We start from the raw sequence: 1,153,433 nt of genomic DNA, 5'->3' as shown, positions 1-1,153,433 counted from the left end.
CTGTGGGACCCCAGAAAGGTCTTCTGGGGCTGAAAAGGTTAAGCCCAGCGGGACATTGTTTCCAGTGGGGACATCAAGGTGGCAGTCTTGTTGAGGAGTAAAATTAAATTTGATTGGAGCTTGCTTAACTATTGGTGGATGGCCAGCTGTGGGAGTCTTTAAATGCTGGGCTAAAGATTTTTTAAAAAAATATTCCCCCAGATGAGATAGGGAACCACTGAAGATTGCTGAGTTAGGCGGTGATATAGTCACATCTGTGTGTTAGAAATACTGCTTTGGTGTCTGGGTGGAGGATAGATTGGAGAGAAGAAAGACTGGAAGAGTAGCCCAGGTGAGGTGATGGACTAGGGTAGCAGATTTGTGAATGGAGGGGAAGGGAATGGAATTGATAGATGGTGGAGAAGTATTAAAAAAACCCTCCACAAAATTGTGGCAGCAGAGCAGATCTATTACCTCATTCAGGTGTATACTGGATGTCTTTCTGGTACAGCATCATGCTGAGCAAGCATGCCTTCCTCCTTACCTCACTGAGCGTTCACTGAAATAGTGTAGCTGCACCTAGCCATTGTCTTCCAATATGGCAGTCCACTGCATCCAAAGATTCTTCTTACAATCCTCTCAAAACTGCATCTGGGACAGTACAACCCCTGGAAGTATTCTAGAACAAATTTAGTTAAAAGCTAGTGTGCTTGGCACCCAGTGCCTGAATAGGGCACCTAATGATTGTCTCCAAAGCCAAATTTAATCCTCATCAACCCAGGCAGTGTTGTCAGTCAAGGAGAGGCACTCTCTGCACTAAAGCTATGGCTCACAAAGCCAAGGAACCACTGTCAGATTCTTGCCAATTCAGGGATCTGCAGATTCAGAAGAGCTTCTCAATTCTGGGGATCTTTATGTGGTCCATTTCTACTTCTTCTCTGCACTCAGAAGTTGCATCTCTTCATCTTGAATGGGTACTACTCCAACCTGGCAAAGTGCTGCTGCTGTCCCAAGTACTAGAGAATGCACTGGATCAATTTTGCATGTTGAGGAAGATCTCTGGAGGAGATGAGGATGTCACCAAGAGAAATCATCATTTCTAGTCCAGCAGGGTCCTGAAATCCTGAATTTGTGGACCTCTGAAAAATTGCAGGCATTAACTGAGATGAATCACAATGACTGATCTTTGTCCCAAGGACCAATGCTTAAACTCACTTCCCTCCTCTTTGTAGACAGTTTTATTGTCGTTCAGTCTTTTTCAGTCCCGTCTTACTCTTTGTGACCTCATTTGGAGTTTTCTTGGCAAAAAGATGAGTAAAGTGAGGCAAACAGGGTTAAGTGACTTGCTCAGGGTCACACAGCACAGCTAGTAAGTTCGAAGGTCAGATCTGAACTCAAGTCTGCTTAATGCCAGGCCCAAGGCTTTATCCTTTGCATCACCAGCGACCTCTGTTGGGCTTCTAATGGCACTTTTTGTCTCTCGTCTTCCTGTAGTTAAATCAGTCTGCATGTTCCAGAGAGATGCAATTTTGTGACTGTTATTATTAATCCAGTTGCTCAGATACCAAAGTCAAAAGATGCAGATTGTAGATGTTGATGACATTCAGTTAGTGCTCCGTCTTCTTGGCAGGATGATAACTTCTTTCTTCTTCTTCCTTTCAAATTCAGCTGAGGTTTTAGCATGTTGGCTGCAGGGTCATATACCTTCAGCAGCAGCTGCTCTGTGTATATTTCCCTGGAAACTTCCATCGAGCAGCAGTCTCTGTTCAGGTCAGTGTGGAGATGGAGCTGGCTAGTCGAGGTTAACAATATACTTCTACAGTCGATATGAGGGCGGAGTAGTTTTTCTGCCTCCTTCTATTAAAGGCACTGTGGTAGTCCTGATGCTGTAGCCTAAATCTGCTCTAGGCTATGCTTCAGGCAGCACTTGAGGCTGAATGTCACTTCTCCAACAGCCCCATTCAATGGTTGGATGATATGCCCCCAGTCCAAGAAAAATGAAGAAGTAGGTTATTAAGTCCAGGCTGAGCACTTAACAAAAGCATGCCAAGCTTTGCTCTCCTGAGTCACAGACACATAATAAGGTGGATGTTGATCATTTACTCCCTCTGCTCAACTCAGGGCATTTAGTTTTCAATTATTATTTACTTACAACAATTTATTCTTTTTAAATTTTGGGTCTGAATTCGATCCCCCCCCCACCCTGCATTGAGCAGGCAAGCAAAATTATATCAATCACACATGTGAAATCATGCAGAACATTTCCATATTAGCCACATCACAAAAAAAGTGTGAGAAAATGATACTTCAGTTTGCACTCAGAGCCTATCACTTCTCTCTGATGGATAACCTTTGTTAATCATCAGTCATTTGGAATTGTCTTGGATCATTGTATTGATCTAAGTAGCCAAGTCTTTCACAGTTGCTCATTATTATAACATTGTTGCTACTCTGCACAAGAATTCCTTACTTTTTCATGCTTTCCTTTTCATACTTCTTTTGAATCTTGTGTTTGTCAAAATTTTTATTCGGCTCTGGTCTTTCCATAAAGAATGCTTGAAAGTCCTCTCTTTCAAAAAGTGTCCATTCCACCCAGCCCACCCCCCTCCCCCGAAGGATTATATTCAGTTTTGCTGGGTACATTATTCTTGGTCGTAATCATAGCTCCTTTGCTTTCCAGAATATTGTATTTCAAGCCCTCTGCTCCTTTAGCATGGAAGCCAATAAATCTTATGTGATTGGGACTGTAGCTCCATGATATTTAAATTGTTTCTTTCCAGCTACCTGTAATATTTTCTCCTTGACCTGGAAGCTGTAGAATTTGGCCATAATATTCCTGGTACATTCTTTCAATTTCTATTTTACTCTCTGTAGCTAAGGTATCGGGGGTAGACTTCCCATATAATTTCTTGAAATATGATGTCTAGACTTTATTTTTACCATGGCTTTCAAATGGTCTAATAGTTCTTAAATTATCTCTCTTTGAACATTGTATACAGTAACATCAATACTGTATGATGAATAACTATGAATGACTAAGCTATTCTTGGCAATACAGTAATCCAAGACAATCCCCAAGGGCCCGTGATGAAAAATGTTATCCACCTCCAGAGAAAGAAATGATGGAATCTGAACTTGCAGATTGAAGCATACCATTTTTAATTTTTTTATGGTTTCTTTATTTATTAGTCTTTGTTTTCTTTTACAACATGACTAATATAGAAATATGTTTTACATGATTGCCCTTGTATACTCTATATCAATTTGCTTGCAGTCCCAGGGAAGGGACAGGGAAGGGAGAGAGGGAGGAAATTTGGAACTCAAATTTTAAAAAAAATAGATGTTAAAATTGTTTTTACATGTGTCACTTTTTAAAAAAAAAATCTCTCGATCTATTTTCCAGGTTAGTTGTTTTTCTGATGAGATACTTCAAATTTTCTTGTTTTTTTCCATTCTTTTGACATTGTCTGATTATTTCTTGATGTCTGATAGAGTCATTAGCTTCTATTCATCCAGTTCTAAAATTTAAGGAATTATTTTCTTCAGTGAGTTTTTATACCTCTTTTTCCATTTGACCCATTCTGCTTTTTAAGGAGTTATTTTCTTCAGTGAATTTTTGTACCTCTTTTACTAAGCTGTTAATTCTCTTTTCATAATTTTCTCACGCATTTCTTTTCATTTCTTTTCATTGTTTTCCTCTACTATTATTATCTTTTTCTTTAACTCTTTTAGGAATTTTTGTTGGGCTTGCATCCAATTAGCATTTTTCTTTGAGGCTTTGCTTGTGGCTGTTTTCACATTGTTGTCTTTTTCTGAGTTTATATATTGGTCTTTCTTGCTACTTCCCTGATTTTTATGCTCAAGTTCTTTTTTTTCCCCTCAATTTTTTAGCTTATTTCTTGACTTTGAATCGTATGTTAAAGTTGGGTTCTGCTCACCTCGGGGGCAGAGAGACACTATCCCAAACTTCAGACTTTTTTGTGCTGCTGTTTTCTGAGCTAATTCTGGGAATCTAAAAGTTTTTGGGGCTTCCAAGGTGTTGTGATGTGGCGAGAGGTGTGGTCAGTTGTCTTCTGGTCTGAGCTCTGGTCTTTACCCAGGAGGATCTTTGTGTTCCTCTTTAGGCACAATTGCTAGCATGCCTCTTGGCCCTGGAATTGTGACCAGGTCCCCTGTTCTCCTGCATCCACTAGTGCTCATTTCTAAATTGGAATTTTTTTTCTTTTTTTCTTTTTTAATTTTTTTTCCATATGCTTTTGAGTTGAAAATTTTTTCTCCCTTTTCTCCCCCCCCCATTCTCCCCAAGACAGCGCTCAATCTGACATAGGCATTTACATACCCATTAAACATATTTTCACATTAGTGAAGTTGTAAGTACAAATTAAAATCAATAGGAGGAACCATCAGAAAGATGAAACAAAACTCAACAGAAGGTAAAAATAAGTGATAGCATTCGACTTCCATAGTTCTTTCTTTGGATGTGGACAGCATTTTCCATCCCGAGGCCTCTGGAGATGTCTTAGATCCTCAGAATGCTGAGAAGGGTTCAGTTTAACAATCTTAGTCATTGCATAACGTGGCTATTATTGTGTACAAAGTCTTCTTGGTTCTGCTCACTTCACTCAGCATCAGACTATATAAGTCTTTCCAGGTTTTTCTGAAGTCAGCCTGTTCATCATTTCTTATAGCACAATAGTATTCCATTACATTTCATACACCATAACTTGCTCAGCCATTCCCCAGTTGATGGGCATCCTATCAATTTCCAATTCTTTGCCAACACAAAAAGAGCTGCTATGAATATTTTTGTACATGTGGGTCCTTTTCCCATTTGTTTGATCTCTTTGGGATATAGCCCTAGAAGTGCTATTGCTGGATCAAAGGGTATGCACATTTTTGTAGCCCTTTGGGCATAGTTCCAAATTGTTCTCCAAAATGGTTGGATCATTTCACAACTCCACCAACAATGTATTAGTTCCAATTTTCCCACATCTCTCCAACATTTATCATTTTCCTGTTTTGTCATGTTGGCCAATCTGATAGGTGTGATGTGGTACCTCAGAGTTGTTTTGATTTGCATTTCTCTAATCAATAATGATTTAGAGCATTTTTTCATATGACTATAGATGGCTTTAATTTCTTCATCTGAGAACTGTCTGTTCATATCCTTTGACCATTTATCAATTGGGGAATGGCTTGTGTTCTTATAAATTTGTCTTAATTCTCTATATATTTTAGAAATGAGGCCTTTATCAGAGAGACTGGTTGTAAAAATTCTTTCCCAATTTTCTACCTTCCTTCTAATCTTAGTTGCATTGGCTTTGTTTGTGCAAAAACTTTTCAATTTAATGTAATCAAAATTATCCATTTTGCTTTTCATAATGTTCTCTATCTCCTGTTTGGTCATGAATTCTTCTGTTCTCCATAGATCTGATAGGTAAACTATTCCTTGTTCTCCCAGTTTACTTATGGTATCAGCCTTTATATCTAAGTCTGAACCCATTTTGACTTTATTTTGGTATATGGTGTGAGATTTGGGTCTATGCCTAGTTTCTGCCATACTCTTTTCCAGTTTTCCCAGCAGTTTTTTTTCAAAGAGTGGGTTCTTATCCCAGAAGCTGGGGTCTTTGGGTTTATCAAATAATAGATTACTATAGTCATTGACTACTGTGTCTTGCATATTTAAATTCCACTGATCCACCTCCCTATTTCTTAGCCAGTACCAAGCAGTTTTGATGATTGCTGCTTTATAATACAATTTAAGATCTGGAATTGCTAGGCCACCTTCCCCTGCATTTCTTTTCATTAGTTCCTTTGCTATTCTGGACATTTTGTTTTTCCAAACGAATCTTGTTATTATTTTTTCTAACTCTATAAAATAATTTTTGGTAGTTTGATTGGTATGGCACTGAATAAGTAAATTAGCTTAGGTAGGATTGTCATTTTTATTATATTAGCTCGGCCTACCCATGAGCAACTGATGTTTTTCCAATTATTTAGATCTGATTTTATTTGTGTGAAAAGTGTTTTGTAATTGTGTTCATAGAGTTCCTGGGTTTGTTTGGAGGTAGACTCCTAAATATTTTATAATGTCTACAGTAAGTTTAAATGGGATTTCTCTTTCTATCTCTTGCTGTTGGGCTTTGTTGGTAATATATAGAAATGCTGATGATTTATGTGGGTTTATTTTATAGCCTGCAACTTTGCTAAAGTTGTTTATTATTTCAAGTAGTTTTTTACTTGATTCTCTAGGATTCTCTAAGTATATCATCATGTCATCTGCAAAGAGTGATAGCTTTGTTTCTTCTTTGCCTATTCTAATGCCTTCAATTTCTTTTTCTTCTCTTATTGCTAAAGCTAACATTTCCAGTACAATATTGAATAACAGTGGTGATAATGGACATCCTTGTTTCACCCCTGATCTTATTGGAAATGCTTCTAGCCTGTCCCCATTACATATAATGCTTGCTGAAGGTTTTAGATAAATGCTATTTATTATTTTAAGGAAGACTCCATTTATACCTGTGCTTTCTAGTGTTTTTAATAGGAATGGGTGTTGTATTTTATCAAAAGCTTTTTCTGCATCTATTGAGATGATCATGTGGTTTCTGTTGGTTTTGGTGTTGATATGCTCAATGATGCTGATAGTTTTCCTAATATTGAACCAACCCTGCATTCCTGGTATAAATCCTACCTGTTCATAGTGTATTATTCTTGTGATAAGTTGCTGTAATCTACTTGCTAATATTCTGTTTAAAATTTTTGCATCTATATTCATTAGAGAAATTGGTTTTATCATTTTCTTTCTCTATTTTGACTCTTCCTGGTTCAGGTATCAACACCATATTTGTATCATAAAAAGAATTTGGCAAGACTCCTTCTTCATCTATTTTCCAAATAGTCTATATAATATTGAAATTAATTGTTCTTTAAATGTTTGATAGAATTCGCATGTAAATCCATCTGGCCCTGGAGATTTTTTCCTAGGGAGTTCATCAATGGCTTGTTCAATTTCTTTTTCTTAAAATGGGGTTATATAAGTATTTTACTTCCTCTTCAGTTAATCTGGGCAATTTATATTTTTGTAAATATGTATCCATTTCACTAAGATTGTCAAATTTATTGGCATATAGTTTGGCAAAATAATTTCTAATTATTGTTTTAATTTCCTCTTCCTTGGTGGTAGCTTCACCCTTTTCATTCTTGATACTAGTAATTTGGTTTTCTTCTCTAACTTGGAACTTTAACCAGGGCCCTTGCTCCCTTGTAACAGACCACAAGCACTCCTCTTCATCCTAGAACTGCAGTCCAAAACTAGGCATGGGCAGTACAGTTACTAAGTACTTCCAGTTGTACCCAGGGTCAGCAAAGGTTCTCTCTAATCTCTCTTTCTGACCTGTTGTCTGACCACCATATCATCTCTGGGCTGAGAGTTCCCAAAGCTGCTGCTACCACCACTTTTGTGCCTGCCTCCAAGGTCTGCTGCTGTAGAAAAGATTAGCTTGTCCATGGATGGTCCCCATGCTTGGGTAGAGCTCAAGGGATGAGAAGTGGGGAGGAGGGATTCTGAACTAGATACCTCCTGAGTTTCACTGTCTTTTTCTCCTTTGAGCATCAATTTGCATGAAGCCAGGCCAGGAGAATGCTGGAAAATACTAAATGAAACTGAAGGAAAGCTAGGTGGTACAGTGGATAGAACTGTGACCCTAGAGTCAGGAAAACCTGAGTTCAAATCTGTCCTCAGACACTTACTAGCTGTGTGACCCTGGGTAAGTCACTTAACCCCATTGCCTCTCAAAAACAGAGAAAAAAAATAAATGAAGGTATTGTGAGGAATTTAGTACTCCATCTTTCAGCCATCTGATCAGAGGGGGAGAGAAGGTAGTGTCAGTCAGGGCTTCAGTTAGCAGCATAATAATGAGATGATGAGTTTAACCTGGAGGGGTATGTGTGGCATTGGAATCAGGGTAGCAGATGCAGCACAGCGTGAGCTACAAGATTCCTTGAAGAGTCATCAGTCCTGGGAAAAGGGGTGTGTGTGTGTGTGTGTGTGTGTATGTGTGATGTGGTGGGGGGGTAATATGCTGACATGCAGGTCAGTCATCATCTGAATGGTAGAGGAAGGTTTGTTTGGGTTCCTAATTAAGAAAATACTTTCTATTTCATCCATTAGAGGAAGCTGGTGGTGCAGTGGGTAGAGAACTTAGAACCAGGAAGAGCTGAATTCCAATGTGACCTCCCAAGACACTGTAAACTACTTAATTTCTATTTGCCTCAGTTTACTTAATTACAAAAATGGAAATAATAATAGCCCCTCCCTCCCAGTGTTGTTGTGAGGCTCAAATGAGATAGTATTTGTAAAAGCACTCAGCATTGTTTCTGGCACATAGCAGGTGCTATACAAATACTTGTCTCCTCCATCTCTCCCTCTCCATAAGAGCAGTCAATGGGCCCTGGTAAATGAGAGTAATCACAGGAACCTGACAGAGGACTTCTCTGAAGGAAAATTAAGTGAATAAGCCAAAGAGCATAGGTTAAGTGACAGTTCCCAATGAGCAATAAGGTCAAGGATCACGGAGGAGACAAGAATGGAATCCATGACAAGGGTCCAAATACTGGGAGGTTAACAAAGAGTCAGAGAGAACACACCAAGAACAAACCATCTAAATGGTCTCCCTGCTCCAGCCTCACCACTCCCCGTGCCACTCCAATCCATCCTTCCTCCAGCTGCCAAAGTGATTTTCCAAAACCATAGACCTGACCATTTCATCCTTCTTTTAAATAAATACCAATGGCTACCTGTTACCTCTACAATTAAATATAAACTCCTGTTTGTCATTTCAAATTCTTTCTGACTTGTTCACTTCCCGTCTTTCCAGTCTTCTTCTATGTCATAGCCTCCACATACTTTGTGATTCAACCCCAGTTGCCTACTTGCTTTGCTCACACGTTATGCTTTGTCTCCCTTTTCCATGCCTTTGCACTGGCTGCCCCCATGCCTCAGATGCTTTCCTTCCTCACCTCTACCTTTTACAATTCCTGGCTTTCTTCAAAACTCAGCTCAAGTGCCACCTTCTGCAGTGGGACTTTCTGCTCCATCCTCTCACCTTCTGTTCCAGCAGCTAAATCCTTTCCTCCTAATTTCACTCTTGTTGTTGTTGTTTGCACTTCATTCTCAGAGAGGACCATGATGTCAGGAAGGTGATTCCGTGACTTGCAAATGAATTGGATTTAAGTGAAAGAGGGCTGTTCAAGGTAACCAGCCTCCATTTCTCTTCTGGAGCCTTCTGGGCCCAGTGACCCAGTATAGATCAGGATGACTGGAAATGGCCCCAGATGCAGTGGGTGACCTTGGCCTTTTGAATCCAGCAGATACAGGTGAGGCCTGGGCTGGGACCTGTTGTTGATTGGCCAGCAGTAGGTTCCAAGCCCAAGCCCCTTCTGTATGTTCGGTGTATGTAGCATGCATGTATCTTATGTGAATTCCATCTTTCACCCATTAGAAACAAAGCTCCTTGAGAGCGGAAGCTACTTTTGCTTTTACTTTGTGTTCCCAGCATATAGCTCAGTGCCTGGAACATAACAAGCAATTAACAAATGATTGATTGATGAAAGAATGATTCAAACATGGAACTGGATGTGATGGAAGCTGATTGCTCTGTAAGAAATATGAAAAATCCAGAAAAACTTGAAGAGGGCTCCTAGGAACTGATGCAGAATGAAGGCAACAGAACCCAGAGGAAAATACATACACGATAATATCAAAGAAAAAAATAGCTTTGGAAGACATTATAATCTAGATTAAAGTAACAAACAATTTAGATTATGAAATGAATGTTTCCCTCTTCTCTATATAGCAGTAGAGGACTATGGATGCAGATTGTTACATAAACATATGACATATCAATTTTGCTTACAACAAAAGGAAGTTACAAAGAGGGTTTTACAGGGAGTGGCCTGGGGAATTGAGAGGAATGTAAAAAAAATTAAAAAATCAATAGAGAATTTTTAAAAAATGAACAAAAAGATCTTCTGGTAGTTGTAGAATGTTCTTTAAACCTGTTATGACTTCTGGGTCTCTGTGACTAAGGCCTTCTCCTGTTCCCCACACACACGTTGCCTGCTCCAGAATGAAGCACAACATCAGGAATCTCAGGGGCCAGTCTCTTTCTCCTAATGGGAGCAGTACATTATTTGGGCAGCACTGTCATCCCCTCCCTCAAGTCCAGAGTCAAATTCAATCCTTCCCTGAATTCTGGCGGAGGATGGCATCTTGGCCCAGCAGAAGCTTATGTTAACAAAGAAGAGTGAGGGGCTACCCACTGGGGGAAATAGATACATCTGCTTGGAGACTGGGACGGAGGGATTTCATTTAATCTGACATTCGAAGCAGAAACTGAAGATGTTGCAACAGGAAATCAGCAACCAGGCATGCGACCCTTAAATCTACCTCCAGCTGTCCGCCTGGGGAAGCGTATCAGCCTTGAATGAAAAACTGCCCCTGGGGAGGAAAGAGAGAAAGGAGACCAATGCAAGCTGACACTTGTCCCCTTCCTTCCTAGAAGTTGGACCTGCCTAGAGAATCTGAATTTTTGAGCCAGAATGGGTTGGTGACATTGCAAAAGAGTGAGAGAGAATTTGTAGGCAGAGGGCCTGAGATCAAACCTCTACCACTTACTGCCTCCCTTACATTATCTGTAAAATGGGGGGACTTGGCCTATATGGTCCGTGAGGTCCATCTGAGCTTCAAACCTGTGACTTTATGAAGGGGGCAGCATAGGTCAGTGCAGAATTTACTGTCTCAGGAGTCAAAGGACCTGTGTTCAAATCCCACCTCTGAAATTTGTTATGTTTGTGACATTTATCCTCTCTGGGCCTCAGGCATAAAATGAGAAAATTGGGCTGGCTGGCCTCTGAGGGTTCCTTCAAGCTCAATTTCTATGATTTTTAAATGTATAGACCCTGAAATTTGGATAATTCTAATGAAATAAAACAACCATCAGTTATTAAAGGCCTACTCTGGGCCAAACGCCGTGAAGGATGATGGATCCAGAGACGGATGGGAATTTAGAGGCCATCTCATCCAATGTCCTCATTTTACAGATGAGGAAACTGAGTCTCAAGAGTCATAGTGTCCAACGTCATGGAAGTAGTAGGCATTAAAGGTGTAATTTGAACTCAGGTCCCCTGACTCTAGAGCTAAGACTCTTTCCACTGTACTACTAGGAAGTGGTGCCATAAAGGTTTTACCCACTGGGCAAAAGGACAGGGGAGATTGGGGAGACCAAGGAGGTTTTGGTAGAAGAAGTGGCATTTGCATTGGGCTTTAAAGGACAGGTAACAAATTACCTATGAAATGGACTGGAGAGCAAGAAAAATTGAGGAAAGACCAAAATGAGCCTTCTGAGGACAGTGTGTCAAGGGGCAGGGTCATCTCCTGACCCCCACCCTACCACACACACATACACACACATATACACATGCATACACATACATACGCATCACACACACGTACACAGATATACACACATCACATGCACACACCATATATACATATCACATGCCTATGCATCCTCACATATATGCATCACACATTACACACATGTTTACATGTATACATATACACACAGAAACACACTATATGTATACATATCACATACACACATATGTGCATCACATAAAGACACATAGTCACATATATACACACATCACATCACACACAGATATACATACACACATGAACCCCCCCACACACCCACCTTCGTCCTTATATTAAATGCTTTCTGTCTTATCCCTCTCTTATATGCCTTTCATATATCACTTTTTCACTTTCCTAGACTTTAAGTTCCATGAGGACAAGAATTGTGTGTTACCTAAACTATACTTTTCTTTGAACCTAGAATACAATTATTCACACGGTAACTGCTAAATAAATGTTTGTTTTCTTGAATGGAATTGAATTTAGTTGAAACTCCAGGGAACTGGGTGCTCTAGAAAATGGAATTTTCCATCTAAGGTATTGGGTTTCAAACCTTAAAATCAAGTCACTCCTTCTGCATTATAGTTCAATTATAGATGTTGAAAATCTTCATAAAATGTGTTTGCTTCCCCTCCTAGTCTGATGTGGTGAACACAATTATTATCATCTTTTCATGACTGAATAACTCAATGATCAGTGGCTTCTGTGTCTAGAACTGGGGGGGGAACTTAGAGGTCATTGAATAAAACCTCCCTTCTCATTTTGCAGGTGATGAAACTGAGGCACAGAGAGGTTGGATGACTTGCCCAGAGCCACCCAACTAGTAAATTTCTGAGTAGAGATGGGAACTCAGGTTCTCCTGAATGCAGGTCCAGGCTGCTCCTCCTTCTTCCCTCCCCTGCTTATCATCTGTCAAACCCTGAGCTAGGTCCTATGGCCATGGAAACAAACCTAGGTTTTATGGAACCATAAAACTATGTTATCAACGGGGGAAGGGGACAGGGGAGATAGGAGAGATTAGGGAGGCTTTGGGGGAAGAGGTGGCATTTACTTTGGACTTTAAAGGCAGATGAAAAATGAAATGGGAAGAGTTAAGGGACAGGAAGAGTATTACCTGTATGAAAAAGAATGTGAACAAAGGGAAAAAAAGAACTAGGTTCTTGGGCTCTATAAAGGGAAATAACTCCTGCCCTCAAGAAGCTCATATTCTATAAGAAAGACAGCGCCACTAAATCAATCAACAGGCATTTTATGTAGTGTCTACTGTATGCAAGGCATGGTGATCGACTTCTTAGATACAAAAAAAAGGAAAGCAATCTCTGTTCTCAAGGGGTAGCCATTTTATTTGAATCTGGTATCCTACATCAGCAATAATTCACCATCCACTTTCTACTTAAAGACTTTCACTCATGGAAAACACATTATCTCTGAGGTAGTCGGTTCTATTTTGGGAGAATTTTGATTATTAGGAAGTTTCCTTGTGATTGTTATTGTTCATCCTTCATTCTCAAAGAGGGCAAATGACAGCAGAAGGGTGATGTCTTGAATTGCAAGTGAATTGGATTTAAGCGAGGCAGAGCTGTGCCATGTCATCAGCCTCACTCTCTCCTCCAGAGTCATTGGAGCCTTGTGGTAAGACATAAGAGAAGATCACAGGCAACGGCCTCGGAAGTTTTCCTAAAATGGAGATGGAAGCTACCTCTCTACACCATTTATTCATTTATTTTTCTGGTGTCAACAGTAGACTGAAAATATGACAGGGGATGAAGATGGAAAATGGATTTGGAGTCAAAGGACCTGGGAGTAAATCTCAGGAATGTTTCCATTTATTGCCCTCTCAGAGGTTAGACTAAATGACCTGTAGCCTCCTTCAGTTCTAAATCTCTGATCCATGGATAGTATAACTTTGGGAGAGTTACCACTTCTCTGAACCTCAGTTTTTTCATCTCTAAGATAGCAGTTGGAATAGTTGGCCTTGAAGGAGGAGGAGGAGGAGGAGAAGAAGAAGAAGAAGAAGAAGAAGAAGAGAAGAAGAAGAAGAAGAAGAAGAAGAAGAAGAAGAAGAAGAAGAGAAGAAGAAGAAGAGAAGAAGAAGAAGAAGAAGAAGAAGAAGAAGAAGAAAAATAGATGATGTAACTAGCATTTCTATAAGAACTTTCAGGTTTCTCAAGCACTTTGTATATGTTATCTCATTTGATCCTTACATCACCCTGTGAGATGGATACTATAATTATCCCCATTTTACAGAGGAGGAAACTGAGGCTAAGAGAGACTCAGTGAATTGCCTAGGGTCAGAAAACTGGTAAATGTCTCAAGCAGCATACAAACACAGGTCTTCCTGCTCCAAATATCATGAGTCTCTCCACTGTGCCACCTAGCTGCCTCCGGGGATAAAATACCTCAAGGCCTCCAAGCCCCTTGATAGAACATGAGTCCCAGCATAAATGGCTTCTAAGGTCCCTTCTGGTCTTATCACAAAAATGCAGAAAGAAGCCATTGTAACTCATCTGGAATGACAGCTATGTGAAAATAGTATCCTGCTATCGCAGGATCTGGATTCAAATTCTTCTTCTGGCATACCCTGACTTTTGACCTTGGACAAGTCACTTCCCTCCTTTTTCTTCCTTTTCCTCATTTGCAAAATGAGGGGTCTGGACTAGATGGCCTCTGGGATCTCCTCCAATTCTACATGCCTGAACCCACCAGACCAACTGCTGTCCCAAAACAAAAGAAATTTCATAGCAATGAATGAGAACAGATTTTCTTAATGACGCACCAATAAAGTATGGAATAAATCTCATCGTGATGAATTCTTTTTATTTCCTCTGTTGACATAGATTAGAATCTTCCCTGTAACTTCTTGTAACTTCCTGGGATCTTGAGAGTTTTAGTGACTTGCCCCTGGTCACATGGCCAGCGTGGCTCAGAGGACAGATTTGAACCCATTCTTCCGGAGCCTGAAGCCAGCTTTTTTCCGCTACAACAGTTGCCTTTCAGCCATCAGCTCTTCCCATAAAATTTCCAGTCTCTTGTTTCATGGTTATTGCCATTCACGTCTTATTTCTCCTATTTGGTTATGAGTTCCTTGACAGCCAGGATCGTGTCTCTCGTTCTTTGATTAGTCCTCAGTGCCTTTCACGGACTCGAAGTAAAGGGCTTTTTGGTTTTTATTAAATGAAATGTCAACAATGATAGTGTCTCAGATTGAGAGCCGGAAGGGACCTTAGACATCATCTAGTCAAAGCCCCTTCATTTTAGAGATTGGCAAACCACGTCCGGTGACTTAAGACATTTGTCTGAGGTGACCCAGATAGAAAGTGGCCAAGCCAAGACTTAAATCCAGCTTTTCTGACTCCCAATCCATTATTCTTTCTACTGTATCATATTGCTTCTGATAATAAATATTTGTTGTCCTTGTGGAGTCATTTCAGTTGTGTCTGATTCTGTGACCCTGTTTAGGGTGTTCTTGGCAAAGCTACTGGAGTGATTTGCCATTGCCTTTTCCAGCTCATTTTACAGATGAGGAAACTGAGGCAAACAGGGTCGAATGAGTTGCCTAGGGTCACACAGCTAGTATCTGAGGCCAGATTTGAACTCAGGTCTTTCTGACTCCAGGCTCAGCCCAGTGATTATGCCATCTAATAATTAACACTATCACTATTAGACTATGCCGTTATTGCTATTATAAACTAGTACTAATAATATCTTCTATTAAGGAACTTTGCTCTTCAAGCTATTGCCACATGTGTTTGATAGATTGATAGACCTATAATATATATATTTTTATATATTACATTATTACATATTATATATAGATATATAATATACTCTATATTATTATTATTATTATTATTATTATTATTATTATTATTATAACCTTTTTCTTTGACTAATGAGGAAATAATCAGTCAACAAGTGTTTCTTAAGTGCTTACCATTTGCCAGGCATGGTGAGTCCCAGAGATGTTCAATGACCTTGGCTAAGACCATATGGCAGAACGAGGACCAGAATTCAATCTAGTGGATTTTCTGCCCCTTTCTCATTCCAACAGACCCCATGAACATGTGAATTCTTGATTATGGATGAAATGGAAGACAGAAATCGTTGCATTGTTAATGCAAGAATGAGAAAAGATAAGCTTTTCAAACCCCTAGAGATCTTCCCTCATGTAGTAAGTGACCTGTGCATCCCAGTCTGGGCACCAGAACTCAGTGGTTTCACCCTTTTTCCATAGGGGCACACGAGAGGAAAGATCAGCCTGGGCTCCAGTGGAAGAGAGAGACAGAGAAGGAGGGAGAGTAGGTAGCATTCCATCCCCCTACTTGGATAAACACAAAATATCCACAATTCAAAAAAAAACAACCCAAGAGTCTCCCCTCTCCCTCCCCCCTCCTTCTCAGTGCTCCACAAAGCTACCAAGTGACTGCTGGAGTGGAAAAGGTAAGAGGTTCCATGTCCTTCAAGTCACAAGGATGGGGTCCCTCAGGGGAATGGCATCTTTCAAAGAGAAGACTTGATCTGTCACCTAAATAATTACACCATCTTCAGCAAATTCCCCTAGTCCCTCCAGCAATCCTCTCTCTTCCTCGAGATCTTGCTGTGAAGAGATGACCTGGAAACTTCAACTTGCTAAGCAGGATAAAGACAGATCCCAACTTCTTTCCTCCCTTGCCATGAATCAAAGGTAGCCATTTCTCCAGGACATGTGGGCTGAGCAGCTTTTAGGCTTCCTAGTCAAAATACTCTGGCATTATGGATGTGGGAATGTTGGATAATGAGATTGTGAGATTTTAGGTCATCTAATCCAACCCTTTCATTTTATAGAGGAGGGAAACTGAGGACCCTCAAAGAGAAATTTTGTGCCCAGGGTCACACAGGTATGCAGCGGTAGTGCTAGGCTTCAAACCTAAACCTAAATTTGCTTCTTTTTCCACAATAAAATGAAATATCCCAAAATGTTGCTGTTAGTGTATTAAGTGAGGCAGTACAGATGAACCAAAGGAGCAAAGGGGAGTAGGTACTGCCAACATGGCCAGAAAGCATACCCATAGACTTGTTCTGGTGGCAAAAGAAGTTCCCCAACGTACGTCAGCCATCGGGAGCAATAAGCCCTGTCCGATTTCAGTCCTTAGGGATTGTTGTAATTTTGTGGTCGAAGAGCATGGGGAATCCAAGGCAGTAAAGGGATGTTGGTGAGTGACAAGTAACACAGCATGAGTTTCAGGTTAGGGTTAGGAGTGATGAGAGCACGGCCATTGGGGTTCTGGTTTAGAGACGTCATCTCCTTCCTTCATGTGGAGAATGTAAGCAGTCCTGGGATGACACCTCTCCCAGAAGAGCAGGTAACAGAGTGTTCGTTCATTTGGGTCATCTTCGGGACAGCTGATGTGTCCACAGCTGAGCTGACAAACTCGCCAAAAGTCCAGTCACACAGGCCACCAATAGGGAACACATCAATTATAATCTTAAGGCTCAGGCTCAGTTTTATTGCATGCTTCAACTAGTGTTTTTGAGACAATTCCTTCCTATAGAATAACAACAATAATAAACAGCATTTATAGAGTACTTTAAGTGTTGCAAAATCCTTTGATCCTCACAACAGCTCTGGGAGGTAGACACCATTATTATCCCCATTTTAGAGATGGGGAAACTGAGGTTGAGAGTGAATCACTCAGCTATTGAGTGTTGAGGTAGGATTCAACTTCATGTCCTCCAGATGCCAAGTCCAGTGCTATCTACTATGTCAAATAGCTGTCTTACAACATGCCAGATTCAAGAGACTTTTCAAATTAGGATGATCTAAGATAGGACAAGTGTCAGCTAGGTGGTACAGTGGATAGAGTGCCAGGCCTGGGACTGGGAAAACCTGAGTTCAAATCTGGCCTCAGACACTTACCAGCTGTGTGACCCTGGGCAAGTCATTTCATCCTGTTTGCCTCAGTTTCCTCATCTGTAAAATGAACTGGAGAAGGAAATGGCAAACCACTTTTGAAGAAAACCCCAAATGGGGTCACACACAGTCAGACGCAACTGAAGCAACTAAACAATGAGACAGGGAAAGAGGGAAAAGTTTGGGACCAAACCTGCCAATAATGGTTTGTTCCAATATGGAAGTCACTGATGAATTTTGGAGTGAGTAGGTGACAATTATAGTAGTGCCCTGATTCTAGTTTGAAGAGAGATTTGGCTGGAATCCCTAATCTTCCATTTGCTACCTGTATGGCCTTGAGCAAGTTATCTCTCAGCCTCAATTTTCTCATCTGTAAAATGAAGGGGTCAGGCTGGCTGTCCTCTGAAGTTCCTTCTAACTCTCAGTTTAGGAAGTCAGCAACAGACAAGACACTCATACTTATCCCTTTCAAGAAGTAGAAGTTGGAGCCATAATGCAACTTCAATGCAAGTGTAAAAATGCTTGAGTTGCAAGACAGCATAGTTGCAAGAGAGAGCTAAATGGCCTTCTAGCTCAACCTCCAACCTGACCAGGAGTTTTCTCTGCAACAGACCTATCAAGGCCTCTGGTCTTTGATTCATGACCTCCAGTGAAAGACCTCACCACCAACCAAGGCAGCTCTTTCCACTGCAGTGTATTTCTAATAAGTAGGGAGCTTTTCCTGACATTAATCCTATGTTTTACGCTTCACAATCCCACTAGTAGCTTTTGGTTCTGCCTTCAGAGACCAAATAGAAGTGGTTTCCACAGGGCAAATCTTTACATGCTGAAATCAACTATCATATCTCTCTTAAGCAGGGAAACAGCTTCTGCAGCAGCTAGACAGACCAGTGGAGAGAGCACTGAGCCTGGAGTCTGGAAGACCTGAGTTCAAATTTGACCACAGATACTTGATAGTTGAGCAGCTGTTACCTGCTGGACAAATCATTTCACTACTGTTTGCCTCAGTTTCCTCAACTATAAAAGGGTTACAAGAACAGTACCTACCTTACAGAATTGTTATAATGATCAGATAATATCTGTAAAGCACTTAGCACAGTGCTTGACATACAGTGGGCATTTAATAAATGCATGTTTCCTTCCTTCCTTAAGCCTTCTCTTTTCTAGGCTCAAAATCATTATTTCCTTGAAGCAGTTCTCAGACGGCCTGAACTTGAGGCCTTTCCTGGTTAGCCTGCTCTCAACAAACATCCATTAAAATCAGTCTGCCAGAAGTGGACTCCACTTTCCAAATATTGCCTGATAAGGGAGAATGAGTGGCCCTGTTTTGGAGATCTTGTGCTTGTCTTGGTGAAGTCTTAGTTTGCCTTAACTTTCCTGGCTGTTGTATCCTATAGTTGACTCAGTCAATCAACAAGGAAACAATTATTAATTGCCAACTGCATGCCCCACTCATACTGAGCTAGCAGTCTACCAAAACCCTTAAGTCTTCTTCATCTGCATTGCTGTTCAACCAGCCCTCCCCTGTCTCATACTTCTTAGCTGACTCCAAGGCCAGTGCCCTTTCTAGCACTTCTTGGCTGGTTAATAGATCAGTTCCTTAAAGGACTGAAGTCTTGTGGAAGCTAAAGTCTACACCCTTGAGCAGTTTCTTATGGACATCCCAAATTTTATGCTAGTTAGTTAGTTACAGTATCCCATTCCCTCCTTGACAACATTTGGAAAACCAGCTCTGGTATAGTTTTGCCATCCATCTCTCTTCTTAACTTTATTCCTATTGTTATTATACTGAGGCAACTAAACTGTGGGAGTGGCTTTAACTAACCTGTCATCCCTAAGAATAATAAAAGATCTAAAGTTTGAAGGGCTCTTGGAAGTAATCTGTTAGACTCAGTGACTGAACTAAAGCTCCTCTATAACAGCTCCAAAAGATAACATTTAATTGTGTATTGGAGACCATGAGTAATGGGGAACTCATTACCTTTGGAATCAGTTTTTGTGGCTCTTGTATTCTGTCTTATATTGTAAGTATTTGGGCAATTGTCATATCTTTTAACTATATGGGAAGTATTTTGAAGGTTGGTGTCATTTTTTATATTAGCATTTCCACAGCCTTTAACAAAGCAAAGCGCTGGGTATATGGTTGGGATTCAATTATTTTTGCAAGAATGGGATGTGAGTTTGGCATTCAGACTTGTGATCTTATTTGTATAGGCAAGTGTTAGTGAGGAAACTCTTCCTACCAGTGTAATTCTGCACTCACTTTGTGACTTATAATCTTAGACAATTGACTGGCACTGAGTGGCAAAGGACTTACCCTGGGTCACTCAGCCAGTATGTGTCACAGTTAGAACTTGAATCCAGGTGTTCAAGTCATGTAAGCCAGTCTTATTTTCACCATGCCATGAGATTATATGAAATTAACAATGTGTTGTAGTAAATAGAGTCCTGGAGGTTGAGTTTAAGAATGTGGGTTCAAATGCTGATTAAATTCAAATCTCCCTGGATCTCATCATTTCCTCATTTGTAAATAGAAGCCAAAGAGTCAAAGGACATTATACTTAAGGCCCCTTCTAGCTCTGAATCTATAACCTAGGATCATTTTACAGTTTTGTAAGGTAAACATATACAACACAGAATAAGTAAGTGATCTCTACACAAGAAGAACACTCTGGGCACTCTGTTGATTTTAGGCCCCTGGGGGTACCTTGAGGGCCAAGGTTTCTGAGAATTGGTAGAGATCTGAATGATGTCACTGTCTCAGGAAGCTTGGAGGGGGGGGAAGGGAAGAATCCATGGATTTGGACAGCTACTACCACCCCCCCCAGCTCAAAAAATAGAACTTAGTCTTATAAGTCAATTCAAGTTGGGTGCCATTGATCCATGTTGGTTTCATAAAGAATACTAAGAGATTCCACAGATTTTAGAAAAGTTATAATGTCAGACAAGCTTATTCAACGATACTGACTTCCTTGATGACTGAGTTGGTATCCACTTGCCAAGCATTTTGATGGCAGCATCTGTCGGGGACTGTGTGTGCCAGGGCATCTAGTGCCCAGGATCTTGCCACCTCCTCATGGTTTTGATATCTTTTTTTCAGGAGAAGTTCCTGGCAGGTGTAAGGGCCCCACCAGAAACAGAGAGTGAGCTAAGTTCAGCAGAGCAGGTCTAACTGGGGTTTTCATGCCTAGGACGTCAGTGGAACAGCAACCCTAGCACTCTTGCTACTGCTCCTTATTTTGCAGTGCCTGGTATAGATTGTTTCTAAGCATAGCTTCAGAGATTAGAAGGGGAAGTTGGGGAGATGCCACCACTACCTCTTCTCCCCAAAACTATTTATAACCTGTTCTCTGGAGCTCAGAGTGGAAGAGAAAGATGGAGACAGAGTTAAGAGCCAGCAAGCTTTGGAGAAATACTCTTGCAATCCTACATCCCTGCTCCTTGTCTCTGGCTTTCCACAGTCTGTAGCATCTTCTACTCCTGTTTCCCAGCTTGGTTTTGGTGTTGCACTTAGATCAGGGGCATGCTGGTAAATGCGTAACAACTCACTATTCAGAAAATTTTAAAAAATATACAAGACACACTTTTCAGTTTAACATTCATTGTTAACATTTCTCCATCATTTTCTTAAATCTGTATAATCAACAAAACAATACACCAAGTCCAGATTTGTAGTGTTTGCCAATTTCTTCAGCGTAAATGTTCACACTGAAATTTTAACAATAGGCTCTTAAGAGCAAGTGTACGTTGACTCCAGCACCCCCTGCTTTAGATGCTGTTCTCTCCGCCCTTCCTTACCACAAGATCCTCGGTTCTCATCCTTTTCTCTTGACCCTTCTATCACTCTCTGCGTCTATTAGTTCTATATTCATCTATCAGCTCCTTCCCATTCAGTGTCACGTTGGTACTAAGAATATGTGTCCTAGATCTTCTATGTCTATGCCAATCTCAAGTATTATGTTTCATTCACAAATTGGGGAGCATATCCTTTGTCATATTAGGGATCTTTTTTTTCTTTTTGGTTTAAAAAATATAGCCACCATGTCCAGAGGTTGCTTTGATTCAATTTAATTCAATTTGATTCAATTCAGTTCAGTTCAGCTTGGTTCAGTCCAGTCTGGTCCAGTTTAGTCCAGTTCAATTTAGTTCAGTTTAGTTCAATTAATCAAACACTGAGTAAAGGCTTAGTAGACATAGAGCACTATACTAGGCAATGAGCATTAGATTAGAGATTGTTTCATCCTTTGTATTTATATCTCCAGAAATTAGCACATTACATGTCATATAGTACATACTAGTACCATGATGGTTGACTGATAACTGGGTGTTGGAAACACAAAATTTAGGTCAAACAGGGTGCTGGCTGTGGAATTTACAGCCTGGAGAGGAATATGACACCAATAGATAGCAGGGGTAATAATAATTGTAGCTAATATTTAAATAGTGCTTTAATGTTCTAAAACATTGCTTTAGCCTCTTTACATATATTAGCCTCTTAACCTCAGGTTTTTTATCTATAAATAACAACAAAAATAGTAACAATTATAATGGCAGCTACTTCAGTGTTGTGAGGAGCAAAGGAGATAATTATCTGTGAAATGATTTTCTAAACTGGAAGAACTATATATAAAGAATGCTTATTATTATTATTATTATTATTATTAGCTATTAAAGAGATATAAATGATCCATTATGAGATTTGAGAGGCATCTAGCTATTATTAACTAGAGGATCAGAGAAGGTTTCATGGAAGTGGAATCATTTGTGTTGGCTCAGCAAGCAAAATGAAGAAAGGAAGGAGACATTTCAGGTATGGGATTCAGAATGAGAAAATGTCCAGAGGATATATGGGAGATAGATTGTATGGAGGAGAGCAGTAAGAAATGAGGCATGGTGTCAGAGTATTTGACATAGCTATGGAAAAAGAAAGTAAAATTGTAACCAATGGGGAGCCATTGAAGATTTTTGAGCAGAGGAATAATAAGAGTGTGATATGAAGATAAGAAAGAGGATAGGTCAGAAGAATTATTAGGAGGTTGTTCTCAGAAACCAGGGGAACAGTAATGAGGGTCTACTAGGGAAGTTGCAGTAAGGATGGGGACAGGGAGGGACAAAGCAAGAGAAAAGGAATAGATAATAGACTATGTGAGAGGTAAAGTCCACCATGATAAAGATACTACTGTGGCTATTATTAGGGGATATTCAATGAGTGGTGGATGGTGCCATTGACAAAAGCAGCAACAAAAACCATTGTTAGAAGGAGAAGCAGGAATTATGGGAAAGATAATACATTTGGATATGGACATGTTGAGTTGGAGGTGTTGCTGGGGTTTCCACTTAGAGATTTTCAACAGGCAATTGGTGATTGCCTTCTGAAATCCAGAAGAGAGGTCAAAACTGAAAACATTGATCTAGGAGTCATCAAATCCCAGAGTCTCAGAGATGGCAGGAGCTCTCAGAGGTCATCTAGTACAACCCTCACTTGGACAGGACTCCCCTCTACAATGTCCCCAAGAAGTCATGTTCTAGCCTTTCCTTGAAGACTTCAAGAGAGGGAGAACTCACTACCTCCATACACAGACCACTTCCCTCCAGTATAGCTCTCATTGTTAGCAGGTCACCTAATGTTAAGCCTAGGTCTGTCTACCTTTTTTTGTCCTCAGCATTAAAGCAGAAGAAACTTGATCCCTCTTCCACCTGACAGCTCTTCAAATACTTGAAGAAAGCCATTATGCCCAGTGCCCCTCTCCCCTAGTCATCTATTCTTTAGCAGACATAAGAGCCTTCAACTAATTCTCAAATGGCACAACCTATAAAGCCAAGGAATTGGAATGAAGAGATGGAGTAGAGAAATTAGTCTGGGTGAGTAGGAGGGAACGTCTTCCTTTATACCAGGAAAAAGTGTGGCTGATGTGGAGAAATGTTGTGGAGTGGAAATTCTCGAGATGACCTGAATTTTTTCATTGAAGTAAGAAATTAAATCATCTGCTATAAGTGTACGTCTGTGTATATATGCATTTCTCTTATCATGTGCACGTGAATGCTTGAAAGTGGTGGTAAAGGAGAAGTTGTGTGTTTGAGGACTTAGGACAAGGTTTGGAACATTCCTTGTCAAGGATCCAGGTGGATTGAGTAAGGGATAGTAAGTTCCTATAAGGTGGGATCTGCTGCATTTTCACTTCTGTTGTGACCAGACTTATGATTCATTGATACAAGGAATTCCCATGAAGAAACTCTGTTTCCTGGCCCAAGATGGCACCTTCTCTATCACTTAAATTGTTACCAAGGACGCTTAGAGATTAAATGGCTTGCTCAAGTTAAGCCAGTATGGGTTAAAGGTGAAACTTGAACATCGATCTTCCTGACTTCCCGGCCATCACTCCACAATTCCTGTTATGCAGTAGCTGCTTAGTAAATGCTTGATAATTAACTGATTGATTAGATCTAAAGAGTTGCTGATCAGCTAGTATCTAGCTGATATGATATACCATCAATGGTTGAAATGAGTTCAGTTTTGTCATTTTCTCTAGCAAGGTCCACAACAAAGAGTATTAGCTAGGGGTACCTGAAGTGGAGATCTAACAGACAGGAAAAATATTAAGTTTTGGTAAGAAGACAATGGAAGCCAGAATTAGGAGGTTGTTCTGATAGTAGGGAGGGATAAGGGAACCAGCTAACTTGACCAGAGTCAAGTTAACAAGTATTTATTAAGCATCTCTTCTATGCCAGGCACTGCAATGACCAAAAAAACAAAAAACAAAAAACAAAGGAAAGGAATAAAAGGTCACAGTAAATTTAGAGAGCTGGTTAGTGTGAGGATATGAGTGGAAGAGAGAGATGTATTGGGTCAGCAAATTTTCAAAGGCCAAGATCTTGAAGGTGGTACGATTCTTTTGGAGAAGGGGAAGTAATCCAGAGGGAAGGTCCAATCACTAATTTTAATATCTTTACTTTAGTTGCTGCCAGATCTTCTCTTTTAGTAGACTCTGGATGGAAAAGGGTGACAGGTGTAGATCTAAAAGACACCCCAAGTGCTCTCTAGTCCAGCATCCTTATCATACACATCAGATACTTGAGGCCCAAAGAACTTAAGGGACTTGCCTAGAGTTCCACAGTTCTTAAGATCTAGAGGCAAGATTTGAATCCAGGCCCTCAATTTCAGGAGTAGTGCTTTCCCCACAGTACAATGGTTATCTTGAGGTACAGTCTCTTCATCAACTATAACCTGATCGAGGGTGACCTTCTGCACCTAGCTGTGCCATCCAGTTTCCTCTCAAATTAGTTCTAAGGAAGAGTCTGACTAGAGATTCAAACAATCAACAGTCTTGGGGAACCGCCTTGTGTAGTTTCATTGTTTGGCTTTGTATTATTAGTGGCTGACATAGTCCCTTGGTATATTGTAGGCACCTGGTGAATGCTTGTTAATTGATTTCTTTGTTCACTCATTCATGGTCTACTCAATGAGTTATTGTGGGCAGGAGCATGGGGGACTGCTTGGGAAGGCAGATGGGTCAAATGCAGGCTAAGGAGTCTGAATTTGATTTCTATAGAAAAAGGGAATCTATTGCACCTGTCATTTTCTTTAGTTGGGTATTTCTCTCTCTCTCTCTCTCTCTCTCTCTCTCTCTCTCTCTCTCTCTCTCTCTCTCTCTCTCTCTCTCTCTCTCTCTTTTTCTTTTCTTCTTTCTTTCTGGAGGAGTAATGGGAGCACAGAGAGTTAGGCAAAGACTCTGATCTTCCAGAATGAATACATATGAATACACCTGAACTTTCAATAAGCTTTGGTCCAGAGGTGAGATTCTTGCCAACAAGCTCTTTGATGTAAATAAGTTGGGAGGTGGGTTTTTTTTCTGCCTCCACCAACTAAAGAATTGTTGCTCACAATGTTAGGAGCTATGTTAAAGCATGAAATTATCACTAAAATGTATAAACTGCTTGTCCTCTTGGTTCCCCCCACCCTCCATGGCCATTTCTTGGGGGTGTAGTGGAAAGATTCTTCAGTTGAGAATCAGAGGCTTTTGGCTTAAATCTCATCTCCAACACTATTTGTGTGACCTTGGCTTAGTCATGTCTCTCTGGGTTTGGTTTCCTTATGTATAAAATAAGGGTGTGGAATTGGTGACCTCTAAGATCTCTTCCAGCTAGAACCCTCTGTTTTTACATTCTGGCTCTGATACTAGGTAAGCCATTACACCTTTGTGAGCCTCAGTTTCCCCATTTTACAAATGAGAAGGTTTGTCTTGGTAACCCCTAAGGTTCCGTCCAGCTCTCCATCTAGGGTGATTTGATTCTAACTGTGTAACCCCTGGCAAGACATTTTATCCCCGTAGATCTCAATTTTTCCATCTGTAAAATGAAGGCATTGAACTGGATTATCTCAAAATCCTTTCCTTCTCAATCCTATGATGTTAGGAGTTTGGGAATATTGAATTTTGGTTTCCCCTCATGAAATTCCATTACATTCACTATGTTGTTCTAGGGAGCTTGCTACCTAGGAGGATTCTCTTGAATAGCGATGCTAAACAAAAACCCACAACCTGAGAAGCCCATCTATATCACATCCTATTCCTACTGCAAGTAAGGAGTTAAAGCAATGGCTTTGGAGTGAGAATAAGCAGATCTTCTGGGCTTGGACTACTATTCTGAATCCCACAGAGAAATAAGACAGGTGAGCAATGTTAGCTCAGTGGACTGGAGTGAAAATGAAATCTATTCTAAGCTGCCAACTCTCACCTTTCCCTCAGTTTAACAAGTGTATTATTGTAGAATTTGCACCAATGGACATGCTAGTTAAAGCTGAAAATGCATCTAGTTTTAACCCTATTTCAGTCAGACAGACATAATATGGGGAAAATGGCTTGTCGGGCTTTGTTCTCCATCAGTGTCACACCAGGGTGATGCCGGAGTGGGAGGAGTCAGAGGAAGACATAGAATTGCAGAATATTCAGGTTAGAAGGGTCCTTACAGTCCAACTTGCACAATACATGTCCTGTGCATAATATCCCTGATGAGGGGTCTTCCTAACTGTTGGAAGACCTCTAGTGATGGTGAACTCACTGACTATCCTCTGAGATGAATCACTTCATTTTGAGCTGCTCAAATCATTTGGGAGTTTTTTTGTTATTTGTCTTGAGCTGGAATCTACTTCCCTGTCACTTTCACCAAGTGGTCCTAGTCTGGTCATCTTGGGTGAAGAACGAGATGGCTGATATGTTAACAGGGTATCTAGGGCATGCCAGCAGAGGGAGCAGGTGAATTGGGTCTTAAGTACTTAGCCCGTCTTTCCAACCTGTATCAGGAGTATTCAAGGAAGTAGAAGACCAGTGAACAGTTAGGGCATATGAGACCTGATTGCTTGGGGGCAGAATTAGTTTTCAGCAGAGAAAAGAACAGAATTTCTTAATCATTCAGAGCATGGGTGAGCAAGAGGTAGCATGGTTTAAGGGAAAAATTGTCAGCCATTGGTTAAGAAAATTTGAGTGCAATTCCTGCCTAGGTTACTTACTAGTTGTGTGACCCTGGGAAAGTCACAGCCTTTCTGCACTTCATGTTCCTCAGCTATTAATTGAGCAGATTGCTCCCAGTGGCCTCAAAGGTCTTTCCAGCTTTAAAGCTATGCTTCTATAATCCTTTGATACTATAATACTGCTTGTGCAACTCATTTTCTCTCTCAGTGCCCTGGGCAGCTCTCTTAAGATCTTAACTTGCAGACAATTGCCTATCTACATTAATAGACAGGGCTTCCTCAGGGGGAATTCCCTGCATTAATGAAAACACAAATCTGCATTTAAAGGGAGTTCAGGTATGGGGCACAAGGGCACAGATGCATTGTGGGAGTATTCCTGGAAGTCTCACCTTACTTGTGCATGTCAGAGTGCCTACTGAACCTCAGAAGAGGCAGATAGGAGTTGGGTTGTGCAATGACTATGCCCCTCCCACTCCACTTAAGAAGAGCAACAACCCCAAGGTCAGTGCATCAAGAGAAGAAACCAACACATTGGTTTGGACTCGGCCGAGGCTGCCTTCTGTAAAGACTATTGGCTGGAGGCTTTCCCGATACCTCTAGAGGTATGGTTGAGAACTGTAGTAGTGATTGTCATGAGACCATAAGAAATATTTTCCCTTCGCCTGCCACTCTGGCTGACATGATGCAAGCCATTCACAGGCTCATAGAACAGTTTCAAGACATACAGGCTGCTTCCATGATGATATCACTGTGACAATGGTTGCTTTTCCAGTGTTGTGAACTACAGCAACCCCAATTACATCGGAGCTCACCCTGAGGGCACTGCATCTTTGTAAAGGGTAGCAGGAAGAGCTTTCTTTGGCCAAGAATAGTGAATATTTAATGCTTTGACTCACATTTGTGGCAGATCCCAACTGGCAAATAGGGTCTAGAGAATATTTAGGCAGAAGAAAATTAGATGGGATGGTCTTAGAGTGGGTATCTCTTCTGCTGGAAGAGATGAGTCCCATGAATGGCAGTTATCAGTACCTTATGGGATCCCTTATCATTTGGGGATGCTGTCATTGCAAGTGGGAGGCAGCTACTGCCACCCAGATTTCCAACAGTGAGATTATGCCTTCATAATGTATAAAGATGGTTTTTGCCAAATGAAGGTCATATGGAGGATTTAAATGGGAAGCAGCTTGGTATAGTGGAAGAAGTTCTTCTTTGGAGTCAGAGGGGTTGTATTCAAATCTTGCTTCTGATGCTTACTACCTATGTGACCTTGAACAAGTCATTAATCTCCCTAGGCCTTCTGTTCCTTCATCTGTAAAATAAGAGAACTAGACCAGCTAACCTCTGGGATTTCTTCTAGTTTCTAAATCAATGATCTCAAGGCCTTTCTGGGTTTTAGTTTTGTCATTTCTAAAATGAGAAGGTTGGCCTCTGAGGTCCCTTCTTGCTTTGAATCTATGATTTTCTGAATATAATACTGATTCAACAATTCAGTCAGTAAAAAAAAAAATCTTAAGCACTGTGTGCTGGGCACTGTGCTAAGCACAAAAGTCAATGAACAATTAGTAAATACCTAGGATACGAAAAAGAAGAGAGGTGATGTAGCCTAGTGGATAGAGAATTCACTTTGAATCCTGGAAGATCTGGGTTCAAGTCCCACTTTTGACATATACTGCCTCTATGACCCTAGGTAAATTGATTAACCTCTCAGCGCTCTAGTCAACTCTCTAAGACTCTAGGGTGCTGACCTGCACTGGTAGAGGGAGTTTCCTCACCCAGGGAATTCCCTATACTACAAAATTGCAGGGCCTGTCCACATTCCTATGCACGACACATTAATGGAATTATACATGAAGAGTTTAAACGAGAACTTGGAAGACTCCTTAGCAAAGTGGAATTTGGTGGCCTGGATTGATATGATCATGTAGCTGAATGGCTGCTACAGGATAGAGATACCCTGCATGGGATGCCCATTTTGCAGACAGGAGGTTGAGAAGGACTATCAATGTTCTGCAGTATGTCACTCCCACTGCTGTAGGCATTTGGTATCGAGATGGACTGCTCCTCTATGAGTTGTTACAGTATGAGTCTTCACTTTAAAAGCTCCATAACCCAAGTTGAGAAGGGAACTTTCAAGGCCAACACCACTTATAAGAAAAACACCACCACCACCACCACAAAAACAAAAAAAAACCCCTTCAGATAAGCTTTCTTTCCAGTTGCTGTATGTGTACAAAGATGTTCTCTATGTTTTGTAAGTAAAAACCAAAAGAAAAATGTTTCTTTTGATTTTTACACACAAGAAACAGTATTGAAACATCCACACTATGTATATCCATAGGTGGAAAAGGTAGAGTTGCCTCCACTCCAGAAGATAGATAGAGAGGATAGAGGATAGAGAGATACGTGGTCATTGGAGCAAGAAGACTTTGGAGAGCTACTGGGACAGCAGGAAAGTCAGGAATGTGTACATGGTGAGTGGCTGGGAGGACCAAAACTGAAAGTGAAAGTCCATAGGCTTTGCAGATTATATTATCTTCTATAGCTGCTGGTAGGCATGTGGAAAAGTCAGCGTTAGGGCCCTCAAGTCCAGATGATGGCCTCTCACTTCTCTAGTTTCCATGACTTCATTCTGCACTCTATACAAATTGCACAAACCCACATAGACACAGCACCCATCTTCATAGCTGTGATCACCTCTCCTCATGGGGGAGGGGATGTCAGTGGGAGATTGCACTTCCTAAACGATGGCAGTAATGAACTCATAATGGCCTGTATCTCATGTGATGCCTCTTAATCATTTCTAGTTAACTAATACCAATGGGTCTGGGACAGGGATAGGGAAAGACTACTGGAAGGAAGACTAGTCCAGTGCCTGTTAGGAGAAGTTGAACAGAAGCACCAGTGTTCTAGAGAGCAGCCATTTTAAGTGCTTCAGTTGTGGAGGCCCAAAGGAGAGAGCAACTGACTCAAGGAAGCCCGTGGGGCTTGGAATTCTAGGATAGCTCCCTTATGTAGGGATTTCTTTGGGCCAGTGGTCCGCTTACCTACTAAGCATAATGAACTAGGTGGGACATTGGGAGACATACTGTCTTCTGGGGTGTCGTATTCAACTCCTAGTCAAGATATAGATTGAAGGAAGCGTGAAATAACCAACTTAGATGGGGACACAAGGAAAATGACGAAATCTTCCTGGGTGACACGACTTTTTCATTCTAATTTCCAATAAAGAAGGAAAGAAAGAAAGAGAACAGAAGGAAGAAAAAAGGGGAAAAAAGGAAGAAGGAAAGAAAAGAAGATAAAAAGAAAAGTAGAAAGAATGAAAGGAAGGAAAGAAGGAAGGAAGAAAAGTGAAATAAGGAAGTGAAAAAGAAAGGGAGGATGGAGAATGGAAGGAAAGAAAGAAGGTAAAAAGAAAGGCAAAAGGAAAAATAAAGAGAAAAGGCAGAAAGGTCAAAAGGGAAGCAGAAAGAAGAAAAGAAAGAGAAGGAAAGGAAAAAGAAGAATAAAAGACTGAGAGAAAGAAAAAGAAAATAAAGAAAAGGCCCCCAAACTGAAATCTGAACAATAACCAAAGATATCTAATACCATTGCTAACAGCTCAAGAGGGTTTCTTAAGTGGCTGAAATACAACTGAAGTGCTCATTAATTTAAATTAAGCACAAAAATCCATGGTAATGTAGTGTTAGCCTTGCAGTTCTGAAGATACCAAGCCTGGGAGTAAAAAAAAAAAAGTAAAGGTTCCTTGAGAAGGTCTATCTCCCCACTTTACACAGGACCTAAAAGGTACTTATTGACAGGCTAAGTAAGGCAGCAAACTGATTCTTTTAGTATGGGTCAGAAAGAAAAGAGAGGTGATATGCAGAAGAAAGCTTGAATTTTTTGGTTTTATTTTTATATCCCTTTGCTCTGTTATTTTGTATCCCGTAGCCCAGCAACATTCAAAGTTCTGGGTTCATACAGACTGAATCTAATCTTGGGCACAGAAACTTTAAAAAGGATTATTTACTCTCTAACAGTTTTTTCCCCAAATCTACTCTGGGAAAATTTAAAAAAATAGATTTCATGTCTAGGTTTCCAAAAATGTGAGCAACTGTAACCCTAGATCCCTTATATGAACTGAAGATAATAAATACATATTGTGTACAGGACAGTGTTCAGAAAATACAAATTTTCATGATAACCCATAAATACATTTAAAAAAGCCCTAACAACACATATAAGGCACTCAGCAGGCTCACAGGAGTGCATAAAAAGATGTAGGAGACAAAAAGTATGCCAACGTCCCTCAGAAAGAATTGAACTCATGGTGGCCATCAGGGCAACACTGATGCTATGTTTTCCTTGATAACTTCTTGAAAGATAATGTCTAGGCTCTTATTTTTTTTTTATCATGGCTTTCAGGTAGTCCAATAATTTTTAAATTATCTCTCTTGGATCTGTTTTCTAGGTCAGTTGCTTTTCCAATGAGATATTTCACGTTGTTTTCTATTTTTTCATTGTTTTGGTTTTGTTTTATACTTTCTTGATTTCTCATGAAGTCATTCTAATTTTTTAAGGAAGTATTGTCTTCAGTGAGCTTTTGGATTTCCTTTTCCATTTAGCCAATTCTGCCTTTTAAGGCATTCTTCTTGTCATTGGCTTTTTGGACCTCTTTCGCCATTTGGGTTAGCCTGTTTTTTTAAGGTGTTATTTTCATCAGGTTTTTTTTGGGTCTCTTTTAGCAAGCTGTTGGCTTGTTTTTTATGATTCTCTTCCATCATTCTCATTTCTCTTCACAATTTTTCCTCTACTTCTCTTACTTGCTTCTCAAAATCCTTTTTGAACTCTTCCATGGCTGGGAATGATTCATATTTTTTTTTTGGAGGCTTTGAATGTAGGATCTTTGACTTTATTGTCTTCTGTTTTGATCTTCTTTGTCACCAAAGTAAGATTCTATTGTCTGACCATTTTTTGCACTGTTTACTCATGATCTCAGCCAATTACTTGAGTTTTAAACTCTTTGTTAAAGTAGGGGTCTGCTTCCCAAGCTTTGGGGTTTTGTGCAGCTGTTTTCAGAGATACTTCTACGGAACTGTAAATTTTCAGTTCTTCCAAGGTGATATGATAAGGGGTGAGGTGTTTACTCCTTTCCTGATCTGGGCTGTGGTCTATGAGAGACCACAAGCCCCCTTTCCTGCCTTGAAACTGTGGAGAGGATTCCCTCTTCACCACCATCATAAGCTCCATAATGCCAGGGCTCCTCCTTGCCCCAGGACCACCATCCAGAGCTACAACCCAGATCCAAGCACAAACAAAGCAATAGAATCCTGCCTCAACACCAACAAAGAGATCCCTGCAATCCCTCTCTGATAAGCCATTCGATTCCCCATCCATCTGTGGGCCGAGAGCTCCAGAAGCAGTCGCTGCCCTGGGGCTGTGCTGGGACTGGGGCTGGAGTGAGCTCCTCTCTTGCTGTGGTCAGACACACCTTTCCTACTGACCTTATAAGTTGCCCTTGGTGTTTATGAGTTGAGAAGTCTGGAAACCACCAAAGCTTCCCTTGATTCAGTCCCCTGAGGTCTGCTCCAAGTTTGCTGAGGCCCCTTCTTTGCCTGCCCAGCCCACAGTGAACTGCACTCCTTGCAATAGACCTTTCCAATCAACTATCCAGGTTGTCTTGGGCTGGAAATTTGTTCCACTCTGTCTTTTTGTGGATTCTGCTGCTTCAGAATTTGTTTTACAGGTATTTGGAGGGGTTTGGGGGAGAGCTCAAGCAAGTCACTGCTTTTACTCCACCATCTTGACTCTTCCCCAACACTGATGTTATGCTGAATCTTATTTATCCATGAAGTGACTTAGGATCATAGATATAAAGACATAAAAGAACTCAAATGCCATTTGTTTTTGTGCCATTCATTTTCAAGTACTGGTGCTACCTAAGAATTTTTTCTTCTCTAGGACACTAGATTTTAGAATTCTGCCTAGGAAATAAAATTCTCCCCTATTCTACCCCAGGGAATTATCCATGAAGGAAGTGATAAATAACAGACTTAGATGGAGACTTAAGACAAAGCACTGAATCTTCCTGCTATTATTGGTGGTCATAAGATTTACAAGATCTCGAGATACCATGAGTTCTTTAAACATTTTTGATACTGCCTCCCTAGGTCTCTATCTAGAATAGGACTATTTATGTTCAGAAACTCTCCTAAGTCATTTGGGCAAACAATTGTGTTTTTACCATATGCTTCTGCAGGGACTCTATTATTGTTCCAGTTATTATCGTATTTGGGGAGCTGGAAACCCCTCCCTCACAAAAGCTGAACTTTCCTCTCAGGCTGAGTGGACAAGAAAGCTATGGCCTAGCATGTATAACTTCCACAGGAAGTATGAAAAGAGATGTCCAAGAAATGCAGCCTTTCCTTAAACCTCCTTATTTTCCAAGAATTGCTGAGAAAACCAGACACCAGTCTGGAGGAAATTAGGCTTAGCCCAACTTACATCAGATTTTATAATAAATTCAGAATGCATACAGGATCTATATATTAAAGGTCATACCATTAAAAAATAGAAGTGGATCATATACCTTGTACAGCTGAGAGTAGGAAAAGACTTTTTCTTTTTTTTAGGCAATTGGGGTTAAGTGACTTGCCCACGTTCACACAGCTACTAAGTGTCAAGTGTTTGGTCTGAGGCCATATTTGAACCCAGGTCTTCCTGACTTCAGGGCTGGTGCTTTATCCACTGTGCCACCTAGCTGTCCAAGAAGACTTCTTAATCAAAGAAGGGATAGAGACAATTAGAAAAACTAAAAAAGATCATTTTGGCTACATGAAATTTAAAGCTTTTGCATAAAATCTAAACATCTAGGATTATAAGGAAAGCAGTTGAATGGAAAAAATATTTATATTAAACACACATCTGATAAAGATATGAAATTCAAGATTAGATAGATAGATAGATAGATAGATAGATAGATAGATAGATAGATAGATGATAGATAGATAGATAGATACATGGATGGGGGGTGGTGGAAGGAGGAAGGGAGAGAAGCACAACAATTTTAAGAGCAAAAACCATTCTGCAATACAGCAGTAATCAAAATATACAAATGGACAATTCTCAAAATCATAAATGCAAGCCATCAGCATCTGAAAAAATAATCCAAATCACTAACAAGAGAAATATAAATCAACACAAAGCTGGCTCTAACCTTCATATCCAGCAAGTTGAAAATTATGAAAAAAGATTGAAATGTAAATGTTGGAGGGGTTGTGGAAAGATTGTCCTAGCAATATATTTCTGGTGGATCTAGGGATTAGCCTTACCATTCTGAAAAGCAATTTGGAATTCTATAAATAAAGTGACTAAAATGCCCCTACCCTTTGAATCAGAGAGTCTGCTGATAAGCATTTATGCCAAAAAGGCCATTGACCACCAAAAAAGCCCTATATACACCAAAATATTTATGGCAGTGCATTTTGTGATAGCAAAGAACTGAAAACAAAGCAGGTATCCCTCAGTTGGGGAATGTCTAAAAATTCACGAAGATGATGGAAGGATGAACATGGAGAAGGTAGAGAATCATAGAAAGATTTGCACAAGTGGATTCAAAGTGAAATGATCAGTGCCAGGACAACAGCCTGCACAATAGCTACCATGATGTAAATGGAAACAACAACAAAACAGCCAAAATTGAATGCTGTGAAATTACCAAGAATGAGCATGGTCCCAAAGAAGACATCTCCTCTTACTCCTTTGCAGGGGTTGGCCCTATGAATGGAAAAATGAATATAATGCCAGATTTTTAAAAATGCTCAATTTTTTTTTCCTTTTAATATATTATATGAGATGGCTTTCTGGGATAGGGGACATGGGTGATACAAAAACAGGAGATATCAATAAAATATATTTTTAAAAAGTTAATCAGAGGCAGCTAGGTGGTGCAGTGGATAAAGCACTGGCCCTGAAGTTCAGGAGGACCTGAGTTCAAATCTGGCCTCAGACCAAACAATTGGCACTTACTAGCTGTGTAATCCTGGGCAAGTCACATAAATGAAACTGCCTAAGAAAAAAAAAGTTAATCATTGACATCTATGAGTACATATATGTCTAACACTATATTTGGAAATTGGAGTGAGGGAGCGCACAAGAGGATTTAGAAGACAACATCCTTTGATCTAGTCAGAGACGGAATTAAATAAACCAGAAATGTTAAGGCAGAGCTCCTGGGACATACCTTAAATGCCAGGCTGAGGAATCTGGATCTAATCTTAAAGACAATATGGAATCACTGAAGATTTTTGAGTAAAGGGGGGATACGGGCGAGCCCTGCCTTAGAAAGATTATTTTGGCACCTGGATGGCCAATAAATGGGAAAGAGAAGAGAGTAGAAGTAGGAAATCCATTAGGAAGCTATTTCAATATAGGTAAAGGACTGAGCTGGGGTGGTAACCATGTGAGTGGAGAGAAGAAAAAGAAGCAGAGAGATGCTGTGAGAAGTCTCAGAAGAATAAACCTTTCAATATTTATTAAGCATCTACTATATGCCAAGCGCTATGCTAAGTTCTGGAGGAGAAAAAAGGAGAAATCAAAGATGGTCCTAAGGTTATGGAGCTGCGTGATTAGAAGGAAGATTTTGGAGGAGGAAATAGTTGTGGGGAGATGAGGGAAGATAACAAGTTTGGCTTTAGACATATGCACAAGATGAAATAAAGGGTTCGATCCAAGGTAAATGCCAAGGATGAGGAAGATTTTTTTTAACCTATGTTTCCAGGGAAGAACACTTGGTAAGATATGGGTCTACTGATGGACACAAATAATAGATTATTAACATACAACAAAGAAAAAAAAAGACTAATTCCTAGTTTTCTTCCTAATCCCTCATCAAGGAGAATTGTCTTCAAATGGGAAAAAATGTCCATGTTCCCTGACCTCTGACACAGGCATGCCATAGACAGCATGGAAGGGTCCAAAGGTATTGTGAAGACCATAGGTGTAACTGACCTTGCAGAGAACACAGTGCTCAGCACATGGTAGGTGCTTAATAAATATTCATTGGTTAATTTATTGTTCATTAGTGCCATCCTGTGTTTAAGACCTTAGTGAATGTCCAAGTTCATGGTGGACGTAGAGAAAGTAGGAACATGTATTTATTAGCCTAGTAGCATGAGAATGAGGCAGCTAGATGGGGCAGTGGACAGAGCACCAGTCAGGAAGACCTGAGTTCGAATCTGGCCTTCGACACTTACTAGCTGGGTGATCCTCTAAAGTCACTTAACCCTGCTTGCCTCAGTTTCCTCATCTGTAAAATGAGTTAGAGAAGGAAATGGCAAACCACTACAATATCTTTGCCAAAAACATCCCAAATAGGGTCACAAAGATTCAGACACAACCAAAATGACTCAACAGCGACAGCATGACAGTGATGGGGAGGGTTTTGGGGAATGAGGAGTTACTGATGTTGGAATAGAAACTGGTCTTCATTCTGTTAAAAGCAAGGAGACATATAGTTTGCTTTGTCATTCCCTGAACCCCACCCCCACCACTGTCCTTGCTACTAAGATAATAAATTGAAAGTTCAAATGTAGGCTGAGCAGTAATAAAGCTGTGTAGCAAGTCGAAATGCAAATGTGCACACATTCAAGCTAATGCATAATGAATCTCACCACTCTACTTAAAGTGTAAAAGACTCTTTAGAGCTGTGGGGTGGGGGAGGGGCATGGGATCCTTTTCTTAAGGAAGGCTTCTCATCACTATTTTCTGTACATTTCTCTTTTCTATGTTCTTAAATAAAACTTCCCTGGGGCTGTCTAGACAAAATTCCAGTTGTGTTTTTTGCCAAAACATGCAAAAGGCATGGTTAGTTAACAGTGTCTCTCAAAAAGAGTTGGAGTTGGGGCAGCTATGTGGCACAGTGGGTAGAGAACCTTGCCTGGAGGACCTGAGTTGAAACTCAGCCTCAGACACATAACACTCACTAGCTGTGTGACTCTGGGCAAGTCACTTAACCCCAATTGCCACACACACACACACACACACACACACACACACCTGGGGTTTGGGTTGATGCAATATCTAGGTCTCAGTTTCCTTATCTGTAAAAAATGAGATCACACCACATGAAGTCTATAATGAGTTTCAACTCGTCATGTATATATATATTTGTACGCACACACACACACACACACACACACACACACACACACACACACATATATATATATATATATATATATATATATATATATATATATATATATATGAGGGATTAGAGCCAGGGTGAGGAACCTGCAGCCTTGAGGTCACATGTGGGCCTCTAGGTCCTTAAGTACAGCCCTTTGGATGAATCCAAACTTTACTGAATAAATCCACTTAATAAAAAAGATTTGTTCTGTAAAACTTGTACTCAGTCAAAAAGCAACACTTGAGGACCTAGAAGGCCACAGATTCCCCACCCCCTGGTAGTCTTATTCTGTATGATTTCAGAGGGTGGACCAATGGATAATAGTGAAGAGGACACAGACTGAACAGCTTTCCCAAATTTGATAAGAATTTCTGAAATTTGGTGGGATTTTCATTCAAAAAATCAGAGGAATATCACTGGAAGGGTTAAGTTGATGATGGATGGTATAGTTTTCCCCCTACATGACTATTGTGGTCCCTTCTGATGATAAGATTCTATAAATTCAGAGGCAGAATGATGCAGTGGAATGAGTTCTGGTTCCGGGAGCCAAGATGGCAGAGTGAAAAGGCAGTCACTCTCACTCTCCCCTATTAACCTCTGAAAACCCAGAAAATATCACCCCAGAAAAAAAACCCTGGAACACCTAAACTAGAGGAAAGACAGGGAGCAGCAGTGCAGCAGCCCAGCAAATGGGTCTCCCAGTGCCTCAGCAAAAATAAGGGAGGCAGAACTACAAGGGGCCCCAGGTGGATAAGCACCCTGTCGAATTCATCTGAAAGGAGGTGAAGAAAACAAGCTAAAGGCTTTCTAAAGCCCCAGCCTTGCTGATTCCAACCCAACCCAGGTGAGCTGTAGGAGCCCTGAAGCCTTCAATTGTGAAGAAATCCTGAAGCCCAGGTGGTAGAGCAGGCAAACACCAACACCTGGACCTCCAAGTGCCTCAGTGGGGGGAGGAACTGGTGGAAACCAGCTCAGAAAACCACCAGGTGCCTCGGCACTCTACCACAAAGGAATCTCCCAGTGCATTAGCGCAATGAGGGAGACAACACTGCAGGGCGCCCCAGGCAGATAAACACCCTGCAGCACCCATCTAAAAGGAGCTGAAGAAAGCTAAAGGAAAGGAAAAGCAGGCAACCTAGAATTGCCTGAAAGTTCCAGCCTTGCTGATTCCAGCCCAACACAAGGTAAGCTGCCAGAAACCTACAGCCTCCAATTGCCAGCATAAGAGGCCCCAGCACACAAAGCCAGTGACCAAGACCTAGGCTCCCAACACAAGAAGCTTGGGTCAGTACCCTCTGTTCCCCAGCAGGAGAGCTCAATCTCTTTAAAGGCCAGGGAATAAAGAAACACCATGAGTAAAAAGAAACATACCATAGATTCATATTATGAGAAGAGTGAAGATCAAGACAGAAATTCTGAAGAGGACAACATTGTCAACAAACCCACATCTGCAACAACAAAAGGGAATATGAACTGGTCTGAAGCCCAAAAAGCCTTCTTAGAAGAGCTCAAGAAGGATTTTAATAGTCAAATGAGAGAGGTAGAAGAGTCCTTCAAAAATACAATTGGCCAATTGGAAAAAAAATACACTGAAGAAAACAAGTCCCTAAAAAACACAATTGGCCAATTGAAGAAGGAAGGACAAAAACTAACAGAAGAGTATACTGAAGAAACAAGTCCCTAAAAAACACAATTGGCCAGTTGAAGAAGGAAGTACAAAAACTAACAGAAGAAAACAATCTGTTAAAAACTAGAATTGGACAAATGGAAACTAATGTCTCTATGAGAGAGCAAGAATCAGTCAAACAGAAACAAAAAAATGAAAAAATAATGAAAATGTAAAATACCTCATCAGTAAAACAACCACCTGGAAAATCGACTCAGGAGAGACAATTTAAAAATTATTGGACTACCTGAAAATCATGATGAAAAAAAGAGCCTGGACAGTATCTTTCAGGAAATCATAAAGGAAAACTGCCCAGAAGTCCTAGAACCAGAAGGGAAAATAACCATAGAAAGAATCCACCGATCACCACCTGAAAGAGATCCCAAATTGACAACCCAAGGAATATAATAGCAAAATTCCAAAATTACCAGATGAAAGAGAAGGTGCTGCAAGCAGCCAGAAAGAAAGAATTTAAATATCATGGAACCACAGTCAGGATTACACAGGACCTTGCAGCTTCTACATTAAAAGACCAGGGCATGGAACATGATATTCCATAAGGCAAAGGAGCTTGGAATGCAGCCAAGGATCAATTACCCAGCAAAAATGAGCATCATTTTTCAAGGGAGGAGGTGGATATTCAACAAATAGGAGACTTCCAAACTTTCCTGATAAAAAGACCAGAGCTCAACAAAAAATTTGATCTTCAAGTACAGGACTCAAGAAGGACTTAAAAAGGTAAATGGGACAGAAGGATACAATATGTTGTTAATAAGGGGGGGCTGTTTAAACCCCTACAAGGGAATATGAGACTTGCAACCCTTGAGAACTGTATTGTTATTACACCTTGTTAAAGGAGTATACATAAAGAGGGTGGATATTAGTTGACTTTGATGTAATGATAAAAAAAAATCTAATCAAGTGGGTTAAATGGATCCAAATAAGTGGATCAATCTGATCTTAGAAAATGTACTGAGAAAGGAGGAGGCAGACAAGGGTAAATTACATTACAGGAAAAGACACAAAATCCTATTACAGCAGAGGGAAAGAAGGGGGGGGAGCATTGTTTGAACCTTACTCTCATCAGATTTGGCTCAAGAAGGGCATAATATAATCAGTTAGGTATAGAAATCTAACTTGCCCTATAGGCAGTAGGAGGGAAAAGGGGAAAGAAAAGGGAGGGGGAAAGAAAAGGGAGGGAAGAAGGGAGGGAAGCAGTAAGACTAAAGGGGAAGAAAAGGGAAAGGGATAATAAAAGGGGGAAGGGACTGAAGGAGGCAGTGGTCAAAAGCAAAACACTAGTGAAGGGGAAAGGAAAAAGGAGAAAGAAAAGCATAAATGGGGGAAAAGGATGGAGAAAAAGACACAGATAAATCATAACTGTGAATGTGAATGGGATGAACTCTCCCATAAAATGGAAACAGATTGCAGAATGTATTAAAAACCATAATCCTACAATATGTTGTTTACAGGAAACACATCTGAAAAAGAGTGACACATACAGGGTAAAGGTAAAAGGCTGGAGCAGAATATATTATGCGTCAGCTGAAGTAAAAAAGCAGGGGTAGCAATCCTGATCTCAGACAAAGCAAAAGCAAAAATAGATCTAATCAAAAGAGATAAGGAAGGAAACTACATCCTGCTAAAAGGCACCATAGACAATGAAGTAATATCATTACTAAACATATATGCACCAAATGGTATAGCATCCAAATTCTTACAGGAGAAGTTCAGGGAGTTACAGGAAGAAATAGACAGCAAAACTATACTAGTGGGGACCTGAACCTCCCCCTCTCACACTAGATAAGTCTAACCACAAAATAAACAAGAAAGAAGTTAAGGAGGTGAATAGAACATTAGAAAAGTTAGGTATGATAGACCTCTGGAGAAAACTGAATGGGGATAGAAAGGAATATACTTTTTTTCGCAGTACATGGCACATACACAAAAATTGACCTTGCACTAGGGCCTAAAAACCTCACAATCCAATGCAGAAAGGCAGAAATATTAAATGCATCCTTTTCAGATCATGATGCAATAAAAATTATATGTAATAAAGGGCCATGGAAAGATAGACTAAAAAATAATTGGAAACTAAATAATCTAATCCTAAAAAATGATTGGGTCAAACAACAAATCATAGAAACAATCAATAATTTCATTCAAGAGAATGACAATAATGAGACAACATACCAAAACCTATGGGATGCAGCAAAGCAGTTCTTAGGGGAAGTTTTATATCTCTAAATGCTTACATAAATAAAATAGAAAAAGAGAGATTAATGAATTGGACATACAACTAAAAAAACTAGAAAAAGAACAAATTAAAAATCCTCAACTAAACACCAAATTAGAAATATTGAAAACCAAAGGAAAAATTAATAAAATATTGAACTAATAAATAAAACTAAGAGCTGGTTTTATGAAAACACCAATAAAATAGATGAGCCTTTGGTTAATTTAATTAAAAAAAAGAAAGAAGAAACCAAATTACTAGTATCAAAAATGAAAAGGGCAAAGCTAACACCAAGGAAGAGGAAATTAAAACAATAATTAGGAATTATTTTGCCCAACTATATGCCAACAAATTTGACAATCTTAGTGAAATGGATACATATTTACAAAAATATAAATTGCCCAGATTAACTGAAGAGGAAGTAAAATACTTAAATAACCCCATCTCAGAAAAAGAAATTGAACAAGCCATTGATGAACTCCCTAGGAAAAAATCTCCAGGGCCAGATGGATTTACATGCGAATTCTATCAAACATTTAAAGAACAATTAATTCCAATACTAGATAGACTATTTGGGAAAATAGGTGAAGAAGGAGTCTTACCAAATTCTTTTTATGATACAAATATGGTGTTGATACCTAAACCAGGAAGAGTCAAAATAGAGAAAGAAAATTATAGACCAATTTCTCTAATGAATATAGATGCAAAAATTTTAAACAAAATACTAGCAAGTAGATTGCAGCAACTTATCACAAGAATAATACACTATGACCAGGTAGGATTTATACCAGGAATGCAGGGTTGGTTCAATATTAGGAAAACTATCAGCATCATTGAGCATATCAACAACAAAACCAACAGAAACCACATGATCATCTCAATAGATGCAGAAAAAGCTTTTGATAAAATACAACACCCATTCCTATTAAAAACACTAGAAAGCATAGGTATAAATGGAGTCTTCCTTAAAATAATAAATAGCTTATATCTAAAACCTTCAGCAAGCATTATATGTAATGGGGACAGGCTAGAAGCATTTCCAATAAGATCGGGGTGAAACAAGGATGTCCATTATCACCACTGTTATTCAATATTGTACTGGAAACCTTAGCTTTAGCAATAAGAGAAGAAAAAGAAATTGAAGGCATTAGAATAGGCAAAGAAGAAAAAAGCTATCACTCTTTGCAGATGACATGATGATATACTTAGAGAATCCTAGAGAATCAAGTAAAAAACTACTTGAAATATAATAAACAACTTTAGCAAAGTTGCAGGCTATAAAATAAACCCACATAAACCATCAGCATTTCTATATATTACCAGCAGAGCCCAGCAAGAGATAGAAAGAGAAATCCCATTTAAACTTACTGTAGACATTATAAAATATTTAGGAGTCTACCTCCTGAAACAAACCCAGGAACTCTATGAACACAATTACAAAACACTTTTCACACAAATAAAATCAGATCTAAATAATTGGAAAAACATCAGTTGCTCATGGGTAGGCCGAGCTAATATAATAAAAATGACAATCCTACCTAAGCTAATTTACTTATTCAGTGCCATACCAATCAAACCACCAAAAAATTATTTTATAGAGTTAGAAAACATAATAACAAGATTCATTTGGAAAAACAAAAGGTCCAGAATATCAAAGGAACTAATCAAAGGAAATACAGGGGAAGGTGGCCTAGGAATTCCAGATCTTAAATTCTATTATAAATAGAATCATCAAATATATTACATATCAAATATATAATATATCAAATATATTATAAATAGCAATCATCAAAACTGCTTGGTACTGGCTAAGAAATAGGGAGGTGGATCAGTGGAATAGGTTAAATATGCAAGACACAGTAATCAATGACTATAGTAATCTATTATTTGATAAACCCAAAGACCCCAGCTTCTGGGATAATAACCCATTCTTTGAAAAAAACTGCTGAGGAAACTGGAAAAGAGTATGGCAGAAACTAGGCATAGACCCAAATCTCACACCATGTACCAAAATGAAGTCAAAATGGGTTCCTGAATTAGTTATAAAGGCTGATACCATAAGTAAACTGGGAGAATAAGGAATAGTTTACCTATCAGATCTATGGAGAACAGAACAATTCATGACCAAACAGGAGATAGAGAACATTATGAAATGCAAAATGGATAATTTTGATTACATTAAATTGAAAAGTTTTTGTACAAACAAAGACAATGCAACTAAGATTAGAAGGAAGGTAGAAAATTGGGAAAGAATTTTTACAACCAGTCTCTCTGCTAAAGGCCTCATTTCTAAAATATATACAGAACTAAGACAAATTTATAAGAACACAAGCCATTCCCCAATTGATAAATGGTCAAAGGATATGAACAGACAGTTCTCAGATGAGAAAATTAAAGCCATCTATAGTCATATGAAAAAATGCTCTAAATCATTATTGATTAGAGAAATGCAAATCAAAACAACTCTGAGGTACCACATCACACCTATCAGATTGGCCAACATGACAAAACAGGAAAATAATAAATGTTGGAGAGGATGTGGGAAAATTGGAACACTAATACATTGTTGGTGGAGTTGTGAAATGATCCAACCATTTTGGAGAGCAATTTGGAACTATGCCCAAAGGGCTACAAAAACGTGCATACCCTGTGATCCAGCAATAGCACTTCTAGGGCTATATCCCAAAGAGATCAAACAAATGGGAAAAGGACCCACATGTACAAAAATATACATAGCAGCTCTTTTTGTGGTGGCAAAGAATTGGAAATTGAGAGGATGCCCATCAATTGGGGAATGGCTGAGCAAGTTTTGGTATGTGAATGTAATGGAATACTATTGTGCTGTAAGAAATGATGAACAGGCTGACTTCAGAAAAACCTGGAAAGATTTATGTGGTCTGATGCTGAGTGAAGTGAGCAGAACCAAGAGGACTTTGTACACAATAACAGCCACATTATGCAATGACTAAGATTGTTAAACTGAACCCTTCTCAGCATTCTGAGGATCTAAGACATCTCCAGAGGCCTCCGGATGGAAAATGCTATCCACATCCAGAGAAAGAACTATGGAAGTCGAATCGCTATCACTTATTCTTATCTTCTGTTGAGTTTTGTTTCATCTTTCTGATGGTTCCTCCTATTGGTTTTAATTTTTACTTACAACTTCATTAATGTGAAAATATGTTTAATGAGTATGTAAATGTAAAGCCTATATCAGATTGTGAGTGTCTTGGGGAGGGTGGGGGGGAGGAAGAGGGAGAAAAATTTTGAACTCAAAAGCATATGGAAGTGATTGTTGATAAATCAAAATAAATTAATAAAATTTAAAAAAAAGATTTGCCATAAAAAAAAAAAAGGAATGAGTTCTGGACTGGGATTCAGAGGACATGAATCCGTGTTCTGAGTGTTTTAGGGAGATCTGTTTGACCTTGGGCAAGTCCCTTCTTTTTGGGTTTGAGTTTCCTCAGCTGTAAAATGTAGGATCCTATGATGTCCATGGTCCCTTCCTTCACAAATCTATGATGCCATGACCTTAGTTAAATGTAGACACAGGAGATCAGTACGATAGAATGTAACTTCTTTGAGGGTAGGGACTATTTCAACTTCTCAAAACCTAGCAAAGTGTATGGTGCACAGTAGATGCTAAACAAATACTTATGGAATCAATACATGCTCCCAGAAAGGGGCTGGAGGGGTGGAATTCAATTGTAGGTCTGATTCCTTCATTTTTCCCACCCTATATCCTGCCCCTCCTCTCCACCCCCCCCATCATGTAGTCTTCTAATCTATTTTATAGATGGGAAAAGTCAGGTCTGGAGAGATTAAGGAATTTGTCCGAGAAGATGACTTCAGAGTATGGAATTTGCCTTTGAAATCTCAGCCTATTTATTGTCTTATTGTTAATAAGAGACTGAATTAAACTCCATGGGCAGACCTCTCTTTCATGTGGGTGTTGTTATTCTCTTGATCAGCTTTTTCGAAGTATCATCTCAATTAAGGGAGACAGGACCTCCTCATGCCTGGGGCAGGAGCCTGGAATTGCCCATTGATTGGTAGAGGTGTTAACTGTAGCAGTCCATAATTAGGCCACTTTCAAAGGTCAACTATTCCATTATCTCCAGATTCCATCACTAATGTGTCCAAGGAGGGGAGGAAGGAAAGAGGGGGGTTGAATGCTCTCATCATGCATCAATGCTCCTATCCCTCTTCTGTGACACTGAGTAGGTCCCAGTGACAAGGGGGTGGAGGATGTATCCTCAAGGGAGTTCTTCCAGAGGTACAGTTTGGTATTGGGGAAGGGGTGTTGAACTGGGAGCCAGGACAGGGCAGAGGGTGTTCTTGTATCAGCTGTCCCATGGAATCTGTGTGTGTGTGTGTGTGTGTGTGCACGCGCGCATGCACGCACGTGCACAATCACTGTGACACAGTGGGAAGAGTGCTGGCTGTGGTGTCAGAGAACTTGAATTCAGAGCCAAGCTCTTCTCTTTTCTACCTGAGGGATCTCAGGTGAATCACTCCCTTATGTAATAGATCTAGCCCTGGACCCTGTGCCAGAGCTGGGTTCAAATTCGACATCAGACACTTTCTACCTGTGCAGCTGTGGACAAACCACCTACTCTCTCTTGTGCCTCAGTTTCCTCCTCTGTAAAAGGAAGAAGTTACTCGAGATGGCCTTTGAGGTCCCTTCCAGCTCTACATCTAGGGTCCTTTCTCTATGCTAATGACTCCTTATCTATTTGAGGGCATTGAGTTAGAGATCTATACGGTTCCTGTCTATCAGGAAAGTATACTGGATAATGGGGTTATGAGTCATTGATTTAAAGCTGGAAGAGACCACAGAAGCTTCTAGTCCAAATCCTTTATTTTATGGATAGGGAAAACTGAAGCCCGGATAGATTAGATAAAGGGCTCAAAGTTATATGAGTAATAAATATCAGAGGTAGCTCTGAAGCCAGGTTTTCTGATTCCAAAGCCAGTATACCATACTGCCTCTCAGAAGACCTGGGCTTATATCCCAGACCTGCTATTTAATATACTTATCACCTTGGGAAAGACTCTTCATCTCTCCGGCCTCCGTTTCCTCATTTGTCAAATGATAATCGCTAAGGTTCTTTGGCCTCTACATGCTAGGATTCCATGAACCCATGAGCTACCTAGTTTATCAGATCAGAGTGTTTACTGTCCAGTTTCCCAAGGGCAATGTATGACATCATATCATCCTTCCAAGGTAAAGCAAGGCAGATAACATAGTCTCTGGCCCATAACTGGCATTTATTAGAATGCCTTGGGATGGATGGATTACTGACTCATCCTCAACAGGGCTCTTGCTTTATGGTTTTGTCACCTTTGGGGTACGTTATAGTAAGAATTCATTTTGTGTATGAGTTGGATCAAATGGTCTTCCAAGTTGCTGCCCATTTGTAAATGATGTGATTCTGTGAGGGAGTGAGAGGGAGGGAATAAGTGCCTACTACGTGCCAGGCACTGCGATAAGAATTCCACAAATATTTCCTTTGATCTTTAGGTACTACTACTTTTTTTTTTTTTGGCTAAGCAATGGGGTGAAGTGACTTACTCAAGGTCACAAAGCTAGTTAGTGTTATGTGTCCGTGGCTGGATTTGAACTCAGGTCCTCCTGAATCCAGGGCTGGTGCTTTATCCACCGCACCACCTAGCTGCCCCTTTAGGTGCTACTATTATCCCCCTTTCACAGAGGAGGAAACTGAGTCACACAGAGGTTAAGTGACTTGCCCAGGTTACACAGCTAGTAGGTGTCTGAGGCCTAATTTGAACTCAGGTCTTCTTGACTCTAGGCCCAGCACTCTAACTGCTTAGCTGTGAGCCTCCACTTGTGCAGATCTGTGACCTGACCCAATCTCCTTTGTATCCAAGGGCCCTCATGATAGCACTGCCATTAACCAAAGCAAAGACTGCTAATTGAGAAAGCATCAAACTAGTGACCTTGGTACTGATGGGATGGGATCAGAATTAACCAGGCATCATATGGAAAGAGTGTGAGACATCTGTGGACTAATGAATGAGTATGCTCAAAGTAACAGATAGGTTGGATTCACTTTGGGATGCCAGTCAGAAGCCAGCCCTGGGGCTATTTTCAAATTAGGAGAACAAGAAAACAAATCTATAAATCTATGGGGCAATCATTAAGGGAAAGAGAATTAAGGAAGCATTCATCTGAACTGTGTCTGACAACCAGTTAATTCTATTACATAAGTCAGGTCTGGTCAGGAGTCTTAATGATCTCTTTTTGCGCTGGAATAGTCCCATGATCCAGAGTTAAAGATCATAAATATGTGGCCGGAAGGAATGGCGGAGGCCATCTTCCCAGCCTCTTCTTTGACAGTTGAGCAACTGAAGTTTAGAAATGGGAAGTGACTTTCCTGAGGTCACATGGGCAGGATTGTAGGAGCCCATATCAGAGCCCATCTAGTCCAACACCTTCATTTTTCAAGATAAAGAAACTGAGGCTCAGAGAGTGTAGTGTAGTCAGGATATAAGGTACTACTCTTGGAGTCAGGACCACATGGATTCAAATTCTACTTCAGATATTTATGAGCTGTTTGTCTCCAAGCATATAACTTAACCTCTCTGTAATGAATGGGCTAGAACCAATGGCCTCTAAGATCCCTTCAGGCTCTAAATCTCTGATCCTAAGTGACTTGCCCAAGATCACACAGGTAATAAGTGGCAAAGGCCATATCTAACATTCTTTCCATGGTTCCATGTTATTCTGTTTGATTCTCTGAAAATAAGGCAGGGAGACAAGCATATATTAAGTGAGCCCTGTGTGCCAGGCACTGTGCTAAGCACTTTACAAAAATCGTCCCACTGGATCCTCACAACAACATTGGGAGTTAGGTACTTCTATTATCCCCATTTTGCAGATGAAGAAAGTCAGACTGGGAGAGTTAAGTGAATTGCCCAAGGTCTCAAAGCCAGGACATGTCTGAATTTTGAAATCAGGTCTGATTCTAGGCCTAGAACTCTATTCACAGTGCCATCTAGGTGTTAGATACTCTACATGGTTGTTGCTTCTGTTGCTGCTGCTGTTGCTGCTGCTGCTGCTGCTGCTGCTGCTGCTACTACTACTACTACTACTACTACTACTACTACTACTACTACTATTACTACTACTACTACTATTATTACTACTACTACTATTACTGCTACTATTATTACTACTACTATTACTACTGCTACTACTACTACTACTACTACAATGCTAACGTGTATCAGTGCAGAGAGTTTCTTCTGATGATATCACAGGTCCTCCCTCTATCCCTTTGTCTGGTATGTACATATGGTAAGCACTTGACAAATACATGGTCATAGATTGGTTGGTTGACAAGTCAGTCAAGTCAACAAGCATTTATTAAGCACCTACCATGCCCAGACACCATACTAAGTGCTATAAATTTAGTGTGTTTGGAATATATCTTTAAGTTGGTGGGTGTCATAGTGAACAGAAAGCTGGATTTGGACTTAGGAAGACCTGAATTCAAATGTTGGCTCGGGCACTTAGTAGCTGTGTGACTCTGGGACAGTCATTTAACCTCTGAGCCTCACTTTCTTCATCTGTAAAATGGGGATAATGATAGCACTTATCTTACAAGATTGTTGTACGAATCAGTAGAGGTGACCTATTTAAAGCACTTTGCAAACCTTGAGATGCTATATTAATGCAAGCTTCATTTACATATATGTATACATACATACATTATATAAGCATACATATGTATACATATACATGCATATATATGAATATATACATACACACATACACACATACCTATTGATAGAGTGTTAGCTCCTCGAGGCTAGGAATTTTGTCATTCCTGCTTCTGTGTCTCTTTCAGCTGGAGCTAGCCTTGGAACCAGGATGACCTGCACTTGAGATCTGTCTCTGACACATCTCAGCTGTTTGCTTTTGACCAAGTCCACTTGACCTCTCAATGGTGTAGGCAACTTTCCAGGTCCATAAGGTTTGGAGAAGGAGCTGACCTGGTAAAGGAGGTCTGTCACTAGTTGTTTCAAATACCAGTAAAATGGGTCCAGTCCCTATCCTCTGGCCCCTTGCCCTGGCTAGTAAGTCCCCGCCTAGAAAATGGCAAGCACTTGACAAATATGTGTCAACTGATTGATTGGTTGAATAGCAAATGTTGTCTGTACTAGGTTTTGCCGTTGTTTCCTTAGATGACCTTGGAGAGTGTTTGCAGAACACTTTCTTCTTTCTTTTCCTAAGAACCCCCAAAGTTCGAAACATAAAACCTTTGTAGGGTTGACTACAATCCTAGGAAACACAGAGATACATAAGGAAATGGCACCCAGATAGCCAGACCCCCCCAAAGCCCCATCACTTTGACAGAGAGGTTCTTTTGACATCCACACAATCAATTTTCTAGCCAACATAAAGAGGCCAGTTAGGGAATGCCAATTCAGAAGCCTGCACTCTCCATGATTTTATCTGATGAACAAGGGTAGCCTCAGAATGGGAAAGGCTGGTACCTTCACCAGATCCACTGGCAATAGTTGCTGCTTTTATATTTCCAGACTTCAGCTGCTATGCTTTCCCAATTATGGTAAAAATGGCCTGTTATCTTATCAAGTCATACATTTGGTTCTAGGTTAGAGATTGAAAGAGAAGATGTTTCCATTAAAAACAAACAAAAACCATCCCACATTTTAAGGTCATAGATTTGGAGCTGGAAGGGAACTTAAAGGCTTAGAGAACAGTCCTCTTCTTTAACACATGAGGAAACCAAGAACCACGGAAGCCAGTGTCTGAGGCTAGATTTGGACCTAGATCTTCCTGAGTCCAAGTCCCGTGCTCTACCCACTACAACATACTGCCTCCAATGTAGGGTCTTATAAATCTGTTTGTTTGTTTTTGCTAGACAATGGTGTTAAGTGACTCACCCAGGGTCACACAGCTAGTAAGTGTTATGTGTCTGAGGTCAGATTTGAACTCAGGTCCTCCTGACTCCAGGCCTGGTGCTCTATCCACTGCACCACCTAGCTGCCCCGGATTTTATAAATCTTGAAAAGGGATGATGAAAAGTTTTGGGAAACTGTGTCTATATGTCTAGCAGTATGTTTAGGACCTAGAACCAAAGGTTGAGAAAGTCTATGAAACAGACTAAATCAGGGGAATAATTTACTGCTCATAATCAGCTGGAGAAGAATTGGAGCTCATAGATTGCACAGCATCTCCCATAGCTCTGACTCATAGATCCATGGACTCTTAAAGCTAAAAAGGAAAGCTGCTCTTGTCCAAGCCTTCTACCACCACCTTATTTTATAGATGCTCCTTTCTTTAGAACTTGAGTTACAAAGTACAAGTCAATATAGGACAACAGCGAGTCAATGGTGTGACATGACGGCCAAAAGAAGCTAACAGAATAATCAATTGCATTCAGAGAATAACGGGGAAAGGGAGGGGCAGTCTTGCCACATTCTTTCCTGGTCAGACTATATCTGGGCTACTGTGTATAATTCGGTGTGCCAGATTTTAGAAAGGATGTTGATGATTTTGAGAGGATGGAGACAAGGGTGTCCCAAATGGTGAATAGACTTGAGATCATGCTGTACAAGGAAGCTTGAAAGGAACTAGGCATTTTAAATATGGAGAAGAGAAGGCCAGATAGAGAAAATGGGGGGAGAGGGAGAAAGGGTGGGAAAGTCATCTTCAAGGATTTAAAAGGGTTGTAAAGAGAGATTAGATGCCTTTGGCTTTGCCCCAAGTGACCAGACTAAGAGGAGAGAGTTAAAATTTCTGAGAATTAGATTTAGGTTTGCTATAAGAAGAAAAAAGCCTTACCATTTAGAATGGTCTCAAAGTAGAATGGGTTGGCTGTCCGAGGAAGTAGTGCCTCTCACTAGAGGTATTTTGTGGTGGTTGTTTTCACTCTCTGGCAACCTGGATATTGGACCCTGATAGTCTATGTCTGTGTTCCTAAGCCCATTGGCTCTGCCTTTGGCAAAATGCTTTGCCTACCTTGGAAACATATGATAATGTGGGTAGGACATTGTATCTGAAATAAGAGGGCCCCGGTTCAAATCCCAATTTTGACATTGATTGTCTCTGTAACCTTGGCCAAGTCACTGAACTTTGGACATAAACTTCTTTATCTTTAAGATGAAAGATGTGACCCCTACATGACGTCTGAAATCCTTCCTAGCTTTAGATGTATGATTCTGTGACCTATGTGGGCTTCCTGGACTTGACCCTCTCTCTGCCGTTATATTTGCTAGATTCCACCTGCTTAGCTGGATCCCCTGCCCTGACTTTATTGTCTATGCCTATCCTATTGGTTTTCATGGCCTAGCACATCATTGCAGCCCCCCCTCCTACCCAATGCCTACAGCTTTATCACAAAAAGAAGCTCCTCTGTGAATGTTTGTTGAATGAATGAATGATCTCAGAAACTCTGAATTAGAGCTGACTTCCAGAATCACCCTGAGCCAGAGGAAGCCCTGAGTAATTCTATCAGGAAGATAATGAGCCTGGAAATGTCTATTAGAAAAGCAAATGAATTAGTAGGGGAGAGTTGATGGAGAAAAGTAAGATACTATGAGTTCCCAGACTGCTAGAGAACAGAATTTTTGTGCCTTTCTTAGAATATGAGAACAGAAAGAAATTCCCTAACCCCAACAAAACAGCCCTCATGTCCATGTAGAAAGACTGTTGGCTTTGGAATTTGAAATGTGTTGAAATCTCAGTTCACTTCGCAGATAAGAGACACTGGTCAAATAACAATGTCTCTGCATCTGTTTCCTCACCTGGAAAATGAGAGGGTTCGAGTAGATGACCTCTGAGTTCTCTGCTTACCTTAAATGGAGCATCCTTTTCTGGCCCTCAGTTTCCTCATCTGTAAAATATGGGAGTTGGACTCCATGACCTCTAAGGTCCCTTTTAGCTCTAAATCAATGGTTCTATACTTCTCTCCCTTTCTTGCCATTTCAGGACATTTGTATATGGAAGGAATTTCCAATCAGTACAAGCAAGCAACCCCAAATCAAAACCGCCTGGATCAGCAGCTGCCTAATTAGAGACACAATTTGTGGCTGAGTGAAGTTTCTACTGGCATAATGTCCCTCCCCAGCAGAGCACTGAGGCCAGCTCTTGCCTATAATTACCTCTGGCTTCCAGTTAGCAGGAAAAGGAGAACATCTGTATCAAGCGTGATGAGAAAGCCCGTGCCCAGTGTCCTCTGAAAGTAAAAGGTAAAAAATGGATCCAATAACAGAAAGCTCGTTAGCTGGGCCATCCTTTACTTAATATTTGACAGGCTGCCGTGAGCAGGCTGCCTTTCATCTCCTCCCTCCTCCCGCCTCTTTTCCCTCAGGAGATGATTCAGCTTCTACTCAGGTTGCCTCTTACCATTTCTTCCTCTTGTTTCACCTGGGGAAGAGGGAGGGAGGCAGGAAGGCGGAGGGGCAGCCCCATGATTTGGGGGGTTGCAGTATCAGCACTTCTCACTCATGTGGTGTCCTGTGCTTTGGTGCTTTGCTTTTATAAGCCCTGGTTGAACCCATGGAAACTAGAAATGGACTGAGGGCTAGCAGGTGACTGCCATGTGAGCCCAAGAACTGGAGTCTCTTTGCAGCTTTGGTAAGCCCCCCTCATCTTTGCTTGTCTCAGCTCACACACAAGATGAAGGGGACAAATGAAAGGGGCTAGGGTTCACCGTGAACCTGTCTCTCTCCTAGGTCATCAACCGAATGGTACCAATAAGATGGCTACTTCCACGTTTTGATGTACCTATGAGTTCACTGATATAGATATTCCTTCCATGCGGCTTTTACCACCCTGAGGGTCCACTAGATACCTTCCTCTGGGCCTTTTAATATTGCATGGACGCCAGGCTAGTACTTGGGCCCTCCATTGATTATGCTATCATTTTCACTATATGACTAGCCTGTCTCATTTTCCGGTCTCACACATGCTTTGAATAGAACTAGGGATTCAGAGAGATGCTGGGAGGAAGAAGAACATTCCAGGGATAGAGTATAAGCCATGCAAAGGCATTCAGGCAGGAGATGGAATATTGAGTTTAGAGAACATTAAATAAACCAGTTTGTCTATAATGCAGAGACACTGATGGGAGAAACGTGTCAATAGAATGGAACCAGGTTATAAAGAACTTTAAAGAGCAAACAAAAGCCTATCCTAGAGACTTCTGGGAAAAGCTGTATTATGACTCTGTGAAATTTATTCACTGTTTGGGAGGCTGCTCAAGATAGCCTCTTCTGCAAAGGCTTTTAATTTTTAGATTCTAGAGTTGTAGTGATATTACTGTAGTAATAAATATCAGGAAGTTCATAGAACTAGAGTTCTAGGTGACTCAAGGTCACCTAGTCCAGCTATCTTGTTTTACAGGTATGAGAACTAAGGCTCACATAGGTTAAAATGACTTGCCCAAGGTCACAGAAATAGGAACTGAATATTAGAGGCATAATTTGAACCCGTGTCTTCTCCCACTAGAGTCTTTCCTCTAGAGCAGGCAATCCACCTCCCATCAGTTCTTTGCCATTGAGACTTTGCTCGACTGGGGCTTTAGTTGTATACTTGTGTCTCTCAGCCTAATGAGGATGAGAAATCCCAGTTACTCTTATCTATATCTTTTTTGCTTTCCTTTATTGTCAGGCAAATGGGAGTTCTAAAATCCAACCTCCTAATTTTCCACTCCTTCTGGGAACAAACTGCCACACTTATTGTAACCCCTACCTAGAGATCAGGATATTAGCGAGAATTCCCTCCAGATAGGAAAAGGTCACAGCATAGTCAATTAAGCAGGTAGAAAGAGGGAAAGAGAATTGGAATGGGATTCCTGGGCCTGTGCTTCCCAAGCTGCTTGGTGGTATTTTGACAAGTGTAATTTGGTTTTAATTACTTAGTATAATTATTTCACAGCCCACGATAGGAAGTTACACATGTTGTCACTTTGGAGAAATCTGAGGGTCCCTCTTGCCTGCTAAGTCTTTCTGCTGAGAAATGGTTAGGGAACTGAAGGCTTGTGATGGGGAGAATTTCTGGCCTTGTGCAGTATCAGAGGGAGAAATCTCTAGGATGGGCCCAGAAGGGGCCAGGACTGGGAGTAACATCCTGTTTTCTTACAGAATTACAACAGATCAGCTTGATTCTAGAAGGCTTAAGAGCCTGGGAGATCACTTAGCTTTTCTCTGTGTCTTTGGGAACTGTGGGGTAGGGATCCTGTCATGGGGATTCCAACAGAAAACTACAGAAGGTGAGTGTGGAGAAAAGTGGAGTCAGGGCTGGCTCTGGGTGACATTTTGAAGTCAGTGGACTTTGACTTCAATCTGCTTCCACTGCCCTTCCAGGTACCCCTTGCTCTGTCCCTGACCCTGTTCCTGTCCCCCTACTCATAGTTCCCTCTCTCAAGGTATGTATTTTGTATTCCAGGGGAAACAATTCTTACCAATGTTGAAAACTCTTCATGATACTTTATCTCTCTGTGTTTCATTTTCTAATCTGGCCTTAATGACCTTTAAGGGTCCTTTGAGCTCTAAATATATGCATATATGACTGGAAGATCTCTGTAGAAGTGTGAACTGAGAGGTGTTCTTTTGAAAAATTTATATAGTATTTTATTTTCCCCTAATTATGTGTAAAAACAATTTTTAACATTCATTTTTAAAACTTTGAGTTTCAAATTCTCTCTCTCTCTCCCTCTATACCCCCTTCATTGAGAAGGCAAGCAATTCAATATAGGTTATATATGTGTAGTCATGCAAAACACATTCCCATATTAGTCATGTTGTGAAAGAAAACATCAATAAAAAAAAACGAAATGAGAGAAATAAAGTAAAAAAGTATGCTTCAATCTGTAGTCAGACACTATCAATTCTTTTTCTGGGGATGGATAGCATCTTTCATCATAAGTCCTTCAGAGTTGTCTTAGCTCATTGTATTGCTGAGAATAGCTAAGTCATTCACAGATGATCATCTTACAATATTGCTGTCATTTTGTACACAGTACATGTCACTTTGCATCAGCTCATGTAAGTCTTTCCAGGTTTTTCTGAGAGCATCCTGCTCATCATTTCTTACAACACAATAGTATTCCATCATAATCTCTTAGCACAATTTGTTCAGCCATTCCCCAATTGATGGGCATCTTCTCAATTTCTGATTCTTTGCTACCAGGAAAGAACTGCTATAAATATTTTTGTACATATAGGTCATTTTCCTTTTTTTAAAAAATCTCTTTTGAGATACAGACCTATGTATTGTTTTATAGACCTTTAGGCATAGTTTCAAATCCCTCTAAAGAATGTTTGGATCAGTTTACCACTCCACAAACAGTGCATTCATATCTCATTTTTCTCACATCTCCCCCAACATTTGTCATTTTCCTTTTATGTCTCATTAGTCAATACAGCAGGTGTGAGGTAGTATCTCAGAATTGTTTTATTTTGCATTTCTCTAATCAATAGTGATTTTGGACTTTTTAAAATATGGCTATAGTTAGCTTTGATTACTTCATTTGAAAATTTTCATATCTTTTGATTATTTATCAATTGGGGAATGGCTCTTATTTTTATAAATTTGCCTCTGTTCTCTATATATTTGAGAAATGAGGCCTTTATCAGAGAAGCTTGCATGAACTGAGAGGTTTATACTGATACCTCTCCTGGTGCTAGGTCACAGGATTATAGAATGTTGGATTTGAAAAGGACTTTCAGCACCTAAGACAGTGTGTTTCACCTAGTAGATGCTTCATAAATGTTTATTGAATGAGTTGAATAGCATTGAACTTAATTGAGCCAAGCCATGGTAAGAGGACTGAGTTGAAGAAAAGAGAAACTGACTTGCCCAAGGTCACGCATTAATTGAACTTGTTTAAAAAACAAGATTAGGATCCAGTTCCCCTGACTCTCCTGACTCCCAGTCCACCATTCCTTCCATAATAACACATTATTGAAGACTAAAAAGAAGAAATTAATCTCTACTTATATTTTTCTTTTCTTTTTTGGCAATTGGGGTTAAGTGACTTGCCCAGGGTCACACAGCTAGTAAATGTCAAATGTTTGATCTGATGCTGAATTTGAACTCAGGTCCTCCTGACTTCAGGGCCAGTCCTCTATTTACTGCACCACTTAGCTGCCCCTCCACTTATATTTTTAACTTGATTAAAGGTGGCGGGAGAGATTGAGGGTTAGAGAGAAGAGTGCTTTATATGCCTCATGTAGCGCCAAGTAGATGTCTATCTGCCCATAGGCTCATGGTTCTAGAAATGGGAAAGATTTAGAGAGATCCTACTCCAATAACCGCCTTTCACATGTGAGGTTCCGAGGCCCACCCAGGGAGGTTCAGTGACTTATTTAAGGTGACCTCAGTAATAAGTGATAGAGGTAGCATGTGGATCCAGGTCACCGAGCTCCAAAGCCACTACATGCCATTGCTCTTCATGTCATTGATGTGAGATAAACAAGGTGTCCTTATGTCAAAGTCTGATGAATGAAATAAACCCTAACTGACCATAAGATCAAGGATTTTAGACAAGTTTCTTGATTTGAAGCTAAAACTTTTAGAAAAAGAAATTGGGGGGACATCACAAAATAGTGGATAAAAGGAATGGAAAGGGGCATCTGGGTGCTACAGGGGATAGAGCACTGGCCCTGAAGTCAGGAGGATCTGAGTTCAAATCTGACCTCAGATACCAAACACTTGACACTTACTAGCTGTGTGACCTTGGGCAAGTCACTTAACCCCAATTGCCCCCCAAAATAAAAAATATATAAATAAATGAAGGAATGGAGCTGGAGACAAAGGATCTTGGTTAAAGCTTTAATTCTGTTACTAACTTGGATGGCCTTGGGTCATTTCCCCTCTCTGAGTTCCAGTTTTCTCACCTATGAAATGGAGATGATACTTGTACTACTTCGATCAGCTGGGTTGTTGAGGGCATTAGGAGAGTCCAGGATGTAATGTGATCTGTAGCTGTATTAATCTATGCGTGGCATCTGACTACTACTGTTCCCAAGGGGCTGAGACGTTAACTCTCTGCAGGGATCTCCTAGTTTTGAATCTGTGACTGAGTTCTCCTTTCCGTTTTGAGTGGAGCCCTTTTTCTCAGTTTCTGTGGGATTTTTTTTTCTATCCTTACCCAGGACCCTTGGGGAAAATCACTTAAAACTTCAGTTTGACTCAGGTCTAGGGTTTCCTTAAAAGGGAGATCATAAAAGTACTCCATGTCAGTCAGCCAGTCAGTAACGTAGACATATATTAGATGCCTATGTGCCAGGCCCTCTGCTAAGCACTAAGGATACATCGGAAGGCAAAAGACATTCTCTGCTCTCAGGGAGCTCATAGTATACATGTCAAAAGTAGATAAGGTGGGAGACAACTAAATGCTTAAAACAGAAAAGATTCACTACTACACATTGACAGAGACCTTAAAAAAAGAAACAACTTGTAATTACTATTATACTCTCCTGGGACATTGATACTTAAACATTGGCATTAAGACAAGAGGCACTTAGTAGGCTTTTGAATGGGTACTTCCACATTACCCCAGTTCTGCACTATTTGAACAAGCTCCTCAAAGTTCTCCTATGGATCGCCCCTGTCCCCAGAGAGACCATAATAGTTGTAGGGGGCACTTCCTTCTGTAGAGCTGTCAGCACTTCCAGAGGGACCCAGGAATTCCCAACACTGTGAATTATCAAGGTTGCCCCCAAGGATGGAAATGGCTGTCTCAGGATCTCTGTTCTGTCATCCAGGCAAAGAAGTAGATAAGAAGAGGAAGCCAAGGACTGAGGTCTTGCCTCAGCTCGGTTGAGTTAGCATGTGTTCCAACAGCTACATGCAAGAAGTCTTAATTGTTGCCTGGGTGGAGAAGACACTCCTTGCCATCCTCTCACTTAAATTGCCAGGAAAAAAAAGGTGTTTCTAAGCCACACAATCACTACAGTGGAAGAAGAGAATGGAATCTTTCTCTCCTTTTAGACTGATGCAGCATCACCGCCACCCACCCTCTCAGGAGTGGGGGAATCAAGAGACCACCCAAAGTTTACTCCATCATTGCAAAGCCCCAATCCATTCAGCATTGATTCAGAATGTGCACGGCCCACTGGAAGTATCCATGGGTCCTCCGGATCCAGGAGAAGAACAGATTTGGGAGAAGGGGGTCATTTATTTTCTTTTGTTAAGTGCATTGTTATCGATGGTGTCGGACCACCGCCTGAAAGTATTCAAAGTACCCTGGTAAAGGGCTCACATTCAAAGCTGCTTCCATGACCATTATGGGGTGGCTCCTGATACTCCCCTATTTTGAAGTGTTGATTTCAAATCCAGCCTCAAACACCTACTAGCTGTGTGCCCCTGGGTGAATCACTTAACCTTCCTGGGCTTCAGTGTCCTCATCTATATCTAAGATGTAATTAATCATACTTAACACGTTAAGTCATTATGAGCCATTAGAATGGCATTTTTTACTGAATTAATGCTAGCCTGTCCTCTGAGACATCCCAGGCAGAACAGGGGACAAAAAGGATGTTGATTTCAGATAGGAAAGAAGAGAGCGGTAAGGTCATGAACATGAGGCAGGGACATCATGGGGAGACCAGCGCTTAATGAACTTTTATGGTTGGAGGTCTGGAGAGAGTTCTGGGGACAGTATGAGGGTAATCCATTCCTTATTGGTGGGGTAGCAAGTGATTATCTGAAAGAACAGCCCTAAATAACAATTATCCCTAATACATTCATGTGCTTTATTATTTACAGTGAGCTTTCGTGGATATTCTTTCATTCTATCCTGTACAACAACCCTGTGATGCTCTAGGGATTATGAAGACCTGAACAAGAAATGGAAAGGATTAGGGGAACATGGGATGGATTTATCTCTGCTATTGATTGAAGGCAAGGATTTAGAAGAGAAAATAGAAGGGAAGAAATTAATAGTTCATTAAGATGGTCTTAAAGTGTGGGATTTGGCTTTCCAGGTTTTATTGGAAGATGCAAGGATAATGAACTTTAGACCAAGAACAGAATATAGCTAATGGAGAAGGGGGGTGGGAGGTGGGGAGGGCACAGGGTGGTAGTTGTCTGCATGCCAACTATTCAGAATATTGGCTGCCCTCCTTCATACAATGAAGAATTTAAAGTCCCAGAGTGTAGAGACTGTTTTCCTTTTTGTCATTAGTCCCCTAGACTAACATAATATCTGGTATATGATAGATGCTAAATTGGGGCAGCTGGGTGGTGCCATAGTGTATAGAGCACTATGCCTGGAGTTAGGAAGACTCATCTTCATGAGTTCAAATCTAGCCTGACCGTGAGCAAGTCACTTCACCCTGTTTGCCTCAGTTTCCTCATCTGTAAAATGAGCTAGAGAAGAAAATGACAAACCTCTCTAGTATCTGAGCCAAGGAAACCCTAAATGGGATCACAAAGAGTCAGATACGACTGGAACAACTGGGAACAAAGATGCTGTTGATGGATTGATTGGTTGCTCTGATTAAGAGATATTTTAATAGAAAATGGAGAGGAAGGGAGAAAAGTGCCCAAATAGTTCTATTGTGCTAGGTGCAAAGAAGTACATACGACACCAGAAAAATAGCAGTACACGTGCTCAATAATTCAAAGGAGCCAATAACCCATAAGAATGGCAGAAATGATACCCACGAGCTCAGCTGGTTAAAGACCAGTACACAAATTCTTAAGAAACAAAGTGAATCTATTGGTAGATAAAAGGATGAGGTAATATTCTGACTGGTTCATACAATAGTTCACTATACCAGGAGGAGGGACTAAATAAGTTCTTGAAAGAGACTTAATTCAATTTAAAAAAACTTATCAAATGCCTTTTAGGTTAGTGGGGTACTAGGTACTAGGTTAGTAGGAGGTCACTTCTGAGTTTTGATCTGAAGGAAATGAGGAATTCTCTCAGGCAGGGGGAGGGTGGGATGCATATCAAACTGTGAGAATCATTTGGGAAAAGGTATAAAAGTTATAGGTAGTGAACAGCAGCCCAGTTTTATTGAAATGGAGAATGTATAAAGATGAATGATAGGAAAGGAGATACGAAGATACATAGGAGTCAAAATGAGGAGGGCTTTAAAAGCCAGGTGGATGATTTTGTATTTTATCCCAGAGGTGAGAGGGAGTCACTGAAGGCATTTGATCCATGGAGTGACATGGTCATACCTCTGCTTTCAAGAATATTAATTTGGGGGGCAGCTAGGTGGTGCAGTGGATACAGCAGCGGCCCTGAAGTCAGGAAGACCTGAGTTCAAATCTGATCTCAGGCCAAACACTTGACAGTTACTAGCTGTGTGACCCCAGGTAAGTCACTTAACCCTGATTGCCTAAAATACATACATACATACATATATACATACATATATACATACACACACGTGTGTGTGTATGTATATATACATATATATAAATATGTATATGTATATATATGTGTGTGTGTGTGTGTGTGTGTGTGTGTGTGTGTGTGTGTATTTATATATAAATAATTGTGTGGATGATAGGTGGGAGAAAAGAAAGACTGATAGCAGGAATACCAAGCAACAGAAATCAGAAAACTGAGATGAGGGATAGGTTGATGTTTAGGGGACAGTTTAGAAGAGGGAGATTAGAGATATGCTCACACACACACACACACATATGCACACATGCACACAACTTCATACACACACATTCACACATATGAATATATACTGGATGTCTTCACAGAGACGATAATTGAACTCATGGGAATTGATGAAATTGCCAAGGAATAAAGTATAGAGAGACAGTTTAGAAGAACACCCTGGCCCACACTTAGTGAGGGGGAGGAAGATAATTAACCAGAAAAGGAAACTGAGAAATGAGATGAGGAGAAAGAGAAATAAGACAGGACAAAACAAGAAAAGATGGAATTTTAAAAAAAACAACCTCATTTTATAGAAAGATAATAACAGACTTTGCTATATTATTATAATTTTGTGAAACAAAAGATAAATAGGAGATATACTGAAGGCATAGACCACTGAACAAACTAAATTTAATAGATGTTTAAGGAGAACCTAGTGGCAAAAGCCAAAAATATTTACTTCAAGTATAAGTGTATGCTTCAATACCTTCAGGGAAAGTTTGGTAGGAGAAGGAACTAAATCACATTACACTAAGAATATTTATGGATGAAACTGAAGGAAAGATAACAAATGGATATGAAAAGGGACAGATTCATCAACTTTTCTATATCAGTATACTCTTATCACAGATGACAGTAAAACTAGCATTTGTACTCATATTTCAATATGTGCATTCTATGTGAAAAAGGTGAAATGACACTTGAGAAGGTAGAACTGATAAGCATAACTGGAGCTTACCAAGTGCACAATGACGCAATTCATGCTGAAGGCAACACGATTTGGAATGTAGTGAAGAATCAATTTTTGAGATATCTATAATAGGATAAGATACCAAAGGAATGGGGGTGGAATGGGGATGGTGAATCCCATTGGTCTACAAAAAAGATAATTGAGAAGAAATTCCCCAAACCCAACATACATCTCTCCTCTCTAAATATTATGCTGATAGTTATCAATTCACAAAAAGAGAACGTATGATGATGATGACGATGAAAGGTAGCATTTATGTAAGATTTGCAAAGAGCTTTACATATATCATCTCATTGTTGTCCTTATAATAACCCTGGGAGGTGGTGTTATTACTCCCATTTTATAGATGAAGAAACTAGGGTTAAGAGAGGTGAAGTCACATAGCCAGTAAGTTTCTGAGGCTGGATTTGAGTCTAGGTCTTCTCGATTCCAAGGTCAGTGCTCAGATGGTTTTCTAACAGCCAACACTTTCACAGTCAAACAATTCATGTAAAGGTGTGTAGAAGACACAAGGTTAGAGGCTGGATATTTGGAGCCACAAGGAACCTTAAAGGTCATTACATCCAATCCCCTCATTTTACAGATGAAGAAACTGAAGCCCAGAGAAGTCCAGACTTGCCCAAGGTCATATAGGGCATAAAGAACTTGTTCTTGAAGCTAAGCTCTCTGTCTAGGGGAGCCAGCAGGCTTTCCATTGTAGTACATCTGTCTTTCTCTGGTCAATCTGAGTTTATGATGTATATTTGAAACATTCACATAAACATCTAGGTAACGACATTCTTAGGTGAAGAAAAGATCTGCATAAATACGGTAGGAAAGACATCATATAAGCTTAATTTATGGATCATAATTATTCAATTAGCAGACATTTATTGAGCACTTGCTACATACTGTGAGGGGGAAGTTAGGTGGCCCAGTGGATAGAGCAGTGGGCCTGGAGTCAAGAAGACCTGAGTTTAAATCCAACCTCAGATACTCATCAGCTGTGTGACCTTGGACTTAACCTCTCTTTGCCTTAATTCACTGGAGAAATAAAAGGCAAAACACTCCAGTATCTTTGCCAACAAAATATAACAATATGGTTCATGAGGTCACAAAGAGTTAGGCATGACTGAACCACTGAACAGCACCAACACATGCCAGGCACGGGCCAGACTTTGGGGATACAAAGCAGTTTTTGCCCTTATGTTGCTTACATTCTAATAGGGGAAGAGAACATTAAATAAAGAAGATTAAATTAAGTAATAAAGATTAAATAAACTTCTTCATACCCACAGAATAGGATTAAGATAATCATTGAGGGGAAGGCACAAACACCTGGGAAGATCAAAACAATTGTTTGAGCTGAATCTTTGAAGAAGCCAGAGATGTCAGGGGGTTGGGATGAGGAGAAAGGGAGAACTTTCCAAGCATTCTGGCCCCTGCAGAGGCACAGAGATAGAAGAGGGAGTGTTATTTGAGAGAAGCACCAAATAAGCTGGTATTGCTAGAACTTAATACATGTGGAGAAGAGGAAAAGCGCACAAATCCTGGAAAGGGAGGAAGGACCCAGGTTGAGAAAAGCCTTGAATGCCAAATGAAAGACTTCCTAATTGATGCTAGACATTATAAGGAATTCCCAGAGTTCATTGAGAAAGAGAAGGGAAAAAGGACGAACTTAACACATTAGGCGAACTACTTTGGCTGCTGGGTGGAGATTAAATTGGAGGGGGTGGAACTTGCGGCAGGCAGACCAATTAAGAGGCTCTTTCAATAGTCCAGGTAAGAGGTGATAAGAACCTGAGCCAGTGGGTAACTCTGAGTGGAGAGAAGGTGGAATGTCTGAAAGATGTTATACAGGTAGAATAGAAATGTCATATTTGGCAACTGATTGGATACATGAAGTAATTTTGAGAGAGGAGTCAAGGAGGCTGCCGAGACTTCCAGCTTTGGTGACTGGAAGATAATGGTGCCCTCAACAGTGATTATAGGAAGTTCAGAAGAGGCAAGGTTTTAAGGGTTAAGATAATGAAAGCTGTTTTAGATACACTGAGTTTGAGATGTCTATGGAATATCTACTGAGAAATGTCTAATAGACAGCTGGAGGGGTAGGATTAGATAGAGCTCAGGAGACAGACAAGGGATCTGGGATTCTACAGCATAAAGATGATATCTGAACCATGTGAACTAATAAGATACAATCAAACTAGAATAATGATAATATGATCTTAAGATGCAAGTTTACACAGGAATGGGAAAAAAAATTATTAACAAGTGCCTAGATTCAAGTAATTATTGTAACAGCAATTACCGGAATGACACCACCATGAATATACATATCAGAAATCATAAGATATATTCAAAAGCAATGGTCTGCAGTGAATTCATACCACTCACTACATAGCTATATTAATTGAAAGATATGATATGCCCAAATGGAGAGCTCCAATCTTATCTATTTTAAGTTTTAGAGATAAAGAGAAAAAGGGGCAGCTAGGTAGAGTAGCAGATAAAGCACCAGCCCTGAAGTCAGGAGGACCTGAGTTCAAATCTGGCCTCAGACCAAACGCTTGACTCTAGCTGTGTGACCCTGGGCAAGTCACTTAACCCCAATTGCCCCCCCAAAAAGGAGAGAGAGATAAGGAGAAAAAGAAGCCAAATGATTTAAGCTCAAATTTAAAGAAGAAAGAAAAAGAAATAATGCAAGAACAAAAGTAAAAACAAAAAGATATATGAGATTACTAAGGATAAGACAGAGATTAGAAAGTTGGGAAACAAAGAATGATTGGAATGACAAATAACACCAATAATTGTTTTTCTTTTTTAGACAATACAATTGATTTTAGAAAAAACAGCTAGCTAATTTAGTCAAAGAGAGAAATAAACCCTGAAGGTTGAATAAATGAAGAATAAATAAATTCATTATACATGAATAATATACATTCATTATAAATCAATAAAAGGCAACCACAATGCATGCAAAAGAAATTAAGAAAACCAGCAGACATTAGTATTCCTGGCTTTATGATAACAAATTGAAATATTTAAAAGAAATAGATGTTCCTCTTCAAACATACAATCAAATAATCAAACAGTACAAAGGGAAATAACTAAGCTCAAAAGATCTTTTGGGATTGGCAGTGGTGGGAAGAGAATGAAGTAACTCTCGAGACCAGTGCTGCTAAAAGGCACAAAGACAAGGTGGATTTAAAAGTAATTTCCTCCCTCCCGATTGTCAAAGAAAGAAAAATCTCTCTATGACTAAGATGCAGCACAGTATCATGGGAAGAAGACGAGACTGCGTTAGTGGAGAGAGCTTATCTGGAATTCCACTTCAGATACTGACTAGCTGTGGGGGCGTGATCACGTAAGCTGGCTCACCCTCATTTAGTTGCTTCATCTAGAAAATAAGAATACTAATAACACCTCCAGTACCTGCCTTACAATGTTAGGAGGATCAAATGAGATAGTAAAGACACGGCATTTTGCAAATCTTCAATGGCTATACACATTTGAGGGAAAGGTTATGCTATTCAGTACAGTTCTTTCCAAAAAGCCAATGGATTTTAATCCACAAGCCCAGCAAATATGTGTTTGAAAACAAAATCTGTAGGCCAAGCTCATCGATGAACTCAAAACTATTAAATAAAATATCAGTAGCATATAAATACTGCCTTCTGCAGGAGCCCTTTTCCAGGTTTCTCAGCTTCTAATAGATGATAATAATGATGATGATGATGACGATGATGATGATGATGATAGCATTTTTATAGTGCCAAATTGAAGGTTGGAAAAGTACTCTACAAATATCATTGCATTTGATTCTCACAATAATCCTAGAAGGAGCATGCTATTATTAGTTTCATTTTACAGATGAAGAAACTGAGGCTCTGAGAGAATAAGTGATTTGCCCAGAGTCACAGTGCTAGTAGCTGTGTGAGACTGGATTTGAACTCAGATTTTCCTGACTCCGGGTCAAATGTTCTGTCCATTGTACAACGTAGCTGCTTGATGCTTTTCCCTCTATGATTATGCTCAATCTAGTCTGTATTTTAACTTGTAGATACATTGCCTTCCCCATTAGAATGTGAGCGCCTTGAAGGCAGGGCCCATTTTTGCTTTTTGGTTGTAGCCCTAGTTAATGACATAGCACTTGGCCCCCAGTCAGTGCTTGCTCAGGGCTTCTTGATTGATATAAAATGACCAAATAAGATTTCCCCCACTATTCCAGAGAAAGTTTGATATTAGAATAAACAACATAGAAAAATACACAAAATTATAAACTTTAAAGTGTTTTGATTATGTGTATTTGGAAAAGACCTTTGCTAAAAGAATCTGTTTATGATTTTTGGGAACAAACACTTATAAAAGCGTAGGAATATTTCCTTAGTCGATGAATCAATACACATTGCTTGAGTGTTTACTAGATGCCAGGCACCGTGCTAAGTACAAAAAGCATGCATCGGGAACTAAGAGCTAACATTTGCAGTGGGAAAATAAGAGAAGCTTTCCTATTGAAGACCAGTGCAAAGCTAGGTGATTGACTTTTACCAGCTTGATTTAATGGAGATTTTAGAAATACTCACTACAGCAATAAGAATTGAAAAAGAAATGAAAGGAGAGATCATTGTTAATGAAGAGGTTGAAATGTCTGTATTTGTAGATAATTTGATTGTGTTCCCAAAATATCCAAGACGTTCAATAAAACAAATTAATTGAGATAATGAATGGTCATTTGCAAGATAAAAAAAAATCATGAGCATTTTTATATGCTACTAGAAGGGAAGAAATCATAGGACTACAATTTACAGTTAAAACAAAAAGCATTCAAAATACTTAATGGTTCCTATAAATAAAACTTGAAAGCCACTCAGCAGAAATACAGAAGGAATTGAAGAAAGAGAGTGATGTCTCCCAAACATAGCTAGGATGATAAAGTAATGCTAATATTCCCAAAATTATTTTATACATTTAATACCATACCAGTCAATTTCAACAACTAAGATTCTGTGCAAATGGTGCTAATTAGTTTTAATTTATGCTTTGATCTATTTCAATTCTTTTCTCATCAAGAGCTTGTTCAGACAGGTTAGGTTGGAACTCTGATTACAAACCTTTTAATTTTTAAAAATTATTTCTTCCAATTTGTGTTGATTTTGATATTTGTTCTGACAGCTGGATGGTCTGATGTAGATGATTCTGAAATGCTTCCACTCCCACATTAGGTACTTATCATTTCTTATCTATGCATCAATTTCACTTTTTTTTTTTGGTTGGGGTAGGGGAGGCAATGGGGTAAAGTGACTTCCCCAGGGTCACACAACTGGTAAGTGTCAAGTGTCTGGAGTCACATTTGAACTCAGGTCCTCCTGACCCCAGAGCTAGGGCTCTATCCACTGCACTGCCTAGATGCCCCTCAGTTTCACATTTCATGTGTAAGCTTTTCAGCACGGCTTTCCATATCTAGTTTACATTACTTACCAAATCTAGTCAACAAGCATTTACTAAGAGATTGCTGCATGTCTGGCATTCTGCTAAATGCTAGGGATACAAAGAAAGGCAAAAACTGAAGCTGTCAACTTCACTTAATGAATAAAGTTGGCCTATTGTGAGGATTTTGAAGGAGCCAGCTGGATCTAGGCTTTCATTTTCCAGACAGCAAGCTTTATTTTCTAATATATTTATCCCTCTTTCCCAGTGCTCTGCTTTGTATTATAGTTACTGAGTATTCAAGTATATACTGATTTAACTTGGGAGTTTTAATTAATTTCTTCCAAAATTTAATTCCTCATCTTCTATGAAAGATTTTGGTACGTAAGCTGCAATTATTTTCCTAGTGTTATATTTGTTTGTGCACATTATAAGCAAAGGATTAGAGAGATTATAGAAGCAGAGCTGGAAGGAATCTTGGAGGCCCTTGAGTCCAATCCCCTCATTTTAGAGATGAAAAAATTGAGGCCTACAGAGGTTAAGTGAAGTGCATAGGGTCAAATAGCCATGAAGGGTTTGAATTGGGATTGGAATCCAGGTCTTCTTGACTCCAAGTTCAGTATCCTATCCATTATATCACATCCTATGATATGGTATTTCTCCAATTCCAATTTCCTACTCTTTTTTTTTTTTTGGCAGGGGAGAGGGGTCTTTTTAAGTACCTATAAGCCGTTTTATCACTTAGCTGGGGCAGCTAGGTGGCACCATGGATAGAGCTTTGGGTCTGGAGATAGGAGCTCCTGAGTTCAAATCCAGCCTCAAACATTTCCTAGTTGGGCAACTTAATCTTGTTGGTCTCAGTTTTCTCATCTGTAAAATGAACTGGAGAAGAAAATGGCAAACCACTCCAGTGTCTTTGCCAAGAAAATCCCAAATGGAATCACAAAGAATCAGACACGACTGAAATGACCAAATAATACCAGTGTCATTTAGCTCCAACTTCCTTATGTCTTTTGGTTTCATTTATAGGGGAAATGTCAATATTGATAATTTAGTTTTTCCAGTGAATAGTATGTTGACTCACAGGCCACTGAGGCAGGACCTCACATTTAGAGTAGAAAGTTTATAGGCAGTCTCAAAGCTATCATCTTTATGACCTTCTATCCTCTTTCCATTATTTTGCCACCATCAGTAGAGATGGAAGGGTGCAGACCTTTAATAGTGCCTGGACTATTGAAATAGTCTTCTGGTTTGGCTCCCTGCCTCAGGTCTTTCCTCACTGCAAACCGTCCTTAACTCGGCTGCCGAAATGATTTTCTGATTCTGTTGTTGTTGTTCAGTGATTTCTGTCTTCTCTGATTCTTTGGGTTTCCTTGGCAGAGACACTGTAGTGGTTTGCTGTTTCCTTCTCCAGCTTCTGACCATGTCAACAACCTACTCTCTAAATTCTAGTTGTTTCCATTTGATTCTTTCGGATCAAATAGAAAATGATTCATTTGCCTTTTTAAGCCCCCCCCAAAAAAAAAACTGGCCCTTTTCTGCCTTTCCAATATTCTTACCCTTTTCAACACATATTCTATGACACAGAGAAACCGACCTTCTTACTTTTACTGGCACATAGCACTCCAGCTTCAGACTACATGTGCTTTTACTGGTTATCTCCCATGTCTGGAATGATGTCTCTTCTTACCTCTGCATCTGGGTTCCCTGGATTCCTTAAAGAATCATCTCAAATTCTGCCTTCTGCAGGAGATCTCTGCCCCATCCCCTCTCCAACTTAGTGTCTTCTCTCTGGGATGATCTTCCATTTACCCTGTACATATCTTATATGCTCATAATCGTTTGCATTAAAATGGAAGCCACTTGGAGGCAGAGACTTTGTCTTTGCCTCTCTTTGTATGCCTAGCATTTAACTCCTCCTACAGGTCTGGCTGTTCCTCTCAATCTTCATTGCTAGATCTTCATTCAGGTCACTTCCATTAACCATAGATATCTCCGAACGCTATGTCCTGTGCCCTCTTCTCTTCACCTTATATACCTAGTATTTCACTTGGTGATTTCATTGGCTCCCATAGATATGACTGTCTTTTCTATTCAGATGCTTCTCCTACCAATTTGTCCCCTCCTAACTTTTCTTCTGGCCAGATGTTTCGCATCTCCAGTTCCCTATTAAACATTTTGAATTGAATATTTCATACACTTCTTAAACGCAATATGTCAAAAGCTGAACATACTATCTTTCTCCCCCACTTTTCCTAATTTCTCTATTACTTTGGAGGGAACAATCATCCTCTGAGGCTCTCAGGTTTGCAATCTAGGTGTCATTTTTGACTCATTGCTGTTGCTAACCCTGCCTCATATCCAATCAGTTGTTACCTTGCCCTTTCTACCTTCATCACATCTGTGGTATATACACCCCGTCTCTCCTCTAACACTAGAACAACCCTGGTGCAGACCTTTATTACCTCCTACCTAGCCTACTTCAACAGTCTGCTGCTTGGTCTCCCTGCCTTCAATCTTTCCCCCTACTCCAGCATATCCTCTATTCAGCTGTCAAATTGATTTTCCTGAAGCAGCAGTGTGACTGGATTTAAAATCTCTTTACTCTCTGTATTCCATAAACTCCAGTGGCTGCCCATTGCCTCTAGGATCACATAGAAAAGCCTCCATCCTGACTTGGCTGCTTCCTGCCTTTGCAGCCTTCACTCGCCTCATTCACCTCAGCCTCACATTTGATCTATGACCCTGGCTTCTTTGCTGGTTTTCACACACGCCAATCCATTCTGGAGCCCTGGCATTCTCAATGGCCATCCCCTGCACCTGGATTTTTCGCCCTCATTGCCTCCACCTTTTGGGTCCCTTGGTTGGTTAAGTTTGCTGTTGAGTCATTTTTTTCAGTTGTGTCCGACTATTCATGACCTCATTTGGGATTTTCTTTGGCAAACCTCATTGTGATGGCTTGCCACTTCCTTCTCCAGCTCATTTTACAGATGGGGAACTGAGGTAAATAGGCTTAAGCTTAAGGTAAATAGGGCCACACAAGTGCCTGAGGTGGGATTTGAACTCATAAAGAGAAGGCTTCCTAAATCCATACCTGGCACTGCCTACATTGGTTTCCTAGCTTCCCTTAAGTTCCAGCTAAAATCTCACCTTCTAAAGGCAGTCTTTCTCAGTCCCTGTTAACGTGAGTGCTTCCCTCTGTTTATTATCTCCAATTTGTCATATATTTTATATATATGTATATGTTATTTGTACAGTTATTTTCTTGTTTTTCCACCCATTAGACTATTAGCTCCCTGAGCATAGGAACTGCTTTTCCCCCTTTTTTTGTGTCTTCTGCACTTAGCACAGTGCCTGGCCATGATAAGTCCTTAATAGATGCATGCTCTCTTCCTTCCTTCCTTCCTTCCTTCCTTCCTACCTTCCTTCCTGCCTTCCTTCCTTCCTTCCTTCCTTCCTTCCTTCCTTCCTTCCTTCCTTCCTTCCTTCTTCCCTCTCTCTGTCCCTTCCTCTCTCCTTCCTTGTTTCCTTTTTTCCTTCCTTCTTGATATGACAATTTGACTTGTTGATTTCTGACTTTAAAATGTTGAAAGGGGACTGTCCCTAGCACAAGTTACTAACTGTATTTTTTCTTTGTCTCATGGGTTGTCATGACCATGAAATTAATCACCTAGTGTCAAGCTTGTGGACAATGTGCCTGTTCATAATTATCAAGGCTGGTTCTCTGAAAGTGGACATAGATGTAGCATGTCACTGAGACAATACTGCCATCCCAGCAAGATTGGGCTGCCAGAACTTAGTTTTAATGGCATAGTCTTATTTCAATGACCTAACACCACCCCCATGCCAGGCATTGCTATCAAGGGCACCCTTGATGAAAATATGAGACAGAACTGTCAGGCCCTCACAAATAATATTCTACAGCAGACTACATCTTTGCAGGTACACAATTGGCTCCACCGTGGGGAGAATACAAGATGCCCCAGTGCCTGTTTTTTTGTTGAATATAAGAAATACGATTGATTCAGTAGAGCAAAATGCAGCCTCAAAGACTCCTCCGACAAGGTATCTCCCATGAATATGTTAAGACCATAAAATATTACTTGATAGATGCAACAACAGAAATCATTTTGTTTGACAGTCCTCTGATTATTCATATCAAACACAGCATAAAACAGAGAGCTGTATGCTCAGCAAAGGGGCTTGCCACTGTCATCTAGGATATCTCAATTTAATAGAATGAAAAAGGTTTACATATGGAAGAAATTGAAAAAAAAATGCTAGCTACAAAATGGAGGGATATAAAAACAAAGAGTTTGTATGACAAAACCATCGAGGTAAAAAGAAGAGCAACAGATTGGAAAGAATGCTGCAAATATACCTGATGAATGTATTCCTTGTGTAGAATTTGTAAGAGACTTCTAAAAATATCTAAGAGTAATAACCATTCTACATTAAATGAACAGTTAAAAGATATTAATAGACAACTTTGGAAATGAGAAAAACAAATTATAAATAAGAAATGAAAAATGTTGAGGTGCTATCAGATAATTTAATTTTCCAAGAATTGAAAATTAAAAGAACTTTGAAGCGTTTACCTTACACCCACCAATTTGGCCAACATAGTTAAAGTGACAAACGTCTGTGTTATCAGGCCTGTGGAAAATTGTTTGCTTAATTATGCTGTTGGTAGAGCTGTGCATTAGCACAGTCATTTTGGACAGCAGCTTGGAAATCTATAGACAGTGAGTTATAAAACTAATAGTACCTTTTGACCCTGCTTCAAGGATTATCTCTTAATGATGTTGTTAGAAGGAAAAAAATGACCTAAATGTACAAAAAAGAAATCAAAGCTGCTTCAGTGGTAACAGGATAAAAGACTGAAAGCTAGCTATTTGTTCAATAATTGGAGGATGGTAAAGCAATGTAATGAAATATTATTGACGTATTCGGAGGTTGGACTAGATGTCCTCTGAGGTCTTTTCAGCCATAGACTTATGATCCCATTAGAAGTGATGGATTTGTGGAATATAATAAAATGTAAAAATGAATATGAAATTACACAAAGCAAAGGGAGCAAAATCTGAAGAACAGTGCTGAGACACTGAGTAACTGAAACAGCCCCAACCAAAACAACATTGGTATATAGATGAAAAAGTAATTTGAAGGGGAAACAGAGTGAAATAAATGTTAGAAGTGGTGTGAAGACTAAGGGGAATTCACTAACAAAAACCAAAAGGAGCTGATCTCATAGCAAGAGAAGAGAGCTGTGCATTCTATGGTATCCCTGAAATGTCAAGAGAATGGGAGGATGCCACCAAGCACAGGATCCCCTGAGGCAAACTCAGATGAGGACATGGATGAGATTTCTATGGGATGGGCAGGCGTGGTTGGGGTGTCAGCTGTATCATTAGAAGGAATACCCCCAATAATGATATCTAATATACATTGGAGTATTGGGATATTTTTAGCTAAAATTTACATTGTTTTAAATTTTATAAGTCATTAGTATAGTTTTGTTCCTTATTTGAATGTATTGTGATTATTATCTAGTTAATAATTTACAAAATAGGCGTCATGGAAAGCTTTAACTCAGGCTCCTGCTGGAGGTCTCTGTGTTAATAACAGAGTAGGTGGCATTTTTTTTTCTTGAATTGCTGACAATGTAATCTTTCAGAAGCCAATGTAGGCAACTAGAGCAATTACTACTCTGGATCTGACTTTCAGCCATCAGAGGACACTGTTTGGTGAAGTGGAAATGATAGAAATTGTAGGTGGCTGTGACCATTCTTTCTTAGAGTTTAGTGATAACTATGGAAAGCAATACCCAGCATGGCCTTTCATGTACCCTAGGCATTAGGAGAGTAGATTTCAAATGGCATGGCGATGTGATAGCTAGAAATTCATTTCCTAAGACTTTCAAAGGAACGTCCATTCAAGAAGGATAAGATGCTTTCAAGAACACAATGTCTGGTGTCACTTTACAAGAATCTCTTGGACAAATTCAGATTTTAAAATCCATTTAGAAGACATGTAAACAAGGTCTGTTGCAGAAGGAAATTGCAAACTACTCCAGCGTCTTTGCCAAGAAAACCCCAATGAGGTCACGAAGAGCTGGACCTGACTGAAATGACCAAACAACAGCAACAGATGAGGTCAAGTAACTAGGGGCAAATAAAAAAAATCTTATAAAACCTGCCCACTGGAATAGTACCAGGAAGGCTCGAGTATGGCATGACCCGAGACCTGACATAAATTCTAGAGACAGCAATGCACATACTGGCAAATCAAATGCAATGGATTCTGAATCATTTCAGATGAATTCCTCCATGGATACAGGGAATAATTAGAAGAGGAGAGGAGAGGAGAGGAGAGGAGAGGAGAGGAGAGGAGAGGAGAGGAGAGGAGAGGAGAGGAAGAGGAAGAGGAAGAGGAAGAGGAAGAGGAAGAGGAAGAGGAAGAGGAAGAGAAGAGGAAGAGGAAGAGGAGAGGAAGAGGAAGAGGAAGAGGAGAGGGAGAGGGAGAGGGAGAGGAAGAGGAGAGGAAGAGGAGAGGGAGAAAAATCTTCCTCACCTGCCAGTCTACTTTGCCCTTAACAGTGACACCTGCAGGTTATACAAGAAAGATCAAGGAATGAATCAATATAATGGAACCAATGGATAGAGGAGAGAAGAGACAATTATCAGTTCTCATATTGTTTCTGTTTTCTCTGCCAAGGAGAATAATCTTCAAATTAGGAGAAATGAAACAAAAACAATCGACACAAGATTGAAATAAATACATATGAAGAGAGAGTATGAGGTCATATGAGCTCCTTGAGGGCAAATCATTTTGGTTTTCTCTTGTCTCCTCACTCCCTGGCACAGTGCCTGACCCAGAGGAAGCGCTTCACAAATGTGTGTTGATTGAAAAGGGATCACTTGGCTGCCCTCAATGAGAAACGAATTACCAAAGCCAAATGAACTATACCCCAGACTTCTAAAATAACTTGCTGGAAATCATAATTATATGTGGTGGTGGTAGTTGTTTTTACAAAGTTTATTGTCAGACACTATGACACAATAATCTTTGTCTGGATAATTGATCTTTGTATTTTTAAAATAATAAAAAAGAAAGAAAAATGAGTACGCTTGTCTCCACAGCATAGAGAAAGAACTTTCTAATTTACCAAGCACATATAAGAAATCACTAGCATGAGATTTATAATATCATATAAAATATGATATTTGATTTGATATTGATTGATTATATAAAATTTGATGCTATAAAAATAAAAGGATTTGAAATAACACAAAATGGAATCTTCAACATTAAAACTGAATCAGTTTATTTGTAAAATATAATTGTATAGAGTGTTATGGTTAGATCTTAGGCAGAATCTATAAATAATGGACAGATGGTTTTTAGAACTGATGGTACACATTCCCTTGTGGAACACTGGCCAGTGGATGGACCTGAACAGCCAATTACAAAGGAGAAAAACCAAACTAGTCTCCATAAAAAGATGCTTAAATTCCCTAATAATAAGATAAATTCAAATCAGAACAGACTTCAGTTGGGAAAATAAATAGCACAATTATAGAAAAACCCAGTTGTGTTAGGCACATACCTTGGATTTTTTGAGAGCAGGTATCAAAGAGTTCAGACAAAAGACAACATGGACTACACTCATGGCCTACAACTGCACAAGAGAAAGTGATGTGCATTCTGTTAAGAAAGAAGTTCTGACAGTGAAGACACCTCTGATGCCAACTGTGCGACCCTGGGTAAATGACCTTGAACCTCAAAAATGGGCATAATAATACCTATAAAACCTACTTCAAAGGGTTGCCATGAAACTCAAATGAGACTGTAATTGCTTTCCAAATGTTTAAGTACTGGGTTGATAGCACTTACTAATAATCTTAAAAGGGCAGTTAAGTGGTGCAGTGGATAGAGTGCTGGGCCTGAAGTCAGGAAGATTCATTTAGTGAGTTCAAATCTGGCCTCAGTGTGCGAGCCTGGGCAAGTCACTTAACCCTGTTTACCTCAGTTTCCTCATCTGCAAAATGAGCTAGAAAAGGAAATGGCAAACCACTCCATTATCTTTGCCAAGAAAACCCCAAATAGGGTCGTAAAGAGTTGGACATGACTGAAAATGACTGGAAAACATCAACAACAAAAACAATAAAAATCTAACTAAATCTAATAGATATTCATCAATTAATTGGTAATAATTCTAAGAATTAAAATTCCAAATCCTTGCATGGACTTCACATTCCTATATAATCTGATATCTTAAATTATTTCCCTCCCTTCAGTTTCTCTTCCATCCAATCTAGACTACTCCTTACTCTCTAAATACACATGTAGCTTTCTCATCTCCATGGCTTTGTTCATGCTTCTTGTTTCCTTTGCCTGGAATTCTCCCTCCCCTTCTTTTTCTGTCAAATTCTTGCTCATCTCCCAAAGTCAACTCAAATGCCAAGTCATCTAGGAAGCCAGCATGAATCCTCCAGTCAAATATAATTTTCTCCCTCAGACCTCTAAATCTGTACTCACCTCCTTCATTTATACTAAGCTAAAACATCATTAGTAGATTCCTGACCTAAGTCAAAGAGTGAGGAGTTAGAGTTTTACAGAAAGTTCCAAAATCATCCTCTGTTCTAACTATCACATGACTGCCCTTGAAAATGAGACGATGAACCACAGTCTAACAAAAAGAATGAAGGAGATTTGGAGCAAAGTCATAACTAGGAATGTTTGTGATTGGGGAAAATGGGGTGAATGGTGCCCCCAATGAGAAGGAATGGAAGGAAACCAAGATTTGGGGAATAAGCAGAGATTTGAACATATGCAGACCAGGGCAGGAAAAGAGATGAATTCATCATGCTTAAAAATATGCTAAGGTCTGTTGTTTCTTTTCTGCTGAATGAATGAATGAATGAATGAATGAATGAATGAATGAATGAAAATAATTTATTTTTTAATTAATTTTTAGTTTTCAACAATGATTTCCATAAGCTTTTGCCTTTTAAATTTTCTTCCCTTCCTTCCCTGCCTCCCCCCCAAGAAGGTGTGCAATCTGATACAGCTGCTACATATACTTTCCCATTAAACATATTTTCACTTTAGTCATGTTGTAAAGAAGAATTAGAACCAATAGGAGGAACTACAAGAAGTGAATAAAACAAAACAGAAGAAAAAAAGAGCAAGTAGTCTGCTTTGATCTGCATTCAGACTCCGTAGTTCTTTCTGCGGATGTGGATAGCATTTTCCATCATGGGACCTTTGGAGATGTCTTAGATCTTTGCATTGCTGAGAAGGGCTGAGTCTATCAAAGTCAGTCATTGCACAATGTGGTCATTATTGTCTACAATGTTCTCCTGGTTCTGCTCACTTCACTCAGCATCAGTCTGTTCGAGTCTTTCCAGGTTTATGAAAAACGTTTATAAAGCACTTACTATATACCAATTGATGCTAAGCACTAAGAATACAGATACAAAAGAAAAGTCAGTTCCTGTACTCAAAAAGTTTGCTTTTTAATAGGGAGAGACAGCACATTTTGGGAAGTGGTATCCAAGGAAGACCATTTTTGTCTGGAAAGTCACAGTCATGGTGAATAGAGTGGATTGATACCCTTTCTAGAAGTAATGGTGGTATTGATTTGATTGTGGTCTTGGAACTGAAAAACTGGGTGGAAAGATGGAGAAGAAGGGTATACACATGGCAGAGGAGAGCCTGATGAGTAGGTGGCCAGGAGAAAAGTAGAGTATGACTGGAGACAGACTAGATAAAGGGGACCACCTGTGGTATTCATTTACCAAGCAACACCATGTGTAAGAAATTGCCATGAGGCCAGTGTCACTGGAGTGCAGAGCGCATGGAGGGAAATAAGACATGAGAAGACTGGAAAGGTGACAGGGAGTCAGGTTTGGAATGACTTTAAATGCCAGAGGACTTCACATTTGATCTTAGAAGTCAGGGAGCCACTACAGTTTATTGAATGGAGGGGGTGGTCAAATCTGTCATTTTATCTCTCTGAGCCTCAATTTCCTCTTCTGTAAAATGAATGGGGTTGGATTTGATGGCCTCCAAGATCCCTTCCACTTCTAAATCTCTGATACTATGACAAAAATCTTTCTGAATGTGGGATATTGAAAGGGCCAAGAACTCAGCAGCATGTTGTTTCTGCACTATAACAACTGGACTTAGGGTGAGAAGGATCCCTTGCTCTTCATGAAGCAACTCCAGTCTTATGTCAGCAGTACTCTCCATTCTGGAGGAATAAAGGAAATCTTGTCCCATCTATTCTTCCCCATTCCTTCACACCTTCACTCTTTCAGTGAGAGTTCCCAGGAAAGCAATCACCCTATAGGACTGGCTAACAATACCATTAGAGCATAATATTCTTGAGGGGAGGGACTTTTGCCTTTGAACCCCACAATATCTAGTACAATTCATGGAACATAGCAAGAAGTTAAGAATTTTTTATTTATTAATTGACCCAACTGAAGCCCTTCATAGGCAAATTTGCCTTTTAGTAGGGTACTAAGCCAATGAAGGGCAGTCATCATTACTGAGGAAATTGTGGGCATTGTGGCAGGCAGCTAAGGGTGACCAAAGTAGAGAAGGGCAAACCAGGACCTCTCAAACTATTTCCCACTATTAAAGAGCTATCTCTTCTTCAACTTCCTCTCCCTCTTCAGCATTCCCAACCCCCAAACATACAGCCTCCTTTTAATCAATCAAAGTAACCTGGAGGTCACAGCTGGGAGAATCACTGTTACTGGTGGAGGATGTATGAGTACTTATTTTCCTTGTCTTCACTCTGGGTTTTAAGCTTTACTTGGGTTGAACCTGTGATTGAGGTAGGTTTTTTTTTTCTTGCTTGACCTTTCTCCCTCATATCTATTTTGGGAGCTCTGCGTAGGTGGCTGTGTGCCTGCATGAATGTTCAACAATTTATCAGAAGGGGCTGTAATAAAATCTGCTTACCCTGGTCTTGCCTTTAATTATAATGGAACAGTTAGGAAACAGCCACTGTAGTTCACAAGTTTCTGTGTCCTATTCCTTCTAGTATTTCCACCAGCCTCTACAGAGGATTTGGGCAGATACCATCATCCTGTGGGATAAAAAGATTATTTTAGTAACGTGGAGTCTAAGGTTGTGGAAAGCCCATTGAGACCAGAGACAAATTGGGGAGAAAGGTAAGTTTGACCTCTGGAAGATCTGCCCCAGAGCTGTCTCTGGAAATCCTGGCAACTTGATGTCCATTCACTTGGTGGCAGTGGTGCTGAGGCAGACAGTCTATGATATGGTTAGTTATGCTGAGGAAGGGGCAGTCCCCTGTCTCACTATAAAATACTAGTCATGGCATGACATAAAGAACTTACACAGCAATCATACTTAGTAAACTTGCTTTTATAAACTTTATCAAAGGACCTGTGGAGATGTGTTAGCAGTCTTTCCATGGATCCGAGCATCAGTCATTGCTTTTATGTGTCCCCCTCCTCCAATTTGTCCATGATCCAAGGATATACCAGTCATCCCTCAAAGTCTGTCTATACAGCACGGAGCTGCTAGTAGAACTGTGGGACTCTCTTCTTTTGAGAGTCTGTGTTTAAATAGGGTTCTTATATTATGAGGGAATACTTTGTAATCTTTAAAGAGATACATACATGGGAGTTTTTATAATCTTAAAGCCTCAGAGCAATCCCCTGGTTCCTTCCAGTTGATCGTAGATTGACACAGATAAATAGACCTCCTTTTAAGGGGTCCTCATTTTCCTGTAAACACATAGATAGAATATGTACCCCTAGAGTTTGAAAGTATTGCACAAGCAGCTGGCACAACATATTAGAAAAAGCCTTGACACTAGAATCAGAGGCCCTGAGTTCAAAACTCATATATAAAGCTTGCCATATGACCTTGAGCAGGTCACTTAGCCTCCAAAGGCTTCAGTTTTCTCTTCTGTAAAATGAGAGACTTTGACTCTTGAAGTCACTTCCATTGCTAGATATATGATGCTAAGAGCTTGCGCTTATGACACCAAGTGGATTTCAGCCCAAATGCATAGGCTTCTTCATGGAGAAACATTGACTCACACATAAGAAGGAGAGAGGAATGCTATGAAACACTAAAGCTAAAGCAATCACGAAGTCAGATGTTGCACTAAACAATAACCCATCCTGGCAATGTAGAGTTAAGCAGACACAGGGACAAAACACATCCCTGGCTTCGGGGCCTGGCTGCCAGTGGTTCTTCTAGCCTGTTGTCTCGATAGTGGGGAGGTGGGTGGGAGGGGGGAGGAAAAACAGAGGATGAGCTATTCTAGCTGTATGAGTACAATTATTTCTTTTCTCTATCCTTGGAAGTCAGTGTTTTAATGGATGGATAGGTAGATAGATAGATAGATAGATAGATAGATAGATAGATAGATAGATAGATAGATAGATAGATAGATAGAGATAGATAGATGGATAGATAGACAGACAGACAGACAGATGGACAGATGGATGGACAGAGAGACAGATAGACAGATAGACAAACATAGTTACATAGAGGAAGCATTCATTAAATGCACCCTACGAGCCAATCAAGTGTTAAATCCTGCAAATATAACTATAAAAGGAAAACAATATGTAAAGAGTAACTGGAAGAGTGGGTTTTTCGTGTCCAGCAGCATGGTGTGGGGGCTTGAGAGAAGATATGTAGAGGACTGCAGCTTATCGAGATATGACCAAAGCTGACCTAGCTGATCCAACAAGCTGAGGGAAGAAGTCCACGCTGCTTGTGAGAAGGAAATGGGGGTGAGAATCCCAGAAGGCGTGGGCACTGCACGGCAGGTGAGGCAGGAATAGGTGCTCAGTATTTGTCAAAGGCAAACAAAGAAACTTCATGAGACTCCTTCAGTTCTCTTAGGATCTTTCACCCTCCAGATCTCCAAGAATTAAGGCAAAAGGGGTACTTCATTACATTCACTCTCTGAGCAGAAGATCAAAAGCATCAGTCATGAAACATTTCCTGAGGAAAAAGTTTTTCCCCCTGAAAAATCTTTTTTTTTCTCTAGGCTATACATATACAACCACATTAAACATGTTTCCATATTAGTCATGTTGTGAAAGAAGAATCAGAACAAAAGAGGAAGACCATGAGAAAGAAAAAAAAACAACAAAAAAGAGAAAATGGTATGCTTAGATCTGTGTTCAGACTCTATAATTCTTTCTTGGGATGTGGATAGCATTTTTCATCACGAGTCATGGAATTGTCTTAGATCATTGTATTACTGAGAAGAGCTAAGTCTATCAAAGCTGGTCATTCTACAATGTTGCTGTTGCCATGTACAATGTTCTCCTGCTTCTGCTAACTTCACTCAGCAGCAGTTCATATAAGTCTTTCCAGGTTTTTCTGAAATCTGCCTGCTTATCATTTCTTATAGCATGGTAGTATTCCATTACATTCATATATCACAACTTGTTCAGCCATTCCCAAATTGATGGGCATTCCCTCAATTTCCAATTCTTTGCCACCACAAAAAGAACTGCTAGAAACATTTGTGTGTGTGTGATTCCATTTCCCTTTTTCATGATCTCTTCAGTATACAGACCCAGTAGTGGTATTGCTGGATCAAAGGTAATGCACAGTTTTATAGCCCTTTGGGCATAGTTCCAAATTGTCTCCAGAATGGTTGGGTCAGAAGAAAAAGTTTAAGGTGTCCACTCAAGACACCCAGACCTTCCCCCACCACTCTCCATGAGGAGACAATTAGGGCATAAATGGCTTGGGTTTTCAAAGTCACCCATCTCTCTGATCTAATAATAAGCATTTGTTAGCCTATCATGTGCGTGGTGAGGCAGGGATTGTTGGGGCAGAGGATGAGAAAAAAAAGTATAAGATGGTCCTTGCTGTCAAGGATCTTAGAGCTTATAGATGAGGGAAAGACTAGCCTGTGAAATGATTTAGTGTTAAACTATGTGTCACAGAATATAAATGTTACAGGAGATCAGAAAAAGGAGCGTTGTTTTTGGGATAATAATAGCTAGAACATATTTAGTGACCTAAGGTTGACTGAGTCCATTACCAGCATTATCTCATTAGAAGTTCGTGACCTCCCTGCAAAGTAAGTACTAATGTTGGCCCCATTTTGCAGGTGAACATGCTGAGACTTAGGTGAAATGATTGCCTATAGTCTCACATGACTAATAAGTTTCAAGGAGGGTTTAAATTATATATGCATGCACTTTTACCTAATATATCTATAGATATACACACATGTATATATATATATATATATATATATATATATATAGAGAGAGAGAGAGAGAGAGAGAGAGAAATAGAGAGAGAGACAGACAGACAGACAGACAGACAGACAGACAGACAGAGAGACACAGAAAGACAGAGATAGAGAGGTTGATAGATCTCAGGTATTGAACGAAATTCCAGGGTGAATAGACAGCTGAATCAACATTCTGAGACAGATAGAATGTTTTGAATGGAATAGAACTTGAAGTTCAATTTGACTGGAACAGATGATGTATGAAATAGTTTAATATAAAATAACATTGAAAAAAAAACCTGGAAAGACTTATATGTACTGATGTGATGAGGTGAGAAGAACCAGGAGAACACTGTAGACAGTAACAGCAACATTGTGCAATGAGCAACTGTGAATGACTTAGTAGCTCTTCTCAGCAAGACAATGATCTAGGACAATCCCAAAGGACTCATGATGAAAAATGCTATTCACCTCCAGGGAAAGAACTGATAGAGCCCAAGTACAGATAGAAGGACATTATTTTTTATTTTCTCTTCATGTTTTTCCCCCCTTTGGGCCTATGTCTTCCTTCACAACGTGACTAACATGGTAATATGTTTCACGTGAGATTGAACATGCATAACCTATAACCAATTGTTTATTGTCTCAGGGAGGGGAGGGGAGGAAGAGAGAGAGAAAATCTGGAACTCAAATTTTTTTTTAAAAGTTGAATACTAAAAATTGTCTTTACTTGTAACTGGGGGAAATAAAATATTATTTAAAAAAGGAATAACACTAGGGAGACATGCGGAGCTCAGACTGTGGACAGCTTTAAATGCCAAACCGATTTCATATATGTATATATGCATATATGTAAATACGTACATATGTGCATATAAATATATGTGTATATTCTCTAAAGGCAATAGGGAGCCACTGAAGGGTTTTGAGAAAGAGAGTGAAATGGTCAGATGTGTTTTTGGGAATACTAATTTTAATTTTCAATCTGGTTGTAGGATGGATTGGGGATATATAATGACATTTCTACAACACTTTCAAGTTTGCAAAGTGCTTTGTATACAGCATTTTGTTTGACCTTCATGAGGTGGGTGCTATTATTATCCTCATTTTATAGATGAGGAAACTGAGCCTGAAATAGTTTGTGACTTGTGACATAGCTATTCAAGTGACTGAGGTAGCATTTGAATTAAGGTCTTCCCAACTTCAAGTCTAGCCCTCTATTCATGGTACAGCCTAGCTTCTCGAATGATCTAGAAGCAGAGAGACCAATTGATAGACTATTTCAGTGATCCAGGTGAGAAGACAATGACTTGAGCTAAGGTAGAGACTGTCCTTGGGGAGAAAAGGGCACAGATGTAAGCAAAGTTGTGAAGACAGAACCGACAAAGCCAAGCCGATGCTGGAAAAGCCAGGGGGAGGTGGTAGTTACCAAGGAGAGGAAGCAGCCAAGGATTGCTTCAACCTTCTGACCCATGATTACTGCAAAGATGGTGCTATGATCAGCAGAAACAGGGAATCTTGGGAAAGGGATAGGTTTGGAAGGAAATAAGAGTGGTTTTGATCATACTGTGTTTAGCTACATCTACAGGACACAGAGGTTGAGGTATCCAGCAAGAAGTTAAAATGGAGAGATGAGGCCTTGGTAAAAAATAAAATTTGAGTCATTTGCTTCAAGGACTGGAATTGAACCTATGGAAGATGATGAGATTAGAGAGGCAATGTAGAGAAAGAAGGGAAGAGGCCACATCATGAAGTGTTAGAGTTACACAGATTTCCTGGGCGAAAGCAAAAATAGAAGAGTTTCCAGATACATAAGAAGAGAACCAAATGAATATGTTTCTGTAGCTATCTGAACTCTAAGCCTTATCGGTCACTAAGAATACAGAACGTTGTCCCTTGTTAAAGGAATTTGGGGTATCATGGGAGAGTGGCTTGTGTGTGTGTGTGTGTGTGTGTGTGTGTGTGTGTGATAGGAGTGGTTTGGGAGCAGAAAGGGAGAACTGTGCCTTTGTTATTAAAACCATGCCATGTACGCAGCTTCCTTCTGTCCATACAACGAGTTCATCTTATAAAGATAGCTTGGTGGGTTCAAGAAGATCGCTGGTGGAAGGGAGAGTAACTATATGCGAGAAAACATATTGATATGAAGAGAAAGTTGGGAAAATATGAGTGGTGGATGGATGGAAGAAGAAAGACTTTTTCTCAGTGGGAGGGAATCTTTCTTCACCCCAAGTCTTGGGCAGATATCCTCTTCCCCATAGAGTTCTGTTACCACCTCATTGATTTCCTTTTGACAAAGAGATGAGGCCTCTGAGTTAGGGAGAAGTGGAATCCTGCTGTTTCCATGGAAATCAGCCATGACCATGATTCTCCTATTGAATTAATGGACAGGTGCATCACATGTGTGCATTAAAGGAAACACAAATATGCCTCCTTTAAAGGCAGCCAGGCTTCTTTCCCTTCCCTCTGCCCTCCTGAATAAAAATTTGCCTTTATGGTGCTGGCTATGTGTTCCCTGCCTCAAACATATCAGGGGGTGAGTAGGCTCACCAGGCAGCCATATTGACCTGATCGACCTGTCCTATCTCTGAAGATGAAAGTGGTGGCTGGAACGATGGGGGTGTTGATAACCACAATGGAACTGGTTTTTTAAAATGTCGAAGAGAGATCCTTGAGTGGTAAGGACTTGTAGACAAGTAAATACAACCATCTGACAGGATTTGTGACTGCTCCAGCTAGTGGTGTCTGGCCTAATTTTTTTTGTTGTTGTTGGGGGGAGAAGGATGGGAGGAGAGAATCCTGTCATTGGAATGAGGAAACTCCTTCTACCAATGCAGATCAGCACTTGATCTGAACCTAGTAATCTCAGAGATTTTTCTGGTGTCCTGAAAGTTTCTATGATTTGCCGGGGGTCACACAGCTAGGAGATATCAGAGGGATCACATGAACCCTGATGTTTGTTTTCAATCACTATGCCAGGCCATCTCTTTCCTGACACATCCATCAATGAGTTGACAAGTATGATTGACAAGCATTTATTAAACTTTTGCTATGTGTGGGACACTATGATTGAAGCCATAGATAAAGATGAAAGAGAAGCAGTTCCTGCCCTCAAGATCTTGCATTCTATTGGAGGAGACAAAAAATATTTACGTTAGTGTAGCAAGGCTGAGTGAGCCTTTGGGACCATCCAAGAGCATGTACCCAGAGCTCTTTCAGACATTTTTGGGAACTCCAAGGACACAGTGGCACTGTCTTAGTCCATTGGCAATGGTGAGCTTTCTAGTTGCTCCTGGCTTAGCTGTGTGGTGGTCCAGTGCTGAAAGAACTTTTGAGGGGGTTTTAGAATGGTGTGGATAGGCTCCAAGTTGTTGCTTAATCATTCCAAATCTCACTGCCCCAGGACAGCAAAAAGTGGTTGTTTTTACTGTTGTTGAGTCTTTTTCAGTCATGTGCAACCCTTCATGACCCCGTTCGGCATTTTTGTGGCAAAAACACTAAAATGGTTTGCCACTTCCTTCTCCATCTTATTTTACAGATGAGAAAACAGAGGTAAACAGAGTTAAATGACTTGCCTAGGGTCACACAGTTGGTAAGTGTCTGAGGCCAGATTTGAACTCAGAAAGATGTGTGTTCCTGACTTCAAGCCCAGCACCACCTGGCTGCCCTAAGAAAGAAGTTAGAGTACTTCACCTGATTAAAGGAGAGGCTTCCAACAGAGGTTGCTTTTGGCTGGAGCTTCCCAATTGACAAGATGAAACAACCATGGGCTTAACTCAACACACCTGTGTCAGGCCCCCAGCTGCCTTTGCCTCTCTTTGTGTTTCCTGTCCTTTAGTACAATGTCTTGTACATAGTAAGCACCTAATAACTGCTTGCTGACTGATGCATCAGCAGTGACAAAAATGGCTATTAGCCTAGTTGACGTCACAGCAGCAGTGACAGAAGCAAGTGAGTGATGACAAGGAATGAATTAGGGAGGAAGAGAGGGATGGGAGAGGGAAAGAGAGAGAAAGAGGAATGCACAGAGAGACAAGGAGAGAAAGGAGAGGGGAAGGGAGAAAGAGAGAAAGGGAAGAAGGGAGGAGAGAGAGGAAGCCAGGAAGAGAGGGAGAGAGAAGGAGGAGGAAAAGAAAAGAGAGAGGCAACTGAAAGAAAAGGATGATGAACCAAGTTCAGACACTGTAGAGTAGCCTCTGTCTTGGGAACCATGTGGACAGTCAGAGTATCAAGTGAAGGGTTTTTTGATAGCTCCTAAAGGATGGAAGCCATTTGCAGTGGTTGCTAGGATTTGGGGTCATTACTCTGCTGAGAGATTAGTGAGGACCAAGAGATGATTGGTGATACCCCTTCTCTCCCCTGCCTCCAAGTCAGAGGAAAGACCTTGCCCCCAAGTGGATAACTTCTCCTTCCTTCTTATGAGAAGGGAAGGAACCTAAGCACAAAAGCTATCTATCTAATACCCTGTACCCTTTCACCCTTTTGTGTCCTTTACCTCACCCCCACCCTTGTGTTTTTCATTCCTATTTACATAAGAAATTAGTGGTCATTAATGGGCTTCAGGAAATGGGTCAGTCTGGGAAAAGTAGTAGATGTATCTGGGTACTACCAAGAGAGGTGTGAGGTGAGGCTGAGTAATAATTTCTTCTCTCTGAGATCACAAACCTTTTCAATAACTCTGTTATTATTCATTTACCAGCTTGAAGCTAATTTACAGGAAAGAATGTAAATAAAGATTAGTAGAATAATAAGCTTAAGTGACTCAAAAATCCCTTTATCTCCCCGTCCCTCCTTATCATATTGTATCCTATGGGCAGCCCCAACCAAAGAAGATCGTTGGCCAGAAGCCTCTTCTTCTGTCAGATACAATACCCTCCTCTCATTCTGTTGTCATGATGTGGGGGTGGGGAACATGACCCTAGGACCACTCAGGGTCTATCATGTCCTAAAGTCCTTTCAGTAATGAGGCACCACATTGCTAGGGATAGTCACGAAGGTTTTCCCTTCCCTTTTCTCTTCTCTTCTCTTCTCTTCTCTTCTCTTCTCTTCTCTTCTCTTCTCTTCTCTTCTCTTCTCTTCTCTTCTCTTCTCTTCTCTTCTCTTCTCTTCTCTTCTCTTCTCTTCTCTCTCTCTCTCCTCTCCTCTTCCTCTCCTCTCTCTCTCTCCTCTCCTCTCCTCTCTCTCCTCTCCTCTCCTTCCTCTCTCCTCCTCTCTCTCTCTCCTCTCCTCCTCTCCTCTCCTCTCCTCTCCTCTCTCTCCTCTCCTCTCTCTCCTCTCCTCTCCTCTCCTTCTCTCCTCTCCTCTCCTCTCCTCTCCTCTCTCTCTCCTCTCCTCTCCTTCCTCTCCTCTCCTCTCTCCTCTCCTCTCTCTCCTCTTCCCCCTCCCCTCCCTCCCTCCCTCCCCTCCCCTCCCTCCCCTCCTCTCCTCTCTCTCTCCTCTCCTCTCCTCTCCTCTCCTCTCCTCTCCTCTCCTCTCCTCTCCTCTCCTCTCCTCTCCTCTCCTCTCTCTCTCTCTCATCCTTCCAAACACAAGCAATAGGTTTTCTGTGTCATCTATTCAGTTTCACAGTTTCACAGAAGAACATGCTCAAGCTTTGTCAACAGATATACAAAGATATTTACTTCGTGAGCTGGGCTCAGTGGCCCTTGCCTATAAGCTCTGCTGCTGTAGAGACTGATGCCAGTGGATCTCTTCAGTTTGGGAGTTCTGGGCTAGTGTATGGTTAAAGCTGATTTGGCATTTTCACCAAATCTGGCATCAATATGGTGAGCCACTGGGTGAAGAGGGTTCTTAAACTGCCTGAGGAGAGGTGAACCAGCCCACATTGGGCAAATGGAGTAGGCAAAATCTTCCATATTGATCAATATTGGGATCAGGTCTGTGGGTAGACACTACTTCCAGTCTAGGTGAGATAGGAAGTCCCATTCTCCCAAAAATCAACCAAATGAACAAAATAAACACAAATATCATTGTAGGAACCTTGAACCTTAGTCTGGGGGGACTAAGTGTGGTAACACTCATGTGAAAGCTAGGGAATAGCTTTCCCCTCTCTACCCCAAGGAAAAACAAAAAACAACAACAAAAAATAAACCTCTTCTTTTTCCTCCCTAGACAGTCTATCTCCCTTATAAACCTGTTGGTTTTTCATATTCATATGATTCCATTGGTTTCTATTTTCAAAAGTTTCCAAGAGAGCTCTGGGTACATGCACCCTGGAATGGCCTCTATAGGCTCATTCGGCCTCTCAACATTACTATACATAACTTATAAATCAAAGAAATAGGAGGTAAGGGGAGGGCAGTAGCAGCTGAGGGAATTAGGAAAGATTTTCTGTAGAAGGTGAGAAGAGTTAGGGGTTAGGAGAGAGAACATTCTGGACGTGTAGGACAGTCATGGAATACTTCCTGAACGGAGTTGAGCTGGGACGCCGAACTAACATTATCATGGACTAGCACTGGGTTATTGTAGGGAGACAGTGAGGGTTTAGGAAGATGACAGGTAAAGAGGGGCCAGTGTATATTATCTAGTATGTCCTGCTCATTCCAGATGTCCATGTCACTGGGTCAGTCTGTCTGCTCAAGATATCTGAGAACCTGCATCCTCTTCACTATCTCCTTGGCAACATACACCCACAATGTCCACATACACAGATGTGTTGTGTTACATGTTTCCAAGCACTTTCCTATGTATGATGTAAGATCCTTTCAAGGGACATTGGGCACGGCTTCTCACTCCAGCAAAGTTAAACTTTTTTCTTCTGGAACATCCTTATTTGTACTTGGGAACACATGGAGCAAAACAGGTGGAATATAAGAGTGAAATTTTGTGCTAGACAGGAGAGGAAATGAATTCAGAAAGAATATCCTTATTCAAATATAGAATGTTTTTTTAAAAAAATCACTACTTCCTTTTCAGAATAGGAATTCTTAACCTTTGTGCATTTGTGTGTTTATGAGAGAGAGAGAGAGAGAGACAGACAGACAGAGAGACAGAGACAGGGAGAGAGACAGAGAGAGAGACAGAGAGAGAGAGAAAAGAAGAAGAAGAAGAAGAAGAAGAAGAAGAAGAAGAAGAAGAAGAAGAAAGAAGAAGAAGAAGAAGAAGAAGAAGAAGAAGAAGAAGATGAGAGAGAGGGAGAAGAGACAGAGACAGAGACTCCTTTGGCAGTCTAGTAAAACCTATGAAACTCTTCTCAACATCGTATGTTTAAATGCATAAATAAAGTACAGATGATTACAAATGAACCTAATTGTATTGAAATACATGTTAAATTTATAATGTTGATTAATCAAGCCTCTGAGTGACCATTGTGCTTTCAGACTGGGTGAAATAGGGAAGCTCAGCTTCACTAAATATGTGTGACTATGTATACATATATATATATATATATATATATATATATATATATATATATACACACACATGTGTGTGTATATATACACCCATGTGTACATGTATATATACATATATGGTGCTATCTACATGTGTATTTGTACATGCACATATATGTTGTTTTTCAGTCATTTTTCAGTAGCGTCTGACTCTTCATGACCCAATTTGGGGTTTTCTGGGCAAAGATACTTGAGTGATTTGCTATTTCCTCCTCCAGCTTATTTTACAGATGAGGAAACTGAGGCAAACAGGGTTAAGTGACTTTCCCAGGGTCACATAGCTAGTAAATGTCTAAGGCTTGATTTGAACTCATAAAGATGAGTCTTCCTGACTCCAGACCTGGTGCCCTATCCACTGCACCCCCTAGCTGCCCACATGAATATGTATACATTAACACAGATTCACAGGACCCAGATTAAGACTTCATCCTAAATCTTGAAAATCTAGGAAGTCTACTTAGATACTGAGTAGATCAAGATCTTCTGAGTATTAATACCTTTTTGATTCTCAGCTAATTGCTGTGACATCAACAGTGGGAAAATGGACTATGACAAAGAGGCTTGGGGAGGCAGCAACACTGGACCTTTGGGACTAGCTCAAAGGGACAACTTTCTACCCATGACAGGGAATGGTATCTTAAGTCCTTGAATGGCCACACCCACTTGTGACCCATCTTCCACAGCACTGCCCAAATAATATGCTCACAGGTGTTGCCAGGTCACTCTCTTGTAGAATTAGGGTCCAGAAACCTTGTTCTATAACTTTTTACTTGTTGAGAAGTAGATTTATTGACCTATAATTGAAAGAAATGCAGATCAATTGGGGAGACAATTCTCCTTTATTTATTTCCTCAGAGTTTAGTTTAAATGCTCGCTATGTGTCAGGTACTGTGTTAAGAGCTGCAATATAAATACATGCAGGTAATCTAGTTACCATCTTCAAGTGGTTTACATGTTAATAGGAAAGACAACATATATGGGGAGTGATAAAGCCATTGAAAGGGGCTCCTATTTGCCATATGGTTAGCAAACTAGAACCAGTGATGGAGCATTTCCACATGCTCCAAAGTCCCTACAAAGCACTTCCATTACATGCCACTGTGTGTATCCCTAATCCTCGCTCCCCTACCTCCTCCACATGGCAAATGGCAGCAGTACTTTGGGCATGCATGTGAGGATGGGGCTAACTGCACGGTTCCCTGGTACATTTGTGAGTTGGATCAATGGAGAAATGTAAAAAGTTCACTAAAGTGAACCTACAGAGAGAGAGGGAGGGAGGGAAGGAGGGGGAGGGAGAGAGAGACAGAGAGAGAGACAGAGAGACAGAGAGACAGAGAGACAGAGAGAGATGTCAGTGTTCTGTTATTGTTTCAAAGATAAAATGCTAACTCTTGAGTTTGTCATTTAAGGCCTTCCACAACCAGGCTGCAATTTGCCTTACTAGCCTCCTCTCTTCTGATTTTCCTTCACACACTAAAAATTGCAGCTAAGTTGCTTTCCTGTTCCCCCCCATCCCAGCCCCACCTGGAATTCAATATTCTCTTCCTGCCTTAATGATGTGGGCATCCTGTTCCCCATACTGCCTCCATATTCTTGCACCCCAGAATTCTTATCTTCTTTCAAAGCCTCAGTTCCCATGTTTCTGCCTCTGGAAGCTAACCTGGTCTCTGGCCCACCCCCTCCATCAACCTCTGCAATACACAAATACATCCTTCATTCCCAGACATTAGCACTCTGTCTCAACTTAAATTTTCCTAGCTGAATTAAAAAAAAAAAACAACATACACAGGAACCATGTTACTTACTGGGCATACACAAGCAAAAACAAAATGGACCTGATGCTAGATGGTTATATTCTACCGGAGAAGGCAACATGATATAGAAAAGGCAATGCAAAGTAGAGAGAGAGTAAAGAGGGGAAGGGAGAAATTAGACAAAGTCCTCTGGTTTTTTAATATTTATTGACTGAATTGCATCAATTACCTTCAGTTGGGGAGACAAGGGTAGACATATCATAGACCCCATGAAACAGAGTCTACAGACTATCTGTTGGGGGAAGGAAAAGTACCAAAATAATTCTATTGTAAAGAGAAGGTAAGTGCGAAGGAGAGTTCTAGGCAGAGTGTTGTAGTGGTAGTAGTAGTAGTAGCAACAGCAGCAGCAGCAGTAGTAGTATTAGAATAATAGAAGAAGTAGTAGTAATAGTAAGAGTGGTAGAAGTGCCAACAGTGGTAGTAGCAGTAGCAGCAATAGTAATAGTAGAAGTGGTGATAGTAGTAGTAACAGTGATAGAGTAGTAAGAGTAGTAATACTGTACTACTACCACTAGTAGCAATAGTAGTAGTAATAACAGTAGCAGTAGTAATAGTATTAATAAATGGAATAACAATTATATAGTGCTTTAAGGTATACAAAGTAGTTTATGTGTCTCATTTTATGCTAACAGCAACCCTAGGAAATTATATTATTATTATCCTCATTTGAGGCAGTTAAGTGGCACAGTGGATAGCATACTGTAATCAAGAAGATGAGTTCAAATCTAGCACCAGACACTTACTAGCGGTGTAACTCTGGGCAAGTCACCCAACTGTTATCTGCCTCAGTTTCCCCAACAGTAAAATGGAGGTCATAATACCACCTACCTCAAGGGTCATTGTGAGGATCATATTTAACACTGTTTTTAAAGTACTTAGCATAGGGCCTGACACATAGCAGGAGCTTGAGAAGTGTTTATTCCCTTCCCTCTTTCACATTTTACATTTGAGGCTACCAAGGACAATGATTTGCCCAGGGTTGAATAGTTAGTACACGCCTGAGGCAGCGCTAGGAGTTAAGTTGTCCTGCCTCTGGGTCCAGTGCTCCATCGCTGTGCCATCTAACTTCCTAGCTGAGTGACTCACCCAAGATCACACAGCCAGGATGGGTCAGAGGAAGGATTTAAGCTAAGGTGCTCTCAACTCAGAGGCCAGAGATCTTTGCATTAAATTGAAGTGCTGTCTCCCTTGAAGGAAGCCACCAAAGCTTCATAGAGGAGGTGCTGTTCATTGGACGCACTAACAGCTAACCAGAGACAGGGAGAAGGGAAGAGATGAGAAAGGAACACAAGGCAAGAATGTTCCTGGAGATACTGGTGTACTAGACCCCCTCCCCGCTGCAGTGATCCCCAGAATGCAGTTCAGTGAAGGGAGGCTGTGAGTACTCTCACCTAGAGGTAGGGAGAGAGAGGGAGGGGCTTCAGGCAGATCTGAAGGAGAAGGAACTTGTAGCCAAGGAGAGTCAGTTCAATTAATCCATGATTCATATTGACATTCAATCAATTTAAAACAATGTGTATATTCAATTCAAACCAATTCAATTCCATTTGACAGATACTCACAAAGTCAGAGGAAGGGAGTTCAAATTCAGATTTTACCAATACTGAGTCACTTGGTATCTTTGGGCCTTAATTTCCTGATTTGTAGAATGAGAGGGTTGGATTAGATTACCTTTTGGGTTCCTTCCACTACTAAGCCTGTGAGTCTATAAGCTAAGTGCCTATAAGTATGTCAGGCTCTTTTCTACAAAGACAAAAACAACATTGTCCAGCCCTCAAAGATCAACATTTTGCTGGAGGAAGCCACAATAGCCACAACCACAGAAATGAATAGGAGATACATACAAAGCAAGCTCAAATTAGGAAAAAGAGAATCAAGTGAAGGAATCAGAGAAAGCTCCTTGAAGGAGGTGGCAATCTGACTTGAACCTTGGAAGGATGGGGCAAGGGAGTGGTCACAATAATCTGAGGTGAGGAGGGAAAGCATTCCAGACTTGGGGGCCAGCCTGTTAAAAAACCTCCATGATTCAAGAGGGAATTTCATGCTTGGAGAACAGAAAGGAAGCTGGTATGGCTAGACCACAGATTAGGTGAGGATTAACGTGCAATCAGGGTTATTTCTGAGCACTACCAAATCTGGGGAATGTTTGAAACAGGAGATAGGCCCATTCAATTAGAGAAAAGAAAATCAGACTAAATACTCCAGATGATCCTTCCAGTAACTAAAGGGAGGCTTAGAGATGGATGTGATGATTGTGATAGGAAACACGAGCTGAGGGATATTCTGGTAACAGGACAGCAGGAAGAGGCAGACATGGATGTCTGACAGAATTGTTCTGATGACGTAAGAAGGAGGCTTCTGCCTGTTGGAAATAATGAGGACTTGTTCTGACAATGTGTAAGACCTCCCAGTCTTCCTATCCCTGTTGGTCAGAGACCATTGCCATTACTTTATCCTTTTAAAACTATGTCTTTTGTTCATGTCCTCTGAAGATGATGTCTGCTTTAGTTTCAGATGGGAATGTCCAGGAAAAACTGGGCCAGCCACCAAGCTGTGTTTGTGTGTGTCTGTGGGAGCTCTCTTGATAACAAAACCTCCTTATACTTTCTACCTTCCCTATGTGTTGGAGCATTACTGTCAGTATGGCCCAATGTAAACACTTTCCTTTCCAAAAGCCATTTACTACTTGTGAGACCTTGAACAAGTCACTTAATCTCTCCTGGCCACCTCAATTTACTCATTTGAAAAATGAGGGGATTGCATTTGATAGACTGAGTTCCTTTCCAGCTCTAAATTTATGTTGCTGCAACCTCTCTTGGCCTCACTTTCATCATGTCTAAGATGAGGGGGTCAGACTAGATGGCCTCAGAGATCCTTCCCCTCCCTAATGAACCTATGATCCTTTCTTACTTGGGCATCATATTTAGAAAGATGGCAGCTTCCTCCCCCTCCTCCTCTCCTCTACTCCCTGAACCTTCCCAGGCACTAAAACTTTTCCATCTCTTCGCAATGTTCACCAACAATAGTCTGTTTGGACCTTAGCAACTTCCACATACTTCTTGGCCCCTTAGCAAATGAGTCATGTCCACAGTGGATCAGGGGTTAACACTGGAGTCAGAAGTACCTGGGTCCCCATCCTGCCTTTAACACTTATTTTCAGGATGGCTCTAGACAAGGAAGTTTAGTCTCATTAAGGCACAGCTAAGACTCTACTTCTTAGGTGCTTTATTTCTCGACTTGCTTGGTCTCTGATCCTTCTGAAATTTCCCATATTTATATTTTGTATCTACTTACCTGTAGACCTGATGTATCTCTCCAATAGAATGCTAGTTCCTTGAAAGCAGGAAGGTTTCTTTGTATATGATGCCTGCTACATAGTAAACATCTAATAAATGTTGAATTAAACTGAATTGGTATCTTCTAGCTATCTTAACCCATATTCAGATCACCAGCTAGCCACTCAGTGAGAGATTTCAACACTGTCCCATTTAGTCTTCACTCAGTCTGTTCCCCATTGCTGTCTTCCTGGGGTTCATGGCAGGCAGAGAGACAAGACAGATGGACAGGAGCATATGGAAGGAGTGTCCAAAATATCCTTATACGCTTGGGCAGAGAAGTTTAGGAGTAATAGATCAAAGCCCAAGATTCTAGCACTGATACGTCGCCTACCCAAAGCAAAAGATTTCAAGGGGCATCCTTCTGTGAAAGATTTCTTTAAAGGCTAGACTAAAGAAAAATAAAATAAAGAAGACTAATGAGATTGGCACTTTGGAAGGCACAATCTATCTTTCTAAGAAAGGAATTTTATATTTCTTTTTCTTTGTGGTTGAAAATTCTGAAGACATTCTTCAAAATCGACTCATACAAATATCATGTATATTAAAAAGGCAATTATGAACTTGCTTTCTGAGAACAAAGACTCCACTACAATAGAAAGATCAGAAATGCTTCTGTTTACACCCTCCTTCTTAGGGACTTAGAGATGTCCCCATACATTCTAAACCATCCTCATACTCATTAAATTTCATATTTGTAGAATTCCTATTGTGTGCTTTGAACTGTCCCAGAAGCTACAGGGAAGATAAAAGAAGTAGAAAACATGGGTACTGCCCTCAAGAGACTCACCACCCCTACCCCCCCACCTGAAGGAGCAGCTAGTATGATAACTCTTGTCATTCAACAGTGCCCTTTTGAGACTGGGCGCATCTGCCACTCACTGCTAACCACTATGTAAGGATCTAGTACTCACTTTTTTCCTCTTTTCACTGGCTTTCTTTACAGAATTACAGTCATTAATTTAGAGCTGAAAGGCACCTTAGAGTTCTTCTCTTTCAACCTCCTCATTTTGATTATAAGGAAACTGAGGCTCAGGCATCTAAAGTAACTAAGAACTGAGAATGGAGGCCAACTCCTCTGACTCCAAATCCAATACTCTTTCCAGTTTACCATACTGGCAGTTGGCAAACCCTCATGGGGAACACATGAAGGTCACTCCATGAACATAAACCCACAGTTTAAATGCCCTTTGATAATGGACCTTTTCTCTAATCAGCAGGAAGTAGTTTCCTTTTCTCAAAGAAGACCTCTTCATTAGATTTTGGATGCTAGATATTTACTAATTAAAGCAGCTTTACACAGTTGGCCCCCTTACTAACAATCCTAAAATGCTTCTAATTCACTCTCAAATCTGCTTCCAATTACAAAAAAAAAAAAGATCTTTTATCCTTTTCATGAAACATGCACTTGCAAGCAGACTTTAACAGAACAAACTGGTTTTTAAACAGACATATAAAGTGATTTCCCAACATCTCCCCAGGTAATAAAGTACTAAAAAAAAAAAAGCCTTGAGAGGTATTGGCGGCCCATTGTGTTGTATAATATAGTGCTACAATGAGTCTGGTCTCGTATGATTGGATGTATTATAACATATGCTCCTGGACTATGGACTGTGTAGTGAAGTGAAAGGAAGAATATTAGGGCAACTTGACAAGCAAACCCAATCCATCAATCAGTCAGTCAACCAGCATTCACTAAATGCTTACTGTGGGCCAAGCACTGAACTATGTGCTAGGGGTAAAAGAAAGGCAAAAACAGTCCCTTCTTTCAATGAGTTCACATCTTAATGGGGAAGACAACATGCAAACAGTTTGTATACATTGATATACAAACAAGATATGTATGTACATATGTGTGTATATATCTACACACATGTACTTATACATATGTATGTACATATTATGTATGTGTGTGTATGCTGATCTCAGTGGGAAGATGCTAGCATTAAAGGAACCAGGAAAAACCTTCTTTCAGAAGGTAGAATTTTAGCTGATGCTTGAAGGAATTGATAGAAACCAGGAAATGAAGAGGGAAATAATTCCAGGAAAACAAGAAAGCCACTAAAAATGCCAATAGGCGGGAGATATAGTAATTCTCTGACATTGAAAGGCCATAGCTATCCTAATGAAGAGATATTTAGAGGAATGTTTTTAAAGGATGCTATTAATCAGGCACAGAGTAAAGAGTACTGGGTTTGGAGTAAAAAACACCTGAGTTCAGATTCTGATCCCACTATTTACTGCCTGCATGACCTTGGGGGAGTAACTTGACCACTTTGGTTCTCATAATATTATAGATTAAGGTTAGAATAGACTTATTTGTTGTTGTTCAGTCATTTTTCAGTGATGTTTGACTCTCCATGACTCAATTTGCAGTTTTCTTGGCAAAGACACTGGAATGGTTTGTCATTTCCTACTCCAGCTCATTTTATAGATGAGAAAACTGAGGCAAATAGGGTTCAGTGACTTGCCCAGAGTCACACAGCTGGGAAATGTCTGAAACTGGATTGGAATTCACAAAGATGAGTCTTCCTGACTTCAGGCCCGGTGCTCTATCCATTGCACCATCTAGCTGCCCTAGACCTAAGAGGTCATCTAATCTTACCCCACACCCACCCAATTTTATAGTTGACAAAACTGAGTCCAACAGAGGTCAAGAGATTTGCCCAAGATCACGTAGAGTTCAGTCAGTCAATCATTTAACATTATATATTACATTTGTTAGGTGGTAATCATTGGAGGTGAAATTTGAACTCTGATTCATGGACAGCATCAGGTAGCAGATAAAAGAAAGGTAGAAAAATGGATAATGTCAGACTTGGAGTCAGTAAGGCCTGGGTTTGAGTCTCACATGAAACACAATAGTTGTGTTACCTTGGGCAAGTCATTGAACTTTTTTGTGCCTCAATTTCTTCATCCATAAAACGAAAAGTTTGAACTATCTGATAGTCTCAGAATTCCTTTCCAGCTGTAAGTTTATGAGCCTCTGATCCTATAACACCAGGATCAGTACTCAGCTTCCTCCCTCAGAGTTGGACTTAGTGGTCTCTAAGATGTCTGCCAGGTTGACATCATTTCCTTGCATAATCTTTAGCTCCATCTCTCTATTCCAACCTCAGCTCATTCAGAGTTGAGATCTGGCAACAGTGACTCAGATTCTGATGTCATGACCACCTTCTCCTGAATGGCATCTACCACCTGGAAATCTGTTATTCCATGCTGGGAGAAGATCCAGTTACTCTACGGCAGGGGTTCTGAACCTGGTGTCCAAGAATTTGGCTTTTCTAGAAAATATTTTGATAATGACATTTTAATGCAATTGATTTCCTTTGCACTCCCTTTATTTTATTTTTTGTACTCCATTTAATTTTCTACAATTAAAATATGATTCTGAGAAAGGGTCTATAGGCTTCACCAGACTGTCAGAGGAGTGAGAAGTCCAGGACATAAAAAGAGGTGAAGCTCTCCTGTCTCAATTTCAATTGAGTTTCAATTAAAGTTCATCAATGATGCACTCAAACAATACATTCTCTCCTTGCTCCATTTTCTCTCTCTGTCTTGTCTGTCTGCCTCCATCTATTTCTCTCACTGTCTTTTTCTCTCTCTGTCTCTCTGTTTCTCTCAGTCTTTGTCTGCCTCTGAATAGGGGTCTTCTTACTTGAGAGAAAAGTGAGAGGCCTTCTTTGCTTTCCTCTTGACATGCTCTTTGAACTGACCACCAAGGAATTGGGAAATGAAAGGAAGAATGGACTTTCTAGGAGCATGTTAAGACCCAGATTAAAATTCAAGCCCAAGAACCCAAGCCTTTTCATGCTGGGAGCAAAGCCTAGAGCTAGCTGTCAGAGCTAACTGGTGAATGGGTGGGAATCATATGGGGACTGGCATAAAGAAATGGGCATGGGAAGACTGGACACTAATGATGAGTAGGCGAAAAGGAATAGAGATGGGGATGCTGTCCCATATTAACTTTTTAACATTTTTTAAAGAGCCTTGATTTATAGTTAAATCTGAGTCCTAATCCTGGCTCCACAACTTGCAAACAGTGTGAGCAAGAGCAGAAGACTGCAACTTTCCAAGCCTCTGATTCTACTCTCTTTCTGCAATTCCAGGCCACACATAACCAAAGGATTTTGGGAGCTCCTTTCCCAGAGGGATTGGAGTGAAGCATGCGTAAGGGTTAACATTTGGCAAAATTTCAAAGTCAGGGTCATTTATCCTTACCTTCTTGGCCTCCCCTTTCTGTTCATGTTCCTATGCCAACTTAACCTCTCTGATCTTCAGTTTCCTCATCATTAAAATGGGCATAATAATACCAGGATTGTTATGTGAATTAAATGTGATAACGGATATGAAAGTCCATTACAAACTGTAAAGCATCAGCTGAATATAAGAGGGAGTTATGATAGCTCAGAGGGTCAGAGGATTCAGAGGTGCAAAGAGTCATGAGAGGACCTGAGCTCAGATCTTACCTCAGGTACTTATTAGCTGGCCTTGGGCAAATCACTTTGAGCCTCAGTTTCTTCATGTGTAAAATGAAAAGGTTGTACAAGGGGGCCTCTAAAGTTCCTTCCAAGTCGACATCTATGATCATGTGGTCCTCATCATTCACGTAGCCCAGAGAGGGTAGGGACTTTCACAATGTTTTATAGATATGTTGACAATAACCAGTGTTTTTTTCTTGAAAGTAAAAGTTGGAGAGAGAACAAAATATACAATGAACAAAAAACCAGAAATAAAATAACATGAAAACATATTGAAATACAAATGAAATTCAGTGAATAGCTTTGGTTCTAAGGGACTGAAGATGAAACACATTTCCCTCCCCTCAACAGAAAGATGGCAGACCGTAGTAGGTTTTGTCTTCAGTCAACATGCTGATTGCCGCCGCTTGATCACTTTTGTTATAAGAAGGCAGCTAGGTGGTGCATTGGATAGAACACTGGACTTGGAATGAGGAAGATGTGAGTTTAGATCCTGTTTTAGCCAATTAGCTGGATGACTCTGCATAAATCACTCATCCTCCCCTAGCCTCAATTTCTTTTTCTGTAATAGCAATAGGGTTGTTAGGATCTTATAAGCTATTATTTGCAAAGTGCTTTACAAGTGCTAAAGCTCTATATAAATGCTAAGCATTATTATTAAAAGAAAATGCTACATTTGGGGTATCAGTTATGCAAAACTGTGGAAGTAAAAAAACCATAATTAAGACATTTAAAAATAAATATTTTTAAATTAAAAAATAGAAACAACTGGCAGGATGTTAGAAGAATGGAGGATACAGGCATTTATTAGGTACCTATTACATGCCTGTCATTTTGTTTAGTGGTGAAAGCATCACTATAGAGCTAAAGGGTGAGGAAAGAAGAAGCAGGGGGCATGCATTTAACACAAACCTTGCCAACTTCCCCGTTTTGCTAAGGATCAGCCCTAGCAAGGGGTAAATCCTTTGGGGCTGCTTAGAACTGTTGCCAAGCACCAGGACTTTCTGCTGGGGGCTCACAGCCAGAGCTGAGAAGCACACTGAACTCCAGCTGAGAAGTTTGGGAAAATAGCTGAGCAGTAGGGGAAGGTTCCCAAGATGGCTCCCACGCATGGCTTCCAGTGTGGAAGGGCCTGCGAGGAGATGCCATCAGTTTATTTAAAGAAATGGAAAGCTCACGAATCTGCCTCCCTGCCTGTCTTCCCTCTTCCCACCTCAAAGCATTTCCATGAATTTGGAAATTGGCTCCCCCCACCCTTCCCTTCCTACCTCTCTACCCTCCTTCCCTTCTGCCAGTCAGATGGAATGAAAATGTCGAAGAGGAGCATCCCTGGGAATGGTGTCAATTGCTGCTATTCTGGGGGATGGGGAAGGGCTCTCCAACAAGTGTTGTGAACAAGCTCCCTGGATCAGGAGAGCTGCTTCAAATGAGTTTTATTTTTCTGTTTTTTAAATAAAAGTTTATTGTTATCTTATGTTTTTATATCACCTAAATTTCTCAATGTATCCCATTCTCATTCGCCACAAAGAGAGCTATCCCTTATGACAAAAAATTAGAGGAGAAAATTGCTCCAAAAAGCTAATCTAAATAGCAAACAAAGTCTGACATTATATGCAATATTCCACACCACAGTCCCTACATCTGTCTACAAAGATACCTTCTATCTCTTCTTTGGAGTCAAGCTTGGATGTTATAATTTTACAGCATTTAGTTTGTATTGGTTTGCTGTTGTTCTGTCCATTTCCATTGTTGTCATTCTGGTGTTTTTCTAGTTCTGCTTATATCGCTTTGCATCAGTTCATTATATATCTTCCTGTGTCTCTCCATAGTCATCATATGCATGGATTCTTATGGCTCCATAATAATCTATTATCTTCATGTGCCACATGAGTTGCTGAGCCCCATTTTTCACTGTGATGCAAAGAAGTTGGTAATGAGGACTGTTTAAGCATTCTTCTCTTCTGTCTTAAGAGAAAAGGGTATGAGAATAGGATGAGAAATGTCAGGGAAGCCTAACAATTAGCCGGGCAAGAAAGAGACTATATGGTGAGTGTGGGACAGAAATTCATTTTCCAAGACTGTGTTTCTCAATATTAATTAATTTGTTCAACAAATATTATGCATCTGTACTATGTACATATGTACTATATGTATATATAGTGCAAGGTCCTGAGAATTCAAAAACAATGCAAAATGATCCCTTCCCCCAAGCCACTTATATTCTATCCATGTCACTCTTCATTCATTCATTCATTCATTCATTTATTCATTCACTCATTCCTTTGTTCAATCATTCCACAAGAAATCTATTAAGTACCTATAGTGTAGAAGACAATATGTAAACACAGGTGATACAAAGACAAATTCCAGTCTCTTTCCTCAAGTTGCTTATTGAGGCCCTTATTCATTCATTTACTCATTCATTCTTTCTTTCTTTCATTGACTTATTTGTTCATTCAACAAGCATTTATTGAGACATTCCTATATGCAATACCCTGAAGCGGAGATACAGACACAAATGCTGGAGCATCCCATGGCCTCAAAGAATTTACATTCTCAAACACCACCATTTTTGTCTGGCAAGTCTTTCTGTGTTCTGTCAGCAGAGCAAAAGTTCTTAGAGATCCTCCAAAGCTTATACAGTTTCAGATATGGATCCAGGAGGCTGTGGCTTCTCCTGTATGGACCAGCTCTAGCCAAGTCTAAAGAGGCTCATCACCTAGGTGGTTATGGGCATAGGGATGAATTTTTCAGCCATGGCAATTCACTAAGACAACTTTTGGCGTATAAGAATTGAGGTCTTTGACAATGGATGGGTTCTCATATCAGTGAAATCAGTGGTCATGGACTCCCTCTATTTCAAGCTACAGAAGGCTTACCAAATCATAGATTTAAAACTGGAAGAAAACTTTGAGGCCATTGAATCCAATCCCCTCATTTTATAGAAGAGGAAACTGAGGCTTAGTAAGATTATGGCTTACCCAGAATCACACAGTTAGTATGTGTCTGATTCATGATTTGAACTCAGGTCTTCCAGATTCCTTGGAGTCAATATATCACACCACTTCTTGGTGTTCTGTGACTCTTCCCCTATTCCCTTCTCCCCATCCCCTACCTCATGCCATGGCTAGTGTCACTCTCCCATATATATTTATTGGAGGAGTATCGCTAAAGTCTTTCCTTCTCAAAGGGTGGTGGTACGAGAAAAAGAAATTAACAAGGAGATTATTCATGTTGAAATATAAAGGGTGAGAGTAAGAACAATATCTGAAGCAAAATATTTTGCTGATTGACATGCAGAAGGAGTTTTCTTACCAAGAAAACTACTCCATCTAGCACTTCTTTAACTGTGGGCCATGACCGCATATGAGGTTGCAAAAAATTTGGCAACAGCAACAGGTTTCTGAATGTTCAAAGACCAAAAATTAATTCCAAGTGAAATGCATAATGAATCTGAGGTGTTTCTGGCATGTTGCATCACACAACTTCATTGCAGCCTTGGTTTGGAACACACAGCATGCGCACTTTGCACTGCACATGCTATCACACCTATGCAGTGTCAGTGAACATTGCCAAAATGCAAAAAGGGGTTGTGAGTGGAAAAAGTTTAAGAAGTCCTGCACCTATACCAGTAAATTCACAAGTTTTCTCACCAAGATATCCCTAGACCAATGAAATCGCAGGTTCAGGAGCTACCCACCCCCCTTCATCCCTCCAAGACCAGCCAATTCCAAATTCAGCAGTCTTTTGACTTTCCCATGCTGCCCCGAGCAATAATTGGGATTATAGTCAAAGAATCTAAAAGGTCAATAGAATAATAGGATTCAGAGGGGAAGGAGCCTTAGAGGTCTTTTGCTCATCATCCACCAGGAAACTTGTATCTAGGGAAGGGAAATGATTTGCCAAAGGTCACACAGGTAAGAGTCAAGTTTGGAACCTAGACATTCTGATACCAGTACATCATACTGCCAAGTGTTGTGCTAGGTGTTGTAGGTACAATAACAAAAATTTAAATAGTACCTGCCCTTAAGCACCTTACATTCTATCAGGGAAGAGAAAAATTTATAGACAGAAGAATATACATAATAAATACAGAGATAGAGATTGCTCCCATGATTTCCTTGGCATTGGGAACTACAGAATAAATATAACACAGTTAGGGGATGGGGTATGAGGAAAGATCTGGATGATATTTAAGCTGTTTTCTAGTAAGTGAGGGAATGCTGCGATTCAGAGACGAAATGGAAGAACATTCTAGACATGGATGGCCATTGCAAAAGCACAATGATAGTAGATGGAGTGTTATGTGAGAAACAGAGAGGGGGCCAATTTGGCTGAGCCATTCAGCATATGGAAGGGAGAATACTTAAGTCTGGAAAGATAGGTTGGTGCCATATTATAAAGGGTTGTGAAAGACCAGTAGGAGGTTTTATTGTATTCTATGATGTATAAGGAGGCACTGAGTGAAGTGATGGATGTGGATTGACTGGGAAGATTTACTAACCTATAATCTTATGGGAACCAGAGTGGTCAAGTTACTGAATTGAGGTCAGAGATAATAAGTAGCGAAGCTAGAATGTGAATCCAGATTTTTTTAAACTCTAAATTCAGCACTCTTTCCACTATCTCCATAATAAACAACATTCTTTTTAATGATTTTCTCTAAATATCTCTTAACTGGGGCAGGAGGTAACATAGTGGATAGAATATTGACCTTAGACCTGAGTTCAAATCCAGCTTCAGACACTTACTAGCTGTGTGACCCTGAGCAAGTCACTTAACACCAATTCTCCAATAAGCAAACAAATAAATATGACATAATTACGATATCTGTGGATTTTCAATGCTGATGCATTGCTAGTGTTCACACAAGCCGTTCCCCATTTAGACCGTGCATTTCCACTGCTCCCCTGCCCTTGCTATGCCTGGAATGTTCTCCATTCTAATCTCTTGGCTTCCACAGCTTACTTCAAGTCTCAGCTAAAATCCCACCTTCTGCAAGAAGTCTTTCCCAGTGCCCTCTGAGACTACCTTCAATTTTCCTTTATTTATATATAATTGTTTATATGTTATCTCCCCCATTAGACTGTGAGCTCTTTGAGGCCAGGAACTGTTAATGCCTTTCTTTGTATCCCTAGTACTTAGCACAATGTCTGGCACAAGGTCAGTAGTTAATAAATGATTGATGACTGACTGATTAAAGGATAGTATTCTAGGGTAGGGGCAAGAAGACAGTAATACATTGGATGGAGATTCAGGTGACATAAAAACAAAGGATGTCAATAAAATATTCATTTTAGGGAAAAAAGTTCTTTCCAAGATAAGTGAAGGTAAGATTAGGTAACAATTTGTCTTAGAAAGCTTTGAGATTTTAGGGGACTGCAAGCTTAGGATGAGTCAGCATTAGAATACGGTAGCCGAGGAAAGGAATTAAAGCTTAGACTGCATTGAGAGTTGCAGCTTTCAGGAGTAAAGAAGAAATATATCTCTTGTTCACTACCCTGGAAAAACCACATTGTCCAAGGCCATCTACCACTATGGAGCTGGAGACTCTCGCAAGGATGACTGGGATAATGACAGACTTCCAGTTGAGGCTATGTAAAAAATTGGTTTAGATGACTAGGGGTATTTAGCCTAGAGAAGAGAAGATTGGAGGGAGGGGCAAATGGGAGATGTCCTCAAGTGTTTGATGGGCTGGTATATGGAAGAAGTAGACATGTTCTTTCTCATGCTAGACGGCTGAACTGGAAGCAATGCATAGATGTTTCAAAGAGGAAAAATTAGGCTCAGGTTGAAGAAAAAATGTCTTAATACTTGGAACAATAGTAATATAGAATAGGCCAAGTCAAGGACAGTAGATTCCCATTCATTGGTGGTTTTCATGCTCAGAATGGGTGGGATTCCTAAAGAGTCTCTTCCAATTCTCAAATTCAGGGGAAAACATGTGAATCCATAACATGAGAAGTGAGCATCATAGGTTCAAAATCAGCAGACCTGTGGAACCGGGGCAAACCACTTAGCCTCTCACCTCACCTGTAAAATAGAGATGATAAAAATCTGGCATTAATTAGGATGACATAATTTATGCAAGACACCTTGGAGAATTTGGGTTAATAATAATAATAGGCAACATTTCCTCAGGCTGCACTATGACTTTTGGTATACCTGAATGTTTGTTCATTTGATCCCCACAAAAAACCCTGGGAAGTAGGTGCAATCATTAGTTTTATTTTATATATGAGTAAACTGAGGCTGAGAGAGGCCAAGTGATTTGACCAGGGTCACACAGCTAGTATCTGAAATTTGATTTTCAACGCAAGTGTTCCTGACTCCAGCACAATACTCTAACCACCACACTGAAGTGCTAGGATGGTAGGATCAGAGACAAAGCTAAAAGGGATCTCAAAAGTCAGCTAGGCTAAGTCCCTCATTTTACAGATGAGGAAATTGAGGCTCAGAGTTCAATGACTGGTTCAGGTCACGAAGGACAAAGCCAGAATTTGAACCTGGGTCCTCCAACTCCAAATGCAGTATTCTTTCCATAGCAATGAAAGGGCCAAGTCAACACAAACTATCAGCTGTTGCTAGCTTTAGAACTGTTGTCTCTCACAGTCATATGCAAATAAGCTTTCAAATAGACATCCACACATTTCCTCCCTCCCAGAGTGCTCAGCCCCGATCTGCTACTGCTCCACCCTGCTCCTGGAAGCCTGAGGCTCAGCCAAGGCTAAGGAGAACATAAGTGAGAAGCAGTATTCTGGCCAAGCATAATTCATGAAGCAGATAACTGGGAATTTAATATATTTCATTTATTGCCTGCTCACCTGTTTCATGATTGGTATTAGGCATTGATCAAGAGATTTTTTTTCTATTATTGGCTTCTAGAATAGGCTTCTTTGGAGGGCTGTGGAAGAGGACAACTGGTGAATTCCCCATCACCAGACACTCTCAAGGTCTCTTGTAAGAACTTTGGATGTGGGAGTGTGTGACATGGGAGACACTGGCATAGAACTGCCCAGTGTGACATGCCCTCATCTAAGAAGGTTCTCTCTCTGCTCTATGAGCAAAGCAGAATTGAAATAGCTCAAAAGAAATGCCAGATGTGCAAATGCAGAGAATCTACTCCAAATGTTCACACGGACTCTTTGTGCCCAACCTTGATAGAGCATTCTGAGCTCATGTTGGCTTGATCAGGCACACAGCTGGAGACATTGTACCTCGACTCTAGCATAGTGATGTCATTTTGGTGCTCTTTGAGAACAAAGAACAACCCCGTCGCTAGAGGTTATTGGATAACTGCTTGCCAAGGATGCCATAAGCAGAATTTCTGTCTGGTCTGGACTAGAAGTTCTCTGAGGTTCCTTCCTTCTATGACAATGTGTAATTATAACCCACAGCAATACTGGTGATCCATCCCACTGATTTTCTGTAGAAGACATAAGATGAAGCTGTCCAGAAGACATACGTGTCAGGAGACCAGAGTTCTTGTGCTGGCTCAGCCGTGACCTTACAATGCAACCTTGAACCAATTGGCTTTCGACAACTCTGACCCTTGGCTTCCTCATCTCAGAAACAAGGAATCTGATTTTCATTCTACGTAGCTCACAGGGCTGTCACTGAGGGCAAATGAGACAGTGGATCCAACAGTCCTTGGAAACTGATCAAGGACAGTGGGACCAAAGAGCATTAGTAAACTCATCTCTCTTCTCCCTCCTCATTGTCCTTGTCCCGCTTCCCTCTTTGGTTTATTTCCATTGTTCAAAATGAAATCCCTCCTTGGGCCCTGGATATTATCCACTGGAGATTGAGTGAGGAAACAGATACTGGAAAAATGAATCTATGCTAAGGAAGTTGGCCCCCCCACCTCCCGCCTCTGCTTTAATATAGTTCTACTGCGTCCTTCCCCCATCTCCACTGCATTTACTTTGCTATTACTTATAGCTGTGGCAATGAACAGTGACAGACACAATGTGAAAGCGAGAGTCAGCCCAGTCCTTATTGGAATCTGTCAATTTTCTGCACCAGTGTTGCAGGAAGTTCATATACAGTAAGCCAGAAGGCACCTCAGAGACCACTAATCTAACCTCTGCCCAATTCTGTAATTTTGTCTGCAACATTCTCAACAAATGGTCATCTAAACTTTGCTTGAAGTCTTCCAGGGATGGGTGACTCGCTGCCCAATGAACCAGATGTATCTCTTTCAAATGAGTTTCTCCTCTTATGATTCCATAGAAATAACTCCCAGGCTTAGGAACAGGGCCCTTGCTAGGGGATCTGAGTGATAAAATGGAAGAGGCATTGGAATAATGAGACAAGAAACCTGAATTCTTTTCTCAATTTTAAGAGAGTTGTGCAACCTTGTCAAATGGGACAGTGCTACCTGTTTCTGCCAATCCTTTAGCACTGTTATAAGGAACCATCCAACAGTTAGTCAATAAGCATTTATTGAATCCCTGTTATGTGCCAGACACTATGCTAGCCTCCAGGGATAGAAAGACAAAAACAGAACAACCACAGCTTTTGAAGAGCTTACATTCTAACAATCATGTTTGAAATACCTACTACGTGCTAAGTACTGGATATATTGAAAACAAAAAAAAGAGGAAATAATAATCACTCACAAGGAGAAGAAAGAAAGAAAAAAGAGAAAGAAAAAAGAAAAAGGAGTAATGGAGGGAGAGAGACAGGAAGAAAAGAAGAAAAGAAAGAAGGAAGATAGAGAAAGAAAATGTGAGGAGATATATACATATACAGTAAACTATATGTGATTTTGTTGGTGTAGAACAGAGGTGTTAAACACATGGTCTGGGGCTGCAGGTGGTCCACAACACTCCTGAGTTTGGCTTGCATCAGATTACAATGTAGTTCCTCTCTGATTTTAATGGGTTGCTATGTTAAGAGAAGAAATGTACACATGTGTGCCTTCCTAAGTCAATCATAAGGTCTCATAAGGATCCTTACAGATGGTTTAGTGGCCCCCATTTCTACTTGAGTTTGACATCACTGGTATAAAGAATTCCTAATGCGAAGACTCACTTCCTCAAAATAAATCAGCACCTGCTATGCTAGTTATAGTCTTCGAGAGTTGTCTGAGGACACTAAGAAGTGGAGGGACATGTCCAGGGACATGCAGCTAGTGTGTGTATATGGCACACTCATGGCAGGTCTTGAGCCCAAATATTCCTGAATACATAGATCTAACATCTGGCCATTGTACCATGCTGCCTTTCCTGAGGGCATATTAGCATTTTGTTATCATTATCATTGCTGTTTTTCAGTTAATATTTTTTTCTTTCTCCTATTCCTTCTACCATTGAGTAAAATTAATTCAACAATCATTCACTAAGCACTTACTGTGTGCCAAGAATTGTGCCAAGAACTAGGGATGCAAAGAAAGGCAAAAACACAACTCCTGCCCTCAAGGAGTTCATAGTCTAATTGGGGAAAGAAATTCAAAAAACATTCTTATAACAGATACGTATAGTCAGTCGAGCAAATAAAATGTCTATATCTGCCATATCTAAACATGTATTTCTCATTCTTCACCATGAGTCCATCACTTCTCTGTCAAGAAGAGAGAAGCAGACTTCATCATCAGACCTTTGGAATCATAACTGGTCATTGCATTGATTAGAGATCTTATGTCTTCAGAATCATTCACTTTTACGACGCTGTTATTGTATGCATCATCCTCTGCATTTGGCTCACTTTTCTCTGCATTGGGCCATGTGAGTCTTCTCAGGTTTCTTGCCCTTTCCATCATCTCTTATAACACAACAGTATTCTTGGTAAATAAATGTAATTTAATCCTGAGAACTTCAAGCAAAGGTTAGATGACCATTTGTTGAGAATGTCGCGGGGGGCAGCTAGGTAGTGCAGTGAATAGTGCACTGGCCCTGGATTCAAGAGGACCTGAGTTCAAATTTAGCCTCAGACACATAACACTTACTAGCTGTGTGACCCTGGGCAAGTCACTTAACCCCATTGCCTAGCCAAACAATAAATAAATAAATAAATAAATACGAGAATGTTGCAGGGCCAGTGCTCTATCCACTGTGCCACCTAGCTGCCCCTTGAGGACATTTTGAAAAGTGATGTTTTTATGAGAGAACAATGCTTCAAGCTGCTTCAAGAGGCCATGTCATATGAGGGACATTTAAAGGAATGGGGAGTATTTAACCTGAGAAAGAGAATATAGTCATCATCATCAAACATCTCAGAAGTTGCCATGTAGAAAAGAGGGAGACTTGTTTTTTCAAGTTGTAGGGGGCAGAGCCAGGACCAATGAAAGGCCGATTTCAGTCAACATATGGAAAAACTTCCTACCAATGCAAGCTGTCTGAGTATTGGGTGGGTTGCCCTTCACTGGCAATGATTAAGCAGAAGGTGGAAAGAACTTGGTGGGCATTTTATAGGATATTCATTCATCAGTCAGGGGTATGGGGTTGGAATAGTTGGCCTTTATATCCCCTTCTAACTTTGAAATTTTATGGTTTTAGGGTCATAGAGAATCTTAGGACTCTCTTCAGCTCTGCTTCTTCCCTCTCCTTGTCACTTCATACCATTTTCATAGACAAAATGACCAGACGCCCCCACTTTGATCGAGGCAGTCCTGATTTTGATGATCTGTCATGGTGGACAGGCAGTCTAGAACAGTGTCTTTAAAGTATATTCTCAGGTTCATTAGTTCTCTCCAGTCCCCAAATTATTAATCTATCTTTCAATTCTGTTGAGTTAAGAAAACTTTTATTTGACCTTCCCTGAAGTTTGTTTGCAAAACATTTCCCTCTCTAGGTCTTTTTCCTCTACTTTAAGTGATGGAAGTACATTCACTGATCCTCTCATACTACTACCCTGAGGGCCACTTCCAGTTATCCTGATCTATATCTTGCCACTGGACCCACATGGCTCCAGAGGAGAAAGTGAGGCTGGTGACCTTTCACAGCCCTCCTTCACTTAAGTCCAATTCGCTTGCAAGTTATGGCACCATCTTCCAGATGTCATGGTCCTCTTTGAGAATGAAAGAGAAACAACCACCACATACTGCCCTAATTCAAGTTCTCATAACTCGTCTCTATATTATTGTAATGGCCTACTGCTTGGTATCCCTACCTCCCGTCTCCCCCCTCTTTGATTCGTCCTCTGCTCTATGCTTATATTGATAAAGTATTAGTCTGATTATGTCATTCACCTGCTCAAAAAAACTGCAATGGCTCCATCTTGCCTCTAGGATAAAATAGAAATGCCTCTGTTTGACCTTTAGCTTTTTTACAAATGGGCTCCAGGATGCCTTTCTAGGCTTACCATGCACTATTCCCCTTCACATACTCTGCACCATCTAAACTGTCCAAGTAACTGTTTCTGATACATGGTACTTCATCTCCCTTCTCTGTACCTTTTTGAGGCAGTTTCCCATATCTAGAAAGCATTCTTCTACCTGATTGAATCTTTAGCTTGCTTCAGAGTTCAGCTCAAAAGCTACCTCCTCCAGGAAGCATATCACAATCTCTGAAGGACTGATGGGAGGTTCAAGTTTAAAAAAAAAAAGTCAAACACTTGGCAAACATTCTTGCTGATTCCTCAGGAAATGACCCCTGGTCAGAATTTTCCCATGTGCCTTCACTTCCAGAAGACCCTTTAGAAGTGAGAGAGAAGACTATGTTCAATCCTGATAGAGTAGTCCTGGTTGTCTGTGGCCTGAAACTATGGCACCCAACCACCCAATTTAGTCCAAGTCTCTCAGATTTGGAGAAGAACATAGTACCAGTGAACCTACTGCATCTTCTTGCATCTCCACTTCCATCTACCAGTCTCTTCCCAGCAAAATGTCAGCTGCTTGGGGAAAAAATGTCCAGCATTTTCATCCTTAAACCCCCAGCACTCTTCCCCATGCATATTTTGGGGGTGGGGGGTTCTGGGAGATCCAGACCAGTGATTTAATTAGAATAGCAGCTCCCAAAGAAGAAAATCATTCCAGAAGCATCAATCAACAACTTCTTTGACACTTGAGAGTCTCAGAGAAGTGTCTTGGGACTTGAAACATTAGGTGACATACCCAGGAAGATATGGCCATCAAATTTCAATGGTGGGACTTGAACCCAGGTCTTCTAGACTCTGAGGTAAGTTCTATATCCACTCTACCATGCTGCCTCTTCTACTTAATCACTGGTTATCAATTGAGTTTAATTTCTCATCAATTAACCAATTAACAAACCTTTAAGTGGCTACTTTGTTCTGGGCACTCTGTGATAGAGCAGAAAGAATGAATGAATCCATCCCAACTCTCAAGGACTTTATACTCTAACATCTGACCCTTATTGGCTGGCTAGTAAGATGGTCTCTCAGTCCATTTGCCCTCACTCTTTCACCTTTGCTGGCTCATACCAACTACACTTCTAGTGTTACAGATGAAAAAAAAAAAGAAACAACAAACCAGGCTCAAGGAAGCCAAACAGAGATGGATGGTCTTATGTATATTGATAGCATAGGTGGACCCCAAACCAAGGCCTTCTTATTCCCAAATCAGTTCCCCAAGCTCCATGTATTCATTCTTGTTCCCAGTTTATGATCCCAGTGACCTTGCTGGGCTAGCCTCAATGAGTTTATTAGATAATTTCCTCTGCCTCTGCCTTCCTTACCACTTCTCTAATGACTCTGCAGCTATTACAAGTAGCAAAAAAAAAAATCACTACTAGCTGGGGAAAATGGAGTGTGCCGACAAAACGGTAACTCTTAAGTGGCAGAGCTCCTGAGAGAGGAAACATTTGCCTAAGAGAAATGGGGGCTACAATGATGATAATAGCACCCCACATTTATTTAACATTTTTAACATCTGCCATTTACAACATCACTGGGATGTAGATGGAGAGAGATCATCTGCATTTGATAGATGAGGCCATAGAGTGGTTTTGTGACTTGGCTAAAGTCACAGTCAGTTAGAGGCAGAACCAAAGACCAGAGACCAGATCTCTGTCTCACAGACATCAAAAGATTGAGAGCTCATATAGTCCAAACTGCACCATTTTACAAGGAGGAGAATGAGGCTCAGAGAAATGAATTGATCTGCCCCAGCATCATATCGCTAGGAAGATGGATATGGAAATAGCATTGGGTCTGGAGTCAGAAGACCTGGGTTCAGATATAATTTCTCATGATTACTACTTATTCATTCAATAAGACAACACCAAAAGAACCCAAGAATCCAGGAATCCCTGGCCTCCTAGGCTGACTTCAAAAAAGCTCTTTCCTACACCAACAAGATCCTCCATGGTGGCAGGTAAGGTGAGTTCAGTAGAGGAATGAACCTAAACTGGGAAAAAAGGAATGTGAATTCTCCTGCTGAGTTCTTGGCCAGATAGATCTTCTAAAATGGATGACCCCAGAGTTCCCATTATCCAAGGTTGGAAGATTTTTTTTTAAACAAAAGCTAATGCCGGCTTTCCCCCAGAACAAAGTCCAGGGAGTCTAAGAATGAGAGGTAATTGTCCCTCAATCCTCTGCCCTGTTCAGACCATGTCAGGAGTATTACATTCAGACTTTCGTGTCACATTTGATAAAGGATATTGAGAAACTGGAGCAACTCCAGAGGGAAGTGGCCAGGGTAGAACAGGAACTGCAGATTACGGTGTGCCATGTTATCCTGGAGAGAAGACCCTCAAGGGTGGACATGAGAGCTGTCTTCAAATATTTGCAGAATGTCACGTAGAAGAGAAATTATCTTTGCTCTGCTTGACTCCAGAGAATAGACCAATGAACAATGGATGGATGCTGCAGAAAGGCAGATTTAGGCTTGCTGTGAGGAGATAAAACAAACAACAATCAAACAAACTTCCTTAGGATAAGAGCAGTCTGAAAGTAGAAAGGTGCATTTTGGGAAGTGACGAGTTTCCATTTATTTAACATCTTCAACAAACAGCTGAACAATCACTACTCAGGAAATTGTAGAAGGTATTCCTGCTTGGATATGATTGGATTAGATGTGCTTTCGTGTCCTTTTCTACTCTAAAATCTGGTAATTTGGGAAGCACCTATCTTCATATCTTTTTCAGATTAAACACTAGAGACACTTGAGGATTAAAATTAACTTTCTAACCAAAAGGGCTATCCAAGAAACAGAGCACAAAGTAAAACAAGATTTTGAAAACAGTAAGCCATTTCAAGTGCGGATAGGTTTCGATTGGGTGGATACCAAAGCTTCTACCCTCTATCTCCTTTCCTAAAGCTGATGTCCCATGGCCTCTTCTCCCCACTCTTCTCTTTTCCCCACTTCTTCTTTCCCCAAATAAAAGCTTGTCTTCAGAGAAGTCTCCCCTCTCCTAAGAAACCTTAGGGAATTGGAAGTTGTATTTGTTTCTGCTCTTTTCCTCCTTGAGAATGATGGCTTAACATTTCCTTAGCTGCTCCACATCTCTGTGGGCCGTTCTTAGGAAGTGGAATGTTAGAGCTAGAGTATAAAATATAAGAGCTGGGATGGACCTTAGCATGGGGTATGTCAGAGTTAGTAGGGCGATTATGAAATGAAATGTCAGAGCTGGGAGCCTCCTTAGAACACAGAATGTGAAAACAAAAAGGGGACTTAAAATATGGACTATAAGAGCTGGGTGGAAGGTCTTAGAACATAGAATACCAGAACTAGGAGGGTCCTTAAAACACAAGAGGTGGGAAAGGACTCAGTATGGAATTTCAGAGCTGGGATACATTTTAGAACACTTAATATTAGAACACTTGGAATCACTTAGAATGTCAGAACTGGAAAAGGACTTAGAACAGTTGCTTCCTGTCTGTGAGACGTTCTTAGGAAGTGGAATGCTAGAGCTAGAAGGGACTTTTAGAATATAAAATGCAAGTGCTTTAGAATGAGGAATGTTAGAGTTAGTAGGACTCTTATGAAATGGAATGTTGGACTACAAATGTATAACCTAAATCAAATTGCTTGCTTCTCAATGAGTGGGAGTGAAGGGAGAGATGGAGAGAATTTGAAACTCAAAATTTAAAAAAAAATTGTTAAAATTGTTTTTACTTGTAATCAGGGATAAACAAAATATTAAATATTAAAAAAAAGAAATGGAATGTGAGAGCTACAAGTACCCTCAGAACACACAAATTAGAGTTAGGAGAGAGTTTAGAACATGGAATATCAGAACTGGGAGAGCCCTTCGAACATAGAATGTGAAAGTAGGGAGGGAGCTCAGAATATGAAACAGGATGTAGAGCCAAGATGGTGGAGTACTAATAGCAACTTAGCTGGACTTTCCCAACATTTCCCTCAAACAACTTCAAAATATTGCTTCAAATCAAATTCTGGAGTGGCAGAGTCAGCAAAAGTTTGGGGTGAGACATTTTTCCAGCCCAAGACAAACTTAGGAGGTTGGGAGGAGAGGTCTATGACATTGGTGGGTTGGCCTAGAACACAGTATACACTGCACCAACACCAGCAGAAGGCCTTGGAAACAGCTACAGCAGCAGCTCTAAGAGCTCTCAGCCCACAGATGGTAAGAGGGTTGGACAACTGATTAGAAAGAGACTAGATGGGGCTTTTTGCTGGCACTGGGTGGAGGACCCTGTTGGATTGCTTATATAATGTTCTAGATCAGAGTTCCAGGCAGAAGAGGACTGCTAGCATTTACGGCCACAGGGGAGCAGGGTCACTGGTCCCAGTTTCAGGGCCATGAGGAGCCCTAGCACTTGTGACTGCATGGGAACAAGGTCCTTTCCTGGGTAAAGACCAGAGCACAGGCCAGGAGAGCAGTGACCACATTTCTCCTTGGATCATATCACCTTGGAACAGCTGAAAACTTAGAGAGAGTCCCCCAAACTAGCTCTGAAAACAGCAGCAAGAAAAACTTAAAGCTTGGGACAGTGTCCCCTCTGCCCCAGGAGTAGACCCAAACTATAATATAAAGTTAAAAGTCAAGAAATAGGCTAGAAAAATGAGCAAATAACAAAAAAAAACCTGGCCATAAAAAGCTACCATGGTGAAAGAGAAGATCAAGATACAAACTCAGAAGATGACAATGTCAAAACAGCTACAAGCAAAATCTCAATTAAAAAAAATTGAAAAGGGCACAAGTCCAATAAGAATACCTGGAAGTGCTCAAAAAAGGATTTTAAAAATCAAATGGAGGACAAATTGGGGAAATAAATTAGAGTAATACAAGAAAGTTATGAAACAAAAAGTCAACAGCTTGGTAAAAAAAAAAAAGGTCAAAAAATGCTGAAGAAAAGAACTTCTAAAAAAGCAGAATTGGCCAAATGGAAAAAGGAGATTTCTTAAAAATTACAATTGGGCAAGTGGAAGCTAATGGCTCCATGAGACATCAAGATAAAATAAAACAAAGTGAAAAGAATGGAAAAAAAATAGAAGAAAATATGAAATCTCTCATTGAAAAAAACAATTGACCTGAAAAGATAATTTAATAATTACTGGATAAATTAAGAATTTAAGAATTACCTGAAAGATATGATAAAAAAAAAAGAAGTCTAGACATCATATTTCAAGAAATCATCAAGGAAAACTGCCCTGACATCTTAGAACCAAAGGATAAAATAGAAATTGAAGAAATCCATCAATCATCTCCTAAAAGATATCCCAAAATGAAAGCTCCCAGGAATATTGTAGCCAAATTCCAAAGTTCCCAGGTCAAGGAGAATATATTGCAAGCAGCTGGAAAACAAATTCAAATATTGTGAAGCTATAGTCAGGATTACAGAAGATTTAGCAGCTTCCACATTAAAGGCACCTAGGACTTGGAATATGATATTCCAGAAAGCAAAGGAGCTAGGATTACAACCAAGAATAAATGCCCAGTAAAACTGAATATAATCCTTTAGGAGAAAAATGGATATTTAATGAAATAGAGGACTTTCAAGCATGCCTGATGAAAAGACCAGAGCTCAACAGAAAATTCAAACAGAAGATTCAAAAGAAACATAAGAAGTTAAACCTGAAAGAGAAATAATAAGGTGCTCAATAAGGTTAAACTATTTACATTCCTATATGGGAAGATGATACTTGTAACTCCTAAGAACTTTGTCATCATTAGGTCAGTTAGAAACAGCATACACTGATAGAGGGCACAAGTTTGAGTTGACTATGACGGGATTATCTCAAAAAAAAATTAGGGAGTGAGAAAGAAGGATGCACTGGGAGAAAAAGGGGAGAGAAAGAAGAATGGGGGAAATTATCTCACTTAAAAGAAGCACATAAGGAAGAACTTTTGTAGTGGAGGGGAATATGGGGAGGTGGTAGGCAATACTTGTCCCTACCCCAGGACAGGACAAGTCCCAGTTCATGAATGTCAAAGCTGATTGTTCAGGTTTCAATGGTTTCATTTTCCTTTCAAGCCTGTTAAATTCTTTCTAAGACCAACTCCAATGCCACCTCCTGCATAAAGCTTTTCTTGATGCCCCCCCATCAGACTCTACAACAGTCTTAACACTTTGTTTTGCAGTATTAATAATGTGAAGTTGTATATTACATTACCTTCATAGATGGAATAGGTAGCTAGGTGGCATAGTGGATAGAGTGCTGTGCCTGGAGTCAGGAAGATCTGAGTTCAAATCTGTCCTCAGATACTTACTAGCTGTGTGATCCTGGGCAAGTCACTTAACCCTATTTTCCTCAATTTCCTGATCTGTAAAATGAGCTCAAGAAGGTAATGGAAAACCACTCCAGTATCTTTGACAAGAAAACCCCAAGTGGGGTCACAAAGTTGGAAATGACTGAACAACAATGTTGCTGGGATATTCTACAATGGGAAACTCCATAAGGGCAGAGGATATGTCCTGTATCCTATCTAAACCAGGAAGCCATCTCTAGTCATCCTGCCACTGGACTCAGATGACTCCAGATGAGAAAGTAAGGCTGGTGACTTTGCATAGCCCTCCCTCACTTAAATCAAATTCACTTACAAGTCATGGCATCATCTTCCCGATATCATGGTCCTCTCTGAGAATGTAGGACAAACAATAACAATATCTACACTGAAATGTTCCCCCAGCACCTATGAAGATGGTCTTCTATCTAATTTGATAGGATCTTGGAAACAACAACAAAATTCTAAGCATGAGGTGACCAGCAGTGTTACAATTTGAGCACTATATGTACTGTTGGGGCCTTTGAGACAAGAAAATGCAAGTTCTCATTGATAAAATTTTGGAGGATGAATGAATGAATGAATGAATGTTCTAATCAGGTGACATGTGGATTACTGTATGTATTTCTGGGTGTTATATTTTAGGATGAACATTAACAAACTGGAAGACGTAGAAAAGGCCACTAGGGTGTTTAGAGTACTTGAGGCCATACAAAGATTGCTTGATGGAAACAAGGATTTTTCTCTTGGCAAAGAGAATTGCAGTGATTACTATCATAAATACTACATGCTACTGGGTGACTCTAATTAAAACACATTCTCTTCCATTATAGAGCCCTACTGGTTTTGACATTTCTTGGTCCAAGGTAACTCCCAGATCTTTTATTCTATATTTTAAGGTCTTCTCTAGTTTTGACATTCCACTTCCTAAACTAGGCCTCAGTGTCCTTACTGATAAGATCAGAAAATTGGACAGAGTCAATTAATTTAAAAGTGTTTATTAAGCATTATATGCAAAACACTATGCCAAGAAGTGGGGCTGTTGTTTCAACATTTCAGTTGTATCTGACTCTTTGTGATTCCTTCTGAGGTTTGCTTGGCAAAGATAATGGAGTGGTTCACCATTTTCTTCTCCAGCTCATTTTCCAGATGAGGAAACTGAGGCAAATAAGGGCTATGTGATTTGCCCAGGGTCATACAGCTATTAAGTGTCTGAAGCCAGATTTAAACTCAGGTCTTCCTCAGTACAGGCCTGAGCTCTATCTACTGTACCAGCTAGCTGATCCCAAGAAGTAGGGAGACATAGAAAAACAGTCCCTGGTTTCAAGGAATTCACATTCTTGTAGGCTTGTGACTTTGGGGCATATGGAAAGACCCTGTGGTCCCTAAGGTGTAGTGACAAAGTGGGTATATGGTCACACAGATTCTTTAATATTATTTTCACCAATCAAATCAAATCAGTTTCTGCCAAGGACTATGGCAGTGAGAATTTTCTTTTCTGGAACTTCAGTAACTGTGGGGCTATACCTCCTGCGGAGGTCGTTGCCAGGTCACATCCCCATAAGGGTTGATTCTCTGGATGGTGGCTGTAGGCAGTACAAGTAGGGGCCAGTAGTCTGGAGGGCATGGCCATTTCCTGTGTTCTTAGGTGCCCACCCGTGGCAGGTGATCAGCGGTTAGTGTTGGTGGATTCGTTCTCCAGGGGCTGCTCCCCTCCATAATAGCTGTGAGATCCAGGGTAGAAGCATGCTCAGTGGTGTGAGATGAGGAGCGCTGTTATTATGAGGGCTGTTAGTTGACTCTACTTCTAAATCTTTGGGCTGATAAAGAAGGAGAAAGTTTCAGAGCAAGGATGACCAACCTTACCTCTTTGTCAGTTGTACAAAGCAACCGCACCCTCTCATTCCTCTGGGTTCTGCCTCCCTACCTCTGGCACATAGGTCTCTCCTCCCCATGGTTCCCATCCATCAACTAATCCCTTGTTCCCCTGGGGCTGGAGGGGCCTACTTTAGCGGTCTCTTCAGATGCCTACCTGCCTGAGAACAAAGGGGCTCAAATCTTTTCTGGGCCAAGGGAATCAAAAAGTTACCTTTACAGGCTTGTGCGGCTAAGTAAGTAAGCAAGCAGGGACTCCTTTCCTACTCCTACACTGATGCCTGTTGTGGGAATGGAAAGGAGGGATTAGTGGTGATGGTGATGAGGCAGCACTTTGTCTAAAGCTGCACTCCCATCTAATCTCCTATTGACTGAGAAACATCACAGGGGGATGTCTTGAAAGCATTAACACAAATCCTTTTAAAACTCTTCAGTGGCTTCCCCTGCCAGCCCCTTCCCCAGCCCCCTCCTCTACCTGGATGCTCCATGCGTGACAGAGGCTGTCATCCAAAGAGGATTCTGGGTAATCAATTAAGATGCAAACTTTCCTCTGTCTGAGATGCATTATCCCAGGTCCTGCCAACACACCCTTAAACAAAACCAAAGGGGAAAAAAATGCTCCACTTGTAGAGCATCACAAATGAATTAAAAGAAGATTAAAGAGGCAGGTACCCACAGAAGCTAGGGACTCAGCATGGAATTTAATTTAAAGGGCAAAGAATGGAAGGTGGGGGTGGACTTTACTTTCTTTTTGCAACTCTGTTTCCTGTTTCTTCGAAGCACAGAGAGGATGTTTGTTCCTGCAAATGAGAGAGACAGAACTGAGGGCAAGCCCCAAGAACAGGCTGACACTTTCGAGCTGTGGGATCCCCTCGAAAGGTCACTTCTCCTCTCCGACCTTCAGTTATCTTATCTGTCAAATGGCGATCATGGCTAGATCATAGAGCCAGAATGCCCAAGCTTAACCCCCTCAGTTTGTTGTTGTTGTTATTCAGTTGTTCAGTTGTGTCTGACTCTTCGTGACCCATTTGGGGTTTTCTTGGCAAAGGTACTGGAGTGGCGTGCCATTGCCTTCTCTAGCTCATTTTTGCAGATGAGGAAACCGAGGCAAACGGGTGAAATAACTTGCCCAGGGTCACACAGCTAGGAAGTATGTGAGTTTGGGTTTGAACTCAGGAAAAGAGTCTTCTAGACGCCAGGCCCGGTGCTCTATCCACTGCACCACCTAGCTGCCCCAGTAGGTGTTATAGTCATCCCCATTTTAGAGTTGAATCAACTGCCAAGCAGAGGTTAAGTGACTCGTCCAAGCCGATACACCTAGGAAGTGTCTGAGGCCAGATTCGAACTCAGGTCTTCCTGATTCCAGGCCCAGCTCTCCATACATTGGAACATAGCATATGCTTAATAAGTGCTTGCCATGCTTAATTGAAATTATGTGAATTGATTTGCTATTCATCGATAAAAGATCTGCGACCATGAAGAACTTCTCTTGTCCATCACCTGGAGGCTGTCGTGAAGGTGAGTATCACAGAATCTCTGAGTGAGAAAGGGGCATTGAATCCAACCCACACCCGTAGAGGAATCCTTGCTCAAAATCACAGGGAAGTTCTCATCTTGCTGCTTGATGACATTCCTCGATGGAGAACTTACTTCCTTCGCAATCTACCCCTTCCTCCCTGGCCCAGTTTTATTTTTAAGATGTTTACTTTATAAATGTGTCTCATTTAGTCCTCCCATTGTCTGTTATTTTATCTATTGTAAGTAGGCCAAATCTAAGCCTTCTTCTATAAGGCTGACCATTGTGTATTTGAAGGAACCTATGATGATTTTCCTGAGTATAAAGCAAGCTGACAAAATAGAGGTTCCAGTCTAGAGGAAGCTCAAAGTAGTAAATGAGACTCATTGAGTCCTTTGCAAAATCTGATGATGCCACTGCCCCCCTCTGTAGAGTTTTGAAATCTGTAGTGCGATGGAAAAGGGTGGGTGATTCCAAATGTGAGAGATGAACTCTCAGAAGTGAAGCCTCCTCAAAGGGCAGTAGTTCTTGTTAATAGTTCTTGACCATTGTTTTCAAAATCCTGCCTTGCTCAGACCCTGTTTTGAGGCATACAACAGAAAGAATAAGCCCTACCCCCAACCTGAACTGCCTGCCCCTGAAAAGCTTCCTGCCTTCTCCTATCTCTGGAATGAGGGGGAAGGGGCTTGGGGAGGAGAGATTGCAGTGAATTTCGGTTTCCCAGGAATCACCTCACTCATGGGAATCCAGCCCTAAACCCCCTCCTGATCACCACCCCACTGCTACGTCAGCATTAGGTTTACTAAATAAAGACATGTGTGTTTGGATTGGCTATACCCTGTTTCCTTGTTCTTCGTCTTTGAATTTTTCCGCCTAGAATGTAAGCCTGCCTCCCCAGCCAATGGGAGTAAGGGACAGTGGTGGGTGAAGGTTTTTGCATTAGGGTGTAGAATCTCATTTTGCTTTCTGTGCCTCGCCTCTCTCCTACTGGAAGCCTACCGGAGGAGCAGATGCCCCTTCTCGAGAGATTGTAATAAAAAGTAACTTTTGCTCCCACCTTGAGAAGTCTCTGAGTTTAATTTGATTCAGAGTCACTGTACCACGCACAAAGATTAGGGGAAAAGCAATGGGACATAGTGAAATGTGCTCCATGTTAGTAGTCAGAAGACTTAAGCCTCCCCCTTCCCTTCCTTTCTTGCTCTGCAGTTTGGGTCGCTCTCCAAGCACTAAGGTTTGGAGGTGCTTTTCTGGCAGACAGTTATGAGGCTGTCTCACACTCAGCCTGATGCTCTCAGGCTCTCAGTTCACTGGCTTGGTTGGAGGCCATGGACCTGGGTACACCTTCCACAACATAGAGGACAAGGACGGATACCCTCTCCAGAAGTGCATGCTAAATTCTGTTAATTCCCTCACTGCTAGGGAATTGGGAAAACTGCAGTTGCTTTTTGGTTCCCTGAGGCTTACTTACTCCCTTCCCTCTGCACTTCTGAATCCTCCTTCATGAAGGCTACAGGGAAAGTTAGAACAGCTATGGATGTTCTAATAAACTTTGTCTTAGGCTGAAAGAAGGCTTGGGTTGAATTCTTTGACAGGACCTGTGTGTTGTGATTTTAGGGTCCCAGGACCCCTGAACCCCTAAAACTCATCACTTGTACTTATGTAATCTTGGACAAGTCATTGATCTAAGACACAGTTTCCTCCTTTACAAAGCGATGGTGGTGGACACGATGATCTCAAGGGTCCCTCCATATTTTATTATCCCAGTAAAACACTAACTTTATTTTTATTTATTTTTTTGGAGGCAATTGGGGTTAAGCAACTTGCCCAGGCTTACACAGCAAGTAAGTGTCTGAGGTCACATTTGAACTCAAGTCCTACTGACTCCAGGACTAGTACTGTAACCACTGCAACACATAGCTGCCCCTCCAACTTTATTATTTTTTTTTAAATGAGGCTCAAAATGGAACAAAATTTAAGAAATGAATGTGGAATGTAAATTCCTTGAGAATGAAGACCACTTCTTTTTAACCTTTTTATCCCTAACAGCAAGCAGAATGCTAGGAACTTAGTAGGTGCTTAAGAAATTCTTGCTGCCCTCAATTTAGTCCTTTAAGGAACAAGAGAACAGGTAGGAGAGAGCTGGGTGAGCACCATTTACATTCTAATAAGGACCAGCATTGACTTTTATGTATGGGCTTTTTAAGAATTCCTGTAACTAGCACCTTCTGGTTATTTTTATCCTATATGCTTCCTGGTAGTCTCTAGCAGTTTAAAAACCAAACCAAACCAAACAAAAAACCTTAGAAGATCTCAAAAAAAGGGGCTCTGTGCTTACTTAGGGACAAGAAGGGTTGAGTGAGCATCCAGGGAGAATACAATCAGTGTTGAATTGGGCTCCTGGGAGACACGTGGAAAAGCTGGTGTAGTGGATAGAGTAACTAGATACATATGGAAATTGGGTCAAGTCCAGGGGTCTAAGAAGAGTAGAAAATGGTGGCATGGGAAGCTGCCCAGAGCTCAGAAGTGTCTCTTGGAGTTAAATATTGGCAACAGACCCATTGTCACCCTCACACCAGATCCTAGGATTCTAACGTCCTCCACCCACCTCCACCTCACATAATGTTTTCTTTTGCAGCTACAAGATGTGCTCATCAGAGTTAGGAAGGAAGGAAATGGCTGGAGCACCTTGGAGTTCAGTTCAGGCCCCGACCCTAACATGCACCATGTAGGCAATAGGAAACAAGTTATATGCAGCTAGGTGGCACCGTGGATAGACTTGGGTTTGGAGTCAGGAAGGCCTGTTTAAACCTGGCCTTAGATACTTACTAGCCATATGACCATGGGCAAGTCACTTAAAAACTCAGTGCCTCAGTTTCCTCATCTGTAAAATGGGGATAATAATACCACCTACCTCATAGGATTGTTGAGGAGCAAATGAGATAATACTTGTAAATTCCTCTGCAAACCTTAATAAATGCTAGCTGCTATTATTATTTTTGTTATGTCTCTGCCTGCCTTAGTTTCCTTGACCGAAAATGAGGGAAATAATAGCATCTACCTTGCAGGGCTATTGTGAGGCTGAAAGGAGATAATATTTATAAATTTCTTAACATAGTGCCTGGTACATAGTAGTTGCTATACAAATTCTAGCAATTAATGTTATTACCTATTGTTGTTGTTATCATTATTATTTTTGTTAAACTTATCATAGCCCAAGCAACTCTCTCAGATTGTGAGTTTTCGATATTGATGAACTAAATTCCTAGAGGTTTTTCTCATGCTGAGAGTTTTCTCTTTGATAAAGTCACAGATCTACATGCCTTTCCCTAACCCCACCACTACCCCTTAACTCAGGGCAAAAAGAAAAATGCTCATCTTGTAATACTATATAGTTATGCTACATAGCATGTTATATGGTTATGTAGTGTAGTTATTTGAGTTTAGGTATTAAACGCCCCTCCCCCTCCCCACCTTCACATCCTACCACCAGCATCTAGGTGTTGAAGTGGATAGAGCACCAGGCCTGGAGTTAGGATGATCTGAGTTCAAATCTTGCCACAGATGCTAACTGTGTGACCCCCAGCAAGTCACTTAAGTGTGTCTGCCTCAGTTTCCTCAACTGTAAAATGAGCTCCAGAAGGAAATGGCAAACCCACTCCAGTATCTTTGCCAAGAAGACCCCAAATGGGTCATGAAGAGTTAGCCATGACTGAAAAATGACTGAACAACAACTTTGAACTCCAAATTTTGTGGTATTTCTTCTGTATTGTGATGCTTCTCCCCAGTGGCTAGGAAAGACCCATGAACCAAACACTGCTGGCCTAGCCCCTTGGTGTCAGTCTTAGAACAGTAAGTAACAATAGATAATTAGCATAGAATAAATAAGCAAGCTTAGACTATCTGAGGCTGGACTAGCACATTTCAGGTTATGGAGCAGCCTGGAAATACTCAGGAGCTGACAGGGAAAAGGGAGTCTGGTGTCAGGAGTTATCTCAAATCTGTGAATATAGGTCCTGTAGGTCAGAGTAAGATTGTAAAAAGAAATCTACCACCTTCTATAGGAAGGCAGGCAGAAACTAGGAGGTCATTGATTGAATGATAGATTTGTAGTTGGTTATGAGCTAGCTAGGAAGCTAGGTGGCTCAGTGGATAGAACACTAGACCTGGAGTCAAGAAGACTGGAGTTCAAATCTGGGCTCAGGAACTTACTAGCTGTGTGACCCTGGGCAAGTCACTTAACCTCTGTTTGCCTTAATCTACTGGAGGGGGAAATGGTCAACCACTCCAGTATCTTTGCTTAAAAACCCCCATGGACAGTATGATCCCCAGGGTCACAAAGATTCAGACATGACTAACCAACAACAGCAAGCTTGGAAGGACCCTAGAACAGGGAATGTCAGAGCTGGAAGAGACCCTAGAACAGGGAATGTCAGAGCTGGAAGAGACCCTAGAACAGGGAATGTCAGAGCTGGGAAGGACCTTAGAACAGGGAATGTCAGAGCTGGGAAGGACCTTAGAACATGGAATGTCAGAGCTGGGAAGGACCTTAGAACAGGGCATGTCAGAGCTGGAAGAGACCCTAGAACAGGGAATGTCAGAGCTGGAAGAGACCCTAGAACAGGGAATGTCAGAGCTGGGAAGGACCTTAGAACAGGGAATGTCAGAGCTGGAAGAGACCCTAGAACAGGGAAGGTCAGAGCTGGAAGAGACCCTAGAACAGGGAATGTCAGAGCGGGAAGAGACCCTAGAACAGGGAAGGTCAGAGCGGGAAGAGACCCTAGAACAGGGAAGGTCAGAGCGGGAAGAGACCCTAGAACAGGGAAGGTCAGAGCTGGAAGAGACCCTAGAACAGGGAAGGTCAGAGCTGGAAGAGACCCTAGAACAGGGAATGTCAGAGCTGGAAGAGACCCTAGAACAGGGAATGTCAGAGCTGGAAGAGACCCTAGAACAGGGAATGTCAGAGCTGGAAGAGACCCTAGAACAGGGAATGTCAGAGCTGGGAAGGACCTTAGAACAGGGAATGTCAGAGCTGGAAGAGACCCTAGAACAGGGAATGTCAGAGCTGGAAGAGACCCTAGAACAGGGAATGTCAGAGCTGGAAGAGACCCTAGAACAGGGAATGTCAGAGCTGGAAGAGACCCTAGAACAGGGAATGTCAGAGCTGGAAGAGACCCTAGAACAGGGAATGTCAGAGCTGGGAAGGACCTTAGAACAGGGAATGTCAGAGCTGGGAAGGACCTTAGAACAGGGAATGTCAGAGCTGGGAAGGACCTTAGAACATGGAATGTCAGAGCTGGGAAGGACCTTAGAACAGGGAATGTCAGAGCTGGGAAGGACCTTAGAACATGGAATGTCAGAGCTTGGAAGGACCTTAGAACAGGGAATGTCAGAGCTGGGAAGGACCTTAGAACAGGGAATGTCAGAGCTGGGAAGGACCTTAGAACAGGGAATGTCAGAGCTGGGAAGGAACTTAGAACAGGGAATGTCACAGCTGGGAAGGACCTTAGAACAGGGAATGTCACAGCTGGGAAGGACCTTAGAACAGGGAATGTCAGAGCTGGAAGAGACCCTAGAACAGGGAATGTCAGAGCTGGAAGAGACCCTAGAACAGGGAATGTCAGAGCTGGGAAGGACCTTAGAACAGGGAATGTCAGAGCTGGGAAGGACCTTAGAACAGGGAATGTCAGAGCTGGGAAGGAACTTGGAAAAGGGAATGTCAGAGCTGGGAAGGAACTTAGAACAGGGAATGTCAGAGCTGGGAAGGAACTTAGAACAGGGAATGTCAGAGCTTGGAAGGACCTTAGAACATGGAATGTCAGAGCTGGAAGAGACCCTAGAACAGGGAATGTCAGAGCTGGGAAGGACCTTAGAACAGGGAATGTCAGAGCTGGGAAGGACCTTAGAACAGGGAATGTCAGAGCTGGGAAGGACCTTAGAACATGGAATGTCAGAGCTGGAAGAAACCCTAGAAAATGGAATGTCAGAGCTGGGAAGGACCTTAGAACATGGAATGTAAGAACTGGGAAGGACCTTAGAACAGAGGACATTCAAGCTAAACAAGACCTTAGATTAAAGAATGTCAGAACTGGTAGGGAACTTATAACATAGAATATCCAAGCTCAATGTGCCTTAGTACACAGTGTCTAATGTCAGAGTTGGGTGAGACATTAGAACATGGGATGTCAGACCTGGTAGGGACCTTAGAAACTGAAGGTCATGGTTTAGAAAAGCCTAATACAGAGATGAAGAACCTGTGGCCTCAGGGCCACATGTGGCCTTCTAGGGCCTCAGATGTGGCCCTTTGACCAAACTTCACAGAACAAATCCCCTTCATAAAAGGATTTGTTCTGTAAAACTTAGACTCAGTCACAAGACCGTACTCCAGGAGCTAGAAGGCCACAGGTTCCCCACCCCTGACCTAATCCTTCCTTTCACCATTGAACCCCTATCCCTAATAATACTGTGCAGCAGAGTGTTGGAAGTCAAGGTTGGCATGGAGTAGAAGGACCGCAGGAATCAGCAAGGCAAACAAACAAAAGAAGGTGGAGGATGGGAGGCAATAGTCCTGGGTGAACCTGGATTCTGAGGCAGCTCTTCATCAGAAGCTCATTAAATGATGAAGTTGGAGGTGGGGAAGTGGTTCCCCTGGGCAACAGGAGAGTGCTCAGAGAACAAGGCCAGCTTCAGATCTTCCCTGTCAGCCATCTGATGGCTTTTCTAATCCAGCATCATCACACCTAGAGGTTCCCTTTACAGAAAACCCTTCCTGTCTGCCATTGGCTTTGGGCTTGGCACACTCTTTCTCCATCTGCTGTCCTTCCCTCAAACTCCAGGTATCCCCCTTTCCTTAGGAAGCTGGCTGGGCTCTCATCTGAATGCCTCACACAGAAAGTAGGAGGGTGGAAATAGAGTCAAGCCAGGATCTCTAAGGGCATGATTTGCTATTTCCTCCATGCTCCCCAGCTGGCTCTAGCTGTATCTGCTTGTCTTCCTACCTCCCACAGCAGCTGCAGAGAGTCCAGAGCTTCCTAAAGCATGAGGGAGGGGGTGAGCAAGATGAGCAGGGAGAATGCTAAGTCCACCAGGAACCTTTTCCCCTAATCTGGCTCACAAGCTGGAGGGTCAGCCAGCCCTTGGGAGCACACTTGGCTGCAATGGTTCACCACCGAAGGCAATAGAACTGCTGGTGCTTATCCAACAGAGCGTCCTCTTCATTTGTTTTCTCTGGAAAATGAGGGGGTTGGAATAGATGGCCTGTGAAATCCTTTCCAGTTTTAAATCAATGATGCTAGATTTCTATTTTTAAAGATGCCAGGGATTAAGTTCATCATCAAAGGCAACAACAGATGTTACCTATAGTGCACTGGGCAAACACCATGGCATTAGACCAGAATTTTACACCATCCTGTTAAAAGCTGATAATTTAGGAAATTATACACAATACTCAACATGTAGTAAGTGCTTAGCAATGCTTTTTCATCCACTCAGAAAAAATAATGTTTGGGTCTAGACTAGAGAATCAGTTGGGTAACTGATACTTATAAGGTAGTTTGAGGGGCTTTTGCCTCAAAACATGACCTCTCCCCTCCATCACCCTTCCTCACTCCCCCACCCCCCACCACACGCACTTTTGGTGGTGCTGTCCTCCTCTCCTGTTTTATCCAACCTAAAACTTTGTTATCGTATTTTTTTCTAACTATGTGTAAAGACAAATTTTAACATTCATTTACAATTTTTGAGTTCCAAATTTTCTCCCTCCTCCCTCACCTCCTTCCTCACTAAGATGGTGAGCAATTAGGTATAGGTTACATATGTGCAATCATGTAAATTGTATTTCCATATAAGTCATGTCATGAAAGAAGAAACAGAACAAAAGGGGAAAAAAATAAAGAAAGTGAAATTAATATGCTTTGATCTATATTCAGACTCCATCAGTTCTTCCTCTGAATGTGAATAGCATTTTTCCTTATGAGACCTTCAGAAATGTCTTGGATCATTGCATTGCTGGGAATAGCTAAGTCATTCAGAGTTGGTCATCATACAATGTTGCTGTTACTGTCTCCAATGTTCTCCTGGTTCTGCTCTATTCACTTTGAATCCATTCACAAAAGTTGCTCCAGGTTTTTATTCAGCCTAAAATTCTCACTTCTAAAGGTTCATAGGAAAAGACAGTGTGACTTACTGGTTAAGGACCTTACCTCACAGTAAAGATGGCTTGGGTTCAAATCTTGCCTCTGACATATACTGGATATATGACTTTGGGTAAGTCATTCCACCTATGTGGACCTCTGATCAATTCTCTAAGTCTTTAGGTTATAGGAAAAATGCCTATCTACATTGGGAGGTAGTTTTTCTCACTTGGGAATTCTCAATCCAATAAATTCACAGATCTGGTGTTGGGCAGGATCATATGACTTAGAACTAGAAGGAAACTTACGGTTTTAGATCTCCTGCAACGTCCTTATTTTATAGATAAGGAGATTAGGAAGTGATTTGCCCAAGGTCATAGGCATACTCAATAACAAAGATATCCATCAGTCACTATTAAGTCGGGTGACCAAGATGGGGAATGTTGTCTCAGTCCAAATGCGCAGAAGGTCATAGGGTCAGAGATTCAGAACTGGAAAGGTCATCAAAGGCTACCTAGTCCAACCTTTTAATCTATAGAGGAGGAAACTGACACCTAGAGAGGTTAAGTGACTTGCCCAAACTCACTAAAGCAGTAAGTAAAAGACGTGGAATCTGAATACCGGGGCTCTGACCCCAAACATTCCTTTCCTCCTCCCCCTCTTCCCCTTCATGGTCTTCAATATTTCAATGGAACTGTGACTTTTTTTTTTTGGTGTGAGTGGCCCCTCCAATGTATATTGAAGTCGTGTGTGGCTTCTCATCTTGTGTGATTTTTGTCCATATCCTCACACTTATCCATTAAAGAGAATCTATCAAAAAAGCTGGAGGCTGTCCTCCAGGTCTTTTTAAGTTCCTTGTGTAGAAGTATAGCCCTTGGGCTATCCCTCTGTAATCTTTCCTTTCCTTTCCTACATGACTAACCTACCTCATTTCCCAATCACTGATTCCCCCAAGTGCTATCTTTTACACCACATCTTACATTAAAATCATCGTTGGTTATAAGCTTCTGTCAATTTCTGGCCATCATGTGGTTCTCTATATTCCTTGGTGTCCCATGATTTACAAAAAAAGAGTATCACTGGGAAAATGTTGGTATTAAAAACATTGGCCTTTATTTTCAGAAGTGGATATTATTCAAAGCAATATGCTGCTCCATGGTATCGTGTATCTAGATTTGGAATGAACATCAGTGGTCATGTGGTCATACCCTCTTATTTCATAGATGAGGAAACTGAGACAGTATAAATGGCTTAAGGTCATACAAATAGTAAACATTGGAGGCCAGTACTCTTTCCACTCTGCCAGTCCAATTTCTTCTATTCAGTTCTGGGCCCAGCTCATTGTCCATCTACAATGCCTGTCCACAGTCTGAGTACTCAATGGACAGGCCACTCAACAGAATATTATAGTCTAATCTATTCGATTTTTCCATTTTAGATAGTTGAATCAGACTCTTCAAAGTGTGTAGATCTCATTGTACATACCCTTTCTATACATTCTGAGGGCTTTATGCAATCAACACTGTGACATCTGCTAACAGAGACATCTGTTATACCTCATTATCATGGGAGATATGGGAGAAGATATTAGAGAAAATGGTAGATGAAAGATCCCATTTGTACTCTATTTAGGATACCCTCCTTAATAGTGGAAAACATCTATGAGGAGGATATGTTTCCCCATTTTATGCCTCACATGCTATTAATAATCATAGTGACAATGAGCAAAGTTACTTCTATACCTAGACTATTCTAACAGGTCTCCTTGCCTTAAATCTCTCCTCACTCTAGTCCTTCTTCAGTATAACTATAAAATCATTTTACCTGAAGCACAGGTCAAGCTATACCACTTCTCCTACTCTAGTGGTTCCATAGTACCTCTAGGGTAGCTACGTGGCACAGCGGACAGAGTGACAGTCCTGGAGTGGAGGAAGACCCGAGTTCAAATCTGGCCTCAGACACTAGCTGTGTGACTCTGGGCGAGTTACTTATCCATATTTGCCTCAGTTTACTCTCTATAAATTGAGCTAGAGAAGGAAATTGCAAACCACTCCAGGATCTTTGCTGAGAAAACCTGAAATGGGGTCACAAAGAGTTGGACACAACTCAACAACAATAACAGCGATAGTACCTCCCGAGGCAGATATAATATTCTCTGATTAGCTTTTAAAGTCTTTCACAATCTGGCTCCTTCGTATGTGTCCAATCTTCTTATGCCTTGTTCCCCTTCACATACTCTATAATCTAGCCATATGGCCTTCTTGCTGTTCTTTGAACACCACACTCTACCCCCTGACTAGGTGCCTTTTTACTGGCTCTCCTCTATGCCTGGCATGCTCTCCTTCCTCATTTCTACATCCCGGATTTCCTGGGAATCCCATTTCTCTCTGGGTCTTAGCTACCTCATCTGTGGTTGGGTGAGATGATGTGTAACATGCTTCCTGTGGCTAACATCCCCTTTTCTCAAGTCCTGCTCAGCTCTGACATCCCATGTTCTAAGGCCCCTCCCATGTCTGACATTATTCTAAGATCTCTCCAGGTTCTGACATTCCCTGTTCTGGGACCCTTCCCACCTCTAACATTCCCTCTTCTAGGGTCCTTCCCAGCTCTGACATTCTGTTTTAAGGTTCCGCCCAGCATGGAATCTTATGATTATATCTTTTTTTGGATATAAATACCCTACTTCTTTTAGTAATGTATCACTCTGAGCAAATCAAAGGCTGTTTATTCATCTTTCTATCTCCTTCAGCACCCAGCACAGGGCTTTGTAACTCACTAAATGTTTGTTGAATAAATGAAGGGTAGAGAAGGAATCATTGCCAATATTACAAACTTTGCCTGTTTGAAGATTTTGCCCCCGGGCAGACCCTGTTGTCAAATCTATGCCTGAAGCTTCTGCTCTTGCTGCATGAGAAAAGTTTGTCTCTGACAATCCTGTTGTCATTTCTGGCTCCCTCCCTCCATCCATCAGTGCCAAAAACCCTTCTGCCCAGGAACCCAGCTAATTACCCGGCTACCAGACTTGTTTGGGTCCTCCTTTGAGTAAAAGTGGGTTGTCATGTACATCCTACCACAGGGACCTCCTTGGGTGTCAGAGCCCCAAGCTATGGAGGCATGGAGGGAGAGGGGATCACTTGTTTCTGTCACTTTCCATCTGCTGGCACATGAAGAGCCTGGTCCAAATCTCTCCAATGGAGAGGCTGTTGTAGACCAAAGTGTGCAAAGGAACTGAGCATATTTCTGAGTCCAGGTTCACAGTGCCTGGTGGTAGTTTTAAACTTGGGGCTTTTGGAATGTGCTTTCCCTTTCATTATTGGCTGCAGTGTGACCCTGGGCAAGTCACATAACTTCTCAGTCTCAATTTCTTTATTTGCAAAATAGAGATAATAATAGCAGGAGTGTTGTGAGAATCAAATGAGATTGTCTGCGTAAAGTACCGTGCAGATCTTAAAATGCAATCTGAATGCCAGCTATGAGTGTCAACATCATCATTGTTGTCATCATTTTTATTGTTGTTGTCGTTGTCATTATTATTATTATTCTTGTGGCAGTTCCGTGTCATGTCTTGAGTAAAGAGGTGGTCAAAAAGGCTCAAATTATAGTCTTGGCACTGACAGATACTGGGTTTGTGACCCCGGGCAAGTCACTTGACCTGTCAGTGTTCAAGGTATAAATGACAATGCTCAAGGGCTAAGATGAATGACTAACACTCTGTTGACCTGCTTTGGTAATTAGAGCTTCCTCACCTGGGAGCTCTCTATTCCAATGCAATCACAGATTTCGCCCCATTCTTATCCCCATGTCAGGAATAGCTGAGCAGTAGAGTGGGTAGAGCTTTGGGCCTAGAATCAAGAACATCCAAGTTCAAGCATGTTCTCAGACACTTTCTAGCTATGTGACACCAGACAAGTCACTTAATCTCTATTTGCCTTAGTTTGCCTTAGTTTCCTCAATTGTAAAAAACCACTGTAGTATCTTTGCCAACAAAACCCCAAATGGTGTCTTGAAGAGTTGGACAGGACTGAAACACCCAAACAACAGCACTAAAAATAGCACCTAACTTCCTGGGGTAATTGAGGATTAAATGAGATAATATCTGTATAGCCCTTGGGACAGTGCCTGGTACTTGGGATGTGCCATCTAAATGCTAGCTGGTATTGTTATTCCTTTTCATACATGGAACCTTTGTGTCAGGGACTCTCAGGACCCAGAAAATACACTGTGTATTCTCTCTCTTTCGGCTTGAAAATGAGGAAAACAGGAAAATTCTGATTTAGATAGTAAAGAGTGAAGTAGGTAATGAAGCATGTTTATCCCCATTTGTTGGATGTGGAAAGTGAGGTTCAGAGCAGTCATGTCAAGCTCTTTGTCCTTACCTAGGGTCATACAGCTAGTAAGGTGCTTGGACTTTACTGGGTTTTTTTTTTATATACAAGGGAGAGCTCTTTGGGTGGGACAGCCAATATGCAGAAGTGAGAGATATGTAAAAAACAGAACGAATTATTCAAAAATAAAACCAAAACAACTTTGTTGTATATTACCTATGAAAATCACTCAACTCCTGTGGGGTCTTTGTTTCCCCATCTGTAAAATGATAAGGTTGGACCATAGGTCCCTTTTAAATTTAAATCTCTAAGAAAGGTATGATTAAGTGTGAATTTAGTCAAAGAATTATTGACCAACTATGTCCAAAACCTCTGAATAACACTGACTGCGTGAACCTGGACAACTCACTTAATTTTTCACTGCCCCAGCCATGTCCTCAAGACTCTAAGTTGCTTAAAAAAAAAAGAGCAGTCATTCCTTTGAGATCAGAGGATCTTAACTCTGTGTGTGTGTGTGTGTGTGTGTGTGTGTGTGTGTGTGTGTGTGTGTGTGCGTGCGCGTTTGTGTATGTAATGGACCTTTCTGGCACTCTGGTGAAGCCTGTGGGACTCTTCTCAGAATCATATTTTTAAATGCCTAAAATGAAATACATACAAAATACACAAATATACAGAGGAAACCAGTTATATTTAAATAGAGTTAGCAAAATTAAAAACAAAACCAAAACCTCACAGACCCCAAGTGAAGAACCCTTGCTGGATGACAATTTATTAGTTGCAGAGCACTATAGGTTTTGGTTGGTAGAGGGAGTTTCCACACTGGGATTCCCCTTCACCAATGGAATCACAGGTTCAATAAATAAAAAAAAACCATGTTATTTTGCTAGGGGGTGGGGTCACACACACAATACCTTTCTGGGCTTCCAAATCCTCACTGATGCAATCAGAGCCCTGATCTGAACCTTTGAGGCTTCTTCCATGTCTCCATCCTATGGCAGAAAGTATAAAAGGGGTTGATCAGAGGAACAGCCCCTGCCCTCAAAGGGCTTCCATCCTACTGTGGGATACACCATGTACATAGATAGATAAGGGGACCAGAGATTTAATATCTGAAGACAGCGGGGAAGGCTGGAAGAAGCAGGGGGCTCATGAGTTGAGCCTTGAGCACCAACATATGTTCTAGACTCCTGACCTGGAAAAGGAATTCTTAATTATAACCTTTGAATTTAGAACTGGATGGATACTTTAATAAGGGAGGGGGTGGGAAAGGATGGGGTTGGTGGGTATTAATAGGCATGAAAAATAGTTATGATATTTTATTCATTGAAATTAATTTAAATGCACATGGTTTCTATACCAGCCTGGGTGGTTGCATTGATGTTCAATATTGTTTTCCATAAGACATTTAATTTATTTTTTTAAATAGAATTTTTGAGGTGGAGGGTGAATTTGTTCAGAGAAGAAAGAGATCCCTCAGGGTCACACAGCAAGTCTTCTAGTAACCAGAAGTGGCAACCAGGATGCAGTTCCCCAGTCCTTTGGGGAGAGGGGGCTGCCTCTTTTCTCTGCCAGCTGCCCCTGTAAATAATAGGATTTTCAAACTTACATATGCATGCACAGACAGAGCATTAAAACTCAAACGACAATCAGTTGCTTCCTGAGGCTGCTTCCTGTGGCTTCTCCAGTCCATTCTGTCTTTTTTAGCCCCTCTCAGGTGATAGGAACCTGTCAAGCCCCGAGTTTCTGCTTTTCCAGGCTCAGGAGTCATTAGCATTTTAGAAACGAAAGTGGGGAATCAGGAAATCACCTCTATGGGAAGGAATAAAATGTCTCTTCTCCTTCCTTCTCTCCCATTCTACCTCCCTCTCTATATTCTTCCCCCCTTCCTCCTTTCCTTCTCCTCTTCACTCCTTCTTTTCTCATCACCCTCCTTCCTCCCCACCTCTGAGATTTCAGCCCAGCCCACACTCCCCAGGAGTGGACAGATGCTTAGTCTGAGAGACATTTGAAGCCCAGGGGAGCTGGAGGATAGGTCCTGTATGAAGCCTCATCATACATCCCCTACTTGTGTGAGCTAGGTGTCCTGTGATATCTAATGTCTGAAGTATCCAGGGAAGGACCCACTGGGCCTGAGGAAAACTCAGAGGGGAGTCCAATAACAGAAGGCAGCCAAAAGGAGGACATTTCATCTCTTAGAACAAGACTGATCCCCCTCCCTGAGGGCAGCCCTTCAGATATTTGAAGATAGCACCATTTATTCATTATTTCTTCTCTTCCCCAGGCTAAATATCTCCAGTTCCTCTAACCAATGATTATATCATATGGTTCTCAGTCCCCCTCCCTCATCACTGTAGTTGCTATCTTCCAATTTACTTCTGAATTTAACAAAAACTAAATAAAATGGAAATTTTATATTGCAAGGAATAAAAAAAAGCAATGTACATGAAACTGGAAATCACCATTATATATAATTTGTTTTTCATGCCGTCCTTCAGAGAAGCTAGAAATTGCCATTGCTTCTAAAATGTGAGTGGGTGAAATTGCCTAGGGCAAAGGTCACCAGCCAAGTGGTAAAATGGACAGAGCCCAGCCTCAGGAGTCACAGGACCTGTTCAAATCTTCCATGTGACCCAGACATTTCCCAATTCTGTGCCTTTGTTCATGGTATGTAGCCCATCCCTGGAACGTCCTCCCTGAAAGCTCTGCCTATTGATATCTTGCCCTTCCTTCAAAGTCTAGCTCAAAGACCCCCTTGTCTTTGAAGCCCACACTGATTCCCACCCCTCTATCCACCTCCCAGCTTGAGGGGATCTCTGATCTTCTGAGTTCCTAGCACTTTCAATTCTCTTCATGGGTTTATTCTGTTCTATTTTGGTTAGAGAGGGAATATGGTACCATGGAAAGAGAATTGGATCTGAAGCCAAAAGATAGGAGTGTAAGCCCTAGTTCTACTCCTTACTTTTTGTGTGACCTTGGGCAAATCTCTGAGGCTTAGATTCCTCATCTATAAAAAAAAGAGACCTGGCCTAGAGAAGTTCTCCAAGGACCTTGTCATTTCTAGGATCCTCTATCTCACATAGAACATGGAAAGGTCCAGTGAAATGGCTACTACAGATGGAGTCATGAGACCTGAGTCCAAACTCTCCAAATCTCCCAGTCAGTCAATGAACATGGTGCTAAGCACAAGGGATAGAAGGAAAGGTAAAAGATGGTCCCTACTCTCAAAGAACTCATGGTCTAATCGGGGGAAACAACACAAAAACAGCTGTGTACAAACAAGATTCATACAGGTTAAATTGGACAAATCCATTAAAAGGAAGTCACTAGAATTCACAGAGATTGGGAAGGTGGAAAGAAGGTAAGGATGAGGAGATAGAGCATTCCAGGCACGGGAGACAACCAGTGAAAATGGGCCAAGTTGGGAGATGGACTTTCTTGTGGGAGGAGCAGCAAGGAGCCTAGCGTCATTGGATCAAAGAATACATGAGCATGGAGGAAAGTAGGGTACAAGAAGATTGGAAAATGTGGGGGGCAGTAAAGGAAGAACTTTGGACACCAGAGGATTTTATATTTGATCCTAGAGATGTTAGGGGGCCAGTGCAGCTCATTAAGTGGGGGGGGGTGTTTTAGAAAGATCACTTTAGTGATTGAATGAAGGTTGGATTGGAATGGGGAGATATTTGAGGCAGGCAGACCCCCCCAGCAGCTATAGCAACAGTCTATGTGTGAGGTGATGAGGGCCTTCACCAGGATACTGTTAGTGTCAGAGGAGAGAAAGGGATATGTATGAGAGAGGTATCATGAGAGGAAACAGATTGGAGATGGGAGGAACTTGGAAAAGCCTTAATTTCTGTGAGCTTTCTTCATATGTAAACCTTTGATTCTTACCGTTCACCTAGATTATTTCCAAGGTCTCTTCCACCTTTATATCTATGATCACATGGTTCTACTAAATAGTAAGCTCCTTTAAGGTAGGAACTGTATCTAATTAAGCTTTGGATTGTCTTTAATCACCCAACCACAAGGGAGGTACATGTCCCTAAGGCTTAGTCAGTTTCTGCTTAAAAACAGATGAGTGGGGTGTGTGTGTGTGTGTGTGTGTGTGTGTGTGTGTGTGTGTGTATGTATAAGGATCCATGGGTGTGGAATATTGCATATATTGTCAGATTTTAAAAATATATATATATTGATCCATTTTGCTATTTCTCTCTCTCTCTCTCTCTCTCTCTCTCTCTCTCTCTCTCTCTCTCTCTCAGGGAGGGGAAAAGAGGAGGGATATAGGAGAAAATTTTAATAAAATATCAGTAGAAATTTCAATAAATAGTGAAAACATCAATAGAAATTTATTTATAAAAACATAATATAAAAAACTGAGCTGAAAGGAGCTAAGCTCCAATTTATTTCAGTTGGGTAAAGAGTAAGATCAAGGGATTTGAAGCTGAAATCTCAAATCTTAAAGCTTGTCCAACTCCCTTACCATACAGATGAGGAAACTGAAGCTCAGAGATATTAAGCAATTGACCCAAGGTCACACATATAGCAAATAGAAGAGATAAGCTACTCTGCACAGTTCTTGGACTCTAGATGTGTTCTTTTCATTGAACTACACTGTCATTTAGATTAAACTAGCGGGGTAAAGAAAGGTCTATTCTTCCCTCCCATCTCACTAGAGCTATATAACTTTGTAGTATTTATGGTTAAAATGACTAAGGAAAAGTTCCCAGGGTCTATGTCCTGGAAGAAAATCATCAGAGCTTCAAGGGCAAGAAAACAAAACCAGAGCCAAAGTAGAATATCATGTAGAGGGATGCTATCAGAAAGACTGTCCACATAGAAACTGAGATTGCAAATAGAAGCTATGATTCTAGAAAAGAATAGATAAAATACTAAACTTAACATTGAGTAGTTTAGGGTGTGTGATTTTTTTTTTAAATGTGGTTACTGAAATGCCACATCATAAGTACTTGTGCTAATGAGCATAGTCAACTTAGTAAGCATGAACTTAGAAGTGTAGGAGGGATTAAAAAGACAAGTACACAAATAGCTGCAGTCCAAGGTTAAATGTGTTAAGTAAAATATTTGGGTCTCTCAAAGCCAAGGAACTTTTTTTGAAAACAGCTCCATTTGGAAGTGAAAGGAAGGAATTCAGAAGAAAATAAATAAAGGTACATGGAGAGAGTCTTATAGCAGCCTTACCTAGTTTTTTTTTGTTGTTTCTTTGTTTTTGCTTTTTTGCTTCCTTCTTTCTTCCACCTATTTGGTTATGAAGCTCAGAGGATCTGGGGGAGTGAGTTGTAGTGAGGGAAAACTACAATGCCTTGGACCCACAGACCTCCTCTGGGATGTCTTTGGTGGAATCAAATGAAATTAATTTGGGAAGCATGGGATTTTTATAAGAGGGTTAAGTTGGAGTTACAAGGATTTTTTAGCCCATCATCAAATAGAGGCTTAGGACTAGGATGTGCTAGTGGGAGAAAGTAAGTTCAAAAGAGACTTAATATTAGTGTGAGGGTACTATTTGTCTTATGATAGAATATTAGTTCTTTGAATATTGAAAGTTTTGTTTTGGTCTTTGTTTCCTTAGGGCCTAGGCTAGCATAGTGCTTTGCACGTAGTTGGTGATTAATTAATTATTACTGATCGGTTGATTGACTGGCTTTTATTTTAAGCCCTGACTGGTTGTGGTGGATTAAAGCCAATGAATTAAAAAAAAAAACAAAAGCAAAAACAATCATTTGAACATCATCAGGGAGAGGCTTTTTAGTCACTGCAGCTTAGCAGACAGAAATCAAGTAGTCTATCTTGTGCCTTTGAAGAGATATCGCCAACAAGCTGATTATGTAGTATCATAGATTAATGACTTGAAAAGCCACCTAGTTCAACCTTCTCATTTTTCACACAAGGAAATGGAGGCTTAGAAATGTTAAATTATTTGTCCAAGATTGTACAGAGGCAAGATTTAAACTCAAGTCCTCTGAGAGAAGTTCTTCAGTGACATAACACAGATGCCTAGTGGTACATAATATGAATGTCTAGTGGTGACCAGATGATCAGGAAGCAATGATCAACATAGGCAACAACATGCTGGCCTTTCCAAGAGATATCAACAAGTCTGAAGTTTTGAGGTCTAAGTTTTCCTGGTTTTGCATGTGCGCTGGTCATATGTGTCACTTGTGTATGGGCATCTTTATGCATGTTCCTTCAACGCGTGCCCCTCCATCTATATTCCCCATGTAAATATTCTTTCAACTGATGGTATGTTTATGTGTTGGCAAATGTGCTCCAAGTTTAAGGGGGGAAATACTGCTACTTTTCTTCTTATGCTATTTCATTTAACGTCTTTGTTTTGAACTGTTTCTCGTGGCCTGACTACTAAAAGAAAACACACAGGTAGGGATTCATGAGTTTCAAGTGAATGTAGACACAGAGAGTACTTGAACCTAGCATAATTTTTCTGGTGAGCCTACCTACATGGGGTTGGGATATCCCAGGTGCTACATATAGAGGAGGAAACCAAGTCCCAGGGAGAGATGAAAGGATTTACCCAAGGTCACATAGGCAATAAGTAACATAGGAAAAAAAAGTGAACTCAGGTTCTCTGACCCTAAATGCAGCACTCCTTCCTTCCCTCTCTTATCACTATCTCAGGGTAGTGGTTTACTGGTTTGAGTGGGATCCAGAAGTTGGAAGTTTCTGGGTTCCCAATGTTTACTCTCCCGTCATTCAGCAAGGTATATGATAGAATTCTAATTTTTTGATTGGCCAGACAGGCAGAGAAAGGACCCCTTTCCTTGTAAATAGCCATAGTTTAGGATGCATCATATTTCTCCAATACTTTTCTCCCAAGGATCTCTAAGTGCTCTGCAGCCATTATCTCTTTAGTCCTCACCAGCAGTCCTTGGAGGTTATGTGTCAAACAACAGAAGGCTTGTTCCATTCACGGTATTTTGCCTTTTATTACAGTCAACCTTGACCCTGCATAGTCAGGGGGAGAAATAAAAAAAAAAAAGGAAAAATAAATCTTTTTATGCTGTGTGGAAAAGGATGGAATGTCAGCCTATAAATGTTTGTTCTCTGTCTGTTTCTCTCCCTCCCTTTCTCTTCCTCTTCATTCTTCTCTTCTCTCTCTCTCTTTCTCTTCTCTTTCTCTCTCTCTCCATCTTTCCTTCCCTTTATCCTCTTTCTTCTCTTCTCTTCTTTCTCTCCCCTTCTTTCCTTCTCTTTCTCCTCTTCTCTCTCTCCCTCTTTCTCACTCCTCTCTCTCCCTCCCTCCCTCTCTCTTCTCTTCTTTCTCTCCTCTCTCCCTCCCTCCCTTTCTCTTCTCTTCTTTCTCTCCTCTCTCCCCTCCATCTCTTGTCCTTCTTCCCCCTCTCTCTTCCTTCCCCTCTTTCTCTCTTCATCCTCTTTTCCTTCTCCCCTTCTCTCTTCTTCTTCTTCTCTTCCTCTCTCTGTCTCTCTCTCTCTCTCTCTGTCTCTCTCTCTGTCTCTCTCTCTGTCTCTCTCTCTCTCTCTCTCTCTCTCTCTCTCTCTCTCTCTCTCTCTCTCCTGTCTCTCCTCCCATTCTTTGAAGATTCTGCACTGTCCAGGAAATTAAAGATTAATATGAAGTTTCTCCCATGGTGATTCAAAACTTCAGCACAGGGACCTGCCCTGAAACCTGGTTTGGAGCAACTTCCTGTATTCACAGTTTCTGTCTTTGGTCCCTCTCCACTGTAGTAACGAATGAGTCTTTCTTGATGGCACAGGGAACAAAGTCTCCCCTCAGTGGTTCTACATATTGAAGATCATTACAATCCAGATGCTTGAGCTAGAAGGCAACTCAGAGGCTATGTAGTTCAATTTCCTCATTTTGCAGTTAAGGACCTAGGGCACATAGAGTTTGAGTTTCTTGCTCATGGCCTCACTTACTAGTGAGGAAGCCATTGTTTGAATGCAGGTCCTCTGACTCTAGGGCAAAAAGGAGCCAATATGTAGTGAACTTGAGAGGATACAAAGTCTATTGTTCCCAAGGTGCCCAGCTCCATCAGACACTGAGGCTGGTTTCAATCTATGCCCCTTGGAAACAAGGTAGTGGAAATATCTCTTTCACATTCCTCCTTAAGAACCCACTTACCACACGACACCTTCCCAATTCTTATTGCATTTATGAGGCTCAGATCATGTGCTAAACTTTTTTTTTAACATATCCACAATCTGATACGGTGTACTGGATTAAGTACCAACTCTGGATTAAGAACTAGGGTTCAAATCCAACCTTTGACATTTCCTCTCTTTATTACCTCGGGCAAGTCACTTCCTGAAGTTTCAGTTTCTTCTCTGTAAAAGAAGCTGTTCGACCATATGGCCTCTCAGACCCCTTCTGTCTCTAAATCTATGGTTCTATGATGCGGTTTAAAATCTGGACCTTGAGATATAATGCCCGTATGACCTTGGACAAACTGCTTAAGCTTTCTGCACCTCAGTGCATCATCCCCTGTAAAATGAGGGGGGTAGGGCAGATTAGATGGCCTTTGAGAACCTTGCCTATGCTAACACTATAGTTCTATGAAACATAATAATGATGATGATGATAATGATGCAAGAACTCACAGCTGTAGGATCTCAAAGTACTTTTAGTTCATAAAATCACTTTCTTCCTGGCTACTCACTGAGGTAGGTTTTAGCGATCTTATCCTCTCCATTTTATAGATGGAGACAGTAAGCCACTGATAGCTCAAGCCACTTCCCATACATAGATGTGTGTCTGAGGTGGGGTGGAATACGTTTCGTTTTTTTCTTTGGGCTGAAGAGTACTCATTTTTGCCCTGTTCATTAATAGTTTAAGGCCCTCTGAACAGCAGGATTTGACAAGTCTCTCTAGGGGCCTGTCCAGGAAGTATAGGATGGGGGAAATTCAGTTTCCTGTGTTTCCAATGGAGGGGTGGGGGTGATGAGCCCCCCCTTTTTTTAAATCAGCACAGAATGTCTGTTTTTATGCAGGGTTTCTGCCTTCCCAGCCTGTGGCTATGTCTGCTTCTATGGAAACTACCTCTGGCAAAAGCAAGCATCAGACTCTGTCTTCACACCTCCTAGCACCTTAAATAACCTAGGCCTACCCTCCATAGGCTGGCAACTGGTCTACCAGCAGCCTCTCTGATACTCCTTCTGGCTCTGAAAAAAAAAAGAGAATTTTAAGTGAAGCTCTATAAGAATTCTATAGAGGGGGACTTGGAGTCAGCTGTGTTATTCAGTCATTTCTTTTCATCACCCCATTTAGTATTTTCTTGGAAGAGAAACTGGGAGGGTTTGCCATTTCATCCTGCAGCTCACATTATAGATGAGGAAACCGAGGCAAATAGGGTGAAGTGACTTGCCCAGGATCACATAGCTGAGAAGTGTCTGAGGCCAGATTCGAACTCAGTTCTTCCTGATTCCAGGCTCAGGCTCTATCCACTGTGCTACCTAGCTGCCCTGGAGTCAGCTATGCATTTCACTTAATGGCCTCTGAAGTTAGCATTGCTATTTAACTTCACATATTAGGTACAGTTACTTACTAAATAAATTTTGGTTGAATTAGATTAGAGAGAATCTATGAGTTCTGCAGCTAGAAGGGTGCTTAAAAACTACTTATTTTACCTCCATAATTGTACAGATCAGGAAACTGAGTCCTAGAAACTTGAAGTGGTTTGTCTAAGGTCACACTGACTGTAAAGTCATCTGACTAGTTGTACAAAAGTATGGGAAGTTAGGTTAGGCTGGAAGAAGACCTAGAATCTATAAAACTCTGAGGATTTGAACTGGATGAAGATTATACCCTAGGCATGGCAAAACATGGCACAGTGGAAAGCATATTTGCTCTGGGGAAGACCTGGATACACATGCTGCCTCTGAATCTCCCTACCTGAGTGACCTTAAAAGCATATCACCTAACTTTCTTGGGCGTCACTCTACTCATCCATAAAGTAAGAAGTCTGGACTAGATCACATCTGGGACCCCTTCCAGGGCCAGCTCTATGATCCTTTGATCATGACATTTTGCCACTAAGTTGGTGACTCTGGGCAGCCTCTCTGGGCCTCAGTTTCCCCACATGTAAAATAAGGGGAGGAATCTAGATATGTTCTAAGATACCATCACTTCTCGGAGATTCTACCATTCCATGGTTATATATTTGATCTCTTTCTGAGTGATTCTGTAATTCACTGTCCTTCCATTTTGGAAATGGGGTATGGTGCCTGACGATTTCTGCTTCCTTATGGGTTAGCACTCACTGCAATGACAAAGCAGGTTTCAATTTCTGAAAAGCTTCTGGACAGCATTCTACCTGCAAAGGAAGCTCATCTGGGCTTGAAAAAGAATGCAGACACCTGAGCTCTTCAACGTTGGCTTGTAGGGAATGGAACCGAGGACGTGGCAAATAACAACATATCCACGGGGGAGGAGATGTCTTGGAGGTGACATACAGTGAGGCCTTAGGTAAAGTTCTATTTTAGACTTTTAATTAATGATCTGGAAGAGGGAATAAGTAATCCAACGAGAAATTTGCAGATGCTTACTACCAGGAGGTATTGTAAAAGCCACAGAGAAAAAAGGAACAAAAGAAGAGAGAGACTGGGAACAGGGAAGAAGGAAATGAAATTTGTGTCAAAATGTCATGGAAGGCAGTTGAGCCTTTGGAAATGCAGATGTTTCAATGGAAGTGCTGTTCAGAGAGGTGAGCTTAATTCAGAACTGTAACTTGTCATTGTGGACCCCGAGGATTAATTTTTTTTTCCAGAAAAAGATCATTGGGGGGTGTAAGGAAAGATACCTAGATAGTTCCCCTTGTGGGGAAAGAGACAAATACTTGAGAGGATCATGAAGCCATTACTGGGGGGTGGGTGTGGTCACTAAAAAGAGGGGAAGCATTGCATCTAGAACATTCCCATTTTGTTTTTATTTTTAAAATATATTTCATTCAGGTCTTTTGTTTATACATCACCCATAGTCCCAAATGGATGACATCCTCCCCTCTCAGATCCCAGAGAGTCTTTTGCTTATAGGAAAGCAATTTGTACAAAGGGGTGTGTGTGTGTGTGTGTGTGTGTGTGTGTGTGTGTGTGTGTGTGTGTGTGTGTGTGAGAGAGAGAGAGAGAGAGAGAGAGTGAGTCAGGGTGAGGGGAAGGATTCAGCAAAAGTAATCAATATGTAAAAATATTCTAACATTATCTGTAATGTTTCACACAAAGTCCCCCACCTCTGTAACAATGTGGGGGAGGTGCCTTCTTGGATCTCTTCTTCGAGGCTACATTTGTTCCTTATAATTTTACAACACTTAGTTGCTATTATTTTATCATTATTTTTTTCCATGTGCATGGTTATAGTCATTTTGCACCTTGTTTTTATGGTTCTGCTCACTTCCTTCTACATCAGCTCATATTTCTTCCCAAGCTTCTCTATATTTATCACCTTCATCAGTTCTTACAGCACAATAATATTCCATTAAATTATAAAACCACAATTCATTTAGTCAGTTGATTCCTCAGTTGATGGTGTCTACTTTGTTTCCAATTCTTTTCTAACACCAAAAGTGCTGCTATAAATATTTTAGTGTATGGAGGCTTTGTTATTTTTTTTTCAATTGTCTTCCTTAAGTTCTATGCCCAGCAATAGAATCCCTCAATTAAATGGTACGGACACTTTCTTCCTATAAGTCCAAATGGATTTGCAGAATGGTTTGGAACAGTTCACAGCTCCTCCACCAGTGTATTAATGTGCGCATTTTGTCACAACCCCTCCAAGACTGACTGTGAATATAGTCATCTTTTGTCATCCTTCGCAATTGGCTGAATGTGAGATGAAACCCTGGATTCATTTTAATTTGCATTTCTCTAGGAGTTTCCCACTTTAACTCCTTATTTCTGCTAACTTGGTGCCAAGCTTCATAGTTTCTGTGTTTCTGTGGGAGTGTGTATGTGTGTTGACAGCGTTGTCAGCATCTTAGAGAAAAGCTCTGAGTGTCTGCACCCAGTAATAACTGTGGGTTAATCAATAGTACTCTCAGTGAGTTGGATTCTGGTTACTTGAGAAGTTTCTTCTCTTGCTAGGCATCCTCCATAATGGCTTCAGCTCTTCTCTGGGCATTCCCTAGTCCCTGAACTATGAGGATCTGAAGGCAATGTTCTTCCCACTGGAGGTCTTCACCTTTGGAACCACTTGTCACTTTGCCTCAATGATTCTTAGAGGATACAATCCCAGTTATCCTACTTACATCTCCTATTAGCAGGAGACCATTTTATGAGATGATTGGGGGAAGCATGGGGATGAAAACTGAATAGCAGAAATGAAAGGAAGTGTTCCCAGAAACCCCAAGAGAGAACTGACCTCCTATAGCCTTCCTGCCCTAAGCCTTACATAGTATTTTACTCCAGCCCTTCTCTGATGGATTTATGTAAAGCTCAGTTAAAGTTCTGACCTACTTCATGAAGCCTTTCTTCACCCTTCTAGGTCTTACTGCCTCCCCCTCAAAACTATCTTGTATTTATTCTGTATATAGTAAAACACACACACACACACACACACACACACACACACACACACACACACACACACACACACTGCCTCCATTTATATCCTCCCTTCAGGATAGGGATTATCTCATTTTTGTCTTGGTATTCCAATATCCACTATGGTGCCTAGAACATAGTAAATGATTGTGGATGAATGTCTTTTTATATGTTATAATTATCTCTATTAGCCAGAATATAACATCCATGAGGGACAGAGCTGTAGAGTATACTGGTAAATATTTAATAACAATTTCTCTGGATAAAAATTATACCCATGATATACTTTTAAATTTAAGTTGCATTATTAACATTTCCCTCAATACTGTCTTAAGTCTAGAAAATTAGCAAAACAATAAATCAAGGCTTGATTTGTAACATTTGCTGATTTCTCACATTGAAAATTGGATAATCTGCCTTTGGAGGCTAGTAGGAGATGGGACCCTTGGTCTATTGTGCCTTCTTCTTCTTCTTCTTCTTCTTCTTCTTCTTCTTCTTTCTTTTTTAATTTTTTTTTCTTTTTTTGCTTTTTTGTGAGTTGATTGGGGTTAGTGACTTGCCCAGGGTCATGCACCTAGTAAGTGTTAAGTGTCTGAGGCTGGATTTGAGCTCAGATCCTCATGACTCCAAGGCCAGAGCTCTATTCACTTCACCACCTAGCTGCCCCTTTTATTCTTCTTCTTAAAAGTTTGTATTTCTCCCAGTACCTAGCACAGTGCCTCTGCACACAGTACATGGCACAGTGGGTAGAGTACTAGACCTGGAGTCAGAACTACTTGAGTTCAAATCTAGCCTTGGTGTGGCCCTGGACAAGTCATGTAAGCTCCCTGTGTCTTAGCTTCCTTACCTACAAAGTATATGTAATAACACCCACCTCCAAGGTTGTTGTGAGAAGATAATTTTTGCAAAGTACTTTGCACACATTCAAGCTCTGTATAAATGTAGTTGTTGTTGCTACTGCTGATGTCTGTGCAAAATAATTACTAGCTGTGTAACCATGGGCAAGTAACTTTATATCTCTCAACCTCCTTTTCCTCATCTGTAAGATGAGGGGGTTAGATTTAGCCTCATGTCCCTTTCCACTCAAGATCCGTCATCCAAGGCACAAGTACATTGTGTCTACCCTTATAGGATGCCAGATATTGGTGGGCAGGAACAGTCTCATTTTTGACTTTGTGCCTAGCACCTAGCACAGGGTCTGGCATACACTAGGCACTTGGACCAGTAAAACAGAGATCCTATCTCAGCGCTGTTTGGGGCCATGGCCCTAAGGGATTCTATTTTTTGTCCACAGCTGTCAGAGTGTGCATTTTCCCCCACTGGACTGTCTACATGAATTTTCTCTATCACTCTGATGACTGTGTCAATGGACTTGACCATGGAGCTATTTGTAAGGAAAGCATATTTGAGGAAGATTATTTTATCAGCTATGTGTAGGATAGCAACCAGAGCCTAGAGAGACCAGTTGGGAGGCTGTATCTATTATCAAAGAACTGAGGAGGAGAAGAGGAGAAGAGAACCAGGAGAAGAGAAGAGTGAGGTGAGGGGTCAAGGGTGTTGTCTTCAGATATTTTAAGGGTTGCCCTTGGAAGAAGGATTAGACTTCACGAAATCATAGATACAATGGGGGAAAGATATAGAGGTGAATTTTGGCCTGATTAGTTTTAAGGGGAAAAAAATGTCCAAAAGTGAAATGGGCTATGTAAGGGGATAATGGTTTCCTCCTTACTGGACAGCATTTATTGTTCAGTTGTTTTGCTTGTGTCGAACTCTTTGTGATCCCATTTGGGGTTTTCTTGGCAAAGATACTGAAGTGATTTGCCATTTCCTTCTCCAGCTCATTTTATAGATGAGGAAACTGAGGCAAACAGGGTTAAGTAATTTGGCCAGAGTCACACAGCTAGGAAGTGTCTGAGGCCAGATTTGAACTCAGGAAGATGAGCACAGGCTGGATAATTATTTTGTATAGTGCAGTGGGGTATGAATTGGACTAGAGGGCCGCCAAGGTGCCATTCAACTCAAATTTTGTCTCTATGAAATGCAATCTGCGGCTAAGGAGAAAGGATGTGTGTTTAGGTCTTCCTCACTATTAAAGGGGAGATATGAAGAAGAGAATTATGAATCTATAGCCATAAACTAAACCATGCTCAGGACACTAAGGAAATTATCTAGATTCAGGTGTTCAGGCATTCAGGAATGCCCACTCAGACTTCTCCAAAAGTTGTTCTATAAATTTCCTGCCCCCGAGTAATTATCAGCTGCATTCTCCCCTCCAAAACACAGCTTTCATCATTGCTGCTGAAGAAACCATTCTGACCTGAGACACATACCTTTGCAGCAATTCCAAAGCTGAGTTTCAAGTCCTTCCTTTAGGGTGATGACTGTGGGAAGGTTGAGGTGTTAAGGAAGGGACAGCTCCAGGAGGTCTAATGGAGGGAGAACTGGCAGAGTGCTTCCCCATGGCACGAGGTCCTGTTTAAATCAGAGACAAGCAGAAGTTAATGGCCTCTTCCCATGCATGCAAGCCTTATTCTTCACAGACTCGAGTGATTCGGTGACTGCTAATGAGATTTTTCTGGAGGGCTATTAAAGATCATTAAAAAGCCGTTTTTTGAAAACCCAATATTAGTTTTTAAGTAGTTAGCAGGGGTGAGCCCTCGCTACTCAGTGTTAACCAACACAGAATGATGAGCTATCATTCAAAACCAAGAGAGGCTGAGAAGACCCAACCCATTCTGATGATTGCCTTGCCATGAAGAGGAAAATGGGGTCATTCCTGCTCTGCCCAGTGAACAGTTAAGGACACTGCCGCTTGCAAAGGGGGAACATGGGTTGAGTCGTTTTCATCTTGCCTTGTTTATACCTTCACAACACTTCTCTCTGCTCATATGGCCTACATCTTTGGTTAGTCTGTAATCAGGTTGTTGCTCAGTCTTTTCAGTCATGTCTGACTCTTAGTGACCCCCCATGTGGGGTTTTCTTGGCAGAGATACTGGAGTGGTTTGCCATTTCCTTCTCCAGCTCATTCTGCAGTTGACAAACAGAGTTAAGTGACTTACTCAGGGACATACAGCTAGTAAGTAAGGATTTGAGCTCAGGTCCTTCTGACTCTAGGGCCTGTGTTCTATTCACTGCACCATATAGCTGTCCAATCATGTAGAACTATAGGTTCAAAGATTGAGAACTGGAAGGGGCTTTAGAGTTAATTAAGTTGAATCATCTGGATCTGCAGATAAGGAAACTGAGGCACAGAGAGGTTAAGCAATTTGTTCTGGTTGAGACAAGTTGTGTCAGAGCCAAGATTCCAACTCAGGTCCTTTGACTCCAAGTCCCACATTCTTTCCTCTAGACTGTGCTACCTCCTATCTCACCTGGGATATTATGGTATCCTCCTAATTGGGCGCTGCCCCAATTTTCTCCCCTCTCTGATTTATTGCATTGTTGCCAAATTTGTATTCCTAAAACAGATCTGATCACTCCCCTTTTCAAAACTTTTCAATAGCTCCCTATTGCTCTTAGGATAAAGTACAAACTTGGCAACTTAGCATTTAAAGACCTCCCCAGCCAGCTTCCCACCTATCTTTCCAACCTTTTTTTATATCCCCCACGCCTTCACACTGTCTTCTTTGTGGTTATATTGGCTTGCAACTGTTGTGCATATGTACCATTCCAACCACCAATCCTCCTTGGTCATTTAGAACAGTTGGTCCTCTATGCCTGAAATGTGCTTCCTCCTCACCCCCATTTGTAGGATCCTCAGCTTCTTTCAAATCACAGCTTAAGTGCCTCTTCCTCCAGGAAGCCTTTCCTGATCATGCCCAGGCCTTAGTTCTCCCCCTTGAAATTACTTTTTCTATACTTTGCATTTACTGATCTGTAGAAGCATCACATGCTTTCAGTAGAAAGTACATTTCTTCTGGTCAAAGATGGTTTTGGTTTTGACTTTGTATTCCCAAGTGTCTGAGGCCAGATTTGAACTCAGGGAGATGAGTCTTCTGGATAGTAAGTGCTTAATAAATGTCTTTTGGGCTGGGTTAAATTAACTGAATCTGGGAGACTATGCAAATTCCCATGAGTCCCAAGAGTTGGCTGAGACTTCTAGGGAATGGTGCTATATGGTGGCATTTTACATTGCAGAGGGACAAGGATGTTCAAAGAGCCTTGTGGACACTTATCTGTACTCCTCCTCCCTTCCCAGACAAGTATTGTTAGCTCTGGTCCCTATTTGATCTCTTCTAAATGTGCTTTTCTGATATAAGGGTCCCAAATAACATATGTTGTGTACACATACACACACACACACATACACACACACATACACATATGACATCATATGCACAGAAATATACATATACATACAGACACACATGTACTATATATACATATATAGTTGACATTATATACATATACATACATATACCTACATTATGTATAGATATAAATATAAATATGGACCTTACCTATAGAAATTGTTCAATAAATATTTGCTGATTTGTTTTTTTTATATTCTTACCTGAAAAAGAGTTAGCACTTTGCTAACAGGTGCAAGGAGTACAGTATGGGTAAAGGAACCCTAGATTTGGAGGAGGAAAATTTGAGTTCAATCCCAGCTTTGACATCGACTAATTGTGGGGCTATGGGCAAATCACTTAATCTCCTTGGGCCTCAATTCCCTTATCTGTAAGATGGGTATAATAATGATAATCCTTGCATTACCTAGTGTCCTAATGAAAACCTTATCTCACTAAAGAAATGTGGGCTACAGAAGACATTGACACACTGGAGCCTATCTAGAGACGGATAAGCAGGATGATGAAGATTGGAGACCACCACGCCATGAGTGGGTAGAGTAGAAAGAGTGCTAGACTGGGACTTGGGTCAAAATCCTGACTATTTGCCAGTTGTGTGACCTTAGGTAAGTTACTACACCTGCCTAGACCAGTTCCTTCATCAGTCGAATGAAGAGGAGGACCAACTGTTTTCCAAGGAGCCTTCCAGCTCTTGATGATCCTATGATTCACCAGACTGCCAAATGAGTCCAGGACACACACAAAAAGAACATTGGTTTAGAAGCCTTCTGAGATCCCACCTAGCACTACATCTATGATACTGAAAACAATGGGAAGATATTACGTAGAAGCAGGGGCTACTAGGTGACGCTATAGTGCACAGAGTGTAGGGCCTGGAGTCCAGAAGACTCATCTTCCTGAGTTCAAATCTGGCCTCAGACACTTATTAGTTTGTGTGACCCTGGGCAAGTCACCTCACCCTATTTGCCTTGGTTTCCTCATCTGGAAAATGAGCTGGAGAAGGAAATGGCAAACCACTCCAGTGTCTCTGCCAAGGAAAGCCCAAATGGGATCACGAAGAGTCGGACGCAACTGAAAAATGACTGAACAACAACACATAGAAACAGACTTGTTAACAATTAGAGTTGTCCCCAAATGGAGAAGTATTGACTTTCTCTTCACTGCAAGTCTTTAAACAATGATTGGATACCCAGTGAAAAGAAGATGTATGCATGGTGTTTTAAAGATTACAAAGCGCCCTGTGTATAGGATTCCATTTGATCCTCACAACTTTGAGAAGTAGATGCTATTGCTATCTCCATCTTATAGAAGAAGACAGTGAGCCTGAGAAAGGTTAAGTGATGAGCCAATGGTCACACAGCCAGTAGGTGCTGAAGGCAAGATTCAAACTCAGGTCTTTCTGACTGCCAGAGGGGATTTTTGTTTAGTACAGCCTGGACTAGTTGCCCTAGGAGCCACTTAATTGCACAGGCCCCACCATTTTCCTTAGAAAAAAGTCTCCAAGATTCCAGGTCCAGAAAAAAAAAAAGTTCTGTGTTTTCATTGTTTTTTTTTAATCACCCAGCTTCACCCCAGTTGTAGATCATTTTCCAAAACAATTGCAAATTGGCTCATAATGTTGAATATAAATTCCCTTAACTCCCTGGGATAAATGGCTTTTCTTTTGGAAACTGGCATTTTCCAGGCTTGCCAGCTCTTTATTAAATGACTTTTTCTCTAGGGTATGGGTGTCACAGCTAACATTTTCAGGGAGTAGCTGCAGGAGGTGGGAGAGACATAAGCAGGCTTGGGTGGAGGCCTGGCTGTTTTGTTCAGGAATAGTGAGCAAATCCAAGGAAAAACCTTCTTACACACACAGGGGTTCTCCAAGACAAAGTCTGAGTATATACTAACAGTAAAAATTTCTTATGATACACAAGGTATAGCACCATAGATGGAGAAGTGTGAGGGACTTTACAGACCAGCTAATCTATCTCTTTGATTTTACAGATGAGGAAACTGAGGCCCAGGGAGATTAAATGGTTTGTCCAGGCTCACACTGAATAAATGTGGATTCGATTCCAGGTCCTCAGAATTAAGGTGTCTTGCACTCTTTATACTTTAACACACTGTGTGGAAGTGATATCCCCAAAGGAACATAAAATCCTTGAGGGCAGGGCTGAGTAACTTCTGTCTTCATTTCTGCAGCACTGACCACAGTGCCTGGCACAGAGTAGTTAGTCAATAAATGTTTTGATTGGTAGCATTACAGAAGCTGTGACTCATTTCTGGAGTCAGTGCATTGTTGAATTATTGGCCAAAGGACCTGACTTTCAATCCCCACCATGGCTGTTTTTCGTATGTATTACCGTGAGCTAGAGGCAGGTAGGTGGTGCCATTGTGCACAGAGGGCCTGGAGTCAGGAAGATTCATCTTCCTGCGTTCAAATCTGGCCTCAGACACTTACTAGCTGGGTGACCCTGGGCAAGTCACTTCACCTGGTTTGCCTCTATTTCTTCATCTATAAAGTGAGCTGGAGAAGGAAATGGCAAACCAGTCTAGTATCTCTGCCAAGGAAACCCTAAATGGCATCACAGAGAGGCTGAGACAAATGAAATGACTGGACCACAGCAAACCCTGAGCAAGATAAACAAGATTTCTTGGCCTCATTCTTCTGGTCTGTAAAATCAGGGGCCTGGACTAGATCTCCACTCTCCCTTCCAGTTCTAAATCCCAAGATTGCTCACGCTGATTCTCTGTCTGAGTGTGGACAGGTTATTATACCTTTGCGAAGCATAATTTCCCCATATATAAAATATTTGCATGACCTATATCAGAGTATTGGTGTAGATAAAGTGCTTTGTTAGCCTTGGAGTGCTATAGAACTGTGAATTACCATTATTGCTGTAGCCTTTGTATAAGAACCCCCAGAGAAGACAACTCCCTCCCTCTTCAAGGCACTCTGTGGTTGCATACCCATTCAAAGGCAACTCATGAGCCTCCACCGATGTTTTTGTTTTCCTATCCAGCCAATCAGAAGAAACATTTAAAAATAAAAGACATTTAATCAAACAGCAAAGCAAATTTCCCTCCCCACATGCCCATGGGATTTATTCCACCACAGGTTACCATGGTGGGAGAGGGGAAGATATCCTTAGAGAGAACATGAAGGACAAGGGAAAACATAGGTAAGGAACATAGGCAGAAACCAATGTCCCCTACCTATCTGATCAACCTTATTTCAAAGTCCAACTTTTGTACCCTCTCCTATGAGGCCATTCTTGGCTCCCCAAAAGTTCTAAGCTCAATGGTTAAATTATCAGACTTGAAATCAGGGAGACCCTAGTTCAAATTCACCCTCAAAAACTTACTACTTGGATGATTCTCAGCAAATAACTTAAAGTTTCTCAGACTCAAGTTTCCTCCTCTGTAAAATGGGGATAAAGAATAGTACCTACCTTCCAGTGTTTTGGTGGTGTTTAAATTAAATAATACCAAATCTTAAAACTATATAAATGTGAGCTACTTTTTAAAAATGTTCTCTGGGGGGGCAGCTGGGTAGCACAGTGGATAGAGCACCAGCTCTGGATTTGGGAGGACCTGAGTTCAAATCCTGCCTCACACACATAATACTTACTAGCTGTGTGATCCTGGGCAAGTCACTTAACCCCATTGCCTAGCCAAAAAAGAAAAAAGTTCTCTCTTCAAATTATCACATATCTATATATGTATGAATTGTCCTATCACTTCCTGCAAAATGTCTGCTTCTTGAGGGCAGGGACTGTATTCCATTTCTGTCTTCCTATCTCTAATTCATTGCATAGTGCTTGGTATACAGTAGGTGCTTAACAAATGCTTTTGGTATTAGATGCTATATTGCATCTTTCTGCTTCCTTTCTAGTGGATTCACCCTCCTTCTGGAGGGCTTCAAGTCTTATTTCTTACATATCCTAGCTATTTGAGCAAGTCTTTTGACCTCTTTGGAACTCAATTTCCCCATCTGTAAAATGAAAGGGTTGCACTTGATGGTTTCAGAGGTACCTTCCAGCTCTAGAGCTATAATCCTGTGATCCCATTATATTATCTCCCCCAAAAGTCTACTTCTTCTCATTCGTTCCCTTGGCTAAAACAGTCTTGAACAATTCAGCCTGAAGCTTCCCATGCTCACCAGCAGCCACCAGCCTTGCCCAGCAAGGTTCCCCAGCTGCTCCTTTGGTGCTGCTGAGGCTTGATTTCTTTTCACCTCACACTGTGCATCCTTCATCAGTCCTTCATGAATCCACGACAGATGATTCTCAGTCCTTTCATTTCCCTTTTTTCAGAGGAATTGTAATTGATTGTGCTTTAATTAGGCTATCCCTCAGGATACTCCAGCTTCCCTCCACACTCTGGAGTTTTCATATTTCCTCTTAGTGTACTAGGCTGATTACATTTCTTAGTTCCTTAAAATTGGTTGTCCTGAAGCCTAATACCTTTGTAACTGTAAGTTCTGGTTCTCTCCTCTCCTTTTTATGTGGAATTCACAGATTGGTAACCTAGTCAGAGGCATGCTCTCCCATTAGGAATGAATTCCTTGAGGACTTTATGAGCTAGGCTGGCCTCTATTTGTTTCCCCTGGTTTATCTGTTAGAATGTAAGCTTTTGGGGGCAGCTAGGTGGAGCAGTGATAGAGCACCAGCCTTGAAGTCAGGAGGACCTGAGTTAAAATCTGGCCTCAGACCAAACACTTGACACTTACTAGCTGTATGACCCTGGACAAGTCACTTAACCCCCATTGCCTAAAACAAACAACAACAACAAAAAAGAATGTAAGCTTTTGGAGGGGAAGAATGGGTTTTGGTTTTTCTTTGTATAAACAGTTATTTCTGATTCTTCATTTATGACCACATTTGCAGTTTTCTTGGCAGAGATCCTGGAGTAGTTTTCCATTTCCTTCTCCAGTTCATTTTACAGATGAGGAAACTGAGGCAAACAGGGTTAAGTGACTTGCCCAGTGTCACTCAGTTCATGTCTAAACTCAGGGAAATGAGTCTTCTTGACTTCAGGCCTGGCACTCCATCCTCTGTAGTGCCACCTTGCTGTCCTTTTAGTATACTCAACCCTTAGCACAAAATGTAAGCTTTTAATAAATGCTTCTAGATTGATTGATTGGTTATCTATTTTCCTAAATCTGAAATCTTCCCTTTACCCTCCTTTGGAGTTTCTCTAGCTGCCCATGCTGGTGGATGGAGATGTAATTGAGACAAAGTTATGCTTATGGTATGGTGGAAAGAGTACAGAGTTTGGAGTCAGATTCAATTTGGGTTCAAATTCAATTTGGCCACTTACTACCTGTGTGACCTTGGGCCATTCATTTAACCCTAATCCTAATTTCATTCTTCCATTTTCCTCATTTGTAAAATGGGGGGATGGGACAGGAGCTAGATGGTCTCTGAGGTGCCTTTCAATGATGATCTAAATCAACAAGCCTGGGTCCAAATCAGTTTTGATTTCATAAGGGCATTCTAATCAAACATCTACACAAAGGGGGCAAAAGTTCTCAAAACAAGACAATAATAATATTTTGGGGGAAAGTTCATTGTATTGTTTGAATTTGACCTTCAGGGAGTTTGGGCTCCCACTGAGGGTTTGGGTTGGAAGTGGGATTGCAGCTGCTTGGGGAAGAGCCTGTCTCCTCTACCCATGAGAATATGAGGGATTAGCCAGGCATTGAGTTGTTAGGGAAGCCGGAGTAGACAGGTGGGGGCTGGGGTTGGTGGATTGCAGGGGGGGGAGGAGGCAACACTTGAGTGCATACAGCTGCTCAAAGTCTTAATTATCTAGCACAAACCTCCTCCCCAAAGCCAGCAGCCAATGCAAGGTAATCAGGCCTGGGGTTCAGGGGGAGTAATCTTGTCCTGGTGCCTGGCCTGTTCTCATAGTGCCATTAATTACTGAAAGAGACTTTAGGAATGGTACTCTTCCACGGGGAGACTTAATAGTCTCTTGTCCCTGCAGTATTGGGAGATGAGATATCCTATTTATGAGTGCCGTTGGCCGTCAGATTTGGGATCAGAGGCAGAATCAATTTGATGTTTTCTCAGGGGCCAGCAGAGGTAATGGCGAACTGGCTTCAATCTGTTAGATTGGGAGAGGGAGATCTACTGAGGAGGCCACAGACTTTCACTTCTTATGCACCACCAGGTGAGATACACGCCATGTGTGTATGTATGTATGTATGTTTGTACATAAACAAATAAGTGTCCCAAAAGTCTTAGTGCAGCATTAAGCTATTAAAGTCAACCATTCCCTCAAGAATTTTGGGACACCCTGTATATGTTTAATTTTTTTGGGGAGGTAATCAGGAAAACCTTTATTTCACTCTACAGCAAATGCAATAAAAGATGCAAAAATCTCAAAAGGAACTCTAAATAGATACATGATCCATGTAAATTATTCAGAGTCCATTAACTCCTGCCAGAAGAGAACTCATCTGGAAATTGATATCTGGTTAGACATGTTAACATTCCATTCGGTACCTCATTCTTAGAGTCCTACTCAGTGCACCAAAGACCCGTAAGAGCACACCGTGGCGTAGACTCTGCCTCTGTCTCCCAACCCCTTGATGAAGATGTGAACGCTTTGGAGGCTGGAGGATAAATAACCCACTTCTCGTTCGAATAATTCTCAGATTTTGCTCTTCCAGTACAGTGCCATGGATGGATTGCTGGTTTTATCATGGGAGGCATGAATCCTTTCGAGTGCATATTTATACAATATATGTTTGTCTATGTACTTCTTGTCCCCCTGTTAGGATGTAAGTTTCTTAAGGAGAGAGATTGTTTCCTCTGCGTGTTTATATTTCCAAGTGTGGTACCAGCCATATAGTGGGTGCTTAATTAATGTTTCTTGACTGAATGACTAAACAAAGTGATATTCGAAGTCTGAGGAGGGAAAGGTGTACTATGAGGGGGAGATAAGGAAAGATTTTCATGGTGGAATGGAATTCTTATCCTAATTAAGGGAATTTCAATATAAGAAAAACAGTTTCTTCTGCCCCTCACAGAGGAGGGGGATGGGAGGCAAGCGGTTATGTAGTTTGCCTGTGGATATAGCCAAGTCTACTGAGAGAGGATCTCCATCCTACCTCCTTTGCTTTTTCTTTTTTGCCTTGATTCCTGCAAACCAATAACAAATGATACTACCCTGCCAGATGAACTCAAAAGAGGTGGCAGCAGCAGCTGAAAGAGAAGGGGGGGAGAAGGAGAAGAAGAAGGAGAGGTAGAGAGAAGGGGAGAGAGAAAGAGGAAATGACCCCAGCAGATAGAAAAGAATTAAAACCTTAGGAAAGCAACAAATAAGTAAGAGGGCTGCAGACAAGGGAACGGGAAGCTCAATAATATAAGGGAGAGAGGCCAAATGTGGGGGCTAACAATCACTTTTGGCTCCCAAGTTTTTCAGACCTTCTTTTGCCAAGAAACTGCCCCAGCCTAGGCCAGCTCAGTGCGCAGGTCTGTAGGCATGCTTGTTAAGAGATGTGTTAACTCCTGGCAGGAATTATCTAAGTCACTTTTACTGTTGGTTTCCGAGTTAATTGGGGGAAATTCAAAGTTTTTCACAGTGTGCTCTGTATGCTTGAAGGGAGGAAGACAGAGATAGGGCAGGGAGTTCCGAAGGTAGAAATATCACAGAGTGTCTGTGGGAAACAGCAGAATAGAGACGGACAGTCAAGAAACCAGAAGAGGTTCCGGCTCTACAAGAGCAAATCGAGATGAGGAGCCCAAGTAGACCGAGCACAGGGAAAGGGGCAAGGAGGAGTCTGGAGATGCCAGCAGAGGAGGGAAAGCTACACACCCAAGACTTGGTTGTTGTCGCTTGGCTTTCCTTTTCAAAGAGAACCAATGACATCACGGGGTGATGTCTTGACTTGCATGTGAATTAGATTCAAGTGAGGCATTGCTGCAAAAAGTGTCAGCCTCATCCTCTTCCAGACTCACTGCAGTCCAGTGCTAAGACTGACTGGTCACCCTGCTTTGGAGGAAAGCAGCCAAGTATATGGCTGCTCTTTTTTTTTTTTCCTTTTTGACTAGGCAATGGGGTTAAGTGACTTGCCCAGGGTCACACAGCTAGTTAAGTGTTATGTGTCTGAGGCTGGATTTGAACTCAGGTCCTCCTGAATTCAGGGCTGGTGCTCTATCCACTGTGCCACCTAGCTGCCCCAATATATGGCTACTCAAAGCTGCCATTGCATTCAAGGCTGCTTAGGCTGTATCAAGACAGGTGGTTTAATGGGTAGAGGGCTAGACCCGGAGTCAGGAAGACCTGAGTTCAAATTCAGTCTCAGACACTTCCTAGATGTAAGAGCTCTGTGAGTCTCAGCTTCCTCAAATGTGAATGGAGAAAATAACAGCACCTATGACTTGGGTTGTTCTTTGGGTAAAATGAGATCATATTTGTAAAGAGCTTTGCAAAACTTAACATGTTATGTAAATGCTAGCCATTAGTATTATTATTGGAAATGGAATTAAGCTTAGAAATAGAATTAGAAATAGAAATAGAATTATGATAGAGTAAAGATCGAAAATTAAGTTGCAAGAAAATGCAGAGGAGCTTGGTTTGTTCAAAGAAAAACTAGTTGTGAATGTGAGTGCAAATATATGAGGAAGAAGGAACACAGGGCTGAGTTCTGAGTCATTGTACCCACCTTAAAAAGGATATCAGATCACATTATATGCCTTTTGGTTTTCTGTTGTTGTTGGGTTTTGTTTGTTTGTTTTTATATTGTATGCTTTTTAAATGTCTGCAGGAGGGGCTGGGGGGAGGGAGGAAATGGAGAACTAATTTTTTTAAATATAAAAAATGGGAAATATTTAACAAAATAAAAATATGATAAAACAGGAAAAAACAAAATACTAAAAAAAGGCTAAAGGGTCATGCGTATTTAGGAGCCAGATACTGAGTAGGTTCTCTATCGCATAGCATATCTGAATGTCAAGATTCTGAGAATCCCATAGTCTCCTCACGGGAAGTAGTAATTACCACGGATTACCGCACAACCAGACCCAGATCTCTTTTGGGAATGACAAGAGTGGGAGTGTTTGTACTAGGTCTGTGACAGGCAAATGGTATGAAATCCAGGTAAATTTAATTAATACACCAGTAAATAGGAACACAGGAAAAAAATTTTTCCTCAAAAATTTAGAAAATAAAATGTACAAAATCCATGGCAATGTGAGGAGTAAAAAGAACCCTGAAATATGATCAGGTCATCAGGTACAGAGAATATGAGTAATTCAGAAATATGGGAAGATTTTATCTGGAAAAAAAAAAGATCCAGGGTTTTTAGTGGACTGAAAGCTGAGCCTGCATAGTAATGCATAGTAATGCAAGCTGTGGCTTCATTGAAGAAGGCATGTTTTCTAAGACTAGTTAATAGCTCATTCTGCTCCTTTCTGGAGCATTGGGTCTAGTTCTGGACACCACATTTCAGGAATGTCATTCATAATCTGGAGAGCATCCTTACAGGGGTAGCCAGATTGGTGAAGGTTCTAAATATGCCATAAAAGGCTCTGTTGAGGAAACTGGGAGTGTTAAATCAGGAGAGGAGAAGGCTGAGTAGAGGCATAATTGCTGTCTTCACATTTGTGAAAGGCTGTCACTTGGAGGAGGAATTAGTCTTGTTTTCTTGGCCCCAGCAGGTAAATGAGGAGCAGAGGAGAAGTTACCAGAAAGCAGATTCAGACTTGATTGAAAGATAAAAAGAATTCTTTAAAATAATGACAAGAGCTGCCTAAAAGTAAAATGTGTTGTTTTGAGTGGTGATGAGTTTCCTGTCACTAGAGGTCTTTAAAAAAAAGCTGCATGGTCACTTGGTAGGGATTTTGGAAAGGGGATTCCTGTCCAGGCATAGGTCGGACTAGATGACCCTTCAGCTCCCTTCCAATGCTGAGCCTCTATGAGCAGATGATCATGACTGGAATAGTAATGGCGATGAAGTGATTCAAGCTGGAGTCCTGATATTGCTGACCTTGGACAAGTCACCTGATATCTCTGGGCCTCAATTACCTTAGTCATAAAATGAAAGGGTTAGACTGGATCTGCTCAAATGTACCTTCTACTTCTAAGCTTCCACATCTAATTTAATTGATTCTATCCATTCTGTTATGGGCAGCTAGGTTGGAGAAGTGGCCTGGAATCAGGAATGCCTGAGTTCAAATCTGGCCTCAGATACTTTCTAACCATGTGACCCTAAGCAAGTCGTTTCACCCTGTTTGCCTCAGTTTCCTCATCTGTAAAATGAGCTGAAGAAGGAAATGGCAAATCATTCCAGTATTTTTGCTAAGAAAACCCCAAATGAGGTCATGATGAGTTGGGCATGACTGAAACAACTGAAGAAAACAGCCATTCTATTGGGCAACTGTTTGGGAGAAGATTAGAACTATATTTAAGGCCAGTTGCTTTGCTCAAGATCAGTTATTTATCTTTTTTTTGTTATTGAGAAAGAATGTTCATAGAGTTAGAAGGGACCTCAGAGGCTTTCTAATCCATCTACCCCCTTTAATGGATGAGGAAACTGAGACTCAGAGAATGAAATCTTTCACTTCATATATTTTTCAGTCATGCCCAACTCTTTGTGACCCCACTTGGGGTTTTCTTGGTAAAGATACTGGAGTAGTTTGCCATTTCCTTCTCCAGCTCATTTTCCAGATGAGGAAACTGAGGCAAACAGGGTGAGGTGACTTGCCCAGGGTCACACAGCTAAGAAGTGTCTGAGACCAGATTTGAACTCAGGAAAATGAGCCTTCTTGACTCCAGGACCAGGGCTCTATCCGGTGTGCCACCTAGCTGCTTGGTGAAATCTTAGAATCAAATATCGAGAGATGGAAGAGACCTCTGAGTTTGTATAACCCAATTGCCTCATTTTACAGATGAGGAAATTGAGACCTGGAGAGATGAAATCATAGGATTATTTGTATAAAGCTGAAAGGATTCCCAAGCACCTCATTTTACAGGTGAGGGAACTGAGATCCAGTGGGGTCGTCACTTGCCCAGGGTTACAAAAGTAGCAAACTCCAGAAGCAGGATTTGAACCTAAGACCATTGACTCTAGACCAGAGCATCTGCCTTTGCGACTGTACAAGCTGCTGCATGATCCAGCTCAGGCTTTGACATCCCCTCTTCCAGCCCTCCAAGCAGGAAAGCCTTTTTCATTGCCTATACTATCCATCCCTTCTCTCCTCATTCCAAGCCTCCATTAGTCTCTGGGCTCATCTTTCAACTGCCTGGCCCAGGTCCATGAGGAAGATTAGCTTTGAAGAGTAAAAAAGGGACATGCCCTTGAATCACAGGGGGAAGAAGTTAGAGGAAATTCTAGGTTATGTGAAGTTGGTGATAGGGAGCAAGATGTAAAAGTCTTGTCAGGGCTGGAACAAGGGAATAAAATTAGAAAAAAAAATAAAACAAAACCCAAGCAGTTGGCTGTAATAGCAAATTCTCTGCATGGTCAGGAGCTAATATGTTAGTGCCCCAGGGCATACTGGAGCCAGTGGTGCTCGCATACTGTGTATTTATTAACAACCTGAATAGGGGGCAAAAATAACAAGGTGAAAAGTCTTGCTTATTCAGCAAAGCAGCCGAGCTTGGGAAAGACAATATCTGAGGAACACTGAGAGGCCATTGCTGAAGGAGGTAATGAATCTGTATCATGGCCAGGGTCCCTGATGGTGAATCCAGGGTGAGAGAATAGATTTGGGGTAGGATTGATAAGCAAGGGGGTACAACGGCAGTCTGGGGGAAATTATACACAAAGTAACTGTGTTCCAGAGACAACTGAATTTTGGGAGTCAGAAGGCCGGGGTTCAAATCTCCCCTCTGACACTTATCTGTGTAAACTTGGGCCACTAGGTGGTGCTACAATGGATAGAATGTCAGGCTTGGAGTCAGGAAGATTCATCTTCCTGAGTTCAAATCTGGCCTCAGGCACTTATTAACTGTGTGACCCTGGGCAAGTCACTGAACTCTGCCGCAGTTTCCTCATCTGTAAGATGACGGGGAGAAGGAAATGGTAAACCAGTTCAGCATCTTTACCAAGAAAGCCCCAAATGGGGTCATGAAGAATCAGATGTGACTGAAATGACTGAACAAAACTTGGCCAAGTCACTGAACTTTGGTGTGACACAGTTTCCTCATCTGTAAAGTGAGGAAGGTGAATAAGATGATCTCTGAGGTCCCTTCCTGCTCTAAACAGATAATCGTCTAAATCTGGTGCCAGATTGGATCTGAAGAATTTGATGAGGGCAGCCATGTCAATTGTATCATCTGTCAGGAGAAATTTAAGCTGGCCCATTTGGGCATCCCACTAGCTAACTAGCTGTGCAGCCTTTCCTCCTTGACAAGTCCAACTTGCCAGCCGACAGATGCCAAGCTCTCCCCTACCCAACCGCTCATGACACTTAGGGTATGTGCCACATCTCCGCGCTAAACTGATCAGGTTACACCAGCCTGGCTCCTAGCGTCCTTGAGAATCTTCATGGCTCAGGATGGCTTCTCGCTCCAGCTAGAATATAAGAAAGGCAGAGGTGATGTCTGCTGCTTCTTCTGCGCACTTTAGAGCGCTTAGCACAGCTCTGAGTACATAGTTGGGGCTGAACGAATAAAAATGATGATGAATGTTGGGAAGGAGCCTGACCCAGTGAGCCAAGAGCGAGCTTTGGAGCCCGAAAGATGTGGATGGGTTCAAGTCTCACCTCTGATGCATACTTGGCTGTGTAATATTAGGCAAGTCACTTGACCTCTCAAATCTAGTTTCTAAGAATAAAAGTTTTAGAAAAAAAAGTACTCCCTTGTGTTAGTAGAGTTCCTGAGCAAGGACTTTTTATAACAATGACATCATAGGTCCATTAATAACTTATTAATATTTTAAAGGAACTGTCATGCCATCAATGTTTATTTCTTCTATCCAGAAAGAGATAAGCATTTCTATAGCACCTACTATGTGCCAGGCACTGTGGGCTTTCACAAATATCTCATTTGATGGTCATATATTATTATCCCCATTTTACGGTTGAGAAAACTGAGGCAAACAGAGATGAGGTGACTTGCCCAGGGTCACATAGCTATTAAGTGGCCGAGGTCAGATCTGAACTCAGATCTTCCTGACTCCAGGCTTAGTGCTCTCTACTGTACCATTAGCTGCCGCATTAATTCAGATATGAACGTAGCTTCTCATCTGATACATTTCTTGTCTGTTCTCCTCTCAGTTCTAAGAGCCTAAGATCATCATAGGTCTAGAGGCGGGAGGTACCTAAAAGATCATTTAATTCAAACTTTTCATTTTACAGAGAATGAGCCTGAGGCCCAGGGCAATTAGGTGACCTAATAAGAGATCTGGTTCAATTCCGTCATTTTTACAGTTAGGGAAACTGAAGCTTCAAATGGGGAAAGTGGTCTAACTTACTATTATAGGATCTAAGATGAAGAGGTGGGTGGGACCTTAGAGGCCATCTAGTTTAACCCTCCACATTTACCATTGATTTTTACAGGACCCAACAGGCCGGACACTTCCTTTGTAACATTTTATGGGTACCGCTGCTACACTCGGGCTAGCTATTAGCCCTTCCTCAGTCTCTACAAAATTCTTCTCTGTTGCCTCATTATGGTGAAGCATTGACCCTGGCTTCTTAAAGATGGTACCAGCAGAGTTGTGTTCATCTCTACAAAGCTGGAAATGTTTTAGGAATGGCCTAGTGATAAACAGAGACTTCGGTCCAAACTCCAGCCTAGCTGAGTTCAGAGGATTCTCTCCAGTAGCTAGCCACCAGGTGATGATTTAGTTTTGGCTGTAGCAACCCAACCCATTAATCATGATAGCTGGCGTTCATACAAGGCTTACAGGTTTGCAAAGTACTTTAAATACATTATCTCCTTCATTCCTCACAATAACTCTTGTGACTTAAGTTGTAGTTAGTAGAGAGACAGCGATTCTTGGCTTGAAAGATGGCAGCAGCTGTGCTGCTCTTGTGGAGAGACTGCATGGCATGCGGGGGAAGAGTTCTGAATTTGGAGTCCTGGAGACCTAAATTCAAATCTTACCTTTCCGTCTCATTAGCTGTGTGGCCCTTGGTAAGTCATTTTTAGTTTCAGCATCCGTAAAATAAGGGGACTAGACTAGATTGGCTTCAAGATCTATTCTGACTCTCAACCTGTGCTACAATAATTAGATGGATTCTGGGGAGACTTCCTGTGCCACATTTATGATCTGATAAGTTTGTGGGACCACAGAGTTCCTGGATGCAGTTATGAAAGGCAGTGGCACAACCACTCTGCTCAAAAGTGGGAGATATGAAAATGAGAACCATGTGGACAGGTGCTGAGAGTTCTCACACCTTAGCCTCCTGAAGAGTGGTCAGGAGTTCTTAAAGCCACTATTCTAGAGCTAAAAGGGGGGAAGCTGGCCTGAGAGATGGCAGCAGGTAAATGCAAGGCAGGGGCAGCAGTGAGGAATAAAGGATCAGGCTCATGGACCTGGAGAAACTGGAGCAGCAATGGAATAAGCCATGAGTCGGCAGAGCAAAGCTGGTTCTCCCTTATTATGTCAGCTATTCAGATAGTGCAGTTTTGATGGGAAGGGGGTTGCCTCAGTAGCAAACACAAATTTCTTTTCATTTAGTGTGGAATCCAAGCTCTTCGGGTAGCATTATAGGACCAGAGGCCTAAGGTAAAGGCAGAACTCATGGGAAAAGGGATTGATTAAAAGATTAGATTTAGAGCTGGAAGTGACCTTAGAGGCATTCAGGTTGAATCCCCTCATTTTACACATAAGGAAACTGAGGCACAGAGGGGTTAATTGACTTTTCTGTAGTCAATACTTACTATAGCTAATAAATATCTGAAACAGGATTTGAACCTAGGTCTTCTGACTCCAAAACCGATGTTCTTCCCACAGTAATTCATTGCCTCTCCCTAAACATTTTACATATGTTTAGTATTTATTTCTGAGTATGTTTTTTGTTCAGTAGAATCTTAGCTCACTGATGGTACAGACTGTTTCTATTTTGTCTTCTGATTCCCAGTATCTCTAGCACAGTGCTTAGAAGGTGGAAGGAAGGAAGGAAGGAAGAATTTATTTACCCCCTGGCATCAGGCTCAACTAAGAAGGTGCTACCTCATCTGACCCTTGAAGCAAAAGAAGGATTTCCCCCTTGTAAGATATGGGAGGGTCAGAGAGGCTGTTTAGGAGGGAGGCAAGGTGGCCCAAAAGCAGCCCCAGCTGAATTGGATAGATCACACCCTCCTGGTTTTGTCTCTTGCCCAGCCTCTGCCTCCGGCTGAGTTTGCAGGGACTCCCCATGCTGCCAACCCTCTGAAAAGTGAAGGACAAGCCTCATATCTTCATTGAACTTGACTTGGTTCACTAAATAAAGCCTCTGGAGAAGATAAATTACCCAGTTTCTTCCCCCTTCTCCCCACTCCCTCCAACTAAATAAGTCTTTGAAAGAACTAATATTCCAAGCATGCTTCTGATTAGCAAGTTGTTTTCAGGTTCAAGGTCTCCCTTTTAGGGTTGGAAACTGACTGCATAATCTTCAGATTATTCTTTCCAGCTCTGGAGAGACTTCAGTCTCTTCCTTCCAACCCCTTTTCTGCAATCTCATCTCATTTAAATATTGCCACCAGTTCCAAGATTCTGCTGAAGGACAAAAGTAAGAACAAGCTCTCCAAAGAGCTAAGACAGGCTTTCTTTCCATTTCCACCTTCCCCCTGTCCACTTTCATCTTCAGAGGAACTCCTTTCCACACCAGGGTTAGTTGAATGTTTGGGTGAAGAGGGGGCAGGGTATATTTCTTTAAATTCCCAAGAAGAAGGAGGCTCATAGCCTGGCTCAGCTGTCCTTGTTATCCTGAAAGAGCTCCACCCTCCACAACCCCCCCTTCCAAGGTCAGGCCCATGATCTTTTCCCACTAGGATCTAATATCCAGGTAGATCTGACTGAGCTGCCAGTTCCAGAATCTTTCTCTACCTTGATCTTCCTTCTTGGATTCAGATCGGCTTAATATGTGTTTATTCCATACTTATCAGGGTACACGAATGTACCATGTTAAGCCTCTGGATACAAAGACAAAATAAGAAATAGCCCCTGCCCTCAGGGAACTTTCTAGCTACTATTGTTCATGAATACTGATATAGATAGATAAATACATACATAATACATACCCTGTTACACAAATAGAGGTAGTTGGATAGGTGAATAGAGGGATGACAAATAATAATAGATAGAATGATTGATACATACATACATACATACATACATTCATACCAAGATACATGGAGAGGTGGTTGGATAGTATATTATGATGATAATGAAGGATAGATAGAGATAGAATGGTACTTACATACTTACAAAAATAGACTCAGATAGAAGGATAATAGATAATGGTCATAGATAGAATGATAGATACATATATACATACATACCCTGATACATGAATACAGATGGATACATAGGTAAATAGAGGGATGATAGGTAATGATAGTAGATAGATGGAATGATACCTATACACATACATACATTCCCTAATACCTCGAGGTAGATGTATAGGTAGTTAGAAGGATGATAGATAATGATAGTGCATGGGAATAAACAGAATGACACATATAAACATATACACACAAATTGAAGCATATGGTGAGTTGATAGAGGGAGGATTGATAATGATAGATCGATAGAGAGATCATTTATTAAGTGCTTAGTATAGGCCGAGTTTTGTGCTAAGAATGCAAATACATGGAACCAAAGCAGTCCTTGCCCTTTAAGAGCTTACATTCTAATGCTGGGGGGGACACAACTCCTAGGGGGAAATAGAAAACAAGGAGGGTGGGGCAAAGATTCCATGGAGTGGAGGTAACTCAGGAGTGTAGCAGAGACCTATTCTGGCCGAGATAAGCTGAACATTCCCCCATCAGAGCCAGGCTTTCTGGCAGAATCAAAGGTTCTGGGCTATGTGGATGGAGAAGGGAGGGGAAGGGAAGATGGGGACCATGGCCTGATGACTCAGAAGCAACCACTGTTGAGGGCAGTGCTTGCAGCCCATGGCCCTTCCTGCTTCAGCAGGAATCCAGGCTGTGTGATCTCAACCTTGGGTGGAGTCTGGGCTGACTTTCCTCTCCACTTGGTTAGAGCACAGTGTGATTGAGACCAAGGTCATGGCTTCCGTTCTCCCAAGGGGAGCTCTGTTCCCTGGTTAGAAAGATGGAGGCTCATACTTCTTAAGCTCTTTAGGTCTTTCCAAAGCACTTTAGGCACATGATCTGGTTTGTTCCTCACAAGAGACTCCATGAAGTAGGCGCCATTATTATCCCTGGCTTTTTTGGACTCATCTAGCGATTTCATTGGCATGTGATCATAGATTTAGAGCTGGAAGTGATCTCAGCTGTCCTCTAATACAATCCTCCCCCTTGGCCAAGGTCACATAGGGAGTTAGTGGCAGCAACAGCCTTTCTGAGGAAAATCTATCACCTGTTCTAGACATAGTCTTAGCCAGTTGTCTGCTTTATAGATAAAAAGACTGAGGGTCACACAGCTATTGAAGGAGTCCTGTTAGAATTGAACTAAGGTCTTACTAATTTCACATCCAGCTATCTCTCCCCTATGCCAACCATTCAACTTGTTATCAGCTTCAAGGGAGGCAGAAAGCATGGGTTTCCCTTTATACATCTACTCTTAAAAGAAATTACTAAAAAGTAAATCAGTAGCATCACCTCTGCATAAGATAATTGCTTCAGATATTTCTATTTGGAAAGGGAATAAGCATTTATGTAGCATCTAGTATATGCCAGGCACTCTGCTAAGCACTTTACCAATATTATTTCATTTGATCCTCACAACAACCCTGGGAGGGAGGTGCTGTTATTATCTCCATTTAACACTCGAGGAAACTGAGGCAGAAGGAAGTTAAGTGGCATGCTCAGGGTCACACAGCTAAGGCTGGATTTTACCACGAGTCTTCCTAAGTCCAGGTCCAGCACTCTGTGCATTATGGAACCCCAGCTGCCCTATTTATGTTATCACAGTAAATCTCAATATATTATGTACATGAGAGTATTTCTAAATGGTATTGCTATAAGAGTTTTCCAGTTAACCTTTCCACTTATTTCATTTGACCTCTTTTCACTTACATGGATGATTTTAAGGGATTTTCTGCTTTTCTGAGCTTCAGTTTTTTCAAGGGGAAAATGAAGGCATTAGACGAGAGGATTTCAAAGGTTCTCCATTCTGTGATGTGGGTTGTATAAGTATTAGTACTATTTCCACTTTACAGACGAGGAAACAGAGTCTTATAGGCAGTAGTGGGCTTGTAAATGTTTAATATTCAGATGGGAGTAAGGGGTGGAATATATGCAAGACAGTGTTTTTTTTTAAAGTTTAATCTGCATTATTTGCACATTTTCCATCCTTTTTTTTATTTGTAAAACAAAAGGAGAGGCTGCTGTCTGTCAAGTTCAAAAGAAAAAGGAAAATTTCATAAAATGTCAGGGACTTGGTTCATACCCCCACTAATCTGAATGCAGAACCTATACCTCAAATTCAGCATTATTTTGCTAAAGGCAATGTCTTTTGCCCCCAGGGCATAATTTTGTTCCCTGCAATAGCTGGTCTCAGCTTGCATATGTAATTTTGCTCCCTTTGCTATGCTGGTTTACTAGAAACCCCCAGTGTAGGCAGTGACCATCCAAATTATGTACAAATTACATGCCCACACTGGCTCAGAACCTGCAAGAAATCAGCCTGGGTCTACAAGAAATCAGTTTGCCCGCAAGTGAGACCTTGAATTAAGGAGAAACGAGATTTTCTCTCGTCTTTGGAATCCACCCCCAAGGCTGCTGTATGCATGCCTCGTGCCTACAGAAAGTAAGAAGATTTAGAGCAAATTTCAACTGAGTAGCATCCAGAAATTTTGAGTGTTAGTTATAATTCACGAAATGGGATTTTAACTGTTGTTATATGCAACACCAGGACTTGCACAGAAAAGTTATTTTGTCTGTGTGGGTGCTTCCTTTACCTGTACTAATCCAGTGTCTTAGAGGGACATGGTGTAACTGCTCAAAGCTAGGAAGCCCTAGATTTTAGTCTCACTTCTGAATCGTACTGTCTGGATGACTTTGGGAAGATCCCCTAACCTTTCAGTGCTCTGGGGCAGCATTTCTCAAACTTTTGGGTCTCGGGACCCCTGTACTCTCTAAAAAATCATTGAGGACCTCCCGAAGAAAGTTGTTGTGGCTACTGATTTGTGCTTGTTGTTGTTATTCGGTCCTCTTCAGTCATGTCCAGCTCTTCATGACCCTATTTGGGGTTTTCTTGGCAAAGATAAATGATTTGCCATTTCCTTCTCCAGCTCATTTTACAGATGAGGAAACTGAGGCAAATAGGGTTAAGTGACTTGCCCATGGTAACACAGCTAGTTAGTGTCTGAGACTAGATTTGAATTCAAGATGAGTCTTCCTGGTTCCAGGGCCAGTGCTCTATCCACTGAGCCACCTCGCTGTCCAAATATTGATATTTTCTATATAAGAAGTTAACGTATCATAGAATTATTGTGAAAATAGTTGTTATCTCATGGACCCACTGTAAGGGTCTCAGGGACCATACCTTGAGAACTGCTGCTCTAGGCAACTTTCTAAGGCTACAAATTATGAGAAAAGGTGGCAACTTACATTGGTACAGGGAATTTCACTCACCCAGGAATTCCCTTTGCTAATGAAATCACGGGTCTGTTCCCAGTCTGTCCTGTGTCTTAACAGATGGTCTTTGAGAGTGCAGTGGCCAAAATACCTCCCTCCCCAGCTGCCCAAACTTGTCTTGTTAAGCTACTCTGACCTTACCTAGGCTGGTCTTCACATTGGCCAGCACGCTGTCCTCATTCCAAACCAGTTCCGATCCTGCCTCAGGCACTTACTAGCTCTGTGATCCTAGGCAAGTCATTTAAGCATCTGTCTGCCTCAGTTTCCTGGTCTGAAGAGAAAGAAAATGAAGGGGTCAGACTCAATGGCCTTTAAAGTCCTTCCCAGCTCCAAAGCTATGATGTTATCGCCCTTTCCAGCTTGTCATAATATCCCCAATGTCGCACCCTATGTCACAGCTTTGAAAAAGTCAGGTTTACGTCCATGGTACAACAATGCTTTGGAGTAGGATGCCAAGGAAATTGGATCAAATGATGTCTAAGGTGTATTCTGGCTCTGTCTATCAGTGTTTGTGGTATCACTCTCAGTTGGATGAACTCCCTTCTAGACACAAAAAGACAAGACTAGTGAATGAGACAGGATTGTGTTGGCAAATGTTTAACAAGAGTCTCCCTGAACAAAAAATATATAAGACCCATTTTTTAGTTTAATCTTCATTGTTAAAATTTCCTCCATCAAAATATTTGGGACCAAAAGTTTCAAAAACAAATGTTAAAAATTGTTTTCACATGCAACTGGGAAATAAGATATACAGGCAATGGGGTATAGAAATCTATCCTGCCCTAAAGGAAAATAGAAGGGGAGGGAGATAAGAGAAGGAGGGGGTGATAGAAGGGAGGGCAGATTAGGGGAAGGGATATTCAGAATGCATGCTGTCTTGGAGTGGGGGAGGGGTAAGATGGGGAAAATTTTGGAACTCAAAATCTAGTGGAAGTGAATGTTGAAAACTAAAAATAAATTGATATAATTTTTTTTTTAATTCTCCATCACTTTCTTAAGTCTAGACAATCAACAAAGCAATAAATCAAGCCCTGGTCATAGTGTTTACTTATTTCAGAGGTTTAAATGTACACACTGAAAATTCAACAACCAGCTCTCCCCAGCCAGTATCAGCTGGCTTCCGGATTTTCCTGAAGGTTCTCTGATTGAGAGGAAGACTTAGAAACTCAGAGTCTTTCAAGGAAGGGAAATCAGGTGCAGTTAGGTAGTGTAGGGGATAGAACACCAGCCCTGGGGTCAGGAGGACCTGAGTTCAAATTTGGCTTCAGACACTTACTAGGCGTGTAACCCTGGGCAAGTCACTTAACCCCAATTGCCTCCAAAAAAGAAAAGAAAGGGAAATCAGACACTGCCAGAATTCCTTAGTTCATTCTCACTGGCCGACATTTTTATAGCATTTATGGTTTGCAAAGGACTTTTCTTCTGTTGTTTTATTTAAATTTAAATCCACCCCCACAAGATAGAGAGAAAAATATCATCCCTTGAAGAAACTGAGTCTCAAAGAGATTAAATTACTTACTCAAAGTCAGACAGCCAATCTGCTGAACAACTTAGGTTTGAACCTAAGTTATGGCTCAATGAAGTATGCTTTCTGAGATTTTGGAGCTTCCAGGCTCCAGACTTCTGTGACTGAATTACAAAGTCTCAATTGAGCTGATACCCAAAGTTGATGGGGAGGAGTTTGGGACAATGGCGATCAGACCACCAGCATGAGACCCTTGTCTGGCTCTGGCAGAAAGAGACCAACTGTGGTCAATGGGTGGCATGGGTCTAGTTGCAATTCCTGGGAGGATACTTCCAGGCTGATATGGCACTTTTCTCTGACCCCCTCTGTCCCTCAAAGCCATAGGGTTAGGTAAGTGTTAACAGATGTGACAGCAGCTAGTTCAGTTTCTTTCTGAATTCTTGAGCCCTTTTCTGGGAAACTGTCTCTATCCTGAGGAAGCCCTAAACCAATGGCACCTTTTATATAAATCACATCAATCCTTTAAGGCCCAGATTAAATGCCCACCTCTTCCAAGAAGTCTGACTATGATCTCTCCTTTCAGTTTTGTGGGAAGCTGAGTATTATGCATTTTGTGGAGGAAAGAATACTGAATTTGGAGTAAAAAAATGCTGACTATGAATTCTATCTTTGCTGTTTATTATCTTTGTGACATCAGACTTGTCACTTAAACTCTATGGGACTCAGATATCTTATGCAGATAGATAGACAGATAGATAGATAGATAGGTAGGTAGGTAGAAGTATAATAGAAGGATGGAAGAAAGGCAGAAAGAAAGAAGGGAAGGAAGGAAACTATGTATGGAACTGAATAAAATTGATGGCTGGTGATTTTCCTATATCAGGATGGAAATTCTCCAATCAGACTGGCAAGATATATATCCTAACAGTTTTGGAAAGAAACTCATGGATGTATGCAAGATTTTTTTTTTACTAATTGGACTCTCAAAATAGTTATGTCATACCATTCTTACTTCTGGCTACATTCTCAGTTAAAATCAGATCTATCAGCCATGAGTTTAATTGTTTGTTATATTATCAGTGGCTTGCCTTGTGGTGATTGAAAGTTTAGCCAACCAGTGACTGGGGATTCAGGAATGCTGGAGAATGCTGTGTGTGCCTTCCTCTTCCTCTTCACATCTCCTGATTCAATACAAGAAGATAGTCCAAGGCAGCAGAGAAAGTAAATTTTATATCTCTTTCAGAAAGGAGACTTTATTGAATCTTCAAAAATCTATTAATACTGTATCTCTACCTTATAAGTAACTTGGGGTAAGACAAGGGGAGTTGGCAATTCTCAACTGGGACATGTGTGTCCCCAAATGAGGCCAGGCTCCCAAATGCCCTGGAGAAAATATCCTTTTAGGTTAAGGCATTATGCTTCCAGGAGGTGCCGGGTAAAATTTATGAGTAACATATCTATTGCTATACATGCACACATTAATGAAGGTGAATTTGTAAGATGAATGGGTCCCAGAGATGACTCATAGCAATCTGTGGGACCTTGGATGGCCATAGCCAGAGAGTACTGGTTTGGGAATCAGAAAACCTGGATCTGAATCTTGATTTGGTATTTACTTTATGTTCACTTGTGTGACAATTTACCTGGTTCTCACCTCCCTCACCTGTAAAATGAAGGGGGGGGGGTAAGACTAATTAGGGCTTCTTAAACTTTTTCACTCATAACCCCTTTTTGAATTTTGACCGTGTTTGTTAGCCTTGTGTGGCCTGAGGGCATGTGCTATGCAAAATGCACATGCTTTGTGTTCAGAACCAAGGCTACAGTGAAGTTGTAGGATGCAACATGGGCAAGCTATGCCAGAAACACCTCAGATTCATTACGCATTTGATTTTTAATTAATTTTTGGTTGTTGCATGTTCAGAAACCTTTTGCCAAAAATTTTTTTTGGCTGTTTTTTGGTGAGGCAATTGGGGTTAAGTGACTTGCCCAGAGTCACACAGCTAGGAAGTATTATGTGTCTGAGGTCAGATTTCAACTCAGGTCCTCCTGACTCTAAGCCAGAGTAGCTCACCCCTTGCCAAATTTTTTATGACCCCATATAGGGTCATGACCCACAGTTTAAGAAGTATTGATGATCTCTAAGATCCTTTCTCAGCTCCAAATACTATGTCCTTAGGTTACTTTGATAGGGGTGAAGATAGGAAAAAGTTAAAATCTTAGGACCGCGATGGGGAGCCCTAGGTAACAGTATGCAACCTGGGGCACTAAGAAAAGGCAATGTTAAGTACAACTTCTTCCGGAGTGGATAGAGCACTTGCCTTGGATGCAGGAGGACCTGAGTTCAAATCTGACCTCAGGTACATAACACTTACTAGCTGTGTGACTCTGGGCAAGTCACTTAACCCCATTGCCTAGCCAAAAAAAAAAATAGTACAACTTCTTCCTATCTTCACTATAGGAAAAAAAATGGCACAGTTGGTCTTCTCAGGTACATGTGATTCGGGCCAATCTGTAGTCAATTTTATCAAGAAGTTTGAGTGATAGTAACTAACCCTGGATTCTGGCTTGGTCTATAGCCACAATCCATAGGCAGATAAGACTAGTGAGGTTCCCCAGACAACACATCATCCCCTGAGGTCTCTCGTCATCTGTAGGTGCTGGTCACTGATCAACAGAGAAAAACCATAGGAAACCACACAATTTATACAAAAAGAGTAAGGGTCAAGAGATCAAATAATGCCATGAGTCTCAATTAAAATCCAAGTCCTAGAGCAAATCCCAAGTCACCATTTGTAAATAGCACTAGAATATTGCTCTCATGTGTCTTGGCAGAATGTTTTAGAACCAGTTTACAAATTACCAGCACTAGTAAAGAACTAATGCTGCATTTTATACACTGCCTAATGTTATGTTCCCAGAGGTACAGTCACAGACTAGATACCCTGGAACGTATTTTCCTTCACCTACAGATTGGTTTCCTTGTACTGATAATCCCTATGAAAACTCAGGATTAGTGTGGGTTGGGATAGAGGATGAAGAGTGCCAATCTCAGCTCCACATAGCACATAGACAAGTCTCCAACTTTCAATGGAAAGTAGCTCACTCCTTGTCACTCATCCCACTGACTTTCTGTTTATCTAGAAAAACAACTCACTACTGAGCCAATTCCATGCTCTATCTAGTAAGGTAAGAGCAGACCCTGACCTTTCTGCTACCTTGCTCAAAGATAGACTGGGCTTCATCAGAGCCTAGTCCCTGCTGGGTCTCCTTTTATCACTTGCCAGGCGCTGTTGGGTTGAGTCAGCATGGGCAGAGGTAGTCTGTGACACTGAGGGGTCTGACACCAAAGAAAAGAGAAGTAGGTTGTCAAGTAGCCTCCAAAGGTCAAAAGCTAAATTCTGAAATTTCAGGTACTTTCTGGTTTTCTCAATTTGTTTTTGGAAGTGATTTTGCTCCATGACAAACACTTTCATTTGGAAAATTGGGCTACCTCACTCCAACCAGCCTTTAAGGTTGTCTTGTTTTCTTCCTATTCTTCTCTATTCCTCCTTTCCTTCTCTTTGCTGACCTCTCTTACTTTAGGCCTTAAACTTTAATATATCAGGAATCTCCTTTTCCAAATGCCAATAGTTGTCATGGAGCAAAATCACTTCCAAAAATAAATTTAGAAAACCACAAAGCATGCAAAGCTACCATTGCTTTCAAATTCTAACCATGGTTCCTAGATCTAGGACACCCAACTTTGTGTCCTGCAAAATGTAATGATTTAGTAAGTACTTGTGTGCATCACCTGTTTAAGGGATAAAGACATCATGTTTAGTTTAGGTAAGACACAATCCCTGCTCTCTCACTGAATTTACCATTTTTGAGATTTCTCCACCTTTACCTCCATCTAGATAAACTCCACATGTCCAGAAACTAACTCTTCTTTTGTTCAGATCATACCCTCCTTATTCCCCTCCTCCCTCTCCCCCTTCTCTTCTTCCTCCTCCTCTTCCTCCTTCTCTTCCTCTTCTTCCTCCTACTTGGAGGAAAGAGGAGGAGAAAAGAAAAAGGAGGATGAAGACATGGAAGATGAAGAAGATGATAAAAGAGGAAAGAGAGGAAGAAGAGAGAAACAATAAAAAGGGGAATGGAGAGAAGTATGAAGGGGGGAGCAAGACAAAGAGGAAAAAAGATAAGAATAACAAAGAAAGTAGAGGATGATGAAGACAAGGAAGGAGAAGGGAAGATGAAGAAGGAGAGAAAAGAGGAGGAAAAGGGGCATCAATGAAGAGAGAGGAAAAAGAGAGAGAATTAAGAAGAAAAATAAGAGGGAAAGAAGAGGAGGAAGAGAAAAGATATTAAGAAGGGTAGAGTTTTACGTGTAATTAGGGAAAAATAAAATATTTTCAAAAGGGTAGAAGAGGAAGATGGTGAATAAAAGAAGAAGAAAATAAAGAGAAAGAGGAGAAAAGCAGAGAAAAAGAGGGAGATTAAGAAGTGGAAACAATGTTGAGGGGGAAGAAGAGATGAACAAGAAGGATGAGGAGAACAAGGGGAAAAAATAGGAGCAGGCAGAGGTGGGATGTGGCTGATTACTGAATTTATTCCATTGGAAAGTGTCAGCAGATTTTTCAGCAAACGTTCCACTGGTTTTATTGGGCAGCCCTCCTCCCCCAAACACACCCCTTTTCTTCTTCATCCCTATTCTAAGTTCCAGTCCCTTGGGCATGGCAGGAGGACTTTTACAAGCCAGGCAAACTCCCACACTGAAATGCTGCTTCAAATGCTATTTCCATATTTTTCTTTTCCTTTCTGCAACCAAACAAACCACAGAGAGCCCACCATGGGTCACATCTCCATTTCTGATCAACAAAATCAACGCAGATTCTTCTTCTCCCCCTTCTCTTACTTCTTGTCTTCTTTTCCACAATGTGCTTTACCCTTGTGGCCAATTAATCTCCTGACTTGTTATGCATTTACATGCTTCAGCATTTCTGTGGTCCCAGAATCTTAATCTTTGTGATCCCCTCTTTGTCCTTACTTTCTCTCTGCAGCCACGTATTGCTTGTACTTTCTCCCCAACAATCCTTGACAACTGGATTTCATAAAGCCTTGGAAATTTGAGGCTCTGTTATTTCCATTTTAAGGATGGAAAAGCTGAGGTACAGAATAGTCAAGTGACTAGGCCAGTCTGTGGTAGAACCAGAACTGGGAGGAAGACTCTGGATTTGATTCAAATGCCATTCTGCTACTTGTTACCCATATAACATCAAGCCAGGGATGTTACTCCATTGGCCTTGGTTTCCTTACCTGTAAAATGAGGAAGTTTTACTAGGTAGCCTCTAAGGTTCCATTCTGCTCTAAATGTATACATTGTATGATTCTTTGAAGTAAAAGCCAGGTTCCCATTTCCACCATCTTTTCACCAGCCTACATTTTATCTCAGAAACTAAAGGCAACAAACATGAGGAAATCCATTCATCGACAAGCACTTATTAGCCTTTACTATGTGGATAGCATGGGACTAGGTGTTGGGAATATAGAAAAGGAAAGAAAACAACAAAACAAATAAACAGTCTTTCTCTTCATGGAGCCTCTATTCTAATGGAAGAGGCAGCGTGCACATAAGGAGTTACCCATGAAATACAAACTGATTGGATGGAAGGTAACTGATGCAAGGCACTGGCAGCTAGGGACCCTGGGGATGGGCAAGGGGACAGGGCTAGGAAAGACCTCCTGCAGAAGGTAGTGGTTGAACTGAATGTTGAGGAAAAGCAGAGATTTAAACAAGTAGAGATTGGGAGGAAGAACATTCAGAGCAGTGGTTATGGCTAGTACCAAGGCACAGAAATGGAAGACGGTGGGTCAAGTAGGTGAGTATGACTAGACTGTAGTATGCATGAAGAGGAGTACAGTGAATGAAGCCTGGAAAGGGAAGAAGGGGTCCAGCTGCAAATTTTAAATGCTTAACAGAAGAGTTTGTATTGATTCTAGAGGTAATAGGGAACCATTGATGATTATTGAATTCTAGGGGTGGCATGGTCCAATCTACACTTTAGGAAAATTACCTTGCCAACTCTGTTGAGAATGGTTAGAATGTGGAGATTCATGAGTTGGGGATAATAAGGAGCCATTGAAAAAGGCCAAGTGAGATGTGATGAGAGCCTGAACCAGAGTTGTGTTTGTGAGAGGGGGAAGAAGAGGAAGAATGTGAGAAATGGTGTGGAGAAAGAAATGCCAAGGTTTGATGACTGATGACTGGCTATGTAGGACAAGTGAGTATGAGGAGTCAGTGTCAGTACCAAGGGGACTGGGAGGATTGGGTGCTTTGAACAGTAATGGGTTCCTTCAGAAAAGGAGTGGGTTTGGGCAGGAGAGAGACAAGGAGATGGTACATTCTGTCTTGGTCATGTTGAGTTTGAGATACCTGTGGGCCATCCAATTCAAAATGCCCCATGGATAGGTGGTGATGCAAGACTGGAGCTCAGAAGACACACTGGGTCTGAGTATGTTGATTCTTTGCACTTGTGAAGAAATGAAAATTGGCCCCATTGGAACTGATGAGATCCCCAACTGAGAAAGAGACAGACAGACAGAGACAGGGAGAGAAGAGCCAAGCAGCTGCAAGGTGTTGTGAAAAAGAGCATTGGACATGTAGTCAGAGTCCATGGGGTCAAATTCTGGTCCTGACACCACCTAGTTTCTGTGTCCATATATAAATCAGTTTGGGAAATAAGAAATACAGGAAATGAGGTACAGAAATCTATCCTGCCTTATAGGAAAATAGAAAGGGAAAGGGATAAGACGAAGGGGGGGAGAGATAGAGGAGAGGGCAGACTAAGGGAAGGGGTATTCAGAATGCATGCCATCTTGGGTGGGGGAGGGGTGAAATGGGATGAAAATTTGGAACTTAAAATCTTATGGAAGTAAATGTTGAAAATTAAAAATAAATTTATATTAAAAAAAGAGAAAAAAAAAGGAAAATATATAAATCAGCTCATGCCTCTGAGCATCAATTTCCTCATCTGCAAATTGAGGAATAATAATATTTGTCCCCTCTACTTCACAGGTTATTATGAGAAAGACTCTTTGGAAACTTAATAGTAGAATAGAAAGGTGACTTATACCTAGATTAGGAATTTCTCTGAAATTTGGGAACAACATAGAGGGAAATTAACTGGAAAATATCTTGAAATTCCAGCATTACTTCATGAGCCCCTTTTCGTGATTTGGGGATTATGGTTGTAGAACACAGAATATTCTGTTAGCTGGCTGACATGTTGGTCAGTTTTGTGGAATTGCTGTCTTCCCCACTCCTCTGTGGGGTGGCTAGGTGGCACAGTGGATAGAGTGCCAGGTATGGAGTCAGGAAGATTGGTGTTCAACTCTGGCCTCAGACACTTCCTAGCTATGGGACCCTGGGCAAATCACTTAAGCTTGTTTGCCGCAGTTTCCTCATCTGTAAAATAAGCTGGAGAAGGAAATGCCAAACCACTCCAGTATCTTTGCGAAGAAAATCCAAAAAGAGGGTCACAAGAGTTAGCTGAACAACAATAACAACAGCTCCTCTAGCTTCCCCTCCTTTCCTCTCCTCTCTCTGCTCTCCTTTCCTTTCTTTTCCTCCTCTTCCCTCAACCTCTTCCTCCCTTCTTCTCCCCTCCTTTCCTTCTTTCTCTTCTTTTCTCCTCTCCCCTCCAGCTACTTTAGGTGTTATAGTAGAAAGAACATTGAACTTGGAATTTTAAAATCTGCCTTCAAATCTCACCTCAGACATTTGTTAGCTATATAATGCTGGAAAGTCTTTATTTTTTTATCTGTAAAATGGGGATAATTGTCTGCTTCACAGGGTTGTTGTGAAGATCAAATGCTAATAATAAGTATAAAATATTGTGCATACCTTGAAGCACTATATAAATGTCAGCTACTATTGTTATTCTTATTCTTATCACAATGAAGGGCTGGGTTGAAGGGCTGAAGATATAGTTATAAATAAATATGATATAAAAGCAAAAGGGATGGAAGACAAAAAAATTTAACATTTTCTTTTTTCATTGTGATCTTGATTGCAAACATAAATATTTTGGTATATAAAGATGAACAAGAAACATGATTGTGTAAGAAACTGAATTTAAGCCAAAAACACTCATTAAGGGGAGGGGAAAAAAGGACATTCCAGCATTAAATTCTTCTTTGCTTGCCCTGGAGAAAAGGAAGGAGAGAGAAGAAATCAGGACAGGTGTAAATAATTTAGTGTATTTTTTTTTATTTGTACTTTGTAGATGAACACAGACGTCAGGGTTCCTGCCATAGTGCTATGGCCTGTTCAACCAGAGCCAGGGGAGCTTAGGTTGTGAAAATGAAATGATCCCCTCATGTAACCCCCAGCATCAGAATGCTGGAGTTTTGTTTGTTTGTTTGTTTGTTTGTTTTTGCTGATTTGTGTTGCTGTAGTACAGATCCTGTCCTTTAGCAATGGGAAGTACTGAAAGCCTGGGGAATGCTGGAAAGGAGTCCACAGTGCCATTCTGGATGGAGGGTTCTTTTCAGGAAGACAGCTTGTTTCACAGAAGTCCAATGCCTCAGGACCATAGGGGAAGGGAGAGAGGCTGTGATAGAAGAAAACCATGGGGTCATAGAATGTTAGAGGCAGAATGAACCTTAGGAAATAATACCTGAGGAAATAGATGAGAGAGAGAGACAGAGAGAGAGAGAGAGATACTGAAAGAGGGGAAGGAGGATGTATTCTAACCATTTTTAGAATGGTGCCAGAAGTGGGAAGCCAGAACCGTAGGATGAGGCAGCCAGTCAGTCAAGAAGTATCTATTAAGCACTTACTGCATGACAGGAAATGTGTCAAGTGCAGAGGCACAAAGAAAGGCAAAAACTCAGTACTTGACCTCAAGGAGCTCATATTCTAACAGGGAAGACAGCATCCAGAAATATACACAGAAGATTTAGGCATACAGTGTAAATGAGAAGTAGTCTCAGAGGGAAGGCACTAACAGTATCAGGGATGGGAAAAAACCTCTTGCAGAAGGTGGGATCTGAATTGTTTTGAAAGAATTGGTGTAGGTAAGCAGATAGACTTCTGATTCTGGAGTCAGAGGACCCAAGTTCAAATAATGACTGATAACTGGTACTTGGTCAATGTTGGGAAGTCACTCTCCCAAGGTCTCAGTTTCTCATCTTGAAAAAGGAGGAGGTTGAGCTCAATGGCTGGTTAGGTCTCTTCTGCCTCTAAATCAATGAATCCTCAATTGTTTCCAGATCTTTGCTACCACCAAAAAAAGAATGCAACCCTGAATAATTGTGTGCAATGGAGTGCTTACTTTTTGTCTTTGACTTTTTGCTTGGGTTCACTTTAGGGAGTTTCACCTGACTCTGGTTTTTAGCCACATCCCAGAAAATCTCATGAAATCAACATCCGATACCCATGGGCCTAAGAGGCACTCAGTTCATACAAATGAAACTAAAGAAGGATGATATTGAAAGAATGAATGAAAAAAACATTTATTAAACATTTATTGCATGCAAATCTAAGTGTGCTAAGAGCTGGGGATACAAATAGAAAAGTCAGTCCCTGCTAGCAGGGAGCTTACACTCTAATGGGGGAGACAATAGAAATGAGGGGTTTCAGCTGCAAGTCAGCCAGAAAGGTCCTTTGGTGCAGAGGATGTAGCAGCAAACAGAAGGGAAGGCCTCTTCTTTAATGTCATGTCCTCTGATTCTGAACCATCGGGCAGTGCCAAGGGGTTTGATAGCATGAACTTTATTTTCTGAATTTTCAGTAGCTATGGATCTAGCACCTACGTGAGCAATTGCCAGGCTGCATCTCCGCAGAGGTGGCTTCCTAAGATGACGATTGTGGATACTGTGCGGGAGGTATTTTTACTTCCAAGGCTCTTGAGTTCAGAGTTCTAGTCTGTCTTCCTCAAAATCTGATAGAAGATGGTAGTGGTTGTGTAACATTCTGGCATCTGCTGCCTCCTGTCTCCTCTCTCTCCTTGATGCTTTAGCTAGGGTGGTCTGCCCATGCTATGGTGGCTGGGGTGGGAGTGGGAAAGTTATGGACTTCTCCAGCAAGCACTACTTAGGTACTGTGGGTGATACAGCACAGAGGGGAGATCAGATATACGCTCCCAAAGGAGTTTGTAGTATAATAGGTATATTGACATATACATACATCATGTATAGACATAGGCATACATGATTGTAATACAAAACTGGGTTCTGTTCTAGGGGATGTAGTTTATGAATATTGATAAGCTGGGCAGTGTTTCTGAGGAGGATGGCCAAAATGATAATGGGCTTGATTCCACAACATATGAGGGTCAGAGCTAAGTATATTTAACCTGGAAAAGAGAAGATTCAGGGAAGGAGTGGTAGCTGTCTTCAGGAATCTTAAGCCAGACCATGTAGAGAAAACAAAAGGTCTACTTCTGTTTGGCCCCAGAAAGCAAAAAATATGGAAATAGCAAAGAGACAAATGTGGGCTTGGTGCCAAGAAAACAGGATGTTCCTGCCTTGTGCTAGGAATAGTAAGGAAGATTGTGGCACCTGGCTGTGAGGTGCAGAAAGTTTTCCATTACTTGCACTTCACCAACTGTTTCTTTATTCATCAAAATCAAACACAGCATAATTATCTCCCTTTCTGAGAAATGAAATTGTAAGCAAGAAAAGACAATAATTAATTTGAATATTTTTAAGAAGATTTAGACTTCTGAAGGTATTCAGATGGTAAAGGTCCTTTATTATCAACATATATTTCCTCTGCCTCAGTTTTATTAACTATGTTAGAAAAAATATTATACATATACTGCTTCTGGGTATGTGGACCATAGTCTACTCCAACAATGATGCCACTTCAATTTCTCTCTCCTGTTCTCATCTAAATATATTTCTTCAAGTTTCCACCCTCAGGTTTATAGATTTCTAGATGTCTCTTTTTAGTTTTTGGTGACAGGCAGTATGGTTCAATGACAAGAAATGTTCTGTGTGGTATCTGGAGTCAGAGGACCTTGGGTCACTTCTAAGTTTACCTATTACCTGAGTGGCATGTTATAAGTGCCAAGTCACTCAGCCTCCCTGGGGCCCTATTTCCTCATTTTTTTAAAAAAACAAAAGAGTTCAGTTAAATGGCTTCTAAACTCCTTCCAGCTCTAGAGAAATGATCCTAGAATGTAGAGTACGAGTTCCTATCCTGTATCATACTTACTTCTTCATCATATTCCTTATATCAATAAGTAAGTAAGTAAAAAGAGCATCTCAGAATCAAGGTCTTCAGCAAAAGTATAATCTCTGGACCATACCCATCAACCACAGCTTCCTGTCTCAGTCTGACTTGCTGAGGCCCAAACCCTCATTCTCTTCATCTTGCATCAGTCATAGCCATGGCTTGGACTCAATATCCCTGTTCTCCTGAGAAACACCGAAACACAACACTCCTCCCCCATCCCGAAGCCCAATGAGCAATTTTTGGAGAGCAAGAAACTCACACGAAGAGAAAGGAGGAAAAAAAATACAGGGGCCCTAGGTTTATATGATCTTCTGAAGTGTTCTTAAGGAATCTGCTGTGTCTCACTGTGATAACTTACTCCATGAGAAGAGATATAGGTAAGTAGGTATGCTTACCCACTGGAAGCCTCAACTATCAAATTTACTGGCTTATGGTAGAGGAGAGAATAACAGGCTGGTATAAAAACACTTCAGCTGTGTGCCTCGTGTTTCTTCCTCTCCCATAAACTTTAAAGTATTATATAAGTGATTGTTATAGAATCTAGAGATGGAAAGGGACTTCAAGAGGAGAGGAAACTGAGTCCTAGAGAGGGGAAGTGACTTAGAGAAAACCAGGTAGGAAAAGAGCTAAGATTTGAACCTAGATTTTCTGATTCCTGATTCAGTATTTTGGGGGACAATAAAAAATCCTTAGGGGTCATTAGTCTCCACAGAGCAGTCAATGTGAGTGGATGTGAAATTGTGTATGTGTGTGTGTGTGTGTGTGTGTGTGTGTGTGTGTGTGTGTGTGTGTGAAAGAGAGAGCCAAAGAGATGGAGAATGGCATACTTTCCTAAAGAACTAATGTTATTTTCTTTTGTGAGAGAAGTGATCTGATTACATTAGCAAGATGGATGGATTTATTCGGTTCTGATGGCTGCTGGAAAAAGAATATTTCTCTCTTTTCCCTGACATTCCCTTGTTCCAGAAGGAATTCCCATTTAGGCTAATTAGGCCTCGATCTCTCCTCTTCATTGGGGATCCAATAACTCATTAGTTTCCAGCTGGGTGATGCATGATGAGGGGGTGTCTAATTATCTTCATTTTGCAGGCATCCTTGCCTACCTGTGGCCAGACGATGCTCAGCCCAGCCTGGTGGCTAATCTCCATTGACTTAATGCCAGTGGAGAGGTGCAAGCTCATTCTTGCATCTGTCCCTTGTATTTCTCTCTCATTTCATTCCTAAGCAAAAAAATAAAGGCTCTTACCACTCAAGGAGATGGAAAATGAGGGCTTTAACTCAAGGCAGATTTCTTTTTAAATATACAAAGAAGGGGAAAAAGAAGATTGTCTATGAAATAGTGTGCTTCTGGTTGGCACAGTCAATATTTCAGATCCCAGGGTCACAGATGTAGAACTGGAAGAGACCCCAGAGGTCATCTATTCCAACTCCTATTTTTACAGATGAGGAAACTGAGTCCTAGGTTTAATTTTTTATTTAATTTAAAATAGTAGCAACAAAATCACCATGTTTTATCCCCTTTAATCTTCATTTTTACTTCTCTCCATTTCAAAATGTTGAATTAATGTGTACTATTCTCTCTCTCCCTTCCTCCAATTTTTCCTCCCTCCCTCTCTTCCTTCCTTCCTTCCTTCCTTCCTTCCTTCCTTCCTTCCTTCCTTCCTTCCTTCCTTCCTTCCTTTTTCCTTCTTATCTTCCTTCCTTCCCATTTTTTCCCCTCTGTCACTTCCTACTAACTCATTCCTCAGCCCCCAGTGAAGTCCTTCATTACAAAGAAGTAATTACTAAAGACAGGTCGACACAGGCCTATGTCTTCCTATAGAGCTCTCTTTCTGCAATTCAAAGACAAATTCCTCAAAGATCTAGTAGAAGAGACCTTTCTTTGAATCCTGGCTCTACCACTACCACCAAATGTGTGATAATGAAAAGATCATTTAACTTCTCTGGGACTCAATTTTCTCACCTGTAAAATGAGAGAGTTGGGTTAAATACTCTTTAAGATCCTTTTCAACTTTAAATCTATGACTCTTTGGTACTGTTACAAGCAGTATAGTACAGTGGAAAGAACTCTGAATTTGGAGTTAGAAGATTTGAGTTTGAATCTCGGCTCTGCTACTTAATAGCTGTAAACTTATAGCTTTGGGCAACCTCCTTGGGCCTCCATTTCCTTCTTGATAAAACGAGGGACAGATTAAATTATTTTTAAGACAAAGATGAGCTTTTTATTGGACTTTCTGAGTTGAGCACCCTAGGGCTTCCTCAAGATCAGGTTCTCTAATCAGTTGACCATAAGCAGTTGGGTTCATCTCCAAGGCCTGTCTTGATGATCTCCAATAGAGCTTTTGCCTGTTTTGCCTCCACTGTAACTTTTGAGAGATTCCCATTGACTATTAGCCAGCCTAAGCTTAGCACTCGCCCTCCTTCTTCAGAGACTTCAGGAACCTTGAAACTTCAGGCAAATTTGATGTAGTTTCCCATCAAGAAACGGTGAGGTACTCAACCCTTATAATTGGTCTCAAAAAGTAGCTGAGTTATCACAAACTCAGAATCAAGAATCCAAGATTTGGATGGGATCTGTCCATATCTGACAATGGATGCCCTTTCCAATACCCCTAAGGAGTGGTCATGCAGACTTCATATGAAGAATATCATTGACAGAAACTCCACCAACTCCCAAAACTGCCCATGCTTCTGTGGACACTAATTATTAGATAGTTACTCTTCCTTCCATGAAGCCTCATTTTTCTTTTTTGCAGCTTCCACCCATTGCTCCTGGATGTATCCTATGTGCTAAAGAGAACATCTGATTCCTCTTTCAGGTGACAGTCTTTCAAATATTTTAAAACATTAATTAGTCCTCAACTCCTTAATCCACTTAGCTTCTGTTTTTCAGGCTAACCATCCCAAATTCTTTAAAATGATTCTCATATGGCAAGGACTAAAGGACCTTTGCATCTAAGTTGTCCTCCTCTGGCTGATTTTTAGCTTACTAATGTCCGTCTTATATTTTAGCACCCAGAACAGAGAACATAATACTCCAGGGGGAGATTTGTAACCAAGAATCAGAGTTCACTGGACTTTGGATTGAAGCTTCTTTTAACTTTGTCAGGGTCATAGATTTAGGGTTGGAAGAGGCCTTGGAGATGATGCTATCCAACCTTCACATTTTATTTAATGTGATCTTTAAAAATTCTTATTTTTTAACATGCATTTAAAAAAAGTTGAGTTCCAAATTCTCTCCTTCCCCTCTCACCCTCCCCTACCATTGTGAAACAAGAAATGTGATATAATTATGTACATGAAATCATGCAAAACATGTTTCCATATTAGTTATGTTGCAAAAGAAAATTAGCAAGAAAAATAAAATTGAAAAAATTGTGTTTTGATCCTCCATGAATTCTTTCTCTGGAGGTGGATAATAGCATTTTTCATCATGGGTCCTTTAGAATTGTTTTGGATCACTATGTTGATTGAATAGCTAAGTCATTAATAGTTGATTATCTCACAATATTGCCTTTACTGTGTTTACAATGCTCTTCTAGTTCTGCTCACTTTATTTTGCATCGGTTCATAAAGATCTTGCCATTTTTTTCAGAACCATCCCCTAGTCATTTCTTATAATACAATAGTAATCCATCAAAATCAGATACTGTATCATATTCAGCCATTCCCCAATTGATGGGTATCCCCTCATTTTCCAAGTCTTTGCCTCCACAAAAATAGCTGCTATAAATATTTTTGTAGACATAGTTCTTTTTTTCCTTTTTGTTTTTTATATCTTTGGGATATAGACCTAGTAATGGTATTGCTGGGTCATAGGACATACGCAGCTTTGTGGCCCTTTAGACATAGTTGCAAATTGTTCACCAGAATGGTTGAATCTGTTCACAACTCCACCAACATTGTCTGAGTGTTTCAATTTTTCCTCATCTCTTCACCATTTGTCATTTTCATTTTCTGTAATATTAGCCAACATGATAGGTGTGAGTTGGTACCTCAGAGTTGTTTAATGTGCATTTCTCTAATCAATAGTAAGTTAGAGTATTTATATATGACTATTGATGACTTTGATTTCTTCTTCTGAAAATTATCCATTCATATCCTTTGACCATTTATCAGTTGGGGAATGACTCATATTCCTATACATTTGACTCCGTTCTCTATGGAAATGAGGGCTCTATCAGAGAAGCTTCCTAGAAACACTTCCCTTGTTTCCTGCTTTCCTATTAACCTTGACTTCATTTGTATCATTTGTGTAAAATGTTTTTAGTTTAATTTGATCAAAATTACCTATTTTGTATCCTGTGATCCTTTCTACACTTTGTTTGGTCATAAATTCTCCCTTATACATGGATCTGACATGGTAAAATTTTCCATGCTTCCCTAATTTGCTTATGATATAATTCTTTAGGTCTAAATCATGTACCCATTGCCTTGTCTTCACATACAATGTGAGAGGTTGGTCTGCACCTATTTTTCTGCCAAACTGCTTTCCAGTTTTCCCAGCAATTTTTGTGAAATAGTAAGTTCTTGTCCCAAAAGATTGGTTCTTTGGGTTTAGCAAACATTAGGTTATTATGATCATTTACTACTGTGTATTGTGTATCTACCCTAGTCCACTGTTCCACCATTCTATTTCTTTGACAATACCAGATTGTTTTGGTGATTAGTGATTTATAATACAATTTAAGATCTGGTCCTGCTAGTCCAACTTCCTTCACATTTTTTTTTCATTGATTCCCTCAATATTTTTTACTTTTTGTTCTTCCAGATGAATTTTGTTATTTTTTTAGCTCTATAACATATTTTTTTGTCGTTTGAGTGGTATGGCACTGAATAAAAATTGTCATTTTTATTATATTGGCTCGGCTTGCCCAAAAGCAATTAATATTTCCCCAGCTGTTTAGGTCTGTCCTTATTTGTGTGAAAGGTGTTTTGTAATTGTGTTCATAAAGTTACTGGGTTTGTCTTGGTAGGTAGACTCCCAAGTATTTTATATTGTTGTATTTATATTAAATGGAATTTCTTTTTCTCTTCTTGCTGCACTTTATTGGTAATATATAGAAATGCTGCTGATTTATGTGGATTCATTTTATATCCTACAACTTTGTTAAAGTTTTTAGTTGTTTCAACTAGTTTTTTAGTTGTTTTTCTAGCATTCTCTAAGTATACCATCACATTGTCTGCAAAGAGTGATATTTTTGTTTCCTCATTGCCTATTCTAATTCCTTCAATTTCTTTTCCTTGTCTTACTGCTATAGGTAGCATTTCTAGTACAGTACTGAATAAAAGTGTTGATAAAGGCATCCTTGATTCACCCCTGATCTTATTGAGAAGACTTTTAGTTTATTCTTGTTACAGATAATGTTCTTATGGTTTTAGATAGGTAGTACTTATTTTAAGGAAAGTACCATTTATTCCTATGCTCTTTAGTGTTTTTAATAGGAATGGGTTTTGTATTTTGTGAAAAGCTTTTTCTGTATCTATTGAGATAATTATATGATTTTTTTTGTTGTTTTTGTCATTGATACCATAAATTATGCTGATAATTTCCCTAATATTGGACCAGCCCTGAATTCTTGGCATAAATCGAACATGTCATAGTATATGATCTTTGTGATAGATTTCTGTAGTCTCCTTACTAGTATTTTATTTAATACTTTTTCATCAATATTAATTAGAGAAATTGGTCTATAGTTTTCTCTCTCTGTTTTTGCTCTTCTTGGTTTAGGTATCAGCATCATATTTGTGCTATAAAAGGAATTTGATTGGCCTCCTTTTTTGCCCATTTTTACAAATAGTTTAAACACCATTGGAATGAATTGTTCTTTAAATATTTGGTAGAATTAACTTGTCAATCTATCTGGTGATGGGGATTTTTTCTTAGGGAACTCACTGATGGCTTGTTCAATTTATTTTTCTAAGATGGGGTTGTTTAAATTTCTATTTCCTCTTCTATTAATCTGAGCAATTTATATTTTTTTGTAAATATTCATTCATTTCAATTAGATTGTTAGATTTATTGGCATATAATTAGACAGAACTCCTAATAATGGCTTTAATTTCATCTTCATTGGTGGTATACTGACCCTTTTAATTTTTGATACTGTAATTTGGTTTTCTTCTTTAAAAAACAGATTAATGTTTTATCTATTTCTTTTTCAAAAGACAGCTCTGAGTTTTCTTTATCAGTGTTCTTTCAATTTTATTAATCTCTCCATTGATTTTTAGGATTTCCAATTTATTGTTGAATTGGGGATTTTTAATTTGTTGTTTTTCTAGTTTTCAACCTTTTAATTCTAAATATCGGGAAAATATAGCGCGATGATAACAAGTGTCTTGTTCAAGATCACAAAGATAAGTTGCAGTCCTAGGTTTTCAACTCAAGCCCCAAGATTTCACAAAATAGTCAATCTAATTCAATAAACATTTATTAAGCACCTGTTTATCATGTGAAAGGCAGTGTGCTGGCTGATCAGAATGCAAAAATAGATAGTAAGCGTACACTCCTCTTAAGCTTGTAGTCTAATGGGAGATGGTTGACAAATATGTAAACAACTATAAAATAGGTGAGTGTGAAATAAGTGAAAAGAAAAGGCTTAAGGGAAGTGCTATATACAATCAGAAAAGATAAACAGATCACTGTTCACTGACAAGGAAATCAAGGAAGACTTCATGGAGCGAGTGGCTCCTGAATTGATCTCAGACTATGGGAAGGATGTTAACAGATGATGAATGCAATTAGAGCCCACTCTGGGAGAGGACAGAATAAGAATAGGGGATGAAAAAGGAGACAGAAATTTCTGCCTGGAATGGAGAAAAATGAAAGTGAATGCTGAGAAAAAAGGTTGAAAGGTGGGCACTTAGATTCCCACTCCCATCTCCTCTAGCCAGACATACCCAATTGCCACAGGGCACCATATAGGTATTAGTGAATGCCCTCTTTAGCATTGTTTCTTTGCCACCGTGATTCTCACAGTTCCTTGTCACCATTACCACCATTATCACCATGACTCACATTCTTGTAGTGTGTGCAGATTTACAAAACACTTTCTTCACAACAACCCTGTAAACAGGTAGTGATAGGATTATTAACCTCATACCACAGATGAAAAAATTGAGGCTGTGCTAAAGGAAATGACTTGCTTAGAGACACTCTTATAAGTACCAGTGCTGAGATTCCAGTCCAGTGTTTCTGAGTACAAAATCCAAGTATCTGCTGTTGGTTTATTCTAGCCTAGGGTCAGAGTCCCTTGTTGATGACAATCCTTTGTTATCCTCTTACTTGACAGCTTGGTTCTCTCTTGCTCCAGGAGTCCAATCTCCATTTAGTCCAGGACCCTTGTTCATCTCCTCAAGAAGTCTATTGCTTGTAAATCATCTCCTCTTTGAAACTTTACCCTTTGGTCGTAGTCCTTTTCTGTTTCAGTAGATCCCCTACACAGCCAGACACAGCCTCCTCAGAAGGTTTCCTATTGTTCTCTAAATAATTAAAATCCCCCAGGATTTTTCATCTCTCTCTGAGAAGGCACAGAACCATGACCTTTCAGGTTTGATGCCTCCTCTGTACCTCCCTCAGTCTTCTTTTCTTATACATTCCATGAGTTATGAATCTGTCTAGGCACCAGACAACCCAACCAATTCTTTACTGTGGAGCACTGGATGAGGAGCCAAACAACCTGCATTTCAAATCAAGCTCTTCCGCTCACCATGTATGTGACCTTTAAGGCACACAGAGATGGTCTAAATGCATAAAGAGATCATATGAATACTGCTCTAACAATGATAACCAGTAGCTTCCTACCTGTGTGTGTGTGTGTGTGCGTGTGTGTGCGTGTGTGTGTGTGTGTGTGTGTGCACGCGCACGCGCGCGCAGTGGAGGGGGGGGAAGACAAGCTTCATTTTGTGGTTATGTAGTGCTATTCATATCTCATTGCCCTGTGCTTCCTTTCCACCAGCTCATTTTGTCTTGTTGCTCCAAACTGTCTGCTAAAGGAATTCATATAGCACTCAAACATGTGAGGTTTCATACATAATACCAGCCTTCGACTTCTTTGGTTTCTTCTCCATAAACCATGTTTAACAACATATCTTCCCCACTCTTTTTAAGTATATGTTGGTTTAATGATGGTGGGGGTGGGACTTTCTTAATTAATTCTTAATGAAATTTCTCTACCTCTTAATTCTCTGCAAGAGATGTTAGACCAAAACCTGCAGTCATAGAAATGGATGTCTTTTCACAAATGCTTGTCATGAAACATGATATCATGGGATGCCCGAATGTCCCATAAAATGATGATCCTTTACATGCACTCATGAAATCAGCTTCCCTAAATCCTTTCTTTGCATCTCCAAGGAGAATCTGTGGGCCATCCTTTCATTGATCTATAACTTCCTTTTGTCTTCTGATTTCATTTTTAACAAAAATATCAAAGTTGACAGGATTCAAGTTTCTCAAGTAACATGTTTATTTCTTGGTCAGTGGTCAAGGGGCTCATATTTAGGGCACAGTTTCACTTATGTTTACAGATGATCTAAAAATTCTATGATTCTGTCCTCCTTTTCCAGCAGCATGTTACTGCCTCAGAAGAGGCTGAAGGAGGCTCAAAGGATTGAAGGCCCCTTGTCATTTGTTTGGTTTCATGGCTTATCACAGCCAAGAAATCTATCACTAAGTGTTCAATCTACCGTTGGTGAGGTTCTCCTAATATAGCTAGGATGTAACTTGGGGAGCAGACAGAGTCTACTGCTAGGTTTATACCCCAGCTTTTCCATCATGGTAGACCCTGCCAAAACTGGCATTCTATTGGTATAGTCTTCAATCAGTCAAAGAGGCAATAAGTATTTTTTGTTGTTCAGCTGTGTCAGACTCTTCATGACCCCATTTGGGATTTTCTTGGCAGAGATAACTGGAGTGGTTTGCCATTTCCTTCTCCAGCTCATTTTACAGATGAGAAAACTGAGGCAAACAGAGTTCAATGACTTGCCCAGGGTCACACAGCTAGTAAGTGTCTAAGGCCAGATTTGAACTCAGGAAAAGGAGTCTTCCTGACTCCAGGCCTGGTACTCTATCCACTAGGTACCCTAAATATTTATTAAGAGATAACTATGTGCCAGGCACTGTGCTAAGAGCAAGAGATACAAAGACCAAACAAAAATAGTCCCTTACCTACAGGAGCTTGTATTCTAACATGCACAGCCTGTCTACAGATTCATACATTCCACAGAGATTCATAGAATTAGAACTGGAAGGATCCATAAATACCAACAAGTCCAAACACCTGATTTTACAGATCAGGAAACTGAGGCTGAAAGAAGTTTAGTCAGTTTTCCAGGCTCATACACCAATTAGTGTCTGAGGATTTGAACCTGAGTCTGCCCAACTTGAAGTCTATCACTCTATCCACTGAGCCACCTAGCTGCCTAATAGAAGGCAATGTTATAGGAGAGAAAAGCGCACATTTGGGAGGACCAGGAAAGGGCTCTTGCAAATGGGGGCATTTAAGCTGGGGCCTGAAAGAAGCCAGAGGTTCTCAGAGGTAGAGTTGAAGCCACAATCAGCATCATATAAAGAAAGGGCCATCCAACCTACCAGCATGGTGAGAGAATCAAATCACATAATGCTGAGTTATCCATGAAGCAGTGTGGCATGTGAGGTAGAGCTCTGGACTTGGAGTTAGCAAGACCTAGTTCCAATTATGCGTCTGGTCTTTACTATCTGTGTATCTCAGGGCAAGTCACTTACCCTAACTCAGCCTCAGTTTCCTTATTTGTAAAATGAGAAAACATGTTAACGTCAATAGTACTTTTCTCATGGAGTTGTTGAGAGGATTTGGATTGGATAAGAATTGGATTGAATTGCAATAATGATGAGATAATAATGCTATTCAAACCTTAAGGCTCTCTATACATCTCGCTGCTGATGATAGAAAACTACTTAAAAGTGCTTTAGAACTTTGAGGTCTGGCAAGACTTTTTCCCCATTCCTCCTGTTTCTCTGGCTTCCTCTCCCAGCTTCTCTCTCCTTGTTCGGTTTTGTTTTAACTGGGTCAGCAGATTTTGATCCTTTTGCAGCTCAATGGGATAATATGATAGATTAAGCCTAGACAGTAACAATTAATTCCTGAACAGACTTAATTTAATTTCCCTTCTCAAATAAATGCAATTTACCTCAGTAGAGGTGTGACACATCTGATTAGACACAGAGATGCCGGGGAGGAGCGGCCCTTTCGAAGAACGAGCTCTGTTCCAAATACGATAAGAGATCAAAGCCAGCCCAGATTCACCATCATTGTGATTGGCCATCATTCAGCACAACCGCCGCCATTCCAGTGGTCCCTCCGTAGCTCTTTAATTGGAGAGATAATTACGTTGGATGTGGGAGAGGAAGAAGGAGTCGGGGTTCAGCCCTCACTTAGATTAGAATTATGAAGACAAAAAAAAAGGGCTAGCTTGGGATAACAATCTTTATAAGTCTTCATTTTTAGCTCAGCACCAGGGTGCTTAGAATTCAACTCCAGAAGAATGCTGTGGAGAGGATGGCATCAGAGTCAGAGCCTTCAAAGGCTCCCAACTCTCTGGGTAACATTCTGATTTTAAATTACTTTTTGTTCCTCTGTTATTCATTTATTTTCTCCTGGAGTTCCAATACTGGGGCTGCATTCATTAATTCTGCTAAGTGAGCCGTCAGGCCTCAGTAGTTGTGTGGTACAATGGACAGAGTGCTGGGGGCCTTGGATCTCCCAGTCGGAGGAACTTGGTTCAAATTCTGACCTTTGTATGACATGGGGTAGGTCATTTGAAACTGTTTACTCCTTGGAAAATAAGAGTATTGACCGTAGTGTGCCTTCTGGATCTAAAATTACAAATCTGTGTTCCTGCCTGGCCCTCAGTTCCCTCCTATATAAATGAAGATCTAGAGCTAGAATAGCCTCTAAGGTCCCTTCTCACTCTAGATCGATCACTTGTGCCAAGCTTATGACTCCAGAGCTGGGAGGAACCTAGAATTTAAAGCTAGAAAATAATTTAGATTCAACTCAGAAAATGTTTATTGAGCCTCTGCCCTTAGTTTGGATATAAAAAGACAGCTATGACACAGGCCCTGCTCTGCTCCCAAGGAACTTCCAGTATCACATGGGTGAAGACTAAACAACTGGCATGATAGCGTGGAAATGCAACTCTACAAAACACATAAAACTGGAGTTCATCACAGCTTTTCCAATAGATACCTGTATGATCTTTGACAATTCATGTAACTTCAATGGACCTCTGTTACCTCATTCGTAAGATGAGATGTCCACCAAGGTCTCTCTCTTCTAGGTGGCAGCTAGATGGCTCAGTGGATACAGTGCTGGACTTGAGTTCAATCTGGCCTTAGATACTCACTAGCTGTGTGACCCTGTGCAAGTCACTTAACCCTGCTTGCCTCAGTTTCCTCATCTGTAAAATGAGCTGGAGAAGGAAATAGCAAACCACTCTAGTATTTTCGCCAAAAACAAAAAAAACAAAGAAAACAAAATGAGGTCAGGAGGGTGAAGCTTGCTCCTCATCACAGGTATATCCATCCAGTTTCCTAAAGCTTTTTTGCACCTGCTCAGCTGTCCCCCTGCATGCCCACAGTGATGTCTTTTCTGTCTGTCCACCTGCCAGACAATTTCAAGGCAGAGTGATGAGATTGCATGATCAGAGGTCCTTCAGTGACAGTGGGAAGAAGGAAGAGAAAACACCTCTTAATTGTGACTCGCTTTAGCTTGGCTGAATTTTAATTAAGCAGCGCAACAGAGGACACCATGCATTTCCGGCCAATTATGGTGCACTGCAGGGGGGTTTGTAAAGTAGCAGGCTGCAGGCTGAGTGACTTCAGAAGACCAACAACCCCCACTGAAGCTCATAGCCCAGGGGGTCTTGCTGTTGTTATGAAGCTATATTTATCAATGAAAATAAGAAAATGAGTATAAAGCCATAAGAAGTTATTGTGATGGAAGAGTGAAGCAGCCCACGCCAGCTACCATCAAATAGTTCTAACTGGTAGGAAATGAAGCCCCAATCTGCCTCCCTGTAGTTGACACCCAAAGGTCCTAGTGGGCATTGGTGATTTGGATGGGCAGCGGAGTAGGTGACTTGTGAGGCCCCTTCCTTCTCTGAGGTGTTGCATGTCCTGTTTTGGATCAAGAAGATGGACGATTGAACCCTGCCTCATTCTTATATTAGTTACATAGCCCCGAGCAAGTCATTTAACCTGAGTGTAAGTGTCCTTAGCTATGGTGATAATGGCACTTACCTCATAAGTATGTCATGGGTCTGGGAGAGATAATAATGTGTGTTAAGAAATGGAGATGATGATGATGATGATGATAATGGGAATGGCTCATAGTGATGGCAACGGTGAAGCTTGTGATAATATCGGATACAAATGAGGGTGAGGGTGAAACTAGTCATGATGGTGATACTGACATTGGTGATGATGTTAAGGACGCCCAGACTTATAATTTCACTGGTGAAGGAACATTCCATCAGGGAAACTCCCTCTAGCCTAGCAGATCAGTACTTATTCTTGAACTTAAAATCTTGGGGAGTTTCTGAGGGCATTGAAAAGTTAAAATGACTCGTCCAGTACAAAAGCCACTATGTGTCAGAAGCAGGTCGACTCCACATCCGTGGCTGGCTCTCACTCTAACCATTATGCGATGTTGCCTCTGTCATCCTCTTCTGTCCTCCTCATCTTCATCCTTAGCACCAGCAGCAGTACTTAGCACAATGTCTGGCTCATAGTAAGTCCTTAATATATGCTGTTAACTTGATTTCACAACCATTCCACTCCTAATCTATTCCTAGTTTTGTTATTATTGTTTTTAAATGCATATACTAGATCAGTAGTTCTCCAAGTGTGGTCTGCAGAACCTGGAGAGTCTTACTGATGGCCTCCAAGACCTTTTAGGGAGTCTGCAAGGTCAGAAATTGTTCACAATAATACTAAGATATTTCAGTTCCTGACATGGTAAATATTGATGGATCTAACCCACATAAACAAAAGCTCTTGTGGGGGGTCCTCAAAAATTGTAAAGCATATCAAGGCATCCTGAGATCAAAACATTTGAGAGCCACTGTACTAAGTTATATTTTTTTAGGGAAAACATGTATAAGGAAACATAGTTGCAAGCAGTATACTATTCTTTGAGCAATACACCTTGGGTGTGATTCATCCAGATTTGAATGACCTTCCAAGAACATTTTCAGGTTGTGGTGCCAATCCGCTGCTCAGAATACCAGATGGGGGGTAGGATGTGAATCAGTGCAACTATATGTTTCCAGGCAGCTTGACATAGTTGGTAGGGGAGGGAAGGGACTGAATTTAAAATCAGAAGACCTGGATTTGAATCCTGCCTTTGCTACTTAGTAGCTATGTTATTTTTGCGGGTCTCAGTTTCCTCATCTGAAAGATGAGGCAGTTGAGCTAAATCCAGCCTTCTTAACCTTTGTTTGTGTCTTTCATGGACTCCTTTGGTAGTCAGTCTGGTGAAGCCTATAGACTCCTCAGAAAAATGTTTTGTTGCTTACCTTCTTATTTGCAGGAAATGTCAGATTTCCATTAGAGGTCAGTGGAAATAAAGATGTGTTTGTTTTCCATCCAAGTTCACAGACCCCCTGAAATCTAGCCAAAGATCTCTTGGGAGGTAGTGAGGTCTGTAAACCCAAGATCCACAACCTGTAACCTCACCGAAGTCCAATGTCCCTCGCTGCTCTCAGCCGACCATTCAAGCAATTAACTAATATGTATTAAGCACCTATCGTGTGCTAGACACTGGGGATACAAAGACAGTTGGGAAAGAATCCCTGCCCTTCAGAAGCTTACATTTTATGAGCAGAGATATCATACTTATATAAAAATATATTAAAATATGATCTTCTGATGCTAATTTACTTTCCCTTCAGTTTCCTTATTTGTAAATTGGAGGGGTTGAACCAGGTGATCTCTAAGATTCTCTGCCTATCATCTTCTGGCATCAGAGGGACACTTGGGCTTCCTTGTGTGTGCTGTATGGGACAAAGGTTTCTCCTCCTAGTTCTGAGAACTTTTACGAATCTTCCCAGATAGAGTGATGTAATATCCACATTTCAGTCAGCTCCACCATGTCAGTACTGGGACCATAGGCAGGATGGGTCATAGATGAAAGACAACAACAATGAAAAAAGGTGTAAAGAGTTAACTCATTACAATCCATAAAGATTGGGTTTGGTGCTTCTCTGAGATCCATAAGACTTTCATGGGGCTCTCCAGGCTCTGGGGATATGCTGGCCAAAATCCGGCATCTTTTTGCCTGATATTTAATCTGTCCATATCTGAGTAAACCCCCTCCCCTATGTCCTCCCTATAAAACCCATAGCCTTATCCTTCATCATGATACTGCCCCAACTAGAGCTTTTCTATAACCTTGATGTGCTGGTGTCAATTACTATGAAGATTTGGAGAGAATTTGATCAAGCTGGAAGGGTTCTCAAAGTTCATCTAGTCTCTCCCCTCCCTAATTATACAGAGGAAGAAACTGAGGTCCCTGAATGTCAAGTAACTTGCCCAAAGTCACATGAGTGGTAAATATCAGAAGCTGGGTTTGAACCCAGGTTCTCTAACTCTAGAACCCACACTCTTTCCACTGTGCCACCTTGCCTCCAAATACTAGACCTGCCTTTGTTGCCTTTTGTGCCCAGGGTTCTCATCTCTGGGTGTTTCCTTAGGGCTTTTGTTGCCATGATTTCTGTGTGTGGAGTATTTACTACCCTGCCTGATGCATTTATGAAATCTCTCCTGAATACCCCAAATGGCTAGAACAGAACAGGACTCCCTGAAAGATTAGCAAGGAAGGCTAGAGAACAGGTAGGAGAGTGGCCTTCATTTGAGACACCGTCAAGGAAGTCAGTGCCTGAAGGAATTTCAGGAATTTTTAAAACAAGTGAGAGATCCAGAGTAGAGGCCTACTTAGGTATCAAAGGTTAGAGCAAGGCAGGGTGAGGGCAAACAAGGTAGCCTGGTGAATTCAAGGCACACAAAAACACCAAAGAAAAGCACAATCATGAGTTTCAAAAACTAGATATTTCGGTAAGACTTGGGGGATCTGCCTAACATCATAGAGCTGGAAGGGACCTCAAACATCATTTGGTCCAACCCCCTTATCTTACAAATGAGGAAACTGAGGTCCAGCATTAGAGAACTTCCCCAAGATCATGCAAGTGGGATTGTAGATCTAGAGCCAGAAAGGACCTCAAAAGTTATCTAGCTAGCTCCCTTTCATTTTACAGATGGGAAACCGAAACCTATAAAGTCTAATCTAAGGTCACAGAGAAAGAATCACAGACTTCAAGCTGGAAGAACCTTCAAGGACCATGTAGTCCAGCCCCTCACTTGACAAATGAGGAAACTGAGGCCCAAATAAAATAATTTCACCAAGGTTACTCAGGTAGCAAGTGTGAGAGATGGGATTTGAACATAGGTCCTCTGACTGTCAAACCACTGCACCACACTGCCTGCTAGTTATCAAAGGTCATAACCACGATCAATAGGCCTAGAACCATATACATTCTGGCACTTTGGATGAAGACTTTTGGCCAGTTGGCTGGGCAGAGAGAAGACAGAGTCTGGCATAGAGAAAGCAGGTAGAGGGCACCAATGTCAAGAAGGGACTAAATATTGAAGAAGCCTCCTGCCTCATCTTTGGAACTTGTGTGTGATTTCTTTTAGAATGGGACCCAATCCCCAAACATGGCTAGCCTGAGTCCTTCGAGCAGAGCTAAGCAGGGGCATATAAAAAAATGGCTATGGCCTCAGGAAGACAGAACCCAGAGGAACCCTAGTCTGAGCTGGGAGGGAACTCAGAGGAACTCAAGTTCAGGTAGTACCAGAATTGAAACCTTATCTACAGCATCCCTGATTAATGGGCCACAATGCCCAGTAAATGGCATTCTATCATCCCCAAATTCTTTATATACCTTGTCTCATACAACACTGAGGATTAGGGAGTGTGAACCTTATTTTCCATGTCACAGATGGGGAAGTTGAAATTTGACAGGGCTCATGTAGCTTCTTGAAGGGCCCTCAACTGTAAATGGCAAGGGTCAATGTGAGAGACACACACTGAAAGAGGCCTTAAGGGAAGGAGGACAGGCATCAGGGTGGTCCAGCAGAATGCTGGCTCTGTACTCCATCATCCACTCCCCTCTGTGCAGCCCTGAGCAAGTCATTCCATGTGCCTTGGACAGTTTCTCTAGATGACCTCTGACGTCCCTTCCACTTCTGTGAATTCCAGGTCCTAAACACTGATGAAGACCATGATCACCATGGTTCTCAGGACTGTATTTTCTAAGACCTTGTGTTTTAAAAGAGGAAAAGCGATTTAATTCTCCCATTGAGTGGAGTTAATGAGATTCCATGTTTAGAACCAGAACTATTTAGAGTGCATGGACTAGATGTTTTCCTATCTATAAATACAGCACAGAAATCTAACTTATTCTCAAATTTTTTGACACCTTTTCCCACCTGAAACAAAGTAGGTAAAATATTATTTAAGCCAAGGGATCAAGCCTTTGGCCTAAATTGCTCTGATCAAAGACTGGAATTGTTTTCCTCCAGTTTCCTTTATTCTTTTGTGGATCAATTTCCTTGAAAAGTTAGAGATAGACTCATTGATTTGCAAATCCCTCCCTCCACCCTCTAGTCAATGCCAAGTTCAGGGTTGCTACAGGTACTATTTGTCTTATTGATGTAATTCCTTATACTTTTGCTGCAGACTGGCCTTGGATCAATTGTATTAATAATATAACTGGTATCTTTCCATCCCTTTCCCCTGCCCCTCAGCTCCCCAATTAGGTTGCAACTTTAATCTTCATCTTAAAAGCTTCTACTATTAAAAATTTCCTTCAGATATAAAGTCAGCTCTGGCCTGACCTGAAGAAGCTAATAGGAATCAAGAAAAGAATGAGAGTTTTTTGTGTTGGTTCAAGACTCTTGAAACTCAAAGAGAGGGAGGGAGAGAAAGAGAGAGAGAGAAACAGAGAGAGAGAGACAAGGACAGAGACAGAAACACACAGAGAGAGGCTTACTCCTCTATAACCATGTGAATCTTGGGGTCAGGGTAGGTTTCTGAATGCACTGTTGTTAGACTAGGAGTAAGGAGATGAGTTCAAATGATAGCTCTTACATTTGCTCCCAGCTTGACCTTGAGTAAGTCAGTTACAGACTGTAGTAGAATGGATAGAGTGCTTCAGTAAGTTTCTTATTTTAGTTCTTACATAAGGAGTTTCACTTCTTATAAGTTTCCTTATGTGTGAAATGAGGGGATTGGAGTAGATGTTCTCTGAAGTACCTTCTAACTCTCACTCCATAAGCCTATAAAGTCACTTAGCCTTTATTATGCTTTAGTTTCCTCATCTGTAACATAAGAAGTTGGTCTTAAATGTTGGAGGGGATGTGGGAAAATTAAAACCCTAAAGCATTGTTGGTGAAGTCCTGTACTGATTCAACCATTCTGGAGAACAATTTGGAACTATGCCTGAGGGCTATAAAACCATGCATACCTTTTGACCAAACAATACCACTGCTAGGTCTATATCTCAAAAAGATTAGGGGAAAAAAAAGGAAAAGGACCTACATGTACTAACATATTTATAGTAGCTCTTTTAGTGGTGACAAAGAATTGGAAATCAATGGGAAGTCCATCAATTGGGGGATGGCTTAACAAATAACTACATATGGTTGTGCTGGAATATTATTGTGCTGTAAGAAATGATCAGGGCACTCTCAGAAAAACCTGGAAAGACTTACGTGAACTGACGCAAAGTGAAATGAGCAGAACGGGGAGAATATTGCACACAGTAATAGCAATATTACATGATGATCTTCTGTGAATGACAGTTATTATCAGCAATACAACGATCTGAGACAATTCTCAAGAACCTATAATGAAAGGTACTGTCCATATCCAGAGAAAGAACTGGTGGAACCTGAGTGAGGCTCAAAGATACTTTTGCTTTACTTTCTTTATTTTTCTTTTTTTTAAATTTTGTTTCACAGAATGCCTTGTACAGAAATAAGTGTTACATGACCACACATGTATACCCTGTGTAAAATTGCTTGTCTTCTCAATGGGAGGGGTGGGGACATAGGGAGAGAATTTGGTACTGAAAATTTGAAAAAAAAATGTAAAAATTGTTTTCAAACATAATTGGGGGAAAAATTAAATGTTAAATTAAAAAAAGAGTCATTCTTAATGACCTCTCTAGTACTTTCCAGCTTCACATGTGTATTTATTTTCCATCTTTCTCTGGCCTACTCCTTTTCCCCATTTGTCAAAAGAGGACACAGTCATCTCCAAGGTCTCTTTCATATTTGACAATTCCCAGTTCTCTGATATCCATGTGCTAAAATGCTGAGTTCTGAAGAATGGCACTCAGGCTTCTTGGTTTTATTTTTGTTCTTGGGGTTTAACCTTGAGTGAGTGGCTTTTAGGCCACATGATATATCTGAGAAGCTGAGTGAGAAAGCTGCATTGTTAAACACCCACAGGTCCTTTTCGGTCACTCTGATCTACAGGAGATCCTTCACTAAAAATAGAGACTGTGTCCCTTTACATCTGCATATGCTCTGCTCTTCTCTATTTCCAAGAACTAAATCTTGAAGGTACATTGAGCTGGGGACTGATATTTCTTAGCAAATGAAGGGCATAGCTTAAAGTTCTTCACATCCTAAAAGCTGCTGCTATTAAAGTTGGAAGGGGCCCTCTAGGGAACTTGGTACAACTCAAATGCAGGCTCCCCCTTCCAAGGCTTCTCTAATAGATGGTCATCTGTCACCTCCCTTAACAGAGAGCTCACTACTTCACAAGGCAACTCATGCCACTGCTAGGTAATATAAATTGTTTCCTCAGTTTTTTTTAATATTTAGCTGGCATCTATTTCCAACATAAGGCATTATTCCCCTCTGCAGTGTCTCTAAGAGGTAGTCAACCAGCCTGAGTATTGAAATGTCTCTTGTAACATGGAACTCACTACCTGTAGGCTATTCAATTCTTTGGCAGTGGGGTGGGTTGAGAGGAGGAGTGGATCTGTGAATTTATTGGTATAAGTAAGGTATTCCAGTTATAGAAACTCCATTCTCCAATGCAGATGGATAATGCATATGTAAAGCAATATTGCAGGCTCCTGGGAAGTGGAAGTACATTGTCTTCTGAAGCCACTGTAGCATCCTCAGGCCGATTTCAATTCTGAGTACTCCTCACTCACCATCACCAGGGTGGAACAGACACTATGGAGGGTAAACATGACCTGGAGCAAGTTAAGGTCAAGCTAAGTACTCTGCAGGCAATTCTCCATCTAGGGAAGGTTCTGAGAAAATCTCTACTAAACAGGTGAATCCCTCTACCCTAACTGAAGTCTCACTCTATCTAAAGCAAACTACTCCAGCCAGTGTCTATGGTTGCATCCCCAGGTTTCAGGATTGACAAAGAAAGGAAGTACCTATGGAAATGTTGTTTCTGGGTATCCTTCAATTAGCTCCATCCCAAGAAGCTGACCATGAGGATGCTCCATTTTGTCAGAGCATGGGAACCCTTTGGGACCACAATGACATATCTGGATGTGGCTATATGGCTAGTATGTCTCAGAGATAGAGTTAGAACTAGGGGCTTCCTGTCTCCAAAATAGCTGAATGGTTGCTCTTCATACTACACTATGTCGCCCCCTTTGAACATTCCACCTAAGAATCCTACTTTTTTTTTTCTTTCTGGGACCAACTACAGGGGTGGGGAATCTGTGGCCTTCTAGATCCTTGGGTGCAGCCTTTTGACTGCGTCCAAGTTTTATAGAACAAATCCTTTTATTACGGGGATTTGCTCTGTGAAGTTTGGATTCAGGTAAAGGGCCACACGTGAGGACCTTGAGTGCCATATGTGGCCTCAAGGCTGCAGGTTCCCCACCCCTGAACCAGAACAATTCTACTCTCTTTTCCCTATGATAGCTATTAAGAGAGTCGAAGACAAATATTGTACCCACCACGACCCAATACAGTCCTTTAACTGTTTGTCTAAACTCTCCCAACTTATACTTTGATTTCAAAAAATACAAGCATAGAGGAGATAGTATGGAACTTAAAACACACAGGCCCTGAATTCCTATCCTGGTGACCTTGGTCGTGTAACTTCTCCAGAGATGAACTTCTCCATCTACCAAATGATGGGATTGGACCTCTACGTTCCCATCTAGCTCCAGAACTTTGCTGTTAGGTGAACATGCTCAGTTGCTTCCATTGATCCCTGAAGGGGATAGTTTGAAATCCCCTCACTGTCCTCAGTATTCTTCACTAGATTCTAATTTTCTCCTCTTTAAATGCATATCTTGGCACAGTGGTCTGAATATAGCTTAATCAGTGTAGAATTCAGTGAAGCTGTTTCTTCCTGTGATCTATTCGCTGTATTTCTTTTAAAGTAGCCTAAGACGGCATTAGCACTTTTAATAATCATATCACACTAGTGCCTTATAATAAGCTGTGGTCCATTAAAAATCCCAGTAGTTCACCTACTCGAAAATGAGATAAAGCAATTTCCCATGTAAGTAAAGCAAGCAACCACCATGTGGCCATGATTTCAGAGGTATAAGTAAGGCCCACAAATTAAGAGTCATGGAATTATAGAATCTTTGGAATGGAACATCTTTGGGCAGCCACTGTGGGTGATGCATCCATACCCTACTCCTGACATGGAGTCATTTAGCTTCTCTGTTTGAGTGATTCTTGTAACAGGGCGCTCACTATATCACAACACAAGTCATTCTATTCTTTTTTAAAAAATTATTATTTATTTTAAACATTCTTTTTTTCTTTTAAATTTTGAGTTCCAAATTCTTTCTCTCCCTCCCATCCCCTCAATACCCATTGAGGAGGTAAGCAATGTGATATTAATTAAACATGTGAAATCATGTGAAACGTATTTCCATATTAACCATATCACAAAAAAGCAGGAAAAAGAAAGAAAATTATACTTCAGTTTCCCCTCAGAATTCATCAGTTTTCTCTCTGGAGGTAAATAAAATTTTCCTTCATTGTGAATCCTTTGGAAATGTCTTAGACCATTGTATTGATCAGAGTTGTCAAATCTTTCACAACTGGTCATCATTTCAACATTGCTGTTACTGTGCATGATGATTTCCCGCTTCTTCTCACTTCACTTCGAATCATAGAAATCTTTCATATTTTTATTTCTGAAACCAGCCCCTCCCTTGTCATTTCTTATAGCATAATAGTATTCCATCACAATCTTATGCACACCTTGTTCAGCCATGCCCCAACTGATAAGCATCCTCTCAAATTCTAAGTCTTTCCTGCCACAAAAAGAGTAATTATAAATGTTTTTTGTACAGACGGTCTTTTCTCTTTTGGTTTGACCTCTTTGGGATACAGAAATCTGAGTGGTATTACTTGGTCAAAGGGTATGCATGATTTTATAGCCCTTCGGACATAGTTTCCAATTGTTCTCCAGAATAGTCAGAGCAGTACCCCACTCCATTAACAATTCATTGACATGCCTATTTTTCCCGTCATCCCCTACTGAATTTGTCATTTCTGATAGATGTGAGGTGGTACCTCAGAGTTGTTTTAATTTGAGTTTCTTTAATCACTAGTTATTTAGAGCATTTTTATATGACTATAGACACCTTTCATTTCTTCTGAAAACTGCCTGCTTATATCCTTTGGTCATTTATCATTGGGGAATGGTTTTTATTTTTATAAATTTTATTCAGTTTGAGGCCCTTATCAGAGACTTGCTGTAATTTTTTTTTAATATTGCTCCATTTTCTATGATACCTTTGAGTAAAATTTAGCTTGCCTGATTGTCCCTTTTAATTAGATCTATTTTTGCTTTTACTTTGTCTGAGATTATGATTACTAGCCCTGCCTTTTTTTTTAACTTCAGCTGATACATATTAGGTTCTGCTTCAGCCCTTTATTTTAACTCTGTATGAGTCTTTCTGTTTCAAATGTATCTCTTATAAACAATGTATTATTGGATTCTGGTTTCTAATTTAGACAACTATCTGCTTCCATTTTACAGATGAGTTCATCCCATGCACATTCACAGGTATGATTATTAACTACATATTTCCCTCCACCTCATTTTCTTCTATTTCTTCCTCTGCCTTCCTTTTTATCTTGTCCATCCTCAAAAGTCTGCTTTGCTTCTAAACACTGCCTCCCTTAACTTGCCCTCCCTTTTATCACCCCCCACTTTTCTCTGATTGCCTTTCCCTCCTATCTTTCTATTGGATGAGATAGATTTATATAGCCAACAGAGAGTATATATGTATTCTTCCTTCTTTGAACCAATCCTGATGAGAGTGAGATTCAAGCATTGCCCTACACTCTCTCATTTTCCCCTGCATTATAAAAGCTCTTCCTTATATGCTGCTTTTATGTGAGAAAAAAATTTCCCTATTCTACCTATCCCTTCTTTATTTTTCTAGTGCACCCCTCTTTCTCACCTCCTCACTTTCTTGGAGATCATTCCAATATACTTGACTCATACCTATGCCCTCTGTCTACATAAACTCCATTTAACTACCCTAATAATGATAAAGTTCTTAGGAGTTACATATATCATCTTCCCATGTAGGTATATAATCAATTTAACTTTATTGAGTCCCTTATGATTCCTCTTTCATGTTTACCATTTTATAGTTCTCTTGAGTCTTCTGTTTGGATGTCAGATTTTCTATTCAGCTCTGGTCTTTTCATCAGAAATGCTTGAAAGTCCTCTAATTCATTAAATATCCTTTCGTCCTATGAAGGATTATACTCAGTTTTACTGGGTAGATTATTCTTGGTTGTAATCCTAGTTCCTTTCTCTTCTGGAATATCATATTCCAAGACCTCTGCTCCTTTAATATGGGTGCTGCTAAATCTTGTGTGACTTAATGTGGCTGTACAATTTTTGAAGTGTTGCTGGCTACTTGCAATATTTTCTCCTAGACTTGGGAGCTGGAAATTTGGTATGTAACATTCTTGGGATTTTTTTTGGGGGGAGCAGATCTCTTTCAGGAAGTGATTGGTGGAGTCTTTCAACATCTATTTTATTCTCTGAATCTATGATATCAGGGCAGTTTTCCTTGATGATTTCTTGTCTAGACTCTTTTTTTTTTATCGTGGCTTTCAGATAGTCCAGTAATTCTTAAAATATCTCTCCTTGATCTGTTTTCCAGGTTAGTTATTTTTCTGATGAGATATTTCACATTTTCTTATATATTTTTTCATTATTTTGACTTTGTTTCATTGTTTCTTGATGTCTCATGGAGTCATTAGCTTCTATTTGTCCAATTATAATTTTTAAGGAATTATTTCTTCAGTGAATTTTTGTATCTTTTTTCCCCATTGGCCCAATTCTACTTTTTAAGGAGTGTTTCTCTTCAGTGGATTTTTGTCCCTCTGTTACCATCTGGCCAGTTTTGTTTTTGAAGCTGTTATTTTCATCAATATTTTTGTGCCTCTTTTACCAAGCTGTTAATTCTTTCATAATTTTATAATTTTTATAATTCACTCCCATTTCTTTCCCCAATTTTTCTTCTACCACTCATCTCTTCTTTAACTCTTCTAGGAATTCTTGTTTGGTTTTGGTCCAATTTTCCTTGGAGATTTTTTTTTGTAGCTGTTTACACATTTTTGTCTGCTTCTGAGTTTATGTCTTGATCTTCCTTGCCACCATGGTAGCTTTTTACAGCCAAATTATGTTTGTTGTTGTTCTTGTTCAATCATTTTTCCAGCCTATTTCCTGATTTTGAACTTTATGTTAAAATTGGGCTCTGCTCAGCTAGGAGTGGGGAAGCATCTGCCAAATATCAGGATTTTGGGTGCTACCATATTCAGAGCTAGTTCTGGGGATCTGCAAGTTTTCAGTACTTCCAAGGTAGTGTGATCCAGGGGGAGGTGTGGTCAATGCTCTCCTGGTCTGTACTCTGGTCTGTACATTAGAAGGGCTCCTGGTCCCTTGCAGCTACAAGTGCTAATGTTCCTCCTTGCTTTGGAACTGTGACCAGGGTCTCTGCTTTCTTATGTCTGACCCCTAGCACTCCTCTCCACTCTAGAACTGGGACCCAGAACTATGTATGGACAATAAGGTTTCTAAACAGTGCCAGCTGCACCCAGTGCCAGCAAAGGGTCCCGTGTAATCTGCTTCTGACCAGTTGTCTGACCCCCTTACTGTCTCTGGGCTAAGAGCTCCCAAAGCTGCTGCTGCTGTGGCCACTAACCATCCCTGGAAGAATACTATATTGGAGGTAAAGTCTGCATGTGGCCATAAGTCATTTAAAAAAGAAAGAACTGTTGTAGGCTGGTGGCTATCATTCATTGTCTGTCCTTCATTCTTGAAGAGGCCCATGACATCAAGAAGGTGATGTGATGACTTGCAAGTGAGTTGGATTGAAGTGAAGGAGGGCTGTGCAAAGTCACCAGCCTCACTCTCTCCTCTGGAGACCTGTGGATCCACTGGCAAGATATAGATCAGGATGACTGGAGATGGCCCCAGATGCAGTTGGAGACGTTGGAAGGGGTGTGAAGCAACATCTGGATGTACTGTATCACAGCGAGAGGATAGCCAGCTTCCCTGGGCTGAGGGCTACAGTAAACTTTCTTAAGAGGCACAAAGGTCTGGCTCTCTTCATTATCCATGGACCTCAGTGCAGGTCAGATCATGTCATTACCTCACTCAACAAAATCCAGGCATCCCTGCCACTTCCAGGCTAAAATATAAACTCCTCTGTTTACCAAAACACAACAAAAATAGAATTTTATTGATGTATTTTGTATTTACATTGCCTGAATTTCTCCCTGTGTCTTTCCCTTCCCCTTTCCCAGAGAGCCATCTTATGTAATAAAGACTACATTGCTTTACTTTTTCAATCCTTCACCATCTTCAGCCAAGTTACCCATTCAGGCTTCTTTTCATATACATTCCTCCTCTCCTCAAACTCTGGAGGCCAACCAATGTGGTCTTCCTGCTCCTCTGCACACAGGACACTCCATCTTTCATCTCTATTCTTTGGCACTAACCATATCTGCCTGGAGTATACTTTTCTCTATCCCTCTTAGAAACCCTTGTTCCTTCAAAACTCATCCCAAATGCCATAGTTTACCTGCAGGTTCTCTGCCTCCCAGATACCCCACCCTCCTGCTGTATTCACATGCTTTCTCGCCCAGTACAATGCATTTCTGTCACCCAGTACAGTCACTGGCACATAGCACTCAAAAAGCATTGTTGCTTTCTTGCTTGTTGGAGTAAGGGAAGGGCAGAAGTTGAGCAGGGGTTTAAGAGCTGTTAAAAAGAAGCAGCATGGTATGATGGATAAAGAGCTAGATTTGGAATTGGGAGGGATCTGAATTCAAATCCCACCTCAGGCACTTATTAGCTGTATGACTCTGGGAAAGTCACTTCATTTCTCTGGGCCTCGGTTTCCTCATCTGTAAGATGAGAGAGTTTAACTTGGTGGTGCAGTGCACTGAATACTCAGTATAGAGTCAAGATAACTTGAATTCACATCCGACCTCAGATTCTCACTAGCTGTGTGGTTCTGTACAAATCACTTAATCTGTCTGCCTCAGTTTCTTCCATGTAAAATGAGTTGGAAAAGGAAATGGCAAAGCACTCCAGTATCTTTGCCAAGAAAACCCCAAAATGGGGTCGCAAAGAATCAGATGTGACTGAAACAACTGAAGATCTTCCTAACTCCAGGTCTAAGACTCTATCCCCTGTGGATATCCACTGTAACTAGGTGGCTAGCTGCCTCATAAAAGGATTTATATTGATTTCCAAAAGTTTCATATCCTTTCTGCAGAGCAGGTTTAGAATACATGGAGGGCTGAGAGAGGGATGACCACTGAGGTAGGACAAATTTCCACCAAGTCCCTGAAGGCCTTGGAAACAACATTTTTCTATTTCATAATTTTGCCAAGAAGAACTGTCAGGATGAATCTTACATATGAAGTCCATTCAGATTTAAACCTCAGCTCCTGGAAGGACAAATGAGTGAAAAGCCAGCCACACAAATTCAGTGATAAAGAGCATGTCCCAGTCCTGCAGAGCTGAGGGAATTTCCCAGATGGGGTTGTTAAGCCTAGTTCTATCGAGTGTCTTATCTCCATTAATGATTGGGAAGAAATGAGCAAACAGTAGAGAGATTAACTCCACAGATGGCCCTAAATTGAGAGGATTGTAAATAGCAATGAATAATGAGAAATCACACAGAGACCTAGAAAAGTGGGAATTGGCAAGGCAGCTCCATCAAAGGATTCAAGAGCAGAAGGGACCTCAGAGGTCATCAAGGCCAATGTTGACGTCAAGACTGAAACTCCTCTAGGCAAGTGTCCATTCTGAAACTAGTGATGGGAAACATGCTAGTGGCTAAGGCACCGATTCCATTTCTTTCAGCTCTAATAATTCCAAAGTCCCTTCTTATGCTGAATACAAATCTTCCTCTTTGCAACTTCCACACAATAATTCTAGTTCTGCCCTTTAGCACCAAACACTATATGTCTAATGCCCTCTTCCATGTGGCATCTATTCACATATTTGATGGCAGTATTAATATCATCCTAAATCTTTCCCTCTCCAGGCTACACTTTCCTAGATACTCCACTCAGTCCTCCCGTACCAAAGTTTCCTCATTACCAATCCAGTCATGCCCCTGTGGACATTCTAGGCATGGTCAAAATCTATTATTGTGGCATCTAATCCAGAGACACTGCTGTTAAGTATGGATCCTGAGGGAAACCAGATAAAAGGAAAGGTTCCATATATGTGAAAATAGTCAACATTTTGGTAATAGTAAAGAACAGCTAGCCAGGTGGTATAGTAAATATTGCGTTTGGCCTGAAGTCAGAAAGACCTGAGTTCGAATCCTGTCTCAGATACGTACTAGCTATGTGATCCTGAGTTAGTCATTTGACATCTGTCTGCTTCAATTTTCCTCAATTGTAAAAGGGGGATAATAATAGCATCTACCTCACAGGGTAAGACATCGTAGCTGGCACATTTGTTGTTCAGTCATTTTTCAGTTACGTCTGACTCTTCATGACTCTAGGGTTTTCTTGGCAAAGACACTAGAGTGGATTGCCATTTCCTTCTCCAGCTTATTTTACAAATGAGGAAACTGAGGCAAACAGAGTTAAATGACTTACCAGGATCATGCAGCTAGTAAGTATCTGATGCCAGATATGAACTCACGGAGACTCATCTTTCTGACTCCAGGCCAGGCATTTTATCCACTGCACCCACTTAGCTGCCCATGCCTGGAACCTAGTAGGTACTTATTAAACACTTATTCCTAACTGGAAACTAATTAGATGGCCATTGATAGGGGAAAACTAAACAATTTGTGGTCCATAAATATAATGGCACTAGAAAATACATCCTTCCTCCTCTGAAAGTCCCAGAGTGCTGGCACACCTGCACCCAACTCAGATTAACTGCTTCCATAGGACTTTGCCTGGGGCACTCCATTGGTGATGGTAGCATTCACCAGGCTCAAAGGACTCCTAGAGTCTCTTTTCCCTTGCCTCCCCAGTTGAATTTGTCCCCAGTGATTGAATTCCCAGTTACATTTCTACTATTATGCCTATTTTGACAATAAGTAAACAGACCTAAGAGATGAAGTGATTTGCTCTAGATCACATAGCTCATAAGGGACATAGTCAAGGCTAAAAAACTTTGACTCCACATCTAGTGCACCTCCCACAGTCCCTCACTGCTTATCACATCTGGCTTTTCTCTGAGCTTTCTGAAATTCACTCTCCCAAAATAGGATATGTTCATTCATCTTCACCATAAGCATAGCATTCTTTTGCTTATCTAGCATAAACTCTATAGTCGTATTGTAACTTTCAAGATTTCCCATCATTTCCCCTTTATAAATTGGTTCCTTTGTGTTAGATTGGATTTGCATCTTGGATTTGCCTTGGATACATTGGATTTGCTCTTCTGTAAAAGATGAAATTATGAGCATGGGAAGTCAATTTTTTTTTCTAATTTTTATCAGAAGGAAATCTGGCTACTTGAAATTTCTCATCATAACTATATTCTATCTTTGTGCTAGCTGATCATGCATAGCTTCCATCTGGCCAGGCTGTGAATAACACATTTCTGCAATGTCATTTTTCTTTCATTGAGTCTATCAATTTCCAAAGAAACATGTACTTTCTTGATATAAAGCACAATCTGGCTTTTCTTCTTTCAAACCATTGCCTTTGAAAAATCCATTGGATATAAATTGTTCTGGTTCTGCTCACTTCACTCTGCATCTGTTCACACAAGTCTTCCCAGCCTCTCTGAGTGGTGCTCAGTAGAATGTAAGTTGCTTGAGGGAAGGGATTTTTTCACTTTTTTATTCTATGTACTCTGAATTTAGCATAGTGCCTAGCAGATGAAAAGCATTTAATACTTGCCTATTGATTGATTGGCTAATGGTTCCTGATTTAGTTATTGCATTTGAATGCTTTTCTTTGTCTTCATTTTCAGTTTAAAACACTCTTGGGTAGACACAGAATTCAGTCTAATACTTTCCCCTTTCCCCATTTATTTTTAGATGTACGTTGTCTGCAGCCAAAAGACGATAATTCTTGTTTCTTAAGCCATTGTACAGAAATCCAAATCCGGTTACCCACTGCTACCTTCTTAGTCAACTGTTCACTTCCCCTGGGTTCCTTTTCTAAAGTCATTATCGTTGACTGGAAGTAGCACTGCCACTTTAGCTTCTTGTCCCTGCTACGCTTCATAATCCTTAAATCAGAAGTTCCTACCCATTTTGTGACGTGGACCTCTGCAACAGTCAGGTGAAATCTATGGGCCCCTTTCTCAGAATTGGTTTTTAAAAGCACATAAAATATATAGGATTACAAAGAACACCAATTATATTGAAATATAATTATCTACATATGTAAGAAAAACACACCCACGAGTCCACAGACCCCCAGGCTTAGAATCCCAGCCATATAGATTCATTCCAGATTTTTAATGGCATCATTTATTCTGACATGAATCATAAAAAGTGAGTCATACATTAAAAAGGGGCAGAGGACCTATCTGTATGTGTGTGTGTGTGTGTGTGTGTGTGTGTCTGTGTGTATCAGCTCTCATTTTGGTGGCTAAGAATTGGGAATTGAAGGGATGCTGAGCAATTGAGGAATGGCTAAACAAGCTGTTGTATGTGATTGTGATGGAATATTATTTTGCTATAAGAAATGACAAGTAGGATGATTTTAGAAAAAACTTGGAAAGACTTACATGAACCGATACAAAGTGAAGTAAACAGAATCAGGAAAACATTGTACACAGTAACAACAATATTGTAGGATGAAGAACTGTGAATGCCATAGTTATTCTCAGCAATGCAATGATCCAAGACAATCTCAAAGGGCTAATAAGGAAGCATACTATCTGCCTCTAGAGAAAGAATTGATATTGTCTGAATACAGACTGAAACGTGCTATTTCACTTTCTTTCTTTTATTCTTTTTTTATTCAAGTCTTTTTGTACAAAATGAGTAATATAGGAATGCTTTATATGGTTGCACCTGTATAACCTATATCTACTTGCCATAACAGGGAAAAGGAAGAGGAGGGGAGGGAGGGAAGGTTATAATTTGGAACTCAGAATGTTAGAAGTTGTTTTAACATGTAATTGGGAAAAATAAAATATTATACATTTTTAAAAGTGAGTCATAGTCATAACATTTGATAAGGGTTGGAAGGCTCTCCATCATGAGTTAGATACAATATGACTCAGTACATGTCATCCTTTGTAACCTGATTTCCTTCCACTGCTGGTACCTGTGGATTCACCTTGTAATTAGAAGGTACCAATCTATACTTTATGGATCATTTAGGATATAATCCCAATGCTTCAGAAATTCTTTCTGTTCCCTTTCTTGCCTTTTTCACAAATATATGCCTTCTATCTCCTTGGCAATGATGAATTATGCCTTTCACTTCCTCAGATTTTTTTTCATTAACTTTAATCTTAGGTCACTTCTTTCATCCTATTTGAGAACTCTTCCTTCTCTCTTAAGAGCTTGAGAGGCGAGGTAAATGTCTCTAGTTCTTATGCTTCCTGTTAACAAGGAAGCAAATTCAAATTTAATAAATGCATGACTGTTGATTGTTTCCAGATGAAACATGGAATAGTATAATGTCATCACGTATCATCAGAACCATCACCCCCCTCCCCAACATACTTTCTATTCCTCTGAGATCTCAAGTCCTTGGTTCTCTGAAGTTCCCTTTGTTGAAATCCTATCTATAGCAAACTGCCTGGATACCACACCAGCTCAAGATCCTTCCCCTGGGCCACTAAGTTCAGAATTCATGGATGGTTGACAGTTACATCTCTCAGGCTGCTTAATGTTTTATTTATGTTTCTGTAGCCTGTGGTTTCATTGACCTAGGGAACTCAGAGAAAGAAAGCTCCCTGTATCCGTGCTGATCGGCAACTATTCTATGACTTACCCAGTTAAAGATCCACTTGGGGGCACCAAGACATTAAATGACTGGCCCAGGGCCACACTACTAGAATCTGCTGGAGTGGGGCTTGCAGCCAGGTGTCCAGGCCATATAATCAGCTTTCTGGTCATTACACCACTCTGCTTTTTATTCATTAGACCATGTCATCATTTATTGCTATATGACAAGTGAATTCAGGTATTAGTAATCAGCAATTAACAGAACCCTGCAAATAACTACCAGTTAGAGGCAGTCGTTACAGTGCTGGGCCTGGAGTCAGAAATAGCTGAGTTCAAATCGGGCCTGTGCAACCCTGGGCAAATCACTTAATTTCTGTTAAGTATAAAATGGGGGAAGTAACAGCATCTATCTCCCGGGGTGGGGGTGTTGTGAGAATCAAATGAGCTAACATTTGTAAAGTACCTAGCAAGTACCTGCAACATGTGGGTGCTGAAGAAATCCTTTGTTCCTTTCTCCTTCTTTGCTTTCCTTCTTCCCTTCCTTCCTTCCCTTCTTCCCTTCCTCTCTTCCTTTCCCCCTCTCCTTCCTTTCCTCTCTCTTTCCTTCTCTTCTTCCCTCTCTCCTTCACTCCCTTTCTCTCTTTCCCCTTCCTTCCCTCCTCCTCTTGTTCTATCCCTTCTCTCTCTTCTGCTTTCCTTCCCTCCTCTCTCCCTCCCTCCCTTCACTACTTTCCTTCCTCCTGCCTTACCTTCCCCCTTCTTCCCTCCCTTCCTTCTTCCCTTCTCTCTTCCTTTCTCTTCTTTCCTCCCTTTCTTTTCCTTCCTTCCTTCTTCCCTTCCTCTCTTTCTCCTTTCTTCCCTCTCTCCCTTCCTTTCTTTTTCCTTTTCCCCTTCTTCCCTTCTTTTCTTATTCCTTCCCTCCATCCATTCTTCCTTCCTGCCTGCCTGCCTTCCTTCCTTCCTTCCTTCCTTCCTTCCTTCCTTCCTTCCTCTAATGAAATCTCTCCCTAGCAAATTTTGGGAAGGACAAAGAGGAAGAACAGTAGATGGTAGATAGAGTACTAGACAGTGAGCCATTCTAGAAGCCAAAAAGACCTGAGTTCAAGTCTTACCTCTGCTACGTAATGACTGTACTTAACCTCTCAGTGCTGGTGGTGACTTTGCAAGATTATAAGTTTCAAAGAAGGTGCCACCCTACACTGGGAGAAGGGCTTTCCTCACTTGGGAGTCCTCTACATCAAATGAAATGAAATCACAATGTCAAACATATTGAAAAGGCATCAGATTTACTACTCTTGGCCTTAAATGGTAGAACAATGGGTATAAGTGACAGAGAGGCAGGCTTTGTGCAATAGCAGACAGATGCTCCTAATGATTAGAGCTGCCAAGAAATACAATGGGAAAGTGCTAACAAGGTGGTGGGTTTTCTCACCCTGGACATCTTTAAGAGGAAGCTGGATGATAAGAACCATTCATAATGTTATAAATAGGATTCAAGCTTTGGCTGAGAGTCAGACTGGATGGTCTCAGAGATCCGTTGTAACTCCAAGATTATTTTATTCTGGTTCCTTCCCATTCCATTTCCTCTTTTCTCTGACCTTTCACTTCTCTCCTGCCTTGGCCACCAGACATAACCACTATCTGTGTGCCAATACCTAGCATACACTAAGGGCCTAATCAGTTCCTGTTGCTTGATTGACTAGCTGATTGCTCGATCAGTGCAGGATCCTTAGAAACGGTACAACAAGCAGGGCCAAAAGACTGATATTCAATATCAGTCAGAATGCTGATACTGTTGTCCAAGACCACCCCATACTCATGAATGGGTATGAAATCAAGAACCTCTAATCACAGCACTCTGGAAGGGAAAAGGTAAGAAACTTGACATTTAAATAGCTCATGAGTCCTGGATTAGTTCACCAAATGTCCTCTCTCCTTCTTTCCCTCCTTGGGTCCACAGTGGACTCTGAGACTTTGGACAGAGATTTCAGTTTCTTTGGCTGCCTCTCAGTATCTGAATAAACAAGCTTTCTTTCTATAGAATGTGCTCTTTGACAGAGGGATACTTCACGAATCAGTGACTTGATCGATTGGGTATTCCCTTCAGAGACATAAAATGAAAATCCTCCATACATTAGTTGTTGGTCTGCATGAATTTCTGTGGCTGAAAGAGGAAAAAAATATCATGGCCAACTCTCTGATTAATGAGCTTTTCTGCATTTACCTAGGCTGGCTGGTCCCTGAAGAATACACATACACATAACATCATAGTTCTAGAGCTGAGTGGAGCCATGGATGCTGTATAGTCTAACCCATAAATGAAGAAAGTGAGGCTCACGAAGGTTAAGTAGTGACCATCTAAGATCTACACAGGGTTGATTGAAGAGTTAGGATTTGAACTCAGGTCCATGGACTTCAAATCCAGAAATCTTTCCATTTTATGACACTGCATGGAGCTAACCCAAACTGGAAAGGGTTGTGTTGATAAGGTCCTCATTACTACAGATCTTCCATCAGAAGATAAGATTGTAAGATCAGAGATGGAACTTAGACATCATCTAGTCCAACTCCTTCATTTGACAGATGAAGGCAAAGATAACCACTTATTTGATATATAGAGGGGATTCGTGTTCAAGTGTAAGATGAAGTAGGAGTCTCTGATACCATTTTGTATTTTGATGCTCTGTGATTTTAGGGCAGATGTCCAACCACCTCCATGGCTCTTGGCTGTGCCATATAGGTTGGTCTTTCTTCAGGGGATTCAGGGGGGCATCCTGATTGAATGCTCCATTGCATAGTTTTATAAGCAATGACTACTGACACCTCTCCAGCTGCAAGCAAAACCAGCCTGGGAGCTGTGAAATTAAATTCCTACCCCTCAAAAAAAGAGAGAGAAAGAGAGAGAGAGAGAGAGAGAAAGATGGGGAGGGGATAGTCATGAGTTGAACTATCTAACATAACCTGTATTTTTATTTAAAATTTTTAACAGTATAGTTTTTTATTTTTCCCAATTACATATCAAGATAATTTTTAGCACTCATTTTTACAAGATTTTGAGTTCCAAATTTTTTCCCTCCCTTCCTCCTTACCCGTCTTCCAAAAATGGCAGGCAATTTGATATAGGTTATATATGTACTATCATGTAAAATATATTTCCATATTAGTTACAGTTATAAAAAAAATATCAAAAGGAAAAAAATAACATGAAAAGAATAAGTGAAAAAAAATATGCTTTGATCTGCATTCAGAGTCCATAAGTTCTTTATCTGGATGTGGGTAGCATGCTCCTTGGTGAGTCCTTTGCACTGTCTTGGATCATTATGTTGCTGAGAAGAGCTGAGTCATTCCTAGTTAATCATCACACAATGTTGCTGATACTCTGTATAATGTTCTCCTTGTTTTGCTCATTTCACTTTGCATGAGTTCATGCAAGTCTTTCCAGGATTTTCTGAAGTCTTCCTGTTCATCATTTCTTATTCCACAATAATATTCCATTACATTCATATTCCATAGCTTGTCCAGACATTCCCCAATTGATAGGCATCCTGTCCATTTCTAATTCTTGGCCACCTCAAAAAGAGCTGCTATAAATATTTTTGTACATTCAGGTCCTTTCCACTTTTTCATGATCTCTTTGGGACGTAGACCTAGTAATGGTACAGCTGGATCAAAGGGTATACACAGTTTAACTGTCCTTTGTTCATGGTTCCAAATTGCTGTCCAGAATGGTTGGATCTGTTCACAACTCCACCAACAATGCAATAGTGTTCCAATTTTGCCACATCTTTTCCAACATTTATCACTTCCCTTTTTTGTCATGTTAGCCAATCTGATAGGTGTGCTGTGGTACCACAGAGTTGTTTTAATTTGCATTTCTCTAATCCAAAGTGATTTAGAGCACTTCTTCATGGGGCTTATGGTTTCTTCATCTGAAAACTTCCTGTTCATATCCTTTGACCATTTATCAATTGGGGAATGACTGGTATTCTTATAAATTTGACTCAGTTCTATTTATAGCTCAGAAACAAGGCCTTTATCAGACATACTTTCTGTTAAGATTATTTCCCAGCTTTCTGTTTTCCTTCTAATCTTGGTTGCATTAGTTTTGTTTGTACAAAAGCTTTTAAATTTAATATATCAAATATTTTAATACAATTTAATATAATCACAATTATCTGTTCTACATTTTATAATGTTCTCTATCTCTTGTTTGGACATGAATTCTTCCCTTCTCCATAGATCTGACAGGTAGGCTATTCTTTGCTCTTCTTAACTTGCTTATGGTGTCACCGTTTATGTCTAAATCATGTTACAATCTTGACCTTATCTTGGTATACAGTGTTAGATATTAATTATACCTAGTTTGTGTCCTGTTGTTTTCCAATTTTCCCAGCAGTTTTTGTCAGATAGAGAGTCCTTATCCTAAAAGCTGGGGTCTTTGGGTTTATCAGGCACTAGTTACAACCTGTATTTTTAGAAGGAAATATTGAGACTAAAAATAAACTCTAGTTGCTAAATAAGCTAAGGAAAAGTTTACAACCAGACTATAAATACCTCAAGTGTGTGGGCATCAGGGAAGAAACATAAGGCTGAAAGATAGCTCCTAAGGCTATTTTCTCCTGGTGCTTGCCTCTAGGCAGAGCTATACCTACTGCATCCAAACAGATGGCAGCTCTCTGATTCTCAACATTTGCCAGAAAAGGTGATTCCACTCCCCTTTCCAGGGGCCTGTTGTCAAGTCAGACAAACCATGTGGTCAAAAAATGTTATGCTCAGTAAGTGGGTAGGATTTAGACCCAGGGAGGGTCAGGCTATGAACCTTCAACTGGGCTTTTAAAAGGAATCATTGGATTTTAGCTTTGGAAAGGAAACTTTAACTTTCAGTATTGAGATAATAGAACTAGAGGAGACCTTAGAATAGGGGTGGGGAACCTGCAGCCTCAAGGCCACATGTGGCCTTCTAGGTCTTTGGATGAGGCCTTTTGACTGAGTCCAAGTTTTGCAGAACAAATCCTTTTATTAAGGGGATTTGTTCTGTGACGTTTGGATTCAGTCAAAGGGCCACACAAGAGGACCTAAAGCCTTGAGGCTACAGATTCCCCACCCCTGCCTTAGAAAATGAAATAGCAGAACTGGAAGGGACCATAGAATATAAAATGTTAAGGTTGGGAGCATCCTTTGGACAGAGAATGTCACAGCTGGAAGGGATCTTGGACCATGGAATGTCAAAGCTGGGAGAGACTACTAAGAATGGAAAATTTCAGAGTTAGGAGGGAACTTAGAATCACACAGTACCACAACTGGAAAGGACAGGATTATGTATTTGCAGAATGTCAGAAATGGAAGGAACCTGAGGCAATTAAGTCTAACTTGTACTTGGCCAAGACAACACCACATATCTGACAAATGGCCATCTGGCTTTTGCTTAAAGACCTCCAGTGAAGGGTAATTCACTACTTTGTGGGGCAGCCCATTCAACTTTCCTACACCTCTAATTGTTAGGATGTTTGTCCTTATAACTAATTGAAATCCATCTCTTTGCAATTTCTCACTGATCCTTGTTCTCCCCTCAGGCTTCAAAAAGAGCAAGCTTAATCCCATAGAGCATAAAATAATAAATTATAGAATATCCACACTGGAAAGAATTTTGGAATATGGAAATGAAAACTAAAAAAGATCTCAGAACACCAAATGTTAGAACACAGAATGTCAGATCTGAAAGTCATCTAAGGTCATGATATACATTAAGGAGATTCAGGTTTCAAGGGATTTCTTCTCTGAACTCAGTAATTTAATATATATATATATATATACATACATACACACACACACACACACATATATGTATATATTTATGTATATATATGTGTGTGTATGTATATATGTGTGTATATATATATGTATATATATGTGTGTATATATACATATATATGTATGTGTGTGTGTGTATATGTATATGTATATGTATATGTATATGTATATGTATATGTATATGTATATGTATATGTATATGTATATGTATATGTATATGTATATGTATACGAAGGCCCTTTCCGTCTGAGATTTAGTCTTCTCTGCAAAATGAGATGGTCCTTCCCACATCTGACATGCCATATTCTAAAGCTCCTCTCAACTCTGACACTCCATGTTCTGAGGTCCTTTCCATCTGTCATATTCAGTGTTCTAAGATCCCTCATAGCTTGAACATTCTCTGATCTAAGTACCACCCCCTTTCACCCCCAGTTCAGATCTATCATATTTGAAGACCTCTCCTAGCCCTGACACGCTACCTTTAATTCCCTTTCCACAGCCATATTCACATTCTAAAGTTACATCAAAATTAGTTATTCAAGGTTTTTAAAGGTCTTTCCAGCCCTTATAGTCCCTGGTTCTATGAAGTTCTTCAGTTTCTGACCAGGAATTAAAATTCCAATATGAGGATTTTTGGCTGAATTTTTATTTCTACCATTTCAAACACTCTTTTATGACAACCTAAAGGGAGATCAAAGAGATTTGCGGATGGGAAGTGAGTCTTGGTTGAGGCCAGTGACTCGAGTCCTTCTGATGGAAGTATCTTCCTCTTTAACAGAGGTCTAAGCAATCCCAGGCATCTGTCCCTCTCTACAATAGAGGCCATAGGATCATAGAGCTAGACTTGGTTAATGAGACCCGTTACAAGAGGCTTTCTCTTACCCTTTATGACCCTAGATGACGCTTTGGGAAATTGGTGTTCCCATTATGAGCAAGCACGGTAGAGGACCTAGCTAGTTTTTTCTATGTAAAACAACCAACCTTGTTCAATGATGGCCTCCATATTTCAAGGTATGAGGTACTTCTTGAGGTACTTCAGAGTAGTTCTCTGTCACTGATTTGCAACTGAAATTTCTGTAGGGGGTTCTTTGGGTGCCCTTCTTTTTATATTCATTGACTCTTAGAGATGGAAAGAGCCATTTGCCCCTATGTGAATTCAACCTCCTAGAAAACTAAGTCTTCAATCTTCCCTTGAAGACTTTAAGGGATGAATAACTCACTACCTCACAAGATTGTACATTTCATTTTCAAATATGTTTTGGTTAGGAAATTGTCCCTCATCTTGACTACAAATCTTTGCCTCCCCCATTCTACTTTCTGATGCCAATATAGATGAGCAGAGAGCATGAGTAGAGTTTTCCAACACACTCAGCCCATATTTTGTATTTAATATTGATATTGAAGATCCTTTTTTTATTAATCCTTTCCTTAATTTAATTCTTTTTTCTATCAATAGTAATGCCATAGCTAGCCTTTATATTTTAGTATTTGCAAATATTTGCAAATATATGTATATATATATGTATATATATATGTATGTGTGTATGTATATATGTGTGTGTGTGTGTGTATATATATATATACATATATATATACATATATATATACATATATATATACATATATATACATATATATATATACACACACATATATATATATATATATATATATATATATATATATATATGTATATGTATGTAGTGTGTGTGTGTGTGATCTCATTTAATCCTCACAACAGCCCTGTGATTTAGGTGCCAACCCTATTTTACTGATGAGGCAAATAAGAGAGAGAGGTTTGCTGCCACAGCCCATTGAAGACATTGATCAAATCCACCCTTTGGTCTCCTCTTTTTCATGTTAAACATCCCTATTTTTTTCAACCAATTCTTGCATGATTTGGTTTTGAATCTCTTTATTATCTGCGTTTTTCTCCTCTAAGAAATTGTTAACAATCAACATAGAACATAGATTTAAAACTGGAAGAATTATTGTCAAACATCTAGTCCGTCCTACTCATGTTACAGATGAGGACACTGATCCCCTGAGAAGTACTAGAATGACTTCAAAGCCAAACAGCAATTGACTGAGCTGGGATTCAAACTGAGATTCTTTGACTCCAATATAGGGCCCTTTCCCTGTGAGTGTTATTTAGATGAATTCCCCCAATATTTTGTCTCAATTTCTCCTTGTGTTTGTTTTTCTGATGAGTCACTTTAACCCCACTACTGGGAATCACTTCTTAATGACCTGACCTTTTATTTTGTTGACTAATCTTCCAGAAAGACTCACCATTTTAAAAGTACAAAAGTAGACATGAGGCAACATTCATCTGTGTCATTTCAGTGGATCTTGAGTAAGCCTGTAAGGTCATAGGGCAGTCTTAGGTTATAATCCTGGCAGACATTCAGCCTAGGCTGGATCAGAATGGTTTTATCAGCATAGACAACCTCCTTACTGGAAGACTGACCCTCATGCTGGTCATGGGAATGTGAAGCATGTGAAGTACTGCCCTAAGACACAAGATAATGAGAGAAGTGAAAATGAAAGCTTCTCAGGCTCCCTCCCACCTGGTCAGTGTCCTAGAGAAAGGGATACATTGCTATGCTCATATGAAAGACACTTCCTCAGGCCTTCATAGATGACACAGCTTTATCTTTACCAAATCATCATCCTTGCTCTATAAACAACCCTAATATTTCAACCAGTCAAAATAGCATGTAATTAAGGACTGCTCTTGCTTCTTCTTAAGTGCCTCCCAATTAATGTCACCTCTATGTGCTATTGCATCCAATGTATATTTCACCCGGGTCTTTTTTCTTCCTAGAAATTCTGGAATAAAAGCACAAGCACAAAATTGGCTTTGGGGAATAGATATTTACACAGAATCAGGACATCTCAGAACATTAGAGTTTAATGAGATCTCAGAACCTACAGTCATGGAAAGTGTACTAGATTTGGAGGTGAGGGACCCTGGTTGGAATCTTGCATATGATATTTACTAGGACCTTCACTTCCTCATTGATAAAAAGAAAGGATTAGGTGAAATGATCTCGTAGCCACCTTCAAACTCTAAATCCTAATGTCATAAACAGGCATTTTCTCTATAGCTTCCTGTAGAAGTGAGCGTCCACATTCTGGGAGACCTTGAGGAATGCTAATCTGAGCATCTCCTGAGGCAGACATTTCACTTTTGGCCAACTTTAATTGTAAGGAATTTGTTTTGGTTTAGATTTAGTATGGTTTTGAAATCTGAATCCTTGTAGCTATCATGCATTGCTCCTAGCTCTGTCCTCTGAGGCCAAGCATCACATGTTTAATTCATCTTCACATGACAGATCTTCAAATATATATATTTTTTGCCCTTTGTTTAGTATTTTATGGTTCCCCAATAAATGTAAACACAGTATTTAACATTTGTTTTAAAACTTTGAGTTCCAAATTATCTCCCTTCCTCTTTCCCACTCCCCTCATTGAGAAGGCAAGCAATTAGATATAGTTTATACATGTATAGTCATGCAAAACAATATTTCCATATTAGTCATGTTGTGAAAGAAAACATAGCTTAAAAAAAAACTCAAGAAAAATAAAGTTTTTTTTTTTAAAAAAAAAAGCATTCTTCAATCTGTATTCACTTGCCATCAGTTCTTTCTCTGGGGATGGATAGTATTTTTCATCATAAGTCCCTTCGATTTGTCTTGGATCATTGTATTACCCGGAATAGCTAAGTCATTCACAGCTGATCATCTTACAATATTGCTGTCACTTTATACACAGTACATGTCACTTTGCTTCAGCTTCTGTTAAGTCTTTCCAGGTTTTTCTGAGATCATCCTGCTCATCATTTCTTATAGCACAATAGTATTCTATTACATTCATATACCACAACTTGTTCAGCCATTCCCCAATTGATGGGCATCCTCTCAATTTCCAATTCTTTGCCACTAGAAAAGACCTGATCTAAATATTTTGTGCCTAGAGCTCCTTTTCTTTTTTTTTGTTTTTTTTTTTTAATCTCTTGTTTGATACAGGCCTAGTAGTGGTATTTCTAGGTCAAAGGGTATGCCTTTGGGCATAGTTTCAAATTACTTTACAGAATGGTTTAATCGCATCAGAACTCCACCAACGAATGCATAATCTCATTTTTCCACATGTCTTCAAACATTCATCATTTTCCTTTTCTATCCTATTAGCCAATCTAATAGGTTGAGGGAGTATCTCAGAATTGTTTTAATTTGCATTTTCCCAATCAATAGTGATTTAGAGCATTTTTTTAATATGGCTGTAAATAGCTCTGATTACTTCATCTGAAAACTGTTCATTTTTTATCATTTATCAATTGGTCAATGGTTCTTATTTTTAGAAATTTGATTCAGTTCTCTATATATTTTAGAAATAAGGCCTTTATCAAAAAAACTTGCTTCAAATTTTTTTTCACTATTATGATTGCTAACTATTTTTCCCTCCATCGTATTTCTCCTGCATATTCTCTCTTTTTTTTAATTTTAAAAAACATTTTTCCCCTCTGCTTAATCTATTCTCTCTTTCCTTTCACTCTCTCCCTCCTCAAAAGTGCTTTGCTCATAACACCTCCCCCAATCTGTCCTCCCTTCTATCACTGCCCCCTTCTCTTATCCTCTTCCCTTCCTACTTTCCTATAGGGTAAGATAGATTTCTATACCCAATTTAGTGTGTGTGTTATTCCCTTTTTGAGCCCATTCTGATGATAGTAAGACTCACTCATTCCCTTTCACCTCCCCTTTTCCTTTCCACTGTAGAAAACCTTTTCTTGCCTCTTTTATGTAAGATAATCATCCCCAGACCTTTCAAAAGATCCTTGCTTGACATGGTCAAAAAGCTTCTCACCATCCTACTTATCTTTTGGATATTCTCCTCCTAGTCAATGTCTTTTCAAATGTGTGTGATGCCCAGAATTAACTCAACCCCTAAAAGCCTGAAGGTGTTGATAGGACAAATAGTAGTGAGCCCTCACCTGCTCCAAGCAGTCAACTTTTCCCCAAGTCAAACCTGAGGGTGGTAGAGAAGTCAAAAATTAATCCGTGGCTGATAGAAAGCAGGAATGTTGCCTGATATGAAGTAGAAGGTTAAGAAATACTTACTGATTACCTAATCCATTAATCATGGCATTTGCCATCATAATGATTATGTCACCATCAAAAATATTTGTATGTGCCAAAAGAGAAAAAAATGTGTGTGCGAGTGAAAGACAGAGACAGACAGGGAGGGAACAGGGTAGGAAGGGAGAGAGGGAGAGAATAATAACATAAATGTAAAGTAATGGCTAAATATGAAGAGAGGGTCTAGGTAGGGCTTAGCAGCCTTAGTTTACATTATGGGTATGGAACCATTTAGTGATAGTGATGGCATGGAAGAACACACAAAAAGCATTTTATTCAGCAATATTCACTGAGCACTTTGTTTGAAAAATACAACAACAACTAGTATTTATATAAATATAATGTATTTACATATTTCTATAGCTTCAAAGTTTGCAAAGTGATTTACAATAGTATGTCATTTTATCCTTAAAACAACCCTGGGAATTATTACAGGTTAGGAAACTGAGGCACAGAACCTGTTGGTGCAATGGACAAAGTGTTGGATCTGGAATCAGGAAAACTGAGTTCAAATCCTGACCCAAATTTTATTAACTGTGTTATTTGGGAACTTACTTAATCTCTCTAGTCCTCAGGTGTTGCTGTTGTCGTCGTCGTAGTCGTCGTCGTCGTCGTCGTCCTTGTTGTCGTCAGGGGAGGTGTTAGCGGTGTCATTAGCAGAGAGGGAGGAAGTATCTGAGGCCAGATTTGAAATCAGGCTTTGTGACTGCAGGTCCATCACTCTACCCCCTGTGCCACATTGCTGCCTTAACTGGAATGTGTAAAAGAGATGAAAAGAATGTGCAGGAGCTTAGACCTTGGAGGTTCTACAATAGAGTTTCTGTGCATCAAAGTTGGAGTGAATTCCCCCGTTGGCCTGATAGAAATTTAGTGCGAAGGTAGATCCTTCAGCAGACACTTGAGCTGTGTTCCAGGTCTAGTTTTTTCCCTTTTTGTTGGTAATTGCTCCCCAATCACCAGCATCGGGAAGCAATGATGAATAGTCACATTCATAACTGTTCTCGTACTGATCGTAACATTTTCTAATCGAAACCACGCACATGAGATGAGAACTAGTCCACAGGTGTACAATCAGACCTAGGTCTTGGAGCAGGAATGAATGCATCTAGGTCTTCAACATCAATGGTATAAATGTCCCCTACAACATGCTTCTATAAGCCTTCCCTTAGCATCTTTGCCATGAATACTTGGTAGGGCTAGAATGATTGAATTACCCAAATTACCCAAATTTCTAGAATGATAGAATTGCCCCAAATTGACCTTGGTAGAAGTACCTTCTATCAAAAACCCACACTCACATAAGTGAAGTCAGATCTAAATAATTGGGAAAATATCAGTTGCTCACAGGTAGGCTGAGCTAAAAAATAAAAATGACAATTCTACCTAAATTAGTTTACTTTTTCTGTGACATACGAATCAAACTATTTCATTTTATAGAGCTAGAAAAAGTAATGCCAAATTCATCGGGAAGAACAAAAGGTCCAGAATATCAAGAGAATTAATGAAAAGAAATGCAAGGGAAGGTAGCCTAGCCATTCCAGATGTGAAACTGTATCATAAAACAGCAATCATTGAAACTACCTGATACTGACTAAGAAATAGAGTGGTTGATCAGTGGAATAGGTTAGGTACACAAGACACAGTTGCCGATGATTATAGCGATCTATTATTTGATAAACCCAAAGACTCCAGCTTCTGGGAAAAGAACTTACTATTTGATGAAAACTGCTGCAAAAACTGGAAAATAGTATGGCAGAAACTGGGCATAGACCAACATCTCACACCATAAAGCAAGATAAGGTCAAAATGGGTACATGATTTAGATATAAAGGGTGATACCATAAGTAAATTAGGAGAGCAAGGAATAGCTAACCTGTCAGGTCTGTGGAAAAGGGAAGAATTTATGACCAAACAAGAGATAGAGAATATTATGAGATGCAAAATGAATAATTTTGCTTACATTAAATTAAAAAGGTTTTGCACAAACAAAGCCAAGGCAACCAAGATCAGAAGGGAAGCAGAAAGCTGGGACACATTTTTTACAACCAGTGTCTCTGAAAGAGACCCCATTTCTAAAATATAGAGAGAACTGAGTCAAATTTATAAGAATACAAGTCATTCCTCAATTGATATATGGTCAAAGGATATGAATAGGCAGTTTTTAGATGAAGAAATTAAAGCTATCTATAGTCGTATGAAAAAATGCTCTAAATCACTTTGGATTAGAGAAATGCAAATTAAAACAACTCTGAGGTACCACTTCACACCCATCAGATTGACTAATACAACAAAAAAGGAAAATGATAAATGTTGGGAAATATGTGGGAAAATTGGAACACTGGTACATTGTTGGTGGAGTTGTTAACTGATCCAACCATTCTAGAGTGCAATTTGGAATTATACCCAAAGGGCTATAAAATTGCATAGTCTTTGATCCAGCAATACCACTACTGGGTCAGTATCCCAAAGAGATCATGAAAAAGGAGAAATGACCTGAACTTACAAAAATATTTGTAGCAGCTCTTTTTGTGGTGGCCAAGAATTGGATATTGAAGGGATGCCCATCAATTGAGGAATGGCTGAACAAGTTGTGGTATATGAATGGAATGGAATACTATTGTTCCATATGAAATGATGAGCAGGTGGATTTCAGAAAAACCTGGAAAGACTGACATGAACTGATGCCAAGTGAGGTGAGCAGAACTAGGAGAATATTGTACACAGTAACAGCCATACTGTGCGATGACCATCTTTGATAGACTTGGCTTTTCTCAGCAGTACAATGATCTAAGACAATTCCAAAAGACTCATGATGGAAAATGCTATCCACATCCAGAGAAAGAACTATGGAGTCTGAGTGCAGATTGAAGCATACTATTTCCTCTCTCTTTTTTTTTCTTTCCCATGGTTTTTCCCTTTTGTTCTGATTCTTCTTTCACAATATTCCTAATGCGGAAGTATATTTAATATGGTTTTTCATGTATAGACTATATCATATTGCATGCCAGCTTGGGTAGGGGATAGGGAAGGAGGGGGGGAATTGAAACTCAAAATCTTATAAAAGTGAATGTTGAAAACTAAAAATAAATAAATAATTTTTTAAAAAGAGACCACCTGCCAGAAATTCAGAAAAGCCACGTGTAGAGAAAGAAGCAAGCTGTGAGCCACGCTGGGTCCCCATGCTTCTCCTTGTAAGCTGTCAAGAATGAAGGACAGAGCACTGTTCCTGTGCCAGAGAACAGGGAAAGCAAATGGAACCAAGTCGTGAGACAGAGACAGAGACAGAGAGACAGAGAGAGAACAGAGAGAGACAGATCATTAGATGGGCTAGAAGTACAATATTGGCAAGACCACCACATTTAACAGTCCATGAAATCTTTCTCCCTCCTTCTTTCCTGAAGCATTGAAGACCTCTCTGGAGAAGTCATTACTATTTATCTATTTAGTTGTTAACATCTCAACGTTATACCAGTGGGAAGGATTAAGTCGTGTGTGTGTGTGTGTGTGTGTGTGTGTGTGTGTGTGTGTGTTTTGGAGGGAGATATTCAAGCCCCCTTTCCCTAGCTGCCACCATTACAACCCAATTGAAAGTATCCCTTTTAAGGCTGGTTTATGTTCTTATTGTAGTAAAGTACGTAGACATTTAGCACGGCTTGAGACAAACCATTAAGTGTGCAATTTGAGATTGAGAGAGAAGAGCTAACTCAAAGAAAGAGGAGATTTTCCCCAGCTCAGTCTGTAGGATGACTTTTGTACTATTTCAGATGTCCTTACCCACTATACTGCTTTATCAACCCTGGAGAGAGACTTAATGAGGTAATGAGATAGCAGTATGAGGTAGAGGAGGGTAACCTCTCCAGCCCTGCACACAAGAACACCATCCCCACCTGAGCACACTTCAATAGGAAGTTATCAGTGCACCTTCTCCCTCCCCCAATGCAGATCACAACCCTTCTATGCCTTTTCATCCTACTCCATTCATCAAATCACAGAATATCAGAGTTGAAAAGGGACCCCAGTGACCATTTTGCAACTGGAAAAGAATTACCTCCCCATCAAACATGACAAGTGGTCATCCAACTTTTGTTGAAGACCTATTATTGGGGGAGGGTGCATCTGAAGTTACCCTTTGCATTATGGGAAAGCTCTTAATGTTGGGAAGCTTTTCATGGTATCTAACCTAAATCTGCCTCCTCATCACTTCTAGCCACTCTTGCTTCTGCCCTCTGGGACCAAGCAAAAATTAAAAAAATAATAATAAAAAAATAAAATAAAAAAAGATTAAGCCCTCTTTCATGACAGACCTTCAAATGCCCCCAAATAACCATCATATCCCCTTTATATTCTCTTCTCCAAGTTAAACACCCTCATTTTCTTCAACCAATCCTGACAGGGCTTGATCTCGAGGCCTTTCATCATCCCTGTACACTCTGTAGCTTAGCCACGACCTGAAATGTGCCAGGCAGAACCAAATACAATCCTGATGTAGTCTGACTTGGGCAGAACACAATGAGATGATCTCCTCTTCCAACCTAGACACCATTTCTCTCAATGTCACCTAAGATCAAATTCCAGGACAACCTCTTTCAAAAAGCTTTCTTGTAAATCGTTTTCTTCCTAATGGTCAAAACCACTCAGGAAAGAATGGCTCCATCCAAATGCTGACATTGCAAAGGTGAATAGACTCATGAAAAGAAAGAGATTTGAACAGGCTAGTATCTCTATAATTATGCATCTAATAAGAGGGTTAGTTTTTGTGTGTGTGGATTTCTTATTAGTTGGTCATTAAAGGCCTAATTACTCGTTGCAATGGGTGAACAGGGAGGGATTTTCTGTAGACTTGATTTTGAATCTTAATTGCAATGCAGATAGAATGAGTCTGAGTGCTGTTCTGGTTATGTTCCCAAAGACCTATTTTCTGTAAGGTTCAAACAAATATATGGGCACATTTCAGACAATTCTAAGAGATCAGGAGCATGGAAAGTTGGGGGGAAGAATGCTGGGCATCACTGAGCTAGGCACAAAGCAGCTGTAATCACTGCAAGAGGAGGCAGGATTGTCCACTGAGGGGACTGTACAAAATAGCTGGGTTTATATATGGGAGAGAGTGGAGAAAAGACAATCTGGAGCTTGGGAAGAAATGAGGACGACGTTGGTGGGGGCCGCAAGGACAAAGATATAAATAACAATCTGTGGTTACTGGTCACAGAATAGATACTACAAAGGGCTAGAAGATAAACTTCTCCTGCTTTCAGTTTCGATAAGAGTGAGCCCATCTCTTCTCATTAAATCTCATCTTCCAGTGTGTAGAGGAATCTTGGAAATAGAGTGAGAAGGCATAGATAGAAAAGAAAACCATTGGGGTAAATAAGGGACTCACAATAGAGTCGTGAATCTCAAAAGTTGGGGTGAAAGGTAATGATAGCAATAAAGTAAATAAAAATAAAATATAGTAAAAATAAAATAGAAACATAATCATGGTAATAAAGAAAACTCTGAGCTAGAGAACAGTTATCATTGTTATCCTTCTGCCTTTGTCTTCTAGAGCCTTCCCAGGTCCTTTCTCCCTCCTCTGACTTTATCAAGAAAAAAAAAAAGCTGAATGAACTCATTTTTAATGACATGTGAATGACTTCTGAGCCCAATGTGTTAGCACCGTGCCTGGGACATAAGTAAGGTAGGGGTTGAACTAGTGATTTCACTGGTATAGGGAATTCTCAAGTGAAGAAACTTCTACCATTGTAGGCCAACATCCTCCCTGCAACTCACAGACTCAGAGAGTCTCAGAGCATTGAGGATTGTTGTGATTAAATCCAGCCAGTATTTCCCAGAGACAGGCCTTGCAGCAAGGGTTTGAATGCCACCTGTCCGTTATGTCACAGTGCCTGGCATACAGTAGGTTTTTAACAAGTTCTTATTGGTCTATTTATAATGAAAATATCTAGGGTCACTTGGTTCATCTTCTCTAGTCACATAACCATACTTTTTTATTTATTTAGTATGAAAGGCTCACCTATAGAGTAACAATGGTTAATTGAGGAAGGGTAAGGGAGGAAAGGAAAAGGAATAAGCATTTATATAGCACCTACTATGTGCCAGTCACTAAACACTTTACGAATGATATCTTCATCGATCCTCATAGGTGCCATTATGACCCCACTTTAGGGAACTGAGCCAGACAGCAGTTAATTGACTTACCAGGGCTGCACAGTAAGGCAGTATCTAAGGCTATATTTGAACTCAGGTCTTCCTGATTCCAAATCTAGTGCTCAATTCACTATACCACCTGGCTGCCTCAGACTGAATGATTACAGATAGTCTAAGAACCTTGCACTACTTCTCTGTTCATCCCAATGAGCATTTATTAAAGTCATATTGTATATAAGGCACTGGGAACTTAAAGGCAAAGATAAAGTAGTCCCTGCCCTCAAGGAGCTTATGTCCTCCATGTAGCTTACATTTATCAAGCATTTCAGCTCTGCAAAGCTCTTCACATATATATTTTTTCTTTTCCCTTGTTTTTTTTTCCTTTCTTTCCTTCCCTTCCTTCCTTCCTTTTCTTCTTTCCCTCTTTCCCTCCCTCCCTCCTTTTCTTTTTCAGTGGAAGAGGGAAGTAAGAGGGAAAGAAAAAAAAACTCTCATTAATTGGTGGAAAATAAAATCTAATTTAAAAAATCCCACCCTTATGATTTATAATACCAGAATACTTATAATCCGTAAGTTCAGGAATAATTGATTTCAAATCTTGCTTTAGGCACTTACTAGCTGCATGACTGTGAGCAAGGCACTTAAATTCTCAGACTCAGTTTCCCCATTTAAAAAATGCCAAGGCAGGACTAAATGCCCTTAAGTCTCTTCCAGTTCCAAATTTACGATCCTATCATTCTATCACCTTAGATACTCGACCACTGATTGCTTCTCGAACAAGACTCTTTCCCAATTCCAGACATTTTCACTGGCCGTTCCCCATGCTTGGAACTCTCTCTCCACATTTCTGCCTCCTTCCTTCCTTCCAATCCCAGCTAAAATCCCACCTTCTACAAGCAGCCTTTCCTCATCCCTCTTAATACTAGTGCTTTCCCACTGCTAATTATTTCTGTTTTCCCTTCTCTGCCTTGTTTCTACATAGTTGTTTGCATTTTTCTCCTTTGTGAGACTGCAAACCACTTGTAAACATAGACTGTCCTTTGTCTTTTTTTTTTTTTCAGAGGCATCGAGGTGGCACACAGAATTGAGCTCTGAGTCTGGAGTCAGGAAGGCTTGAATTCAAATCCAGCTTCACATGCTTACTAGCTGTGTGACCCTAGACAATTTGCATAACTTCTCTCTGTTTCCCCATCTCTGAAGCGGGGCTAATAATAGCACTTACCTCCTAGTGCCAATGCCTGGCACATAGTAGGTTCTGTGCTTAATAAGTACTTTTTTCCTTCTTTCCTTTCTTTGTATCCCCAGAATTTAGCACATAATTCCTGGCACATAGTAGGTGCTTAATAAATACTTATTGACTGACTATGATCCCTGTTTGTCTTTAAACTTCGAAAGGGATAAGCAAAATAGAACCCTACATGTGAATGGTAGAGAAGTTTGCTCCCTAACACATTATGGTTCATCTTCTTTCCTTTTGGACTTGAGCATGGTTACCACTACTTGAAGGAGCTATTCTCCATAGGAAATAGTAAATTAATCTCATACGACGAACCACTCTCAAGTTTATTTCCATATGTTGTTTCCTTCAGGGCTGTAGGTCTTTTTTATTATTCTCTTCCCCTGTATTACTATCCCTCCTAAGTAAGATGATCATCCTTCATCTACCATTTGGGTCTCCAATGTTCTTATCTGCCATGTATTCCCTAAAGTTCTATATTCCACTCCTTCCTCCTGGTCATTCCTTTATTTTTGTGGTGGTTGTTATTGTGCTTGAAAAAAATTGTTCTGACCGGCCTTCATTTTTTTCTTCCTGGTGAAAGGAGAGCAAAACTTAGATGCTATCTTTCTTTTGTTTTACACAAGGATTTTAAATCTTATTCACATCTTCATCATCCAACAGCTTTTTAGATGAGAATGTCCATTACAATATTTACAGCTGGAAGGAACCTTGGGGGCCTCTGAGTCTAACGCCTTCATTTCACAAATGAAGAAACTGAGGCCCAGATAGGTTTGGTGATTTGTTAAGAGCCACCCAGATAGAAATGACTCAGACAGGGTTTAGACTCAGGTACTCTGACTTGTTATTTCTCTCTTTAACCCTCTACATCCCATTGCCTTGACAACATAAAGAGTAGCATAATTCATCAAGGATCACTTCTCTGTAGAATATGCCAAATGGTGAAGCACAAAAGAGTGATGGCTCTTGATTCAGAGAACCTAGGTTCAAACCCCACCTTTGCCAGTTTCAACATTCTTATGACCTGAAAAAGTCCTCCTTGCCCTGAGTTCCTTGTCTTTGAAATGATGGACTCTAAGGTCCCTTCCAGCTCAAAATCTCATATCCTAAGATAAACTTGTCACTTTCCTGGAAATAGGACTTTTCATTTGTCAAATCAGTCATGTCCAAATTAAGCAATGTAGTGAGACTGAAGGTTTAACTAATCACAGTTGTCGGAAAAGACCAAGAATAATGGCATATTTCAAGATTAACAGACAAGATTCTACCCATGCCAACACTCTGTCATGCTCATGTGCAGCCAGTTGGTCAAGTATTTATTAAGTAATTTCTATGCTCATCATGCAAGTAGGAATATGAATTTCATCGTTAACCATTATGAGGTCAAATGGAGGGCAGTAGACCTTAGTGACCTCATTGAGAATCACCACAGCATCATGGAATAGAAAAAAAAAAGCAGTGGTTGGGAGAGGACTTAGGTTTTAATCCCAGCTGTACTCTTGCTACGTGTTTTTGGACAAAGATTTTTTCTCCCTTCCTCTCTCTGAGTCTCTGGTTCTTTCTCTAGACCAGGTCTTTTTTAAGTTCTAAACCTATGAACTTGTGATCTCCTCTCTTCCTTACCAAATCGATATGGTCTTCTCACAGTCCTCATTTTTCTTGACCACTTGGCAGCATTTGACACTGTGGATCATTCTCTTTTCAAATGTCTCTCTTCCCTGAGTTTTCATGACATTGCTCTCTCCTAGTTCTCCTACCCAACTGACAGTTCCTTTCAAGTCTCCTTTACTGGATCCTCATACAGATCATGCCCAATAATCGGCTATATCTCCCAAGGCTCTGTCCTGAGTCCTCTTCCCATTACGCTTTATATGGCAAACTCATCAGTTGCCATGAGTTCAATCACAACACCTATACAGCCCAGTCTCTTTTCTGATCTACAGTCCCACATCACCAACTGCCTTTTGGACATTTCCAATTTAATGTCCCCTAGTTGTGTCACCTCTTCCTACTCAAAAGACTCCTATTGCTTCCTACCACCTGTTTGCCTATCAAAGCTCTTCATAATCTGGCCTTGTTTCTAGTCTTCTTATGCTTTACCCCCTGCCCACTATGTACATACACATATATAATATGTGTGTGTTATGTATTAATATAGAATGCAATTATATTTATATTATATTGACATGTATTGATTATATATTATTAATTAATTAATGGTATTACTATGTAATATATTATAATCATCTGTCATAAAACATTTAATTATATATTATACAATATGGTAATATCAATGATTACTATATAATATAATATAATTATTCTATATGAATGTAGTATATGATTATATGTAAATTAAATATAAATATCGTATATAAATGTAATTATTTAACATATAATAATAAATAAAATAAGTATAATTTATTTAATAGATAATGTATACAATATATAATGTATATAATTATTTAATATATAATGCAAATATCTTAATATGTGTATGTTATATATAATTTTCAGGACAGCATATACATAAATAGAGACATAGAAAATAAATACATACTATGAATTTGGGGGAAGGAGTTAACAGTACTTCGAGGAACTGAGCATATTTTTGAAAGAAACAAGAGATTCTAAGTTCTGGGATTTTTAATCTCTCCTTTCTCTGATCTCTTCTTCATAAAGGTATCAAAATAACATTCCCAGGCCGTAGGTCTGAATATGTCACCCCTGCTAAAAAGTTATCACCGTCTTCCAATTGCTTCTGGGATAAAATTCTGGTTCAGCCATCTCAGGGCCTCCAGATTCGATCTCGAATACATCTCTGACATCACCCTTCTCCCTCTTGGTGTTGCTTTTCACGTACACTGCATCCCACTTTCACTGGATTACTTGCTGGTGTTGTTCTCACTCTGCCCTTTCTCCCACCTCCATGCTTGAATGGAATGGAACAGTTGGTTCCATTAATATGATAAGCGGTTGCAGTTCCATAAGGCAGCTACAACAATTTGTTGTTGGTTCATTCATCCAACATTGATTTTTGTTCAACATTAAAATTATTAATGTATCTGTTATTAAGTTACTACGTTTGCCACAGCTCGGAGGGGGCTGGGAGGAAGCATGGTGTACGCAAAAGAGCTCCACACTTGGGGTCAAGAGACAAGACCTGGAATCTTGGACAGGCCTCAGTTTCCCCATCTGCAAAACGGTATAACAAGCCTTTCAGGACTTACATCACAGGGGGAAAGAACTTTGTGAACTTCAAAGCATTTTAGAAATGTCAGTTATTATTATTACATGCCAGGGAATGTCCATATCCCATAGGTCAGACAACCAGATATGATGGGAAGAACTCTGGGCTGGCATGAGGGCTGTAACTAGTATGGGGAGCATGGGACTTTTCCCAAGGTGCTGAAATCTATTTAGCTCTTGTCCTCCCTCGGGAGCTGTGATCCTTCCCTTAATCTACTCATCCTATGCCTTTAGCCTTCCCTCCAGCCCCGATTCTGAGCAGGAAATAACCCAGATGGACTTTTCTCCAAAACCAACTACAACTCTGTTACACTGTCCTCTGTTCTCTTAACGTGCCTAAGCGTTCATGCTTTCTGACTCCCCTCATAGCTGTTTTTACCCCAAGTAAAAATGTTCCTAGTTTTGAAAGAAACAAGAGATTCTAAGTTCTGGGATTTTTAGTCTCTCCTTTCTCTGATCTCTTCTTCATGAAGGTATCAAAATAACGTTCCCAGGCCTTAGGTCTGAACATGTCACCCCTGCTAAAAAGTTATCACTGTCTTCCAATTGCTTCTGGGATAAAATTCCGGTTTGAGTTTGGGTTCCAAAATATGCTAGCCCACTATCTATCTCGTGGGCTTTTTGATGTTATTGTACAGGAAAAAAAAATTCACAAACCTTGAAATGCTATTGTCAAGCCAAATCACTGGAGTTGACCTTAGGTCATCTTGTCTCACATGAAGAGCTGGTCCTTCTCCTTCCCTTCTCCTCCCCTTTACATGCACAGGTAATAGAATCCAATCAGGTATTCGCCAGTAGGTTGCCCCATATATCATCCCTAATCTCTTACCATCTTCAATCTGTTTTTGTATACTGGCCACTTCCCTACTGCCAACAAACATGCCCATGTCTTCTCCATCCTCAAAAGCTTCCCTTGAGCCTTCCATCATCACTAACTATAGACCCATTTCTCTCTTCCCATTTATGGTTAACCTTGAGAAGGGTGTCTGTAATGAGTACCTCTCTCTACATTCTGGTTACTAACTTTATCATTCAACTGAAACCACCCTCTCCAAAGTCACCAATGATTTTCATTGGCCTTTCCTTAGGCCTCATCCTTCTTGACCTCACTTAACCCTCTCGGCCTCAGTTTCCTCATCTGTTAAATGATCTGGAGAAGGAAATGGCCAACCACTTTAGTATCTTTGCCAAGAAAACCCCAAATGGAGTCGTGAAGAGTCAGATGCCACTAAAAAACAACTACACAGCAAATAACAGCAAAATGCTTGCTTACTGAAGTTGGCTTTGTGACTCCGAGCCCAACCTCTATCCACCACGCCGTTGCCATATTGCTACGTTGAATTCCATTTCTACTGTTCTTTGTGACCCTAGATAAGTCGACTAACAATTGCTATGTTTCAAATTTCTCAAGTTTAAACAGGAATAAAAATGACCTCCTTGAAGGCATATGGCAAAAAGTCCTGGGTTTCCTAATCCTGTGAAGAATTTAAAATGTTTATTTTCTCTCTCCCTCTCCTTCTCCTCTCTCCCTCTCATTCTCACTGTCTCTCTATTTCTCTTTCTGTCACTGTCTCCAGCTTTCTATGTTTCTGTCTTTATCTCTCTGACCCTCTCTTCTTCAACCCAGTCAATTCTGGGCTGGTTACGTGGAAGCCCCTCACAGGCCTCCATAGAGTCAGAAGCCCTCACACAGAACTAGGCTTTAGTGATGTCAACAGTTGTAGCCAGAAAAAAAACAACTGAGCCTTCAAGGAGTCAATTGAAATGTTGATAAAAATCAATCTATAAGCATTTATTATCTGTGCAGTTGCTGGAGACACAAAAATCCTAAATGAAACAATCCCCACCCTCAAGCAGTTAACTTTCTAGCAGGAGAGACAACAAGGACATACATACACAAATATGGAATATATTTAAAGAGAATAAATACAAAATAGTTAAATCCAAGATGGTTGGAAAGGGACGGAACTAGAAGGTGTTTGGATGGGAAGGGGATTGGGGAATGGGGGCTTCATTTAGAAGATGGGCCCTGCTTCTCTTGGAGCAATAGAGAGGAGTCAGTGAGGTAGAGTCAAGGAGGGAGGACATTCCAAACCCGGGGAATGGCCAATGTAAATAGGAAACTACCTTCATTTTAGTCCATAAGAATGAATTCTTTGGCACTGCTGGAGACTACTTACCTTGGACTCCAGAGACAAGAATAGAGGGTTCTTAATCTGCTCTCCATGTTCACCCAACAAAAAGAAAATTTGGTGTCTGTATTTAAAACAACTGGTTTACTTTGTAGTACACACACACACACACACACACACACACACACACACACACACACACACACACACACACACACACTGAGAACCCCTGATGAAAAGGAACAGAAATCTACTAGACAATAAGCCATGGGATCAGAGACCATGCCCTAGTGAGGCAGGCAGGCCTCTAAATGGAAAGAGAGCTAAGGTGATATGGACTCTGCCTACCTTATAAGGTTGTTGTGAGGAAAGACCTTTGCACACCTCAGCAGGTGAAGTTAATGAGTTGAGTTGTCTGAAAGTTCCCTCTCCCTCACTGAGCCCAATACGGCATTTTTAAGTGGGGTGTATGGGGTGTTCAGAGAGAACTGGCACCTCTGATGTGAGGGCTTGCTGAGCCCTTTTCAGGGCTGCTCATCCACCTTTGTTGGCCACTTGTCACCCAACTCTCACCTGTGGTTCCAAGAAGCTGTAACATGGGTAGTGGCCACACCCCACTAAAAACTGCCTCAGTTGGAGGGCCACACAGGCAAAGAGTAACTGCCAGGCCTCAAACCATCAGTGAATTAGGTGGATATCAACCCCAAGCATGTGAAGACTTCCCCCAGCAGAATGGTCAGATAAGGACAATTTGTTCCAATGGCCATGAAGGCAACTGAAGTAGATGCAGTGGAGTGCTTAGAGCTCGGTCAGACATCGAAGATGCCAGGGTTATCCATTGCATCCTGGGCCATAGCTGGTGGTCTTGACTTTTGTCCTGTCACTGGACTTCAATGACTCTGGAAGGGAGAATGAGGCTGCTGACATTGTGCAGCTGTGCCTCACTTAAATCCAATTCATGAGTCAGGACATCACCCCATGATGTCATTAGTCCTTCTTGAAAATAAAGGACTCTTAAGTGTTATTGAATTGAGCTGAATGGAGTCAATACTCTTGGGTCCTTAATCTTTTCTCAACCATTACTTCAACCTTCTCTTCAAATATTCCAATGACTCTAGAATCTCATCATAGAGTGGCTATTCCCTCTTTGTGGATTCAACACATTCATGCATTTCTATCTCGTACAATTCTTCCCCACGTCTTGCCTCAAGTTTGTCATAAGAGATTCACCCAATGTGATGGCACTGTCTTCATTGCTTACCCTTTCCTCATGACATTACCAAGGAGGCATATGAAACATCCATCTCTTATTCCCTCTCCTTACTACATGAAAGACTCGTTTATTAATAACATATTTCTTTGAGGACACACTTTACTATTCTTCTCCTTCTTTATTCATTTGTAATGTGTTACAGCCAGCTCACAGCCACTATCATTGTATGATTCTCAGTTTCAATTCTTCACAAACTATAGTTTCCCATGCTTCTCAAATATACAACACCGGGGGGAAAAATGTTTTCCCAATGTGGACAATAAGTGGGAAGGCGTTAGAATAATTTCTAAGGCCCCCACGCAGCTCTAATATTCCATGTTCCAGCTCTAACATTGTATCCTTCCCAATTATAGCATTCCATTTTCTAAGGTCCCTCCAAGATACTATACTTTATATTCTAAGACTCCTTCCAGTGCTAACATTCTATTTGCTATGATACAGCATTCTGAGAAGCTTTGTTTTAATTGAGATAATATAGGTTCACCCCTAACACTGTATCATTAGAAACATCTGGGGTGCTAACCTTCTGATCTCACAAAGACAAACCAAGTTTCTCACTTCCCTAAACAAAGTACATATTTTTCTCCTTGAAATGTTTTGTCTCCTTCAACAACAGAGTCTTTTTCACTCAAAGGCATAGGCAGTTAATGCAGAGGTTGGGATTTTAAATGTACTGTGTGGAGCTCACAAGATGACAGTGGGGCCAGATAAGGGGAGTGTAACCTCGTATTACATCTATTTCTGATCTCTCTGGGAGCCGGTGAGGGGGGATGACAAAACACAATCATTTTCTGATTGTTTTTCCTCCTGAAACTCATTACGACTTTCTCAATTCATAATCAATACTCTAAAGTCCCCCTGTTTTATGGAACAGTTCATCAATATTTTATAGGTTTAATAATTTATGTTTTATTACAGAACCAGATGGAGCCCTGCAGCACACAAGTTCTCCAGAGATGATGGAAAGAAAAGCAAACCCAAGTTGCAGGCACCTGGACTGCAAAGACTTTCATGTCCCTGCTTGCAGGAGAAAGACATGATGGATGAAGCTAGAACTGGGTGCTTATCTCATGTCTGTCTTTAAATGGGAAATCTGAAAGGTGAAGATGAAGAGTCACATTCCAGGCACCAGGGACAGAGGGAATGCGCAGAGGTAGGAGGTGACCAGTTGAACTAAATGAACAGTTGGTAATCCAATTTGTTGAAATATAGATGAAGCTTGAAAGGTGGTTTGGAGCCACATTGTAAAGGGCCTTCAAATCAAGCCTGGGGAGCTTTCATTTTATCTTTCTTTTTACTTTTAAATTTTATTTTTATTTTCAGTTCAAAATTCTCTCGCTCTCCAACCCCTTCCCCTACTCATTGATAAGGCAAGAAATATGAAACCTGCTATACATATGAAGCCATTCAAAACATATTTCTGCATTAGCAATGCCTGCCCCCACCAGAAAAAGAAATGAAAGAGAAAAAACATGCTTCAATCTGTAGTCTATCAATTCTGTATCTGGACATGAATAGCATTTTTTAGCATGAGTCCTTTGAAAATGTGGTAGATCACTGTGTTATCTAGAATTAATAACCCTTCTAAAGGTGATTATCTTTGTGATGTTGCTGTTACTCTTCAAATCGTTCTCCTGGTTCTAGTCACTTCACTTTGCATCAGTTCATACAAGTCTTCCCAGGCTTCTCTGAAACCATCCCCTTCATCATTTCTTATAGCACAATGGTATTGCATCTGTTCCTGCACAATAACTTGTTCAGTCATTCCCCAGCTTGGATTTTATCCAAGAGGCACTAGGGAGCCACTGAAGATTTTTAAGCAGGGGAGGGAGTGAGATGTCAGAACTATGCTTTAGGAAGATTATTTCAATAGCTAAAAAAAGACACTAGAGGTGGAGTTCAATTGGGAGGTAACCACAGTTGTTCAGGTGGATGGTATTAAAGGGTAGTAGGATTGAGAGATTGATGAGATATTAAAGGTCATCGAAGCCAGGGTTTCTTAACACTTTGTGTTTTTCAGAATAATTTTTTAAAAATTCATAATTAAAGGATATGTTGCATTTCAGTTAGAGGTTGATGAAAATAAGATTTTTCCTAACTCCTAGGCCCCATGGAAAGCAGTCCACCTATACCAGGTTCAGAACCCCTAATCTAGGCCAATGCTTTCATTGTCCAGATGAGAAAACTGAGGTCCAACAAGTTGCTTCAGATCATGTTTCCCCAAAGTCTCAAAGGTACTAAGTATCTGAGCTGAGAGTCAAGCCCAAATTTTCTGATTCACAGACCTTCAGTCAAAAGCTGAAGGAGATTGGGATAGTTTGCCCTTCCCAGTCATGGCTAATTAAGGCAAAATAACTAATTTTTCAGGGATATCAGCACACTAGAATTGCAAAGACTGCCAGGCCTTAGATTCAAGAGGCGTAGGTACAAATCTTGTGTCATTTCTCTGAGGCTGTTTCCCTTTCTGTGGATAATAACACCTGAAAAGACCTTAGCTTAAAAACACCAGGGTCTCCCATTGCATCCTGAGCTATCTCCAGTTGTCCTGATGAATATCTGGCCACCGGACCCAGATGGCTCTGGAGGAGAAAGAGAGGCTGGTGACATTGCACAGCCCTCCCTCACACAAAACATCAATTGCAAGTCATATCATCATCTCCCTGATGCCATGGTCCTCTGAGAACAAAGGACAGACACAACAACCTGGATAATAATAATGCCACTGCCTACTCATAGGACTATAGTTACAAGGAAAGCTCTCATCACTGACCCATGGCCTTCAAATACTGGGGCAGTGGAAGATGAGGAAGAAAGAGTTGGCAGTGCCCAAATCAGAGAAAGATCTCCAGGGAGATGCCCTGTTGAAAGAATCTCTTGTAATGCAAAAGCAATTCAACCAACATTTATTAAACATCCACTGGGAAGAGAAAGAGAAAAACTGAATAACCCCTGCCCTGAAAGAGCTTACATTCAAGCGCTTGTCAGCTGAGTGAATGACTAGGGGTGTACTAAGAGAAGTAAATATAACCTAATCACAGGAATGAGGGAGCGCTTAGGAAGGATGAGAAGGATTAGGAAAGGCTTTGATTCATAGGTGGCCTCTGAGATGAGTCTGCAAAGAAGACCTCAGGGTTCTATGTGCTACAGGAGAGAGGGGAAGGGAATTTCAGGTATGGGGAACAGCAGAAGCGCAGAGTGGAGAGATGGCAGACTTGGTTTAGAGAATGTTACTGTTGTTGTTCAATTGTCTCTGTCATGTCTGACTCTCTGTGACCCCATTTGGGATTTCCTTGGCAAATATACTGGGGTGGTTTATCATTTCTTTCTCCAGCTCATTTTACAGATGAGGAAACTGAGGTAGTCAGGGTGAAGTGACTTGCCCAGGGTCACATAGCTTAGTAAGTGTCTGAGGCTGGATTTGAATTCAGGGCTTCCTGACTCTAGGCCTATCACCCTATCCACTGTGCTTCCTCATTGTATTTAAATAGATCTGAATGATCATGGATAATCAGGATGGTTTCTTCCTCAGAATGAGTGTGTGAATAGTTCCAATCAGTTAGGAATACAACTGTCAATGCCAACCATAATGAGCTAGGCCTGGCTACATGGTGCAGTGGATAGAGCAACAGGCCTGGAGTCAGAAAGACTTCTCTTTCTGAGTTCAAATCTGGCCTCAGACACTTATCTTTGCTAAGTATCTTTGCCAAGAAAACCCCAAATGGGGTCGTGAAAAGTCAGACACTACAATGAGCATCCCTGTGTTTTCATATCAAGGACTTCCTTCCACTTATCCATCTCTTTTGGGAAATCTAGTTCTAGATGTCCCACGCACAGAAATCCCAGGTCACACAAATGATAGACAGGCACACACACAGAGGTGGGAAGGGAGGGGGGAAAGGTGATGCCTGGGCTACTGGCCTGGCAGGGGGAGACCCAGGGACTGAAAGGCAGCAGGGCTGGTGGTGAGAACACCGGCAGGAACAGTTAGTGCCTTGTGAATCTTCCCTCTGTCCTTGTTAGACCTGCCAGTCTGAAAGGTGTGCCTCCATGGCACAGTGGCCCAGAGAACAGGAGTGGGACTCCATCAGACCAGCTGATGAGACTTCATCCCTCCTCTGATACTGGTGTGGGAGAAGACTATAAAAAAGTGAATCCATAAAACTGACTTTTGAACAGACTTGGAAGAACAAGTCACTTCCTCCAGAGGATCAGTTTCCTTATCTATAAAATGGGCAGCTTTTCCAAATGCCTCTCAGGAATATTCTGAAGAAAATACTTTCTGAAAGTTAAATCATTACAGAAATTTAAGCAATTACAATGATTATATTTTGATTCATCACATGGGGGAAAAGCATCTTCTATTTTACATCATCTGCTGCTCAGTTCCCCTTCACATTTGCATAAATAAAACCTCCCACAAGTCCTCTATGCCAGATATCATGGCACCAGAATTCATTTGGGGCTAGTTACTTCTTTTGAAGGGCTGCCTGATTTTAAATTGAAAAGGCCCTGCCCTGCTAATTACGGATATCTCCCTTCTTAGAACATCTATGTGGACCTATTTCTTCTTTTCCTCGAGGCTGACTGTTCTGTCTGGAATTTGAGGTTGAGGACACATTACTAGGTGCTTCCCCTTCCAATCAGTCAAACAACAATCAGTTATTAAATGTTTATTCTGAATAAGTCCGAAAAACAAATAAAAAAACCAAAAAACAAAATCTATTTGAAAGTGGACACAGTCCCATGGTGAAAATTTCCTGGGGTCTTCACTGTGTTAGGTACAGGAGATATAAATAAAAAAATAAACCAGTTTCCACCTTCAAGGACTAATGATAAATAATTAGAAGGTAAGGAGAGATTGGTCAATAACTGTCACAGGAGAATTATCTTAACAGCAAAGGGTGTCTTGCTGGAGAGTCTGAAATCATACTAAACAGTGGTGGTCATCTGCCTGTTTACACAAAACAGTCATGAGAAGGCGACGATCACATTTGTGGCCAGCTCTGCTGAGGATTTGAGATCACAGAGTACTCCATTTAGAGTCAGAAAGCATTGTAGGAGGCAGCTAGTTCGACCCCACCCCCCTCCATTGTGTAAAGGAGACAGTTGAGGCCCAAGAGCTCTAGTGATTTGCCTAAGATTAAAACGATAGTGACAGAAGCAGGATTTTAAACATTGGTCCTTAACTATAGGCCCACGGCTGTGCCACAAGGATATAAACACAGTCAATAAAGGCTGTCAGATATACTTTCTATGCCCATAGTAAATCCTGGGGCCTCTAAAGGGAGGGAAAAAATGTCTTTACTTTCCATATCATTCATCTTATGGAAGGAGGATTTCCTAGTCAAATAACTGCCTCCACATCCTCTTTGATTTTCAGTGATCCTAAGATTCTGATCCGGAAAAGAAGTGGCCCATCATTTAGAAAATAGCCACGTGTGTGGCTTTGGAAATAAACGGGAAGTGAAAAGAACTGTGGAGTAGGAGTCAAGAGTCTGGATTTAAAGCCTGACTCTAACAGTAATTGGATGAATTTGGATGTCACTTTATGTTCCTGAGGCTTCTTTCTCATCTATAAAATGGAGAAAATAATACTTTCAAAGCTTACCTCATTGGGATATCATGAAGAAAATTCCCTGCAAACTTTAAAGCATTTTCTCACTATGAATAATTATATTTTTTTGATAATTCTACCAATGTTGTGAAATGTATATAGGCCTAGAAAAATATTAATCAGCTTCTGTTTACTTTCACTATTTCTCAGCTCTGTTATAAAGTGACTATGTGATTTTCTTGGTCAAGTTTTATCATCAGTGAAAACTATGATGTATTAAGCATTGTAAAAAACAAACAAACACTTTTTTGGAATCCTGACTTTGCTCCTTACTACTTTGCAATTTTTTCTTTCTTGGGTCTCAGTTTCCTCCTCTGTAAAATAAGGGTATTGGATGAACTAATCTCTCCTTAGACCTCCCATAGCTCTAGAACACAGGATTCCATAAAATGGGAGCTAGTATGGTACTCTGGAAAAAATGATGGATTTGGACGCAGAGGATTTTTGGAACAGGTTCAAAGCTCAGCTGGGTCGTTTACTGTCATGTGATCTTGAACTAGTCACTTAACCATCTCTGAGACTTTTTAACAAAGGGGCCCAAATCGATGGCTTATAGGGCCCCTTCATGATCCCAAACTCTGGGCCTACAAATCCCTGAACTACTCTGGGATCCTGTTTCAGGATGTATAAAAAGAGGGGATTGAGTTTGGTAATTCATGTGGGACCTGGGCTATGAGATTTCTAAAGTCTTGTCTGGTTCTATGGTCCGTGACCCAAGATCAGTCAGGAGCAATGTACAAGACTGAGAGAAGCTAGGTGGCTCAGTAGAAGTGCACCAGACCTGGAGCCGGGAAGACTCACCTTCCTCATCTACCCTTCCAAATCTGGCCTCAGACACTTACTAGCTGTGTGACCTTGGGCAAGTCACTTCACTCAGTTCACCTCAGTTTCCTCATCTGTAAAATGAGCTGCAGAAGGAAAGGGCAAACCACTCCAGTATCTTTGCCAAGAAAATTCCAAATGGGGCCACAGAGAGTCAGGCATGACTGAAACAACTGAACAACAATGGGCAAGATGGAAGAGGAATATTGGAAGGAGACAGAGTGGTGTAAAACCAACTCTTGTGTTAGAGTCAGGACCTAGGTTCAAATCTATGTGACCACTACCTATGTGATTTATAAGCAAGTCACCTCATTCTGAAGATTCTTCAACAGTGAAATAAGAACAACAATAATAATCTTTATGGTACTTTGAGGTTTTCAAAGAACTTCATGCATGTGATCTCATCTTATCCTCATAAATACCCTGTGAGGTATGTGGTATTATTATCCCCACTTTACAGATGAATAAACTGAGACTGAAGTTAAATGACTTCCCAAGAGTCACACAGCTAGTAAGTGCCTGAGGTAAAACTTGAACTTGGGTCTTCCTGGCTCCAAGTCTATTCACTATACCATACAAATCTAGGTAATGTGGGAGCTGGGCTAGATCACCCATAAGGTCCTATTGAGGTTTAGAACTATGATCCTTGGGTCTCACTCTTCTCTATGGGATGTAGTTTCCTCAACTCAAAAGTAAGGAAGACGGGACTAGATTCACTATGAGGTCCCTTCTAAAACTATAAACTTAGACGTCACCTGACCTCCCTGGGCCTCAGTTTCTTCATCTGTAAAATGAAGCAGTTATAGTAGATGATCTCCACTGTCACCTCTAAATTTATGACCTTATGGTCCAATGATTGGGATAGAGAATAAAAGGAGTAATGGACTAAGTGCCAGAACCCTTAGGTCCAAACTCAGCAACTATCTCATTGTTTGTCCTTGATTAGGTCATTTCTTGCCTTTGGGCCTCAGTTTCCCCCTTTGTAAAATGAAAGAGTTGGAACTGATGAAGCTCTCGGGCTGACATCTCCACAATCCGATGACTCTATCTAGGATTCCAGATTGCTTCTACTCTCGTAAAGTAGCTGAAGCATCAATCTCCCAGACGGCTCTCTGGGTTATGTATGTTTGTCCCTGAATGGATCCATTCCTTTTAATAATAGAACAGTGGCTCCATCTGTAACTGGCTCATTCCTGAAACAGGCTTTCGATTGCTGGGGCCTCAGAGCATTCTGCAGCCTGTCATCTAAAATCAGTCAGCAATTGACTGCATTTGACTAATTTCCTCCTCCAGTGGCAGCTAGCTCCTCTATTAGAATTTTTTTCCTTCTTTTCTTTTCTTTTTTCTGCCCTTCCCCCTTCTAAAGCTGGGCTAATTTCCAGCTTCACATGACCCAAAAGGAGGATTTCCCAAAGTCTAAAGAGGGGCTGATCCTTTTTCCAAATAGAAAGTCACAGACCACTGCCATCAGTTTGAGAAGCTCACAGTTAGTTCAGCCTTGGCACAACTATTCACCATTCTGTCTGTTAACTGGCAGGAGCCAAAGTCAGCCTTCAGTCTAAGCTGAATTATATAGATATTTCCTGGGTCCCATTATGCTATGCATAAAGGAAACTTATAAAAGACAGGTGTAATGCAAAGGGTACTGGACTTGGGGTCAGGAGGGTTCGAGACTTATTAGCTATATCATGTGAAGCAAGTCACTTAATCTCTCTGAGACTCAGTTTCCTCATTTGTCTAATTAGGAATTTAATACCTGACCCTATTATTCTCTGAGAATTGATAAATCCTGGCTCAGTTCTTTATTATCTGTGTGAGTCATTTTCTCTTTCTAGACCTCAGTTTGTTTATTAAAAAAAAAAAGGATCACTCTTACAACCACATTTGTTAAGCTTTGATTGACACCTTCTCCCCAGGAGGACTGGAGGGTAGAATTCTAGACTCCTCTCAATGCCTTTCTTTATAGGGGGAAGAAACTGGATTGCACTCATTCCACTTTGCATCTGCTATTCTGCCTCTTTTCATTTCCACAGAACAAGATGCCTCCACCCTGGGTACCCACAGTTGTCTGCCATTCATTAGGTTGGTAGGAACCATGTTCCTTTTATTACAATTATCCCTTCCACATTGCAGGGGCTGGGAGTGTGTCACCCCCACAATCTGGAAAATCTGTGTAAAGCTTTTTGACCCTCCCCCCCTAGACCAGAGAAGTCTGAACCTTTTCTTTTTATGGGGTGTTTACCTTATTGTAAAATTTGTGTAGTATCATACAGTACACTATATATATATATATATATATATATATATATATATATATATATATATAATATATATATATATATATATATAATATATATATATATATATATATATATATATATATATATATATATATAATATATATATATATATATATATATATATATATATATATATTATGCATTTCTGAGATTCTGAACTTTATTTTCTGGCCTTCATGTGTCATCCATCTGCAGCTTCCACAAAACTCCAAAATAATCCTCATTTAATTTCTTATGCCAACCTGGGATATAAAAACCATGATGGGAAAGTTGTGATGTGGAAGGGATAACTATAATTGTGTCCCCAGAATTTAGCACACAGTAGGTACTTAATAAATGTTTATTGGATTGGATTGGATAGAAGCACCTAGTCTGTACCAGGGACTGGAGATTCAAACACAAAATTAAAATAGTCACCACCCTCAAGTAGTTGATATTCTATCGGGAAGATAATGCTACATATATAACTATACACTGAATAAGTTCAAGTAGTTCATACAAGATAGTCAGGGAAGGAGGGCACTGGTGGCTGGGGTGATCAAGAAAGGTTTCATGTAGAAGATGGTGCATGAGCTGGAGTCAAGAAATCTTGAGTCAAATATGGCCCCAGACACTTCCTAACTATGTGACCCTGGACACTTTGCCTCAGTTTTCTCATCTGTAAAATGAAGATAATAATAGCACCTACCTCCCAATAGGGTTGTTGTGAGGACCAAATGGGAATAATTGTAACACCCTTAGCACAGTGCCTGGCACATATAAGTGGGATCCATATTAATAGTAGTAGTAGTAGTCTTCATTGTCATTGTCATAGTAGTGGTGATGATGGTAGTAATAGTAGTAGTAGTAGTAGTAGTAGTAGTAGTAGTAGTAGTAGTAGTAGTAGTAGTAGTAGTAGTAGTAGTAGTAGTAAAAAAGAGGGACTCTAAGAGGTTGAGGTGAGGAGGGAATGCATTCCAAGAATGAGTGAGGGTCAGTACAAGGGCAGAGAGATAGGAAAAGTGACATGTGTAAGGAAGAAAGAAAGCCAATTTGGCAGGATCATGGAGTGTGCAAGGAAATTAGTTTACAATGGGGCTGGAAATATAGGTAGGGGCAAGTTGTAAAGGGCTTTAAAAGCTGAACAGAAGTATTTATGGAGTATCCTAGGGGCAATAGGGAACCACTTGTGTTAATTGAGTGGTAACTAATGTGGTCAGATGTGGCCTAAAAAAAATCATTTCAGCAAGTGGATGGAGGAACGGGAGCGGTGAGATATTTCGTTTCAGGGAGGCTCAATTACAAGATTATTGAAATAGTGAGGGTTGAAACATGGCTACAAAAGAAGAGAGAAGAGGTCAGATGCAAGATTTTGCCGGGGTAGAAATAGCAATATGTGTCAACTTATTAGATATGTGAGTGAAGGAGAGTGAGGGGTCTACGAAAATACTGTGATCATGAATGTGGGACATGAGAAAAATGGTCAGTTAGTCTACAAGCTTTTATTAAGCCTTTTCTATGTGCCACACATTGTACTACATTCTAGGGACAGAGTGAAAGGCAAAAACATGGTCCTCAGGGAGCTCACATTTTGTTGGGGGGGGGAGATAACATGCAAACAACTATTTTTAAAAAATCATGCCTTAACTAGGAATGCCAAGAGATAACATATGCAAAGTGAGTTGTAGCTGTGTAGCACTAGGTATTATTGGGGTCATTACAATACCTACCGCCCCAATTCTCCATTCCCCAAGGGCTTCTAGTCTGGAAGTCAAAGTTAGCAAATAAAACGAGAATATTAGTGTGCATTTATGTACAACACTATATGGTTTGTAAAGCATTTTCTTTAGACAACCTTGTGAAGAGATGTAGCTGGTATGGTGGAAAGGGTGATGGGTTTAGAGTCAGAGAACCTGGATTCGCATCCCAGCTCTGTCAATTACTATCTGACTTTGAGCAGCACCCTCTGGCCTCAGCTTCTTCATCTTTAAAGTAAATAGGTTGGACTAGATGGCCCCTGAGATGCCTTCCGTGTCTAAGCTCTGTTTCTATAATCAAGTAATCACAGAATCTTACAAGGAGAAGAGACCTCAGATAGCATCTAGTCCATTCTGGTCATGAGGAAAAATTTTCCCTATGATCTCACTAACAAGGTACCAGCCAGTCTTTGCTTGAATATCTATAGTGCCAAGTAACTCACTACCTAATGAGATAACCCATTCCATTTTTCTACAGTTCTGCAGGTACCATGACAGGGGGAAAGCTGGGTGCTACAATTACATTATAGCATTATCTGACTGGGTGTGGATGGAGATTTAGAACTGGAATCAGGGGGCAGTGAATAAAGCATTGGCCCTGGAGTCAGGAGGACCTGAGTTTAAATCTGACCTCAGACACATAACACTCACTAGTTATGTGACTCTGGGCAAGTCACTTAACCCCAATTGCCTTCATAAAAGAAAAAAAAAAGAATTGGAATCAGGAAGGCCTATGTTCAAATCATGCTTCAGATGTTTATTAGCTGTACTAGTCTGCATAAATCATTTATCCTCTCCCAACTTCAGTTTCCTAATTTGTAACCCCCCCAGGGTTATTGTCTACATTAAATGAACATGTGTATCTCTCTGTCTCTGTCTCTCTCTCTCTCCCCCCCCCCTTTCTCTCTCTCTCTCTCTCTCTTTCTCTCTCAGTATGGAGGCACCATAGTGACAAATCCCTTTACTTCACAGCCCAACCCCTAGGAATTATCTAAAGCTAAAAGTTGCACTGAAGGTACAGATCTGCATGGATGGAGAGTTTCCTTTCTGGAAGTTCTCTATGTCAATGAAATTGCAGATCTCATGAGAGACAGAGAGACAGAGAGAGAGGGAGAGAGAGAGAGAGAGAGAGAGAGAGAGAGAGAGAGAGAGAGAGAGAGACAGAGAGAGAGAGAGAGACAGAGAGATACAGAAATAGACAGAGACAGAGAGAGACAGAGAGACAGAGACAGAGATGCAGAAATAAACAGAGACAGAGAGAGACAGAGAAGGAAGGAAGAGAAAGAAAGAAAGAAAGAAAAAGAAGAAGAAAAAGAGAGAGGAGAGAAGAAGAAAGAGAGAAGAGAGAAGAGAGAGGAAGAAAGAAGAAAAAAGAAAGAAAGAAAGAAAAGAAAGGAAAGAAAGAAAGAAAGAAGAAAGAAAGAAAGAAAGAAAGAAAGAAAGAAAGAAAGAAAGGAAAAGAGAAAAAGAAAGAGAGAGAAAAAGGAAGAGAGAAAGAAAGAAAGAAAGAAAGAAAGAAAGAAAGAAAGAAAGAAAGAAAGAGAGAGAAAAGAGAGAGAAAAAGGAAGAGAGAAAGAAAGAAAGAAAGAAAGAAAGAAAGAAAGAAAGAAAGAAAGAAAGAAAGAAAGAAAGAAAGAAAGAAAGAAAGAAAGAAAAAGAAAGGAGAGAAATAGGGAAGGCAGGAAGGAAAGGAAAGCAGGAAGTAAGATTAGCAAACCTTGAGGCACTCTGTAAATGTCAGTTATTATTATTCTCATGTTTAGAAAAACGTTCCTCACATGGACCCCAAATCTACCTTTCTGTAAAACCACCCACCTGTTGCTTCTAATTCTGCTCTCTGGGGACAAGCTGATCGATCAAAGCTAATCCTTTCTTACAACAACCCTTCAAGACATCTGCTATATGATCCTTCAGTTTTCTCTTCTCCAGAGTAAATATGCCCAGTTTATTTGGGGATTCCTGCCATGGAACAGGTCCAATGTCCCTCATGATCATCTTTCCCCTCTTCCCACCACTGGACATATTCTATTGTTAACATTCTTCCTAAAATTTAGTTCTCAGAGCTGAACGCCATACTTCATATATAACGTGACCAGCACCTTTGTCCTGAGCGCCATGCCTCTCTTAGTGTGCTCCCATTTTGTCCATGGGGAAAATGCGGGTCAGTGAGGTTGAGAGGCTTGATAACAGTTATGTAGTTAGGAAAGGTTGGAGCTAGGACTTCAATCCACATCTTTTGACTCCAAGGCCAGCATTTCTTCTACCCTACAACAATGGCTCCCTATCAGTCAATATAACAAGGGATTAGTGGAACAAGAAAAGAATTTGGATCCTGAGAACTTGAGTTCAAATCCTTGAGCTGCTACAAGTGACCTTGGGCAAGTCACTTAATCTCTATTGGCCATAGTTTCTTTGTAGAATGAGGGCATTTGGGTTAGATATACTCTAAGGCCCTTTCTTAGAGTTCCTTCTAGATTTATGAATCTACCAACCTCTAAGCATCTTCCAATGCTAAACCTATGATTCATGATCCCGAGTGAAGGGTGACAATGGACTTATATCTATCAGGATCCCAAGAAACTTATCTGTCAATCCTACTAAGGAAATACTATTCATAGGTTATTCCAACCTGCTTGCAGAGACCTTAATTTGCAGGGGTGAATAGAAAAATCACCTACCTGGAAAAGTAGATACTACCTAACATTGATACTTCAACAGCAAAGCTTGAAAAAACCCTATTTCCGTGGCAACATAAAATTACAATTTAAAGAGCATAGTGCCTTGCTTAAGTCTATTTATGAAGAATGTGTAGGAAATACAATTAAGGAGGAAGGCTGCCTTGATGGTCCAGTTCCTTTCTGTTAGCATTGAAACAGAATGAGCTGATGACAAATGTAGGGTTCAGCTTGAGATAAAGGAATACTAGATTCCAAGAAAGTGGAATGGCTTGTCCATGACACAGGAGAACCTGATATTATTAGCTTGGGTTGTTCCACTCTGCTACCCTCAATGCTTCTACTCCAAACATGGCAGATGATCAGGTTTCGTAGACTTGGTGTGTAGTCTTTATGCCTGCTACCTGCCCTATGCCTATGCAGAGTAGCAAGGTGCCTTCATCAGAAAGTTTTAGCATACACACCCCAAAATATTTATTTTATTGCTCTACCATGAGGCATCCATTTGCATATTGACTCCCAAATGAGACATTGTTAGCCTCTCATCCCTCTAGTCCCAAAGTTTTTTTTTTAACTTGCTTACCACTACCATCATTTTAAATTCAATATATCTCAGATATACAGCATCTTACCCTTAACCATCCCCTTACTGGATTTATTATTTGAGTTGCCCATGTTGGAATGTTTCAATTTATCTTATGTTCAATACCTGACTTTCCTCCAATCTCCTCTTTTTGTCCTGTTGCTTGAACCAATAACTCATCGATCACTCAGGTATATTTGCACAGAAAAACATTTGAAGCTTCCTTCATTCAATGTATCCAATCAGTTTCAAACCCCATCAATTCTAACTGCCCAATACACATAATATTTGTCAACTCTAGGCCCTTTTTATCTTTCTATATAGCCACCATTTTCTCTAACCTTCAGTGCATCCTTCACAGTACACCCTCAGTCATATTCTTAGTGCCCTATTATACATAATCATGTCACTCCTGTTCTCAACAGCCTTCAGTGGCTCCCTGTTGACTCCAGAATAATGTATAAAATCCTGATCCTGGTCTTTAAGGTGTTCCAGAATCTGGCCATAACCTGCCTTTTCGGCTTTGTCTCATACAACAGTTCTAGCTGACTAGACTATGCTCACTTTCATTTTCATGATTCACTCTCCCATCTCTGTGCTCTGCTTTGTGTCAGGTCTCATGACTCTAATGGACACGCCCCCTCCCATGCTTATTCCCACCATCTCCATCCTGGAGTCTTTCCTTTGCTTCAAGAACCAATTCAGGGGAAACTTCTTTCATAATGGCTCCCAAGCCATCTGTCTTCCCCCCTTCAATTATCCTCATCTGTGATCAGGATCTTTGGAGGGAATATAGTGCAAAGAAAAGCATTCTGGATTTGGAGTCAGAGAGCCCCACTTCACCTCCCAGCCATGGTTTGAATCTCAGCCCAGCCATTTGCTTATCTGTGACCTTGGACAAGTCATTTAACTTCTCTGGACCTTAACGTCCTTATCTTTAGAAGTTCAGTGTTAGACTACACATCTTATATGTCCCTTCCAGCTCTAGATCTATGACCTATGAAGTGTATTTGTATCTCAAGAACATCTAATAGAGCACCGGCCCTGAAATCAGGAGGACCTGAATTCAAATCTGGCCTCAGACTAGACACTTGACATTTACTAGCTGTGTGACCCTAGGCAAGTCACTTAACCCCAATTGCCTTAAAAAGAAAAAAAATGTTTCAAGAGCACCTAGCACCATGGGCTGTGTACTTAGTGTGTGATCTTTCAGTTTATCTATCTGCTAGGTCTATAGCTATGTATTTATGTATGTATATGTGTATATATACACATATGTGTAATATACATCTTTATGCATATATTGATATGTATGCATATGTATCTATATTTTTTTTTGACTTTTTGACCGTGACTTCTCATTTTATCCAATCAGTCATGTTCTTATAATCACAAAGGTTTTAGCATCTCGGTGCTTCCTAAGTTGAATACGTACCTGAACAAGAGTCCCTTCTCTATGATTTAATCATTTAGCCTTGAGGTGATACCTGCAATGATGGGGACCCACTTGAGGCAGCCTATGAAAAAATGCCATAGGACATTTTTGGACAGTTCTGATCATTAAAAAGGAGGCTTTCATTTGTTTGTGGATCAATCTGGAACTTGCCTTCTTATGATTTTTACTCAATGCTCATGGATCCACCCTCCGGGGCCTAGAAGAACAGGTGTAATCCTTCTTCCATGTGACAGTCTGCCAAATTACTGAAGATGGCTTGTATGGCCTTATTATATTTTCTCTTCTCCAGGCTAAATACTTCTACTGCCTTCTATCCATTATCACACAGCATGGATTCAAAGTACTTATTCTGACAACCTCCCCCAGTATTTTCTATAGCTTGTCAATTTGTTGTTGTTCAGTACTTTCCAGCTGTGTCCCATTCTGTGTTACCCTACTTAGGGTTTTCTTGGCAAGGACACTGGAGTGGTTTGCCATTTCCTTTTTCAGCTAACTTTACGGTTGGGAAAACTGAGGCATACAGGGTTAAGTGATTTATCCAGGGTCACATGGCTAAGTGTCTGAGGCTGAATTTGAACTGGATTCCTGACTCCAAACCTGGCATTCTATCCACTCTGTCACCTTGCTGCCCATCTCATCAGCACCTCTCCTAAAATGCGATGCCTAGAAATCACCACAATATACATGCAAACTGATCAGGGTATACTATACTGAAATTGTGCATATCTCTTTATTAAAGTACCCACACACAATGTTAGCTTTTTATAGTTGCCAGATTCTACTGCTGACCCTTATTGAGCTTAGAGTTAGCCAAAACACCTCTTTGCCACGAGCCTTTGCCCATTAATGCCTCCATAATTCTATACTCATATAATTGATTTTTTGAAACTGTGAGAGGTTACATTTACCTCTATTCAGTTTCATCATATTGGATTATGACTCGGTGTTCTAGCCTGCTCAGAAATTTTTGGATCCTGATTCTGTCATCCAACATGTTAGCTATCCCTTTCTACATTATGTCATTTATTAAACATGGTGTTAATATTATTTCTATAGCATAGCAAGGGTAAGGGTGGAGATGAGAACAGGGAACTGAATCAGAACTATAGCAATGGACAGCACCAAGATCCTATGGATGAGCTGTTCTCTGCCACCATTATGGGCATATGTGAGTTGACAGAAGCAAAGTCTGCTATCAATACTTGTAGTTATAAGTTGGCTGGATGATCTTTGAAGGAGTTTGAATTATTCCCGGAGCAAAAGTAAAAGCCAAGTGAATCTATAATATATAGGAATGAAACCATTATATTGCTCAGCTTTCTTGAGATATTTTGATGCTGTCTCTTTCTTGTGAAATTACTTACAACTATGAGGATATGTGTCTATTGACTCCTCCTCCAGGTTTTCTACATTAGTGCTTGGTTTTGTACCCAACTGGTATCTTGTGGCAGTGCTGGGGTCTATACCTCAGTGGTATGTGGTCAGTTATCAACAAAGGATGTTTGCAATGAGAGGCCTTGGAGACACAGCTTTGGTTGCCCTTCTGGCACTATGTTTATCCTGAGATTTTACCTCATCACCCTAAGGGTGCATTTTGGAAGTATATATATTATTTATAGCTTCATTCAAATTATTATCAAAATATTGAACACAATCAGACCAAGGATATATCCCTGGGCATTCTCCCTCCCATGTTGAAACAGATCAATTAATTACTGCTTTTTTGCCTAGTCATTCAAATCAGTTACAAATTCATCTAAGCATAATACTATCTAGCCCACATCTCTCCATGAGCATACCATGACAGAATTGTCAGATAGCTTGTTAAAATCAAGATATACTATATCTCCAGCACTCCTCTGAAAGCATCTAATAACCAACAAAATAGGAAATGAGCTCAGTCTGTCATTACCTCTTCTTGACAAATTATATTGTCAATTCTTTGCTCCCTTTTTGAAATGCTCTCCCATCTGTCAAAGACTAGATTTGAATCCTGCCTCTGATAGCTACTACCAAGTGACCTTACATAAGTCACTTTATCTCCAGCTTCCTCAATTTTGTCATCTACAAAATAAGGGGACTGTTCTAGATCTGGGCTTCTTAAATTTTTTTTCCATTGTTGGCCTCTTTTCACGATTTGGCAGCATTCCTTGGCGTTGCATAGTCAGAGGGTATGTGCAGTGCAAAGAGTGTATGCTGTGTGCTTAGAATCAAGGCTGCAATGAAATTGTGTGATGCAACACAGGCATATTCTGCTAGAAACACCTTGGATTCAATATGCATTTGATTTTTAATTAATTTTTGATCATTGCATGTTCAGAAACCTTTTGTTGTTGCCAAATTTTTTTGCAACCCCATATGGGGTCATGACCTACAATTTAAGAAGTGCTGGAGAGGCGGAGCCAAGATTGCACAGTGAAAGCAGTGACTTGCTTGACCTCTCCCAAAAACCCCTCCAAATACCTATAAAAATGGCTCTAAACAAATTCTAAAGCAGCAGAACCCACAAAAAGACAGAGTGAAACAAATTTCCAGCCCAAGACAACCTGGATGGTTGATCAGAAAGGTATATTGCGCCAGGCTGGGAGAGAAGCACAGTTCAGCTGTGGGTGCACAGGCCACAGTGAACCTGGAGCAGGCCTCAGAGGACTGAATCGCAGGCAGGTGTGGTGGTTTCCAGACTTCTCAACCCATGAATGCCTAAGACAACTTAGAAAGTCAGTGGGAAAAGTCTCTTTCTGTGGTGAGAGAGAAGCTAGGTCTCAGCCCCAGTTCCCTTCCAACCCACAGACTGAGGGGGAGAATCAAGTGGCTGATCAGACAGGGATTACAGAGATCTCTCTGCTGGTGCAGGATTCTCTGCTTTGCTGGTGCTTGGATCTGGGTCACAGTTCTGGGTAGTGGTCCTAGGGCAAGAAGGAGCACTGGTGTGGTGGAGATTGTAATGGCTGTGGAGAAAGAACCCTCCTCACAGTTCCAAGATAGAAAGGAGTGCTTGTGGTCACAGTAGAGCACAGGCTAGGAAAGGAGTAAGTACCTCACCCTTGATCATACCACCTTGGAAGAACTGAAAATTTACAGATCCCTAGAAGTATCTCTGAAAACAGCTGTACAAATCCCCGAAGCTTGGGACAGTACATTCTCCACATTGGAAGCAGACTTCTACCTTAATAAAGAGTTTATAACTCAAGTAATTGGCTGGGATCATGAGCAAACCTCTCAAGAAGTATCAGACCATAGAATCTTTTTTTGGTGTCAAAGATCAAAACATACAAGTAGAAGAAGACAACAAAGTCAAAGCTCCCACATCCAAAGCCTCCAAGAAAAATATGAATCAGTCCCAGGCCTTGGAAGAGCTCAGAAGGGATTTTGAGAAGCAAGTAAGAGATGTAGAGGAAAAACTGGGAAGAGAAATGAGAGTGATGTAAGAAAATCATGAAAAATAAGTCAACAGCTTGCTAAAGGAGACCCAAAAAATTACTGAAGAAAATAACACCTTAAACAATAGCTTAACCCAAATGGCAAAAGAGGTCCAAAAAGCCAATGAGGAGAAGAATGCTCTAAAAAAAGAAGTGCTGGAAATGACTTTTATGTTGATTTTAAATTCTTTAAGATGACTTTAAGTTCTAGATCTATGAAACTATCAAGAAATCTAGCTACTTATCTGTCCAAATCCTGATTCTATTTCAAAACCTATTTAAAGCTCTGTCCCCACTATGCTGACCCTTAGTAATCACTGCTTTCTTTTCTAAATGTTCACAAACTACTTTCTTATGAACACATTCTAGAATTTGGTCAGCAATCAGAGTGAAGCTCTTTGTCCTATAATTCAAATCCTCCCCTCTCTGCTCTTTTTCAAAACTGATATACCTTTGTGTCTCTAGGATATCAAAACAATATTTGTCTTTTGTCACATTCACCCTTTGGTTTTAGTCTGTTCTTCTGGAACAACCAAAAAAATTGTTCCTCATTAAAGCCCTCCACGTGCCAACCACACAGCTATCATGTCTACCCTTAATCTTCTTTTCTCCTGACTAAACATATGGTCGTGGGATTATAGATTTAGATCTGAAACCTTATTTTATTTTTAAATGTTTTTAAATTGTCATTGATATCTTCTAGCTTTACATCATCTTCACTTCTAAGTACATCCCTCCCCCAAACAATGACACATTCTTTGCAATAAAAAAGGGGGAAAAAAAATCAAAAATGCTTCACCAAAAAGTACCACACATATCAATTGAGTCTGATGGTAGATGCATTATTCCATACCCCATAGTTTAGTAACCACTACAAAAAAGGAGGGAGAAACTTTTTCTCATCTCTTCTTCACAATCATCAAATCCTTCATATTACAAATGAGGAATGAAAGTTTTGAAAGGCATTAAATGGCTTACATGAGTTTGCATAGGTCATAAGTGGCAGGGGCCAGATTCTAACCCAGCTCCTCTGACTCTAAATTCAGTGTTATTTCCATTATACCATGCTGCCTCTATGCCCAGTTCCTTCTACCACTTCTCATTAGATGTGGTTTCCCAGATTCCCAACTATCCCAGTGTCCTTCCACTGGACAGTACAAGTTATCAATGCTTCTCTTAAAATGCAGCACCCAGCACTAGACACAGTGCTCTAGTAAAGGGGTGTGTGCCCAAAGTTGTGGATATCAGCCTTCCTGCTCAGCACATGGAGCTCAACACACTGTGTGATGAGGCTGTGAAGAGTTAGGAGCTTGGCTCCAACAGTCACTCATGGTTGGTCACATTCAATGATTCTCTTGACTAATGTAGCTAATTAGGTACTGCGATGGCCCAGACTGCAGCCTACAGGTCCTTTCCTTGGGTTGTGCCAAGCTACTAGAGACAGAAAGCAAGAAAACCAAGACAGAGGGGTCTATACAGAGGGCTTTCTATACAAGAAAACCCAAGGAGGTGAAGAAGTGGAACGCCACGTATCCCAAATTTGAAGAAATCTTTCCAGTATTAAGTAATTTCCAACAGGTTTTATTCCACAAAGAGCATTAAAATGATGTATTTTTTTTTCTCCTGTTCTGGGAAATTTCACAGGTCTATGATAGGGAAAAACTGACTAGTTTCATAGTTTCCCCCATCTTAAGTGTTGCATTAAATTGATTCTTCAACTAGGCAGACAGACAATCAACAAGTAAGTGCCTACTACATGCCTTGAATACCAACTCCCTCCACCTTTCTTCCCTTTGACTAGAAGGCTAGAAAAAGGAGTGCTGAACTCCTCCCAAAGCCTTCCTTTAAAGAGGGCCCATACTGGACTTCTAGAATAGTATACTTTGAGTCTGCAGCTTGGCCTGGCTTTAACTCTTCAGAGCAAGATGCCCTCATGCCAGATACTTTCTGGTGGCTCTAACCCCCTTTCCAGCTTCCTTTAGGATGATGTCTTTCTCATTAGATTTTAAGCTCTTTGAAGTCAGGAATGTCTTTCTTTTTCGTATTTGCTTTCCCAGTACTTAGCACAGGCACCTGCCACATAGTAGGTACTTAATAAATGCTTACTGAATTGAATTAAATGTGCCAGGTAGTGTGTGACCAGGCCAGTGACAAAAAGACAGAAAATGAAATAGTCCCTGCCCCTCAAAGAACTTCCCTTCTAGTGGAAGAGACAAGTACATAATGAAGTATATACACAGCAGATATGACAAGAGTACATTCAAAAAGTCCAGGGTAGTTAGGGGGAGGGCATTTGCAGTTCAGGGGGATCAGAAAAGACTTCATGTAGAAAATGATGCTTGAGCTGAGGGGGGTATTCCAGGCATGGGGTATTCAAACTGAGCCCTCTGGTCATTGGAAAACAAATGAGTCACAGATTGTGAGTCTTTTATTAGAAAGGACTGTTATTAGAAAGGACTTTGCAGGTTATTTACCCCTAAACATTTTACTCAGTACACAGATCAAGATTTACAAAGCTGTCTCTGAAACACCTCCCAGAGGTCGACCATGCAAGGATTGGCATCTTTTTTTTTTTAACAGATAAGGAAACTGAGGTCCCTAAAGCTACAGGTACAAGGCAAGCAAGCAGTGGAGCTGAGGTTCAAAGTCTTGTCAGATCCAGGGCTGTTTTTGCTACACTGTGATGTTTCTACAACAACAACTTTGAGAGATGGCCATACATTCTGTTTGAATATGTCCAGATTTGAGCTCGCTCTGAGGATGCTTTGTAACCTTTGAAGTACTTTATAAGGATGCATAATGATGATTGTAGAAACACAAATTCAATCAATGAAATTAACAATGAGCATTTATGAAGAATTCTGCTAGGTGCTGGGGATACAGAAACAACCATGAGGCAGTTCCTGCCCTCAAGGAGAGCAGCCAGATGCCACAGTGGATAGAGCAGCAGACTTGGAATCAAGAATTCTCGTCTTCATGAGTTCAAATCTGGTCTCAGGCGCATACTACCTGTGTGACCCTGGGCAAGTCACTTCACCCTGTTTGCTTCAGTTTCCTCATCTGTAAAATGAGCTGGAGAAGGAAATGGCAAAACCACTCCAGTATCTCTGCCAAGAAGACCCCAAATGGGGTTATGAAGAGTCAGACACAACTGAACAATGACTGAACAGTAACAAAAGCCCTGCAGGAGCATTGCTCTACAGGGAGAAAACATGGGCTTATGTACGTAATTATAAAATATATACGGTATAAATACTAGTAATTTGCGGGTAGCGAGATGTGAATTAGAAACTTCCAGGATCAAGAAAGGTCTTATGTAGGAAGTGGTAATTGATCGAGGAACTCACCATGTCATAAAGCCTGCTATCTGTCTCTACTTGCTAGAAAAGTGTTTCTGATAATGAACTCAAATGGTCATAGATAACATCACATAAATATCACTTTAAAGTTTGCAAAGCACTTTTCAAATATTATCTCATCACAACACCCTGAAAGGGAGGTGTGCCCACTTTACAGATGAGGAAACTCAAGCTCAAAGGATGGCTCACCCAGGGTCACAAAGCTAGTAAATACTTGAAGTAGGATTTGAATTTGGGTCTTCCTTACTCTTAAGTTCAGTGGTCTATCCACTATGCCACCCAGCAGCCTATTTCTAACCTTAGATCATAGTCGAGCCCTCTAAAATAACACAGAATAAGTTTACTTTCTAGTCCACTTGACAACCCTTCATATATTTAAGAAAAGTGATTTTGTTTCTCATTAGTCTCTTTTTTCCCTGTCTAGCTAAACCACCACCAGTCTTTTCAAACACTGGTTGCTTGATACAATTCTAGTAGAATATAATGTCTTTGAGAGTATTACTCATTTTTGTCCTTGTGCTTCTAGCACCTGGCATAGTGTCTGAAATATTTGTTATGATTTTGTCCGTTAGTGTGAACAAAACATCCATTCTTCTCAGGGATTGGTTGGAGAAAAATTAGAACTCTATTCAAGGCCAGCTGTTTTTCTTCAGAAGGAATGATCATAGGAGCTTAAAATTAGAGTTGGAAGGGACCTCAGAGGCCTCCTAATCCATCCATCTCCAGATGAGGAAACTAGAGAGGTGAAATCTTTCAGTTCAGTCGTTTTTCAGTCATGTCTGACTCTTTGTGGCCCCATTGGGGTTTTTCTTGGCAAAGATACTGGAGGGGTTTGTCGTTTCTTTCTCCAGCTCATTTTACAGATAAGCAAACTGAGGCAAATAGGGTGAAGTGACTTGCCCAGGGTCACACAGCTAGTAAGTATCTGAAGCTGGATTTGAACTCAGGAAAATAGTTAGACATTCACAATGGAAAATAAAAGACTAAATTTAACTGCTCATCAGTAATTGCCACCTAGATAAGAACTCTCCTGTAGTGGCTTCTTGGAATGTTTATCGTCTGCTCAGAATGTCCTGTTTGGTTTCAATGATAGTCAGGACCATGACAACTTTTTATTCTGGAGGACACTGCTTCAACAGAGTAATCAGGGAATCTGGACACTTAATACATGCTTGCAATCTATATTTTTTAAGGTTACTCTAGTTTGACTTGCATTTGGTGAAATTGCTAGTAAAAAATTATTTTGAATCTTGTCTTTATCCTCCATGGGATGCTATCTTCCATTCCAGCATGAGTTGGACTAGATAGCAGCTAAGATAATTTCCAAATCACCAGTTTTGTGATTCTGTACTTCTGGATTATCTTTCCTTTTTTGTCACCTGCAAATTTCATAAATATATATATATATATATATATATATATATATATATATATATATATATATATATATATGCAGTCTAAGCTTTCATCCAAGTAACTAAAGAAAACATTGGACAAGAATCATGGAATCCCAGAATTTTAGAGTGGGCCGGGGCCTTAAAAAACATAATCCTTATCACCTGATTCGCTGTCCTAGGCAGGATGATCCTTTCAGCAGGATGAAACCTCCTGGAGTTTCATCCCCCTTCCTTACTAGCAGCTTCACATGCCATCTGCAATCTCTATTTCCATTCTCTTCTTCTGCACTTTGGCTTCATTGGTATTAAAAAAAAAAGTCACTTCTTTTTATTTCCAGTTACTTCCTTTTTATGTTCCTCCCTTTGATTGCATTAATTAAAACTTAACTCTTACAAGGACTCCACATCTTTAGCAGTTTTCTCTTGTACTGGTATCACTCTCTAATATCTTATGGGACCTAGTGGAGGCTTCCATATACTGCTTCTTTTAAAAATTAATTTTATTGATACCTTTGTTTTCACAATGCAAAAAAAAAAATTGTTCCAGCATTCCTTTCTATCTCTGAGAAAACTATTTCATATGATAAAGACTATTTTTTTCATTAATTTATTTTGATTTATCAACAATCACTTCCATATGCTTTTGGGTTTAAAATTTTTCTCCCCCTCCCTTCCCACCACAATCTGATATAGGCTATATATATATACACATTCCTATTAAACATATTTTCACATTAGTGATGTTGTAAGGAAGAATTAGAACGAATAGGAGGAACCACCAGAAAGAGGAAACAAAACTCAACAGAAGAAAAAAAATAGCAAATAGTCTGCTTCGATCTGCATTCAAACTCCATAGTTCTTTCTTTGGATGTGGATAGCATTTTCTATCATGAGGCCTTTGGAGATGAAAGACTATTATTTTAAAGAAACAGGCAGAAAAAAAATAATCAGCAAAATCAGTCAGTGCATTGAAAAAAAATTCTGAAAAGACACTCCATATCTGTGAACCTCCCACCTCTGCAAGGGAGTAGTATGAGGATGCCTTCACATATGCCTTCTTTGGAGCCATGCTTGTTCTTTGTACTTTTGCCCCATTTGATTTCCTCTGGTTGCTCTTCTTTCCACTTAAATTGTTGTAGTCATTGAGTATATTATGTGTTTGGCTTTGTCTGCTTCACTTTATATTTAATCACAAAAGTCTTTCCAATCTTCACTGTATTCTTCATATGTGTTTTTATTAGTTGTCTTTATCTCTTGGATATCAATCCCTTATCTAAGAAATATGAGGCAAAGATCCCCCCCCCCCAATTTCATCAGTTCCTTTCTTATTCTGTATGCATTAAGTTTATTTTTTTGGAAGCTTTTCGGTTACATGAAATCAAAATTATCTATTTAATCTTTTGTGATTGTCTTTCTTTTGTTTTTGTAAAGAATGTATCTCCTACCAATATCTATGAAAAGTACAGCATTCACATACATGAAATTTATATACATTATATCAGGGGTGGGGAATCTATGGCCCTCTAGGTCCTGAAGTGCAGCTCTTTGACTGAATCTGAACTTCACAGAACAATTTCTTTTATTAAGGGATGGGTGGGGGCAAAAAAAAATGCTCTTGATGAGGTTACTTTGTAGTCTGCAAATTTGCTGAAACTGTTATCTCAGTTTCTTTGCTGATTTGCTAGTATATTCTAAGTAAAACATCATCTCATTAACAAATAGAAAGAATTTTATCTCTTCCTTGTCTATCTCACAACTAAGTCTTCCTCTGTTTTTTTTTAGTTAATTGAATCCATATTCCTCTCCTGATCTTCAATTTCATTTGTTTCTTAGGTTTATTTATTTTTCATTTTCTGAATCTTTTAAAAATGATTTCTTTACCTAGTTTCTTCATTCATTCTGTTCCCTTTCTGTGTATTCTCAACTTTATTCTTTGATGTATGGTTCTTATTCCTTTTGTAATCTATGTTTCTTATGGATTTAAAGCATCTAAAGTACCTGTTTTTGAGTTCCCTCTTTTAAACATGTTCTGCGTTATTGCCTTATAGATTTTAGATACCCTCCCTCATTTTTCTCTTTTGTATCACTCTTAGAAGTATCAATTTCTGCTGGAGGTAGAGGAGATAGAAATATTTCCCCATGATAGAAATTTCTCTGTGTGCCCAGGAATATGGTCCATTTCTAACTTCTGACCTTCCCATGATTTTCTTTGCCATTTGTCATTAAATCTCCCTTCTGGGCCCATGACCTCCCACCCTTCTGGATGGCAGTTATCTGAACAGGTTCACTTCTTCTTTTGAGGCAGGATTGCTGACAAGGAGGCATCAAATAGCATTTTCATGCACAAGAAAGTTATAATGTGACCTTACAAGTGACCCTCATGGAGAGGGAACAGGAGACCAAAGTGACCAAGCAAGAAAACCTTTTCTACCAATCCAACAGCCTGAAAAAAAATATCATCCAGAAACTGTTGCACATAGAATACTTAATGCCATGGCCCCTATTTTGTTAAAATTAAAATTCAAAATTTATTATTCAAAATTCACAAAACTGAAAATTGTAGAAGATATTTAAATGATTAAACTTTATTTAAGTAGGGAAAGGGAAAAGTATTTTAATAGGAAAATAATGTCTTAGTATTATTATGAAAAAAAGTTTTGATCTTTCATACCCCCAAAAGGGTCTTAGGAACCCTCAGCATTCCTTTGATAATGCTTCGTGTTTTTTAAATTTAATTTTTCTTATTTATTTTTAAAGCACAGAGAAGTTTTAATTTTTTTGCTCCAAATTTTCTTCCTGTCTTTACCCCTCATGCACTCAATGAGAAGGCAAGAAAAACAAAACCTGTTGCCAATATGTAGTCATCCAAAACAAATTTCTGCATTAGCCATGTTGAAAAAAAAAACTAAGAAAAATAAAGACAGAGGAAAAAAATATGATTCAATCTTCACTCTGAGTAAATAAGTTCTCTAATTGAAGACAGCATGTTCATCATGAGTCCCTTGGAACTATCGTGAATCACTGTGTTTAAGTGTTAGTCTTTCAAAGTTGGTTATCTTTACAATGTTGTTCTAGATTGTTCTCCGGGTTCTGCTCACTTCACTTTGTATCAGTTCATACAAATATCTCCAGACTTTTCTTAAACCATCCCCTTCGTGATTTCTTATAGCACAATAGTATTACATTAGATTCATATACTACAGCTTATTTAGCCATTCCCTAATTGATGGGTATCCCTTCAGTTTCCAATTCTTTGCCACCACAAAAAGAGCTGGTATAATTTTTTTTTGTATGTACGAGTCTTCTTTTCCTTTCATCTTCTTGCAGTACAGCTCTAGTCATGGTATTACTGGGTCAAAGGGCATGCATAGTTTGATAGCCTTTGGGGCATAATTGCTTTCCTGAATTGCTTAATAATTAAACTTTCAAATGAGGTTTTTTTTATAAATGTAGCATTTATACTTCCGAAGTTATTAAATCTCAAAAATGAACTAAGACTTTTTGGACAAAGTGTGTGTGTGTGTGTGTGTGTGTGTGTGTGTGTGTGTGTGTGTGTGTGTATGTGTGTGTGTGTATGAGTGTGTGTGTGCGTGTGCATGTGTATGAAATGACTACAGTGAATGAAATGGAGTTTTTAAAAATGAAAGGCCATCCTTTGTAACTGTAAAGAACCAGGTTTTCCCCAGAGAAAATGCATCTCCCTCCCATCTTTGAAAAGACAGAGCATTAGGGGTATGGAATATCATGTGTGATGTTGGTTACAGTTGATGGCTTGTTTGATTTTGCTGAACTGAATTTTTTTCCTCTGTGGTTTTTTCATCTTTGTAACAAGGGGCAGCTTTCTGTGCAGGGGAAGGAGGAAGGACATATTTAGAAATTGAGGTGATATAAAACAAATGGTATCAATAAAATAGGATTTTAACAGCATCAAAATGATCATTGCCATTTATGTGACAACATCTGTTCCAAAGGATGAGGAAGTTGAGAAATGCCGGGGAAGCCTGAGAAGATCAGCACAACCGACTGCCTACTCATGGCTTCAGTGAAAAGAGGGGACATGGGGGAGACTTAGGTTGTTTAATAGTTTGAGATTAATGAATGAAAGAGGGCCAGGATTTATAAACTCTTTGGGTCCCCATGCCGACATATCATGCATACCCTTTTTAAGAAAAGAATATGAGAGTGAACTAAATCACAAAAAGTAAAATTGATTATATTTTAATAGATAGGAAATGACTAGTGGGGATTATTTCTGAAGCAAGTATCTCAAAGCAGTCAAACTAGTGACTAGGTAAAATAAAGGTCAAAATGAATACCCAATTAGAATGAAAGATAAAGTTGAGAACAAGACAGATTTTGTGATGACTATGGCATTATCAGTCCTACGGAAGCTTATCTGATGTGAAGTAGTTGCCACAACTACTTCTAGGAGGGCCACAAGAGGGGCAGCTATGTGGTGCAGTAGATAGAGCACTGGCCCTGAAGTCGGGAGGACCTGAGTTCAAATCCTGCCTCACACACTTGACACTTACTAGCTGTGTGACCCTGGGTAAGTCACTTAACCTCAATTGCCTAAAAAAAAAACCAAAATGATTAGGAGTGCCACAAGACTCAGAAACTACCACAGCTAGCAAATGCTCAATCTCCTTGTCAAGGAGATAGAAGTAAAAGTCACAAGCAGTGTTAGTTAATAGTTGTTCAAACTTGGCTGCAAAGCATCATGGGGAAGAGGACATTTTGGAGATTATGAATCCATTGTTTCCCAAAGTAAAGAGCATTGGAGTGGAAAATGAATCTGAAGAAAGCATGGCATGTGGTCAATTAAGCCAGAATATTCAAACGGCAGTTCTAGATGGGAACAGGAAGAACAGCTGATACATGCAGTGATCTATTCTCATCAATGACATTGGAACCAGTTTGCTCAGAATAAATCTGCATAATCCTGATTGATCCTGATGATTACCTGAGCTCATTCCATTTTCTGTATCAGCTATTGGAAGCAGCGCCAGTATCAAGACCCTGGGTGATGGCAAGATCAGAAGGTCAAATTCTTGCTCTTCCCACTAAGTTGATGTGTATGCTAATCCACAAATCTATGGTTAGATCAACTAAGTGTAAGGACCTAACTTTGTGCATTGAAATCTATGACCAGACTGGCCAAATAAACAAAAAACAAAAAACCAAACAAACAGATATCAAAAGTCTTCAAGGAATGACTTCTATGTGCTGGATTGGTGCTCTATGAAGGATTTATAAAAGGCCATAGCTTTTTTTTTTTAATTTTATTTTTATTTTCAGTTTCAAGTTCTCTCTCTTTCTCTGTCCCCTCCCCCACTGAGAATGCAAGAAATAAGTCAGGAGGACCTGAGTTCAAATCTGGCCTCAGACACTTGACACTTACTAGCTGTGTGACCCTGGGCAAGTCACTTAATCTCATTGCCTAGCCAAAAAAAAAAAAAAGAAAGAAATATCATACCCATTATATATATATGAAGTCATGGAAAACATATTTCTACATTAGCCATGGTTCAAAAAAAAAGGAAGGAAAATAAAAGGAAGGAAAAAATATTTCAGTATTACTCTGAATCTATCAGTTCTATATCTGGACCCTTTAGAGTTATGGTAGATAATTTATTGATCAGAGTTATTAAGTCTTTCACAGTTGATTATGATATTGCTATTGTTTTATAAATTGTTTTTCTACTTCTGCTCACTTCAGTTTGCATCAATTAATATATGCCTTACTACATTTTTCTGAAACCATCCCCCTCATCATTTCTTACAGCACAATAGCATTCCATCACAATCATATACTACTCCACAACTTGTTCAGCCATTCCCCAATTGATAGGTATCCCCTCAGTTTCCAGTTCTTTGCCAACACAAAAGAACTGCCATAAATATTTTTTCTACATGTAAGTCCTTTTCCTTTTCTTCTGCTCTCTTTAGTATACAGAACTAGTAGTGGTATTGCTGGGACAAAGGGCATGCATGATTCTAAGCATAATTCCAAATATTTCTCCAGAATGACCAGACTAGTTCACAGCTCTACCAAGAGTGCATTAGTGTACCTGTTTTCCCATATCCCCTCCAGCATTTGTCATTTTGCCTTTCTGTCATTTTAGCCAATCTAATAGATGTGAAATGGAACCTCAGAGTTGCTTGAATTTCTCTAATTATTAGTGATTTACAGGATTTTATATGACTAATAAATATTAAATATTTATTTATTGATAAAAATCAGTTCTATATTAGCTTTGATTTCTTCCTCTGAAAATAGTTTGTTCATATTCTTTGATGATTTATTGGTTGGGCAATGGCTCCTATTTTTATAAATTTGGTTCTATTTTTATATATTTGAGAAATGAGACCTTTATCTGAGAAACTTGCTACAAATTTTTCCCCAGTGTCTTGGTTTTTTAGGACATAGATAAGATCCACACAAGATTAGAATGGATTGATTGCTATCTGCACCATTGAAAGGCACATACTGATAATAAGATCTCAGATCCTGGGAAACATCGATATTAATACTTAGAAATAGTGGCATCCTTTTCTAAATGCTCACAAACTACCTTCTCAATAATTTGTGTAATTTGGGTGTACCAAAGGAAGCTTATTGTAGGACTATTTTCAATATCTTTCTTATTACTACTGTGGCAAAAGATAAGCTAGTTCAGTTGTATGGATAAGGTTAATCTTATGAAGCTGTATTTTCCTAACCCATCCCCTTTGGCAAATTGGAAAACATGCATCCATCTGTAGGCTTCTAGCATCATTCCTGTTCACCATGATTTGTCAAAATTTACTAGTCAGGTCTGAGATTCCATCCACAAGTTCCTTCTGCGTCCTCAAATATAATTTGTCTGTCTGGAGATGTGAATTAATTTACAGCATCTCAATTGTTTCTTGTTATGTGTTATGCTATTATCTTATCACCAATCTCAGACTGTAATTCCTTTATATTGTTCATCCTGCCATTTCAATTTGAAGAATTTTTTCTGTGCTACAGAAGACTCACACAAAACAAGTGTTAATTCAGACTCACTTCCCTCATCCTTTAACATATAGTCTCATCTCCAAGCAATAGGGCAACCTGTTCTTGTATTAAATGTATCCAATAGAAGGGAGGTCAGAATGGAACGCAGAATAGAAGGGCAGTGTTGGTACAACCATGTTAAATTTGGTACTTATTTTAAAAGAAACAGAGTATACATAATAGAGGTATCACAGTTTTATGGGCAATCCTTTTTATATCTTCTTTGTATATAGAAATAGTCATGGCTGTTGATGATTTCGGTTATATTTTTTCAAAATTCAGAATAAAATGAAAATTCTAAAAATAAGCTTTCAAAAATAAAGTCAAATTGTCAGAATGGAAAAAAAAAGGAAATGGATGTTAAGAAATAAATGTTTGTTTAGTTTCAAATATTGTCCATACAATGGTTTTTGTGGATTTTGGACTCTTTCTTGAAGCCTTTTTATCTAACTCTGTTTTTACAGATTTCTACTATTCTTTTGTGATCTGCTTTGGCTATGTACCTCTTCTTCAATGCTTCCTCCATGAGATTTTAAAATGTAGGCTCTTCGAATCCCTGGGCAGAGTGAGTTTCTTTAGTGCCTTCCTTCTCGTGGGGATTATTTTGATATGTGATCAAAATTCTTTTTTGGAGGGAAAGGAGGGGAAGTCTTTCATCCCTCCTGAGTCCATCTTGGAAAGGTGCCAAATGACCCAGAATGGTGTAGGAAGATGTTATAAGCCTGGAGCACAAGTGGAGAATTGGGAAATACTTGCAATAATCTCAAAATTCTGATGTGAACAAAAAACATCCATCTCTTCAACCCCAACACCAGTAATGTCCTAGTGACATCATATGGTGGCAAATCATTGGGCATCGTGTGCTCCTAAAAATCAAAATTATAAGAAAATCCAAAAGTAATGGAAAGCCACTTGGGTAAAGGAGACAGCAGCATGTAACCAATGATGTAAGTATAATAAATGACATTTGGGGCAAGTAGAGGTTTGAAGCAGATGGACCCTAGCATTCCTTTCAGTATCAGATCTATGATACTCTGATCTTCTTGGCTTAGGTGATGAAAAAAATAGTGATCTGGTCACATGAGGAAAATGAAAGGTCAGATACAGTCAGGCACAGTGGTCTGTGGCTCTGGAGTCAGAAGGCTTGTTTTAAATTCTGTTTCTTATACCCTTTAGCTGTATGACCTTGGGAAGGCACTGAAACTCCCACGAGTCTCAGTTTTTTCATCTGTCAAATGAGCTTAGACTAGGTGGCTTCCAGCTCTAACACTAAGGCCTCATGCTCCTCCTTTGGTAAATTCAAGATGCTAAAAGCCCAAATGGTAGACCTCTAGTTGTTGGTTCTACTGTCTTGGTACAACTTCTGGAGGACATTTAGAAGAACATGGACAGCACAGTAGGAGAAAGTATGAAGGAGCTCCCTCTCATCAGCCTCAGTGGAGAACATGGGCGCATTGATGTGAATTCAGACTGCCAAAGTACCAAGGTACGAAGTCCTCTTGAGCCATCTCCGCTGTTAGAATTTCTGTCCATGAGATCATGCGTGTCTGTTCTCTGAGCTTTTTAATAGCTATTCTTCTGCACTCTAGGATAGACTGCTAACTGAGTCAAGCTTCTTTTCTTTGCTATGAACTCCGACATTAAATAGATCTTCAAGTGGGTATTTTCCAAGTGGAGAAAATAAAGTTTTGACTCAAAAAGATGATTTGAAAATTAAAAAAAATAATAATACTTATTGGGGCAGCTAGGTGGCTCAGTGGATACAGTGCTGACTCGGGAGTCAGGAGGACCTGAGTTTAAATCTGACCTCAGATACTTCCTAGCTGTATGACCCTGGCCAAGTCACTTAACCCCAATTGCCTCAAAACAACAACAAAAATAATGCTTACCAACTAATGCCAGGGTCTGAGCTTTCCAGAGCCTGAAGCAATCTGACCCTTTCCTTTAACCCCAACCTGCTCTACTTAATCCATATGGATGTAAACTGAGAGACAGTCTGGTATAATGGGGAGAATTCAGTTTCTGGCTCATTCTTTATTACAGAATAACTCTATGGGAGGGAGGAGGGGGAAGGACACCAAGGAACATTCCTATTATGTAACAACAAAAATATATTTTTTAAATTCTGTTTAAAAAAAAAACACTGGCTTTGCTATTGCCTATCTGTATGACCTTGGGAAGGTCATTTCCCATCTCTGGCCTCAATTTACTACTCTGTGAAGTGAGCAGGTTGGATTAGGTTCTCTCTAGGGTCACTTTCAGCTTGGAATCTGGCTTACTAGAGTTTGCTACTTCTATTTAACAGGTAAACTCACTTTCAAGAGAGGTGGGAAAGTATATTATGTTGCTGTTAAATACTGAACTCAGAAGGATCCAGCCAAGGATGGCCCAAGGCTTCTGCCGCATAAGAAGGATATTGTGGGTCTGCTCACATTGCAGAGGCTGACCAGGCTCTAATCTACAAGTCAGTCAATCAATCAAAGCATATTTATGGCGCAGTTGGAAAGTCCCCAGCTCCACAGGAGATCAAAAAAATCACTAAGAGATATGGTCAGTGTTCCTGAAAGTGCACTCATTAATAACACATCCCGAAGTAACTGTCAGTCATTCCGGATGGGATATGACCAAGGTCCAAATGACCTTCTTTAGTAGCCTGACCTCATACACCTCCTTCTAAGTGCCTTACATCAGTGGTTCCCAATTTATGGATTAAGGATCCCTGGGGGACTTCACAGACCAATTGCAAGGGGTCCATCCATCTAGCTGTGAACCCAAGCAGTGACATTTTGTTATGAGCTATTTTTTCAAACAAATAGAATCACAGGATTATAGATTTAAGAGATGCAGGGACCTTAGTTCATCAAGCCCATCTTAGATAAGGAATTTGAGGTTCAGAGAAGGTAGGTGCCTTTTTTAGGGACATGCATCTAGTGAGTTTCTGAGATTGGAATTGAACCCAGGTCTTCCTGTCTCCAAGAGAAATGCTCTCTCTCTCTCTCTCCTCTCTCTCTCTCTCTCTCTCTCTCTCTCTCTCTCTCTCTCTCTCTCTCTCTCTCTCTCTCCCACACACACACACACACACACACACACACACACACACACACACACACACACACACTATACCATACTGTGTATCAGAGAGTAATAGTATAATTGCTTATATGGAATTGAGGTGCTACACACTTTTTTTATATTGAAATGGGACACTTTTCCCCCCATTTTTTTTCCTAACGGAGGAAGGTGGAAGGGAGAGAAAATAGATTTTTATTCATTGAAAAACAAGAAGTATATTTTTTAAATGAGGCCCTCATTCTTGAAAAACAATGGGAAACACCATCCTACATTTCAGTGGTTTAGGGTAATGAATACTGGATCTGGAGTCAGAAGACTTGAATTGAAATTCAAGAACTGTTACTTATCAGCTGTGCTAGCTTGGGCAAGTTCCTTGACCTCTCTGTGCCTCTCTTTTCTCAGCTATAAAATGAAGGATTTGTACTAGATGACCTTTGTTATTGTTAAGTCATTTCTAGTCATATCTGACTCTTCATGACTCTGGGTTTTTCTCAGGAAAAATACTGTAATCATTTGCCATTTCCTTCTCCAGCTCATTTTGCAGATGGAGAAACTGAGGCAAACAGGGTTAAGTTACTTGCCCAGGATCACACAGGAATTGCAAGCAAGTTTTGAACTCCGGTTTTCTTAACTCCAGGCCTAGTGCTTTGAGATTTCTTCCACTCAGCTACACTTGTCTGCACAGCTCAAAGACAGAATCAAGATTGGAAGCTAAGTTCTTTCCCTGACTCTCCATCTAGCCCAGACCAGAAATCCTTTTCCCAAATTAGATGTTTAACCCAATCTGAAAGGCAGTGTGATGTATATACTTGTGAGTCAGATGAACTCATAATCAGACGTGATGGGTCCTCATTCGTTTTCTGATCTTGGATAAGTCACCCAGGTTCTCAATGCTTTGGTTTTCTAACCTATAAAAGAGGGGTCATAACACTTGTACTTCATAGATGGGCATTTGCTAGGTATGTTATGGTGGGTATATGGATTGGGCTAGATGGATCCTGGGGCCTCTTCCAACTCCCAAATTCTGTGATTCTGATCATTGTGAAGAAAACACTTTATATGTGATTTAGTGTTCTCCCCCACTCAAAGGAGGTACCACATTCTGGCTTCTCTCACCAGTTTCAAGAGTCATTGTTTCTCACTACCAGCAGTCCTCAATGGTCGAAACACTGAAAAAGAATGGAAAAAGGGAAACTTCTCATGGTTTGACAGTACCCCATATACAACAATATACAGCCTATGAATATGCAGTAATGTGCAGCCATAACCACAAACAATGGTAATATCAAACCAACCACATGCACAATCCCTACCAACAGTAATAAATGAACAGATGAACAAACAAATGAATAAATAAATAGATAGATGGATGGATAAATAGACATAGACGGATGAATGAATAGACAGAAAGACACAGACAGACAGATGAATGGATAGACAGACAGATAGATAGACAAACAGATAGATAAATAGATAAATGGATAGACAGAGATGGATGGATAGACAGACAGACAGAAAGATGGATGGATGGATAGATGGATACATGGATAAAGCCATTTCATCACACCGAGCAATTGAGAAATCAAATGCCAGTCTTGAATGCCAGGACAATTCAGTGGCAGCCAAGAGAAGTAATCAATCACAGATCACAGACTTTGAACACAAAGAGCACTTAGAAATCATCTAGTCTAATCCCTCCCATTTTACAGATAAGGAAACCAAGGCTCACAGAGATGAAGTAACTCAGATTATTCTCTTTAAAAAAATGTGATTTCTGAAGGCAATGAAAAATAAGAGACCAGCCTCACTGTTTCTTCCTCTGTGCAAATCCCTGAAGGGGTTATTAGAACCTCTATATAGAACAGTTAATAGAGATTTATGGGCTCATTCTACTCCCATGGCTCGATCTTCACAATAGAAAAAAACAGAATTGAAAGTCAAAGAGATGGGCTTGATGTCTACTGTACAACCAACTTGCCAGGTGATTTGAAGGCAAATCTCTTCTCTAATCTAAGATTTCCTATTGGTAACGTGGTATTAATGATATTCCATGTATGCTTCCCAGTGGGTGCTAGAGGGGAAATGTTGGAGAATATCATTAATTACCATTGAAAGGGTAACCTTTACATGACCTTTTTCAGAAGAAAGATTCTCTATTTAATGAAGAACCTCAATACTTCCTGGGAATTATGCGTACATGAATATGTATTGGCACACATATGTGTATTACTGACTTGGTGTCTGTGTGGGGGTATGTCTCAGTACGAGGGTATGCTTTATTTTTTTTTTCTGGTTGAAATTAAACTAGTTGATTTCTAGGTATATTTTACTTTTTGTAATAGAGATAGTCTTAAAAAATCTTGATACAAATGGAATTTGTACTTATCATATTATGCTTAAAGTATACTGGACAGCTTGCTATTTGAAGGCATTTCACCATGAATCCAGTTCATAAAGTAAATAATATCCCCAAAAATACCTCTCCAATTTTTAAGTTCTAATTTATATGGAAGTCGATTGCAGTTTCAATAAAAGGGACAATTTTCTGTAATTAGCGTCATCTAAAAATGGAATGGATAATGACTGCAGACCATCAGGTGGAGAGCGAATGGTTATCTGGTGGAGGGAAGGGTTGTAAACAGGTGTGGAGTCAGAGAATCTAAGTTCCCATTCCATGGACTTAATCTCATTCAGCCTCCATTTCCTCATCTGTAAAATGAGGGAGTTAGATGAGATGGCCTTATAGGTCCCTTTAAGCTCTAGATCTAAAATCTATGATTCTATGGCTCATGCTTTGGATGGGAATTGGATTATGTGAGTATATGGTCTAAGATTCCTAAGACTTTTCAGGTTATACCACAAAAGGCAGACCTCGGAACAACAGATGGAAATCACAGAGTCAGATTTCAACTCAGTTCAAGGAAACACTTTTGAACTATTAAAACTTCCCCAAAGCAGTATGAGTAGCTTTATGAGGCTACTTGTGAGGGGATGCCCCTCACTGGAGGTTTAAGAGGGGAAGGTTAAATGACTATTTTGTAGATGCTGTAGAAAGCATTGGAGGCCGACACTGGTCAAAAGATCTAGCCTATGATTCAACTTCTGGGGACCAATAAAACAAAAGCCTGGCAAGAAGGGAGGAGTCTCCAATGGGACAAGGTCATAAAGCTTCCATGTGAACACAAGGAGGCCTAAAACATAAAGAGGATGCCCAAGAGGAAAGAGCTGAGTTTTTTCTGGGACTCCAGCAGGGTGGGGAAAAAAGAAGGCCTCCTTGGACCAGGCCTGTGGAACAGCATGAACTAACCTATTATAATTAAATTATAATATAAATATATAATATATAATATAATGTAATATAAATATATATAATATAATATATAATATAAAATATATACTATAAATATATATATGAATATAAATTATAATTAAACTTTGTAGCTCTTTCCCTGCCTTAACCTTCTGTGGTTGCCTACCCCATATTGAGAGTTGGGAAAGCATAGTCAAAGAGTTTCAAATGCCGTTCCTGAATAGACGACACATAGACCATGAGCAATTGGGTGGGATAGTAGATAAAGCACCTTAGAGTCAGAAAGACTTGAGTGTGGGGGGCAGCTAGGTGGCGCAGTGGATAGAGCACCGGCCCTGAAGTCAGGAGCACCTGAGTTCAAATCCAGCCTCAGACCAAACACTTGATACTTACTAGCTGTGTGACCCTGGGCAAGTCACTTAACCCCAACTGCCTAAAAAAAATTAAAAATAAATTAAAAAAAAAGACTTGAGCGTGAATCCTACCTCATACACTTACTAGCTGTGTGATCCTGGGCAAATCAATTAATCTATCTCTGCCTCAATTCCCTCATCTGTAAAATGGGGATGGTAATAGTACCTTTCACAGGGTTGTTGTAAGGATCAAATGAGATTGGGAAGCAAAGGTGAAACAGAGAAAGACAGAGACAAAGAAAAAGAGAGGGTGCTTTGCTTGCTATAAAGTGCTATATAAGTGTTCGCCATTGCTATTGTGCAAAAGTTAAATAAATTTTCCAATTTCATAGAGGTCATAAGTAACAGGGGCAGGATTTCAATCCAACTTTTCTGAGTCCATGTCCAATATTCTTTCTACCATGCCTCTTTGTCCCCCTCTAACAATTGCAGTAATTTCCCCTTTAAAATGTGTGAGCGCACACATAGGAGTGTGTGTGTGTGTGTGTGTGTGTGTGTGTGTGTGTGCAATCTCTAATCATCTCTCCCAGTCTGATGGTTCTTTTTCCTGCTGTTTGCAATCATGCCCAGTTTTTTCCTTTCCTTCATACAGCCTTTGCTTGACCCTGTCATCTCCTTAACCCACCATCTTATCTCAGCACAATGAGGCAGTGAGTCAGCACAGACTGGGCTTGGAGTCAGAAAGACTTGAGTTCAGATCCTGCCTCTGACACTTAAGAGCTCTGACTCCCCACATCTGAGCATAATTTCCTCATCTGAAAAACAGCCCCTCCCAACCAAGAGCAGTCTGAGGATCAAAGGAGATAACCTATGGAAAGGATGTGGCAGACAATGAAGTACTAGGCACACGCACAGAGACCTGGGGGGTGGTTCCGGCTTTCCTCCAAAGCAAGAGGTGGAGGCTGTGTGATGGTGTTAAGGAGGTATGCGTGGGCTAGACCTCTCGTACACTCTTGGGGGAATATGTATGTCTGTGTGTATATCTGTATGTATACAGATATATACACATACACATATGCGTATGTGTATACATATAGTGTATTTCTACTATATATCACACATGTGTGTTACATGTAATGTGTATCTACATACATATATACACGCACACATAGATATGCACAGCCATGCGTAATGGACTTACCCAATACCGAAGGCCCAGAGGTAAGAATCTGCCTCATTCTGATTTCAGAATCCTCTTGTTTCAGTGTGCTCCCCACCTCTGGGAAGAGCACTGTTGGACAAGACCTCCTGAATGACACACACCTTTTAGGGTGTGGCCAATACATTGATTGATTTTGCTGATTACAAAGAAGCCTTGTTGGGGGTTTGGGGGTGGACAGAAATGAGAAAAAAAGAAAAAAACAAAAGGGAAGGGAAGGGGAATAAGCATTTATGTAGCCCCCACTATTTGCCAGGTGCTATACAAATATCTCATTTGATCCTCACAACTCTGGGAAATAGTATTATTCTGATCCTCATTTTACAGTTGAAGAAACTGAGGCAAACAGAGGTTAAGTGACTTGCTTAGACTCATATAGCGAGTAAGTGTCTGAGACTGGAGTTGAACTCAGGTCTTCCTGACTCCAGGTATAGCATTCCGTTCCCTGTGGTGCCCCCTTACTGCTTGTAAGAAGGAAAACAGCATCAATGGCACATCAAAAAATAAACAGAAGAAAATAGATGGAAGTTCAGAAGGGGGCATAGACAAACAGTGCTGTTTGGTCCTACCACGTTATATAGTCAGGATTGTTTAAAAGTGGCCATGACTGGAGTTCACAGTTTCATATGCAATGGGGGTGGGGAATTGCATTTGTTTTGGTTATTCTTCATATATTGAAATGTTTCTTGTTTGTTGACACCTAAGTTCATATTAAAAAACAAAAAAAAAAATTAAAGTGTTGAATTTGGAGTCAAAAGACCTGAAATCAAATCCTCCCTCTCCAGCCTTCTACTTCTGTAACCTTTGACAAATCCCTTAACCTCTGGGAGCCTAAGTTTTCTTATCTGTAAAACAAATGGTTAATGACTCCCCCACCCTAACAAACCCGCTCTTCCTCCACATTTCCCTTTTCTTATAGAAGGCATCTCCATTTTCCCAGTCAACCACATTTGCCCCGGAAGCTTTTTTCTCAAGCCCCCCTCCCTCCTCTCTCTGTCTCTCTCTCTCTCCCTCCTTCCTTCCCTTCCTTCCTCCCACTCTCTCTCCCTCTTCCCTCCTCTCCAATTGTCTGCCCTATCTTGTCCGTTTCTACCTGTAGCCTGTTTCTCCCCTCCTTTCCCTTCTCTCCCCTCCCTCAATCATCCTGGTTCAGACCCTTCTGGATTACTGTAATAGCCTCCGAATTGGTCTCCCTGCTTCCAGTGTTTCCACTCTCTAATCCGTCCTCCATGCAGCTGCTGAAATAATCTTCCTGAGGCAGAAGCCTCAATGTATCAATCCTCTGCTTACTAAAGAATCTTCCCGGAATCCCCACTGCCTCCTCAGCCCAGCATTTAAGGCCTTCCACAATTTAACTCCCACCTACCTTTGTAGCTTCATTTCCTAGTACCCCCTGCCATGAACTTGACATTCCAGTCAAACCTGACAACCAGCTATTGTCCAGAATCGCTACTCTACTTCTTATCTCCTTACATGTACTCTAGCCCTTCCCTTAGCCTGGAATGCATTCATATAACCAGAGATCATAGATTTAGGGCTAGAACAGACCGTGGAGACCGTATAGTTCAAGCCTTTCCATGTACTAATGTGAAATTGTGGCCCAGGGAGGGCTTCTATTGCTCTCCCCTATGTCATATTGGGCTTATATTGGTATCCTCAAATTCAAATAGAAAGTGACCCTTTCAAGCCAGAAACTAACTTCAAAAAACCTCAGATTAACATTATCCATATTGTATTATATTTTCATTTATTTTGTTAGACATTTCCCATGTATTTTAATCTAGCTCAGGCTTCATTCCTGGGTTTTGCTGCCCAGTGGGTCAGGGGCGTGACACCTCTGTGAGTCAAGCCCAGGGTTACATGTGTAGATAATGTAAAGTTAGAAGCAATCTCAAAGAGGACCTTAGAGATTCAAAAATCCCAATTCAGCTGGCATCTATTCCTACTGTGTGCCAGGACTACACTAGGTTCTGGGGGCGCAAAGACAAAAATGAAATATAATGCCTTCCCTAAAGTAGCTTACACTCTACTGGAGGGTGGTATCCCACTAATAAGTATAAGGAAGAAGGAGGAGGAAGATAGCACTGATAACTGGGGTGGTGGGGAGGTAGATTATCGAAGGCTTCATGGAAGAGGTGACATCTGATTGCAGCCTCGAAATGAGGAGTTGAGGAAGGAGACAGCATAGTACAATGAACAAGCTGGACTTGGAGCCAGTGGAAATAAAAGAACCTGGATTCTAACCCTGCTTCTGTTATTTGCTACCATCGTGACCTTGAGCAAGTCATTAGAACTCCCTGTGCCTCAGTTTCCTCATCTGTCAAATAAAGGGGTTATACTAGGTGGTCTCTGATGTTGCTTCCAAGGCCAGATCTCTGAGACTCTATGTTCCTTATCTGTAAAATGATTGAGGTGTGGCTAGATAACCCTAAGTTCCCTCTCAGTTCTAAAGCTAGGATCCTAATATCCATTGCACTGCAGTATTTCTGAATTTAAATTTCTGTGGTAAAGCTAGTACTTTTGAAAGGCATCAAGGCATAGCAGAATAAAAAGCCAGAACACTCTTGTATGTACACTGGCTGTATGACCCTGGTCCTGCCACTCAGTACTCTGAGCAAATCTGGAAAACTACAAAAATGACAAAGAGAGTGCTGAGGAAGAGGGAATTTGCCTCCTCTGGGAGTCGCCAATGCTAGCGACATCCTAGCTCCAGTCCCTCTCCCTCGTAGGATTATTTTTGTTATTGTTGTTGAGTCAGGTGGGGCTTTTTTGTATTTTCCCCCCTAGAAATGCACCTAGCAATGTGTTCCCTAGACCTTGGAATCAGCCAGGGGGCGGAGGCCGTCATGCACGTGAAGCGTATTTTCTGGAGATGTGCGTGCCTGTGTGTGATCAAGGAGCAGATAATGTTTGGCAGCTAAAAGAAATAAATCAGTGGCCAGCCTTCCCCCGACTGCCAAGAACGCAGGGCCTGTGTATAAATGTCAAGGACAGAATTTTAAATGCATTGCCCCCACTGCCATCCTGCCTCCTTATTTATAACCCAGCATCATCACGCCGCTATCTGAGGCAGCCGCGGCCCTCGTCTCCTTGCGACTGCCCCGCGTACCATCCAATTTGACAGTGTAATTTACTGTTCTCCCCTCACAGACATTCCATGGGCCTGAGAAAATGTAGATAACTGAAGTGAAGAAATGACGAGGTAACCTGTTGGGGGGCGCAAGTACTGAAGGAAGGAGCTGGCTGGAAATCGTTCAGCAGTGTAGAGATGAGCAGAAAGTTGTTTCCACCGCCCTCATCCTTCACCCACCTCCCCCCATCTTTGTGTGAATGTGTGCGCCCGTGTGGTTGCTGTTCCCCCCGAGACTCCGAGGCTGACTCCGGTGGGCATGGAGATTACTAAAGCTGTCAGGTTGGATTTAAGAAGGTTAAACAAATTCCGAAGTCAGGGAAGATTAAAAATGTGGAAAGCCAGGTGTGGCCAACGGGAAAGAGCTGCTCTTTCCTTTGGCTCTCTTAAACTGGAACTGCCCCGTACGCACAGCACTGCGGCTGAACCAGGTGTTATGGGGAGGGGGAAGAAGGGGAGTGGAAGGGCTGGGAGGCGGCTCCCTGAGGAAGTGGGGCTTGTTTGCCTGCTGCTCTCAGAGGACGCTAGAGCCAGAAGGGAGCTTCTATTTTCACACTAACCTAGGTTCTATGGAATCCCCAAAACTCCATGGATAAATACCTGGGTGTCCATGAACTTTGATGAAAAAAAACAAAACAAAACTCTACTATTATTTTCATAAAGCTTTGGTTTCCTTTGTAATTCTTTTATATTTTACATTTATTTTATTTTATGCATTTAAAAACGTTGCTCTGAGAAGGGGTCTCTAGGCTTCACCAGACTGCTACAGAGGTCCAGGACACAAAGAAAAGGAATCTTTACTCCCTTGTTTTACAGACAGGGAAACTAAGTCCCAAGGAGAGAAAGCAACTTGCCTATTACCACATAGTAATTAGCAAAAGAGTGGGGATTAAGAGCCAAGTTTCTTTTCCAATGTTTTTTCCTACTCCTAAACCACTGGAGGCAGTATGGTGCAATGGAGAGAACTCTGAGATTGGACTGATCAGACCTGGGTTTGAATTGCAGAGCAAGTCACTTCCTTTCTCTGGCTCCTCCTGTCAAATTAGGGGGAGTGGGACCACACCCCTTTCTGCAGTCCTGCCCAGATCTGTACCTAAGGCATGTAACCTGGGATCCACACCCACACAAATTGACCCTCTCTAAGTAATCCATTACCAGGGATGACTATTACTGGGTTACTAGATTGCTTGGGTCTTTGAGTTAGGCAATCAAAACTCTGCTCAAGTGCCTCCAGAGAAGGGACCCCAGCCTCTGCTCAGGCAACCCCCTGCACCTTTGGCCAGCTCAAATCCTTAGAGAAGTTTTTCTGGTACCTAGCACAGAGGCTGAGCACAGAGTTAGTGCTTAATCAGAGTCTGCTGATTGATTCATTGATTGATTATATTGAGCTAAAATCTGCCTTCCTGAAACTTTGTACTCACTGTGCTCAAAAAAAATTATAAATTAAGGCTCAAATTTATTGCATTCCAGCACCTGTCCCTAAATGTGATGTGTTCTAAAATATGTGTTATAGGGGAAGCTAGGTGGCGCAGTGAATAGAGCACTGGCCCTGGAGTCAGGAAGACCTGAGTTCAAATTCAGCTTCAGACACTTGACACTTACTAGCTGTGTGACCCTAGGCAAGTCACTTAACCCCATTGCCTAGCAAAAATAAAATAAAATGAAATGTGTTATATAAACTATTATGAATTATATAAGTACATTTATATGATTATATACTTTATAATAATATAATGATATCATATAAACATTATCTGGTATATAATATAATAGGATATAGACATACATATGATACACATATATACATATACATGTGTATTGTTGTATGTATATCTCTCAGCTAGGTGGCACAGAGGATAGAGTTCCAGGTTCCAGGCTGAGATTCAGGAAGACCAATCTTTTGGAGTTCAGATCTGACCTCAGGTATTTTTTAGCTGTGTGACCCTGGATGAGTCACTTCACTCTGTTTGCCTCAGTTTCCTCATCTGTAAAATGAGCTGGAGAAGGAAATGCCAAACCACTCCCGTGTCTCTGCCAAGAAAACCCCAAATGGGGTCATGAAGTGTCAGATACGAATGAAAAATAACTGCACACTATACATATAATATCAAAATGAACACATGTATAACTGTAGGGAGTATATGTGTCACTCTATCCCTTGGGAGATAGGGTGGTACTATGGAAAGGACTCTGAGCTTGGAGGCAGCCTAGGAGTTTGATTCCTAGCTCAAATACTTCCTACTTATATGAATTTGGGCCAATCACTTACTATTTCTGAAATGCATTTTCTTCATTTGTAAAATAAAGAGATTGGACAGTACAGGCTCTGAGGGCCTTTCTAGACTGATGCCCATTACCCTGTGACCTGGATTTCCTCAGCTTGAAGATGAGGGTCATGACCTCTGAAGTCCCTTCCAGCTCCTGGCCCAGGATCTCCTATTCTTTGTTCTATTTGACAAATCCAATTCAATTTAACAAGCATTTATGAAGACCCTCATGTATGCCAGACACTGAGAGATACGAGGCAAAAAACAATGGTCCCTGCCCTCCCAAAGCTTGCAATCTATTGGTGAGAAATTAGATGTACACATAGAAATATCAACAGAATACAGGATGTCCCAAAAGTTTGTGTGCAGGTTTAAGTTTTAATCGCTAAAAAAAAAAAAAGCTTTTTGGAGTTCTAAGAGACAGAGATGAGGAAAGAGAATGTTTCAGGTAATCAGGACAACCTGTACAAAAGGACATAGGCAGGAAATGCAGTGTCACATACAGAGATCAATGTCTGTTTTTGCTCAGTTTGGCTGCCCATCGACTGAATGAGGGAGAGTAATTTTCCAGATCAGTCTAGAAAGGTAGGATGGAACCAGATCGTGAGGGAATTTAAATGCCAAAAAAAGAAATAGTTATTGTCATGGTCAGATGCAGGGGTATGCTAATAAATGTTTAACAACCAGCTCTCCAGAAAAAAAAATGTTCCAGGACACTTTTCAACTTCATCCGCATTACTAATTTTTCATTGTTAATTTCTTAAGTCTAGACAATCAACAAAACATTAAATCAGGCTCTCGTTTATATCTAAGTTGCAGATGCTCACACTTAAAATTTAACAGTCGATTCTCCTGAGCTAGTTAGAATCGGTTCCAGGACACCCCTGCAGTTACTTTGACCCTGACCCCAATTACTTTGTATTTATTTGGTGTGTCATCCTGTTGTTGCAGGATGATCTTTTTTGCCTCGTCCTCATTCCAGAGGGCATATCGGAAGGGGAGGGCAGAGTGAAGAGGGGCGGGGCCCAAGGCCGTGAGAAAAGAGAAGTCGAAGTGCCCAGGGGAGTGATCCCAGGGGCAGGATATTTTCTTCTAGGAACACTTGAACTTAGAATCACCAGGATTCTGAGAGGGGGAAGAGAGAGTTTTATTATATTCTACCCTGGTGTTGATTGAATTCTCCCCTCTCAAATTAGAGAGGAGGGGGCAAGGGGTTGGCCAGAGAGAGCACAGTGAGAGGCTTGGATTCTGGACCCTCGAAGATTGTAGGCAGAAGACTCACTCATCCTTCTGTGATGAGGAAATTGAGGCCCAGACAATTACATTGACCTGTCCAAGGACACACAGCTACTCAGTGTCAGAACTAGGAATGGAGCCCAGGTTTTTTCATTCCTATTCCAGTGGGTTTTTTATTTTGTTTGTTGGGTTTTTTTCCCCCACTTTGGTTTTCCATTTGTGGGAAGGCCTGGGGGACCTTTGTCAGTGGGCCTTCCTTCCTCCAACCAAACCTTTCTCTCCCACTGATGACTGTTGGCCACCCTATTATCACACCCCCCTCAGAAGCAAGATTCCCATATCTCTTAAAAGGATCACTAACAAAATAGAAGAATCTTCTCCTCCCTATGCAGTGCCTGCAATGCCTTCTCTTACCAACTCTGCCTCATGCTCCAAGGCTTAGAGCCAACCCCACCTCCTCTAGGAAACCTTCCTTGATACTCCAGGGGATCATTCCTTTTTCTAAACTCTTCAGCACCTCATTTGTCTGTTATCACATTTTCTCTCAGTTACAGAGGTTTACATATTTGTAAATCTCTTATCTCCCTTACCAGATTGCCAGTTCCCTGAGGGCAGGGATAAAGTCTTCCCTGAATTCTCCAGTGTTTCTGGTGGTGTTAAATGAGAGAGCCTCCTTTCAGCCTTGTCTCTTAACCCTTTATCTATCTGACTGTCTCTCCTAGAGGGGAGTAACAGCACAGATTGCCCTCTGGATACCCATTGCTTGGCAAAGGCTGGAGGGAGTCAACACCATCTTTTCTGTGAAAGGCAGCATGAGGTCAAGGAAAGAACATTCTGAGCTCTGCTGCTTATTATCTTCTGAGACATTGTACAGGTCACTTTCTATGGACCATTTTCTTCTCATGTAAAATGAGTGAGCTAGACATCAGCCCAAAGGCAACTTCCAGCCCTGAATTGATCATTCTAAGCCACTATGATGATAGGAAACATTTATGCAATATTATAAGTTCCGTAAAGTATTTACATGGGCTATTTAATTTGATCCTTGAAATAACCCTATGAAATAGGTGTTATTATTTTTCCCATTTTTCAGATGAGAAAACTGAGAGATGTTAAACAACTCTCCCAGTCTCCCCTCACCTAGTAAGAATAGGAGCAAGTATTCTAACTTAGATCTTCCTGAATACAGTTAACCACTCTGTGCCTCAGTTTCCTCTTCTGTAAAATGAGGGTGGCTCAGGTAGATAACCCTTAAGACTCCTTTGGGCTCTAGATCTATGATCCCATGATCTCTAATTCTTTGGTCTCCCTCATCTCTCCAATTAGCCAATTAGTACCCTAGTCTTGTCAGTTCCACTTCTAAAGCATCACGCACTTTAATCCTTTTCTCTCCATTTCCGCCTTCTTAAACAACAAACAGTTGGGTGGCACAGAGGATAGAGTGATGGGCTTAGACCCACCTTCCTGATTTTGAATGTGGCCTCAGACATTTACAAGTTGTGTGACCCTGGACAAATCACTTCACCCCATTTGCCTCAGTTTCCTCATCTGTAAAATGGGAATAATAATGACATTGACTTAAAATAGCTATTGTGCAGATCATATGAGATAAGACATATAAAGGATTTTTCAAACATTAAAGTGACAAATAAATGATTATTTTGTTATTAATTATTATCATCGTTAGTCAGACTGGAAAATTTGTCCCTGAACAACTCTATGAACACATGCTTCCATGCTTCTTTCAGATCTCCTTTTTCCACCTATTAAATGACTATCTGTCCTTCAAAGTCCAGGTCAAAATCACCTCATCCAGGAAATCTTCCCTTTTCTTGCCATCGTAAACATCAACCCCTCCAAACCTCACCCAGCACTTTGATTTGTGGCTCTTTAAAGGCCAAACATCGTATGTGCTTCTGAGCCTGTGTAAGTGAGTTACCCTCCCCCCCAGACTCTAAGCTTCGAAAGTCAAGGGTGGTACCTTCATCCCTTTCACACACTCCTTTGCAAAGATGAGGTATCCACAAGTGGGGAATATTTTTATACATGCATACCTACCTGCATGCATACATATATACATATATATACACATAGATACAAAAATATGTGTATATGTGTGTGGATATATGTATATATGTGTATATATGCATATATATTGGATTGTTTTGATGTATTGATCAATTTTACTGATTTTTATATCCTTTTTATACAAATTTATTACAAAGGATGACTCCAGAAAGAGAGAAAAGGAGGATTTCAGGTGGAAATTTAGGGAATGTACAAATAAAAATAAAAATAAAAATTATTTTAAGAAAAGAATTGTATGGGCTCTAAAATTTGTCTCAGTATCTATCACAGGGATTTACAAACCAAAGGTACTTAATAAGTGCCAAGTGGGTAAATTAGTAAACAGCCTCCTGGCCCCCATCTACATCATGGAGCGACTGATTGGTAAAGTAGCCTTATCTTATTCCTATGCTTTGCTGTTGTTCAGTCATTTTTACTCCTGTCTGACTCTTCATGATCCCATTTGGGGTTTTCTTGGCAAAGATCCTGGTGTGGTTTTCCATTTCCTACTCCAGCTCATTTTAAAGTTGAGGAAACTGAGGCAAACAGGGTTGAGTATCTTGCCCAGGGTCACACAGCTAATAAGTGTCTGAGGATCTATTTGAACTCAGAAGATAAGTCTTCCTGCCTCCAGGCCCCGGAGCTCTGTGCACTATGGCACCACTTAGATGCACTGTTTCTAGGCTATCAAGGACATATATTCTCTCCCAGCCTGAAGCTCATCTCCTTGGATCTACTCTGAACCACAGGGGTGTGTGTGTGTGTGTGTGTGTGTGTGTGTGTGTGTGTGTGTCTGTGTGTGCGTGTGTCTGTGTGTGTCTGTGTGTGTGTGCGTGTGTCTGTGTGTGTCTGTGTGTGTCTGTGTGTGTCTGTGTGTGTATGACTGTATAAGTAAAGATCACTAGCTTTGAAACCTAAATGACCTGGGTTTGAATCATCCTTCTGCCCCTTATTGTGTAACCTTAGGTAAATCATTTCCCTTTTCTGTTTCTGGACAGTTACAAAATGCTGTAGTTTGACTAGATCACCTCTGAGATGTCCTTTAGCTCCAAGCTTAATATCTTATGAACCCTAGGGCAGAACATCCAATGGATAAAAAATATCTATCTAGAAGTAAATGCTCAGACTTGTACTTTCACATGAAATCCAATACCCATTAAGAGTGGCTTTTAAGCCATCAGTATCCGGGGGAGGAGGAATGGGCTGCATTAGGGAAGGCACAGCTTCCAGCAATCAGAAGGTGATAATCCCACTGGCCTCAGTGCTGACTAGCCTGTATCTGGAGTACTGGGCTATGTTCTGCGCTCCACATTTTCCAAAGGACATGGACAAGTTGATGAGTCTTCAGAGGTTGGCACCCAGGGTGGTGAAGGGGTATGAGCCCATGCCACAGAAATATCAGTTGAAGAACACATGTTTGTTTGACCTGTGGAAGAAAAGGCTCAGGTTCAACACAATGCCAGAAGAGACTAGACTTTTTCTGTTGTGCCCCAGAGGACAGAACTATGGACAATTTAGCCTTGATGTCCGGAAAAATTTCCTGACAAATAGAGCTATCCAAAGGCAAAACCTGGGGAAGGAAATGGCAGACCACTTCAGTATCTCTGCCAAGAAAACCCCAAATAGGGATATGGAGAGTCCAACTCGACTGAAAAATGACTTAACAACAACAAAATCAAAGCAGAGTTATTGGGGAGGCAATGAGTTTCCCCTCCCTGGAAGTCTCCAAGCAAATTCTGAGTGACCACTTATTAGAGCATTGTAGTGGGAATTCTTCTGAGGTATAGATTCAGCTTTCCAGACCCTGAAACACTCTCCATTCTGAAATTCTGTGATTCTATTTCCAGGTTTCCCCATCATAGCAGGAGTAATAAATTCATAAGATCATAAATTTAGAGCTAGAAAGTGCTTCAAAGGCCATTCGTTCCAAACTTCTCATTTTACAGGTGAAGATCCTGAGTGTCAGAAAGGTTATATGATACACATAAGATCCCACAGGTATTAAATGTATCACATGATCTGGGCTCACTCTCCCAAACTCTCATTCCCACTGGCAGGTTCCATCCCCAGAGAATGGCTGATAGTTCAACCTTTAGAGTTTTAGAGGATCCCATGGAGTGGGAGTTGATTACCTAATGTTTTACTGTGAAATATAATTTTCTTTCATCTGATGCTTTTAAAGACTTTTAAAAAGTAAGATGGTTCAACAGAAGTTTCTCCACCCTTTTAAAAATCATTGTTAGTGGGGGGGTGGGGTAACTGATTGAGTCGATTGATCTCCAACTTTCCAAAAGCACCAGGATCTGGATTTGAACTCAAATCCTCTGACTTCAGGGCAAGGACTATTTCTACTATACTCCACTTCAACATCCGATGGGCTATTCACAATGTTAAGAAGAGACCACAGAATCCATTAAATCCATTCCTAATTCCCAATTGCATAGTATGAGAAGGCAAGCCTTCCTCAGAATTATCAAGTGCTTATATAGTCACAGGGAAAAAACAAAACAAAGTACAACATGGTTCACTGTGTATAAAATGGCTACGATAATACTGGTGCTACCTACCTCACAGGGCTGTTTAAGGAAATAACATGGATGTGAGCTATGATTGCTTCTCTGTTCCCTGGACAGCTGGGGCTTCTCATCAGAACCAACAAAGCCCGGTATTGATTTAACTGGTGAAATGCAATTTTTAGAAAACAGGATTGTTCATCAAAGGCACCACTTCTGTGTGGGCAAAGCACCCATTTACAGAGCCACTGATGACTCTCAAGGAAGCAAATATCCTCCGAAAGCTGATAACAAAAAATGCATGTAAGGAAACTTCTACCAGGGAAACGCTGAGAAACACTGTAATGTAAAGGAGTGTTGATTTAGGGAAGGATCAGGCAACTTACAGGGAGTCAGCCTGGGCAAGGTATGGAGCAGACTCATTTCCCCTCTTACGAATTTGAGTTCTATTTCCTTTCACACTTGCAAATGTGTGTAAATAAAAGCGAGGCTGGGTGGTGTAAGGGAAAGAGAACTAGATTTAGAGTTATGGAATTAGAGGATCATTGGCTTAGAATTGGAAGTGACCTTAGATGCTAGCAAGTATAACCCACTCCTTTTATAGATGAGAAAAGTGAGTATCTCTGCCAAGAAAACCCGAAATGGGGTCACAAAGAGTCGGACATGACTGAAAAATGACTGAACAACAACAAAGTGGAGGCACAGAGAAATTAAGTGACTTACTCAAGGTTGCAGATTTCTTTCCATGCCTTTTTAATTAATGACCCTGAAAAATCAATGAGCTACATGCAAGGAAAGGGATGGGGTAGGAACTGCTGATAGTATGGGGTCCACGAGGTAAGTGACACGAGTTGTCATTCAGTCATGTCCAACTGTTCATGACCCCCATTTGGGGTTTTCTGGGCAAAGACACTGGAGTGGTTTGCCATTTCCTTTTACAGCTCATTTTACAGATGGGGAAACTGGGGCAAATAGGGTTAAGTCACTTGCCCAGGGTCACACAGCTTGTAAGTGTCTAAGGTCACATTTGAACTCAGGTCTTCCTGATTCCAGGCCTGGCATTCTTTCCATGGTGTGACCTAGCTACCCCTAGTGTCCAAAGTAGGATTTGAACTTTGGCCTTATCACTACAAGTCCAATGAATAGGGACCCAGCCTCAGGAAGACCTGAGGCCAAAACTCTTTTCTGACACATACTAGCTGTACGAACCTAGGCAAATCACTTCACTATTCTGTGCTCCCAGTAATTTTCTTTGCATTGGTAGAGTGAGTCTTTATCAATACTACCTTATTCCAGTGAAATCATGGACTTGGTTAAATAAATAAATAAATAAATAAATAAATAAATAAATAAATAAATAAATAAATAAATAAATAAATAAATAAATAAATAAATAAATGAACCTATGTGATTCATACCACCCAACACCAGAGGTCACTGTATCAGTAAAACTTATTCTTCCTGTATCAGACTCTTAGACTAGCTGGTGGGGAATTACCTCTTAGTAATTCCCTTGCATAGGTAGTATTGGCTTCATTTGGCTGTGTGTACTCCAATAAATTCACTCAACTTGGGCCCTCATAGTACCAGCCATTCCCACTTCATCCCCTGTATTGCATGTACATATATGCCTCATTGAGTTATCAAGGTAATTAATTAAAAAGGCATTTAATCCAAGTGGTGAAAGAAGTTAATATCAGAGCACTGAACACATATTTGGCTTTCATTTGGTGCTTCCCACCTCAAAAAATTTCCCAACTATCGGGGAGGGAAAAAATCTATAGAAGATTAGTTCTTATCACAGCTCCCAAGTCACAACTGAATCAAAGAGTTTTCTCAGCAATTGGGAGGTTGTGGGCATTAAACTAATAGATACAGGAATTAGGGTGCTACCGTACCCCTCTTAGCAATCACATACACTGGTGCCAGGAGTGTGACAGTTGAAGCTACTGCTGCTTTCTCTTGCTTTCCTATTCTTAACTTCCCCAACTCTGGGTTGGAATTGTTCCCTGCCCCCATTGACTTCCCTTCAACTAGTTGATCCCTAAGGTCCCTTTCAGCAATAAACATAGGACACTGTATAAATATTATGTGAAGCATTTTGAGGATGAGTATTCAAAGCTTCAGCAGGGTGGTGTAGGGTAAGGAACTCAGAACTGGGCATCTACAGCAGTAGCTTGCTGTCCGTCCTTGGTAAATTCACTTCCACATTCTAGGCTTCATTCAATTTGCTTGTCTGAAAGATGGAGGGTTTAACAAAATTATTTCTAAGGTCCCTCCCATTTCCAATGCTTCTGAAGTTCCTCTCAGCACTCACACCCTTGGTTCTAAGTCTCCTCTCTGCTCTGACTTTCTACATTCTAAGGTCCCTCCCCTCTGTGGCATTCCATGTTCTAAGCTTTTTCCTAGGTCTGACAATGCTCTGTTCTTTATTCTTCCGAGTTCAGATAATTCATGTTCTGAGTCCCCTTTCAGCTCTGTTATTCTCAGTTCTAAGATTCCATACCATCCTAACAGTCTGTTATTCTACTACTGCTCCCGAGGCTTTGCTCAAATACGCAAAAGGATAAGTGACCTCATTGATGGGGGTAATACCTTCAATGTGGCAATGTGGGTACTTTTTATTTTGAGCAAGTTGGAAGTTTGCTTTGCCTTCATGGCAGAAATGTGGGGTAGAGTAGGTTCTTCGGGGTGATTTTAACAACTGAAAAAAATGAACAGAAATGGCCTACATGATAAACTTTCTAGAGATAATTTACAGTGGAGGTGGAGTGGTTTTTAATCATGGCAGGGGAAACTCTCTTGGAAGAGAGTGTAGTCAATGGACACAACAGAGAAAGAAAATGATGAACATGCTTAGATAGGGGAGCTAAGCTGAAATGTAAAGGGAGGAGAGTGCAGACAGGGAAACAAGAGACTTAAGCCACCAGTTTCATTTCCGTCATTTCCATCTTGAAAGAGTAAATAGAACCTCTCCAGCTTGGTAAGTTTCTCCACTTTATCCAATATGCTGAATACGCTGTCTCTCCCAATGGAGAGTTGTAAGGGTGTTGTGAGGAAGCGACAAGAGGTCTAACACATAAAAACTGCTTAATAAATGCTTTTTCATTCTTTTATTTATTAATTCATTCATTCATGTTGAAAGCACACTATATTTACAGTCAAAAGACCTGGGTCTATTATTTATTGGACATGTGGCCATAGACAAATCACTTAATTTCTCAAAACATATGTTTCTTCATGTATAAAAGGAGGATTAAAATGTCCTTGCTATCCACTTAACAAAGGTCATTAGAAGAAAAATGTTTTCTAAGCTGTTATTCCCTATTGAAATGTAAAATGTATTCTTCAAGTGCTTAAAGTTAGCTAGATGTTGAGGTATTTAAATGATTATGTATTCATACATTTGTGTATTACACTGAACTTTTCTAACCATTTCCACCCCTACCATCCTATGCATCCTTACAAAAATCTGTAGGTTAGGTGAGGAGGTGTTATCACCCCTATTTCTCAGATGAGGACACAGACCCAGCAGTATTAAGTAACTTTACCAAGACCACATAGTAACCTTATGGGAGAACCCAGACCAAAATGGTAAGAATGTCACTTCATAGGCTTGGAATTCTTCATCATTTGGGGAAAAAAAGACCTTCTTAATGGCTTTCTTCCAACAATCTGTTCCCTGTGCGTATGTCAGAATCATATGGATCCTTGCAGGATGTAATGACATACATAATTTTACTTGACCTTTGATTATTAGTATCAAATAAAACATCAAATAAGGAAGAAGCAAACTTGCAAGGGATACTTCTGCTCTCCTGGAGGATATCCAGTGTAGAATCGTAATGGAAAAAAAGATTTTTTAAAAGTGGTGGAATTTCTAAATGTCCTCATTTGCAGATGACATTATGCTGATTGCCAGAAGCCCTAGAATATTTCAGACTCCAAAAGCGGGGCATAACTGCCCAAAAGAGTTTGGCCTCAAGCAAGCAAATGGATGGAGTGTGTTTATTGTTCAAACTATGACATGCAGTCGGATGGACCACCCATAGACCTAGTCCATCAGTATTTTGGACAGACATTACAGATGGATGCTCTGGCTCCAGAATTGAATAGGAGAGCAGACTGGAGAGTATTTGGAAAGTGCAACATTTTTCATGTTTCTGAACTTCTTCCTGAAACAAAGATGAATCTTTTTGGCAACAATATTTGAAGATGATGCTTCAACTTCTGGAATACCGGAGCTTTGGAAAAATTGAAGTTGAGGGTCATACAAAGGGCAATGGAAAAGAATGTCCATGGTGGATGTAAACAGATTTCAACTCATTACAAATAAAGATGTGTAGGAGAAGCATCATAAAGGACATTATCAGGGAAAAGCAAGCTGGAAAAATAAAAGGTGGATCAGTCACTTAGTGAAAGCTAGGAATACCCAACAGGCAGACTATGTAAAGAGAACTAGAGAAAGGACTTCAAACTCTTGGATGGTCTCTCCTATGTTTGAGTTAAAGGACACTGAGGACAGTCACACATGATAGGTAGGCATGGAAGGGTTCATTGGTCATAAATTTCGAGGTGGAGAGCACCTTGGATGCCATCATATCCACTCTTTCATTTTATAGATTAGGAAACCAAGGCAGAGGGAGATGAAGTGTTTGCCCAAGGTTTAAGGAGCAGAGATTTTGAAGTGGAAGGGACTTTGGAGGCCATCAAGTCCAACCCTGATGTTTTACAGATGAAGAAACTGAGGCACATAATAGTCAAGTGATTTACCCTGAGTCACCTAGCTAGTGTCTAATGTGGGATTTGAACCCAGTTTTTTTCTGACTCCACATACATTGCACTCAACATCCCTGGAGGAAATCTCCACATCAATGAGGTGAAGCAAAGCACCAAAGGATTGATTTATCCCAGGATTTCTATTAAATACACATAGATTAAAGGTAACTTTGAGATTGAAAATTAGATTCCTCCTCTGGATTAAAACATGAACATTATTGTCCACTGGGGTTATGCAAATATACCAAAGCAGTCCACTCTTGGTCACAGGTTTTAGAGCCTAAACACCCTGTAGAGAGCCCTTAGTATGACCTCCTCAACTGAGAGGAAAGGATACTGAGGCCCAGAGAGGTTAGGTTGATTTCTCCAACATCATCCAATTAGTAAGTAAATATCAGAGCTTGGATTCATAGCCAGGACTTCAAATCCAGTCCTCATTCTAAACCACCAGGCTACCTATATAAGGCAGTATGACATAATCGTTAGAGCATTGGATTTGGAATTGAGAAGGCCTTTATTTAAATGCTGTGTCACCTTGAGCAAGTCACTTAACTGCATGCTTTAGTTTCTGAATAAGCAAAATGTAGGATTTGGGCTTGATGACCTGTTTGGTCCTTTCCAAATATAGATCTAAAGTGCCCATGTGCCTCTCCTCAAATAAAGATTGACCTTTTAAAATATGTATATTTATTTTTTTTTGCTGGGGCCCAGAGGAAGTGGACAGAACAAATTGGCACAATTTAAACAAAGGTAAATTCTCATTCAATGTATTAGCTGACACACCTAGAGCACCTAAAAGTTAGCAAGGTACTTTACGTATATTTTCTCATTTACACAAGTGGGGTAAGGATGGCAGCTATAATTATTTCCATTCTACAGATGATGAAGCTGATGCTCAGACAGCTAGTATTTTATCCACTATACTATGCTATGATGGCTCTCCACTGATGTGTTACTCATAAATGGGGGCCCCCTCAACCACTAATCACTCTCAGATAGGTAGATAGATAGACAGACAGACAGATAGATGTTATCCAACTCTTCACGACCCCATTTGGGGTTTTCTTGGCAATGATAATGTGGTGGTTTGCCATTGCTTTCTCCAGCTCATTTTACAGATGAGAAAACTGAGATAAACAGGATGAAGTTAACTTGCTCAGGGTCACATAACTAGTAAGTGTCTGAGGCTGGATTTGAACTCAGAAAGATGAGTCTTCTTGACTCCAAGCCTGGTGCTCTATGATGCCACCTAGCTGGCCCAAGCCACTTAGATGTTCCACATAGATATAGATATCATACAGATAGCTATAGATATCATAGATAGATATAGATATCACAGATATCTATATGATACCATATAGATAGATATAGATATCATATAGATATGATAGATACCATATAGGTAGATATATGTCTATATAATATCTATCTATATATGTATAAAGAGAGAAAGAAAGAGAGAGGGAAGAGTAGGGGGAGGGAGGAAGGGGGAGAGAGAGAAGGAGAGAGAGAGAGAGAGAGAGAGAGAGAGAGAAGAGAGAGAGAGAGAGAGAGAGAGAGAGAGAGAGAGAGATTCCCTAACAAAGTCCAATAAGCTATACTCTTGGAAGGACCTGGGTCTAAGTTGAATTTTTTTTTTTTTTTTTTGGCTAGGCAATGGGGTTAAGTGACTTGCTCAGGGTCAGATGGCTAGTAAGTGTTATGTGTCTGAGGTCACATTTGAACTCAGGTCCTCCTGCCTCCAAAGCCAGAGCTCAATCTACTGTGCCACCTTGCTGCCTCTCTAAATTGAATTTTTGAAGCTTGATACCTGTGTTACCTTGGGCAAATCACTTAACACCCCTGAGCCTCAGTTTCCTCATCTGTAAAATCAGGACATTTGACAAAATGAGCTCTGAGATCCCTTCCAGGTCTAAATCTATGTTCCAGGTATGATCCAAGCTCCCCATTGCAAGAGGTCTCAAGCTGAAGCTGGAATTTGTCTCCAGTTGAGTATGGACCAGATGACCTCCAAAGAGCCTTTAACCCTAAGTCTTTATGAGCCTATGACCTCCGATTTGGTGCCTCTTCCTTGATAAGCTGGTTTATCATTGTTTGGGAGGGGGGAAGAGCCCAAGTTAAAAAGTTAATGCCTGCTGTAGGGAGATTATTAATAACCACAGAGTCAGACCACATAGAGCTAAGGAGACATAAATGTAAAGAGATTCTCTTGTGTTACAGTAGAAGGGAAGGGAGGGGAGGGGAAGCAATAATGCCGCCATTGGGAACTCTTGGGAATTGAGCCATTTAGAGGGAATTGAAATTATTAATGTAAGTGTTTTGTTAACTATTTTTCCATGACAAGAAGAAAAATGGAAGAGGACACAGATGGAGCAAATGCACTGACTGGCATGGGCCACCTGCCATCTCTGGGCTATACACAGGAAGGAGGGTGTGAACTCATTTAAGAAGCTTGTTTTCCCAGGGAAATGCTGAGTGCAGGAAGTTATTGCCGCTGTCTTGGCCATCTGCTGCTGCTGCTGCTGTTGGTGTTGCTGCATTTGCGGTCCAGGCTGGTCAGTGCATCTTCTGCTTGCTTCTAAGAATGGATGGTACCTCATAAATTTGGCCTCTGCAACATATAACTTGATGGCCCTTCTGATGGATGATGTCTCAGCAGAAGGAGGGCTGCTCCGGCAGCTTTAAAATCTGACCTGATGGGGAAAAATACTCTCAGCAAGGAGGGTAAAGCCATAACCCAAGATATGCTGCTCTGACCCACAGGCAGAACTTTCCAATGAAAGGAGGTGGAAAAGGATAGGGAAAAAAGGTATGGGAAACCTGAGCTATAAGAAGATGCATTAAAATTGACCTGTGTCATGTGTTTAGGTATTGTCTTTTAAAGAGTCTGGGCTTGTCATCAGAAGACTTTAGTCCAAGGTCTGGCTTCATCCTACCAGCCGTGTGATCCTGGACAAGTCATCTTATCTTCCTAAGCTATTTGCTAATTTAGTGACTTTGAAAAATTTTTCTCTCTCTGAGCCTCAGTTTCCTCAAATGGATACAGAAGCAATCTGTATATAATACAGGTTCACACTTCCATGTATAATCTTTTTCTATCTATATGGAAATGCTTATTTTGTTTAGTGTAGGTTAATTCTAGAATAAAAATAATAAAATTCAATTGACTACAATAACTATCTACTACTAGGTCTAGAGCCTGGGACACTGTACAGCTGGGAAGGGAAAAAATAGAAACATTCTGGTGGAATTGTGAACTGATTCAACTATTATCTAGAGCAATTTGGAACTATGCCTAAAAGGCTATAAAACTGTGCATACTCTTTTATCTAGGAATACCACTACTAGGTCTGCATCACAAAAGAGATAAAAACAAAAAGGAAAAGGACGTACATGTACAAAAATATTTATAGCAGCTGTTTTCTGATGGCAAATAATTAGAAATTGAGGAATGCCCATCAATTGGGGAATGAATAATCAAGTTGTAGTATATGATTGTGATGGGATACTATTGTGCTATAAGAAATGATGAGCGGGATGCTCTCAGAAAAACCTGCAAAGACCTGCATGAACTGATGCAAAGTGAAGCAGAACATTGTACATAGTAACAGCAATATTGTACAACGATCAACTGAAAATGATTTAACTCTTCTCAGCAATACAACAATCCAAGACAACTCTGAAGAACTTATGATGAAAAAATGCCATCCATCCCCAGAGAAAGAACTGATGGAGTCTGATTACAGATCAAAGCATACTTTTTTTAAAAACTTTCTTCATTTTTCTTGGGGTTTTTTGTCTACATTATCTTTTACAACATGACTAATGTGGAAATGTCTTTTGCATAACTACACATTTATAACCTATATCAAATTATTTGCCTTCTTAATGAAGGGGCCAGGGAGGGAACTCAAAATTTTAAAAATGAATGTTAAAATTGCTTTTATGTGTAACTGGAGAAAATAAACTACTAAATAAGAATTTTAAAAAGAAAAAAAGTAGAAACAAGTATGATCAGAGAACACAGTAGAAGTGTAGAAGTGACAGTTCCACATGGTGTCAGGCAGTAGTTTCTCAACTACAGGATTAATTGAGAAGCAGAGATCATAGTGGATAGAGTGTTGGACCTGGAATCAGGAATGACCTGAGTTCAAATCCTGATTTTGATGCTTACTAGCTGTATGACTAGAAACAAGTTTTTATACATTTCTGCATGTCAGGTTGTCTCCCAGAGCCAATGTGGGGATCATTTGAGACAACGTAGTTAAAGTGTTTTTTGCAAACTTTAAAACCTATATTATTATTTTGGAAGCTAAGAGACTGAACCTGGAAAGTGATGCAGGGAGTATGGAAAGGAAGCTATTGTGGTGTGAGGTGGATTCTGTAATACTTTTGCCCTGAGGTTGGAGAGGGAAATCGTATTGTGCTGGAGAAAGAGGGTTGTGAGCTTTGAATATAAATTCAATATAAAGGTCCATTTGGTGGTTGCATGTTTGATTGTTGAGAGGATTGAGTCACTGCTTACTAAGAAAAGACAGGAGCTGAGATGCCTGTGTTGTACATTGGATCCAGTGTAAGGAAGACTAGGTACAGGGGTATGGTTGTGGGCTGCTAGTGAGCTCTCTCGCTCGCTCTCTCCCCCTTCCTCTCCTCCTCCTTGTCTCTCAGTCTCTTTCTGTCTCTGTATCTTTCTCCCTCCCTCCTTTCCTCCATTTTCTCAAATTACCTTGTAAAACTATAAAAGTCTGGTATCCTCCAATAGAACATAAGCTCCATGAGAGCAAGGACTGACTCATTTTCGTCTTTGCATCCTTAGCACCTGCTCTAGCGCTTTGCAATATGTTGACATTTAGGATCATAAATCTAAAACCAGAAAGGCCTTCACAGTCCATCTACTCCATTCTTCTCATTTTACAGATGAGGACATTGAAGCCCAGAGAAGGAAAGTAACTTATCCAAGGACACAGTCAGTAAATGTGAGAAGCAGCATTTGAACACAAGCTCTCTGCCTCGGTAGCCTTTGCCCATTCTACTACGTCATGTTGCCTTCTCACAGTGGTCTTTTTTATCTTTGTTTGTTTGTTTCATGAGCAGCTGCCTCCATTTGTCATTTCAGGCTCATGAATGCAGATGAGTCATCGGAATAGAAGCATACGTGGATATGATATCATGAGTTGGCCTTCCTCCTGCTTTCTCATTCTACAGATAAATAAGCCTTCCTTATTCTTGCTTCTGCTTTCTACCCATCCTCCTGACCTTACACACTTCATTTTCTCTCTGTAAAATCCGTTCTGATCCCCTCTTCCTTCACTTTTTCAAAATGACCTTAATTCCCACATTTGAAGGCCTGGCTTTCTGCTGTCTTTTCTTCACAGCAGAAAGTGAGTTGTTTGTTCACAGGATCATTCAAGAGATAGACATCCTGTAAACGCTTATGCTTCCATTTTGCATCTGGATGACTGGAGTTGTTCGGTTTAATGTGTTATTGTTGTTATCATCATCACTGATGTTGTCACTGTTGTTATTGTTGTTGTTGTTGTCTTCTTGGACTCTTTGTGTCAAGTTCTAAACAACAGCATTGTTTGTGAAAAGCGTGCCTACCCTGGGGTCAGCTTGTGAAAAGTTCTAGCTGTGTGACCATGGCAAAGACAAGTCAACCAGCATCAGGGATCGTCCATGTGCCAGGCATGGTGGCAAGCAATGGGGAGACAAAGAGAGTCAAAACCACTCTCTCTGATCTCACAAGAAGCTCACAGTCTACTGGACAAGATCACATGCACACAACTCCACACAAACAAGATGCAAACAGGAAAAACTGGAAGTAACCGATAGAAGGAAGGCTCTAGCATTAAGGGGCGCCCACCAGGAAAGTCTTCCTGCAGTAGGTGGGATTTTAGCTGAAAATTGAAGGAAGGGCTTAAGAAGTTACAACCTTTCAAAATCTTAGATCCTTTCTTTGTAAAATAGGGATTCAATTGGACAAATATTTATGAAGCATCTACTACATTCTAGGCACCATGCTTAATCCAGGCAACAGGAATAGAGACTGGAGCTATGAAAGAGGAATTCTGAATGAGGACATTCTTCATAGCAATACAGACCATTACCTTCTCTGCAACCTATAGTTGTAGACATGGGAAAGACCTTAGCTTGAAAAGGCCAAGGTCTCCCACTCCATCCAGGCCATCTCCAATCATCCTGATCTATATCTTACCACTGGACCCAGATAGCTCCAGAGGAGAAAGTGAGGCTGGTAACTTTGCACAGCCCTTCCTCACTTAAATCCAATTCTCTTGCAAGTCAAGCCATCACCTTCCTGATGTCATTGGTCCTTTTTAAGAATGAAGGACAAAAGGGGCAGCTAGGTGGCACAGTGGATAGAGCACCGGCCCTGAAGTCAGGAGGACCTGAGTTCAAATCCAGCCTCAGACCAAACACTTGACACTTACTAGCTGTGTGACCCAGGGCAGGTCACTTAACCCCAATTGCCTGAAACAAAAACAAAAACAAACAAAAAAAAAGAACGAAGGACAAATAACAACAACAATGTCTAATAGAACCCCTAGCTTCCTTGGAAGTACAGCTTAGGTATTACTTTGTGGGAGACTTTTTCCAATCCCCAATTGCTAGAGCATCTCACTCTTGAAATCATTCTCTCCTGGAATTCAGCTATATGATACAGTGAGTAGAGCTCTGGCCCAGGAGTCAGGAAGTCTCCCTCATCCCATGTGTCCAGTGTTGCTAAATCGTGCTTTCTCTACTTCTCAAAGCCTTTGCTCCATGCTCTGTACAGCTACCAAAGCGATTTTCCTTAAATATCTGATCAGGTCACTGCTCAAAAAACTCCAGTGACTCTCTATATTCTCTAGGGCAGATAGGGCCATCTCCAGTTGCCTGATCTGTATCTTGCTGCAGGACCCTGATGGTTCTGGAGGAGAAAGTGAGGCTGGCAACTTTGCATGGCCCTCTCTCACTGAAATCCAATTCACTTGCAAGGCATGATATCACCTTTCTGATGTCATGGTCCTCTTCAGAACAAATTCTTTATTATCTGCCATGTACCAAACACTGTGCTAAGCATTGCTGCTAAAACTCTTCTGTTGAGCCTTTAAAGCCCTACCCAACCTCCTCCCAACCTGCCTTTCCAGATTTAGGTCATGCTTCTTCGTGTTGTCTGTAATCCATATCAAAATGGCCTCCTCTACGCATGTGTACCATATGTGGCAGTCCACCTCCCTACTGTGTGCCTTTGCATTGGACATGCTTTATGCCTACAATGCCCTCCCTCCTCTGCTCTGCCCTGCCACACTCAACCTTTCACTTCCTTCACACAGAGCTCAAGCACCACCTTCTCCATAAAATTTTCTCAGCTTTTGGATCCCTCCCTCTCTAATGAAATTGCATTTAGTTCTATTTATGACATACATAGTTATTGTCAGTCCCATTAAAATGGAAGCTTTGGGAGAGTAGAAGTCATTGGATTCATTGATTTTGTATCTCCCTCCCACATACTAGAAGCTGAAGAAATACTTATTGATAAGTTTAATAAGTGACGATTTCTGTTTTGGGCTTTCCAGGAGTGAAATTGAGACAAAAAAGGGATGATTTAGTTACTTTTCTTACACAACTCCAGACCATAGTTATTAACAAAAATTGTAGCAATGACTGTAATAATAGAATCATGAGGTCCTTTGGGGAAGGAACCAAGCATTCCCTGAGTTCCCTGATTGTTATAAATCTGCTTCCTAAAATTTTTTAAAAACATTTTAGCGAGATCTCTCCTTGGTGTCATCATAAGCTGTGTAGGGTTTTTAAAAAATTATTATTTATTGGTGTCCTTCCTATATCATCCCAGCATAATCTAATATTAGAACAGGCCATTTTTTCCATTATTCTTTCTCCCAAAGTAAGCAGAGAAAGTTGGAGGTGGGAGAGGGAAAGAAACTATGATAACCATGTACTTTGTTGTCGTATTTGTTGATCAGCCATACCGACTCTTCATGACCTCATGGACCATAGCATGCCAGGCCCTTCTGTCCTCTACTATCTCTCAAAGTCTGTCCAAGTTCATGTTCATTGTTTCTGTGACACTGTCTATCCATCTCATCCTCTGCCCTCTGCCTTCCCCTTTTACTTTTGCTTTCAATCTTTCCCAATGTCAGGGTCTTTTCCAATGGCTCCTGTCTTCTCATTATGTGGCCAAAGTATTTAAGCTTCAACTTCAGTATTTGACCTTGAAGTGAATAGTTGGAATTAATTTCTTTAAGTACTGACTGATTTGATCTCTTTGTTGTCCAAAGGACTCTCAAAAGTCTTTGCCAGTAACACAATTCGAAAGTGTCATTCCTGCTGTGCTCAGCTTTCCTTACGACCATACATTGCTACTGGAAAAAAACCACAGCTTTGACTATAAAGATCTTTATTGGCCAGGTGATGTCCCTGCTTTTTAGTATGCTGTCCAGATTTGCCATAGCTTTTCTTCCAACGAACAAGTATCTTTTAATTAAGGCTAGTGGAGGTGACGGAATTCCAGCTGAGCTATTTAAAACTCTAAAAGATGATGCTGTTAAAGTGCTGCACTCAATATGTCAGCAAATGTGGAACACTCAACAGTGGACACTGGATTGGAAAAGATCAGTTAACATCCTAGTCCCAAACAATGCACTTCACGTACAGCACTCTGTTCCGGACACTGCATTTTAGGAAAGACATTGACAAGTTGGGCCAAGACTGTAGTTGGATAGGGTAATCAAGATGGAGAAGGACCACAATTAGCATCCATTTGGCATTAACTGAGAGAACTGGGAAAGTTCAGTGTAGAGAGGAGAATATTAGGAGGTATAAATGTTAGCTATTTAAAGGGTTATCATGGAAAAGAGAGATCAGACTTAATCTGCATAACCCCACAGGGCATTATTAGGAACAATGCAAACTAGGCACAAAGATGCCAATTGAGGTTGAATATAAAGAAAACTCCCTCCTAATAAGAGGTGTCCCAAAGTGAGCTGAGCTGCCTCTAGAAGCCGTGGGTCTTCAAGCAAAAGTACCACAGGCCTTTTTCAATGATGCAGAGAAGTACTCCTCTGGCTGTGGGTTAGACCAGATGGCCTCTGTGCTCCCTTCTAAATATGGGACCCTGTTATCTAAGAGGCAGTGTGGTGCAATGGAAAAGTTAGAAACTTGGCCTCAAAGTCAGGAAAAATGGTGTCCAATTCTTATGTCTGCCACATACTGGCTGTGTACCCCTGGGGTTCAAGCAGCCCACCTAGACTATTAGATGCTCTACAGCAGCCCTTCTGCTTTGGTTGAAAATCCCTAACCAGGGCTCATTAAACAGATGATGATTTACACACACACACACACACACACACACACACACACGTGTCATTTTCTCTATTTTATACATGAGGAGACTGAGGCACAGACAGTTGAGCTAATTTTCCTAAAGTCTCATACGGAACCGTAGATAGAGCCAAGTGATGAGCTCAGTTTTTCTCATTCTGAATAAAGGGTCCTTCACCACACCAATTCACTAATCTGAAAATTAGACCCCTTCCAGTTTTGTGATCCTATGATTATTTCTCCTTGGACTTTTCCATTGTTCTTTGCCTCACCTGCACTCACCAAGTCTCCCCTCATCCTCCAGGCTGCCCAGCAGGTGGAGGAGGCTATTAACTTGACACTCTGCAATTAGCAGCTGGAGGGGGTCTCAGACGTGTGCTGAGCCAAGCCTCCCTGCAGAGCAGCAGCTGCTCCCCTCCTTCAATGCTCTCCCCTCACCCTCTTGTTCGCTGCTTCCATTTTCCCGGTGTGCACGCCCACACAGGCCCTCTCCATATCCTCTTAGCCTCTAAAGTGCTCCCATTGCCAATTACAGGGAATAATCTGATTGTGCTAAAAGGGATTTTGAGGGGGTTTGGATCCCTCTAAACCTCTCAGGCCACCCATTACTGGCTCAACCATCACTCAGTGACCATACCATATGGTCTGGGCGTTCTGGACCACGGGGCTTTAGAGCATATGGGATTATTTGATGATACTCAAGGGCTCAGTACTGGGAGAGACCTGATGGAGGTAATTAAGGTGATGGGTAGAAATGACAAAAAAAAAAAAACAACTCACCAACTTTCTCTTTTTCTCTGGCCACGGAAAATGAAGGGAGTTGCCATCTTCTTAGTAAGGGGAGGAGTTTGCAATAGCCATTAGGAACAGCACGTAGATACGAGAGGAGGGATTGAAAAAATAACCATAATAATGATGATCATAAAATCAGAGATTTAGAGTTGGAAGGGCCCTTTGAAGGCTACTGAATCCCAGACCTGTAATTTTACACATGAGGAAACTGAGGTCCAGAGAGATAGTTGCCTTCTCAGAGTTGCAAAGGTGTCAAAGCTGGATTTGAACCCAGCACCATATCCATTTAGACACACTGATAATAAGAAGAAACCTCACATAGTCCATAGGGAGTATAGAAGCAGGAAGAGCTGGGTTCAAGTCTCACCTCTGACATATACTGGCTGTGTGACCTTGAACAAATTAATAAATTGCTTAACCTCCCAGTCCCCCAGGCACCTTTGTAAAACTATAAGTTATAGAATAAGTACAGTCTCATATTGGTAGAGGACATTTCCTTATTAAGAATTATCTATGCTAAGGAAATCCATTAAAAAAAAAGCTTTGAGAAACCTTTTCTGTTTGAACCAGCTGTTTTCACTAAGGCAACAAACATCCTCCCAAGAGTCTGGGACACACTTTTCAAGTGTGTACATAGAGCAGGGGAAAGTGACTACAAGAAATTCCACATAGCAGAAGGTAAATTATAGCTCTGGATCACAGGAAAAAGGAATCCTCATAAAGCTCCCCTGAGGGAAAGTTCTCTGAAGGGCTCTGAGGGTCATTTGCCTTTGTAGAGTCTACAGAGACACTTTTCTCCACCCATAATGCCTTTCCTCTTTGTACTTACTCTGTCTTCTCTTAGCTCCTGACTAAATGCTTTGTTTGTTACTGGTCCAGATTTTCTGAAGACATGGTCAAAGTGGATGGGAGGTATGAGAGAGTGGAGAATAGCAATAATACTTCTGGGTTTTTCTCCTTCCCATTTCCCTTTAACATAAGTTCAAAGGTCTACCTTTTCAAAATACTATCCAACTTGATTAAACTGGGAACTGAATCCTTTCTCCCTTCTATGTCTGCCTTCCAGCCAATCCCAATACGTTTCTTGTGTACCATCATGTGATTCTATCCAATGTCTATAAGCAAATTGATTGAGTATTCCCCAATTGGTTGAATTTTTGCACCTAATTTACATATTTGATTTATTGTTTGATTCTGAAACTCAATCAAAGAAGCGTTCTTAACATCCATTAAAAAAAAATTGTTCCAAATGTTCTCCCTCCCTCTAGCCTTTCCCCACCCATTGAGAAGGGAAGCAATAGGATCCCCATTATACATGTGAAGTCATGCAAAATATAGAAGAAACATTCTTACCTGATAGAGGTATAGAGTCATAGAACACCTTGGAGGTTACATTAATTGGGATTGAGGAGTGTGGGACCCCCCTCTTACACCAGTATCTTTCCAGTTAATGTAGTGCCTTGCTCTTGGTAAGTACTCTATTCTTGTTTTAAATTCATCAAAAGACTACAAACTATGGAATTTTAGAATTGGAAGGAATCAGAAATCGGCTAGTCAAATCCCTCCATTTGACATATGAGGAAAATAAGGCTCTGATTATTTCAGTAAGTAGCTCGAGTTCACAAAGCGAGTTAGTGGTGAAACAAAGACTAACCTAGGGTAGTCCTGCCTCCTAGTCCTCGACTCTTTCTGATTCCAGTCCATTCATTTGATTAAGCATGTATTTAACACCCACTGTGCACAGGGCATCACTTCTGCTAGAACCATGAAATCTTTCCATGCCATTGTCGTTGTTCAGTTATTTTGTCCTGTCTGACTAAATGTGGCCACATGGATTTTTATCTATGGAGTTTTCTAGGCAAAGATACTGGAGAGGTTTCCCATTTCCTTCTCCAGTATGTCCCCCTTTTACAGATGAGGAACTGAGGCCAAGAGGAGCTAAGGGACTTGTCCAGGGTCAGACAGCGAGCAAGTGTCTGAGGTCGCATTTGAACTCAGGTCTTCCTGACTCCAGGCCCCATGCTTTCTCCACTTCACTGCCTGGCTGCCCCTTCCATGCCATAGTTTTAGAATAAACCAAAATTCAGGAATCAAAGACAGTGTCAAAGGCGATCAACAATTTATTGAGTAATTACTATAGACATATCGCTTCGCTAGGGACACAGAGACAAATAATAACACAGTCCTTATGCTCCATGAGCTTCCATTCTATGAAGAGGGGATGACACATACACATACAAACAAATGGGAAATATTGGGACAGGGACAGGACCTGGGATTGCACTGATATAGGCAGCCCCCAGATGAGGAAACTCCCTCTGCCTTACTGTAACTTAAAGATTTGCCAAGAGCAGTGCTGTCAAACTCAGATAGAAACAGATCTCTGTAGCCTCATGTGCCTTTAGAAAACCATAAATTAACATTTTCTATGTTGTATGATATTAATTTTTTTTTTCTGTTAAACATTCCCCAGCTACATTTTCATCTGGTTTGGATTGCACTGGAGGCTCTTTGGGGGCCTGACTTGGCCACCTCTGGCCTAGAACACTGAAAGGTTAAGTGACCTGCTGAGTCTCACATCAGTATTTGTCAGAGGCAGAATTTGAACCCAGCCTTCTTGACACCAGGGCTGACTCAATCCACTGTGCCTTGTTACCACTCATAAGTAAGAAATGTGCATGTATGTATGTGTGTGTGTGTGTGTGTGTGTATACACACACACATACACACATATATACATGTGTATATAGACATAAACACACATGTGTATAGATATATAAGCACACATACATTTGTATAAACATGCAATGCTTATGTATATATATGTGTGTATGTGTGTATGTATACACACACACACACACACACACACACACACACACACACATATTGGGGCAGCTAGAGGGCGCCATAGTGCACAGAGCGCCGGGCCTAGAGTCAGGAAGACTCATCTTCCTCAGTTCAAATCCAGCCTCAGACACTCATTAGCTGTGAGACCCTCAGTAAGTCACTCAGCCTGTTTGTCTGTTTCCTCATCTGTAAAATGAGTTGGACAAGGAAATGACAAACCACTCCAGTATCTCTGCCAAGAAAACCCCAAATGGGGTTATAAAAAGTCATACACAACTGAATAACAACAGAATTAATCACATACATATGGGTATGTGTGTGTGTGTGTGTTTCTTGGTTTCTTATATTTGAAAATTATATTGTTTCTTCATATATTACATGGAGGAGTTTGACAAGCTGATCTCCAGGATTCTTTCAAATTTAATATAGATAGATATAGATATATTAAATATGAAATAGTGGGTGATAGAAATATTCAGGGGGTCAAGTCTTTACCTGAGCTGGTCTCTGAAGGAAGCTACTGTTGTACTAAGTGGAAGTGAGAAAGTGAGTGCTTTCCAAGCAGTGGAGGGATAGCCTAGTGGAAAATGCAATGTCATGTATGGGAAACAGCTAGTAGACCAAATTGGCTGGCCCATTGAATAAGTGAAAGAAAGTAATAAGCCAGGAAGGGTACACAGGCTAATGCCAGATTTTAAAGGGATTGGATTTCTTCTATCATCTTATGGGTTCATATGTATTTGTGAAAATAATACTCATTATACTTACTATTTTCTAAAGAATATCTGTGAACTTATATGGATGGATTTCCATTAGCAGCCATGACACTTCAAAAGGCTGCTTAGATCAGCCACAATTCCAGCCAACGAGCTCCAAAGCTTTCTTTTCTCACTGAATTTTTCTCAGAAAACACCCTCTTAGTGGGGGTCAAGGCTCCTGCTGGTGTCCCTCTGTCTGTTAATGGGAAATAACACATATTAAAACAGTTTAAGTTCCCTAGCATTCCTACAAAGACCATTTGAATATGGAACAAGGGGACCAGACTTTGGAGGAGTCTGATATTACAGCCAAAGGTATAAGTCTGGCCTTGTGATTAGTCAGGATACAGTAATATTAAATGGCTCCCCCAAAGATCTACCATCCTACCTGAAATTCCAACAGCTAGAAGTGATCTCTTCCTCAAATTTTTCTGGCCTTGTCACATTCTCCTCCTAGGAGAATGTAAGTTCCTGGAGGGCAGTATTTATCATCTTTATGTCTCCATCTCTGAAAGGATCTCCTCCGCGCAGGATCAGAGACTTAAGACTAACAAACCACACATCTTACGGATGAAGAAACTGAGATCCAGGAAATTCATAAAACTTTCAATTGAGATCAGGAAGGAGACCTTAGTGGTCATCTGGTTCAACTCCCTCATCTTTCAGGTAACTAAGGCCATGGAGGGTCACCGAATCATAGACTGGAGTCCATCCAATGTGACACCATCATTTTACAGTTGGGGAAAGTGAGGCATAGAGAGCTGAATGGCTTGCCCAAGGTCACAAGTTGTCAGATCAGCTTGATAGTAAGCAGGTAAAGGAAGGAGCACAGAATCTACCCCATGAATCGAAGTGCTTTATGCTTCTTTGTGGTCTTCTTACTCTTGGTGTAAGTGATGTAGCTTGATTAATGGAATAAGTCAACATCAAATGAAGTGATACAGAGCTCGTGAACTCCTGGGACGAAAAGCTTCCATGTTAAGCAGAAGCTGTGCCTTTGCCCCTTTCTTCAGACCCTCATTCACCAGCCCCCAAACAAAAGATAAGCTTTCTGAGTAAAGACCCACCGGGCCAAGGCCTTAACCCTGTGTGGAATAGATATTAGACAGAAGCCTGATAGAAATCCTCGGCATTTGAAGGCTGGTTGTGCCTAGCAGTGTTGCAGGGGTCAATATCTTGTACAAGCAAGAATATCTATCTCATCATTCGGGACAAACTGAATTTAAGATGGCTCTGGAGGGCCGTCACTCCTCAAATGGCTTCAGCACATATTTCTGATTAGAGGGATGCTACTTCTTTGTCCAGGACAGCAGAAAAATTCACCTGAGTGCCCGAATGCCCTTCTTCTTCAGAGATGAGGGAAGGGTGGTGCTGCAGTAATCCAGACTTTGACTGATCCTGACTGAATTTCCTCAGAAAGGAGTTTAGACCATATCTACAATGGCAACCTAAGACATCACTTTATCAATATGCTTTACTTCATCAGGCTGTGATGCATCCACCATCTTCCTCCCACTCTTATCCCGACAGGGGTGATGTTGCTGTTCAATGCACATAGTACCAGCACATTGCTGCAGTAAAGGGGGCAGGGTAGCTGAGCTGTAGGGCAGAAAGCCAAAAGCTATCATCTCTGTACTGATGAGTCTCAAATCTATTTATTCAGCTCTTACTTCTCTGCTGACATCCAATCTCACATTTCCAACTACTTATTAGACAACTCCAACTGGATGTTCTGTAGCCATCTTAGACTCAATATGTCCAAAATTGAACTCCATCTTTTCTCCCAAACTCTCTCTCCTTCCAATTTCTCCATCACTGTAGAGAACCACTGTAGTGAGTTCAAATACATATGAACCCCTAAGATGATAGAAGAATGCCAATTCCTTTAAAATCTGGCATTAGACTGTGTATCTTTTCTGGTTTAATACTTTCTTTCACTTCTTCAATGGGCCAGCCAATGTGGTCTACTAGCTATTTCCCATACATGACATTGCATTTTCCACCTTTGCCCAGGCTGTCCCTCCGCTGCTTGGAAAGCACTTCCTCCTCACTTCCACTTAGCAAAACATTAGCTTCCTTCAGAGACCAGCTCAGGTACAGACTTGACCCTCTGAGTATTTCTATCACCCACAATTCTATCACCCACTATATCATATTTAATATATCTGTCTCTACATCTATCTATATTAAATTAGAAAGAATCCTCGAGATCAGTTTGTCAAATTCCTCCATTTGCCATATGAAGAAACAATGTAGTTTTCCATTATAGGCCTCCAGGCTCAGCTCAAAACGTAGATGTCCTCCTTTGCTCCTCATTCCTTCTCCCCCCTCATATCCAACCTGTTGCCAAGCCTCACAGAATCTGCCTTTGTGACATCTACCAAATATGCCACCTCTGTCCCCTGACGCTGCAGCTACCCTAGTACAATCCTTTATCACCTCGTTGTTGTTTAGTCATTTTTCAGTTGTGTGTGACTCTTCATGACTCCATTTAGAGTTTTCTTGGCAAAGATACTGGAGTGGTTTGCCATTTCCTTCTGCAGCTCATTTTACAGATGAGGAAACTGAGGTAAACAGGGTGAAGTGACTTGCCCAAGGTCACACAGCTAGCAAGTGGTTGAGGCTAGATTTGAACTCAGGAAGATGAGTCTGACTCTAGGCCTAGCCTTCCTTCTATCCATTGTGCCACCCAGCTGCTTAAGGATACTGGTACAAATGGATGGATAGATGGATGAATAAGTGGATAAATGAGTGAATGAATAGATAAAAGAGTAAATGAATGGATAAATGAGTAAATGAATGGATGAATGAGTAAATGAATAGATGAATAAATAAAATAAAACCTTTGAAGTCACAAGTAACTGGATTCTAACATTTAGAGATGGTGGGACTTCGATAGAGTCCCATATATTTCCAAAACCCCATGTATTTAGACCTCATGCTGTATTTAGACCTCATGTGTAAGACCTCAAGTAACTTTCAGTACAACCTAGCACACATTTCCCTCAGAAGAAATATTAGGAACACTGTTCTAGAGTCAGGATCTGCTTCTTATATATTTGCTCCTTTCATCATACATTGATTTGCCATTGCAGTAAAAAAGGGCAGTCTAAACACAGGGTCAGAAGCCTTGGCTCTCCCTACTACCTCCAGAAGATTTTTTCCCTCTTGGTGCTATCATACAGATATTTCTGTCCTCCCCCATAAGTCAACCATGTTGACTTTTAATTGTGAAAATGGCTTCCTCCAAGGCCAGCACCCTGGGCCCTGCCTGCTGTGGGATAAGTCTTGAATTTTCTGTTCCCTAACCACTAAATTCTTAGTGGATGTCTATCTGCGGCTAGGAAAGATTCAGTAATGGTTCAGAACTGGTCAAACTATTGTAGGCAGGATCCACTGGCAAAAAAAAAAAAGATGGCTTTATTCTAATCTAGGTAGCATCTTGCCTAAAAGTGTGTTTTTTACATGCTATGTATGTTTAATGATAGCAGGACCCATTGAGAAAGAGAACATCATCACGCTATCCCACTGTGCATGGATAGGCATTATCTTAAGAAGGATTACATTTTTATCAGTGGAGACAATGGCAAAGCCAGAGCCTTTAGTCATGAGTCCTAGAGGCCAGCCTCCATTGGGAAATAATGGGTGGGCTCCATTAGGGACAGAGACAGGGATTCTTCACTGACATTCAAGAACTTGTTTTGAAAAATCTGACAAGTGTATTTCAATAAAAATTGGGTTCTTTTATATTTTATTTTTATGTAATTAAAGACATTATTCTGAGAAGGGGTACCTAGGCTTTAGGACACCATGATTAACAGATAGATAGATAGATAGATAGATAGATAGATAGATAGATAGATAGATAGATAGATAGATAGAAAGACAGATATAGATATAAACATACTTAGGTATAGGCATATAGAATGTAAATAGATATAGATATAAATATAATTAGATACAGACATAGAATTTATGCATATGTGCATATATATAGAAAATATATATACACATATAGTATGTATACACATAGATGATAGATATAAATATAAATAAAGACATAAATATTTAGAATATATGTATATACATCAGGTATATATACACATATGTATGCATACCTATGTATATATATGTATACACATAGATGATAGATATCTAAATATAGATAAAGATATATAGAATATCTGCATGTTATATATGTATATATACACACATAGATGCATAGATGATAGATATAAATATAGACATAGATAATTAGAACATATGTATGTATGTCATGTATATACACACATATATGAATGCATACATATGATATGCATACATATGGATGATAGACATGAATAAAGTTATATAGAATATGTATGTATACATATATGTATATATACATACATATAGATGCATATATGACAGATTAGACAGACAGACAGATAGATAGATAGATAGATAGATAGATAGATAGATAGATAGATAGATAGATAGATAACCCTTACTCTGGGAGATCTTTTTTCAAGAATGAGAAAACTAATCATAACTCCTTGGTCAACACACTTTGATATAGACCAGTCCTAAGATTTGTCCCATGCTTCCTTCTCTGCTTCCTGGTCTTTAAATGTTTCCCACTCTCTATCTTTTCCCCACTACATTGGTCTTTTCTCAAAACGCTATTTCGCTAACCCATAGGAGAAATTGCAACTTCATGTTTAAAAGCATGCTGAGTTATGGATGCTGAACATTAGAGAGACACACAGAAAAGACCCCAAGTGTTTTTTGGGCTAGGAGGGTATTACTCCTTCTATAACTTTGTAAGTCACTTGGCCTGTATGAGACATGATTTCCCCATCACTAAAATGAAGGAGTTAAATTAGCTAAGATCCCTCCCATCCCCAACAGTCACTGTTCTAAGGGCCCTTTACAATTTAACTTTGTCTTTTCTGGTCTCTTTAAGATCTGGTATTTGATCTTTTAACACTTTATGTTCTAAACACCATCCTAGATGTAACATTATAAATTGTAATGTTTCAGGTCTAAATCTCACAATCTTCATCCAGAGAAAGAAAAGATCTTTTAGGCTCTTCCCCTTAAGTTCATTATCCCTCCTGACCACCTCCTCTTCCAGGAGATTAGCTGAGGACGGTTGTTAAGCAGTAGTGGAGTGGGAGAGGGGATATATTTTCCCACCTTGAATAGCCAGTTTCTTGACCTGAATTACCCAAACAGTTTTCTTAATTTTCATTTTTACTTCACCTGAAAATACACAATCTCAGGCAATGTTTATTCATCAGCACTAAATCTGCTGCTTTTCAACATAATTTTTTTTTTCCTTTGGAGCTGAATTTAATCAACAGGATCAATTGTCTCAGCCAGATGGGTGATAAGACTTGATTCCCCTTAATTGGTGGACAAAAGCGCCAATCAGTAAGTTTTTGATCCTGTGTTTTTCATCATAAATGCATGGTCTTGGTGTCAGGAGTGCCAACTTTTTGCTCCGTCTTAAGAAAAATATGAGCACCAGATGGCCTCTAAGGGTTTTCTTTCATAGACAGAATGACTCTGCAGGTCACACAAATTTATATGTCTGAGAGGGAAGGTCAATTGAATGCAAAATTATTAGCATCACAGATCCAAATAATAATGATTTAGAAAAATACTGATTGGGGGGAATAACTGTGCAACTCATACCCTTCCATTGCATCCTTTCCATGGGTCCAAATCCTACCCAACTTAAGCAATCTTCTTCACAAAGCATTCCCGGATTCTTCCAGATAACCACGATCCCTCTCTCTGCTGGATGCTCATATCATTTTATCTCTTTCCTTTTTGGCTTTTCACATGATAACATGATTGCATATTATTTTTCAATATTTTTGATCTCCCTACTAGGCTGCAAGTTGCTCATGAGATAGGACCTTCTCTTATGAATCTTTGTGTCTTCCTCAGCACCTTCTACCATGCTTTATACCTAGTTGATATTCAATAATCTCTATGGTGTGTATGGATAAATAGATGGCTAGATAGATGGATGATAGATATTTGGATGGATACATGCATAGATGAATGAGTGTATAGGTAGCTAGGATAGGTAGATGAATGAAATATAGATGAATAGATTGGCAGCTAGAATAATTAATAGCTATTTAGATGAATTGATAGGTGAAAGGCTAGATGAATAAATAGATGGATGAATAGGTAGATGGGAAAGGTAGTGTAGCTCAAAGGATGAAAAGTTTGTCTTGGAGTTAGGAAAACCCAAGTTCAAGTTCTGTCTTTGACACATGCTAGATCTGTGACCAGAGACAAGTCATTTACCCTCTCAGTGGCCCAGGCAACTCTCTAAATTACAGATGAAGTCACCAATCTGCATCAGTAGAGGAGTTTCCACATTGGGACCTCATTACTCCAATGAAACTAAATGTCTTGGTTTAAATAAAATAAAAGGATAGATGGATGCTGAATGGATGGATGGACTGTCACATTCAATAAGTCACTTTAATCCCTGGGCCTCAGTTTCTTTTTTTCTTTTTATAAAAGGAAGGGTAAAGACAAGAAGACCTCTGAAGTCCCCTCTAGCTCTAGAGCTATGGTCTTATGATAGATGAACGTAGGAATGGAGAAAATTGAATAGACTATACAAAATGTACAGTCTGGGTAGTATAGCATGCCATATGTATGGGCAAGTTCCCACATGTTTAATATACAAGATCACTCACCTTGGAACTATAGGAAATTTTGTGCTAAAAATTGGATGAAGTATAATCCAGACTGTGGATACAGCAAATAAATTGCTTATGAATAATAAAATGTACCCTCCATACTGCTGAAAACATTCAAGTTTCTGCTTATCAAACCTCAAAAACTCAGATCCAACGCCCATTATTCAAATAGACTCTCTTACTCTGAGCACAAACAATTCTGAGAAAGAAATGAAAGACTTGAGTTAGTCTCTCCTTCACTACACAATGTGAAGTATTTGTCCTTTAGCACAGTGGTTCTTAACCACAGGTCTGGAGAGAGAGAGAAGAGAGAGAGAGAGAGAGAGAGAGAGAGAGAGAGAGAGAGAGAGAGAGAGAGAGAGAGAGAGAGAGAGAGAGAGAGAGAGAGAGAGAGAGAGAGAGAGAGAGAGAGAGAGAGAGAGAGACAGAGACAGAGACAGACAGAGACAGAGACAGAGATTCAAACAGACAGACAGATGGTTAGAGGATAGATATTCAGATAGCCATTAAGACAGACAGATATATAGATGGATACATATTCAGGTAAATAGATACATAGATATTCAGACATTCAGATAGATATTCAGACAGATGGATAAATAGTAGATATTCAGATAGATAATTTTTATGCAGAGTAGATATAGGTTAATCTCAGAGCTGTGCTAGGAGCTAGGAGTGGGGAAAGTGCATAAGGAAAAGTCACCTGGGGCAGCAAGGTGACTCAGTGAATAAAGCACCTGCCCTGGAGTCAGCAGGACCAGAGTTCAAATCCATCCTCAGACACTTAGCCTTATTTCCTAGCCGAAAAGAAAAGAAAAGAAAAGAAAAAGAAACGTCTACTGAAGAAAGTGATCTGTGAGCTGAGTCTTAAAAAATAAAAATCCAAGGAAACTAAGAGGTGGAAATGAGGAGGGAAAACATTCCAGGCAGGTGCATAGTCCATACAAAGGCATAGAGAGCAGAGTTGAAGGTCTGTGTTCAAGGATCTGCAAGTGGACTGGTGTGACTGGACTGGGGAGTATGCAATTAGGAATCAAGTCTAAGAAGTCTGGAAAGGTAGAACGGATCCAGGTTGTAATAGGCTTTAAATGTCAGAGGACTGTATATGGAATACTTTTCCAGTGGAATGAACAGTGGGGCTTCCAGCCTCAGCTCTGCTGTTCACCCCATTTCCCTGGGATTCACTTTTCTCATCTGTAAATGAAAGAATTGGGGCAGCTAGATGGCTAAGTGAACAGAGCACCAGACTTGGAATCAGGAAGACTCATCTTCATGAGTTCAAATCTGGATTGAGATGCTTACTAGCTGTGTGACCCTGGACAAGTCACTTCTTACTCTTTGCCTCAGTTTCCTCCTCTGTAAAATGAGCTGGAGAAGGAAATGGCAAACCACTCCAGTATCTCTGCCAAGAAAACCCACAATGGGGCTTTTTCATGACATGACTGAATGACAATAAAATGAAAGAATCAGACTAGCTGGTCTCTGACTTCCCTCCCAGCTCCAGATCTAGGCTCCTATAAGCCTTTGGGGTGGGGTGGGATGGGGTGGGGTGGTCTACACAAAACACTGCTGCTTCTCTCAAGTCTCCCAAGTGCAGCATCACTAGATAGCCCTGTGCCTGTAGGGTTAAAATAGATGGGTTCTGAATCCCTTGCAGCTGCTGTGTGCCCCAGAACAGGAGACCAGGAAGGAGTTTTCTATGTAGACCTCCCACCAGCAGCTTAAATTGCAACCGTTGGGGAACCCAGACCAGCTGTTCTTCATTTTTCTCGAACAACTTTAGAAACCTCTGTTTATTCCTGGCTAAATTTTCAAAAAGATAAGCCGAGCTCCCTTCTCTCCAGGACACCCACTGGTAAGCAAAAAATCCATGACTATTTCAAATTGTAGGAATTTTTGGTGTATCTATTTCCTCTACATTCCTACTCCCCTCACACCCTTATTCACTCCCACCTTCCTTTTTTAGATGAAATAATTTATTTCCAAGCCGGAGTTCTGTGTTGGGAAGAAATAAAGACTCAGCATGGATGCCCATGTTAAGGACATCATAAAGGAAGATCAGGTTCCTGACTCCTCTTCCATATAACAAGAACTGTCTGGTTGAGGATAACATGAGAAATTCACCTCTGCTTAAAGGAAGTTCCTTCTCCCCTAAGCGAAGCCATGATGAAGTGCACAGAGAGGGCACATCGCAGCAGCACTTTCTGACAAGAGCCAAAACAGCCAATTGGAGGAAAAGGGGAAGTCAATTTCAATGTGACCCACTGAGCTCAGCTCCCCAGCTCTGCTACCCGGGGGACAGGGCCGACCCAGCATCCAGCCCTGTGAACCAATCATCGCACCACCCGCTTCTGAGCTTCATTGATCGCAAAGTAAGCATGTTAGACTAGATTAGGGGTTCTTAAAGTTTGTATGTGGCATGGAACATCTCCCCCCTGCCCCTGACACACACACACACACACACACACACACACACACACACACGCACACATGCGCACACCCCTTAGGCAGACTGGTGAAACTTATGGGGTCCTCAGAATATTTGATTTTTTTTTAATACATAATTAAAGGGTCAGGCATGGTGTCAAACCCCTGTGATCCCTTCTGGGAAGGCTAAGATTGAACGATCCCTTGAACTCAGGCATTCTGAGCTACTGTGTGCTAAAGAATGAGGGTGTCTGCACCAAATCTAGCGGGGGAAGTCCATGGCTTAAGGAAGGGCAAACGTAGGATGAAAAAGGAGTGGGTTAAAGCTCCTGTGTTAGTTAGCAGTGGTACAGAGGAGGAGAAGGAGGAGGAACACCCGAGTTCAAGTTCTATTTCCACTGCTTATTAGCTATGCTACCCTGGACAAGTCATTTAACTTCTCTGTGCCTCAGTTTCATCATATGCAAAATGAAAATAATAATAGCATCTACCTCACTGGTTGTTATGAGGATCAAATGAGATTATGTGTGTATGTACCCATAGGTCTATACATATGTGTATACAGGCATACATGCAATTCTTTGGAAACTTTAAAGTGTTATACAAATACAAGCTGTGATATGACAATGTTATATTATGGTATTTTATTATTAAATCTGTGGTCCAAGGACTTTGCTGTACCACGCAGGCTCCTTTGGCCCAGTTCTGCCAGCTTTCCTATTCATGAGTTCACCAGCATTTCTCAGCAGCTGACTTCTCATTAGCACAATCAATTACTCCTTATTAGGGCCAAACCTTACTTTATCCTCACGTAGAATGGGTACAATGTGACTGGTGCTGCTTCTTTCTGTGGGTTATTGTGAGGATCCAGTGATATGATTATGTTGTGTGTGTGTGTGTGTGTGTGTGTGTGTGTGTGTGTGAATATTCCTTCATACTCATGAGAGCCTATGTTAACTGTGAGTTATTCTTATTACTCTTACTAGTAATACACACCCTGGAAATCTGAACATGGAGCGAGGGTCATATTCAGATAGAAATCTGGGCAGGTGCTGAGTAATCTTAATATCACCAGTCACAGCAAGAAGGCAAGGCGGGTCAGGTTGGGGGGTGGGGGGAGCAGCTTAGAGACTGCACACAGATCTACAAAACAAAAACCGCCATCTGGAACCACTGGCAGCTGGACCATGGGAGCTCAGGACCTTCTCGTTAGTTAGGGTGAAGGGAGATGAAAGGTTTAATCACAGGCTGGAGCAAGTCCCCTCGTGATGTTTTCCTCTGGCAGTTTCTTTTCCTCCTCGTCTGCTCTTCTCCATTTTCCCATTCTTCCTCTTCCAAGTCTCAAAAACCAAATTTAATATATAACATTTATCACGAGACCTTTTTTTCCTCCCTCCCAAGGAGGAAGGGAAGGATTAGCAGTTAATTTAATGTCTGTAAAATGCATTGAGCTCCTCAAAATAAAGATACCCTGTGCAAATAAATAAATAAAAGCTTTAGAGAGTCAAGCCAGCCATGCACTCTGAGCTGGACACTCGGTCACAGAGTGCCAAAATGCATGCATGAACACAGTCTGTGGAGCACCTCACTCAGCTAGACACTCTCCTGCTGACCCAAGAAAGTGGTTTTTCCACATGCATTGTGGACAGGTGGTAGGGAAACAATTCCAAAGTCTAGCCATTCCTCCTGTTTGTAGACATTGCAACATTAGAAATTAGGCAAAATCATGGAAAGATCATGAGAATTGGAGACAAGCGAGGAAGGGGAAGAAAGGAGGGAGGGAAGAAGGAAGGAAGGAAAGGAGGAAGAAAGGAAGGAAGGGAAGAAAGGAGGAAGGAAAGAAGGAAGGAAGGAAAGGAGGAAGGAAGGAAGGGAGGAAAAACAGAGGGAAGGAGACACTTTCTTTTCATCCCCCCACCCAAGACAGTTCCCTCTCAGAGTCTTGGTAAGACTAGACTCCACTAGACTGGCACATCATTGGAACACTGGACTCCAAACTTTTTTTAAATCCTTTTTAAAGTCTCACAGAGCATGACTTATTTTCTTCAAGCAACCCCATAACATTTCCTTTATGGTATCATCCACTTTATTCATTTACTTGAAAAGGGCAAGGTCTCCCACTGCATCCAGGGCCATCCCCTGATCTATATCTCACCACTGGACTCAGATGGCTCCTGAGGACAAAGTGAGGCTCGTGATCTTGCACAGCCCTCCCTCACTTAAATATCATTCACTTGCATGTCCTGGCATCACCCCCTGGATGTCATGGTCCTCTGGGAGAATGAAGGACAATAACAACAACAATTCAAGTACTCCCCTCTCCTAAATTGATTAAAGGCTCCCTCATCCCTAGTTTACACCTTTAGTTGATTGATTTGCTAGAAATAGCTGGGGGTTGTTCACATTTCCTCTGGTTCACACTTTTGATTGCTTGATTTTACAACTGGATGAAAGAGGAAGAGTTGTAAGTGTATCAGGGCTTATAGGATCTAGCCAGTTACATTAATTGGTTGAGGGGTGTAGGCCACTCATATTTTATTAGTATCCATAAGCAATCATCAGGTATCTAGAAGTACTCTTGATCTGATATGGGTTTGCCTAGATGTTCTGTGGGGTCCCTAAGATCCAAGCATATGGTGACTGAATGGGGACAGATGAAGTGCATCCCCATTGACTTGAGTTATATCCAGCATAATAAGCAAGATAATTCAGGGCTAATTAAAATGTTTTTATTTGAAAAAAGAATGCTGGGCACACAACAGGTCCTCAATAAATATTTGCTGATTTGTTGATTTTGCAAGAGTTGTCTAAAATTATATTTGTCGCAAAGATGAAGGCTTACAGAGAAGGGAGATTACTTGAAAAACATACTAATTTTTTTTTAAAAGATGTGACTCTAGAACATATCTCCATCCTTATCCTCTTTGTAATCCTTAATCTTCTGTTGCAAGGGGGATATGTAGTTGTTCAGTTATTTTCAATCATACCTGACTGTCTGTGACCCCATTTGAGGTTTTCTTGGCAAAGATACTGGAGTGCTTTGTCATTTCCTTCTGCAGCACATTTTACAGATGAGGAAACTGAGGCAAACAGGGTTAAGTGACTTGCCCAGGATCACACAGCTCGTAAGTGCCTGAGGCCAGATTTGAACTTAGATCTCCTTGACTCTAGGCCCAGTATTCTATCCACTGACCCACCTACGTGCCCTGCAAGGGGATATAGCTAATCTTTAAAAGTAACTCATATTCCCATAATGTTTTAATTTCTCAATGGGGCTACACTTGCAAAAGTACTGTTGTTATCCCCGTTTTCAAGATGAAGAATTAAGTCTTGAGAGGTTAGCTGAATTGCTTGTGCCTGGAGAATTAGGCCTCCAAAACAGGGTTTGAGCACAGTTCTCTGCATAGTGGGACCTACAGTCTAGGTCCCTAATCCAAGTAAGTAACATCAGGATCCATCCTTAGCCAATATTAGGACCTTGTTTAAAAAAATTGTATCCCTTCTCCCTTCCTACTTATAAAGCAGATCTCTAAGAAAATGTATTTTTTTTAATCTTCTCTGCAGAAGTAGGGGATTGTGGCTGTCTACACTTACTGTCAGAGAGAGATGACATGTTAGCTTTACTGATCATGTGTATATGTGTGTGTGTGTATACATACACACACACACATACATATATATATATATATGTGTATATATATATATATATATGTATATATATATATATATATATATATATATATATATATATATATATATATATATATATATATATATATATGTGTATATATATATATATATATGTTTAGACTGACTTTTTTATGTTCTTCTCTGACCTTATCCAAACAAGTATCTGTCTAGGTATGGAAATGACCTCATGAGGACTAGATGAATGGATTAGAGTAAAGCTTCTCCAAGAGCATCAGTCCCACATTCAAGAGGACCTGTATTCAAATCCAGCCTCAGGCACTTGACACTTACTAGCTATGTGACTCTGGGCAAGTCACTTAACCCTAATTGCTTCACCCAAAAAAAAAAGGGGGGGGTAGAAAAGCTTCTCCATTGGGGGGATGGCCACCAATAAAATAATTATTCCAAGCCTGGCTGTCTTACCAGCAGACAAATACTGGCAGCTGTTTGGACATGCATATTCAAGGCAAAAAATAAAATGCCTAATCAGCCATCTTGCAAACTGCTTTATGTTCTGATGAGCTTTAAATATCAGCTTTCCTGAGATTATAACAGTAATTATAAGTTAAGTTACAGAATTCTGTTTTAAGTGTGTTTGGCTAAATTTGGCTAAAGAATTTTCTGTGATTAGCATTCCTTTTGTGTGTAGGAAATAAATACCTGTCCCATATGTGATCCATATTGGGAATTGAGAACCTTTGTAAGTTTCCTTTTGGGGGAAACTCTAGATATAAACCTAAAGCTAAACTTTAAATAATTTGTCTCTTGGAAACCAGGTTCAGGATTTAATGAGTATAGGAATATGAGAGAAAGGAGTCTAGTTCCCATTGGGTTCCTCCAAGGTGGAACCCTTTACAAAACAAGGGCCTGGATTCTTTAGAAGAAAAAGAAAGTCACGGTACCTCGGACCCCTAAGCCCAGTAGTGTTAGATATGTAAAATACTTAACAAACCTTAAGATTATATTATTATTGTCATTAGCATTATTGTACCAAATTAGCTGTAGTCATCATAGACTTTTCATTGTAAATGTACCATGCAAATGATGCTTCTCATGTTAAAAAAAGGTCTTGAAATCTATCCTTTAAAAATAGATGCATGGTTGGTGTTACCTGTTCAATTGAGTGTTCACTCAACATCCTTGGGATTCATTTCTTGGGGGCCACCTGGTCTGTATAAAGTCACAAGATAGACAATATGAAGGACTTGGACTCAGATGTAGGCTCAAATCCTATTTCTAATATGTGCATAATCGTGTACTTCTCTGAGCCTCAGCTCATACCCATCTGTAAAATGGGTATAATAGTACCTGGATTAGGAGATCAATAAAGCTTGTCGCTACCCCAGTACAACTTCTGATAATCTGGAGTTGTGCTTGCAAGGAAAAGCCGAAGCTTCTTTATTCCATAGAAAAATTGTGGTCCAGTAGAAAGAGGGCTGAATTTTGAGTCAAAGGTCTTAGGTTCAGATCCTGGTTCTGCCTTATTTCATATGTAAACCTCTGAAAGTTTTTTAACCTTTGGGGGCCTCAGTGTCCTTATCTGTAAAATGTGGGTGTTAGACTAGCAAGATGCAATGATTAGAATTAGAAGGTTGAATCTAGTCAAATTTCACTGATGATGCTGACCTTAGGCAAGCCACTTCCTCCCTGTGCCTTAATTTCCACTTCAATCAAATAAGTGGATTGGACTAGATAGTGTCTGAGGGCCTTTCCAGCTCCAGAGTCTAGGATCCTCTGACTAGATGACTCCTAAGCTTCTTAGCAACTATAATCTTTCCATGCATTTTCTTTGTCTTATTTGTCAGAGCCCTCAAACTAGGATTAGTATTCTTCCATAGTTCTCTAAATCCATGAAACATTCCAAATACATGACATCACTTGCATTCTCTCTCTCTCTCTCTCTCTCTCTCTCTCTCTCTCTCTCTCTCTCTCTCTCTCTCTCTCTCTCTCTCTCTCTCTCTCTCTCTTTCTCTCTCTCTCTCCTCCCCCCTCTTCTCCTCTCTTTCCCCCCTCCCTTTCTTCCCTCCTGGTGGTCTAAGTACCAGCCACGTTTCTGATTGAGTTCAGAAATTTCCTTTTAACTCCTAGAAAATTCTCGATTTTCAGTCTACCTTGCTTCAAATTATTTATAGGTTATGTCTCTTTTTTTAATTTATTTTTACCTAGGCAATGGGGTTAAGTGACTTGCCCAGGGTCACACACAGCTAGTAAGTGTTATGTGTCCGAGGCCGGATTTGAACTCAGGTCCTCCTGAATCCAGGGCTGGTGCTCTATCCACTGCACCACCTAGCTGCCCCTCTAGGTTATATTTCAAGAAAATCTGCAAAGGGGTGTGCCAACCAACCCTCTGGTACTGGGGAATTTTGTTGGTCTTCTGAGTACACTAAAAAATTATGGCATTGAAAGAAAGAAAGGAAGAAGGAAATGGAGAGAGGGAAGAGAAGGATGAACATGAGGTAAAAGCTATTCTTGAAAATGATAGCTTCAAAGAGATTACAGAAATTTCTCATGAGGATAATATACTATTTCTATTTAAAACACTAGAGAGTATAGGAATAAATGGAGCTTTCCTTAAAATGATAAGTAGTATCTATCTAAAACCATCAGCAAGCATTATTTGTAATAGGGATAAAGCTGGAAGCCTTCCCAGTAAGATCGGGGGTGAAACAAGGGTGCCCATTATCACCAATATTATTCAATATTGTACTAGAAATCTTAGCTTTAGCAATAAGAGAAGAAAAGAATCTGAAGGAATTAGACTAGGCAATGAGGAAACAATACTACGACTCTTTGCAGATGATATGATTGTATACTTAGAGAATCGGATAAAAAACTACTTGAAATAATTAATAACATTAGAAAAGTTGAAGGATATAAAACAAACCCACATAAATCATCAGCATTTCTACATATTACCAACAAAGCTCATCAGGAAGAGATAGAAAGAGCCTGGGGCAGCTAGGTTGTGCAGTATGTAGAGCTCCAGCCTTGGAGTCAGGAGGACCTGAGTTCAAATATGGCCTCAGCCACGTGACACTTACTAGGTGTGTGACCCTGGGCAAATCATTTAACCCCACTGCCTCACCAAAAAGCAAAAAAAAAAAAAAAAAGAAAGAGACAGAGAAATCCCATTTAAAATAACTGTAGACAATATAAAATATTTGGGAGTCTACTTGCTAAGATAAACCTAGGAACTCTATGAACACAATTACCAAAGACTTTTCACACAAATAAAGTCAGAGCTAAACAACTGGAAAAATACAATTGCTCATGGATAGGCTGAACTAATATAATAAAAATGACAATTCTACCTAAATTGTTTTATTTATTCAGTGTCATGAAGTATTTTATAGAGCTCAAAAAAATAGTAATGAAATTCATCCAGAGGAACAAAAGGTCAACAACATCAAGGGAATTAATGAAATTAAGGTCATAATGTTCTCTATTAATGAAAAAAATGCAAAGGAAGGTAGCCTAGCCATATCGATCTAAAACTATATTATAAAGCAGCAATCATCAAAACTACTTGGGACTAGCTAAGATATAGAGTGGTGAATCAGTGGAATAGGTTAGGTACACAAGACACAGTAGTAAGTGATTACAGTAATCTACTGTTTGAGAAACCCAAAGACTCCAGCTTCTGGGAAAAGAACTCACTATTTGTCAAAAACAGCTGGGAAAACTGGAAAACAGTATGACAGAAATTAGGCATAGAGCAACATCTCACACCACATACCAAGATAAAGTCAAAATGGGTACATGATTTAGACAGAAATGGTGATAGCATAAGCAAATTAGGAGAGCAAGGAATAATTTACCTGTCAGATTGATAGAGAAGAGAATTCATGACCAAACAAGAGACAGAGAACATTATGAAATGCAAAATGAATGATTTTGATTACATTAAATTAAAAACATTTTCCACAAATAAAAGCTACACAACCAAGATTAGAAGGGAAGCAGAAAGCTGGGAAACAATTTTAACTGCCAATGTTTCTGATAAAGGCCTCATTTCACAATAGAGAATTGAGTCAAATTTATGAGAATATAGGTCATTCCCCATTTGGGAAATCGTCAAAGGATATGAAAAGGCACTTTCCAGGTAAAATTAAAGCTGTCTCTAGTCATATGGAAAAATGCTCTAAATCACTATGGATTAGAGAAATGCAAATTAAAACAATTTTGAGGTATCACCTCACCTCTATCAGATTGGCTAATATGATAGAAAAGGAAATGATAAATTTTGGAAAAGATATGGGAAAATTGGGACACTAATGCATTGTTGGTGGAGTTATGAACTAATCCAACCATTCTGGAGAGCAATTTGGAACTATGGCCAAAGGGCTATCAAACTGAATACCCTTTGATCCAGCAATACCACTACTAGGTCTGTATCCAAAAGAGATCATAAAAAGGACCTACATGTACAAATACATTTATAACAGCCCTTTTTGTGATGGTAAATAATTGGAAATTGAAAGGATGCTCATCAATTGTGGAATGGCTGAACAAGATGTGGAATATGAATGTAATGGAATACTATTGTGCTGTACCAGATTTCAGAAAAACCTGGAAAGACTTACATGAACTGATGCTGAGTGAAGTGAGCAGAATCAGAAAAATATTACACAGCAACAGCAACATTATGCGATGATCAACTACCACTGACTTAGCTGTTCTCAATAATACGATGATCCAAGATAATTCACAAAGACTCATGGTGGAAAATGTTATCTACATCCACAGAAAGAACTATGAAGTCTAAATGCAGGTTGAAGTATATTATTTTACTTTTGTGTGTGTGTGTGTATGTGTGGCTTTTCCCATTGTTCTGTTTCTTCTTTCACAACATGATTAATGTGGAAATATGTTTACATGATTGCACGTGTATAACCTGTATCGGATTGCTTGCCATCTTGAGGAGGGGAGATGGGAGGGAGAAAATATTTGAAACTCAAAATCTTATAAAAGTGAATGTTGAAAACTATCTTTATATGTACTTGGAAAAAATAAAATACTATTTACCAGGAAGGAAGGAAGAAGGGAGGGAGGAAGGAAGGAAGGAAGATAGACTGTGAGCAACAGCATAAGGTGGTGAAAAAAAGAAATGCATTTTGATTCAAAAGAAGACCTGCCTGCGTCAGAACTCTAGTTCCAACATTTACCAACATTGTGCTGACAGACTTACCACTTCACCTGAGCCTCATGTTTTTCATCTTCAATACGGGAAAAATAAATCTTACAGGACTTAAATACGCAAGCCATAAAATTCTCTGGAAATGTAAGTTGTGACCATTCCTCCCAGAATAACAAATTGGACCCCTCGTGATTTTTCTAGTGCTACCCAACTGGACTCCAAGTAAAGGAGGCCTTCCTGGAAGGCCTGGGATAGTCAGATTTGATTTATATGGAACTTAACACAGTCAGAATAATTGGCCTGGGCTGAGGATGAAGCAACAGATAATTTAGCTTCTGCGTGACCTTTTTTCATCTGCATTCTATTTATTTGCCATCTCCTTGCCCTAAATTGTTCCTAGTTAATTGGTAGCTTGTCCTCCAGTCAGAACACCTGTTTTGAATTCTGTGTAATGCATTATGAAATAATCTAGTTTTTGTGACTTCACATGGTTCCCATGGCAACCGGTAATGTCATTTTTTCCAAAAGAACAATTCAATTTCTCAGTTTCCAAATGGGTTGAGAGGATGTAAACATCTAAGGTCAATTTCCAGGAATATGACTATTTGAGACAGTAAAGCATGTCAAGGATGCCTAGCATTTGTCTCTTTGTTGGTGGCTATTACTATGGTTTTCTTTTTTCCTCCTTAGATTGAAAAGTTTCCAAGATTCTTGAAGATGTAGACCAGGTCCATTAAACTGTTAGTTCATTAGCTGAGGAAGAGTGGAATCTTCTCTGATGACGAAGGTTAAATCAGTTACCCCAGACTCCATGGAGGCAGAACAATCAATGGCTCACTTAGCCCTACACTAGAGAACCAGAAATGCTCACATTCCAGATGGGTCATCCAGTAGTGCAGAGAGCTCTGTTCCAGGGGAGGGGGGTGGGGTCTCTATTTGTAACTTATGGTGTTGAGAGCTTAAAGTTTTCCCAAATGAAAAATCTAAGGAAATGTTCATGCAACTGATGGCTTTTCCATGTATGCATCCGAAAGAGAAAATTTAGAATCACCAAACTGTAAAACAAAACAAAACAAAACATTTGTATTGTTATATTTCAAGAACAGAATAATTAAATGTCAGACAATGTTCATGTTGGGTCAATTCTGTCTTGCTCATCCCAAGGTCCCTAGCAAACCTTAGCTATGTAGAACAGAGCTGAGAATTGGGAATGAATCTTCCTCAATTCAAAGGAATTCAAGAAACATTTGTTAATGGACTGATGTGTGGGGCTAGGCAGCTTGGAGTATGGGGTAACAACAATAGAAATCAGGAAGATCTGACTTCAATTACCACCCCTGACACCTGCTGGCTGTGGGACCCTAGGCAAGTCATTAACCTCTGCAGGGATCCCAGGTGACCAAGATTCTAGTCTGACACTGATTACCTTGTTTCTATGGAAGCTGGTTGACATTTCTGCAGAGTAGAGCAGCTCTGCCACCTCCGACCCTAAAACCATTCTGTCTGCCTCAGGAATGGGGATCAGATTTGGGGGAGACTGCAACAGTTTTTGTCTTAGGTTTAAAAAAAAGCCTGAGCTCTAGGAAAATATATGAGCAAAGGCACAAAATAGGAAAGCAAAGAAATAATAATAATATCAATAACCCTAAATAATAATAATGTTTCTGGGTAACTAAAATAAATAGCAAACAGTACATGTAAGAAAAGTAATATGGAGAAAATTACTTATAAGAAAATCTCTAAACTCTCAGTCTACTATTCTATTTCTGTTTTAGACAGAGTTCTAATAAATACAGTCCTGTGGTTTCCCAGATAACAGCAAATTAGAAACAAAACATTAGGCACTGGGACATGAGGATGCAGTGGGAATAGAGGAAATTGGCCCATTGTCAGGCAGAAATGACAGCTAACAGTGGGGAAAGAGGCAAAAAAAAATTTGTTTTTCATAGATATAAGAACTCAAAAAGTAAGCAGTTTGGGGCAGTAGTAGGTAAGAAATAAAAAGTCTTACAGAGCTATGGGGTGCCTGGGTTTTGCTACATCACAACCCAACATTAGAATGTTTATACTTCAAGGATATGTGTTTTCACTCATGTAAGCCTTCCCTCCGCTGATACATATTGCAATCCTTTAGGATACAGAGTAGTATGACCCTCTGTTAGAGTGCTTATAGCTGAAAAATTCATTACCACCTGCCAACCTGTTGGAGAATCGCTCTGAACTTATCTGGGATTGACCTCTGCCTCTCTGCCTATCTCTCTGTCTCTGTCTTTGTGTGTGCATGTGAGTGTATGTACACACACACCTGAAGCAATATCCATTCAATGACTATGGGCTAGGTAAGAATTCAGACAAAGATCACTGCCTAATTTACCATTGCAAAAATAACAATATGCAGGGGAAGATCCTCAAAATTTCAGGCCGGAACAGGAAAAAAAATTACATTTTACACTCATTCTAAGCCATGAAAATCTAAATAATGATCCATAGAGGCTTGGGCTGGGGGCTGTTATTGGCCATTCAAGGAAAGCCAGAGTGATTTGGGTTTAAAAGCATAATCAAGTAGCTCCATTTGAAACACAATGGGCTGGTCCAGGGCGTCATTGGACTCCTTTAAAACCACCATTTTTTTAAAAGCCTGATTTTTTTTCAGAGCTTTATTTCAAGAAATCATAAATGAAAACTACACAGGACAAAAGGTAAATTGTCCTAGCTTTTAGAAAAAAAAATCTAGCCCTCAAACCCCAAAATATCTTGAAAAATACGAGCAACTCAAAATTATATTCCTATGAAAAGAGCACACACATGTAAGGATGTGGTGCCCCGAATGGAGAGAGGGACCATGGGTGGCAAGGGGCTGCACTTGTTTGTGGCTGCAAGGGAGGCGGAGCAGACATCTCTAGCCTCATCTTCCCTTCCTTCACCAAGACAGACTTTCATTCCTGCCAGGTGCTTTTTGTCAGAGTTAGTTCTGGGGGTCTGCAAGCCTTGCAGACCTTCACTTGGAAAGCTCCAGGTTGCCTACTGCATCCCAGGCCATCACCAGTTCTCTTGACTTTTGTTTGCTGCTGCACTTCAGTGACTCTAGAGGAGAGAGCGAGCCTGACAACTTTGTACAACTCTGTCTCTCTTACGTCCCATTCACGGGCAAGTCATCACCCTCATGATGTCACCAGTCCTCTTGAAGAACAAATGACCACCTCATCACCACCAAATACACACACACACACACACACACACACACACACACACACAACACACACACACATACACACACACGTGTGTATATATGTATATGTATATAATGTGTGTGCACATATATGTGTATCATATATATATATGTACTTATGTACAGGTATCTATAAATACGTAGGTATCTTATATGTTATCTTTCTGGATGTGGATTAATCTCTATATCTATTTGGATATTGCTATTGATAGCTATCGATCACTGATAGTTACCTGTGAAAAGATTTCCTTCCCTCCCTGCTAGTCCATCAGCTCCTTGATGGAAGAAGGGATTGTCTCATTTTTATGCTCGAGTCTCCAATGCCTACTCTGGCACTTGCTACATTATCAGCAGCATCAAAATATGGCTTGATCGATTGCTGATTGATTTGTAAAGACGTCAGCTGTAGCCTTTATGGCTGAGAGCAAGTTAAAGTATTTTGTCAGCAGCGGCTGATTTGACAAAAATAAAGGGTTCTTCAAGAGGCTGGGAGTGCAAACAAGGCACACAAATTATCTGGAGTGGGGAGAGCAAAATAAACCCTTTGGCTTTGTGTGGTGCCCCTGGTACATTTTATAAGACAGTAGTGAGAGATATTGCATACGTTATGCTAAAAATTACTTTGTAATAAAACATTGTGCAGTTCAATGATGATAATAACCAATAGTAATATAGATAGCTCTTTAAATGTTTGCAAAACACTTTTCCTATGGCATCTCGTCTCATGTAATTCTCACACCAACCCTGCAAGGGAAGTGCTTCAAGAATTATTTTCTTGCACAGAAGCTCGTGGTGTCACTGCCAGTGACAAAGGTGAAGGGCATGCACATGATGCCCAAACCAGTGCTCTTGGGGCTCTGTTTCTCTAGACACCAAAGGGTGCTCTTCATAAATGCACATCCAATTCACTAAAGAGAACTGTGAGATCAGTGTGTTTCTTTTTTCTTTCTTCCCTTCCCTTCCCTTCCCTTCCCTTCCCTTCCCTTCCCTTCCTTCCCTTCCCTTCCTTCCCTTCCTTCCCTTCCTTCCCTTCCCTTCCCTTCCTTCCCTTCCCTTCCTTCCCTTCCTTCCCTTCCTTCTTCCTTCCCTTCCCTTCCCTTCCCTTCCCTTTTCCCTTTCCTTTTCCCTTTCCTTTTCCCTTTCCTTTTCCCTTTCCTTTTCCCTTTTCCCTCTCCCTTTTCCTCTCTCCTTTTCCCTCTCCCTTTCCCTCTCCTTTCCCTTTCTCTTTCCTTTCCTTCAATCCTTCTGAACTGAAAGGAAGATGATGAAGTCCTAAATTATGGAACTGGATCATACCACCTAGCTTAGTGGATGATTAACTGGTACTTTAGGAGAAAAAATTCTGTCATGGCATTGTCCTGAGACTTTGTTGAGAACTCCCAAACTTCTATCATCGAGGTGGACAATTCTACCTTTCAGGAGGAAGAAAACAGGGCCTTAGTTATAGTGCATAACTGGAGAACATTCTACAGCAAGAGGTAATTTGCATTGGTAACAGAAACTGACCCCTAAAATGCCTAAAGTTCTCTTTTACATGTAAGAGAGTTGGTTTTTCAAAGCTCGGGCCCTACTCACAAATGATGAGCTATTAAACATATGTAATCATTTTACAAAATAGAAATCTGTCTAAAAGAAAGAAAGGTTTTGTGTGTGTGTGTGTGTGTGTGTGTGTGTGTGTGTGTGTGTGTGTGTGATGGACTCCTCTGACAGCCTAATGAATCCTATGGGGCCCCTTCTCAGAATACTGTTTTTAAATGCCTAAAAGATAGATGATAACAAAGGATAACATTTATGAAATAAAGATATAATTTTTTCCATCTAAATTCATAGACTCCTGAATTCTATCCACAGACTCTAGCTTATTAAGAACCCCCACCTAAAACATTCCCAGCCTTTTCTTTTCCTTCTTAAACAGAATATTCTTCAATCTTTTCTTCATAACTTGGGGACCTTGTCATGTATACCAATTGCCTAGTAGGTAGAGAGCTGGCCTCAGTGTCAGGATGATCTGAATTCCTCTGGGTCATAATGGCTTAAAACCTGGAACATGTCACTAAAACCCTAGGCAATTCTAAAATGATAAGATGTAGATGGGTAAAGGGAGCTCTTCAGAGCAATAAGATCATATGTGAAGTCCCAAACAAAATGGCAGTGAGATACTGCTGCATTGGGAGGAGCACTGGACTTGGGATCTGGAGACCTGAGGTCACCAAGTTCTTCTTCTGATGCTTTCCCTTTATGTGGAAGTGACTATTCTCAAAAGCTAAGGCATTTGTGTGCTAGCTTCAGCAGATTTTATCAATTGTCTGAAACTTTTACATGGGCCTGGTGATGGGCTGCCGCCAGAGGCCCAACTCAGCCCAACCAAGTTTAGAGAGACTTGCCAAAAGATTGGCAGTTGGGTAATGAATTTTTCAGCTACAACCAACCTTAAAGAGGTGTTACTACTCTGTGTCCTAAAGGGTTATAATATTTGTCAGTGAAGGGAAGGCCCATATAAGCGAAAGCACAGATTTTTTAAGTATAAACATTCTAATCTTGTGTTGTGATGTGCCCAGGCACCCCAGTGAAGTATAAGACTATTTATTTCTTATTCAGTACTCCCCAAAACATGCTTACTTTTTGAGTTCTTATACCTATTAAAATAGATTTTCTGTCTTCTTCTCCACTGTTAGCTTGCTTGCTTCTGACTGACAATGTACCAACTTTCTCCGTTCCAACTCTACTCCTTATATCCCACCCCCCTCCTCCTAATGTTTTGCATCTGATTTGCTATCTGGGAAACTACTGGACCCAATTTATTAGAGCTATGTCTAATATAAAAATAGAGTAGTAGATTCTGAGTGAGAGTTCAGAGATTTTTCTCGTAAGGTCTATATTATTTTTAGTATATGTACTATTTGTTATTTATTTTGACTACCCAGAAACCTCATTTTACACACACACACACACACACACACACACAGAGTTTGAAAAGTCTTAGTGCAGTTTTAAGCTTTGGAACTTTGGGATTTTTAGAGTTTCCTGTAAATTAGACCAGATTTGTGAATTACATGATTTAAGGAAATCCTGGAGTGATGAAGTTTTCTTTGCCACTGTAGATTAACAGGTGATCTGAAACTTAGAGAGTTGCCTAAGGCACTGAGAAGGTTAAGTGACCAGTGTGTGTCAGAGGTTAGCCTTGAAGCCTGGCATTTCTGGCTCTAAGGCAGTCTCTTGATCTACTAAGCTGAAGACAAGATCATGGGGTTGAGGGAGGGAGGAGCAGGACAGGAACAACTTGGGAAACACGGGAGGATTCTTGAAGGAGGTGGGACTTGAGCAAAACCTTAGAGGTTTCCAAGAGGAAAAGGTAAAGAGCAAGAGTATTCCAGACACAGGAAAGAGTCTAGGCAAAGCTGCAGAAGTAGGATATCTAACATTATATGCCAGGAGCAGCAAGTGGACCGGTTTGGCTATAACTTAATGTGTTTGGGCAGTAGTACGAACCTTTCCATTTGGGGATTGTTCAAAAACAATAGCAACAACAACCTGACTTCTTAACCTATTTGAAAGGGATAGCTTAAAATTATTTTCTTTCTGAACCCTTGGGGTTTGACTTCAAAAGAAAAATTGGAGCCAGATGGTGAAGGGCTTTAGCTGTCAAACAGAGGTGTTTGTATGAATCCTAAAGACAAATGTTGCAATGAACCCCAAACTTAGAGTCACAAAGGACCCCTTCATTCCTCTCCAGGCTGCACTTAGCACTTAGCACAGTGTCTGACACATAGTAGGTGCTTAATCAATATCTACCCGAATGAATGCACTGCTGACTCATCTCCACAGTACTTTGTCTACAATGCCATAGAAACCTCTTCACTCTGGAAACTTACTCCACCCCTGGACTATTTCTTACAGTGAAAGTATCTTCCTCCCTTGTCACTACTTCCCTCTAATTGTCTAGCCAGGGGTGAGGAACCTGTGGCCTCAAAGCCATATGTGGCCCTCTAGGTCCTCAAGTGTGGCCCTTGGACTGTTCTATAAAGCTTGGAATCAGTCAAAAGGCTCACCCAAGGACCTAGAAGCCACATGTGGCTTCCAGGCCACAGGTTCCTCACCCCTCGTAATTCCTTCCAGAACATCCATTTTTAGGGAGATGCCCAGGGCTAACCATATTTTCATCCCTTTCCATATGACTCCCCAAAAGATGTTGTCTGTCATGTCCCTGTACCTTCATCTTCCCCTTACCTCCTTTGCAGGAACTTATCTAATGGGGGGCCATCTTCCTCTCATTAGAATGTAAGGTCCTTGAAGGGTGGGGATTATCTTTCTTCCTGCTTGTATTTCTATTCCCAGCACTTAGCACGGTATCTGGAACATAGCAAGTTTTTTTTAAGAAGTGTTTATTGACTTGCTTTTACTTGACCAACTTTGAATCTTGGCCCTACTACTTACTATATCTGTGACTTTGGGCAAGTCATTGACTTTTTTTGAGCCATGAAAAGATACTTCAGTAAGGCAAAAAATGGTAAGGGAGAGCATTTTAGGCATGATGGAGAGTCTAGGAAAGTTTTCAGAGCTAGAGTTTGAATGTGATGCAGATATTAGGGGGAGTAAGTGGGCCATTCATTCATTCATTCATTCATTTGTTTGTTTAATCTGCTCATTTATTTATTATTTATGCATCTATAGATCTGTCTGTATGTCTGTCTGTCTGTTTGCCTGTCTTTTTTGGTTCATACCTTACCTACCTTTGCCTTCTCTGTCCTCATTCTTGTATTTGTTATGCATGGACATCATGACAGAAGAAGGAGGGAAAATACAAGGGTGAACTATTTTAGAACCTCTTCCCCCAATAAAAAAAAATGTCTTCATAGAATATGATGACTGTTAGAAAGAAGTAAGCAGGGGCAGTTAGGTGGCACAGTGGATGGAGCACCCATCCTGGATTCAGGAGGACCTGAGTTAAAATCCAGCCTCAGACACATAACACTTACTAGCTGGGTGACCCTGGGCAAGTCCTTAACCCCTTTGCCTAGCCAAAAAAAAAGAAAAGAAAAAAATAAAAAAAGAAAGAAGTAAGCAGCATTATCAGAGGTGGGAGTGGCAAAACTGTGTTGATGGGCTTGGTGTTTTGACTAAAAGGAGTTTACCAGAGAAGAAAGTGGAGGGGGTGTGGTGGCCAGTCTTTCATAAGTATCAGCATATATCTAAGACCTCTAAGGACCTACTCAAAATCAAAATTTTGTAGTATATGAAAATATCAATCATAGAAATGAGTTATTTCCTCATGACCAGCAGAATTATACTAGGTCAGACTCATAGTACTTTTTTTAAGTTTTTGAAATGGGTTAATTGATACATTTATCTATATTTCTTTGTTTTTTTGTTTGTTCATTCATTCATTTTTGAGACTAGTTCTCCCTATCTCACCCAGGATGGAAATTCAATAGCCACTCATGGGCCCAACCACACTATTCTGTACAGGACCTTTGACCTACTCTGTTTCCATCTTGTACCAGTCTTCCATTCCTTAGGCAGTCTGGTCTCTACTCTCATCCCTCCTCTCTGGGGCTCTTCATGTTAGTACAGGTCTTAGGATGTACAGTTGATTGGCTCAGCATACCTCAACTCAGGAATTCTGGGCTCAAGGGACCTACTAGCCTCTCCATCTCCAGTAGCATGTGCCACCACACCTGCCCATACTTACAGCCTTTTCAGCCCAGTATTCTGACTTAGACCCTGTCACCAAGACAAGAAGTCTGCTTGTCCTTTTTGACTTCCGACTCAATGGTAGGGACCTTCCCTCAAACATTCTAGTTTCCTGTAATATGCAGCTTAGTCTGATTACCTCTGGGATTATATATCTCGCCATTTGAAGTAGGATTTCCTTTCAAATCATCCTCACCTAATGTTGCTAATTGATTCCAAGGGGAAAAAAAATCATGTTGAGTGAAATATTGTTATAAGGGGAAGCCATTTCGATAAGAACAATTCTATCAATGTAGTATGAGGGAATCACTTTTATTGCATTCAGATTCAGCCTCTTATTGGAAACTATAGTGAACTCACTATCTTAGAAGGAGCCCATTCAATTTTGGGATAATCCGATTTGTTAAAAAATGTTCCCCAATATTGAACTGAAACTTGGCTTTTTGTAACTCTAATGATTCAATTTAATTCAGTTTTGCTCTGTGTGAGGCCCTGTGTTAGTCTCTGGGAATAGAAAGTAAAAAGTGAAATAGTCCTTGGTCCCACAAAACTTATTTAATAATCTCAATTCCATGCTATGGAGTTAACTCTGATGAGCTCATCACTCATCAACATTTTAGTATGTGTATTTGTATAAGTGTAAGAGAGAGAGAGGAAAGGCAGCTAGGTGGTGAAGTGGATAGAGCATCGGCCCTGAAGTCAGGAGTACCTGAGTTCAAATCTGGCCTCAGACCCAACACTTGATACTTACTAGCTGTGTGACCCTGGGCAAGTCACTTAACCCCAACAGCCTAAAAAAAAAGAAAAAGAAAAAAAGAGAGAGAGGGAGGAAGGGTAGTGGTAGCCAAGATGGTAGAATACAGGCCAGGACCCAGATGAACTATCCCAACATTCCCTTCCAAATAATGTTAAAAGAATGACTCAAATCAAATATTGTAATTACAGAGCCAGCAGAAGGTCAGAGGGAGACTTTTTTGCAGCTTAAGACAATTTCAGAGGTGCCCAGGCAAGGTCTATACCCCCAGGGTGGGCACAGGCCTAGAGTGCAGCAGGAATAGCAGTGATACAGCAGCAGCTTTAGGCTCTTTCGGTCAGAGATTGTAACGGGGTCATATAACTGGTCAGAAAGACATTACCGTGGGTCCTTTGTTGGCACTGAGTGCAGCTGACACTGATTGGCAACTCCATTGCCTATGATCAGTTCTGGGTTGCAGTTAGAGGGTAGAATGGAGTGTTTGTGATTGATCCCAAGGGAGCAGGGGATCTGCTCACAGGTCCAAGATCAATAGGAGTGCTGATACTTGTGGCTGCAGGAAGCAGGGGCCCTTCCTGGGTAAAGACTGGAGCACAGTTCAAAAGAGCAGTGGATCACTACACCTTGAAGGCAGCAAAACCTTGCAGATTCCCCACAACTAGCTCTGAAAAGAGCAGCACAAAAAAAAAAATCTGAAGCTTGGCACAGTACCTCTCCACCCCCAGGTTAGTAGAGCCCAACTTGAACACAAAGTTCAAAATGAGGAAATAGGCTGGGAAAATATGTGAACAACAAGAAAAGAACTTGACCATGAAAAGCTACTATGGTGGCAGGGAAGACCAAGGCATAAACTCAGAAGAAGATGACAGTGTGGAAGTAACTATCAGCAAAGCCTCAAAGAAAAATGCTAATATGAACCAAGGCCTATCCCTCTAAGATTTAAAGAGATAAGAGTGGCAGAGGAAAAATTGGGAAAAGAAACAAGAGTGATACAAGAAAATTATGAAAAGAGAATTAATAGCTTGGCAAAAGAGGTACAAAAAAATTCTAAGAAAATATCACCTTAAAAAACAGATTTCTGCCATACAGACAAAGCCAAAGATGATGGCTTCATGGATGGCTTCAGGCCTCACTAGAAAACCACTCCTGGGTATATTGAAGAGGGAATTGTCCTTCTTATACAGTGCATGGATTAATCGGCCTTTGAACTACCTTCTAGTTGAGCAGTTCTGTGCCCCCGATTGTGTGATACTAATATGGCAACACTGTGATTTCATTGCAGGTTAATGTGAACCCATTAATCAATGTGGCCTGGGTTCATTTGCTTCTCCCTCAACCTTCATCTTTCCAATATGAATAAACTTAGTTATGTGATTCCATTCTTATTTCACCATCCTTACCCCCTTGAAAATTGTCACACTGTTTTGTTTTGGTTTGGTTTGATTGTTCGTTTTTGGTAATTTCCCTCTGCTTTCTTTATATCTTCTGCATGATACAAGAACAGCGTGGCACCTCTGTCCGAGGTGCTGACCAAGTACAATTTCATTCAAGGACATTCATCATTAACCATTGTTAACGATGCCCGGAATTGTGCTAATCTTTTCCGCCTGAAGCAATGCATTTGATTGCTATCTTCAGGGAACATTTTTGCAGTGGAATCCCAGTTCTTTTCCTGGATCACAAGTGATATCTTGGAGCCCATCATCCTATAAATATACTTTGGCTCTTTTTTTTCCCCTCTAGAGCATTGTCACTTGTCCACACCTGCCACTTTCCAGTCTACCCACACAGTTGACCTCATCCCCTCACAGTCCATCCCCATGGAATTGACATTTTACTGACTTTCAGCATACCACAGTACCTGAAAGAGGTTATTTTTGTTTGCCAGATCGGAGCTTTGCTGCTAACCTACTCCTCTCAATCATTTATACAAATGTTAACTAAGATTAGCTCACTTGGGAACCCAATTCCTTGCACATGTATCTCTAGAGATGTATCCCTGCCCTTTCCCTCAGTCTCTATGTAGCACCCCCTTTTCAGCTCCCCATTATATGTTGTTTTCCCACATTAGAATTATGATCTTTGAGGGCAGGACCTGCTTTATTTGCTGGTGTTTGTCTCCCCAGTGCTTGATGCAAAGCCTGAAACACAGTAAATGCTTGATAAATATTCTGTCCATGTCCTCAGCATTCACAACAGTGTAGCAAACATTAAGCCCTTACTACCTTCAATGTACTCTGCTAGACAATGGAAATACAAAGATGACAAACCACATAGTTCCTATGCTCAAAGTACTTGCCCTGTTATATATTGCTTTTCTTAGAAATGGGGCTGATGGGCAGGATGGAAGGTTAATTTGAGTTGCCTGAAAATTCGTTTGAGGTTCAATTCAAAAAAGACAGTAGTGTAATAGACCTGCATTATGACTAATGATGAAAATGCTGTATCAAAGAGGAAAGCAGAATCTTATTCACTAGGACTTTTTTAAAGGAGAGATTGTATGTAGTGTAAAGATCCCTGGATTTGGAATCAATGGACCTGGATTCAAATTCTGGGTATACTCTGTACTGCTTGTGTGATCCTGGAAACTTAGTTAACCTTCATAGGTTCACTGTTCCCCTCTATAAATTAAGGGGGTTAGATTAGATTATCTAAGGGGTCCCTATCAGCTTAAAATACTATTTTATTAGGGACAATGGTGTGGGAAAGATGGAAAGGGGAATTGTAATTGTAATATGATGGCCAAAGAGTAGAAGGTCAATTGAATGTTTTATGTCAAACTCTCAATGAATAGGAGATTGCCTACAGGGTAAAAATCATTAAGATTCTCGTTCTGTGATCACATAGACTAATCATTCAAGCAAGATTATATTTGTGGAGTCCTACAAGTAACCTCTGCTCTGATGACTGATCAGCTTGGCATAAATTCTGACCATATCATTCTCCTACTCAAGAGGCAGCTCCTTCTGGCCTTTAGGATAAACTACAAAGTCTCCTGTTTGGCTTTGAAAGCCCTTCATAGGCTGACTGTAACTTATCTTTCCAGGGCTATTGCACACATCACTATTCACCTTGCACTCTGTTCCAGCCAGCCTGACCTACTTGCCAGTTCATCAAACACAATATTACATCTCTCATTTCTTTGCCTTTGCAAAGGCTGTCCCCATGCCTGAAGCACTCATCCTCCTCACCTCTGCCTCAAGATATCCCTAGCTTCCTTAAAGGCTTGGCCAAGTTGCCACCTCCTACAGAAACTTTATCCTGATCTCCCCTACTTGGTAACATCCTCCTCACCACCATGGAAAGTAACTTGTTCATATTTTTAATTTGTTTTGATATACAAATCATTTCTCCCCAGTAGAGTATAAGCTCCTTAAAGTAAGGGATTATTTTAAATTTGTAATTATATCCTCAACATCTGTACATAGTAGACATACAATATATGCTTGTTGACTGAATTTCCCAGGGCTTTTAAATAAATGAACAGAAAATTATTATTCATTTGGTGTGTGCCAGGCACTAGGCTAAGTGCCAGAGACACAAATGCAAAATTGAGACAGTCCCTGAACTCAAGGAACTTACAGTTTAGGAAGAGAAAGGGACTAGTTCCTTTCTTAGTTCCATTCTAATATACAGGACTGGTGACCAGTGAAGGCAGTGTCTAAGAGTCACAGGGGAGTATAGCCTCTGACAAAAATTCCCAGCTATACCAGCTAAAGCTCAGACTCAGTGATGGACTATGCTCCCATCCTAGTTAAGTGGCAAGGGACTTATCAATAGAACATTTTCCATGAGAGGGTGAAATGTTTTTGATGACAACGCCTCTTGAATACGACTTCCTATGATCCTGGATAGCTTCTGAGTTTCTTTGATGGGGAGGGAACTCACCCAAATGAATTTAGAGATGTTAAGGCCTGTTCTTGTTATAACAGGAAGTGCCTAGAGTAATAGAGCTGAACTCCTATCACACATATCCTCACATCTTTAGAGATGGAGATGAAATGTTGAAAAGACACACTGTCCATTCCATTCCAAGACGTGCAATCACTCTAATGGAGATGACTGTTTTTCATTAATAAGTGACCCAAATGAAGACATACATAGACTTGCATTTCATAAATGGCCACAAATTTGTAGGTTGATTATCAGGCAACAAAAATGGGGGGTCGTAGAATTATAGATTTTGACTGGAAGAGATCTAAGAGACCATCTGTTTGAGATCATGGGATCAAAGATCTAGAACTGGAAAGCAACATAGTTTAATGAGAAGAGTTCTGACTTTGGAGTCAGAGGACCTCAGTTCAAATTCTACCTCTGATACTTATTAACTGTTGAATAAATAATTAAATTGTCTGAGTTTCAGTTTCTTCATCTGTAAAATGAAGATGTTAGATGAGATGGCTTCTGAGGTCCCTTCCAGCTCTATGTATATGATCTTAAGTTATTTAGCCTCTGTTTCCTCATCTATAAAGTGAAGAGATGAATTCCTGAAACCCCACTGAATGGAAGGTAGAGTGAAGAGCTCCTCCCCAAACTCCATTTGAAGAGGCTTCTTAGGCCAACCATCTCTTCATTTCACACCACTGTGGACTTCATTATGTCTCCATCCTCTTTCCGGGTACCTTCTCTCTTCCATCCCCCAACTTTTTAGCTTCCTTTTATATGTTACTTGCCTCATTAGATCGAAAGCTACTTGAGGGAAGGGAATGTCTTTCTTTTTTGTATATATACACCCCGTGCTTAGCAGAGTGCTTGGTGAATACTAGGCACTCAATAAATGTTTGTTGACTGAATGACTAGATGCCATCTAAGGATAACCTTCCAGTCTTAGATCTCTGATCCATTTCTAAATATTAGAACCAAGACTTGGATTCAAGTTGTTTAGGGGAGAGATTTGAACAAAATCTCATTATACACACACACACACACACACACATACATTGTATGTGTATATATGTATATACGCATACAATGTATGTATTGTACATTTATGTGTATGTAGATGGATGGATGGAGAACTGGACATCTGATGAATTCTGATAAAGATGCCCAAATCTTACAGGAACACTCAAACTTCTTCTGATGTATATTTGGGTACATTCTGAAATGAAAATTTAGTTTTCATCAGTACAAAATTTTCCAACATTCAGTGCTCCAGTCTTTATAGTGTCTTGGCCACAAAAAAAAAAAGACAAACAAAGAAAAAAAACCATTTTTTCCTCTTCCTTATAGCAATGGTTAGCAGCTGTTTTGTTTTGCTGGTGTAACTATTTTTTTCGACTTCAAAAAGTCTACACCATCCCAAGAGAAATCAACATCCTTTCCAGCCACTGGGTCCCTCTGTTTTCTGAGAAGTAATTAGGCTATTTTACAGCAATAATTTTTGACATTATTTAGTTCTTGACTAAATCATAATAACAGTTCATTCTTGCCATTGTTTATGACACTTTCCTTTTCACTTCAGGCTCCTAATTTTATTTCATGTGGAAGGGGTCCATAGTCGTTTAGCTTTTGATTTTCCTCTCTGATTTTCAGTTTTCTCATGTATAAAATGAAGGTGCTGGGCCACATGATCTCTAAGGTCCTTTCTATCTCTGACTCCTATGATACTATTTTGGGGAAAGTCCATACCTATGATTGCATTGCTATAGGGAAATCTCTGTAGGGAAATTCCTTTTACCAGTGCAGATGGGAAACTCCTATAATTTACCATCTTAGAGAGTTGCTTATGACACTGAAAAGTTAAGTGACTTGTCTGTGATCATACAACCAGTATAAGTCAGAGACTGGACTGAAATCTAAACCTCCTCATGTCCAGGGCAAGGTGACCATAGAATGCACCATACTGCTTCTCCCTATGATGTTGAGATGACTATATCCTATAAAAGATATCTGTAAACAGCTCAATAGATCAAATAGGGAGTGGCAGATATGAAGTACTCAACTCTGGAGGACTCTTGGATGAGGAAACTCCCTCTACCAATGTAGGTTGGCACCTTCTCTGCATTAAGCTGATAAATTCACCTAGAACCCTGAGAGATTAAATGATTTGCCAAAGGTCACATCCAATATGTGAAGCCAAGACTTGAAACTAGGTATTACTGGCTTTGAAATAAGTCCTCTGTTCATTATCCCATACTGGATGATGTTCCAGCCTTTGGAGGAGGAATGAGAAATGTCCTATAGCAGGTGGCTCTTGAGCTGAAGGTGTAACAGCTATGGGACATAATCTGGATATTGAAGGATGGGTGAAGTAGAGGAACCATCCTGAAATCAAATGGCTGCCCCACCCTGACTGCCCACATATTCTTGTCTGTTTCCAGTTTAGTGGGTATAGTCCAAAAGAAAAAGAGAAATAGACATATAACCAGTTCTTCTGCATTTCTTCCTGTCCCTGGAGTCCACTGGGGCATTTAGAAACATGTTATTAGTGTGAAGTATGCAGAGACAGAGCAAACACAGTGATGGCCAAATTCCTCGGCTTTCAAGACTGGCCGCATAAAGCAGAGATGTTGCCCATCTTTGGAAGTTATAAACTCCTTTCTCTTTGAATTGACAGAGAACTATTTAGCTAGGGCTGGAAAAATCTTCCAGGAAAGCATTACATGGGAAGGAAAAAAAAGTAAGAGAGAATCTTGCTTTATCTGAGAACCAGTACTTTAGTTTTGACATTTCTTAAAGCATAAATTTTATAGCAAAGATGTCCCAGGAGACAGAGCGCTTGCTAAACTGTAAGCAGAAAGCATATTGCATTGTGGGCCCAGGGAGAATGGTGGCCTTGCCAATTGTTATCCTGAGCACACTCTCGGCTACAATATCCCTTCAATGCTCATTCCTTTCCAAGGTTAGCTCACTGGGGATGAAAGAAAAGACTTTACTGGCTTAAGAAATCTATGTGGTTTTGTTTTTTTCTCCATTTCTCCTGCCCACAGATACCTCACAAAATCCATTTTAAAACACAACCTATTGTATATTTTACTAGTTGTTGGTGTTTTTTCTTTACTTTTCCTTATTTAGTAAGAAGATAATGTGGGTATAGTGGAGAGTATATTGGTGGGCAGGAAACCTGGGTCTTAATAATGGCTCTGTCACTAACTAGCTAAACGATTTGGGGGCCGGTCATTGGACCTCAGGCATGAGCTTGACACTGTTTCTCTCCTCTTGGATGCTCTTCTACAATGGGCAGCCACTAAAGTATTGACAAGAAGAGTCCAGGAAGGAACATAAAGACTTCACCCCCTTCAGACCCCAAGCAGGAAAAAATAAGAAACCAGTAGTAGAGATTCATGTTTTCATATGTAATCCTTTTTTCCCCCCTGTTCTTCGTGTGGGGAGATAGTCATGTTTGTTAAGTTTATACTAATAAAAAAAGTTAAAAATAAAGCATGCATCATGTAGAGTTTTATTTTATAGGTTCATGAGTCTAGAGCTGAAAGGGATCTTAGTGACCAGGTGGACCAATCTCCTCATTTTACAGGTGAGGAAACTGAGGTTCAGAAATGTTAGATCCATACTTGAGTCTTATAGTCATATTTGTGGGCTTTATTTCCCCACTTGACGGGACTTAGCACATACAAAATGCTGAAATGCTTTTCCTCTCTTTCCCTTTTTTCCCTCTTTTTCCTTTTTCCTTCCTTCCTTCCTTCCTTCCTTCCTTCCTTCCAGACAATGATTGCATCACATATAAATTTTGCATCTCCTACAGATTCTTGCATGCAGTACAGTAAAAAGAGCTCTCAAAGCTAAAGGATTTGGTTTTGCATCACTACTCCAGTGAGTTGGGCAAGTCATTTAATCTACCTGGACCTCAGTTTCCTCAGCTGTAAGCTGAGGGGGTCAGATTAAATGAACTCTAAAGTCCTTCTTTTCTGAGCCTCTTATCCTTTCTTCTTGTCCAAGTAGTCTGTGATCCAGTGAGAGCAGCCTTCTTGCTGAGCCTCAGACTAGACCCTCCACCTCCTAACTTGCATGTTCAGTCCCCACCTCACCCCCAAGCCTAGAGTTCTCTCCCTGCTCATCTCAGTCTCCTAACTTCCCTGGATTTCTTCAAGTCTTAGCCCTCCTCTAAGAAACCTTTCCTGCTCCCCCTTCATAAGAGTGCCTTCCCTCAGTTGAATATACCCAGTTTACCCACCTATGTCTTGTTTGTGCATTGTTGTTTCCATTGTCTCCTCCATCTTCTACAAGCTTGCTGAGAACAGACACTGGCTTTTACCTTCATCCCTTCAGCCCTCAGCACGGTGGCTGACATGTAGTAGTTGCTATCTGGTTGATTGAGCCCCCTCTTTACAGATCACAATCCCAGTGTTAGGTTGCAGTAATACCTAGGTCATACAGTATATTAATATAATAACACCTAGGTTACAGGTTAGTGCATGTTGGCTGAATTTCACTTCCAGTCTTGGGGCTTCAGGTTCCACATTTTCAAATGGGAGGCTTTGGACCACACAACAGATAAAGGCTGGATTTGGAATCAGGAAGAACCAAGTAAACCTGCCTCAGATACCCACTGGCTCTGTAACTTGGGCAAGTCAAAAACCTGTCTGCCTCAGTTTCCCCTTTGTAAAAATAAAGATAAAAATGGCACCCACCTCACAAGATTATTATAAGAATGGAATAAGATAACATAAAAATATTTCATAAACCTTGAAGTGCTATATAAATGTTAACTATTATCATCATCATTATTATTATTACCATAATTATCTCTCTTGTTCCTTCTGGTTCTTATATTCTCCAATTCTATAAAACTAAGAGATTTGGCTTAAAAGGAACAATCCTTTCATTCCTATACTCTTCTTTTTCTAGTCAATACCTTTTATTTGTGATATGGTAAGTCAAGTCTCCACCCCCTTCATTTATAATTAGAAACAAATACCATTCATTACAGTTCTAATGGCTGAGGGTAGAGATGATGCTTTAGATTAGAAGGAGGTAGAAGATAGCCTGATTGAGAGTTAATGGCCACTGATACTTAATGGCCTATTCTAATGTAGGATTTTATAGCAAAAGAAACCAAGGACTTCTAGCTTATTGACCTTGCTCTTATTTTTATAGATGGCTTTCAGAGCTGGGATACTTCAACCTTAGGGCAGCTAGGTGGTGCAATGGATAGAGTGCTGCACCTGGAGTCAGAAGGATGGGGAGTTCAAATCTAGCCTCAGATGTTTACTAGTTGTGGGACCCTGGACAAGTCACTTTAACCCTGTTTGCCTCAGTTTCCTCATGGGTAAAATGAGCTGGAAAAGGAAATGGCAAACCACTCCAGCATCTTTGCCAAGAAAATCCCAAATGGGGTCATGGAGAGTTGGACATGACTGAACAACGACAATAACGGATACTTCTACCTGCATTCAGCTGCAAGCAATTGTTAACAAATCACTAATTTGTTACCATGCTCGGGTTAGAGAATAATTGTGAATTCTTAAGAAGCTGAGAGTCAGTGAATAAATGAAAAGATATTCATTAAGCACCTATTTTACAGCAGCTGTAGTTAACGTTTGGATATCACTTTTTGCAAAGCACTTTACATCTATTAAATTATGTGTTTCTCACAACAACCTGTTGAAGTAGATGTTATTATCCTGATTTACAAATGGGGAAACTGAGGTTAAGAGAGATTATATGACTTGTAACTAGTAAGTGTCTAATTTCAGATTCAAACTCATCTTCCTAAGCCCGATGATCTATCTACTACACCACCTAGCTCTGTGCCCTGCACAGATACAAGTGATGTGGGGCAATGAGACCCTTGAAAGTTCTCCCACACTGTGTAAGACCATGTCTTTGCCTTGAACTTTCCTATACATTTCAGCAGAGCAGATCCTCACCCATCCCAATCAATAATCCTTTTAAGTGACCTTTTACTGTGGCTCTCCAGCTATTTAACATTGTCTGCACCTGGCCCACCCCACTCTTTAATCCCCTCCAGACCCTTACTCTGTTGCCTCCAGATCACCCCAGGCTTTTTGCCACTCCTAAATACCATCCAGATCTTCCCACAGTCTTTCAGTATATAAAAATATCAATCTTACCCCCATTAAATTGTTCAGATTCTTAAAATATGACCTGGTTGTATTGGCATCACAAATACCACAGACTCACCAGGAATCTTGCCCACCCAATCAGTGTTTTAATAAACTCATTACTTGGATGTAAAGAAGGTTTGACTAGTCAAATTCTTTCAAGGCAGACTCCTGCCCTGTACCCTTGAATTTTGGGGTGCTAGGGCACCCCTAGATCATATCACACGGACTAAAAGCAATATATCTCTGTTTCCAAGAAGCTTATATTCTAATAGGGGAAAACAATATATATAGGAGAAGAGTGTTCAAGGAGTGGTGATTTGATGTAAGAAGTTAGAAGGATGGTAAGTCTGGTTGGTAGAATCATAGGGGGAATGATGGGTAGTACTTTTTAGGAATGTCAGTGTTGATTTGATTCTTCCAAGAGCTGGAAAGGGCTTGGGTGCAGGGAAGGCTCGAGGTAGAATACTGGTTCCTGGTTGGAGACATAAGTAAGGTTATGTGACTTGCCACATGGCTGGAGAGCATGGTAGGTCTGTCATGAATTCTCATTAATCAAATGCTCAGGGCCCCTAGGCTGAAGTTGAGGTGCAGAATCCCTGGCCAAAGCAAGTAGTGGAATATAGCAGAAGCGCTGTATGTCTGTGACCAGAGAACAGTCATTGAGAAAACTATTATAAACAAATTACGCTACAAAAATGTAATGAAATGAAAGGGAACCATAAGAAATGATAGTAGGGACAGTTTCAGGGAAACTTGGGAAAATTTATGTGAAATATGAACTGATGCAAAGTGAAGTGAGCAGAACCAGGAAAACAACTTATACAATAACAACAGATTTGTAAAAAAAAAAAAAAAAAAAAAAACTTAGAAAGTGAACTCTCATCAATGCAATGACCATTCTAGAGGACCTATGATGCCGAAGTATATTACCCACCTCCTGACACAGGGTGATGGCTCATGGAGCAGAATGAGACATACGTTTTCAGACAGCAACAATGTGGAAAACCTTTTGGTTTTGTTCCAGGTTGAGTTGAGTTTTTGCTTGACTGCATATTTGTTACAAAGTCTTCATTTGTTTGCTTTTGCCAATGGGACATGATGAGAGGAATAGAGGAAGAAAGGAAGGGAGGGAGAAAAGGAAGATAGGAGAATGGAAAGATGGGAGGGAAAGAGGGAGGAAGAAAAAGAGGGAGGGAAGGAAGTGATTAATTTTTTTTGTAAATATAGAGAAAAGAACAGAAGATCAGAAGGGATCACAGCAGAACAGGCTTGAAAGCTATAGGTTGAATATATAATATCAAAGAAAATAATCTATACATAATAAGGTATTAATGTTTCAATTATAATTTTTTTTGGTGCTCTGCTACATATACAGAAATGCCCATTTTATTTAATGTTAATTTCAAAATAAAAATGAATATTTTTTAAAAGAAAACTACTTGGGGTACAGTATTTCATAGATCTTCAAGAAGCCCTGAAGACAGTGATGTCAAACTCAAATAAAAATGGAGTCCTCTAAACCATATGCAAAGATCCCTGAGGGCTCATACTGACTTAGCAAAGCATGTAATAACATTCTCTATGTTCTATTACATTTTTATTCATTTTGCTAAATGTTTTTTAATTGCATTTTAATCTGATACAAGCCACATTTAGGAGTATTGAGTGGTAGGCAGTATATTTGACACCTCTGCTCCAAGGCACCCCAGATGATCTATAAGAACGAGACCTACCAGGAGTTGTGCTGGTGATGGCACAATCTTGTAGTAGTTTTGTGAAGAATGTGATGTTGGTCTTACATTATAACACATGGCATTTGAGAATGAAAATCAACTTGGCTTAATTTTCCAGTAGATACAGGATAATAATAATAACAATAGCTAACATTTATGTAGCACTTACTATTTGCTGGTCACTCTGCTAATCACTTAACAATTATATCATTTGATCTTCATAATAACCCTGGGAGATAGGTGCTATTATTATCCCCATTTTACAGATGAGGAAACTTAGGCAAACAGAGGTTAAATGGCTTAGCCAGAGTCACACAGGTAGTAACTCTCTGAGGTTGTATTTGAACTTACATCTTCCTGACTCCAAGATTCCATCCACTGCACAACCTAGCTGCCCTACATATTTAAACTTGTTATAAAATACTGCAGCTACTTTGTCAGAGTGTGTACTCATACATATCAGTCAGATATCAATCAGCTCAACGTGTGTTACTTAGAAACAGCTGGGGACAGAGAAGACATCACTCTATTCTTAAATTCTAAAATCACCTCTTGGGTTTTTTTTTTTGGTCTGTGTTTTCTTTCACCACATGACTAACATGGAAATATGTTTTGTATGAGCAAACATATATAACCCAACCTATATCAAATTGTTTGCTTTCCTAATGATGGGGGAGAGAGGAGAAAATTTGGAACTCAAAATTTTAAAAAATTAATGTTAAAAATTGTTTTTACATGTAATCGGGGAAAACAAAAATATTAATATATACATATACACATATATGTTCATACATACACACACATATACATATATACATACATATCTGTATATGTGTATACATGCATACATGCATGCATACACATACATACATGCATGCATATACATACACACATCTCACGAGACCTATTTGAAGGAAAGAATCATAGGAAAAAAAAGGACCTGAAAAAGGAAAAACATCTCTCTAAAAAGTCTGAGGATTTTGTCCTTTAAATTAAGGCTCATCTCAAGGCTCAGCATAGAAACTTGTTGGTTACAGACACTGTGGGAATGAGTGACAATGATCTAATGTGACCTTACTAGATAATAGTAGGGACCTAGATATATTCCAGAAAGAAAAAGGTCTGTGATGCTGGTTCATTGTCATTTAGCAATGCAACTTGTACCTGCCCAAGAATTCCCACTGATAAAGAAAATTGCACAAGTGTTCATCTAGTCATTTTTAAACATTTACAGCAAGAGGAAACCCATTCCCTTTGAGCAGTTTTAGTGGTTAGGCAGTTTCTTCCCATATAAAGCCTAAATCAGTCTCTGTGTAACTCCCCTCCCCCATCAAATCCAGTCCTTTGTTCCTAACTCTACCCTAGGATCCCTTCCATCTCCAGATCTATAATCCTATAACTTAGGTCCTGATACTATCTCTGCTATTTATTACCTTGGGTCACCTTGGATAAATGATTTCCCTTCTCTAGGTCTCAGTTCCCTCACCTGGAAAATAAGGCACTTGGACTCAATGACCTCTGAGGGTCCCTTTCAGCCCTTGATCCAGACTATTGGTTCTTTGTCCTTTAGACATACAGAGAAGGAGTTTCTTCCTGATAAATGCAGAATTTTAACATCATGCACCATTCTATACATTGCAATCTAGATGATAAACTCAGATCTTTTCTGTATCTTCTTCAGTGTTTTTAATTTTGAGTAAAATGAATAATATTGCCCAAATTAGTAAAATTACCAATTTGGGGTAATAGTAGCAGAATAGCAAATCCCAGTGGGGTATATAGACTTGGACAGTTTATAATAAGGAAAAGGAATTGATTACCTGACATCCTATACCAACTAGTTAGAGTTCTTCCACCTACATTTCCTTGAATCCACCCCTAAAAGGTCTGGAAAATTTCAATGGATTCTCCCCTGTGTAAGCCTTGGGGGCCCACTCTCCTCTCCTCCTGGGAAAATGAGATTATTTGGAGCAGAAACTAATTCTGTCTGAGCCATCTCCACAATCTGACCCATCCTGCTTTCCCTCAAGCAATTGCCAGCAAATCCTGGAAATCAGACGATGAAAAGTTTTTTTTTTTTCCTATTTGGTGAAAGCTGGATAAAATATGTGTAATGGAGGTTTGGCCTAGATAGTGTCCTCCATATGGAAGAAACTGGTGATCTGCTTCCAGGAGACTGGAGGACTAGAGCATGCTGGTACATTCTACATTGGCTGCATAGCTAGGAGTGAATTTTTAAAACCTGCCTGGGGGGCTTTTGTTGCCTTATCATCTGAAAGTGAGGGACCCCTTTAGTTACACCATGTGCTAAGGAGGGAGGGACTAAAGGCTACATCCTCTCCATCATCCCTCTTAGGCCATGGGGACCATAGAAATAGGCCTGGGTCTTTGGCTCTTAAATGGACTATGTTCAATTCTAGGTTCAAGGAATGGAGTCATCAGTAGATGCCAGCCCAATAAGGATGCTCTAAGGAGACTCTAGCCCCATAAAAGTTGGCACTGCCAACTTTGGACTTGAACTTGGTATGACAAATACCATTTAAGACCAGGGACAAACTGTAATCCTTATTCCCCTCTCATCCCCAGAGACTGAGATGGTAGAGGTTGAATTATTTGCTTGAGATGTTGAGGGGAAATGTATGTATATTCCTTATTGGTGTGCATTTGAAGTAAATATAACTTTATAAAAGCTAATCTGCTGTTAAGTGGAAACTGTATGCTAGTAAGTGAGCCCCTAAAATAGGGAACGTAGTCACTGGGGACTTGAGCCAGGGACAGGGAAAAGAGATTCCCCAACCCATAATGGGCACCAGAAAACCCGGGGGGGGGGCAAAATGTAACAGTTCTGGCCCTGAAAGAGTAGAGCCACAAGAAATCGCATTACATGTGAAATTAATCTGAATGTGTGCTCTTCAGAAATGAAAGAACATGCATGTTAATGAACAAACTTAGATTGCTTATTTATATCTGAAGATAATCAGATATATACATATATAAGAGGCAAGATAAGGCCACATCTGTTGAAAGTAGATGATGGAGTCAGGAAGATCTGGGTCTTGTACCACGTGATGGTGGTGGTTGTCATGATTATGCTTGGCTGAAATTCTCAGCTATTTATAATGGGGATGCACATTATTTACACAGGATTGATCCTCGATTTCAGTCCAATGTTTGTGGTGCATAGAATAGGAAGTGCTTATTTCAGGGGAGGTCTGGGGGTATAATTAGACATCATTAGGCTCAGTGGTGTGCAATCACCAGAAGTTCATCCAGTCCAACATGGTGTTGGCCTATAATGGGCTAATTCTGCCATCCTTACCAAACCAGGGGAAAAGCAAGATCAGAAATCATGTCTGAGATCCTTAATTTCTTATTAAAAAAGGAAAGAAAAAAACTTTTTAAAACCTCTAGAACAATATATTTATTGGAGATGTTAACATTCAAGCTAGTCATTTACTGTTCATGAAGGGAAGCAGACCTGGAAGCCCTCACCAAACAGGAAAATTAATGAGCTATATCACCCAATCAATTTTTACATAAAAAAGTTAGTTTGAACTCTGTTTATAAAATTGATATATCATTTCTCAGATTATTAGTAAGTTTATATGAATGCTTTAGGAAGGGAGCTGTGGGATGTATATTGGGCAGGCTTCAGAAATTTGGGGAGAGGCAATAGCTCACATGAATATATCTGATAGAGAGTTCAGAGAAATGGAGGTAGATTTTGCATGGACTGATAGAGGGCAAAGAAACCAGGAGAACAGTTGTACTTTGACCACAATATTGCAAGTGAAAGCCAAGATGAAAAAGAAGTTGAAGACCATAATTATAATGAGTAAGAAAAGAAAGGAAGGGTCTTTTCTTTGAAAGGTGGGAAACTTTGAATGCAGAGCATTGGGTATGCTGTCAGACATAGCATCTGTATTAATTGGTTGTGCATAACCAGCTCGCTTTATTACGTGGGGAGATTCACTGGGTATGAAGAATGGAGGTGGGGGCTATTTCTGGAAGTGATGTTGGTGTGAAAAAACAAAAGGCATGGATAAAACATAAATCTCTAAAATGCATCTTTTAAGTAATGACCTCTTAGGAAATGGTTTGGACAAAAATGTTTAACTAAATAAATTAACCATTTTGGCTGGTATTTCTTTCTGTGCCAGTTCGTTATTCAAGAGGTCCATATCAGAACCAACAACAGCATCTTTCCATCAATAGCTGTTTGACAACCGCTGTGCCACTGGGTCCACCTTTCAGATTTATAATTAGGAAGAGTTGACAGATGGGACATATTGATCAATAACCTAGTCAATTTTCTATTATGGAAATAAATTAATATTTTCACTGTAAAAACATTTATTTCCGTACCACAGAACAACGCTATTTATCTCCAGCAGGAAGGTAACTAAAAAGAGGAAGAAATGCTAACAAATGACCTCAGGAACTTGGAAGTCTTTTCAATAACTTCCCAGGCTCCAGGTCATGGGGAGCCATTGAGGTTTGCTTAATGATCGCTAAGAGCAGGATTTATTCAGGGATTCTGACTTAGGTCAAGGTCAGCAGGTCTAAACTATTCAGTCCATTCATAAGACCAAGGTCAATGTTACTAGAGATGTTTCTAGGAGGAAAAAAAAAGTGGATTTTTGCTGACATATGGCCCATGTCAACATAGCTATGAATTAATTAGACTGACAGGGAATTCTATACTGTGTTTTTCAAAGGAGCTTAAAGCATAATAGTACTGGAACCATGATTTCATTAGTCCAGGAAACTTCTAAATGAGGACAAGTTCTCTATAAATACAAGTAAGACACCTTTGGAGCAACTTAATCTCTTAGAGAGTCATTTTTTTCCCTTTGTTCTCAAAGAAGACCATGACATCAGGAAGATGTTGCCATGACTTGCAAGTGAATCGGGTTTAAGTGAGGGAGGGCAGTGCAAAGTCACCAGCCTCACTTTCTCTTCCACAGCCATCTGGGTGCAGTGGCAAGATATAGACCTGGATGGCTGGAGATGACCCCCAGAGAGTTATCTGGACTCTAGAGCACTGAGAGATTAAATGACAGCCAAAGTCACACTGCTAACATGTCCCAGAAGCAGGGCTTGGACCCCGGTCTTCCTGATTCCAAGACCAGCTTTCTATTCACTATGATTAAACCACAGTGTGTGTGTCTCTCTCTCTCTCTCTCTCTCTCTCTCCTCTCTCTCTCTCTCTCTCTCTCTCTCTCTCCCCCTCGCTCTCTCTCTCTCATATTTTTTTTAACCGGAGTCTATAATATTAAAACCTCTTAGGAATTTTTTTAAAAGGTTTTTTTGCTTTTTTTTAAAAATAGACCTGTCATTTGATCTGTATAGGGGTCTCCCAGTAAGTGAACTCTCTCTACCCATGCCAATCAGCTCCTGCTCTGCAACTTTTATTCTTTGAGTATTCCATAGAGGACTAAGAAATTAAGAGACTTGCCGAAGGTCACACATCTAGTGCGGGCACAGCTTGAACTCAGGTCTTCCTAATTTTCAGGGCAGCTCTGTATCCACTACACCTGCTTAAAAGAAAATTATAATTAATGCAAGAAAAATAGGAAAAGAGCTCTTTGGGGATGTCTTCAGCATGTTCAATTATAGAATCAGAAAATTGACCTCAGAAGTCATTTAGTCCAACTTAAATTGGAAGAGAAATTCCCTCTCAACATCCCACAAGAAGAGATCATCCCACATCCTTGGAAAGATCTCCATCAATGAGTTACGGTTAAGAAAGTTTACAGCTTATGTTCAAGTTAATAAGCATTTAGGAAGCTATTATCAGACTCCAATCAACTTCCAAACATCCACATGTCATTCCCATTTCTGCTCTTTTTAGCCAAATAAAATGAGTTGAATTCTTCTTTTGTGTGACATCCCTTCCAAAAGAGAGGTAGTGGATGTGGAAAGAGCTGATCTGTGTTCACATCCCACCTACCTACCCCTCCCCATCTCTCACTTAATAGCTTTGTGACTTTAGTAAATCACTTTATCTCTCTGTAACTCATTTTCATAATATGTTCAATGAGTGATGACCTCTACAGCAATATCCAGTTCTATATCTTTGTTTCTGTGATTCTGTAATCCTACTTGAAGAAAACTTTCATCATCCCACCACCACCACCACCCAAGTCTTTTGTTCATGAGGCCAAATGATCTCAATTCTTTCAATAGATTTTTCTACTTCATGGTCTCCTGTTCTTCCAATATCCCAATTACCATCATCAATAATGGGGATACCTCACACGAGGTGTTTCCAAGAGCAAGGAATGACAGAATTATAAAGCTATTGCCAGAAATCAAAGACTTAGAGAATTTGTGAGTTGGAAGGGACCAGGGTAGCCATCCAGTTCAATACATATTTCAAAAGAATTCTCATTATAACATACCTAACAAGTGATTACCCAGCCTCTGTGTGGTAACTTCCAATGAGGGAACATAGCACTTCTCAAGGCAGCCAATTCCACTTTTGGGCAACTCACATTGTTAGGAAGTTTTTTCCCTGCCATTTATTCTCAGTTTGCCTCTTTATGACTTGCTCCCTCCCCACCCCCCTCACTCCTTATTCTGCCTTCTGGAGCCAAATAGAAAAAGTCTAATCCCTTCTTCGTAGAGATCCCCTAAAAATACTTGAAGACAAATACTGTGTCTCCATCCTCCCACCCACCTTCAGCTCTTCTCTAGACTAAACATCCCCAGTTCCTTCAACCAATCTTCATCTTATAAAAGTACAGGAACTTATACTTCATGTTCGTGTGATACTGGATGACTGATAAGGTCCCTTCTATCTTGAGAATTCAATGATTCAAGAACAGATCTCACCCTTAGAACTCTATAGAGTAAGGCTAATTGAAAGCCCCAACCCATCTTCCTTAGCCCCTGGCCAGAAGTGATACTATTTCACATCACTTTTTCTACCTTTCCTATGCACTTATTGAATTCTGATTTTTATCACAGTTATTGTGGATATCTCTCATCCTCCTACCAGTTGTAAGCTTCTTGAGGGCACTGATTGCCTTATTAAGAGACCTTTATTAATGCTTGCTGAAACACTTTGAATTGAAATAGGACTTAGAATCATAATTTTATGATAACAGAGATGAAAGGGCCCTACTCTGAGAACATAGAATATTAGAACTGGAAGACACCTTGGAATATAGAAGGCCAAGAATGGAAGAGAGTGACTAACAGATGCAAAGAGATCAATGATAAAAGAAAGGCACAAATATACACCAAAATATTTATAACAACCCTTTTTGTAGTAGTAAAGAAATGGAAATAAAGTAGATGTCCATTGATTAGGGAATGGTTCCAATTGATGAATATAATGGAATATTACTGAGTCATAAGAAATGAAGGGTATGAACACTACAGAGAAGCATGGAAGGAACAAACTAATGCCAACTGAAATGAGCAGAATGGGAGAGGGGAATGATATAAACAATGACTATGACAATGAAAATGGAAATAATGATGAAATAGTAGAAACTGGATGATAGGTAATTATGACAGATTTGGGCCCAAAGAATAGGGAAAACAAAACCTTCTTTGCAGAGGTCAAGGTAATGGGTGGAACATTGTATAAAATGTGTATGACCTGGCTACTTTAGCGGAATTTCTCTCTCTCTTTCTCTCCCTCCCTTACTTGCTACAAGGGCTGGCTCTTCAATAGATGGGAATAAAAAAGTGGGTTTTTACCCGATGTAAGAGGGTAAAATATAAAGGGAAAGAGGGATATACTGGAAAATAGGGGTTATGTAGAAACCCTCATCATCATAATAGCTAACACTTAAATAAAACTTCAAAGTTTGTGAAGTATTGCATTTACATCATCTCATTTGATCTTCACAGTAACCCTGAGAAGCACAGATATATGCTATTATTATTATTCCCATTTTTCAGATGAGGAAAGTGAGGCTGAGAAATATTAAGTAATCTTCCCAGAGTGGCACAGCTATTATGTGTGTGAGGCAGGATTTGAACCAGATTTTCATAAATCCAGGTCCAATGTTCATTATACTATAGTGCTATTACATATCATTATACTATATAACTAGTATCAATACACTATTAGTATACTATATGATATCCTACATTACTATATTATATAGCTACTATCAATTCATAGAAGAATGTCAGACCTGGGAAAGACCTTAGAATAATAGAGCTGGGAGGCACCTAAGATGGTAGAATATCAAAGCTAGAAGGAAACTGAGTGTTAGAAATATAAGGGCCCTTGTATTACCTACACAATTCTCTTCCCTGAACTTCAACGTTCTTAAATGAGGAAGTTGGAGTACATGACTGCTAAGGTTCCTTCTCTCTCTAAATTCAATTAATATGAAGTGTCAGAGCTGCGAGGGATTTTTAAACATTACATGTGAGCATTGGGCAGGACCTTAACAGAATGTAAAAACTGGGAGAATCATTAGAACAGGGAAAGTGTTGGGTGAGACTATACAACATATTATTCCAGATGTAGGAGGGCCCTTATCAGTCTCCTAGCCCAACCACCTCACTTTACAAATGATGAATCATAAACCTTGTGCTGTGTCTTAAGGGACCAGTATGATCAAAATAATTTGAGAAGAGAGTGGATGGCATTTCAAGCAATATGAATGCTGTGAACAAAGAAAGTGAGGTAATAACAATAAAAATCAATGCCAGTTCTATAGTACTTCAAAATTAAAAAATATTCCCTCAATCTATTAGGTAGGTAGTCCCAGCATGACTTTCTCACTTTAAAACTCTTTCACATCTGCCCCTCCTTCACTTACCCCACATTCTAAGTAGACAGATAAACGGATGGATAGAATGAAAGATAGATGGATAGAAAGAAGGAAAAGAAAGAGGGAGGGAAGGAAGGAAAAGAAGGAAGCAAGGAAAGAAGGAAGGAAGGAAGAGAAAAAGAAAAGAGAACAAGAGAAAAGAAAGAAAGAAAAAGAATGGATGGAAGAAAGAAAGAAAAAGGGAAGGAAAGAAGAAAGAAAAGAAGGAAGGAAGAGAAAGAAATGAAGGAAGGAGAGCGAGGAAAGGAAAGAGAGGGGGAAAGAGAAATGAGAAGGAGAAAGGAAGGAAAAAGAAAGAAAGAAAAAGAAGGGAGAGAGGAAGAAAGAAAGGGGAAGGAGAAAAGGATAGAAGAAAAAGGAAGAAAAGAAAGAGAAGGGAGGAAAGAAAGAAAGAAAAAGAGAAGGAAGGAAGAAAAAGAAAGAAAGGAAGAAAGAGAAAGAAATGAAGGAAAGAAGGAGAGGGAGGAAAGGAAAGAAAAGAAAAGAAGAGAAAAGAAAGAAATGGGGAGGAGAAAGGAAGAAAAAAGAAAGAAAAGGAAGAAAGGGAGGAAAGAAAGACAGAAAAAAAGAAGGAAGGAAGGAAGATCCATTAATAAACATTTGTTAAATACCTGCTATGTGCCAGGCACAGTACTAAGCCTTCAAGGAGCTTACAATTTAATGGAGGAGACAACAAGGGGGAAAATGTATAACAAGCTACATGCATGATAAATAGGAAATAATTAAGAAAGGAAAGATACTAGCACAGGGGTGGAGAACCCGCCACCCTAAGGCCACATGTGGCCTTCTAGATCCTTAAGTATAGCCTTTCGATTGAATCCTGTTACTAGTCCCCTTTACTAGAAGGCATTAGATTAAGGCTTTATAAGGAACTTACTATGTGCCAGGTAGGGTGGTAAGTTCTGGGGTTACAAAGAAAGACTAAAACAGAAACATTGTTCCTCTGTCAAGGAACTCCCGTTCTAATGGGGGAGGCAACATGCAAAAACAAACTATATGTATAAGATATGTATATGGAGGAAATGAGTGCTCAGTGAAAAGCATAGGACATTGCACATAGTATGTACTTAATAAACACTCATAGAATCATTGATATAGAGCTGTATCTTGAACCGTTAAGGCATCTCGCAAGCCATCTCCTATTACATACACATTTCGGGGCTGAGGAAACTGGGGGCCAGGGTAGCAAAGGGACTTAGTCACGCAGGACGTAAGCACCAGAGATAATATTTGGACCCAGGTAGTCTAATGCCAGAAGCAGAACTCTTTCCCCTGCTGAAGTAAGGAAATGGGCCAAGAGTGGTGAAGTGCTTAGCTGGAGCACAGAGAATTTGAATAGGAGTTGAATTCAATGTCTCTCCAACTCCAGTTCCATTATAATTACTTCTACAACACAGCTGCCCAAAGGCTAGGATAATAAAGCCCGTTTCTATGGCATAATTTCTGAGGAGTCAGAATTGAGGGTCACACACAGGGAAGGAGAGAGAAGGTTGGTGGAAGTAGCCTGAAGCATGTTACCCACTAGAAAATGCATGAAGAAACACAAATGGTGTGAAGAGGAAATGGTCATGTCAAATGGTTATGGCCATGTGCTTCCCAGTTAATATCAAGTGATCCAGACAGGAAATCTCCTTCCAGCCACAATGTGGAGGCAGAGGGCAAAGGCTGCATTAGAGGAGGGGAGGCCATGAGACAAGCTCCCATCTACACCATCAGAGGGGATGATCACACAGATGAAAGTAAGCATCCTTTGAACTATTGGGCAATTATAGAGAACTTCATAGATTTCAAAGCACTTGGGGATAACAGCATCATTGATCTTACAGCTGGAAGGAACTTTAGAGACATTTGAGCTCAGTCCCTTGTAGTTTAAATATGAGGAAACAAAGAGGTTAAGTGACTTGGCTGGGGCCACACAGCCAGTGTCTGAAAAATGATTTGAACCCAAGTCTTCCTAAATCCATATCCAATGACCTACTCACTCTATCATGTTTCCACACCCAGCAACTTTGTGAGACATATAGTGGAAGTATTACACACACACCCCCTTTACAGATGAAAAAACTGAGGCATAGAAACAAAGTGATTTGCTTATGGTCGCACAGCACACAGTGTTAGAATCTAGATTGGAACTCAAGTCTTTATGGACTGACAGTATAGTGTCCAGGCCCAGGACTCCACTGTACCCTAGAGCAGCAATGTCAAACTCAAAAAGAAACAGATCCCTGTGGTTACATAGCATATTGACTTAGAAAACCACAAATAAATGTTATCTGCTTTGTGTTTTTATCACTTTTGTTACATTTCAATTTGTTTCCCTGGCACCTAGGGGTTTTGGGGGACTCCTGGCCAAGTAGCCCTGTGACTGACATCTCTGTCCTAGAACACTGAGCCCAAACAATCATGATGGACATTGTCTCTTGCGTGCATCAAAATAAACTCAGCTATAGGCCTAAAGATTAGAGAAAGTCAGAATGACTAGTCCATCGTCAAACATTGTTTCAGGGCTTTTTTTTTTCTTCTTTTCTTTTTCACATTGAATTTCTGGGGTTGCTACTCCTTATGTATGAAAGTTAACAGAATCTAAATGAAGCCCAAAATGCTCCCATTTCTTGAGTCCTCAAAAGGGTTTTCCTGTCTTGCAACACCCAGAAGCAGAGAGTTCTTGGTTTCTATGTTATTTCCCTAAAAATTCCATGAGAAAAACACCACATATTGACATGGTGGCCACTCCTAGGGGGACTTTAATAAGGTTCACAGAAATTAAAACACACCAGATCCCTGGGAAGAAAATCTGGGGCAGATTTTGTAGCATCATAGAGCCTCCTGAGCTGTCTTCTGATCCAATGATGGCTGAATAGTAACTCCTTCTCTAACACCCCAGATAGGTGGTCATCTGTTCCTTGCTGGAAGAACATCAGTGATAGGGAACTCGTGACCCCTGGGATAGCTCCATCACAGCACCTGTGTTCTGCCTTGAATTGTAGGCATTTATATACAAGTCTTACGTTCTATTCCACAGCATGACCATCTTGACGGCAGGGATTATGTTTTTTTTCTTTTATAGAGCGTCTCAATCAATGTGTCTTTTTGTTGCTGTGCAATTGTTCAATCATTTTCAGTCATGTCAGACTCTTTGCGATCCCATCTGGGGTTTACTTGGCAAAGATACTGGTTGCCATTTTCTTCTCCAGCTCATATTACAGATGAGGAAACTAAGCCAAACAGGGTTAAGTGACTTGCCCAGAGTCATATAGCTAGTAAGTGTCTGAGGCCAGATTTGAATTCAAGAAGATGAGTCTTCTTGACTCCAGGTCCAGTGCTCTATGCACTATGGTGCCACCTAGCTTCCTCCCCTCCCCCATTAGATGTTTAGAGTCAAAGAAATAGAAGAGATTGAATAGGAAACCTGAGGAATGGATTCCCTCTATAACATCCCTTCGTGTGATCATCTAATCTTATCATGAATAGCTTTTGATGAAGAATTTGACATTTTTCCCAGATCATTTTCAAGATTCCATTCCATTTTGGGACAACTCTAATTATTGAGGGAGAGGCAGTGTGACATGGTAAATAGAAAGCTAGCGAAAAAAATTATGACCTGGGTTCGGATCCTGCCACTGACCCATCTGACTGCATGGCCCTTAGCAAGTTATTTAACCTCTCAAGTAAGTCAATTTGATGAGATATAATGTGCATACCAAGTAAATCACTAGTCCAAATATCTTTCTCCTCCTCAATACTTCTCCCTCCCACACCCACCATAAAATGTGCCTTAATTTTTCTTTCCTCTGTCTTTCTTATGCTGTTCTAATGCACTCCTACTCCCCCCGCCATTTTTGCCTGTTGAAAATCTGCATATCATTTAAAGCCCAACTCAAATGTTACCTCCTACAGTGAGCCTTCCCTGATGCCATCTTGTTTTACATCTTTCTAATGCACTCACAGAATCATAGGTAGGCCTGGACTTGGAAGGGACCTCAGTGGCCATCTGGCCTACCCTTTCATTTTACAGATGAGTAAACAGAGGCCAGGGACTTGCCCAACCACATCCTCTGATTTCAGAGCCTTTCCTCTGTACCATGCTGCATCCGCATGTAATATTGTTATTTATAACAATCCTTGCCCTTGTTGTTCCCTAGTAGAGTGCTGTGGTAGACCATGGCCAAGATAAGGGGAAGAAGATGTCCAACCTTACCTTATTATCAGGCCCCACTTCATTTTCATTTCCTTAAGTTTCTTTTTCTGGATTTCAGGTTCTTACAAATCAGCCCAGGATCCTCTAATACAACTCTAAACTCTGGAAGAACAGTGACCCTGTGTTATCTAAACTTTCTCTCCCCTGCCAACACCTGGTTCAGTAGGCCATACACACCAGATATTTCATTAGAGTTTATTGAATAAACAAATGCATAATTGTTGAATTTGATTCCTTCCTTAATTCATTCATCATTCCAGTTGAAAGTGATATCTCCCTCCTTAAATTTCTAATGACGCTATCTGGATCTCTGCTTTGCCCTGATCTCCCTTCTCTTTTATCATATGGATTTATAAACATGCCTCCTCATTCAACCTACCTTTGACCCCATAATTAGACAGTAAACTCCTTGAGAGCAACCACTGTTTAGGTTCTGCATCTAAGCACAGTGCCCCTACATTAATTGGAGTATGCACTTAATACGTGTTTGTTGTTCATAAAATTCCTGAAATGAGATTATTTATTTCATCTTACAAATTAATTTAGGGAGAAAAGGAATCTAGTGAATATTCACATGACTCAAACTCTCCCCCCTTAGGAGCCATTCAATTTTTCCCATGTGGCCCATGGAGGTTCCTGTCAGCAATCTGTGCTCAGTGTCAAAGCCCCACCCATTGATCTGGCACTCAGTTTCCTATGTGACCAACAGTTACTAGGAGTGCCTTGAAGCACATTGCAGTAGGAAACCTAGGAGAGGAAACAGTAGAAAAAGAGAGAACAATAGTTTTCTACTTCCTTCAATCCTTTTAAATTATTAAAACACCATCGAGAATATAATCCATCATATAAATGATTATTTTATTATAATTTATTAATTCACTAACAATTCATTGATATGTATTTTATTATTTATTAATATTTTATCACAATCAAGAAATGTATTAAGAAATTGATGGATTTTTTTATTAAATAATTAATAAATGAAATTAATGATATGTAAAAGAGAATTGTGAGGTGTTTGGGGCTTTTATTGATCCTCTCCAAAGGTTGGGAAAGGTTAATTTAGTTAAGGCATTGAAGCTTTATTTATTTTATTTATAAGGCATGTCAGGCCTTATTTTATTTAATTACTGGCTTTATTAGTCAGGCAGATCCCTTTGGGTAAGTGAGCTAAGTTTATAGTACTAATTAAGAACTTTGCTGAGTTTCAACTATATAGGGTTTCATTGGGGTGCACTTTATTTTTTTTAAAAATCCATTCAGTGAATACATTATAACATATATTATGTATGTATGTATGCATGCATGTAGGAGAGTCAATTGTCCTCTCCCTTGGGCAGAGGATAGAAATAATAGCGTGTGTGTGTGTGTGTGTGTGTGTGTGTGTGTGTGTGTGTGTATTTGGGGGACATCAATCAATAATCATTTATTAACTGTTTCCTATGTGTTAAGCCCTGGAGTTTTAAAGAAAAAAGAAAACTAGCCCCTGCCTTCAAGGAGCTTATATTTTGAATTAAGTTATAATCTGTTTTCTGAGTTCCAAGTACCCCTTTCTGTTCAAGTCCTAGCATGGAAATCCTATGATAAGGAGGTTTCCTGATTCTCTACTGGATAGCACTTCTAGATGTCAAGTCTCTGTATTCTCATGTGCTGCCTCTATAAGGGAAAATCAGAACTGGGGCTTGGAGTGATGCTCAAGGACACCTGAAGGTCAGGGCTGGGGCAAATAATTGTGTCATGATCACATCCTTCTCTTCCATAGTGAAATTTTTCCCTGCCCCTGGCCAAAGGCTGGTAACAAGCATTAAGCTTTTATTGAAAGCCTAGTCTATGCTAAACTGTGTGCTAGGCCCTAGAGATACAAAGATAAAAATGATACTGGCCTTGACCTCAAGGGGATTGTAATCTAGACAGGGAGACAGCTGATATATAGGGATTAGTCAGGAAGAAAAGTTCAAATTCAACCTCAACAATAACTATGTGGCCCTGGACAAGTCACTTTAGCTCTGTAGCTCTATTTATTTTTTTTTAATCTGTAAAATAAGGGGATTAGACTAAATGGCCTCTGAGGTCCCTCCCAACTCTTGGTCTGGGATCTGATGAACCTCCCTGGACTTCAGTTTCCTCATTTTACAAATGAGGAGGTTGAATTTGCCCTTCCAAGGTCCCTTTTGTCTTTAAGTCCAGGATGCTATGATCCATGACAAGAAGAGAATACTGTGGGAAGTCATCTGTGGTAAAGATTGAATCATATAAATATCAAGTGAGTGATTCAGAGAATAATGTTGGGAAATAAATCAGAAAAAAAATATAAGAAAGGGAGTATAGAATAAAGAGGTCAAGAGTGTCTCCAGGTTGAAAGGGAACTGCAGGAAGGGAGAGAGCTCTATAGCTGCAGAAAGTAGTGGGGAAAATCAAAAAGGAGGAGTTAACAGCATCAACCAGGAACAAGAGTAGAGGAGGTTGTCAAAGGAGAGCACCAGGAGAATAAAAGGTCTATAGAGAAAGAGAGGAAGACTGACAAAAGAAGCTGAGAAAGTAGGCCATACACCTAGAGAGAAGAAAGGATTGATGAAGGTAGTTTACATGGGAAAGCTTTTAGCCAAAATGAAGTCTTTTTTTTTAAACACTAGGGAATTCGCAATAAATAAAACCCCACCTTTGCCACTTACTAGCTGTGTGGCCTTGGGCAAGTTAATTGTACCTCTCAGGACCTTAGTTTCCTCATCTGCAAAATGCTGGGGTTGGACTAGCTGTCCTCAAAAGGTCCTTCCCACTCTAGATTGATGAGCCTATAAATTCTCAAAGACCCAGTTTACTCATTTATAAAATGATGGTGGATGGTCTCTGAGGCCCCTTCTAACTTTAAATCTATAATCCCATGATCCTCTCTGGGCATCAATTTATTATCTGTAAAATGAAGGAGTTGAAGTAGATAAGCTCTAAAGCCCCTTTTGTATTATCTTTAGGGTCCTACCTCGTGATGAATAGATGAGAGTTGGTAACAGCTGCCTCTCTGTGGCCTCCAGGATGTATTTACCCTCATGGAGGGCAAGTAAAAGGGAAATAAGACAGTTTAGTGGGCTAGTGTTAATTTGGGTATGATTGAGTTGAAATGAATGACCCAGGTGTTCTGAAGGTATTGTTGGGATACCTAAAGTCATGATTTCACCTGGAACCTTTAGTTTTGAGGCATTGGTGTTCATAGGGTTACAGAACCTGAGAGTTGGAAAGGGTCTCAATTGTCATCTAGTACAATCCAAAAATTAATTCCTGCTATAAGGTCTAATAAATGATCATCCTGCCTTTCTGTTTAAAGACCCCTGAGAAGGGGAACACATCATCTCTCCAGGCAACCCATTTTACTTTTGGACAACTCTAATTTTTAGCAAGTTTTTTTTTCTCCCATCCCCTTTTATTCTTCCCTCTGGCCCGAAAAAAAAATCCTTCCCTTACATTCAGCTCATCATATATTAGAAAGCATCTAAAAAGTCTCCCTCCTTGACTCTTCTTCAAGCTTAATACTCATAGTACTTTCAACCACTCCTCATATAACAGAAGTATGGTGGTAGAAACGAGGTTCGAAGTATTTGGAAGGTTGTAGGAAGCAGAATGTGTTGACATGAAAAAGAGTAAATAGACAAAGAGCAATAGGAGATCATCTGTGTTTGGGAGCAAAAAAGTAAGTGGTTCAGGTTTGAGAAGATCCCATCAACTTTATCCATTCATTGAGGTCTCCTGAAAGGAAGCATATATTGAAATGTGAAGAACTTGAAACCTTGGTGGAACCATGTGAATTATGCATGAATGGCATTGGGATGTGCTGTGGTCTCATTCCTAGTGCCCTTCCACATTGTGATGTGAAATATTGGAGAGACAAAAGGAGGGAACCCACACATATGCTTTTTTTGCATAGCATATCTGGACATTTTTTTAGTATATTTCTGAGTTTCCTGTAGTTTACACAAGGGGAGATGGTGTGCAAGGTGCAGGTGGTGGAGGCAAAGGAAACTAGATGAAAAAGAAATATAACTGTCCTAATATATCCATAACAATAGATGACATCACCTGGCCCTTTCTTTTGGATCCTTGGCTAGCCCCAGTATCATGCAATGGTGTCTGCTCTCAGGGTTCTCCTTACCTAGGTATAGAAGAGTGATCTCAGTATTGTTTTGAGGCTCAGTTTTGTTTTAAATGTGTGGCCCACTTACTTCATCATTTCCTCTGTGGTTTATTTTGTGGCTAGTCTCTATAACAATACTGAGGGCCCTTCATGGGCCCCCTCATTGACATAACCTTCCTCCCTGACTGCCTGTCCCAGAGGGCTGGCAGCCAAGGTTCAATAGAACTTGAAAGAAGTTGTACCAGACCATTGTATCCAAGATGCTGCAAATCTTTGAAGTCTTATTGGAACATTTATTCTTTGGCTATTTTATACACGTAAAAATTTTAAAAAAAAGTTTTCCAACAAAGAACTCAAAGATATCTATAGGCATGTGAATAGTGCTCTAAATCACTCTTGATTAGAGAAATGCAAATTAAAACAACTCTGAAATACCACCTAACACCAAGCAGATTGGCAAATATGACAAAAATAGAAAATTATACATGTTGGTGAGGATAGGGGAAAATCGGGACACTAATGCACTGTTGGTGGAGTTGTGAACTGGTCCAACCATTCTGGAGAGTAATTTAGAACTATGCCAAAAGGGCAACCAAACTGTATATATCCTTTGATCCAGCAATACCACTCATGGGTATATAATCCCAAAGAGATCATAAAAGAAAAGGAAAAGTCCCTACACGTGCAAAATTTTCCTTTCTGTGGCTGCAAAATATTGGAAATGGAGGAGATGCCCATCACTTGGGGAATGGCTGAACAAGCTGTGGTATATGAATGTAATGGAATACTATTGTGCAATAAGAAATGATGAACAGGCAGATTTCAGAAAAGTCTGGAAAGACTCACATGAACTGATGCAAAGTGAAATGAGCAGAACCAGGAAAATATTATACACAGTATCAGCAACATTGTGTGATGATCACCTATGAATGACTCAGGTCTACTCACCAATACAATTCAAGACAAGTACAAAGGACTTACAAAGAAAAAGGCTATCCATATCCAGAGAAAGAACTGATGGACTTCCAATGCAGATCAAAGCATATTTTTTCACTTGATTCTTTCTCATGGTTTTATTTCCTTTTGATCTGTTTCTTCTTACACAATTGTGATGAATATGGAAATGTTTTATATGATAGGATATGTATAAACTATACCAAATTGCCTACCATTTTCAGAAGAGGGGAGGGGATGGAGGGGGGGAGAAACATTTGGAACTCAAAATGCTGTAAAAATGATTTTTTTCAATACATAATTGGGAAAAAAATATTTTTTTTTAAAAAGGCACTGCTAAGCTCAAGGGTATATTGGGGCTCTGGACTCATTCACATGATTAGACTAGATTCAGTCACTGGGGACCCTGGCCACTAATGAAAAAAGGGATGGGGAGAGTTTCTTTTATTACTCATTACATTTCCCACTTTAGTCCTCCAGGGAATATTTACTTGTATACCTTTAGTTCTGGGAATAGAGAGTTATTCAAAATATAAGATGAATCAGGTATGGGATAGATATTTATTTCTTATACACAAAAGAGTCATGGTATACTGACAGAACAAGTTAAAAGAGGATTTGGTAACTTAATATACAACCACTATTTTATGCTCAGAAGGCTAATACCAAATTTATCACAACATAAAGCAGTTTTCAGGATAGCTGTTCAGGTAGTTTAGATTTACCTTCAGCACTTGACTGTTCAAAAAGCTCTCAGTCTATGTCTTCAGCTATAAATGGGACCATCCTCTAGATGGTGGTCATCTTCTATAAGAGAATCAGAGGATTTGTCTGGAACACTTTTCCAGGCCAGCTTTGACCAAAATGGTACCAAGACACCTGGACATGTTGAAACCACAAGGTCACCTCTAAGGCTAGGCACACCAATGTCAGAATTGATACTCATTAACCTAACTTCAGGAAATAATAAACACAAAAGATGCATTTCCTAACCAGGCACAGGCTTGCCTAATAAAAACATAAGCCTTAGCTTCTCTGAGTTCAGTTTATGGTGCCTAGGGTAGAGGGAAAAAAAAAGCTACTATTCCCTCCTCCTTCTTCATGGGAGGTCCCAGAGTTACATGATGTCATCAGGAGGGCTGAAGAAGGATTTCAAATTGGAAGCTTTCTCTCCTTGTTAATTGATGCAGTATCCTGTACCACATGTCAAAGGATAAGAAAGTACCAAGGGACCTTACAGGGTTTTCCGTATCATACCAAAGCAACAAGTCCTTTCAGCCATGAGTCACCACATAGCTGGAAGAAGCCGAGAAGTTCATCATTCCCCAAAGTCCCAAATGCTGAACAAGTACATGTGGTTTGTGCAGATCAAGAAGGACAATCCTGAGCATGTTGCATTGGATGGCCATCATGGTACACAACATGGGCCACACATGGTACATGAATATCACAAAAGATAACTGGTTATCAAGAGATGCACTTGACTTGTTTAAAGCACTAGCTCCAACTGAATAGTCTTCTCTGTAATGGATAGGGATGCTGGAGTTAATTGCTAGAACACAGCACCAACTGTGTGCTTCCAAATCCACAACATTTTAAAACCTGGGGTACCTTCAATTTAATTCTATAAAATTAATATTTATTAAGCATCTACTGTGTACAGAACACCATGATAGGGACCAGACTGGGGGAAATGCAAAATTTAGATAAACATTATCCCTGAACTTAAAGAATTTATAATCTTCAGTTTCCTGCTCCTCCAGTCCTGCAGAGAAAGACACAAATGAACTTCCATAAAGAAAGCTAAAACTTTAAGGGATTGAAGGGAAAAAAAGACATAAAAACACATGCAGAAAGTTAAATGGTCAGCTGTATCTCCACCCTCCCCCCAAAATGGGGAGAGGCAATAAATCCTAGGAAGCTCAGCTCCAGCAAGAGATTATTCTGGTGCACATGCCTGAAAATCTTTCTGGAATGTCTTTAATTGAAGCTATGCAAATAATAGTTTTGTTCTCCTTTAGCCCGGTCACACCACATCTGGAATATGGTGTTCATTTTTGGTTGTTGAATTTTAAGAAGAACACTGAAATGCTGGAAATAATTTAGAAAGTAATCAGGATGGTGAAGGGCTTCAGGATGTTTTCATGTGAAGATTACTTGAAACAATTAGTAATATTTGAAGACTTAGGGAAAAAGTGTAGCCCAGTGTTACCATGCAGATGTCACCCAATGTCCATCAGCTTGTGACATGTTGGAACTGGAACTGCTGGAAAGGGTTTCATGGGAGTTGGGAAAAAAAGATGCTAGTGTGAAGAAGCAGGATTTTGTTCATATCCTTTGACCATTTGTCAACTGGGGAATGTCTTCTCTTATTTTTATAAATTTGACTTAGTTTCCTATACATTTGAGAAATGAGGCCTTTATCAGAGAAACTTGCTGGAAATTTAAATATATATATATATATATATATATATATATATATGTATATATATGTATATATATATATATATATATGTATATATATGTATTACTTCATTGTCTCTGTTACCTTTTAACAAAATGTAGTTTCCCTGATTATCTCTTTTTGCTTTTGCTTTGTCTGATTGTTATTGCTATGCCTGCCTCTTTTGCTTTAGCTGAAGCATAATAGATTCTGTTCCAGCCCTTTACTTTAACTCTCTGTCTGTGTCCTTCTGTTTCAAGTGTATCTCTTGTAAACAATATATTGTTGGATTCTGGTTTCAAATCCATCCTGCTAACCACTTCCATTTTATGGGTGAGCTCATCCCATTCACATTCACAGTTATGATTACTATTCATTTTCCTCTATTGTATTTCCTTCTGTTTATCCTTTTATATCTCTTTTTATCCTGTTCCTCCTCAAAAACCTGTTTTGCTTCTGACCACTGCCTCCCTTAATCTACTCTCCCTTTTAGCAACTCCACCCCTCCCCATGGTTCTTAGCTTCTTCCCCTCTGATTTCCCTACTGGGTGAGATAGATTTCTATACACAACTGAGTAGGTATATATGCTCTTTCCTTGTTCAACCAATGCTGATGAGAGTGAAGTTCAAGCATTGCCTGCCACTCCCCCATTTTGCCCTCCAATATAAAAACTTTTTCTTGTGTGCCTCTTTTATGTGAGAAAATTTTCCCCATTCTCCCTTTTCTTCCCTCCTTCTCCCTTTTTCTCACTCCTTCAATTTTTGGGGGAATCATCCCAACACGACTGACTCATTTCCATGCTCTTTGTCTATGTGGACTTCTTCACACTGCCTTAATAGTGACAAAGTTCTTAAGAATTATGTGTATCATCTTCTCACATAGGAATATAAATAGTTTAACTTTATTTTGTCTCTTATTATTAGTCTTTCATGTTTGCCTGTTTAAACTTCTCTTGAGTCTTGTGTTTGAATGTCAAATTTTCTGTTCAATGCTGATATTTTCATCAGGAATGCTTGGAAGCCTCTATTTCATTAAATATCCATTTTTTCCCCCCATGAAGGATTATACTCAGTTTTGCTGGGTAGGTTATGCTTGGTTGTAATCCTAGCTCCTTTCCTTCTAGAATATCATATTCCACACTCTTCTTAATTTTAACATTGAAGCTGCTAGATTTTGTGTTATTCTGACTATGGCTCCATGATATTTGAATTCTTTCTTTCTGGCTGCTTGAAATATTTTCTCCTTGACCTGGGAGCTCTGGAATTTGGCTATAATATTCCTAGAAGTTTTTTTTTATTGTTTTGGGATCTCTTTTAGGAGGAGATTAGTGAATTCCTTCAATTTCTATTTTATTGTATGGATATTGGGACAGTTTCCTTTGCTGAGTTTTTGAAATGTGATGTCTAGGCTCTTTCTTTGGTCATGGTTTTCAGTCCATCCAGGAAGTCTTAAATAATCTCTCCTTGATCCAGGTCAGTTGTTTTTCTGATGAGATATTTCACATTTTCTTCTATTATTTTCATTCTTTTGACTTTGTTTTGTCATTTCTTCATATCTAATTGAGTTATTAGCTTCTGCTTGCCCATGCCTAATTTTTAAGGATTTTTTTTTCAGTGAGCTTTTGTACCTCTTTTTTTCCATTTGGTCAATTCAGCTTTTAAAGGAATTATTTTCTTCAGTGAAATTTTTGTATCTCTTTTTCCGTTTGACCTATTCTGCTTTTTAAGATGTTCTTTTCTTCAGTGAATTTTTGTGCCTCTTTTACTGTTAGGCCAGTTCTGGTTGTTGTTGTTGTTGCTGCTGCTGTTTTGTTTGTTTGTTTGTTTTTAGGTGCTATTTTCTTCAGTATTTTTTGGTGTTTCTTTTACAAAGCTGTTAATTCTCTTTTCGTGATGTTCTTACATCACTCATTTCTTCTTCCAATTTTTCCTCCACCACTCTTAGCTCTTTCTTTAACTTTTCCAGTAATTGTTGTTGCATTTGGTTCCAATTAGCCTTTTGCTTTGAGGCTTTGCTTGTAGCTGTTTTCACATAGTTGTCTTCTTCTGAGTTTATACCTTGGCATCCCCTGCCACTATAATAGCTATTTATGGTCATATTATTTTTTGTTTGCTCATTTTCCTGGCCTTTTTCTTGTCTCTGAATTTTATGTTAAAGTTCACTGGGGAGTGGGGAATCCCTGTCCCAAGTTTCAGGCTTTTTCATGGTGCTATTTTCAGAGGTAGTTATGGGAGTTTGCAAGTTTTTGGTGCTTCCAAGGTCGAGTGATCTAGGGAGAGGTGTAGTCACTGTTCTGGGCTTCTCTGGTCTTTATCCAGGAAAGGTCTCTGCTCCCCTGGAGCCACAAGTGCTAGGGCTGCTTCTGTTGACCCTGGAACTTGGCCCTAAGCATTCCTTAGCTTGCTCCAGATAATAAGCAGGAGAGGTAGTAAACAGCAACAGATGAAGAACCTGAAGCAAAATGACAATATCCCCTAGAATAGAGAAGGAAAAGCCCTCAGGGTAAATGTGAACCAGACCAGTAGGAAGGTAAGACACATGGTGACCTTTTGTGGATATCAATGAATTATGTTTTAGGATTCCTTTGTCAGTGTACAAGTTTTTGCTACCTTATAACTACCTCCTATTTCAGAAGCAGATTACCAATGGAAGAGGATATTTAAAGAGCAAGGGAGTACCCACAGTTCCCTCACACAGCACCCACCCCCATGCCCAACCAGTCCTTACATTACAAGTAGAAGCCACCTCCCAAGGAGTGATTGTTCTTATCCTCACTAGTGGACACCCACTTAATCATTGTTATTTAGATTATGACTTATTCTCTACATATACATGGGAGTAGCTGTCTTCAAATATTCAAAGAGTTTCCTCATACAAGAGGGGTAGGTCTTGTTCTGCTGAGCCCCAGAGGGCAGAACAAAGCACAGTACAAGGAAGTTGAATAATGAATAATGAGACCTTTTGTCTGGCACCTTCCCAAGCAGGGAGAGCACCTGGTGGCTATCACAAGGGGAGGATGAGGAAGCTAAATCTTTACAGGCTCAAGAAACCTCCTACTCCCCTTTCTTCTCCCCTCACCCTCTGCTAAACTATAAAAGAAACTGGGAGATGTTGGGCTACTGAAGGAAATAGATGCAATGCTGAGATGGTGCCAGTACTAAGATGGACTTCACTGAGGGGACTAGGTGGCCATCCAAGAAGCAGTGTGGTGTGGTAGAAAGAGCATTAAATGTAGAATGAGATGGTTGTGGTGTTGTTGGTCAGTCATTTAATTGTATCCAACTCTTCATGACCCTTTATGGAGTTTTCTTGGCAAAGACACTAGAGTGGTTTGTCACCTCCTTCTTCACTGGATTAAGGCAAACAGAGGTGAAGAGATTTGCCCAGGGTCAAACAGCTAGTGAGTATCTGAACTCGGATCATCCTGATCACAGGTCCAGTGCTCTATCCAGTGAGCCACCTAGCTGCTGGAATTAGATGACATGGATTCAATCTCGACAGTTTCTTACTGCAAGGGTGACTTTGGACAAGTCATTTCACCTCCTTTAGCCTTCTGTCTCCATGAGAAAGTTGGACTAGATGACCTTATAGCTGTAGACTAGATGAGACTCTTACTTTTTTTTTTCAAAACTAGGAATTTTTAAAACAATGGATCTTCTTATCTTCTATGATCCTAGGATCTAATTTGATTTCAACCAATTCTGGAAGCATTTATTAAGTGCCTGTAATGTTCTGGACTAGGTGCTAGGGTTATAAAGCAAAAATTAAAGAGACCCCCTGTTCTCAAGATATTTAATTCTATTGAAAAGAAACATATAAAGATGTGTGTGTGTGTTGTGTGTGTGTGTGTGTGTGTGTGTGTGTGTGTGTGTAATTGAAGATGTAGAAAGCCCTAACTTGGGAAGAAGGGAATGGGTCATGACAGATTTTTGTTAAAAGTAGCATCTCAGTGGGATCCTGAAGAAGCTCTAATAAATGAATAGATGATGTAGTCTGCTTCACCCTGCCTCCCTTACACATGGGATTAAGCTTGGAAATGGGTTGAAGATAAGCTCCTCAAGAGTAAAGTTGGCATCATACCTATCTTCAGACCTCCCAGTATCTAGCAAATTACTTTGCACATGGAAGGAGGCATAATAAATGTGTTAATGAATCTCCTCAGTTCTGAAGCAGTATGAGATGCTTTGCAAGGGGTCAGATTTCTCTTGGGCATAGAATGTGGAAGATTTAAACTCCATAAAGCTTCCTTCATCTCAGTTTTATAGTCACAGCAGTTTAGAACTCATTGCCTAATTTTGAAAGTGTCCTGTTGACTCCTGCCCCATTGAAAGATGAAGGAATTAAGTTCAACAAACATTTTTTTCAGGGCCCTCACATATGTCAGACACTGGACAAAAATGAAACAGTCCCTGCTATCAAGGACCAAGTGTGGACCTATATGGATGAAAACCCACTAATATGAAGCAAGTTTCTGTGGCTGGTGATCACAATAGCAATTCATACTTTGTTGGATGGTTACAGTTCAGAGGATCCCAAGATCATAATTAAGGATGTCCAAAAAAAGAACAAAAAAACCTCAAAGCCACCTAGTTTGAACATTCTCATCTCACAGAAGAGCGTACTGAGACTCCCCACACCTAAGTAATTCATTCATCACCACCAAGCTTGTGCAATGTCAGAATGTGAATGCAAGTCCTCTTGACTCTAAGACCAGCTCCCTGGCCCCTGTACCATTCAGTTTCCAAAGTACTTTCATTATAACTCCATGGGCTAAGTAGTACAAGGATGATGATCTCCATTTTAAGTGAATTTGACTTATCTATGGGCAAGTAGCTAGTCAGTGATGTAGTTAAGATTCAAACCCAGGCCTCCTGCTCTTCTCATCAGACACCTCAGATGAAGCAGATTTCTGGACTGACAGAGTATTTGTTGGCACTGATTTAACCTACTTCCATCTTTTCTATGCAACAAATGAAATAGCCCCAACTCCTTATTAACATGTGTTTTATTTTTACCTGACACATAGTTCATTCTCATAATCCATTTTACTTATTTCGTGCCTTTTGTCAAGAAAGCCAACATCCTGTCTTCAGTATCTTAGCAAAATTAACATAGCTGTTACATGGAAGACTGATGTTGAGGGGTTTCAATGGGAGACATATGCAATTATTGTGAGATAATCCTGTTTTTATCCTTAGCATTGGGCAGTCGTTTATTAGAGCTCTGTGTTTCATTCTGAGCTCTGTGAGTTGAAGGAATGTAGGGAAATTGGAGAGGGCAGTAAGGAAGAGGATTAAGCAGTCGGAAAAACTGGACTGATTATGAAAGATTAAGGAATTAAGAGGAAGTCTGACCTTTAATAGCATTCAACACAAGAATGATTATTGCTCCCCCTGTCCAAAGGGAGGGGACAGAGTTGGACCCCTCAGGGACCCAGAGTGAGTGAAGTCAGTGATGGTGATTGGCCTTTCCTCAATTCAGGAGATTAGTTTGAATGTCTGCAGCCAAGAAGTGTTTGCCAAAGTGAGGGTATATGGAATAGGAGCTCAGACAAAATAATATGAAGAACAAAACAACCAGTCACAGAGTTGAAAGGGCTAGAGGGGGAAGGTGATGTGTAAATCCCAAAGCAAGAATCACAAGGCTAAAAAGCAGATGCAGAAGAGACAAGGTCAGCAGTTTAGTGTATAGTTATTGGATACTGGGGAAAGAAAGAGTGTGCAATGTCATTGGTTTGCATAAACAAACATTAAGCACCTTCTGTGTGTCAGGTGCTATTGTAGATGCTAGGGATACAAGGATGCAAAAATGAAACAGTCTCTGCCCTTACAGAATTAACATTATATTAGGAAGAAATGATGCGAATGAAGACAAAAACAAAACATATGCAAAATAATGCAAGAGTGTACAACTTGGGCAACTGGGGGAACCATGAAAGACTTCATGTAGGAAGTGGCACATGGGCTGAGCTTTGAAAAGATCTAGGGTTATGAGAGGTGAAGGAGAGCAGTTTATGAATGGGAGACAGCCTGTACATAGTCATGGAGCAGGGAGACAAATGTCATCTCTAAGGAAGAACATATAGTCCAATTCCATTGGAATGTAGAGTGAATGAGGGAAATAGTATATAATCAGCTTTGAAAGAGAAGTTGGATTCAGCCTCGCTGAAGCAGGCTTCATCCCCCAGAAGGGGACATGAAGTATGAAAAAGCTGGAATGACAGAGTCCAAAAATGTTGTTCAGTCCTTTTGAGAAGGACTGTCCTGAACATCAAATGAAGTTCATCAGTGCCTGTGTTTATCCTTATCTTGCTTACCCACAACAGGTTTTTAAAAGGTGACTGGGAGCTGCTATTCTATGTGAGCAATTTGTAAAAGCCTCCAAACTATTATTATGTTTTTGCCTTTTTTTTTCAGTGAGTTAATCAGGGTTAAGTGACTTGCCCAGGGTCACACAGCTAGTAAGTGTCAAGTATTTGAGGCCAGATTTGAACTCAGGTCCTCCTGACTCCAAGGCTGGAGCTTTATCCACTGTGCCACCTAGCTGCCCTATGTCTTCTAAATTATTAAATCAAGCTAGCCCATTTTTTTTAATGATAGCAATAAATTAGACACAAAGGCAGGGTCCCATCCATTGGGAAACAGCTAAACAAATTATAGTCCATGAATGTAATGGAATATTACTGCTCCCTAAGAAATGATGAATATGAAGGAAACGAGCAAGAAATATTTATTAAGAACCTATTATGAACTACATATTATGCTAAGTGCTGAGAATACAAAAAGAGGCAAAAGATAGTCCCTGTTCTCAAGGAGCTTATAATCTAATAAAGTAGAAAATATATGAACAAAGAGACACAAAACAAGCTATGTGCAAGATAATTTTTTTTTAAAGTAACAGAGGGAAGATACAGGAATTAAGAGGGTTTAGGAAAGACTTCCTGTAGAAGGTAGGATGCTAGCTGGGACTCAAAGAATGCCAGTATCAGAGTGGAAAAGGAAGAGTATTCCAGGCAGGGGGGCAGCTGGAGAAAATGCTCAGAGAGAAGAGATGGACTCTTTTGTCTGTGGAACAGCCAGGAGGCCAGTGCCACTAGATCCAAAAAGTATGCGTCAGGGAGTAAGGCACAAGGAGACTGGAAAAGTAGGACGAGGCCAGGTAATGAAGGGCTTTGAATGCCAGAGAAGGCATTTTGTACTTGACCCTGATGGCAACAGGAAGACACTCGCATTATGGAGTAGGAGAGGGGTATGACCAGCTATGTTTGAGGAAAATCACTTTAGTGGCTGAATAGAGGGTAGACTGGAGTGGGGAAGGAGTTGAGTCGGGCAGACACCCCCTCCACCCACCTTCAGCAGGCTATTGAAAGAATCCAGTTGGGAGGTGATGAAGTCCTGTGCCAGAGAAGAGGCTGTGTCAGAGGAAAGAATCGTTGCAAAGGTCTTGGGGAAGACTTAGAGAAACTGATGCAAAGTCAAGTAGGGAAAACCAGGAAAACAATAAGGGCAGTGATTCCATCAATGTAAAAGGAAAGAATAATAAATAATAATATATTTATATCATCCTCATAAATAATAAAATGAACTCTATAATTATAGTAAATAATTACAAAAGACATGAGAAGAAAAACCGCCACTCTTGCTGGTAGTCTGGATCTCCGGGCTGCTGTTGAGTCATCTCAGTCACAGCTGACTCTTCCTGACCCCAACTGGAGTGATTTCCACTTCCTTCTTTTTTGTTTGTTTTGTTTTGCTTTGCTTTTTTTTGTGTGTGTGAGGCAATCGGGGTTAAGTGACTTGCCCAGGGTCACACAGTTAGCAAGCGTCAAGTGTCTGAGGCTGGATTTGCACTCAGTACCTCCTGACTCCAAGTCTCTACCCCCTGTGCCACCTCACTGCTCTTGCCATTTCCTTCTGTAGCTCATTTTACAGATAAGAAAACTGAGGCAAACAAGGTAAGTGACTTGCCCATGATCACAAAGCTAGTAAGCATCTGAAGTCAGATTTGAACTTAGGAAAATGAGTCTTCCTGACTCCAGGCCTAGTATTATATCCACTGTACCCTCTAGATGCTTAAGGATCCCCAGAGCTCTGCTATTATTTCTCCCTCCAAGGTTGGGATAGGAAAATGCCTTTTTATTTCAGTATTCATTAGCCCTGCCAGTGTGCTTCCACCTATAATTGTCTCTTGAAGGCAATTCGAAGCAGCCACCCTTCAAAAAATGAGTATTGACCGCAGTGATATAGTTGGTACAGTATATTCCCCATAGTCTATGATGCACTATCCCACAAGTACATACAAAGCCCAGGGGAAAGTTAACTTAGAGAACAAAGAGGTGGCAAAGAGGTAACTCACAGCTCCTAGAGTCTTTTTGCTTTAGTCCTCAAAATGTTGTTGCCCTTAGGTATGGTATTATCTTCCCACCACTTCCCCCACTATTGGACTACTTGCAGTGCCTTGAAAATGTCCTTTCTTATCTCATCTATCCTGGTCTTGGCTCTATCTGATACAAACGCTGCTGCCAAACATTGCTCTCCTGAGGACACTGCCAAGAGGCCAATTTCACCAAGTCCAAATTATCTAGTCCTGTGAGATTCACGAAACTCTTCCAGTCAAGAAAGGTGGACAGGTGAATGCCCAGGCCAGGCTCTTCTCTTTCCCATTTCCTTCCCCCCTCACCAGGGGTTTTGCTGGAATTCTTCCAACTTAAGCTACCAGATTCTCAAACATGGGAACACTTCCTCTGGTGGAACGGACAGATGAGAACAATTTGTCCCACTGTCCACGAAGGTGGCTGAAGCAGGCACCGTGGACATCTAAGGGACAAGATCATCCACTGCCTCCCAGGCCATCACCAATTGTCTGAATTTTTGTCCTGCCACTGGACTTCAATGACTGTGGAAGACATTGGGGCTGATGACTTTGTGCACCTCTGCCTCACTTCAATCCGATTCACCCACAAGTTGAAGACATGATGTCATTGGTCCTCTTCCAAAACAAAGAATGAAAGACATTAGATGCTCAAATGTCTGTGTTTCAAACTTTTCCTAAAATACAGATCTACAGCTCTTAACCAAGTTTCCTCACCTGTATGACATCTTTATAGTTCATCCAGTGGCTATCAAAGACACACCTGACAGTTCAAAATTTAGTGGTAAGGTAGTCTAGAATCTGTGATCGAGTGATTGACTTAAGGCCATGTCCAGGCCTTGTTATTACCTACTGCACGTCTCTGATTCTTGATGGATTCAGTTGATGTGAATTCTCAACTGATAAAGATATCAGCCTTAACTAAGGTGGGGTGCCTATCTCAGTCTTATATGGGCGAATTATGGGTACGGAGTATTACATGTCACATATGGTCTTGTCACATGTGGTTGATGTCTTCATTGTTTTTCTTTCTTTCTTTTGAAAGTCTTTGATTCAAATGTTGGTTTTTTAGGTCTTGGGAGGGAACAGTGGGGGATATATATTAGAAATGAATTTAATATAATGGCAGGAAGCATATTTTTTAAAATGATGGCCTTCCCCAATAGGAGCTTGGGCAGGCCCCTGGGGACATTGCAATTGTGATGAAGGCAAGTCCTTTTCCTTTCTCTTAGCTCAGTCCTTCCCAGTGCTTTAGACGCTTCAGCTAGAAATGAATTAGCCTGGAGATCAGGAAGGTTGTCAGACATTTTTTTCTGAACTCCATTTAGCTGAAGGTAGTTTCTTTGAGTTCCTGATCTTGTGACTGAAGAAAAAAAGCTGTATTTTTATATCCTTTTCACTATTGGGTGCTTTTAATGTTCAATTATTAAAACAGTTTTAAATTAGATTTTGTGGTTCATGAATGCCTGCTACATTGTTAAAACAAAACAAATCCTTGAAGCCAAATAGAGGGTTAGCACACAACCACCCAACAACCACCCAATCCCCTTATGCCACTCTGAATCAGCCTGTGATTCTGGGCATGGATGGCCTCTTCACACTGTGGAACAGATGCCATTTCATCTCTCAGAACCAGAATCAGCACTGAGACATAGAGTAGCAAAGCAGATCACAAATGGCTCCTTTTCATGGGCACTTTTTTTTTGCATGGGTGAGTGTACCACCTATGGTTTATCCATAATCAATAAACCCTAAGGTTAGATTAATTGAGTGTGGGATTCTGTCACCAGTTATTCAAATTCCCAACCAAAATGGTACAAGTATATTGAGGGCAACGGTGTTAAACCAATTTCCTGCCCTAATTTGATCTGTCAGGGAATGAACATTTTTATACCTGGCCAAGTGTGGCTAGTTCTACTCTCTCCTCTAAAGACCCCCCAAATGCTAGATCCCACTGCTGTGGGAGCCTTATCATTCTTTTATGCATCTACTAGTATCACCCAGAAAGTCCATAATTATTCACCCTAATGGATAGGAGTAATGTGGATAATTCTTCCCCCTTTATATTTGGCTTTGGAATTAAATTAAAATTAAAATTACTCATGAACCTAAGTGTGTTGGGACTTTGGGAAGTTACCATAAAACAAATAATTTTAAAGGCCATTGTGAGTATTGTGAACATTTAACCTAGAGGAGAGAAGACTCAGGAACCATGAAAGTCATTTTTAACTATCTGAAGGACTGTCATGTGGAAGAAGGATTAAATTTGTTGCGTTTTGCCCCAGTACAGAATTTGGAGGCAGCTAGGTGGTGCCATAGTGCACAGAGCATCTGGCCTGGAGTCAGAAAGACTCATCTTCATGAGTTCAAATCCAGCCTCAGACACTAGGCAAGTCATTTTACCCTTTTTGCCTCAGTTTCCTCATCTGTAAAATGAGCTAGAAAAGGAAATGGCAAACCACTTCAGTATCTCTGCCAAGAAAACCCCAAATGGGGTCACAAAGATTCAAATATAACTGAACAACAAGAATAGAATTAGGAATGATTGTATGGAACTTGAAGAAAGTCAGGTTTAAATTCAATGTAAAGGGTGATGGGTGGAGGGAGGAAATCCCTTCTTAATCATGAGAGTAGTCCAAAAGTAGAACTGGCTATCTTGGGAGGTGGTAAGTTCCTATTTGCTGGAGGCTTTCAAAGTTGGGTGATTGCTTATCATCAGTGTTGTAGAGAGAGTTCTTGATAAGATATGAGTTGGACTTCTTAGTTCCCTTCTTTCTCTGAAATTCTATAATCCAGTGTTTCTATTACTCAGTTAAGAGGAGAATGGCATGGTTCTGAGAACATTGAATTTGAAGTCTTGGTTCATACCCTTTTCCACTTACTCCCTTTGTGAAATTGAGAAAGTCATTAAATAGCTCTGAGCCTTCCCTATCTGTACAGTGAAGGCATTGGGCTAGATCACTTTGAAGCTCACGATCTAGAGTCCTATGATCCACTTCTTGCCCAGCCCCTAAACAATTCTTTCCAATGACTTCATGGTGGGAATGCACCATTTTTAGAGAAAATTGGAAATTTTCCTTCTTTCAAAGTTGAATCGGGGAAGGAAGCACATGGGTTTCAAGGAACTTTCGTGAAAGAAAAGCTAAAAGAGACTTTGTGACATCAACAAAGAATTTCAAACACAGAGAAGGTCCTGTCATATAAACCTGAAAGCAGATATTTGGGAGCTAATCTTGCGAATGTACAAGAAGCTAAGCTAAAGAGAAAAGAGAACATTGGACTGGAGTGATGCTGTGGGGGATTTGGATTACACATGAAGAGAAGCTTTTGGGTCCTTTATTGAATCCTAAATCATATTACAGACTATAGACACTGTGGTCCAACACCGTATAATGAAAGAACATTGGATTTAAGGGTCAAGTAGCCTCATTTAAATCCCAGTCAGTCCTACTGCTTGTGATCTGCATGGCATTAACAGGGCACCTTGAATGCCCCAAGCCCTAGTTCCCTCATCTGAAAATGAGAGCAGCTGGACTAGAGCACTTTAATGTTCCTTCCACCTTTAATACCATGAGATTGAAGGGGAAAAGGAAGAAGTAGTGCACATTGTATAACAGCAGGGAAACACCCCATCCCTGGTCTTGCCTGATCATTGAGGCAGGCTTTGGTAGCATAATGAGTCCAGGTTAGTTACAGACCTGTCTGGTATGTAAGAAGCCCTCTGATCAGTGGGACTCATTCCAGTGATGATAATGCTTCTATTGCCCGTATTCATATGATTAGTATTGGGGAAGCACTTTGTCACCATTAAAGTCATCATTAAACTCTACTGCTATGTAAATGTGGGTTATTATTCTTTATTATAGAGAGTTCCAGGTATGTTGCATTTCAGGCCCCAGACATTTTGACTTGATTTTCATGTAAATTCCTTTAGAGTAGGAATTCTTAAAGTTTTTGTGTCACAGACCCCTTTAGTAATTGGGAAAGTCAATGTACCCTTTCTTAGAATAATGTTTTTAAATGCATAACATAAAACATGAGGGATTAAAAAGACCATATATACAGAAAAGCAGTTATCAGTGTACGTGTATACATACAAACATATACACGTATAGACAGATAGATATTCATTGACCTCAGATTTCAAACAAATTCACATAGCCCCAAATTCTTTCAAAGTGTCATTCAGTGACATGATCTTATAAAATATCCTCCCCCTCCCCCTACTATCCCTCCTCCAGCTCCAAACAATTGCAGGATTATAGTCTTTAGACCTGGGTTGTTAGAAAGAAAAATCATATGAAACACAAGAGTGGGTCTATGAAAGCATTATCAATAAAGTACACAATCTGAGCTCAAATGGAGCTTAGAGGTCACTTCATTCACCTGCTCCCCAAGAACAGTTGCCTCTGAGGAATCTTTAAGAAGAATCCATCCAGGCTCCTCTTAAAGGCTTGAGCAAAATTCCACATCCCAATTCTCATCCCCGTTTTTGTAAGTCAACCCTCCAATATTTAGAATCATAGATAGAAGGACCTTAGAGGCCATGTAGTCCAACAGATCAAATTTGTTTAAAATTGGTTTAAATTTAAAATCTGTTTAAAATTAAATTAAATTTTGAACAAATTTGAACCAGAAACTTTAACCAGTCCAAGGCCACAAAAGTAGTAAGTTTCAGGAGCAGGATCTGAACCCAGCTCCTATCACCCCAATGTTAGTTAGTTCATCCTCTCAGGAACAAAACTAGGAATCTCTTAATTTTAGCAGGAATTTCAAACCTTCAGCTGTGCTGTTCCTAATAATATACTGCCTTTCTCCCAGACAGGGAACCTGAAATCAATTTCCTTTTTGGCCATTTGGACTCATCAACTCTCACTCTCTATCCCATGAAACACACTTATTTTTTTTCCAATGCATTCTTAACTGCTCACTGCACAGATGGAAGGGGGCAATATAATGAGCCTAGACCATTTATAATCGTTATAAACGGGCAGAGACAAACTATACCTGTCACAAGAAAGGATCCCTACCCTCAACCTTGTGTGCCAGAAATTTGGGCTGCAGTCACTTTTACAAGTTTCTCTCAAAGTTGTTGGTTTTTTCCCTGATTCTCAACATCAGACCCAAATCCCAAAGCCCTCATCATTCCCTCTCCCAATCCATAAGAGGGAAATTCAAAAGGAAAAGCTTGTAAGTATCTAGGTAGCACAGGGGGATAAGGGTGTAGAATAAGAGTGCTGGATTTGAAGTCAGGAGAACCTGGCAAACACTTACTGTGTAAAATTACTTAACTTCTCTCAGCCTCAATTTTCTCATCTGTAAAATGGAAATAGTAATAGCATCTATCTCACAGGGTTGTTGAGAAAATCAAAGGAGATAATCCATGAAAAGTGCTTGGCAACGAGGTGCTATAGAAATTCTAGCTATTGTATATAAATGAGTTTGGAAGTTTCAAAAGAGTTGGAGCTTCCTGAATAATTGGGAACCAGGGCTGAAGCTTACAGATACTGGCTGTCATTTCCTGGTTGCTTCGTAATACTCCATTTTTGTTCCATTTTTCTAAGGCCCTGCCAAAGTGACAATTCCACAATAGCAGTGTACTATGGCAGTCAGACTGATTTGGAGTGTAAATGTATTCAGGGAATCTAAAACCGACAGTATTTTGTAGGCAAGAACATTCATTTCCATACACCCTGTATTTCAAATCTTCAAAATAATAATAATATATATCGATTCTTACAGATTCACAAGTTCCAAGTCTGGATAACTATGGGTGAAAAAATGCATCTTATGAGGTTCATAATGCTAGTGGATACTAAGCAGATTGAACAGCTTGTAAGACTGTAAACACTACTGCTGAACTAGGAATTGCATTAGGCCAGAGATGTGGAATGAATGAATGAGTGAATGAATGGGTAAGTGAATGAGTGCATGCATGAGTGAATGAATGAATGAAAAAAACATTTGTTAAGTATTTAATATGTATCTTTCCTACCACCAAACAAAGGCTTTATTTTTCAAGTGTTTATTGAGTTAAAGTGGGAAGGAAAGACAGTTTAGCCTGAAGAATTATATCAAACTTGAAATCATAGTAACTAGGAATTGAATGGTACCCCAGGGATGGGTCACAAAATTATAGATGTACAGCTGGAAGGGACTCCAGAGGTCATCTGGGCCAACCCCTTTATTTCACATATAAGGTGAAATAACTCACCCACAGTCACACAGGTAGTCCACGTCAGAAAGGAAAGTCCTCTGACTCCAAAAATAGCATTTTTGCCACAATCCATCATGTTATATAATCTAATTTCTTACCAGACCAGAGTTTGCCCCTATGACATACACAACAAATGTTCATCCAGTGTCTTCTTGGATAATTGCAATAAAAGTAAACTCACTAGAGCACAGAACCTGGGGGCTGGAATACCTGGGTTCGAATCTTGCCTTAGATACTTTCTAGTTGTGTAACCTTGGAGAAATCACTTCACTTTCTCGGCCTCAGTAGCCATCTTCTATACAAAGGGGAAGATGACCTCTCCATTCCTTCCAGCTCAACATCTAGCATCCTCCTTTAGATACACTTGAAATGTCCAGATGGCTTCTTAAGTCTAATCTCCCTCTTTGCCAGATCTACCCAGTGCTCATGTCTCTTTCTATGAAGCTACCCTGTACCTCACATAGCATCCATTCACCTACATGAAAAGAGCCACCATCACATCCTGCCCAGTTCTCTTCCCCAGACTAAACTTCCCCATTGTTTCCATGGATCCTTATGTGCCTACATTATAACATTCTACTTGCTAAGCTGTGATGTCCTATGATTCTTTTGTCAGCCAGCTCTCAGCAATTAATTAGTCTAGCAATTTACTTGTGATAAATAAAGCCTGTAAAAGGGATGTTTTTCTTCATTTGTCAAAACTTAGGTTTAATTGTTCACACTAAGGATGTTTTTTTACTTTTTTAAATTTTTAAAAAACTTTCAATTCTAAATTTCTCTCTGTCCAGCCCCTTCTCCACCCATTGAGAATGTAAGAAATAAAATACGTATTACAGTCAGAATATTTAAGAATGATTGATCAAACAAAACTACAGATAGAACTGAAAGCTAATACGGAGAATTTTTTTTTTCAGAAATTGTTTCTTTAAAAAAAAAACTGCTTTTAAACCAAGTGTTTAAGAGAGTTTCTTGAGTAGATCATAGGATTTGGAGCTGGAAGGGACCTCAAAAGCCATTTCATTTAACCCTCACCCTTGCTCATTTTATAGACCAAAAAAATGAGACCCGGTGGAAGCATGTGATTCATTCAAGGTCATTCCAGTAGAAAGTAGCAGAACCAAGGTATGAGCGCAGGAATACTGATTCCAGATCTGGTGCTCTCTCCATTACATTCCTCTGGGCTCCAGTTTCCACCTAGATTCAGATATTTATTATGAGAGCCACTGGTTACTTCTTCCTCTTGTGCCAAATGCCTACAAGCCAGGAGACACCTTGTATTCAGGGATATCCACCCAGGTGTGTAGACCTGTCCAAACCTAGAAGATTGTTTTGAACCCCTTTACAAGTATTTATTGGTGCACGCTATCGGACTCAGAATCAGTATTCAACTAGAGTAAAATTGCTCAGGAAGGAATCAAGGCTCTACCACCTTCTATAGGAGGCCTTTCTTGATTTCTCCCCTCACCTCCACTTGCTTTTGTCAGCCACACTCCCCCAAATAAAATCTATTTCCTTAAAGTCTATACTCTAAGATGCCTTTTGGCTTTGATATTCTATGCTTCTCACATAGATTTATATTTACTTATCTATGCCTATCCTACCCTCTTCCTCATTAGAATGTAAACTCCTAGAGGGGAGGAGTTATTTTGTTTTTATTTTTACGCACCTGGCACAGACTACAGAGCCTGACACATAGTAGGTGCTTAATAAGTATGTGCTGAATGGACGAGTGACTGGGTGAATGTACTCCACATAAAAATAACTCCAAAATCCTTAGTAATTAGTATATATTCAGAGTATGCTTGGAAGTAGTTGCTGTGCTCAAAAAAAAAAAAGGTTTCAGCTTTGCTTTGTGCTCCAGACTGTAAAATGGGTCCATTCTTTACCTCTCTTGCTCTTGGCTTAATCTATAATTCTTGCCAAGGTTAGGTTTATTTTGACTGTGATGCCTCTCAGAGTCCATAAAAGACAGCAAAGAATTAGATGGCCAACCTGACTTCTAGAACTAGATTAATTTGCCTTCTCTTGGTATGGCAACTTGTAGTTTTGTTTGACGAATCATTCTTAAATATTCCGAGTATAATAAGTACAGGAAGAAATGTTTTGGATTTGGAGTCAGAAACCTTGGATTCAAATCCAGGCCCTAATAGTGTTTGGGGGATTTTAATCCAATACCCAAACCTCTCTGTGCCTGGCCTGTTTCCGGTAAAAGGAGGTGGTTGGACTTGGTGACCTCTAAGGTGTCTTCCAGCTTTATGATTCTTTTCCTGTCTGTTTATACCTCCAAAAGTTTGTATAGCACCTATATCTCCTACAGTGTTAGGCTTAAGGGGAATGTTACTTATACTAGCTAGGTGGGTAGGTGGTGCAGTGGATAGAGGGCTGAGCCTGGAGTCAAGATGACTCATTTTCCCAAGTTCAAATCTGGCCTCAGACACTTACGAGTGGTGTGTCACTGGGCAACTCACTTCACCCTGTTTACTTCAGTTTCCTCATCTGTACACTGAGCTGGAGAAGGAAATGACAAACCACTCCAGTGTCTTTGCCAAGAAAACCCCATAAGGGGTTATGGAGAGTTGGACATGACTGAAAATGGCTGAACAACAACAGCTTATAGTATCACAGTTTCAAAGATGGAAAGTAAGTCATCTTGTCCAACTGCCTCATTTTCCAATGTGGAAACTGAGGCTAGCGAGGTTAAGTGACTTATCCAAGGTCACAGGTGGCAGTCGTGGGATTCCAACCTGACTTCTAGAACCAGATGAATTTGCCTTCTCTTGATATGGCAAGTATAAAGATGGCCTACCCCAGCTCTATATTTCTTGTCTCTAATTCTTGTTCTGCAGCTGGCCTCCTTACTTCGCTGGCCACCAGAGGCACATTAATACATTTAGTTAAATGCAACTGGGGCTGGATGCACTAAACTGTCCACATCCATATCTCACTTCTGCCTCTGATTTTCTTAATGTCAGTTCTTTTATTTAACTTCTGAATTCGAGATAAATTAATGTTGTTTTCTAAGGCCTCATTGTGAGACCTAGGATACTAAAGCTGGAAGGGACCTCAGGGGGCGTCTATACCAGATCCTTCATTTTGGAGGTGAGGAAACAAGACCCTTTGAGTGGAAAAAACTCACCCAAGGTCATACAGTACATGGTAAAGCCAGATTTCAAACCCATATTCTCCAGCTCCAAATTCAGTGTTCTTATCACAGCTGCGATAGAATGAACAGGGGAAAAGCCTGTTATAAACATCAGTGTGAATGAAAGAGGCAATCCATTTTAATGCATGAATTGAAATGAGTTTGAATGGAATTCCTGAGTATCAACAAAAACAAATGGCTGTGTAAGTGTCAATCTTCCAGCCATTCTCCTTGGACTAAAACAAAGAGGTCCTCACTGGCTATCACTGGAGCGTGAGGAAACATTGAGTCGGACTGGGAGGAATTTTGACAATATCGCAACACTTAGGAACTGGAAGAGGTCCAGAAGAGGGTAATGAATATAATAAACAGAATAAAGGGGGTTCCATTACTAGAGAGTCTAAATATAATAGGTCTCCTGTCTGTAAAGACAAAGGCCATGAAAGAATGTGACCCTAGGTCACAAAATCATGAAGGATGTGAGTGGGGTGAATATGAATTTATAATAACTGAATATCAGAGCTGGGAGGGACCTTAGAATATAGAACATCAGAGCTGCCCTTGATCTTAGGACACAGATGGACAGAGATGGAAGGAACTCTAGCACCTAGAACATCAAATCTCTGAGGGATTTGGGAACCCCAGCATCAAACTTGTAAGGGACTTTGGAACTTTAAATGTCAGAGCTGGGAGTGACTTAAAGACTATCTAGTTCAACCACCCCATTTCATAGATGCAGAAACCAAGGCTCAGAAACATGATATGACTCACCTGTAAAGCCAGGACTGAGCCCAGGCCTCCTGACTTTGAATTCAGAGCTCTTTCAACACCATCACAGCTCTCTGTCTATGAATATTATTTATATTTTAATGCAAATGCTCTGTCTGCTTGATTATGTTATAAAACTTTCAGTGACAAGATTCAAGCTTTTTACTGAATGTTCCCAGCATGTGCCCTGCATATAGGAGGTGTATAATAACTATTCATTGCTGTTGATTATGATAAATGAACAGGTTAAGGGAATGAAGGGAGACCCCTCTGAAACATGGAACAAGTTAACCTTGGAAGGCAAAGAGAGAGATGATTAGGATACGTGAACCTAGTGAAAAGCACTAGCTAACATAATTTTGGAAAATCTAAATGGGTATGTTTGTAAATCCATTTATGCATTTAGATTTATGTATGTAGATATTTATGTAAATAGACATTTATGTATATACACATATATTAAATATGTATCCCTCAACACATGGTTATTAAAATATATTTAATCTGGAAAAAGAAAAGAAAAGACAGTGGGGGGGAAATACGTTAGTTGCCTTCCAGCCTCCAAAGGGCTGTTTTAGAAGCAATGTTGCATAGAGAGAAGAGCACAGTATTTGTAGGCTGGAGAGAACTAGGTTTGAATATTATCTCTGATGTTTACTATCTGGATGATTGTAGGCAGGTTATGCACTCTCTCTGAACCTCAGTTTCCTCTTCTGTAAAAATAGACCTGATAATAAAACTCACTGCACAGGGTTATCAAGAAGATCAAATGAGATAATATATGTAAAATTCTTTGTAAGCTTTAAAGCTCTGTAATAATAAAAATAAAATATGATGAGGGTGATGAAGATGATGATGATGATGAGGGTGATGATGATGGTGGTGGTGGTAGTGGTGGTGGTCATGGTCATGGTAGTGGTGGTGGTAGTGGTGATGGTGGTGGTGATATCTGCTTGGCCACAGAAGGCAAAGATCTTGGCAGAAATAACAACCTGGACTATATCAGCCCATTATAAAGATTAGAAAAAAGCCTCCTTGTCCTTAGAACTCCCCAAATGGAACAGGCTATCTTAGAAGGATGTGGTCTTCAATCTTCCTGGCCATCCCATGACTTCAAGCAGAAGCCAAATGGGTGTATGTTGGGGATATAGTAGAGGGGATTCTCATTCAAATAGAGGTTGGATGCTGTGATTGCTGAGGTCCCTCCAAGGCTGAGACTCTGAAGCCAGCTTTCAAGAGAAATGCACCTGTATCTGTTACACTACAAAGGAGCACTAATGTGAATAATTCTGCTTGCCTTATGTTTCTTCCAAAATCATTGTGAGACTCAAATGGAATCATGCATATGCAAAAGCTAAAGAGACTTTAAAGACACAAACTTTTTTTTTTAATTGTCACTATTCCTCCATTTGGGAGGATTTCTGTTTCAGTAGTAATCGACTCGTCTTGAATGTCTAATATGGATAAAAGATTGGAAAATGACTTAAGAAGAAAAGTTAAAGGAATTAATATTTGTCTGAAAATAATGAAGTTGAGAAGGACGGTATAATATGTTTTTGTAATTTTAAAACTGCTGTTGTGGGGAGGATGGTGGTAAGTCAAGAATATATAAGCATCACTATGTGCCAGGCACTGTGGTAGGCACTAAGGATACCAAATAGGGAGGTACAGTATTACTTGCCTTCAGTGAGCTTATATTCTATTGGGGGGTAGTATGTACATGTCTCAGTATATATGTTTACATCCTAGATACCATGTAACCAGATATATATTTACACACAACTAGATACCATGTGGGAGGAAGGCACTAGCGGTTAGGTGGAGTGATGAAGGCCTTCATGTAGAAAGCAGCACCCATTCTGAGTCTCAAAAGAACCTAGAGATTGTAGCAGACAAATGTGAGAAGGGACAACGTTCCAAGTATGGGGGATGGCCAGTGCTTAGGCGCAGAGAGAGTGAATGGGGTGCTGAGTGCAAGAAGCGGTAAGAAGATGGGCTTGGCTTCATAGTAGTTTAGGAAGTGAGAAGAATCAATAATGAGGCTTGTAGAGTAGGTTGTGGCCTTCATGGCCCAGTCAAGAGTTAGAAATTTCCACCAAGGAAATGATGAAAACATGACTTAAAACCCCACCCTAGCCCCCAAAGAATGTAAGCTCCTTGAGGGCAATGACAGGTGGAGTTTTCCTTTGGTGTCATCGTTGCCTATCATGGTACCTAGTACTCAGTTGGCCCTTACTCAATGCTCATTGAATGAACTGTATAAATTACTGCTGTCACATGTGAATGAAACACGAGGACACACTTCCCTTCTGTAACAAGCAATAGACTGGACTCAAAGGATCAAAGTATTTTCTGATCTCTGGGTTGGGAGGACTTGGGAGATCATCTTGTTGTTGTTCAGTTGTGTCCAACACTCCGTGACCCCGTTTGGGGTTTTCTAGAGCGGTTTGCCGTTTCCTTTGTCAATTCATTTTTCAGATGAGGAAAGTGATTTGGGTCATATAACTAGCAAATGTCTGAGACTGGATTTGAACTCTTGAAGAGGAGTCTTCCTGACTCCAGTCTGGTGCTCTATCCATCAAGCTGCAGAGCTCATCTAGTCCACACTCTGTGTGTGTGTATCCACATACATATACACACACAAATATACATACATACATATATATGGTGAGAAACTCCCTACTCTCCCTGGGAAACCTGGCAAGGAACTTTGCCTAGATGCTTCAAGAGGCAGCTCAGAGACATTTTTTAGTAAATTGTGTGTCATGGGCCTCTTTTCCTCAGCAACGGAAGAGATAATGGAGATTTGCTTTGCCTGCCTTCCTGTCCTGGAACTCTAGGTCCTTTATTCATTCATTCAACAAGCATTTATTTATTTAAGCTCCTACTTTCTTTCCACAATATTGATATCTAATTCTCTGCAACTTCTGCCCATCGCTTCTACCTCTGTTCTCTAATTCCAAATAGGACAAGTCTAATGCCTCTTCTAAACTGAAGACCTTCAAGAACCAAGAGACAGATATTATATCCCCTCCTAAAGTCTTCTCTTCTTCATGCTAAATATACCCAGATGCTTGTCTCTCATCACCTCTCATCTTCTAACGTCTTGGTTACCCTTCTCTGAATGCATCCCAATTTGTCAATTTCCTTTCCCAAAACATGATCATCTTGATTCTATTATCTACTGAAGGTTGGGAAACATTACTAGTTGCCAAATCCTGAAATCCTCTTGGTCACTTACCAACCATTTATTAAATGCCTAGTGTGTGCCAAGCACTAAGCTAGGCACTGAGAATGCAAAGAAAAGAGCAACACAATACTTAATCTCAAAGCCTTCATATTCTAGTGAGACAATGAATCAATTAACAAGCATTATTAAATGCCTACCATGTTCTTGGCACAGAGCTAGATAACGGATACAAAAACAAAATGAGGCAGTCTTTGCCCTGAAGGAACTTATCCTCTGCTAGAGTGATACAGTAAGTTCACAGGTAAGTAAATGCAGCATATAATAACAGAATGATTGGTTGGGGTGTCCTAGATACTTCCCCCTCTTTCCCCTATTCCCGTCAACCAGTTGCTAAGTTTTATCTATTATACCTTCTCAAGTCCTGTCAAATCATTTCTGTACACACAGAATTTCATAGGTAGCAAGGACCTCGGTAGCTATATAATCTACTTCACCTGACAAAAAGTACTTCAACAACATGAGTGTTTATTTAGCTTTTCCTTTAGAAACCTCAAATACCACCCAAGATAGCTCATTCTGCCTTCATTCATTTCTAATCATGAGAAAGGGTTTTTTAAAATTTTTTATTAATTTATTTTTAGTTTTCAACATTCACGTCCATAAGCTTTTGAGCTTTAAATTTTCTCCCCTCCCCTTCTCACCTCCCTCCCCAAGATGGCGTGCAATCTGATATAGACTCTATATATACATTCCTATTAAACATATTTTCACATTAGGCATGTTGTAAACAAGAATTAGAACCTATAGGAGGAACCACAAGAAAGAAGAAACAAAACAGAAGGAAAGAAAAGGAAATAGTATGATTCAATCTGCATTCAAACTCCATAGTTCTTTCTCTGGATGTGAATAGCATTTTCCAGCATGAGGCTTTTGGAGGTGTCTTAGATCCTTGCATTGCTGAGAAGAGCTAAGTCTATCAACGTCAGTCATCATACAACATGGCTGTTACTGTGTACAATGTATTCCTGGTTCTGCTCACTTCACTCAGCATCAGTCCATACAAGCCTTTCCAGGTTTTTCTAAAGTCTACTGCTCATCATTTCTTATAGCACAATAGTATTTCATTACATGCATATACCACAACTTGGTCAGGCATTCCCAATTGATGGGCATCACCTCAATTTCCAATTCTTTGCCATCACAGAAAGAGCTGCTATAAATATTTTTGTATATATGGGTCCTTTTCCCATTTTTATGATCTCTTTGGGATACAGCCCTACAAGTGCTATTGCTGGATCAAAGGGTATGCACATTTTTATAGCCCTTTGGGCATAGTTCCAAATTGCTTTCCAGAATGGTTGGATCAGTTCACAACTCCATCAACAATGCATTAATGTTCTAATTTTCCCACATCTTCTCCAACATTCACTATTTTCCTGTTTTGTCATGTTAGCCAATCTGATAGGTGTGATGTGGTACCTCAGAGTTGTTCTGATTTGCATTTCTCTAATCAATAACGATTTAGAGCATTTTTTTTCAAATGACTCTAGGTGGCTTTAAATTCTTCCTCTGAAAACTGCCTGTTCATATCTTTTGATCATTTATCAATTGGGGAATGACTTGTGTTCTTATAAATTTGATTCAGTTCTCTATATATTTTAGAAATGAGGCCCTTATCAGAGATACTGGTTGTAAAAGTTCTTTCCCAGTTTTCTGCTTCCCTTCTAATCTTAGTTGCATTGTCTTTGTTTGTGCAAAAACTTTTCAATTTAATGTAATCAAAATTGTCCATTTTGTATTTCATAATGTTCTCTATCTCATGTTCGTTCGTAAATTCTTCTGTTCTCCATAAATCTGACAGGTAAACTATTTCTTACTCTCCCAGTTTACTTATAGTATCAGCCTTTATATCTAAATCATGTACTCATTTTGACTCTATTTTGGTATATGGTGTAAGATTTTGGTCTATGCCTATTTTCTGCCATACTATTTCCCAGTTTTCCCAGCAGATTTTGTCAAATAGGGAGTTCTTATCCCAGAAGCTGGGGCCTTAGAAAGTTTTTTTTTTTTGGGGGGGTTAGCAATGGGGTTAAGTAACATGCCCAGGGTCACACAGCTAGTAAGTGTTATGTGTCTGAGGCTGAATTGGAACTCATGTCCTCCTGAATCCAGGGCCAGTGCTCTATCCACTGTGCCACCAGCTGCCCCAAAAGTTTTTTTTTAAAGAACAATTCTGCCTTTCTTCAACTTCCATCTCACCTTGAACCTCTTCTCCTTTTTTCTCTCTCCACCTCTTCCCCTTGTCCTCCCTTTCCTTCTCTCCATCTCTCTTTTTCTCCCCCTTCCCCTCTTTGGGTTGTAATTGGCCAGTTCCAGTTCCTTTCCCATATGACAGCGCTTCTAATATTTGAAGATGGCTGACATGTCTCCTCTAAGTCTTCTTGTGTCCACGAGCTCTTCTCCATTGACCTTGGCTCTGAGGCAATTGAAATATTTTTCTTTCTTGACTTTGTCATTCAAGGTATTAATCATTCTATCTAGCATCACATCCTCTGCCAATTGAAAAATTTATGCTTTGTCTTCATTTGATACTTTAATACTTTCATTGACAATAATGTTGAAAAGAACCCAAACACAGATTCCTGGGGCATCACTAGAGACCTCCCTACTGATGGGCACCAACATAATAATAACTACTTAGGGGCATGATTATTTATTTATGAAATTCCATAACCACCAAACTGTATTATCTTCTAGTCCACATCTTTCTGTTTTGTCCCAGTGGAGAATGTGCAACATTTTTTCCCCTTTACTGATATCTAGGTAAACTTTGTTTATAACATTTCTCTGATCTAGTTCCTGGCAAAAGCCACAAGAACATACACAGGAAATTAAGTTAATATATCTGCCCCTGGCCTTTATCTTTAACTAATTTTATTAATATCCTTTGTTTTTTGTGTTACATAAAATTTTCAGTACATCATTTCCCCTCCTCTTTATGATCTCAGAGAGCCATCTCTCATATTTTAAGAAGGTATTTGTTGTGTGAGGAGAGGACAGTTCAGCAAAAACTAGCCAAGGACATGAGCTGTTTTTATGAAGCCATGGTACTTCCATTTTTCAAGCTCCTTCATTCTGTTATGCACATCTGCAGGCAAATATTTTAATTAGCTCCTGTTATTTGAATTCCATCTGTGGCCAAAAGCGTATATCTAAAGCAGAATCAGCAGCAAAATTGAGTCAGTGCTGATCAAGCAAGCTATTGACCTGACTCCTGACATTCCCTATTCCTATAATCCATATTTCCTAACAAGAGACATACTAGGAAATCATGGTGTAGTGGATAGAGCGCTGGGTCTGGAATTAGGAAACATCTCACTTTAGACACTAATCACAGGCAAGTCATATGACCTATCTTGGCCTCAATTTCTTCATCTGTAAAATGAGAGGGTGGAAATTAATTAAGTTAACATTCATTGGACTTCATTAAGGGAACCTCTAAGTTCCTTTTTGTCTCTACATCTGTGATTCTATGAGCCTATTCTACCCTCTGTCTAGGATGTGTATTGGTCCTAGGGAAAATTTGGAGGGGCTGAACTTCTTTCTACATGTGGATAAAGTAGGCTCTTCTGCCAGTGTCAGGAGGTCACCAGTACATAGATGCACCCTTTCAAAAGCTAAGATTACCGAAGCACATAGATCATCTTTAATTAGACAACTTGCCAAGAATAGATAAATATCATAATAGAATATTGCTTCGGAAGATTTGAGAATATCATGGAGCTGACTGCCCTGTTATAAATTCATGTTCTCTAATATCAGGTGGACCTTCCTTACAAGACAATAATCTTTCTGTTTGGGTCTTGTTAGTTCCATGAGGTGATATTGTCTAGTGAAAAGAGTTCTGGCCTTGGATATGGAGAACCTAATTTGAATCAATTCTGCTTTCTCAGCAGATTTTTCTTGTCTGTAAATTGAGAGGATTGGTCAAGATAATCTCTAATGTCCTTTCCAGCTTTAAATCCTAATGACTAATCTTGGCAATTTTCAACATTCCTCTAATCTTTTCAAGACCCTATTTTTACCTATTCTTCTAAGTTCCTCTGGAATTTTAACCTCATTTGCTATTTCATCAAGGTTTTCTAAAATATTAGACAGGTACTTCTACTTGTTTCCTCATTTCCAAATCAAAATTTCTTATTTTACTAAAAGATCCATCTCTCCTATGATCCTTTCTCTCCTGCCCCCCAGTAAGAGATCTCCCTCTTTGTTTTGAAGAATAAATCCATTATCTATACTCAGTCTGTATCTCCCAACAGCCTCCTTTACCTCTGACTACATACCCAGATGCCCTCTATCTTGCAAACAACTTCACTTAATGCTATTTCTTATCATTCTCATCCTTTGCCTTTTCTTTCATTACTAAGCTTCTAGAAGAAAAACATTTTCTCTATATTGTCTCTCTCTAAATACATACACACATGTATGTGTCTGTGTATTTGTGTAAATTTGTATACGTGAGAAGAAAAAGAAATGTACATGGGTATGAAAGATGATGCACAGTTTGAGACATACTGAGTCTCAGTGCTGACTCAATGTGACTTTAGTCTTTCAAAGATCTGTGATTTCATCAATGGTCTCTGAAAATTATCATGGCTAAAAATTCTCCACCCTGTGGCCAACCTATAAATGAATATTTATATGGCTTTGATCCTGTAACTACACTCCCAAAACACATTCGGGACTTGATCATTCCATCCAATGGCTCATTCTTAATCCCCATTCTCATTAATGTCTCTATAGCTTTTGAAATTATTATGTCTCCTTGAAACTCTCTCCTTCCTTGATTTCTATGACAAAACACTCTCCTGCCACTCTTACTATTAAAAATATCACGGAGTCATAGAACTTGAATTGAAATAGTCCTCAGTGGCCATGTGGTCCAACCCATATGTGAAAGGAATCTGTTATAACATCACAGAAAAAAATGATTACCCAACCTCTTCTTGATGATCTCCAGTGAAGGAGAACATGTAACTTCTTAAGATACCCATTCCAGTTTGGGACAATTCTTATTATTAGGGAATTTGGGTTCTCCTTTTACTACAAAATTTTGAGTTCTGTATCCTTTTCCTCCCTCCCTCCCTCTCCTTTCCCCTCTTTTAGAAGGAAAGCAATTTAATATAGATTACATATGTGCAGTCATGCAAAACATTTCCATATTAGCCATGTTGCAAAAGAAAAAAGAGAAGAAAAAACAAGAATAATAAAGTAAAGTAAGTATGCTTCAATCTGTATTCAGACTCCATCAATTCTTTCTTTGGAGTTGGGTAGCATTTTTCATCATAAGTCCCTCAGAATTGTCTTGGTGCTAACTCTACTACTTGTTCTCTGGTAGACCTTGAAAAAATTATTTAATCTCTGTATCCTTGAATTCCTGGTCTACCAAATGATGAGGTTAGATAAGATGAATGCCTTAATCTACCTTTTCATATCTTAAACACCCGCTGCACTTTAGAATTGAATTTACACTAGTCTTTTATGAACTTTTGGGGGTCAATACCCTGATAGTTTATGCTTTTCATTGTGTTTTGTTTGTTAGTTTGTTTTTGATGAGGCATTCAGGGTTAAATGACTTGCCCAGGGTCACACAGCTAGTAAGTGTCAAGAGTCTGAGGCCGGATTTGAACTCAGGATAGAGTTGGAGCTCTATCCACTGCAACACCTAACTGTTCCCCATGCATTTCTTTGTTATTTAGAATGTTATTTCCCTTTCTATTATTGATTCATATACTTCATTTTCATTATATAGAAATACTGTTGATTTTTCTTTTCTACCTTTAATTCTTATTTTATTTTTCTCAATTATATGTAAACAAATATTTTTAATATTCATTTTAAAAAATAGTTCCATATTCTTTTCCTCCCTCCCTCCGCTCTCCCCTGCTTGAGAAGGCAAGCACTTTGATATAGATTACACGTATACAACACAGAACATTTCCATATTAGCCATGTTGCAAAAGAAAAAAGACAAGAAAAAACAAGAATAATAAGGAAAAATATAAGTGTGCTTCAATCTGCATTCAGACTCCATCAGTTCTTTCTCTGGAGTTGGATATCATTTTTCATTATAAGTCCTTCATAATTGTTTTCATGCTTGCTTTTGATTTTAGACAAGTGCTTTTTATTGTATTTTTAAAAGGCCCTTCTGTGTCTATACTTTGTAGGGTTTCTAGCATAAAAGAATTTTATATGTTGTCACAGACTTTTTTTTTTCCTCTGTTGAGATGATTATGTAGTTTGGATATTTTTGTTTTTCAGATTTTTAAAGTTTATTTCCTAATGGTATAAGTCCCAATTTGTTATAGTGAATGATTTCTCAGATAAATCACTAGAGTCTTTTAAAGATGACTTTTTAAAAAAATTTTTGAATCAATATTCATTAATGATGTTGGCATATAGGTTTTATTTCTGTGTTTTGTCTTTCCCAGGTTTGGGTATTAGGGCTATATCATCTCCTAAAAGGATTTTGGTGGGGTGCTTTCTTTCTCAATTTTTGAGAATAATTTGTGAATTATGAGTACTAATTGTTCTTTAAAAGTGTGATAGAATTCTTCTATGAATCCATTAGGACCAGAAGTTTTCTCTCCTCTTTGGTATTTCCTTTACAGATAGATCTATTTCCTTTTCTGAGGTTGGGTTATCTAAGATCTCAATCTAGTCTTCTGAGAGTTTAGGTATTTTATATTTCTGAATGTATTCTATTTTGTGTGTGCATGGGGGGAAGTGGGTGTGTGTTCTCAGTTTTGCTTATGTAATTGTGCATAATATGTCTGATTATTCTTGTTATTTCTTCTGGTTTTATTGTGATTTATTCTTGCTCATTTGCTATTTTATTGGTTTGATTTGATTTTCTGCTCTTTTCCTTTTAATTAGATTACTAGGGGGTTATCAGTTTTATTTGTCTTTTTGAAGAAACAGTTTTTAAAGTTACTTTTGTTTCCAATTTACCTGTTTTCCCATTACTTTAATATCTCGTTTTTTGTGCTTATTTAAGCTTGTTTATTTGTTGCCTTTCTAATTTTTAAATGTATATTCAGTTCATTAATCCTCTATTTTGTTAACGTATGTTTGTAGGGATATGATTTTTCCCCCTGAGAACTGCTTTAACTTCATTCAGAAATTCTAGTATATTGTTTAATCATTATCATTTCCTTTTACATAGTTATAATTGTTTCTATGATTTGTTCTTTGGCCCATTTATTATTAAGGATCGCATTGATAAGTCTCCATTTGGGTCTGTCTCTTTTGTCTGTGGTCCTTGAACCAATTTCTATATTTATTTCATTAGGCCTATAAAGCATGTATTAACCCTTTTCGCCTTTTAAGTTTGTTTGCAATGTCTCTGACATGGCCAATAAAGAAAAAAAAGTTCTATGTGGTTCTGAGAAACATATGTATTCATTTGAAATCCTATTTAGAAAGATGCTATACGTATTTTACCCTAGTTTCTCCCACAGTTTGTTCAGTTCCACACTTTGCCGTTCATTTATATTTGTTACACTAATTCAAAACTGGTAGAAGGGTGTTGGAGTCTCCTGTCACTATTGTGTTACTATCTTTGTCTTCTGGTAGTTCAGATAATGTTCCCTTTATGAATTTGTATGCTAAGGAATTTGAAGTATATAGATTTATTATGGATATTAGCTTGTTGTCTATGGTTCTTTTCAACGTAATGTAGTTTCCTTGTTTTTGCCTATTTTTTTTAATGTTTGTTTCTGCTTTGTCAGAGAGAAAGATTGCAACTCCTGCTGTCTGGGATTCACTTTACACATAGTATTTTTTCCCATTCCCTCGGTCTTACTCTGTGTATGTTGTTTTTGTTGTTTAATGTGTTTCTTAAGCAATGGAGTGTAGGGTTTTCCTAATCTGCCACTCTTTTTCATTTTATTGGATTTTTTAATCTTTTCACTTTTGAAATTATGTACACTAGGTTTGTATTTATTTTGATCTGTCTAATTCTTTTTTTTTTCCAAGTTATGATTTCCCCCCTCTTGTGCTGTAAACTTAGAACTGTATTTTTCAGTTACTTTACCTTAAACTTTTTTAAGGTGACCCTATTCTCATTGATTTCTCCCTCTCATCCCTGATACCCTACTCTATTTTGTTCTCCTTTGTCTTGGGGTTTTGCTTATTAGTTCCTTTTCTTCTCCTGCTTTTATCTGGTTATAGAATCCTTCCACCCCTCCTCCTCTTTTCTTCTCAGTCAAGTAGATTTCCCCTTCCTCCTCTCCCCTTCAAATAGTCCTGTTTATTTGGGTTTTTTTGGTTTCATTTTTTGCATCCCTTTCCACAAAAGTTTTCTCTCACTATCTTCATTATCCATCTTCTCTAGACCCGTATTCTCTGATTTGTGACCCATATGATTACCTAGCCTCTCTCTATTGTCTATATTCCTCTTGCAATCAAAACTTTGAAGCTATACATTCTAGGCTCTCCCCTCTAGGTGATTTCTACCACTGCCTTGTAGAGCCATGGATTCCTTTTATTCCCATTATGCCTCACTTCTAGAACAATGCCTATTGTTTCAGATGTCAGAGAAGACACTGCCCCATGGTGAAACATATCCCTACAACATTCTTGATTATACAGCACACCAGTGACCTATAACAACCCCCAATTACTTTTTTTTCCCCATTTGTCTAAAAAATCTCCTTCATTAGTCCATTCCCAACCATTCTCCCAGGGCCAATCATCCCTGACTTATTTGAGGCCGTAGGTCTTATTGTTGTGTCTTATATTGTTTTTTGTCTCCTGTGAATTTCTGAATATTTCTACTACTGTTCTTTCTACATTGCAACTATACATAAAATTTCTAAATTGGTAAATTTCCATGGTGTATTTTCTTCATAAAGTCCTTATGATTAGATTTGCCAGAGTCCAGATACATTTATGCTTATAAGCCTTTGTTTGATGGAATCTATCCCCAAAGCCTGTTCCGATATTTCCAGAGTCATAACTCCACAATTGCCAACTTTGGGAGTTGGAAGTTATTTCAGAAATCATCTATAGCAGGGAAGATATTCCTCTGCAGTATCCCTTAAAGGTGATCATTCTAGCCTCTATATAACCTCTAGCTAGGAAAGCATTACTGTCTAGATCAAAGAACACTTACTGTTGGGTCAGGAGGTGTATTTAATTCTATCTCAGTCACAAAATAGCTAGGTGATTCCAAGTAACTTTTGCAACAAAATGAAGCTATCTTAAACAAAGAGGAAGAATTAAAACTCAAAGACATCACAGAGGCTTGTTGACAAAGAGACACAAGTCTACAATGTGGCAATAACTTATTCAGAGGAGTAGATTAGATAAAAGAATGATGGAGTAGCATTGCATATCAGGAAGCCGCATTCCTGTGTGAATCCTCGGGAGCCAGAGGTGAGAAGCCTAATGTAAAGCATTAGTATGTGGCTCAAAGGAGGGAGAAAGAACAATGAGATCATGGTAGAAGAATCTTTTTTTTTGTTAAAATCTGGGCAATATGAGGAAATGGATGATAAATTCCAGGTGAAGGAAAGGAAGGAAGGAAGGAAGGAAAGTAGGAAAGTAGGAAGGAAAGAAGAGAGGGAGGCAGGGAGAGGAAGAAAAGACAAGAGGAAGGAAACAAGCATTTATTAAGCACTTACTATGTGCTAAGTAGGACAGCTAGGTGATTCAGTGGATAGAGTGCGAGCCTGGAGTCAGGAAGAACTGAGTTTAAATCCAGCCTTAGACAATTACTAGCTGTGTAACCCTGGGCAAGTCATTCCTCCTAAAGCCAACCTATGCCCAGACATAGGTTGGGAAATTCTCACTTCTCTGTTTCTTTGTCCCTGCCCAAGAAGAATGTGAGAACTTCAGAACTGAGCACTTCTCCCAGGTAATCCACCATTTCTTCTTATAAGCACTTAGAGTTACAAGGCCTAAATTCTAAAACCATGTTATTTAAATTATAAAGGATAGCCAAGAATCACATTGAAATCCATAGTGGGTCAAGTGACTCCTCACCCCATTCCTTCAAACCCCTAGACCACTCCCCCCGTCCAAAGACATAATTTTTTTTATTATTTGTAGTACTGCCTTGGGGGGGGGGTGTCTTATGGGACTTGGTCTTCCATGTCAGTCCTATGCAAGGAATTATTCTTTCAAGTCACTGTTCCCTTTTGATGGCTGACTGTGCCACCATCTCTGCTCCTGACAGTTTCATTTTCAACCACTCTGTACCTTTGCTCCCAGCAGGAATGATGGTTTTTTCTGGCTGATGTTATCATCTCACATCAGCATTTCCCACTGAATCTTTGGAGTCCTTCAAAGCAGGCATTCCTATTCTGTTTCTAGTTATCTTTCCTCTTTCTGTTTTCATTTTGGGTCAACTGGGTTTGGTTATGCAAATTACCCCATGCTAACTCTCAAAGACTAATAAAATGAAGGGCTGAAGAGGAAAGCCAACAGTTTCCAGAAGCTACTCCCAGCACCTGACTAAAAAAAAAAAAAAGGTTTGCACCACTTCAGCATATGCCTAGATTTCAGCAGGAAATTTAACAAACTCTCTGGCAATTTCCTTGTAAACATAACAGAAGCTGTAATTGACTATGAAATATGATTATACAGATCTAGAAGTGGTTGAATTACTTGACCCAAAAGATATTGATGAATAGATATCATATCAATACTAAATGAAGTTCCTTGCTTATAAAAAAGTGCTTACTAAATACTTTTTGAGTTGAGTTCTGTTCCTAGTGAAGTGGCATGTGTTTCTCTTTTTGATGCTTTAATTTTTCTCTAAGATGTTAATCACTGGATAGACTAAGCTACTGAAGGGCTGGAGCTTTGCTTTCTTTATAATTTGCAACTATCTCACTTCCTAGTAAACAATGAGTCCTTAATGGTGTTAGTCGAATTTGGAAAATCTGACTTTCTACAGGAGACTTTTCTTGGTTTCTCTTTTGTCTTTAGATCCTCAGTAAAGTGTCTGGTATACAATAAGTGCTTACTAAATGCTTGTTAATTACATGATTGATTGAAGCATAGATGCCATGCTTATGAGATTTTCAAATGATAAAACACAGAGGAATAGCTAACATGTTGAACAGAAGACTTGAGATTCAAAGTGATATCTATAGGCTAGAACAACGAGCTGAATCTAACAAGCTGAAATTTCATATAGATTAGTGTTAAGAACTGCGTGTGAGCTCAGATAATAATTGGCACAGGTACAAGATGCTAGAAAGGTGGCAAAGTTTATGAAAAAAAGATTTTATAGAGGAGGGTTTAATAGACTGAAAGCTTATCATAAGACAAGCATGTGACATGGAATCATTCGATAAACCAACAAATATTTCTCAAGTACCTATTACGTACCTACTACGTGCAAGGTGCCATGCTATACATTGCCATATAAAGGCAAAAAAAATGAAATAACTGCTGCCTTCAAGGCACTTACATTCTATTAGAGGATACTGCATTATTAGAAGCATAGTTATATTGGACCTCAGAGTATATATCAAAAGTTAAATATTTTATACATTTGGTCACCACTTAATAATAATCAAATTTGAGAGAACAAATCTTTTTATGAAGTGGATTTGTTCTGTGAAGTTCAGATTCAGTCAACAGGCCACACTTGAGAATCTAGAGGGCCACATGTGGCCTTGAGGGCCACACATTCCCCACCCTTGCTTAGCAGAAAAAATAATGAAATTAAAATCAGAGGCCTGGGTTCTATAATGATTCTACCGTGTAGTTATGTGCTCATGTTGATTCCCTTTTCACTGGACCTCAGTTTCCTTATTGATAAACTCTATCAAGTTCCTTGCATCTCTGATGTCTAATATTCAGCTTTATTTGGGAATGAACATTGAAGGAAGACTTGATAGCACCCCTATTGGACCTTATCATCTTCCGGTTTCCCTCTGATGTACTATTTCCAGTAGCTATTTGGCTTACAAATTGCACACATTGTCACAAGGTCGTCTGTGAGTTGGATGTCTGGAAAGGAGTTTTATCCTATTGGACTTTCACAATAACCCTCTTTTGTCAGTGATGGAATTCCTCATCTGATACTAGATTTGTTTTCGTTAGCATCCTGACTCTGAGGTGTATGTTCACTAGTCTTTCAGAAATTAATTTGGGAATGCTTGAGTCTTATGTAGAGAATGCACATGACTTTAATGTAAAATATTTTCCATTCAGTGAAGAAACCAGGGCTTTGTTCCTATCGCTAGACTAATGTCTCCACTCTCCACTTGCTTTGTGCTGTAGTTAAATTATGTTTGTATCATACTTCCATTAGCACACATTTGGTGATTTTTTTTCAATACGCTTTAATTAATCCAATAGCAAAGCCTTTCTTTTTTGCTCGCCTATGATGGAAGTGTTTTGTTTTTCTTAACTTTCTCTTTTGGCCATTAGCTAGAACAATGGTGATATCTTACATGCCCTTTTGCCTACTCTGGTCACTTGTTCCTACCTAGAACTAGGTACACCTAGAACAAAAGACCCTTGACTGGACATCAGAAGACTTGAGTCTCAGACCTCACTCTGCTGCCAGTTATCAGTTGAAGAACATTTCTTAAGCTCCTGTGATGCACCAGGCACCACACTAAACAGTGGGCATCTAATGACAAAATGAAACAGTCCCTATTTTAAAGAGCTTACATTTAATAGAGGAGGTAAAAAAGCATTACTGTGTATAGGCATATATAAGACACAGGGATAAGTCCTGGGCCCATGATTTCATTGGGATAGGGAACTATGCAGTGAGGAAACTACCTCTAGCAATGCTAGTGCCTTCTCTGTAGGATAGTGGTGTCACTCAAACAGACCCTTTGGTTCTCATATTGACTTAGAAAACTACAAAGTAACATTATCTGTGTTATGGTGTATTTTATTTATTTTGTTAAGCATTTCTCAATTACATTTAAATCTGGTTTGGGCCACACTAGAGAGTTTTGCAGTCAGCAAGTCTGATACCTCTGCCCTTAGAAAGTTGCTGGCAGGAAATAAGAAGTTAACCTACTCACCCAGGTTGCACAGTCAGTATGTGTCAATGGCAGAATTTAAACTCAGGTCTTGCTGGCTTCCGTGTGATATACCACATTGCTTTATACAAAACATGTAAGAATCAAAGACAAGTTAATGTTAAAGGGGTTGGTATTGTTTACAATATATTGTAAATTCCCGTTTCATTTTTGTCCTTATATCCCCAGTGCTTAGCCTGATACAGAGTAGGCACTTTATAAATATATATTGGATAAATAAATGACTATATGAATGAACCATTTGTATGCCCTTAGTTGGATTGCTACCATTCTCAGGAACATCGTTACCCATTTGTTGGGCTGAAGGATATCTAAGTTTTCTGACAGCTTTAACATTCTAATATTATTCAACATTCTAATATATTCCATGTAGCTCTTCTCTTCTGGATTCTCTGTTTTGATTTTTTGGTATGTTTTTTTTTTGGGGGGGCAATTTCTATTAAGTGACTTACCCAGGGTCACACAGCTAGTAAGGGTCTGAAGATTTGAACTCAGGTCTTCCTGAATTCAGGGCCAGTGCTCTATCCACTATGCCACCTACTTACCTCTCTTCTGAATTCTCAAAGGGCTTCCTAACCCTATTTGCTGTCAAAACATGGGAAGATTATTGGGTGCAATCAATCAGACATTCTCAAAAACCACTTAGTCTAAAAAGCAATATTAAATCCTCCAAAGAATTTTGGCCTTCTTTGCTTAGGAGACATAATAGAAAATTTTAAAAGAAGCATTTTGGTCCTTACCTGTGACTTCATTAGTATGTAGAAAATCACTCCTTGTCTGTAACATTTGTTCATTCATTCATTAGAGAAGTACCTGTCATATTCCAGGAACTGTTGTAGGTTCTGAGGATACAGCAAAAGGAAATAACCCCTGTCCTCAAAGAATTTACATTTTATTGTGGGGTGTGTGTGTGTGTTTGTGTGTGTGTGTGTATGTATACACAAATGCTATACAAAGTAATTTCTGGGCAAAAGACTAACACCTTGTCCGAGGTGGGGGTGGGGGTGGGGGAGGGGTAGTAGACAGGCTAGATCTTTGCCTTAGTTTTTTTTTTTTCCCACTGTTTAGTAGTCTTATTCACCTCACATAGACTATGACTTGTTTTGAGATTTTTCAGGACATTTCAAAGCAGCATGAATAAGAAAATTATTAAGTATTTGTGTATAAACTAAACCTTTTACATGTATAATTTACAATTTGTTGAAAAAACTATTTAAACTCTATAAAAATATTTTCATTTCACTTATCACTTTAGCAGAACAAAAAGTGACCAGGTCATAAATCAGTATTTGAGCTGGGTCTTGAAGGAAGCTAAAGAATTCTATAAGCAGAGATGAGGAGAGATCACATTCCAGGCATTGGTAAAAGTCCTGGGCCAAAGCTCATAGAGACCATGACTAACGGGATGTATGATAAAAAGCCAATTAGAATGTAGAGTGTACCACATACAATAATATGTAACAAGCCTGGCGTGTTAGGCTAGAATCAGCTGGAGAAGGGCTTCAAGTGACAAACAAAAGAATCTATTATTTGCCCCAGAGAAAAGATGGAAACACTGAAGCTGTTGATTGCTACTGCTAAAGCATTGGACTAATCATGTCACTTCCTTGCTTCAGAAATAACCATTGGACAGCCACATGGATGGTAGATTAGAGAAAGGAGACACTGGAGGTGAGATTAATCATGACGCTGTTGTAATAATCCACTTGAAAGGTGGCAAGAGCCTGACATAAGGTGGTGGTCATCTGAGTGGATAGAAGGGGACAGATACAGAAGATCTTTTGAAGAGAAAATGAACACCTGATTGAGTAGGAGTGATGAAAATGAAGGAAGAGTTGAAAATGACTCTGAGTTTGCAAACCTGAGCCCCCTGAACAGAAATAGGGAAGTTAGGAAGAGGGGAATGGTTTAGGGGAAAGTATAAACACTAATGCTTGGGACACATTGATTTTGAGATGGGATGATCAGTTAATCATCAGATGATAAAGAAGTACAAATAGGCAGGTGTTCATGAGGGAATGGAGTTCAAGAAAGGAAGATGAACTGTATAAATAGATGTTGGGGACTTCTGCACAGAGATGATGGCAGAGCCATTCGGAGTTAATGAGTTCACCAAAAGAAAAACCACAGAGAAAGAAGGCCTGGAAGAGAGTCCTGAAACTGTTATAATTTTAAGGGGCTATTTGTGGGGGGTGATGGAGGACACAGAGATTAAGGGATTTAATGCAGCCAATATAGGTTAGAGATTGTACTCGAACCTATGTCTTCCTGATTCCAGGGTCAGATACCATGCTATGCTACCTCTCAAAATAGACACTAATAGGAAACTCAAAGGAATCAGAATTGCTTTAAGACTATGACTATGACCACATCATTGCCCTGTTTAAAAATAAACAAACAAAAATTGTCAATGCTTTCCACTTAGCTCACTGAATAAATTATTAACTCTTGGCTTTAGCATGCTGGCCTCTGAAGTGCCTTCCAATTCTCAGATTCTGAGATTCTTAGTACCATTACTACTATAAAAAACTCACAAGAACCTCTATGAAACAGGCATTGCATGTGCCACCATCATCATTTTTGAGTTGAGGAAAATGAGGCACTGAGAGGTTGAGTTAATTATTCACCCTACAATGGATGGAACTGAAGCTTGGTGCTTAGAGGCTCTTGTTCTAAGCTCAGTGCTTTTCACACATTGCTCCCACCCCCATCTGGATGATTATAGACAGAAAAATATAGAAGCTTTTTGAGGTGAGGTGGAAAGAAGGGGTCAATAAATAGATACAGAGATACACGTACATATACATATGTGTATATGTGTGTGTGTGTGCACATTGCACACACACATACATACACATACTCATGCCTGTGCAGCATACAAATCAAACCTCCATTCTCTCTTTTCTTAGTTGTGTGTGTATACACACACACACACTCATGTATGTACACACAACATACATATACATTCATACAACATATATAATTGTGTATGTGTGTATGTATAATCACTTTCATAATTTCTGTTCCCTACCCTCATTCATCCCCCCAACACACACACACACATTCACACACACACACACACACACACACACACACACACACACACACACAAATGCACACAGCAGAACTCTCTTTGCCTCCACACTGCACTCTCAAGCCTTTTCCAAGTACTGACTTTAGATTCCTTTTTCAAGCCTGAAATCAGGACAGAGGAATGGGGGAGATGGAATGATGGGGAGAGGATGGTTGTATGTCTCTCCTTGTAGATGCCTTTAGGGCCCCCTAGTGGCTGTTTCCCCCATTTCTGGCTTCCTGAGACCGACTCACGTCCCCTTGACCCTTCCTGAGAGAGGCCATTCTCAATCTCTTCCTGACAGGCATAATATGAGTCCAGAAGTAAATAGATGGCAATGGGTTTAGGAAATCCCATAGTTTTCATTTAACCCTTCCAGGGGGTGGAAAAGCAGGACATATTTTTCAAAAGCTGGACTTAATTTGCGTGACACAAGATTAAAGGCTTTAGAGCAGGGTGGGATCTTATATGATGCTTTATTTTGTATTGCTTATGCTACATATCCTTTCCTTGCATTTCTACTTAGTTTGCCAGAGAGGACTAGAATTTATCAGCAGGGGAGGGGATGCCCTTGGGTGGCTTTTCCTCATGTGAATTCTTTTTTCCTTTTCTTTCTTTCTTTTTTTTTTTTTTTGATTCAGGAATGCATCAGCAATCTATTGAATTATTCAAGATTCTTGAGGGTATTTGGGCCTGGGAATTCTGCAGCATTTACTGACTTTTCAAAAGAGATCTTTCAAATCTGGTATTTGGGTGATGTTTAACAGAGCATTCACCTTCCAGGAGGTGACTTCCCTATGGAAAATGTTTCATTTTGATAAAGATTCCCATCCTGCAGCATTCTGGGAAGCCAATGTCTTGAAGAAAAAAAAAGGACAAGCAATATCCACTTTGGGATTTGGATTATTGCCATTTAATTGATATTACAAAGGAAGCAAACAGTGAAGGTGCTCATCTACTATTGTATGGTAGATTTGAAGCCCTTTTTCCAATGTACCTAACTGATGGAGTGGTATATCTTTCTTAAAGGGCACATAGCTTTTAATTCAGTTCAGTGTGAATTCACAGAATGCTAATCAACATAATGGAGAGTTTTCTATAATGGAATTTCAGAACTAAGAGCATTATTGGAGTTCATCTAAATCCATTTCCCTCATTTAGAGAGAAACTGAGGCTCAATTATGGCAAGGGACTTTGCCCAGGTCTCTCAGCTAATTAGCTGAAGAGTTGGGACCATATAGAATCTCAGAATTTTATGTTAGAGTTGGAAGGACCATCGAAGACTATAGGTTTAGAGCTGGAAGATACGTCAGCAATCATGGATTTAGAGATGGAGGGACCTCAGAGGTCACCCAGTCTAATCTTACATTTTACAGATGAAGAAACAGAGAATACTAGTGTGATAGCTAAGGTCATCTGGTACTCAGAGATAAACCTAATATTTGACTCCATACCAATTACCACAAGGGAAAGAGTCAGAAGACATGGGTTCAAATTCTGACTGACCCAATCTGTGTGGCTTTGCTAAGTCCAATATGCTCTCAGGGTTTTCTCATATGTAAAATGAAAGGAGTTGGAAAGATGTCATCTGAGGCTAGTTCCATCTCTAGGACTATTATGACTAAAAGATCTCCCCCTCCACCTCACTCCCACAAACATACACATCTCTGGGAAATAGTTTCTTCTTCTGTAAATTGTTGGGGTTGAATTAGATGACTTATAAAGTCCCTTCTGCCTCTGGGGCTATGATCCTAGAATTCTTTTTCTTCCACTGCACCAGAAGCTGGTTTAGTTAAACCCATTCATTTTACTGAGGAGGAAACAGGCTCAGAGAGGAACATTGAATGACCCAAGACCTCACGGCTAGGAAGTGGGAGGACTTGGTTTGGAATCCAGTTCTCTTAACTCCCAGTCCAACGTCCTTTCAGCTCAAGCGCAGAGCTGCTGCAGCTCCCTACTGCTGGGTCTTCTGTGCAGTTCTTAGGGCTCATCAGACCACCTCACTTCACCCTTCAAATACAGTCCCTTCTTCTTTGCCCTTTGCTCCCTCCTCTTATTCAATTATTCCTTCCTTGCTTGTAAATTTCAAATCTCTTCTTCCCTCCCTGGGTCACATCGCCTTTATTAATATGCTAATGTATTGTAATAATGCGTTTTACACCACTAATGAAGTGAAGCCAACTGCCTGGATAAAAATAAAGCCCACGTCCCTGTTTCAACTTTGTCTGGGTGGAGGAGGAGAGGAGGAAGCAAGAAGGGGAGAGCGCTGGATGTTTACCAAATAAATAAATAAAATAAAACATAAATACGATCCCTTTGTTTTCAATACGTCCGAACAGACCTACCCGTCGCCAGGAGAACCGAAACAAGTTTGAGCTAAAAAGCCTTGACATTAAACTTTGACACTTTAATGGGCTCCGGGATATTAGATAATATTTTATCATATTATGCTCGGTGCTGCCGATGTAATGACATCAAAGCCAGATAGCATCTCCCTCTCCTGCTCCCAGGGAAGATCTAGCATCATCGCTGGGAGAGAGATAAGGCGGCGGGCCCCGGACGTCACCGTGAACTTGTCCCGCAGCTCCATGGCGCGCCTAGGCAAGGGTTTCGGCGTTCCCTCTCTCAGCTGGCTCTCCCGATGGGAGATCCCTCTTTGGGGAAGAAAGCTCTGGAGGGTCCGTTCCATAGAAGGGTTATAAGAGTGGGAATGTAGGAGAACTGAGACTGGGCTGCCACCGTGCCAAGGGTGTGGCGACCTGGGCAAAGGCCGGGAGTTCAGGTTGGATGGCGACACCTATGAGCCTCGGCTCTGCTCTTTAGGCAGAACGCTACCTTCTAGGGTGCGGTCCCAGAAATTGGGGACCCAGTGTTCCTTTCAGGCTCCTCCTCCCTCCATAATAATATTTGGCCCATCTGGTCCCCGAATCTGCACTCTCAATCCTCTCTCCCATCACGCCCAAAGGTCCCGGGGCTCTCTGGAGTCCTTGAACTACAGAGACTAAAGGAGGAGGGAGATAACCAGACTGGCAGCCTGATAGTTGTTGGGATTCAGAAGCTGGACGACCCTTTGCTGGGAGACCTCAGAAGCTTGGGGAGCGGAGCTGGGAAAAAACCTGGAGGGTTGGATCAGGAGTGTCAGCCTTTTCCTCCCCTTCCCAACTCGGAGCTGTCCCCCTAGCTTCTCTATTGCTCTTCCTGACCCTCCCAGGTTTCCCTAGGGGCCTCCTCCTTTCATCTTCAGCTCCCCAGACACCACCCTCTCTCCCTGTCCTCGGCTTTCTCCCTTCTAATTACACTCTTGCCCTGTTTCCGCCCACCCCCACCCCTGAGATGAGATCAATTTCTGTCGCCTAACCCCTTTCACCGGACACAGAGTTAGCTCTCAATGGATGCAAGCTGAGCCCGGGTGGAGGTGTAAAAGGAAAGGGGGATATGGGATGCTTCTGAAGGGGACGGGTAGAGCAGAAAAAAAAAAAGCTGGAGGAGGAGGCTATGAGGGACACAGGGTGTGGCGAGGGATGCGTGGGAATTGTTCCACTGAGGAGTGAACTAGAGAAATTCTAGCCCTCCTCCCCCCACATTGTCCCTCTTCGGAAGTAGCCCTCCTAAGGGTGCTGTCCAGAGCCCACTCTGGGTCTTCCTACTGCTGTTTTTAGCTTGTGAATATATACGAGAGAAGCTGTGATCCTAGGAGGAGGAGGAAGAGGAGGAGGGGGAAAGAGGTGAAAAAACTTCCTTGCCTCCTCCTCTCTCGCTCCGAGCGCCTCAGCCCTTTGGCCGAGATCTAGTGCGTGCACAACGGGGGCTGTTTTTAGAAGCAGCAAAGGGAGCTCTCTCGGGGAGCCAGCAAAGGCAGCCAGCCGCCGTGGGCTGGCCCGCTGGGTGGGTGGGCTTCCCCTCCACCGGCTTTCACGAGGTAGGCTTGTAGAGCTTGAGCCACAGCAGCTGCCGCCAGGGAGCTCGGGGGGCCCACAGCTCCCCAGCTTGCACCCGTCAGTCCGGATCCTGCCCACGGGCTCCCCATTCCGGGTGTTGCGGCCGCTAGCTCGGGAGGGAGGTCGGAGAAGTTGGGGGCGGAGCCGGGGGGAGGGCGCCGAGGAGGGGGCCGGTCTCGCGGCCGCCCGGCTACAACCTCTTCCATTGGCCGGCCGGCCCTCTCCACGGGGTCACGGGGAACTGGGGGGGGCGGGTGTTCCAGGCCCCGCCCCTTGGGGCCCCTCCCCACTCCTTCTCTGGAGCCGGCCCCGGCTTGCTGGTCCCCCCAGCTGTAGAGACACGACACAGACACACAGTCACTGCAGCTGCTGAGCCCGAGCCCGGGGCACGCGGCGGCGGCGGCGGCGGCGGCGGCGGGGCCAGGCTGCTCCGGGGACTCTCGGCGCGCACAGTCCGGGCACTGAGCCCCGCGGGGAGCAGCGGCCAGGCCAGGCCAGCCCAGCCCAGCCCAGTCCGGCGCAGCCAGCCCAGAAGAGGCTCCCGGCCCGGGCAGCTCCAGCCGGCGGCGGCTGTGCACGGACAGTTCCCGGGAAGCCAACCCAGGCCGGGGAAGCTCGGGCGGCCGCGGCCGAGAAGGAGGAGCTAGCGTTCGAGCGGGGGGCGGGCGGGGACGCCTCCTCTGCCTTTCTCAGGGCCCCCCTCCCCACTGTCCCCCCCCCCGCCCCGCTCCCGGCGCCTCCGCTTCGGTGACCTTCTCGGGGTTTCACCCCCGCCCCCTGCCTCCTCTTCCCAGGCCGGGAGAGGCCCTCTCCTCCTCCTCCTCCTCCTCCTCCTCCTTCTTCTCCATCTCCAGCTCCGGATCGCCCTCCTTCCCGCGGAGCAGCGAGAGGCGTCAGGCCCTGGGGGAGGGGGCGAAGAGGCCGCCCGGAGCCCGCCCGCTCCCCCTGCCTGCCTGCCAGCCGTCCGGCCCGGGCCTGGGCTTCCCTCCCCTCCTCTCCACCCCTTCTCCGGCCGGGGCCAGCGGGGCCCGGGCGGGCGCGGCCAGCCTCCCCACCCCCGGCGGCGGCGGCGGCGTGGCCAGGAGCAGCGGGCAGGCCCTAAAGGGCACCAGTCCTCCCGGCCCGGGGCTGGGGGGGACCGCGGCCCCCGGCCCTGGTCCATGAGGAGCGTGCCCGGTGTGCCCAGGAGGAGTCCCACGGGCAGCAGCCGGCCGCGGCGGCGGCGGCGGCGGGAGCCTCTGGAGCCGGAGCCGGAGCCGGGGCTGGGACAGCAGCCCCGCCGGCGGCAGCAGAAGCAGCGGGGAGCAGCAGGACCCCGAGCGGCGGCAGTCGCCGCTTCCTGGCCGCCTCGGCTGGCACCGCCTGGCACAGCTGCTCCGCGCATCCCCGGAGCCGGACCGACACCTAGCTAAGCAGAGCCCGCCGCCGATCCCAACCGCCTTCTCCGCCTTCTCCCGGGCGGTTCCAGCGGTCAAGGTAAGAACCCGGGCACTACAGCGACCCGGCTGAAAAGCATTCCTTTAACCTTATCGGGACAAGTTAGCCAGACCTGTGGCTGTCACTCCAGAGCGTGGGTCTGGAGGTGCTGGAGGGGCTTAATCACCGCCCCCTCCTCAGCTGTGAGATCCAGAGGGAAGTAGTTGCAAAGAAAATCCTCTCCTCTTCTTTCCTCCCCCCCTTTCTCCTCCTCTCCTCTTCCTCCTTCCCCTCCTACTCCCTCTTTTATCCTCCTCTCAGAGCCCCAGATTGTTTTACAGCTCGGTGCACTGCTCCCCCCCCCCACCCCCACACATGCAGTCCTCTGGCACTCAGCGGGAAGTGCCCCCTGGCATGCTGGTGGGCATTTATGCCTTTGGAAAGACTGGTTTACAATAGTCCCCTCCTCCGACCGTGCAGGGCACACATCTGCCTGTCCTGGCATGATCCCGGGAAGGGTTGGGGGTGGGGGGGAAGAGAACTTTTCTGTTCTCTATGTTGCATAGACCACACTCAAATTGGATAGGGGTGGGTGGGTTAGTAAGCAAGGTCTTCCGCGGGAACAGTTAGTCTGCGGGTAGCATAGATACCATTTAGACAAGACGTCTCATTACTATTAGACAAAGCTGCTGCTGATGAGTTGGTCGATAAATAAAAGGCTCAGGCATTTGCCGTGTAAATGTCAGTGCTTCCGAAGGGTTCAGGTGCTCCAAAGTTTGCATATACCATCTATTTTGTCCATTGTGTGATTACCTGGCTCCAGCTTTTATTTCCCTCTGAATCTATCAGCATAACCTATTCTATTTGGAATTGATTAAAACTGTGGGTTCTGCCCCAAACCATTTGATCTTAAATGGGTCTCTTAGAGGGAACAGATTTTAGCCAGGTACATGGAATCCATTCCCTGTGTGGCCCTCTTAAATGGGGATGGATTTTATTTTTCCCATCCTCTCTGCCCACGTTGTATCTCGGCTGAGCAGGTTTCCGCTGAATTCGGAACCCGGGAATTTTGTCACTCAGTCCATTAAAAGGATCTCCTCTGGGAGCAGCTTACATTTTCGGTGAATGTCACACAAAGTTTTACAGTGGCTTATATAAGGGGCCCAAGAGATTGTCTCTCTAATGCTGGCTTTTAGGACAGATGAATGGAGGCGTTCACCTTTCCCTAGCAAAGAATGAAGTTCTATAGGGAAATAGGCTAGAAGTGCCCCCCCCATTACTTTTTTAGACATTTTCCCCCTCTGGCTTAGTTTTCCCTCCCTTTTTTCCCCTCCTGCCCACCATCAGAAGGGAGCTGGGGGATCATTCAAGAGACTAGGACAAGAATAAGGTCCCACCTTTTGGAAATGTGTGTGTTTATATACATACATCAACAAATAGACACTATAAAGAAGCTGGCTCCTAAATTACATCCCAATTTATACTGTTAGGAGGCTCTGCCTTGAGATTTCTCATTTGTCCTAATGTACTTTTTTTTTCTTTTTTGAAACTATGATTGGCAGAACCAGAGTTACTAACCAAAAATTATGGAATCCAGTCCCATCACTACTATACCATCAAAGAAATGGGCAGCAGAGGAGGAGACAGTGTCTCTCTGATCAGAGTATGCCCTAAAGGAGGACAGAGAAACAGGTTTCAAGGGCCCTAGGGTCAGAGCTGGAAGAGATCTTGGAGAATTTATAACGTTATTCCAACCTTCTCATTTTGACAATGAGGCCTAGAGAGACCTAGCGACCTCAGACCTAGCTCTGAGGTCATTCAAGCCCTAAATGGCATAGTAGGGATTTGAACACAGATCCTTTTGATGATGTGAAGTCTGAATGGGTGGAGTAATTAAGTGTTCTCTTTAGAGATAAACTTCTTATGTGTAACATTAGTTTCTTCTGCTTGGATATAGGGCTGGAGCCTCCAGAAATGAGATGGATAGTATTCTAGTCTCACCGATATTCTGAAAGTGCTTAAGCAGCAGTTGCTAAGAGGCTTTGCTTGGTCCTCTATATCTTAAAAATTCTTACAGAATAGGGGAGAATGCATCCATGTAATCAGTGCATGCTGCAGTCACCTGGACCAGCAGTATACTAAGGGGGCTAATTGTCTGTTTCCTCACTGATGGAGACACTTGGCCCAGAGCAGTAAAAGCTTATGGTCCTTCTTGGTTTTCTTGGAGGTTCCGTGGGTGTTTGGGCTCAAAAGGAGGCTTGGTAGTGATGGTCTTGAAGCCCAGGAAATAACAGCACAACTCAGCCTTGGTCTGGGAGACCTGCAATGGGCATGTGGTGCAAAGAGGCCACGAGAGGCTGGGTGGTTGTTTAAAAAAATGTGTGTTAGATAGATAGTGCTATCCTTATGTAGTAATGGTAATAGTTCACTTTTATGAAGCATGTTTAGCCTTCTAAAGCACTTTCCTCAAGGCCAGTCTTTGAACAAGGTAGTGTCAGTATTCATCTTCCTCATTTAAAGGCTAATTGACTGACTGGTGGATTCATTTTATAGATGAGATGACTGAGCCTCAGAGAAGTTGCTTTAGGATGCCTGGATCCCATATGTAGAGCTAAATAGGACTTCACAGACCTCTCAGTTCCAAGCTCTCCCATTTTACAGATTACGAACTGAAGCTCCAGGAGAAACTTTAAGTGACTTGCAGGAGATGGCACAGCTAGGGACAGAGATAGAAATCATGACTGTGATAGATCTTCTAAGGAATTCAGTCTTTTGGATTGTGGAGCAATTACCCGGCAAGTCCAACCTTGAAATTCTCACAGATTTTATTTTTATGATTGACAGTTAGGTCGAGTAATAGATAGAATGCTGGTGCTGGGGTCAAGAAGATCTGAGTTCAAATTCTGCATCAGATACTCATAAGCTTCATGAGCCTACACAAGGCACTTAACTTCTGTCTGCCTCAGTTCCTTATCTGTAAAATAGAGATAATGATAGCATATACCTCCTAGGGCTGTGTGAGGATAAAATGGGGTAATTTTATAAAGCCCTTTGCAAACATAAAGCATTATAAAATATCATATCATCCTCACTTGGCCAGCACCACAACTAGCATTTTTAGTTCCTGGGACAAGCTTTACACAATATGCAGTTCTTTAGGACAAACTCGGTTGTAGGGGGCACTCTGAGGTACCAGCCTCTGGAACACAGTGAGGTTGAGGGTGGACATATAGATCTTTAATCATGCTTGCTAACTAGGTGCTAAATTAAGTTGTTCCTAGTGTTGTTAATGGAATTTATGGATTGTTTTTGCTCTCTAAATTTTGATACCCTGGGCCAGTGCCCCAATTGTCCTGTCCTAGTTACATGGCTCTGCCCATGGGAACAGTTGTCCAGAGCACAAATTGAGCCAGTCCTATTTCTGAGCTCTAATTCTTACTCCACTATTGTGGGGACAATTTGTTCTCTTAGCAAAATGAAGATTTATCTGTCTGATCTCTTAGAGGTGCTAGAGATGCTAATGAGTTAGTGTCCTAAAAGTGCTATTCTTTCCTCAGATAACAGAGCTACTGGAATAGCAAATGTTATTATTATAATGGCTGATGACAAGATATGTGTTCTTTATGGGATACTTTCCTGTAGGATTCCAAAGGTTGGTGGGGTAAAGCACAGATAGTTTTGTTCACCCATGAATATAGTCCTTTTAAGAACTCTACTGTAAGCCAGCCTGACTGTCCTTGATTAATTTGGACTTGGAGTTTGGAAGACCTGAGTTCAAATCTTGTTCCAGATTTATTAGTTGTGTTAACCTAGGGAATCCACTTAACCTCCTTCAGCCTCAGTTTATTCGTCGGCAAAATGAGGGGAGTGAACTTGGTGGAGTCTTAAGATTTCATCTAATGCTAAATTTGTGATCCATTGATTGACTTATATTGTTGTAGTTATAATAGTGTTAGTAGTAGTAGTAGTAGTGGTGGTAGTGGTAATAGTAATAATGGTGGTGGTGGCAATGGTAATGGTGGTGGTAATAGTAGTGGTAATGGTGATGGTGGTAGTAGTAGTAATAATGGTGATGGTGGTAGTAGTAGTGGTGATAGTGGTAATAGTAATAATGGTGGTGGTGGCAGTGGTAATGGTGGTGGTAATAGTAGTAGTAATGGTGATGGTGGTAGTAGTAGTAATAATGGTGATGGTGGTAGTAGTAGTAATGGTAGTGGTAATCGTAGTAATGGTGATGGTGGTAGTAATTGTAATAATGGTGATTGTAGTGATGGTCTTAGTAGTAAATAATGGGTTGAATTTCCACATGCAGAGGTGGAAGAGAGGCATTCCTTAAGTAGAGAAGAGAGGATAGGTAGGATGTGATTGATATCATAACATCATAGATTGAATAATAATAGATAATAACTAAAATTTATATAAAGCACTTTACAGACATCATCTCATTTGTTCCTCACAACAACCCTGGGAAGTAGGTACTATTATTATCTCTATTTTACAGATGAGTAAAATGAAGTAGGCAGAAATTAATTGACTTGCCCAGAGTCACAGAGCTGGGAAATATCTGAGGCAGGATTTGAATTGAGGTCATCCTGACTCCAGGTCCAACACCCCATCCATTGTGCCATCTAGTTGCCTTTGTTGTAAAAAACCTTCCAAGGTCATTTAATCCAACTCTCTCATTTACTAGACGAGAGACCCCACATCTCGTGATGTTGAAGCAACTTTTTGAAGGTTTCACTGGAATGAGAGCCAGGTTTTGAACCCGTGTCCTTCCCATCCCCCTACCTCCTGCAAGGGATTCCTTGGACTCGGGATCAGCAGATTCTTGTTCTGGCCACTTACTCAAATGGGCAGATTCGTGTTTGGGGAATTAGTAGAGTGGACAACATGGCCAGCATCGATGATAAATGAGCATCAACTTTAATTCCTACCTAGGTCGTATTCTGGCTCAGTAGATTCTTGGTGCCGAAAATGTCAGTGAAATAATATATAGAAAGAGAAATTTCAAGAGTCATTTCTCAACAAGACTGGTATAAATAAATCGTTGCACTTGGGTAATAAGGTACTTTCTCATGGTCTGCTCATATTTCCTTCTAGATAATGGGACTATTGAAATGCATGTAACAAGTGTGGCTGAGAGGAAGGAGTGCATCAGAAACACCCAGACTGGAGTTTGTTCTGCTGTGTGACCTTGAGCAAGTAGCTTTACCTTTCTGAGCCTCAGTTTCCCCATTAACCAAGGGGTTCATGATACGTTAGTTACCTCACCCCCAGGCCTGTGCTGGGCAAAGTGCTTCATTAAACTTTAAAGTGCTAAATTATTACCTACAAAATGGGACTAATAAATACTCGTACTGTCTATGTTTAAGAGGACAGTGGTGTGAATTAAAGAAGATATGTCTGTAAGGTACTTCGTAAGTGTAGAGAGGTCTTACTTGAGTTAAGCCTTGAGGCACAAGGATGTCAGCATGCAAAAACAGAGAGGCATTCGTAGGATCGTCTGGAAGAAAACATCAAGCTCAACTTCCTTTGTTCAAAGATGAGGAAACTGAGGCCCATGGAGATGAAATAAGGGGAATAAGCATTTTTATGGCACCTGTTATGTGCCAGGCACTGTGCTACACACTTTGCAAATATCTCATTTGAGCCTCACAACAACCCTACAAGGTAGCCGAGGCAGGCAGTAGTTCAACGACTTGCCCAAGGTCCCACGTAGTAAGTGTCTGAGGCTGAATTTGAACTCAAGTCTTACTGGTTCTAGGGCCAGCACTCTCCACTGTGCTGCCTAGCTGGAGACTTGTCCAAGGTCACACAGATACTACGTGTCAGACCTATGATTTGAACCCAGGATCTTTCATTCTAAATCTATTGTTCTTTCCAGTGTATCTCCTGAGCGAGTTTTTATGGCTTGTTTTATAATTATGAGCATATACTCTATCTTTGTGTGTGTGTGCATGTGTGTGTGTGTGTGTGTGTAGACACACACACACACACACACATATATATGCATGTCATTGGTCCTCTTAGGAAATGAAGGATGAACAATGTGTATATTTATGTGTGTATGTATATATACACATAAGCATATAAATACACGTGGATATATGTTTTCATGCATACGTGGTGCACACACACACACATATATATATACATATACTGTATAGAGCTAGTATATGCTCTATACACACACACCTATATATGTATATATGTATGTGTGTGCATATATGTATGTATGTATATAGGCATATATATACAGAAAGAGAGAGAGAGAGAGAATGAAAACGCTCTTTAACTCAACCCTATCCTTCAGTCTATCCTCCACGTAACTTCCAAAGTTATTTCTCCAAAATTGTAGGTGCAACCATATCATACGCATCCTCCTCCCCTCCCAGTAAACTCTGGTTTTTCCCTATTGACTTTTTGCTAAATATAGCATAAGGCAAGAGTTGAACCCATGTCTTCTTGGCTAAAACTGAAACTCTATAAATTATGCCAGTCTGCTTCTATTATTATTTTATGTCTGAAGTTTGGGAAACCTAATGCTCTGGGTCCCTTAGCTAATAGGTGTCTTGAGTTGGGATTTTGAGCCACAGTCTTCCTAATGCCACCAACTCCTGGGAGGTGGATGTGGGACGTGTTGGTAAGATCCAGGATAGTCCAGTGCTGCCCAGAACCTATAACAGTGCTTCATGCCTGTACAAATTCTTTCCCCCTGCTTCTGTGCTTTAAAGGAAAAAAAAATTATTAGCAATGCAAATAGAGAAAAGGTCCCTTATCAGCCATAACTCTGCCCTCTCGTGTACATGAATTACCTCTGGGTCTTTCATTATATGATTATGCAACAGTGGGGGAACTGACGATGCTGTTTGAGAAATGATACAGTGGAAAGACTTCCAGACAGCTCTCTACAGAACAAATTCCATTCTGTACCATTTGCCTCTCTGTGGAGTTATAGATGTTTCCAGCACAGCCGTGAGTCCTTTTGGTTCAGTTGATTGGCTTTTGGCTTGAACTTTCTGTAGGTGGTTGTTTTCAGGGTGAAAGGGAACAGTTTAAGAAGAGGGCCGTGGGAAGAGGAAGCACAGACAGATTTAGTAAGGGGTGGGGGGGTGAAGCACTTGGATTTGGGCTCGATAAGAATAGTCATTACAGCTCATAATCTTCCTGGCCTTGGAGAAGAGAATGGGGGCAGAATCTGACTTGTCTAAGGAATAACTTCCTAGCTAAAATTGGGATGGGTCATCACTGAGGGATCATAGGATCCTTATCACTGGATAGATGCTGCATGTACATTTGTGTGGGCTATGGTGGTGCCTATTTCTATGCAGGTACAGGCTGTGCTAGATGGCCCCTGAGACCCCTCGGGGCTCTGGGCTTCTGATTTATAAAGTAATTCTTCAAAGTCACAAAATGCATTATTCCCAACAAGCAAGTAAAGTATATGGGGAGTGAAAGGGGGAAGGCCATGTTAAGTTAGTTTAATTGAAGTCAATGATTCAACAGCTAGTTATTAAGCACCTATTAATTGCAAGGCTTCCCCCCCTCCTCTCTTTTACTCATGAGCTGGTGGAGGCTGGTAATAGAGGTGAGCCTCAGCACGGAACTGAGGAGCCTGTGAATTTTAACCTTTCTTTATTACTGAACTTCGGGAGATGCTCGTAGGCACAAAGATTCAGAGCTAGAAGAGATCTTAAAAGTCACTTAGTGTGATCTCTGCATTGTGTAGAGATTAAAACTGAGGCCCAGTGAGGTAAAAGGACTTGCCCAAGGTTACGTCACTTTCACACTCAGGATTTCAAAACAGATATTCTGATTTCAAATCCAATGCTCATTCCATTATACCAAGTGCCTTCTATGCCACTCTGTCCTCAGTGTCTTAGGATGTTGGAAGAAAGGAAGGAAGGGAGAGAAGGAGAAAGGAAGCAAGCATTTATTAAGCACCTAATATGTGCCATGTATTGTATTAAACATATTAAAAATATTTTAAAAAATTTCATTTGATCTTCCCAACAACCCTGGGAGGTAAGTGCTATTATCCTCATTTTATACTTGAGGAAACTGAGTTAGGCTCAGGCTAAGTGACTTGCTCTGGGTCATATAGCTAGTAAGTGTCTGAGGCTGGATTTTTGACTCAGATCTCCCTGACTCCAGACCCAGTGCTCTATCCAAAGTGCCACCTAGTTGTCTAGGAACTGGAAAGGACTTTTTAGAAAAGCAGGGCTTGAGTTTCACCTTTTGAGTGTGTGTCATGAACCCTTTTTGCAGTCTTGTAAAGTCCATGGGTCCCTTCTTCAAATGTTTTTAAATGCAGAAATAAAATACATAGGATAACAAAGGACACCAATTCTATTGAGTACATTTATCAAATTAGCTATGGAAAAAAAGAGTCCATAGATCCCAGACTGAGAACCCCTGAGAAGACTCAGTGAAAGCATCTTTGAGACAATTCTGGTACATCAGGGATGATTTCAATTTCATCCTATTTGCTCATGGTTTTGATTTCTCCCCTGAGGACTTTACATTTTCAGGAATTTTCATTCTACATAGATTGGGGTGTTACAAGCATTAGTTCTGGTAACATCTATTTAAAATATTCTTAAATATTTATGGCTATAAATGGGTATTTATGAAATCTCCATGTTGTGTCTATCAATTCATTGCCAGAATTTTTGTCCCTGATGATTCTCTGATTCGAGTACAGTGGTATTATTTTATTAACCCATACTTTCCCTGCAACTGAGTGGAAGGAGGTCTGACCTAGTTCATTGATAGATGTATGCTATTGTTCAGGAGAATATACTTTGAAAGGATAGCAGGATGAAACAGAAAAAAAAAAGTGAAATCTTTGGTGTGGCGGTGATAAGTTCTGTGGAAATGTGGAATCCATTAGGACTATTCAGATTTATAAGACCATCGACTTTCAAGCAGCTAGCAATTGCTTGTTAACTTGGAATTTATTGGGAATCCCTGTGGCCCTGTGTTGGTTGTGGGCAGCAGTAAGATCCCTTGCCTAGAGGACTCATCAGCCCCTGATACTGAGTGGTTTCCCTTTAATACTGTGATAAAGCTGCTAATTGTTTGAGGATCAAACCGTTGGCTATCGCTCTTGTCAGCCTCCCAAACTCAAGATGGAAATTGGAGCAAGTTTATATTTGTGTCTGGAATCATTGTATATACAACTCAATCTCAGAGCTGGAAGGCATACCAGAGAGCATCAGGCTTTGTGAAGGAGTCACCTCTACAGGGTGGTACAGGGGAAAGGATGTTGACTTTGGTGTCAGAAGACCTGAGTTCAAATCCTAGTGCAACCACTTGTTTCCTGTGTGACTTCAGTAAAATTACTTGACCTTTCTGGGCCTGGGTTTTCTTACCTGCAAAATGAGGGGCCAGGTGAAATGATAATGATGACGTTGATGATGATGACAGTGATGATGCATATGACTTATAGCTTACCTATGGTAGTGTTTGCAAAGTTTTGATATACATTATCTCATTTGAACCTGACAGTAACCCTGCAAATTATTTACCATTATAGAGGTGCATATATGTCTACATACATACATATACATATACATATATACATATACATGTGCGCGTGTGTGTATGTGTGTGTGTGTGTGTGTGTGTGTGTGTGTGTGTGTGTGTGTGTGTGTGTGTGTGTGTTTTGCAGTGGATAGAGCACTGAGCCTAGAGTCAGGAAGACTTGAGTTCAAATATGGCCTCAGACATTAACCAGCTACGTGACCCTAGGCAAGTCACTTAACCCTGGTCTCCTTCAGTTTTCTCATTTGTAAAATGGAGGTAATAATAGCATTTACTTCCCTAGATTGTCATCAGGATAAAATTGATAATATTTGTAAAGCACATTGCCTGACACCATAGTAGGTGCAGAACAACTGAGGGTCAAAAATGTTAAGTGACTTGCTAAGGCCTATGTATTTGAGATAGGATTCAAATTCCAGGCTTCTGGACTTCCAAGTTAGGGACTGTATTTACTATGACACAGTTTTCTCTCCTTACCCCCCCCCCCACCAAGGATGCTGGGTTTATCATCCAATGTGGGTTCATATCATAACTTTGGACTGAGGTCTCACTTGTAGCTCTGAACCTATGATCTTCTGATAAGTGACTGTCTCTTTACTAGAAGAAATCCAATACTGAGGCCACTATGAAGGGTAGAACGTTTTGAAACCACCTCAAAGACTGACTACGTGAGAATCAGTAATATTAAGGCAGAGACAGGTATGGTGGGGAAAGAAGTTGATGCAGAGCCAGAGGACCTGAGTTCAAATACTAATTCTGCCATTAACTATTTGCGTGACCTTATTCAAAATATGCTTTCTGGGCCTTCATTTTCTCATCTGTAAAAAGTGAGGAAGTTGAATTAGATTAAGGTACCTTTTATTTTTGAATCTATGATGCTATTTACTGATAATCATAGGCCAGGGCTCTAATTATAAACCAGTTGGGTAGTCTAAAAAGATAATATCCTTTTAGCTTCCTTGTCACATTAGTATTTTTCTTCTAGGACCCAAAATAGCCAGAATATGGTTTACCAGGAATGGATTTTCTGTCTTTGAAGTACTGAGTTCATTGGTGATGAAAAATCTGCTAGTAGATAAATGCTTACATACTAGCAACATGGAGTTTTCAAAAGAAGAAATTCAAACAATCAACAACTATACGAAATTATGCTCTAGATAATTAACAATAAGAAAGATATGAGTTAAAACTAATTTCATCCTATATCTGGAAATAGTTTTGAAGTGGTAATGGAAGACACACCTGACATAGCAGTTTATTAATTGATTGGATATGACGGATATGATTGATTTTTTAAAAATAATTCTCCTAGAGTTGATTATGTGGCAACCACTACTTCATTATTTCAAACATTATACTTGCCCTCTTGGTTGACACAGTTCATTCTGTGCTGGTAGGATAGCCTGACTTAAAACAATGCTAGTTATTCAGTTGAGTGAATACCTTGAGGCAGGTCAATCAAAAGAGGGATGAAGAAGGCCCATGTTGGGGCTGGACTCTTCACTGCCCCAAATGAATATTTGAATGTTACATGAATGTTGCATACACAACTACGGAATGCATGTGATAAGCATTGAGTCTATGGCTAATCCAGTTACTTCTCTTACTGGTAAGCTATTTATGAAATACTAAAGTACTCAGGGTACTGACCCTAGCATAACGGGAAGATTCTCTGTGGAGAACAAGGGGAACAAGAATCTTTCAGAATGAGAAGGTACAGATGAGGTTGCAACCTCGGCTAGTTACTAATGCTGAGGACATTGCCGTCTACAATTGTTGCGGAGCAATAATGGATGTAGTTAAACTCTGAATAGGAGAGGTAGCGTGGGACCCTTCCCAATAAGTGGCCATCCATCCACCCTTTGGTGGAAGATCTCTATTAAAGGGGAGTCCATTCCTTTCTGAGGCAGCCTATCTTGCTTTGGGTTGCTCTCATTGATAGGCATTGCTTCCCTACAACCTTAAATCTTTATCTCTATAATTTCTACTCAGAAGACCTTAGAGGCTGTTCAATCAAAGAACCTCTCCATCACTCATACCTTCAACATGCTCTTGTGATGGATGAGGAGGAAATGAGACCCAGACAAGTGAAGTGACTTGGCCAAGGTCACACAGCTAGTTGGTGGAACTGCCAGGACTAGAACGTAGGTCTTTCGAATTTTATTTTCCTGGGAATTCATGGACTTTTTTTGAATTATGGAAGTGATCTTCTAGTCACAGTGGGTCTGATTTTGCTGTAAGTGAAACAACACTCTGGTTTATTTGCATTTATTTCGCATCAATAAGCTTTATTAAGGGATTGCCATGTTCCATGCACTTTGCAAAGCACTGGGGAAAAGTGAAGAAAAAGAGAAGAAAAAGAAAAGGAGAGATAGATAAATAATACAAATGATGAAAAAGGAAGAAAGAATGAAGGAAAGATAGAAAGTGAATAAAAGGAAGAAAGAGAAAGTGAGGTAAAGAAAGAGGAAGAGAGAAAGAGGAAGAGAGAGAATAGAAGCAAGCAAGGAAGGAAGAAATAGAGAGGAAGAAAGAAAAAGAGAATGAAAAAGAAAAAAATGTGGGAGAGATAGGAATGGAAGAAAGAAAGAAGGAAAGAAAGAAAAAAGGAAGGAAGGAAGGAAGGAAGGAAAGAAAGAAAGAAAAGAGAAAGTTTCTGTACTCAAGGAGCATGCATGCACACCCACACCCCCCTAGCATGGGGAAATAGCATTTCTGCTCTGTATGAGGTTTAATACATGTCTCCAACTAACTGGGAGTCATTACCTCCTTTCTGTCATTCCCTTTTAAATCCAGCTACCACAGCTTGCAGAGGCAAATTTTCCAGCTTTCCCCTAGGAGTCTGAGGCTCAGCAGCTGCTGCTGGGGGTGGGGCAGTGAAAGGGCATGACTGAGCCACACACGACTGACATGACTGAACAACAACGGCAGCCAATGTAGGGACTGTGCCTGTTAGTGTGCACCCCGTTGTACACTCATAGTCCTTCCCTGCCGCTTCTTTACCAAGAAGAGAAAGTGTGTTTCATTTTCTGACCTTCAGAACAGAGATTGATCATTGTATTTCATTGGTATTCAGCTGCTTTTCAGTGTTGCTTTTGTATACACTGTTGTCATTATTGTGCATGGTCTTCTGGTTCTGCTTCCCTCATTCTGCATCTGTTCGTATAAGTTTTCCTGTTTCTCTGAATTCTTCTATTAATCACGTTTTAGTGGTGCAGTAACCTTCCACTACATTCCCATTCTAGTGTTCAGCTTAGTTCCTGGCATATAGTAGCTACTTAATAAACCTTTGTCGACTGACTAGCTCTTCCCCAGTTGATGAGCAGAAACTTTGTTTCCAGTTTGCTCCTACATGATGTCATATGGACATCTTTTTAAAAAAGGGGCTCATAGTTATTTCATACTTTACGAGCATCGTGGCCAGCATGGTGTGAGAAAAAACTGTGTTGAGTTTGGAGTCAAAGGATATGAGTTTGAATCCTGCTATTACCAACTTTTCTTCATGTGTGACCTTGGGCAAGTCACTTGATATCTCTAACAGCCTCAGTTTCCTCATCTGTAAAGTGAGAGGTTTGGATTTGGCAGCCTCTGAGTTCCCTTCCATCTCTAACATAATAATTCTATGCACAAATTCATGCAGCCTCTACCTTGCATGAGTGAGAGCTCAATATATGTTTGAGTCTGATTTAACTCACCCTTGGCTACACAGCCAGGAATTGGCAAAGCTAGGTTTTTTTTTTAACTCCATGTGCAGCACTCTTCCCCCCATCCCATGCTCAAAAGATCAGCAGATCAACTTGGAAGGTAGGAACCTTTCATCCTGTTTTCCCTGCAAGGAAATCTCTTCTTCAAGATTAAGAAGTGCATGGGTACACACACACACGCAGGATTTAATTTTCATTTTAAACTGTCATAAGGGAATATGGAATACGAACAAACAGGAACAGATCTCCAGATTTTTTTCCCTTTAGCTTTAAACTTGTTTTTTCCAGTTTTTTTTTGACATGTGTAACTTTGGGTTACAAATTTTCTCCCTTCCTCTCTCCCCATCCACCCTCATTGATAAGGCAAGTATCTCGATACAGGTTATAGATGTCTAGTCATGCAAAACACTCCCATAGTAGTCATGTTGTGAAAAACCAAGTATATTTCCCTTCATCCTATCCTCCCCTCCATTTACTCTATTCTCTCTTTTGACCCTGTCCCTCCTCAGAAGTGTTTGCTTTTGATTATCCCCTCCCCCAATCTGCTTCCCCTCTATCAACCCCTTACTCTCTTGTCCCATTCCCCCCTTATTTTCCTGTAGGGTAAGATAGGTTTCCATATCCCATTTTGTATGTTATTACCTCCTTAAGCCAAATCCTATGAGAATAAGATTCACTCATTCCCTCTCACCTTTCCCCATTTCCCCTCCACTGTAAAAGCCTTTTCTTGTCTGTTTCATGTGAGATAATTTACTCCATTCTACTTTTTCCTTTCTCCTTCTCCCAGTATAATCCTCTCTCATCTCTTAATTTTATTTTCCAGATATCACCCCTTCATCTTCAATTCACCCTGTGCCCTCTATCTATCTATGCATACATATAATTTTTTTTTCCCTCCTGCTACCCTAATACTGACAAAGGACTCATGAGTTACAAATATCTTCTTTCCCTGCAGGAATGTAAACAGTTCAACCTTAATAAGTCTCTTATTTCTCTTTCCTGTTTACCTCTTCCATGTTTCACTTGAGTCTTGTATTTGAAAGTCAAATTTTATATTCAGCTCTGGCCTTTTCCTAAGGAATGCTTGAAAGTCCCTATTTCATGAATGACCATTTTTTCCCGAAGGATTATACTCAGTTTTGCTGGGTAGGTGATTCTTGGCTGTAGTTCTATTTCCTTTGCCCTCTGGAATATCATACTCCATGCCCTCCGGACCCTTAATGTAGAAGCTGCTAAATCCTGTGTTATCCTGATTGTGTTTCTACAATACTTGAATTATTTCTTTCTGGATACCTGCAATATTTTCTCTTTGACCTGGAATCTGGAATTTGGCTACAATATTCCTAGGAGTTTTCCTTTGGGGATCTCTTTCAGGAGGTGATCTGGATTCTTTCAATTTCTTTTTTGCCCTCTGGTTCTAAAATATCAGCAGTTTCCTTGATAATTTCTTGAAAGATGATGTCTAGGCTCTTTTTTTGATCATGGCTTTCAGATAGTCCAATAATTTTTAAATTCTCTCTGGATCTATTTTCCAGGTCAGTTGTTTTTCCAATGAGATATTTCACATTGTCTTCTATTTTTTCATTCTTTTGGATTTGTTTTACAGTGCTTGATTTCTCAAAAGTCACTAGCTTCCAATTGCTCCATTCTAATTTTTAAGGAAGTATTTTCTTCAGTAAGCTTTTGGACTTCCTTTCGCATTTGGCCAGTTTTGCTTTTTAGGGCATTCTTCTCCTCATTGGCTTTTTGGACCTCTTTTGCCATTTGGGTTAGGCTATTTTTTAAGGTATTATTTTCTTCAGTATTTTCTGGGGTCTCTTTTAGCAAGCTGTTGACTTTTTTTTTTTCATGATTTTCTTGCATTGCTCTCAGTTTTTCCTCTACTTCTCTTACTTGCTTCTCAAAATCCTTTTTAGGTTCTTCCATGGCCTGGGACCAATTCATATTTTTCTTGGAGGCTTTGGATGTAGGAGTTGTGGCTTCGTTGTCTTCTTCTGGTTGTGTGTTTTGATCCTCTTTGTCACCAAAGTAAGATAATGTAGTCTGACTCTTTTTGCGCTGCTTGCTCATGATCTTGGACAATTACTTGAGTTATAAACTCTTTTTTAAGGTAGGGGCCTGTTTCCATTGTGGAGAATGTACTATCCCAAGCTTCAGGGGTTTTGTGCAGCTGTTTTCAGAGATACTTCTAGGGACCTGTAAATTTTCAGTTCTTCCAAGGTGCTATGATCAAGGGCGAGGCGTTTACTCCTTTCCTGGCCTGTGCTCTGGTCTATGAGTGACCACAAACACTCTACTCCGTCTTGGAACTGTGAGGAGGATTTTCTCTTCACAGCCACTACAAGCTCCACCATACTAGCACTCTTCCTCACCCCAGGCCTGCCCCCCAGAACTATGACCTGGATCCAAGCATGGGCAAAGCAAGAGAATCCTGCACCAGCAAAGAGATCCCTGCAGTCCCCCTCTGATCAGCCACTCGATTCCCCCTCAGCCTGTGGGCCTGAAGCTCATGAGGCAGCCGCCACCTCAGGACCATGCTCAGGGACTGGGGCTAGAACCCCGCTGTGTTTCTGTCTCACCACCGCAGAAACAGACTTTTCCCACAGACCTTCTAAGTTGTCTTTGGCGTTTATGGGTTGAGAAGTCTGGAAACCACCACAGCCTGGCGCAATACCTTTCTGATCAACCATCCAGTTTGTCTTTGGCTGGAAATTTGTTTCACTTTGTCTTTTTGTGGGTCCTGCTAGTTTAGAATTTGTTTAGAGACATTTTTTATAAGTATTTGGAGGAGTTTGGGGGAGAGCTCAAGCAAGTCACTGCTTTTACTCTGCCATCTTGGCTTTGCCCCCTAGCTTTAAACTTTTGAAGATTGTCTTCTGCAGTATTCCAGATTTAAAGCAGCTTGAGGGAAAGCCACAGATGAGAATTCTGGCCTATCCAGTACGGCCTCTTCTCTGCCTGTGTAGCCTTTTCCTTCTGTAGAGCATTTGGGTGTATGTGGACATATGGCTCCCTCATCGTGGCAGTGTCTTCATGGATAATGACCAGAGGAGCCTGCTAGGTAACAAGAGACTGACCCTCCATCCCCCAGGGCTTTCTGCCCCTTTCTTTTGAATGTACAAAGAGGTAGCTAGATGGTACCCTTTGTAGAGTGCTGGATGACTTGAGTTTGAAGCTGGCTTCAGGCTCTTGCTTATCTTCAACCCTGGTCAAGTCATTTACCCTTTTTCAAATTCAGTTTCCTCATGTATAAAATAGGGATTATAATACAATAAAATTCTTAGGGTTCTTTAGGGATAAAATAACCTCTTTCCAGCTTCCTCATTTGTAAAATAGGGACAGCAGTGGAATCTATCTCACAGGATTATTTTGAGGTTCAAATCACCTTTTTCAGTCTCAGTTTTCTCATCTGTGAAATGGGAATAGTAATTGCACCTATCTCCCAGTGTTGTTGAAAGGAGCAAATGGGATAGCAAATGCTGATCACTCACAAATTTTTAAAAGCTGTGGAGATCTGGGCTGTAATTGTTATTGGTATTTTGTATCTTCTCAACACAATGGGATTTTGACAACTTAAATATCTATAGCAGATATTTATGGAGCACCAATTATGTCTGTGATCATGGGGGTTGATGGACTCTTCACTTCTGGTTGTTATGGGATGATGGCTAATGAAGCCCTGCTCTTATTCCTTGTTGCGGGCTCGAGGTTACTTTATTGTGGAAAACTGCCTCAGATCAACACAGCCTCTGGCACATCCTTTCCTGTCTAACTGGAAGGACTTGAAGTATTTGCCTAGCGGATTGTTTCTGTCCTCTGAGCACCTGCTGAAGGTCAGAAGGACTTCACACATCAACAATAGGTGTTGATTCTCCTTCCCTCCCTCCTCTCCTCCCTCCCTCCCTCTCTCTCCCTCTTTGCCATTGCAATCCATGGGGCTATCTACCAGGGCATGATCTTGAAAGAGGGAAGAGACAGTGTTTCAATCTATAGCAGTGGAGAGAAGACCCATATGAGGAAGTCACAGATGTTTTGAAATATTGAAGAACTTTCAAAGGCTAATTGCTCTGTTTCTCCTGCGATGTATTCAATATGTATTTGTTTGAGCTTACATCTTTGCATAATTTTCATTTGAAAACAAATACAATAAAACACAGTATTCTAGCATGTTAGTGAAAACTTAGACATGGAACATAGAATGTCAAAGGTGGGAAGGGCCTTAGAACAGGGAATGGCAGAACTGGGAGGAGGCTTAGAACAGGGGATGTCAGAGCTGGGAAGGCCCTTAGAGTATATCTAATCCAACATACCCATTTTACAGTGTAGGACATGGAGGTTTAGGGAAGATAGGTGATTTGCCAAGAACATATAGCTAGTCAGCAGGATAGTCCAGACTACATGTATGTGATAGTTATGCCAGGGAGTGCCATTGAAGACATGAACTGCTGTACGGTTTCAGAATGAAACAACCATCTCTAAGGGTCTGTATGGACTGGGTTGCTGTCCAAAGCCCATGAAATTTTCATATCATAGATCCAGAACTGGAAGGGACCTTAGGGGCCACCTAATCAAAGCCCTTTGTCTCCTAGGTATAGAGAAAAAGTCCAATAGGGGTTAAATGACTGGGTCAAAGGCTTGTGGGCAATAATAGCGACAGGATTCAAATTCAGATTCTCTGCTTCTCTGTTCTTTCCTACTACACAATGCTGTGTTCTCTCTTTCCCTACCCCTTCTCTCTTTAGATGCTTTTATTTGAACCAGCATTGCACTCAGAGATGTGTTATTATTTACAAGTCATCTCCTACTTTTTGATGTGCCAATCTCGGAAAGCTTGTAAATGTTCTCAGTGGGATGGTTTGTTATGAGAGTTTTCTTCTTCCCCTGCCCTTTTTTCTTTTGATGTCCCCTCCCCTCACATGTCTGCTCTGCCCACTCAAAACATGACAAATGGTCCCTTTGGGGATCAATGCACCACCGTGGTTGTCTCTTGATCTTTGCAGACAGGCCTCAGAAAATTTGGCAAGGCTCCTGAAGGTAAAGACCAAAGCTTGCCCACTGAGTCACCTGGGGTCAATCTTGGGAAGCAGTTTGATGTTGGGCCCATGCTTGCCTTCCTGGCATGGCCATCTCAGCTAAAGTTGGATAAGAAAGGCCCATTTTATGTTAGTCCATCTCTTACCCATCTCCATTTACAGCTTTTTGGTATTTGTACATTCAGAATTTAGGGAACATGTTGTATTTCAAAAAAATATCTCCTATTGATCCAGTTATAAAGCATCATTTCCTCCCAGTCTCATATGCACCAAACCGGAATGTTCTTAAGAAGAGGAAGAAAATGAAAGTGATGAAAGAAGAGAAGAGATGAGAAAAATTCAGTTCAGTGAGCATTGATCAAATGCCTATTGTGGGCAGAGCACTGTGCTAATGAGGGATGGGACAGGGACCTGGACTGTATTGGTACAAGAAAGTCCTGGGTGAGGAAATTCTGTCTACCTGCTCAGGGTAGCACTTCTTCTGAAACTTATTGTCTTAAAGAGTTGCTAGAAGGACAGAGAATTTAACTTCCCCAGGGTCACACAACCAGCGTGTGTCAGAAATGGGACTTGAATTCACTGTAGTGTAGGAGTGGGAGATTTTATGGCACATAAAGCTGTGAGAGAATGTTGGACCTGGAATCAAGAAGAGTTACTGGAGTTCAAGTTGAAAGACACACACACACACACACACACACACACAGATAGAAAAGGAGGGAGAGGGAGGAGAGAGAGAGAGAGAGAGAGAGAGAGAGAGAGAGAGAGAGAGAGAGAGAGAGAGAGAGAGAGAGAGAGAGAGAGAGATGGATGGGGTGGGAGGAAGAGAGCCAGAGCTAGACTGAGGAAGAAAGGGGGTGGGGGGAAAGCGGAAGCAACAACATAGTACATAGTTGATTAAAGTACTGGGTTTGAAGACACAAAGTTGTTGTTCAGTTATTTCAGATCTGTCTGACACTGTTGACCCCATTTGGAGTTTTCTTGGTAAAGATACTAGAGAGGTCTGCCATTTCCTTCTCCAGCTCATTTTACAGAGGAAGAAACTGAGGCAAACAAGGTTAAGTGACTTTTCCAAGGTCACACAGCTAGTAAGTATATGAGGCCAGATTTGAACATGAGAAGAAGATTCTTCCTTAGGCCTGGTGTTCTATCTGCTTGCCACCTATCTGTCCTCAGCTCTAATTCTATCTCTGACAATCACTAGCTTTGTGGCTTTTGTTCAGTCACTCTAACTTATATTTGGCCATGGTGTCTTCATTTGTAAAATGAAAGGGTTGCTGAGTCTAGATGACCTCTGAAATCCCTTCTAGGACTAAACCTATGAATTCAAAAAAAGTATGGTGACACTGGTTATGGAGGGCCTTGAATGCCAGAAAAAGGATTATACTTGCTCAACTTTTTTTTCTTTCTTAATGTAAAAGCTTTAATACTTCAAGGATCTGAGATTTCATTCCCAGGGGGTAACTTCCTCTGCTGATGCACATGGTGATTCCAACATGCCTTCCTGTATTGTTGTTATATATTTACATTTAAAACAAATAATCCTAGTTGGCCAACCAATGATGAGTCTGATTGTTGGATGGAGAGCTGTGCATCTTTGACTTGGTGGACCCATACTTGATTTTTTTTTTAATCTTGGTAGAAACTTCCAGAGACCTACTCTTCAAGAACTTTTATGCTATGAAGAAGCAATGAAATTTTAAAGAAAGTGTTAAAGCCCAACAAAAACCTTTCTCAAAAAATAGATTTTTATTCAATTTTGTGCATCATTTTTCATTTTAGTACAATAGGTCTGGGATCGCATCCCTCCACTGATGCAGATAGCCATACTATTCCATCCTCTGCCACTCTTGGCCCAAGACAAACATTGCTACTCAACATACTAGAGACCTTCCTCAGTTTCTCTAGACATTGACAAGTGCCAGTGATTCACACCAAATTCAGTGATGTCTCATTTTAGAGGATGCACACACACACACATACCTATGTATATTTGTATATATGTATCTCTCTCTCTCTCTATATATATATATATACACACACACACACACACACACACACACACACACACACACACATACACATACATACATGCATACATATATACATATGTGTGAGTATCATCTTTTTAGACCCATGGGGGCCTAGTTTGAATATTGACCAGTCAGGTTTTGACACTTTGAGTAGGTCACTTAAACTTAGTGCCTTAAGCAACTCTCTCAGGCTAGTAGGGGAAGAAAAGGCACAGATCTGAATTGGTAAAAGGGGGTTTCTTCATTGGAAGTTTCTTATATCAATGAAATGTCTGGTCCCACTCTAACCAAGTGAGCAAGCAGACAAATAATAGCAAACAAACACATTTACTTCCTGGCTGTGCAGCCTGAGTACTTAACTTAACCTCTCAGTGCCCTGGTTACCTTTGCTAAGATTATGTTTCTGAGCAGGTCCCCACTGCTATTTTAAGAGGGAGTTTCTTTACCAGTGAAACTTATAGTGTAGTTTAATAAACATTTACCAATGTCCAAAGCCTGTAGATAGAGGATGAATGAATGGTGATGGAGGGGAGAATGATTAAGGCTATAAGAGAAGAGCTGTCAGCCAAACCTTAGATATATGAAAGTACATTAAGAAGGGCATGAAGTGCTATGTTCAGAGAAATCAGTCATTCAACAACCATTTATTAAGCTCCTGCTGTGTGTCAGGCACTGTGCTATGAGCTGGAGATGCAAAGAAAGGCACAAGACAGTTCCTGCCCTCAAGGAGCTCACAATCTAATGGGGAGACCATATGCAAACAATATACACACACAAGATCTATAGGAGAGGATGGAAGGTAACCTCAGAGGAAAGGTGCCAGCAGTGATGGAAACTGGGAAGGCCTTCCTATGGAACATGGGTATGAGCTAAGTCTGAATGGAAGCCAGGAGGCAGCCAAAGTAGAGCATCCTTCTAGCTGAAGGATCAGGGAAGCCTTCCAGGAGGTGGTGTGATTTAGTAGGAAGAGCCCTGTACCTAGAATCAGGAGAAAACTGATTATAAATTCCACCTCTAGCCCTTACCATCTGTGACTGTGAATGAATCACTTACCTGGCTTGGTTGAATGTGGCAGGGGTGGGTGGTGCTACCCTCCAGTTATATATCTTGTCAGTCTCTTTCTCCTGAGTTAATCATCCTCTTCTGTTCATCAAACCATTGCTCACAGGACATGGTTTAAGATGCCTTCCTGTCCTGGTCACTCTCCTGACTAACTAATCATAAGCGTTCCAATGGGGCCTAACCAATATGGAACCCACAGGGTTTGTCATCTCTCTCATTTTGGTCTCTGTGCTTCTATTAATGCTTTCCCAGATGACATTCATATTTTTGATGGGCATATCATGCTGTTGACTCATATTAAGCTTCTCATCTTTTAAGGCTTCTAAATTTTATTTCCACATATATTGCTGCTATTAAGGCAAATCTTTCCCATCTCCTACCTGTGCAGCAAGCATATAATCTCTGATTAACTTCGTCTTTGCCAAGTAATTAGCCAGGGTTTGCATAGGCTTGGTTTCACACTGTTGGATTATTGTGTTTTGGGGACGATATCATCATCAGGTTGTCAATGCCCTCAGGTAGGACAATGCTGATAAATACAGGATATTACAAAAGTCTTAGTGTAGTTTTAAACTATTAAAACTTCCAACTGCTTTAGGACTTTTGGGGCATCCTGTATAGAAGGCTGCCTCTTCCTTCTCCTTCACCACTCCTATTCAATCAGTTCCAATCCAATACAGTAAACATTTATTAAGTGCCTAGGACATGCCAGACACTGTGTGCTAAGTGCTGGAGATACAATTCTTAAAAAGAAAGTCCTGCCCAAGAAGAGCTTAGAATTTAAAGGAGGAGGGAACACACAACAGGAGACAGGAAAGCAGAAGTGGGGCGGGAGGAAGGGACAGGACACCGAGGGATACCTGCCCATAGGAGCATCTTGTTCTGTGGAGTTAAAACCAGACAAGACAGCAGATGGAAAGTGAAGCAATCCGAGAATCCAGTTTCTGCCCTCTATAAAGGAAGGCATTGGGAGGAGTTTGGTACTCTGCCTTCCTCCAGCCCTCTAATCAGAAGGAAGAAGAGGCAGAGGCAGTCAGTTGTCACATAGTATTAATACTCCCCACACATCCATTCCCTTTCCTCCACTGTCATGTCTACAGCACGATTTCAGGCCCTCATCGCCTCTTACCTGGTCAATGGCCATAGTCTCCTAATTGATATCCCTATATCTCCCTCCCCCATCCTTTTCATCCTCCATGGACATTCCAAATTAATGTTTCCAAAGAACATAACTCCCTTGCCCATGAACCTCCAGTGTCTTCACAGGGCTTCCAGGATAGAACATTAACTCCCCTGTTGGGCATTTCAAGGCCATCATCATCTGCCTCCATGCTCTCTTTCCAAGATGATCCCATATTATTCCCCCAACATAGTCTACCTTGCAGCCAGACTGGTCTCCTTGCTCTTCTGCATCTCAATATTTCATCTCTTGCCTCCCTCTCTTTACACAGCCTCCTCCCCTCCCTCTTCACTTCTGCCTTTTTGAGTTCCTAGCACCCTTTGGGCCACCTTCTACAACAGCCCTTTCCCAGTCCCCCAAGCATCACTACTTTCCCCTCAAATGACTTTGGATTTATTTTTTATTTATTTTGAATGGACTTCTCAGCGAATATGTTTTCTCCACTATCGCCATCATAGTTCATGTTTAGCCCTTTAAACACTTTATGTTACACTCTCATTTGATTCTCACAACAAGCTTGTGAGGGCATTGCTCTTATAATGGCCATTCTACTGATAAAGAAACTTACTCTTTGGGGTGGGTAACATAACCCAGGCTCACACAGCTGGGAAGTGTTAGAGGTACAATTTCAACCTAGGTTCTTCTTGATTCAAAATCCTATCCTACTCATTCTTAGAAGGGGTCTCTTTGTGTCCCTGTGATTTGTTTCATTTTTGCATCCTCAATACCTGGCAAATAGAGGGCCCCTAATACTCACTGATCAGATTGTGAATAAAACTGACTTTTAGTCTCTATTAACTTTTGTTGTATTATAATCAGCCTCTCAAGAACGTTTTGTAACTTGATTCTGCCATCCAGTTTATGTTTCTCAGTTTGACATCATCTACAGATTTGAAAATCATGCTCTTTATGCCTTCATCCAAATCTTGATAAAGATTCCACAGAGTAAGCTCTAGGACAGAGCCCTGTAGCACCCCACTAGAGACTTCTCAGTTGCTGTTCTTGAGATTTTTGGAGTCAGAACATGACAAATTAATCTGTCATAAATGAGGCAAGGAGGAGATTAAGAATGTGTATTTTTTCCTTTTTCTTTTTCTGTCTCTTGTCAATATGTTTTTTCTTCTTCTTCTAAGTATAAATATTCATTGGTTTGATTCTAGGTTTAGGCCAAAGGGCTTTCTTGACTTTGACTCTTGGTCTGGAGTGAGTAGGCTTGTAATATCATTAGACCTTGGAAATCTACAAGAATGGAGTCCAGATATTCACTTGGCAGGGTTATATTAAAGGGGATTCAACAGGTGTGGGTTGGACTAGATTATAGGATTTCAAGATGGAAACTTTGGCCTCATCTAGTCCAACTGTCTCATTTTACCAAGATTGGAACTAAGGCCCTAAGGAGGAAGGTCCCATGTGGAACAAATAGTAGAGCCCAGATTCTAATACAAGTCCTTTGATCCCAGGTCATATGAACTCTGAAAGTTTTTGATTTTGTCCTATTGTTGCAAATTTTATTTTGTAAAGGAGAAAAAAAAAGGATGAGAAAGAGAAAGACATAGGTGGAGAAAGAAGAAGAGGAGAAGAGAGAGGGCAAGGGAGAGAGTGTGGGAGAGGGAGAAGGGGAAAGAGGAAGAGAGGGAGACAGAGTATCCCATAGGAAGAATAGTAGAATAATAAGACCAAATATTTTATGGGGATACCCATTGCCTAAAGCTAGATTGCCAGTGACCTCTTTCTGTATATAACGAGAGTTTTGGCACAATAGACAAATTGGTCATTGTGATTTTCAATTGGAAACACATTTTCAAAGTGTAGGAAATGACAGCATAGTGCAGAGGGCTAGCCTTGAAGTCAGGAAGTCCTGGATCCTCTGACCATGTATTTGTTATTTCACCCTGGGCAAATCACTCAGCCTTTCAGTACCCTAGACAGCTCTCTAAGAACATGACCTATAGGGGAATTGCCCATTGGCTTCGGTGGAGGGAGCTTCTATGCTTGAAGTTCCCCATACTGCTAAAATCACAGATTCGTAAGTAGCAATACTAAACAAAAATGCGGCCACATTTTTCTTGAGTTGTATTTATGATGAAAAGAAGAGCCCTAGCTGAGCCTGGATCTGGCCTTGTGGGTTTGTTAGCCTCAGTGTACAAAAATGTGTCATCACCTCCTGAGTTTAAAGATGTTCGCCTTCTCCTATTGACTTCCTCTCTCTGCCAGTAGCTGCTTCCCCCGTGCTAAGGTTGGAAAGTAAATGCTGCTACCTTCAATCCCACTTAAATATTTCATGGGGATTGTGGGAACAGAAAAGGTTTTATTGGTATCTTTTTATGAGCTGCATCTTGACATTCCAAAGAAGTTCACTGGGTGCAGAAGCTGGGACTGTTTTTAGAAAGTATTTTTTTCTTCTCCTCCTAAATAGCTAGGAATGGTTAAAAAAAAAAAAGAAAAGAAAAAAATTCAAATGTGAAAGTTGGTAATGTTTTTAGGCCTTGTTTACCTTTGACATTAAAGGCAGTGATTTTATATAATGCTAGACCCTCCTCTCCCTCCACTCCCGTGAACTTGGTTCTGTCCATAGACATTAGAAATGTCTAGGAGAAGTTCTAGCATTAGATAGATATTCATCAAGAAATTTCTTTTCTCCTATGAATTGTGCCAAAGGTTAGACAACATCTTCATTATTGAATAAGGGAGAGATGGTATAGTTTGGAGGAAAGGATATTAGGTTTTCAGTCAGGCAATCTGGTTCGAATCCCACCTCCAATACTTAGTAAATATGTGACTTTGATTAATTCACTTAATTTCTCTGGGCCTCAGTTTCCTCACCTGTAAAATGAAGAGGTCAGACTAGATGACCTTTCATGTCCCTTCTCGTTCTGGAGCCTACCTATGTGACCCTGGGCAAGTCATGTTTCCCTCTCTGCACTTCAGTTTCCTCATTTGTAAAATGAGGGCAATGTATCGGATCATCTATAGAATTCTTTGTGATTCTAAATCTAGGAATGGAAGTGCCTAAGTCTCTTCTCCTCTCTGGGCCTCAGTTTCCTCATCTATAATTTAATGGGTTTGGATTGTCATGCCATGATCCTATGAATAGATGTGTTAAATCAATAACTTAACAATCTTCCCACAAATGGTCAAGGTTAGAGCAAGGGCTGCACACATAGAATTCTACTTCTTTGGGATCTTCCTTGACTCTCAATCCAACAGTTATTAAACTACTGCTGAGTACTAAGCACTGTGGTAAATGCTAAAGAAACTGTGATTACAAATGGTGCAGTGTCTGTTCTCATGATCTTGCAATCAAATGGGGGTATACGTAATGAAATGTTTCTACTTGTTGGAATATGATAGGGGCAAAGACGGGATCTAGAAGGTGCTCTAGGAAAATTTGAGGAGAGGAGAAGCATTTTCATCTGAGGGGATCAGGGAAGTTTTCATGGAAGAGGTAGTTGCTGAGACCAGCAAGTATGCCACGTGGGCTAGAGTGTTGGACCCAGGTTCAAGCCCTGATTCAGCCATGTTTTAGCCATGTGACTCTGAGTAAGTCATTAACCCTCGGTTTTCTCATCTGGGAAATGAGAAGGTTGGTCTATGTGACTTTTAAGGTCACCTTCACCTCTGATAGGATCCTGTGAACCTCTTGGCCTCAGTTTTCTCATCAGGTTCATAGCATCATAGAGGTAGAGCTGGAAGGGACCTCAGAGGTCACCTAGTCTAGCCCCTTATTTTACAAATGAGGAAACTGAGACTCAGGGAAATGGAGTGATTTGTCCAGGGTCATACAAAATAGTAAGGTTATTCTCAGGTTTCAATGAGATAATGCATATAAAGCTCTTTGCAAACTTTAAAGTTCTATAAAAGGTAGTGAGCTAGCATTTTCATAGCACTTTAAGGTTTTCAAGCACTACACAAATATCTCATTTTATCCTCACAGTACCCCTGAGGGTAACTGCTGTTAGTACCCCCTTCCTATAGATGAAAAAACTGAGGGAAAATGACTTGCCCAGGACCACACATCCAGTCACTCTATGAGACAAGATTTGAATTTGGGTCTTCCTTAGTTCAGGACTTGTGCTCTATCTACTGTGCTACCTATATAATGCTAATTACATGGTATTGTTTTCCCCTTCAAATTAACTAGTTTTCCAGCTTTGCTGCGGTGTTGAATACATGAAAGTAAGCGGTCTGAATAAAGCCGGCCACATAGGTCAATTGGATACACTGTGGAGCAGTGGATTTTGAATCAGAGGCTTTGAATTGAGAGGCAGAAATGTGGCCAAGAGGATAGAATGAGGACCTGCAGTTAGGAAGACCTGAATTCAAATCTAGCCTCAGCATCTCCATTCTATCCCAGTTGTCTCCAATCTCTCCTTGTTTACTGGCTTCTCCCAATTGCCTCCAAAAGTGCCCATGTCTCTCCCATCCTCAAAAAAACCCTTTCATGATCCTCCCATCCCAGATTAAAAAGTCTTTTCTGCTCTTTATGGCCAAACTCCCTTTTTTTTTAAGGCAATTGGGGTTAAGTGACTTGCCCAGGGTCACACAGCTAGTAAGTGTCAAGTGTTTGGTCTGAGGCCAGATTTGAACTCAGGTCCTTCTGACTTCAGGGCCGATGCTCTACCCACTGCACCACCTAGCTTCCCCTGGCCAAACTCCTTGTAAAGGCCACCTATATGAATACATCAAAGTTATCTATAGTCATATTTTAAAAAATGCTCTAAATCACTATTGATTGGAGAAATGCAAATCAAAACAACTCTGAGGCACAACCTCACAGCTATAAAAGTAGCTAATATGACCAAAAGAAAAAGAAAATGACAAATGTTGGAGGGGATGTGGGAAAATTAATGAACTGTTGGTGGAGTTGTGAATTGATTCAACCATTCTGGAGAGCAATCTGGAACTATGTCCAAAGGGCTATACAACATACCCCTTAACCCAGCAATATCATTACTAGGTTTGTATCTCAAGGAGATTTTAAAAATGGAAAAAGGACCTATATCTACAATGATGTTTATAGCTGCTCTTTTAGTGGTGGCAAAGAACTGAAAATTAGGAGGATGCCCATCAATTGGGGAATGACTGAACAAGTTGTGGTATATGATTGCGATAGAATACTATTGTTCTTTAAGAAGTGATGAGTGGGATGCATTCAGAAAAACCTGGAGAGACTTATATGAACTGATATAAAGTGAACTAAGCAGAATCAGGTGAACATTGTATATAAGAACAGCAGTATGGTACAATGATCAACGGTGAATGACGTAGATGTTCTCAGCAATACAAAGATCCAAGACAATTCCAAAGGAGTTTTGATGAAAAATGCAGTCCACCTCCAGAGAGAACTTATACAGTCTGAATAAAGATTAAAGCATATGATTTTTCTTTTTCTCTTTCTTTCTTTCCTTCTTTCTCTCTCTTCTCTCTTCCTCTTCCTTCCTTCCTTCCTTCCTTCCTTCCTTCCTTCCTTCCTTCCTTCCTTCCTTCCTTCCTTCCTTCCTTCCTTCCTTCCTTCGTCATCTTTTACAACATGACTAACATGGAAATATGTTTTGCATGACTGCACACGTATAACCTATATCAAATTGCTTGCAGTCTTAGTGAAGGGGGAGGGGTGGGAGGGAGTGAGAGAATTTATAACTAAAATTTTTTAAAAAATAAGTGTTAAAATTGTTTTTATATGTAATTAGAAAAAATAACATATCTTCTTAAGAAAAAAAAAAGGACATCTACAATAGGTACCTCCACTTTTTCTCCTCCCACTGTCTTCCTAACTCATTGCAATCCAGCTTCTGATTTCATTATTCCCCTGAAACAGCTTTCTCCAGAATTACCAAGTGATCTCTTAATTTCCAGAACCAATGACCTTTTTTTAATCCTCACTCTTCTTGACTTCTCTGCAGCTTTGGAAACTGTTGATCATCCTTTCTTCCTCAAGACTCTATTTTCTCTAGGTTTTGGGGATGCCTCTCTCCTGATTCTCCTCCTTATCAGACTCCTCCTTCTTCATCTAATTTGCTGCATCAGCATCTACATCATGTCCTCTAACCATAGGTATCCCCAAGGACTCTTTCCTGGACCCTCTTTTCTACTCCCTCTATATTTCTTCTCTTGGTTATCTTACCTTCTGTGGATTTAATTACTATCTCTACACTGATGACTCTCAAATCTATAGATCCTTCCTAATCTCTGTGTGACCTCCAATCTCTCATCTCCAGCTGCTGGTCAGACACCTTGAACTGGATGTCCAGTAGACAAGTTAAACTCAACATGTCCAAAACAGAGATCATTATCTCTCCTCCTAAACTCTCTTCTCCTATCCCAACTTCCTTATTACTTTTTAGGGCACACCAATTCATTCTCCCAGTTCTTCCGTCTTGCAACCTAGGTATCATCCTCAATTCCTCACCCCTCTCATCCACCATATTTAATCTTTTGCCATGACTTGTTGCTTTCATCTTTGCAACATCTCTCTTAGATACTCTTGTCTCTCCTCTGTTGTTGCCACTAGTCTGGTTCAGTTTCTCATCAACTCATGCTTGGAATATTACAACAGGTTTCTATTAGTTCTGCCTGTCCCAAGTCTCTCACCTCTCCAATCTGTCTTCCTTTTAGCTGACAAAGTGGTTTTTCTAAAACACAGGTATGACCATGTCACCTTCCCTCCCTTCCACCTAGTGGCTCTCTATTGCCTCCAGGACCAAATACAAAATCTTCTCTTCAGTGTCTAAAGCCCTTTATAAACTAGCCTTCCTCTCTATACCTTTCTAGTCTTCTTACACCTTACATATACTCTTCAATCCAGTGATCATGATTTTCTTGCTGTTCCAGGAACAAGAGTTTCCATCTCTCATCTCCAGGCATTTTCTCTGGCTGGCCCCTATACCTGGAAGACCATTTCTCCTCATCTCCCCCTCCTGACTTCCCTGACTTTCTTCAAATTCCTACTAAAATCCTGTCTTCTACAGGAAGCCTTTCCTGGTCCTTTTTGATTCTGGTGCTTTCTCTTTTTTTAATTATTTTTTATTTTTCCTGCTTATAGCTTGTTTGCACATATTTGCTTATTTATTGTTTCCTCCATTAGATTGGGAGTTCCTTAAGAGCAGGGGCTATTTTTTGTCCCTTTGTGTAACCCCAGAGCTTAACATAGTGCCTGGCACATAGTAGGTGCTTAATACATATTTATTGATTGACCAATTATTTGCTGTATGACCCTGGGCTGATTACTCTCTCTTCCTGGACCTCAGTTTCCTCATGTTTTTACTCGGTGTTCTTTAGGGTCCCTTCCTTTTCTAAAGTTATGGTCTTATAAGGCTGAGGTTGAAACTCTCAAAAGTAAATCACATTTGGTATTTATAGAATCTCCACCCAACCCACTCCCCAGTTTCCTTTTTTTCTGCAAGTTTAAGGTATCAAATGCATAAAGACTTGACAGCCTCCATCACAAATCCATCCCCTGGAGACTGCTAAGCTCCCTTTGATAAACCATAAAACTCAGCTGCATGTTTAAGTTGGGAGATTTTTTTTTTGCCTCCTCTGAATTCCATCCTTTTATAGAACATGTTGAAAGTCGGGTACCATTTGGTAGGTTTTTATGTATGTGGCTCTCTGACGGGTGATGAAATTTGGAGATAAATTCAGTTATGTGTCCACCTTGCACTGTTCCACATTCAATGAGAAACATTTCTTTTCACGGTGAGATTAAAAGTTGTAATTAAAACACATAAGCTGGGAAATACTACTGGTGTTTCTTCAGTCCTCTGAAGGAGTTGGCAGCCATCTTGCGGAAGATGTAGACAATTTGTAACACTTGAAAGTTCTGATGTGGAGGACTTTAGACTCTTATCTGCCATACTTTTCTACTTCAATGCATGGAATGTTTATTGCCCCATTCACTTCCTGATGAGTAAAATTGGTGAGTATTGGGTTTCTGGTTCTTTAAAGTATCTGTCCGAGAATATATCATTTCCCAAACATCTTAAGTAGGATGGAGGTGAGCAAGAATTGTTCATACATGAAACCTCTGAGTTGAAAGAGACTTCAGAGGTCATCTCATCCAAATTGTACTTGAAAAGAAATTCCTTCTGCAAGGGCTGGGTTTGAATCTTTCACGTGTAGTCTTGGAGTAGCCACTTAATCTCTTTTGACCTCAATTTCCTCATCTGTAAAATAAAAAGTTCGTGCTCACAGGCCTCAGAGTTCCCTTCTGGTTTTGAATCTTTGATTCTATGACCTCTAGTGCAAAAGGGCATCTGGCTTTGGCTTGCAAATTTCTGGGGATAGGGAACTCAGTACCTCACGAGGCAGCCTAGCTCTGCTTTGTTATAGCTTTAATTATTAGGCAGTTTTTACTTTCATCAATCTGAAATGTGTCTCACTGTGGCTAGGAGCTACTGATCCTCATTCTGTCTTCTAGAAAAGATCAGTGACAGCTGATGAAGAAGAGTGTTGTTCGGCTCCAATGGCATTTTCTTGTTTTAAAGATAGTTTAGGAAATCTCACACTCTATTGAGTGCCATCATACATCCAAAGATGTGTGACATAGAAATGTCAGGAGAGGGAAGTGGGAGGTTGGGATGGGGATAAGGTAATCATTTGTCTCCAAGGTTGACTACCTCTTTTGCCATCTCATATTAATCATTGAGCAAGCATTTATTTAGCACTCACTATGTACCAGGCAGTACAGGTGAGACAAAGGTGTTGGCGAGATAAAGGCACAAATAAAGTAAGTGCTCTCTACTCTCAAGGAGTTTATAATCAATTGAGTGATGCAACTGGTACCCATATCAGTATATATAAGACATGAGGATAGTACCAGAGACAAGACCTGTGATTTCATTGGTATAGAAAACTTTTAGGTGAAAGGACTCCCTCTACTGAGGCAGATCAGCGCCCTACATTTATTCAGCTCATAGTTTTAGAGAGTGGCTTATATCATTTAGAGATTAAGTGGCTTGCCCAGGGTCACACATACAGGAATTGTATTCAGGGATGCTGCTGCTATTAATTCAGGAAGAGTAGTGTATTATAGCTGGTTGGGTCCTCAGAGAGAAATCATTCTCATTCAAGCCTCCATTCAAAAGGTTAGGAAACTGAGGCCTAGAGAGAGGAAATAACTTTTCTAAATCTCCTTAATGGTTGAATAGCAAAGAAAGCAATGGAAACCAGGAGGCCTGACCATTAGTCCTGCTCTTCCTCACTACTTGACCCTGCCTCCAATATCATATTGTCTGACTCGTTTCAAGCCTGAGTAAAACCATGATTGGACTTCAAAGCCTCCAATGAATTTGATAATCCTCATGGGGATGATTGCTTGCATTTTTTTGCCACGGAGCGGAGAGGGATGGTAGGGCCTTGTGCTTGCTTTAAAGCAGGGGCCTCATTTCCAACATTGAATGTATCTCTTAAACATGAATATAAAACAGCCACCCTCCCAAGCATGTCATAAAACAAATTATGCCCTTGCCACCCAGAACTACAGAAAAACAGCAGGCTTTCAGTGACATTGAGAATAATGTCTGTAATATTAAAACAATGATGGGGAAACTAGGATCCAGTTGCTGAAAGGCAGAAAGAAAAACAGGCCGTAATCCCTTGAGATAATGGGCCTGAACGGCCACGTTGCTGTGACTTATAGTGCTTAATGTACTTATTTTGATTTGTCTCCCTCAACAATGAGCTTTGTCACTAAGGAAATGGGATAATAGCTTGTTTAGTGTGTGTGTGTGTGTGTGTGTGTGTGTGTGTGTGTGTGTGTGTGGTTACTTAATATTCCTGTAATAAAATGGTGCATTTTGGTCACTTGTAGATTCAATGGCCTTCTGGGCTGTCCGTACTAGCCTTGAATTTCACCTTCATTAGCCAAGATGGCCGGCACCACATAATGGAATCCCTAGCCATTCAGCCAGGGAGCCCCCATCAGCACGCTGGGAATCACTTCTTCATGGTTAAGGCCCAATTATCATGCAAATCCTTTGTGATTGGGTTGGAATAGACAGGGAAGAAACTTTACAATCTGGCTGTAGAAATGGGCTTGGAGCCTTTGTTCTTTCTGATGAAGGGTCACCAGAAAACAAACAAAGAAAGAAAAGCCCTGGTCATTGTAGGATTTTTAGAACCAGAAGGAACCTTAGAGATCATCTTCATCTAACAATTTTATTTTATAGGCAGCTAGGTTGTGCACTCAATAGAATGACGGATGTGATTTGAGGAAAACCTGAGTTCAAATCCAGCCCTAAATACTTACTAACTGTATGACCTGGGGCAAGTCCCTAAATCTCTGCCTCAGTTTTCTCGTCTTAAAAAGGGGATTAACAATAACACCTAGCTAGCAAGGTGTTGAAAATGAGTTAATATTTTTAACCATTAACAACAACTACCACCACTGCTACCACCATAATACTACCACTAATAAAAATAATAGTTGATGAAATGAAAGCTAGTAATAGGAGGGCCAGCTCTTTTTCTACAAGACCAAACATTAAACATGGGCTGACTAGACACAGATTTTAAATATATTTCAGGTGACTGTGGACAAACACTTATTCTCTGAATCTCATTTTCTACATCTGTAAAATGAATCTTTGATGGTATGACTTCTAGGGATAGGAGTTCAGTGCCTTCAAGGCAAAACCATTCTATTCTTGGACAGCTAATGGACAAACACTTCTATTGAACTTCCTTTGACAGCCATGCATGCTTTTGATGTCATATTTCTCTCTTACAAGTCATTGGTTGAAACACCATCCCATCCTCCTCTGGGTCTGCTGCAATTTTGGTTCTCCTGAGATCATGTTCATCCATGCCTGGCAGGCATGGAGTACTGATGCAAGAATATTGGCATTGGTTAGCAGTAGGGGACAGCTTGAGAACTTTGAAAACACTGTTCCGTTTCCCAGATGCAATCCAATCCACTCTATTATTTCAGTTTTCCTCTCCATTCATTGTCTGAGTGCATTGTCTATACAAAGACACATGTACCAATTAACTAACTCAATTGGCTGTCTACTCAATTGCATGGCATAATCTGGGCACTGTGGATTCTTTATTCATTCACTTGGGTGTTCAAATATATACTGCTAACCCAATCTCTTTTGAGTGTCTGGATCTCATTGTGGAAGCTCTGTAAATTGTCATGGCTTGAGACATTCTGCCTAAGTCATCTGCATGTAGGAGCATCTGGACGTCTTCATTGTCTACAGAAAACTCCTTTTCTATTTGGACTTGAAAATACCATTTAAAAATGGAGAATGTAGTCGACAGCACTAACTCCGAGCATAAGAGGCAAAGCACATGGCGTGGCAGCAAGAAGATCATAGATTCAGAGCTAGAGGGGATCTCAGAGGCCCCCTAATCTCCAGATGAGGAAAGTGAGACACAGAGAGGTTAAGTGACTTGAGATAGGAGATTGGAAGGTGTGAGTTCAAGTCCAGCCTTGTACTCATGCTGACTCCCTGACCCTGAGGAAATCTCTGTGCCACTCATTGTGCCAGGAAGTTCTAAGAGTATAATTGTAGACCAGGTATTCACCTATATTAGAAGAAGGTGTTTCCTCATTGAGATTTCCTTCTATCAGTAAAGTCATATGTCTCAACAAGTCCCACCATCCCAACAAAATAAACTCTAAAAATAGAGACCCATAAGTATTCTTGCAAAGAGAATGGGATTAGAATCTAAACCAGATCCTCTCAAGCCACATTAGGATCAAAGATTTTGAGCTAAAAGTGACTTTAGAGGTCATTCAATTTAAATCCTTCATTTTAAAGATGAGGAAACCAAGGTTAAGAGATAGAGTGACTTGTCCAAGTTCATACAGTGTGTGACAGAGAAATTATTTCAGCCCACTGATTCCAAGTCTGAAGTGTTATCCACTTCTCTGCACTGCTTCTGAATGTGCCTTCTCTCCACTCTGAACTCGATTATATGCTCCATGAGGGCACAGACTGGCTTTTTCTACCTCCCACATGATGACATCCTGACCTAGCAGCTACTCAGTGTTGCTTGAATGGTTTATAGTCATTGAAAGAAGAGCAAGTTTGAGGAATTTGGGCCAGCTAAGTCTTATGTTGCTGGTGTTTGGCTGGCTGTCTTGGCCTCAGAAGTAGGCAACTTCTTTGCTCCTCATACCTCCAACAAAGCAATTAGTCAGGCTGGGGTTGTTGCTTGGGAGATTGGAGGATTGAGGGTGGGCATGGATGGTGGGAGAGAGGTTAACTTTATTTTACTTGCTTTCTTCCCTAACTCAATGAATGAGTCTTTTTTTTTTGTCCTCTTCATTTTTAATTTTAAAACAGTCACCTTGTAAAGAGAAACAGCACTGCATTTGGAGTTCATCTTTTATGTCTCCTACCCTGAGCTGGCTTCCCCACTGGGACTTCAATAATGTATCATTCGGTAAGGTCACAGAATTCTGGGAAAGTAGAGGAACCTTAGGCTTGCCATTCGATGGTTAAATGGAGATAACTTCTTGTAGGCTGGATTCAAAGACACTTCATTACTTTGTCCTTGGCTGGGAAGGCAATGTTACTTACTGGGTGTGATGCTGATCTTGGAGCTGTGAAGAGCTAGCTGTGTCATTTAATTTCTCTGAGCCTCAGTTACCTCATCTGTAAAATAGAGGTCATAATTATGCCCAGTTCATAGATTTGCATCCCACATCCCTCATTGATTTGAAATTTCTGTATATATTTTATAGAAACCTGTATGTGCACATGTACTTTCCACTGATAGAAGGTGAGGTCCTGAAAGGAAGAACTTGTTTCATTTCTATCTTCGTAACCCCACTCTCCAGCACAGTGCTTCTGCATGTTGTTGCTGTTCAGTTGTTGCAATCACATCTGACTTTTCATGGCCCCATTTGGGGTTTTCTTTGCAAAGATACTGAAGTAGTTGGCCATTTCCTTCTCCAGCTCATTTTGCAGATTAGGAAACTGAGGCAAACAGGGTGCGGTGATTTCCCAGGTTCACACAGCTGGTAAGTATCTGAAACCAGATTTGAACTCGGGAAAATAAATGCTTATTCATTGATTGATTGATTAGATAAAAGGGGGTATGGTATTGTGCAAATCTTGAAGAACTATCTAAATGTCAATAATTATTATTTTGACCATTCTTTTGCTCTGTCCCATCTTTTTTGATTGAAGTTCAGATAGAAACAATCTTGAGACAAGCCATTCTCTGGCTATTCTCTTGTGTTTGATATTCCATTGACTCCTAAAGAGATTAACAAAATAACTACATTTTATAGATGAATAAAAGTATCAGGTTATAAAGTCATTCTAAGTTCACTGGAAGCTTCCTTGTTTCAAGTCCAGTACTAGACAGGATGATTAGGATGATAGATACCTCATCCTTTCCCCATGATTTTGGTCTCCTCTGCTAGGTCTCTATATTTTGAAGCCCTCTGTGTTCCATATTCTGTAGGCTGGAAGACATAAGTATTTGGTTGGCAATAAGGTTTTATGGATCAATGTTATGTCTGGACTGTTGTAGGTAACAGTTTGGCCTGTGATAATTGATTGGTTTCAGTCTAGTCTACTGGTTGAGTTTTCTAAGATATTTTGAGGTCTGAATTTGTAGTATGGGGGATTTGTTGTGGGGGTGGGGGGAAGAGAAAAAGAGAGAGAGATAGAATATAAAATTGTTTTCACCAAGTCACATCTTACTAACTATTCAATGGATGCTAAATTTTTACGAAGTGGTAATGTGTTGCACAGTTTCTAATATTTCCTTAGATAATCTGTGTTAATCTCCAAAGCAGGGATCCTCAAGAAAAACCCTTCTTAATTTCTCCATGCCATTGATGCAGTCTTAAATTATTACCATAAACTCCTCCATTTCCACAAACTAATCCGTATGGCTTATTTATTGTTAATGCTTTTTTTGTTGACCTATTATTGGCTGAGGTCATGTGGATTTTGCCCACAGAGATCCCTTTGATACCATTCTTTCATCTTAAGAGTTTTATAGGCTCCATTTAGAGGTAAATCACTTTTACTCACATTTGACAAAATCAGATCCTTTCTGCAGGTCTTCAGTAGCTCTCTGAAGTCACTTTTTTCCCATTATAGTAATTGATTCTTGTCCTTAAGTTTATTTCTAATTAGCTTTCTCTTTCCTCTTATTGTTCTGATCTTGGCAAAGCCTATTGCATATACAGCTGCATTGTATACACAGGTTAGGATTAGACTACTGATTTAAGGTTAGAGCATGCTTTTAGGGTTAGGGAAATGAAATATTGTTATTTTTTTTTTACCAAATACTGAATAAAAATCTATTTTCTTATTGTGATTATTACAGATACCAGCCTTTTTAAAAGGTTGCTCTTGCCTAATATAGAAATATGTTTTGCATGACTACACATGTATAACCTATATCAAATTGTTTGCCTCCTCAAAGGAGGGGAGTGGAAAGGGAGAGAGAATTCAGAACTTAATTTTAAAAACGAATGTCAAAAAAAGGTTTTTGTACATGTAATTTTGGGAAAATAAAATACTAAAAAACATACTAGTTTAGTACATTGGTATATATTCATACTCGTTGATTTCATACCCATTAAATACAAAAGAACTTTTCAGAATTCCACTCTAAGTATGTTTATCTCCTTTTCAAAGTCATTTGAGATATTAGTGCTGCTTTTGCCATATTTTTCTTTATAAACTTTGTTTTATGAATTTTAAAAAATCATTTTCCTTTGACTATTTAGCAATATGTCATTCAGTGGGAAAATGATGGTACCATTGACAAAAAGGCATTGCCTGTAACTGGGGAGACATGTTTATAGTTTTGTTATGAGATAGCAATGGTGCATGATGAAAGTATTCATATCCTAAATTGACTGCATACGTACTCATGGCATGCTTTCTTAGTGCCACCAGCATAGCCAGTTCTGTTATTACAGGACATATGCATCCCATTCCCAAAAAGCACTGTGCTACGCAAAATTAAGCAATAAAAACTACAGTGTTTATGGAACTGTGGGCTTAGTGGTACAGTGCTCAAAAACTTTGTCAGTGATACAGAAAAAAAGAAAATGTAGGAACCTAATAAAAATGGGAGCACAGTTTTATATTAAATTATTTAGAAACATATATATGCCACAATAAATATTGGCAGAGTTTATGGCCTGGTAGGCCTGTCCTTAGCTAGGCCTATGTCAAAGTGCCCCATTCCCATGGTCCTCTCCAGGTCTCTAGGACCTGAGGCCATGATGGAAGGTGTGACTGGCATCTTACTTTGAAAAAGCTCTGAAGTTTTCTTGTGGAATTGGTCATTGGAAGAGTTGTAGCTTGTGAGTTACTATGAAGTGGGGCAGGTTTTTTTTTTTGCATTCTCCCTTTTTCTCATGGAAGAAATCAAATCACTCGTAAGTAAACTTGAAATTAGAGATGTGCTCAAATCATTCTCTAATATATTAATCAATCTGGAACAAATTATCATTTTCAAAACAAATGTTATATTGGAACTATTTTTCTAAGAGGTGGGATACTGGCATTTCTTAGCTGTACTCCATGCCAAGTTAATCATCATGGTGGTTTTGAGTAGACTCTATGGACAATCAGATGCTCTCCTGTCTATTTCTTTGACTCTTTGGAGAAAATGATGACCTTGACTTAGGTTCTAATCCAATTGTTGGTGTTGCCAGAGCCCAACATGGTAGAGTTACACATGAGCACCCCCTGTCATAAGTCTCAGGGCACACCAAGTCCCTGCTACACGTGACCTTTGTGGGCATTCCTCAGATTTGCCACTGTCATTTGCCACTCATGGAACGCATGTTGGACTTCAAGATTTATTATTGTTATTAATATCAGGGAGAAGTTGTTCTCAACCTGTGATTTCACTGCTATAGGTAACTCTTGAATGTGGAAATGCCTTTTAATAATGCAGGTTGGTTTTTATTTCATTAATTAATTAATTAATTAATTCATTCATCTTTGCAACTTAGAGTCTAACAGAGTTGTATAGTGTGCTGAAAGTTGAAATGATTACTCAGGATTACACAGCCAGCATATGTTGGAGATGCGACTTGAACCTAACTTTGATTGTTGATTCTAAAGCCAGTTCTCTAGAATTCACTACATTATGCTACTTCTATTTTTAATGTTATACTATTATTTGTTATTGCCTCCCTTACTTTTTGTATTCAAGACATCATTGACTGTCTTACCCTCCCCCACCCCAAGAGTGTGTGTGTGTGTGTGTGTGTGTGTGTGTGTGTGTGTGTGTGTGTGTGTGTGTGTATTGGCATGAAGGAAATCTTTTGTGTAGGTAAGAATAAGGATTCCTTTTATAAACATCCATGAAAAAGAAAAATCAGACGTGTCCCTCCAGAATCTGAAATTCTGCTTTAATAGATGAGGCTCACTGAAGGCCCAGAAGCTTTTCTGAAAGGCCAGTGCATTAGGGAACATGCCTATCAATTCACATCTCCATAATACTTTAATAGCTTGCAAGGATATTTAGACTCATTTTACAGATTAGGCTACTGAGCCACAGAGAGGTAAATTGACATGTCCTGGGTCACATAGCTAGAAAGTGATGTAGCTGGAACTCATATGTTGGTCTGGGGGCTTTGACCAGTACTTTCTCCATGCTAGTTCTTAGAACCACTGTTAACATAAAAAGAGATACTCTCATTGCTTTTTGTTGGAAAAGTGGGAGACTATGGGTGTGGAATGTCTCATACATTCTCAGCCCTGGTTCTGTTAGATGTTGGTTAATTTTTTTCTTTATTGCAAAGGAAGGCTTATATTGGAATTGAGGATCTATTGTCAAATAAATCATGAAATAAAAACAAAAGGCTTCACTTTTTTTTTTTTTTAAAGCAGATGCCTATTGGTAAAGGGCCTGATGAAATCAGGGACATGGAAGAGAAAGTAGGCCACAGTTCTAGAACTGACTCTCTGCTCTGATTCTCCTCCTTCCCTTTTGTGTTAGTGTGTTACAAACTTGCTCTAGGCCATAGGTGAGTTTGGGAGAAGGTGGAAGAGAGCCAAGAAGGTGAATTTGGAGGACTTAGGCCAATGTAGGGTGTGTGGGGTGATGGTTGAGAGTAATTTAACAAATACTCCTGAACCAACCCCTTCTTTGGACAGTTTGTAAGTTGTTGTCCTGCTCTTTTTGGAGTGACATATTTTTGGTGGTATTTTTTTTCTGTGATAAAAGTCATAGGACTCTCTTGTTTGTAAAGTACCCCTAAAAGAATACTCTCTTAGAGCTTCCTGAATGTAACAATGACTGTAATAAGGATTTACATGTATTTTATTATTTGGTGAGCGGTAATGTGGTATAGTGAGCAGCTAGGTAGCTCAATGGATACAGCCCCAGTATGGAGTCAGGAAGACTCATCTCCCTGAGTTCAAATCTGACCTCAGATATTTACTTGCTGTGTGACCCTGGGCAAGTCACTTCATCCTGTTTGCCTCAGTTTCTTTATCTATAAAATTAGCTGAAGAAGGAAATGGCAAACCTCTCCAGTATCTCTGCCAAGAAAACCCCAAATGGGGTCATGTAGAGTCAGACCTAAGTGAAAACAATTAAACAAAAGTGTGGATTGAGGGCTGGCCTTGGGATTGAAAAAAACTAGGTTCAGGTCCTGCCTCTGATTCAAACTAATTGTGTGGTCCTCTATGAAGCTCAATTTGTCTTATCTGTAAAAATTAGTGGGTAGACTAGATGAACTTTTTTTTTTTAATATATATGAGGCAATTGGGGTTTAGTGACTTGCCCAAAGTAACACAGCTAGTGAGCATTATGTGTCTGAGGCTGAATTTGAATTCAGGTCCTCCCAACTTCAAGGCCCATGCTCTCTATAGATGATCTTTAGTAAGTCACTTAAGTGCTTAGATCCTTGGTTTCCTCATTGGTAAGATGTGGAAAATGATAGCATCTATATTGCCTCTCTCTCCCTCCCTCCTTCTCTCCTCCTCCTCCTGTAGCTCCTCTTCTTCTTCTCTTCTTCTTCTTCTTCTTCTTCTTCTTCTTCTTCTTCTCTTCTTCTTCTTCTTCTTCTTCTCTTCTTCTTCCTCTTCTTCCTCTTCTTCTTCTCTTCTTCCTCCTCTCTCTCTCTCCCCTCTCTCTCCCCCTCTCTCTCTCTCTCTCTCTCTTCTCCCCCTCTCTCCCCTCTCTCTCCCTCTCCCTCTCCCTCTCCCTCTCCCTCCCTCTCCCTCTCCCTCTCCCTCTCCCTCTCCCTCTCCCTCTCCCTCTCACCTCATCTGTAACAAATGAAAGCATTGACTTTCTGGGGATTCTAAACATGGAGTTCATGAACTATTTTTTTTATTAAATTTTGAAAACTGCATTTCAGTATAATTGGATTTCTTTGTAATCCTATGTGTTTTGTTTTATGCACTTAAAAACAAGATTCTGAGAAGGAAGTCATATGCTTCTCTAAACTGATGCCAAAAGGGTTCAGGACAAAAGAAAGTTAAGAAGTCCCTAATTTGATGATCTCTGAGATCCCATCCAATTCTACTACCTATTATCCCCTAAGTCCAAAAAGCCATACTAGGAAGCAATGACCATCTTTTATTTACCACACTTGAAGCTGGTTCATTGAATGTTAAAGCTGGAAAGAGCCCTTACTGGGAAGGGTACATTTTATTTGGAGTAAGAGGCTCTGTGTTAGAATCCCAGCCCTTCCACTCATTACCTGTGTAACCTCAGGTTAGTCATTTGAATTCCCTGGGCCTCAGTTTCTACATCTGTAAAGTGAAGGGTTTGAACTAGCTTTGTAAGGGTCCCTTTCAGTCCTAAATCTATGATGCTAGGACCTACAACTCTTTCACTTTATATCACACAGGACATATATGATAGACTCAACTTGAAATCCAGATGTTTTGTCTCCACATCTAGTGTGTTTTCCACTGCCCTGTGATGCCCTCTATCTCTGGGATATGAAAAAAAAAAGATTTCACAAAAGAGTTGGAACTTGATCAGGATCTTGAAGGGGGAAAGTATATTAATAGTTAGATGAGGAGGGAGTGTAGTAGATGGTCTACATAATTGCATGGAGATAAGACTAGCCTGGGGCGAGCCAGCTAATAGCCCCATTGGGTTGGATTATAGAGTATACAGCAGAATAGAGTGAAAGAAAACCAGAGTTAGGTGGGAGTGGCTTGTAGAGTTTCTTAAATGTCAACCTAAAACCAGCAGGGAGCCTATGCAGTTGTTTGAGCAGAGGGCTGCGTTGGGCAGACCTATCTGTAACTTTTATTCTGCTTTTTGAAGCACTTAAGGCCAAAAAAGAGGTACTCTTAAGAGCCAGGGACTTGTCCCATCAGGCGTTAGCACATCTTCCCTTGGAAATTTCTCAGCTATTGGCTAATCAGCATTATATTCAAGGAACTGGCTTTATAACAAAATGAAGAATGGTGTGGGAAGTCAGCTCATTCAAGAGACAGAAGTAGAACAGTCCTAGGCATGGAGTCAGGAAGACCTGGGTTCCATTCCAGCCTCTGACACTTAGTAGCCCTGTGACCTTGAACAAGTTACTTAACCTACTCTAACCTCAGTTCACTCTTGTGTCAAAGGAAGAGGTTGGGCTACATGTGTCTAAGATCTTTCTAGATTTGTGTTCCTATGATCCTCCGACTAAGAATGTAGGTAGAGATTGGGAAAAAGAGAACCTTATTAAAGCCTGTCTAAGACTGGGAATGGTAATATAGCCTGGAGTGATATTTTGTGGTCTTATTTGATTAGCCAATACCACCTGGAGAAATTTGGACTTAACAGGGTCAGCCCATCAGTCGAAGCAATTTGATTGAAATCTCAGTAATAAAGATTAGTGCCTACTAGTTGAGTGACCTGGGGATCCATAGAAATGGAATAAAGCTGCAATAGAGGATGATAGCTCTCAGCCCAGTTCATCTAGTTTTGTAGCTGGATGTGACACCATATTGACAAATGAGTCACAAAGGATCTTTTGGTTTCAAGGAAAAGGAAATTTATAACCCAATGAATCAAAAGGTCATAGAATCTCACACTTGGAAGAGGACATTAGAAATGCAGCATCATATAAAGAAGAAAAGGGGGAAAGTGATTTTGTTTTGCAAGACCTGGGATTGTATTTCAACTCCATGTGCTAGTTAGCTATGTATGGGGTATTCAAGAAGGACTAGCCTTTCTGGTGTGAGGCCTTACTGAGCTTTTCAGGGCTGCTCATCCATCTTTGGTATACACCTGGCACTCAACTTGTGATTCCAAGAAGCTATGGCATGTTCAGCAGCCACACACTGGTTTTTAAAACAATCCTCTCACACAGGCTAAACCACATTGAGGGTAACCGATAGTCCTCAGACATGTTGGTGAGTTGGGTGGGTATCTACAGCAAACATGTGAAGACTTCCCCCAGCAGAATGGGCAGAGGAGAACAATTTGTTCCAATGGCCATGAAGGTGGCTGAAGCTGGCACTGTGGAAGCAGACACCAAAAATGCCAAGGTCATCCACTTCATCCTGGGCCATCGCGCCAGTCATCTTGACTTTTGTCTTGCCACTCTGGAACACAGTGAGGCCTATGACTTTGCGTAACTCTACCTCACTTAAATCCAATTCATGTGAAAGTCAAGACATAATCCATGACACCATTGGTCCTCTTGGAAAACTAGGGACGAAACAACAACAACTGTACCACGCTATTTAGGCTTCAAGTGTTGCTGATTCTGGCTTCTGCCCAGCTAAGAGCTGCTGGCATCCTAGGAGGCAAGAGTCAATGTTTTTTAAAGTCTCCCATTTCATAATATTTCCAGATTTTTAGTCTGTCTTTCATCCCTGCAGCCCCTAGTTTGCAAATGGGCTGCATTCCAGAAGAACATTTGTAAGTCATTTGTTTGGAACTTGGAATACATTTTCATTTTCCAGTGGAACCAATGCTATCAGTATTGTTTAGTTTCCCAGGCTAGCCCACAAAAGCCTCTTTAACTCATCCTGTAGTTGAAATCCTGTACATTTGTTTTACACACACACACACACACACACACACACACACACACACCACACATATATATATATATATATATATATATATATATATAAAGAAACAATACTGTTATAGCACTAGTATTTAAAACCAGAAAAAACATCTGTATGAATAAGACAATAGTTTTTAAAAACTATTCTGAATGCTTGTGCTTTGGGAAAAAAAATAGGTGTAAAAGGAGGAGATAATGGAGATTTAGGGGCGGAGGGATTCTTCAGAAAACTTTTGGTCACATTCAAGTATTTTAGGGGATGATGTCACTCTTTCTTTGTGACTGGTTTTACTTCCAAATTTATTACTTTTGTTTTCCTCACTTAAGTGTATCATTAGCACTAATTAGATGTGTTGGCCATACATGAGGATGTGTTCTGTTGTACAAAAGGGAGGGAGGGAGATGAGTGACAGAAAAGAGACCAAAATGGAGGGAATTTCCCTTCTTTTTTACCCTTTCACCCTTCCTTGAGTGAGGTGAAGGGAAAAAAAAGGAGGCAAAAGGGAGTTAGAGGATATTATATATCTCTAATATAGACATAGAGTTAGCTTAGGTTCAGCAGTTAAAGAGGACAAGGTGTGTGTGTTGGGGGGGGGATGTGACTGCATGATTCCCTAAATTTGAGGAAAGAAAGGAGATGGTAGGGAAAAAGATGGTTCTATGTGAAGTCACTAGGTGGCAGTATTGGCCTAGGATAGCTTGGTTGCTGTTTAGAGCAATTTTGGGTCTGGGCCAGGGAAGAAGGAGACAATATTCCAACTGGTCATTCAGGCATAGGAAGTGTTTGCATTGTCTTCCTAGTTGGGTTTTGAGATTCTGATTATGGTACTGAAAGAATTTAAAACAAATGTATTTGTAAATCTATAGCTCCAGTTGTAAATTATAGATACTGCTTGGCATGCCTTAGGATAGAGAATGAGATCATTCAACCTTGTTGGGTCTCAGCTTCTGTATTTGTAAAATTAGAAAGTTGGATCAAATAACCTCTCAGATCCCTCCCAATTCTAAATCTATACCTAGGTCTTTGATGCCATGGCCTTACGAATAAAAACAAATGACCATGGCTCAAGTGGACCCAATCCTCTTGAGTTTTTAGATTGTTAGTCTATTTCTAAAACTTAGCATGCTAATAAATATTGAATTGTCCTGCCACCTATTAGAAAAAGAATCCCCATCAGAGACTCTCTCCCTCTTAGAAAGGACCTTTACTTTAACTATTTTTTTTCCTTTTCTTAGAGTTATCTTATTGGAGCCTTTAGGGAATAATCAATTTGAGTGCAATCCCAGGATTGAGAGTGAGTGGGATTCTATCCCTTTGAATTTAGAGATAACAACAGTTGACTTAAAATGATATTTGTATCTCCTATTAAAGTTCATGGAACACTTTGCATTCATTCTCTTTTGTGAATTCTTTTTTGATCCTCACAACAACTCTGTGATGTTAGGGACTGCAGAAATAAATTTTCCCATTTTATAATTAAGGAAACTGAGAGAGAAGAACGCACAAATGAGTGTTTCAGAATCTCATTTGACTGGCACCTTGAGTGTCAGCAGTCATCAACAGGTGTTTATTAATCACCTATTGTGCACCAGTCAATGCGCTGGAGATACGAAGGAAGGTAAAAACAAAGCAGAAAACAAAAATAAAAACCCAAAGACAGACCCTACTCTCTAGAAGCTGACAGTCTAATGCAAACAGCTATGTGTGTATGGAAAAAAATATATATATATATATATATATGTATATTATATGAATGTATTTTATATTATAAATAAATACATCTTATATTTACATATTATATAATTATATTTACATATAAAATATACGATTATACATATATTCTATATGCATACACTATATATTTACATATGAAAAATCAGATAGTTGGAGAGGGAAGTTGGCACCAGGTTTTGGAGGGCCTGAATTTCCATTATCAGGAGATGAGGTTCAGGCTCATGCTTCTAGAACAAGAGTTTTCAAATGTTCAGGGAGCTGGAAGATTTGGATGAGGAAAAATAATACATCTTTATTTCATTAACTTTTGTTTCCTTTGCATTCCCAGTGGGGAAATCCAGGACCAGGCAAATAACAGGCACTTACAAAATGCTTACTAAATGAATAAATGATGGTGGAGAAGAGTGCTAACCCATTACAGAGGAGACCATCACCACTACTTTTAATGGCTCCTAAGATATGAGCATTTTTAGTGAGTTACAGGCTCAGAGTCTGGGCTCTACAGTACATTGTGGGTGATCTGGAATTTGTTTCTGCTGCTCTTATAACATTTAACCTTTCCACAGAGAATTCTTTTTAGTAAGGTAGACTAGTTCATTACCTGTTGTAATTTATTGTTGTTGTTACTCTTATTATTAAGATTTTGAGCTATGTTGTTTCATTGTTTGGAACTCCTGGCATGGAAATTCTCTCCACTGATACAGAGTAGTAACTCCTAGAGTTCATAGACATAGAAAGTTGCCTAGGACAAAGACGGGTTAAGTGGCATGCCGATGGTCACGTACATAGTATGTGTCAGAGGCAAGGTTTAAAATGGGCACCTCTCCTTACCACGTTGTTGCTGTGCCCGTGTCCCTTCACCTCCATGAGATTCAGAGACCTCCTGTGTTGAAGGATGATAATAATGGCCCTACTATTTGCATTACATGATGATATAAGGCTCAAATGAGTTCATAGGATCATTGGCTTATAGATTTAGAACTGAAAGGGGCCCTCAGAGGCCATCAAGTCCAACCTTGCCATTTTGCAGAGGAGGAAACTGAGGCCCAGGCACATTGAGTGGCTGGACCTCAATCACCCAGGTAGTAAGCATCAGAGGTAGGATTTAAACATAGTTATAATAATCAGAATCATAACCAGCAATGTTTTACCAATTTTATACATTGAAAACCTGAGACTGATGAAGGTTAAGTGTCTTGCCCCAGCTAACACAGATGAGAAAATGAAGCAAGATTTGACCTCTGTCCAGCACTATGTCCATTAGGCCACTGAGCCACTGTGCTGCCTCAATAATAAATAATAATAGCTAGCATTTAGGTAGTACCTACCCTGTGCCAGGCACTGTTTTTTGTTGTTCTGTCATTGCAGTCATATCCCACTCTTCATGACCCATTTGGGATTTTCTTGGCAAAGATACTGGAGTGGTTTGCCATTTCCTTCTCTAGCTCATTTTATAGATGAGGAAACTGAGACAAACAGGGTAAAATGACTTGCCCAGGGTCACATAGCTAGTTATCTAAGGCCAAATTTAAACTCAGGTTTTCCTGATTCCAGGCCTGGGGCTCTATTCATTGTGCTATATAGCTGTCCCAGGCACTGTACTTAAGTAAGCACTTTACTAATATTTCATTTGATCCTTGTAACAACCCTAGTAGAGAGGTGCTGTTTTACCCCCATTTTACAATTGAAGAAATTGAGACAGAGATTAAGTGACCTGCCCAGGGTCACACAGCTAGTAAATGTCTGAGGATGATTTAAAATGAAGTCATTCTGATTCTAGATCCAGAGCTCTATCCACTTTGCCCCTCTCCTAATAGCCTCTTCTGTGCTTTAGAAATGATAACATGCTAGCTACGTACATGTTACATTCTTATAATTGCTTTAAATATGATTCCTTGTCAAATGTTTGAAGAGTTGAATCAAATTGTATCTTTTCTGTAAACTCTTCAAGTGTGGAGTATATTTCCTTTATACCTTTGAAATGCTCTAGTGTGGCATAAGGAGACACGTAAGAAATACTTGTCAATTTAACTCTTTCCCAAGAAAGTGGCCTGGAAAAATGTAATGAAAGAGAAATAGGTCAGTACTGCCATTCCCTCTAAGCCTCCCCCCTCCATCCTGTGTGAACATGAAGGAACATACATTCACACACACAAAGACAGACAAACATTCACAGGCATTTGGTAGCAGAAAAGTTGAAATTGTGACATTTTCAGATCTGACCTAGGCTCTGTCAAACAGTGAGTATTTATTCATTGAGTGCTCATGGCATGGCCACCACTGTGCCTGAGAAGAACAAAGCCTAGATACTCACTTGGTTTGCTGCTCAGCTGGAGAGAGGAGCCTCTCTTTCATTCAACAAGCAATTATAGTTATGCTAAATGGGGGGAGGAAGGACATACAAAGTCAAGAACAAAAGAAAAAAAAGGAAAATATTCCTTGCCTCCAAGGAGTTTAGAATGGGGGTGGGAGTGAGGAGAGGGAAGGAAATACAAAGACTGGACAAAAAAAAACCTTAATTTCAAGAAGTGAGTAGAGATACAAGAGGTGCACAAATATGTAAATACCAGATAAGAAGGAAGAAGAGGAGGCTCAGAACTTACCCGGATGACATAGAAAGGTTGCCTGTATGAGGTGGTAGCTGAGCTGAAGGAAGCTTCCTGAAAGCCAGAGAAAGGAAACTTGGCATTTTGCATATGGGAGGGGCCAGGAGATGGGATGTTGAGTTTGGAAAATAGCAAGTAGATCCTTTTGGAATGAAAAGCACCTAAAAGGGTATCATACAAAATGTATAGAGAGGGTGGCTGGAGACAGACTGCAAAGGCCTTTACTTATCAAAATAGGTAGTTTGTATTTTGTCCTATAGGGAATCGTTGGAGGTTCTTGGGGGCAGGGGGAGTGATATGATTGACCTCTGCTTTATGAAGATGCTTTTGACAGTTATGTGGAGGATAGGTTGGAGAGGGCAGTGACTATTTCAGCTAGCAGCGGTGAGAACCTGAACCAAGGTACACAGGAAGAAGGGGCTGAATGCAAGAAAAAATTTATGGAGGTAGACTTGACGAATCCGATACAAGAAGGTGGCTCGTGTAGTATAGAGTATGTGTCTAACAAGCCTTCAGAGACATCCTGGGGATAATAGATTTGAAGATGGACCTTTGAAATCATTTAATCTAATGCAATGATTTCACAGAGAAGAAAACTGAGAACAGTGTCATCAAGTGACTTGCTCTGGATCACATACTGAATAAGTGGCAGAATTAGTTTTCTAACCAAGGTCACCAGTTTCTATCTGGAAAAGAATCCCAAGGTCATCCATGCCAACCCCGGCCTTGTACAGAGGATAAACAGAGATACCAAGAATTGAAGTGATTTGCCCCAAGATCACCCAGGTGCTAAGTGGCAGAACCAGGATTAAAACCAAGTCTTCTCCCTCCCAGTCCAGTGATCTTCCCAATGAATCATTCATTTTTTTCTAGGTCCTTGAACTCTCAGTCCAGTGCCCTGCCCCATCATTACCCTGCAAGGGCTAGCACTGAACCTTGAAGGATAGGTCAGCTTTGGTCAAGTGGACAGTTACTCCCATTCTCTATTATCCTGAAAACTGGCCGCATGCTAAATTGAAGGCTTAACTGATTACTGAGGAGCCACTTGGACTCCCTTGCTATGACTCAGTGTCGTGCACTAGAGAAATGCAAAAATTGCTGGAAGGTAATTTCTATTCACAGCAGCATTGAGAAATGAGTCAGCTCCATTGTGGTAATGACTAGATTGGGAAATGAGGACCAAGGAAACCAGTGGGGTCCCTGAAGACTGGGCAAAGTCACAGTAGGTAGTGGCAGAACAGGCCTTAGCTCTTCTCACCTCCCCCCAAAAGAAGACTCCTATCTCCTTCAGTCTACCCTTTGGGAGAAGGAGCTTCTACATCTGCAAGATCCCTACAGCTCTCCAACTCACACCTCTCAATGCCCTCTGCCCTTGGGGCCATTCCCTCCCTCTCTCTGCTCCTAGAAAATCCATTTAAAGAGGAGCCAAGGTAAGCCATCTCTTCTTTTTTTCCCTCTTGGCTGTACTGTTCCATCATGCTGTGTTGCCAGGTACTTCCCCTTTCTGTTTCCTTTTTTAAGCTGTCTTCTCCTATTAGATTGTAAGATCCTAGAGGGGAGGAACCATCTTTTGCTTTTCTTTATATCCCCAGCACTTAGCACAGTGCCTGGTGTACAGTAGGTGCTTAATAAATGTTTATTGACTGGCCGACCCATCTCCAAGGCCATTGCCAACATGGAACCTTCCCTGGATGAGCTCCAACAGGAAACCAACTCCCCTTTCTCAGAATTCTCTGGCCCTTTGGGCAGCTCTTCCACTCTTCTCACCCTCCTTTTTGGGTCATATGCCATTGAGGACACACAGACAAAAGTGAGGTAGGACCTACCCCCTAGGAATTTACATTCTACTGTGGATAACATATATGCATAGCAAGTCACATGTATATAAACCATAATTTATACAATTAAGGTTTGAATGATATCATGTATGTGAAGTGCTTTCTAAACTTTAAAGCACCATATAAAATTGAATTCTCCTTATTGATAATGAGTGACATTAACTTAATGCTCTAACATCTGTCAAATAGTCTACCTCCAACTCACTGAAGCCGCACAACAATTGGGTGAGTACTTCACAGATTTAGCCTTAGTTCACAGACAAGGAAGATCAGAGAATATACATGACTCTCTGACTTATCCCAGATATATCAGAATCAGCATTGGAGCCCAGTTCTTTCTGATGTTGAGGATAACTCTTGGTCTACTGCACTCACATATGATATAGTTGTTATAAATAATATTATTTATATTTTCTATCTCCTTATATCCTGCCTTCCTTATCATCATGACTCACTCATAATTGACACTCAATAAATGTTTTCTCAATGAAAACAATCAATGTCATTAGTGCTATTTCTTTCCTCATATTAGTTTGAATTTACTTTTCCATTTATGAGCTTTTATTTAGCCATAGAATACAAGTTCCTGCCAAAACAAGGACTTCTATTTTGGTTGATATGGATAAAAAGCTTAATAAATATTTGTTAAATTGATTTAATAACAAGATATTACCATCACATAATGTATACTTAGATATTGTCTAGCCAACACTTTGATTTCACAGTTAAAAAAAAAACTGAGACCAAGAAAAGTGAAGTGTTTGAGGTCCCAGACATAGCATGAGAGAAAGCTAGGGTGTGTATGCTAGTCTTCATGACTCCATAACCAATATTCTTTCCATTGTGTTACAATGCTGCCAGATTATTGGAATGGTTGATTAATAGCGCCAACTTGTTTTATTGAAATTCTCCTTGTTTGGTGCTCTCAAAGTTCAGGCTAATCACAGGAAATGAAGGTAGAACAGAGCTTAATGAAAATGGAAATTCCTGCTCAGTTCTTCTAGGAGAGTAGACGTGGTGGTGGGCTGGGGGGCGGAGCAGTGGTGGTTGGGAGAAGAATTGCTTCTGTTCTAATATGTTTAATTTTAATGGGTTTAACATGAAAAGCTGAAGTAACATAATTAAGTGCATTTCATTATTGTTTAGTATTTCTAGAATGTGTTTGCTGTGTGCTTTATTTACAGTTGTTAGTTATTTCTTGTGACAAAGGCCAACACTATTATTCGCATTTTGCTGATGAGAAAGCAGTTTTTTCCTTGCTGATTTTCATTTTTCTTACATTTTTTCTTCCTCTAACCTTTAAGAGAAGGTAGAGACATTGAATATATCGCGTTCTACCTCTGTTTGCTTCCCCACATTAACACAGTAGCTAATGGGGGAAAGATACTAGCTTCCCTAGAACCTATGAACATGCTAGTTGATTTTAAGTACCTAGGAAACGGAAATATTTCTTGAAGAAAAAAGAACTGATTACAAAGGAGCAGAAAGTACTCACTATAAGCTTTTTAGAGTGGGCCTTTTTTCTGTCGTCATCATACTCTGTGATTACAAGGGTCCCGTAACTTCTCACAGAGGCCTGCCTGCTCAAGTGAATAAGGAAGAATGCAGAACATATTTCTCTCACAACCTTGTGATACTGAGTCATCATCCCTTAGCCCTCTGGAGTACTCTTTGCATATGGTACTCTTTTGGGCAGCTTCCTATCTAATCTGATGAAGAAGCCTTTCTCAGAGATACAAACATACCACAGGGAAACACAAAAGTAGTCATACGAGTCACATAATTATCGGTTTCCCCAAATCTGTCTTTGTCAGCGTGAATCCTCACCTTCTTCTCTTGTTACTCCTTCCTGTTAATACACAGAGTTCTGTGTAAATGGCATTTTAATAACATTGGTTAGTACAGTAGAAGGAGATATGGATTTTTAGTTGCTTTATTTCTCTGGGTCTCAGTTTTATCATCTGTAAAAGGAGGGATGTGGGGTTGGATCAGCAGATCATCTAAGTCTAAACCTATAGTTAAAGCATGGTACTGATCTCTCCCCATTTTTCTTGTATGGCCCACTGGCAGCCTGAGAGTGGGAGAGGAGGCAGAGGGCAGGGGTCCATAGTATAACTAAAGACAATTGCCACCTTTTTGCTCCCACAGCCTTGCCTTCATATTTGCTAAGAGATGGCCTTGTTGCTTTCCACTGTTTTTTTTCTTACCTATTCATAAGTAAAGGAGGCATCTCAGATCACACTGACTCAGTCCTTGAGCTAAGCCTTAGCAGGGAGGCTTACCAACATGTGTGCCCTGAGGAATCCTGACCTCCTCGCAGAGCATATATGCCAACAGGACCCTATAACAGGACCCTGTGTCTTGAGGAGCGTGAGTAAAGTAATCCCTGGGCAGGGTACATGAGAGCAACTTGCCAAGGAAGAACTCTGTTTCATTGTAGTCTTAGCACAGGCTTACAGTCAGGTTACTTTGCAATGTCTGAGACAGCTGGCTAAGGCACGAAGGGGAATACTTCACTAATAATAAGTATAATGCATGATACCCAGCGATAAGAAGATCCATCTCCTGGTTCATATAGTACCCATTGAAATGTAAACCCTGCAGGAAAATGGGCTTTATTTTGTCTTTTCCCTTTAGTCTTCATATCTCTGGGACATCATAGTGCCTGGCACGTTGTAGGTATTTAACAAAATGCTGATTGATTTGTTGATAAAGATGTACTAGTGAAGATGGTGCTTTCTTAAGTAATGGGGCATAGATGAAGCCTTCCTTCAAATAGCCCCTATCTCTTAAGTGCTTATTGCTCTGAGTTTTGGTTCATGGGTAATGTCTACTTGTGAGGTAGGAAGTAGCATCAAGAGAGCAGACGGGAACCTATCCAGAAGTCCTGATTTTAGCCATATGCGTTGTGTTATCATATGTCTTTTTTAGTGTGTGTTTCTGGAAATAAAATGTATGGGGATCTATTAGGTATATAATTTTCAAGGGAAGAGGGCACAAAAAATAATAGGTATTTGACAGCAGTTGGGCAACTCATCCACCCTGTCTTTTTTTTGTGTAATTGACAAACCTCAGAGCCAGAGTGCTGTATTACTAGTATTATGGTATTACTGCAAACTTCCATTTATGAGAAATTCATGTAATTGAATTTTGTTAATATCTTGGACTCTACTTTTATGAGACCCAGAAGCAAACAGGCTAGTGATGTTGAGAATTCTTTCAAAAAATTTAGATGCAGTGCACCTACTGTGCATGCACATAAAGTAGGCAATTCTAAGAGCATTGGACTTGAAGTCAGAAAATTCAGGATTGTGTCTGACACTTTCTGTGTGATCTCAAGAAGGCACAGTCTCTCTCTGAAACTCAGTTTCTTAATCTGTAAAATGGAGATAATTTACCTACCTTGAGTCCACTAATTTATAAATGGGGTGTTGGGGAGACAGAGTGTAGGGATTTAGAGTAGAAAAGATCGAGGTTCAAACCCTGACACAGATGGACACTTGACATCTATATGACCCTGAAGAAGTCACTTATCTTTTCAGCCTCAGCTTCCTCATCTGTAAAATGGTAGTAATAATACCATTCTCATGAATTCCTTATGAGGATTAAATGAGATGAAATAAAATGCTTTTTAGTCTTTAAAGCACCATATACATCATCACCATCATCATCATCATCATCATCATCATCATCATCATCATCATCATCATTACTATTAACAAATGACTGTACACATGTAGGATATCATTAGGAGTTTGGAAAATGAGGGTGAAGTTCAGGTTCTGCTATTAACTGTGTGACTTGGGGCACTTAACCTCTCAAGTCTCAGATTCTCCATTTGTACAGTGCAGATAAGAACAGATGCCACCCAATCCAGTCTTACTCCAGTGCCCAAGTACCCCTTGGTTCTTGAAGGCTGTGCCACTGAAACACAACTTTTGGCAATTCCCACCACCTTGGAAAGGCTTTGAGTATGGAGCTAGTTATCAATGCATTAGGGAGACCAGAGTGCCATAGGGCATTGTCTTTTCTGCCACCAACCCGTTCTCTTTTCTGAACTTCTCTGGGATTGTTGAGGGCTCCTCATCCTCTGAATTATTCAGATTCTCATTCTCAATATCTCACTCTCACCCCACATTGCCAACCAATCGCCCAATCTTGTTATTTCTAGCTCTTCAGTATCTCTCAATTCCAGCTCCTTCTCTTTGCTCACACAAATCAACCACCCTAGGCTAGGACCTCATCACCCCTCAGACTATTGAAATAGCTTTCTAGCTTGTTTCAGTCCAAGTCTCTTCCCTCTCCAATCCATTCTCCACTCTAAACTGCCAAAATTATTTTCCATAAGCTCAGATCTGACTATGCTATCCTCCATCCTCTACTCAATGAACTTTAGTGGCTCCCTGTTCCCTCCAGGATCAAGTATGAACCTCTCTATTTGATCTTCAGAGCTCTTCATGACATGACACCATCCTGCCTTTCCATTCTGCTTCCTCATTCCTACCCTCCATGTACTCTGTGGTCTACTTGCTCCTCACACAGGACTCCTCCAGCCCCATCTCTCTGTCTTTTCACTGACTGTGCCTCTTACCCAGAACTCTCTAATTCCTTGCTTCTTCCTTTTAGAATCCTTGGCTTCCTTTCCTCTTCTCCTAAAATCCCTGGCTTCAAAACTTTGCTCAAGTTCCATTTTCCTTAGGAAATCTTTCCTCCAAGTTATTAGATCCTTCCTCTCCAAGGCTGCCTCATAGCGACTTCACATATCTCCTTGTGTATTTGTCATTTCTCCACGTAGAATATAAGCTCCTTGACAGCAAGGACAATTTTTTGTGCTTTTTTTTATGTATCCTGGGTGCTGAACACTGTCAAATATACATATACACATAAATTATGTGGTGGAGTCAGGGAGGTGGGATAGATAGAGATGTGGACCTGTGATTTCCTCAAGATAGAAAATTCCCTCCACTGATAAAAAAAAAAAATTGTTCTATTAATCAGTTTGTCAGCACATATTCATTAACCACCTACTCTGCACCAGAAACCATTAGGATCTGGGGATACAAATAAAGAAGTAAGACTGTACTTGTCCTCAGGAAGATTGTATTTTAATTGAGGCCACCTTCCTGACGACCGAGGAAGTGAATTTTGGCCTAGCATGGAGCCATAGGGCAATAATTTTCATGAACTTTTTCAAGTAGCAATGGCAGTATTAATTTGATTGTTTTTCCTTGATTAAGAGTTGGGAGAGGGTGGGGAAGGGTTGGCAGCAGGGCAGAGGGAAACATGCCCATTCTAGGTATGCCTTGGTATCCTGGGGGATGGCTAAATGGAACAAAATGCATGGTCTGGAGCCAATTAGATAAAATAGGCTATCTAACATTATCGGTTGTCCCTCCCAGCTTTGTATCACCTGTAGATTGCATATACATACCATCTGTCTTTCTGTACGTCCAGCAAAAAAATTGACATGGAAGAGCCTTGTGACATCCCAGTAGAAAACTCCCTCTAGGCTGACAATGATTCATTAATTAATGCCCCTTCATTTGAGTATGGGATTTTTAACAGTTCAGAAATACACATACACACACATATAATTTGCAAGTTAGGTTATGTGCACAGATATACATAGATACACATATATTTGTATCATGTAGACATGCATGTGTATATGTGTCTATATAAAACAAACATTTATAAACACATGTGTATGTCCATATGCATGTGTGTGTGTGTGTGTGTGTGTGTGTGTATATATAAAATTAACTATATTAATCTATAGATTTTTGTATGTCTAGCTGGTCCAATCTTTGAGATGTCATAGATTAAGAGATAAAAGGGATATTCTTGGAATATTTAGCAATATTGTCCAGGAATAGCCTTTTGGTGACATAATGCAGAACCTGGCAGCAGGGGAAGATGTATGAGTCCTGACTGATAGAAAGTTCCTTTTTTATCCTTCCCCCTCTTTCCTCCTGCTTGTAGATGGATGGAGACTTATGAGACTAAGAGAGAGCAAAAGAGACTTTTTAAGATGTGTTCTGAGAAAGAATAAGAGGGACTGGGCAGGCCTACTATTTGTGAGTGCATGTTAATAGCTGACAGAAAGACTGCAAAATTCTCCACTTTTATTTTATTTCCATTTTTCTTTGACATTGAATATACTGATTCCATATAATGCACTCATACACAGAGTACTATCCAAATGATGGCCACTTGGCAATGGCATATAGGGGAATTTTAAAAAATTTTCTTCCGTGGCTTATGCCCATCAGACACCAGTATTTTTTTTTTCTCTATTTTTTTTTTGGGGGGGGTTAATTTTATTTTTTTTAATTTAATTTTTTTAATTTTTTCCACATGCTTTCGAGTTGAAAATTTTTCTCCCTTTTCCTCCCCCCCACCCTCCCCAAGACGGCGCACAATCTGACATAGGCTTTACATTTACATACCCATTAAACATATTTTCACATTAGTGAAGTTGTAAGTAAAAATTAAAACCAATACGAGGAACCATCAGAAAGAGGAAACAAAACTCAACAGAAGGTAAAAATAAGTGATAGCGAGTTGACTTCCATAGTTCTTTCTTTGAATGTGGACAGCCTTATCCATCCCGAGGCCTCTGGAAATGTCTTAGGTCCTCATAATGCTGAGAAAGGCTCAGTTTAACAATCTTAGTCATTGCATAACATGGCTGTTATTGTATACAAAGTCCTCTTGGTTCTGCTCACTTCACTCAGCATCAGACCATATACATCTTTCCAGGTTTTTCTGAAGTCAGCCTGTTCATCATTTTTTATAGCACAACAGTATTCCATTACATTCATATACCACAACTTGCTCAGCCATTCCCCAATTGATGGGCATCCTCTCAATTTCCAATTCTTTGCACCACAAAAAGAGCTGCTATGAATATTTTTGTACATATGGGTCCTTTTCCCATTTGTTTGATCTCTTTGGGATATAGCCCTAGAAGTGCTATTGCTGGATCAAAGGGTATGCACATTTTTGTAGCCCTTTGGGCATAGTTCCAAATTGTTCTCCAAAATGGTTGGATCATTTCACAACTCCACCAACAATGTATTAGCATTCCAATTTTCCCACATCCTCTCCAACATTTATCGTTTTCCTGTTTTGTCATGTTGGCCAATCTGATAGGTGTGATGTGGTACCTCAGAGTTGTTTTGATTTGCATTTCTCTAATCAATAACGATTTAGAGCATTTTTTCATATGACTATAGATGGCTTTAATTTCTTCATCTGAGAACTGTCTGTTCATATCCTTTGACCATTTCTCAATTGGGGAATGGCTTGGGTTCTTATAAATTTGTCTTAATTCTTTATATATTTTAGAAATGAGGCCTTTATCAGAAAGACTGGTTGTAAAAATTCTTTCCCAATTTTCTACCTTCCTTCTAATCTTAGTTGCATTGGCTTTGTTTGTGCAAAAACTTTTCAATTTAATGTAATCAAAATTATCCATTTTGCTTTTCATAATGTTCTCTATCTCCTGTTTGGTCATGAATTTCTGTTCTCCATAGATCTGATAGGTAAACTATTCCTTGTTCTCCCAGTTTACTTATGGTATCAGCCTTTATATCTAAGTCCTGAACCCATTTTGACTTTATTTTGGTACATGGTGTGAGATTTGGGTCTATGCCTAGTTTTGCCATACTCTTTTCCAGTTTTCCCAGCAGTTTTTTTTCAAAGAGTGGGTTCTTATCCCAGAAGCTGGGGTCTTTGGGTTTATCAAATAATAGATTACTATAGTCATTGACTACTGAGTCTTGCATATTTAACCTATTCCACTGATCCACCTCCCTATTTCTTAGCCAGTACCAAGCAGTTTTGATGATTGCTGCTTTATAATAGAATTTAAGATCTGGAATTGCTAGGCCACCTTCCCCTGCATTTCTTTTCATTAGTTCCTTTGATATTCTGGACCTTTTGTTTTTCCAAATGAATCTTGTTATTATTTTTTCTAACTCTATAAAATAATTTTTTGGTAGTTTGATTGGTATGGCACTGAATAAGTAAATTAGCTTAGGTAGGATTGTCATTTTTATTATATTAGCTTGGCCTACCCATGAGCAACTGATGTTTTTCCAATTATTTACATCGGATTTTATTTGTGTGAAAAGTATTTTGTAATTGTGTTCATAGAGTTCCTGGGTTTGTTTCGGGAGGTAGACTCCTAAATATTTTATAACATCTACAGTAAGTTGAAATGGGATTTCTCTTTCTATCTCTTGCTGTTGGGCTTTGTTGGTAATATATAGAAATGGTGATGATTTATGTGGGTTTATTTTATAGCCTGCAACTTTGCTAAAGTTGTTTATTATTTCAAGTAGTTTTTTACTTCATTCTCAAAGGATTCTCTAAGTATATCATCATGTCATCTGCAAAGAGTGATAGCTTTGTTTCTTCTTTGCCTATTCTAATGCCTTCAATTTCTTTTCCAGCCTTTTACCTTTACCCTGTATATCTCACTCTTTTTCAAATGTGTTTCCTGTAAACAACATATTGTAGGATTATGGTTTTTAATCCATTCTGCAATCTGTTTCTGTTTTATGGGAGAGTTCATCCCATTCACATTCACAGTTATGATTACTATCTGTGTCTTTTTCTCCATCCTTTCCCCCCCCATTTATGCTTTTCTTTCTCCTTTTTCCTTTCTCCCCTTCACTAGTGTTTTGCTTTTGACCACCCCCTCCTTCAGTCCCTTCCCCCTTTTATTATCCCTTTCCCTTTTCTTCCCCTTTAGTCTTACTGCTGCTTCCCTCCCTTCTTTCCCCCTCCCTTTTCTTTCCCCTTTTCCCTCCTACTGCCTATAGGGCAAGTTAGCTTTCTATACCTAACTGATTATACTATGCCCTTCTTGAGCCTAATCTGATGAGAGTAAGGTTCAAACAATGCTCCCCCCCTTTCCCTCTGCTGTAATAGGATTTTGTGTCTTTTCCTGTAATGTAATTTACCCTTGTCTGCCTCCTTCTTTCTCAGTACCTTTTCTAAGATTAGATTGATCCACTTATTTGGATCCATTTAACCCACTTGATTAGGTATTTTTTATCATTACATCAAAGTCAACTAATATTCACCCTCTTTATGTATACTCCTTTAATAAGGTGTAATAACAATACAGTTCTCAAGGGTTGCAAGTCTCATATTCCCTTGTAGGGGTTTAAACAGCCCCCCCCCCTTATTAACAACATATTGTATCCTTCTGTCCCATTTACCTTTTTAAGTCCTTCTTGAGTCCTGTACTTGAAGATCAAATTTTTTGTTGAGCTCTGGTCTTTTTATCAGGAAAGTTTGGAAGTCTCCTATTTTGCTGAATATCCACCTCCTCCCTTGAAAAATGATGGCATTTTTGCTGGGTAATTGATCCTTGGCTGCATTCCAAGCTCCTTTGCCTTATGGAATATCATGTTCCATGCCCTTTGGTCTTTTAATGTAGAAGCTGCAAGGTCCTGTGTAATCCTGACTGTGGTTCCATGATATTTAAACTCTTTCTTTCTGGCTGCTTGCAGCGCCTTCTCTTTCATCTGGTAATTTTGGAATTTTGCTATTATATTCCTTGGTGTTGTCAATTTGGGATCTCTTTCAGGTGGTGATCAGTGGATTCTTTCTATGGTTATTTTCCCTTCTGGTTCTAGGACTTCTGGGCAGTTTTCCTTTATGATTTCCTGAAAGATACTGTCCAGGCTCTTTTTTTCATCATGATTTTCAGGTAGTCCAATAATTTTTAAATTGTCTCTCCTGAGTCGATTTTCCAGGTCGGTTGTTTTACTGATGAGGTATTTTACATTTTCATCTATTTTTTCATTTTTTTGTTTCTGTTTGACTGATTCTTGCTCTCTCATAGAGACATTAGTTTCCATTTGTCCAATTCTAGTTTTTAACAGATTGTTTTCTTCTGTTAGTTTTTGTCCTTCCTTCTTCAACTGGCCAATTGTGTTTTTTAGGGGCTTGTTTCCTTCAGCATACTCTTCTGTTAGATTTTGTCCTTCCTTCTTCAACTGGCCAATTGTGTTTTTTAGGGACTTGTTTTCTTCAGTGTACTCTTCTGTTAGTTTTTGTCCTTCCTTCTTCAGTTGGCCAATTGTGTTTTTTAGGGACTTGTTTTCTTCAGTGTATTTTTTTTTCCAACTGGCCAATTGCATTTTTGAAGGACTCTTTTACCTGTCTCATTTGACTATTAAAATCCTTCTTGAGCTCTTATAAGAAGGCTTTTTGGATTTCAGACCAGTTCATATTCCCTTTTGTTGTTGCAGATGTGGGTTTGTTGACAATGTTGTGCTCTTCAGAATTTCTGTCTTGATCTTCACTCTTCTCAGAATATGAGTCTATGGTATGTTTCTTTTTACTCATGGTGTTTCCTTATTCCCTGGCCTTTAAAGAGACTGAGCTCTCCAGCTGGGGAACAGAGGGTACTGACCCAAGCTTCTTGTGTCAGGAGCCTAGGTCTTGGTCACTGGCTTTGCGTTCTGGGGCCTCTTATGCTGGGATTTGGAGGCTGTAGGTTTGTGGCAGCTTACCTTGTGTTGGGTTGGAATCAGCAAGGCTCAACTTTCAGGCAGTTCTAGGTTGCCTGCTTTTCCTTTCCTTTAGCTTTCTTCTGCTCCTTTTAGATGGCTGCTGCAGGATGTTTATCTGCCTGGGGCCCCCTGCAGTGTTGTCTCCCTTGTTTCTGCTAATGCACTGGAAGATTCCTTTGCGGTGTATTGCCAAGACTCCTGGTGGTTTTCTGAGCTGGTTTCCACCGGTTCCCCTGCCCTCACTGAGGCACTTGGAGGTCCAGGTGTTGGTGTCATCAGACACCATTATTGAATAAGGAGAAGCAGTATGGTACCAGGGAAAGAGTGCTGGATTTGAATTCAGAGGATCTGGGTGACCTCAGGCAAGTTAATTAAGTTTTCTGAGCCTCAGTTTCCTCATCTGTTAAATGAGGGTGGTTGGGTTGGAAGACTTGTGAGGTCCCTTCCAGCTCTAGCCTCACCACCCCATAATCATCAGATTGGGGGAAGGGAGAGGATAAGGTTGGAGACATGTGGTTGAGGGGAGTTGAAGTTCTGCAGAAGGGAGGAGAAAATAAGAGATTATCTAGTTGCCTCCAATGGGCTGAAGTCTCCCAGCCCAAATGAATTATCCCCTAAGGTACTCATTTGCAGATGCGATGACTGAAGTAGTGGAGTCTCTAAGCAATCATTGAGAATTGGAGAAGTTTTAAGAGACTCTAGAGAGAGTCAAGTGATCCCAATTTTCTAAGCAGAAGATGAAAGTAAATTCTGCCAACTATAGACTCCATGTTGATTGCTGCCAAATTTTCAGAGCACATCACTAAATGGATCATTTTCCAGCAAGACTCCACAGTGGATAGGATTGGGGAGAGGGGGGAGGTGATCATTAGGTGTCAGCAAGGGTTAAATAAGAGCAGGGTATGCTGAACTAATCCCATTTCATTTTTGGAGTGGGTGACTTGACTGACAGGTCAAGAGGTGGCTATATCTGTAATGTATCTGAGCCAGTCATTCGGAAAAAGCTTTTTTGGTGACATCGAGAAGCCAAATGGAAAAAAAAAGGTATGCTAGAAAATAGGATAGAGAGGTGGCTTCCTAACTGTTAGAAACACCGTGCTCAAAAGGGGGGGTTAACAACTTAGGTATCTAGTGGTGTGCTACAGAGCTCCATTCTGTCAAACTTTTTGTCAATAACTTAGATGAAGACAGATGGCTGGCTCTTTGGATTTACAGATGACACAAAGCTGGGGGTAGGAGGGAGAAAACAGTTAATGTCCTGATTGGCAGAGATGGAATCCAAAGAGGTCTAACAGGCTGGAATGAAGGGACAAGTCTAAAAGGATGAAATGTGATATGGAAGCAAAGACACTTGAGTGGGTGGTTGGGTGGGAATAGCTGTACAAGTATAGGACAAGAAAGGTGTGAGTTCACAGCAATTCCCAGCGAAAAAGGCTTATGGATTTTAGTGGATTGCAAGCTCAGTGTGAGGCAATGATGTGACTCACCGTGACTCCTTCCAAAGTTAATTTGATCTTAGCCTAAATTAATAGAAGCATAGCATTCAGAAGCATGAAGGGTTAGTCCCTCTGCCCTGCCCTCTCGTCATACTACTTTTTCAGTATTGTCCTATATTTTTAAGGGCAGTACAAACTGGTACATAACCCTGGTAGCTGGACAGGATGGTGCTAAAGCTGAAAATTACAACAAATATATGTTACCATTATATGTTGATTTATAAATTATAATATTTATAAAATTATAAATATATTTATATGATATAGATATTTGTATTATACAAACATTTATAATGCACATATGTATAAAATTATAAATGTATTTGTATGTATACAAACATGTACACACATATATACCCACATATATGAATATACATATATTTAATACATAAAGATATATTTCACTGGTATAGTTTGTTTTTATGTGAAATACATTTTCCAATTTATACTTCCCCCTCCTGAAAGTTTCCTTTTATGATGAAATAATCAAAGAATGAATAAAGGAGGGTGGGGGAAAGTCAGCAAAACTATTATAATCAGAAAAGCCTGATTCAGTGTTCCTTGGCCACAGTCCCCTAACTTTGTAAAGAATTGGGCGATGTCTTCTCATATATCTTCTTTGGAGTCAAGCTTAAGCAATCACTTATTAAATATCTTTTTTGTTGTGATTAAGAGTTCTACCGAGGCAGGGCCCAATATCTTCCATATCTTCGACAGCATTGTGGTTGTTGTTTAAGAATGCAAGTTCCTTCAGCGTGGAGACTGTCTCACTCTCATCTTTGCAATGCTAGCACCTAACACAAAGTATGAAACATGGCAGGTGTTTCAGGAATGTTTGATTGGCATTGAGACATGTGAGGAAGATGCTGAAGACTTTATCTCTGCCCTTGTGACTCTCTCATAATGCTCTCACAGGAGTATTAATTACCTTGGAGAAGAGGGGACCTGAATGTCCCAGCCTATCTACCTGGTTCTCAGTTTTTTTCATCTTTAAGCAGTTGTTTCCATATCCCATCCAGCTCTTAAATCCTGTGCCCTGAAGCTGTTTAACCTGGAAAAGAGATGTTTGGAGAGGGGGACAGGGAATGACATTAGGGAGTCACAGGATTGGCATCTTTGTATACCTCAAGAGTCACCATTTATTTTCTATAGCTCCAAAGTATATGAATAAGACCAACAGGTAGGTTATGTGACTTAAGATTTTGGCTCAGAATATGAAAGAACTTAACATTAAAGCTGCCTGAAAAATAAACTGGTTTGTCTTGTGACCTAGTGAATTCCTCATTGCTGGAATTCTTCGTGGTATAGCTAAATGTTCACCAGTTAGGAAGAGGATTGAGACCTTAGAGGACATCTGGTCTAATGTCTTTATTTACTGATGATGAGGCCAAGGTTCAGAGTAGTGAAGGGACTTGCCTAAAGTCATTCACAATGATGTAGTAGGATTAGATGTCCTGGGAGGCCTTTCCACATCCCATGATTATGAAGCTCATGCTGGAAAGGACCTCATAGACTCATTAATTCAACTCTCTCATTTTCCAGATGAGGAAACTGAGGCCCAGAGAGGTCACACAGGCTGTAAAGGACAGAGCTGTGGTCTTCTGATTCCAAATTCTTTCTTTCCTGTAACATGGCAATGCACAACCCCACCCACCACCCCCAGTGTAGGAGCCAGGACCTGAGCCAAGACCCTCTGTCTACGAGCCAAATGTTCTTTGTTCTGTAAACAGAAATGTTTGGGTTTCTTTGTTTTTCCAGTAGTACCTCCGTCACTCAGGGGGAGCTACCACCACCCTCTATAAACATGCCCAAGTGTGTGGGTATAAATATTAGGACCATTTGCCTTTACGCTTCCCATTTCTGTAACACAGAAATTATTGGGGCTTTGTGACAACTCATACCTTTGACAGAGTTGAGCTTCTTGGTGCCAGTGAAGCATGTGCTGTATGGCAAATGATTCATTAAAAAAAATTCTTGAAACCCTCTCAAGGTAGTTAGAAAGGAGACTGGTCTTCCCCCACAGATGCCTACCTTAACCCACCCACCCTCCCTCCCTCCCTCCCTCCCTTCCTTCCTTCCTTCCTTCCTTCCTTCCTTCCTTCCTTCCTTCCTTCCTTCCTTCCATTCATCTTCCTATTTATCATATATATATATATATATATATATAATTATATATATATATATACATATATACATACATAATTTTCAGCTTTAGCACCATCCTGTCCAGCTACCAGGGTTATGTACCAGTTTGTACTGCCCTTAAAAATATAGGACAATACTGAAAAAGTAGTATGACGAGAGGGCAGGGCAGAGGAACTAACCCTTCATGCTTCTGAATGCTATGCTTCTATTAATTTAGGCTAAGATCAAATTAACTTTGTGTGTATACACAAACATTTATTTATTTATTTATTTGTTCATTCATTCATTCATTCACGTATTCATTGCCTGTTCATCACAAGAGCAGGAGATGTCTTTGACTGTGAAACTTCATACAAGAAATTCTGGTCTGGAACCAGGCTTGCTAGTGTTGGACAGTGTGTGTGTATGTGTGTGTGTGCACGTGCACACTTCCTGGGCTCTCTTTCTGCCCCTGAGGAAGGAGGAAGGGGATTGGTTGTAATGATGATTTGGAAAACAAATTACACAGAAAGACATGTGGAAGATTAGGCTCTTCCATATGGGAAACTGTGAAAGAATGTCCTTAGATTTTGGCCTCTGGGAGGTCTGTGCTGTCTTTATCTTGGGACTCCTGGGAGGACCCTTTGCAAACAAAAGCTTGATGTATCTAAACAGGAAACTGAACAAACCCCAATATGCAGGACTGGCCTGTTCCTATTTCCCCCCTTTATTTCCTGGCCTGTGTAGGTTGCCCTCATGGTGATGGACCTGTTGGAGGGTGTTAGAGATGTATTTACAACAGTGTCTGGTATAAAGTGGGAGAAGCAGAGGGCCAAAAGAGAAAAAGAAAAAGTCTTCCCAGGAATGTGAAATGAGCAACCACTGGATCATTGATTATAGATAGATCATGGGAACATGCTGAGAGCTGGAAGTGACCTTAGAGGCCATTGAGTCCAACCCCCTCATTTTACAGATGAAGAAAACAAGACCCAGAAAAGTGACTTCTCTTGACTTGTCCACATTCATACAGCTAGTCAATATCTAAGATGAGATTTGATACCAGGCCTTCCCAAGTTCAAGTCCAGTGCCCCTATCCACTACGCCCTACTGCCTTTCTCAAAGCACCTACTATGTTCCAGGCCCTGTGCTTGTTGTTGGAGACATATCTGACAGGTAATAAAAAGGAATGTCTGCCACTTGCTGATGATTTTGATTCCTAGGATCACAGATGGAGAGCTGGAATGGACCTCAGAGGTCATTACTTCCTATCTCTTCCTTCTATCCATATTCCTATCCATTCATTCAGAAGAGGAACTGGTCCCAAAGAGCTTGGGGAACTATCCCAAGGTTCCACATGGAGAAATAGGTAAAACTGGCATTCAGACCCAGGACCTCTGACTCCCAGTCCAGTGATCTTTCCACTGTCTTCCATATTCCACGTTTAGAGCTGAAAAGGTCCTTGAAGTCAAAATTCAATTTCCTCATTTTACAGATGAAGAAATCGAACCCCTATGTGTTTATGTGACTTGCCTAAGGTCACCCAGGGAAGTAATAAAGCCAGGATTCAAAGCCATGTTTTCTGACTATCCAATTCCAGACATTTCGTGATGCACTATGTGCCCACCATTTATCGAGTACCATTTATTGAGTCTGTCATTATCATCATTGTCATTGTCGTTATCATTATACTATTAGAGCAGTTCAGAACTTGAAAAGAGTTTTTTTTTCACCATATGTAATCTCTTTTAATACTCATTCTTGTGAGTCAAGTGCCATTATTACCCCCATTTATACATGAAGAAATTGAGGCTAATCCAGTGTAAGGGACTTGCAGAGTGTTATGCAACTAATAAGTATGTGAGGCAGGATCTCTCAGGCCTTCTTGATGTCAAGTTCAGCACTCTACTCCCAGTGCCAGCTGGTGGACTCATAGCAATATGTGACTAGAAAATCAACTTCTTGAGGATGAAGACTATTTCATAATCTCAGTAGGTACCTAATAAATATTTGTCACTTGAATAGAGTTTACAATGCATTGCACAAATGGTAGTTCATCTGATCCCCATAACAATGCTGTGAAATGAGGTAATGATCCTCATTTTGCAGAGGAGAAAACTGAGGCAGGCAAAGTTAAATGACTTCCCCAGGATCACAAAGTTAGTAGGTGTCTGAGATCATGTTTGCAGTCAGGTCTTCCTGCCTCGAAGCCCAGTGCTCTGACCCACTGCACCATCTAGCTCACTCAGTAGAATAGCCATTGTCCTATGGAGCTTCCCAACAACTTTCTGAGGCTGGCACTTATCTGCATTTTACAGATGAGGAAACTGAGGCTTATAGCTGTTGAGTGGTTCACCCAGGTTCGCAGTCTGGTTAAATGTCAGAAATGGCAATCTCATGACTATCCTCCTGACTCCAAGCCAACCTTTTGTTGGGGCCACCATACTGCATCTGTGCCATTCCGCATGTGAAATGATACCAGGGGGAGTGAAACATCTAGTTTGGATGGACCATAGAGTTTGTGAAGGGAAATAAAATGGGATAGGGCTGAATGGCCAGATAGGAGCCAAGCTTGGGAGGGGGCTTGAATGGCAGACTGGGGAGCCTCGATGCACCAAACTTTGAAAAAATGTTTTACTAAAATCTAATTCAGTGTACAAAAAAGCAAAGGGATACTGGTTGACTGTGAAGTATGAATGAGTGAATGAATGGAGGCCATATGGAATAGTGGGTAGAGCACTGGATTCTGAGTCCAGAATACCAGGATTCAAATCCTGTCTCAGACATTTACTAGCTGTGTAACCTTGAGCAAGTCACTTACCTTCCCTGAGCCTCAGTTTCTTCATCAGTAAACCAAGAGGGCTGGTCTTGATGCCTTTTAAGGTCCCTTCTACCTGTCAATCAATGATACTTCAAATGAAACAATGAAAAAAACCACTTTTTTAGCAGTTACTATGTGCCAAGCATATACTATGCTAAGCCCCAGCTTATTTAAATAGAGGAGACAGTCCCTGTTCTTGAGGAGTCCTCATTCTAATGACACCACATGGATGATGGTTCAGCTTCAGAGTAGAGGGAAAGACCCCATTGTCGCTAGGGTGCAGCAACAAAATAGATGTGATACACTTCTTTTAGTTTCATTTCCATTAATAAGCAACTATATCCATTCTGAAAATACACCTTTCTTTACAGAGGTGTGGAATGCTTCATACTCTGTCAGCCACAGTTGATGTGCTGGTTGCTTTTGCTGTACTGCTTTCCTCTCCATCTCTCCCTCCCTCTTCCCCTCCCTCTCTTTCTCCTCCTTCTCCTCTTCCTTCCCTTCCTTCTCGGCTTCTCCTCTCTGTCTCCTGTTCTACTTCTCCTGCCCTTCTCCTTCTCCCCTAAATGCCTTCCACTCTCTGGTTTGGAAACAGTGAATCTACAGGGATGGATGGAGATATGGGGATGACAATGATGGTAGCTCATGTGTCTCTAAAATCTTCAAAACCACCCTCTGAGAGTCATCATCCTATTTTGTGGATGAAGAGATGGATTCTCCAAGAGGTGAAATGATTTTTCCAAGGTCACACAGAGAGACTAAGCTGGGAATCTTGCCTTGGTATCCAAGTTCGGCCTGGGCTTTGAGCTTCCCTTTTGTTTCTTCCCACACTTGTTCCATTAGCCTTCCAAGAGAGTTTCATGAAAACAAGGACATTGTGATAGGATGACTGCTGAGTTCCTTTGGGTGAAAATTCTTGGTTCTTACTTCTAGGGGAAAGTATTTTTTTTTTTGGATTGTCAACAAATTGTTTTAGAGTTTAGGAAAATCATTCCCTAAAGGATCCTGGGAGATGAGTCATCACAGCAAAATGGGGGATTTGAGTCAAGCTGGTATCCTGAGTTAAGGAAAGCCCATCATGAATCCAGCTCAGGAGCTGTCAATCGTCTCTGCTTTGCAAATGACTTGGTAGCTGGAGGCTCCCTTGAGACAGAAAACCCCAAGAGAGCAGAAGGCCCAACAGGGGATGCTGAGCTGAGAGATAGGGAGAGACAAAGGAATCAGGTTCTGGCACTTGAGAGGAGCTGATGTTATACAGAGAAGCTTCAGGGTCACTGAGGCACACTTGAGTGCCTGTCTTGAACCAGAGGTAAAACTGAATGTCCATGAAGGGACTTAATAGTTATCTAATTGTCTAGGGAATAGTGAGAGCAGCAACATCTAAAATTATGATGATGATGATGACAATGATGACTATAGTGCTCCAAGGTTTTCAAAACACCTTGATGATTCAGGCAGACTGCAGAAAACTGAAAAGCAGTTTCTGTCTCTGTCTTTCTCTCTCTTATACACACACACACACACACACACACACACACACACACACGTACGTGTGTGTGTATGTGTCTGTCTGTATATATGTATGTCTACCTTATGTATATGTATATATGTATGCTAGTGTATATATTATATATGCATGTATGTGTATATATGCATTTGTATATTTATATGTGTATATATGTATGTAGGCATATATGTATGTATATGTGTGTGTACATATATATGTGTGTGTGTGTGTGTATATATATATATATATATATATATATATATATATATATATATATATATATATATATATATTAGATATATTATATATATATGGAAACTGAGGCCCTTAAAGGGAAAAGATGCAGAATCTTTTGACCATAGATTTTGAGCTAGAAGGACTCTCTGAGGCCAGCTAGACCCACACCCTCATTTTACAGATGAGCAAACTGAGGCCCAGAAAGAACGAGTGATTTGCCTGAGATAACGTGGATAGGAAGCTTCAAAGGCAGGATTTCAACTCAGGTTCTCTTACTCCAAAGACCATACATTTTACATTATCCTATGCTGCTTCTTCAATCCTCTCCTTTTTATAGATAAAAAAGAAATGGACCTAATATGTTAAGTGATTTGCATGAGGTCACATAGGTAATAAATAGCAAAGCCAATATTCAAATCTAGTTCTCCCAACTGGCTTCCTTCCACTATACAAACTGCCAACCTTGTGACCTTGGCAAGTGACTTAGGAATCTAATTTCAAAGAATCTCCAAATTGAAAGGGACCTTACAGACCATCAGGTCCAATCCATACCTGAACAAGAATTCCTTCTATGGTATCTTTGACAAATGGCCTTCCATCCCTTGCTTGAAGACCGTTAGCGATGGGGAATCAACCATCTCTCCTAAGCCTAACCGTACCATTTTTTTACAGCTCTAGATAAGAAGTTTTGTTTAGTTTGTTTTCCATTAAACCTAAATCTTTTTTCTTTGCTAAGCATGTAACAGGGAGATAATAATTCTTGCCCTTAATAATTTGTTATTAGTTGATTTATTTACTGATTACACTTCCTACTTCATAGGGTAGTTAGAGTCAAATAAAGGATTATGTTCTAAATTTCAGTACATCATATAACTATCAGGATTTGTTTAAATTATATTGTTTTTCTTTTTCTTTCTTTTCCTCCCTCCCTTCCTTCCTTCTCTCTTCCCCCCTCTTTTTCTTTCTCCCTCTCTCCTTCTTCCCTCCTTTTTTTTAGTTCTGCTAATATAAGGGGAAATGCGCTCCTTTTTTCTTCCCTACACCAGGACAGGAAAGGCCTGGAGTGATTGTAGCAGTCTAGTGTCAGGGTGAAAGTGGGCAAAGTCAGTCTGCCAGTGAAGTGAAGATATAGAAGGCAACTGATGTGGCTACCACTCAGTTAATGCCTTTACCTCCTTCCCACCTGGAGTTACCCCTTGCAAGTCTGCAGTGTAGGTGGATGCAAGTGGTGTTTGCTTGGCTGGTCCAGGTTGAGGAAGATGACAAATGGTGTTTCTGGGTTGCCAGAGTAAGTGCTGGGCATAGCTTTTGCCCGGGCCAACAGGTTCACACAGCCCCTTCATGGAGGGCACCAGAAGTGAGACTATAAGGGCTAGTCAGGAAGAAGATTTACTGCAAAATGACTCCCTAAGCAAGCAAGAGAGAGCAATAAGGGGAACTTTTCAAGCTTGAACTAAAGTCAACAGATGGATCAAAACACAGAGTTGTGCAGAAAGTGCAAACCTAAAATTTAGGATTTAAAAAGAAAAAAAGTACTTTGATAATTCTGTTTCTATGCATTTAAAAACATCATTCTGAGAATGCTTCCTTGGGCTTCACCAGATTGTCAGTGGGGTCCAAGACACAGAAAAAAAAATCATTTTGAGAACCCCTAAGGTGGAGGCAGAGGAGCAAAAGAGTACAGAGTATAGAGCAGAATCTCATAGTGGATAGGCCATTGGACTTGGAGTCATGGAGACCTCTTTCAAATCCTACCTCAGATACTGGCTAGCTGAGTGACATGGCTATGTCACTAAAATTTCTGGGACTCAGTAAGGGACATAAGCTCTAAGGGGCCTTCCAACTTGAATCCAATGATTCCATGAGCAACCTTGCAAAGGTAGGTACTATTGCTGCCGTCATTTTACAGATGAAAAACATGAATGTCCAAGACAAAGACCTAGGTTTCAATTCTGTGTCTGGTCCTTATTAGCCTTGTGGTACTGGACAAGTGACTTCATGTCTCTGGACCTCAGTTACCTCATTTGTAAAGTAGGGGAGGTGTAATGTCCCTTCTAGAGCTAAACCCATGACCCTCAATCCTATACACACACACACACACACACACACACACACACACACACACACACTGGAATTAAGCTGCTCTGAAGTCAGGCCCAACTTGGCTTGGGGAGGTGAGACAAATATAGCAAATACAGCAAATATAGCCATCTGTCATGAGGCTCAGAATTAGGCTAATGTGCTCGCATGTTAATTTTCATATCTGGAATCCAACAATCTAGCTCAGTTCTAGTGAGGTTGAAATATTTTCTTGAAAAATGATAATTTGGTCTCAGGATCACCAGACTCATCATTGGGAACATATGATTCTCTACTCCTTTGAAAGGAACTCCCTCTGTGTTTCCTTTGTCGCATCTCATTTGTGCTGAGGACATATCTTTTTTCTCATTTTTTCCAGGAGCCATGGATGGCACTAATGGTGTCCGTAAACAGTCCTGCTTCTCCCACCCTACTTTGCTCAGAACTAATAACCCATCCAGTGGTTTCTCCACTCCATAAGGCATGGGGGGATTATTACTCAGCAAAAGCTAAGCTGCCCTTTTCTGAACCCAAGGGGAATCTTTTTGGTTTAATGGAAGAGACTGTCTGTTTAGTCTTTTTCTCATTTACTATCTTTGTGCAGTCATTGTTTTAAAGAAAAAGAGCCAGGAAATAGGGAAAGGGCCAGTGGAGTCACATGCATAATCCATCCCAATGAACAAATTTTGTCCATTAGTAAGACAGCATGACATATGCAGATAGGGTGCTGGGTTTGGACTTGTGAAAATCAGACCTCAGACTCTCTCAGAAACTCATTGGGTCACCCAGGTAAGCAATGCCTTAATAAATTTAGAGCCAGATGAGAACTCAGTATAAGGTGATGGAGGTCCATAGGGATCAAAGGACTTGTCCATGGTAGCATGGGGGCAGCTAGGTGGTGATGGATAGAGTGCGGGCCTGGAGTCAGGAGGAGTCATCTTCCTAAATTCAAATCTGGCCTCAGACACTTCATAGCTGTGTGACCCTGGGCAAGTCACTTCACCCAGTTTGCCTCAGTTTCCTCTTTTGTAAAATGAGCTGGAGAAGGAAACAGTAAACCACTCCAGTATCTCTGCCAAGAAAGCCCCAAATGGGGTCATGAATAGTTGGATATGAGTAAAAATCAAGTAAAGAACAACAGCATGGGAGCACAGCTAATTAGTGACAGATTCAGACCCAATTCCTCCTCTTGGAGCTTCAATTTCCGTATCTGTAAACAGGGACAGTTACTACAGGATTGATCATAGGCATATTAATTTATAATTGGAAGCGATGTTAGCGCTCATCTCCCTTATCTTAGACAGCTGAGAAAACTGAAGCCCAGACAAGCTGATGTGTCTAGGCCAAGGTCTTGTAGGAAATAGTGGAAGACTTAGGACCCCATCCTCTGGTTTCAACTACAGTTCTCTTTTCATTACCATCAGTTGATATTTCCTGATTAGTTCTCAGGTACAAGAACTTTTGGGTAAGTATTCATCTTGAAAATACCCAGCCAATCATGGTGGCCCCATCATGGGCACTCTTCCAATGTAGGCTACATGGTTATTTGTTGTGAAATGATAATAATAAGTGTGACTCCAAGAACAACTAACATTTATGTAGTGCTTTTAAGATTCACAAAACACTGTATGTGTGCCACCTCTTTTGGTGCTCCTCGAGGCTCTGTGAGATCGGTGCTATTTTATCCTTGATTTAGAAATGAGGAAACTGACATTAAAAAAGTATAAGTGATTTGTCCAGAGTCACACAGCTATTATTTGTTTGAGACAGAATTTGCATTCATGTCTTCCTGATTCTGAGTCCTCTCTTGATTGTGCCACCTTGTTATTTTTCTTTGATTTTTAATATTCTGCAGACTTTAGTGTGGATGGATGAAGTAACTTTTTGTACCTGAATAGGTATCTTGGGATTTTTATTTGTCTTCTGTAGATTCACTGAAGATAACATCAGTACAACTCCATAGTAGAAAGGATGATGGGAATATATGCATATGTGTGCCTGCGTACACACACACGTGCATATATGTATCATATGCACAGATATGTATTCATATGTTTATGTGTGTATGTATACACACACATGTGTATCTATGTATACACATACACACATACATACACACATACATACATACATACATATATACACACACCTTTTCTTTTTGTCCTGTTTCCATATGGCTATAAGTTCTTCTAGTAGGTCTCTATATATTTAGAAAGCACTTCACTCAATGTAGTATGCAGATTGAGTCTTAAATATGGTAAGAGCTATTGAAAACAAATCATTCTTCAATTTTTATTAACCAGTGGTATATCTGGGTTGTTGTGGACAACTGTTTGGTCTTTGACGCTGTCTTGATTCCATAGTTAAGGATTTGCTATCTCCCATTCAATTGAAGACAAGGAGCTTCTGATGTATTGTTCTAGCCACTGGGCCATGCCTTGTTTGGTATTCAGTAGGTGCTAAATGTTTGTAACTTCCAGTGGTATGCTCTGCCTCTAATGTTTCCTTGCATCATCTACCATATTCAATAAGTCCTGGATTTTCATTATTATGATGGCGATCACTATTTCTGTGATGGCGATGGTGATGATGATGGTGATGATGATGATGATAATGATGATGGTGATGATGATGGTGACGATGATGATGATGATGATGGTGATGATGATGATGGTGATGATGATGATAGTGATGATGGCAGTGTTATCATCATCATTATTTCTGACTCTTTGGGGATTTGAAGCCAGAGGCTTGTGATCCTGGACTGGTTTCTCTCTAGTCCCTCATGCTTCTGACTCCTTTATGCCAGTTGGTGTGCAATGAACCAGTAGAAATAATTTTAATGATGTTTGAATAGAGTTGGTGTGTGTGCCTATGTGGTGGGGGAGGCAGGGAGAGACAGAAGCGGAGAGATACAAAGAGAGACAGAGATTTATCAATGTCAAGGTTAGGCAAAAACATCTATTTATCTCCCATATCAGAGAATCAATGAATGTCAGGGTTGGAAGGAATCTCAGTGACCATCTAGAACAAACGTCCAGTTATTAGGGGAGTACAGAAGGATAGATAATCTTAAAATCCTTCGATCTCCTCTCTGCACTTATGGTGCGGTATAATGGATAAAAAGAACACTAGGCTTTGTGTCAGGAAGACTTGGATAGGAATCCTGCCTTAGACACTCATGAGCTTTTTGAACCCAGGGAATTAACCTCTCTTTTGCCTCAGTTTACCCATCAGTAAAATGAAGGAATTAGACTAAATGAACTCTGAAGTTCATCCCAGCTCTAGATCTAGGATCCTGTGAAGTCTCTTATGCCTCAGTTTCCTTATGTGTAAAATGAGTAGGATCAGACTGAATGAGCTCTTAGGTTCCTTCTAGCTGTAGATTTATGATTCTATAATGCAGTGTCTGGTGTCTTATTTGTAGAGATTTATTTTTCCAATTACATTTTATCTAGGCTAATGTTAAAATGAGCTCTTCTGCCTTGAACTACCTACCTACCAAGTGATTAGGAGGAGTTAATATGTCTCTCTGATTACTCCCATCTCTGACATTTTAAGGTTTACAAAGGCCTTTGCTCATGATAGCCCCCTCTGTGTGGATGTGTTCATGTGTGTGTAAGCACCTGGGCATTGGCAAATGTGCCATGTATTTCCTCCCTGGGATTTTCTCTCATCATGTGTTGTGTGGGTGGACACAGTTAGTTATGCCTGCCTGATCTAGTAATTGCTGTTGTTGTTTGTCCTTTGTCCTCCAAGAGGACCACAACATCCAGAGGGTGATGTGCAAGTGAATTGGATTGAAGTGAGGCAAGACTGTGTGAAGCCACCAGCCTTACTCTCTCCTCCAGAGCCATCTGGGTCCAGTGGCCCGATATAGATCAGGACAACTGGAGATGGTCCCCGATGCAGTGGGAGACCTTGGCTTCTTTTGATCCAGTAATTAACAAAGATGGAAGGGTGATGACTGGTGTTGCTAAATCTCTGACTCAGCCTCTCTCTTCTTGTGCTGAGGCAGATTCACAAATGCTAATATGTACCTCTCTACACATGCCAGAGCTGGATGTGTGGGTAATAACTTGGATTTCTCCATAGTTTTGAGGCTTATAAAGCACTTTACTCACAAGAAACATATGAGACCAATCATGGAAGTATCATCTCTCTCTCTCTCTCTCTCTCTTTTTTGTATCATAAAGGAAACTGAGGTTTAGAAGAACTGAGGTGACAAAACTGGTCAATGTGTTTGCTCCATTGGGCAATTTACTCTCCTTCACTGGACCTCATTTTACCCATATACAAAGCAAAGGATTTGAACCAGAAGATCTCTAGGGGCCTTTTTGCCTCTAACAGGGAAGTGCCAGGCTAAGAGGAAGTGCTGTGGCCATGGATTCAGAGGACATTGGTCCACAGCCTGCACAGGTATTAGGTGGCAGAGGTGGGATATAAACTCTACCTTTTGATTCCAAATCCATTGTTCTCCCCAGGCAACCACACAATCTTGAGAGTATTACTCTTGGGACCTTGGGTGTATTGCTTAAACTTTTGGGGCTATATTTTCTTTATCTATAAAATGAAGGGACTACACTATTTGGCTGTTGGGGTCACATCTAATTCTAGATCTATATGCCTATGAAATTATTCTATCTCCCTGTCTCAGTTTGCTCATTTGTAAAATGAAAGGGTCAGATCAAATGGCCCTTCTTAGGGTCATTTAGGATTAAATCCCTTCTTAGAGTTTTAAATAAATGATCCCATGGGTCTTCACTTTTTTTTTACCTCAATTTCCTCTTCAATAAAACGAGGAAGTTCAGCTAGGTGGCCACTGAAGTTTCTTTCTCCTTTAGCTGTAGTATTCTATGAAGCCGCCACTACCTCTCCGATGTCCTTACTGCTGTGGCTGAAGGTGGAACTCACCCCATAGTCTTCTCCTCCCTGCACTTCCATCGGAGAAGCCTCCCTATTTTATGGCCTGTGTCCCATTTGGCTAAGGGGTTGCCAAGGGCAAGGAGATCTTCTAATGTCTCCTCTTAATCCCTGTGTAAGATTCAAATCATAGTTTCATGACTTAATTTTAAGCCCAACATTTGGGACCACTTGAGTAGATTAAATAACATCTCATCAGATGAAGTAATGTATGTACAAGTGCTTTGCAAACCTTAAGGTGTTATATGAGTGTTAATTATTACTGTCATTAGATGACCTCAAAAGCAGGGGTTTCTTATGTGTGTGTGTATGTGTGTGTGTGTGTGTGTGTGTGTGTGTGTGTGTGTGTGTGTGAGACAGACCCCTTTTCAATCTGGCAGTTTGACGAAGTCTGTGAACAGCTTTTCAGAATCATATTTTTCTAAGTAATTGAATGAAATGCTAAATTTCAGTTAGAAATTAGTGATTTTTTAAAAATATAATTTTGTCTTATCCAAATGTGTGGACCCATTGAAAGATCTCTTGAAAGAACCACTCATCTAAATCCTTTCTAGCTTTCCATTTCTTAGGTGACTATTAAACATTTGCTAAGAAACAGTTATTTTTTCAGGCACTATACTAGGCACTGGGGATACAAAGACAAAGAACAGAACCTTTCCTACCCTCAAGGAGATTACATTCTAATAGGGAAGACATAAGAATCAGAGCATAATGATAGGAGAGCCAGCCAAGTTGGCCAAGTCTTGGTGTTGGCTGGCCGGGATAACAGATGATGAATGTCAAACAGAAATATGTAAATTTCTTCCTGGTCAGAACGGGCCAGTTTCGGCTTTGGTTTCAGTGGCCGGGTGGTGGCATAGGATGTGCAGCCAGCAGGCAGGCATATTCTGCCAAGGCTTTCAAAGCCCTATTAATTGGAGCTGTCAGTGTAAACAGTGAAGTGATAATAGTTTTGTTTTGGTGTGTGTGGGAGGCCTCCAAATCCATAATTTGCCATGGGTCAGAAGTTTTCAATATGACTTGGAATTGGGAAGATTTGCTTTCTATCCTGCTTCTGACATTTATTAGTTTTGTGATCATGGCAGCTCTCTGAGCCTCAGTTTCCTTATCTGAAAAAAACAAATGTCTTGGACTAAATGACTTTGAAGGTCCTTTCCTACACTAAAATTCTAAGTTCTTAGCTTCTAGTACCTATTCCTATTCCTTTACCCCTCCTGTGGGAAGCATGGAGACCTCTTCCTTTGAATACTTTCTTGTAACCAGTAGGGGCACTGGTTGGAGGAGGAAGCACTGGACCAGAGGCCTGCCTTTTATACTCGGCTACTGCATGATTGTGGCTAAGTCACCTAGCCTCTCTGACCATCCATTTCCTTGTCTGTGAAATGAATATAATACGTTCTTTCCCTCCTAGGGTTATAGGGTAGCAAGTGTTTTGTAAACTACAGAGTGATACAGAAATACAATCATTGATTTAGAGCTCCAAGGGATATTAGAAGTCATCTAATTGACCCCCTCCTCTCTAATTTTACAGATGAGGAAATTGGGGATTTAGAGAAATTTTGTGCCTTGACCGTGGTCACATGATTAATGTCAAAGACAAGATTTGAATTCAAGTTTTCCTGACTCCAAGTCCAGCACACAATTCACTTAACTATGTATTCTGTAGGATGTTTCGAATGTGGAATAGAGGAATTCCAAATTGTAAAACTTTATGGGGGAGGGGGGAAGAGCAGTGTATTCTCGAATCATAGAATGTTACTGTAGAAGGGACCTTAAAGGTCACAGGGTCACAACTTGAAGGCAATTTAAGGGCCCTTGAACCCAACCTAAATTCATGGAAGAGGAAACTGAGGTCCAGAAGGGATAATTTGCCCAGTGTCAGAGGTGAGATGTGAACCCAAGACCTCAGTGTCCAAAGTTATTGCCATAGATAGATGACCTCCACACTACTTCAGTGACCATGAAGTGGTCATAGATTTAGAATGGAAGGGGATTTTAGAAGTCATCTAACTCAATGCCTACCCATTTTATAGATGAGGAAAATGAGGCTCAGACTTATATCAACCCACTACCTGTAGGAGAGTAGGAAACAGAGTCAGGTCCTTCTGACTCCAAGCCTAGGGCTCTAGCTGTGGCTTCACAGATTAAAAAGAAATCGAGAGTGAGAGAAGTGAAGTGATTCACCCACACTTTCATTGCCAGATAGTGCCTCATTGAGGTAAGAATAGAACCCTGGAATTCTATCTCCCAGGCCAGAGCTTTCTCCCAAGCATTGGCCTCTCTGACTGTTAGAAATGCCCACACTTACCTTGCTCGAATGCCCTCTTAAACACTAGAAAAAGAAGTTTTCAATTAAAGAACCAACGTATAGAAATTTATTACAAGGGTATTACAGATGCAAAGCGGGATCTCTGGTGCTTCCAAGGGATCAATTAAACATTTCTGAGGCTAGTTTCAGTGACTGCAGCTGCCAGCCTCTTAGAGCACAGACCTGCATGTTGCTTCATCGAGGGCACTTGCAGGCTTTGGGAAAGGACAGTGTGGTTGTCTAAAAAAAGTCTCAGAGGCAGATGTTGGGCCCAAGGGAAACCGTTTGTGCCTGGAGGTTGAAGTGGTGGAAAGAAGGTGAGACATGTGGATTCTCCCTCTACCTCTTCTTCCTGGACCCTAGATAAGTCACTTCTTCATCTCTCTTGGCCTTCATGGACTCATCTGTAAGATAGAGGTGATTGTGTGACTAGGGCTGGAAGAGACCCCAGAGTTTGAGTCAAGCCCTCTCAAGAGTTTAGAGATAAGGAAAATGAGGTCCAGAGGGGTCATAGGATCCTGGACCTAGAACAAAAAGGGAACTAAGTGGCCAACTCAACCATTTTACAGATAAGGAAACTGAGGTGCAGAAAAGGTAAGTAAGCCACAGCTCATAGAATCATAGACCAAGAGCCCCAGAACACACCCTGTCCAAACCCTTCATTTTTCAGATGAGGATGCTAAGGCCCACCCTGATGTCACCCCTTGGTAGCAAAAGATAGTGCCAGGATTCAAACCCAAATCTTTAGACTCTAAATCTTCCATGCTTCCCAACCATGTCATTTGAGCCTTGGAATGATCCTGTGAGTTATACAATAACATGTATGTATGTATGTGTGTGTGTGTGTGTGTGTGTGTGTGTGTGTGTGTGTATTCCACACATACAGATGCAGAAACATATGTATTATTGACTCATCTTCCTGAGTTCAAATCCGGCCTCAGTCATTTACTAGCTGTGTGACCCGAGGCGGGTCACTTCACCTTGTTTGCCTCAGTTTCCTCATCTATAAAATGAGCTGTAGAAGGAAATGGCAAATCTCTCCAGTATTTTTGCTAAGAAAACCCCAAATAGGGTCACAAAGAATTGGACACTACTGAAATGACTGAACAACAACGGACACATGCATACACATACATGTGTACTTACACACATACATGCAGTGTACATCCATATGTATTATTTTGGCCTGATCCTGAGATTTTATTATGCAAATGTATCTATTGGACTGGACTATGAGATACACACATGCACACATGTACATATACCCCCATCAGATGCAGCCACACATATTCCCAGTGCATTGTACTGTCTCCAACTAAGTATGCCACTTCAGGCTGATCACTTTGGCTGTCTAGCCTCAGTTTGCTCATTTGTAAAATGGGGCTATTATTTTCACTACCTGCCATCCTAGACTGTTGTGAAGAAAACAGGTTTTTAGCCATTGTTAAAGTGCTATGGGAACTTGATTTTTTAAACTTACCAGCAGACCCATCTTCAGCTCTTGGTAGCTCGGTCAGATTTCAGTGAAAGTCCTAAGGCGGGGTATTTCAGGCCCTCAAACAGAACTCTGACTTCTCTCTGGCATTACTGCTGGCTCCCCACAGGTCACCAGGCCAGATTGACAGGTCTCAGCTGTTTCTCTGTAGTTAGGTCACAGGGACAGATGGGGGTTGGGCGTGGGCACTGCCTTTGGGTGTAGAAACTTCAGTTCCAGGCCATGCCACTTTAGGCCAGGTCTTTCCAAATGATGCTGCTGCTTCCTTTTTTTAATCAAAAGAAATTTTACTATAAATTTTGAGGCTAGAAGATTGGCTTTAGATTTTTAAAAAATCACGGCACTCTCTTTCTCTATCTTTCACTCCCTCATCACACACACACACACACACACACACACACACTACCAAATCGCTAAAGTAAAATTGTATTTCTACCTTAAAATGAATACCCCAGTTCTTGACATTATCAGGAAGCTTTCATTCAGTCAGTAAACATTTATTAAGCATCTGCTATGTGTCAGGTACTGTGCTAAGCCCTGCATTTCATATGTATTTGTAGACAATTTTTCTAATAGTTATCATTATCTAAAAGTGGAATTGGCTGCTTAGGACATAGTGAGTCAGCCCCTAACTAGAAGTATTTGAGCAGAGGCTGAGTGATCTTTTGTGGGGAATTCTGTAGAAGGTGATTCTTGTATGGGTGTGGCTAAGGAGCAGTGGGATATAGTGGGGTGATCACTGGCTTTTGAGTCAGGTCTGCCCTCATCACTATCTTCGTAACCTTGGGCAAATCACTTAAACTTTCTGCATCTCAGAGTAGATTGGACTAGATGGACCTTTAGGTCTCTTCCAGTTGTAGGTCTAGGATGCTGCCTTAACAATCCCTTTGCGACCTTGGTCAAGTCACTGTACTTCTCCTGGTTTCAACAGCAAAACAAGGAGTTTGGTCTAAATGGACCCTCAAGTACCTTCTAGCTCCCTGTGGACGATCCCATGACGTGATAGGTTCATCTCAACCTGCCCTCTAGCCTTGAGATTTAGTGGTTTGGGACTTTTGTCTCTATATGTTGCTGACTTGAGGATCTTACCAGTTTGTGACATCACAAATCTGTTAGGAGTTGTAAAGGGATGTTCTGATCATCTAGTTCAACCACCTTCATTTTACAGTGGAGGCCTGGGGAGCTTGTGGCTTGGTGGGTGTCAGAACCAGAATTTAACCTGGCTCCTGATTCCAAAGTCGGTGCTCAATATCAAAGCACAGCTTCCACTTCCTTGGTAGTGACAGTAATTTTGAAAAGTTAGGATTTGATTTATAAAAATTAAATGAGCACATTATCTTAAATGGACCAAAAGAGGTTGGTATTTAAAGAGTAACTATTTTGAGGTCTGTATGCAAAGTGAGAAATCAGCTTCCCAATATAGCTTTTGTATTTTTTTTAATCTTCCATTTATTTAAAGCGAAAAGCAAGGGGACTGCCGAAGGTAGGTATATGTGTGTGTGCAATCCATTCGATTACTCAGCTTGAAGGCTAGAACAGTCAGGAACGAAGGCCCAGCAAGATGAAGAATATTGTTTTCAAGTTTCAGAAAGGCACGTGGGTAACATGTTCAGTTCAATTCAATAGACATTTCTAAAACACTGAACTTGGAAATCTTAGGATCAGAGTTCAGATCTTGGCTTTGTTGCTTTGTATTTTCAGGGACTTGGAAAATCATTTTTTCTGAGCCTCAGTTTCTTCATTTGTAAAATTTTAAAGTTGAATTGGTTGACTGGTAACCTACCTTCTAATTCTAAATCTTTTGATTTTGAAAACACCCAGTGTTTGTTAGGCATGGGCGTTAAGTGCGGGGACCCCCAAAATGAAAAACAACATTCCCTGCCCACAAAAGGTTTACAGTCTGAGGCAGCTAGGTGGCACAGTGGATAGAGCACTGGTTTTGAAGTTAGGAGGACCTGAATCTGGCCTCAGGCACTTACTAGCCATGTAACCCCAGGCAAGTCACTTAACCCCAGGCAAGTTACTTAACCCCTTTTGCCTGAGAGAGAAGGAGGAGGAGGGAGGGAGGGAGAGAGGGAGAGACAGACATGGAAAAAACTATGAGGGAATTGCAACTATAATAGAGTTCAACTCTCAGAAGCAAGAAGGGTGCGAAGCAGGAGGCAAAGATGGGCAGAGGCAGTTGAAGAGAGGGGATGAGGAGGAAAAGGCAGAGAAGAGTTAGAAACAGGAAGAAAATGATGCACTGAGAGATGATACAAGAGAGATGAGATGGGGGGGGAGTCCTAGCCCCTCAGAACACAATGCCTACCACCTTAATAGGCACTTTAATGAATATTCCTTGATTGAAAGTGATGTTGGAGATCATTTAGACCAAGCCCCTCAGCAAAGCTCACCACTAGGAGAGGCAAAATGATGTTACTGAGCTCACAGCCAGGAAATCAAAAAGCATTTATTAAATGACTCGGATAGGCCAGGCATAATTAATCAAGTGTTTATGAAGTACCTAGGTGGTGAATATAAAGAATCTGGTTACCTCTACCACGTGGCTGCTGTCTTATCTTGGGTAGAGCTTGTTGGGTGGGTGAAAGACTCCAGGAATGGGGGATGGGTTAGCAGTCAGTAAGAACTACCATGAGGTTTAAGTGGGAGGGTTATCATGAAATTTGGCCCCTTTGACCACTAAAGGTCTGTTTATTGTCCTCTTTCCAGAAATTCTCATGAAAGTTAAAAATTATCTCCTTGCCTCTACCCCATCTCTCTTTGTGATGAGCACTTTTTCCTTGAGTTATATGCTAGGAGATCTCTCTCAGATGTTGGGCATGCCCTCCACAAATAAACCCTAAACCTCATCAACCTGGGCCGTGAGTTGGGCTGTGTGACAGCTCCTTCCTGCTGCTGCTGCTGCTGCTGATAGCATTGGGTTAAAAAAAGAAATGCTCATGTTGATCCAAAGGCTTTTTGTGGGTAGAGTATAAATAATAAGCCAAAAGACTAAGGCCATTTTAGGAGCTGGATGGTGTGCTATAATGGGGTACGTTTTCCAGTGCTCCTTGAGTTAAGAAACAGTTGGCAGCGTGGGAGTGACTGATTCTGTGCTCTCTTTCAGCAAGAGGCTCATCACTGCTGATGGTAAGATTTTGCTGGATTTGGAGGTCAGTGGGATTCCTATCTCCCCCCCCCCCATTGTAATTAGTTATTAACATATTCAACTCAGATTTTTCCAGTTGAGTCAATACTATGGCTATCTTTTTTTCTAACCTGGAGCAAAGTTTGTCCATCTCATTTAATCTCATATAATTCAATTCTGGCATCTAGCTCAATGCCTAGCATGGAGTAGGTTCTTAATACACGCTTGTTAGTGGATTGTTTGGGTGCCTGCATAATGGCCAATTCGAATTCTAGCAGAGCACCACCTCTCTGTAAGCGTTGTATCAGTTGTGGATTCTTCCTCATTCTCTTCTTGTCATGTATGATTAGACAGTATGGAGATGCTGATTCTGGTGCACTAAAGACCTGGGATATATTATGGATAGAGTGCTGGGCTTGAAGTCAGGAACACCTGAGTGTAATCCTGAGTAAGTTACTTAACATCTCTGGCTTTCAATTTCTTCATTTATAAAATGTGGGGATTGGACTTGTGGCCTCTAAGGTCCTTTCTAACTCTACATCTGTGATCCTGTAAGGCTTTCTAATAACTAGAACCATCACTGAATAGAAGGGCCTGCCTGGATAAGGTAGTGAGCTCCCCATCTCTGGAAGTCTTAAAGCAGAACTTGGGGATGTTCTAGAGGGAATTCTTTCCCATACCTTCATTCTGTTGATTATCTCCCATTTATCCTCTGTATCTTGTTCATATCTAGTCATTCTCATGTTTTCCCCCATTAATCTGTGAGTTCTCAGAGAGGAGAGTGTCTTTTAGCTTTCTTTGTATCTCTGCTGCTTAGCACTTAATAAATGCTTGTTGACTGGTCACCTTTGGGCTACTTAGTCCCTCCAGCTCTGAGATTCTGGGTTTCTGTGAACCTAGACTTTCTTTTCTCTTTTCTCCTCTATCTTTCTATTTCCTTCTGTATCCCAGACCAATTCGCTATTGGAACAATAGAAAAGAATGAGGTTCTTTGGGGGCAGTCCAATTTACATACTGTTAACAGCCTTTAGCAACTATCTGTTGATATTTGTAGTTGAGATACTTTCTCTCTCTCTCTCTCTCTCTCTCTCTCTCTCTCTCTCTCTCTCTCTCTCTCAAATTTAGGCAACTATCTGTGACTGTAAGCTCCAAGGAGGTGGGCATCTGCATTAGTGAAGGACATTTCTTCATCCTGCAGTTCCCTTTACCAGTCACAGGTTGACTCTCTTTGCATTAGACCTCTTCTCTTTGGTGCATATATACTTTCTCTCCCAGGAGAGTCCATGGGGGAAAAAATGCGAGCATGGGCTGTATTCTTGATTCAACTAATATCTAGTTACCTGAATTCAGTGGTGACAAGATTATCATTCATAGTGGTATTCTTTTCATCTCACATTTGATAGAAAGGGATAATCCTGGAATAAGTCATGGGGGCATGGTTAGTTTGTATTTGTTTGGCAAATTATTATTATTATTATTATTATTATTATTATTATTATTATTATTCAACCCTTTTCAGTCTCAGGTTTCTTGTCCATAAAATTGGGCTAAAAGTAGCACCTTCCTCAAAGGTTTGTTGTGAGGATTAAATAAGTAAACATGTAAAGTACTTTTCAGACCTCAAAGTGCTATAGAAATATAAGCTATTATTAATAGTATTATTTTTATTGTTATCAGTATTATTATTATGTCATTCTTCTCATCTTTTAAGATGGAATTCCAGTAGAAATAGTCCTGGGAAAAGTTTCCACTCTAATATTGTTCTTTTATATTCCATATTCATCAGACACTTGCTTATCCTTGTCAATTAGCTGACATTTCACTAGCACCATGAGTTTTCTCACTTGCTTCATTGTCTGTCTCTTATTTAACTCTGCACACAACCCCGTGAGCTGTTTGGTGGATGACCAGCAAGAGAGGACTCTTCTGTGGGTTTGGACAATGAGTTATAAAAATAAAATGAGACAAAAGATCATAAAAGGACATTGTTAAACCAGGAAACAATGCCAGGATAAAATAGTGAGCTTGGGATTAAATGGGAAACATCATCGCTATGGCCACCTGCTCTGCCTGATGGTTTCTCCGGGAAAGCCTGGCTCATCCTGTCACCCCACCCAGTCAGGCTCTGTTGCCATGTGAGGATCAGTGAAGGGAACTAGGGAAGGATAGCCCAGAGAAAAGAAACCAAAAGGAGATGGGAGACAGTATCACGATGACCATCTTCACATATTTGAAGGGCTGTCATGTGCAAGAGGGCTTCAGCTTGTTCTGTTTGATTCTGAGGGACTGAACTGGAAGCGATGGATAGGAATTGTAGGCAATCACGGCTCAATCTAAGGAAAAACTTTGTCACCAATGGACCTGTCTATAAATGGAATGGGGTGCCTCAGAAAGTAGTGAGCTCCCCATCCCTGCGGTCTTTAGTCAGAAACTGACAGATAATGTATCAGTGATATCAGAGAGGATTTTTTCTTTGTACAGAGGTCAGACTGGGTGATCAGAGGTTCTCAGTCTAGATTTTTAGCCTCTGTACCCGCTGAAGGGGAAAACCTCTGTTGGGTCCGTGGCCAGGTCATTCATGAAGAACAGAGAGGGCTCCGCTTTTTCTCCTTCCAAGAGGCCATGAAAGTTGTGATGACAGGGGGCTTTATAACCTGTCATGCTTTTAAACGTGAGCTGGAGAGCACAGCTTGACTTGACAGACCCCACTTGTTTTGCAGTCAGAGACAGGGGGAGAAATCTTTTTTCACTTAGAAGCTGAGCAAATTTGGTACTGAAGCCATCAGATATCTATGGAAACCCACAGTACTATTTTTAGTTGTGTCTCACTTAATACCAAGCAAGAATATGCTGTTTTTGATTGAGACCGCAAAACTAGAGAAACATCTTGGGCGTGAACATGCAACAATGACCAGATGGGAGCCAAAGAAAACCAGAGGCACGTTGCAGAAACTGGGTGTGGAGAAGACAGCAAATGTGAGGGGGAAACTACCCTCCTCCTCATCGAGGTTCATCGTCATCATCATCTCCTCCTCATCATATGGGTTTTCTATAGCATTCTAAGGTTTACAAAGTTCGTATCTCAGCTGATCCTCACAACATCCCTGTGAGGTAAGTGTTATTACTATCCCCGTTTTACAGATTAAGAAACTGAAGCTGAGAAAAGGAGAGGGTTTTGTGTAGGGTCACATAGCTAATAAATGGCTGAGGCAGCATTTGAACTCAGGTCATTCTGATTCTGAGTCCAGCATTTTATCCACCATGCCACAACGCTATCATTGTTGTTGCTAGTCTTACAAGCTACTTGATGGTCTGGATTGTTTCATTCTTTGTACTTGTATCCCCCAGCACCTAGGACAGTGCCTGGCTCTTAGCTGGTGTGTCCTACATACCTGTATATTCATTGATCTTCATTATTACCTCCGTGCAGGGAGCACAGCCATATTGTTTACACTAACCAAATGCTGCTGAACCTCAGAGAGGTGAAGGATTGTGTTCCCAATCCCATAATTAGTAAGTAGCAAAGCTGCAAATTTGAAGAATGTTCAAGCATGTTCTTTGAAAAGGAAAAAAAAAATGAAAGCTATGGGCAGGGTAAGCCTGAAAGCCAATTATGTTACAAGCAATGGTGGAGGGAAGAACACAATCCACAGATATTTTCAATGTGATGGTGTAGAGTTCGGTTTCTGAATCCTGGCAAGTTGATGTCTTTAGGAGGCAAGCAGGGATATGTCTGATAATTGCCATGTTGCTGTTCAATGGATATCATGCTGGGATATGTGATGTTATATGATGACTTTTTTCCTTTTTCCATGTCATCCTGAACTTCCTACATCCTTGGTTTGCTCTCCTGGTACCTGAGCTTGCTTCTTTAGTCAGCTTCTTTACCTTCTTTCATCCATGTGAGATGCTCGGTTGATCTTAGGCTCTAGAGCTGGAAGGGACCTTGGCAAGCACCTATTCCATCTTCTTCATTTTATCCATGAGAGAACTAGGTCCCAGAGGGGAAAAGTCATTTGCAGCTAGGAAGTACCAATAATGGAAATTTGAACCTAGGTCCTCAGGCTCATGAGCAAGTATTCTTTCCCTTCTTGATGCACCACTGCCACCCTTTGGCATTTATGACATCTCTGTTGATGTCACTTTGGGATTGGCAGTCAGTGTTTCTTTATGGCTATGTCCTAGATCCCTGGTACCCCAATTCCTTCACTTGTCCTTGAATTTTCTATTAGCTGTGCCTATTAGAAAGGGAGCCCTCCCACAAGGGATCTATCCATTGTCCTTGGGAGGCCCCTATGTTCTCTTGACATTGCATGGGTACCAATGGAGCACCCAGTCTTTCTAAAGTCATCTGCAAGATCAGCTCATTATATATTTCTTTACAAATATTTAGTATGATTTCTCTTGTACATTTCATTGATAATATAATAAAGGCTATTCATATCTACCATGCATCTCTGTTGCCCTTTGGATGATCTTCAACTGGAATCCTTTGGTCATCCTACAATGTGTTGTTCTATGCTTCTCAGTCATATAGCATAATAGTGTTTCATTTTTCAAACTAGTCTAGAGCTATGCAGTGTGATATAGAGGGACGTGTGCTGTCTCTGTGGTGAGAAGATCTAGATTCAGACTTTAAGTCTGGAACTTACTTTTGTGACTCTGGGCAAGTCACATAACCTCTTTCAGTCTCAGTTGCCTCATTTGTACAATGAAGGAGTCAGACTGGATGACCTTGGAAGTCCCTTCTAGATGTAAATCTATGGTCTTTTGAGTTTGTTTAATCAGTTCTAGGAACTCCGGTGTGGAAATTTCCTGTACCAATACAGGTTGTATGAATCATCAGCAACTTATATAAAGATATAAACTGTAGCTTATATAAAATATAAAGAGGCCTTAAGCACCTTTCAATAAGTTATAGATTAGAACTATATAAGTATAAGATTAAGTGATTTGTCTGTGGTCACAGAGACTGTATAACAAGGTAAGACTGAACATCATTCATGTTCCAAAGCCAACCCTCAGTTTACAATGACATGCTTCCTTTCTACCAGAAGCATGCTTCTTGGAACAATAAGATTTTATTCTCATCAGATGAATCAGCAGTAGGAGGCAATCAGAGGTAGATTTCTGGGGCTTCCTTATCATGTGCTGGGAAATAGGACCCAGAAACCTCCAGGTATTGACAGACCTTTGGGAGAAGGAAGACATTCCCTAGGATTCAGTAAATACTATCATCAACTGATTCAGATCTGGATAGGCCTTAAAAACAAGTCTTAAAAGTCAGGAGCTCAGACCAAGATAATTGCAAAATAAAACATAAAAATAGAAGAGTCTGATCCAGGTCAGTCACCTGGGGATGAGAAAACTCAGGTTGACCTGATTGCTGACTTTAAGTATGAGAAGTCCTATGGTTGAAACTTGGAAAGAGGCCATTTTAGGTTTCCTGTCAGGAGTGAATTCCTGTGCAAGTGGTCCAAAAATGGACTGAGAAGCCTTCGGAAGTAATATCTCTGCCTACCTTGGAGATCTTTGGTCAGGGGCTAGATAAACTTGTGTCTGTGGTAGTGGGCCGCCTTGAGGGGATGGATTGGGCTGGTTGGCCCCTGAAGTCCTTCTAATTAAAATTCTGTGATCTTCTATTAATCTAATATGCGGTTCACTGTCCAGAGATCTTTGAATGGAGGCATTAGGGACACTAGAGTTTTATACCATCAAGTCAGCAGTTTTGCAGGTGTGAGTTTGATACCTCTCTCTTATAATGTGTACACTTGTTGAATGTATCTTATTCTGGATTGTGCTATTAATAATCCAATTGTAGGGGCAGCTAGGTGGCACAGTGGGTAGAGCACTGGCCCAGAAGTCAGGAGTATCTGAGTTCAAATCCAGCCTCAGACCAAACACTTGACACTTTCTAGCTGTGTGACCCTGGGCAAGTCACTTAACCCCAACTGCCTAAAAAAAAAATCCAATTGTGAAAGGATGCTATCCAAACTTAAAAAAGGAACTGAGTTTAAAGACACCCACATATAACACATACATATTATATGTTTGTATACATATAAATAATGTGCATGCACGTCTTGCCTGCTTACCTAGATAAGAGGTCCCCAAATTTTTCTCCCTACCTCCTACTTTCCTGTAAATCTTCTCATGCCAATTATTGTTCCTCATAACCACCAAATAAGGTAGTTTCTATTATTATCTTTACGGATTAAGAACCTGAGGTGGATTTAACTGACTCTCTCAGAATCACGCAGCCATTAGATATCTGAGACAGGATTCCAAGTCAGGTCTTCTTGGGTCCACATTCAGTGTTCTAGCCACTATATCATATTGCCTCTCTTAAAAAAAATGACAGCTAACATTTTTGTTGTCATTGTTCAGTCGTTTTAGTTGTGTCTGACCCTTCGTGACCCTGTTTAGGGTTTTCTTGGCAAAGATACTGGAGTACTTTGCCACTTCCTTCTTCAGTTAATTTTCCATATGAGGAAACTGAAGCAAACGGGGTTAAGTGATGTACCCAGGGTCAGCTAGTAAATGTCTGATGTCAGATTTGAACTCATGAAGATGAATCTTCCTGACTCCAGGCCCAGCACTCTATCCACTGTGCCACTTAGCTATCTAAGCTAACATTTATATAGAGCTGCAAGATTTGCAAAATGCTTTACATAAGCAAGGAACTAAATCCTAGAGTTTTCCATGCAGGGCACATAGGTTCTCAAAACCAAGGCTGCCTCTCTAGTCACTAGGACACATTCTCTGTCACTTTGTCTCTGTCTCTGTCTCTGTCTCTGTCTTTGTCTCTGTCTCTGTCTTTGTCTCAGTCTCTCTGTCTCTTTCTGCCTCTGCACATAGTGGGTGCATAATATAGTTTTATTGCCTTCCATTGAATCTCCTTCCCTGTACAGTATAGAAGCTGTTGGGTGGGCTTCTTGAGAGGCTATTAAAATACAAACATTTCCAATCCTTGGCATAAAGAAATAAGGAAAACCAGCTCTCCCTGTGGTTAAATGACTGTTGCAGATTTTTCCCCGTCCCTGTACTATAAAAAATATGTTAGAAATTGGCTTTTTCAGTGGATACCGTTAGGGTGCCAGTATATTTGCTTTGTACTTGGGCAGAATTGAAGGGGAACATAAGACCTTCTCATCAGTATATCTGATTGCTGAGAACAAATTGTTGTTTTTCTTTTATCCCTTAAATATAATGAGATACAGTGAAACTGTAATTAGATAGTCCTCATTTAAGAGAGTTGTGTGTGTGTGTGTGTTTGCATATATGTAAAGTAAGGTTGATGGGGGTGGTGGTGAGGTAGTCTTGGTCCCCTATACACTGGGTTTTGGACATTAATTCCAATAGAAGAAGGAAGTTTCCTTGAGACAATTTGAATAATATTTGTTAAGCTCTTACTATGTGCCAGGGATGGTGCTAGATTATGGGGATACAAAGACAAACGCTAACAAATTCCTGCTCCCCGTGAACAACTATTCTACTGAAGGATTCTGGAAGTCTGATTAGTTTCTGAACCTGTCTAAGACAAGGGGCTTTTACCATAGGGTCATGGCACTTGATCATCTGCAGAGTGGGGAAGAGAAGATCTTGAGCAGGATTCTAGACAACCTCCATTTGCATTGATAGGTGGCTATTCTAATGGGAGCAGCTATCTCTGAGCTGGTGTTTAGGGTCTGGAACATGAATTATGTATCTCCTCATTTTGAAGGCAAGAGAGAGTGACCCACTGAGATATCACCAGAAGGAAATAGCATAGTGAAAGGGACAGAATGCTTCAATAGAATCACAGTGGTTTATATCCCAGCTCTTACTTAACTCTTGTGTGACCTTGGACAAAATTACTTAACATCTCTGGGCCTTAGTTTCTTCATTTACAAAATGAGGGGGTTGAGCTAGACGGGCCGGTAAGGTCTCTTTGTGCTTTCTAGCTATGAAGGGAGAAAACAAGCATTTTGTTAAGTGTACACACACACACACACACACACACACACACACTCACATACATGCGTACACATGCATGGTAGTACCAGCATTGCCCTCTGTGTGTGTTTCCCTTTGAACTGCCCTGTGGTTTCCTCTGCATATTTTCATAATGTTGCATTGATGCTCTTTTCTTTTTTCAGGATCTCCCCCCACTTTTGCATCACTATCATTACCTCCTTCCTCCAAAAAAATCCCCCTACTTTTAACAAAATATAGTCAAGCAAAACACTTTTCTGTATTATCGGTCATGTCTGGAAATGTGTGTCTCATTCTACAACTAAAACCCATCATGACTCCACCAAGAGATGAGTAACATACCTCACCATTGATCATCTGGCGTCGTGATTGGTCATTATATTGACCAGATTTCTGAAGTCTTTCTAAGGTGTTTTCCTTTATGATGTGATCATTGTATAAAAGTGACCTAGGTCTGCTCACTTGTCCTTGCATCGGTTCTTCCTAGGGTTCTCTGAATCCTTCTCTTTCACCAGTTCTTGCAGATCTGGGACTTTGAGCAGACTTCATGCTCAACAGACATCAACAGTGTGCTCTGGCAGAGATAAAAACCAATTTGATCACAAACTACCTTAATAGAGACCTTAAGAAAGAAAGAATGAAGGAAGGAGGAGGAAGAAGGAGGGAAGGAAGGAAGAAAGGAAGGGAAGGAGAAAAGAAAAAGAATGAAAAAAAGAAGGAAATAGAAAAAAGGAAAGAGAAAGAAGAGAAGGATGGAAAGAAGAGAAAGAAATGAAAGAAAGAGAAAGAAAGGAGAGAGAAAAATGGCAGAAAGACAGACGTGGATAGTAAGGAAGGTGGTTGTTCTGTTGCACTGTGCCATCTGGAATAATGTGTCAAATTGAGGGCACCATATTTAAGAACATTGACAAACTAGAATGTGACTCAGATGTTGAAGGATCTGTTCACCATTACCATGTAAGTATCCATTGACAAAATTGGAGATATTTAACCTGGGAAGGAAAAATCTAAGGGAGGGCATGGCAGCTGTAGCTGCCTTTAAGTATTTAAAAGTTTATCATGTGAAAGTAGGATCTGGTTGGCCCCATAAGGAAGAACTAGTGATGCTAGAGTGGTCATTGTAGGGTGATTGATTTAGTTATTCACTCAACATGAATGTATTAGGCACCAAAATGAGCTTAGGCTGAGTTATATTTAGGTTCAAAGTAAAGACAAATCTCCTAACAACTAGAGTCGTCCCAAAGTAGAATTAGACTGCTTCAGAATCAATCAGTTAGCATTTAGTGAATACCTACTATATTCCTGGTGCTGAGAATACAACAATAAAAATGAAATGGCTCTTTAGTGGAGGGCTTCCATGAGAGGCTAGCTGACAACTTGTCTCAAATGTGGAGAGGATTCCTCTTCAGGAAGATACTGGATTAAGTGGGCTCTGAGCTCTTTTCAAACCCGAGGTTCTCTGATTCCTTAACTGCTGACAGAATTGGTCAGAATCTCCGAGGGACAGCCCCCATCACATCGCAGCATCCCTGGGGAGCTGCCATTTCCTCCTACACTCTCTTCTATCCCTGGTCCCCACTCTGCATTTTCTTCTTATGATACTGGGAAATGGGAACACCATGAAACTCTTATGGAAAGGGAGCCAGTGAAATAGGTGTGGCCATGGAGTAGTCATGGAAGAAATGGCCATATTATTTCATTGCTTCCCTCTCCATAAGAGTTTCATAGTATTCCCACTTTCTAGTATCAAGAATATAAATATTTATGTGTGTATGTGTATATGTATGTGTGTGCAGATGTGTAGATTGTGTGAATGTGCATATATACATGTGTGTGCATATATGCATGCACACATACATTCATAGCTATTTCTCCCCCCTTAGAGAGATTCTCATTTTTATCATATACATGTACACTACATATGATAAAATACATACATACTATACACATGTGCACATATATACACACAAAGCCTTTATTTGACATTCAAAATCTTTCACAAATTGGCCCCAATTAATCTTCCTAGGTTCATTGTATACTTGCAGACATATTTATACACACACATGTGCAAGTATATTAATGAAGCTAGGAAGATAAATCGGGACCAGTTTGTGAAAGGTTTTGAATGTCAAAGAGAGATGTTTATATCTTATCCTGGAGGCAACAGGGAAGCAGTTCAACAGAACAAGTGAGTCTCACCAAAGTTCCTGACTCAATTGTTTAACGTCTTATGATTCCCCGTAGCTTTCTGGACCCATCTCCATTCTCCCTGTGGGGACTCTTTTCTTGTGTTCTCTCCCACTTGTATTTCTGATTGGATGCCTGTTATTTCACTTGGTTTCCACACTGCTCAGCCTAGTATAGACCACCAGAGACTGATCCCAACCCATCTCTTTGGATTGTGCATTTTTCTGACACATTCTACTTGGTTTTGACTGACCCTGTAGTTTGACCCTGACTTTAGCCTCTGCGTCCCCACGACCTCTTCATTTCTATGAATTGGACCCTCACTCCTTCATTGTGGCCTCTTCCTAGAACAACCAACTTCTTACCTCCCTTGACTTCAGGTTCAAGAACTTCCTGGTGGTGGTGACAAGGGCCTTGACCTATTCTGCTGCTGCTCAGGGCCCGTCCAAAAGAACTTGTCTGCATAGTTTCTGCTTTTTGCTTTTCAACTGTCCACCTCCATTGGCACAGATAACAGAGAAGCAACTCTACCAAGTTTGAGTAGTGTGGGAGAATATGGCATTTGCAGTGGTTCCCATTTTGGTTCTATGAACCCCTGTCAATAACAACAATGAACCATGTGTTGTGAACCCCCAGGATAATTTGATATACTGCTTATAACATTATGCAATTATTTGTTGCTTCACTCACACATACATATGTAAGTCTATTTATCTATATATAGCATAAACTCCTTCCTCACACCCCCAAAGGGGTTCTCAAACCACTGAATGGGGATCCCTGGAGTAGTGGATCGAGCCCTGGCCATGCTGTCAGGAGGACCTAGGCTCAAATCAGTCCCGCCTCAGATGATTAATCTGCAACCCTGGGCCAATCATACCCTTTGAGCCTCATTGTCCTCATGAATAAAATAGAATAAGAATTGAAGCTACCTCACACAGTTATGGTTATAGATTCATGAGGTAATGCCTGCAAAGTACTTCACATGCCAACTTTACAGTGCCGTACCAATGCTAGATTTTTTGTTTGTTTGTAGAACCTTAAAGCTGGGTGAGACCTTAAAAGTCATTCTAAGTAGAGAGGTTCAATTGACCACTTTCCTTTCCACGTATGTCTGGGAATGTTTGTGTGGTTGGGGCAACTTTCTTTTTAAACATAAGAACAATGCATCTTGTCACATGAGAGAAGTGATTACTCTTGTCTGTATCAGCACAAAAAGCAAGGCTAGGACTGTTGAGTGGCAGTTACCACATCTGATAACAAATTTCATCCAAATACAAGAGAAAGCTACCTAAAAATTAGAAGTATCCAAAAATGCCTTGGGGGGCAGTGGTAGTTAGTTCCCTATCCTTGGTCACCTTCAGGCAAAAAGCTCATTGATTGAAGCACCTTAGAAGCAGTCATGTGCTGGAATCAGCTCATATAAACTCTAGTTGATTATTAAATTTCAGTGTGAGCATTTACACCTTGTAAATCAGCAAAAACTACAAATTAGGAATTGATTTATTGTTTTGTTGATTGTCTAGATTTAAGAAAGCAATGGGAAAATGTTAATAAAGCAAATGAAACTTACAAGCATTTTGCACGTGTTTCTTTTTTCCCTGAGAGCTTGTGGTTAAAAATTTAACAGCACACCCTTCAGCCTTTAGCTGAACTGCTGCAGAGGGGATACTGTGGAAAGGATTCCTGTTTTTGTCATATGATGAGCAATTTAGAGGACTGGTATTCAAGGTCATCTAGTCCAACTTTTGATTTTAAACTTGGGGACCAGGTAGCCTTAAAAGCCTTGAATTCCAAATCAAACCTTCTTTCTGCTGCACCAGGTTATTACCAAGGAGTTGGGCTGGGGAAAATCTGAGCTGCCATCTATCTTTGTGATTCCCTGATTCCATGACTAGGAAACCAAACAGATCTTGATCCTGATGGTGTCATAAGAGGAAACAATGACAGATCTTATTTTTCAAAACTCTTTGTGAAATCAATGCCCTTTTAAATATTGCTTTCACTTTTTAATGACTCTTTTACTCCTCCAATAGAGCCATCCATTGTAATAAAGAATTGTTAAACAAACAAAGCAAAATGTTGGTCGTGTTTGACAATGCATGCTTCATTTTGCTCCTGTAGTCCACCACCACTTATTGCTGTTGAGAAGAACAAGGCATGCTCATGACAGAGCATCCCAAGGGAAATTTGCCCTCACACTGGCAACTCATTTCGTTCATTTATGTGCTTAGAAGCAGCAGCCCAGGTGTCTAGATTGCAGATCAAACCTTTAGATAAATGGATTTGGATACGTCTTGCCTTCTCCCTGCCAGGTCACATATATTGAGTCCATGTTAAAAACAACAACAAAGACACTTTTTTACTGATACTTCTCTGTCATGGCTATGTGAAACTTAGTTACAAGGCAGCCCTACAAATGGCACATTTCAGCAAGCATGGCCTGGTTTCTGCAGCAAAGTCATAAACTTGGATTTAAGAAGACTTGGGTTTGAATTCCACATTGGATATTATGCAAGCTGTGTGACCCTGGCAAGTCACTTATCTTCTCTGTGCCTTAGTTTCCTCATCAATAAGATTATGGGGCTGGACTCAGCTTCTGATGTCCCTCCTAATTCTAAGTTTATGATCTTATGATCCTTTAATTCTGATAGTGGTGTTAATGCCTGGGTTAAAAGTAAAATGAAAAAAAAAAGATGCACACATTTTATAGGCTAGATTTCCTATACTTCTAATAAGGAAAGTTAGTCCTCTGACCCCTCTTTGTGTCAGTTCCTAGCCACTTGAGTTAACAGAGAGAAAATGAGTTCCCTGTTATCTCTTGCAAGCTGTCAGCTTCCTCTCTAATTCAGCATTCCTGGGAGAATACGAAGTCTGCTTCTGTGCTCACTGACCTTTTTTCCCTCTCAACAGGAAGGGATAAATGGGGGAAGAGGTAGAAGAGAATGAGAAACTAAATTATATTGAATATTGCAAAGTGAAGGTAAACCGTCTTCCCCAACTGCTGTTCCATCACTCCCCGGCTCTTCTTCCACTCTCTGCTTTGGGCTCAGAGCTAGCACTCCATTGTCAACTCCCTTTCTCTGCTCCAGGAGGAAGAGGTTCCTTCCTTGGTACACCATTTAGGAAAATAAAGCTTCCCAGTATGCTGGGGGGAAATGGAAGCTGCAGGGGACATGGTCTTAGAAGACCTTGTCGTTGTTCAATCGATTCATTTGTGTCTGACTCTTCGTGATTCCATGGACCATATCGTCCATGGGGTTTTCTTGGCAAAGACTCTGGGTGGTTTGTCATTTCTTTCTCCAGTGGACTAAGGCAAATAGAGGTTAAGTGATTTGCCCAGGATCACTCAGCTAGTAAATATGTGAGACTATATTTGAACTCAGGTCTTCCAGACTCCAGACCCAGTGCTCTATCCATAAGCTACCTAGCTACCTCCTTAGATGAACTAGGCTATGAGTAATTTTCGTTGAAGTTGGAGAACTCTAGGATAGACATTAAGTAACCAGTGTAGGGAGCCTCATGCTTTATCTAGGATGCTCTTGTGTGGCTCTAGTAGCTGATTCTCACCCTGGCCCCTGCTAGGCTGACCATTCCCTGGTCCTGTCCAGCATGTTTGGGCCCCAGCTCAGATGGCTTCCTGAGAGACAGGGGAATCCAGCCAGGGATGTGAGTGGGTCTCTGCAGCACCACATTTCTCCAAGATAGCCAGCCCTCTGACATGCTACCATGTGTAGGGAGCAGTGTCCTGGCCAGACCACAAACCAGTCAAGATGGATTTAAATTATGTACAATATTGAGGGTCCGCTGTTCCAATGCTGCTGGTTAGCTTGAGATGGCATAGAAGAAAGTGTCCTGGCCTTAGAATCCTAGGATTTATAGAGAATAGCGATCTTATTTGTTATATAAACCAAGAGTACCTAACCTGGGTAGATTTCAGGAAACACACACAAAAAGGTCAATATATCTTTATTTTCATTAACCTCTGACTAAAATTGAGTCTTTACTTCATACTTCTGAATTCAAAAAACGAAACGTAATTCTGAAAAAGCGTCCATAGTCTTCACCAGGCAGCCAGAGGGGTTCAGAACACACATAGAAAAGTTAAGGACCTTTGACCTTGACTGGCTGCTTCATTTTACAGAACAGGAAACTAAGGTTTGAATAGAAAAGGCAATTAAAGGATGACAGTTCAAAAACACTAGAGTGGAAAACAGCTGACAACTAGTAAAGGAAAATAATATCCCAGGTCATGCATAGTAAACAGCTAAGCTAGAAGGGACCAAAAATCCTTAGAATTCTAGACTCAGTTCTAGAAAGGATATTGGAGGCTATGGAGACCAACTCCCTCTTTTCATAGGTGAGGGAACTCAGGCTTGAGTTAAGCAGCTTTGCCTAAGGTTCTACACCCACATCCATTTCCATATCCCTGCATACATAGTTTTGTTGTTCAGTTGTTTCAGTCATGTCCAACTCTTCATGCCCCCTTTGGGGGTTTTCTTGGCAGAGGTATTGGAGTGGTTTGTCGTTTCTTTCTCCAGCTCATTTTACAGATGAGGAAATTGAGGCAAACAGGGTTAAGTGTCTTGTCCAGGGTCCTACAGCTTGTCAGTGTCTGAGGCTGGAGTTGGACTCAGGGAGAAAGGTCTTCCTGACTCCAGGTCCAACATCCTATCCACTCTGGCACCACCTAGCTTCCCCCTTATACTTGTATGATATAAATATATAGATGTATGTGTGTTGCATATATGCAGCACACACACACACACACACACACACACACACACACGGATATACACATGTGCATGTAAATATACACTTTATATAGTTATGCTCATATGTATGATATGCGTATATAAAGTAATTCATATGAATTTGTATGTACGTGTACATATGCACACAAAATAAATACCAGGTGTATGGAAGGAGGCTCTAGCAGCTTGAGAATTTAGGAAATGTTTGAGGCAGAACTTAAGTGCTTAAGGGGGTGGGGAGGAGAAAACCATTTATTAAGCACCTTCTTTGTGCTAGGCACTGGCCAAATGCTTTAAAAATATCTCATTTGACTTTAAAGGGATATAGATATTCTAAGAGGGGAAGTGAGGAGATGAATGCATTCACAGATAGCACCTTGAACAAATAGCTCTCCGAAGGGCAAGGCTACTTTGATTTGATCCTTAAAAAAACAAACAAAAAACACTGTTTGGTAAATGTTGCTGTAGGCACTCTTGTTTTACAGATGAGGAAACTGAGGCTGACAGGGGTTCAGTAATTTGCTTTGCATTATTGGGTAAAGGTCTAAAGTGGGATTTGAACTGAGGTCTTGAAGCCCTAAGTTCTGCTTTCCAGCATGGTCCTTAAAACAACCCAGAAAGTGTCACTCTCATCATCCCCATTTTATGGACAAGGTAACTCAGGCTCACAGAGGTTATTGTCAGCTAACAAATAAGAGGTTAAACTGGAATGTGAACCCAGGCATTCTGTCTCCTAGTCCTACGTCCTTTCATTATGTTTCCTTATAGTTCTTCTCTTACTCAGATCCTTACCATAACCCATTTTTAAGAAAAGAATATTATAGTAAAGGACATTTAAAAAGCATGATCCGTATTTTCTTTGTGATTAGCCAAGGTGATTAGAAAATCTTTTCCATCCCATTTTGATTTTCTTTAGCTGCAGTTTATAAAATGTCTTCTTTTCTTGATGGTTACCCTTCAAGTGTGTAAGAGGCCTTGATTAGAGGGAGCCAAGGGATTTATTGTGTGTTTTTAAAAATACCTGGTGTGATTGTGTGGGGTGATGGGAAGCCAGTGAGGCAAAGGGTGAAAGGTCAGCTCTTGAAAGCTATAAAAAGAATCTTCTTCAACCAGAGCCCAGGAACAGATGTTCTGAGGACAAATCCTTTAGCAGGCCAGAGCTGAAGTCATTGATTGTCACCTTTAGTCTAGAATAAATTTTTTTACATATTTTCAAAAAGCCGTGAATCTCCAAAGATACACACAAAGATTTACTTTTTTTTGGAAAAGACATATCATTAAGGCTGCTGCTTTCCCTGGTCAACTGTGTATTCTGTTACTCTTTTTGTAATGATAAATCTAAAGAGGTCTGTGTCAGCTCAGGACAATCTCTGCTTAGGGGACTGGTTAATCTCTTTTCTCAGTGGTGACTTTATTTTCTTGTCTATCATGTAAAAAGACCTCTAAGAGGATTCATATCTTTCGAGCCTGCCCAAGTTTTTCCCCTTTAAAACTTCCTCTCTGAATTATTTTGTATATATGTTATATTCAGTTAATCAAAATCATCCATTGTGATATATATGCACATGTATATATATAACACATACACACTTTACATAGTTACATATATGTCTACATATATCTATGGCTTTCTCTATATCCATCCATCCATCCATCCATCCATCCATCCATCCATCCATCCATCCATCCATCCATCCATCCATCTATTTATCCATCCATCTATCCCTCCATCTATTTTTCTGGCTGTTCATCTATCCATCAGTCTCTATATCTGTCTGTCTGTCTATGTATGTATCTATCTACATAAATTGATCTGTGTATCTGCCATTATGTCATTTCTCCTCAGTAGAATACTAGCTTTTTGAGGACAGGAACTATTTCATGTTTTTATTTATATCCCCTATTCCTAGAACAATGACTATCATTTATTCATTTGTTGAACTAATGTTTATTATTTGCTCGTTATGAATTAGGTCTTTTGTTAAGCTCTGGAGATACAAATAAAAAAACCATAGACCTACATACATATACATATATTACATCTAACATGTGTAAATAATTATATAGGATGTATGGCACATAGTAGATGCTTAATCAGTGTTGATTGGATTGTTCATTGAATTTCAGATAGATGGTGCTGTGGGGCTTTTGGCCTCTTGGGCACTGTTAGTCTACTGCCCATAAATAGATTGACCTTTATGTTCATTCCTTCTCTCCCCGCTCATCCCCCAGCCTCCATCTCAGAGTCCTGAAGGGATGTCTGAGGACAGTGATGCCAAGAAATAATCACCAGATAAAGGTCTAGGCCAGGGGTTCTTAAGTTTTTTCGTGTGTGTGTCACGGACCCTTTTGACAGTCCAGGGGAGCCTGTGGACCCCTTCTTAGAATAATGTAATGTCTAAAATAAACTACGTGGGATTACAAATGAATCTAATTATATTTAAATGTAGTCATTCCAGTTAAAACAATTCATGGTCCCCCAGGACCCCTGGTCTAGGTCCTGTTTTCTTACCAAGATGATTAGGAGATCCATCCTATTAATCAGGTTCTCTACTGATCACGTCATTCCATAGTAATAACATTATTATGAAAAACCATTGGGCTTGAAGTCACGGGATGAGTTAACATCTTATCTCCACAACTTAACAACTTGAATGACTTTGGGAAAATTGATTTCCCTCTCTGGTCTCAGTTTCCTTGTCTGTAAAATGAGGACAATGGTCTGATCAGTAAGACTAAAAGTCGTGGTCCTTCTAAGGGTTGGGGCTCTTGGTTCTCTCCCAGGCTGCCTTTACTCTTTGAGCCCTCCCTGGTAGCAGATAAAAAGAACAAAGAGAAATCAACTGATGCAATTAAAACAATGGACCTGTTAGTATGTAGAGGACACCATTTTTTCCTTCCTCCTCATCCCCTTCTTCCCTAACAAGCAGAGGTAGATCTAGAGCTGGAAGGGGCCCCATTGTCCATCTCCTCCAACACCATCATTTTACAAATAAGGAAACAGGGGGTCAGGGAGTTAGATAATTTCTCCAATGTCATATAGATGACAAATACCAGGGGTAGGATTTGAACTTAGGTCCTTTGACTCCAGAGTTCTTTCACTTTTTTTTTCCATTGGGACAAATTAGTTGTTACATTATCTCAGAATTTGTCTTCCTTTATGCACCTATTCATACAGATCTGCCCACATGTCTCTGAACTCCTCATTTCGTCATTTCTTACTATAATACTATATTATATTTGTATGTCATGATTTAACCATTCCCCCAGTCAGGGGGAAACCACTATGTTTTCAGTTTTTGTTATCCCAAAAGTCATTCTTCTTTGAATATTTTGGCATCTATTGGAGCTTTCTGACTCCCTTGGGCAATATACCTAGTAGTGGGAATGTAGGGTTAAAAGGTAGGGATATTTTAATCACTTTTCATGAATAATTGCTGATTGTTTTCTATAACATTTGTTTCAATTCTCAGGTACACAAACTATGTGCTAGTGTATCTTCCTTACCAGATCTTTTAAAGCATTGAGCAAGACTCTGTGTGTGTGTGTGTGTGTGCGTGAGAGAGAGGGAGATTTCCCCCAATTTTATGAGTTACATGAAACCTCAGTTTCATTTCAATTTTCACTTCTCAGTTATTTTTAGCATATTTTTAGAGCCTTGATAGTTTGCATTTCTTCTTTTGAAAACTATCTACTCACATTACTTAATCTACTGGGGCTCTTCATCTTATGTATTTATATCCAGTTTGCATATATCTTCGATATCAGACCTTTATCACAGATACTTGCCTGTATTTTTCCAAATTGATAATTTGTTTTCTTATTCTAGTCATGTTAATTTTATTCATAAAAAGCATTTTAATTTCATATAATTCTACTGGTCTATTTTACCCCTCATGATCACCACTCTCCCTTATTTTTTTAATATTTCTTTCCTTAACCATATTTATGATTGTGCCACTATTACCCCTATTGTTTTCCCCTTTGTTGATTTTTTTTCCCTAAATACTAAGATGTTCTATCCATTTGGAGCTTTTGGGGCATATGGTATGAGGTGATGCTTTACACTTAATTTCTCTCAAACTGCTTTCTAGTTTTCCCAGGAGTTCTTCTCAAATAGAATCCTTTGCTCAGTAATCTATGTTCTGGGTTTTAAAGTACTGTGTTATTGCTTTAAACGGAGTTTTGTTTTTACTTATCAAGTTTGACTGATTTACTTTAATTTTTAAAATAAGTACACAAAAGTTTTAATGATTACTGCTTCATAATATTGCTTGAAATATCTTCATTTTTAACCACCCCCATTATTTTTTCTTGAGATTCTAAATCTTTTGTTCCTCTAAATGATTTTTGGTCTTATCTTGTCTAGTTCTATGAACTATTCTACTGGTAGTTTGGTAAAGTACTATCATTTAAAATGATTTTAGGAACTCTCATCAGTTTTATCATACTGGCATGGGCCAAATATATACAAGGAATATCTCTCCGATGATATAGCTTCCTTTGTTTTGGTAAAAGGTGGTGTTTTTATGTGAGTCCTATATGTGTTTAGTTCCCAAATATTTTATTTGTTTTGTAGTTATGTGTAATGGAATTTCTCTCATAATTTCCTCCTAGCTTTTATTAGCTCTGTATCCAAATGCTGATAGTTTTGTACAGTTTTATTTTTTAGTTTACTACCTAACTAAACCCACCAATCTGCTAAATTAGTTTCTTTGCTGATTCTCTGAAGTTTTCTAAGTAAACCGTCATTTGATCTCCAAATGACGGGTGGGAGGAGGGAATTCCTATTTTGGTGTCGTTCTTAAATGTACAATTGGAAAACTTCTTATGGGTTTATACTTCCCCACAAATACAGGGCAATCAGAATGATGAAGAGATTAGAAACCTGCTTTATGACAATTGATTGAAGGAGCTAGTGTTGTTTATTTAGATTTTAGAAGAGAAAATAGGAGAAAATGATAACTTTCTTTAGGTATTTGAAGGAATATCACATAGAATGGGATCAAACTTATTTAGCTTGGTTGCAGAGGACAGAAGTAGGAACAATGTGGGGGAGTTAATAGGAAGGGAAGATTTAATTTCAGTGTAAGGGAGAAAAATGCTTTCTAATAATTAGAATAGTCCAAAATAGAAATCCTCCCTTATTAAACAGATATTTAAGTAGAGGCTGGTGGCTGATTTATTGGGGGTCGACACTGAGGAGAACCATGTTGTCAATAGGGGTTAGCATAGGTGACTTCTAGGGTCCTTTCCAACTCCATATATGATTCTCTCATAACATAACATTTGTAAAATAGGGATGACCATCTTGAGATTTCATTGGTGTAGAGAATTCTTATCGGAGGAAACTCCACCAACCAATGTAGGTTTTTCACTTGGTGCATAGATAAGAAAATACTCCTTTCATTTCCTCTATCAGAATGTCAGCTGTTTGTGAGTTGATGACTTTCCTGTCATCTTAAAGGGAATAAATTGGTGTGTAGATTTGATCATAAGTTTTTTCTAAGTCTAATATTCTTTCTTTTATGAGCCAGATTAGTTGAATATTATACACAGTAAGTTTATATAGGATTAAGTACCCAAATAGAGTCACATGAATAGGTAGTTCTAATATTAGCTAGCATTTATATCACACTTTAGTATTTGCAAAACAGTTTATAAAAGTAATCTCAATTTTCACAACAGCCTTCAGGGTAGGGGTGCTGTTATTATTCTCCTTTTAGAGTTGGGGAAACTGAGGCTGAAAGGAGCCAAGTGACTTGCCCAGGGCCACAGAGCTAGTGTCTGAGGTAGGATTTGAACTCAGGTCTTCCTGACTCCAAGTCAATCTCCTTATTCATTATACTACTTAGTTGCCTATGGGAGTGTTATCAGTCAGTTAGAAAATGTTTATTAATTGTATACTGCATTCCAGGAACTAGTCTAGCATTGAGTATACAAATATAATGAATAAAACAATATCATCTCACAAACAGCTGACATTCTGATAGGGCAGATGAAAGGAGATAGGCTTTATTTTGTATGTACTTATGTAGATACATACAAAATAAATATTAAAAGAATAAATCAAATAAATGCAAAACATTCAAGTACAAGGTAGTTTGAGAGGGAACACCGTAGGGAGAATCAGGAAAGGTTTCATGTAGAAGGGTTGTGGGAATTTTGTGTCGAAGGAACAGACAGATTCAGTGAGGGAGAAGAGAGGAGGTGGCGCCTTCCAGATATGGGGAGCAAGCCATGCAAAGACTGTGAAGTGGGAGACGGGTGGGAAGAATGGAGAGGAGACAAGTTTGACTGGATGACAGAGTAATATCCAAGGACATCGGAAAGATTGTTTGGGCTCAGGTTATGTAGGGCTTTAAAAGCTAAACAAAGGAGTTCCTGCTTTGTCCTAGAGGCAATAGGGAACCACTGGATCATTGAGGAAGAGGATGAGTTTGAAATGGTTTGAGAAAGGCTTAGTGGACTGAGGAATCTCTATGGAAGAGACTGGACTAGCTGGTTTCATTAAATATAGAGCTGGCTAGGTTAGAACTGTAGGGAGCTTAAGCAGATAATGTCAGAGCTGGAAGGCACCTTCAATGTCATGTAAGCCAGCCCTCTCCTTTCATGGATCAGGACACTGAGGCTCTGAGAGAGGTGACGGGACAAGTCTTGGGTCCCATGACTTTCTCCAATCGTCTTTCCTCAGCACTATTTCTTTGCTGTATCATTGTGACAAGAGATGCATCCCAAAAGACATGAAGTGGGATTCAGTGTTGCGTGTGCAATGGTTGGCAAATGACTGAGTCACTCAGATATTGGCAGGGGGAGGGGGATCGAATTACAGTTTTGATGTTTTCTTTGCCTGAAGCCAAGAACTGAGTTTGTCCCTCTGTCTTGCATAACCCTAACTTTAGAAATTAAGGTTGCCATGGCAACCTTGTCATTCTTATGCAGCAGATAAAGATTCTTGCATGGGCTTATTTTATTTTTTAAAGAAACATCCTTCTGAGGCTAGTGCCACCAGGACACTCATAACAGTAGAGACAAATTAGCAAAGATGGACCCTTTACCGAGTTTGCTTTTGTGATGGAATCGGTGAACTTTGCCCTTCTCTTTGAAAAAAGCTTTCTGCCAGCCTCACTCCTTCTATCACTGATTCCTGTGTCATAGGATTTATACCTGGCAGGTCATTTCAATTGATAGGTATTTATGAAGTGCATGCTCTATGCCAAGCATTGTGCAAGTCACCAAAGATTTTGTTCAGTTATTCCAGTTATGTCTGATTATGCATGACTCCATTTGTGGCTTTCCTGGCAAAGATAATGGACTGGTTTGCCGGTGTCCTCTCCAACTCATTTAACAGATGAGGATACTGAGGCCAACAGGGTTAAGTGACTTGCCCAGGATTCTATAGTAGTATCTGAAGCTGGATTTGAATGCCCTCTGCCAGTACAGATCACTGCATGTTCCCCACAGGTATGTTCAGAGGACAGAGAGGAGTCCAAACTGGGTAAATCATATCCTGTGTGAGGGGGAATAACTGCACTGAAAGGGGGTGGTAGTAAGGGGAGAAGGCTGCTTTGCTCATTCAACAAGCATTGAAGTTCTTGTCATGAGCCTGACACTGTCTTAGGTGCCAATAGGAAGATAAAAATTAAATAGTCCTTGGCCTCAAGGGGCATATATTCTACTGGGAAACAACTATGCACAGAACAATGTGAAAAGAATGCTTGATTTGGAATTAGAAGATGCAGTTTCAAAATCTGCATCTGATGCTTGCACCACTGTGACCATTGGCAGGTCCCTAGACCTCCTTGGGGGGGCATTTTTTCATCTGGAAAATGAAGGGGTTGGTATAAATGATTTCTGAGATCTTCTCTTGCTCTGGAACTATAAGCTATTATCTCCTTTGATCAAACTGAAAAGATAATGTGGGTGAACTTCAATACCAGAGAAAGGAGCTTAAAAGGTTGGGATCCATTGAAGATTTTTGAGCAGATAAGTGGCCTGGTCAGACATGTCATAAGAAAAATTGGTCTGGTATTGGTAGGAAGGATGCATTGGAGGTAAACAGACTGGAGGTGGAAAGACCTGTTTGGAAACTATAAATATAGTCAAGTCAATAGAAAATGAAGGCTTGGCACTGGGTTGGAAGCAATGGGATGAAGGAGGAGGAAGAGAGGCAACACACACAGGAGCCTTTGGATGACCGAGACTTGATGACTTGGCTAGGGGAGTCAGGGGAGAAGGAAGTGTCACAATAGTCCTAAGCCTTTGAACATAGAAGAGTAGGGTGAGTGGTAGAATCTTAGGCAGAAATAGTGAAGTCAGAAAGGTTTGGAAATTGAGTCTACCTCTTTATCGTATCAAGAAATTCAGAAAAAAATAATTAAAATAAAAGAAATTCAGGAGCCAAGTGGGTGAGCATCAGGGTGAGGCCTTCAACCCAGATCTTCTGACTAGTGTTATTCTCTGCTGAAGCAGGTATAATCACCTAACCAGTGTTTGCATGATATCCTTGGGAGAGGAGACCTTGGGTAAGTTAAAATTCTGGTTCTTCACCATTAGGCACTTCTCTACTTATGCCGGGACTTCATTCACCATCTCTGTGGCTTCCTTGGTAGAAGCCGCTCTCTCTGGTCGCGCTCCCCTCTAAGATGTCGTCTTCCTTTATGACCAGAGTCCTTAACCTTTTTTGGGTGTGTATGTGGGGCCTCTTTGATGTGATTTCACCTCCTGGTGAAATCTGTGGACACCTCGGAATCATGGTGTTAAATAAATAAAGCTGTAGAGGGAAGCAATAATATTCCAATAGTTATGCAAATACCAGAAAGCAAATTTGTGGATGCTAGTTTAAGAGCCCTTTCTTTAGAAGCATCTTCTCTGAGGATCAAAGGAAGTAATCTTTGTAAAGTGTTCAGCCCAATACCTGGAATGTCGTTATCGTTCCTTCCTTCTTCAAGATGGCCAATGATGTCATTTAATCCAATTCACCTGGAGCACAGTAGGCACTAATAAAGGCTTTTTTCCTTCCCCTATAAGAATGTACGCTCCTTGAGAGCTGGAACTGCTTTCAGCATTTGCACCCCCGACCCTAGGCATAGAGTATAACACAAAGTAAGCATTTTGATCAATGCTTGTTCATTCATCCACGCATTCATTCACACATTCATTAATCTCTTCATTCATCCAAATTTGACCTCTCACTTAAGTACCTTCACCTTTAAGGAAGGAATCAAACATATCCTTCCATGTGGACATCTCAGAACATAATTGACTTCCAAGATCACAGGATCATACATTAGGAGCTGTAAGGTATTTTGTGAGTCAACTAGGATGCTCCCTTCATTTCAGATCAGGAAACTGAGGCCCAGAGAGTTGAAGTGATTTGTCTCCCGGGTAATAAGTGGCAGCACCTCTGACTTGAACCCAGGATCCCTGTCTTCAAATCCACTGCTATTCTTGAGGTACCACCTAGGCCCAGCTGTCATCTCATCTCTCTTGAGTGGTTCTCTTGCTCAGTTGGCCATGACATGCCAGGAGCTCTTGCAGCAGGAAGACGACACTGAATTGGGGGACCCGAACAGCCTCTTTGGGACTTGACATGCGTTGGAAAGCCTTTATGTTGAGCACTTGCTCCTTTCCAGTGCTTGTTTCACCCACTGCTCTTGTTTGTTTACCTTCAATAAAAGCAAGGGACCTGGGAGCCACCCTCAAGGGGTGCCCTGTCTTTCTGGGTCATGAACACACACGGAATTGAAGCAGCTTCTCCTGCTGCGGGTCGGTTATTGTAAACTGGAGTGTTCTATTTCCCACACAGATCTCTCACTGGGGAGAGAGTGGAAATGGTAAAATTTGAGGTTTTGGGGGCAGTGTGGGATTTGCAGGCTGATGCTGGAGTCAAGAGCTGCCTGCCTTCCCTCTCACTGGCTGTCTTGGCATTGAATTGCAGCAGCTCTTTCCTCAGATCAATATAGAAAATCCCAAGTAATATGTCATTGCCCTTCTATGAGCTAGCGGAGCTACTAGTTTCATTAAAAAGGCTACTGTAATTCTCTTTTTAATTTCTTTTTTATTAAAAAAAATGAAGATCTATCCCATTGCTGAAGTTTCTAATCAGTAAGTGAATTTGGATGTCACTTTACAGTCCTCAATCAACAAGTTGGTTTTTTTTTAAGTGCCTACTATGTGCCTTACAGGCACTGTGCTAAGTACTGAGGATACAAAGAAAGGCAAAAACATGCCCTTGCCCTTAGTTATAAAAGCTAGTATGTGTATGCATTGAGATTTAAGGAAACATGATGAAATTAATCTATATGAGGCTTAGAATAGGAATAAATTGCGGGGGGGGGGATTCTTTCATTTCTGAGCATCATACTTCCTTGTTTCCAGTCTTGTCAGGGATTCCTTCCAGCAATCCACATCATAACCTGTGAATATCTTATGGCCCCAGGAGAGGGCTGAGTGAACTTCCCTGCAGTCACAGAGAATGCAGGTGTCAGAGATTGGTTCTGGGCCCACATCTTCCTGTCTCCATTTCCAATTCTCTGTCCACTATCTAATTCTGCCTCTCATCCCACATACTGAATTAAGGAAACAAGAGATATTCATTACATGTGATAGATAAAGCACTGTGATAAGATAGGAGTGGGGAAGTGAGCTATACTGGCTAAGAGACAGTATGGCAGAGTGGATGAAGATCTGGTCTCAGAGCTGGGAAAACGTGGATTCAAGTCTTGCTCTTAATAAATACTGGCTGTGTGACCCAGGTCAAGTCATCTAACCTCTCAATGTCTTAGACAACTTACTAAGTTACAGAGAAGATGCCAGTGGTAGAGGGAGTTTCCTCATCTAGGAACTTTCAGTAGCAATCAAATTACAGGTATGTTTTCTACCTTGGTGCTTGCTAGCTGTGGGACCTTGAACAGTCATTGCTTTCAGCCTCGGTTTAGTCATCTGTAAAATTAAAGCAGTAGTACCTCCTACCACACAAGGTTGTTGTGTTGATCAACTTAGATAATGTGTGTAAAGTGCTTTGCAGATCTTAAAGCATTATATAAATGTGGTATATGTACACGTGGATAATAAATATATGGGTATCTAGGTAGCACCATAGTGCATGGATTACTGGATCTGTAGTTAGGGAAACTCATCTTCGTGAGTTCAAATCTGGCCTCAGACAGTGACTAGCTGTGTGACCCTGGGCAAGTCACTTCACCCTGTTTCCCTCAGTTTCCTTATCTTTAAAAAGAGCTGGAGAAGGAAATGGCAAACCTCTCCAGTATCTTTGTCAAGAAAATCCCAAATGGATCACAGGGAGTCAAACACAACTGAAACAACTGAGCAACAAATAATACGTGTGTGTACATAAACTTTAAATATATACGTATGTATTTAAACACTATGATGATAATTGTGCCATGGGAAAATGTCTTTCTGCTTGGCCCCCCAGGGCAAGATTAGGAGCTCTGGGTATGGGTTAAAGAAAGTCAGATTATGATTTGATGTAAGACTTCCTAACGACTCCTGCTGCCCTAAGTTGCGTGTACTGCCTTGGGAGGTAGTAAGTCTTCAGGAGGACACTATTGAATACTTGTTGGGGATGTTGTACCAAAGATTCTGTAATCATCTTGCCCAACCCGAGTTTGAAATCCCTCCCATCTTTCATGTTCCATGATGCTGTGGTCTTGCTTCCTTTCCTCCTGGGCATCATTTTCATGAATGACAATCTTTTCACCACTTGTCACATTCAAACCTTTGTTGGGGATGGGCTACACCCATCAGGTATTTCTCCATGGTTCTTTGTGTCATCCCTAAGTTTGACTCTTCAGCCAATGTTCCATCACTCATGGCAATGCTGAACCACCAAAAGGATATTGGTGTTAAAAAGGTGGGGTAGCAAGGAGCTACTTGAGATGGTAAAAAGTACCAGGTAATTTTCCAAATGTGTTCCAGCCAGCTTTCTTGGGATAGATGAGGACTGAAAAAAAAAAAAAAAGATGCTGTTGTCTAAAGTTTGCTGGTTGATTGACTGACTAATCCTGAGAATGTACCCTAAAAATGCAATCCACATGGTTTGGTCATTGATTGTGCCTCAATACTCCCCCATGTTTTAGCACATCTTTTTTCATTGTACATTTAATTAAGACAGTCAGCAAATCCAACTCTACTTTTTATAGATGAGAAAACTGAGGCCCAGAAAGGTTGAGTGACTTGCCCAGGGTCACACAGTTACTACGTGTCTATGATGGAATTCAGATCCAGGCCACCTGATTCCACATCTAGCATTTCACCCATTAGACTACACTGCCTATTTTCCCCTAATATCCATTTTTCTTTTCCTTTTCTTTCACCAGATCTGTGATTTCATATGTGTAGGGAATTTCTAGTGAGAAAACTCCTTCTCCCAATGCAGCCTGGCTATTCTGACACATAATCTTATAGACTTGCCTGGGGAAAGAGGTTAGGTGACTTACTCAAGGTCATACAACAGTTGTGTCAGAGGCAGAGGCAATCAGTCACAGCACAGACATATTAGACAAAACAAAAATGAAACATAAGAGGAAAAGTTATCTTGTATCCTGTTAAATTAAAACAAAGCCAAGCACTGTCCTAAGGACTAGGGCACAAAGAAAACCAAACCCGTCCATGCGCTCAAGGAGCTTACTTTTTTATTTTTATTTTTTGAAAGTAAAAAAAAAAAGTCTGCTTGGATCTGCATTCAGGCTCCATGAGCTCTTTCTCTGGAGATGGACAGCATTTTTCCTCACGAGTCCTTCAGAATTGTCTTGGGTCATTGTATCGCTGAGAATAGCTAAGTCACTCCCAGCTGATCAGTGTACGATATGGCCGCCAGTTTGTGCACAGTACATTTCACTTTGCATCAGCCTATGCAAGTCTTTCCAGGTTTAGCTGAGAGCATCTTGCTCATCGTTTTCCATAGCACAGTAGTATTCCATCACAATCACTGACCACAACTTGTTCAGCCAGTTCCCACCTGATGGGCGTGCCCTCAATTTCCAAGTCTTTGCCATGAGAAGAGAGCTTCTATGAGTATCTTTGTACATATAGGAATGAGCTTACTTTCTCATGGGGGCTATAGCATATACCTAAATTGGTACACGCAAAGTAAATATAGATTTGCTGGAAGGCTGCCTCTGAGAGGAAGTCGCTACAAGCTAGAAGAGCTGGGGAAAGGCCCTTGAACTAAGACCTATAGGAAGCTAGATATTCCAAGACTAGGACATTGGAAGGAAGAACATTCCAGAAAGAAGCAAGATCTAATTTAAATGCACAAAGCTTAGAAATTATGTGTCCTGTGTGAGGATTAGCAAATATCCTGATATGTATGTATCATATAAGGAGATAAAATGCTTATTAAACAGTTAATATGCACCAGGCACATGTATCAACCCTACAACAAAGAAATACACACAATACAAGTATATAATGCCCACACGTCCATAGATATGTCTGCAGTTGAAATTTAGGAACTAAAAGCACAATTAAATTCACTATTCATATTAAGAAAATAAAGGGGGGTTTCTTGTAGCATGTGCCTTTTTTTCTTTGGGTTACGTTAAAAATTGTAGGTTGCTAACGGGCAAAATTCCAACGGTTTTCATTTTATTTTCTGTAACTTAAGTGCATTTCTCAGAAATGCCTTGTGATTGTGCCAGGCTCCTCATAGGCCTCCCCTCAACATCGGTTGAATTGAACTGAATTGACGGGAGCCCTGGAGAGCGGGTGGAGACTGAGCACCTGTTGGAGCTTTGACTTTGTTCCAAGAGACAGTTTCTGGATAGGTGGCCTCGGGAAAGGCTCCCAGTCTTTCCACGGACAAAAACTCCTGAGGTATTCTCAAGATCTCCTTGCTTCTTTCTCAAAAGGTGAATGGGTCCTGGGGGAGGGAGATTCTCTGCTAAGGGCCCTTGAGCCCACAGCCTTTGCCCTTCCCTTCCAGTTTGTTCAGAAAACCTTGGCCTCTTCTTCTATATTGCTTCTCCTCCATAGTAACCTCTCTGGGCCAACCTGTGACTACTCTTCTATTGAGAGTGTAAGCATGACTTCACTGCAGAGTGTAACAATCTGTGTAAATACCATATGTCCAAGTGGACCTCACTCTAAGGATGATCTCATTACTCATTTTAGTTTGATCCAGGCTACTATGTGAACCAGATTCTTAAATTATTGCCTACACCAATGTGTTATCTACTTACTGCCCTCACCTTGGTGCTAGGATGATTTTGGCAGATGGCTTTGATCTTGAACAAATACGATCTTTCTTCAGTTCAGTTGGAACCTACTCTGTCTAGTCACATGTAACATATAATCATAGAATGATGGAGCTGGGAGGGCCTTAGAACATGGAATGTCAGACTTGGGAGAGCCCTTAGAACACAGATTATCAGAGCTGTGAGATAGCATAGTACAGAAAATGTCAGAACTAGAAGGGTCCTTAGAACATGGAATGTCAGAACTGAGAGGGCCCTTAGAACACAGAATATCAGAGAAAGGAGGGCTCATGGGACTTGGACTATCAGAGCTGAAAGTAATGTTAGAGTAGAAAATGTTCATAGCTGAAGAGCCCTTAGATAGTGGAATGTCAGAGCTAGAAGGAATCTTAGAACAGCAAGTATCCAGAAGTGGAGGATCCTTAGAAAATGGAATGTCACAGCCAAGAAGGAGGAACTTTACAACATCGTACATTAGAATGGATAGGAGCCTTAGAACTTAGACTGTCTGATGCTGAGTGAAGTGAGCAGAACCAGGAGAATGTTGTACATAGTAAGAGCCACGTTGTGTGATGACTAATATTGATAGACTTAACCCTTCTCAGCAATACAAGGATCTAAGACATCTCCAAAGGTCTTATGATGGAAAATGATATCCATATCCAGAGAAAGAACTATGGAGTCTGAATGCAGATTGAAGCATACTATTCGCTATTTTTTTTTCTTCTGTTGTGTTTTGTTTCTTCTTTCTGGTGATTCTTCCTATTGGTTCTAATTCTTACCTACAACATCACTAATGTGGAATATGTTTAATAGAAATATGTATATATATACATATATATGTATGTATATGTTTATGTATATATATGTGTGTATGTATGTACATATATAATACATATATGTGTGTGTGTGTGTGTGTGTGTGTGTGTGTGTATAAACACCTATATTTGTGTGCCATCTTAGGGAGAGAGGTGGGGAGGGAGGGGGAGAAAAATGTAAAACTCAAAAGCTTATGGAAGTGATTGTTGATAATTCAAAATAAATTAATTTTAAAAAAAGAACTTAGACTGTCAAAGTCAGGAAGGACCTTGTAACAAAATGGTAGAATAGAAAGATGCTGTAGGGATCATATAATCCAGATTCATTCTGATTGCAGTACATTTGTTCAACAAACATTTATCTAGATCCTACTATGTGTAGCCTTCACCAAAATCCTACTGTAATGCCACAGCAGGGCTTAGAGACAACCCTCCGTCTCCAAAATCCAGGTTAGGTGTACCAGTCCTTGAATATAGGTTTGTATAAACTATTTTATGGCAAGGAACTGTTTCACTTTCATCATTTGGCCTAGCACGGTTTCTGGCACATAATAGCCACTTAATATGTGATTGTGGATTGATTGACATGTCCTAACCAGGTTTCAGTGCCTTGGAAAGGGAACAGAGATGCTTCATAAATTTTTTTTTATTAGTTTAATTCCATTTAGATAGATTCACTACTGTGGGGTTGTCTATCAGATCCTGGGAACTATGTTTTAGGAAGACCATTGAAAAGATGGAGACTATTGAAAGGACAACAATCTGAAGTGAAGGGTCTCCAAGATATATCATATGAGGTGCAGTCAAAGGACTTGGGCATGTTCAACTTATGACTTTAGAAGTTAAGGGGGGATGTGATAGCTGTCTCCAAGTACCTGAAGGGTTATTGTTAAAAAAAAAAAAAGAGGATAGGGACAGCTAGATGGTACAGTGGGTAGAGCTCTGGCCTTAGAGTCAGGAGGACCTGAGTTCAAATCCAGCCTCAGAAACTTGATACTTACTAGCTGTGTGATCCTGGGCAAGTCACTTAACCCCGATTGCCTTACCCACCCCCCCACAAAAAAAAAGGCTAAAGCCTTTGTGCTTACGTCAAGATTGAGGAATGGTTGGAATGGAAGTTTCGAAGAGGCACATTTAGCCTTGAGTTAAGACAAAAAAAAATCAACTTAACACATTTCTGACAATTTATTGTGACCCAAAAAGGAACAGGCTCCCTTATTGGGGATCTTCAAGCAAAAGACTGACAACCTGATTCTGAGTATATTATAGAGGGAATTCTTGATCAGATATAGGTTGAACTAAAAAGCTTCTGAAGTCTCTTCTAGCTCTGACCTTTTGTGATCATGGGATGATTTTTCCTTTTTAGACACTCATGAAACCCATATGATCAAGTACGAGAGATTGGGATCTGTATTAAGTGGACATCGCCATATTGAAGACTTTTAGTTCTTATGCTTATAAGTTGTGTGACCAAGGAAGTTTCATGGTCCTTCTGAACCTCTGAAGCCTTCTCATATGTATGTATATGCTTTTGCTATTCCCTCAGGAGGTTATTGCAATGAAAGTATTTTGTGATCTTAATGATATTATAGATATGAATTATTATCATTATTTTATTATCACTATACTATTGGCAGTGGGGGAACCATTGAGTAAGGTAATTGACATGGTGAAACAGGATGGATTGGAGGGATAGAAAGCAGCAAGGAGGATTCCTTAGTACACAAGATACAATGAAAAAAGACAGTAGAGAAGTGTAGTGTAATGAAATAAATGCCATATCAGTAATCAGACTAGATTTGAATCCCAGCTTTGCTATTTCTTGCTTCTGAGACCTGAGGTGAGTGTCTTCACCTCTCTGTGGTCTGTTTTCCTTACCTTTAAAATAATGGGTTTTCTAATGTGTATAGCTAATGTGTCTAGCTCTAAATCCCATGATCCTTTACACCGCATAGTGGTAATAAGAATAAAGGCTTGCCGGTGAATTTTTAACACTTAGTCTGCTTTATGTACATTGCCAATAGATGACTGTCTCCAAACTTCTGTTATCTCAGGGAGAAATAAGCATTTAGCTTGTGATGAGGGCTTGCTATTATCTTCAGGGCACAAAGTCTCTCTTTCGGCCCACTTCCATCATGATTGTTCTCCTATCATACGATAGTACTGAGTATGTAGCAGATCACAGAGAAGACATTTAGACCTGGAAGGGCCAGTAGTGGAGAAACAGCCCAACACCCTCATTTTATGGGTGGAGAAACAGAAGCCAAAAGAGGGCAAGTCGAGTTAACAAGTTTTTATTAAGTGCCTGCTATGTGTCAGACACAATGATGTGCTCAAAGCCACCCAGAGAATAGGTTGCAAAACAGAGCTTTGAACTCAGAAGTTTACAGCTGGAATTGATCTTAGAAGCCATCTAATCTGATCCACTGATCTTAAAGAAGAAAAATATGAGGCCCAGAGATGTCTAGTGAGTTGCCTGAGGTGACATAGGTCCTCAGTGGCAGAGTTGGGATTTGAACCCAGGTCCTTTGACTCCAAATCCAGTATAATATGGGGAGTGGGTAGGGACCTTCAATTTCTATTAGATTATGGGGGGATATTGAATTTCAGATTCCTTTCACACACCTTACATATGAGCCAATGCATTAATTAAGACAACTGTAAAAATGCTTCCCAACTAGAACCTATAAGTGGTATAGACATGCTAAGTTGTTGCAGTCTCTGTGAGCTGCATCACCATTAATCCCTGCTGGGACAATGTGTGGATCTGTCCAGGGTCTGAAAATCATGGCAAGTTTGGACAGGCTTCCTTGCCATTAGAACCTGTCAAGTGCCTAGTAGTAAATGAAAATCCACTTTAAAATGCCACACGTCACGGGCGCACACTTTTCCAACAGTAAAATATTATACCATCATAAAAACTGTATAAACATGTAAGAATAATTTACACATAAGCACCAACTATAAAGTTAAATTCAGCCATCTCTAGTTTTGCAAGGAGAGAGAGAGTTCTTGGCATTGTGTGAATTCTGTATCTGGGTATAGGAAAACAGAAGTCATTGCCTTAAGCTCAGTTATTTTTTGAAATGGCTTTGTCCTCAAATGTCTGTGTGTGTGTGTGGGGGGGGTGTGGGTGTGGGTGTGACTGTGTGTGTAGAGTGTTCTTTATGGGAATTTTGAACTATATCACCATAAAAGCATTAGCTTTGTCATTGAGGCATGTTAAAAAACAAAAAAAGTTAAACTTTACAGGATGGGGGGAGATATTTACTACCAGTGGGTATTGTCACTTGTTAAAATAACAGTGAAATATCTTTCCCCTTGCTGTTGTCTTTTTTCCTGTGGTTTTGGCTTTAAGACCTTCAGTAGTTAGCTCTGAATGATCAGGTGAATAAATCATAAGATGAGGGTCTCCGGAGGTAAGCAAAGCTGGACTCCCGCCAACAGGGAGAATGAATTCCAGGACCCTGGTGGGGGTTCTGCTAGTGAAAACCAATGTCTCCACTCCTATCCCAGTACTATGATATTGGATGGATAAGAAAAGCATATTGACATTTTTTGCTCATTATAAAACTTTTGGTAAAGGATATTATAGATTCACTAGGATAAAATGCAAACTATTTAGCCTGGTGTGCAGAGATCCTCACGACCTGTCTCCAGCCTTATTTTTCAAGTGTTGTCTTATGCTGCCTTTCATATATCCCATGGCCTAGCCCAAGTGGACTAGCAGCTGATCCCCATCTCACCTTGTACTTTGCCTGACTCTGAATTCACCCAGGCTACCTCCCATAAACAGAACATATGTTATCCTTAGCTCCCCATGGGGAAAGCCTCTTTATTCAAGGCTCATCTCAGAGAAAACTCTTTCCTGGTCCCTCGGGTAAGTGTTTTCACCCTCCTCAAATTGTCCTAAAGTGCTTTTCTCTGCTTCTTCTTAAGCTATGTGAACTTCGGTCTTATTTAAGTTGATCACTTTGTCTTCTGAGGCTCTGATTTTCCCATCTGTAAATTTAGAAGTTTGAACTAATAGATCTTTCCAAGGTTCATTTGTGATCTACAACCATCGATCCTTCTGGTCTTCCTTCCCTACTATTACTTCTTACTATTACCACCCTCTCTCTCTCTCACCTAATGGTGCTGTTAGATAATCCTGGAATCCATATTGTTTCATGGCCTCCAAGGAGGTACAGTGTCCTCACATTCACTGTTGGTATTTCACCCAAGGGGTTTAATAAAATACATTACTCAGGAGATGAGAAAGTTAGAGTGGACGTGGGGAATAGAGAAGCCAATGCTCAGAATCTCCGGCAGATGGATTCAATTAAATTCATCAAACATTTAAACACTGTGCTGGTTTTGGAGACATAAAGAAAAAAATAATCTGTTACCATCATCAGTAACCTCATATTCTTCTGGGTGAAACACGTGCAGTGACAAGTAAATGCAAAATAAATGTAAAGGTGTTTCAGAAGAAGGCATGAACAATGGCGGAGTGGGAGGGATCAGGAAAGACTTGTTGAAAGATGGGGTTTTTTAGCTGAGCCTTGAAGAGAGTTAGGAATTCCAAGAATTTGAGGTGAGGGGAACATTCCATGGAGGAAAGCTTTGTGCAAAGGCATGTTTGGTGGAAGATGGAACGTTATGTAAGGAGTTAAACAGGTAGATCTGTTTTCATGGAAGGTAAAGTGTGTGGTGAGGAATGATGTCTGATCAGTCTAGAAAGGTAGAGCAAACACAGATTTGAAGGGCTTCACATAGCAAACAGAGGGGTTTGTATTTTGCCCTAAAGACAATAGCAAGCTACTGATATATTTTGAGCAGAGGACCAACATGGTTAGATTGGGTTATAGAAATATCCCTATGGCAGCAGTTGCCAGAGAAGTTTTTATCTCTTCAGAAAGAGTGATAAAAAAAAAAAAACTGTGTCCCTGGTCGTGTTAGAGAGACAAAACAAATAAGCCCAGAAATCAAGCTAAATTGAGATCAGAGAAAAAACCGGGAGCTGTTAAACTAAAGAAGACTTAGTGATAAGAGTAGTTCTAGGTGACTTCAAGTACTTGAAGGCTAGTCCTGTGAAAGAGGGCTTGGAATTGGTCTGGTTGGCCCAGTGGGCAGAGCTAAGAGCAAGGCTCAGGGCCCAGTGGAGATGTTTAACAATTGCGTATTGACTAACCTCGTGAGGTTTGCCTGACACTTTGCGTGTATGCCATTTGATTCTCCCAAGATCCTTATGAAAAAGGTCCTATTTTTCTTCTAATTTTACATGAAAAAGCTGAGACTTAAAGTGATTTAGTGACTTTTTTCAGATCACACAATAGATATTGGAAGAGAGATTCAAACCCAGTTCTTCCTGATTCTAAGTTTAATTTTCTCTTCATTATACTATACTGATGTCAAATTTCTCAATTAGAATAACACTCCCCGCAGTGGAATAAGCTACTTACTGGCTTACCGTTTGTTTGAGGGAAGGATGGATGACCACTTGGCAGGGATATTCAAAGTGTTCTTTCTTTGTTAGGTATAGATTAGACTAGCTGGACTGTGAGATGCAGTCATCTCTGCACCTGGAGAATTGGAGTAAAACCTCCCATTTCTACACTGGGTTAAAGTTCACAATGTGTTTTCTGCATAACCATCTTTGTGGTCAGTAGTATAAACATTACCTATTTTTAAATTAAGGGAAACTGTCACTCAGATGTCAAATAACTTGCCCAAGGTGACATAACCAATAAGTGGTGAGTGTAGATTCAAACCTCTGTGTCCTCTTCCTGATCCCAGGATTCTTTCCTCTGAACCATGCTGTCTCTATTCAAATGCAAACAAGGAAAGATGCACTGTCATGGAGCTGCATACATTCTTATTTCCTGAGTAACACAGAAGAAATAATGAATGTTAAAAAGATGCTTTTCACCCCCACCTCCCCAAGATTGTACAGGATTGCTGGGAACAGGCTGGAGGAAAGAGAACCAGACTTTTATTTTTCCCAGCACAAAATAATAATTCATCCTTCTTTAGCTCTTTAAGGTTTACAGAAAACCAAGCCAGTGAGCATTACTGTATGGGGGCCAAATGCCCTCAACCTCTCGTTAGCACCTTGGACAAGACTGCTAGAGCCTTGTTTCTCTCTTCAAATCTTTCTTGTGCTTTGGGACAATTCTAATTGGGGACAATTGCTCCCTTACCTTTATCAGAGGTTGGACTGTCATAAAAATGTCTTTCCTAAAGGCATTCAGGGGCTGAGGCACTTGCAAAAGAATGCAGTGTTGGAAGCCAGAAAACCCAAGTTCTTTTCATGACCACCATCACTGACTATTGTGTCCTTGAGGAGAGTCATCTTTTCCCAATTCTGGCCCTCATTTCTGTATTTTTTCAGTTTCTTTATCTGTAAAATGAAGGGTTTGTTAGGTTCCTCTCAGCCCAGAGTCTTCTTACTGCACAAAATGCAAATTCTTACATTGCTTATTAAGTAGTTTCACTCTCTACTCTATATGCCTGTTTCCCTGTAGCTTGGGAAGATGAATCTGGGTCCTAGGCCCTCTGTTGAATCATGCAATTAGGACATGCATTTGTGATGATGATGGTGATGAAGAGAATGGGCCTTCTTTATCTATGTCAAAATAGCCTTGTTTTCATGTTAGAAACCTGTCCATCTTTGGCAGCCATCTCTGGATCCAGAGTGAAGAAATGGCTATAGAAAAGTCTACATGCCTCATTGACACTTTTGCATCTTTTGTTGGATTAAGAGTAGTTAGGAGAAAGGAAAGCAAAAAAAATAGTTATACACAACCATACAAAGCACACTGGGGAGTAGAAGGTGGAGTGAGAGGTTAAGCTTAAGTCCTTTTGGCCAAGTTATTAGGAATAGAAATAAGATGAGCAATATCCATTGGGATTGAAGAAGCAGCAGATTCAAACACTAAGGATCAGGATGTTTGCTTTCCTCAAGAAGGTGTCTGTGTGGAGGACAATCCATCCCAATATTTATTCACTTCACGTGATGTATCTGTAGGGAGCAGAGTCCTCACAAGTTTCATGTGCCTAAAGGCTGGATGCTGGGATTAATGTAGAGGTTGTGGCAGGAAAGAGGCAACCTATTTAGAGTCCTGAGTCATAATGTGAGTCTGGGTTCAAAACCTACACAGGCATTGCTGGTTGTGTGACCCTGGGCATGTTGGTTAACTACTCTGGGTGCTGGTTACTTCACTAGTAGCTGCCTCCTAAATCATACATGGATTGCAATCTGTGTGTCCCATATGAAGAAATCAACAATTCTTTCTCAAATATGATGAAATGAAATGATAGATAAATAGCAACACACCATATGTTTATTATTATCATTTTTTGCAAGTGTCTTCTGTCGTCCTATTCTGTATAAGGATCTGTTCAAGAAAATTAGCAATGTTTAGACTGCAGTTAAGGGGTCTCAGAACCATCTGGGTATTGCAGGTATTAGTCAATCAGAAACTATTTATTAAACACCTACTATGTGTCAGGCATACAAAGACAAAGAATAAAACATATATATATATATATTCATATATGTGTTTATGCATATACCTGTTTACATATGTATGTCCACATAAGTATGTATGTGTATCTGTATATATCCATGTATATCTATAAGTATCTATGTATATGCCTCTCAAGATTTCATTTTACAAAAGAAAGTGAAGTAATGCAATCCAGGCTTGGGGGAAGCCAGTACAAAGGTGGGGAGATGGAAATTAAATGTGTGTGTGAGGAACACAGAGAAGGCCAGTTTGGTGGGATTGTAGAGTGAGAAAAGTAGAATAACACATAGTGAGTCTATAAAGATATGTTGGAGCCAGGTTGGGATTAAAAACTAGAGGAGTCTATGTTTGATTCCAAAGGCAATGAAGAGCCATTGGATTTTATTAAGTAGGGGAGTAATATGATCAGATCTATGCTACATAGAAATCACTTTGGCAACAGTATAGAAAAAAGAACTGAAAGTGGAAAAGATTCAAGGCTGAGAGATTAATTAGGAGGCCCTTGCACTGATCTTGATGGAGGCGATGAGGACATGAATTAGGGTGGTGGTTGTATGACTAGAGGGAAGCTGTTGGGTTTGGAAGATGCTGTGGAGGGAGAAATGGCAAACTTTAGGAAGGGAATGGATAGAGGAGGTAAGAGAAAGGGAGGAGCTGAGAATAATAGTGGGGTTAGCAACCTGGGAGTGTAGAAGGATGCTGATGCCTTCAACAGACATGGAAGTTTTGAAGAGAGATAGGTTTGGGGAGAAATAGAATGAGTTCTGTTTTGTGTTTTTTGAGTTTGCGATGTCTGCAAGACATCAAATTTGGAATGACCAGTAGGCAACTTTTGGTGCAGATCAAAGCAGGAGAGCCTGAGGTTGGGTATGATGATCTGAGAGTCATCTGAGTAGACATCATCAATAATCACATGAGATCTCATAAGGAGACAGATAGAGAGGGGGAAAGAAAGAGAGAGGGAGGGAAGGAGAGAGAGAGAAAAGAGAGAGAGAGAGAGAGAGAGAGAGAGAGAGAGAGAGAGAGAGAGACAGACAGACAGACAGACAAAGAAGAAGGAGGAGAAAGAGGAGGAGGAGGAGAAGAAGAAATAATAATAATGGAGGCAAAGAGGGTGAGGAAGGGGCTGAGGATAGAAGATTTGGGAACACCCACAAGTAGAGGGAATTATATGGATGCTGGACCAGCAAAGAAGCCTGCCAGAAGCCTGGCCAGACAGCAAGCAAGATATGCAACAGAGAGCAGTGTGCTGCAAAACCCAAGGAGGAGAGAGAAACCGAGAGGAGAAGGTGCACAGCCTTGTGCAATGCAGAAGAAAGGTGAAAAAGAATGAGTGTTGAGAAAAGAACACCAAGTCTGTCCACTGAGAGACCTTCTCCCCATTTTTAAAGATGAAGAAACTGAGTCCTATGAACACATAGCTCGAGGAAGTGTCAGAAGTGGACTTTGAAGGCACATTCCCCTGATTCCCAGGTACAACACTCTATTCACTATTCCTTACTGCCTCTCAACATGTAAGGGGGAAATGGCATTGCCATTGCTCTTAGGGAGTCTGTGTTCTACTAGGCATATCGTTATTGTTGTTCTGTTTCATTCTTCTGGTATCTTTCTTTTCTTTTCTTTTTTCACATTCCAGTGGAATGCAGAGAGGTATGGTCCTGGGACAATTTATTATATTTTGCCTTTATTCTACATTATTTCAGAGGTAGAAAAAATGATTGTTTTTGTAATTGAAAGTATTAGAATTCTCACTGACAGCACCTTCAGGACAACTCTAGTAGTGGACAAGATGACCAAGATTATGATGATTATGAATAATGTGTTAGGCACAATAGCATGTTTGATAAAATGTTGCTTCAGTCCTGGGAGAACAATTTTCCTGTTATCTGATTCAGCTGCCCTGACATCTCCAGCAGAGATCTTTTTAATCTTTTTTTTTTTTTACCATGACTGAACCCCTTTGACAGTGTGGTAAAACCCATGAATTCCTTCCCCAAATGATTCTTTTTAATAAATCATAATTGATAGAAATGCTGAATTTCAGTTAGAGGCTAGTAAAATAAAAATATATACATATAAAAATATGTTTGTGTATAAATACATACATAGACATGCAGACACATGTGAAACAGCTAAGTGGCATAGTAGGTAGAGTGCTAGGCCTGAAGTCAGGAAGGTTCATCTTCCCAAGTTCAAATCAGGTCCCAGACACTTACTAGCTATGTGATCCTGGACAAGTCACTTAACCCCATTTGCCTCAGTTTCCTCATCTGTAAAATGAATTGGAGAAGGAAATGGCAAATCACTCCAGTATCTTTGCCAAGAAAATGCCAGATGGGGTCAGGAAGAGTCAAACATTACTGAAATGACTGAATAATAGCACACATGTATCCTTTCTGTATTTGCATCTTTACACTTACTCTGAAATCTATGGATCTCTTGTGAGGTCCATGTACCCCAGGTGAAGATACCTTCCTATATGTCTATTTCCTTTCCAAATACGGATAAAAAAAAATTTCCCATCACTAGATTTCTTCACTTTTGTGAATTTTAATGACATGTGGTAAACACTTTCCTACGGAATATATTTATCCCCAACTGACTTTGTCTGGAGACCCCAGGTCTAAAGAAGCAAGCTTTCACTGAAGACAAAAGTTCCTTGGGTTTCAGGCCACATGGATAGCTGCAGCAAGTCCCTTTTACTTTCCTAAATGAGTTGAAAGCATTATTGGCTGTGAGCCCAAGAATTCTTTGTACTGATGGGCAAATGGTTTGTTGCATCCACAGATCCTTCGATGCATTCTTCTCCAGCCCATGTCTATAACCTTACCAATGTGCTTTTCCTGCAACTCCTTGTGCCCCAGTGATAGTGTGTCTGTGATCAAGGTACCTAGATTCTATTCCAACACCAGTCTGAACACTAATCCTCATCCAGACCTCTTCCCTCTTTGGGCAGAGGGACCTTTTGTTAGCCTGTGTTAACTGGGCACTTCTGGCATCTTCACGCTAACCTTTCTACTGGGAACATGCCCCCTCCCTATGGACAAATGTTGATTGTCATTCCCATTATCATAAATGACAATGTTGTCCATGCTCGGGAGGGGGCCCTAAGTAACCAGATGGCAGCTGGATTTTTCTGCCAGTCATCAGTTTGTAACTGATTATGGTCCCTGTGAAGGAAGGAAGATTTTTTTAGTTGTTCCCTGTAGTTTCTATTGCTTCAAGGATAATTCAGCAACAGTCCACTTAGCTTTCCCCGCCAAAATTTCTGTCAAACATGGGAAACTCCTGGAAAGCAATGTAGAGAATGATGAACAAAAGAAACTCTAAATCAGAATCTTAAAGGCATGTCTCACCATTTCCCCTCCCCCATCCCTTTATTCCTCCCCTGTTAGATCTTCCTAGAGCTGGTGTGTTTATCTCCAAAACATGTTGGGGCAGCTAGGATAGAGTGCCAGACCTAGAGTCAGGAAGACTTGGCTTTGTGAGTTCAAATCTGGTCTCAGACACTAACTAGCTATGTAACCCTGGGCAAGTCACTTCATCCTGCTTACCTCAGTTTCCTCATCTGTAAAATGAGCTGGAGAAGAAAATGGCAAACCACTCCAGTATTTTTGCCAAGGAAGGTCTTCATCAAAGGTTAAGCCAGTAAGTTAATGAACATCTATTAAGTACTTACTTTGTGCCAGTCCCTGTGCTAAGCCCTGGGAATACAAGAGTAAAGATGTTCTCTGCCCTTGAGGAGTGTCCATTCTAATGAGAGAAATCAATGCAGAAAAAGAAACCAAAAACAGAAAGAGGGAGAAGTGAAGGGAGTCGGTACGGGAGCGTGGCGTAGAAAGACTAGAAAATGTTGGGTGCTTCCCGCCAAGGGATGAAGACGCTGCTGGCCTGGCCGGATGATGCTTCTAAACACTGAAGATGGGTTTTGAATTGAGGTCTAATGCCTTCAGAACCAGTATTCTTTCCACTATACTATGATTTCTGACATTTGTTTTGAAGTTACATTTCAAAATTCTCCAACGTTATTGTAAGGAGAACTAAATACTTTTCATTTCCCCAAAGTCTTGAGATAATGGTAAGGTTGGGATGAAGGGGGGCAGAGGGGGCAGATGTAATTGTTAATCTGCCACTGTCTTGCCAGAGAATGGAGGTGAAAGAAATGCTAGTGTTAATGTCAGGCAGCAGCCATTGAATGTGGCCCTGGGGAGGAGAGGCTGAGTGCCAGGTTTGCAGAGAGGATAGAGCAGTAGCCAAAGTGTTATGTCTGAGGCTCTTAAATATGCCCCGGGGTGGATGGGGGTGTAAGCTCAGGGAGCCGTTGTATCAGATATGCAGCCTAGACTGACACTGAAAGGCCTTATCACCACAGATGCCCCTATACTGGAAGACTGACCCCCTCAGCCCATGGAGAGTTGTCAAGTATAGCAAAAGCACTCAAAATACCCAGAGGGAGGACAAATACATATACTGCTCAAGGCTCCCCTGGCTTCCTTCCTAAGGTGATGTAAATGGAGAGATCCAGAGAAACGTCCATTCTGGAAGGCCCTTGGGAATCACAAATAATGTAGCCACACTTTTCTCATATCCTGAAGCCTTCCTGGATATGAAATTTTCTCCATAAGCTGGCAAACATGTAATCAGCTTCCAGATTGTTACTAGTCCCAGTGTTCTTAACCTGGGGTCTATGAGTTTGATTTTTAAATGTTTTGCCGGCTGTGTTTCAATAGAATTGATTTTCTTTGTAATCCTATAAATTTATTCATTTAAAAAATCATTCTGAAAAGGAGTCCATAGCCCTTCACTAGCCTAACCACCAAAAGAGGCCTTCATCATCATCATCATCATCATCATCATTACCACACACACATGCATGTGCGCACACACACACACACACACACACACACACACACACACACACACAGAGTTAATAACCTCCGCACTAGTCTACTCATACTGGCGGAGGGCAGTTCTTCCTAGCTCCATGTATCTTATGCATACCCATAATGGTTGTGAGGGCCACAACACTGTCCCTTTGTGAGCATGCTTAGAGTATGATCTGAGAATGCTTTCCTCCAGAGTGTGCTGGTACACATGGCCTACCTTCCAAGCACACCTATGTCCCATTGTCTCAGTGTAGTTCTCTGCTCCAGCATCACAACTTTGCCTGTGGCTTAAACTGTTCGGGGTGAGGTCAGAATGGCAGAACAAGAGAGGCAATCCTGCCATGGGATTCAGCAGTCAGTGGGGTCAGATGAAGGCAGGGTCAACCCCACAGGGCTTGACATTGATGGAGTCATGGTAGCATCTTAAATACTGAGAGAAAATGAAGCAAGCAGAGTGTAGATGAACTAACCATTTAATGTACTCACTGTGCTGACTGGCTTTGGTGAATGCAAGTATTATTGGCACTTTTAAGCCAACTAGGTTGACATGGCTGCTTCTAAGTAGAGGAAGGCATGGTGTCATATGGGGCACTTCTTGGGCAAAATTTTGAGATGAATAACTAATTCCAGTCCCGTTGCTTAGGAATCCCTGCTCTATCGAATGTTGCCAGTGAAAGCACTTTAAAATGTAATTCCTGGTTTCTTTAGGCTTATTCCTCATTCTCTCTGGAAGGTTAGTAAGAGGGGGGCCTGTTGCCTTTCTGGAGATGGAAAGATAAAGTGTTGCTGAAAGCAGCGCGTTGTAGTGACGTAAGCAATGGATTCAGAGCCACAACACCTGGCTTCAAGTGCAGGTCCCACTCCTTATTAACTCTGTGGCTCTGGATGAGAAGAGCCTATCTACGAGCCTCAAGTGTCCTCATCCCCAGTGCCTAGCACAGTGTCTGCCACATAGTAGACAGTTATTAAGTAATTCTTCATTGATTGAAAATTTCCACTAAGCAGATTTGTAAGTGACTTATTTTAGAGGTATCAGAAAAGCCCACACTTTCAAGGAGTCCTTATGTAAAACGATTACTTCCCAAATGAATTATTTTAAAAGTGCAACTTTTTATTAGATGGTTTTCTTTAAGAGAAACATGGTATGGGTGATGTCCTTTGATTCATGTGTAAGTTGGATATAAGTGAGGCAGAGTTGCATGAAGTCACCAGCCTCGCTCTTTCCTCCAGGGTCAGGACAGAATCAAGATGACTGATGCTGGCTCAAGATGCAGTGGATGACCTTGATCTTCAGTGTCTAGCCAAGCTCTAAGTGCTACACTGAGCCTGCCTCAACTTCATGGCTATTAGAACAAATTGTTCTCATCATTCTCATCGTTCCACCAGGGAAGGTCTTTGCATGCTTGGGGGAGACACCCCCTAACTCACCATTGGGTTTGAGACCCCTTGGTTACCCTCAACCTGGTTTAGCCCATTTGCCAAAATGGCTTACCGGGGTCTGGGCACTGTGTACGCTACAATTTCTTGGAGCCACGGGTGAGAGTTAGGTGGAACAGGTGGACACCAGAGGTGGAAAGCAGTCCTGAAAAGGGCCCAGCAGCCTTCACGCCAGAGGTACTAGTCTTCCATGAACACACCCTACACCCCAAGAGAAACATATTCACATTCAAAAGAAAAATATGTCTAGCTTCTTACCCATTTTATGACTGGCCTTTGCATATTTGGTTCAATTTTGCAATGTTTAGTTAATGCTCTCTTAAAAAATCAGTGTATTACTACAAATAGTAGTAATCATTCCCCAGCTCTATCCTCACCACCAAATGGACCCCTTTCTTTTTTCAGGTACATATTTCCATTTTTATCCCTCATTCTTTTTTTCTTTCCAATTACATGTAAAAATGTTCACTTTTTAAAAATTTAATTTCTATATTCTCTCCTTTCCTCTCTCCTCTTCCCCTCATTGAGAAGGCAAGTATTTTGATGTAGTTTATACACACGTAGTCATGCAAAGCATAAGGACTCCTTTCTTGAAGCCCTCACACTAGGAAGAAGAAATGTAAAGTCATCTGATACTCTTTTTATTAAACATTGGTGTTGCTTTCCCGGGGACTCTCCATGCCCCTTTCCGATATAGACCTTCCCTTGTAATAACAAAGTACATTTAAGGATAACAAATCACCCCATTTGGTCATGCCTGACAATAGAAGCCTCATTAAGCACCCAGAGTAAGCCACCTTTCTATCAAAAGACAGAAGGATTGCTTCACTCTCCACCCTCTGAAATGACGATTGGGCACTAAATTGATCAGAGCTCTGATGTTTGTCGGTACTGCTTTATTGTCTATTATTCCTTTCCTGACTCTGTTGTGGTGAATCCTGGGCATGGGTGTGATGATGGGGAAAGCTCTTTGCCCGGTGCTGTCTCTGCAGGCTATATGCTGATGCTTCTTAAAATCTGCCCAACCATGCCTGCCTTCCTTATGTTCAGAGAGGTTTGGTCTTATACTCCTGGCAGCATCCTTGTAAGCAATGTCTATGTGTGCACCGTGCTTTCACATTTCCACACCTGCTGTTTTGTTCTAGCTAATTGCAGCCAGAGAGTTGAGCGATTCAAATCTCTGTTGTAATGGGGATTGATTGGTGGTAGTAAAACCAACCGTATGTTTTGTTCCCCTTCTCAGCAGCTCCATCTCATATAATGTGTTTTGATAAATGTCACTAATTTGAAATAAACAAAACGTCCTCATGAATTTTTTATTTTTTTCCTTTTTAAAAGTTACATTATGCTTTGTGGTAGATTGACACATGGGGGTTCCACCTTTGCTTTTTTGGGCTCTCATGCATCAATAGCTGTTGGGACTCTTGCCTTGGGGAATAAGTCAGGATGGTTGGTGGATTTTTGTTTTCATTTTAATGATCACTTAAGCACCTACTATGTACAGCCTACTGCATTAAGTGTGAAGATGATAAATGCAAGAAGAAAATAGTTCTTTCCCTCAAGGAACTTACATACCACCCGACAAAAAGGATCCCATACTAATCTAGCATGTGCTGAGCCAATGCTTACGCACTGTGGGGATAGAGATGTACAATGCCTGGATATCCCCACAAAGGGCTCACCAGCTAGTTTGCAAGGGATAGGAGTAATAAGCATCAGACAACTAGAGAATGGAATATGATCCAGTGTTAATTGCGAATTTTCCCCTCCCAGAGGGGATTCAAGCTGAGGCTGGCTATTTGGGGATCTTGTCAAGAGAATTTATTTTCCTGGATGACATGACAGAGCCCTTTGAACTATAGCATTCTGATGGTCCAGTGGATAGACTACTGAGCTTGGAGCCAGGAAGACTTGAATTCAAAGGTGGTCTGATGGGGATGATTACAGCACCTACCTCCCGGCAGTTTTGTATGGAGAAAACAAGATATTTGTAAAGGGGGTTGGCAAACCATACAGTGCTACATACATGCTCTATATTGTTTTCTAAAACAAAACATATACACTATGAGATCTGAGAATCAAGGAGACAGGAAAGGTTTATGTCCTGAAGTGATCAGGGAAGACTTTAAGAAGGAGGATGGAAACTACTTGAACCAGAACTAGACTTTGAAAGATGGAGCAGCACTTGTGTATGCTGACAGAAGGGGAGTGACTGGGGTGGGGGTGGAGGGTGGGGATTGCATAGGGAATAGTATAAGCAGCACTGTTAAAAGTTTTATGGTTCATACCTAATCCTTGATAAAGTTCCTAGACTCAGATTTTTTTTTTTTAGGCAATTGGGGTTAAATGACTTGTCCAGGGTCACATGGCTAGTAAGTGTCAAGTGTTTGGTCTGAGGTCGGATTTGAACTCAGGTCCTCCTGACTTCAGGGCTGGTGCTCTATCCACTGCACCACCCAGCTGCCTCTAGTCTCAGATTTAAAGATAGAAGAGACCTCAGCAATCATCAAGTTCCACCTGTTATGAGAAGATAGAAATGAGAAGATAGAGGCCCAGAATGGGGAAATCACCTGCCTAATATCACAGAAACAGCAACTAGGAGAAGCAAAATTTTAACCTGGGTCCTCTGTCACTAAATCCAAGAGTCATTTATAGTACACATACCTCATGCAGCATCAGCTAGTTGGAGAAAGTCAAGTCATATGCCTCTGTACGTTATTCATAGCAGATTTGCAGTTTCATGTACAATCATCTTTTTATGTTATACTATGTTATAGAAAAACTTGTTTTATTCATAAAATAAAATAAAATAAAACTAATTTTTAAAGAATATAATGTGGCCTAGTAGATAGAGCCCTAGATTTAAAATTGAAGTTCTCTAGTTGAAATTGTAGCTCTATTGGTTACAACTAGTATGATACTGAGGAAGTCACTTAAGTATTCTGAGCCTCAGTTTCCACATCTGTACAATGAGTTTTGGGCTAGGTGATTTATCCAGTACCTTTCTTTCTCACATCCTATACTCCTAATGACCCTTCGGCTATCTGAACATGATCTTAGCTGAGTCATGTTGGGCAGTTCGTGTGAAAGTGGGTTGTGAAAGCTTAGAAACCCCATGTCCACACAGTCACTGGGGAGGCCAAGTGCTTCAAAGGCATGCTACATCTCAGTTCCAAATGGTGCTACTTAACCCAGGAGACCATAGCCATGTGAAAAACTCATGATTTCACCATGGCTTAATTTGAGAACAGGCACATGCAGTAACTGTCCTTGTAGGCACCAAAGGTCAGGTCTACATGGAGGATAAAATGAACGTCTGAAGCAGAAGTGGAGAATGGAGTATGGGTTATAAATGGATCTTTTCTGTCACATCATATATGGAGGGAATGAGTCATTAGCTTAGCTCTAATTGTAAAGGACAAGAAGAGAGAACAGATAGTGTCATGTCTCTTATCTGGTGGATGGAAAACTATTATGAGCAAAGCAGTGTGTGTTGAATTCCTCCATTGGTTCTGCCAACCGTGTCCCATGTTACCTGGGACAAGGAACTCCTTAATATGGAGAGGAGTGGAAGTTATGGCAAAATCCTCAACAATTTCTACCTAATAAATGTTCATAGTGGAAAAAAATGTGCTTAAAATTCAATTGAGAATATTGTGTAGAACATTCTACTTAGGTCCTTCGCTGGTATCCAGTTATGGAATGGAGGTAATCCCACAGTCTCAAAGGACTCTGCTGATGTAACATCAACTCTGTGAAGCCCTACCAAGCAAGAAGGACGTTGAGTATGGGTCAGGTGATGGACTCTGTTGTCTGACAATCATCTTACTTGTAGTGTCAGATATCTAGAGCCAGAAGGTATCTTAGCAGTTGTCAGGCCCACTCCCCTCACTTCTACAAAGGAGTAAACTGAGGCAAGAGGTTAAAATGACTTTCTCAAAGTCACCGCAAGTGATCAAGTAACAGAATTACAGATCTAATACATCTAATCCAAACCCTTCATTTTATAAAGAGAGAAACTGAGGCACGAGAATGTGAAGCGACTTTCTAAGTATTGAGGGGCTCCATACCAGAAATGTGGCACCTGAAGTCAAGATTTTTTTAGCAGCCCATCAGCTGCCAATCACTGTGTACTAATAGATGGAAGTAAACTGGTTTGGTCGAGGGATGAGCCACACTGATCAAAATCATGGATGCTTGACTCTTTGAAACCTTCAGAAATTTCTCAGTTGTCCCGAGGTTCTTGAGGAAACAGCACAGAACAACAACAACCAAAAGCTTCTGAGTAGACACTGGAATGCTCTTTTGTGGAAGCTAATATACTTGACTTAGAAGTGAATTGCTAAAATCTTTGAGTTTCATATTTTAATCAATTAACAAGCATTTGTTAAGCACATACTAGTTACCAGGCAGAGTTTAGAAGCTGAAAACTGTCTTGGGGACGATAAAGGGTATTGTTAAATTTAGATATATTGGGCACAGTGAAGATGGAATAACAGTGAATCAAAGCCCTAACTAGGGTAGAGCACATGGCCTTTGCCACAGAGCTGCAAAATTAAGTGGCCACAGAAATTTATACTAGTTGAGTTCCTTGCTGCCCTTCTTTTCCCCCAAAGTGGTCCTCTTAACAGCTTCTCACTGGCCTCTTCACTCCTGAGCTCTCTGTCTCTGTCACTCATCATGGTGCGGTGATTTGAGGACCATTCAGTACTGGTTTCCAAAGGGTGTTGAAATTGCTAATGGCAGTTCTGATGACTCTTAGTTATTGAGAAATAGCTAAATTTGGTTCTTTATGCTGTTTTCTCCTCTATACATTTCCTGTGGTACCATAGCTTGGTGTGAAAGTAATTGGATACTAAAAGGCTGGGAAACAGAGAGGCAGCTTTATCTAATAGAAAGACTCTGGAATCAGATGACCTGGGTTCAAATTCTGCCCTACGTATTTATTGTGGGGTTCTTGGGTAAATCATTTCAGCTTCTTGGGCCTCAGTTTCCTCAGGAATAAAATGAGAGAGTTGATAGTCTCTGGGGTTCTTACTGGGTTCCCATCTATGATCCTTTGACAGACAGTACAAGTTTTAGCTGGTCCCACCAAGCTGGAAAGGTTTCAAGTAGTGACAGACTCTGTCTCTTGTTAAAGGACTGGCTTAGCCAAGTTTAGAGAATTTTATTCTAAGAGTTTGGGCCAATAGTTGATGATTCTTTTTTTCTTCTCTACTCATAGCAACCTTTGACCATTGCTTTATTTATAGAGAGGTGGTCATCTGAGACTGTAGAAAGATATACTCATAACAAGCAGGTTTTTTGAAATATTGGTGAAGATATTGATTAAGAAGGCAGAGAAAAATAGATTCCATTGCACAAAGACCACCATGTGAGATGCAGATGCAGGGGCAGGCTGCAAGATGGTTATTTCTGTCATCAGGAAGATACCACTTGTAATGAAAAAACTCATTCCCTGATGATGCTCAATGAATGCGATATCATGGTATAGAATTTCCATTTGAGATTATGTATATGGATGTGCAAGGCTTGAGAGAGACACAGGCAGAACAACCAACCGAAAGGAAGTGTGACAGTCAAAAGAGCACTGGCTCTCAGGCCAAAGGATCCGAGTTCAAGTTATTTCGGACACATTGCCTTTATGACCATTGACAAACCACTTAACCTCACTAAGAATCATTTTCCTTATGTGTAAAATGAGGCATTTCACCTTGGTATCTTCTGATATCTGTCTAGATTAATAGTCTTTGTTATTAGAGAGATTACATTTTAAAATTATATTTTATTTATATTAAATATTTCCCAATTATATGTTAAAATTTTATTATTAAAATATTCATTTTTGAATCCCAAATTCTTTCCCTCTCTCCTGTCCCTCCCCCTCTTGAGAAGGCAAGCAATATGATGCTAAATATACATGTGAAGTCATGCAAAATATATTTCCAGATTAGTCATATTGTAAAAGAAAACAGTTGTTGTTAGCCAGGCATATCTGACTGTTTATGACCCCATTTGGGGTTTTTTTGGCAAAGATCCTGGAGTGGTTTGCCATTTCTTTCTCCAGCTCATTTTACAGATGAAGATACTGAGGCAAACAAGGTGAAGTAATTTGTCCAGGGTCATACAACAAATAAGTGTCTGAGGCCAGATTTGAACTTGTGAAGCCAAGTCTTCCTGACTCCGGGTCCGGCAGTCTATCCACTGTGCCACCTAGCTGCCCGTAAAAGAAATCACACACACACACACACACACACACACACACACACACACACACACACACACACACAAAGAAAAATAAAGTTGTTGCTGTTGTTGTTGTCTTTTTTAAAGTCTGCTTCAGTCTGCACTCAGAGTCCATCAGTTCTCTCTCTGGAGGTGGAGAGCATTTTTCATCATGGGTCCTTTGGAATTGCCTTGCATCACCATCTTGATCAGAGTAGCTAAGTCTTTCACAGTTGATCATCCATACAACATTGCTGTTACTGCATACAATATTCTGGTTCTGCTCACTTCACTTTGTATCACTTAATATAAGTCATCCCACACTTTTCTGAAACCAATCCTGCTCGTCACTTCTTCTAGCACAACAGTATTCCATCACAATTATGTACCCAACTTGTTCTGCCATTCCCTAATTGATGGGCATCCCCTCAATTTCCACTTCTTTGCCACCACAGAAAGAGCTGTTGTAAATATTTTTATACAAATCGGTCCTTTTCTATGATCACTTTGGGATATAGACTAAGGAGTGATATTGCTGGGTCAAAGGGTTGGGAGATTACATTTTACTGAAGGGAAAAACCCTTATGCAGACTTAAATACAAGATAACGAGACAGAGAGAGAGAGAGAGAGAGAGAGAGAGAGAGAGAGAGAGAGAGAGAGAGAGAGAGAGAGAGAGAGAGAGAGAGAGAGAGAGAGAGAGAGAGAGAGAAACTGTTGATGTTAGAAATGGGTAAAATCCACATACATGGAAAACTTTCTTTGAAAATTTCATTCTCTAACAAGGTCATGTCATATTTTGTTCTGTTTTTAATAGAGAATATTGGAAGAGTTCAGCATTTAAAGCCCTTCGCAGTTGCCCTTCAGCTTTCCTCCCAGTCACCTTATGCCTTGTTCCCTTTCACACACTCTGAGGTCCAACTGCAGCCCCACTGGCCTTCATCCTATCACACCTGCTGTCTCTCAGTTTTGACACAGGTTGTCCCCATGCCTGGAATGCACTCCTTCCATACCTCTGCCTCTTCACATCGCTAGATCCTTCAAAGCTCAGCTTGAACATCATCTCTCACATCAGACCTTTGCGGGTATCCAACTCTACCCCCAACCCAAATGCTAATACCTCCCTCTCCCTGAAATTATCTTATATTTACTTGTACCCAACTTTGTACACATTTGCATGTTGTTGTTATTTTTCAGTTGTGTCCGACTCTTCATGATCCCTTTTCCTCATCTGTAAAGTTAGGGGGTTGGACTATTTGAAGGCCTTTGAAATCCTTTCTAGTTCTAAACCTCTGATTCTGTGTCCTGGGTACTAATCCTAGCTATTCCACTTGATGAACTGGTCCAGTGGAAAAAGTCCTAGACTTCAAGCTAGGTAATACAATGGAAAGAACATTTTGGACTCAACATCTTTGGTGCTATAGAAAAAGGGTTGGATTTAAAGTCAAGGCACCTCTGTTCAAATCAGAACTCTGCTAATTACTAGGTATATGCCTTGAGCAAAATCACTTAGCCTATTGAAGTCTCAGTCTCTTCATCTGTAAAATTTAGGGAGTTGAACTATATGGCCTAGCTCTAAATCTGTGATTCTGTGTCCTGGGGACTAATCCTAGCTATTCCACTTGCTACCTGTGTGACCTGGGATAAGTCACCACCTCTCTGGGTCTTAGTTTACTCTTTTTAGACTGAGGAGAATGGCCTTGACTTCTGAGCTGTTTTCTAGCTCAAAACTCATGATGCTATAACCTCCAATATCCCTTTGAGCTCTAAATCTGTAATCCTTGAATATGAATTCTAAACCTGGAAGCGCATCCACCTTTATGCCTAACCTTGTGTGGGCAGCTTCCCTCTCTGTCTTCAGTTTCCTAATATATACAATGATAGGGCTAGAGTACAGGACTCCAGGTCCCCCTCCAGCTCTGCCATTCTGTTAGCTCTCAGGAGCAGGCAGCGTGTCCTGATAGATTCACTCGGTGTGAGTGAATGCTGTCCTTTTCTCCCGCTTCCCCTCCCGAAGCTCCCCTGGCTGTCAAATGTGGATAATGATATTACCCTACCTTCCTGCTGCCTTCCTTCAACAATATTGGCCTACTTGGGAAGTTGTGAAGCAGAACACATAAAAATGACAGCGGCGCTTTCACCAATATAAGGCGCTTCGCCGAATGCTAATCCTCATAAGAACCCTTGGCAATCAAGTGGCAGATTTATTAGCCGGCGGTTGATGTGATGGAGCTTCCTTTCCCTTCCTCTTCTGGAAGCCAGAGGCTCGCTCCAGTGGTCTCATCTGTTCTCTGTAGTCCTTGGCCTCCTAACCTGGCATTGAAGTCAGGGATTTTGGGATTATTTTTGGGTGTTTTTTTTTTTTTGCTTCTGCTTAAATGGACTTGGTGACTAGGCATCCCCTTCAACGCCTTTTCTTGCAATTAACTGGAACTTACTAATTTGGGACGCCCTCGAGGCCCATATGACCTAGAATCTCCCTCTACCTTCTTCTGCCATCTTAATGATGATAGCTTTCACCAAGTCTGAGAGCTATGGCTTGAAAAGGCCTTAGAGGCCATCTGGTCCAAACCTTCTTATTTTACATATAGGGAAACTGAGGTGCATGGAATTGAAGTGACTTAGAATCGTAAATGTAGAAGCTGGAAGGAACCTCAGAGGTCATCCAGTTCAACTCCCTCATTTTGCATATGAGGGAACTGGCTCAGGAAAGTTAAACAACTTACCCAAAGTCACAAAAGTAGCATTATAGACAGCTTTTGAACTCAGGTCCTCCAACTCCAGAGCCAGTCCTCTTTCTACTGTACTACATTTGAAGTACTTTCCATACATTTCTTTTAGGGACTGCCACCTGTGAGGCAAGGAGCACAGGCTTTATTACTTCTAGTTTATGTGGGAGGGTGATGAGATCCTCAACGTGTTTCTATTTGGGAGCGTGATGTTGTTTTGATGATATCAAAGCCCAAGACACTACAGAGACTCCTGGAAGATGTCTCTAATCGTTCAAAGAGGTTGGCCTATCCATTCACATAGGAAAGAGCAAATGAATTAAGAATGCTTATTGCTCAGAGTTCCATTGTATCTGGATGGACACTTCATGGAATCTGTCCAAAAATATATATCTCCGGGGCAAACAGTACGGATGAACATTGTGCTGGGCCCAGAGTTGAAAAAGGAGGAAAACAGGCTGAGTGCTTTGGGGAAATTGCAAAGCAATTTTACTGACTCTAGGTTTCCAAGAAAAGCAACGACCCTTCTTTTCAGAACACATATTTTCTTGTTGGTATTGTAAGGCAGCAAGACTTCCAACACCACTTTATGTGAAGAATTGAAAATGAATATCACATAGAGGGCCGGGGGGAAGTACTAGGTAGATGTGATTAGGCTACTTGCTACTACATACCGATGAGGGACTCCGAAGAACAGAAATAAAGAGGGTCTTTAGGGAATTACATGATAGGAAGAGAAGATGGCAGGCAACATGGTGAGAGTAAGGGATGACAGGTGGATGACCAGAATGTTCTCTTGGTACCCTCTTGTTGTGAGGAGAAAGCAAGGAAGGACCCCAAGTGGGCATGGAGAAGACACACAAAGGTTAGGATGCCAAGGATGGATTGCCATCTGTATTATTGGAAGTAACTCCAGAACTGATGAGATTGCAAACTTATTTGAGTATTTATGTGTTTTTCAGTTGAGGTAACACAGACTCAGAGAGGTCTCCAGCTCTTCAGAGAAGATTCCTATCCAGGGATGGGTTCAACCAGATGGTCTCTAATAGATTGGCCTACATGAAGGCCCATCCAACTTAGAGATTCTATGATTTATTAATCATGTTGTATGTGAAAGGATAATGGGAGAGAGAGGGAATATTGCTTGGAGTTAAAGGGCTAGCCCTAGAGGTAAGACCAGAATTGAAACTGGCCTCTGACACTCACTAGTAATATGGCCTTGGACAAGTCACTGACTGTCCCTTGATTTTAGTTTCCTTATCTGCAAAATGAGAGGGGGAAACAGATGCCTCTGCAGTCTCTTCTACCTCTAGGTCTAGTGGCTATGACTGAGTTATTTTTTGTTATCCTAAACTTGATTAAAAGCCTGCAAATGTGAACATTTTCATATATGAGGAAGAACAGAAAAAAGAGAACTGTATATTAAACTCTATTACTATTACATATAGATTGATTTGAGGCATATAATACATTAAGTATGTTAGCTCACAAGTTGTCCTGTTTGTCTATGGTCTCCTCTAAGCCTCCTTCTGTTTTATTTGATGCATTTTAAAAAAATGCTTTACTGATTCTCTTGTTTTTTCCCCTTGTTTTGTTATCACTATTCTCCCTCTTCCCCCAATTACCACCCCCCCAAAAAAAATTTCCTTACATTCAATAAATAGTCAAGCAAAACAAATCCCTAGATTGATTGTGTCTGAAGATGTATGTCTCCTTTTGCACATTGGGTCCATCACCTCTCTGGCAGGAGAGAAATAAGGAGCCTGCTTCATGCTCAGTCTTCTCAAGCCTGGGTTGTTCATTTCATTGAACGGTGTTGTGAAGTCATTCAGAATTGTTCTTTTCTTAACAGACTGTGAGTTATTGGTGAGTTGTTGATTTGTGTACATAGAGATCTTTTCCACACCTGGTGTTGTGAATGAATGAATGAATGAATGATGAATGAATGAATGAAGTCAAATGGAGTCAGGAGTCTTAGTGCTTATTGTGTGCCAAGTACTGTGCTGAATGTTGAAGATATACATTGGGGGGAAAATACCAGTTCTTGCTCTGAAGCAGCTTGCACTTTAGTTGGTTGAGACAATGAATGAATGAATGAATGAATGAATGAATGAATGAATGAAGAATGAAAGAATGAATGAATGAATGAAACTTCAGCTGTAGGGAAGATTTAAAAACAAACAAACAAACAAACAACATGGGAGTCCTAAGTATGCAGTGGTGGGGCAGATGGCAAGGTCAGTCATGAAGTGATAGGTCTGAACTACCTCTACCCCACCCCTGTTTTCAAGGGAGAGAGCAAGAAGAAGAGGGGAAGAGAAGATAATGAGAGAAGAGGGAAAAAGGAGGAAAGAAGAGACAGAGACAGAAGGAAGTGGTAAAGCAGAGGTTCAGTATTGTTGAGGCTTCATAGTATAGTAGAAAGAATGGCTAACTTGCAGTTAGAGAACCTGAATTAAATCCAGGCTCTCTTTTCTGCTTCCTGTGTTACCTTGAACACTTGACTTCCCCTCATTGGGCCTACATTTTATCATCTGTAAAATGAGGACATCAGATCTGAAGGGATTGGCCTAGATGTTGGCCATCTAAGGTCCCTCCAAATTGGTGATTTTGTGGGTAGTTCCTTTCTATTCCCCGTGTCTGCTTAAAATCAGTAATACCATGTTTTCTTAGGGCTTTTGGCTGATTTTTGGCTGGTTTATTTACCCATCATCAAGGTAGAGGAGTATAACCCAAGACCAAATCTTCTTGCTTCCAGCCTCACCTCCCTCACCTTGTTCCATGCCTGCCTCTTTTCTTAGTCAAGGAGACTCAAGTGGAGAGCAGGAAGCCACTGGCAGACATCTGCCCTTTCTGTTGGTGAAAAGCATGCCAACATCGAGATCCAAATGAGCCACATTTCTACACGCTTATTTAATGAGAAAATTGAATGCAAAAGAAGAAGTTTGGAGATAATTGGACCCAGGAGGGTTATGGGGGGATTTGGAGGGGAGGTGATGAACAGTTGATAGCCTCATAAAAAGCTCTACGATGATATACAGCATGGTTCAACAGCTGAATGGCTTGTCTCTAAAGCACTGTTCCCTGTGGTCTTTTATTCTCATACTCTATTTCTCTACAGATGTGAAATAGAAACCTCTGTGAGAACTCACACATCTGTATAAAGATCCTCCCTCCCCCTTTTCTCCCTATCTTTTCTTTCCTTCTTTCTCTGTCTTCCTTTATCTCCATCTTCCCCTTCCTCTCTCTCCATCTTTCTCTTCCTCTCCTCCTTTTCCCTCTCCCTCTCCCTTGCTCTGTGTCCCTCCTTTCCTCCTTCTCTCATTTGTTTTCCATGAAGTCTACTAGTAATGTAAAGATAATACAAATGGCTACTATTTATAGCTACTGTAAAGCTTCCAAAATACCTTTCATCTCTTACTTTACTGTGAGGTATAGTTATTACAAACATTGTTATCTTCTTTCTCTACCACCCCACCCCCCACAGCTGAGGGAACTGGACCTTAGACAAGTAAAGTAACCTGCCCATGGGCACACAGCTGGGAAGGCAGGATTCCAACTCAGGCATCTTCTGACATATATACACATATACATATACATACACACACATACGTATACATACACATACATACATATACATACATACACACACATACATCCTTCCCTGTGAGCACTTTACAAACAGTGCTTTATTGATGCTATTTTCTGTGTCTGTCACTATTCCCCAACCTTCTTTTTTCCCTCTTCTCTTCTTTTCCCTAAACCCTTCCTTGTAAGAACTATATGCAGTCAAGTAAAACCCATGATACCTTGGCCACATCTGAAAAAGTACATCTAATTCTGTAGATAAACTGATGTTAACAGTTGTGTCCTGGACCTCTTTGGAAGTCTGGAAAAAGCTATGTAGCCCTTCTTAGAATCATATTTTTAAGTGCATCAAATAAATTATATATTGAAATATACTACATGTGTGTATGTATCATGAACCCCAAGCTTAGAACCTCTGCTAGTCTGGCACCTTTCTCTGCCAAGGAGTGGGAAGTATGTTTCATTGTCAGCCTTGAGAAGTTGGGGGGCGGGGGTTTGATGCTCTGATCAGTCTTGTAAAATCTTTTAAAGCTATTTCCTTTCATATTATTACTGGACCTATCAAGTCAGTTTCTGTTAGTTTTGCTCACTTTACTCTGCATCAGTTCATGTAGTTGTTTTCATGTTTCTCTAATTCTGTTGTTCCTCATTTCTGATGACACAACACAGTTCCATTTGATTCAAGTATCTCAGTTGGCTTGAGGTCTTCAAGCAGAGGCTGGATGTCCAGTTCTAAGTTGAGTTGTAGTAAGGATTCTTTTTGGTGAGTGGGATGGCCTAGCTGTCCAAGAAGTCCCTCCCAACTCTGAAATTCTGTGATTCTCTGACCTGAGAAGTATAGACCAAAGTTATATGTAAGACCTCAGAGGGGAGAATGGCTAGATAAATCAGGGAAGGCTGCATGGAAGAGGTGGCATTTTAGTTTGGCTTTCAGAAATGAGTAGGAATTCAGTAATCATAACAATGTTATCCTCATCATCAAATGAGGTAATAATTTGCAAAGTGCTTTGCAAACCTTAAAACAGTATATAAATGCAATCTTTTTTAGAAGAAAAATGAGGAGATAATATTTTATATCATTCTGAGGTTTGCAAAGCACTTTACAACATTACCTACTTTGATCTCTACAACAACCCTGGAAAATAGGTCCTATTATTATCTCCCTTTAGCAGAAGACAAAATGGAGATACACAGCAGTTAAGTGAATTGCCCAGAATCACGTGGCTGGATTTGAATGTAGGTTTTTCTGACACCAGACCTAGAGCCCTATCCACCTACCAGTAAGATAAAAGGAGAGATGAAGCCCCTCTAGATGGAGAGAACTTTCTGGATAAAAGTGCTGACACACAGACTGAGGAGCCCTTTGGTTTTTGATACCCCAAAGCAAAGTTTTGGGGTACCCAAAAGAACAACAAAAGAACAGGCTTCATGAGTATAAGACATGGGGCTCATGTTTAAATAGTAGATATTCTGAAAAAGATCTGGGGGTTTTAGTGGAACACAAGCCCGAAATGATTCAGCAGTGGGATATGGCAGCCCATAAACCAACACAAACACTCTGTTCTGATGCTTTTAGTCATACAAATAGGATTGTCCTTATTATTCACTAAATAGGTGAACCAGGGAAGTCTTACTGAAACAGGAGGCATTTCAGTTGGGCTTTAAAGGCTGGTTAGGAATTCAACAAGGAAAATTGGAAAAGGAAATGCTCTCAGATGTAGAGAAAGATGTGAGCAAACGTTTGGGCTGTGGGAAAGCTGGCCATGCTAAGGGGGCTGAGGAGTTCATTTTAGCTGGAGTGTAGTGAGTGTGGAAGGTGGCATGTGACACAAGGCCAGATGGATTGAATGGAAGGCCATAAGGTTTTCAAGCACCTTGAATGCCAGGCAAATCCTCTCAACACTTGAATTTTGTGCATCAGGTATTGGAGAACCACTGAAGTGGTTTGGTTTTGTTTTTGTTTTTTAGCAGAGAAATATCCTGGCCAAATCTCTACAAAAGAATGATTACTGAGGAGTATCATGGTGTAGTGGATAGAGGCTCACCTTCTGATTCAGCAAAACCTGGGCTTCCAGCCCATTTATGATCCAATTGGTTGTGTGATGGTGGGCATCTTGCTGCCTCCAGGCAGCTCAGAACAGGTCCTGATATGTAGCTGATATTGGAATTCTATATACCAGTGAAAACCTCAGTCCAGTCCAAAATATACTAACTCTGATGGTAGTAGAAAGAAAAAGTTCAGAGAGGAGCAGGAGTGGGAAGATGGATTATTAAAAAGCTACTTCAGTAGTCTAGTTGAGTGGTAATGGGATCTGTCCTAAGACAGGGGGATTGCAGGTGGGGGACACAGATGACAGAGATGTTGTTGCAGTGACATGAGAAGAACCTGACCTCATTTAATAACCCCTCATAACTGCTTAGGAAGTGCTTATGAAGGATGTTGTTCCTCCCCAAACTACCTTGCATTCGTATTTCAACCATATTATGCATGTGCTTATGGATGTTGGAATGTAAGTTTCTTGTGATCAGGGACCGTTTTCCCATTTGTCTTTGCACTCCCAGTGCTTAGCATAATGCTTGGCACATAGTAGGTGTGTAATAGGTGCTTGATGGTTGCTTGCCAGAAGGACTGCATGTGTGTTGATTTCTTTTGATTTCATAATCCTGCAAATATGCTTATCACTACATTTTAGATGGAGTAATGGAGACCCAGGGAGATTAAGAGGTTTCCCAGTGGTCATATGTAACTGAGTAGATATTCAGCCCATTCTTCGGAGCACTGCACTTGGAGACTCCCTAATGTTCTAATAGTTTGGTATGAGTTTTGCCCCACGCTCTTCTTGTTGTTGGTGGGGGTGTGGTTGTTTTCTTTTTAAAATATTGACTTCCCACCCTGGGTGAGATTGATGTCCAATTGCCCTAACTCAAGAACTGGGAGTGGGCCAAGTCATGGGAATTGGTGGAAAAGGAGTTCTGTTGTCATCTTTCAAAGCTACTGTGAAAACTTCCCCATCCACTGCTGGGACAGAGGAAAAAAGAGACTGAGCTAAACCTGGTCTCCTCACTCACTGAATTCTGCTGAAGGGAAATGTCAGGAAAAGAGAATAATTGAAAAATAGAGAATATTGAAGCACCAGTTACTGTGCTGGACAATGAGGTTTACATGAAGTTTTCTTGTGAATTAATGGAGTGCGGTGTTTCAAGCATTGGTGTTGAATGGCTGTGAAACCTGATAAGGAGCTGTAATCTGTGGGTCCTTGGCTTAGTGTTGAAACAAAGAGGACTAAGCTCTCCTGTAGCCTTCTCCTGTCCTCTCTTCTGTTTTGCCCTGGCCTCATTATTATTCTTCCTGGAAGGATGCTCAGTGGGCTAAGCTCCATACTGTGCGACTGGACAGACCTGTAGGAAGGGTGGAGCTGGTGCAGGAAACGAGTTGCATGCTTGTTTGCTAATTTTGGCTCTGCCTCCAAGCTTGGCTGTTGGCAAACCACTGAGTGTCCTTCTTCTGCACACCCACCATTTTCCTCATTTGTGAAAGGGACACTGGTTTCATGTATGTGAGCAGTCTGTATCTTCTTGCTCAAGACAATTTGCAAGCAAGAAATAGCACTGAAGACATCATCCAGGTTGTGGAAGGCTGGCAAAGGAGTTGAGTCAATCATGTGGGGAGAGGGACAGATGATATGTATAGTCCATGTGCTTTGCTGTTGTCTACAAAATGTAGAATTATAAACCAAAGGAAGACTTCCAGCCCATCGGCCAGGTCCTTTATAGAAGATCCATCAGTCCATCAATAAACTTTTATTAAACACCTACTGTGTGCCAGCCCTGTGCTGGAGATGCAAAGACAAAGGTAAAAGAATTCCTCCCTTCAAAAACTTTGCAGTCTGATAGACAAACAGTATGAATTTGTGGAGGAATTAGAATCTTCGCAGATGACAAGTATATTCACACTGATACTCTCTTGGTTTCCTTGGGGTTAAACTATAAGAGTAACAAGAATAGCCTAATTATCTGAGTGAAATTGGGTGAAGATGCCATTGGTTTTGCTGCAACCAAATAATTTAGTCTTGGCATGCAGCATTTGCAGGGTGAAGGAAGGTTTCATTTGCCTTTCCTAAACCCATCCAATTCATTTATTACAATAACAGGAATTTAAATAGTTCCCATTTATTTAGTAATTTACAAGTTATAAAATGCTCTCCTCAATTGCAACCTGTGAGGGAGTGAGTATAAACAGTAATAATTCTATGTTATAGTTGGGGAGGCAGGATGGGATTATAGCCAGAAATCCAGCCTTGGGGTCAGGAAGACCTGGGTTTAAGTCTTGCTTCTTGCTGCTCCAATTTGGAGCATCCCAATATGGACTGTGTCCTTGAAATCCCGATAATCTGAAATTTCCCCCTACCTTCTTGAGACAGGTAGGTGGAGCAGTGAACAAGTCAGAAAAATATGAGTTCACATATAACTTCGGAGACTTACTAGCTGTATAACTCATTTAGCCAAAGGAGATAATAATAATAGCCCTGACCTCCCAGGATTGTTGGTAAGAATCAAATGCAACTGTATTTATGAAGTTATTTATAAACCTGAAAGTACTAAAGAAATGTGAGTTGTTTTTATAATAACAAAATAATTGTTATTAATTATTGTTATTATTATAATGTTGCTAAAAAGGCTTTGGGGACCCTGAGGGCAAAGTAATTCTCCCTCATTGTTGATCTTCAAGAAGAGGCAGGACAAGTATTTGTTGGGGAATATTCTACTGGAGAGTCTGAGTCAGGGATTGGAATATTTGCCCTCTTAGGTCTCTTCCAGCAGTTCTGGGAGTCCTGGCATTTTCTCTCCTTCATCAGAATGTTAGCTAAGGGAGGACAGGGGCAGTTTTCACTTTTGTCTTTGTTTCCTCAGTACCACATGCATAATAAGTACTTTATGAATGGTTTTTTTTCTCCATTCTTGTCCTTTCTCTCCCATCTATCAATGTATATTTATATTGTATATAGCCCATATTTATTTATCTGTGAACATGTAGAATGTAAGCTCCTAGAGGCTAGGGGATGTTCCTTTTTTTATCTTTGTATATCCAGTATTTAGTACAGTGTTGGACACATAATAGGCATTCAATGCTTGGTGGCTGATTCTTTTTTTTTCTGAAGAATTCATTCTTATTGTGAGAGATGATCTCTCAGAAGTGAAGCCTCCTCAGTGTGCCAATGGTTCTTGTTAATTGTTCTCGATTGTTCCTTTCAAAACCCTCCCCCTCTCATACCCTGTTTTTAAGTACTTAGGAGAAAGAATAGTCCTGCCTCCAACCTGAACTGCTTGCCCTTGAAAAGTTTCCTGCCTTTTCTTGTCTCTGGGCAAACTTGTGTCTTGGTGAATAGATTGTACCCCCTGAAAGCCCAGCCAATGGGACAGAGGGAAGGGAGCTAGGGAGGAGGAGCTCACATTAGGGTATAAATAAGCCTTGATTTCTGTACCAAACTCATACTCTCCTGACCCGAAATGGTGACTAGGGAAGGTATCCTTTCTCATGAGAAAGCAGTAAACTCCTTTCTACTTTCAAGGTATCCAAGTCTTTGTTTTTAATTTTGAGTAAGTGGTCTCTGTCCCACACATTATGAAAGATATTACTGTATAGACCCTGGGAAATGGCAAACTCTGAGCCAGATATTTTGCATGCCTGGCTAGATGTTGCATCCTTGAGAACAAATTCTCTTCCATTAAAGTACTACCTAATGGGAAAGCCCAGTTTGGTCATATCTTCACCCATTTAGCTAAATTGTGTTTTATTAATGTGTGTGAATGCACTGATTCTCAGGCTGCTGTGCTAATGACTGATAATTGCTTTAATGAGTTATTTGTAACATACACACACACACACACACACACACACACACACACAGTATAGGAGTGAAGTCAGACCCTCACCACAGCTGGTGGTTTTGTAGCCTTTTGACTAGTTTTTCTGGGAAGCAGCCTTTGCAAATGGTTATAACCTAAAAGAGCTAACTAGACCTTTTTAAAATTTGGTTCTCTGTCTCTCTCTCCCTCTCTCTCTCTGTCTTTCTCTCTCTCTCTTTGTCTCTGTCTCTCTGTGTGTCTCTCTCCCTCTCCCTCTCTCCTCTCTCTCTCTCTCTCTCTCTCTCTCTCTCTCTCTCTCTCTCTCTCCCTCTCCCTCTCCCTCTCCCTCTCCCTCTCCCTCTCCCTCTTCCTCTCTGTCTGTCTGTCTCTCTCTCTCTCTCTCTCTCTCTCTCTCTCTCTCTCTCTCTCTCTCTCTCTCTCTCTCTTACTCTCTCTCTCACACAGTTGGCTTTTGCTTCTATATCACTTTAAAAAAAATCAGCCAACACATATTAAGTGGCCATTCTATGGCAGACATTGTGCTAGAAACTGGAATACAAAGACCAAGATGAAACAGCCTTTCACTTCATGGAGCTCCCATTCTACTAGAAGGAAGCAGCATGTTCACAGATAAATGAATTCAGGACATGGATAAAATATACTGTGATTGGCAGCAAGCATCCCTCTCTCCTTTGCTACCAAGCAAAGAAGCAAACCATCTCTTGTAACAAAGAATAAAAAAGAAAGGGAGGGTGGGGGAAGGGAGAACAGTTCAGGAAATCCAACTAGCATATCAACCATACCTTACAGTCTACCAGGCCTTTCTTAAAAGAGTTGGGAATGAGGTCCAACCATAAGTGCCATTCCTTTAGCCAGGCCTGTGGTCCATTGGTGTGTTGAAATATCTTGTCCTCCACAAGGAAGAAGACCAGCAGAGGGAAGGAAAGAAGGGAGGGAGGAAGGAAGAAAATTTCTTATATGTCAAAGCTATTTCTGTCTTCTGAATGTGCTACCCTAGTACCCAGTTCCTAGGATATCTCCTCTGATTTAGTGTCTCCCACTGGGTGAACTGTTAAGTAGCTTGAATGCAGCAAGATATTGATTGGTTCACTGAAGTGGCACCAGAGACAGCTAGCCAAGAGCCTCCCAACAACAGTGTTCACAAAAGTAAGTTGCCTTTTCCTCCTAATATTCTTTGAGATTTATTTCTGGGTGTGCTGCAGAATGACACTCTTCAACAAGAACAGAATTTGCCTGGTTAGATCACATAAGCTATTAGCATTCAGCAGTCTGTCTCAGGGGGGGCAGTTCCTCCTTATTGACTTCAGACAAACATAGCCTAGTAGTTACTCTACAAAAGGGTTCACTTTTCCTCTGGAAAACAGAGACAGTACACACCTCCCTGTGATCAGTTCCAAATGGGTGGGTCCTGAAGCATACCTTTAACTCACAGAGCAGGTTCAGGAATGTTGCGGTGTAAGAGGTTGGGAGATTGTGACCCCTCAAAGACTGGAGTACAGGATGGGTCGTCTGGAATGAATTCACAGACTCAAACATTCTTTAATTCAAGGTGGCAAAGATTTATTGTTACGCTTTTCAGCGGGCAAGGATTCTTAACGGACCCTGCAACCTTAGAGAGGTACAGTTAAAGTTTATATAGGATAAAATACAATAAAACATGTGCCAAATATGCTAACTAGGGGATTCAGGGTGGGATTAGGGAGTGGTTAAGGAGTGGTCAGTTCTTAAAAGAACATGCACTTCTTATACCTACTGCGTAGGTGTTTTACCCAGAGTTCATTAGGAAAAGCCCACAAGGGGGGCCACATGGAGGTGTGGTTTTAGGCCTGCTACATCATTAAGTCAGCCAGAGTTCAGGGTAACTGAGAGTTGTCCAGTCTGCCACCAATCAATGTCTTGTTTGACAAGATAGATGTAGGGAGTATACATATGTCTTAAGTCTAGAATACAGTTAATGAGGAGCCCAGGATGTAGATAATAAGGTAGGGCAGTAGGATAGTATAGTAGTGGGTAAGAATGTCTTTATGACCCAGTGCAAAGCTGGTTTAAACTAATAAATCCTTCAAATGCTGTTTGGAACTGCACCAGGGAGAGAGATAAGGGTCTTGCTGGGGCCCACTCACATATAATTGTGAAGCACAGGGTCCTTGGGCTGGGGAGAAACTGTCAGGGACAGTGTTTCTGAGGCTAGGGAGAAACTGGGGTCCAAATACAAGCAGCCAAATACAAGCACCGCATCAAGAAGATCCAAAAGAATGATGATGCAGAATTCCCCAGTTTTTGAGACTATATAGACAAACATCTGTGAAACCCCAGTGTCTCACTCTGCTTTGGTTTGATTCAGGGTGAGACAAGCGGTCAGAATCAGATCACCATCATTAGAGGCTTCCCTGATGCTGGTGATTACATGGAGGACCCTGACTGAGATCCCTAGGCTTCTCTGTGTTTGACAGCTGACTTGACTGATTGTGTTTGTGTGGTGAGGGGGGCTTTTGCGGAAGGCATATGGTCTTGTTCATTTCCTGTCATGCTGCTGGACCCCCTAGCTTTAGTATATTTCCCTAGGGTCAGCCATGAACACTGACAGTAAGGCTTTTCTCAAGGTGTGTATTCTTTATTCCTGTAATAAGCGAGCATGTGAGAGTGTAAAGATGGGACTTGCCCAAGTCTACAATGTACTGTGAAACTCAGTAAACTACATTGATTCTCTAACTTACTTCCAAAGTAGTTGACCCTAGGTTACCTTAGCATCATCAGACCTTTCATTAGTAGATAAGCGTGTTGTCATCCCCTTTGGGATCCTGCTGGGTTTCCAAAGGCACTGACACCAAGGAGTCTTTTAATTTTTCTTTGTGTGAAGTGTCTGTCTTTACCCACCATTAGGAAACAAAAGGCACCAGAAATGCCAAGGTAAGAATGCTGGAGAAACTTGGGCTCCAATCCCACTTCTGATCCCTACTAACTATAGGACCATGAACCAGTCACTTGAACCCCTTATATCCCCAGTTCCTTAATTGGTAAATGAGGATCAAGTTTGTCGAGGTGTGTCATAGAATTATCACAAGAGTCAAATGAAACAATGTGTATCAGAACTCTTCTTCCTTCTATTACTTGATTAGCAGCCCTATAACATATCGGGCCATTTTAAGGATGATTAAGGAAATTGGAGTGCTGAGCAGTATCTTAAAACACAGAATGACAGACTGGAAAGGACCTTAGAACATTAAATGTTAGAGCCAGGAGGAACCTTGGAGATCTTAGAATACTTAAATATTTAATATTGCTTAAATACCTAATATACTTAAATTACTTAAATAATTAAAATTGATTTAATTATTTTATTCTTAATGTAATTAGTAATTAAAATACTTAAATTTAAGAGCTAAATGGGGAAATGTAGAACATAGAATTTTAGGTAAGAATGTATAAATTCAGGTGAATTGAGCATGTATTCATTAAGTACCTACTAAATGCTAGCCACTCTAGATATAGGGGCAAAAGTAAAACAGTCCTGACTTATCTGCGAAAAGCTTCTAGCCTACTGAGTGGGAAAAATAGTCACAGACAAGAAATATAAAATTTATCCAGAATAACTACAAAGAAATTTTGGTGTGGGATAATATTATTGAGAAAGGACATATGGATGGTGCTTTGAAGTTTGCAAAGCACTTTATAAACATTATTCATTTAATGCTACTTGCAGGTCTGCATGGTTAATTCTATGGTCATATTTTCCCTATTTGACCGATGAGAAAACTGAGGCCAAGAAAAGTTAAGTGACTTGGCCAGAGTCACCAGGTTACTAAGAGTCTGAGACACACAGCTGATGTCAGATACTGGTTTTGAACCCAGGCATCTAGCCTCCAAATGCAACACTCTTAAATGTTGATGTTTTTCCCCTAAGGTTTAATTTGAAACACCAATATTTATCAGGAATTTAAATCTTTCAGCCCATCCCTCCCCTTCTTTCCCTTTACCTGCTAAGACCAGCCAAAGTAATTATCCAGAGTCTCCCTGGCCATTGAATTAGTCACTTGAAAATCTGAGAGGTACTAGGTACACTTTTCATTTGCAGACTGAGCCTAAGGCTCCTTACTCCCTTGGTATTCTTATTTTTCGTCATTCCACCCTCCCCTGCCCCCCTAGCAAATTCTCTGTCTTCTTCCCATTTCTCAATGGTTTGCTGTGGGAATAAGTTGGTAGGAGTCAGCACTTGTGGGCCTGTGAAGCCACATTATCACTTTATTTTTGGCTGTGCCTGGGGTCAGAATTTCTTTTATCCCTGTTTTACCTCCACTATTACAAATATGGCCTCATTTCTGTGCTCCCAGCACGATTGGACCATCCCCCTTTTTTTTTTAAATTAAAAAATTCTAGCTTTGCTGGTCTTTGCAACTTTGCATGTGTGCCCATTAGCCCTTAATCTTTCAGATTTAATTGTCATTTGTTTGCTGCTTACCTTTTGTCAGCAGTCTGAGCTCTGGGAGAATCAGGTAGAGATTCCATAAGGCTTTCCAGGGTGCATCTCCCTAGCTTGGATAGTAATACTGATGACAAGGACAATGATGATAGCTGCTAGCATTTGTATCATACTTTAAGGTAGCAAAGTATCTTTCATACATTTTCTAATTTGATAGTCACCTGGGGAAGTAGATACATTTTTTTTCACTATTTTACAGATAAGAAAACTAAGGCTGAGAAAGAAGGTCAGAGTAACTTGCTCAGGTCACAGAGCTAGTAAATATCTGAGACAGGATTTGAACTCAGCTCTTACTTGATTCTCAGTCCGACACTCTATCCCTCATGCTGCATAGCTGCTCCACTAAAATCTTTCTCCCCCTCCTCTCTTCTCTCTTCCCTCTTCTCCCTTCTCTCTCTCTCTCTCTCTCTCTCTCTCTCTCTCTCTCTCTCTCTCTCTCTCTCTCTCTCTCTCTCTCTCTTTCTTTCTCCTTCTCTCTCTGTTTTTAGAAGATAGGGGCTTATATCTGGAAGTCCAAAGACCTCCTGCCAGAGACATACTGTGATCACCCTGTCCTCTCTTTCCTTGACTTATCAAATTCCTGGTCTGTCCTATTCCTACTTATTCAACTTTGTTAGATCATCAGCTCCCCTGAGCACTCTCCTTTCTAGGCCAAACATTGCTACTTTCTTGAATAAATCTTCAGGTAACATGATTTCTAGGCCCTTCAGAGACATGTTTTACCATATTAGTTACCTGTGAAAAATCTTTGAAATTTGGTGTGGGTACTCATGGAAAAGACATCATGAATTGGGACCTATGGTCAAAGATTTAAGGCAGATGTGTCAGACACATGTACTGTGGATCATATGTGGCCCACAATACTCTTGGGTGCAGTCTGAACCAGATTGAAATGTAATTGGGAAATATTTAACAAAATAATATTATATTTTAAAATTCAATCAATCCACAGCCCATAGGGATCCTTATGTATAATTAGTGGTCTCCATTTTTCTTTGAGTTTGACACCACTGGTTTAAAGGATTCCAGTTCCATTCATGTGAGCAGTAGGCACAGCTAGACTCTAAGGCAGGAATCCCTGGTTCCAATTCTACCTCAGATGTGAGCTCTGTGGCCCTGGACTGGTCAACCAATGTCTTTGAATTTCCATTTTTTCTCATTGTAAACTCAGTATGAGGTCTTTCAGATGTGCCCCACAGGCTTCACTGAGCTGCAGGAGACTCTAAGTGTCACTTGTGATACGGTCTAGTGTGAGGTGTGGATATCATTTCAACAAAAGAAGATTCTTTGCAGACAGGGCCCTGGTCAGATGGCAATTACTGACCTTTATTATGTTATTTGTTACTCACACTAACTCTGAGTAATGAAGGTGTCATTATCCCCATTATTAGAGACTTAATGGAACTGAGGACCAGGGCACAGTGGAGGAAGAAGGATGACTTACCTGAATTCACTTAGGAAGTTAGTGGCAGAACCAGGGCCTCAAATATCTTGACTCCCAGACTAGAGTCCTTCTGCCTGCACTAGTCAGCCCTTGGGGAAGCCATGCTGTTTTAACTCAAACATTTTCTTGAGAAAAGATGGCACGATCTGTCAAGCCTTTACAAACTACAGACAGATGATATGCAAATACTCGGAAGCCTCTTGTGGATTTCCGACACCTGGATGTGCCTGTTGGGAAAAACAATGGTGAGGACATCCATGTCAGGTATAAGTTATCTTCATCCTTTCTGATATAACATATTTGGACTCTGTTTCTCTCCCAGTGTTGATAAATATATTCCCAGCAGTTATCTCAAGAGCATATGAGTAGATATGTGACACGGAAAGAAAAAGAGGGTGAGACAAAGAGAGAGAACTAGAAGGAACATTGGAGATCATCTAATACCTCTGTGACTCAGTCTCCTCATTTGTATAATGAGGGAACTGGATTCAATGGCCTTTAAGTCCTTTCCATATGACTGTTGTCCTGTGATTTCTATTAGCCTGGAAAGATGTTAGGAGTAATAAGACAACTCAACTATTTGTCATGTAGAAAAAAAAATCTGCTTCTCTCCCACCCACAAAATAACTGGGAACAATGAATATAAGCAGCTGAAAGGTAGATTCTAAGTCATTGACAGTGTGGCAATAAACAGCCTAATTAGTTAATGCTAACTAAACGAATAGACTGCTACAAGATATGGTGAGGGAGCTGTCCATCAATGAGGTTTAGGAGGTAATGGGGAAGGAGTGGGGAAGAGAATCTTTGATTAGGTCTGGGTTGGGAGGAGCATTCTGGGAAGATGGTGGAATAGGCCAGAAATTGCCAGGCTCTCCAGATAGGGGAATGGCTGACCAAGTTGTAGTACATGATTGTGATTGAATGCTACTGGGCCAAAAGCAATGAGGAGCTCAATGGAAAGACTTGCATGAAATTATGAAGAGCAAAATGAGCAGAACCAAGAGAACATTGTATACAGTAACAGCAATATTGTTTTAAGAACAACTTTGAGTGAATAAATCATTTTAACTATTATAAATACCCAAATTAACTATAAGGAAGTATGAAGAAAGATGCTATCTGCGTTCAAAGAAAGAATTGATAAATAGAAGTATGTATAGAATAATTTTATATGTGTATGCCTATTTGTACCTAATGGTAGACATTTCTGGCAGGGGGAGAGTGAAAAAAAGAGAAATAAGGAAAAACAAGAAAGTTACATGATAACTTTATTATATATTTAAAAGGAATAGCAAGTTGTACATAATAGATTTGCAACTTCATGTGCAATTGTGGAGGTTTAGGGATGTTGGGACCCTCAATTAGTGACACAGGTCCTGCCTTGAATGAATTCAACCCATGCCTTCTTCAGCCAAAGACAAGGCTTATTAGAACACTGGTCAGGGTGGTCGAGATTTTAAGAATCTCCCCAATGACCACACTCTTAAGGAATCTGAACGTTTGTGATGCTTGTATTGACAGGTGGAGCAGGATGAATCTGAGTACTTTGATGATGGCAAGATGGATCTTTTATATAGAAGACAGTGGAAACAGAGAGGGAGTCTAGATGGAATTAAAGATGGGAAGTGGCCAGGGTTAACGGGGTGGTAACAGACAATGAAGGGCTGGGCTAGGTTAGAAGTAAGAGAGAATTGGGAGATTGGGTGTAGGCAACAATGAAAGGCCAGTTGAGAGGATAACTGGGATGGGTCATGACTCAGGGAAAGGCCAGAGATTTGACCATGTGGGAAAATTCAAGGAAGTTGGGGGGAGGGAGTTTCCAGGGCCTGTACCCATCACAATCATCTTTTTTTTATTATTATTATACTATGTTATGGAATGTTTGTTTTATTCCATAAATTAAAAATGATTTTTTAAAAAAAAGAAATCAATACAAAAGGTCTGGATTGGACTAGGTCATCTCAGAAACCTTGTCCAGCTCTGAGTTTCTGTAATCTGTTCCATCTTTTTCACCTTACAAATAAGGAAACTCGTGGAGTAGAGAAAGTACTTGACTCATCCAAAGTCTGGTAACCAGAAAGTAGCTGCCCTATACAAAACTGGGAAATTAAGTCTGTGTTTTTCTTCAGAGAATGCCACTTCTATCCCAATTTCTCCTTTGTTCTTCTTTTTTAAATCTTGCTTATTAGTGATATTTGCATGCAAGTTCTTAGTTTCCATTCTTTCCAAACACTCCATACCTCACACCCCCTTTCTCTTTAATGATTAGAATCTCAGGGAGGGAGTGATAGTTTTGTCCTTCAAAAGAAACAGCAGGGCTTGCCTTTTTGAGGTAATCAAATAGCTATAGTGTTAAGGAAACAGGAGAAACTGCATACATTATAAGTGGAGTTGAAAAAAAAAGGATTCTATTTAAAGAGCAAGGTTTTCATTCTTTCTTTCTTGAAAGTATAAGTGGTTCCTGAAGTGACAGGATCGATTCATATTTTAGCATCCCCTCTGCCTGAGGTCACTGAACACTGATTTCTGGGTTAGACTAAGCCTGTTGGCCTCTCCTTTTCCACAAAGCCATTGTAGTGATCAAATAAAATCCGTTTTAAAATCCAGATTTAAATACAAATGAGGGCAAGGCCAAGGCATTAAAAAAAACTCATTGAAGAGAGTTTCTTTCTGTCTATCACAGTGAGCATCATTCATGACAGGAGAGCTTAGCTTTATTTGGTCTTTCTTAATTTAACCTTGTACAAGTTGAATAGACTTTTTTTCAGATGATGGGGAGCTTTATTTTCCCCTTCCCCTGGTTTTTTTTTTTTTGAGTCCACAGCTTCTTTTAAACTGATGCAGTCACAATGGTCCAAGGAGAGGGCCACAGCTTTGACATTTTGGTGGCCAGTCTATCTCCCATCACCACTCTGGACTACTAATGGTAACATAATAATACCACCACATGACTAACTCTGAAATACTTGGTAAACACCCAATTAATCATGGCATTTCTGTGAGATAGATTTGCCTTCTCTAGGTCTCATTTTTCTGCTTTTCTTAAAGGAAGATATTGGAGTAAGATTGTGTGTGTGTGTCCCCTGAGGTGTGCTCAGCAGTAGTAGTAGACACAAAGCTTTTCAAGGTCAAAGTAACATGGTGTAGCATGAGGGCCCTGGGACATAGAGAGATTCCCATCTTGCCTTTGCTACTGCCTTAGCTGTGTAATCTTGGGGAAATTGTATCACTTCTCTGAACTTCAGTGTTCATAAGATCATAGGTTTAGAATAAGAAGGAACCTCAGAAGCTACTGAGTAACACCCTCATTTTATAGAATAGGAAGTTGAGTGACTTGCCCAGGGTCACACAGGCAGTAAGCAATGGGAATTGACAACAGCAGGAGCTATTTTCGTATCCAGAGGCATCAGATCAAGGCCTAGCAATGTCTGAGCTTTTTGTCCTCCCACCTTCCCTCTATCCTGTTTAGAGGATTATGTCCAAAATTCAAATTCAGTTTCTTTGAATCTAAATCCCATCAGTCAATAAACATCTATTAAGCACCTGATATATACCAAACTCTGTCCTAAATGCCAGGGAAACAAGGGAAAGCAAAAGATGGTCTTTGCCCTCAAGGAGCTCAAAATCAGATATTCTTTTCAAAGACCATACTAATAATCAAAGCCATTACCAAATGGAATGAGCTGGTTTGCAAGAGATGTTTCCTGATCAAGATGGTTTTTCAAATTGTTGTTAGATCCTCACTTATGTGGATTTGGGCCAGGTGAGCTGACTTCCTTAACTACTCTGAGACACCATGATTCTGTGAGGTTGATAGAGGTCTGACCTCTGGATAAATTGGGTCTTCCTATTATTTACAAGACTTGTTCCTTAGTCAGTAAAAAAGTCTATCTAAACCCTGTAGATTCTCTCTTAAGGGAATGTAAGTCATGGTCAATAAAAAAGTTATTACCGTCTGGATTTGGCAGAGTTTGCCAAGTGTTCACCTTCGAAGGGCATTTCTTCTTCTATGTGCATTTTAAAGGAACTGCAATGACAACTAAGAGTACTGGAGATAGTGAAATAAATATTCTAGATATGCATCCCCAACAAAAAATGGCTCAGAAATTTGTGGAAGTAGTTCTCAAGTGGCCTTTGTGGGTTTTTTGTTGGTTTGTTCTGTGGACAGCAGGAGATGGATGTGTCTGATCAGCACATGGTAGAGATTTTCACTTAGAGCTTGAGTTTAAGTGATAGCCTGGTAAACTTTAGGATTTGGCCCAGTTCCTAGAACTTATCTATTCGCTTCCAATGTTTTATAGTTGTCTTCCTCTGTATCTTTGCTCAATCGTTTTCTCTGCCTGGAAAGTCTTACCATGTGAGCCAGGCCCCTTTTACCTATAGCCGTTGACAGGTCTCCCTTCCTTTAAGGAACTTTGTGCCACCTCTTCTAGGAAACTCCCCTTGACCATCACAACTGGGTGTAATCTGCCCTGGCTCCTTTGGAATCTCTCACATAATCATCACGTTTCACTGTGTAGAGAAAGAATTCACGTACGGCCCATTGAGACAAGCACCAAAGTGAGCAGGGCTGAAATTCCACCACTGACATTTTATTCTAGTTACATGACTGCTGAATAAGTTGCTTTACTTCTGTGCCTCTGTTTCCTCATCTGTAAAGTGGGAATAATGATATTTGTACTACGTACCTCACTGGGTGATTGCAGGGGGCGGAAATATTTTGTACAACTCAAAGGCCTAGAAAATGTGAGTTTTTGTTATCCATCAACAGCTTGAAGAATTTCATGGTCAGGAAATATTCCTCCCAAGCTAGCTCATTCTATTTGAGGACTGCTTGGATAATTAGGCAGTATGAGATAGTGGAAAGATATTATATTTGGAGTCAGAAGATATGCATCTGAATTCTGGTCTGCCATTTCTTCTTGTGTGGTCATTGGATGTCGCCCGCAACCAGATAGTACACTGAATGGAGAGGCGTGAAATAAGACATGAAGTGGGACCAGGGAGAGCAGAAAACTGACTCAGTTTATTCATCTGAGGGTACAGTATATAGAGAGAAAATCTAGCCTAACTTCAAAGAGTCCTCCCCGTGAGATACTCCCCAAAACATCTGCTGAGGACGTGACAACATACATTTCCTCGTTATCAGGGTTCCTAGATTGGGTTGTATATTCCAAGGTTTTCCCAGGTACCTTGGTGCCACCTGCATAGAGGAGTGAATGTGTAAATCTAAGGTTCATAGATTGAGAAGGAATGTCTCAGGAACCTCCTAACAGGGAGAGATTGGAGAGCCGTACCTCTTAATCATTGAGCCCTTTCGGGTAAAAGCCTGGGCAGAGGTCAAACTCTGCCTTGGATCTTAAACCCTTATCAGACTCTTAAGATCAGCCCTCTACAAGCGGGCAAGGAACTTAACCTTTCTGGGCCTCAGTTGTCTTATCTGTAAAATGAGAGGCAGAGGTATGTAATGGCTACAGAGCTGTCCTCAGAGTTGAGAAGATCTGGGCTCAAGTGCTATTCATACTGTTTGTGTGACTATGGTCAATTCACTCGGCCTCCAAGCTCTTCAATTCAGTTCATGATGGAGAGAAAGAATTTTGACAAGTGGAAGATATTCCACACAAAGAAAATGGCATGAGAGGGAAGAAGAGAAGCAGAGGAGGGAAGTTTGGAGCATGCGCAAGGATGAGTAAGCAATCCGCTTTGGTTAAAGCACAAGGGACCTAGAGAGTAGTAATAAGGGATGCTTCATTGGCATCCATGCAATGACAAGAGTGATATAGAAAGACCCTTAAGAGCACAGGTGGACCTCTTGTGGCTGTTTTATAGGAGTAATCTGTGTGTGTGTGTGTGTGTGTGTGTTGTGTGTGTGTGTGTGTGTGTGTGTGAGAGAGAGAGAGAGAGAGAGAGAGAGAGAGAGAGAGAGAGTATAAAATGTATGCAATAGGATGATCGCTACTATTTCTAGTAGTGGTAGTGAGTGCTAGTGGTAATAATGGTAATGGTGGTAGTGGTAATAGTAGCAGTAGTAGTAGTGGTAAGTAGCAGCAGAAGTAATATCACTTTAAGGTTCACAAAGAGCTTTGCAAATATCATATCATTTTATCCTCACAACAACTCCAGGAGAGAGGTGCTATTGTTATCCCCATCTTAGAGATGAGCAAACTGAGGCAAACAGAAGTTAAGTGACTTGCCTAGGGTCACACAGCTAGGAAGTGTCTGAGGCTGGAGCAGAGTGAGCAGTGAACAGAATGCAGTCTATTAACCCAGTCATAAAGAAAATGAAGTTAGTTTGTTGTTGGAGTCCCATTGGATCGCTGTGATTATTGCCTCCTTTTCCAGATGTTCACTAAGCAAGGCTATAAATGCAGTGAGTGCATGAATCAAAAAAAAAAAAAATCATGTGCCAAGCACTAGACATGCAAATATAAAAGCAAAGACAGTCCTTGATTGGAAGCAGCTTCTATTCTAATGAGGATGACAATACATAAAGAGGAGTGTGGCCTGGGCAGAACAGTTGGTCAAAAAGCTATAGGGATGCTAAGTGGGTTATTCCCATAGGAAGGTAGATTGACACACCCCATCCAGGAACAATGCAAGAGTTGATTATGACTCATAGTTCCAGAATTGAGGACTGGGTAGGGGGAGGGGAGGGGATGCTCAGTAGCATGAACTTCATTTAAACAACAAACATTTATGAAGAGTCTACTATGTGTCAGCAGAAATATCAAAAAAACACAATAATTCCTGCCTTTACAGTCTTTTGGATTAAATGTTCTTTCAGTGAAATCTTGAGAAGTTATACTTCTCAGTGACAAGAACTTAATTCAAGGACAAACATCCTTTGCTAAACAATTAGAGGGGGAGTGTGGTACAGTGGGAAAGGTGCTTGATTGGTTGTCTGGAGACCCGGGTTCAAATGCTTGCTCTCACGTGCGATCTTGAGCAAGTCTCCCCGGCTTCAGTGTCTTCATCTGCAAGAACGAGGGTTGTACTCAATGGCCTTGGAGGTCTCGTCCAGCTCTTGATCTGTGAGCTTATGACTTTATTAAACATTCCCTATGGGGAAAATGCTTTGTTAGGTGCAGGGTAAGATCGAATGATAACGAACACTTGACTTTCTTTGGGAAAGGTAGTTCACAGGGACATAAATGTAATACCTAATACAAATATACTGGACAGATTCAACTCTACACCAATAATAGCACGGGATGGAATATAATCAGAGCAAAAGACAGTTCCGAGGTCACTCATTCAGGCCACAGCAACAAGCTCTTGGGGTCTTATGTGGCTTCATCCCCTCAGGAAAAGATAGGAACTGATATGCAAGTCAAGAGCTGTAGAATACAGGGAACCTTCCCTGCCCTTGACTGTCAGGAGCTAGCTGAGAGCTCACAATGCTGCTTTCAGGATTTGCCAAAAGATGTTGGTCCCAGGTGTTTTGGCTGCACTGCCAAGGGCAAGCAGTGCTAGTTTATGTGACTGTCAATCAGTTTCCTTCCAGTTCCTTTTGACAGTGGCTCATCTTTCATTCTTGAGCCACCAAAATTCAGAGTGAGAATGTGCAGGACCCTAACTGTACATTTAATGTATTGTATGTGTTCCTGCATTTATAGGCCAGACATAGAGGGCACAGGCTACCTGGGTGACCTTGAACAAATTGCTTCATGTCTCTAAGACTTGATTTCCTCATCTGTAAAATGGGTTATAGATCTACTGGCATTTTCTACGATGACTCCCAGGATGATTGTGAGAAAAGCTCTTTGTAAGCCACAGACTGTTAGCAGTTATTAGAAATAGCAAAAATGGGTAGTTTTCAAGAAATGGAAGTGAGAGTTGTGCCTTGCTATGGGAGAGGGAATGAGAATCATAGCATTCCAAGGGATTGCTAGGGGTCATCTCATCCAGAGGCATAAATAAGCTGATTGCTAGTGAACTTAGGGACTTCAAAAAGCATGTTTGTTCTCAGTAAGCCTTTAAAAAAATACATAAGATTTATTGATGTCTTTTGTTTTCACACCATAGTTATTTCTGGATATGCTCACATCCTGTCCCCAACTTCTCCATCCTTGCTAACTGAGTCCTCCCCTATAACAAGAAAAAAAAATTCAAGCAAAAATAACCAATGCAGTGTGAGGAAGACTACTTTAATGCTGACATTCCAAAAGGCAACTAAAAGAAGTATGGCCATTATGAGAGTATTACTAATGAATATCTGAACAGGCAGAAAAAGTGATGTGAATAATGTCATCAGACATGTATGAAAATGAGGTGGGCTGGTCATATATCAGACATGAAGGGTAACCATGATGAACGGTCCATTGATGCACAGCTTAGGATGTTGAGAGATGTAAAGGAAGGCCCCGGCATGTTGGACATGCCCTCCAGGAGAGGAGTTAGTCAAATAGAATGAGAAGATAGGTCGAAATGGTTGTCATCCAGGTGTCCCTCAATGTATCAAAGAATTCCCTGTATGGTCAGTGTGTGTGTGTGTGTGTGTGTGTGTGTGTGTGTGTGTGTACTGATGTGGTGAGGAAGATCCATCAGTGAATGAATGAATGCACACTTAATCAGAAAACATTTTTCAAATATCTCTTAGTGACACAGAGTGTCCTAAGCACTGGGGAGACGGACAATAAAAAAGGCAGCCGTAGCTTCAAGGAACTCCATTTGTAGTAGGGTTAAACAACACAAACAGGGAAGTGATGCCAGGGAAGGGAATTTGGATCTAAATGATCACAAATATGATGAGCCCAACATGACTTTTGCCTCCAGAGCAAGAGCAAAAAATAGAAAGAAATGGGATGAGCATGGCAGGATGGGGCAGCGAGGCAGACGGTGAGATGTCTGCACTGAGTCAGCACTGGTTGATATCCCAGTGGAAGGGTAAATAACATTTGCTTTAGAGCAAGCTAGATATAATGGAATTATGTGTTTGTACTTACCCACCAATCCGGGAAGGTTCATGGAATCATAAATTTAAAGCTGAAGGGCACCTCAGATGCCATCTAATCCTACCCTTTCATTTTACAAGTGAGAAAACTAAGGACAGAGAATTTACTTGTCCAGGATCACAGAGATAATTTGTGGCAGAGCTGGGGTCAGAGTAGGGAGGAACATTATAAGTTAGATAATTATTATAACACCAGTGTCTATATGAATGCCTTCTATATGAGGGACAATGAAAATGATGTCTAATAAATCAATCAATAAACATTTATTAAGTGCCTACTATGTACAGGCACTTTGCTAAGGACTGGAGATTTGTATCTCCAAGAGGCAAAAGACAGTACCTGCCCTCAAGGAGCTCATAATGTCATGTCCAATTTCCTTCAACCCAGTGACACGGGCCTCCTGGGTGTTCCACAAACAAGATGCTCCATCTCTTGGCTTTGGGCATTTTCTCTCTGGCTGTCTCTCATGCATGGAATGCTTTCCTTCCTCAACTCTGTGTACTAACTTCCCTGGCTTCCTTTAAGTCCCAACTAAAATCCCATCTTTTACAGGAAGCTTCCCAACCCCTCTTAATTCCACTAGTGCCTTCCTTCTTTTAATTATTTCCTATTTATCTTATGTATAGCTTGTTTGCATGTTGTCTCTCCTATAGTTAGATTGTAAGTTCCTTGAGAGCAAGGGCTGTCTCTTGCCTCTTTTTGTATCCTCAGTTTTTAGTACAAGTGCCTAGGCATTTAATAAATGTTTATTGATTGATCAATCATGCTTTTAACAAGTACTAAGGTACTGTTCTAGGTCTTGGAGATAGAAATAAGGTATTGAAATGGTTCCTGTCCTCAAAGAGTTGACCCTCTACCTGGGGGATACAAGATGTTCGCAGATCAGTTCGTACAAAATTTTACATACATAATTTATTTAATGTGAAAGAGCAGTGAATCAGGGAAATTTTTCCAATCTATAAAATGAGGATAATAATACTTGAGTCAAAAAGATGTTCCATCTTGAGTCTGCCACCCTATAGGAGGTGGCATATGAGCTGAGCATTGAAGAGAAGGAGGGATTCTTGAAGTCCCAGGGGAAGGAGAAAACATTCCAGCCGTGGGAGACCTACTTAGTCTCTACCATGGCACATGGTGGGGAGATGGGATGTCTTATAAGGGGAACAGTATTATAAGCCTGTTGTCAGGTTGGAATATAGAGGAAGGTGTAATTCCCCCCACCCCCAGCCAAGTTCACTTTTCAGGGGCCTGTGGACCCCAAGTTAAGAAGCTTGCTTTAGAAGATAATAATTTTACAATTGTAAGGGACCTCAGAAGTCACCTACTTGAGCCTCATTTTTGGCCATCAGTATGCTAGTAAGTGACAAAGTTCAGAATTGGAACCCAGGGCATCTGATTCCCAATCTACTATGTGTCCCATTGTATCCCGCTACTAGGCACTTTTCACCTTTCTGGGTCCTCTTCTGTCTTTTCCTGTAGTATGCTGGCTATCAAGAGCCATGGACAGAGAAGTACAATAGAGTTGCCTTCTTCATCTATTCATTACATCAGATCAGAGGATCTTTTTGTCTTTCTTCCTCCTCAAAATGCTTTTAAATGGAAGAAAAAAAATAGAGTATCCTACTTAACACAGGCCTCTATGATGGTTTAGAAACTGTCTTTATGTGCATCTTAATAGGGTAGCCTACTTAGGCCTTTAACTAGGACGGAGATCAACAAAGGTGATGGCTTTGATGAATGCTTCATTTCTCCTTGATGCTCATTTTCTTTTTTTTTTTTAGAAAAAAAAAGGCCGTTTGTTAATTTGAAGTGAATGATTATTCCATGTATTTATAGAACATGGTCTTAGTCTTTCAAAGTACTTTCCCACAGTGTCATTCAGAACCACAGTAGAAGAGGGCTCAGAATCTTTGCATCATAAGACAAAGGATTTAAAGTTGGAAGAGACCTTAGGATTGGAAGACAAGATGGAATCTTCAATATTACTTATTGTGAACCCTTGTTATGGAGGAAAAGACTGAGGCCAGGAGAGTTGAACTGACTTTCTGAAGGCTGCACAGAAATGAGTGGCTGAGCCAGTACCAGAACCAGAACTTGGGTTTCTTGGCTCCTAGTTTGTTTTTCTTTCAACTGAGCTACTCCCAAGAGTCAATCAAGCAATAAGCATGTATTAAGCACCTAGTAATTGCTAGGAATGCAAAGGCAAAAGTAAAATGGCTCTTGTGATCCTAGCCTTGATTGAGCCATCAAGTTGAAGCACAGAGAAGCTAAAGCAAGGAAGGAAGAAAACAAATGTGTATTAAGCACCTACAGTGTGCCAAATATTGTGCTTTAAAATCATTGCCTTATTTGATTCTCACAACAATCCTAGGAAGTGGGCAGTAATATTATTCCCATTTTCCAATTGAGGAAACTGAGGCAGAGGTTAAGTGACTTTTCCAAGGTCACACAGCTAGTGAAGATCTGAAGCCAGATTTGAAACTCAGATATTCATAACTAGGTCCAATGCTCTAGCCACTGACTGAATTCATCCAATTGCACCACTGAATTGCCTCATAAGACATGGTTCTAGTCCTTCCAAAATTTACATTCAAATGCAATTAAAAAAGAAACACTTCTTACCTATAAGGCATTTATGGCCTATCATGGAAAGACAACATATACACATACATAGAAAATAGGTCCAAGGCGAGACATTTGTAGCAGCTAGAAGGATCAGTAGAATCTTTGTTTGAGTCCTCAGTGAAAAGAGGAATTCTGAGAAGTGGACATGAGGAAGACATGCATTCTAGAAATGGGGGGCAGCTATTGTAAAGGCATGGAGGTGGAGAAGAAGGCATCATGTATGGAGGGAAGTAGGGCTAACTGCATAGACGCTGATTCAGTTCCCTCATCTGTAATATGAGCGGTAGAAGGAAATGGCAAACCACTCTGGTATCTCTCCCAAGACAACCCCAAATGGGGTCACAAAGAGTCAGACATGACTGAACAGCAATGAAAACTATTGGTTTGGAATCGGTAACACTTGAATTCAGTTCCTGACTTAGACACATACTAGCTGTGTCACTTTTATCTCTAAATCTATGATTTTAGGGTTCGTAGAGATTATCAAGTCTGATCCTCACGTGAAAGCTCAAAGAAGTTGTAATTTCCTTAAAATCACATAACTGGACTACAACTCCCATCTTTTGACTCACAGGCATTATCATTTCTATTTTAAAGATGAGGAAATTAAATTCATTGGCTTAGCCAAGGTCATGTAAGTGAGTAAAGTTAATACATTGGGCTGAGCATGGATTGCCCCCAGAATGTTTCCTTCCTGATTTGAGGTTTTTGGCAGCAGATTCTAGTCCAGACTGCTTAAAAACCATCCTAGCATTCCTTTCTTTCTTTTTTTCATGTTTCCCAAGTCATCCTGTGGTGGTCAAAGTGCCCTAATAAAGTGTGGCATGTGTAAATAGCAAACAGATTCTTGCTGGCAGTTTGTATGTAAACGGGACACAAATTGGATCAAATAACATTTCCTTTCTGCCTTGACAGGTTTGTTTTTTAAGTGGCTTTGACAAGAGTCAAGGCCAAAATATTAAATCACCAGGGTGACCCCTTCTGTTCATCAACTGTTAATGAACTTAGAAAATTGGGATCTCATCTGGCGGACAAACTCATTTGCTCTGACCAACAGCCTAAAAAGTATTTGTAAACAAGAACAAATTAGGGTATATGTTATTATTATTTTTCCCCCAGCCCAGTCCCTGATCACTTCAGATATACTTTGGAGGGTTGATTTTCTTCATTTGGACCTGCCAGAGACTGGTTGGAGTGATTCAATTCGGCACAATTATATTAAGCCCCTGCTGTGTGTAAGGCTGCCTATCATTTACCTCTCTCTCTAGATCACTAACAGCTAGGGGATGAGGGAAGAGGCACCAGAAATGAGCCCTGAAGACAAGCATCTTCCTCCCCTCCACAACACACACAGTGTTTCTCTCTCCTTCAGTGATCTTATAATTACAGATCTATTTATGTTGAAGCTGTACAATAGAATGTTAGTCTCACGAGGACAGGGACTTCTCTACTCCTCTTTCTTCTTTCCTTTTCTCTCTCTCCTTCTTCCTCTCCCTCTTCTCCCTTCCCCTCCTTTCCTCTCTTTTTCCTTCCTTCCCCTCCCACTATGTTATGCACATAGTAGATACTTTAAGATATATTTGTTGAATTGAAGTGACTGGAGTGAATTACCTCCACACGGGAGGTCAAAGAGGTACAAAGATTATTGTCTTGCCCTTCTCTTTGATGACTGGCATTGGCAACTGGCAAATCACCTTTGATTACTTTTGAACAACCGTGGTGAATGAGACAGAGCTTTGCCGTCACACTGGGGACAGGCAAACATCCAAATTTTTGAAAAGGAGAAGGAAGATTGTTTAGACCGTAATCTTGGGCAAAATTCTAGACTGTGTTATTAAAAGAATGATTTATGAAGCCTTTGAAAGTGAAATGGTGACAGCTGTGAGCCATCATGAGATCATCAGACTGGCTTCATTTTTTCCCAGCCCTAAAGTTACCCAAGGAGTCACATATTTAGAGTGAGAAGGGTGCTTTGGGGTCATTTAGGCCAGCCCCTTCGTTTTACAGATGAAGAAACTGCGGTACAATGGGGGGAGATTTAAGTGATTGTACAAGGTCACATAAGTATTAAACAATAGAGACAGGATTTGAACCCAAGCCCTTGGACTCCAGAACCAGAGCTTCAGTACTGTACCCTAATTCTAACTCTAACTCTAATTCCTCCATAGGCTTATGATACTTGGATTTTAGCAAGGCATTTCACAAAGTCTCCTTGGGGATGAGGTAAAATATGTGGGCTGGATGATAATGCAATTGAATCATCATTTATTAAGTATATTCTATGGACATGATGCTGTTCAAGGTGCAAGGGACACACAGAAAAATGGCATTTGCCCTCCTCTCAGGGAGCTTCCAATTGGATGGAGAATAGGAGATTGAGTTTGGTATAGAGGCTGGAGCCCTGGACTTGGAGTCAGGATGACCTAGGTTCAAATCCTATTTGAAATACCTCCTAGTTGTGTGATCCTAGGCAAGTTGTTTTACCTCTCTTGGCCTCGATTTCTTCATATTTAAAATAAGGGGATTGGACCAGATGTTCTCTGGGTTTCCTTCCAGCTCTAAATTGATGGTGCTATGGCCTCTTGAAGTCCCTTAGTGTCTCTGGGACTCATTCCCCGCCTCCCCCCATAAGATGAGGGAATTACACTAGGTAGCCTCTGAGTCCCCTTCCTGCTCTAAATCTATGAAGTCACTTAAGCTCTCCAAGCCTCAGCATCCTCATCTGTAAAATGAAAGAGTTGGGGGATAGATCAAATCACCTCTAAAATCATTTAAGCTCTCTGGGACTCAGTTTCCTCATCTATAAAATGAAGAGGTTGGACTAGATGACCTCTCACATCCTTCTAGTTCCAAAACTGTGGACATGCATTTATGAGCACTGTATGATGGAGAGTGAAGCAAATAAAGAGGAAAGGTCTGAGCAAAGTGGTCATAGAATTTGAGCTGGCAAAATCCTTTTTCCTCAAAGGTGATCAAGGAACTTTTCATGGAGGGACTGTTATCTGAGTAGGGCTTTCAAAGAAAAGGATAATTCCACTGGAGGGATTTAGAAGGGGTTGCCCAGCCAACCACAAACAGTGTTTATTAGTGTATCAGTATTCTGCTGGAAGGAAAGTCTCTTGGACTGTCCTCTTTGGCTATCTTCTGTTTGACATTTCCTGCAGTGACTTGGGTGAAAGCATAGAATGCATGCTTATCAAATTAGAGCATATAAGAAAGATGGAAAGGACAGCTCCTCCAGGGGTGAGCCCAGTGAAGATGATGGACTGAAATGAATAAGATGAAATTTAATAGGATTAAAAGGAAAGATGATGGTTGTCAGAGGTGATACCAGCAGCGTGGAGGTTTTGACATGTCCTGGTAAGAAGGGATGGCTTCACGTGTGGGTGCAGTGATGCACCCTTAGTCAGTCACCCAAGAATGAGCCCAGCTGAGTTCAGAGAAACACGGGACCAGCCCAGATGCAGAAAGGTGCCATTTTTCAACCACAGAAGCTTTCAAAGAAAGCCTACTAAGGTCCAACATGACTGTGCTTTTCATCTGGAGCTGATGTCCAATACTGTCTTTTAAAAATCTAATGCATAGCAACTAACTAGAAGTATGTCTAGACAATAATCCCTCTGAAATTTAAAATACATATACATACATGATCATGTCAATATGTGTAAATAAATGTTTTATATATGTATACATATATTCAGCACATCACCATATATAGCATATGCATAAATATATGTATACATAAATACATATATACACATATATATTCCTATAATGCGTATATGTGTGTGTGTGTGTGTGTGTGTGTGTATTTTTTTTTTGGCAGATACAGCTACAGGAAGCTAAGTGGCACAGTGGCCTGGAGTCAGGAAGGACCTGAGTTCAAATCCTGCCAAATTAACTGCGTAAATTTGGGAAAGTCACTTACTTGCTCTTTGCCTTAGTTTCCTCATTTGTAAATTGGAGATAATAAAAGCACCTGCTTCCCAGACTTGTTGAAAGATCAAATGAGATATCCATCAAATAGAAAAAATACTTTGTAAACCTTAAAGTGTTATGTAATACTAATTGTGTATGTGTGTGTGGAGAGAGGGAGAGAGAGAGAGAGAGAGAGAGAGAGAGAGAGAGAGAGAGAGAGAGAGAGAGAGAACACCATATATATGGGTACGCACATATATGTACGTATAGATGCCTTTAGGTATGGATATAAATCTATATCTGTTTACTTCTACATCCGTGTGTCACCACTTTTCAACAAGAGGTAAGAAACATGCTTCACCATCATTATTAGGCTGTAATCTGGCAGACTCATAATCTTTGTATCTAATAAAACTTCCTCTCTCTAACCTTCTCTGTTGAATCCTTTGCCAAACCTTGCTACTTTTTCTCCATAGCATCTTTCTCATCTGACCCTTTCTCTTTGCTCACATATCTACCCTGTTAGTTCAGGTCCTTATCGCTTGAATAATTGTAACCACCTCCTACAGTTGCATTCTCCCCCTTCCAAGCCATCCTTCTTATAGCTACCAAAGTAACTTTTCTTAAGTGAGGATCTGTCTGCATTACTCCCCTACTCAATCAACCCTAGTGGCTTCCTATGTCCTCTACAGTGGAGGATCATAACTTTCTTCAAGTCATGGACTTCTTTGGTAGTCTAGTGATTACCTTCTCAGAATCTTTATTGAATGCACACCATAAAATGCAGAAGATGACAAAGAAAACCAATTATATTGGAGTAGAGATTTAGCTTCTTTTCCTGCACAAGTTGACAGGCTCCCTCAAATCATTCCACAGGCTCCTGGTTAAGGAAGAGTCTGTGCTCTAGAGCAAAATGTAAACTCCACTGTTTAGCTATTAAAACAACCTGAGCCCTGCCTGTCTTTCCAGGCTTGTTACATATCACTCCCCTTCCTGTAGTCTGTAGTGAAATCACACCAATCTCCATCCTGTTTCTGATGCCTGACAGTCCATTTCCATCTCTTTGCCTTTGCAGGATCTGTCCCCCATGGCTGGAATGCTCTGCCTCTTTGCTTCTGCCTCAGTGATTTCCTCCCTTCATTTGAGACTCAGCTCAAACACCATCTTCTCCAAAATTCTTTCCTGCTGCACCCGAATGCTAATGCCCTCCTTTCAAAGCTGCCTCAAATTGATTGTGCATTTACCTCTACACACCTATTACGTGTAATTATATTATGTGCATGTTATCTCTCCTGGTAGAATGTAAATTCCTAAAGAGTAAGGATTGTTCCATTCTTTGTCTTTTCATCACCAATGCCTACCAAGAGCCTGGTACACCATGAGTGCTTAATGTTGTTGTTCAGTCATTTTCAGTCTTATGTAACTCTTTGTGACCCCATCTGGGGTTTTCTTGGCAAAGACAATGGAGTGGTTTGTCATTTGCTTCTCCAACTCATTTTACAAGTGAGAAACTGAGGCAAAAAAGGTTAAACGATTTGCTCAGGGGCACCCAGCTAGTAAGTGTCTGAAGCTGTATTTGAACTCAGGAAGATGAGTCTTCCTGACTTCAGACCCAGCACTTTGTGCACTGTGACACCTGCCTACCCAGGTGCCTAATAAATGATGACTGACTCCACAACTGAAGTTGTACTTGGCCCTGGCATTAATGATAATTCTCAGGTTTGCATTGTAGTTCTGTTTAGATTGGGATGCCCATCTTGTAGTTTATTCTCCTGTTTCTGTTTGCCTTGTTCTGTATCGGTTCATACAAGTCTACCCATTTTTTTCTGAATATTTCAAATTCATGTTTTTCTGATGGTAGAGTAGCACTCAACTCCATTTAATTGTCCGGCCATAGCCCAGTTTACTTGTCCTCTGGTGCAGCTAGGCGGCACGATGGATAGAGTACTGGGCTGGGAATCAGGAAGACTATAAATATCTACTCTACATATTTTCACGTATATACCCTTTCCCTCTGTCTTTAGCCTCCCTAGAGTACCTGTTAGTGTTATTGCTAGGTCAAAGGGTATGTATTGTATAGAGACCTTTGGGGCTTAATTACAAATTGTTTTACAGAATAATCAGAGCAACTGGTGTAGCAATTAGCAATGCATTAGTGTACTCATCTTCCCAAGCCCTCCCCCCAATGTTTATCATTTCATTTTTGCTCTCTTTGAAAATATGATGATCACAAGCTGAAACCTGAAAGTTGTCTTAAATTAAATTTCTTTGTAAGGAAGATTGTAACCAAACCAAAGTGGAAATTTAAAAAAAAAATGTCACCAGACACTTGCATGGCTGACATATAAACAAGGGATCTTTTTATTTTCTGGGTAGCCCCAGAAGCAGAACTTAGGAGCAAAGGGTAAAGTCAGCTTTGGGCATGATAGAGAAATATTCTAATAATTCAAGTGGTCAGTAGTAATCAGTCACTAGTCAAGTCTCCAAATGGATATAGGATGACAACTTCTCAGGGCTGCTGTGGAATGCATTCCTGCTCTGGTATTCAGAGGACCAGGTGGACTCTGAGGGATCTTCTCACTCTGAGACCCTGTGATTCCTATTGGCTGAAATCCCAGCTGTGATGTGTACCATTCCTATCATAAAATCATATATCTATAGAAGTTCATGGCACCTTAGAAGACATTTAGCCCAATCCTTTCTTCTACAGATAAAGAAACCAGGGCTCAGAGACTCAGGCTCAGAAACTTAGAATAGAAAGAGGTCTCAAAGATCATCTGGTCAAACCTCCTCATTTTACAGGTGAGGAAGCTAAATTCCTCGAAGGGGTAATGACTTATAAATAGTAATAGTAGTTGACAGAGGTAGCACTTGAACCCAGGACCTCTGACTCCAGATGCAAGTTATCTTTACAATAGTTAGGAGAATCAGGTTAGCATTGGGTCTGCCAGTGATTAGCTATATAACCTTGAGAAAGTTGAAACCTTCTGAGACTTAGTATCTCTACTGGTGCAATTGACCTCTAAGGTCCTTCTGTCACTAATGGTTAGATGGAGAAGTGCAGAGTTTTAACTCACTTGAGATGTTTCAGCAGAAATTAGGGATTGGGAGGGGAATATGATTTGCCTGGGAAGCTGTAAAAGGGGATTCATGCTTTATGCAGAGCACTAGATTAGATGATCTCAGGATTTCCTTCCACTTATAAAATTCTGAGATTTTTTTTTTTAAGTTTAGAAATGACCTGCCACCTAGTGTCACATTAATAGAGCTACAGGCCACCATTGTTCTGTGGCATGAAGTCTGTGAAATTTAACATATGGATCTGATAATCACATCAAATTCTTCTGATAGCTGTACTGGCCAATTTTCTGGGAAGCTTTCAAAGACTGGATATAGCGATTTAAAAAAATGTTATTCCTACCATTGACTTGTATAACACACCAACATGAAATTACAGATCTGGAAAAAACAAGATGATGAGGGGATGATAATTTACCTTATTCCCCTCTCTTCACATGGCATAGGGAGAATTAAAAAAATGTCTGCAGGGAGACAAATTTATTGGCTACCAAAACCCACCAGGCTATTGATTCAGGAAAGCAAGACAGCAGGGTTATGGATTGGGTGATAAAAATGGAAGGCACTTAGCCTGACTTCCGAGATGGGAGAAAGCCTTGTGTTATCACGGCTATTGGGTTCTCCTGACAGCCCCACAACTAATGAACTGGCACTTATTAACTAGCCTGTTTATTTATTTTATGCCCCACATACCTCTTATGTGTGCCGGAAGCCACATCCATCTCACCAATTTTTTTTTCTGAAGGCTCAAATCTGATGACTTAATCTCCGACTTCAGAGATGGCATTAACATTAGTGAAAGATTTCTTTTACTGTTGATGCTTTTTTGTTTGTTTTATCTCTCCAACCAAGAGCTGGAAATAGCAAAACCATCATTAGGAGCCAACTAAAATACAGTAATTAATATCCATACAAGAATCTTCAGACCCATAAGTGGAATGTCTTAGCTTGCCTTCTCCACCAGGAAGACAGACGTTGTCCTTGCATTCCTTTTTCCCTTACTTCTTCCAAGTTTAATGACGAGTCACTCAGTGGCTATTCATGCTACTTGAAAGAGACTAGGTGACAGGCACATATGAACCTTCTAAACCAAGGAGCATAATTAATCGCAGTGAAGTGGTCTGGTTTGCTTTCCAAGCTGAATTCTGCCATTCAGAATGGACCCGGTTCATCTTCTTATCCCCTTGTATATAATTGGATGATTGTCAAATCCAGAGGAAAGCAGAGCATCTTTGGTTTTGTTTAAAGGGGATTTCCAACGCTGTGAGAATGGAAATTGGACTTGAAAATTCATAGGAGCATGCATTCAGACCAGAAGAGGACTTCCCAGACCATCTAGGCCAACTCTGTCCTTTTTCAAATGGGAAAGCTGAGGTCCATGGAAGTCAAGTGGCTTGACTGAGGTACATAGGGAGCGTCAGACGTGGGATCTGCAACAATGTCTTCTGAGGACAGTGATCTTTCCACTTTACCGAATTGGCTTCCAAATGGCCAATTGTTCATGATTCCAGGAATGTTTCTAGGGCTCTCAAAACTTGGCACAGCGTCTTGTACCTCAGAAGTGACTAATAAAGCTTATTCACTCTCCTTGGAACATAGTGCTGTAGTTATTATTCTTTGTCAATGCTTCAAAAGGCCTACAGTTTCCTTCAGTAGCCCTCCTTGCCAGTGATAGCCCACAATTCTATTCTATTAAGCATCTGCTTTGTGCAAAACGAATGATGATTATTAGATCTTCCTTTCCTCAGTTTGTTTTGTAGTTCAATCCTTTTAGTTGTGTCTTACTGTCCATGACCCCGTTTGGGGTTTTCTTGGCAAAGATCCTGGAGTGGTTTGCCACCTCCTTCTCCCGATCATTTTACAGATGAGAAACTGAGGCAAAAAGGGTTAAGCAACTTGTTCAAGGTCACACAGCTAGGAAGTGCCTGAGGCCAGATCTGAACTCAGGAAGATGAGTCTTCCTGACTCCAGGTCCAGTGCTGTATCCACTGTACCACCCAGCCACCCCAGAATTCTTAGGTCTTCCTTATTTTAAAATCAAATCATCCCACTGACTTCCACTCATTGATTTGTTTCTTTTCTCACAAACTAGAATAGTAATAATAACCTGTAGTAGTATAGTAGTAATTATTATTATATTATATATAGTATATATATATATATAGTATGTAATTATATAGTAATAATGATAATAATTATTATTACTAAATCACTTATTTGATATAACCAGTTGGTTATAACAACTCTATCTGGCATAGAGGACTAGTTTTACTACCCCATTTTCCAGAAGAGGAAACGGAGACACTGAGTAGTGAAGCAGCTGGGGGATGGTGTTTGTGGCAGGACTTGCCCCCAGGCCTCCTGAGCCCAAGCCCAGTGCTCTAACCCACTGCCCAAGCTGACTCTTATGGAACAAATGATTTAGCTTCATTGTTGATCTGACCATATCATTCTCCTACTCAATGAATTCTGGTGGTTTCATGATGCCTCTAGGAGCCAATATAAATTCCTTTGTTTGGCATTTAAAGTCCATCATAACATGGCTCCAAGCCATCTTTCTAGTTGTATTACGTATTAGCCTTTCGTGCATTCTATGGTCCAATCAAACTGACTTCCGTGGTGTTCGTCATATGAAATATTCCATTTCCTATCTCCATGACTTTACATTGGTGATTGCTTGGAATGCCATCCCTCCACACTTTTCTCTCATACAATCCCTGTCTTTAACATGCAGCTCAGTCACCCCTTGTTACGTGGTCGTTCCTGATCTTGCACAACCACTAGTGCCGTTCCTTCCAAATTAACTTGCATTTACTTTCCTCATATTGTGGCTACTCTCCGTTTGTTCTGCATATACTTACATGTGTACTTGTCTTCCTCATAAGAATATAATATCCTTGAGAGCTGGGTTCATTCATTCTCTGTGTTTGCAGGCTGGTGCCTAGCACATAGTAGGTGCTTTGTCCACGCAGAGACCTAGGTTCAAACCCTGGCTCTAGTATTTGAGATCTGTGTTATAGTAAGTAGGGTAGATTTGGAGCAAGGAAGATGCAAATTCAAATTACTCCTCTGATGCGAGCTGGTGACACTAACCTCTTTGATTTTTCTCCTGTGTGTCTGAGGCCAGATTTGAACCCATAAAGATTAGTCTTCCTGATTCCAAGTCCACTGCTCTATTATGCCACCTAGCTGCCCCCCCATGTCTATATCTATGTATAGATATATATCTGTCTATGTAATTAATCTTCAGTTGTTTAATCCCCTTGAAGATAGGGATTGTTTCATTTTTACTCTTTGTAGCTCCCGCACTTGCCAAAGTGCCTGGCACATAGTAGGCACTTTCTTGTTTTTAGAATGATTGATTATTGATTATTACTTGTGAGACACTTGGCAAGTCATTTCTACTCTCTACACCTCAGTTTCCCCACTTATAAAATGAAGGATTCAGGTTGAATTATGTATAAAATTTCTTAGCTCCAAATCCAGTCATCTTTGGCTCAGCCATTGAAAACAACCCCTTGAGGCGTGTTCTCATGCCTGACCTAGGGGACCAATCCAAATTCCAGTGTCTCCCTGTTGCCTCTGTGATTCACTGTGAGCTCTATTTGGCTTTTCAAGCCCTCTGTAACCTGACTCCAGCCTGTCTTTACAGGTTTATTATACCTTATTCCCCATCACGCACTCCAAGGTCAAGCCCAACCAACCTCCATGTAGTTCCTCAGTTACTCCCTTCTATCTTGCTTCTGCTTTTGCCTGGGCCATCCCCATCCCTGATATGCACTCCCACCTGACCTCCAATTCCTACAATTCCAAGCTTCCTCCAAGGCTTGGCTCAGACACTGTTTCCTACGTAACAACCCTTCCAATGCTAAATGCCTCATCCCAGAAATTACCTTCTCTTTAGGGATAGATTTTGAATCTGTGATTTTTATCTGGGCTGGGAACTCCAGGGCTAGGAAATTCCTTCCCCTGGTGCAGGTAAGCCCCTCAAGGGCAGGGACTGTCTTTTGCCTCTTTTATCCCCAGTGCTTAAAACAGCAGCTAGAACGTAGAAGTCATAGACTAAATAAACATAGAATAAATGTTCACTGATAGACTGATTGATTCTCTACAACTTATATACTGTCTCAGAGGGTTGCTTCAAGCTCTGAGAAGTTAAGTCGCTTGGCCAGGGTCACACAGTACAGATCAAAAGTGAGATCTGAACTTGGTTGGGTCTTCCTGGCTCGGAAAACTGCTCTCTTTGCCTCACCATGCACCCACCACCTCTGCCTCTGGCCTTGCATTGACTTGGTATGCAGTCCACAAGAGAAGCAGCATGTGCAAAGTTGGCCTTGGTATCAGATGAGGAATACCAGGCTTCAGGTCCCAGCTCTGAGCCTGACCTTGGCTGTTCATGTCTCAAGCAGCTAGTTCTCTTAGACAGACCAAGCTGCAGGGCTGGTACTCTGGTTCTGTTCACCAGGAATCTCTTCAACTCATGAAAGAAAAGATTTGGTGCAAAAAATACAGGGGGTCCCTGAAGTCTTAGGCTAAGATTCAGGGGACACCCTGTATTAGAATATAACCTCCTTGAAGACAGGGCTGTTTCTCTTTTGTCTGTTTATCCCCAGAACCCAGCAAAGTGCTTGGCCTTTGGGGAGTGCTTAATAAATGCCCATGGGTTCACTGAAACTCCTCATCCTTGTTTTTAAGACTAATCCCCCTCTACTCTGCCTCTGGCCTGACTTCCGAGCCATGTTTATATGAGCCCAAGCGTCCAACCAGGCAGCGCTGGCACCTTCCTGCCCTCTCTGTGCCCGCCAAGCACATTCTAACCTTCTCAGTTTGGCTTCTGAGTGTCCCCTGGCCAGAATCCTTGTCTCCCCTGTCAGCTGTTCAGCATCATCCTTAGCAGATGGACCTGAGCCAATTTCATTCTGTTCCCAGGTGACTCCAATACACAGGGCTCTTTTCTCCTTCTGAGCCCATGTCATGAATTATCTTTATTTCTCATTTGGCGAAGAGTCATGTGCTGCCAGGGACACAGATGCTTGTGGTTGTGTCCTTGTATTAATGGACAGTACAGTCCTCTATGGTATATGTGTGTGTATTTGTACATACAATATCCATATATATATTACATACATATATATCTCACACTCATACACACACTTACTATAGTATATCTGTTTATAATATATAGTATTTGTGTGTGTATATGTATTGTGCATGTACATATACACATGTACATGTATATAATTAAGTACATATATGTATATGCACATGCATGTGTATGTATGTATATGAAGATGAGTCTTCCTGACTCCACGTCCGAGGTTCTATTCACTGCACCACCTACATATCAAAGGTGAGATTTGAATCTACATCCTGACTCCTTTATCCCGATTTGATTTTCATAAAACCTTGTGATATAGGTACTTTTGTCCTCATCTTAGATGAGAAAACAGAAAAGTCAGCTGACTCCTCCCTAAGTTGAACTGTCAGGGTGGTGGGCGGACATCATACTGGGGTCTTCCTGACTTCAAGGCCATCACACTTTATCTAAGATACAAGCTACGGGCTAATACACAAAATAAATGATAAAATATCATCTTTTCAAGAGGAAAGGGCCATTTCATTCATTTTTTGTCCATTGACCACCAGTGCCTAGAACATAGAAGGTAGTTAAAAAATATTTGTAGCCATGTGAGAGACAAGGGGATATGTGGAAAGAACACTAGACAGAGAGTCAAAAGACCTGGATTCGAATACTACCTTTGATAATTGCAGCTCACATGACCTTGGACAACTCACTCCATGTCCCTCAGTTTTGGCTCTTCATAAAATGCAAGAGTTGAAGTAAATTACCTTGAAGTTTCCATTTGTAGGTCTATTGAAAGATTTTATATATATATATATATATATATATATATGTATGTGTGTGTGTATATGTATGTGTGTATATGTATATATACATATGTGTGTATGTATATACATACATGTGTATGTATGTATGTATAAAGAGATAGATATAGGTATATAGATACGGATATATAGATGTAGCTATAAATAGATATACACATATATAAAGATATAGATAGAGAGATGTATATACATGCATATACACACATGAACAAATATATAAACAAATATACCCTCACACATATATACATTCATGTATACATACATATTTATATACACATGTATATTGTGCGTGCACGTGTGTATGTATGTGTATATGTGTGCATGGCGCAATGGATAACGTGCTGGGCTTGGAGTCAGGAAGACTGATCTTGAGTTCAAATCTGGCCTCAGACATTTACTAGCTGTGTGACCCTGGGCAAATCACTTTGTGTGGACCAGAGACCACTTACTCAAAATAAAAACAAAGCCTTAGATGCCTTGAAAGCAGAAAGGAGCCTATTGCTTTTTCATGAGAAAGGGTACCACTCCTAGGCGCCATTGCCGGCAGGGAAAGTACGAATTTGGTACAGAAATCATTATACCCTAACACGAGCTCCTCCTCCCTAACCCCCTTCCCCTTATCCCACTGACTGGGCTTCAGGGGGCACAATCTGTTCATGGCCTCAGCAACAGAGACACAAGTTTGCCCAGAGACAAGAAAAGATGGGAATTTTTTCAAGGGCAAGCAGTTCAGGTTGGGGGCAGGGCTATTCTTTCTGCCAAGTGCTTAAAAACAGGGTCTGAGCAGGGGAGGGTTTTGAAAGCAACAGTCAATAACTATTAACAAGAACTATTGACCTTTTGAGGAGGGTTCACTTCTGAGAGATCATCTCTCACAATTTCACCCTATCTGCCTCAGTTTCCTCATTTATAAAATGAGCTAGAGAAGGAAATGGAAAGGCACTCCGGTATCTCTGCCAAGAAAACCCCAACTAGGGCCACAGAGAGTCAGACATAACTGAAAAATGATAAAACAGCAGCAGCAGCAACAACTAATGTGAAATTGGACAAGTCTCTTAATTCTTCTAGGCCTCAGTTTCCTCATCTGTAAAATAAGAAGGTTGCTCTCAATAGCCTCCAAAGCCCCTCTCAGCTAGGCGCCTTCCTGCTCTCAGTCTGGGATGGTATAACATTTAGTCAGTCAGCAGAGTCAGTAAGCACTCACTCTGTGCTGGGCATTGGACCCACTGCTGGGGATAGAAAAGCTAGCATCTACTCTATTCAAGGCCCTGTTCTGGGGAGCTAGGGACGCAGAAATGGTTTGTGGGGAAAGGACAGGGGGAGGTGCATAGGTCTATAACTCTAACAGAAGGAAGAGAGGAGTCAGTGGGAAGTACTGGGGGCACCCATCGGCCAGGAGACTGACTTCTTCCTAAGTTGGTCTGGCCCAGTGTGAGGATGATTGCATGGGCTTGAGAAAGCCAGTCTTGCTGTAGATCAGCTTTATCCTGACCTAATGAAGGGTCCACCCTCAAGAAGATCCGTTTGCATTAAAGACCTGTTTGGCCAGACATTCTTCTGAGAGGTTAAATATCGTAAGTGGGGAATTCAGTTTATGCCTGGATTTTTCTCTTTGGAGCCTCTATCTGCATTGCCCCCGAGGTGACGTTTTGCTGGGAGCCTATTGACGAGTCTATTAAACTGGAACACCTGCCCTTATTAAGCAGCCTCCAGACAGCAGAATGTAATGTGAGGGGTGGGGATTAAGAAACCCAGCAAGATCGATGCAATCTACCTCCAAGGAGCCCAGCGAACAGGCTTGGGGTGAGAAGATGAACCAGGTGCATTCCCAAGTCCTGGCACAGGCAGCAATCTCATTGTCGGGCCCTCCTCTGAGCCCGGGTGAGACTTGAGAAATGGGTTGTGTTGGACCAAATACCACTCTGTCTCCTGTCATGCTGGGGCCATGGACTGCCACAGAGCCAGGGTCACTAGTCAGATGCCAGCACCAGCAGGTGTGGTAGAAAGAGAGTTGTCTCTAGATTCAAATCCCAGCTCGACCATTTACTGCCTGTGTGACTTTGAGAAGACGCCATCTCCTTGTGCCTCAGTTTTTTCAGCTGTGAAATGATAGTGTTTGTCTAGAGTTTCCTCCCAGCTCCAAATCTATGATCCTATGAGCAGGAGAAGAAGTTGATGATAATTTGACTCAAATCAACCATCATGTATTAAGGGTCTCTATTTTGTAAGTTGTTACACCAGTTCCAGGTAGTGTGGTAGAGGGAATAGTCATTAGGCCTTGAAGACCTGTGTTTGAGAATCCTCTCTAACACATACGGGCTTTTTGATCCTGGTCAAATTATTCAGCCTCTCAGAGCTCTAGGCAACTTTCTAAGATTGAAAATTACAAATTTTATTTGGTAATTACTAAAATTACTAAAAGTTACCACTACCTAGCACTGAGCTCCAACGTCATTCAAGGTGATACCAACCTGATTGGATAGAGGAAATTTCCTCACTCACAAGTTCCCTATGCCAATGAACTCACAGGTCCAGTCCTTGTCCCCTAGAACCTCCAAGAGCACTTCTCTAATTCTCTGATTTTGATCCAGCTTAATGAAACATGAGTGGAAGACTGCCAATTGTGTTGTTTTTGTCCCCTGAATGCTCATAAGGAGGAAGAGGAGAAAGAAAAGAAAGAAGAAAAAGTAGTAGTAGTAGAAGTAGTAGTCATAGTGGTAGCAGTAGTAGTAATTTTCTCACTATGAATAGTCTTTTCCCCAGCATGGATCAAAATCCTTCTACTTACAGTGGGCAGTCTTCAAGAGATATTCAGGATGGAAAATTCTTCAAACTTTGGCCAGCCTAGTGATGTTCCTGTGCTATATTAATAATGCTGTGATTGCTCACACATCTAACATTTCACAGGGTAGTTAGCACTTTTCTCACAAATAACCCCATGAGCATGATTTTTCCCCCATTTTACTCACTAGGAAACTAAAGCCAAGAGAGGGTAAGTGGATCTCTCAGAGTCATATAGCTTCCTATGTGGCTTTGGATCCAGGGCCTCTTTGTCCAAGTTTCAGGCTTGTTCCACCCTACCTCATTGGCTCTCCTCTTGGCCTAGTGTAATTAGACATCCAGGCCAAACACTGTCACAGAACATTCCGATTTGTGCTAAGAATCACTAATAGAAACTGAATTCCCACCTGATTTGTAAATTGCTCCATGCAGTATTTCAGCAGAGTGGACTAGCCAGCGGTGGGCTGATTGACATTAGGAGCAGATGATCCCAGGTGGAAAAGGGAAATGTTCCCTGGCAGAATGACATAAGGCTTCATTCCAACTCCATGTTTTCCACCAGTTGTACATGTGTCCTGTGTCAGAAGAAAGATTTCTTTTTTTAAGTGTGGAAAGGGGCTAAGGGAAGAGTCTGAGAGTATGAGAAGGACCAGGAGAATGGCAAATTTAGAAGTATACATTGAGACTCTACATATGATGTCATAGAACCAGAGCTGGTTTTGACACCAAGAAACCAGAATTCCTATCTCAGCTACACCACTGGATAGCTGGGTCATCTCATTGTGCCTCAGTTTCCACATTGCAAAATGGGGATCATACTTACCTTGCCTAACTCACCTTCAACAATTATTATTAACAGCCTGCAATATGTCAGGCGCAGTGCTAATCACTAGGGACCAAAGACAATAGCAAAACATTCTCTGTCTTCATGGAGCTTATGTTGTAATGATGACCTGAGGGATCAATAAGGTGATAGGTGAGAAGACCTGAATAAAGGCACAAAGCAGGGGCTTCAGTCAGTAGGGACCTCTATCTCAAAGCTACTTGTTTCTGAGATCCCTTTTCCCCAAGCCTCTTGTGACCCACTCATCACAGTTTGGGGGGATTCTCAAAATTAGAATTAGGTCCTAGCTAGATGTGACTTTCAAGGCCATCTTTTCTATCTCCCCCATTCATAACTGAAGAAATGAGTCTCAGATTGGTTCAGTGGCTTTTCTAATGTTGCACGTAAGGGGTCAGAGTCTGGATTTGAACCCGGGTCCTCTGACTTTCCACTGGAAGGTAGACAGCAGCAGGAATTCGTCCCCTTCTCTGCTCATGGACTTCTACTGGTATTTCCTTTGCCCTGTGCAAAATTACCAATTCCATTTGGTAATTACAAAAATTACTAAAAATTACCACTACCTAGCACTGAGCTTCAAGGTGATTCAAAATATTCTCCTAATAGCATCTTTCTGGGCCCTGACCTTAGGAATGATACCTTAAAGACCCAGCTACTTGGCTTAGTGCTTAGGCTGCTGGACTTGGAGCTACAAAGATGTGGATTCAAATTCAGATTCAGACATTTACTAGCTGTGTGACCCTGGACAAGTCACTTAACCACTCAGTTTTCCCATCTCTAAAGTAGAAACCATAATAGCATCTGCTTCCCAGGGTTGTGGTGAAGACGAAATAAGATATTTGTAAAGCACATAGCCTAGTGCTTGACACATAGTAGACACTTAATAAATGCTGATTTCCTTCTCTCTTTCCTCTGAACAACTCTGAGTCCATTCCTTGCCCCCTGGAGCTCCCCAATTGCCCAGTCTTCCCCATTCTGACATCCCTTTCTGCTTACTAACTTGGTACCCATTCTGGTTGAGGGCCTCATTTCTTCTCTCCTGCACTATCCCTTGACTCACATGTCTCCCCTCTCTGATCCATTTTCTGCAGAACTGTCCAAATGAGATATCTTCCTGAAGCCCAGGGATGGCCTCATCATACCCCTGCTCTAAAGTTTCCTGTGGCTGCCTAATTCCTCTTCCTATAAGATAAATCTTCTTATGCTGGCGTTTGACGCATGTTACAATATAGCTTTTTTTTTCCTTTCCTTATTTTGTCCTTCATCCACTTTCTGTTCCATTTTGGTCTACTTCCCATTCCTAAAAATTGCAATGGAGGCTAGGTATAGACTGTCCTGAACACCTCATTAATCACTCTCACTGAGCACCCCTCTACTACTCCCGCCTCAACTTTCTTCAAAGCCCAATTCGGGTGGTATGTCTGAAGAGAAGCCTTCCCTCATTCTCTTGGTCAGGCTTCCCACTGTCCTCACATTATATGGTATTTACTTATCCATTCGAATGTTGCATTTCACCTCAATTTTCCCACTCTCTGCCCTCCATACAATATAAGTTCCTTAGGCAACTAGACTACTTTCAGGTTTTTTTTGTTTTTGTTTTTGTTTTCTGAGTAACACCATATAATGTAATAAGAAAACATGGAAGAAAGTGACCCATGGAATGGATGAGTTAGATTTGAGTCATTAGAGAGAATACCTACAGTCATGGGACGGATCATGACTCCCTTGGTTTATTAGATTGCTTAGGGTAAAATTTTGCTCAGAGTAGATTTTAATAAATGCTTATTAAATTTGATTGATTTTTGAGACCACCACCATCACCCCCAAACTAATGCAAAAACTTCATGCCATAGCATGGTAATGAAGAGTCTTCTGGGTCATATCTAGTGCCTCTCCAAGCATTCCAGATCACCTCAGTCTTGCCCTAACTGTTCATAAGAAAAGAAGCTGAATTGCATATCTGAGAAAATCCTGGATACCAGACAAGTTTGCCTTCCTGTCCTATTATAGCCCTAGGGACCTTCATCCAGCAGAGGAAAGCAGGGACACTAACATGCATCAGGTGCTTGGCTCCACTTTTGTGTGGAGGGCCATGGAATTTGCATATTTGGGAATGATTTTCAGTCCCACTTGGTGGTGATTAGGTGATGTCAGTTCCCGAATCCACTTTCTGTTGATACTTTTATTATGAATTGAGTTTTAAGGAACAAATTTGTTTCCAGAGCGAGGATGTATGATTTATTCAAAAGTAAAACCCATGTAGGAATTTCTTACCCGCTGTGTTTAATTTCAGAAGCCAGAGCTGTCATTACAACAACCCCCCCCTCCCCAGACCCTGTTTGAGCTCCTGCATTTTCATGCCCATTAAATCCCTTTCTTCTGAAATTGAACATTTGCAGGTGGGGCGGGGGCGAGAGAAAGAAGGATCAGTTGTAAGATATTTGTGAATTTTATGTTACTGATATAGCAATAGTCATTAGCATTTATGCCCACAATTTAAGGCTTGCAAAACACTCTGGTCAGCAGGCAGGCAACACTTAAATGCCTACTATGGGGCAGGCATTGTTCTTCTAAGTGCTGGGGATAGATGTAAGAAAAAGAAACACAGTTCCTGCCCTCAAGGAGCTTACAGTCCTTTGGGGGAAGACATCCTTTTGTACAAAGGCTGATGAAAAGATAAGGGGGCAGAGGGTACCTGGCTTTGAAACTTGATGTCCTAGGATTCAAAAGCAAACAGAGCAGCTGATGGGAAATGAAGAGTTAGTTGGAAAATTCTGAGCCTTCTATAGAGAGAAGCTTTGGAGGAATTTAATGCCCCGTCCTCTGGTCCTCCCGTCTGAGGGGAGGGGTGGTGGAGGGAACTGAGAAGGTCCTGAGCATCAAAGCTGAATCAGTCTCTGAGATAATGAGATTTCAGGTGATGAGTTTATCCTTGAGGCTGCCTGACATTTGTGGAGTCAAAACTGAGCCCATCAGCTGATGAGAGATGAAGAGAGCTTTGTGTGATCCCTTCTGTTTCTTGTGTATATGCGTATCTGCACATGTGTGTATGGTCTTACAATATATATATATGCCTGCCTGCATACACATACACAAGCATATGTGTATCTTGTTGAATTAAGACATAGTTTTGAGTCCTAGTTCTGCCTCTAATTTGTCATGAGACTCTGGCCAAGTTCTTTGACCTTCAGCAGAGTGCGAGCTCTGTAAGAGTCAAGTAAGTAGGAGTGATAGAGTAGCTGGGGCTGTGCAGGTTGGGAAGGATGCTTAAGGAGAGGTCTAGCTTGGAGGAATAAGGAGCTAATAATCTCCTTGTAGGCTGCCCTGGGCGGGCCACATCTGGAGCCTTCTGTTCAGCTCTGGCAACTATATTTTTAAAAGGATATTGATTAGCTAGAAGGCAACCAAGGTGATGAAGTGCCTTAAGACATGCTATATAATAAGAGTTAATAATAAGAACTAGCATTTTTATGGTACTTTAAAATTTGCAGTCTTTTACTATCATTACCTCATTTGATTCTCACAACAACCCTGGGTGGTAGGTGCTATTGTTATGCATGTTTTTATAGATGGGGAAATTGAGGCAAACAGAGGTTAAGGGACTTGCCCAGGGTCACACAGCTATATAGGGCTGGGTTTGAACTCAGGTCTTCCTGATTCCTGGTCCAGTCGCTCTATCTACCGTACTACCTAGCTGGGTATCAGGTAAAGGAGCTGGGGATTTTTAACCTGGAAAAAGAAAGGCTTGGGAGCTTAAGAGAGTTCTTTTCAAGTATTCCAAAAGCTGCCCTGTGAAAAGGAATAGACATTGCTCTGCTTGGTCCCAGAAGACAGAAATAGGAGAGGGTTGCAAGAAAATTTAGAAACTCTTCCCAAATGGGAAAATGCAGCCTTGGGAGCAAGGGTGTCTGCCCTCTCTCTTTTGAATGGAGATCTTCCTGTAAAAGTTGGTTATCTAGTATGATAGCAAGGGGTTCCTCATTCAGGATGGGTCAGAGTATATTAGCCACAGCATGGTATGGTAGAATGAGCAATGGGAGTCAGGAACTCTGTCCAAATCCTACCTTTGTAAATTACTACCTATGTAACCTGGGGCAGTCGTTTAACCCCTGTGCACCTCAATTTCTCATCTGTGGGGGATAGAGTTCTGGATCTGGAATCAGGAATGCTCCTTTCGTGAGTTCAAATCTGGCCTCAGACACTCACTAGCTGTGTGATCCTGAGCAAATCACTTCACCCTATTTGCCTCAGTTTCCTCATCTGTAAAATGAGCTGGAGAAGGAAGTGGCAAACCACTTCAGTGTCTTTACCAAGAAAACCCCAAATGGGGTCATGGAGAATTGGACACTTGAAAAATTACCGAAACAAGATGCAATGCACAGAGTGGATTAAATGAGCTCCAAAATCTTCCACTTCCCAATGGATGAACTCCCAATCCTGTGACTTCGGAGTCCTTTCCCATGCTGAGATTTAAGAATTCCTTTATCGTTTCAGCTTCCCATTTGTAAAATGAAGGTGTTGGCCTAGGTGCTCCCTTCCACCTCTAATACTCCGTGATCTTCTGTCTTTCCTGTCACTTTGCCCAGGATTTTCAGATGCATCTCTTTGTTCTGGGCTATTTTAAGAGTCTCCTCTTAAGTGCACAAGGGTGCATGACATTTCTGAGACAGGTAAAGTAAATTATCTTAAGATGGAAGACAAAGGGATTTAGGTTAGACCAATAAAAGACTATTCTTTGTTCATGGATACGCAGATGTGTGAATGGGTTGTTGAGGAAGGGTCTTAAATCTCCTTAGGAAGTGTGTCAGAAGTACCTTCTGTTTTGGTTCAGTGCTGACAATTATAGGTCACGTGGTACTGTTCCATCCACAATACTGAGGATAGAGAGATGAAAGGACATGTGGTATCCACCTTTAAGGGACTTACAACTTAATAGAGGGAATAAGCTATACATACATACATACACACACATATAAATGTGTGTATGTATATGTATATATGCATATATATACATAAACATGTGTGTGTATATATATATATGTGTGTGTGTGTGTGTGTGTGTGTGTATGTATATATACCCACACACATATATACACCCACACATAAATACACACAAACATGTATATACATATAGGTATGATTGAAAAGTAACGATAATAATCACTTGCCTTTTTATAATGTTTTAAGATTTACAAAGGGATTTCCTCGTAACAATCTGGGTGGTAGGATGTGAATTATTTTTAATAAGTAGTAGTATTAGTAATAATTATTATAAATTATGTTTTATTATATATAATACATCATGTGCATTTCATGTAAGTTAATATACTAACACAAACCATTGTTGTATATTATTATAATTATTATATAGTTGTAGTAGTATGCATATGTATATGTGTGTTTTTAAGTCCTTCAAGAATATGTCATCAGCTGGTGGTAGGAGTGGTGGTGGTGGTGGTGGCGGTGGTAGAAGTAGTAGTAGTAGTGGTGGTAATAGTAGTAGTAGAAGAAGAAGTAGTCATAATTAGTGGGTTCCCCTTGACTAAAGGTCTTCTAACAAGGACTACATGACTGCATGTCAGGATTGATGTAGGGGGAGATTCTACATGAGTGTGAGTTGGATCAGGTGACCTCTAACATCCTTTCTAAACTTGTTTCTATGGTTTTGCAATAAGGGGGAAGCAAAGGTCTAGCCAGTCAGTTAACAAGTATGTACCAAGCATTTACCGTGTGACCCAGACACCATGCTACATGCTACATGCTTCTCCAAGGAAGATAGTTTTTGCCCTCAAGGAACTCACATTCTAATGAAAGTGAGAACTACTGAGGTGAGGATTTGGTGGCTAAGTCTGGAGGGTGACTCGTGGTTGGTCTGGGAAGGCTCTTCCCCAGAATGGGAGCTCTGCAAGCAACTCACTAGTTAGAGAAAAGGGCCACTAGGCGGCACAGTCGATAGAGCACTGGGTCTGAAGTCAGGAAGTCCCAACTTCCTGAGTTCAAAGCTGGCCTCAGATACTTAACTAACTGTGTGACCCTGGGCAAGTCACTTAACCCCATTGACTAGCAAAAAGCAAAAACAAACAAACAAACAAAAAAAACCAAAAAGCAAAAACCTGTGAGTAAAAAGAGTTGAATATGAAAGAGTTCATATGAATGGACTTAGAGTCAAAAGATCTGGGTTCAAGTCCTCTTGGGCAAGGCAATGAACCTCTATGACTCCGTTTTCACATCTGCAAACCAGAGATAATTGTATTTGCTCTACCTACCTCAGGATTTTTGTGAGGAGATTAGTATGTAAACCTAAAAGCCCCATGTAAATGTGAGTGATTATTGGTAGGGGGGATGTGGAAGGAGGACATTCACAAAAGGCATGAGGGATGGGCCCTCGTGTGTGAGGGCAATGAGACAAGTGATAGCATTTCAAGTTATGGCAAAAATACATCAGAGTTTGACTGAAAATCAGAGTAAATGGAGGGGAATTGCATCAGATCCCAGATTTATTGCTAGAAAGGACCTGAGAAGGTTTGTAGTATAATTTCCTTGCTCAAGTTTCCTCCCCACACATATTTTACAATTGAGTCACAGACTTTCCTGAGGTTACATGAGGAGTAAATGGGAGAGACAGGATCTGAACCCGGACCCTCTGACTTTAAGGCCACTCTATTACACCAAAGAAAAGAAGCCAAGTCCAGAAAGGCAAGGTGAAGTTAGACTGTGGAGGACCTTAAAGTCCAGGTGGCAAAGTCTGCATTTTCTAGCCTAAGCAATAGGGAGCCGATGAAGGTGTTTGGAGTAGAGAAGCCTTATCTCTCCTCCTGGGATGATGTTGGTATGGTGTCCTCAAAGGACACAGAATAGCTCAGCTGCAATCTTGAGGATTCTTAGAGTCCATGAGGGAAACAGAGGGAAAAAAAAAAACCAAACAACTAAGTATTGAGCCCCTTCCCTGGGCAGGGCATGTGGGGAGATCTGTAAGTGAGAAGTCGTGATATCTCTGCTATTGAACAGTGAAGGGGAATTTAGTGAATGATTAGAATACATACACACATATGTGTGTGTATGTATGTGTGTGTGTGTGTGTGTAATATCTGTGTATATAGGTATGTACCTGATACACACCCATACATATGTGCATATAGTATATATGTTAAATATGCACATATACCAGGTTTGCATATAAAATTATACATGTATATACCTAATATGTGTGTGTGTATTGTGTGTGTGTGTGTGTGTATATACATGGGTAGGCACACATTATCTCTATCTCTACAGCATAAAGCTATACAAATCCTGTTACAGGCACCAGGGATACAGAGACATAATCAAGAATGATCTTAGCCCTTGAGAATCAATAGCAAATATGATGTAACGGGTAGTGTTGGGCTTAAAGTTCAGAAGACCTGTGTTCTTAGCAAACTTATTTTAGTCTTAGTCAATATTACTAATCCTGTCTTAGTCAGCTTGCTGCCTTATGTGACCCTATCTCAGTCTATCTGTAAAATGGGACTCCTAACGTCCCCTAACTCCTAGGGATTGGCGTGAGGAGCCAATGAGTTAACATATATGCATACTTTATATATGTGTGTGTGTGTGTGTGTATACATACATACATACATATACATATACATATACATATACATATACATATACATATACATATACATATACATATACATATACATATACATATACATATACATATATATAATATGTATTGGAAACCTTAGAGCATTTTTGTCATACATGCCATTTGTTGTTCAGTCCTGTCCAACCCTTCATGACACTATTTAGGGAATTGTTGGCAGAGATACTAGAGTGAGTGGTTTGCCATTTCCTTCTCCAGTTCATTTTACAGATGAGGAAACTGAAGCAAACAGAATTAGGTGACTTGCCCGAGGTCACATAGCTAGTAAGTGTCCAAGACCAGATTTGAACTCAGATCTTCCTGACTCCCAGGGCTGGTGCTCTATCTATTGTGCCACCTAGTTGCTGGAGTTGTTAAGCCCTGTTATACTGGAGCCTGGTTAAGTGTCCTTAAACTCTTTGTTTGTAAAATCTGGGTGAGTCATACCTAGAGCTGTACCTAGGGTATGGCAACTGACAACTTGCCCTAGAGTGCTAGTCTTTACTGGTGCTGACAATGCTTAATGTAGCAGTATAGAAACAACTGAGCTGAGGATCTGATGAATCAGCATCATTAGTTAAAATAGGAAGTTCCCAGATGGTGAGTGCAGTTCCTGCCCCCACCCCCACCTCCTCTGCCCCCAGCCCCAGATGCTGTGTCTCAAATGAGCTGTGCTTCTGTTTCCCCCCACAATGAATCAGCTAAGATATCGAGGAGACTCTTTGTTCCCTGGGACCTACAGTTGGGTGTTCTTTGTGCTATGGAACTTGGTGTGTTTTGTAACTTGTACCCAGATGTGACAAATGGTAGCGGTAGCTTGGATATTTCCTGTAGTACCCATGTCACAAAGTTGTTGGAATCAAAACAAGATAATGTGTATAAAAGGCTTTATGAGTCTCAAAGCACTGTACAAATGTCAACCTTTCTTTTCCCCCTTTTACCACTCCTGCTGGGCTCTGAATGAATGCACCATATTCACTGGAAAGTGCAGCCGGAAGGAAATAGGCAGAGAGTAGAGAAACTCCTTTGGGGACGTCTGGACATGGGTTACAGAAGACCATGTCGATGATGGCTGACCTGTTTCTCCTTTCTCTCCCTTTTAGAAAGTAATATGAGGGACGCTGGGGACTCTGCGCTCCCAACATAGGAACGGCGCCGTGGGTAGAGCTTGCCACTGCCGAGAGGATGCTGGGCATCTGCAGAGGGAGACGGAAATTCCTGGCTGCCTCTCTGACGGTTCTCTTCATCCCAGCAGTCACCTGGATTTACCTCTTTGCTGGAAGCTTTGAAGGTGAGGGATGGGAGGAGGAAAGGTGAGGTGGTGGGGCCAGGGAGAAAGAAAAGCAGATTTGGGCTCCACCCAGAGGGGAGAGGTGTAAGAAATGCTACAGCTGATGCTACAACCTTCTTCTCTCCATCCTTTTCCTTCTCTTCAGAACAAAGATGTCTTATGGCAGCTTGGGTAGCTTAGTGGGGAAGCACTGGAATTAGGGGGTCAAGGAGAGCTCAGCTGGAACCCTCCCTCAGTCACCTACTGTGTGAGTGTGAACAAGCTCCTGAACCTTCCTCAGTCTGTCTTCTTATTTATGAAGTGAGAAAACGGGCGTACACAATAGTGTTATTTTACCTGGGTTGTTGTGAGGATCAAAGGGGAGAATACTCACATACATATTTACGTAGCACTTTAGGAAAACACATGCCTATACTTGCATATATACACTGAAATACATAAACACACATGCATATATACATGCATATACATATACACACATATGAATGTGTGCATGTATCTATATAGAGAGAGATCCATAGCTATAGAGTTGTTCAATTATGTCCAGCTCTTTGTGAGCCCATTTGGGGTTTTCTTGGCAAAAACACTGGAGTGGTTTGCCATACAAATATATACATATGTATGTGTGTGCATGCATGTGTGTGTGTGTGTGTGTGTCTATATATATATAGACACACACACATACATGTATGCACATTTTATATATGTATGTGTATGTTATATACATACATATGTGTGGAGAGGGAGAGAGAGATGGAGAGAGGGAGAAGGACTGTTTTCCCAAAGTGCTATATAAATGCTGTTGTTATTGTTATCATTATTATTTTTTGTTGCTGTTAAGATACTCCTGTATCTAAGCATATACTTACATGCATACATGTGTACAATGCATACATGTATATGTATACATACCATACATATTCATACACATACTTGTGAATATACACATGCATATTGGTGCTGTACATGTTCATATGCATGGATATCTCTGTGTGTCATGTACATACATATACACACATATTTGTATGTGCATGTGATTAAAGGAGACAGTAGAAGTGGAGAGATCAGTAAGGAAGCTTCTTTATTGATCTCCTTCCTCTGTGTATGTGTGTGCACACTGACCACTCATGGCAGGCCTCCTTATTGATCTCTCTCTCCACCTCTGCTGTCTCCTCCATTGCCTCTTTCCATCCATCTTTCTACAGCTACCCAATAATCCTCTTAATGCAGAGATCTGACCAGGTTACTCCCCTCCTGCGAAGCCCTTGTTGGCTCGCTGTTGCCTCTAGGATCGAATGTAAATGCCTTGATCTGCCATCAAAAGCCATCTATAATCTGGCTTCAATCTACCAAAGTCACAATTACTTGCCAGGAAAACCCACCCTGTCACTTCCACAACTTGGCCATTTTTCTCCATACTGCAGGGAGGCATAGTCCTCTGTATTATTTGACCATTAGGCTAAGTGATTGGGGATGATAGAATAGCTCACTACTGGGATGCTCCATTAGGATTATAAATGATTTTCTTGTTGTTCAGTTGTCCAGACATGTCCAACTAAGTCCATGGGATTTTCTTAGCAAAGAAACCACTGGAATGACCTTCTCCAGTGAGTCCTATTTTATAGATGAGGAACTGAGGCAGATGGGGGTTAAGTGGCTTGCCCAGGGTCACACAGCTAGTAAGTGTCTGAAACTGAATTTGAACCCAGATCTTCCTGACTAAGGCCTAGTGCTGTATCCGCTGCACTACCTAGCTGCCCCTTACAACTCATGGGATGGTATATTTGTAGAGCTGCGTGGGGGGAGGGGTTACTCATTGAGTGCTACACAATCATTTTTCAGATGAATAATCTAAGGCCCAGACAAGTTAAATGATTTTCCCAGGATCACACAGCTAATCAGTGACAGAGCTGGCTTTTGAATCCAGCTATTCCATATCGATTCCCCCACCCCATTATACCAGTGATTCTTGACCTGGGGTCCATGAACTCTAAAAGGGTTTGTGGATAGATTTCATGGGGTCTGTGAACTAGGAGACAGAATAGGATAGTTGTGGAGTCTTTTTTTTGGGGTGCTAATCTTATGTATTTTGTTGCACGCCAATAAAAACATGATTTTGAGAAGGGGGCCAGAGGACCAAAGAGAGGTCTGTGATATAGGGAAAGGTTATAAATCCACATAATAAACCATGCTACCTCCCTCTTCCTGTGAAGGGACTCAGCGGTAAGTCTGTGTGTTTATTGGAAGACGCAGAAGCAAACCACTCCAGGTCCCTCGAGTTGCGCTGCCAATCTCCCTGCATTTCCAAGATGGCCCATGGAGACATTGCCGTTTCTGTAGTTAAACATAACAACTTGACAATCCATTTATTGACACCCTCAAATTTTCCATTTCAAGGCAGGTGAAGCCATAAATAAGAAGCAAAGAATCTGCTTACATCAAGAGAAAATGAATATGTAGAGTGTGAGGGCATTTTTTTTTTACAAGTCTGCTTAATTTCATTGGTTCTATGAGGAAGCAGAGTTGAGACCAAGCTCAGAGGGGAAAATGCACACAATTGAATGCCTGGGAGTTGGTGAGGATCTAGGAGGTCTGTTATTCTGTAGGAGCAAAATTGAATAAATTAGCCTGGAGAAGAGAACACTTGTAGGGGGTAGAGTGGAGGAATGTTCAGTTTTTGAAATTCCTGGTGGGTTGACACATAGAAGAAGGATGGTAGGGAGGGAGAGAGAGAGAGAGAGAGAGAGAAGATGAATTTATTAAATACTTACCCTGTATTGGGCAGTACACTAAACTTAGAGGATTTAACAATACAAGCAAGCAAAACCATCCCTACCCTCAAGGAGCTTATATTCTAATTCTGGATGTGAAATATAAAGAAGAGCTAAAAGAGGGAGGAAGATTGATTTGGAAGCTAGAAAGCGAGGAAGATGCCTGGTGGATAGGCATGGGAAGGATTAGATCTATTCTTTGTTATACCCAGAGTTTAGACTACTATGTTGTTGGGTAGAGGCTCCAAGACGCTGTGGCATGTACAATGGACACACCACGGTGCCATCTTACCCAGATGGGCTAACCCAGGTTGAAGGTAACCAACAGGCCTGAAACCCATCCGTGATTTAGAGGGCTATCTACCCCAAGCAAGTGAAGACTTCCAATGGATGGATGACAATTTGTTCCAAGAGTGTTTAGAGCTTGGTCAGATGTGGAAGCTGCCAAGGCCATCTACTGTATCCCAGGCCATCACCAGTCATCCTGACTTTTGTCCCTGCCTCACTTAAATCCATTTCATGTGCAAGTCAACACAACACTCCATGGCGTTATTGGTCCTCTTCAAAAAAGAAGGATGAAAAACAACATAGAAGGTAAGTTTCAGATCAGAATAAGGAGGAAAAAGAATCTGGTGGAACAACTAATTTTGTGAGGTAGTGAGTTCTCTGTCACTAGAGTATTACAGTAGAGGTAGTAGCCCAAGAATGTTGTTGATTTGTCCTGTATTTACTGGCAGGTTACAGAGATTCCTCCTAGACTGGGTGGGGCTTGGACTTCTAACCTCTGAGTTACCTTCCAACTTTGAGATTCCTGCACCCATAAACATTTATTAGGGGCCTATTTTGTTCCAGGAACTGATAATACAAGGACAACAACTCATCCCCTGCTGTCATGGAGCTTCCATTGTATTAGAGAGATGCAAAACACCTACGAAGTAAATGAAAATGATTTTGGTGGAAAGGATGCTAGGAAAGGGGAGTTGGGATTGGTCAAGCCAAGGAGCTGGGACTTAAGCTGAGGCTTGAATAAAGTTAAGGGCTTTCAGAGTTAGAAGACGGGAAGGGCTCCATCCCAGGAATCATAGATGGTTTGTGTAGATCAGTGATTCCAAACACGTCAGTCCATTAGCAGGATGTATCCATTTTAACACGGTAGAGTGGAATGAGCTTTGCCTGTGGAGTTTGAGGACTGTCTCTGGTATTTACTAACTAGGTGACATTGGGCAAGGGACTTGATCTCTCTGGGACTCAGTTTCCTCTTTGTAAAATGAAAATATTAGACTCCATTGCCTCTGAGGTGCCTTTGGGCTATAGATCTATGATCGTTTGAAGCTGCTAGAGGATAGAAAAATGACTAGAGTCATCTTAGGATCAGAGGCGGGGGAGATTGTGTTGGTTTTTAGACTACCAAGGCAAGCCTCTTTGCCCATGGAACCCTACACAAGTCCCATTTCCTCTTTCAGCTTCACTTTCCAAGTTTGTAAAAGGGAGGTAATAATATCACCTACCCCTTGGGCAGTTGTGAACAGGCAGCACAGTGGATAGAACACTGGACTTGAATTCAGGAAGATCTGAGTTCTAATTCTGCTATCTGATACTGAGAAAGCTACTTAACCAATTTGCCTTAGTTTCTTCATCTGTAAAAATGGGAATCATAATCTATCTCCCACGAATGTTGTGAGGGTCAAGTGGGATTATATTTGTAAGGTGCTTTGCAAACCCTATAAGTACACACTCTCTCTCTGTCTCTCTCTCTCTCTCTCTCTCTCTCTCTCTCTCTCTTTATATATATGTATATGTGTATGTATGTGTATGTGTATGTATATATATATATATATATATATATACATACACATACACATATATGCTTGTCTCTTACTTCTCCTCCTCTTCCTTTTCTTCTCTTCTTCCTCCTTTGTCTCCTCCTTATTGTTACTCTTATTATTTTTATTTTGTCAGCTGCTATTATTATTCATTATTACAATATTATTATCAGTACTAATTGAGGCATATTTTGAAAAGCAGCATGTATATAGAGATGTGTGTGTGTATACATACACTCACATATACACATACATATATATATGTATGTCGCACACACATATATAGAACTTGGATAAAGAGCCAACTTTGAGGCCAAGAGGACCTGGATTCAGGTACCTCCTCTGACACATGTTTTCTGTGTGATCAGGGCAAATCCCTTAGTCTTTTAGTGTTCTAGGCAACTCTCTGATATTGTAAATTCCCAAGAAGGTGCCCCCCACACTAATAGAGGGGATTCCTTTACCTGGATGTTGCCTGTACCAGTGGAATTCCACATCTGGCTTCTATTCCTATCATCACCATCGTCATCATCATCACCATCACTATTTTATTATTATTAATATTGATACTATCCATTCTAATCCTGGACTGATGATCCTTACAGAAGTGACATATACTTATTTGTCAGCTCATGTAACAAATAGATTGACGTAAAAAGGACCTGTGATTTTATACAGGTGAGAATAACTTCCATAGATCATAATTTGGAAGTTATGGTCTTGGAGCAGATGCTTGGAGTCCATGAACTTGAATAGGAAAAAAAATACATCCTTATTTCAATATCATTGGTTTCCCTTGTAATTGTAGGTGTTTCATTTTCAAAGTTTGAAACCATCAGTAGGCATTAGCAGATTGTCCAAGGGACCCATCACGCGCGCGCACGCGCGCACACACGCACACACACACACACACATACACACACATACACACACATTAAGAGCCCCCATCTTAGAGCATTGTTTGAGACTCTAAGAGATTTGACGGCTTGCTCATATGGGTATGGGTCAGCTGGTATGGGTCAGCAATGGCATTTAAACCCAAATATTCCTAACTCCCAAGTTCAACATCCTTTCCACCATGCCCTGCTGCCTCTTATAACTCATAACAAATGAGATGTAAATTTATTTCCATTTGTATTTCTATCCCATCTGTTACTGTGTTCCTAGAATCACTTTTCGGACGTTCTTAGTGCCTTCGTTAAGAGGCGAATACAGATTTGTGGGGTAGTGGAGTGGTGTGTGTGTGTGTGTGTGTTTTGTGTGTGTGTGTGTGTATGTGTGTGTGTGTGGTTAAGTCCTTTAAGAATATGTGTTCAGCTGTTATTGAGTTATTGGTGTGTGAAAAAGGGATTTTTTCAGCCATTCAGAAAATTGTTCACACACTTTGCCCTCAGCTAATTCATACCCAGCTCTGTTCAGAGTCAGCCGTACTGGTCACGTGGGCAGGCCTGGGTGAGAAATGTCTGCTTTATTTGAAAACCAAATTCCTTCCGATGAGGCAGAGACTGAACATTTAAAAGCGGTGTCATGAACAAGCCCAGGATATTAATTTCTGAACTGATTTAAGTTTGCCAGGAGCATTTGTCATTCCTGCAGCTACCGTAGCTGCCTGTGGTCTTATTAACTCCAATCTGTCTTCAAATGACCATGGGCAGGAGGTAGACATTGGGCTGTAGTGTTGGGAGGGACTTTAGAGATTATTATTCAGCCAGGGATTTTTAGCCTGGGGTCTGTGGATCGATTTCAGGGGGTTTGTAAAGTTGAATGGGGAAAAAAATTGACATCTTTAGTTTCATTAACTTCTAATTGATCTTTAGCATTTCCTTGGTTATTTAAAGACATTAAATTATCATTTAAAATTCATTTTAAAATGATTTGAAGAAGTAGAATTTCTGAGAAAGGGTTGATAGGTTTTGAGACTGACAAAGGCGTCCAGGACACATATGGAAATGTTAAAAGCATCTGACCTTATCCAAGCCCTTATTTGACATAGGAGCTAATGAGGTCTTGCAGAGTTGAGATGGGCTCGGGGAAAGGAGCAGGGTGGAGATTTGAACCCAGTTCCTCTGATCTTCAGTTCAGTATTCTGCCCAGTGGATTCTTCATCCTAGTTAATCTCAGATGATGATATAATGGGCTGTGTTCTAGGTGGAGCCAATGGGTAGATGGAGGTGGGAGGGGTAGGAGGGGTCAGTGATTAGTTACTCTGCTCTGATAGAGGCTCAACATATGGAAAGGGATGTTGTCCAAAATGGTTTTGGAGGATTTTAATAGAGACTGTTGACTTTTTCTTCTGTACCTAGAACAGTACCTGGCCCATGGTGGGCTCCTGTAAATGTCTATCAATGAAGTTGGTGAAGTGGAAAAAGCACTGACTTTGGAGTCAGAAGCCTGGATTTGAATTCTAGCTCTGATTTTAATACTTGTATGACCTTGGGAAAAATCACTTCCTGTTTCTGGAACTCCATTTGTTCTTCCATAAAATGATATAGGTTGATATCGGCGATCTCTATGGTGTCTTCTATCTCTGATACTCTGTATTCTAAGGTCTTTCCCAAATCTCACATTCCATGTTCCAAAGTACTTCTTCTAAAGGCCCCTCCCAGCTCTGACATCCCATGTTCTAAGTCCCTTCTCAGCTCTGACTCTATATTGAGTATCCTAAGGACCTTTGTACCTCTGACATGCTATGTTCTAAGGTCTCTCCTCACTTTGACATTTTGTGTTCCAAGCTTCCTTCCAGCTGTGTTCTGATATTCCATTTTATAAGGTTCCTTCCAATTCTATGTTCTCTGACATAGACCTAGTGTTTTATTTTAAGCAATAAATAAATAAATAAATGAACAGAAAGAAAGCAAAAAGATTCTTTAAAATTATGTGGCTGCTTTATATGTCCAAACAGTGGACAAGGAGTGGATTTCCTCCCTTGCGCAAGCGTCCCCCATTGGTAGGACTGCATATTTAGCATTATTAAGGACATTAGAGCTCTTCTAGTCTATCGCCCCTCACCTTCACAGATGAGGAAACTGAGACCCAAAGAAGGTAAAGATTTACCTAAGGTTATGAAGGCAGCAGACTGCAGAGCAGAGATTCAAACCCAGGTCTCCAACTCCAGTGGTCTTTGCACTGTAGGTCACTAAGCCTCCCTATTTCCCTCTATGGCTCCTGGTCCCTTCCCCTCCCCCCCCAATAAAAAGGCCTCAAAGTTTCCACCATCCAGGTAATGGAGGGCATGCTGCCACTCTCTGGGAATAATTTGCCAGCCATGCTAACTTGCCACCAGGGTGGGATGGCAAAGCATGCTTTGTCTCCTTTCCACAGACCTGACTGTCTCTCAGTAAAGATATTATGAGCTCCAGGATCTTGGCTACAAAATAAAAGGGAAAGCAGAATTTTTTTTCATTTTTATTGATTAGTTTGTGTGGCAAAAAATTAGTTTGTTTCTCACTGTAGAATAGCTTATGGCTCCATGCTGGTAAGAATATGCAGAGGGCAAGTAGGGGTGAGAGGGTAGTGTTAAAATACTGCCATCCCACAGCCCCATCTATCTTGCCTCTTGCTCCCATAGTCCTTACTGGGCAAGGCATCAGTGTGTACTGAAAAGAGTTTTGGATTTACGTGTCTAAGAGTCTGGGTTCTTGTCTCAGTTCTCATGCACACGTGCGCGCGCGCACACACACACACACACACACACACACACACACACTGTGCCTAGTGTCTGGGTCCTCCATTAGCTACTGTCCAAAATGAGAGGATTGGGCTAGACTCTAGCTAATAGATGATTTTGAAGGTGTCGTCTAGCTCCAAAGCCAGTCAGCCACTACCCACCTTTAGTCGTTCAAGAATAGGTGCTCATGAGAACAGAGGTGACAGCAGCAGCTTCAGGAACAAAAACTCATAATGAACCCCAGTTCTGTTACCTACTCTCTATGTGATGTGGGGAAAGTCAGGAGACAAGCATCTATAAAGCACCTAATTGTGTCAGGTGCTGTGCTAAGTGCTGGGGATATAAAAAAGGGAAAAGAGAAATTCTTGCCCTCATGGCATTCTCCAAAGGATGGGACAGGATGTAAATAGCTTTGTACACACAAGTGGAATTTGAACTGAATCTTGAAAGAGGCTTGGGAAGCCAGGAAGTAGAGTAGAGGAGGGAGGGTACTCCAGACATGGAGGACAGACAGTTCCCAGGCACACAGTCGGAGATGAGCGCCATGTTGGACAGGTGGCAAGAAGACCAGTGTTTCTGGATCATTATGTGGAAAGTAGCCATAGGCTAAATGGTTGGAAAGGTAGGAAGGAACCACGCTGCAAAGAGCTTTAAAGGATGAAGGACTTTATATTGCATCCTTTAGGCAACTGGAGCTTTTTGCTCCTCTATAAAGTGAAGGGCAGGCTTTCATCTAGGCAGCATCTAAATCCTGGGATCCTAATTTGGGTCACCTTGGAAGGCAGCCTGCTTCTTTACGAAATACATCTAGCTCTTAGCAATCATTATAAAATCTTCAATCTTTCAGATTCAAGAGCTTCAGAAAGGGGCCCTGTGGCTTAAATTGGATTGTTTAATAGGAGAGTTCATTGGGCCTGGGTGTGAGATATCTCTGTGGCATTGATATTATGTGCTATGGACTTGTTTCCCAGCTGGATCTTCCCAACTTTTCTTCTAGCCTGAAGTCAAGAGAATCACAGTCAGTTTATGATTGAAGATTGATGATAGGGCAGTATTGATAGTATTTGACTAGGATGTAGAAAAGGGTAAGCCTGAGAAGGTGACAAGTTCCTTGAGAAGACCTGTGGTACAGATATTTTCTTCCATGGTGAAGTAAGAATAATAATAAAAACACATCCGATGGCAAATTGACTTTTTCCATGGTGAGAAGAGCCTTTGAACACTAGAGCAGGGGAAATCTGATACAGAGCAAAGTTTGCCTTTTCATTTTTAGTAACTGGTGAGGGCTTTTGGGAAAAGTCCTTTCCAAGCCTTTTTTCAACATTTTCCTTTTAAAAACAAAGGGTTGAAAAAATATAAGAATTTTTTAAACTTTAAAATATGTCTCTTATTGATTTTACTTAACCACTACACAGAATTCTATGATATAATGTAAAGTGAATACAGCATCGCCCTTGGAGTGAGAGGACCTGGACTGAAATCCTACCTCTTAGGCTTACTATCTGTGTCACAACCTTCCTGGGCCTCAGTTTCCTGAACTGTAAAATGAGAGGCATAGATAAGAAGACCTCCAGTGTCCCTTTTGGTTAGAAATCTGTTATCTCATAATCCCAGTGGTGTGGGGTTGGGGTTTCAGAGAGATGGGGATTCAAATCTTATCCCTGACAATCAGCGTGTTAGAAAGGAAAGGACATTGGTTTTGAAGGGAGAGGACCTGGCTTTAAATCCTGACTGCCACTTACTGCTCTTATCATCTTAGGCAGGTTCCTTCTCTTTGGACTTCAATCTCCTCCTCATCTTTAAAGTTAGGGGAGAAGACTAGATGATTTGGCTGTTGAATCAGAAGACCTGATTTAAATCTCCCCTCTAACTCTTATAATCTGTGTGACATTGGGCAAGTCAATTAACCTCCACTGGGCCTCAGTTTAGTCATCCATCAAATGATGTGGTTTGATGAGAAAGCCACTGATGTCCTTTCCAGGTTGTGGTTTCACCCATTATCTCCACTCCATGAGAAGCTAGCACTCCTAGAGAACGCTGTCCCCTGCCCCAGGCTTTTTGCCTCATCTAACTGGGACAACCAGGTGACCAATCTACTTCCTATAGTCTCCTCCTCCATGCTCCAGTGTAAGTACTTCCTCCCATTCCCAGGACCCTTTACAATATAAGCTATCTGAAGGATAATAAATTTGTGTTCTCGATCTCTCTCCCTTCCCTCCCTTCTTCCCTCACTCTCCCCTTTCTTCTTCTCTCCCTCCCTTCCTCCCTCCTTCCCTTCCTTCCCTTCTTTCCTTCCTTCCATCTTTTGACTTTCTGTCTCTCTCCCCTTCTCCCCCACCCTTCTCTTTCTCTGTCTCTTACCACTATCTCTGTATCTTTTTCTTCATCCCTTACAGTCTCTGAATCACTGTCTCTCATTTTTTCTCTCTCTCCCTCTTTTTCTCCCTCCTCCTAACATATCTAAAGTCCTTTTCATTGTTGTTCAATCATTTCAGTCATGTCCAATTCTTTGTGACCCTATTTGTGGTTTTCTTGGCAAAGATACTGGAGTGGTTTGCCATTTCCTTCTCCATTTCATGTTACAGGTGAGGACACCGAAGCAAACAGGATGAAGTGACTTGCCCACAGCTAGTCAACATCCGAGGCCAGATTTGAATCAGGTCTTCCTGACTCCAGGCCCAATGCTGTATCCACTGCACCACCCAGCTGCCCCACTTACAGATCTTCTAGATTTAACTGAGGGCAGAGTCTATCTCATTCTGGTCTCCATAACCCCAATGCTTAGTACAGTGCAAATGCTTAGACTGAGTCTCCAATCTAGCTACATATGCCTGGCCTTTATAATTCTCTCTCTATATTGTATATAATTCTCTATAATTCTCCGTGTATTTAGAAGTTTGTCATGGCAGCTGTAGAGGCATGAGAGAAACCAGAGCCCATTCAAAATAAAAATATGAAGGGTTCGTTTGGCTCTAATTCATCCCCCGCCCCCCCCCACACACATACCGTAGTACATGATGCATTGATGTCTTCTATCTCAATGACACAAAAAAGATGACTTCTCTAGACAAGGTGAGCTATGTCCTCTGGTGAGCAGAATTGTCTCCCTCTAGTGCCCACTCTTGATGAATAGAGGCATCGAATTTTTCACTGGCAAAGGGAGAGATTCAGCTTGCTTCTTCTCAGGGGTGAACCACCAGCTGCCCTAAATGTTCTCATTGTCCAGTGATGCCTGTTCCTTCCAACATCCTCCATTGTACATGGCCTGCATATATCCACCAGCAGAGGGCACTCCATACCTCATTCCACTGCTAGGCAGCATCGTTAAAGCTAATTAGTAAATTGGTTTCAGGGGGCCAGGGAAGTGGTGGAAACTGAACGCTAGCCCGAATGAGTTCCTGAGTGGATAACAAAGTGGCCCATCCACCTCATGCAGCTGTATTTTCCATATGTTATATACCTGGTACTGGATGGGGCCCATAACCTTGATGGATCTGGAGTTTATGACTTTCTTTCCTGGCTTATGCCATTGAAAGGAAATTGGTTTTTTAGCTCAGTTTAAACAGAAGTTTGGGACTGTGGGCTCTAATAATGGTCCTTAATGGGTAGAAACTTGGTGGTCATTCAAGTCCTGCCCAGTGCCCTGAATTTCATTGGTTATTGAGTGGATTGTTGGATCAGGATATAATGAACAAGACCCCACATTTATATAACGTTCCATCTCAACTTTCATACATGTCATTGATAAAATTTTGAACAAATTCTGACCCCAAACTGTGGCCTGTGACACTCCAGGAGATGCCTTCCTTGAGGATGGCATCATCAGTTAACATCGAAAGGCTTCTTAGAGATCATGAAATCCAATCTCACTTTAAAGATGAGGAAACTGAGGTCCAGATATATGAAGTGACTTACACAGGGTCACTTAAGTTGAATAAATAGGATTCAAACCCAAATTTTCTGCCTTCAAATGTAACATTCTTTACATGTGCTATATTCATATACTTATCTCTTTCTCAGCTAATCAACAACCATTAAGTACCTACTATATTCTAGGCACTGCGCTAAGTGTCTGGAGTACAAAAAGAGACAAGACAGTACCTGCCCTCAAGCAGCTTACAATCTAATGGCAAAGATAACATGCAAAGAAATAATATACAAAGCACGCTATATATAGGAAAGATGGGAAGTAATTAACAGAGAGAAAGCACTGAAATTAAGAGGGGTTGGGGAAGGCTTCGTGTAAAAGATTGGATTTTAGTTGGAATTTAAAGGAAGCTAGGGAGGTCAGTAGACAGAGCAGAAAAGAGAGAGTGTTCCAGGCATGGGGGATGGCCAGAGAGAAAATGCCCAGAGCTAAGAGATGGAAGGTCTTGTTTGTAGAATGTCCAGGAATTCAGTGCCACTGGCTTTGGGAGTAAGGTGTAAGGAGACATGTGCAAAAAGGAATGAGCATCTCCCCCATTGACCCATTTTATGGATCAAGGAAGAAGCCATAAACAATCTCTGTTAACTCACAAAGTACATTCAGTGCAAAGACTCAACAGTCTGTTGACGGACCAAAATTTGAGAATCCAGTAAATTAATCACTCTCAGGAATAGGCACTTAGCCTCCCCCTCTCTCCACTCACCTTGGAGTGTTTATCCAAAACATGAAATTAAGCAGTGGGTGAGGTACTCCTCTCTCTGCAGCCTGATCTCATTCTCTCTGCTGTGCTAGAGTCATGCCTGCCGATGGATGTGGTTTCACCGATTAATTATAAAAGCCCAGATTCATTTGTGGCTAGTGGCATTCAGGGGGTTCATTAGATAGGAGATTCCAGGATACATTGCGCCCATGTCCAGGAGCTATCGGGTCTCTTCCACTTAATGTTCCATCCTCATTATCTATCAAATCCTTATCTTTAGCACTGGTTGCAAGCCTGGATTCCAGCAGTTTAATAGAGGCAGAGAGAATTTGGAAATTATGTTGAGGAGACAAGCAAAAGTAATGGTCTGTGAAACAGGGAAGAATAAAGAGAATTGGGATTCTTTGCCCTGGAGATGAAAAATAAATCTGAACTAGTAATAGATTTGTAACTATATGAAAGATGATTTATGAATGATGCTATGACCAACTCTTGCTTATTTCTCTGGACAGCTGAACAAGTACTTTTAAGGCTGAGCTTGGCAGGGGAGGGGGGACTCTCTATAAAACTTCCCTGATCCCCCAAGTCCTCAGTGGTTTCTCTGTCTTCAAAAACCATATATTTATACCATCTGTTTACATGTAATGTTCTTCAACAAAATATAGGGTCTTTGAGACAAGGACTGTGTGTTCTTTGTCTTGGGGGACTTAATCCTCTGATCCCTGAAATCCTTGCCCTGGGGCCCCACACCAATCTGATGAGCAAGTTGCCCACCAATGGCTCACTATGTATATCCAGTTTCAGCCATGCTTTCATTCCTTCAACAAACAATGATTAAGTTCCTACTACATGCCTGGCGCTGTGTTGAACACTGGAGATAGAAAGACACGAAAGATAAGCTGATGCCCTGAAGGAGTTTGCTAGCCTAGTTTAGTAACATGAAGTTCAGCAGCTCTAAGATTTAGAGGAGGGGGTTCCAAATGCCACCTCTAATACTTAATCTCTATGTATACTGGGCAGGTCACTTACCTCCCTAAGCCTCTGTTCCCTCATTTCTAAAAATGAGGGGTTTGGAGGAGAAGGTCTCTAAGGTTTCTTTGAGCTCTGCAGCTTATGATCTTGTATGGTCCAATGAGCCTTTCACCTTGCTGCTGCAAATATGCCCTTCAGGGAAATACACCAGAAGCTTGAGGTCTAATGGAATTTATCATGAACTTATCAATGGGATCATGGATAACTGGAATGTTCAGTAATATTTAAGGGAATTCAGGGTCCAAAAGGCTTTGGGAGATGTGAGGAGGGAGAGACTGGGGAGGGAATCAGGGAAGGCTTGGAGTAATGAGCTGGACTCAAAGGATGGGGAGGATTTTAAAAGGTGAAAGAATCCTAGATCTTCAGCTCAAAGGGGGTTAAAAGGCCAAAGGGTTCAATTCTCCCCATTTTACAGATGAAGAGACAAGCCATGTCTAAGGCTGCTCAGGCATTAAGTAACTGTGATGAGATTCAAATGCAGGTCATGGAGTCTTAATAATTTTCCTTGTATTAGAATATTGGGTCCTTCAGAGCTGGAAGGTCTTTTTTTTTCTCTTTATATCCCAATATTTAGCACAATGCTTGGCCTTTATAAATGTTTTTTTTCCTTCATTCAAAGGGTCATACATTTAGAACTAGAAGGACTCTTAAGGGTTCTATAACCCAAGAGTTCTTAACCTGGGATCAATGAACTTGTTTCTTTGATATTTGGGTAATTCTGTTTCAATAGAATTGGTTTCCTTTATAATCCTGGGTTTCTATTTTAGAGGCAACATGTTTTTAGAATTTTTGGCCTTGTAGATAGAGTCCTACATGTGGAGGCTGGAAGACTTGAGTTCAAATCCAGCCTGAGACATTTGCTAGTTATGTGACTCTGGGCAAGTCACTTAACTTCTTAGCCTCAGTTCCCTGATCTGTTAAAAAGGGTATAAAGCACTCAGTGCCATAACTGTCACATAATAGGCACTTAATAAATGCTTATTCCCTTCCTTTTATTTTATACATCATTATTCTAAGAAGATTTATAATTATATTTAGGTTATGTTAATTATAATTATAATCATTATTCTAAGAAGAGATTGATAGGTTTCACCAGACTACCAAAGGAGTCCAGGACACACCAAAAATAGGTGGGGAATCCCTAATTATGGTTTAATAACCTCATTTTACAGATCAGGAAACTGACATGCAATGAAATCAGATGACTTCCCTAAGACACACTGGTAGTGCGCACCAAAGACGGATTTAAAATCTGAGTCATGGAAGTAGAGCTGATAATGGCCTAGGGCCTCATCTAGGGCAACGCCCTCATTTGATAGATGAGGAACCCAAGACCAAAAGTGTCTAAATGACTTGGTATCACAGGATCACCATAGACAGACATTCCTTTTAAATTCTCACACTCAAATCTCCCATCTTTGCTAGGAAGACCTAGACAGCCAGCTAGACGCTTTCTCTGCTATCTTTTAAGGATAGTCTTTGGGGCTACCCCAGGGATTGATGTTTTGGGTAAATCCATCTTAGTCTTGATGGGCTGGGTCAACTAGGGCAGGGAGAAGAATGTCTCAGTTAGCTGGGGCAATAGTATTTTTTTTTTTGACTCAAGGCTTTTCAGAATCTTAGGAAATTGTTATGATGGGGTAATGTGTCCTCAAGCTATAGGGTCATTTCTGTCTCATTTGTTCCCTGGGGTCAAACCAAGTCAGACTATATCTGGAGTATTGTGTTTGGTACTGAGCATCTCTGTTTAGAAAGGATATTGATAAGCTAGAGGTCATCTAGGTGAGAGCAACCATGGTGGGGAAGAATCTCAAGACCTTGCCTTTGGAGAGTCAGTTGAAGCCTAGAGAAGTGGAGACTCTGTGTGTGTGTGTGTATGCATGTGTGTATGCATATGTGTGCATGTGTGTATGGGGGGTTGTGTGTATGCAGGGGTGTAGAGCCATGATCAGTTCCTACAAGTATTTGATCTGTCATGTGGAAGAGGAATTAGACTTCTTTTACCTAGCCCCACAGGGGAGAAGTAGGAGCAAAGGATAGAAATGGAAAAGAGACAGATTTCATTCAGCTTGATGAAGGGAAAAACTCCTAGCAATTAAGACTGTATCAAAGTGAATTGAGATGCTTTGAGGGGCAGTGTTTTCACCCTTATTAGAGGCTTTCAAGTGAGAGCTGGCTGGTCATTTGTCAGGGATGTTACGGAAGGAATTTGTGTTGGATTAGGTAGTCTACAAGGGCCGTATCAGCTCTTCATTTGGTGATTCTGTGACCTGGGGGTGAGGCACTTCCCCAGGCACCACATCCCATCCCTCTGCAATGGATGAATGATGCAAAGTTTCTTCAAAGAAGGAGTCATTCCCCCCTCCCCCTTTAAAGCTTGCTGATTGTCCAGATCAGCTCATGGATCCCATGATTTGGGATAGCTCCAGAAGGCTTGGCACAGAAGACAATACAATGGGTTCTTATTATGCTCAGCTTTCTTCAATGACCTGAGGAGGGGTTTTAGTGGACTGCAAGCTCAGTGTGAGAGACAGGAGAGGACACACAGCCATGCTTATGTGGTATGTGTGCTTGCTACCAGAGAGTAACTTGCCAGGAGATCTGGCACATAGCAAACACACTTAATAAATGTTTGTTATTGTTATTCTCATTCTCTCTCTCTGTCTGTCTCTGTCTCTCTCTCTCTCTCTCTCTCTCTCTCTCTCTCTCTCTCTCTCTCTCTCTCTCTCTCTCTCTCTCCCTCCCTCTCCCCCTCCCTCCCTCCGTCCCTCTCTCTCCCTCTTTCTATCGCTCTCTCCCTCCTCCTCTTTCCCTCCCCCTCTTCCTTCCCCTCTACCCCCTTTCCCCTTCTTTCTTCTCTTTTCTTATCTCTTTCTCTCCTTTCTCACTGAAGGGGAGTGAAAGAGACCAGTGGCCATGGTTACATTTATCTGGGTTCAAATCCCAGCTCTGCCATTTCATTCCTGTGAGACCTTAGACAGTTCACTGTCTCTCTGGTCCTCAGTTTTTTTTTTTATCTGTAAAGTAGAGGGATTGAACTAGATGATTTCTTTTTTTTTTTTCAACCAGAGGCAAGATTTATTAAAGCTCCACCACATTAGCCAGACTGTTAAGGAATCTGAGCACCTGTGAGCTATTGGCTAGATTGTAAGAATCTGAGCGGAACTAGATGATTTCTAAGGGCTTTTCTAGTTCTATTATGATGGTGAGGGGACCACCCTCCCAAAAAAAATGCCATGGGAATACTGGTTTAAAGGAGAAGGGGTAATTTATCATGGAGGAGAGAAGAATTAAATTAGAAAACAGTTAATATCTGTCTTATAGATGACAACTTATTTTTCCTGTTTGACTTTGGAAGACAGCATTAGAAACAATAGAGATAGGGAGAGGACAGAGACAGTTATCACCTCCCTTCCCCCAACACCCCCCATACATACATACACACATCCCTTAACACAATCAATATTCCATAAAAAAAACAAATAAACATAAGAGTTGTAGAAATCTAAGTGAGCATTTGGAATTCTCCAGCATTGGAAGGAAGTGATACCTTCTCCACCCATGGAAGTCTTCAGGTGGAGGCTATGGAACTACTTATTAAGATAGTGTAGTTTGGCTAGATGGCCTCTCCGGTCCATTCTAACTTGGTGACATTATGGTCTTTTTCTGAAACATCTAAGTTACAGCCCTCTCACTTTTCTTCTCTCATACTCTATTGAGAGGCCAGAAAGAGCTGAATGGTCTGCAAAGGTGTGGGGATCAAGGGATCAAGCCTTGAGCCCAGAGCCAGGAGGCCTGGATCTGGGACCTGCTTCCTATACCAAATAGCTGTGTGTCACCTTGAGTAAGTCACCTCTTTGAACCTCCATTTCCTCTTCCACAAAGCATGGAGCATAATAATTGTGTTTTCTTCCTATGTATTGTCAATCCTCACCTCTCCCCACCCTTGGCTGTAATCACTATCCCTGTAATTTTCCAAACCAATATGGCCTTTCCTGGCCCTCCAGACTCTTCTATGTGTTGTCTTCCTCTATTCAGATTTGAGCACCTTAAGGCCTTTGCTTTTGTTTTTGTGACCCCAGAGTTTGGTGCCATACTTGGTGCTTAATAAATGCTTTTTCATGAATTCATTTTGGAGGGTATCAAATCATGCATTCAGTCAGTAAACATGGATCAGGCACCTATTATGTGCCAGGCACCACGCTAAGCTGGAGATATAGAGGCAGAAGATAGTCCCATTCTCAAGAAGTTCACAGAAAGTGCTTTGTAACATTGCAGTAATGAATGCAATATAATCTACAGATCATGATAAGCAGCATGGCCTGATGGGTAAAGAACCAGAGCTAGAAGCAGGAAAACCTGGGTTCAACTATCACCTTTGACTTAGTCTGGCTCTGTGATCGTGACACTGTACTCCAAGGCAAATATTGAAAATTATCCAGGTGCAGAGAAGGTGCCAACCTCCATGGGTGGAGAGAGTTTCCCTACCTGGAAGTTCCACATACTAATAAACCACAGGTCCAGTGCCTGTCCTTATCCCATACAATCAATCATTCGTTTGTTGAAGACTTCCTATGTACCAGGCCCCGTATAACTTGTTAATTAACTCCAGTCCATTAGTGATTCACTTGGAAATGTGCTAAGTGACTTGGGGATGGGAGGAGACTGGTCCTCACCCAAACTCTTCAGAAAAGTCTCTGGGCAGTGATGTCATTGTCTCTTTGGTTTCTTTCCTGTTCAATGCAATGTATGTTGATTAAGTATTCCAATTAAATCCCTTTTTCCATGATTTATTGGGCTTGCCCTCAGGATATTTAGGCAGTGTGGGATTTCATGGGACTATAGATGTAGGGGTCAACTAGTCCAACCCCCACACCACTTTCACAAATGAGAAAACTGAGGTGTCCCAGAAAAGGAATGAAAAGAACTTTCACAAGGCAATGTAGGTAGTAAGTTTCAAGATGCAAAATTCAAATTCAAATCTGGGTCTTTGACTCTGAATCCAATGCCCACTACGTACTGTCTCCAAGGAAGCTCCTACAGCATCTTCTATAAATCTCAGGCCCAGAGATGTTAAGAAACTTTCTCAAGGCCACATAGCTGGTGAGTACTGGTGCTGAAACCAGAGGTTTTGACTTGACATGTGTCACCAGTCTCAGAGGGAGCATTTGTTTCATAGCTTACTCCGTGTGTTTCTTCTTCTCCTCCTCCAGTTTTGATCTTCTTCATCCCTGGACCCTAGCACTGCCTGGCATATGTAGCCACTTAGTAGGTGCTTATGGCATGAATAACTTTCATTTTGCAAGTTGTACTACTAAGATAGATGTGTGTGTGTGTGTGTGTGTGTGTGTGTGTGGTGTGTATTTGTCAGGTCATCTATTCCAGTCCAGTAAATTTACTAAAAACACATCTAGTGCATTTGCTGATGTCCCCTCATTCCCAAATTAGTACATTTTCTGCTTTAATTTTCACTCTTGCTTTCAGCAGAAAAATTACACTGTATGGAATGTGTCCACACTTCCTTGAGGCATTTCTTTCCTCCTAGTTCTTCATACATTATGAAAAACTCAAATCTCCCCCCTCCCCACCATGCCCCCTTCAAGTTTCCTGTCTTTGCCCCTCCGTGCTTTGGTATTAATAGCAAAGATTAAGCAGCCTCAGCTCATTAGAGAGGAAATATTAATCTTCATCAAGTCCATCAATGAGCCTTAATTTTTCTGCTCTCTCTCCCCGACCCCCACACCACCATCTCTCCCACCTCCTCCACCCTCCCCATGAAACCTTGCTAGTTGCTACTAATGGGAGTGACGGGGATGTTGAATAATCCTCCTCTGCAGATTCCTTCCACTGGAATGTGCCTCTGATTCCCTCATCACTCTTGCTATCCTGAGGGCTATAATTAAAGACCCCTGGGAGGACAGAGAACAAAGGACATCCTCTGTCATACAACACTAGCCTGGAAGCTGGTGGATTTTATTGACTTACTTCACAGTCCATTACACTGGATTTCTGGAGATCAGAGGCTATTTTTTTGCCTTCATTTGTACCCTCATAGCTTAACAGGGTTCCTAGCACACAGTAGGTATTTAATAAATGCTTATTGTTGACTTAATGCCTGGCCAGCCTAAGGAGCCAAGGCAGAGGGAAACCATAGATTTTTGCAAGATGAAATCTTCCTTGGTCTTCCATGAAGGGCCCGCACCTTCTTTTACTTTTCCCATCATTTCTATGATTAGCCCAACTGTCTACTCAGGATAGATGTAGGGCACTTGGGGGTGGAAACAGAGAAAGGATTAGGCCAAAGAAATAGGCTGAGACAGTTTCAAAAGCAGGTGCCTCCCAGACAACTGTGTCATGCAGATATCTACTTATCGATTAGGCAGTGTAGTTCCCAGTTAGAAAGGTCCCCTTTGAACAGCCAGACTCTAAGTCCTGTGTGTCATTTCCGAATTTTGAGTCCATTACAAGCTTTTAGATTTTGAGCTGGAAGGTGCTTCTGAGGTCACCTCTGACACTTACCAGGTAGGTCACCTTGGACAAGTCACCTTCCTCATTTAGACCTCAGTTTACTCTTCTGTAAAATAAGCACGTTTGACTAAACGGCCTCTGAGGTACCTTCTAGCTTGGAATCTTTGATCCTACATTGATCTAGTCCATTTTCCTCATTTTATTGTTGAGGATTGATAAAGGGACTTGCCCATGGCCACACAGGTAGTAAACATCCCAGCCAGGATTTAAACACAGGACCTCTGACTCCTGATGCAACGTGTGGCATCGACACTGAGAACCCATCTCAGTGTTCTGCACGTAGTAGGTCTTGGAGAAGTGTGAGCCATGTTTGATTATAGTTCTCCCAGGTGGCTTCTCACTACCCTCCTGTGTGAAACCTCCATTCCAGATGGGGTGGTATTCTCTGCCATCATTGTCTCCACATGTCTCTCACTGCTGCTCAACACAAAGTTTTCCCTTCTGCTTGTCTTCTGTGCTGAATCCGACCCATCCTCTGAGGCCCATCTAAGGTTCCAACACCTTCTATCCACTTCTGCCTAAAGATTTTGCCCAATATCAGAGGAAAACTACTGAATGTGGGTTTCTGGAAGGAACTTACAGGCTATCTCTTCCAATCTGCTCATTTTATAGGTGTAGAAACTGAGGTTCAAGACAGTTAGGATCATAAAGGCAGAAGTAGAAAGGACTTTGGAGCCAATTTATGCCAACCCCATTTACAGATGAAGAAACTGAGGCCCAGAGAGGGCAAGACACTTGCCTTAGGTTACACCAGTAGTACACGATAGTATTTGAACTCAGTTTATCCCATTCTAAACCTGTGTCTTGACACTGTCAGCCTGAGGCTGTAGGTGAGAGCAAGCTTCCCACTTTCATTTGGGGTTAGGGTCATCCTTAGTACCTTAAAATTGTGCCTGTCTCTCTCCAGGCATGTTTGTTTCATTTGTGTAAGCTCTCTGAGGATAGGGACTGTGTTCTGTCCTCCTCCTCATGTAGCCCCTGTGGGGCTACATACTTGGGGAATTGAATTCATAGCTAATAAAAACAAGGCAGTGATAGCTAACATCTGGATAGCATTTTAAGGTTGGCAAAGCCCTTTGCTTATGTGATGTCACTTGATTCTTACAACATTATGAATCAGGTACTCCTCTCACTCCCATTTTACAGATTAGGAAGCTAAGGATGAGACAGGTTAAATAACTTGGCGAATATACCTAGTAACTTTCTGAGTCAGAGTTTGAATGAAATTAGTGACTCCAGGCCCACTCCTAGAAGCTTAGCTGGTGAGCTAGCAAGCATTGTACCTATTTCCCAAAGATTGTTCTCTGCCCCAGCATGGCACCTGAAGTCCTGTTGAGTCCTGCTGGCTTTCTGGATTGTGTGGCTCTGTGAGGCCTGATTAATTTGCTTTTGAAATGAAGATTCTCACAAAACTGAAACCCCCTCTATCTCCTCTAGGACCCTCCTCGTAGGATGCCATTAACCCTCCCCTGGCGTTTTCTAGTTCCAGGGCAATCTAGGCACTATGCAAAGTTTTGTTTTGGTTTTGTTTTTATGAGAGAGAGAGAGAGAGAGAGAGAGAGAGAGAGAGAGAGAGAGAGAGAGAGAGAGAGAGAGAGAGAGAGAGAGAGAGAGAGCACAAGAGAGAGATCTTACTTGTATTCTGCTGCTGATTCTCTGATATGAGGAAACAGAAGAGATTGAATTAGCAGAAAATGGCATTAATTCGCTAGGACAAAAAACTCTATTACCTATTAGACAGGTATTTCTCAGACGGAATTAAACCACCTCCAAGCACAAAACAGCACTTTACCCCCAAAGCCATTAATACTAACTTCCTCTTAAATGGCAGAGTTGTTAACTTGTGTAGGGTACCTCAAAGGAATGGCATTTATGATAATATGAAGCATTAGCCTCTGATAGATTATCATATAGAATTAGGCTATTGGAGGTGGAAGGGACCTTGGAAGGCATGTAGTCCATTCTCTTCATCTCATCCATGAGGGAGTTGAGGTCTAGAGGTGTTAAATGACTTCCCTAAGGTCACTTATTCAGTAAGTGATAGAGTCCTACCTCAAACCCAGATCTCTTGATGACAAGTCTAGCAACCTTCTTGAAGGATACATTGAATAATTAATAAAGGTTGAGTTTTATCTGGAAAAATTCAAAGTTCTTCTAATTGGTCTCCCTGCTAATAGTGCAGGAGTTCTGAACATGTGTGTGTGTGTGTGTGTGTGTGTGTGTGTGTGTGTGTGTGTGTGTGTGTGTGTATGATCACTTTGGTAGTCTGATGAAACCTATGGGCAACTAGGTAGTGCAGTGGATACAGCAGCAGGCCTGGAGTCAAGAAGACTCACCTTCCTGAGTTCCAGTCTGGCCTCCAACACAAGTCACTCCACCCTTGTTGCCTCATTTCCTCGTCTGTAAAATGAGCAAGAGAAAGTGGAGATACACTTCAGTATCTTTGCCGAGAAAACCCCAAACGCGGTCAGGAAGAGTTAGACTGAACAAAATGAACCCCTTCTCAGAAGAATGTTTTGAAGTATCTAAAGGACCTAGGAACCAATTCGAATGACAATAAAGATGAATATTTTTCCCCACCCAAGTTCGTGGAGCCCCTGAAATCTATCCCCTGGGTTTGGTGAATCCTAGGTTGAGAATCCATGCCCTAATTGCTTCCTTCTCTCATCTGTCCATCATATAACTGTCAAGTGGCTATTCCTCAAGTCCAAGTAGACCTGGTGACTCCCTGCTGAAGAAGCTCCAGTTGCTTCTACTTGCCTCGAGAATAAAGGACAAACTCCTTTGGTTTTGAAAGCCTTTCCCAGTCTGGCTCCAGCCTCCAGTGTCTGCTTCACTCCTAATATTCTTTGATTTGGTTAAACCGGCTTCCTAGCTATCCTCCATGGGCAACATTGTGCCATCTCTGCCTGGAACTAATACCTTCCTCCTCCCTCCCACTTCTTGGAATCCATAGCTTCCTTCAGAGCTTAGCTCAGTCACCACCTACTTTAGGAAGATGAATCCACTTGCTTATGAGCTCGTCTCGGAAGCTTTGTTGTATCTTCTATCTGATTGTATGTGCGTTTGTTGCTCCCTCTGAATAAGCTCCTTGAGGTCAGGGGCATTTCAAATTTGTCTTTTTATCATCACTGTCTAATACACTGTTTTGTACATAGTAGGTGCATCATAAATGCTGGTTTAATGGGTGGATATATTAACTAGACCATAACCTATACATATGAAATCCCCAGATTAGTCCAATATTTGTGATTATTTTTCTTTCTCATAAAGCCGAGTTGTACCTTTCTGCCAAAAAAAAATTGCATATTTAATTACAGAATGGTGCATTCTTGAATAATTAAAGAAGACTCTTTTCTCTATCCACCAAATGCTGTTTAGGCAGAAGGTGGCTCCCTGGGTTCAGTGCATCCTTCAGCAAGAGATGCCTGGGATTAAGGAGGGAGGGAGGAAAATCTGTAGAAAGGAAAAAGAGAGAGTATGGTAATGAAATGGAAGGGCCTTTCTAAGCACAGCTCAGATGCTATCTCTTACAAAAGCACATCACTCATAGTAGATATTTAATAACTGTTTGTCGAATTGAATCATGAAATTAATTTAGAGAGGAAAAACCACTTAGGGGGTTAATTATACTTTAGATATGAGAAAGGCTGTGATGTGGACAAGATGTATTTTGTTTGCCAGATACTAGCAAGGCTAGCAACAATGGGAGGAAGACAAGATTTTTTTTTTGGTGAGGCAATAGGGTTAAGTGACTTGCCCAGGGTCACACAGCTAGTAAGTGTCAAGTGTCTGGTCTGAGGCCAGATTTAAATTCAGGTCCTCCTGACTTCAGGCCTGGGGCTCTATCCACTGTGCCACCTAGTTGCCCCTGGAAAGATTTTTGACCATGGGGTCAGAGGATCTGGGTTCAAATTCTTCCTCTGATGCTTACCCTACATGTGACTTTGAATAAGTCATCTTACCTTTGTGTGCCTCAGTTTCCTCATCAGCAAAGTGAAGGGGTTAGATTATACAGCCTCTAAATTCCCTTCTAGTTCTAGATATAATCAGGTTCTATGATTCTATCCTTGTGTATGGAAGTCCTTTCTCCTTCCATAGGCCTCATAAGTAAATATCCAAAAAATGGACCTATTAAATTAGCTGGCCTCTAAGATCTCTTTTAGTTCTATATCCAGGATTCTATTTATGTGACCTTGGCCAAGTCATTTCCCTTTTCCTGGGCCTCTGCTTCCTAAGGGAATTGGATTTAAAGGTATCAATAGACCTTTCCGGATGCTGATCTATGACCCCTTCTAAGGAAAAAGATTTTTGACAGGTAGAAGGTTGGTAGGGGTAGCAATCTGCTTATTGAGTTGATTTCTAAGAAGGGAGGAAGTTTTTACAAAATCTGAGCAAGGATAGAGAGGTAGGAAAATTAGGGGTGTGTCCAGTGAACTTGAGTTCGTCTTATTGTGTCTTGCGTATGTGGGAATTATGAAGTGGGTCATACGGAACAAAGTTTTAAGGGTACAAAATCATTTGGAAGGGGCTCCTCGGTCATTCAGTCCAATCCCAAACCTGACCCACAGTGATGGAAGGAATGGTATAGTGGAATGGTGGACTGAACTTGGAGGCAGCATGACCTGGGTTAAAATCCCTCTGACTCTCATGGTTACTGGCTGTGTGACCATGTTACTTAACCTCTCTTACTATCTTTTTACTTATATGTAAAATGGAGGGGTTGGACTCCCAGCCTGGTCAGCTTTTGGACAGCTCTGATGGTTAGAGCAGCCTGGTTAGGCTGCCCTAACCAGGGCAGCTAGGTGGAGCCATAGTGCCTGGCCTGGAATCTGGACAGCTCCTCTTCCTGAGTTCAAATCCAGCCTCAGACACTTCCTTGCTGTGTGACAAGTCACTTAATCCTCTTGGCCTCAGTTTCTTCATCTGTAAAATGAGCTATAGAAAGAAATGCAAACCATTCCAATATCTTTGCCAAGAAAACCCCAAACAGGGTCATGAAGAGTCATACATGACTGAAATGACTAAACAATAATGGTTTCTCACACCATACGGCTAAATCTGCCCCCTCTTCCACTTTCATCCATAATGATGGGCCTCCCATGTCAGACTGAAGAGTCTGGATTAGATTCTGTAATCAGCATTGTGTAGGGGTAGGGGAGTGATGTGGTGGAGTGACAAGCTTAGATCAGTGAATACCTCTCTCCTTCCAAGATGTGTGCAGAAAGAAGATAAATCTGGCAACAGCATTTTGTAGGATGGATTGGCAGGGGAACAGACTGTGGAGGTGGGGTACCAGATTTTCATGCCCTGGCTCACGTGCAGAGAAAAAAGCATTAGCAGCTCTGTGCTTATAGTTCAGGGAAGAAATACTATTGGAATAATTCTTGGGTTGGTTTTGAGGGTGTGAATCATGGCGGAGGGGAAGGCCTTGACTTTTTTGGATGCCTGTTTGGCCCAAAGATTTCCTAGTGTGATGAAGTAGACAATAGGGCCCTTGACTTTGTGAGTAAGTTGGAGGGGATGGGAGGCATAGACCTGAGGTCTCCTTTGTTCACCCTCATACTGCCTCCTGCCTGCTGATAGAGTGGAAGCTTCTTAGAGGCAAAAACCATTCAAGTATTTTTTGTGGTCTCAGTGCTTAGGCCAGCACTGTTCACATTATTTTGGGGAGAAGATCTTCAGTTTTATTGGTATACGAAATGTTCAGTGAAGAAATCTCTTTGCTAGGATTTAGAGTCTTTGAGAGTTGTCATGGGGAAATTAAGTCAGTTGCCCAGGGGTGGGTGAAGAGCCAGGGTACAACAGAAGTGAGACATCAATCCATCAATTTCTGATTTTCAGTCCAGCTGTCCAGTACACTGCAACTGTGTGGCACATGGTAGGCATTTATTTTTTTTTATTATTATTTTTTTTTAGGCAATTGGGGTTAAGTGACTTGCCCAAGTTCATACAGCTGGTAAGTGTCAGGTGTTTGGTATGAGGCTGGATTTGAACTCAGGTCCTCCTGACTTCAGGGCCAGTGCTCTATCCATTGTGCCACCTAGCTGCCCCCCATGGTAGGCATTTAATAAGGGCTTTCTGAATGATTGCTCAATTGATTCAATGTGTAGAAGTTCCCAATCCTGGGAAGCAGTGTAATTATTATCCCAATTTTACAGATGAGGAAACTGAGGCATAAAGAAAGTTATGTAACTTACCTAGGATCACACAACTAGTAAGTGTCTGAGGCTGGCTTTCAAAGATCTTGCTGACTGTAGGTCCAAAGCTTCATCTATTAAGCTACCTACATTACAGTGACATCTGGAAATATTCTACATCTATCCACCCCCTTCCAAAGTGAACCTGCTTTTGTAACAAAGGAAAAAAGTTATAACCAAGCACAGCTGCCTGGTGCAGTGACCACATCTGGCCAGATGCAGGACATTCTGCTGTGACATGTTTTCTTTAGCATCTTTTTGCCATCCTGGCCAGCCTTTTCTTGGCATATTCCAGCTAATCATTATCCTTTCCAAATATGTTTCCGGAACTTAACACTCCAGTTGTTAGTCAACAAAAACATTTATTAGGAGCTTCCTATGTGCCAGACACTCTACTAAGCTCTGGGGACACAAATAAAGGCAAAAACATAGCCCCTGCCCTAAGAGGCTTGTAATCTAACATGAGATAACATCAACCTGAATGTGTGCGTACAAGATGAGTGCAAAGTAAATAGAAGGTAATGTCAGAGGTGGGGTGCCAGCATGGTGGGGGGGGGGACTGTGAGAAGCAACATCCAACAGATGAAGGTGGCATCATTGTAATAATTATTATTATTATTACCAGAAACCATTCAGTGGAGGTTATAAAATGGCAGATTTAGGCTTTATGTCAAAGAAAGTTTTGAAACAGATAAGAACTGTCCAGAAGTGGAATAGGATACCTCTTGAGGCAGTCACTTCCCACCCATTGGAGAGATGGGGAGGTCTGCAATGTGAGGCCAAGTAGAATGACCATTTTGTCAGGTATGTTAATAGAGGAGACTCGGTGAGTCTGTCAAAATCTCTTCTCACTCTGAAATTCCTTGATTCTGCCGAATGTTGTAGAATTGGATTTTTGAACCAGTTGGAAGGAATTCAGATATCAGCATTAGGAGAGTAGGCCTTGGCTCACAGTTATACTCAAATCAATGATCAACAGACAGTGTTTACTGAAGAGTCAGGAGGAAGTGGTAACTCTTTGAAATCCTGTTCCTCTGAAAACATTTGTTAAACCCCTGCCATGAGCCCAAGAATTGTGCAAAGCATTGGAGAGATACGCAGACAAAACTGAAGAGTCCCAGTTCAGTGAAGAAGAAGGTGGGGAGAGGTGGGATATTTCCAGACATCATTGTGATGTGAAAAATAAAATCCTGAAATAAATCATATGGGTAGAGGAGTGGAAATGGTGCTTCTATTGTTTTGTGGAGGAAAAAAAAAAGACTTGTTACAAGCAAGTAAGTTACATATGTGTGTATGCATGTTTATACACAAATGTGTGCATGTAATTATATGTATGTATGTATATATGCTATGTATTCAAACACAAAGCAAAATGAGGTTATCTTTATTTGGGGAAGGCATTAGAAACTGGAAAATCAGGAAAGCCTTCACATAGGAGTTGTCACTTAATTTTGGTTCCCATTGGACAATTGACTAATTTGCCACCCCCGTCTTAAGGTTTAGTTCAAGTGCTAACTCCTATATGAGGTTTATCGCAATTTCCCTCAGCCCTAGTGTCCTCACCTCCAACCCTGGACATTACTGTGCACTTACTTTTTATATGTTTTGTGTTTATTTATAGATTTATATGTCTCCTTTTCTTCCCCCAAATAGAATGTGAGCTTAACTCTAGAAACTATTTTATTTTCATCTCTGTACCCCCACTGTGCCAAATGCAGTGCCTATCTCCCTATTGAAGGAATGTAGAATGCTTCATGTATAAATTTTATCTTGCAAAGAAGGGAAAATATTCCCATGGTGTGGCATAGCTAGGACACTAGAGATCAATAATGGTGGGTGATTTTTTACCTAGGATCATATTATAATTACTCTTAACCAAACCGAGGCCACTTGACTACCCATTCCATTTCCTTTTCTATCTTATTTTTTCATCTAGAAAGATCTATTCCTTGATCTTTAAGAGAATATCTCTGTTGGACTTTGATTTCCCTCTACCCTAGAACTCATGGCCCTCTACAATTTGGCCCCAAACTGCTTTTTCCAACCTTCTCTCTTGCTATTCTTCAATACAAATTCAACTGCACCAGCCTCTCTCCAGAATAGAATTTCCTCATTATAGTGTCCGTTCCTTTGTTCACTTAACTCTCCTAATTAAATGTCTTCATTCCTCCTCTCTGCTTGTTCCTCAAGGCCCAGCTCCAATCTCATCTCATACCAGTAGCCTTCCCTTACTATTCTAGACAACAGCAAAGTGTTTTTGTTTATATTACTCCTTTGGCACCGTAGAGCCTAGATTGAGATGTGGAGGAAGCCATAAAAATCATCTAGGCCAACTGATAACATTTTACAAATAAGCAAACTTGTGGAAATTCTATGTTCTCCTTGGCCACACCCCCCCCAAAAAGTATGTACATAATTGTCTAACAGATGCACATCTATTGTACTTGTTGTTTGGGACCAGTGTTCCAGATCTAGGATCTTATTTGCATAAGATTAAATCTTTATCTATAGAAGTCCACTTCCCTTGGGCTCAGTTTCCTTATTTGTAAACTGTAAGGTTTGGACTTCATGCGTCTCTGAGAGCCATTCCTAGAGCTGTGATCCTATATAATGTCAGATAAATAAAAGTATCTATATATTACACTTCATTTCCCTGGGACTCGATTTCCTCACTGTAATATGAAGTCATGACACTAGATGGCTTCTAAGGTCCCTTATAGCTATGAGCCCATGATCCCAAATAACATTTTCAAAAAAAAAAAAAAAAAACTAAACTACAATATCAGGTGACTCAAATAAATTCAATTAGCACTTATATGCCAGGCATTATGAATGGTGCTTCAGAAGATTTTTAAAAAATCAAATATTTTCCCCTCAAATATTTTGTTGACATTTTGCAGGTTCAGTTGGGCTTCATTTGGCTTGTGGGCTGTCAGTAGCCTCAACACCCTGCTGTGCTCTCCCATTTCTTCTACAGCCATTTCTTAGATGCATCTGAGGGACCTGTCATGCTCCTATCACGCATCAAGGAATCCACCCCTTCCTTTACTTTTGAAATCCCATTAAAGTTCCTGGCTTATTTTGAAACTATGACTCCCATAATCTCAACCCATCCTCTCTTACCCTACTGCTGCCTCCTCTGCAGACTGACCTTCATGTTGCCTTGCTTCTGAGACCAAAGTTACTCCCATCACTCCTGCCAGGTAGAACTGATTCTCAGCCTGCATCCCTTGGCTTTATCCACTCCCATCTCATCTCAATCCTCCCCCCTCCCAGTGCAGGTGTTCTTAATTTCCCATTCCTCTGCCATTAAGTAGATATTGATTTCTATTAAGTTGAACATCAGGATTTATTGACACAGAGATAAATATTGATAGAGACAAGGAGGCTCAGTCTAAAGTGGTAGTATTGCTTTAGGCTGAACCTTTCTAGCACTCAGAAAGTTATTGAGAGAGGCTTCCTGGCTGTCCATGTGACTTTTTAACTCATTGGAGAAATTGTCCACATTGCCTCAAGCTTTGGAAGTTTCACTTGTAGAACGACTAATAGACTGAGCTTCTTGACTCTGTCCAAGGTGCTGAGAGATATACCAAAGAAAGACAAGATGTGGTTCCTATCCTCCAAGACTTTACATTCTGCTTTGGGGACAGGAGGCTTCATAACATTTTCCTAATTACTTTTGTTGTCATTTTAACTGATTCATCCAAATTTGTCTGGAGTTTTCCTGTTGAATTCTAGTTATGTTGTAAAGAAGGGCAATTGTAAGGTAAGATTGCTATGGTTGGCAGTGGCAGATTTGACCTTTAATTGGCCAGTTTGAAGAGATAACACTTTTCCTTCAGAAGAATGGGAAGGGGAGATATAGCATAGGTAGAGCACCACCCTTGAATTCAAGGAAACAGGAGTTCATGTCCCATCTCTGATCCATAGGGGCTATGTGACCCTGGATAAGGTCACCCAACCTCGCAGTGCCTCAGGCAACTCTCAAAGAAGATAAACTTCAGGCCAGACCAGGTGCTTGTATGCATTAGGAGAAAGAATTTTGGTAGAAAGTAAGCTCCCAGAGGGCAGGAACTGTTTAACTTCTGTTTTTATATCTCCAGTACCCAAAATGGAGTATGGCACAGAGTCAAGCTTAGTAAGTGCTTGATGACCAACTTAGTGATTGGTTTCACACCACATTCCCTATTCCAATGAAATCTCCTCCTGATACTAAAGAAGCAATAAAGGTAAGCAATAAAAGCAAAAAAAAAATGAAGGTGGGAGAGTCTTTCTTCCTTACTTCATCATACTCATAGGCAAGATAACCAATCAAAAGGGCTAGGAGACCTTTTATTGTGCCAAGGCACACAATGACTGGCTGGATAACTGTGACTGACTGGCTGAATGAGTTATAAAGCATTTATTAAATACTCTCCAGGTACCAGACACTGTACTAAACAGGGAAACAAATAATAGCAAAACATACTCTGCCATCAAGGAGTTTCTATTCGAATGGAGGAAGGTAACACATACTGGGCAGCTGGAAAAGATGGGGAGCATAGTGTAACATTGTCTGGAAATTGCTAAGGAGTGATATGGAGTCCTGGATTCTGGGCAAGATAAGGCAAAAACTCACTCACCAGATCCCAAGGACCCCATGGCAGAATCCAGGTGGTTCTGAATGCAGGTAGTTCTGATGAGAGGGATTAAGTAAGATGTCTAGATTGAACGTGATATTACCTGGAAATGACACAGAAGCCTGATATGTGGCAATATATCTTCTGGTGATACTAGACTATAAAAGGGTGATACCTGTAATTTTTTTTTAAATTAAAGTACATGTATATTTGTACACAAGCATATCTGTTGTTGTTTTTATTTCCACAGATTTTTAAGGATTTAGATTTCAAACTTCTAACATTGGTTCTAAAGACTCTCCACTGCTCACTAATCAGTTGCTTCACTTTGCCTTGGCTTCATCTTCTTGGCCAGGGCTTTCCTTCTCTTTCTCCCTTTCCTCTGGAGCTTCTCTTCTACTAAATGTTTTTTTTTAGGGTAGGAGAGGAGAAAACAAAACATAGGGACAAAAATAGCCCAGCAACAGATATATGAAATTCATCATTGAAATTCCTCTCTGTCTGGTTTTCTTCCTTTCTCTGTCTCACACTATATCACAACCTGTCACTCTGACATGCTCCATCACCCACTGGTACACTCATTCCCCCTCTGCTTTTCCTTTCACCCTTCTGCACTGCTACCCTCTGTGGCTCTCACTTAGAAGCCTTCCTTTTGCAAGGGTTCTTCCAACCCCCACCAGACTCTTACCCTTGTGATGGCCCTCCATTCCCCAATACCCTCTCACACCTTGACATTCCCTAGTACGTGGTTTTTGGATTGGACGGGTAGCCTCATTATAAGAAATGATCGAAGAATAGTCACTTACATTTTTAGGGTAGGTTGTCCCCCTATTTCACTGCCTTCCAGAGTGCCTGTTGATCTTCCCATATGGGGAAAGCCTCTCTCCCAACCCCCTTTGTACTTCAGAAGTTATTTCTGCTAATGTTCCTAGCACTTTCCAAATCCTTTTGGAAACAAATCCATTTTTCTTTCCTGTGAAGAATACCTCATGGGATAATGAATGTCAAAAGTGGCACTGGCTCCTATTTATTCTCAACTTGCCTTGCTCAAAGTCCAAAGTGTTTTTTTTCCTTATCCTTGGATTTGGGGGTCTGATGGATAAAGTTTCTGTTCAGCTAATCTTTGCTGATCATTCTTTTCTTGGTTTTGATCCTGACCCATATTAGCCTTTACATTTCCATGATCAATTTCCACCATTGTAGTCTATTACCATTTGGCAGCCCTGCCATCAGACTGCATATTTCATTTGTACTTCTCTAGACCTTCTTTATTTCCATGTTGCTTCTTGAGACGCATTGGCCAAAAAAGTATGCAAGATTCCACAGTATACTTGTGGTTTCAAAAAAGGGCCAGGAATACAGCCAGAAGCAGTGGCTTCTGCTCCAGGCACTAGTCAGACCATCTGATGAGATCTCTGCCTTTGGAGGTAGAGGAGACCTGGGTACATTTGCCTGTTCTAGCACTTAACTACAAATGTGTCTTTGGGTAACTCACCTAACCTCTCTATGCCTCAATTTCTTCAGTTGTGAAAAGAAGGGATTGGAGTAGATGGCCTGTAAGGTCCCTTTTACCTCTAGGTCTTTGATCCTATGACACCCCCCCCCAGGATCCCCTAATTTCTGTATGAGTCAAATAATATTTGTTCATCTTAAAAATATTTTATTGATGTGTGTCTATATGTAAATATATATGTGCATATACACATCAATGAAACCTATTATACTTCTACATTTTGTTATTATGAAATTAATTATAAAAACAATTATTTCATGTTTTATAGCTATATAGGTATCTATGTAGACCTATCTCTCCATGTATAGAAATGTAGATACATGCATGTGTATGTATGTATGTATGTGTGTCCATTAATTCATTTATGATTCCTACATGTTGTGCATTGGAAAGAACATTGGCTCTGGAGCCTCAGCACTTGAGTTCCAATGTGACCTTTGCTACTTACTGTCTATGTGACTTTACATAGGTCAGTAACCTGTGCAGGCTTTGATTTCCTCATTTGGGAAATGACAGGATTAAATTAGCTGGTCTCTGAAGCTCCTTCCAGTTCTTTCTCTGTCATTCTATGATCTGACAACCTTGGCTTGTATAAAGAATATTATGTGAAATCACAATAAAAGCAACTGGATCTGTCTACGTCCTCTGCATTCAGCAGCCATAGACCTCCTCCCTCCACAGAGGTAGATTGTTTCTTCATGTGCTCTCTGAAATCAAGATGGGTCCTGGCATCCAATCTAAATTCAACTGTCATTTTGTATTATTTTCATTTATATGATTAGAGTCACTGTCTATATTTTTCTCTTTGACATGCTTGCTCTGCATCAGGTCATGGAGGTTTTCTTATGTATTTTTTTTCTCAATTCCTCATTGTCATCATTCCTTAGGATGCAATTCTATTCCACTACATTGTTCTGCCACATAAAACCTCTGTGACCTTGGACACATCACTTAACCTCTTGGGATCTCAATTTCCTCATCAGGAAAGAGAAGTGGGTGGTCTCAGTGACTTCTAAAGTCCCTTCTAGCTCTAAATTTATTGACCACAATTTTTCAGCCTTCCTCTATACATAAGAACCCACTTTGTTCAAAGGTTTTTTTTTTCCCTGCTCTCCTCCCCCAAAACTGCTGTGAATATTTTGTTGTGTATAAACCCTTCCTTCTATCTTTGACTTCCTTGGTATGTGTGGCCATTAATGAAATGTGTGAGTAAAAGAGTATGCTCATTTTAAAGACTTTCTCCAAATAATTCAAATTGCTTTCCAGAAAGTTTGCATCAATCTCTAGCTCCACCGGGAGTGCACTGGTGTGCCTGACTTCCCACAGTCTTACCAAAATCAAGTCATGTCTTCTGATTTCGAATTGATACCCAACTGGTCATACTTCAGGGGCTTCCTCGTTCTCCTCACTTGAGTTGTCCTTCCCTTTCTTTTTTTTTTTTGAATTTTTTCTTCAGAGAGTCTTTTCCCATCCCTGCAATTAGATTTTTTGTATTCAGGGAACAGTAAGCTTTTAGAGGCTTACCACCTTCAGGAGCAATTTGTAAAGTGAGAAGAGAAAGACTGCAGTAAATGGTCTTGTCTCCAGCAGAGATGACATGACAGATTATGATATACTTGATGGTGGTTTGAAGGGGGAGGGAACTCTCGACTCATCATAAAATCACAGAGTGCCAGAGTGAAAAGAGAAGAGCTCACTCTCATTTGTTGGGTGACCAGCCAGCTATTTCTGAGGCTTCATTTCTTATAATGTTTCTATTTTGTAAGTACCTTTCTAAGTCAATTAAAGACACACATACACACACACACACACACACACACACACACACACACACACACACACACACACACACACACCCCCCAATAACTAGAGCTTTTGATACTGCCTCTGGGACTCCAGTCCACCCATTAATTAGTTACCTATGCATAAACAGATTCTCCTTAAAAAAAAAAGACCTGTCAATTTTTCATTAGCTTTTATCTGTATCTTCCTCTTCTGCTATTTCTGGTGCAGTACTAAATCATATATTTCCACTGAGATGCCACTGATCACAGCTTAGGCTATTGGAGCTTGAGATAGTGTTGGCCTGGGAGAGGAAAAAGAAAAAATAGATGCATCAAAGAGGCCATAAGGTGATGCCTGGAATTCCACAGCCTGAAGGAAGAAACACTCTGGGCTGGTATTGTTTATTTTGGAGATTGGGATACTAATCCTGGGAGCAGTGATACTGAGAGCCTGGAAAAGAGAACTAGGGGTGATGATAAAAGTATTTCTCAATCAGGAGGGCATAATTAAGTCTCAGTGCTTGATATGGAGTTGAAAGACATGAGTGTGAATCGCATCTCCTAGCATGACCTTCAAAAAGTCAACCCAACTTTCTGGATTGCAATGGCCTCACTGGTGAAGTGAGATTAGATAGAATGGTTCTCAAAGTGTGGCCAAGTACCCTTGGAGGTCCCTAATACTCTTTTAAGGGGCATGAGGTCAGAACTATTTTATAATAGTAATAAGACATTTCAATTTCAAATATGGTAAATATCTATAGCTATGATCCATGTAAACAAAGCTTTTTGGGGTCCTTAATTTTTTTAAGAATGTAAAGGGGTCCTGACAGCAAAAAGTTGGAAAACCGTTGGTTAAGAAAGAGAAATGGTAACACTCTTTTCATACCAATAATCTTTATCTTATGGTTGTGTGAAAGTAGACTTGAAGTAAAGGTAAATTCATTGCAAAGATAATTTCAGTGGTAATGTAGGGAAATGAGAGAGGGATTCCATAAGCTGTAGGAGCCCTTTATAGGCCTTCGGATTCTATACAACAAAGACTAAATGAGTCTAGATTAGTGATCTGGCTCCAAGTTGGCTCCTCTCTATCCTATGCCTCCCTCTTTCCAATGTATAACAGTTGAAATAAATGTAATACAAGACTTCAAGGTCAGATACTATCCTGTATAGTTGAAGGCTTCTAAGACACAGCTGGTTTCTGCTCAGGAAAACCTTGCTTGGAGAAGGGAGGGAGTTCATGGGCATCTTGACAAAGATGTTGGCTTCAGGTAGCCCCATTGTGACTGACCATGATGGTGACAGCAACTATTAGCAGTGCTGCTATCATTGCTAATTCTAATACTATTAATAATGGCATCTGGTGGCTGTCTACCACTTCAAGGTATGCAAAGCATTCTGTATACATTTGATCCTCATAAATGATTTTGTGAGATGGTACTGTTACTGTCACCCTCAATATATAGATGAGTGAAGATCCTAGAGATTACAGCATCATATAGCAAGCCAATATCTAAGACTGCCATTGAACTCCAGCTTGGACTCTGAAGCTCTATCTACTGCATCCTACCTGCTTTATCGAGACTCAAAGACTTGTTAACTGATTGCTTCAGCCGTGGGGGCTCTGCAGAAATGGTCTAGAGAAGATAAGATGCCCTTGGTTTTGGCTTCCCTCTTGGTATTGACATTGGAGAGCATTTGTTCTTCAGGACATGATTGAATTGATTAACTAATGAGAAAACTCACTGGTGTGATTTGGGGGAAAATGCTTCTGGCTTACACCAAAGAGGGGGGTGCTGTCTACACTGCAGCATTTTCATTTTGTTGTTCTCCAAACACTCTCTCTCCATCTGTGGTGTGCTGAAAGAGCCAAACAGAGCAAGCTTTTACAGCTGAGCTGGGAGGAAGGAAGCAGAGAGCTGACAGCGAAGGACTCTCCCAGGGCTTGAGATGAATGGCATGTGTAGAGGTGAAGCATGGAACTGGTGGGGCCAGGAGAATGACATGGACACCTGGGCAGCTTCACAGCCAAAAAGGAGAGGATGGGACTGGGTTTGGGGGCAATGTGGAAATGGTGCCAGAGGACACATCAGAATGGGAATTCAGAGAGGATAGTAGAGTCCTGGCTGGATCATGACCCAAACACTCTGCAGGCAGCTGATAGGTTAACTCTGCCACAGAGAAGTACTCATTGCCCCTCTTATCCCATCTCCTTTACTGAGTTGGGCACTGGTGGAAAAGTGCAGACTTTCCAATAAGCCCTTATCATTTTTTATTATAAACAATATCACTAAACAGAAGCAGTCAAATGGACACATAGTACAGGGGGCAGAGGCAGCAGAATGCACTGGAATGGAACGAAGAGAATGGACTTCAGAGTCAGAGAGCCTAAGTTCAAATCCTGGCTGCTCCATATCACCTATCTGGATTCAGACAAGTCATCTCATCTTTGTGGGTCTGTTTTCCTTCTCCACAAAATGAGAAGGTTTGTAAAGATGTCCTCTTAGGAGGCTTCCAAGTCTAAATCTATGAAGAGCATAGTAACTGTGAAACCTCTTTGACCTTTGCAAATCACCTGACCCTTCTAGGCAGGTTCCTCATTTGTAAAATGAGGGAGTTGGGCGGCATGGTCTTATACATCTATGGTGTTATAATCCTAACTCTGAACCACATGAATTAACAAAGAAAATGTTTTCATTCTGTCCCCTTCTAAGCCTGTGTAAAGTTTTGCCACTTTGGGGCCTAATTTCTTTCCTCCTTCCCTTCCTTTCTGTCTACCTCCCTTCTTTTTCTCCCTCCATTCCTTCCTCTTTCATTCCCTCCATCTTTCCCTCTTTCCCTCCCTTCCTTTTTGTCTTCCTCCTTTCTTCCTTCCTTCCCTTCATTCTCCCTCTTTCCTTCTCTTCCTCTCTCTATTTCCCCCTGATTCTTCCCTTAATTCCTTTCTCATTCCTTTCCTCCCTCCCTCATTTCCTTACTCCTTCCCTCCATTATTTCTCCCTCCTTTCTTTTTCTCCATACCCCTTTCCCCTTTCCACTTCTTCTTTTCCTCCCTTTCTTTCCTTCTCTGCCTCCCTCTCTCCTTCCCTTCTCCCTGTCTTCTTTAGGTTTTTTCATCTTTTTTTTTTTAACAGGATTGTAACCAACATGTGCAGAGTTTGGGCTCTGCTGCCTTCCCTTTTCAGCACCTCATATAAGTCTTTCCAAATATCTTTTAATGCCTCACATTCATCCTTGTTTATGGCACTATAATATTCCATTACATTAATATGCTGTAATTTATTCTGCTGTTCTCCAATTGTTGGACATATAGCTTCTTTCCACCTTTTTTTTTTTCTTTTGCAATGACAAATAGAGTTGCTCTGAATATTTTTGCACAAATAGGTCTTTTATGCCTTTTATGATGTGTTCTTGAGGGGAAAGAATTTGAGGCCTGGAATTGTTGGGTCAAAAGTTATGATTAGGTGTGTGAATATCATTGCAACATCACTCTCTAAAATGTTTGTTTCTGCCCCCAACAATGGTACATTAAAGACCCTGTTTTCCTACAGGTCTACTAACATTGGCTTTTGTCCTGATGGAAGGTTTTGAAGAATGGCTACTTGGGGGAAGAGGTATTAGACTTGGAGAGGATGGTGGTTAAATGTGAAGTGTTCTTTTAGTGATGTGTCATGAGTTTCAACATAGTATAGTGTGTGAAGGTGGCCGGAGTCATGAAGACCTAAGCTGAAGTCTTGTCTCTGACTCATATTGTGTGTGTGACCCCAATCATGTCACTTTACTTATCAGTGATCTAGGCCAATGTTGTCAAATTCCAATAGAAATGTGGGCCACTAACTAGTAGATAGGGATCTCTGTGGGCCACATATTTACTCAGAAAATCACATGTTGATACTGTCTATGTTATACTGAATTTTATTTATTTTTCTCAATACTCCCCAAATATATTTTAATCCAGTTTAAGCCACACTGGGAGGTGTTGGGGGCAACTTATTTGACCACCACCCCTCCTTGTACCAGGCAGTTCTCTAAGACCATGAATTGTAAAGCAAGAGCCCATCTCAATTGGCAGAGGGAATTTTCATCAGAAATCTAGTCCAGGAAGAAAAACAATTTCACTACTCTGCTTGTATAGTGTGTTTTGATTGTTTAGATGCTATCTTGGGTGGCATTTATCTGTTTATTAGGAAGTCTTAGTGTGATCATTAATATTCTGCATTTCCTCTGTCAGAGTCTTTTCATGTCTCTCCATGCTTTTTTTTTTCATCCTACATTGGGAAATATGTAGTCAGACTTAGGGAAGAACAGTTTGATACAGTAGAGAAAGAGCTAGACTTGACTTCAAAAAGACCTGCTTTTAAATCCTGCCTCTGACACTGGCTATGTGACCATGGACAAGTAACTTGACTTTTCTAAGCCTCAGTATCTTCAACTGTATTGGGTGATACTTGCATCACCCCATCTGCGTACATATAGAACACTTCGTAAATTTTAAATCTTGAAACACACTCACATTTGTAGATTGGTGAGTGATTTAACCTTCCAGCAATCCTCAGCAACCCTAATCCTGAGTAGCTGCCCTGACTTGGTAGGAAGAATTTCACATGAGATTCCTCACAGATCAGATTCCCAAAGGGGTCCATCTCACACACACACACACACACCACAATCACACACATTATTTTAGGAACCTTTGATCTAGAATAATGTGAGGAACAGCCTTTCATTTTATGGAAGAGGACTCTTATATAGGAAGAAACTGAAGCCTAGAGAAGTGAGGGAGAAGTAGCTGGCTCAAGGTCATCTATGAAATCACAGAGCTCAGACTAGAGCTCTGGTCTGCTCATTCCCACACTCATGTTCTGGTGACTATATAAAACTGCCCCTTAATTTTCTGGCCTCCACTTGAAGATACTCAGGGTTTAGGCAAAGACAGACAAACAAGCAGTACTCTGTTAAGGTTACAGAGATTTCTTTTAAAAGGAAGTTAGGTTTATAAAGCTTATTTTCTATAGAGGCCTTTGACTGAAAATATTGGAAAGCTTTTGTCAGGGTCAGTCGATAGCATTTATTGGATGGGAAACTAGTGAACCTAGAGAGAGTATCCTACCAGATGCTGTGGAAAATTACCAAGGAAGCATGAAATGATGCCTTCCCGGGAAGAAGAGCCCCAGTGAAAGGTGCAGTCCATGAGCAGAGCAGGATGGATGTGTGAACCACCAGAAGCCAGCATGAAGAACCAGTTGCTTGAATATTTGTTTTTAAGCAAATGAGATTAGCAGGAAACACTAATTTCTTTAAAGGATCAGTCATTTGTCTTGCATCACCTAATGGTCAAATCTGGTTTTGCAGTCATGCTTAATTGGCTTTTTTTTTTAAGTAGGTTGTTAGGTCTTGGAATTTTAGAGCTGAGAGGGGATCTTAGAAATCCTTTAGTTCAGCTGTCTCATTATAGAGAATAGAAAAGTGAGGGCCAGGGGCAGCCAGGTGGTGCAATGGATAGAGCACCGGCCCCGGAGTTAGGAGGACCTGAGTTCAAATCCAGCTTCAGACACTTGACACTTAAGAGTTGTGTGACCCTTGGCAAGTCACTTAACCCCATTGCCTACCAAAAAACAAACAAAAAAGAAAGAAAGAAAGAAAAGTGAGGGCCACAAAGAAGTGGTTTGCCCATGATCACATATTCAGTCATAAGAAAGTTGTAACTTTGTGTATGTCTTGTGATAAAGTAGATGATGAATAGATTTGGTTTCCAAACTGGTGTCCTTCTTCCTAAATGCCCTCAAAAGTCAGAAGCGTTTGGCTTACCTTGTAGCTGTCCTCACTGTGATGGTTATGGGAAGGAGACCAGCCTTATCTATATCTCTCTTTTCCCTTCTCAGTCCCACAGTGTCCCAAGCTCAGAATATAGAACATTCCACTCCAGATTCTGACAGAATCTTAGGAGTGGGGACTTCTGCATTCATTGGCTTTGTTTCTCTAGGGATTTGCATGGTGTCTGATAAGTAGTGGTGGCATGATAAATATTTTTGATTGATTAATTGCCCCTGCCTTTAAGGAACTTTTAATCTAATTAGAAGAATATAACTAATAATAATAATTTATATATAAATTATTATTATTAGCTATGTTCTAGAGTTTTATTTACTATAGTATTTTAATTTACATTTGTAGTGTTTTATTTATATTTATATAGTATTTAAAGTTTCAAAGTATTTTACAGATATGATCTCATTTTATCCTCATAAGAATCCTGGAAGTAATCGCCACTGTTACATACACACACACACAAAACTATAATGTAAAATATATGGTACAATGGAATGGAAAGTGTGCTAGTTAGTCAGAAGACATGAATTCACATCCTGACCCCCAAATTTCTTATTTATGTAATCTTAGGCAACTCATGTTACTCGTTTGAGCTTTAGTATTCTAATCTATAAAATGAAAAGATTGCCCTGGAAGGAGAGCTCGGATCCTAAGTGTGTCTGAAGTGGCTAACACCACCTAACTGATCTCAGAATTAAGGAAATATTAGCTGAAATCGAGTGTGAACCTAGTCTGCTCAGTCTACATGTGGATGTGTGTATTTCTTTAATAGGCTGTAGATAACTAATATAATGAAGGAGCCACGTTCTGTGACTGATGGGCTTCCTAACAGCCTGTCTGAAATGCTACATTGAATTTGTTTCCCAGAGGAATGGAAGAAGGGTGAAAGAAGAATTTGGTTGAATAGAATTGAAGATGGTCCATTCAACGATGGATTTTTATTTTGTTCAAGGAAAGAAACAAATAAAACCTCCCTTTCATTTTTCTTCACCCATATCTGGGGTGGGGGTGGGGAAAGAAAAAGCTAGAGTCTTATTTTTTGAAATCATCTCTATCTGTTTCCTTAATGATCATCTGAAAAGCTCAAACCCTCAGGGACTATTGTGGATAATCGTTTTCTAAGCCATATCCATTTCCCCTGGTCTGAAGATATATCTATTTTTTTTTCATCCTTTTAAATGAAACTGATCAATTATAAGAAAATGGATAGGAAGCCAAGCTCTGGGCTTCTTGGTGAATCTCCCAGCTTCCAAGTGCTATAAATTATCTCTTAAGATTAAGGGGATTTTTTAATGTGGAATTTTGGATAAACTCAGACACATAAAACAAATGAACCATATGATGCTGGGGTTTGGACACATGCAGGTGAGGAACTGTCATTCTCATCAACAGCAATGACCTGTGATGGAAAGGAGGACCTACTGTGTGTCGAGCTTCTCAGGAGGTGCTGAATAAAGATAAATGAAACTCTGAATTTCATGGAGAACATGCATGGTGGACACAGTTCCTATAACTGTCAGTATTCTTGTCTTGGAGTGTGTGTATTGGGGGGAGGGGACACTTCCTCTCCCCACCTGGAAGTGTGGTCAGTAGAGGAAACTGCTAGCTAAGGAATAAATAAGGAATAAATCTGCATTCAGTCTTACCTCTCATATTTACTACATATGTGACCTTCATCCTCCTCAGGTCTCAATTTCCTCATGTTAAATGCAGGTATTGGACTCCATTGCTTCTCAAGTTCCTCACAGCATTAAGTCTATGATCCTATTATTCTCTCAACAATATAGAAAAAGGATAGGTGGGAAACTTACACACTTTTTTTTGCCCCTTTTGCCCCTTGCAATTCTAGGAATGATTGACTTAGAGACAGAAGGGACCTTTGGGCTCATGTAGTCCAACATCTCCATTCTACAGATAAGGAAACAAACATATTAATTGACTGCTGGACATCATATAAGTGGCAGAAATGAGATTTGAACTCCAGTCTTTTTTATTGCAAATTCAATATTCTGTCACCTGTAGCAAAGGAAGAGTAAGATGGTGGTTCTTGTCATGTTTCTTATGGGCATGTCATGTGGCTCATTCTTTATAGCCCCAGAGGGCATAAAGAAACATGTCAGTTTAGTTTAAGAACTTTCTTATACACACCTTGTAAAAGTGAACCAGATAACTCAGCAAAATACTGACCAGTAACCAGGGAGAGGCCCCACCCAACTACTTGGATGCTTCATCTGGGTCTGGGACCTTCTAGGATGTCTTTGCCATATGGGTCAGAGTTGATAACCATCCTTGTTTTACAAATTCCCTGTGTTACTTCTTACAGGGGTGATCGGGTTTTAGAGGAATCAATTATACATACACACATATACACACATACATGCGTGCATGCATACACACATACACAAACATATGCATGCATATGCATACATGTGCATATATACATATACATACATGTATGTATATTGTATTGTGTGTATATGTATATACATACATACATACATACATACATACATACACACACATAGATACAATCCAAACTTTCCAGAGACTGATTTATTCAATTTAGTTCAACAAGCATTTTTTAAGTACCTACCTTGTGTCAGGCAGCTAGGTGTGCATCAGTGGATAGAGCTGGGGCCCTAGAGTCAAGAAGGCTCATCTTCCTGAGTTCAATCTGGCCTCAAATGCTTGCTAGCTGTGTGACCCTGGCAAGTCACTTAACCCTGTTTGCCTCAGTTTCCCTGTCTGTGAAAGGAGTTGGAGAGGAAATAGCAAACCATTCTAATATCTTTGCTAAGAAAACCCCAAATGGAGTCACAAAAAATTGGGACACAACTGAAATGACTAAACAACACAATGTGTCAAGCAAGAGACATTAAAATGTAGTAGCTAGACAGCAGATGTTGGAGTTGTCTGCATATTTTCTCCATTGTTAGAATATGAACTTCTTGAGGACAAGGGACTGGCTTTCCCCTTCTTTGTATCACCAGAGCTTAGCAGAGTGGTTGGCAAATAGTAAACTCTCGCTAAAGATTTGTTGCCTTGCGGTGAGGAAGACCTGTGTTCAAGTCCTGCCTGGCTGTGTGACTTTGGGCAAGTCATTTCCTCTTGCCCTACCTTTAAGACAGTAAGCTGCCAAGAAGGTGATCTTCTTCATTGGCAAAGGAATTTGCAGATGGCTTGCCAACCGCTATGATAAGTGTAGGAGATGCAGAGGCAAAAATCAAACAGCCTCTGTCCTCAGGAAGCTTCCAGTCTACTCTGGTGATACATCATGAATACAAATAGGCAAATTCCACTGTGGATTTCTAGGAGAGGAGTGGATGGTGAGGTGAACATTGAGGCCACAAAGAAAACAGAATCCCCCTTCCCCACACACATATACTAAGGGATAGTTGACAAACATGCTCACTACCCATGGCGCCTGGGAACGGATGGGAGCCAGTAGACATCAGAGCTGGGAGCTTGCTTCTGACTGAATTCAGAAGAGATTTAACTGATGGGCAGGACACACAACATTTCCTGACTTTTTATATAGAATTTGGAGATCTATAATTCGAAAGGATGGAAGCCCCACTGAACATACATTTATGTTTGTTTTTTAGATTAGAAGGAACTAGAATTGGTTATTTATGCTGGTAGGTGGGAGGGTTGCTTGGTGAGTGTAGCATTAGAGAAATAAGAGTTATAGATCCTCTTAAGGGATATTTCTTCCTTTCCTCTATTTTGATGAATCATCTTTCCTTAATGTGAGGATCGTAGGGTCATAGAGTTGGAAGGGACCTCAGTGACCGATCAGTCCAACTTCCTCATTTTAGAGATGAAAAGCCTGAGACCCCAAGTCAAGTGACTTACCCAAGGTCACACAGTATACACTTCAGAGGCAGGATTCGAACCCAGGCCCTCTAGCTCCAGAATCAATGGTCTCCTATTGCACTACATAGGATATTGCTGCCTAAAGAACCAGAGCTGGTCCTTTGAATCCAGGTCTCTGAGCTCCCTTGCTAGTCCTAAGAGCAGCCTGACAGACAGATTATTATTCTCTTCCTTTTCTAGAATCCTTCCACAGACCCACCTTTCCATTATGACAATATTATTTTGGACACGTAATTAATTACATGACAACTTGTTTTACATTGCTTACGTTTCAGTCTCCTTAATGAGATTTGGAAAACATCCTTGCCTCATCAGTCATAGTTAACAAAGTACCTTGCAGAGTCACTTTTCTTCTCAAGATTTTAAGGATTCTCTTGGCCTTCCACTTCCCTCTTCACTGGTTACTGTGCCAGAACGTATATTGGAGAGAATAAAGGCCTTGGAGTCAAGGAGGCCTGGATTCAAATTCTGCCTCTGAGATTTACTGGCTAGGCGACCAAGAATATTTTAACATTCATTCAACATACATTTATGGAGCACCTACTGTGTGTCTGACACGGGGATAAACCAGACAAAAAGGAAATAATTCCTGGCCTCAAGGTGCTTTCAATCTAGTGGGAAAGTATATGTGCAAAAATAAGAACATTTAAAATTCTTGTGCAATTATTATACACACATAAATACAGATTGATTCTTGTTGACCGAAGGCCCTAGTAACTGAGAGCTATCAGATTAAATGTTACATGTGGGATATGGCACTTGACTTGAGTCTTAAAGCAATCAAAGGATCTCACGAGGTCCAGGTGAAGAAAGTGTGCATTTTAGGCAAGGCCAAGGTATATGATCAGGGGAGAGTGCCCTGCCTGGAGAACGGTAAGGAAGCCAATTTGGTTGGGATGTAGAGTGTGTGATGGGGAATGATGGTCAATAGCCATGAAAGAGGTCAGCCGGAACCAGGTTGTGAATGACTTTAAAGACCAAACCAGGGAGTTTATATTTTGTCCTTGAGGGAGACAAGGAACCCCTGGAGCTTCACCAGTGGAGGAGTAGCATGATCAGAACCTCGATCAGGAATATCGATTTGGCAGCAGAGTGGAGAAGAGATCAGAAAGGGGAGAGGCTTTAGATGGGAAGACTGTTTTAATGGAAAGGCTATGAGTAAGTAAGTAATAGTAAGAAGTCTGGGGGCTTCGATTTCTTTTTTTAATAACCATTTCTAGATGGAAAGGCTATGAGTAAGTAAGTAATAGTAAGAAGTCTGGGGGCTTCGATTTCTTTTTTTAATAACCATTTCTAGATAGTTGGTTTCCGTTTTTACTCCTACGCATTTTAATTTCTCCAGATAAAAACACAATTCTGGGAAGGAGTCCATAGGCTTCTGCAGACTCCCAAAGTGGGTCATGATGCAAAGAAAGGCCAAGACCCCTGCTCCAGCCTGACCCCCTGCTTGACACATGAATCTTGGGTTGACTTATTCTTCCAACTGCTCAAAAACTGTTCATGGTGCCATCTTGTTCACTGTAGCCCATCTCAAGTCCTTCATCTAGCAAAGTCCTCTGGAATTCTCCTCTTCCATCTCTCCCCATCATGTTTTTCATGACTTCCTCTCTCCAATCAGCAGTCACCCTATGGGTTTCTGCACACATCTTGTTTCTTTGGAATTTGTGTCTTTGCTTATGTTATTTCTCACTTGGAATAACACAGTCCCCTCACTTTTAATAATTCATATCCATAGTTATCTAGAGGCCGTTTGACAGACTCACGAAATAGTGTAATTTTAGACTTGGGAGGTACATGGGATCATAGATGTGGCCTTGGAAGGGAGCTCAGGAGCCAAGTTCAACCCATACCAGAAGGCTCTGAGAATCCTAGATTTAAGCTGGAAGGAAGCTTAGAAGGGAAAGTGAGGAAGCATGTATTAAGTACCTGCTATGCGCCAGACACTGTGCTGTATGCTTTACAAATGTTACCTCTTTTGATAAAAATCTGAGATATGAGAGATCATCTAGACCAATCCCCTCCTAAGAAATGAAACTAAGACCAGAGTGGTTAAGGAGTTCAGTAGGATCACACAGTACATGACTAAGCTTGGGTTTGAATCCAAGTTTTCTGCCTCCAAATCCAGCCATCTTTCCCTAATGACATATGCAACAGGTGGTCATTGAGTTGCTACCCAAAGACCTCCTACAAGGCAGAGTCTAGTACATCCCGATGGAGCCCCTACTATCCTCCATCCCAGCATCCCCTTCATGTCATCAATCTTATCCAGTCCGATTTGTTCTCCCATCTTGCCCTGCCCTTTGTGTCTGTTGGAATGGACTCTCCTCTCCTCTTAAAATTATCCTTATCTTTTAAGACCTTGTCCTATGTGGTATAGTGAATAGAAGGCTCATCTTGGAAGCGGGAAAACATGGGCTTGAGTAGAGCAAGAAGGTTGCTGGCTTTGGAGTCTGGAGACCTGAACTCGAATTCTACCTCTTCCACTTATGACCTGAGTGGTCTTGGGCAAGTCACCTACCCTCTATGGCCTTCAGTTTCCCCATCTGTTAAATGAAAAGGTTGGACTAGATGAATTCTAAGGACCTTTCCAGCCCTTGGTCTGGGATACATAGAGGAGTTGTGTGGCCACAGTTCTCTGAGCTGAATTTCCTCATCTGTTAAATGGGGATGGCAGTACTTATGTTGTTTACCTCTCAGGGGAGTTTTGAGGGAGTGCTTCAAAAGCTGCAGAAATTGTGAGGCATCACTCTGGTGAGATGCACAGTTCTGCTCCCTAAATTTCTCTCTCTGCCTTTCTCACAAATAGTCCTGACAACATATTTCTAGGTGGCTTCCCACTTTTGAGGCCTTTCCCTCAGCTCCTCAGACCAAGTAATAGGTGGAGTAAATGACTTGGCTGGTGTGTGGGCAGGAACAGCCATGCCGCCTGCAAGCCTAAAAGAGATCCACTTTCTTTCCTTCCTCCCTCCCCTGCCTCACTGTACTTTTGCTTCTGGTGATTGCCAGGCAGAAAGCTGACAAATGAGAAATTGAAGTTTTGAAATGCTTCTTTTTCATGGACTTCTGCTTGCATATGAAGGAGCTTGTATGTGGAATGGGATAGGGGTGTGTGTGTGTGTGTGTGTGTGTGTGTGTGTGTGTGTGAGAGAGACAGAGACAGAGACTGGGACAGACAGATGCAGAGAGAGACAGTGGTGCAAGAAGAGGGAAGAGAAGTGGGGAGAAAAAGAGTTCAGAAAGAGATGTGGCATCTGCGTGGAGGATGTCAATGGTCACAACAAATTTAAATACTAAGCCTAATGATATAAGGACTCCATAAGCACTTAGAACTATTAACACTTTGTGACTATCTCAGTTGAAATGAGGAAGGAATCCTTTGCTAGCCAAACCATATTTATAAAAACGAACACAAATAACGAAAACCCACGCCATTTGCTTTTTACTAATCGCATATGCCTATAGCTGGAGCCGGACCAATCACCTCCTTAGCTAGACACAGCTTAATGTTTGTAATGAACTGATAATGGGAACAATGCTTTTGCTACTGCTGGAAGACAGGTGTTGTCCCAGGGCCTTCTCTTTTGCAGTTGGCATTAGGAGGGCAGCCAAAAGGATGGTCCAGCTGGCATCCAGGCAGTGAAAATGGAAGAGTGGGACTCCCCCCGTCCTTTTCCCAGATGCTTTATCAATTGTAAAATTACCCTACTGCAATTGGTCTCTTGTGGAAATTCTCAATCTCCTAGAGATGATTGAATTCTGACTTGAATAGATGCCTAATAATTTTGTGTTTAAAGTTGATTTTCATCTGCATTGGTTCTGGGATATGAGATAGCATAGAATTCACTTGAATAGTGAATGGAAGAAGTTAATAGCCCCCTGGTTCTGCCTTGACATAGAAAAGGAAAAGCTTGGGGGAATGAGGGCTAGAGAAGACGGTTTATCAGGCTTTTTTGTTTCCTTCTCAAATTCCCTGGGGGGGACTCAGTGGGATAATCCAGAGTCAAAGTGAAGGTAGACCATGTAGTATACTGGAAAGATCAGGGACTTTGGAGTTAGCAGAACTGAAGTCAGAGTCCAGTTTTGCTACCTACTGTGTGTAACCCAGGGTCAATCACTTCTTGGGGTCTTGATTTCCTCATCTGCAAAACTAGTACACTGAACAAGATTAGCACTAATGTCCCTTCCAGGAAGAATATCAGAGTGTAACTAGGACGGCACTGTGGGGACTTTGTCCCAGTGGGCTGAAATTTAGAGGGAGTTGAAAGTACCATCTCAGGATAGAATTCTCTCTTTGAAAGTATACCCAGGGTAACCTCCTCTCTACCCTCAATATTATCCATCAGGCTATTATCCCAGGTGTCCCTTCTCCTGTCCCCAATATCTGCCTTCTCCCCTCTAATGCCAAGAAGTGACCAGCAGTATAGAAACCTCACAGTATTCTGGGAGTCACTTCCTCCTCTCCCAGGTGGGGTCATATATACACTGCCCCTGTCCCATTCCCCAAGTGCAAAATTTCCTAGTGATAGCTCTGTCCAACATGCTATTGTCCTATGAAAAGTCATCCCTTGGGAAGTGTGAGATGGAGAAGCCAGAGTGTTGAGGTTAGAGGGTGGATAGGTGAGGGTAGTCCATGGAAAGGTGAGATTAAAAACCAGGGACAGGTCTTTGACCACAGTGGACCTACCAAGTCATAAGAAGAGAAATTAAGGAAGTAGAAGTGATTCAGAGGACATCATAATCTCATTAAAGACCTTGGGCTCTAGGGCCATTTTGTAGATGAGTAAACTGAGGCCTGAGGATGTTAAATGATGTGTCCAAGGCCACACAGGAATTAGGCATGGAGATGGGGTTTTAACTCAAGGTCCTCTGACTCTGCAGCGCCATACAGCCTCAACTACTCTGTCAGAATCTAGCCATACCATGGCTAGCTGGGATTTTGTACCAGTCCCATCAGGAGGCCAAATACCACCCCCAGTATGTATGCCTTGGCATCTTAAAAGGCAAAACAGCTGATTGTCCTAGAAAGACCACATGATAATCCACACCCTCGGGGTTCCTGACTTCCTCCAGGTCACATTACTTTGCTAAAACCTTATAGCACTTTCATCTTAGAGTGTCAGCCTGGTGAAACGGATAGAGGGTTGGGCCTGAAATGCAGAAGACCTAGGTTGGAATTCTGCTTTTAACGTTTGCCAGCTGTTTAACCAAGAATAAGGTTTTAATCTCCCTCAGCCTCACCTTCTTCATCTGTATTATGGGTAATAAAAATGCCTTTCGCAGCTACCTCACAGGGTCGTTCCAGGGTAAATGAGGTCATTTAAACTTTAAAGTGCTATACCAAATGTAAGCTATCATTATCCATGGTTCTATTCTGGGATGTCAACTGGGCAAAAATTTTAATGTCTATTGTGTCCCAGTCACTGTGCTAGACATTGGAAGTAAAAAGACAAAAATAAAATTAATCTCCCTGGGGGCAGAGATGCATTCCACCAGGGGAAATACAATATGCATGCATGCATAAATGAATCAAAAATTTAAATAAATAGATGAACGAATAAACAGATGAATGAGTAGACAGATTAATTAATAGATGAATAAACATATAAATGAATATGCACATATTCATACAAAAATATACAAAGACAAAAACATATATATATATATATACGTACACATACATATATATAAATGTGCACACACACACACGCACATATGCGAATGAATTCATGCTTGACAAGTGCTAAGGCCTGTATTAAGTACTGGGGATGAAAAAGTGCAAAAGCAAGAAAGCCCCTGACCTCAAGGAGCTTATTGTCTGGTTAGAGAGACAACAGATAAAGGACCAGAGGAGTAAAGACACTAAGTCTCCCACAGAGAGTAGTTTTGGGATGGTGACACAGGGAACTGGAGAAATTAAGACAAGTCCCTTGTAGCAGATAGTGCTCCATTTGTGACTTGATGAGAACCAGGGATTCCAAATGGTAGAACTGAGACGGCCAACATTCCAGCCATAGGGAGCAGTCTCTGGAGAACCATGAAGGTAGGAGATGGATTATAGGAAAAATCAGTATGTTTAGTACATCTCTCTGCTCATTTTTTGCATTGTGTCCATTCATTTTACACTTTTCTTGTGTGTCTGAGATTATTTGGTCTTTGAAGTCAGGTATTGATTGTTTTCTCATCATCAAAATGGCCAGACACCAAACTGCATAGAAAACTCTTCCAGAATTCCTGTTCAGTGCATCTGGATTCAATGGCACCTTTCCAAGTGGGTTAGAGGGGCTTGAAACAAGCCACCCACAAACCAAAGGTTCTTTGAGTTGTATTCTTGGCACCTTCTCAGGCCATGCACTGTGCTATACTGATCCCTTTTCTAACCCTTTTCTCAGGAAGAGATAGGTGGTGGATTTTTTTTTCCTTTGTAGTTAAAAGCCAGGCTCTTGCTGTCAGTCCATATAATGGTTGTTAGATCCAGCTGCTTAGAATCCAGCCACATCAAGCAATGTTTACGCTCTCTCTGGGTGCCCAACACTCAGCCAGTGCTCTCAAAGATGTAAAGACATAAATGACTTTGTGAACCATAGAAAAAAAAATAAGGTTGATGAGTGGACCACATATCATGACTTCAGATTTTTAGAAGTCTTATGGAACAGTGACTAGAATTATTTTGTGTGATAACAGGGAACAGAATTAGGACATAGAACAGGACACTATTATATGGGTTTAGTGAATGGTCATGCAATTGGATTACCCAATGAATGGAAGTTTCGTGCAGGCAGACTTTTTTTGAAATCAGCAAGAGCTTCCCAAGAAATACAGCTTTCTCTTATGGGAATGAGCTACCCTCAAGGTGTTCATCAAACAGGCTAGATGATCCTCTGCCAGGGGTATTATAGAGAATAATTCAGTGCGATTGAGGAGAAAGAGCCTGCAATTAGCCTATGAGAACCTAGGTTCAAATCCTGGATCTGTTAGTTGGTAAAAGGAGAATCCCTTTCCCTCTTCGAGTCTTATTTTCTTCCTCCTAAAATAAAGGTGTTGAATGAGATGCCTGTGAGGTCCTTTCCAGTTGTGCTGCTCCCATTCCTGGAATGCTTTGCCTCCTCATCACCCTCTCATGGCTTCCCTGATTTCCTTCAATCTCAGCTCAAATCCAGCCTTCAGTAAGAAGCTTTTCCCTTCTTCATCTTAGTGCCCCGCTCTGAGACTGCCCCCAATTTATCCTGTCTAAAATTTGTTTAGACATAGTTGTTTACATGTTCGCTCTGCCATTGGACAGTAGGTTCCTCTCAAGGTACAGGGACTGTTTTGTTTTGTTTTGGTTTTGCCCTTCTTTGCATCCCCAAGTGCCTAGCATAGTGCCTGGTAGATCTTAAATGCTCAATGAACACCAGCGATTGTCTTCAAGTATTTGTTATGTGGAATTGAGATTAAACTTACTTGTGTTGGCCATAGAGGGCAAGGCACATCAACCAGCATTCAAGCACTTACTCTGTTCCAGGCAGTGTGCCAAGCCCTGGGATACAAAGAAAGCCCCAAACAGTTTCTCCCCTCAAGGAACTTATATTTTGATGGGGAAAGACAGCACATAAAAGGGAGGTGGAAAGGAGGTGTGTGTTGTGGGGGCAGGGGGGAGCATAGTAGCAGAGCCCAGACAGTCGGGAGTCAAGCTGGGAGAGGAGAGCAGAATGATTGGCCTAGGGCTAGGCACTTCCTCAAAATGGGGGTCCCAGGAGGAAGTCATCTGTGGGAAGAGCAAGACACAGAAGAGGGATTTCTAAGATGAGAACACCAGAGGCATCTGTTACACGTAAGTCATTGTGCTAGGAATGCAGAATCAAAATAAAAGTGCCTTTAAGGAGTTTAGATTGTATTGCACTGGACTAGAACAGGGGCTTTTAGCTCTGTGTGTGGGGGGGGGCATGTATGAGAGAGAGAGAGATGGACCCATTTAACCTCTTCTCAAAATATATATTTTTATCATAATTAAGGGAAATACTGGGTTTCTGTGAGAGAGGTTAGTGAATAGAAAGATGTGTTTCCCCACATCCAACTTCATGGACCCCATGAAAGCTGGATGTCTGTGGTCTCCAGGATAAAAACCCCTAGTTAAAATAATTCAACTCTTGTGGTACCTCAGGTTAAGAACCCCTAGAGATGTGCCAGGCCCTGGGGCACATTCTATTTGGTTGGACTAGATGAATCAGATAATCAGTCAGTAAGTGTTTATTAAGTATCTACCCTGTGTCAGACATTGTGCTTAGTATAACAAAGAAAAAAGTGGGGAGGTATCCGTGCCCTCGAGGAACTTATATTTTAATGCTTGATTACATTTTAGATGACTTCCAAGATTGGACAAATGTTTCCCTACTTAATTCATCTTTGGGAAATTCTACCTCAAAATTCTTTGCCTTGAAAACACCTGCCTGAGCATGTCCCTCTGTTCTGTCAAATTCTCTGTGCCTCCAGACTCCTGTAATTAATAATTTAATAATTTGATGCTTTTTTCATTCCCTCTTTTAAATAAGTAAAATTCAAAAGCAAGAAAGCGCCCACCCTCTTCCAGGGAGACGTGGATTCTACTCCACTTGGAAGTGACTAGTCTTTTCCAGGCTATGAACAATCCCTTAGGGCACAGCTACCTTACAAAGAATCTTCATACTCACTTCATTTGAACTTTAAAATCAGCTTGAGAGGAATGAGTGAAGCAGGTTTTAACCACCCAGATTGTCCCTGCAGAAAGGCACTCTGGGGTCATTTAGTCCAGCTGTAGAATGTGCATACTAACAGTGCCTACCTCATAGGGTTGTTAAGAAGAGTGCCTGGCACGTAGTAGGCACTTAATGTGGATTCCCTTTCTCCTTTCCTATGCTTGTCTGTGACAGGGGAGAAAACTGATCCCCAGGTTGCAGATAAGGAAGCTGAGGCTCAGGATTATTAACAAGACTGAGGACTATACCCTGAGTCTTTTGTTATACAGCTCAGTGCTCTTTCCAGCTGATCAACCAGCATTCATTGTGTGCCTCCTGCATGCCAGGCACTGTGATACTCAGTAGGGATACCAAACTGCCTCAAGAATCACATTGACAGCCTCCTGATCATTTATCAGGTGTATCTTTTACGTGGATGTTGAATAGATGAAAGAATTTGGGCTTTGGAATCATCGCCAAACACAGTCACTACAGTGCAACTCAGATGAAGGACATGTAACCATTTTTCTATGACTGGAACTTCCCCTCATTCCCCACCCAAATAAAATAATGTGTTTACTTTTGATGTCTCTCTCACTTTTTTTTTAAAGATGAGAAAATCACAGGGTCATAGATTGAGAGATGGAAGAAACTTTGGAGGCCATTCAGTCTAACCCCCTCATTTTACAGATTAGGAGATAAAGTCCACGAGACATTAAGTGACTTGCCCGCTATCACTCATCCGATCAGTATCTAAGGGTGGGATCTGAACATAGGCCTTCCTGTCTCTAAGACCAGGACCACATCCACTGGACCATCATGCCCAAGACCATCTTATCCATTCCTTAGATGAATGTCCATCCCTCTGTCAGTGCACCTGAGGCTGGTGGCTATCCATGATTGTTGCAGGTTGTCAAACTGAGGCTTGGAGATGTCAGATCATTTTCCACTGGTCAAACAGCGAGCCAAGACTTGAACACACACATTCTATGTCCAAGTTCAGAGCCCTTTCTACCCCCATATGGAGATTTTTGATATTGTAAACTATATATTGCTGAGCATCACTTAATGTGCTCAGTCAGCACTGTGATAGGTACCAACAGGAAACAAACAAGGTGTAAAATGTGGTCTGTCCCCTCATGGAGCTTTAAATCTTACTGCTGGGTCAGTGTGCCATTCAAAAAAAAATATATAGATCCATTCTCTATTCTCTGGGAGCTTCCCATTTAAAACTGAAATATAGGCATAGGTGGCTGCAGTTAAGTAGCGGGGGCCAAAGGGCAGGAAGAACATAGGTGGAAAAGGTATGGTGTAGGACCTCCATGTCACAGAATGCTTCAGGTCATCCAGGGATCCATCATTTCATTTTCTGGGGCCCTTCCTCCACCAGCGCAGATTGTAGATGCTTCCTACCTTCGTAGACAGTCGTTGAGAGTTGTGATGGCCAAACAATCCATTCCCCTGCTGGCCAACCATCTGGTGATGAGCCCCTCCACACTTAGCTAGGTTGATCCTTGGCCAACAGATGAAAGATCCATGCCCAAGTCTTGTGCCTGAAGCCTTTCCAACTTGTAAGGACTTCCAGAGCTTATGCTCCATTGCTATAGTATCTGAGCATGGAGGGTCACCCTCACATTACAATGAGGCACCAGAGCAAAATAGGAGTGGAGGAGAGATCCCAGAACAAAACATATTCTTTGAATGACTATTTAGCTGTGTCTCTGAAATCTGTATTAGGGTTCTGGGGTGGGGGAAAGCCCAGCAATTGGTAACAGAAACCTCCGCTTGAGTCCTCTGTGCATCAGTAAGTAGTCAAATCCGGGGTACATTCTTTCCTTTTCTAGTTTCCTTATCTCTAAAATGAAGAAGTAAGACTTTTTTCAGGATGCCTTTTTTTTTGGGGGGGGGGTCATGGATCCTTTATCAGTCTGGTGAAACCTAAGGACCTCTTCTTAGAATGTTTTTTAAACATATAGGATTGCAAGTGCAAGCACTAATATTGAAATACAATTGTCTATCATCTGTCTACTTACCTATCATTTATCTCTGTCTGTCTCTTTCTGTGTCTCTCACTCTTTCTCCTTTTCTCCCTTCCTTCCCCTTTCTCACCTCCCTCTTCCCTTCCTTTCTCTCTTTCATACCTGGATCCAGGTTAAGAACCCTAGGACTGGAAAATCTTTAGTATCTTCCATATTTAAATCCTACAATTTGGAGGAATCCATAATCAAAAACAGCAAGGACAAATTAGAAAATTTATAGAAATTCTTTGTCTGAAGAACAAGGGTGAGGGCAATCCCTTTCCTACAAAAATAGCACAGTGGGAAATATCCAAGTGAGACCTGGAGACATTAGAAATCAACTAATCCAATTCCCTCATTTTTACAGAGAAGGAAACTGAGGCCCAGAGAGGGACAGTGGTTTGCCCAACATCACACTGCCAGTTAAAAATGGATCTGGAGTTTGAACCTCAGCCCTTTGACTAGCTATTCTCCCACCTTCAATTTGTCAAGAGCTGCCCATTTTGTACTTTAAATCTTTTATAGTTTAGTTATTCCTGTGCATTTCAGCTTGTTGTCTTCCTTCCTCTCCACCCCTCCCCATTCCCCCTCCAACTGCCTAATGCCTTTTTTGGCCAGTGCTGGAGTAGATTAGTCCAAGTATAACTGAGCAGACAATTTCCCATTAACATTTATATTGCTTTTCTCTTCTTCCGTCAATGCTTAGTGTGGTTGAATCGGATGGTTTTCCCCCCATTTCTTTTCATTTAAATAATGCCACTGTTGCAGCCTGACCAAAAAAAATACAGTGAAATAACTCTTGTGTGTGTGTATGTGTGTAGGGAGGGGGATGAGTATGTATAAAGAGCAATCATAGTATCATAGGATATGAGATTGAAGGAGGGAGGGGACCTTAGAAATCACCTAAATTAAGTCCCTCATTTCACAGATGAATCACATGAGGCCTAGAGAGGAGGTAATTTCTTGTCCTAGGTCACAGACAGAGGCAGTGGCGCTGGACAGTACAGTGTCTTAGTTCCTAGTTATGTGGAGGAAGTTGGATGGTGCCTTGGTTAGAGCTGGGGGCATGGAGTCCAGCCGGCTTTCCACTGACCAGTTTGGGTGGTGGCCTTGTAGAAACAACTCCTGGATTTGGAGTAAGCAGACCTAGCCCTGGACTCAGTGTCACATAGTTCCTCCCTCCAAATTCACCACTGTCCCCACTCTCCTACTGCTGAAAGTAGTCTACAGAAAGTCAGTTACTGGCTGCTGTTCTTGTCCAGGCCCACATTTCTAATAATATGAAAGACTCAGATGTGTACAGCCATTCAGGGCCCAAAGTGCTTGGCCTAGGTGATCGCACTGGAAACTCCCAGCAACTCTGTGAGGTTGAATCACAGGATTCTAAATTTACAGCCAGAAGGGCCATCCGAAGCCATCTTGTCCAGTCGCATGACTTTACAGAGGAAGAAACTGAAGGTCAGGGAGGAAACCTTCATCATCTTGGGATCATAGAGCTAGAAGGGCATTCTGAAGCCATCTTGTCCAGTCCCATGACTTTACAGAGGAAGAAACTGAAGGTCAGGGAGGAAACCTTCATCATCTTGGGATCATAGAACTAGAAGGGCCATCTGAGGCCATCTTGTCCAGTCCCATGACTTTACAGAGGAAGAAACTGAAGGTCAGGGAGGAAACCTTCATCATCTTGGGATCATAGAGCTAGAAGGGCCATCCGAGGCCATCTTGTCCAGTCCCATGACTTTACAGAGGAAGAAACTGAAGGTCAGGGAGGAAACCTTCATCATCTTGGGATCATAGAACTAGAAGGGCGTCTGAGGCCATCTTGTCCAGTCCCATGACTTTACAGAGGAAGAAACTGAAGGTCAGGGAGGAAACCTTCACTACTTTGGGATCCCAGCCCCAGACCTGGAGGGTACCCCAGAGGCCACTAGCCTAATGTCATTTAACAGATCAGGAAAGAGAAACTGAAATGTGGCAAGAGCCTTCCCTACTCACGGATAGTACTTCTATTTCTTTTGTACCATGAATGAAGAGGAGTATCTCACCCTCCCTTGCACAGCCATCAAGTGGTCCCCATGGAGGTGGGGCTAGGTTCCCTGATGCCCCAATCCATGCTTTGTTCCAAGGCCACAAGCAGAAGTTGCTCCCATCCCTTGGCCAGAAAATCCTTTAAGCCATTAGCAATGGGAAATTGTAATTCAAAATAAAAAGATTTGTTGTGAAGACCCAGCAAATATTAAGAGGCTGTGTAGGATTTGGACACAGATGCTCCAGCTTATAATCTAATAATTTCTTCATGTGGGGGTGGGGTAGAAATCTCCATTTTGCAAAGGCAACATGGCTTAGCTAAGGTCATGAAGATCCCAGAATACCTCCCTACCTTCAAAGGCTTCTTTATGGGATCATAGATTTAAAACCATAAGGGACGCTAGAGGCCATTGAGCCTGAACCCTACCCATTTTACAGATGGGGGCACTGAAGTTCACAGGGCTTGACTGACTTGCTCAGGGTCACACAACAGGCAAACATTGGAGATGAGATTTGAACAAGTCCAAGCTTCTGTATCCACCATACAAATCCAAGCAGCCTCATTCTACACACACTGGGGAACAGAGAGGGTGAAGTTTTTTCTCAGGTCACATAGGTAGCCATTGTCTGAGGATGACTTCAAACCCAAGTATTTTTGACTCTGAATTCACTGTTCTGCCCACTGTCCCATACAGCCTCTTCATTCCACTAGGATCACTGCCCCCTCCACTGGCTCATTTTGATGCCCCTCTTGTGTGTTCAGTGAACAGTGGTAGCTGCAGAGTATGTGTGGAGGCAATCTTCACCGTGATAAGGCTCTTGACACTCATTCAGGACCCAGGACTTCCAATCCCAGGACCAAGCTTTTTCTCACATATTGTGATTTCCCCCTTGTTTCCTCTTACTTCCCCACATGCCATATGGAATTCAGAACCACCCATCAATTCCATGTTTAGAGAGGCATCTGCTAGAGCAGAAAGAACCCTGGGGTGGGAATCAGGAGTCCTGGCTTTGAGTGCCCACCTATGATCAAGAGAGCATAGTCAATACACTTCTCTGAATTGACTTACCTTGTCTGTACACTGGGAATAACAATGCCAATGCATCTTAACTTTCAGGGTCTTTCTTTTTGTCTCGGGCTCTCTCCTCTCTGTCTCTGTTTTTTTCTGTCTCCAGCTCTTTGTCTCTCTCCTCTCTCTTAATGGCCAATTCATACTCTATACAATATTATCTTTTAGGTTTTAATAATTTATTAATGAAGAAAGTTCCTTTTTTGTAGCTAACCCCCTGAGCAAATGGGAATGCACTGAGTTCTTTCAGGGTTGTTGTGAGGATCAAATAAGATAATATTTGTTAAGTGCTTAATTAGCACAGTGCCTGGCCCAGAGTAAATGCTATGTAAGTGTTAGCTATGATTTTACAGTGTTAGGTTTATGTCTTCTTTGTTTTCTTCCTCTTAAATTCATCAATTGGCAGAGATATGCTTGGGAACAGAATTTCTTCCCAGGTGAATTTAAAGAGGAAACTGGAATGGATTTAATGCATGTTAATAGATAATAACAGCAATTTATATATATATGTATGTGTACATATATATCTCTATATATCCTTTATATATGTATGTATGTATATATGTGTATATATGAATATGTATATATATATTATATATAAAACAACAATTCTAAGAGGTAGGTGCTATTATTATCCCCATTTTACAAATAAAGAAACTGAGGCAGGCAGAGGTTAAGTGACTTGCTAAGGATCATATCACTGGTAAATGTCAGCCAGGACTCAATTCTTCTTGACTCCAGGGTTACCAGTCTATCCACCATGTCACCTAGCTTCCTCATTCTATTCTAACTCCTTACTACTACAGATGAGAAAGGTGAGGCCTGAAGAGGGGAACTGATTTGTCCAAAATCATATATGTCACAAAATCATGGAGCTGAAAGTGAACCCAGGGTCATCTAGTTCACTCATTCCCAACCAAACAAATTCCCCCAAGACATCACTGGCAAAAGAGCCATCCAGCCTCTTCTTAGAGACCTCCAGTTAGTGGCAGAAATGGGCCCCGAGCTGATGGGTGACTCTAAAGAATCATTCTTCCCCCTTTTCCAGCATGTCTCCTACCTCTGTTAAAAAACACACAATTCTGACCCTTCTTCTCAAGTTGTTGAAAGAGCAGGAGAGTTGTTGTCAAGGGAGGCTACATCTTATATCATTTACAAATGTCCATTGTGAGTCACTGGAGATGAGGAAATTCACTAAAAAGGAAAGAACAGGGGATTAAGGGAGATTAGAAATAGATTTTAATACCTGTATTTCTAAAGAGATGGAATCACTGGCCCAGACCAGCTCTCTAGAGAGATCTCTGTCTGGCTGCCTGACAATCTCCCAAGAGCTTTGCTCCAACCTGCATTCTTTTTGGGAAGTCAATATAAGCTGTTGAGAAATGAGTCCATGAGATCTCACCATGACTACTGTTCAGCCTCGACTCTTTCTCTCTATTATCAATTTCCTGTTCAAGGTCAGTATTTTTAGAGTGACAAAGAAGCTATATGTAATTTACCTCCACCAAAAACAAAAAGCAAAAGTACTCAACATGAAGTGAATGTCTTGATCAGTGAGAGGTCAACCCCAAGATACCAACTGGCTTAAAATTCTGCTGCCGTCACATCTGCTTAAGCTGTGCAGCTATCCTGTGCAATACCACAGTGGGGTTGTATATTTGTGGGCTTTCTGTAATGTCCACATTGCCCTTTCTCAGCTCTCCAGCCAAAGGATGATTTGTTGAACTGTCAGGCCTGCAAACTCAGCCTGGGCCCCTGGTGTCAAGCTGGGCTCCTCCTGCGTCCCGTATCAGATCCAGCCGCAGAGATGCTGCAATTGGAAACTGACAAACGGGCTGATGACGCTAGAGGTGGAGGCGAAGCCAACTCCTGCTTTTCACAGCTGTTATGGCTGCGTCTCGATAGAGGGAGCAAAACTCTCTGGCTTGTTGATTTGTCTTTCAGCAGCTGTGGCTTGAGAAAGGTAAAAGGTGCATGGAGAGGGAAGCTTTTCTCCATGTTTGATGTGTGCCTTCTCTGGCCCTTGTGGGCGCTACCTTCAGAGGGAGGCACTGGAGTGTTTGTCATTGAGTTAGTCTGTCATGTCTCTGTCCCTATTCCCTTGTTTCATTGTCTTTCCTTCTAATTAGTTCTTCTCTCTCTCTCTCTCTCTCTCTCTCTCTCTCTCTCTCTCTCTCTCTCTCTCTCTCTCCCCTCTCTCTCTCTCTCCCTCTCTCCTCTCTCTCTCTCCCTCTCTCCTCTTTCTCACTCTTCCCTTCTCTCTCATCTCTTCCTTTTCTTCTCCCCTTTTCCTCCTTTCTCTTCCCTCCCTCCCTTTTTCCTCATTATTTCTCATTCATTTTCTTTCTACTTGGAAAGGGATTATAGTTCAGTGGGAAAGGCATTGACAATGGAGACAGAGGGTCTCAGTTTCCCCCTTTGTAAAATGAAAGGTTTGGTCCAGGTGGCCTCTAAGGTCCCTTTCAGCTCTTGACCTATGATCTTATGGTCCTTCCTTTCTATGATAACCTTTTCTATCCTTCTCCCTCCTTTTTTTGCCTTTCCTCTCCTATCTCCTCTTTTCTCCTTCCCTCTCTCTTTCCTTCTCATGTGTCCCCTCATTTTTCTCTTCCTTCCTCCCCTTCTACCACCTTTTTCTATTTCTTTCCTTATCCTTCCTCCTTTCTTTTATCCCTCCTTTCTTCTTCCCCTTCCCTCCTCTATTCTCTTGGTCTCTGTTTTTGTGTGTCCCTCTTCTCCCCCACCCCTTCCCTCCTTGATCTCTTCCTCTCTCCCTCCCGTCTCCTTCTAAGCCACAGAAATTCAGCAGGGGTTGAAAATGTGCCCCAGAGAGAGCATGCTATGAATAAAAGGAAACCGTTTGAAAGGCATACATATGCCCAGTTGTCAAGTTACTATTACACTGTACACATGTACTGCAGGGGGGAATTATTTCTAGCAAAGCCTCCTTCCGTCAGGGTGTGCTCTTTATTTATTCTCACTGGAGACATTCACTGCAGAAGAAATCATGAATGCTGGGCTCTGGTTGAGAATTTAACCTCCCCAAAGTCAGAAAGTCCTGAGATGGAGTTTCTGCATTCTCCATAACTTAGCCACCCTGCATCTATATACACATTATGATCATAAATTTGTCAGCTGATACAGTAACACACAGTCTTCAATATGTACAGGAGAGGAAGAATGATGGGGACTAGGGGAGCCATAACGTGGGATTTACTGACTCCAAAGCCATAACCAGGCTTTGGTGCTTAATACAGTGTTTTTGCTTGAGTGTGCGCTCTTGTATGGATGAGATAAGTCTGATGGTGCAAGGTTTGGTTCAGAGCAGAAGATCCAGGGCTGCTTTAGAAAAATAAATTAATTTTTAAAAACCTAAATAGACAAGACATTACTGTTGAGTGTGCTTTAGCTGACACCAAAGGCCATAGAGGAATGGTGAGCAAGGGGAATTGTTGAATTTGATGGCATCCTATAAATAACTTATCCTGAAGAGCTCATTTTACAGATTAAGGAAGAGACACAGAGAGAGGAGATGATTTGCACAAAGCTACACTGAAACTTACTGGTCAAGTCAGGATGAAAGTCTTTCTAGACCATTATCTTCCATTCCAGCATTCATGCAGTATGGTGGGGATTGCAGCGGACAGAGCAGCAGAGTTCTGTCGTGGTATCCTCAGCATTTAATATGCCGACTAGCCCATAGTAGGCACTTGATACATCCTTGTTGACTGACTTAATTCTCAACTGCCCCAGACATTCCTCCTGGTGCTAATTACGTCACATCCCAGACCATTCTGGATCCTCCTTAATGTAATCCACAATGACTCAAAAAAGTTCAATCTAGCTATCAATACATGCAAAAAAGTGGACAAAAAAATGCCTGTTGTCTAGAATATAATAAATGCAGGAAGCTAGGTGGCGAAGTGGATAGAGCACTGGCCCTGGATTCAGGAGGACCTGAGTTCAAATCTGGCCTCAGACACATAACACTTGCTATCTGTGTGACCCTGGGCAACTCACTTAGCCAAAAAATAAATAAATAAATAGAATATAAACAGTTTAACCTACTGCAATCATCAGTACTTGTATCTTGGGGGGAGAAGCATTGTAGATGGACAGTGCCTTCAGAAATAAACAGAAGGAAGAACAGGCTGGATGTCATTTAGGAAATTGTATAGTGCATTGTATAACTTCAAAAGTCTCTATGGAAAAAATTCATGTTTTTGTTCCTCCAGTCTTCTAGCGATGCCACACCAATACTACAACCTCAGAGAATCAGAAGTATCAGTTACCGAAAGATCGATGGTCAAGAAGGAGGCATTTACATGCACTTCCTATGTGCCAGGCACTGTGCTAAGTGATGGGGATACAAAGAGAAACAGAAACAGTCCCTGCCCTCAGGGACTGTTGGAGACAAATATGAAAGTGAATGGGTAAACACAAGACATATATCAAGTAACTGGAGAGTAATCTAAGTAGGGAAATCACTAGTTCCTGGGGAGACCAGGCAGAAAGTAAGATGTGAGTTGAATCTTGAAGGAAGCTGGGTAAATGAAGGTATGGAGGTGAGGAGGGAAAGCATTCCAGTCATGGGGGGCAGCCAGTACAGAGATACAAAGACAGGAGGTGAAATAGCATGTTTGTGAAACAAGAAAGCCAATGTAGGCAGACCCTAGAGTTTATGGAGCATAGCAAAGTGAAAGAAGAATGGAAAAGTAGAGAGGGAGGAGTAATTAGGTGGCTCCATGGTTAGAATACTAGACTTGGACTCAAGAGAAAAGACCTGAGTTCAAGTGTGACCTCAGATGCTCACTAGCTATGTAAGCCTAGGCAAGTCACTCAACCTCTGTTCGCCTCAATTTCTTCATCTGCAAAATGGGGATAGCAGCTACTTCTCAAGATCGCTGTGGAGATCCAACGGGACAGTAAGTGTAAAACTCTTGTCACAACGCTGGGCACATGGTAGCACAGTATAAATGTTAGCCATTGTTGTTGTTCCAGATGAGTGAATGAAGATGTAGAGAAGGGGAGTGACTTGTTCAGGCTCACACAAGCAGAAGGTAGCAGAGCCAGAATTCCCACCGAGGTTCCCTGAATTGAAATACAGCTGTCTTTCCAGGTGCTCCTTGCCTGTTCTACTCTTTACAGCTATGTCCCAATTAATGAGAATAATAAATTCCACAAAGAGGTGGCATTATTTGAATTCACACGGCATACTTCCTCTAGGCTGGAACCAATGACCATCTTTTCCATAATTAAAACTTCAGATAGCATGAGCTTGAGTACATGCTACACTTCATTATTTGCCATAATTGGGATATAGCCATAGTCCTGGATCTGCCCTCTGGAAAGGATGAAGCTCCTCAGCCCAGCTTTCCTGCTCCCTTCCAACGAGAATGAAGGCTTTTTATCCTGCCGATGATGGCGGGTGCAGAGAGAGGAGGGAAGACATCAGAAAACTCTCAGCCTCTTTGCCAGCTCCTTTAACAGAAGCGTGGGTTCTTCAGTGACAGCTGCCAGCCGTGAGCCCACCTGTTACCAAGATGGTTGGCATGGGCTGACTTATCTGATTTCCCTCTGTCGTTCATGGTATGTGAGCAGAGCGTTATGATTTTCTGCAACATTTATCATTCCGTTCTTATGGTCCTTTTTTCTTCTCTGACAACACTGCTGACCATGTAGTTCTGTGTGGATAAGGGCCCGGCTGTGAAGCATAATAACCCCAAGATATGAGCAAATCCTAGATCCTGTGCAACAAGAAACTTTAGAGGTGACACGTCTACCCTTTGGGACTAAAAGTTTCTGGTCAGACCAGCCTAGGGTGTTCAGACCCTAGGAATTCAATTAAGTAAATGTTGTAGTAGTGTGCTAGGTTAAACAAAGACTAGAAACCACTGATATAAAGACTCAGTGTTTGAGAAGAACTTCTGGAAAGCACTTGGACAGAAATTAGACAATCATCCTGCACCATAAACCACAGTAACTTCTAACTGCATATGCAATATACAAGGTCATGTTATCATTGAGAGGGGAGGGGGAGGGGATCTAGAGACAGGGGAGAAGAGGGAGACAGAGACAGAGAGAGAGAGAGAGAGAGAGAGAGAGAGAGAGAGAGAGAGAGAGAGAGAGAGAGAGAGAGAGAGAGACAGAGACAGAGAGAGATGCAAATGAATTAAAGGAAATATATGAATATATGGCAAAACTATAGCTAAAGGGTCAATATTTAACCAAAGAGAAACTATAAGAAAAAGATGAAACAGATAATTCTGATGGCATATTTTTTAAAAAGTCTTTATATGGAAAAAAATGCAGATAGAATCAGACAAATGGTTGCTTGGAGGATGGAGAAATCTGTACAGGAATCCAGTTCAATTCAGCAAACATCCAAATGCCCATATCTAGTCAAGACCACACTTAGGAAAGGTTGGCTCTGGGATGTGTTCTGTGTTTAGGACTGGGGACACAAGGAAAGACAGAAGCATTCCTTGCCTTCCAGGAGCCTACAGTCTAATGGGGGGTGGCAGAGTATGTAAATTGCTATGTACCATGCCACGCAGCTACCAAAATGAAATAAGACACAGTCATTGACCTTCAAATCTCATCATGGTGACTCAGAGCGAAGGAGCCTGGGTTTTAATTCCAGTTCTGCTGCTAATTAGTTCTGTCACCTCAGGTTTATCAATTAACCTCTAGGCCTTATTTTCCTCATCTACAAATTAGATGGGTTGGGCCACATTTTTCTCCCTAAGGTTCCTTCCAAAGATGAATTGCTATGAACCAGTAACAGTCACAGAATTTACAAGTTGGAAGAAACCCAATAGGCCATTCAATACAATATCCCTCTGACCAAGAATCCCTCCTGCAACAATGCCAATATGTACGTAAAGAGAAGCAAGAGAGTGAATTCTAATTCCTTATTAGCTTATCCTTCTTTCAAATGGGCACTGAAAGCAAGACTGCCAACTTGTTAATATGCAGCTAAATGACCTTTGATGAAGAGCATGGCGGAACCTTGGTCTTGGCCATTTTTTTCCTTTCTGTTTTAGTTGCTGTTTGGCCCTCCAGACTATATGGACCTTCTTGGTGTTGATTTAATCTTCTAGTTCAGACCTGTAGTATAAGGAATAAGTGGCCTGTTTGGGCCTTGGGCCATGGGATCTAAAGCTAGATTGGGCAGTATTTCATTTAACAGAACAAGGGACTTGTCCAAGGTTGAATAGGCAGTAAACGGCTGAGCCAGAATTTCAACCCAAGGGCTCACTTTCCTAGTCCAAGGGTCTTTCATTTCTCCTATGATGTTTGTTGGGATGAGCACTGGGGGTGAAGTGGCGTTTCATCTGTTTATCCAACAAACATTTACAAAGACCTTCCTAAATGTGATTTACTGTACTGGGGGCCATCCACGATCAAAAGATAAAGGAAGCACTGTAGCATGCAGAATGCATTGGAACTCATCATCAAAAGACATGAATTTGAGTGTTGCCCCTGATACTATTTGGTTGTGTTATTGTGGGCAAGGAGGTATCCTGGTGTAATAAAAAGAATGCTGGTCTCTAGAATCAGAGAATCCAGAGGGGCAGCTAGGTGATGCAGTAGATACGGCGTTGCACCTGAAGTCAGGAAGACTCACCTTCTTGAGTTCAAATCCAGCCTCAAACACTTACTAGCTGTGTTACCCTTGGCAGGTCACTTACTCCTGTTTGCCTCAGTTTCCTCATCTGTAAAACGAGCTGGAGAAGGAAATGGCAAACCACTATAGTGTCTCTGCCAAGAAAACCTCAGGGAGTCAAGAAGTGTAGAACATGACTGAAATGAGTGAACAAATTCTCATGATGGCACCACGTGCTTATTGTCTTTCCAACTCTCTCGAAAATTTCCCTTTTACTACAAGGTCCTGGGTGAGCTGGTGGGGGTTTTGGCAGATGTTTCTTCCATCAGTGCATTGTGATTCAGTGCCTGAGTTTGGGGACCAAAAGCTCGCTCTGTCTCAGGTGGGGGAGTCATGAAGCCCTGGTTGCTTTGACTCATCCTGTTAGTAAACAGATGAGGTTTTATGAGCAATAAGAGTGACACTTCAAGGGATGCCAGCCAACCATTCCTCCTCCTTCACTCCTGGTTCACTGTGAATCCCAGGAGAGAAGATTTCCTTGAAGTCTTTTTTTGTTTTCTTTGCTTTCTCTCACTGAATTGGTCTGGGCTAGGAAGAGGCAAGATTAGTGCTTATGTACCTGGGTCCTATGTTTAGACTATAATTGGGACTCCCTAATGTGTTTCTTTCTACATCACAAAGATGATTGATTGTCTTTATCAAGAAAAACAAAGAGCTCTGGGATGGTTGGAAGGGCAGTAAGATCATGAGATCATAGGTTTAGAGTTGGAAGAGACCAGCCATTTTGTCTAATCCCCCCCCATTTTACAGGCAAAGAAACTGAGGCCTAGATGGGTTAACTGACTTGCCTAACGTTGCACAAGTAGTAGCTTCAGAGTTGAAATTCAAACCCAGGTTTTCTGACTCTAAATTAAGTGCCTTTTATACTGTGATCATTGCCTCTTGAGTCAGAAGACCTGGGTTCAAATTGGTATGTTAGACAATTCATTTATCTTCTCCGTGCCTCATTTTCCTCATCTGTAAAATTGTAGGGCTTGACCAAATGGACTTTTATATTCCTCCAAGCTCTGCCTCTGTGATCCTATGATTGTGGATGTGGTGGGCTTCCCATCACTGGAAGTCTCCCAGTAGAGGCTGAATGTGTAGAGCAGGCTCATATTCAGATATCATTGGAATCAATGAACTCTGAGTACCATTTTAACTCTAAGATTCCGTGACTGTGAGTAGAGACTAGCCCACACTTATGAATCCCCATCCAGTCTTCTTCCTACCACACAACAACTGAATCCCTGGAATTCTGCTCTCATTTCTCAGCCAAGACTCAATAGTCTAAAGAGTTGGGTGGCAGAGTCTTCACAATGAAGAATTTTGTTGTTATTGCACGTGACTTCACGGATCTTTATGTAGTGTCTATGTAATGGTGACATAAATAATTAAAATGAGAGGACAGCAAGATGGATCACAGGAAAAGGTCAAAGATTTGTCTTGTGTTGGGTAACTTACTGCAGAATTAATTGGTTTTAAGGCTTCTGTCAAGTATGCTGTTTCTCATGCCATTTTTGCCTTTTGAATGAAATGGAATTTCTGTGCCTACATGAAGGCTTCATGGTGAAATAATTCTATAATAAGCAACGGCTTTCTTGGAGATTTAGGGAGTGGCACAGAGGGCTTAAGTGAGGAAATATTGACCTATAGCAAGGAGGGAAAGTCGGAGTTGTTCTGCGGCCATCAGAACCTCCAGTCAAAAGATGGAATTGGCTGCCATGTTTGTCTTTGCTTCTCATTTAGAGGAAGCATTCTATACCCAGCATCAAGGCATCAAGTGTCCATGAACTTGGATGGGAAATGTTACACATACATGTGTATATATAAATATGTATATCTATATATCTGTAGCTATCTATACCTATATATCTGGAAGAGAGAGTGAGGCCAATGACTTAGTGCAACTCTGACTCACTTAAATCCAGTTTACACATGTATGTTGTTCAGTTGTTTTTCAGTTGTGTCTGACTCTTCATGACCCCATTTTGGGGTTTTCTTGGCAAAGATACTGGAGCAGTCTGCCAGTTCCTTCTCCAGTTCATTTTATGGGTGAGGAACTGAGGCAAACAGGGTTAGGTGACTTGTCCATTAAGTGTCTGAGGACAGATCTGAACTCAGGAAGATGTCTTCCTGAGTTCAGACCTGGCACTCTATCCACTCTACCACCTAGCTGTGTGTGCATACTCTCTCTCTCTCCCTCTCTCTCTCTCTGAAACACTCACATCTTCTTTAATGTGATCAGTTTTCTTTTCGTCTTCTATATTTTAATTTAAATGTTTAACAGATATTATTCTGAGAAGTGGCCCATTAGTGAATAGAATATTTCATTATATTTAGGAAACACAACTTGTTTAGTTTTTCCCCAATTAATAGACTTGTTTTCAGCTTTTTTCTTCCACAAAAATGTTTTGTTACAAGTATTTTGGTGTATGTAGGGCCTATCTTTTTTTTGTCATTGACATCCTTGGGGTGTATGGCTACCAGTGTGTTCTCTGGGTTAAAGAGTATGGATATGTTAATCATTTTCTAAGTATAATTCCAGATTTCTTTCTAGATGGTTTCCCCAAAATACCCTCACTCCTATTCAAGTAACCATCTTCTTTCCATTCAGGCAGGTTTGTAACTTCAGAGTCACAGAATCACAGAATCACAGAATTTCTGAGTTGTAAGGGACCTTAGATGTTCTCTGCTCCAACTTGCCCCTAAATAAGCATCACATCTAGTACGTACCCTTGAAGAAGCCATATGGCTTCTCTTAGAAGACCTTCAGTGAAAGGTACTCCACAGCTATCAAGGCAGCTTGGTCCACTTTTGGACAACGATCATTGGTAGAAGTCTCATTGTTGTTTCCCTTTGACATCAGTTAGGAACTTTCCTTTTCACGACTCTACCCACCTTCCCATTGATTCTCATTCTGCCTTCTGGAGGCAAGCAGAACAACTCTGTCCTTTCCTCCACGTTATAGTCCTGCAGATAGAAGCCTGCTCTCATGTCAATCATCTTTGTCTTGTCTTCTCCAGAGGAAACATTTCTAGCTCCTTTCACTGAACCTCAGTCCCTTCACCATTCTGATTGCCACTCTTTAGAGCCACAATTTATCAATGTCCTTCCTAAAATGTTATGTCTACCCAGGACAAAGGACAGCACAACTATGGCCTCCCCAATCTTGAGCATTGTGCTTCTCATTGCAGCCCAAGATCATATTCTCTTTTTCAGATGTCAAGAAAAATCAATAAACACACATTTATTAAGCATGTACCATGTGCCAAGATGGCGCTAGGTGCTGGGAAGAAAATGCAAAGAATGGAACAAGTTATTTTCAGTGAGTTTATGTTCCGACTCATCATCAACATTATTTAATCTCAGTTCTCAGTCCACTAAAGCCCCTAAACTGTCTTGGTTTTCCCGCACAAACACTGGCCACATCGTGCCTCTTCTATCATAAACTTATCAAGCATTTTTGTTGGATTGAGTTTGGTTTTTGGTGTATGTGTGTATATTTGTTTGTTTGTTTTGGAAACCAAGTGTAAGACTTTATATGTTTATTCATATTAAAATTTGTCTTAATTCAATTCAGCTCATTCTTCTTGTCTGTGAGGATCAGGGCTTTTTTTAATATAGCTTTTGCCAACCAGTGTGTTAGCTATCCTTCCTAGCATTATTTCATCTGTAAATATAATAAATCTATCATCTATGTCTTCCTCCAAGATACTGATTAAAAAAGTCATCTCTTACTGAGCTCTCTTTTCTCAGTCAACACAATTCAGTTAGTCACTGAATCCTGCTGATTCCACCCTCCCGTATTTCTTATACCCCTTGTTCCTGTTCAACACCTCCTCCTTGCCCTCTAATAGTAACCACTGTAGCACATTCCATTTCTCTGAAATGATGTGGTTATTTCCTAACTGGCCTCCCTTCCTTTAGTCCCTCTCTCTTCTCCCTCCCCCAATACTACGCCCTGTTCCAAATCCAGCCTTGGACCATGGCTCTGGTAATCTTTCTGATCATGGCATTCTTTTGTTCTTTCTGTGGTTCGTCATCTCCTGTTGAATAAATTGCAAACGTCTTAGTCTGGCATACAAACTCATCTACCAAACTGTTGCAAATCTAACTTTCTAAATATCTCACAGGACACCATTTTCTCTGCTCTACACTTGAGCTCAGATGTATTCCAATTCTATCCTGCCCTTTTCCAACCCCAGCCCTTTGTTAATATCATCCCCTGTTCTTAGAATGTACGCCATGCCATTGCCAATATATCTGCTTCATTTTGGAGAATCATAGATCAGGTTACCATTTTCAGCTCTTACCTTTACCATGAAGCCCTTGAGAGACAACATGGCATAATGGATAGCACACTGGACTTAAATTAAGGTGTTCAAGCCCTTCTTCAGAGATTGTCTCTGGACATGCCATTTCAACTCTCTACCTCAGTTTGTTTATCTGTAAAATGCAGGCAAGCAGGCTTAGAGAATGGTTTCTAACATCCCTTCTAGCTCTAAATCCATGTATAATCCTATCATCTTTCTACATCATTTCTCTTTTCTAATTCAGCCCCCATTTAAAGATTTCTAGTAACTGAGCACCCAAGACTTCCTGATTATTCAGGCCACTTAACTTCCAATTGTTGAGAAATTCTTCCATGCCCCTCATCAACTTCTACCCTTGATACCGATGTTTTAGCATCTGTACAATGAGGATATTGGATTCAATGGTCCACCATGTCCTTTCTAACCTTACTCTTCTATAATCTAATGACCAGTTCGAACCACCTCATTTTCAGATGAGAAAACTGAGGCTCAGAGATAAAGTAGCTTGGGTGTCATAAACCGTAATACTGATTTACAAGGACAAACCAACAACAGGTAGCATTTCTATAGCACTCTATGTTTTCAAAGCACTCTGTATATACTATCTCAGTGAAGTCTCATGACAAACCTGCAGAGTAGGTGGTATTATTCTCCATTTTACAATTGAGAAAACTGGGACTGAAAGATGGTATATCACTTGGCCAGGGTAAGACAGTAAATTCCTGAAGTAGGATTCAAACTCAGGTCTTCCATATGAAAATCTAACATTCTAGCTACCTCCAATCTAATCCAATCAACATTTATTAAGCACCTACTACATGCTAAGCTCTATGCTAAGCCTCTGACATAAATGACTCACTTCATGATGGACACAGCTCTTGTAGGAGATTGGGATTAGTCTCTTGGCTTAGAGAAGGAGGTAGAAGGAGCAGGTGTCATCATGTGTGCTTTCCCCTGATATTGAGAAAGATCATAAAATCCACAATGTACAAGAGAACTTAAATAATCCAAGTTCTATCTGATGCTTCCATGCCCTCCCAGATACCCCCAGGAAGTGATTGGCCAGTCCCTGTCCAAAAATCCCTAGGCTTTCAATCCTTTCTCATCCTCAGAAGTCCAACTTGGGTGCTGCCCATCCTGGGCTGTTTCCCTGATTCCCTCTGGTTATAATTCAGTTTGTTTGTGCTTTTCCTCTTTTGCATATCAGTTATTAGCATTCATGGATGATTTCTCTCCTCCTAAATTAAAAGGCTCTTGTGAGGAAGTCCCTCATGTTTCATAGATTTCAAGCTGAAATCTATGATTAGGGGCCTCCTAATCGAATTGCCTTCATCATCCAGGTGAGAAAACTGAGCCACAGAGTCATGAAGGGATTTGTCCAAGGTTCTGCCACTTACCTCTGACTCCAAACCCAGCATTGGGCTTGTTTGTCTCTCCCCCAGTGCTCTGGTAGTATCTCCTGAACAGGGGCTGGTTGAATGGAAAATGGTAGCAACCCTCGTTTACTAAATTACCCCCTGGGTTCTTCGTCTTTCACTTAATGTGGGACCAATGTGGAATGTCACAGGCTTTAAACAAGTCAGGGGAGTGGACAGCCAGGAATGAAGGGAATGACGATCTTTAAAAACGATCAATCTTGGTGCTAAGTGCTTATACTTGTGAAGACTGAAGACAGACATCACATGCTCCATTGATCCTTTGGCCCTGGTCCAGAATCCATCCTGAGGCAGTCAATCAGTCAATCAATAATCTGTCTTTTTTTTTTTGGTCTCTGTCTCTTTCTCTTCCTCCCTTCTCTTTTTCCCACTACACTTGAAGTCAGATGACTTAGATTTGAATTTTGGCTCATCTACTCAATATCAGTGTAACTTTGGATAGTTTTTCTATCCCAATGGACCTCAGTTTTCTGTTCTAAAAAAGGGGGAGGTTGATTTTTGTCTTATCAATTTCATAGAGTTGTTGGTTCAAAGTACCTCTAAAGTTAGCCTTAATGAGCTGCATATTTTTTGGCTTTTGATTGAAACTTGGATTTTGTTGGCATAAGGCACCCTTTCCACTAATAAAGATCAGTCAGTACCTACTTTATGCCTTATGGCTTTATAGAGTTGCCTAGGACATCGATTGAATAAATAGCTTATCCAGGGTCATACTGCTAGTATGTGTTTGAGGGAGGATTCGAACCCAGGTCTTTCTGATGCCAAAGCAGGCTGTGTATACCCAAAGTGCCAGTCGTACCACATGCCTCTAGAGAATTGTAAGTTATTAAATATTCCCATGAACCTGCATTGTCATTGATGTGAATATTCCTTCCAACAATGCAGATCAAATTTCGTTTATGTTTATTCTACCTTTATGAGGTGGTGGCAGGAAGAGGAGGGGGAGATGAGAGAGCAGGGGATACAGCATTGGACTTGGAGACAGCTCAGACACTTAGCTGTGTGACTACAGGCAAGTCATTCAGCCTCTCTAGCCTTAAGTGTGCTCATCAGTAAAATGGGGTCAATAATAGCACCTACTTCACCTGGTTCTTAGGATCAAATGAGCTAATATTGGTAAAGCACTTTGCAACCCTTAAAGTGCCATGTTAATGCAAGCTGCTGCTACCTTGTTCCTCCTAATTATGCTCTTTATCCTCGAGTTCCCATTTCCTTATCTGCAAAATGAGGAGGTTGGACTCAGTGACTGCTAGAAATCCCTCCAGCTCTGAACCTAGGATTTAATAAAACCAGTTGCAGTAACATTAATAAAGAAGTATAGAATGACCCTTCTCTTGCTATTGTCATAGAATCTTTAAGCTAGAAGGGACCTTGAGGATTATTTTTAATATGCATTTAATGTTTTTTTTCAATTAGTAATCATTTTTAATTAGTCTATCCCTCTCAATAGCCCCTACCTTATTAAAGGAAGGATGGATGGAAAGGAAGAAAGGATGGAGGAAGAAGGAATAGAGGGAAAGGAGAGAAGAAAAAAAAAAGAGGAGGGATGGAGGAAGAAGGAATAAAGGGAAATGAAGGAAGGAGGGAAGGAAGGAAGAAAGAAAAAGAGAGAAAGAAAGAAAGAAAGAAAGAAAGAAAGAAAGAAAGAAAGAAAGAAAGAAAGAAAGAAAGAGAAAAGACTCCCAATAAATAACTGCACATTCTGACAAAAATTCTTGCCTTAGCCATATCTGAAAATATAAGTCTCTTCCTGCATTTTAAGAAGGATCATCTATTCTAACCCCTCATTTTACAGATAAGGAAACTAAGCCTTGATGAAGCAAAGTGATTTTGTCAAGGACACGTGGTTAGTCATTAACCCAGCTGGCCTTGGGCCCCCATTTCCTAACCCTTCCCATTGTGACACACTACCACTCCTATGGTCCCTTGTCTTTCCAATGCCTTAATAAGCCACTTTCTAAGACTGGAACAATCCTTTTTCTCCCCTAGGGTCTCATCTATAATAGAAGATGGGGTAGGGGAGGCTGAATAGATTAAAATATCACTTGTTTGCTTTCCAAGTGCCAAAATTAGAAGCCTTCCTTTTGTTGCAATTTCACCATCATTATACTTTAAAAGCAGAGCATAAATGTGACTGATAGATCCTGCAGTCACCCAGCTAGTTATCTATCGGCACAATTGGTAAAGGCAGGTTCAGATTTTTTTTTCTGGTTATTTTTTTCCTCAATAATTTAAAAATATCACAGTGTTTTAATTGCATGCGATTGAATGCACTATACCTGTCTGTTCTCCCTACACTTCATTATTTATATTTGTGGGAAAGTACTTAAAAAGCAAATTGCATAATTTGCTTCTGCACCTGTTGTGAGGAGTGTTAGAGATAAAAAAAAAACTTTCAGATGGCTACTGAGGCCATAGCTGGAGTGCATGGTTACCCCCCAAATGCTCCGAGGGACTCTTTGTTTTATGGATGGGTCTTACGCAGTTGGGATGGTGGAGGAGCAGCAGCATTCGCATTAGTATCAGAAGATGAAAGGTTAAGGCTGAGGTTCTTTCCAGGACTAAAATTATGAACCTTTAGACCTCGAAGCAGCAGGTCATGGTCCTTTTTCTTGTTAGTGAGCTCAGTTTTGAGTCGTGTAATCATTTTTGCTCCATGTTTTGCCTCTTCTCCAAGTTTTCCATTTTCCTCCTTGAGATTTGAAAACGCATTCAGCTCCTTTCAATAATTTTCCATGAAGTCCCCAGTTTTCTGCCCTTTCATCCCTGAAGCTGCTTGGCCCCGAGTTCATATTTCAGATGATCTTTGGGGCGGGGGGGGGAGATGGGATGGAGATATGTCAAGAATGAGACAAAAGGACAATAAAAGGAAATATAAACTGGCTCATTTCCTCTAGCAACAATTATCTACCTTTCCTTGACATTCCATCAAGGGACCACTACAGGTTTCTTTATTGCCTTCTCTCTAACCCAGCTTATCTGCAGGGCTTTGTGCAGTGTTCAATGGATACATGTTGTCATAATAGATGAAATTGCTTGTTCTGGAGAGGGGCTGACCTCTCAGATGTCACCCTAGTTGGAAATTGTATGACTCTAAGTGAGGCTTCATGTCTTGGCAGAGGGACCACTGGCTTTTGAGTCAGGAAGACTTGACTTTGAATCTTGTTTGAGACACATACTAGCTGTATGACTCTGGGCAAGTCAATTCATAGATCTGAGCCTCAGTTTTCTCACCTGGAAAATGGGGATGACAATTGTACCCACCTTGCCAGGTGAGAATCAAAGATATTGTGTATAAAGTGCTCCAGGGTCATATTATCATAGCTCCTGAGCTAGAAGGAATATCAGAGAGTATCTCATCCACCCTGACATCCCCTGACCTTTTTATAGATAAGGAAGCCCAGAGCAGTTAAGTGACTCACCCAAGGTCATACAAATTATCATAGGTTCAGAGGTTTTGACAGGAGTCTACTTGAATCTTCTTGCAAAGCAAATTTAAAGTGCCACAAACCTATCATCTATCTTATTGTTATTATTATTATTATTATTTTTAGGCAATTGAAGTTAAGTGATTTGCTTAGACTCACACAGCTAGTAAGTGTCAAGTGTTTGGTCTGAGGCCGGATTTGAACTCAGGTCCTCCTGACTTCAGGGCTGGTGCTCTATCCAGTGTGCCACCTAGCTGCTCCCCTTCTTCCCCTCTTCTACCCTTCCTCTCTCCTTTCTCTCCTCTCCTCTTCCTCTTCCTTCTCCCTCCCTCTCTCCCTCTCTCTCCCCCCCACTCCCTCTCTTCTTCCTCTCTCTCCCTCTTTTTCTTTCTCTCTGTCTTTCTCCCTCCCTCCCCTCTTTTACCTTTTCTCCTTCCCTTCTCTCCTTTTCCTCCCTCCATCCCTTCTCTCTCTGTCTCTCTCTGTCTCTGTCTCTGTCTCTCTCTCTCTCCCTCTCCCTTTCCCTCTCCCTCTCCCTCTCCCTCTCCCTCTCCCTTTCTCTCTCTTCTCTTCTCACTTGTATTTCTACCCTGCTTCAGCTGTGTTTGTCCCTCCTTTGAGAGAAATACATTAGCTGGCCTAGTCTTGACCTTCTGGCATCATGCAGCACATGGGAAATACAGCAGCTTATTAAATTACAGTCATTTAATCGGGAGGTTGCAAAGGCTTTGGGGAATGAGGGAAAGGTCTTCATCAGCGAGTAAGACCCAGGTTTCCTGCTGTATGGCGGGTGACAAGGTTATCTCTTTCCTGGCCTCAGACGAGAGGCAGCGGGGTTTCAGACGTCCACGTAATAGTCCTGTGCATTTAGGAGGGTCAGTTGTGCTTCAGTGAAAACAGTCCTGGATTTAGAGTGTGAGGCCCAGAGTTCTGATCTGAGTTGTCCTCCACAGAGAATCTTAGAGTTCAAAGGGACCTTAGAGAGAAAGGGAAAGGCAGAAATAAGCATTTGGTAAACACCTACTGTGCACCAGGCACTATGTTCAGCATTTTACAAATGTTATCTTATTTGATCCTGACAACAATCCTGGGAGGGGGTTGCTGCTATTAATCCCATTTTGCAACTGAGGAAACTGAAGCAAACAGGGTTAAGTGACTAGCCCACTGGAGTCATACAGCTAATGAGTGACAGATCTGGGCTTCCAACCCATGTCTTTTGATTCCAGACCCAGCTCATTTCAGTGGATCATGCTATTTCTCCCAGTAAGAGGGGCTTGGCCCCCACAGCATCTGAAGTCTCTTCTCAATCTGGAGCCCATGAACCTTGCAAGAAATTTGAAGAATGCCAGGAGTCCTGATCTTGAAAACTGTTGGGATCTGGGTTGAAATTCTGCCACTGATACTTACAAATTGAGTACTTCTAGCTTCCCAAACCGCTGTGAGGTTCCATTTCCTCATGGGACAGTCACGCATGTCATATGCAGTCAGCTCATGGGATTATCACAGGCATCACGCGAGTGCACAGGAAGCAGTTTGTAAGCCTGAAGGAGATATGTAGATGCCACTGGCTGTCGTTAGTGTTGCTCTTGACAAGACACTTTTCTACATTTAAAAAATGCCTAGACCTTGCTTTTTAGTTGACACACTACAATCACGGCCACAACAGACTCATGTTCAGTCATTCTTATTTTTTTAATTTTTTAGTATTATTTTTAAAAATGAATTTATTTTTAGTGTTCAACATTCACCTCCATAAAATTTTTAGTTTTATTTTCTCCCTCTCCAATTTCTTCCCCTCCCCCCATTCCAAGATGGCATACAATCCGATATAGTTTCTACATGTGCATTCACGATAAGCATATTTTCCCATTAGTCATGATGTAAAGAACAATTAGAACTAATGGGAGGAACCAGGAATGAAGCTCAGCACCAGTCCATCCAAGTCTTTCCAGGTGTTTCTGAAGTCTACTTGCTCATCATTTCTTGTAACACGATAGTATTCCATTCCATTCCTGTACCACACTTGTTCAGCCATTCCCCAGTTGATGCGCATCCCCTCAATTTCCAATTCTTGGCCACCTCAAAAAGAGCTACTATGGTGATTTTTAGAAGTGCCGCAGCATTGGGGAACTCCTCGGCACCCCAGGAGAGCATTCATTGGCCACAGATGGGCAGTTTTTCACTTTCCCCACCAAGACTTGTCTTGTTGCTCTCTCAACACTCATGAGCTGTTGAGACCCTGAAATTTACCACATCTAGTATTTCATCCATTAAACAGGCATATCATATTCATGAGTTTCTTGTATTGGAACTTTATATAATCCTGGTCCAGAAAAGTACCACCTGAGTCTGTCTTTGTACCTGCCAGAGCTAGTTGTATCTGAAGCAGGATTTGAATCAGGTCTTCCTCCCTCCAAGTACAGAATTCTATCTACTGCCCTACCCAATTGCCTCTAAGTCTGGAGCCCAAAGGGGTAGACCAGCTCCTTTACTTTACAAATGAGGACCAACCTGGAGGATGAGAGAAGTGTGAAGGGAGGGATTGATTGAAATGATTGAACAGTAACATCTAGGTCTCAGTTTCCTCTTATGTAATGTTAGGGAAGGAAGCTATGATTTCTAAGGTCTTTTTCATCTCCAGTGATTCCAGTAGCCTGGTGACTTTGGACACTATAGGTGTCCAAATGGAGCTAGATAATCTCTAACATACCTTCCGATTCTACTTCTAACATCCCACAAAGATTATTTACTAAAGACTAAAATAGTTGCGATCTCCACCCAGAGAAAGACACCTCCTGAGCCCTCCCCGCCATCACCCTCCTTCAAGTGCACAAAAGAGCCTGGAAACCATCAAGTATCTCTAGCCAGGTGGGGTCCTTCAAGGCTCAGCTCCTCCCAATCTCCTCTTCCTCCTCCTCCTGAAGAGCCCACTTCTGCTCTAATAGCAAGGTCTTTGCTGGATTCTTTGGAATGATGGTTTTTCTCTGTTATGACATCCTTTTCAAAGGGGGAGGAGGAGGAAGCCTATTCTGAGTCCCTTCATTTTTTCTCACAAGTGAAGATAAATGTCATAACAGAGATCAGGCATCACAGGCTCAGAATCGGCTGCTATTTGCTTTTTCAGTCCCTTCTCTGATGGCTGAAGTGACTTCGAGACAGGTGCAGAGAAGGAACAGTGTTAGTGGTGATATGTTGGGGGATGGGGTTCAGGAAGGGAGACAAGGCTCAATCTGGGGAAAAACTATTAATAATTTATGATTTGCTATATCATCAATGAAATAGCCCAGGTGTGTGGGAAGCTGGGGGGAAGGAAGACCATCACTTATGGAAATGAGCTCTGGAGACAGATTTCAGGTAGTTTTTATTCAAGAATCAGTCCTTGGCTTGGGAGCTGGTTTTTGATATGCAGCCAATTTCTTCTCTTTTCTTCTCTTTTGGAAAGGGTGGGAAAGTGGGGGCTGGATTTATTTCTATTCAATACTTAAAGATAGAACTTAAGGCTTGTCATTTCATTGGTATAAGGAACTCAAGTTAGGGGTTTGGCAATTTATCATTTTAGAGAATTGACTATAGAAAAAAAGGTTAAGTAGTGATTTGCCCAGGGTCCTACAACCCTTGTGGCTAGATTGCCAGTCCTTGGAGTCAGGAAGATTCATCTTCCTGAGTTCAAGTCCAACCTCAAACACTTACTAGCTGTGTGACCCTGGGTAAGTCACTTAACCCTGTTTGCCTCAGTTTCCTCTTCTGGAAAATGAGCTGGAGAATGAAATGGCAAGCCACTCTAGTATCTCTGCCAAGAGAACCCCAAATGGGGTCATGAAGAGTTGAACATGACTGAAATGACTGAGCCACACTTGGTCATCTCTCTACTGTACCATACTGCTTCTTATATCTCTTAAAAGAAAAGGAATAGGGACCAATCCTGTGACTTCATGGGTATAGGGAACTTCCAGGTCTACCACTGCATATGTGTATGACTAATGCCACCCTCTAAGAATGTCACTTATGGCCTTAGAAAGTCACCTGAAAAGTGAAATGAGCTACCTAGCATCCCAGCATCCCACACTCAATATGTATCAGAAATGGGCTGCAGCCCAGATTGTGCTGCTCTGGAGGCCATTTTTCTTTCTACCAATGACATACTGAGTTTTCATTGAATATTTGTTTGGATATTGGGAGCCAGGCTGTGTGAAGGAGACCTCTGGTGTTCTCCCACCTCAGTCCCTTGGGTACTACAATCAGGACATTTATTCTTGTCATCATCATTACTTCAGAGGTGGGAAGGGTGCTTTGCATATGCTAATAGTGCTCCAAAGTTTAACTTAACAATTATCAGCTGGAGACTCTGGTGATGAACAGCTGAGACAAGTCCTCAGCAGGAAAACTGTGACTTAACCACTTCTGGACAGACTCGCTCTCCTTCTCTCTCTCTCTGTCTCTCTCTCTCTCTCTCTGTCTCTCTCTCTCTCTCTCTCTCTCTCTCTCTCTCTCTCTCTCCTTCTCTCTCTCTCTTCTCTCTCTCTCTCTCTCTCTCTCTCTCTCTCCTCTCTCTCTCTCTCTCTCTCTGTCTCTTTCTTTCTCTTCCCTCCCTCTCCCTCTCCCTCCCTCCTCTTTCTCTTTCTCTCTCTAGCTACTATTTTTGGCCGAATGTCTCTGAATATTATGGGTGAACGAGACAAATACTTTCCATAGACCCCTCTCCTCCTCTTCCCTTGCTTTCCTATGGCATCTTTGCTCTGACTTCTACACTCATCTAGAGCTGGATGGGATCTCAGATGCCTTCTGGTCCAATCTCTTCATTGTAGAGATGAGGAAATGAAGGCCCATAGAGGTAAACTGACTTCCCTAACATCACATACCTTGAGGCAACATTTGAACCCAGCTCCTTTGACTTCAGAGCTACTGTTCTTTCCACTGTTACTATGCTCTCAGGTTGAAGAAGGCAGTGTGCTGCAGTGGAAAGATCCTTGACTCTGGAGTCAGGGGATCTGGATTCAAGTCCTATCAATGTCTCTTGCTACCTGTATAACCTTGAATAAGTCCTTTCACCTCCAGAAGCCTCAGTTTCCTCATCTGTTAAGTGAAGGGATGGGACTAGGTGACCACTATGGTTCCTTCTAACTTTAAATCTGACTTTAAATCCTCCTCTTTTCCTATGGCTGGCATAGTTCATCTCGCTTTTATAATGTTTTCATTTGGATTCCCTTCATGAGATTCTTCCCTCAGGTGACTCAGTCCTCCTTCCCCCACCTTTTTTAACCCCTATCAGTACTGATTTTTAATCTCATTGTTCTTCAGCTAATTATTAGAATCCTGAAATGACAGAATGACTGGAATGGACTCTGCCTTCATGGAACTCATGGTATCAGGGAGTGGGGGCAGGGAGGGAAGGAGAGATACAGTTAAACACAAAGATAATTATTGAGTACTTCAAGTTGATTTTATTGGTGCAAATTATTTATTGGTACAAATTCTATTGATACAAATTCTATACTGAGAAACTGAGCCTCCGAGCATGTAAATGACTTGGGCAAAGTCCCACAGGTAAGAAACGACATATCCAGGATTTGAATCCTGATCTCTGCTTGTATACTTTCCCCACTGGTAATGATCACACCTGATCTCTACTTGGGAAAATGGTCTTAGCTCTTAGCACAGTAGTAGATGCTTAGTAAGTGTTTATTGATTAAGTGATTGAAAGCAATACCATGATAGAAAAAATGTGTCATGCTCTAGCCACTCAGGTCATGAGTCTATCTGAAAGGAAGTAGGCTGGTGCTCAGATGACAGATGTGAAGATTTTACAGTTTGGAATGCCCCACCAGAGCTTGCATGCCGATGACAGCAACCTTTGAGAGCCCAGCGTTCCTTCTATCCTATTATGAGGCATTAGAAAAGGACTTTGTGGATATACACTCAGATAAATAGATCAGCCAACAGTGCCTGCTTCCTCAAAGAATTTCAGTGTAGGGAGAGACCTCTGTAGACATTTAATGTAACCAATGCCTGAAAAAGAATCCTCACATCAGCATACCCAACAAGTCTTCTCCAGGCTTTGCCCCAAGACCTCAGGTAAAGAAGAAGCTGCCACCTTCAGAGGCAATGCATACACCTCATGGACTATACAGTGGTTCCTATCTCCAGCCTCTACTTGCCTCTTTATTAACTGTCCCTAATTCTGTCCTCTGCAGTTAAGCTGGTAGTCTAATCTCCCTAATACCCACTGGCCCTTCAAACCATCCGAGTTAGAAGTCTTGTCTTCCCTGGGTCTTTGGGTTCAAATTCTCCCTTCCTCCAGCCATCCCATCTGCCCGTCCTGAAGCCTCTCCAGCTTGTCATCTCTTTTCCCCAATGCCCTGTCTAGACTTGAGCCCAGTACGCCAGCTGAGGCCTGAGCAGAGGGAGTGTCGCCTCCTTGTTTCTGGAAGTGGTGCTTCTCTTACTGAAGCCCCAAACTCTGTCAGCTTCTGTGGCTGCCATCTCATAATAATGACTGGGATTGAACTTTCAACCCCGTAAGAGCACCAAATCTGCAGACTAGCTCTGCAGATTAAAATGATATTTGATGTCAACCAGCCAATTAACAAGCATTTATCAAGTGCACACTGTGTGCAGGCAGGTTCCAATCTAGGCGCCAAGTGTACAAAGACAACAAAAGTCTTTGCTTTCGAGGAACTTGCATTCCATTGGGAGATGAAATAAGACACGTTCTGGATAATTCGTTTCAGTTTTGTCCAGCACTCTGTGACTCCATTTGGGGTTTTCTTGACAAAGATCCTAAAGTGGTTTGCGATTTCCTTTTCCAGATCATTGTACAGGTGAGGAAAATGAGGCAAACAGGGTCCCACTGTAAGTGCCTGAGGCTGGATTTGAACTCAGGAAGATAAGTCTTCCCAACTTCGGGCAGGGCACTCTATCCACTGCACCACCTAGCTGCCTAAAATAAGAAACACACAGAATCAAAAATGAAACTGACCTTCCTTCCCCCAAATTATTTAGAAAAGTTTATTAGTAAGAGGGGTGCTGGGCAATATTCAGCAAAGAGGAAAAAAGTGGTTTTCAGGAAGATGGAGGCTCCAATTTACAAATTTAGTCTGGAAAAAATAATTGCATGGTTTACATAGTACCTTAAGATTAACAGAAAAACTTTGCAAACATGATTTGGTCTCATCCTTACAACAACTCAGGAGGCAGGTATTATTACAAGTGAGATTAATGTTTCCTTTTTGCAGATGGGGAAACTGAGGATCAGAGGGGGAAACTACTTGCCAGGGTTAACATAAAGAGTAAGATGCACAACTAGGAGTTGAGGCTTTTTTGCTTCTAAATCTAAGGCTTTTATCTTTATTTTATTTTTCCAGTAAGCCAGACTACCTCCTAAAAATACATGCCAAGCGTATCCAAAGAACCAGGATTTATAAAAGTTCCAATAAAAATGCAGTTAAATTCAAAAAGCATTGTTCAGTATCTGCTCTGTGCCAAACACTGAGTTAGGGACTGGGGACAGAAAAAAAAAATCAGTCCCCCCACACCCCAGGAGCTTATCTCTACTACCGGAACAACACAGACACAAAATTATCTCCCATTTGGATTTGACCTGTCAGAAGTCCCAATTGATTGAGACTTTCCTTATTTAATCTCTGTCTTGGCTCCACCCTTCTCTCTTCCATCCCAGCCGGATGGAGGAAATCTGAGCACTACTTAGCTGGAGAGAGAGAGCGAGCATTCTTTGTCTTTTTCATCCTTGTCTGAAGGACCTTGCACAAAAACCAACATCTTCCCAGGAGTATGGCTTGGAGAAAAGTGACAATCTCATCAAGAGGAGAGGGGGAGAGTGTTTATTGTGCTGAATAGATATTAACACATTGTTTTAGACAAGCATCTCTCCTGCTATCAGCAGCAGGTTATCTTTGCCCAGCTCCACTCCCAGTAGGATATTATCCCTGCCTGACGGAACTTCCTGTGACATCTTCCATTTTGCCCAATACCCGTCCTGAGAAACCTTAATTTTTCACTAGTTCTGCTGCTAAGAGAATTGTAGGAGTATGGAGTTAGAGCTAGATACCACCTAGACAGACGACTTGATTCTGTAGATGAGGGAAATGAGGCGTAGAGAATTTCAGTGGTGTGATCAAGGTCATCCAGGTAGTAACTGACAGGCTGGGATTTGAACCCAGAGCTTCTCAGTCTACAGTTAGCTTTGTTTATTTGTTTTGTTTTGTTCTTAATCTGAACCATGCTAGATGAAGGAGAAGAGGTTGAAGAGGAGGATGCTGGTCATAAACACACAAGCTACATGCATAGATATGTGCATATATGTATGTGTATACATATGCATGTATGTATTTATGGGTGTATTTATGTCTGCACGGTCAATTAAATTCAGTGAATATTTATTAAGTGCCTACTATGTGCATGTACTGTGCTAAGCAGTGGAGATACAAATAAGAAAAAGACAGTTCCTGCCTTCAAGGAGCTTACAGTCTAATGAAGGGGGCCAGCATCCAAAAGGAAGCTGAGAAGCAGGGGGAGTGGAGAAGACCCCAGGGGGTACCAGGCTCGGAAGCATCTTATTTCATGGCATTCAGACCAAGCAGAGTTGCAGATGTCAAGCAAATGAGCCCCAAAGGCCAGATCCAGCCCTCTCTGAAGCAGCCTTGGGTAGAGTTTAGGGCTCTCCCCTGTAGCCCTCCAATCAGAAAGGAGAGACCACCGAGGGAGCTGGAAGGTGCTGAGTATGAACCCCATGATAGGAGAGTTCTGTTAATCAGCTCATCCTGGGAGAGGCATCTTGCTCGCTGGAGTTCAGACCAAGCAGAGCTTCAGATAGAAGGTGGAGTGAGTGTATATAAATATGTGTGCATGTGTTAGTTAGTGTATGGATATATTATACCACAGTCACTTAGTATATATGTATGCTCAGATACTCCAATATATCTGTGATCCAGCTTATCAATGTGGGATTTCCCTTCAGCAATACAGATAGCAGCCCACTCATGTCAAGCTGTTTTGTTTGACCCTGATTTATGTAAACCCGTAGGTTCACCAAACGCAAAATGCTGGAAGCTTTCCTCCGTGTGTGTGTGTGTGTGTGTGTGTGTGTGTGTGTGTGTGTGTGTGTGTGTATGTGTGTGTGTATGTATATATATAATATATATGTGTGTGTATATATATATGTATATGTATATATATATATAAATAACAGATTCTATTACATGTATATACATATATATACATATACGTATATATATACATACATACATATGTGTGAATAAAAATTATAACATGACAAGCAGTATATTCCAATGGGGACCTAAATTCAAATGCAGACTCAGATGCTGACTACCTATGTGACCCCAGGCAAATCATTCAACCACTGCTTGCCTCAGTTTCTTCATCTGTAAAATGGAGATAGTAATAGCACCCTTCTCACACAATGGTTGTGAGGCTCACAAATGCTGGTATATAGCAAGTGCTATATAAATATCAGCTATCTATTAAGATAGAGAGCCAGCCAGTCCTAGTTGTATGGCCCTGAGTAAATCACTCAACCATGCACTGTCCCTTAATAACTGTGAATTACAGAATAGTTGCTGATCAGTAATGATAGAGGGAATTTTCTTTCTGGAGACTTCCCTGCATGAGAGAAATCCCAGGTCCACCCCCACCATCCACCTTCACTAATAACATACATTTAGGAAGCGATTGGCTGTTTTCCCATTGTTTTATATACATTCTCTTCTGACATCTTCACAACTCTGAGAAATGTGAGGTGTGTGCTCCCATGGCTACTGTCCTCATTTCACATACAAGAAAGCCAGTTTAGAAATTGTAAGTATTTAGGTTGCTAGGATCATAGATTGAGAGCTGCAGGAGATCTTGAAAATCATCTTGTCTAGCTCTCTCATTTTCCAGTGAGGAAGATTGAGGCCCAGGGGTTAAAGATGTTATACAGCCCTCTCATTGTATAAACGAGGAAACTGAGGTTCTAAGGTTAAGGATCTAACATAGCTCACATTTGGTCAGTCTCTGCTTTCCCCTCAAGTCTCTTGTCTACAAGTCCAATGTTCTTTTGACTAAATAAGGCTTCATAAAACGTTGATGTATATATAATATGTCTATATAACCTACAGAGCCCAACTCTCAGGATATCTCACATGGACTGTGAATTAGGCTTAGAAGTGAGCGGAAGGAAGAGAGAGGATTTGATCGTATTTGGGAAATTTGTACCGTGTAGACTCCTCCCTCAGTGGTAGATTTTTCAGGGTCACACAGGACAGTTGGACATGAGTGAGCTGTGATTGGTATTGTTGGAGGGACTCCCACATTTGTGATCCCTGTGATGGATCATGAATATGTTGGCAAATTTGAACATGCATGGTATAAATCTTAATTATCCTGAAGAGTTTCTTTGAAACAAAAGCCAGCTTTTTCCCCCTTTTTTTGTCTGTGTACTTTTTTTTTCTTCCAGGGAATCAGGGTTAAGTGACCTGCCCAGGGTCACACAGCTAGTAACTGTCAAGTATCTGAGGCCAAATTTGAACTCAGGTCCTCTTGACTGCAGGGCCAGTGCTGTATCCATTTTGGTTGTTGTTTAAAGAGCAGTGCTCTTCTAGGTTTAGGGTTAGAGATGGAACTAGATTTAGAATTGGAAGGGACTTTAGAGGTCATTGAGTAAGTATGTCTCTATCCTTCACTTTACAGATGAGGAAAGTGAGACCCAGTGAGGTTGAATGTCTTTCCCTGGGAGCTGGTAGTGGTCTGAGCTGGGATTTGAATCAGCTCTAGGGCTGCCATGAGTCATTGAATACTACAATATCTTAAGGACTAAACTTGATGACCATACAGTGGGCCACAGAGAGGGACATGGTAAACATGAATAGGCTGTAATACATCGTGAATGAAGAATTCCACATATTAGGAATCATGCAAGGGCTCATGGAGTGGAGTGCCTATGGTGAACTTTCGTAGAGAATGTGGACAAGAGTTACCCTGGAAGGGAATGCTTGGAGAGGCAAGATCAGAGGGAAATCCACATGAAGATGAGCACAGATCACTGGATTGTTTGAGCGGTACAAAGGGTGTCCTCAAAGAAATGCATGAATGGGGGATAATGAGGGCATCCCCTAGGAAAAGAAAGAGAGGTGGCTGATGGAAAGACCACATGCTCCATTGGCATTTAGGAACAATCAAAGGCGCTCAAGACCCGCCTGATGGTGGTTGAGTCCTCAAGGATCACAGGATCTGCAGACATACAAATGGAAGGGAAAGCAGAGGCACTGAGGTCCATGAGGATTCATGAGATCACAGATCTAAACCTGTTGGGACCTCAGTAGCCATCTAGAACTACCTCCTCATTTTACAAATGAGGAAACTGAGGCCCAGAGAATTTATGTGCTTTGACCAAGGTCATAGAAGTAGTAAGTGATTCTCCCCCCTTGTCCCTGGGGATGATTTATAGGAGTCCACGGAGGGGAGTCACATAGGATGCGAAGGTAGGGATAAGGTGATCTCTGCATTATTAGAAGGAGTACCCACATTGAACAGTATCTTTTTTTTTTAAATCTGTGTGTTCATAAAAAAAAAAAATAGCATGTTTGTGGGGGTATATAGGATGTCCAGGGAAGACTAGTGCCTCTAGCGGGAGGGCTTACTCAGCCCTTTTCAGACCTGCTCACCCACTGGTTGTCCACCTATCACCCACTTCTCACCTATGGCTCCAAGAAGCTGCAGCATGTGCAGCAGCCACGCCCTGGTAAAACCGTCTTGGCAGATGAGCTAAACCAGGCCGAGGGTAGCTGACAGACTTTAAACCTGTTGGTGAGTTAGGGGAATACCTACCCCAAGCATGTGAAGACTTCTCCCAGTGGAATGGGTGGATGAGAACAATTCGTTCCAATGGCCATGAAGTTAACTGAAGCAGGCACTGTGGAGTGCTTAAAGCTTGGTCAGACATCGAAGATGCCAAGGTCATCCACTGTATCCTGGGACATCACCAGTCATCTTGACTCTTGCCTTGCCATTGGACTTCTAGGACTCTGGAAGGAAGAGTGAGGCTAAAGACTCTGTGCTACTCTGCCTCACTTAAATCCAATTCAAGTGCAAAGCAAGATATCATCCCGGGATGTCATTGGTCTTCAAAAATGGAGGACAAACAGCAATCATAGACTGGATGTGTGTTTGCATACATGCATAGGTACAGAAAGATGTGCACTGGTATTTCAGAGGATGAGAAGACATGGAAAGATTGCTCTTTGTTGTAGATGAAGAAGCACCAACACCAATAAGTTTATGGATCTATGGGGGGGGGTACATGTGCACACACGCTTCAAAATTTCATTAGCCTGTGATTTATTTCATGTGAAGACACCTTCCATGAACACTGGCATGTTCTTTGTGTCTTCATAGATGGCATTCGTGACCTTTCGAGTTTGGGAAATTCTTCCCTTTTGGTCAGTCTGGTGATAAGCAAATCGCAAGTTAGCTAGGCTGATCCTCCCACAACATCATCCCTCTTCAGTCCCATGAACTAAGCCCCTCCAGATCAGTGGGCTGCTCCAGAACCTGTGTTCTATTTGCATAGCCTTAGGAAAACCATCATCACCTGGAGGCCATGATGAGATATAACTGTACACCCAAGGCATCAAAAGGTTTACAAAACACTTTATATACATTCTCTCGTTAGTCCTCCCAATGGGCCTCTAAGTTGGATGGTACAAATATTACATACACACACACACACACGCACTCTTACTTGCTTGTACCCAAACTCATCATGTACAAGGGGTAGCATATTCCAATCTCTTAAGGTGGCAATTGGGAATGTCCATAAGAAAAAGAGGAGATAAGAAAGGAGAGGAGGGCATGGTCTTACTGTTAGGGTGGGAATGTTAACATTCATTTCAGTGACTTGGTGATTTACTGAAAAGGACTATTTTTAAGATATCCAGAGCTACACTCCCTAAAATTTTGCCTTAAAAAAAAACTGACTACCCATTTGTGGGAACTACTCATCCGTTCCATTTATTCTTTGCCCATTGCTAAGAGCAAAAACATTTGCATCTAAAAAGGCTTATGATCATCAAGATCTAGAACTGTCAGGAACCCTAAGGTCCAACTCCTTCCTTTTACAAATAAGGAAACAGGGTTAGAGAGGTGACATATAGGTAGCATGAGTCAGAGATGGGATTTGAACTCTGGTTTTCTTATTATAGATGCAATCCAGTCCTCTTTTTTTTATCATTGAAATGAATGAGAGTTTGCCATATCTGGCCAAGCCCATTTCCACCTCCCAGCACCCACCATCTTCCCGTCATACTATCTGGTTCTACTGCATATCTGCCAGATTCTTTATCTCCTGCCCTTGAGCTCTGTATTCCTGATTGACGAGTTTCCCATAGCTAGCCAGCTTAACACCCCACCCAACCATGCTTTTCTCAGGGCATCTGCCATGCTCCTATTTGGAACCCTATGTACCACCACCATCACAAATATACAAACACGCACACACATGACCTCATGCACACAGACAAATACACATATCTTGATCTTTAAATATTAATCCAATTAATATTAACATTCCTAGAAACTCCATGCCAACCAATAACTGTGTGGCTCCACACACCATACCTGTGATTTCTATGATCAAGTCATCCTTGCCCTGAACACCTCCGTATGTGTTGTCTTCTATTTTAGAACATAACCTTGAAGACAAGAAATATGGTTCTTTTTTTTTATAATTATATCCCTAGCACTTAGTACAGTTCTTGGGATATGATAAATACTTAACACCCACTCATTCATTCATTCTTTCAAGAACTAGCCTCTATTCCCTTTCCTTCTCTACTTCCTTCTTCTTCCTCCAGCCTAATGATTTAACCATCCCACCCACCAGAAGCAGAATCCCCCTGGATGAATCCTAGCAAGGGCCCATCTACCCATGACGTCCCTGAGTAGACGGATCCCGGGAACAGAGAGGGGCATCAGTTTGGATGACATCCACAGCAGTGAAAAAGCACAGCACCAGAGGGACATGACAGTTTGACAAGCTCATCAAATCAAATATTCATTCCCAATGCTGCCACCGAAAGGCGGTGAGCTGGCTGCTTAGAACTGTACCCACATATTAATTTTAGACAAATGGAGATGAAATTAGAGGTTTTTTGGCCACCATCTGATAAAGCAAGACCAGAAAGTGGCCAACTCTTGGCTTCAGTCACAGAAGACTGGCTTGTGACCTCCTAGAGGCATCTCCCATCTTAGTGCAGTCTGATTTTCTTTTATCATTCCCTAGGCTGGGAATGACCCCCTCCCTCTGGCTCCACCTGAGGATGTCATACCCAGGCTTCAAGGCCCAGACGCTTCCACCATGAAGCCTTCCTGGATTCTGCCAAATGCTCCACACATCTCCCCTCTCCCCGCCTAAAGTGACCTCTCTATTATTATCATAATCTAATAATCTCACCATATTTTATTCAAGTGAAGAAAAATGGTGAAGTCAGATAAAAACCTTGTACATGAAGATGAGAAAAAGATTAGTTTTGGATCTAAAGATTAGGGACACATCAGAGGAGCTAATTAGACCTCTGGCAACAAATGAGATCACTAAGGGAGAAAAGAGAGAGACAGAAAAGAAGTGGACCTAGATTAGAGGTCTGTAGTACACCCACATATGAGAGGTAGGAGACAGGTGAGGATCCAGGAAAGAAAATGAAATATTTATTGAATGAGTGAAGGAAAAAATCATATGGCAAATGTTAAAGGTCTTTTGAATCAGGGGTTCTCAAACTGAGGTCTGTGATTTTATTTAAAAGAAAACCCTGCATTTCAATATTATTGTTTTCCTTCACAATCCTATATAAGTTATACATTTAAAAATATTTTTTTGAGAAAGAGCCCATAGGCTTTACCAGACTGCCAGAGGAGCCCATGACATACAGATAAAACCTCCTGTCTTAAATGGAGCCTGCACATCTTCAGAAATACCCCCCTTGAAGGACCTTGTGGGAGGTTAAGTGACCAATAGTGATTGTTATCATAGGAGCATAAATTTAGAGCTGGCTCAGAAGTCATGGAGTTCAATGACATAACATAACAGATGAGTAAACTGAGGCCTATGAGCTCATAGAATCATATGTTTAGATCTGGAATAATCTCAAAGGTCATAGGCTCTAATTCCTTTCCATTCTTTCTTCACCCCCTGCCATTTTTAGATGAAGAAACAGAGGTCCAGAGAGGTTATTGAGTCATAGATTTGCACTCCGAAGGGGCCTCTGTTGCCTTGTTGTCCAAGCTCCTCATTTTACACATGAGAAAACTGAGACCCAGTAACTTTAAGTGACTTATTTGCTAAGAAAGTCACATGGCATTCTTAACATCATGCATGGAAAATGTTTTCTTAGTATATTACTTTATTTGTTTATCGCATACACTCTGTCTTTCATTCCATTTTGTGTGAGGACTATATCTGTCAAGCACAGAAAACAGTCTCAAAATTAAGTATTTTTCCTTTTCTTTTATTTTCTTTTTTTTAGAAGAAGAAGAGCATGATGTAATTCTGATTTAGCCTAACTTGCTGTAACTGTTACAAGGGAGGGCAGCTGCTCTATTCAGTCCTTGTAGCTACCTTTCTCAAACTTCTTCTCAAGAAGGTGTTCTACTCCTTTCCTTGAAGTTTGAGACCTCTGCTATGGGAGTGGGAGACAAGGAGGAGGAGGCAGACGTGGTGGTGGTGGATAGGAGGGGATATTATTCTTGCCCTCATCCATGGAGCTGGACAGGAATCCTCTCTGCAACATCCCTGACCAGTGGTCATTCCACACTTGATCATGACTTCTAGAGCACTCCAGATGTAGAGATGACATGAACAAAGGTGGGGTAGGGAGAAGTATCTTGCAGATAATGTGCCATCTGAGATGTCGTTGTGCCGTGGGTCATTCGTGTCCAACTCTTCATGCCCCCATAGACCATACTGTCCAAGGGGTTTTCTTAACAAAGATACTGGAGTGGTTGGCCATTTCCTTCGTCAGCTCATTTTACAGATGAGGAAACGTGGACAGATTGAGGTTAAGTAACTTGCCCAAAGTCACACAGCTAGTAAGTATCTGAGGCCAGATTTGAACTCAGATTTTGCTGATTCCCATCTATTCTGTTTATATCTTATATATACCTAGTTATTTGCATGTCATCTCTTCCCTTAGAATATGAGGACACAGACTGTATTTGCCTTTCTTTGTATACCCAAAACTTAGCACACTGCCTAGCACATCGAAAAGGTTTAAAAAATGCTTGTTGACTGACTGGGGAGGGAGCAGGGGGAGGTACATCTTCTGAGTGCTGGGGAGAATGACAGATCCTTCCCATGGCTTCATTTTGATAATCGGTCCATAAAGGTCAGGGTTGGGGAAACACAAACATTAGCCATGAAAAGATGTCAGCATTGGGGATACAAGTTGGGCTGGAAAAAATGGATCATAATCCACTCCTTTTATGTTGCCTCTTCATCTTGGCCTGAATCCCCCATCCTGAAATAGGTTTTCCAGATTTTCCTTGCCCCCTAGATTTCTACCCTCCAGAGCCCCCCAACAATATCCACCTGGCCTGCCTTTCTGGTTTATCTCATCTCAGAATTCAGATTTCTTCCACCCAGATGGGAATGGGCCTTTTGCAGACCCTGTCATCCTTAACACCCTTTGAGATAATTCAGAGAACTCTTAGTTCCCTAGACTTTTTCTCTTTGAGACTGGTTCCCTAGTTCTATTCATTTTCACTGTCTGTGTCCCAGAGGATTCTAATTCCTCAAAGATCCAGAGATATTCAAATGAGCATGAATTGATTCAGATCCACATTTAGGGTGTTTTGGATGACAAGTCCCTCATCTCTGTCACTTGACTGTACAGAGGCTGATTTCCAATTTACCCTTTTTGTTTGCAACCATAAGATGTTTTGATTCTTAGTTCTGAACATTCATCTCAAGTGGTTTCAGAGCCTGGAATCTGACGATAACTTCATATTTGTGGTGGTGTTTTTGTATATGTGTGTTGTTGGAAAGAAGGAAGAGTGTTATCACCTGAGGATTTGAATAATGTCTTATTTGACATTTTAAACTTAAAGTAGGTGAACCATGGATCAGTGGGTGCCAGGAACATGCCTTTGGATATAAATAGACTCTATGTGTCCAAGTGGGAAGCACCATGCAATGAGAGGTAATGAGGAGGCCTGGCGAGAAATGGAGTGAGGTGACTGGCACTTATATTCCAGACTTCATAGACTCATCATATGCTTGCTTGTCCTTCATTCTCAAAAAGGACCAAAATGATGTCACTTTGTTGGAATCAAGGTAAAATGTGTCTGATTGTGGCTGACCAGAGCAATGTGAGCTTGGAAGGCTCTACCACGTGTCAGGCACAAATAGTCCATGTGAGCATTTGGAGTGGCGATGTCTCTAAATTTGCAAATCTCACATTTTTCATGTGCTGGATCTGTATGGAATGTTAGAAGTCATTCCATGTAATGCTATAAAATAATTATGACCAAGTCTAGCTCTAAAGAATTGTTATAAGAAGATCCTTCCCCTTCTTTGCAGAAGCTGGGATGAGTGGGAAGAGGGATTCATTGGGAAATGGAAGTGGTATAACAAGAAAACGTATAAATAAAAATCATTTTATAAAAGAAGTTCAATCCCATCTTTTCCTTTTAGTGGTGAGATAAATCATTCACAATCCAGAAGAGAAGGGAATAAGCATTTATTAAACTCCTACTATTTGCCAGACACTGTGCTCAGCTATACATATATATGTATATGTATGTGTGTGTGTATGTATACACACACACACACACACACACACACACACACACACATATATATATATATATATATATATATATATATGTAAAATCTCATTTGATTCTCACAACAGTCTTTTAGGGTAGGTGCTATTATTATTCCCATTTTGCAGATGAAGAAACTGAGGCAAAGGTGATTATTTTTGTCACCGTTATCATCCTAGTCTTCTTTCTTCTTCCACTTTTTTCTCCTTCCTTTCTTCCTTCCTCTCTTTCTACTTCTTGATTTTCATACTCTTCTTTCTCTTTCTTCTTCTTCCTACTCCTCCTCTTCCTCCTTTTCTCCCTACTTTTATGAAGCTCACACCCTCTGAGTTCATTTTTGGAGCTACTGATGCTGTTTGGGAAACCCAGTCTTTACCATAACTTCTGAAGATATCCTTGCTGCTACTAGGTACCTACAGAAACTTTCATTCCAACCATCACTAGGTCCTATTTTATCTCCATTTTACAGATGAGGAAACTGAGGCACAAAATGGTTAAGTTACTTGCCCAAGGTCACACAGCTAGTAAGTGTATGAGGCCAGATTTGAACCCAAGTCTTTTTTCTTGATTCCAAACACAGCACTCTATTTATTATGCCACCTAGCTGCCTAGTATAGGTGTATCCTATATTTTTTAACTCTTTCTGGAAATGGGATGGTTTTGTTGTGCATTGAGTGCCCCAAACCCAGAGGAACATCTTCTGATTTGCTTGTCATGGGACAATATACACATTGCCTACAAATTCTTTGTGTCCCATGACTTCCCTGGCTGTATTCTCTGATTTTTGGTCCCCAAGCAATGGGATTCAGTAACTCTTGTCTGTTGCTTTGATAGGCGAGGGGCAGGAGCCTCAACATTTAACCCCAAGTTGGTTAAGAGAAAAATAGAGCCTGACTTGTTAAGACCCAAAGATAGATCAGAAGCTCTGAAGAGAGGCCCATGCAGTCAGGTAGCAGAAGGTGAAACCTTCCGTGTGGGATTCATTTCTGCCTTTGTTCCTGAAGCTTTGTGAGCCCCAGGGAGATTCTCCTTGGACAGTTTGGCAGCCCAGCAGGGTCCATGCATGAAGCAAGAAAACCATGAGTCCAGGAAGGAGGAGCATTCTTCTTTGCCGGGAGGGTAGGAGAATAGAAAACTCTAGCAAGGTGTGTCTATGTTTGAAGCCACTCTGGAAATGTCAGCTACAGATGAAGGCTGGGTCATCCCCTTCTGTAAGAACTGAGTGAAATTGCAGTTTTATGTCGCTTCTGGGCCTAGGTGGCTTCCTTTCAGTGATTTGGCATTCAGGAGACACTCATTAACTTCAGCTGTATGAAAGCCCTTGGGCTGGATGCTGGGGGAAGGGCAAAGGAAGTGAGCTCTCATAAAGTTTTTAGTCCAGTGATAATAATATGTGTTATTCAGACTTTCTTCAGTGGGTCCCTTCCTTTGATTCTTCATCATACTCCCTTATTTAACCATTTTGTCTACAAGCGATTACCATGTTGAATTCTTTGAGGACTATTCTGCTCCATGAATCACAGCCATAAAATGAGACCAATAGTGTCATGGTATTTAACTGATGAGTTTTGGTTTCCAAGGAAAGTTTGACATTGTTAAGGGGTCATTCTAGTTCCCAATAGGCAAACCGATCAACTCAAGTCAAGTCAACAACCACATATTTATTTAGTGCTTACTATCAGGCACTGTGCTAAGTGGCGGGGATACATTCAAAAGGCAAGACATCACCCATGATGTCATTGGTCCTCTTCAAAAACAGAGGACAAACACCACCAGCGATGAAGAAAGGCAAAAACAATCCCTGCCCTCAAGGAGCTCATTCTTTTCCTCTTTATTTCTAGACCCAATTTGCAGTCTTTTTTAGTATCTGTAGAATGAACTGGAGCAGGAAATGGCAAACCACTCTAACTTCTTTGCCTGATCTTTCCACTTGGCAAAAGCCAACTGTTATGCATTGCACAACAGTCCATCTGGCAAAGATCACTAAGTGCCTACTATGTGCCAGGCACAGTGCTAGGTGATCAAGATGCAAAGTCAAAAATGTTAAGCCCTGCCTTCACAGAGCTTGCATTCTATGAGAGGTATATCGTAATGAATGAGTTCCATGGATTGCACGAGAGGCTCATTGACACTGTTGTCCCCCCTCCCCCATTTTTTTTCCTCCTTGTGGATATTTAAGTCACTTTGTTGTTCAATGATGTCCAACTTTTTCTGATGCCATTTGGGATTTTCTTGGCAAAGATACTAGAGTGGTTTGCCATTTCCTTCTCTAGCTCATTTTTACAGATTTTAGAGACTGAAGCAAACAGGTGATTTACCCAGGGTCACACAGCTAGTAAGTGTCTGAGGCCAGATTTGAACTTACAAAAATGAGCCTTCCTGACTTGAAGCCCAGCACTCTTATCTACTGCACTACCTAGCTGACAATTCAAGAGAATATATGTACATAGACACATACACACAAAGCATTTTCCCTGCCCTCTGGCCCTCTTCTACTGTAACAGACTCTTTCCCTTAAAAACTTGGGCTTTGATAAGTGAGTTTTCTACTTATCTTGTCTAGAAATATGCCACCATATGAATTCTCTGCCATGTTCCTGTCCCCTTCCTTCTCCTGTGAGTCATGTTATTAGAGTATAAACTCCTTTGTGGGCAGGTTGCCTTCCTTAGTTGTATTTGTATATCAATATTTAGTACAGTGTCTGACACATAGTAAATGTTTAATACATTATTTTTCATTCATTCATTTATATACACACATATGCATATACACAGAAATATTTAAAGTATAGAAACACGCATACATTCCATACTTACATAAAACCCCAGAACATTGTCGTGCCTCTAAATGAGATCAATAACTATTCAACAAAGATTTGTCTTAACTATCCACACAATAAGAACAAGTGGATGAAAAATGCCCTTTTTATGAGTGTTATGGAGCAGCCTGCAGTATTTGAAAATGTTCCATGATTTCTCAAATGCAGTTTAGCCTAGTTTCTTTACTACTCAATTCTGGGCTGAGTTGCTTGTTCATCTGCATTTCCTGCCCAAGACATATGTATGGAGGCACCAACTCAGTGGGCTGCTTGGCCAACTATACGTAATCATCTGGGCAGTAGGCATTTGTCATCTGTTTGTTTTAAACTATATGGATGGTTAAACAGATGGCTTTTGAGTAATTATGAATCTCATCAAGGAGGGCTTGATTCAACCAGTCCAATGCCATTTACAAACAGAAGTGTCTGGAAGCCTGCAGCACCTATAGGGAATCTCACTGCCCTGTGGATTCTGCTTAGGACAAATTACTCCGTGATGCCTTTGGGAAGCATATGGCTCCTTCCTTTATAACTCATTTGACTGTAATAATTAAGTTAAATTCCACAAGTATTAGCTGCCTACCCTATGAAGGCAAGGGCAGGTAGATAGAGCAGTGGATCAAGTGTTGGACGTGGACTCAGGAAGACCTGAGTTCAGATCTGACCCCAGACACTTACGAGCTGTGTAACCCTGAGCAATTTGCTTAACCCTGTTTGCCTCAGTTTCTTCCTCTGTAGAATGAGTGGAGAATGAAGTGGCAAACCACTCCAGGATCTGTGCTGAGAAAACCGTAAATGAAGTCATGACGAATCAGATAAGACTGAGGGGAATGACTTAACAACAATATGCAGGCACTGAGCCAAGAAGCCTCAGAATACAAAGCCAAATGAAAACAGTCCTTGCCCTCAAGGAGCTGACCTTCTTGGTGCATAATTGGAATCACTGAAAAATTAGTTTATGTAGTCACATCTCTCAAGAAATCTTATAGAACTTCAACATTTCTATAGAAGACACTTTGTTAACACCTACCTTAGCTGTAGACTATGTGTAGACTGCTATTATCCGTCAGAAGACGGAGAAGCTCCATTTGCCACCCTCAAGCAATATACAGTCTCTCAAGGTAGATGAGCTATTACCTAAAGGATTGTAGGTTTGCGAGTTGATTCTATTAACAATAATTATGAACTTTCACCAGCCCCCTAACTATTATAGAAGGTAACATGTGACAGGTGCCAGCAGTCTCTGTGTCTCCTCCAACATCCAGCCCACTAACATGTATTTTGTGGGTGCTTAATATTTGTTTGATGATGGAGATCAGAGAAAGAGAGCTAGTCGATATTCAAAGAAAGATTCATCACTTCTTATCCCCATCAGGAGAATTTAAGTTCCCCCAAGGCAGGATTTGTCTCAATTTTATATTTATGTTCCCACTGTAAGCATGGTATATGGAATGTAACCAACCTTACTGATTTCAGCAGAGGAATCAGGAAAGCTTTCCTAGATGAGGTCCTGGCTGATCATAGGTCTAGAACGAAGTCTTTCTCTCTCTCTCTCTCCCCCCCCCCATTTGGCAAAGGAGGAAACTGAGGTCCAAAGAATTGAAATGATCTCTCCAAGGTTCACAGACTTAGAGCTGGAAAGGACCTTCGAATCCACTTAGCCCAGTACCACCCTAATTTTCCTTACTGTTCCTCATTTTTCCAGATGGGAAAACTGAAGGCTGGGGAGTTTGAATGGTTTGTGCAAGGAATACAGATTTAAAGCTAAAAGGGACTCGGAGGTCATCTAGCAAAACTCCCCATTTTTCAGATGAAGAAACAGATCCACTGAGTATAAGTAGCTTGTTTGAGATCACGAAGTTAGTTAGGTGGCAAAAAACTAGGTCCTTTCTCTAGGGCAAGTAGTCTTTCTGCAACATCAGGTGGCATTTCAGTTGCTTGAAGGAGAGGAATCTTTGTGGTTATCAAAATGCTGCCTGATAACTATGACCTTAGAGACTGAGTGCAAATTTTTTTTTAATATTTCCATCCTTTATTACATTTTCTCTTCTAAGAAATGAGGCTTCTGTGTGTGTGTGTGTGTGTGTGTGTGTGTGTGTGTGAGAGAGAGAGAGAGAGAGAGAGAGAGAGAGAGAGAGAGAGAGAGAGAGAGAGAAAGAATGTGTGTGTTGAATTGGGTCATTGACTTGATGGAACGTTTTGTCTTGAAACATTCCAAATATATGGAGGAGGGAAAACAATAGATTTGATTAGGGAAGATGGCTTCGTAATTGCCTTTTCTGAACAGCATATTAATTTTTATCACCCTAGTAAATCCTTCTGTCCTTAACTCTGATCCCAGTTCAATCTGGTTCTGTTCATTTCTGACTAAGTTTCCATCTGCTTTCAGTTAAAACTTGAACATAAAATAAGCCTTGCTGGGTCCTAATGGATGTTAGAGAAGGGAAGAGAGCGTGCATGTGTGTGTGTGTGTTAACACTTCCTCTGTCTCTTCCAAATGCAGATGGGAAGCCAGTGTCACTGTCCCCACTTGAATCCCAGCCCCACAGTCCACGGTACACCGCTTCGAGTCAGCGAGAGCGAGAGAATCTGGAGGTGCGCATGCGAGAGGTGGAAGAGGAGAACCGGGTCCTTCGCAAGCAGCTTAGCCTGGCACAAAGCCGGAACCCATCCCACCGCCGCGGCAACCACTCTAAAACCTATTCAATGGAAGAAGGGACTGGTGACAGTGAGAATCTCAGGGCTGGCATTGTGGCTGGCAACAGCTCCGAGTGTGGGCAGCAACCAGCAGTGGAGAAGTGTGAGGTAAAGAGAGTCCAGAGATAGGGAATATCAAAAATGAAAGAAACCTAAGAGTATCTCAGTTCAAGTCTGTCTGTCTATGGACCTGTGTATCTATGTATCTATCTATCCATCTGTCTATCAATGTATCTGTCTGTCTATCTATCTATCTGTCCGACTATCAATGTGTCTTTCTATTCATTAATTTTACATCTCTTATTTACCTATTCTTTTATTTACCTATTTGCTTATTTATCTTTCCATTCATCCATCTTTATTCCATATTTATGTATTCTTTTATTCACCTATTTATCTATCAATCTCTCTATCTGTTTATCAGTGTGTCTATCTATCAATGTATCTTTCTATTCCTTAATTTTATATTCCTTATTTACCTATTCTTTTATTTACCAGTTTGCTTGTTTATCTTTGTAGTCATCCATTTTATATTCCTTATTTATATATTTTTAATCATCTATTTCTTATTTATTTGTTTATCTTTCCACCCATCCACCTATCTATCTATCTATCTATCTATCTATCTATCTATTTACCTACTATCTATCTGTCTGTCTGTCTGTCTGTCTGTCTATCTGTCTCTCTGTCTGTCTATTTGTCTGTCTGGTTATTTTACTTTATTCCTTCTTTGGGCACTGTGCTCTTGAGGAGACCAAAGCCCAGAGAAGTGACTTGCCCAAAGCCACATGGTGATTCAATCAGAACAAGGACTAGAATCAAGGTCTCCTGGTCTTCATGCCAGTTCTGTTGGGAGTCTGCTATCAAAAGGCTACTTTTCCCCTGGGCTAGGCTTTGAAACTCCCCATGGATCAGACCTTTAGAGCTGATGGATACTTGAGGATCCTCTAACCCAACCCTATCCCACCTCATCTTATGAATGAAGACAATGCATCATGGTGGATAGAAAGCTGGGCTCTAAGCTAGAAATACTCATGCTCAAGTCCTCTCTTGGGTACATCTTGGCCTGATGGCCATTAGTCTTTTTCACCATGACTTAGACTGTTTGGTCTCAGAATTCTCCTCCAAATCTGAGGTGATATGGGTTTGTCATTCTGCACCTTTGTGGTTAAAGATAAGATAGTTGTGCAATACCCCCTTTCCTATAACTTTCTCAGTGGCACCATTCCTTGACCTGGAAACAAAGTCATCTCAGACAAGTTGCCTGCATTGTCCAAGTTGCCCAGGGCAAGGTCTCTCATACTGCAATAGAGCCCACTGATAGTTTCTGACTAACATCCAATTTGATTAATACGTGTTTAGTGACCACTTCTTATGAGGATAGTGCATGGTACTAATCACCTAAGCATTGATGTCCCATGAGATTCTGTCCTAGGGTGGCTGCCACTGCTACCTCCTCCTCCTCCTCTCTCCACACATGTATTATATATGTATGTATATGTATACATATATACACACATTATAATTATTATTATTATTGCTCTTCAAGATTTGCTTCCAGACTCTTTTTTTCCCTGGACTTTTTTCACATTACTTCTCTTCAAGCACTCCATGTTGAAGTTCAATTGTCTTATATATTATTCCCCAAACTCAGTCTTCCATCTACAGCCTTTTTGCCTTTGCATGATCTGTCTCCCCACCCCACCCCCACTCTCACCATGCCTATAATGCCCTCCCTTCTCCCTTTTATCTCTTAAAATTGTTCACCTACTTCAAGGCTCATCTCAGATGTTTCTACCTACATAAGACCTTTCCATATCCTCTTCATTGCTGGTCCTTTCACTCCACTCTAATTTTCCTCCATTTTCAAATCCATGTATATATTACATAGACCCTGAGGGAATGTAAGTGCTTTGAAGGCAGGACATGTTTTGTATTTTTTTTCATCTTTCTTTTCCCCTGTGCAGAACTCAGAGCCCTGCAGATACTAGGCAGTCAATGTTTGCAACTGAATTTTGAATAGAAGGAATAGGAAAGACTTGAATTTGAATAGAAGGAAAAGGTCCCTGATGTCAAGAGGCTTTGTTGGTTGGGGAGATAAGGTCATGTCTCAGATTGAGTATAAATTTAAAAAAGGTACATTTTTTTAAAAGAGTTCAAGAGGGAGGGAAGAAGGGAGGTGGGGTAGAGAGACAGCGAAGTAGAAACAGAAAAAGAGAGAAGAGAGAGGAGAGACAGAGACTCAGAGAGAGACACAGAGATGTGGAAACAGACAGACTATAAGGTTGTATGTAGTTAAATGACAGATAAATTGAATTAGATTGGATTCACCAGAGGTGAATGGAAGGTGGAATTTGAGCTGAGCCTTGAAAGCTAGACATTAATAATATTAGATCACATTCCTGTGGTACCTTCAGATTTAGAAAGTGCCCTTCTTGGAAGAACCCTGTTGTTCACTAGAGAAAAATTACATTGGCCCTACTTTACAGATAAGGAAACTGAGGCTCAGAGAGATGATGTAGTTTGCCCAAAGTGGCACAGCTAGTAAAGCTGAGAGTCAGGATTTGAACTCAGGGCTCCTGACTTTAGGGCCAGTACTCTTCTTACTATGGTAGAATCTGGATAGTTGGAGAAAGGAAGAGGATGTTTTTTGGGTTTGTTGGGGAAACTATGAACAGAAACTTTGGAGGTGGGAGCCTGCACTGTAAGACCAGTATAGAAGCCAGCCTGGCAGAAGCAGAGATTTCAGATGGAAAAGCAGTCATTGATGAAGTTGGAAAGGTAGGTTTGAGCCAGATTGGGGAGGGCCTAGAATGCCAAGGGCAGGAGTAGTATGGTGTGCTCAGGCATGGCTTCCCGAGGCTGGGCTAAACTTTCATCATTCCTCTGCCAAGAGCAAGCAGCCTCAGCCCTTTTTCTGTTACTTGAGAGTGGGTGTCAGGGAAAAGCTGCAAATGAGTGGAATTCTCCCTGTAGGGATTCTTCCTCCCCACCCCAAAAGTTTCTGAGTCATAATGGCTCCCACCCACCCAAAGCACTACTTAAGATGTGGGTATCAGGGTGTGTAATTAAAAGAAAACAAAAAAAGTTTATTTCAAGAAAGGAGTGGAAAGCAGCTGGCACAACATAAGAGCTTGGGAAGCACAGCTGGCCAGAGAAATTGTGAAAGGGGACAAACAGAACTGCCCACGTCACCGCTCTGTGCCTCAATGTCCTTATCTGTAGGACAGGGAGAATGGCATACATCATGCCCACCTCACAGGGTTGTGGTGAGACTGAAATGATATATCTGTCAAGCACTTTGTAAATGTTAAGGCGCTATGTAAATGTCAGCTTGTTGTTACAGTGGGCGTTTCAGTCAAGGATTCTGTCATCAAAATAGTAAATAATAGTAATAGGATCCTACAGCCCTCAAGCTTAGCCTAATAAACATAGAGCTGGAAGGAACTTAAAATGCATCTCTTTCTACCTCTTTATCTTACAAGTGAGGAAACTGAGGCCCAGGGAAGTTAGTGACTTGCCTAAGGTCTCACAAGAAGTCTCAGGATTCGAATCCATCTCCTCTGACTTCAGAATGCCTCCTAATATACAAGACTGCCTGAACATACCGTGTTTAGGAAGGTGGGGGAAGTCAGTCTTATATTTGAAAAAGGGTTCCTAGAGTTTCAGAAAAAGACTGTGGGGATTATTTGGCTTAAGTTCCTCATTTTACAGATGAGGAAACTGAGGTTCAGGAAGGTTTCCATTAACAATCAGTTCTCTCTACTCTCTCCCTTTTCACTTCCCTGTGTGTATCCCTCTCCAAAATGATGAATAAAGGGGTAAGATTCAGTTATTTGGAGAACTTACCAAAGCTACTTTCTTGACTGTTTCCGAAATGGTGTCCAAATCATTAGCTGACATTTTTTTTTGGTGGATACCATGACAGACCACATGTCTGTTGAGCTCTCAGTTTTATAATGTGCTTTTGTCACAATCCTTTCCCATCCCCAAACTGCCAAGAACCCTTTTACAGATGGACAAACTGAGGCTTATCAGGGTGAAAGGACTTGCCTGGAGTCACACAACTTTTGCCAAACCTGGGAGTCAAACACATCTCCCAACAGCTCCCAAATCTCAATATGCTCTCCATCCATGCCCGCTGCCCACCAATGGGCTACCTCACCCCTTCTTTCTGGGATGCCCATTGCCCACCAGATGTCTTATGTGCCTCCCTTCTCTCCATTCATAAAGCCTCATCTTAGTTTAAGCTTTCAGCATCCCTCAACTACTCTACTGCAAGATCAATATTCAATCAAACATTTAATAAGCCAGTGGCCCTTACTTGGTGGGCCCGGGTTGGATACTCCAAAGGCGGTCGTCCAAAACTCTGTCTTAAGGGTGGTCAGTTCTCCAGTTAGCCTAATCCCTAGCTTCTTTTAAAAGCTGTTCAGTTGATTTCAATTGCCTCCAGATTATAATATCTTTTACCAATAAGTTTGTTTGCTCAGTAGGATTTGGTCTCATGCTGGAGGCAATGCTCATATAAAACAGGCAAGCTGTCACTGTGCCCCCATGCCTCTAACTAGCCACACACTATTTTGATACCAGAATAGCTTTTTGAATTTTTTCCTCCTTCAAGGAATTCACTTGGTTTTTTTCAGTAATACAGTAGGCTTTGCCTCCTGCTTGTGTTACTCCCCCCACTGCTGTCATCGGTTGCCATTTTTCCTTTATATTTAGATGATTTGCAGCTGCTGTTAGGGAGCTGTTAGGGACAATGAGGCATGATGGAGAGCCTGATGGGCTTGTAGTGAGGGAGATCTAGGTTCAAATCCTGCCTCTGGTCCTTAGCTAATTGTGTCACCCTGGGCAAGTTACTTAACCTCACTATTCTTCTAAGGCAGGGGTAGAGAACCTGTGCCTCGAGGCTCAAGGTCATGGGTTCCCCACTCCTCCTCTAAGATAACTCCCAAACTTTGAGAGTTGAGAAGGACCTCAGCAACCATCTTCCCCACCTCATGCCTAAAAGGAATCTCTAGTATAACCTGTCTAATAACTACTTGAAGATTTCTAAGGAACGGAAGCCTACCACATCTTGAAGCAGTCCTTTCTAATTTGGGACAACTCATTGATAGGAAGGTCCCCTTAACATCAAGCCTAAATTCTGTCTCTGCATTTCCACCCATTCTTCTGGGTTCTTCTATCTTGGGCCAAATGGACCAAGTCTCTTTCTTTCCCAGGAGAGTCTTTCAAATACTTCAAGGCAGTTGTCATGCCCTTCCTGAGTTTCCTCTTCTCCAAGATCAGGAATTCCCAAGGACTTCAAGGAATAACCCTAAGAATTCTCTACTAAGTCATATCTCAGTTGAGATCTCCATTGGTAAAGGGAGTTCCCATGCCATAAGTTCTCCATAACAATGAAACTGTATCCTCTTTGTACATTCACCGTCATTAAGAAAATGTGTCTGTTGACAGAAAGTGGTGGGTGACTTGGAATCAAAAGAACAGGGCTGGAATTTCAGTAGCAGTGAGATTCAGTAGGAAGTGTGCTAGATTTGAAATCAGATGAACGTGGAATCAAATCCCAACTGTTACCTGGATATGACCTTGACTGTGTCCCTGAAGATCATTGGGCCTCAGTTTCTCTACCAGTAAAATGAAGAATTTGGATTAGATGACTTTTCCAGCTCTTGACATATTATCCTTTAATCCTGGATTATACCTCCAATTCTAAGTGGGCAAGACACTTCACCCTTCCAAGCCTGGGTTCTTCAGGCTGTATAAGTAGGGGACAAAATATTCTCACCATCTGCCTTTTAGGATTGTGAGGGGGAAATGTGCTTTGCCTTAAAGTGCTTCATAAAGCTTTTACTGTTTTTTTTTCCCTACCCCCACCTAGAGTTTAAATCTATTAAGATACCACAGGTTCATGTGTCCATAAAATCTTGTAACCTAATTCTCCCATTTAACATTTGAGAAAACTGAAGGTTTCTCACTTGTAAGGTGGAATGTTAGAGGTCATATGGTTCACAGGTAATTCAGCCAGAACTGGAACCCAAGTATCTAGATGCTCAATCCAGTTTTGACCTCAGTGGATAGAAGTGGCTGGGCATTTAGCCCTCAGAACAGTGATTTGGGTAGCTTTTCCCCTCTTTTGAAGGAAAAAATTGTCTCTTTTGAAAAATAATTTTTAGGGGGCGGAGCCAAGATGATAGAGTGAAAGCAGCAACTTGCTTGAGCTCTCCCCTAAACCCCTCCAAATACCTATAAAAATGGATCTAAACGAATTCTAAGGCACCTTAACCCACAAAAAGACAGAGTGAAACAAGTTTGCAGCCCAAGACAACCTGGATGACTGATCAGAAAGGTATATCTCGTTGGGCTGGGAGCGGAGCACAGTGCGGGCATGGGCATGCAGGCCGCAGCAAACCTGGAGCAGGCTTCAGAGGACTGAATCATGGGCAGCTGTGGTGGTTTCCAGACTCCTCAATCCACAAATGCCAAAGACAACTTAGAAGGTCAGTGGGAAAAATCTGTTTTCTGCGGTGCTGAGAGAGGAGCGCGGGGTCTCAGTGCCATTCCCCAAGAGTGTGGCCCTGGGGTGGGCAACTGCTTCCCAGCTTCCAGCCCACAGACTGAGGGGGAATAGAGTGGCTGATCAGAGGGGGATTTCAGGGATCTCTCTGCTTGTGCTGAGGCAGGAATCTCTTGCTTTGCCCGTGCTTGGCTCTGGGTCACAGTTCTGGACAGGGGTTCCAGGGTGAGGAGGAGCTCTGGGATGTTGGAGCTTGTAGTGGCTGTGGACAGGAAACCTTCCTCACAGTTCCAGTGCAGAAAGGAGTGCTTATGGTCACTTATAGACCACAGCACAGGCCAGAAAAGGAGTAAACACCTCGCCCCTTATCATACCACCTTGCAAGAACTGAAAATTTACAGGTCCCTACAAGTATCTCTGAAAACAGCTATATAAACCCCCGAAACTTGGGACAGTACATTCTCCACATTGTAGACAGACTCTTACCTTAACAAAGAGTTTAAAACTCAAGTAATTGGCTGGGATCATGAGCAAGCAGCACAAAAAGAGTCAGACTATATTATCTTACTTTGGTGACAAAGAAGATCAAAATATACAACCAGAAGAAGACAACAAAGTCAGAGCTCCTACATCCAAAGCCTCCAAGAAAAATATGAATCAGTCCCAGGCCTTGGAAGAGCTCAAAAGGGATTTTGAGAAGCAAGTAAGAGAATTACAGGAAAAACTGGGAAGAGAAATGAGAGTGATGCAAGAAAATCATGAAAAAACAAGTCAACAGCTTGCTAAAGGAGACCCAAAATACTGAAGAAAATAACACCTTAAAAAATAGCCTAACCCAAATGGCAAAAGAGGTCCAAAAAGCCAATGAGGAGAAGAATGCCCTAAAAAGAAAAATGGCCAAATGGAAAAGGAAGTCCAAAAGATTACTGAAGAAAATACTTCCTTAAAAATTAGAATAGAGCAATTGGAGCTAGTGACTTTATGAGAAATCAAGACACTGTAAAACAAATCCAAAAGAATGAAAAAATAGAAGAGAATGTGAAATATCTCATTGGAAAAACAACTGACCTGGAAAATAGATCCAGGAGAGAGAATTTAAAAATTATTGGACTATCTGAAAGCCATGATCAAAAAAAGAGCCTAGACATCATCTTTCAAGAAATTATCAAGGAAAACTGCCCTGATATAGTAGAACCAGAGGGCAAAATAGAAATTGAAAGAATCCACTGATCTCCTCCTGAAAGAGATCCCCAAAGGAAAACTCCTAGGAATATTGTAGCCAAATTCCAGAGTTCCCAGGTCAAGGAGAAAATATTACAAGCTGCCAGAAGAAAATTCAGGTACTGTGGAAACACAATCAGGATAACACAAGATTTAGCAGCTTCTACATTAAAGGACCACAGGGCATGGAATATAATATTCCAGAGGGCAAAGGAGATAGGATTACAACCAAGAATCACCTACCCAGCAAAACTGAGTATAATCCTTCAGGGGAAAAAATGGTCATTCAGTGAAATAGAGGACTTTCAAGCATTCTTGATGAAAAGACCAGAGCTGAATAGAAAATTTGACTTTCAAATACAAGACTCAAGTGGAACATGAAGAGGTAAACAGGAAAGAGAAATCATAAGAGACTTATTAAGGTTGAACTGTTTACATTCCTGCATGGAAAGATGATATTTATAACTCATGAGACCTTTGTCAGTATTAGGGTAGTTGGAGGAAAAAAATTATATGTATTAGTAGATAGATAGATAGATAGATAGATAGATAGATAGATAGATAGATAGTAGTAGTAGAGTAGAGGGCAGGGTGAGTTGAAGGGGTCATATCTGGAGAATAAAATTAAGGGATGAGAGAGGATTATATTTGGAGAAGAAGAAAGGGAGAGGTAGAATGGGGTAAATTATCTCACAAAAAAAAAAAGAAAAGAAAATGCTCTTACAGTGGAGGGGAAATGGGGAAGGTGAGAGGGAATGAGTGAATCTTATTCTCATAGGATTTGGCTTAAGGAGGGAATAACATACACATTCAATTGGGTAAGGAAATCTTTCTTACCCTATGGGAAAATAGGGGGAGAAGGGGACAAGAGAGCAGGGGGATGATAGAGAGGAGGGCAGACTGGGAAAGGGGGGTAATCAGAAGCAAACACTTCTGAAGAGGGACAGGGTCAAAGAAAAAATAGAACAAATGGGAGGGCAGGATAGGATTAAGGGAAATAGAGTTAGTTTTTCACAACATGTCTACTATGGAAGTGTTTTGCATAACTGCACATGTATAACCTATATTGAGTTGCTTGCCTTTTCAATGAGGGTGGGTGGGGAGGGAGGAAGGGAGAAGATTTGAAACCTAAAGTTTTAAAAACACATATGTTAAAAAAAATATTTTCACATGCTACTAAGAAATAAGAAATACAGGAAATGGGGCACAGAAGTCTGTCATGCCCTACAGGAAAATAGAAGGGGAAGGGGATAAGAGAAGGGGGGGAGAGATAGAAGAGAAGGCAGACTAGGCAAGGGATATTCAGAATGCATGCCATCTTGGGATGGGGGGAGGGGTGAGATGGGGTGAAAATTTGGAACTCAAAATCTCGTGGAAGTAAATATTGAAAACTGAAAATAAATAAATTTGTTTTTAAAAAATAATTTTTATTGGTACCTTTTTTTAAAATAACATCCGTAGTCCCATATAGCTTTCCCTTCTCCCCCTTGAAGGAAGTCATCCTTTATAGCAATTTCTAAAGAGGGGGAAAATCCATCAAAATTAAGCTACAGATCAAAAACCTGACATTATGTGCAGTATTCCACACCCCTCATCTCTTACCCCTGGAAAGAAGGAGGGGTTGGTCCCTTCTTATCTCTCTTCTTTGGGGCCAAGCTTGGTTGGCCCCAAATATTCAGTTGTGATTGTTTTCTTCTTGTTCTTTCTGTTTACATCATCGTGGTCATTTTGAACCTTGTTGTCTTGGTTCTACTTCATTTTGCATCAGTTTATGTCTTCTTATGCTTCTCTATTTCATCACATTCATCATTTTGTACAACACAGTAAAATTCCATCACATCCATGTACCACAATTTGTTTAGCCTATTCCTCATGCCATCAATAGACACCAACTTTGCTACTATATAAATACTATATATACTTTATATAAATACTATATAAAAATGATGCTATAAATATTTAGGTATCTAGAGACTTTTCTTTTCTTTTTTCTTTTCTTTTTCGGTTGTTGTTTTTAGGCAATTGGGGTTAAGTGAGTTGCCCAGGGTCACACAGGTAGTGAGTGTTATGTGTATGAGGCTGAATTTGAACTCAGGTCCTCCTGACTTCAGGGCCGGTGCTCTATCCACTGTGCCACCTACCTGCCTCCGAGATCTTTCTTTTTTTTTTTTTATTATTCATTCCTTAGAGTATAGGCCTAGCAGTGGAATCATCGGGTGAGAGGGTATCAATATTTTTATCACATTCTTCACATAATTTCATATTGTAAAGTACTGCTTTTTCCATAAATCAGAATTGTTTGTTCTATGGATTCTGGGTGTGTGGCTGCTTCAGGAAAGAGGAAGCATGGTATAGGGGAATTGGAGTCAGAACAGAAAATCAGCTCCTGCCTCAGAAACATGGCCAGCTGGGTGATCCTGGGCAAGTCACTCATCTGCTTTTATCTGCAGTTTCTTGATCTATAAAATGGAAATGGAGGGGGTTGGCTTCCAGATTAAATCTATGACCTTATAAGACTGGTAATCAATCCAAAATGTGACCAGAGAGGAAGAATGCCTATGTTATGAATAAATAAGAAAGAATAAAGAATTCTAGGATATAATTCCTAGGGAATCCATAAGACTTTTCTGTGCCCTCGAGGAGCTGGCCTTGAGAAATTATCCTTCTTGCACTAAGCATCCTTTCTCATCTTACAGAAGCCTGGGGAGAGAAGCAATTGTAATCTCAGCAGAGCAAAGTTCCTTGAAGAGGATGACCCTCCCTGGCCCTTGTCTGAGCTGTGTTGAGGTCTTCAGAGGCGTTAGAGGCAGAGTTATCATAGGAGGCTTCAGAAACCCTGACACCTCCAAAGTAACCATTGGGATGGCACTTGCTTCTCTTTAACTACAACAGAAATGTATTGGTTATATCCCTACTGTGTGCAGAGTACTGTGCTCAGCACTGGAGGAAATACAGTGAGGGACACAGTAAGAGGGGCAGTGTTGTACAATGATTAGAAAGTCATGAATTCGAATCCTATCTCTGGCACTTATTAGCTAGGGACCTGGGCAAGTCAGTTAATTTTTCTGTGCCTCAGTGGTCTCTACTGTAACATTCTGGCCTTGGACTTGAGCCTTTATAGGCCCTTATGATCCTGTGATAAATCACTTTTCCTCATCAGGCCTCAGTTTCTCATCTGTAACACAAGCACATTGTACTTTTATGGCTTCCAAGGTTCCTTCTATCTCTAAACCTATGATCTGATGTTCCTGCCCTCACAGAGCTTAAAGTCTAATGAGGAAAGAGGTGAGGGGAAGGGTAAGACCTACCCAGATCAATTGAAATGCACATTGTCACCTGAGAGGACCACTGAAGGGTTATAAGAGACAATTAAGAGCATGGAATCCTAGGCTAGAGCATGAAGACAGCCTAGAGGCCTTGCAGTCCAACCCTTTCATTTGACAGATGAGGAAAGTGAAGCCCAGGGAAGCTGAGTGTCTTCACAGCATCATAGTTTTAGAGCAAGAAGAGACCACAAAAGTCGTTAAGCCCTCATTTTACAACTGAGGAAAATGCGGCCCAGGGAGTTGATGAGACGTGTACCAAGTCCCACAGGTAATAAGTATCAGAGGCAGGATTTGAACCCAGGTCCTCTGACTCCAAGGTCAGTACATCAGTTTACAAGACTGTTGCTGATGTCCTTTGCATTCTGCTGCCTCTGTAAAACTGCTCTTGAAAGACAGCTCAGTCACACTGGAGATATCCTTATCCATCAATGGCAACCCCAGGCTCCAGTGCCAATGCAATTGGTATGACCTTGAACATGTAATTTAACTACGTTGAGCTTCATCTGTAAAGTAAGGGCAGTGGGCTGGATGACCTCTGAGGCCCCTGAGAGAAGGTCTTTAATTCATAATTCTCCAACAATGGGAGCTGTTGGCAGAACTCGACTCTGAACTTGGCAAGGTTAATTCCTCTTCTTCTCCTAGCCTCACTTACAGGATTTAGGGTTGGAAAGACACATTAATTAATGCTCATCTCATCCAGCTTCCTCAGGAGATGAGGAAACTGAGTGCCAGAGAGTAAACATATACTACCCAAGTCCTCACAGGAAGTAAACAGTCACATCAGCACTCAGCCAAGGAATTCTGGGTCACCCTGTCTTTTATAGGAACCCACAAGATGGCACTGCCTCCTTGACTAACTTAATCGACTAAAATGGTTGCTTTTGCTGGGGTAGCAGGGCCTTGTCAGTATGGTATCCTGTGATGAATGTATTCATCAAAACAGGTGTACTGGATGAAACTAAAGAGATTGGGGGAATTGTGGAAAGTGTTGAAAAATCCACACTCTTGTGTCAGTACTTAACGTGCTTATTGAATGTGCTCCTTAAGCCTGGAACCAAGGCAACGTTGGCAATATCTGAAGCTTCGTATTTGAATTGTTGTTGTGGGCAAGAGTTGTCCTTGGCACACACCTTTTTCCTGCTCTGCATCATCATCTTGGCCGAGTCCAGTGCCCTTGAGTACTTAGTCATCTAGGCAGTTGCCAAATGGTCAATACTCCATTGGTTTCAAATATCTCCTCCAAAGCAGAGTTTTAGGCATTAGACAAGGTTAGGGAGTCTCGCACTTCCATTTGAAACATCGGCAGATCTATGATCTCCTGTTGGGCACTCTCACCATTAGCACAATCAGTAAATCAATCAGCAAGGCATATTAAGGGTGATTATTGAGTGCCAGGCATTGTGCTAGATGTTAGTGATACAAATACCAAAAAAAATTTACACTCGATCTCTTGGTGTATTGGAGGAAGACAACGCACACACACACATATACATACATCATACATACACATATATGTATGCATATGTATATGTGCATATATAAATATGTGGGTATACGTGTGTGTGTGTGTATCAACAAGTATTAAACAATTAAGAAGGCAGTTAGGTGGTGCAATAGATAGAACTCTGGGCCTAAGTCAAGAAGATCTGAGTTCAAATGCAGACTCAGTTACTAGCTGGAACAAGTCACTTAACCTCTGTTTGCCTCAGCTTCCTTATCTGCAAACTGGGGATGATAACAGCACCCACCTCCTCAGGCTGTCGTGGGGATCATGTTAGGTAATAATTGGTAAGTGCTTAGGACAAAATCTGGCACACAGTAGGTGTGCATAAAATGGTAACTATTACGTATTAAGCACTTAATATGAAAAAGGTGCTGTGCCAGGCAGTGGGGTTACAAAAAGAGAAGTGAAACAATGCCTGCCTTCAGGGAGCTTCCAGTCTAATAGGGCAGACAAATAGTTCATTTCTAAGTATATACAGAATTATGATTAAAAGAATAAATAAAAGCTTGTTATTAAATGCAAGATAGCTAAAGGAATAAGACATGGACTGTTGTGGAGATGAGGAAAGATCCCATTTTGCTATAGGTCCAGGCTCCTCCATTCCTTTCCACCCTGGGCTATTCTTCTCCATGCCTTCCTACGAGTCTCCCATTGAAGATGTGCCCAATATGTCCTCTGATTCTTTTCATGGTTTAAGAAGAAATCATAGATAATAGAGTTAGAAAGGACCTCTGGGGCCATCTATTCCAATGCATGCCTGAACAAGCATTTCTTCTCATTCCCAACAAGAGATTCCCATTGAGGGAGAACCCTGAAGCGGCTCAGTCAACTTTTGGATATTAGAGCAAGCCTTGGACCCACCATCTGTTAACCTTCACCCTTCTGTCAAAGCTAGTCATAGCTCTTGTTCCAGACACACACGTTTTTGAATGAGATCTTCTCATAACTTCCATACGCCTAGCTCATCACTGGTAATGTGCCACACCCCATTAACACTAATTGTTGGTCACCTGCCTTTTGGGTCTTGGTGCCAAGCTCACCCCTTTTAATGTGCTTCAGCCTTCTGAAAATGACTGTGGTTCTAGTTGATTCTTATGACCAGGGCATTACATTATTTGTAGCTACATAGCAATAGTGGGAGAAAAGTGTTGTTTAAAAAATTGGATCTTAGAAATTTGGGACCATTCAAAGTTCTGCATTATTCTCTAGATTCAACCAAGCTTGGTCTCTTCAGAGGCAGAATATATAAAGTACTTGGAGGGGAGGGCACTAGCCATCAGGGAAGATGAAACTAGTCTTCATATAAGATGGGATACTTAACTGAACTTGGAAGAAATAAACTGAATTTTAGAAAGGTAAAGTAACTTGCCAGGATCTCCCAGTGGAAAGAATGATAATTGAAATACAAGATCTCTGGCAATCCCTTCTCACAAGACAAGCCCTCTTTCTGCTCCATCATATTGTCTAGGAGGCTGAACTAGACCAGGGGTGGGGAACCTACAGCCTCAAGGTCACATGTGGCCCTCTAGGTCCTCAAGTGTGGCTCTTTGACTGAATCTGTAAAACTTGGTTCAGTCGAAAGGCCACACCCAAGGACCTAGAAAGCCACATGTGGCCTCAAGGACATGGGCTCCTCACTAATGGACTAGATAAATGATGAGGTCTCTTTCAGCTATAAATACGTCATAACTTGGCTGGGTCATCGAGTCCATTTCCTTTTTTTTTTCCCTTTATACCCTGATCCAGTCTTCTTTCATCTCAGACAGATTAGAATCTATTTTATTTGCATTCACCAGGAAGATGATCCCCTGCCAGACACCCATTCTGTTGTCTAATGGATCTGGTTAACAGCAAATCTTCTATCCCAGTGGACATTCATTACCACTGTCCTCTTGTCAATTGCTTTTGGCCGCAGGCACGTGGGCAAGTGAGTTTCTGCTAGCCTGTTGTAGCTGATCACCACTGTCCCTGCTATACATAAAATGTAATTGAGAAGGATCATGATGGCTTCCAAATGATGATGGGGCCATAACCCAATTAAAATGATTTTAAGAAAATTGTCTTGAGCCAGCATCAACAGCTGCAAACTGTGCCCCATGCTTTCTAATGACCCCCAGAATGAGTGGTGGCCATTTATCTTTCTCTTGAGTGACGAGGCACTGGGAAAAGTCCTTCATTCTGTCTAAATCATCTCATTCTCTTCTTCTCCCCAGACGATCCACGTCGCCATTGTCTGCGCTGGGTACAACGCCAGTCGAGATGTCGTCACTTTGGTCAAGTCTGTCTTATTTCATAGGTAAAAGAAACGTTTTCCCATCTGTGGGTTGGGATTAATTTAAGAAATGATTCAAATAGGGGGCAGCTAGGTGGCGCAGTGGATAGAGCACCGACCCTGAAGTCAGGAGGACCCAAGTTCAAATCCGGTCTCAGACCAAACACTTGACACTTACTAGCTGTGTGACCCTGGGCAAGTCACTTAACCCCAATTGTCCCCCCCCCAAAAAATGATTCAGATATGCCCTTGGGGAGAGGAGAAGCTTTAAATGAATAAATAGAAAATCTTCAAAGTTATCTAGGAAGGTGGACAATTTATAACTTGTTCATAGGAGGGTAACCACTCCAGAAAGAGGCCTGAACACCATGCTAGGAGATGGTCATTTGAAGGAAATGCAGCTTGTTTGGGCTGGAGAAGAGAAGACCTAGTGGGCACATGTTAGCTAGCTTCAAGTAGTTCAGACTGTCATGGAGAAGAGGGGTCATGCTTGTTCCTGTTGTCCCCAGAGAACAAAACTGGGAATAATATGGGGGAATTGCTCAGGTAGACTCTGGCTTGATGGAAGGAAAGTCTCCCTCACCATTAAACTTCTGGAGAAGTAAGGCATTTTGGTCAGCTTCCCTGCACTACAAATATTTGGACAGGACTTGTGTGACCTTTTATCAGGGATGCTCCAGAGGGGATTCCTTTTCCAGTATGAATGGGGTTCTCTGAAGCCATCCCATCAAGGAGACTCAGAAGTCAGTGTGGGATGCATGCAAGCTTGGTTATTGATATGGGGAGACAAGGATGGCTCAGTTCACCTAAAGAGATATGGCTGGGTCTGTTACTTAATACCTGTGTGATTTGGGGCAAGCCACTAATCTCTGTGGCCTCTGTTTCCTCATTTATCAAATGAGGAAGTTGGATTAGGTGATTTCCAAGTTTCTTTTCATCCCTAAAACCCACAGTCCCAAGATCCTCAACCAGATATTGACAAACACTGCAAACTCAACATTCCAATGCCCAAGAACAGAGAGGGTGAAGAGATTAGGAAATCATGAATCCGTGATCCCTGGTAGGGGGTGGACAAGGGAAAAGGCTAAGCTGTCAGCCTGACAGCTCCCTACGCTCAGGGCCAGGCATTTGTCTTGTGGCCGATGCACCCATATACGGCTTTAAGCAGCAATGCCAGTCTTAAGGGAAAAGATAATAATAGTAGCTGAATTTCTATAAAGTTTGCTTTTGTACTGGCTGACCCCCAGCCTAAAATGCTCTTCTTCCTCACCTCAGCTTTTAAGAATCTCTGGCTTCCTTTTCCTCAAATTCAAAGCCCTCCTTCTTCAGGGACTCTTTCATAGCCCTTCCCCGTAACTAATACTCTCCCATCTAAGGTTACTTTCCATCTGTATTCATTTACACCTTTTTGAGTGGGTCAGGGTGGGGTTGGAGGGCACCATTTTCTCTCTTGGAATGTAAGCTTTCTGAGGCCAGGAATTGTTTTTGATTTTGCTTCTCTTTTTATATCCAAAGCACTTAGCAAAGTGGCTGACACATAGAGGTCAAACATGATTTTCTATCCCTCTGTGCCTAGTTGCCCAGGCAGTGGGAGTGGGAAAAGAGAGGGGAGTGTCAGAGCTGAACATAGGATTTCATCTCTGTAGGGATTTCCTGTTCAAGAAACTCCCTCCACCAGTACAGGGCATCAGCCATTCCATGGCTCATCGTCTTAGAAGGATACCTAGAGTGTTGAGAGGCCAAATAATCTGTCCGGGATGGTTCAACCTTGAAAATTGCTATCATTTCATCAGCAGAAATGGCATTGAGGAAGCAGCATAACCATCTGATTTGCTGCCACACCTAAGGACTAAAGACTTTTCTTCTGACTTGCAGCTGAAACCTTCCAATCTATGTTGCCTCCCCCAAGAGAATGGGAGTCCCTTGAGGGCAGGAGCTGTCTCCTTTTCCCCTTTGTATCACCAGGGCTGAGCTCTGTGCTTTGCATGGTGTAAGGCCTTATGAATGCTTTATTCACTCATTCCTTTCTACATTCATGTGTCAGAGACTAGGCTTGAACCTGGGTGTTCGTTATTCAGAGGCTGTGTGTCTGTCTCCTGTGCCATATTGCCTTTCATCCCCATTTAACAGATGAGAAACTGAGGCTCGGAGAGATTAAGTGATTTGCCCGGATTCACAAGTGACCTTGAAACCAAGTCTGACTAATTCAAAGACACACTTTACCTCCTCTCTTCCTTTCAGAAGTCATATAAGAAGCTGTATATTCCAGCCCTGTAGCAGCTCCCATATCTATAGTCCTTTACAAAGCTTTATTGGTGAAGATTTAAGGTCCAAAATTTATAAGTGGTCCTATGTATTCTAGGCCCTGAGAATGTAAAGGGGAAAAGCAAAACTCAGCTAATTTCCTCAAATGGATGAGTAGGGAGCTCCCCATCACTGGAGCTATTTCAGGATTTAGCAAAGACTTGTCCGGAGTGCTGTAGAGGGGATTCTTGCTTCAGGCAATGTTAGACAAAATGATCTTAAGAGTTCCTTCCAGCTCTATGATTACATGAACTGATTAATTTAATAGATCAAGGTGATTGTGTATGTGTGAGAGTGGAAAGCAAAAGAATTTGAAACTTTTCTTCTACGGCTAGCCGAGCTATAAATAGAACTGCTTTTCAAGCACATTTCAGAGATTAGCTAATATGTGATTATAAAGTACTTTGCCAAAGGAAATACCTTCCTCATGCTAAATAATGATATTATAATAGCCATGCAAGATTCCTCTTTGGGGTCTATTTGCTAATTATGGTAATTACATTCACTCTGAGACAAGGTTTTCCCCAAATCTTCGTCAAGACCTGCTTTGTTGTCTTAAATCATTTTCATTTCTCGAAGACACCTGGATGCAATAGCCATAGAGAATTTTAAAAGGAAGGGGAGAATTTGCTTTGGAAGTTGATTTGAGGACGAAAGTGTGAAAAGGAAACCCAGAATCCAAATAATTGCTTGTGTTTCTTCTTTCTCCCTGACCTATGGCACCCAATTCTTTTCAGTGAGAATTGAATGCTCTAGTCTGGACTTCTCACATTAGCCAGGAGAAAGAGAAGCCCAGGCAGGGGAATAATTGAACCAAGGTCACATGGGACCTGCTATAAATGAAATGGCCCCTGACTTCAAGGTGCTTATGTTCTGTTGGACAGAGACAACATGCCCACGTGGAGGTCTATAGAGAAATCCTTCCAAATCATTTGGGGTTTTTGTCTGTTTTTTAGAGGAAGGCACTAGTATCTGGGGGGAATCAGGAGAAGCTTCATGGAGAAAGTGGTACTTGAGATGACTTCTGAAAGCAAACAAGAATTGTAAGGGGCAGAGATGTGGAGGGAGGGAATTCCAGGTTGGAGGTCAGCCAGCGCAAAGCAGAGTCAGGATACTCGACTCCAAACCTATTTCCTTATTCTCTATACCCTAGTGATTTCTCATGATGATGAGGATTATACTAACAGGGCAGAAACATGAGAAGAACATTGTATTTGGAGTCAAACAATCCTAGCTGCCACCTGTGTGATCGAGAACAAATCCCTTCATATCTGTTCACTTCATTTTCCTCCTGGGGAGGTGGTCGATTAGATGCTTCCTGAGGGGAAGTCTTTCCTACTTCTGTCTTTAAACTGAAATAAAATTATCCCCAGTGTATATCAACAGCAATGAAATCCATTTGCAGACTCATCCGACCTAATGTGGTCGCAGATGTCAAAATGGGTGACTACCATTCTGGTTTGTTGATGCACTCACGAATAGCTCCCCTCCCTGGTGGGGAAAAATGGGATTTAATGTGTTGGTGGTGGTGGTGAGTCATTTCAGTTGTGTCTGACTCTCTGTGACTCCATTTGGGATTTTCTTGGCAGAGGTAATGGAGTAGTATTTCATTTTCCAGCTCATTTTCCAGATGAGGAAACTGAGGCAAACAGGGTCACACAGGTAGCAAGTATCTGATGCCAGATTTGAACTCAGGTCCTCCTGATTCTGGGCCAGGTACTGTCTCCATTTTACCACCTATTAAAGAAAGCAAAATGAAAACTTTATGGTAAGGTGGAAACTATATTGGCTCTGGGGTCTGAGGATTTGGGTTTAAATCCAATCTCATACTTCTTTGGGACTCAGTTTCCTTATTTGTAAAATGTGGGGGTTGGACAAGGTGAGCTCTGGCTTAAGTCTGTGATCCTATGACCCCTAAGGTTCCATCCAGCTTGTTTCTAGCCTTGATTCAGGTCTTTGAAATGAAGACGAGATAGCAGACAAAGCATTAATGTTTCTGTGCAAAAATGTTCTGGTCACATGTATGGTGGCACTCTTCTCAGAAATAAATGAGAACATTACTCCCTTCCAGCTTTCTTTTAATAAATGTTTATTGATTGATTAGCTGATTGATTGATTTGGGACATCAGGTCATTTAGCCTTGTCAAGACTGGTTCCCCAGTTACTATAAAAATAAGAACTTAGTTGGACAGACAGAAGACGTGTGTGTGTGTGCGTGCATGTGTGTGTGTGTGTGTATGCACAAACGCATGTGTGCATGTGCATGCATGCACATCCTTCATCTCCCTTCCCTGACTCTAACACAGCAAAATTGATACTTGGCTTTCCTGGTCACTGGTACCATCTTCCCTAGAGCTATAGATATGCATGGTTTTGATTCCAGAGTGTCAAGAAAAGGCAAACAATTTGGGAAAGGAAAATTGTAGGTCATTGAGGTAGCACTGGGCAGGGCACAGTCTTGGCATCAGAGAGCAGTGTGGTTTAGTGGAAGGAATGGAGGACTAAGCCACTAGGGGTCTGGGTTCAAATCCAATCCAACCTAATTTAATTCAATTCAATAAGTATTCGTTAAACATCTGCTCAGATCCAGAGATGGGAAGAGAAACAGTTCAAGCCCTGAAGGAATTTGGCCAATTCCCAGTGTATGGTGGATGGGAGACTGGAGCAGAATGGGAGAAAGAGGCCTGAGGCTGGGCTCTCCAGCTGGGGGAGTGAGTGCAAACTGATCTAACCCAGCTGCCCATGGGATGCTTCTTAGCCATCAGGGACGTCTAGTCTTGTCCCCAGCCAATAGGGTACCTCCCCGTCCCTTTTCCACTTCATGCTTCATGTCCCACCTTCTAGTGAAGCCTTTCCTGACCCCCACGTGACTCCTTCTTCCCCAAGTTACCTCGTTATTTCATTGATGTAGATTCTTCATTGGCCCATTTATGAGTTTTCTCAGCCTTCCCTGCTGCTGGGCCTCAATTTCCTCATCTGTAAAAGAGAGGAGCTGAGTTAGATGGCCTTGACCTTTCCTTCCAGCTTTAACTCTGTGATCTTATGAGCCTGAGAAAATCACATCACCACCCCTCCCTATCTAGAATGTAAGTTTCTTGAGGGTAAATACTGTTTAATTTTTGTCTTTGGAATGTTCTCGTAATTATTCAAAGCTTTAGCACAGTGAATAGAACAGTGGACTTGGATTCAAGAAGACCCGAGTTCTAATCCTGCTTCAGACACATACCAGCTGAGTGACCCTAGGCAAGTCACTTATCCCCTTTCAGCCTCAGTTTCCTCATCTGTAAAATAGAGATAACAATTGAACTTACCTTATAGGGTTGTTGCCAGGATCAAATTTTTAAAAATCATGTAAAGTCATTTGTAAACCTTAAAGTGCTATATAAATTTTAGCTCTTGTTATAATCATTATCATGACCTGGGTTTGAATCTCACTTCAGATGCTTACTGTCTGTGTGACCCGGGTAAAACCTCTCTGGGCCTCAGTTTCCTCATTGGCAAGATGGCTTCTGCGGTCCTTTCTACCTCTAAGCTTATGACCCTAAGCAAGCAGGCCTCAGGTTCTTCCTCTGTAAAATATAGAGAGCTGGGCCAGATGGCCTCTGAGTTTCTCTCCACCTCTGTCTATGACCCTCTGCTCCCAACCAGATCCTTTTCCTTTTCAGTTGCAGAAACTGAGGCCCAGAGAGAGAGGATGTGCTGCTCGATCTCTCTTGTGTGAGAGCTCTTATTTAAATTCACCTGAGCCCTTCGCCTTCTCCCATGGTGCTCTGTGCTCGAATAGCACTGAGTATAATGAGTTTCCTTGGCATTCATGTGGATACCACATGCAGTTTTTTTTAAAAATCAGATTTCCATTGTCATTTCGTAATTAAAGGATGCTTCAGCTGGAGTGTTACCATATATTTTAATACAAAAGCAGGCCCCAGATTGCCTCAGACAATCTGTGGCAAATTTCTGAGGGGGAAAAATATATGTCATGGTAGTTTAATCATCTCTGCCAGCGGGCATTAGCATATTTGTTCCAGTCTTACCTTGATGCTGGAGATCTGAGGAGGAGGAGAAGGAGCAGGAGTATTTGGTCACTAAAGATGAAGTCAGCTGGAGGTCCTAGCTCCTTGTACCTCATAGAAACTCCTGCCCATGAGATAGCGGAGATCCCCCCCTCCCCGCCCCGGCTTTTAGACTTTAGGACAACTTTGACCCAGCCAGTCTGGGGGCCTTACTGGACCTTCAGGGGAAAACCAAAGGGCCTTGATCTAATTCAAGACTTCGTAACCTGGAGGTCCCTGAACTCGTTTCTTTAATCTTTTGGTAATTGTAACTCATTATCATTTGTTTCCTTTGTAATTCTAGGTGTCTTATTTCATGCATTTCAGAACATGATTCTGAGAGGGGCTTTACCAGACCACCCAAGGTATCCAGGACACACACACACACACACACACACACACACACACACACACACACACACACACACACACACACACACAGTTAAGAGCCATTAATATTAGGTGATGTGAAGCATTATTTCTATCTGTTGAGAGAGCACATCTAGAATCCTATGCATCTCTAGAATGAACCCCTGACTGGAAAAAAAAAAAAACTAAAGAGAGCAAGTGGGGAACTGAATTTGTAGCTATTTGATCATAGAATGCTGGAGCTGGGATTGGGGTGTCCTAAAAACAAGGAATATCAGAGCTGGGAGGGGCCTGAGAACTGGGGATGTCAGAGCTGGCTGGTCTGAAAAATCAAATAATAGTCCAACTAATTTTTTTAGACGTGGAAACGAGGCACAGAGTTTGGAAGTGATTTGCTCAAGGTCATACAGCTAGCATGTAGCAGACACTCATCACAGTAACATCATAGCTTCACAGTTTGGGAGGAGGAAGGACTTTGGGAAAACATCTAGGCCAGCCTCCTCAATTTTACTTATGAGGAATCCGAGATTCAGAGACATTCAGTAACTTACCTAAATTTAAACAGCTCCTATAAAAGCTGGGGATCTCTAGGCCAGTGTCCTACTGGCCCACACTCTACCACCACACCTCCCAGCTCATCTGCAAAATACGTGGGGTGGCCTGGGGTGATCCCTACCTCTCGGTCCTCTTTATGAGTTCAAAGAGACGAGACTGAAATCTTCTTACTAAGAAGCAACTTCGGTGAAATGTTCTTCTGGGATGTGTCCAAGGCCACAGTCAAGTGGAAGTTTCTGAGGGTGAAAAATGAGTAAAGAATCTTTTCTTTTAGCATCTGTTTCTTAGAAGGAAAAGCATGAGAATAATTGCTAGGTTAGTAAATATTTTTTTTTAAAGAATCCATTATTGTGCTCAGAGTATTTCAGGGCTGACCTAGATTTAGACTGGTCCAGTGGAAAAAGCTCCAGATGGGAATCAGATGCCTGGGTCGAGTCTCAGATCTATGTATTTCTTACTGCTTTGGTCAAGTGGGACTTTAGGACAATCGCTTCATCTCTTTTGGCCTTAGTTTCCCCATCTGTAAAATGAGTGAGTTTTATTTTATGAGCCCTAAGGTACCTTCCACCTCTAAAATGGTGAATAAATACATTTTAACACACCTACTATGTTCAGGGCACTGTGCCGAACACTGGGCATACAAATACAAAAGCAAAGATAGTCCTTGAGCCCATGAAGCTTACATTCCAATAGGATCAACAATAGGCATAGGAGTGTGGAGATCAGGGAAGGGTATTTTGGTTTGAAAAATTATAAGAATAGTTATTGTTCAGTCATTTTCAGTCATGTCCAACTCTTTGTGACTCCATTTGGGATTTTCTTGGCAGAGATACTGGAGTGGTTTGTGATTTCCTTCTCCACTTATTTTACAGATGAGGAACTTGAGGTAAGCAAAGTTCAATGACTTGCCCAGTTTCACACAGCTAGTAAATGTCTGAGGCCAGATTTGAACTCAGGAAGATAAGTCTTCCTGACTCTAGCCACAGGACTTGATCTACTTGCCACCTAGCTACCTGGGAATGGTAGTTGGAGCCAATGGGGAGTAGACTGTCACAACCACTATGGTAGTATTCATGGGACTATGGTTCTAGGACTAGAAGGGCAGAAGGGGTCAAAGGTACAAGTGTGGTGACAAGGCACCTGATGAGATGTCCAAGTAATAAAGGGAGGAATACTGGGGGCCATTCTGAAATGATGGACCCTGGGAGGTACTCATTAACCAGACCAGTGGTGCCCCAGGGTGGGAGCTCCAGAGATGATACCCTAATGTTCTTTGGGTCTCAGTGTCCAAAAATGAAGGGATTGGATTATATGACCTCAAAAGCCCCTGCCATTTTTGAATCCTGTTGACTGGCTGTTGCATGCCAACGACTGGGGATAGAAATAAAAATGGCAGACAATCTCTGTCCTCATGGAACTTACATTCTAATTGGGGAGTGGTAGATATCTGCTACCTGTATCCAAAAACAAGTGCTTTGTGAGTACTAAAATATCACAGAAAGTGGCGTTGTTCTCAGCACTTACTACAGGACCCATCACCTAATAGACACTCGATGATTACCTGTTGATCGATGGATGGATTAGAAAAATAAAACAAGGGTTCATTTTCTGATGACATATTAGTGAATTTGTTCACACAAGCACTTATTTTTCTTATTCTAGATTATAATAGTGAGAAAGGCAGTAAGTCACCCCTCCTTCCTCTAACACCTCATTATCCTAATACTGCCTTACTTATACTTATTTACTTACTATACTTACTAATACTGTCTGGTGCTTTTCAATTTTCAGGTCTTTCACCTCCATTTGCTTTTACAATTTTCATGACATCTTTTCGAATCAGGCAGGGGAGGGATTGTTTATCCCCATTTTACAGGTAGGGTAAATGCATTAAAAAAATTGATATGATTCTCTTGGTCCTCTAGTTTTCTAATTTCAAAAAAAAAAAAAAACCTTTTATTAGGCCCCAGCTGTATGCCAGGATCCATGCTAGGACCCTAAGATACAAAGACAAACACAACACACTTCCTGTCTTCAAGAAGTTTATATTCTGGTGATAACATTTTTTTTAAAGTGTGCCCAAGATAAATATATGTTAAGTAATTGCAGGTAATCCAAGGTCAGGATGAGTCAATGTGTGGAAACGGGTGTTCATGAAAGCATTCGTCATCACGATCATTAACTCTATTTCTTTGTTTCTCCAGCTCTTAGCACAGTGCTGAGAACATAGTAGACATTTAATACATGCTTATTTATGTAGATGATAACTCCAATTTCTATGGTGCTTTAGTATTTACAAAGCACTTTATTTTTTGATACCATTAGTGCAATCCCAAGACATTTCCCCATTAGAATGTAAGTTTGTTGAGGGCAGATTGTCTCCCTGTTTTTATTTCTGTGCTTGGTGTTTGGGGCAGTGAAGTGGCAAAGTAGATAGAGCGCTGGGCCTGAAGGTCAGGAAGAATCATGTTCCTGAGTGCAAATCTTGGCTGAGACACTTACTAGCTGTATGACTCTGGGAAAGTCACTTCACCCTGTATGCTCAGTTTCCTCATCTGTAAAATGAGTTGAAGAAGGAAATGACAAGCTACTACAGTATCTCTGTCAAGAAAACCCCAAGCGGGGTCATGAGGAGTTGGGCATAACTTAAACAACTCAACAGCTAGGTGTTCAATATTTTAAATTATTCATTCATTTTTAAGTGAGAAGATTGAAGATCAAAAATGTGAAATGACCTGCACATGGTCACTTAGCAAGTATTATGACAGAGCCGGAGCTGCTATCTTCAGCTTCTGACCTTAAAGCCAGTGTCTTCCCCATTATGTTACATAATACCATGGGGCATATAATATCATCTTCTGTATGTGCAACATATGGTACATGGAGGGGAACGGTGTGCCTGGAGGCCAGAGGAGGAGGTTGGAGTTAGCTTGTCTAGAACATTGCCTTTTAGGATTCACACTGTATTTAGCTGGCAATGGGAAGCCACAGACATTTCATTTTTATTAGGTTTTTTGCTTGTTTCTGTCCAGAGGAAAGTTCCCTGGCACATGGGGAAGAAGAGCTGGGCAGGTGTATAAAGAATGTATAGGACAGAGGACAGACTCAGTGGAGGAAGCCCAGTTCAGAGGATACTGAAGGCATATGGCTCATAGATTTAGAGCTGAATAAGACCTGCTTATTCCAAACCTCTCATTTCAGAGATGAAGAAACTGAGTCATGAACCAGATTTGCTTAAGGTGATGCAGGTGGTACTTGACAGAGACAGGATTTGAACCCAGATCTGGTGTTCCTCCCACTCTACCACGAAGCCTGTCAGGATTTAGGTCAGATCTGAAAAGGTAGAGCCGCATGGTTAGGTGATGATTTTAGATGATCTGTCAAAGTCAACAGCTATGACCCCTTATAGTTGGCATTCAGACTTAGTCTTTGAGTAACAAAAAAGTGGGCACGTTTGATAAAGCCTGTCTGAAGCTTCAAACTTACATGTGTCTAGTATTTTAGAGTCTTAAGACTTGGAGTTAGAAGGGACCTTAGAAATAATCCAGTTTAACTTCATTTTTCGGAGCATGCCTGATAGGTATTTGAGTAGGTAGGTAGTAGGTAGGTATGTAGATGATTATTGGATAGATAGATAGTTAGAGTGAGTGAGTGAGCGAGTGAGCATTTATTAAGTATTGACTGTATGCCAGAAACTCTGCCAAGTTCTGGAAATGCAAAAAAATAAAAAATATGATACCTACCCTCAGTGAACTTAAATTCTAATATAGAGATCTAAAAGAGAGCTGGAAGAATTGAGGATGAAAATGGGTCAGAGGGACATGGTGGGAAAATCTGGAGCCAGGAGAGAAGTGAATATAAAAGGTCTGGGAACTTCCTTAAATGAGAGTTCAGGATACCAATCAAAGGAGGGAGCTACAAGGCTGGAGACATCTCCCAAGATGAGGAGGCTGCTGGGACAGAGATGGAACAGTCCAGAGAGCCAGGAGCAGAGCTGAGAGTAGTAAGTTTGAGATTGTTTAAGTGTACTGCCTAGGATTATGTAGTGGAAATGATATGATGCATTGGATGGAGTATTGACCTAAGGAAAACCTGAGTTGAAGTCCCAGTTTTTATATTTATTAGGGTTCTGACAATGGGCAAGTCACTTAAGTTTTCTGAGCTTTAGGCTACTCTCCAATGCTATAAATTTTGGAAAGTTGTAATTAGCATGTGTTGAAGAGGATCTTATATCAATAAAAAGAGGAAGGAAAGGAAAGGAAAGGAGGGCAGGAGGAAGAAAGGAGGAAGAAAGGAAGGAAGGAAGGAAGGAGAACAGGAAGAAGGAAGGAAAGAATTAGTTTTTACTATGTGTCAAGCATTGTCATAATAACTGAGGATATATACATAGATAAAGATATATTTGTGTGTGTATACATATGTGTGTGTGTACACATATGTATTTTTAATGAAATATCCCCCTTTCTCAAAGAGTGCACATTCTAACGTTGGGGACCAGGATGCTGGGGATAGGGGAATGGAAGTCACAGCTCCTTGATATAGACTGGTAAATATCTGGAACTCACACTCTCATTTTTCAGATATCCTATTTCTTCCACTAAACTGCACCACCTCTCATTTTTCTAAGTTTTGCAATAGCCATCTCCTTAGGAGGTCCCAGTTCTTAGTCACTATAAACATCTCACTGTGTTCTCTCCCTTTAGTTTCACCTGGTGCTTGAAATTAAGCCTTCCCTCTGTTGTGGATGAAAAATGCTAGTTGACAAGTACACCCATTTACCTTTATAAATTCTACATAAATGAGACTCTATTATGCCTCCCAAAGGATTGAAGGGAGGTACAGCTGATGCTAAAGGCTAAATAGACCCATCTGTCTTCTCATTGGCTTTCACAAATGTGGATCCCTCCCTGCTGGTGGGGAAGCCACTGGTCTATGGATAAATATGCACTCACCACCCCCTCCCCACAAATTATGGCTAAATTTCACTGACAGCATTCCTCCATATTCTTTGGAAGGAAGCTCAGTAAAGATCAGACTAGCTCTCCTCCCTTCCTCGAAGTGGGGCTGATTAAGCTGCAGTCTGTTTGATGGCAGCACACTTAGACTTGGAGTCCAGTGAGGGAATTCCTAATGTCTTTATCTCACTTAAGTCTGCTGTTCATCTGTTCTTTGTTCTTTGAATGAACAGTTATTCACCTCCTATTATTTGTAAAATATCCTTTCCACCATCCACTCAACTCCTCAACGAACACCTGTTTAGCACCTACTGTTTGTAAAGTGTTGACCATTCCTTCCTCCCTCCCTCCATTCATTGATCCATTCATCTATCCCTTCAACAAACATTTAATGAATACCTATTAGTTGCTAAACATCCAACTGTTTAAGAAGCACTTGTTGAAAACCTACTATTTATAAGACATGAATTTGTCCTGTCATTCAGCAAGCATTTATTGAGCACCTACTGTTTATGATATACCCATCCATCAGTTTCTTTAAAAAAATCACCCATTTTGGAATCTATTGTTTGTAAGTCATTTCTCCATCTACCCATCCATGCATTTATCCCTTAAATGAGCTCTTATTGAGTACTTACTGTTTGTAATAGATTCAGCCCTCCAGGATCTATTCATACAGTGCGTTTATAGGGCACCTGTAGAGCATCTATCCATTCACCCATGTATCCATCCATCTATTCCCCAACTAAAATGTATTGAATAACTGTTGTCTATAAGACATTCACTCAGCTGGCTAGCCATTCGTCAACATGTTCTTATTAAGTATCTACCACATTCAAGACATTGACCCATTCTTCTAGTTTGTCTTCCAATAAACACTTATTGAATGCCTAGTATTTATGAGACATTTGTTCATTTCATCAATAAACATTTACTGAATACTTATAGCATGCAATGTTTGCATTCCTTTATAAGGCATGTATTAAGCACTAGCTGAATGTAGAATACTACTAGAAGCCTGAGAGAAATGTCAAGTTTGGGCAAACTAGTTCTTTCTTGATGGAGCTCACCAATTAACTTTGGCAGGAAGTGAAAGTTATGGAAAGCATTTGAACAAGCTCAACTGATTTACTAAGAGTTTTTATTTCCCTTTCAGAGAGGTACAATCAGAAAAAAAAAACACGCAGACTGCATCCACTAATACATGGAACCAAAAGGCTAGATATGGGATCTTGAAAATAATACATTGCAAATATCCCAAGACTTTACAAAGAGTATTCCATACAACAACTCTCTAGCACAGGTAGCACAATCATTAGGGACACTTTTTTTTTTTCCAGAAGCAGAAGTAAGACCCAGGAAAGTAAAATGGCTTACCCTGGCTATGCAGCTAGTAAACAACAACTACAGCTCAGGTGTGCTCATTCTTTGATATTAGGTGGCACATTTTAAGAAGGACGTTGATAAATTGGAATGAGTCCAAAAGACAACCACCAAAACAATGTGAAGACTAGAAACCATTTCATATGAGAATGAGTTACATTGAAACTAAGGATGTTTGGCCCTGAGAAGAGTAGACTTGGGGGGCTCACGGCAGCTGTGTTCAAGTGTTTAAGGGCTGATGTGTAAATGAGGGGTCAGATTGCCTCTGGAACTAATGGCAGTGGATAAGCATTGCTCAAAAGATGGTTTTGGCTTAATATAAGGACATATTTCTTAACAATCAGAGCTGTCCAAAAGGGAAATCTGCTGTCTCAGGAGGTAATCAGTTCCCCCTCACTAAAGACTTTCAGTGGCAGATGACCACAATGGACACCAGTGTAGGTTTGGCTAGATGGCCTCTGAGGTTTCTTGAAATTCTGAGATTCTAAAATGTTTTGACTGTGTGCAGGGCTCTTTCCACTCCATCGTGCAGAGCCAGAAACAGACCTTAGTTCTCATCTGTCCATTTTATCTATCAGAAGACTAAGTTCCAGAGAGGCAATATATTCAAATGATTATCAGTAGAGTCCAGACCAAGGGTCAGAACTCCTTAATACCTATTCACAATTCTAACATAATAATAGTAATAAATAGTATTTGCGTGGCACCTTAAGATTTTCAAAGAATTGTAAACATGTCATCTCATTTGATCTTCATAATGACCCTGTGAGGGAGGTGTTATTATTATCCCTCTTTACAGATGAGGAAACTGAGGCAAACAGAGATTAAATGACTTGCCCAGGGTCATATAGCTAGTGTCAGAGATAGGATTCAAACTCAGGAATGTCTGACTCCAAGTACAACACTTTATCCTCTGTGCCGTCATAGTTCAACCCATGTTTCTTCCCTTATTGAGGCTTACTTTTACTTACTATCAGTGTAGACATTTGGAAAGAATAAACCATCTCAGAGTGATATACAAACACTGCTATGGCTTGCCTGGACCACAGTTGATGGTTTTGGTTTGGTTTGGTTTGGTTTTTCCTGTAGAAGTTGTTAGCTTCAGAAAATCAATCAGGGTATATTTATTAAGTGACTACTCAGTGCACAACCCTGTGCCCGGTATCTTAGAAACAAACAAACAAACAAAAAAATCCCCTTTCTCCAGGAGATGGTATTCTCTTGATGTGAGCAGGCGATATGTACACACCCAAATTCAAAATGTATGCAAAAGAGGAAAGGAAAGAAGGGACTGAGCATTTCTATGGAGCCTGCTGTGCGCCAGGCACTGTGCTATGTGCTTTTACAAATATTGTCTCATTTGACAATAATAGAGCAAAGATCCTAAGCTCTTCTGCTATTTCCTCCCCACCTCTGACAGACGGAACCCTCTACACTTCCATCTCATCGCTGATGCCATTGCCAAGCAGATCCTGGCCACCCTCTTCCAGACATGGATGGTGCCTGCTGTACGAGTTGACTTCTATGATGCTGATGAACTAAAGGTAAAAGGGAGGAGTGGGAGAGGAGCATGATGGGCCTTGGTAATATATTCCATGAACCTAGTTTGCTCCTTAATTTTGCAGGGCCAACAAGGTAAGCTCAACTGATCATTGAGAATGCCTAGCCGTCCAATCGAGATTTTGTCATGACTTAGTTAGAAATGCCTTTGCCATACTCCTACTCTGATGATCTAGGGGTATAGAAGTATTCCTGCATTCTTGTTTGTTTGTTTGTTTTTAAAGACATTATTTACTTTTAATGTTATTTTCTTTCTAAATTTTGGGTTCCATATTCTCTCTCTCTCTCCCCTTCCCAGCCCTCCCTTGCTCACTTAGAAGGCAAGCAAAACATCAGTTATACAGGTGAAATCATGCAAAGTGCATTTCCAGATTAGCCATATCACAGAAAAGCAAGAAAAATAACCAAAGTAAGAAAATGCTGCCTCAATTTGCACTCAGAGCTCACCAGTCCTCTGTCCGGAGGAAGATAACATTCTTTCCATCATGAGTCCTTTGGAATAGTCTCGGATGATTGTATTGATCAGAATAACCAAGCCTTTCACAGTTGATCATCATTACATCTTTCTGTTACTGTGCACAGTGATCTCCCATTTCTTCTCACTTCGCTTTGAATCGGTTCCTGTAGGTATTGCCATGTTGTTTTGCTTTTTTTCCCCTGAAACCACCCTCCTTGCTGTTTCATATAGCACAATCGTATTTCATCACAATAATGTGCCACAACTTGACTGGCCATTCTTCAACTGATGAGCATCCCTTCAATTTCCAATTCTTTACCACTGCAAAAAGAGCTGCTACATATTTTTGTACTGATAGATTGTTTTCCTTTCCTTTGATCTCTTTGGAGTACAGACCTAGTAGTGGAATTGCTGGGTCAAAGGGTGTGCATGGTTTTATAACCCTTTGGGCAGAGTTCCAAATTGTGCTGCAGGATGATTGGACCAGTTCACAACTCGATCAGTAGTTTATTATTGTACCAATTTTTCTTCATTCTCTCTAACTTGTCATTTCTGGTGGGTATGAGGGGGTTTTAATTTACCTTTCTCTAATCAATACTGATTTAGAGCATTTTTTCATATAACTAGAGATAGCTTTGATTTCTTCTCCTAAAAACTACCTGTTCAAATCTTTTCACCATTTATCAACTGGGAAATGGTTCTTAATTTTACAAATTTGACTCAGTTTGCTGTATATTGAGAAATGAGGCCTTTATCAGAGAAATTTGCCCTTAAATTTTTTTTGATGTTTTTTCATTGTCTGTGATACCTTTTTTAGCAAAATGTAATTTCTCTGCTTATCTCTTTTAATTAGGTCTATTTTTGCTTCTGCTTTATCTGAGGTCATGATTGCTACCTCTCCCTTTTTTACTTCATTTGAAGTATAATAGATTCTGCTTCAGTCCTTTATTTTAACTGTGTCTTTCTGTTTCAAATGTCTCTTATAAAAAACATATTGTTGGATTTTCATTTCTCATCTGTTCTGCTATCTGCTTCTGTTTTATGGGTAAGCTCATCCCATTCACATTCAATTATGATTGATAACTATTTCTCTTTATCCCATTTTGTTCTGATTATCCTTCTCTCTCTCTCTCTCTCTCTCTCTCTCTCTCTCTCTCTCTCTCTCTCTCTCTCTCTCTCTCTCCTCTCTCTCTCTGTCTGTCTGTCTCTCTCTCCCCCCCTTTCCTTTTCTACCTCAAAAGTCTGTTTTGCTTCTGACCATTCCCTCACTTAATCCAGCCTCCCTTTTATATATAAATCTGTGTGTGTGTGTGTATTCTTCTTTCTTTGAACCAATTTCAGAGAGAGTGAGGTTCAAGCATTGAGCCCCCCATTTATCCTTCATTATAAAAGTTCTTTGTGCACCTCTTTTATGTGAGAAAATTTCCCCAATTCTAGCTCTCCCTTCCCTCTTCTCCCAGTGTATCCCCCCTTTCTCATTCTTTTATTTTTTCTTAGAGATTATCCCAATATTATCAACTCCCACCCATGCCCTCTCTCCATGTAAACTCCTAATTGCCTTCCAATGATAAAGTTCTTAGGAGTTGCACATATCATCTTTTCATATAGGCTGCCTCTAATCCACCATCTTGTCTGTGCCCTCTTGTTCCTACATTCTTGAAATCTACATCTATGGAATATGAACTCTGGTAGGTTCTTCTAAGCTTATAAAGCCTGAAGTTGGGACCTGAAGACTGGTCTAGATTCTTCTCTTTTACAAGGACTAGTATAAGTAGGTTAGTGAGAAAGTGATGAATTATTTTTAAGCCACAGTAACTGATGATGCAGTCTGCAGTAGTGAAAATCATATCTACACCAGTGAAATCACGGCTGCTGGAGGTAAGAATTCATGAGTTTCTAGATGCAGAGCTGTAAGGAACCACAGAGACCACATAGTCCAAGTCCCCACGTCTCCACATAAGGAAACTGAGGCCCATATCATACAGCTCATCAGTGTCAGAGGTAGGATCTAAATTCAGGCCCACTGACTCCAGAACTAATGCTTTTCCCAATGTCCTAAGCTGTATTGGAGGAGACCTCAGAAATCGGGTAGTCTGATTTTTCTAGCTCATATTTATATAGTGTTATAAGGCTTACAAAGCATTTATATACATTGATTTGTTTGATACTTGAAGTAACAGGTGAAGGAAGCGCTCTTATTATTCCCATCTTATAAAACATGAAGCTGAGGCTTAGAAATTACATGGCTTGCCTAGGGAGTATCTGAGGCCAGATTTTAAAATGCTTTTTCTCCAACATTTGAATTTCCTTGATAACATCCTTGACAACTGCTCATGTCATTCCTGTTTGTAAGCCTCTGTAACAAGCAGCTGACTACCTCTTGGAACCACACATTTCACTCCTGGGCAGTCCTGACTGTTGAGGGTTTTCCCTCTTCCCTGTTCTCTTCAGCTGAAATAATAACAACTAACATTTAGATGGTACCTACTCTGTACCAGGCACTGGTCTAAGCACGCTACAAACATTACCACATTTGATCCTCACAACAGCCCTAGGAGGTAAGTGCTATTCCTCTCTTCTTTTTACAGATGAAGAAACTGAGGTAAATAGAGGTTACGTGACTTGCTTAGGGTCACTCAGCTAGTCAGTGTCCGGGATTGAATTTGAACACAGGGCTGGGACTCTACCTACTGCACCACCTAGCCACTCTATAAACAAATCTTTATTAGACACCTACTGTGTGCCAGGCATTGTGTCAGGTGCTAGGGTTAGAAAGACAGATAATTAAATGGTCTCAGGTCTCAAAGAGCTTAAGGGGAGAAATATACATTCTTAAAATTATAGACGATAAGTTTATGTACAACATGCTTAATATATTTCTTTATGTCTTTAAAAAAAACCCTTTGATTTAATCAATGTAGGGAACTCCTAGGAATTTCCTGTACTAGTATGAATTGGCACTAAATCTGCAATTCAAAGCTTTCGAGAGTTATCTGGGGATATGCATGACTGGTCCAGGGTCATACAGCTGTATGTTTCTGAGGTGGGATTTGAATCCAGGTCCACATCTTCCTGACTTGAAAGCAAGCTCTCTGTTCATTGTACCCCACTGCCTATGTATAGTATAGATGCAATAAATATAAGGGACTTTTTGGGGGCAGGGGGAGGGATAGTTGGTCCTAGCAGTTTGGAGGTGAGGCGAAGGAGGAATCTAATGGTCTAGTAAGTATATTCCCATTTTCTGCAACCTTACATATATTTGAAGACAGTGATAATGACCTCATTCCTTTCCCTGCAAGTTTTCTCTTTTCCAACTAGTCCCTTCAGTAGATTTTCAAATAATATTAGATTATAAGCCCATTGAGGGCAAGAATGGCTTTGACCCTTTTTTTTTTAATTCCCAATGCTTTTGGCAGTGCTAGTAAGCATTCAGTAACTGCTTCTTGATTAATTAGCATGGCTTTCTATCCCCCGGCGGTTCTCTGCTGGATACATTTCAGCTTTTCATTTTCCTACCTAGGATTCTAGAGGGAAAACTCAACTCGGTAATCCAAATGTGCTCTGCCACCAGAGTCACCCTCCCTTTGCTTCCTGAGGCATTACGCTAACCATTTGATTTTGGGCTGAATCCATCACTAGGTTATGTTTTTTCAAATCATGGAAATAATCCACTTTGTTATTCATAGTTTTATGGAGTGGAAATCCCAGTGCAGTCAGGGTCAGAGGGCATCAATTTAGTTCTCATTACTACCCATATGACCTTGAGTATATCCTTTTGTTTTTCTGTCCTTCATTCCTTTCCTTGGTAGAATGAGGGCACACCACTGACATGCCTCTCGTTCAATAATCGGGTGATCAGATGCCTAGGACTCTGTTTCTGCTGCCTGTTCCACAGACAGCTATGTAAGTTTACATAAATGCTTAGTTTTGTCTGTGGACTCCTTGGGAAAGACTAACAGCCATGCTCAGAAATCTACACCAGTCAGAACTGCTTGGTGAAAACATAATCAAGTCATTATCTTTTCATTGCATGGTCATAAAGTTTTAACTAGATCTGGAGATGCAAACCCGAGCTTTTGGTTTCCCCATATCTCAGGCGCAGAGCTTGATAGAGAAGCTCGGGACGTAGCAGTGGGGGGTTGTTATCGTATTTGGAGTGCCAAGCCAATCTATTCTGAGCAAAAATTGATTAACGCTCTTAAAAAGGGAAAAAACAAAATTTCACAAATTGCTGAGCTAATTAAGGTAAAAGCAAGGCATGCTTCTTACCTCCCAGTATCTCAAACCAACACCACATAGGAAGGAGTGTAAGAAGGGAGGACAACATCTGGCAGAGGAGAATCCCTGTACCTTCTTGCTAATTGCTCTGCTTACTTCCATCTTTACATCCGCTCCAGAACTGCAAAATACACAGTTTGTGGGGTGTGTGTGTGTGTGTGTGTGTGTGTGTGTGTGTGTGTATGCAGAGACAGAGAGGGAGGAGGGGAGGGGAGAAGAGAGGAGGAGAAAGAAGGAGGGAGGGGGAAGAAAGAAAGAATGTGAGAGGGGAGGGAGGGAGAAAGGTAGATATGTGTATTTGTACACACGTATGATATATAGAGAATATAAAACATGTATATACATGTATGTACATATTATATGTGTGTAAAATATATACACATACATATTATTGCTGTCTTTTTTATATCACCTACATTTTCTAATATATCCCACCCCAATCCCTCCTCAAGAGCCATTCATTACCAGAGATTGACACAATGCCTGGCACATGCTTAATAAATGTTGATTGATTGATTGATTGATTGATTGATTGATTGAATAAAGAATGGGGGATGGAGAATTCACCAAAAGTAACTAATATATCAAAATGGTCTAACATATGTTGTATTACTCACCAGAGGCTACCAGGAGGAAGGAGGAAAGTGCCTCCTCCTGTGTCTCAACTTTGGTGTTAATACTCCACAGCATTCAGTTTCTGTACATTATCAGTCAGATAGTGAACATTTAGTGTTTTCTGTGTGCCAGGCACTGTGCTAAATGCTAGCGATATAAAGAAAGGCAAAAATCATCTCTGTCATTAAGGATCTTGTATTAAATGGAGGAGACAACATGTAAACAATTCTTTACATACAAGGTATATACTATGTAAATTGGGGGTTGTCTCTGAGAGAAAGCACTGTCATTAAGGGAGATCAGGAAAGACTTCTTGTAGAAGTTCAGATTTTAGCTGAGTCTTCAAGGAAGCCCTGAGGGAGAGGTGAGGAGGAAGACCATTCCAAGCACGGAATGTAGCCATTTGCAGTCATTGTACATGTCATTTTCCTGGTTGTGCATATATCACTTTGCATTAGTTCACATGTCTTCCCATGATTTTCTACATTTGTTGTATTCATTTATCTATTGTTGTTCAGTTGTTTCTGTCATGTCAGACTCTTCACAACCCCATTTGGGGTTTTCTTAGCAGAGATACTAGAGCAGTTTGCCAGTTCCTTCTCCAGCTCATTTTACAGATGAGGAAACTGAGGCAAACAGAGTGAAGTGACTTGACCAGGTCACATAGCTAGTAAGTATCTGACGTTAGATTTGAATTCATAAAGATGAGTCTTCCTGCCTCCAGGCCTGGTGCTCTATCCTCCATGCCACCTAGCTGCCCTGATTTATCATCTCTTAGAGAACAGTATTGTTCCATTGTATTCCTGTACCATAACCTGTTTTGCCATTCCTGAATTGATGGGCATTCTCATCATTTCCAATTCTTTCCTACTGCACGAAGGGCTACTGTAAACATTTTGATGGATGGGGGGGGCAAGATCAACTTGTAAATTCCTTAATTTACTGACCATCTGGTTCAGTTGAGGAGGCAACATGGTACGTAACAGACAGAGCAAAATCTTAGACTCAAGAGATGTGGATCGATCCCAGTTCCACCTGCACCACTGGCTAGCTCTGTGACCTTAGCCAATGTGCTTTGTTTGTCCATCCCCCTCCTGTGAGATCAAAGGATTGAAAGCTGCTCATGAACCTATCTGCTTCAACTCCCTCATTTTACAGATGGGTAAAGTGAGGCACAGAGAAGTAAAGTGGATTATCCAAGTCATACATCTGATGAGTAGCAGAAGGTGTGAAATAAGGTCCTCTGGTTCAAAACCCAGTGTTCTTTACCTTGTCACATGGTGTTACTCTCATTATTACCCTAGGGATGCAGTTACTTGGACACTTTTAGATATAACGTAAGCATTCAGGAAGGCTTCGTACATAGAATTATAGGAGATAGGTCTAGAGTTGGAAGGTACCTTAGACGTCATCCAGTTCAACCACCAGAATTCAGACAGAAAAAAGTGAAAGAGAGACTACGTAGTCATGAAAGTAGTAAGTGGCAAAGCCAAAATTTAAACCCAGGACCACCAACCTTCTCCGAACTGTATTCTACTATTTTATCCATCATTTTATACAGAACCCATAGAAGGACTGGGCTAGTTGACCCTCTAAATCCAGTTCAGCTTCACTGATTTTCATTTAGTGACGATTAAACAGTGACTACAAATGGACCCACATGAGCTTTCATCCTATCTTCTGTCTCTCCCCTTTTTTTCCCAGTTACTCCCTCCCCTTCAAGAGTGTGCTAATAAATGTTTAACAATCACCCCTCCAGGAGTGTGCTGATAAATGTTTAACAATTATCTCTCTGAAGGAAAAAAATGTGCACAGAACACACTTTGAAGTTTTATCCGCATCATTAGCACTTTCTCCATCACTTTCTTGGCAATCAAAGAAACGATCAAGCCCTTTTCTGTAGCATTTGCTAATTTCCATGGTGTAGCTGGGCAGCTGGGTGGCACCATAGTGCCCTGCCAGAGTCAGGAAGATCTGAGTTCAAATTGGTCATCAGACACTTACTAGCTGTGTGACCCTGGGCAGGTCACTTAACTCCATTTGCCTCAGTTTTCTCATCTGTAAAATGAGTTGGAGAAGGAAATGAGAAACCACTCCAGTATCTTTGCCAAGAAAACCCCAAATGGAATCATGAAGAGTCAGATATGACTGAAAACAACTGAACAGCAACCATCGCAAATGGTGTAAATGCTCACCCAGAAAATGTAACAGTCAGTGTGAGCTGACTCCAGCAAACCCCTGCCCCTCTTCCAGATTTCGTTCTCATGAGTCACAAGATCATAAAGGAGATTTTTGAAGGAGCCTCCAAGGTCATTTAGTTTAATCCTCTCATTTTACAGATGAGGAAACTGAGGCCCAGAGAGCAGGCAATGCCTAAAGTGGCACAGGTAGTGTCACAGGTGTGAATTGAAGAAAGTCCTTTCATTCCCAAGCCAGTGCTGGCACCAGGGAGCCTCTGCTCCCCATAAGGTTGGAGTTACCCAGAGATGTAGTTTTCATCCCAAGGACGTAGTTTCTAGCATCTAGTCGTTGACTACATACCTCAAAGGAGAGACAGTGTAGTCCAATGGATAGTGCTGAAGTTGGAGTTAGGAAAACCTGCGCTCATGTTCTACCTCAGTGACCATCAGTGTGGTCTGAGTAAGTCTCTCGTCCCCTCTGAGGCTCTGGGCCCGTGCTCTGTAAATCTTAAATTACTCTACAAATGTAGAATGTGATTACCATGAGTGACAGCCAAACTAACAGGAAAGGAATATCCTTACAGCTGCAATCCCTGGTGATAGTCTGGAAGCCTGGCTATGGCTACCATTGTCTGTAGAGGCAGCCAGGTATTTGTCTGTAAAGACAAACTTGCTATTTCTTATTCCTGCCCCCCCCCACCTTTATGCATCAGCCTTACCCTCCGAGTTTAATCAAGTATTAAGTACTTACTGTGTGCAAGCAATGCAAATGCTAACACAGACCTTGTAATTCCCTGTCCTTAAGGAAACTATATTATATCCATATCCTTCATTCATTCACTCATTCATTCATTCATCCATTCATTCATTCTTTCATTCAATGAATACTGTGTTCCAGGCATAGTGTCAGGTGCTGGAGGTACAAAGAGGAAAGGAATATAGTCCCTGCCCTCAAGGGGCTCACTTTCAAACTCACCTTTGACTCTTAGAATTCCCAGCATCCTTCTCAGTTTAATTCAATGGCCTCATCAAACACAATGGAATTTCCTGATGTCCTTAGTGCCTTTGTTTCTAGTGCCTGGTCAATTTTATTGTGTGCATATCCTGTATTCTTATATTTGTGTGTGTTTATATGTACATATATATATATATATATATATATATATACACACATATATAATTTATATATATGTGCTGATATGCATGTATATATGTGTGTGTATGCACATAAATATATATATATATAAACATATTTTCTAGTAGGAAACTTGGCATCTATAAACAGATATATATGTATATGTGTCTACAGATGCCAATTTTCTTACTAGAAAGACATGTTTCTCTATAACAGGGTTTGTATTATTCTCGTGTGTAGCAAAGTTCCTGGCACATAGTACATGCACAGTAAATGATGGGTGAAGGATGGAAATAACCAACTAAAACGCCAAATGGAACCTGAAGTCTGAGAATCCAGACAGGTACAAGGTGAAGATTCCATCTCTCTGATGGGTACGCCAGAAGGGAAAGGAATATCTAGTGGGTGACATTGGGAACAGTTAATGTGCAAAGGGGAAATGGAACCATGGAACACAGTCATTAGTTATCACACTGCCTGATGCTGAGAAATGTTCCATAGACCTGGCCGTTTCTTTCTCTGATGACCAAGTCACATTGCCACGTCACTAGCCTTCAAAATGCCTTCTGCTTCCAGTGACTCCTTGCCATATTATACTCTCATTAGATTTAGTCACATTAATGAGGATTGTTGTCTTCTTTAGCCAGCCACACATTCTGATGCTCCAACTCTCTGTGTCCCTGGGATAAGAAAACAGGAATTTATTCACAGAATTAAGCCATGTTTCCATATAGACTCAAGAAAATCTAATGGTACCTTTTATTGTCCCTTCCTCTTTGGGTCTGTTCTGCTTTTCTCCCTTAGGCCAATGATGCAAGATTTTATTCTCATGGCTGCCATGGCATGTATCCATTAGTAAACCCAGCAAAGAATTCCGTCTCTATAGATGACTGTGGAGAAACTTGACAATTGTCAAGTATATGCTTATGTGAGCCTTTGACACATATATTATAGAAGAGATTGGTGCATACTGAGGATTGGATAAGATGGCCTCTTTGGTCACTTTCACCTTGGAGAACACCATGGTATAGAATAAAGAACTCGCAACTCAGAGTGAAGAGAATTTGGCTTCAATTCCACTTAACTCCCTGTGTGACCTAGGTCAAGTTACTCAACTCACTAGGGCTCTGTTTCCTCATCTCTAAAATGAAGGGATTGGTCTAAATGACCTTCAAGGTCCCTTCTAGCTATGATCCCAGGAGTCTATGGGAAAGAAAATCTTTAGATCCCCTACTCATGACAATCTCACACATTCACGTTGTGGGGGGCTATTTGAAACCATCAGATGGCTTGTTTTAAACCTACCAAGCATTCTCTCTCTTGATTTTTGTGATAGGGCCATGTGTGATGCGTATCTTTTCATCTTGCTTCTGCCTGCCTGAAATGGTACCGAGACGGCGAAACCAGCGTGAGCGTGACTCTCAGCTCAGGGACATAAAAGTGGCTCCGATAATGGATGTTTTATGATTAACTTCTCTAGCTGTGGACCCCAATTTAACTCCCTCGCTCTGCAGCCTGGTTTGTGCTCATTACCAACATCAGAAATAGCCTGAAGTGTAATCAGTCAACTTAGGTTACAAAAAACATTGATGATCGACTCCAAAAGGGAAAACCCATGTCACATTTGACTTCCTGTACTGACCCGACTTTGTGCTGGTCTCTGTGGGGCATGAATGGCATTTCCCTTGGTGAACACTAATCTTTCTTTGCCTTAAGCATTCAGGACAAAATGGATCCCCCCTCCCTGCTACGGAGCGGGAACCTGTTAAAAATTGATAACACAGTCAAAGTTTTTTTCTATGCTCCCAGTGGGAGTCTCCTGTGGCTTGGGGAAGAAATGGAACTGTGGTGAGTTGCCCAAAGACTTCTCCCTCTGTTGTACTTCCCTCCGTCTCTTCTAAAAAGCCGTGAATACTCTCCCTTGGTCTAATGTCAGAGGGGAAAGTAGAGTACTCAGAATAACAAACTTTGAGTGCTGAAAGGGACTCAGAAGCCATCTAGACCAACCCACACATAAAAAGAAACCCTATTATAAGAGATACAACAAGTGGTCCTCCAGGTCTGCTTGAAGACCCCCAAGAAGAGAGAGCCTCCAGACAGCCCATTCCACTCTGGGACTCTGGGACAGTTAAAATTATTAGGAAAATTCATTGGGCTGGTAGTCATTATTGTTTTTATTTTTCTCATAGCATCAACCCTAAATAACCTCTTGGCAACTGCCATCCATTGCTTCTGGTTCTGACTCTTAGGGCAATCAGAACAAACTGGATGCCTCCTCCATCTGATAGCTCTTCATATACTTGAAAGGAAGGCTGCCATGTCCTCCCATCTCCAGAGACTTTGCTTCTTCACATTAAACATCCCTAGTTCTTGCAGATATTCTTCATATAGTGTGACATCAAGACCCTTCCTTCTCTGAACACGTTCCAGCTTATCAGCGTTCTCCTTACACTTTGGTGTCCAGAATTCAACCCAATACTCCAGGTCTGCTAAGGTCTGAGCATAGTGGGGCCATGATCTCACTACTCCTCTAAGCCCATCTTAATGCCACCCAAGACTGCATTACCTTTTTTCACTGCTGATGTTTATTGAACTTACAATCTACTAAATCAGTCTTATCTTTTAAGGGCTGTTGTCTAACCACGCCTCTCCCATCTGGTATTTGTGAAGTCGATGTTTTTCTACCGCGTTTGAAGCTTTACATTTATCCCTAGCAAATTTTATCTTACTGCATATAACCCAGGGCTCTAGACTGTCAATATCCTTTCTGGTCCTGAGTCTGTCATCCAGTGTGTTACCTAGCCCTCCCAGCTTTGTATTATCAGCAAATTTAGTGACTTTACCTTCTAGCTTTTTATCCTTTTCATTGATGAAAATATGAAGCAGTATAGGTCTAAACACATATCCCTGAAGGGCTTTGGAAGAGACCACCTACCATATTGACTTTGAACCATTAACAACTATTTTTGGAGTCTGCCTATCCAAGCAATGCTGAATCCTTCTAATTGTATTGTGATTGAATTCACATCTGTACATCTTACAGACACACACACACACACACACACACACATAATGTTAATATAAAGTATTATCAAGAAACCTTCACTACTTGCAGTTAATAAAATGGATTTACCGGATGCTAAAGATAAGTTCAGTGAACTTGTGAACCAGCTACGTAATCCTAAAGATTTTTCACGTCTCTTTGAAAAAGATGAAATTCCAGGGAAAACTATAGAGTTCCAACATATCATCCCAATATCTGCACAGACAGGAGGAGGAATTGAAGAATTAAAGAACTGTCTAAGACTATCCATAGATGAACAATCCAATCAGGAAAATGAAAAGTTCTCTAAAAAACAGTTGCTAAATTTACACAATTCAAAATTATCACATGTTGATCCCTCATCGAAATATGCTAGAATTGAAATAACTGAATGTCATTAAAATGTTATTCATGCTATTAATTAAATTAGATGACCTAGAGTATTATCAAAACCTTTGCCAAAAGTATAGGTTACCTATATTAAGAATATTCCTCTCATCCACTAGTTTAGCAATCCTGTGGAGGGGTGGGTGGGTTGGAGCAGTGTTAATGAAGCTAGTCTGACATGTTATTCATGAATCCATGTGGCTCTTTGTGATCAGTGCTTCCTTTTCTAGATCTTAATTCTTTCTAGAATTTCCCTAAGAACTGAAGTCAAGCTCCTTAGACCATAGTTTACTGAATCTGCTTCCTCTTTTTTTTTAGTTGGGTTAACATTTGCCCTTCTTCAATTTTCCATATATTTTTAATGTTCCCAGTATTGTCCAAAAATAAGCACATTACCTGTCAAGGAGCTAAAACAAAGCAAGACTTGTTAAACATAGGAAGTGCATCTGGTTAGCTGGCCTTCAGCACTTATAGGAGGCTTGCCATCATAGATTTAAAGCTGAAAGGGACCTTAGAGGTCATGTACTTCAATTGCTTCATCCTCCCTTTCTTAATATTTAAAAAAAAATTACCAAACATTTATTTTCTTACCTGCTATTCCTCTGAGCCCCTTCATTTTACAGATATCAAGAGGAAGTAGTGATTTATCCAAGGTCACACAGGTAGTAAGTGACAGATGGGATGGAAAGAAGACACAAAGTTAGGTTTCAGAGTAGGGACTCCCTGTATCACTGCTCAAGAATGATGCTTGCCTCTTCAATGGCAATGATAGCCCTTTGCATTTGGGATAAAATAACTACCTTTTTTTTTTCTTTCCCACATCGCTAGTCTGTCTGGTATCCTTGTCCTCTGCCGGCATCTTCCTCTGGAGTTCCATTTCATTATGAAGCAGACCCACCTTCCGACAAGGCAGCCCACTTTATTTTTAGCAGCTCCATTAGAAATTAGTGTCTCCCACCCCCACGTCCTCCTCTCTCCTCTTTAACTCATCCTTCCTAAAGCCCAGGTCTAGCCATGTCACTCAGCTGCTCAAGAAACCTAAGTAGCCACTTGCTGCTTTTAGCAAAAACACAAAGTCCTCAGCTTGGCATTGAAAACCCTTCATAGTCTGCTTTCAAAGGCTGATTTCCTCCAAGTCCTTTGCCTGGACTCTTCTCCTCCGAAGTTGGCATCCCAGCTCCTGCCTTTGTCTGAGCTCACCTGGAATGCACATCCGTGTGGAGGCTGATGAGACCAACACCACTAGACACTTTCCAGGTCTAAACCTGTGACCCTGTAAGACTCTCTGGGAAGCCCAGTCTCCTTCGAGGCTCAGCTCATCCACGATAACGTTTCTCTGAGGCCAGAACAATTTATTTGTGTTTATTGTTTTTGTTTTTCAGTCTTTGTTATTTCACACAGAACCTTGTACGTGTTAGTGTTGCTGTTCAGTCATGTCAGTTGTATCCGACTCTCTGTGACCCCATTTGGGGTTTTCTTGGCCAGGGAACTGGAATGGCTTGCCACTTTATGGATGAGGTGACTGAGGCAAACAGTGTTAAGTGACTCATTGAGGGCCAGATCTGAACTTGGGAAGATGAGTCTTCTTGAATCCAGGCCCAGAGCTCTATCCACTGAGGCACCTAGCTCCCCTTGCCTTGTACACAGTAGATGATTAATAAATGTTTATTGAAGCAAATTAAATTCAGTTAGAAATATCTTCCTTCTGTTGAGTCAAATTCACTCTTCCCTAAATTCTGTGACTGGTGTTTTGCTCTCTTCCATTAGAATGCCCTTCAAACACTTGATGGCCAATAGCAAATCCTTCCCAGGTGCCCTCTTTTTTCCCAGATAAATAGCATCAGTTCCTTCTTCTGTCTATTAAATTATGTACTGTCCAGCCCTATTACCATTTGGGCTCCCCTTTCTGTCAAAGATCGATTTTGTCTCCTGTGGCTTTATCAACCAGATAGTGTAGATGTGGGCTTAGCAGTACAAAAAAAAGTTGGGCTATTACCTTCTATATTGGCTTTGGAGGAGTGGTACTGGACCTGTGGTTTGCCTGGTGAATCCCAGGGGCTCCCGGTGAGGAACTCCCTCTACCAATGCAAGTCAATATGTGCACTGCTGCTTTTAATTCTTAGCGCCTCGCTGGGGCCCTAAGAGGTGGTGACTTCCTTAGGGTCGTACAACAGGACCTGTCAAAGATGGCATCTGAACCCAGGTCTTCTTGATTCTGAGGCCAGCGCTCTGTGCACCATGATGTCTGCCTCTAATGTGCTTCATCAGTTTGGATTCTCATCTAAAACCCTTTTCTAGTTTTGTTGTTGCTGTTTATTTGGGTCAGTTTGTTTTGCTTGGCTTTTCATACATGAACCGCTGTGAAGCCAGGTCTCCACAACCCTGTAATTTGGCTGCTGGACATGTTTGTGTGTGTGTTTAACCTAAGTAGAGGAGTTTACATCTATTCCAATTTGATTTAATCCTATCAATTTGGGCTCATCTTTTCAGCCTGTCAAAATCGTTTGGATTCTGATTCTGTCATCAGACATATTACTTATCCTTCCCAGATTTGTGCTATCCATAAATTTGATAAGCAAGCCTTCTGTATCCCCATCCAATTCCTGGAGGAGAGGGGAGAAAAAAAAAAGAAAAAAAACCCAAACAGACAGAACCTGATAGGGCGAGGAAAGGGACCTGCCTGCAGCACACAGCTGGAGAATCTGTTCTAATTTGGCATTGATCCATAAATCAATACTCATTGTATATTGTTGCTCCACTAGCTATAAATCCCCATAGCTATATTATCATCCAGCATGCATTTATCCATCTTATTCACCACAGTGTCATGAGAGAGTTCATCAGATACACTTTTGTGGGTGGCACATTGAATATCATGGCCGACTTTGACTCAGACTGACCCAAGTTCAAATCCTGCCTCAGACACCAACTAGCAATGTCGCTTCACCTCTGTCTGCCTCAGTTTCTATATCTGTAAAATGTGGATAATAATAGCACCTACCTCCCAGGATTGTTGTGAAGATCTAATGAGATCATGTCTGTAAAGTGCTTTGCAAGCCTTAGCTATTATTAATATTGTGAATATGATTCTACTTAGATTTTTCGGAACCTCATTTTCCTTCCCTAGCCAGTTTGGCTAGAACTGAGAGTGGGTGAAGGTGAACAGAGTGTAATAAGGCTGGAAAGAAAGGATGAGGCCAAGTTGTGGTAGAAAGGATTGATTATTCTACCATGGGTTGGACCAATTGATCTCCCAGGACTCTTCCTTCTTGGTAATTCCTTGAGTCATCTTGGTAGAAGTGAGCCTACCATTGTATTAGATGGCCTCCAAATGAAATAGGCAGCTAATCAGTGTCTGTCTGTCTGTCTGTCTGTCTTCCTCTCTCCTCTCTCCTCTCCCCTCTCTGTGTCTCTGTCTCTCTCTCCTCTCTATCTCTGTGTCTCTGTCTCTGTCTCTCTCTCTGTAATAAGACTTGCAAAATGTACAGTGAAGTAAATTGAATCATGTTATAAACATAGTCTTGAGGAGGCCTTTGGAAGCTCAGAAATGATCTCAAAGCTTGATTTAGCTCCATGACTCCAGTGTTGGAGAACTTGTGTTTCAAGAAGTATTGTTTTGTGATTTAAAAAAAAAATAAGATTAAGCCAGATTCTCTCTCTGGGAATTTAGTATCTATTAATGGATAGGTTTCAACTTCTTCCAAATTAAGAGGAGCAGTTGCCAGCAAAAATCCCTATTCCCATCACCCCAGGGGTGAAATGCACAGTAGGAAAATGGATATGATTAGCTCTAATTAACAGATATCTGACTTCTAAGCTGAAAATTAAAAAAAAATAACAAAATAAAAAGCTAGTCTGGCCAGCAGATGGGAAAATCAAACATAAAACTGTAGATTTCCTGAGTGGGAAGGAGCTTCGTAGGTCATCTGGTTGAACTCGTCCTTGGCCAAGAATCTCTTCTACAGCATCCCTAATAAGGGATTGCCTGGCCTCTGCTTGCAGATGCCCACAGTTACTCATGCCTCCTGCCCCAAATAGTAACTATTTAGTCTGGATATGTTCTGTGCGTCCCCTAGGTGTCCGTGTTGTCTCTGACAGTAGATTCTTAGCCCCTTGAGGGCGGTCTGACTGTCCTTTGCCTCTTTTTGTATCCCCAGTGTTTAGCATAGTGCCCGGCATATAGCAGGCACTGTGCGTATTGCATATATTGATTGATTTTTGTTTACTCCATTGGATACGAAGCTCCTTGATGGCAGGAACTCTCTTTGGCCTCTTTTTAGCCTAATACCTGACACATAGTAGGTGCTTCATGAGTGTTTTGTTGATGGATGGATTGATAGAATGGAAGCTTCTTGAGGGCAGGGACAGTTTCACTCGTCTTCATATTCTCCAGCACTTAGCACTGCATCCAGCACCTAGTAGGTTCTTAATACTCAAGTGTTTACTTCTTATTTAGTTGACTGATAGGGATTGGAGACAAAATTAATAACCTTATGAGGTATCTGTTTGATTTTTTACTTTGTTTTGGTTTTTGTTTTTTCCTTGAAATCAGCTAAATTCTGCCTTTCTATGACTTTTATCCCAGTGTCCCTGGTTATATCTTTTGATGCCAAGCAGATGATGAATGCCTCTTCTCCATGACATGCAAATGGACAGGTCTTTACTCATTGTGCGCTATGTGCTGACTGTTATGGGAGATGGGGGCTCAGAGAGGGCCTGGCAGAGGGGGAAGGAATGGGATTTGAAGTGAAATCTTCCTTCAGATACTCATTAATTGTGTGGCCTTGGACAAGTCACCTAAATATACCATGCCCCATTTTCTTCATTTGTAAGAGAGAATTATTGGATTTGGAGGGCTCCCGGGTCCCTCCTGGCTCTGAATCTATGATTCTATGAACTATGCTAAGTTCTCTAACCATAAGAAGCAGCTGGTACAGAGGTTAAGTAAGTACTAAACCAGAGTCTGTGATGTGGACAAAATGGGCAGTAGAGGTCATATTACATACACATACATACATACATATATGTATGTATCTATATCTCAGCTATGTGGCTCGGTGGATAGAGCACTAGACTTAGAATCAGAAAGACTCATCTTCCTGAGTTCAAATCTGTCCTCAGATACTTATGAGATGTGTGACCCTGGGCAAGTCAGTTAACCCTGTTTGCTTCAGTTTCCCCATCTGTAAAATGAGCCAAAGAATGACATGGAAAACCACTCCAGTATCTGTGCCGAGAAAACCCTAAGTGAGGTCAAGAAGAGTCAGACACGACTGAAATAATTCTCTGTGTGTGTATATAAAATCACATATACACAGATATATGCATTAAAGCACCTACCATATCTCAGACTCTAAGGATCCAGAGACAAAAATGAGAACTCACCCTCAGGGAGTTTCCACATGATTTGGGGAGACACCATATAGTTCTACAAGAATATGTAAAATAAATACATGATTACAAGACAGATTAGGGTAGGGAATAAACAACAGCTGGGATCAGGAAAAGTCTCAAGCTGAAGGTGCCCTTTGAGGTCATCTTTGGAGGACACCAGAGATCCCAAGATGGGGTGATGAGGACGAAGGTCATTCCGTGCATGGGAGGGAAGCCTGTGCAAAGACAGAAAAGAGATGGAGTATTGTTTGTCTGGAACACAGGAAGACTGATTGGGTTGGACTATAGATATGAGTAGAGGAAAGATTATTAATCTGGAGTCTATGAACATTTCATTTGCTTTTTTTTTGAGAACTATATTTCAATATAATAATTTTCCTTTGTGATCCTATATATTTTGTTTTATTCATTTAAAAACATTATTCTAGGTGTACGTTTGTAGGTTCCACCAGATTTTCAAAGGCTGATGGGACACAAGAGAACGTTAATAAAGGCTGGGCTACAGTAGTCCAGGGAAGCTTCCTGTAGGAGGTGGCTGTCCATGTGGGTCATAAAAGATGTGCTGAATTTAGAACCTCTATTGTAGGGGATGAGAGCACAAAACCAAATTCATTCAGTATATTCAGCATTGTATCATTGGGACTAGATGTTTCCCCCCCAAAAAAAATTAATAAAGTCCAGGAGAAAGGCCTGCCACACTTTTCATCTTCATTTTATACAGCCTAGCACCATTAGCTCCATCTCTTTAAAAACAAAAACAGAGGATACTTTGTTCCCTTGAAAACCCACTTGGGGGTAGCTAGGTGGCACAGTGGATAGAGCATTGGCCCTGGATTCAGGACTACCTGAGTTCAAATCCGGCCTCAACACATAACACTTACTAGCTGTGTGACCTTGAGCAAGTCACTTAACCCCATTGCCTAGCCAAAAATAAATAAATGAAATAGTGATTTAGAACATTTTTGGGGCAGCTAGGTGGCACAGTGGATAGAGCACTGGCCCTGAAGTCAGGAGGACCTGAGTTCAAATCCAGTCTCAGACCAACACTTGACACTTATTAGCTGTGTGACCCTGGGCAAGTCACTTAACCCCAACTGCCTTTAAAAAAAAAAACCTTTATCTGAACCTTGAACCCAGGACCCATGGCCCCTGAGCTCCCTTATGATTCTGACAGCCTGGGGTTCTTGGTAATACCATTCTAGGTATGCTATTATATTTTTCTGTACCTAGGAAAAGGCTGATAGTAGGATATGGCCATTTTATAGGTAGGGAAAACTGAGGCCTGGAAATGTTGAATAGTCCCCATGCTACCTATGATTTGGCATATTTATCCCATGACTACAATCCTGGCAGCTTCCTGAGCTGAGAAGTATATCCCTTCTAGTAGCCTTTGGGCATATGTATGATGAAGAAATACAAAAGCTGAACAGATTGAAAAACAAGGCTCTTGCTACTAATTAGGGAAAGGCTTAACTAAAAAAGATTACAGCTTTAATAATTCATTCTGTGAATGCAGCTACAGCATTGGCTGTGGGGGGAATGCTTTTTTTAAATTATGTAATTGGGATTTCTCCTTAGCATTTAGATATCATGTATTTGTGATACATACAACCTAGGAGTGTTGACTTCTAAGCTCATTTAATAATGATTACTATGAAGAGCATCACTTAGTAGTTACAGGCCACCCCATTTTTTAGATAAATAATGTGGTACACAGAGAAGGACAAATAACGTGAACCTAGGAGAGCCTATCATTCTAACTCATTGAATTAGGCTAAGTAATTATTTTTAGAGGGAGGAGTGTTGGGCATGGGCAGCTAGGTGCTGCAGTGGATAAGAGCACCGGCTGTGGAGTCAGGAAGACTAAGACTGGTGCTCTGGCATCAGGTCCAGCCTGGGAGTGGCTGAATTAATTGTATCGGGGACCCTCTCCAAGCTCCTGTCCCTGGAGTGTGCTGCTTGGGATAGTAGGTTTGAAGGGAGCTGGGAAGAGAGATCAGCAAACCCTACCGAGAAGACATAAGGGGCCTGCCCCAAACCCTATTTAGTAATGTTTAACAATGAAATCCCTTCACAATCTGTCTCCAGCCTAGATTTCTAGGTTTATTATACCTCACTCCACCTTATTCAGTCTACTTTGCAGCCACACTGGCTTATTTTGGTGGTTCCTGTAAACAACATGTCATCTCCCACCTCATGGCTTTTGCATAGCCAGTACCCCATGCCTGGAATACTCTTCTTTCCTCACCTCTACTTGAAATTCCTAGTTCCCTTCAAGGATCAACTAAAGGGCTACCTCCTACCCAAAGTCTGTCTTCTTAGAGCTCAAATCTCTCCTCCCTATGATTTTTGATTTATTATCTGTGGACCTAGAATTGAATTAGCATCTGGATTTTCTCTGTAGAGATGTCTTATGCCCAATCATTCCTCTACCCCAGAACGCTGCTTCTCACATCCACCTTGCTTCCGCCAGCTCCACTCAGTTCTCTAGGTGGACTTTGAGGGTTTTCCGGGCAGCTGTAATTCTGGCCATTTGATCACCAACCATCCAAGCCTCCTTCTTTCTGCTAAACACTTAGTGAATACAGAATCACTGCTTGGACTGCTCCAGCCAGTAGAAATTAAGTATGGAGATGCCGGTCTTGTCATTAGCTGTACCTCAAGCATGTTTTCCAATCAAGTGTTACATTTCTCAAATGGTGTTTTTTTTCTCCTCCACATTCCCCTGAGGTTGAAACGTTTCTAAACTCTAATGGATTTCTACACTGGGAAGATTATTTCCACTTCTCAGTTGTGTTTCTTTCCATTATTCTTTCTGATGCCCTGGTATCAATGCCTTTCTGTCTTCATCTTACCTATTGTATTCTTTTTTTTTATTCCCTATAGTAATTAAGCCATAAATACAATCTTTTTTAAGTTCTTGCTCCAAAGTTTCTTTCTTCATTTTCTTTGCTGTCATCTCTCTCTCTCTCTCTCTCTCTCTCTCTCTCTCTCTCTCTCTCTCTCTCTCTCTCTCTCTCTCTCTCTCTCTCTCTCTCTCTCTCTCTCTACACACACACACACACACACACACACACACACACACACACACACACACACACACATTCTCTGTGGTGTGTGTCTGTCTCTGTCTCTCTCTCTCTCTCTCTCTCTCTCTGTCTCCCTCTTCCTCTCTCTCTCTCTCTCTCTCTCTTCTCTCTCTCTCTCTCTCTCTCTCTCTCTCTCTCTCTCTCTCTCTCTCTCTCTCTCTCTCTCTCTCTCTCTCCTCTCTCTCTCTCATAATGTTTGTGGTTGTTACTTGTGTGAGCATGTGGCAAGAGGAGAAGAGAAGGAAACTCAGTGATATCTGCCCATCTTCTGACTTATCTGCACTATAGTTTCCTCTTCAATGGCAAAGATGCAATCACCTTGAGGAGCTTCAGGCACCTGTTCTGCCATGGGTTACCCAGAAACCAAGATCCCTCCCTTCTTGTACAGAAATCTTAAGTTGGAGAAGGCCCTGGCCAATCCTCAGGGCTGACTCAGAAGATATGCAGGAAGTGCCCTGGGTCCCGTACCCCAGAATGATAGATCCCTGAGTGCCTTGAAAAGCTGGTTGGCATTTACTATTGTTGAGGTTAATGAAAGATAGTTATTACATTTGCGTGTTTTTAATGCAAAGTCCTACAAATGAATGCAAGCCTTGAAAATCTGGTAAAAGCCCATTTTGAACCTCTTGATAAATCAGCTTCGATTTCTCCCAATAATACTTTCATTTAGTTGAAGTGCTTCTGTTTGAACAGCTCTGGATGGCTCCCCCAGTGCTCTGACACAGCAGACCTCATTTTCTCCTCTGACATGCCCATTATTATTAGCCACATTTTTGCAGATGAGGCTCAGCCTGGTCAAGTGACTTGTCCAAAGGTCACTTAGATAGTCAAGAGACTAGAGTCCAATTATTCTGTGTGAGAAATCCAGGACTCCATCAGAGCTGAAAGGCTGGGTTTCAGATCTGTGACTCCTCTGGTCTGCCTTAAGCTTACCCTGGGGCCAAGATTATTAGGAGGCACAATAATAAAGGCATGACAGTGATTTACAATCCACAAGTAAAAATCCACTTTGTTTCTGCTGTGGGGAGAAGCTTGGACACTGAGAGCTGTCATGGATCTCAAAGTGCATTTGGTCCACTCCATACCTAAGCAGTCATCCTTTCTACCATCTTTGACAAGTGGGCATCCAGCCTCTGTTTAAATATTCCCAAGGTGGGGAAACTCACTGCCTCATCAGGCTGCCCATTCTACTCATCTTTAGTTATGTTTCAGTCACATCTGACTTTTTTGTGACCCCTTCTGGGGTTTTCTTACCAGAGATACTAGAATAATTTGCCATTTCCTTCTCCAGCTCATTTTACAGATGAGGAAATTGAGGCCAACAGGGTTAAGTGACTTGCCCAGGGTCACATGACTAGTAAGTGTCTGAGGCCAGATTCTTCCTAACTCCAGGTATGGCACTGTATCCATTGCACAACCTAGCTGCCCGATTCTACTCTTAGACAACTTTAACTGTTAATATTTTCTTTTTATTGACTCATATTAAGCTAGCAGTCATTAAAACTCCCAGATATTTTTCAGACAAGCTGGTGTCTAAATATGCCCTTCCCCTATATTGTATTTAGAAAGTTGAGTCTTTGAATTTGCATGTGAGATTTTATTAAATTTCCTCTTACTGGATTTGCCCCAGTGTCCTAGTCAGGGATGAATCAACTAAGCATTTTCCAATTCCAAGATTCCCTTCTAAGTCTCAAACTCTGTGATGCGCTGTTTTATCATAAGGGTTAATGTCCCCGAAGAAATTCACTACCTTAAGAGCATGAGTTGGAATCCTTCCTTCCACATTTAGTGCCAAATAAAAAGGAAATGTTTCCCTTTGTCATTAATGTGTGGGGATTTATTCACACTGGTTTGATTTTAATTTAAGTTGGTGATCCTAGAATGATGATTTTCTTTATATTCTGTGAAAGATGAGCATAACTTCACAAAATGCCCGTTAATTACGCTTTCATTTAATCACTGGCTTACTTTGGGAGAGAAGCTTGCCTATCTTGGATTTCTCAGTTGGATTTAAACACTCAAGCAAGACTGAATTTGAGTCTTTCAGAAAGGTTTGGATTCTGTTTGCTGCAGGCTAACTATTTTGTTTGAAAAGAAAAATAGCAAATGAGGGTTAGCATCTTATCCATACTGGGCTTTATGGCTGCGCTGAAAGTTCTTCCTTTTTACCTTGCCTTATTTTTGATGTAGGGTTATTATTGATTGGATAGTATATCTCACAGTATGTAACAACGTGCTACAGTAGTTAGAGCACGGGGCTTGGAAGTCCTGAGTCCAAACCCAGTCACAGACCTTAGGCAAGTCACTTTTTTTTGTTTGTCTCAGTTTCCTCATATGAAAAATAAGGATAATAACAATACCTACCTCTCAGGGTAATTGTGAGGATCTAATAAGGCATTTGTAAGATGTGTTTAACGTAGTGCCTGATGTATAATAGGTACTATTTAAATGTTTATTCCCTTCCCCCTTCACCCCTATGCTCATCTTTTGTTGAGAAATTTAGAGCCGGAAGGGAATTCAAAAGTCATCTAGTCCAACCCTGCCCTCTATTTTATAGATGTTGAAAATCAAGGCTTAGAGAAATTATTACTTTCCCAAAGGCATACAAGGAGTGAGTACAGCAGTAGAGATTTGAATCTAAGTCCTCTGATGCCAAATCTAGCAATCTGTCTATTACACGAGGCTCTTAAACACACCATCCCTTCCTCTGAGGACTGGTCATCATCGGGAACTCACAAATGGAGACCAGTATAAAATAAGAACCCTGTTTTCCACCACATAAAATTCAGGTCAATTAAAAAGATGCATTTGAAGCATCTACTATTTTCCAGGCAAGTAGTCAATAGCCAGCCTCTGAGTCAGGAAGAACTGAATTCAAGCCTTTCTTCTGACACATACTGGCTGTGTGACCCTGGGCAAGTCACTTAACCTAACAGTGCCCTAGGTAACTCTCCAAGACTATACATTACAAGATAGGTGCTCATCTCCATTCATAGAGGGAGTTACCTCACTGGAGAGTTTCCTACATCCAAGACATCATAGATCCATTTAAAAATATATAAATACATAGAAACATATCTCGATAGATATGCCAGATACTGTAGGAATCATTGGGAATATGAAGACAAAGATAGCTCTTTCCTTCAGTTTTGCTTGCCTTCTACTAGAAGACTGGAAGCTATGTAGCGCCATAATGCATAAAGCATGGGGCCTGAAATCAGTTAGATTCATCTCTGAGTTCAAATTGTACACCTACTAGCTATGTGATCCTGGCCAAGTCACTTAACCCTGTTTACTTCAGGTCCTCATCTGTAAAATGAGTTGGAGAAAGAAATGGCAAACCGCTCCATTATCTTTGCTGAGAAAACCCTAAATGGGGTCACGAAGAGTCAGATACAACTGAAATGACTCAACAATAGGATACCTTGTGTTTTGGTATTTCCTTACCATTACCAAGTATTATCCTCCTCTATCCATGTGGAATAGGCAGGGGAGGAATTATCACCTGCATTTGGGAAGGATTTACTGTCCCCATTTTCTAGATAAAGAAATTAAGGCTTGAGTCATGGGCTTTATTCAGGGTCATATGCTAAGTAAATAACAGAGACTTGAGACTCTTGGTGCCTTGTACTTCCTTGTATATCCCCTTGGGTATCCCTTATAGTTTTTTTAAAGAATCAAAAAATTAGAGACTAACCATTTAGAGAAGTGATGAGGAGGAGGAGGAAGATGACAATGAAATGATGATGAGGATGGTAATATGATGATGATGATGATGGTGATGATGATGATGGTGATGGTGATGATGGTGGTGATGATGATGGTGATGGTAATGATGGGAATGATGATGATGGTGATGATGATGGTGATGGTGATGATGATGGTGGTGATGATGATGATGATGATGGGCCTTAAGGATTATCTATTCCAAAGATCTTCTTTTACAGAGAAGTGAACTAAGGCCTGTGGAAGAGAAGTGGTTTGTCCAAAGGCACGCAGTAATTGAAGAAGATAGCTGAGATTTTAATTCAGAGCCTTACCCTCCGAATCCAATGCTCTGTCCACTAAGGGTACTCAGGGATATATGTAGTCTGTGGCCCTATGATCCTGTACTATGTGGAATTATAAGCAGAGAATATGAACTCAATCCTAGAAACAACTTTATGTCTAGTTTATTATGGAAGTAATGGAGAATGGAGAATCTAATTGAATAAAAGTTCAGCTAAGTGGTTTCCATGTTTTTTTTTAAGAATTGTTATGTTTTGGGGCAGCTAGGTGGAGCAGTGGATAGAGCACCAGCCCTGGAGTCAGGAGGACCTGAGTTCAAATCCGGCCCCAGACACATAACACTCACTAGCTGTATGACCCTAGGCAAGTCACTTAACCCCACTGCCTAGCAAAAAACAAAAAAAAAAAGAATTGTTATGTTTCATAAGCCCTGCCTTCTATGTTCTTCTCTTGAAGTTAATGATTTACCTAATTTAAAATTTAGTCTACCTATGTGGTTCCCAGAGATTTAGAGATGCATTGGCATCCTAGAAGCCTCCGTGGATCTTTGGCGCTTTGTGGGGGGGGGGGTGCATGTAAATGTTGGCTGATGAATTTCTGCAGCATATTGAAAAATCAGGCCTTGGTTATAGCAGTCAGAATTGGTAGGAGATGTGTGGCGAGAGTGGGGATGGTGGGCAGGTATGGTGGTTTTAAGATCATTGGTAACCATTGAGCAGTGAATGAGACATCCAAATGGTAAAGCCTAATTAATGAGAATTTTCTTGTAAAGTTTACTATGGACTGGGGTGTTTAGAGTGGCTTAGCTTATTCCCATCCACCGTCACCATCACGTTCCCATATGTGAGAAATCCTAAGTTGAGGCAAGTTTGATAGCTATCCTCTGAACCTGGTTTCTTTGACAATAATTCATATGAATACTAAAGACTTTTTTTTTGGGGAGGGGGATGTGGCACAAGGAATAGAATAAGATAATGAAACCAAGACACCAGGACAGGCTAAATTGTCCCTGGAGCTGCTAGTTTCAAGGTGAAAGAGGATTTGAAATTGAAATCAGACCTTTTGATATTGTTTGGGGGATTTATTACAAGCCCAGAGAAAAGGTTTTGTAACAGTGGAAAGGGTCAGCATTACTGTTCCCTGGGACAATTTATGAGTGGTAGTAAAAGAGGTTTCCACTTTGGGCCCTTCCTTCTACTGAGAGAACGCTAATGAGTCATTATTGCGGACTATTTGTCGACAAACCAAAAATTAATTAAATGCTTCCTCTGCCTCATCCCCCTTAACCCCTTTTGACTGATCATGAGGGCATATATGTACTGAATCTTCTGCTGCCACCAATGAGTATGTGCGCTTTTGGTCCTTTGGAGTAGAGAGCATGTCACAGCTGGACACTTTCCTACCAAAATAATGGAAAGTACTCTGGAAATTAAAAGCATCCCATTAATGGAAAACAAAATTGGGGTTACTAATTTGGGACCTATCTCAAAGCCCTTTGGAACTCTTCCTGGGAGGGAAAGGGCAGAGGTGAGAATGAGGAGATGCGGAGTTGGGGGCTAACGGAAGGGAGTGCAGACTCGGCCAATCCACCAGGTGAATTTTAGAAGACATTAGAGTATGACAAATTGAGACTGCCTTTCAATTAAATTACAGGAAAGGAAGGACAACAGCTCAGCCCTGTAAATGCTAATAACCAGACTTGGATTTCCCCTCACCTCTCCATCTCATCGTTTGGGTGGTAATTTCAGGTTGTTTTATGACTCTGTAGAGTAAAGTGATGGTCATGAAAAAAAAAAAGCAAAGAATATTTTCTTCTGATTTACTGGCAGCATATTGCTCTCTGTTCCTGGAGCCTGGGGCTGGTGTTCAATTCAGGCTTTCTTAGGAAGCACCAATCCTTTTAGGCAGTTCTTACAGGATGTAGTATTCACAGACATATGCAAACAAACACACGCACAGACATACTCACATAATACACATACATGTGGATACATACATGCACATAAACTTACACACACACTCACACGTGCACACCAAAACACACCCAAACACATGCACACACATGCATGCCTCCTGGAAGCACTGGCCAGCTCACCATCCCTACAAACCCACCCACCTCTTTCCAACCTCTGTGATTTTTTTTTTCCTCCAGCTCTTCTTGCAATGTGCAAAGCCTCCCTCCTGCCCCTTCCCTGATTTCCATCTCTTGACACTCTTCTGACCCGCTATCACCACCATTCTTCAAAACCATGCTCAGCCACCATGATCTCCCCAATTGCTTCAGTACAAGGTGATCTTGCCTCCCCCAAACCAGTGGCATCAAACTTGCATAGAAATGAGGGTCACTATACCATACATAAGGATCCCCATGGGCACATTGGTTAGAAAACCATGTATAACATTATCCATGTTTTCCTATGTTTTTGTCTTATTAAATATTTCCAAATTACATTTTAATCTGGCTCAGCCTCCTTCGGGAGTGTTGTGTTTAATATATCTGCCCTAAACAGATGGTACGACCTCAAATACCCCGATGTGAAGGCTAGGGGACATCTTTCCTCTTTCTCCTTCGCAATAGTCTATTTCTCCTCCCACCCACCAGTACTGTGCCTCTCTTACATGTCTGTAGTTATTGTTACTTCATATTTAAATGTTTCCCTTGGCTTCCATTTTCTCTCACGCAGGAAGATCTGAGTTCAAATACTACTTGTGACTATTGGCTGAATGAATGCTAAAAATGTTTATCATGCCCTTATCTTCCTCAGAACCAGGCACTATCTAAATCTCAAGAATACAATTGCAAGCAAAAAGATGCCTGCTCTCTAGGAACTTACAGTCTAATGCTATGTGATCCTAGACAAGTTTTTAACAATAATATTAAAATAGTAATAATAGCTAGCTTTAAAATTTTAAGGTTTGCAAAGCACTTTTCCTGTATCATCTCATTTTAAAGAGATAATATTTTAATGAGATAACATGTAAATTGATTTGTGAAACTTAAAGTAAGTGCTAGTAATTATTAGTACTAGTATCGTTTGGTCCTCTTAACAACCCTGGAAGGTTGGTGCTGTTACTACACCCATTTTACAAATGAGTAAACTGAGGTAAAGAGGCCAAAGCTTCTAAGGACACACAGGTAAGGATGGTGGCTGTTACCTGAGTATAGATTTAATTTCTTTTCCATCCTTCTTAACCTCTCTGGTCACTGTTTGACACTGTTCATCACCCCCTTCTCCCTGATACGCTCTTCTCTTTAGGTTTCCAGGATACCCCTCTCTCCTGGTTCTCCTGCTACCTCTCTGACTCAGTCTGCTTTGCTGGGTCTTCATCCAGATCATGCCCATTCACCATAAGTGTTCTCCCCTCTCCCCAGAACTCTCCCCTACCTCTCTCCTCTTCTCTACACTATTTCTCTGGGTGATCACATTAGCTCCCACAAATTCTATTCTCTCTGTACTAATGATTCTCAGATCCACTTATCGAGCCCTAAGCAGTCTAATGACCTCCCATCTTACCAAACATCTCAAACGAGATGTCTTGCAAACATCTTAAATTCAACATGTTCAAAACTGAACTCATTATCTTTCCTACCAAACCTTCCCTTCTTCCCAACTTTAATTTCTAGACAAAGCTCAGTTTCTTCATGTAAGAATCGAATCTCTCCCTTCTCTGGTCTACCTACCAAACAACTGCCAAAATAATTTTCTTTAAGCTCAAATCAGGCCACGTCACTCCCCTCCTTCATGCCTCTGGTAGCTCCCTATTGCCTCTAAAATTAACTATAAATTCCTTGGCTAGGCATTGAAAGCCCTTCTCATTCTGCTTTCAATCCACCTTAACCAGTGTTATTATACCCTTTCATGTACTTTGCAAACCAGTCAACCTGACTTTCCTGTTCTCTATGCATAGCATTCCATTTCCGTCTCCCATCTGTGGGATTTTGCACTAGCAATCCCCCAGGTCTGAAATTTTCCTTCCTCATAGAATCTGTCTCTTCCTTCAAAGCACAGGCCAACTAGTCTCTTCTTGCTGAAATCTTCATAATTCCCACTGTAGCTTGTGCCTTCTCCTCAACTACTTCAAATTTAGTTATTTCACGTGCATTCTATTAATATTGTTATGTACGTGCTTATTTGTGTAGCTGCTGTCTTCCTTACTGGAATGTAAGCTCCTGATGAAAAAGAATTGTTTCATTATTTGCATATGTAACCCGAGTCTAGGACAACGACTAGAAAATAAAAAAGGTAGGTATATAGTCTACTAGATACAGCACTAGATCTAGAATCCTAAAGTCCTAAGTTCAAATCCTGCCTCAGCCATTTCCTAGATATGTTACCATTTAACATTTTCTAGCCTCAGTTTCCTTATCTGCAAAATGAGATAAAAATATCAATTACCTCCTAGTGTTGTTGTAAGGATGAAAAGAGATTAAATGTGTAAAGCACTTTAAAAACTGTAATGCACCATGTGAATGCTAGCTATTGTTATTATAAGGCACTTAATAATGTTCATTAATTAATTGATGAAGCACAAATGTATTTCTGGCCATTCTGAAATGTTTTACCTTCCCCTCCATCCAAACCTGACAAGATAAAATATGTCCATGTTTCTTTTAGTGAAATGGGATAAAAGAAACAGTTTGATAGGAACTGATGATAGAAGATAGAAAATCCCATCTGATTCAGAGAATGTTACAGATAAAGGGTATCATCTTACCCAGTGCCCTTCATGGGACAGATAGGGAAACTGGTACTCCCAGAAGGGCAGTGACTTGTCCAAGGTCACACAGCTAGGTGATGGCAAACAAACCCAAGATTTGGACATAGTTTTCCTGGCTCTGAGCCCTGGTAGCCCTTCCTCAATGCTCCAAGAATATTAGCATCGCCTCAGTCATAATTTGAAATTTTTTCTCTTTGTGTGAGATGCTTTTTAAATGAGTCCTTAAGTGCCTGGATACTTGAAGCAGACTCATTCAACTTATATGGACTGTGTCTTTGAAATAAATACCAATTGTGGATAATTAGTGATGGCTGCCCCCTTAAAGATCAGCTTTGGGGATCTAGCTCTACAGTTCATGTATATGGAAGGCATCCATGTGTTTGGGTTTTAATCTGCAAGGAAATTAAATGTAAAATGGGTCTTGCTCATGCATTCCTTGTGGCTTTCACATTTCACTGTAGATGAGATAGCACTGCTTTTATTGAGCCTGTGTGATCCACTTTAATAAGCCAAGGGACTACAGGTCCTTATTGTTTCCACGAAGTCATAAACTGCTGAAAAGACACAGGAAAGCCTGAAGGACTCCTTGCCTGCAGCAAATACATTTTTCTTACTTCTTTCTCTAGACGCAGTCATCAAAATGGTTGTTTCCAGAGGAATAGGGTCTTTGGAGAGGCAGCATGTCTTAATGTACAGAGAATGGGACTTGGAGCCCGGCAGGGCCAAGATTCAATCCCACTTGTGACCCCAGCTGCCTAGATGACCCTGGACAAGTCTCTTAATCTGTCTGATTCTCACCTGTAATGTAAGAGCTTCAAACTGGGTAACCTCAAAGGCCCCTGCTAGCTCTAAATCCATGATTCTATGATACAAGATCTGGGTTCTCGTGTCCTGCTTCTGGCACATGCAATCTGTGTGGTCTGGGACAAATCACTTAACCTCTTTGTGCCTTAAGACAATTTTCCAAGATCATAAATTGCATAACAGTTTTCTGTCTGCCTTGGTGGGTGGGATTCCATACCTGGAAAATCCCACCTGGATATCCTTAAACAAATAAAAACACAGATCCAGACAAGTCATTATGATAAGTGCTAGGGACAGGGAAATAAAAATGAAACAGTCACTCCTCTGTTAAATGAAAGAAGGAGAAATTGCATCATCCACCAACCAGCACTTATATTAAGCACTCACCTACTCTATGCTTTATGCCAAGGCCTAGCTGTATGACCTTAGGCCAGTCCCTTCATTTTTGGTTTCATTTTTGTTTTTCATCTGTAAAATGGAGAAAGGGGGAGAGATTAAACTAAGGTCTCCAAGTCCCCTTCCATTTATAAGTCTACAACGTCTTAAGGTGCCTTTTAACTCTGAATTTGGGATTCTTTGATTTTCACCTGGTGGTTCAAGTCAGAGAAGGCAGGGCTGGTGACTTCTAAGTGAGGTCTTTAAGGAAAAGACTTCAAAATCTGAGATGTAAAGAGTTGTAAAATCATGAGCTATTATTAACATTTCATCTGTCTCCTCCTTGGCCCCCTCCAATGTCTCTGTCTCTCCACTGGCTACCTGTCCTCTTCTTCCCCACTAATGTTCTGAGTATTTTGGTTGCCAAGGAGACTAGCCAGCTAAAAAATGAAAGGGAAATGATTCTAAAGCCTTCTTTAACTAGGACATTTTCTTTTAGGCAAACAAAGTGTCAAAGCAATTTGTAATCCATAGGAAAAAAAAAAGCTGTTGGCATGAGTCAGAAGCCTGCTTTGAGCAATGAATTCAGCACGTTTGGAGGAGGAATACTTGTGGATCCCGTACTGCCTAATGTCCTACTTAGATGACAGGCTGCATACCTCCCCCTATACCCTTGCACAGACATGGTCCATGCCTGGTACACACTCACTGCTCATGCCTACCTCTTAGACTCCCTAGGTTGATTCAAGCACAGTGCGAGTGCCACTGTCTACATGAGGCTATTCCTTGTTCCCAGACCCCATCTTAGTTATTAATATTTTCTCCTTCTTGAAATTAACTTTGCATTGCTTGTTATAAATAATATATTTCCTCTCTTGCACTCATGTTGCCATCCCCCAATAGATGTACATTGCTTGGGGAAAATGACCTTTTTTTTTGGAGTGGGGAATGAATATTCCTAGTGCCTGGCATCATGATCTGCTCAGACTGGGTACTTCATCAATCTTTGTGGTAGTGTGGGGAATAGAGCCTTGACACTGGAAGAAGAAGAGTTGGCTTCAAACCCAACCTGGGTGACCTTTGGTAGGTCACTCCATCTCACTGGGTTTCAGCTTCCTCATATATAAAATGAGAGGGTTAGAGTAGATGCCCTCTGACTTCTTTTTCTACTATGAAGCTGCGATGTTATGAATTGAATTACACTCAGAATCCAGTCTCTGAAAATGCTCCAAGTCCTAATCTCAACTCAATGTCTGTCAAAGTGATTCAATGCAACAGCTTCCCACATTGGGACATTTCCCTTAATGTTTAGAGAAGTTTTCCCCTCTCCAAAAAATGTACATCTCACTCTTCTTAAAATTACTTAGCAAGGAAAAGTAGGATTTTTCTATTTCAGATTGTTTCTATCTATTGGAATTTTAAAGCTTCCTTTTAGATTAGACACACCTAGTTTCTGTGGCAATTTTCAAGTTCATTTTTTAGGAGAGAGGAAGCTAGAGGGGAAGAATTCAACAGGGCATGTCCATATGCAAGGGCTTGTGATTCTGTGGAGTACTGCCCAAGGCTCAAAGGGGTGAAATGACTGGAGTCTGGGAAAGTTAAAGTAACAGCACCATGGTCACACAACTAATAACTAGGACTTGCCCCCACATCTTCCTGACTCCAAGCCTGTTACTCTCTTTCCTCCATAAATCCCTTATGTGAATACCCATATGTTCAGGAAACTTTAAATGACCACATCTGTACAGCTCTTGGTAAAAGCTGATAGAACAGGGCTTGGGGTATTGACAAGGAAAACGGGACTCAACATCCTGTAGTGAAGCCCTTTGTTGAGTGTATCAGGGAAGTGGATTTAGAATTAACCTAAGAAAGACATTTCTAACACAGAGTCAAGCCCAACAATGAAATGGCTACCTCATCAGGCGGTGAGTTCCCTGTCACTGAATGTGTTCACACAGAAGCTGGGTAGCTACCAGCATCTGTTTTATAGAGGGAAATCCTGCATGGGGGTTGTGGGGGAGGGTAGATTAGATCATCCTTAATTAGAGTTTGATGCTGCCTTCTGAAGTTAAGGGCTATAGCTGGAGGCTGTAGTATGAGGGACTTTCCAATTAATCCCCCTTTTTTCTTTTGTCCTGCACAAGTGCCCAGCCAGTGTTGCCACGTTCCAGCTCTCTTTAGATCAGACAGCAGGCTTCTATAGAGTTCATGGTGCAGGTGGCTGAGGTAAGGAGACTCTTCTAGATCAATGGATCCTTGGCTCTTCACCTGCCTTGGTCCTGCTGCCGCATCTCTGGTTTATGATGAATCATCCTAAGGTGACAATAGTTGGTATTCTTACCCATGGCTGCCTTTTACTAGTGATGACCATTTGTACTCCTTAATAGTCATCAGCTGGGATAATAACCTGTTTCTTTAAAGAATTATAGTTTTAAAAATTATTCTAATTACATATGCCTTTTCTGATATAGTAATGAAGAGCACAGTGTTCATTCATAAAATCTTAGAATGTCAGAGATAGGAGGGGCCTTAGAACATAAAATATCTATCAGAGCTGGGAGGGGTCATAGGGGCAGCGTGATCATCCAGGGTGACAGGGAATAGGGGAGAGAGAGAAGTTCAGAGAGTCAGGGGTGGACCTTCAAGAGGAATGAAGGAGTTATAGCTCTTGGCCTTAATATCTTTCACATATAAAATGAAAGTGTTGGAACAAAGGTATTGGGACACAGGAGGGAAAAAAGCTCGAAATGGAATCAGGTTGTTCAGGCATTCAGTTGTGCCTCACTCTTCATGACCCCGCTTTGGGGCTTTCTTGGCAAATATATAGAGTGGTTTGCCATTTCCTTCTCCAGCTTATTTTACAGATGAGGAAACTGAGGTAAATTGGATTGTGTCTGAGTGTCTGGGACCAGATTTGAACTCAGCTCTCCCTGACTCCAGGCCCAGCACACCATCTACTGAGCCTTTGGAATCAAAGGACCTGGTTTCAAATGAGCACTAGATGGCCTCCAAGGTAATTTTGTATCTATAAAACCTTCAGCAAGGTCCTGGGCCTCTCTTTGCTTGTCTGTAAAATGGCAAGTTTGGGCTGGATTTCCAGCTTGTGCAGTGCATAAAGACCTGAGTTCAATTCCAGCCTCAGACACTTCCTATCTGTGTGACCCTGGGCAAGTCAATTAACCTCTATCTGCCTCAGTTTTTTTTTTATCTGTAAAACGGGAACAATAATAGCAGCTGCCTCCCAGGCTTTTGCGAGGATCAAATGAGTCAATCTTCATAAAGTGCCTGGCACATAATAAAAACTTGTCCCCTTCCCCTCGCTTCTATCTCTTAGAACTCCCAGCTTTCTTTATGGCTTTGCTCATATACATGTCACCTCCTACAGGAAGCCTTTCCTGATTCGCTTAGTTCTCCTCTTCCTTCTCACAGGAACTCACCTGTGCAGAACATAAGGCCTTTGAGGGCAGAGACTATTTATTATTTTTGCATCCCTAGCCCAGTGCCAGGAACACAGTAGGTGCTTCATAAATGCTTCCTGGATTGGGTTGGTAGTGAGTTCCCCATCACTGGTGGATTTCAAGCAAAGGCTGGATAACCACTTTTCCACCATGTTGGGAAGGGGTTCCTTGTTAAGCAGAGCTGGAACTAGTTGGCCTGGAGTTCCTTGGACCTCTGAGATTCTGCAGTTCTTTCTATATCTCTTTACCCAAAAGGGCCCAAGTTGCTACATGTTCCTTTTTTTTTTCTCTCTGTAAACATAAACTCTCCATCATTTCTTTTACTTTAACTTAAGGATCTGACTTAACTGATTGGGAGATAAGTTAGGGAGGATGTTCACGCTTCAGCTCATGTTGAAATGAATTTATTTTCATTTATTCATGCTTCTTTTCATTTAGCAAAGTGCCTTATGTACGTGTTAAAATAAATCCAAATCATTTGGCCCTCCTAATTAGGGGGCTTAATGGAATACTCTGTGTTTCGGTTTCATTAAGCTCCTCTTCTCTGACAGCAACAAAAATAGATCAATGAGTTAATCAAAGGTCTGCTGGAGTAAGAGAGCCTTACAGCCCACCTACTCAATGCAGTCCTGGGCAAGAGAAGATTCTCTGCAGAGAGAAGACCCAAGTTGAGTTCCAGAGGCCAGTGCTTTCAGGGACAATAATTGTACAAAAAAATCATCTGTTAGGCCAGGAAGACTTGGGTTCAAGCCCTGTTTTGGACACCTCCTGGCCCTGCCCTCTGGGATGTTATACTCTATTGGAAGGAGGAGGGGAGGGGCAGCAGGTACACAGATCTGTGAACACACAGTGCCAAGTAATTTACCAAATGCTCCACTACAGCTCTCATATTCTTATTCAAATCGTACATTTTAGTCGTCTGACTTTATCCAACACCCCCTCATCTAGGTTATCAGCTTCCAAGTACCAGGCATGTGTAGATGGACAAGTCATTTAAGCTCCAAGAACCTCCATCTGCTGCTTTGTAAAATGAGGGAATTGGATTCAGCACCTTAAAAGTCCATTCTGGCTCTAAATCTGTCATCCTGTGATGTATCCTTACACTAGCTATCCATTCATTTTGAGAAATAGCTCTTCAGTATTCAGAGTCTTTGCTTGGCTTTGAGGGGAGGTAAGAAGTTGAACCAAGGTCCTGCAAGTGTTGCTGGCTTCCGCTTTTCTGCCATCCCCTTTCCCAGGGTTTTTGCAGGTATCCTAGACTGGTCATTATCCAGATCCTTCCTCTGTTGGCTTTCTGCTGCCCTCTGCTGAAACTAGCAGCACCCCAGATACCTATCCATAGACTTATGGAACCATAAAATTGCATTCCAAATCAATAGCAGCCTTAGAGATTACTTCGCCCACTCTCCTTGCCCCTCACTTTATAGATGCAGAAAATGAGACCCTGAGAGGTAGAGGATCTCTCCTGGGGTCTTACAGATGGTAAGCAGCAGAGCCAGGGCTTGGAAGCACATCTCCTGATTCCAAATCCTACCTTCCTTTAAACAACAAGCGGGGTTATAGAATCATAATGAATTTTGTTGAATGGAAAAGATGGAATAGTGCTTACTAGGACCTTCGATGACAAGAAAAAGACATGGGGAAACAGATAAGAAGATCATGGAAATATGAAACATAGCAGTGCACCATATGCCTGTGATGTCGTGTGAAGACCAGGACCTTGGAGTCAAGAAAGATTTGGGTTTGAATGTCCACTTCACCAGAAGCAAGTTAGTTCCCATCTCTTGTCCCGGTTTCCTCATCTGCAAAATGTGAAGAGTAATTCCCATCACTGCCAACCTATTGTGAAGGTCAAATGAAATAACCCATCTAAGGTGCTTTGCAAATTTTGATTCACTCTGGGCATAGTTTGTCTTCAGGCATCCTTTAGAAATTGTGTATATGTGTGAGGGGTAGGCATGTACATGGTGTGTGCTAAGTATGTGTGCGTGTAGTATCTCTGCATGTGTATTCTCCTCCTCCTCCTTTTTCTTCTCCTCCTCATCCTTGTCCTCCTTGTCCTTGTCTTCTTCTTCATCCTCCTGCTTCTCCTCCTCTTCTGCCTCCTGTTCTTATTCCTTCTTCTGCTCCTGTCTCTCCTTCTCTTCCTGTTCCTGCTCCTGCTCTTCCTTTTTCTTCTCTTTCCCCTTCTTTCTTCCTTCTCCATCTCTCCTCTATAATATGCATATATATTGTATGTAGATATTATACATACATATGGATATGTGTATAGCATATGTATATATTCACACACTGTTTGTATATGCACTGCATATTTTTATATATGTACTTTTTGTCTCCTCCTCCCTCCAATAAAATATGAGTTCCTTGGGAGTAGAAATTATGTTTCCTTCTTTTTATTTCTATCCCCTGTGCCTAGAACAGTATCTGGCACACAGTTTTTTAATTGATTGACATACCCTACAGCTTCTCCTTGACAGAGCTTAGAGTTATAAAAGGAGTGTTACCATAATATAACACATTTTGAATGAGCCTAAAATTTGAAAATAAAACTAACTTGACTTCACTGTGCCCCAAATCCAGGTGTCTTTGTGGATAAGATGTTTGCTAGCTAATGAATTCTCCTTCTCTTTTTCATTTCCTCTGTCTCCTTTCATTCAGTCGGAGGTCTCCTGGATCCCCAACAAACACTACTCTGGGATATACGGCCTGATGAAGCTGGTTCTGACCAAGACCCTTCCTGCCAATCTGGAGCGAGTCATCGTCCTGGACACAGACATCACCTTTGCCACCGACATTGCCGAGCTCTGGGCCGTGTTCCACAAATTCAAAGGTAAGAGTGATTTTTCTTGAGAGGAGAGAGTAGCCCCCAAAACACCCAAGGCATTCACGATGAAGATTGGGCCACTTTTATGTTATCCATGATAATCCAAGCAGGGAAAGAGTCCAGTATTCATTGTCCTGTTTTTTACTATGTGTTTCTCAAAGAAGATAGAGATTCACCTAATTAATGGTATTTGGATTATGCTAATACTTGAATTAGTCTTTGTTTTTTTTAATCAAAAAGGAGCTAAAAGGAAAGATAGACATAGATCATGTCAACAGAGTAGGGGATTTAAAATCAGAGGATTCCTAGTTTAAATCCAGATCTACCACTTATTACCCCAGGGACTTTCATTTAGCTTCTCTGGGACTCAGTTTCATTATCTTTAAAATGGTGTTGGGAAGAAGTTTTGGAGTGAGTGATCTCCCAAGTCCCTTCCAGCTCTGAACATGTGCACAATTTTATTATCCTAGCATACACCATCAAATGGTGGGAGGGGGTGGTCCAAAGGCCTGGTCCGTGGTCGGGGCAAGCCAGTCTGAAATTAATAGTCTTCCATAGATAGTGCATTGTGATCTATCTGTGTACAACTAATAGTTGTATGGAATATTGACTTAGGAGGTCAAAGAATGAAGGTACTTGAGGGGTGGAGAGGCATGGAGAGTCTTTAGAAATATTTCACCGGCTATTGCTTTTGTTTACTTTGTGCTATTAATTACGGCATCATTTACCATTGTTTAACTAGGTTGGCATTGGTTGGTGAACATCACTAAAGCAGAGGTATTAACTTGGGGATCCATGAACTTGTAGATAGATAGATAGATAGATAGGTAGACAGACAGACAGACAGACAGCTATATGTGAATACAAGTTGTTTCTTTTATAATCCTATTATATTTTTTTCATTTAACCATTATCATAAGAATGGTCCATAGGCTTCATCAGATTGTCAAAGGAGATCATGATGCAAAAAAGGTTAAGGAGCCCTGTGCTAGAGACTTGTTAATCCCTCCTATGCACTAGATTGTACTGCCTTTTATACGGTAATGCATGTGATAAACTTTGTGATTAAGGGGAGCAATAGGTTAAAAGAATGTGATTGAGCCAAACATATGTGTGTATGTATATGTATATATAAACCATATATGTATGTGTATATATGTGCATACACGCATATTTGTGTGTATATCTATGTGTGTGTGTATATATATGTATATATGTGTATATATATGTGTATGTATATATATATATATATGTATGTATGTATGTATACATATGGAGAGAAATAGAGACAGACGATGTGTGATAAGACTTGAAAGAAGTGAAACACCTAAGTATAACGAGGTAACTCTCCACTCTAAACTTTACTCCATTATCAGGCTAAAAAATATAATCCCTTTTTTTTCTTAATATCCCAAGTGTCTTTGAATTTTGTTCTGTAGAGTACCTAATTGGCCAGCCTGATGACACCCAACATTCAGCTCCCCATTGTCCTCTTTGGCATAATCATTAAAAAAACAATTTCAGAGGAATTCCTTCTCTCATTGTCACATGGCAACATCGACAGAGTATTGGTATTTTTTTTTAATGGCCCTTTGTTTTCATGAGGAGTGGGGGGAATCTCAGTAAAGAAGCTTTGAAGTTTCCCAAAGACCACTCAGGCATCTTGTTGTCCTCCTATTCAACACTTGCCTCAACCTCTGTCCATCTGCACTGCCCATCCCTCATATACATACTGTTAGACAAGCTCTATAGGATGTCATTTCAAATACATGTTGCAATCAGGCAAAGAGATATTCTTCATCCACTTGAATTTTCCTGTGGATGCCAACTATCACGGATCATGTATGTGTCTATGTCAGTGAGATGCTACCTGGAATTTCTCCCCATTCTGTTCATTGCCCTGGGGGTTGTCTACGTAGATCTCTCTCAAGGTTCAATCCCGGTGTTTTGTTTTGTTTTGTTTTGGGGGGAGAGCAAGCAAAGTATGTATTCCAAGGTCAGCACATTAACAGGGAAAATGTGAATCTGAGGAGCTGAGGTAATAGAGGGCTAAATTATAATGATACACTCTTACTTGGCTTTATATCTAATGCCCCAATTACTTTATGAAGTAATCCTCTCCCCACTATAAAAAGGAATATAATAAATGCTAGAGTTATCTGGTAGATTCTAACTGATAGTACCCAACCTGCCTTAAGGAGCTCACCAACAGATGTAGAGGGAAATTGAAAGTATTTCCAACAGAGACTAATGATTTTTAATCTTTACTTGCTATGTGAATGAATGTAAAAGGTTTTGTTTTCTTTTTTCGAAAGTGCTTACTATGTGCAAAGCAGAGTGTTAAGCATTGGAAATACAAATAGAAAAGTCATACGGTACCTGTCCTCAGGAAGCTCACATTCTAATGGGGGAGACCACACATGTTGAAGGTGCCTGATTCAAGTCAGAAGGAAAGGTCCAGAGTCATTAGGGTATAGTAGCAAAGCAAGTGGTCAGGCTTCTTTTGAAAGCCATTTGCTCTGATAAAATGATAGTAGTTTCTGCTGTTGAACCACTGGACAGTGCCAAGGACAATGGCAGCAAGAACTTTCTTTTCTGGGTCCTCAGTAGTTATGGTTGTAGCACCTGCAGGAGTGATTACCAGGCTCCATCTCCACAAAGATTGCTTTCCAGGGTGATGGCTGTGAGCAGCAGAGGGGACGCCTTTCCATTCTCCAGTCTCTGGAGTTCAGGGACATGGGCTTTCTCCATCGGGAGCTGAGGGGAGATGGTGAGCAGGGTGCTAGTCATGGTTTGACTTGCTTGGCACATACTGCCTCCTGTCTCTGTCTACCTCTCTCTCTCTCTCTCTCTCTCTCTCTCTCTCTCTCTCTCTCTCTCTCTCTCTCTCTCTCTCTCTCTCTCTCTCTCTTAGAGTGTCTTGCTGCTTCAGCTGGCTGGTTTGCCCACCCTGTGTGTGGCAGAGGTTCATGGGCACGGGTGGCCCTTTTCCCGCAGGAGTTGATTACTTGGATGATGAATGTGAGGGCTGGGCTGGGCGCAGGACCCATAGTCTGGGATGGGCTGCCACTCCCCCAGCTCCTATGCCTACCTGACTTTTGGAGGTAGTTGGTCAACAGCTTCCACTGCTGGTGATAAAATCAACAACGATTTCTCCCCTCAAGGATGACAGTGTGGGCTGGACTGGAAGAAGGTCTGGGAATTGGGGGATGGGGGTCACTGTTGTTTCTAAAGCTCTTGGATTCAGCATCCTGGACTGTCTCCATCAGAGAAGGAAGGGAAATGGTGGCCAATACAGTGATGGGACTGATTTGTTTTGTCTGGCACATGCTGCTTTCTGTTTCTCCATCCGGATGTCTTGCTCTAGGACACCGTGCTAAGTGCCAGGGACATGAAGATCAAAAAATGAAAAAAAAAATTCTCAAAGAGATTACATCTTATAGAATCACACAGAGGCTAATTTTATTAAGGAAATAAAATTAGAAAAATAGAAGCATGTCATGTCAGAACTGGTTGAAACTTTTGAATATAGAAAGTCAGAGCAGTGAGAGACCTTAGAGCACAGAATGTTGCTTAGGAAGGACAATAGGACCCAGGGTGTTAGAACATTTTGTCAGGGCTGGAAGCAACTTACTGACAAAGAATGCCAGAGCTCAGTAAGACTTTATGCCATAAAATGACAGAATTGAGAAGGGGCTTAAAATGTTGAATGTGAGACATTTAGAGGACCTTAGAACACAGGACATTAGAAGCCATTTGTACATTATGCCATAGAGATTTGGAGCTTGGAGAGGTCTTAGAATATAGAACAGATTCTAACAAGAACCTCAGGGAAGATTTGGTCTAATGCTCTCATTTTACATTCAGTGAAACTAAGGTTCAGAGAAAGGAAATGGCTTGACTTTGTGTATCTACAGGAGGGGGTAAGTTCTCCTTTATCTCCTTTGTCTTTTTGTGTTTTACCCTTCCTGTCTTGCACTCTTGCTCACTTCTTCCCCTTGTTCCTATCTTCTTATTCCCTGTTCCTTTTTGTTTTTCCCTCCCTTCTCTCTTTCCCTCTTTCCTTCTCTCCTGTCTCTGGCACTCTGTCCTTGTCTCTGTTTTCCTATTTCTCTATGCCTCTGTCTCAATGTCTTTCTCTGCCTTTATTTCTTCCTCTCTCTACTTCTGTCTCTCTTCCCCTCTCTTCCTCCTCCTGTTTTCCTCCATGTGTTCTCTCTCTCTCTCTCTCTCTCTCTCTCTCTCTCTCTCTCTCTCTCTCCCATCAATCTATCTATAATTCATCTATCTTTTGTCTTCCTATCTTCTGCCTCTTGCTTCTCTCATTTCTCCTATTTCTCTCTTTCCCTCTGTAACCAAAGCACAAAGGCCAGTGGAAAGAAAATTGACCAGCTTTGCCCCCCACCCCACTAGCTCTTTCCCATTTTGGGCAGACGTGTCCATACACAGCATCCTGTCTTAAGCAAAAGTTTTCTGCCCCTGCCCACCTCCCCCACAGGAAAGGCGATCATCAGAACTTCTCCTGTGCTCAACGTTCCAAGTGACATTGATATAATTGGGTGCTTTTTTTCCCTTTCTCCTTTCTCTCTTCCTTTTTAGAGCCCATGCCAACCCCTCATGCTTAGATCACTGATAGGTTTGATTCCTTAATGGAGCTGTGAATTTCCCCTGAGCCTGAATTCCCTTTTTTATAGAATCTATTAAAAAGCCTTTTATTTCAGGCTGTAACAGTCCTACTGTCAGTTCCTGCCTTTAGGAGGTCTTGCTGTAACTTTCAAAAAGCCCTCTTTGGGACAATCTAGTGGGCTTCCTGAGCTGGGACTTATGGGAGGCCAGCAAATGCTCCTGTTGCCTCCTCATTGGGAGAGCACACCACGCCCTCCTCCCACTTGAGTGATTTCAGAGTCACAGACTTTGAGTAGAAAGAATCAGGCCACCAGGGTATTGGGGATGTTTGAGTGAGTCACTCCAAGTCTTTGGTGTTTGAACAAGGGGAAGGATAAGTGCTGGAGGGAGGGGCAGGGCCATCTCCTGCAGGCAGTAGAAGAGGATGGAGGTGGGGAAGCACAAGAGGGCAGAAAAACTAATGAGCTTAGAGATGGAAGACCTGAGTTCCCAAAGGATGAAGCTTAGAGCTGGATAGGACTGCAGAAGTCATCGCACAGTCACCTATTTCACATTTAGCCTCAGACACTTAATGGTAATGCTCGCCAGCACTTATATAAGGTTTTCCAAGTACTTTACATGTGGTATCTCATTTGATCTTCTCAACAAGCAGAAGGAGATAGGTGCTATTATTATCCCCATTTTATAGATGAGGAAATTGAGGCACTCAGAAGTTTGACTTGCTCACAGTTTCCAGGGGTATTGTGAAGATTAAATGAGACATCAAATGTGAGGAACTTTGCAATGTTATTATTATTATTATTAAGAGGGGTTATTATTATTATTAATATTAGTCCAACCCCCTTATAAAATAAGGAAATAGAGGGAAGGTGATTGGCCCAAGGTTATATAGGTGTCCCTAAATTTCACAGTTGGAAGGAACCTGAGGCCAACTTACAACTGAAAAAGAGTCCCATCTATAGCATCCCTGACAAGTGGTGATCCAGCCTTTGTCCAAGGACCTCCAATGAAGGGGATACCATCTCTTCCAGAGGCAGCCTATTCCTCTACTGGACAGTTCAAACTGTAAGGCAGTTCACCCACCCTCAGCAGCAAGACCTAGTGTGTATCTCTCTTCAGTTATCATGGTCTGCCCCATCCCTCACCTCCATTAGTCCTGTCAGAACAAATATAATTCCAGCCTTTCCAGCCCATGAAAATGGCTTTCAGACACTGGCTAAGTCTTCTCAATTAATCAACAGATGTTTATTAAACTCATCATCCAGACCGAACATCCCCTATATTTCCAACTGATTCACATATGACATAATCTCCAGGCCTTTCCCCATCTTCATTGCCTCCTCAGGACACATTCCAGCTTATCAAATCCTCCCTAAAATAGTGTTCCAGATGCCATCTGCCTAGACCAGAGGACAGCAGTACAATTTCAGAACCCAGGAATAAGTGGCAGAGTTTAAATCACAGTTTAAGTCATCTGATGCCGAATCTGGGATTCTGCATCTAGCTTCAGTATTGACTATCTGACCTGGATTTAGGCTCTTACCTCATCAGTGCCTCGTTTTCCACAAATTATAGATTGCCAGTAGCCTTACTTGCTTATAACTACCCCAGGATTATTTTGTGCAAATGTGAAGAAAATGCAAATGCACATACACTGGAAGTGAACTTGTCAAAGGATGGCATTCTAGAAAGTGGTAGCATGGTCATGGAATTATCAGTTTAGAGATGGAAGAGCCCTTGAGGCCATCTAGGCCACCACCTCATTTTACAGTTGAGGAAATATAGGCTTGGAAGGGAAATGATCTGCTCAGCATCATAGAGATACAATCAGAGGACCATAATTTTAGAGCTGAAAGAGACTTATGACTTTATTTGGGCCTATCCCTCTCATTTTACAGATGAGGAAACTGAGATCCTTAGATAAGAAGTGTCTTGTCCAACATCATACAAATGTGGTCATTGAACCATAGATTTATAGCTAGCAGAGACTTCAGAGACATTTGAGCCCAACCCCTGAGGAAACTGAGGCCCATAGATGGGATGTGACTTGTCCTAGGTCATACTGGCATATATCGCAGAGCTAGAGCTAGAAAGACTCAGAAGGTATCCATTACAACTCCATTTTATTGATAAAGAAACTGAAGTTCAGCAAAGTGAAGTGATTTAACTAGGGTTATAAGGGTCATTCTTAAGTCCATGTCCAGTACTTTATCCACTCTACCACAGTGCCTCTCTGGTGTGGTTGAAAGAGAATGGATTTTGCAACCAGCCAGAATCAATGAATTCTAGCCCTACTTCTAGCATTTGCTACCTGTGGGGCCCCGGGCAAATCACCTAATCTTTAAAATGGAGATTAATATATTGAAATACAGGTTTAAGTGATGACCCCATAATGTCGGCCTCTAGTACTACTGGGAACAAGATCTCAACCTCACACTAGCACCTGATCTTCCAGCCTTTCAGTTGTAATGTAACCTCAAGCCAACAGCGATGTCCCTTTTGTGCTAGAAGTTAGGGTGACCAATCAGGAGTGCCTTTGAAATTCAAGTGACGAAAGATAACTCTATATCTCTGCCCCCTCCTAACACCATCCCCACTCTTCCCTGCCCTGTAATTCACATTGTTGTAGCACTTTTCACTTATGAGACGTTTCACATGCATCATCTCATTTAATGGACACAATATTACAGGGTGAAAGTAATACAAGTATTTTATTCCTATTTTACAGAAGAGGAAACTGAGGCTCAGAAAGACCATCTACTTGCTCAACGTCATCTAGCTAGTGAGAGGTAGATCGAAAATTTGAACTTAGGTCATCTGTCTGATTGCACAAGCGTAAGGGAGCTTGAATGGCCACTTTGTCTACAGACTTAGAAGCAGTAGGCAGAGGTTGTAGAATTCAAACCTGATGTTGGGAGGGGGAAAAAAACATTCTGATCAATTAGAGCTGTCTCAAAACAGAATGGACACATAGAAAGGTTGTGAGTTCTACCTTCTTGGAGCTCATCAATCAGAGGCTGAATGACTACTTGTCACATTCATCCCTCACGATCTAACCACTCAGTGTACGTTTCCACGTGTATTGCTGCTCATTGCTTCTCTCTCAGGACACTTTGGCACAGTCAGATGGATCTTCTTGCTTGATACTTCTCCATTATGCTCTATCTGCTACCCCGTGCCCTTGCACTGACTATTGCTGTGCCTGGAATGTGCTCCCTTCTCACCTCTGTCACCCAGAATCCCTAGTTCCCTTCAAGGCTCATCTCAGATGATGCATTCTACATGAGACCTTTCCTGAATTCCCCCAGCAGCTAATGCTTTACCCCCAAATCACCTTATGTTTGTTTTTGATCTATGCAAATATTTACTTGTCTCCCCCAGTTGGAAGGAACTTTTGCCTTTGCATCCCTAGCACATAGGACAATGCTTAGCACCTTCTAGGCTCTTGAAAAATATTTGTTGATTGATTAATTGACTGATATTACAGTGGGAATTTCTATTGTGTGGGGGTTGAACTACATGACTTCTTGGGTCTTTTTCCAACTCTAGAATCTTGATATGATTCCATGACTTCTTGAGAGCATACAAAGGGTATTAAGAGGTCCTCAGATATAAGCTAAATTGGATGGACTCTAAAGTTACTTCCATTTATGGAATTCTAGCAGTCTAGGAAACTGATATCTCTAGGGATTGCTCCAAAGCATGGGCAGGAAGGATGGACACATTTAATCTGAGTCTTCCCCATCAAGGCCAAGATTTGGTGCAATGTATAAGTCTTTGGGTTCAAGGGAGGAGGTACAACGTGGAGCCAATAAACTCCACACAGTCCTAGCATCTCCAAGCTAGAGGGGACCCCCAAGACACTGTAGTTTAAGTTGCATCTGAATGAGAATGCCATTTAAAGTATACTTTACTCCACAGCCTTCATTGTAGAAAATGCCCAGCTTCATTACACTCAGACCATACATTGGTTTGCTAAGTAGACTATAAAGATTCCTGAAGGCAGGACGTGTTTCACTTTCATCTTTGCTTTCCCAGACCTGTCACAGCACCTCACATACAATAGGTGATTAATAAATGTTTATCAGTTGATCAATTGTAGATCACAGGATTTTGAATTTGAAAGGGACCATAGAGGTTTCTGTGCCTCAGTTTCCTCATCTGAAAATTTAGAGGGAGGTAGACTGGATGACCTTTAAGGTCCATTCTAGCTCCAAGGCTATAGGATCCTAGGATAGTTTAGTTGAATCCCCAGGTTCTACAAATGACAAAGGGGGAGGTGAGGCTCAGAAGTGCAATGACTTGTCCATGGTCACACTGCTAAGATGTAGAGAACCTGCAATGGTGAATATTTGTTTCTTAAGTTGGAATTTGTGGAAGTTGAGGATGCATAAGTCAGACTTTGGTCTGCGAAGGCCTTTTATTTTTCCTTCCACATTCTTCAATGTCTTTTTCTTCTTTCCTCCTTCAAAGTCTTCCTTGAACTTCACTCCCTTTCTCTTGCTTTTTCTCCTAACTATTCTTCCTTCAGAAGTAGTGGTGAAGAGGTATAGGAATTTTGGGGTGCTGCAAACCCAAAATTGTGGTACCTTGCCCTGCCTGAGTGAATTCAACTGAAATCTTCTTCAAGCCAGAGGAAAAGTTTATTAGTGATAAATCACACAGGCCAGGTAAGGCCTGTAAGGACAGGGCAAGTGGGCATGAGAAAGTCTCAGCCTTTTGAGCTTGAGATTCTCAGCATCTGAATGGGGGCCAGGGTGGAATTTTTATACACTGAAGTGACTTTGGGTGGCCAGAGAGGGGGACTGGGAAAAGGGTCTAGGTGAGAATTGTGATTGGAAGGTCTGAGAGATTGAATAGACAATGGGAATAGCTAATGGAGAGAACAGGAAGGTAGAAGTTTGAAAGGCATCTGCACAAGACCAAAGGGTGGGGCTAGGACTTTCAAAGGGAGATAAGGGGAGTCGATAAGGAACCATTTGAGAGTAAGGCCTTTCTGGGGCCCATAGACAAAAGGGAGCCAGATTCTTTTAGGGTGAGGGGCAAAGGCACATCTGAATAAGATTAAAAGGTAAGGTTAAGGCTTTCAAAGGGAGATGAAGGGCTGGGGATTGTAGACAAATGGGAGTCAGATTCCCTTTGGGTCAAGGGGTGAAGAACTAGGCTTGGGCCACACCCCATCAGTGGGATGATTGAATTCTACCTCTGTTGCTTCCTGCCCATATCTCCTTGGTTGAGTCATGTGACCTCTTTGGTCCTCAGTTCCTGACCTATAAAATGGACTAGATGAGTCCCTCTGAGTTCCCTCTAGCACCAGATCCATGTTCCAACATGCTAACTCTTTCTATCTCCCTTTGTTACCTCCCTTCTCTCCTATCTACCTCTCTTCTCTCTCCCTCTTCTTTCCTTCTTTCTCCTCCTCTAGTCCTCTCCTTCTTACCTTCATCTCTCTTGTTCTCCCATTCAGTCATTCTCCCCAATTTTTCTCCATCCAAAGGAAGCCCTGATGTTTTTCTTTTCTCAATTTAAGATGGAAGTGGTGGAAATCAAAGACAGTCCTTCAGTACTGACTGCCTGAGTGCATGTGAGGAGTATCTCTCTGACTAAAGTTGCCTTTTCTAAGGCTGTCTGCCTGACTTCCCTCCTGTGGCTGAGTTTTCATAGGTCCCCTACTCATCTCACATTGGCTACTGACAGTTCAGAAACTTGAGAGAATATTTTTGCCTCAGGGAAGAAAAATAGAATTTAAAAAGATACAAATTCTCAGATGAACTGCTTTAAAATGGTACTTGCAGTGAGGGCTGGTATGGGAATGCGATTTTATTGGCCAAAGCCATTGGAATTCTGGACAGTAAAGGATTGGACAGGGCCTGTGTTCTCTGCCATGAATCCAAAGATTTTTCTAAAGGCCAGAGCAGCTGCTTTTAAACGGTATTTTACTGTTTCTTTTTATTCTTCAACATGCTTAGTATTGACAGATCATCCCCTACTCTTCCCTAACTCCTGGGTTGATCTTTAGCCAATTGCCAATCTTTGATAGTCCCTTTCCATTGTTAAGTCCGAAAATCCTATGATTCTCTTCTCTTGAAGTTACTTTCTGTCCTCCCCTGCTTCTGCCTTTATTTCTCCTGTTTATCACTGTTCTTCCACATAAACCCCTTGACTTTTAAGGGGCTAAGAAATATTACTTTGTTCTAGGCATTTGTGTTTTGTCATTCATTCATTCAATGAAAAATTTAGCCACCTACTATTTCTCCAGGTGATGGAGGTACAAAGACAAAGACCAAAACTGGTCACGAGTTGAACAAGTGACTGGAAACTCCTGTCCTCTAGGGGCTTACATTCTACTGGGGAAAACCAAAAGTTTCCCCTGGGCTTCAGCAGCTCAAATAAGAGACAGCCTAGTAGAGAAGACTGAGTACCAGATGGGAAGTCAGAAGCCCTATCTTGTGGGACCCTGGCTCTGTTTCCCTCTGCCTATGTGACCTTGTAGAAGTCTTTTCATCTTTCAGGGCCTTAATGTCCACCTCCTGAAAATAGTAGAACTAGACAGTGGCTAAGTTTTCGTCCTGCTCTAAACCCTAAGGCCCTACGTAGTTGAGCTTAGAAAAATCAACTATCCCTTCTAGGCTCAGTTTCCTCCTCTATAAAAAAGGGGGAGTTCGAGTCAATGACCCCTAAGTTTCCCTCTTGGCTGTCCATCTTTGGTTCATAATCATGGAAGCAATGATGTTTGTCATTTGATAACTACCTTAGCATTAGTTATCTTGAAAGTGTGCTGTCCATTGATTACTTGGTACAACTGGTTCTGGCTAAGAACAGAAGAATGGCTTTCAGTGTGTGTGGTGAACGCTGGTGGTGGTGCTTTCTTTGCTGTTCATATTGGAATTTAAAATGTGCCAAGAAGAAAAAAAAAGTCTTATTTTTATTTTTTTATTTTTATTTTTAAATGAACTAATCTCACAAAGCCACCATTATTTCCTTCCCTAAGGACATCAGTATCCTCCCCCCAAAAAAAAAAATTAGACTGTTCATGGCATTGGGGATGGGTTTTGAAGTTGGAGATTCTGGAGTTGTCTGAGTTTAATGAAGCGCTAATATTTGGCAGTGAGCATAATGTGGAAGTACAAAGAGCCAGTAAGGTGATTAGTGTGGCGGAGGTAACAGTGTGAATGAAAAGTTTAGTATGTATTCCAGTAGAAAACAATTGAAATTCCTCAAGTTTTCAAATTTCAGTGTTGCAAAAAGATTTCAGGGTCCGTCCAGCCCAACCTGTACAGAGCAAAGTAGCCCGTCTATGGCAGACTAACAAATAGTCCCCCAGTCCTGCAGGCTTTGAGTACTTTCTTAGAGTTAAGCTGTTGTCTCCCAAAAGAAGAAAGCATTTGGGGTTTGCTTCATGTTTTACCTTGGCCTTAGGAACCTAAACTATATGGGTAAATTTCCTGAGTTGGCTAGAGACTTCATTTTTTTCCTCCAGACCTGCACAGTCCATGTAACTCACAGTATTAGTAAATGTCAACATATGCCTTAGTTTCTCCCCCATGGTGGCATTCTGACACTCCTTAGCTCTAGCTTCAGTTTGACTCTGAAATTCTTCCCTTTCGTCCTTAGACTCCCTTTTTTTCTCTCGGGGAAGCCTGATCCAGTGACATGGAATTGTCCAGATACTCCTTCTTTGTATTCTGCTAGAGGAAATCCAGGTTTTCTCTAGTGTCCCACTGATGTCACTTGACTAGCGGCCTGCTCATGTTCCTGGAGGTGCCATCTTGGTCCAAGAACTTCTCAATGTGTCATCACTTCCCTCTTTGGTATCCCATTATTATCACCTTTCCTGGAGCCACGAGATTTTCTGTCCCACCTCCCCCTCAATTGAAAGATAAGCAAAATGAGGTTCAGACAGAGGCATTTACAGGGGTTTCAAATAGCAAAGCAGGATTCAAACCCAGATACTGTGACTCCAAGTCCTGTCTTCTTTCTTCTTTTTTTTTTCCTTCTCTCTTTTTCCCATGATCTTCCCACTGTACCGTTCCGTCACTCAGATACACGCATCAGCAAGTGAACAACCAATGTTTAAGTTGTCCCATTCCACCAAATCCCCTCTTTTAGATGAAAGTTGACCTTGACCCACCAGAAAGCGTGGCACTTATGTGGTATAATGGACGGAGTGTTGGGATTAGAGTCAAGAAGACCTGAGTTGGAAACTTGATGCAGATCTTTCTTAGCTGTGTGAGCACAGGCAAGTGACTTAACTTCTCTGAGACTCATTTTCCTCACCTGTAAAATGAATTATCCTGGGTCTCTCCAGATTTATGATTCTTTTTTTTTTGGTTGGACAATGGGGGTTAAGTGACTTGCCCAGGGTCACACAGCTAGTAAGTGTTATGTGTCTAAGGCTGGATTTGACCTCAGGTCCTCCTGAATCCAGGGTCAGTGCTCTATCCACTGCGCCACCTAGCTGCCTGAAATTTATGATTCTTGTGATACTCCCTTCACAATTGTAACACAGACGTAGAACTCCTGGCTCTCTATGTCTCTGGAGGGAAGATTGCTGTTTATTGCTCAGTGAACATCACAAGGACATGAGAGGATCCCCCCCCAAAATATGTGTGCAGATATTATTACAGGAACATAATACATGAAGAGGACATGGCTTGTCAGGAAGACAAATCTGTTTTGTCTCCTTCCCCCACAGCACAGCCAGGCTCCTCCATCTGCATTGAGGCAGTGGGCAGAGCAGCACAGGCAAGCGGCCTTATTGAGATGGATGGCCTTGGGTTTTGAAGGCATCCTGTCAGCCTGCCCAGGCTCATTTGTAAACAACCAGCAGCTTTCAGAGGAGAGAAGTCAGGTTTATTTTATTAAAAGTCATTTCCACCGAGGAAGGTTGTCCAGATTTGTTTTCTTGCTCTGTTTTTTTACCGGTGGTGATGGGACGCTGGGGGGAAGGGGGTGCAGAGGTAAGGAGGGAGAGCACACCAGGCATAGGGGACATCCTATGCACAGAAATATGGGCAGGAGATTTAGTGCTGAAGGGAAGGGAGATCATTCTTTTGAATGTTTACATTTACCTTTGAAAAGTACTAGAAATATTCATTCTAAACATCAATCCCCACATATATACTTTTTTACTTTTTTTTTTTTAGCTAGGCAATGGGGTTAAGTGACTTGCTCAGGGTCACACAGTTAGTGTTACATGTCTGAGGCTGGATTTGAACTCAGGTCCTCCTGAATCCAGGGCCGGTACTCTATCCACTGCTCCACCTAGCTGCCCCCCCCATATATATATTTTTAAAAGGGTTTTTGATCAGACACTCTAAGGTTACCTTTCCTTATTTATTTAACATTACCTTGCTTCACAGAGTCTCCATTTCAGTCAAATTGACTTTATTGTTCTTTCTCCAATCTCTGGGTCCCCTCTCTTGCCCCTGTGCTTTGGTACAAATCATCACCCTTGCCTGGAATACACTTCCTCCAAGTCTTCAAGTTCTCAAAGTTCTAAAGACTACCCCCTATGATAATACCTTTTTTCCTGGTGCCTCCAGTTTTACTGTTCTCTCTTCTCTCAAGTCATCCTGGGCTTTTTGGTATCTGGGTAAGGATTGTATTCCCTTCTGCCAATAGGATGTAAACTCCTTGAAGGAAGGGCCTGGTTTTTTCTTTTAATTTTATCTTGGAATTCCCATTGCCTAGTACAGCCTCTGACACATAGTTAGTCTTTAAGGACTGTTTGTTAAAGCGAATTGAGTTTGTATCAGTATTTAATGTGGTGAAAATTAACAGTAATAGATTGTCTTTGAGAGCATATTAATCAATCAATCAATCACTGAACATTGATTAAGTGCCAACTATATTCCAGACACTTTATGAGGCACCAAGAATTCAAAGAATAAATGAAAAGTTCTTTCACTCCAGAAGCTTGCATTCTCTCTCTTGAGACAATATGTACATATGTAGATATATGGAGAATAGACACCAGGTAAGTGCCATTTCACCTCAAAGTCCTACATGAATATTCATTATTATTATCATCATCATTTTGCCAGTGGTAGTCTGGGGGTGCTATGTCATTTTGCATGCTTTTCTTTGAATGGGGAGGATGATCCTTCTGGGCTGTTTAAAGACTCATGAGGTTCCAAGTGCCAGGTTTGGGTGAAAATATAATGGTGTGACTTGATAAGGAAGCTCTCCATAGCTGGACATTTAAGAAAAGTCTAGATAACCCCATGAGGCAGCTAAATGGCTCAGTGGACAGAAGGCTAGGCCTAAAGTCAGGAAGACCTGAGTTCAAATTCAGCCTGAGACACTCACTAGCTCTGTGATCTGGGGCAAGTCACTTAACCTCAGTTTGCCTTAATCCACTGGAGAAGGACATGCTCACCACTCTAGTATCTGTGCCCGGAAAACACTGTAATGGAGTCAGAAAGCAGCAAAAAGAGAAGCCCAGAGGAGATTATTCTACTAGGCAGGTTAAGTTAGATGCCGTCTGAGGTCCCTTCCAACGCTGCTAAGATACTCACACCTCATTAATGCCTTCAGTCCTTTGGCAAACAAGTACAAATAGACTTCTGAGTAGGGAGGTGGATCTACAATGGATAGAGGGCTGGGTCTGGAGTCAGGAAGACCTGAGTTCAAATCTAGCCTCAGATACTTGTTAACTGTGTGACCATGGGCAAGTCCTGCCTCAGTTTCCTTATCTGTAAAATGGAATCCACAGCTAAGGATTCTTACAGAAGTCAAATGAGATAACATTTATAAAGTGTTTCGGAAATGTCTCGGCAGCTGGGTGGCATAATGGATAGAGCACTGGACTTGGTGTCAGGAAGACATGAGTCCCTATCTGGCCTCAGACACTAGCTGTGTGACCCCAGGCACATGATTTAACCCATTTTGCCTCAATTTCCTCATCTATTAAGTGAGCTAGAGAAGGAAATGGCAAACCATTCTGGTATCTTGACCAAGAAAACCCCAGATGGAGTCATGGAGAATTAGACATGCCTGAAATGACTAAACAGCAAATTGGAGATTTCAGAGCATGATATAAATGCTAGTTACTACTACTCCTACTACTACTACTACCACCACCACCACTACCACTACTACTATTAATACTTACTACTACTACTACTACCACCACCACCACCACTACTATTAATACTACTATTACTACTTCTATTACTACCACCACCAGCACCACTACTACTATTAATACTACTGTTACTACTTCTATTACTACCACCACCACCACTCCTACTACAACTCCTACTACTTCTACTACCACTACTATTAATACTACTATTACTACTTCTATTACTACCACTACCACCACCACCACTCCTATTACAACTCCTACTACTTCTACTACTACTACCATTACTACTACTATTTCTACTACCACTACTATTAATACTACTATTACTATTACTACTTCTAATACTACCACCACCACCATTACTACTACTACTAATACCACTACTCCTACTCCTACTCCTACTCAGCTTTTCCTGACTCCAGGCACAATGCTCTATCCACTGTGCCATCTACCTGCCTCCAGGAGGGGAGTCATAGTTGTCTTCCAATAAGTAAAGGGCTGTTGATGTGGAAGGGACTTGGTCTCAAAGGACAGAAGCAGGAGCAATGGGTAAGTTGCATAACCTCTCTGGACCTCAGTTTCCTCACCTGTATAAAAGGGTTGCCTGGCAGAGTTGTTGTGAGGCTCAGATGAGATGAACAATAAAGCAAACTGCTTTGTATTCATTGCATACATTTTTAGTTTTGTACACTCGGGCAGGCTCCAAGGAAGTTGGCGTAGAGATAGATTTCCTCTTGTTTAAAAAAGAGAAAATAACAGAAAACAAACAAACAAGAACCTTTGTAACAATTAGGGTTGCTCAGTGTGAAATGGGCTGCCTGGGGAGATAGCAGGTTCCCCCCAAGCCCCTTGCTGGGGGTCTTCAAGCCCAGGCTGAACAGCTCCTCGTCAGCCCTGCTGTGGCGGGCACTTTGTTCAGGGTCAGGTTGAGCTAGATGGCCCTCAGACCCTCTCCACTCTGAGGCTTCAAGAGGCTTTCCTCCCTGGGATGTGCCTTGTGTTGGCCCTCCCCCACGTACTCACCAAACCTGCAGGTTCTGAATGTGGAGGAAGGTGGCGGGGACAAGAGTTTGGAGAAGAGATTGCAATCCTGGCCCTGGGCCCTCTCAGGAATATGTGCCAACCTGTTTGTTTTGTGTCAGGAGCTCAAAGAGTGATTTAAAAATGCCCACACTGACATCATAAATGCCACAAAAGGTCAGGCAGCATGGGGGGGGGGGCAGGGATGGTGGAGGGCCCCACAGCCAAGGCAGGATTGGTATATCATTAATTCCAAACTTGTAACTGGGAAAGTGTCAGCATGGAGGGAGCCTGTCCACACCGTGGTACCCCCCCACCTAAGACATCCTGAGGAAGTTCACAGGGGGTTGTTGTCACAGCTAGAGGAGGAGAAACTCCATTTCCCCAGCACTTGCTATTCTTGATTCATGAATGTGAGTCTATGATGTGTGTCTGTGTGTGTGTGTGTATTTATGTGTGTACATGTGTGTTTTAACCTGCCCTCAGAATGGGAAGGAATGGGGCATCTGGCCAGCATGGCAGCATTCCAGAATCTAGCTGCAGATGAAACAGAGAGGTCTTACCAGTGTCTATCACAAACCCACCTCACTTGTAAAGATCTTTGCCTCTGGTTGTCTTAAAGAGAAGCCCTGGCTCATCATCACCTGCCTGGCTTGGGAAGGAACTCCACTCATTTCCTCAAATGTTTACTGAGAGGTGGGATAATAACAGTGGAAAGACCTTTGGGTCTGGGGGACCTGGGTTTAAATCTTAGCTCTACTGCTTATTTGCTGGGTGACCTTGAGCAAGTCACTTAATCTCCTAAAACCTCAGTTTCCCCAACTGTAAAATGAGAGTTAGAATAGATGCCTGCAGATGTCCCCTCCAGCTCTAGATCTCACATCCTATGACCCCCAAGACCCCCTGCAGCTTTAAATTTGCTGCATTTTTCTCATGTAGGATGAGTTTCTGACTTTAAAAAATTAATTTCTATTTTTAAGTTAATTGAAATCTGTACCCTTATGTCAAATATGACTGCTTCAGTGCAAATCCCCAAACTTCTGTGGACTTGAGTTTCTCCATCAGCAGAATACAAGGGCAGTGGCTAAGTGGCCATCACCTTCTTTCCCAGCTATAGTTTAAGGATCCTTTTGATGACTTTTGTCAAATGCCTCTTCAGTTTTCTCTAAGCCAATAAACTTCAATTTCTTAATTATAAGAAACTAGGATAGATGTAGAGTTCAAAGGTACCTCGGAGAGCATCTAGTCCAATGCCTTCACTTTACAAAGGAAGAGACTAAGGCTCAAAGAATGACTTGCCCAAGGTCATGCATGATAGAGCTGGGATTGGAACCCAACTCCTCTAATTCCAAATCCAACAGGCTTTCCACCCTCTCTACCTGTGAGCTTTTTCCTACTTTCCTTCTCTAGAAAGACATCCCCTAACCAATGCTTTCTTATCTGCTCATCCTTTGGAACATCCAGACATCACGGATGTAGCTAATTCCCTTTGGGATCTCAGTGCAAAAAGGCAGAGACACCCACCCATCCTCAATTGATACCCATGTGGTAACTTTCCCACCAGCCATGACTGCAGGACAATTTCATACTATCTAAGCATCCCTCCTTCTCCACTCTCCAAAATGGGCAGCCACTCCCTATAGTGCTGAGCCTCAATAGAAACTACAGAACAGGATCTGACCTATCCAGAAAGGGACAGGGCTCCTTGGCAGCTGACGAGGTTAATAAAAATCACCAGGCAGCTATTAGAAAGGCTTAAAATCATTCACATTTTTATAGGTGCCTAAAAAGGCCGACCAGCACTTGTCTTTGCTCATAAAAAGAACATCTGTTAGCTCCTAAAAGACATGTGTTAGTGCGTGATGCCTGGGCTCCAAGTACATCATTTACCCCAAGTATTTTCTACACATGCCAAGGCTTTCTTCCACTATCCCCAGAATCATAACCACCTCCCATTTCCTATAATTTCTGACTTGTCAGATTCTATTCAGAGGATCATAGCGGTTAGGAACTTAGAGGTCATCTATTCCAAACTCCATTTACAGATGAGGAAACTAAGCCCCAGGAATAGTAAGCTACTTGCCCAGGTATCATAAATCACAGAGCTTGGAGTCAAACCCAGGTCCTCTGGATGTACAAGCTCTTCCCACTCTTCCACACAGACTTTCCTTCCAAGGATATTTTAAATCAAACATAGAATTATCACTCTAGAGCAAGAAGGAATCTCAGAGGCTGTCCAGGTTAAAGTCTTCATTTTACAGTTAAGGAAACTGAAGCCTTCATTGGTGAAATTATTTGCTCAAGGTCATCAAATTATCAAGCATCAGAGGTGGGATTTGCACTCAGGTCCTCTGATACCAGAGACAGCATTGTTTCCACTGTGTTACCCTGGCTCCTTATGGCTCAGTGCCCCTCAGTACGAGATTCTAGCCCACCTAGTCATCATCACTTATAAATAATATTGACTTCAGCAATTCCAGGTTTTGTCATTTTGTGGCTGTCAAGAATCTAATGGCATTGAAGAGATAGCCATTGGCAGTAAACACACACGTGCACGTTTTTGACAGCCATTAGTAAATGAGGAGAAGGTTTTGGTGATTGGTTTCATCTGCTCCTCAAGGTAAGGCTGGATGACAGGGCGGCAGGTATGTTACAGTGGAGAGTCTTTTCATGTAATGTTTGGAGTAGATGACTGTTGTCAACTCTCAGATGTCATGATTCTGTGAAAGAAAGAAGAATGGAGAGAAAAGATCAGGTCTGGTGCTTTGTTATCAGGGAAGAAAATGATTTCTTGCCTAGCCTAAGAACTCCATAAGTCATTCTTCATTTGATTTTATGAGTAGGGTGGCAGGCACAATCTTAAAGGAGACTTAGACATCTGGAGATTGGAAAACTCTAGACTGAAGAATGAAATGAAGAAAGAAATGTCCAGAATTTAATATTAATAATACATTTCATTTATAACATTTCAAGAAGTGTTTTTTCCTCAGATGAATATTGTTTTAACATGATAACTAAGCTTGGCCCCACAGTGGTGACAAAACGTGCTTCTTCTTTGCAGAGGTAGGGGACTGGGCATGTGGATCATTGGATATACTGTCAGCCTTGGTTGGTGTGTTGGTTAATTTTGTTGAATGACTTTTCTTTTTCTTTTTCTTTATCCTCTCTGTCTTTCCTTCTCCCCCTTCCCCTCTTCCCTCTCCCTCTCTCTTTCACTCCTTCTCACTCCTCCCTTCTTTCTCTCCTTCTCTCACTCCCTCTCTCTTTTGTTCTTCCTTTCCCTTCCTCTTCCTATTCCCTTCCGTCCTCCTCCTTCTTCCCCTTTTGCCTCTCCCTTTTCCTCTCTCCTCTTCCTCTTCCTCTATCTCTCCCTCCTAATTCTTCTCTCTTTCCCTCCCTCCCACTCTCCTCTCCTCATCCCCTTTTCTACCTTCCTGCCCCTTTCTCCTCTCTCTCTTTTCTCCTCTTTTCCTCCTCTCTCCTCTCTCAACCCCTATGGTTGTAGTTTATCTTTACCAAGTAACAAAAGAGAAGTGTTCCTTTTGTATTGTCACCCTCTTCTAATGGGGTCGAAGCTTGTGAATATGATTACACTTTACCTGAAGGAACCCATTAAGGGAGACAGGATGTTACTGAGTTTCAATGACATCAGCTGAGCAGGCAGGGATGTTATGAAGAGCATTGGATTGTGTCACGTCCTCTTGCCTGGGAAAGAAAATACGAATGTTTAAGGTTTCAAAAACCACTGGAGGGATTACTGCCTCGTCCTCCCTATCCCCCATCCAAGGCATCTAGTCCAAATAAATGAGCAGTTGCTCAGGTAGAAGAAGGTGAAGAAAACAGAGAGAAAACTTGGAATGGAGACGAGGTGGAAACAAATTCATTGACCAGTAAAGACAACAAAAGCAGAACTGACTGACCAGGTGGGTGAATTTGGCAGAGGCTGGGGATGTGAAGAGCTGGGCTATTATCAGTTTTATAGAGAGAGACCATCAGATTATAGATTTAGGGCTGGAAGGAACCTTAGGGATCATTTGAATCCAACTTTCATTTTATAGATGAGGAAACATGATATACGGTGACTTGCCCAGAACCTCACAGTTAGTGTCAGAGGTGGTATTTGAACTCAGGTTTTCCTGACTCCTCATCTAATATCCCATCCACTGTACCTCACCTTGGCACCCTCTCCATTTGGCCCTCCCAGAGCCCTAGCCTGGGATCCAGAAGCCTTGGCCAGACTGCCCAAGTTCTTTCTCAGTCTTAGTTTCTTCATCAGAAAAGTAGGGCAGCCGAGTACTTGTGCGTGCGCGCGCACACACACACACACACACACACACACACACACGTCCCCACTGGGATCCTTGTTTGACGGATGGTCCTCACCTTTCTTAAGTGGTGCGTAGTACCCCCAGTGCCCACCTCACCATCCCATCCAGTTTGTGCTCTTTCAAACTCAAACTCCGATTTCATTGGTTCATGGAGCTCCTGTCTAGGCACGTCCTTTATCCTTATCAGTAAGCACTTTCTCCACCACACAACCCATGGCCTTGGGGAACTGCCTGAGTCATTGTGGGGTGGAGAGACTCCTCTAGGCTCACACAGATACACTGTGGCAGAGGCAGGTTTGAACCCATGCCTTCCTGATTCGGTCCGTGGCTCCTTCCCCCAAACCAGCCTGTCTTCTCCAGAGCAGTGACAAGGATTAAAGGAGATAACATCCATTTCGGTTGTTGTTGCTGAGCCATTTCAGTCATGGCCAACTCTCTGTGACCCCATTTGGGGTTTTCCTGGCAGAGATACTTGAGTGGTTTGCCGTTTCCTTCTCCAGAAGGAAAGATGAAGAAACTGAGGCAAACAGGATTAAGTAACTTACCTAGGGTCACACAGCTAGTAAGTGTCTGAGGCAGGATTTGAATTCAGGTCTTCCTGATTCTAGGCCCAGCACTCTATCACCTGTGCCACCTACCGCCCTATAATGTGTATACTTTGCAAATATTGTTACCATCACCATTACAATCTAGTGGCTTTAGTCTCAGAGGACCTGAATTCGAATTCCATCTCTGGCCCTTACTATCTGTGTGACCTGGATAAGTCACTACCTCCATGGGCCTTGGACTCCATAGCCTCTGATTCCCTTTCCAGCTCTAAATATGATCCTGAGTCATTTCGCAGCTCTAGACCTGTTTCCCTATTTATGCCATAGGATGGAGAGGAGCTAGATGACCTTTAAGGTCCCATCTAGTCCTTTACCTGTGTCGTAAACAGAAGGACACAACTCATGCTTCCTCTCCAGAGGCAAGTGTCCTTGAGTTGCATTTTTACCTTGGTATATACAACATACACTTCCATTGCAGATTTCTCCTCTATGTCTTAAAAAAGAAAAAAAAAATCCCAATCAAGTATTCCCTTGGGCAAGCTTGAATCTTTCTAGCATTCATTCTTGTGCTAATGCCCCTCGCCTCTGTCTTCCATGAATGCCAGCTAATAGGACAGGTGAATAAGCAGGTGATGAATGCCCAGGAAAGCAAGCCCAAACCTGCCCATCACCTCAGCCACATTTAGCTTGAGCTCTGCAATAATGATGAGGCTCGGTGGACCAGGGGAGAAAAAAGCCCAGAGGACGGGCGCAGGGGTCACTTGGGTAACAAATGAAGTTTAGTCCAAAGCTTGATAGTTCAGTTTCCAGGGACCACAGAAGAATGATATTTAATAGATGGATTCCCATGCCTGAGGCCCTCATGCTAATCAGCTGTCCTCTCTCTTGACTATTTGCTTTTCTCTATTCCCTGTGATAGCTATCACAATAGCTGGCTAAGCTGTGTCAGCACCTCTAGCTCCCCAGCTTTGAGCTCAGGCCTGTTCTGCCCAGGCTGGTGTCAGTGGTAACCAGGGGGGTTTCTCAGGACCTGAGGCTACCTTTCCAATTAAGGAACTCAAATCAAGGTTTTCATAAGCAAATCTGACTGGAAAGGTAGTACAGGGCGGGATGCAACATTCTTGGTGGGGGTGGCACCTGTACAAAAGTAAGAATGACTCTAAGACCCCAGGGTCTCTTGGCTCCTGGACACAGACCTGAAAGATCTATCTGCACTAGGTCCTAGGGGACTAGAGGACTAGGGGAGAGGGCTTTGCTGACTGATTTTCAGTCTCAGAGTCTAATGGGACCCATAGCACAAAAGATGTTTGGGAAACTTAAGATCAGATCATGCTCTCATAGGTCTGGATTCATGTGGTATCTCAGATACTAGCTTTGTGACTGGACATGCCACTTCCCCTCTTTGGGCCTCAGTTTCCCCATCTGTAAAATGAACAGGTTAGACTAAATGACCTCTGAGGTCTCTTCCAGCTCTAAATCTATGATTCACTGATCTTGTGATCTAGGGATAGAAGGATCCCTAAATATTAAAAATTGTTTTTACGTGTAATTGGGGGGGTAAATGTTTTATTTTGTTTTGTTTTTTAAAAAGGACCCCGGAGATCACCATTTTACAGGTGAAGTAATTTGATTCAATTTATTCAAGGACCACTTTGGCATTTAAAGCTCTTCTCAATCTGGTCCCATTCTGCTTTTCAAGATTTATCCCACATGACCCCTTCACACACTCTAGAATTCAGCTACACTAGCATTCTTTCTCTTCCTCACACATAGAACCCTCCATCCATTTCTGATGTCAGCACACTCTGTCCCCATACCTAGAATGTAATCCCTCCCCATCTGGCCCTCTCTAAGTACCTGGCTCAGCCGAGTAGAACCTTCTAAATACAGCTTTTCCTGCCCGCTCCCCTCCCCCAAAGCCTTCCCTTCCGAGATTACTTTGTATCTGGCCTATTTGTATTTTGATTTAACTCTAGATATGCACATTTTCTCCTGATTAGAATGCAATCCCCCTGAGGAAAGGGATGATTTTTGCTTTTTGTCTTTGTATCCTCAGTCCTTAACATACTCTCTGATATATCCTAGGCCAGGGGTGGGGAACCTATGGCTTCCAGGCTACACGTGGTCCTCTACATACTCAAGCACGGCCTGTTGACTGAACCCAAACTTCACATGAGGCCACAGGTTCACTACCGCTGGTCTTTGCACTTAATAAATGTTTGTTGATGCTGTGGATACAATGATGAAAATAAAAATAGCTCCTGCCCTCAAAGAACTCACAATCTTTAGGGTATTGTTTGCAACCAGTCAATGCTGCCCATTCTGGCAACTCTTACCAATCGATCCATCAGCCAGCATTTGTTAAATCACCTACTAAGAGCCAGACAGTGGGCCAGGTGCTGGAATACAAAGACAAAATTGAGACAGCCCTTGCCCTGGAGACCCTTACATTCCATGTTGGGAATAGAACCAGTTCACAGATAAGTAAGTATAGGATATATGCAAAGTCAATACATACATGATGCTGGGCGAGGGGATGTTGGAACACTGACACCTAGAGAAATCGGGAAAGGTATTTTGGAGAAGGCTGTACTTGAGCTGAACCCTAAGAGTAGTTAGGGTTTCTAAGGATTGATTCAAAGATGGGGGGAGCTCTAGGCAAGGACCAGAGACTGTGTAAAGGACAGGGGTAAAAGAGAGAATGTCACATATTAGGCAAAACAAATAGGCCACTCGAGCTGGAGTATTGAATATGGGAGGGGGAGTAATGTTTAAATCAACTTAGAAAGACAAGCCAGAGCTAGATGGTATATTGGGTGCCAAATACAAGAGTTTCTATTTTATAAGGGCAGTGGGGAGCCATGGAGGCTTCTTAAGCAGGGTAGTGACATGGTCGGCAATAAAAATCTTCCAACCAACATGTGACTCTATATTAGGAATGCCCCCAAAAATAATAATAAGGATTATTTATCATAGTCCACACATGAACACTGCATTAAATGACCCCATTTGCTGTATCGACTACATATCTAATAACAAAAAAGAAACAACAAAATGTTGTCATTAAAAAAAAGGAATCTGTAAGCCAACAGCTCTGTGTAGCAAATTAACAGCTTCTTAGGAAAAAAAAAGTTCAATTGAGTAGAAACTCTGTTACTTTTCAGACAAAATTCCCTAGAGTCCCTCTTGTCTGGTTTCATTTCTACAACAAACCAGCTCTGTCAACCAAAGAGATAAATACAGTAACTGGACATGATGGAGATGGGCCTGTTTTTCTTCCCTCTCTCCCAGGGGGATGTGGATACAAGCTTGGGGCCTCTGCGCATCAGATTGCTAAGCTCTGTATGTCTAGGCTGAGACACCTTACTTCCAGTCAATCAGGTGGAAAGGTTTTTCCTTCCCAAGGTGTCTGTCGGATCTGTTTTCTCCACATCAAACAGATTCCAGGATGTAAAAGGATCTTGGCTACTGTAAAAGACTTGGGGCCATTGGGATATTATTACCTGATACCTAGTATAGTTCTGGAAGAGGCATCAAGGAGAACGAGTGGGATGCCGAGAGTGACATCTGAAGAGATACGGTGGACTTTGAAGAGCAATCCTTAGCATCTCCAGCTAAGGGAGACATGAGTTGGGTGAAAGGATGCTGGCCTTGGCTTCAGTGCTGGCTTCTTTGCTTATTAGCTTTGTAGGTCTGGGCAGGTCACTTCATGATAGAATCATAGTTATCATCAAGCAGTTGTTAAGAACCTACTATGTGCCAGGCACTGGGGATGCGAACGCAAGGTGTGAAACAATCGTTACTTGCAAGGAGCTTACATTTCATTGCGGGAGACACTGTAAGTGTAAGTATAGACCGAGTAAAGATAAAGGGAATAAATTCAGATAAAAATGAAGTTAAATTTCAAGTCAGATGGGAGGGATCACAGCACTAGTTGGGGAAATGAGGAAAGAGGCCATGGAAGAGGTAGTGGTGGAACTGCACCTTGGAAAAAGAGAGGCATTCTAGGGAAGGGACGTTTAAGGTCATCTGACCAACCCCCACACTCTGGAGGTTAGAAATGAAGACCCAGAGACAGAGACTTGGAAGTAACATGGCTGCCTGGAGGCAGTTGGGTGGTGCAGTGGGTAGAGAGCTTGCCCTGAAGGTAGGAAAACCTGCATTCCAGTTCTGCCTTTGACACTTCCTAGCTGTGTGACCCTGAGCAAGTCACTTACCTCAATCTGCCTCAGTTTCTTCATCTGTGCATTAGAGATAATAATAGCATCTATCTCCTAGGGTTGTTGTGAGAATCAAAACAGATAAGCTATATAAAGTGCTTTGCAAGCTGAAAGTGCTTTATAAATATTGTTGCCACTGCTTTTTAAAATTGGAACCTTGATCCTCTGACTCAATACCATTTGCAGTGAGTAGAGAGGGGCTTGTCCTGGAGTCAGGAAAATCTATATTTTGCCTCTGACATTTCCAAGCTCTGTAACCTTGGGCAAGTCATTTAATCTCATTCAGCCTCAGTTTCTTCATCTGTGCAAGGGATATCATAATAGCACATACCTCCCAGGATTGTTGTGAAGATCAGATAAGAAAACAGGTGAAGTGCTTTGCAAGCGATAGAACTCTTGCTGTCATGTTATTAGTAGTTGGACCCTCAACCCTCTGAATCGGTACTAACTTTGCCACACTGCCTCCTAAATTCAATTCAGTACACGTGCACTTAGCCTGCATTATGTGCCAGGTACTATAGTGACAAAAAAGAAAGACAATCCTTGTCCTCAAACGTCTTATTAAAGTGTTGGATTTGAAGTAGGAGGCTCTGTTTCATGTTTGGCAGTAACTCTGTGTCTTTGGGGAATTCACTGGACTTCTCTGGAGACATCAGCATCTCATCTGTAAAGAGAAGGGGGAGGCTGGATCCCAGAATCCCAGAGTATGAGTTGTAATGGACGTCAACAGTCATATGGTATGACTCGTAAGTGAAAGGAATCCCCATTATGACGTACCTGGCGAGTGGTCATTCAACCTTTGCTTGAAGACCTCCAAGAAGACAGAGACTATCCCTGCTCCAGGCTGCAAATTCCCCTTTAGGAATGTTCAACTTGGTAGGAACTTTGCTTTTGTTTTTATTTTAGTTGTTTTTTTATTTGTGTGTCTCTGACATCGTGTCTGATTTTTGTCTAATTGCAACTTCTACCCATTGCTTCTGGATCTATGCTCTGGGGATAAACAAAACAAAAAGAACCCTCATCCACATTGTAGCCTTCAAATACTTGACACCTGTCATATTTGCTCCGAGACTTCTCCCTTCCATCCTCACATGAACTCTGAGTATCCTTTCAGCTCAAAATCTATGAAACTGTGAGCTCTGTGCCTCAGTTTACCCACCTGGAAAATTAAGATAATATTATGCTTCAAATCTCGCAGGATTGCTATTGGGAAAGAAGGGCTTTGATGCACCACAAATGTTGTTATAATTGTTGCTATGAGTGTTAATGTTCCAGTAGAAAAAAATAGTGCTAATATGTTTTTACAATGGTTTAAGGTTTGCAAAGAGCTTCGTATATATTTTCTGATATTAATGAGGAAGCTAACTGAATATTGTTTCTGATTCTACGATTTGTTCCTGAAATATCATTAAAAAAAACCCAGAAGAATAGAAGAATCACAACAGGACCAGATGGAATTAGTAGTACAAGCAGATGCAAATGAAATGATAGAGGAGACCTACAGTGAAAAGATAACACTGGGTATTGTATAAATAGCCCCAAGCCCTCTGCCGGACCCCTGACTAATGTTGACTTACCGAGTAGTGAAGGTGGGACCAGTCCCCGCACTCCCCCACCTCATCCTCAGGTGGTAATTAAAGGATTGTTCTGGAAAGAATGAACAATTTGGAGTCAGACAACCTGGGTTTGAATCCCATCTGTGCTGCTTAAAACCTGGGTGACCTTGGGCAATCACTTTGCTTTCCTGTATCTCAGTTTCCTGACCTATCAAATGAGATGGTTGTTCTAGATGCCTCTGAGGTCCTTTCTAGCTCTAAGTCTGTTGTCTTAAAGGCCAGGTTTGGGTACACGGCATTGAGAGGGCCACTAGGATGTTTGAAGCCAGAATCCAAGCCTTTTGTGCTGCTGAGCCTGCTTTCATGAGTCACGGTTTGCTTTCTATCCAGGTTCATTTCAGAACATAGCATAGCCCCTGTAACTTGTGGCTCCTCAGATCTGGGTCAATTGATATTCTTTCAATAGCAATCCTGACCCACCCCCACACGTGCTGCTGCCTGCCACCATTCCTTCATTAATAGTGGTATCCTTCTCCTCTTTGAAATCGTTAACTCCCTGAGAATGGGCACCCTGTCACATCCCTCCACTGTATTCCCCCACAGTCCCGAGCATATCATAGGTAGGTGCTCAGACAACATTTGGTGATTTAATTGCATAATGCACCAATAAATTTTGGTGGATGGATCACTGGGCCTGGATTAGGAAGACCTGAGTTCAAATGTGGCTTCCCACACTAACTGGCTGTGTGACCCTGGGAAAGTCACTTAATCCTGTTTGCCTCAATTCCTCATCTGTTAAAAAAAAATTTTTTTTAATGAGCTGGAGAAGGAAATGGCAACCACTCCAGTATCTTTGCCAAAAAATTGGACCACAATGAGTCAGCCATGACTGAAATGACTGAACAAAAAAAAAATTACTACTATCACTACCACTATTATTATTATTTGTTTGTTGTGATTCAATAGTTTCAGTCATGTCCAAATCGCTGGGAATCCATTTGGAGTTTTCTTTGGCAAAGATACCAGATTATCTACACACAGAAGAGTCCTTAGTCAGTAGTGTGCCTTCTTGTCTCCAACTTTTAAGGGAAAAAAGCTTATGTTTTTTTTAAATGCCACAGTCATATTTCACTCTCTATCACTGGATTCATCAATACAATTTAATAAGCAATTATTAAGTGGGCGCTATGTGCTAGGCGTTATGGTAGGTGTGAGGGCTATGAAGACACAAGTTAAGCAGTTCTTGTTATCAAGGTGCACGTGTTCTTTTGCGAATGGAAAGAAGCCTTCCTGCTAACAACAATGTAGCAGAACTTACTGACCAAGCAGTTACAGCCCACAGAGTATGTACAGTTCGACATTCATAATCCCCTGCCTGTCTATGAAGAAAAGGGAAATGTGTTTAAGATCCTGTTCTCCAGAATCAGTGTTGGTCATTAAATTTAATTTGAGATGAATTGTCTTTAAGTGGGTACATGAAAATAAACATCATAGTCACTGTACGTTCTACAGACCTAACTTCCTAGCCTTGACTCAAACACGTCCCCTCCCCACAGTCTAGGTTCCATCTAAAATGGACCAGCCCATGTTCCCCTAGCTCATCTTGTCTTCTTCTTCCTCTCTAGTACTGGCCTCCACCTGAGGTCTGAGATGGATCTGGGGCGTCCACGTTCTATTGCATCTCTTTTTTTCCCTTCATTTTTTTCATAATCCTCCATACCTCACTTTTGTAGGTTTTCTATCCCACCACAGCTATTTGAAATAATAATAATAATAATAATAAATAATCCCGTTTCTGTCATTTACTACTTTTGTAATCTGGTACAGTCCATGTAATCTCTCCAGAGCTCAGTTTCTTCGTCTGAAAAAAAAATTAAAGAATTGAACCCGATGGCTCTGAGGTCCCTTTCAGCTCTTGGCATCTATGTAGAAGTAGGAGGATCAGATTTCCCATTTGGCACTAGCTGTGTCTGCTTGGAGAATTCACTGCACGTCATCAGCCTCTCATCTATAAAGTGAAGGGGAAGGCTAGATCCCAGAATCCCAGAGTGTGAAAGTTGTAATGGACATCAACAGCCATAAGTTAAAAAAAATGCTCATTATAAGGAGGACAAGAACCCTGCTTTTTTAACCTTTGTACCCCCATTTCCTAGCAGAATGCCCTGGGCAGAGTTTCCAACCATGAGTTGACACGTATTTGGGGGGAGGGGTTCTAGATTGAAGGTTCTTCACCTTTTTTTTGGTGTCATGAATCCCTGTGGCAGTCTGTGAAGCCTAGGGACCCCTTCTTAGAATTATGTTTTTAAGTAATTAAACAAAATGACAAATTTCTGTTAAATGTCAATGAAAGCAAAGATTTTTTTTCTGTATTGACATCCCCGGTCAGGTAGATAGATTTATCTGTTAGAATGTGTTTATCTATGCTTTGGTCTTGAATTAAGTCTTCTCTGTCAGGAATCTGTAGTGCAGCTAGCTGAATCCTAAGATCTAAAACTGAAAGCAATCTCAGACTCCACCTAGGATCTGAGATCTGGGGGAGGGGGGCAACCTTAAAGGCCATCCAGTCTAGCCCTCTCATGGTACAGGTAAGAAAACTGCCCAGAGGATAGAACCAAAAGCCTTGAGTCACTGAAGGGTTTGTGTTAGGGATATCTTCCTAAGAGTCATAACTATCCAAAAAGTAGGACGGGACCTTAAAAGGTTGGGGGCCAGCACCTCATTGGAGGGTGGAGAGCAGAGGTTGGCTGGTATCTTGTTGGCTACCTCCATAGTAAGTATTATTTTCAGGTATAGATTAGAGTAAATAGTCACTAAGGAGCCTTGCAGTTCTCAAATTCTGTCATTCTATGAGATCAAAAGAGGATATTATGATCTCAAATCTAGAGCTGCAGGAGACCTCAAGTTCACCCCACAATTGATTTTACAGGTGAGGGAAAAGGCTTGGGGATGGGAGGTGATGAGAGAGATAGACACAGAGAGAGAGAGAGAGAGAGAGAGAGAGAGAGAGAGAGAGAGAGAGAGATGCATACGCAAATTGGAGAATTGGAGATAGTCCAGAGAAGAGCTGTGGTGATTAGGATTCAGGAATAGACAACAGAAGAAACATTAAAGGAGCTAACTGTCTGTAGCTCAGCAGTTAAGAAGAGATGGTTCAGTGCATAGGGAGGGATGTTTCATGCGTGTATGTGTTTTTAAATGGGCTCTGAGCTTGCATGTATTTGAATGGCCTAGAGGAAGAATATTTTTGCCTGGCAGTATAACAAATATAACTTGAAGGAGAGGGAATTGACATTGACTGAAGGAAAAGTGAATATGTTCGCTGACTGTGGAAGAGAAACAAACTCATTAGTTAAAATTAAAGTGTGGCTTATGAATGGTCTTCCACCTGTTGGGGGGAAGGGAAAGGAATATAAATTTCTATAGTTCCTACTATGTGCCAAGAGCCATGTTAACTGCTTTACAAATATTATCTCAATGGATCCTCTTAACAACCATTTGATTTTCACAACAGCTATGTTATTAGGTCCTATTATTATCCCCATTTTACAGATGAGGAGATTGAGGCAGACAGAGGTTAAGTGGCTTGCCTAAAGTCACACAGCTAGCAAGTGTTGAACTCAAGTCTTCCTGACTCCAGGCCCTCTGTACCACCTAGTTGCCTCTGTTCATGAGCAATTAATGAGCTATTAGTTAGCACTTTGGATGAGGGTTCTGAAAGATTGTATAACTTCACAAAAAGGATTCCTTCTCACTATCCTACACCCCAGCCTTATTTCTAAGATGCTGCGATTTTGTGTTTTGCTAAATGACAGATAGACTTGGTTCAGAGAAGGCAAGATGAAAATATAGTACACATTTAGAGAAGATTTAGGGAGAAGAGAGAATGTTGCAGGGTTTTTTTTTTCCTTTAAGGGATAGTGAGATCCTCTCTAGAAAAAGAATGAAAACTGATTTATAACTCAAGATCTGTAACCAACTAGTGACAGATCTGTTACCCCATGCGTCCCAGCTCCCATGTCCTTCAGCCTGCCCCCTTCCCCAGGCCTGTGTAGGTGGCCTGCTCTCTTTCCCTCCCCCCCCCTCATTAGAGGTAACAGCGCCCCCTTCTGGCTCAAGGCTTTAAAGAATTGATATTCACCAAAAAAGATAAGAGCTCTGTTCTCCACAAAGTAGATATTTTCCATAACTCTGCTGCAGAAGCCACATTTGCATCCTTGCCTTTCCAGGAAAAGAAACTTGATCACTCATGGAAAGGAACTGGTGTCTAGGACCAGGTCATCTTCAGAGAATGGCTCTGCCTAGGCTGGAGGCAGCCTCATACATTCCGAGAGGTAAACAGCGATACCTCACCATGTTTTATTTGGCATGGCTCATTCCTTCGTCCTCTGGGAAGTTATTTTCATAGCTTGATCATTTTATCAAAGGTTTTACTACCACAAGAATCCAATGCATCATTACTCCATCCAATTCCATGATGGTGAGGGAAATTTTGATTTTCCTCAGGAGTTGCGGCCAGTTTCTACCTGAGTAACCTTGGGCAGGTCACTTTAAATATTCATATTTGAATTACCCTGGCTACCTGTTCGACCTTGGTATACATTCTTCTCTCATCACACACTCTATACTCCAGTCAAACTCACCTTTCTTCTTCCTCACACATGACACTCCATTACCCACCTCGGTACTTTTGCAGAGACTCATGCCTGGCATGAACTCCTTCCTCAATCCAGCCTCTTATAATTCCTAGGTTAAAAGCTCAGATTTGTGCCACCTCCTACATGATATGGTATTGCCTTCTTCCCTCCCCCATTACATTGCATTTACTTTGTGTATATTTTATGCTGATTTATATGTGCACACATTGTTTCCCTCAATAGAATGTAAGCTTATAGAGGGCAAGACTGTCTTACTCTTGTTTTTGTAAAGCCCTGAACTAGGACCACATGTCCCAGGGATCCAGAGACAAAATAGTCTCTACCTAAAAGGAATTTATGTTCTATTGGGTAGGTACATGTGTATAGATATGTAAATAAGAGGTAAGATGAAAAGTAAGAGAGCAAAACTAGAGGTGAGGGTGGGTAGAGATCAGAAGAAACTTCATAGAGGAGAAGATGATAGAATCCTGAACTAATTGTTAAAGAAAAACACAGATGCTAAGATGGGAAGCCAGGAAGAGGACCTAATTACATAGCTGTTGTGAGAATCAAATGGTTGTTAAGAGGATCCATTGAGGTAATATGTGTAAAGCAGTTAACATGTCTCTTGGCACATAATAGGAACTGTATAAATTTGTATTCCCTTCCCTTCCCCCCCAGCAGACCATTCACTATTATTCATTATTATTAATGGGACCATGAACTATTCTCTGAATCTGATGATCCCCTCATTTGACATTCTTGATCTCTATGCATTCGTAGAAACTCTAAAAGGGAATGGTGTGAAATAAGGTTGGAATGTTAGGTTCCTGCCAGGCTCTAAGAGGCATTGAATCCCAAGCCCAAAGAATTATCTTCCACAAGATTTTAATTCCTGCCAAATATTCCCAGCATGGCTTAGTGGAAATAGTACCAGACCTTGGGGAATTCCCTTCCTTTCTCTTGGCCTCAGTTTTCTCACTTGCAAATTAAGGAGATTGGAGTTGATGACCTTTGAACCATTTGCTCTCCCCACTCAATTCTCCTATTCACTGAATATATTTTAATAGCCTAAGGTATACTAGGAACTGTTGTTGGTGCTGGAGTCACAAAGAGCGGACTGAGGTGGGGAGTGAAATACTATTCCCTGTCCTCAAAATTATATTATGCTAGAAATCTTTGGTTCAGAGGACCAGCTGAGAGGTATCCAGAGGCCCAGCCTCGGCCTGGAGTTAATTGTTCCATATCTAGCACAGAACTTAAGAGTCAAGAGGACTCAAATTAAAATCCTACCTTAAATACTCACTAGCTTCAAGACCATCAGCAAGGCATTTACATTCTCTAAACCCCAATTTCCTCAACTGTAAAACAGTAATGATAAAAGCAACTGGCCCACGAGGTTGTTGCAAGGCTGCAGGTAAAGCATTTTGCAAATTTGAATCACTTTGTTAATGTGAACTTAGTTTTCTTATTGGCGGACCTCTGCCTTGAGCCATAGCTCCATGGTACTATCTGATGGAAACAGCACTGGCCCCAGGACAAAGGAGTTCTAGTGTCCTACTGTTACCAACTAGTTGGGTGACCCTAAGCAGATCTCTTGCTCTTTCTGGGCCTCACTTTCATTTCCTGTCAAATGAAGGCGTTGGATTGGATGACCTCTAACCTGCCCAAGTACAGCCTTAGAGGGATTCAAATAATGGTTTTCTTCACAATGCCTCATCACTTAGCATCAAGCCTCCTGGAGCCCTGCTTGTGTCTTCCCACACTAGAGTTATTGTAGTAAATGAGGTCTAACTGAGGTATAGTTATTACTGGGTGAAAACTGCATGGCACTGGCCAATTTTAATCTAATTAAAATGAATTCTTGAACTGGTCCGTTATAGGCCATTAACAGTTCAGTCCCCTCAACATTTTAATTGTCTCAACCAATGGACCGACTTTGAAGTCCCACTGCAGTATTTCTAAAACAGAAACTCATATAGAAGTCTCTTGTCCCCATTCAGGGAGATGGGCTGGATCTGCCCTGCCAGCTCTAACCTATAGTAATTAAGCTCTAACTGAGATGCAGTGTGGAGGAGAAGGGGCAGTTAGGTGATGCAGTGGCTAGACCACTGGGCTTTGTACCAGAAAGCCCTGAATTCAAATCCAGCCTCACGCACTGACTAACTTGTGACCCTGGTCAAGACACTTAATTCTGTTAGCCTAGTTTCCTCATATGTAAAATGAGCTGAGGAAGATTTTGAGATGGCACACCACTCCAGTATCATTGCCAAGAAAATCCCAAATGGGACCATGGAGAGTTAGACATGACATGATTGAAATGACTGAGCAACGACAACATGGAGGAGTAGAAAGAGAAATGCTGTGAAAGTTAGGAAAACTTGGGTTCAAGCATTGTTTTGTACACATAATAATCGAGTGACCATGGAGAGAGGTACAGCAAAGAGGGCATTGACTCTGGAGTCAAAGATCCTGGATTCAGATCCTACCTATGCCACTTAATACCCATATGAGCATGAACAAGTCACCTTACTTTCCTGGGCCTCAGTTTTCTCTTCTGCAAAATGAGATAGTTGGACTAAATTGCCTCTGTGGTCCTTTCTGGCTCCAAGTTATGATTCTTTTATCTGTGGTTGAGTGACATAACTTCTTTGGGCCCCAAGCAACTCTCTGAGACAGTAGTTACAGATCTGCATGGGTGGAGGAATTTTATGCACAGTGAATTCTACCAGTGCTCCTCAGCATTGTAATCACAGATGCAGCCTAAAAACAATGCTACAACTAGTGCTCAAAAGGCAGCATGGGGCAGTGGGTAAAGAGTTAGCCCTGCAGCCAGAAAGATGGGTCCAAGTGTGGCCTGTCAAATACCTGATGTCTCTAAAACTATAAATTGCAGAAATAAAGGCTACAAAAATGTCCTGCCCTTTAGGTAAAATAGCTTTTACACAATCTTTTAAAGTTTGCAAAGTTTATTGACTGTCTTATCTCATTTGATTTTCATAACACCTTTGGATACTATTATTATCTCCATTTTACTGAAACAGAAACTGAGGCCAAAAGGTTAAGTGACTTTCTCAAGGTCTTGTAGCTAAGTAAGTGTTGAAGACAATATTTGAACTCAGGTCTTTTTGACTCCAAGTTCAATATTCTACTGGCTACCCCACCTAGCTAGAGTTCTTTACCTTCAAAAAGAGTTTCCTTCCCAACATGCCAGTAAGCTGGGTCCCCCAAACTTCATAGATGAGGAAATAGGGGCCTAGAGAAAAATCAATTACCTAAAGTCTATCAGCTAGTAGGTATCAGGGCCAGGATTCCAACCGGGGTATTTGGACTCCACGTGCCATGCTAAGCCATCTTCCTGAGTTAACCCTACTCCAGCTCCTTGGGAGGTTTGGCTCTCTGTTCTTGGGTTGTTTTTTTTTTTTATTATTTCACTACTCTGGCCTGTTTTCTTCCTCATGGAATTTGCATCTTGGCCTCTTTCTGGATCAAGCTATCATTAAATTCCTCAAGCAAAGCTATTTTCTTGCCACTGCTATTCATTTTTCCCTGAGTCTGTTTGCAAGATTCAGGGCACTGGACATGGAACAGTCTGGAATTAGGACAACACCAGTTTGGAATGGTTCCACACATGGCAGTCTCTGATTTCACCAGGTTTTGCCTTTTTAGGGGCATGCAGAAATCCCCGCCAAACTTTAGACACAGGCAGTTCTTCTGATTACCTTGAAATTAGTCTCGATTACCCTAAAATTATTGAAGATTGACCACCATGCAAAGTGGGCTCTCTTTCCATTAATCTTGCTAACTGGCTGTATCCATTACAATTCCTTTCTCCTTCTGGGCAGTCTTTCTTCGCTGAGCCAACCAGTGGGTTTGTCCTTTTTCTCTTCTTCTCCCAGCAGCTCCTTTCTTGCCTTCCCAGGGTATCTGCATGCTATTTGATTAATGGGCACATTGCTGCACATGTTAACAGCTGTGCTGCTGCCTGTTTTCCACTGGTATCACCATCTGGCAGCAGGCTTTGAATCATCTGTGAGCTTCAGGTCTTGGGTCTGGGGATTTGGAAATGTCCTTCTTTCTTGTGGCTGCACTGGGCAACACAGGGATGTATAGCTAGCTGGCTCTGACAAACAAAGAAATGTTCCTGCCTTCACTCCATATTTTGCCCATCCCCCTCTTACTATCTCCCACCCCCAAAACCCACTCCAAATCCCTGTGTAGACTCTGCATGAGCTGCTATATAGACTCTCCAACTTGGCCCTTGAATAGAGTAATCTTTCCTAACCTCTGGGTCAGGAGTTCTTAACCCAAAGTTCATAGACCCCCATGGTTGTATGGTCAATTTAAGGTGGTCTGTGAACTTACTTGGGGAAATAAATCTTTATTTTTACTAATCTTTCCTTTGTAATCCTGTGTATATGATTTCATACATTAAAATTTTATTTTAAGAAGGGGTCCATAGGCTTCATCTTTTTGCAAAGACATCACACACACAATTAATAACTGTTCTACATGTTCATTTATTAATTCACTCATACATTCAGCCAGTCAGTCAAATATTCATTAAAAGGTATTTATTCACTACTCATTGGTTCAGTACCTTGCATTGTGGTAGATGTTTGATGAATGTTTGATGAATAGAAATGAAAGTATGTCCAAAGTACCATATGTTTAGGTTCCATGGTGTGGGTGGGGAAAACCTTCTTAATGAGGGCATTATCCCAAAGTAGGATAGACTGCTTCAGGAAATATTGGGCTCACCCTTATTGGAAGTCTTCAAACAATGGTCAGATGGTCACTCCTCCCATATTTTGTCAAGAAGATTTTGGTGCAGTATTAGAACAAGATCTTGGCCTAGTCACTTAAATTCCTTGTTCCTTAGTTTTCTCCTATGCAAAAGAAAGCAGTTGGAGCAGATGCCAACTGAGGGCCCTTACAGCTTCAGATTATGATCCTATGACCCATGGACAAGTTACTCAACAACATCTCAGTGCCCTCATCCACTTTCTAAGATGAAAAATCATGGGCATTTTGAAGACTCCTATGGGAGGGAGTTTTCACACCAAGAATTAATTTTTTGCACCATACATTTTTGATGGTCCCAATGGTCCCTTCCCATTCAGAAATTCTGATTTATGATATTTTGGGGGATAAATAAATAAAAAAATCATTGTCCCTTCCCATTAAAAGGCTTCCAATACAGTAGAGGTGTGATAATAAGCACTAATGTATACCTGTACATAGTACTTCAAACCTGCGAGTTACGTACTACAACTGTTATTATGCCTATTTCACAGGTGAGGAAATTCAGGTTTGGAGGTCTGGGGATGTTTTGTGATGTGTGTCACAATAGAGTGACAAGGTTTTGTTTTGAAAGTACCTGTTATATGTTATATTGTGTGTTGGCATTTGGAGAGAATTTTGCTATTTAGTTATTTCAGTTGTATCTGACTCTTTGTGACCCCATTTGGGATTTTATTGGTGAAGATACTGATGTGATTTGCCATTTCCATCTCCAGATCATTTTACAGGTGAAGAACTGAGGTAAGCAGGGTCAAGTGACTTGCCCAGGGTCACAGAGCTATGAAGTGTCTGAGACCAGACTTGAACTCACACCATCCTGACTCCAGGCCAAACACTCTATCCTCTGTACCACCTATCTGCTCTAAGTGAGGAGAGGAAGGACAATGGGAAAGATGGAAAAGACTAAGATAATAATTTCCCATAGATACCCAGCAAGCAAGAACTTGAACCTAGGGCTTCTGACATGCTTTTTCCATTGCACTTCACTGCCTTCTACGTATGCCACTGGCAGGTGATCTAAATACCGTGGGTGCTAATAACAGAAGATTAGATCAGTGATATCTTCTGATGGGATTTAAAGTCATAAAATCACTTCATGTTACAGATGAGAAAACTGAAATCCAGAAAAGTCAGAAAAAGGAGATATTCCCTTACCCCTTTATCAGGGCATGCTGGAAGAACTACAACATGACATTTGTAAAAATTCTCTTTCTAAAAGGGAAGCACCAGAAACTCTATAGAAGTATGAAGGAGGGAGGAAAATACGGCAGTGAAGGAAAATAAAACAGCTGTTGCTGTTGGGGTACAAAGGAAGACTAGTGCTGGAGGAAGAGGACCTAGGTTAGACCTCCACCTTTGCTGCTTACTACCTGTGTGAAATTGGACATGCTACCTCAGTTTCCTAATCTGTAAAATGGAGGCAGTTGAATAATTATTGTCTGAGTTTTCTTCTACTTTTAGATTTATGATTCTATGAAGCTTTCTGTCTCCTGGGAATTCACCACATTAGCTGCTGACCATGGTGCTGATATGTCATCATGTGAAAACCTGATCACCCATGCTGTGCAAGAAGTGGAGTTAAGTACTGTTTAGGGGAGGATAGATGTGCTTTCTACCCCATCATTTTAGCAGACACATACACATGCATCAAAGTCAGCAGTGAAATTCTAGTCATTGCTCATTTTATGAGTATACATCTTAGAGTGCTGACATTTTCTCAGAGGATTGTGGCTTGGACTATTTCAGAGCATTTTCAAGGCCCTGTCAAAGAATACTATGTACTGCCCTTACATCTGTAGTAAGGCTTTCAAAAGGATGTGTAGTTGAATAGAAAGTGTACTGATTTGAAGTCATCAGATCTGGGTCTGAGCCCTAGTTCTGCAATTTATTAGCTGCATGACCTAGGACAGTCACTTTTCATCACTAAACCTCAGTTTCTTCATCTGTAAATGAGGATACTAATACTCACACCAACTACCTCATTAGAATTTTTCCAAGGAAAATCCTTTGTCTATTTTAAAGTGCTATGTAAATGAGGCATTATCGTTATATCTCTCTACTCCTATTCAGTGTGAATCCTGTTTTTGTTGTTGTAGTTTTGTTTTTGTTTTTGTTTTTTTGCTTTTTGGCTAGGTAATGGGGTTAAATGACTTGCCCAGGGTCACACAGTTGGGAAGTGTCAAGTGTCAGAGGCCAGATTTGAACTCAGATCCTCCTGACTTCAAGGCTGAAGTTCTATCCACTGTGCCACCTAGTTGCCCCCATGAATCCTGTTCTTGATCAAGGATTATGATTACTTGTCCAGAGAAGTGGGTTACTCATCTTCTCTTTGTCCTTGGAAATAAAGTCAGTCTCTTTATACTATTGAGCCCATGGACTGGTCTTCAGCAGTGCCACCAGCAGATTGATGGTTTATGATGAAATCTGATATACCCACTGGCTCTGTTTGAGATACAGTGTTCTGAGGTTCCATTTGCTATTTTTCAGTCATTTCAGACATGTCCAAATCTTCATGATGCCGTTTGGGGTTTTCTTGGCAGAAACACTGAAGTGGTTTGCCATTTCCTTCTCCAGCTCATTTTACAGATGAGAAAACTGAGGCAAACAGGAGTAAAGTAATTTACCCAGTATCATATAGCTAGCAAATGTCTGAGTCCATATTTGAACTTTGGAAGATGTCTTCTTGACTCCAGGCCTGGCACTGTATGCTCTGTGCCACCTAGGTGCCATATTTCCCAACATATAAAGCAAGCTACAGAAGACATCTTAAAATTCTGGACTTCAAATGCTGTATTTTGCATCAGTAAAAGATTTGTCAATTATAACCACATTTGGAGGTTATGACACAAGATCTTTCTACTTGGAGCTCTAAGATAACACGAGAGGCACCATAATAGAGTGGGATTCTGGCTTAGATTCAGGAGAGAGCTGGATTCAAATTGCACCTCAATTACTTCCTAGCTTTGTATCCCTGGTAATGCCACTTAATCTCTCTGAGATATCAGTTCCCATGTCTATAAAATGGGGATAATAATAACTGCAATAAATACCTCACAAGATTGCTTCAAGGAACAAGTGACTAAATATATGCATGGCTCTTTGCAAATCTTTGTGTACTGTAGAAATGGCAGTTAAGATCACGGTAATATTTAGAATGTATGTATGGTCATGCAGCAGCCACCTGTGGAAACATCTGCACAAATTACAGCAATGCTCAGTAGTCCCAGATTGGCCTCATTAGTCATTTAAGAAGAGTTCAGTAGATCTAGGTGAGAAATAATCCCCCTCTCTGATAGATGTCTGGTCATCCTAGTGTTTGTCTGCCATGTGAGACTTTAGTGTGGGGTTATGGCTATCACACTATGAGATAAGAACTGTAGAGTACTAGAATGGGGGTAGGGAAAGGAAGTGATCCTCTGGTTTAGTCCTCCTTATTTTTCTGCATTTAAGAGGGGAGACAGGGATAAGAAGAAAGGAGAGAGAGAGAGAGAGAGAGAGAGAGAGAGAGAGAGAGAAGAGAGAGAGAGAGAGAGAGAGAGAGAGAGAGAGAGAGAGAGAGAGAGAGAGAGAGAGAGAGAGAGAAACATAACTCTTAGCCTTCTATGCATAGCAATGAATAGAATGCAGAAAAACGGCATTGTAGGGCTGGATAAAAGTTCCTCTCTAACAATCTCTCCTCCTCCCGCATCCACATCTTACAGTTGGTGCAACATTCAGCTAGATGAATGAAGAAACTGAGACCTAGAGAAAGGTTAAATGATTTCCCTAAGGTCCCATAGACAATTAGTGTGGTCAAATTATTCCGGACTACTTTAAATATTATCAAAGAGATCATTATTGCTTACATTTAGAGAATTAAAAAGACAAGTGGGAGAAAAACAAAGTTAGACCAAGGAAAGCTTTGCTTGGGAAATCAGCTATCCAGGGAACAGTGTATTTGTGAGATCAGGGGACTTTCTTTTTTTCCTCAGTGAAGGAGCAGAAATGAATGTGCACTGTCTCCCTTCTATGTTGCTGACTTATTGTAAACCCAATAATAGGGGTCAGAGGATCTAGAGTTAAATTCTGCCTATGAAACTTGCTGCCAGTGTGACCTTGGACAAGTCATTTAGCTTTGCTGAACCTTTATTTAAGAGGGGATACAGGGATAAGAAGAAAGGAGAGACAGAGACATTTGTAAAATATTTGTAAAATAGGTTTGATCTAGATGGTGTTTGAGGTGTCTTCCAGTTCTACATCTATGATCCCATAATAATCAGAGCTATGGAAGTCTAAAGGGTCCTCTCTAGTAAATCTAGAAGTAAAAAAGCTGTCCTTCCAAAATACGGATAAAGTTGGGTTCTGGACTTGTGAATTCATTGTCAGAAGGAATGTCCAGGTGAAGAAACTCATTTTACCAATGTAGATTGGCACCTTCTCTACAGCTTCTGATCTTAGAGAGTTATCTAGACCACTGAGAGGTTGAAGCTTGCTATTTGTTAGAGATAAAATTTAAACCGATGGCTTTCTGGCTCTAAGGGCAGCTCTTTATCCACTATACTGTGCTATCTCTCTCCTGAAATCTGTGTCTTTATGCAATGGCTTCTACTCACAACTTTGGCACCATTTTTCCTTAGTATCTTAAAGCCCTTGACTCACTGTGGTGGGCAAGGTAATGTAATGTTCCCATTTTGCGGATGAGAACAATGAGAAATGGAAAGGGTGAAGATGGCTTATGTCTTTCTAGTAGAGTATGAAGGGTATGTAAGAATCCAGAATGAAGATGTCATACTCCTCCAACTCTGCAAATATCTACCTGGGACCACACAATCAAAACTTGCAAATTGATGATGATGCTGCTGATGACGATGATAACAGTAATAATAACTCACATTTTTGTAGCATTTTAAGGTTTGCAAAATGCTTTACAAATATTATTTAATTTGATTCTCATAACAACCCTGAGAGGCAGATATTATTATCACCATTTTAAAGAAGAGGAATCTAAGGCAGACAGAGGTTGTGACTTACTCAAGGTCACACGGTAAGTCTCAGAGGCAGGATTTGAACTCAGGTGTTCCTAACTCCAAATCTAGTGCTCTTAAGAACTATGCTACATAGCTGCCTATTGATGTCAATTGGTGGCTAATTTATTGCTTAGAGTTAGTGATGGTCATTAGTAATTGTCACTAATCACCCTTGAGAGTAAAAGAGCTTTGGCAACACCTGCAGCATTTGAAGTCTCCATGGAGGCTGCTGACCATTGCCTTCTTCATTTTTTTAAACATGCAAACCAAGGTGTATTTCTGTGCATGCTTCCATTAAAGTGGCAAGAAACTCTTACACGTGTTGCAGTTTGTAATGAGTGTTAATAGCAGCTAGTTTTGTTTTAGAAGGATAGCTGTGCTTGTGTGACTTGAGGTGCTCAACCTTGGGGTCAGTCTTTCTAATGTCTGTGGTAATTCTAGGTTTTATGATGAAACTTCCTTAAAGAGTGTCATGTATCAGTGTCTGACTTTAGAAAGGAAGAGGATAATTAGACTATCACAAAGAGCCACTGAACCTCAGAAGGGACCATCAGAGCCTTTGGTTTTAGTATCTGGGAAACACACGAATGAGCTATGTGATTCTAAGAAAGTCACCTCACTTTTCTGGACCTCAGTTTACCCATATATAAAATGAAGAGGTTGGATTAAATAGTCAATAAGGTAACCTGCAGTTCTAGATCTCTGCCCAGGGTCACACAGCTGGTATCTGAGGCCAGATTTGAGCTCAAGAAGATATCTTGTTGATTCCAAGCCTGCTTATCTATCCACTATGTCACCTACTTGCCCCCCTTATTTTAGAGAGAGGAAATGGAGTCCTGAGGCAGTTAAGTGATTCATTCAAGCTTAGACAGAAATTAAGTAATAATGATGGAACTTGAACCTTGGTTCTCTGACTTGAAATCCAGTTTCCTTTCCAGCACACTATGCCTTATATTAGAATGTAGTTTCCTTGAAGGCAGGGACCATCTCATTCTTGTATTCATATCCTTAGTGGCTACTACAGTGTCTGACTTACAGAGTTAGGACTTAACAAATGCTTATTGCTGAATTGAATGATTGATTGAGGCCATGTGTGGTGAACCTGCTCACCTAAAGTGTTCCTCTAACTGTACCTCTCTTCATCCAAGACTGTATGACCTTAAGCAAATCATTTAACCTCTCTCAGCCTTTTCTGACCATAACCCCACCCTTAGGCAGAGCAAGAAGGGAGAATAAACATAGATGATATGTGAAACCAGACAAAAGAAGAAATTTAAGCTGAAGTTAATTGAGTCTGATTTCTTAAGCTCCAGATAGAGTTCACAAGAGACTTCTAGAACTTTGTTTTCTAGGGCTCTTTGAATTAAGAATTAGGATGCTTACCTGACAGGTTTAGTGCCCCTGCCATCTGCCTTGGACCCAGGGGACTCTACACAAGGCAGTCCTCCTCTGTGGATTCCATCTGCAGTTGCCCGAGTTTGATTTTTGTAGTTGGAAAGGTATATGAATCTTCCTGAACACATGGCCGGCCCCACATGATCAAAGGCCCTAAGTGTATGAGTGTTTGAAGTTGACAGATGTTGAGTTGTGTGGGGCCTTGTTGCTTGGCTAGGGGAGGGAGTCAGTTATCAAAGGAAATGCTGATGGGCCTTGCTGTTCTCTCTGTGTGACACAGAACTCTGAAATGGAAGAATCCTCAAAAGTAGGAAAACTTGGCATGGGGAATGAGTTATGAGAATGAAAGGTCCAGTCTCTTCGGAGATGGAAGTTCAAACTTGCTCAGTTACTCATAATTAGATTACTGGCAGCCACTCCTACAGGGCCAGTGGGGTTGTAGAGAGAATGTTGGATTTGGAGTCCACATATGTGACTTCAGATCCTGTCTCTGGTACTTACCACCTCTTTTACCAGGGGCAGCTGACTGTATTTCTCTAAGACTGTTTCCTCTTCTGAAAAATGGAGGCATTGCAGTAGATGACCTCTGAGGTCACTGGCTTCAGGACCTTAGAGAGGTCCTTTCTCACTGACACTTAGTTTTTCTTCTCTAAAATTAAAGTTCAGGATTAGATGATCCTAAAGATTATTTATAACTTTATTAGAAGCTGTTGTAATGGTAGCTGTAATATAGCCCCCACCATACTCCCACCTACCAGCTCTGACATGAAATTTTTAAGGTCCCTCCAAGATCTGACTTTCCCTTTCCTAGGATCCTCCCAGTCCTTATATTCTACATTCTAAACTCCCTCCTAGCCCTGGCATCTCATGTTCTCAGGCCTCTCTTAGCCCTGACTTTTTGATTTTGAGATTTGGTTTTGTTTTAACATATCCATACATAACCAGTGGGCTCAAAGGTTGACACTGGTCATTCAGGGTCTGACTATTATAGATCTCTTATTACAACCTGCCTACCAACTCCTCTAGCATATCAGGAAAAAGGTCTGATTATAATATGTACTTCAGGTCAACTGGATGCTTCAAAGGTCACTAGCAAAGAACAGCATCTAATGATAAAGGCAGGTGACTCAGAGTTTAGGCTTAAGAACCTCTGGAAGGATTGGTTCAGGGAATCTTACCCAGCACCTCCCTTGCTTACTATGGAAACTAATTAATCCTTTAGTTTATCTGCCCAAGGAACCATTTCCACACATTCTTTTGGATTAATATTTTTAAAAGTTAATATGGTATTTTTTTGTTTTGTCTTCTATCAGCCTTGCCTTCTTTTTTCATTGGTTCCTTTCACAGGGAAGCAACGAAAACTCTTGAGACTGAGTCTCTGCTTTCTGTGCCTACTTTTATACCATATACAACTAGTGGCCTCTCTCTCACTCTCTCTCTTTCTCTCTCACACACACACACAACACACACACACACACACACACACACACACACACACACACACACACACACACACCCCTGGCCTGTGCTCACCTTTGAAGTGCTTCATAAAGATTTCTTAGAAACAGTGACAAGAAAAGCCTCAGTCCCATCGCCAAGTTGGACAGTATCTCTAGCCCATTCCTTTCTTACCTCCTTTCTCTTTGATGTTTCATTTTCTGCCCAGTACTTTGCTTATCCTTCCTAAATACACCTGGAGGTTTCAAAGTCTATTCCTTCTATTCTCACAGTTGGTCTCCCTGTGTCCAACCTGCCTGTTTTGTACCCTGCATGCCATGGGGAGGAAGACAGGAGTTTCTGTAGAGGATAGCTGTTCCTTCTCACCTCTGCTGCCAGTCATTTACATGCAAGAGCCTCTGTCCAAGGTAGTGATGTTTCTTCCATTCATTCTTTGGAGTGGCAGCATCATTCTGTGGTCATTGGGTCAGCTTTATATGCCAACTCCTTATCATAGATGTCATACATCCTTCTGTATTCCTTTTAGGCAGTACATTTCTGTGGTTCCATGAGACATGTGGATCAGGACAAGGGATGGATTAGCTTCACTGAAATACAGATGATTGTAAAAGAATGAGAGTACCATACTACAGTGGAAATGGAGCTCAGTATGGAATCCCAGGACCTTTCTTATTTATGAGTTGAGTGACCTTGGGCAAATCACAGTCACTTCACTAGGACTCAGTTTCTTCATATATAAAATGCTATAGTCAGATTAAATATCCTCCAAGTTCTCTTCTAGCTCTGAATCTATGATTCTAAGATCCTGTGTATTTGTTTATACATTTTTCCAAAAGGCCAAGTATGACTATAGCCCTCTAAATGACTGTAGTACTTTGGAAGAAGCCCTTGGAGAGACAGCTGTTGCTTAAAATGTTTCTGGACCCCTATTTGGGAATTGTCTTCCAAGCCACATGCAAAAGCCTGTCTTAAGGATTTGGTAGGAATATCACAATGTCCCATTGATCCACTTATAGTATTCATATGTGAATCCTAATGATTTTTGACTGTTTTTGGAAATTGTATCTACTCTCAAAGGAATAAAATTTTCTTTTTCTAAAAAAATTTGGGGCAGCTAGATGGCTCAATGGATACAGCAACAGCTCTGGCATTCAAATCCAACTCAGAGACTTACTAGTTGTGTGATCCTGGGTAAGTCACTTAACCCAAATTGCCTCCCAGCCCCCAATTTTTTTTTTGCTTTTTGCATCATAGATCTCTTTGAGCATGAGATGCTGCTTCCATTCCCCCATCATTAACCATTCCTTTATAGCAAAGGAAAAAGTAGTCAAGCAAAAACAACTGACCCAGTAACTCACCTGAGACTGTATGCAATATTCTTAAATTGTAATTTTCCCCCTTTCAAGTGGGAGGGAAGATTCTTTATGCATTTTCTAGGATTAAAATTTCATTTCAACAATTCAGAGTTTGATTGCCATTTGGTATTTTTTTTCCTCATGTTGGGAAGGATCATGGTGAAGGTAAAGAGCTGGCCTTGAAACCAAGAAGACATGGGTTCAAGTCTCGCCTCTGACATATACTGACTGTGTGACCCTGGACAAGTCACTTAACCTCTTAAATGCTCTAGGCAATTCTCTAAGATTAAAATTTGGAGAGAAATGATCTGTACTGGCAGAGAAAGCATCCTCTCTAGGAGTTAATGGCAAAATCAGAGCTCGTGTCTCCATCTCCCTTCCTTGAACTTTTTAAAAGCATAACTCTTATTTTTGATATAATTGATTTCCTTTTCAATCCTTTCTACTTCATTTTATCCATTTAAAAGCATGATTCTGCTGAGTCCATAGACTTCACCAGACTGTCGCCCATGGGGTATGTGACCCCAGCAAAAGGTTAAGAACCTATGCTTTGTTGTATTCCCACTTTATCGCTCATACTGTTTTCCCAGTTCTCAGTGTAGGTCCAATGTGAACTCATAGACTCCTAAAGTTGGAAAGGGACCTTTGACCTAACCCTGCCCTGTTCCCTGCACAATTAAGTTCTCCTTTGTTGCTCTGTTCTGCCCAGGAGTCTTTCTGTCCACCCTTTGCAGACCACAGGGTTGGGAAGTGAAAGGCAAGGGATGTAATGATAGAATCAAGTGCAGAAACAACGTGAGCTTCTCGGGTTGTGTGACTTCTGAAGCAGAAGGGCGACACCCCTGTTGGGAGCAGAGAGGAGACATGGGGACATCTAGATGCCTGCCTCATTCTGATTCTCCAAGGCCATATATGAAGGATTGACAATGAAATCTCATTCAGAAACCTCTTTAGGATTGACAAAAGCCACAGCACAGAGGGGTAGGGACCACAAGGATTGTTGTGAAACTCCAAGGCTGACATGAAGATCATTATGAAAAACCTCTCTTCCTTCTTTGCAGAGGTGGGGGCTATGCATGACAAACATGGTATGTACTGTCAAACTGCTTCTCTCTCTCCCTCCCTCTCCCTTACCCTCTCCCTCTCACTCCCTCCCCCCATTTTCTCTCCCTTTCCTTCCCTTCCTCCCTCCCTCTCTCCTTCCTTCCTCCCTTCCAAGAGATGCCATTCTAAGTAATAGGATTGGAAGAGGATATATTCAGAAATAAGGTAATATAAAACCAGAAGACATCAATTAAAGAGAAAGAAGAGGAAAGGAGAAGAGAAGAAGGGGGAAAATAGAGGGAGGGAAGGGATATTCTAGCCAGTGCTAGATCATTATGACCTCCATTTTATGTATAAGGAAAGTGAGTCCTCAGCAAGTGAAGGAACTTTTCCAAGTTGAAATAACTAGGAAATGCATCATCTGAGACTAGAACCCAGGCTCATGTCCTTTCCACTATACCATGGTGTCTTTAAATATATAATCTATTTGTGTATATATACATACATGTGTGTGTGTGTGTATGTATGTGTGTATACATACATACTAACTCCTCTTTTCATGGCACTTTTAATATTTCTTAATTCCTACCTATATACATCTTTCTAATTCCTGTGAACAAGGAGATGGTATATGGATTGCTTCAGCAGTGAGGCAGTGAATTTTGACTAATTGATGAAATTTAAAAGCAACACCTTGGGATCTCTGAATGACAGCCCAGACTTGTGGAGTTTGGAATGAACTAACCAGGGATCTTGATGAAGGATATAATAATAATTGATGATATGATTGAGAGGTCATGTGATGCAGTGATTGGAGGGCTGGCCCTGGATTCAGGAAGAGCTGGGTTTGGGTCCTATCTGTGGCACACCCTGTGGCTGGGTAACCCGTGTGAAGATATTCTGGCATAGTACAAAGAACCCTGCTCTAAGGCCAAGGCATCTGGGCTTACATGCTGGGGGACCCTGAGTAAGTTACTTAACCATTCTGAATGGCCACCAATGTTTGCTTTTGATCTCTGATTCTCTGATTTCTGTGCTGTCAAAAAAGTCATTATGCTTCTCAGGGCCAAAGCTTCCTATTTGTAAAGTGAAGAAGGCAACCAGAAGATCTCCAAGGTCCCCTTTAATCCTTTCATTCGATGTTCTAAAGTCTCTCCCTCCTATTCCTTCCAGTGCAAATGCAGCGGTCTCATAGTCCTAAGAGAAGGTGTTTGGGTGGAATTGTCACAGTGCTGCACTCACCTCCTGGAGTAGAAATTGACTCTGCCTCAGGATACAATTGCATACCTTAAGAGAGGAAAAGGAATTCATTCATTCAGACATTTATTGAACACTTACTGAGAACAAGATGCTGCGTGATGTGCCAGGGGGAACACAAGGATGAATAAGATATAGTTCTTACTCTTCCCGAACCCACAGTTTATTAGGAGATAAACATGTTCAGAAATAAATAGAATAACTTATTGTACAATAACTTCATGAGACAAGTAGAAAGCAAATACCACAAGAGTTTGGAGGAGGAAGAGATTAATTAACCTCCCTGGGCCTTGATTTCTTCCCCTGTAAAATGAGAGGGTTGGGCCAGACAGCCTCTGAGGAGCCTTCTGGCTCTGAATTGATGATGCTGGGAACTTTTGGTTGGGAAAATTAGTTGAGGATTCACAGAGAGGGTATCACGTGAGCTAGGCCAGGGGTGTAATGTAGTAGGCAAAGATGAGGAGCAGTGGGGTGCAAGGAAGGTAGGGAGAGTGTCCCAGGCATAAAGAAGGGAGACACTAGGCTGGCTATTCTAAACACATGTGTAGAGCTCCTAGAAGTGGCCTGGATTTGGTGAAGACAACTGTTTTTCTTCTCTCTTTTAATGGAATAGGGAGGTTGGTGGCTAGATGTATGATTTCATTAACATACGAACTCCCAAATGAAGAAACTCCTTCAAATGGTACAGACGGGCACCTTCTCTGCAGATTAGTCTTAGAGATTCACTTCATGTGCAGGAAGTCACAACCAGGAAACATCAGAGACAGCATGAAACTGGAGCTTTTTGGTCCCAAAGCACACGCAGGCTTTCTGCCCAACACACCTACTGCCTCTCAATATAACTTAATGTAGAAATATAAATATATAAATATATATATATATATATATATAAACATATGTGTGTATATGTGTGTGTTTATATGTAGGCATATACATGTACATGTCGGTGTGTGTGCAGCTTTAATAAAAGCAGCTAGGTGACCCAGTGGTTAGAGTGATGGGCCTGGAGTCAGGAAGACATGAAATCAAATCCAGCTTACAACATTTACCAGCTCTGTGCTCCTGAGCAAGTCACTTAACCTGTGTGTGCCTCAGTTTCTTCACCTGTAAAATGGAGATAATAATACCACCTACCTTTCAGGGTTGTTGTGAGGATGAAGTAAGTGAATATTTGTAAAGCACATAGCTGGTACTTTATAAATGCTTATTACCTTCCTCCCCCTTCTCTACCCCCTTATAATAATGATTTCCTTCAAAGACTTAGCTCAAACATTACCTTCTACTTGAAGCCTTCCCTGATCCCACCAACTGCTAGCACCATCCCTGCCTAGACTATCTTATGTGTGTGTATATGATACATATATATGTGTGTGTGTGTGTGTGTGTATGTGTCTGTATACGTATGCATACATGTATGCATATATAAGTGTGACTGCATGCACATGTGTATTTATACATACGTGTATACATTCATACACAGCTATGCATGTACCTGTTGTCTCTCCTGTAGGTGTTTAGGTCCCTTGAAAGGTCAGAGACTGCTGCCCCCCTTTTATTATTTTTCCTTTTAAACTTGGTGTCTGATACATATGTGCTAAATAAATATTTACTGAGTGATGCCTATGTCACTAATAAGGAAACTGAGTCTCAGAAATGATTTGTCCACGGTATAGTAAGAGGCACAGGAGAGACATGAACCCAAGGTCACTCTGACTCTGTCCCTCTCTGTGTTTTGCTGCCTCAGATTTTTATTGGGGTTATTTTAACTGTAGCTAGCCTATACACAACCATCAGGCGATTATTGTCGGCTGTGTCGGGCATGGTACAAGGTGCTGCAGATACAAATACAAAAGAGAGCAGTTCCTGCTCTCAAGGAGCTTTCAATCTAACATATAAAATCAAAGATGATATCAATCTCCTTATCTGTAAAATGGGGATAAAAGGGCCTCTTGCATCTTCTTCTCAGGGTTGCTGTGAGGATCAAATGCAGTAGTGTCTGTAAAGTGCTTTGCAAACCTCAAACACCAAGGAAACATCATCTCCTATTATCAGCATTATGTGTCAAGTTCATCAGTCTAAAGCCATAGAGATCAAATCTCTCATTTTACAGATGAGGAAACTGAGGTGCAGAGAAGAGAAATACTTAGCCAAGGCCAAATAGCTGAGATAATAGAATTCTATCTCGAGAGCTGGAAGTCCAGAGGCCATGTCCAACCTCCTCATTTTACAAAAGAAGGAACTAAAGCCCAGAGAGTAGAAGAGACTTTCTCAAGGTCACACAGATAGGACCATAGATCTAGAGGTTGATGGGAACCTAGAGCCTATCCAATCCAACCGCCGAATTTTACCAATGAGGAAAATGAGGCACAAAGAGTTTAAATGACTCACTTAGTATTACGTAGATAGTAAGTTGATGATGTGGTTTGGACATTGAGTCAAGAAGACTGAGGTTCGAATGTGCCTCTGATACCTATTAGCTGTATAACCTTGGGCAAGTAACTCACCTTCTAGTGAACCTCAGTTTTCTCTTCTGTGAAATGGGGTAGTAATACCTTTTGTACCTACTTCCTGTGGGGCTTAAATAGCTAATATATGTAAAGTACTTTGTAAACCTGAAAGTGCCAGCTGTCATTGTTTGTGGCATTTTTATTCCTGACTTCTTCCCTGCTGACTACTTTGTCAGCAGAAAGCCAGCCTCAGAGATGCGAACACCTGGGTTCACATCCTGCCCTTGATCCATTCTTGCTTTATAGCCCTGGGAAAGTTACTTGAGTTCTGTGACTCAGGCCTCTCTCTAAGGTTGCAAAGAAGGTGCCAACCTGCATTAATAGAGAGAGTTTCTTCACCCAATACTGCCCCATACTAATATAATTACAAGTCTGGCACCTGTTCCTATCATTCCTTCTCTGCTACCTACAGTAAGACAAGGAATAGCCGTAGCTAAAGAAATTATCATAATTATAATCATCACCATCACCATCATCATTATCATCATCACCATCATCATCATCACTACCACTACCACTATGACTACTACTACTACTACTGCTGCTGCTGCTGCTGCTATTACTACTACTACTACTACTACTCCTCTTAGTCTTAGCCTCTGACCTAGAAGGAAGTTACCATCAAATTCCCACAAGGGATCCATTCTCAAGTGCAGGTGGCACCTCCTTTCTGAGAGGCACCTCTTAAGTGGAGAACCTTCAACAGACATTTTAATTAAGGACCATTAAGCTTTCTAACAAGATAGAAGTGTCAGCTGAATCTTCCCTAGCCATCAGAGAGGGAGCAAAGGCTCCCTTTTTGGCACAGCCATAAGGAGAATTTCCTAATTCTAACTAGCATATCAATGTACTTCCAGCTCCTTAGCCCCATGCTATGTTGGTTCAGGCTGGAAAGGCAGGGCAGCTGACCTGGATAGTGGTAGAGACTATAACAGGTCACTTTGGAATATAAATGATCATAATGGAAATAAAAATACCAGAATAAGCCATGATCAGAATTCTCTTAGTATCTGAAAAGGAAACTTCTCAGAAGAAAGGGGCTGAAAGTGGTCTGAGGTTAAATGCAGTCTTATTGTTGAAATTGATTATGCTTATGAGTCATATAATCAGATTTCGAGCCAGAAGTTTCCTTAGAGGTCATTGAGTACAATGTCCTCTTTTTACACATGATAAAACTGAGGCAGACAGAGGTTAAGTAACTTCCTTGGAGTCACAAGATTAGGAAGTGTCTGAGGCAGGATTTGAACTCAAGTCTTCCTGAATTGAAGTCCATTTCTCTAACCACTATGTAATTCTGCCTCTCTTTCATTGGCAGTGCAGAAATGAAAGGCAGTTTCTACTCAAAGGGCATGTTTACTATCAGACCTAGGTGGGCCAGATGAAGTATCAGAACTGTACCCTGAGAGAGCCCAGCCAGAATGCCCAGGCAGCTCGAAGCTGGCTTCAGTGTCTGCACCTCCCCCCGACCCCCGGTAACCTGACCAGCTCTGGTCTCATACATAAGACAGCAGGTCACACAGTAGAAAGTAGAACACAGCACTGTCCTTGGGGTCCAGAGCACCTGAATGCAAATCCACATGCTTTGTATTGCTGATATTATCATTCAGTCAGTCAGTCAGTCAGTCAGTCAGTTATTTACCAGGTATGCCTATCACACACTGAGTATTGTATATAGTGCTCTTCTATCTTCCAAATTTTTAAAGACTCCCTGAAACGTTCTTACCTGTCGTGGGTCCCTTGAGTAGGTTCACTCAGTGATTGACCCTGTGATGGCAGCAATTCATGAACATATCTCAGTTCTTTTCCAATGCATTGAACTCTATCTACAAACATAATCATTTAACTAACTTGTTAACCCACGTACCCCTCCCCAACTGAGTAGTTATGAAGCAGCTATTGTGTGCCTAGCATGAACCATTAATGTTACTAGCTGTAAAGAAAGACCACTAAACTCAGCCCTAAGACCATAGCATGTGACCAGTACATTGGTTCTAGTAAATATTTGGAATTAATAATAAATGTCCCTAATTGTAACCCAAACTTTTAATTAAATGAAAATTTTCAGTAGATTTCATCCTCAGAATTTTCTCTCACTTGAAATTAAAGTCTTGGGTTGTCTTTTAAGTTATTAAGGTTTGGCTAACTCGGATACCCCAATTATGGATCTACATTAATTTTTTAAACTATCTTCATTCATGGAATCTCCAGTTTACCATGTATTCAGGCCTCCTCTCCCTGGCTTTCCTTTACATTCCCTTCCTCTTCTTTCACTTTGCCTCTTCTCTTGTTGCATCCCACATCCTCACCCTCCCTCTTTTCTTTCCCTTGTCTCTCTTGCCTCTTCTGTTCCTGTCCCTCATGTCATTTTGCTTTATCCCTCCTCTTTCCTTGACTTTCTCCCTTTCCAGATCCTCTCGTCTATGTATAGCCGCTTCTGAAAGATGACCCTTGAGTTTCTACCTTCAGCAATTCAGCAAATTGGTATCACAATTAAGGAGGCAGAATAAATGAGCAGTGAGGTCAGGAAGGTAACAGCTGCTACCTGTAGTCCCAAGGAGTAGAAGAACTCTCTCAGGAACACTGAGATGTCTTATAAGCCTCATCTAATAACTGAAAGAACTCAGCTCTTTGGACTTCTATTCCAAAACAGCACTTAAAACTGTTAGAGAGCTGAGGGTGTGGACATGAAGGAGAGAAAAGAGAGGAAGGAGAGACTTTTGTTTGGAGTTGTTCAGCTCTGGAATGTCTGGTTACCTGGATGTCTTTCAGTATGTGTTTGTTTTCCCATGTGTTGTGTGTGTGTGTTCCTGAGAAAATTGTATGTATTGGATTTTGCTCTGAGTTCCCTGAGGTCCTAGGTTCAAAGTTCATCACAGGGATAGGGAGTAATAACTCTATATTTTAAGGTTACCTATTACATTGTGTGTGTTATTTTCATGATATATTTTGTTTTGACATGAGAAAAATTCCCTAGAAATACCCAAATAATGGAAGTATGAGGGATTAATTGATTATTGATAGAAAAAAAATAAGGCTCTGTCTTTTAGCTTTGATAGTATGGGATTGACTGAATTTTAACATTATATTTGACCAGAGTTGTATTTTCTCTCCATGGTGACTTCATTGGTTTTCTTGTCTTGTGTATATAATTCTTCGGCTCTACTTTATTCAATCTGTTACATTTAATCCATACCTTTCCATGTTCTTCCACACTCTTCCCATTCTTCTTCTTTAATAGCATAGTAATATTTCGTTCATGTACCATAATGTCTTTACCATTCCCCAATTATTGAACACAAAATTTGTTTACAACTTTCTATTATCCCAGATGATGCCCACTGTTACACTGCTACATTCTGAGCCCATTTACTTTTCTTCTTTTCCTTGCTTTCACTTTGCTTTGTCTCCTTTGTCTAAGAGAGCATACCACCCCCCCCACCCCTGGTCAGTAGTAGCCAAAGGACCCTGACAGAAATATTTAGTAAATTGTTACTATATTCAGGACACCATATTGTACATGTAAAAATGGAGACAAATATGATCCCTGCCCTCAAGTAGTTTTTTAATTCCATATGTGCATTCGTAAATGTTACTTAGCTGCGACATATACATGAAAATCTCGGCTACTAGGAACTTGACTTTCACAAAACTTAAGACTTCTAGAATGCCTCCAGACAGGAAAGTAGCTGAAACTACACACACACACACACACACACACACACACACACACACACACTTTATACAGTAGCACAACATACCATACCACACCTACTTCTTTGTCAAGAAGCTGGGAGAGGGGGAACAGATCCCGAGAAACCAACATAAGATAAAGGCAAGAAGAAGGGATGCCCCAAAGATTACATCTGTCATCCCTCAATGGATTGGTTTGCAGTATTTAAAGAAAAGAACATTTTGCTTGGCTAGTGATAGCTATAAATGGATGGCCTTTTCATGCAAAAACTGAGCATCAGGGGAAAGTGGATTAGAGATTGGAAAAGACAATACTGAGGAAAAGCAAAGAAAAGATCCCAGAAGAAGCCAGTGCAAAGTAATGGGCAACATCAGCACTAGCAACAGAAGTAGGGGTAAGCAGTAAACATCCCGACGGTGAGAAATGACAGCTCCACACTCTCAGGGAGCACACTCTGACTTGAACACCAGGACCATAGTCCTTGAATGTGCCTTCCTTGAAGCGGGGGTCATTTGTTTATTGGTTTGCCTGGAATCGCCAAGACCTAGTACAGTGTCTGGCTTGGAGAAGATGCTTTTAAAAATGTTCTTTGAATAAATGAGAGTAAGAGGAGATAACCACCTAATAATACTCGATATATCATGCCCTTGAAGGAATAAGATATTTGGTAATTAAATAATTGTTCACTAGAGAATTATACTCTGTCCAACAACTATAACTGAGGTGTGACAACACACAGATTACACCTGGAGGGAGCCCGCTGAACAGAAAGAAAAGAAATCTCTGCTTGGTTTGTGGTGTGTATAAAAGCCTAGTCTTCTCCTAGGACAACTGAGTGTCCAAAGATAGGAAATAAGGGATGGGAAAAGACAGGAAAGAGCCATAGGAAGAGCTGAGAGTCACCGGCGGAAAAAAGTCCTAGACCTAAGCATAGCTTGGAAGCAAATCTCTAAAATCCATCCCTATGTTTCCCTGATAAGAAGCGGGAGGCACAAGACTGCACACTTATCTTGAAATAGAAAAGCAGTGCATCATCTAACTTGGGGTAGGGAGAGCTGAATGATCAAATTAGATTAACTTTATATTAACTCATCTACCTTTTTTGTCAGAAAAGATAGATATTGGAATTATTTCAGAATTTGAATCAAACAGAACTGTAACATAGCTTCATCTCTCAATCAGTCATGCAAACATTAAGGAGATGTCCCACTATGTGTCAGACTAGACTGTGGTGCTATAGACAAAAATTAATTAGTTCCTGACCTCCAGGAATTTGCATTCTGTTGGGAGTGTGTGTGTGTGTGTGTGTGTGTGTGTGTGTGTGTCTGTCTGTCTGTCTGTCTGTATGTCTGTGTGTATAAAGAGAGAGAGAGAGAGAGAGAAACAGAAGGGGAGACATACACAAGGGAAAGAAAGACAACTATAAAATTGGGGTGCTGTGGCCACGTTCCATAGTAGTGGTTCCCCAGTGAAAAGATCAGAAGGTGTCGCTATCTGTAGCCCAATGCTTACTGACAAGCACAGGAAAAGAAAAGAGGTAGGTCTGATTCCTATCTGTCATTTACTAGCTGTGTGGCTCTAGATGAGATACTTTTCCTTCTGGAGCATTAATTTCTTAATGTCTTTAATTAATTTCTTAATTGGAATAAAACCTACTCTCTGTTTGGCAGACAATTTGCTCAGAGTTTTATTCAAACAAGTTGGCCAGCTGGGGAAAAATCCCTTTCTTTAGAAAGATTCTCCCCACACCTCTCTAATGGATACGTGTATCTTATATACATTAATTAGTTAGAATGTCTGTTAGGCCCAGAATTGCTAAATTAAGATAACCTTCAATTGCAGAAACAACATTATCAGTGGGGGTAGGGGAAGGATAGTAAAGGAGGGAAAAGGAACAAGCATTTATTAAACACCCACTATGTGTCAGGCACTGTGATAATCATGTTACAAATATTATCTCATTTGATCCTCACAACATCCCTGGGAGGTGGGGGCTATTGTTATCCCCATTTTCCAATTGAGGAAACTTGTGGCTTGCCCAGGGTCACGCAGTCAGTAAGTGACTGAAACCTGATTTGAACTTAGGTCTTCCCGCCTCCAGGCACAGCACTGGCACCAACAACATCACTTTGTGCCTTGAGCAAGGGTATGCACGGGTACTTCAACACCTGGTCTGTGCCTTCCTATAAACAGAAGAATATAATAACTTGTAGTTATAGATATTAATGGGGATGAAGCCATAATGTTTTCTCCCTCACTTCAAATCTAATGGAAAATGCTGTTTTAAAATCTAAGTACTTAAGCTAGGGGCAGCTGGGTGGTACAATGGATAGAGCATTGGGCTTGGCATGAGGAAGACTCATCTTCATGAGTCCAAATCCAGCCTAAGACGCTTACTAGCTGTGTGATCCTGGACAAGTCACTTAACCCCATTTGCCTCACTTTTTCATGTAAAATGAGCTACAGAAGAAAATGGCACTCTAGTAAATCAGTATATGTCCCCCAAATGGGGTCATAAAGAGTTGGACATGGCTGAAATAGCTGAACAAGGACACTTAAGCTAAGCCACCTTCTACAGTAATATGCAAAATGGAGTCAAGATCTGTTTTTTGTTATAAGGATCCAAGGAGATGCTGGAGATAAAATGCTTTATAACTCTCAAATGTTACATTAAAATGATGACAAGGATGGTATGATGAATACACAGTCAAACTGAGTCTTTTTCTACTGGAGTGGGATTGGATGTATAGATAGAGATAGTGGAGAGGGGGAGTATTTAAGTGAAGAAGTTGCTTCAGAAGGACTTAGTGTCTTTCTCATCGAGCTCATTGATGAACAGTCCATGTCCTGAACAGTTTTATGATACTAGTGGAGCCAGTCTATCCTGGTGACACTTCCCACCATCTACCATGGCAGATATAAGTGAATCAAACACACTGAATTTGAAGAGAATGAGAGCAGGCCAACAATTCTTTATTGTTCTTTTGCTGCAGGCTCCCATAAAGGGAAAGCATTACTGATTGAAAATTGTCATCGTCTAGGAGTTTTAAAAGCTGCCATACATTTACCTGTTGTTTGCAGACCATAAGCTGATGTATGGATGGGACTCACACACTATTTTCTGACTGATTCCACTGTATCTTTGTACCTGTGCAACAAAAGAACATTTCAGAGACACAGGCTTACCTGTCTTACAGCCAAGCTGTGCTACTGTTAGAAAATTGTAGAGTTTGCTGATATCAAATCCCCCATTGGGCTTCTCCCACTTTTACCATCAACTTATAGATCATAGTTATCTGAAACAACAGACTCCCCAGCATGGCTGAATCAGGATGGAGATGGTAAGCCCAGTTGTGACTAAAATGGTATTTGAATACAGAGTAGGGGCAGATAAGCAAGTTGTCATTATAAAAAACCAAATTGTTGGGAGGAGAGGTTGGGTGCAGTCAATAATGCCTTATTTTCCCAAATCACAAAATCTCTGATGTTAGAAGGGACTTCAAAGATTATTCAACTCAACAAATAGTAAGTGTCTTTTTGTGCTGCATGCAGTAGCGGGTTCTTTGGGAGGAGGGAAGAGGAGGAGTAAAAGACAGAGATAGAAGAGAGGAGAGAGAGAGAGGAGGAAAGAGTAGGAGAAACAAGAAGGAGAAGACAGGAGAGGCAACAAGAGGAGAGAGGAAGGGAGGATTGGGGAAAGGAGAGAGTAGGAGAAGAAAGAAAGGAATAGAGGAGACATGGTGAAAAGGGAGAAAGAAGAATTGAAAGGGAGGGGATGGAAAGGTACCCTCTGTCTCCTGAGAGAGTTTACATTCTACTAGGCCACCTAGCCCAACCCATTTCTGGACAAGAATCACCACTGTCAGCATTGCCAACGCATAGTCATCCGGCCTTTGCTTAAAGACCTCCAGTCATAAGGAACTCAGGGCCTCCTAAGGCAACTCATTATACTTTGGGACGACTTTAATTCTCAGGTAATATTTCCTTGTGTCAAATCTAAAGCTCTTCTCTGCAACAATTCTTCCTGGTTCTGTCCCTGGGGCCAAGCAGAATAAATGTAATCTGATTTCTCTAAAACAGGTCCATAAATATTTGAAGAGTATAGCCATGTATGTTTCCTCATTCAACAGTGAGTTCTCTAAGGGCAGAAACTGTCTTTTGTCTTTGTGTGCCCACTGCTTAGCACAATGCCTAGTACATAGTAGGTGCTTAATAAATGCTTCTCGACTGTCTTTTCTCCTGACCCAATACTTGCCTCTGCCTCTACTCTAGTGACCACCTCCCAATCATTTTACACTGGATCCCGATGCTTCAAAGAAATCTTGGTGTGAGCTTAGCTTGGCCTCTCAGTCGTCTTTATTCTTTAACTGGTTTTTAACCCTGGCCTGATTATCAGTACTGGATTGTCATTCTGGGCCCTGATACTTTCCTAATCACTGAGAAATTCTAGTCCTTCTTTGTGGAAATCTGACCTTCTGTTCTCTCCCTCCTACAGTTCACAGGTTAAATTGTTTTGTCAGTCCTGAGCTAAAAACCCTGCCTCCCACTCTCAACTGTTTTCTGCACCCCTCCATCTGTACTAGCAGCAGTAGGTTCCTCCCGTTCTAGTAGTCACCCCTCATATCCATCTCTCATCTCTGCCTTTGCCAATCCAGGATTTCCCAACCTCATTTTCTTACTTGAGACATGGTGAATAAAGGCTGAGCTTCTTTGCGTAACAAAATAAAAGTTCAGAACAGAGACAAAACCACAGTGAGGAAATCAGTGCTGAACAGTTATCTAATCAGTGGAAGATCTGAGTTCAGATCCTGCCTCAGACTGTTGTTCTTCATCCTTCATTCTAGAAAGGGACCAATGGCATCAGGTGGGTGATGTCTTGAATTGTAAATGAATTGGATTTAAGTGCAGCAGCATTTTGCAAAGTAGTTAGTCTCACTCTCTCCTGCAGAGTCATCTGAGTCCTATGGCAAGACATAAGTCAGGACAACTGGAGATGACCCCAGCTGCAGTAGGAAACCTTGGCCTTTTTAAGCTAAGGTCTTTCCCAGGTCTCAGTTTGTCTAAGGCAATACCCATTCAGTGATTTAAGGCTAGGTAAGAAATAACACAAAAATGATCTAGTTTGCCTACTGGAAAAAAAAATCAATCTGGGAGGGGAAGATCCTCATTGTTTCTGGCCAGAACAGAAGCAATTGCTATTTACACTCATCGTGAGCCATCAAAATCGGAACAGTGACCAAGTGAGGCTGGGGCTGGGACCTATTATTGGCCAATCAGTGAGAGCCAGTGATTTGGGTTTAATGCATGGTCAAGCAGCTCCATTTGAATCCCAATGGGATTTATCCATGCCTAGTTTTGCAGAGCTCTATTTCCAGAAATCATAAATGAAACTACATGGAACAGAAGAGTTAATTGTCCCAGTTTTTAAAAAGCAAATAGAATAAATAAGTAGGGAAGAGAAAAAAAATCTAGCCCCCAAATCACAAGATATTTTGTGGGGTTTAAGCAATTAAAATTTATATTGCTTTGGGCAAAGCACCCACATGTAAGAGTCTGATTCCACATGTGGACAGAGGGAGGGAAGGAAGGAAGGAAGGAAGGAAGGAAGGAAGGAAGGAAGGAAGGAAGGAAGGAAGGAAGGAAGGAAGGAAGGAAGGAAGCTGCCCAAGACACTTACTAGTTATATGATCCTAGGCAAGTCATTTAACCCCCCTGGGCCTCAGTTTCCTCATCTGTAAAATGAAAAAGTTGAACTAGATGACTTTTGGGGTCCCTTGGGGCTCCATATCTATGAGCCTAGGAAGATCACAGTGTTCCATGATTCAGCCACGGAGCTTCCCTGGGAGAATAGGCAGGTTTATGAGATGAGCTTTCATACCAGGAAACAGTTGGAGATCATTGAACACTCTGGGCAGTTTCTTCATCTTAAAATGTGGATAATTACCTGCCTTTCCAACTTCACAAGGATGTCATAAGGACTACATGAGAAAGTCAATATTAATGAGAGTACTAGCTGTCAAGCACTATAGAAATGTACGTTGCCCTTACTTTTTTTTATAGTGGCCATCTTGTTAATCTTTCCTCCAGGCACTATTTTCAGATTCTCTGGCCATTCTGAGGGCAGCTAGGCTCTGAACCCTGGGTCCTTCCATGAAAGATGCATTCGCTAAGTAACTGTTATGTGTAGGGCTTTCTGCCCTCCAACTTTTAACTCCTAAATTAGATCCTATCTAGTAGTCAGCAAGCATTTATGAAATATTAGGGGCTAGGTGCTGAAGATAGAAAGACAAAAATAGAGTCCCTGCCCTAAGGAGCTTACATTCTATTAGAGCAGATAAAATGTATACATCTAATTATATTCAAAATAGGTATGAGGTAGTCGGGGGAGTGGAATTGGGAAAATTAGGAGGTGCCATTTGAACTGAAATTTGAGGGAGGCTAGAAATTCTAAGAGGTTGAGGTGAGGAAGAAGTACATTCCAGGCATGGAGCACAGATCATGAAAAAGCACAGAGATAGGAAATGGAGCATTATGTATGTGGAATAGCAAGAAAGTCAATCTGGTTGGACTATTGCATGAATAAAAGAGATCCATGTATAATAAGGCTACAAAGGTGGTTTGGGCCCAGATTGTGTACTTCTTTATATTCTAGCTAGATTTTGGAGCCCTAAATCTCTCTCATTGTTCTTCTAAAGATCCCCATGATGCCTATTTCCAGGTAGATTAGGAAAATCTGAGAAGTAAATGGCATCTGATATGAACCTTGGAGGAAATGAAAAATTCTAAGGGTAGGATACAGGAGAGAGTACATTTTAGGCATATGGGGCATCCTGTCCCAAGGAAGAGGAAATGGAAATGCTGAGTTGGGGGAGTAGTAAGGAGGACAGTTTGCCTGGATGACAAACTGTAAAAATGGAATTAATTTTAAAACATCTAGGAAATTAGGCTGGGGCTAAATTGTGAATGGTGTTAAGTGACCAATTAAGTTAGCATTTTGTCCTAGAAGTAATAGGCAGCCATTGAAAGCTCATGAATAAGGGAACAACATAATCAAGGCTGTACTTTAGGAAAATCACTTTGGCAACCCAGTGGAGGATAGATTGGCAAGAGGAGAGACTGGAATCCTGAAAGTCAGTGAGAAGGCCAGTGCAATAGTCTGGGAGATGCCTGCTGAGGGCCTGGGGTGGTCTTGCAGTTGGGTGAATGATGTGGAAGTTATGATCGAAGTGCAATTGACAAGTCATGGTGGCCATTTGGAAACGGAGCGTGAAAGAGAGGGAGGAGTTGCAAACCTGGGTGGATCAAAGGGTGGCAGAGCCATGCAAAGAATGGGACATTTCCTAGAAGGACAGCTGGAAGGAGAAAGATGATACATCCATTTTGGGATGTATTAAGCTTCAGATACTAACCTCAGAAAGTGAGTTATTTTTCTTTATTTAAGGTATCATCAGTTCTCAAAATCCAGAGTCTATCCTCTATTAAGTGAATCAAAAATCTCTAAGATGCTACAGTACCCTTTCTAGAAAAATATGGCTTATCGACACCACTCATTCCTTCCATTAGTGCAGATATTTGAGTGGTACAGTTATCTTTGTTTCACTATTAGAACATTTGAATTTAAAGATATCAGCATGGGAATCCCTGCTAGATTGTTCTTTCATTGAATAACTGCATGACTTGGAGACCTAGCTCCTAAAAATTCATTATGTCTATAGAATTTTTTCTTTTCTTTTCCATCTCCCCACCTCCTTTCTTTCCCTCCCTCTCCATAGCAATTTGTCAGCTGCTGCTATCTTCTAGCATTCCCATGGTGTGCATCCTCCTAAAACCCTCAGCTCCATTCAGATGGGGAAGTCACAGTTCTCTGGGTGCTAGTCAACTGTGGCATTGCTGGCCAACCCTACCATTTTACTTCTGACAAATTACAGCCTCCTCATGCATGGCCTTTAATGAAGAGAAGGAAAAGATAAAGACATGTCTTCAGACAGAAGAGAGGTTACCAGACCAGGAGACAAACTCAGAAGACCTGGGAAACAAAAGAACAAGAAATCTGGAGGGGGTTTGTGCCTCTAATTATCCACACTCTATAGCTTACATCTAAGAAATAAGTGTCAGACTCACTCTGCATTAGATGGCATGATCCAGGGAGGCCAAATTTCATGTGTAAAATTTACAGGACAGAGCCAGCTTGTTCATAAATTCGGGGTCTGGGGAAACAGGATCATTGAGTAGTAGGTTCTTAAAGTTGCCTCCATAAGTTTAACATTTTTCCAATCCTACTCCCTCCTCCCTCCAGTGAGGAAGTGTCTTTGGGTTCCTCATCCCATCTCACTGAACCAAATTTTCTTCCAAGTACTAGAATTCCTATTTGGGACCATAGAGATCCTCAGTTCCAAAACCCTTCAATCTGTACCTGGGCCCAAAGGTGGATTTCCTCTGTCCTATTTGGTGTGGATGAAGATGTTGTCATACAGAACCCCCATCCTCCTATTAACTCAAGTTGATTCTTCCCTCCCCTCAGAACTGTTGTGAGACAAGATAAAATGTAATAGATACACAAAAGTTTGAATTGACTTCTTACCAACAGGATTGATCTGAAACATGACTGGGAGCCCATTTGGCAAAAAATAGATAAGGACCACTCTGCAGATTGAGCAAGATATCACAGAACTTCCTTGTAGGTGCTTTTACCTGCCTTAGACCTGCTTTTACTTCAAAATAACAATCATTTTTACTGTAGTAATTGTTTATCTGAAACCTCGGGCTCCTAGTGGGCCATTGTGCTAGTGGTGGAATCTTTCCCAAGATGCTGGACATAACAGGTGGCCATCCAGTCCCTTCTCAAACACTGCCAGCAATGGGCAGCTTACTCTGCATAAAGGGGGACCTTATTCTACTCAATTTTAATGGCTTTAATTATTAGATGCTTCTTGTTTGCTGAACTGGAATCTAACTCCCTATAATTTCCAACCATTCATTAGTGTTTTCCAATTCTTAAAACTACATGCACACATATATGTATATGTATTATGTGTATGTATACACACATATATACACACATATGTACACACATTTGTATTTATAGGTACACACATTATTATTCTAGAACACAGAGAGAGCCATCTTCTACCTGACAACCTTTCAGACACTGAGAACAGTGATTGTGTCCCTTCTCTCGGTTTTCTTTTCTTCAAGTTAAACTGCAAGTTAGTCAACAAATATTTATTAAGGTCTTTGAATGTGCTGGTGCTTTGGGTGCGAAGGAAGAATAAAAAAATAGTCCCTGCTCTCAAGGAGTATACATTTTAATAGGAGAGACAATATGTAAATACCTAGGTGTGTGTGTGTGTGTGTGTGTGTGTGTGTGTGTGTGTGTAACACACACGCACACACACATAGGGTATAGAATGTTCAGGGAAAATTTGTGTGTCTGTGTGTGTGTACAGAATGTATAGATTTGTGTGTATATGTGTGTATGTGTATAAAGATTATCTGAAAGGGGAAGGCATTAGTCGAAGAGAGTGAGGAGACACTAGGAAATACCCACATGTCTTTCATCTGTCCCATTTGTGACTTGGGGCGGGGAGGTTCTGAATATTACTAAAACAAAGATCTGATCACCTTCCTCTGGATGCTCTCCAGCTTATCCTTTCTAAATTGCAACTAGCAAAATGAAATGCAGTACTTTAAACATGACTTGATTAAGATACAGTACAAACAGGCTATTTATGCCCCTTCTTCTGAACATTCCACATCTATTAATAATGGATTACCTGAGGCCACAGGACTTTGGCTGCCACATCATCCTATTATCTCACCTGAGATTGCAGTTCTCTAATCTCCAGGTCTTTTTTCCCCATGTTACCTTATATTAAGTTACGTCTCCCCAGTCTGTCTTTGTGTTATTGACTTTTTGAACCTGAGTGAAGAATTTTGCATTTTCTTTGACACTCCAATATTTCCAGGAACTGGGTTTTCATTAGGGTCGGTGATTCCGCTGATGGTGCAAATTACAATCCTTGTATGGCTTAGCGCACGGTCTTGATGAGTTGCCATGGTTGAACACCCATTGCTTTTTAGCCAGTGTGGTGAGCAATCTCATCACTTACTGAGTTTGCTCTTTAGATGCCAGCCTTGCATTCCATCACCAGACTTCGATAGAGCTTTCCATGCCAGTCATAACTTGTAAGTACCCAGGGTCACTTCCATGGGAGGGTGATGCTCCAGCAGAGAACAGTAGTCAGAGAGACTTGCTATTTATACTGATTGACTTTCATCTTTTTTTAAAAAAAATCCTACATTACATAAAATCATTTTGGAGGCAGATGATGTTATGTGGAATCCAGAATGTTAGATCTTGCTCTCAGGTGCTATTTTTGAGTGTGGGAAAGGGGGAATTCCCAGGAATTAAGGGGTTTAGAATACCCCTTTGCATGTAAAGTGAAGCTTGAAATTAATTGAGGGATTTTTCTTTTATTAGTTTAGGATATTGGGAGGCAGTGGGGGATAGTGAAGGCTTTTCTGCTTTTTTTTTTTGTATTTGTGAACTTTTACAAATCCTACACCCAGGAAGCCCCTTATAGTTAGTTTGTAAAGAACAATTTTGTAAATTTCTTGTTCAGAGTTCAGAATTCATTATTAGGATCACAGAATTAGTTCTCAGCAATGGATCTCAGAGATTACCTAAGACAAAGCCCTCATTTTAAATTGAGGGGTAAAGGCATAAAGAGGGAGAGAGGCAAGTACCTCTAGCCCAGGACTACACTCCCAGTAGTATGTACCAGAGCCTGTATTTGAAGCCAGACTACATAAAAGTGTTGTCAGTGATGGTTTTGGTTGCCAAAGTAGTCCACACCAAAGCCTCCAAACCTCTTCTTAAATCCATAATAAGTGTTGAACTGATATCACTCTTTCCTATCAGTTTCCAATTTCATCAGTTTTACCTCTACATGAGCTTGTTTCCTCAAGCCCCTACTTGTTATTCTGCACTGGAATTATGTGTGTATTTGTATGCAACAAAGCAAATGTAGATTCTTAAGACAACTTAAATTCTTTTTTCATTGTGGCTTCACAAAGCCACATTGCCCTGCATAAGTCACCGCTAAATAAATGCGTTCTGGATTAGACTGATTGATAATCTAAGTATAAAGTGGTGCTTTCTTATTTGGACATTTTTATTTATTGAAAGGGATAAAACAAAGACATATATGGAGAAATGTTGTAAAAAAAAGCAGCGTTAGAATAGTGTTTGGGGAAACAAAAGCCTCTGTGAGGACCTGAAGGAAAGCAGCCTGTCAAAGGAAACCAAATGACTGTTATGAGGACTTTGAGGGTGATAGATTATAGCGGTAGGGAGACATAAATGTCAGAGTGATTAGAGTATTGGAATTAAAGCCAGAAAGCCCTAAGTTTAAAGCCTTCCTCACATCCTCACTGGCTTTAGGACTCTGCCCAAGCCAGTCAACCTCTCTGTACTTTGGTTTCCTTACCTATAAAATTAGAACATTGCAATTGATGGTGTGTCTCTAAGGACTTTTTCAACTCTGAATAATTGATCCTCTAATCATATGGAATCTTTATAATCATGACATTTTTTTGCTAACTGTGGGACAATTATATATTGCTTTTCTCTAGTGGGTCTGATAGAAGTGTGAATTTTGCTCTCTAACCATAATATAAAAGTAAATCATTACACATGAGGAAGCTTTTCTTTAAAGCAAAAGAGGCACAGAAGCTAAGAAAACAAGACAGAAGAGGTACACAGAGAGAGAAGCAGATGGTGGAGATAGAAACAGAAAAAGTACGAGTAGCCAAACAAATAGAAATTAGGCTACCCCTTGCTGCTTGAAAAGAATATAGTATGATGACTAGAGGAAGACAGGCTGATGCATCTTCTACTGGTAACTGAGCTGATTGGAGGAAAGTTCTGCTATTTAGAAGAGTTAACTATAATAACATTTGTCTTAAAAGAAACTGTTGTAATCCAGTGCCTACATATCAGCCCTGACCTTGATATTCTCTTAGTTGGGCATAATGTGCATATGATATAGCTTTACTGGAGAACAAGCATGAACCCCCATCACAGGAAAGATTATTTTTAGAACATACTTGAATACTCCCTTATTATTCTTCCTCTTGATCATATTGAAAATAATATTAGAGCATCCTCTGGTCAAATGGATTCACCAGAAACCTGGATATAATTTTGGAAATGAGTTGTGATCTGACTGCAAGTATTTCATTTCTAACTTCCTAGAGCTACTCCCTAGCCCTCAGACAAAACTTAACTGGTCGAGCTTGGGAAGAGAAGAAACACACATGCAGGTTTTCCATTATCATCAGCTATGATGGAGAAAGAAGAAGCAAGAAGGAAACAAATAGGTCTTGATTCACACTGGAGTGATTATCCAGTTGACTTTGCCTTCTGGTTACCCATTGGCTTGCTGGAGTATGACAACTGCCCAAGAATGACTGAACAAGATTTGGATGAATTATGTGAGCAGATTATCCTCCATGTGGCCACAGTACTTTAAATCACATTTTAGTCCCTTTCCTCACTCTTACTGCAGTTTCATTTATTTTCATTGGTTCTTCCTTTCCCTTTATCTTATTTTATTTTTATCTTTTTACACTCTCTTAAATCCCATTTGGGGAAATTGCATTTGGGAAATTGCTCAATGCTTTTGATGGTCCCAGACTGCTCCTTGCTAAAAAACCCATCTTTTTTTAATGCCAATGTTCTCCCAAGGATATTATAGGGATGTGGATCACAGAATACCATAGGGGTGACCCACAGGGTAATGGAAATTCAACTTGATTCAATAAACATTTATTTAATTCCTACTATGTGCAAGTCACTATGCTTGTTTGTGGGTATACCAAGATGAAAAAAAAATACATACTCCCTACCTCCAAGGAATATATAATTTAATACAAGGGATAATAAGACATGCAAATAAATGCTCATTGACTGGGGAGTGGCCCAACAAGTTATGGGACATGAATGTAATGGGATATACTATGCTGTAAGAAAAGATGAATGCAATGAATACAGACAAGTCTGGGAAAATCTACATTAACTACTGCAAAGTGAAGTAAGAAAAGCCAGAAAGGTGACATGCAGTGACTCCAACCTCAGAAATGGAAACAACACCAATCATGCAATTGGAACAGAAGAATGAAAAGTTACAAGGACTGAGCTGGGCCCCAAAGAAGAGAAAGGAGAAAATACCTCCCTTATACTTCTTCACACACATGAAGGGGTATGGGTCTTACCCACTGCATACATGAGATGTCTTCAATATATTGATTAGTTTTGCTGGACTTTCTGTTAAGTTTTTCCTCTTTTAAAAAAAATCTACATTCTAAGAATTCATTTTGACTAAAGAGGTAAAGTAACTTACTGAAGGCCTCACAGCTAGCAAGTGGTCAAGCCAGGAATTCAATGTAAGTCTCTTGACCATAAGAGAAAACCTGGGAAATAACAGATGTGAAATTGATTGGTAAACGATTTCTGTCTTGACAGCAGTACTGGATAAGGCTAGCAAGTTAAAGCAGCTACAGATTGTGAAGAGCCTTGAATGCCAAAGGACTTTGAGACGAACTGCAACAACATCACCACCAGTCAGTCAGTCAACAAGCATTTATTAAGCACTTACTGTATACCAGGTACTGTGGTAAGCACTAAAGATGCAAAGAAAAATAGCCCTGGCTCTCAATGAGCTCCCATTCTCATGGGGGAATCAATACATAACTGATTGGATATGTGCACACCAGTTATGCACTCTGTTGATGGAAGACACATCTCCGAGTGAAAGTACTAGCAGCTGGAGGGGAAGGAAAGGCCTCCTGCCCAAGTTGGAGCTCACACTGAATCATGGAGGAAAGCCAAAGAAGCTAAGAGGAGGTGGAGAGGGGCAGTATTCCTGGCAAAGGGAACAGGTAGTGCAGAAGTAGGGGAAATCGAGTGTCACATCGACAGCAACAACAACGATTTCATCAGGAGCTATTTCATTGTTGAGCAGCTTAATGAGGAAACTGATCAGTACCTGTCCTGTGCCTTAGAGACTTAGATGAAATCCCTGGCCAGTGAAAACTTAAAATGACTTGCCTATAGTTATATCACCAGTGTGTCAAAGGCAGGCCTTCTTGACTCTGTGGCCTTTAACCACTATGTTACACTTCCTCAAAAATAAATTATACTAGGTCACATTTACCCAGCACACTGAGTAAAGTTGTAAAAGCGTTTAATAAAGTGGGAAGCAGCCACATCATTGATAACGCTGGTCCTGCCCATCTATCACAGAGGCTTATACCCTCTGATTGTGTAACCACATCAGCATGAGTGCCCATGTTAGAGTCTCTTACTTTAGCCAGAGACTGCCTCTTTTTTGAGGAAAGCCAAGGAGAGTGACCTGACAGCCTGCTGAGGTGCGGCTCAAAGGCCTTGTTTAACTTTACTTTCTCCACTCAGTGATTACTGTCACTATCCTGTTACTGTAACAACTAGGCAAGGACTTGGAAGAGCTGAGAGAGAAAGGGCGGGAGATAGAGGGAAGGAAAGGAAGAGAGAGGCGGGAAGAGAAGAGAGGAATTAGTTCATACTTTATGAGCAGTCAGAGAGTCTGCTTAGGTCCACCTGTGCATGAGTATGTACTTGCCCACCTGTCATGGAGCTGGCATTTTTGTGTTCTTCAATGCCAACCTCTGATACAGGTGGGCAATGAAATCAAGGAAACTCAGTCTCTGTTGTCTCTCCTCATGAGCTTCAAAGCCCAGCCAAAAATACAATAATGCAGAGACACAGACTCTAGTATCATAGAACCTAGGTTTGAATTATGTGCCTGCTGCATGTGTGACTTTAGACAAGCCACTTTATTTCTTTTTTTTTCTTTTTTCTTCTTTTTTTAAAAATTGTAGACAGTTGGGGTTAAGTGACTTGCCCAGGGTTACACAGCTAGAAAGTGTCAAGTGTTTGGTCTGAGATCGGATTTGAACTCAGGTCCTCCTGACTCCAGCCAGTGCTCTATCCACTGCACCACCTAGCTACTCCTGACAAGTCACTTTATTTCTCAGAGCCTCAGTTTCCTCATCTATAAAATTAAGGGATTAGACTATATGACCTCTGAGGTCCTGTTAAGCTCTAGATTTAAATTCCCTTTGAACTCTAAGTCCTATAACTGAATGATTCTAGTTCAATTAAATTCAATTTAGCCCCCAAAACAGACAATTCCCTGACCTTGGTCTTTGGAAAAGACAAAAATTAAGCAAACTTCCCACCTTCAAGGAGTTTATAGTCTATAGATTCATTCATTTTTCAGAACAATTAGAAAAATCTGAAAAATGAAAACTGATTTTAAAGACACTCAAAATTCTACAGGTAGCTTTCCAATGACTATTCTGAAATTCCCTGGGGTGTGCAGTCAGAACCATGGCCAGCTCACTGTGAGACAAAGTAGGTCCACCAGTGGTACATGATGCCCTGATGGATGCCATATGGAGTCTTGGTTCACAGTTAGGAAGTGCTGAAGAGGTTGAAAAAGTTTAAGAAGCCCTGGCCAAAAGGGTGTTGCTAGGATGAAGAGAGCCATTAGGCCTGAGTCAACTTGGGAGAGTATGGAGAGCTTGAGAGATGTTACTAGGAGATGGCTGAGGTGGGTATGGAAATCACCCCAAAATGGAAACTCTTTGGCCAGCCAGGTAAAGATGGTTTCAGAAGGTAGATAGTAGGGTCTCAAACCCATATGTCTGAGGGGGTTTTAGGTATTCACAGTGATAGGCAAGTCACGTATGTAACTTCCTATAGCCCAGGAATTCATAACCCAGCACTCATGGACTCTCTTACCTCAAAGGGATTCATATATAGATTTCAAGGGATCCATAAACTCATGGGGAAATATTATTTTCATTAACCTCTAACTAAAATTTAGCATTTCCTTCAATTATTTAAAAACATCATTCTGAGGAGTCCATGGATTTCACCAGACAGCTAGAGGGTTCAGTGGTATTTAAAAAGTGAAGAATCTCTGCCATTGGCTATGGACTATTTTGAGCCTGGCCTTGGCCCTGTGTTCTATCTGCTGTCATTTATCCCTGGCACTGGTGGGGTCCAGACCCTTGTTATTAAACTTTTCTCATATTTAATGCTTGTAGAGATTTTTTCTTAATCCTCTTATTGATACCCCTGCTATTAATAGAATAGCATTTTCCCCTATACCTCTGCCTGCCTTCAATACAGGCAAAGAAACTGAGGCAAAAAAGCAAGGATATAAATTGTACAGGATTTCTGAGCAAGGTAATGAGAAACTAGGATTAGAACTCTCCTCCTCTGTGTTCTAAGACCTGTTGAGCCATTTTATCCTTGTAAGGATTTAGCACACAACTCTGCAATTTAAAGGTAGCTTTTAGCAAACCCTTGGCTGCTGTGCATTTGAGTTTTCCGTTAGTAATCAGGAGTACCAGAAAGAATCATTTTTAAGACTCTGACTTCCTCTTCTCCTGTTACTCTTTTGACTCTCTGTCTTCGTGGTGCTGCCCAAATTATGAACATTGTCCTGATTTTCTCACCTTCCTGTGCCAGGATCGAATGCCTGAGTACAGAAGGGAGCCTCCAGAGAGGCCACAACCCCATCCATGAGCCCAATATAATCCAGTGCAATTCATTCCATCCTTATTAAGTTCCTAATATGTGCCAGGCCCTATACTGTGTATGCACTGCAGATTCAAGTGTGGTAAAGGATACACGGCTATGCCCTCAAGTACTGGACTTCAAGTCAGGAAGAACTGAGTTTGAAATCTGTGTGACCCTGGGCAAGTCACTTAATGTTTATCAGCCTCAGTTTCCTTATCTGTAAGATAAGAGAACCTATCTCATAGGGTTGTTCAGGGGAAAGGAATATGGATTTATATAACACCTACTATATGCCAGGCATTTTACTACAAGCTCTTTACAAATATGATCTTATTTGAACCTCATAACAACACTGAAAGATGCTATTATAAAACCTCATTTTACAGTTGAAGTAACTGAGGCAAACAGATTAAGTGACTGGCCCAGGGTCACACAGCTAAGAGAGTCAAATGACATAACAAATTATGATGCTTTGCAAACTTTAAAGTGCTCTATAGAGTCTAGCTATCATCATCATCATCATCGTTTGATGACATGTACACCTAAGCAGGGTATGAAACAAGGTAGAATGTGATGGGAGGGAGTAGATTTCCACAAAAGGCAGGTTCTTAATAATTTCAGGAAGAAAAGAATCAATCAGCAAACATTTATGAAGTACCTTCTATATGTCAGGCAAGAGGCTGCAGAGGGTAGTAGATAGAGAGCTGGGCATTGAGTCAGAAAGGCTGGAGGACAGGACATAGGACACAGCACAGCAGAATGTGCATAGCATCGTAGAATTACTGAAGCACTGAGCTGCAAAGAACATCAGGAGTCCTTGAGCCTTATTGTATAACACTCCTGTTCCAGATAAACTATCCTTTCTCTGTTCCTCACATAAGGCACTTCATCCCCCATGTTGATGCCTTTGCCCAGGCTGTGCCCCGTGCCTGAAATGCTCTCCCTCCTCACTTCTCCTTCTAAAATGCCTTGCAGTCCTTCCACTGCCAGATGCTAGTGCTCTACTCCCCATTGAAGTAATTTGCATTTACTTTGGACATATTTGTATTCTTCTACCTATACTCAAGGTGTTTGCCCTCTCTCATTAGAGCATAAGCTTCTTAAAGACAGGTGTCATTTCCTTTTTGCCTTTGTATCCACAGCTCCTAGCAATCACAAAACATTTACTGAATGTTTGTTACATGACATGAGCTATGCTAGATCCATAGGAGATATTTAATAAATAGCCCAATCTTCACCTACGCATCGATCCCTTTTGAATGCATACCCGACAAGTGGTTACCCAGTCTCTGCCTAGAAACCTCATTGAGTAGACATTAGTAGAAGTATGATGTTTTATGGTGTGAAGGAATGAATGAAGATCCTTTCCAGCTGAAAAGTCTTGTATTCAAAGATGCTGTAAGAAAGTTTCACTATTCAACTTCATACAGTACCTTCCATCTCTCCCAAGCAAAGGACCAGAAAGAAAAAAATGTATGCAGAGATTTATACTCACTCGACTCTTTGCTCTTATCCTTTTTGATTAAAAAATACATCAAGACATGAGACAGATAGAAAAACTCATAAAACTTGTTTTACTGCATCGTAAAGGCCTACTGCTTACATTCTCAGTATTAGCTGATACAAGGTGAGTAATTGAAGATGAAAGCATGTTGCTTGTGAGGAATTCTCTTGAGGTGATGGCAAGAGAGAGTCCCGGGCTTTGTGATATCATCCAGGGCTTGACTTGGGCTCACTTTTTTTATTTCATTTAATTAGACATTCCTCAAGAGGTACAAATTTAATATGGCAGCATACACCTTGACTCTTGGCATCCGCCAGTCTACTTATCACTCCTTAATCCCTGTCCTCAAATGATGTTCAGTGTCTTCAGCAGCAGCCCAGGAAATCTCACACTTTCGAATTATAAGGATGATTGTGTGCCTAGCACACATTACTCACTGAAGAGATGCATGTTTATTGATTAATGTCACCTGGGTGGGAGTTGTGTTGGAATGAACAGTACCATAGCTACTTTCAGGAAAATAGGTACCAAGTGATTAAGTGCTAGCTTCTCTTTTCTCACTGCCCAAGAGAGTCTGTGTGAAATACAAATTATTCTTGTCCTTTCAAGTTTGCTCACAATTTCTGTAATTAGCAGTAATGTGAGGTAAATAAACATGAGGAGCGGAAAGAGAAAAAAGAACAGAACCTTGGACTGTGAGTTGGGAAATCTGAATTCAAGTTTCAGATCTGCCAGGTCCTGAGTCAGTGAACTCAGATAGGTCATTTAACCTTTCTGACCCTGAGTTTCCTCATCTATAAAATGGACAAGTCAAACTATATGATATCTAGGGTTTCTTCTACAACTAACATAATATTATTCTAATTACGATTAATATATTTTTGACCTACTTTAAGTCCTTTGCCTTTGGTAGCTTTATAATTACTTAACAGATATTATTTTCAGATTTCCTGGGATGGTGGGAAAGGGAGACAATAAATCCCACTTCCACCGAGATCTATCCAGAAATGTATACCTTTTGAATGGGGATGATTCAATTAAATTGACAAGGCATGTAATAATATTGTGATGCCAGATTTCTGTTGTTAATAGGGCTGGACCTCCTTTATTCAAAATAGATTCATCTCGTGGAAAAGATAAAAGGGATCTTTACTGCCTGCAGTTTTCTCATAGGGCTGGAAATAAAGAACCTACAAGGCTTGCTCCCCAATCCTCAAAGGAATTCTCTGTAGAGAATCTAACCAGAGTGCAAAATATTTAAATGTGATCTGACTAGGACAGAACTGACAAGGGCTTTTAAAGCACACACTCAAGTACAAACACACACACTCTTAATCTATCTCCATTTCCTATTTATTTTTCCTCCTTGCATCTTGCCTGACAGGCAGAAGAGTAAGCAACAGAATATTCCATAGTAGGTACCTGATAAACACTGAATTGAATTTGTCTGGGCCACACCTCCATGAATATTGGCTCTGAAGTCACAGCCATCATTGGGCTCAAATTGCATATTCATCAATATCTATGTGGATGTAGGCATGTAAATTAACTTCTCTTGGCCTCAGTTTCCTTATCTGTAAAATAGGTTGAACCAGGTGACCTCTAAGGTCCCTTCTAACTCTTGATCTATGATGTTCTTTTTTTCTCATTCTTCCACCATTAATAAATGCAACCTGTTATCTAATTACCAGCCCAGAGCTCACATATGGCACTTAATAAACAGAACTTAATAAATGTTTCATTCATTAATAAGTGATTGCTTATTAAGTAACTGGTTAATTAATTTTGCATACAGTGCATCAGAAAACGGATGATAATCAATCTCTTTGAGGACCCAACTCAAAATACTGGGAGTATTAAAGATATCATCATCATAATCACCATCATCATCATCATCATCATCATTATCACTATCACCATAAGCATCTTCTTCAGATCATTTATGGAACCTCTGTTATGTGTAGGGCACTGTTCAGGTGCTGATGACACGTCGTCTGTCATAAGGAGGCTTATGAAAAAAATATAAATAGTAGTATGAGGTAAACTCTGCTAATAACTAAAGAAGATAACAGGAGGAGAGGTGATTCTCAAATGGTTGTTGTAATCAGAAAGGCTTTCTTTAAGAAAAATAGGGCTTGATCTGAATCTTTAAAGAAGGAGAGGGCTTAAACAAGTGGCCATTAGGTAAGAAGAAAACAGGAGGAACAAAGGCTCAAAGGTGGGAATTTGGATGGCATTCTCTTGCATGTGGTGTAGAGATCAGGTTAGCTGAGATGATGAGTTCTTGTCCCCTTAATACAAGTCTCAGTTCAATAATCATTACTTGGAAGGTGGCTCACAGCACTTTACTTTTACCAGGCTGATAACCTTTCCCTGCAGAGTCTCATTTCTTGAGTCTCAAATAAAGGCTGTCTCGATGGTCTGGTTTAACAGCTCCCCCTAGATGGTGTTCAACATAGTCACACTGTTAAATAGAACGACCCTGTTTTCTCACTGGCATTTCCTCCAAGCAATAGTTTCTACTGCTGTTGGGGAGAATGGTATGATGGCATATCTCAGGAGGAGTAAAATGGGGATGAACGGCCATTTCTTGTCAGAGATGAGAATGTGAATACACTAATTATCCATGTTGTATGTGATGTTCAATGCTTAATGTTCAATGTCCATGTTAATGATTAGAACTCAGTATGTTTCATCAGTTTGTGGAAATAATCCTCAACACCTGTCAGATTCAATCAGATCTTGTGGAGTCCATCACTGCAACACACCTCAAATCATTACCCTCCCCACTCTTTCCATTGCCACCACACTATTACAGGTATCCCTTACCACCTCCTTGTATTCTTATAATAACTTCTCTTCCCACTTCCTCTCTCTCCAGCTCCAATCTGTATTCCATACTGTTTCAAAATGATCAACCTGATGGTACATAGTGTTACAGTCCTAGAATTCCTCTCCTCAGAAATTTTCAAAACTACTGGTTGCTTCTTAAACAATGATCCTGTTCCTCTGACTAGTCACAATGTTTGTAGTATCTTAAACTGAAAGGTGGAAGGGACTTGAGAGGCCATATAGACTCATTTCACAGATGGTGAAACAGAGGTCCAAGGTGGCTAAATTACTCGCCCAAGGAACTTGAAATCTAAGTTTCCTGAATACAAATTCATTTTGCTTTCCTTTCTGTCATGCTTTCTGCAGTATCAGGACAAAGAATCAAAACAGAATTTTAGTAAGTGTCCTTGTTTTATATTATTGAAGGGTCAGAGAGTGGGCAGAGTGGTTTCACTGGTATAGAGAATGTCTATATATGGAGGTCAGCATCTTCTCTGCAAATGTGTAGTCTCTGAGAGTTGCTTGGGATACTGAGATATTAAGTGACTTAGTAAGAGTCACACATCCAGAAGATGTCAGAAGCAAACCTGGAACCCAAGTTTCCCTTATTTGTTATAGACTTCATAATCTTTTTTAAGTATTTATACACTGGCAACTAGAGTAGAGAAGAAAATAAAGGTATTGTTCTTCCTGATTTCTTTTTTAAGGATGATTTTTAATTTTTAAAATTTCTCTTGTTTTTTATTATTGTTTTACTTTCATTATTATTTGATTATTATTATGTTTTTAAAACTTAAATACAAAAAAGAAAAGAAAGAAAACATGCCATGTGCACAGCAGAACATAAAAGATGATTCAAAATATATAGCAATAAATTTCCATTTCAAGAAATCCTATATGATAAATACTACACATTGTAGTATCTTTTCTTTGTTTCCTTGTAAATTTTCTTTTGTTCTCTGCTGTGCACTTCCTACAGACTTATAAGTGGCATTGTGGATAAAGCACTGAACTTGGACTTGAGAAGACTTGAGTTTGAATCCTGCCTCAAATACTTATTACCTGTATGTCCCTGGGCAAAACATTTAATTTCTATGGGCCTCAGATATCTCATCAGTCAAATGAGTGGCTTGGTCTTGATGACCTCTGAGGTCCATTCTAACTCTAACTCAGTGATCTTTTCATTGGTCAACCTGGAGTTGAAGTGTTACTATAGATCAAAGACCATTGGCCTAGAGATAGTGGGTACCTCAAAGGCCATCTTGTCCAATCCCTCATTTTACAGATGAAGACCCTGAGATGTAGGAAGGTCAAATCACTTGCCCCAAGTTAAAGAAGTGAGTGTCATTAGTAGGAGTTGATCCCAGGTCTGGTCCCATTTGGTATAAAAGTAGATGTCATGTCTATGAGGTCTCAGAGTTTCCAAATCTCTTCTACATACATTTTCTCCTTATTCTCCCAATAATTCTGTAAGGTAAGTAGTACAGGTATCATACTTTACAGAGAAGGAAACTAAGACTCATTATGGTTAAGTTGCTTATTGATGGTCACACAACAACTTCAGATCAAGGTCTTTTCTGACTCCAACTGATGTCTTTTGTCTGTGCTGCCTGAATAATCTTAATTATTGAATTGGGAAGAATGTATTGAGTCTTCTTGGTGTCCACCATTATTAGTCACTGTTGATATTCCAAAGGAAGAATCAGACTCAGGCCCTGCCTTTCAGGATCTCCCCTGCTTAGGGACAGAAGCTACATACAACATATAATGAGAACAACACAATAACATTAAATTAAGGATGGAATTATGTGGTGCAGACTGTTAGTGCTGCTGGAGCTCCAAGATGTTAGAAAGAAATGTGAGCTGGGTTAGTTTAGAAAGAGAATATAGAAGAGTTGGCCCTTGATTTGGCCTTAGAAGACAGAAAGATTTGCGAAGTTATTCTAGGGTGAGCCTTTAAAGGAATTGAATGTAAGGAGGATAGTAAAGCAAATGGTCCCAGTGAAAATGGTGCTTTAGGGAGACTAATCTGACAGACATGAAGGATCAAGTAATGAAGAGACCCTGAGGATAAAACCATTGGGGAGACTATTACAGCCTGGGCATAAGATGATGAAGTCTGGAACCAGTACCTGCAATATGGGTATTGGAAATAAAACACAGCTGGGAAATTGGAGCAGAGGGCAGGGGAAAATGAGATGGGTTTGGAAAATGTTAATTTTCACAAATAGCTATGTAGAAGTATCCAGTAGGAGCTTGGGAGGGAGGCACTCTGTCTCAGATGAGAAGGTAGGTCAAGCAGTGACTGTTGGACAGTTGTCAGAAGGAGATGATAAGAGCAGGTAAGAGTGGATATGTTCTTCGAGTGACAGAATATAGAAGAATCAAAGTGGAGGGTCAAGACAAAGGTCCTCCCCCTAAAGATGGAGATTTATTTTTGCCTTGCCCAGTTCATAAACTGCTTTTGTTGGATAGGGTTAACTGTAAACTTCATGATGTCTCCCTACTGCAAGCATCATCATAATGTGGAATGTATTGCATTTAGTTTCTGGCCTCTATTTTGGGAAGTATGTGAATAAGCCAGAGAATATTATGGGCCATGAATCATGTTATATCAGTAATGGTTTAGGGGCAGCTAAGTGGTGCAGTGGATAGAGCACCAGCCCTGAAGTCAGGAGGCCCTGAGTTCAAATCCAGCCTCAGACACTTACTAACTGTGTGACTTCAAGTCACTTAACCCCAATTGCCTAAGGAGAGAGAGAGAGAGAGAGAGAGAGAGAGAGAGAGAGAGAGAGAGAGAGAGAGAGAGAGAGAGAGACTGAGGGGGAAATGGTGGCTAATCAGAGGGGGATTGCAGGGACCTCTTTATCAGTGCTGAGGCAAGAATCTCTTACTTTAACCATGCTTGGATCTGGGTCGCAGTCCTGGGTGGTGGTCCTGGGGCTAGGAGGAATGCTGACGTGGTAGAGCTTGTAGTGGCTGGGGAAAGGAAACCTTCCTCACAATTCCAAGACAGAAAAGACTGCTTGTGGTCACTCATAGACCAGGAAAGGAGTAAACACCTCACCCCTTATCATACCACCTTGGAAGAACTGAAAATTTACACGTTCCTAGAAGTATCTCTGAAAACAGCTACACAAACCCCTGAAGCTTGGGACAGTACATTCTCCACATTGGAAGCGGACTCTTACCTCAACAAAGAGTTTAAAACTTAAGTAATTGCTGGAATCATGAGTAAACCTCGCAAAAAGAGTAAGACTATGTTATCTTACTTTGATGACAAAGAAGACCAAAACATACAACCAGAAGAAGACAACAAAGTCAAAGCTTCTACATCCAAAGCCTCCAAGAAAAATATGAATCAGTCCCAGGCCTTAGAAGAGCTCAAAAGGGATTTTGAGAAGCAAGTAAGAGAAGTAGAGGAAAAACTGGGAAGAGAAATGAGAGTGATGCAAGAAAATCACAAAAAACAAGTCAACAGCTTGCTAAAGGACACCCAAAAAAATGCTGAAGAAAATAACACCTTAAAAAACAGCCCAACCCAAATGGCAAAAGAGGTCCAAAAAACCAATGAGGAGAAGAATGCCCTAAAAAGCCAAATTGGCCAAATGGAAAAAGAAGTGCAAAAGATTACTGAAAAAAAATACTTCCTTAAAAATTAGAATAGAGCAATTGGAAGCTAGTGACTTTATGAGAAATCAAGATACTGTAAAACAAATCCAAAAGAATGAAAAGCTAGAAAACAATGTGAAATATCTCATTGGAAAAACAACTGACCTGGAAAATAGGTCCAGGAGAGAGAATTTAAAAATTATTGGGCTATCTGAAAGCCATGATCAAAAAAAGAGCCTAGACATTATCTTTCAAGAAATTATCAAGTAAAACTGCCCTGATATTTTAGAACCAGAGGGCAAAATAGAAATTGAAAGAATCCATCAATCTCCTCCTGAAAGAGATCCCCAAAGGAAAACTTCAAGGAATATTGTAGCCAAATTCCAGAGTTCCCAGGTCAAGGAGAAAATATTGCAAGCAGCCAGAAAAAAACAATTCAAGTAATGTGGAAACACAAGCAGGGTAACACAAGATCTAGCAGCTTCTACGTTAAGGGACCAGAGGGTATGGAATATAATATTCCAGAGGGCAAAGGAGATAGGATTACAACCAAGAATCACTTACCCAGCAAAACTGAGTATAATCCTTCAGGGGGAAAAATGGTCATTCAGTGAAATAGAGGACTTTCAAGCATTCTTGATGAAAAAGAACAGAGCTGAATAGAAAATTTGACTTTCAAATACAAGACTCAAGTGGAACATGAAGAAGTAAACAGGAAAGAGAAATCATGAGACTTATTAAGGTTGAACTGTTTACATTCCTGCAGGGAAAGATGAAATTTATAACTTATGAGACTTTTGTTAGTATTAGGGTAGTTGGAGGGAAAAAATTATGTATATGTACGTATAGATAGATAGATAGATAGATAGATAGATAGATAGATAGATAGATTTATAGATAGAGGGCACAGGGTGAGTTGAATATGAAGGGACATATCTGGAGAATAAAATTAAGGGATGAGAGAGAGGATTTTACTAGGAGGAGAAAGGGAGAGGTAGAATGAAGTAAATTATCTCCCAATAAAACAGAAAAGAAAAGGCTCTTACAGTGGAGGGGAAATGGAGGAAGGTGAGAGGGAATGAGTGAGTCTTATTCTCATAGGATTTGGCTTAAGGAAAGAATAATATACACAGTCAATGGAGTATGGAAATCTGTCTTACCCTACAGAAAAATAGGGGGGGGTGAGGGGACAAGACAGCAGGGGGATGATAGAGAGGAGGGAAGATTGGGAAAGGGGGTAATCAGAAGCAAATACTTCTGAGAAGGGGCAGGGTCAAAAGAAAGAATAGAATAAATGGGGGGGCAGAATAGGATTATGGGAAATAGAGTTAGTATTTAATAACATGTCTACTATGGACATGTTTTGCATAACTGCACATGTTTAACCTATATTGAGTCACTTGCCTTTTCAATGAGGGTGGGTGGGGAGGGAGGAAGGGAGAAAATTTGGAACCCAAAATTTTAAAAACACATGTTAAAAATTGTTTTCACATGCAACTGGGAAATATGAAATACAGGAAATGAGGTGCAGAAATCTATCCTGGAAAATAGAAGGGGAAGGGGATAAGAGAAGGGGGGAAGAGACAGAAGAGAGGGCAAACTAGGGGAAGGGATATCCAGAATGCATGCCATCTTGGGGTGAGGGGAGGGGCAAGATGGGGTAAAAATTTGGAATTCAAAATCTTGTGGAAGTAAATGTTAAAAACTAAAAATAAATTTATAAAAAAAAACAAACAAAATAAAATTAAAAAAATAAATTCATAGATAACAAGAAAGGAAGGAAAGAAAGAAAGAAAGAAAGAAAGAAAGAAAGAAAGAAAGAAAGAAAGAAAGAAAGAAAGAGGAAAAAGGAATGGTTTAAGGCAGAGGTGGGCCACATGCAGTCTGCAACACTCTAGAGTACAACCCAAACAAGATTAAAATATAATTGACAAATATTTAGCAAAATAAAGAAAATTCAATAAAATACATATAATATTAATATGTGGTTTTCTAAGTCAACTTCTGGCCCACAGAGATCTTTAGGTATAGTTTTGAGTCATCCATTTCTGTTTGAATTTGACTCCTCTGCTTTAGGGAACTCAGGATGCTTATCCTGAACAAATGAAGACTTGGGGAAGATGTAATAGTTTTCATCAAGCACTGGAAGACCCATTATTTGGAAGCAGGATTGGCTTTCTTCTACTTGATCCCCAAGAGCAGAACAAGGAACAATTAATGGGAGTTGTGAAGAAGTAAATTTATGCTCAATGCTAAGAGAAACTTCCTGACCATGAAGTACCCAAAAGTAAGTTGAGCTGCTTCATAAGCTAGTGGATTTCCCCTTTTATGTAGTCTTCAAACAGAGCCTGAATGACCATCTATTAGGAATGTTATCATGTGGGGATTCTTTTGGAAATGCTGATTGGAAGAAAGGGCCACAGATTTATCTCCCAATTTTCGCATTCTGTGATTAGGTGATTCTATCATGGTCTTCAGATGGCCTCCAATTTTGATTCCTTCCAACAAATATAGTCATTCTCCAGAGAAAGATTTCTTAAAAATACCTTTCAATGACATCTAGGAATATATTGAAGGCCTTCCAGATTTCCACTGTTCAAAAGAATTATAGAAAGACCTTCCATTTCTGGGAACCAAAGCAATGAGTCTATCCAGATGTTGGAACCAATGGGCCATTCTCACCCTGCTACTTTCTGCCTATGTAATGTTGAAATTATCCAGAGAGCAAACTGCAAGTAATGAAGTCCAGGTCACTCCCCATCTGTCTCACTAAATGCCACTTGGAATGAGGGCCTTTTCATTTGACAATAAAATCAATGAATGAAATATTGCAGGGTTGGAAGAGATGGTGTGCAGAATTCATTATGGAAACTGTGTTCTAGCAGAAGGCAGAGATTGTCCCTATTCTGCCTTCTTCTCTGTTAACATCGACCCGGCTACTTAATGAATATTTCACCTTCTGTTATCCCTTCACCTATTTGCTTTTAACCTTTAACCCTTTCAACAACATTCAGAAGTCTTCCTGGCTTTATTACTCTTTCCCCCACCCTTCTTTATGAACAGGTCAAGAGGTGCTTAACTTTGTTGGGTTTTTTTATTATTATTTTCCCTGTTTAGTTTGTTTTTATATTGGAATTATTTTTAAATTTTTTTTAAAGTAAAACCATCCCTTTTCTTTAGTTTATATTCTAATGGGGGAACAAGACTTTGTAAATAAGTATATATATACAAGACACAAATGGTGTAGAAGGAAAACCATTTTAGAAGTTATAATTTTAGAAACATTTTATTGGAATTTTTATCATTTAAAGTCAATCACAGAATTTTAGAACAAGAAGGAACCTCATAGACATGTTTGTTCCATCACTACTTATACAGGTCTTCTCATTTAAAGACACCTATTGAGTGGAAAACTACTGTTCAAAGGAGGCATTTCACTTTGCGTTAGCTTGAATTATTAGGTGTTTTTTTTTTCTTTACATAGAGGCTAATATAGCCCATTTGAAGCCCCCCACCCATTATTCCTACTTCTGCCTTCTAGAACCAGTATGAAGAAGTCAGAACTCTTGTTTCATGTGTTAAACTTTCAAATACTCTAAGACAGCAGTAATGGCCCCCTAATTCTTCTCTTCTCCAGGCTAGACATTTCCAGTTCCTTCAATCGAAGCAAACCATAAATGGCTTAATATCCATTTCCTTCACCATCCTGGTGACCCTTGTAAGTATCCTCTCCAGGTTGTTACTATCTTTTAAAAATGTGACATCTGGAATTAAACATGATATTCACGATGAATTCTAACTAGGGCAAATGCTATATTGCTGAAATTGGACTATTGCCTTCTTTGGTATGTATTAAAACTAAGTATGTGTGTATACTATTGATATTTTTGTTGATGTTTTATATATGATACAAACACTGTGACTGTTGATAAGCTCAAGGATGACACAACTATTCTGGCTATGAGGTTGTTGTGTTGAGAAAGAAAGCAATAGTCCAGTTGTACCAATCTGGGTTTTGCCTCAGCTAGACTACATCTTGAATATCATGTTTAATTCTGGACACCACAGTTTTGGAAGGCTCTTGACAATTTGGAGAGGATCCACATAAGGTCAACCAGGATGGTGAAAGAAATGGAAATCAAGCCAAATGAAGCTTAGCTGAGGGAACTGGGATCACAAGTTAGTTTGTACATGACTAGGACCCCCATATTGCTTTCACATGCATTTAAGAAAACTTACACTAAATGTTTAAGACTTTTGTGAATATTGGTTGGCTCCTCTGTCAGTGAACATCAACCTCTATCCCATTTATCTTGAAATATCCTTTCTTTCATATAAAGATCACCTTAACACTAAGGGGATAAACAGGAAAGAATGATATGATTATGCTGGCAAGCAATGATGACTGATCTAAAACCAGAGTTCTCAACAGAGCAACAAAAAATGGCCAATTCTTCCCTCTTTCTCCTCATTTCACTTCATTTGCTTTCCCTACCTCCCATCTCAAACCTATCTGTTCTACTTTGTCTTAGAAACTTGTTGATCTGGAATTATATCCTCTGCTTCATTAGGTGGCTATAAATTGTCCCTTGTGACTCACCTGGAGAAAATCTGAAGGAAACTTGGATCTTTTCATCTTATATCTGCCTGGGGAGAGGTCACACGGGTTAGCCTATGATATGGTAAATGGACTGCCAGGTTTTGCAAATGACAGCCATTGTACCTGTTCGGTATAGTCCATGGGTGAGGACCTGCAGCCTCAAGACCACATGTGGCCCTGACTTGAGGACCTAAAGGAGCACATATGGTCTCGAGGCTGCAGGTTCCCCACCCCTGATATAATCTTATGTTGGTCCTAAGTGTCACCACAGTGGGTCAACAGCCTCGTGGAAAGAGAGCAGTCCTGAATCATTACACAATGTTGACAATCCAATCAAAGGTTGTTTTAGGTCTTACTATTCTGACATCTCAAATTTAAAAAAAAAAATGGCAATGAATATGTTACTCACTTGGGAAGCTTTTATTTTTTATATGATATTTATGATCATCTTCACTTTCAAAAACAATAAAACACCTATTATAATAAAACTATTATAAAAACCCATTTACATTATTTATTTTTAAATGTCCAAATACAGAATCACAATAGCATCATCAATTATTCCTTCCTCCTAGGTCTACTTCTGTTATAATTTTTAATAGTCATTTATTAAGGTTCTACTATTATACAAGGTACTATACTTATTGCTGAGGATCATTCAGAGATGAACAATAAAAGTGACACATTTATAGAGAGCTTTAAGGTTTGCAAAGTGGTTGAGGTATGGTAACATGACTCATATGATCATTGATAGACGGGATACTAGAAGCAATCTAGTCCAGTGCTTAGCACAACACCTAGCACATAGTAGGTGTTCATTGACTGACTAACTGATTAGTCCCCTCATTTTTTTTTGGCTGGGAAATGGGGTTAAGTGACTTGCCCACAGTCACACAGCCAGTAAGTGTTTTGTGTCTGAGGCCAGATTTGAACTCAGGTCCTCCTGACTCTAGGGCCACTTCTCTACCCATTGTGCCACCTAGCTTCCCTTAGTCCCCTCATTTTAAAGATGAGGAAAGGAAAGCCTAAAAAGGTTGTGACTTGCCCCCACTTCACAGAGAAAATAAATGGCACAATCTGAATTTGAACTCAGGTCCAGTAATTCCAAGTTTACCGTTCTTTCCACCATCACACAAGCTAAGTCCCAAAGAGATAAAATGACTTACTTCAAGGTAACATATTTAATATAGGTTAGAGCTAGAAACCAGACTTGAGGTCTCTTAAGCCAAAGGCTATTGCTATTTCCATGATTGCTGACACCAAATGCAACATGATCATTGCCCTCATTATGTTTGTGTCAACAAGCAGAAGTGATGATCTAAATACAAATTAGCTAGATCATCAAGTAGAATGTAAAAAGTGAATACAATGGCTTCTCTCATGGTGCTCTGTGAGCTCAGAGGCGGGGATGGGACTTCTAACTGGCATATCGTGGAAAACTCCCTAGAAGATGTAGTCTTTGGTCTGAATATTCAGAGATGGGTAGGTTTTCTTTCTTTTTAGTTTTCACTAATGCTATTTTTGGTATCTTTTTCCCCCTCCCAAGACTCTATCCTGAACCCTCTTCTCTTTTCTTACTGTATCATCTCCCTTGATGACTATTTTGGTAATTGCATTTCAATATAATTGGTTTCCTTTATGTATTTGATTTAATTCATTTAAAAGCATAGTTTTGCCAAAGGGATCCTAGGCTTTACCAGACTGCCAAAAGGGTTAATCACAACATAAAAAAAGATGAAGATCACATGATATGGAAGAATATTCAAAGTGGATAAAAATTTGGAAAATGTCAGCTCGTGTTGAAAGATAATGATTGGTCCACTATGGCTGAAACATTGAATAGGGGAACATATTTGAACAGAAAAAGGTTCTGAAAAGCTTAAGCCTCAGTCTCCTGGCCTCAATCCAAAGCACCTGGCCTGGTGGTGGCCTTTGCTCCCCATTCTTTGCTGAACTGGTTTCCCTAAAATTAGCATGTAGCTTCTGGGTAGCAGAATGAATTTCTCTTGCTCACAGCTGTCCCCTCCAGTGAACAGACTCTGAAATGATTCATAAAGAAGAGACTGCACCTACAGTTCTCAGGTCCCTGTAGGTCAGAAATTGTATAAGTAGCATAGGATTAGAATCCCTTGGGGTCTGAAAGGTTCCATTTATTAAAAAAAAAAAACAAGGCTCTACCCTTTCTGAGATGTCTTTCATGTTTAGACACTTCAACAGGAAGTTAATTGAAATGGAAAAGATCAAGTGCAAGATAGTCCCAAAACAAAATGACTTTCTAAGACATCTTGTATTATTTGGTGCTTTCATTATGCAGGAATTTAGAGGGTATGAGCAAGCCAGACTCTTTGCAATGCTGAGATGCTGAGTTTGCTATTAGCATGGTGACAAGTCCTAAAGGCTCTTTTATTTTTTGGCAGAAGATAAAAGAACCTATAAGTATGAGAGGTGATGTGGTTGGATAGAGGTGATATACCTCAACTCTACTGGAGTGGGACATCTTGGCACAATGGCTCCAGTGTTTGTACCCATGGATTAAACAGTGTGACCCTGGGCAAGTCACTTAACCCTGCTCACCTTTGTTCCTCATCTGTAAAATGAGCTGGAGAAGGCATTGGTAAACCACTCCAATATCTTTGCCAAGAAAACCCCAAATGAGGTCATGAAGAGTTGGACATGACTAAAATGATTGAATGGCAACAAAAATTAAACAATGAAAGGTTATTTGTTAGCCATAGAATCATCAAATATCCATATGTTATACAACCAAAGGTTAGCTGTCAGTTATAGAATCATAAAATTTTAGATCTTGACCTTATAAGTCATCTAGCCCAACCTCCATTTTTCTTAAAGGTGAAACCAAGCAAACTAAGGCCTATAGTAGGGGAGCGGTTTTCCAGTAATCACACAGTCCTCTAGTGGTATGTTTTTATTGTTTGTGTTCAGTTATGTCCGACTCTGCTTTTCTTGGCAAAGATACATATTGGAGTGGTTTGTATTTCCTTCTCCAGTTCATTTTACAGATGAGTAAACTGAGGCAAACAGGATTTAGTGACTTGCCCAGGGTCACACAGCTAGTAAATGTCTGAGACCAGATTTGAACTTAGGTCTTCCTGACACCAGGCCCAGTGCTCTATCTACTGAACCACCTACTTGTCTCTTAGTCACTTAGCTGCCTCTACTGCTATAGCTAAGGCTAAACCCAGGTCTCTTAGCTATCGGTTCAGGTTTCTTGCTGCTCCAGAAACTATTTATGAATAAATAATGATAGTGATGCTGGAAGAGGCAATAGTGATGATGGAGAGACCTCCCATTTATAGAGAGTTTTAAGATGTACAAAGTATTTTAATACATTATTTCATTTGCTCCTCAAAGCAACTCTGTAAGCTACAGGTTATTATTATAAACGTCAGTTTATAAATGAGGAAATTGAGTCCCAGAGTGGTTAAATGAGATGTACAGGGACACTCAGTAATCAGCAGTGGGATTTGAACCTGAGTTTTCAGTTTTCAAAAGACATATAATTGATTTCATTCATCAGAAGTTCTGATGAGGTAGAAAACATTTGTAGTCCATTGGAAAGTAGTTTATAAGTTTACAAGAAATCTTGGGTTATTTCATGTTTTCATTATGCAAGAGTTTAGTGGGTATAAGCAAACCTAACTCTTAGTAAGAAAAGCAGGAATTGTCTAAAGAGAATGATATGGCCCCACAGGCAACTCACCTAGCAATTTCAATCTTTAAATGGCATATGGAAGATGAAAGAATGGGAAGACACAAAGGAGAAGCAAGTTCTTTTGTAGTGTAGGGACTGCTAAACATCAGGAGACATCTGGAATGCTAAGGAGGGGGACTTAGCTGTATGGAGCAGGGGAGGAAAATCAAAAAAGGAATAGGGCCACTACTCAAGGGGGATGAGGCAGTGATAATGGATGAAGAAAATAAAGGAGAATTGACCAACCACACTTTACTTCAAGAGGGATGATCTTTGGAGTAGAAAGTATAGGACAAAACAAAAATGAAAAAAGAATTCAAGATAAGCACAAAAGCAGCAAAAGAGAATCCAACTGTTCTTCCTTACTGTCCAGATTTGTGGTATGCACATTTTAATAATATCATTCATCTATAATTCTAGGGTCCCTTCTAGATTTAACATTCTTTTGACCATATATTATTTATTTCTGACGGGTCTAGGAGAATTCAGCCAGGACCAGGAGTTGAAGGTGAAGACCAGAAGTGTAAAGATCCCTAAATGAAGAGGGCAGGGCAGGGTGGCTCAGGCTAAATAATGTAGAGAGACTTGTGAAGCAGTCCTAGTTGAGGGAAGTCTATAGGACTCCTTTATTTATCGGGACATATGGGTACTAGTAGTACCTGAAGCAGTAGCAGCAGCAGCAGCAGCAGCAACAGAAAGTAGTAGTAATATTTATTACTGATATTATTAATTATAACTGCAGTTGCCATTGCATCCATAGCTTATACTTTTGTAATGCTTCCTTCCTAAAATGTCAGAATTGTTGAAACAGTAGTAATGGGAAAGGGAAGAAGTCTTTGAATTGTATGGCATGAACTGAAAGTTGAAGCAAGAGGAATAGTGTCCTGAAAGTGTGTTTTGCTCACTTTAAACTAAATATTTGCGAAGTTTTTATCTCAAGAGAACTGTCTTTCTTATCCATTCTTCTATCCTGCCAGCAGGATGGCCAGCTTCCTCCACTCAGAGCTTCTAAATGTGACTCAGGCATATCCATTCACAGCTAGAAACTCGCCAACCTATTCATTTCTCTTGGCAGTAAAGCCCTGCCAAGGGGACAAATGTCATCACAGTTAAGCTTCCGCCTGCCACTTTTACTAAACTGGTGACCTTTTCCATTTGGAGCCTGTGACAACAGCCTCTTACCCACCATGACTCACCTGGGGTGTATTCATGCCATCCTGACATTAAAACCTTTGCCAGAAGAATTTCAGACTGTAGCCCTGCAGTTTACCTGTGGCAGTAGATATGTATCCCCCACTTTTGTCCTTATCTCTTCACCCTCTCATTCTTCTTCCTCTGCTCCTTCTCTTCTCATTCCCTTCTTCCTTTGCTCTCCCCCCACTTTCCCTTCTTTTGTTTTCTTTTCCCCATTTTCCCTTAAGGCCTCAAACTTTTTTCCTTTCTCCTCTTCCCCATCTTCATATTCCTTGTTCCCCCCTTATATTCTTCTCCATCCCCTTCTTCTTGCACTCCTTCCTTCTCTTCCTCTTTTCCTGTTCCCTTTGTCCTGTCTCCCTTCTCTTCTCTACGTTTTCCCATCACCCTTTTCCTCCCCCTTTTCAGTCTCTCTCCATCTTATTTTCCCCTACACTCTCCTGCTTTCCTCTTTCTCTTCCTACCCCCTTTCCCATTATGTCTCATCGCATCCCATTTCTGAAAGGATAGAGAAATCTGGAATCACTCTGAAGCCTAGAACTAACACTTCCAACCTACATGATAATGGACCATTAACATCTCTTACCCCCCACCACCCTCCCATCCCTGGTCCAGTTTCTTCTTTTATAAAACTAAGACAACTACCTACCACTTAGAATTTCAGGAAGAAAGTACTAAATAAGTATAAAAGACTAAGTTATTATGAGCTGCTATTATACCTCTGATTGATTGAAAGCAATAGAGAGGGAAGGAAATATGAAGAAGCCCTTTTTAGCAGGGGCCTCCTCTAAGACTATACCAGATTGTCCTGAAGTTTGCTCTATTTGAATAAGATTTCTGTATATTCTTTCCTTCTCTTTGGATTATAGGATCATATATTGAGAGCTTGGAGGGCTCTCAGAGGCCATCTAACATAATCCCCTCATTTTACAGGTGAGAAAACTGAGGTCTGGCACACAGATTCTAAGTGACAGAGCCAGGATTTGACCATATATCTTTGCAGTCCAAATCGAACACTCTAAATTGAACAACACCTCCAAAGTGTCTTTAATATTAATGTTCATTTTCATTGCCCATTTTCCTCCCTCCTCTCAAATGAATACAAATTGAAGGGCCCTAGTCAGTCTGTCCAATACCTGGTATGAGAAGGCAGTCCCGACTCCAGACTTTTTCTTTGCTCTATCAAATACTATTGACTTTCTAAACTTCTCAGAAGATAAAGAAGGTTTCTGGGTTTAGAGCTAGGGGGGACTTTGGAAGTTATCTGGCCCAATTTGCTCATTTTGCATTGAGAAAAAATGAATTCTGGTGAGAAGATGTGACTTCCCCAAGGTCACGTAGGTTCCAGCACTTAGCACAGTGTGTGGCACATAGCAGGTGCTTAATAATTGTTTAGTAACTAAATGGCAGAGCTGGAATTCCAACCCAGGATCCTTTGACTCCAGAACCAGCACTTTTTGTAACATATCACATTCGTCTTCCCAGCTCATACAGAAGGTAATGTTTCTTATAAGGAAGAAAAGAAAAATGGGCATAGCTTATAACACAGAATGACTGTAATAACAGTTAATATTTAACCTTTAGCGCTTTACATTTATTATTATTTTTATTATTTATTATTATTATTACCTTATTTAGTCTTCACAAAAATTCTGACAGGTAGGTACTGTTATCATCTCTTTTCTTGCAGATTAGAAAACTAAGCTTGAGAAGAGTTGAATGAGTTACCCAGAATCACCCAGATACTGAGTGTCTGAGGCATGATTTGAATTTGAGTTTTTCTGAGCCCAAATCCAATACCCTATCCACTACACCACGTAGCTATCCCTATCTTGAGCCTATATCATACCTTTTGTCCATAGCACTCGAGTCTCCCAATTGCAATTGCATCTGCCATCTTTGAGAGGTAAGCAACTTCTATGTGATCCCATTTTAACAGCAGAGAAGCCTTGGAGACAAATGAAATAACTTCCCTAGGATTATACTATTAACTCAGGAACCTGGAATTTTATTCTAGGTCAATGGTTCAGTAAAGTAAGGAATATAAAAGGTGAACTTTGGGGCTGTAGGACTATATAATAGAAAAAACTCTTAATTTAGAATCAGAGGACCTAGGATCAGAGTTAAATTATCATCTGCCAAGTGGGGTGGGAGGGCTTAGAATAGATGATCTCTAAGGCCCCTCCCAGCTGTAAATTCTATGATCTCATGATCCTTGGTAAACATTCTTTCCACACCTACAACTGTTTTGTAGAGAGGTGACGAAGTCCAATGGGAAGAGAATTAGACTTGATGTAAGGGATGATAAGATCTTAAATTTAGGAAATGGAGGAATCATGGTGGCCATTTGGGTCAAACTTTTCTTTTTACTTGTGAGGAAAATGAAACCTGGAGAGGATCCATAGTATCACAGATTTAGGTCTGTACAGGATTAGAGAGGCAGTCCAAACCTATTACATTAACAAAGGAGGAAACTGAGGTTTAAAGAGATGATGTGAACTGTATAAGCTCCCCTAGCTATGAAATAAACAAGAGCTCAAACTCAGACTCAAGCCATATAATACAAACAACACATTGGATTTGGATTCAAGGACTTGGGTTCAAATCCCAGCTATTCTGCTAATGAGAGGCAGTATGGAAGAGTGAATAGTGTTACACTGTGCGTCATGAATACCTGGGATCAAATCCTTTGTTACATATTAGCTGTGTGAATCACTGAACTCTCTGAATCTCATCCTTTATGTGTGAAACAGGCATGTTAGTGATTACACTAACTGCCTTTCAAAGGTTCTGAAAGCATCCTGTGAGAGAAGATATGAGAATAGGATGTGAATTTTGTAAACTATAAGGCAGTCTGTAAACATGACTTCCTCTTATTCATTTTGAGCTCCATGTTCTACACGCTCACGAATTTGTCCCCACCTCTTTGGGGTGCTTGCCAGAGGTGTTCTACAAATTTGAGAGTCACCCCATCCACTTAGAATGCATTGGAATGGCTGTTAGAGCTATTAAAAGGGAAAGGGCCTTTTCATAGTTATTGTAGCTGATTTAACACCATGCCAAGAGAAAGACCATTAGGTAAGTATTATAGGTGTGTTGTCCTTGAGAGAGGACTGTTTGAAGGAGGCATTCGGTCAGCTAGTTATATGGAGAACTGAACTGGCTAGCTCAGTTTTGCCTTCACGCATCCTGCATAACATGCTCTGGGGATGCATGGTGAATTAATGACCAGAAGGTATTTGAGGCATTAATGCAGAAGGAGGAGGGAATGTTTGGTGTTCGTATTTGTGAGAGTTTGGCCAACTGTTAACCATCTGCAATAGTGAAAAGCTGGAGCTGACAGCAGAATGATAACTAGGGATTTTTTGAGCCCTGGACGCTGAGGGGACAAATCAAGTTAAGTCAACAAGCATTTATTAAATATTGGAGACAGAACCAATGCTGGAGACACCAAAAAAGCACAAGACCATCCCTGCTCTCAAGGAATTCACAGTCCAATGGGGGACGCAAGACGCAAAGCACTATGTACAAGCAAGATACATACAGGACAAGTTAGGGACTTTCAGTAGAGGGAAGCATGAAAGGAGAGAAGCAAAGGCTTCCCATAGAAAGTAGGGTTTTTCCAGGATCCAAGATGGCGGAGTAAAAGGTAGTCTCTCTCACCCTCCCCTATCAAGCTCTGAAAACCCAGAAAATATCACCCCAGAAAAAAACCCTGGAACAGCTGAACTAGAAGAAAGATGGGGAGCAGCAGTGCAGCAGCCCAACAAACCGGTCTCCCGGTGCCTCAGCAAAAATAAGGGAAGCAGCACTGCAAAGGGCCCCAGGTGGATAAGCGCCCTGCAGCATTCATCTGAAAGGAGCTGAAGAAAGCAAACTAGAGTCTTCCTAAAGTCCCAGCCTTGCTGATTCCAGCCCAACACCAGGTAAGCTGTCAGAAACCTACAGCCTCCAACTCTCAACCAGGAGGAAATCCCGAAGCAAACACCAACACCTGGACCTCGAATGCCTCAGTGAGGGCAGGGGGAACTGGTGGAAACCAGCTCAGAAAACCGCCAGGTGCCTCGGCACTCTACCACAAAGGAATTTCCCAGTGCATTAGCAGAAACAAGGGAGGCAGCATTGCAAGGGGCCCCAGGCAGATAAACACCCTACAGCACCCATCTAAAAGGAGCTGAAGAAAGCTAAAGGAAAGGAAAAGCAGGCAACCTAGAATTGCCTGAAAGTTCCAGCCTTGCTGATTCCAGCCCAACACAAGGTAAGCTGCCAGAACCCTACAGCCTCCAATTGCCAGCATAAGAGGCCCCAGCACACAAAGCCAGTGACCAAGACCTAGGCTCCCAACACAAGAAGCTTGGGTCAGTGCCCTCTGTTCCCCAGCAGGAGAGCTCAATCTCTTTAAAGGCCAGGGAATAAAGAAACCATGAGTAAAAAGAAATGTACCATAGATTCATATTATGAGAAGAGTGAAGATCAAGACAGAAATTCTGAAGAGCACAACATTGTCAACAAACCCACATCTGCAACATGAAAAGGGAATATGAACTGGTCTGAAGCCCAAAAAGCCTTCTTAGAAGAGCTCAAGAAGGATTTTAAAAGTCTAATGAGAGAGGTAGAAGAGTCCTTAAAAAATACAATTGGCCAATTGGGAAAAAAGTACACTGAAGAAAACAAGTCCCAAAAAAACACAATTGGAAAACTGGAAAAAAAGACACTGAAGAAAACAAATCCCTTAAATATACAGTTGGCCAATTGGAGAAGGAAGTACAAAAACTAAGAAGAAAACAATCTGTTAAAAACTAGAATTGGAAAAACAGAAACTAATGACTCTATGAGAGAGCAAGAATCAGTCAAACAGAAACAAAAAAAAATGAAAAAAATAGGTGAAAACATAAAATACCTCATTGATAAAACAACCGACTCGGAAAATCAATTCAGGAGAGACAATTTAAAAATTTGGACTCTGAAATCATGATGAAAAAAAGAGCCTGGACAGTATCTTTCAGGAAATAATAAAGGAAAACTGCCTGGAAGTCCTAGAACCAGAAGGTAAAATAACCATAAAAAGAATACACCATTCACCACCTGAAAGAGATCCCAAATTGGAAATGCCAACAAATATAACAGCATAATTCCAAAAATTACCAGATGAAAGAGAAGGTGCTGCAAGCAGCCAGAAAGAAAATGATCTAAATATCATGGAACCACAGTCAGGATTACACAGGACCTTGCAGCTTCTACATTAAAAGACCGCAGGGTGTGGAACATGATATTCCATAAGGCAAAGGAGCTTGGATTGCAGCCAAGGATCAACTACCCTGCAAAAATGAGCATGATTTTTCAAGGGAGGAGATGGATATTCAATGAAATAGGGGACTTCCAAACCTTCCTGATAAAAAGACCAGAGCTCAACAAAAAATTTGATCTTCAAGTACAAGATTCAAGAAAGACATAAAAAGGTAAATGGGACAGAAAGATACAAAATGTTGTTAATAAGGGCAGACTGTTTACATCCCTACAAGGGAAGATGACACTTGCAACTCTTAAGAACTGTATTGTTATTACACCATGTTAAAGGAGTATACATAAAGGGGGTGGATATTAGTTGAGTTTGATGTAATGATAAAAAAACAATCTAATCAAGTGGGTTAAATAGATCCAAGTAAGTGAATTAGTCAGATCTTAGAAAATGTACTGAGAAAGGAGGAGGCAGACAAGGGTAAATTACATTACAGGAAAAGACAGAAAATCCTATTATAGCAGAGGGAAAGAAGGGAGGGGGAGTGAGCATTGTTTGAACCTTACTCTCATCAGATTTGGCTCAAGAAGGGAATAACATAATCAGTTAGGTATAGAAATCCAACTTGCCTATAGGCAGTAGGAAGGAAAAGGGAAAAGACAAGGGAGGGAGGATAGAAGGGAGGGAAGAAGCAGTAAGGGTAAAGGGGAAGAAAAGGGAAAGGGATAATAGAAGGGAGGAGAGACTGAAGGAGGCTGTGGTCAAAAGCAAAACACTAGTGAGGAGGGGAAAGGAGAAAGAAAAGCATGGGGGGAAAAGGATGGAGAAAAAGACACAGATAGTAATACCTTTTTTTTTTCCTCTTCTGTTGAGTTTTATTTCCTCTTTCTGATGGTTCCTTCTATTAGTTTTAATTTTTACTTACAACTTCACCAATGTAAAAATATGTTTAATAGGAATGTAAATGTATAGCCTATATCAGAGTGTGTGCCGTCTTGGGGAGGGTGGTGGGGAGGAATGGGGAGAAAAATTTTAAACTCAAAAGCATATGGAAGTGAGTGTTGATAAATCAAAATAAATTAATTAAATTTTTTTTTAAAAAGTAGGATTTTAGCTTGGACTTAAAGGAAGCCAGGAAAGTCAGAAAGTCAAGATGAAGAGGAAGAGAATTCTAGTCATGGGGAAGATTCCTGAAGTAAGGAGATGTAGCATGTTGTTCAAAGAACAACCAGGAAGCCAGTGTCACTGGATCACAAAGGGACAAAAAGAAGACTGAAAAGGTTAGGGCTAAGTTATAAAGGCGTGTGAATGCTAAATGGAGGATACCATAGTTGATTCTGGAGGTGATAGGAAGCCATCAGAGTTTATTGAATGGGGATTGCCATGGTCAGGAAAATCATTTTGGTAGTTGAGTGGATGATAGACTGGAGTGGGAAGAGATTTGAGACAGGAAAACCAACCAGAAGGCTGTTGCAATAATCCAGCATAAGATTATAAGAGCCTGCAACAGGATGGGGGGTAGTGTCAGAGGAGAATGTGAAATGTTATGAAAGTCAAATCAACAAGACTTGGCAACAAATTGCATATGAGATTATGCACTAGAGTGAGGATTGGAGGGTGACATGTAATTGACCACCTGAGTGACTGGAAGGATGGTGAGATCTTCCATGATAATAGAAATAGGAAGAGGCAAGGAGAAAGATAATGAGTTCAGTTTTGGACATGTTGAACTTAAAGGGTATGTGAGATATCAAGGTTGAAATGCTTAAGAGGCAGCTGAGATGGAAGTCTGAAGGTTAGAACTGGATAAGGGGATCTGAGAATCCTCAGCTTAGAGATGATCAGTGAATTTGCAGGAGCTAATGGGTTCACCTGTGGAAATAGTGTAGTGAGAGAAGAGAACATCTAGCACAGGGCATTGAGTGACACCCACCATCAGTGAACATGACCTGACTGGATATCCAGGAATGGAGACTGAGAAGGAGCAGTCCAAAAGGTAGGAAGAGAGCCAGGAGAGAGACACAGACAGATAGATGTGGAAAACCTAGAGAAAAAGAGAGTAGGAGAAGAATATGATGTGCCAGGTCAAAGGCCTCAGAAAGATCAAGAAGAATGAGAATTGAGAAAAGTCCATTTGATTTAGTGATTAAGAGATGACTGACTTTGGAGGGAGCAGTTTCAGTGCATTGGTAAGACAGGAAGCCAGCCTATAGAGATAAGAGAGTGAAAGGAAAGGAAGTGGCATTATCTCAGTGAAATGACAGCTTACCACCGTGTCCTCTCAGGGAAAGGTGCCCTGCACATTTTGGCTCCCCATGGCTAAGTTCAGTTCTCCCTTCCCTTGTTACATTTCTGGTTTGCAAAGCTCAGAGGATCATAGACTGAAAGCTGGAAAAGCTCGCAAAGGTCATCGAATTCCGTCTCTTCTCATGGACATGGAACAAGTAAACTCCACTGATAGTCATTTGTTGTTGTGATTCGGTTGTTTATCAGGCTTGTCTGACTCTTCATGGTCCCATTTGGGGTCTTCTTGGCAAAGACACTGCACTGATTGGCCATTTCCTTCTCCAGCTCATTTTACAGATGAGGAAGCTGAGGCAAACAGGGTGAAGTGGCTTGCCCAAGGTCACACAGCTAGTAAGTACCTGAGGCCAGATTAGAGCTCAGGTCTTCCTGAGTCTAGACCTGGTACTCTATCCACTGTGCCACCAAGTTCCCAGCTGTAAGGGATAGCCAGTCATGGAGATGGGAAATGGATTGTCATGAGTGAGAAACAGAGAAAAGGTCAGTTAGGTTGGATTGGTATAGGGCTTAAAAATCCAAAGCTGTTTACTGTTTGATCCCAGAAGCAGTAGGAAGCCACCCGGGTTGTTCAAGTAGAGCAGTGTTTGAATTCATTCTTAAGGAAAATCACTTTGGCCATAGTGGGGAGGATGGACTGGACCTGGGAGCTATTTGAGGCAGGGAGATCAATTAGGAGGCTTGTCTTCCTTCTCAGAAGATGATCACTTGCACTTGGAACTTCTTCCTTACGCTGTGGTTGGCATGACAGTGGGGCCACATTATATGGAACATCATCGAATGTCTAATTCAACTAAGGAGAATCACTTATCACCTCATTTATCAGTGTCAGTGACTCTCCTAGAATCTTGAAATCAGTCTTAGTTGTCTCTATAGACACAGCCTCATGTGGCAGAAAAAAAAAGTGTCTTCGGAAATCAGGAGGTTAAGGCTTTAGTGCAAACTTTAGCAGGCCTGAGGTCACAGAGACAAATAAAGATGATATTAGCATTGCTTTGCCTCAGTTTACCCACCTGAGGTATCATGCTGGGTGATTTGTCCATCACCATCAGGGAGTTAACTCTTCTGTAAATGTGGTTTTACCAGATAAACCAAAGTTTAAATCTTCAAGTGTAAAAAAAATTTAGAACACAGATTTCAACTCTCAAAACTATTTTTTTAAATGTCAACTAGGTATAATGAAAATATTTGAAAACACAAACTTGCCTAACTTCTTAGGATTATAGGATTGTAGATATAGAGCAGGAAAGAACCTTAGAAATTTGTGTTCCCAAACCCCTGATTTTGCAGGTGAGGGGATTGAGGCATAAAGACATTAACATCTGATATGTAAATCTCTGGCCTTGTGGAGCTTTCTACGTATGTGGGATAGAGACATGCATAAAGAACTGTAATTTTTTTTAAAAATTAGATAACAAATTCCTGAAGGAAGGATATGCCACCTGCTACATTAGGTATATGAAGGGAAAGGTTATTGTTACCTGGAAGGATCAAGGGATAGTCAAGGATGGTGCTTCTCATTCTGCTCCCCTCCCTCCTATTCCATTCAAATTATAACTCTGCATCTAGAACTTTAACCCTAGGTAATAGATAATGGCATGGAGTTTGGAATAGCTTCTTTAGAACACAGAATCCCGGCTCATAAGGATGTGTAGATTGCTAAAAGACTCCAACCTCAGGACACGTGGGAGATTACCATTGTTTTCCTTTGCCCCAACCAAGAAGACATAGGAATATCAAAGGCAGTAAGCACTATAGAAATACCCTGCCCTCTTCATGATGCTGTTGAGGAGAAAGAGGAGGTGGTGGCAGGGGAGCCATGTTGTAGAGGGAATAGAGAGTTGGCCTCTGAGTCAGAAAGATGAGATCAAATCCCGCTTCTGACCCATATTGGCTCTATGACCCTGGGCAAGTCACAGTGCTCTACATAGCTCTCAAAGCCTGCAAAATAACTGCAGTTGTGTTTTGAAGGTGGTGAGCTCCTTCCTAGGAGTTCCTTACACTAAAGAAATGACAAATCTAGACTAATTGCTGTGATTCCTGTTGTTGTTGTTACTATTATTGATAATTAGGTAATACAAGCTTATATTTATATGGTACTTTAAGATTTACTAAACACTCTCTTTACCATAATTCTAATGGGGTAGGTTGTGGAAATATTATGATGCCATTTTCCAAATAAGGAAACTGAGGTTATGAGAGGTTAAATAATGTATCCAGGGTCACATACTTGAAAATTGGGTATACAGAGGAGAGGGCAGCTAGGTGGCACAATGGATAAGAGTGCCAAATCTGGAGAGGGGAAGACTCAAGTTCAAATCTGTCCTCAGATACTTACTAGCTATGTGACCCTGGACAAGTCACTTAACCCTATTTGCTTCAGTTTCCTCATCTTTAAAATGAACTAGAGGAAGAAATGGTATCTTTGCCAAGAAAATCCCAAAGTGGAGTCACAAAGAGTCAGACACAACTGAAACAACTGAAAAACAACAAAAATACAAAAGAGGGGAGGACTGAAGTTAGGTCTTCAAATGTAATGGTTCTTGTACATTCAAAAGTAATCTGCAGCCTCTCTTAGTAAGAAAGCTGTTCTATAAATCCAAAGTATTCTTGTTAAAGAACAGAAGAGTTCTTCATTAATATCTGTGAGCAGAATGCCTGAATGATGTAAACAAAGGGTGTTTTGAAAATAAAACTTTTTAAAAAATCAAGCAATCCAGATAGGTTAAATTTCTACTTGACTCCAGGCCAGTATTATTTCCCTGATCTAATAGTCCCCGCCTGAGAAGGGCTGTCTGCTGTAAAGCAACTGGAGAGTCTGGGGTGATAAAAGCCAGCTTGGAAAGAAGCCCAAGAGTCTTGCATTCCTCTGTAGATTTTCTCATTTCTTTAGACCAAAGATCAGGAAAGGAAGAAGAGAGAAATCATTATTTGAAACTGAGGCAAGGGTTTGAAAGCCATAAATTAAGTTAATGCAGACTTACTCGAGGCTGGCTAGAGGAAAACTTGCTCTTGGCACTTGGCAGATGGAAACATTAACAGGATGTTTATTGGATTTGTAGATTTTTTTTCCCTGAGTTTCAGCCTCTTCTCTTTCTTTCCTACTTAAATGACTGTTAGAACATCATCCCCATTGGGGTACTACATTTAGGGCTCTCAAGTACTCATTTCAGAACAAGTTCTGTATCAGAAATGCAGCTGGAGCTAGCTCAGAAAAGCCATCTCTTCACCAACTCAGCCCTGACAGGATGGGACACTCAGTACCACTGTAGAAACCAGTTCTCCAGACTACCAGGCTAAGAGACTCTGTAGATTAAGTCATTATATACATATTAGGAACAATATTTTTAAAAAAAAAAACCTTTGTAAATTCAAAAGGCTAAGGATGAAAAGCCATCAGGTTAGGGGTGGGGGGCATCCTTCAAACTGGGGAAAGGGCAGTCAATAGGAGAGTCACACTGGCAAGTGGAAGGCATATGTGTTTTTTGTTTCTTCTGTCCTGGGCAGAAAACAATACAGGAGTCCTGAGAGTTCAGGGACCCAATCTTAGGTACAAAGAATATGACCTTTTTCAAGATGAATAGAAAGTATTCCTAGACAAGCCTCTGCTTCCGTCTGAAAAGAAAGCCAAGGGCAGAGCCTTGAACTCCCTATGAGACCTCGCTTGAATTATACAAAATCCTGAGAAATTCATTAATAAGATGAAAGCAGAGGGGGTAGGGGGGATGTCAAGGTTACCTGTTTACTTAAGGTATTTGGGAGCCATATATGGGTGGAGGGCAAGGGAGAGCAAACCTGGTCAGAGATCCTAGAGCTGAGGGTAAGTCACAGGGAAGCTAAAGAGGGTTTATGGTAAGTCAGAAAAAAAAAGTGTTCTCTTCAAATCTGAAGATTGAACTAGATTATGCAGTGATTGATAACCCTTGAAGATAAGTAAGGTTTTAGAATGTGCCTGTTTGCTCAGTTTTTCAGTCGTGTCCACTCATTTGTCATTCCATTTAGAGTTTTCTTGGCAAAGATACCAGAGTGGTTTGCCTTTTCCTTCTCCAGCTCGTTTTACAGATGAGGAAACTGAGGCAAACAGGGTTAAGTGACTTGCCCGGCGTCACACAGCTAGTAAGTGTCTGAGGCTGGATTTGGACTCAGGGAAATGAGTCTTCCTGACTCCAGGCCTGGCTCTCCATACACTGTGCCACCTACCTGGCCTAGGATTCTGTTACATCTGCTTTTATATCCTATATAAATATGGTTTTCTTTAATATTTATGTTTTTGGTTTCTTTGATAGAAAGGGAGAAAATACCACAAGTAGATGGAAAAGGAAAGTATTAACTTTGACTCTGTTAACCAAGCCTAGCAGAAGCCTGGATCCTTAAGTATAAGATAGAAGAAAGAGCTCATAGAAAAAGGACCAAATGCTAGCCCTGTTATTTATTACCTCTGTGGCTTTGGGCAATCTCCACTAATTTAAGACGTATTTACTAGGTGACCACTGTGTGCTTGGTCCTGGGGAATATATAAAGACAAAACTGATGTAAGAAAAAAAAAACATGTCCTGCCCTCAAGAAGCTTAAAGTCTACTGGTGGGATATAACATGCAAACAAATGAGCATATGAACAAAAATATGAGAAGGAAGAAAACACTGAAAATGAGTTATATTATAAATGGTGGACCTCACAAGCCAAAGCTTAGAGGAAGCTAGAGAATCTAAGAGGTGGGGCATGAGGAGGGAGAGCATTGAAGGCATGGCGATGCTGCAAAGATGTAGTGGTGCAAAATGGAGTGCGGAACTCAGGAAAATGCAAACATACCCACTGTACTTAAACACAGATTGCAGGAAGGGGAACGTTATGAAAGAAGTTTTAAAAGATGACCTGGAGCTATAACGTGAAGGGTTTCAATGCTAGATGGAGGGTTTTGTATTTTATTCTGTTCCTGTTGTTGATCCTTCATTCTCAGAGAGGATCAATGCCATCACAATGTTTGGGTCAAAGTACAGTGTGTCCGACTATGGCTGTTTAGAGCAGTAAGAGCTTAGAAGACTACCACAGGTCAGGCACAAATAGTCCATATGAACATTTGGGATGGAGACGGCTATAGGTTTAATTTCTTGTTCCTTTGTGCTATCGGGTTCTGCCTTGCTCATAGAACACAGCGCTTTCTTTAATGAAAGCATGCCATGCTGAACAGTCCTGATGCCATGCTGGGCAGTGCATTGCCAATATCTCCCCGTATCTCATAATCGATACTAAAATTCTTCAGAGAGACCTCAGGAGTGTGCTCATACCATTTCTTCAGACCTCCATGTGAGTGCTTGCCTTTTGTGAGCTCTCCATAAAATAGTCTTTTAGGCAGACATATGTTTGGCATTCAGAACAATGTGCCTAGCCCATCAGAGTGGTACTCTCTGCAGTAGAGTTTGAATTCATGGCAGTTCAGTCCCAGTCCCAGTGGCAATAGGAGGCCACTGAAGTTGCTGGAGGAAAGGGTTGACATAAATTTGGTTTCTAGGAAGATTATTTTGGTAACTGTGTAGAGGATATATTAGAGAGTGGGGTCTGGAAGCTTACAGTTCAAAGTACTTAAGACAAAAAAACTGAAGCTCAGTTTTTGAAGTGCTAAGTGACATGGTTGATAGAAGACTGAACCTGGAGTCAGGAAGACAGACTTGATTTCAAATCTAGCCTCACACACTTACTAGCTGTATGACCCTGGGTAAGCCACTTAACCCTCTTTGCCTCAGTTTCCTCATCTGTAAAATGAGAGTAATAGCAACACCTGTACCAGGACTGTTGTAAGGATAAAATGAGGTCATATTTTAAAGTACTTTGCAACTTTAAAGTGTTATATAAATGCTAGATCATGTTATCTTCTTCTTCATCATCATCATCATCATCATCATCATTAAAATGGAATGAGATGGGATTTGCAAGATAATTGATAAGTCCCTTCCCAGGATTCCTAGGATTACAAGGTGATGGCCCAAGTACCACTGTCCATTTAGAGGTTGCTGCCTTTATTACATACATACATGGCACCTAAGAGTCAATACCCGCCTCTAGGCTGCTGGCTTTATAAAGTCAGGTCGATAAACCTGTGAGGATCACAGTGATCCAGTGCTAGGGTGGCATACACAAAAGAAGTGATCGTAGTGTTCAGATAAGGTTAGGGAAACACAGTTTAAAAGCCCATCACCCATGGACTAGGTTGTAGTTAGCTATATTATGGGGGAAGGGGAGAAGGTAGAAAGGGAGGTTAGAAATATGTATGGGGGAAAGAACATCTATAAAGATACTGCTTTTGCAACCTCCAAGGGTTGTTTAAATTCCCTCCTACCATTTCTTCTTCCCAGATATTTGTTGGGACCAACACTCAAACCTACACCCATTCCAGGAATGGATATTCTTTTGCGGAAGTTAGTAAATGGCAAAGTAACATTGTTCTGTTTTCTTCATTATAATGCTACCTGGCAATCATAGCCAATATTCCTCTAAATACTGGATGGTTTTTAAAGTCCTTTAACCCCTAGTTTATTATCCAGTTTCCTTTTTACAAGTGAGAAAAGTGAGGCTCAGAGAGGTAGTGATTTGCCCAATGTCATATGGGAAAAAAAAAAAAAAGAATAACCAAATCTCTCACCTAGATATTTTATCCCTATGTATAACATTCTTTCTAGGATGCAACAATTAATGTACCATGGAGATGAAAGCAAGAGGAAATGGCTTTGACATTTACCTTTAAGGGTCACCTAGTCTTTATCTAGCCCCAGCTCCTATTTGGTAGGATTTCATCAGCCCAAAATGGATATGAGTGAGTTCTCTAGAATGTTCCCTTCATTTCCCAGTTATCCATCCAACCTATCACTGTACCTTTAGGAACACTGAATCTCTAGAAAACATTCCCAGGGAGGATCAGGATGTTAATCAAATGGTGAGCTTGGAAACTTTTTTGGCTTGGGGGTGTGCTATCCTGATTAATGAGTAGGTATGAACTCACATACCTAAACCCACTCATGGAAAGAGTATTGAATTCAGAATCACAAAATGTAAATGAAGATTACTACTTTGTTATTTACTAGCTATGTGATATTGGGCAAGTGAATTTATCTCACTGGACCTCAGTTCCCTCATCTGTAAAAATGTCCAGTTTGGACCACATGACCCCTAAGTTGTTTCTAGTTCTGTGTCTCTGCATCTGTGATCCTATGGTCCTTTGAAATATCCAGCCTTAAACCAAACTATGCTTTACATGCCAATCAGTCATCCATCTAGCTATGTCATGCTATCTGCCTTGCTGCTATGTAGGCACCATCATCTCTCAACCTAAACTTTCATTTAGAGGAGGAGAAGGAGGAGGAGGAAGAAGAAGAAGAGAAATAGTGGTGGTAGTAGTAGTAGAAGAAGAACAAGAAGTGATAGCAGCAGCAGCAGCAGTAATAGAAGTAATAATAGTAGTAGTAACAGCAGTAGCAGTAGTAACTGTAGTAGTAGCAGCAATAGTAGTAGTAGAATACCAGCAGCAGCAGCAGCAGTAGCAGCATTAAATAGAACTTTAAAGCTCTCTGTTGTGTTATTTGATCCACACAACAACCTTGGAAGGTATATTCCATTATTATCCCTGTTTTACAGATGAAAGAACTGAGGCACAAAGTTAAGTGATTTGCCCACATAGGTAATAAGTGTCTAAGGCAAAGTTTGAGCTTAATTCTTCCTGTATCCTAGTCTAGTACCCAGTCTACTCACTATGCTGTCTGGTTGCCTAATTAAATCAATTCTGCCATTATTTCTGGATATACATAATCTCCTTCATTAGCACGTAAACTCCTTAACATATATACAAGCCAGATTTGGAATTACTGTGTTAAAGTTAATGTACACTACTTTGGAGTAGAGATTCAGAGTCTACTTCTGTTCTTCCTGTATGGAAGTGTGCAGGTTGTTTGGTGTTTATCAAGTTTAGAATAACATTTTTTTAATGAAAAGAATATAAAGCCGTTGAGGGCAAGGACTGACTGGATTTTGTATGATTCATCAAATCAATTTTGTTGCTCAATCATTTTTCAGTCCTGTCTAACTCTTAATGGTCCCATGTGGGGATTTCTTGGTAGAGATACTGGAGCAGTTTGCCATTTCCTTCATTAGCTCATTTTACAGATGAGGAAACTGAGGGAAATAGGGTTAAGTGACTTGCCCAGGGTCATATGGCTAGTAAGTGACTTAAGAACTGATTTAAACTCAGGTTTTCTTAACTCTAGGCCCTAGCTCTATCCACTTAGCTAACCCAGTACATTGATGTATATGTTAATAAATAAATAATTTTCATTCATTCTGGAAATGGACGAGATTGATTTGTGCAAATTCAGATGGCTACTCACCCAGAAAATGGATTTGCCATGTCAAAATCCACATGGAAATCTCAAATTAGGAAGGCTTCCTTCAGAGAGGAAGATTTTCCTGACCATATGGAAGCTGCTGAGGTTTGTCTAGCAGGCTCCTTCCAGATCTAAATCTTTGATTCCCCAGCAGGATTCCCTAGGCTTTCAGCAGCTACACATTCAGAAGAAGAAGCAGTGCCCAGGTCACTCTGACTCATAATCTGTATGTCCATACCTGACCCTGTCCTAGCATGCCTATGCTGACTTCACAGTCACCTTCCTCCTGAGTATCACCACTGTGATGGCCCACTGACAACTCAACCTTGGAAAGTCATGGACAAATTGCATTTCCAAAAAAAAAAAGAAAAGAAAACCTCAGCCTTTCTTGATGACTGTTCATGGAGCCCCAATGCCAAACTCCTAATTCAAGATATTCCATGACAGCTAGGTGGAAAGTGAAAAGAAAAAGCACTGGGCCTAGAGAGAGGCAAGCTTCCTTCAAATCCACCCTTAGACATTTCCTAGCTGTGTGACTCTAGGAGAGCCATTTAACCTCCCTCTGCCTGAGTTTCCTCAAGTGTCAGTTGGGGATAATATCACTTCCCTCCCAGGATTGTTGAGAGGATCAAATGAGATAATATTTGTAAAGTGCTTTCCACAGCACACAGTAGATGATTAATAAATGCTTGTTCCTTCCCCTATTATGTGGCCCCAATTTTCATTTCCGGATACTATCCCCTTTCACCCCAGCCACAAGGAATGACTTTGATTTTGAGCCCATGGACCTAGATTTCCATCATGCTTCCCTTCCCTACTACCACTGTGATTTGGGGCATTAGGTCACCTCTTTGGACCTCAGTTCTTTATACTGTGAGATGAAAGGGTAAGATGTATATCATGATATGGTCATAGTAAACATTCAGTAAACATTCCCCTTACAAAGCAGCAAGAATCCTGGCTGGCTCCCACAGTTGGGGTGGGAGGTGGGGAGGGGAGAGTGCTATCCTTTACTTTTTCTCCTCCTTGTAAGCACCTGTAGATGGCAAGTTGAAGGCTAGGGCCAGCTCACTTTCCCTCATCTGGCTGTTAGCGATGATATATGAATAAGCCAAGATGACAGCTTCATTTTCATAAGTTAACTTGTGCCTGGAGTAACAAAGAGAGGAGAGACATGCGCTTAATCATAACTTGGGGCCCTGCGCAGAAAACAATGATAAAGCCTTTTTTGTTAGTCATGGTACTTTATTACTGTAACTCTGAAGAAGGCGAGACAGCCAGGAGAGAATACTGAACTAGCTGCTCATTGTGGCAGCCCGTGTGCATCTCCTGGAAAGGATTCCTCCAGGTGTCTGACTCTTAACGATACTGTAGTCACAGGATCCCTTTACATAATAGGTGTTAGGACAAGGAGAGGCAAGATGCTAAAAAAAGAAAGAACGTGGAATACTGGGGGCTGGAAATGACCTGAATGCACATCATCTCCCTGACCTTGTGTCTGTGTGACCCTTGGAAAGTTTCCTAACCTCTCTGTGCTCCTCTTCCATTTTCTGGAAGGTGAAAATTGTTTTGCTTCAGCTATCTATTCACTTTGCAAGTGCTTTGTGACCCTCAAGGTACTACAGTCAATAAACATTTCTTAAGTGCCTACTATGTGCCAGGAACTGTTATTGCATTAGCCTGCTGTCTCTAAGAACAGCTATATAGTCTGTATATGCCTATATGTGTACATTTTGGTTTCTCCCCTCCCCCACCATCTGTGCCATAGAATGTAAGCTCATTGAGGGCAGGAAGTGTTTTTTGTTTTGTTGATTGACTGCTAGATACTTGATGCTCCCCCTGCCCCATGCACCATACATAGTATGTGAGCTCCTTGAGGCCAGGTGCTCATGGACCTTCTGACTTTGTATCCCCAGCACTAAGCATAGTTCCTGAGACATTGGAGACACTTGAATGTTTGTTGATATTATCTCCCCTGATGAAATGGAAGCTCCTTGAGGACAGGGCTTGTGTTGTCTTTCTCTTTGTCTTCCCTGTCATATAGCAGGCATTTAACAAATGCCTATTGATTGGTTCATTCTAAGATATAAAGGAACTTGTATTCTTTTTAGATTCCAGAAATATTCTGACCATGGCAGAGGATATTGGGACTACCTCCCTGCTCAATACAGGAAACCCTGCTTCTTATTATTTAGTTTAAGGGCACGGTGGCCACTCACCACAACACACTGTTGACCGTTGGTTAGCTCATGGTTTTTTGGTGGTTCATCAAAACCTCCAGATTCTTTTTTTCACATGAACTGTTTTCATGGAATGTCTTTCCCATTCTGTGCTTGTTAGAATTGTTTGTTTTTAAACTATTGATGTCACAGTATAAACTGTTCTCATTCTTCTCTCTTCACTCTGTTTTAATTCATACAAGTCTTCCCAGGTCTCTCTGAAATAGTGTTTGAATCTCATCTAGTATGCTCGCTAAGGCAATGGACTTGGAGTCTGAAGAATCTAGATTCAAGTCATACATCAGATATTTACAAGTTGATTGAGCCTGGGTAAATCACTTAAACTTCTCTATGCCTCAGTTTCCTTATCTGCACAATAGGGAAGATGTTCTCTAAGGTCTCTTCTAGCTCTAAATCTCGATCCTACATTTATATGAGATACGTCAACTGAACCTACCAAGTTTGTCTCTCTAGAGCTGGTCATAACTTTCCTAGGAAAGACAACTTAGCCTTTTGTACTTGAAGTCTTTGTCAATCCATTCCATCTAGAAATTCTCGGTCACCCATTTGGTTGGTTCAGGCTATCACTGGGTTGGGGTGGGTTGGGGGGGGTGTTTGAGTTTGAGAAAGAGAGAGAGATAGTAAGGAAGGCAAGGAAGGAGAAGGAGAGAGGAGAGAAGGGAAAGGGAAAAGGAAGGAAGGAAGGAGAGGGAGAGATACAGAGAGTGGAGGGAGGAGAGGGAGAGAGAGCTTATGGAAGTGATCAGATAAAATGATACAGTGGATTGAGTATTTTCTTTCTGTGCCTCTAATTTATGCATTTGTGCTGGGATGATGATTTAGCTCCAGGCACAGTAAATTGATCAAATAAATTACACCAACCTCATACACCATCATTTCCCTGAGCTGTCATTGGGCTGAAGAGATGCTATATCACATGGCCTAGTATTCCAGGATGAAGGTAGGAGGATGGCACTGCTCCACTTTACATTCATTGGGTTAAGGATTCCAGATTGCTCCCAGCCCCTTTCCTGTGCTTCCTAATCTTCCCTATTCCCAGAATTCTCTTATTCATCTCATGAGTTGCACCATCCTTATGGTCACCTAAGTTTATAGCCTTAGAGTCATCTTCAAGTTTTCACCTGACCCTCATTCTGTCCCCATATCTAACTAGTGACGTTTTAACTCTCCCTCTACAGCATCTCACACATCTGCCCCCTTCTCTCCATCTGCACAGACATAATCCCAGTTAAGGTCCCCGCCACTTATTGCATGGACCATTGCAACATCTTCCTAATTGGTCTTCCAGAATTATGGCTAGTCTCTCTCCAATCTTTCCCTCAACCATGTGACAACTTCATATTTTAGAAGCGCAGGGCTATGTCAGTCATTTAAGAATTTCTAGTGGCTCCCCATTGCCTTTGTGATAAAATACAAATTCCTGTTCATCATCAGCCACTCATAGTAGGGCTTCAACTTACCTTTCCTGACTATTTCACAGTTTTCCATCATATACTCTATATTTTAGTCCAGCTTACTGGTGTCCATTCGTGACATTCTATCTCCCATCCCTGCTTTTGTACAGGCTGTCTCCCATGCCTGGAGTACATCCCACCTCACCTCTACCTCTGGGAAGGCTGAGCTTCCTCCAAAACCTTGCCCCATCCTCCACCCCCAGGTCACTTCCCATACAAGCATTGTCCTGATGATCTCAATAGGTGCTCTCTCCTCCCACCCAGATTACTCTATAATCACATTACATTTACTTGTTTCTGTTCCTCTTATTTCTCCCCAATTTGAGTGCCACCTTCTTTAGGGCTGTTGCTATTTCTTTTTTGCCTTTACATGTCAATCACCTAGCATAGTGCCTCACATATAGTTAGTATTAAATAATTATTGAATGAATAAATGGGCACTGATGGAAACCTCATGGTTCCTGAGGAACTTAGGTTGTAGAAGAATAAATATGTATTTGAGGCTGATGGGGCATAAAAGAAAGGATGCTGACTTGTTGTCAGAGAAGGATTTGAAAGCTTAACCTCATGAATTGGGGATTAGAAAAGGCCTTAGAGGTAAATCATCTATTTCACTTTTTTATAGATGAGGAAACTGAGGCTCTGAGAGTAAAGTGACTTGCCCCTAGATAGTAAGTAGCAGAAATGAGATTTGAATCCTGGTCCTCTGGCCAGAAGCAGCTAGTTGGTACCATGGATAGAGAAAGACTTCTTCCTGAGTTCAAATCTGGCCTCAGGCACTTCTTACTTGTGTGACCCTGAAAAAGTCACTTTACCCTGTTTGCCTCAGTTTCTTCATCTTTAAAATGAGCTGAAGAAAGAAACTGGCAAACCACTCCAGCATCTCTGACAAGAAAACTCCAAATGGGGTCATGAAAAGTTAAACACAACTGGAAATGACTGAACAACACAATAACCTCTGATTCTGGTACAATGGGAATTATACTGGCACACAAAAAAGAGGGAGAGGAGAAAAAATACACACACACGTGCTTTAATACTGGCTCTGGAATCAAAGTCAATGTGGATTTGAATCTATCATCTGACACACTTTTATGACCAAACCTCCCTGGTCTTCATTTCCCTCATCTGTAAAATTAAGGAGTTTGACTAGGGCCTTTAATATCCTTTCTAGCTCTGAATTTGCGGTCAGATGGTCCCACTCCAATCCCATTGCTTTTTCTGTGATGTATAATAACACATCTTGGGCTGTGGACAAGTCTCTTCCTTTCTATAAACCTTAGATTCCTTGTCTCTAAATGCCAATGAGATACTTCCTCTCCCTCGCTCAGGGATGTTGCAGAACAAAAAATTTGCAAATTGCCCCAGAAATGGGCCCTATAATTGTTATGCATTAAGATCTCATGGTTTATGAAAATGAGATACTGTGTGTAGGGTACTTTGTCATTTCAAAGCACTTGATGAACTTAAGCTAGCATTGCTTTCTGTTGTGTGGCCTGTACCTCTGATTTCATCAAAGGAGGAGCTACACAGAGTGACCTCTTCTTCCCAGCTGAGAGTTATAAAGAGTGGACTGAGGCTCCAGCAGTGATGTACTCAATCTGGGCTCACACAGCCAGTAGGCCTCATTTTTGTTGTTGTTGAGTCACTACAGTCACGTCTAACTCTTTGGGTGATCCCATTTGGAGTTTTCTGGGTAAAGATACTGGAGTGCTCTGCCATTTCCTTCTCATTTTAAAGATGAAGAAACAGGCAGAGTTAAGTAATTTGCCCCTGGTCACATAGGCAGTAAGTGTCTGGGGCTAGGTTTGAACTCAGCTCCTCCCGTCTCCAGGTCAGGCACTCTATCCACTGCTCCACCTGATGCTGAGACCAGCTACTATCTGATGTGTTTATTATTGTTACTATCATTTTCTTTGTCTCCCCTCTCCTGATGTTTTTCCATTGCACTTACTTTACAGGTCAACAGGTTTTGGGCTTGGTGGAGAACCAGAGTGATTGGTACTTGGGAAACCTGTGGAAAAATCACCGACCGTGGCCTGCCCTTGGGAGGGGCTACAACACAGGTAGGTGATGAGGTTCTCCAGGTGTTCACCGAGCATAAAGGTATGACCTAAAAGTTTGTTTTGAATGTCTTCATATCAAAATCCTGCAGGCCAGACACTGCTGTTCAGTTTGGAGTTGTCTTGGGCATTCAAAACTGTCCATTCCAACTATCTCATTTTACCCCTGAAAAAACTGAAGCCCAGGTGAGGAAGGGACTTTATAGAGTCATTGATTATACAATTGGAGGCAAAAAGAGAATTATAGACCATCTACCAGCCTTTTGACTGAGTCCAAGTTTTACAGAACCAATCCTTTTATTAAGGGGATTTATTCTGTGAAGTTTGGATTCAGTCAAAGGGCGGCACTTTAGGACCTAGAGGGTCACATGTGGCCTGGAGGCCTCAGGTTCCCCACCCCTGATAAACCAACCACTTTATTTTACAGATTAAAAAAAAGCTGAAACACAGCGGAATAGACTTTATGGGATTATTATATCATAGATTTAGCTTTACAATCATGATTCTGTGATTTTTATACATCACTAGTAACTAACCCAGCATCTTGTACATAGTAGGTGCTTAATAAATGCATGTTGGATTAGAACAAAGTGAATGAACGATGACAGACTCTACTTTGGAGTCCTAATATCAGCCCCTATTCAGCCATTGATCTATCCATCTATCTAGCAGGCATTCTGAACTCACCCAAGAAATGGAAGGGCTTGTCTCAGGGTACCATAGATGGTACATGTGCTCCTCTTTGGTGGATGAGATTACAACATGGTGTGAGTCAGAAAGAGAGCCAGTGGCAGACTCACCTTTGAGGTGAATATATGTACTTCATGCCTTTGTCCAGAAATACTTGAGCTTACCTCAATGAGTGGGTTAGAGTGGGCACGTGGTAGAATAGACAGGGCAAGACACTAGGAGTCCGGGAGACTTGAGTCCATATACCACTTGTAACACATAAGAACTCTGTGACCCTGAGCAAGTGGCTTAACCTTCTACCTCTGTCTTCTAATCTGTCAAATGGGTAAATTTGATTTGATGGCCTCTAAAGTCCTTCTAGCTCTAAATCTATGATTCTGTGAGCCTATGTTTTATTTCTGAAATATACCATGCTAATTACATCTATGCCATGCAAATCATATTGAGAATGATCTCCATTTAAAGTAATTTCTGTAATTCCTTTTGTAAAGCAAACTTATTCTCTTAGTTATTTTTTGCTTGTTTTTTCATGAAATGAACTATGTTTTCATAAAGCAGGAGGCACCCACCTTTTGTTAGGGGGAGATGAGAAACCTAGAATGAACCCTGGAAGAAACATTTATTTTCTTTCTTCTGCAGCAAATAGCAACAGAAAATGTCAGATAAAGATATACTGCCTTGCCTCTAGGACAACAGCATCAGGGTCAGAGCTGTCCTACTAAAACAAAACCAAAAAAAAAAACCAATTGGGGCATCAATTCAGTTCACCTGGAGGTGGAAAAGGATGCAGTCTAAGTGGCAATTTATTGTATCTGATGAGACACCCTTCCCTCCCACAGTGGAAGGAAAATGCAAGGAAGGTACCAGGTGGGAGACATAGGCACACACCCCTGCATCTAAATTACCTCTTGCTGTATTCTTTATGTGCCAATGTGCCTGAGCTACTTTCCTCTCTATCGATAATAAATGGGCAGAGCAGATGGCAGAGGCTCTTTTTAAAGTGATGTGTCCATTTGAATAACCCGCTGACACCAAGCAGTCATTATGAGGGGATTTATGTTGCCTCAGAAGGGATTGGGTTTGATGAAGGGTATTTGTTATTAGAGCAAAGAATGGGGCCAGGCTTCCCAAGATAAGACAGCCTGGGCCGCAGATTCCCATGGAAAGTGTGGAAATTACTCTTCATATTCTGCAAAACCACCTCAGTTAGTCACCTCCAAGGTCTAGCCACATGACCTGCTCCTTGGAGAAGGGTGCCAACAGAGGTGACTGTGTTATAATGGAAAGAACGCCAGATGTGGAGTCCAAAGACCCAGGCTCATGAGCTATTTCTACTGTTGTACTATTTGCCTGACCTTGGGCAGGCCACTTAACTCCCATTAAACCCCAATTTCCTCAAGTAAAAGTAGGGAAGATAATACTTACAGAACTGATCTCAGAGAGTTACTACATGAATGAAATAAAATGTATGTGAAACATTTTGCAGCCATAAAGGGATACATATGTGTTTATCTGTATGTATAAAGACTTCCCGTGTATCTCGGTACTCATTATATTCCTCATTTCTTATGAGAGAGACTCTTTCTCTCTAAATCCAGTACTCTCGCTGCTGCCCAGAGCATGGTGTTCTAGTGGAATATGAGATTCAGTCATGAGAGGATGTGCTGTGATTGATAATATTCTATCACAGATTGTATAGCCACTATTCTGTGGGCATTAATTGACTTTCACTTCTTGCCATCATTGAAAGTGCTGATATAAATAATTTGTTATATTCAGTACCTTTTATTTTATCTTTGACATCTGTAGAGTATATCCTTGGCAATGGATATGTCTGGGACAAAGGTTGGTACTTGGAATCACATAATTCCAAATGACCAATTCATCCATCAACAATTTATTTGTACACCCGCCCCTCCACAACCCATCTTTTTCCATCTTTCCAATTTACTGGGTGTGAGGTGAAATGTGGGGTTCTTTTGATTTGCATTATCTTATTAGTGGTGATTTGAAGCAATCTCTCCTATGTCTCCTAATAGTTTGCAATTCTGTTGAAAACTGTGTATTCATATCCTTTACTTATCTATTGGGGAATGGCTTTCATGATGCCTTTCAAAGGGCTATGTAAATAACAGTTATTATTATTATTATTATTATTGTCTACCTGTCAGGGTCATTCTGGGACTCAAGTGGAATAATGTATGCCAGATGCTTTGGAAACCATAAAGCATGACATTTATGTGTGCTGCTATTATTTTAGGATCTTGGGCTTTAGCATTTTACAGAAGAGGAAACTGAGATCCATATTTAGTGATTTGTTTAAGGTCATCCAGGTCCTAAGCAGCAGAGCTAGAATTTGAACTCTGGTCTTATCTGTAAATCCAATGTTCTCTCTGCTATCCTGGCCAGGTTATCTGGTTGGAATATGAGATTCAGTTATGAGAGAATGTGATGTGGTTGACAAGAGTCCCCCAGACACAACCAGCAAACTACAAGATTGCCAGCAGAATTCCTTAGATGTCAACAAGGACCTTCAGATTGGAGAACCTATAGACTTCTCAGAATTAAAAGCATCAAACAAAGTACACAGGATTACAAAGGAAATCAACCATACTAAAATAGTTCTCATTTTTTTCCTAATGAACAAATGCATGGACCCCAGTTTGAGAACTCCCAATGTAGTCAGTCCCTTTTTTAGCAGATAAGGAAGATTGAGACCCAGGGAGAAGGTGCTTACCAAAGGACACAACACACAGGCTAAACAGCAGAGCCACTATCAGCCCACAGGTCCTCCAGTGCTGAATCCCGTCCTATCTACTTCACTGCATTGCCCCTCTCTATCTGCCAGAAATCGAAAGCAGACAGCCCTGGGGTTTTGCGTGTCCATGCTCTGTCCCGGAAGATGAGCATAGCAAAGTCCTGATGGAAAATGGTATTTGTATTCACAGATGACATGGCCTCCCCTTGCCACTGCTATTTGACCCCATCGAGAGGCCCAGCTCATCTCCCATTTGCCAGGCTTTGAGTCTTAGCTTTCCTTGGGAGATGGAGAGGAAGGTCATCTCCCCAACCCCAACCCACTCAGGCCATTCACAACTCAATGCCATCTTGGCCTACACCACTGAGCTGTGTCAAGAACAGCTGCCAATGCAGCTGCCAATTAAGGCATTCTTGGGGCACAATTAGCCAGAATGCCCCTATCCTGGCAATGAAGCTGACAAAGGTGGCTAGGTGGTACCATGGTTAAAGCGCTGATTCTGGAGTCAGGAAAACCTGAGTTCAAATGGGACCTCAGACACTTACTAGCTGTGTGATCCTGGGTAAGCCTCAGTTTCCTCATCTGTAAAATGGGGGTAATGATAGCACCGACCCCCCCCAATATTGTTGTGAGGATCAAATGAAGTAATGTTTGTAAAGCACTTAGCATAGTGCCTGACATATTGTAAGTGCTACGTAATTGTCAGCTATTGTTAGCATTATTATTATGAGAGGTTTATTCTTAGCAGAGGGCAGCTAGGTGGCACAATAGAGTGCCAGGCATGAAGTCAAGAAGACTCATCTTTATGAGTTCAAATCTAGCCTCAGATACTTACTAGCTGTGTGACCCTGGGCAAGTCACTTAACCCCATATGCTTCAATTTATTATCTGTATTTTTAAAAATTGAGCTGGAGAAGGAAATGGCAAACCATTCCAGTCTCTTTACCAAGAAAACCCCAAATAGGGTCATGAAGAGTTGGACACAACTGAACAACAACAAACAAAACAAAAACTTTTAGCAGGGGAAAGTTTCCTGGATTAGCCTGGCCATCGATAGGGAAATTTAGCAGTACATGTTACTCTTTTTTTTTTCCCATTCTGACAGACCCATTACAATCTACCATCTTCAACTCATGGGCATTGGGGATGGAGCAGGGGACAGTGGGAAGAGTCCAAAATTTGGAATCTGGAGATCTGGGTTCCAATTTCAGTTCTATGACCTCAGGCAAGTCACTTAATCTCTTTGGCCCCCCATTTTCTTCATTTTTAATATAAGTGGATTGGACTGCAACAGGGCTTTTCAACCTGGAGTCCATGAACTTTAAAAAAATCAATACAGTGGTTTCTCTTATAGTCCAATATATTTTATCCACTTAAAACCATGATTCTGAGACAGAGTCCTAAGCTTTACCATGTTTCCAAAGGGATCCAGGACACACAAAAGGTTAAGAGGTCCCATACTAGGGAGATATTTTAGAGGTCATCTAATCTAGTCCATCTTCTCTTTCTTCAAGGCTCAGCTCAGGGGATCTCAGTTTCCACACCCCTGAACCCAGAGGAGACTTTTTTTCCATTTCTCCTTTGCCTCATTTGGCTTCATGTAATGATGATGATGATGATGATGAAGATGGTGGTGGTGGGGTTGTTGATGATGGTGATGGTGATGATGATGATGATGATGATGATGATGGTGATGATGATGATGATGATGATGATGATGGTGATGATGGTGATGATGATGATGATGATGTGATGATGATGATGATGGTGGTGGTGATGGCGTTGTTGATGATGGTGATGATCATGATGATGATGATGGTGATGGTGATGGTGATGGGTGTGATGATGGTGATGATGATGATGATGATGATGGTGATGGTGATGATGATGGTGATGATGATGATGATGATGATGATGATGGTGATGATGATGATGGTGGTGATGGGGTTGTTGATGATGGTGATGATGATGATGGTGATGGTGATGGTGATGGGGTTGTTGATGATGGTGATGATCATGATGATGGTGATGGTGATGATGATGGTGATGATGATGATGGTGATGATGATGATGATGATGGTGGTGGTGATGGGGTTGTTGATGATGGTGATGATGATCATGATGATGATGATGGTGATGGTGATGATGATGGTGATGATGATGATGATGATGATGATGGTGATGATGATGATGATGATGATGATGGTGATGATGATGATGGTGGTGATGGGTGTGATGATGGTGATGATGATGGTGATGGTGATGATGATGGTGATGGTGATGATGATGATGGTGATGGTGATGATGATGGTGATGATGGTGATGATGATGATGATGATGATGGTGGTGATGGGGTTGTTGATGATGGTGATGATGATGGTGATGGTGATGATGATGATGGTGATGGTGATGATGATGATGGTGATGGTGATGATGATGATGATGATGGTGATGATGATGATGATGATGATGGTGGTGATGGTGATGATGATGATGATGATGGTGATGATGATGATGATGATGATGATGGTGGTGATGGTGATGATGATGATGATGATGGTGATGAAGACAACAGCAGCAGCAGCAACGACAACTAACACTTATATCGTGTTACTATAGAGGAGCACTTGGCACTGTGCTAAGTGCTTTACAAAAATTACCTCATTTAATCCTCACGACCCTGGGAGGCAGGTGCTGTTATTGTCCCCATTTTACAGGCGAAGAAACCAAGGCAAACAAGGAATAAATGACTTGCCCAGAGTCACTCATCTTGTAAGTGTCCATTCTGCACATATTCTGTTTCTTATCCCTACCAGTAGACTGTAAGCTCATTGAAGGCAGAGGTTGTTTTGGTTTTGTCTCAATACCACCAGCACGTTGGTGTTTACCATAGAGTGTTCACCAAATCAAATTTGGTGTCATTTACCCTACAGACGTCACTTCTATAGCATCTCTGACAGATCACTAGGATTCACATCCATGCCCATTTAAATTCTAAGCCATAAATTCAGAATTTCTAATGAATACATAATTCCAATATATAATCCATTCTAAATTCAGAGCACTTTTTAGTAGATCACTGAGTCTGTCTGTGAGATCCAAGAATAATGTATTTAGAGGGAGAAGCAGACTCGGACATCATCAAGTCTAAACACTACCACCACCACCACCACCCCCAGCCATTTCTCACCTGATGGATGAGGCCCAGAGCAGTGAAGGGGCATGCCCAAATTCACATAACTAGTAAGTATCAGACAAGATTGCAGGTTCTCCCAATTTCCGGTCCAGTACCCTGTGGCAGTATGGCATAGTGAATGGCCTTGGAGCTGGGAAAATTTCAGTTTGATTTCTGCCTCTGAAATCCACTGACTGTGTTCCCTGGGTCAGTAGCTTAACCTTTCAATGCTTTCAGCAACTCTAAAACTATTAGTTGCTGAAGAGGTGCCAACCTGCAATGATGGAGGGAGTTTCCTCCTTGGAGGTTTTATTAACGAAATCACAGATCTTAACCCATCTTATTGTTCCTGTTGTTATTGTTCAGTCATTTTCAGTGGTGTAGGATGCTTCCTGAGCCCATTTGGAGTTTTCTTGGCAGAGATATTGGAGGGATTTGCCATTTCCTTCTCCAGCTCATTTTACAGAAGAGGAAAGCAAGGCAAACAGAGTGAAGTTACTTGTCCAGGGTCCCACAGCTAATATGTGTCTGAGGCCAGATTTGAACTCATAAAGACGAGTCTTCCTGACTCCAGGCCCGGCTCTCTATCTACTGCACCACTTTTCTGCCTGATCTAATTCCTAACCTTGTCCTAATCTCCTCCATTCACAAAATACTTTTCATTTTACATATATTATTTTGTTTGACCTTCACTATAACCCTATGAAGTAAGTTGTTATCTCCATATAGAAACTGAGGTCCAGAAAAGTGATGTCACTTGCCCAAGGTCCAAGGGCTGGCAAATATCACAGCCATGGCTTAAAGCCAGGTATTTCAAATCCAAGTTCGATGTCCTTTTTAATGTGCCATGTTGCTTTTCGTTGGGAATGTTCAGAGTGAAAACCACTGACCTCTATCACAATTAGTGGATTAGACCAGAGGTATCAAACACGCTGCCAGCTTGAACTAGGTTAAAATCTAACTGGGAAACGTTTAACAAAATAAATAAAAATACAATAGAACATAGATAATGTTAATATGTGGGTTTTTTATGCCAGAATGTGGCAGCAGGGATCCTTCTGTAGGGTTTAGAAACCCCTGTTTCTACCTGAATTTGACACCACAGGGTCAGACCATGAGAGGAAGACTGGCATTTTAGGTGTGGGGGAGGGGGAAGACATGTAACTTGAAGATCATAGGATTTAATGATGACAAGGATCTCCAAAGGCATCTTGTCCAGCCCCTTTATTTTATTCATGTGGACACTGAGGCCAAGATATGTCAAGTGATTTCCCTGTGGTCACACAAATAGTAAATGACAGAGGAATGATTTGAACCCAGGTCTTCCAATTCTAAATCCAACCCTCTTTTCTACTGAATCAGGATCACTGGATTTCAAGCCAGAATGTACCCAAGAGAAAATCTAATTCTGTCTCCTTATTTTATATGTAAAATTATTGAGACTTAACAAGGAGAAATAATTGTTCAGGGACAACTGATAGTAACAGAAGCCAAATTCAAACCCATGACAATCTGACTACAAATTCAGCTCTTTTTTCCAGTGGGCCTCTGAGCCTTTTCAACTTTCAAAGATGTTCATGAAAAACCCTTCATTTTATAAGCTAGAGAGTTCACCCTTGTGGGCCTTTCATCCTAGCCCTCCCCTCTCGCCCCTTTAAATCCCTTTCCTGGCTTTAGAAGGGCCTTTAAAAGAAAAATTATTGCTACTCTTAATTTCTTGTCTTGGAGCCAAGTTATCCAATCCAACATGCTGTTTTAACTATTGTACCATGACTTGTTACTTGGCCCATCTAATAAAACTTGGCGTGCGACCTTATCAAACATTTTGTAGAAACATCAGCTCCAGAGTGTTCGGCCCACCCGATTTCTCCTTGGTATCACTGAAAAAGCCCTAAGAAGGTAGCTTTAAAAAAGAACCCCCTCTTATCTGCTTTGGACTATGTGGTCTCTGAGATTTCTCAGATGCCCTCTAAGATTTACACAAGGCATGAGGTATTTGTCCTTCCCTTTTTACTCACTCCTCAGCAGAAATTTCCTAATTCAGATGGTTTCTTAGCCATATCTTTCTTCCTTAAAATAACCAGATGGAAAAAGTATGCGTTTCACTTTAGATTCCGGAGTCTGACAGATAACACCTCATTGTCTCCTGGAAACACCTCTGCCTTTTTCTTGCCCTGAGGGACCCCTGTGCTCACCGGCCTTCCTTCAGTCTACTTCCTCTGTCTCTGATCTTCTGATCCTTCTTCCTAACGCGTGGTACTGGCCCCGTCTTTCCCTGTTTAGATCTCTTAGCAGCCAAATCCACTACTCAGGTCTCATTCTCCATGACCTCTCTGCAGCCTTTGCTCTGTTGATCACCCTCTCCTCCTTGCTACTCTCTTGTCTCTAAATTTTCAGGACACCCCTCTCCCAGTTTTCCTCCTACCTCTCTGACTGCTCCTCTTCAGTCTCCTCTTCCAGATCACCTCTCTATTGGTGTTCTGTCCTAGGCTCTCTTCTCTTCCTTTATGTGACTTCACTTGGTGATCTCATCAGTTTCCATGTATCTAATTATTGTCTCTGTAGTGATGATTTTCAAATCTGCTATCCGGCCCGAGCCCCTCCACTGACCTCCAATTCTTACCTCTCCAAATGTCTTTCAGCCATCTCAAACTGGATGTCAACATGTCCAAAAGTGGACTCATTATCTTCCCCCCGGACCCCTCCCCTTTCCCTTTTACTAAAACAGGCATGACCATCCTGTTGGTCCTTCTTACAACTTTGGGATCATCCTGGATTCCTCGTTATCTCTCTCTCCCCCATATCTAAGCTGTTGTTAAAGTCTATTGATTTCATCTTTGCAGCATCTCTTAAATACACCCCCTCCTCTCCTAGAGAGATTGTAATAAATCCTTCTCTCCTGGATTATTGTAATAGCTGCTGGTGGGTCTCTCCTGCCTCAAGTCTCTCCCTGCTCCAGTCCATTCTCCACTCAGCCATTAAAGTGATTTTCCTAAAACACAGGTCCAATCATGTCAAATAATTGGACCCCCTCAATAAACTCTGATGGCTCTTTATCACCTCCAGGATTAATAAAAATTCTTCACTTGGCATTCAAAACCCATTTTCATCTTTCCCCCTCCTTTTTTCCAGTCTTCTTATACCTTACTCCCCAACAAGAACTCTGATCCGGTGACGTTGGCCTCATGGCTGTTCCACAAACAAGATGCTCCATCTCTCAGCTCTGGACGTTTTCTTTGGCTGCCCCCCCTCCCCATACCTGAAGTGCTTTCCCTCTTCATTTCTACTTCCTGGTTTCCCTGACTTCCTCTAAGTACCAAGTATTCTCCCATCTTCTACAGGAAGCCTTCCTCAACCCCTATTAATTCTAGCTCCTTCCCTGTCTTAATTGTTTCCTTTTTTTTTTTTGGCCATGCAATAGAGTTAAGTGACTTGCCCAGGGTCACACAACTAGTAAGTGTTATGTGTCTGAGGCCAAATTTGAACTCAGGTCCTCCTGACTCCAGGGCAGGTGCTCTATCCACTGCACCACCTAGCTGCCCCTATTATTTCCTTTCTATCCTGTGTATAGCTTGCTTGTACATTTTTGTCTGCGTGTTGTCTCCCATATTTAATTGTAAGCTCCTTGAAGGCAGGGACTCTTTTCCCTCTTTTCATATCCCCAAGTCTTAACTTTGTGCCTGACAAACAGTAGGCTCTTAATAAATATTTATCCATTAATCAAATGCCTTCAGTGACTACCTATTGCCTCTAAGCTAGGATAAAATCCATACTCCTTAGCCTGGCACTCCCACAGTCTTTCTGGGCTTCTTCATGCCAGACGTCCTCAGCTCTCTAGCTTTCTCTTTCCATCTTACAGTCCAGTTTCTGTCCTGAGATTTTAGACTCCTTTGGGTGACAGCATTTAATATCTAACAGCTGGGGCCAGACCCACCATCCTGCTGCCTCCTGTCTGCTGCCAGGCATGCATTGCTTGCTAACTCTAGCCCTGGCATCAGGGTCAGGACTGGCCTATGATTTCCCTGGTGCCTCCTCTGCAAAGCTGGGTATTAAAGAGTTCCCTAAATCATAGAGATGTGAAGATGTTTGTCCAGGGTTACACAACCAAGGTATTTCAGAGGTCAGACTTGAATCCAGGTCTTCCTGGCTTCAAGGCTGGCACTCTATCCACTAACTGATGTGTCTCAAACATTTAAACAGGGAAGGAAATGAACAAGTGTTTGTTGAATGGGAAAGACAGATACAGAACTAGGAACTTCAGGTAGCTGGGTGGCCCAGTGGATGCAAAGCTGCACCTGCAGTCAGGAGGACCTCAAAGGAGGAAGAGGAAGAAGGGGAAGGGTTAGAGGAGGAGAAAGAGAAGGGGAATAGAAGAGGAGAGGAGAAGAGGTAGAGGAAGGGAGGAGAAGAAGGAGGGAAGAAAAATCAGGGGAGGAGGAGGAGAAAGATGAGGATAAAAGGGAGAGGAAGAAGAGGAGGGGAATAGAGGAGGAGAAAGAGAAGGAAGTGAAGAGGTACAGGGAGGAGGAGGAGAGGGGGAGAAGGAGGAGGGAAGAAGAAGCAGGGCAGGGGATAGAGAAGGAGGGGAGTAAAGGAGAAAGAGGAAGAGGAAGGGAAGAGAAGGAAGAAGGCAGGAGGAGGGGTATAGAGGAGGAAGAGATGCCATGGAGAAGGGAAGAAAGAGGGAGGAGGAGGAGGAAAAGGAGAATGTTTTGAAGTCAACATCAAATAGGAGACTGCCTTAGCTTTTTAGATATGGACAGTGTCTCTTATGCAAAGGTTAAGGTGCCTCAGGCCTTGGAAGCCATAATCCATTTGGAAACATGTAAAAATGGAACAGACTCATTTACTGAGAGGAAGCTAAGGGAGCCTGGCCCCAACAAGAAAGCATTAGGGGCTTGTTGCCACAGGCACCACAAAATCAAATGTGGCCGACTAGTCGTAGAGCATTCAGCCAGGAAGCCTGCCAGAGACAATGGCCAGACCATTTATCAGTACCCGCTCAACCAACCATTGTTTTGCCCCTCCTCCCCTGGGCTATAGCTGGTATTAGACCAGGAAAAAAATGACCAGAAGCTATGACCACCGTTCCCTCAGTCACTGTTCTTAGCTTTGAAATGAAAAAGAAAAGGGAGGCTGGAGGGGAGGAATACAAACCAAAGCCAGGTGGAAAACAATGATAATTAACTAGTCAGCATTTGTCTTGAATAAATATTCTTTTGGGGGACCATCTCCTGATCTTCAAGAAGTCTGTGTGAAGGAATGTGTGCTTTACACAGGACTATCCTATGATCCTTAGAAACCAGGTTGTCAATTGGCTCTAATTAACAATGGTAAATAGGGGAACCTGAGGGCCGTCCCTCCTTTCCCCTCCCCATTCCAGGCATTAATACAAATGCTGCTGAGAAAGGAGGGTGGACATAACCACAAGGTATCTATCGTTGGGTTAGAACATGAGAGGAACATAGGCATTTTAGGAATAGGGGAGGAAGAAGATACGTCACTCATAGGATCACAGGATTTAATGATGAAAGGGATCTTAGAGGGCTTCTAGTCTGACCCCTTTATTTTATAAGACCAGAGAGTTGAGTGATTTGCCAGTCACCTCTGAGTAAGTCCAGCCATAGATGGACCTCCAAAGGTCCATCTTATACTTATAAGAAATATATAAAATGCTGCCCTAGAAATCCACTAGTTCTAGTGAGCTCTAAACTGATTTCAGGAACTTCAACTGAGAGCAATGACGTGGGACCAGATCCTGGATTTGTGTTTGCCATGATACCTCATAAGAGTAGTGGATCCTGTCACCTTTTCTTACCTAGTGTGTGACTTACAGGGTTGTTTATGACTTCTGTCCATAGGATTAGAAATCCAGGGCTTGAATCCTTTTTTTGATGTGGTATCAAACTCATGTAGGAATGGGGACAACTAAGTCATACATAAAGTTCTTTTTCAGCAGTATATGGATTTAGAACACCAAATATTGATATTATCTGTGTTCTGTGGTATTTTTATTTATTTTGTTAGATATTTTCCAATTACATTTTAGGATGGTTTGAGGACTAGGAAGTATTGTGAGAGAAGAGAGGAAGAAGAAGAAGAAGGAGGAGGAGGCAGAGAGAAATTGGATAGATAGATAGACAGACAGACAGATGTTTGGGAGGAGGAGTTCCTTGATAGTTAGGATCCTCCATTAAAGTACTACTCCAATGTATGTTGTCTCCCCCATTAGCATGTAAGATTCTTGATGCCAGAGATGATGCTTTTGCACTTCTTTGTATCCCAGCTCTAAGCACAGTGCCTGGCATATTATAAGGGGTCAATAAATGTTTGCTAACTGACTGACTGATTTATCATTTATCATTTATCAACTGAGGTTGGCCTTGGGCTCTCAAAGTCTATGCCAGAAGACCTTGGAGCAGTACAGTGTAGTAGAAAAGGCAACTGCTTTAGAGTCAGAGGACCTAGGTTCAAATTACAGTTCTGTTTCTTACTTGGACTTTGCAAGTCACTCCATCTTCCTTTTCCTCAGTTTCCCCATTTATAAAATGAGGGCATTTTATTTGGTATTCTCTAAAGTCTCATCTAGCTCTAAGTCCTATGATCTTATTAAGCTCTGGTAAGCTAGAAAGGCTTTGAGCTCAGGACTAGTGACAGATTCCATTTCTGTTGTCCAAGAATCTGCCTCGCTAAATTCATAGAGGATTAACATTAGAAGATTGGATACCAAGTGATGAATATCTTGGCCACTGGAACTCATGAAAGCATTTATTTACAGAAAAGCTTTTTGTGATCTGCATAAATAGAGAGCTTAGTCATACTGATGAAGCCATAGATCTTTTGATATAAAGATCAGTGGGGAAAGGGGGAGAGGAGCAAAACTTAACACTGATTACCATATCCACAATCTGTGCTTTCACCAGGGACAAATTCCCCAAAAATTCCATTTGAGTTTAACAAAATGAACCCATGTCCAGCCACTACCTGTTGTTCATCCTTCATTCTCGAAGAGGACCAATGACATCACATTTGTGATGTCTTAACTTGTTCATTAACTGGATTTGGATTTGAGTGAGGCAAAACTGCATGAAGTCATCACCCTTGCTCTCTCCTCCAAAGTCTTCAGAGTCCAGTGGCAAGACAAGGGTCAAGACAACTGGTGATGGCCCAGGGTGCCACCACTGCCTATGTGACTTTGGGAAACTTACCACTCTGAGCTTCACTTTCCCCATCTGTAAAACTAGGAGGTTAGACTGCATGTACTCCCAGGTCCCTTCTACCTCTAAGTCTATGACCCTATGATTCTCCTGACTGGGGGGGTGAGGCGATGCAGCTAGGTGGTGCTTCACAACCTGGCCCCTTTGTACCTCTCTAATCTTCTTATAGTTTACTTCTCTATGAACTCTGTGGCTGATGCATTTCTACTGGTTTACTTGCCACTAAAGTCCAAAGCAGAGACATCACCTTGCCAACCAAGGTCCATATAGTCAAAGCTATGGTTTTTCCAGTGGCAACGTATGTTTTGTGAGATGGACTATAAGGAAAGCTGAGCGCCACAGAGTCGATGCTCCTGAGTTGTGGTGCTGGAGAAGACTTTTGAGAGTCCCTTGGACGGCAAGGAGCTCAAATCAGTCAATACTTAAATTAATGCGGCTATTCACTGGAAGGTCCAGTACTGAAGCTGAAGCTTAAATACTTTGGCCACACAATGACAAGTCGGGAATCATTGGAAAAGACCCCGATATTGGGAAAGGTTGAAGGCAAAAGGAAAAGGGGACAGCAGAGGATGAGACGGATAGATAGTGTCATGGAAACACAAACATGAACTTGGATGGATTTTGAGAGATAGTGAAGATAGATTCTGGTCCACAGGGTCGTGAAGAGTCAGACATGGCTGAACAACAACAAAAAGTTTCATTCATGTTTCATTCAAGAAGCTTACATTTCAAATTCTACCCTCTGTAAAATGGGGACAATGCTCACGGGGTGGCTGTTGCTGGGTTTTGAGGGAGGGGGTGGAATGCTCTGTAAACCTTAAAGCAGTGAGAGGGTTGTGGGTTATTAGCTAAGAAGCAGCGTTGCTTAGTGGGAAGAGCTCAGGATTCTAAGAACCTGGGATATAATCTTGCCTCTCTTGCTTGCTACCTGTGTATCTTAGGTGAATCACCTCACTTCCCCGGGCCTCAGTTTCCTTATCTGTAAAATGAAAAGATTGGACTAGATGTCCTCTGAAGTTGCCTCCCCCTTGAGATATTATCCTGGTTTTATGGTGTCCATGTTTGGCTCTTTGCTGCCCCCAGCAGGACCCTGGCTTCTCTCCTGCCTGCCCTGTCTCCCTAACTCTTGCATGTTGGGGACTGGAGGGCAGGGGGTGGGGAAGCTGCCTTTCATTTGATTCAAGAGTTTAAAATAACTTCTCGATAGGATGTTCAAACTTCAAGAGGAATTTATCTACAATGGATCACAAGTTCAAAATGACATTGCAATAGGGACTGGCAAAGGCTTGAGCAGAAATGGAGCAGGCCTGGGCTAGGGAGTTCACTGGGTATATGAGCAGAGAAAATCATAAATAGTTCTGTAAACTTACTTAACATTTTTTATGATACTTTACTATAATTGGTTTCCTTTGTAATATTATGAGGTTTTTTTATCTGATGCATTTAAAAAACATCATTACAAAGAGTCTATAGACTTTACCAGACTGACTGCCAAAGGGCCCATGATACAAGAACCTTCTTTTTTTATGTGAGGCAGTTGGGGTTAAGTGACTTGCCTAGAGTCACACAGCTAGTGAGTGTTATGTGTCTGAGGCTGGATTTGAACTCAGGTCCTCCTGGCTCCAGGGCTGGTACTCTATCCACTGCACTGCCTAGCTGCCCTAAGAGCCATCTGCTAGAACAAGAAGGGTCCTCTCAGGCCAACCAGTCCAGCTCCCTTGTTTACAGATGAGGAACCTGATGCTCAGACAGGTAATGAATTTGCCATGCTGGCTGGTTCCCACATCCACGCTCTTTCCCTACCCCACCCTCCCCAAAGAGAAATGAGTTGTTACGACTTTGTCTCCTAAAACGTAGATCTGACCATAGCCTCTATCCCTCTATAAACTCTAGTGTCTTCCTATTGCCTTCAGTATCAAATATAAGATCATTTGTTGTACATTTAAAACCCTTCATGACCTGGCCCCTCTGCACCTCTCCATTCCTCTTACATTTTATTTCCCTTTATGTACTCTGTTTGTGATGCAGTCACATTGGCCATCAAGGTCCATGGCACTGTCAAATGTTTCAGAAACTTTAAGTTATACTTACCTTTAAATTATAGCTCCTAGGAATCAGGATAGGAATACAGATGAACTCTTGGAGGGTAAATGCCATAGAATGGGTTGTGAGAATGCTTAATCTTTCTTAGCCTCAGTTTCCTCATCTATAAAATAAGAGGTTTGGACTCAATGGCCTCTAGCTTCCTTTCCTGCTTTAAATTGACTCTTAATAAAAAAGAATGGTATTCATATGGCACATTAAGGTTTACTTGCATGTACTTGCTACATATATATCCCCAGATTTTTTGGGGGGGATATTAAGGGGAAGAAGGAGAGGGAAAGGAAAATGGGATAGAAAGAGAAGAAGAGAGAGGTGAGGGGAAAGAGAGGAAGGGGAAGATGGGGAAAGAGGGAGTGGGAGGAGGAGATAGAGTGATAGAGGTGATGAGAGAGGAAAGTGGGAGGGAAAGAAAGGAAGAGGGAGATGAAGGAGAAAGAGAGGGAGAAGAAGATGGAGGAGTGGGAGAAAAAGATGTAGATAGATGGGGGGGAGAAGATGGAGAGAGACAGACAGAGAGAAGGATGAAATACAGCCAGGTCCTCCTTCCTAAAATGGTAGTCCCAGGAAGGGAATCACCTGTAAGGAGAGCAGTACATGAGGGTAGAGGTTTCTCCAGGCTGGCAAGGTTGCAGGCATGGAGAAAACAGAATCTGGAGAATGAGTTCAAGGGAGAATAGAAGCCTCACTCCTCATCAGTATGCCAGGCTCAGTCCTGCCTGGAGGCAGAGTATTGAACCTGATGCCCTCTTATGATCTGTTTGGCCTTCTCTTTCTCTGACTCTAAGAGCTTCATAATTGTGTCTTAAAGATCTTTGATGAAAAGAGGTTGCCCTGAACCAGTGGGTTCATTTGTCACCTGTCACTTTATACATGGACACACACATACATACATACACACACACACACATGCATGCACGCACACACACACACACACACACACAGAGTTACTATATAGAAGGTAGTAATTTTTTTTTCCTTTCATCTCTACGTCCACCCAACTATTAACCTCTTGGCTTGTCATTATTATTAAGAGCTGGCTGGGATAATTGCCTACCTGTGAGGGTTTTTTTTTTCCCCCTTCGCTTACCTCAGAATGGGAAATTATTTTGAGCAGTGACATTTCAACCCCCCCCAACCCCCAGTTAAATATGATGTTCCTTGAAGGGGTAATACAGCTTGACTCCACCTCCCTCCTTAATGCTCTGTTTGCCATTGAATAGTAGGCAAGTTATCAGGGAAAGGGCAGATCCCCCTCCTGCTTCAAAGAGCCAGCCTCAGTAATTCTATCAATTACGCAAAGATGATTGATGAGGGTAACCAAGCTGTTTTCTCTCTGGCCTGCTGGCTGTTCCTTGTACACAGCACAGTACAGTGGATAGAGCCCTAGATCGTAGCAGGAAGAGCTGGGTTCACATCCCTCCTCTGACACTTATTAGCAGCTGTCAAGTCCCCTCACCTGTCTGAGCCCCAGTTTACTCCTCTATAAAAAGATGGGATTTTACTTATCCCTTCTGGCTCTAAATCCCTGAGCCTGTGGTCATTCCTTCTCCTGCCTGTGAACCTTTGTATAAAGGTTCCCCTGTATCTGTGGCGTGTGCCTGCTTCTTCTACCTCATCAAATCTTTGGTTTCCTTCAAATTATAGTGAGGACTAAGAAAGCCCTCCCCATAAGCCTTTCCTCATCCCCACCAGCTGTTGGCATTGACAGTTTCTAAGGAGACAATTCTTTTGCCTTCTCTGGGCCCTTATTTGCACCTGAGTTCAAATCCTGTCTCTGATAGTCCCTAGCAGATAATAACACCTGTCACACAAAGTTGTTGTGAAGATTAAATGAATTAACATACATAAAGTTATTTGCAAACCTTCAAGCACTATATAAAGGCTAGGTAGTGTTATTTGCATATCTAGATTTACAAAACACTTTCCTTTCAACAGTGTAGTGAGTTAGCCATCACAGGGGTCTGTGCCTTTCACTATAGGAAACTCCCAATAAGGAGATTCCTCCTACTGGATGGAGAGCTGCCTTCAGCACTGAGAGTTTGAGTCACAGACACACGAGTGCCTACCTATCACGTGTCAGCAGCAACACATCCTGATTCTATGCCTGGCTTTCAGCTCTTATGCCACACTGTTTCTTTGGTACAGAAAATCCCCATTTTGCTGATGAGAAAATTGAGGTTCAGTTGGTTTAAGAGACTAGCTAATAAACTATTACATTTCTGAGGTGGGAGTCAAACCCAGTTCTCGTGACTAGCTCAGCTTTCTATCCAATAGAACATGTTCAATGTCTAATAGAAAGAGTTGTCCCTGAAGTCTGGTTTGGTGGAAAGAGTAGCTAAAGAGCTAAAGTTGGCTTCACCAAATCTGAGTTTGAATTCTGGCTCTATCCATGTTGCTGTATGACTTTAGACAAATCATTTAGCCCCTCTGTGTCTCAATTTCTTCTCATGTTAGGGTTGGACTAAAGTCCGAGACAAATTAGGAGGTCCCTTCTAGTTCTAGAACTGTGGTCCTAATTAATAGCTCAAAAAAGGATTAAATACTACGTGCCTGGCATCAGATGGGGTACTTGGAACATAAAACCAAATGGAAGTAGTCTTTGCACTCAAGGAGTTTATATACTACTGAGGGAGATGATAAATATACATACATTTATATACAATATACATATATATATATATATATATATATATATATATATATATATATATATATATATATATAATGAAGGATGGTACTTTGTACTATGTGTTTGAGAAAGTTTAGTTACCTTTCTTCATGGAATTGATTGCCTTGGACCTTATGGGCCCCTAGGAATGGTGATGTTGCCAATAGGCCAGAAAGAATCATGGTCCCTGTCCATCCAGAGAGCCAAAAGACCTTCACACCTCCAATTAAGGGGAAGCAGACAGCTGATTAATGGTGCTTGACAGTAATAAAAATCCTTCTTTGGAGCCTTTGCGTAAGATTCAAGGAGACGAAAGTACCTTCTGTTAAGGTATAAGTGGTCCTTGGAGAGGGGCTGGTCTCCTGCTGGTATCCACCTTGTTGGAGAATCTAGCAAGAAAAATGGGTGAGATTTTAAAAGGTAATTAATAACTTCATGACTTGTTTATATGGAAAAGATTAGTTGCAGAGATAAACTAGAAGAGTTAATACAGAAATTCCTTATGTTTGACTTTATTGTTGTGTTTTTTTTAATTGTCAAGCATCTATTTTCTCTCCCTCCCCCTTCTCCTCTCACCTCTCAATTTGGAAACAAAAAACAAAACCATACAAATAGATATGTGTATATAGCCAAGCAAAACTGATTCCTGCGTTGGCTGCGTCCAAAAAGTACGTCTCACTCTCCATCTCTGGCAAGAGATGAGTCACCATCAGTCCTCTCCTTTGTTGTTGAGTATTGCATTAATCAGAATTCTAAAGGCTTTCAAAGTTGTCTCTACCATTTTGGTGTTATTGTATAAATGGTTCTCTTGGTTCTGCTAACTTCACTCTGCATCAGTTCGTACACGTCTTCCAAGGTTTCTCTGAAGCCATCAATTTCATCATTTGTAACAGCTCAGGAGCATCCCATTTCACTCAAATACTAATTTTGTTTAACCATGTCTTAATTGGTGAGCACCTCCTAGTTTCCAGTTCATTGCCACCACAAAAAGAGCTACTGTGAGTATATGTTTGGTACATAGAAGTCCTTTTCCTCTTTCTTTGATTTCTTGGGTACATAAGTCTAGGGGACAGTGTCTGATTTTAGAATAAATGATACAATGTTCTTGAGACTACTTACCTAACAGAGAATCACAGGATCCTAAATTAGACTACTTCTAGTCTTACCCCTTCATTTTACAAATGAGGAAACTGAGGCCCACAATGGGCAGATGACTTAGGGCACTAATTTGTAGCAGAAAGAAATACCTTAGAGATCTTCTAGCCAAAACCCCTCATTTTGCAGAAGCTGTGTTCCAGGAAGGGTAAGTGAATTCTCCACAGCGAAGCAGGTAATAATCTTCAGTGGTAAGATTTGATTTCAGGGACTCTGACTGCTGAGTCAGCTTTCTTTTCATTCTTCCATCTAGCCCTCACAGATGATTTTAGCTTATACCAAAATATGGCAGTTAGGTGGTGCACTGGATAGAGTTCCAGGTCTGGAGTCAGAAAGACCTGAGTTCAAATCTGGCCTCAGACATTTCCTAGCTTTGTGACCCTGGATAAATCACTTCACCCTGTTTGCCTCGGTTTCCTCATCTGTAAAAGGAGCTGAAGAAGGAAATGGCAAACCACTCCAGCATCTTTGTCAAGAAAACCTCAAGTGTGGTCATGAAGAGTTGGACACAGTTGAAACAATACAACAATAAAACACCATAATGGCACCACCATATTCCCTCAGGACAGGGAGGCATGCAGTGGTCTGAAAACATGCTTGACATTGTAAAATTGAATCAGATACCCTGTGCATAAATGCCTATATACCTAATAATAATAATGAAGGGGCAGTATGGTCAAATGGATGAGAGGAGTGGACTTGGAACTGGGGAGACATGAGTTCAAATTGTGCCTTGGATGCTTACTAGCTCTGTGACCCCAGGCAAGTCAGGTAACTCCTTCAGCCTCAGTTTCCCCATATGTAAAATGAAGGGGTCAAACTTCTGGCTTTTGGCTTTGGAAACCTTTTCCAGCTGTAAATTCATAAAATGATAATGATAACTCACATGTATTTGGTACCTGGCACATAGCAAATACTTAATAAATATATATTGACCAAATGCTTCAAGGTTTTCCAATGTCCGTCACATTCCTTTTGCTCATTTGATCCTGACAACAGCCCTGTGTCATAGGTGTGATCATGGCTATTCCTATTTTAGAGGAACCTGAGAATCAGAGAGGTTATGTAACTTGCCTAGGACCACACAATTTGTAAGTATCTAAGGTGAACTGTTCTGTCTCTCAATGCCAAGCACCTTAATAAATCACAACATCCCCTAAAATGAAGGTATTTGAGCCAATGAAATACAGCAGAAAAGCCTGGCCTGGGAGTCAGGAGATCTGGTTCATGGCATGACTCTGATACTTAAAGGCACTGGCATTGGCCTTAGCCAAGTGACTTAGCCTCTCTGATTCATCTTCTGTAAAATGGAAAGGGTTGGCCTGGATCACCCAAAGGTCCCTTTCACTTCAGACATTCATACTGTGATCTGGCACAAACAGTATCTAATTCACCTTCAATGACCTCAAAATTATGATCATAATAATGGAAGTCATCATCCTCTGAGGTCTTTGGAGTCATCAAAACCTACCTGGGCACTGTGGAATGTTCTGTGTCTCTCATCCCAGTTTGCGTTCTAGGAATGGTGCGGTAGAGATCCTGGGAGGGGAAACAGGGGATCAGGATTCCAATCCCAGCTGTGTTAGTCCCTAAACTGTGTGATCCCAGACAAACGACTCAATCTGCCCCACTCTTTTTCTTCATCTATAAAATGTGGGACATAGGTTAGAAGATTTCTGAAGTCTTTTTGTGTTCTCAGCCTATGATCCCATAAGAAAGTCTTAGAAAGACCTCTCAGAACTCTATTAGCCTGACATTGCAGCCTAAGCCCTGGCAATGCTCAGTCATCCATGCTGTTTTACTCCTTTTGGCCAGTGCAAGAGACCTCATCTTGTGCAGTATAGCAACAGGCAGGCAGTTGGAGGAGGAAGCAGTCATTATTTTATATTTTTTACTTTTTGAAAATTTTTAATTTTTTTGTTTCATTTTAAGTTCTGAAATGTCTTCCTCCCTCCTTCCTCACTCCACACTAGAGAAGTCTACCGTGTATGTATGTATGTATGTATGTATGTATGTATGTATGTATGTTTATGTATGTGTGTATATGTATATAGATTTGTATGTGTATGTATATTTCTACCAGTGTATGTATATATTTGTACATGTGTGTTTGCGCATGTATGTATGTGTGTATATAAATATAAACATGTATGTATGTATATGTATATGTGTGTATGTGTATATATATGTGTGTGTGTATGTATGTGTATATGTGTGTGTGTGTGTGTGTGTGTGTGTGTGTGTAAAACCATGCTACGTATACTTCAATTTATCAGTGCTTTCTCCGGAGGTCGATAGCATCTTCCTTCAAAGGTCCTTTGTAATTGATTTGAGTGTTTATAGCACTCAGAATCATTTAGTCATTCACAGACATTCTTTGAACCATATTGCTGTTACCACATACACCATTCTCTTGGCTCTGCTCACTTCACTCTTCATTATTTCATGCAAGTGTTTCCATGTTTTTCTAAAATCAACCTGCTCATCATTTCTTACAGCACAGTAGTATTGCATCACAGTCATATACCACAACTTGTTTAGCCATTCCCCATTTGATGGGCATCCCCTCAATTTCCAGAAGGGATCATTATTTTAAAAATTAAAATCATAGAGTTTCATAATCAGTCCCAGATTTTTTGCTTCATTCCACTTCCAGATGGCTGTTGTCATTTGCAAGACCAGAGATAAACATGTCTTCAATTTGTGAAGTTTCAAAAGCTCCCTGGCTGTATTCTGAAATTCTACTGAATGTCTTGCCTCTCCACCCTCCGTCACTCTCTCTGTCTCTCTCTGTCTTTGTCTCTCTTGTATCTGTCTCTGTCTCTCTGTCTCTCTTTGTGTCTATATCTCTTTCTCTCTCTCTCTCCCTCCCTCCCAGTCTCCTCTTCCCTTCCTCTCTCTCTCCTTTTCTCCCTTCCTCCCCACGCTCTTTCTCCCTCTCCCTCCCTTCCTCCTCCCCCACCAGTGGACTCTGTCTTGTTCTGGGACAATTGGACAATCTCGTCTTGGTATTCACCTTAGCCTTTCCCGAGCAGTAACTGCAGAAAACACTTGATTCTACTGGAAAGACAGAGACCTGAGAATCCTCAATAAATTCTCCACATCCAATTGCCTGGATAGAGCAAGAACGTCTATGTTCAATATGTATCATTCTCCTAGGTTATGATGAATTGAATGTGAAGGCCTGCCTGGTCTCACTGGAGGGCTCCTAAGAGACTCTATCTTCCAGCAAATTGATATTTTTCTGAGTCCAGGCAGTTCTGTGGCTGGGTGTAACACAGAGGTCAGCCAGTGAGCGATTAGTCAATTGGTTCTAGAATGTGCTAAACCTCTTTCCATTTCTAACCAAACATTGGATTCCAACCACACCGCCTTTCCTGCTGGCTGACTTTGTGGGACCTGTGTTCTAGTCGTGACTTTTCTAATCTTGATGTTCTGTGAATCCTTGGGCAAGTCATTTTAGTGTATTGTGCCTCAGTTTCTCCATTTAAAAAAATTTATTAGTGAGGCAGTTGGGGTTAAGCGACTTGCCCAAAGTCACACAGCTAGGAAGTATTATGTGTCTGGGGCTGGATTTGAACTCAGGTCCTCCTGACTCCAGGGCTGGTGCTCTATCCACTGTGCCACCTAGCTGCCCCAATTTTTGCATTTTTTAAATGATGATTTCTAACTGTGGTTTTACCCCAAGGATCTGGTCTGGGCCTCCTTCTCTTTTCTGGATACTTATTTTAATGGGACAACAACGAGCTCTTCTGACTTTAATTATCCTCTCCATGGGGATGATTCCCAAATCCAAATAGATAGCCCTAGTCTTCAGACCCCAAAGGATGCTCAGTGCCCCTCCATTTTAGCAGAGTATCAGGGGAGTGGGGATTTAAAGCTAGAAGGCACCTTGGAGACCATCTAATCTCACTCCCTCATTTTACAGACAAGGAAATGTTTCTTAAAGCTCAGGTCTAACCATGTCACTCCCCTACTCTGTAACCTCTAGTGACCTTCGATTACTTCTAGGCTCAAATATAAACTGCTTTGGGGGTGTTTAAAGACCTTTACAACCTGAAATCTTTCTTTCTGCTCTGTCTCTACATGACCATCTTTCTTACTCTCCTCCATGAATTCTACGCTACAGTTCAGCCATACTGGTCTGCTGTTTCTCACCCAGGAAGCTCTATCTCTGGCATTGTCTTTGCATTGACCATACCCCATGCCTAGGACACTCTCCCTCCTTACATTGATCTCTTCTCCCTGGCTTCTTTCAAGATCCAACTCAAATACCATCTTCTGAAAGAGGCCTTCCCCAGACTCTACCACCAACACCCATGCCTTCCCTCTGAGGTTACATACACTTTGTATGTGTCTTGCATATGCCTACTCTTGTCCCTTCTCCTATTACAATATAAGCTCCCTGAGCACAGGATTTTTTTAACCTTTTTTTGTGTTCCCAACATTTAAGACAGTACTTGGCATATAGTAAGTGTTTAAAAATGCTTTTGATAATTGACTGGAGTACACATATAAGTAATATATGTTTGTATATATGTCATATACATATAGATATATAGACATAAAGTAAATACAAAGAAAGTTTACGTGTTGGAGGGGGCCACTAGCATCTAGGTGAACTGAGAGAGGAAATGATGTTTGTTCTGAGGTTTAGAAAGAGCTAGGGATTTGAGAAGTGAATGCCTTCCTGGAATGGGGGCCAAAGCCCATGCAAAGAAACAAAGTTAAGAAGTAGAATTTATATTTGCTATTTACCGTTTGCCATGTGCCATTTACAGTGGCATTTGTTGAGACTTCGTACTCAGAGGATGGCGTGATGATGTTGGGATGAAAGTACAGCATATTTGACTGTGGCTGATAAGTGCAACGTGAGCCTGGAAGGCTCTGTCATAGGTTGGGCACAAATAGTCCATTTGAACATTTGAAATGGAGATCTCTAGCTTTGCACATCTCAAGTGTCCTTTGTGTGACTGTGACTCTGCTTTGCTCAGAGCATAGCACCTTCTTTGACACTGGAACCCTATCTTGGGCAGTCCTGTGCCAGCGTCTCCCATGTTTCTCAATTGACACTAAAATTCTTCAGAGAGACCTTGAGAGTGTCCTTGTATCACTTCTTCTGACCTCCATGTGAGCACTTGCCCTGTGTGAGTTTTCTGTTAAAATAGTCTTTTAGGCAAACGTACTGTTTGGCATTTGGAACAGAGTAGCTAGCCCATCGAAGTTGTGCTCTCTGCGGTAGAGTTTGAGTGCTTGGCAGTTCTGCTCGAGAGAAGATCTCATTTATAAGAAATAGCAAAGCAAGGCACTTTGGCTGGACTGTAGTGAGCACAAAGGGAGATAATTAGAGCTCTTCCTATCCTGGGAAAACATGGAAAGAGCTGAGAAAGAAGGCAGTAGTGGCAAATGGGCCTGAGGCCTAGGTCTGAGAAGGACTTAGCCCTCATTCACCTTATCTCTGGCCAGATTTTTGTTCTGACTGCCAGGGAAGAGAGGCCTCTGGCTTTAAAAGTTCACTGAGATCTTCAGTTTAACCTCTCTCCCTCCCCTTCTTACATAAGAATTGCTATTCTCTTAGCCTACCAAGAAGATTTCCAATGAGACTGATGGAGAAGGAAATGCAGGCTCTTGGAGCTGTGCTTTGTAAAAGGTTTGAGGGACCCTTTGAACTCCCCTCAATGCAAACCTTCAAACACCTTGCAAAGTCAAAGAAGATTGGGGGCTGGGAATATCTGTTTTCTTTCCCTGCTCAGTAGCTTCTGGGAAAAGAGAATGTAAGTGGTGGGGGGAGCAAAACACAGATGATAGAAACTTCTCATTTGTGTGATCAAAAGTAAGTTACTTATAGAATCGGCAGGAGATTTTAAATTAAGTGGTTTTAATAAACTCACCTTTTTTGGGGACATAGATGAAAGAGGAATTTGGGAGCCTCCAAAAAGCAAGGAGTTTGTGGCCTGGAGGAACATTTTCACAAACAATGCAGGGTGTAGTCCTCCTTCCCTCCCTCCCTTCCCTTTCTTCCCTCAAACTGATGCTCCAGCATCATCCTCCTGATGGGAACTGAGAGGCAGTGCAATGTAGTGGATAGGGCCTCAACTTCAAATGTTAGGAAGACCTGGGCTTCAATTACAACTTAGACTCTTGATAACTGGCTAAGTTAATCTGTGCCTCACTTCCCTCATCTGTAAAATGAGGAAGTTGGACTTAATGTTTTCTTTCATCCTTTCCAGCTCTAAAATCTATGATTCTCTCAACTAAATATTTGAGAGTGCACCAGTTGATACCATTAAGTAGAAATAATCTATAGTTTAATGGATAGAGTTTTGAATGTGGAGTAAGTTGGAGTCCTGCCTTAGATACCTATTGTCTGTATGACCCTGGGCAAGTCACCTAATCTCTCCCAGACTCAGTTTCCTCATGTATAAAAATATTTCAACAGTATTACTTCAGAGTTATTGTCAAGATAAATTATATATAAAGAGCCTAAAGTGCTCTGCAATGTTAGCTATCATTGTTGTTGTTATCATTATCATCATTATCAGTATTATTATGATTATTGAGTAAAGGTTTATGTTTCTTTAAATGGCTTCTGGGGTAAATGAAATGAAAGAAACCTGCCTTTGGTGCTCATCCTGAAGAGGTCACACCTAAGGTCATTGGCACTTGAAGAAATTCAGGTGGATTGAACATTTACAAATATTGGTTACTTGTTTTACCACTGACTTGCTCTAAGACCTAGTTTGAGGAACTCATATCACCAATCTTCTCCTCCCCCAACATGTGGCCTACCCCTTGGTTTTCTGAAGTTTTCTTTCCCTGGGTAATAGAGAGAGAACATGTTGGCAAGTTGGTCTCTTTCTTCTCAGCCTTGTCTTCCTACCTTCTGACTTGCCCACAAGCTGTTAAGCCCTTCCTAATGGCTCCATTTGGGAAAAGAGAACATGGAATTCTCATCCAAAGATGAAAACCTCCACCACTGGACCAGATGTCCGTGGCAGAGCCCTTTAATTTTTCTTTTTAATTCTCATTTGGCTCTTTGGTCTCCTTCTGTTAGCATTACAGCTAAAGGTGGAACCCTCCAACCACGCCATTCCAGTCTGTGTCTCTTTATATTATCCCATGTTAAATTTCAATCAAGATTTCCTTGCAAGAAGAGCGGCCCTCCTGAGAAACTGAGAATTCCTTAGAAATCAAATGGTTAGAGAATTATAGAATCTCAGAACTAGAAGAAGTCTCAGAAAGCATCAAACTCTACCTATTCCTGATCAAGAATTCCCCCTAGGGGCAACTAGGTGGCGCAGTGGATAGATCACTGGCCCTGGAGTCAGGAGGACCTGAGTTCAAATCTGGCCTCAGACACATGATACTTACTAGCCGTGTGACCCTGGGCAAGTCAATTAACCCCAATTGCCTCACCCCCTCCCCAAAAAAAAGAATGCCCTCAGGATCATACCTGTTAAATGGTCCTCCAGCCTCTGCTTAAAGTCACCCATTTAAGAGGAACCTACTGTATCCCAAGACAGTCCATTCCCCTTTTGTGATGGCTTTAATTGTTAAGAAATTTTCCTTACATCAAGAATAATTTTGATGCCTTGCCATCTATCAAGGATTAAGGTCAGATCCAGAGCCAAAAAGGACCTCAAAGACAATTTAATGCTACCCCTTTATTTTAAAGAGGAGGTAACTAAGGACCAGGTAGAAATGTCTTGTCCAAGATCACACTAGGTAGTAGGGGGCAGGGGTAGGGTATGATCTCAGGTCTTCTATCACTAGAGCTAGTGTTCTTTTAACTATATTATGTAAATTATTATAATCATTATTGTTATTATTATTCTTTATTCTATATCTATACATATATTGGATAATAAATGAATATGCTTAATTATTATTGATATTATTATAACAGTAATGGAGTGCCCAATTTGTTTGTTTTCCCTTCTGTGAAGCCTTCTCTGATTGACCTCCCTACTCTCAACCAGAAGTAGCCTTTCTCTACAGAATTCTCTTACCACGTTATTTCTACCTCTCTTGTATTTATGGCATTTTATTCCACATAAATTTTATTCATTATCGTTAGTAGTAATAATTATAATAATATAGCTAGCAATTATATAGCACTTTACAAATATCACCTCACTTTATCCTCACAACAACCCATAAGATAGGTCTTGTTATTATCCCCATTTTACAGATGAGAAAACTGAGGCACAGAATGCCAGGATCCTCCAGCTAGTGAGTGTCAGAGGCAGGATTTAAGGCAAGATCTTCCTGATTCTAAGTCCAGCATTCTATCCACTGGCCACCCATATTGTCCTTAGTGCTATGCTCAGCGGTCAAGCAGAACACATTTTTGTTTTGTTTTGTTTCATTTTTCCTTCTCTTCCACATGACAACTTTTACTGTACTTGAAACAGCTTTTATACCACCTCCAAGCCTTGGCATGGGGCTTCATCATTTGACACTCAGAGTTTGTACAACATCCTTATCTTACAGAAGAGGAAACTGAAGCTCAGAGAGACTCCATGGCTGTTCCCGAGGTCACCCTGCATTCATGTGTCAGAGCTGGCACTTGAATTCGTTGTACGCAGTCTCCCCATTGGCTCCCTGCTCCCTGCTTCAGCTCCCCCTGCTAAGCAGCATCCTAATCTGACTTGGGGCACGTATTCCACAGCTGAATCTCAGCTCTTTCAGGTTGAAAGGGTCCAATTTAAGATGCAGCCATTTTCATTAGTGTAACTAGTGTTCACTTGGAAAGCTGGTTCCTTGCTTTGCATGCATGCCCATAATTCTCATTTTTTCCAGTGGGAATTATGCAAGTTCACTGAGGGATAATTAGGCACCTTAATGAGGAAATGTATAGTTTCTGTAACTGTTATTTATTAAGCTTTTATACAGTACTTTATATTTTCAAAGCACTTTGCAAGCATTAATTAGTTAATCCCCCAGCTCAGTAGGAAGGAGGTCAATAAATAGTAATGGTTATGGGAGTTACAGAGATGGGTTTTCTCAGCTGCTCCACAACCTGGGTTCAAAACAAAAAAAATTAAAAACAAAAACGAAAAACCTAGACATGGGAACAAGAGAAGGCCTTGCTGATAAACTGGTATAGATGCCATTGGATTTAAGAGCCTAAAGAAGCTTCAGAGACGGCCTCAAATCATAATTTATTTACATAATTTTATGTCTGCTCCTTGGGGTTTTTTTCCACTTTTTCTCCCAGTGTGTCTCTTAGCAGCCATTTGGAATAACCCCAAGGGAACTCATAATCTCTTTGGCTGTGACACCATCATCTGAAGCTAGAAAAAGATTGGGTAAAACAAGGGAATCGGAGCTCTTTCTAATGGCCAGCACATTCCATGTATATTGGCAACAGATTTTTCGAGACCGTTAAGTCGGTCTATGGCTTATGGAATTTATAGAAGAAAGAGACCTTGGAAATCATCTAATGTGAAGATTCCAAATCTTGTGTTTTGTTGATGAGGGACTTGAAACCCCTAAAGGGAAATAATTTGCCCGAAGTCACACAGCTAGAAAGTAGGGGAGAGAATTGGACCCCAGGACTTTTGGTTCCAGATCTAGTATCTGAATCAATCAATCAATAAACAGTTATTAAGTGTCTACTATGTGCCAGGCCCCGGGAGTTCTGAGGATACAAAAGCATTATTTTATAAATGAATGTTATTGATAGATCACAGTCACTTAAGGGTATAACAATGCCAGCCTCTAATATGGAATTGAATTCTCCCTCATGACAGTGAAAAAGTTATTTAATACCAACCAATAGAGTGAGTGTCTCTGAAACAGTCTGCATAGCTCTTCCGTGGTAGTCCCTCTCCTCTCAGAAGAAAGGTATTCTCTGGGACAGTATCTGATTTCTCAGTCACTCACATCTCTGCTCTCTTTCTTACGTCTTTATCATGTCTTTGGACTTCCCATGTCTATTTCTCTTCTGATTTTTCTTCTGCAGAGGTCTTTACTCTGCCTTGGTTCACACAAATCACAGAAACCTAAATACAGAGCTGGAAAAGCCCTATAGTCCAACAGCCTCATCTTCAAGAAGGGGAAACTGAGGCTCAGAAATACAAAGTGACTTTATAGGATCAGAGATTTAGAACTGGAAAGGACTTCGGAGGCCACAAAGCCCATTTCCTGTATTTCTCTGATGAATATGTCTTTCTGTATGGCCCCTACAGACACTTATCTATTGAGCAAAATAGCACAGAGATTATGGAAATGATGACTGATGATGATAATCAGTGGTAGGGCCTAGGTTCAAGTCTTGTCTCTAGCACATACTGACCGAAGGACCCTGGGAAATCAATTAATAGCTCAGCGTTCAGGAAGCTTTCGAAGACTGCAAATTATAAAAGTTTGCTGATTGCTTCAATGGAGGAGTTTTCTGCACTGAGAAGCCTCCCACTGATTTTACAGGAGTAAAATCGTAAGAATGAACAAAATAAAAGCAATGATGGTAAAATTGGCATTATCACCAAATCTCAGAATTATCAGGGTCCCAAGAGGCCACCTGGTTAGTTTCATTTGTACCTGAATGGGAATCTCCCTAACCAACAACATCCCTGAGAAGTGGTCATTCAATCTCTACTTCAAGAATTCCAGTGAGGCAAAAGCCACTACTCCTCAAAGCAACTGGTGCCATTATTGGGCATCTTTAATTATAGGAAAGGGTGCCGTTTCTTCTACCCCACCTGACCCCCCAAACATTGGCCTAGAGCCTGCCACCCTTCAACTTTCTGCCTAGTTTTGCTCTCTGCGATCAAGCGGAAAGTCTAATTCTTCTTGCATATTTGCATCACACTTACGCTCTACAAAACATTCTTCTCACAAAGATCTTGTTATGTCATTCAGGCAGCTCAGCTCAGAATCAGAAGACTTGGCCCCAGCTCCCACATTTTATCTACTGGTTATATAACTCTGAATGAGTCACATAACATCTCTGTGCTTCAGTTCCCCCATCTGTAAAATGAAAAGGTATGCCTGGCCCCCAAGCTCCAACTTAAAATCGACGATAATATGATCCTGTGCACTGGACCATGAAATTCCCATGCCCTTCTTCAATAAACCTAGGCTGTCACCTAATGCTGGGGGAAAAGAACATGGCTTTGATTATGTGGGAGTCATGCTTCCCATATTGTAATCAATTTTCTCATTGATAAAATGAGGATGGTAACACTTGACCTACTTTCTCACAAGGATCTTGTGAGGGCTGTCTGTGTTTACAAATTGTAACTGTGCTATATAAACGTGAGTCATTTTCATTAATATTCCCAAGATTCATTTTTTCCCATATTGTCTATATTTAGAATACATCTGTATTTAATTATAGATTTATGGGTAAAAGAAAAATAGTTTCATACCTACCAGCCAATTCTCCCCCTAACTGAACACAGCCTCTGTTTGTTTTTATTCTTTCTGAGAGAGATGGGTCATTACCCCTTCCATGGTCCACTGTCAAAACACAGAAGAGACTTGCCTTTGACCAGTTTGGATGGAACAGAGGGTACGTGGAAGGTAGTAATGGGAAATTCATAAGGGATAGTCCTGGTGTTTTGCAGAATCTGGTGCAGTGGGAGGAGGGAATCTGCCTCCTCTTGACCTTCAGCCCAAAGCAGGACATCATGAAATTGTTACAAGGAGCAAATATACGTGTGTGTGTATACATACATGCCCTTTCTAGGCAGATTATCTCTTACTTCCCTTCATCCACTCTACATTCTAACCCAAATAGCCTTCTCTCTGCTCTTCACACATGGTACTCCATCTTTCCTCTCCATGACTTTGCATTGACTGTCCCCCTGCCTAGAAGACCATCCCTCCGCCTAGAAGACCATCCCTCCTCACCCACACCTCTTGGGATCCCTTGATTCCTTCAGGGATTCATGGAGGATATAGAACTTGAAATGGACCTTAAAGGATGATAGAATTTGGCCTGGCAAAAAGAGCAGGGTAGGTCATCCCAAGGGGGGGGGGGAATGGGAATATTTGGGGGGTCCCAAGGTCCTAGATTTGGAGCTAGAAAGGAAATTAGGGGTAATCTGGGACAAACCCCCAATTTTCCAGATAGGGAAACTGATACCCAGAGAGAAGCCTAGTCTTGCACAGCTCTTCAGTGTCTGAGGCAGGATACTGAGTTGATCTGCTTGGTCATATCTAGAGAGAAGTAAGAAATAAGATGAGTGGTCTATCCCAATTTAGGGATCCTTGTACCTTCCCATGTACCTACCACAAGTATTTGTACGCAGTTAAGTGCTTAATAAATGAGGGAGTGAATGAGTGAGAAGCAATGTGGCCAAGTGGAAACAACACCATTCTTGGAAATTAGGTGGGACCTGGATTTCTGTCTCAGCCTTATCATTTAATATCCGTGTGAACTTAGATAGCTCCCTTGCCCTGTGCGAGCCTCAGTTTCCCCAGCTCACGGGACTATTGTGAGGAAAACACTACAATTCTGAAAGCTGTGAGCTGCAGCTAATTACAATGTACGATCTTCAATGCCAGGCTTAAAACTTGGACTGATTGGGCTGAGGGTAATAGGGATCCATTGAAGATTTTTGAACAAGGACATGACGTGATTCAAGTGGAGAACTAAGACAACTACGGCATAATTATTCTAACGATTGGGAATTGGGAACTTTGCTATTCCTTTAGGTCTTGCCTTTACCTCTCCACTCTCCCCTTCCAGAGTCTCCACATCCCACCCCTCCCCCTCCTACACCAGGCTCTTGTCGTATCTTCTTGTGACCTAGACGATAATAAGAGAGAAATGAAAAATAAATCAAGTGGCCTGCCTTTTTCTCCCTCATGTTGCTGCAGAATTCTGCCCAGCTGGGAGCTTCCTACTTTGTCCGGTCTTCTTTCCGGAGGGCTTAGGCAATGAGATTTTCATGGTGTCTCCTGGAAAGCTGCCCTGTAGTCTGATACTTCTCAGACAGGAATCTGTTTCATTTTTTGTTTTCTTATCATCCCGGGAGAAGTAGCCCCAAGATTCCCCTAAATACAGCCCGGTGCCTGGCACATAGTAGGTGCTGATTGATTCCTTTTTCCCCTAATACCATCAGCATATTTCTGCCATTTGGCATTTTTACAGCCACTAATGTATGCAAAGCACTTCACATATATATCATTAGAACCTCAAACATCTCTGTAGGATTACCGGCATTATAGTTCCCAGATTACATGTGAGGAAACTGAAAGTCAGAAGGCTTAAATGGCTTGGCCTGATTCACATATCTGTTAAGGGTCAGAAGTGGGATTTGAATGTAGGTGTTCTTTGGACCAGATTTGGGACCCTGTCCACTATGCAGTCTGTGTTTGCCTCTTCCATGAAAAGGAACCTGGCTAAATTGGCTGGATAATTCTTCCTTTGCATTTTTGTGTCTAACCTGCCAGCCACTTTCTAGTGTACCTTGGGCAGGCCCCCCAACCTTCTCTTACCTGGACCAGAATCCCATTCAGTTTGGCCATCTAACCTGCTTCCACTGGGCTTGACTAATTGAGACATGAATGTCCTTCCAAGGAATGGCATGACCAGCTGACCTCCTGATGTTCTTTCTAGAGCTTTAATACAAATTATAAACCAGTCACAACTGCTCTTCGCTTGTCAGCGCCTCCTTCTTTAAATACTAGTAGAAGAGGCACTGAACTAGGAGATCCCAGGTTAATTGCCACCTCCTGCCATTAATTTGCTGTGTGGCCTTGGCAAAGAACTTGACCTCTCTGGGCAATGTTTCCTTGTCTTTGGTCTTGATGTTCTCCAAGCTAGCTCTAAATCTTAGGGTCCTGTGATTTAATCATTGACAGGTCCTTCCTCTGCCTAGGACTCCTGACTGTACCACTTACTAACTCTATGATCTGGGACAAATAACTTTACCTCTCTAGCTTCCATTTCCTTAGAATACTTTCAATCCCTAACTCACAGGTTGGTTGTGAAAACAAACAAACAAAACCTAATTTATATTAGATTTTATTTCTTTTTATTGGGGGGGGTTAGCTTGTGGTAGAATAGAAAGACCACTGGCAAGCCATTTGACCTCCATCTTCCTCAGTTTCTTCAACTGTAAAATGAGGACATAACATCACCTACCTTGCAAATGAGACAACATCTGTGACCCTCGCCTCCTGACTATTCCATGAACAAGCCCCTCCATCTCTTGGCTCTGGGCATCCTCCTACATCCAGGCATCCTCCGTGCCTGGAATGCTCTCTGTCCTCCACTCTGACTACTGACCTCTCTGGCATTCTTTAAGTCCTGACTAAAATCCCATCTGTTACTGGAAAACTTCTTTAATTCTAGTAACTTCCCTCTTTTGATTATTTCCAGTTTATCCTGTATATAGCTTGCTGTGTGTGTGTGTGGGTGTGTGGGTATGTGTGTGTGTATGTATGTGTGTATATATTGCGTGATTTCTCTCCAATTGGATTGCAAGCTCCAAGGCAGGGACTGTCTTTTTCTTTTATTATCCGCAACACAGTGTCTGCTGCATAGTAGGTGTTTAATAGATAAATGATTCTTATTCCCTCCTTCCCTATGAATGGATCTGTGGTTTGATCAAAGAATTTCCAATGTCGAAATCTCCTTCCCTGCCACAGGTCAGCAAGGACATCTGTCATGTAATTTACAGTTTTAGCAGATTTCCTGGGGCAATGTGAGATTAAATTATTTGTCTAGGACCGCAGAGTTGGTGTTGCCAGAGACAGGACTGAACCTAGGTCATCTTGACTCTAAGGCCAACCCTCTATCTATGATACCATGCTCTCCTATCTCATAAATGTGATATAGATAGAAAATATATTACAATACCATATAAATGGCTAAGTTAATCCATGAACCTGTGACCCTCACAATGTGGCCCTAGCACCCTTTTAATAAGGGAGATTTGTGGAGGAGAGTGAGAAGAAGAGAAGGAGAGAGAGAGAGAGAGAGAGAGAGAGAGAGAGAGAGAGAGAGAGAGAGAGAGAGAGAGAGAGAGAGAGGAATCATAACCTTACACAAAATGATTTTTTTAGAACTCATTCTTCAAGGGCAGAGACAGGCAGATTACAATTCCATTTGAGAGCTGAATTCTCCCCAAGTATGGCGTCCCTGGGCATGTAAGCAAACAATGTAAGCAGGGAAGGAATGGACAGAGAGAGGGAGCAAAGAAGAGACTGGGTTTTTTTTATAAAAACTGGACTGTCTTCATTTTTTTTTATCATTTTGGAGACCTGGATCACTCCAAACACATGCAATTCTCTAGTCCTACAGCACTGGAACAGTCTTGTGGAAAAAGTGCTAGATTTGGAGTCAGAGGATCAGGGTTGAAATCCTAATTCCACAGTTTATCCTGTTTGAAATCGAATAAGTCACTAAATTTCTCTGGGACTCAGTCGCCTCATCTGAAAAAAGGAAGCTGATGCTAACTAACTAAGTAAGTAGCGCTAACACCAAAGTGACAGCTCGGTTCCGCAGTAGAGAGAAGGCGAGGACTGGCATCAGGAAGACCTGAGTTCAAATCCCCCCTCAGACACTTATTGGCTGTGTGACCTTGAGCTAGTCATCTAACCCCTCTCTGCCTCAGTTACTTCATCTTTCAGTGGAAAGAAAAACGGCACCTACCTCACAGGACTGTTGTGAGGATCAAATTCCATAGCTGAAGCTTATTCAGAAGACTGAAACCAGGGAGATTATTCTTGAACATTGGAGTTTGAGAAGAGACTGGCCCATTTGCCACATTCAGGGAGTCCATTTGGAAATCTCTGTCCTGTGTTAGTTGAATTCCATTTGGATATCAGGATGGTACCACAGAACATCAGGCACAGAGTCAAGAAGGCATGAGTTCAAATCCAGCCTCAGACACTTACTACCTTTGTGACCTTGGGCAAGTCATTTAACTTCTGTTTGCCTCAGTTTCCTCATCTGTAAAGTGGGGATAATAGCACCTACCTACCAGGGTTGTTGTGAGGCTCAAATGAGATAATTTTACAGTGCCAGGCACAGAGTATGCACTTTAGAAATGTTAGCTATTATTATTATTATTATTATTATTACTTAATCTCTGTTTGCCTCAGTTTCCTCATCTGTAACATGGGAATAATAATAGCACTTATCTCCCAGAGTTGTTGTGAGGATCAAATGAAATAATAATTGTGAAGTGCTTGGCATAGTGCCTGACATATAGTAAATACTGTATAAATGGTGGTGGTTGTTCATGTTGTTGTTGCTAATTATTTTTGCTTTCTGGGTGCCATGTTTGAGAAAGGATATTGATGGTCCAAAAAGTAAACAGAGAGAGTCAAGAATGCTGAGGGCTCTATGAGTTTTGGCTATAGGAACTGGAGTTAGCCTAGAGAAGAAAAGACAGTAGGTGGGTGAATAGAATGAGATGTAATAGCTGCCTTCATATCTTAGGGAAAAGAATCTAACTTGTTTTTTCTTGGCCTCAGACCAGGACCAGGAATACCAGGTGAAAATGGCCAAGCGGCAAATGCTGGATCAGTATAAGGAACAATCTCCTGAAAACTAGAACAGTCCAAAAGTGGGATAGGTTGCTTCTAATAAGAGGGGAGAGGTGAAGGTTGAAGGAGAATAAGAAAGATTTGGAACAATCACTGGGCAAAGAGCGTTAGGGACTTGGTGTTTGATGAGTAAGAAGGATGGCTGAGCGGCAGTCAGGGCCCAGCAGGAATCAAATGTCTGGAATTTGCTGCAGACCCAAGTCGTTAAATTGTATGGCTTCTTTCCCCCAGCAGTGGGAGTAGGAGCAGAGGAAGCAATGGTGAGAAATTGCCAGTATTGTGGAGAAGTGAGACGGTTGTGACAAAGGTCAACAGGGAGAAAGATTCTAGGCTGTTCGAGGCATTGAGGCATTGCATCAAGAATGCTAGATTTGGCTTCAGAAGACCAGCATTTACATCCTTGCTTTATAGTTAATTATGTGACCTTGGACCAGGCATCTGTCACCACCCCCCCACTGGGCCTCAGTTTCCTCATCAGTAAAATGAGAAGGTTGGATCAGGTATCCTCAAAGGTTCCTTCCAGTCCCAAATCTGTGATGTTTTGAGCACATTTGAATGGACAGATGATGGACTCCGGGTGGGGAGTTGGCACAAGAAGCCAGAAAAGGGTTACTTGATGAGAATAGGGAAGGATAGAAGGATTAATGGTCATGATCAAATTAAAAAGCAACTTCAGCAGGAGTAGGTGAGGGTATTCAAGGTCAAATAAATGCACAAGCAAAAGAAAAAAGTGAGGTGGGGAGCCAAGTAGATGTGCACAACATATGTTTGGGAATCAAAAAGGAAACCGATTTGGCTGAAGTCGGCAGAATTGTAAGGCAGAAGTGGCTGGAGGGTTACATGCGGCTCCCAACCCACCAGTGTGGCCTGAGCCAGATTAAAATGTAATTGGGACATATTTAACAAAATCAATAAAAATACAATAAAAAATCATTCATATGAATATGCAGTTTTCTAAGTTAAAATGCAGTCCCAGGGATCCTTCTGTAGTTCGGTGGCCCTGTTTCTATTTGACATCAGTGGCATAAGGGGCTCACAAAGAAAGAGTGATTGCAAACTCCCACTTGTGATTAAGTTATAGAAACCTTCCGGTCATATCAACACTGAAGACCCAGCAGAATCAATAACAGGATCATAGATTAGAACTGCGAGGGCCTTCTTAGTCCAAATGCCTCATTCTATAGATAAAGAAATTAAGAGGCCCAAATGTCCAAATTCCCCCAGGTAAAAAAATTACTGAGCCAACATTTGAACCCAGATCCTTCTGAATTCGAATCTGACACAAACTTGGTTGAGAGACCGTAATTAAGAGACTGCAGGAGCTGAGATCTTAGAGATGGAGGAGGTCTAACTTGAACTCCATATTGAAGGATAGACAGAATTTGGATAGAAGGAGAAAAGAAGTGACATCATTCTCGGTAGGGGGTATGAGATAAGCCAACAAAGAGAAGGAGGGAAGTAGAATAAATAATCCAAGGATAATATATAAATTAACTTGAAGTTGTGTAGGAAACTAGTGAGAGAAGATTTGAAAGGTACTTTGAGGCAAGAATCTTTTTTTTTATTTTATTAATTTATTTTGATTTATCAACAATCACTTCCATATGCTTTTGAGTTGAAAATTTTTCTCCCTCTTCCTCCCCACCACCTCCCGCAAGATGGCACACAATCTGATATAGGCTTTACATTTGCATTCCTATTAAACATATTTTCACATTAATGAAGTTGTAAGTAAAAATTAAAACCAATAGGATGAACCATCAGAAAGATGAAACAAAACTCAACAGAAGGTAATAATAAATGATAGTGATTCGACTTCCATAGTTCTTTCTTTGGATGTGGACAGCATTTTCCATCCCAAGGCCTCTGGAGATGTCAGATCCTTGTAATGCTGAGAAGGGTTCAGTTTAACATATTAGTCACTGGCTGTTATTGTGTACAAAGTCCTCTGGGTTCTGCTCACTTCACTCAGCATCAGACCATACAAGTCTTTCCAGGTTTTTCTGAAGTCAGCCTGTTCATCATTTCTTATAGCACAATAGTATTCCATTACATTCATATACCACAACTTGCTCAGCCATTCCCCAATGGATGGGCATCCTCTCAATTTCCAATTCTTTGCCACCACACAAAGAGCTGCTATGTATATTTTTGTACATGTGGGTCCTTTTCCCATTTGTTTGATCTCTTTGGGATATAGCCCTAGAAGTGCTGTTGCTAGATCAAAGGGTATGCACATTTTTGTAGCCCTTTGGGCGTAGTTCCAAATTGTTCTCCAAAATGGTTGGATCATTTCACAACTCCACCAACGATGTATTAGCGTTCCAATTTTCCCACATCCTCTCCAACATTTATCATGTTCCTATTTTGTCATGTTGGCCAATCTGATAGGTGTGATGTGGTACTGTTGAGGCAAGAATCTAAAGAGCCTTGAATGTCAAAATAATGATGCTGGGCTTCTTCAGCTAGCTGGGGCAAGGAAGGCTTACCATGAAAGTTTTCCAAGCAAGAAAGGAACAAAGTAAAAGAGGTATTTTAGGAAGATGAATCTGATGTCAAGTGCAGAATGGATTGAGACTGTTTAGGAGGACCATCAGAGTAGGTTACATGAATCGTAAGGAGACTCTTACTTCTGTGGGCCTCAGTTTCCCCATCTGTAAAAGGAACTGATTGCACTAGGCACGTGCTATCTCTAATCTAATCAATAACACCCATGGTGTCTCCTCTGCTTAGTCAGCACCTATCACTTGGTTGGTAATTGCCTAGCCCTGACATCAACTCTCAGCTCAGCCTCCTGAGGCATCTGGATCTGGTATTGACCTCTGTAGCACCTACTCTTCCAAACTGACAATCCTATTCCTTTTTTGGGGGGAGGGGGGATTAGAGATCCCTCCCTGCATCACAATGGAAGCTCCTATCCAAACTAGTGAGGATTCATTTTAGAGGAAGATTTAATGAAACCCTCTTATGGGTATTTTACTGGAATTCATTTCCATGAATCTGTTGAAAATGAATTATATCACTGCATTTCTCTGGTGAGCTAGCTCTGCCACTATGCTCCCTCCCTCCTCAAAAAGGCAATTAATCCATGAACAAGGCACTTCAACATAGTGTTTTACTTAAACAATTCTTTCACCCATCCCCCAACTCCTTGCTTCACTAGAGGTTCCATTCCTTTCATAAATGGGCATGGGCAGTTTTACCACAGAGCAGTGAGACTGGTTTGTGTAAGGAATTTATAAGGAGAATGCTAAATATCAGCTAGAACTTCAGTAATACATGTAGTGTTCTAACCTAGATGAAGGCAGGTAAGGGTCAGTGAGCCTTTGGCCAGTTTGGATGGAACGGAGGGTACGTGGAAGGTAGTAATGGGAAGTATAAGGTAGGGCAGCACTAGGTTGTCGAGAGCTTTGAATCCAAGCAGAGGAGCGTAAGAGTTACGCGGAGGCTTTAGGAAGCCACCAGATACTTCTGAGCAGGTTTTTCCTGTGCAAAACAATAACAACAACAATAACATTTGCTCCACTGTAGGTTTCTTCTTCTGTGTTTTTTATCCAAACCCTTTGCAGTCTGGCAAGCACCGGAAACAGGGGCATCAAGAGTGTTAGAGAGTGTGAAAACCGCTCTAGAACCACCATGCTCTCAGGAGTGCTAGCTCGGCCAATAGTGTTTCAAAGTAGGAAGGGCGCCAGACTTGGAGTCAGGAAGAGGAGTTGAAATTCTGCCTCAGGCATGTCACAGCTCCATGACCCTGGGCAAATCATTCGACCCCTTTGAACCTCAGTTTCTTCATCTAGAAACGGGGACAATAATAGCGCCTACCTCACAGGGTTCTTTTGTGAGTGTTGAGTCGACTTTACAGTGTTTCATACATCTTAAAGCACTACATAAACGCTATTATTACTATTACTATCATTCTGTAGGAGACACTAAGCAAATGCTTGCTGAGTGACTGACTGTTAACACTGGGGTAGTAATACTGAGGACCGGCCACCTCCCAGGTACGTTTTGAGAAAAGCCCATCACAAAGGTTAAAGCAATGTATAGTTAGCAAGGTGCCTAACATACCATTGGTGCTTAATAAATGCCTGTCTACTTGTTGGCTTGATGGATATACCAGCTTGAGGTGTTGTCAGCCTAACTCCTGTTCATTCTTGTGCTTCTCTCTTCCACACTCTCTTCCAGGGGTGATCTTGTTGCTTCTGGATAAGCTGCGAAAGATGAAGTGGGAGCAGATGTGGAGGCTGACGGCAGAGAGGGAGCTGATGAGCATGCTTTCAACCTCATTGGCTGACCAGGTGAGAGTAGACCCATTACTTGCAAGGAACACTGAGGACATTCCAATGTTTTGCTTTGAAGACTGAGTTCTCAGAGGCTAGAATTGGAAGGTATGTGTGGTGCATTATGAAGACTAGGGCACCAAATCTGGAGTCAAAGGACCTCAGTTAGAATCCCTTCTCCGCCACATGTGACCATGTGACCTGGAGCATAACACTTAGCCACTCTCAGACTCAGTTTCTATATCTGTGAAATGAAGGAGTTGGACTGAAATCCTGGGATTCTAGAGCTAGAAGCAACCTCAGGAGCCACCACATCAACACCCCTCATGTTACACAACAGAAAAGTGAGACAAAGGGAGGTGAAGTGATTTACCCAGGAATTACACATTACAGCCTCATCATCTTTTTTTTTTAATTCTATGACCATTTAGGTCTTTTTCCTTTTAAATATTTTTCAATCACATTTAAAAAAAAATTTAACATTTTTTTTTACAATTTACAAAATGCTGACAAAACTTGAACAATTTTAATTTATTTTTTTAAATTTTAATTTCTAAATTATCTTTGTAATCCAGCCTCAGACACGTACTAGCTAGCTGTGTGACCCTGGGCAAGTCACTTAACCCCATTGCCTCCAAAATAAAAAAAATAATAAATTATCTTTATTCCTTCCCCATTGAGAAAGCACTCAATTTGGTATAGGTTATGCATGTGCAGTCAGGCAAAACATATTTCCATATTAGTCATGTAGTGAAAGAAAACACAGACAAAAAAACCCAAGAAGAAAAGAAAGTTTTTTTTTTAAATGTATGCTTTAATCTGCATGACCATTTAGGTCTTTGCCTGAGATCCTCCAAGGGATATTCCTGAGAGTTTCTTCTTGCCATCCCCTTGGTTTTGATTATCTAGGGATCTTGGACCAGATACAACTGGTATTAGACTTAAGTTGTTGGGCCCCAGAGAGCAGAACATTGGGAAATTAATGGGAATGGCATAGAGCCCAAGTTTAGTTTAGTATTAAGAGATCTGAATAATCAGTGCTGTCCCCAACTGGAATAGGCTGGCTGGGACACTGGGGAGGTTCCCTCTCTTTGGAGGTCTCTAAGCAGAAACTATGGGAGTATTGGGCAGTATGTTAAAGAAAGTGCTGTTTTGGGGTGTGGATTGGATTGATGGATGCTTAGCTGGCTTCCGACTCTGAAACCACCTGGAATGACCAAGATCACAGCCCCATTCCACCTTAGCAAGTGGTCTCACTGAGGTACTGTAGTTGGAGAAACTCATCTCTTGGTGGATGGCAATGAGTCTCTCTGACCTTAGCGAAAAGGGTGCCCAGCCACCAGGTGCCCACATCTACTGCTGGATCCATGCCCAAACATTGAATTTCTCTTGTTCTATGTTTCTTTGTCTATAAATGAGGGGGTAGAAATACATGGCCTCCAGCTCTAGATCTATAAACTTTATGAAATGCTCATTTGTTGATATTTATAAGTTTGTAATAATAGAATAAATGTATATGTTAAAATCAAATTGGGGGGAAGATTGATAAATCATTCATAGTCACCATATTTTATTGAATCCCGATGACTTGACTTTGTCTTGGAAATCCAGCAGTTTGGACCTTCAGGTTAGAAATGGAAAGTTTCTTCATCTATCTAAGACTCTGGAGGCATGTCATTCACCTTCTGGTGCTGCCTGTTAGGAATTATTTAATGAGCTTGGCCCTATGCTTGTGTCTCAGGAAAAAGCCCCAAAGGGTTAAAACTTTCCTTGATATTTCTGAACTCAATCTCTAAATGGGAGATGTGCGCTCCCAGCTCCCTGTCCTTGTGGAATCCTTGGCATATTTATCACAAAACTCCCAGAAAGCCCCAGGAATTGCTGCAGAGACTACTTCTGCAGTTTGTCAGAGCAGTTGGGTAAGGGGCCCAACTTTTTATAATGCGATGTCTTCAGTGCACTAGGTTCTCCGTGTGAAGCCCATCCAATAGCCCAAAGAGGGGAAAGGAGGTATGTGATACTTTGCCTCATATAAAGAGAGGCTCAAAGAGAGCCTTTTTCCCTAATCAGTTCAAAAAAAAATACATTCCTTGTATGCTTCAAGACTCCTTTGAATCATTCATATCTCTTCAGTGAATCAATCAGCAATCATTTACTTAATGCCTACCATGTGCCAGGCACTGTGTTAAGTGCTGGGAATACAAAAACAAAGAACAAATACTCCCTGTTCTCAGGGAGCTTAAATAGTGACAGGGGATACGAGAAGTCTATACACAATTATATACAGAATAGGAATTTTTCAGGCCCATTTCCCAAGATGAAAGGGGAGCTCAGTAACCTATTAAGGCCACTTTTTCTTCATTTAGCACTATTCTATTCCTGGTTCTCAGATTTTCTCATGAGGACAGAGGCTCAGAATTAGACCATTTTAGAGATCTAGCCTGTGGCTGCCTCAGAAAGGTTTTATCATTATCATTATGATCTTGACCTGATGTTGGAAGACTGACCCCCAACCAATGGGTCTGTATGGAGATCAGCTGTAGTTTATAAGATATCAGTGTGTCTCTCTCCCATACACACCTTGGGCATCACACACTGACTTGGGTCAGCTTCCCAGGGGTTAATGTACCAGAGGAGGGACATAGAAACAAACCCAAAGATATGTCCACAGGGAAATACCTCAATGCAACCAAACTCTTCCTTAAACCCTCGAAATTCATCAAAGGCCAAGATGCATTCTTGACAAGGCTTCAAAAAAAAAAAAAAACAGAAGCAAAACTCTGCTTCTCTTCTTCCCTAAACTCACCACTATATTTTATTCCTTTGTAGCTCAGCTGGAGCCCATTAGAAGCTGCTCCATATAACAGGCTGACAGACTTACATCTCCCTGCTTCCACTGTCTCTCTGCTAATGCTGTTCCGGAAACTAGCAAGAGAAGTGAGAGGGAATATAGCATAGTGGAGACAGCACTGTACTCTGACTCAAGTAGATCAGTCTTCAGGGCTACCCCAGACATTCACTGGGCCAGCCATTAAACCTCTCTGCCTCAGTTTCTTCATTTGTAAAATGAAGGGGCTGAACTAAATGAAACTGAGGTCCCTTCTAACTCTAAAACTATGAGCCTGTGAAGTCCCTTATGTCTAAATTATAAGCTCTTTGATGACTAAGACTATTCTTTTTGCCTTTCTTTATATCCTCAGCATAAAACACAATGCCTCACACATAGTAGGTCCTTAATATTGACTCAATATTGACTCAGTTTCCTCATCTATAAAATGAGAGGGTTGAACTAGATGAATCTTAGGTCTCATTCAATTCAAAATTGATGATCCTGATTTGACCCCTCTAGACCTCAGTTATCTGATCTGTGAGAAATGAGTACTGGAGATGGTGGCCTGTACTGTCCCTTTTAGTTCTAAATCTGTGACCCAAAGTCTGTTCTGGTGACACACGGTGATGAGGTGGCTGAAATCATGGCCATTGACTAACTGTTGGCCTCATTGTGTCTCCTAGGATATTTTCAATGCTGTCATCAAGCAGAATCCATTTCTCGTATACCAGCTCCCCTGCTTCTGGAACGTCCAGCTGTCTGACCACACTCGCTCTGAGCAGTGTTATCGGGATGTGTCTGACTTAAAGGTAGGGTGACCATGGACCATGAACCGTGCAATGGCAATTGCTCCTTCTTGTCCTCCTCCAACATTTCTGTACAGGGAGAATGGAATATTCTCTAACGATAAGACAAAGGAAGATAGGGGAAGGCATTCAGTGGGCATGAGCGCACACACATCTCTGTGTAGCTGTAAGAGAGAGAAATCTGCTTTTCTTGCACTTTTTTTCTTTGTCATTCGGGAAACTTGAGACCTTTTACCATCCCATTCTAGCTCTTGAGAGCTAGGACAGCAAGGCCTTCTTTCCAACAATGCTTCTTGCTGTTTCTGCTCACAGGTCTGCCAAGTACCTTCTTATTCTCCTCCTTGAGTCCTCTAGAAAGGAGATGAACACACACACACACACACACACACACACACAGAGAGAGAAACCTGCTACTTACTGAGGAAGAACACTATTGCAAAGGACTCACATAACAGGAACATGGAGATCAGATGATGGATAGATAGATTAGTACGTAGATGATGGATAGATAGATTAGTACATAGATGATGGATAGATAGATTAGTACATAGATGATGGATAGATAGATACAGATGAATGAGACAGATAGGTAGATATCTAGATAGATACAACTACAGACTGGCAGGATTCAAACTCAGTTATTTCTAATTCTAACTCCAGATAGATAGGTTGATGGCGGGGGTGGGAGGGAGGAGGAAGCAGGATGGTAGGGACAGAGAGAGAGGAGGGAGAAGGGATGGGGGGAGAGAGAGAGAGAGATGAGAACATATTAATCATTCCCAATCTACCAGGCACTATACTAAATGCTGGTAATTAAAAAAAAACAACTAGCAAGCCAATCTGTATTTGTAACCATCAAAGGAGATTCACTCAGTCAGTCTATAATTAAATCACCCTTCACATTCCAATATGATACAATGAAAAGAGTACTGGACAGAAATTCATAATACTTGAGTTCGAAACCCCCTCTACCAGTGTGTGACCTTGGTCAAGTCACTACCTCTCTGGTCTTTAGTTTTCTTACCTGTCAATGAAAGCTTGGGACTAGGTGAACTCTGAAGTCCCTTTCAACTCTTACTTCTATGACCTATGACCCACTGATCTGTTATGTAATTTTAGAGCTAGGAGAAAGACCATCTAGTCAAACCTCCCAATTTGACAGGTGGAAAAACAGAGGCCAGGGAAAGTTAAGTCACTTCACCAAGGTCACTAAGATAGCAAATGGAAGAATAGGATTCAAACCTAGGGTCCTCCAACTCCACATTCAGTGCTCTCTTTCCCTGTACTACCATGTCTCCCTAATGTCTCATGAATGCCCTTAGGCTGGGGAACTGAATGGCTCACCCCTAAACCTCACAAAATATCAGATTTTGCTACTCCCCCACTTCCTATCAAGGGTTCAGAGCTTTTGGGAAAGTACCCAAGAGGGCCCCGGCAGACAAAATTCATTAGCTTTAGCAATTAAGTGAGAAAATGAGGAGAGGGAAAAGGAAGATGTGAAAAGGGCATATTATATTTCCTGGTATCAAGGCCTCTGGGGTCTTATTGCCATGGGCCTTATGATGATTTTTAACTCCTACATCACAATGTTTAATAAAAACCCTGTGATTATGTCAACACCCCTGGCCTACTGATTGTACACAAATGGATTGACAGAAATCTCGCCAAAGTGACCCAAACTAAAGGAGCCAGGGGTGCCTGATTCATATCTAGGCTCTGGGAAGGAAAGGGTGGCATACCAGGATACCAACGAGGGGTCTGCTGGTAAATGTTTAACAACCAGCTCTCCTAAAAGACAGGCCACACTTGTACATTTAATTGGCATAATTGACATTTTCTCCATCACTTTCTTAAGTTTAAACAATCAACAAAAAACCCTGATTTGTTATGTTTGCTGATTTGTGAGGTACAAATGCTCACACTGCAAATTTAATAATCAAGCAATTGCCAGCTTAAGCTGGCTCCATCATAGCTTTGACTGGAACCTAACTAAGGATGAGTGGAAAGAAATAAGAAATTTTAGAAACAGACATAAAGAAAATTTGGCATTTTAAGTCTTAGAAATGGAAAGTTAAAAGGCTTGGTGGCATCATCTCATCTCATAAGAACTAGAAGAAAGAATTCTGGATTTTGGAGTCAGAGGTCTTGAATTCAAATCCCACATCTGCTCCTGACTAAATTCTATGTACCTTCCCCCTCTCTAGACCTCTATTCCCTACTCTATGAAATGAGAGGTTGGACTAAGTAAGCTCTTCTTTTTTTCTTTTTTTAGTTTATTATTTTTATTTTTCAAGTAACAAGTTTTTTCATCTGTTCCTTCCACTATCCCCACCTTTTCCACTCAACAAATTTTTAAAAACAAACCCAAGCTTAATGCAAAGATGTTTAATTGGGCAAAACAAATTCCCGTATTAGTCATCTCCAATAGTAGATGGCTCTTTCTGCTTCTTAAGCTCATCTTCCTTCTCATGATTTAGCATTGCATTGATCAGAGGTCAGCAATCTTTTAAAGCTGTTTGTTTGTGTGTGTGTGTGTGTGTGTGTGTGTGTGTGTGTGTGTGTGTTTGTTTTACAGTGTGTGTCTGTGTCTATATCTGGGTAATGTGGCCATCATTGTTTTAGTTGCTCTCTTGGCTCTGCTCAGTCTGCTCTTCATTAGTTCATAGAGGTCTTCTAGTTTCCTCTGAGATTGGTAACTGCTTAGGCACTTTCCCACTCCAGATCCATGATCTTGTAAATCTTATCTTATTTTTAAGCAGGGCCCTAGATCATGCAAATGACTACAAAACTTACTTGAAAAATTCTTTTCACTGGGGTTCTTACTAAGGCAAGAAAACAGTAGCAGGGAGGTTTAGAAAAGCATTCAAAAGAACAGGAGACATTTTATCAAAAGAGAAGAACTGGCAGAACATGATAGCTTTCTCTGAGTATACTAAGGGCTGCCACATGAAGAAGGAAGTTAGCTCATGTCCTTTTTATCCCAGAGGGCCAAACCAGAAGCAATGGGTGGGAACTGCAAAGTGAGCAATTTAGGCTTGAGGTGAGGGAAAACTTCCTGATTATTAAAACTGCCTCATAGTGGAACGAGCTGCCTAGGTTCCTGCTCCTGGAAGGTCTTCAAGCAAGGGTTCACTAACCCCTTGTCTAGTGTATTATAAGGAGGCTTTATTTTGTGTATAGGTTAGATTAAATGAGAGTAGCTAGGTATGTATGGGAGAGCACCTGGCCTGGAATCAGGAAGACCTGAGTTCAAATTTGGCCTCAGACACTTACTATCTGTGTGGCCCTGGACAAGTCACTTAACCATTGTCACAAAGAGTTAGATATGACTGAAAATGATAAACAACAACTAATGTAACCTTTGGCAGTTCACTTAACCCTATTTGCCTCAGTTTCCTCATCTGTAAAATGAGCTGGAAAAAGAAATTGCAAATCATTCAGCATCTCTGCCAAGAAATCCCCAAATGGGGTCATGAAGAGTCAGACACAATTGAAATGACTAAACAACAATGATAGATTAAATGGACTCTTAGGTCCATTCCAACCTTAAAATTCTGTGCTTCTCTGAAAAATAACACTAAAGTCCATATGAAAATTGTTGCATTCTCTTATAGTAAATCAATGGTGTCTCCATAGAAGGAAACACCCTTGTCAGGTTGGAAATTTTTTTAAGATAACAATATTTCTATAACTTCTGAGCAAAACATGGAAACATGTAGTCTGTCATAGCCAACCATACTGCAATGAAAAATGAGGCAAGGAAACCCACTGGAGAGTAGGGCATGAGAGTGATGAATTGGGAGCTTGATTTGGGGAATATTAAAGACTTGAAGTGGACAATACTTCTGGTCGAAGAGATCAAAAATCCAGCCTGACCTCCCAAGTGTGCTTCTATTTACCTTGGGCCTGATAAAAACCACATTTCTTTAAGCCCAGGAGGCTGTGACTTCAGTTTGTTTCATCTTTGATGTCCTTAGGTGAGCTCCGAGGATTTCATCATCCCGATGCCTAAGGCTATGGCCAGTCAAGTCGAAGGCTCATGGTTTGCCATTATGATCCTGCCTCCCAATAGAGCAGCAAATCTCTCTTACATGACTACTCTCTAATTCTGGTCACTTTGTCAACAGTCAACAAGCCCTACCATATGCCAGGCACTGTGCTAAGTGCTGGAAGTCCAATGAAATGCATTGTCAGAGCAGAGTTCTCAAGCCTTTATGCAAATATAATTCAAAGCTTTTGATCCTGGATAACATTAAGGAGAGGTACACAGAATGAGAGGAAGAGAGCAAGCATACATTAAGCACCTACTAAGTGCCAGGCACTGCACTGATATTACTTCATATCAATTCTGAATTAGGGAGAAAATTAGCTAATGTACTGCCATCCTCTTCTTGATCGAAAAATATCTGGAGTATTGCAACCAGTACCATGAGCCATGTTTCAGGAGAGGGGTTGGCAGATTGGGACCCTATTAGCAAAGGGCAACCAGGATGGGTAAAGGGTCTCAAGTTCACAACATTTAAGGACTCACTCCAGTAATTGGTCACATTTACCCTGAAAAAAAATGAAGACAGACATGGTAGTGTAGGACAGCTATCTCTGTGCATCTAAAGAACTGTCCTGTGAAAAAAGGGTGCTAGACTTGTTTTGCTTGGCCCCAAGGATGGAAATAGGAGTAATGAATGGGATTTTCTAGAGTTTAGACTTGTGTAATATAAGAAGAAAAAACCACTGCCTCCCTCAATATTTGAGGCACCCAAAGTGAAATGGGCTGCCTTCGGAAGTGATAAAGTCTCCCTTACCTGAAATCTCCCACTGGAATGACCAGTTGTTGGGAATCTTAGAGAGGGTATTCTTGTTTGTACTTGGGTTCAACTAGGTGACCTGGTAGGAGCTCTTCCAACTCAAGGATCCTTTTGTATTCATCCTTTGCTTATAGGTCCTTTTTAAAGTCTTAGTATCTAACCTTCCTTTGTTGTTCCTTCTTCTACCTCCCTTCACCAGACCATTCCTTTAGCCCCTTGCTAGAACTTTCTAAATGATGAAGTCATGATGGAGTTGATTGGGTCCCATACCTCAAAATATCAGTCGCTGTAGAAAAGGTCCCTAAATGATGCATATGGTAGGGGAACAAATGGGCAAGTCCAAAATTATTCATCATTATATGCTAACTAATATTGTGCCTAAAACTTTGCTTTTGTTCGTCATTTTCAGTTGTGTCCGATTCTTCATTACCACATTTGGAGCTTTCTTGGCAAAACCACTGGAGTGGTTTGTCATTTCCTTCTCCAGCTCTTTTTACAGATGAGGAAACTGAGGCAAAGAGGGTTAAGTGACTTGTCCAAAGTTACTCTAGTTGTTGTTGTTCGTGATTTTCAGTTGTGCCTGACCCTTCATGACCCCACTTGAGGTTTTCTTGGCAGAAATACTGGTGTAGTTTGCAATTTCCTTCTCCAGCTCATTTTACAGATGAGGAAACTGAGGTAAACAAGGTTAAGTGACTAGCTCAGGGTCACATAGCTAGTAAAGGTCTGAGGCTGGATTTGAACTCAGGAAGATGAGTATCTCTGACTCTAGGTCAGATGCTCTGGGCATTTTGGTGCCATCTAGCTGCCCTGCAGCAAATTAGATACAAAATTATAAATTCTCCTCTCCCTCCCTAATCCTCCCAGCCATCATTTCTATGGTACTTTACTGCTTTTAGGTTTGCTCCCCTCTTTGTTGTTGTAACCGCACAGTGTTCACTTTCATGTGATTGCCCCTCTCTGTTTACATTTGTGAGTTTGTGGTTTATGTGAATTTCCTGCATCTTTGCAAAGAACACTTAAGTGCATTGATCCCTTTATATTTATTTTATTTTATTTACCTCATCCTGCCTTGATGTGAATCCTGCTTTTGTCATTTACTATATTGTGTCAAGGTGATATACCGATTAAAGCACTCGATTTGGCATAAGAGGAACCAACTTCAAATCTTTGCTCTTCTTTGCACACTTTGTGTGACCCTCTCTTGTCCAAGCCTTGGTCTCCTCATCTGTGAAATGACTCAGTTGGACTAGATGACCTCTAAGGTCCCTTCTAGCTATACCTCACAGATTTTAGGCATATGTGTTAAGCATCACTGATTCTGATTATGTAGTCCCTGGCCAAGAATTCCTCCAATGTGAGTTCAGAATGGTCAGCACTCAGCTGTGGACAGCTCCTAGATAGGTGAGTCTTTGACTAGCCAGAGCCAGGGATCTAGAGGAGCTAGACAGATCACCTAGGCACGAATTCTAGGTTAAGAAATCAAAAGTCAAGAGGAGCCTCTGGGTCCAGCTCTGAAGTCTCCTCTCTGGGGCCAGATATTCTGTAGCAACAGAAAGGGAGCAATCTGACAGCACAATCCAAGTAATTAGGCAGAGATTTGTGACAGGAGAACAAAACTGATATGATAATAATCACAGCCCATGTTCACATAAAGCTGTACAATTTACCAACTGCTTTTCCCATAACAATTCCTTGAAGCAGATAGGACAAATATTGTTCTTCCCATTTTACAAATGAGGTAAGTGATACTTTGGGATGTTAGTCACACAGTCACTGCTCACAGACATAGCTAGCAGGTGTCAGAGCCAAGAATGAAGCACAGCACTCACAAGTCCTCTTTTCCCTACACAATATTACAATTAGTCTGAGATTTACATTGGAAGATCTGAACCAGGCAGGAGGGAGTGGAGGGAGAATGAATTCTAAGTCAGCAGTCTGTTGTCAACATCTAGGAATCCAAATTGGACTGGGGCTGTGGGTAGAGGAGGGGAATACAATATGGTACCCTGAATAAGCAATGGGTTCCACATCAGGGTTATGAGGGTGACTTGGGGGTGGAAGTTAGCTGCATGAAACTCCAATCTTATGCCCTCTGCTGTGTATGGACAGATTAAGCTTAATGGTTGTGTGTTCAAGAGCCAGAGAAGAAATCTTATCTCAATTCTCCCCAGGTGGGTTGAGTTGCTGCTTAAAAGCATAGAGTCTTAGGATGTAGAATTGAAAACAACCCAAAAAACACATTAGCGTAGTCTCCTCATATTAAAGATGAAGAAACTGAAGCCCAGAGAAGTGACTTGTGTATTATGTAGATGGAAAGAAAGACACACTCTGAGTCAGGAGAAAGCTGAGTTTCAGATCTTGCCTTCATCACTTACAATAGCTATGTGGCTCTAGGCAAGTCACTAGGCAAGTTACCAACTCTAACTAACTTACTAACTAAACTCACTAATCCTAACCTTTCTGACTCTTAATCTCCTACTCTATCAAATGAAAAGAGCAATGACTGTAGTATCTATAGCCCATGGAAGGTGAGAGGATCACATGTGATAATAAGTGGATAGCTCTTTTTGAATCTCAAAAATGTTAGAGACAGACAGACGTAGACATTTATCATGTATGTTATATGTAAATACAAAAATGTCTTTATCTTATATATTTATGTATGTATATAATTAGATTTAAATGAATTCATATATAAATTAATTTATATACATACATAAATATATATGTGATATAAATATCTGCCATAATCATTGTATCATTGTCATAATTATCACCATCATCACCAAAGGTAACATAGCTAATGGATTGTATAGCTAGGATTGGAATCCAGATCTTCTGTCTTCCAAGACAGTGTTCCTTCCACTATAACATACTACCAGTGTCAGAAAGGATAGACTGAGGCCAAAGACATTTGGGCTGATAAATAAGGCGGGGACCAATCAGTGAATTCTTAACATTCACTAAAATGTCAGGAACCCCAGTTGGATTCTTGATCCCCAATCCAATCCAATTCAACAAGCATTAAGTACCTACTATGTCCCAGGCACAGTGGTAGTTGCTCTATAATGAAGCATTTGTTAAGTGCCTATTTTGTGCCAGACTCTGTGCTAAGCACTGGAGATGCAAAGAAGGACAAAAATCCAAGTCACTGCCCTCAAGGAGCTCCCAGTCTAATGGAGGAGATGACAGGAAAATAACTGTGTACATATAACATACTTACTGTGTAGGTGGAAGATAGTTGCAGAGAGAAGGCACTAGCAGAGGAAGGGGAGAAGTTGGCCAAGGAAACACCTCCCACAGAATGCCAGATTTATTCTGAGTCTTGAAGGAAGCCAGAGCAATTAAGAGGCAGAGGCAAGAGAGCCGCACATTCTAAAAATGGAGAACAGCCATCGCAGTGCAGAGTTTGGGGAGGTTCCTCGCATGTGAGGAGAAGTAAGTGAGCCAGGGTAGCTGTATCGAGTTTGTGAAAGAAGTAAAGTATAAGCAGATTGCAAAGGTAGGAAGGAGCCAGGCTTTAAATGTGAAATGGAGAATTTCTATTTTATCCTGAAGCTGAGGAAGGAGCACTAGAATCTATCGAGTACAGGTGAGGAAATTGTTGACCCTGAACTTTAGAAAAATCGCTGTGGCTCCTGTGGGAGTCCATGGGGTTACAAAGAAAAAAAATGAAAAACATTCCCTGCTCACAAGAAGCTAATATACTACTAGAGGATATGTATAAACAATGTATAAAAATGTATAAACAATTAAGTAAACTCAGGATACTTTGGGGTGGCATTAAATACTAACAACCAGGGGGCATCACAAAAGACATTCAGAGAAGTAGCCCTTGGTTGAGTCTTGAAATAAGCTAAAGATTCTACGATGCAGACATGAGGAAATGCCTCCAGTCCAGGGATTCTAAGATGCAGATGTGAGGAAATGCCTCCAGTTCAGGGATTCTAAGATGCAGACGTGAGGAAATGCCTCCAGTCCAGGGATTCTAAGATGCAGGTGTGAGGAAATGCCCCCAGTCCAGGGATTCTAAGATGCAGGTGTGAGGAAATGCATCCAGTCCAGGGATTCTAAGATGCAGATGTGAGGAAATGCATCCAGTCCAGGGATTCTAAGATGCAGATGTGAGGAAATGCATCCAGTCCAGGGATTCTAAGATGCAGATGTGAGGAAATGCCTCCAGTCCATGCCTATAAAAAGTCACCGGGGTAAATGATGGACTCTCAAGCAATGTCTAAAGCATAGACTGGATGAAGAGAAATAACGTGGAATAAGCAAGGAAATCTCAAGGGTGGCCTGATTGTGAAGGAACTTTAAATAAATGCCAAGTTGCAGAATTTGCATTTTATCCCAGGTAATGGGTAGCATGCCTAGAATTGGAATCCAGATCTTCTATGTTTCAGTGCAGTGTTCAGGAGTAGGGAGCCACTGATGGTTCTTGGGTAGAGTGACATGGTCAGAAGCATGCTTTAGAAAAGTTATTTTGGCAGATGCACAGAGAATGACTTTAATCATTCAATCAGCCAGCATTTATTAAGCACCTGTTTTTCTCTGGTACTATAGATTTTTCTTATTCAGTCATTTTTCATTCATATCCAACTCTTCATGACTCCTTTGGTGGGGCAAGGATACTGGAACAGTTTGCCATTTACTTCTTTAGCAAGAACAACAGATAGAAAGACAAAAAATAAACCATACCTGGCTCCCAAGGACGTTATATTCTTTTGGGAGCAATATTAATGCCTATTAACATACACTTCGGGCATGGGAGACATCCTCTACAAAAGCACAGGGAGATGAGACATGGAGGCAAGTTATGAGAAGACACTGACAAGTGCCACACAGGATGGGTAGACGTGGATGAGTCACAATCTACATTTTTGGAATGAACACCCACATTGATGAGACTATAGGCCAACTGGAGTGTTTGAGATGAATATGGAAGATGGATTGGAAACAGGAGAGACTGGAGGCAGGTAGATTGATATGGAAGTTACAGTATTAGTCCAGACAAGAGGTTATAAGGACCCAAAGCAGGGTGATAGCCAGGTGAGTTGCAATGAAGGGCTGCCATGAAAGATGCTTTGGACATAGATCAGCAAATAATTAAATGTGGGAGAAGAGGAATAGGGAAAAGTCCAAGTTGACTCTGAACTTGCTATCCTGGGTGATTGGAATGACTGACCACCCCTGAATCCCTCTATGACCTTGAGCATGACCCCTTAGCTCAGGCTCTCTTGCTCCACCTTGTCCACATCACCTGAACACTTACATCATGCACCTTTAGAAGAGCACAATGCTGATTCTTTAGGTACAGTTAATGAAGTGCTTTGAGTCCATTGGCAAGGGGTAGCAGATGAGTAATTTGTGGCCCTTTCCCATAACCTTTGTTCTGGCATTCACGAGGGAGCCACATAGGGACAGGGATCAATGAAGATTATTACTGTGTTTCCACTTCTTCCTTCCTTTCCTGCTGTAGGCACTCTGCTGGGAATTCTTCACACATAATAGAATCCAGTTCAAATTGATTTTTTTTTCCATTTTAAATCAACAACAACCCAAAGCATTAAACATGATGAATGATATCAAATGTGGTTTGGTTCCTCTCCCCGGGCCATGCATGGTGCCTTCCTGCCCTTAGCTGTGACAAGGGCATTCATTTGCTGCAGTGCCATTCTTCCCTTTGTGGCCCCCAGAAAGTAACTGCATCCAGGACATTCCGGCTGATCTAGCAAGAGGTGATGGAGCAGGCCACTGATTCATGCAGTAAGCTCTGTGGACACATACTCCAGGCAAGAGGATGGGAGCTTGGGATATTTGGGGTTGTTTTCTTCTACCTTCTTGGGTAATGAGGCATTTTTGTCTAGGAACAAATTCCAATTATGGCTGGACCAAGTAAATGGCGGTAAAAAAGCCAGTGAAAGAAGGTAATTGGTTATGGGGGCCTAGACAGTGAACTGTGGCTCCAATGAGCCCTCGTTGCATGATGCCTGGGCTGGCTATCAAGGATGCAGTTTCTATTTACATAGCTACAGTCTAGCAATTGTCAGTGATTGGAAAGGAGGTGGGAGGAATCACAGAATCACTGAATCTCTGAAGGAAAGGATAGAATCACAGGATTGGAGAATCAGAAGGAGCCTCAGCAGCCCCCTAGCCCAAGCCCTGCTAAAATGGAATTATTGGCTTAACATACTGGACTAGTGGTTAGCTAGCTTCAAACTGAAGCACTCCCTAGTACAGATGTGGCTTCCCTTGTGGGTCTGGGCTCCCTGAGAATATGTATCACCCAGGATACTCCTGTGTACTAGGCCAGGAGTCAAGCTGCCTGAAATCTTTAGCCCAGAAAACATCCAGAGTAATGGGATCATAACGAGTCAGTGTTCCCGGTCAGCTGTGGCTAGATTTCTGTCAATACCATCTGAATCCTGTTCTATTCTCTTGGGCATGCCAGTGGCAGAAGTCCTGGGATGCCAGCAGTTAGTGAACCCAAGCCCTTGTCAAATTGTTGCTTGTACTCTGAAAACATAAAATAAAGATTCCTTTTGTTTTTTTTTAATACAACTAATAATAATAACAACAACAATGACGATAAAAAGCTAGCATTTCTATGGGGCAATTCAGGTGGTGCAGTGAATAGAGCACTGGACCTAGAGTCAGCAAAACATCTTCATGAGGTGAAATACAGTCTCAGACACTTGCTAGCTATGTGACCCTAGACAAGTCACTGAATCCTGTTTGCCTCAGTTTCCTCTTCTGTAAAATGATCTGGAAAAGGAAATGGCAAACCACTCCACTATCCTTGCCAAGAAAACCCCAAATGGGGTCACAAAGAGCTGGACATGACTGAAAAATGATTAAACAACAAGAGAGTGTTTACATATGTTTCAAACTTTAAGTTTGAAAAGTGCTTTACAAATATCTCATTTGAGCTTCACAATGACACTCAGAGGTATGTAACATACATATACATATATATGTGTGTATGTATATATGTGTGTGTGCATGTATATATGTGTGTGTGTATATATGTACATATATGTGAGTATATACATATTTCCCATTTTATAGATGAGAAAACTGAGGTAGGCAGAGGTTAAGTAACTTGCTCAGTCACATAATTATTAAGTGTCTGAGACTAGATTTGAATCTAGGTTTTCCTGACTCCAAGTCCAGTTTTCTCTCCGCTGTGCCCCCTAGTAACATTTATTACAAAATTACAACAGCTTTTCCAGTCTGCTTATACTTTTATCCCCTCCACATACTCTATGATCCAGAGACATTGACTTACACTTTAAACATCACCGATGATACTCATTTCTTAATCTCATGCATGTTCCCCGACTGACCTCTATGTCTGGAATGCTCCAGCTCCACACCTCCACCTTTGGCTTCCCTTAAAGACTGAGCTCAGCTCTTGCCTTCTGCTAGAGCTCTCTTTCTGTCACCTCCCCAACCTGCCCTCACTGCTAGTACCTTCCCTCTAAGATTCCCTTCTACTTTTACCACACACACACACACACACACACACACACACACACACACACACACACCCCTACACCTATTTTGTGTGTACATTATTGTTTTCTTGTGATTATCCTCATTAGAACAGGAGCTCCTTGAGGGCAGGGACTATTTTTGCCTCTCTTTATAACCCCAGCACTTAGCCCAATGACTATAACACAACCAGTGCTTAACAGATGATAATGCTGTTCAGTGACTTCAGGGCAAAGATGGGCATAGATGAGAACAGAAGGAAAAAATGGCCCAGAGAGCATGTCTTCAGAGTAAGGATTGAGAGAAGCCAGACTTGTGGATGACACAGAAGCCTTATGCTTATACATCATGAATATTGTCTTTAAAAATAATAATTAAGAGGCACTAGAGCAGCAAATACAAAACTATATCCCCCTAAAATGATATGAATTCTATTTTAGCTGATAGAAATGGACATATTACCCTTGTGGGATTCGTTTCTGAATTAACTGCCAACGTATAGTCAGACCACTAAGTTATTAAAGTTCCAAATTAACATAAAAATAAAAGAAAGTGAAAAAAATCATGCCATATATATTAAAACAACTCCAACCTGACATTTATACAAATTGTTGATTACAAAAAAGGGAAAGGTAGCTCCCAGGATGGAAAGCTGGCCTCAGACCTTGAAAGCAATGAGTTCATGACCTGTTTCTGATATACACTGGCTCCATTGGCTCTGGCAATCCTCTTAACCCTTCCGTGCCTAAGTCAACTCTCTAAGACAGTAAATGCTGATAGGAGATGAGTTTTCTCCTCCAAGAATTCTCTACACCAGTGAAACATCAGGTCTAGTCAATCCTTTTTCCTCCCTTCCTATCTCTTCTTCCAAAAGACAATGCCAAAAAATTTTGAAATCAAATTAAGAGAATGATGTTGACACTGGATTGAAAAAAATGATATAAATCAATGACCTCAGTGAAGAGTCCATAAAGACCTTGAAACATCTTTAGTCAACAGAATCTACTTGCCAAACAGAGAGATATAGCTGCCAAGGGCAACAGCAGTTTGGACTGGTGTTGTTAAAAGGATCGCTTAAATCATAGAGAGATGAATGGCAGAAGATGATGAGAAGTATCACCCCATGAAACAGTTAGAAACAGAGGAAGGCAAAGAAAAGGGGAAGCTTAATGAGAGACCCAACTCAGCATCAATATCCAGTGGGCATTTAAGGATAAAACTGGAAGTAGGGCAACAAACAGATAAAAGATGAAAGACATCTACAGATGCCATAAAATCTTTTCACCATCAAGGACACTGGAATCACCCCATTTGAACTCTCACATGATCGTTCCAGATGTGCTTCATGAAAGAGCCATTTACAAAAAGATGGAAAGGCAGCTGGTCCATATTAAGTGTACCCAGAGTAGTACTCTTGAAGCTATAAAGTTTTGGAGATGATAAGAGATCAATTTTCAAGGTCTCTGAAAGAGGCAAAATACCAAAGGTGTGGAAATAATCTCAAATCATGTCATCACCCAACTCCCCCTCCAAAAAAGGAGGCTGAACCAATATCGATAACTACCAACATATGTAGCTGCTTTCCCCATCTGTGCACCATTTCTCTTAGAATGAGAACTTTTGTGGGATTTGTAGAATAAGATCCATCTACATCAAGGGAATTCTTAATGCAGCTTTAGAAAAAACGGGAAAATCTTAGTAAGCCATGTTCCACACTTATCAGTAGTCATCACACACTTATAGAGCATTAGAGACCGCCCTTTGCTTTCTGCTCATTAACTATAAAAAAGCGTTTGATCCAATAGAATGGAAGGCTACTTTAAAAACTTGCCTATGCCAAAATTACGCATGATTCCTTTAAAGATACAAATGAGATAGCCTCCTTCAATGACCCTCTGATCCTTAATGCCAAACAGCCACAAAGCAGAGAGACATGCTCATCAAAGGTGTTCATCACTGCCACAGAGGAGATCCAGCGTCGAGGCCAAGCCCAAGGCATAACCTATAGTGATAATGAAGTCCTCCAGGCTCTTCTTTCTGGATGATTCTGCTGATTGCAACCAGACTCTAGAACTCTGCAATGATATCTGTAACCACTCAAAATAGTTTTGATTAACTAGCCATACAAGTAAAAACAAGTGGACAAAGGAGTCATCTGTTATTCAGATTTTGGTTTGCAGTTGAATGGATAACCTATGAAAGCTTACTCATTAATGTCTATTCATCTACAGATTTGCCTGTAGCTTCTGCCTATGTTGAGATGGAAGAATGAGAGAGATTTGGATAGAGAATTTCATGGATAGAAAGATATGGATGAATGTTAGTACAGATAATAAATGGAGATGTTAGAGGTAATCAATGGAAATATAGACTTTAAGGGATGGATAGAAAAATAAAGGTAGATAAATGGATAGAAAGATAAGAATTTAGATGAATGGATGGATAGATAGCTAGATGATGCATAGGAGGATGGATGGATAGAAGAATGGATGGATAGAGACAGATTCCTTGGAAAGGTACTGAAAAGGGCAAAATCTCTTCCTGGAATTGAATAGCAGTGGAAGAAATGGCTCTATCACATTTCAGAAATTATGTTCTTTTGATGAGCCCAAAATTTTGCCTGAAATACACAATTTTTTTTATCATCAGTGTTTTATTTTTTTTATTTCTGGTGATGCTGTGTGACTACAAAACATGGAATGCCATGGTCTCCAAAAAATTCAAGTTCAGGATCACCAAAAGAGCAATGGAAAAGCTCACAATGGGGATAAGAAGGCTGCAACACACTGCCAACAAGTAATGACACAGAAGAAATGGAGTAAGAAGTGCCTTCAAGGCAACGTATGATCCAAAAAGATGAACTGGTTATGTGGCGAGAGAAAGAGATAATCAATGGACAGCTGGCATATTTATTGGAATTCCTCACAACGTCAAGTGAATGCAAAGAAGCCCTCCTACCCCCACCTCTGGCGTGTCAGATAGACCTGGTGTCAATTGATGGTAGCACATGAGTGAGAGTCAATATAAGTCAGTCATCAAGAATTTTTAAATGCTTATTTGTTCCAGGCACTATGATAAGTATATGGGAGGGATACAAAGAACAATCAAAAATAATTCCTGCCCTCAATGAGCTTCCTCTAATGTTAGAAACATATAAGGTGTGTACAGATTGGATGGAACTTCATCTCAGAGGAGAAGGCACTAGAATATGGGGAATGGTAGGTGACAAGACATGGTTCCTGCACAAAGAGTAATTTGAGATGTCATAAAGGAAGCTGGGAAAACAGAGTAGGCTAGCATGGATGGATGGATGGAGCTCTGAATCATAGAGGTAATATTCACATTAATGAAATCACAAATCCAATGGAGTATTGGAGTATTACAGAGTTAATAAACAACATTAGCATTATACCCTTTCTATTTGGTCTTATGTTACTCTTTCCTATTAATCCCCTGTTATCTGCCCACATTTTCATCTCATACTTGCACTTTAAAAAATGTGAGGTTGTCAGAGAGCTCCTGGTGAAGACACTTGGGCTGTTTTCCCTTAGACTCTTCCTGCTTTTCCTTCTCATCAGAATCATTCTAAGTCGCATTGTCACAACTTGATCCTTGAAATCCTGCCAACCCTGCTGATTGTGATTTTCCCTTCAGTAGGAAAGAAGCTTTGGAGTACATTTCCACCCCACCCTTAAGTCTTATTTTAGAGACCCATGGCATGGGACTCTACATGGAAAATAAGCTTACTAAAGTACAAAAAAAAACCCACAATCATCAGAGAGCCAATTCAGGATGGAGGTAGGAATGAGTAGAATGTTGGAGAGGACAGAAAATCAAGCAAAACAAGGGACCTGGTAGAACGTTATATCTCTTCATTATGAGACAACAAGCCATCAGATATTTCTGAACCATTCTTGAAAGAGAAATGAGAAGGCTCGTAGACTCAGGAAGATCCATTTAAAGGTAAAAGGGACTTTTGAGGCCAACCCCCTGATTTTAAAGGTGAGGAATATGAGACCCAGAGAAGTTAATTCACCTAGAGTCATCTAGTTAATAAACACTGAGGTGGGATTTGAACCCAGGTCTTCCTTGACTCTAAGTCTAGAATTCAATCTATTATTTCATGTATCTTCACAGAGAAAATGATGACTATCTTAGCCTTCCCAACAATTGGTTCAGAAAACCAAGAAAACACCTGAGTAGCTGAAAACAGAGCCCATGGGTTACCTGGAATCACCTCATTACTGTTTCCTGACTTGGGGTTATCTATTTCCCAAATAGTCCCTGAATCCCAGTGACTTGAAGAAGATTGGCCCATCTCAGCCCATTGGCTTTTACTTAGAGCCTGTGCCTCCAGCATCTCAGAATAGTAACTACCTTTGCTGGTCAAGAACAGGTACCCAGAATGCTTCAGAAGAAGCCCAAGCTTTCACTCAGCCAGCCCTTCAGTCTTGTTGTTGGACCTCATTCCTAACTTTGAAAGGCTTTTCCCCCCAGTGCCCTTGATGAGGTTAAAGAGTTTCTTTTTTTTTCCCACCTTTTTAATTACATTAGCATCACATGACATCCTGTCATGCTGGATAATATTTAACTTTCCTAGACACTAATCAATTCCATTCAACTTTCCCTGGCTCATTTCAGGCAGACTCAAAGTCTGTGCATACACCAAGGCCAGACAGACCTCTCAGATCCAATCAGGTCACATCTTAGAGGTCCAGGATGCTTATTAGCTTGAGAAGACGATATCCTCTACTCTCCAAAGGCCCCTTCCAGAGAGGCCATATAACCTTCAAGAAGAAGGTCAGTATAGTATATAGGAATCATGGGATCAGAGATTTAGAGATAGAAGGGACCTTAGAAGGCATCGAGTCTAACCCTATCATCTTACAGATGAATCATCTAAACCTGAGAAGTTAAGTGACTTGCCCAGAGTGAAAAAGATGATTACTGTCTGAGTAAGGGGTTGAACTCAGGTCTTCCTTATTCCAAGCCCAGTACGCTATAGTCACTGTGCCACCTAATTATCTTAAATGATTTCCCCAAGATCACCAACTAGTAAGTGGTAGATTACAACAATGGATTTGGAATTGAGGACCTGCATTCAAATGCTCCAAATGTTTACTAGCTTTGTGACCCTGGGCAAATCATTTAGCCTCTCTGTTTCTTCATCTTCAAATAAACTCAGTGCCTTCTAAGGTGCCTTCCAATTCTAACTGATGGTCTGAGGATAGTATAAACTTGTGCCCACTGGAGTTGGAGTCTCACATGCTCATACTAGTTTACCTGTATCATATACGTATATAGGTAAGGTCAACAAAGTGCTTGCTTCACAGCAACTCTGTAAGGTTATTAATGCAGATATTGTGAGGAAGATTTCATAAAGAACCAGACAGGCTAATAATGCCTAAAGTAGTAAACCTCTATTTATTTAGTTTGCTTGTTTGTTTGTTCATTCATTCATTCATTCATTTATTCATTTTTTAATAAGCCTGGGATGTCATCAGTGTTGAGAACTCCCGGTAAGGAACTCCCTCAACCAATGCAGGGTCGCACCTTGTCTGCAACTTATAAATTTAAGAAAGTGTCAAGTCACTGAGAGATTGAAAGCCTTGCCCAGCATTACACAAGTAGGATATGTCATAGACAGGGCTTAAACCTAGCCCTTTCTGATTCCTAGGCCAACTAGGCCATGTTGTGTCTGAGGTCTTCATTATAATGTGCTTAAGTAAAATGAGGGAAGGCTCAAGATCTAAAATGCGACACCAAAGGCCAAGGACAATAGAATTATGAAAGTGGGAACTAGACAGGGATAAAGGAGGGAAGGAGGAGGGGGAAGACATAGGAAAGAGGATGAAGTCAGATATTAGTCAATGGAGCTTGGGGATTTCCAAAGCTTTGGGTGTATTGTGTTCAGGTCATGTCCAGAAAAGTGACGGGGTTCAACAGTGGTCCTTCAGAGTCAGAATCCTCAGATTTAGCATACCCTCCTTCTGCTAAGCATTCCACATCTCTTGTTATATGTCAAGATGCCTGGGTCCTTCTTCTCCTCCATAACAAACCAGCTCAAGTTTCCTCTACCAGTCATGGTCTTTTCATGGAGATGTGATACCAATCCATGTTCCCCCTCAACTCAGCCCTCCTAGGATGGATTACTCATTAGTAATAAGAGTTGTTTTTTGTATCATGGACCACTTTGGCAGTCCTGTGAAGTCTATGAACCCCCCTTTTAGAAAAAAAATGTATAAATGCATAAAATAAAATACATCGGATTACAAAGAAACCCCATTATATTGAAATACAGTTACTAAAATACATATTTTAAAAAATGTAGTCCAACCCCACCACTTTGTATATCATTGACTAAAAGCTGAAAGGAACCTCAAAGGCTAGCTACTCTAAAGATTTCATTTACAGATGAGGAAACTGAGGTTTGGGGAGATAAATTCACTTGCCCAAGGTCACAGAGGCAGTAAGTACCAAAGGAAGAATTTGAATCCAGATCATGTGACTCCAGAGTCGGCATTTTTCTACTGTATTACTACTGCCCACCTTATATTGAGCCAAAGTTACTTTCCCATAATTTCTGCCTAGTTCTTGCTCAGCCTTTCAGATCCTAGCCTTTCTTTGAAGACAGTGATGATGTCCCCCACTCACCCACCCCCAACTCTGACCTCCTTGTCTTTTCTTCTCTGGTTTAAACTTCACCAGTTTTTTAAAATAAAATAGTGCCCTTAGTTTTTCCTTCTGTGATGATATAGCCCAATCATTACCCTCCTCAGAATGTACTCTAGATTATCAGCATTTCTCCTAAAATGTAGTGACCAGAACTGCTGCCATCTTCCAGATGGGGTCTCACTCCTACAGAATAGGGAAAGCCTTTCGGCATCCTTAGGTGCTATGGAACTGTAGATTTAATTCACTCCTTGCCTTCAATTCTTAGGATACTGCAGAACACTTTCCCCATGTCTGATCATTTCACTTCTGGCTGTATATCTTCCCTCCTCCAAAGGAGAGGAAGCTAAGAGCTTGACCTACTAATTAGGAAAGTGGGAGCTCTCATTCTCAGGTTTGTTTGATCACAATGACCTCAATTTAGACAGTCATGTGATACGGACCAGGACAGTCTAAGGATACCTTGATCGGGTTGAAAATAGAACCCGAGGGAGGAATGCAGAAATTCTCTCTGGCATCTCTCCACTGGCCAGTACCTACTGCAGGGCTCTTCACACTGATTACTTGGGGAAATATGTTTCACAAAATGAGAACTGCTAAGATGAGAGGTCAGGAGCTTGGAGTAAATTCAATTCATCAATACTGATTGGTTGGTTGGCTAATTGTCCTTCATTCTTGAAGAGGACCAAAATGACATCACTGTGTTGGAGTCAAGGTACAGCTGTGACTGATCAGACCAATACAAGCCTCAAAGGTTTTACCATGGGTCAGGCACAAGTTGTCCACATGACATTAGAAGTGAGATGTCTCATTATTTATTAAGCACTTACTGCATGCCAGGTACCATTCTAGGTGCTGGGTGCAGAAAGAGAAACATCAAAGAGGTCCCTGTCTTCAAAGTGTTTACAATCCACTGTGGAAATACAGCATATCAACAGATATATTCATGTGTGATAATTTGAGGAGGAAGGAGAGAGAGCGCACATGACCATGGGGCTTAGTAAAGGCTTCCTGTAGGAGGTGGCATGCATGATGAACCTCAAAAGAAACAAAAATCACCAAATCTGAAAGTCAGAGGGAACCTCAGCAGTCACTCCCCACTATTACATTGGAAGTTGGAATTCCCACTCTAACGTTCTAAGAGATGGCTGTGAGGATGGAGTGCATTCCAGGCATGGAGCAGTTGAAATAGAGATGGGATGTCAAGTTCAGGAAACAAGTTATTTAAGTTTGGATGGATAATCTAATGTCCTTAGGAAAATTATGGACAAAGGCTGGAAGGGTAAATTAGAGATGAATTGAGAAGGAACTTACATTGTCTGGGAGGCAAAATGTGACATTAATGGGGCTCAGAGCAAGACTAATAGGCATCTTGTGCTGTTGTTTTTGTCATTTTTTATTTGTTTATTTTTTCATTCATTATTGATTTATTTTTTTGTACTGGGTCTGTGATTTCCTGGATATAGGAAATCCTTATGAAGATACTTCCTCTACCCATGCAAATAGGCATTTTCTCCATAATAATAATAACAACAATAATAGTAACTCACATTTGTATAGGACTTTAAGGTTTGCAAAGCGCTTTATCCTGGGTAGGGAAGGGCATTACATCTCAAGTAAGGGGACCATGTTTAAAACCCCAGGTCTGATCCTAGTGGCATGACCTTGGACAGTCATTTAAGATCTCTGGCCTCACTTTTCTCACCTGTCAAAAGAGAGGGTTGGATTAAATAACCCCCAAGTCCCTTTCAGCTCTAAAATCTATGCCCCTATTTTTTCGTCACTTTCACTCTCTGCATCTCAGTTTCTTCAACAATAAGGGAAGGAGGAAATGACTCAGTGGTGTCTAACGTCCTTTCATCTGAAATCTAAGACTGACTATATTTGTGAAAAATGCTTTACAAAGCTATTCTATTCTTACAGGTAAGGTCAGTGAGGGTCACAAAGGTCATCTCTTTACCTAAGTCCTCACCAGTGTCAAAGTTCTAAAAGCTGCCAAAAAAGCTGTAAAATAGGGTTATAATGATGGTCGTTGTACCTGCCTCCCAGAGTTCACAGGATTATCATCTTGCAGCCAGAAGGGATCTTAATGAGCATCTAGTCCAACCCCTTCATTTTAAAAATGAGGAAACTGAGGCACAGTGAGGCAATGTATCTTGGCCCGGGTCAAAGAGTTGTTAAGCATCTGGATTTCATCCCAGGTCTTCTTGGTTCCAAGTGCAAGGCTCTATCCATTAAGTATTCAGGCAAATTCATTTGAGACCTTCCTGAGTTTGCCAAGAATGCCATTGTGGCTTCCTCTTCCACCACTCTCGGATCCACTTTCCCAGCTTCTACTCCTATTTACAAAATATAAGGTTGAATCTGGAGTCTATGCCCTTGAATTCCCCACCACAACACAGGATCCCAACAGAGGTGGAACAGAGGCCTCCTAGACAGGAACAAAGTCCTGATCCCCCCATCGCCGCCCCCACTCCCAGGCCCTCGCACTTCAGCCTGACCAGCTGCCAGACTGGCCTGTCCCCCTCATTGGTATATGTGGCTCTTGGTTAGGGGAGGACAAGGTTGTGGAGTGTGGCTCAGCAGCCCCCTCCCCTGCTGCCTCAGCATTTGGCAAGCACCCACTACTTCAGCAGAGATGTGATCCTGACATTCTGCCCGTGGGTAATTATTCTAATGGATGCTGCCCAACCTCCAGGAGCCCTGACTGGGAAGTACTCCCAGGAGATTTTTTTTTGTCCCTTCTCCTTTTAGAAGGAATGAGAGAAAACTCTCCAAAAGCCTTTAGATTTAAAGTGCCCACTTCTTTTCCAAAATAAACACCATGACATTCCCTCATCCTGAAGATCGTAGATTTAGATTTGGAGGAGACATGACAGGCCATCCAGTTCACACACACACACACACACACACACACACACACACACACACACACATATTTTACAAATGAGGAAACTGAGGCCCAAAAAGTTTAAGATATTTACACAAGGTCAGACTGCTAAAGAGTATCCGACACATGATTTGAACCTAAGTCTTCCAGTCTCTAAGTCCAACACTCTACATACTGTCCCTCAAAGACATGAGAAGTGATTATGTTGTTTTCAACTGAGCCCTAATCAAGAGCTTCCTTTGTGGTACTCTTCCCAACAGGAAGAGAGGAAAGAAGGAAAGAAGAGAGGGAAGGAGGGAGGAAAGGAGGAAGGGAAGGAAGGAGGGAGGGGAAGAGAGGGAAGGAAGGAAGGAGGAAGGAGAAAGAAGGAAGAAAGGGAGAGAGGGAAGGGAAGAAGAAAGAAGGAAGGGGGGGAAGGAAGGGAGTGCAGGGTGGAGAGAGGGAAGGGAGGAGGAAGGAAGAGAGGGAAGGAAGTAAGTGAGGGAGGGAGAAAGGGAGGAAGGAAGGGAGGGAGGAAGGAAGGAAAGAAAGGAGTGCTGGAAGAAGGATGGATGGATAGATGGGAGGGAGAGAAGAAGGAAGAAAGGAAGGAAAGGAGTAGAGGTGGAGGGAGGGAGGGAAGGAAGGAAGGGAGAGAGAGAAGCAAAGAGGGAAGTAAGGGAGGGAGGTAGAGAGAGAGGGAAGAAGGAAGGAGTGGAGTACAAGATGGAGGAGGGAAAGAAGGGAAAGAGAGAGGAGGAAGGAAAGAAAGGAGAAGGGAAGGGAGGGAAAAAGGGAGGAAAGAAGGAAAGGAGGAAGAAAGGAAGGGAGGGTAGAAGGATGGATGGATGGGTGGATGAATGGAAGGGAGGGAGAGAGAGAGGGAGGAAAAAAGGAGAGAGGGAAGGAGGGGGGGAAGAAAGTAATCAGTACATATTAGATTGCCTTTGTCCAACATGTTTCTAATCTACCTTCTTAGCCTTTTTTTCAAATTATTAGCCCTTTATGGATTCTATTCCATCTAGACCAGACCAGACTCCACTTTCAGCATTCCATTTCTCACCTCTAGTTACTCCTGTAGTCCATTCCACATAATTGGAATTCATTCATTCATTCATTCATCATTCATTCATTCATTCATTCATTTGTTCATTCACTCATTTATTCTAAAAAACATTTGAAGCACCTATTACATGCTATGCTTTAGAGACAAAAGAAAAAGTAAACAGCCCACAGGTCCACATCTCCCATGATGGCTTGCATACAATCAGCACATAATAAGCATCCAGTGAATTGTATGCCGGTGGCATCTAGGACCCCTTCAGCTACAAACCTCATCAGTCAATTCAGCTTTTATTCAGCACTGGTCAGGATAAACAGCATGTTTGGGGATCAGGGCTCCCTGGTGGCTTTCTCTGCAGTAAGGACTTTGATTTCTAGAATAGGCACTGAAGCTTTCTCTATTATTTATGTCCTTCCTGCAGCAGTGCAGCAGGGTGTAGTGGCTAGAGAGCTAGCCTCAAAACCAGGAAGATCTGGGTTCACGTCTTGTTTCTAACCCATGACCCTGGGTAAGTCACTTTACCACCTCCCCAATTCTCCCAGGCTGTAAGTTGCAGAGAAGGTGCCAGCCTTCTATATATGGTTTATATATATATATATATATATATATATATATATATATATATGTATGTATGTATGTATGTATGTATGTATATGTATGTATGTAGGGAGTTCCTTATATGGGTGAAATCCCAAGCCCAACAGTTGTGACTGATCCCTGTCCCCCAGATACAACTTACAGTGACTGATAGATTGAAAATATGAATAGGACACTTACAAACAAAATAGGACAAAGTGCAGTGAACAGAAGTAGGGAATTTGTTGTCACTAAGTACTTTGGATGAGCGAACTAGTGCGTATGAGCCCTGAAATTTGACTCTTCAATTCCTAACAGCAAAGGCAAACAGGGAGATGCATCAGCTTCTAGAGTTCTCCTCCTCTGATCAAAAGAGGCATGCAAATTCTCCTCATGACATAAATTGTTTCCTAAGACTGGATTCTGAGGAATTTATTCTGCAATTCTTGATGTCAGAGATTTGGGGTAATATAATGGAAAGTAGCAACCCAAAGAAATGTTTGTATAGTAGCATGAGCTTTGGACTGTCAGCCAAGACATTTTGGGTTTAAGCTTTGACTTTAGGAGAACCCTGGGTGACTACAAGTAATTCACTAGACCTCCCAGAGCTTCAGTTTCCCCACTGACAAAACAGGGGCCATGATACTTGAAGTACCTCTCTCTAATGGTTTTAGTGAGGAAAACACTGTCGATTTCAAATGATCTTTAGGAATGTGAAGTGAACTTGTAATTATTATGATCAGTGAGATGGCCAGCACCCACTACTGTATTCACAATGCATCCTATGCTGGGCATGGTGCTACTCAATGAGGATCCAAAGAGAAGGTATGAATGATGATAGACCTGGCTATCTGGAGGCAGGGAATTGATACTCAGATCCCGCCTTTATATCATCTTGGGCAGGTTTCTTAACCTCACTAGACCTCAGCTTTCTGATCTATAAAATGAGGGGGTTTAACTAGATGGTCTCCCAGGTCCATTCCAGTTCTATGGTCCTGTGCTCATACCAGTTCTAAATCTATGAGCCTAGGCATCGGTTCAGGGAAGTGATTGCCAAGGGCTAGAGAATGGAAGGGAATGTGATACAGTGGAGAGAGAGCTGGACTTGGTGTCAGAAAGCCTGGTTTCTTCCAGTTGCTTAATTATATGACCTTCGAAGAGAATTGTTCTTCTTGGTGACACACTTTGCCCATCGGTAGAATGAGAGGATTTAACTGGGTGATCCCTCAGTTCTCTTTCACCCCTAATAGTCTGGGCTTTTGGTTGTCTTATGGGATTAAGAATTTGCTTAATTGAACTCCCTTCTTTTAGCTTCCCTTCACTCTCAAACTTTTCTAGCCTATTTCTCCTAAATTCTCTTCTCTAGAACTCAGTATACCCCCAGAATCATGTAGGGTGTGGGGCTCCCCATCCAATTTGGTGAGTTGCAATTTCCAAGAAAACACAGGATTTCTTTTTCATGATTAGCGTTTCTGATGCAAGTTTTAACTGCCTTTATTAAAAGTCATCTTGCTAATAAAGCATCATTCTGCACTAAGTCTCTTTGTTTTGTGTGTTTGGGTGTATGTAATCTATACACGTAAGACAATCCGCTTTGCCACTTTTGGCTTACATGTTAAAAAAAAAAACTAAGAATCAAATCATACATAGTTGTTTGCATCTTTTCTCCCTCATTAGAATGTGGGCAGGGAACTGTCCCCACTTTTTCATTTCTATCCCTATCACTTAGCAGAGTGTTTTACACATAATAAGTGCTTAAACAATGTTTGTGTGTTTCACTCATTCCTTCATTTGTCAGACAGAGGACCTAACCTGAGGTTTCCCTGACTCCAAGGCTGCCTCTCACTACCTCATAACTGCCATTAACTATTTACATTTACAATTATTAATTTCAATGCATAATGTATCATAATAATTCATCAGTCATTCCCTGGAAGTCTTCAACAGGATTGTCTGTTCATTCTTATTCACTTTCCCTCTTCTGTGTCATCATTAATATACATTCTTTTCTTCCAGATCTGCCTTTTTTTCTTTGTTTTGTAAAAGTCTCTTCAGATTTCCCTGTGTCCCTCCAACTTTCTAGTTTTAATTGCATTATAGTGTTTGATTATGTTAATTTCCTACCTTTCTTTGTTAGCCAATACTATCTCATCTTTCTGGTCATCTAAGTTGTTTCCAATCATTTGAGAGGATTACCTATATGTAACATATGTGTGCATCCCTCTTATGACTGGACCAAAAGAATTCATGGACTGAAGGCATCTCTCACTCTGTTTGCAGAGATCCCTCATCTTTAGTTATCCCTGTGTCTCAATGCCAGGCCCCCATGATGTTCCACTCACCTAGAACGTTCTCCCTTAGCTATTGTTTCTATCTAAATAATAAGAACAAACAGCTAGTATTTATATAGCACTTTAAGGTTTGCAACATGTTTGACAAATATCCAATTATTCTCACAACACAGAGAGATAGGTTCTATTATTGTCTTCTTTTTACCAATAAAATGACTGAGGCAGGCAGAGTTGAAGTCACTTGCCCAGAGTCAAGCAGTCCTAGCTATCTTTGAAAACCCAACTCAAATCCCAGTTTCTACTTGATGAAGCCCCTTCAGATGACTCCAATCCTTTTGGATCCAACTTTCCCCAGCAGATTTTGCTGCCTGTATAATCTATATCACCGAATTCATCACTTCTGGTGAATCTGTGATTTCACTGATGCAGGGAGTGTCACACAAGGAGAGCTCCCTGCCACTGCAGATGAGTCCTTTCTCTGTCTTAGCAGCTGGGTCATTGGAAGGTTAAGTAACTTCTCCAACCAGTATGTGCATGTCAGAGGTGGATTCGAATCCAAGGTTGTGAGTGAGGCCATCTCTCTGGTCCCTGTACCACCTTATGTCTCTCTGTCATGGTTTATATTGAGCCCATGCTTGTCTCCCTAGCAAGACTGAAAGCTTACTTGAGAGCAAGAATCATGTCTTCTACCTCATTGCCCCTCATAGAATTCCCCAAAGTGTCAAATACTCAATAAATGTTCCTTGGTCAATGAAAAGAGACAAAAATGCAGCAGGGAACTGTAAGAATACTGCCTACATGACAGTTTTTTGTCTTCCTGCCTTACAGGTGATCCATTGGAACTCCCCAAAGAAACTCCGTGTGAAGAACAAACATGTTGAGTTCTTCCGAAACCTGTACCTTACATTTCTGGAGTATGATGGGAATCTGCTGAGGCGTGAGCTATTTGGCTGTCCCAGTGAGGCTGACGTCAATAGTGAAAATGTAAGTAGGGCTGGCAAAGGTCATTTTCCTTCCCAAGCACTTGAGAAACCAAGTTGAAAGAAAACTGAATTCAGCTCTGTTTAAGAAAAAGAAAGGAAAATTAAAAAAAACTTCCTAATTACTGGCCGTATCCCAAAGTAAAATGAGTTACCTTGAAAGGAAGCAGGGTCCTCTTCTCAGAAGTCTTCAAGAAAATGTGGAGTGACTCCTTGTCAGGTATGTGGAATAGGGACAGGTGTGCTTTGGAGCCAATGACTTCAGAGGTCCCTTCCAGCTCCCACATTTTATGATTCTAAGAAGCTGCAAAGAGATAGATTAGATATTAAGTGTAAAAGGGAATTACAAAGCTGCTCGGTTTGTTAGCGTCCCTTTCTACCTTCTTTCCCCTGTTCTCTGCATTTGTAATTAACTATTTCACTGATGTTCTTTTTGAATATCTAACACTACCCTCCAAACTAACATTCCATTCTGATGGTATAGAAGACTTCCTTTTTGGGGGGAGGCAGTTGGGATTAGGTGACTTGCCCAGGGTCACACAGCTAGTAAGTGTCTGGGGCTGGATTTGAACTCAGCTCCCTCTGGATTCCAGGGCTGGTGCTTTATCTACTTCACCACCTAGCTGCCCCCTTCCTTTTTAACACATATCTATACTCCAGCAAAACAAATCAAAGCAATGGCCCTGTCTAACAGTACTTATTGTTCTGCATCTGCAGTTCCACTACCTCTCTCCAACAGGTGAGAGGTATGTCTTTTGAAGTCCCCATTCTTCACTGCCTTGATCAGAGTTCTGAGGGCTTTGGAAATGGGTTTTCTTTAACTATTATTGCCATCATCCCATAAGTTGTTCTCCCTGTCCTGCTCGTTTCAATTAGTTTCAGCTTATACGAGTCTTCTCTAGTTTCCCTGAATCTGACATAGCTGTAATTTCTTATGGCGCAATAATATCCCATTCGTTCACGCATGACAGTCTGTTCAGCCATTCCCCAGCTAATGGACACTTCTTTTGTTTCATATTCTTTGCTACAGCAAAAACAAAAGTGTTGCTGTATGTGTTATTATATATAAGGTTCTTTCCTTCTGCCCTTGATACCCATAAGATGTACACCTTATATCGGTATAACTGGGTAAAAATATAGTGATTTGGGAAGCATAGCATGAATTTAGCAAGTATTTATTATGTGCTTACTGTATGCCAGCCACTGCCCTGTGGCTAAAGGGACATAAATGAAAGTTCCTGCCCTCACGGAGCTTACATTTGATCAAGAAAACTGTGAACACACACACAACATATATAGAATTGGTAGAAAGTAACTTAGGGAGTGCTAGAAGCTGGGGAGAGGAAGATCAGAAAAGTGCTCATGGGAAGATGGATTTTTATTGGAGCTTTGAAGGCAAGTCGGAATTCAGAGAGTTGGAGATGATGAGGAAATTCCAGGCCATAGAGCAGTCTGTGCAAAGGAGCGGAAAAAGAGATGTGATGCTGTGAGGGAGGGACAACAAGGAAGGCAGTTTGACTGGACTGATAAGTGTGTGAAGTCAGTAGTGTTTGATCAACCAGCAAAGCTAGGCTGGGGTTAGATGGTGAAGGCCTGGAAGTGCCAAGCAAAGGGCCGTTATCTCACCCTAGAGACACTAAGAAGCCACTGAAATTTCTTGTCCAAGGGGAATGACGTCATCAGCCCTGTGCTTTGGGAATATCAGTTTGGCAGCTAGATGAAATATGGATTGAGGAGAAGAAAGATTTGACATAGGGGGACCAATTAGGAGGCTCTTGAGGTAGAAATACATGGAACAATTCCATTAATCTGCGTGAACGAGTGGCTCTCAAGATGAAAATAGTTTCAAGCATGGTTAAGATCTCCTGAGATTCAGTCTAACAGAAGAAAAGATATCCATGTAGACCATGGGGTGTGTGACACAAGCTGTCCTAGGATACATGCCTAAGAAGCTAAGAAGCTTGTCATAGATAGAAGTGACTGATAATAGGTAGGTGGGGGGAAAATTGGCAGTCAGGTGATGCAGTAGATAGAGCACTGGGCCTGGAGTCAGGAAGACCTGAGTTCCAGTCTGGCCTCAGACACTTACTAGTTGTGCAACCTTGGGCAAGTCACTTCACCCGGTGTGCCTCTGTTTCTTCATCTGTAAAATGAGCTAGAGAAAGAAATGGCAAGCCACTCCAGTATTATATCCAAGAAAACTCCAAATGGGGTCATGAAGAGTTGGACATGACTGAAACAACTGGACAACAAAAGGTAGAAAAATAGACAAGCAGATAGCTTCTCTCTTCTCCATTTTAGAAAGACCCTCGTAGCTTGGCAACAAGTGGCACTAGGACATCTATAAGAAAGGAAAGATAGGCGCATTGCAATGCCAAATGCAGGATGATGCTGCCATTGCACAGGTGATATTAGTGGGACAGTGTAATGATGGGCATAACAGGACATGTGCCACCACAATAGAGGTTTAACAAATGCTCGTTACCTGATTTGCCTCCTAAACAGCGAAGATGGTTTGAGCAGGTTACAATGAGCTTACACAATCAAGCAATGCTGAATCTTGCTTAGTCCAACCCCTTTCTTGTGATGGGAATTAGACAAGGCCTCAGAGAAATGGCATGACTTTGCCCTGATTGCACAGAAAATCAGGGGCAGAGCCAGGGATAGTGACCGAGTTACCGAACTCCTCATCTGGGACCATTTTCATGAGCCTTAGCATGTGAGGAAAACTCAGTAATATCCCTACACGTGTTACAGTACTGAACTGTTGACCACTATCCAGCAAACTCTTCCTCTGGTGATTTTTTTCTTGGGGTAAAAGAGGGAAATAATGTTGTCACCCTTGGCCAAGGGGCCAGTCTATGACAATATTGCTTGGCTTGCTGTTTGGAAGCTCTAGAGTTAGAAAAAAACCCATAAAGATCGTTGTTAGGTGCTAGTGATTAAGGGCAATTAACAGGGAGTGATCCAAGTATCAATCAGATATGGTAATTACACACACACACACACACACACACACACACACACACATACACACACACACTACACACATGTTCTTTTGGAAAAAAGAGTGGCAATCAACTCTGATTGGTTAACAATTAAGGAGAGAAAGAATATTATAATGAGCAGTTGTGAGTGACATCATGTCACCCTTGGACAGAGAGACTCTCTCTATACCCAGACCACTCCCAGCCATGGGCAATCTAGTCAAAGAATTTATGCCCCACCCAAGCCTGTCAGAACACAATGGCTACTCCACCTGGGTAGAGTCTTGAACAAAAAAGTCTAATCTCATCATCAACAATGTCCTTCAAAAGAAACTGAACTTTTAAAAATCGAGACCTTAGAAAAAGGGAGGAACTCTGGATCTCCCCAAATCATTGATTATTAATAATCATTTCTCTCAATGGCAAGGCATTGGCAACTGAGGGTGTGCTAGCCCTGCCCCACCCTCCCTTAGCTCCACAGGTCAGTCTGTGATCTTAGGAACCAGGGGCCACAATCGCCCATCTATCAGCACTGGCATCTGAAGGTCATTGGCCATGAAATTCCTCTAGGAGGCCAATGGTGGAGCAAGATCTTAACTTTCGGTAAGCTGGCCCTTGCTAATGAGTGTGCAGCCAGTGAGCCTCTCTCTCCCATCCCTGTGGCCATTATAGAGGCTTCTGGAGTGCCTCGTTTATTGCAAGGATTACCCAGTGATCCTTTCTTAGTGTCTGTCTTTCAGGAGAATTTGGGGATAAGAAAAAGTGGGAGTGCTCAAGGACCATTAGGCTGCAGAAGCTTTGAGATTCTGCAAAGCACTTTGAGGTTTCATGAAAACATTTCATTCCTTTGATTCTGCCTAGCTCCCTCTCCCCAATCACTGTTTATCATCACTGGCCAGCTCCAAGTGCCCATTGGAGCATTTTTCAAAAGCTAAATGAAGACTGTTCAGCATGGCTTTTTCCACAGGAGAGCCTCAGATAAAAAGCCTGGTCATCTCAAACCATTAGGTTTGCCTTTCGTTTCGTATCAGCAAGTGACTACAACCAGCTTGGCATTCTGCAGAAGAGTGGGGCTCATTTCAGAAGAGACACTGGTCTGAACAGGGATTCCAAAGCCCCAGACACAAATTCTAGGTCTTCTGCTTACCCCCTCTTTGACAGTGAGCAAATTACTTCCTTTTTGTGTACCTCGGTTTCCTTTTTTTTGTAAAGCGGAGCTAGTAACTTATCCTGCCTATATCATAGGATTTGAAAGGTTGTTGAAATCCTAGTCGTCTGTTAAATCCCAGTTAAAAGGCCAGCTTCTCCCAGAAGTCTTCCCTGCTGACCCTGATCTGAAATGATCTTTCTTTCCTGGCACCCCCATGGGGTCTTTTGCTTTTTCCTCTCTCTTATTCAGGTTCCATTGCATGGCATAGTGCATAGAGATCTCTGGGTTTGGATTCGTCAAGGGCCATCTCTGACACATAACGGCAGGGTCACCTTGGGTGAGTTAGTTAACCTCTTGGTGCCTCCAGACACCTCTTTAAGACTGTAAGTTGCAGTTGTGCACTGGTAAAGGGCATTTTCTCACTGAGCATTCTCTAACATATATGAAAGGAAACATGCCCTAGTGGATAGAGAACTACCCTTAGATTCTGGAAGTCCAAGCTGACGTCCAGTCTCTGACAACATAGAGACAGCTGAGAGGCCCAGTGAACAGTGCCTGACCTGAGGTCAAGAAGATCTGAGTTCAACTCCAGCCACAGAAAAGCACTAGCTGTGTGACCCTGGGAAAATCACAGACCTCTCTTGGCCTCAGTTTCCTCATCTGTAAAATGAAGATAATCATGGCACCTGGGTTGTTGTAAAGATAAAATGAGATATTTGTAAAGCACTTTACAAACTTTAAAATGCTATATAAAATATTATCATCATTATCATTAGTGTTATACTCGCTACATGCCCCTAAACAGTTCTCTTAACGTCTCAAAGTCTCACTTTCCGCATCTGTAAAAAGGGAATAAGATTCAGCCATAGAAACCAATAACTGAATCAGAAAGACCTCTGACATACATTGGCTGAGTGACTCTGGACAAGTCATTTAACCCCTTGAGTGCATTCAGTCTTTTCAGGCGTGTCTGACTCTCCTTGACCCCATTTGGGGTTTTCTTAGCAAAGATACTGTCATAGTTGGCCATTTTCTTCTCCAGATCATTTCACATATGGGGAAACTGAGGCAAAAAGTGACTTGTCCAAGGTCACACAGCTAGGAAGTGTCTGAGGCCAGATTTGAACTCAGGAACTTCCTAACTTCAGGCTCAGTGCCCTATCTGCTATGCCATCTAGCTGTAATTTAACCTCTTGGGCCATTCTTTAAAAATGTAGAAGTGGAGGATGAGAAATAGATGACTTTTAAAGTTAAGTTCCTTCGAGTCAGTGCCCAAGGCAAATTGAGGTTACTCACTAGGTGCTCCCTATACTAATCATATCACAGATATGATTAAATATGTGTGTATTGAGCCAGAGGAAGATGGAAAGGGAAGGAAGAACCACTAGAGACACAAGGACAAGGTAGCAAAGTGGCACCATGGATAGAGCACCAGCCACCCCTGGAGTCCAGAGGACCTATATTCAAATCTGGCCTCAGACACTTACTAGCTGTGTGACCCTGGGCAAGTCACTTCACCCTGTTTGCCTCCATTTCTTCATCTGTGAATATGAAATAGCAAAGCACTCCAGCATCTTTGCCAAGAAAATCCCAAATGGGGTCACAAAGAATCAGACATGACTGAAGAAAACGACTGAACACACATGAGGCCAAGCGCCAGTCATTGCAGATGTGGGAATTAGGCTGTTATTCCCATTCACTAGATCATCAGAACATGAGATTTATAACTGGAAGGGACCTGAGAGCCTCATTATTCCAGCCCCATTATTTCACAAATGAAATAAACAAACAAAAAAAACCCAAGCCCCAAAGTATTGAAATGACTTTCTCAAAACCACACAGGGCCTAGAAGAAAGAGGACTGAGTGTGCAGCTGGAGGATCTAGGTTGAATCTCAGCTCAGCTGTTTCATACCAGTGTTTGCTTGGACAAGTCACTGCACCACTCACCTGTAAAAACACGTATTCACTTAACATCTCTGGATCTCATTGCTTGTATTCTGTGATCCAGAAGGTTACTCCCTGTTCTAGATTTTTTAAAGTGGCAGAGCTGGACCTGACCTGACCTAACTCCCAAGATGAGCCTCTTGCCCCCTACCACGTCCAGCCTTCTGTCTCCTCTCCCATGCTGCACATCTTTGGTATCTGCAGCACTGAAAACCTGGGAGGAGGAGATACCATATCTCCGGAGCCAATTGAGTCATCCTCCCTCCCTTTCGTCTTGCTCGCTCCTGTCTCAGACATGTCACCTGATTAGTAGTGGGGCCAGAGATGGTGTTTGTAAAACATGGCCTTTGCGGGATGCATCTCCTTGGGAAATGAGCCACCTGGTCCTTTGCAGGGTGTCAAGTGTCATCTGGCTACACAAGCTAAGGGAAAAGGGGAGCATCTTGGAACCAGCCCAATGCCGGATGCTCCCAGCTTGCGGGAAGAAGTCATTACATCTGCGACAACTGCACAGATGGTGGCGATTTTCAAAGAAAGGCAATTAGGGCCACAGCTTGTTGGATCTGGAGGCAAAGTGGTAGATGTGCACTTGGGGGAGGGGCAGCTGCTCTTGTAGCACCATCTTTTTTTGCTGTTGTTTAGTATTTTATTTCCCCCCAGTTACATGGAAAAGTTTTTAACATTCCTTTTTAAAACTTTGAGTTCCAAATTCTCTCCCTTCCTCCCTCCCCTCATTGAGAAGGCAAGCAATTCGATATAGGTTATACATGTATAACCATGCAAAATGCATTTCCACATTAGTCATGTTGTGAAAGAAAACAGACCAAAAAAAATCAAGAAAATAAAGTTTTAAAAGTCTGCTTCAATCTGCATTCAGACTCCACCAGCTCTTTCTCTGGGGATGGATCACATTTTTCCATCATAAGTCCTTCATAGTTGTCTTGGAACATTGTATTGCTGAGAATAGCTAAGTCATTCACATCTGATCATCTTACAATATTGCTGTTACTTTGTACACAGTACATGTCACTTTGCAGCAGCCCATGCAAGTCTTTCCAGGTTTTTCTGAGACATCCTGCTCACCATTTCTTATAGCGCAGTAGTATTCCATCATAATCACACACCGCAACTTGTTCAGCCATTCCCCAACTGATGGGCATCCTCTCAATTTCCAATTCTTTGCTACTAGAAAAGAACTGTTATAAATATTTTTGTACATGTAGGTCCTTTTTCTTTTTGTTTGTTTTTTTGTCTCTTTTTGGATACAGATTAGTAGTGGTATTGCTGGGTCAAAGGGTATGCATGGTATTATAGCCCTTTGGGCATAGTTCCCAATTGCTCTCCGGAATGGTTGGGTCAATTCACAACTCCACCAACAGTGGCAGCACCACCTTTCATGTACTTGGGAATGAATGAAAAGGTGTGTACTGATGATGGTAGAGGTGCTTCATCATTTCCATATCTTTCCTCATTTTATTCCCTAAATAGTGAATGAAAAGGTCTTTGGAGGGACTCTCATGGCCTACATTCTTGTCCTAGTTTTAACATCAACTCATTTTGTGACCTTGAGGAAATCACCTCCCCCCTCTGAGCCTTGATGTCCCCATCTGTAAAATGAGGGTGTCTTGTGGTCATACATTTAGAGCTGGGATAATAATTATAACAACGACAAAAACAATAACATTTTATAGCATTAAAGATTTGCAAAGTACTTTACGTATATACAGGCAGCTGGATAGGGTGCCCGACCCAAAACAAGAGGACCTGAGTTCAAATCTGGTCTCAGATACTTACTAGCTATGTGACCCTGAGCAAGTCACTTCACCGTGTTTGCCTCAGTGTCCTCATCTGGAAAATGAGCTCGAGAAGGAAATGACAAACCACTCCAGTATCTTTGCCAAGAAAACCCCAAGAAGAGTCAGACATGACTGAAAAACAACAATTACCTATGTACATGGTATCTTACAGGTCTTAGTGCAGTTTGCACATGTGTGTATGCATATATACACACACGTGTATTTACTGTGTATACACACACACATATAGATAATTATCTACTCCCAGATTTTTAGTGATACCTGTCTTTTAACGATATGCAACATGGGAGAAGAGATGGGAATCTGGGTGTGAGAGAGGGAAAGAGCCCAGTACTGGTCATTAGAGTACCCAAGTCCAACTCTACCACTTGTGAGGGTCAAATGAGATAACATGTATGTGTGCATAACATAGATGCATATATGTATACACACATTTTATATATTTACACATGTGTATATCCATGTATTGTGGGTATGTCCATGCATATACATACACCTATATACACATGTTACCCCATTTGATCCTCACAGCAATCTCTTAGGGATAGGTGTTATTATACCCATTTGTAGTTGAGGAAACTGAGGTAGACAGTGGTTAAGTCACTTATTCTGGGTCCCAGAGCTAGTAAGTGTCTGAGGCTGGATTTGAACTCAGGTCTTCCTGACTCTAAGTCCAACCCTTTCTTTATCCACTGACCCTCTCTCAAGTCCGGAATTCTGTGTTTTTGTGCATGCCGTTCATTAAGGGACCCTTCTAGCCTTTTCATTTCCTTGGGATCAGCTGAAGCTCGACAGAGAGGGAATGTGCTTCCTTTTCCTTCTGCTGCAGTCTTAAAGGTGGGCAGGGGTTCTGGATCAGAGGGCCCCTCATATTCCCTTCTTCCTCCAACATGCTTTGATCTCCCTTCATCAAGCAACAAGCCAATCCTGGTTGGCTTGTACATGTAGCTGGTGGTGTTTGTTGGTTTTTTAAGACAGCAAATGTTCATCAAAACCAAAATGCGTGACTGATCCAATAATCTCCCTTATTTCTGATTTGGAGTTCAGTTTTCATTAACGATTCTTTCCAGAATTTTCACATGAGGGGAGCTATCTGTGGAGACAGTTGGAGATCCATCTCTAGTGTGTTTAGAAGATGGCCCATTTGCTTCAGCTTCTCTTGCCCCTGGTAGATTTCCTGCCAATTAAGAGACCCAGAGTGTGATAGAAAGTGGTCTTTTGCCAAAAACTGGGTCATGTGAAACTTATAGCTTATGAAACTGACATGCTTAACTTTTAGGCAAAGAGTAAATATTTAAAGAATATTCTCAGTCACCAGGTCTTCAGAAACATACTCAGGCATTAGCTCTGGGGGAAGAAAGCTTGGTTTCAAAATGGCCTCATTGGAACAATAGCCTGAAATGGTCTTCTGGTCCCCACATTTGAGGAAGGATATGGGTAAGTTTGAGGCTCTCTAGATTAGGTGATGGTCACACAATCATAGAGCCAAAAGGGAATTTAGAGATTATCTAATCCAACTCCCCAATTTTATAGATGAAGAAGTTAAGGCCCAGAGAAGGCAAGTCACTTACCCCAAGATTTCCCAGCAAATAACAAAGCCAGGATTTAACTCTGGTCCTCTGACTCCAATAACCTTGAGTTCATGACAGAGGAGGATTGAATGAAAAACCTGGTGATGAGAAATCATGAAGTAAGGCACAATGGCTGCCCCATAGGCTTTCAAGGACTTCTTGTACAGATGAAGAATTAGGTGAGTTTTACTCAGCTCCAGCAGGCAACACTAAGAACCGTGGGAAACTGCATAGAGAAAGATTTTCATTTGATTGATGTCCAGAAAGCACTTCCTAACAATGTTGTTGTGTTTCAGCCATTTCTGACTCACTGTGACCCCATTTAGGGTTTTCTTGGCAAAGATACTGCAGTTATTTGCCAGTTATCTTCTCCAGCTCATTTGACATATCAGGAAACTGAGGCCAGCAGCATGAAGTGACTTGCCCAGGGTCACACAAGCTAGTATCTGAGGCCAGATTTGAACTTGGGTCTTCCTGATGCCCAGCCCAGTGCTCTATTTACTGTGCCACCTAGCTGCCTCCAAGGCAGAGTTTAAGTGACTTGCCCCTGGTCACACAGCTTGTAAAAGCCTGAGGGCAGATTTGAACTCAGAAAGGTGAGTCTTTTTGCCAGTCAGGGTTAAGTGAGTTGCCAAGGGTCACACAGCTAGTGAGTGTCAAGTGTCTGAGGCTGGATTTGAACTTAGATCCTCCTGACTCCAGGGCCAGTGCTCTATCTACTGTGCCACCTAGCCATCCCCAAAATAAGTCTTCTTGACTCTAGGCCTGGCACTTTGTGCACTATGGCACCTCCTAGCTGCCCTCCTAACAATTAGCACTGACCAAAATTAGAATGGGCTTTGTAAGAAGGAAGTTGGCTCTCTCCCATTAGCGGTCTTCAATCAGAGGCGAGACAACCACTTCTTAGGTATGATGGATTCTCATTCAATTAGAAAACTCTTGGACTACTTGGCCTCTGAGGTCCCTTCCAACCCTGACATTCTCTGATGCCAACCGAGCTTGGACATCTCTCCCTACATACTCTTCTTTGGCGTCCCCAGCCATTCCATGATTTCAGCCATGACCTCTATGCAAGATACGCTGAAATCTCTACCTGGTTCTGTATTTTTTTTATATAATTTTTTTGTTATCTTTTGCTTTGTATCGCCTTTATTTTCCAATATCCCCCACCCATGGAGCCATATCTTACAAGAAAGAGTAAAAAGTCTGTAAAGGAGAAGCAGAATTCAAGAAACCAACCAGCTCCCATCTAGTCTCATGGTTGTATGCAGTGTTCCATGTCCACCGTCCTCCATTTCTGCAAAGAAGGAAGGGTCAGTATTCTCCTTTCTCCTCGTGGGGCCCAAGCTTGTTCTTTGTAACTAAAAAAGAATTTACTTTGGATGTAAAAAGTTTTCCCCATTTTCACTGATGTGGTTATTGGGGGTATTATTTTCCTGATACTGCTTACTTCATTTTGAATCAGCTCACAGAATTCTTCCCACATCTCTCTATATTCTTCATATTAGCTAGGTAATGCAGGGAATAACGTTTAGAACTTTGAATCAGCAAGACCTGAGTTGCAATCCTCCTTCTGACTCTGTATGACCCTGAGCAACTCATTTAACCTCTCTGTGCCTCAGTTTCCACATCTGTCAAATAGCAATAATAATAGCCCCTGCCTCACAGGATTATTTTGAGGCTCAAAGAAGTAAACCACTTTGTAAGCCCTCAAATGCCATCTAAATCCTAGCTATTGTTATTACTTTATATTTTCAGCATCCCTTTTCCTTTTAATCAAAAGATTAAACTAAAAAATAAATACCAAAAAAAAAGATCATTTCCATGCATACAGCAGAAGACAAAAAGGATTCCATGTGAAACCATAAATCTCCAATTCACAATGCTTACCTTTTAAAATAATTTTTATTTCCCCCAATTACATATAAAAATTTTTAACATTCATTGTTTTTCTTTTTAGCTTTGAGTTCCAAATTCTATTCTCCCTTCCCTCCCCTCCACCCTTCCTGAGACAGTAAGCAATCTGATGTAGGTTATACAGGTACACTCGTATTACACACTGCTTGCTTTTTTAAAAAATATATAATGGGTACATCTGGTGGTACAATGGATACAGTACTGGCCCTGGAGTCAGGAGGACCTGAGTTCAAATCCAGCCTCAGACACTTGACACGTACTAGATGTGTGACCCTGGGCAAGTCACTTAACCCTGATTGCCTCACACACCCCAAAAAATTATATACATATGCATACACATATACATATGTGTGTGTATATATATATATATATATAGATATACACACACACACACACACACACACACACACACACACACACACACATATATATATATATATATATAAAATAGTTCTGCCTGTCTGCTGTCTTTGGTGCCTTTCTAAAAATGTTACAATTGATGGGGATTCATCTTCCTCTAATGTCCGCCCGTTAGGCAGGTTACTTGGCTTTGATGCTGTTTGTGGTTCCCAATTACCCATCGCTGAAGCCCAAATCGAGAAATCCCAGAATCCCCTAGGCAGAGTGGGAAGGCACTTCTCCCTCTAACAGCACCTAGACCTGAGCCAGAATCTCCATTACAATCCAGCACAACACAACACAAATTGAGGCTAGAATATCTGGGCAGGGAGAATCCACTGCTTCCAGAGGCAGCCCACTTTACTGTTGGGCAATTTAAACTTCTAGGCCACTTTTCCTTACTTCAAGCCTGAATTTACCTCCCTTCAAACCCCTTCCACCTCCTGAGGGCTCCTAGTTTTGGCTGCTGACACCAAATTGAATAAATCAGATCTCTGAACTACACGACAACCAGGCAAATGCTTGGGGGGAAATACAAAATTCATATTCAATCTTGTTTTCTTTGTGTTAAAAATTCCCCCACTCAGAGGACACAACAGTCTGGAAGAAACATCAGAGACCATCTAGCCCAATCCTCTTTTCTTTTCTTTTCTTTTCTTTCCTTTCCTTTTCTTTTCCTTTTAATTTATAGAATAAAACAAACATTTCCATAACAGAGAATAATAAAAAAAAATTGCACATGAAACTTCAGATCTATTATGTACAACTTACTATTCCTTTTAAATATATAATAAAGTTATCATGTAAATTTCTTTTTTTTTCCTTCCCTTACCCCTACCTCCACCCTAGAGATGGCTACCGTTAGATAAAATATGTATAAAGTCATTCTGTACATACTTCTATTTATCAGTTCTTTCTCTGGAAGCAGATAGCATCTTCCTTCATATTGGGTATTTATAACAGTCAAAATGACTCATTCACTCAAGGTTGTTCTGAAAACAATTTTGCTGTTACTGTATACAGTATTCTCTTGGTTCTGCCCATTTCACTCTTAATTATTTCAGGCAAGTCTATCTATGTTTTTCTAAAATCATTTCTTATAGCACAATAGTATTCCATCACAATCATATACAAACCTTATTTTCTTTAATTTTTTTTTATTTTTTTACAAGGCAATTGAGGTTAAGTGACTTGCCCAGAGTCACATAGCTAGTGAGTGTTATATATCTCGGGCTAGATTTGAACTCAGGTCCTCCTGACTCTAGGGCCAGTGCTCTATCCACTGTGCCACCTGGCCGCCCCTTAAATTTTTTTTAATTTAAAAAATTTTTGCATCCCCCTTATTTCCCATGAAGGGAAACTGAGGCCCATGAGAGTGAAGTGACTTAGGATCATAGGGTCATAGATCTCTAGGTGGAAAAGACCTTAGAAGTCACCTAATACAATGTCTTCATCATACATATGAGGACCCTGAGGCCAGAGGAAGTTAAGTGATTTGCCCAAGGTCACCTTCCAGTAATCCCATTATGGCATGATCTCTAGGCCTTATGCCCACTCCATCATCCTCTTCCACAGTTCTCAAGCTTGTCAGTGTCCTTCCTAAACCATAGCCCCAAGAGAAAACAGGAGATCCCCGATGTTCTCTGAGCAGGGCAGAGAACCAGAGGACTCTGGGCTCTCTGGGCCTGGGCACTCTGCTCTTAATCCAGCCTAACATGGCATTAACATTCATGCATTGCCATATCACGATGCTGACTTATTCTGCTTGTACTTTGCCAAAACCTTAGGTCTTTTTCAAGGGACCGGAGTAGCCACACCTCGCCCATCTTCCATCTGTAAAGCTGATTTGTACGGCTTGATGTTTATCCCTACTAAACTGAATCTCATTATACTGAGTTGGATGTTCTAGTCTGTCAGGGTCTTTTGATCCTAATTCTGTGATCTTGTATGTGAGCTGTCCTTCCAACTTTTGTGACACTTTGTTTTGCTGACTGTAGTAGGTGGTGAGTAGCTCTCTTCTTTGCAGGGTAGGGGACTTGGCTAGCTTTAACTCCAGGTACTGTGACCCACTATCCCTGGGTAAGTCCTAAGCTTTATGAATTTCAATTTCTTACCCTGTAAAATAAGAGGGTTGGGCTGGATGGCCTGTAAAATCTCTGTACCCTGCACCCCTGTATTCTCTCAGAGCGCTGAACCCATTATCATATGACTCTGTCATTTCCTTAGATCCCAAGGAGTTAGGCTCTTTGCGTTGGCTCTGTCATGAAGACATGCTCCAAGTTGGCATTCCCTCCTTGTCTTCCAGGATAACTGGGTGGCTGCATCCCCTTACATCCCCCCCCCCATTGAAAGGAAAAGACAAAAACAGAGACCATGGTTCAATTAGAAGTTAAAAATAAGACACACATAAACTGATTCTTTAAACCTTCCATTGTGCCGCTTGGCAAGACACTGCGAGGAACAGATGGCACTGTGGAAACAGCTGGATCCCAGAGTAACACCATAGAAAAACCTGAATTCATTAAAATTCTCGGGTGAGAGCAGTGTGTCAGCAGCTATTTGTGCACTTTGCATCCACCTAGGTCACAGGAGAAATAGTTCCTCGTGTCTTCATCCACATTTACCATGGCTTGGTTTGAATACTACAGGAAGGAGAGCTTAGGTCCTGAACAGTCTCTCACCTTGTTGAACAACAGTTTATGCCAATTAAGAAAGAAAGGTAGAGAAGGAGGGAAAGAAAGAGAGAATGCAAGAGATATGAGGGGAGGAAAAGGGGAAGGAAAGGATAGGAGAGAGGAAGGTGGGAGAGTGAGAGAGAGAGAAGGAGGGAGAGGGAGAGATGAGGGGAAGGAAAGGAGAGAAGGGGAATGAAAGTAAGAGAAAGGGGGAAACAGAAAGATAAGAAGGGATGAATAGAAAGAAAGGAAAGAAGTCCCAGAATAATAGAATTTTAGAGTAGGGAGGAAGCCCAGCACCATCCTGACTAACCCATACTCCACTGAAACAAGTGGTCCCCCAGCTCCTTCTTGGGAACTGGAGGTCTGTGTGTTGGGGATTAGAGGCTTGATTTTCCTGAACCCAGGTCTCCTCTATGTCATTTTATTCATAGTATTTTCATTTCAGGAGAATGTAAACTCCCTGAGGGCAAGGATTGTTTTTCTTTTTTGTCATTGTATCCCCAGTACCTCACACAAGTCAGTCACCTTTTTTCATGGGGTTGTGACTTCATTGGTATAGAGCACTCCCAGTGAGGAAGCCCACTTCCCTTGTGCAGGGATATACTTGTTCTATAATTTATAATCTTCGAGCACCACTTGGTAACACTGTCCCCGAGCCCAGAGTAAAACAACGAGCCCCAGTTAGAGACTCTGAGGCAGGACTAGAGGACTAGCCTTCCTGCCTCTAAGATCAGTCACCATGCCTCTCAAAGGAGTCCTTCAATAAATATTTCTTGAATTCTTGGATTTATCCATTCAATTCAACAAACATGTATAACAGCTCAATAATTCTGGCCTAGCCAAAGCTTACTTTCTCTTCAGGTGGGGGAAGGGAAGACTGATTAAAAGAGGATATGTAATATAATGGATCACGGATGTGAAATCCCATTGGAAAGGGAAAGTGCTCTCTCCAAAAGTGAGATCTCATAGAAATTTATGGCACAGGCATCACGCCCAGTAACATTCTAAGCCTGGATGCCACAGGGCAAGAAGGAGGAGGAATGTAGCCCTAGGGCATTCTTAGGTTTAGAAGCACTGCGTGGGTCGATTATGCAAAGTTCCAGATTCCTTGATTCCAGAAATGGAAAGCCAGAAAAACCTGATGAAGCACGCTTAAAGGAAGCCGCTGGTTATCCAGTGCTATTGTAATGTCTCCAATCCCTCAGAACTAGATTGTGAGGATCCCGCCCCCCCCATACACCCTTCATTTATCCATCTCTCCACTCATTCACTCATTCATTTATTCGTTTATTCACCTATTCGTTCGTTTAGTCAGTCAATAACGGCAAAGATTTACTAAGTCATTAAGGTGTGCCGTGTCCTGTGTTGGGTGATGGAGGTGGGAGTTCTTTGTTTTTGTACCTCAGTGATAGAGAGTGAGCAGAGACTTCCTGTAAGAGCTTCTACATCTGGGCTGAGCTTTGAGGGAAGGTAGAGGTTCTAGGAGGTGGCAGTAAAGAGGGTGTACATCCCAGGTTTGAGCAACAGCCTGTGAGAAGATCGCAGAGGTGAGAAATACAGGTCAGGATCTGGAGGACAACATACCATCAGACCTATACTAAGGGCTTTTCTAGCTCCCAGGAGCCTTTTATCATCTTAGGTCCCATTAAATTAGAAGAGACTTTTCAGGTCAAGCTCAGTCTTCCTCATTAAAATGATTTGTCCAAGGTCACACAACGTGGAACTTTCTGGGGCGGTATTTGAACCCAAGTCTTCCCTACTCCAAGCCCCGTGCTGTATCCAAAATATCATGCGGCCTCTGTTGGGGTTTATACTCTGCTGACAGTCCTTCAAAAAACCAGGGTCATTTCCACAGCAAAAGGAGCCATGAAGACAAGATTGTAGAGGTAGAGGGAGATAGAAGGATCAAAAAAGCGACCGAGGCGTTGAATATATATTTCTTTCATTCACTTGTACCGTGTCTGGAGCATAGCAAGTGGTGAACAGATATTTGTTGTCTAGTTGTGACCCCATTTGAGGTTTCCTTGGCAAAGACACTGGATAGGTTTGCCATTTCCTTCTCCAGATATTTGCCCATTGATTAATTGAATGCTTGTATGTTCTTGGTTACTTACATACCTCCCCATTAAAATGTAAGCCCCTTTAGGGCAGGTCTGTTTTTGTTTTTTCTTTGTATCCCTAGCACAGAGCACAATGCAAGCAAATAATAGGTGCTTAATAAATGTTTGTTGATTGACCGACTGATGGTGAAGGGTCTTCATTCAGTCACTGAACAAATCATCCAGGGTACTCAGAGCTGGCCAGTGATGCCAAACACTAAGCGAAATCCAAAAAACAAAATATTGTCATGGCGCCTCTGAGTGCTTTGCAGACTCTAAAAGGTTTTGAGGTTTAATGACACTTGGGCACTCAAGCTCTCTCTCATCCCCAAATTCTCCAGAAAGGCAGACACTAAGAAAGGATCACTGGGTAACCTGACGATGAGCTGGAGCTCCAAGGCCCTTGATAATGACAGCAGAAATGGGCAAGAGGGAATCAGTGGTGCCCCGCTTCCCAGCTCAACTTCTAACTAGCTTTGTGACCTTTATCTGTCGACTGTGCAGTTTAAGTGCGAGCCTCGTCTGCAGAGGAATCATTTTTACCTTTTTTTTTAAATTCTGAGCTCTTAACGAAATGCCTGGCACATGGTAAGTGATTAATAAATGCTTTTTTGACTGATTTAATGAATGAAATTAGGCAAGTCACTTGATCTTTGAAGCCATAAATGATCCTAATACAAATCTGGGTGGCTAGTTGGTGTAATGGATAGAGCACTAGGCCTGGAGTCAGGAAGACTCTTCTTCCTAAGTTCAAATCTGGCCTCAGATGCTTCCTAGCTGTGTGACCCTGGGCAAATCACTTAACCCTGTTTGCCTCAATTTCCTCATCTGGAGAATGAGCTGGAAAAGGAAATGGCAAACCACTCCAGTGTCTTTGCCAAGAAAACCCCAAATGGTTCAGTCGGACATGACTGAAAAACAGCTGAACAATGAATGCAGAGGGAGGAGTATAAGACGTCATGAAATCAGATGCAGCAAAAACCCCTAACCGAAAGACTTCATGAAGCAGGAGGCCCTCGAGCTGAGCCTTGGGCCATTGGGGATTTAAAAGCAGAAGGGACCTTAAAATCATCAGTGTTAACCTGCTCATTTTCTAGATTGAAACTGAGACTCTAAGGAAGCAAATTATTTGCCCAGGGTCATACAGCTGAGGCCAGACTCGAACCCAGAATTTCCTGTCTCCACGTTTAGAGGGCCAACCACCACCTGCTAAAGAGAAAATCAGCCTAGTGTTTTGCCTTTGACAAAACTCAAGGTAAATCTAGGCCAAGCTTTGTGAGATGAGGAGGGAATGAAAACAAACTCCTTGGAAGGCCATTTCCCCCTGAGTTGGAATCTCCTCGGGCCACAGCTGGCTGCCCAAAGAAGTAATTTAGCAAATGCATTTGGTCTCAAGAGAAATCTGTCTTGTGTTTTTGGCATTTCCTTGTCATGTGCCCTCCGCTCACCGCTGTCCCTGAGTCACGTAGCGTTCAGAAACGGGTAATGGAAGCACTCGCCTCGGGCCCCGTGTCTTCCTAGAGAAATTGCTGGGACCCAGGGAGAAAAGAACAGAGCTTTGAAGAGTCAGGATTCTTGAGATCACCTCACCCAAATGATCTGAGAGAGGCATCCTCAGATGTCTGCTAGCCGTGAAACTGGAGTACTTATGGGGAAAACAAGAGAGGGGGCAAGCTATGATGACAAGCATATTTCACATTTCTGATGGACTTTAAGGTTTATGAAATGCTGTATGTACATTCCTCAGAATCACAGCTCTAGAGCAGGAAGGGACCTTTGAGGTGATTTCATCTAACACCCTCGTTTCCCAAAGCAGATACCTTAGACCAGAAAGGTTAATCCACCTGAGCCTCACAAGGGTGTACTGGGTTTGGGGTAAGAGACATGGGTACAGATTGACACCTCTGCTAGTTACTTCACTCACTAACCTCGAGCAAATCACCTGATCTTGCCTTGCCTCAGGTTCCTCCTCTGTAAAATGAGAGGATTGGACTCGCCCTCTAAGCTACCTTCTGGCTCTAAATCAGTGGCCCTGTAAGCAACCCTGTGGAGTCAGTTACTATTATCATCCCCATTTTAAAGAAGAGAAAAGTGAGGCTTAGTGAGATTACTATTTACCTAGTATATGTCTGACTTAGAATTCAGGGCCCTGTGTTCCTTAATCCAAGGCAAGGACTCTTCTTTATTAGACTCACTGACACAATGGGAAGAATTTAGAATCCCAGGAATTCAACTCTGCCGCTTCCTACTTGTGTGACCTGGGGAAGCCAATTAACCCTTGGCCCCAGTTTGCCCCATAGTAAAATGAAGTGGTTGTTCTGGTTGACCTCTGAAATCCCTTCCTGCCCTCAATCTTTTATCCTGTGGGCCAACGCAACGGTGGCTACATGTCTTGCCCTCTTCTTGGTCGTTTGAAAGTCTCTTTTGAGTGGAATCTTGTTGAGAGAAAATGTAATACTTTCCTTGAATCCCCAGCCTCATCATTTTATTGAATATTCTAATACCTTTCATTTGCCTCATTCATTCATGTATTCATTCCATAGTTGTCAAGGTCCTTCTCTATGTAAAGCACTTGCTGGGGGACTGGGTTTCAAGGATGAAAGAATTTCATTTAAAAGATCTTATATCCTGTGTAACATTGAACAAGGTCACTCTGGGCCTCAGTTGCCTCATCTGTGAAAGCAGATTGTTTGGATACACTGACCTCTAAGACCCCTTCATCTCTAAATCTGTGGTACTGCCATTCAACATCTACTAACCAAGTGCCAGCCATGGGTACAAAAAGAAGCACAGAATGAGAAGTGAGCTTTGCTCTCAAAGAGCTTATGTCCTCCTGGGACAGGACGCAGCATTTAGATGAATAAAAAGGTAAGTGCAAGGCAGCTGAAAGAGGGGAAATGGGACCAGGTTCCCATTGGATGTGGCAGCTGAGCTGAATCTTCGCAGGGGTGGTGGACAAGGAGGACATTCTAGGCAAGGCAAAGAACCTGAGCAAAGGTGCAGAAGCAGGAGAGTTTAAGGAACAGTAAAGGGTTTGGCTACAAAGTAGAGTGTATGAAGGAGAATGATGTAAAATCAGTCCAGAAGAGACAAACCAGTGCTGGCCTTTGGCTTCTGTTGTTTAATGCACGGGCACCTAGGTGGGGCTGCAGCAGACTGAGCACCAGGCCTGGCGTCAGAAAGGCTGGTCTTCAGGAGCTCTAATATAACCTCAGACACTTCCTAGCTGTGTCACTAGTTATGTCCTAGCAAGTCACTTGACCCTGTTTGCCTCAGTTGATTCCTCTGTAAAATGAGCTGGAGAAGAAAAAGGCAAACCACTCCAGTATCTTTGCCAAGAAAACCCCAAATAGGGTCACAAAGAGTTGGGTACAACTGAAACAACCAAACACTAACAACAAAATTATTTCCTTCTCTCCCTCTTCTAAGAAAGAATCCAGATAAACACCTTGCTTTGTAATAAATTAATGTAATCACTCAAAATAAATCCATACGCTGTCTGTCTGAAAATATGAGTCTCCTTCTGCACCAGTGATGATTTAATAAAAATTTTAAAGGAAAGAGAAAAAAAACATTTCATTGCAACTGACCAATACATTGACCATCTCTGTCTGTCTGTGCAGCTTTCTATGTTCAGAGTCCCCTACCTCTTAGGAGATCCATTTTGTTCATGCTTCTTTGGGGCCAATCTCATTCGTGATAATTATACAACATTGTTTCATTTTTTTCACTCCTTCCATTTTTATATTTTTATTAAAAATTTTACATTTTTGGTGGTCATTGTGTATGTTGTTTGGCTCATTTTGCTCCAACTAAAAATTGGCAAATGCCAGATTGCGGTATTTTGTCTCAGGAGTAACTGGAACCTATCAAAGATTCTTGAGCTAGGGAAGGAGATGATTAGACTTCAGAATGTAAGCCATTGACATGATTTTTTTTAAGTGCTTAGCACAATGCCTGGCGCACAGCAGATGCCATATAAATGGTTATTACCTTTCTTTTCCCCTTCCCCTTTCTCTTATAATAAGGGTAGTTTCATTTTTGTACTTGTATCTCCAGCATTGAGCTCAGTAACTGGTGCCTGTCACGTAGTAGGTGCTTAACATATGTTGATTGATGGTGTTGAAAGTTATATTGACTCAGTATCCCATTTTTCCCTGCCCTGCTTATCCCTTGGTGTTGGGGGAGGCTCTGGTGGGGAAGGAGACCCCAAGTCTGAAGCCTTTTGTATTACTTGCCCTTTGTCACATGCCCCTATCTGCAAATTGTCACTTTCTTGGTACCTTGAAGAGGAACTGAGGTGCAAGGGCCCAACCTCTCCTGCAGAGGTGGACCAGCTCACCCCACCTTGAAGCCATTGCTGATCTCCAGTGATCAGCCTGTGAATGTGACCTTGACATCCTTAGAATAAAATCTTTTTAATTCTCTTTGTCCTGAGTTTTGCATCATGGTGAAAGCCCAAATGAAGAATTTTCCTTTCAAAGACTGATGGAATGATAAATGCTTAGTGATTGGTTGATGGCTCACCAACAAGACTGTAAGTTCCTTGAAGGCAGGGGTTGTTTTGTTTTTGTCTTTATAGCCTCAGCTCTTAGCTCAGCACTTGGAACATGGTAGAGCCCAGGGAGATGTTTGTGGATGGACTGATTGACTTGAACTTTAGGAAGATTAATTTAGCTATTGAGTGGAAAGTGAATTAGAGAGGGGAGATTAGAGGCAGAGAGGCCACCTCGGACTTCCAAGATGATGTCACAGCAGTGATGACAGTGAAGAAGGGAGGCAGGACAAAATCTCATAACTGAAGAAGCTACAAGTCTAGGAGGGGAAACGAGACTTGTGTACGTAGAAATACAATACAGCTTAGAACATGATGAGTTCAATGAAGAAGATAGAAGGGCATGAGACCTATAGGGAAGGGGTGTTGCCTTTTATCTGAGAGGCTTCCTGAAGAAAGTGGTACCTAGCATGGGCATTAATCCAAGCTTCTTGTAATGAGACCCCCATCCTTATCCAAGCTTGGAAAGACTCCTTTCCCCCTGTATGTCTACATTATGCTGTCCTGCTCACATACAAACACATGGGCATCTTTTCATCCTTTCTCTATGAAAATATCTCTGTGCCAGCGTGCTTCCCCAACACAACAGAAAGAGCTTGTTCTTTTGCAAGGAATCTTGCAGATGTTTAATCTGTAACATGGTACATAATTGCTTCTGCTCTTTTGCATGAGGGAGGTGGAGGGGGGAGATGCACAAGCAAAGGAAGGAAGATAAGCTAAATTGGCTATTTCCTCTTGGGAGAGGAGATTAGGGTTCCCAGGCAACCCATTTAGATTTCCTTGGGGAAGATTCAAGGAAGGTTTGGAGGCCCACGCTCCCATCCATGCCAAGGAACCGGCCTCAGACCTTAGAAACATACTGTCCCTGACTGCCTCTGCTCTCATGGCACCAAAGACATTCTTGAATTATGCCATTTGCCCAGGGAGTCTTCAGTAACTCGTGGGGTAAAAGGCTCAGTGTCACCTTCCTTTTGGCCGAAGTCTGAGAAAGCTGCATAGAATCCATCTTTTCAGCCTGAGCTCTTTCCCCAGTTCCTCAGGATCATTGGATCATAGATGTACAGGTCAAAGACCCTCATTTTCTAGAGGAGGAAAGCTAGAAGACAGGCCCAGTGGGCCATAGGTTGTCACCATCAGAGGTAGGCTTTCACCCTGAGCCAATGGTTGTTTGTTTATTTTGTTAGTTTTCTTATTGAATTTCAGTATTATGGGGTCATAGTGTAAGAGCCAGAATAAACCTTAGAGGAGATCTAGGCTGATCTCCTTTTTATATGTAAGGAAACTGACTCTCAGAGAAATTACTGGCCCAGAGTCACATTGATAGGAAGTGGCAGGGTAGGATTTGAACCCAGGTCTGTTGGCTCAAGTCTGGTACATTTCCCACCATATGAAGTCCTTCCTCCTTAGTGAAACAATGAAAGGTCGTGAGAAGAGTACAAAATCTCACCTCAAAGGACCTGAGTTATGAAGAGGGTACTTGAGAAAGCCCGTTTGGGAAGCCATATTTGGGATGGATGAGAATACTGAGGGACAATAATCACGAGCCCCCCATTGGAAGCTGTTGGGGTAACTGATGCCTTTGATGATGCTTCTGGGGTGGCCCGGGCCACAGGATCATTGCACTGGAGGGAACTTGTCCATCCCCCTCATTTAACTGGGACAGAGACTTCAAAATACAATGGAAGTTAGAATAAGAGAGAAGGGCAGTGCAAAGGAAATGTTCACAGTATCAGAAGGCACCTTAGAGGCACCTGGCCCGAATACCCAATTTTACAGATTAGGATACTGAGGCACAGTAAGGCAGAGTCACTTGCCTGATTTCACAAAGTGGCAGAGTCAGGATTTGAACCCAGGTCCTCTGACTCTGGGTCCTGTTCTCTCTCCATTGTTATACAGAGTTTAGTGACTGTGCAGATACCGGGCATACTGGGAAGCATGGGGTTGTTAGAAGATAAACAGTTTATATGTAAGAAAATTGAGGAAAGACAAGAGTAAAAAGAGTGTACATATATCTATTATATATATGTATATAAATATGTGTGTATGTATATATACACATAAATACACACACACACACACACACATACACACACACTCACCCTGCTGCCTTTTTTCTGCCATTTAATACCTGTGTGACCTTGGGCAAGTCACTTCTTTTCACTGAGTTTCCTCACCTATATAAAATAAGAAAATAAGTTTATAATAAGGAAGCCCAAGGTTCAATATTTCTGGTTACTTCCTGACAATTTTTCAGTCTGCAATGTTTGGTTTTATTTGTCTAATTATGATGTGTGAAGAAATAAGTTCAAACTATTTTCTTGTTACTGTAATTTTTCAGCTCTGTCACAGACACACGCAAAAATCCTGATTCTAAACGTCAGATTTGTTTTTTCAGCTCTAAAACCAGAAAACTTTAATATCTATCCTCATCTATATTCTGTTTATCTTTTAAAGATCCAGTGACATAGTTGCTATAAGGATGATTATCCCCATTTTATAGAGCTTAGCATAGTGCCTTGCATGTAGTAGGTGCTTAACAAATGCTTGTGGGCTTAATGACAGGTGAGGAAACTGAGTCTTTGAAAAGTGAAGTCATTTGCCCAAGATTATAAAACCAATCATATTCAAAGGCAAGATGGGAACCCAGGTCTCCTGGTTAAGCATTGGCCCACTTACTTCACCAACAGTATCAGTAAGGTCAAAGATTCAGAGCTGAAAGGACTATCAGAGGAGATCTTGATCAATGCTTTCGTTTTTATAGATGAGGAAACTGAGTCCCAGAAATTTTAAGTAATTTACCAAAGGCCATAGATTACAGTAAATGGTACTTTTAAAAAATAATTTTTCTTTTTATATATAATAAAATATCAGCACAGCTAGAATTTGATCCCAGGTCCAGTGATTCCATATCCTGCATTCTTTTTACGTTAAATGAAATGGAATTGAATTAGAATCAAAATAAGGCCTTGGTGGGAGAAAGAAGTGGAACACAGGATGGATATATTATCATCATATTATATGATCATAGATTTAGTTCTGGAAAGGATTTTGGAATTGATCTGGTCTGATCCTTTCTTTCTTTTAGGAACTAAATCCCAGAAAAGGTGAGTGATTTGCCCAAGGTCACAAAGGTTACAATAAATGATAATGTATTTTTAAAATAAATTTTCTTCTTTATTATGAACTTAATAAACATCAGGAATGCTAAACATTTTGAATTACAATGAATAACCAAAAAAAAAGTGGGTTGTATATGAATCTGCTATTACATGTCTGTTTTCCCTACTGTGTACAGCTTGGGCTGTATGTGTATGTATGTGTGTGTCTGTCTGTTTAAATAATTCAAATTTAATAAGTAGTTCCAACATCACTCTGCTTCTCTGTGTACCCTTTTGAACTTCCTTCTGCTCTCTTCCATTTGTCATTTTTATGATTCATTGACATTCTTTTTTATTTCTTAAGTATTACTTTCACTACCTCTTACTTGACCCCCAAGTTCTACCCTCCCCAAGAAAGAAAAAAAAACTAACACCTTGCCTTATAATAAATTAGTATAATCACACAAAATAAATCATATGCCATCTGTGTCTGAAAATGTAGGTGTCCTTGTATAGTCTGAGGAAAAAGCAGAAAGGAGTGCAGAGCTGTGAATGGTGGTGACATGGGAAGTTAGGTCAGGAAGTAGGGCTCACACACCTATGTTATTCCTTGTGGGTTAGAGTATGAGACCAGGAAACTAGAGAGAAAGGCTATTGGGGTTCTAAGACCAAAAGGAGATTAGGATGAGCGTAAAGGAATAGAAAATCCATTTGGGGCCAAAACTCTGGAGAGAGCTCCTGGATTAGAGAGACTGGCAAGAAGAAGAAGTGATACAAAGTTATCCATTCGTTTGTCATGTTTCTTTGTTTCCTTTACAGGACAGTTTTGTTCATTCATTCATTTGCTCTTTCAATCCACAAGCCTTTTGAAAGTGGCTATATTATTATACTGTGTGCCTGGCTCTGCTGTTTTTACTCTAGTTTATTTCAACAAATATTTATTGTTACTACTTAGTACAAGGGCCCTGTCTTCCTGATGGTTTGACAGGGAGAGCCCCTCCCCTAGAGCAGTTTCATCGACTGGGAAGGATAAGATCAAAAAGCTATGATTCGTAGTGCATAAAGCGTCAGACCTGGAGTCAGGAAGAGCCGAGCTCAAATCTGGAATAAGAGACTTACTAGCTGGGTGACCCTGGATAAATCACACGATTGCTGTTTGCCTCAGTTTCTTCATCTGTAAAGAATAATAGTATCTACTTCCAGGGTTGTTGTGAAGATTAAACAAGATGATCATTGGAAAGCTTTATCACAGTGCCTGTCACATAGAAAGTGCTATATAAATATTAGCTATTGTTGATTATTAATATTCATCATTTTCATAGCTGCCTCCTCCTCCTCCTCCTCCTCCTCCTTCATAGTAGTAGTAGTAGTAGTAGTAGTAGTAGTAGTAGTAGTAGTAGTAGTAGTAGTAGTAGTAGTAGGTTAGATAAATAAATATAAGTGGTGTTGCCCAATGGAAAGCATGCTGGTTTTGAAGTTGAAAGACCTGGGTTCAAATCTTCCATTTGTTGTCTGTGTGACCTTGGACAAGTCACTTTCCCTCTCTAGTCCTCAGTTTCCTCATCTGCAAAAAGAGGGGGTTTGACTAGATGACTCTGAGGTCAGTCTGTGATGCTATGAAGTCACTCCCTCTCTTTGCTCCTCAGTTTCCTCATCCGTAAAAGGAGTGTGTTTGACTCTATGGCCCTCAGGTCCCTTCCACCTCTCTGATCTTATGAGGAGTTCTTGGAGGGAGCAATCACTTTCATCCTGAGGATTCAGGGAAAGTTTCCTGGAGAGGTGACATCTTGGCTGACCTTGAAGGAAGATTGGAAATATGGTAGATTGATGGGGAATGGAAGATGTTCTAGCCTACTTTCCCAGATTTGCTTCACAGTACTCCCCCTTCCCACCCACTTCCTCTCCTCCACACATACATATAGTCTATGTTGGGGAAAACCAGCCCACTTTGCACTTCCTGTCATTACACCTCCCACTGCCATTCCTTTGGCCTAGATATGCCCATGCCCGGAATGCTCTCTGTACTTATTTTAACTTTTTTGAAAATTTTGATGTTCTGCAAGACTCAACTCAGATACCCCCTCTAACATGAGGCCCTTCTTGATCTCCCTTCCCCCCACCCTGGTTTTAGCATCCTCACTCCTAAAAACTAAAAATAACTTTAATACATACATATACATATACATACACACACACATATATACATACACACACACACACACACACACACACACACACACATATATATGTATATGTATATATGCCTAGAGAGAGAGAGAGTGTGCGTCCTCTCAGTAGAATGTAAAAATAAGAGATGTTTGAGGTTTTGTTTTTTGTTTCTAATATCTCTTTTACCTAGCATATGCTTTGCATCCAGTAGGGGCTTAATGTTTAGTGAATTGAACTCAATTAAATTGAAAATGGAATGAATTGGAGTTGTGTGGAGTCTATTAGAAGATGTGGTTTCAAACACTGACAGTAAGTGTGACCTTGGACAAGTCACTTCCTTTCTCTGGGCCTCAGTGTCCTCATCTGTAAAATTAGGAGGCTAGACCAGGTGGCCTTTCAAGTACCTGCTAGTTCTAGATTTATAACCCCAAGTTCCCTTGATCAATCCCAGCCTCCTGATAATATGAACAAAAGGAAAGAAGTAAGAGTAGGTAATTTTTGGTCTATATTAAATTAAAAAATCATTTTTTAGAAGTAGGAGTTTGTAATTATATATTCTAACATAACCCCCATAGCTCTCAGAAAGGAATTCCACCCTGCTTTGCTCATCTCCATTCATCCCCCACATGGACCAGAGTAGCCAGATGGGAAAAGCTTCAGATTTTGAATGAGAAAATCCAAGGTCAAATCCTGACTCCTTGGGTCTCATTCCCTAACCTCAAACCTATAAAACCAGTCAAATGATGGTATTGGACCAGAAGATGCCTAAAGCCTGTCAATCAATGACTGGCCCATCTCCCTCTACCTCTGCATGCTAGTTGCTTTTTTTTTTTCATAGCAGGGCATTTCTTTCCTGCCTTTAAAAACCAGGCAAGCAAACAAACTCATAGAACCCTGTGGCAGATGGCAGTCAGTCTCATAGGCCCCACAGCATTCTTCTCAGTTGCCCCCAAACTTCATTCCCTGTGTCTTTTGCAGCTCCAAAAGCAGCTGTCCGAGCTGGACGAGGATGATCTGTGTTATGAGTTTCGGCGAGAACGCTTCACGGTCCATCGTACCCACCTCTACTTCCTGCACTATGAGTATGAACCCACCTCAGACAACACGGATGTCACCCTTGTGGCTCAGCTCTCCATGGACAGGTATGGAGGGAAACTTCCCACTCTCCCACAGCCTCAAAGAGATGGAGGGACAGTAAAGAGAGCTCTGGACTGGGTTCAAATGTTATCCAGTGCCTCTATTACCAATACAACTTCAGAGTCTGTTGTTTACATCTGTAAAATAAGATGTTTGAACTAGATGGCCTCTAACAGATGAAAATATTCCTTCTATGTCTAAATCTGTAATCTGGGGCAGCTGGGTGGCCCAGTGGATAGAGCACCGGCCCTGAAGTCAGGAGGACCTGAGTTCAAATGTGGCCTCAGACCAAAGACTTGACACTTACTAGCTGTGTTACTCTGGGCAAGTCACTTAACCTCAATTGCCTAAAAAATAAAATAAAATAAATAATCTTATGAAACATTTAAAATACAAAGTCATATGACTGTTGGTCTTCACATGAACAGACAGGTATAAAGTAGAGTGACCTTTGAGTGCCTGTGGTATTTAGGCGTGAGTGACAAGGGCCCTGGTCAGAATGGATGGATGGCTATACAGTATTAAGTACATTTATTTCATGCACTTAAAAATGCACTTAAGTGTATTTTCTTTTTTTTCTCTTAGTCAGAAGATATTTACTAAACAGGAGAGAAACATCAAAGTTAGCCCATGAACCTGAATCTCAGTCTCCCACCAATTCATTAAGTTCATTTTCTTAAATGTACTTTATTAAGCATTTATCAAGTACTTAATCTATGCCAAGCACTATGCTACGTGATTGAGAATGCGAATACAAAACCAAAGACAATCCCTGTCCTCTAGGAACTGTTCTGGTGGGGAAGGTAAAGGCAAGGGAGAAAACAAAATGGTGGAGCAGTAGCCCAGGGAAGGGTATTTGGGTTTGGAAAGTTACAAGGATAGTGAGTCAAGCCATAGGGACATCGATTGACACACTTTTTTGAGTCGTTACTGTAGTATTGATTTAATTATGGTTTCAGAACTGGCAAGCAGAGTAAAGCCAAAGGCAGTGTGACAGTAAAGCAAATGGTGAGGTGACTGGGATGTAAGCTAAGCATGATTAGCACCAACTTGGATGTATAGAACTGCACATGGTGCTTATCCATCACGCCAAGAGGGGCCAAGATGGGAATCCTGAAGATGAAAGTGTTAAGGGCTGTAGGGAATGATCCACTGGTCTGGGTACCACAGTGACAGTAATACCATATTGAGATGAAATATGGTGGCGTATGAGGTACAGGCAATGAGCTACTAACCAGTCAGGAGAACAGGGCCCCTATTGTCTCAAATAGGAAGGCAAAGCAGTTGAGCTGGGGGACAGAACAGAAGTAGCTATGTTCAAAAGCCATCAAAGAGCCCTAGCCTCACTCTTGATCTGGAAATACCTGTTGACTGCATCTAAGAGGAAGGTTATTCTGGATGTCTCGGCTGGTGGCTGGCCTGGTCCATCATACCTAGGAACTGGATCTAGGTGTTTTGCAAAGCAGGAGAATGAGAGAGATGAAAGTTCATTGTGGCAGAGCAATGTGCCTCTGGGGAAACTGGTTACCTATGTGGCTTTGTATGTGTGTCCGTGCTTGTGCTCCCCCATGTCAGGTATGTCCCTGTGATGAATCTCAGGCAAGGGTGTGTGCTACAAGTTCTGAAGAGCAGTAACTAAAGAGTTGACTTTGTCAAAAAGTGATGATTGTATCCTTGACAACATCTTTTGAGTATTTCATTTCTCTCAGGCTTGCCTAGGTTGGCTCATGAGAACCTGGCAGAGACCTTGAGACCCTGACATTTCTCTCTCATACTTTCACCATCATATATACATACAAACATACACCCCTCCCCCCAAAAAAGTCCATGTTAAAGTGAAACAGTGAGATTAAGACTGGAGAGTGATGGTCTGCTTAGAGAAAGGAGGTTAAGAGAATAAGGAAGGGGTATTGGAAGCCCTTCCAATCATGCCATTCCTATTAAAAGATGCTGGCTCCAACATGGCATGGACTGGATCATAACTTTCCATCATTTCCTAGTTTTATTGCAACTAATGTACTCACCCCAAGAGACAGAGGAGAAACTCAGTGCTTCGCTGTCCTTCATTTGTTTGGTTGTTTTTTCACCAATTTTGTTTCTCTGGTTTCTCAGTTAGCTTCTTGCTGTGGGACCCAGATTTTACAGTGAAAGATGAAGCAGAGAAGCCTTGTAAATATGATCTTCAAATGAATCAGCCCATGGGATTTTTATGGCTTCTCAATCCATCCTCACCCTCAGAGGTTACAGAAGCTGCAGCATAGAAAGACTGTTCACGCTGTTATTAGATGACTGGGGTCAAATGCCACCCGTGAGGCATACAACCTTGGTGACCCAGGACAAAACATCCAACCTTCCTGGGCCTCAGTTTCCTTTTCTATAAAATGAGGTTATTAGCCTTTAAAAACCTCTAAGTTCCCTTCCAGCTCTAGATTTGTGATCCTATGAACCAATGATCTTGTTTTAATAGGGCAGAGGAGGAATAATTTAGGGGCAGCTAGATGGTGCAGTGGATAGAATGCTGGCCCTGAAGTCAGGAGTACCTGAGTTCAAATGCAGCCTCAGACACTGACTAGCTATGTGACACTGGGCAAGTCACTGCACCCTGTTTGCCTCAGTTTCTTCATCTGGAAAATGAGCTGGAGAAGGAAATGGCAAACAGCACCAGTATCTTTGCCAAGAAAATCCCAAATGGAGTTGGACGTAACTTATTAACAAGAAAAGGGGGAATAAATCCCTGCATTCGGACTCTGAAGACCTTGGTCTAATCCCAGTAATGCTCAATTCACTGTGCCCTCTTGAAGAACTCATTTAGAATCACGGAATCATAGAACACCCCCCCCCCAAAGCTCCAAGTAGCCTCAGAGGTCACCTAGTCCAAATGTACCTTAAAAGGCAGTCCTCAAAACAGCCATTCACCTTCCGTTTTAACATGCCCAGGATCCAGAATCTCCCTGCCTCCTGTGACAATCCATTATCCCTTTGAGATGAAAGGGACCTCTACAGCTAATTAATCCTAGATGCCTGCCTTCTGGGCAAGTCAAGTATCAACCCCATTTTCTGAGTGTACAGTTGAGGCAGGGAGAGATCAAGTGACTTGTTCATGTTCATACAGTTATTAAGTCCTAAAGGGGGCACCCAATTTACATCAGCTTCCTCTTGGGGTAATGCTCTTTCTGCCAAAAAAAAATGGCTTTTACACACACCTACAGGCATGTTAAGAGTCAGTAAAGCATAGAGTGCTGGACTTGGAAGTGGGTTCAAATCTCACACGCTAGCTGTGTGGCATGGGCAAGTCTCTTAATTTCTCTGAGCCTAATGTTTCTTGTCTGTACCTGCCTCTCAGGGGGGCTGTGCAACTACAATGAAATCATGTGTATAAAGAGGTTCATACCCTTTGGAGTGTCTGATACCTGCCCATGCTTCTGGTTAGCTAGTTGTGTTCACCTTCTTTCTCCCCCCGTAGGGTGAGAACCCTCCCAGCAGGGTTCATGGTTTATCCATCTCTTAGAGAGGTAACATACACAGAGTATGGGACTCGGAATTCCAAGGACTGGGTTTGAATGGTTATTGGTGGTAGTGTTTGTCCTTCATTCTCAAAGAAGACCATGACATCACTTGCAAATGAATTGGATTTAAGTTAGAGAGGGCTGTGCAAAGTCACCAGCCTCACTTTCTCCTCCCATCTGGGTCTAGTGGCAAGTTATAGATCAGGAGGACTGGAGATGGCCGTTCGAATGGTACAGTTTTGGGCAAGTCATGAGCCTAAGCCTCGTCTTCTTTATATTAAAAAACAAAAGGAAAGGATTAAGGAAGTAGTTTGGTATGAGGACAGAACATGGAATGGAGTGAAAAGACTTCAGTGCTAGACATGTTTAGGCTTCTCACTCCCTTTGTGACCCTGGGCAAGTCAGTTTTCTTCTCTAGATCCCATTTTTGTCATATGTAACATGGGGAGGTAGATGAGCTCCATGGAGCTTGGAAATAGCGCATTGTAATAGATAAGGCAGAGAGATGGGGCTGTGCTTAGAGCACCAGACCTGGAATCAGGAAGACCTGAGTTCAAATTCAGCCTCGCACTCTAATAGCTGTGTGACCACCCTAGGCAAGTCATTTGCCCCGTCTGCCTCAGTTCTTTCTTCTGTAAGATAAGGATGACAACGGCAACCATTTCCCAGGATTATTGTGAGAATCCAGTGAGTTAATATTTGTAAAGTAATTTGCAAACCTTAAAGCATGTGCTAGCTATTAGTGCTAGCTATTAATATTATTATCATTAGGCAGCTAGATGACACAGTTAATGAAGTGCTGGGCCTGGAGTCAGGAAGACCTGAGTTCAAATCTAGCCTCACATACTAGCTGTATGATACTAGGCAAGTTACTTAATCTCTGTTTGCCTCAGTTTCCTCATCTGTTAAAAGGGGATAATAATAGCACCTACTCCCACGATTATTTTGAGGATGAAATGAGATAATAATTATAAAGTGTTTAGCTTAATGTCTGACACATAGTAACTACTATATAAATGTTGTTGTTGTTGTTAGACACTAGACTAGAGGCAGGCATGTCTTGATTCAAATTCTGCCACAGACACTTACTAATTGTGTCACGCTGGGCAAGTTAACCTCTCTGTGCCTGAGTTTCCTGGTCTACAAAAACAGAGCTAAGACTGGATGGCCTCTCCAAGTATCTATCCTGTGATCCATTGCCCCTCCTGCCTTTAATATTCTAGGGCTTGGTGGTTTTCCTGGAATTGCCTGTCTCACAGGGTTGTTGGAAGGAAAGTTCTTTGGAAATCTTTAAGTCCTGGAGAAATGGGAGTTGGAGCTGGTAGCATCATGTGCTCTCTGGCTGGTGAAAAGGAGAGAGCATCCCCCACCCCTAAAGTTTCCCTTGACCACGTCCCCGCCCCCTCCCACGGCATCCCTGGAAGGGACCTCGTCCCATCTCCCAGCAGGGCCGATGTCAGAGTTACGTTTTCTTCAGGAAGCAACATCACCCCGGCAACTGATGGCAACCAGCAGAATTGCCCTGGAGCCCATGTGGCCAGAATGTGACATGTGCATGACGCCTCCTAATATGCTCTGACAACTATTATGGTCCGGACTATTCCGTAGAGGACCGGAGAATTCAGAGCGATGAGATGCCGAACAGAACATAATAAAAAATTATCAAGCGGTAATGCTTTCTAATGAAGACGGCAGGCATTTAACCAGCCTCCTCCACTCCTTCCTACACATTCAATTATGACACTAGGCTCACAGGGGCCTGTTCGATTGATTTTTAATTTAAGAAACATTTCTTGTGTGTTTGTAAACCTCTGAGTGCAAAACAGGCCCTGAGTGAATGCATTAAGGAGTCTGGTGGGCGGGCTTCCCTCTGGAATCCCACCACCGGAGGGGGCTCTTTGCCGGCACCAAGCAAAGGTGAAGCACAGGTTTCTCTTGCAGCTGCCCAGGATGTTTTTCTGTTGATCGCTGGAGACTGGGAGCGAGGTAGTTTGGTAGAGCCTCTGACAACGGAGGGCTTTGTTGTTTTTTTTTCAAACTATTCAAGACTGTTTTGGAAAGCAAAGTTCTAAAGAATGGAGAGGTCAGGAAAAATTATAATAATTCATTTTCTCTCCTGTTTTAGAGAGATGCTGTTGCCTGGATAGGGGCTGTGTATCCTAGAGAGAGTGCTGTACCTAGAGTTAGAAAGTCCTGGGTTCAATCCCGCCTCTGACATTTCTTCATTGTGTGTCTCTGGGCCAATCCTTTAATGTCTCTGGGCTGCAGATTCGTCATCTGATAAGTGAAGGATTCAGACTGCCTGGCTCCCGAGATTCCATTGAATTCTGAATCCATGGCCTTCCATCCTGTAGAACTGTCCGTTCTGAGGTAGCCGCTCCATTTTCAGAAAGCTCTAATTTTAGGAAGTTTATCCTCATGTTGAAGCAAACTGTGACTTGACTCGAGTATTTGCTGCTGCTGCTGTCATTGCTGTTCAGTCATTTCAGTTGTGTCCGACTCTTTGTGACCCCATTGAGGGTTTTCGTGGCAAAGACACTGGAGTGGTTGGCCATTTCCTTCCCCAGCTCATTTTTAGGTCATGTCTAACTCTTGGTGATCCCATTTGGGGTTTTCTTCACAAAGATACTGGAACAGTTTGCTATTTCCTTTTCTAGTTCATTTTACAGATGAAGAAACTGAGGCAGAAAGGGCAAAGTGATTTGTCCAGGCTCACACAGCTACTATGTGTCTGAGGCTAGATTCAAACTCAGGAAGATGAATCTTCCTGACTCTGTGCACTATGGCACCCCCATCAGACCAAAGCAAACTTTATCTCCCTATATCTGCTACCTGGTAGGTAGTCCTATTTCTCCACCCTAGGATACAGCAGTGAATCTAAATTCTCTTCAAGATAGTAACCCTTCAGGTACTGGAAGATAACTGGCCTAATTTGAGCCTCAGTTTCCTCATCTTTAAAATGGGGTTAATAATGCCTATGGCAACTCCCTCACAGGGTTTTTGTGAGGTGTAAGTGATGTAATTTACATAAAGAGTTCCATAATTTACATAAGGAAAGGTAGCCAGATAGTATATTGGAAAGATGAGACAGGAAGACCTGAGTTCGAATCCAAACTGACACTTTGTGTCTCTGGGCAAGTTACTTAACCACTTCCTGCCTCAGTTTCCTCAGCTGTAAAATGGAGTTAATAATAGCACCCACCTTCTAGGGTTGTTGTAGGGATCAAATGTGATAATATTTTTTAAGTGCTTATCACAGTGCCTGGCACATAATAAGTGCTATGTAAACGTTAGTTAGTATTATCATTTATTGTGTGACCCCAAATCACTTAACATCTACCTCAGTTTCCTCAGCTGTAAAGTGGGAATAATAATACCACCAACTCCCAGGGTTGTTGTAAAGATGATCAAATGATATATTTTCTGTTTTAGTGGGGGAAATGCTTTGCAAACCTTAAAGTGCTATTTGAATATTAATATGTTATTGTTATTATTATATTTACAAACCTTCAAGCACTCTGTGAATGTCATTTATTGGGTTGTATTTTAAAGGGCTGCTGAAGTGGTATGCCATTAAAGCAAAGGCAGGATGTGAACGGAAGTGGATATGGGAGTGGGAAGGCTTCCAAAGCCAGCGCTCTTTCCAGCACCCCAGGGAACCCAAGATGTTACTTCTGAATCCTTTGCAGTTGTTATTCAGTCATTTTCTGGCATGTCTGACCCTCTGTGACCCTATTTGGGGTTTTTGTGGCAAAGACACTGGAGTGGTTTGCCATTTGCTTCTCCAGATCATTTGACAGATGAGGAAACTGAGGCATACAGGGTTAAATGACCTGCCCAGGGTCACAAAGCTAGTAAGTGTCTGAGGGCAGATTTGAATTCAGATCTTCCCTAACTTCAGGCCCAGTGCTCTAACCACTACACCTAGCTGCTTACTCTAACTTACTCATTTTTCAGAAGAGGAATCCAACTTGGGGAACTGGTCATATAGACGACAACAATCATATAAGATTGTAGACACCGAGCTAGAAGGGGCATTCAAAGTGATTTCCTCCAATCCCCTCCCCATTTGACAGTTAAAGAAACAGAGGACAGAGCTATGTGCTGCAGATATACTTGGGATTTAAGGACCTGCATTCAAATTCAGGCTCTGCTAGTTACTAGTTATGTGACTTTGGCTAAGTCATTTTCCCTCAGAACCTCGGTTTCTTCATCTGTGAAATGACAGAATATGGAGGAAGGTGTTGAGATGAGGAGAGGGTATTGGAGTAGATGGTCCCTTCCAGCTCTAAATCCACGATGACTCAGACCTGGGTCACTTCACCGTTAGCCTGGGGTTCTTTCTACCAGAGTGCCTTTAAATGCCACCTGGAAATATCCTATAGGATGATTCCATTATTGAGTCTTGAATGACTGAATGGTATCCCTGTGACCATCATGACTCCTGATCTTGGCTATTTTCTGTGTCTCAGGATGGTGTCATATGAAAGACTTGGAAGCCTGACCCCCTGCCAGCCCAGAGAGTAAAACTCAGTTACAAGACATAGCTCTGTAATCTTCTAATCTACCCCCATTCCCAGTTCACCCATGCAGATTTGGACAAGGGAAAATGGCCAAGAGAAATATAGACCCATTGGGCACGTCCTGTGATAGGGAATAGGGCAGCTAGGTGGTACAGTAGATAGAGCACTGGGTTTGGAATCAGGAAGACTCATCTTCCTGAGCTCAAATCCAGCCTCAGACACTTACTAGCTGTATGACCCGGGCAAGCCACTTCACCTTGTTTGCCTCACTTTCATCTGTAAAATGATCTGGAGAAGGAAATGGCATACCACTCCAAGCCAAGAAAACTCCAAATCAAATCACAAGAAGTTGGATACGACTGAACAAAACAAATAGTGGGGAAGGAAGAAATGGGAAGGAAGAAGAGAAGAGCCCCGGTTACTGTTGCTGGGGGAAAGATAGCAGATGGGCACTTTACTTCAATGATTATCAAATGTTGTGAGGCCGACGACCCTTTTTAGCATGAAAAAGTTTTTTAGGCCTTTACAAGATGGAAGTTGTACTTCTAAGTTCCACTGTGGTATTGAAAAATACATTGTAGTATCACACTTAGAGGAATTCAACAACATTTATAATGGCTTTGCATTTTATTTATCCCATTCAGTCAGTCAACAAGTGTATTTTAAGCCTTTATTATACACTATATTCTTTTGAAAGAGCTATGCATATATGTGAGAGACATTATTTATTCAGTCTTTAGAAGCTATTGTAACTTTTGTTTCATTCGGCTCTCTCAGAGACTAGAGATACTTACACTGTATCTTTAAGAGTCAAATGGAATGATGTAGAAAGTGTTGTGTGGGGTCACATAATGCTTGCTTATTCATGGGTTCTCAAACTCTTTGCAATAGTTTTGTATCCTACCAGATTTCTGGTTCCCAAGGGTAGGAAAACCCTGGTTTAAAAGTATCTTCGTCTCCTCATCCTCAGCCCACACCCTCTAGAGCAGCCTTTGCAGCATTTCTCTCTTCCGTTTAGTTTATCAGAGTCTTGTCATGTCCTTTCAGAGACTTCGTTTAGATTGTTTATTTTGTTGCGCAGTTCTCTGGAAAAGCACAGGTTTAAAAAAAAAGAGCTCTTAGGTAACTGTGACTGGGGGAAGGGGAAAGGGAGCCCCAAGTGAACCATTGTACTGACTTTGTAGGGCTCCTCATCTAGTAAAGGTTCGTATTAAGTGTGTCTGTGTATCATTCTTTAAAATGCCTATTTTCAAAAGAGAAAGCTAGCCCAGCAAAGGGAATACACCAGTGGACTTCAGGTCAATGGGATTCAAGGTCTACCTCTGACCCATGCTGAGTGTATGACCCTGGTCAAGACACTGAAGGTTTCTGAACCTCAAAGAATTCTCTGAGATTACACAGGTAGGTATAGGAAGGCTGCTATTCAGTGGATTGATTTCCAGACTTTAGAAGTTCTGTTTTCAAATCTTCTCCCAGACACTTTGCAGCTATGTGACCCTGAGCAAGTCACTGAAGTCACTCAACCTCAGCTTCCCTACCTATAAAATGGGGGGTAATGATATCATGTACCCCCTAGGGCTATTGCGAGGACCAAATTAGATCATATAGGTAGAATGCTTTTAAAATAAAAACACCATGGAAATGTTAACTCATCATTACTACCTGTGCTTGGGAATAGAAAGGACTCTTTGACAAAGGGAATCACAATTCCTAGACAGAGGAACTCAGATCACTAGATCTCTGTTTTGTCCATCATGGAGCAGATTATGGGGAGGGGTATGCAGAGTATGTGAATGAGAATTGTAATAGTTATGGAGGGGCTCTTTCTGCTTTACCACTTTTTATGTATTTCATTTATGTTTTATCGATATTGTTGTCATTTCTTAGTATCTTCCCTTACACATACACACACACACACAACACACACACACACACACACACACACACACATGACCCTATTGTAGTAAAGTCAGTTGCACAAAATAAACAGATCCACTGACCATGCCTGACAGAGAATGCCTTATTCCACCCCTGTAGTCTAACACCTTTTCCCTTCCCCTCAGAACTCTGGAGTAGTGGTATTTACCAGACACCCTCACAACACTCCTAGGATATAGATGATATGGGGAGGAGGAAGTTCCCTTTCCTGCAAGTGGAGAAAATGAGACACCCAGTGATTGAATGAACAAGAGAATGTGTTAGCACACTCAAGACCCACATTACTCTGGTCCTTTGTGGTTACAAAGCACTGTATATAACTGTACATTATCTCAGATGAGAATGTAGGCCCCTGGAAGGCAAGAACTATGTCACTTTTGTCCTCATGTCTCTATTGCTCAGCACAGTGTCTGACTCATAGAAGCCACTTAATAAACATTTGTCAAATATTCAGCTGGTCCATACGTCTCCCTTGTGCTGTGGGTGCTGGATATGAAGTCATACAAAGGACCCAGATTCAACTATTGGCTCTGATACTTAGTATCTTATGAGGCAGCTGGATAGTACAGTGGATAGAGGGCTAGACATAGAGTCAGGAAAACCTGAGTTCAAATACTGCCACAGATTTTCCTCCTCCTTCCTCTTCCTCTTTGTCTTCATCTCCTCCTCCTCCTCCTCCTCCTCCTCCTCCTCCTTCTTCTTCTTCTTCTTCTTCTTCTTCTTCTTCTTCTTGTTCTTCTTCTTCTTCTTCTTCTTCTTCTTCTCTCTCTCCCCCCTTGCCTAGGGTCACACAGCTGGTGTCTGAGGCCAGATTTGAACTCAGGTCCTCCTGATTCCAGGGCCAGTGCTCTATCCACTGTGCTACCTCAATGCCTCACTTCAGATTCTTACTAGCCATGCAAACTTGGGAAAATCACTTAAGCGTTGTGTGCCTCAGTTTCCTCAACTGTAAAATGGGGATAATAATAGCACCTATCTTGAAGAGTTGTTATGAGGACCAGATGAGATAATATTTCTAAAAAAGCTTTGCAAACCTTAAAACACATTAGAAATGCATAAATGCTAGCTATTATTCTTATCTGTGTGACCTTAGATAAGTCACTTAAACTTTATAGGTCTCAGTTTCCTCCCGTGTGAATGAGGGGGTTAGGCTAGATGACCTTCCAGGTCTAAATCTGGGATATTCCCTTTAGCAGATGGAAAAACTTAGGCCCAGAGATTCCCAGACACTTGTCCAAAGGCACACAGCCAGTAAAGGCAAGAATAGGGCTTGACCCCAGGATGACATATTCTGTCTTCAGGCTCCAAATTCAGTGTTCTTTCCACTAACTTATTCTACATCATTCACAGTCAGATATCCATCCCTCCCATCAATCCTTGAGCCTCAGCTGTTCATTTCCAGTTTGTGTTAAGATTCATTTCCTTCCATTCAGATAACTCTAAGTACTTCATTCAGGCCATGCATCTATAAAGGTGACTATGTTCCCATTTGACAGAAAAGAAAAGTGAAACACAAATGAAGTGAGAATAGATTTTTCAGGGAGCTAGGTGATGGAAATCAGGAAGCCCTGCAGTGAAATCCTGCCTCAGACACTTACTAACTGTGTGACTCTAGGCAGTCACTTAACCTTGTCAGCCTCAGTTTCCTCATCCATAAAGTTGGGTTAATAATAACACTTATCTCCCAGGGTTATTGTAGGATCATTGAGAAGACATAGGTAGAAAGCTTTTTCATAGTAAAATCACCCTATGTTCTTATTATTTTCCTTCTCCCCCAAGAACTCAAACAAATTAGGAACAAGGTCCCCAGATGTCTTATGATCACTGACTTACAGTTAGAAGAAACTTTCAGATTCTATGAGTCCAACACCCACATTTTACAGATGAGGAAACTGAGGCCTAATGACTTACCCAAGGTCACCCAGGTAGACATGCCAGACCTGAAATTTGGTGGCAGAAAAGGTACCATATCCCATGTTTCTTCTGCCATGCCAGGGAACCCAAGCTAAAGAGAACTCTCTTCTGGGTCCTAACTATGAGATTAAGCGCTGGAACAAATTCTTACTGAAAAAATCATCTTAGTCAATTTGATTAGGCAACCATAATAGATGGTGAAGAATGGGGAAACTGTACATGAGTGCAGCCCTAAATTCTCTGTATTCAAAGATGAAGTGAATGCTAACAATACCAATTCAGGGAACTACTATGAAGAACCTAGGACAGCCCATCAGGAACCCCATTTACCAAAGACAGGTGGGCCATTTACCTACGGTTCAGAGACCCCGAAATGCATAGAATATGTTTCCTCAAAATTGTCTGAATAGAGTGGGCATTGTGGCTGGGGGGGCTGTCATTAAGTAGTTCTTACTGGGTAGGGGAAATGGAGATTGGTTCTGGCCATTGCTGAACTCTATATTTTATTTCTTCTATGTGCTCCAAATGACTTTGAGAAAAGATCTTTAGAGATTTTCTTCCAAATACTTTTGTAGAATGTCTTTATTTGAAAGCCCTTGCTGTGGTCACAGTGTGCTTTATCATAACTACTGCAGGCAGGGCACCCCTGCAGGTAGATGAGTAGATCGAGAAATATGCCTTCCAGTGTGATTGGGGCATTTTGTTTAAGGGGAAGGAAAGATGGATGGATGGACAGAAGGGAGGGAAGGAGAAAAGGATGAGAAAAAGATAGTGAGAAGGGTGAAAGGAAGGAAGGAGGGAAGGAGGAAAGAGAGAGAGAGAAGAGAAGGGATCAGGAAGAAGAATAGAAAAAATGCAATAGAAAATGCACAGATTCTGGAGAAAGAGAACTTGGATTCAAACTAAATTTCTGTGTGACACATTCTATGTGTTCTTGGGCAAATCACTTTAAATATCTGTGCCTCAGTTTCTTAAAATTGAAGATACTGGACTAAGTGGCCTCTGAGGTGGTCCTATGATCTTAGAAAAGACATTCCCCCTCCCTGAACTTCAGCCTCCTCATCTGTAAAACTGAGTATTGGATTAAATGGTCTGGAAGGTCCCTCCCATCCCACGATTATCTCAAACTTACACCTGCCCTGTATACCATCACCTGGATTGAAAGTCATAGAGCCCTAGACTTAGAGTGAGAATCCACATAAGATTCTATCTGACCCAAATTCCATATATAATAGATGAGGAGACTTGATGCTAGTAAAGATTCTCGGCCAGTGGCACCCAGCTAACCAGTAGCAAAGCAGGAATTTTAATCCCCTTCCAGCATTCTCTCCACAATAGTACAAGGCATCCTCCAAGTTGGATGGAAATAGTAGGCTTGGGTCTGAGTTCCAACTCCTCTACTTGCTGGTCAGGTAAAACCTTAATTAAATCACTTTATTTGGTGAACAAAGGAGAGGAGGGGAGGCAGGGCAGGAAGGGGAGAGACAGAAACAGAGGCAGACATAAACAACAAAAGCAGAAACAGAGACATAGAGAGACAGACAGAGACAGATATAGAGATAAGCAGAAACCAAGAGATGTAGAGACAGAAATGGTAGGAGAGGCAAAGAAAGAGAAGAATAGAGGGGAACAGAAGAAAAGGGAGTGGAGGAAAGGAGTAGAGAGAAGAAGAAAGGAAGAGAGAGAAGAAAGAAAGGGATAAGAGAGGGAAGAGAGGAAAGAAGAAGAAAAGAGGAGTGAGAGAAGAGGAGGGTTCAGCTCACCTTGGTATGTTGGGGTTTCTTCTCAGGCTCCAGATGCTTGAGGCCATCTGCAAACACTGGGAGGGGCCCATCAGCTTGGCCCTGTACCTGTCTGATGCTGAAGCCCAACAGTTCCTGCGCTATGCCCAAGGCTCTGAGGTCCTCATGAGCCGCCACAATGTCGGCTATCACATTGTATACAAAGAGGGCCAGTTCTACCCTGTGAACCTTTTGCGCAATGTGGCCATGAAGCACATCAGCACGCCATACATGTTTCTCTCTGACATTGACTTCCTGCCTATGTACGGACTCTGTGAGTACCTCAGGTAAGTGTGGGGCAGCCCTTATGAGTTCTACCTCCCTTTCAATTCCTTGGAAGATCGAACGATTTTGAATTGGGAGTGATTGACACTATAACAAGGGTGGGCCAACTAGGGCTTGGTACAGGGTGTCAGATTTTAAGGGCACTGATAGTAGTTCAAGTTCTTTGTCAACAAAATGGGAAACTATGGGACAGTGGCCTGGGGTGAGTGAGGCGAGGGGCAATTTGACTCTGTATCACTCTAGTGAATTTGGATGAACAGAGCAGAGTAAACCCTGATTCTGATTTCAGATCATCCGCTGAAAGGATTAGGTACTCCCTTGGGAGTTCCTAACCTTGCATGCAAAGACCCCCAAGATGTCAGTGGATAGATTTCAAGGGATCTGTAAACTTGGATAGGGAAAAAAAAAATTTCATCTTTACTTCAATGTAATTGGTTTCCCTTCTAATCTTTTTTAATCCTTTTATTTTATGAATTTAAAAGCATTTTTTTTGAGAAGGGGTCAATAGGCTATACCAGATTGCCAAAAGGAGCCATAATACACACACACAGACATGCACACATGCACACACACATACACACGTAGACATGCACATATACACACATACACAGACACTCATACATGCACGCGTGCACACGCACACGCCCAAGGTGAAGAGCCCCACTTCCAGAGACAGGATGGAGCCTCTGAAGCTGCTGGTGTGATGTGATGGGGACATCATGTGGCCAAAAAGGAAATTGAGCCCTGAGAATTCCAGTGAATTTCAGAGATTTCTACGGTCTATGGAGCTCATGGAGGTTGTAAAGGATAGACCTAGAAGGGACCTTTTTTGAAGACCCCTTCATTTTCCAGAGGAAGAAACTGAGTCTCACAGAAATAAGCATGCATGATCCCGAGCCAGCAGAGATGTTAGCTCTTGTTCTTACTGGAACGTCTTGGTCCAGTTGAAAAAGCCCTAGATTTGGAGCCAAAGGACTTGAGTTCGAATTCCAGTTTTGCTGCTTACTAATGATGTGACTTTGGGTAATTCTGGGTCTTCTCACCCGTGTCTGTTCTGGCCTAACAGATTTTTTGCTACTACATCCCAAATGTGTCTCCCCACAAGCCCTCATCACCTCTCTCCTGGACTACTACTTCAATAGCCCTTTGTGTGATCTCCCTACCATATCTCCCTCCACTCCAATCTGTCTTTCCCTCAGCTAAAAGTGGTCTTCCTAAAGCGTGGGTCTGCCTGTGTCTTTCCTCACTCACTATACTCCAATGGCACTGCATTTCCTCCAGGATCAAACATAAAATGCTCTGCTGAGCATTTAAAGCTTTTTATAACCTGGCCCCTTCTCATCTTTCCGGGCTTCTCACACCTCACTCTCTTCCACATACTCCAGGATCTGGCTCCACCCCATCACCTGCCTCCACACCTTTGCCATGACAGTCCCCTGTGCCTAGAGGGCTGTTCTCCTTCCCCTCTGCCTCTGGGTTTGCCTGGATTCCTTCGAGACTCAACTCTGAGTCTGCTTTCTGTGGGCTCCCCCAGCACACACACATCCAGTGTTAGGACCTTCCCTCTGAGACTCCCTCCCATCCACACTGTATTTACCTTACATGAACCGATTTCTTTGCATGTTGTGTCCCCCATTAGAATGGACACTCCTTGGAATCAGCAACTGCTTTTTACCTTTCTTTGTATCCTTAATGCTTATGAAAGTGCTTGGAACATAGTCAACACTTGGTGAGTCCTTGCCACCGCCTCTGTAAAATGAGAGACTTGGGCCAGATGGCTTCTGAGGTCTCTTCCAGCTCTAAATATGTAATGCTGTTATCCTATATGACCTGGGTTCGAATTTTGCATCCATAACTTCCCTTCTGGACAACCTTGGGCAAATCACTTCCTCGTGAAGCCTCATTTTTTTCCTCTGAACAATAGACGACCTTGGGAGTCCTTTCCCACTCTAGGTCTGTGATCCTTGGATCCTACATAGGTAGCAAAAGGCCGTACTCTCGGGGTTCATCATCACCATCACAATAATAATAATTCCCATTGCTTTAGCATTCTACAATTTACAAACACTTCTTCGTGACAGTGTGGCTAGTATCATCCCACCCATTCATGAAAGAGAAAATTCAATTCAATTTAACAAACAGATTAACCATCTCAGAGAGGCTAAGTAATTTACCAAGGATCACCCCATGAGTAAGCATTAATTCCAGAATTCAGAGGATCCAAGTAGCATCTATTTAGAGCTAGAAGGAATCTTAGAAATCCTTTCTTTTTGCTGATGAGAAGTCAGCTGACAGCTCCAAATAAAGCTGGAATTCAAGGAAGGACCCAGGATTGGTTTTTGTTTGTTCGTCTTTGATTTCCACTGCACCAAGTTGTCTTTCATGCAATTCCATCCCCAGACCCATCTCTCTCCTACAACCTGCCTTTGGAGCCATGTGGAACAATGCCATCATTACTGGAAAGGGTTTACAAGTTTATCTAGTATAACCCAAATCTCTCTTGATTTTACAAATGGGAAAACTGAGACCCAGAGAGGTTAAGCAATTTGGCCAAGGTCACACTATTAATATGTAATGGAGTTACAATCTCTTTTGACTCCACTCTCTCATTTCCCGCTTCGTTCTTTCTCCGGAAATTGCCCACCTCACCAATAATTGGTCTGCAAAACTGAATGACTTCTAGGCTCTGAAGGGAAGACATAGTTCTTAAAATCCCACTTTATGAAACTTGATTTATAAAGCCCTGTAGCCAGAAACCTCTGATCCCTCTGGCTTAGCTCTGGGAAGGTCCATAATGGGCTTTTCTTTTCCTGGCTGATTTTGTATCTTTGGAAACCAGTGAGCATTTTCATCAGCCCTTCCTGCATTTATCAGCCTATCAGGGATAAATCATCTCTGGGCTAAACCAGAAAGAGCACAGAACTAGATGTCAAGAGCGCTAGATGTTTGACTGGGCTCTGTAATTAGCTATCTGTGTGGCCTTGGATAAATCACTGCCCCTTTTGGAACCTACATATCCTCATTTGTAAGATATGCATCCTGGGATCATAGATTTAGAGGTGGAAAGGATCTTTAAGGTCATCTAGTCTGACCCTCCACGGGATTAAGATCTATAGCTGGAATGTGCTGCAAAGGACATTTGAGTCAACTCTTTCATTTTATAGATAAGGACACTGAGGCTTTAAAGGGAAGGAGACTTGCCCAGGGTGACAAGATTGAAGCTTTGGAGTTGGAAAGGACCTCAAAAGTCATTTGGCCAATCCCCTCAGTTTACAGATCAGTTAACTGAGGCCCAGAAGGCTTCAGCAACCTGTCAAAGTCACCTGGACCTGTCTTCTGACTCCAGAAAGACTCATCTCCAAAGCCAAAACTCTTTGCACAGTCCCAAGATGCCTCCTAGTCTGACTATCCCAATATTTGATGATTCTATGATGCATGGAGCCTTAAAAGTCAGTAACATTAAGTTATAAGGCAGTGAGGTGAAGCAGTGAGTACAGTACTAGAATTGGAGTGAGGAAGAACAGAATTCGCATCCTGATTCAGATGCTTTTGCTAGCTATGTGACTGTAGGCAACTGACTTAACCTTCCTCAGCCTCAGTTTCCCCATCTTTACCTCATAAGGTTTTGGTGAGGACATCTATAAATGCTTTTCTGGTGTTAAAGCATATAAAAATGCTAGCTAATATTAACAAGCCTTTCCATCCTTCATTTAAGACTGTGACACTATTAATACATACTATCTAATACATACTATCAGATCACATCATCTAGTGGAAAGACCACTGGTACCCAGAAGACCTGAGTACAAATCCCACATCTTACTGTCTGTGTAACTTTGGTGATCTCAGAGAAACCACAGGGTGTAGTGGAAAGAAGACACCCCCTTAGAGTCAGAAAGACCTGGGTTCAAGCCCCCCCCTTCTGACACACGCTAGACAAGTCATCTTGGACAAGTCACTTCAAGTCTCTAAAGTCAAGTTGTTGATCAGCTCTAGTGGAGGAAACTTCCACACAAAAAGCACTTTTTAACTAAAAAAAAACCCCTCCATATATGTGATTTTCTTGGGTCTAGGTAATGCTTAATGAACTTCTCCTTCTACCACTGCATGGTAGTATGTTCTCTGCTACTTAGACAGTTGCTTGGGGGCCACTGAGATGATAAGTGAATTGCCCAAGGTCACATAACGCGTATCAGAGGTTGAGAATTTTCTGTTTTGTTCACAGGTACTGACTTGCCCCTCCCCTCAAAATATGTTCACACACACACAAAATTTGGCCACATCACATAATTTCTAAGAGCCTCAGTTTTCTCCTCCATAAAATGGGAATGCTATTTGCCACACTTCTTTGATCGTGCTTTTTTGTGTAGAAAGGGCTGGGTAAACCTACCTCTATATAAATGTGAATTATGTCAAAGTATTTTCCTCACACCAACCACATGAGGTGGCTGGTATGAGTAGCCATCCCTCTGACTGTTTTATAAATGAGGAAACAGATTCAGCAAGGTTAACCATCCTGCCCTAAGGTCCCGCAGCTGGTAAGTGTGAGAGCTGAACCTTTGACCAGCTCAGTGACCCAGCGGATTGTGTGCCATCTTTAGAATTGCCTTTCCCAGCGGTAGAGAAGTGTTTGTTCCTCTGTCCCCAGCTCCTCCCTTGTGGGCCAGTGCACTTGGGAGGTGGCCAGCTAAGCTTTGGAGATGCTGTCTGCAGCTGTGAAATTGAGCACAGGTAACAGCCCAACAAGGGGGCTGAGTCCATGACCCATGACCCCAGCCTCATTAGCTTCTCTGCTCTAATTGAGTTCTCTACTCGAGCCCTCCCCACCAGGGGACACACAGCTTCCAGCCTGTGGTCTGCCAACCGCAGGTCAGGCACGTCCCCCTCATCCCCGCGTACAAAGGCTCTTGGCCATCCAGAGCAATGTGGTGCTGGTGCTGGGAGCTTCACTTTCCATTTTTACATTGCTTGTTCAGAGCCTGCATTCTTTCTGGCTGCAGCCCAGTTGGGCTTCGTTAATTTGCACCGCTGGTTTCAGGAGGATAAGAAGGCAGCAGGGTAGAGGGGAGGAGGTAACTAAATCAAATCCAGAGTCAAAGGACCCGGATTTGAATCTGTCTGGTGCCACATATTCCCTTGGGCAAAACACTATCTCTATGGGCCTCTGTTTCCTCACATGTAAAGCAGGGCTGACAGTGCCACCTGGGTGACAGAGTGAACAGAGTATTGGACCTGAAGTTGGGGATACCTGAATTTCCTCCTCAAACACTGAACCTGGATAAGTCACTTAAACTCTGATCCTCAGTTTCTTCATCTATAAAATGGGGATAATAATAGCAGGTGGTTCGCAGGATGGCTGTGAGGATCAAGCACACTAATATAGGCAAAGCACTTTGTAAACCTTAAAAGATCGGAAGGTACCTCCTAGTTCTATCCTTTGACAGACACACACACACACACACACACACACACATACACACACACGTGAGCGCGCGCACACACACACACACAGACATATACACACACACACAGTCAGCACGCTCGCGCACACACACACACACACACACACGTGAGCGCGTGCGCACACACACACACACATACACACACGTGAGCGCGCGCGCGCACACACACACACACACACACACACACACACACATATATCTCCATGTGTCTTCTCTTAGAATATTGGACCTGCCAGGGGAACCCTCCCCACTTTCAGCTATTGCCTCTTCCACTGCAAAGGTACACCCCATGTGTGAACCAAGTACTCTTTCTTGACCCTGACCCTGTCATCTTCTGAAAGTCCTGGACCAAGAAATGACAATCCAGATAACCATGGGGATGACATTTCCAAGAAGGACCCTTAAAAACACACCTTTTCCTTATCCACTGATGTTGCATCAGAAAAGATTGCTACAGAGTAGGAGAAAATGGCAGAAAGCCTGTGTATGTTTCCTGAGGCCTGAGAGTATACAAGAAAAACCAAAGACTCTGGACTTGGGTTCAAATCTCATTTCTGATGTTTGCTACCCATGTGACCTTGAGCCCTCTCTGAGCCAGCTTCCTGATCTGTAAAATGAAGGATTTGGACTAGATGGTCTCGGAAATTCTTTCCAGTCCTGCACCTTTGATGCCATGACTTTGAACAAGTTATGTAACTTTCCTAGGTCTCAGTTTCCTGACTGGTAAAATGAGCAAATAAACTAGATGAATTCCACCATCACTACCAGCCCTGTATCTATGACTCCCCAAAGTAGGAATCTTTTTTCCTGTTTTCAAAAAGGTACCACATCATTGAGGGGGAAGCACCACCTAGTGGTTTCCAATAGAAGTAACACAAGCTCTTACAATCACTATGGGTCTAATGCTTTTAAAAAATGTAATTTCTGAATCTGAGCCCTGCTTCTGCCTGGAATCTCAATCTCTCTCTCTCTCTCTCCTCTCTCTCTCTCTCTCTCTCTCTCTCTCTCTCTCTCTCTCTCCTCTCTCTGTCTCCTTCTCTCTCTCTCGCTCTCTCTCTCTCTCTCTCTCTCTCTCTCTCTCTCTCTCTCCTCTCTCTCTCTCTCTCTCTCTCTCTCTCTCCTCTCTCTCTCTCTCCTCTCTCTCTCTCTCTCGCTCTCTCTCTCGCTCTCTCTCTCTCCTCTCTCTCTCTCTCTCTCTCTCTCTCTCTCTCTCTCTCGCTCTCTCTCTCGCTCTCGCTCTCGCTCTCTGTCTCTGTCTCTCTCTCTGTCTCTCTCTCTCTGTGTCTCTCTCTCCTTTTCTCTTTATCCTTCCCTCTCTCTCTCCCCCCCCTCTCTCTCTCTCTCTCTCTCTCTCTCTCTCTCTCTCTCTCTCTCTCTCTCTCTCTCTCTCTCTCTCTCGCTTTCACTCTCGCTCTCTCTCACTCTCTTGCTCTGTCAATGCCTGTGGATTCTGTGAGTGCCCAAGGTCATTGTTAAGAGTCCTCTCTATTCTAATATTCTATAACCATGTAAAGGTTACAACAACTGAAGTATTAGAGATAATACTGTGATACAAAGAAACACCATAAGATTATAGATCCAGAACTAGAAGGCAATTCTCTTATTTTTTAGATGAGGAAACAGGCCCAGAGAGTTGAAGCAGCCTGTCTGGAGTCACAGCCAAGAAGTGTCAGATCATTGGGATATATAAGTCTAGAGCTAAGATCTAGAAGGAACCTTAGAGACAATCTGGTTCAGCCTCTTGGTTTTACAAATGACAAATTAGGCCCACAGAGGTTAATTGACTGTCCTTAGGCCTCACAGCTACAAAGTGGCATATTAGGTACTGTCCCATCAATATATCCAGGGTCTGTGATTTTATCCATAGATGAATGACATGGATCACAGCCCATCCATAACTTAGTAAATAGGCCATAGCAAATTGTCCAAAGACCTTAAATTACTTGCCCAAGGTCACACAGATAATAAATGTCAGAGACAAAATTTAAGCCACTCTGTTCCTCACTTCAAATACAGCATTCAATCTATTATACCATGTTGTTGCATGCTGGGGGCAATTTTTGCTTTGGGTATTGAAGGATACCATATGCCCTTTAAAGCAGACTCTACTCCCTTTGGAAGTTATGAGAGTCGGGCTCAACCCAAATAAAAAGCTTCTCTCTCCCAACACATATTGCTTTCCATCATACCCATTTCCACATATGATGGCAAGATCTCAGAGTCGCCAATTTCTGGGATCCTGCAGGAAATGTTTCATAGCCAACATTCCATGGCTTAGTAGACAGTGAACAAGTAATGATCCTAGGAAAAGGACATCTCTGGAAATGCATCCCAGTAGACCCCATTTATGTAAAATAATAAAATGGGTCTGGGGATGAGAATCCAGCTTTGATCTCACCCAACACTCCAAGATATTGGCAAAATCAGAGAAGTTCATATTAGGTACCAAGTCCCTCCGCAAAGCCCTTGAGTCTCTGTCTTTGGGCACATCTGAACCAATAATTTCCAAGTTCAAATGGATCACCAGATGTGGCAAAGCAGCATGGACAGCACATTTGAAGGTAGGCAATTTACAAAGACAAAAATACAAACTGAGGCTCCCTCTAGGAGCTTCCATTCTACTTACTGACTTTTGGAAGTGGGGACCAGGCTGTCTACGTTGAACAGAATAGCACTGCCTATACAAATGTTAGTTATTATTGCTATTATTACTTTTATTAAAGAATCTGTCCCAGAGTGCTGGAAAACTCCTGGCCATCTGTAGCCATGCCATTATGCATAAAATCCCCACCCTCTGCAGTTCTCCTTTATGTGTTACCTCCCCCCTCAAATTAGAATGCATTCTCTTTGGAGGCAGAGCAGGCTTGCTTGCTGGTATTTGTCTCCCCGGGATGTAGCCCAGAGTGTTTCATTAATGTTTTATCTGTCGATTCATTTTTCAACCCATCTCTATCAGTCCATCAGTGAATAAAATTTATCAAGTGCCTCCCATGTGCCAGACACTATGCTAAGTGCTAGGGATACAGAAAAAGGCCAAAACACAGTTCCTGTTCTGTTCTCAGGGAGTTAAATCTATTGGGGGAGACAGCATGCAAACAACTGTGTGCAAATGAAACATAAACTGGAAAGATGGGAAGCCAGTAACACAAAGAAGGCACCAGAATGAAGGGGAATTGGAAAAGACTTCCTGAGTAGGTAGTATTTTAGCTGGAGCTCCAAGTCAAGGGAGCCAGGTAACGGAGATGAAGAAGGGAAGAATAAAAGAATGAGAACCACTAGCTCCATGACTTGAACATGGTCTTTGAACACCAGACTTCTGGTCACAAGTATGATATGATGTGAAATCCCCTGTTGATTTTGAGACACCGACCTGAGTAACATAGTAGGCATTTAATTCATGCTTGTTGACCACCCTGACTTACTGAGCTTTGGTGGTACAATAGAATCACCCCTTCAGAAGGAATCATTTCCCAAATTTAATGAGGAGTTGGGAAGAGAACTTGCACTATCCTTTGGTCACAGGAGCTGGTTTTCAGCCACAAGTCACAGAAAGAAGAAAGATCAGAGAATTCTTTCAGGGCACCCTGCCTTGTCAACACCATCCTCCCAGCTACACCCGGGTGTCTGTTGGATTTTTCACGTGGTCTGGTGTTGGATCAAATGGAATCAATTGTCCTGTGTGGTGGGATGCCCCTTTGGCCTGCTGTGAAACAGAACCTTTCAGAAGGAGGATATTCGAAACCTCAAAGGAGGACACATGAACAAGGAGGGTGAGGAGGAATGAAGAATTGTCTAAAGCAGATTCATTCCTTCATCACTACAGGAAGCATTATTCACAAAAATGACTATATGATAAGGGAAGTCACCATTAAGCAGTTTCTCAGAAGAGACCATGGTCAGCAAGATACTCTCCAATGGCCATGAGCTGCCTCAACGCTGACAGAGCTAGTGGTGACTCCAGAAGGAAGGAGGTAGAAGAGAATACCATTATGCTGGTCACTGCAAAGTATTCCAGTTTTCATCTACCTAATCTTGAAAGAAGGCAGCTAGGTGGTGCGGTGCACTGGGCTTGGAATCATGAGTTCAAATCTGGCCTCAGACACATAACACTCACTAGCTGTGTGATCCTGGGCAAGTCACTTCACCCTGTTTGCCTCAGTTTCCCCATCTGGAAAATGGCAAACCACTCTGGTATCTTTGCCAGGAAAACCCCAAAATGGTGTTGTGAAGAGTCAGACACAACTAAAATGACTGAGCAACAAAAATCTTGAAAGAGGGACAGTGGAAAGAAGCCACAGATACGTATACATATATACATATATATATATATATATATATATACATATGTATATATACAAGTACATGTGCATGTATGTGTATATGTATGTGTATATATACACATATATCTTTTTTCATTTCTTCTAGGTATTCATGTGTCCTTTTTGGAAAATCCTTTTTTTTTCTTTGAATTTTCATTGTTTTGTTTTGTTTTGTTTTGTTTGCTAGACAGTGGGGTTAAGTAGCTTGGCCAGCTAGTAAGTGTTAAGTGTCTGAGGCCGGATTTGAACTCAGGTCCTCCTGAACCCAGGGCCGGTGCTCTATCCACTGAGCAACCTAGCTGCCCTCTCACCTTTTGTTGGTTTGTTTCAGCTTGCAGGTGTCGCAGTTATTTTCTCCTTGTAGGCCAGATTTAGTGGCATTTGTAGATCTACAATTTTTATTTTTATACCAAACAGTGTCTTCCTTGGTTTACTCTTCTGTCTTGCTTTAATTACTGAATTGGGGCTTTGTGTCATTATTTTGTATATACTTATATGTCTACATACCGCCAGTTTGCCAGTCTTTCTGAAAAGTAGGCTTTCAACCTCCCTGGGAGTCCATTGGAGTGTGCTGTTTGCCTTCCCTTATCCTCAGCCCTCTCCTCTCCCTCCACCTTCAACCTTGTGCCCTTCTCTGCTCACCATTTTGTGCTGACCAGGGCTGGAGGGAAGACGGATGGTTGCCACTGTGTGATTAATTGTTGTGGTTTCTCATTCCCTGAAGAACAGGCTGACTGACAGAGGTTGGCCTTTCTGCCTCCCCCCGACCCAACTCTCTGCTCCCAACCCAGTTTCTTTCATGATGCCTGGTGCCTGTGTCAATCTACAATGATGGTAGTCTTACTGTACTTGCCAAGCTCTCTGTACTCTGCTTTGATCAGACCCCTCTGAGGGCACCATATTGGTTACAAGACAGACATTGCAAATGTATGTAGTCCAATCCAACAAACATTTATTAAGCTCCTGCTACAGGCAATGAACTGTGGTGAATGTTAGGGATACAAAGTTGTTTGTTTGTTTTTTAAGGCCTTTCTTTCAAGAAGCTCATACTTTCTTGGGAGAAAATACTAGTGCAGAGATTCTTAACTTGAGGTCTATAGATTTTAGGGCATCTGTGAACCTGAATGGAAAAGAAAATTGTGTCTTTATTTTCACTAAGCTCTAAGTGAATTTTAGATTTTTCTTCAATTATTTAAGAACATGCTTCTGAGAAGGAGCCCAGAGACTCATGAAAGTGCCAAAGGGGCTATGATACATAAAAAGGTAAAGAAGCCCTGAAATTGAGGATAGCCACAGAAGCATGACCTACACTGTGAAGTGACTCCAAACCAGACTTGAAATAACAGTCACACTGTGTGATGATCCACTGTGATTGACTTAGATCTTCTTAGCAATACAATGATCTGAGACAACTCCAAAAGGCTCATGATGGAAAATGCTATCCACATTCAGAGAAAGAACTATGGAGTCTGAATGCACAATAAAGAATCCTAGTTTCACTTTTTTGTTTTCCCATGATTTCTTTGGGTTTTTTTTTCCTTTTGTTTCTTCTTTCACAACATGACTAATGTGGGAAAGATGTTTAATGTGATTGCACATGTATAACCTATATCAGATTGCTTGCCATCTTGGGGACAGGGGAAGGTAAGGAGATAGGGAGAAAAATTTGGAACTCAAAATCTTTCAAAAAATGAATATTGAAAATTGTCTTGACATGTAATTGGAAAAAAGAAAATATTATTAAATTTCAGAAAAGAAACAAAGTTGAGGGTAACCAATGGAAGGAAATGTGGAGAAGAGGAGGCTTAGTAGGCACATGATAGCAGTCTTAAATTATCTGAAAGGTGATCATATAGAAAAAGGATTAGACTTATCTTACTTGGCCTCAGAAGAAAGAACTAGGGACAAATAAGTGGGATTTACAAGAAAATGGAAGATATTCACCCATTATTTTAAAAAATATCAGAACTGTTGGAAAACAGAATGGTCTCACAGGCAGTGAATTCTCTATGACTCAAGGGTCATTTGTTGGAATTTGGATGGATATATTGAAGGCAATTGATGCCTAGAGTATGGTTTGGAAAAGAAGACCTACCTCGTAGGTGTCTTCTTGCTCCAAACCTAGGCTCCTGAGGTCCTACAAAGAGGCAGAGTTAAGTGACGCTCTTTGGTTTTCTGTTCTCTTTCATACCAGGAAGTCAGTCATCCAGCTAGACCTGGCCAATACCAAGAAGGCACTAATTGTTCCAGCTTTTGAAACTCTCCGGTACCGCCTTTCCTTCCCCAAGTCCAAAGCAGAGCTCCTATCGATGTTGGATATGGGGACTCTCTTCACTTTCAGGTAAGGAATGACACTCACCTGTGGCTTCAGAAGGTGATACCATCACTAACATTTCTATCACACTTAAAGGTTTTCAAAGTGCTTGAGTCTTTGATTATACAGCCTTAAGCTGCTACCATTTTGCACCTGAGGAAACGGAAGTTAAGAGACTTGCTCAGGGTCACAAAGCTAGTAAGGGCCCAAGGAAGAATTTGAACTCAGGTCTTTCTGACTCTGAGTCCAATACTCTCTCTAGTATGCCACATAATGGTCCCCATACATTTCTCTCCTAGCACTAACTCCAGGAATGGTAGCAAAATCAAGAGGGAAGTGAGGCCCCTTTAAAGGATGTAGTGGTTTCATTGACCTAGAAGGGCCCCTGGAAATGAGCTTCTTTCTACAATTACAAAGAATTGGCTTCTTTTACCCCACTGGGTTTAAGGTAAGCCTGCAGAAAGGAAGACAGGTGAGAAGGAGGACTTTTTGTACAGACGTCTAAGCTTGGCTTCAGGTTACTACCTCATTCCCTAGTTACCAAATGCATGTTGTATAAGTACTCTGCTTTTCTGGTAATGCCATTGGTTTTTGCATGGTGATCAAGGCCATGAAGCTACTTGTAGGATCACAAACCTAAAGGTGGAAGTGACCTTAATGGTCATCTAGCCTAGCCTGCCATCCCTCTCATAAAGCTAGAACTAAAAGAAACCTCAGAGGCCATCTAGACTTGCCCCCTAGTTGTACAGGAAAGGAAACTGAGGCTCGGGGGCGTGGAGGGACTTGACCAAAGTCACATAGGGAATAAAGGTCAGAAGCAGGATTTGAACCTAGCTCCTCTGACTCCATAGTTCTTTCTAATGTACCAAACTGTTCTTTCTGGTGTCTCCACTACAAAGCAGAAAACCCAGACCCAGAGGGGAAGCAATCCACCCGAGGTCACACAGCTAGTAAGAAATGGAGCTAAGGATGGGAACCCAGGTCTTAAGGGTCCAAATCTAGCTCTATTTTCAGTGTGCTACCTTCAGGCCTCCTGTGTGTAGAATCATTTCCAAATAAATGATGGAGGCCAATCCCTAAATCCCCAGGCTCATGATTCTAGACCTGGTATCCTATTACCCAAATGAGAGTTTGTCAATAAAAACGCTTTAAAAATTTCTTATTTCCATTTTTTTCTTCCATTCTCCCCCATCCACAAGTTTGTTTCACTTGAAACATCCTCCTAAGAGTCCTGGGCATCTGCCCCCTAGGGCTCCTGTGGGCCCATTTCTTTTATCTTGCCTGTTGAACAGCTCTTTCCTGCCCCAGGATTTCCATGGAAAAGCGTGACTCTGTCCCCTTTGAAGTGGTGCTATGGACAGCCTACAGGATTAGGAAGGATGCACTCTGCTTCCTGGAGAGGACTGGCCACACAGCCAATAGAGGGGAAACCGAAGGAAGATGTTAGCTCTTCTGTGGCTTCTGAAGGGAGACCTGAACCATAAAACGACTGCATTCTCTCCCTCTTCGTTTTAATAAATGCCATCCATTTAGAAGAAATAGGAGAAAACTAATCCACAAAAGCATCCTTTCTAAAGCAATTTTCACCTAATGGAGTGGCCTGGCAGAGACAATTTGCTAAATGGACCTGAGAGGCCCAAAGAAGTTGATGCCGCCCTCAGAAGTAAGCCGTTTCCTCCTTGTTTCCAAGGGACATAGGGCCCCGAATGTCAGCACTTTGAAGGGCAGGCTAAAAGCTTACCAATGGGAGTCCAGACAATGAGAATGACATGCCCCAAACAGGCTCACTTTAAAAGCTTTCTCTCTTCATTCCCTCTGGCTCATTCTCCTTAGTCAAAAATGCCCTTAGCCGCCTGATGGCCTCATCCCAAGGAAAGGATCAGCCAAATTGGCTTCCTTCTTTCATCTTGTGGGCAGTTTCTAATGAGGTCTGTTGAGGCTGAATCTGTAGGGATGATTGAGGGAGGAAGGGGGAAAAGTCAGTGGGGAGCAGCCCCGAAATGGATTCTAAGATCACGAATTTATAGACCTTAGAAGTTCGTCTCATCCAACTGTTTCACATAATAGAATAGGAAACAGAGGCCCAGAAAGGAGAGGTCACATGATCGAGAAGAAAGAATATTGAATATATAATCCAGTGACCTGTGTTCAAATCCTCAGCTCTGTCATTCACTAGCATGGGGCAAGTGACTTAATCTCTCCGGGCCTCAGTTTCTTTATCTGGAAAGTGAAGGGGTGGGGATAGACTAGATCACTTCTGATTCCATGATCCATTCATTAACCCTCCTCCCTTTCTTTTTTTTTTAACAATAGTCCTCAATTGGTCCCATACTAGGAACACTATGGAAAGAGGACAAATAGTTTATATATCTAGCACTTAGCCCAGTGTCTGGTGCATAGGAAGCACTTGAAAAAAAATGCTTGTTGACTGACTGATTGATTGATCATGTGCCTAAGAGATAATATGAAGTGGTAGACATAGGATCTGAGTTTCAGTGTTGTCTTTGATATATATGTGTCATATGTATGTGTGTGTGTGTGTGTGTGTGTGTGTGTGTGTGACACAGAGAGAGAGAGAGAGAGAGATCATGGACAAGTTGGCTAAATAGCACAGTGGATTGAATATTGGGCTTGGAATAGAGAAGACCTGGGTTTGAGTCTTGTTGTGTGATGCTAGGCAACTCACCTAACCTCTCTTGACCTCAGTTTCCTCATCTGTAAAATGGGGATAAGTAATATTACCTACCTCACACAGTGGTGAGAATGAGTGTTTGTAAGCCTTAAAGTACTAGATAAATGTTGCTGTTGTTAGGCAGATAAGTGGCTTAGTGGATAGAGCGCTGGGCTTGCAGTCAGGAAGACTCATCTTTCTGAGTTCCGATCTGGTCTCAGACACTTACTAGCTGTGTGACCCTGGGCAAGTTACTTAACCCTGTTTGCCTGTTTCCTTATCTGTAAAATGAGTTGGAAAAGGAAATAGCAAACCACTCCAGTATTTTTGCAAAGAAAAGCCCAAATGGTGTCACAGGAGAGTTGGATACTACTGAAACAACTGAACAACAGCAAATTATTATTATCATTATTATTATTATTATTACTATTAATGTCACTCAGCCTTTTAGTGAGGCCACTCTAAGAATATAAATTACAAAAGAGCTGGCAATCACAGCTCGGACTCCCCCCAAAAAAGGTCACAACCATATTCTCTCTCTCTCTCACCCCTCCTTATCTCTTTTCCCATCTCCCATCCTCCTCCCCCTTGTGAGTTTACAGCACATCAGAGTTTTCTATGTTTGCCGTTGGAAGCAGGAGGTAGGAAAGAGGTGAAACTGCATTGAAGTCTAATTCTTAGTGGCAACAATAACATTATTTTGCTTTCTAATGGAAATTTAGTTCAAAACAATAATTTTCTTCTTATTTTTTTTCAAAAATGTTTCATTGACACTATTTTTTTTTGCCCTCCTGACTCTCCATCACCAGTCCAAGGGAGCCCTCTCTTGTAACAAACAATTGTTTCTGAGCAAATTCAATGAACATATTGGCCATGTCTGAAAATGTAGACCTCACTCTGCCCCTCTGGTCCTCCACCTCTCTGCCAAGAAGTGGGAGGGATGCCTCACCATTCATCTTTTAGAAGTGATGACTCACCCTTGTCATTCTTCAGATGAGAAAACTGAGGCCAAGATAGGAAAGTCTCGCCCAAAGTTGTATATCTAGGAAGGTGGCAGAGTCAATATTCAAACCCAGATCTCCTGACTCCTAATCCATCAAAGCAGGCCAAAGATCCCCGAAGCCTCCGAGAATCAACATTAGACCATCAGCAGGCATGGTCACTGCTTGCGTAACACCTATTTAGTCAAGGGCTACAGCCCTCAGGATGGCCTCAGCAGCAGCTTTCCCAAGAACAGCAGCCCAAATCCCTCATTTCCAGGGCTGCCCTGGCCCCAGAGCTACTGCCAGGAATTAACCCTGACATCTGACAGCCTCATCTCTTTTCCTTCTTATAGGCTTATTGAAATGCCGTCACTTGACTTGTCATTTTTCTACCAGTTTTCTGACCTCGGTTGGTGCCTATCAAAGATGCTGAGTTGACAGAGATGGCAACCCAAGGCCCAGATCCTAAGCAGGCAGGAGGAGCCCCATGACAGCCCCCTTTTCTCTCCTCTTCCAAACAGCTGTTCTCCCTATGGCTTCAGAATTGTCCTGGAATCCTAGAGCTGTAGAGTTGGCAAGGTCCTTGGAGAGCTCAACTCACCAGGCTGGATTGTTTTCAGGTTACAGGTGGGACGGAGCCACCTTTCAGCTTTGGGCACCTGCAGTTTTGTGATTCCAACCCCATATGTTTTTTACAGATGAGGAAACTGAGAGGCCTAGAGATGGAAGGTGACTTGGCCATCGTCACACAGGGAGACAACAGGAAAATCAAGGCTTGGCACCATGCTCTTTCCATTACTCATGAATGCTGGCTTCTTTTCTAAAGAACAGTTCTAAATCTAAAGAGTTAGAAAAATTTTAATCTAATTTAAAGAAATCTAAAGATTTTCATTTCTGAAACTGATATTGGCCACATTTGTAACTTCCTTTGCAGAAGGTTTTGACTGTAGGCACATACATACCCATCACAACACACACACACACACACGCCCCTTTTCAAATGTTCTCCAAACCTCAATATGTTCATTAAGTATATTGAATCTTAGTAACATAAGATCACACAGTAATGTGAAGGAAGAGAGAACTAAACAGAAATCTAAGTCTGAGTGATTGCAGTGACTGATCCCAAAGAACACATGATCAAATGGTCTTTTCCCTTCTTTCAGCAGGGAAGTCGTATAGGTGCAATATATTGAAAACACTGTCAGGCATGGCTCCTATTGATTAGTTTTACCGTACTGCTTTTTTTTCTTTCTACAAGGGAGGGCACATTGTTGGGAGTGTAGATCTAGAATGACTAGAATATAATGACAAAAGGCACCCACTATGAAAATGCTTTTATCAGGGCTTGACAAGCATTTAAATGAAAGAATACTGATTGATGGAGAGTAAACAGTCATCAGATTACAGAGTCAAAGAGTGATATCGAGGACAAAAAAGACCCTAAATACCCAGGTAGGATCTGAAGCTGGCCCATGTCATTTCCTGCCTAGGTGCAAGTTTCGATCGTACTTAGCTCTCATTTGAGATCTTAGATTTTAGTCCTAGATGCAACTTCAAAGGTCATTGAGTGCAACCCTCTCATTTTACTGAGGTAGAAACTGAGGAGGTAGAAACAAAGCCACATAGATATTAAGTGCAAGAAATGATATTTGAAGTCAAATTCTATGAGCCCTAGCCCATACTCTTACCAACATACCATCCTGCCTCTCTCAATACAATGATGCAGACAACAGAAGATGTATAGAAGGTCTTCAAGATAGATATGATTGCATGGATCAAAATGGTAGCTGGGTCTCTATGGCAGTATGCATGTGACATCTTGATCTTAAAAGGTTGTGCACATCAGCATAGGGCCCTAGCCCAACTATGCCACCTTTGGCCATGTTGGATCTCCCCACACTTATTCTACCACTGCCCATACCAGTACCTCATCTCTCTTTGTGTCCTAAGGTATCATGTTTGGACAAAAGGGCATGCCCCTACCAACTTTGCCAAGTGGAGAACAGCCACCACCCCATACCGGGTCGAATGGGAAGCAGACTTTGAACCCTATGTCGTGGTGAGGCGTGACTGTCCTGAATATGACCGAAGGTTTGTTGGGTTTGGCTGGAACAAGGTGGCCCACATCATGGAACTGGATGCACAGGTAAAGTGAGCCCCAAGCTCCCCAGATCTCATGGAAATTAAATACAATCAGAGAATCTTGGAGATGGAATACATCTCAGAGAGCATTCGATCCAATTACCCTTACTTTACAGATGAGAAAACTGAGGCTCAGAAAGGAAAAAGCACTTAACCAAGGTGCCGCAGATATTTAGTTGCAGGAGGCCTTGAGTTTGAAAGAACTAACATTACATCGACCATCCATTTTACTCCATTATAGAAAATCCCTATAATCTCTTAATGATGAGGCAAGAAAACAATCATTAGCTATTGATCCTTTCCTAAGGCACCTGAGTAAAGATGAAATCAGACTTCTAAACCATTAGCCTGGAGTAGGAGCTGATGTTAAAATCAGGACTAGCTCATGAATGGTCATGAAGACAGTAAATCAAATTAGAAGACAAGTGCCCATATTTCACTGTGGAAAGCCTGAGCAAGTCATGCCCATCCTTTGAACAAAAAATGTGATTGGCAGGAGCTCAGAGTACCATGGGGACAAAGGACAATGCTCTACCTCTTCTGGGTTACGTCCTTAAAAGAAGAGAAAATCTTGACCCGTGGTTATTGAGTCATCATAAGCAAATTGTCCAGAGAAGCAAATTGTCTAGCTAAGTCAAGGTGGTTTCTGGGAGTTTTGGGGGTACAGCCTGCTAATTTAGACATGTAGAGAATGCTAAGTTTTGGGACCCAGTTCTCCATCCTCTGACCATGTTGGCACACAAGTAACCTTTGGCGTTTGTTCTCCCACTCCCACTGAAATCCATTAGCAAATCCTCCGTGATCTTCTACGTTGACTTAGATGATTCCTAGAAGCACAAAGAAGGGCCATTATGTTTCACAGACAAGACTTGAACCCAGGAAAGGAAGTCTTTCTAACAGATACTATGTGATTTTTAAATAAAGTATAGGAAACATAATTTAACCCTTTCTTGTTGATCTGGGGTCCTCATTATAAACCTCAGTCATTGTCCTTGGCTGGTCATGTAATAGACTCCTGTGCTCAGAGGTTATTGTGTCTAATGGGTTGATGGCCTCTACACCAAATGACCCCAGATGGCAACAGTAGAAAAATGTAAGTTTTGCTTTCCTTGCAGCAAGCCCCATGAGGTAGGCAACTCAAGGAATATCCCTCCATTTTTACAGATGGGCAAACTGGGGTTAATTGAGGGGAAGCAACCTGCATGCTGTCAAATGGGTGAAAAGTGAGGGCTGGAACTTGAAGCTTGGACTTCTAACTCCATACTGTGTGCTCTGGAGCCTTTATAGCTGAGTTCATTTTTTTCTCCCACTTTCCTCCTCTCTATCAGACTCATTTCTTATTGCCTGTTGCTATCAGGGAGATTCCTTCCTAACTCATTGTCTCTGAATTGCTGTGCACTGGAAAGTCTGGTGGATTGGATCTAAAAGTAAATAGGCTTTGAGTGGAGGCCTGAAGGACTGACTATACTTTGAGTCAGTAGCAACAAATACGCCATAATCTGAGAAGACACCATAGTGAGGACAACTTCATGAGATAGTTTGACTATTATTATCCCTATTTTATGGATGAAGAAATTCAGGCATGTAGAGGTAGTATGACTTGGCCACATTCATACTCCTTGAACTGCTGATCTCATGGGCATTTTATTTTGAGGAAAGTAAAGTTTAAAGTGTCCTATAATATGGCATTCTGGGGCCAGTGAACCTAGGAGCAATAGTCCTATAGACCAAAAAAACCTCTAAGCATAGAATATCTTCCATGAATGGCACAGGAACACAATTTATGTTCATAATGATGACATTGGGTCAACACAAAATGATTAGATTACGTTCTAGAACTTCATGTTGGAACTAGGGCTTGAGGCTAAATCTTCCTGACTCCACACTCAAAAAGCTACTCAAAAGTTAGGGGCCATTTTACAATCAGTGGTATAAAATGTACCTTCTTGGAAAACAAAGTTAAAGTTGCTGAAATGACAACCTTTAGGCCATAGGCCTTATACCATCAAGCACCCTGCTCCAGAGCCTTTGATAGATCGATGGGGTTGGGGTTCCATTTTAAATCTCAGATGTATCTCAGAGAGCTGTAGTTACCAGAGAAATGGTCCCTGGTTAGGTGGGTACGGCTAGCAATTTTGCAGCTGAGAAATCTTAATGGAATAGTTCCATTTTGTTTGTTTTCTTTCTTGGCTTTTTTTTCCCTCCACCTTCTAGTTTTTCCAGGGGTCTCCTCTTCTTTCTTTCATAGTTGATGTATGGGGACAGCTAGGTGGCACAGTGGATAAAGCTCTGGCCTTGGAGTCAGGAGGACCTAAGTTCAAATCCGGCCTCAGACACTTGATACTTTCTAGCTGTGTGACCCTAGGCAAGTCACTTAACCCTGATTGCCTCACCAAAAAACAAAACAAAAAACCAAAACATAGTTGATGTGTGCCCTAAATGCCATTAGGGTTTATTGGGCCAATTCTTTTCATGCCACTGAGGCACCCTCCATGAGTTCATGTATAGGTGTTTTATTTCATCCCTCGCTCTGCCCCTTGGTGCCCCTGATGTCACCACAAACCATCAGTAAGGACCTTGGGATGGTTCACTATGTTCATTGTTGGTATCTTTTTCTCCCAGGAGTATGAGTTCACTGTGCTCCCCAATGCCTACATGATCCATATGCCCCATGCACCCAGCTTCGACATCACCAAGTTCCGCTCCAACAAGCAATACCGCATCTGTCTCAAGACCCTAAAAGAGGAATTCCAGCAGGACATGTCCCGTCGCTATGGCTTTGCTGCCCTTAAATATCTCACGGCTGAGAATAACAGCTAGCATAATGGGTCCCATCATTGGGAGATCAGAGACAATGGAAGGTGAGAACCACTTACTATCCTGGGCCCGGTCTTAAAAACTCAAAACTGAGAATTTATTTTTGGTTTTGGTTTTGGTTTTGGTTTTTTTTTTATTTTTCCTTCTCTTTTTCCCCTGGTCCAATCCAGCCATTTTTGCTGCAGAGATCTGGGACCGTGCCCACTCCTTCTCCATCTCTCACTTGAGTGCTCTGAAGACACAGGCATGTAACCCAACTGGACATCCACCAAGACCATGGGGCCAGAGGGAGGTGGCCAGAGAGAAGGGGCTTATTTTCTTTCCAACAAAGCAACAACAGGTCTTCAGAAAGTTCATGTAGCCGCTGGATAATCATGGCACTGTTTTCAGCTGGGGGGGGGAAGTGGAAGTCTTGGGTTGGCCATCCTATGAATTTCAAACATTAAAAAAGCCACTTTGCTTCTGTAAAAGTGAACTTTCTCCTTTGCTCTATCAACCGAAATGAACACCCAAGGGCAAAGTCGGCCAAACGGTTGGGTTGACCATTTGTCATCGTGAATGAAGAAGGAAGAAGCTCCACTCTTTCTCCCTTGGGATAAGAACAGTAGGGGGAATACCACTGGCTCCAGCCTTTAGGGAGTTTTGGTTGGTTCTTTATCCTCAAAGTCAATCCTTTTTGTCTGGGGGTTCAAGATGAGAGGTGGGAGTGGGGAGCAATTGCTCCAAGGCTCAGAACGGAAGTCAGTGGCCTCAGTAATTTTCAATCACTTCTCATGATCCAACAATGAAGATTGACGTCTGGAGCTGGTATTGAAAAGTGGACCGAAAGTATAAAACAGGAAACAAACACCTATGATATACGTCCATTGCCTTCCAAGAATGACACGAGTGGAATGAGGACAAAATGAGGGCTGACTGTTTTCTATTGCCAGGACAGTGGGTCCTAGGAAAAGACACTGAGGTTGGGGACGTTGTGTGTCATTCTTAAGTGAGCTGGATAGGATGGACTTACCCCTTGACCTTGGACAGACATTGCCAAAGCTGCCAACTCTCAGAATAACTAGATTCCAAAAGAGCTTCATTTTGAGGAATAAAGTCTCCTTTGGGGGGGAGGTGGATTTCAGGGAAAGATAAAGATTTTGTATCGGGGCATGGCCATGCCCACTTCACCGTGGACAGGGAGAGAATTGACCACCTGGGCCTCTCCAGGAACCTGCTGGCGGATGCCCCGAGAGGAGTCGCCGCCGCCCAGAATGATGAGACACTGGACTTTTTACCATTTTCTTTCTTCCTCACTATTACTGTTGTGTTTACATTGGCAGGAACGAGATTTAATGCACTACCCCCTCTGCTGGGCTGTTTGTATCAAGTTGCAGTGTGGCCGGAGAAAGCAGACTTTAATAAAGGAGAGAACAGACTGTTCCTTTTGCTGCTCTCCTGCCTCCTCCTCTATTATGAAGCCTCAGAATCCTTCTGTGGCAGAGATCCTTGAATCAATAAGTAACACATTGACCCGCCCTCCTGTTTTCTTTCCTGCTTATTGGAAGGTGTTCAACCTTCCCCCTCCCTGCCTCAGGTTAGGTTTTTGTTTCACCTTTTGGCCCACAAGGGACATTTTTATTTTCACCCAACGTTCAAAAGTAGGTAAGCCAGACCGTGAGAATCTTTGGTTGAGAGCTGACAAGGACCTTTGAAGCCATCTACCTAATCCAATGGTTCCCAATGCTTTTTGTTCCACTACCATCATCACCAAGAATAAATGGATTTTGACCCTCTGAATAATTGAATATACTATTCATAATATTCTTTACAAAATATTTCTTGCTTAAGACCCCATTGAAGAATTTTTAGTGCAAATCCCTTGGACCAGGGGTAGGGAACCTGCTACCTCAAGGCCACATGTGACCATCTAAGTCCTTGGGTGTGGCCTTTTGACTGAGTCTAAGTTTTACAGAACCAATCCTTTTATGAAGGGGATTTGTTCTGTGAAGTTTGGATTCAGTCAAAGGGCTGCACTTGAGGACCTAGAGGGCCACACGTGGCCTTGAGGCCACCCTTGCTGAGTCTTGGACCATCATCATGAACCCCCAAAATGGAAACCACTGATTCTAGGTCAACTCCTTCCCTTTATGTTTGAGGAAACAGAAGTCCAGAGAAATACCATGATTTATCCAGGGTCACACCAGTAGTAAATGATAAAGGCAGACTTTGAACACATCATTGGAATCCAAAGCCAGTAGTCTTTCTGGCACACTCTGCTACCTCTAACTATAGACAGACATTTGAGACAAAGCAAATGAGAAATCCGAGGCTGTTACCACGCCCCTCCAAGGCACACAGTTGTATTATTTTCCGGAGGCCAGCAAAATACAACCTAGAATGGCCTTTTCCATTTCCCAGCTTTCTACAAAGCTTGTAGAAAACCCTGAAGAAGCAGGTCCAATGTGTAATCATTGTTTCACTACATTACCTAGATCTAGATCTGTATACTCTATCCACATATATGCAAACATATGTATGTATGCACATGTGTATCTATGTATGTATGTATACATATATACCTGAATTACATATACATATTATATATACATATATATTTTATACATAATTGTATACAGAGCTATTTTTAGATTAAACACTACTGGGTGTTGTAGCAAAGTGACATTCAGTGCTCACGATCCCAGTGCTAGAGTTGGTGGAAGGGGAGACATACCTCTATACTGCATCATTTTATCCTTAAATACTTCAACGGTTCCATGACTTCCTTGAGGTAGACATTCCTTCCACTGATACAGATCACAACCCATCCACACAGTCACATCCTATATAACTCTCATCCTTGCCCTTTTATACATCCTCTATAGAGGCATTCTGCTGGTTCAGCTGCCCATCTGTCATCATCCATATTCACTGCATAGCTGGTTCACTGCCTTCTCTGTCATACATTTCCTAGTTGGTGTCCTTTTTTGTGACTTGGAAGCATTTTTCAATGATTTCATCAGTGTATGGAACTCCCAGTATGAAAGGTCTGTTGGTTGATTCCTTTTCTTCAACTTAATTGCCTGGGTCACTGAGAGGTTAAAGGGCCCAGAGCCATGCAGCCACTGAGTATGATAGGTGCAGTTTGAGCCCAGGTCTTCCTCACTCTCTATCCACAATGCCATGAGGTCTCTTAGCCTTCAAAGTTCTTCATAATTCTTGTCTTTCTCCCATAGTAGTTGGATAATGCTCAATGACCCCCACCTTCTCTTGCATAGCCATGGCTGTATGATCCACGTATGCTGAGTCAATAAGCATTTATTGAGTTCCTACTATGTGCCAGGCACTGTGCTAAGGGCTAGGGATACAGAGTAAGGAAGACATTCCCTGTCCTCAAAGTGCTTACATTCTAATGAGGGAGAAAACATGCAAACAACTATGTAAAAGCTATATTTATATATATATATATATATATATATATATATATATATATATATATATATATGAAATTAAAGATAAGCTCAGAAGGAAGGCACTAAGATTAAGGAGCACTGGGAAAGGCTTCTTGCAGAAGGTTCTCATATGTGCTCTGAACTGGAAACCCTCCCACCGATGATTTTGAATAAAAATTCTGCAGGCCTAAATGCAGTTACTTGCAGTTCTCTGAAAAATTCTTCCTCATCCCATTTCTCTGGATTGGTAACCTGAGGAAGGAATTTCCCATGGCTATGGAGGCAGGGATGGTTTATTATGAAGGCTCAAAAGAAGAGATCTGCAGAATGAATGTCACAGTCTCTCTCCATTGTCTGGCCATGTTAGCGACATGTACCTTGAAGAGAGTCCTAAGGACTCACCATGGGCCGGCAGTCATTCAAATCAGGGCAAGTTACAATGAGCTTTGACTTCATTGAGTTTTCTCTCTAAATATGTTCGCTGGGACAGGTCACGTGGTTTAAAAAATCATTTACTGATTATTCTTGGTCTTCACTTCCAAAAGTGCATTACATTCACCTGCTTTCTCACTGGCCAGAGGCCACTACCTCCAACACAGAAACAAGCCAGAGCTCACTTGATTTTCAGTTGGTGTGAGCTAAAGGTTTTCTTCCTTTGACTATCATAAACACACCCACAACTCTAGGCTCCATATATTCTCCTAAGCCCTAGAGTCTGGGGGTGGGGAACTGGGGAACCTGTGGCCTCAAGGTCCTCAAGTGTGGCCCTTTGGCTGAATCCAAAATGAAAGGGCCGCACCTGAGGACCTAGAGGGTCACATGTGGCCTCGGGGTTGCAAGTTCCTCCCCCCTGCAGACAATCTCACTATACCCATGGATGAGTTAGCTTTCACAAAAATACATTGAAATATCAGAATAAACTAAACTCTACTAGTAACTTATTCTCAGATGAGATATAAAACCTTTTGCAATTTAAGGTCCTCTGTGTTATTCATTAAAGCTATTATTATTATCATTATTATTTACATTACATTTGGGACTTAGAAAGTACTGTTCTTATAACCACTCTATGAAACAAGTAGTATAAATAATGGTGATTTCCATTTTATAGATAAGGAAGCCTGGAGAGAGGAGATGACTTATGTTTACCCAGTTAGTAAGTGTCAGAGGTAGGATTTGAACCCACTATAAACTCCATGTCCTTGTGGAGTAGGTTGGAGTCTAGGAATCATGGTACCTCTAGGATGCTTCTTGGATTTCTGGGGGGAATGAGGTGATGAACCGTAAGCTCTCCTTGCAGGAGAGCTCAAGGTATTAGCACTTTAAACAATGACAGGGATTCTTAATCATCTTTGGTGTGGCGGGCCCCTTTGGTAGTCCAATAAAGCCTTTGGGCATCTTCTCAGAATCATATCTTTCAATGCATAAAATTAAATACAGAAGATTACAAAGGAAACCAATTATATTGAAAGAAAGGTGTATTTTTCCCATCCAGGTTCGTGGACCCCTTGAAGTCACATCAACTTCAGGTTAAGAAGCCCCGCATTAATAGGATGTTCGTAATTTTGCTGAACAGGGTTTCTGAAAACATAGTGCTTGCAGGTCAGTTCTTCATGCTGCGTCTTAAAAATATCCATCTACTTTCATTCTATGCCTTTGAATGACTGCCCTGTCCTTCATTAATGCTACAGGACTGGCTATCAGGGAAGGAGCAATGAATTTTGGCAGGAAAATATATGATGAAAAAACAAACACCTTTGCATTCTCCACGCAGATGAAGTTAACATCTTAGAAAAGGCCAAGTATCCAGCTCATATTTCCTGTGTACAAATAACACACACAAAAGGTGGCAGTATGCTCTGCACCAATTTTTCTTTTTAATAATAATCAGCATAGCTAACACATATCACTTTCAGGTTTGCAAAGAACATTACACAGGTTATCTCATTCATTACATTTTGTTCTTAAACAAGAGGTTATTTCCTTGCTTAGTGCTTCCTTTCCTTTCTTTGGAAAGGTCAGTGGAGTCAGAGAAGGGATAATGGGCAGCAGCCAGAAGAAGGCTTCCCAAACAGAAAACAAGATTCAGCAAGTATGACTCAAAACCCACCTTACTGACTACCTCCCTTTGCCATGGAGGGAACATGACCAGACAGGAGGATTTCACTGGGAGATTCCATGTACAGATTTCATCAGTCCTAAAGTTGTTGACAGAATTCCAATAGGAAGAGATGTCTATGGTCATCTAACCCAATCCAATCATAGGGCTTTGTGACATGGTGCCATTTTTAATAGGAGAGTAGAGTTGGAGCCCTGGAAAATTGTTCTGAGATACTTTCCAAGATTCCATTTCACGAATGGTCTAAATGGATAAAGCAGTGTGCTAAGAGCACAAGAAGGCAGCAGATGAGGCTGGTGGGCAAACTGTACTTCTGTGATGCTGGAAGAGGAAAGCTAGAATCTGAGTGGTGTCTGACTATAGGGTATATACCTTGTTTTGTTCTGGTTTTAATCATAAAAAAGTGCTTGACTAATCTCCATCATAATACTTTGAAGTAAAAGGTTTCTCTTGAATTTTAAGAAGGTAGAGTTAAATCACTTGGCATCTTTTCCTATAAAAAAATAAATTTAAAAAACCAACAAGTACCTGCTAAAAGGTCAGAAAAGGCCTTCTTTGTCAGGTAGAAGTATTGCTACTTGCCTCATCTCATTCCTCTGGATTGGTAAGTAGCCAAGAAGGGGGTCAGTTATATGCATAAGTTAAGAAGTTAAATTGATATATATACATAAACATATATACACATTTGCCATTTCAATTTAAAATACACATTTTGGCACATCAATAATAATGATAGCTCAGATTTACATACTGTTTTTATGGTATTTTACACATATTATCTGATCTTCATAGAAAGTCAGCAATCCCATACAATAGATATTAGAGATTTTTCTTATTAATATCTGTACTTTACAGATAAAGAAACTGAGGCTCAAACTAAATGATTTGTCCAGAGTCACACAGCTAGCCAGTGTCACAGACAGGATTCAGACTCAGGTTTTAAGCTTCCCCTTAATTGTATTTTTGAAAGGAAAACCCTTATATCAAATTATTACAGCAGGAAATTTTAAGGAAACAAACATTCACAATCAATTCTGATGCCTTTATTAAAAAGTATAGCCATATATACATATCTATGACTATAGCTATATATATATATATTTATTTATAAATTTATTTATAATATAAATAAATATATAAGTATATGTATAAACCACATATACACGTATATGTATATATGTATGTGTGTATATCCATGTATGTATGTATACCAGGAGTGGGGAACCCACAGCCTTGAGGCCACATTTAGCCCTCTAGGTCCTCAAATGTGGCCCTTTGACTGAATCCAAACTTCACAGAACAAATCCAAATTGTATATATTTATACATATACATATATATGTAATATATACACACACACACACACACACACACACATATATATATATATATATATATATATATATACACACATATATATATATGTTCCAATACCTGGTTCAATGTGTTGGTGGCTCAGTTTTTAATTCAGGCAAGATCTAATGACATTCCCTATGAAATCTACTTATACTGTTTGAATATCAGGTGGGGTGCTGCCATTTTTATGTCCTTTTTAAAAAAATCCATATTGGAACTATCAGAATCCTATAATAGATTGATAATACCAACTAATGGTCTTATCATATGGTAGCGCAAATAACACATGTGCACGTGTAAATGTTTTAGCAACATTCAAATGCTGTGGTTGTTTCCTGGAATACCTTGCAAATTTAACACATCCAGCAATCAACAAGTCTTTATTAAGCACCAGCTGTATGCCAGGCACTGTGCTAGGTACACATACAAAGAATGAAATAATTCATGCTCCCCTTGATCAAAGGAGATAAGTACATATATAAGTATGTGCAGACTAAACATAAACAGAATAAATGCAAATAAATACAAAATAGTTAATTATGAGGTAGTTGAGGGTGTATATATGTATGTATCTTATTCTCTGTCTCTTAAGTTCCACAAAAAGGAACTATCTTAAGAACTCAGGAATTCTGACCTCCAACATGATTCTGCATAATTTATGAACATAAGTTAAATTGCCCATTAATATTTCAGTATTGATTTTTTCTGAAGGTTATTTGGTGCACAAGGTAGAGTTAAGTCACTTGGCATCTTTTCCTATAAAAAAATAAATTTATAAAACCATCAGGCACCTGCTAAAAGGTCAGAAAAGGCCTTCTTTGTCAGGTAGAAGTATTGCTACTTGCCGCATCCCATTTCTCTGGATTGGTAAGCAGCCAAGAAGGGGGTCAGTTATATGCATAGAGCTCCAGCTCAGCAGAGCTAGACACCCATGGGAATAGAGGAGGGAAAAGAGACCTCTTTACGTGAGATGGGTTGGCAGCTAAGTTCAAGAAAGGTCCATTCAGCAATCCCTCAGGATTGGGCTGTACTTTCCCAGTGCATGGGGGTGGGGTGTCAGATCAACCAGGCAAGACATTTTTGAGATTCTAAAATACCAAGAAGACTTGCCATCAGATGGGTTGCTGCAGCCAGGCTGACCTTGTGCATTTGCCTTGAACAAAGAGCTTGGGGGTGTTTGGAACTCAGAACTGAGATTGTCATCTGTTTTCTTCATTTGCCCCATGAGGAACCCTTCATGCTGAATGTCTCAGAATGGAGAGAGTGTCTGTGACCCATTCCTGACACAGCAAGAAAAGAGAAAGCCTCCTACTCCCACCCAGGCTGGTGACCATTTCTGAAGGTCTGCTTTGAATGGTCCATTATCATGGAAGGGGTCCTCTTAGCAATCATGAAAGAGTTGAAAAACCTTGAATCTTGCTTCCTTTGGCTAGAAATAATAGTCACATGATTTATCTAGTGCTTTAAAATTTATAAAGGGCTTTCCTCAACATTACTCTGCAAGGTGGGTACTACGAGTATTATTATTACCTCTATTGTACAAATGAGAAAGTTGAGACTTAGAGAGTTCAAACCATTGCTCCTAAGGTCTATGCAGATCAAGAATTCTAAAGCCTGGATTCTAAGCCAGGTCTCTCGACCCTTCATTTCTTCCCTTTTCTACTACCCAATGCTACAAAAGTATGGTCTGAGTGTGGTCTGAGAACACTGGGTACAGAATGAGAGAATGGTGATTGTCTGTAAACAAGAGGAGGCATATTAGTGCCTTTGGGGGAAGTATCAAGAACATTTGAGATTATTCTAGACCACATTTTCTACCCTCAGTCAATCTTCACATCCCACTCATGAGTACTCATGGTAATTGATATACAAACTCTTGGACTGGAAATTGATCAATAAACTCAGAGGATCATATCAAGCAAATGTTAATTAAGAGATTTCAGAGGTCCTCTAGTTCAACCCTTTTCAAAGTATGAATTCTCCTCTACATAACAACCCCCCCCAAAAAAAAAGAAGCACTGGTCCTGTCTGTTGGAACTCTTTTATGCACATTCCAACTCCAGAATTTCATAATTCAAAGAATTGATGAAGTCACTGTGCTAGATGCCAAGATTGAATCTAGTAAGATGGAAAGAGATTGTGTCTAACCTTAAGGAACATTGAGTTTAATGGGCAGAAGTAAGGAAGATATGACATATATAAGGATAAGAATAATGAAAGGACAGGGCCAGGCAAAGTGTTTTAGGAATATTTGAGGCAAGGGAGGGACTTCTGGATTCTAGCATATAATTATCTTTTTTTATCACTGGATACCACCATACCCATGATGAATGAGCTGAAGCCCAACAGTTCTGGGATTCCCATCACCCTCTCTGTTAGGATGGTCCCCTAGTTTCCCTTACAGAGCTGCAAAGTAAAAGAAAAAATAATTTCAGCATCTAGTGATCCAAGAAATGGCCACAGTCAGGGTTTTGTTCTTTTGGAAGCTATCCCCACCTGCACTTAATTGTTAGGAACTTTATTAATGGTGAATGTATGAGACTCTTGGTGCCCTTCCAAGCTTCACTTTGGGGCTCCAAAGGAGATTAACTGTGGCATCAGCAGCCACTGCAGTGACTGAAGAGAGCTGCAGTCTTTAAAAGGGAAAAAAGATGGAGATTGGAAAAGAGGAGAGGACCCAGAAGGTCCTTTTCCACACTTCATTGTACTGCCTAGCAGAGTTTGTCTGCATCTAGTTGTGCTAATTCACATTGCTGGATAGCCTAAGCAGAAAAGCGAGCATAGAACTTTGTTGTTAGAAGGCAGTTTAGAAAAGAGAGCATCAATGTCAATAGAATGCAGAATGTCAGAGCTGGGAGTGAACTTAGACTATGGGAAGGTCAGAGCTGAGAAGAACCTTAGAAAAGAGAGTATCAGAGCTGGGAAGAGCCTTAGATCAAGGAATATCAGAGCTGGGAGAGTCCTTAGATCAAAGAATGTCAAAGGTGGGAGGGACCTCAGGACATAAAACATCAGTGTTGGGAGAGAAAACCGTGTCTGTAGACTGCTAGAGTTGGGAGGTACCTTAGAATATAGAATATAGAATGTCAGAACACAGAATGTGATATAAGTTGAAGTGTCAGACATGGAAAGGGCCTTAGGACAGAGAAAGTCAGACCCGGGAGGAAGCAGAATGTCAGAGTTAGGAGAGAATTTAGAATATAGAATGTCAGAGGTAGGTGTAGCTGTATGGACCACAGAATGTCAGAGCTAAAGGTCCTTTAAATATAGGATATTACAACACAGAAGATTAGATCCAAAAGGGCAGTTGGGGATTTTCTAGGCCAACTCTCTCAATTTCAGGGATAATTTCAGATTTAAAAAAAACTGAGGCTCATTAGCTCTTGGAGCTAATATTCTTGCTATCTGTGGCATATAGTACACATTTGGAAGCCAGATCATGGTTTCAGAGAACAATGCTCCTTGACTTCCCCTCTACAAATGCAAGCAGCAACAGATCATTTTTGTACTGTGTACTCTTTGACCTTTGCATGCTTGGGACATGGGCATGTAGTTGGAAACAGGAATAAGCTGCATTGGAGTTCTGAGGGATACTCCAGTGATGTATCAGTGATATTCATTTTTGGTGGTTCAGTTGGCCCAATCTCCATTGACGATCTGGCTGTTTGTGTGAGGATGTCTTGGGAACTGCCCTCTGCTGGGTCTGGAGGGCCCTTGCTACCTCAATTTACTTTCTGGTTTCTTACCAAGGCTCTCTAAGAGAAGTGGGCACAAGTACCACGCACTAAGGTTTTTCAGTGTAGGGGCTGGAAATCACAGATGACACCCATAACTACTGGATTCAAATAGTCCCATGATATGAAGGTGGAAGATTTCAGGAAAGGCCCCAAAGCAACCAGACTCATATACAAGGTGAGAGACAAAGGTGTTCTAGAGCTGGACATCAGGATGGAATGATAGACAAAGTACTGGATTTAGAAGAAGAGGTGGAATCCAATCCCGGCTGTACATTTTGCTAGCTGTATGGCCATAGACAGGTCATGTTCTTAAGTTCCTCATCTGTAACATGAAGGCATACAACAAGTTAACCTCTGAGGCTCTACGACCCCACAAGTTGTGGCCACTTCAACCATTTTATAGGAGAAAGAATACTAGATATGGAGTCTAAGAACCTGCTTTCAAATCCTAGCTCTTCTAAAATGAGAGGGTCAGATTAGACGGCCAGGGGTCCCAATGGTCATCTAGTCCAAACCTCTCATTTTACAGATGACAAAAAAAGTCCCAGAGTTTACAGAGGTAGAGATGGGGTTTGAACTAAGGTCCTTTCACTGCAGTTCACATAGGAGCAGCTAGGTGGCACCATAGTGCACAGAGTATCGGGCCTGGAGTCAGGAAGACTTATTTTCCTGAGTTCAAATCTTGCCTCAGATATTTATTAGCTGTGTGACCGTGGGCAAGTGGCTTCAGGTCTCTGGGCTTCATTTCCCTCATCTTCTAAATGAGGGGATTGGATCAGAGGCATTGTAGTATAGTTAAGAAGGTTTTCCATTTGAAGTCCAGAGGACTTTGCTTTGAATCTTACCTGACATACTTTGTGTCTGAGAACTTTGTGTCCCAAGGAAGTCTGGAGTCTAGAGTGAAAGGTTTTTGTTGCTCAGTCGTGTCAGTCATGTCCCACTCTCCATGAGCCCATCTGGGGTTTTCTTGGAAAAAATAGTGAAGTAGTTTGATATTTCCTTCTCCAGCTCATTTTACAGATGAGGCAACTGAGGCAAACAGGGCTGTGACCCTCCCAGGGTCGCACAGCTAGTAAGTGTCTGAGGCTGGATTTGAATGCAAGAACTTGAGTTTTTCTGACTCCAGGCCTGGCACTCTATCCACTATAGCGCCACCTTGCTGTTCCTTTCCTAGTGAAAGCACTTGGTTCAAATCCCATCTCTACCTCTATGAACTCTCTAGGTTTGTTTTGTCATCTGTAAAATGAGAGGGTCTGACTAGATGGCCCTTGAGATCCCTGCCAGCCCCAGACCTACAATCCTATGGTCATTTGAAAATAGGACACTATTATATTCCCATAGAATGTAAGTTCTTTGAGGACAGGGACTGCTTTCACTTTTGTCTTTGCATCCAGAGTATCTAGGACTGTGCCTGGCACACATTAGGTGCTTAATAAGTGCTTTTTTGTTTGATTAAATTCCACCCTCAGATACTCACTAGCTGAGTCACTTCCTCCTCTGGGCCTCAGTATCCTCATCTGTGAATGAGGGGACTAGACTAGATGGCTTTGGAGGTCCCTTCCAGCTCTCCATGTATGCTCTTATGAACTTTGGCTCTAGATGACCGCTAAGATCCCAGGCAGCTACAGATCTCTGATCCTTGGGCTCTTGGTGACATCTAAGGTTCCTTCTGGCCTGTTGTCCTATGACTAGAGAGGTCACTGAATTGTGAGTCCCATCTCTGTGGGCAGAGCTCCCTAGTTCCTGTACCTCTGCTCAGAAGTTCCCAACTATCGACTCTAAGTTCATCAAGGGTCAGGACTGAGGTTTATGTCTGACTCACCTTGGGTCATGCTAACCTTGATGTGTGCCATAATCACAATGGGACCAGAGTGGGATGACTGACACATAAAACACCCCTGAATTATTCCACCCTAACCTGGCCATCCAGCAACTCTGAACTTCCTGACTCCTGCCCAGAATCCAAACACCCAGTAAGGATGGATGGCTCAAAGTGTTTAGGGCAGAAAGTCAATTTTTTACCCTTCAGTAGCAGTAATAGAACTAACTGCTTGACATTTATATTAGTAATTAGTATATTAGCAACATAGTAGTAATAATAAACAGTAATAATGCCTAGTAATTAGCATTAATTAGTAATAATTAATTGACAGTAGTTTAATTAGCAATAATTGCTCATCATAATTAATAATCTTGCATTTACATAGATATTTAAAGTTTGTAAAGCTCTTTATCTCATTTGATCGAATCAGCTTCAATTATGAAGCAAGTGCTATTATTATCCCAATTTTACAGACTTGTGTGTGACCAGGTCACCAAGCTATGTAACCATCTAAGGCAGGACTCGATCTCAGGGCTTTGAGACTCCACATGTAGCACTCTATTTACTACACTGTCTCATTACCTCATGTAATGCTTTGTAGCATTAAGCCTCTCAGTAGGGTCATAAAATAGTTATCACAAACTAAGCCTTAAGAAAGATGAAATGATTTTCTCAAGGTCTCTTGAGAGGAAACTCTAACCTAAGTCTCAGAAGCTCAGAGTGCTTAGAGATGTTTGAGCGGATTTCTACTCAAAGACAGGTTGTATCTTCTGGGAGTCTGTGATTCCCTGATTGTAGGAATATAGTCTTAGAACTAGAAAGTGCCTTAGAGATCATCTAATCCAACACCCTCATTTGACAGATGAGGAAACTGAGGCCCAGAAAGGTAATTTGCCCAAGATCACACAGGCAGTACTCTTCAGAGTAAGGATTTAAATCAGATTCTCTGACCCTAAACACAGGGCTCTTTCCACTCTACCTGTCCAGCAATCTTTTCTATAGCATCCCCAACAAATGGTCATCCATCCTCTTCCGGAAAGTTTCAGTCAACAGGAAACGCATTCCTTACTGAGTCCTGCTTTGGGGCAGCTCTAATTCCTGGGATGCTATCCTCCAAGCAAGCACTCACTTTCCACTCTGCCCCATTCTCCTGGGGCTGCTGACTGGCTTAGGCAACAGAACAAAAGAAGAAGAAAGCAAGGGAATTAGAGGTTAGGAGGACAAAAAGCCTGGAGAAAGAGAAATACCAACCCACGAAGACTTAACACTTGGTCCTAAGCAGTTAGGTATCTAGAAGCATTTACACATCAAAATCTGCAAGTAGTTTCTGCTCAGGGAAAACAATTACAATTTGCTAAAGACAGAAAATACTCTATACTGTGTTCAAGCCCAGAACTCACTTTCCTTACTACCATAGAAGATAGCTCTGGCTAGTGAACCCTGCATTGCAGCTAATCCTTGGCCAGATCAGGCGACTTCTCCACAGGATCGTAAATTTAGAGCTCGAAGCCATTTAGATGTCATCTCTCCAATCTCCCCATTTTATAGATGAGGCAACTGAGGTTTTGAGAGGCTATCTTGCCATGGGTCTCCTAGCTGGTAAGTATCTGAAGTGGGATTTGAATTTAATTAATTTGAATAAGTGTCCTAACTCCAAGTGCAGCAGTCTCTAACCATTATTTTATGATGCCTCTCATGATTCCACAATAATTGTTAGGGTCAGTGTTGGACCCCAGATCTTCTGAAGAGTCATGGTTATTCTATTTTGCTGCCTACTCATTCTATTTCTGTCTATTAAGTGCCTACTATGAAAAATCTCCATGCGATGTTATGACACCCATGGGGGTCAGTCAATTTCAACTGCCTTAGGAGACTTAAGAAATCTCCCAAAGAAAAGGCTTGCTGGCCAATTACTCTAAAAAAGCACCATGCTATTATTTAGCTCATTTTAAACTTACACAAGAGAAGATGGTTACACGAACCCCTTTGGCAATTTGGTGAAACCTATCAACCCCTTCTTAGAATAATGTTGTTAAATGCACAAAATAAAATACATAGGAAACTGATTATATTGAAACAAAGATGCAATTTTTACCCCATCCAAGTTCATGGATCCCCTGAAATCTGCCCCAGGTCAGCAACCTTTGATTTAAAGAATCATTGAATTATAGATTTAAAGAGGGATGGTATCTTAGAAATCAGTGTTGTCATTTTACAAGAGAGGAAACTAAATGTGTGACTCGGGTAACACAGGAAGTGGCCTGCCCAAGGTCATACACACAGTAAGTATCTGAGGTGAGATTTGAGCCTAGGACCTCCTCTTTCTAAGATCAGAGCTCTAGCCAGGGAAGGAGGAGAGAAGGAAGATAAGAATGAGGTTTTATAGCAGCTGCACAGATACTTGGTAAAGTATGTAGGGGAGAGAAGTTTCAATAACTGACATGCTTGATTATTTTATCTGCTCTCTGGAGCTAGAGTCTAGGGCTGGCTAAGACCACTGGAAACCACTCAGTTGAATCATCTTCATCGGGTACACTTGGGGAAGGCATCTTTTGAAACATCCTGACTGTTAAGTAATTGGCAGATCAGATGACCCAGATGAGCGAACTAATTGGAATTAAATGAGATTAATCAGAATAAGCATTTTTTTTTACTGTGGATTTCACTAATGCCAAGACACTATTTACTGAGATGATGAAATATATCTGAAGTGCTGAGACACACACTGATCTCATAAATGAGTATAAAGCTTTTGTCAGCCCAAGAAGTTTGTAAAAGGTAATATAGGAAAGAAGACAAAATTTTTGAAAGTTGTCTTTCCACCTCATCACCCACTTTTTAGAAAATGCATAACTAGTAAAAGAAATGGACATCCTGGGGCAGCGAGGTAGCACAATGGATAGAGCTCTGGCCCTGAAGTCAGGAAGACCTGAGTTCAAATATGGCCTCAGACCAAATACTTGACACTTACTAGCTGTGTGACCCTGGGCAAGTCACTTAATCCTAATTGCCTAAAAAAAATGGACATCCTAAGCATATGTATGAATTATTATTTGTAGACTATTTACATGGCTGGCAAGGAGAAAGCATAATCTTCTTGGGCCACAAGCTCCCTTCCTTGAAGGTGCCTTCATCCCATGACAAAGAGAGTGGAGGAACCTTTGGAATAACCTTTGCTTTAGATCCTGACATCTCTGCTTCCTTGTGACTTGAAGAATGGATTAAAAACAATGAGGGAAAGTGCGACTGTGGATTTCATTTTAACTGACAAAGCAGAGAACAAGTCCATAGCATGGAAAGGATGGAAAACTTGGAGAAAAGAGCGGCCACAGCAACTTGAAGTTTAAAATTCTGATATTAAAGAAAAGGCATTTTGTGCGTAGAAGCTATACCTTAATTTCAGGAAAGTAGATTTAAGAAAATTCTTAGAAAAGATAAGTATATTCCCACGGCCCAAGGCTCTAAAATGGAAGGTGGCCCCCCAAACAAAAGGCTTTCTACACTTAGCACTTATACCAGAAGCTCTAGGATGGTAGGAACCATGTTTTATTTAAACTTGACCTCTTCCCCACTGCAAAGTATAAGGGTTCTCCACATAGGAGGTGCTTGATAAGTTCTTGTTGAATTAAATTAAATTCCTATTGTCCCAATAAGATAGAATGCATCTTTAGAAAAGTGTGTGGCTTTACTCTCTGATGACATCATTGGTTGTTGTTTTTTGTTCGTGAAAAGAACCAAAATGACTCGTTGGCTCAAGGCACAGTGCGTCCAGTTGTGGCTGATCAGATCAACAGAAGGCTCTATCACAGGTCCGGCACAAGTAGTTCATGTGGACATTCGGAGTAGAGATGTCTCCAAATCCACAAGCGTTTAATGAGACCCTATTAGGTACCAGACATTGTTTCAGGCACCACCAATAGAAAGACAAAAGTGACCACAGCTGCTGTTCTCGCAGCCTCACTGCGGAGAGGCGACACGCTTACTGACAGCCTTGTACAATGTCGATGCAAAGCAGATGCTGGGTGACTTGTGAAGTGCCTAGTACGTGGGGGATCAGGAAGGATTCGCAAAGAAGGAGATGGCTGAGCTGAGCTTGGAAGGCAACTAGGCATTCTGAGAGACAAGTGAGGAGAGAACACATTCCTTTTCCCCTTCTCCCCTGAGCCCTTCGTACTTTTTTACCCAATGAATGCTAGGCTTGTCTGGTCATCACTGTTTATTCTCAGGGTTCAAGATTTGTCCTCCATCCACTTTCCCCAGAAAGGTTCTTTCCATCAGAATATAACAATGACAAAAATGATGATAATAACAGTAATGATCATGATTGCTAACATTTATATTAAGCCCTATAAAGTAGGCAAATAAGGGACTTGCCCAGAATCATACAACTAGTGTTTTAGGCAGTATTTCCACACCTGGCTGTTCAGACCTTTGAGTGGTACTCTGATCACTGGCATGAGTCAGTCCTATTGCTTCTCCAGCAAATGGAGAGATGATGCTAAGACAGCTGGGATTCTCACCAAGAATCTGGCTCTGGGGTTCTTCTTGCCTTCTAACAGCCACACCCCCCATGCAGCCCTCTCATCGGGGCCTCCCGAATCAAAGCTGCTGCAGCCAGCATCCCAATCAGCTTCCTGGTGGGAAGTGGGAAATATATTTGGGCTCTGTTTCACTTAATTCACATGTTGTGCAGGGATCCCACTGTGGGTCTGACGGCTGCCAAAACACTCAGGAAACCTTCCAATGTTCAGCCAAGCTCAGCTCCACCTGGGGAAAAGTTGGTGCTTTGAAGGGTACACACAGTCCTCCCTCCCAAACCTCCCTTCCAACTCTCTGCCAGGTTCCCCTGGGCCCAGAGAAGCCAAAGACAATCCTGGTGCTCCGAGGTAGATTAATACGGTGATGGGAGGAACAGCTGTCCTAGGGCCTCTGGGACTGTGGGGCCCCAAAACTTTTCACTCTTACTTTTACATTAAGTATAATTGTGTTCATCATAAGTAATAACAATCATGAAGAGATTTTGAAGCCTAATATTTTGTCTGCAAGAGTGATAATGACATCACAGTCCAAACGGGGCCAAATGCTGCCTAGAGTTCATTAATCAAATGACCATATAAGTACCAGAGGTAGCCCACTGGTACTGAGTTTCCCATGTCCCAGCTGTTCTTAATTGTAGCTGCCTCTGCTAGATTGGATTGGAGTGGGAGGCCAAGCCCATTTTTTTTTCTGAAGGCTTCAACCCTCCCAAAGCAGCTACTTCTGTAATCCCTGGCAAACCTGAAAGCCCCTGTTCCCTGGAGTAGGATGAGCCAGCATCCAGAGATTGGTATGCCTCTCTCCCCCTCTTGTGATCTGTCTTCTCCTAGCTGTTGGGTTGGGTCACTGGCAGGAATATCAGGGAAGCAACTTGGAACTCCTTGCTGAGCATTCTGCTGCTCCGGGTTGATTGCTTTCCTAGGTCTCCTGGGGGGAGGGGAGGAATGGGCAGGGGCTGTGGCTGCTGTCAACAGCTTAATGATTGATTAAGGGGCCATAAGTTCTGGCACAAAGGGATCCCAGAAAATGTCAAGGACTTAAGCTCAATCTCTGTCTGCCATCCGTCCAGAAGGGCCAAACCTTAGGGAAGCCAGAAAGGAAATTGCACAGTGGTCTGAGAAAGAGCTTGGAAACCCAGTCGGGCAGAAAGAGAGCTACGACTACGCATGTGTATGAGAGAGGGAGTATGTTGGGGTGTTAGCTCTGGTTTGTACAACTGTAGCACACAGGATTCCAAGAAAATGAACCCAGGTCTGAGACACACTGTGTATCGTCATCTACTAAAACTTATACCTCATGGGCCCCCACCAATGTGTTATTATTAACAGCCAAACCCAAAGGCATATAAGTTCAAGCAAAAAAGTAATAATAGTAGTAATAGATAACAAATAGAGCATATTAACAAATAATTAAATATTAAAAATAAATTCAATTATTTTATTTATGGTTTAATTGTTAAATATTAATAAAATTTAAATAATAAATTAAAATGGGAAAAATTAGTAACAAGGGAAAATGCCCTCACATAGACATCGGAATGCTTTCCAACACCTTATCGCACCACCAGTTGGTAAGGGGACACAGAGCAAGTTAAGATGTCTGGGGAACACACATGAAAGGCAAACAGATAGGAGACACATGGCCAGAAAACATATATGTCCAGGGTGACTCATACCTACAATGCTGCAGAGCCACTGATAGCCTCAGATGAAGTCATCATGCTGCCCTCTGATGCTTTTTGTCGAACATTTCCATAGAATTGCTCTGGTTCCCTATTACCATCTGCTCATTTGGACAACCGGCTCCCTCCCAACGATCATAGAATCATTACCTATAGCTGAAAAGCACCTTAGGCATCATCTAGTCCAATGTCCTCATTTTACAAAAGGGAAAATAAAGTTTACGTGACTTGCCCAAAGTCAGACACATGTAGGAAGCCTTAGAGGCAAGATTTGAACCCAGATTCTCTTGTCTCCCTAGGTAATTCTTTTCCTTCTGGATCATACTGAGATTGGAACATATGGGAAACAAAGGCCTGGCTCAGCCAGCAGCTGATATTAGCCTCCCTACCTGATGAGGGCATCATGAGTCCACTGTGCTTTAGCCCTATAGGAGCAGGCTATCACAGGGTTCCTGGCCCAGAACAAGTTGTTGTGGACCTCTAGACCTAGACCATAACATGAGTAAACTTGTTTTTATTATTATTATTATTATTATGTATTTCACCTAATGAAGCAAGTTAATGGGTAATATGCAAACTCCCTCAACTCCATCCTTAGGTTGTGGGTGGTGTTGATCACCAATGCACCCCATTTCAGGGATGCAAGAACATCTTAATAAGGACTGACAAGAGATATTTCTTCACTTATGGGGGCCTCTCCTTTCACGGCTGAAGGTAATTGTAAATTTTCTGGCATCATTAGTATTCCCAAGTGATATCCTATTTCTCGGACGCATTATTCATGGCTCTCCAGAGGAAGGTTCAATCAACAAGCACTTATTAAACACCTCTTATGTATAAGATAACTCAATAATTGATCTTTCAGCACCCTAGACGTGTTGCCACCAGCATTGGCCTGCTTTACGTACATAAAGGAGATGCAAAGGAAAGAATGTCATGGGAAACCCAAGGTCTCAGATAAATGGTTCAGAGTATCAGGTCAGAAGGCAATTCATTCAGAGACACATAACCCAAGAAGGACAGTAAAAAGAAAACCCTTCCATGGACATAGAGCTATGAGAAGAATTTAGAGATGAGCCACCCCACCCCAACTCCTGTAATAGAGCAGAGAGAAAGCACTAAGGCAACCTGGGGTCTGTGAATTTGGTTGATGGATAGATAGCTAACTACATTTTAATAATTGGGTTTTTTTTTTATAATTCTATATTATTATTCAGTTGTTTCAGTCATGTCTGACTCTTCATGACCCCATTTGGGGATTTTTTTGGCAAAGATACTAGAGTGATTGGTCATTTCCTCCTCCAGCTCATTTTACAAATGAGGAAACTGAGGCAGACAGGGTTTGCCCAGGATCACACAACTATGAAGTATATGAGTATATTTAAGTATATGAGATTTGAACTTGGGAAGATGAGTCTTCTGACTGCAGGCCCAGCACTCTAGCCTCTGTGCCACCTAGCTACCCCTATAATTCTATATAGTTTATTTAAAACATTATTCTGCAAAGGTGGCCACAGGCTTCACCCAGCTTCCAGAAGGATCTGATAAATACTATTTACCTGACTGTGGAGAAGTCACTTAACCAATCCATAACCCTGAAAGCTCTTTAAATAAACAGAGATAAACAACATTGGTAAAGGGAGTTTCCTCCCCAGGGCCTTCCCTATACAATCCTTTTATTGTTAGTATTGATTTATAATTTTCCTCATACAGGTCATGTGCGTGTGTCTAAGTAGTTTAATGTCCATGGCTTTGATATATTTTTATCATTATTTTAAATTGTAACTCTCTTTCTGTTATTCCCTTCTGCCTTGTGTCAATGCCATATTGTCTTGCCTGGAAATTCCATTGGTCACATTTGCAGCCCCACCGCCATTTCCATGGCAACCAGTTTGTGATATCTTGGTGATTATGGCTTTCCTGCCAGATGAATTGAGAAAGAGTTGAGCTATAGGTACAAAATCCTGCATGCAAAAACTGAAGCCTAGTCAGCAGCAATGATGGGAAAGGAATTACACGTTGCCTCCGCCCAACTCTATTTCATTTTATAAATGTGTGAAAGTCTGGTCTCTCCCCTTCATCTCCGGTTGAGATAATGCTTGATCTGACTGGGGTGGGAGATGGCAAAGGGGATAAGCAGCAGGTCTGGAAGAGAGCCAAATGGTAGTGAGAAGGAGAAAATGGATTTCCTGGAGTACCACATCTTTTGCTTTAGCCCAACTGGGAAGTGTGATAAGAATGAGGAGGTCATTTTTACTTCCAAATAAAGTCACGCTCAATAAACTCAGTCATAAAGGAAAAACAAAAAGTTGTCCAACTGTCCTTAGCAGAGGGCCATGTCATTCAATATTTACAAGTGATTCACAAACTATTAAACACGTTCTCGGTGCTAGGCACCATACTGGGTAGGCTAAACACACAATCAAAATCCAAGGGTTTACCAAGTACCAACAGTGTGCCAGGTACTGTGCTAAATAAATATCCAGGAAATAAAGGCAAAAATGAAGCATTTCCTGCCCTCGAGCAGCTTACATTCTTCCTGGAATGTCTTCATAAAATCCTAGCATCTCCAAGTCAGAGTTTTGCATTGTCTAGTTCCACCCTACGTGAAGTATAACGTAGCCATGAGACATCATTGACGTGGCCATCCAGCTGATTCTTGAACACAGCTGAAATGGGGAACTTACTCCTTAAAGGAAGTGTTCCATTGTGGGCAGCACATATTCATAGGGTCACAGAGTTTAATACTGGAAGAGAAAATCTAGAGATCCTTCTCCCCAGAGGTAACCAACATCCTCATTTTATAGATGAGGAAACACAAGGATGGAGGAAGGGAGCTTCCTGAAGTCGGACATCTGCTCACTCACAGAAATATTTTTTCCTTAATTTGAGCCAAAATCTGCATCTCTATAATTTCCATCCAATTGTCTTGGTTCCACACTCTCAGGCCCTGCAAAAACAAAAACAGACAAAAAACAAAACAAAAAACAAAAGAACATGTCTCATCAATCTCTCTTCTACATGATTTTTTAAATTAAAAACCAAACCTAGGATTCTTTAAATGTAGGTTACTTCATTCTCTCAGTATGGACACTCTGTCTATTGATATAGACAAGAGCCTTCCCAGCAACTAGAATTTTAAACAGTTATTGGAGCACTTAGAAGTTTTGACTTGCTCTGCATCGTGGAGCAGGTAAGTGGCTCAATAGAAGGAACAATGATCTTGGAGTCAGGAATCCCTGAGTTCAAATCCAGATGCAAGCACTGTGAAACTCTGAGTAAGTCATTTAACCTCTCTGTGCCTCAGTTTCCTCAACTGTAAAATGGGGACAATAATAGCGCCTATTTTCAAAGGTTGTTTTGAGGATTACATGGAATATTTGTAAAGTGCTTTGCAAATCTTAACGTGCTATATAAATTCTAGTTGTGGTCATGTGTCAGAGGAGAGTTTTGAACCTAGGTCTTCCTAACTCAACGATGATTTCTGTCTACCATGCCATGCTGCCTCTCTTCTTTTGACTGTACTTCAAATTATTAAAAATGGTTGACATCCAACCTCTACATCTTTTCTCCTTCAGACTAAATAGCCCTGATTCTCCCACTGATTTTTGTATGACAATTATGCCGGTACTCATCCAGTGCCCATGCGAAGCAACATTCAAATAACCATAGAATAAAAGCTATGAAATGTGAAGGAATCAGCTCATGTATTTATATGCTAAGGTTCCTAAAAACCCAGCCAATTCATGAACTGCGTGTTTGCTGACCCTTTGGTCTCAATCAAGTGCTACATTTATTTAAGTGATGGCTGCTGCCCTCATTGGAGATTACGGGCACATCTAAGTTGAAATGTTTGGACCAATGCTAAATGGTGCTAATCTTTATTACTATTGTTGATGTCCTTGCTGTTGCTACTGTTACTGGCATTCTGAATCTGCTGCTAAAATGGTAGAAGTTCCAATGGAAATGGCATTCATCACTTATTTAAACAACTGTCCATCAGGTTTAGAACCGAAGTGGTCACATAAGTCTCACCTAAGAATTTGCTAATCAGTTGACAGAATTTATCCTGAATAAGACAAACTTAAGGTTATTTGGGAATGGGGAGAGGGGGTAAAGGTTGGCAAGTCAAGGAGAGAGAGGTGAGAAGTCTGTGACCTAAATGTTGTTGTTCAGTCATGTCCACCTCTCCGTGACCCCATTTGGGCTTTTCTTGGCAAACATACTGGAGTAGTTTGCCATTTTCTTCTCCAGCTCATTTTTACAGAGGAGGAAACTGAGGCAAACAGGGTTAAGTGACTTGCCTAGGGTCATGCAGGTAGTAAGTATCTGGGACCAGATTTGAACTCAGGAACTTGAGTTTTCCTGACTCCAGACCCAGCATTCTATCCATTTTTCTCCTACCTGGCCTTATGACCTGGATAGAAATGGAAAAAAAGTTTGATCCCCACTGATGGGTCAGGCTCTGATAGTCTAGGAGGCATGTATGTTTTATATCCAAATCTCATATACTTTACCTACCTCATCTTATCATTTCGATGATTTACCTACATTGAGAATTCCCTCCCCCAACACGTACTGCAACCAAAGTAACCCAGGGATAAATTCTAGGACAGGGGCGGAGAACCTGCAGCCTTGAGGCTCCCTGTGGCCCTCTAGGCCCTAACCCTGACTCTAAAGATGCCTAAAGGGCCGCACTTGAGGACCTAGAGGACTGCATGGGGCCTCTAGGCCATAGGTTCCCCACTCCTGTTCTCAGGAATTGCCTGAAACATTGGCTCACATGGCAAAGAAATTGTGAGTGGAACGGTTCAGTGCTGGGATCTTCACCTGCTGTCGAGGACACCCCTTCACTGGGGATCTTTAAGCAGAGGTGAAATGACCCCTCAGATTTCAGTCAAGATTCCCTTTTCACATTTGGGTCACACTAGATGCCTGCTAAAGTTTCTTCTGATGCTTAAGTATATCAGTCTTGAGGTTTCAGTGGCAAGGTTTGAACCCAAGTCTTCTTGACTGAAAGCCGAGAATTTGACTCGCTAGAGCGCCTCATTGGCTCTCTGTCACAATATTGTAAAGGTTGAATCATGAAGAGGCTGTAGTGACTTTTCCAAGATCACATGTAAAATAAGTGTAAAGCTGGGATTTGAGCCTAGGTACCGAGTACAGATTCACCATTCTTTCCCTTGTACCATACACAGTACCCAGATTGGAACAGAGGCTTGTAGGTCCGAAAGAGACATATTGAATTGCTCAGCTGATGGGCCGTAACCTTTGCGTCGTGTGGCATCAGACGTCCCTTGGTGTCCACTGCAATCCTTCTACCCTAATGGGAGGACTCAGCTGTGTGCACTGAGGCACCACAAATGTGATGCCTTTGAATTCACATTTGGACATTCACGGTATATCATTTGACACTTGAGCTGCAGTCCCAACTCTGTTGCTAACAGTGTGAGCTGTGTGGCCTCAGGCAAGTGTTCTAACCTCTCTGGACCCTAGTTGCCATCCTCTGCGAAATCTGGATAATCACACTTTCACTGCCTACCTCCAGGGCTGCTCAGTATGAGGTTGAAATGAGGCTGAGTCCCTAAAGTGCTTTGTAACCACCAGCACTACACAGGGCGAGCTGTTGTTGCAGGGAATAGCCTCCTGCTCCTAGAAGACCCCTACATTCGGACCTTTCCTGAGATCTCTTCTTAATTGCTTTCCACCCACCTTCTAACACATCACCCTCTCAGGTGCATGAGGCTGCCTGACACGTAGGTTGCTGCTAATAGATAGCCAGCCCTGGAGAAAGGAGGAGAGGATTGAGGTGTCGACAATCCCAGGGCATATTTCTGCCCATGCAGCGCAGATTGCATATTCCCTCCCCTCACTGATGAACAACTGAAGAGCATGCCAGGCAGAAGGCTCGAGGAGAGAAGGCAGAGCCCCCATGCCCTCCACAAAGGGAGAGTGTTTAGAGGATCATAAATTTCCCATATTTCTTCATCATTCCAAGGTATGTTTGCCAAGTTCTTAAGACATATGGGCCCATAAGTCAGAAACCTTGCAAAATGGTGGTCATTATTTCCCCCTATTTCACCCAGGCTTGTAAGTCAGTTCCATCTATCTCTGGCTCGCAGCACAACAGGGTCCCCTGCCTCCTCCAGTGATCTTCCTTCTGTCATTAGGCACCACTGTTTCCTTCACTTAGGCATGCTCTTTATCAGGGTAAGTGGCCAACAGCTTTGACACACAAAGCCAGAGATACAGGTAGGCAGTGCAATGGGTGGAGTGCCAGACCTGGAGTCGAGAAAATCTGAGTTCAAATCCAGCCTCAGGCACTTCCTAGCTGTCTGACCTTGGGGCAAGTCACTTGCCCTTGTCTGCTTCAGTTTCCCCATCTGTAAAATGGAGATAATAGTTTCTACCTGCCACCATAAAAGTGAATCAGAGGGGTATGAAAAAATGCTGAGTGAGATCTTAGAAGATGAAGAGGGGAGGGTTATCACTGATTCAGCAAATCAAGAAAGGCTTCATGGAGGAGGTGACATTTGAGTTGTGATTTAAGGGAAGGGCAGAAAGGGTAGACAGGGAGGGGGAAGAGATTTCAGAAGAGGAAGAAGCCTGAACAAGGTCATGGAAGCAAGAAAGTACAGGAATCTATAGAACAAGATCAGTTTGGTTGAAATATGTGGAGAGAAGTAAAAATGAAATAAAACTGAAAATGTAGGGTAGTACCTTATTGCGGAAAGCCTTGGATGTCAAGTCATAGCATTTGGTCAGTAAACAAACGTTTATTAAGTGTGTACTTTGTGCCAGGGCAGCTAAGTGAGGACATTATATATAGACCCCCGGCTCTGATGTCAGGAAGACTCATCTTCATGAGTTCAAATCTGGCCTCAGATATTTACTAGCTGTGTGACCCTGGGCAAGTCATTTAACTCTGTTTGCCTCAGTTTCCTCATCTGTAAAATGAGCTAGAGAAAGAAATGGAAAACCATTCCAACGTCTTTGCCAAGGAAACCCCAAATGGGGTCAAGAAGAGTAGGACATGACTGAAAACAGCTGAACAATGACACTATGTGCCAGGCACTGTGTTAAAGTCTTGGGGACACAAAGAAAGACAAAAGACTCCCTGCCCTTAAGGAGTTTACAGTCTAATGGGTATGGCAACAAAAAAACCAAATATGGAACAGACAAGCTACATACAGGACAAATTGGAGATAATCAACAGAAGGAAGGCATTAGAATTAAAGGATTTGGAAAAGCTTCTTGTGAAAATGGGATTTTAGCTGGAACTTGAAGGACGCCAGGGAAGTTAGGAGGTAACAATGAGGAGGGTGAGTGTGTGGGGAGAGCTGGTGAAAATAGAATCAGGAAATGGAGCATTTCCCAAGGACTCTAGTGTCATTAGATCTCACAGTGAAAGGGTGGGGTGTAAGAAGATATAAGAAGACTGGAAAAGTAGAAGGCCATGTGATGAAGGGCTTTGAAGGCCAAACAGAGGCTTTATTTTTCATCCTGGAGGTGATAGGGAGCCATTGGAATGTATAGGGTAGGGGGTACAACACGGTCACATCTGAGCTTTAGGAAGATTAATTAATCAACTGGGTGAGGGATGAACTGGAGATGGGAGAGACTTGTGGCGGGGATACCAACCAGTAGGCTATTGCAATAATTCAAACATGAGGTAATAAGGGCCCAAACTGGTGACTGTTTTGGAGGAGAGAAGGAGACACATAGAAAAATGACGCATAGTTAAAATTGGCAGGCTCTGTCGACAGATAGGATCTGGAGGGATGGGAGAGAAAGAAGAGTCAAGGGTCACGCCCGGGTTGTGAGCCTGAGTGATTCGGAAGTAAAAGAGTTTGGACCTTTATAGACAATAAGATCATAAGAGCATAACTAATGAAGATGAGAAGGAGCCATGAGCACTGCCATGTAAAGCCCTCACTAACTCTTTAAATGAGGCAGCTGTGGAATAGGGTATAGAGGGCCAACCTTGGTTAGCCTTGGCTGCACACACCCTGGTTTGGCTCCTGCCTCTGACACTAACTTCATGACCGGGGTCAAGTAGCTTAACCTTTTAGTGCCCTGGACAACTCTCTAAAGATCTGACTCCCCACGTAGTCACTGACTTGTATAGCTGAAGGGACTTTTCCCTTTCGGATCTCCTTAGAGTGATAAGAGTTTAGGTCTCAAAGGAAAAAAAAGAAAAGAAGAAAGAAAAATCCTTACACACTGAATCTCTAAGCCATCCAGAGTTTGGTGGAATGCGCCATAGCCTCTGTTCCATCTCCACTGTATCTCACATCACCATCAGCATTAAAATTTCCCTTACTCTAGGTCGTCCTATCTTCATAGGCAAAATGATTTGGTCCCCTCTCAAGTTCATGAAACCCCTGTACATATTTAATGTATGAACCTGGCTATAAACTGCATTTTCCACCCTGATATCAATTGTGGTTGCCAGAAGTACGCTCTCAGCTCCCTCCTAGGACTACAGCAGCTAGCTGTGTGACCTTAGGCCACTTGACCTCTCTGAGAGACAGATTCTTCATCTGTCAAAGGACAGGGCAGTTGGATGAGATCATAAGCAATGACCCTCCAGCCATGACGTTTTTTGGATCTGTAAAAGTATTTTTGGAATCGAGGCAAATGTAAGGTCACAGCCCATTGCAAACTCATTTTCCTTCCAAAAGATTAGAACACTGAAGGTATTTTGACCAATTGGAACCATGTATTCAAATCGGGAACCCAGAGGTTTCTAGTTTGCAAATTGGGAGGATGTTGCTCTTATAGTCAAGCCAAAGCCTGAGACACTACATGAGAAGAATTTCTGGTGAGAACCAAGGTTAAAAAAAAAATGCGAGGGGCAGCTAGGTGGCACAGTGAATAGAGCACCGGCCCTGAAGTCAGAAGGACCTGAGTTCAAATGTGACCTCATACCAAACACTTGACACTTACCGGCTGTGTGACCCTGGGCAAGTCACTTAACCCCAATTGCCTTAAAAAAAAATGCCAGAGGCTTGTTGCCTTTGGAGATTGATTTAATGTAGACAGCTACTGCTTTTGCCTATCTTTGTGTCCCCAGCACTTGACAACGCTTGGCATACAGTAAGCCCTGAATAAATGTTGATGGACTGCTTAGCAGGGGCCACTTGCTTCTCAAAGCCTTTCACAACTCCCCATTCTCTCCAGGCTTAAGTACCCACTTCTCCAATCCCATCTTCCACTCTGATACCTTTGCCAAGAAAACCCTGAATGGGGTCACAAAGTGTCCGCCCCGACTGAAATGACTGAATCGTTACTGAAAATTGCTTTGTGATAGGTCACACATAGTTGTATATTTTTATCTTACTTTTCAAATGGAAGGGTCCTGTCTACCCAAATGGACTGAGAAAAAAGAAGCCAAGTATTATATTTCTAGTGTCTCCTATTGTCTTTGGCATAGAGCTGTGTCCTTGGTCACGACAGACGTGCTATGCCTAGCGTCATTATTTGGTCCCTGAACAAAACATAGCTCTAGGGGAAATGATGTTATTGGGGCAATTAATTCCAGAGGAAGCGTTTCATAACTGAGATAAATGGCTGATGAGCCAAACCACGTCACAAGGAGGCTTTGCAACTTTGCTGTGATGTTTCATCTTAAAGCATTAATTCATTTACTAAGTATTTATTAAGTGCTCACCACCCACTAAGTGGTATGTTAAGTGCTGGGCACACAAAGACAAAAGCGAGAACAGCCCCCGGTCTCATGGAGCTCACATTATATAGAAGGGGCGATAGTTGATAAATAGACAAGTCCCATCTATGATATATATATATGAAATGGGCAGACAGTCCTACCTCTGATATGCATTGCATACACATATAAAACAGATGCAAATGTAAAGCATTTTTGGAAAGAAGAGGGCACCAGCAAGTAGGGGGGTGACTTGCTGGTCATAGACCATGGACTAAGCTGCTTCTACTCGGGCCACCAGCCTCACCCTCTCCCCGCCGTATGCAACCTTGGACTCTACTCCAAGTTCGTGGACTCTCCTAAGTGAGTTTTTGCCATATTTCACCCAGGACCAGGCCTCTATACTTCTTCCTGGATGCTATTCCTAAGCCATACTGCCTACACTTTGGCAATCATCCTCAGAAGCTTGGGCCAGTCTGCCCCTAGAATCCTAGGCTCTCACAGGAGGAGCTTTTATCTGATCTTGCCCAGAACAAGGCTTCCACGCTGCTTCCCAGACATCTCTTCATCATGCTACCCCTTTCCTTTTCTAGCTCTCCTTTAGAATGGAAGTACCTTGAAGGCAGGAACTGTCTTTTATTTGTATCTGCAATACTTAGCACAATGCCTGGCGTGCAGTAAATGCTTAATAAATGCTCCCTCATTCACTGTGTCTATCATCTATCTGTTTGTCCTCTGTGTATTCACCATTCGTCTATTATCTATCTGTGTATCAATCTATCATCTGTCAACGTATTCATCTATCATTTGTATATCATCTGTCTATCATTTATCAATTGATCATCTATTCCTCTGCCATCTATCAGGAAAGGCCTCATGGGACACTTGAGTTGAGACCTTAAGGAAGCTAAGGATTCTGTGAAGCTGAATGAGCCCCAACCCAAGGCCTAGATTTGCATGAGCAAGATTTCTTTGCATTAGAAGGATTTCTCTTAAATGGAACAGAATTGATCGAGTTCAAGAATTGGTCAAACGAGCCAATACATAAAATCATTTGCAAACTTTAAAATGCTTTGTTTGCTGTTCAGTTATTAGCCATCATGTCCACTCTTGGTGACCCCTGACTTCAGGCCCAGCACTCTATCCACTGAGCCACCTAGCTGCCCCAGAATGCTTTGTAAATATTAGCTATTTTTATTGTTTTCCCTCTCACGGCGATTCCTGCATTTGGAGGGATATGCTTCTCCAAATGAGTGATTCTGTGATAAATCAAGGCACATTCCAGGAGAGGAACAGAAGAAGAAAAATTCATATACCAAACATACAATCCAGTGGAGCTGCCTGAGACCTCAGGTGGCTAGAGACAAGTAATGCCATAAATCTCCAAGTCCATCTCCAGTACAATTGTATTTGTTTCTTTGGGGCAGGTTGGCAGCTCCAAAGAAGACTTCTCAGGTTTTCCTTATGTATTAAGGATTCTCTCTAGCTCCCTGGTCCTGGGAAGTGATTGGTGGGAAATTGAGGAAATGAGATGTTACCGGCTATTTCTACTTCCAGATCTAGTCTTTGGGTTCTTTGAATGAATGAATGAATGAATGAATGAAGTAACAAATGAACAAACAAATGAACGAATGAACAAATGAATGCACAAGGCTATAAGTGATGATACAAATAGATGCAAAGCACCAGTGGTACAAACAGAAAAGCAAGATGTTCCCTATTCTCTTTGAACATTGTGGTAGGTTTTGGGGAGGGAAAGGAGAAGACAAAATAGAAGCTGACTCATCCTTGTGGTTGACTTGGACCCAGTTCTCATAGAGATACTCTTCCTGGACACAACTGGACTCTGAGAAACTCTCCCCTGTATAGGTTGTCTGGAGCTCATGCAAAGAACAAAATGACAAAGGTTGTTCACAGCCTGACTTTCTGATTTAATTGTGAACTCTCCTGAGACAGTCTCTAGTTCCTAAAAGCAAATAATAGGTACAGAAAAGAAGGGGTTAACATGTACTCAGGGCCCAGGCCTCTCACCATTCTCCAGATTTCCTTCATTATTGATATTGAAATGTCTCACATCTCCGAGATGGAATGTTAGAGTCTGTTACAAGGCAGAGTTGACTGGAAACCCCATATTCTGGTGGATGGAACAAAGAAGGGTAATTAGGTGGTGCAGTGGATAGAGCACTGGACCTGAAATCAGGAAGACCTGAGTTCAAATCCAGCCTCAGACACTTACTAATAGTGTGACTGAGCAAATCACTTAATTTCTGTCTCTGTTTCCTCAATTGTAAAAAGGTGATAATGATCATACCAGCTACCTCCCAGGGTTGTTGTGAGGATCTGAGATAATATTGGTAAAGTACTTAACACAGTGCCTGGCACATAGTAGGTGCTACATAAATACGATGATGTGTTGCCCAGTAGCCTCAGAAAAGGCCAATCGCTCCCTGTTAGAGCCCTGTGGAAGAAGGGGGCATTTGGTGAGCAAGGGAATGCCTCATTCTGAGCTCCTGACTTCAGAGGATTTCTGTGCTCTGGCAAATGGGGCTTAGCTCCAGCTGATTTGCTCCCATCTATTTTATTGAAGAATATTCTGTTAGAAATTAGAAGTCTCTAGAGGTCCGTAAGATGAAATAACTGCTCTGCATAGCTTCCTCAGTCCCAGAAAAATCTCACGCCCTTGGTTGTTGCAGTTGACTGAGCTCCACACAGATCTGGGCTTCAGTTGGACCTGAGGAATTTGACCTTCACGGGCATGCAGTGGAAGAGAAGAGTAGATAAACAGTGTTTCTTACTAAATTAGGAATTCTAGATGGATTGCATAAAGAGACATCTTGGCTAGAATGCAGTACAGTCTAGCTACTCAGCCTTTCCTCCCCTCAACACACACATGCACACATGCACAGTGTTTTCTCGGCTCTAGGTTTGGGTACATCAAGAAGCCATCATCACCCTGTCTTGCACCTACTTCCATAACAGAGTGTCTTGGTTGGCACCCCCTTCTTACTAAAGGCCAGAACCTTTTCAAACCTGGAGCCTGACAGCCTGGGCTAGAAGAGATGAGCTCTACTGTCACTCCTGACTCTGATATTCTATAAAGTAGGGAGGGACTGCCTCTCACTACCCTATGTGTGTGTGTCTGTGCATTGTTATTTCTCTTTTTGTTTTTCAATAGCAGTGCTCTCAGAAATGCCTTCTTTTCTGCCATGAAAACATCACTGAAGAGCAGATATTAGCCCTTTCCACATTATTTGAAAATTGTATGAAGGCATGTCCTTAGCCAACGGTTATGCTTTTTTCAACAAAGTGATTCTCTTCCTTTGGGCAAAGGCACAAAAGATTATTTCTCTTGAAAAATGCTGACATTAAAATTAATTCAATGACCAACAAAGATTCCAGAGGAATGGTAGTGAAGCATGCTACCTGCTTCCTGACTGAGAGGTGATAGATCCAAGATACAGAGTGACACCCATTTCCGGACATGGACAAAAGTCAAGTCATGTTTGACTCTCTACATATTTGCTGCAAGACTTTGGGCTTTTATTTTTCCAGGGAAATAGGGAGATGGGAAGAAGAGGGGAATTAGGGATAGGGTAATCCCCAAAAGAAAAAGGAATGAGAAGATAACAGAAGGGATGGCAGAAAGTATTGCAGACAAGCAAAAGAGTTTTGAAAGCAATGTGTTGTTTTTACTGATGCTTTAGATTAGAAAACCAAGCTATAAATGAGAAATTCATAATTTCATGTACTATCTATTCTACAATATATTTGGAAATTATCATTTTATTAGTGTTTAAGTTCAGAATTTTTTTTTAAAAAGAAAAAATCCCAAATGATCACTCAGAGTAGTCATTTTGAGTCTAGAAGACAGAGGTTTTTCTTCAAAAACATGGCAAGCTTCTTAGGAATTTCAAAATTGCTTCATCCTCTGGTTATTTTGACATAATCAATTGAAGCAAAATGTTAAGCAGCTAGCATAAGAAGTGCCTTATGCTAACCCCTGTCACTTCAAAGAGGAAAAATTACCCAAGCCCTGCTCTCCGTGAGCTTATATTCTCTTGGGATGGGAGCAGAGGAGCAGGGGGTATCATCAGTACACTCCAGTACTTAGCTCCATTAGATCTGAGACTTCATGGATTCCAGTCACCTCCAAAGGTACAGATTATGTCCACATATGCCTGCTCATTTTGTAAGACTTTTGTCCATATTCTCCCAAGAGTTCATCACAGGAGGTCCACCTAACATTCTGAGGGGCTGCTCTTGTTTTATTTTCCCCAAAATTTCAGCGTAATGCAGTGGCTGTCTATATGTCTTCTTCACCCCTGCCATGTTACCAACCCATCTTCTCTCCCTGTCACCTGATTCCTTGACCAAATCTTTACTCATTCTTCAACATTCCTCATTAGTCATATACATAGCCTGCTCACACCAAGCGTGAGTCTATCCATTATTCACCTTGTGATGCTTATCTTGAATCATTCAGAGAAAGTTGAATTCTATGGCTTACTGCTAAGAGAATGTTTATACTAAAAAGCTGAGCCTGGGGCAGCTAGGTGGCACAGTGGATAGAGCACCAGCCCTGGATTCAGGAGGACCTGAGTTCAAATCCGGCCTCAGACACATAACACTTAACTAGCTGTGTGACTCTGGCAAGTCACTTAACTCCATTGCCTAGCCAAAAAATAAAAAAGCTGAGCCTGTTATTGTCATGGGAAGTCCATGGACCCCAAATTTTACACAGTGAGCAGCAATAAATACAGAGGAAGATAGAAAGAGAAATCCTAAAACCGAAGATCATCGGTTAAGGAAGCCATCCGAGCCCATCTCGAAAGAGAATCTCCTCTATTTGTGTATATAATCGTCCATTTCCTTTCAATTCTCAGTATTGCTGGCATGTGTTTGTGTGTTCTAGCACTGCCCATGGGGTCCATGACCCAGAAAAAGGTAATAACCTCTGGCTTATGGTAACTTATACCTCTGGACTGTAGGCTTCCCTACTACTGGCCCATACAGGAGCCTTTGCATCAGAATCTGCTCTTCAGTTAACAAACTCTTCCCCTCTCTACTTAATCATAGCCTTTACAAATGCTTTCAGTTAGCAATCACCCTTAAAAGAGCATTTCAAAAGTGGCAACTCTTAATATGAATACCAGTTTCCTTTAAGCATAAACAAGGCATCCTTCCAGATTGTTTTTTTTTTTAAGAGAGAACCAAGTTCTCATATTTACATTGCACATCATATTCTCTTCAAAACTACCCAAATCCAATCTGAAAGATGTTTTTAAACGTGTGCATGTTAGCAGTATATGTTAAAGTAGTTCTTTTTTCTATTACTCCTATATACCAGAAGCATTGTCTTACATCCTTTGACAACTGATAGAAATTTCTTCCTTTAAAAAAAATACCTTATTCCATCCTTTCCATCACCAAATCTTTCATTAATCTTAAGGGAACATTGTACCACACACCAGTAAATATTGATAATGATGAGGCCTAGCTACCCTAGTCCATAGCTGAACAGGGAATCCAGGTTTTGAATGACAGTGGGATGTCGAAGTGAATTTACTGTGTTCTTCCTACAGGTCCATAAAATCATAGCATCAGAGATTTAAAATTAGAAACAAAGAAAGGGCTATTTAGTCCAATTCCTAATTTCATAGATAAGGAAACTGAGGCCCGGTGAGGTAAAATGATCTGCCCACCATCACACCACTGGATCCTAGATCTAGAATTGCAAAGGCTGTCTAATAGGCTATCTAATCCAACCCCTTCATTTTACAGATGAGGAAACTCGGGTCAAGTGAGGACAAATGACCTGTCCAGCGTTGCACAGGCAGTATGCCAAGTGGAAGAGCTGAACCTAGGTCTTCCTAACTCCAAGTCCAACACTATATCCAATAGACCAGGCTGCCCTTCAAAATGGCAGCCTCTTCCCAAGTAATACAAACCCCCATGGGACAGAGTAGCCACTTGCTTCTGTCTCCATGTAATAAACATTCATGAAAGGGATCCCCTCTTTGATCCTATGACCCTTTTCTTTTTCTAATAGAAATGTCGCCTGTTTTTGTAGGTAGGATTTCTCTTTAAGGAGTCAGGAAGCCCATGTTTAGGATTTATCATGATTTGGCTTCCTTGGTGATTGAGACATAAAAGGTACAGCCTGTGGTTCTTTGGGGTTGGAGATTTAACTGAATTCCCATAGCCCTTTTTTGACCTAGCAGTGTCATCATCATGGAGAATAAGGAGGCAAAAAGGAAAAATATTTTCTCTACATTATATCCTTCTAAATTTTATCTTTAATTGTTTTTATTGCATTTCACAGTCCACGAGTATTTCACTGAATTCTAATCCCAACCCTGAATCACTGGGCATAGCCCTAAATACCTTCTGACAGAAGGAAGTGACTTCCTTAGATATCTACGTCCTGGAACAAAGCACCAATTGTCCCACCCTAGTTACAGCTCTCTGGATTTGCTGAGAGGAACTTCCTATGTCTGGTTGGTGGTATCCCAGCTACACTCCCATGCTGCACTTCCCATGAACCCCTTTGCCCTGACAAGCAAATTGATTTTAAGAAGCAATGTGTTTTATGAGGATATGGAGGACCTGTTTCTCCAATGAGCCATTTGTTCTTCAGCCCGCTCCAGGGGAAGCATTCATCAGAAAGTGCTATGGATGGTTCAGGATCCTCTTAGCATCCTAGCACTCACCTTGGCAGCTGATCTGACTCCCTGCAGTGGTGATGCTTACCTGAGCATCTCCAGCCCATGAGGCCACTACCTTCAAAGGATGAAAAATCTCTCTTCCTTTACCATCCTCCTGTAGGCAAATGATTCCGAATAATGGCTGCCATTCATTATCCCTGCTTTGATGGACCTGGCAGGTCTGCCAGACTCTGGGGCTAACTTTCTTTCCTTTATTGACTGACTGCCTGACTGACATCAATACCTGTCTCCCAGTTTATTATTGACTAGTTCCAGTATTTAAATTCTCTAATCATACGTGTGCCTTGAAAACTGATTTGGCCAGCACGTGGGATCAAAGGTCTAGTTGTGGTGGGATATGTCTTCCACCTGATTCATAGCTTGTGGGATAAACCTGCATTTGTGATGTTCTGGAGGTGGTAGCACGAGGGAAAGGAGAAGGAAAGCAAGATGATATGGGAATTTGCACTTTGTAAATGTTGCCCATTGATGTGTTATGAATAGAGCCCTCACCTAGAATGGGTATTAGAGAAATAAACCAGATGCAGAGAATATCTTACTTGTGGTTTTATATCTGAAATATCTAGGTGGGGCACAGTGGGTGATTAAAGAATGTTTGTCCATTGATTAAGGCAAAGACCATTGGATTTGGATTCAGAGGTCTTGGGCTGGTCCCCACATCTGACTCTCCATTCTGGATCTCAGTGCTTTTGCAATGTCACCCCCTTCCCCGCCATGTCTAGAACACACTCCCTCCTCACCTCTGTCTCAAAGAATTCTTGTCTTCTTTTCAGATGCACCTCAACTGCTACTTCTACATGAAGCTTTTCCTACTCCTCCAGCTGCTTGTATCCCTTCTTTTTCCCAACCTACCTTGTATTTATTTTTTCATATTTATTCTATTGATATATGTGTGTGTGTGCATGCACAAATATACATAATTATTATTTTTTTTTGGTTGGGCAGTGGGGGTTAAGTGACTTGCCCAGGGTCACACAGCTACTAAGTATTATACACATACACACATATACGCACACTTGTGTGTCTTCTAGTTGAATCAAAGCTCTTTGAGGACCAGGATTTGTTCCATTCTTTATATTTGTAACCCCAGTTCCCATAGCCCACAGTAGGTCCTTGATAAAAGCTCATTGGTTGATTGTTTGAGAATAAACTCACTGCATATTAGCACTACCAAGGATCATAGATACCACGTCTTCCAACCCCCTTATCTTACAGCTCTGGCTTAGTGTTACTAATTCCAAAATATAGAGGTTTGTTGAGCGTAGAGAATGTCTCACTTTTGTCTTTCTATCCCCAGCACCTGGCTGAGAAGAGAATGTGTTTAATAAATGTTATTGATTGACAGATTGAAAGCCAAAATCACTGGGTTTAGGACAGAGGACATGGAAGGGAGTTCTAGCTATTCAGCTTAGCTGTGCAATGTTGGTCAAGTCATTAACTTGATGCGTAAAAATGGCAATTATCCTCCTTATGAATAGGATTATTGTGAGCATTTAGGGTTTTGCAAAACTTAAAATTCTGTAGAAACACAAGCTATGATTCTTGATAGGGATAGGGAATCTGAGGGTCTCAGAGGTAAAGTGATTTGACCAAAGTCCCAGAGTTATAAGTAACAAAAGTAGCAATTGGGTCTCCCCACCATTAGTGGCCAGAGACACAAGGATTTCTCTATTTCTCAACATGATAGTTTTTGTTATAGTCATAGGTCCTCTCTCATGCCTGACAATCCTAGATAAGCACACAGGTAAGATAGACCAGAGTTTGGCAAAAGCAAACACTTGAAACATGAAAAGTGGAGCCAGTTTCTAGCAAACTCTAAAAAGCCTGAAGAAATACTTGCCAGGCAGAAACGATAGAGATCAGAGTAGTGGAGGCTGTGATACCGCTGTAGGAAAGAAAGTAATAGGTCATAGGATCAGAGATCTAGAGCTGGAAGGGACCTTAGAAGGCATTTAGTCAATTACTTCATTTTACAGATCAGGAAACTGAGGCCCAAAGAGTTTAAATGTCTCTCCCAAAACAGAATACAAGTTCTTGCTAGTAGGAACTGTCTCATCTTTGTACTTGTATTTTCAATGCCCCACACAGTGCCAGACACAGAGTAGGTGCTTAATAAATACTTGAGGACTGATTGGATCATAGATCTAGAATTAGACCCCAGAGGTCATCTAGTCCAAACTCTGAGGGAGGATAAGTGACTTTTCAAATGTCACACACAGGTAACAAGCAAATCAAACAGGATTAACTCACATTGGGTGTTCTGTGACAGAAGGGACCTTATAAAACTGTCTGCTTCCCCACCCCTCTTCTCGAATTACACATAGGAGAAATCTGATGTTTCATTAGGTGAAAGGGTAGACGTGGCCCATGATTCTTTCTGGAGTAGAACAACCCAGAACCCTGTGGATGTCGCAGGCCCCGCAATCTCAGTGATGTCTCCTTTGGAATCTGCCAGCTCTTGCATTCTCAATCTGTAGTTACATGCCCACTGCCAAGATCTGCATGATCCCTCTTGCCCTGGATGAGGAGCTATGTGAAAGTATGACTGAACATCATTAGCCCTGCTTTGGCCTTAATATAAGCCCATACATCTTATGGAGACCTTTCTCCCCTAGAGAAATTAACCAAAGGATCCTCTTTACACCTTGAAATTTTAAGCAATTTCAATCTGTTTCTTCTTCAACAAATAGAGAAAATGAAGACCAGTAGTTCTCTGAAGAAGCAATGTTCAAACTCCCCTATTGATATTAAAACAGCCTTTCTTGGATGCTGATGATACCTTGCCTGAGAGCATCAAATCCCCTGGTAATCCTTCACTAATTAATTCTCCCTGTGCCCTTGTATAGGAGGGATCATTTTTATCCCCTAGGTTTTTATTTTCTTTTTAAAATTTTACTGAGACCTTTGAGTGATGTGGATGACTGCTGTTTCCCCACTGCTTTTTACCAAAGGCTTTGGAATACATTTCCCAAATGTCTTCTGTCATTTTCTCCAATCCCCTGCTGCCCCAAGGCATGCTCTGTTGCTTATATGCCTTGACCCCTTCTATTCTCTGCATATACAACTCATCTCTGAGTACCACCTCTCCTTATTTCCAACCAGACCTAAGTCCTCCTACCCCCAAGAGGGTGACCAGGATGGATAGGGCACTTGAAAGTGTGCCAAGCAAGGATCCATTGGAGGGACACTGAGCATGTCCCTTTCTATGTAGTGCTTTAAGGTTTTAAAGTATTTTGATCATGGCTATCCTCTGAAGTAGCTATCCATTTTACAGATAAGAAGAAAATGAAAGTTCTATGGGGTTCAGTGACTTGCTCATGAACAAAGTTGCTAAATGTTTGAGGTGAGAATTTACCCCAGACCTCCCGATTCCACACTCCATCACTCTCTCCACTTTATACCCAACTGCATCTCTGAAGATGTCTTGGAATTCTTGAGACAAAGTACTGTTCATTCTCCACCCCTAACAACTTCAGGGAGTCTTTATTGTATTAACTTGTCTAAGGCAAGAATGAGAAAAGGAGTCAGACATCAGATCACCGACCTTAGGAGTGACTATTATCCTGGTTCTTAAAAGCTAGACCTTCAGTGATGGGCGATAGCTGTTGATGAGAAGATACCTCAATCTTCGCTGCTTCTCATCTTCCCAAGTACGCTTGTATGTTTATGCTTTCTCAGTCCTAACACTCCTTATGGACAACTCTCTTGTTATCAAGCATGACTTTTACTGAGGACTTGTCAAATGTCTTTCTATCAACGACAAGGGGCATTTCCATACTGTTGGCTGTAATGTGCTGAAACCACGACCGACCTGTTTCAGAATTTGCCTTTAGCATAATGGAAAGAGCACTGGCTTTGGAGTCTGAGGACCTGGATTTGAATCCTGCCCCCGACACCACCTGTGTGACCTTGGACAAGATATATAATGTCTGTAGGCTTCAGTTTTCCCATCTTTAATATGGAGGGGTTGGACCGTCTGGCCTCTGAAATCCATTTCCAGCTCCGAATCTATGATTCTAAATCCCTTATCTTCTCTGGGCCTCAGTTTCTTTGTATATAAAATAGAGGGAGGGAGTAAAACTAGCTGGTTTCTGAGGTCTCTTCAGCTCCAGCTTTAGAAGTCTTCAAAGCTTTTTAAAAATGTAAATAAATCTCTCATTGGTGGAATGAGAAACTGGAGAGTCTCTTGAGCAGGACAAACCTCCCTTTTGTTCTTTGCCTGTCTGTTCCCCTCCCTCCCCACCCTTCTCATGCTAGGAAAAAAAAAATAGGAGTATGCAACTGGACAGGAAAACTATGGGCTTCTGCATTAGAGCTAGACATGAGACTGAAGTCAGAGCAAATCACCCTGTGAAATCTGTCTCCCGCCTCTGTTTATATATGGATGCCACTTCCATCTGCCAATCCTCATTACATTTGGTGACTCATTCTGTCAGTGACTCTGGGCAGCCAACACTCTCTTCTCGAACTCCTTGAGATCAGATGGAGCCCCCTATCTCCATGGATTGATTGTCTAGAAACAGGATGCAGTTTGGGACTTTGCAAGGAGGATACGCTCATAAAGAGGATGTCTCTTTTTTTTTTTAAAACTATTTGGGCTACCAGTGCTGGAGTGAGTTAATAAGGCCAGACTCCCAATCACTTTTGACAGCCCATAGAATCATGCTACAGAACTAGCTGGCAAGGGGCAGCTAGGTGGCACAGTGGATAGAGCACTGGCCCTGGATCCAGGAGGACCTGAGTTCAGACATAATACTTACTAGCTGTATGACCCTGGGCAAGTCATTTAACCCCATGGCCTAATCCAAAAAAAAAAAACTAGCTGGCAAATAACAGCCACTGCTAAAATAATGTGGCTATATCATGCTTTTGGCCACCATTTAGACCATCCTATGTTGACTTACTTAAGGACAAACTCCTCTGCCTGGCTTTCAAGGACTTCTTAGATATGGCCCTTACCAACCTTTCTAGACTTATCTCACTCTCCACAATCGTTCACACTCTACTTCTCCCAGGACCTTCCTCTGATTTGCAATTTCCATCCACTATACTTCTTATTATAATCTTTCCTATGCTTATACTTCCCTCGCTCTCCCTAATTTTTCAATTCCTATCCTGTTTCTAAAGCCCAGCTCATATATTCCCTCTTCCAAGATGCCTTCCTTCTTTCCCCTGAGTTGGCCATGACTTTTTCCTCCTATGAACCTCATAAACTTGGCTATATCTCTCATATACACACCATGGATTACACTGAATTATAGTTATCTCTACCTGTGTCATAAACCCTACTGGAAACTGTTCTACTGATAAAAATTACTCATGTTTCGATAGTAATTTTAGATGTATAAAGCACTTTCTTCCCAATAAACTTATGAATAAAATGTGTAAGTATGATTGTTCCAGTTTGACAGATGAAGAAACTGAAGCTTTGAAATGTGATTTACCCAGGGTTACATACCAAGTCATGAAGTAGCAAAGCCAAAACTTGCCCTATAAGATCCATAAATGAGCCACATGTATTTATCTTCTCTATCTTCGTATTTTACCCAACACGCAGCACAGTTTTCTCTATGTAGAATATGCTTAATACATGTTTGGTGAATTTTGAGGTTATCAGGTGCAATCCTTTCATTTTGCAGATGAGGAAACTGAGGCCCAGAGAGATGAAGTGACTTACCCAGGATCACCCAGCTAGCAAGTTGTCTTCCTGACTTGCAGGCTAGTGCTCCATTCACTCTGCTACTTTACTGCATGAGGACATCACAGACCTATTTCATCCACCAACAGCACCAGGTGCCAAGCTTGTGTTAGGGACACAAAGACGTTATTATTCCGGGCAGAGGCTCAATATACCCTTCAGAGCTTAGCCTTCTCCAAAGATTCAGAAAAGTTGCAAGTTGAAAGACCAGGCTTCTTGTTGCCCTGCTTCCTAGAGTCAGTAACCATTTCTCTGGGAGAGCTAAGTCTATAACCCCTCTGGGATTGGAATTCATTAGAGAATGCAGGCAGCCAATGCCCAGGCATGCATCAGCTGGGCACTGCCTCCTGCCCTGCTCCCTTCTATAAGAAGGGGGTTTACCAAGTCCAGTCAGTGCTAGGATCTTTCCTCTGTTGATTATCTCTAATTTATGTATGTGTGTGTATATATATATATATATATATATATATATATATATATATATGTGTGTGTGTGTATGTGTGTACATGTATATGTATGTATATGTATATAATACATACATGCATATATAATGTGTATATATACATACACATATATGTATCTTATTTACGTGACATATTCCCCCTTCAAACTGTGAAGTCCTTGAGGGGCCTTTCTTTGTGTCCGCATCATTCAATACAGCTCCTGAAACATAGTAAGCACTTAATAATTGTTTGTTGATTGACTAATTCCTTTCCTTCACATTATTGCTTCTAATTTGGGAGTGAGAATGGATTCCATAGTGGAAAGCATTCTAAATTGGAAGTCAAAAGCCCTGGCCTCTACTTCTTGCCCTGGGACCTTAGGGGAGTCACTTCATTTTCTGGATTTCAGTTTTTCCTCATGTGTAAAATGAGGACAAGATTACCAAGGATGAAGGAATGAGGGAAAAAACCTTCTTTCACCCACTAAAGGTGTGATGAAGCTTGTAAGTATAGCAATATGTCATTTATCTCATGTTTATCTGTAGGATGGGAATCATAATAGCACCTACCTCCCAGGATTTTTGTGAAGTTCCAAAGAAATGATAATTGTAAAGCATTTAGCAGAGTGTGTATCACGTAAGAGGTGTTATATAAATGTAATTATTATTATTTTTGTTGTTGTTTTGTTAAGAGATTCCAAGATCAGGGAGTTGAATGTGTTGCTGCACTTTGCTCTAGACAGAACCCATCTAGAAATTGGTGTTCAGTTCTGGCTGCCATGTTGTAGGAAGGACATTGACCGAATGGGGCATGTACAGAAAGAAGATGGTGATCAGAATGGGGAGTGGACAAGAAGACTGACTGTATGAAGATCAGCTAAAGGAATGAGGCATATTTAGCCTAGAGAAATTGTCTTCTGATATTTGAAGGATCACCATATGAAATAGAGGGATTGGCCTTATTCTGCTTTTTTTTCCCCAAGTACTCCAAAACACCTCTTTTTGACTGATGAGCCAAAAAGGACTTTGAGATGTTTCATTTGGAGAATCAATCAACATTAAGTTCTGACTATGTGCCAGGCACTGGAGATAAAAATACAAAGAATGAAACAATCCCTAATCAAAAGCAACTTATATTCTAGTAGAGGAGATAATTGCATATAAAAATATGTTCTGAATGAAATATAAAGTGAATAAATACAAATACATAAAAAGCAGTTAAATGCAAGGCAGTTTGGGAAGGAAGCTACTAGTAGTTGAGGGGATCAGAAAAGGCTTCATGCAGAAGATGGTGCCTGAACTGGATCTTAAAGGGATTGAGGGACTAGATTATGAAGAGCTAAGGAGGTAATCGATTTCAGGCATGGAGGTGGGAGGAGAGGGGAGAACAAGTACAAAAGTTTGGAGGTGGGAGGTAGAGTGTGGTATATGAGGAACAAGGAGAAAGTCAATTTACTTGGATATCAGAGTGTGGGAGGGAAACTAATATCCAATTAAGTTAGGCGAAGAGCAGTTGAGAGCAAGTTGTATAGAGGTTTGGGGGAGCCGGGCTACCACTGAGCACCGTAGCAGTTCCTAAGTATTTGTGGGCAGCAGCACAGGCTGGTGCAGCCCAGAGACAGGGGTCCTTTGCTCCAAGCACTGAAGCTGCTCCCTGTGGGCCACAGAGTGGTGGAGGGGGTGGAGCAAATCTGTGCAATGGTCCACTTACGTTAAGGGAAAACTGGCTGTAATGTATTTAGTGTGTCACAGGAGATGGGCTTCTGGATAATTTATGCATTATATGGTTATTTTGACCAGGGCTTCTGGATTTTGTTACTGTAATACAGAAATATTAAGTTTTGTGGGGATGATTTTAGATCTTACTATATTACTGATGCTACTATTTGTATCAATTGGTTTCTTTGCTAATCCTCTGGGGTTTTCTAATTAAATCATGTTAGTGAATAGGGAACTTTCTCTGTTCTTTGCCTTGCTTTCAATTTCTTTCTGTATTATCATTAGATAATAGATATCATCAGACTGTGGTGGGGAAAGGAGATTTCCTTATTTTATTACTGTATTGATCAAGTTTCTAAATGTTCTGACGTTGCAAATAATGCCAGGTTTTTGTTTGTTTTAGGATTTCAGGTGTAGACCTATGATTTTATTGGTATATGGAGCCTCCTAGATGAAGAAATTCTTTTTTGTCAGTGCAGATTAGCAGCTTCTCTGCAACTTATAGTCCTAAATAGTTTCCTAGAGCATTATGAGGTTATTCAACCTCACCCATGAGGCTGTCCAAAGTTAGATAGAAATTTCCACTATGTTATGTTGTTATATTATATTGTATTGTATTATATATTATGTTATATGTTATGTTATATTACTTGCCCAAACTTAGATAGAATATATTTTGACAAAGATGGGACTTGAACTCCTGGTTCCATGGGCAGTTTTCTATCTATTACATCATGATGATTTTCTTTTATATATAAACTTTTTAAAATCATATTTTTAATGTCTGTTCTGTTCTGTGTTTTAATGTCTGTTTTGTGATTTGTTTGTATAAATGAGTATTGTATTTTGCCAAAGGTTTCATTTTTGATTTTGGTTTTTCGAACAAGGAAGGCTCTTAATACAATCGTGTAGTTTGGCATTTTTTGCTTTATTTTTCTTCTCATTATGACTAATTTTGTCAATTTCTTCCCTAATGCTGAGCCAGTTTTGCATCCTTTGTATAAATCCTACTTGGTCACAATGAATTGTTATTTGAAAAAAAAAATTGGTGTCATATTGTTACTAGTATTTTATTTTAAAAGTTAACATCAACATTAACTAGTGATAGTGTCATAGCCTTTTCTTTGTTTTCTTCTTTCTGACAAAGCTCCCCATTCGCACGCTGTAATTACAAGATTATTGGAGGAAAATTCACAAATTGATCACTTCTGTTACACTTTCATAAAAATGTATCCACAGATGTTTGCTTTCTGGTTCATGACCAAAAAGTAAAAGAAAAATAAGAGAAAATTATGCCTTCCAAGAAGTTGTTGTTTTGGTTTTTGTTTGTTTGTTTGTTTGTTTTGCAGTAGACAGAATGTCAGGTTTAATCACAATGACACAATCTTCCTCTCCCTTTCCCTCTGTATTAATTTCACCTTTTTATCTTTTCCTGTCCAATTTTATTTTTAGAATCATCTCATCATACACAACTCAGCCACGACCTTTCTTTCAAACTATCTCAGTAATGATAACAGTTTTAAGAATACTGATAACATTTTCCTATATCACATGTAAACAGTTTAGCCTTTAGCAATGTCTTATAATTAGTCTTTAATAATTTCCTTATATTTCTTCTTTATCTTTAATATCAAATGTTCCACTGAGTTCTGGTCTTTTTGTTACAAATGCCTGAAAGACTTGCAATTCCTCAAATATCCATTTGTTTTCATTCCAGATTGTACTCCAACTTTACTGGATAAGTTATTCTTGGATACAACCCCAGCTCCTTTGCTCTTCAAAATATAATGTTCCAAGGTCTGTGGTCTGTTAGTGTAGAAGCTGCTAGATCTTGTGAAATCTTGATTGTTTTCCCACAGTATTTAATTTTTTTTTCTTGTTGCTTGCAATATTTTCTCTTTGACCTGGGAATATTGAAACCTGGCTATGATGTTGCTGTTTCTTCCTAGGATCTCTTTTAGATGGTGATCAGTTGATTCCTATTTCTACGTTACCTTCTTGTTCTAGAACTTCAGAGCAATTTTCCTTAATAATTTCATGTAACATTGTGTCCAGAATCTTTTTTTGATCATAACTTTCAGGTAGTCCAGTAATTCTTATATTGTCTCTCTAGATCAGTTGTTTTTCTAATGAGATGTTTCAGATCCTCTTCTGTTTTTTCTAGTTTTATACTGTCTTGATATCTTATAATGACATTCAATTCCACTTGCCCAATTCTAGTTTTCAAGGAATCATCTTCTTCCTTAAGATTGTTGGATTACTTTTATTTCTTTTTCTAATTGTTCCTCATTCTCTCTTATTTGCTTTTTGAATTCCTGTTTTAATTTTCTTCCTTATGATTTTGTATCTCTGTTTCCAACTGGTTAACTTTCTTTTCATAATTTATTGAATTGTCTTTTTAATAACTTTTTCTTGTTCTCTCTTATTTGATTTTTTAAAAATTCCTTTTTAAGTTCTTCAAGATTTCTTTTTGAGCTCATGACCACTTGATGTTATTCTTTAGGGTAGGAGTGGCTTTTTTTTTAACCTCACTTTCTTCCTCTCAATGAACCCAGGTCTTCTTCTATACCACACCAGCTATCAATGGCTAGGTTCTTTTTCCTTTGTTCATTTTTATTCTTAATTTGCCTTATTTTATTTTTAGCAGCTTAATGTTATTATTATTAAGTTTTAATCCCAAGTTGTGGCTAATGTTGTCCTATGCCTCAGGTCCTTCTTAGTGTTGTTTACTGAATTCTGCTCAATCTCAGGGACTCTTCTCTTCTTCCCCTAAACCCCAGCCATGCTGCCCCAAAATCTTCTTGCTCCCTGTGATACTGTACTCACTGGGTTAGTGCTCACTTCTCCACCCCCACAGCTGGGGATCACTTCTGGTCTGTACCCACTAGGGTGACTTCTGGAATGCCTCTTAGTTTTACACATTCTTGTCAATCCTCTATCAACTTTGGATATCAGACATTTGTCAGAAAATATAGGATTTAGAGCTAGAAAGGACCTTAGTAGTCTTTGAGTTCAACCCTCTCATTTTAAAGGTGAAGAATACGAGGTTCGCTGAGGTCAAGGGGTGTGTTTGAAGGAAAGATCCCTCTCCAAATAGATATTAATCTGAATACACTAGAAAGTGATTTGAAAACAGAAGTAGTTTAATGTTTGTCTGTAACACCTAGCCCAATATATGGAATACATTAGGTCTTCAATAAATATTTGAAGAATTACATTATACTATCTTTTCTTCTATTTCCAATTGCATTAATTTTGTTTTGTGAAAAAGTTTCTTAATTTCATTCACTTAAAATGATTTATTTTGCCTTTTATGATCTCGTTATTATATCTAGTTATAAGCTCTTCCCTTATTTAGAGTTATAAAAGATAGAACCTTCTAGGTTCCTCAAATTTTATTACTGTATGACCTTTTAATAGTCACATTGTTTATCCATTTGAAATTTTTTGAGGCTTGTGGTGCAAGGAAGGTTTGGCTCTTATTGGATTGCATCTTTTTGACTAAGCTGATGCTGGTAAATTCCGGGCAGCTATTTTTATTTCCACATCTGAATTTATTGCAGGGATAAGAGGTAAAGATGTAGATAATCTGATGTTTTATGTACCATCATTTCTAACATTTAATGATTCAAAACCCTCATACTTTGCATGAACAAGTTTAACCTACCTTACTTGCTATGAAACTTACATATCTGTCAGTTTGGTGACTTGGGAGTAGTATCTTTTTTTTTAATGTTAATTTATTGCCTTCCACCTTTTTGATAGGTGGAATGCTTTCTTTGCTTATTTTTTAAAGTTTGGATGAATATTTTGTCATTCACAATCTTCTCTTTGATATATGCATTAGACTATTTTGTAATTCTTAAAGAATAAGGTTTCCCAGGGACTTCCTGTAGCATGGCAGTGACCCTGGTACTTAGAGTGATGAAAATAGAGACAAAAGTTATGGCAAGTAAGTTCTAGAAGATCTTAGCAAGCTAGAATGACTGAGTACAGACCCTGAGATGTGTTGTCTTCCTATCATCAGAGAGCGTCTGTGAGTAAGGCAAGGGTCTTCAAGATTGGATACTAGGTGAGATTTTGTTACTCTTGTTGCTCGCTTTCATTTTGATTTTTCTACCACAAGTTACAAAATAATAGAATAAATCATGGATAAGCCAGCGGGGGATAGGATTATAGGTTCATGAAACTGGAGCTGTGAGACAGGCCATTTACTCCAACCCCTTCAGTTAAGGGAGATGTTTTAGGGAAAGATTTTTTTCCCAATCTGTATTGATTAGTAATCAATAGAAGATAAGTTATTAGAAGGCAAAGCTATGTTTTACACTTTGTTTTTCCACCACCTAAGACACAAGCTGGCAGGTAGTAGGCATTCAATAAACGTTTGATGAAGTTAATTGGATTGTACAAATCATCCTTTTAATTCCAGTTGCATTGATTTTATCTATGTAAAAGTTTTTTTTTAAATTTCATGCAAGTAAAAATTGTTTTATCTTTTATAGTCTTCTATCTTGTATTGACTTTCAGATTTTTCTTCTATTTACAGGCATAAAAGTTATATCCTTATAACCTCCTCTAATTTGATCATAGTTTGACTTTTTTTTTGTTTGGATATTTTTATCCATTTGGAATTTATTGTGGTATATAGTATAAGAAAGGTTTGACAAGTCTGAGACAGGTCTTAGCTGTATCATTTTGACTAAGCTGATTTGGGTCAACTCGGGGCAGGTATTTTTATTGCCACATCTGAATTTGCTGCAGGGAGTGGGGTGGAAGCAGGGGTGTAGACCATCAGATGGTTTATGTACCATCATCTCTGACATTTAATGGTGTAAAACTTGTCCTTTGTATGGATTGGTTTTAACCTACCTGACTTGCTATCAAAATTACACATCTCTCACTTCAGTAACTTGGGAGCAATATAAGAATTTTAAATTAATTGCTCCCCTTCCACCTTCTTGGAATTAGGATAACTTCCTTTGCTTCTCACTTTCTGGCCATGCATACAACTTTTGCCATTAATGATAGCCTGTTCTATAAATGCATTCAACTCTTTTATAATTCCTAATGAGTAAAGTCACCCCCAAACCCCACCCCATGGCTTCATGTAGCATGGAGGTAATCCTGGACACTTGAGGGCTATGACATTGGAGAAGGAGTTCTGAAAGTTCTAACAAAGCAGAAATGGCTGTAAGCAGAGAGCTTTCAATGTACTGTTGGTCAGCCATCTGAGGACTAGACTATGTAAGCATGGAAAGACTTGAGGTGAATCAACAGGTAATAATGATAGCACCAGTAAGTGGTGCAGTGGATGGCATGCTGGACCTAGAATCAGGAAGACAAGTTCAAATATAACCTTAGACAGTTGGTAGCTGTGTGATGGGCAAGTCACTTCTGCCTTGGTTTTCTCATTTGTAAAATGGGGATAATAATAGCATCTACCTCATAGAGTTGTTATGAGGACATCTTTGCAGTATTTTGCAAACCTTAAAGTGCAATGTAAATGGTAGCTATTATTAATAGGCATTTCCATTCCTCATTCTGAGATGAGAGAATGGCCTTCTTGGGATCTCACATTTTTAATTTTAGCCCAACTAGTAAATGGTACATAGGTGCTAACTATTAATATTTTGTTATGTATATCTATGACCAGCTAGGTGGCAGAGTGGATAGAACCCTAGGCCTGGAGTTAGGAAGACTCCTCTTCCTGAGTTCAAATCTGGCCTCAGATACTTACTAGCTGTGTGACCTTAGACAAGTCACTTAACTTGTTTCAGTTTGCCTCAGTTTCCTCATCTGTAAAATGAGCTAGAAAAGGAAGTGACAAATCATTCCAGAATCTTTGCCAAGAAAGCCCCAAATGGGGTTATAGGGAATTGGGCACAACTGACCAACAACATGTATATCTATATCTTTGTAGATATAGATATGTCTATTTGCCACCACAACTTATGAAACCATGTAATCAAATGTGGGTGAGCTACAAGGTAGGCTCATTGGACCATAGATCTGGAGCTAGAAGAGACCTTATGGGTCATCTAGTCCAATCCTTTCATTTTACAGATTTAGAAACTGAGGTTCAAGGTCACAAAGGCAACCAATGGTAGAGAGAGGATTTGAACTCAGGTCCTATCACTCTGATCTGAGTTCATTGCTCCTCTAATGCACAAGACACATTCTCAGCAGTAGGAAGACTAACATGTAGGAAATCATTTGTGTTTTCAAGTATTGGAACATGTTAGAAAAGAAATTATTGACACATCCATTTTCTGGATCCATGATGTACAGTGAAAAGAGTGGGAGTCAAGAGAGCCTTGTGTTCAGTCTTTGTCTTTAATACTCATTAGCTGTGTGATTCTGGACAAGTCACTTTAACTTCTTTGTGCCTCAGTTTCCTCATCTGTAAAATGCAGATAATAATACTTATACTTCCTAACTAGCAGAGTTGTGAGTCATAGACTGTGCAAACAGAGTAGCACTTGAGAAACAAGAGTAACTAGTGACATATTTCATGATTTAATAAGTAAAAAATAGTTCTTGCCCCAAATGACTGAAAACGCTGATTTTTTTGTTTTGCAAAGAGGAGGTCGAATTACTTTGTTTTGGCTTCTGAAGATGAGGAAAGGATGCTGTTAAATGTTAATAATGCCATTAGGAAACCATCTAGGGAGATAAGAACATGTTCTGGCCACCCCACACTATTTTGCATTTGATAGATAATAAGAAAAGTCATTTTCCGTTTTTGTCAGTTCATTTGTATGCAGAGATAGGGCAGGTACAGCAAAGATGCTTTTATTCAGTTTGTGGGGACTTGTTACTTAGATCCCCTTCTATGGCCCCCAAAAAGAAAGCCTCCTTCTCTTTGGCTCTGACAGCAGAGTCTGCTCAAATTTTAAAGATAAAAAGCATTCAGTCTGACTCAGCACACTTTCTTAAGTACCTGCTATGGGCAGTCCCTGGTATTAGGTGCAAGGGTGGGGGAGTCAACTTTAAACAGGACAGAGTCCCTCCATATATGGGATAATCCATTCTATCCGGAGAGTGCTTTAAGGGCTAGAAAGGGCTTTCTTCAAAACTCCATGAGACCAGTTACCAAAAATGTTAGTATCCCCATTTTACAGAGGGGAAAACTGAGCCTCAGAGCAGTGAATGATTGGCCCTCAATCACACAGCCTAACTTGAAGCACAGCACTTTAATGCTGCACAGCATTGTTTCTCTGAGAGATTCCAGCCAAATAGGAGGCTGAGAGAGGGATCGAGATAATTAGGATAATACCTGATCAGCTGATTAGAGAAGTGCAAAACATAGCACATGGTGACTCCAAGGGAGGCATTCATTGTGGAAGAAGCCTCCTTTGGCTATCAGAGAACTAAAGGACTTGACCAGAGTCAAAGAGCCAGTATTTATTTTGAGAAGGATTTGAACCCAGGTCCCTTTGATTCTGAGGTGAACTTGTCTCTCTACACTATAATGGGGCCACCTACAAAGCTAATTCATAGAATCATAGATTTGGAGCTACAAGGGGCTTTAGACTCCCTCTAATCCAATCTCCTCATTTTACAAACACAGAAACTGAAGCTCAGAGATGAGAAGAGAATATGTCACACAGGGAGTTAATCACCTGAACCCAGGACCCCTGGCTTTTACAACGGCCCAGTAGCACAGTCCCTGCCAGTCTTGCCCATTGTGTTTTTCTTGTTCCAGAGCAAAGAATACCTTCTCTGAACATAATGATATTTTCTTCATCTAACTTCCCACAGTACCTGCAGCTTGTCTCTGTCCTGAGCTATTTCACGTACAAGCAATCTCTACTTTTCCCTGCTGCAAAATCTTCTAGTCCTTGTCTTCTGACATTTTCTCAAAAATATCAACAATTTTTTTTCTGCAGAGAGAACCTTCTTATTCATCCCTTTCCCTAATGTTCCCATCCACAAATAGCAACTACACACATCACTGGCATCAGAAGTCAGCCAGCCTTAAGGTAGCTGTTCTTTTGACTCATGCATTATCTCCATCTGGTGGTCAACAAGGGAGACTTCAGATGGGAACTTTACCAAATTTTATGGAAGCTTAAGCAGGATAATTTCTAGAAATAAATTCAATTTAATTCAATGCAGTTCAGTTCAACAAACATTTATTTTTCTTGGTGACCTATATATTTTCTTGGTTGAAAATTAAGACTGCCTGTAGATAATCTTGCCTCCTTCTATAGATTATTATTTTTTGCTTATTTCTTTGCGCATGTGTTTTCATCAGCAAAGGGGAAATGGTTCCTGATTAATCACTTTAACGATGAACAAAATCTGTATTATAATTTGTTATCTTTAAAAGTTTAGTGGGGACCCTGGGAAATTTTGTTATTTTCCAAGTATATGTCAGAGGCTAGACTTAAACACAGGTCTTCTTGACTGTAAGGGGCTGTTTGTTTTGGGGTGTTAAAGGAATAGTGAATAGGACAAGACGAGAAAGGACTAGGGGTGTGCTGGTAAATGTTTAATAGCTGGCTCTCTGGGGGAAAAAATGTAAGCAAGTTGAACTTTTACTATGCATTATTGACACTTTCTCCATCACTTTCTTTAAGGCGAGGCAATCAATGAAACAATACACCAACCCTGATTTGTGATATTTGCTGATTTCCAAGGTGTAAATGATCACACTGAAAATTTAACAAGGAGCAAGCCTGAGCTGGCTCCATCACAGCCCTGAAAATGATTAATAATTGTTTTTGATCTTGTTTTTTTTTATGTACCTTGTTTTCTAAGATGGCATCAGGTTCTGAGGCAAATACTTGCAGCGTTTATGAGGATGGTAGTGGATTTCACCAGTGGAAAGATAGACACGGTTTCACACACTTAGAGAATCTCGCATTTGAAAGAGACCTTGGGAGACACTTTGTTATTGTTGTTCAGTTGTTTCAGTCAAATCTGACTTGTAGTGACCCCATTTGGGGCTTTCTTGGCAAAGACACTGGAGTGCTTTGCCATCTCCCTCTCCAGTTCATTTTACAGAGGAGGAAACTAAGGCAAATAGGGTTCAGTGTTTCAATTGTACTCAATCTCTGTGACCCTATTTGGGGTTTTATTGGCAAAGACACTGGAGTGGTTTGCCATTTCCTTCCCCAGTTCATTTTACAGAGGAGGAAACTGAGGTAGAGTTAAATGACTTTTCCAGGGTTGCCCAGCTAGTAAATGTCTGAGGCTGGATTTGAACTCATGAAGATAAATCTTCCCAATTCCAAGTCCAATGCTCTATCTACTGCTCGAATACTTAATATCTTTTGTTTTTATTTTTTATTTGCTCGTTCAAGTCTAGATTTACATTGTATCCATATAACTCTTTTGAAAATATGATGCAGCAAACAGAGACCATTTTGGAAGTGTTCACCTTGGAACTGGGGAAGGTATCTAATTACAACAGAAAGAGCCCAAGGCACCAGCAGAACTGAATTTCAGGACTGGATTCTAATTCCCAGCAAGTCACACTAACTCACTTGGTGACTTTGGCCACTTTTACCTCCTTGCACCTCCAATTCCTCATCCACAAATTGAGAGATTGTTTTTTTGTTTTGTTTTGTTTTGTTTTGAGATTGAGTCCCCCTCTCTTGACCAGGAAGTGTACCGGCCATGCTTGGTCCTAAACTCACTGCTAATTGTCACAGGCCCTTTAACTGACTCCATTTCTTGCTTAAAGAGCTTAGTATCCCTCACCCCACTCCTGGAGGTTCACCATATTGGTACCGGATGCTGCAAATGTGCTTCTGGGTTAGCCCACTGAAGCTCACAAACCCTGAGCTCGAGAGATCCAGCAGCCTCAAAGTCCCGGTAGCAAGACTACTGGACACTACCATCTTTTCACAAGATCATTGGATCCAATTCAACAGTCTGCATGCAAAGCATTGATGCATAGTGGGTTTTTTTTTAATTTAGTACTTTATTTTTCCCCAATACATATAAAAACAATTCTCAAGATTCAGTTTTAAAATTGAGTTCCAAATTTTTGCCCTCCCTCCCCACCCCCCTCACTGAGAAGGCAAGCGATCTGATATAGGTTATATATGCGTAGTCATGCAAAACATATTGGTGGTAAATCGTTAAGATCTCTCCTAGGGCCATCATCCTATGATTCTCTCTGGTCTGACCTTACTCGTGCTCATGGGCAGGTATGTGTATCCAAATTGGGAGAAGTTTTACTTATGCATAAATACGTGTGAAGGATTGTGTTCAAGAAATTGACAATAAGAGAGGCCTGGAAGAGGCCCTGAGCTGACGAGGCATCCTCTGCTAGGCTGGCCCAGCCTCATCTAGTCATTCTGTGGCCACCCCCAGACAGCCCACCAGGGAACCAATCTCAAATTTTATTTACAAAGCACTGACTTCAAAATCCAGTCTCAGAAGAAAAATCCAAGGTCACTGACTATATTTTTCAGGGTCAGGAAAAATGAAAAATACAGTCCTCTTCATTCTCCAGCTGAAAAAACAAAGCTGTATACAAATTGCTTATGTCACCTGCTGCATTCTCCAGCCTCCTACTCTCTTCCTCTCCCCCTGGAGAGGCAGTGTGGTAGGGGATGATCCCACTCAGAATCTAGAATCAGATGACCTCCTGGGTTCAAGTCCAAGGTCTTCCTTCCATTTACTGATTGTGAGATTTTATATAAGCCCCTCAGCCTCCTTGAAGCCTCAGTTTCCTCTCCAGTAAAATCCTGACACAATCTACTTGATATCTGTTGTGATGAAAAGTGTTTCAGCAACTTTAGAGCCAGAGAACACTGAGCGCGATTAGTTAGGGGGGGAAATCTTTCCTGCTTCCCACTGTTACAAACAGGCTTGACACCAAAAATTTAGTATCAAGAAAATTTATTACAAAGAAAGTCCAGAGGATTTAGACATTTCTGGCCAGAAGCAGGCCCCCCCCCCTCTTCAGGAGGAGTGGGCCCTGAGTGCAAGGGCAAGTGTGCTTTTATGCAGTTGAATTCGGCACGAAACCTCCCAGGCCGGGATTGGTCCATCCCTTCCCAAGTTAAACCTTTCCTTACATGTTTCCCCTTGATGTGCTCAAGTATGTTCCCCCTCCCTTGGTCATACGTACCATGACTCATTAATGAGGCTCTAATTTTATGCAGGGTGTGTCAGATAATAGTAATGAAGTTCATTAAGCAAGTGCACTAACATTTTTCAGGTGTCCTCAGGTTGACCATAACTGGTCTGAGTGGCTCAACCCTTATCTTGATTTTGGGGTCTTTATGGAACCATCAACTCACTTTTTATTGGCTAAGCCGAGCCCACCTACAGTGGACTACTTCCTGGAGCTGCTGTTCTTTAAATCTCTGCATTATTCTACCTGTGGAAACGTAAGCCCTTCTAACTCTAACACCACTGTTATTCTGGCTTCCCTTTTATGCCCTCTCTGGGTCTTCAGCAACCTTTCAAAACAAAAATACCTAACTAGGGGGGTAAAAGATACGAAAAACACATATTCAGGCTCTAAAATTGGCCCCCTGGGCCTCTCACAGTGGAATCCACTTGGCTGGCATGTGAGAAGGAAATATTTCCCTTTGAGTGTTCAATGGGAAAAAACTGACCCAAGAAATGGTTATTTTGAGAAAATGTCACCAGCTTCCAGGAAGCCAGGTCAGATCTTTTCTGAGTGCTTCATGTGGGACCCAAACATCTAAAGAATGATTGTAGGTTTGTTTGTTTGTTTGTGGGGGAAGGGTTTACCACTAACCAAGTGCTAAGTCAGGAGCTCTCCCAATGGCTCAATTCGCTGCACCAACTTAGTAGCCTGATCTAGCTGTTTATTGCTGTATGTTCATTTTCCATTTGTGTCTGACTCTTTGTGACCTCATTTGGGGTTTCCTTGACAAAGATACTCGAGTAGTTTGCCATTTCTTTCTCCAGCTCATCTGGCAGATGAGGAAACTACGGTAAACAGGGTGAGGTGACTTACCCAGGGTCACCCATCTAAGTGTCTGAGACTGGATTTGAACTCGGGTCTTCCTGACTCCAGGCCCAGAGCAACTGACTGTGCCACCTAGCCTGGTGTAGTGGTCAGATCTAAATGCCTCATAAGCCTTGCTACTGAGGTAGCAGTTCAAAAGGTTGGGTATTTTAGAACAAGAGATAATGGCCTTTAATTCAAGAGTAATTTGAAAGACAGAGAAAATAGCTCAAAATCAGAAGGCTTGACCCAAAACTTTCTACCTGTGGGACCTTGGACAAACCACTTTAGTTCCCTGAGCCTCAGTTTCTGTATCTGTAAAATTAGGATATTGGACTGGCTGGCCTCTAAAATAAATCTCTTCTAGCTCCAAATATACGATCCTATTTTCCTTTCTCAGCCTCAGTTTCTTCTTTTTTTAAGTTTATTTTTAGCCTCAGTTTCTTCTAAAGCTACAAACTCTTTAGGTGCTAGCTTGAGGGTAGATTTTGCTCTTAGAGCGACAGCCAGTAACAAAAGATATTAGTACTTCAGTGAATCCAAGATGTCATTCATGTGGCTACTTCCTCCAATAATAAAATCCCACGCATCCACACCTTTTCAACCTATGTGATTCTTCTCTCTCTTATAAATCCTACCTAGAAGGTCTGCGCCATGAACCAGGGGCCTTCCTTGCTTTGTTTTAATATTCTCTGTATCTCTATGAAGCTTAGGCCATCATTCTGAGGACATTGACAACCCGCTTCTTTCTCTGCTCATTCATTTCCTGGTGAATGATTAAAGCTCATTCATCTTTTACAAAGCCAATTTTTGCATACAAGTCACCATTAATTAGACTGCACAGCAACCAATTAAAGCTATCACAACCTGGCTTGATCCTGATTGACAGCTTAGCCAACAAATCACCAGGAGGCAGCTCTTCTTGTCTCCTCCCTTCTACTGACTCAAGATAAAAGTTCCAGGGGTGAGATTTTAAAATCTCCATTTTTGTTATTGTGAACTTGACAAAAATTATCAAACACGAACATTTCCCCCATACAAAAAAAAATAGCTGGATATGAAACTAGGAATTTCTACTACAATCACTCAATTTATTGAGTGTTCTCTATGTGCCAGACATTGTACTAAGTGCTGGGAATATAAATACAAGTGGAGATAGTCCTTCCCTCAGTGAGTTTACCTTCTAACAGGAAAGATGACACAAAAAAGGAAGCTGAAAAGTTGGGAGGCAGGGAGTACATGCAGATTTTTTCTTATTTATATTTCTGATTTGACATGAGAGGAAGTACGGCGTTTTGGGCAGAGAGGCAGCTTCAAAGCCAAGCCTGCTTGGACTTAAGTGCTGACCCTAAAACTGCCAATCAACCAGTCGATTGATTGATCGCCTCTGCTTAAACACCTACCGCAGGGGGTGTGCCGACTGCCTCTTGTGGGAGTCCATTCCATTTGGGAGAGCTCTAGGTGTTAGGGATTCTTTCTGATAACAAGCCTCAATTTGCCTCATTTCAACTTCCGTCCATCATTCCTAGCTCTGATTTCTGGTACCAACCATCTTCTAAAGCTTGACTCCCCAAGCCTTCTTTTCTCTGGGTTAAACACTTACAAACCTTTCAAGGAGCCCTCACATACCATGATCTTGAAGTTCTTCATGCAGATTGTCCTCCTCCAAGGGTCTTCAGATTGACGTCCTTCCTGAAATGTGGCACCCAGGGTCCTAGATGTGGAGGTGGAGGGGTGTTACAGATCTTTGAATTTAACACCCTCCTTTTCCAGATGAGAAAACTGAGTCCCTGTTATTGAAGTGACTCCAACACGTAGGATGTGGCAGGGCCTTGGTCCACTGGATCCAAATCATAGCTTTGTTTCATTGAAACACTGCTTCCTCGGCCGTGTGTACTTTATAAAGATTTCCTTCCTTTATTGTAGAACATAGGCAGTATTTTCTCTCTCTCTGATTTTAAATGCATTGATCCATCTCAAAGAATCTTCAAGGCAATTGCTGCTTAATGTTATTAAAGGTAACACTATCTTACTTCTCCAGATATTTCTTAATTCTATGTCTTCCCTCTATTAATTATTGGCATTTTATCGTGTGTGTGTGTGTGTGTGTGTGTGTGTGTGTGTGTGTGTGTACATACTCACACATATATCTTGCTTTGTATATCTTTGAATGTTGTCTCCCCTATTAGATTGTAAACTCCTAGAGGACAGGGACCATCATTTGCCTCTTCTTGTAACCCCAATACTTAGCACAATGCCTGGCACATAGACAGTGATTAATAAATATTTATTGACTGACTGAGGATACAAAAAAGACAATAGAGCATTATTGAAACTTCAGTGGGCCAAGAATCCAAAAACCTGAGCTGGCCCTGCCTCCAGTGAGCTGATACAAGGCATTTTGTCTTTATCCAACTCAGTTTTCCCTTCACAAAACAAGAAGGTTGGGCTTGATTTTCTTTTAGGTCCCTTCTCATTCTTTTTTTTTTAACTAGAGCTCCCACAATGCAGATTGGTGCTTTTACTGTAGCTTAACAGTTTTTAAAGAGTTACCTGAACCACTAAGAAGTTAAGTAGCATTCCCAGTCACATGGGTAGGACTTGGAACTCAGGTCATCCTCACTGCAATGTCAACTCAATATGAGGTAGGCTGTATCCCGCCCTTCCCCGCCCCTCTTGAACATTCTGCCATGAACGATGCAATTTCCATTCAAAATTCCAAGTCCAGTTTCTCTCTCATTGGTCACTGAAGCAACAATGAAGAAGCTCCATCATATCTCTTTAAAAAAGATATGAGAGAAGGAGAATTCAAGAATAAATTAACATGTGTGTGTATGTATGTATGTACTAGGTGGTATGGGGGAATAAAGTGCTGGTGCTAGAGTCAGGTCAAATCTGACCACACTTACTAGCTGTGTGACCCTGGGCAAGTCACCTAACTGGTTTTTGCCTCAGTTTCCTCAACTGTAAAATGGGGAGATTAATAGAACCTACCTTGCAGGGTTGTTGTGAGGATCAAATGAGATAATATTTGTAAAGCACTTAGTTTAGTCCCTTGCACAAATTAAGCATATATAAATGTTAGCTACTATTATTGTTATTAAAATATATGTATATAAATAATTACGTGTGTGTATATATATATGTGTGTGCATGTATATTCTGGAATAGTAGGAATAACCAATCATTGGGCAAGACTCAGTGTCTGGGGACAAGCAAATCTACTAGAACCATTGACAGCCTCTGATCCAACCAGAAAGCCTTGACAGTATCTATACAATGCTAAGCAGGCACAGCACTTTCCTCCCATGTGATGGCAGGTCATACATGCTGGGCCATGGCCAAAAGTCATTGAACTAAAGCACACACTTGGAAATAAAATTGTCTTAGCTTCCTGTGGTTAAAAATTATTGACCTTGTTGACCTGTGGAGGGAACTGAGAATACAAATACTGAGAAAGAAAACAGAATTGTTTGGGATCTAACATTTGACAAAAGTCCCCCCGAGGATAGCTTCTCTTTCGGAGAGATAGTCTAGAGAATGTGTTAACTGTCCATTTTTCTAGACCATATAACCTAGCATGCTGTGAATGGATCTCCATTTCTGTTTCTGTTTCTGTCTCTCTCTATCTCTCTCTCCCCCTCTCTCTCACTGTCTCTCCCTCTCCTCTTTCCTCCCCTCCCTCTTCCTCCTCATCCCCCATTCTCTCTCCCATTTTGACTCCCTCTCCCTTCCCCTCTCTCTTTCCCTCTTCTTTCTCTCCCTTTTCCCTCTCCTTTCCTTCTTTCTTTCCTCTCCCTTTTTCTCCTACTCTGCCCCTCCTCCTTCCCCTCCCCTTCTTACTCTCCCTCTTTCTCTGTCTTCTCCTTTCCTGCTCTCCCTCCCAATGATATTATTACAGCCTTGCCAGAAAAACCCTTGCAGAGATGCAGTTTAATGTGCTTCCTCTAGCCTCAATGGAGAGTCAATTAAAGAAAGATCCATTTCAGCAGTGACTGCAACTTTTACAAAAGCCTAAATCAAAGATGCAGTCCACCTATGATCCCATGTCTCTTCTTTCTACAAGGCTGCACATGGTGCACTTCTCCTGGTGCTTTCTTTTGGCAGAAAATGAAAATGATTTTTATCATTTCCTTACTCAGGAAATGTAGAAGCAAGTTATGTGTCCAGTTTGATCTCATTTATTTGAAGAACCATTTATTTATTAAACACTTAATTAAATCACAGGTCAAGCAAAAACAAACAAAACAATTACCGACACTGTCCTAGGTACTAGGAATACAAAGACAGGAACAAAACATGTTCTTTCTTCGAAAAGCTCACAATTCAATGGGTAAGCTAGGTGACACAGTGGATGGTGTGCCAGGTCTAAAGTACAGAAAACTCGTCTTTGTGAATTCAAATCTAGCTTCAGATACATACTAGCTGTGTGACCCCGGGCAAGTCATTTAGCCCCATTTGTCTCAGTTTCCTCATCTATAAAATGAGCTGGAGAAGGAAATGGCAAACCACTCTAGTATCTTTGTCAAGAAAATTCCCAATGGGGTCAGGAAGAGTCAGACATGATTGAACAACAGCAACAAATAAAATATTGTGCTAATCAACTTATCAAGGTGGAGAAATGATATGGATAGTTGGACCATCAAATAAAAGGACAGAGAAATGACTTGGAAACAATTGATTTTGTTATTAAAGCCATTGTTTATGGTCCTTTGAAATGACAAAATAGTATTTAAGTATTATTTCATTTGATTCTCACAATCCTATAAGCTGGCCTGATATTATTCAATCTTTTTTCTTTTCAGATAAAAAGGGAATTGAAGTAACTTCCTGAAGAGCATACAGCTAGTTATTGGCAGAAGCCAGACCAGAGCTCTGGACTTCTGAATGGAAGGCTAGTGTTCTTTTCTTTTTAAACATAAATTTTTCATTTTTATTGATGTTATATATTTTTATCTTGCCTTCATTTCTGAATCTATCCTTCTCTCCTCCCTTGTATAACAAGCAATTCTTTATCATTTTTTTTAAGTGGAAGGGGGAAAAAGTCATTCAGCAAAACTAACAAATATATCTGCTAAGTCTGAAAGCTGAAAGTATGAAATGTACCATATCAGTAGTCTCCCACTTCTGCAAAGAAGTCATTATGTTATCTAATTTCTTTATTGGTGACAGCTCTGATCACTTTAATTACACAACGTTCAGTTTATTTTCATTGTTCTTTCCATTTATGTTGTCATAGACATTATGTATATTATTTTCACCATTCTGCTTATTTCAATTCTACTTACTGAATCAGTTCATATAACTCTTTTCAAGCTTCTCCAAATTGTCACAGTCATCTTTTCTTATAAGACAATAATATTCCATTAAATTCAGGTAATAACAATTTGTTTAACCATTCCCCAAATGGTAAGCACCTACTTTGTTTCCAATTCATTATGACCATAAACAGTGATGCTATGAATATTTTTCTGTACATAACACCCTACTTTCTGCCCTTACCCTCTTGAGGCATATATGCTTAGTAGTAGAATTTCTAGGTCAATGAGTATGGAGATTATGGTCACTTCCTTAGCATAATTTCAAATTAGTATCCAGAATGCTTAGACCACTTCATAGCTCACCTAACAACATATAATGGACCCCGGCTTTCCACAACCCCTGAAATACTGACTCTTCCCATCTGTGGCATCCTTACCAGTTTTCTAGGTGTGAGGTAAAACTTCAGAGCTATATTGATTTGACTTTCTTTTATTATTAATGACTTGGAGCAGCTTTTCCTATGGTTGTTAATGGTTTTAAAGTATTGATTTGAGGTCAGTTTTTTATATTATTTGCTCAGTAATCCTTTAGGGAATGTCTTTTTGTCTTGTATATTATTCTAGTTCCCTATATATCTTGCATTATCATTATCAAAAACTTTTTTAACAATTATTTTACTTCATTTTAAGTTCTAAATTCTCTCCCATCACCCCTTTTCCATCCTTCAAGAAGGTAAGCATATGATACCTTTTATCCATATGAAGCCATGTAAAACATATTTCTATATTAGCCATGTTGCAAAAATAAAAGCAAGAAAAAAATTTTAAACTATATGCTTCGGTCTGCATTCGGAATTCATCACTTCTCTTTCTGGAGGTAGGTAGAGTTTTTCATCATTGAGTCCTTTGGAATTGTCTTGGATTATTGTTTTGATCAGAGTTACTAAATCTTTCACAGTTGACCGTTGCTACAATATTGCTGTTGCTATGTACAGGGTTCTCTAATTCTGCTCATTTCACTTTGAATCAGTTAATATAAGTCGTTCCAGGTTTTTGTGAAACTATCCTACTCATCATTTCTTAAAGCACAGCAATATTCCATCACAATCATATATCATAACTTGTCAGCCATTCCCCAAATAAGTGGGAAACCTCTCAATTTCCAATTCTTTGCCACCACAAAAGAAACTTCTGTACATTTTTTGTATATTTAGGGGGTTTTTTCCCTTTTTCTTTGATCTCTTTGGGATACATAACTAGTAATGGTATTGCTGGATCAAAAGGTATGCATAGCCTTACAGCCCTTTAGGCATGGTTCCAAATTGTTCTCCAGAATGGTTGGACTAATTCACGATTCCACTAATAATGTATTAGTGTCCCTATTTTTCCACATCCATTATAAAAAGTATTTGATGCAGATATGTTTTAGTTCAAACATTTCCCTTTGATCTTAGTTTCACTAATATTGTTTCTGCAGACACTTTTTTATTTTATGGAATAAAAATTATATCTTGGGTGAGAGACCTCCCCCTAGCCATAGCTGTGAAAGGTCCTTCTAATTTCTAAAGATTCTGTTCTAATTTTGTGTGTATATATGTGTGGTATAACCTTTAATTCAGGCTGCATATTCATATTTAGTTTATTATGCTGTGTGGTATAATTTATTGGTACAAACCTAATTTCTGACAAACTGCTTTCCAATTTTCCTATAAGTTCTCAAATACAGAGCTTTTCTATTAAGTAATTTATAATCCAATTAGGCCTGTCAAACACAAGATTATTAACTTGAATTGCTTGTGATTTTTCCTTATCAGATCTATTCTAATGATGTGTTTTCTTTCTTTTTTTTTTTTTTACCAATAGGAAATAGTTTTGATGATTACTACATTATGGTATAATTTGGCATTTGTGCTTATAAATAAGCCAAGTTGTTCCTTCAAGAAGTTCATATTTTTTAAAACATGGAACGCTTCACTAATTTGTGTGTCATCCTTGCACAGGGGCTATACTAATCCTCTCTGTATCATTCCTATTTTATTATATGTGCTACTGAAGTGAGCACAAGAAGCTTATATTCTAGTAGAAGTCAACACATTTAGTGGAGTAGTGGTCAGGAAAGAGTGTTTTGATAGGGTTGATTTGATTACTGGTTTTGTAGGTAGATTTGGAATATGGGGATTGGGGAATGAAGGCTAGGAGACATGTTGAGTTTGGGACTAGGCTGGATATGGTGAAAGCTCACCAATCAGAAGCTCAAGGTGTCAGGGTGGGAGATGGAGGCTGGAATAATAGTAACATGGCAGCATGAAGATATCAGAGTGGTAGAGTGAGTTGGTCCAGGCTAGACATGATGAATGTTTACCATTCTGAAGTCCTGGTTTCCAAGATGAGAGATGGAATGCTGGGTGAGAGGTAGAAAATGGAGACATATACATATATGTGTATGTGTGCACGTGCATGTACCCAAAAAGACACGTTACAAGGATTGTACCTCATGGCACATGTACATTGTTGCCTTGTACTAGCTCAGTGCTGAAGGTCTCAGGTACTTGCAGATGGGAAAGCAATCTCCTTAATAGCCCCTCCCCCCTCTCTGTGAGTCCTGAAAAAGGACAAAACCAATCTGTCCTCAAGAAGCTCACATTCCAGGAGTTAATGAACATACAAACAACTATGCAAATGAAATTTAATGAATATAGTAAGGGAGTGAACTATGTTTTAGGAAAATCACTGGCCTGTGGTTTGTAGTGGTTTTATTTTCAATATTATTTGTTTTGTTAATTGTTTTCCTAATGTAGAACCCCATCTATGCCTCTCAGGTATAAATCTAACTTGACCATAGTGAATATTTTTTGTATATATTTCCATAATTTTTTGCTAGCATTTTACTGATATTTTTGAATTTATATACATTGGTCTAGATTTTTATTTCTTTCCATCTACGGTTTAAGGGTCAAATACTATATTTGTCTCATAAAACAAGTTTGACTGAGTGCCCCTGTCCCCGCCCCCAGTTCTGTTATATTTAGGCCAATTTCATTTTCAGATATTAAGTTAAAATCTCTATTTCATCTCCTGTTAATCTGGGTATGTTGTATTTTTGTAGACAATCTTTACTTACAGATTCCCAGTTTTGTTGGAACATAATCAGTTTTATTTTCTCTTTTTCTCTTCTGTTATATATTTTTCCTTTATCATTTTTAGTAACTTAATTTCCTCCTTTCTGATAATGATTTTATGAGTTTTTTTAAAGAAACATGTCACTCTCCCCCCGCCAATCAACAAATATTAGTCCCCTCTACATTATCTAGCAACCCTGGCCTCCAGGCTATTTCTTGCACACAACTCTTCATCTCCCCAATCCCTGCTTTTTTCCTCACCATCCCCCATATGTATTAATCATGTAAACTTTTCCAATGTGTTTATTTCTCTTCTAATTTTTAAAATTTCCTCTTCTGCTCTCATCATGATTTTGTTTTATTTGTACCTCTCCAAAAATGTCACATTTGTGTTCAGTTTGTTAATCCTCCCTTTTTTCATTTGGTTGATATATGTTCTCTCAGACAACTTTTTCCTCAGGGAAAAGCTGGATCTATCCCAGAAACATTGGGATGTTGTGTCATCAATATTGTTCACTTTCACATCATTATTAATTGTTTCTGTTGTTGGTTCTTGAGCCTATTCATCAGCCAGGATGTCATTATTAAACTTCTATGCAAGTCTGTAACCAGGAGTCTTCTTATCATAGAAACAAAGCCAAGCAAAAGAAATATTTACTAATGAGGTTTTCTCAGAAACAGTTGTGATGCCCATTTTTTAAAAATTAGTGGGTTGGAGAGGAGTTTCCATCTAAGATCTATGACTTTCTAAATGGATCAGTCTCCCCCCATCCCCATTCCACCAAATACCCTGGGACCTTTACTGGTGATAGATACATACATACATATATACACGTGTGTGTATAAACATATGTGTGTATACATTTGTGTGCCATATATGTACATGTGCATGGCCATACATATGCACATGCATGTATGCATGTGTGTGTGCAAATGTGTGCATATGCGTGTGTGCGTATTATGTATGTGTGTGCTCAATACATATGTATACATATATACATATGCATGCACATATGCCTATATATATTACAAATGTATGCATGCATGCATATGCAATCATAAGGCCACCAAAATCATGAGATCCTCAATTTAAAGGGAGAAGGGGCTTGGGAGGCCATCAAATCCAACTCCCATATTCAGCAAGGACACTGAGGTCTATAGATGTTGTGTGGTTTACTTAGGATCACACAGTTAAGTAACAATCTGAGGTAGGATTTGAACTTGGAATGAAAATAACAATTTCTCACTACCACATGGTACTTTACTAATTACAAAATTGTCTTCCTAGAATAAATCTGTGAAATAAATATTATTTTCCCCATATTGAACAAAGCCCAGAGGTCAGACAGGTCATAAAAGAGATAACAGAAATTAGGTATCCTAGACTGATTTAAATAAATGATATTGCAGGTTATTTTCAGACTGCCATAGCCCAGAAGCCATAGTGATATTGGTATCTCTACAAGCATTTTTAAAGCACCTGCTCTGTGCCAGGCACTATGCTAAGGATACAAAGAAAGGAAAACTAACAGCCCTTGTTCTCTGTGAGGTAAGTGCTATTACTCTGCATTTTACAGATAAAGAGAGTTCAGAGAGGTTAGGCAATTTCCCTGTGGTAATACTTCATGTCAATGCTACGATTTGAAATTAGCTCCTCCAGATTCTAATTCTAGCTCTTTTCCCACTCCTCCATGACTATTTTCATACTTCAATACCAGAACCCCTCATTCACCAATTTGGCTTTCCTATGGTCCTCAAGAAAGTGAAATACAATATGTGAATAATTTGAATGAGATGCCTATGCAGCTACTAGGCTAAAAATTCACCAGTAACTATAAACTGACCAATTCCAAACCCAACAATCTCATTCTTCTTGCCTCTACTCAGGTACCCTAAAGCCAGATTGCTTCCCTAGCCTTAATGATTTTCCTACTGCTCTTTTACACCCTAGTATTTACAGCTAAACTTCTATTCCCCTTCACCTTCCTTTGATTTTGTCACTGATTTTCAGCTGTGGACAGCTCCCCGCCTCTGTTAGTGTGTACTCCCTATACCAGGAAATTGCTGAACTAGAGTCTAGGTCTTCTGCCACCTAGTGTGGGGTGTAATTGAGAAAATGGCTTCTAGAGTCATTTCTAGATTTAAATCTATAATCATGTTGATAATGAAGAATGATCATTTATACCACCTTTCTCATCCAAGTCTTTACTGGTAACATCCTATTGCCTACTCATACTCACCCTCAAGGTTCCCAAAATTCTAATTCTTCCACAATAAGTGTTCTAGGATTCAGGAATGTAGAGGATGCTAAAAAGAATATGACTATTACAGAGATGGGCTTTGGGGGGGCGGAAATAGTGAAAGGTCTGGGCAATCCCTCAAATACAGTCTAAAATGATTACCTACTTGTACCCAACTTTAGGTCCTATTTATAGTGCAATTAGAGCAACTTCCCAAGATATAGATACTGAAGGACAAATTCAATGAGCTGCTTATCCAGCTGTATGCATAATATGGATCATGTGATTTTTCATCCAATTTGTTTTCCATGTGCACCTAATTTTATTGCTGTAGCTTACACAAAGGAAGCTAATTAGTTTTCCAGGGTCCAATCATCTTTGAATGAATATCTGGAAAACCTTACCTGCAATAGGGAATAATTTTTGGTTTGAAATTTGCATAGGAGGTAGAATTGTCTAGTGTGCAAGTGTATGTCTATGTGTGTATATATGTATATATGCATATATATCTGCCAGTGTATTTGTGAATGTGAGTATATATGTGTATACTTATATGTATGTGCACATATGTATAAACACATATATACACAGATACATACAGACATTTGCCAGTATATTTATGTATGTCTATGTGTATGTGTTTATACCTGCTATGAAACTTCACTTCAGGGAAGTTCTAAATCTGTGGTCGTTTGCAAGTTATTACTCTTTTCTGACCCTGTTTGGCTCACCTGTATACCTTGTAACCCTTCCAGCATCGTAGGAACCTGAATTGTTATATCACTAAGCACGATGCCAAATGTGGTTCAGTGAAAAGCGGATAGACTTCACGGTCCAGAAGACTCATGTACAAACCCTGCCTCTGCCCCTCGCTATCTGTGAGACTTTGAATAAGTCTGAGGCTCTCTCAGCATTAGTATCCTGAGCCAGAAAATGAAAAAGTTGAACTCAGTGAACCCTTAAGTCTCTTCAACCTCTAAAGCGTCAATCCTCTGACTTTTAGTCAACATGTCTTTTTTTTCCTTCTGGAATTTATGTAACTACTCAAAGTATCATTGAAGAAAGTTATCCCTGAGGCAACTAGATGGTGCAATGGATAGAGCTCTGGCCTTGGAGTCAGGAGGACCTGAGTTCAAATCCAGCCTCAGATACTTGACAGTTACTAGCTGTGTGACCCTGGGCAAGTCACTTAACCCTGATTGCCTCACCAAAAAGGAAAAAAAAAAGAAAAAAAAGAAAGTTATCCCTGTAATTGTGTCTGTCATTGTCTCAAGTGATTTGATGTCCATATTTGAGATCTTTTGTCTAACATGAACCTCCAAGGTGGCATTTTTTTCTTCTTTGTTGAAGCTTTCTTTAAATCAATGAACATGAAATGCAGCAGGAGCTTATTTATATTCTGTACGCTCTCAGTCAGCCAAGGAATCATAAATATGTGTTCTGCTCTAGAGAACTATCTGGGCAAGCCTGCCTGTTTCCTTCTCATGTTTTCCTCAGTGATTCTCTCAATAGATACACACATCATTTCCATGAAGGATTTTATAAGGTTGAGCCCATAGGCATATAGGTTAGTCATTGTTGATGTCATCTCAGAAGCCTTTTGGGAGTAGGGGGGCAAAAAACTCTGCCTGTGATATTTTTCTATTTGTTCTTTCTTTTACAGTCTTCGCACTTTTATGGTGACATAAGAATTTATCTTCTCTGGCTTCTTTAAAGTTGTGTTACCTCCAGCAGGGATTCCTTTGGTGTGCATTTGTTTGGCTTCAATCACTTTTACTGACTTTTTGTAGACTGGCATGAGCACAGCCTCACACAGCCTGGAATGTAATCTCCTCCATAATCTAGCCTCCTTCCACTTTTCCAGACTCATGTCGTATTATTCCACTTCTTGCCCATTTGATATTCTTTGAACTTAGAACTGATTTTTTTTACCTCTGTATCTTTGTGTAGACTGCCCCCCCATGGTTGTAGTTTACTCTGCTTCTGAATTGGAGGCTCAACTCATATGGTACTTTCTATATGAGACTTTTCCTGAGGCCACTAGTTGCTAGTGGCCTTTCTCTCTTTATTTATCTGTGTATACATTATCCACCCCTCTCCAACAAAATAGCCTCCTTGAGGACAGTGATTTTCCCCCTATCTTTGTATCCTCAAGTGCTTGTTATTTTACACATTATATGTATTCAATAAATACTTCACAGTACTCCTGTTGCAAAAATGGACATTGTTCTGCATTTTTTTGCACTGGAAAGAGAAATAGAGACTCCTTTTCTACGTATGGAAGGCCATTTCAAATTAAGAGGCCAGGTGAGATGTGTGCGTAAATCCTTAGTTCAGATCTATTCACTTTTCAGAAAGAAAAAAATAAGCTGGAAATTAACCTGGAATTTTCACCAGATGGCGCCCTTCTACTACTTGGCCTCCTTGTCCATCCAACAAGAATTTAAGATCTGAGTTTCCCTGGAGGGAGGCCCAATTCTCCAAGTGTCTGGTATTTTCAAGAGTGATATCTTCTGGGTCAATGCCTGGTGTTGACCAGATATGCAGTTCCTTTCTGTAAGACCAGGAGAAATGCCCTCCATCTGAATGGCCAAGCTGGTAGAGTCATTTTGTCTTACGTTTTCACTCACCCAGGAACAGGAGTGCAGAGAACAAAGTCCATGGTGAGTGGAACTATAAATGGGTCCTCCCCAGCTCTTGAGGACTTGCTTCCATTTTTCTTGAATTGATTCTGTAAAGGAATACATTTGCCACACTTGATATTATTTCTCATTGACCTGTGGTCAACCCTCTCCTTATGTTGCTGGCTATCCCTTTGTTTGGGGCATGCGGGAGCTACCCAGAAGAGCTGGGAGTTCCACCGCAGGGCCATATTTTCTTGTGTCCTCTAACTGGAGGTATAAGCTTGAGCCGTTTCATAACGACCTTCTAAGTGCAGAATCACTATGAACTTGAATCGTTTAGTATAAACCTACTTGATAGACCGAAGTCGAGGTTGAGTTTTAATGAGCATTTATTATATGTAAGAAACATAGAATCATTGGCATAGAGCAGAAAAGGGCCTCGGACATCATCTAGTCCAACCTGATCATTTTGCAGATGAGGATCCTGAGGTCCAGGAAGATTGTGACCAACTTTCCCAAGGTCACAGGGTAGGGTCAAGAACCCGAGTCCTCTGAATCCAGAGTCAGTTGTCCAATACTCTGTGCTGGGTATTGAATGGATACAAAGGCAGAATCCAAAAGCTTGTGGTCTAGAAGAAGTATAGCATGTATTGAAATACATATAAAATACACACTAGAATCTCAATACATATTGAAGTAATTTTGACACAGAGCAATGTCAAACTCAAATAGAAATTGCATATTGACTTAGAAAATCACAAATTAACATTATCTTTGATGCGTTGACTTTGTATTTATTTAGTTAAACATTTACATCTGGGTTGGTAGAATATATAGGCATGTGTAGGTGTATAGATGTACAAGGTACTTTGAGATCTTACTCTTGGACCTCAGTTCTGGCTGGGAGATCACCTGAAACAGATGAGTAAAATATTGACTGATGTTGGTTTTTGAGAAATCAGTTTGGCATAGGGAATGGAGAAAAAGTGGGAAAACAAGGCACACATTCTCGTATGGGTGAGCAGTCCAGACTGGCTTGATAGGGGATCCAAGAAGAACAAAAATACATACACATATATACATAAATCATACCTTACATAACATGCATATACACATATATGTGTATATATTATCTTATATTACATGCAATACATGTGTGTATAATATACTTTACACACATGCATATATGTATACATGCATATACATGTGCGTATATGTATACCTATATGATTGGAAAGGAACATTCAAGCCAAGTCACGCAGGGCCTTAATACCACTCTTTCTTTGAATCCCCAGTGCTTAGCAGTTTGCCTGGCATAGAGTCAACATTTAATAAATGTTGGTTGACCAACTGCCTTCAACTTTGATAAGAAAAGTTGAAATAGATAAAAATGCTTAGGATTGGGTAGGGGGGACAGAATGGGACAAATTGAGCCCAAAAGGAAGAGTGGCAGGGAGGGGGATGATGTTTTTGCTACCAAACAAATGAAGTTATGGCATGTACTCTGACTAATATGTAGGGATATAGTTAAAGATTCAAGGCAGCTAATGCTCACAAAGTGCTCTGAAGCCCACGGAGAGTGGCTGGAGATAAATACAGGGTGCATTACCAAGCAGCTAGATAATCACTATTATTTCCACTTACTCATACCCTGCTTTTCCAGTTCATTTGAGATTGGAGGCCTTTGAGCCCTCATCTGGAAAAGCAAAAGTGGCAAAAGACACGCAACAGAGGAGAAGGGAACACAGTGTCTGTGCTCAGGAGAGTTGTTAAAATTCGGGGAGAGGGTGAACATTAACAATGACAACAAAATCCACATTGAAATCAAAGCCAGACAGCATATTGTAGCCAATAGATTCATAACATATCAGAGCTGGAAGGTACTCGAGAGATTACTGAATGCAAATGCAGTCCATATGAAAAGTTCCCCCTCAGCCTTTCCACATCCTGGCAGTGTTTGAACTTTCAGGTGTGAGGAAAGGACTACGTCACAGGCAAGGCCACCCCATTTTGGATAAGATCATTATTTTAGGGACAGCGTCTGTCCCTGGGATTTCATCAGAATAAGTAATTCACTTAACAATGTGGACCAGTCCCTTCTCTGCAAATCAGAGTCTTAGAAAGTTGCCTAGAATAAGGATGTCAAACCCAAAGTGCAGCCCAAACCAGATTAAAAAATGTAATTGGGAAATATTTAACAATGGACACTAAAAATACAATAGAACATAGATAGTAGGTGGTTTTCTAAGTAAACATGCAGCTGCTACAGGAATTGTTATGGACAGTTTAGTGGCTGAGTAGACAGCATTGGCCTAGAGCTCTGAAAAGTTAAGTGACTTGACTCATACAGCCAGTGTGTGTTAGAGGTGACACTCGAACTCAGGTTTCCTGGCTTGGAGGCCAGCTCCCTCTCCACTACAACACACAATTGAGCTTTATGACATCTATGTCTATGTAAACTAAAGGATAGAAATGTAGTTCAGTGTCATGGATAGCAGATTTGGAGCCTCAGTCAATAGTTAAAAGTCAATAAATACATACTTAATAAACACCTACTATGTGTTAGGGACCTTGCTAAGTGTTACTTGCATATAGGAAAAAAAAAAGATAATCCTTGCCCTGAAGGCAATTACAGTCTAATGAGGGAAGACAATGATTAAAGAAAACTGCTTTCAGCCAAGAACACGGTAGAGAAAATCAGGGGAATCCCAAATGAATGCAGCCAGGTGGGAAATGAGACCATGTCATACCTGAGAAACTGAGTTTAAATGCTGTCTCTGCTATTTACTACCTGTGTCACCTTGGACAAACTACTTAACCTCTCTGAGCTTCTGTATCCTCATCTGTAAAATGAGAAGTTGGCCTAAATCACCTCCAACTTCCCTTCCAACTTGACCTTATGCAAATTAATCCTAGATTCTGTCCTTTGGAGCAATGCAGAATACAGCTAATCCTCCCTCCAAAAGTCAAATTTTTTTTTGCATGTGAAGGCAGTGTGCATAAAGAGTAATGTAAAAATGAGGTTGTTGACCTCTCCTAGCTCTAAATTCACTGATCTTTTCTCCTCCCCCCAATATATATGCACATACATATAGACACGTATTTATGTATAGATATAGGTAGAGCTATTCCCTTTTACAGGATGAATATCCTAATTTCTCATTGGTTGCTTAAATGGAATGGTTCCATTTCCCATAACCATTCTGATGACCTACTTTGGTTGCACTCCAACTTGTCAGCTATGACCTATGAAATGGCTTGTCAATATACCTCTTAAAATATGTTGACCAGAATTGAGTATAGTATTTGAGATGTGCTCTTACTATGTCAGACAGAGGGCAGAGATTACACCTTCCATGTTCCGGTCATCACATATCTATCAAGCTGCATTAATGTATCCTCTGGCTGACTGGTAAAAGTGAATGCATTGGTTGGGGCTCCTGAACAATAATTTTGAATGTGAATGCTTTGAACCTGAAATAGTGTTTGGGGTGATGACTAACATTATTTTATTTGTTTTATTTTATACATCCTTGTGTATTCTAGGGGCACCTGATTTTATTTTGGTTTGCACTCCACATAACTGAATTAGAATGGATTGGTCATTCCCTAAAACTCTTGGGTCTTTTTCACCTAAATTGCTTCCAATATCTCCATGATCCAGCTCTTTTGGATTTGGTATTATAGACCAGAGTACCAGACCTTTCATGTAATCTTATTAAGTTCCTCTTCCTTGAATCAGACCATCATTCTAGTCTTTTTTTATTTGTTTGTTTGGTTTTTAGGCAATTGAGGTTAAGTGACTTGCCCAGGGTCACAAAGCTAGTAAGTGTCAAGTGTTTAGTCTCAGGTCAGATTTGAACTCAGGTCCTCCTGACTTCAGGGCTGGTGTTCTATCCACTGTGCCACCTAGCTGCCCCAAAAATCACAGTTCTTTTTTTTTTTTTTTTGGTATTTTGTATTTTGCTAGCAATGGGGCTAAGTAACTTGCCCACGGTCACACAGCTAGTGAGTATTAACTGTCTGAGGCCGGATTTGAACTCAGGTCCTCCTGACTCCAGGGCTGGTGCTCTATCCACTGTGCCACCTCACTGCCCCTATCATTCCAGTCTTTAAGAATTGTTTGGAACCCAATTCACTCATCCCATGGATTATTTATCATCATCTGCTGACTTGGCAATCACATCTTCTGATGTCTTAATCATTGATAAAAAGGGTTGACCACCCCATCTTCTACACAGCTGCCAAATTTATATCTATAAGACATGGGTCTGACTATGTCACTGCCCTTAATAAATTTTTAAGTGTTTGTTTATTTGAATGGACTAAGCCAGAGCTCTTTAATCAATCACCAGGGACTCTTCCCCTTCCCAAGTTTATCCACTAATCAATTTTCTTTGGGTACATTCTTTCAGCTAGCTTTGAACTCGTGTACTTGAATTGGCTTCCAGTCAGGATTATAAAACCAGAAGGTTTTAGAGATAATAGAATCATACACTTAGAGCTGGAAGGAATTACTGAAGCACAAAGATAAGGCACAAAGAACCTCAGCAACTTACCCAAAGTGACACAACTAGGAAGACTGAGGCAGGATTTGAACCAAGATCTTCCTGGCTCCATCCACCATGCAATGCTGACCCTCATAGAAAGCAATATGAAAAAGTTCTGGTCCAAACTTACAGAAGAGGAAACTGAGGTAGCAAAAGAGAAGTGAACGGGTTAGGGTCACATGGTGGTGAGGAGCTAAGTAAGGACTTGAATCCATGATTCCTAATTCCAGATTTGGTATCTTTCCACTATATCAGGCTGCCTCTCCATTTCTGCTACTTGTCCACAATGCATCATGAGAGACTTTTCCTGAGTGTCATTTTGATGGGAAAGAGGAGTTTGGTGATAAACACAGGGTTCTCTTAGGGCAGTAGGAGATCCAGTGTAGAGGTAGCCTACAGATGAGTATGGTGGTGATTATAATGTTTTCACATTGTATTATGATAGGACAAATGAGATGATGTATGTAACATTTTGTATCTTTAAAGTGCCTATCTCTGAATCTCTAAGGTCAAGTCCATAAACATTTGTTAAGTACTTATGGGCCAGGCCCTAGGAGGTAAAGAAAGGCAGTTAGAAAGTGAGGAGTGGGAAATCCAGTCATTACAGAGAATGTCTCATCCACTTTGTTTTCAAATAAACTCATTGAACTGAGTGTATAGGAAAGAATAACCCCACAGAGGAAGTGAGTGTAGTTGTGACTGTGGTTCAGAATCTTTCATGCTACACCTTTGCTCCCTGAAACACAGGCTGTGAATTCAGTCTTCTCCAGTTAGCTTTGCTTTGGAGAAGCCCCTACATCCCAGGCTTGTTGTAAAGATCAAGTGAGATTTCGTAAAGTGCTTAGCACAGTGCCTGGAACACAGTGGGCACCATAGAAAAAATGCTATTATTGTTCTTATTATTATTGTAATTATCCAAAAAGTCCTGGTTACTCTTTTCTGTATAAAACATCATCTTTCATCCCTTTGCCTTTACACAAGCCATCCCCATGCCCAGATTATTATCCCTGATAACCTCTACCTTTTGGAACCCCAAGTCCCCTTCAAGGTTTAACTCCAGACCACTTCCTTCCAGAGGCTTTTCCTGATTTCTCCAGTTCCTGGTGGTACCCCCTCCATCAATGTGGATCAGCTTCATATTGATCCCATACTTCTCTGTAAATGTTTTGTACCCTCAGCCTCAAGGGTCAAGGCCATCTCACTTTTTGTTTGTATCCCTAGAACCCAGCACGGTGCCTGGCACATAGCAGGTGCTTAATAAATGCTCATCAATTGATTCCGATTGAGTAGAAATCCTGAATTTGATGCCATGTACAGAGAGCTCCTCTCTCAGCGCCCTGCTTCCCCATCCGCCTAAATGTACCCCCAGCTAAGAAATGGAGATCTAATTAGACAAATGTATGTCTTACAGTCTTGTCAGGAAGAAATAATGGAACATCAGCTTTGTTATCAAGCCTCTGATACCTGGAGCACAATTTTCATAATGACTGCTCTTAACAAAGAGCTAAAGAAGTAATTGCGAGCTGGTGAAGTCATAGAGAGGAGGCTGACATGGAAAAAGATCAGGAAATGCCTGAATCTGAATCATGCTCCCTGCCCCCACCATCACCACATACAGCTTCTAACCAGGTGTGTGACCATGGGCAAATGACTTGGCTTCTCAGACTCTTTGCTCATCACATGCCTTCCCTTCTGAGATCACCCTTCATCGGCTGTGTATAGCTTGGGTTATGTAGGGGCATTTTTGGAGGGGACATATTAGCATCTCTCCTACTAGACTGTCAGCTCCATGAGGGCAGGGACTGTTTTTGCTTTTCCTTGTATATCCAGCATGTAGCATAGTGTCTGACACATAGTAGGTGCTTAACAAATGCTTGTTGATTTACTAATTTATTTTTCAATTGGGAATTAAAACAAATAAACCTGCACCAAGGATCCCTCTGCAAAATTGCCAACAAATTGTTATCCTGCCACTTCCTCAATATCTCCTGAGACAGGGCACACTCAGTCTTTTCAGAGACAGTTCATTCCCATTCCGTGATTGTTCAGTTTTAATTGGAAGGATTAGAGAGACTGCAGAGTAGTAGATAGAGAATAAGCTGGTTGGCGGGCTGTTTGGTCCTTTCATTCTTGAAGAGGACCAAAACGATATCCCTATGCTGGAGTCAAGTTCAGTGTGTCAGACTGTGGCTGATGAGGCCAATATGACTCAGAATGTTCTACCACAGGTCAGGCACAAATAGTCCCTGTGACCATTTTGGGGGGGGGGGGCATTATTCTCTAAATGTGTGCATCTTGCATTTCTTTGGAACTATTTCGATTCTGCTTTGCTCACAGAGCACAGCACTTTCTCTAGTATGGGCATGCTGAGTGGTCCTGTACCAGTGTCTCCCATGTCACACAATCAATTCCAAAGTTCTTAAGAAAGACCTTGAGAAAGTCCTTGTATAGCTTCTTCTGACCACCATGTGAACACTTGCCCTGGGTGAGTTTCCATAAAACAGTCTTTTTGGCAAGGGTATATTTTGCATTTGAACAATGTGGCCAGCCCATCAGAGTTGTGCTTTCTGAAGCAGCATTTGAAATCACTGACTCATCAAATTTGAGACTTGGAAAGGACATCAGTGGACATCTAGACCAATTCGTACGTGAAAGAAATCCTCAACATAACATACCTGACAACTTGGTTGTCCAGCCTCTGCTTGAAGACTTTCAAGAAAGAGAACTCCAACACTCACACATACATACTCTCTTACACACACACTCTCTCTCTCTCTCTCTCTCTCTCTCTCTCTCTCTCTCTCTCTCCCCTCTCTCTCTCTCTCTCTCTCTCTCTCTCTCACACACACACACACACACACACACACATATATATATATATATATATATGTGTGTATATATACACATCTCTTCAGAGCAGGATTCCAGTTCTGCCTCTGACACACAAGGGCTACATGATATTGGAAAAGTCACAAACTTCCAGTAATTTAGGCAATTCTCTAAGACCATAACTTTCAGAGAGAGTGCAAATCTGCATTGGTGGAGGGCATTTCTTCACTAGGAGTTCACTACCCTAATTAAATGTTGTCCAATGACAATGATGACAGCCCAAACTCAATCAAGACCTTTACTACTGGGTCAGCTAGGTGGTGCAATGGATAGAGCACCAGAATTCAAGTCCAGACTCAGACCAAACACTTGACACTTACTAGCTATGTGACCCTGGGCAAGTCACTTAACCTCAATTGCCTAAAAAAAAAAACTATACTACTGTGAGAGCTATACTATGCTACTGTACTGTACTACAAGACCTATACTATACCTCTAACAGCCTCAGATTCATTATGAAGAGGAAAATGCTTTAAAAATTGCAAAATTATGTACTCTGATAAGTTATTATTAACAATAATAATAATGACGATGATGAGCATAACCTCTTTAACACTACAAAGATCCCAATGTTCCCATTGCATTAATCTCATGGTAGTCAGTCATTTTCGCAGGCTGGACTGGGCTGTTGGGTAGGGACATGATATGGATCCAACCTTCCTCTGTAAATATTTCTTGCTCAGACCCTGTAGTCTCAGCCTGCCATCCCTGCATTCCAGTGAAATGGAGAGTTCGGATTCATTGCCATGGTCTTATTGATCCTCCCACCATGCACCAATCTTCCTTTAATCTCCGCATAAGCATTTCTTTTTTTAGCCCAACTACACCAGTGAAAGAATAATAATGGAGATGCTTAGAATAATAGTCAGGATAATACATCCACACAGGAGCTTCTCTGAGAAGCCAGGGACTCATCCTTTCCTTCTGATCCATTATTACTCAACCACAGTTTCTAGCTACCTCCAGCCTAGTAGGGTTTCTTCTGTCTTGCAAAACCCCATTGATTTGTCCTAGCCAAAGGACTTTAATCTGGCACTTCACAGGGATTCATACAGCTTCTGACATTAACATAATAGTGTTACAAAATGCCTCTGAATACAAAAATAAGTTTATTAAGCTAACATTTCTTCTGAAGTGCACTGTGAGAGAAAGAATTAGCTACTGTGATAGCACCAGAAACAGCCAATGGGAGTATCAGAGCCAGTTCTATGTAGGGAAAAGATTATTGGACTTGAAGACGGAAGACCTGGGTCCAAATGTGGAAAATCAAGCCATTCAAGGTTCGTGTTGTCCAACACTAGAGTCATTATTTCCTTCTCCAACCCCTTGCATCCTTTTACCCATGCATCCATGCTTCTGTTTAAAATACCACCACTAATTCTCCAAGTCAGCTAGGTTGATAACTGTAGAATTATCCTAAAATCTCCCTGCTGTTCCAAAACTCCTTTGAGTTACAGTCATCCCTTCCACATCACGGGGGTTAGGGGCCTGGTGCCCCCACCATCTGGAAAATCTGTATAAAAGCTTGTAGCCCTCCCTTCATAACAGAGAAGAGGTTTGAATTATTATGGTATTAAAAGATAAATTATGTTGATATTATACAATGCTATACATATGTTTTGTGCATTTCAGAGTTTCTAAAGTTTTTCTGTGTACTCTGCTGGCCTTCGTGTGCCATCTGTGGCTTCCCCAAAACTCCCAAAGAATTCCAATTCAATTTCTTATGCCGACCCATGATGTAGCAAAACCTCAATGGGGAAAGTCAGGATGTGGAAGGGATAACTTTTTCTCTTTTATTTTCTTGTCTTTCTGTCTTCACATTGCCAGAGCCTAAAACTACATTCTTGTAACTGAGCATGGAGCAGGTGCTCAGTACTTCTTTGTTGAATTGAATAGAATACTTGGGATACATAAACAAGACTCTATTCTATGAGACCCCAACAAAGTGTTGTCCTCATTTTATAGAGGAGGCAACTGACGTTCAGAACAGCAAGTGAATTGTTCAAGGGCTTTTAGCTCGTGAGTGTTGTGGGTGACATTCGAACTTAGCTCCTGACTCTGAGACTATACAGAGAAACATGGATGGAGGCAGGAAGAATACTTCAGATTCCTCCCCCCCAAAATGATTCAAGGCTAGCCCTGTGGCCACTGTCAAGTGCCCCTGGTTCAGCAGGAGAGCTTAGCCTACTAAGGAGAGGTGTTGATTAACTATTTGATAGCACTGGGAAGGAGTAGTGCTTTCTGAGAGGCAGATTAAGATCTTCTATTCCTGAGCTGCATGCTCAGCCTAAGGCAATCTGCCTGGTCTGGGTTATGAAATGTAGCCTGAGGGCCCTCTAAACAGACTACCAAACTGCTCCTTCTGGTTTGGACTGTGTATTTTTAGATTTTTATTTGTAGGGAGGGTGGGAAAGGTCAGCACACTGTATGTGTGAGAGTTTATGGGGGCAGCTAGGTGGCGCGGTGGATAGAGCACTGGCCCTGGAGTCAGGAGGACCTGAGACTTGACACTTGACATTTACTAGCTGTGTGACCCTGGGCAAGTCACTTAACCCCAACTGCCCCACAAAAAAAAAAAGAGAGAGAGAGAGAGAGTTTATGGAAGGCGTCTGTGGGTGTGGTATTTTTGTGAACTTGAGTGTGTCAGTGTGTGTATTGTGAGTGTGTTAGTGTCTCCGTGTGTGAAAAAGTGTTTATGTATCTGTACATGTGGGTGAGATGGTGTAGGGAGGTAGCACACTGCCTGACTTTTCTTGGGACAATGTCTACCTTGCTTTGGAGAATCTGGGCCAGATCTTCCATGACCACAATGTTCCAGGTCAGAATAGTTTGCATGTGATGAGGTCTGATCTCTTTGCCCTTCTCTCAAGCTCTGTGCCTCATACAAAACTGCTGCCATTCTCTGGCTGGTTCGGAAAGCTCTGGGCAGCACTTGGCACCATCAGAAAATGTGAAAAGAGACAGGAACTCATTTAGATCAGAGTAGAGCCCTAGAGTTTCACGGATTTCCCTGTCCCCATCTACCAATTATGAAACCATTCCAAGGCTGGGAAGAACAGGGCATTGCCCGAGGGCACTGAAAATAATGGGGCACAGAGAGTGCTTGCCATGACAAATTGAGTAAATTGCCCTGGGCCCCGTTGTTTGAACCAAAATCTATGTTTCTTTCAGGAGCCCTCTTTAGATAAGAAAGTAGAGCAGAAATACGTTTAATGAATTTCTTTTAAATTGTAGGTGTGTCTTATTTTTACATCATTCATTTTCACTATAATCCCTCCTTCCATGCAAACTTGCTTCCTAGCTATTTCTACATCTTGCCATTGGGTGTCCGCTCCCACTTCCTTTTAGGTCTCTTCTCCCATTGGAACATAAGCTCCTAAAGGGCAGGAATTGTTTTGCTTGCTGGTATTTGTATCTCTAGGGCTTAGCCCAGTGCCTAGTCCAAGTTGCTTAGTCATTTCAGTCATGTCCCTCTGTGACCTCATTTGGGGCTTTCTTGGCAAAGCTACTGGAGTAGTTTGCCATTTCCTTCTCCAGTTCATTTGACAGATGAAGAAACTGAGGCAAACAGGGAGAAGTGACAGGGTCACAGAGCTAATAAGTGTCTTAGACCAGATTTGAACTCAAGTCTTCTTGACTCCAGTCCTAGCAGCACTCTATCCACTCTTTCCCTCAGGCATTTCACCCCTACTGCCTTTCCTGGGCTGCAATTCAAAAATGAAACACAGAGATCAGTAAGGAAATTGTTGACCATTTTATTATAGAGAACCAATGGGAGAATGGGAGAGAGAGAGAGAGAGAGAGAGAGAGAGAGAGAGAGAGAGAGAGAGAGAGAGAGAGAGAGAGAGAGAGAGAGAGAGAGAGAGAGAGAGAGAGAGAGAGAGAGAGAGAGCACGCAAAATAAATTGTTAAGAATCAGAGGACAGGAACGAAGAAAAGAGACAGATAGAGACAGTGGTAGGCACAGGGAGACTGAGGTAGAGAGACTGGGTGAGAAACAAGAGACAACACTGCAGATTCATGAGTTCTGGTCTCAGCGGCATACAGGACAGGTACTCTGCATTTGACCTATTTTCTCATCTCCGAAGTGCAGTTTCTGGGGTGCCTCTAAATCCATAACCCCATCATCCTATGACTCTATATTCAATCTGGCTGAGATGACTCCGGAGGAGAAACTGAGGCTGCACATCCCTCCCTCCCTCAAAACAAAGTCAATCACAAGTCATGTCATCATGTCTCTGAGGTCATGGTCTTCTTGGAGAATGAAGGACAAACAAAGCAACATTGACTCGTTACCCTCAAATCCACAATCAGGGGGACTACCATTGCCTTGTTCCACAGACACACGGTGGAAGAGTGACTCACAGAATCTCAAGATTTCAGTGATGAAAGGCGTCAAGGCCAGCACATACATGAACAAGACTCTATTCTGTGACACCCCAACAAAGTGATCAACCAGCCAGCACTTGGAGAGCTCCAGTGAGGGAGAACTCATGACTTCCTCAGGTGATCTATGCCAATTATGCATGGATCTGAGTGTCGAGAAGTTTTTCCTGGCATCCAGTCTAAATTGGCCTCTCTGTGCCCCCTACCCATTGCTTCTGGTTTGGCCCTCTGGGGCAAAGCAGACTGAGTCTGTTCCTTCTTCCATATGGCAGCCCTTCAAATATGCTAGAAAACAGTTATGTTCTCCCCTAAGTTTTCTCTTCTCCCAGCTAAACATTCCCTAGATGACCCTAAAATCCCCTTTCAGCTTTGTATGCATGATCTTAAGTCTGTTCTTTGGGCATATTTTGAAGCAGATAGTGGCATCATTATTTCTGAAATGAAGAAAGCAAGGAACAGAAGAGTGAAGATATTTGCCTGAGGTTACATAGTGCAGACTTATTAGCAGAACCTGAGGTGCCAGGAATTTCATTCTGCCCCATCTCCATTTCTAATAGGCTTTCTAGTCTTGCTCAGAATCTTCAATACCTTGAGCATTTGTCATTTCACCAGTGTGGGTATCCCATACCTAATGAAGGTGGGAAACTCTCTTCACCTAAGTAAAAGATTCTTGTGAATTACTGTTGTCAAAAATAAAACCATCTGATCATACTTTATGAGGTCTGCAACACTGAATTTGCATTTTTTAGGAGCCCACCCCTAACTAAACAGAAAAACTGACTGGCTATAGCTTCACCTCATTAAACATTTATTAAGCACTTACAGTATGCAGAAAATTCTACTGTTTGCCAGGGAAGAGCAAATGAGGCTTAGTACCTGTTCTTATGTGGATCCCCATCTAATGTGTCGGGGGTGGGGAGGATGGATGATTTGGGGGGTTTTGTGACAGATTGTGCTGGTCCTTTACAGGCAGTAACAAACTGAAACCCCAAGACTCACTTTTCTCTGCTCACATTCTTCCTTGTAAGATGTAGTTTTACATATTTAATTGCCCATGAAATAATGGAAAATTTCATGCTATACCAGAGCACACTCTATATTAATGGGTGCTGTGCTAGAAGACAAAGGGAAGGAGGCTCACTGAGGCATCCGAAAATGAAAAGTTAAAGCTTATCAGAACGAAAAGGATTAGAAATCATTGGGTTTTTCCCCCTTTTCTTTCACTAAGAAGAACTAAGCATCTGAACACTTGGGGAATCAAAGTATTAACTATCAAATATCTTACAACTGGAAAACATCCTGAGCATGTCATTTTCCAGCCCGATAGGGACTGGGACTGTTGACCCAGTATTCTTCTCTTTGTTCAATTATTTTGTGCCTGAGATCCACTTCTTTAATCAGCACTTCCTGAATGGCAAGAAGGCAAAAACTTTCCATAAAAGTATTTGCCTTGAAAGAAGACTAACATTGCTCCTTAATTGCCCCTTTCCACCATTCAGTCTATCCCTTTCCCTCTTTTCTATTTCTCCTTTTTATTCATTTCTATTTGTGTACATGTTCTAGAGGCTGGTGATTTTCTGGGCCTTTAAAAATTGGCTGAGAGAAATTGGAGAATTTGGAAAGATTTCTCTACCCACGAAACTGAGTTAGAAGACTGATTTTTTTTCTACTTGTGTTTCATTGGACTTTGGGGAGGTCCCATTAAACTCTCTGAACCTCGATTTCTTTATATAAAAATAAAGATATAAATGCCCATAATACCTGTGTCACAGAATTATTAGAGGATCAAATTGGGCGATAGATGTAAAACATTTTGTAGCTGCAAAATATGTAAATGGAAGGTTTTATGATTCCCTTAATGTCTGGAAGGACAAAACATGGTCCATTTAACTTCTTTGGAATGCAGCCATTTATAGAGAGTGTCTTGATAATGAAGGAGGAGTAAAGGAAGAAGAGGTGGTAGAAGGGAAGGAAGGAAATTGAGGGAAGGGAAGGAGGGGGAAGGGGAAGAAGGAGAAGAAAGAAGGAAGAGTAAGAAAAATAAGAAAGAGGAAGAACAGAATCAGGGTGGTTCTTAGTCCAAAAAGTATCGTGGAGACAATATTTCACATACCTTTTCTCTTTTAATCCTACAAACAACTCTATGAAGTAGATAGTACAAATATTGTCAGTTCATTTTATATATGAGAAAATTGAAACTCAGTGATGTCTAAGTGAATGGCAAATTCAGTTCTTCAATGCAGGTACTATAATCCACTCAAAAGATATTTCTTAAGTGCTTACCATGTGCCAGGTACTGTGCTATAATTCCCAATCTTATGAGTAACTTATACTTGGGTTCAACATTATATACACAAAATGTGGGAAGAAGGGTTAAATAACTGTTTGCAGGGGTGGGGGGAATAAGGAGATTTTAGTAGACTAAGCTCAAAATGAGCCAGCAATGGCAGGTGGGAAGCTGAAAAAAAAATTGATGGAACTCTAGGTGGCATTAAAAAATGAAAAGGTGCCTAGCCCCAAGGAATGAAGGAAGGCTAGTCAATAACATTCTGTCTAGGTCAGACCTCATCTCAAATGTCATGCTCACTTCTAGGCACCATAGTGTCAGAATGGCATTGATGGCCTGCGGAGCCTCCAGAAAAGGGCACCCAGGATGGGGAAGGTTCTTGAGTCTGTGTTACATGAGGACCAGTTGAAAAAAAAAAAAAGGATTTTTTTTAGCTTGGAAAAGAGAAGACTTCTATAATTCCACATGAGTTTTCTTCAAGCATTTGAAGAGATGCCATGGGGAAGAGGGATTAAATTTCTTCTATTTAGCTAAAAAAGGAAGAACCAGGAGGTAGAAATTGCAAAGGAGGCCGATGTAAGCTCGATGTCAGGAAACACTTTTCTAACTTGAATTGTCTGCAGGTAGAATGGGCTTCCTTCAGAAGTCGCGGTTCTATTTTCCCTGGAGTTCTTCCAGTCGCTGGGTGACTCCTTGTCAGGTGGATTATAGTGGAACTTCATTTGGGGTACGGGGTGGGCAAGATAGCTGACTAAGTCCCTTTCAACACCCAAATTATGTGATTCTCTGGGTTCTGACTTGAATCAGTGTCTTCTGATTCCAAGTTCCGTTGAAGCAGTTGGGGGAGAACTAGTTTGAATAATCCTAACTTGTATTTCTATCGCACCTTAAGATATACTTTTAGTGTGTTGGCTGTCTGAGATAGATAGAGCAGGTGTTGTTGAGTCTTTTCAGTCATGCCCAACACTTCATGACCTCATCTGGGGTTTTCTTGGCCAAGATACTGGAGTGGTTGGCCATTTCCTTCTCCAGCTCATTTTACAGAGGAGGAAAGTGAGGCAAATAGGGCAAAGTGACTTGCCCAGGGTCACACAGCTAGGAAGTGTCTGAGGCCAGATTTGAACTCAGAAAGATGAGTCTTCCTGACTCCAGGCCCAGCACTCTATCCACTAAGCCACCTAGCTACCCCCAAAGGGGTTTTTAATACCATTGTAGCTCACTATTGTTACACTTCACAAGCAAACATTTGTATTTGTGCAATGCCAATTCTTTTGAACACTGCAATGTGTAGGAACAAAAGTCAGAGATTTTTCATACTTTAGAAGTCATTAACCTAACTGCAATTAGGAAGTCCATTAAATAGAAATCTGGGCTTACAATCATGAAAGGCCTGAGCTCATATATGGCCTCAGACACTTACTAGCTGTATGACCCTGGACAAGTCACTTACCCACTGTCTACCTCAGTTTCCTTAACTGTGAAATGGGGCAGTAATAGCATCTATTTCCCTGAATTGATGTGAGGAACAAAGGAGATGATATTTGTAGTTGTGCTTAATACAGTGCCTGGCTCATAGGAGGTATGCGCACATACACACACACTCACGCACACATGTTATAGTGGAGGAAGATGAGTCCCAGAATGGAAAGACAACTTACCCAGGATGACACAAAGGCTATGTGTCAGTGTCAGGATTTAAATCTAGGTCTTTGTGGTATAGTAGAAAGCAAGCTGGATTTGGAGTCTGAAAATATGGGTTTAGATCATGCTTCCACCACTCGGAACCTCCAACAGATTGTTCAACTCTCTGGTCCTCAGTAGAATAGCTGATCTTTTTTCCTAGATGCCCTGTAGGGTCCTTGCTGGTCGAGCGAAACACCCAGAAAGGGCATTCACTTGAAACAGATTTTCATTCTTATTTTTTGTTGTTGTGTGTATAACAACCTTCATTCTCCCTCTTCCTCCCGAAGAGCCATCTTTTACAACAGAAAAAAATTTTAAAGGAAAAAAAGAAGAGGAAGAGAAAAAAAGACAAAAAAATAATCAAAACACACAATTTTCCAAAGTTATATAACCATCCCCCACCTATGAAAGGAACTGCTGGGGGAGGAGAGAAAGTTCTCTTCTCATCTCCCTGCTTTGGGGCCAGACTTGCTCTAACTCATTTCACCACATTCACCCTCAATTATTTTTGTGGGTTTTGTTCTTTCTATTTATGTTGCTGTAGGCTTAAAGCATATTATTTTCCTAGCACTGCTTAATTTACTTTGCATCAGTTCATTGAAGTCCAAGCTTTCCTGTACTCATCATGTTTCTTACGACACAGTAATATCCCATTACAGTCATGTCCCACCATCTCTTGAGCCATTCTTCAGTCAGTGGTTATCAGCTTTGTTTCCAGTTCTTTGTAACCACAAAAAAAAGTGTTCCTATAAATATTTTGGGCTATACAGAGAATGGTTGTACTCATTCACAGCTTTACCAAGAAGTCATTACTTTGCCTGTCTTTTCACACCCCCTCACAACACTAACAATTTCCATGTTTTGTTATCCTTTCCACACAACATATATAAGTATATATATATATATATATATATATATATATATATATAAGTATATATATATATATATATATATATATATATATTATATATACACATATGTATTTGTTTCCAATGAGTCATTATATTGATTATTTTCCTTCAACAAACATTTTTCAAATACCTGCTATGAGCCAAGTCCTACTCTAGGGACTGGAGGCACAAATATAATAGACAAAACCATCCCTACACATGAAGACTTTGCATTCTAACACAGGAAAAAAAGGACATTAGTTTATACAGAATAAATCTATGATCCCATGAGTCAAACTTCCATACTTTTTCTTTCAAAGTATAATTGCCTGAATATTCATATAGAGAGAATGCGGTAGTAGTATACATTAAAATGCCAAAGAAAAGGAAATTTCAACTTCTTTCATGATGCATTGCTCTGTGGCTAGGAACTGGGCTGCTTATCATCGTGAAATATCTCCTAGGAGCTCAAAGTCTAAATGAGGCCTGTGAAACAGCTTCCCTATCTCTAGTTGTGGGCAGAAGGGTAGCCAGAGAGATGCTTGTAATGATTTCAAGGATCTTAATATGCAACCAATGTGGTTGTGAGCAGGAAAAGAATCAAAGAAGGCCAAGGCAGCTCTCCGAATCTTCAGAAAAACAATCCACTTAAGGGGGGGGGGAGTCTGAGAGATTGATGGGTTTTGACAGATTTATTTTCTGTTTAAGGCGTACCCTTCACTAAGCGGTCTCTAAGTGCCAGTACGCTAAAATCTGGGCTAAAGAAATTAAAATATTTTCAGCAACTACCTGTGGGACTAATAAAACCACCCAGTAAGGGAGGAATAAAAGAAAAACAAAACAAATTCACCGACTTCAGGAAGGGGCGTGAGATGGCACAGGAAGAAGACAGGGGTGGAGGGGAACTCAGAGGAGATAGGGGTTCCATGAGAAAAAAAATGGCTGGGATCAGAGGCCCTGGAGCGTCATGTGGGGAGTTGTTGGCCAAGGCCACTGTGTGCTCTCGTTGGCTGCCTTGAACAAATGAGAGGCTGGGCTGGGAGCCCCTACTCCAGGCCCTTCTGTCCAACTTGGCTCTAATGCGAGTTGTGCGTGCTTCTTGAAATGAAACTGACTTGAACCCTTCTGGAGAAATGTAAAGAGCGGACCAGTTACAAAAACAGGAAGCATGGGATCATGGATCTGATAGCTGGGAGGATCTGTAGCAATCGTTTGGAAAAGGGTCTTGGACCCATTTGGAAGTCTAGTCAGTCAATAAATCAGGCAATAAGTATTTATTAAGCACCTATGAGGTACCAGGCACTGAGCCAAGTTCTGGGGATACAAAAAGACTGCAAAAGTCAGGACCTGCCCTTGAGGAAGTCACACCCTAATGGGAAAGTGCTGGGAAGCCTATGAACTTCTCAGAACGGGTAAAATATGTACATTAAAATGCATTTTTAAATATGTAAAATAAATACTTAGAATTACAAAGGAAACCAATCATATCAAAATAATAAAATTTCCTAATTCACGGGCCCTTAGGAATCTGTCCATAGACCTTTTAGGGGTCTGTGATTCTCAGATTAAGAACCCTGATATCTATTAACCTCTTTTATTTTTCAAATGAGGAAACTGAAAATGTCCCCAGGTCACTTGGTAAACTGTAGTTAGGATTTGAATCCAGGGCCTCTGACCCCTAGTCCACCATACTTTCCATTGGAGGAAATGTTTCTAATGCTCCAAAGGAGGAAACATTACCAGAGATGTGTCAAACAGCAATGGAAGATCACCTCCACAAAGCAGGCCCAGAAAAGTCCCCAGTCGCTGCATCCTGAGGGAGAGTTTCCAGTGATGATTGTACTTGACCATGTGGCCTTTCCCCCTGGAAAATTGAAGAAAGTATCCATTACTACCTAGCAGAGACTGCCTGTTTGCCCAATGAGATCATCCAATATGGACAGGGCCTTAAGCTATGATTTCACTAGCATGAGGAACTCCCTAGTGGGATTTCTGTCTAGATCTTGTATGTGCAGAGAGAGCTACCTGTGTGTTGTTTTCCTTCCTTAAAAGGGGTACAGAGGACAGAGAATGTGTTTTTGCCTTCCTCTGTATCTCAGACACTTGGCACAGTGCCAGGCACATAGTAAGTGTTTAATAAATGCCTGTTGCCTGAGGAAACCACCTACCAAAGCATGTTCACTTATTCTCTGTAAATTATAGTCTTGGAGACTTGCCTGGGACGCTAAGAGATGAAGTGATGTAACTCACATCGCTAGGACGGTGTGGGTCAGTGGCAAGCCTAGAATCAGGCCTTCTCAGGTCCAAGACTAGCTCTCTATTTATCTCGCAATACTGTTCATCACATGTATGTGTATGCATGTATACAGGTATTTATGTATGTGTATACATGTATATACATATTACACATATACATATATGTACATATATTTGTCAATTTTTATATAGTTGCATATATTTACATTTATTTGTGTATGCATTTATATGTGTATATTTGTATGTATTTACGTATACATACATACTCCTGTGTATATGTGTGCATATGTGTGTATGTATGTATATAGGTATTTATGTATGTATATATGTATATACATATTATACATATCCATATATGTATATATTTGTCTATTTTATATAGTTGCATATATTTATGTGTTTCTGTATGAATTTATGTGTGTATATTTGTATGCATTTGTACATACATACATACTCATGTGTGCATATGTATACGTGTGTATATGTATATACATGTTACACATATACATACATGTACATATATTTGTCTATTTTATATAGTTGCATAGTTATGTGTTTATATATGAATTTGTGTGTATATTTGTATGTATATACATACATAGTTGTGTATATGTGTGCATATGTGCGTATGTGTACATACATACATATATAACATGTTCATGCATGTAGTAATATATGCATGTGTGTATAAAGGGATAGATACATGTCAGACATTAGCTGTGTGACCCTGGGCAAGTCACTTCATCCTGTTTGCCTCAGTTTCCTCATCTGTGAAATGAGCTGGAGAAGGAAATGGTAAACCACTCCAGTATCTCTGACGAGAATACCCCAGATGGGTCACAAAGACTCAGACACAACCAACCAGCATGCTTACACGCGTTCAGCTTGTCAACCTCTAGAATGTCAACTAGAAGGGACTCGTTCATTTATGCTTGCATCCCCTGTGCCTAGCAAAGTGCCTGGCACAACAAATAAAGCTTAATAAATCTTTCTTAATTCATACTAGTACAAATCTAAAGCTAGAAAGGACCTCAGAATCCAAGCTCCTCATTTTGCAGATGAGGAAACTGAGGTACAGAGAGGTTAGGCGATTTGTTCAGGATGTCACAGCTAATAAATGTTTATGGCAGGATTGGAAGGCTGGTCTTTCTGACTCTCAGTCCAGTCCCATCTGATTAATGGATAGTTCTAATACCCACAAGCCGTGCATGCCTTTGGAAATGAATCTAATAATAACCATAAGAGAAAACAGAAGGAAAATAAAGACAAGACATAGGTTGCTTAATAGAAAGAGTAGGGAGACGGAAGTTAGAGGTCTAGCTTCTCATCCAAGCGATTTCCTTCCTCTGGGTTCATGTATAAAATGACGAGAGTCAGTCCACAAGCATTTATTAATTGCTCATTGCCTTACCAGGCGCTGGACGAAGCACTAGAGATGTGCGCGCACACACACACACACACACACACACACACACACACATACCATACACACACGCACACATACACACACACCATACACACACACACACTCACACACACACACATACACATACCTACACACACACACACACATGCCATACACACACATACACACACACACCATGCACGCACACACACACACACAAACACACACACATACCATACACACACACATACACACACTCACAGACACACACTCACACACTCACACACACACACACACACACACACACACACACATACCATACACACACGCACACATACACACACACCATACACACACACACACTCACACACACACACATACACATACCTACACACACACACACACATGCCATACACACACATACACACACACACCATGCACGCACACACACACACACAAACACACACACATACCATACACACACACATACACACACTCACAGACACACACTCACACACTCACACACACACTCACACACACATACACACACGCACACATGCACACACACCATACACATACACATACACACACACACCATACACACACACATACACACTCACACACACTCACGCACACATACCATACACACACACCATACACACACACCATACACACACACATACACACACTCACACACACCCCATACACAAACACAAATATTACTCTTTTCTTGCAAGGTTGCTGTGATGATAGCACTTTGTAAACCTTAAATTGCTGTCAAAAGGTGTTGTTATTATCTTCAAAAAGAAGGTGGCTCTCCACCTATGGCTATGTGACGTAGTAGATAGAGCCCTAGACTTATATTAAGAGGACATGACTTTGGTACTTGCCAGTTTGTGATACTGAGCGCATCAGTCGCTTCATATCTTTGAACCTTAGTTTCCTCATTTGTACAATAAAGCAGTTGGACAAGATGGCCTGAGGTCCCTTACTGCTCTAGACCTCTGCTCACAAGTTTCTGGGCCTCAGTTTCCTCATCTGTAAAGTGGGAGAGAGGACTACATGGCCTGGGAGATCCCTTCCAGCTCTCTGGAGTGAGTACCCAGCTTTCCTGACTCCCAGTCCAGAGTCCTTTACGCTACAGAGAAATTTCATTTCTACATTTATTTGAAAAGATCTGAATGCTGTTGAATTGCCAAAGTGATTAACTTTCCAATGGGAAATCTCACCTTGCCTGGGCAGTTGTGTCCTGCTTAGCCAAATTTCAAACATCTGGCTTTCCTGCAGGCATCTCCCAAGAAAAGGGTTTGTATTATCTTTCTTACAAGGACCGATGCTGCCATCTTGTGCCTGCCACTTTATCCTAGCTTCTGATGTTGCTGCTGCCCACTGCAGAACCAGTTCCCCTGAGGAGAGATGCTGTGGCTGAATGCCGGGAGCCAGCCAAGCCCTGAGAACTGGCAGACATTTGCCAAGCTCAACAAACACTATTTAAAAGAGCAAATGGTCTCTAATAAGGACAACAATTAAATGAATGAGTAGACTGGGAACAAAAGAATTCAGCACAAGAAGAGCACGACAATTGGAGGTCAGCTGAACATGGGATCCAGTTGCTGGACTTTATAGATCCTAGGACAAATCTGGGCTGTCTAGACTGGCAATCTCAGTTGCCAGGTCCTTATTCTGAGGTTGCTGTGGTGATGCTCTGACATTATTTCACAGATTTTACTGGTGGAACATGTAGAGGAAGAGCCCGGTAAGACTGAACAAAGTGAAGAAAGCAAGAGAAAACTTGGGGGAAATATATCTTTAAATTCATTAGGAAACAGTAAGGTGCTCTGGTATATCTGACAAATTTAACTAAATGACAATAATTCCAAGGACCATGACCTCCACGAGAACATTTCATTTAAGGCTTGCAGATTTTAAGTACATAGTACAAGGATTATTACCCCCATTTTACAGATTAGAAAACTGTGGCTATCAGAGTTTAAGTGCCTTATAGAGTGAAAGAATTGTCGATTTAGAATTGGAAGAGACCCTATCAAATTCATTGATGTCAGCCCCCTCATTTCATAGACAAGGAATGGAAGACCAGAGGAAGGAAGTGACTTTTCTAAGATTGCATGTCTGAAAAGTATCCAAAGCAGAATTTGATGCTAACGTCTTCCTAATTCCAGGTCTAGGACTCTAAACATTATCACTTTTCTGCCAGTTACAATACAGCTAATAAGTCTCCTAATACCCAACTAAACATTTCATCCACTGGACAACTTCGCTAACGTTCTAATTATTTATTAAGTACCTACTATGTGCCAGTCACTGTTCTAAATAAGCACTTTACATATTTCACCTAATTCTCACAATAACCCTGGAAGATATATGCTATCATTATCCCCATTTCATAGTTGAGGAAACTGAGGCACACAAAGGTTAAATGACTTGCCCAGGGTCACACAGCTAGCAAATATCTGAGGATGGACTTGAACTTAGGTCTTCCTGACCCCAGGTCCATGCACTACCCACTGCGCCATCTAGCTGCCTTAGAATGGAAGGACCAATAGAGACATTCAAGTCCATCTCGCGTACAGACCTTGTGTTCATTGCCCAGATTCCCATCTAGGTAATTACAGTGGAGTTTGTCAACAAATGGTGGACACCTAGTGACATATTTTGTTGTCCCTATCCAGGAAACAGGAGAGAACCACGACAGAGTTCATCTGATCGCGGTTTGTGGTCCCATAACTTGATGAGGCATGGAGGGGGGTGGGGGGGTAAGGTGGCTGCTGAGGAGACTGGTAAAGGTGGCCAGAAGGGATGGAGTTAATAAAACATAGCTAGAGCTGTCCAGAAATAGTGCTCTGGGAAAGAAGATCATCAGGCATAAGAGTGGGGCCCTAGGGTAGATGATCCTCCAGGGCATGAATTCCAGGGTAGACGGTGAGGTAGTTGGTGATTAGGCCATGGGGGTAGAAAGGAGAGATCTTAGATTTGGAGTTGGAAGGGATAGTGGAGATCATCTAGGTCAAGGGTGGGGAACTTATGGCCTCGAGGTCACATGTGGCCCTCTAGGTCCTCAAGTGCTGCCCTTTGACTAAATCTAAACTTACAAGGGGATTTGTGCCACAAAGTTTGGAGTTCCCCACCCTTGATCTAGTCCAACATCTTCATTTTACAGATGAGGAAACAGAAGCAAACAGGGTTAAGTGACTTGCTCAGGAACATACAGCTACTAAATGTCTGAGGCTGGATTTGAACACAAGTCTTCTTGACTCCAGGCATGGTGACACCTAGCTGCAAAAAATAATAACCAACACTTATAAACATTTATAACATTTATAAAATGCGTTAAGGTTTGCAAAGCACTTTATATACATTATCTTGCTTTGTCTTCACAACAATACTGGGAGGTAAATGCTGTTATTATGCCTGTTTTATAAATAAGGAAACTAAGGCACACAGAGAGGTTAAGTGACTTGCCCTGGGTCATACAGCTAGTAAGTGTCTGAGGTAGACTTTGAACTCAGTTCTGTTTATTAACTTATAGTACATGAAATCTAAGATACAATGTTCACACACAGTAAATTCACATCCAGTGACTCCTATAAGCCATCTCATTGGCTGGACATCTTCCACAGGATGAGGTTTGCTCCCTTGTGTCGGGAGTTACCTACGTGCTATGTGGTCAGTCAACAAGCATTTAACGTTGGGGTTAGGGTTAGCTGAGCACTAGAGATCCAAATACAAGCAAAAAGAAAGTCCCTGTCTTCAAGGAACTTACATTCTAATGAGGCAAGACAGCACATACAAAGATGGGCAGGGTGGTTGATAAACTAAGAGAAGGAAGGATGATTAGTCCATGCCCTTCCTTGCTGTTGTTCATCTAGAAGAGGACCATGACATCCAGAAGGTCATGCCATGACTTACAAGTGAATCGGGTTTAAGTGAGAGAGGGCTGTGCAAAGTCACCAGCCTCACTTTCTCCTCCCGAGCCATCTAGCAAGTAGCTTGGCAAGGTATAGATTGTTCTCATCTATATGTCCTTCCTTAAAGTGAAGATGGAAGGGAAAACTCACCAATTCAAGAAAGGGCTCAAAGGGGCAGAGGGAGGACATGTAGGAGATGTTCTCAGCCATTATCCCCAGGGAAGGATAGATAAGTCTATCTTTTAGTCTACTGAGAGGAAAGTCTAGGCTCTTCTGTTTGGATAGGCTACCACTTTAATTCCCGTTTAATTCAATAAGCACCTACTATGTGCCAGGAACTGAATGGGGCAAAAGGAAAAGCAAAACAGTCCCTTCCCTCAAGGAGTTTACATTCTACATCCTATTTCAGCCAGCAACCTAAGGACTGAACTACTGGACACCTAAGGGCTTAATGGGGTTTCCTATATGACTAGGTGCTATGTGCATCATCTATCTACCAGATATCCCACCATACTAGGGACTTTATTCCATATTAGTTGTAGCAATAGCAACCAGTATGATGGCTACCTCTGGGCTGAGCTTCTTGTATCTGCCTGGGGACAGCTAGGTTGATAGAGCACAGCTTGACTCAGATACTTATTGGCTGTGTGACTTAACTTCTCCCCACCTTGGTTTCCTTATCTGAAAAAGGGGGATAATAACAGCACCTACCTCCCAAGGTGGTTGTGAGGATTAAATGAAATAAAATTTGTAAAGAGCTTTGTGAACCTTAAAATGCTACAGAATTCCTAGTGATGATGATATGACTGATGAGGATAATGAGGAAGGCTCCAAGCCCATGGTTTCTTACAGGTCACATTAGCTCTGGTGACATTCTTCACCGCCTAGAAGCGTAATACAAATTTGGACTCATCTTCACCATATTGGCTACTTCCACACTAAAACTACTCCAGAGAGCATGGTCAGGTTGCAAGCTATGGAGGTGGGTTTTGTCAGACCCGATTCTCTGACTTATTCTTCTGCTTCTATTCCCTTGGTTCTCCCGTTACTTGCCGAAAGGTTAGAAAGTCACTCTCATTGGGCCTGGAAGATTTTGTATGGATATTATGTTGGTTGGAAGACTTCCTAGTCTCTTAACTACCTGGTTCTCCATTTGTTTTAGAAAAATAAAAAAGTCTTCCAAACTATTAATATATATCTTGATATTTGAAAGAGGGAGGCAGAAAAAGGAGGTAATACTTAAGTTTAAAAACTGGATGGCATTCACTCCATAGCCTTGGGCACCTCATTTTTCTCTGCATCTCAGTAAGTAATGAGGTCAGATTAGATAACCTCTTCTTTCCCTTTCTACTCTAAAATTATAAAACAATTAGCTTTAGTCCAAAAGTGGTCATAAGGGAGAATGACAAAATCTATGTTAGCAAATATGGTTTAGGATGAAGTAATGAAGCAAAATTCATAGACAGCTCTGAAGCCTCCCACCTAAGTATCATCGATATTTTCCACAAGATGTTTAGATGGTGCCAATTAGACTTCACTCATCAAAATCGTACTAGATTTGGAGCAAGAGAACCTGGTTTCAAATTCTACTTCTTTGACATTAAACAAGTCATTTATCTTCTCTATTTCTCAGCTTCCTCAACAATAAAGTGTGAGCAAGGGGGTGGGGTGAGATGACTTCTAAAGTCTTGGAGCTCTAATGTCTGATCCTATGAGTTGGCATCATGTACACACTCCAAAAACAAAAAATTCAGTTGACTACACCTTAAGAGACAGGAAGTAACTGGTGGCAGGTGTGATTCATTTCCAAATCAGCTGTGCATATGTGCAGTCACATTATCTAGTGGTTAGAGCAAAGGTCAAAGTAAATAGGTTAGAAGAAAGTATAAAAGTCAGACAAAATTTCATCCCACTACAGAAACTGCAACCCAACCTATTAAAATAAGTTGTCAATATCAAAGGCAAATGTAACAAAAGTGAAAACATTGATTATATAGTGGAAAGAACCCTAGCTTTGGAGTCAAGAGACATGGGTTCATCTGTCCTGTGATGTATGTCTGGTTTATCATTGGCAAGCTGGTGAACTTTTATTAATCTCAGATTCCCACTTCTTAAAATAAGGGTGTTAGACTAGGTCATCTTTTTGTTCTAAAATCTGTATTTCTGTAAATCTGGCTAATTTTATTCCCTAGAGAATTGTAACCAATTTGAAACAATTTGCCACATGGGGGAGGTTAAAATAACCTTGAAATAGCCCCAGACAGCAAACCCTTAATCTCCTTGCCAAGTAGAGTGATGCAGCTGTGAAATTTAGAGTCCAAGGTCATTTGATGGAGAAGAATGGAAGTCTATAAGCAAAAATTGGTCAAGAAAAATGAACCTTCAGAAAACTTGTCAAGTTATACTGGATTGTCCAGAGAGAATCAGTAGATGCAATTAGAAGGAAGTCAACTAACAGATGTGGGGACCAATGTATCCATGGTGATTTCATATCAGCAGTGTCAATGACATAATTGTATTAGAACTCTTCTATTTCAGTAGAAGGAAGGAAAGAGAGAAAAAGGAGGAAGGAGAGAGGGAAAAGGGAAGAAGGAAGGAGGAAGGGAGGGAAAAAGAAGGGAGAGAGGAAGGAAGGTAAAGAGGGAGGTAGGGAGGGAAGGAGGGAGAGAAGAGGAAGGAAGGGAAGAAGGGAGAGGGGAGAAAGGAAAGGAGGAAGGAAGAAAGAGAAAGAAAGAGGAAGAGAGAGGGATGAAGGGAGAGCAGGGGAGGGAGGGAGAAAGGAGGGAAGGGAAGGGAAGGGAAGGGAAGGGAAGGGAAGGGAAGGGAAGGGAAGGGAAGGGAAGGGAAGGGAAGGGAAGGGAAGGGAAGGAAGGAAGGGAAGGGAAGGGAAGGGAAGGGAGGGAAGGGAAGGGAAGGGAAGGGAAGGGAAGGGAAGGGAAGGGAAGGGAAGGGAAGGGAAGGGAAGGGAAGGGAAGGGAAGGGAAGGGAAGGGAAGGGAAGGGAAGGGAAGGGAAGGGAAGAAGACTAGATATATGAAAGGATACATAGTAATGACAATCTATAGACAAAGTTGTTAAAAGTGTCTTAACTTGAACAAATACAAGCAGACAAAATCCCTGCCAGAGGTGACACATCTTTGGAAGCTGTTCAGTGACCAACCTTTAAGATACCTCAGAGGAGAAGAGATTTGAAAAGAAAGAAAAATGTCCTGGTCAATATTTTTTATCACCACCTACTCCCAATAAAGGGTACCAAGAAGATGGAAGACATTCCTAAGCCCCCTGCGTCCTTTTTCATCTCTGTAAAAGATTTCATGAGAAAGGATAATCTATGTTTGCACTGAGGGGCTCACCAATGAGAATATAAGCAGGGAAGAGGCAGGCTTTCACAGACAGTTTTCTAGAGCTAAGCACATCTTTATGGTCACACAAGTGACTGAGAGTGTAGGGAATATCCATGAGCTTCCCTTCGCATTTGGTGCTCATTGCTTCAGTGACAGCCTCAATGCAGAACACGATGCTACCTTGGAGACATGCCTCAGACCAGGTGTCACTCACGTGCACATTAACGTCACAGAAGACAATGACAGATATGTTCACGGATCCAACTTTGCTCATTGATCTGTGGGGAAGTGACGTAAATCCAGGTGCCAAGCGGGAAGATGTGCCCATGTAAAGTGACAGGATCAGAGATTCTGAACAGCGCAGGACATCACAGGTCATTTAGTCAGAGGATCATAGCATCAGAGATTGGGAATTGAAAGGGGCCCTGGAAAGCAGGTGGCCAGACTCCCTGGTTTTAGAGAAGAGGAAATGGACCCGAGAAATGAAGCCGTTTGCCCAAGATCGTGCAGGCAACAAAGAGGAGAACCAGGATCCTTGTTCAAGTTTCTTCGATGTGAATTGTGTATGTTGTGTCTCTGCCACAATGGCCACGGGGTTGGGCAACATCAAGTGGAAAAAACACCCCCCCCAAAGCACTTTAAAAGTTACAAGAGACTTTAGCCAGAGATATGAAATGTGTCATCTCCATGTTTCACATGAGGAAAATGAGGGTGGTGGAAGGGGACAGGATCGCGCAGAGTCACACAACTAGTTAGCATTGGAGATGAAATTTAAACATAAGTTACTCAAGAATCCATTTCTTGGGGGCAGCTAGGTGGCCCAGTAGATAGAGCACTGGCCCTGAAGTCAGGAGGACCTGAGTTCAAATCCAGCCTCAGACCAAACACTTGGCACTTACTAGCTGTGTGACCCTGGGCAAGTCACTTAACCCCAATCGCCTAAAACAATAAAAATAAAAATAATCCATTTCTTATTATCCTTCCACTTCCATGCCTCTCATGGAAGATCAGAATAGGGACAGGAACTGGGGAACATGCTAATATTTGTTTAGGGAGCTCCCAGATGAGGACACTTCCTCTGCCAATGCAAAGAGCCCTCCATAATCGATTTAGAAGACCTAAGTTCCAGCCTGGCCTTCATGCTTGCTAACTAGGTGGTCTTTAGTAAGTCATTTAAACTCTTTTGACCCTCAGTCTTCTCTCCTATAGTACAACCTATTGGCTAGAGACCAGCTTTAGTTAAAAAGATATGGGTTCGTGTGTTTTGCATACTTGTGCATGCATAACCTATATCCAATTGCTTGCATCTCAGGGGAGAGAGAGGGAAAGGAAGAAAGGAAGGAGAGAATGAGGAACTCAACTTTTTTAAATGAATGTTAAAAATTGTTTTTACATGTAATTGGGGAAAAAATAAAATATTTTAAAAAGAAATGGGTTCCACTGCTACTTGTAACACAGTCTGGCTATGTGACTTTGGGCCAGTCACTTAACCCTCTTGGCACACACACACACACACACACACACACACACACACACACACACACTCCATTAACCCTGTAAGGTAAATTGTACAGCAGGTGCTCGGAATCAGAATTTTAAATGGGGAAAGCGACAACTGAAGAGATTTTCTAATGGGCTCATGAAGTCAGAGTGAAATAATATGCAGACGGCATTGCCTCATCTTCACAGTGCCACAGAAGTGACCCTCATCAATGTGAAGTCACTACTACCTTATGCTTCACTCTGCGTTATTTCTCCACCTGGGATGTGAATTTCCTGGCAGCAGTAATTGTTCATTGTTTACTTTCCTATCCCTGGCACTTGGCAAAACGTCTTGTACAGAGTAGGAGCCTTGCATGGAAGGGAGGGAGAGAGGAAGGAAGGGAGGGAGGAGAAGGAAAGAAGGGGGAAAGGAAGGAAGGGAGAGAGGGAGGAAGGAAGGGAGGGAGGAGAAGGAAAGAAGGGGGAAAGGAAGGAAGGGAGAGAGAAAGGAAGGAAGGGAGAGAGGGAGGGAGGAAGGAATGAATGGGTGGAGGGAGGGAAGGAGATGCTTAATAATTGCTTATTGAATTGGGTACAGAATTAACCCCTGCATTTTCTGGATAATGCAAAAAAAAATTAGGGATAATTGCCACTGTTTTACAAAAGACAGCACCAATATTCTACCTGTAAAGAGATACTGAATTCCAGGAGAAGTGCATTGTGTATATTCTTGTAGAAGAGACTTGGAATCACAAATGGACCATGCCTTTGATGTAGGTTTTTAGGAAAAGTACAAACATCGTTGAAATGGGGTTTCTCTGGTGTTTTCTGCATTGTGGCTGAAGGCATCATATTTAAGTTTTAGCTGAGCAAGGACCTTCCTGAGGGAGGTTGGTACCATGTCCCTGGGGCATTTGGCTCTCAGACTCAGCTAGAGAAACATAAGCTACTTATCCATACTTAAGGATCCCTCTAGGCTGCATATTGACAGTTTTAAAATGCATTATCTATATCTCGTTGTATTATTGTGTTAAATATTTCCCAATTATGTTTTGATCTGGTTCAGGTAGCACTTGGGAATGTCATGGCCTCATGTGACTTTTGTATTTGACACCTGAGTTAATGCAGAGGGAGCTTTTAAATAGCCCAGAAACAAGGACCAGATTGTCCCTATGAAATAGCAGCCATCCTCAAGGGACTTTGTCAGATGTTAGATCTCAGGTTTTATTTTCCCCCTCAGTTTTGTATTGTAGTTCTGTCCACAGGTCAATCATATATTTTTCAGTCACAAGAAGTAGTTAAGATTTTTTTTTTGTGAGGCAGCTGGGGTTAAGTGACTTGCCCAGGGTAACACATTAGTAAGTGTCAAATGTCTGAGACCGGATTTGAACTCAGGTCCTACTGACTCCAGGGCTGGTACTCTATCCACTGTGCCTAACTGCCCCTGATAATTTCCTTTCCAAGGATTCTTTGGCCCAGTGATTTTAGACGGCGATCTAGTAAAGATATCCCATCATTATATCTTTGGGGGAGAAATGCCAGTGATCTCTAAGAACTGTGTAACTATTGTCAGAACTTGGTGATGAGAACATCAGATGTAAGCAGAGGTGTGCTGGTAAATGTTTAAGAACCAGCTCTCTGGACAATAATTTCACAGAAGACACTTTTAAGTTTAATTTGCATTATTAATATTTTCTTTATCACTTTCTTAAATCTAGACAATCAGCAAAACACTAGAAACAAAGCCAGAGTAAAAATTAACTTTCATTAAACATCTGTTATGTGCCAGACGCTGGACTCAGCAGTGAGGAGGCAAAGAAAAGCATGTGACAGTCTCTGTCCTCAGCTTACAATCGAACAGGGGAAGACAACTCATGTGAAGAAGCTAAAAAGCAGGAGAGGGGGATGGGTTACCTGGCAAATGGAGGGAGAAGGGGCACAATGAAGGGCTGTAGCTGGGGAGGAAGATGATCCGAGGAGTGGAAAATTTCAGAGTTGATTTCATCCTGCAGAATGATGACTTTCTGGAGATCAGGAAGTCAGGAAAGCAACTGGGTGGGGAATGATGTGGTGGATTCCCTAAAAGCCCTCCTGGAGGGTAATGGAAGAGCTCTCCCAAGTCCGTCCTTCACTCTTTTCAGTCAGAGGGAGAGAAGGATCCTGGGGGCCGAGGGGGCCAAGTATGTGAGAGTTTCAGAATTGATTTCATCTTGCCTTGCCAGGGCTTCTGACCATTCATTAAAAATTACTTAACCCCCCCCCACCAGATACTTGATAAAAACACTTTACAATTTTCACGTTTATAATTTGTGAAATAATCATGATAATAATATCATTAATGCAACTTAGAGCTAATTTAAGGAAGCCAAATTTCTCAAAACATGATATTGTTGTTAATATTAACACTCATTCTTTTTCATGCTTTGATCCAGATCAATATTCTGTCTTTACAGTAGCTACCTCAGAAAACTCATTTCACATAGCCGAGATGCTATGAAGAGTTACTAAATTTGTGCTGCTTCATTGACATATTGGAGTACTCTTTATTCACCTATGGAAAAAACATAATAAGATTTTTTTTAAATCTTGGAATTTACATGTTTTGTGTCCAAATGCACCAAGCGTCAGTGCAATACAACTCATCTGTGTCATGAGACTACTCTGAAAGATGGTAGCAGTGACAGACCATGGCCTTGTTGAGATTACACACACACCTGCATACCTTCTTAAATTGGCTTTGTTTGTGCAGACTCTCTTATCGCTAGGCTGCATTGATGGTGAATTGGAGCAAATGCACCATGTTAGCTTTTCTTCATTTTAATTTTACATGAATTTTTTCAGTGAAAAAAGTGGGTGTTTATACTCAAAACTATCTGTAATTTTTGCCTTTGCTTTGCTCTCCCTGCTATTTCCAGAAGGATATGTCCCCACAGCATTTGAAAACTCTGCTGTAAGATGGTAAATTGCATAATAGTTACTGATAAGCTTTTATTAAGGGTGGCCGAGACATCTAATTGGGAATTGCCTGTATATCTAAATCAAAGATCATCCCCTCAAAAAATGTAAAATAAATGTATATAAAGAATATGCACTGAACCTGGGCTTTCATTTTTTAGAGAACTTTCAAATGAGGAAGCTGCTTCTACCCATGCAAGTTGACATCTTCTCTACAAGATATAGTCTTAGATGGTACCTTTAGACTGAGAATTTGTGACTGGCCCAGGGTCAGGCAGCCAGGGCATGTCAGAAAAGGTGCTTGACCCCGAGTCTTCCACTTAAGGCCAGTTCTTTATCCACTACCTGTCATACTGCCTCACTGTCATATAGAGCACAATAAAAATGTATGTTTTTTTTTAATTCTCTGGAGAATCCATTTAAAAAATGTTTGGAAATGGAGGCTTATTTGTTCCCAAGAACCATTTGGCATATTGATTTGGTGGCACAATGACAAATATCAAGCCTTCACCTCAAGAGGTTGGGAGACGCCGTAAGTTTCCTGGCAAGTTTTTGTGGCTGTGACCCATTTCTTTTCATCTCTGTCGTGTCCAGTAAGTGTGGTATCAGCAGCCAGCTTTCTGCTAGGAAGTGAGCTGGTCTTATTTGAAGTTCAACAAAACAAAGTTTACAAGAGCCAGAGCCTAGGGAGTAGAGATAGGCAGTGTCTACATTGTAAGACCTGGGATGGAAACTTTTAGACCTGGTGTCACTTGGAGATGTCCACAGAGAGTTGGGAAGCCTACTTGTCAAGAATGTTATATGGTTTAATTCCCCTCTGGCCAGGGAGTTGGACTGGGTGGCTTGCACCTCAGAGACTCTTTGAGCAGGAAGACACCTTAGACCTTGTCTCACACAATTCCTTTGCCTTCCAGAAAAGGAAACTGACCCTCAGAGAAGTACAATGACTTCCTCAACTGCTTAATGGTAGAGCTGAGACTAGAATTAGGCTCCCTTGTGTCTGGTTCTCTGTCCAAGGTCCTTGCTAATATGCCATATTAGCTTCCCAGCTCCAAGATTCTAGGATTCTCTATCATTAGGACTTGACCCTCTACTCCCAGATAATTTCTATGGACAGAAATGTACCTCTTTTTTTCCCATCTGAAAAATGAGGCTATTAATGTGACAGATGTCAATTCACAGATCTGGTGCTAGAAAAGTCTTTAGAGACCATCTCATCCAACTCCCTTATTTTACAGATAAGGAAACTGAGGCAAAGAATTGTGAAATCACTTGCCTAAAATCACACATATACTTAGCATCACTAATACTTAGTATTTTAACCCAGGTCCTTTAAGGCCCTGCTCCTAGCCAGAATACCATATTCTGGTTCAAGGGAATTCTCAGGAAAGGAAGATTCCTTTCTCAGGTCCTACTTCTTTCACCTTGTCACCATTCTACTCAAATTTTTTTTTCAATGCCTCTCTTTTAGAGCCAGTGAGGTACAGTGGCATGTAGGATGTATTTGGAGTCTGGGAACCTGGGTTCAAACACTTGCTCTGATTTGGAACTGCGCCCAAAGAGCGGTAAAACTATGTATACCCTTTGACCAAGCAATACCACTACTAGGTCTGTATCCCAAGGAGAAAAAAAGGAAAAGGAAAAGGACCCACGTGTACAAAAATATTTATAGCAGGTCTTTTAGTGGTGGCAAAGAATTGGAAATTGAGGGAATGTCTATCAATTGGGGAATGGCTAAACAAGTTGTTGTATGTGAATGTGATGGAATACTATTGTGCTGTAAGAAATGATGAGCAGGCAGACTTCAGAAAAACCTGGAAAGACTGCATAAACTGATGCAAAGTAAAATGAACAGAACAAGGAGAACACTGTAACAGCAATATTGTACAATGATCAATTGTGAATGACTTAGCTATTCTCAGCAACACAGTGATCCAAGACAATTCTGAAGGACTTATGATGAAATATGCAATCCACCTCCAGAGAAAGAATTGATGGAGTTTGAATGTAGATCAAAGCAGACTTTTTTCTTTACTTTCTTTATTTTTCTTGGGGTTTTTTGTCTTTGTTTTCTCTCACAACGTAACTAATATGGAAATATGTTTTGCATGACTGCACATGTATAACCTACATCAAATTGCTTACCTTCTCAATATGGGGGAAGGGAAGAAGGAAGAGAGGTAAAAAATTTGGAACTCAAAAAGTATTTAAGAAGAAAGTTAAAATTGTTTGTACATGTAATTGGAGAAAAAAAAACATTAAAACATATCAAATGTTTGCTCTGCCACTTAGTACCTTATGTAACCTTGAGCAGATCACTGAACACCTCTTGGCCTCAGCTCCCTCAATTACGAAATTAAAGGGCTGGACTAGATTACCTCGAAGGGCCCTTCCAGCTGTAAATCTACCATTCTAGGGGTCTGTTGCCTCCAGGATTAAGTATCAACTCCTTAAACTGGGTTTTAAGTCCCTGCACTATCCTCCTCCAACATCTCAGAATCTTTAAGGTCAGAAACTAAATTATAAGGGGTTAAGAAGTGAGTGAGAGAAGAGCAACTGAGGGACCCTATTGTAGATAGCCTGTAAAAGTAGGACCCCTGTCTCAGTTTTACTCAGATGCAAATCTAGTAAGCTAAGGCAATTGTTCTGTAAACCATAAAGTATCACAGAAACATGAACTATTACTAATGACTAAGGGGAGGGATTTTAACAGTGAGGACTTGGGAATCCACATCATCAACTGCTGAAACTGCAGGTGTTGCAAGGACCCAGGATTCCCCCTCCTTATTTGGGTGATAGGTAAGGGTGGCCCTGAGCCAGAACACTGTAAGAGAGAGCCTGGCGCATTTGGACTCTTGCTGCGTCCCTCAAATAGCGCCTGGGTAGGCATTAATCTCTGCTGCCAATTCCGTTACTTTCCTTCTCAGGATCTGCAGTCTCATCCTTGTTGGATAACAGTATGGTCCCTAGTGGCTGTGATCCCTAGTGGCTGATGGGGGACAGGAGGGACACAGCAGGTTACTTGGTAGAGTCTTTGAGAGGTCTGGGTAACTCTTGGGGGAGGGGAGATTCCAGCTATTCCTTAGAACCACTTCACAGACTCTTGGCCTCTGGCCCCAGAATTTTCACCTATAACTCAATGATTCGGTTCAGCAAACATTTACTAAATACCTACTGTATAGATACAATAGAATGTATGCTTCTTGAGGACAGGGAACACTTCATTTTTATTTTTGTGTCCCTAGAAGCTAGCATAGTTCCTGGTATGTAATAAGTGCCTAATAAATGCTTAGCGATAATTTGATTGACTCAGAGAGAAAGATCACATGGCTTTCAATTCCAAAATGAAAACCTCAAGTCTCAGGAGGGCCATAGTTTACTTACTCCCAGATCATGGAATGGTAGATTGTATATGGATCTAGAGAGTGAGGAAACTTGGCTTCTAGCCCTTCCTCAGCCAACATCTAGCTCTGTGACCTTGGGCAGGTCACTTCCCCTCATTCTTCCTCAGTTTCCACAATAGTAACAATAAAACTTGGGATTAAATAACTTCCATAGTGTCTCCTAGCTGAGATTCTATTCAGTCCAAGTAGATGCTTTCAGAATTATAACTGCATTTTGTTCATGTTGTTCCTTAGATTTAGAGTTACTTCTCATCTCCATTCTTTGCTTGGTTAGGACTAAGTTAGGACTAAAATTGGAATCTGGAAAAAAAAAACATGACATTGGTTTGCTAACACCTAGGATAGTGTCCAGCACAGAGATGGTGTTTGTGAAATGTTGTTGACTGATGGACAGAACAAATACTGTACGGGCAGATGGGACATTCTGATGAAATCTTCAGTGTAAATTTCCCTGTATGTTCTGCTTTCCTGGACCTATCACTTGTCAGTGTGTTCAAGAGGCACTGAGATGCCATGGAAAAGACCTGAATGTGAATGAGCAGATTTGAATCCTGGTGCAACTACAGCCAGAACCTTCAGTAAGTCACTTCATCTCTCTGGGCCTCAGTTTCCTTCTCTGTAAAAGCCACTAAAAGTCCAGCACTAAACTGTGGTCATCTTTGTTCTGTGTTTCAGTGTGTTTAATATTTTAATATAATAAGTACTCCATTGTAGTCGCTGATGCAAGCTGGGTAATACGTGTGTGTGTGTGTGTGTGTGTGAGTGTGTGTTTGTAGACTGTAAACACCTTGAGGACAAGACCTCTTTTCTTAAAAAAAAATGCCAATTACATGTAAAAAATTTTCAGATTGTCTTAAAATTTTGACTTCCAAATTCTTTCCCTCCCTTCTCCCCCTCCACCCTCATTGAGAAGACAAGCAATATGATATAGTTTATAAATCTATGCTCATACAAAACATATTTCCATATTAATCACTTTGTGAAAGAAAACACAGACCAAAAAATAGTGAAGAAAGTTTTTTTTTTAAAAAAAAGCATCCCTTGATCTGCATTTAGACGCCAACAATCCCTCTCTGGAGCTGATAGCATTTTTCATAAGTCTTCTTGAATTATCTTGGCTCATTGTATTGCTGAGATTACATAAGTAAGTCTTTCATAGTTGATTATCTTTACAATACTGCTTTTACTGTGTACAATGTTCTCCTAGTTCTGCTTGTTTTGTTGGGGTGCTTGGGTGCTTATGTTTGGGTGCTTGTACTTGGGCCCCAATTTCTCCCTAGCCTCAGAAACACTGTCCCTTGATAATCATTTAAGATCAATTGAGCCCCAATAAGGGCCAAAAACCTAAATTAATCTTTTTCTCTCTGAGTGAACTAAAAACACCCCTTCCAGTGTCAGCAAATTCCAGGACCAGATAGAGCTCATCAGTATTCTTCTGTTTGTTATCACTGGGCCCAGGATGTCTGGGACCAGATACTCTCTTGAATAATAGGACTTTTCTTATCTTGAGTTTCAATTGAGAACTGACCACTCCTTAACCACTCCCTAATCCCACCCTGAATCCCCTAGTTAGCATATTTGACGTATGTTTTATTGCATTTTATCCTATATAAACTTTACCTGTACCTCTTTAAGGTTGCAGGATCCTTTAAGAATCCTTGCCCGCTGAAAGGCGTAACAATAAATCTTTGCCACCTTGAATTAAAGAATGCTTGAGTCTGTGAATTCATTCCAGACAACCCGTCCTGTACTCTGGTCTTTGAGGGGTCACAACCTCTCAACCTCTCAGCCGCAACAGTTTCACTTTGCATCAGTTCACATAAGTCTTTCCAGGTTGTTGTTTTTTTAAAGCATTCTGCTCATGATTTCTTATACCACAATAGTATTCCATTGCAGCAGGAAATATTTTCATGTTAACATTTTCATCCCCATCAACTACCTCAGTGCCTGGCACATAGTAGGTACTTAATGAATGCTTGTTGGTTGATTATTGTTTTATTTGTATTCCTATCTCCTAGCATAGAACCTTGTGCTCAGTAAGTTTAATAAACACTCACTAGATTAAAATAGATTCAATTGGATTGGAATAGAGTGAGAGGGGGTAACTCCATTAGCCTTTCTCTGTTATTTCTGCCCCTGCCCCACCATGGATCCCTGGCCACAGTCAGGAATAAGATTCTATACCCCAGGTTATATAATAAACCATAAAACTTCACACCCATAGCTTCACTGTGAAATTATCTCTGTCCTTATATATCCATATAGGATTCTGTTGTTTTCCTATATTGACATTTTGTTTGTTGAAAGAGACAGGAAAAGGACATCTTGTGTAAAACAGAAGAAAAAAAACAGCTAGAGGAAAAACCACAGACTGTGCTAAGAGAACCCAAGAGAAAAAAAATCAGTCCCTTAGATTTTAAGAGGATCAGAGAAAGGAAAGCTCTTCAAAGGGAAAGGTATTAACTAGTGATAGAGATACATTTCCCAACAGATATTTTGAATATGACTATTTCCAGAACTTTGAAGGTTATTGCTAGGAAACTCTGAATCAAAGAACTATTCTGAGACCACAGAACTATGGTATGTAGATTATTTGTGGCATATAAGAAAATAATTTTAATCATATCTAATATATCTTAAAAATACATCTAACATAAAATGGATTGAGATTTTTCAACCCAAACTTTAAGTTAGAGATGCATCGAGGCTCCTCAGGACATCCTGATTTGAGGGATTAGAAGATAGATCAAAATAGCAGGAGTCTGTGAATGAAGAAGCCAAGGACAGGAGGGAGATCTGAGAAGCTGCTGAAAGAAACTGCTTGTAATTGGTCAATAAACATTTATTAAGCACTTATTCTGTGCAGGGCACTGTGCTAAGCACTGGGGATACAATGAAAGGCAAAAGACAGTCTTTACCCTCAAGGAACATATATTCTAATGGGAGAGATAACATGCAAAAATTTTGGTACACATAGATTATACACATACACATACACACACAACATGTTGTTGTTGTTTTGCAGTCATTTTTCAGTCATTCCCAGCTCTTTGTGACCCCATATGGGTTTTCTTGGCAAAGATTCTACAGAGGTTTGCATTTCCCTCTCCAGCACACTATACAGATGAGGAAACTGAGTCAAACAGGGTCAAATGACTTCCTGACTCCAGGCCGAGTGCTCTATCCACTGGGCCACCTAGCTGCCCAGAGACAGTGAACATCAAGGTAATTTGGGATCTGAGCTTCATCTGGAAGGAAGCCAGTAAAAGGTTAACCAGTAGAACACTCCCATCATGGGGGCAGTCAGTGCAAAAGCCTGAAGACAAGAGATGAAGTATACTGTTTGAGGAACTGCAAGAAGGCCAGTATCAAACAGAATGAAGCCAAGTCATCCCAAGCCCATAGAGCTGTCTTTCTGACAGATTCCTATGCAGCTGAAAAGCAGCAGGAACAGAGAGGCTGACAAACAGAGAGGCTGAAACTTGTTGACTAGAGGACTGGCTTTCCTCTCTCTCTCTCTCTCATCTTTCATCTTTCATCCTCAGCAAACAAATAATTTCAATTTGATTCAGATCAACAAGAATTTGCTAAGGGATTGGACCAAAGTCTAAAGTCTCATTCATCTCTACAATCCTATTGATGGGGTGTGGCCCAAATCTAGATCTTAGCCCCTTGCCCCACAGGGAATCTGGCTCCCATTTTATGTTCCTTATTGACTCCCCTTGTCAAGTCCCCTTATTTCCCTTTGAAAGCCCTAGCCCCACCTTTTTGATCTCATTCAGATGCATTTCAGTTCTCTTAGACATTCCAATCAGAATTCTCACCCAGACCCTTTTCCCAGACCATTTTCCCAGACCCTTGCCTGGTCACCCAAAGTCACTTTAGTATATAAGATCTACCCTGGCGCCCATTCAGGGCTGAGAATCTCAAGCCCAAAAGGCTGCGACTTTCTCATGCCCGCTCGTCCTCACGGGCATTACCTGGCCTATGTGATTTATCACTAATAAACTTTTCCTCTGGCTGGAAGAAGATTTGAGTTGAATTCTTTCAGGCAGGGCCTGGTGTTGCAATCTTGGGGTTCCAGCAGCACCCTAAAGTCCTAGATCTCTTCACTATGACTTCTCTGGGCCTCAATATTCTCATCTTTAAAATGATAATACTATTTCTTTCCTTTTTATTCTTTGTTCTAATGGATGGCTTTCTGGGAGTGGGAGAGAAAAGGGCATATTAGGAACTGAAGGTGATTTTTTAAAAGATATCAATTAATTTTTTTTAAAATAAAGTTATAACATCAATAAATGCCCTACCTGTCTTTCAGAGTTATTGTGAGGAAAGCATTTTGTTAACCTTATAATGCTATTAAAAATGTGTTATTATTTATCAGGATATACCTTCTGTCAGATGTTCCTGTTCTCAGATGATGGTGTTGAGGGTTACACATAATCCATATAATGAGGAGACAGGACAAACAGATCTCTGTGAGAGTCAGATGGCTTTCAGCAAATGAATAATTTCAATTTGATTCAGATCAACAAGAATTTGCTAAGCACCTACTATGCATGAGATAGCTATACAAAGATTGGAAACCAATAGGAATTTCTTTCAGGTATGAATTAGACTAGACCAGGCATTAAGAACTTTTTTTTTTGGTCCCAAGGACCCCTTTGACAGTCTGGTAAAGTCTATGGACTCCTTCTCAGAATTATATTTTTAAGTAACTGCTTCATTTAGAGGTCAGTAGAAATAATGTGATTGTTTTTCTCATTCAAGTTCATGGACACCCTGAAATCTAACCACAGACACCTTGGGGGTCTATAGATCCTAGGTTAAAAATTCCTGAATCAGGTAGAAACTAAAATCACTTACAAGAATCAAATTCTGGTGGGGTTGGGATCTGGATGCCAGAAAGGAAAAACCCTGGACTTTCCCACATGGCCAAATCTCTGGTGTTTGCCAAAGGCTGTAATCCCATCAACCTGTTTTTCATTGTGGCTACACCCAATCTCCCAATTCTCTGTTATCCTTAACCTAGTCTAGCCCTCCATTGTCTTATCTCCCTATGCCCCACCCACATACACTTCCTACCCTTAATCCTACCCAATCTCCCAATTCTCTGTTATCCTTAACCTAGTCTAGCCCTCCATTGTCTTATCTCCCTATGCCCCACCCACATACACTTCCTACCCTTAATCCTAGCTAGGGTCCATTCTCCCTTGGCCATGTGGTCCAGGTCTCTGGCATTCTATTACCTCACAGTCCCCAGCAGACTACTTGGCCACTCCTAGATCTGTCCCACAGTCAGATCTCTCCCACACTCTGTATAATAAGGTCCATCTAGTCTCCATTAAAGTGCTCAGATTCTTAAAATCTGGCCACTGCTCAGATTCTTATAATCTAGCCAATAGCTCAGTAATGCTCAGATTCTTTAAGAGTCTGGCTAATGTGATGGATGTCCTAATAAACCTTGTCTTTGGCTGCAAAAAAGAAATCAAATTCTGGGATTGGTTGGTCTTCACACTTTTATTTCTACCTTTGCTTTTCCCACCTCATTCTGCATCTGGTTGCACTACTTCTCACTTCACCATGCCCCAGGAACCTCATCACTGAGAAGCCCCATCATCCTACAGAATTGACTCAGCCTTGGTACTCATACCTCCCCACTACCCACCCCACCTTGGATTGGAGGTTAGAGCCATAAACTCCAAAATATCAATTTAAAGAAGGGTCTTGGAATAGCCATCTCCTCATTTCCCATCTGACTTGCGCTACTTTGGGACTCCTCTGATATATTCACCATGCCCTGGAGCCAGGTACCTCCCACTCCTCTTTTCAGTTTCCTTCTGTAGGTTGTCTTCTCCATTAGATTGTAAACTTGAGGGCAGGGACTGTCTTTCCTTTTCATATTTATACCACCCCTCCACCCCACCCCACCCCCGTGCTTAACACAATGCTAAGCATATAGTAGGTGATTAATAAATGTTTATTGACTATAGACCACAATAATTTTCCATTATACCCTTTTTCCTTGGGACAGTTTCAGTTGGAGGGGTCGTGATAGGCTCCTTACTTTACTTAAAGAAAGTAACGTGAACTGAGAATTGAAGGAAAAGAAAGGATATGAGGAGGGAGTGGATTCTATATAACAGGAATTGTCTTTATAAAGGCACGGAGGCAGAAGGTGTCAGGCTGAGAACAAATAATAACTTCTCTACTTTTCCCTTCTCTTTGTGAACTAACTGTAGTGCTGGGATGAGAAATTATCAATAGAGTAGATATGGAAGGACTGACTTACTGTTTCGAGAAGAAAGACGTGTGGATGAAAGCTTCCTGACATCAGTGGAGCATGGAATGCTTTCACAGACATCATAATGGAAGAGAAGTGCATAGCAAATGTTGGAAGTCTCAGACCTGAACTCAATCCAAGGGGAAACATATGATTTCATATCATTCCTGGAGAATGCAGCTAGAACCCCGTGGCTATTGGGCAAGAATAGAAGGATGTCAGTTGAGAACAAAGCCAGAACTGAAAAAAAAAAGTTTTAAGTTTATTAAAGTCATCCTGCAGAAGGGAGAGCCTAAATTGGTGGCCCCCTCCCCTGAACCTCTATGACTTATTCATTGTCTAAGTTTCAAACAAAGGAGCAATGAAACAATAGCCAATTGGCCAATGTGGATGTAATTTCCAGATAAGACATGTAGGTCACCTAAGTTGCATACCAGGAGAAAGCTTCTTACATCAATCTTCAGACCTCCTGGAAGATTTTTGGGGTCAGAATAACTTGGAAATCCTGAGTTAGGCATTAAACAAATGTGGTCTCCAAGCAACAAGTCTGATCTCTCAACCATACAGGGTTAGGTTCAAATAATGAAAGAAAGTTTTCCCTCAGGTGGAAATGGTGTCTAGATGCTTAACTTCTTTCCTAATGCAGTGAAATCCCTCGATAATCCTGGTTTTGAGGGACGGGGTGCACACTGATCTTATAGACTGGGTTTGTTATGTCTTTGCTCTCAAACATGACCTTAGGGTAATGGGGCAGAATTTCAGTTAATCTCCTTATATGAGACAGAGCATGAAGCATCTTCCAATACCACATCATCATAGACTCTCACTTTCTCAGGAAGCTAGCCCCTACAAGCTAGCCCACAGGGCAAGTGCGACTGCTGATAGGATTCTTTCACTCATACATTCAACACTTATTAAGCACCCACTATGTATAAGCACTGGGGCAGATAGCAAGTTTAGATAAAACTAATTTTAGTCTTCATAAAAGATAAATTTCAAAAAAATGTAGTCCTAATGGTGGTCTCATTCTGATAGTCTTGTGCCAAAAGACAGAAGATTCCCAGGGAGGGGACAACATAGTTACACATATTGCTTGCTTCCATACTGACTCCCTGCCGGTTACAATATAGGATATGAGACAGAAAGGTATGCCCACATCAGGAGTCTTGGGACCCTCCGTGCACTTGTACCATTCTTAAGTGCCAAGGGCTCACTTGGGTCAGAATTTCATTCTGCTAAAAAAGCCCAGACATTCTCCAAATACCAGCTCATGACCGTCCCAATTGTCTACCAGCACTTGCTAATTTCTGTTCTTCCTTTCTTAAGTAATCCAGTTAGCAACACTTCTATTGGCCACTTGCAATGATTTGAATTGTATTGTATCTGGTGCCTGTCTCTTAGCAACATGTTTATAATTATACTTTAATATTTTCAAGGACGTTGACATAGCCAAATCTGTAAAACGATAAGCCCTATTCAAGAAAATAATACATCTCTTTTCTATTTTTAATGTGTGTATGATAGGAGTGTGGCATAAATCAGATGAATATTTAAAGTATATGAAGTACTTCTCTATGGCTGAAATCTGTGTGAGTTGCTGTCCCCATCTTGGTTAAAGTCATCCATAAGGGAGACCAATTATCATTCAGAGATGAATGTTCTCTCTCTCACCCCAGACTCCCTGCCTGACCTTAGGTGTTTATCCACATGGTTTGTGGATATTTGTGGAAAGGAAAAGTGAAGTGAACTGACCCATGGTGGGATTGCAGCTCCCTAGGCTACAGCTAGTAAAACACTGAAAACCTGGCTACTGTAAAGGATTGTAGAACTGAACCAGAACCCACCACCAAGTCTGCCTCAAGTTCAAGTGGACCAGAGGCCACTGCACTTTCCAGCTTAATTCATCTTCTTTGTCTTCAGCACCCCACTCTCATCAGCAGCTATTCCAGACCTTCACTTGCCTTTCCCCAAGCCCTCATTCTCAGCCCCCCCCCATTCTATACACTAGGTGATGAAGACCTTGCCTCCTACTTTGCTGAGAAAATCAGGGATTACATGATGATCAATTCAGTTGATCAGATCCCAAATTTCAAGCCATAGAGGACCTTAGAAGCCATTAAGCTGATCTCTTCCATTTTTATGGACAAGAAAATCTAATTCATTTCTACAATTATTAATAACTAGGTACAAGGAGCTGTGGATACAGTAACTTCTTACTGCCCTAAACTATTTCCTTACTTATTTTCTCATCATTCCCTTCAGTCCCAGAGGAATATCCTACCTCTAACTGAATAACCTTGGACACGTCCCTTTACCTCTCTGGGCTTCAGTTTCTTCATCTGTAAAATGAGAGGATGAGACTAGATGGATTCTGAAGTTCCTTCCCATTCTAGATTCAAGATCATATGATCCTTTCAATGAGGAGGCAATCTCATCACTTACAATAGTGTAGGATGGGGAGCTGAAATTGGGGGCTTGGGATGAAGGTGAAGAGGTCTCTGACAGCATCTGGGCTCTCTCCCAGCTGTATGTCTACAAGCCTATGCTCTTCCTCCTTTAGGATAACCCTTCCCTAAGTGCTGTTCTCTTCAACCTACCAGCCATCCTCCTAGACCCTCCTTTGGCTCCCAAGGCACAACTTTCTCCTGGTTTTCCTTATATTTGTCTGATTTTTCCTTTTCAACAACAAACAGCAAACCTTCCACTAACAGGGATTCATTGCTTGCTCCGTGTAAGGTGCTGGTGCTACAAAGACACAGATCCCCTGCAGGGATGTCACTTTCCTCCCTACACCATGTTCTCCTCTGCAGCCTTAGTACCTAGAACAGAGACCATGGTGGATTTCTTTCACCCTAGATCCCCACTGTGTTTAGTGACCATCCCGCCTCACCCACTACTCCAGGCCAAACCCAGTCATGCTCCATTTCTGCCACTACTCCCTGGCTATAACTCTTCTACCCCAGCCTTCTATTTTTGTAATGCTGATCAAATCAAGTATCCCACTGCTACTAGAAGGTATATGCCAACCTTCTCCTTCACGGCCCACTTATGCTCCTCTCAACTATCTATCTGGACCAGTGACCCTGCCTAGCCACCACTACCCTTTGGGTGTTGTGTCCCCTCAAAGGGATGCTAGCATCTTCAAGATAGGGAATGTCTTGCTTTTTTATTTGTATCTCTAGCACTTAGAGTATACGGTAAATTTGTTGTGGTTGTTCAGTTGTGTCGAACTTTTTGTGACCTCAATTTGCGATTTTCTTGGCAAAGATACTGGAGTGGTTTGCCATTTCCTTCTCCAACTTGATTGAGGCATACAGGGTGAAGTGATTTGCCCAGGGTCACACAATTAGTAACTATCTGAGGCCAGATTCGAATTTACAAAGACGAGTCTTCCTGATTCCGGCCCAGCCCTCTATCCATTGTGCCACCTAGCTGCCCTACTTGGTAAATACTAAGTGATTAATAACATTTTAGTATTTAGTTAATTTATTCAAGAAGCTTGTATTCTATTGGCAGGAAATGAATTGCACACAGATAAGTAAAATCAAAATTCATATGAAATGATAAAAAATTAAGTTCCTTTAAATCTATTGGTTCATTATGTGTCTTTTAACTCCCCTTTCCCTGCCCCCAAGAGTAGATATTTCTCAAAATTCTGTTCAGTTTTTTATGCTCTTCTCACCCTTCACTCTCTCCCTTAGTTATCTCATCAGACCCAGTGGGTTCAGTCATCATTTTAGTTCACATTCCTCCCAGGCTCTACATCCCCATCACTACCTGCCTGGTGGACATCTCTATGTGGATATTCTATCACTATCGCTAACTTGCTATTTTCAAAACTGAAATCCTCATCAGTCTTTTGACCTGAAGATTTGTCTTTCCTGGAGACATCCATTTATGTCATGGACACTACCACCCTCCAGTTAACCCAAAGTTCATTACCTTGGTATCATGCTTGACTCTGGCTTCTCCCTCAGCCCCATATTCAACCCAGTGGCCATGCTTTGTCAATTCTTCTCTCAAAATACTTCTCTCATCTCTCTCCTTCTGGCCACTCACACTATCACCAACCTAATTCAGACCTTCATTGCCTCTAACCAGGACTACTGTCATAATCTCCTAACTGCTCTCCTTCTTTCTAGTCTTTCCCTTCTCCTCATTTCTTTTTGTCCTAGTACATACAGCTTTAAAGTATACTAACTAGACCTATCGCTTTGTATTCCTTTCTAAATTTTTCATTTTCTTTTTTCTATTTCCAAAAGCTTTATGGGCAGGACCCAATTCCACGAGGCTAGAACCAGTAACCCTATCTTACAATAATTATAATCTTGCGTAGTGTGAATTCAAATACACGTAACCACTTCAGGGGATCCATTATTCACACTAATAGGGGCCTAGCTCTGTGGACATCACTTTCTTTTCAGCAGGAAAGGGAAGCGTTTTTTCTTTATCACAACCCCACTAACTGATCCTCTCAACAATAATCCTCTTTTGTACAAAATAAGTGTAGTCAAGCAAAACAAATCAGTACTTTGGCCATGTCTGAAAATGTATGTATCATTCTGCACCAGTGGTTCTCCACTTCTTTGCCAAGGGAGGGGAAGCATGCCTCACCCTCTATCTTCCAAAATCATGACTGATAGCTGTATTGATGAGAGTTGGGAAGATTTTCCAAGTTTTCTTTTCTTTTCCATTATTGCAGTCATTGTGTAAATTATTCCCCTTATTCTGCCTACAAAGCTCTTCAAGTTTCTTGGAATGTGTCATATGTATCATCTCTTATGGTAGAATTACATTCCATTCCAAATGCATTCCATGACTTGTTCAATCACTTGCCAATAATGGGTATATCCTTTGTATTCAGTTCTTTTTTTTTTATAAAAACAAATTGCTATAATTATTTTTGTACACATGGATACCTTTCCTCTATCTTTTACCTCTTTGAGGGTATAGACCTGGTAATGGCATTTCTAAGTCAAAAAGCTGGTGATCTGGTCACAGCTAAGTGATTCCAGTTGGAGGAAGTATAATTTCAGTTTGGTGATTTTTGCTTTTTTCAGAATGGCTGTACTAATTCACACACCCACCAACAGTATATTCTTGTGCCTATCCTTCCACAGTCTGTCCTAAAATTGTCATTTTCCTTTTTTGTCATCTTCTGTCATCTTTTTGTCAATCCCATGAGTGTGATGTAGAACTTGAGGGTTGTTCTTTTGGCATTTCTCTTATTAATAGGTATTTGGAGGGGTTTTTTTAATCTATTTTTTCACTCCTTTGGATTCCTCCCTTATGTTCCTTAGTGCCTCCACCCTTTTCATCTTCCTTTTGTACCTTGTTTTTCCTCTTTGAATTGCGAGTTCCTTGAGGGCGAGGACTGGCTTTCTTTTTTTATATTTGTATACCCAAGTGTTTGGCACATACTTGGCACTTAATACATGTTTATTGATTGACTAATTGCTTGAATTTCTTCCCACTCATCTTCCACATAGCTGCCAAAATAATCTTCTTACATCAAGGTCTGACTATGTCACTTTCATCTCAAGAAGGAAGATTGGGATCTAACAATATCTCATCAGGCTGTAACAATAGATCACATATGATCTCATGAAATCTAGTAGGGATTAACTAAAATCCTACACTTGGTGTCCAAAAAAATCAGCCTAACCAGTATAGGGTAGCAGAGGTTTGGCTACATGAAAGTTCATGGGGGAAAATATCTAGGAAGTTCAGTGGGCTGCAAAATTAATAGGGATTGCTTAGTAGCAGTTATACCACTGTGTCACTCAGCTTCTCAAGGCATCAGCTTCTTCACCTGTACACTAAAAGGCCTGGACTAAATAACCTTGAAGTTCTCTTCTAGCCTGAAATACAGATCCTAAGAATATCAAAAGGCATATTTAGAGCTGGAGGACCTCAGATGTCATCTAATCCAGGGCTTCTTAAACTTTTTCCACTCATGACTTTTAGTGTTTCAGCAGCATTCATGGGCATCCCGTGGTGTGCCAGAATAAGCAATGCAAAGTGCACATGCTGTGTGTTCAGAATCAAAGCTGCAGTGAAGTTGCATGGTGCAACATGGGCAAGCAATGCCAGAAACACCTCAGATACATTACACATTTGATTTTTAATTAATTTTTGATAATCATGCTTTCAGATTTTATTCTTGCCAAATTTTTCACAACACCATATGGAGTTGTGACCCACAGTTCAAGAAGTATTGAATTCTAGTCCAAGCCTCTTCTTTTTACAAATGAGTAAATTAAGTCACAGAGTGGCCAAGTGACTCACCCAAAGTCACGTAGCTTCTGTAAATATCAAAGCAGGAATTTAAACATGTCTTCTAATGACAATCCAATGCATATATATTACACCATACTAGATGGGGAATGGAAAACCAGGACCTACCTGCTTATCTCAGGGGTCTTAACTTTTGTTTTCCAACATGTTCCTCCTTGGCAGTCTGGTGAAGACTGTGGTCCCCTTTTCAGATGATTGCTTTTAAATACATAGGATAAAATACATAAGATTAGAAAGGAATGCAATTAAATTAAAATGCAGTTATCAGAATTTTTTTAAAAAAATAAGTTTACACATCCCAGGTTAAGGTCCCCTTTCTAGATGTTATAAATAGGTAGAGTAGAATAGCTCACCCTCCCCCATTTGGTTTGAGCTAGAATAGAATGTAAGCCTCAACTAGTCACATGATCAAGGTGAATCAGAGGGTTTATGTTGTTCAATAGGTAATCCTTCCGTGATTCAAAACTGACTTGTCCATTGAAAAGAGAAGTGGAGCACCCCCTCTGGGTCTCATATCCAGTAGAAAACTTAGAATTCAGAAGGTCCCAAACTGCCTCTAGCCATCTGGAAAACCCAGGAATGGAAATAGATTCCAGTAAGTAGAAAGAAAGTAAAACGTGAGTTGACCAAACTGGAAGCCATGGGAAGGGCTTCAGGATTCTCTGGCCTTTTGGAGGAGTCTCTTCCTCTCTTCTTTGTCCTATTTCTTTTCTTTGGTTCTTTTGATTCAAGTCTATTGGATAGAAATGATGCTCAATAGAACCCTCCTCTCCATACTTTCCCTTACTTCCATGTCCCTTTCTTTCTTCCTTTCTGTCAGATCTGGAGTAAGGAAGTTTTAATGGACATGTGTCAGGGTAGGCCCAGCTCCACCTAGGAAATGTAATCCATGTCCGTCCTATTTCTAGGAAGACTTGTGTTTCTTAAACTTTTAGGGCTATTGTTAAGAAAGACTGTTGCATTCGAAATCAGAGGACTGAGTTCCATTCCTTATTACCTATGTAACCTTGAGCAAGTCAATCCATCTCTGTGAGCCTCAGTTTCCCCATCTGTAAATTGGAGGTCATTGGTTTAGATAATTGTTAACGTCCATAGAACTCTAAATTTATCATCTTTTGAATTATATTTCCAATCAATTCAAATCATTCATTGAATTTGTACTGACCTAGAAATTTCCTCAAAATCATGTATTCTCTCTCATCTCCATTAAACACTTCTCTGTATGACAAAGTTGTCGACATATTCGGTGTTCAGGCAGCCAAGTACCCTGTTGTCCTTTGATGAAGAGATCCCTACAGGGGCTAAAGAGAACACCGCTCATAACCATTCTGCTCTCTTGATGCCTTTTGCCTCTGACTCTAGCACTGTTTCCCAATATACAACACTTGGCTGTGCGGTACCCCCCTTCACAATGTACCAACAACAGCAACAGACATTCGAGCCAAAATCAAAACGGTTACGGTCCCTACATCTATCATCATAGGCAACTCCAGCGGTAGACCCAACATATTCATTCAGCGAAAAGAAGGGACAGACTCGGATGGAGCTTGGTCTTTGCATCTAAACTGAGTTTAGGTGCCTCTTGCCTTGTTTTCAACTACCTTATTGTAGCTGTTGTGTGAGAGTCAAGAAAACCATAACTGTGTGACCCTAGACAAGTCATTGAACTTCCCGATACTTGAGGACAGTACATGGAGCAGTGGTCAGAGTGCTGGACCAGGAGTCAGGAAGATCTAAGTTCAAATCCGGCTTCATACACTTAATAGCTATGTGACCCTCAGTAAGTCACGTAACTCCTGACTGCCTCAGTTTCCTCAGCTATAAAATGAGGTTAATAATAATAGCACCTTCCTCCCACTGTTCTTGTCTCCATCCTAGGTGTCACTTCCTATAGCATAATAATATATTTCATTCATATACAACAATTTCTTCAGTCAATCCCTTTATTATGAGGACCTACTTTCTTCACAAATTTCATTGCTACCACAAAAAGTTGACTACAAATATTCTGATGCATAATGAAAAAGGACTAAGTAGGATACTGGAAGGTTTACAAAATGTTTTATATCATTTATTTAATTTGTGCCTCACGATAACCTTGTGATACAGTTATAACTGTTATTATTGTCACTGTTTTACAGATGGGGAAACAGCCTGAAGTCAGTGAGTAACTCATTCCTTGCTGAATAGGACTTAACTCATTATTTCCCAGAGCTGGCAAATCCCCCCAATGCCTGTAGAGGGTGCCCAGGTACCACCTATCCAAGGGAACACTGAAAATCCAAAGCTAAAGGAAATCATAGTGCCCTCAAAACTGTGGCAAGATCATCCCTCCTGAAACAAAGGACTGCAGCTTGAGAGGCAATGAACTGTCAGAGCAGGGACCCGGCTGCCCTCCCTCCAGTAAGAGAAGGGGAAGGGAATAAGCATTTCTATAGCACCTAATATGTGTCAGGCACTGAGCTAAGCACTTTTTATAGGTACTTTTTCATTTGATCCTGGCAACAACCTTGCAAGACAGGTGCAAGACCCATTGGGTTACTCCCTCTAGGGGTCCCATTCGCTTTTGTTCAACAGAAGTTAGTACAATTTATTCAAGTACCTATCACAAAAGCCTGGTAGTAGAAGCCATAGAGGCAGAGCAGAAACAGGACCAGGTAGCCCCAGCCCTGGAATTTATAGAGGAAGCCCCTTCTTGGGAACTCCAGAACTTATGCCAGTGAGATCATAGGTCTGTGCCAACTCCAACATTCCATACCAGAAGCTGCCACCCCCGTAAGTCTACCAAAAGAAGGCAGGAGTATTTCATCTTCTACTCACTGGGACCAATACTGGTCACTGTGATCACTTCCAATTTGTCTTCCTTTTAGTGTTGTTTTCTTTTATGTTGCTATAGTCTTCGTAGCTGCCATTCTATTCTTTCTGCTTACTATGTTCTGGGTCAGTTCATAGAAGTCTTCCTTTGTTTCCCAGAATTTGTCGTCTTCATCATTTCATGATAGTACTCTATTTTTGAAAAATTTTATTCATTTTATTCTAAACTTAAGAAATACAACAAACATTTCCATAACAATAGAATAGGAGGAAAAGATGATAATATATGAAACTGCAAGTCTATTATGTACAACTTGCTATTCCTTTTAAATATTCATAGCCCCTACCTTTTAAATGTGAAGAAACTGAGGCTCAAAAAAGGGGGGAGGGAATGTGGCCTGTCTAAGGTCACATAGGTAGCGTGCATCAGAACTTGAGTCCTCTGACTCTGAATCCAGTGTTCTCTATTATACCAGAAGGAGTCTCCTTCTTCTCTTACTTTTCAGCACAGCCTTCTCTGGCACTCGGAATGACAGCAGGTGAGTCCAGCTGGTGGGAAGATATGATTTGCAAAGTACTAAGTTAAGCAATGGGGTGAAACCAACAGCAAAAAAATAACCATGGGAGTAGGAGGGAGGGATTCAGCGGGAGCTAGAGATCAATTTTGTGCCTCAAGAATCAGGGCTACTCTTCCTCTCCTGCCTTTGTCTGTAACCTCCAGGGCTGTGGTATTCAAGGTCTTGGGGAAGGGAATCTAGCAAATATTTTGCCTGTCACAGTGAGGATGACCCCTTTGGACTGACACAGAGCAAAGTGAGAAGAAGAGGGAGAACAATTTATACAACGACAATAGCCTTATAAAGAAAAAGAACTTTGAAAGATTTTAGAATTCTGATCAGTGCAGTGATCCCACAGACCCTAAAGGAAGTCTGCTGACCAGAGGGGATCAGAGAAGGGGGATGGGCAGGCATTGTTAGTCATGGCCAAGGTGGAAATGGGTTTTGCCGGACAACAGGTATTCATTATGAGACTTCTATTTTCCTTTTTTATTATTCAATTGTGGGAGTGATAGGAGGGTGAGATAGAAAAGCTTTTCATTTTTTTTTAGAAAATAAAGGAAGGGGGGGAAAGAAGATTGAATGCTACAAATGGAAGATTACAGAGTCTGATAAACTGTGCTAAAATCCCCGTTCTCCTGCTTAGGTTCTTATTCTTAGGATGCTAAATCTAGAGCTGGAAGAGATCTCAGACAAAGTTCAGTTTAACTCCCTCATTTTACAGATGAGTAAACTAAGGCCCTGGAGGTAAAGTGACTGGCCCAAAATCACAAAGGTAAATCCTCAGAGGTGTAATTTATATCCAGGTCCCGCTTCCCTTTTTATCTGTCAGTATTCTTCTCTGGACCCCAATTTCCTTAACTGTAAAATGAGGGAGATGGATTTGATGACTTCTAACTTTCCTTGTAGCTCTAAATCTATGATGCAATGGACTATTTTTGATATTCACTTATTTGGACCGCTAGGTGGCTCCATAGTGGATAGAGTGCTGGGCCTGGAGTCAGGAAGACTCATCTTCCTAAATTCAAATCTGGCTCCAGACATTTACTAGCTGTGTGACCCTGGGGAAGTCACTTGACCCTGGTTGCCTCAGTTTCCTCATCTCTAACATGAGCTGGAGAAGAAACTGACAAACCATTCCAGTATCTCTGCCAAGAAAACCCCAAACAGGGTCATGAAGAATCTAGACATGACCCAAACAAATGAACAACAACAAAATTCATTTATTTGCTCAGTAAAGGAAAGATGCATTAGGTCATAGGATTTAGATCAGAAGACCACTGCGTTGTCTCTTCTTCAGATAATACCTTCCCAACCTTTGACTGATCATCCCAAGACATGGCCACATTAAGCAAACATTCCCAAGCACCATTGCATGTTACTTGGTTCTTTGCTCCCTCCAATTGTGCTGTACTTCAGGAACCTGGGTATGCTGGAGATCAAGGGGGGACCCCTTCTCCTAATGCCTGAAGATCCTCCATTTCTCTCAACTTATGACTTTGGGCAAACCTCATTCTTCTCTCTGAACTTTGGTTTGCCCATCTATTATAGGGAGATAATACCTGTAGAGCCTGCTGACATGATGTGCTGTGAGGGTTCAATGATATAAGGAATGAACAACTTCATTCTATTATTAGCTATTATTCTATTTCTATTCTATTATTATTCCATCATTTGCTATTGTTGCCTGTTTCCATTCATGGAAAAAGAGAAGTAGTGCAGGATAGTGGATAAAGATCTGAATTCAAGTCTCCCTGTTCACACCTACTGGCTGTGTGACCCTAGGCAAGTGCTGGAGTCAGAAGACTAGGATTTTAAACTTAACTCTGATGTGTGTTACCTGGGTCCAAGTCACTAAGCCTTCCTGGACCTCAATTTCCTGAACTATAAAATGGGGCCTCCGATGACCCTTCTAGCTCTATGACTGTCTCAGTGCTCTAGGCAACTAAGACTTAGAAACTGATTTACAATAACAGAGGAAGTTCATTACATGTCAAAACCAATAGGAGGAACTATGCCAGTGAGTCCAACTCACTCCCCCCCCCAAAAAAAAAAAAGTCTGGAAATGGTTATATGACTTAACCCAATGAGTAATTTAAACATAATTCAGTTTAGCTTCCTACTTCTTTATAAAATCTGTTGTAACTCCTGGCTTATAGTCCCACTTTGGAAGATGTCTAGGCTAATACTAAATGGTTCCTATTTCCTGAATTTCCACTGACTAGTCCCTGGGGAAAGATAGTCAAAGAACATAAGTGTGGAAGGAAAACTGATTTGACTTCAGGAGTTCACCAGACATAATCCAAGTTGGTGGATAATCAATTTAGCTACTGTTCAGTTTTGCATTTGACTACAGGATTTATTTCTTGAACTCAGGCCCATTCTTTGGATCCTAGACTTATAGCTGAAAGGCACCTTAGTGGTCACCTAAGTCTGACTTCCTTCCCCCTCATTTTACAAAGGAGGAAATAAAGACCTAGAGAGAGGAAGGCGTACAGTGTAGTGGAAAAACTGATACCTGACTAGCCTCGGTGCCTGAAAGACATTCAGTGTAGTGGAAAGGTTTGAAATCAGAAGACCTGGTTCTGAATCCTTTTGTTCAGTCATGTCTGACTCTTTATGATCCATTTGGGGTTTTCTTGGCAAAGATACTGGAGTGGTTTGCCATGTCCTCCAGCTCATTTTACAAATGAGAAAACTGAGGCAGACAGGGTTAAGTGACTTGCCCAGGGTCACACAGTTAGTAAGTGTTAAGTGTTTGGTCTGAGAACGAATTTGAACTCAGGTCCTCCTCACTTCAGGGCTGGTGCTCTATCCACTATGCCACCTAGCTGCCCCTATGAGCATCCTTACTCTGTGAAATAAGGGGGTTTGACCAGCTGACATCTAAAGTTCCTTCTAGCTGTAAATCTGTCATCCTATGATCCTAAGTCATTTCCTCTCCTGCAGGCTTCAGTTTCCTCCCCTGTAAAATGAAATAGTTAGACTAGGTGGTCCCTAAGATCTCTTTCTAGCTCTGGGCCTCTCAGTCCTGTGTTCCAAGATCATAAACTCTCTGTACCTGCTTCGTCATCTGTAAAAGAAAGGGAGTTAGACTAAAGGGCCTTTGAGATTTTTTCCAGATATAAGTCATGTGATTTCTCTGAACCAGTAGACATGGATTGGTTTGGTTAAATTCCAGTTTCTGATTCCTACTCATCCTTCAAAGCCTAACTAAAGTATCACTTCCAGGAAGCCTTCCCTGATTACCTAGGCCCTCAGTGACCTCCCCAACCTTTGCATTACTCTTATATACATTGGAAAGTTAATGGCATGCCAGCTCATGTTAGCCATAAAACCACAGACTCTCAGAGTTGGAAGAAATCTTAAGACAGTCATCTATTTACTTGAAGCATGAATCTCTTACATACATACATACATAAGACAGGTACACGTGTTATCTACTCAAGTAGATTTCAAGCTTTCTGAAGGCAAGACCTGGGTCTCATTCATCTTCATACATAACTAAAAAGAAAAATGGCCCTAAAATTCTATCTATGATGCTTTCTTATCAATGTGACCTCAGACAAGTCATACCCTGTCTGTGCCTCAGTTTCTTCGCTGTAAAATGAGGCGGTTGCACTTGGTGCCTTCAAGTCCGTTCTAGATAGATTTCTGTGATTCATTAAATGATTCCTATTACCTTGTGACCTTGGGCAAGTAACACACCATCTCTATTTCTCAATTTCCTCATCTATAAGATGAAGGGGGTTAGATTGGATGATCTCACTAAATCAGTGATGCCACTGGAAAAGGATGTAACCTGGGAATGAAAAGACCTCATCTCTGTGATGACCCTGACCACGGCCCTTCTGTTCTCTGAGCCTCATTTTCCTCTTCTGTAAAATGAGGAGGGTCAGGTCGGACAGTCAGCAGAATCCATTCCAACTCTAGTGGCCCAGGAGTCAATCAGGTAGGAAAGGATAATGCCAAGCACCTGCCTTACTCTTCCGAGGCCTCTTTCCTAACTCTCGTTTCATGTCACTTTCCTCAGAGAAATAATCAGTTTATTTCCAAAGGCACATTCTTGGGATATGCTGATTGTAGCTAACCTGAAGCATCAACTGTTACAACCTGATCTGACTTTAAAAGGTCAACGAAAACCATTAAACAGAACCTCCAATCAAAAAATAAAATAAACTAAAAGATGAGAGAATTGGATTCTAGTGTGTTGAATACACTAAAAAGCTGTGTGACCTTGGGCAAATCACTGGGCCTTATTTTCTTCTGTAAAATGGGAGAATTTGAAAAGATGGTTTTGACATTTCTTTTGGGCTCTTCCATTCCCTGTTCTGAGGCTGCTCCCAGCTTTTACATTCCCTGCTCTAAGGCCCTTCCTAGCTCTTCCCCTGCCTATTCTAAAGTCCTCCCAGCTCTGACACTCTCTTTCCTAAGGTTCCTTCTGACATTGCATGTTCTAATGCCCCTCCCAGCTCTGACATTTTATGTTCTATGTTCCCTCCCAGTTCTGATATTTTATGTTCTAAGCCGCCCCCCCACTTGTTCTACCACCTCTCCCAGCTCTGACATTTTCATATTCTGTGGCCCCTCCCATTTCTGACATTTTCATGTTCTAAACGGTCCTGTGTTCCAAGGTCCATTTAAGCTTTGATATCCCATATTCTAAGGACCCTCCAAGCTTTAACATTTTTCTCTATATTCCAAGGCCTCTCCCAGCTCACGGCTTTATATTTGACAAATAGCTTCCCTAGACTATAATGGCCCTTTCCCATCAGAGACTGTTGGAGATATCACGTGTCCAGAGACCTTGAATACACATAGATCTGCTTTGCTCCTCCCTGGGCCTGTGATTTGGATGAGCTTGGGAAACAACAGATGGTATTTAAAAGCTCACCATCTATTAAATACAAGTCCATTACCATGAGGTGCGCCTGCTTCTAGCTGGCCTTGTTCGCATTCATATCTCAAATTTATAGAGAGGGCTTAGAGAGCTGAGACAGGGTGGGGATTTTTCTTACCAAAGGCAGACCGAGTGAGCTGTGACTCACTCCCTCACTGTCTCTGGGTGTCTGGGTAGGCATCGTGCCTGTTCTGCAGGAGGGGGGAGGGAACATGCAGGCAGAATGTTAGAGACAGAAACAAGAGCCCAGGGGATTACGCCAGGCTACCGATAGGATGCCAAGCAGCTTCAGGCAAACTGCACTGTACTCTGGGCTCAGTGCCTGTGGGAAAAATTTACTGTAACAGGGCTTTTTGTATCTATGTACTATTATGTTTACTAAATTATAGGCATATCCATCAGGCTAGAAGGCTGGATAGTGTCACCAACCAGGTGCTCGAACTTGGAGACAGAAGAAATGGCTTCTAATCTCATCAAGGCTTTACTTTCTTCATCTGTATGAGGAGGATAATCCGTCTGCTCTAGGGGAAAGAGCCCTGGTTTTGGAGTTATAAAGTCTGACTTTCAGTCTGACCTCTGCCATTTGCTAGCTATGTAACTTGGGAAAAACACATAAATTCCCCGACCCTCAGTGTCCTCATCTGAAAAATAGGGAGAATGCTTTTCGTTACCTACCTGGTGAAGGAAGAGGAGAGCTGGAAGGGACCTCAGAGGCTGCCTAGTGCAACACCTTCATTTTGCAGGTGAGGAAACTGAGGCCCAGGAAGTTTGATGATTTGTCCAGAGTCGCACAATAAGCAGCATTTGTATCCCTTAGGGAATCACAGATTTAGAGCTGGAAGTAACTTTAGAAGTCATCAGGGCCAAGCCTCCAATTTTACAAATGGGGAAACTGGGTCCTGGGAAGGTTGTGTCTTGCCCAAGTTATGTAGGTAGGAGGTATCACAAGTGGGATTTAAACACAGCTTCTCTCAAGGCACAAATTTTCTCTTTCGTAGGTCTGCTGCTTGGAGTTCTTTCAAATTACTCCTCACCTGTTATTCCATGTAGCTAGAATGCTTTCAAGAGGTATTTAGGTGGCATAGGAGGTACAGTGCTGGATGTAGAGTCAGGAAGACCTGAGTTAAATGTGAACTCTCTTACTTATGTCAGGGATATGGTCATGGGGTGAGTTTTGCCCATGTAGGTTGTGGGTATCCACATGAGTCTGTCTAGGTATGACTTGCAAGAAGGTATGTCTAACCTTGCCCCCAGCTCTGACCTTCCATGTTCTATGACCACTCCCAGCTCTGACCTTCTATGTGCTGTGGCCCCTCCCAGCTCCGACATTCTATGTTCTTAATACCCTCCTGGCTCTGGCATTTTCATGTTCTAAGGCCTCTTCCAGTTCTGATATTTTCATGTTCTGTGACCCTACCCAGCTCTGCCATTGTAGTTTTTAACACCCTCTCACCTCCGACATTTCATGTTCTATGACCCCTTCCAGCTCTGACATTTTTTTGATCCTCCTCTGGAAGAACCCCATGTATGTACCTCTAGAGTCTCTTCCACCCATTTTTCTCCAAGGAAGACTTTATTCCTGCCAGGAAGATAAGCAAAAGTTTAGGACCAGAGGCTGGCCCCTCTTCTCTCCTTAAAAAGAGATGATACGGGGCAGCCAGGTGGCACAGTAGATAGAGCACTGGCCCTGGAGTCAGGAGAACTTGAGTTCAAATCTCATACACATAACACTTACTAGCTGTGTGACCCTGGGCAAGTCACTTAACCCCATTGCCTAGCAAAAAAAAAAAAGAGGGGGTATCAGGCTACAATATCTGTCTGCCCCCTCCCTAAATTTTGCTACACTGGGAAAGACACTTCTTTAGTTTAAGTGGAGTTCCTAGTCACTGTTCCTTCCTAAGGTATATATCCAAGGCTTGACTCCCTTCCCACCAAATGGCAATTCCATAATGAACACATTACAAATAGCAAACAAACCCATTTATTCAAGCTGATAGCAAAAAGAAATCAGAGAAGCTGTACAGATGAGAATATGCCAGAAAATAGAGAGTGGATAAGTTTTCCCACCAGGAGCAAGAGCAAAGAGAGTCCCAGATTACAACCAAGGGAGAAATCCACAAAATCTCTACTATAATAAAGTAGGGATGGGGATGCGATTAAGATGTCTTCTCCTCTACGTGTGGACATCTCCCAGGGTCTTTTTCTCCCTTCACGGACCTGAAGTGAGTCTAGAACCCATTGTCTTCTTTCTTGAACCTGGAAGTCAGAGAACCAAGATCTCTCTTCTCTTTCATTCTCTTACCAACTCTGCCCCTCATGCAATCATGGGGCATTGAGTAATCAGTCTCTACCTATGAAGAAAACCCTTATGTAAATGAGCTTCAAGCTGCAGATTGTATTTACTACCTGTTTGACCTGGAGCAAATCACTTCTCATCACTTCAGTTTCTTCACATTTAGAATGAGGACAATGGATTCACTGGCCTCTCCCTGATCCAGAAAAAAAACAAATCTCTAACCACCACTTGTTAACAGTCCCTTGGGTGAGCCCTAGACTGGTCTGATCTGGATTATGCCAGGTTACCTGGGAAGACACTCAGACCTCATCAAAATCCTTTTCTTTAGTCATTGAAGAGTGTAATTGAATTTTCTGTTCATTGAGTTATTACCCTATCACTGATTCATTTAAGTAGAGGCAACCCAGAGCTAGAATCTCAAGGAAAACAACAACAGTAGTCTGGGTTCCATTTCTTAAATGGGATGAACAGTCCTTTGGAAGTGATAAACAGAGGTTGAGGATTTATTCTAACTAAGGCCATGCTGGGAAGAAGAAGGTGCTGACTGGGAGCTAACTGTTCATAGCATCGGGGTGATATTGACTCTGTGAGTGGGGTGGGAGTCGAATGGACACCAACCTCCAGCTCTTGCAGGGGACAGTCAACAGTAATTCTCAGAATTGGTGGGGAGGAGTCAGATTGTAATTGATACAGACACACAGGGTAAGATCTCTTGGGTGATGGGAGGGGAGGACTTTTTTTCATGGTGACCACTGTCCTCAAACCTCCAACAATAGGAGCCCTCTCTTCAGAAGTGTTTCCTGTATCATTTGGCTGAGATCAGTGCTTGTGAGGAGTGGTGGAAGGGAAAGGGAAGAGATAGACAGATAGAGGAAGGTTCTAGAGAGCCAAGTAGATAAAGAGTTAGCTTCAAAGACATATACTGGCTATGTGACCGTGGGCAATTTGCTTAACCTCTCAGGGTTCTAGGCAACCCTACTTTGTAGGGGAGAGACTGACCTGCACTAGTCATTTCAAGTCACTTGAGTTTCCTAGACCTCAGTTTCCTCATTTGTAAAATGAGCTAGGGTTGAACCAAAGAGCTTTTAGGGTCCTTTCAGCTCTCAATCTGTGATCCTATAAGGAGAAAAGCTTAGTGACAGAAGACTTGTCAGAATGACTATTGCTGCCAGGGGACACCCTTCCTTCAGTTTTGGTTTATGTTTATATTTTCTTAAGCATTATTACCTATCCCCAGCCAGAGTTTCATCTTCCATATTAATATCTTAATCAGCATGAAAAGTTCATGCATGCGCACCCTGGGGCCACTTATAGAAAAAGGTAGAATGTTTATAAGAATGAAAAAAATTAATTGTCTGGCAAAAAAGACCTTCACAGAAGGAATGAGAGAATCCTGCTGTCTCAATGCCATTTTTCTGCTGAGAAGTATAAAAAGAAAGGACCAAGGGTCCTTCCCAGCCCACTTTGGCACCCTTCTCTCCCAGCCTCCATTAATACCCATACCATATAGACACATTCTTTTCCCTGGATTCACTATTTGTGAATCAGCATCAGCCTGTGTCTTCACACAATCATAGATTTAGCACTGGGAGGGACCATCTGGTCCAACCTGTTCATTTTCCAGATGAGGAAACTGAGGCCCACAAAGGTAAAATGACTTCCCAAAGTCAGATATGTAGTTGTGTGAATCAGGCAAGAGTTGGTTCCAGGTCACCTGACTACAGCTAGTGCTGTTAGCACTGCATCTCACTAGTTCATAGTGTCCTGGATTTAAAGCCAGGAGAGACCTTTGAGTCCAACCCCCCTCATTTTACAAGTAAGGAAACTGAAACAAAGAGAGATTTAGTGAATTTACCAAGGTTATATGCGAGAAGCATCCGAGCCCACAAGCTCTGATTCTTAGAGTTAGTGATGTTTCCCCTCTATGTCATATGGATATATTATGGGCTTGGCTTTGCACATGCCCAGATCACCTAACATGGAGGCACCAGCAGGGGAAACGCCAAGGACCTGCTTCTGGAAGAAGGCATTATGATTCCCTTACCACGTGGGTGGGAGCAGCCTTTTTCCATTGGCTGGGTAGCCGGAATAGGCTGAGTCTACCAGACCCAGCAGACTAAGAGTTCCCTCTCTCTTCCTCTCTCCCTCCCTTCTCTCTCACTTTCCTTTTCTGTCTCTTGTTTCTCTCCTACTCTCTTCCCCTTTCTCTTTCCTCATTCTCTCTCTCCTCCTTCTCCCTCCCTCTCCCTCTCTCTTTTTCCTCTTTTCCCTCTCTTCTCTCTCTCCCTCTCTCCTTCCTCTCCCCCCTTTTCCTCTCTCTCTCCCCCTCCCTTTCCCTCTTTCCTCCCTATCCTCTCTCTCTCCCCCTCCTTTAGCCCTCCCTCTTTTCTCATTCTCTTTCTCTCTCTCCCTCTCCCCCTCTCTCCTCCCTCACTCCTCACTTCTCTCTCCCTTTCCCTCTCTTTCTGCCCCCCCACACACTCCAGTCATCCACAGCATAGGCATCTCCAACTGAATTGAATGAGGGGAAGGACTGTTTCCTCCTTCTGCTCCTTATTAACTCCAGGGCCCCTAGAGACAGCCATGGGTTTGTGCTGTTCCTTTGTCCTTCTTAGTTCTCAGTGCAGGGGGTAGAACCCTACAAGACCTGGACTTAAGCCACGGCAACCTTGGAGCCACACCCCTGGGTTACATGTTGCTACCAGGCCAGAAAGGAAGCTCTGCAAAGTCAGGGTGCCTGAGGTTCAAACCCAATTGAGGCAGCAGGGATTTTGGACTTGGAACTTGATGGGACTGTGCTACACAGAAACGAAGCTAAGATGTGAAAGCGATCCATGTTCCCCTCCAGAGGCCAGTGCTGGGGCCTGGTCAAGTCCAGAGTTCTGGAGAGGGAGGTGAAGATGACAACTAAAGTACAGGAAGAATGGTATGGAGACCTGGCCACAGCCAGAATGTGTCAGAAGCAGGACTCAAATCCAAGTTTTCTTAATGAGACTAGTTCTCCCTCCCTGTACCACATGGTGCTACCTGCCACATATCATTTCATTAGAGCCTAAGATACTGATGCAACAGCACTCCAACTACTTCATTCATGTGGACACTCACTGAATGGATTCAGCTTTCCATGCCTTAGTAGATGGTCCCCTGAGATGCTGTGGTCACAAAAACCATTGCCTGCTGAGCAAGAAGCTTTCTGGACTTGAGTAAGTTGATCCTCAGAGAATAGACCCCTAGTCCATCGCCAGGTCCATGCTCAAAGCATTTTCAGCTTCCTCATAGAATGTAAGCTCTCTGATGTCAGGGAATTTTTTTCCTTTCTATCCCTGGTACCTAGCACAGTACTTTGTACATAGTAGGGGCTCAATCATTTCTTCTTGGTTTGGATGATTGGATTGGATTGGTAAGAATTTATATTCTACTAACATATCCTTCAAGAACCCAGGATCATCTTTCAGACCGCAATGGGGTATTATAGCAAATTATAAATGGATCATTGGAGGTGGGGGAGCTATGATCCTGGGACAGAAAAGGCATGACCTCAGTCTCTGGAAAATCTTCAGAATTGCAAGTAGGGCTCAGTACTTTCTAAAGCTCTTGTCGTAGCCACAGAAAGCAGTCCACCTTGAAAATGTGAGACTTCATGCATTTGTGAAAATCCAGCAAGTGGGAAGCAAAGGGAGCTATCCTCTGCCCCACCCAGTGAGTACAAAGCAAGTCACCATGTGTGCCAAGTCCCCTCCTGACCCTTCCTGGCAGCCACAGGCCCTTGAAACACGTGCCATAATCCAAGTCTTGCGCAAGGCAAAGGGCATACCTAATGCTGCACCACTGTGTGGGGGGAGTGGCGTCTTTCCTGATCTCATCTGGAAGCAGGAGTCGGCACAGCCCAGGAAATGAGGCTCTCAGCTGAACACACACACACACACTCTGATCTCCCCACCTGTGGTGTGATGCTGAATTAGTCATGAGCTCTCAGCAACAGGAAGGCTGGCTTGTCTGTGTACGGATCGAGGATATAGACTGATCAAGCAGCAGAGCTTGGCACATAGCAAGTGCTCAATAACTTCTTGTTGACTGACCACAATAAAATCAGGGCTGTAGGTTTTAGTTGCCTGTCTTTCCTTCCAATCACCATCTTTCAGTCTGAGCCATGGGGAGGTGACTAAGCCTTCTTCCCAGCACAGTGTCTAATCTGACCTCTTTGAGCTAGTCTTTCATGCTGCAGAATGACCGGGACGTGGGCATGTTGCAAATACAGGGCTAAGATAGCCTTCCTTGGAAGGATGATGGACTAAAGGTACAGAATATTGCAAAAATTTGCAGATAGGATCTTCTGTCAGTTTTGCTTAACTATTTTTCTTTGTTGTAAAAGAAGCCTCACTGGATTGATGAAGGGTGCTATATTTGGAAATAACTAATACAAAAATTCAAGGCATTTGATTTAATAAAATATTAATATTTAATGTTTATTTTATTAATATTTAACAAAATAGTCATTATAATCTTAGAAGACTAGGAAGGATTTATAATCAGAACTCTGATGCTATCTATGGGATTTATTCCTGGCTAATCACTTCTCTTTGTGCCTCAGTGCCTTCACTGGTAAAATGCCCTTGCCCCCAGTTCACAGAGAAATTGGATAATTTAATAAGGAATGGGGAGAATTTTTGAGTTCACTCTTCCTTGGAAGAAAAATAATTTGCAAAAGCCAATGACTAGTTCTATAGTTACATAAACCAAACCCTGTTACCCCTCACAGAAAAGATATCCCAGTGGGATTGCAGACCATCAGTTGTGCATTACTCAGACCATGTTTGTTGTCCTCTGCTGTGCTTCACATATCTGTAACACTGTGTTCAGTTCTGGGGTGGAAAAGTTTGGGAGGAATATTAATAAGCTGGTGAAGGGTCTTTGAGATCATGCCACATTAAAACATGTTCTAGGCATACTTGCTAAACTACTGGTCCCCAAACTTGACATTTCATCTCTTGCCTCCATGTCTTTGTACAGGAGTTCTCTATGCCTGGAATTCAATGCCACCTTCACTCTGCCGCTTAAAATAATTGCCCTCCTCAAGGTTTAGCTCAGGAACTATATCCTTTGGGAAGCCTCTTTTTTAATTTCCCTAGCTATTTGTGTTCTCTACCACCTCAAAGTCTAACTACTCTATCCATCTATCCATCCATTCATCCATCCATCCATACATACATACATCTATCCATCTATCCATCCATCCATCCATCCATCCATCTATCCATCTATCCATCTATCCATCTATCCATCCATCTATCTATCTATCTATCTATCTATCTATCTATCTATCTATCTATCTATCTACCTACCTACCTACCTATCTCTAGCCCTAATTTGTAATTTTGCTGATTTCTGAGGTGTAAGTGCTCCCACCAAATATTTAATGACTGGTTCTCATGAGCTGGTTTGAGCTGGCTCCAGCACACCTCTGGTTCTTCCCCATCAAGAAGCTGTATGACCATTTGTCACACACATGGATATGGAATTCTTATTCAAGTACCAAGTGGATGAGAAGGCCTCTGAGGTCCCTTCCAACTCTGAAATTCTGTGCTCCTGCAATACTGGGCTTCAGCACCTTTCAGAGTTCCCTGTGGTTTTGCATTTTCATTTGTATTTGTTTATCATCTTCCTCAAATCACAGATACCTGATCATGGGAGCTTGGCTCCCCCTTTACTCCCAGGTTTGGATTTGGGCATTTAGCAAAAACAGGATGACATCTGCCTCTGCAGTGTCCTCCATCAGGAGTCTCAGATAAGGTACTAATGTCTTCTTGGCAGACCCCTGCCCCTGGCTGGCCATATACTCAGGGCATAGGCTGATTCTAGCCTAAGGGTAGGGAATCTGCAGCCTCAAGGCCACATGTGGCCTCTAGAACCTTGGGCCTTTTGACTGAGTCCAAGTGTTACAGAACAAATCCTTTTATGAAGGGAATTTGTTCCGTGAAATTTGGATTCAGTCAAAGGGCCACACTTGAGGACCTAGAAGGCTATGTGTGGCCTGGAGGCCACAAGTTCCCCACCCTTGTTCTATCCAATCCCTGGTATTTCTTAACTCCAGCAAGAGGATAATAACTGCAGGTAGCATGGTGTCACGTTCACTATGCCCTGCCACACTCACGAAGCTTTGATCCTACCTCAGTGAAAATCGGTTAGTTATCACAGCCACTAGTAATCTGAATTGAACATTTCCTGGAATTTGGAATTCTGCTAAAGTTGTTCTATATGTTATGAGGCAAAGGGGTTTTTCTGTTTGTTATCCAATGCCACAGAACAGTAGGGGCCTGGCATGACATTAATTCAAAGATTAATGCAGCTGGAGGGCAGATGCTTCTGCAGCTTAATAATACCATAGATCATCCATCCCATTTTCAGGAAGAAAAAGGGCATCTTGGTTGCTTTTTCTGGGGCTCAAGATAGGAGCTAAAGGGGGAGGGGAAAGAAGAGGTGGACAGAAGGAGAAAGAGACAGACCAATGAAAGAGCCCTTGAGAGATCATCTGGTTCAGCCCCCTCATTTTACAGATAAGGTACACTGAGGCTCAGAGAATTGGCATCATATGCCCAAGGTCATAGAGCTGGTAGATGGTAGAACTGATATCACATCAGAATGGATGTGTGATACCTGGAACATAGTAACTGCCTAATAAATGTTTGTTGATTGTCTGACATGTAGTAATGATGTCTCCCACTTCCATGAATGTGCAAAGACCATGCCCCATTCTTGTAATGCCCTCCCACTTCCTCTCCATATTTTCGAATCTTCTTCCTTTCAGCAGCAGCTCAGGTGCTATCCCCTCTGTGAATCCTGTCTTAATCTCCCAAGTGCAAGTGTTCTATCCTGCTCATATTTTTCTGAAGAATAATGGATCTCCCCTTCAGAATTTGGTGTTTCCATCATTTTGACTTACTAGTCATTCCCTGTGCCCTCCATTCCCAGAAGGCAGTCTCTTTCCAACTCTTTCTCTTCAGTTCCTAAAACATCCTTCAATACTTCCTCTGGTTACAATATCATATAGGAAACATCCTTAATAGCCCTAGATAGCAGTGCTCTCTCTTTCCTCAGATGATCACTTATTGATTTCATATGTCCTAACTGTACCACCACCAGCAGCACCACCCCTGTCCTGGAACCTCCTTGAGGAACTTTTGTTTGGCAATAATAATAATACTTAATACATAGACATTTGTCGTTCGGTTGTTTTCAGTCACATCTGAGTCTTTGTGACCTCATTTGGGGCTTTCTTGGCAAAGATACTGGAATGGTTTGCCATTTCCTTCTCCAGCTCATTTTACAGATGAGAAAACTGAGGCAAACAGGGCTGAGTGACTTGTCCAGGGTTACACAGCTAGTAAGTGTCTAAGGCTGGATTTAAACCCATGTCTTCCTGACTCCAGGCCCAGCAATATATCCATAGTGCCAACTAAATGTCCATAGATATTTAATAAATAATTATTGGATTGAATGAGATCTTTCCTTGATTCTCAATATTCCCTACCATGGATTTTTACCCATCTGTGTACATGTCCCGTAACCCTTAGTAAAGGGTAGGTTTCTTGAGGACAGGAACTACAACTGGTAAATATAATCCATGCTCCACAGTCTGATACTTTTGTGAATCCCATGAAATGGTCATATTCTTTGAATTTGCACTACATATTCCCATGGGGCAGGTATTTATATAAAATATTTTACTTAACTATTTTATATTTTGTATAACTATAGATTTTTTATATTATATATAACTCTAACTTAAAATTGTGCAAATTTTAATACATGTAACCACTCCACAGGATCCATTATTTGCCCTAATCAGGACCTAGCTGTAATTTCATTCTTGAAAAGATGGGGGGATTCGGATGATTCAGACTGATTCAGATAAAGGAGGAAGAACCAGTTGGTGAAAGAGAAATCATCTGATGAATCATCCACTGAACTCAGTATGTCTTGCAGATAGCTCTCAGATCTACTTCTCTCCATAGGCCTGATTTCCTGGAACTTGAGTCCACCATCACCTGCATCACCAATTGCAGGCTGGACATCTCAGCTGCTCTCAATCACTTAGACTCCTGGGCCTGTTTCCTCATCGATAAATTAAGGAGGTTGGGCTGATGACCTCTGAGGTCCCTTCTACCCCTTGTTCTCTGATCTTCTAATTTTATGAATCCTGTGAGACTCTCCACTTGGGTGCCCTACTGGCATTAGATAGTCAATGTTTTCATAAGCAAGGCTTATCCATTTCCCTGACACTGCTCCCAAGTTCCGTCATCCTTCCAGGCCCTCACATTCATAATTGTAGTCCCCTATGGCTCTTCCCTTTCCCTCACTGTTCCCAAGTCTTGTCGCTTATACCTCCACACCATTACTCATGGCCTTCTTCTCTCGTCTCCCACAGCCACCCCCCTACTTTAAATACTCCTCCTCATTCACTTCAGCAGTTTTAATTGCCATTAAATTAGCTTTCCTTATTTCATTATCCTCTCCTCCACACCATATCCAAGCCTGAAATATATTCTCTCGTCATTTCTGCCTCTCAGAATCCCTAGTCTCTTCAAGTCTCACTTCAGATACAACACCCTTCTAGGAACCTTCCTTGATCTTCCTGGTTGCTAATGTTCTCTTTTGGCTTGATTATTTATTTATTTACATCAATGTTGTATTCAACCAATCAATGGACAAGCATTTACCAAATGTCTCCTGCTACATGTCAGGTACTCTTCTAGCTGCTGGAGATGTAGAGACATAAGTTCAATGGCCCCTGCCCTCAAGGAGATTACAGTCTAACAAGAGAGACAGAATACTGTGCAAGCATACAAAAACCATGTGCAAAACCAATATAAGATGGCTTTGGGGGGAGGAAGGCATCAACAGGTGGAAAGATCAGGAAAGGATCACAGATTTATAGATGGATGGTTAAAAAGGGCCTTGGAGTCTATCTTGTCCTATCACTTCATTTTACAAATGGAGAAACTGAGGCACAGAGAGATGAAGTGATTTGTCCCAGGTCACACAGATAATAAAAGTCAGAACTGGGATTTGAACACAGGTTGTCTAACAGACCCAGCATTCTTGCCACTTATATAATACTACCTCATATAGAAGGTGGTATTTGAACTGAATCTTCAAATTTAAGGCCCTTGAGGAGCCTTCATTTTAGTCTTTGGATCCCCTGAGACTAGCAAAACACCTCCCTCTCCCTCTCCCTCTCCCCTTCCTTCACCCTCTCCTTTCCTCCCTCCGATTTGATAGATAGTTAAGTTGAATGAATAGAGAATGGGAAGATGGGACGGACAGTACAGGCACACACAGTGCAAGGAAGGAAGAGAAGGTAAAAGACGAGTCATTTAAGAAAGTGGAATACAATGGAGAGAGTGCTGTATTTGGAGTAAGTGGAACAGGGTTCAAATCCCAGCTCTGCCACTTAATGACTACATGACCTTGCACAATTCCCTGAACCTTCCTGGGCCTCAGTTTCCTTACCTATAAAGTGAGGTGGTTATACTCAATGGCTTCTAAGGTCCCTTCCAACTCCAAGTCATCAATCTTAATATAATGATGCCATCTAGTTCCAGTCTCATATATCCTCAGCCAAGCTTCGGACTGTTGGGTTTTTCCTTCTCTGGAATTTTGAGCATTGAACAATTTATTAACCTGCCTCTTCCCTCCCTGCTCTCATCTGCTGTGGGTATGGAAGAGATCATAAGCAAGCTTCGTAGCAAGCTTTATTTCTCTATGTCAATGGTTTGCCCTTTGTTGCATGTGTCCCTAGAGAACATTTGCATACTGGATCATGCCACAAGCTGCCCAAGATCTTCATGTTGTGATGAGTAGGGTACTGGACTTGGAGTTAAGAAGACCTGAGTTTACATCCCCCCACTTACAAACACTTATTAGCTGTATAACTTGGGTGATTGGGCAAGTTACTTAATATAGCTCAGCCTCAGTTTACTAAACTGGAAAAGGAGAGAAACGGACTCAGTGATGTCAAGGTCCCTTCCACCTCTAGCTCTATAAACATATGATCCTCTGACTTATGGGGGGAGGGGAAATCTAGGTGCTTTAAAAGACTGAAAGGTCTCTCATTAGAAATTCTCTATACAAATAAATTCACAGGTCTGTGGGTTTTGATTATATTTAGTACAATTCAACAGTCAAAAAGCTAATGTTAGGTGAAGATATGTAATGGGTCCAAAATGGGAGTGGGGGTGAAAATTCTACTCTACTACGCTCTGGTAAGACCACTTCTAGAGTACTGTAGGAAGGACATTGAGAGATAGAGTGTGTCTAGGAGCAGCCACATGGCATAGTAGAGTACCGGTCCTGGAGTCACGTCCTACATCAGATACTTGGTACAGTGTGACCCTGAGTATGTCACTTAACCTCTGTCTGCCTCTGTTTCCTCATCTATAAAATGGGGGTAATAATATCTCTTACTCCTAAGGTGGTTGTGAGGATCAAATAATATAACATGTCAAGTATTTTGTAAGCTTTAAAGTGTTATGTAAATTATATTGTCATTGTTATTGTTATTATCCAGAAGAGGGTGACAAGAATAATGAAGTGAGTAGCAAGTGTGTCACAAGAAAAACTCTTTCAAAAGCTGGGGATATTTAGCAAGGAAAAGAAAAAGCTTAGAGGGGTCATGAGAGCCACCCAAGCATCTGAGGACTGCCACAAGGAAAAGAGATTAGCCTTGTTATGCTTGGCCCTAGAGGGTAAAACTAAGACCAGTTAATGGTCCCAATTATAGAAAAGCATATTTGGGCTCAATATAAAAATAATTTCTTAACAGTCACAAGTGGAATGAGCTATTTTGGGAGGCAGTGATGGGAAGCTCTCAAGTGGAGGCTGGACAGTTGTTGTAATTCAGCTGAAACATTGTGATTTTGCTTCAGCCCCTTAATTTTTTCTGGCTCAGATTTTTTTTTTGCAAACTTTAATATTTTATTTTTTCTAATTACATGTAAAAATATGTAACATTCATTTTAAAAATTTTGAGTTCCAAGTTCTCTCCCTCTCCTTTTCCCTCCCTAAGATGGGAAGCAATTTGATATAGGTTTTATATGTGCAGTGACACAAAACATATTTCCATATTAGTCAAGTTGTGAAAGAAAACATAGACCAAAAACAAACAAAACAAAACAAGAAAAATAATGAAAGGGGTTTTTTTTAAGTCATCAGTTCTTTCTCTGGAAGTGGTAGCATTTTTCATCATGAGTCCTTTGTAATTGTCCTAGATCGTTGTATTGCTGAGTCATTCACGGTTCTGCTCACTTCACTTTGCATCAGTTCTTTCCAAGTTTTTCTGGAAGCGTCCTGCTCGTTATTTCTTATAGCACAATGGTATCCCATTACGGTCATATACCACGACTTGTTCAGCCCTTCACCAATTGATGGGCATCCCCTCAATTTCCAATTCTTTGCCACCATAAAAAGACCGGCCCTTTATTTTTAACTCTGTGTGCATCTTTATGCTCTAAGTGAGTTTCTTGTGAACAACATATTGTTATTCTGCTTTCTAATCCATCTGCTTTCTTCTTCCACATTGTGGGTGAGTTCATGCCAGTCACATTCACAGTTATACTCATTGTGTATTTCCCTCCTTCCTCTACTGTCATGCTTTCACTCCCTCTTTGCTCCCTGCCCACTCTATACAAAGAAGAGAGAAGTGGAAGAGGGATGTGCTGCAAGCAAATATACTCTGCTTGATGCTATCGTGGGGATGTTGTGGAGATGATTCCTGTTTAGATACATGTTGAATGAGATGACTGTGGGGGATCCCTTCCAGCGCTGAAATTCTGTGATGCTTCATGAGTTGTAGTAGGTAAAGTGACATATTGTAAGCCCTTTGTAAGCCATGAAGTATTACACAAATGTCATCTACTGTGATTAGTGGAGAAGAGTTCCAATTCCATCTAATCATGTTTTCCATATATATGAAGAATACCAACTACAAATGAGAGATTTCTATATGCAGTAGGTTTCCTGAGCAAGGATCTGGGGATTTCCTCTGTATAAATGTGTCCCATCCTGGGATTGGAATCACAACCTTTCATTCAGTCCAGCACAGGTTTATCAAGCACTTCTTACCTGCTAGGGAAACAAATTGGGGGGGGGGATGCAGAGAATGCCTCTGTCCCTCTGAGAGCCTGTATTCTACTTAGAGCTACAAAATGTATGCTTATAATAAAATGCCAAACATTTAAGAAGGAACACAGTATGAACAGCTAGTGGAATCCAAAAGAATTCTCTATAGAGCAGGGAGTTTTAACTTGGGGGCAGTGGACTTTTATTTTAATTTTTAGATTATTATATTTTAATATACTTGGTCTTATTTTATGCCTTTATATACACAGTTCTGGGGGCAGCTAGGTGGCGCAGTGGATAGAGCACCGGGCCTGAAGTCAGGAGGACCTGAGTTCAAATCCGACCTCAGACCAAACACTTGACACTTACTAGCTGTGTGACCCTGGGCAAGTCACTTAACCCCAATTGCCTAAAAAAAAAAATAAAAGTAAAAAAAATAAACACAATTCTGGGAAGGGGTACATAGGCTTTACCAGCCTGCCAAAGGATTCCAGAACATTAAAAATGTTAAGAAATTCTGCTCTGAAGTGTATCACCTGAGCAAAGCCTTGAAGGAAACTAAGAATTGCTTTTTAAAAAAGAAAATTAACCTTTACTGAAATCTGCTGGCTTTGTAACATCCTCATTTCTCTCTGCATTCCTCCTATCTCTATCCCCTAAGGGAGAGACATCCCTCATAATAAAATATTTTTAAAAGAAAGAAAGGGAGGGAAAAACTCCCACAAACCTAAATAGCACCTGGAAAGTCCAATCTCATATGCAGGGTCTCACACCCGGGGTCCCCCATTTTTGTAAAGGAGAAAGGGATGATGCCTTCTTGTATTGTCTTCTTTGGAGCATTGCTTGGTCATTATAATTTCTGAAATATTCAGTATTTTTTGTTGCCATCGTTGTTGTTCTATTTACATCATTTTTATTGTGTATATTGTTTTCCTAGTTCTGTTTCCTTCCCTTCGCATCTTTTTAGAGTGATCTTTCAATGAAAAGATAAGGATTCTAATAGGCACTAGGGAGGAAAAGGTCATCCCAGGCTTACAAAGTGACAGGAGTGGCACAGAAGCTCATGGGATCGTATATTTATAACTGGAAGGGACCCTGATTCCCATCCTGGTATTTTTACAAATGAGGGAAATGTGACCCAGGGAATTTGTGTCTTGGCCAAGTTCACACAGGTAATAAATGGCAAAGGCAGGATTTGAGCCCAGGCCCTTTTGGCTCCACATCTAATGTCCTTTCTGCTGCACCTCATTGTCATTTAGGTAGAAGGTGGAAGGTTGAGTTCTCAGAACAAAGAAAGAAGCCTGGTAACCTGGAATGCAGTGTGAGTCAAGGACAGTAATGTGGAATATCTTGGAAAAGGTTAGGCTGGAGCCAGACTATATATGGCTTTAAATGCCGAACAGGGGTATTTGTGTTAAGCTCATTAGCACTGTGCTGTAACCAACTGAGCCAACTGCTAAGAAGGGAAGAAAGAATAAGAGAAGAGAAAATATGATCTGAAAGGTAGTTGATGACATGTATTTCCATGATAACATGTGTCCTCCATTACATCCCTTCCCCATCGCTTTGGTCATAGATCTAGACCCACCCTCATATTACAGAAAAGGAAACTGAGGCCCAGAGAGACCAAGTGACATACCTAGGTAGGGACACAGTAATACAGTAAATGTATGTGAGATAGGATTCAAACCTGACTCCCAGTCTACTACTCTATCCATGATACCAGACTACCTCTGGGGAGGTGGCCCCAAACTCTCAATGCCAATTAAAATGAAGTCCAGGTGCTTAAATGTCCCAGGCTGGAATGACTTCAGGCACTGCCTGGTAACAGTCTTTGTACCTATTGTCCATCCCTGAGTAGCATGACATAGTAGAGAAAATAACGATGTTCTTCAGAAAAAACTTGAGTTCAAATTTGGGCTCTGACATTTACTAACCTGTATTGTCATAGTCATTTAATCTCAGATTCCCAGTTTTCTAACATATAAAATGTTGGTAATAATCCTTGGCCTGGTAACAGATTATTTGTTTATTGTCCATCTCTATACACAGTAATATAGAGGGCTAGAGAGCTGGCTTCAGAGCCAAGATGACCTGAAGTTTAAATTTCACCACTGATATGTACAAGTTGTGCAACCCTGAATGAATTCCTCACCTTCTTTGTGCCTAAAACAAATCTAGCCAGGTAGGTGATGATTTCCATTGATGGAGGGAATTTCCCCATGGGGAGTTCCTTACACTAATAAAATGACAGATCTTTGTGTTTCTTCAGTCATTTTTCAATCATATCCAACTCTTCATGACCCTATTTGGGGTTTTCTTGGCAAAGATACTGGAGTGGTTTGCCACTCCCTTCTCCAGTTCATTTTACAGATGAGGAAACTGAGGCAAATGGGGTTAAGTGACTTGCCCAGGGTCACATAGGTAGTAAGTGTCTGAGATCAGATTTGAACTGATGTCTTCCTGATTCCAGGGTCAGTGCTCTATCCATTGAGATACCTAGCTGCCATGACATATCTAGCTGAAATACAGACACTCACACAATCACACTCGTGTATGTGTGTGTGTATGTGTGTGTGTATGTATGTGTGTGTATTTGCCCTGCCTACCCAATAACACTGGGTGAGGATAAGAAGAGATTAGAGATGTAAAATGCCTTGAAAAGTGTCAAAGTACCATAGAAACATGAGTTATGAATATTATCCAACAATTAGAAACTTATCACTATACTGTCCATCAGCAAAGGGATGTTTTAGCCACAGTAACTCATAAAAATCATCTCTGAAGGCCAGGAAGGGTCATGGTCTCCATCTGTGGAAGGAAATGGAGATCACAACCTTGGTAGGATCAGGTACAGGAAGAAGCAGGGGTTAGTGGAAGCAGTGCTGGCTCAGGAATCTGAGGACCTGAATTCAAATCTCAGCTATGTTACTTCCTACCTGTGTGGCCTTGGACAAATTATTTAACCTCTCTGGGTCTTGGTTTGCCCATTTGAAAAATAAAGGAGTTGGACTGGAATGTCTTAGAGGTCCCTCCCATCTATACACCTGTAGGTATGAGCAAGCTTGGGAATATTCTAGAGGAAATGAAGAAGAAAAGGTTCATGATGCTAATCTACCCATTTGTCCTCATTCACCATTGCACTGGGGGAAATCTGTTGCCAATTTCATTCATGCTTTCCTTTTTTTTCCCTGGAAAAGTCAATTTCTTCACTAATTGCATTACTTGCCATTTCTGGACTTCATCTTGAGATCCTCTGGGGGGAATCAGAAAATGCATGAGCTACGCTGGCCTCCAAGAGCTCCAATTTCACTTCTGGACCCTTTCCAAGTATCAAGAAATCAATATTGGTTGTCAAGCCATGCAGAAGTTGATTACCATGAAATATGCATGCATGTTCTGTTTTCTGATCTTCCTCCCTCCAGCTGTTTAAAAGGGACCAGATGCAATCCATTAGTTTCCTAATTCAAAGAAGGCAAAAATTTGGAAATTATTCCTTCGAGCAGAATAGCACAAATGGAAAGATTGGGTGCCATAGTTTTCCTGAAGTCCACATGGAAACAGTAGCAAGATAGGTTTTGTACTAATGAGTAGTTGTCCAGGAATCTATCTCATTTTAGTACTCTACAGGGGGAAATAAAGACAACCTTTGTAATCAATGTGGAAGAGGAGAAATGGAAACTTCAACTGAAGCAGACCCTATAAAGGAGAAAGAAACTGACTTTTCAGACTGTAAGAAATGTAGAAGCTTCACCCGACAGCTATGATTTGTTGTTGTTTGGTCACGTCTCGCTCCTCGTGACTCCATTTGGGGTTTTCTTGGCACGGATACTGGAATAGTTTGCCGTTTCTTTCTCCAGCTCATTGTACAGATGAGAAACTAAGGCAAACAGGATTAAGTGACTTGCCCAGGGTCACACAGCTAGTAAGTGTCTGAAATCAGATTTGAACTAATGAAGAGGAGTCTTTCTGATTCCAAGCCCAGGGCACAATCCACCACACCACTTACCTGCACTAAATAATGAGGATAACTTGAATTTTAAAGTTAGAAAAGACCTTGTAGAACAAGCAAACTGTTGATTCTTAATCTTTTTAGTATCATGATGCTTGGGCAATCAGGATGATGAAGCTTATGGATCACTTCTAAGAATCGTGTTTTTAAATACATAAAATAAAATACATAGACTATAAAGGAAACTAATTTTATTGAAACAGAGCTATTTAAATATTTTGTTAAAAAAAAAAGGTTCATGGATCTAGATTAAGAACCCCTAATTTCTTCATAATACAGATAAGGAAACTGAGATCCAAAGGGAGAAGGGGTATCTTGCCGAAAGCCACCCTTCCATGATGTAAAAGGTATGGGGGGGAGGGGTATGGGAATGACTTTAAAAAAAAACCCACTGGATTTGTAGCCTGAAGGCCGGGACTTGAATCCTGACTTTGTCACAGTCTCTGGATGCTGGATCTTCATCTGTAAATAAAAGTGACCCAGGAGACTGTCATCCAGCTTTAGATCTGTGGTTTTAATCCCATAGAATGCAAGCACCATGAGGGCAGGGATTCCTTGTTGTTGCTGTTGTTGTTTTCCCTAGTATCCCCACTGTTTAGCATAGCATCTGGCACATAATTGGTGCTTCATAAAGTAAATGCTTGTGGACTGACTAAAATCCTGATCCTTAGTCCTGTTTATATTTTATTGTGCCATACCAACTTCCCCCCTTTTAAAAATGGCTTTCATCATTTTCAGAGTGCTTTTGTATTCATTATCTCATTTGATTCTTATAGCTTCCATGTTGACAAGTAGAGCAGATAGTATCCTGAGAAGCAATTTGGTCCTGGTGGACTTGGAGTCAGAAATACCTGGGGTCATATCCTGCATCAGACACATACTAGCTGTGTAATCCTGGACAAATCACCTAACTTCTCTGAGCCTCAGGTCTCTGTTTGTTTGTTTGTTTTTTATGTTTAGATAGTAATCTCACATACCTCATAGGGTTGTGGGGAAGATCAGCTGCATGTAAACAAGGGACTGCTGGTGAGATTTAACAAGTGGCTGTCCAGGGGAGACAAATGTACTCACAACACATTTTTAAATTTAATCTACGTTATTTAGATTTTCTCCATTATTTTACAAAGTCTAAATGATCAGTGAAACCAATCAAGCCAAGATTTGTAGCATCTGCTATTTCCAAGGGCAACTGATCACACTGAAAATTTAACAATCAGCTCTTATGAGCCAGCTCAAGCTGATGTAAAGCACTTTGCAAACCTTAAAGTGCTATATAAATGTTGTTATTTTATTTTCCCTATTTAACAAAGAAGGTCTCCATAATCTAGTTCCAACTTACTTTCCCAGAATTATCTCCCATGATTTCCCCTTACTTTATGCTCCAGGCAAACAGGACAAGGAAGTGTTTCCTGTATGTGACCTGGGTTTCTAGTTTTCATGCCTCTGCACAAGCTGTACCTTTTGTCTGGAACGTACTCCTTCCTCATCTATATCTCTGAGAATCTATATCTTTCCTTCAATTTATAATAAAATATTATAAAAACAAATGATATCAATCAAAAAAATTATATCCTGATATCCTCAAAGAAAGGGAATGAAGAAGGTAAGTTCCTTAAAGGCGGGAACAATTTTATTTATCCCTTTATGTCCCCAGTATGGTGACTTGTACATAAGTACTTGGTCGATGTTCATCAATGTTTTAAAAGGCTTAAGAAGCCTTCTCTTACTCCCTACACAATGCAAAGTTATTAATGGCTCTCTTTTCCATAAATTACCTTGTGTACTTGTCTGCTCACGAATTCTACACTATAAACCCATCCCCACCAACCTCAGATAGATTATAAGCTCTCAGAGGGCAGGAACTCTTTCATTTTTGTATTTGTCTTCCCCAGCCCCAATTACAGTTCCTGATACTTAATAGATACTTCAGATTTCTATTAGGATGAAATTACTTGAACTGAAGAAACTGACAACCACAGAGATGAAGTAGCCAATGACAAAAAAAAAAAAAGCCAGGGCTGAAATTCAGTCCTGCTGATTTGTAAGGTGTGCTCAGCACAGATCAAGGCTCCCTAATATTGAATTAAATTCAGAAGCCTACAAAGGGAAAGTTGGTGGAAGAGAAGGTTCTAGAAATGGTTTCCTTAGCTGTTGCCTCCAAATCAAAGCCAGTCAGCAAAATGAACATTGATGACACACAACATAAAATTCTTTTCTAGGCACACACATTTGATGGATTGATTCTGGCAGCTCCTCTGGGTCCTGCCATGCCAATGAGACCATCCCTGTAGAGAAGAGGACTAGGATGCAGTTTATATCTGTTTCTTCTGGAGGAACGATGCTTCTCTCCCAATCCTTTCCCGTCTTCTATAATCTTCAACCTCTCCTCTGATTTTGTAAAGAATGAAATTGTAGCTTGAGGCCAAGAAACTAGTGATAACTCCTTCAATTCATCCAGGGAACGCCCCCTAGAGGTGCCCATTTTCTTCTCTGAAACAGGAGGGTATCACATGTTTCTCAGCTGTTTGCTTATGGAGTAGAAGAACTTACAGATGGCACCATGATATATGAGCAGTTTGGGCATCATAAAGACAATCTCAAAGCCAAGAAGCCCTGGGAAGTCCCACTTCTGACATATACTAGCTGGGTAACTGAGCAAGTCATTGATCATCTAGAACTCTTCATGACTCCATTTGGGGTTTTCTTGGCAAACATACTGGAGTAATGTGGCCATTTCCTTCTCCAGCTCATTTGACAGGTGAGGAAACCAAGGCAAACAGGGTGAAGTGACTTGCCCAAGATCACCCAGCTAGTAAATGTCTGAGGCCAATTTTGAACTCAAGAAGATGAGTCTTCCTGACATCAGGCCCAGCACTCTGCCCTCTATAGTACCACCTAGCTGCCCTTATATGTGTCTTATATATAGGATGGGGAGTAAATCAGTGACTCTATTGGTATAGGGTACTACCAGATGAGTAAACTAACTTTGCCAGTGCAAGTTAGCACCTTTACTGTGATGTACTGTCTTACAGAGTCTCCCAGAACACTGAAACGTTAAGTAAGTTGCCCAGGGCTACATGGCCAATATGTGTCAGAGATGCGACTTAAATCTAGGTTTTCCTTACTCTGAGGTTGGCTTTCTTTCTACAATACTATGCTGCTCCTCACATTATGCAGCAGGTTACAGCAAAATCAGAGCTATCAGTGACATTAGAGTTGTCTAATCTAAAGCAAGATGGAGGGAATCATTTGCCCCAGATCACATAACTAAGTCCCCAGGGTCATGACTCAACCGAGGTCTTCTGACTCAAACACAGCATTCTTTTTAGCACATGAGATGCCAACAAATGGCATACATTGTTAGTCCTCCATGTAATATTTTTGGATGCATACAAGAGTTTTTCAGGAAGAGAAAAGGCATGGCATACGAAGAAAGTAACTGATTTGGAATGACAGTGCCTGGGTTTCATTCCCAGCTATGCTACTTATTAACTGTGTGGCCTTGGGCAAGGGCATATAGTTTCTTTCTGGTCTTCCATTTCCTCATCTGTAAAAGAAATGAGATGGACTAAATACCCTATGTGATCCTTTCTCATTTTAGACCCCACATTGTTATGAGAAGGTGTAGTAAAATTATACTCTAAATTAATAAAAGGAATACCTCTACCAGTGAAAGCTGTTGTTTGTCCTTCATTCTGGAAGAGGACCATGACGTCAGAGACGTGATGCCATGACTTGCAAGTGAATTAGATTTAAGTGAGGGAGGGCTGTGCAAAGTCACCAGCCTCACTTTCTCCTCTGGAGCCATCTGGGTCCAGTGGCGAGGTATAGATCAGGATAACTGGAGATAGTCCCAGATGCAGTGGGAGATCTGGGCCTTTTTAGGCCAAATTCTTTCCAAATTCTCACTTTGACTGAGGTAACACCCATTCAGTGATTAAGGATGGTTAAGAAATGAACGAAAGAATGGCCCCTTTTATCTAACCCAAAAAACCAAAAATCTCTCTGGGAGGATTAGACCCTCCCAATTTCTGGCCAAAATAGAAACAATTACTATTTGCATTCACTCTGAGCTATCTGGGCCCCCATGAGTGAAAGCATAGATCTATCAAAGTTTATGCCCAAATGGTTCTATGATCTCATTAAATTAGAAGTTCATTTCAACCATCCAGATCTCAGTCCCTATAATACCTTCTTATCCTGAGACTCTCATCCACACTGTCCCAAAAGTTCACCAAAGGGTATCCATCCAACATGCTGATATTGATATTACTCCCCACAACATCATGAGGGTACCAGTGGAGAATTCTAGATGTCTATCCATCATATGCAGCTCCCAGCATATAACTATCACCTCTTCTCTTTTGTCATATTATTCTTAATAATCTTTTCTCCTGTCCTGCAGAGTTCCTTGTTGGTTATATGGTATCACATGCTCACCTACCATGTCTTTCCATTGCCTTCTGTGTCTTTTTTATCTTTGGTTCTTAGGAGCTTGTTGCAGGCCTTACTGCCTAGCAGCAAGAGTAGTGAAGCATATGTATTTTTTATTCTTTGGCTTGTGATTTTATTTGGTGTCTGAAACTCCCTAATGTGGAAATTCCTTTCACTGATAATAGACCAACAAGTTGTTTGTAACTTAAAATCTTAGAGAGTTGCTTTAGGCACTGAGAGCTTGGCACTTTGCCAAGATCATATAACTAGTATGTATAAGAGATGATACACGAATCCTGGTCTTCCATACTCCAAGAGCAGCTCTCTATTCGTGATCTCTACATTGCCACTTGCCAAAAATTTTAAAAATGATACGTTATGAGTAGCAATAGTAGTAACATACTATTAATAGCAATAATAAGGAAGGAAAGAATTGAAAATAAAAGAGTTCTTAATATGAGCATTTGGCTTCCTGAAGCAGCTGGTGTATTCCATTTGTCATTTGGAGATACATCATTGCCATTTACATTAATGGTGCATGAAAGAAAGGCTCATGAAAAGAAGAGGTGGGATGACAATCACTCACCAAGCTGAGAGGTCTAAAAATTTTCATCTATGAAGATGCAACAGTCTATGCAATTTTCCTGATGACACACAGAAACCAGTGCTGTGTTTCACATCCAGATATGTTTTGAGGTAGGTTACTAATAGCAGAGAGAAACAGAAACCCTAGGGAAATGGATCATACCTTCCCTCTATATGTTGCAGAATTTTAAAAATTCTGCTCTTTGGTGTTTTAGAAATGGCCCTCTTAATACAGTGAGTCATCATAGCATCATAAATAAACCTTGGTTCCAATCCTGTACCTGCATTAAGCTTGGCATGATTACTTAATAACTCAAAGCTCCAAGCAATTCTTTAAAGTTAGTTGCAGTCCAATGTAAAGAGAGTTGACACATTGGTAAAGGGAGTTGCCACATTGGGACCTGATTCCAGATATAAAGTCACAGGTAAAACCAAAAGAAAAAAGGGGGGGGGGAGACTTCTAATGCAAAGAGATTGCTAAAATTGTCACATTACTTTTTTCTTTCTTTTTTTTGGTGAGGCAATCAGGGTTAAGTGACTTGTCCAGGGTCACACAGTTAAGAAATGTCAAGTGTCTGAGGCCGGATTTGAACTCAGGTCCTCCTGACTCCAGGGCCAGTGCTCTATGCACTGTGCCACCTAGCCAACCCTACATTACTTTTGTGTATTGATTTTGGACACAAGAAGAAAATGGTCATCAACCAACATTTTTTACATTCTATGTGCCAGGCTTATGGTAAATCTAGTCATTCATGTTGGGATTCCTGATCCTCAGTCTATCCAAACTAATCAGTTTAAACCTATTTACCTTGAGAATTTTTTTAACTGGGTTATTAAATCTTTGGAAATTAAAAATAAACAATAAAAGTATAAAATTGGGTTATGCTGTTGCTTTTATCAATTTAATAACCAACAGAATCTAATAAACACACAAAACAATAAGGAATATTTTCTCTATTCTCTTTCTTTTAAAGAGACCTTTACCAAAGCAGAACCAAAATAATTAAGAAACAAACATGCAAACAAGATGCTGTTGTTCTGTGTCCCCTTTCAGCCCCATCTAAAAATCTACCAACTTTGGCCCTTTACCCTCTGGCTTTTTGTGTGTGTCTATGTGTCTATGTGCCTGCTTTTCTGTCTCTTTCCTTCTTGGGAGCTATTTGAAGTAGGGAGTATATAGTATAGTCCTGGACCTGCTGATTTCACAATATATTACATCATGTAAGACTTGCCATATTTCATTATAAGCTTCATTATTATCATGTTTATAGTACCACAATGTTCCGTTACTTTGGTATTCCATAAGTTATTCAACCAGTTTCCCGTTCTTGGAGATGTAGCTTTTAACTGGGCTATGCTCAATAATCCTCCATGAAATCCTTCTTCCTGATCTCTCCTTGTGACAGGGAGACGACTCAGAGTTGTTGTGGGCAATGCCAAAGGTGTTCTAGCTTTGGCAGGTCCTAATGAGCTGGAAGGGTTTCAAATGCAGACCTGGTGACAGACTGTGTCTATTGTCCAACTGAGATAAGTGCAAGGCAAATTCAGCACTAGACAATTGACCACCTGCTATCAACCTTTTAGCCAATGACAACTCACAGAGCATTGAGGAGCTGGTATCTGCATTGACAGAGGGAATGTTCAGACTGATGAGGTCACAAATCAAGGAATTAAAGTCACTTCATCTGTAAAAAACAAGGGTGTTGGACTAGATGATGAGGTCTCTTCCAGTTCTAGATGTATGATCTCATGACCATTTCATGCAGATCCTGTAATCTATAGAGAAAACATCCTAGAAAACTCATGCTGAATTTCCTGATGGACTTCACATACTATTACATAAGAGTGACAAATTTTCTTTTCTTTTTTTTTATTTTAAACTAAACAAATGCTAAATAAGATAAGCATTTCCATATACAAAGTAGGATGAAAAAAGATTTTATAGGAAACTATGAGCCCATATTATGTACAATTTGCTTTCTTTAAGTATAAAATAAATTCATTATATTATTTTCAAAGCTATACTGCTTATCTGTGTTCCCTACTTACCTTCCTTTTGGGCAATCTTATTTTTTTTCCAAAGAATCTGAGAAATAGGTGTCTTTCTCTTATTTTAGAGATGATTAATGGGGTTCAGTATCAATAGCAGATTAACAAACAATATGATTAGACCTCCAAAAGCTATTTTAGGTATACTACTTTTTCTCATGTAGCAATGATCTTCCTCAGTTGTTCTCCCCATCCCCCATCACCAACCTATGAGAACATAAACATTAATTTGACCTAAACACATTCATAAATCCCCATGAAATATTAGCTCAAGAAAAACCAAATGTGTATATATCCAAA

At 41.0% G+C, this 1,153,433-nt stretch overlaps 1 protein-coding gene, 3 long non-coding RNA genes and 1 other non-coding gene across 8 annotated transcripts; 1 reads left to right on the top strand and 4 right to left on the bottom strand.

Moving 5' to 3' along the window:
* Window positions 1-406,570: 406,570 nt before the first annotated feature.
* LARGE1 (LARGE xylosyl- and glucuronyltransferase 1) lies at window positions 406,571-1,008,570 on the top strand. Of its 4 annotated transcripts, none has more exons than XM_078147082.1 (16): window positions 406,571-407,326; window positions 594,579-594,766; window positions 692,818-693,119; window positions 707,793-707,875; window positions 722,890-723,013; window positions 759,633-759,804; window positions 869,988-870,092; window positions 910,553-910,665; window positions 914,161-914,286; window positions 940,885-941,040; window positions 968,400-968,563; window positions 982,229-982,507; window positions 994,481-994,627; window positions 1,000,208-1,000,403; window positions 1,003,022-1,003,260; window positions 1,008,143-1,008,570. In XM_078147082.1, exons 2-15 carry the CDS (start codon window positions 594,661-594,663, stop codon window positions 1,003,217-1,003,219), a joined length of 2,271 nt encoding a protein of 756 aa, XP_078003208.1. In that variant the 5' UTR covers window positions 406,571-407,326; window positions 594,579-594,660; the 3' UTR covers window positions 1,003,220-1,003,260; window positions 1,008,143-1,008,570. The 4 variants fall into 4 exon arrangements, with proteins under 4 accessions (XP_078003208.1, XP_078003206.1, XP_020838113.1 ...); XM_078147080.1 differs by lacking the exon at window positions 1,008,143-1,008,570 and adding an exon at window positions 1,003,387-1,004,644; XM_020982454.2 differs by lacking the exon at window positions 1,008,143-1,008,570 and adding an exon at window positions 520,945-521,095 and having other exon boundaries at window positions 1,003,022-1,004,644.
* Window positions 779,122-787,281, bottom strand: LOC144455778 (uncharacterized). Its single transcript, XR_013484530.1, has 3 exons — window positions 787,210-787,281; window positions 780,136-780,241; window positions 779,122-779,256 (listed from the first exon to the last, which is right to left on the bottom strand). It is a non-coding gene; the product is annotated as an uncharacterized LOC144455778 (long non-coding RNA).
* Window positions 807,663-857,510, bottom strand: LOC110205709 (uncharacterized). Its single transcript, XR_002323664.2, has 4 exons — window positions 857,444-857,510; window positions 822,460-822,545; window positions 817,407-817,486; window positions 807,663-808,170 (listed from the first exon to the last, which is right to left on the bottom strand). It is a non-coding gene; the product is annotated as an uncharacterized LOC110205709 (long non-coding RNA).
* Window positions 1,008,571-1,065,305: 56,735 nt separating the features above from the next.
* Window positions 1,065,306-1,065,412, bottom strand: LOC144455257 (U6 spliceosomal RNA). The gene has a single exon (XR_013483976.1). It is a non-coding gene; the product is annotated as a U6 spliceosomal RNA (small nuclear RNA).
* A 19,316-nt stretch (window positions 1,065,413-1,084,728) lies between these two features.
* On the bottom strand, window positions 1,084,729-1,113,257 carry LOC110205705 (uncharacterized). Its single transcript, XR_002323661.2, has 3 exons — window positions 1,113,082-1,113,257; window positions 1,089,759-1,089,882; window positions 1,084,729-1,087,421 (listed from the first exon to the last, which is right to left on the bottom strand). It is a non-coding gene; the product is annotated as an uncharacterized LOC110205705 (long non-coding RNA).
* Between the last annotated feature and the right edge of the window lie 40,176 nt (window positions 1,113,258-1,153,433).

Source organism: Phascolarctos cinereus, unplaced genomic scaffold, assembly GCF_003287225.1.
Source record: "Phascolarctos cinereus isolate Bilbo 61053 unplaced genomic scaffold, phaCin_HiC Scaffold_1;HRSCAF=81, whole genome shotgun sequence".
Classification (NCBI taxonomy): domain Eukaryota; kingdom Metazoa; phylum Chordata; class Mammalia; order Diprotodontia; family Phascolarctidae; genus Phascolarctos; species Phascolarctos cinereus.
This window is presented reverse-complemented; position numbering and strand designations above follow the sequence as displayed.

Bases quoted from the DNA above. Each gene is read 5' to 3' on its own strand.
- LARGE1 (XM_078147082.1), top strand. From the start codon at position 594,661: ATGCTGGGCATCTGCAGAGGGAGACGGAAATTCCTGGCTGCCTCTCTG. The intron at 723,014-759,632 runs GTAAAAGGGAGG...CCTTTCATTCAG, and splicing joins ATGATGCTGATGAACTAAAG to TCGGAGGTCTCCTGGATCCC. The intron at 1,000,404-1,003,021 runs GTAAAGTGAGCC...TTTTTCTCCCAG, and splicing joins TCATGGAACTGGATGCACAG to GAGTATGAGTTCACTGTGCT.